Source organism: Phyllobates terribilis, unplaced genomic scaffold (assembly GCF_046119375.1).
Source record: "Phyllobates terribilis strain yellow unplaced genomic scaffold, ASM4611937v1 Scaffold_2__4_contigs__length_985480577, whole genome shotgun sequence".
Taxonomy (NCBI): domain Eukaryota; kingdom Metazoa; phylum Chordata; class Amphibia; order Anura; family Dendrobatidae; genus Phyllobates; species Phyllobates terribilis.
Genome location: NW_027362762.1, coordinates 800407409 through 801517372, shown reverse-complemented (window position 1 = coordinate 801517372; position 1109964 = coordinate 800407409). Strand labels below are relative to the sequence as shown.

The 1109964-nt window shown below is 43.7% G+C and overlaps 3 protein-coding genes across 13 annotated transcripts; 2 read left to right on the top strand and 1 right to left on the bottom strand.

Moving 5' to 3' along the window:
- Positions 1–173024: 173024 nt before the first annotated feature.
- SMPX (small muscle protein X-linked) lies at positions 173025–305529 on the top strand. 2 transcript variants are annotated; one of them, XM_073670744.1, is made up of 6 exons: positions 173025–173099; positions 173194–173477; positions 208458–208515; positions 242398–242484; positions 268897–269050; positions 305150–305529. In XM_073670744.1, exons 3-5 carry the CDS (start codon positions 208477–208479, stop codon positions 269035–269037), a joined length of 267 nt encoding a protein of 88 aa, XP_073526845.1. In that variant the 5' UTR covers positions 173025–173099; positions 173194–173477; positions 208458–208476; the 3' UTR covers positions 269038–269050; positions 305150–305529. The 2 variants fall into 2 exon arrangements, with proteins under 2 accessions (XP_073526845.1, XP_073526844.1); XM_073670743.1 differs by having other exon boundaries at positions 173040–173477.
- A 111685-nt stretch (positions 305530–417214) lies between these two features.
- KLHL34 (kelch like family member 34) lies at positions 417215–421370 on the top strand. 5 transcript variants are annotated; one of them, XR_012314179.1, is made up of 2 exons: positions 417215–417615; positions 420298–421370. XR_012314179.1 is itself a non-coding variant. In XM_073670739.1 (2 exons), exons 1-2 carry the CDS (start codon positions 417744–417746, stop codon positions 420332–420334), a joined length of 1809 nt encoding a protein of 602 aa, XP_073526840.1. In that variant the 5' UTR covers positions 417622–417743; the 3' UTR covers positions 420335–421370. The 5 variants fall into 5 exon arrangements, 3 of the variants coding, with proteins under 3 accessions (XP_073526840.1, XP_073526843.1, XP_073526842.1); XR_012314180.1 differs by having other exon boundaries at positions 420294–421370; XM_073670739.1 differs by lacking the exon at positions 417215–417615 and adding an exon at positions 417622–419511 and having other exon boundaries at positions 420294–421370.
- Positions 421371–570502: 149132 nt separating this feature from the next.
- CNKSR2 (connector enhancer of kinase suppressor of Ras 2) lies at positions 570503–1107684 on the bottom strand. Of its 6 annotated transcripts, none has more exons than XM_073667499.1 (24): positions 1107352–1107684; positions 990814–990977; positions 988841–989043; positions 983384–983452; positions 969553–969640; positions 957068–957109; positions 956595–956714; positions 936637–936696; positions 935672–935740; positions 860641–860787; positions 856631–856675; positions 833221–833354; positions 827916–828127; positions 818488–818577; positions 804946–805160; positions 711491–711539; positions 699578–699750; positions 677585–677658; positions 673255–673326; positions 655759–655826; positions 652478–652578; positions 651340–651868; positions 578227–578420; positions 570503–573109 (listed from the first exon to the last, which is right to left on the bottom strand). In XM_073667499.1, exons 1-24 carry the CDS (start codon positions 1107413–1107415, stop codon positions 572894–572896), a joined length of 3198 nt encoding a protein of 1065 aa, XP_073523600.1. In that variant the 5' UTR covers positions 1107416–1107684; the 3' UTR covers positions 570503–572893. The 6 variants fall into 6 exon arrangements, with proteins under 6 accessions (XP_073523600.1, XP_073523599.1, XP_073523601.1 ...); XM_073667498.1 differs by having other exon boundaries at positions 578227–578423; positions 1107352–1107683; XM_073667502.1 differs by lacking the exon at positions 578227–578420 and having other exon boundaries at positions 572952–573109; positions 1107352–1107683.
- Positions 1107685–1109964: the final 2280 nt, after the last annotated feature.

Sequence of the window (1109964 nt, the reverse complement as noted above, 5' to 3'; positions counted from 1 at the left end):
TTCTGCACTAGGAAGCTAAATTAGGTTACTTTTTTTCTTACTGTGTTTTTAGTGCCTTCTTTTACATTCCTTTTTATCATTTAGGCTGTGTGCCCGCGATGCGTTTTTAAGCGTTTCCACAACGGCAAAAACGCTGCCGAAACTGTTAAAAAACGCATGGTAGAAGGCCAGCCATGTTCCCCAATGATAATCCGCATGTGCTGTGCACATGCTGCGGAAACTTCCGCTGCGGATTATCTTTGCGGAAAAAAACGCAGCACTACCAATTATTTTGCGGAAGTGCTGCGTTTTCGCCGCCATTGACTTGCATTAGAACGCATGTATTCCGCTTCACTAGATAAGCACATGCGGAATACTTGCGTTCAATGTGCGGATGGTACCCAGGTCTAGAGAAGAGGAGACTCTCCTTCGGACCCGGGTACCATAGAAACTGTAAAAAAAAAGAATAAAATAAAAAATAAATATGATACTTACCTTCTGACGGCCCCCGGTGCGCTCCTCCTCTCATGCCGGCAGATCGCGATGGACTGGAGGACCTGCGCTAACGTCATAGTCATGTGACGGGTCACGCGACGCTGACGTCGGCAGGTCCTTTAGCGTACTGCGATCTGCCAGCAGTCGGCACCAAGCAAAGCAAAACTGCGGGGCCATCGGAAGGTAAGTATAGATTTCTTTTTTGACATTCTCTCGGGTCACGCTATATAAATCCATGCCGTTTGCATGGATTTACAGTATATAGTGTAACCAAGTTGACAAGCACTTTCCAAGTGATGCTAAATTCGCGGAAATGCATGTGAAGAACGCTTCACATCCGCATGTCCCTGGCAGGAAAAACGCATGTACAATCCGCATGTACAATCCACATGCGTTTTTTTCTGCCAGGGAGATGCAGAAACGCTCAGGAAAAATCCGGAGCATTTCTGCATCGTGGGCACATAGCCTTAGGGTTGTTTTTTTTTGCTCCAGTTTTTGTCTCTTTGATATGTCATGTTTTAAATAAAACTCCTCTGTTTTGAATACTTTTCTATTGGGCTTTGATCAAACTTTAATGATAAAGTCTTGTGCAGATTATACGTGTTTTAGTGCATTTCCGCAGTACAAACGCATTAAAAGTGCATCTGCTTTTTTTTATCTTAAGACTTTCCTGATCATTTTCAAATATATGTGAAAAATCTGCAAATATAACACATTTTTTACAAGAGAAAATCACAGTGGGCAGGAGATTTCTATAAATCCCATCCACTTTACTGGAACTGTAAGACGCTGCGGTTTTTTTTGTGCGTGAAAATATGGAGCAGGAAAAAAAACAACTACTCATTGTGGGTACTATGTGCCTCCTACTTAACCCCTTACCGACATTCGCCATACATGTACAGCACGTCTCTCCTTTCAGTGCGGGCTTCGGCGATGAGCCTGCACATTTATGGGCACATAACAGCTGATCTGATCAGCTGACATGTGCCCCTAACAGCCACAGGTGGAATCGTGACCCACCTGTGGCTGTTAACAAGTTAAATGCCACTGTCAGTTTCTGACAGCGGCATTTAACATGGCCGCAGCGGAAGGACATCACTAGTCTCGCCCATTGGCAACCCATGATCATGTACATGACAACCCGGGGTCTGCAGGACACCCCTGCGGTTGTGATTGCCGGAATGCTATGAGCGCTGCCGAGCGGTCAGCGCTCATAGCAAGTGAGCATTTCTGATACACACAGGCAATCAAATGATCGCAGGTTCTAGTCTTCCATGGAGACTATTGAAGCATATAAAAAGTAAAAAAAAAAAAATGTTTTTAAAAATATTGAAAAACTTAAAAAAATATAAAAGTTCAGAATCACCCATCTTTCGCCCGATTCAAATTAAAACAATAAACAAAATCAAATATACACATCCTTGGTATCGCTGCGTTCAGAATCGCCTGATCTATCAATATATAAAAAAGAATCAGATCGGTAAACAGCAAAACGAGAAAAAAATCAAAACTCCAGAATTACGTTTTTTTGGTCGCCGCAACATTGCAATAAAATGCAATAACAAGCGAGCAAAACATCGGATCTACCCCAAAATCTGATCAATAAAAACGTCAGCTTGGCACGCAAAAAATAAGGCCTCACTCGGCCCCAAATCCCGAAAAATGGAGACGCTACAGGTCTTGGAAAATGGCTTTTTTTTTTTTAACAAACTTTGGATTTTTTTTCACTACTTAGATAAAAAAGAACCTATACATGTTTGGTATCTACGAACTCGTAATGACCTGGAGAATCATAATGGCTGGTCAGTTTTAGCATTTAGTGAACATAGTAAAAAAAAAAAAAAAAGAAAAACAACCAAACAACTGTGGAATTGCACTTTTTTGCAATTTCACCGCACTTGGAATTTTTTCTCGTTTTCCGGTACAGATTATGGTAAAACCAATGGTGTCATTCAAAAGTACAATTTGACCCGCAAAAAATAAGCCCTCACACGGCCATATTGACCAAAAAATAAAAAAGTTATGGCTCTGGGAAGAAGGGGAGCACTTCTTCTGGGAAGAAGCTAAAGCACAAAAACGAATATGGCCACGGCGTGAAGGGGTTAAAGGGGCTGGCCCCTTTCAGATAATGTTTGCTCTAGAGTGCAGCTTGATATATAAAAAAAGTGCAGTATTCACCTTCCCCTGGGTCCACCAGTGAGAATCTGTTACAGCTACCTGTGTCTGGCATTGGCTGACGTCACATCGACAGCGCAGCAGCCAATCGGTGAGCTCAACAGCTCTGCTAATATAGACTGAATGCCCTGCTGAGCTCACTGATTGGCTACCGCACTGTTAACAACACATCAGAGCCACAGTCAATGCCAGAGCAGTGGCTGAGACTCACCTATGGACCCAGGGAAGGTGACTATGGTGCGATTTGTCTGTTTTTATACCAAACTGCACCTAGGGACCAATATTATCAGGTGCTAAACAGTTAGATTGCTAATATCTCCGCAACAGAGAGGCAAAACATTTTTTTTTCACTCTGCATCGACTATTGCATCATGTGTCCAGTTAAACATGAACAGTTTTATGAAAGGTCCAATTTATGAACATTGTGAAGACCCGGCGTCTTCTGTGGGTGTAACACTACTCAGACAACACAGGGTGAGGGTAAAACAGTGTGGCAATACTTTATTGAACCACCAAACAGACAATAAACACATAGAACAGTCCCAGCAAATACCCGAGATGGTACAACATTACATAGTCCTCACCCTTTCGCTGGCCCGCCTGGGATTGAACAGCTGCAACTTTGGGACTTCCAGGGCCAACTACCTCAACCAGTGGCCTCCCGCCTCTGGCGGGCCCCCACAGAGAGAAGGTAGTGGCAAGCTTAGGCATCCGACAGTCCATTGAGGTACAAGGCCAGGAGACCCGAGGGTCCCACCCTAGCCTCTCCGAGAGTTTCCATGGGTTCCAGGCACCCGGAGGGTCCCACCTGGCAACCACAAACAACATATCCATGGGGCCAGGTGACTTCATCATCCCAACTTGGTCTCCCCAAATGTATCCATGGGATCTCTGATGGTCAATGGAGCAGATCCGTATCTTTCCAGTCAGGGCCATATAAGAATCATATAGAATCCAAATCAGGTCTCATTGTTTGTGCATTTAATCAATTTACATAGTTGGTATAGCAGGGGGCTCTTGTAAATAAATTATCTAGCTTAGTATAATATGCAATTAGCATAGTAACAAACATCATTGTTCACAGACCAATAGAAGACAACATTCAGGGTTATACAAATACTGGTCTGTCCTTCTTGACCAGCCACTGAAATACACATACATTTACAAGTCGACACAACACAATAGTGTATTTCTCTTGGCTTAACAAATCTAATCGTCTGGCTGATTAAGATTATAAATTATGTCGTCACATTGCTCCCCCAATCTTAATCAGTCCGACATTATAGGATCCCAATTATCCTCCACTTATTGGGGACAGTTCATCAGCATGTCTTTATGCACAGCCACAAATGTAACAGGTCTCACCTTCATGAGAACAAAACTTTGCATCATCCAGTTTCCTCAGAGCATATTCCATGTCTTTCTTGCGAATAAACTCCACACGTAATTGCCAAAAACAGACAGGTATCTATTGCATCCACACATGCCGTCCTCAGCATCCTTTGGTTCCTGAATTAAATCCGATGAGTGTCAGTGGCCTGGTATTCAATCCGTTGAAGCTGGCACAGCTTCTGTAGTTGCCTTTTCTTGTTGCTGCTATATATCCTCTCCAGCCCTCCTCCCAAGGCCGGGCTGATGGGGTTGGACATGGTAGCATCCGAAACCCGCTGTGTATGCTTCACCTATGGTCTGCTGGGTCTGTCTACATGCCTCCCTGATTGTGGAGCCCTTTGGATGGTGTGTGCTAACACCAGTCCCCTTCCAGATTCGTCAAGATCTGCTGGGCTGAGTAGTATCCCACTATTGCCACCAAAATGGGAAGATCCGGGGTCTTCCGCCATGGGCGTAACACTACTCAGACAACACAGGGTGAGGGTAAAACAGTGTGGCAATACTTTATTGAACCACCAAACGGACAATAAACACAAAGAACAGTCCCAGCAATTAACCGAGATGGTACAACATTACACAGTCCTTACCCTTCCGCTGGCCTGCCTGGGATAGAACAGCTGTGACTTTTGGACTTCCAGGGCCAACTACCTCAACCAGTGCTCCCCCCCCCCGCTTCTGGTGGGCCCCCATAGAGAGAAGGTAGCGACAAGCTTAGGAAGCCTACAGTCCATCAAGGTACAAGGCCAGGAGACCCAAGGGTCCCACCCTGCCCTCTCCGAGAGTTTCCATGGGTTCCAGACAACTGGAAGGTCCTACCTAGCAACCCCAAACAACATATCCATGTGGCCAGGTGACTTCATCGTCCCAACCTGGTCTCCCCAAATGTATTCATGGGCTTTCAGATGGTTAATGGAGCATATCCGTATCTTTCCAGTCATGGCCATATACCCTTAGGCTGGAATCATGTAGAATCCAAATCTGTGTCTCTTTGGATAAAGCCATGCTTCCAAGCTGATGATCTGAGAGAATCTGATCTTTGATTCTCCTTGTAAAGTCTGCCTGCTACAGAGGCACGTGTCCTTTTTAAGTACACAGCCACAGATCAAGGGTTAGGGATGATATTATTCCACAGGGCTCAGGTCTCATTGTTTGTGCATTTAATCAATTTACATAATTGGTATAGCGAGGGGCTCTTGTAATTAAACTATCTAGCTTAGTATAATATGCAATTAGCATAGTAACAAACATCATTGTTCACAGACCAATAGAAGACAACATTCAGGGTTATACAAATACTGGTCTATCTTTCACCAGCCACAGAAATACACATACATTTACAAGTCAACACAAACACAATAGTGTATTTCTCTTGGCTTAACAAATCTAATCGTCTGGCCAATTAAGATTATAAGCTGTGTCGTCAAAAACATTATATAGTAAATTGAGTGATGTCGTTCAACACTGCAGCTCCTTCCACTAAAAACAAGCCCTCATTTATGGTGATGGAAAAATAAAAAAGGTATGGCTCTTAAAAAAAAATAAGAGGAAAAAATGAAAAGAGGGTTAAGCTACTAGACCTCACTCTTGCAGCTTGTGTGCCTGTCCTCAATATGTCACTGTATATAATGCATTTATTTAGAGCAAAAATTGGGATTAGATCCCTTTTTACGAGATCAAGAATAATTTCTTTCCTATTCTTGCAAGTCAGGATAAATTACTATACTTGTGTATTTGCAATTGGTGAGGGTCTCAGCACTCAAACCCCCATCCTATCTTCTTTAGGGCTCATTTAGACGAAACAAGTGTATAATCGGTCAGTATGCCATCCAGATGCAAAACGGGTAGCATACTGACAGCCCGCTGACCAATGCAAGGAGATGTGGTAGTTCACTTGAACTTTTTACACACGAACCAAAGGTCTGCATGTAAAAAAAAAATCGCAGCATGCGCTACTTTGACCTATATTTCAGATCAAACTCACCTATTATAAGTCAATGGATGTGCAAAATCCAGATCGCACACAGGTTACAATATGTTATACGTTTTTCATGGATCTTTTACAATTATTAACAGAAGAAACTATATTTTGCCTTTTATTATTTATTAAATTGTTCCTATATAAAACATATGCCACACAGATATAAAAAGAAGCCATACGCATGGCAATATGGATGAAAAATTGTTTGTTTTTTTTCTGGACAAAAACAGACAATTTTGCAGATGCCCCTACCCAGCCATAGGCTACATTCACAAATCTGTGTCTGTTTCTACATTTGTGTAAAATCAGCTGGTTTTATTCCGTGTATCATCCAATTTGTCTTCTTTTTTTCTAATCCATTTTTAAAAACTGAAACAGACTATCTGAACTTTTTTTTATCCATTGACTCTTAATAATAGATCAGTTGAAAATGGAGGAAACACCAACAGAACAGTAAAGAATAAAGTATGTCTTCCATATTTTATCCGTGTCTCACGGATCTCCATAGATGTTAATCCTCAAGTCAGATCTGCCAAACATATGAGAATAAGACATGATCTGAGTCTCAAACCAGACACATAGATCCATTTTAAAACTGATATTCATATGGATCAATGAAACTCTCTGGGTCCATGTTATATTCCAGATTTTTATCATGTAGAGAAAAATCATACCAAGAAGAATCATTTCAGAACTTTTTCCACTTTTAAAGTGACCCACGATATGTACAAACCCCTAGAGAAACAAACTGAAATCTTTTTCTAGGGTGAAAATAAAAATAACAAAACTAAAATAATGCGGTTGCATACGTAAGTGTGAACATCCTCTTATAATTGTGGATGGGTTCATGTTCAGAATTAAACTCATGTTAAATAATAATCAGTTCACAGCTGCCATCATTTAAAATGTTTGTGATTAACTTCATCTAGAGTTTTGGTGTTATAGGAAGATTTTCCTGACATTTTCTTAACTGCATTTTACAGCAAAAGCCATGGTCCGTAAACAGTTTGCAACACAGCCAAGGGATCTCATTGTTGAAAGTTATCAATCAAGAGAAGGTACAGAGAAATTTCCAAGTCATTAGATATACCATGGAAGATAGTAACATAGTTTGTAAAGCCGAATAAAGACTTGCGTCCATCAAGTTCGACCTGTTAGTTCTGTAATTGCTAAAGTTGATCCAGAGGAGGGCAAAAACCCCAAATGATTTAGCCGATCTTTACCTGAGGAAAAATTCCCTCCCGACTCTGAAACCAGCAGTCAGAATAAATCCCTGTATCAACCTACTATTTTATTTTATTTTTAAGTATACGCTGAAATCTGCCTGGTATCTAGAAATGCATCCAGTCCCCGCTTGAACTGGTGTAGTGAATCTGACATTACCGTCTCCTCACTCAGTGAATTCCATATTCTCACTGCTCTTACTGTAAAGAACCCCTTCCTATGCTGGTGCTGAAACCTTTTCTCTTCCAGTGTTAGTGAATGCCCTCTTGTTACTGTAATATCCCTCCTTTTGAACAAATCCCGGGCAAGATCTCTATACTGTCCCCTAACATATTTGTACACATTTATTATGTCCCCCCTCAACCTTCTTTTTTTCCAGGCTGAATAGTCCTAGTTTTGCCAACCTCTCTGGGTATTGCAGTCCCTCCATTCCCTTTATTAATTTTGTTGCCCTCCTTTGTACCTTTTCAAGCTCATTTATATCCTTTCTATATATTGGGGCCCATAACTGAGCACAGTATTCCAAGTGTGGTCTGACCAGTGCTTTGTACAGTGGAAGAACAATGTTCTCATCCTTTGCAGCTATACCTCTTCTGATACATCCCATTACCCTGTTTGCCCTTACAGCAGCGGCCTGACTTTGGGCCCTCCAATTTAGTTTGCTATCAATCAAGATGCCCAAGTCCTTCTCCATCTCTGAATTCCCCAATGATTTCCCATTCAGTGAGTACTGGTGACTTCCATTTTTCCTTCCCATATGTATGACCTTACATTTCTCCTCGTTAAACCTCATTTGCCATTTAATGCTCCACCTACCAAGCTTATCCAAGTCCCTCTGTAGGTCTGCACTGTCCTCTTTTGTATTAATTGTTTTACATAACTTTGTGTCATCTGCAAATATTTATCCCGTTGACTATGTCGTTAATAAAGATATTAAATAACATTGGGCCTAGTACAGACCCCTGTGGTACCCCACTAGTGACGCTTACCCAATCTGAGTATATTCCATTTATAACCACCCTCTGCCTTCTATCCTTTAGCCAGTTAGCTACCCACTTGCAGACATTTTCCCCCAGCCCCATCATTCTCATTTTGTATACCAACCTATTATGTGGCACGCTATCGAACGCTTTTGAGAAGTCGAGATACACGACATCCACTGGTTCCCCCTGATCTACTCGAGAGCTAACCTCCTCGTAGAAGTCAATCAGGTTTGTTTGGCAGGAGCGATTCCTCATGAATCCATGTTGGTTCGGGATTAAAAGATTATCAGCATCAAGATGCTCCGTAATCGCCTCTTTAATGAAGGTTTCAAAAATTTTGCCCACAACGGACGTCAGACTCACCGGCCGATAGTTTCCGGCGTCACTTTTTGCTCCCTTTTTGAATATTGGCACTACATTCGCCTGTCGCCAATCAAGTGGTACAGACCCAGTCTCAACAGAGTCCTTAAATATAAGATATAACGGTCTGTCTATCACATTACTTAGTTCCCTTAGTACCCGTGGGTGTATGCCATCAGGTCCTGGTGATTTGTTTATTTTAATGTTACTGAGGCGTTTCTGTACCCCAGCTTGGGTTAAATTTGTCATACTTAGTGGAGGATTAAGCTTGTCACTTCTCATTTCGCCTATTAGTTCTATTTCCTTTGTGAAAGTTGTCGAAAAAAAATTATTTAATAGATTAGCTTTATCCTCATCTTTCTCTATGATTTTGCCTTCCTCACTTTTTATCGGTCCAATATTATCCGATTTAATCCTTTTACTATTTATATACGTAAAGAACAGTTTGGGATTTGATCTACTTTCCCTAGCAATACGTCTCTCTGTTTCCTCCTTGGCTATTTTTATTTGTTTTTTGCAGGTTCTCGTTTTTTCCTTGTAACACTTTAGTGCCTCCTTACTGTTTTCCTGTTTTAACCTCTTGAATGCCTCTTTTTTGCTATTTAACGCCCCTTTTACATTCTTGTTCAACCATATTGGTTTCCTCTTATTTCTGGCCCTTTTATTCCCATACGGTATATACCTCTCGCACTGAGTATTCAGAATTCTTTTGAAGGTTTCCCATTTACTATTCGTATTCCATTGATTAAGTACTTTGTCCCAGTCAATGAGTTGAAGGTTTTCTATCAGCTGATCAAACTTCGCCCTCCTAAAGTTTAATGTTTTTGTTGTTCCTTTATTGATAACCCTACTGAAGGGCATTTTTAAGTCGATAATATTATGATCGCTATTACCTAGGTGCCCCCCTATCTGTACCTCAGTTATTCTATCAGGCCTATTAGTCAATATTAAGTCCAACACGGCCTTCCCTCTCGTTGGTTCCTGCACTAGTTGGGAGAGATAATTATCCTTAATATTTGTCAAGAACCTTTTTCCTTTCTGAGATCTACAGGTTTCTGTTTCCCAGTCAATATCCGGGTAGTTGAAATCCCCCATTACAATCACTTCATTATGTTTTGCTACTTTGTCTATTTGTCCTAATAGCAGATTCTCATTCTCCTCTGTTATATTTGGTGGCTTATAGCAGACCCCCAGTAATATTTTATTATTATTTTTTGCCCCCTCTATCTCTACCCACATGGACTCGAACCCCTCTTCTCCCTTTCCTATATCTTCCCTTAGTCTTGGTTTTAGACATGACTTTACATATAAGCAGACTCCTCCGCCTTTCCCCTGTTTCCATTCCCTTCTAAATAAACTATAATCTAATAAATTTACCGCCCAGTCGTAGCTATCGTCTAGCCAAGTCTCTGTTATACCTACGATGTCATACCTCTCCTCCGATATAAGCGCCCGCAGCTCATCCGCCTTATTGGTCAGGCTTCATGCGTTGGTCAGCATGCAAGATAAAACTTTGGGGTTATTTAGCATCCTATTCTTCTCTAATGATCTAACTGTACTATCCCCACCCCCCTCTCCACCCTCATTATATTCACTTCTCCCCTTCCCCCTTGCTTGCCTCACATCCCACCTATTTCCTTGGTTCCCCCCCCCCGTCTCTAGTTTAAAAACTCCTCCAACCTATTAGCCATCTTCTTCCCCAGCACCGCTGCACCCTCCCCATTGAGGTGCAGCCCGTCCCTACGGTAGAGCCTGTAGCCGACCGCGAAGTCGGCCCAGTTCTCCATGAACCCAAACCCTTCTGCCTTGCACCAACTCTTTAGCCACTTATTCACCTCCCTAACTTCCCGTTGGCGCTCCTGTGTGGCTCGCGGGATTGGTAGTATTTCTGAGAAAACTACCTTGGAGGTCCTTGCCCTAAGCTTCCTACCTAGGTCCCTGAAATCATTTTTAAGGACCCTCCATCTACCACTCACTTTGTCATTGGTGCCAATGTGGACCATGACCGCTGGGTCTTCGCCAGCCCCACCCAGTAACCTGTCAACCCGATCCGCGATGTGCCGGACTCGAGCGCCAGGGAGGCAGCACACCGTTCGGCGATCCCGGTCTTTGTGACAAATTGCCCTGTCTGTCCCCCTAATAATAGAGTCACCCACTACCAGAACCTGTCTTGCCTGCCCTACACTTCCCCCCTCCCCCTCATTACTGGAGCATACACTCCCCCGGCGGTCAGAGGATCTGTCGTGCTCCAATAATGCCGGTTCTGAACCAGCCTTCCTATACTTCTTCCCTCTATCCCTCCTAACTGTTATCCAGCTCCCTGCCTGTTCAGCCTGCACTTCCCCTCTATGCTCCACCCCCAGTATTGACCCATTGAGTGTCTGCTCGGTGAGCAGCAAACTCCGTTCCATGTTGTCGATGCTCCTCAGTATTGCTATCTGAGCACTTAGATCCAGAATTTGGGCTTCCAAGTGCACGATATGCTCACATCTCTCGCAGCAGTATGGATCCTCGAGCGGTTGCTCACGGAATGCATACATTGCGCAAGATGTACACTGCACGGCTCCGGCCAACATGGACGTCATTCTAAATATGGGGATACAGTCAGTATATATATACAAGTACAAAACACAATTATTTATATATAGGTGTATGGACGGGGATCAATTAGGGATGTGCAAGTGTATCAATTAGATATCGGCGGGGGATCAGTTAAGTATGGACGGGGGATCAATTAAGTATCAAGTATGGACGGGGGAATCAGCTAAGTAGGTCAGGTGGATTAATTAAGTATGGACGGTGTGTCAATTAACTATGGACTGGGGATCAATAAATATGGACTGGGGAAATAATTAATTGTGGACTGGGGAATCAATCAATTAATTATGGACAGGGGGTTAATTAAATATGAATGGGTGAATGGGGATAAGGCAAATAAATAGGGACTGGGGATCAGTAAAAGTGGACAGGGGGAATCTATTAAATATGGACAAGGGGGATCAATTGATTATGGGCTGGGGGGGATCGATCAGTTAAATGTGGTCGGGGGGATCAATTTAATATGGACGGGGGTGGTTGGGGGATCAATTAAATGAGGACGAGGGGTCAATTTAAATGTGGTCAGGGGGATCAGTTAAATATGGACGGGGGGTGATCAGGGGATCAATTTAAATATGGACGGGGGGTGATCAATTAAATATGGACTGGGGGATCACTAAAGATGGCCGGGGGAGTTGTATTAAATATGGTTAGGGGGGAGTGTGGCACCCAGGGGATGGGGACTACTCGGCGCCCGGGCCTTAATGCCCGGCCTAGGGGGATGTCGCGGTGGTCGGCTCCCGGGCCCTTACCCTGGGGTCTCTCTTAAAAAAAAGGGGTTAAATGGAAAATGAAAGTTCATGACGCCACCTGTGGTGTCTGGTGAGGACCACCAGCGCTGCGGCAGTCCACTGAGGCCGGTGTTACGGCAGCTATGATGGGGTAGCTCCCCACAGGTGGAGCTAGGCCTCAGGGCAGCGGTGTTCGGTAAGGTGCACTATATGGCGGTGACCCAGCCGGGTCCAAGGAAAAAATGGGAGACACACTCACGTTTGGCTTCAGTACCTTTTTACTGGTGGAGTTGCGGTACCGCCCGGAGCCCTGTAGGGTGAGGGGTGCACTGCAGGTCTCTCCCCAGTGAGCAGGTATAGGGCCTCCTGTATCCTTGCCGCTTGTGAAGTTTATGGCCTGTCTGAAACTAGGCCTAACTTAGTCCTTGTGTTGCGCCGGCTGACCTGGTGTTAGGGCCTTTTGCTGAAGAGCACGCTCCTGGTATGGTGGAGCCTCCGTGCCTCCTGGTCCTGTTACGTGTCAGCTCCTGGGCTATCCTGAGACCTGAAGTCTTCCAGGAAAGATCCGGTTGTTTTCCACAGAGGGTATACTGCTCTGCAGACTCGGAGCCGGTGTCCGGTATATTTCTGGGGTGAGCTTATGAAGCTCCTCGGTCCCCGATGCTACTGTTCCACTAGCCTTCGGCCTACTCTGGGCCCTCACTAGGCTATACACACTGGCAGTAAGCTGGCTGCCTCTTCTGCCGCTCTTTAGAGCGTCGGCAACGCTCCTAGCTGTCTCTCTCTGAGCTGCTTGCAGCAGACTCCAAACAACTCCTCTCAGCAGAAACCTGCTGAGTCACTAACCTTCTGTGTCTCAGCAGAGACTCCTGACTGGACTCACTCCTTAGATAACTGACTGAACTCCCTCTCTTCCTGCCTCCACCCTCCTTTATATATTCACTAAAGGGCTCCCTCTGGTGGTTCTGAGGTAGGGTGGAGGTGAGTGAATGCTCTGAGGGCCTCTTGTGGAAAAACCTGAAATGCACCCCCCTTTGGTCTGTGACTCCATGCACAGCAGGGCATCACATTCCCCCCCTAGTTAAAGTCAGCACTCCCGGGCTGAAGCACATTTTGTAAACAATAGAAATAACAAGCTTCCCTTTATGGGAGGTTAGAACACTTGAACGTTGCATAACAAAACATGAATAAAAAAATATATATACATTGCAAAAGCAGTAGGCAGTGAGCAACCAGAACGTCCAAGTCTCTTCCGGAGAGGTTTCTCAAAGGGGCACTCCAGGGAGCGCAAATATTTACAAAGAAAATCTTTGGGCTGCACAAAGTCCTCAGCCTCAGAGTTCATATATAAGGAATAAACAGGTTAGGGTTATAGTGTCCATATCACTTGAATTGTCCATTCAAAGGGAAGAAATATAAGTTACACACATTAATACAATACGTAGTATAATACATAATACCTCAGGGGTAACTATCTACATTCTCAGAAATTGTACTATTTTATTCAATGTACCTAGCAGGGGGTTTACCTCTCGTGCTGCGTACTGATCTGCGTAATGCAGTGGTCTGTGGGGTATCAATGTCTGTATCATCAGTTACCCGGTCTGCCCTTCGTGTGGGTAAGTTGTAAAATTGCCTTAACCTCTCTATGGGACTGGCAAGTGTACCATTGGCTGGGCCTTCTTGCTCTGCTCCAGCCGGAGATCCTTCTTGAGCTGGCTCTTCAGCAGCACTTACAGGTCCAACTTGCTGTAGAGAGTTTTCTGGTTGCTGGAAGAAGTGGAGTACTGGGACGATCACCGCTCCTCCTATTTGAGGCCAATCTGCCGGGAAGTCACCTAAGTCAGTATGGATTACTGCTTCTTCAGGTTCCTCCTGGATGATGAGGGGCACTTCTTCTTGGGGTTTTAGCAGATCCGGACACAACTTTAGATGGTCCCGAGATACTGTTGCAGTGGTTCTCCCTCCATCTTTGCTGATCAAACACGTCTTCCTGTTGTCAAACCTTGAATTCAACACAGTGTAGGGTTCTCTCTCCCACTGGTCATCAAGCTTGTGGTTCCTCCGCTTCCTTTTCAATACCACTTCTCCTGGTATGAAGGGTTCTGCTGGTGCACTTCTGTTGTATTGCGCCTGTTGTTTATCCCTCACCCGAGTGAGACTGTCTTCGACACAGGCTTGTACTCTTCTGTACTGCTCCTGTCTGGCTGTGTCCCAGTCCTCAGTGGTCGCATCAGCTTCAGGTTCTACCACACCAAGCTCCAGGTCCATGGGCAACTTCCCAGGTCTTGCCCGCATTAGATATGCCGGAGTGCAATTGGTGGAGCTTACTGGTATGTGATTATACAGATCCACTAAGTCAGGTAGTAGGTCTGGCCACTGGTTTCTCTCTCCTAGTGGTATGGTCTTCAGTAGATCGATGATGATGTTGTTCATCTTTTCACAGAGACCGTTAGTTTGGGGGTGGTACGGTGTAGTCCTGATCGTTTTACACCCGTAGAGATGGCAGAACTCTTTGAACAATTCAGCCTCAAAGGCCGGGCCTTGGTCAGTCAGTACTTGCTCAGGGTATCCATGGGGTCTGCAGAAGTACGCTTGGAACGTCTTTGCTGCTGTCTCTGCTGTCAGGTCTTTGACAGGGGCGACCACCAGGAAACGTGAGTAGTGATCCACCATGGTCAGGGCATAGGAGTACCCTGACCTGCTGGGGGAGAGCTTGACATGGTCGAGGGCCATGATCTCCAGAGGATGAGTCATCTTGATGGGTTGCTGGGGTGCCTTCTGGCTGCTGAAGTCTTTCCTTCTTAGGCCGCAGGGTCCACAGTCCCGGCACCACCTCTCAATAGAGCTGCGCATTCCTACCCAGTAGAATCGGCACTTCAACAGGGTCTCTAGCTTTTTCCAGCCAAAGTGCCCCGCTTGATCGTGGTAGGCCTCCAACACCATCTGGATGTCCGTCTTGGGGACCACTATCTGCCACACCATCTCGTGGGTTTTTGGATTAACGTACCTCCGGCACAGCTTCTCACGGTAGATAAACAGCCGGCTTCTCTCGTTCCACAGCTGCTTTGTTTGCAGAGACGCATCTTTCTCCAGGGAGGCACCTTCTTGGGTTATCAGCTGTTTGATGCGGCTGACAACCGGGTCACTGTCCTGGGTCTCTTTCCAGCTGTGGTGAGGAAGGGGGTTTAACGTCTTTTCACGCGGCTTCCTGGAGGCTCGTTGCTCATGGATCATCCCACTCCGGTGAAAGGCAGGTATCTCTATCTCTTCCAGGTCATCCACTTCTTCTTCTGTGTCTGACTGGTGAGGCATCCTAGACAGAGCATCGGCGTTGGCGTTCTTGCGACCCGCCCGGTACTTTATGGTGAATTGGTAGTTTGACAGCTGAGCCATCCATCGTTGTTCCATGGCTCCCAGCTTGGCTGTTTCAAGATGAGTTAAGGGGTTATTGTCAGTGTAGGCAGTGAACTTGCTGGAGGCTAGGTAGTGCTTGAACCTTTCTGTAATGGCCCAGACCAAGGCCAGAAACTCCAACTTGAAGCTGCTATAGTTCTCTGGGTTCCTCTCGGTCGGGCGGAGCTTCCTGCTTGCATACGCGATGACTTTCTCCTGGCCATTCTGCTTCTGACTTAGGACAGCTCCCAATCCTTCATTGCTGGCATCAGTATACAGCAGGAACGGTTGGCTGTAGTCAGGGTAGGCTAGGATCTCATCACCTGTCAGGATCTCCTTCATTTCTTGAAATGATTCAGCCTGTTCTTTACCCCAGTGGAACAGGGGATTTCTTCCCTTGGGGGACTGTCCTACCAGGAGGTCTTGCAGAGGTGCTGCTCTCTTGGTGTAATCTTTTACAAACCTCCGGTAGTATCCTATCAGTCCCAGGAACTGACGCACCTCCTTCAGGTTCTTCGGCTCCGGCCATTTCTGGATGCTACCCCTTCTGGACTGACAATGTGTCCCAGGTACTGTACCTTCTTCTTGAGCAGGTGGCACTTGGAGGGCTTCAACTTCATCCCATACTGGGACAGTGACTCAAATACCTCCACCAGGTGCTTCAAGTGGTCCTCATACGTCTTGGAGTACACAATCACGTCATCCAGGTATAATAACACAGTCTCGAAGTTGCGGTGTCCCAGGCAGCACTCTATCAATCTCTGGAAAGTTTAGGGGGCATTGCAGAGTCCAAACGGCATACTGTTGAACTCGCAGAGTCCCATCGGGGTGGTGAAGGCCGTCTTCTCCCGATCCTCCTCAGCCACAGCTACTTGCCAGTACCCACTAGTGAGGTCAAGGGTGGAAAAGTAATTTGCAGACTTCAAGGCAGCCAGGGATTCCTCAATACGTGGTAAAGGGTATGCATCTTTATGTGTAATGCGATTTACTTGACGGTAATCTACGCACATTCTCATGCTTCCATCCTTCTTCCTGACTAGAACTAGGGGAGCTGCCCAGGGACTACAACTATCCCTTACTACCCCTGCCTTCTTCATGTCATGCAACATCTCCTTGGCTTTCTGGTAGTGTGCTGGAGGTATAGGCCTGTACCGTTCCTTGATGGGGGGATGGTTGCCTGTGGGGATGTGATGTTGTACCCCCTTAATCCTCCCAAAGTCAAGCGGGTGTTTGCTGAATACCTGCTCGTATTCCTGAACCACCCGGTGTACTCCCTGTTTCTGGTGGGCAGGAGTGGTGTCTGTCCCAACGTGGAGCTGTTGACACCAATCCCCCTCCTGTGTTGTAGGGTCATTATCCTCCACTTGGTCTGGGGAGGTTAAGGACTCCGCCGTATGAATAGAGTTATTATTTACAGTGTAGAGTTTGGCAATAGTGGCATAACGTGGTAATTTAACCTTGTCTTCCCCATAGTTAAGAAGACGGACGGGCACCCTCCCATTGCGTACATCTACTACCCCCCTAGCGGTTAAGAGTGTAGGTCTGTGCTCTGAGCTAAGGGGTTCTACTACCGCCTGGTAGCTCTGTCCTTTAAGACCTATTGCTGCTCTACACCAGATAAGCATTTCACTCATTGGAGGAATTACAATGGGTATCGGGTCAGTTACCCGCACGTTACCAATCTCACCGCCGGTCAGCTTCGCTTGCTGCTGGTACGTCAGGGCTCGGATCTCCTTCTGGATCGCTCTCCTCTGCCCTGGTCTGGCAACGTCAGCGAGCTGTTGGAGTAAAAACACAACCTCCTCCAAACAGTTACCAACAATGTTAGTGCCTAGTACCATATTCAGTCCATTTTCCTCATTGACAGTCTTCACTACAATGAGTCCCTGGTCCTTTAACTCCACTCTCCCCACTTTTACTGCTACATTCTTAACCCCGAGTAGGTCAAGAGGGAGGCCGTTAGAGGCATATACTGAAAAGCCTGGGTTTGGGGGTTGGAGACTGTCCATGGACCAGTATTTGCTATAGAGGATATCAGGTATGATTGTTACCTGGGATCCGGTGTCCAGCAGGGCAGGTATCGCAATGCTGTCAAGTATGATGGATAGGAAAGGTCTTCCTCCCACGAACCTGCGGTGCCAGTCTGAGGGGCCTGCTGAGTCTATTCCTGGGTGCTGGCCCTCGGACCCAGGGTTTGCTCGTTTAAATGACACTGGTGCACTGTGTGACCTGCCTTCTGGCAGCGGTGGCAGACGAACTCTTGGTGAGGATGGCGCTGGTTGTTGGTCCTTCCTGGGGGTGGCGTTGTCCTCCTACAGGGTGGCGATGTCTTCCTCCGGGGTGGCGACGTCCTCCTTCTCCTCCGGTTCATCCAGGGGACATCCTCAGGGCAGTCGGCTAGCAGGATCTTTCCTTCCGTCTCTGGCTCAGTCCGTAGTTGCAGGGCACTCATCACAGTGGCCAGGTTTTTGGTCAGCTGGTGCACTTCTGAGCGCAGACAGTCCAGCTCAGTAGGGGGCGCTGCCTGCACTTTGGCTTCAGCAGCCAGCGGGGAAAAGGTGGGTGCTGCTGGCGTTGGAGTGGCCCCACCCTGGTAACGCTGGATAGACGTATCTGCTGTCTCCAGGGGTTGCAGTCCCTTGATAGCCATGTCCTTAAGGGTGTCGAAGGTAGCATCTGGATGGTCCAAGGACCACCAACGCACAGTCCTGCTCTCCGCTTGGGACCTCAGCCCCCGGACAAATTGTTCTTTTAGCATTTTACTCTCATTGGTTATGCTAATTGGACTAACCTGTTTTAGAGCTCGCAGGGCCACCTGTAAACGGCAGGCATAGTCCCGAACGCTGTCCTCCGGTTTCTGAGAGCATTGGTAGAACCTCATCCGGAGGTCTGCTTCAGTACGGTCCTCAAAGGCAGTCTGTAACTTTTTGAAAATTGTGGACACTGATTCCTGGTCTGCGGCCGACCAAGTCTCTACTTCTCTCTCCGCAGCACCAGTCAATTGTCCCACAACTACTGCAGCTCTTTGTTTGCCGGTCATAGAATACATGTCCAGGATGCTGCATATTTTGCGCTTGAATCCGGACAGGGTGTCCGGCTTGCCGTTGTACTGGGGGAGCCACTTTGCTCCAGGCATGTACGGTAAAGTCAATGGTACAATAGGGGCTACAGGCCCTGGTAATGGGGCGGCTGCTCCGTCTTGCGTGGCGGCGGCTGCAGGCGCATCTTCGGGGCTGTCAGCCTGGTCAGCCTAGTGAACCGTGGCCTACCTTCCTTCTGTAGGCCGCAGCTCCGCAGGCGGAGGTCTTCTGATAGGACCTTGCGTCACTTACGTTCCACGTCAGAGCATTCGCTTGGGCTTTCTGCCAGGACCTGACGCTGCGTCAGTGCGTGGGGCGTGTCCTCGACTTCGCGCGCTTTCAGCGGTTACGCCCTTCTTCTCGCATGGCGACCGGAAAGATGGCGGCCAATGGCAGGAAACTCCAGAAAATGGCGGGAAAAGCTTCACCACTGTGAGTTTTTTACAGTTTCTTAAGGCGCACAGTACCCTGTGGCAACAGGCACAACTCCTTCTGTTGCCGCGGGCACGCAATCCTGTTCGTGACGCTAGTTAGAGAGATGTGGCACCCAGGGGATGGGGACTACTCGGCGCCCGGGCCTTAATGCCTGGCCTTGGGGGATGTCGCGGTGGTCGGTTCCCGGGCCCGTACCCTGGGGTCTCTCTTAAAAAAAAGGGGTTAAATGGAAAATGAAAGTTCGTGACGCCACCTGTGGTGTCTGGTGAGGACCACCAGCGCTGCGGCAGTCCACTGAGGCCGGTGTTACGGCAGCTATGATGGGGTAGCTCCCCACAGGTGGAGCTAGGCCTCAGGGCAGCGGTGTTCGGTAAGGTGCACTATATGGCGGTGACCCAGCCGGGTCCAAGGAAAAAATGGGAGACACACTCACGTTTGGCTTCAGTACCTTTTTAATGGTGGAGTTGCGGTACCGCCCGGAGCCCTGTAGGGTGAGGGGTGCACTGCAGGTCTCTCCCCAGTGAGCAGGTATAGGGCCTCCTGTATCCTTGCCGCTTGTGAAGTTTATGGCCTGTCTGAAACTAGGCCTAACTTAGTCCTTGTGTTGCGCCGGCTGACCTGGTGTTAGGGCCTTTTGCTGAAGAGCACGCTCCTGGTATGGCGGAGCCTCCGTGCCTCCTGGTCCTGTTACGTGTCAGCTCCTGGGCTATCCTGAGACCTGAAGTCTTCCAGGAAAGATCCGGTTGTTTTCCACAGAGGGTATACTGCTCTGCAGACTCGGAGCCGGTGTCCGGTATATTTCTGGGGTGAGCTTATGAAGCTCCTCGGTCCCCGATGCTACTGTTCCACTAGCCTTCGGCCTACTCTGGGCCCTCACTAGGCTATACACACTGGCAGTAAGCTGGCTGCCTCTTCTGCCGCTCACTGACAGCGTGGGAAAATTCTCACGCTGAAGCGCTGAGTGCAGGAGAATTTTCCCACGCTGTCAGTGACGTGCATGAGGTGAGCCGAGTTCATTGGACATGACCTCGGCTCATCTTTATGCCGTCACAGAGAGACACTGAGGAGCGCAAGCAAGCCTGCGCTTCTCAGTGTCTGCGGGATGACAGGCTGGATGGCAGCGTTCTGCTGTGGTCCAGCCTGTCATCTCGATGTAGCAGAGCTGAAGCTGTCGTGGGAACCATGGAAAGGTAAGGATGAGGTTGCTTTATTATTTTTCTTTTATTGCAGGAGATCGTTGGCTTCAGCTGGAATGGGCGTGATAGTAAGTATAGTTTAATTTAGAACAATAAAGAATTGTGTGTTTATTTCAATTAAAGGACTTTTTTCTGGGTGTTGTGTTTTTTTTAAATACTTTACTAGAAATTCATGGTGGTCATGTCTAATATTGGCGTGACCCCATGAATTTCGGGCTTAGGGCCAGCTGATAATGCCAAGCTGGCCTTAACCCCTTTATTACCCAGTGAGCCACCGCACCAGGGCCCTGGATGAGTTGGGTACAGCGCCAGAAGATGGCGCTTCTATGAACGCGCCATTTTCCGGGGTGGCTGCGGACTGCAATTTGCAGCGGGTGGGGCCCAGAAAGCTTGGGCCTCCCTGCGCTGCGGATTCCAGCCCCAGCTGCCTAGTTGTACCTGAATGGACACAAAAATAGGGCGAAGCCCCACGTATTTTTTTTTTTTATTATTTCATGAAATTCATGAAATAATTTTTTAAAAAAAGGGCTTCCCTATATTGTTGTGTCCGGCCAGGTACAAATAGGCAGCTGGTGGTTGGGCGCAGCCCGTTCCTGCCTGCTGTACCTGGCTGGACACAAATATAGGGCGAAGCTCCACATCAATTTTTTTTTTATTATTTCATGAATTTCCAGAAATAATTTTAAAAAAATTGACGTGGGGCTTCGCACTATATTTGTGTCCAGCCAGGTACAGCAGGCAGGAACGGGCTGCGCCCAACCACCAGCTGCCTATTTGTACCTGGCCGGACACAACAATATAGGGAAGCCCTTTTTTTCTTTATTATTTCATGAATTTCATAAAATAATTAAAAAAAAAAAATACGTGGGGCTTCTCCCTATTTGTGTGTCCAGCCAGGTACAACTAGGCAGCTGGAGGATGGAATCTGCAGCGCAGGGAGGCCCAAGCTTTCTGCCCCCCCCCCGGTGCAAATTGCAGTCCGCAGCCACCCCGGAAAATGGCGCGTTCATAGAAGCTGGATGCTTTACCTGGCTGGCATACAAAAATATGGCAAAGCCCACGTCAAAATTTTTGGGAAAAATTAATTAAAAAATAAATAATAATTTAGGGACTGCATCTTTATTAACTCCTCAAATGTCATTTAGTGTTAAAATAAAGGATTTATTTAAAAAAAAATTGGCGTGGGATCCCCCATAATTTTAGGCTCTAGCGGAGGTTAAGCAGACGGCTGGGGCAGATGTTTGAAGCCTGGGAAGTGGGTAATACCCACGGAGCTTCCCAGACTACTAATATCAGCCCCCAGCTGAATACCTAGCCTTTACTAGCTATTAAAATGGGGGACCCCCCAAAAAAACAATGACGTGGGGTACCCCCTATTTAATAGCTAGCAAACGCTAGGCAGACAGCTGGGGGCTGATATTAATAGCCCAGGAAGGGTGCCATGAATATTGGCCCCCTCCCAGGCTAGAAACACCAGCCGTCAGCCGCCCCAGAAATGGCGCATCCATAGGATGCGCCAACTCTGGCACTTAGCCTCGCTCTTCCACGCTGCCCTGGTGCGGTGGCAGGGGGTAATAGGGTTGGGGTTCATGTCAGCGCCAGCTGCCATGAAGCCCAGGTTAGTAATGATGGGCGTCTATAAGACACCCCCATTACTAACCTACAAAGTGTTAAAAAGAAAAAACACACTACACCCAGGAAAAAATAATTTATTTGAAATAAAACACACAATTTTATTTAATTCTTAGTTTACTAAAAAAAAATAGTTACCTGTCCACGTTCCTGCGCTGTTCTCCCATGCACAGCTGTCACATCTGGAGATGGTGACAGCTGTGCATGGCTGCTGTAAGCTCACGCTGCCGGGAACACGTCCGCTCCTGGCAGCGGGAGCCACTGACTGAGGTCACCGGAGTGCATTCAGGCAGCGCAGCTCCGGAGACCTCCTTTACGGCACTGCTGTACCGTGGGAATTTCTCACGATACAGCAGGGCCGTAAAGGAGCTAACCGGAGCAGCGCTGCCTGAACTCCGGCGAACCCGCTTATGCAATGACGGGGCTGCTTTACGGCCCCATCATTCTAGCGGCGGCAGCGGTTCAGAGCGGTCACATTCTATGTGGCTGCTCTAAACTGGAGATCATCGTGGGACACTCGTGGACTACTATGGAGGGGTAAGGATAAGGTTGTGGTTTATTATTTTATATTTTATTACAGGAGATCGATGGCTTCGGGGAATTAGGTGAGTATAGGTGTAGTTTTTTATTTTTTACTTTATTTTAGGTGGCGATCGGCGGGGACAGGTAATGTATGAACTAATTTATTGTAGGCAACCACTGGCCACCAATGAAATGTATTTAAAATTTATTGGGGACACAGTAGGGCAATTTAAATAGCAGGATCAGGCTGATGGGAACTACTGCTCCCATCGAGCTGATCCTGCTGGCACGAGTGGACGGGGGACAGACATAGGCCGATGGGAGTAGTAGTGTCACATCGGCCTATGTCTGCCTGCACGCACACACCCGCAGACATCGCACAGACACCGCACACACTCGCAGACATCGCACAGACACCGCACACACCCGCAGACATCGCACAGACACCGCACACACTCGCAGACATCGCACAGACACCGCACACACTCGCAGACATCGCACAGACACCGCAGACATCGCACAGACACCGCAGACATCGCACAGACACCGCGCACACCCGCACACATCGCATACACCCGCAGACATCGCACAGACACCCCGCACACACTCGCAGACACACGCACAGACACCCCACACACACTCGCAGACATCGCACAGACACCGCGCACACACCAATCATGACGGGCTGATCGTCTGGGAGGTGAGGCTGACCTGTGCGGCCGTGGGAAAGTTCATGTCAGTTCATGCAGTCAAGCATGAACTCACATGAACCCTCTGAGGGCACCACGGCTACTTCAAATGAACAGCTGATCAGCATCACCTGATACCTCAGCTGTTCATTTGAAATAACCGGCGGGAAAGCGCAGCACAGAACGGGAAAGCCGGCTGTGAAGTCTTTTCACTGCCGGCTTCCCCGCCCGGGTCCTTCGCTCCCCACTCCTTGGTGCTGCGCTCCCCGCCCGGTCCTAACTTACGATCGGGATGGGAGGTGGCGAGGGGAGCGGAGGATCGGGGTGGGAGGCTGCGGGGAAGCAGTATGGGGCTGTGTGATTGTTTAAAAGCTTTTTACCGCCCGCCAGCTTTTAAACGATCAGGAGAATTCTCCCACGCTGGGATGGCATTCTGATGACAGGCTGGATCTCAGCTGAGCGCTGCCGTCCAGCTTGTCATACTTCAGAGACACTGCAGAGTGCAGGCATTATGGGAACTTCCGATTCCGGTATTCGATATTGTAAAAGTATCGGAATTAAGTATCGGAATTCCGATACGGCGAATATTGGCCGATACCCGATATTTCAGTATCGGAATGCTCAACACTAATTGTTACCTTTCAGTATGACATCTATAGGCAGGGCCAGCTCCAGGTTTTTGTGGGCCCTGGGCAAAAGAGTCTCAGTGGGCCCCTTAAGCATATACCATGATTCATGATGCACAGATACCGCAGAGAAATATATATATAGTACAATGCCGAAGATTTCACTTCTTACATTACATGAGCGATATCTATTGTAAATTCCACAATAGCTCAGAAACCTGTGAATCCTTTCAGCGCACAGTGCAGACTGGATTGTATAGTCCTCCATGCAGTATTATGGGCACCACATAGTCCTCCATACAGTCTTATGGACCCCATATAATGCTCCATACAGAATACTGGCCCTCATATAATGCTCCATACAGGATACTGGTTCCCATATAACTGTTATGATCTGCAACAAGTACTAAGGAAAGAAAGGGGAAAGCTATCCCTACAGTAAGACTAATCTGAATCCCTAAGATGTAGCGGGCTGCCTGTTCCTTGCGAACAGACCCGCCTTAGCCCTCGGCTAGTCTGAACGAAGACCTATAGCATAAAGGAAGGGGTCCCTAAAAGAACTAAGGACTGGAACAAAAATGGGACACCTCCTGAACAGAGAAGGTTGTTGCAGAACACAAAAAGATAAACTGACAAAAAAGTACTAGAGGTCCCAGAAGGACCAAGCAAACTGACAGAGATAGGCACAGAAGCACCTGGCTAGCAAAACAGTCAAACAACACTGAAGTCCAGCACAGCCAAAAGGGCGGAGCTGGAGTATAAAGGCAGATGGTCACGTGACCGCAAAACACAAGATGGAAAAAACAAACAGGAGGGTTCTAACAATAACGCTCCATACAGGATACTGGTCCCCATATAACGCTCCATACAGGATACTGGTCCCCTTATAATGCTCCATACAGGATACCGGCCCCCATATAATGCCCCATGCAGGCTGTGCCCCCCCCACATAATGCCCCATGCAGAATGTCACTTTCCCCCCATATAATGCCCCATGCAAGATGTCACTCCCACCCCCATATAATACCCCATGCAAGATGTCACTTCCCCCTCCCATACAATGCCTCATGCAGAACATCACTCCCCCCCTCATATAATGACTCATGCAGAACATCACTCCCCCCCTCATATAATGCCCCATGCAGGATGTCATCACCCCCCCATTATATAATGCCCCATGCATCCTATGCCCCATGCATCCCATCATCCTATAATGCCCCATGCAGGATGTCATCACCCCCCCATCATATAATGCCCCATGCAGGATGTCATCACCCCCCCCATCATATAATGCCCCATGCGTCCATACATAAAGAAAAAAAAAAATCAAATACTCACCTCACTTCTCACCTGCTGCCACTGCTCTTGTCTCCTCAGCATTGCCGGCGTCTTCCCGCTGTGCGTTGTGACGGCTCAGCAGAGGGCGAGGTGGAAAGACGTCATCGCGCCCTCTGACCTGAGACGTCACAGTCAGAGGACGCAGAAGACATCGGAGCTGCTGCAGAGGCACGGGGAGAGGTAAGTATTGTGCCGCCGGCTGCTGGGGCCCTGAGCAAGCGGGGGGGGGGGGGAGCGGGCGCTTACACCGGCATCGCACTCCTCCGCTCGCTGGTCCCATAGCGCAGAGGGGTGCCCGACGGCGAGTGGGCTCCCCCGCCTGCTCAGTGATATCAATAATCAGACAATAGAGTAGTCCTATGTCTAAAACAGAATTGTGATAACCGAGGACAGTGGTGGTGAACATATGGCGCGTGTGCCAGAGGGGGCACACAGAGCCCTCCCAATGAGCACGCATGCCATCTCCTCAGCACTGCCACCACTCTCCTCAGCCTGATGGGAGACTGAGCAGCCTATTGGGAGGGAGCGCGTGCCGAGGAGAGTGCCTGCAGTTCTAGTCATGCGCTAGCATGCGTGCTGAGGAGGGTGAGAGGATGGCGACGGTCTGAGGAGAGCAGAGGCAGTAGTGCTGAGGAGATAGCGCGAGGGCCCAAAGATAGAACTTCAATATATGAAGAGATCAGATCAGCAATGGAACGGCAGAGGTGAGTATTTATTTATTTTTTGAATCTGTGGCCATTATACAGTATGGAGCATCATGTATGGCTATTATACAGTATTTAACATCACATGGGGCCATTATACAATATGGAGCATCATGTGGGGCCCTTGTACAGTATGGGGGACTATGTGGGGTCCACTGTGCTGTATGGAGCACTATATGGGGCCCACTGTACTGTATGGAGCACTATGTGAGGCCATTATACTGTATGGAGGACTATGTGGGGCCATTATACTGTATGGAGCACTATGTGGGTGCCATTATACTGTATGGAGGACTCTTTGTGGCCATTATACTGTATGGAGGGCAATGTGGGGATTACAGTTGGAGAATAATACTGTGTTGAGGTCACTATTCTTTGCTGGGGGTATTGAGGGAGTGGGGTTAAATAGGGTCATCATACTGTGAGTGTGGAGGAATTCACTGTGGGGGTATCATACTGTGTTTGGGGGCACTTTTGTTTGCATCATGCTTTATCTGTTTTATTCAAGGTTTTTTATCCTTTTTTATTACATATTTAAATGATGCCATTTTTATATAGTTTTCACTGCTCTTACATAACATATTATTCCACTATAATTCCAAAAGTTAATTGATTTATTTGATAAAGAAAAACTTCCTCAATTGTAGACCTTTTTTTAATAAATATCAAGGTTGGCCCACGACTTTGTCCAGACTTTTAACTTTGGCCCTCTGTGTATTTCAGTTTGACATCGCTGGCTTGGCTTAAAAAATTATTTTCACCATGATAAAGGGTTCTAATTACAAAGAGGTTGTAAAAACAATTCTCCATTCTCAAGAACAGACCTCCACTGCAATCGGTGGCTAGTATCTTGGGCTTGGAGTGCAGTGCTTATAGGCTTTGCTATAGACTCTATAGAGCGCTAATGTATGAGTTGTTTTTCTAAACTAAAACCTCAGTATTCAGGTTAAATTGCCGTGTTGGCACTTTGCGATAAATAAGTGGGTTTTGGATTGCAGTTTGGACTCTCGGACTCTAAAAGGTTCACCATTAGTGATGAGCGAGTATGTTCTGTTAACCCTTTCGCTGAGTATGCACCAAGTATTTACAGCTGCTTGGTGTTATGTTTGAATCACTCCCCTGTGCATGGTTTGCGACTGTTTGACAGCTTTAATACATGTGAGGAATGTCTATTTCTTACACATTCCTTACATGTATTAAAGCTGTCAAACAGCTGCAAATTATGCACAGGGGAGTGATTCAAACATAACACCGAGCAGCTGTAACTACTTGGTGCTCGCCTGAGCATACTCGACGAAAGGGTTAACAAAATATACTCGCTCATCACTATTCACCATCACTGACCTAGGAGAATCAAAAAGTGGAGAAACGGCGGTAGAATCTTATATACAAAAACACCACCTCCTCATTGTGTGTCACCTCAAACTAAAAACAACACATACATTTACTTTACAAAATTCTGTCATATATCCCAAGTATGAATCAGGATCACGATTCTAAGAAAAATAGTTGAACTTGGGGGTCTGACACGGGCAACAGTGGTTGGACAATAATACTATAGAACCCTATGAACTTTTCTGAGTCTTTCTAGGCAGAGGAAATGCGTTGGGAGGCACATAGAGAATGGGTTATACTATGCCTGATGAAGAGGCCTGAGTAGTCTCGAAAGCTTGCAACTTGTTACCATCTTTTCAGTTAGCCATTAAAAGGTATTAACCACTGAGGACTCTCAAATCTAAATATTTTTCTATCTACTAGCTAACACGGTGCAAAAATATATATTTTCCCTGGAAAAGAAGGTTAATTTTACATGTTCCATGCTGATATTCTCCTACCCAAAAAGGCTGAATGCAGTTATAAATTCAAAGGGAACTTGAATAAAGTATTAGTTGTAGGCCACGTACACACGTTCAGTATTTGGTCAGTATTTTACATCAGTATTTGTAACCAAGAGTGGGTGAAAACTGCATAAGTGACGTGTTTCTATTATACTTTTCCTCTCTGTTCCACTCCTGATTTTGGCTTACCAATACTGAGGCCAAATACTGACCAAATACTGAATGTGTGAATGTGGCATAAGGGTTTATTTTATTTTACACTGCTCAAAAAAATAAAGGGAACACTCAAATAACACATCCTAGATCTGAATGAATGAAATAGTCTCATTGAATACTTTGTTCTGTACAAAGTTGAATGTGCTGACAACAAAATCACACAAAAATCATCAATGGAAATCAAATTTAATAACCAATGGAGGCCTGGATTTGGAGTCACCCCCAAAATTAAAGTGGAAAAACACACTACAGGCTGATCCAACTTTGATGTAATGTCCTTAAAACAAGTCAAAATGAGGCTCAGCATTGTGTGTGGCCTCCACGTGCCTGTATGACCTCCCTACAATGCCTGGGCATGCTCCTGATGAGGTTGCGGATGGTCTCCTGTGGGTTCTCCTCCCAGACCTGGACTAAAGCATCCACCAACTCCTGGACAGTCTGTTGGTGGATGGAGCGAGACATGATGTCCCAGATGTGCTCAATCGGATTCAGGTCTGGGGAACGGGCGGGCCAGTCCATAGCTTCAATGTCTTCATCTTGCCGGAGATGCTGACACACTCCAGCCACATGAGGTCTGGCATTGTCCTGCATTAGGAGGAACCCAGGGCCAACCGCACCAGCATATGGTCTCACAAGGGGTCTGAGGTTCTCATCTCGGTAACTAATGGCAGTCAGGCTACCTCTGGCGAGCACATGGAGGGCTGTGCGGCCCTCCAAAGAAATGCCACCCCACACCATTACTGACCCACTGCCTAACCGGTCATGTTGAAGGATGTTGCAGGAAGCAGATTGCACTCCACGACGTCTCCAGACTCTGTCACGTCTGTCACTTGTGCTCAGTGTGAACCTGCTTTCATCTGTGAAGAGCACAGGGCGCCAGTGGTGACTTTGCCAATCCTGGTGTTCTGTGGCTAATGCCAAGTGTCCTGCACGGTGTTGGGCTGTGAGCACAATCCCCATCTGTGGACGTTCGGCCCTCATACCACCCTCATGGAGTCAGTTTCTAACCGTTTGTGCAGACACATGCACATTTGTGGCCTCCTGGAGGTCATTTTGCAGGGCTCTGGCAGTGCTCCTCCTGTTCCTCCTTGCACAAAGGTGGAAGTAGCGGTCCTGCTGCTGGGTTGTTGCCCTCCTACGGCCCCCTCCACGTCTCCTGGTGTACTGGCCTGTCTCCTGGTAGCGCCTCCAGCCTATGGACACTACGCTGACAGACACAGCAAACCTTCTTGCCACAGCTCGCATTGATGTGCCATCCTGGATGAGCTGCACTACCTGAGCAACTTCTGTGAGTTGTAGAGTCCGTCTCATGGTATCACGAGTGTAAAAGCACAACCAACATTCAAAAGTGACCAAAACATCAGCCAGAATGCATTGGTACTGAGATGTGGTCTGTGGTCCCCACCTGCAGAACCACTCCTTTATTGAGGGTGTCTTGATAATTGCCATTAAATTCCATCTATTGTCTATTCCATTTGCACAACAGCATGTGAAATTGATTGTCAATCAGTGTTGCTTCCTAAATGGACAATTTGATTTCACAGAAGTTTGATTTACTTGGAGTTATATTCTGTTGTTTAAGTGTTCCCTTTATTTTTTTGAGCAGTGTATTTTTTATTTTACCACATTATTTTAGTTCTTTATTTTTCCACCCAAAAAGAAAATATTTCAGTTTATTTAAATTGAATTGTATAAAGTATGGGAGACATTAAAAGTGGAAAAAGTTCTGAAATTATTCTTCTCGTATATTTTTACAAAAACCTGGCGTTATAACAGGGATGTATTTACTTTTTCTAGCCAGTGTATTTCTGTTTTACAGGCAATATTGTGCACTCTTCAGTGGCAGATAGTCCCAGCCCCCAACAACGATGCCGATGAGTCCACACATTTGTGCACAAAGCCCGTAATTTGCAGACATATCTGGCTCAATAAGAAGGAGGTATCACATATATACATGTGTGTGTATGGCACAAAGGTCATTAACTTTATTAGCACTGATTCATGTAAAGTAAGAGATAAAAGAAACTTTTGTAACCTTTCATCCAGTGAGGCATTTATATTTCTATTATGTGTCAATAAAACTCTTAATAGCTACCAGATATAACAGATATGGTTCGCTATAATGAGCAGAGTATCCAAATAGAAAACTAATTAGCCCTCATTAATTCTCTGAGGCTTTGTCTTGTTATCAAAAGAGCTATTAAATCCCTTCTCGCCCATTATCAGACTTCACAGAGTTCTACTTAGCAGTTATGAAAAAATGTATGGAAAGGATTATAAATTTATTTCAGCAAATGAGATTGACTGATTACAGAGGGATTTAAGTGAATCATAAGTTGATGAACACTGACCACTAGCATCCATAAAATATATAACATAAGAAAGACATTAAAGGGGCTTGTCTGGGCAAGTATTAATCACCAATCTGGATTAAAACGTATTTTTGTCTTGGTCATACAAGTATGCCGAACAGGGGTGGATTAAGAGTAGCAAGGGCCCCGGGCAGTTTAGAAGGCGCGGGCCCCCCCCCACACACCTGATGTATCACGTGACATGTCACATGATCCCTTGTGATAGATCATGTGATAGTTCACGTGAAATTAATTTGGCGCAATATTAATATGACGCGCCCCCTGGGCCGTGGGGTACTCGATGCCGGGCCTGTCGTTGCTAGGGGAGATGTCACAGTGGCAGTGACCCGGTCCGTGACCCAGGGCGGTCAATAAAAGGGGATATTTACAGGGGAATTTAAAGTTCTTATATAAAGTTCGTGACCACACCTGTGGTATGCGGCTAAAGGGAGCCGCCGCTGCAGCGCAGGTCCTCTGGAGCTGATGTTAATGCAGCAGAGTTGGTTTAGCTCTCCACAGGCAGAGCTTAGCTCCAGTGTACAGTGTAGATGTTGTAGATATTGAGGTAGTGCTCGTGGTGCAGTGCAGTGCAGGGGGTGATGGCGCAGCAGTAATAATTCACAGAGACAGTGGGGATGCAGTCTTCCGGATTTACTCACATTTCTCCTTTTGCTCCTGGTTACAACTGCAGATCATAACTTTCCACGTTGTGCTGCGTTCACCGGGCAGGGGGTCAGCCAACCCTCAGGTACCTCCAGAGTACATAACGGGACCCCCTTCTGTGTGTTCCTTCTGGCCGTCTCCCTGCACCTCACACCCAGTGTCCCAATCCAGTAACCGCGGACCTTGTTTGTGCGACGTCTTCCCTGTCCCTTGGGTCCTCTATGGCCGCATTTTCGGTGAGTTAGGTGTGGTTTTTGGGCTGCAGAGCAATGAATATTGTAATTCTCACTAGTTAGGGGCCGGTCCCCTATGCGACCCGATGCCTCCACCGCCTGGTAGACTCGGGCGTACGGGTGGCCTCCAGCACTGCCCGTACCCCTGGGATCCTTTCTTCACTCCTGGAGCCTTCTCTCTGCTCCTATTCCTTCCTCCTCTCCTTCTCCTGGGCCTCCTCACTCAGGCCCGCGCTTCCCTGAGCAGAGCTCCTCCTGCTCCCAACTCTTCCTCTGACTGGAACCGACTGACTACGTAGAATGTTCCACCCTCTCTTTTATATCGCTTCTTACTGAGCTCCCCTTGACTACTGCCTCCACCCATACCCACTACATGGTTCCCCCTACTTTGGTTCCCCCCACTCCAGCCAGGGACAGAGCTCAGCAGAGGAGCAGCACATCTTGCCCCTCCTGCCGGTCTGGGGTAGTGTAGTGTTGGATGCAGGTGTTAGGGTCCCGGGCAGTACTCCTTCCTTACCTGAGAGTGAGATACCACACCTCTGGGTGAGATGCAGTACCTCTGTTGTGACTGAACCCTCAGGGGCGCCACAAATATATTAATTATAATAATTTTTTTTACATTAATTGTATGACTTAATATTGAGCACAATTAAGTATGCTGACGTCCCCTATATACAGTATGAGACCCTACACACAATATGAGCTGCAACAATCCTCCCATACACAGCGGGAGGCCACACGTAGCCATCTATACACAGCAGGAGGCCGCACTTAGCCATCTATACACAGTGGAAGGCCGCATGTAGCTATCTATACACAGCGGAAGGCCGCACGGTGCCATCTATACACAGCGGGAGACCGCACGTAGCTATCTATACACAGCGGGAGGCCCCACGTAGCCATCTATACACAGCGGAAGGCCGCAAGTAGCCATCTATACACAGCAGGATGCCGCACGTAGCCATCTATACACAGCGGGAGGCCGCACGTAGCCATCTATACACAGCGGGAGGCCGCACGTAGCCATCTATACACAGCGGGAGGTCGCACGTAGCCATCTATACACAGTGGGAGGCCGCACGTAGCCATCTATACACAGCAGGGGGCCGCACGGCGCCATCTATACACAGCAGGAGGCTGCACGGCACCATCTATACACAGCAGGGGGCAGCACGGCGCCATATATACACAGCAGGGGGCCGCATGGCGCCATCTATACACAGCGGGAGGCCGCACGGCGCCCCCCCCAGAGACAGCGGGAGGCTGAGCGGTGCCCCCCCAGAGACAGCGGGAGGCGGCACGCAGTCAGGCACACACACACAAACATATACAGACATATACATACATACACGCATAAACACATTTGAAACGCAAAAATACATATAAACAGACATCACACAATGATATCTGCAGACACACTCACACACACACACACACACTCACTCACCATCCCCCGGCTCCCGTCGTCCAGCTCCTCTCCGGTGGTAAGTAGCAGTGCAGGGCGCGCACTGCGTGACGTCACACTAGCAGACACGGCCGTGCACAGGGCCGTGTCTCCTAGCTGTGAGGCGGCCGGGCCAGCACTCAGGGAAGTTAACAGGTGCAGTGCTGGCCCGGCCGAAGAAGAAGCAGCTGCCGTGCGCCGCTGCTGGGGGAGTGGTCCGGGGGCCCCCCGCCTCTGACTGCCGGTATGTGCCGCGGCGCCGCACATATTATAATGAGGGCAATCTGGCCATGGACCCCCCGGGGCCCCGGGCAGTAGCCCAGATTGCCCTCATTATAATCCGCCTATGATGCCGAAACATGTACTGTATTATTACACCTCAACTATCCAGGACTCAACAGTTTTGAGTGGTAAAACAGAGAACTGACTCCATTTAAGACCGGTTTTACACAACCATGTTCACACTCAGTTGCCTCATACAGTGGTGTAAAAAGTGTTTGCCCCCTTCTTGATTTCTTATTCTTCTGCATGTTTGTCACACTTAAATGTTTCAGATCACAAAACAAATTTAAACATTAGACAAAGATAACACAAGCAAACACGTAATGCAATTTTTAACCCCTTAAGGACGGAGCCAATTATCTACTTTATGACCAAGCCAATTTTTACAATTCTAACCAGTGTCACTTTATGAGGTAATTACTCTGGGACGCTTCAACGGATCCCACTGATTCTGAGATTGTTTTTTCATGACATATTGTACTTCATGATAGTGGTAAAATTTCTTCAATAAGACTTGCGTTTACTTGTGAAAAAAATGAAAATTTGGAGAACATTTTGAAAATTTTTCAATTTTCAAAATTTGAACTTTCATGCCCTTACATCAGAGAGATATGTCACACAAAATAGTTAATAAGCAACATTTCCCACATGTCTACTTTACATCAGCACAATTTTGGAACCAACATTTTTTTTGTTCGGAAGTTATAAGGGTTAAAAGTTGACCAGCGATTTCTCATTTTTCCAACAAAATTTACAAAACCATTTTTTTAGGGACCACATCACATTTGAAGGGATCTATATGACAGAAAATACCCAAACGTGACACCATTCTAAAAACTGCACCCCTCAAGGTGCCCAAAACCACATTCAAGAAGTTTATTAACCCATCATGTGCTTCACAGGAACTGAAGCAACGTGGAAGGAAAAAATGAACATTTAACTTTTTTTCACAAAATGTTTACTTCAGACCCAATTTTTTTATTTTCACAAGGGTAATGAGAGAAAATAGACAATAACATTTGTTTTGCAATTCCTCCCGAGTAACCGATATTCCATATGTGGGGGAAAACCACTGTTTATAGCATTCAGCTGTAAAAATAAAATGTTCACATTTTTCTCACAAAAATGTTTATCAACGCCCTATTTTGCGTTTTCATAAGGATAACAGGAGAAATTGCCCCATACCATTTGTTGTGCAATTCCTCCTGAGTAAGCCGATAACCCATATGTGGGGGAAAACCACTGTTTGGGCGCAAGGCAGGGTTCAGAAAGGAAGGCGCACCATTTGACTTTTTGAATGTAAATTTGCTTGAATAATTAGCGGACGCCATGTCGTGTTTGGGGAGCCCCTGATGTGCCTAAACAGTGGAAACCCCCCACAAGTGACACCATTTTGGAAACTAGACCCCTTAGGGAACTTATCTAGATGTGTGGTGAACAACTTGAACTGCCAGGTGCTTCACAGAAGTTTATAACAGAGAGCCATAAAATTAAGAATTCAAATTTTTTTACACAAAAATGTACTTTTAGCCCCAATTTTTTTATTTTCACAAGGTTAACAGGAGAAAATGGGCCCCAAAATTTGTTGTGCAATTGATCCTGAGTATGGACATACCCTATATGTAGGGGAAAACTATTGTTTGGCCACACTGCAGGGCTTGGAAAGGAAGGAGTGACATTTGGAACGCAGACTTTGAGGTACATAATTTTCGATTGCTTCCAGAGTAAGGCTGGATCACATTCTTGTGTTCTACGCTGAGCACTTACGTCGGCGTTTCCGCGTAAATCCCACAAAAATGTGATTCAGTAAAAACCCCCAAGGGAACCGCCCACCACATAGAGGCAGATGGAGACACTTTGGAGTCCGTTTGGAGTCTGCTCTGGTGGTATTCATCTTTTTAGGTATGCACAGATGTGTGGTCGTCCACACTTGTGCGCTAAAAAAAAGCCTAAAATTATGGTACGCCGCCGGAACAGAGACCAGTCCAAAGTGACTCCATCGGCCTCATAAGTGAGTGGCTCCATCTGTTTTTTTTGTGTGAATTGTGGTTTTTGTGAATTTACACAGAAAACCCCAACGTAAGTGCTCAGCGGAGAGCGCAGGATAAACGTGAGCCGAGCCTTATTCCAATTTTTTTGGAGGCAGAATGAAGAAATAGACAGCAGTACCAGAATAATTCTTATTTTTATTTTTTCGCGGTTCACCGTGCGGTATAAGTGATAAGACGGATTTATTATTTGGATCGGTGCGATTACACAGATACCAGATTTATATGTTTTTTTTTAGGTTTTGTTGCGATCACACAGTAAAAATGCTTTTTTTTATAAAAAGTAGTTATTTTCGTCTCCATGTTCTGAGAGCTGTAACTTTTTTATTTTTTGGTGATCAGAGCTGTATGATGGCTTATTTTTTGCAGGACGAGTTGCAGATTTTTTTGGTACTATTTTGGGGAACATAGTAATTTTTGATTGCTGTTTATTCTGATTTTTCAGACACAGAATGAACAAAAAACAGCAATTCAGTTACTGTTTTTATTTTTTGCGCCATTCGCCGTGCGTTAAAAGTGATAAGACTGATTTGTCCGCCGGGTCGGTACGATTACAGCGATACCAGATTTATATATTTTTTTATGCTTTGCCATTTTTACAGACTAAAAACAGTATTTTACAAAAAAGAACTTGATTCTGCATCGTCACATTCTGAGAGCTGTAACTTTTTTTATTTTTTTGCCGAATGAGCCATATTATTTGTGGGACGGTTTGACGTTTTTATTGATACATTTTTTTTTTTAATGTGCAACTTTTTGATCGCTTTTTATTCACTTTTTTGTGAGTCAGTATGATGAAAAAGCGTCATTTTCGGCGTGTTTTTTCTTTTTCTTTTTTAAGGCATTCGCCAAACTGACTAAATAACGTGACAGTTTTATAGAGCTGGTCGATCTGGATGCGGCGATACCAATTATGTGTACGTTTTTTCATTTATATTTGTTTTATCACAAACGCTGCGTTTTGAGCGGAGAAACGGATTTTAGTGATTTGTGTGCACTTTTTATGTGTGTTTTTTTACTTTTTTACATATTTTATTTAACTTTTTTTTTACTTTTTCACTAATTCCCACTGTGGGACATGTGTGATTGTCACTTGTATTGCTGATCTCATACACTGCAGTACCACTGCACTGCAGTGTATGAGACCTGTCAGATTCTCATCGTGGAGTCCGGGGTGGTTACTAAGGGGTTCACAAGACCCCCTTGTAACAACTTAAATACCGCTGTCACGATTGGCAGCGGTATTTAAGGGGTTAATCGGCCTCGATCGGCATCGAGACCGGCCGGGTCTAAACCTCAGGGTGTCAGACTAGATAAAAGTTGAACTTTTTGGAAGGTGTATGTCCCATTACATTTGTTGTAGAAGTACCACAGCATTTCAGAAAAGTAACATCATACTAACAGTAAAATATGGCGGTGGTAGTGCGATGGTCTGGGGCTGTTTTGCTGCTTCAGGACCTGGAAGACTTGCTGTGGTAAATGGAACCATGAATTTTGCTGTCTACCAAAAAATCCTGAAGGAGAATGTCCGGCCATCTGTTCGTGACCTCAAGCTGAAGCGCACTTGGATTATGCAGCAGGACAATGATCCAAAACACACCAGAAAGTCCACCTCTGAATGGCTTAAGAAAAACAAAATTAAGACTTTGGAGTGGCCTAGTCAGAGTCCTGACCTTAATGCGATTGAGATGCTGTGGCATGACCTTAAAAAGGCGGTTCATGCTCGGAAACCCTCCAATGTGGCTGAATTACAACAATTTTGCAACGATGAGGGTGCCAGAATTTCTCCAGAGCGTTGTAAAAGACTCATTGCCAGTTATCGCAAACGCATGATTGCAGTTGCTGTTGCTAAGAGTGGCCCAAGAGCAAGTGGTCCTGAAAGTGACAATATTGGCCCCACAGAGCCCTGACATCAACATCATTGCCTTTGTCTAGGATTACATGTATAAACAGAACTTGCATAAGCCTACATCCACATAAGATGTGTGGTCAGTTCTCCAAGATGTTTGGAACAACCTACCTACTGAATTTCTTCAAAAATGGTGTACAAGTGTACCTGGAAGAATTGATGCTTTGATGCTATTTTGATGGCAAAGGGCGGTCACAGCAAATATTCATTTGATTTAGATTTCAGTTTATTTTAGTACTTCAAGTTTTGAATTATTCTTACTAAGCAGCATTTTTTCAACACTTGCCTAAAACTTTCAAACAGTTCTGTACATCATTGAGCCCTTAGTGCATTTATTCATTTAGTTAAAGTGTATGATGAGCATAATTCCAGACCAAATATAAAGTAATCCGTATTTTTAGCCAATTTGGTTAAAAAGTATACAGTAAGTTGTAAGGTACAGAAATATCTCTTCCCTCACAGCTGCTTTGGGCTATTAATATAATAGCTAGTCAACATAAAAGGCTGTATATGCAAAAACATGTTCATATACATTTGCATAATGTGTATTTTTAAACATCCAACTTGAAAGACCTTATAAAGGATAATAACTCCTTAATAGGGTTTTCTGGGATTTCACAAAACTTGCTAAAAGTAGATAATGTTATCATGTAAAAACAACCACTAATTACCAATTGAATCCCTCACTTCTCCATCACTCTAGTGTCCTTGAAGGTTCAGCAATGATGGCAACCCAGTAATCTGTAGGTTATTATAGTAATGAAGGTGCCCAATTGCATTACTGATAGTGCGGCACCTGGTAGAAAATGAATTTCATTCCTCCCAGGAGCCGCCGGCTTTCAGTCATGTAAGCCAGCTGTAATCACTGATAGCTGGTTGCACTGATGCAATGCTGATCTGGCTGTCAGTCAGTCACAGGGTGTGATTACAGCTGCTCCTCTCAGTCCTGTGAGCGGTGATTGTAATTGCTTTGGTCACACCTGCATGACTAAAATCCGACAGCTCCCAGGAGAAATAAAGTTAATTTTCTCCTGGGTGCCGCACTGTACAATGGCTGGGCATCATCATAAGGCCACGTTCACATGTTGAGTATTTGGAGAGTTTTTTACCTCAGTATTTGTAAGCCAAAACCAGGAGTGGGTGATAAATACAGATGTGGTGATGTGTTTCTATTATACATTTCCTCTGATTGTTCTACTCCTTATTTTGTCTTTGAAATACTGATGTAAAATACTGACCAAATACTGAACGTGTGAACGTGGCCTAACGCTGTTAAGCTGCAGAGTGACCCTATGTCTGCAGGGTCAGATCTGACAGGTTCCCTTTAACTCTACCCTGTGTGTCAGTATGATTTAAATTTATATAGAGTTTATATTTCATTCTGAAATCTACAGCATTTTTTGTATATGCCCTGGGAGGGTTTGTATTTGCAGACGAGTGGTACAACTTTTGATGACTTTTTTTCATTCCATTATTTGGGAGGTAGGATAAACAACAAAAACTGTAATTCTGCCATTTTTTACACGGTGTTCATCATATTGGATAAATACCACAATAATGGTTTGGTAGATTATAGATTCAGCTATACCAAAATATTTTTCTTCTTAATGTAAAAGATTTTTGTCTTAAAAATCATTTTTTTCTTATTTTTTTCTTCAAAAAGATTGTTTATATTTACAGCACTTCAGTCCCTTTGATATGAAAATGATTGATGAGAAACTTCTTCAAGGATACTTGTTCCTATTCGCACACATTCTTAAAAATCTTTTTGAGGACTCCAAAGAAGTGCTGCATTTTAGATCTGCCTCAAATTAAAAATATGTTCTGAAATGTTCACTGAAACATTTAATAGATGACCTAATACACTAATGTAATTTATTGTTCTTCCATAACAAAATAATCTGTACTCACATGTGAATGTGTACAGTACGCCCAGGACTTTGTATAACAGAACAGTTTTAATAAACAGTTGATCCCTTGTTTGGCGTTGCTCAGTTTAATAGGGAGTGACAGTCAGAAGTAACTGAAAAACAAAAATCACGTTATGTCACTTTTACCAAGCACAGGAACCAGGTGGGTAGTCAGATTATACACAATTTTACTTCTGCAATGATTAACAATATATCAAACAATCAATATCCACACATTTCGGTTTGTCTTCACCTATTTCCCCATCCGCCATCCGCCAGTGAGAATAGTCTCTATTTCTTATGCAGAGTAGTTTTCATATTTTTTACTCTAACTTTAGAGACAGATTCTGCTCTTATGCAGACAATCTACAGCGTGTACAACGTCACTCTTATGTCTCCAGCAGCTGCTACTACATATCTGAACTGATTTCAGCTCTGCTTTTATTTCTTCCTCCCCCAAAGAGCCTTTTTTACATCAGTTCATACTGGACTGTTAGACTGTTATTTAGCACCATGCCTTCTACAAATATAGACGGAATTTGTCACCAGGGTTTTGCTTTTCCAACTGCAGCATAATGTAGGGGTAGAGACCCTGATTCCAGTGATGTACCCTTTACTGGTCTGATTGCTCAAGTTTTGACTAAATCATCATTTTTCTACTGCAGATCTAGCATTTCCCTCAATGTGGAGCTCTGTATAACCCCGCCCACACCACTGATTGGCTGCTTTCTATGTACACTGTGCATAGACAGAAAGCTGCCAATCAGTGGTGAGGGCGGGGTTATACAGAGCTCATTCATATGGAATACTACATGGCAGGTTTACTAATCCTCTATTGATAATCTTCTGCTGATAAAACTGATTTTATCAAAATTTGAGCAAGAAGTCCAATATGTGACACATTGCTGGAATCAGGGGTCCTGTCTGTACATTATTCTGCTTTCAGATTAGGTGGAAAAAACCTGGTGGTGGATTCCTTTAAAATAGATAACATTGATAAAATGCCAAGCTTAAAGCTTAACCCCCGTCACACTAAGCGAGATCGCTAGCGAGATCGCTGCTGAGTCACAAGTTTTGTGACGCAACAGCGACCTCAGTAGCGATCTCGCTGCGTTTGACACTTAGCAGCGACCAGGCCCCTGCTGTGAGATCGCTGGTCGCGTCGGAATGGTCTGGACATTTCTTTGATCGTTGAGGTCCCGCTGGGTAGCATGTATCGCTGTGTTTGACACGTTACCAACGACCTTGTTGAAGACTCAGACGCAGAAACACATAGGCGTGCATCGTTATACAGATCGTTACGGGTCGCTGCATCGTTGCTGCGTCGTTGGGAAGATCTGACTGTTTGACATCTCACCAGCGACCACATAGAGACGCAGCAACGATCCCTGACAGGTCGTATCATTGTTGGGATCGCTGTAGCGTCGCTTAGTGTGACTTGGCCTTTAGGCTCTCTTCTTATTTACATTATAGGTCCTGATAACAACCAATGTCTGAGATTCTGCCAAAATATTGGACAGAAAAGAGAAGCATGCTAGAAACCATGACAAAAGCTTAATGGATTCAATTATGGTCAATAGGTCTATAGCCACCTTTGAGGGTCTAGTACGTCCATTGTTTTCTTTGTTATGCTTCTATTTCGGAGAATAACAATGGAATAATGAACACTGATGTGAAGAGAGCAATTATATAATAGTATTCTATACCAGGATATTAGACCCCCAACTAAAGGCATGTGTGTAAAAGCCCTTTAATGATTATAAAATCCATACCTTGCTTGTAGTATTTTGTTTGGAAATTGTAGATAAATCCAGCTTTAACTCCTTACTTACCGGGGACGTATTAGTACGCATATCTGCGTACCGCCGGTTCAGTGAGGGCTCCGGCGCTGAGCCCTCACTGAACCGAGCACATGTCAGCTGATTCTTACAGCTGACATGTGCCCGCAACAGCCGCGGGTGGAATCGCGATCCACCCGCGGCTGTTAACCAGTTAAATGCTGCTGTCAATCTCCGACAGCAGCATTTAACGCGTGCTTCCGGGTAGCGCGTCATAAGCCCCGCCCACCGGCGACCCCGTCACGTGATCGCGGGTCGCCGATGGGCGTGCATGACAACCCAGGGTCTGCAGCAGACGCCTGTGGTTGTCATGATCTTGTCGCTATGAGCGCCACCTAGTGGTCGGCGCTCATAGCACAGGACCATTTCTGCTGCATGCAGGGGATCTGCTGGTCCCCTGTATGTAGCAGAGGCGATCGGACAGTTGCTGCTTCTAGTCTCCTATGGAGACTATAGAAGCATGCAAAAAGTAAAAAAAAAAAGTTTTTAAAAATATAAAAAAAAATAAAAAAATATAAAAGTTTAAATCACCCCCCTTTCGCCCCATTCAAAATAAAATATATAAAAAAAAACCCCACATACACATATTTGGTATCGCCGGGTTCAGAATCGCCCGATCTATCAAAATAAAAAAAGAATTATTCCGATCGGTAAACGGCGTAGCGAGAAAAAAATTCTAAACGCCAGAATTACGTTTTTTGGTCGCCGCAAAATTGCAATAAAATGCAATAACGGGCGATCAAAACATCGGATCTACCCCAAATGTTATCAATAAAAACGTCAGCCTGGCACGCAAAAAATAAGCCATCAACCAGCCCCAGATCACGAAAAATGGAGACGCTACGGGTCTTAGAAAATGGCGCTATTTTTTTATTTTTTTTTTACCAAATTTTGGAATTTTTTTTCACCACTTAAATATAAAAGAACCTATACATGTTTGGTGTCTATGAACTCGTAATGACCTGTAGAATAAGAAGGGCTGGTCAGTTTTAGCATTCAGTGAACATGGTAAAAAAAATAAATAAAAAACAACTGGGGTATTGCACTTTTTTTGCAATTTTACCGCACTTGGAATTTTTTTCCTGTTTTCCCGTACAGGATATGATAAAACTAGTAATGGCGTTGAAAAGTACAACTCGTCCCGCAAAAAATAAGCCCTCACATGGCCATATTGACCAAAAAATAAAAACGCTATGGCTCTGGGAACAAGGGGAGCAAAAACGAAAATGCAAAAACGAAAAATGCTCCGGGGCTTAAGGGGTTAAAGTTTAATTGTAAGTGCATTGGGCGGAAGCTTCAATTCTAGTTGTTCTGCCTCTTTCCCTATTTGCATACTGAATTGGGGTATGTGACTAAAATGAATTGGGGGGTATGTGACTACAATGAATTGGGGTATGTGACTATAATGAATTGGGGGTGTGTCACAGGTGTGTCAGATGTGACAGACAGTCTCCCTGCAGTTGGTTGCAGAAGATCTCTTCGTTTGGCATTACAGATGCCTTCTTAGATCTGTATCACTCTAGGACCCAGTGGCTACCTCCCTCCTGCTAATTGACACCCAGGCCTGGGTGTTTAAATACTTTCTGTTTGCTACAGAGAGGTGCCAGTGATATTCACATGTTCCCTTGAAGGCTTGGAGCTATTGCAGTCTGCTTACTTCCTCTCTGGTGCCTTGGAGGATGTTTGTTGTAATCTCTCTGAAGTCGGCTCAAGCTAAGTTACTTTCCCCCGTGTTTGTCTCCCTTGCTGTCTTTAGTTGTTAGTAGGGACTTACTAGTGCTCACCCCCCCTTCCCTATCCAGGGCCAAGCTTTAGGGAAATACAGGGTTTAGGTTCATGTGTGGCGATTGGGAAGAACCAATATAGCGAAGTTAGGGAAGAACTGGGTGATATCAGATCAACCTAGGAGGTCTCCACTCCTCCTTTCCCTAGTGTCTGGGCTCTCTTCCCCTCTTCCTTTTGTGTTGCACTTAGCATTTCCTACACCTTGCGTGACATTATGTGACTATAATGAATTGTGGGCATGTGACTAATGAATTGTGGGGTATGTGACTATAATGAATTGGGGGTATGTGACTATAATTAATTGGGGGCATGTTATTATAATGAATTGGGGGGTATGTGACTATAATAAATTGGGGCTGTGTGACTATAATGAATTGGGGGTATGTGACTATAATGAATTGGGGGTATGCTATAATGAATTGGGGGTATGTTATTATAATGAATTGGAGGTATGTGACTATAATGAATTGAGGGGTATGTAATTATAATGAATTGGAGTGTATGTGACTATAATGAATTGGGGTATGTTATAATGAATTGGGGGTATGTGACTATAATGAATTGGAGGTATGTAATTATAATGAATTGAAGGTATGTGACTATAATGAATTGGGGATATGTAATTATAATGAATTGAGGGGAATGTGACTATAATGAATGAGGGGTATGTGACTATAATCAATTAGGGGTATGTAACTATAATGAATTGGGGGGTATGGGACTATAATGAATTGGGGGATATGTTACTATAATGAATTGGGGGTTATGTAACTATAATGAATTGGGGAGTATGTGACTATAATGAATTGAGATGTGTGTAACTATAATGAATTGGGAGGGTGTAATTATAATGAATTGGGGGTATGTAACTATAATAAATTGGGGGTATATAACTATAATGAATTGGGGTGTGTAATTCTAATGAATTAGGGGTATGTAATTTTAATTTTGGGGTATACAATTAAAATGAATTGGGGAGAGGACATGTAAATATAATGAATTGAGGGAAAGAGCACAGGGGCTAATTGATTTATAATTTTATTGGGCGGGGAAAAATGACTGTAGTTAGTGGGGGCACAGTGGTGGTTTATTAACTTATATTTTAAATAGTGGTTGCACAATGGCTAATTATTAGTGTTGAGCGAACATGCTCGACACTGCTCGGTACTCGCCCGAGCATCACGCTACTCGGGATGTTCGGCGAGCACCGAGCATTTCCGGGTTACTCGGGCGGGAGCTCGGGTCTAAGCCCTCCATGTTTGGCGCTCTTTACAGAGCCAATGAACATGCAGGGATTGCCAGCCAGTCACTGTAATGCTGCAGCCATGTTGGTTGTGGGCATTACAGTGATTGGCTGGCCGCACAACGTCACCTTGAGTATTTAAAACGGGGCGCCGCCATCTTGGACACAGTCGCTCCGGATTAGACAGTGTAGGGACAGCGCTGCTGATTTAGGGAAAGATATAAACTGCGAAATAGTTAGTGTAGGGTCTGTAAAGGCTGCCAGAACAAACAAACAGTCCTTTTCAGGACTAATATCCATCCCAGATACCAGGCAGGCAGGCTGTATAGGAGACACAGTGGTTATACCAGCAAACGCTGCATTACAGTCCTGTGTGCTCCTGTTGCTGAAATTGCTGGACTTAGCACCAGGTGTCGGGGGCCAGGAAAAATCCTTTTTTTTCATCTAAATCCTCCTTTTTTTTTCCTCCTTCACACTGTACAAATACCCGTCTTATTAACCTTTTGGTGTGTCCCCCCATCAAAAAAAAAAGTGTGCCTCTGATTTTTCAGACACAAATATAACTGTTGAAAATAGTCTGGTGTAGGCTAGAGAAACAGAAGTGTTGTTTTGCACTTCCACGGTTCAAACCTCTGTATTATCCATTTTGGGCCATTTGTATCTAAAAAAAAAACAGTTTGAGTGTGTCGCTCACTGTTCAGCCGCAAATATCTCTATTTAAAAAAGTGTGGTATACCCCAGTAAACAATAACTGTGGTTTTGCCATCCCACGGTAAAAAATCTCTATTATTCAGCTTTTGGTAGTTTTTCTGTAAAGAAAAACAGTAGTGTCTCCTGACTGTTGTTACACAAAAATATATCTGTTGAAAATAGTCTTGTGTAGGCCCGACATCCGAGTGTGGTTTCGCAGTTCCACGGGTCAAATCGCTGTACTATCCAGTTTTGGGCCTTTGGTATCTAAAAAAAAAGCAGTTTGAGTGTGTCGCTCACTGTTCAGCCGCAAATATCTCTATTTAAAAAAGTGTGGTATACCCCAGTAAACAATAACTGTGGTTTTGCCATCCCACGGTAAAAAATCTCTATTATTCAGCTTTTGGTAGTTTTTTCCGTAAAGAAAAACAGTAGTGTCTCCTGACTGTTGTGACACAAAAATATATCTGTTGAAAATAGTCTTGTGTAGGCCCGACATCCCAGTGTGGTTTCGCAGTTCCATGGGTCAAATCGCTGTACTATCCAGTTTTGGGCCTTTGGTATCTAAAAAAAAGCAGTTTGAGTGTGTCGCTCACTGTTCAGCCGCAAATATCTCTATTTAAAAAAGTGTGGTATACCCCAGTAAACAATAACTGTGGTTTTGCCATCCCACGGTAAAAAATCTCTATTATTCAGCTTTTGGTAGTTTTTTCCGTAAAGAAAAACAGTAGTGTCTCCTGACTGTTGTGACACAAAAATATATCTGTTGAAAATAGTCTTGTGTAGGCCCGACATCCCAGTGTGGTTTCGCAGTTCCACGGGTCAAATCGCTGTACTATCCAGTTTTGGGCCTTTGGTATCTAAAAAAAAAGCAGTTTGAGTGTGTCGCTCACTGTTCAGCCGCAAATATCTCTATTTAAAAAAGTGTGGTATACCCCAGTAAACAATAACTGTGGTTTTGCCATCCCACGGTAAAAAATCTCTATTATTCAGGTTTTGGTAGTTTTTTCCGTAAAGAAAAACAGTAGTGTCTCCTGACTGTTGTGACACAAAAATATATCTGTTGAAAATAGTCTTGTGTAGGCCCGACATCCCAGTGTGGTTTCGCAGTTCCACGGGTCAAATCGCTGTACTATCCAGTTTTGGGCCTTTGGTATCTAAAAAAAAGCAGTTTGAGTGTGTCGCTCACTGTTCAGCTGCAAATATCTCTATTTAAAAAAGTGTGGTATACCCCAGTAAACAATAACTGTGGTTTTGCCATCCCACGGTAAAAAATCTCTATTATTCAGCTTTTGGTAGTTTTTTCCGTAAAGAAAAACAGTAGTGTCTCCTGACTGTTGTGACACAAAAATATATCTGTTGAACTAGTCTTGTGTAGGCCCGACATCCCAGTGTGGTTTCGCAGTTCCACGGGTCAAATCGCTGTACTATCCAGTTTTGGGCCTTTGGTATCTAAAAAAAAAGCAGTTTGAGTGTGTCGCTCACTGTTCAGCCGCAAATATCTCTATTTAAAAAAGTGTGGTATACCCCAGTAAACAATAACTGTGGTTTTGCCATCCCACAGTAAAAAATCTCTATTATTCAGCTTTTGGTAGTTTTTTCCGTAAAGAAAAACAGTAGTGTCTCCTGACTGTTGTGACACAAAAATATATCTGTTGAAAATAGTCTTGTGTAGGCCCGACATCCCAGTGTGGTTTCGCAGTTCCACGGGTCAAATCGCTGTACTATCCAGTATTGGGCCATTTGTATCTAAGAAAAAAAACAGTTTGAGTGTGTCGCTCACTGTTCAGCCGCAAATATCTCTATTTAAAAAAGTGTGGTATACCCCAGTAAACAATAACTGTGGTTTTGCCATCCCACGGTAAAAAATCTCTATTATTCAGGTTTTGGTAGTTTTTTCCGTAAAGAAAAACAGTAGTGTCTCCTGACTGTTGTGACACAAAAATATATCTGTTGAAAATAGTCTTGTGTAGGCCCGACATCCCAGTGTGGTTTCGCAGTTCCACGGGTCAAATCGCTGTACTATCCAGTTTTGGGCCTTTGGTATCTAAAAAAAAGCAGTTTGAGTGTGTCGCTCACTGTTCAGCCGCAAATATCTCTATTTAAAAAAGTGTGGTATACCCCAGTAAACAATAACTGTGGTTTTGCCATCCCGCGGTAAAAAATCTCTATTATTCAGCTTTTGGTAGTTTTTTCCGTAAAGAAAAACAGTAGTGTCTCCTGACTGTTGTGACACAAAAATATATCTGTTGAAAATAGTCTTGTGTAGGCCCGACATCCCAGTGTGGTTTCGCAGTTCCATGGGTCAAATCGCTGTACTATCCAGTTTTGGGCCTTTGGTATCTAAAAAAAAAGCAGTTTGAGTGTGTCGCTCACTGTTCAGCCGCAAATATCTCTATTTAAAAAAGTGTGGTATACCCCAGTAAACAATAACTGTGGTTTTGCCAACCCATGGTAAAAAATCTCTATTATTCAGCTTTTGGTAGTTTTTTCCGTAAAGAAAAACAGTAGTGTCTCCTGACTATTGTGACACAAAAATATATCTGTTGAAAATAGTCTTGTGCAGGCCCGACATCCCAGTGTGTTTTCGCAGTTCCACGGGTCAAATCGCTGTACTATCCAGTATTGGGCCATTTGTATCTAAAAAAAAAAACAGTTTGAGTGTGTCGCTCACTGTTCAGCCGCAAATATCTCTATTTAAAAAAGTGTGGTATACCCCAGTAAACAATAACTGTGGTTTTGCCATCCCACGGTAAAAAATCTCTATTATTCAGGTTTTGGTAGTTTTTTCCGTAAAGAAAAGCAGTAGTGTCTCCTGTCTGTTGTGACACAAAAATATATCTGTTGAAAATAGTCTTGTGTAGGCCCGACATCCCAGTGTGGTTTCGCAGTTCCACGGGTCAAATCGCTGTACTATCCAGTTTTGGGCCTTTGGTATCTAAAAAAAAGCAGTTTGAGTGTGTCGCTCACTGTTCAGCCGCAAATATCTCTATTTAAAAAAGTGTGTTATACCCCAGTAAACAATAACTGTGGTTTTGCCATCCCACGGTAAAAAATCTCTATTATTCAGCTTTTGGTAGTTTTTTCCGTAAAGAAAAACAGTAGTGTCTCCTGACTGTTGTGACACAAAAATATATCTGTTGAAAATAGTCTTGTGTAGGCCCGACATCCCAGTGTGGTTTCGCAGTTCCACGGGTCAAATCGCTGTACTATCCAGTTTTGGGCCTTTGGTATCTAAAAAAAAAGCAGTTTGAGTGTGTCGCTCACTGTTCAGCCGCAAATATCTCTATTTAAAAAAGTGTGGTATACCCCAGTAAACAATAACTGTGGTTTTGCCATCCCACGGTAAAAAATCTCTATTATTCAGCTTTTGGTAGTTTTTTCCGTAAAGAAAAACAGTAGTGTCTCCTGACTGTTGTGACACAAAAATATATCTGTTGAAAATAGTCTTGTGTAGGCCCGACATCCCAGTGTGGTTTCGCAGTTCCACGGGTCAAATCGCTGTATTATCCAGTTTTGGGCCTTTGGTATCTAAAAAAAAAGCAGTTTGAGTGTGTCACTCACTGTTCAGCCGCAAATATCTCTATTTAAAAAAGTGTGGTATAACCCAGTAAACAATAACTGTGGTTTTGCCATCCCACGGTAAAAAATCTCTATTATTCAGCTTTTGGTAGTTTTTTCCGTAAAGAAAAACAGTAGTGTCTCCTGACTGTTGTGACACAAAAATATATCTGTTGAAAATAGTCTTGTGTAGGCCCGACATCCCAGTGTGGTTTCGCAGTTCCACGGGTCAAATCGCTGTACTATCCAGTATTGGGCCATTTGTATCTAAAAAAAAAAACAGTTTGAGTGTGTCGCTCACTGTTCAGCCGCAAATATCTCTATTTAAAAAAAGTGTGGTATACCCCAGTAAACAATAACTGTGGTTTTGCCATCCCACGGTAAAAAATCTCTATTATTCAGGTTTTGGTAGTTTTTTCCGTAAAGAAAAACAGTAGTGTCTCCTGATTGTTGTGACACAAAAATATATCTGTTGAAAATAGTCTTGTGTAGGCCCGATATCCCAGTGTGGTTTCGCAGTTCCACGGGTCAAATCGCTGTACTATCCAGTTTTGGGCCTTTGGTATCTAAAAAAAAGCAGTTTGAGTGTGTCGCTCACTGTTCAGCCGCAAATATCTCTATTTAAAAAAGTGTGGTATACCCCAGTAAACAATAACTGTGGTTTTGCCATCCCACGGTAAAAAAATCTCTATTATTCAGCTTTTGGTAGTTTTTTCCGTAAAGAAAAACAGTAGTGTCTCCTGACTGTTGTGACACAAAAATATATCTGTTGAAAATAGTCTTGTGTAGGCCCGACATCCCAGTGTGGTTTCGCAGTTCCACGGGTCAAATCGCTGTACTATCCAGTTTTGGGCCTTTGGTATCTAAAAAAAAAGCAGTTTGAGTGTGTCGCTCACTTTTCAGCCGCAAATATCTCTATTTAAAAAAGTGTGGTATACCCCAGTAAACAATAAATGTGGTTTTGCCATCCCACGGTAAAAAATCTCTATTATTCAGCTTTTGGTAGTTTTTTCCGTAAAGAAAAACAGTAGTGTCTCCTGACTGTTATGACACAAAAATATATCTGTTGAAAATAGTCTTGTGTAGGCCCGACATCCCAGTGTGGTTACGCAGTTCCACGGGTCAAATCGCTGTACTATCCAGTTTTGGGCCTTTGGTATCTAAAAAAAAAGCAGTTTGAGTGTGTCGCTCACTGTTCAGCTGCAAATATCTCTATTTAAAAAAGTGTGGTATACCCCAGTAAACAATAACTGTGGTTTTGCCATCCCACGGTAAAAAATCTCTATTATTCAGCTTTTGGTAGTTTTTTCCGTAAAGAAAAACAGTAGTGTCTCCTGACTGTTGTGACACAAAAATATATCTGTTGAAAATAGTCTTGTGTAGGCCCGACATCCCAGTGTGGTTTCGCAGTTCCACGGGTCAAATCGCTGTATTATCCAGTTTTGGGCCTTTGGTATCTAAAAAAAAAGCAGTTTGAGTGTGTCACTCACTGTTCAGCCGCAAATATCTCTATTTAAAAAAGTGTGGTATACCCCAGTAAACAATAACTGTGGTTTTGCCATCCCACGGTAAAAAATCTCTATTATTCAGCTTTTGGTAGTTTTTTCCGTAAAGAAAAACAGTAGTGTCTCCTGACTGTTGTGACACAAAAATATATCTGTTGAAAATAGTCTTGTGTAGGCCCGACATCCCAGTGTGGTTTCGCAGTTCCACGGGTCAAATCGCTGTACTATCTAGTTTTGGGCCTTTGGTATCTAAAAAAAAGCAGTTTGAGTGTGTCGCTCACTGTTCAGCCACAAATATCTCTATTTAAAAAAGTGTGGTATACCCCAGTAAACAATAACTGTGGTTTTGCCATCCCACGGTAAAAAATCTCTATTATTCAGCTTTTGGTAGTTTTTACCGTAAAGAAAAACAGTAGTGTCTCCTGACTGTTGTGACACAAAAATATATCTGTTGAAAATAGTCTTGTGTAGGCCCGACATCCCAGTGTGGTTTCGCAGTTCCACGGGTCAAATCGCTGTACTATCCAGTTTTGGGCCTTTGGTATCTAAAAAAAAAGCAGTTTGAGTGTGTAGCCCACTTTTCAGCCGCAAATATCTCTATTTAAAAAAGTGTGGTATACCCCAGTAAACAATAACTGTGGTTTTGCCATCCCACGGTAAAAAATCTCTATTATTCAGCTTTTGGTAGTTTTTTCCGTAAAGAAAAACAGTAGTGTCTCCTGACTGTTGTGACACAAAAATATATCTGTTGAAAATAGTCTTGTGTAGGCCCGACATCCCAGTGTGGTTTCGCAGTTCCACGGGTCAAATCGCTGTATTATCCAGTTTTGGGCCTTTGGTATCTAAAAAAAAAGCAGTTTGAGTGTGTCACTCACTGTTCAGCCGCAAATATCTCTATTTAAAAAAGTGTGGTATACCCCAGTAAACAATAACTGTGGTTTTGCCATCCCACGGTAAAAAATCTCTATTATTCAGCTTTTGGTAGTTTTTTCCGTAAAGAAAAACAGTAGTGTCTCCTGACTGTTGTGACACAAAAATATATCTGTTGAAAATAGTCTTGTGTAGGCCCGACATCCCAGTGTGGTTTCGCAGTTCCACGGGTCAAATCGCTGTACTATCCAGTATTGGGCCATTTGTATCTAAAAAAAAAAACAGTTTGAGTGTGTCGCTCACTGTTCAGCCGCAAATATCTCTATTTAAAAAAGTGTGGTATACCCCAGTAAACAATAACTGTGGTTTTGCCATCCCACGGTAAAAAATCTCTATTATTCAGGTTTTGGTAGTTTTTTCCGTAAAGAAAAACAGTAGTGTCTCCTGACTGTTGTGACACAAAAATATATCTGTTGAAAATAGTCTTGTGTAGGCCCGACATCCCAGTGTGGTTTCGCAGTTCCACGGGTCAAATCGCTGTACTATCCATTTTTGGGCCTTTGGTATCTAAAAAAAGCAGTTTGAGTGTGTCGCTCACTGTTCAGCCGCAAATATCTCTATTTAAAAAGGTGTGGTATACCCCAGTAAACAATAACTGTGGTTTTGCCATCCCACGGTAAAAAATCTCTATTATTCAGCTTTTGGTAGTTTTTTCCGTAAAGAAAAACAGTAGTGTCTCCTGACTGTTGTGACACAAAAATATATCTGTTGAAAATAGTCTTGTGTAGGCCCGACATCCCAGTGTGGTTTCGCAGTTCCATGGGTCAAATCGCTGTACTATCCAGTTTTGGGCCTTTGGTATCTAAAAAAAAAGCAGTTTGAGTGTGTCGCTCACTGTTCAGCCGCAAATATCTCTATTTAAAAAAGTGTGGTATACCCCAGTAAACAATAACTGTGGTTTTGCCATCCCACGGTAAAAAATCTCTATTATTCAACTTTTGGTAGTTTTTTCCGTAAAGAAAAACAGTAGTGTCTCCTGACTGTTGTGACACAAAAATATATCTGTTGAAAATAGTGTTGTGCAGGCCCGACATCCCAGTGTGGTTTCGCAGTTCCACGGGTCAAATCGCTGTACTATCCAGTATTGGGCCATTTGTATCTAAAAAAAAAAACAGTTTGAGTGTGTCGCTCACTGTTCAGCCGCAAATATCTCTATTTAAAAAAGTGTGTTATACCCCAGTAAACAATAACTGTGGTTTGGCCATCCCACGGTAAAAAATCTCTATTATTCAGGTTTTGGTAGTTTTTTCCGTAAAGAAAAACAGTAGTGTCTCCTGATTGTTGTGACACAAAAATATATCTGTTGAAAATAGTCTTGTGTAGGCCCGATATCCCAGTGTGGTTTCGCAGTTCCACGGGTCAAATCGCTGTACTATCCAGTTTTGGGCCTTTGGTATCTAAAAAAAAGCAGTTTGAGTGTGTCGCTCACTGTTCAGCCGCAAATATCTCTATTTAAAAAAGTGTGGTATACCCCAGAAAACAATAACTGTGGTTTTGCCATCCCACGGTAAAAAATCTCTATTATTCAGCTTTTGGTAGTTTTTTCCGTAAAGAAAAACAGTAGTGTCTCCTGACTGTTGTGACACAAAAATATATCTGTTGAAAATAGTCTTGTGTAGGCCCGACATCCCAGTGTGGTTTCGCAGTTCCACGGGTCAAATCGCTGTACTATCCAGTTTTGGGCCTTTGGTATCTAAAAAAAAAGCAGTTTGAGTGTGTCGCTCACTGTTCAGCCGCAAATATCTCTATTTAAAAAAGTGTGGTATACCCCAGTAAACAATAACTGTGGTTTTGCCATCCCACGGTAAAAAATCTCTATTATTCAGCTTTTGGTAGTTTTTTCCGTAAAGAAAAACAGTTATGTCTCCTGACTGTTGTGACACAAAAATATATCTATTGAAAATAGTCTTGTGTAGGCCCGACATCCCAGTGTGGTTTCGCAGTTCCACGGGTCAAATCGCTGTATTATCCAGTTTTGGGCCTTTGGTATCTAAAAAAAAAGCAGTTTGAGTGTGCCACTCACTGTTCAGCCGCAAATATCTCTATTTAAAAAAGTGTGGTATACCCCAGAAAACAATAACTGTGGTTTTGCCATCCCACGGTAAAAAATCTCTATTATTCAGCTTTTGGTAGTTTTTTCCGTAAAGAAAAACAGTAGTGTCTCCTGACTGTTGTGACACAAAAATATATCTGTTGAAAATAGTCTTGTGTAGGCCCGACATCCCAGTGTGGTTTCGCAGTTCCACGGGTCAAATTGCTGTATTATCCAGTTTTGGGCCTTTGGTATCTAAAAAAAAAGCAGTTTGAGTGTGTCACTCACTGTTCAGCCGCAAATATCTCTATTTAAAAAAGTGTGGTATACCCCAGTAAACAATAACTGTGGTTTTGCCATCCCACGGTAAAAAATCTCTATTATTCAGCTTTTGGTAGTTTTTTCCGTAAAGAAAAACAGTAGTGTCTCCTGACTGTTGTGACACAAAAATATATCTGTTGAAAATAGTCTTGTGTAGGCCCGACATCCCAGTGTGGTTTCGCAGTTCCACGGGTCAAATCGCTGTACTATCCAGTATTGGGCCATTTGTATCTAAAAAAAAAAACAGTTTGAGTGTGTAGCTCACTGTTCAGCCGCAAATATCTCTATTTAAAAAAGTGTGGTATACCCCAGTAAACAATAACTGTGGTTTTGCCATCCCACGGTAAAAAATCTCTATTATTCAGGTTTTGGTAGTTTTTTCCGTAAAGAAAAACAGTAGTGTCTCCTGACTGTTGTGACACAAAAATATATCTGTTGAAAATAGTCTTGTGTAGGCCCGACATCCCAGTGTGGTTTCGCAGTTCCACGGGTCAAATCGCTGTACTATCCATTTTTGGGCCTTTGGTATCTAAAAAAAGCAGTTTGAGTGTGTCGCTCACTGTTCAGCCGCAAATATCTCTATTTAAAAAGGTGTGGTATACCCCAGTAAACAATAACTGTGGTTTTGCCATCCCACGGTAAAAAATCTCTATTATTCAGCTTTTGGTAGTTTTTTCCGTAAAGAAAAACAGTAGTGTCTCCTGACTGTTGTGACACAAAAATATATCTGTTGAAAATAGTCTTGTGTAGGCCCGACATCCCAGTGTGGTTTCGCAGTTCCATGGGTCAAATCGCTGTACTATCCAGTTTTGGGCCTTTGGTATCTAAAAAAAAAGCAGTTTGAGTGTGTCGCTCACTGTTCAGCCGCAAATATCTCTATTTAAAAAAGTGTGGTATACCCCAGTAAACAATAACTGTGGTTTTGCCATCCCACGGTAAAAAATCTCTATTATTCAACTTTTGGTAGTTTTTTCCGTAAAGAAAAACAGTAGTGTCTCCTGACTGTTGTGACACAAAAATATATCTGTTGAAAATAGTGTTGTGCAGGCCCGACATCCCAGTGTGGTTTCGCAGTTCCACGGGTCAAATCGCTGTACTATCCAGTATTGGGCCATTTGTATCTAAAAAAAAAAACAGTTTGAGTGTGTCGCTCACTGTTCAGCCGCAAATATCTCTATTTAAAAAAGTGTGTTATACCCCAGTAAACAATAACTGTGGTTTGGCCATCCCACGGTAAAAAATCTCTATTATTCAGGTTTTGGTAGTTTTTTCCGTAAAGAAAAACAGTAGTGTCTCCTGATTGTTGTGACACAAAAATATATCTGTTGAAAATAGTCTTGTGTAGGCCCGATATCCCAGTGTGGTTTCGCAGTTCCACGGGTCAAATCGCTGTACTATCCAGTTTTGGGCCTTTGGTATCTAAAAAAAAGCAGTTTGAGTGTGTCGCTCACTGTTCAGCCGCAAATATCTCTATTTAAAAAAGTGTGGTATACCCCAGAAAACAATAACTGTGGTTTTGCCATCCCACGGTAAAAAATCTCTATTATTCAGCTTTTGGTAGTTTTTTCCGTAAAGAAAAACAGTAGTGTCTCCTGACTGTTGTGACACAAAAATATATCTGTTGAAAATAGTCTTGTGTAGGCCCGACATCCCAGTGTGGTTTCGCAGTTCCACGGGTCAAATCGCTGTACTATCCAGTTTTGGGCCTTTGGTATCTAAAAAAAAAGCAGTTTGAGTGTGTCGCTCACTGTTCAGCCGCAAATATCTCTATTTAAAAAAGTGTGGTATACCCCAGTAAACAATAACTGTGGTTTTGCCATCCCACGGTAAAAAATCTCTATTATTCAGCTTTTGGTAGTTTTTTCCGTAAAGAAAAACAGTTATGTCTCCTGACTGTTGTGACACAAAAATATATCTATTGAAAATAGTCTTGTGTAGGCCCGACATCCCAGTGTGGTTTCGCAGTTCCACGGGTCAAATCGCTGTATTATCCAGTTTTGGGCCTTTGGTATCTAAAAAAAAAGCAGTTTGAGTGTGCCACTCACTGTTCAGCCGCAAATATCTCTATTTAAAAAAGTGTGGTATACCCCAGAAAACAATAACTGTGGTTTTGCCATCCCACGGTAAAAAATCTCTATTATTCAGCTTTTGGTAGTTTTTTCCGTAAAGAAAAACAGTAGTGTCTCCTGACTGTTGTGACACAAAAATATATCTGTTGAAAATAGTCTTGTGTAGGCCCGACATCCCAGTGTGGTTTCGCAGTTCCACGGGTCAAATCGCTGTATTATCCAGTTTTGGGCCTTTGGTATCTAAAAAAAAGCAGTTTGAGTGTGTCGCTCACTGTTCAGCCGCAAATATCTCTATTTAAAAAAGTGTGGTATACCCCAGTAAACAATAACTGTGGTTTTGCCATCCCACGGTAAAAAATCTCTATTATTCAGCTTTTGGTAGTTTTTCCGTAAAGAAAAACAGTAGTGTCTCCTGACTGTTGTGACACAAAAATATATCTGTTGAAAATAGTCTTGTGTAGGCCCGACATCCCAGTGTGGTTTCGCAGTTCCACGGGTCAAATCGCTGTACTATCCAGTTTTGGGCCTTTGGTATCTAAAAAAAAAGCAGGTTGAGTGTGTCGCTCACTTTTCAGCCGCAAATATCTCTATTTAAAAAAGTGTGGTATACCCCAGTAAACAATAACTGTGGTTTTGCCATCCCACGGTAAAAAATCTCTATTATTCAGCTTTTGGTAGTTTTTTCCGTAAAGAAAAACAGTAGTGTCTCCTGACTGTTGTGACACAAAAATATATCTGTTGAAAATAGTCTTGTGTAGGCCCGACATCCCAGTGTGGTTTCGCAGTTCCACGGGTCAAATCGCTGTATTATCCAGTTTTGGGCCTTTGGTATCTAAAAAAAAAGCAGTTTGAGTGTGTCACTCACTGTTCAGCCGCAAATATCTCTATTTAAAAAAGTGTGGTATACCCCAGTAAACAATAACTGTGGTTTTGCCATCCCATGGTAAAAAATCTCTATTATTCAGCTTTTGGTAGTTTTTTCCGTAAAGAAAAACAGTAGTGTCTCCTGACTGTTGTGACACAAAAATATATCTGTTGAAAATAGTCTTGTGTAGGCCTGACATCCCAGTGTGGTTTCGCAGTTCCACGGGTCAAATCGCTGTACTATCCAGTTTTGGGCCTTTGGTATCTAAAAAAAAAGCAGTTTGAGTGTGTCGCTCACTGTTCAGCCGCAAATATCTCTATTTAAAAAAGTGTGGTATACCCCAGTAAACAATAACTGTGGTTTTGCCATCCCACGGTAAAAAATCTCTATTATTCAGCTTTTGGTAGTTTTTTCCGTAAAGAAAAACAGTTATGTCTCCTGACTGTTGTGACACAAAAATATATCTATTGAAAATAGTCTTGTGTAGGCCCGACATCCCAGTGTGGTTTCGCAGTTCCACGGGTCAAATCGCTGTATTATCCAGTTTTGGGCCTTTGGTATCTAAAAAAAAAGCAGTTTGAGTGTGCCACTCACTGTTCAGCCGCAAATATCTCTATTTAAAAAAGTGTGGTATACCCCAGAAAACAATAACTGTGGTTTTGCCATCCCACGGTAAAAAATCTCTATTATTCAGCTTTTGGTAGTTTTTTCCGTAAAGAAAAACAGTAGTGTCTCCTGACTGTTGTGACACAAAAATATATCTGTTGAAAATAGTCTTGTGTAGGCCCGACATCCCAGTGTGGTTTCGCAGTTCCACGGGTCAAATCGCTGTATTATCCAGTTTTGGGCCTTTGGTATCTAAAAAAAAGCAGTTTGAGTGTGTCGCTCACTGTTCAGCCGCAAATATCTCTATTTAAAAAAGTGTGGTATACCCCAGTAAACAATAACTGTGGTTTTGCCATCCCATGGTAAAAAATCTCTATTATTCAGCTTTTGGTAGTTTTTTCCGTAAAGAAAAACAGTAGTGTCTCCTGACTGTTGTGACACAAAAATATATCTGTTGAAAATAGTCTTGTGTAGGCCCGACATCCCAGTGTGGTTTCGCAGTTCCACGGGTCAAATCGCTGTACTATCCAGTATTGGGCCATTTGTATCTAAAAAAAAAAACAGTTTGAGTGTGTCGCTCACTGTTCAGCCGCAAATATCTCTATTTAAAAAAGTGTGGTATACCCCAGTAAACAATAACTGTGGTTTTGCCATCCCACAGTAAAAAATCTCTATTATTCAGCTTTTGGTAGTTTTTTCCGTAAAGAAAAACAGTAGTGTCTCCTGACTGTTGTGACACAAAAATATATCTGTTGAAAATAGTCTTGTGTAGGCCCGACATCCCAGTGTGGTTTCGCAGTTCCACGGGTCAAATCGCTGTACTATCCAGTTTTGGGCCTTTGGGATCTAAAAAAAAGCAGTTTGAGTGTGTCGCTCACTGTTCAGCCGCAAATATCTCTATTTAAAAAAGTGTGGTATACCCCAGTAAACAATAACTGTGGTTTTGCCATCCCACGGTAAAAAATCTCTATTATTCAGCTTTTGGTAGTTTTTTCCGTAAAGAAAAACAGTAGTGTCTCCTGACTGTTGTGACACAAAAATATATCTGTTGAAAATAGTCTTGTGTAGGCCCGACATCCCAGTGTGGTTTCGCAGTTCCATGGGTCAAATCGCTGTACTATCCAGTTTTGGGCCTTTGGTATCTAAAAAAAAAGCAGTTTGAGTGTGTCGCTCACTGTTCAGCCGCAAATATCTCTATTTAAAAAAGTGTGGTATACCCCAGTAAACAATAACTGTGGTTTTGCCATCCCACGGTAAAAAATCTCTATTATTCAGCTTTTGGTAGTTTTTTCCGTAAAGAAAAACAGTAGTGTCTCCTGACTGTTGTGACACAAAAATATATCTGTTGAAAATAGTCTTGTGCAGGCCCGACATCCCAGTGTGGTTTCGCAGTTCCACGGGTCAAATCGCTGTACTATCCAGTATTGGGCCATTTGTATCTAAAAAAAAAAACAGTTTGAGTGTGTCGCTCACTGTTCAGCCGCAAATATCTCTATTTAAAAAAGTGTGGTATACCCCAGTAAACAATAACTGTGGTTTTGCCATCCCACGGTAAAAAATCTCTATTATTCAGCTTTTGGTAGTTTTTTCCGTAAAGAAAAACAGTAGTGTCTCCTGACTGTTGTGACACAAAAATATATCTGTTGAAAATAGTCTTGTGTAGGCCCGACATCCCAGTGTGGTTTCGCAGTTCCACGGGTCAAATCGCTGTACTATCCAGTTTTGGGCCTTTGGTATCTAAAAAAAAGCAGTTTGAGTGTGTCGCTCACTGTTCAGCCGCAAATATCTCTATTTAAAAAAGTGTGTTATACCCCAGTAAACAATAACTGTGGTTTTGCCATCCCACGGTAAAAAATCTCTATTATTCAGCTTTTAGTAGTTTTTTCCGTAAAGAAAAACAGTAGTGTCTCCTGACTGTTGTGACACAAAAATATATCTGTTGAAAATAGTCTTGTGTAGGCCCGACATCCCAGTGTGGTTTCGCAGTTCCACGGGTCAAATCGCTGTACTATCCAGTTTTGGGCCTTTGGTATCTAAAAAAAAGCAGTTTGAGTGTGTCGCTCACTGTTCAGCCGCAAATATCTCTATTTAAAAAAGTGTGGTATACCCCAGTAAACAATAACTGTGGTTTTGCCATCCCACGGTAAAAAATCTCTATTATTCAGCTTTTGGTAGTTTTTTCCGTAAAGAAAAACAGTAGTGTCTCCTGACTGTTGTGACACAAAAATATATCTGTTGAAAATAGTCTTGTGTAGGCCCGACATCCCAGTGTGGTTTCGCAGATCCACGGGTCAAATCGCTGTATTATCCAGTTTTGGGCCTTTGGTATCTAAAAAAAAAGCAGTTTGAGTGTGTCACTCACTGTTCAGCCGCAAATATCTCTATTTAAAAAAGTGTGGTATACCCCAGTAAACAATAACTGTGGTTTTGCCATCCCACGGTAAAAAATCTCTATTATTCAGGTTTTGGTAGTTTTTTCCGTAAAGAAAAACAGTAGTGTCTCCTGACTGTTGTGACACAAAAATATATCTGTTGAAAATAGTCTTGTGTAGGCCCGACATCCCAGTGTGGTTTCGCAGTTCCACGGGTCAAATCGCTGTACTATCCAGTATTGGGCCATTTGTATCTAAAAAAAAAAACAGTTTGAGTGTGTCGCTCACTGTTCAGCCGCAAATATCTCTATTTAAAAAAGTGTGGTATACCCCAGTAAACAATAACTGTGGTTTTGCCATCCCACTGTAAAAAATCTCTATTATTCAGGTTTTGGTAGTTTTTTTCGTAAAGAAAAACAGTAGTGTCTCCTGATTGTTGTGACACAAAAATATATCTGTTGAAAATAGTCTTGTGTAGGCCCGATATCCCAGTGTGGTTTCGCAGTTCCACGGGTCAAATCGCTGTACTATCCAGTTTTGGGTCTTTGGTATCTAAAAAAAAAGCAGTTTGAGTGTGTCGCTCACTGTTCAGCCGCAAATATCTCTATTTAAAAAAGTGTGGTATGCCCCAGTAAACAATAACTGTGGTTTTGCCATCCCACGGTAAAAAATCTCTATTATTCAGCTTTTGGTAGTTTTTTCCGTAAAGAAAAACAGTAGTGTCTCCTGACTGTTGTGACACAAAAATATATCTGTTGAAAATAGTCTTGTGTAGGCCCGACATCCCAGTGTGGTTTCGCAGTTCCACGGGTCAAATCGCTGTACTATCCAGTTTTGGGCCTTTGGTATCTAAAAAAAAAGCAGTTTGAGTGTGTCGCTCACTTTTCAACCGCAAATATCTCTATTTAAAAAAGTGTGGTATACCCCAGTAAACAATAACTGTGGTTTTGCCATCCCACGGTAAAAAATCTCTATTATTCAGCTTTTGGTAGTTTTTTCCGTAAAGAAAAACAGTAGTGTCTCCTGACTGTTGTGACACAAAAATATATCTGTTGAAAATAGTCTTGTGTAGGCCCGACATCCCAGTGTGGTTTCGCAGTTCCACGGGTCAAATCGCTGTACAATCCAGTTTTGGGCCTTTGGTATCTAAAAAAAAAGCAGTTTGAGTGTGTCGCTCACTGTTCAGCCGCAAATATCTCTATTTAAAAAAGTGTGGTATACCCCAGTAAACAATAACTGTGGTTTTGCCATCCCACGGTAAAAAATCTCTATTATTCAGCTTTTGGTAGTTTTTTCCGTAAAGAAAAACAGTAGTGTCTCCTGACTGTTGTGACACAAAAATATATCTGTTGAAAATAGTCTTGTGTAGGCCCGACATCCCAGTGTGGTTTCGCAGTTCCACGGGTCAAATCGCTGTATTATCCAGTTTTGGGCCTTTGGTATCTAAAAAAAAAGCAGTTTGAGTGTGTCACTCACTGTTCAGCCGCAAATATCTCTATCTAAAAAAGTGTGGTATACCCCAGTAAACAAAAACTGTGGTTTTGCCATCCCACGGTAAAAAATCTCTATTATTCAGCTTTTGGTAGTTTTTCCGTAAAGAAAAACAGTAGTGTCTCCTGACTGTTGTGACACAAAAATATATCTGTTGAAAATAGTCTTGTGTAGGCCCGACATCCCAGTGTGGTTTCGCAGTTCCACGGGTCAAATCGCTGTACTATCCAGTATTGGGCCATTTGTATCTAAAAAAAAAAACAGTTTGAGTGTGTCGCTCACTGTTCAGCCGCAAATATCTCTATTTAAAAAAGTGTGGTATACCCCAGTAAACAATAACTGTGGTTTTGCCATCCCACGGTAAAAAATCTCTATTATTCAGCTTTTGGTAGTTTTTTCCGTAAAGAAAAACAGTAGTGTCTCCTGACTGTTGTGACACAAAAATATATCTGTTGAAAATAGTCTTGTGTAGGCCCGACATCCCAGTGTGGTTTCGCAGTTCCACGGGTCAAATCGCTGTACTATCCAGTATTGGGCCATTTGTATCTAAAAAAAAAAACAGTTTGAGTGTGTCGCTCACTGTTCAGCCGCAAATATCTCTATTTAAAAAAGTGTGGTATACCCCAGTAAACAATAACTGTGGTTTTGCCATCCCACGGTAAAAAATCTCTATTATTCAGCTTTTGGTAGTTTTTTCCGTAAAGAAAAACAGTAGTGTCTCCTGACTGTTGTGACACAAAAATATATCTGTTGAAAATAGTCTTGTGTAGGCCCGACATCGCAGTGTGGTTTCGCAGTTCCACGGGTCAAATCGCTGTATTATCCAGTTTTGGGCCTTTGGTATCTAAAAAAAAAGCAGTTTGAGTGTGTCACTCACTGTTCAGCTGCAAATATCTCTATTTAAAAAAGTGTGGTATACCCCAGTAAACAATAACTGTGGTTTTGCCATCCCACGGTAAAAAATCTCTATTATTCAGCTTTTGGTAGTTTTTTCCGTAAAGAAAAACAGTAGTGTCTCCTGACTGTTGTGACACAAAAATATATCTGTTGAAAATAGTCTTGTGTAGGCCCGACATCCCAGTGTGGTTTCGCAGTTCCACGGGTCAAATCGCTGTACTATCCAGTATTGGGCCATTTGTATCTAAAAAAAAGAACAGTTTGAGTGTGTCGCTCACTGTTCAGCCGCAAATATCTCTATTTAAAAAAGTGTGGTATACCCCAGTAAACAATAACTGTGGTTTTGCCATCCCACGGTAAAAAATCTCTATTATTCAGGTTTTGGTAGTTTTTTCCGTAAAGAAAAACAGTAGTGTCTCCTGACTGTTGTGACACAAAAATATATCTGTTGAAAATAGTCTTGTGTAGGCCCGACATCCCAGTGTGGTTTCGCAGTTCCACGGGTCAAATCGCTGTACTATCCAGTTTTGGGCCTTTGGTATCTAAAAAAAAGCAGTTTGAGTGTGTCGCTCACTGTTCAGCCGCAAATATCTCTATTTAAAAAAGTGTGTTATACCCCAGTAAACAATAACTGTGGTTTTGCCATCCCACGGTAAAAAATCTCAATTATTCAGCTTTTGGTAGTTTTTTCCGTAAAGAAAAACAGTAGTGTCTCCTGACTGTTGTGACACAAAAATATATCTGTTGAAAATAGTCTTGTGTAGGCCCGACATCCCAGTGTGGTTTCGCAGTTCCACGGGTCAAATCGCTGTACTATCCAGTTTTCGGCCTTTGGTATCTAAAAAAAAAGCAGTTTGAGTGTGTCGCTCACTGTTCAGCCGCAAATATCTCTATTTAAAAAAGTGTGGTATACCCCAGTAAACAATAACTGTGGTTTTGCCATCCCACGGTAAAAAATCTCTATTATTCAGCTTTTAGTAGTTTTTTCCGTAAAGAAAAACAGTAGTGTCTCCTGACTGTTGTGACACAAAAATATATCTGTTGAAAATAGTCTTGTGTAGGCCCGACATCCCTGTGTGGTTTCGCAGTTCCACGGGTCAAATCGCTGTATTATCCAGTTTTGGGCCTTTGGTATCTAAAAAAAAAGCAGTTTGAGTGTGTCACTCACTGTTCAGCCGCAAATATCTCTATTTAAAAAAGTGTGGTATACCCCAGTAAACAATAACTGTGGTTTTGCCATCCCACGGTAAAAAATCTCTATTATTCAGGTTTTGGTAGTTTTTTCCGTAAAGAAAAACAGTAGTGTCTCCTGACTGTTGTGACACAAAAATATATCTGTTGAAAATAGTCTTGTGTAGGCCCGACATCCCAGTGTGGTTTCGCAGTTCCACGGGTCAAATTGCTGTACTATCCAGTATTGGGCCATTTGTATCTAAAAAAAAAAACAGTTTGAGTGTGTCGCTCACTGTTCAGCCGCAAATATCTCTATTTAAAAAAGTGTGGTATAGCCCAGTAAACAATAACTGTGGTTTTGCCATCCCACGGTAAAAAATCTCTATTATTCAGGTTTTGGTAGTTTTTTCCGTAAAGAAAAACAGTAGTGTCTCCTGATTGTTGTGACACAAAAATATATCTGTTGAAAATAGTCTTGTGTAGGCCCGATATCCCAGTGTGGTTTCGCAGTTCCACGGGTCAAATCGCTGTACTATCCAGTTTTGGGTCTTTGGTGTCTAAAAAAAAGCAGTTTGAGTGTGTCGCTCACTGTTCAGCCGCAAATATCTCTATTTAAAAAAGTGTGGTATACCCCAGTAAACAATAACTGTGGTTTTGCCATCCCACGGTAAAAAATCTCTATTATTCAGCTTTTGGTAGTTTTTTCCGTAAAGAAAAACAGTAGTGTCTCCTGACTGTTGTGACACAAAAATATATCTGTTGAAAATAGTCTTGTGTAGGCCCGATATCCCAGTGTGGTTTCGCAGTTCCACGGGTCAAATCTCTGTACTATCCAGTTTTGGGCCTTTGGTATCTAAAAAAAAAGCAGTTTGAGTGTGTCGCTCACTGTTCAGCCGCAAATATCTCTATTTAAAAAAGTGTGGTATACCCCAGTAAACAATAACTGTGGTTTTGCCATCCCACGGTAAAAAATCTCTATTATTCAGCTTTTGGTAGTTTTTTCCATAAAGAAAAACAGTAGTGTCTCCTGACTGTTGTGACACAAAAATATATCTGTTGAAAATAGTCTTGTGTAGGCCCGACATCCCAGTGTGGTTTCGCAGTTCCACGGGTCAAATCGCTGTACTATCCAGTATTGGGCCATTTGTATCTAAAAAAAAAAACAGTTTGAGTGTGTCGCTCACTGTTCAGCCGCAAATATCTCTATTTAAAAAAGTGTGGTATACCCCAGTAAACAATAACTGTGGTTTTGCCATCCCACGGTAAAAAATCTCTATTATTCAGCTTTTGGTAGTTTTTTCCGTAAAGAAAAACAGTAGTGTCTCCTGACTGTTGTGACACAAAAATATATCTGTTGAAAATAGTCTTGTGTAGGCCCGACATCCCAGTGTGGTTTCGCAGTTCCACGGGTCAAATCGCTGTACTATCCAGTATTGGGCCATTTGTATCTAAAAAAAAAAACAGTTTGAGTGTGTCGCTCACTGTTCAGCCGCAAATATCTCTATTTAAAAAAGTGTGGTATACCCCAGTAAACAATAATTGTGGTTTTGCCATCCCACGGTAAAAAATCTCTATTATTCAGCTTTTGGTAGTTTTTTCCGTAAAGAAAAACAGTAGTGTCTCCTGACTGTTGTGACACAAAAATATATCTGTTGAAAATAGTCTTGTGTAGGCCCGACATCCCAGTGTGGTTTCGCAGTTCCACGGGTCAAATCGCTGTATTATCCAGTTTTGGGCCTTTGGTATCTAAAAAAAAAGCAGTTTGAGTGTGTCACTCACTGTTCAGCCGCAAATATCTCTATTTAAAAAAGTGTGGTATACCCCAGTAAACAATAACTGTGGTTTTGCCATCCCACGGTAAAAAATCTCTATTATTCAGGTTTTGGTAGTTTTTTCCGTAAAGAAAAACAGTAGTGTCTCCTGACTGTTGTGACACAAAAATATATCTGTTGAAAATAGTCTTGTGTAGGCCCGACATCCCAGTGTGGTTTCGCAGTTCCACGGGTCAAATCGCTGTACTATCCAGTATTGGGCCATTTGTATCTAAAAAAAAAAACAGTTTGAGTGTGTCGCTCACTGTTCAGCCGCAAATATCTCTATTTAAAAAAGTGTGGTATACCCCAGTAAACAATAACTGTGGTTTTGCCATCCCACGGTAAAAAATCTCTATTATTCAGCTTTTGGTAGTTTTTTCCGTAAAGAAAAACAGTAGTGTCTCCTGACTGTTGTGACACAAAAATATATCTGTTGAAAATAGTCTTGTGTAGGCCCGACATCCCAGTGTGGTTTCGCAGTTCCACGGGTCAAATCGCTGTACTATCCAGTTTTGGGCCTTTGGGATCTAAAAAAAAGCAGTTTGAGTGTGTCGCTCACTGTTCAGCCGCAAATATCTCTATTTAAAAAAGTGTGGTATACCCCAGTAAACAATAACTGTGGTTTTGCCATCCCACGGTAAAAAATCTCTATTATTCAGCTTTTGGTAGTTTTTTCCGTAAAGAAAAACAGTAGTGTCTCCTGACTGTTGTGACACAAAAATATATCTGTTGAAAATAGTCTTGTGCAGGCCCGACATCCCAGTGTGGTTTCGCAGTTCCACGGGTCAAATCGCTGTACTATCCAGTATTGGGCCATTTGTATCTAAAAAAAAAAACAGTTTGAGTGTGTCGCTCACTGTTCAGCCGCAAATATCTCTATTTAAAAAAGTGTGGTATACCCCAGTAAACAATAACTGTGGTTTTGCCATCCCACGGTAAAAAATCTCTATTATTCAGCTTTTGGTAGTTTTTTCCGTAAAGAAAAACAGTAGTGTCTCCTGACTGTTGTGACACAAAAATATATCTGTTGAAAATAGTCTTGTGTAGGCCCGACATCCCAGTGTGGTTTCGCAGTTCCACGGGTCAAATCGCTGTACTATCCAGTTTTGGGCCTTTGGTATCTAAAAAAAAGCAGTTTGAGTGTGTCGCTCACTGTTCAGCCGCAAATATCTCTATTTAAAAAAGTGTGGCATACCCCAGTAAACAATAACTGTGGTTTTGCCATCCCACGGTAAAAAATCTCTATTATTCAGCTTTTGGTAGTTTTTTCCGTAAAGAAAAACAGTAGTGTCTCCTGACTGTTGTGACACAAAAATATATCTGTTGAAAATAGTCTTGTGTAGGCCCGACATCCCAGTGTGGTTTCGCAGTTCCACGGGTCAAATCGCTGTATTATCCAGTTTTGGGCCTTTGGTATCTAAAAAAAAAGCAGTTTGAGTGTGTCACTCACTGTTCAGCCGCAAATATCTCTATTTAAAAAAGTGTGGTATACCCCAGTAAACAATAACTGTGGTTTTGCCATCCCACGGTAAAAAATCTCTATTATTCAGGTTTTGGTAGTTTTTTCCGTAAAGAAAAACAGTAGTGTCTCCTGACTGTTGTGACACAAAAATATATCTGTTGAAAATAGTCTTGTGTAGGCCCGACATCCCAGTGTGGTTTCGCAGTTCCACGGGTCAAATCGCTGTACTATCCAGTATTGGGCCATTTGTATCTAAAAAAAAAAACAGTTTGAGTGTGTCGCTCACTGTTCAGCCGCAAATATCTCTATTTAAAAAAGTGTGGTATACCCCAGTAAACAATAACTGTGGTTTTGCCATCCCACTGTAAAAAATCTCTATTATTCAGGTTTTGGTAGTTTTTTTCGTAAAGAAAAACAGTAGTGTCTCCTGATTGTTGTGACACAAAAATATATCTGTTGAAAATAGTCTTGTGTAGGCCCGATATCCCAGTGTGGTTTCGCAGTTCCACGGGTCAAATCGCTGTACTATCCAGTTTTGGGTCTTTGGTATCTAAAAAAAAAGCAGTTTGAGTGTGTCGCTCACTGTTCAGCCGCAAATATCTCTATTTAAAAAAGTGTGGTATGCCCCAGTAAACAATAACTGTGGTTTTGCCATCCCACGGTAAAAAATCTCTATTATTCAGCTTTTGGTAGTTTTTTCCGTAAAGAAAAACAGTAGTGTCTCCTGACTGTTGTGACACAAAAATATATCTGTTGAAAATAGTCTTGTGTAGGCCCGACATCCCAGTGTGGTTTCGCAGTTCCACGGGTCAAATCGCTGTACTATCCAGTTTTGGGCCTTTGGTATCTAAAAAAAAAGCAGTTTGAGTGTGTCGCTCACTTTTCAGCCGCAAATATCTCTATTTAAAAAAGTGTGGTATACCCCAGTAAACAATAACTGTGGTTTTGCCATCCCACGGTAAAAAATCTCTATTATTCAGCTTTTGGTAGTTTTTTCCGTAAAGAAAAACAGTAGTGTCTCCTGACTGTTGTGACACAAAAATATATCTGTTGAAAATAGTCTTGTGTAGGCCCGACATCCCAGTGTGGTTTCGCAGTTCCACGGGTCAAATCGCTGTACAATCCAGTTTTGGGCCTTTGGTATCTAAAAAAAAAGCAGTTTGAGTGTGTCGCTCACTGTTCAGCCGCAAATATCTCTATTTAAAAAAGTGTGGTATACCCCAGTAAACAATAACTGTGGTTTTGCCATCCCACGGTAAAAAATCTCTATTATTCAGCTTTTGGTAGTTTTTTCCGTAAAGAAAAACAGTAGTGTCTCCTGACTGTTGTGACACAAAAATATATCTGTTGAAAATAGTCTTGTGTAGGCCCGACATCCCAGTGTGGTTTCGCAGTTCCACGGGTCAAATCGCTGTATTATCCAGTTTTGGGCCTTTGGTATCTAAAAAAAAAGCAGTTTGAGTGTGTCACTCACTGTTCAGCCGCAAATATCTCTATCTAAAAAAGTGTGGTATACCCCAGTAAACAAAAACTGTGGTTTTGCCATCCCACGGTAAAAAATCTCTATTATTCAGCTTTTGGTAGTTTTTCCGTAAAGAAAAACAGTAGTGTCTCCTGACTGTTGTGACACAAAAATATATCTGTTGAAAATAGTCTTGTGTAGGCCCGACATCCCAGTGTGGTTTCGCAGTTCCACGGGTCAAATCGCTGTACTATCCAGTATTGGGCCATTTGTATCTAAAAAAAAAAACAGTTTGAGTGTGTCGCTCACTGTTCAGCCGCAAATATCTCTATTTAAAAAAGTGTGGTATACCCCGGTAAACAATAACTGTGGTTTTGCCATCCCACGGTAAAAAATCTCTATTATTCAGCTTTTGGTAGTTTTTTCCGTAAAGAAAAACAGTAGTGTCTCCTGACTGTTGTGACACAAAAATATATCTGTTGAAAATAGTCTTGTGTAGGCCCGACATCCCAGTGTGGTTTCGCAGTTCCACGGGTCAAATCGCTGTACTATCCAGTATTGGGCCATTTGTATCTAAAAAAAAAAACAGTTTGAGTGTGTCGCTCACTGTTCAGCCGCAAATATCTCTATTTAAAAAAGTGTGGTATACCCCAGTAAACAATAACTGTGGTTTTGCCATCCCACGGTAAAAAATCTCTATTATTCAGCTTTTGGTAGTTTTTTCCGTAAAGAAAAACAGTAGTGTCTCCTGACTGTTGTGACACAAAAATATATCTGTTGAAAATAGTCTTGTGTAGGCCCGACATCCCAGTGTGGTTTCGCAGTTCCACGGGTCAAATCGCTGTATTATCCAGTTTTGGGCCTTTGGTATCTAAAAAAAAAGCACTTTGAGTGTGTCACTCACTGTTCAGCTGCAAATATCTCTATTTAAAAAAGTGTGGTATACCCCAGTAAACAATAACTGTGGTTTTGCCATCCCACGGTAAAAAATCTCTATTATTCAGCTTTTGGTAGTTTTTTCCGTAAAGAAAAACAGTAGTGTCTCCTGACTGTTGTGACACAAAAATATATCTGTTGAAAATAGTCTTGTGTAGGCCCGACATCCCAGTGTGGTTTCGCAGTTCCACGGGTCAAATCGCTGTACTATCCAGTATTGGGCCATTTGTATCTAAAAAAAAGAACAGTTTGAGTGTGTCGCTCACTGTTCAGCCGCAAATATCTCTATTTAAAAAAGTGTGGTATACCCCAGTAAACAATAACTGTGGTTTTGCCATCCCACGGTAAAAAATCTCTATTATTCAGGTTTTGGTAGTTTTTTCCGTAAAGAAAAACAGTAGTGTCTCCTGACTGTTGTGACACAAAAATATATCTGTTGAAAATAGTCTTGTGTAGGCCCGACATCCCAGTGTGGTTTCGCAGTTCCACGGGTCAAATCGCTGTACTATCCAGTTTTGGGCCTTTGGTATCTAAAAAAAAGCAGTTTGAGTGTGTCGCTCACTGTTCAGCCGCAAATATCTCTATTTAAAAAAGTGTGTTATACCCCAGTAAACAATAACTGTGGTTTTGCCATCCCACGGTAAAAAATCTCTATTATTCAGCTTTTGGTAGTTTTTTCCGTAAAGAAAAACAGTAGTGTCTCCTGACTGTTGTGACACAAAAATATATCTGTTGAAAATAGTCTTGTGTAGGCCCGACATCCCAGTGTGGTTTCGCAGTTCCACGGGTCAAATCGCTGTACTATCCAGTTTTCGGCCTTTGGTATCTAAAAAAAAAGCAGTTTGAGTGTGTCGCTCACTGTTCAGCCGCAAATATCTCTATTTAAAAAAGTGTGGTATACCCCAGTAAACAATAACTGTGGTTTTGCCATCCCACGGTAAAAAATCTCTATTATTCAGCTTTTAGTAGTTTTTTCCGTAAAGAAAAACAGTAGTGTCTCCTGACTGTTGTGACACAAAAATATATCTGTTGAAAATAGTCTTGTGTAGGCCCGACATCCCAGTGTGGTTTCGCAGTTCCACGGGTCAAATCGCTGTACTATCCAGTATTGGGCCATTTGTATCTAAAAAAAAGAACAGTTTGAGTGTGTCGCTCACTGTTCAGCCGCAAATATCTCTATTTAAAAAAGTGTGGTATACCCCAGTAAACAATAACTGTGGTTTTGCCATCCCACGGTAAAAAATCTCTATTATTCAGGTTTTGGTAGTTTTTTCCGTAAAGAAAAACAGTAGTGTCTCCTGACTGTTGTGACACAAAAATATATCTGTTGAAAATAGTCTTGTGTAGGCCCGACATCCCAGTGTGGTTTCGCAGTTCCACGGGTCAAATCGCTGTACTATCCAGTTTTGGGCCTTTGGTATCTAAAAAAAAGCAGTTTGAGTGTGTCGCTCACTGTTCAGCCGCAAATATCTCTATTTAAAAAAGTGTGTTATACCCCAGTAAACAATAACTGTGGTTTTGCCATCCCACGGTAAAAAATCTCAATTATTCAGCTTTTGGTAGTTTTTTCCGTAAAGAAAAACAGTAGTGTCTCCTGACTGTTGTGACACAAAAATATATCTGTTGAAAATAGTCTTGTGTAGGCCCGACATCCCAGTGTGGTTTCGCAGTTCCACGGGTCAAATCGCTGTACTATCCAGTTTTCGGCCTTTGGTATCTAAAAAAAAAGCAGTTTGAGTGTGTCGCTCACTGTTCAGCCGCAAATATCTCTATTTAAAAAAGTGTGGTATACCCCAGTAAACAATAACTGTGGTTTTGCCATCCCACGGTAAAAAATCTCTATTATTCAGCTTTTAGTAGTTTTTTCCGTAAAGAAAAACAGTAGTGTCTCCTGACTGTTGTGACACAAAAATATATCTGTTGAAAATAGTCTTGTGTAGGCCCGACATCCCAGTGTGGTTTCGCAGTTCCACGGGTCAAATCGCTGTATTATCCAGTTTTGGGCCTTTGGTATCTAAAAAAAAAGCAGTTTGAGTGTGTCACTCACTGTTCAGCCGCAAATATCTCTATTTAAAAAAGTGTGGTATACCCCAGTAAACAATAACTGTGGTTTTGCCATCCCACGGTAAAAAATCTCTATTATTCAGGTTTTGGTAGTTTTTTCCGTAAAGAAAAACAGTAGTGTCTCCTGACTGTTGTGACACAAAAATATATCTGTTGAAAATAGTCTTGTGTAGGCCCGACATCCCAGTGTGGTTTCGCAGTTCCACGGGTCAAATTGCTGTACTATCCAGTATTGGGCCATTTGTATCTAAAAAAAAAAACAGTTTGAGTGTGTCGCTCACTGTTCAGCCGCAAATATCTCTATTTAAAAAAGTGTGGTATACCCCAGTAAACAATAACTGTGGTTTTGCCATCCCACGGTAAAAAATCTCTATTATTCAGCTTTTGGTAGTTTTTTCCGTAAAGAAAAACAGTAGTGTCTCCTGACTGTTGTGACACAAAAATATATCTGTTGAAAATAGTCTTGTGTAGGCCCGATATCCCAGTGTGGTTTCGCAGTTCCACGGGTCAAATCGCTGTACTATCCAGTTTTGGGCCTTTGGTATCTAAAAAAAAAGCAGTTTGAGTGTGTCGCTCACTGTTCAGCCGCAAATATCTCTATTTAAAAAAGTGTGGTATACCCCAGTAAACAATAACTGTGGTTTTGCCATCCCACGGTAAAAAATCTCTATTATTCAGCTTTTGGTAGTTTTTTCCATAAAGAAAAACAGTAGTGTCTCCTGACTGTTGTGACACAAAAATATATCTGTTGAAAATAGTCTTGTGTAGGCCCGACATCCCAGTGTGGTTTCGCAGTTCCACGGGTCAAATCGCTGTACTATCCAGTATTGGGCCATTTGTATCTAAAAAAAAAAACAGTTTGAGTGTGTCGCTCACTGTTCAGCCGCAAATATCTCTATTTAAAAAAGTGTGGTATACCCCAGTAAACAATAACTGTGGTTTTGCCATCCCACGGTAAAAAATCTCTATTATTCAGCTTTTGGTAGTTTTTTCCGTAAAGAAAAACAGTAGTGTCTCCTGACTGTTGTGACACAAAAATATATCTGTTGAAAATAGTCTTGTGTAGGCCCGACATCCCAGTGTGGTTTCGCAGTTCCACGGGTCAAATCGCTGTACTATCCAGTATTGGGCCATTTGTATCTAAAAAAAAAAACAGTTTGAGTGTGTCGCTCACTGTTCAGCCGCAAATATCTCTATTTAAAAAAGTGTGGTATACCCCAGTAAACAATAATTGTGGTTTTGCCATCCCACGGTAAAAAATCTCTATTATTCAGCTTTTGGTAGTTTTTTCCGTAAAGAAAAACAGTAGTGTCTCCTGACTGTTGTGACACAAAAATATATCTGTTGAAAATAGTCTTGTGTAGGCCCGACATCCCAGTGTGGTTTCGCAGTTCCACGGGTCAAATCGCTGTATTATCCAGTTTTGGGCCTTTGGTATCTAAAAAAAAAGCAGTTTGAGTGTGTCACTCACTGTTCAGCCGCAAATATCTCTATTTAAAAAAGTGTGGTATACCCCAGTAAACAATAACTGTGGTTTTGCCATCCCACGGTAAAAAATCTCTATTATTAAGCTTTTGGTAGTTTTTTCCGTAAAGAAAAACAGTAGTGTCTCCTGACTGTTGTGACACAAAAATATATCTGTTGAAAATAGTCTTGTGTAGGCCCGACATCCCAGTGTGGTTTCGCAGTTCCACGGGTCAAATCGCTGTACTATCCAGTATTGGGCCATTTGTATCTAAAAAAAAAAACAGTTTGAGTGTGTCGCTCACTGTTCAGCCGCAAATATCTCTATTTAAAAAAGTGTGGTATACCCCAGTAAACAATAACTGTGGTTTTGCCATCCCACGGTAAAAAATCTCTATTATTCAGCTTTTGGTAGTTTTTTCCGTAAAGAAAAACAGTAGTGTCTCCTGACTGTTGTGACACAAAAATATATCTGTTGAAAATAGTCTTGTGTAGGCCCGACATCCCAGTGTGGTTTCGCAGTTCCACGGGTCAAATCGCTGTACTATCCAGTTTTGGGCCTTTGGGATCTAAAAAAAAGCAGTTTGAGTGTGTCGCTCACTGTTCAGCCGCAAATATCTCTATTTAAAAAAGTGTGGTATACCCCAGTAAACAATAACTGTGGTTTTGCCATCCCACGGTAAAAAATCTCTATTATTCAGCTTTTGGTAGTTTTTTCCGTAAAGAAAAACAGTAGTGTCTCCTGACTGTTGTGACACAAAAATATATCTGTTGAAAATAGTCTTGTGCAGGCCCGACATCCCAGTGTGGTTTCGCAGTTCCACGGGTCAAATCGCTGTACTATCCAGTATTGGGCCATTTGTATCTAAAAAAAAAAACAGTTTGAGTGTGTCGCTCACTGTTCAGCCGCAAATATCTCTATTTAAAAAAGTGTGGTATACCCCAGTAAACAATAACTGTGGTTTTGCCATCCCACGGTAAAAAATCTCTATTATTCAGCTTTTGGTAGTTTTTTCCGTAAAGAAAAACAGTAGTGTCTCCTGACTGTTGTGACACAAAAATATATCTGTTGAAAATAGTCTTGTGTAGGCCCGACATCCCAGTGTGGTTTCGCAGTTCCACGGGTCAAATCGCTGTACTATCCAGTTTTGGGCCTTTGGTATCTAAAAAAAAAGCAGTTTGAGTGTGTCGCTCACTGTTCAGCCGCAAATATCTCTATTTAAAAAAGTGTGGTATACCCCAGTAAACAATAACTGTGGTTTTGCCATCCCACGGTAAAAAATCTCTATTATTCAGCTTTTGGTAGTTTTTTCCGTAAAGAAAAACAGTAGTGTCTCCTGACTGTTGTGACACAAAAATATATCTGTTGAAAATAGTCTTGTGCAGGCCCGACATCCCAGTGTGGTTTCGCAGTTCCACGGGTCAAATCGCTGTACTATCCAGTATTGGGCCATTTGTATCTAAAAAAAAAAACAGTTTGAGTGTGTCGCTCACTGTTCAGCCGCAAATATCTCTATTTAAAAAAGTGTGGTATACCCCAGTAAACAATAACTGTGGTTTTGCCATCCCACGGTAAAAAATCTCTATTATTCAGCTTTTGGTAGTTTTTTCCGTAAAGAAAAACAGTAGTGTCTCCTGACTGTTGTGACACAAAAATATATCTGTTGAAAATAGTCTTGTGTAGGCCCGACATCCCAGTGTGGTTTCGCAGTTCCACGGGTCAAATCCCTGTACTATCCAGTTTTGGGCCTTTGGTATCTAAAAAAAAAGCAGTTTGAGTGTGTCGCTCACTGTTCAGCCGCAAATATCTCTATTTAAAAAAGTGTGGTATACCCCAGTAAACAATAACTGTGGTTTTGCCATCCCACGGTAAAAAATCTCTATTATTCAGCTTTTGGTAGTTTTTTCCGTAAAGAAAAACAGTAGTGTCTCCTGACTGTTGTGACACAAAAATATATCTGTTGAAAATAGTCTTGTGCAGGCCCGACATCCCAGTGTGGTTTCGCAGTTCCACGGGTCAAATCGCTGTACTATCCAGTATTGGGCCATTTGTATCTAAAAAAAAAAACAGTTTGAGTGTGTCGCTCACTGTTCAGCCGCAAATATCTCTATTTAAAAAAGTGTGGTATACCCCAGTAAACAATAACTGTGGTTTTGCCATCCCACGGTAAAAAATCTCTATTATTCAGCTTTTGGTAGTTTTTTCCGTAAAGAAAAACAGTAGTGTCTCCTGACTGTTGTGACACAAAAATATATCTGTTGAAAATAGTCTTGTGTAGGCCCGACATCCCAGTGTGGTTTCGCAGTTCCACGGGTCAAATCGCTGTACTATCCAGTTTTGGGCCTTTGGTATCTAAAAAAAAAGCAGTTTGAGTGTGTCGCTCACTGTTCAGCCGCAAATATCTCTATTTAAAAAAGTGTGGTATACCCCAGTAAACAATAACTGTGGTTTTGCCATCCCACGGTAAAAAATCTCTATTATTCAGCTTTTGGTAGTTTTTTCCGTAAAGAAAAACAGTAGTGTCTCCTGACTGTTGTGACACAAAAATATATCTGTTGAAAATAGTCTTGTGTAGGCCCGACATCCCAGTGTGGTTTCGCAGTTCCACGGGTCAAATCGCTGTATTATCCAGTTTTGGGCCTTTGGTATCTAAAAAAAAAGCAGTTTGAGTGTGTCACTCACTGTTCAGCCGCAAATATCTCTATTTAAAAAAGTGTGGTATACCCCAGTAAACAATAACTGTGGTTTTGCCATCCCACGGTAAAAAATCTCTATTATTCAGGTTTTGGTAGTTTTTTCCGTAAAGAAAAACAGTAGTGTCTCCTGACTGTTGTGACACAAAAATATATCTGTTGAAAATAGTCTTGTGTAGGCCCGACATCCCAGTGTGGTTTCGCAGTTCCACGGGTCAAATCGCTGTACTATCCAGTATTGGGCCATTTGTATCTAAAAAAAAAAACAGTTTGAGTGTGTCGCTCACTGTTCAGCCGCAAATATCTCTATTTAAAAAAGTGTGGTATACCCCAGTAAACAATAACTGTGGTTTTGCCATCCCACGGTAAAAAATCTCTATTATTCAGGTTTTGGTAGTTTTTTCCGTAAAGAAAAACAGTAGTGTCTCCTGATTGTTGTGACACAAAAATATATCTGTTGAAAATAGTCTTGTGTAGGCCCGATATCCCAGTGTGGTTTCGCAGTTCCACGGGTCAAATCACTGTACTATCCAGTTTTGGGCCTTTGGTATCTAAAAAAAAAGCAGTTTGAGTGTGTCGCTCACTTTTCAGCCGCAAATATCTCTATTTAAAAAAGTGTGGTATACCCCAGTAAACAATAACTGTGGTTTTGCCATCCCACGGTAAAAAATCTCTATTATTCAGCTTTTGGTAGTTTTTTCCGTAAAGAAAAACAGTAGTGTCTCCTGACTGTTGTGACACAAAAATATATCTGTTGAAAATAGTCTTGTGTAGGCCCGACATCCCAGTGTGGTTTCGCAGTTCCACGGGTCAAATCGCTGTACTATCCAGTTTTGGGCCTTTGGGATCTAAAAAAAAGCAGTTTGAGTGTGTCGCTCACTGTTCAGCCGCAAATATCTCTATTTAAAAAAGTGTGGTATACCCCAGTAAACAATAACTGTGGTTTTGCCATCCCACGGTAAAAAATCTCTATTATTCAGCTTTTGGTAGTTTTTTCCGTAAAGAAAAACAGTAGTGTCTCCTGACTGTTGGGACACAAAAATATATCTGTTGAAAATAGTCTTGTGCAGGCCCGACATCCCAGTGTGGTTTCGCAGTTCCACGGGTCAAATCGCTGTACTATCCAGTATTGGGCCATTTGTATCTAAAAAAAAAAACAGTTTGAGTGTGTCGCTCACTGTTCAGCCGCAAATATCTCTATTTAAAAAAGTGTGGTATACCCCAGTAAACAATAACTGTGGTTTTGCCATCCCACGGTAAAAAATCTCTATTATTCAGCTTTTGGTAGTTTTTTCCGTAAAGAAAAACAGTAGTGTCTCCTGACTGTTGTGACACAAAAATATATCTGTTGAAAATAGTCTTGTGTAGGCCCGACATCCCAGTGTGGTTTCGCAGTTCCACGGGTCAAATCGCTGTACTATCCAGTTTTGGGCCTTTGGTATCTAAAAAAAAAGCAGTTTGAGTGTGTCGCTCACTGTTCAGCCGCAAATATCTCTATTTAAAAAAGTGTGGTATACCCCAGTAAACAATAACTGTGGTTTTGCCATCCCACGGTAAAAAATCTCTATTATTCAGCTTTTGGTAGTTTTTTCCGTAAAGAAAAACAGTAGTGTCTCCTGACTGTTGTGACACAAAAATATATCTGTTGAAAATAGTCTTGTGCAGGCCCGACATCCCAGTGTGGTTTCGCAGTTCCACGGGTCAAATCGCTGTACTATCCAGTATTGGGCCATTTGTATCTAAAAAAAAAAACAGTTTGAGTGTGTCGCTCACTGTTCAGCCGCAAATATCTCTATTTAAAAAAGTGTGGTATACCCCAGTAAACAATAACTGTGGTTTTGCCATCCCACGGTAAAAAATCTCTATTATTCAGCTTTTGGTAGTTTTTTCCGTAAAGAAAAACAGTAGTGTCTCCTGACTGTTGTGACACAAAAATATATCTGTTGAAAATAGTCTTGTGTAGGCCCGACATCCCAGTGTGGTTTCGCAGTTCCACGGGTCAAATCCCTGTACTATCCAGTTTTGGGCCTTTGGTATCTAAAAAAAAAGCAGTTTGAGTGTGTCGCTCACTGTTCAGCCGCAAATATCTCTATTTAAAAAAGTGTGGTATACCCCAGTAAACAATAACTGTGGTTTTGCCATCCCACGGTAAAAAATCTCTATTATTCAGCTTTTGGTAGTTTTTTCCGTAAAGAAAAACAGTAGTGTCTCCTGACTGTTGTGACACAAAAATATATCTGTTGAAAATAGTCTTGTGCAGGCCCGACATCCCAGTGTGGTTTCGCAGTTCCACGGGTCAAATCGCTGTACTATCCAGTATTGGGCCATTTGTATCTAAAAAAAAAAACAGTTTGAGTGTGTCGCTCACTGTTCAGCCGCAAATATCTCTATTTAAAAAAGTGTGGTATACCCCAGTAAACAATAACTGTGGTTTTGCCATCCCACGGTAAAAAATCTCTATTATTCAGCTTTTGGTAGTTTTTTCCGTAAAGAAAAACAGTAGTGTCTCCTGACTGTTGTGACACAAAAATATATCTGTTGAAAATAGTCTTGTGTAGGCCCGACATCCCAGTGTGGTTTCGCAGTTCCACGGGTCAAATCGCTGTACTATCCAGTTTTGGGCCTTTGGTATCTAAAAAAAAAGCAGTTTGAGTGTGTCGCTCACTGTTCAGCCGCAAATATCTCTATTTAAAAAAGTGTGGTATACCCCAGTAAACAATAACTGTGGTTTTGCCATCCCACGGTAAAAAATCTCTATTATTCAGCTTTTGGTAGTTTTTTCCGTAAAGAAAAACAGTAGTGTCTCCTGACTGTTGTGACACAAAAATATATCTGTTGAAAATAGTCTTGTGTAGGCCCGACATCCCAGTGTGGTTTCGCAGTTCCACGGGTCAAATCGCTGTATTATCCAGTTTTGGGCCTTTGGTATCTAAAAAAAAAGCAGTTTGAGTGTGTCACTCACTGTTCAGCCGCAAATATCTCTATTTAAAAAAGTGTGGTATACCCCAGTAAACAATAACTGTGGTTTTGCCATCCCACGGTAAAAAATCTCTATTATTCAGGTTTTGGTAGTTTTTTCCGTAAAGAAAAACAGTAGTGTCTCCTGACTGTTGTGACACAAAAATATATCTGTTGAAAATAGTCTTGTGTAGGCCCGACATCCCAGTGTGGTTTCGCAGTTCCACGGGTCAAATCGCTGTACTATCCAGTATTGGGCCATTTGTATCTAAAAAAAAAAACAGTTTGAGTGTGTCGCTCACTGTTCAGCCGCAAATATCTCTATTTAAAAAAGTGTGGTATACCCCAGTAAACAATAACTGTGGTTTTGCCATCCCACGGTAAAAAATCTCTATTATTCAGGTTTTGGTAGTTTTTTCCGTAAAGAAAAACAGTAGTGTCTCCTGATTGTTGTGACACAAAAATATATCTGTTGAAAATAGTCTTGTGTAGGCCCGATATCCCAGTGTGGTTTCGCAGTTCCACGGGTCAAATCACTGTACTATCCAGTTTTGGGCCTTTGGTATCTAAAAAAAAAGCAGTTTGAGTGTGTCGCTCACTTTTCAGCCGCAAATATCTCTATTTAAAAAAGTGTGGTATACCCCAGTAAACAATAACTGTGGTTTTGCCATCCCACGGTAAAAAATCTCTATTATTCAGCTTTTGGTAGTTTTTTTCCGTAAAGAAAAACAGTAGTGTCTCCTGACTGTTGTGACACAAAAATATATCTGTTGAAAATAGTCTTGTGTAGGCCCGACATCCCAGTGTGGTTTCGCAGTTCCACGGGTCAAATCGCTGTACTATCCAGTATTGGGCCATTTGTATCTAAAAAAAAAAACAGTTTGAGTGTGTCGCTCACTGTTCAGCCGCAAATATCTCTATTTAAAAAAGTGTGGTATACCCCAGTAAACAATAACTGTGGTTTTGCCATCCCACGGTAAAAAATCTCTATTATTCAGCTTTTGGTAGTTTTTTCCGTAAAGAAAAACAGTAGTGTCTCCTGACTGTTGTGACACAAAAATATATCTGTTGAAAATAGTCTTGTGTAGGCCCGACATCCCAGTGTGGTTTCGCAGTTCCATGGGTCAAATCGCTGTACTATCCAGTTTTGGGCCTTTGGTATCTAAAAAAAAAGCAGTTTGAGTGTGTCGCTCACTGTTCAGCCGCAAATATCTCTATTTAAAAAAGTGTGGTATACCCCAGTAAACAATAACTGTGGTTTTGCCATCCCACGGTAAAAAATCTCTATTATTCAGCTTTTGGTAGTTTTTTCCGTAAAGAAAAACAGTAGTGTCTCCTGACTGTTGTGACACAAAAATATATCTGTTGAAAATAGTCTTGTGCAGGCCCGACATCCCAGTGTGGTTTCGCAGTTCCACGGGTCAAATCGCTGTACTATCCAGTATTGGGCCATTTGTATCTAAAAAAAAAAACAGTTTGAGTGTGTCGCTCACTGTTCAGCCGCAAATATCTCTATTTAAAAAAGTGTGGTATACCCCAGTAAACAATAACTGTGGTTTTGTCATCCCACGGTAAAAAATCTCTATTATTCAGCTTTTGGTAGTTTTTTCCGTAAAGAAAAACAGTAGTGTCTCCTGACTGTTGTGACACAAAAATATATCTGTTGAAAATAGTCTTGTGTAGGCCCGACATCCCAGTGTGGTTTCGCAGTTCCACGGGTCAAATCGCTGTACTATCCAGTTTTGGGCCTTTGGTATCTTAAAAAAAATAAGTTTGAGTGTGTCGCTCACTGTTCAGCCGCAAATATCTCTATTTAAAAAATTGTGGTATACCCCAGTAAACAATAACTGTGGTTTTGCCATCCCACGGTAAAAAATCTCTATTATTCAGCTTTTGGTAGTTTTTTCCGTAAAGAAAAACAGTAGTGTCTCCTGACTGTTGTGACACAAAAATATATCTGTTGAAAATAGTCTTGTGTAGGCCCGACATCTCAGTGTGGTTTCGCAGTTCCACGGGTCAAATCGCTGTATTATCCAGTTTTGGGCCTTTGGTATCTAAAAAAAAAGCAGTTTGAGTGTGTCACTCACTGTTCAGCCGCAAATATCTCTATTTAAAAAAGTGTGGTATACCCCAGTAAACAATAACTGTGGTTTTGCCATCACACGGTAAAAAATCTCTATTATTCAGCTTTTGGTAGTTTTTTCCGTAAAGAAAAACAGTAGTGTCTCCTGACTGTTGTGACACAAAAATATATCTGTTGAAAATAGTCTTGTGTAGGCCCGACATCCCAGTGTGGTTTCGCAGTTCCACGGGTGAAATCGCTGTACTATCCAGTATTGGGCCATTTGTATCTAAAAAAAAAAACAGTTTGAGTGTGTCGCTCACTGTTCAGCCGCAAATATCTCTATTTAAAAAAGTGTGGTATACCCCAGTAAACAATAACTGTGGTTTTGCCATTCCACGGTAAAAAATCTCTATTATTCAGCTATTGGTACTTTTTTCCGTCAAGAAAAACAGTAGTGTCTCCTGACTGTTGTGACACAAAAACATATCTGTTGAAAATAGTCTTGTGTAGGCCCGACATACCAGTGTGGTTTCGCAGTTCCATGGGTCAAATCGCTGTACTATCCAGTTTTTGGCCTTTGGTATCTAAAAAAAAAAGCAGTTTGAGTGTGTCGCTCACTGTTCAGCCGCAAATATCTCTATTTAAAAAAGTGTGGTATACCCCAGTAAACAATAACTGTGGTTTTGCCATCCCACGGTAAAAAATCTCTATTATTCAGGTTTTGGTAGTTTTTTCCGTAAAGAAAAACAGTAGTGTCTCCTGACTGTTGTGACACAAAAATATATCTGTTGAAAATAGTCTTGTGTAGGCCCGACATCCCAGTGTGGTTTCGCAGTTCCACGGGTCAAATCGCTGTACTATCCAGTTTTGGGCCTTTGGTATGTAAAAAAAAGCAGTTTGAGTGTGTCGCTCACTGTTCAGCTGCAAATATCCCTATTTAAAAAAGTGTGGTATACCCCAGTAAACAATAACTGTGGTTTTGCCATCCCACGGTAAAAAATCTCTATTATTCAGCTTTTGGTAGTTTTTTCCGTAAAGAAAAACAGTAGTGTCTCCTGACTGTTGTGACACAAAAATATATCTGTTGAAATAGTCTTGTGTAGGCCCGACATCCCAGTGTGGTTTCGCAGTTCCACGGGTCAAATCGCTGTACTATCCAGTTTTGGGCCTTTTGTATCTAAAAAAAAGCAGTTTGAGTGTGTCGCTCACTGTTCAGCCGCAAATATCTCTATTTAAAAAAGTGTGGTATACCCCAGTAAACAATAACTGTGGTTTTGCCATCACACGGTAAAAAATCTCTATTATTCAACTTTTGGTAGTTTTTTCCGTAAAGAAAAACAGTAGTGTCTCCTGACTGTTGTGACACAAAAATATATCTGTTGAAAATAGTCTTGTGTAGGCCCGACATCCCAGTGTGGTTTCGCAGTTCCACGGGTCAAATCGCTGTATTATCCAGTTTTGGGCCTTTGGTATCTAAAAAAAAAGCAGTTTGAGTGTGTCGCTCACTGTTCAGCCGCAAATATCTCTATTTAAAAAAGTGTGGTATACCCCAGTAAACAATAACTGTGGTTTTGCCATCCCACGGTAAAAAATCTCTATTATTCAGCTTTTGGTAGTTTTTTCTGTAAAGAAAAACAGTAGTGTCTCCTGACTGTTGTGATACAAAAATATGTCTGATGAAAATAGTCTTGTGTAGGCCCGACATCCCAGTGTGGTTTCGCAGTCCCACGGGTCAAATCGCTGTACTATCCAGTTTTGGGCCTTTGTTATCTAAAAAAAAAGCAGTTTGAGTGTGTCGCTCACTGTTCAGCCGCAAATATCTCTATTTAAAAAAGTGTGGTATACCCCAGTAAACAATAACTGTGGTTTTGCCATCCCACGGTAAAAAATCTCTATTATTCAGCTTTTGGTAGTTTTTTCCATAAAGAAAAACAGTAGTGTCTCCTGACTGTTGTGACACAAAATTATATCTGTTGAAAATAGTCTTGTGTAGGCCCGACATCCCAGTGTGGTTTCGCAGTTCCACGGGTCAAATCGCTGTACTATCCAGTTTTGGGCCTTTGGTATCTAAAAAAAAAGCAGTTTGAGTGTGTCGCTCACTTTTCAGCCGCAAATATCTCTATTTAAAAAAGTGTGGTATACCCCAGTAAACAATAACTATGGTTTTGCCATCCCACGGTAAAAAATCTCTATTATTCAGCTTTTGGTAGTTTTTTCCGTAAAGAAAAACAGTAGTGTCTCCTGACTGTTGTGACACAAAAATATATCTGTTGAAAATAGTCTTGTGTAGGCCCGACATCCCAGTGTGGTTTCGCAGTTCCACGGGTCAAATCGCTGTATTATCCAGTTTTGGGCCTTTGGTATCTAAAAAAAAAGCAGTTTGAGTGTGTCACTCACTGTTCAGCCGCAAATATCTCTATTTAAAAAAGTGTGGTATACCCCAGTAAACAATAACTGTGGTTTTGCCATCCCACGGTAAAAAATCTCTATTATTCAGCTTTTGGTAGTTTTTTCCGTAAAGAAAAACAGTAGTGTCTCCTGACTGTTGTGACACAAAAATATATCTGTTGAAAATAGTCTTGTGTAGGCCCGACATCCCAGTGTGGTTTCGCAGTTCCACGGGTCAAATCGCTGTACTATCCAGTATTGGGCCATTTGTATCTAAAAAAAAAAACAGTTTGAGTGTGTCGCTCACTGTTCAGCCGCAAATATCTCTATTTAAAAAAGTGTGGTATACCACAGTAAACAATAACTGTGGTTTTGCCATCCCACGGTAAAAAATCTCTATTATTCAGGTTTTGGTAGTTTTTTCCGTAAAGAAAAACAGTAGTGTCTCCTGATTGTTGTGACACAAAAATATATCTGTTGAAAATAGTATTGTGTAGGCCCGATATCCCAGTGTGGTTTCGCAGTTCCACGGGTCAAATCGCTGTACTATCCAGTTTTGGGCCTTTGGTATCTAAAAAAAAGCAGTTTGAGTGTGTCGCTCACTGTTCAGCCGCAAATATCTCTATTTAAAAAAGTGTGGCATACCCCAGTAAACAATAACTGTGGTTTTGCCATCCCACGGTAAAAAATCTCTATTATTCAGCTTTTGGTAGTTTTTTCCGTAAAGAAAAACAGTAGTGTCTCCTGACTGTTGTGACACAAAAATATATCTGTTGAAAATAGTCTTGTGTAGGCCCGACATCCCAGTGTGGTTTCGCAGTTCCACGGGTCAAATCGCTGTATTATCCAGTTTTGGGCCTTTGGTATCTAAAAAAAAAGCAGTTTGAGTGTGTCACTCACTGATCAGCCGCAAATATCTCTATTTAAAAAAGTGTGGTATACCCCAGTAAACAATAACTGTGGTTTTGCCATCCCACGGTAAAAAATCTCTATTATTCAGCTTTTGGTAGTTTTTTCCTTAAAGAAAAACAGTAGTGTCTCCTGACTGTTGTGACACAAAAATATATCTGTTGAAAATAGTCTTGTGTAGGCCCGACATCCCAGTGTGGTTTCGCAGTTCCACGGGTCAAATCGCTGTACTATCCAGTATTGGGCCATTTGTATCTAAAAAAAAAAACAGTTTGAGTGTGTCGCTCACTGTTCAGCCGCAAATATCTCTATTTAAAAAAGTGTGGTATACCCCAGTAAACAATAACTGTGGTTTTGCCATCCCACGGTAAAAAATCTCTATTATTCAGGTTTTGGTAGTTTTTTCCGTAAAGAAAAACAGTAGTGTCTCCTGATTGTTGTGACACAAAAATATATCTGTTGAAAATAGTCTTGTGTAGGCCCGATATCCCAGTGTGGTTTCGCAGTTCCACGGGTCAAATCGCTGTACTATCCAGTTTTGGGCCTTTGGTATCTAAAAAAAAGCAGTTTGAGTGTGTCGCTCACTGTTCAGCCGCAAATATCTCTATTTAAAAAAGTGTGGTATACCCCAGTAAACAATAACTGTGGTTTTGCCATCCCACGGTAAAAAATCTCTATTATTCAGGTTTTGGTAGTTTTTTCCGTAAAGAAAAACAGTAGTGTCTCCTGACTGTTGTGACACAAAAAATATATCTGTTGAAAATAGTCTTGTGTAGGCCCGACATCCCAGTGTGGTTTCGCAGTTCCACGGGTCAAATCGCTGTACTATCCAGTTTTGGGCCTTTGGTATCTAAAAAAAAAGCAGTTTGAGTGTGTCGCTCACTGTTCAGCTGCAAATATCTCTATTTAAAAAAGTGTGGTATACCCCAGTAAACAATAACTGTGGTTTTGCCATCCCACGGTAAAAAATCTCTATTATTCAACTCTTGGTAGTTTTTTCCGTAAAGAAAAACAGTAGTGTGTCCTGACTGTTGTGACACAAAAATATATCTGTTGAAAATAGTCTTGTGTAGGCCCGACATCCCAGTGTGGTTTCGCAGTTCCACGGGTCAAATCGCTGTACTATCCAGTTTTGGGCCTTTGGTATCTAAAAAAAAAGCAGTTTGAGTGTGTCGCTCACTGTTCAGCCGCAAATATCTCTATTTAAAAAAGTGTGGTATACCCCAGTAAACAATAACTGTGGTTTTGCCATCCCACGGTAAAAAATCTCTATTATTCAGCTTTTGGTAGTTTTTTCCGTAAAGAAAAACAGTAGTGTCTCCTGACTGTTGTGACACAAAAATATATCTGTTGAAAATAGTCTTGTGTAGGCCCGACATCCCAGTGTGGTTTCGCAGTTCCACAGGTCAAATCGCTGTACTATCCAGTATTGGGCTATTTGTATCTAAAAAAAAAAGCAGTTTGAGTGTGTCGCTCACTGTTCAGCCGCAAATATCTCTATTTAAAAAAGTGTGGTATACCCCAGTAAACAATAACTGTGGTTTTGCCATCCCACGGTAAAAAATCTCTATTATTCAGCTTTTGGTAGTTTTTTCCGTAAAGAAAAACAGTAGTGTCTCCTGACTGTTGTGACACAAAAATATATCTGTTGAAAATAGTCTTGTGTAGGCCCGACATCCCAGTGTGGTTTCGCAGTTCCACAGGTCAAATCGCTGTACTATCCAGTTTTGGGCCTTTGGTATCTAAAAAAAAAGCAGTTTGAGTGTGTCGCTCACTGTTCAGCCGCAAATATCTCTATTTAAAAAAGTGTGGTATACCCCAGTAAACAATAACTGTGGTTTTGCCATCCCACGGTAAAAAATCTCTATTATTCAGCTTTTGGTAGTTTTTTCAGTAAAGAAAAACAGTAGTGTCTCCTGATTGTTGTGACACAAAAATATATCTGTTGAAAATAGTCTTGTGTAGGCCTGACATCCCAGTGTGGTTTCGCAGTTCCACGGGTCAAATCGCTGTACTATCCAGTATTGGGCCATTTGTATCTAAAAAAAAAAACAGTTTGAGTGTGTCGCTCACTGTTCAGCCGCAAATATCTCTATTTAAAAAAGTGTGGTATACCCCAGTAAACAATAACTGTGGTTTTGCCATCCCACGGTAAAAAATCTCTATTATTCAGCTTTTGGTAGTTTTTTCCGTAAAGAAAAACAGTAGTGTCTCCTGACTGTTGTGACACAAAAATTTATCTGTTGAAATAGTCTTGTGTAGGCCCGACATCCCAGTGTGGTTTCGCAGTTCCACGGGTCAAATCGCTGTACTATCCAGTTTTGGGCCTTTGGTATCTAAAAAAAAAGCAGTTTGAGTGTGTCGCTCACTGTTCAGCCGCAAATATCTCTATTTAAAAAAGTGTGGTATACCCCAGTAAACAATAACTGTGGTTTTGCCATCCCACGGTAAAAAATCTCTATTATTCAACTTTTGGTAGTTTTTTCCGTAAAGAAAAACAGTAGTGTCTCCTGACTGTTGTGACACAAAAATATATCTGTTGAAAATAGTCTTGTGTAGGCCCGACATCCCAGTGTGGCTTCGCAGTTCCACGGGTCAAATCGCTGTACTATCCAGTTTTGGGCCTTTGGTATCTAAAAAAAAGCAGTTTGAGTGTGTCGCTCACTGTTCAGCCGCAAATATCTCTATTTAAAAAAGTGTGGTATACCCCAGTAAACAATAACTGTGGTTTTGCCATCCCACGGTAAAAAATCTCTATTATTCAGCTTTTGGTAGTTTTTTCCGTAAAGAAAAACAGTAGTGTCTCCTGACTGTTGTGACACAAAAATATATCTGTTGAAAATAGTCTTGTGTAGGCCCGACATCCCAGTGTGGTTTCGCAGTTCCACGGGTCAAATCGCTGTACTATCCAGTTTTGGGCCTTTGGTATCTAAAAAAAAAGCAGTTTGAGTGTGTCGCTCACTGTTCAGCCGCAAATATCTCTATTTAAAAAAGTGTGGTATACCCCAGTAAACAATAACTGTGGTTTTGCCATCCCACGGTAAAAAATCTCTATTATTCAGCTTTTGGTAGTTTTTTCCGTAAAGAAAAACAGTAGTGTCTCCTGACTGTTGTGACACAAAAATATATCTGTTGAAAATAGTCTTGTGTAGGCCCGACATCCCAGTGTGGTTTCGCAGTTCCACGGGTCAAATCGCTGTACTATCCAGTTTTGGGCCTTTGGTATCTTAAAAAAAATAAGTTTGAGTGTGTCGCTCACTGTTCAGCCGCAAATATCTCTATTTAAAAAAGTGTGGTATACCCCAGTAAACAATAACTGTGGTTTTGCCATCCCACGGTAAAAAATCTCTATTATTCAGCTTTTGGTAGTTTTTTCCGTAAAGAAAAACAGTATTGTCTCCTGACTGTTGTGACACAAAAATATATCTGTTGAAAATAGTCTTCTGTAGGCCCGACATCCCAGTGTGGTTTCGCAGTTCCATGGGTCAAATCGCTCTGCTATCCAGTTTTGGGCCTTTGGTATCTAAAAAAAAGCAGTTTGAGTGTGTCGCTCACTGTTCAGCCACAAATATCTCTATTTAAAAAAGTGTGGTATACCCCAGTAAACAATAACTGTGGTTTTGCCATCCCACGGTAAAAAATCTCTATTATTTAGCTTTTGGTATTTTTTTCCGTAAAGAAAAACAGTAGTGTCTCCTGACTGTTGTGACACAAAAATATATCTGTTGAAAATAGTCTTGTGTAGGCCCGACATCCCAGTGTGGTTTCGCAGTTCCACGGGTCAAATCGCTGTACTATCCAGTTTTGGGCCTTTGGTATCTAAAAAAAAAGCAGTTTGAGTGTGTCGCTCACTGTTCAGCCGCAAATATCTCTATTTAAAAAAGTGTGGTATACCCCAGTAAACAATAACTGTGGTTTTGCCATCCCACGGTAAAAAATCTCTATTATTCAGCTTTTGGTAGTTTTTTCCGTAAAGAAAAACAGTAGTGTCTCCTGACTGTTGTGACACAAAAATATATCTGTTGAAAATAGTCTTGTGTAGGCCCGACATCCCAGTGTGGTTTCGCAGTTCCACGGGTCAAATCGCTGTACTATCCAGTTTTGGGCCTTTGGTATCTTAAAAAAAATAAGTTTGAGTGTGTCGCTCACTGTTCAGCCGCAAATATCTCTATTTAAAAAAGTGTGGTATACCCCAGTAAACAATAACTGGTTTTGCCATCCCACGGTAAAAAATCTCTATAATTCAGCTTTTGGTAGTTTTTTCCGTAAAGAAAAACAGTAGTGTCTCCTGACTGTTGTGACACAAAAATATATCTGTTGAAAATAGTCTTCTGTAGGCCCGACATCCCAGTGTGGTTTCGCAGTTCCACGGGTCAAATCGCTGTACTATCCAGTATTGGGCTATTTGTATCTAAAAAAAAAAACAGTTTGAGTGTGTCGCTCACTGTTCAGCCGCAAATATCTCTATTTAAAAAAGTGTGGTATACCCCAGTAAACAATGACTGTGGTTTTGCCATTCCACGGTAAAAAATCTCTATTATTCAGGTTTTGGTAGTTTTTTCCATAAAGAAAAACAGTAGTGTCTCCTGACTGTTGTGACACAAAAATATATCTGTTGAAAATAGTCTTGTGTAGGCCCGACATCCCAGTGTGGTTTCGCAGTTCCACGGGTCAAATCGCTGTACTATCCAGTTTTGGGCCTTTGGTATCTAAAAAAAAAGCAGTTTGAGTGTGTCGCTCACTGTTCAGCCGCAAATATCTCTATTTAAAAAAGTGTGGTATATCCCAGTAAACAATAACTGTGATTTTGCCATCCCACGGTAAAAAATCTCTATTATTCAGCTTTTGGTATTTTTTTCCGTAAAGAAAAAGAGTAGTGTCTCCTGACTGTTGTGACACAAAAATATATGTGTTGAAAATAGTCTTGTGTAGGCCCGACATCCCAGTGTGGTTTCGCAGTTCCACGGGTCAAATCGCTGTACTATCCAGTATTGGGCCATTTGTATCTAAAAAAAAAAACAGTTTGAGTGTGTCGCTCACTGTTCAGCCGCAAATATCTCTATTTAAAAAAGTGTGGTATACCCCAGTAAACAATAACTGTGGTTTTGCCATCCCACGGTAAAAAATCTTATTCAGGTTTTGGTAGTTTTTTCCGTAAAGAAAAACAGTAGTGTCTCCTGTCTGTTGTGACACAAAAATATATCTGTTGAAAATGGTCTTGTGTAGGCCCGACATCCCAGTGTGGTTTCGCAGTTCCACGGGTCAAATCGCTGTACTATCCACTTTTGGGCCTTTGGTATCTAAAAAAAAGCAGTTTGAGTGTGTCGCTCACTGTTCAGCCGCAAATATCTCTATTTAAAAAAGTGTGGTATACCCCAGTAAACAATAACTGTGGTTTTGCCATCCCACGGTAAAAAATCTCTATTATTCAGCTTTTGGTAGTTTTTTCCGTAAAGAAAAACAGTAGTGTCTCCTGACTGTTGTGACACAAAAATATATCTGTTGAAAATAGTCTTGTGTAGGCCCTACATCCCAGTGTGGTTTCGCAGTTCCACGGGTCAAATCGCTGTACTATCCAGTTTTGGGCCTTTGGTATCTAAAAAAAAAGCAGTTTGAGTGTGTCGCTCACTGTTCAGCCGCAAATATCTCTATTTAAAAAAGTGTGGTATACCCCAGTAAACAATAACTGTGGTTTTGCCATCCCACGGTAAAAAATCTCTATTATTCAGCTTTTGGTAGTTTTTTCCGTAAAGAAAAACAGTAGTGTCTCCTGACTGTTGTGACACAAAAATATATCTGTTGAAAATAGTCTTGTGTAGGCCCGACATCCCAGTGTGGTTTCGCAGTTCCACGGGTCAAATCGCTGTACTATCCAGTTTTGGGCCTTTGGTATCTTAAAAAAAATAAGTTTGAGTGTGTCGCTCACTGTTCAGCCGCAAATATCTCTATTTAAAAAAGTGTGGTATACCCCAGTAAACAATAACTGTGGTTTTGCCATCCCACGGTAAAAAATCTCTATAATTCAGCTTTTGGTAGTTTTTTCCGTAAAGAAAAACAGTAGTGTCTCCTGACTGTTGTGACACAAAAATATATCTGTTGAAAATAGTCTTCTGTAGGCCCGACATCCCAGTGTGGTTTCGCAGTTCCACGGGTCAAATCGCTGTACTATCCAGTATTGGGCTATTTGTATCTAAAAAAAAAAACAGTTTGAGTGTGTCGCTCACTGTTCAGCCGCAAATATCTCTATTTAAAAAAGTGTGGTATACCCCAGTAAACAATAACTGTGGTTTTGCCATCCCACGGTAAAAAATCTTATTCAGGTTTTGGTAGTTTTTTCTGTAAAGAAAAACAGTAGTGTCTCCTGTCTGTTGTGACACAAAAATATATCTGTTGAAAATAGTCTTGTGTAGGCCCGACATCCCAGTGTGGTTTCGCAGTTCCACGGGTCAAATCGCTGTACTATCCAGTTTTGGGCCTTTGGTATCTAAAAAAAAGCAGTTTGAGTGTGTCGCTCACTGTTCAGCCGCAAATATCTCTATTTAAAAAAGTGTGGTATACCCCAGTAAACAATAACTGTGGTTTTGCCATCCCACTGTAAAAAATCTCTATTATTCAGCTTTTGGTAGTTTTTTCCGTAAAGAAAAACAGTAGTGTCTCCTGACTGTTGTGACACAAAAATATATCTGTTGAAAATAGTCTTGTGTAGGCCCTACATCCCAGTGTGGTTTCGCAGTTCCACGGGTCAAATCGCTGTACTATCCAGTTTTGGGCCTTTGGTATCTAAAAAAAAAGCAGTTTGAGTGTGTCGCTCACTGTTCAGCCGCAAATATCTCTATTTAAAAAAGTGTGGTATACCCCAGTAAACAATAACTGTGGTTTTGCCATCCCACGGTAAAAAATCTCTATTATTCAGCTTTTGGTAGTTTTTTCCGTAAAGAAAAACAGTAGTGTCTCCTGACTGTTGTGACACAAAAATATATCTGTTGAAAATAGTCTTGTGTAGGCCCGACATCCCAGTGTGGTTTCGCAGTTCCACGGGTCAAATCGCTGTACTATCCAGTATTGGGCCATTTGTATCTAAAAAAAAAAACAGTTTGAGTGTGTCGCTCACTGTTCAGCCGCAAATATCTCTATTTAAAAAAGTGTGGTATACCCCAGTAAACAATAACTGTGGTTTTGCCATCCCACGGTAAAAAATCTCTATTATTCAGGTTTTGGTAGTTTTTTCCGTAAAGAAAAACAGTAGTGTCTCCTGACTGTTGTGACACAAAAATATATCTGTTGAAAATAGTCTTGTGTAGGCCCGACATCCCAGTGTGGTTTCGCAGTTCCACGGGTCAAATCGCTGTACTATCCAGTTTTGGGCCTTTGGTATCTAAAAAAAAAGCAGTTTGAGTGTGTCGCTCACTGTTCAGCTGCAAATATCTCTATTTAAAAAAGTGTGGTATACCCCAGTAAACAATAACTGTGGTTTTGCCATCCCACGGTAAAAAATCTCTATTATTCAGCTTTTGGTAGTTTTTTCCGTAAAGAAAAACAGTAGTGTGTCCTGACTGTTGTGACACAAAAATATATCTGTTGAAATAGTCTTGTGTAGGCCCGACATCCCAGTGTGGTTTCGCAGTTCCACGGGTCAAATCGCTGTACTATCCAGTTTTGGGCCTTTGGTATCTAAAAAAAAAGCAGTTTGAGTGTGTCGCTCACTGTTCAGCCGCAAATATCTCTATTTAAAAAAGTGTGGTATACCCCAGTAAACAATAACTGTGGTTTTGCCATCCCACGGTAAAAAATCTCTATTATTCAACTTTTGGTAGTTTTTTCCGTAAAGAAAAACAGTAGTGTCTCCTGACTGTTGTGACACAAAAATATATCTGTTGAAAATAGTCTTGTGTAGGCCCGACATCCCACTGTGGCTTCGCAGTTCCACGGGTCAAATCGCTGTATTATCCAGTTTTGGGCCTTTGGTATCTAAAAAAAAAGCAGTTTGAGTGTGTCACTCACTGTTCAGCCGCAAATATCTCTATTTAAAAAAGTGTGGTATACCCCAGTAAACAATAACTGTGGTTTTGCCATCCCACGGTAAAAAATCTTTATTATTCAGCTTTTGGTAGTTTTTTCCGTAAAGAAAAACAGTAGTGTCTCCTGACTGTTGTGACACAAAAATATATCTGTTGAAAATAGTCTTGTGTAGGCCCGACATCCCAGTGTGGTTTCGCAGTTCCACGGGTCAAATCGCTGTACTATCCAGTTTTGGGCCTTTGGTATCTAAAAAAAAGCAGTTTGAGTGTGTCGCTCACTGTTCAGCCGCAAATATCTCTATTTAAAAAAGTGTGGTATACCCCAGTAAACAATAACTGTGATTTTGCCATCCCACGGTAAAAAATCTCTATTATTCAGCTTTTGGTAGTTTTTTCCGTAAAGAAAAAGAGTAGTGTCTCCTGACTGTTGTGACACAAAAATATATCTGTTGAAAATAGTCTTGTGTAGGCCCGACATCCCAGTGTGGTTTCGCAGTTCCACGGGTCAAATCGCTGTACTATCCAGTATTGGGCCATTTGTATCTAAAAAAAAAAAACAGTTTGAGTGTGTCGCTCACTGTTCAGCCGCAAATATCTCTATTTAAAAAAGTGTGGTATACCCCAGTAAACAATAACTGTGGTTTCGCCATCCCACGGTAAAAAATCTCTATTATTCAGCTTTTGGTAGTTTTTTCCGTAAAGAAAAACAGTAGTGTCTCCTGACTGTTGTGACACAAAAATATATCTGTTGAAAATAGTCTTGTGTAGGCCCTACATCCCAGTGTGGTTTCGCAGTTCCACGGGTCAAATCGCTGTACTATCCAGTTTTGGGCCTTTGGTATCTAAAAAAAAAGCAGTTTGAGTGTGTCGCTCACTGTTCAGCCGCAAATATCTCTATTTAAAAAAGTGTGGTATACCCCAGTAAACAATAACTGTGGTTTTGCCATCCCACGGTAAAAAATCTCTATTATTCAGCTTTTGGTAGTTTTTTCCGTAAAGAAAAACAGTAGTGTCTCCTGACTGTTGTGACACAAAAATATATCTGTTGAAAATAGTCTTGTGTAGGCCCGACATCCCAGTGTGGTTTCGCAGTTCCACGGGTCAAATCGCTGTACTATCCAGTTTTGGGCCTTTGGTATCTTAAAAAAAATAAGTTTGAGTGTGTCGCTCACTGTTCAGCCGCAAATATCTCTATTTAAAAAAGTGTGGTATACCCCAGTAAACAATAACTGTGGTTTTGCCATCCCACGGTAAAAAATCTCTATAATTCAGCTTTTGGTAGTTTTTTCCGTAAAGAAAAACAGTAGTGTCTCCTGACTGTTGTGACACAAAAATATATCTGTTGAAAATAGTCTTCTGTAGGCCCGACATCCCAGTGTGGTTTCGCAGTTCCACGGGTCAAATCGCTGTACTATCCAGTATTGGGCTATTTGTATCTAAAAAAAAAAACAGTTTGAGTGTGTCGCTCACTGTTCAGCCGCAAATATCTCTATTTAAAAAAGTGTGGTATACCCCAGTAAACAATAACTGTGGTTTTGCCATCCCACGGTAAAAAATCTTATTCAGGTTTTGGTAGTTTTTTCCGTAAAGAAAAACAGTAGTGTCTCCTGTCTGTTGTGACACAAAAATATATCTGTTGAAAATAGTCTTGTGTAGGCCCGACATCCCAGTGTGGTTTCGCAGTTCCACGGGTCAAATCGCTGTACTATCCAGTTTTGGGCCTTTGGTATCTAAAAAAAAGCAGTTTGAGTGTGTCGCTCACTGTTCAGCCGCAAATATCTCTATTTAAAAAAGTGTGGTATACCCCAGTAAACAATAACTGTGGTTTTGCCATCCCACGGTAAAAAATCTCTATTATTCAGCTTTTGGTAGTTTTTTCCGTAAAGAAAAACAGTAGTGTCTCCTGACTGTTGTGACACAAAAATATATCTGTTGAAAATAGTCTTGTGTAGGCCCTACATCCCAGTGTGGTTTCGCAGTTCCACGGGTCAAATCGCTGTACTATCCAGTTTTGGGCCTTTGGTATCTAAAAAAAAGCAGTTTGAGTGTGTCGCTCACTGTTCAGCCGCAAATATCTCTATTTAAAAAAGTGTGGTATACCCCAGTAAACAATAACTGTGGTTTTGCCATCCCACGGTAAAAAATCTCTATTATTCAGCTTTTGGTAGTTTTTTCCGTAAAGAAAAACAGTAGTGTCTCCTGACTGTTGTGACACAAAAAGATATCTGTTGAAAATAGTCTTGTGTAGGCCCGACATCCCAGTGTGGTTTCGCAGTTCCACGGGTCAAATCGCTGTACTATCCAGTATTGGGCCATTTGTATCTAAAAAAAAAAACAGTTTGAGTGTGTCGCTCACTGTTCAGCCGCAAATATCTCTATTTAAAAAAGTGTGGTATACCCCAGTAAACAATAACTGTGGTTTTGCCATCCCACGGTAAAAAATCTCTATTATTCAGGTTTTGGTAGTTTTTTCCGTAAAGAAAAACAGTAGTGTCTCCTGACTGTTGTGACACAAAAATATATCTGTTGAAAATAGTCTTGTGTAGGCCCGACATCCCAGTGTGGTTTCGCAGTTCCACGGGTCAAATCGCTGTACTATCCAGTTTTGGGCCTTTGGTATCTAAAAAAAAAGCAGTTTGAGTGTGTCGCTCACTGTTCAGCTGCAAATATCTCTATTTAAAAAAGTGTGGTATACCCCAGTAAACAATAACTGTGGTTTTGCCATCCCACGGTAAAAAATCTCTATTATTCAGCTTTTGGTAGTTTTTTCCGTAAAGAAAAACAGTAGTGTGTCCTGACTGTTATGACACAAAAATATATCTGTTGAAATAGTCTTGTGTAGGCCCGACATCCCAGTGTGGTTTCGCAGTTCCACGGGTCAAATCGCTGTACTATCCAATTTTGGGCCTTTGGTATCTTAAAAAAAATAAGTTTGAGTGTGTCGCTCACTGTTCAGCCGCAAATATCTCTATTTAAAAAAGTGTGGTATACCCCAGTAAACAATAACTGTGGTTTTGTCATCCCACGGTAAAAAATCTCTATAATTCAGCTTTTGGTAGTTTTTTCCGTAAAGAAAAACAGTAGTGTCTCCTGACTGTTGTGACACAAAAATATATCTGTTGAAAATAGTCTTCTGTAGGCCCGACATCCCAGTGTGGTTTCGCAGTTCCACGGGTCAAATCGCTGTACTATCCAGTATTGGGCTATTTGTATCTAAAAAAAAAAACAGTTTGAGTGTGTCGCTCACTGTTCAGCCGCAAATATCTCTATTTAAAAAAGTGTGGTATACCCCAGTAAACAATAACTGTGGTTTTGCCATTCCACGGTAAAAAATCTCTATTATTCAGGTTTTGGTAGTTTTTTCCGTAAAGAAAAACAGTAGTGTCTCCTGACTGTTGTGACACAAAAATATATCTGTTGAAAATAGTCTTGTGTAGGCCCGACATCCCAGTGTGGTTTCGCAGTTCCACGGGTCAAATCGCTGTACTATCCAGTTTTGGGCCTTTGGTATCTAAAAAAAAGCAGTTTGAGTGTGTCGCTCACTGTTCAGCCGCAAATATCTCTATTTAAAAAAGTGTGGTATACCCCAGTAAACAATAACTGTGATTTTGCCATCCCACGGTAAAAAATGTCTATTATTCAGCTTTTGGTAGTTTTTTCCGTAAAGAAAAACAGTAGTGTCTCCTGACTGTTGTGACACAAAAATATATCTGTTGAAAATAGTCTTGTGTAGGCCCGACATCCCAGTGTGGTTTCGCAGTTCCACGGGTCAAATCGCTGTACTATCCAGTATTGGGCCATTTGTATCTAAAAAAAAAAACAGTTTGAGTGTGTCGCTCACTGTTCAGCCGCAAATATCTCTATTTAAAAAAGTGTGGTATACCCCAGTAAACAATAACTGTGGTTTTGCCATCCCACGGTAAAAAATCTTATTCAGGTTTTGGTAGTTTTTTCCGTAAAGAAAAACAGTAGTGTCTCCTGTCTGTTGTGACACAAAAATATATCTGTTGAAAATAGTCTTGTGTAGGCCCGACATCCCAGTGTGGTTTCGCAGTTCCACGGGTCAAATCGCTGTACTATCCAGTTTTGGGCCTTTGGTATCTAAAAAAAAGCAGTTTGAGTGTGTCGCTCACTGTTCAGCCGCAAATATCTCTATTTAAAAAAGTGTGGTATACCCCAGTAAACAATAACTGTGGTTTTGCCATCCTACGGTAAAAAATCTCTATTATTCAGCTTTTGGTAGTTTTTTCCGTAAAGAAAAACAGTAGTGTCTCCTGACTGTTGTGACACAAAAATATATCTGTTGAAAATAGTCTTGTGTAGGCCCGACATCCCAGTGTGGTTTCGCAGTTCCACGGGTCAAATCGCTGTACTATCCAGTTTTGGGCCTTTGGTATCTAAAAAAAAAGCAGTTTGAGTGTGTCGCTCACTGTTCAGCCGCAAATATCTCTATTTAAAAAAGTGTGGTATACCCCAGTAAACAATAACTGTGGTTTTGCCATCCCACGGTAAAAAATCTCTATTATTCAGGTTTTGGTAGTTTTTTCCGTAAAGAAAAACAGTAGTGTCTCCTGACTGTTGTGACACAAAGATATATCTGTTGAAAATAGTCTTGTGTAGGCCCGACATCCCAGTGTGGTTTCGCAGTTCCACGGGTCAAATCGCTGTACTATCCAGTTTTGGGCCTTTGGTATCTAAAAAAAAGCAGTTTGAGTGTGTCGCTCACTGTTCAGCTGCAAATATCTCTATTTAAAAAGGTGTGGTATACCCCAGTAAACAATAACTGTGGTTTTGCCATCCCACGGTAAAAAATCTCTATTATTCAGCTTTTGGTAGTTTTTTCCGTAAAGAAAAACAGTAGTGTCTCCTGACTGTTGTGACACAAAAATATATCTGTTGAAATAGTCTTGTGTAGGCCCGACATCCCAGTGTGGTTTCGCAGTTCCACGGGTCAAATCGCTGTACTATCCAGTTTTGGGCCTTTGGTATCTAAAAAAAAAGCAGTTTGAGTGTGTCGCTCACTGTTCAGCCGCAAATATCTCTATTTAAAAAAGTGTGGTATACCCCAGTAAACAATAACTGTGGTTTTGCCATCCCACGGTAAAAAATCTCTATTATTCAACTTTCGGTAGTTTTTTCCGTAAAGAAAAACAGTAGTGTCTCCTGACTGTTGTGACACAAAAATATATCTGTTGAAAATAGTCTTGTGTAGGCCCGACATCCCAGTGTGGCTTCGCAGTTCCACGGGTCAAATCGCTGTATTATCCAGTTTTGGGCCTTTGGTATCTAAAAAAAAAGCAGTTTGAGTGTGTCGCTCACTGTTCAGCCGCAAATATCTCTATTTAAAAAAGTGTGGTATACCCCAGTAAACAATAACTGTGGTTTTGCCATCCCACGGTAAAAAATCTCTATTATTCAGCTTTTGGTAGTTTTTTCCGTAAAGAAAAACAGTAGTGTCTCCTGACTGTTGTGACACAAAAATATATCTGTTGAAAATAGTCTTCTGTAGGCCCGACATCCCAGTGTGGTTTCGCAGTTCCACGGGTCAAATCGCTGTACTATCCAGTATTGGGCTATTTGTATCTAAAAAAAAAAACAGTTTGAGTGTGTCGCTCACTGTTCAGCCGCAAATATCTCTATTTAAAAAAGTGTGGTATACCCCAGTAAACAATAACTGTGGTTTTGCCATCCCACGGTAAAAAATCTTATTCAGGTTTTGGTAGTTTTTTCCGTAAAGAAAAACAGTAGTGTCTCCTGTCTGTTGTGACACAAAAATATATCTGTTGAAAATAGTCTTGTGTAGGCCCGACATCCCAGTGTGGTTTCGCAGTTCCACGGGTCAAATCGCTGTACTATCCAGTTTTGGGCCTTTGGTATCTAAAAAAAAGCAGTTTGAGTGTGTCGCTCACTGTTCAGCCGCAAATATCTCTATTTAAAAAAGTGTGGTATACCCCAGTAAACAATAACTGTGGTTTTGCCATCCCACGGTAAAAAATCTCTATTATTCAGCTTTTGGTAGTTTTTTCCGTAAAGAAAAACAGTAGTGTCTCCTGACTGTTGTGACACAAAAATATATCTGTTGAAAATAGTCTTGTGTAGGCCCGACATCCCAGTGTGGTTTCGCAGTTCCACGGGTCAAATCGCTGTACTATCCAGTATTGGGCCATTTGTATCTAAAAAAAAAAACAGTTTGAGTGTGTCGCTCACTGTTCAGCCGCAAATATCTCTATTTAAAAAAGTGTGGTATACCCCAGTAAACAATAACTGTGGTTTTGCCATCCCACGGTAAAAAATCTCTATTATTCAGGTTTTGGTAGTTTTTTCCGTAAAGAAAAACAGTAGTGTCTCCTGACTGTTGTGACACAAAAATATATCTGTTGAAAATAGTCTTGTGTAGGCCCGACATCCCAGTGTGGTTTCGCAGTTCCACGGGTCAAATCGCTGTACTATCCAGTTTTGGGCCTTTGGTATCTAAAAAAAAAGCAGTTTGAGTGTGTCGCTCACTGTTCAGCCGCAAATATCTCTATTTAAAAAAGTGTGGTATACCCCAGTAAACAATAACTGTGGTTTTGCCATCCCACGGTAAAAAATCTCTATTATTCAACTTTTGGTAGTTTTTTCCGTAAAGAAAAACAGTAGTGTCTCCTGACTGTTGTGACACAAAAATATATCTGTTGAAAATAGTCTTGTGTAGGCCCGACATCCCACTGTGGCTTCGCAGTTCCACGGGTCAAATCGCTGTATTATCCAGTTTTGGGCCTTTGGTATCTAAAAAAAAAGCAGTTTGAGTGTGTCGCTCACTGTTCAGCCGCAAATATCTCTATTTAAAAAAGTGTGGTATACCCCAGTAAACAATAACTGTGGTTTTGCCATCCCACGGTAAAAAATCTTTATTATTCAGCTTTTGGTAGTTTTTTCCGTAAAGAAAAACAGTAGTGTCTCCTGACTGTTGTGACACAAAAATATATCTGTTGAAAATAGTCTTGTGTAGGCCCGACATCCCAGTGTGGTTTCGCAGTTCCACGGGTCAAATCGCTGTACTATCCAATTTTGGGCCTTTGGTATCTTAAAAAAAATAAGTTTGAGTGTGTCGCTCACTGTTCAGCCGCAAATATCTCTATTTAAAAAAGTGTGGTATACCCCAGTAAACAATAACTGTGGTTTTGTCATCCCACGGTAAAAAATCTCTATAATTCAGCTTTTGGTAGTTTTTTCCGTAAAGAAAAACAGTAGTGTCTCCTGACTGTTGTGACACAAAAATATATCTGTTGAAAATAGTCTTCTGTAGGCCCGACATCCCAGTGTGGTTTCGCAGTTCCACGGGTCAAATCGCTGTACTATCCAGTATTGGGCTATTTGTATCTAAAAAAAAAAACAGTTTGAGTGTGTCGCTCACTGTTCAGCCGCAAATATCTCTATTTAAAAAAGTGTGGTATACCCCAGTAAACAATAACTGTGGTTTTGCCATTCCACGGTAAAAAATCTCTATTATTCAGGTTTTGGTAGTTTTTTCCGTAAAGAAAAACAGTAGTGTCTCCTGACTGTTGTGACACAAAAATATATCTGTTGAAAATAGTCTTGTGTAGGCCCGACATCCCAGTGTGGTTTCGCAGTTCCACGGGTCAAATCGCTGTACTATCCAGTTTTGGGCCTTTGGTATCTAAAAAAAAGCAGTTTGAGTGTGTCGCTCACTGTTCAGCCGCAAATATCTCTATTTAAAAAAGTGTGGTATACCCCAGTAAACAATAACTGTGATTTTGCCATCCCACGGTAAAAAATGTCTATTATTCAGCTTTTGGTAGTTTTTTCCGTAAAGAAAAACAGTAGTGTCTCCTGACTGTTGTGACACAAAAATATATCTGTTGAAAATAGTCTTGTGTAGGCCCGACATCCCAGTGTGGTTTCGCAGTTCCACGGGTCAAATCGCTGTACTATCCAGTATTGGGCCATTTGTATCTAAAAAAAAAAACAGTTTGAGTGTGTCGCTCACTGTTCAGCCGCAAATATCTCTATTTAAAAAAGTGTGGTATACCCCAGTAAACAATAACTGTGGTTTTGCCATCCCACGGTAAAAAATCTTATTCAGCTTTTGGTAGTTTTTTCCGTAAAGAAAAACAGTAGTGTCTCCTGTCTGTTGTGACACAAAAATATATCTGTTGAAAATAGTCTTGTGTAGGCCCGACATCCCAGTGTGGTTTCGCAGTTCCACGGGTCAAATCGCTGTACTATCCAGTTTTGGGCCTTTGGTATCTAAAAAAAAGCAGTTTGAGTGTGTCGCTCACTGTTCAGCCGCAAATATCTCTATTTAAAAAAGTGTGGTATACCCCAGTAAACAATAACTGTGGTTTTGCCATCCTACGGTAAAAAATCTCTATTATTCAGCTTTTGGTAGTTTTTTCCGTAAAGAAAAACAGTAGTGTCTCCTGACTGTTGTGACACAAAAATATATCTGTTGAAAATAGTCTTGTGTAGGCCCGACATCCCAGTGTGGTTTCGCAGTTCCACGGGTCAAATCGCTGTACTATCCAGTTTTGGGCCTTTGGTATCTAAAAAAAAAGCAGTTTGAGTGTGTCGCTCACTGTTCAGCCGCAAATATCTCTATTTAAAAAAGTGTGGTATACCCCAGTAAACAATAACTGTGGTTTTGCCATCCCACGGTAAAAAATCTCTATTATTCAGCTTTTGGTAGTTTTTTCCATAAAGAAAAACAGTAGTGTCTCCTGACTGTTGTGACACAAAAATATATCTGTTGAAAATAGTCTTGTGTAGGCCCGACATCCCAGTGTGGTTTCGCAGTTCCACGGGTCAAATCGCTGTACTATCCAGTATTGGGCCATTTGTATCTAAAAAAAAAAACAGTTTGAGTGTGTCGCTCACTGTTCAGCCGCAAATATCTCTATTTAAAAAAGTGTGGTATACCCCAGTAAACAATAACTGTGGTTTTGCCATCCCACGGTAAAAAATCTCTATTATTCAGCTTTTGGTAGTTTTTTCCGTAAAGAAAAACAGTAGTGTCTCCTGACTGTTGTGACACAAAAATATATCTGTTGAAAATAGTCTTGTGTAGGCCCGACATCCCAGTGTGGTTTTGCAGTTCCACGGGTCAAATCGCTGTACTATCCAGTTTTGGGCCTTTGGTATCTAAAAAAAAAGCAGTTTGAGTGTGTCGCTCACTGTTCAGCCGCAAATATCTCTATTTAAAAAAGTGTGGTATACCCCAGTAAACAATAACTGTGGTTTTGCCATCCCACGGTAAAAAATCTCTATTATTCAGCTTTTGGTAGTTTTTTCCGTAAAGAAAAACAGTAGTGTCTCCTGACTGTTGTGACACAAAAATATATCTGTTGAAAATAGTCTTGTGTAGGCCCGACATCCCAGTGTGGTTTCGTAGTTCCACGGGTCAAATCGCTGTACTATCCAGTTTTGGGCCTTTGGTATCTAAAAAAAAGCAGTTTGAGTGTGTCGCTCACTGTTCAGCTGCAAATATCTATATTTAAAAAAGTGTGGTATACCCCAGTAAACAATAACTGTGGTTTTGCCATCCCACGGTAAAAAATCTCTATTATTCAGCTTTTGGTAGTTTTTTCCGTAAAGAAAAACAGTAGTGTCTCCTGACTGTTGTGACACAAAAATATATCTGTTGAAAATAGTCTTGTGTAGGCCCGACATCCCAGTGTGGTTTCGCAGTTCCACGGGTCAAATCGCTGTACTATCCAGTATTGGGCCATTTGTATCTAAAAAAAAAAACAGTTTGAGTGTGTCGCTCACTGTTCAGCCGCAAATATCTCTATTTAAAAAAGTGTGGTATACCCCAGTAAACAATAACTGTGGTTTTGCCATCCCACGGTAAAAAATCTTATTCAGGTTTTGGTAGTTTTTTCCGTAAAGAAAAACAGTAGTGTCTCCTGTCTGTTGTGACACAAAAATATATCTGTTGAAAATAGTCTTGTGTAGGCCCGACATCCCAGTGTGGTTTCGCAGTTCCACGGGTCAAATCGCTGTACTATCCAGTTTTGGGCCTTTGGTATCTAAAAAAAAGCAGTTTGAGTGTGTCGCTCACTGTTCAGCCGCAAATATCTCTATTTAAAAAAGTGTGGTATACCCCAGTAAACAATAACTGTGGTTTTGCCATCCCACGGTAAAAAATCTCTATTATTCAGCTTTTGGTAGTTTTTTCCGTAAAGAAAAACAGTAGTGTCTCCTGACTGTTGTGACAAAAAAATATATCTGTTGAAAATAGTCTTGTGTAGGCCCTACATCCCAGTGTGGTTTCGCAGTTCCACGGGTCAAATCGCTGTACTATCCAGTTTTGGGCCTTTGGTATCTAAATAAAAAGCAGTTTGAGTGTGTCGCTCACTGTTCAGCCGCAAATATCTCTATTTAAAAAAGTGTGGTATACCCCAGTAAACAATAACTGTGGTTTTGCCATCCCACGGTAAAAAAATCTCTATTATTCAGCTTTTGGTAGTTTTTTCCGTAAAGAAAAACAGTAGTGTCTCCTGACTGTTGTGACACAAAAATATATCTGTTGAAAATAGTCTTGTGTAGGCCCGACATCCCAGTGTGGTTTCGCAGTTCCACGGGTCAAATCGCTGTACTATCCAGTTTTGGGCCTTTGGTATCTTAAAAAAAATAAGTTTGAGTGTGTCGCTCACTGTTCAGCCGCAAATATCTCTATTTAAAAAAGTGTGGTATACCCCAGTAAACAATAACTGTGGTTTTGCCATCCCACGGTAAAAAATCTCTATAATTCAGCTTTTGGTAGTTTTTTCCGTAAAGAAAAACAGTAGTGTCTCCTGACTGTTGTGACACAAAAATATATCTGTTGAAAATAGTCTTCTGTAGGCCCGACATCCCAGTGTGGTTTCGCAGTTCCACGGGTCAAATCGCTGTACTATCCAGTTTTGGGCCTTTGGTATCTTAAAAAAAATAAGTTTGAGTGTGTCGCTCACTGTTCAGCCGCAAATATCTCTATTTAAAAAAGTGTGGTATACCCCAGTAAACAATAACTGTGGTTTTGCCATCCCACGGTAAAAAATCTCTATAATTCAACTTTTGGTAGTTTTTTCCGTAAAGAAAAACAGTAGTGTCTCCTGACTGTTGTGACACAAAAATATATCTGTTGAAAATAGTCTTCTGTAGGCCCGACATCCCAGTGTGGTTTCGCAGTTCCACGGGTCAAATCGCTGTACTATCCAGTTTTGGGCCTTTGGTATCTAAAAAAAAGCAGTTTGAGTGTGTCGCTCACTGTTCAGCTGCAAATATCTCTATTTAAAAAAGTGTGGTATACCCCAGTAAACAATAACTGTGGTTTTGCCATCCCACGGTAAAAAATCTCTATTATTCAGCTTTTGGTAGTTTTTTCCGTAAAGAAAAACAGTAGTGTCTCCTGACTGTTGTGACACAAAAATATATCTGTTGAAATAGTCTTGTGTAGGCCCGACATCCCAGTGTGGTTTCGCAGTTCCACGGGTCAAATCGCTGTACTATCCAGTTTTGGGCCTTTGGTATCTAAAAAAAAAGCAGTTTGAGTGTGTCGCTCACTGTTCAGCCGCAGATATCTCTATTTAAAAAAGTGTGGTATACCCCAGTAAACAATAACTGTGGTTTTGCCATCCCACGGTAAAAAGTCTCTATTATTCAGCTTTTGGTAGTTTTTTCCGTAAAGAAAAACAGTAGTGTCTCCTGACTGTTGTGACACAAAAATATATCTGTTGAAAATAGTCTTGTGTAGGCCCGACATCCCAGTGTGGTTTCGCAGTTCCACGGGTCAAATCGCTGTACTATCCAGTTTTGGGCCTTTGGTATCTAAAAAAAAGCAGTTTGAGTGTGTCGCTCACTGTTCAGCCGCAAATATCTCTATTTAAAAAAGTGTGGTATACCCCAGTAAACAATAACTGTGGTTTTGCCATCCCACGGTAAAAAATCTCTATTATTCAGCTTTTGGTAGTTTTTTCCGTAAAGAAAAACAGTAGTGTCTCCTGACTGTTGTGACACAAAAATATATCTGTTGAAAATAGTCTTGTGTAGGCCCGACATCCCAGTGTGGTTTCGCAGTTCCACGGGTCAAATCGCTGTACTATCCAGTATTGGGCCATTTGTATCTAAAAAAAAAAACAGTTTGAGTGTGTCGCTCACTGTTCAGCCGCAAATATCTCTATTTAAAAAAGTGTGGTATACCCCAGTAAACAATAACTGTGGTTTTGCCATCCCACGGTAAAAAATCTTATTCAGGTTTTGGTAGTTTTTTCCGTAAAGAAAAACAGTAGTGTCTCCTGTCTGTTGTGACACAAAAATATATCTGTTGAAAATAGTCTTGTGTAGGCCCGACATCCCAGTGTGGTTTCGCAGTTCCACGGGTCAAATCGCTGTACTATCCAGTTTTGGGCCTTTGGTATCTAAAAAAAAGCAGTTTGAGTGTGTCGCTCACTGTTCAGCCGCAAATATCTCTATTTAAAAAAGTGTGGTATACCCCAGTAAACAATAACTGTGGTTTTGCCATCCTACGGTAAAAAATCTCTATTATTCAGCTTTTGGTAGTTTTTTCCGTAAAGAAAAACAGTAGTGTCTCCTGACTGTTGTGACACAAAAATATATCTGTTGAAAATAGTCTTGTGTAGGCCCTACATCCCAGTGTGGTTTCGCAGTTCCACGGGTCAAATCGCTGTACTATCCAGTTTTGGGCCTTTGGTATCTAAAAAAAAAGCAGTTTGAGTGTGTCGCTCACTGTTCAGCCGCAAATATCTCTATTTAAAAAAGTGTGGTATACCCCAGTAAACAATAACTGTGGTTTTGCCATCCCACGGTAAAAAATCTCTATTATTCAGCTTTTGGTAGTTTTTTCCGTAAAGAAAAACAGTAGTGTCTCCTGACTGTTGTGACACAAAAATATATCTGTTGAAAATAGTCTTGTGTAGGCCCGACATCCCAGTGTGGTTTCGCAGTTCCACGGGTCAAATCGCTGTACTATCCAGTATTGGGCCATTTGTATCTAAAAAAAAAAACAGTTTGAGTGTGTCGCTCACTGTTCAGCTGCAAATATCTCTATTTAAAAAAGTGTGGTATACCCCAGTAAACAATAACTGTGGTTTTGCCATCCCACGGTAAAAAATCTCTATTATTCAGGTTTTGGTAGTTTTTTCCGTAAAGAAAAACAGTAGTGTCTCCTGACTGTTGTGACACAAAAATATATCTGTTGAAAATAGTCTTGTGTAGGCCCGACATCCCAGTGTGGTTTCGCAGTTCCACGGGTCAAATCGCTGTACTATCCAGTTTTGGGCCTTTGGTATCTAAAAAAAAGCAGTTTGAGTGTGTCGCTCACTGTTCAGCTGCAAATATCTCTATTTAAAAAAGTGTGGTATACCCCAGTAAACAATAACTGTGGTTTTGCCATCCCACGGTAAAAAATCTCTATTATTCAGCTTTTGGTAGTTTTTTCCGTAAAGAAAAACAGTAGTGTCTCCTGACTGTTGTGACACAAAAATATATCTGTTGAAATAGTCTTGTGTAGGCCCGACATCCCAGTGTGATTTCGCAGTTCCACGGGTCAAATCGCTGTACTATCCAGTTTTGGGCCTTTGGTATCTAAAAAAAAAGCAGTTTGAGTGTGTCGCTCACTGTTCAGCCGCAAATATCTCTATTTAAAAAAGTGTGGTATACCCCAGTAAACAATAACTGTGGTTTTGCCATCCCACGGTAAAAAGTCTCTATTATTCAGCTTTTGGTAGTTTTTTCCGTAAAGAAAAACAGTAGTGTCTCCTGACTGTTGTGACACAAAAATATATCTGTTGAAAATAGTCTTGTGTAGGCCCGACATCCCAGTGTGGTTTCGCAGTTCCACGGGTCAAATCGCTGTACTATCCAGTTTTGGGCCTTTGGTATCTAAAAAAAAAGCAGTTTGAGTGTGTCGCTCACTGTTCAGCCGCAAATATCTCTATTTAAAAAAGTGTGGTATACCCCAGTAAACAATAACTGTGGTTTTGCCATCCCACGGTAAAAAATCTTATTCAGGTTTTGGTAGTTTTTTCCGTAAAGAAAAACAGTAGTGTCTCCTGTCTGTTGTGACACAAAAATATATCTGTTGAAAATAGTCTTGTGTAGGCCCGACATCCCAGTGTGGTTTCGCAGTTCCACGGGTCAAATCGCTGTACTATCCAGTTTTGGACCTTTGGTATCTAAAAAAAAGCAGTTTGAGTGTGTCGCTCACTGTTCAGCCGCAAATATCTCTATTTAAAAAAGTGTGGTATACCCCAGTAAACAATAACTGTGGTTTTGCCATCCTACGGTAAAAAATCTCTATTATTCAGCTTTTGGTAGTTTTTTCCGTAAAGAAAAACAGTAGTGTCTCCTGACTGTTGTGACACAAAAATATATCTGTTGAAAATAGTCTTGTGTAGGCCCTACATCCCAGTGTGGTTTCGCAGTTCCACGGGTCAAATCGCTGTACTATCCAGTTTTGGGCCTTTGGTATCTAAAAAAAAAGCAGTTTGAGTGTGTCGCTCACTGTTCAGCCGCAAATATCTCTATTTAAAAAAGTGTGGTATACCCCAGTAAACAATAACTGTGGTTTTGCCATCCCACGGTAAAAAATCTCTATTATTCAGCTTTTGGTAGTTTTTTCCGTAAAGAAAAACAGTAGTGTCTCCTGACTGTTGTGACACAAAAATATATCTGTTGAAAATAGTCTTGTGTAGGCCCGACATCCCAGTGTGGTTTCGCAGTTCCACGGGTCAAATCGCTGTACTATCCAGTATTGGGCCATTTGTATCTAAAAAAAAAAACAGTTTGAGTGTGTCGCTCACTGTTCAGCCGCAAATATCTCTATTTAAAAAAGTGTGGTATACCCCAGTAAACAATAACTGTGGTTTTGCCATCCCACGGTAAAAAATCTCTATTATTCAGGTTTTGGTAGTTTTTTCCGTAAAGAAAAACAGTAGTGTCTCCTGACTGTTGTGACACAAAAATATATCTGTTGAAAATAGTCTTGTGTAGGCCCGACATCCCAGTGTGGTTTCGCAGTTCCACGGGTCAAATCGCTGTACTATCCAGTTTTGGGCCTTTGGTATCTAAAAAAAAGCAGTTTGAGTGTGTCGCTCACTGTTCAGCTGCAAATATCTCTATTTAAAAAAGTGTGGTATACCCCAGTAAACAATAACTGTGGTTTTGCCATCCCACGGTAAAAAATCTCTATTATTCAGCTTTTGGTAGTTTTTTCCGTAAAGAAAAACAGTAGTGTCTCCTGACTGTTGTGACACAAAAATATATCTGTTGAAATAGTCTTGTGTAGGCCCGACATCCCAGTGTGATTTCGCAGTTCCACGGGTCAAATCGCTGTACTATCCAGTTTTGGGCCTTTGGTATCTAAAAAAAAAGCAGTTTGAGTGTGTCGCTCACTGTTCAGCCGCAAATATCTCTATTTAAAAAAGTGTGGTATACCCCAGTAAACAATAACTGTGGTTTTGCCATCCCACGGTAAAAAGTCTCTATTATTCAGCTTTTGGTAGTTTTTTCCGTAAAGAAAAACAGTAGTGTCTCCTGACTGTTGTGACACAAAAATATATCTGTTGAAAATAGTCTTGTGTAGGCCCGACATCCCAGTGTGGTTTCGCAGTTCCACGGGTCAAATCGCTGTACTATCCAGTTTTGGGCCTTTGGTATCTAAAAAAAAAGCAGTTTGAGTGTGTCGCTCACTGTTCAGCCGCAAATATCTCTATTTAAAAAAGTGTGGTATACCCCAGTAAACAATAACTGTGGTTTTGCCATCCCACGGTAAAAAATCTCTATTATTCAGCTTTTGGTAGTTTTTTCCGTAAAGAAAAACAGTAGTGTCTCCTGACTGTTGTGACACAAAAATATATCTGTTGAAAATAGTCTTGTGTAGGCCCGACATCCCAGTGTGGTTTCGCAGTTCCACGGGTCAAATCGCTGTACTATCCAGTTTTGGGCCTTTGGTATCTAAAAAAAAGCAGTTTGAGTGTGTCGCTCACTGTTCAGCCGCAAATATCTCTATTTAAAAAAGTGTGGTATACCCCAGTAAACAATAACTGTGGTTTTGCCATCCCACGGTAAAAAATCTCTATTATTCAGCTTTTGTTAGTTTTTTCCGTAAAGAAAAACAGTAGTGTCTCCTGACTGTTGTGACACAAAAATATATCTGTTGAAAATAGTCTTGTGTAGGCCCTACATCCCAGTGTGGTTTCGCAGTTCCACGGGTCAAATCGCTGTACTATCCAGTTTTGGGCCTTTGGTATCTAAAAAAAAAGCAGTTTGAGTGTGTCGCTCACTGTTCAGCCGCAAATATCTCTATTTAAAAAAGTGTGGTATACCCCAGTAAACAATAACTGTGGTTTTGCCATCCCACGGTAAAAAATCTCTATTATTCAGCTTTTGGTAGTTTTTTCCGTAAAGAAAAACAGTAGTGTCTCCTGACTGTTGTGACACAAAAATATATCTGTTGAAAATAGTCTTGTGTAGGCCCGACATCCCAGTGTGGTTTCGCAGTTCCACGGGTCAAATCGCTGTACTATCCAGTATTGGGCCATTTGTATCTAAAAAAAAAAACAGTTTGAGTGTGTCGCTCACTGTTCAGCTGCAAATATCTCTATTTAAAAAAGTGTGGTATACTCCAGTAAACAATAACTGTGGTTTTGCCATCCCACGGTAAAAAATCTCTATTATTCAGGTTTTGGTAGTTTTTTCCGTAAAGAAAAACAGTAGTGTCTCCTGACTGTTGTGACACAAAAATATATCTGTTGAAAATAGTCTTGTGTAGGCCCGACATCCCAGTGTGGTTTCGCAGTTCCACGGGTCAAATCGCTGTACTATCCAGTTTTGGGCCTTTGGTATCTAAAAAAAAGCAGTTTGAGTGTGTCGCTCACTGTTCAGCTGCAAATATCTCTATTTAAAAAAGTGTGGTATACCCCAGTAAACAATAACTGTGGTTTTGCCATCCCACGGTAAAAAATCTCTATTATTCAGCTTTTGGTAGTTTTTTCCGTAAAGAAAAACAGTAGTGTCTCCTGACTGTTGTGACACAAAAATATATCTGTTGAAATAGTCTTGTGTAGGCCCGACATCCCAGTGTGATTTCGCAGTTCCACGGGTCAAATCGCTGTACTATCCAGTTTTGGGCCTTTGGTATCTAAAAAAAAAGCAGTTTGAGTGTGTCGCTCACTGTTCAGCCGCAAATATCTCTATTTAAAAAAGTGTGGTATACCCCAGTAAACAATAACTGTGGTTTTGCCATCCCACGGTAAAAAGTCTCTATTATTCAGCTTTTGGTAGTTTTTTCCGTAAAGAAAAACAGTAGTGTCTCCTGACTGTTGTGACACAAAAATATATCTGTTGAAAATAGTCTTGTGTAGGCCCGACATCCCAGTGTGGTTTCGCAGTTCCACGGGTCAAATCGCTGTACTATCCAGTTTTGGGCCTTTGGTATCTAAAAAAAAAGCAGTTTGAGTGTGTCGCTCACTGTTCAGCCGCAAATATCTCTATTTAAAAAAGTGTGGTATACCCCAGTAAACAATAACTGTGGTTTTGCCATCCCACGGTAAAAAATCTTATTCAGGTTTTGGTAGTTTTTTCCGTAAAGAAAAACAGTAGTGTCTCCTGTCTGTTGTGACACAAAAATATATCTGTTGAAAATAGTCTTGTGTAGGCCCGACATCCCAGTGTGGTTTCGCAGTTCCACGGGTCAAATCGCTGTACTATCCAGTTTTGGACCTTTGGTATCTAAAAAAAAGCAGTTTGAGTGTGTCGCTCACTGTTCAGCCGCAAATATCTCTATTTAAAAAAGTGTGGTATACCCCAGTAAACAATAACTGTGGTTTTGCCATCCTACGGTAAAAAATCTCTATTATTCAGCTTTTGGTAGTTTTTTCCGTAAAGAAAAACAGTAGTGTCTCCTGACTGTTGTGACACAAAAATATATCTGTTGAAAATAGTCTTGTGTAGGCCCTACATCCCAGTGTGGTTTCGCAGTTCCACGGGTCAAATCGCTGTACTATCCAGTTTTGGGCCTTTGGTATCTAAAAAAAAAGCAGTTTGAGTGTGTCGCTCACTGTTCAGCCGCAAATATCTCTATTTAAAAAAGTGTGGTATACCCCAGTAAACAATAACTGTGGTTTTGCCATCCCACGGTAAAAAATCTCTATTATTCAGCTTTTGGTAGTTTTTTCCGTAAAGAAAAACAGTAGTGTCTCCTGACTGTTGTGACACAAAAATATATCTGTTGAAAATAGTCTTGTGTAGGCCCGACATCCCAGTGTGGTTTCGCAGTTCCACGGGTCAAATCGCTGTACTATCCAGTATTGGGCCATTTGTATCTAAAAAAAAAAACAGTTTGAGTGTGTCGCTCACTGTTCAGCCGCAAATATCTCTATTTAAAAAAGTGTGGTATACCCCAGTAAACAATAACTGTGGTTTTGCCATCCCACGGTAAAAAATCTCTATTATTCAGGTTTTGGTAGTTTTTTCCGTAAAGAAAAACAGTAGTGTCTCCTGACTGTTGTGACACAAAAATATATCTGTTGAAAATAGTCTTGTGTAGGCCCGACATCCCAGTGTGGTTTCGCAGTTCCACGGGTCAAATCGCTGTACTATCCAGTTTTGGGCCTTTGGTATCTAAAAAAAAGCAGTTTGAGTGTGTCGCTCACTGTTCAGCTGCAAATATCTCTATTTAAAAAAGTGTGGTATACCCCAGTAAACAATAACTGTGGTTTTGCCATCCCACGGTAAAAAATCTCTATTATTCAGCTTTTGGTAGTTTTTTCCGTAAAGAAAAACAGTAGTGTCTCCTGACTGTTGTGACACAAAAATATATCTGTTGAAATAGTCTTGTGTAGGCCCGACATCCCAGTGTGATTTCGCAGTTCCACGGGTCAAATCGCTGTACTATCCAGTTTTGGGCCTTTGGTATCTAAAAAAAAAGCAGTTTGAGTGTGTCGCTCACTGTTCAGCCGCAAATATCTCTATTTAAAAAAGTGTGGTATACCCCAGTAAACAATAACTGTGGTTTTGCCATCCCACGGTAAAAAGTCTCTATTATTCAGCTTTTGGTAGTTTTTTCCATAAAGAAAAACAGTAGTGTCTCCTGACTGTTGTGACACAAAAATATATCTGTTGAAAATAGTCTTGTGTAGGCCCGACATCCCAGTGTGGTTTCGCAGTTCCACGGGTCAAATCGCTGTACTATCCAGTTTTGGGCCTTTGGTATCTAAAAAAAAAGCAGTTTGAGTGTGTCGCTCACTGTTCAGCCGCAAATATCTCTATTTAAAAAAGTGTGGTATACCCCAGTAAACAATAACTGTGGTTTTGCCATCCCACGGTAAAAAATCTCTATTATTCAGCTTTTGGTAGTTTTTTCCGTAAAGAAAAACAGTAGTGTCTCCTGACTGTTGTGACACAAAAATATATCTGTTGAAAATAGTCTTGTGTAGGCCCGACATCCCAGTGTGGTTTCGCAGTTCCACGGGTCAAATCGCTGTACTATCCAGTTTTGGGCCTTTGGTATCTAAAAAAAAGCAGTTTGAGTGTGTCGCTCACTGTTCAGCCGCAAATATCTCTATTTAAAAAAGTGTGGTATACCCCAGTAAACAATAACTGTGGTTTTGCCATCCCACGGTAAAAAATCTCTATTATTCAGCTTTTGTTAGTTTTTTCCGTAAAGAAAAACAGTAGTGTCTCCTGACTGTTGTGACACAAAAATATATCTGTTGAAAATAGTCTTGTGTAGGCCCTACATCCCAGTGTGGTTTCGCAGTTCCACGGGTCAAATCGCTGTACTATCCAGTTTTGGGCCTTTGGTATCTAAAAAAAAAGCAGTTTGAGTGTGTCGCTCACTGTTCAGCCGCAAATATCTCTATTTAAAAAAGTGTGGTATACCCCAGTAAACAATAACTGTGGTTTTGCCATCCCACGGTAAAAAATCTCTATTATTCAGCTTTTGGTAGTTTTTTCCGTAAAGAAAAACAGTAGTGTCTCCTGACTGTTGTGACACAAAAATATATCTGTTGAAAATAGTCTTGTGTAGGCCCGACATCCCAGTGTGGTTTCGCAGTTCCACGGGTCAAATCGCTGTACTATCCAGTATTGGGCCATTTGTATCTAAAAAAAAAAACAGTTTGAGTGTGTCGCTCACTGTTCAGCCGCAAATATCTCTATTTAAAAAAGTGTGGTATACCCCAGTAAACAATAACTGTGGTTTTGCCATCCCACGGTAAAAAATCTCTATTATTCAGCTTTTGGTAGTTTTTTCCGTAAAGAAAAACAGTAGTGTCTCCTGACTGTTGTGACACAAAAATATATCTGTTGAAAATAGTCTTGTGTAGGCCCGACATCCCAGTGTGGTTTCGCAGTTCCACGGGTCAAATCGCTGTACTATCCAGTTTTGGGCCTTTGGTATCTAAAAAAAAGCAGTTTGAGTGTGTCGCTCACTGTTCAGCCGCAAATATCTCTATTTAAAAAAGTGTGGTATACCCCAGTAAACAATAACTGTGGTTTTGCCATCCCACGGTAAAAAATCTCTATTATTCAGCTTTTGTTAGTTTTTTCCGTAAAGAAAAACAGTAGTGTCTCCTGACTGTTGTGACACAAAAATATATCTGTTGAAAATAGTCTTGTGTAGGCCCTACATCCCAGTGTGGTTTCGCAGTTCCACGGGTCAAATCGCTGTACTATCCAGTTTTGGGCCTTTGGTATCTAAAAAAAAAGCAGTTTGAGTGTGTCGCTCACTGTTCAGCCGCAAATATCTCTATTTAAAAAAGTGTGGTATACCCCAGTAAACAATAACTGTGGTTTTGCCATCCCACGGTAAAAAATCTCTATTATTCAGCTTTTGGTAGTTTTTTCCGTAAAGAAAAACAGTAGTGTCTCCTGACTGTTGTGACACAAAAATATATCTGTTGAAAATAGTCTTGTGTAGGCCCGACATCCCAGTGTGGTTTCGCAGTTCCACGGGTCAAATCGCTGTACTATCCAGTATTGGGCCATTTGTATCTAAAAAAAAAAACAGTTTGAGTGTGTCGCTCACTGTTCAGCCGCAAATATCTCTATTTAAAAAAGTGTGGTATACCCCAGTAAACAATAACTGTGGTTTTGCCATCCCACGGTAAAAAATCTCTATTATTCAGCTTTTGGTAGTTTTTTCCGTAAAGAAAAACAGTAGTGTCTCCTGACTGTTGTGACACAAAAATATATCTGTTGAAAATAGTCTTGTGTAGGCCCGACATCCCAGTGTGGTTTCGCAGTTCCACGGGTCAAATCGCTGTACTATCCAGTTTTGGGCCTTTGGTATCTAAAAAAAAGCAGTTTGAGTGTGTCGCTCACTGTTCAGCCGCAAATATCTCTATTTAAAAAAGTGTGGTATACCCCAGTAAACAATAACTGTGGTTTTGACATCCCACGGTAAAAAATCTCTATTATTCAGCTTTTGTTAGTTTTTTCCGTAAAGAAAAACAGTAGTGTCTCCTGACTGTTGTGACACAAAAATATATCTGTTGAAAATAGTCTTGTGTAGGCCCTACATCCCAGTGTGGTTTCGCAGTTCCACGGGTCAAATCGCTGTACTATCCAGTTTTGGGCCTTTGGTATCTAAAAAAAAAGCAGTTTGAGTGTGTCGCTCACTGTTCAGCCGCAAATATCTCTATTTAAAAAAGTGTGGTATACCCCAGTAAACAATAACTGTGGTTTTGCCATCCCACGGTAAAAAATCTCTATTATTCAGCTTTTGGTAGTTTTTTCCGTAAAGAAAAACAGTAGTGTCTCCTGACTGTTGTGACACAAAAATATATCTGTTGAAAATAGTCTTGTGTAGGCCCGACATCCCAGTGTGGTTTCGCAGTTCCACGGGTCAAATCGCTGTACTATCCAGTATTGGGCCATTTGTATCTAAAAAAAAAAACAGTTTGAGTGTGTCGCTCACTGTTCAGCTGCAAATATCTCTATTTAAAAAAGTGTGGTATACCCCAGTAAACAATAACTGTGGTTTTGCCATCCCACGGTAAAAAATCTCTATTATTCAGGTTTTGGTAGTTTTTTCCGTAAAGAAAAACAGTAGTGTCTCCTGACTGTTGTGACACAAAAATATATCTGTTGAAAATAGTCTTGTGTAGGCCCGACATCCCAGTGTGGTTTCGCAGTTCCACGGGTCAAATCGCTGTACTATCCAGTTTTGGGCCTTTGGTATCTAAAAAAAAGCAGTTTGAGTGTGTCGCTCACTGTTCAGCCGCAAATATCTCTATTTAAAAAAGTGTGGTATACCCCAGTAAACAATAACTGTGGTTTTGCCATCCCACGGTAAAAAATCTCTATTATTCAGCTTTTGGTAGTTTTTTCCGTAAAGAAAAACAGTAGTGTCTCCTGACTGTTGTGACACAAAAATATATCTGTTGAAAATAGTCTTGTGTAGGCCCGACATCCCAGTGTGGTTTCGCAGTTCCACGGGTCAAATCGCTGTACTATCCAGTATTGGGCCATTTGTATCTAAAAAAAAAAACAGTTTGAGTGTGTCGCTCACTGTTCAGCCGCAAATATCTCTATTTAAAAAAGTGTGGTATACCCCAGTAAACAATAACTGTGGTTTTGCCATCCCACGGTAAAAAATCTCTATTATTCAGCTTTTGGTAGTTTTTTCCGTAAAGAAAAACAGTAGTGTCTCCTGACTGTTGTGACACAAAAATATATCTGTTGAAAATAGTCTTGTGTAGGCCCGACATCCCAGTGTGGTTTCGCAGTTCCACGGGTCAAATCGCTGTACTATCCAGTTTTGGGCCTTTGGTATCTAAAAAAAAGCAGTTTGAGTGTGTCGCTCACTGTTCAGCCGCAAATATCTCTATTTAAAAAAGTGTGGTATACCCCAGTAAACAATAACTGTGGTTTTGCCATCCCACGGTAAAAAATCTCTATTATTCAGCTTTTGTTAGTTTTTTCCGTAAAGAAAAACAGTAGTGTCTCCTGACTGTTGTGACACAAAAATATATCTGTTGAAAATAGTCTTGTGTAGGCCCTACATCCCAGTGTGGTTTCGCAGTTCCACGGGTCAAATCGCTGTACTATCCAGTTTTGGGCCTTTGGTATCTAAAAAAAAAGCAGTTTGAGTGTGTCGCTCACTGTTCAGCCGCAAATATCTCTATTTAAAAAAGTGTGGTATACCCCAGTAAACAATAACTGTGGTTTTGCCATCCCACGGTAAAAAATCTCTATTATTCAGCTTTTGGTAGTTTTTTCCGTAAAGAAAAACAGTAGTGTCTCCTGACTGTTGTGACACAAAAATATATCTGTTGAAAATAGTCTTGTGTAGGCCCGACATCCCAGTGTGGTTTCGCAGTTCCACGGGTCAAATCGCTGTACTATCCAGTATTGGGCCATTTGTATCTAAAAAAAAAAACAGTTTGAGTGTGTCGCTCACTGTTCAGCTGCAAATATCTCTATTTAAAAAAGTGTGGTATACCCCAGTAAACAATAACTGTGGTTTTGCCATCCCACGGTAAAAAATCTCTATTATTCAGGTTTTGGTAGTTTTTTCCGTAAAGAAAAACAGTAGTGTCTCCTGACTGTTGTGACACAAAAATATATCTGTTGAAAATAGTCTTGTGTAGGCCCGACATCCCAGTGTGGTTTCGCAGTTCCACGGGTCAAATCGCTGTACTATCCAGTTTTGGGCCTTTGGTATCTAAAAAAAAGCAGTTTGAGTGTGTCGCTCACTGTTCAGCTGCAAATATCTCTATTTAAAAAAGTGTGGTATACCCCAGTAAACAATAACTGTGGTTTTGCCATCCCACGGTAAAAAATCTCTATTATTCAGCTTTTGGTAGTTTTTTCCGTAAAGAAAAACAGTAGTGTCTCCTGACTGTTGTGACACAAAAATATATCTGTTGAAATAGTCTTGTGTAGGCCCGACATCCCAGTGTGATTTCGCAGTTCCACGGGTCAAATCGCTGTACTATCCAGTTTTGGGCCTTTGGTATCTAAAAAAAAAGCAGTTTGAGTGTGTCGCTCACTGTTCAGCCGCAAATATCTCTATTTAAAAAAGTGTGGTATACCCCAGTAAACAATAACTGTGGTTTTGCCATCCCACGGTAAACAGTCTCTATTATTCAGCTTTTGGTAGTTTTTTCCGTAAAGAAAAACAGTAGTGTCTCCTGACTGTTGTGACACAAAAATATATCTGTTGAAAATAGTCTTGTGTAGGCCCGACATCCCAGTGTGGTTTCGCAGTTCCACGGGTCAAATCGCTGTACTATCCAGTTTTGGGCCTTTGGTATCTAAAAAAAAAGCAGTTTGAGTGTGTCGCTCACTGTTCAGCCGCAAATATCTCTATTTAAAAAAGTGTGGTATACCCCAGTAAACAATAACTGTGGTTTTGCCATCCCACGGTAAAAAATCTTATTCAGGTTTTGGTAGTTTTTTCCGTAAAGAAAAACAGTAGTGTCTCCTGTCTGTTGTGACACAAAAATATATCTGTTGAAAATAGTCTTGTGTAGGCCCGACATCCCAGTGTGGTTTCGCAGTTCCACGGGTCAAATCGCTGTACTATCCAGTTTTGGACCTTTGGTATCTAAAAAAAAGCAGTTTGAGTGTGTCGCTCACTGTTCAGCCGCAAATATCTCTATTTAAAAAAGTGTGGTATACCCCAGTAAACAATAACTGTGGTTTTGCCATCCTACGGTAAAAAATCTCTATTATTCAGCTTTTGGTAGTTTTTTCCGTAAAGAAAAACAGTAGTGTCTCCTGACTGTTGTGACACAAAAATATATCTGTTGAAAATAGTCTTGTGTAGGCCCTACATCCCAGTGTGGTTTCGCAGTTCCACGGGTCAAATCGCTGTACTATCCAGTTTTGGGCCTTTGGTATCTAAAAAAAAAGCAGTTTGAGTGTGTCGCTCACTGTTCAGCCGCAAATATCTCTATTTAAAAAAGTGTGGTATACCCCAGTAAACAATAACTGTGGTTTTGCCATCCCATGGTAAAAAATCTCTATTATTCAGCTTTTGGTAGTTTTTTCCGTAAAGAAAAACAGTAGTGTCTCCTGACTGTTGTGACACAAAAATATATCTGTTGAAAATAGTCTTGTGTAGGCCCGACATCCCAGTGTGGTTTCGCAGTTCCACGGGTCAAATCGCTGTACTATCCAGTATTGGGCCATTTGTATCTAAAAAAAAAAACAGTTTGAGTGTGTCGCTCACTGTTCAGCCGCAAATATCTCTATTTAAAAAAGTGTGGTATACTCCAGTAAACAATAACTGTGGTTTTGCCATCCCACGGTAAAAAATCTCTATTATTCAGGTTTTGGTAGTTTTTTCCGTAAAGAAAAACAGTAGTGTCTCCTGACTGTTGTGACACAAAAATATATCTGTTGAAAATAGTCTTGTGTAGGCCCGACATCCCAGTGTGGTTTCGCAGTTCCACGGGTCAAATCGCTGTACTATCCAGTTTTGGGCCTTTGGTATCTAAAAAAAAGCAGTTTGAGTGTGTCGCTCACTGTTCAGCTGCAAATATCTCTATTTAAAAAAGTGTGGTATACCCCAGTAAACAATAACTGTGGTTTTGCCATCCCACGGTAAAAAATCTCTATTATTCAGCTTTTGGTAGTTTTTTCCGTAAAGAAAAACAGTAGTGTCTCCTGACTGTTGTGACACAAAAATATATCTGTTGAAATAGTCTTGTGTAGGCCCGACATCCCAGTGTGATTTCGCAGTTCCACGGGTCAAATCGCTGTACTATCCAGTTTTGGGCCTTTGGTATCTAAAAAAAAAGCAGTTTGAGTGTGTCGCTCACTGTTCAGCCGCAAATATCTCTATTTAAAAAAGTGTGGTATACCCCAGTAAACAATAACTGTGGTTTTGCCATCCCACGGTAAAAAGTCTCTATTATTCAGCTTTTGGTAGTTTTTTCCATAAAGAAAAACAGTAGTGTCTCCTGACTGTTGTGACACAAAAATATATCTGTTGAAAATAGTCTTGTGTAGGCCCGACATCCCAGTGTGGTTTCGCAGTTCCACGGGTCAAATCGCTGTACTATCCAGTTTTGGGCCTTTGGTATCTAAAAAAAAAGCAGTTTGAGTGTGTCGCTCACTGTTCAGCCGCAAATATCTCTATTTAAAAAAGTGTGGTATACCCCAGTAAACAATAACTGTGGTTTTGCCATCCCACGGTAAAAAATCTCTATTATTCAGCTTTTGGTAGTTTTTTCCGTAAAGAAAAACAGTAGTGTCTCCTGACTGTTGTGACACAAAAATATATCTGTTGAAAATAGTCTTGTGTAGGCCCGACATCCCAGTGTGGTTTCGCAGTTCCACGGGTCAAATCGCTGTACTATCCAGTTTTGGGCCTTTGGTATCTAAAAAAAAGCAGTTTGAGTGTGTCGCTCACTGTTCAGCCGCAAATATCTCTATTTAAAAAAGTGTGGTATACCCCAGTAAACAATAACTGTGGTTTTGCCATCCCACGGTAAAAAATCTCTATTATTCAGCTTTTGTTAGTTTTTTCCGTAAAGAAAAACAGTAGTGTCTCCTGACTGTTGTGACACAAAAATATATCTGTTGAAAATAGTCTTGTGTAGGCCCTACATCCCAGTGTGGTTTCGCAGTTCCACGGGTCAAATCGCTGTACTATCCAGTTTTGGGCCTTTGGTATCTAAAAAAAAAGCAGTTTGAGTGTGTCGCTCACTGTTCAGCCGCAAATATCTCTATTTAAAAAAGTGTGGTATACCCCAGTAAACAATAACTGTGGTTTTGCCATCCCACGGTAAAAAATCTCTATTATTCAGCTTTTGGTAGTTTTTTCCGTAAAGAAAAACAGTAGTGTCTCCTGACTGTTGTGACACAAAAATATATCTGTTGAAAATAGTCTTGTGTAGGCCCGACATCCCAGTGTGGTTTCGCAGTTCCACGGGTCAAATCGCTGTACTATCCAGTATTGGGCCATTTGTATCTAAAAAAAAAAACAGTTTGAGTGTGTCGCTCACTGTTCAGCCGCAAATATCTCTATTTAAAAAAGTGTGGTATACCCCAGTAAACAATAACTGTGGTTTTGCCATCCCACGGTAAAAAATCTCTATTATTCAGGTTTTGGTAGTTTTTTCCGTAAAGAAAAACAGTAGTGTCTCCTGACTGTTGTGACACAAAAATATATCTGTTGAAAATAGTCTTGTGTAGGCCCGACATCCCAGTGTGGTTTCGCAGTTCCACGGGTCAAATCGCTGTACTATCCAGTTTTGGGCCTTTGGTATCTAAAAAAAAGCAGTTTGAGTGTGTCGCTCACTGTTCAGCTGCAAATATCTCTATTTAAAAAAGTGTGGTATACCCCAGTAAACAATAACTGTGGTTTTGCCATCCCACGGTAAAAAATCTCTATTATTCAGCTTTTGGTAGTTTTTTCCGTAAAGAAAAACAGTAGTGTCTCCTGACTGTTGTGACACAAAAATATATCTGTTGAAATAGTCTTGTGTAGGCCCGACATCCCAGTGTGGTTTCGCAGTTCCACGGGTCAAATCGCTGTACTATCCAGTTTTGGGCCTTTGGTATCTAAAAAAAAAGCAGTTTGAGTGTGTCGCTCACTGTTCAGCCGCAAATATCTCTATTTAAAAAAGTGTGGTATACCCCAGTAAACAATAACTGTGGTTTTGCCATCCCACGGTAAAAAATCTCTATTATTCAACTTTTGGTAGTTTTTTCCGTAAAGAAAAACAGTAGTGTCTCCTGACTGTTGTGACACAAAAATATATCTGTTGAAAATAGTCTTGTGTAGGCCCGACATCCCAGTGTGGCTTCGCAGTTCCACGGGTCAAATCGCTGTATTATCCAGTTTTGGGCCTTTGGTATCTAAAAAAAAAGCAGTTTGAGTGTGTCGCTCACTGTTCAGCCGCAAATATCTCTATTTAAAAAAGTGTGGTATACCCCAGTAAACAATAACTGTGGTTTTGCCATCCCACGGTAAAAAATCTCTATTATTCAGCTTTTGGTATTTTTTTCCGTAAAGAAAAACAGTAGTGTCTCCTGACTGTTGTGACACAAAAATATATCTGTTGAAAATAGTCTTGTGTAGGCCCGACATCCCAGTGTGGTTTCGCAGTTCCACGGGTCAAATCGCTGTACTTTCCAATTTTGGGCCTTTGGTATCTTAAAAAAAATAAGTTTGAGTGTGTCGCTCACTGTTCAGCCGCAAATATCTCTATTTAAAAAAGTGTGGTATACCCCAGTAAACAATAACTGTGTTTTTGCCATCCCACGGTAAAAAATCTCTATAATTCAGCTTTTGGTAGTTTTTTCCGTAAAGAAAAACAGTAGTGTCTCCTGACTGTTGTGACACAAAAATATATCTGTTGAAAATAGTCTTCTGTAGGCCCGACATCCCAGTGTGGTTTCGCAGTTCCACGGGTCAAATCGCTGTACTATCCAGTATTGGGCTATTTGTATCTAAAAAAAAAAACAGTTTGAGTGTGTCGCTCACTGTTCAGCCGCAAATATCTCTATTTAAAAAAGTGTGGTATACCCCAGTAAACAATAACTGTGGTTTTGCCATTCCACGGTAAAAAATCTCTATTATTCAGGTTTTGGTAGTTTTTTCCGTAAAGAAAAACAGTAGTGTCTCCTGACTGTTGTGACACAAAAATATATCTGTTGAAAATAGTCTTGTGTAGGCCCGACATCCCAGTGTGGTTTCGCAGTTCCACGGGTCAAATCGCTGTACTATCCAGTTTTGGGCCTTTGGTATCTAAAAAAAAGCAGTTTGAGTGTGTCGCTCACTGTTCAGCCGCAAATATCTCTATTTAAAAAAGTGTGGTATACCCCAGTAAACAATAACTGTGATTTTGCCATCCCACGGTAAAAAATCTCTATTATTCAGCTTTTGGTAGTTTTTTCCGTAAAGAAAAACAGTAGTGTCTCCTGACTGTTGTGACACAAAAATATATCTGTTGAAAATAGTCTTGTGTAGGCCCGACATCCCAGTGTGGTTTCGCAGTTCCACGGGTCAAATCGCTGTACTATCCAGTATTGGGCCATTTGTATCTAAAAAAAAAAACAGTTTGAGTGTGTCGCTCACTGTTCAGCCGCAAATATCTCTATTTAAAAAAGTGTGGTATACCCCAGTAAACAATAACTGTGGTTTTGCCATCCCACGGTAAAAAATCTTATTCAGGTTTTGGTAGTTTTTTCCGTAAAGAAAAACAGTAGTGTCTCCTGTCTGTTGTGACACAAAAATATATCTGTTGAAAATAGTCTTGTGTAGGCCCGACATCCCAGTGTGGTTTCGCAGTTCCACGGGTCAAATCGCTGTACTATCCAGTTTTGGGCCTTTGGTATCTAAAAAAAAGCAGTTTGAGTGTGTCGCTCACTGTTCAGCCACAAATATCTCTATTTAAAAAAGTGTGGTATACCCCAGTAAACAATAACTGTGGTTTTGCCATCCTACGGTAAAAAATCTCTATTATTCAGCTTTTGGTAGTTTTTTCCGTAAAGAAAAACAGTAGTGTCTCCTGACTGTTGTGACACATAAATATATCTGTTGAAAATAGTCTTGTGTAGGCCCTACATCCCAGTGTGGTTTCGCAGTTCCACGGGTCAAATCGCTGTACTATCCAGTTTTGGGCCTTTGGTATCTAAAAAAAAAGCAGTTTGAGTGTGTCGCTCACTGTTCAGCCGCAAATATCTCTATTTAAAAAAGTGTGGTATACCCCAGTAAACAATAACTGTGGTTTTGCCATCCCACGGTAAAAAATCTCTATTATTCAGCTTTTGGTAGTTTTTTCCATAAAGAAAAACAGTAGTGTCTCCTGACTGTTGTGACACAAAAATATATCTGTTGAAAATAGTCTTCTGTAGGCCCGACATCCCAGTGTGGTTTCGCAGTTCCACGGGTCAAATCGCTGTACTATCCAGTATTGGGCTATTTGTATCTAAAAAAAAAAACAGTTTGAGTGTGTCGCTCACTGTTCAGCCGCAAATATCTCTATTTAAAAAAGTGTGGTATACCCCAGTAAACAATAACTGTGGTTTTGCCATCCCACGGTAAAAAATCTCTATTATTCAGGTTTTGGTAGTTTTTTCCGTAAAGAAAAACAGTAGTGTCTCCTGACTGTTGTGACACAAAAATATATCTGTTGAAAATAGTCTTGTGTAGGCCCGACATCCCAGTGTGGTTTCGCAGTTCCACGGGTCAAATCGCTGTACTATCCAGTTTTGGGCCTTTGGTATCTAAAAAAAACCAGTTTGAGTGTGTCGCTCACTGTTCAGCCGCAAATATCTCTATTTAAAAAAGTGTGGTATACCCCAGTAAACAATAACTGTGGTTTTGCCATCCCACGGTAAAAAATCTCTATTATTCAGCTTTTGGTAGTTTTTTCCGTAAAGAAAAACAGTAGTGTCTCCTGACTGTTGTGACACAAAAATATATCTGTTGAAAATAGTCTTGTGTAGGCCCGACATCCCAGTGTGGTTTCGCAGTTCCACGGGTCAAATCGCTGTACTATCCAGTTTTGGGCCTTTGGTATCTAAAAAAAAGCAGTTTGAGTGTGTCGCTCACTGTTCAGCCGCAAATATCTCTATTTAAAAAAGTGTGGTATACCCCAGTAAACAATAACTGTGGTTTTGCCATCCCACGGTAAAAAATCTCTATTATTTAGCTTTTGGTAGTTTTTTCCGTAAAGAAAAACAGTAGTGTCTCCTGACTGTTGTGACACAAAAATATATCTGTTGAAAATAGTCTTGTGTAGGCCCGACATCCCAGTGTGGTTTCGTAGTTCCACGGGTCAAATCGCTGTACTATCCAGTTTTGGGCCTTTGGTATCTAAAAAAAAGCAGTTTGAGTGTGTCGCTCACTGTTCAGCTGCAAATATCTCTATTTAAAAAAGTGTGGTATACCCCAGTAAACAATAACTGTGGTTTTGCCATCCCACGGTAAAAAATCTCTATTATTCAGCTTTTGGTAGTTTTTTCCGAAAAGAAAAACAGTAGTGTCTCCTGACTGTTGTGACACAAAAATATATCTGTTGAAATAGTCTTGTGTAGGCCCGACATCCCAGTGTGGTTTCGCAGTTCCACGGGTCAAATCGCTGTACTATCCAGTTTTGGGCCTTTGGTATCTAAAAAAAAAGCAGTTTGAGTGTGTCGCTCACTGTTCAGCCGCAAATATCTCTATTTAAAAAAGTGTGGTATACCCCAGTAAACAATAACTGTGGTTTTGCCATCCCACGGTAAAAAATCTCTATTATTCAGGTTTTGGTAGTTTTTTCCGCAAAGAAAAACAGTAGTGTCTCCTGACTGTTGTGACACAAAAATATATCTGTTGAAAATAGTCTTGTGTAGGCCCGACATCCCAGTGTGGTTTTGCAGTTCCACGGGTCAAATCGCTGTACTATCCAGTTTTGGGCCTTTGGTATCTAAAAAAAAGCAGTTTGAGTGTGTCGCTCACTGTTCAGCTGCAAATATCTCTATTTAAAAAAGTGTGGTATACCCCAGTAAACAATAACTGTGGTTTTGCCATCCCACGGTAAAAAATCTCTATTATTCAACTTTTGGTAGTTTTTTCCGTAAAGAAAAACAGTAGTGTCTCCTGACTGTTGTGACACAAAAATATATCTGTTGAAAATAGTCTTGTGTAGGCCCGACATCCCAGTGTGGTTTCGCAGTTCCACGGGTCAAATCGCTGTATTATCCAGTTTTGGGCCTTTGGTATCTAAAAAAAAAGCAGTTTGAGTGTGTCGCTCACTGTTCAGCCGCAAATATCTCTATTTAAAAAAGTGTGGTATACCCCAGTAAACAATAACTGTGGTTTTGCCATCCCACGGTAAAAAATCTCTATTATTCAGCTTTTGGTAGTTTTTTCCGTAAAGAAAAACAGTAGTGTCTCCTGACTGTTGTGACACAAAAATATATCTGTTGAAAATAGTCTTGTGTAGGCCCGACATCCCAGTGTGGTTTCGCAGTTCCACGGGTCAAATCGCTGTATTATCCAGTTTTGGGCCTTTGGTATCTAAAAAAAAAGCAGTTTGAGTGTGTCGCTCACTGTTCAGCCACAAATATCTCTATTTAAAAAAGTGTGGTATACCCCAGTAAACAATAACTGTGGTTTTGCCATCCCACGGTAAAAAATCTCTATTATTCAGCTTTTGGTAGTTTTTTCCGTAAAGAAAAACAGTAGTGTCTCCTGACTGTTGTGACACAAAAATATATCTGTTGAAAATAGTCTTGTGTAGGCCCGACATCCCAGTGTGGTTTCGCAGTTCCACGGGTCAAATCGCTGTACTATCCAGTTTTGGGCCTTTGGTATCTAAAAAAAAAGCAGTTTGAGTGTGTCGCTCACTTTTCAGCCGCAAATATCTCTATTTAAAAAAAGTGTGGTATACCCCAGTAAACAATAACTGTGGTTTTGCCATCCCACGGTAAAAATCTCTTTTATTCAGCTTTTGGTAGTTTTTTCCGTAAAGAAAAACAGTAGTGTCTCCTGACTGTTGTGACACAAAAATATATCTGTTGAAAATAGTCTTGTGTAGGCCCGACATCCCAGTGTGGTTTCGCAGTTCCACGGGTCAAATCGCTGTACTATCCAGTATTGGGCCATTTGTATCTAAAAAAAAAAACAGTTTGAGTGTGTCGCTCACTGTTCAGCCGCAAATATCTCTATTTAAAAAAGTGTGGTATACCCCAGTAAACAATAACTGTGGTTTTGCCATCCCACGGTAAAAAATCTTATTCAGGTTTTGGTAGTTTTTTCCGTAAAGAAAAACAGTAGTGTCTCCTGTCTGTTGTGACACAAAAATATATCTGTTGAAAATAGTCTTGTGTAGGCCCGACATCCCAGTGTGGTTTCGCAGTTCCACGGGTCAAATCGCTGTACTATCCAGTTTTGGGCCTTTGGTATCTAAAAAAAAGCAGTTTGAGTGTGTCGCTCACTGTTCAGCCACAAATATCTCTATTTAAAAAAGTGTGGTATACCCCAGTAAACAATAACTGTGGTTTTGCCATCCTACGGTAAAAAATCTCTATTATTCAGCTTTTGGTAGTTTTTTCCGTAAAGAAAAACAGTAGTGTCTCCTGACTGTTGTGACACATAAATATATCTGTTGAAAATAGTCTTGTGTAGGCCCTACATCCCAGTGTGGTTTCGCAGTTCCACGGGTCAAATCGCTGTACTATCCAGTTTTGGGCCTTTGGTATCTAAAAAAAAAGCAGTTTGAGTGTGTCGCTCACTGTTCAGCCGCAAATATCTCTATTTAAAAAAGTGTGGTATACCCCAGTAAACAATAACTGTGGTTTTGCCATCCCACGGTAAAAAATCTCTATTATTCAGCTTTTGGTAGTTTTTTCCATAAAGAAAAACAGTAGTGTCTCCTGACTGTTGTGACACAAAAATATATCTGTTGAAAATAGTCTTCTGTAGGCCCGACATCCCAGTGTGGTTTCGCAGTTCCACGGGTCAAATCGCTGTACTATCCAGTATTGGGCTATTTGTATCTAAAAAAAAAAACAGTTTGAGTGTGTCGCTCACTGTTCAGCCGCAAATATCTCTATTTAAAAAAGTGTGGTATACCCCAGTAAACAATAACTGTGGTTTTGCCATCCCACGGTAAAAAATCTCTATTATTCAGGTTTTGGTAGTTTTTTCCGTAAAGAAAAACAGTAGTGTCTCCTGACTGTTGTGACACAAAAATATATCTGTTGAAAATAGTCTTGTGTAGGCCCGACATCCCAGTGTGGTTTCGCAGTTCCACGGGTCAAATCGCTGTACTATCCAGTTTTGGGCCTTTGGTATCTAAAAAAAACCAGTTTGAGTGTGTCGCTCACTGTTCAGCCGCAAATATCTCTATTTAAAAAAGTGTGGTATACCCCAGTAAACAATAACTGTGGTTTTGCCATCCCACGGTAAAAAATCTCTATTATTCAGCTTTTGGTAGTTTTTTCCGTAAAGAAAAACAGTAGTGTCTCCTGACTGTTGTGACACAAAAATATATCTGTTGAAAATAGTCTTGTGTAGGCCCGACATCCCAGTGTGGTTTCGCAGTTCCACGGGTCAAATCGCTGTACTATCCAGTTTTGGGCCTTTGGTATCTAAAAAAAAGCAGTTTGAGTGTGTCGCTCACTGTTCAGCCGCAAATATCTCTATTTAAAAAAGTGTGGTATACCCCAGTAAACAATAACTGTGGTTTTGCCATCCCACGGTAAAAAATCTCTATTATTTAGCTTTTGGTAGTTTTTTCCGTAAAGAAAAACAGTAGTGTCTCCTGACTGTTGTGACACAAAAATATATCTGTTGAAAATAGTCTTGTGTAGGCCCGACATCCCAGTGTGGTTTCGTAGTTCCACGGGTCAAATCGCTGTACTATCCAGTTTTGGGCCTTTGGTATCTAAAAAAAAGCAGTTTGAGTGTGTCGCTCACTGTTCAGCTGCAAATATCTCTATTTAAAAAAGTGTGGTATACCCCAGTAAACAATAACTGTGGTTTTGCCATCCCACGGTAAAAAATCTCTATTATTCAGCTTTTGGTAGTTTTTTCCGAAAAGAAAAACAGTAGTGTCTCCTGACTGTTGTGACACAAAAATATATCTGTTGAAATAGTCTTGTGTAGGCCCGACATCCCAGTGTGGTTTCGCAGTTCCACGGGTCAAATCGCTGTACTATCCAGTTTTGGGCCTTTGGTATCTAAAAAAAAAGCAGTTTGAGTGTGTCGCTCACTGTTCAGCCGCAAATATCTCTATTTAAAAAAGTGTGGTATACCCCAGTAAACAATAACTGTGGTTTTGCCATCCCACGGTAAAAAATCTCTATTATTCAGGTTTTGGTAGTTTTTTCCGCAAAGAAAAACAGTAGTGTCTCCTGACTGTTGTGACACAAAAATATATCTGTTGAAAATAGTCTTGTGTAGGCCCGACATCCCAGTGTGGTTTTGCAGTTCCACGGGTCAAATCGCTGTACTATCCAGTTTTGGGCCTTTGGTATCTAAAAAAAAGCAGTTTGAGTGTGTCGCTCACTGTTCAGCTGCAAATATCTCTATTTAAAAAAGTGTGGTATACCCCAGTAAACAATAACTGTGGTTTTGCCATCCCACGGTAAAAAATCTCTATTATTCAACTTTTGGTAGTTTTTTCCGTAAAGAAAAACAGTAGTGTCTCCTGACTGTTGTGACACAAAAATATATCTGTTGAAAATAGTCTTGTGTAGGCCCGACATCCCAGTGTGGTTTCGCAGTTCCACGGGTCAAATCGCTGTATTATCCAGTTTTGGGCCTTTGGTATCTAAAAAAAAAGCAGTTTGAGTGTGTCGCTCACTGTTCAGCCGCAAATATCTCTATTTAAAAAAGTGTGGTATACCCCAGTAAACAATAACTGTGGTTTTGCCATCCCACGGTAAAAAATCTCTATTATTCAGCTTTTGGTAGTTTTTTCCGTAAAGAAAAACAGTAGTGTCTCCTGACTGTTGTGACACAAAAATATATCTGTTGAAAATAGTCTTGTGTAGGCCCGACATCCCAGTGTGGTTTCGCAGTTCCACGGGTCAAATCGCTGTATTATCCAGTTTTGGGCCTTTGGTATCTAAAAAAAAAGCAGTTTGAGTGTGTCGCTCACTGTTCAGCCACAAATATCTCTATTTAAAAAAGTGTGGTATACCCCAGTAAACAATAACTGTGGTTTTGCCATCCCACGGTAAAAAATCTCTATTATTCAGCTTTTGGTAGTTTTTTCCGTAAAGAAAAACAGTAGTGTCTCCTGACTGTTGTGACACAAAAATATATCTGTTGAAAATAGTCTTGTGTAGGCCCGACATCCCAGTGTGGTTTCGCAGTTCCACGGGTCAAATCGCTGTACTATCCAGTTTTGGGCCTTTGGTATCTAAAAAAAAAGCAGTTTGAGTGTGTCGCTCACTTTTCAGCCGCAAATATCTCTATTTAAAAAAAGTGTGGTATACCCCAGTAAACAATAACTGTGGTTTTGCCATCCCACGGTAAAAATCTCTTTTATTCAGCTTTTGGTAGTTTTTTCCGTAAAGAAAAACAGTAGTGTCTCCTGACTGTTGTGACACAAAAATATATCTGTTGAAAATAGTCTTGTGTAGGCCCGACATCCCAGTGTGGTTTCGCAGTTCCACGGGTCAAATCGCTGTACTATCCAGTATTGGGCCATTTGTATCTAAAAAAAAAAACAGTTTGAGTGTGTCGCTCACTGTTCAGCCGCAAATATCTCTATTTAAAAAAGTGTGGTATACCCCAGTAAACAATAACTGTGGTTTTGCCATCCCACAGTAAAAAATCTCTATTATTCAGGTTTTGGTAGTTTTTTCCGTAAAGAAAAACAGTAGTGTCTCCTGACTGTTGTGACACAAAAATATATCTGTTGAAAATAGTCTTGTGTAGGCCCGACATCCCAGTGTGGTTTCGCAGTTCCACGGGTCAAATCGCTGTACTATCCAGTTTTGGGCCTTTGGTATCTAAAAAAAAGCAGTTTGAGTGTGTCGCTCACTGTTCAGCTGCAAATATCTCTATTTAAAAAAGTGTGGTATACCCCAGTAAACAATAACTGTGGTTTTGCCATCCCACGGTAAAAAATCTCTATTATTCAGCTTTTGGTAGTTTTTTCCGTAAAGAAAAACAGTAGTGTCTCCTGACTGTTGTGACACAAAAATATATCTGTTGAAATAGTCTTGTGTAGGCCCGACATCCCAGTGTGGTTTCGCAGTTCCACTGGTCAAATCGCTGTACTATCCAGTTTTGGTCCTTTGGTATGTAAAAAAAAAAGCAGTTTGAGTGTGTCGCTCACTGTTCAACCGCAAATATCTCTATTTAAAAAAGTGTGGTATACCCCAGTAAACAATAACTGTGGTTTTGCCATCCCACGGTAAAAAATCTATATTATTCAGCTTTTGGTAGTTTTTTTCCATAAAGAAAAACAGTAATGTCTCCTGACTGTTGTGACACAAAAATATATCTGTTGAAAATAGTCTTGTGTAGGCCCGACATCCCAAGGTGGTTTCGCAGTTCCACGGGTCAAATCGCTGTACTATCCAGTTTTGGGCCTTTGGTATCTAAAAAAAAAGCAGTTTGAGTGTGTCGCTCACTGTTCAGCCGCAAATATCTCTATTTAAAAAAGTGTGGTATACCCCAGTAAACAATAACTGTGGTTTTGCCATCCCACGGTTAAAAATCTCTATTATTAAGCTTTTGGTAGTTTTTTCCGTAAAGAAAAACAGTAGTGTCTCCTGACTGTTATGACACAAAAATATATCTGTTGAAAATAGTCTTGTGTAGGCCCGACATCCCAGTGTGGTTTCGCAGTTCCACGGGTCAAATCGCTGTACTATCCAGTTTTGGGCCTTTGGTATCTAAAAAAAAAGCAGTTTGAGTGTGTCGCTCACTGTTCAGCCGCAAATATCTCTATTTAAAAAATTGTGGTATACCCCAGTAAACAATAACTGTGGTTTTGCCATCCCACGGTAAAAAATCTCTATTATTCAGCTTTTGGTAGTTTTTTCCGTAAAGAAAAACAGTAGTGTCTCCTGACTGTTGTGACACAAAAATATATCTGTTGAAAATAGTCTTGTGTAGGCCCGACATCATAGTGTGGTTTCGCAGTTCCACGGGTAAAATCGCTGTACTATCCAGTTTTGGGCCTTTGGTATCTAAAAAAAAAGCAGTTTGAGTGTGTCGCTCACTGTTCAGCCGCAAATATCTCTATTTAAAAAAGTGTGGTATACCCCAGTAAAGAATAACTGTGGTTTTGCCATCCCACGGTAAAAAATCTCTATTATTCAGCTTTTGGTAGTTTTTTCCGCAAAGAAAAACAGTAGTGTCTCCTGACTGTTGTGACACAAAAATATATCTGTTGAAAATAGTCTTGTGTAGGCCCGACATCCCAGTGTGGTTTCGCAGTTCCACGGGTCAAATCGCTGTACTATCCAGTTTTGGGCCTTTGGTATCTAAAAAAAAAGCAGTTTGAGTGTGTCGCTCACTGTTCAGCCGCAAATATCTCTATTTAAAAAAGTGTGATATACCCCAGTAAACAATAACTGTGGTTTTGCCATCCCATGGTAAAAAATCTCTATTATTCAACTTTTGGTAGTTTTTTCCGTAAAGAAAAACAGTAGTGTCTCCTGACTGTTGTGACACAAAAATATATCTGTTGAAAATAGTCTTGTGTAGGCCCGACATCCCAGTGTGGTTTCACAGTTCCACGGGTCAAATCGCTGTACTATCCAGTTTTGGGCCTTTGGTATGTAAAAAAAAAGCAGTTTGAGTGTGTCGCTCACTGTTCAGCCGCAAATATCTCTATTTAAAAAAGTGTGGTATACCCCAGTAAACAATAACTGTGGTTTTGCCATCCCACGGTAAAAAATCTCTATTATTCAGCTTTTGGTAGTTTTTTCCATAAAGAAAAACAGTAGTGTCTCCTGACTGTTGTGACACAAAAATATATCTGTTGAAAATAGTCTTGTGTAGGCCCGACATCCCAGTGTGGTTTCGCAGTTCCACGGGTCAAATCACTGTACTATCCAGTTTTGGGCCTTTGGTATCTAAAAAAAAAGCAGTTTGAGTGTGTCGCTCACTGTTCAGCCGCAAATATCTCTATTTAAAAAAGTGTGGTATACCCCAGTAAACAATAACTGTAGTTTTGCCATCCCACGGTAAAAAATCTCTATTATTAAGCTTTTGGTAATTTTTTCCGCAAAGAAAAACAGTAGTGTCTCCTGACTGTTGTGACACAAAAATATATCTGTTGAAAATAGTCTTGTGTAGGCCCGACATCCCAGTGTGGTTTCGCAGTTCCACGGGTCAAATCGCTGTACTATCCAGTTTTGAGCCTTTGGTATCTAAAAAAAAGCAGTTTGAGTGTGTCGCTCACTGTTCAGCCGCAAATATCTCTATTTAAAAAAGTGTGGTATACCCCAGTAAACAATAACTGTGGTTTTGCCATCCCACGGTAAAAAATCTCTATTATTCAGCTTTTGGTAGTTTTTTCCGTAAAGAAAAAGAGTAGTGTCTCCTGACTGTTGTGACACAAAAATATATCTGTTGAAAATAGTCTTGTGTAGGCCCGACATCCCAGTGTGGTTTCGCAGTTCCACGGGTCAAATCGCTGTACTATCCAGTTTTGGGCCTTTGGTATCTTAAAAAAAAGCAGTTTGAGTGTGTCGCTCACTGTTCAGCCGCAAATATCTCTATTTAAAAAAGTGTGGTATACCCCAGTAAACAATAACTGTGGTTTTGCCATCCCACAGTAAAAATCTCTATTATTCAGCTTTTGGTAGTTTTTTCCGTAAAGAAAAACAGTAGTGTCTCCTGACTGTTGTGACACAAAAATATATCTGTTGAAAATAGTTTTGTGTAGGCCTGACATCCCAGTGTGGTTTCGCAGTTCCACGGGTCAAATCGCTGTACTATCCAGTTTTGGGCCTTTGGTATCTAAAAAAAAAGCAGTTTGAGTGTGTCGCTCACTGTTCAGCCGCAAATATCTCTATTTAAAAAAGTGTGGTATACCCCAGTAAACAATAACTGTGGTTTTGCCATCCCACGGTAAAAAAATCTCTATTATTCAGCTTTTGGTAGTTTTTTTTCGTAAAGAAAAACAGTAGTGTCTCCTGACTGTTGTGACACAAAAATATATCTGTTGAAAATAGTCTTGTGTAGGCCCGACATCCCAGTGTGGTTTCGCAGTTCCACGGGTCAAATCGCTGTACTATCCAGTTTTGGGCCTTTGGTATGTAAAAAAAAAGCAGTTTGAGTGTGTCGCTCACTGTTCAACCGCAAATATCTCTATTTAAAAAAGTGTGGTATACCCCAGTAAACAATAACTGTGGTTTTGCCATCCCACGGTAAAAAATCTCTATTATTCAGCTTTTGGTAGTTTTTTCCATAAAGAAAAACAGTAGTGTCTCCTGACTGTTGTGACACAAAAATATATCTGTTGAAAATAGTCTTGTGTAGGCCCGACATCCCAGTGTGGTTTCGAAATTCCACGGGTCAAATCGCTGTACTATCCAGTTTTGGGCCTTTGGTATCTAAAAAAAAAGCAGTTTGAGTGTGTCGCTCACTGTTCAGCCGCAAATATCTCTATTTAAAAAAGTGTGGTATACCCCAGTAAACAATAACTGTGGTTTTGCCATCCCACGGTAAAAAATCTCTATTATTAAGCTTTTGGTAGTTTTTTCCGTAAAGAAAAACAGTAGTGTCTCCTGACTGTTGTGACACAAAAATATACCTGTTGAAAATAGTCTTGTGTAGGCCCGACATCCCAGTGTGGTTTCGCAGTTCCACGGGTCAAATCGCTGTACTATCCAGTTTTGAGCCTTTGGTATCTAAAAAAAAGCAGTTTGAGTGTGTCGCTCACTGTTCAGCCGCAAATATCTCTATTTAAAAAAGTGTGGTATACCCCAGTAAACAATAACTGTGGTTTTGCCATCCCACGGTAAAAAATCTCTATTATTCAGCTTTTGGTACTTTTTTCCGTAAAGAAAAACAGTAGTGTCTCCTGACTGTTGTGACACAAAAATATATCTGTTGAAAATAGTCTTGTGTAGGCCCGACATCCCAGTGTGGTTTCGCAGTTCCACGGGTCAAATCGCTGTACTATCCAGTTTTGGGCCTTTGGTATCTAAAAAAAAAGCAGTTTGAGTGTGTCGCTCACTGTTCAGCCGCAAATATCTCTATTTAAAAAAGTGTGATATACCCCAGTAAACAATAACTGTGGTTTTGCCATCCCATGGTAAAAAATCTCTTTTATTCAACTTTTGGTAGTTTTTTCCGTAAAGAAAAACAGTAGTGTCTCCTGACTGTTGTGACACAAAAATATATCTGTTGAAAATAGTCTTGTGTAGGCCCGACATCCCAGTGTGGTTTCACAGTTCCACGGGTCAAATCGCTGTACTATCCAGTTTTGGGCCTTTGGTATGTAAAAAAAAAGCAGTTTGAGTGTGTCGCTCACTGTTCAGCCGCAAATATCTCTATTTAAAAAAGTGTGGTATACCCCAGTAAACAATAACTGTGGTTTTGCCATCCCACGGTAAAAAATCTCTATTATTCAGCTTTTGGTAGTTTTTTCCATAAAGAAAAACAGTAGTGTCTCCTGACTGTTGTGACACAAAAATATATCTGTTGAAAATAGTCTTGTGTAGGCCCGACATCCCAGTGTGGTTTCGCAGTTCCACGGGTCAAATCACTGTACTATCCAGTTTTGGGCCTTTGGTATCTAAAAAAAAAGCAGTTTGAGTGTGTCGCTCACTGTTCAGCCGCAAATATCTCTATTTAAAAAAGTGTGGTATACCCCAGTAAACAATAACTGTAGTTTTGCCATCCCACGGTAAAAAATCTCTATTATTAAGCTTTTGGTAATTTTTTCCGCAAAGAAAAACAGTAGTGTCTCCTGACTGTTGTGACACAAAAATATATCTGTTGAAAATAGTCTTGTGTAGGCCCGACATCCCAGTGTGGTTTCGCAGTTCCACGGGTCAAATCGCTGTACTATCCTGTTTTGAGCCTTTGGTATCTAAAAAAAAGCAGTTTGAGTGTGTCGCTCACTGTTCAGCCGCAAATATCTCTATTTAAAAAAGTGTGGTATACCCCAGTAAACAATAACTGTGGTTTTGCCATCCCACGGTAAAAAATCTCTATTATTCAGCTTTTGGTAGTTTTTTCCGTAAAGAAAAAGAGTAGTGTCTCCTGACTGTTGTGACACAAAAATATATCTGTTGAAAATAGTCTTGTGTAGGCCCGACATCCCAGTGTGGTTTCGCAGTTCCACGGGTCAAATCGCTGTACTATCCAGTTTTGGGCCTTTGGTATCTTAAAAAAAAGCAGTTTGAGTGTGTCGCTCACTGTTCAGCCGCAAATATCTCTATTTAAAAAAGTGTGGTATACCCCAGTAAACAATAACAGTGGTTTTGCCATCCCACGGTAAAAAATCTCTATTATTCATGTTTTGGTAGTTTTTTCCGTAAAGAAAAACAGTAGTGTCTCCTGACTGTTGTGACACAAAAATATATCTGTTGAAAATAGTCTTGTGTAGGCCCGACATCCCAGTGTGGTTTCGCAGTTCCACTGGTCAAATCGCTGTACTATCCAGTTTTGGGCCTTTGGTATCTAAAAAAAAAGCAGTTTGAGTGTGTCGCTCACTGTTCAGCTGCAAATATCTCTATTTAAAAAAGTGTGGTATACCCCAGTAAACAATAACTGTGGTTTTGCCATCCCACAGTAAAAATCTCTATTATTCAGCTTTTGGTAGTTTTTTCCGTAAAGAAAAACAGTAGTGTCTCCTGACTGTTGTGACACAAAAATATATCTGTTGAAAATAGTTTTGTGTAGGCCTGACATCCCAGTGTGGTTTCGCAGTTCCACGGGTCAAATCGCTGTACTATCCAGTTTTGGGCCTTTGGTATCTAAAAAAAAAGCAGTTTGAGTGTGTCGCTCACTGTTCAGCCGCAAATATCTCTATTTAAAAAAGTGTGGTATACCCCAGTAAACAATAACTGTGGTTTTGCCATCCCACGGTAAAAAAATCTCTATTATTCAGCTTTTGGTAGTTTTTTTTCGTAAAGAAAAACAGTAGTGTCTCCTGACTGTTGTGACACAAAAATATATCTGTTGAAAATAGTCTTGTGTAGGCCCGACATCCCAGTGTGGTTTCGCAGTTCCACGGGTCAAATCGCTGTACTATCCAGTTTTGGGCCTTTGGTATGTAAAAAAAAAGCAGTTTGAGTGTGTCGCTCACTGTTCAACCGCAAATATCTCTATTTAAAAAAGTGTGGTATACCCCAGTAAACAATAACTGTGGTTTTGCCATCCCACGGTAAAAAATCTCTATTATTCAGCTTTTGGTAGTTTTTTCCATAAAGAAAAACAGTAGTGTCTCCTGACTGTTGTGACACAAAAATATATCTGTTGAAAATAGTCTTGTGTAGGCCCGACATCCCAGTGTGGTTTCGAAATTCCACGGGTCAAATCGCTGTACTATCCAGTTTTGGGCCTTTGGTATCTAAAAAAAAAGCAGTTTGAGTGTGTCGCTCACTGTTCAGCCGCAAATATCTCTATTTAAAAAAGTGTGGTATACCCCAGTAAACAATAACTGTGGTTTTGCCATCCCACGGTAAAAAATCTCTATTATTAAGCTTTTGGTAGTTTTTTCCGTAAAGAAAAACAGTAGTGTCTCCTGACTGTTGTGACACAAAAATATACCTGTTGAAAATAGTCTTGTGTAGGCCCGACATCCCAGTGTGGTTTCGCAGTTCCACGGGTCAAATCGCTGTACTATCCAGTTTTGAGCCTTTGGTATCTAAAAAAAAGCAGTTTGAGTGTGTCGCTCACTGTTCAGCCGCAAATATCTCTATTTAAAAAAGTGTGGTATACCCCAGTAAACAATAACTGTGGTTTTGCCATCCCACGGTAAAAAATCTCTATTATTCAGCTTTTGGTACTTTTTTCCGTAAAGAAAAACAGTAGTGTCTCCTGACTGTTGTGACACAAAAATATATCTGTTGAAAATAGTCTTGTGTAGGCCCGACATCCCAGTGTGGTTTCGCAGTTCCACTGGTCAAATCGCTGTACTATCCAGTTTTGGGCCTTTGGTATCTAAAAAAAAAGCAGTTTGAGTGTGTCGCTCACTGTTCAACTGCAAATATCTCTATTTAAAAAAGTGTGGTATACCCCAGTAAACAATAACTGTGGTTTTGCCATCCCACGGTAAAAAATCTCTATTATTCAGCTTTTGGTAGTTTTTTCCATAAAGAAAAACAGTAGTGTCTCCTGACTGTTGTGACACAAAAATATATCTGTTGAAAATAGTCTTGTGTAGGCCCGACATCCCAGTGTGGTTTCGAAATTCCACGGGTCAAATCGCTGTACTATCCAGTTTTGGGCCTTTGGTATCTAAAAAAAAAGCAGTTTGAGTGTGTCGCTCACTGTTCAGCCGCAAATATCTCTATTTAAAAAAGTGTGGTATACCCCAGTAAACAATAACTGTGGTTTTGCCATCCCACGGTTAAAAATCTCTATTATTAAGCTTTTGGTAGTTTTTTCCGTAAAGAAAAACAGTAGTGTCTCCTGACTGTTGTGACACAAAAATATACCTGTTGAAAATAGTCTTGTGTAGGCCCGACATCCCAGTGTGGTTTCGCAGTTCCACGGGTCAAATCGCTGTACTATCCAGTTTTGGGCCTTTGGTATCTAAAAAAAAGCAGTTTGAGTGTGTCGCTCACTGTTCAGCCGCAAATATCTCTATTTAAAAAAGTGTGGTATACCCCAGTAAACAATAACTGTGGTTTTGCCATCCCATGGTAAAAAATCTCTATTATTCAGCTTTTGGTAGTTTTTTCCGTAAAGAAAAACAGTAGTGTCTCCTGACTGTTGTGACACAAAAATATATCTGTTGAAAATAGTCTTGTGTAGGCCCGACATCATAGTGTGGTTTCGCAGTTCCACGGGTAAAATCGCTGTACTATCCAGTTTTGGGCCTTTGGTATCTAAAAAAAAGCAGTTTGAGTGTGTCGCTCACTGTTCAGCCGCAAATATCTCTATTTAAAAAAGTGTGGTATACCCCAGTAAAGAATAACTGTGGTTTTGCCATCCCACGGTAAAAAATCTCTATTATTCAGCTTTTGGTATTTTTTCCGCAAAGAAAAACAGTAGTGTCTCCTGACTGTTGTGACACAAAAATATATCTGTTGAAAATAGTCTTGTGTAGGCCCGACATCCCAGTGTGGTTTCGCAGTTCCACGGGTCAAATCGCTGTACTATCCAGTTTTGGGCCTTTGGTATCTAAAAAAAAAGCAGTTTGAGTGTGTCGCTCACTGTTCAGCCGCAAATATCTCTATTTAAAAAAGTGTGGTATACCCCAGTAAACAATAACTGTGGTTTTGTCATCCCACGGTAAAAAATCTCTATTATTCAACTTTTGGTAGTTTTTTCCGTAAAGAAAAACAGTAGTGTCTCCTGACTGTTGTGACACAAAAATATATCTGTTGAAAATAGTCTTGTGTAGGCCCGACATCCCAGTTTGGTTTCGCAGTTCCACGGGTCAAATCGCTGTACTATCCAGTTCTGGGCCTTTGGTATGTAAAAAAAAAGCAGTTTGAGTGTGTCGCTCACTGTTCAGCCGCAAATATCTCTATTTAAAAAAGTGTGGTATACCCCAGTAAACAATAACTGTGGTTTTGCCATCCCACGGTAAAAAATCTCTATTATTCAGCTTTTGGTAGTTTTTTCCATAAAGAAAAACAGTAGTGTCTCCTGACTGTTGTGACACAAAAATATATCTGTTGAAAATAGTCTTGTGTAGGCCCGACATCCCAGTGTGGTTTCGCAGTTCCACGGGTCAAATCGCTGTACTATCCAGTTTTGGGCCTTTGGTATCTAAAAAAAAAGCAGTTTGAGTGTGTCGCTCACTGTTCAGCCGCAAATATCTCTATTTAAAAAAGTGTGGTAGACCCCAGTAAACAATAACTGTAGTTTTGCCATCCCACGGTAAAAAATCTCTATTATTAAGCTTTTGGTAGTTTTTTCCGCAAAGAAAAACAGTAGTGTCTCCTGACTGTTGTGACACAAAAATATATCTGTTGAAAATAGTCTTGTGTAGGCCCGACATCCCAGTGTGGTTTCGCAGTTCCACTGGTCAAATCGCTGTACTATCCAGTTTTGGGCCTTTGGTATCTAAAAAAAAAGCAGTTTGAGTGTGTCGCTCACTGTTCAGCCGCAAATATCTCTATTTAAAAAAGTGTGGTATACCCCAGTAAACAATAACTGTGGTTTTGCCATCCCACAGTAAAAAATCTCTATTATTCAGCTTTTGGTAGTTTTTTCCGTAAAGAAAAACAGTAGTGTCTCCTGACTGTTGTGACACAAAAATATATCTGTTGAAAATAGTCTTGTGTAGGCCTGACATCCCAGTGTGGTTTCGCAGTTCCACGGGTCAAATCGCTGTACTATCCAGTTTTGGGCCTTTGGTATTTAAAAAAAAAGCAGTTTGAGTGTGTCGCTCACTGTTCAGCCGCAAATATCTCTATTTAAAAAAGTGTGGTATACCCCAGTAAACAATAACTGTGGTTTTGCCATCCCACGGTAAAAAATCTCTATTATTCAGCTTTTGGTAGTTTTTTCCGTAAAGAAAAACAGTAGTGTCTCCTGACTTTTGTGACACAAAAATATATCTGTTGAAAATAGTCTTGTGTAGGCCCGACATCCCAGTGTGGTTTCGCAGTTCCACGGGTCAAATCGCTGTACTATCCAGTTTTGGGCCTTTGGTATCTAAAAAAAAAGCAGTTTGAGTGTGTCGCTCACTGTTCAGCCGCAAATATCTCTATTTAAACAAGTGTGGTATACCCCAGTAAACAATAACTGTGGTTTTGCCATCCCACGGTAAAAAATCTCTATTATTCAGCTTTTGGTAGCTTTTTTCCGTAAAGAAAAACAGTAGTGTCTCCTGACTGTTGTGACACAAAAATATATCTGTTGAAAATAGTCTTGTGTAGGCCCGACATCCCAGTGTGGTTTCGCAGTTCCACGGGTCAAATCGCTGTACTATCCAGTTTTGGGCCTTTGGTATCTAAAAAAAAAGCAGTTTGAGTGTGTCGCTCACTGTTCAGCCGCAAATATCTCTATTTAAAAAAGTGTGGTATACCCCAGTAAACAATAACTGTGGTTTTGCCTTCCCACGGTAAAAAATCTCTATTATTCAGCTTTTGGTAGTTTTTTCCGTAAAGAAAAACAGTAGTGTCTCCTGACTGTTGTGACACAAAAATATATCTGTTGAAAATAGTCTTGTGTAGGCCCGACATCCCAGTGTGGTTTCGCAGTTCCACGGGTCAAATCGCTGTACTATCCAGTTTTGGGCCTTTGGTATCTAAAAAAAAAGCAGTTTGAGTGTGTCGCTCACTGTTCAGCCGCAAATATCTCTATTTAAAAAAGTGTGGTATACGCCAGTAAACAATAACTGTGGTTTTCCTCTTCCACGGTTCTAATCTACTCTTTATTATTCTTTTTCCATTGATAGTGCAAGTGTAAGCTATTTTACTTCATTTACAATGGGCAAGGCGCGTGGCGAGGGACGTGGAAGTGGACGTTCTGGTGATGGTTCGTGCAGAGGACGGGGCCGTGGCCAAGGTGAAAATGTGCCACAACCAACAGCCAAATCTTCTCGCTCCCACTTCTTGACCAAATTACTAGGCAAGCACAGAACAACACCAGTATTGAGAACTGATCAGTGTGAACAGGTTATTAATTGGATAACAGATAATACTTCCAGTTACCTGGGCACCACCACCTCCGGTCTGTCTTCCACACGGTCAACTCTTAGTAGCCGTGAGTCTCGACCGCATACTCCTCCTCACCCTGATGCTCCTTCCTCCCACCATGCCAAGTGTTGTCAGACAGCAAGTGATCCCACACTTGGACACTCTGAGGAGCTGTTCACTGGTCCATTTCCATATTTGGGCCCCTCGCCTGATACGCTTGAAGTGGTGGAAGAAGAGATCCCATGTTGCGATGCCCAAATATTTGAACAGCCACGGCCACAGGAAGTCGACGTTGGCAATCTGTCACAAGAGGTGGACGATGACGAGACACAATTGCCAGGAAGTGAGGAGGAGGATCGTGGTGCGCAAGTGGAAGAGGAGGAGGTGGTGGATGATCTAGTAACTGACCCAATGTGGAAGGAGGACATGCAGAGTGAGGCCAGCAGCACACAGGGGGAGGGAGGCAGAGTACCCCAACAGGCAGGAAGAAGCAGTGTGGTGGCCGCAGACAGAAGGCAGGCAACCGTTCCCCGTAACACCAACACAAGGGACGTTGCCAGTACAAGCGGTAGGTCTTCCAGAGTCTGGAATTTTTTTAAAGACTCTGCTGATAACCCCAAAAAGGCCATATGTTCCACCTGCCATGCCAGCATCAGCAGGGGTGACAAAACTACCAGCCTTTCCACCACCAGCATGATCAGGCACATGGCAGCAAAGCACCCGACTTTGTGGGGCGAAACCCAGGGTCCACGACCAGTGTCAGCGGGTGTCACCACTGCTTCTTCCACTGTTGTGCGTGCAATAGAACCCCCTGTTGTGTGTGCAAGGCAATCCCCTGTCCATACTGCATGTAAAGATGCCCCCTCCTCTCAGTCTTCACTTGTTATGGCAGTTTCTCAAGAAACAGCATCAACGTCCACGGACCACCACAGCGTTCAATTGTCCATATCCCAGACCTTTGAACAAAAGCGGAAATTCGCAGCTAACGCCCGAGAGGCCACAGTCCTAAATTCGCACATTTCACGACTGCTTGCATTGGAAATGCTGCCTTTTAGGCTGGTGGAGACGGAATCCTTCCGCAATCTTATGGCGGTGGCTGTCCCTCGGTACTCGGTCCCCAGCCGACACTATTTTGCCCGGTGTGCCATCCCCGCACTACACAAGCACGTGTCCCAAAGCATCTGCCGTGCCCTCAACAACGCAGTTACTGGGAGAGTCCACCTGACAACGGAGACGTGGACAAGTGCTTGTGGCCAGGGACGGTACATCTCTCTGACGGCACACTGGGTAAACATAGTGGAAGCCGGGACCCAGTCGGACCTTGGGAGGGAACACATCCTCCCCACACCGAGGATTGCGGGCCCTATGTCAGTCAGAGTTGCCCCCACAGTGTACAGCTCCTGCGCATCCTCCTCCTCCTCCTCCTCATGTTCAGCCTCCATCTCAGATATCACCACATCAGTTACAAGCTGGAAGCATTGCAGTACTGCCTCCGCCAAGCGGCAACAGGCTGTGCTGAAACTCATAAGCTTAGGTGATAAACCTCACACTGCTTGTGAGTTGTGGACAGCTGTGAAAGAGCAGGCAGATCTGTGGCTGAGACCGCTGAACCTACATCCCGGCATGGTCGTGTGTGACAATGGCCGTAACCTGGTGGCGGCTCTGAGGCGAGGTGAGATCACACACGTACCATGCCTGGCTCATGTGCTTAACCTCGTGGTTCAGCGGTTTCTTAAATCGTAGCCCGAGTTGCCAGATCTGCTCGTGAAAGTACGCCGCCTGTCAGCTCATTTTCGCAAGTCGGCTACAGCTTCCGCCGCCCTTGCTGTGTTGCAGCAGCGTTTGCAGCTTTCGGCACACCGACTTGCAAAGGATTTGTGAGCAGAAGAGAGCAGTTGTGGAGTACCAGCTGCAACAAGGCCGTCGATATTCAGGTCAGACTCCACACATAAGACCTCAGGAGTGTTCCTGGATGTCTGACATATGTACCATCCTGACAAACTTTGAGGAGGCCACCAAGATGGTGAGTGGCGATGACGCCATCATTAGTGTCAGCATCCCACTTGTCTGTCTTTTGCAATGCTCTCTGCAGAGAATTAAGGAGGAGGCATTGCAGCCAGAGTATGATGAAATGGATCAAGAAGCCGTAGCGGGCGATTACACACAGCCCAGCCTCATCTCATCCCAACGTGCATTGGGCGACAATGAGGGAGAGGAGGAGGAGGAGGAAGAGGAGGAGGAGGAGGAGGAAGAACAGGAGCTGCTATCATGCGTTGTAGACGGTAGTACCTGTACAAGTGTCATTCCGTCGGTTCAGCGTGGGTGGCCTGAAGACAGGGGGGAGGAGGAAGAGGAGGAGGAGGAGGAGAGCATGGTCAGTCGTCATCTTGGTGAGGACACGGAAATCTTGCCCGTTACCAGTCTGGCACGCATGGCTGACTTTATGTTACGCTGCCTTAACCGTGACCCTCGCGTTGTCAAAATGTTGGGTGACAGTCATTACTGGTTGGTGACACTTGTAGACCCCCGCTACAAGGAGAACTTTCACTCTCTTATTCCTGAGGTGGAGAGGTCTACAAAAATGGGGCAATACCAGAAGGCCCTTGCTGCAGAACTCTTAAAAAAATTCCCATCTGAACATGCTAGCGGCAGAGGTCACAGTTCGTTGCCCAACCAAGGCGTACAGGCGAGAGAGATGCAACTCCAATCCAGCAGAGGCAGGGGAACACTGTCAACGTTCTGGGACAGTTTTCTGACACCCGCCCAGCTTACAGGCCCTGAGGCGCGGGGTACTCTCACAAGGAGTGGAAAGTTTCAAAAGATGGTGAGGGAGTACCAGCGTCCTCCGTGATTCCTCTGTGCCTTTTAATTATTGGGTATCCAAGCTGGACACTTGGAATGAACTTGCTCTGTACGCCTTGGAGGTCCTGGCCTGCCCTGCCGCTAGCGTGTTATCGGAGCGTGTTTTAGTGCCGCTGGGGGAATTATAACTGATAAGCGCACTCGCCTGTCAACTGACAATGCTGATAAGCTGACCCTTATCAAAATGAACAAGGGCTGAATTGGGCCAGACTTCTCATCACCACCAAATGACAGCAGAGTAACATAAAGTCAAATCCACTGTGTTATTTCGGGAGGTGTATTCACATGCACCGCTTCACACCCACACATGGGTATACGCTTCCTCGTTTCGGCTGTTTAATCTTCTTCTCCTTATCCTCAGCCTCCACCACCACTATACCACCAGGGTGCCAGCATTGCAAGTTCCTCCGTCCTTATTTTTGGCAGCTTTTGCTTGCAAGGCATAAGCAAATACTATGGGACACCCACTCCCCAATAATGGGACTTATGTTTGTAATATGCTGTACTGCATGGCTCTTGTAAGGGGCATTGCAAGTTGCTCCGTCCTAATTTTTGGCAGCTTTTGCTGGGAAAGCATAAGCAAATACTATGGGACACCCACTCCCCAATAATGGGACTTATGTTTGTAATATGCTGTACTGCATGGCTCTTGTAAGGGGCATTGCAAGTTGCTCCGTCCTAATTTTTGGCAGCTTTTGCTGGGAAAGCATAAGCAAATACTATGGGACACCCACTCCCCAATAATGGGACTTATGTTTGTAATATGCTGTACTGCATGGCTCTTGTAAGGGGCATTGCAAGTTGCTCCGTCCTAATTTTTGGCATCTTTTGCTGGGAAAGCATAAGCAAATACTATGGGACACCCACTCCCCAATAATGGGACTTATGTTTGCAATATGCTGTACTGCATGGCTCTTGTAAGGGGCATTGCAAGTTGCTCCGTCCTAATTTTTGGCAGCTGTTGCTGGGAAAGCATAAGCAAATACTATGGGACACCCACTCCCCAATAATCGGACTTATGTTTGTAATATGCTGTACTGCATGGCTCTTGTAAGGGGCATTGCAAGTTGCTCCGTCCTAATTTTTGGCAGCTTTTGCTGGGAAAGCATAAGCAAATACTATGGGACACCCACTCCCCAATAATGGGACTTATGTTTGTAATATGCTGTACTGCATGGCTCTTGTAAGGGGCATTGCAAGTTGCTCCATCCTAATTTTTGGCAGCTTTTGCTGGGAAAGCATAAGCAAATACTATGGGACACCCACTCCCCAATAATGGGACTTATGTTTGTAATATGCTGTACTGCATGGCTCTTGTAAGGGGCATTGCAAGTTGCTCCGTCCTAATTTTTGGCAGCTTTTGCTGGGAAAGCATAAGCAAATACTATGGGACACCCACTCCCCAATAATGGGACTTATGTTTGTAATATGCTGTACTTCATGGCTCTTGTAAGGGGCATTGCAAGTTGCTCCGTCCTAATTTTTGGCAGCTTTTGCTGGGAAAGCATAAGCAAATACTATGGGACACCCACTCCCCAATAATGGGACTTATGTTTGTAATATGCTGTACTGCATGGCTCTTGTAAGGGGCATTGCAAGTTGCTCCGTCCTAATTTTTGGCAGCTTTTGCTTGGAAAGCATAAGCAAATACCATGGGACACCCACTCCCCAATAATGGGACTTATGTTTGTAATATGCAGTATTGCATGTGACGGGCCCCCTGGGCCGTGTGTACATGTGTGTGGGATACCCGGTGCCGGGTCTCTGGGGTCTGTAGTCTCCATGGCAGTGACCCGGTCCCGTGGCTCAGGCTGGTCAAACCAGTGGCAGTCTTTCTTAGGTTTTGAGGTTAATTGTCCGACTGCGCCACCCGTGGATTGCGGTCAGGGAGTACCACCGCTGCGAGGCAGACCGCTGAGGCTGGTGTTGTGTGCGCAGCATAGAATGGGATAACTCCCCTCGGGAGGAGTATAGCCTCAGGGCAGTGAGTGTGGATGATGGGGGTGATGATGCACGAGCGCAGCAGGAATGACTCAGAGTCTTTGCAGTGCAGTTCAGGGTCTTTACTGATGATTATAAGGTAGACCCTCCCGGGAGTACTGACTAGCTTTAGAGGCCTGGTCAGTCTGTGAGCAAGCAGGAGTTCCCCTGGCCAGGTGTAGTTGTAGGCCTCCCCATCTGTCTGCACTCTTCCTGGCTACCTTGCTGTAAGCGGGTAGAAGTAGCCCACGTCCCTGAGTGTACCGTGTAGTGCTCACCCGTATGGCTGGTGACTTGGGGCCTTCTGTTAGCCTCCGCTCCAAGACGGTGGTGCTGGTCCCTTGCTTGTGACTGAGCCTCCGGGCTTCTCTGGCCAGAGGACCTGAAATCCCCTGCCGGCTGGTTTCTGCTGCTGGATATATAAGTCCTCACAGCTTCGGACTCCTGTGTCTGGTTCCTATTGTCTTCTGCCAGGGCGAGCTCTGCTTAGCTTCCAGCCCCTGGTCTTTAGCTCCTAGCTCCTACAGAGCTCCTTGCTTTTACTTTTCCTTGCTCTCACTCTGACTCTGACTGTTCTCTGACTCACTCAACCCCGCCCCAGATCCAGTTTATAAGGGCAGAATTCTCCCCTCCCAGGATTGGGGCGGGAGGATGTTGCATGTTTAAGGGATCCTGACCAGGAAACCTCCCACTTGCTCTCCGACGTAATATCTCTATTACTGTGGTGACCAGACCCCTGGGGTGCCAAACATGGCTCTTGTAAGGGGCATTGCAGTTCCTCATAATTTTTGGAAAGCCTTCCATTCACTGCTTAGACCAACAGTGCACGGGAGACCCAGTTGCTATAAATGGAAAAAAAGGTTTAGTTAACGCCCTCTGACCTCCATGTCATTTCCAAGGGGCATTGGAGTGGCTCGAAATTTTTGGTAGGCATTGCACTCACTGTATGCTGTATAACTGTGTAGCCGAACCGCTCCTTTTGTTACAGAAACATATCCTACAAGACATATCTGGTTGACTGGCCTGATATTGATGTGAATGGTCCCTGTTCCTCCTGCTCTTTCTCCTTTGCCACTACCTCATCCATCATTTATCACCTGAAGCTTTGTTTTAACGGGAGTCATAGAACTTGGATAGTAGCAGGAAAACATCCAGCAATCCTCGGAGGAGGTAGGATATGCGCCAAAACGCTGACCACCTCAGGCCTAGCCGCTACTACATACATGCGCTTGCGTTACAACAAAACAAAGCAGATGCTAGCTTCTATCATCCTCATCATGCTCCTCACCTTGGCACTCTCAACTCCCCTGATGGAGAAGCCAGGGCCCACCGGAGGAGTCTGATAGTCCGGTGGGCTCGGCCAATGCTGCCCTAAAGCAGGCCAGGCTAAGAAAAGTGTGGGAAAGGTTACCGGGACAAATAGGGGTGGCTGGGGACCGAGTATGGACACCCGGCCACCCCCTGGAGGCTGGGGAGCAAGCGGGGACACCCGGCCACCAGGTGGCTGGGGACTGAGTATGGATACCAGGTCGCCGACACAGCCATGGCGTGGTGGCCAGATTCTGCCTCCACATGCCTAAAAGGCATAATTTAAAGTGCAAGCAAGCAAGCAGTATGGTATTGCAGCCTGGGGGTGGGTGGGTGGCAGGCTGCATACTTGCGCTTGCATTGCAAGGAATGGGAGAGGTACAATTGAACACTGCCCTGGGACAAGGATTTGAATGGGTATAGTTGCAAGTCTGCAACGACAGGTGCAAGGTGGGAGGCATCTTCGCATGTACCATGAACAGGGGTTTGGCATGCACACACTACAGCGGAATAGGCTCTCCTTCCCACTAAATGCACTGGGGAGGGCACAGGTAATGTTTTGGTATACGCGCTTAATCTTATGTATAAGGCACACCAGGACAAATATGGGCGGCTGGGGACTGAGTATGGATACCTCGCTGCCGAAGCAGCCATGAGGTAGTGGCCAGCTTCGGCCTCCTCCAAACTAAAAGGCCCCATTTCAAGTGCAAGCTAGCAGTATGGAATTGCAGTCTGGGGGTGGGTGGGTGGCAGGCTGCACACTTACACTTGCATTAAAAGAAAACATAGCAGATGCTAACTTCTGTCATCATCATCATGCTCCTCACCTTGGCACTCTCAACTCCACCGATGGAGAAGTCAGGGCCCACCGTAGGAGGCTGGTTCTCTGGTGGGCTCGTCCAATGCTGCCTAAAGCAGGCCGGGCTAAGAAAAGTGTGTGGGGGGATGTTCCAAGGAGAAATAGGGGCGGCTGGGGACCGTTTATGGACACCCGGCTGCCCCCAGGCGGCTGGGAACCGTGTGTGGACACCCGGCCGCGGGGCGGCTGGGGACCGAGTATGGACACCCGGCCGCTGGGTGGCTGGGGACTGAGTATGGATTCCAGGCCGCCAACACAGCCATGACGTGGTGGCCAGATTCCGCCTCCACATGCCTAAAAGGCCCAATTTCAAGTTCAAGCAAGCAATCAGTATGGTATTGCAGCCTGGGGGTGGGTGGGTGGCAGGCTGCATACTTGAGCTTGTATTGCAAGGAATGGGGGAGGTACAATTGAACTCTGCCCTGAGACTAGAACTTGCATGGGGATAGTTGCAAGTCTGCATCTTCTGATGCGGTAAGGATCACTTATGATGGGCACACTTTTAGACAGTGACCTGGGAGTCAGAGATGCTTCCAGGGGTCTTCCCCATACTGTTCCCTTGTCTTTTCAGCACTTTTTGCATGTGTCACACAGCACATGGCCAGATAAGGTTGTAAAATGTTAAAATTACATTTCACGGTGAATGCATTTGTCATAGTTGAAAGCAATACAAAAGTGCAAAAACGCATAAAAAATGCTACTTGTGAACATAGCCGAAGGTGTGGAGGAGTATTTTTGTTTTTGGTAATTTATTTTAACTTATACACAAGTCTTTACCCTGGAAAGGATGTTCCTTAACATATTTCACAGGAAAAAAGTTTCACTTTCGTTTTTGAACGTTTTATTGTGAGCCTGTAAAAGTGGCTTAATACCTCTGACCACGTTGTTGACTGCAGTGACCTGGGGGTCAGAAATGCTTCCTGGGGCGATCCCCATGCTGTCCCCATGTCATTTGAGCACTGTCACTATCGTTTTGGGCACTTGTTAGGCTTTTAAAAGACTGTCGGGGGTGCCACCGCAAAAATGCTCGAGTCTCCCATAGACTAACATTGGGCTCGTTGCTCGGGTCGAGCACCCGAGTATCACGGCGAGCTTGGCCCGAGCTTCGAGCACCCGAGCATTTTAGTGCTCGCTCAACACTACTAATTATATATTAATGGTGGGTGCATGTCTGCATTCAGCGGCGCAGTGTGGGGGATTGTTTTTTCAGGAAACAAATGTGTTTGTATATATATTCACTTGAAACCAGAAGTTTACATACACTATATAAAAAGACACATGTGTATGTTTTTCTCAATATCTGACATGAAATCAGAATAAATCTTTCCCATTTTAGCTCAATTATGATTACCATCATTTTTAATATTTGCCAAATACCAGAATAATGAGAGAGAGAGAATGTTTTAAGGCATTTTTATTACTTACTGCAAAGTCAAAAGTTTCCATACACTAAGATTACTATGCCTTTAAACAACTCTGGACTGCCCATATGATGATGTCATGTGTTTGGAAGCTTCTGATAGTTTTTTTGGAAACATCTGAGTTAATTAGAGACACACCGGTGGATGTATTTTAATGCACACCTGATACACACTGCTTCTTTGTGTAGCATCATGGGAAAGTCTAAAGAAATCAGCCAAAATATCAGGAAGAGAATTGAGGACTTGCACAAGTCATACTCAGCCTTGGGTACAATTTCAAAATACCTGACGGTGCCTCGTTCATATGTACAAACAAATATACGCAAGTACAAACAAGATGAGAATGTCCAGCTATCATACTGCTCAGGCATGAGACGGGTTCTGTGTCCCAGAGATGAACGTGCTTTGGTCCAACATGTGCATATCAACCCAAGGACGAAAGCAAAAGACCTTGTGAAGATGATGGCGGAAGCTGATAAGATTGTGTCAATACCCACAGTGAAACGAGTACTGTATCAACATGGGCTGAAAGGCCACTCTGCCAAGAAGAAGCCATTATTCCAAAAGAAACATAAAAAAGCCATATTAATGTTTGCAAATGCACACAGGAACAAAGACCTTATTTTTTGGAGACATGTCCTGTGGTCTGATGAAACTAAAATGTAACTTTTTGGGCTTAATGACCATCTTTACATTTGAAGGAAAAAGGGAGAAGTTGGGAAGCCTAAAAACACCATCCAAACTGTGAAACACAAGGATGGTAGCATCATGTTGTGGGGTTGTTTTGCTGCAGGATGGACTGGTACATTTCACAAAATAGATGGCATCATGAGAAAAGAAGATTATGTGGCAATACTGAAGCAACATCTCAAGACATCAGCCAGGAAGTTAAAGCTTGGGTGGAAATAGGTATTCCAAATGGACAATGACCCCAAGCATACTAGCAAAATGGTAACAAAGTGGCTTAAGGATAACAAAGTCAATGTTTTGGAGTGGTCATCACAAAGCCTTGATCTCAATCCTATTGAAAATTTATGGGAAAAGCTGAAAAGGCAGGTACGAGCAAGGCAACCTACAAACCTGGATCAGTTACACCAGTTTTGTCAGGAGGAATGGGCCCAAATTCCGACCAAGTATTGTGAGAAGCTTGTGGAAGGATATCCCAAATGTTTGACCCAAGTCATTCAGTTTAAGGGCAATGATGCCAAATACTAATGAAATGTGTGTAAACTTTTGACTTTGCAGTAAGTAATAAAAATGCCTTAAAACATTCTCTCTCTCATTATTCTGGCATTTGGCAAATATTAAAAATTATGGTAATCCTAATTGACCTAAAACGGGAAAGGTTTATTCTGATTTCATGTCAGATATTGAGAAAAACATGCATATGTGTCTTTTTATATAGTGCATGTAAACTTCTGGTTTCAATTGTATATAATGAGGGATATATATATGTGACGTTTTTATTCTCGGGGGCGCCGTGAACAGTGCGTCAAACTCTGCAATGGCCACATCACGGCTTTAGGACATCGACAAGAAGGTTTGAAAAGATGGAGAGGAAAATGGCTGTAATCAGAGGAGACGTTAGCGGTAAGTTACTGGCTGCAAATACTTACTCTGTATCTGCACCTTTCAAAGGTTTACACGGGTGGTCAGTGGCACTAAACGACCACTGACAGGCAAACCATGATCATTGTTCTCTGCAGTGCGAGTCCTGTTTTCAGGGAACGGTAATGTTTTGTGCTGCACAAAAAGTAATTTCACCTGATGAACGAGTGTTTTGCTCATTCATCGGGTGATCGGCAGCCTGTTCACACTGAAAGGATATATCATAAAAACGCTTCTTCAATGATTATCTTTCAGTGTAAATGCAGCTTTATTTGCAGAGAGATGATTGGAGTAATACATTTGTTTGCAAAAGAAACTCCTTTATGATGTAAATCACCATCCCTTAGTATATAGGGTCTTCCCTTGTTATGTTCAGCACTGTACGTAGGGGAAAAAGAATGTTCCCTTCTTCCATAGCATCCCTTCTTGTTATGTATAGCCCTGTCCCTTATCACATGCTATCCTTTATTGTTATGTATAGCCCTGTCCCTTATCACATGCTATCCTTTATTGTTATGTATAGCCCTGTCCCTTATTACATGCTATTCTCTATTGTTATGTATAGCCCTGTCCCTTATTACATGCTATCCTCTATTGTTATGCATAGCCCCATCCCTTATTACATGGTATCCTCTATTGTTATGTATAGCCCTGTCGCTTATTACATGGTATCCTCTATTGTTATGTATAGCCCTGTCCCTTATTACATGGTATCCTCTATTGTTATGTATAATCCTGTCGCTTATTACATGGTATCCTCTATTGTTATGTATAGCCCTGTCCCTTATTACATGGTATCCTCTATTGTTATGTATAGCCCTGTCCCTTATTACATGGTATCCTCTATTATTATGCATAGCCCCATCCCTTATTACATGATATCCTCTATTGTTATACATAGCCCCATCCCTTATTACATGGTATCCTCTATTGTTATGTATAGCCATGTCCCTTATTACATGGTATCCTCTATTGTTATGTACAGCCCTCTCCCTTATTACATGGTATCCTCTATTGTTATGTATAGCCCCATCCCTTATTACATGGTATCCTTATGTTTAGCGCTGTGCGTAAGGGAAAAAATTTGGTGTCTATAGATGTGCACCAGAGCACCTGTGTGTTCATCACGTGACCTCCCAAAAATATCATATGACATTTCATGTGATACATCGGGTGCGGGGGGAGCCCATGCACCCTAATCCGCCCCTGACTGTGAGCGTACATCAGACTGCACTCGGATGACATTTCACATGCACCCATAGACTTGTATGGGTGTGCATGATCTGATCATCGGATGCACCCACAGCATGCTGTGATTGTTTTCTTATGCCAAAACAGCATGAGTAAAAAATAGCATGTCTGCACTGCCCCATAATATAACATTGGACCGAGTGTTATCCGGTCGTGAGAGAGAGCCCTTAGATGACACTCCGCTCAAACTCTGACAGAGTTTGATCCAAGTGTCATTAGCATAATCGAGCTGATTTTCTCACATGAGAGAGTACACGCCAATGTGAATGTAATCAACAGGTAGTAACATCCATTTCAGCAAATCATTCTATCTGATGTCATTCGAAGAGACCTGAGCAGTCTCTAAACTTTGTTATTTGTTTCCATTAAATGGTATCATCTACTGAGGACTCTCAGATTTTAATATTTTTCTATTTCATGTGGACATATTTTGTTCATTTAGAGATCTGTTCTTTTTTTTGCACTCGGATTGACTTTGTGCAGCTAACAATGTTGGCACTTGCAGGAATCTGCCTCGCTGCCAAATGTAACCAGACTTGAAGGTGCTGTAGTTTGTTGAATAAAGCGTTGCGGCACACTCAGTATACAGCACATTAAACATGTCAGTTATATTAATCATACAAAACATTGCACTTGACTACCAGAATCAAGTCACAAAGCAAACAGCAGTGTGTGGAGAGGTTCCCATCAGGTGCTCTCGATATTGGGCTTTTAGAAGTACACATACATAAAGCCGGTGAATCAAAGTGAGTAAGCTACAAGTAGGTCTACGTGTATAATGCAATGTATAGCTGATTGTGGCAACATTTTCTTGATAAGATCCTAAAAGTGTTTGAGACAACTGTGATTTCTTCCTGCCGGCTGAAGCAAAGAATTAATGAAGAGGTGGCAGCTTCATCAGAGAGATCAATCCCCCCTCCCATGTTCTTATTGTACCCCAGGACACACTCTGGTATGGGGACCTGTGTAGATGTGCCTCGTACAGCGGTGGTGTGCTGCCATTACTATGTATGGTGGTCAAGAAAAGGACATTCCTCTTGTCCTTGTACTTGACCACCAGCATACTGTCGCTATATTGGGCTGTGCCCTCACTCTTTCTGAGCTGCTGCTAATTTAGTAACCTAGGGAGTCCTCTCTGGTTTATGCGCATAGTACCGCAAGCTGCTGTAGCTCAGACAGAGAAGATTTAAAGAGTGACATGCTGGTGTTGAAGTTATTTACCTGGAGGTGATAGCCTTGATCCACCAGTGGGTGCAACAATACCCACACAATTTTCCCCCTTGCTCCCAGAACAGTAGGGCATTCAGGGGGTTGAATCCGGGTGTCCTTCCCTTCATAAAACCTAAATCTGTGGGTATACCCTGAGGTACTCTTGCACAGTTTGTACAGTTTTATTCCATACCTTGCCCTCTTACTGGTCAGGTATTGCCGGAATTTAAGCCTCCACTTGAAGTGTATTAGGGACTTATCTACTCAAATGTCCCTTTGGGGAATGTATATGTAGCACCCTGAGGATTCGGCTGCTACAGGGGTATTGCACCTCAAGCCAGAGGTGTGGTATTCCACTCCCGGGTAAGGATGGAGTGTGGAACTGAGCTCAGTAGGCTGCATACACTACATACATCCCATTTCCGGGGGACAGATCGACGGTACTCCCACCAGTTTATGTGCAGGTACGATAGTGTCTGTCCCTGGCTGGAGTGGGAGGGGGGTGGAACATCCCAGTAGTGTAGGGGCAGATAGGGGGAGCAGTCTGGGTAATGCTAGGAGCTCATTGGGTGCTGGTCACCTGAGCTCACACATAGAGGGAGTATATAAGGTGGGAACCATCTTAGATCAGGGTCAGACAGGCAGACAGCTACTAGTCAGTCTGTTGTAGAGGGTCAAGCAGTCCTGAAGGAAGAGAGAGAGAGGAGACAGAAGGACCCAGAGGGGAAGAAGAGGGAACCCCAAGAGCCCAAATACAAGCAACAGGGTGAAGGGTTGGCACAAGGGTACCGGATCCCAAGCTGGTGGAGGGCACTAATCCTCAGCCAGAGACCGGAGGTTGTGGGCAGGATCTGCCACGACCCCCCACTAAATCCACCAGGAAGGCAGACCAAGTATAGGGTCAGGGAACCCAGAAGAGGTGTACCCACCAAGAGACCCGAGGGAGCCGGACATAGGTGGATCCCTGGTGGGGAAGGCCAGAGAAAAGGAACGTCAGAAAGGGAGCTCAGGATCACGCTCCAGAATTACCTGGGGGTTGGCCGAGTCCAGGACCTGGTGGACGCAGCACGGCTCGGGCGGTCACTCAAGGCCGGAGTGACCAGAACAACAGCAGTAAGTAAACACCCTGAACTGCACAGCCCGACTCTGAGTCTTAATACCATCCTCACTGCACCACCACAACCACCACCCTCTACAACTGACCCCCTGAGGCTATACCCCTCCCGTTGGGGGTTATACTACCAGAAGCTGCACACACACCACCAGCCTCAGCGGACCCTGCTGCAGCGGCGGCCGTATTGACCGCAAATCAACGGGTGGCGTAGTCGACACTAAAGAACATCCAGCAACATCTGTAGGACTGCCACACACTGAGCTTGACACCCTGGGCACGGACCGGGTCACCGCCACTCGGAGACTACAACCCCCATCTGATCCGGCTCCGGGTATCCCCCAAACAACACTGGCCCAGGGGGCGCGTCATATACCTCAGCACATTTGTTGCTGAAGTGATCAATGACTGGCTGAATTTTGAAAAGTGAGTGAAAGTTGGGGTCATCTCGGGGTGGACATTGTGCATTATCGCTGTAATGCAAATATTAGCGAATAACCTCAAAACATTTCCGTTTCATAGCCATGAGGAACAGTGGAGTGTTTAAATAAAATACTGATGAAGTTCTGGCTTCTTCACTACCTCTATATGAAGTACAAGGCCCCAAAACTTCATCATTTCTACTGCATCTCTGGGGGTTAAGTTAGCTAATGATGAAGTGAGGTTTTGGGCTAAAAAATATTGGGTGTATAAATTTGTCTGGGCCACCATGAGTTTTACGAAATGTTCAGAGAAAAAGACTTTGAAAAAGGTAATTTCTGTGAGGCTGGTGGTGTCAAATTGGATTCCAGATTGCGCCACAAAATCAGGACTCTGAGGCTCATAATCTTCGGGGGCTGAAGTCCATAGGGGGATACTAATGGAAGTGGCATATGCGTGCGGGTTCATTATCACTGGAGGCAGAAGAGGAGGAGGAAAAGTAGAAGAAGGTGGCATCCTCTTTCACTATCAGTGTCGGAGCCAAGGAAGGTGAAACTCCACGTGGCCACGAGGTGTCAGATACAGCAGGCTCCTTGCCCCGATCACCGTGTCTGAAGACACAGTGACTGAGGTTCCCATGACGTAAGTTTATGTCAGAGGTCGTGAACCCCTTCTGTGAAGGGGTCGTGAAGGGGTTAAAAAGTCACAAAGTTTGGCACAATTTCCCTCCAGTTCCCCTTGGTATATTTTCGAATATGCCCAAATTTTGCGCAGTTTTAACAACCTATGGTGTCAAAAGTTGCAATAGCAGCTCAAGATAGGAAGAAAGCCCCTTTTTTTAACTTTGCACTATTTACATGAATTGCATGCGCCATTTTATGAATTTGGCACTAAAACCTACAGCTAATACCACAAGACTAAAAAGAAAAGTAACTTAAAAAATTGCAAATGATGAATCAGGGCCTACGTGTATTTCCCCATCTTGTGCATGCTCAGGAATCGGAAGTGATGCTTAGACTTTACCTCATCTTTACCTCATCTAACAGCATGCGACTGTTTTGGGCGGGAAGCCTCTCATCCACCGCCACCTCTGAGCCCCTACTAAGCATAGGAAGCTAGTACTTAATACGCAAGTGAACACTGAGCAGCGTGACATCGTCATTCCCCGGTGGGTGTAATTTGAGGCTCGGAAGCTTGACTGTTTCAGGCACTAGTGTCACCCACTTGACTGAAACCAGGTAACATAGGACACACGGCCACATTCAAAGTTTTTTAGTTTGCAAATGTGCAGAGTCATGGCAAGTTCCTTGTAAGTAGTTATGACTATGTTCAGTACACAATTAAAGCCTACAAGAAAAACAACTTTTATTTCATTTCTAATGATCACAAATACAATACATCTGGATTAATGTATCTCGTGTTTTGTAATAAGTACAAAGATACAATGTTTTCCTGTATTGTTTTCAAAGGTTAATTTCCAACGTTCAATTAATTTCATCTGGAAGGTTGTGTTCCTGGCTTTCTGCCTCTTTGCCATCAGCAGTTTTAGAATGTACTTAAAAATATCAGCAACTTTGTTTTCAATTTCCCCTATTAATTATGAATTGTTTCTTCTAAATTTTTTTTTTTAATCTTTATTTTTGACTGTTTTCCTACCCGTGTGGCACTTTACCCCTTTCCTCACTTTCTCCAAATCCAAGAAAACTGATGCTACTCTGATCAGTATAATCGGACTGATTTTCTCAGATGTGGAGAAATCGGTTGTGTGAACCTACCCTCAATGTCATACTCTTGTTTCCTATATATTTCTTTATTTATTTACTTGTAATCCCCTTAACCACTTCACGACATATGACGTATATTTACGTCATATGTTGTGTCCCTGACTTTGATGTGGTCTCTGACGCTGGGCCTGCATCTTTCCCTGCACATGACAGCTGATTTAATCATCTGTCATGTGCATTTACCAGACGCGGCTGATGACCCTGTCATTACGATCCTCCTATGAACGCTGGTTCGTGGCCGACATTTATAAGAGATCGTGATTTCTGCTAGACAAAACAGTGCTGAATAGCACAGGCGATCGGACGATTGCAGCTTAAAGTTTCCTAAGGGGACTATTAAATAAAGTAGAAAGTGGAAAAAAAAGTTTTTAAAAATATGGAAAAAATAAAAAAAACACAAAAGTTCAAATCACCTCTCTTTTGCCCCATTAAAAATAAAACAATAAAAAAAATACACATAATTGGTATCGCCGAGTTTAAAAATGTCTGATCTATCAAAATATAAAGTAAATTACTCCGATTGGTAAACAGTGAAACGAGAAAAAAATCAAAACACTAGAATTATTTTTTTGGCTGACACAACATTGCAATAAAATGCGATATGAGGCGATCAAAACATCATATCTACCCCAAAATGGTATCAATAAAAATGTCAGCTCAGGGCGCAAAAAAATAAGCCCTCACCCAGCCCCAGATCCAGATCCCCAAAACTGAAAATGCTACGAGTCTCGGAAAATGGCGACAAATATAAAAACTTTTTTTCATACAAATTTTTTTTCATCACTTAAAAAATAAACTATACATGTTTGGCATCTGAGTACTCATACTGACCTGGAGAATCATATTTCCAGGTCATTTTTACCATATATTGAACATGGTAAAATGATAAATACCCCCCCCCCCCTCCAAAAGAAAAAAAAAATTGTGGAATTGCACTTTTTTTGCAATTTCACCGCACTTGGATTTTGAAGCGCCCCCTGGGGCCGAGGAGTACTCGGCGCCGAGTCGGTCGGTTCTTTTAGGATAGTCACGGTGGCGTGACCCGGTCCGTGGCCCCGGGCGGTCAATAACAGAGGGGAATAAAGTTTTGGGGATAAAGTTTTGTGACGCCACCCGTGGTATGCGGCTATAGGTGGCAGCTGTTGCTGTTCAGATCCACTGGGGCCGTTGGTGACGCAGCAGAGATGGTTCAGCTCTCCACTGGTAGAGCTAGGCCCCAAGGCAGTTAAAGAGGTAGCTTTGTTGTTCGTGTAGTGCAAGGCAGGTGAGGCAGCAATTGAGTCAAGGACACAGCAGGGTGCAGTCTTCACGTTTTTACTCACAGTTCTTATAATGTTCCAGGTTACAACTGCCAGCAGGTTATAACAGCCCACCGAGTCGTGTGTCCTCCGAGGAAGTGATCCATCCACCTCTCAGATAACTTGGGTGCACTTGATCGGGACCCCTTCTTGTGTACCTTTCCTGGGTCGTCTCTCTCTGTGCTGGCTCTCGCCCTCTTGCCCTGCGCTTCACACACAGTGTCCCGAGCCAGTGGCCGCGGGCCTTATCGGGCGACGTCCTCTCTGCCCCCTTGGTCCTATATGGCCACCTTTTCAGCGAATGTGTGTGGTTTTGGCTACGGCACTTAGCGATACCGCAGCCTCCGGTTTTCTAGCTGAGTCTTGCAGTCCTCCACTAGTCTGGGGCCGGTCCCCTACTGCGACCTGATCCCTTCTCCTGACTACGGTCGTCATGAATTCGGGCGCACGGGTGGACTCTGCACTTCCCGTGCCCCTAAGATCCCTTCTCTGTCTCTGGAGCCCTTCTCTAACTCCCTCGCTCCTCTCGTTCTCTCTCCTACTAGGCTCCTCTGACTGGGCCATAACTCTGCCATACTCACCAGTCCTCACTCACTGGGCCCTACTCCTCAATGGTCCTCACTCACTGGGCCCTACTCCTCAACGGTCTTCACTCACTGGGCGCTTCTAGATGCTTCTACCTGTCTTTTTCTACCGTCTGTCATGTGACCCACGTCACTAACTGTCACTCTACGTGGTCCCTTCTACCTTCAGTCCTTCCTTGTGTGCTCCCCTAAACTACTTCCTCCACCCACCTCCTCTACCTAGTTCCTTCCTCCAGACAGGGACAGGGACTGTGCTCTCCCTCAGGAGCAATCTTGCCCTTCCCTACTGGAGTGATGTGGTGTTGGATATGGGTGTGTGGGTCCCGGGTAGTGCTCCCTCCTTACCCGAGAGTGGGGTACCAAACCTCTGGCTAAGATGCAGTACCTCTGTGGCGACTGGGTCCGCAGGGGCGCCACAATTTTTTTTCCTGTTTTCCAGTACACTATATGGTAATATTAATGATGTAATTCAAAAGTACAACGCATCCCACAAAAAACAAGCCCCCATACAGCTATGGAGATGGAATAATAAAAAAAGTTATGGCTCTTGGAAGAAAAGGAGGAAAAAATGAAAACTTAAAAAAAGGCCATGACGTGAAGGGGTTAATTAGGTTTTTAGACTGCTGTATTCTGTGAACTGCATGAAGGTGCAACTGATGTTGCTCTTAGGCCTAGATCAAAGTCGGTGGAAGCCTTTGGTAAACATTTGGTGGGGGGATCCACTCCCTAGTAACAAGCTATTGGCCTATTTAGACTGGCCGATCTTGGCCCGTTGAAGAACACCAATTGATTATATACAAATCGATCGGCAACTAGTTTAAAGACATGACTATGAAGTACACCTCATGTAGTATTTACACCGGGTTATGTGCTACAATAGTGATGAATTTTCTGCTGACATGAACAATCTGATCCCCCAGTGAATGAGCATTTTGCTCCATCATCAGGTGATCACCGACATGTTTACACTGGCTGATAAATGGGAATGAGCGTCAGCCGAATATTGGCTAGTCTAAATGGATAATATCTAAACTGAACATACACAGTAAAACATTTTTAGAAAATATCTCTATTTTAAACCCAACAACAATCTAATGTGTAGTCCCTTTGTCCCCAATATATTCTGTAGGATTTTAACATGCACGCTCCTCATGTGTCTGACTGTGCCCAAGCACCAGAATTAGGAGGCACACAAAATTGAGCGCCATCCCTTATACAAGCTTTTTCAGCATTTCATTATATGAAGGAATTTTATCTACTAGCAACTACCAATGGAATCTGAAAAGAGGTCGAAAAAAACTGCATTAAGGAGGGGAAATCCTGGGAAATCACCCCTTTTGTCTTTCCCATAATTCATTCCTTCTATTGCCACTGCAACTTATTTTGGCACAAATTTGACCTTATTTATTACAATGGGTTAACTAAAGCCTAATCTACTTGTATTATACTTATTATTCTGTAACATTTCATAAATGGAATGAAAGTATGTGACATATCTTACAATTAGTGTTGAGCGAGTATGTTCTATTAACCCTTTCGCCGAGTATGCTCAGGCCGAGCTCCGAGTATTTATGTTTGAGTGATATGTTTGAATCGCTCCCATGTGCATGATTTGCAACTGTTTGACAGTTTTATTACATGGAAGGAATGTCTATTTCTTACACATTCCTCACATGTAATAAAGCTGTCAAACAGTTACAAATCATGCACACGGGCACGATTCAACAATATCACCGAGCAGCTGTAAATACTCAGAGCTCGGCCCGAGCATACTCAGACAGAACATACTCTCTCAACACTACTTACAATGTCTGTATTTGTCTTTGTCAGAGAATCATTTGTCCCTCATTAAACCATAACCTGGAGGTAATGAATTCTGCGAGGAAAGATATATACAAGATAGGGCCTAGGTGAATAACTGCAATGCAAGCAAATAAACCATAATATATAATAATAATAATAATAATAATAATCTTTATATAGCGCCAACATATTCCGCAGCGCTTTACAATTCAGAGGTTCATATACAACAGACATAAGTAACAGTTAAAGATAATACAATAATTAAAGCAAAAATAATGACGACCCTGCTCGTAAGAGCTTACAATCTACAATATATCTGCACAACTGTAGCACCCTGAGGATTCGGCTGCTACAGGGGTATTGCACCTCAAGCCAGAGGTGTGGTATTCCACTCCCGGGTAAGGATGGAGTGTGGAACTGAGCTCAGTAGGCTGCATGCACTACATACATCCCATTTCCGGGGGACAGACCAATGGTACTCCCACTAGAGAAATGTGCAGGTACGACAGTGTCTGTCCCTGGCTGGAGTGGGAGGGGGGTGGAACATCCCAGTAGTGTAGGGGCAGATAGGGGGAGCAGTCTGGGTAATGCTAGGAGCTCATTGGGTGCTGGTCACCTGAGCTCACACATAGAGGGAGTATATAAGGTGGGCACCATCTTAGATCAGGGTCAGTCTGTCAGAGTTGAGTCAGAGAAGCAGAGCAGCTCAGCCAGCTCCAAGGCCAAGAGAGAGAGAGAGGAGAAGGAAGGACCCAGAGGGGGAGAAGAGGGAACTCCAAGAACCCAAAATTAGACCAGAGGGTGAAGAGTTGGCACAAGGGTACCGGATCCCAAGCTGGTGGAGGGCCCTAATCCTTAGCCAGAGACCGGAGGTCGTGGGCAGGATCTGCCACGATCACCCACTAAATCCACCCGGAAGGCAAACCGTGAATAGGGTCAGGGAACCCAGAGACAAGGGTTTTACCAACAAGAGGCCCGAGGGAGCCGGACTTAGGTGGATCCCTGGTGGGGAAGGCCAGAGAGAAGGACAAGTCAGAAAGGGAGCTCAGGACCACGCTCCAGAATCACCTGGGGGTTGGCCGAGTCCAGGACCTGGTGGACGCAGCACGGCTCGGGCGGTCACTCAAGGCCGGAGTGACCAACACAAAAGCAGTAAGTAAAACCCTGAACTGCACAGCCCGACTCGGAGTCTTATTACCACTCTCACTGCACCACCACAACCACCACCCTCTACAACTGACCCCCTGAGGTTATACCCCTCCCGTTGGGGGTTATACTACCTGAGCTGCACACACACCACCAGCCTCAGCGGACCCTGCTGCAGCGGCGGCCGTAGTGACCGCAAATCAACGGGTGGCGTAGTCGACACTAAAGAACATCCAGTAACATCTGTAGGACTGCCACACACTGAGCTTGACACCCTGGGCACGGACCGGGTCACCGCCACTCGGAGACTACAACCCCCATCTGATCCGGCTCCGGGTATCCCCCAAACAACACTGGCCCAGGGGGCGCGTCACAACCACTAAGTGAACAAAAACACCATTGTTCTAAACAACTCAGAGGACGGGCATAGCATGATAAGAAGCCTCATCCAAGCCTTATCCCCTCCATTGTTAATATACCAGCCATGATGTACGCTATATGGACAAGTATTGGGACATACTTCTTAATAGTTGAATTCAGGTTTTACATTCAGTCCCATTGTCACAGTTATATATAAAATAAAATAAAACCATGCATTTTATTTATTTATTTTACTTATATAGCGACATTAATTCCACAGCGCTTTACAGACATCATTATCACTGTCCCTATTGGGGCTCCCAATCTAAATTCTCTATCAGTATGTCTTTGGAGTGTGGGAGGAAACCGGAGAACCCGGAGGAAACCCACGCAAACACGGGTAGAACATACAAACTCCTTGCAGATGTCCTCGGAGCATTAGAGCCTGTGCACATGTAGCACCCTGAGGATTCGGCTGCTACAGGGGTATTGCACCTCAACCCAGAGGTGTGATATTCCACTCCCGGGTAAGGATGGAGTGTGGAACTGAGCTCGGTAGGCTGCATGCACTACACACATCCCATTTCCGAGGAACAGACCAACGGTACTCCCACTTAGAAATGTGCAGGTACGACCGAGTCTGTTCCTGGCTGGAGTGGGAGGGGGGTGGTACATCCCAAGTAGTGTAGGGGCAGATAGGGGGAGCAGCCTGGGTAAAGATAGGAGCTCATTGGGTGCTGGTCACCTGAGCTCACACATAGAGGGAGTATATAAGGTGGGCACCATCAAAGATCAGGGTCAGTCTGTCAGAGTCAGTAAGAAGCAGAGGTCCAGATGAGCCTGCAGAGAGAGAGTGGAGCAGAGAAGGAAAGACCCAGAGAGGGAAAAAGAAAGGACTCTGAGAACCCAAATTCAATCCCCGGGTGAAGAGTCGGCAATAGGGTACCGGATCCCAAACTGGTGGGGGCAAAAGCACACCCTAGCCAGAGACCGGAGGCCGTGGGCAGCATCTGCCACGGCCACCCACCACATCCACCCCGAAGGCAAACCACGTGGAGGGTCAGGGAACCCAAGGCCAAGGGTCTCCCAACAGAAGGCCCGAGGGAGCTGGACCTAGGTGGATCACTAGTGGGGACGGCCAGAGGAAAGGACAGAAGGAGAGCTCAGGGTCACGCTCCGGACTTGTTTGGGGGTTTGCTGAATCCAGGACCTGGTGGACGCAGCACGGCTCGGGTGGTCACTTGAAGCTGGAGTGACCGGAACATCAGCAGTGAGTAAATACCTTAAACTGCACAACCCGACTCTGTCTTCACTTAACATCTATGCTGCACCACCACAACCCCCATCCTCTGCACCTGACCCCCTGAGGCTATACCCCACCCGTTGGGGGTTATACTACCAAAAGCTACACCAACACCATCAGCCTCAGCGGACCCTGCTGCAGCGGCGGCCATAGTGACCGCAATACAACGGGTGGCGTAGTCGACATTAAGAACTTTATAACATCTGTAGGACTGCCACATACTCTGAGCTTGACACCCTGGGCACGGACCGGGTCACAGCCACTCGGAAGACTACAACTCCCATCTGATCCGGCTCCGGATATTCCCCTAAAGAATATGGCCCAGGGGGCGCGTCAACTTTGGCGTAGTCGGCAGGATTACATGCCCACAACAACCGGGTACTGCGTGCCTGAAGAAAAGAACGAGTTTACCTCAAAAAGAAGTCTCCTGCCGGTTCCGGAGGGTCCCCGCCATCGGACTCCATCACAGATCGATTCCCGCCGGTTGTCCGCCATTAACAGCTTTTTCCCGCCATCTGCAGAGTTTCCCGCCACTGGGAGACGATTCCCGCCATTTCCAAAGGTTTCCCGCCTTGGAAGAGCGGACGCCATTATGGGCGTGCCAGAGGGTGGCAAGAGGCCACCTCCCATCGTGGGCCAGGACCGAAAATGGCGCCAAAAGTGGAAACCGCCCCCACCAACAGAGACTGTGATGCTAGAGGTGTCTGTCAGCGTGAAAGAACTGCCCCTGGAGCTGACAATCACCAAGTGGCCCCGGGACCGCCCTCGAAGTGGGAGGACTGAGAAAGAGAGAACAAAGATGGGTGTCGCTTGGAGCAGTCCGGAGCGAGCGCACCCGGAGGCAAGAAGCCTGGAGAAGAGTATCGGAGGAGCTTACCCGGAGATGGCGAGAAAGCAGAGCAGCACCGGCCCGTTGGCCAGGAGCCTGCTAGAAACAGAGGAGGGAGAGCAGAGCAGCACCGGCCCGCTGGCCAGGAGCCTGCTGGAGACAACAGAAGGAGAGCAGAGCAGCACCGACCCGTTGGTCAGGAGCCTGCTGGAAGCAACGACCCCACTAGGCCTAGTGGAGGTCCTAGCACAGCTCCCCCGAGACCGGGAGTGTGCGCAGACCGCTCTGGAGGGCCTCGCAAGGAGGATGGCCCGGGTGCAACGAGAGACATTGGCGCAGTGGAGCCGAGAGATGGCCCAGCGGACCGAGACTCGTCAGCGGAGCACGCCACCCGAGACGAGGAGACAGACCGCCTCTGAGGATGGCGCAGGAGGACTGAAGGCCGGAGACGGCGCCGAGAAGGGAGCCGAACGAAGGGAGGCAGGTAAAGGGGACGTCTCTACCCCAAGCCGGGAAACCGCGTGCCTGCCCCAGCTCCCCGTCGCAGAGCCCGAAGTACCCCCTGCTGTGCCCGTAACCGCAACGTCACCGCCACAGACTAGGCCTCAACCGGAAGCCGCAGCCGCGACCCCTGTGACGTCACACGCCTCGACCCCGAGCGTGACCAAGCAGGAAGTACCACCAGCCTGGTCGCAAGGCCTAGTACCCCCGGGCGCCGCAATACCAACAGCGCCCCCTACCTCCGCGGAGCCCCCGGCCTGGTCGCAGGGCCAAGTAGCCCAGGGTGCCGCCGTCCTTACGGTGCCCTTCACCTTCCAGATACCCCAGGCCTGGCCGCAAGGCCCGGGCAACCCGGGCGCCACCACCACCGCGCCCATAAGACCAAGAGTGCCGCATCTGGGAGAAGATCTGTTCGCCCAACACACATGGCCGGACGGGCAGCCCTTTGTCTGGCCCAGGGAGTACTACGAACAAGAGCTCCAAAAGAGGGCAAGGCCCATGTGTGAACCCCTGATCCCGGCTCCAAAGCCCGTAAAAAGGATCTCGCCCCCGCTAGAAGAGGCCCAATTTGAGTGGGACCCCACCGGAGAAGATCTCATGGGGTTCACTCAGGAGACTCGGGCAGCTGCAGCGGAGCGTGCTGAGTGCTGCCGCCAACAACTCGAGGTCTTTGAGAGGGAGCGGAGAGAGAGGCGGGTCCGGGAACAACAAGCCCAGATAAGGAGCGCGGAGCAGAAGAGCCGGGCCAGGAGAGACCCCCGTGCAGCGCATAGTCCCCGCACCACCGGGACTGTGATCAAGTTTAACATGCAGCATGGGTGGGGCTTCATCCGAGAGCACCGCACCCCAGGCGACGTCTTCGTGACCAGGAGAGACGTTGAGTCCCACCTACCGGAGGGACACAGAGGTCGTGACCTTTACATCGGGGACGAGGTCACCTTCACCCGGCACAAGTGTGCCAAAGGACCCTACGCCCTCCATGTGCATCGCCTGACGGAGGAAGAGCTGCGGTGTGAAGAGGAAGAACAAGAGGACCCGGACGGGTCTGAAGCTAAAGGTAACCACAAAGAAAGAGCAGGAGGACGCCGTCGTTAAGTACAGCAGAGTACAAGCTGTATATAGTTGCCCGTCGGGGCACAGTGAACTGTTGCTAATATAGTCCCCGTTGGGACCAGCAAGTGTGAACTGTTTACCCGTTTATCCCTTAAATCCCACTGACCGAGGACTGAGAGCGGTCATTCCTCCCTAATACCTGGCCGAGGACTGAGAGCGGCCATATCCCCTGTATATAGTTGCGCGTCCTAAAGCGCTCCCTACTGGTTTTAAAGGAAAGCCACGAGTTTTTTCAAGAAAAGACTGTCGCACTTTACCCGGTCACACGTTGCACAGTGACCGGAGGAGGAGCAGAGGCGACGAGAATGTTATTTGTATGAAAAGTTTTCTGATATATATATGATATTTTATATGTTTTTACTATGTTGTTTATATGAAAAAAAAAAAAATTTGTATGTTTTGTGGTGTTTTGTTCTTACAGCCCGAGGACGTGCTGTGATTTACCAGGGGGGAATGTAGCACCCTGAGGATTCGGCTGCTACAGGGGTATTGCACCTCAACCCAGAGGTGTGATATTCCACTCCCGGGTAAGGATGGAGTGTGGAACTGAGCTCGGTAGGCTGCATGCACTACACACATCCCATTTCCGAGGAACAGACCAACGGTACTCCCACTTAGAAATGTGCAGGTACGACCGAGTCTGTTCCTGGCTGGAGTGGGAGGGGGGTGGTACATCCCAAGTAGTGTAGGGGCAGATAGGGGGAGCAGCCTGGGTAAAGATAGGAGCTCATTGGGTGCTGGTCACCTGAGCTCACACATAGAGGGAGTATATAAGGTGGGCACCATCAAAGATCAGGGTCAGTCTGTCAGAGTCAGTAAGAAGCAGAGGTCCAGATGAGCCTGCAGAGAGAGAGTGGAGCAGAGAAGGAAAGACCCAGAGAGGGAAAAAGAAAGGACTCTGAGAACCCAAATTCAATCCCCGGGTGAAGAGTCGGCAATAGGGTACCGGATCCCAAACTGGTGGGGGCAAAAGCACACCCTAGCCAGAGACCGGAGGCCGTGGGCAGCATCTGCCACGGCCACCCACCACATCCACCCCGAAGGCAAACCACGTGGAGGGTCAGGGAACCCAAGGCCAAGGGTCTCCCAACAGAAGGCCCGAGGGAGCTGGACCTAGGTGGATCACTAGTGGGGACGGCCAGAGGAAAGGACAGAAGGAGAGCTCAGGGTCACGCTCCGGACTTGTTTGGGGGTTTGCTGAATCCAGGACCTGGTGGACGCAGCACGGCTCGGGTGGTCACTTGAAGCTGGAGTGACCGGAACATCAGCAGTGAGTAAATACCTTAAACTGCACAACCCGACTCTGTCTTCACTTAACATCTATGCTGCACCACCACAACCCCCATCCTCTGCACCTGACCCCCTGAGGCTATACCCCACCCGTTGGGGGTTATACTACCAAAAGCTGCACCAACACCATCAGCCTCAGCGGACCCTGCTGCAGCGGCGGCCATAGTGACCGCAATACAACGGGTGGCGTAGTCGACATTAAGAACTTTATAACATCTGTAGGACTGCCACATACTCTGAGCTTGACACCCTGGGCACGGACCGGGTCACAGCCACTCGGAAGACTACAACTCCCATCTGATCCGGCTCCGGATATTCCCCTAAAGAATATGGCCCAGGGGGCGCGTCACACACGTTACAGATTTGTCATTTTTTTCTCTGCGCAGATTGGTCACAAAACCTAAAGGGATTCCTGATGCAAAGTGAATTAGAATCCTGAAGTCTCATGCACATGTTGCTTATTTGTGACTTGCAGATTTGGTGCAGATTTATATCTACAGTATGTCAATTCTTTCAGCATTTTTGCTGAAAATTTCACCCATACTAATGAGTGGGGAAAAATCTGCAACAAAAACACAAGTCAAAAATGCATCAAAAATGCGCATTTTTCTTGCCAAGGGATGCAGAAATTTCAGCACCGAATATCTGTATTTTTTTTCCGCGTCAGAAAACTCAGAGATATGTCCCTATTGGATCCAAGTCACAGATCAAAGTCATCTTATGCAAGTTTATAGGTCCTTGAAAATCACAGACAGCTCACAGATTGTCCTGTCTAACATTGTAATGGATAGAAGAAGCATTGCAAAAAAAATATATATTTTTTTGAGAAAATCCCTGATGGTAAAAATTGACACACGGACCAAACACCAGCACATTAATGAAAATTTGTATTTTCTCACATATGAGAGGAAAAAAGGACATCTACAGTAAATGAGACTTTAAAGAGGTTTTCTCACGAATAAAGTACATTTTAATTAATAGATCTTGGAATAATAATAAGTTCCACAATTGTATGTATTAAAAAAATATTTCTGTGCGGAGATAATCTTACAAATGTGCCCCTGCTGTGTACTGTGTAATGGCTGTGTCTGACTATGCAGGAACAAGGTCTGATCATACCACAGCTCCTGGGCAGGGACTATACAGACATTATAGCAGGGAATTGCAGGTGATTCTTTTTATGCCCCAGGCCATCACCCCCGGTTCAGTGAGGGTTCCGGCACTGATCTCGCACTGAACCGAGCACATGTCAGCTGATTATTACAGCTGACATGTGGGCGCAACAGCCGCGGGTGGAATCACGATCCACCCATGGCTGTTAACCAGTTAAATGCTGCTGCGTCACTTACCCCACCCATTGGTGACCCCGTCACGTGATCGCGGGTCACTGATGAGTGGGCATGACAACCCTGGGTCTGCAGCAGACCCCAGTGGTTGTCATCTAAAGATTGCTATGAGCGCCATCATCATCATCTCTATGTAGCAGAGGCGATCAGACAGTTGCTGCTTCTAGTCTTCTATGGAGACTATTGAAGCATGCAAAAAGTGTAAAAAAAATGTTTTTAAAAATATTTAAAAAATTTAAAAATATATAAAAGTTTAAATCACCCCCCTTTTGCCCCATTCAAAATAAAATAATAAAAAATAAACCCCACATACACATATTTGGTATCGCCGCGTTCAGAATCGCCTGATCTATCAATCTAAAAAAGAATTAATCCGATCGGTAAACGGCGTAATGAGAAAAAAATTCCAAACGGCAGAATTTTGTTTTTTTGGTCAACGCAACATTGCAATAAAAGGCAATAACGGGCGATCAAAACATTGTATCTACCCCAAAATAGTATCAATAAAAATGTCAGCTCGGCACGCAAAAAATAAACCCTCACCCAGCACCAGATCCCAAAAAATGGAGATGCTACGGGTCTCGGAAAATGGTGCCATTTTTTTTTTTTTAGCAAATTTTGGATTTTTTTTTCACCACTTAAATAAAAAAGGACCTATACATGTTTGGTGTCTACCTCGTAATGACCTGGAGGAATAATAATGGCAGGTCAGTTTTAGCATCCAGTGAACGTGGAAAGAAAAAAAAACAAAAAACAACCGTGGAATTGCATTTTTTTTTGCAATTTCACCGCACTTGGAATTTTTTTCCCGTTTTCCAGTACACGATATGGTAAAGCTAGTAATGGCGTTTAAAAGTACAACTCGTACCACAAAAAATAAGCCCTCACATGGCCATATTGCCCAAAAAATAAAAACGCTATGGCTCTAGGAACAAGAGGAGCAAAAAACGAAAATGCAAAAACGGAAAATGCTCCAGTCATGAAGGGGTTAAGCAGTGTTTTATTTCAAAGAAAGAATCAGATCTGAGTTCCTGCTGTCCTGTCTGTATCCTCTCTTTTGCTTCCTCCCCTGCCCAGGAGCTGTGGTATGATCAGACCATGTTCCTGCACGGTCAGACACAGCCATTACACAGTACACAGCAGGGGCACATTTATAAGATTATCTCAGCACAGGAATATATATATTTTTAAACACATCCAATTGTGGAACTTATTATTATTCAAAGATCTATTGATTAAAATGTTGATTTGAATTATTTTTGTTTGTGGGAAAACCCCTTTAATAGAGATTTGAAAACCCTATATTGACATGCGCTGTAGTCGGTTGTTGATTTTTTTCATGAGAAATCCGCAGTGAGGATCTGTAAGAAATGTGTCACTTTAGAGCTTACTCCTGTTTCTGAATTTTTATGCCTTTGTCTCTCGGAGTAGGATTGTCTAACAAGCTATCAGCGTCGGGTATGTCTTTGGCTGACAGTTAACTAGCGTCAAGGGACATCTCTCAATATGCGCTCATTTGTTTTGTGTTTTCTGCACCATATGCTGAACCTCCCTAAACACATGGTACCCAGGTACATCCACAAGCAGATATTTACTACTGCTGGCACATTGCCTCAACATGCCATAATAAGGCCATTTACCTTAGAATACCAAATTATAATGGCAAGTGCAAAACTCATCACCACAGTAACATTTTATGATAGCTGACAATTAAAGTATGCCTGCAAATGTATGTAATTGTAGAAATACATTGAAACAAGTATGATACAAATATTACAGCGGTAAGGTCTCGTTCACACGTCAGTGATTTTTCTCATATGCAAAAAAATGTCATCAGAGATCAGCTGTGATCCCCTGCTCTAATATCTGTATACTCTTTTGTTCCTCCTCTGCCTATGAGATGTATGATCAGGCCATGTTCCTGCATGGTCAGAAACAGGCATTGCACCATACATATTAGGGGCACATTTATAAAATTATCTCAGCATAGGAAAACAGTTTTTTAAGACATCCAATTGTGGAACTTATTTTTATTCCAAGATTTATTGACTAAAATGTACTTTGCTCGTGGCAAAACCCCTTTAAACTTGCATTGGCGAGTTTGATCTGACACTCGGATCAATATCGGACAAGTCTCCATTGTGACGCTAGTCACTACTCACGGACAAGCCGTGAGGCAGGGTAGTCAAACGTTATGGGGTCAGATACCAAGAGAGCACGTCGTAAAATAGAGGGGAAAGACAAAGGCGTAGGCAGGTCACAGTCTGAGGTCAGAATGCTAGGAAGATAGCAGATCAGAGCAAAGGGGCTAGGCAAACGGATGGTCAGAACAAGGTCAACGGTCAGGCAGCAATAGATCAACAAACAGAGCACAGAAATACAAGGCAAATATGTACCACCAAGGAAATGCTATGACTGGCAGAGATCTGGGACTGACAGCTTAACTAAGCAGCAGGGTAAACAATTAAAACAGGGAACACCTGAAGGAAGCTCAGCACCTCCCAGTCTCAGATTGGATTGGTAAGCTGTCTGTCAAAATATCGACAGGTCAGCATGCCTTTGCACTAAATTGGACGTGAGATCTGTCACTTGGTCCAAACATGTGAACTAGCCCATAGGTACAAATGATATCTGTGAAAATCACACAGATCACACTCGTATAAGAAAAACTGACTTTTGAATGAGACCTAAAGCAAAGAAATACAAATTTTGTTTGAAGCTACTGGATATTTCTCAAAAACACTTTTGGATAGAATTGTTGTTTATATGCTTTCAAGGCAACCTGTTACCAAACTATTTATTGCCCTTCAGTAGGGTTATCAATAAGGGAACAACAAAAACATTAAACTTTAGGAGGGCGAAGTTTGATCAGCTGAAAGAAAGCCTTCAACTTTTTGACTGGGACAAAGTTCTTAATCAAAGGAATACGAATAGTAAATGGGAAACCTTCAAAAGAATTCTGAATACTCAGTGCGAGAGGTATATACCGTATGGGAATAAAAGGGCCAGAAATAAGAGGAAACCAATATGGTTGAACAAGAACGTAAAAGGGGCGTTAAATAGCAAAAAAGAGGCATTCAAGAGATTAAAACAGGAAAACAGTAAGGAGGCACTAATGTGTTACAAGGAAAAAACGAGAACCTGTAAAAAACAAATAAAAATAGCGAAGGAGGAAACAGAGAGACGTATTGCTAGGGAAAGTAGATCAAATCCCAAACTGTTCTTTATGTATATAAATAGTAAAAGGATTAAATCGGATAATATTGGACCGATAAAAAGTGAGGAAGGCAAAATCATAGAGAAAGATGAGGATAAAGCTAATCTATTAAATAATTTTTTTTCGACAACTTTCACAAAGGAAATCGAACTAACAGGAGAAATGAGAAGTGACAAGCTTAATCCTCCACTAAGTATGACAAATCTAACCCAAGCTGGGGTACAGAAATGCCTCAGTAACATTAAAATAAACAAATCACCAGGACCTGATGGCATACACCCACGGGTACTAAGGGAACTAAGTAATGTGATAGACAGACCGTTATATCTTATATTTAAGGACTCTGTTGAGACTGGGTCTGTGCCACTTGATTGGCGACAGGCGAATGTAGTGCCAATATTCAAAAAGGGAGCGAAAAGTGACGCCGGAAACTATCGGCCGGTGAGTCTGACGTCCGTTGTGGGCAAAATTTTTGAAAGCTTCATTAAAGAGGCAATTACGGAGCATCTTGATGCTAATAATCTTTTAATCCCGAACCAACATGGATTCATGAGAAATCGCTCCTGCCAAACTAACCTGATTGACTTCTACGAGGAGGTGAGCTCTCGAGTAGATCAGGGGGAACCAGTGGATGTCGTGTATCTCGACTTCTCAAAAGCGTTCGATAGCATGCCACATAATAGGTTGGTATACAAAATGAGAATGATGGGGCTGGGGGAAAATGTCTGCAAGTGGGTAGCTAACTGGCTAAAGGATAGAAGGCAGAGGGTGGTTATAAATGGAATATACTCAGATTGGGTAAGCGTCACTAGTGGGGTACCACAGGGGTCTGTACTAGGCCCAATGTTATTTAATATCTTTATTAACGACATAGTCAACGGGATAAATATTAAAATATCAATATTTGCAGATGACACAAAGTTATGTAAAACAATTAATACAAAAGAGGACAGTGCAGACCTACAGAGGGATTTGGATAAGCTGGGTAGGTGGAGCATTAAATGGCGAATGAGGTTTAACGAGGAGAAATGTAAGGTCATACATATGGGAAGGAAAAATGGAAGTCACCAGTACTCACTGAATGGGAAATCATTGGGGAATTCAGAGATGGAGAAGGACTTGGGCATCTTGATTGATAGCAAACTAAATTGGAGTGCCCAAAGTCAGGCCGCTGCTGTAAGGGCAAACAGGGTAATGGGATGTATCAGAAGAGGTATAGCTGCAAAGGATGAGAACATTGTTCTTCCACTGTACAAAGCACTGGTCAGACCACACTTGGAATACTGTGCTCAGTTATGGGCCCCAATATATAGAAAGGATATAAATGAGCTTGAAAAGGTACAAAGGAGGGCAACAAAATTAATAAAGGGAATGGAGGGATGGCAATACCCGGAGAGGTTGGCAAAACTAGAACTATTCAGCCTGGAAAAGAGAAGGTTGAGGGGGGACATAATAAATGTGTACAAATATGTTAGGGGACAGTATAGAGATCTTGCCCGGGATTTGTTCAAAAGGAGGGATATTACGGTAACAAGAGGGCACTCACTAAGACTGGAAGAGAAAAGGTTTCAGCACCAGCATAGGAAGGGGTTCTTTACGGTAAGAGCAGTGAGAATATGGAATTCACTGAGTGAGGAGACGGTAATGTCAGATTCACTACACCAGTTCAAGTGGGGACTGGATGCATTTCTAGATACCAGACAGATTTCAGCATATACTTAAAAATAAAATAAAATAGTAGGTTGATACAGGGATTTATTCTGACTGCTGATTTCAGAGTCGGGAGGGAATTTTTCCTCAGGTGAAGATTGGCCAAATCATTTGGGGTTTTTGCCCTCCTCTGGATCAACTTTAGCAATTACAGAACTAATAGGTCGAACTTGATGGACGCAAGTCTTTATTCGGCTTTACAAACTATGTTACTATGATTCCAAAAATTGACAAACTCCATATCCAGGACACTAGGAAATTGATCACATGATGCATGTCAGTGTGAGAACAAACACCATGTATGGTTGTTAGATTAGGGAATATTTGGGGGTTACAATTGCACTAGCTAGCTGAATGTGTTTAGGTTATATGTAAAATTTACATAGGTGTATCTTGGGGAGCTATTTAACCTCTGTTAGTCCGGAGGGTCTGCCGGGGTACCTGAAGTACTTCTGAGATGTGTTCTCGGAAAAAGAGGCGGAGATACTACCACCCCATCGTTTGAGAGTGGAAGGTGCTGGGCTGTCTTCAGGTGTTCCCTGTCCGAGGTAATTTTACAGCTAATTAGCTGGGTTGTCAGTCCCAGACCTCTGCCAGACGTAGCTTCAGCTAAGTGGGGTTGATTTTCTCCGTGCCTAGTGTTTTTCTTGATGATCTTTTTCTGCCTGACCTTGGACCTTGTTCTGACCCTCCGTCTGTTTAACCCCTTTGCTCTAATCTGCTATCCTCCTGGTATTTTGACCTCGAACTGTTACCTGACTATGCCATTGTCTCTTACCTCTGTTTATGGCATACCCTCCTGGCTATTGACGTCAGACTCCTTGACTATCCTGATTCACGGCTTTTCTGTGAGAAGTGACTTAGCGTTACAATGCTGCAAAGCGCCTATTCCTTAATTTTGCAAATTGACTCTATTGGATTGTTATCCGAAGTGAAGGTCATTAGAGTGCACTGCTGATTACATGAGCTCCATGACATGTTATCCTGCTGAAAGAAGTTGTTATTAAAAGAACGTATTATAAGGACATTGATTAAAGGACAGCCGTAAGCTATGTCCTTTAATCAATGTTTGTTATTAGAGGTCTAATGTGTGTCAACAAAACATGATAACTGACAATATGAGATTCATTAGACAAAGTGACATTTTTCCAGTCTTTCTCTGCCATAGTTTCAGTATCTTGTTCTTTACCTTCGGAGACGCCCTTCTGCATACCAGTATTGTTATCAAGGCTTCATGCACACAACCATATTTGGGATCCATATGACACTGGCTTGCAATGGGGCTCTGCGTACCACTATAGTGGGCATGAGACTCCTATAAGCTTGAATCAGTCTGGCAATTCACCTACCATATACGGGATGTTTTTGATTTGTTGAGAATTTTTATGTAGATTCCACATTAAACATTAGTAAAATGTATTTTTGGGCAAGATATAGATTTTCCAAAGTATGGCATGTGTTATATGTTGTTGATTTCTTCGGTATTTTCCCCGTATTGTGTTGTAATTGATGTGGATTTTAGGTCTTTTTTGAAAATGTAAATATCTGATGTGTGTGCACAGATATTTCTATAGTCACATCTGTCAGCAATAATCACTCTACCGTTAAAACTGCTCAGATCACCTTTCTTTCCAATTACCATATTTTTAAGAATAACAGCAATTAAACCCCTTCACATGCTTTTATGTATGGAGTTGCTACCACCTGTCCCATTGTGTATTTGCACTAAGAAGCCGGTGTATAGGTATACATAATGATTTGTCACAATCTGAATAATAATAATAGCAACAATGTTGTCTCTGTTTTGTCTGGAATTGCAATAAGCATCTGTATTTCCATTTGTCTTCCAACAGAAAAAAGTATTGTGACATTGTCTGACATTCCCTGTATGGTGGTATAGGCACAGTTAGTCAATTAGAGCACCACTCCGGCGTTTTTTTGCTATTGCAGCTCTGGAGTGACGCTACTAAACTAAGTTCAGCGACCTTAGTCCTATACTGACTACCCGTTGTCTTCAGCTCTTCCTGGCGTCACTCCGGTCTGCACTGCCATTTTGGACCACAATTTCTGACGAAAAGTCAGAGGTAATGGTCACAAGCTCTTAGTGTAAGTCTATGAGAGACTTGTTCTGGCTTCATTCTGACTCTCAGACTTACACTGAGTTGTGACTTCCGGACCGTTCAGCAAACACTGGAGCGATCCAGGGGACCAACAGAAGTGGCACTGGGAACAGATGAAGATGGCGACTCGTAAGGAAAATTAGATTAGTGACACCATTCCTGCAATAAAAAAAAAAACCTCTGAAGTGCTGCTTTAAAACGGATCAGTCACACGGTCATGGTTTATGTTATAAACAGGAGCAACAATGTTGGTGCGAACAGAGTCTTTACAATGATTTTGCAATAATAATATTTATGTCTTTTATGTACATAATACCTATTTCTTCTGCTGTGCTTGACAACTGAGGAAGAAACAAATAAGTAAAATGACAAATAATGAGAACAAATGAGCATCAACAAAAATGGAGGGCCCTACTGACAACAGGTGTGGTCCTTTAAAGAGAACCTGTCATCAGTATTTTATACCACAAACTGATGGCATGTATATAAAAGCGCTCTAATGCTGATTACATCCTTAACTTCCTTGTAGAAATCCTTTTTTGCAGTTTTAGAGAAATCCATAGTTTAAATTGTATGCTAATGAGTCGGAAGTGCACTGCACTACTAGCTTTCCTACTTCTCTACCGCGGGCAAGGAATAGGGAGATGATAGAAGGAGGCTCAGGCCCATTGTGCTAATAATCTAAGTTCCCTGCCCCTAGTATTATGCTTACCAGCCGCCGACTTCATTTTTTGTAGGCACCGTTCCTGTAGTCTTCTGTCGGATTACTCCAGTGTTTGCTGGAGCCATCCAGAAGTCATTGCGCAGTGTAATTCTATGAGAGCCAGAACGGGGCCAGAATCAGGGTCACAGATTTGCATTGCGCGCTTTTAACCATTACCTCTGACTTCCGGTCAGTCAGAAGGTGGTGGCGTGGGACTGGAGCGGTGCTGGGAAGAGCTGAAGATGGCGGCTGGTATGTATAAGACAAGGAACTTAGATTAGTGACACCACTCAAGCACTGAAATTAAAAAAACGCTGGAGTGAAGCTTTAAAAACTGATGTGTTTGGATCAATGAACTCTATGGGCCAGTGTGCTGTCTGAGAAAAAAACGGACAGTATTAGGATGTGTCACACGGTTGTGTGAATGCAGCCCTGTAATGATGTAATGTTTAAACCTTATCTGTATTATGTAAATATTAATCATAATAGTATAAAATAGCTTCATCATCCATTCATGTTATAAATCCATTATATATTATAATAAAAACTATTTGAAGTGATCAGTTCGTGGACCCTGTGACACCCCCCCATTCTACAGCATAACAATAGTTTCTATTCTCTGTTACCATGAGACTATACAATCCAGTGTCAGGTTACACGCTGCACACTTCTGGCTCAGAGGTTAGAACTGCTCGTCCAGTGAGGTGTGCAGGGGGAGCGCTGCAGTTGTAGGACATTGCTGCTTATTATTATTATTATTACTATTATTATTTTTTATTGATGCTTTTTTTCGTTAGAGCTGATATCGATCTCAATATTCAGGTGCAGCGAGACCCGGCGGCCGCTGGTAACCCAGAGCTCCAAGTGCAACAAACTATATTTAGGAAGAACAACTCACTGCTATGAAAGGAATTCCTTTTACACTTTAGCTACCAAATTGGGTTTATCTGCCAGCCCAGAAGCAGCTCTGAGTACAAGGCAGACACAAAGCTCTTCAGAAACATATGTATCAGCTGCCCTGGAAGCACCCTTGGTAAGATAAGAACTAAAGTCAAAAGTAAAGACCCCCGTCACACTCTCCTCCTGGGGAAATAAAGTTCTGCAAGGTAAGAAAGATATTAATTTTCTCTAATGTAATGAGAATCTTTCTGCATTCCTATATGTCCTGAGACATCACTTTGGAATATGTTACCACTATATAAATATTTACTAATACTATGATTAAAGTAGAAGTATGGGGGCAAGCTCCGATCTATCACAATATAGTCTGCTTATTCGGGGTGTCCTACTTTAGTATTGGATCATTAACACTTTAGCTTACAGAAGGGGTACACTGCTCTTCTGTATCGGGGTCCTATGGATTAGATATATACAGAAGGTCATTAAGTAGTAATCATAGTCATAGAGCATCTCATCCGCAGCCCCCAAAGACATTGCCCCCACTAACATATCTCAGGCACTGAATTTTAGCAAAACATATTAGCAAATGTGATTCCAGAGACTTGAATCATTATCTATTGCATCCCTTTAATTATACAGACCATATATAATAAGGTATAATATTGCTGTGCATTAAATGCTTTGGTTTACGTGAGTAATCTGTGTTGATAAGCTATCAGATCCACAATACTGCTAACATGGAGTCAGGTGGACGCAGATCACCGAGCACAGGTGAAGTATAACACGTCTACGACCACTTTATAGAACTAATTGGGATATTCTGCTTGGGGAATATCGACAGAGATTTCCAATGTTTCTTAATTCCTAACTTGTGGCAGGTTAATAGTTCATTAGTACAATAGATAAAGGGGTTCCTGTTTATAATGCCTATCATGAATGTTAAATCTAAAGGATTTTGGACTCGGAGCAGAAAAATAAACTAGGTCAATTCTTACTTAGTTCACATGCTTCAAAGTAGTTCAGCTCCTGGAAAATGAAATTATATTAACTCTTTGTTGCTGGCTTAAAATAAAAGATCAGAGACTTGTTCTTCACTCCGCCTTGGGTTACAGGGGGACATTAATTCTAGTTGTAATACAATGTGTATTTGTCCTTACTGGCGAACAGTGGAAGTCTATCCAGGTCACCTACTTATTATTATGGGCTGTTTATTACATATAAATTGCATTAAGCATGAGAAAAGTTTATCCTGGACTTTAATCCAGTCACATGGTATGAAAAACTACAGAGACCTATCTTTGTGTTCAGGCCATCAACCATGACTGTAAACCGATGACTTTAGTGTAGATACACAACTTGGTAAATGAAAACTTTTTTCCATGCATATTAGTATTATCGATGCTCACAGGCATAGGGAGCTCTAAGATAAAATATTAAAAAGGGTTTTATGCCCCCCACTGCTGGTCTGGGCTTTGTTTACAGGCCATTATTGTCTCTTACCAACTCCATCGGCAGAGCCACTGAATTTAATGGTTGGTTGGAGCAGAGTTGTGCGCTGTAGTCATTATGTTACCGATACAGCCTGCAAACAAAGATGGCAGAACTGGATCCTGGGAGGACAACCTATTTTTATTATTTTAACCTGGTTGTATAGGCTAAAGAACCCTATTCACAGAAAACCCCTTTAAAGGGAAGCAGGTTTTTTCTACCTCATCCGAGAGCAGCCTGATGTTGGCAAAGAGACCCTGAATCCAACAATGTATCACTTAGATTACTGGGTGCAGCTGTTTGTAGATTTAGCAATGCAGCAGAGCTGAGGAGGCTAACCCCGCCCACAGCAGGCTCTCTCTGTGCAATGTCTATAGACAGCTGCTTATCAAAGGAGGGGGCAGAGTCAGACCAGGAGGCAGGAGCTGCTGTAGCTCAGACAATGATAATCACCAGGTGATAAAACCTTCAGTTTAAGTAAACAACAGCACATAGCCAGACAGACATGTGACACATCATTGAAATCTGTTTTAACCCCTACATCACACTGTCCGCAGATTACATAGCAAACACCTGCTGACAGATTCCCTTTAATACAGCTGAAAAAGCTAACAAAAAAAGAGCACCAGCGGACGAGCACGGTAGTTCCACATGGGAAGTAGGGGAGATGAATGACTGAAGCTCCACTTACTTTGTAGGGGGGAGAAAGATTCCTAACCCCCGCAACTATCCCCCAAAATCAGGATTATATCAAGTACAGTGGGCATGAGATTTTTAAAAATCCCATAAAAGGAAGGACAGCCACTCTAATCAACGATTTACTAGTATGTTGGGTGGCAATGTTAAAACCGGAGAGTTGATTTTTCTGACACATCTGTCCACTGTTTCGTTTGGGCGGATGAGGGTTTTTACAGTACTGAAAGCACTAGTTTAGCATGTTTAGGCTACCTCAGGGCATCTCATGGTGTACCTGAGGTTATTAAGATGGAACTTAAAAATCAATCCTTCCCAAAATGCAGACACCGGTTCCAAGTACTTTCTGTTGTGGTTCCCTGCCAACTTCTCTGATTAATTTCCATTTTCCTTTTATAAATATACACTGCTTCAATTGAAATGGAAACATAAGTTTCGCCATTGTATTAGGTCTACTTTACTATTCAGCATTATCATGAACGTCAGTTTTTCCTGGAGACAGGTCCAAGGGATCCAACCATGAGAGATGATGGTCAGAGGCCAGTACACATTACTGGATGCAAGCAGATCATGCGGCACATCCATCGTTTTCAGATAGATATGCTGGTTCATCAGGCTCTCTTGGCAGGTCTTAATTAAGCAGCCAGAATTGATTCATCTCAGTCAAGCTTTAATGTATTTTATAGCCAGGTTTTACTATTATGGCTCCCATACCGCTCACTTATAAAAAAGATGGATCCACGCAACGCCTACAACTGTACTATAAGGACCTTGTTGTTGTACAGACTCATATTACATTATATTGTGCCTCAAACAATAAGATTTATTAAAAAGGTGATGTTTGTTAAAAGGACCTTTTACTTTAAGTCATCTGATATTTTATTTAGCCCAGGACTGCTCAAACTTTTTCTACTGGGTCCCCACCAGACAGACAAGGATAACGCGTGATCCTAACTAAAAGAAAAGACCCAAGATGATAGCTGTACTTTACTTTATGTAGCCAGTATCCATGCTAAAAGAAAAATGATCTCTAAAATATAAATTTTTGCCTCCTGAGGCTAGTATAACATTAAAAGGAGTCAATTATGCTGCTAAACTCTAGAAATTGCTACAACCATACAAAAGACCTGTACCACACAACTCAGCATAAATCTACCTCTGAGTTTAAGAAGAAAACCACCAATATTAAAATCTTGAAATTTTTATTAACAATCAATTAAAAAGATAACATAAAAAAACAAAATGTCGTAACAGGGGACGTGAGACTTTGTAGACCAATAAATATAAAGGGGGGGGCTTCACTCCTCGAAAAAATTAATCCTTTTCTGATGTTTATAAATAACAATAAATTAAACCTCCTAAAGTGGTACAATCTTTAAGTTATATTAATCATGATATCCAAAAACACTGTAATATAAGGAGGTTTTGACCACCAGTCTTTATATATACAACCCACAAATTGCCGGTATACACTAGTGGCAGGTAAATATAACCTATGTAGTTCACATGTGTTTCCCAGGAATATATAAATGTAAGAAACCACTGTGGTTATAGTCCATGGAGGAGCCAAAATGAAAATACACAATTCAAAATAATCAAGACATACCAAGGAGTAGAAGATCCCAATTGATGCAATAGACCAGCTACCGTACAAGTCCCCTCATTTCTATCAAAACTGCCTCCTAAAAGCACATTTTTACATACCCTTATGGAAAATTGTATTTACTAGATGTGCATTGTTCCACTAAACATGTGACCTACCGTCATTCGAATTAGAGAACACAAAAGTAGTGATTTCCAAGCCAGAGTAGAGATCAGCTACAAAGTGCATCTCTGTCTCTCCCTGGAGGATCCAGAAAGTCTGACTTTTGCATAAAATTCCCGTTGATTTTAGATGTAATGCATTATTTCGCCTGCAGGAAAATTAATCATTTGCAGATTGTGATGACAGTGTGTGTGGAGACCCACTGCGCCACTGGCCCGACTTACCCTGGAGGAGGCATAACTAAGTGGTTACCTGGTCTTCACTAGAGCCTCTGACGGTGAGGATAGGCTTGGGCCGTTAGGCTAGTCACCAGGAACCACTCCAGGGCAGTCCCCGAACCTGCAGCAGCTAACCAGCGGGTCAGAGGCACAGATACGAAGCACAGAGGTGAAGACAGAGACGTGGTCAGACAGTCCTAGTTTGGGGCGGGCAGCACAGGTACAAAATACGAAGCGGAGAGATCAGACTAAATTTGAAAACAAGCTGGGCTGGCAACAGGAAAGACAGAACAATAAAGCACCTTGACAGGGAACTAGCGATGAACTGCAGCTAGGAGCTAAGCTCCGGTAAGGTGTGGAGGGAGGAGCTACCTAATATATCCATTGCTGGCAGGGTATAGGACAGGGTAGCAAAACTCTGCAGGACACAGTGGTTTTAAATTCCTGTAGAGTCTGGCCACGCCTCCCTATAGCCAGGTGGAGACTCTCCAGCAACAGGTGGATGTAGCAGTGCTGGAAATGTGCACGAGGCAGCTCCGCGAGATCGTCTGACATTGGGAGGAGCAGAGCGGTGAACGCAGTGAATAGGACGGTGCTTACAAACCGTGCAAGTCACCAGCATGACACTGATTACAACTCATCACTACTGGTCTCAGGATTGAAACTTTCTGTTATCAACTTATTGTTGTAGGACCCTGGGAACATTAAAGAAGCAGGCAAACCATTGATTTCATGTAGAGAGATCGCCTAAAACCTATAGAATGAAACCTAAACATTATTACTGTATATAAAGAATTACTAGAAAGAGTATTCACCTATTGAATGATAACAATGCATTAGTGTAGATAAGACTTTTATTACTCTTACAAGAGAAAAAGACTAATACATGCTTAAATAAACACATCTCTTTGATGAGATCTACAGTCATTCCAATTACAGAAAACACAAGAAGTCATTTTCAAGGAATTCTATCCCCATACATTTGCATAAGGCACCTTTGGCAGCAGTCACAGCCTTGAGTCTTGTAGATAGCTTTCTATCATCCAGGTACTTGCATGAAACTGAAGCTTTCACCATTCTTGTTAAAGGGAACTATAGGCAATTTTAGGTGCAGCATCAAATTCTCCAATTGGATTGAAGTCTGGATTTTGAGGTTGCCATTCCTGTGCACTGCAGCTGTGAGTCTATGGTCAAGATTGTTGATAAACATCCTCACATTGTAATGTTTTACATCGGGGATTGCATGTTGTTAAAATCTAAAAACATCAATAGGGTTTTAATAGGAAAAAATAAGTCCGTAGTTATCTCAGTTTCAGATAGGGAAAGCAGCCCTAAGCTTTACTTGTGTAGGGCACAAACCTAAATAAAGCATCATTTTCACTGCACGATAATCATGAATGCGCAATCTTAAAAATGCTCATTTCACGATTATCTTGCCATGTAAACAGCCTGCCAATCACCCCATGAAGGAGAAAAACGGGTGAAATGTGTTACGGGTCAGGGAGGTGGAACCTCTGTGCTACGGTGCAAGGAGGGACCCAGAGGGGCGTAACTAAGTATCAATCTGGACTGACCCTGGTCGTACGGCGGCTAACGACTCCGTGACTGAGCCGAGGGACCAGGTGCTACTCTGGTGACGACCTTGTAAGGGAGCAGGTGACTCCCACGGTACAGATGGCAGGGACTGACCGGAATAGCATGTAGGCACAGCAGGCAGGCTGGCAAGCAGGAGCCTCCAGGTAGGCTATCAGGTAGACTCAGCAAGTGACGGCAGGAGTCTCTAGGTGGTCACGGCAAGTGACGGCAGGAGTCTCTAGGTGGGCTGGCAGGTGGTCACGGCAAGTGACGGCAGGAGCCTCCGGGTAGGCACGGCAGGTAACAAGCAGGTAACAGGCAGGTCACAGGCAAGTGCTCCCAGGTGAGCGGGCTGGCAGGCACGGCAGGTAACAGGCAGGCAACAGGCAAGTGCTCCCAGGTGAGCAGACTGGCAGGCACGGCAGGTAACAGGTAGGCAACAGGCAAGTGCTCCCAGGTGAGCATGCTGGCAAACACGGCAGGTAACAGGCAGGCAACAGGCAAGTGCTCCCAGGTGAGCGGATTGGCAGGTAACAGGCTGGCGGGCAAGACTGGTAGTCAGGCTAGCAGCGGGACCTGAGGGCTGAAGCAGAGGTCAGAAACACTGCGCAACAACTTTTGCTCGGGCACCTCCATTTTGGAGGAGGTGCCTTATATATGGGAGGACCCTCGGCTATTGGCCGGGGACACCTTAGGATGGCGCGCGCGGCCCCTTTAAGAGGGAGGGAGCGCTCGCGCGCCCTAAGCACCGTGCCCGGGGAGCTGCGCGCGCCGGTAGCAGGAAGAGGAGCGCTGGTGAACGCAGAGCGGGGAGCAAGGGGAGCGAGGAGGTGAGTGGGACGGCGTCTCTGCCTCTCAGGGGGCAGAGACGCCGATGCTACAAAATGATCTTTTGAGCAGCACAAGAGATCATCGTTCTCAGCGGTGCATCATCCTGTGCAAACAGGAATCGCACTGCCGAGAGCTATGGCAGTCTATGTGCTCTGAACGATCTAGTATAGATCTTCATCCTTTACTTTGGTCTGCCTGTGTAAATAGGCATTCAAACAACCACTAAGCGGTAAAAGTTTACCAATCTGCAGTTGTGTCGTTCCGACGGGCAGTCCATGTAAATGGAGCTTAAGAAACAGTTGGGAATAATACTAGGAATTCTAGAGTATTCACATGGAACCTGTTATAACAGATCTCAGTCTGCCTTTGAATCAGAAACACAAGCCTGATAGACTTGCAACAGGTTGTAAAGAGATTCTCTCTTTGCTATATAGGCTTACTGCTAGTTGTAGTTGCTATCTCGGGGACTGTCAAGAGCACTTGACCACCACCTTCCAACATAATGTAGCTATGAACTGTATGGACTGCAAGTGACGTTACTGGTGGCCTTTGCTTTGTTATGTCATGTTATGCTGCTGTAACTTGCCCCATGTGGAGCCATGTCATGATCTGCATATGTATAGGTGTTGTTTAGTGGTTTATTTAATGTACGGTGTCTTCAGGCTCCAAGACAATGCTCCATCGCATACATCAAAGTCTCCACTGCTTGGCTTTCTTGGCCCAGTCTTGACTTTTCAACTCCTGTGTCTTGTTCAGTGGTGGTCGGGATTCAGCCTTCCTTATCATGCCTCTGAGCACTCTGAGCACTGAACACCTTGTACTTCTGGGCCTTCAGGGAGGTTGCAGTTCTGGAATATAACAGCACTGGAGGATAATGGGCTCCTGGTCGCTTCATGTTTGATTCTTCTCAAATCTATGACAGTTAATGTCCTTTTTTCTCATCATATTTTTTGTGAACCTGTTGACTAGTTGCACCAAAACTTTTGATGGTTCTGTGATCAAGCCCCAATATCTTAGCAGTTTCAAGAGTGTTGCATCCCTCTGTAAGCCTTGTAACATGTTTTGACTTTTCATAGTCAATTAAATCTCTTTTTGGGCCCATTTTCCCTGAAGAGAACAAGCTGCCTAATAATTCTGCACACCTTGATAAACGGTGATGATGTCTTAGGCCGCACCCTCCCTCATTATGCAAATGCACATCACCTGATCTGCTTCATCCAATATGCATTCACGTTTATACAGCTTGGAGTTGGAAAATCTGCATAAAAATGATGATATGGTCAAAATACTCACTTACCTAATAATTGTGAACACAGTGTATGCTCCGCTTTGCAGCTACTTCAACTTCTTCTGTTCTGGTAAAGCTTTTTGAAAGATTTTGAAGTTGTCTATTGGTTTTTGTCCATTTATTCAGAAGATCATTTTTGAAGTCAGAAACTGATGTTGGGGGAGAGGGCTGGGTTTACAATCTTATTCTAGTTCATCCGACATGTGTTCGATGGGGTTGACGTCATGGTTCTGTGCAGCCAGTCTGGTTCTTCCACAACAATCTCACCCAATCATGCCTTTACAGACTTGGCTTTGTGCCCTGGGACACAGTCATGCTGAAACAGAAAATGGCCTTCCTCAAATCTTCCCCAAAAAGTTGTAAGCATACAAGTGTCCAGATTGTCTTGGTATGCTGAAGCATTAAGATTTTCCTTCACTGCAACTAGGAGGCCTAGGCCAACCCCTGAAAAATAACCCCTTAGCATTATCCCTCATCTACCAAATTTTACAGTTGACACATTGAAGTAAGGCAGGCATAGTTCTCCTGTCCGAATCCAGACTTGTGCATCAGACTGCCAGGTAGATCATAAAGTGATAGGATAACACATTATCACATGTCTCATGGCTGCATATTTTACACCACTGCATCAAATGCTTGGCATTGTGCTTTATGATATAAGGCTTGCATGCAGCTGCTCGGCCATTGAAGCCCATGTGGCACCCCAGGGGTCTGGTTTCCACAGTAATGCAATGTTATGTCTGAGAGCAGGTGGGAGGTCTCTTGGTCAGGAATCCTATGCATGCCACACCTCCTGCCCAGTCCTGGGAGGGGAAGGACTTCCCCTATATAAACCTGGGGCTGAGGCAGGGTTAGTCAGTTCAAAGGGAGAGTTCAGCCGGGAGGGCTGACAGGGAGCTGTGGCTCCGGCTGGGCCCAGCTCCTGGGCCATGCCAGAAGTAGAGACAGAGAAGAGAAGCAGCTATGGGAAAAGAACAACAGGAGCTCTGTGGGAGCAGTGTTACAAGGAGTCAGGGGCTGGCAGCTGCAGAGCTCGCCCTGACTGAGAAGTTATCACCGGACCCGGCGTCCGAGGCTGTGGGGACTAATCTTACCCAGCAGCAGAAACCGACCGGCAGGGGATTTCAGGTCCTCTGGCCAAGAAACCCGAAGGCACGGTCACACGCGTGGGACCAGCACCGCCGTCGTGGAGCGGAAGCTACCAGAAGGCCCCGAGTCACCGGCCATACGGGTGAGCACCACACGGTACACTCAGGGACGTGGGCTACTTTTACCCGCCTCTAGCAAGGTAGCCAGAAGAGTACAATTAGTTGGGGAGGCCTACAACTCCACCTGGCCAGGGGAAATCCCATCTGCTCAAAGACTGACCAGGCCCCGATCGCTAGCCAGTACTCCGGGAGGGTCTATCTTTATCACCAGTAAAGACCCTGAACTACACCGCATCGTCTCTGAGTGGTTCCTGCTACCCCCATCATCCACGTCGGCTGCCCTGAGGCCATACCCCTCCCGTTGGGGGTTATACCATCTACGCTGCACAATCGTACCACCGGCCTCAGCGGTCTGCCCTGCAGCAGCAGCTCCATAGCTGCATTCAACGGGTGGCGTAGTCGTCCAACATCTACTGCTAATACTCAGCCACACAGTTTGACTCCCTGGGCACGGACCGGGTCACCGCCACGAGACTACTACCCCCAACAGGCCCGGCTCCGGGTAGTCCCCGCGTGCGCAACGCTACACCAAGTAGGCCCAGGGGCGCGTCAACTTTGGCGTAGTCGGCAGGATCTCGTGCCCGCAACCACCGGGTACTGCGTGCCTGAAAAAGACTGTTCAAACTTACCAGTGGTGAAGATTCCCGCCATCCGTGGAGGTTTCCTGCCATCCGGCGCCATCTTCTACCTTCTTCCCGCCATCCGCGAAGTTTTCCCGCCATCCGGCGCCATCTTCTACCTTCTTCCCGCCATCCGCGAAGTTTTCCCGCCATCCGGCGCCATCTTCTGCCTTCTTCCCGCCATCCGTGGAGTTTTCCCGCCGTTGGACGCCATCTTGAAGACGCCGCGCGGGAAGAAGAGGGGCGTGGACTCCGAAAGCGCGCGAGAACTGAAGCCCCGCCTCACGTCCGGACGTTGCGTAAGGTCCTGGAAGGAGCCCAGCAGACGCCGACGTCACAGGAGCGCGACGGAAGGTCCTCAACCCTGACGATCCACTGCGGAGCCGCGGCCTACGGAAGAGGATCATCGCAAGGTAGGCCACGGTCCACTAGGGGGGGAGAAGGATGTCGGATACGGAGGAGAGCTTCACCGCTTCAACCCCCGCCAGCGCCACCGCTGTGGCGGTCATGCCTTTCACCATGCCCTATATCCCGGGGGCAGCCTGGCTACCCCAGTACTCAGGGGAGTCACATACCCTGCATGACTTTAGAGAAAAGCTGGATAGCCTCTTCCAGGTGTACCCCCTCACAGAAGAGCAAAAAGTGAGCATCCTGGTGGCCCAACTAACTGGGGCAGCCCAAAGGGAGGTAAAGTCCTGGCCACCTGGGAGGAGGACTGTCGCAGACATACTAACCCGGCTAACCGAGGAGGAGCTGCAGTACTACCAATACGAGGAAAGCCAAGAGGACCCGGACGGGTCTGAGGACTACCCTCAGGAGGGAGCACAAAGAGGACATAGCTACTGAAGGGAAGTAGCGTGAATAAAGAGCTGTACATAGTTACCCGTTAGGGTACAAGGACTGCTGCTAATTAAAATATGGTCCCCGTTGGGATTAGTGAATTGTTCCCCGTGTGTCCCTATCCCTTACCAGGCTGAGGACTGTGAGCAGCCATCCCCTATCCCTTACCAGGCTGAGGACTGTGAGCAGCCAATCCTTATCCCCACTGGCCGAGGACTGAGAGCGGCCATATCCTGTAAATAATTATGTGTTTCTAGTAATTTATAGGAGTCCTTGGTGGATTTACCGGGAATCCTTTGTACAGTTAGTGGAGCGTAACCCAGGATGGACTAAAAGACTGTTAAGGACTTGGGGCAGGACAGACCCCTACCTGGTTACGTCTCCCTGTTTTGGTGAAATGGACACCTTGCTTTTCTTCAAAGACTGCACCCGGTTACGGACATGCCGTGACCACCTTTATGTGTTTTTCTTATTGTATTATTATTGTTATACCCTGTTATGTCTTTCTAAAAAAATATGTTTAGTCCCGGAGTACTAAATTTCACTAGGGGGGAATGTGGCACCCCAGGGGTCTGGTTTCCACAGTAATGCAATGTTATGTCTGAGAGCAGGTGGGAGGTCTCTTGGTCAGGAATCCTATGCATGCCACACCTCCTGCCCAGTCCTGGGAGGGGAAGGACTTCCCCTATATAAACCTGGGGCTGAGGCAGGGTTAGTCAGTTCAAAGGGAGAGTTCAGCCAGGAGGGCTGACAGGGAGCTGTGGCTCCGGTTGGGCCCAGCTCCTGGGCCATGCCAGAAGTAGAGACAGAGAAGAGAAGCAGCTATGGGAAAAGAACAACAGGAGCTCTGTGGGAGCAGTGTTACAAGGAGTCAGGGGCTGGCAGCTGCAGAGCTCGCCCTGACTGAGAAGTTATCACCGGACCCGGCGTCCGAGGCTGTGGGGACTAATCTTACCCAGCAGCAGAAACCGACCGGCAGGGGATTTCAGGTCCTCTGGCCAAGAAACCCGAAGGCACGGTCACATGCGTGGGACCAGCACCGCCGTCGTGGAGCGGAAGCTACCAGAAGGCCCCGAGTCACCGGCCATACGGGTGAGCACCACACGGTACACTCAGGGACGTGGGCTACTTTTACCCGCCTCTAGCAAGGTAGCCAGAAGAGTACAATTAGTTGGGGAGGCCTACAACTCCGCCTGGCCAGGGGAAATCCCATCTGCTCAAAGACTGACCAGGCCCCGAACGCTAGCCAGTACTCCGGGAGGGTCTATCTTTATCACCAGTAAAGACCCTGAACTACACCGCATCGTCTCTGAGTGGTTCCTGCTACCCCCATCATCCACGTCGGCTGCCCTGAGGCCATACCCCTCCCGTTGGGGGTTATACCATCTACGCTGCACAATCGTACCACCGGCCTCAGCGGTCTGCCCTGCAGCGGCAGCTCCATAGCTGCATTCAACGGGTGGCGTAGTCATCCAACATCTACTGCTAATACTCAGCCACACAGTTTGACTCCCTGGGCACGGACCGGGTCACCGCCACGAGACTACTACCCCCAACAGGCCCGGCTCCGGGTAGTCCCCGCGTGCGCAACGCTACACCAAGTAGGCCCAGGGGCGCGTCACCCATAACATGGAGCTCCCAGTGCACAATTTTTTTTTATAATGTTAACGCCAGAGACGGTTTGGACTCTGCAGTCATTGGTGACTGTTATGCGCTACTGTCCCAATTCATCAAAAGTGGTGTTGTGTACACCAATCTTCATGAACAGTGCATTGGATTTAGATTAGTGTGTATTTTAGTAAATTTGACACATCTTTCACCTGCTCTGCGCTACCTCAGGAAATGCACTCCGTTCAGAGTTTGGAGTACATTTCTGTCGTCATTTATGCCTCTTTAGAATTGGTGGGACGCACTTTAGCAACTTTGTAAAACATTGGTGGAGTTGGCCAGTAAAATGAAAAACATATAAAGTTGCAAAATTTTTGCACAGCTGCGAGTTGCACAAAAATTTTACAACATTTGAAAGAGTTTTTTCTCTAGAATTGTGGCCAAAAGAGTTTGATGGATCGGCCTCTGTGTGCCTCAAAACTCATCTCCCCAGCTCTGTAACTTTACTTAGGCTCCACTTTGTGGCTGAGTGCCTGTAGTTCTGCTTTCCAATAATACCAATTACCATTAATACGGAATATTTAGGAGGGAAGAAAAGTGACATCCTAATAAGTGTGTGAAGGCCGACTGTATGGCAAGGTGCTGGATTTTATACACCTGTGGTAATGCGACCGAATGAAAATCTGCATTTAGTGATTAACAGGTCAGTCCCAATACTTTTGTCCATATAGTGTAAGACTTTACTTTACAATGTCGGATGCCCCATTGATTAATGAGCACAGAAATTTGGACTTTTTCAAAATAATAAAAAAAATATTGCTCCCAAATCAGATGCTTTGGGTTTTAATATTTCCAGTAGCAAATCCTTCTAGCTATGAATGTTCATGGAATGATGGAGCAGGTGGCAGCTGTACAATAGGTTTGCATGGAGGAGTCATTACTGTGGTTATTGCAATTCATTCCAACCTAAACCTATTTATGTTACACAACCTCCTTCAGTTCATCATTGACATAAGTCAACATAGGTGCGGATGATTTCCATACAGTTTGATAATGTAAAGTCTTCCAGCTGACAGCATCATGATGTCTATGAAAATGGCACTGTTCATCTTCTTGATCAAACATCACAAAGAGGGAAAAAAGCACACAATAAACAGGTCAATGAACCGTGTCTTCTATGCAAAGCAATTAGGTCTATAGATCTAACATATTACACTCAAAAGCATTGTTATCCAAGATGTTAATCTGCAGGAAATAATACAAGACTTTCTCATGAAATAATTAAAAATGTTCTGAGATCTAACACTACAAAAGCACAGACAGAAAGTTTCTTAAGGCCGAAACTTGCTGATAAACTTAGAATATGGTGCTGCCAGCAAAGGTCAAACTCAGCCAAGTGATGAATACATTTAACATTATATTCTGGATCATGTTACTCACACCAGGCGAAGAGCGGACATTTTGCTAAGTCACAGCTATAAAAAGCCTGAGGATTAAGAGTTTCTTCAACAGAGAAACAAGCAGAGATTCTCAATGAATTTAAGACCAACTTATATTTCACTTCATTTTAACATGATTTTCGCGGCTATGATAAGAAATATACCCGCTAGGCTGAGGAGAAAGTCAAATGTAATTAAGGAATTCCCCTATAAAAATCTGAAATTCTGTTTGCGCCATATGATGCCTAGAACAATATTTTGGGTGTCACATGAATCAATAACAACCAAAAAAATGCTGATTATGAACAAATGGGAAAGAGAATATCCAACTTTATTGCTACTGTATGTTGTTTTATGTCTAAATTTTGCAGTAATAAATTTGTTAATGAGTTAATATTTCTGCTTTATCTTTTTAGCATTCTTAACTTTGTTTTTCTGATACAGAGCTGTAAATCTGAATAGACATAGATTTACACGAGAACATTTAGCTTCGAGCAGATACCACTGGACGAACTTATTGCATGTTATCTAATAATTGATTAAGACTAGCAGGAAGGGAACTTTTACATGGCCCGATTTTCTGAAACGAGCATTTCTGGAATGCTGGTTTCCCAATAATTGGCTGGGAATAATTGACAAGTTCTCAATCACCGAACAAACGAGCAAAATGAAGTGTAAATGTACCCAAAAGCCCCTCATGCACCGTAGATAGTTGTTAGCGTAAAGATTGTTTGGCCGTCATCTATCTCCCTTGACTCTCCCATATACAGGAGAACTCGCTTTGCCAGGTACTCTTGTGTTCTCTATGACACAGCCGCTGACAGAATTTTCTAGTGGTGGCTTATCTCCGAAAGGATCAGCAGTCTAAAAATTGGGCATGCCAGCGCCTTCTGTCCCCAACATCATGTGTCAGGAGAAAGTCTGAAGGCACAGACATGCACATTAGACTGTTGGCTGAACTGTTCATTAGTAGGGATGAGCGGACCCGTGTAAGTTGGGGGTTCTGGTACCCAACCCAAACTTTATTCCAAAAGTTCGGTTCAGGTACCAGAACTGTACCCAAACTTGAACTAGAACCCGTACCCCATTGAAAACAATGGGGACCCGAAGTTTTGAGCTGAAAAAAAATCTCTCTCTCTCTCTCTGCAACTGAACTTGTCCGTGTTCGGAGTTTCGCACTGGACACTAACTGTCCAGTATGAACCCCGAACTTTTAAGTTTGGGTTCGCTCATCTCTATTTGTTAGTTCAATGTCTCAGGTACATTGAAACAATTATAAAGATAAATGAATTAGTAATTTTTAACCCATTTAGATTAAAAAAACATGGTGTAAAGCCATAAAACTGTAGGTCCTGATTCATCATTTGTGGGGGGGTTTTAAGTCACTTTTCTATTCTTTATCTTATGGTATTCACTGATGTTTAATGAGCCAAAATTCATCAAAATGGTGCATGTGTTAATGAGTTTGGTGCAAAGTCTTAAAAAAATTGACCTTTTTCCCTTTCACATCTTTTTTTGCGACTTTTTGAGCAAAAAGTCTAAACTTTTTCAAAATGTTACTAGAAAATGCAACTTTTCAATTAGGTACAGAAAATCACTCCAGGGGGAGTATTAAAACAGAGTTGCGAAAAAAAATTGCGACTTTTTAAAATGTTGCAATTGATGAATCAGATGAAAACATCTGGAATTGCTGAACTCCACCCACAAAGAAGAAAAACAATTTAAAAAAAGGTGAGCACACATGAAATAGTCTTACAAAATACTCAATTAGAATAATGAAATGGTGCAAATAAAAGAGGCGCAAAACAATCAAAGCTAGGCAAAAAAAAGGAGCTAAGGCAATGATGAATCGGGGCCGCCTTAGAGTTGTAAAACTATTGATCTTTCATTTTGCTCAGTTAATATTTGACCTATTTCCATTGTTATATTTTCAAAAATGTTGCACAGGCTAGTAATATACCATGTATAAACTCCTATACACCATAGAGATTTTTCCAGGGTAAACTTTTTAGATATTCGGACTACTTTCCACTGTTATAGACATCTATGGTTCGCTGCATGTACCAAATTTTTATGAAAGTGGCAGAAATAATAATAATTAAGTTGCTTTCCCTGACATACTTATATATCAGAAAATGTAATCTGGTGCAGGGGTATAGCTATATTCTGGGAATGTACATTAGATATTGTTGGCCAAACTATCGTTTGACTTACAGCTATCTCGCCTAACTCCATCATACACAGGACGAGAGCCACTGCCAAAATCATCTGGCTGTATCTTACCTTCCCGTTGGACAAATAAGCATAGGCAACAGCATGGCATAAAGTTATGTGCATTGGGGCCATGTATACAGCATATATAGAAAAAGCATTTCCCTACCAATTCACCAAACACTGGTGAAAAGTGTGAAAAAAGCTGTACTATATCTAATTTACATTTTATTTAATCTTAGCACATTGCAATAGTAACATCCAAAAACGATAGCCTAGAACATCTTTATTCCAAGCTAAACAGGAAACCAAATCACGCTGATCCACATCCTCCTGATCTAATCCAAGCTTTATTTTTGTGTTCAGTGTATTACTATGTACAGAGAAATAAGGCAGTCATGAGTCTTTCATTCGAAATGTGTCAGGTTCCTAATTGTAGGTGATATTTAGAATACACATATCTTAAATACAATGTACGTTAAAGAGTATCTGTCACCCCATTTGAGCGATTTGAGCTATTAATATGGGCATATAGGTTGTAGACAACTGAAACTACTCATACCTATATGCCTCCTGGATGATGCCATATTCAGTAAGAGTCATCTTTTATCACTGTATGTTAATTAGATCTTCCAGGCTATGGGGTGTACGCTTCCCGGAAGATAAGACTGCCTCCTCTCTTCATCATACCAGATTTCTGCTCCCCTCTCTGCACATTGTGCCTTTGAAGTCAGATGTGTGGCCAGAAATCCCGCGCCTGCGCATTCTGCCTTCCATCGCTCCTTTGCACTGTTCTGCCCTCTCTGGGCATTGACTTCAATTTTGTTGTGCGCAGGTGCTGGTGGAGAATCACTGTAACTTCTGGTCCCAGTGTTCTCCGACGCACAAAAAAGGTGCACACCCGACTTCCTTTCTCCCGCCCTACATAGTAGGCATGTCATTTCCGATGTCGCAGTACAATAAAGTCGTGCCAGGCATCTTTCTTAATTAGGATTAAAATCCTTTTATTATCATAGCTTCAAAACGCGTAGGTTTATAGGCTATTTTTTTTTTTAACTTGGATTGTTTGAAGTTTTTTTTTTATCATATTGGATTTTAATATCCTCCAATAAAGGATCAAAGTTTTTAACTTAGAAGACAAGCGCTGGAATGTCATTTGTTGCTTTCTGGAATTAGTATGAAGACCACCAATGCAATAATACAGCATAGCTGTCTTCAAAATATCAACTTTCAAGAAGGTGAGAAGAGAAAAAGTATATATGTTTTTTTTTTGCAGAGACTCTAAGCCAGTGAGCAAACGTACTGCTGCCACAGTATCAGTGCTCAATTTGGTGTTTGTAAACAGAAGAACCAATGGCTTGGATTTTTGAGAATACTTTAATTTACAAGAACAAAAGTGATGATGGAGAATGGATGAAATGTTCTGCCCTATTGCTGTTGGTTGTGTTCATTGAGGAGGATGTGGCGGAAGTGCTGGAGGAGGTGGATAAGCATCATGCGGTGATGAATACTGATTGAGCGCAACTGTAGAGGTTTCCCCACCTGTCCTGGTTGGGATGGTGCACTACTGTCGCTCAAAAACATTGATGCAGCAGGACGTGAAAGACATGTTCTGTCCCTTCTTGTAATTGCTGCTCCATGTGTCAATAGTGCAGTGCAATTTTGAGCTCATTGACAGGTTCAGGGAGATTCCCATGTTCTCCTGCATGTGAAAGCAGAGAGGAGGCACTCTTTTCTGGGAGAAATAATTTCAATTAGGATTATCCAGCAAGGCGGAGCACACTATATCATTTTCTGAAAGGCGGTAGAATCCATTAAGTGGTACAGCAGTGACTGCCACACTAGACACTTTACCAAGTGGGAGTTGATTTGACATTTCAGCAAATGACTGAGCGCGTTCTGTTGCTTCCTGGCTCACAATCAGGTATTAATTTCTGACGGTGCAATGGAATAGGAGCAAGAGGAGTAGTCAGTGTATAGCAAGCAGTAGATGATGATGTTGATGATCACATTGCTGTCTAGTTTCATTTTCCCACAAGAGCATGTGAACACTGTATGTGCTGATGAAGAGCCATATTTCCTAGTAGATTTATGCCAGGATATGCACAGCTTACTTTTATCCTGCAGAACCTGCACAATGGAAAAACATTCATCAGCCAGCAACAGGGAAAAGATTTCCTACACTTGAAATGACCATATTATGACTCACCACCATCATGACCATGACCAGATCTCTCAGGTGCTGTTACAGCAAGATTTGCTCCCATGGAGATGACTCGCCCAGGGGGATATATGGGGGAGACTCGGTACCCGGGCCTTGACCTTCTGTGGGATGTCACCGCAGTCGGCTCCCGGGCCCGTACTCTGGGGTAACTCTTTAAAAGGGGTTTTGTTAATAGTTTGTCTCGTGACGCCACCTGTGGTTTCTAGTAATAGACCTCCGGGGGTGATGGGATGGCAGCTGGGATGTTTCTGCTCCCGACAGGCGGAGCGGGCCCCCGGGGCAGGGTTGATAGAAGGGATGCAGGTGAGAGATGGCCCGGTCGGGTCAGGGGGAATGACAGACACGCACACGAGGGGTTCGCTTCAGTACCTTTACTGGTGTAACGGCAGGTATGGTCCAGGGTACTTGCTAGGAAGGGTGCACTTCAGGACTCTCCCCAGTGAGCAGGTATAAGGCCTCCTGATCCGTGTCTTCCTCTCTCTAAGCTTCTGGCCAGCCTGGAACTTAGCCTAGCTTCTGTGTTGTGTTGCTCTCTCACCTGACCGCTTGGTAGTAGGACTTTTCCTTGGCAACCACTATCCCTGGACGCCGGGGCCTTCGTGGTTCCTAGTCCTGTATTTGATGGTAGCTTCAGGATGACCAGGGGTCTGGAAGCCTTCTGGTATGCCGGTATTCCCTACTGGGTATAGAGGACCCTGTAGGCGCGGACCCGGTGTCCGGATTGTGTCTTGGGGTGAGCGTGTAATGCTCCTCTGCCCCCTTAACTCCTTTCTCATCTCTCCTCGCTCGGCCACACTCGGGGCCCTCAACTCAGCAGCAGACGTGCTGCTCCTTCACTGGTCTCAGTGCCAGCTTGCTCTCAGACTTCCTCTCTGTCTGAACTGAACTGCCTAACTCCACCCTCCATATATATATCCCTAACAGGGCTCCCTTTGGTGGTATGAGGTGGAAGGGTGGAGGTGTTTGTTTGTAGTGAGGGCCTCTTGTGGAGAAGTCCGTCCATGCACCCTTTTGGGTCCTGTGGTACCTGTAGTATAGCAGGGTGCCACATTCCCCCCTAGTACAACTCAGCACTCCTGGACTGAAGCATTTTAAACAGGTAACAAAAAGTAACAATAATAATTAATTAAAATAACAATAACAAAGTTACAATAAGTCCCGTCACCAGGTGTCCATTTCACTGATGAAGGTGTAACAAGAGTACCATCAGGGACCCACCTGAAAACCCTCAACGTAGGCCCTGGGCGTGGCTACAGGGCATAAGTGATCCAGGTGTTGGACCACGTCTTCGGCCACGCCAAACGAGTTTTTATTCTGTGGTCTTTTTTATGAAACAAATAAGGGAGCACTTTAATAAGTGCAACTATTTACAAAGGAAAGTTTTTGGCTGCTCACAATCCTCAGCCTAAAAGTTTCTATACCCTTACGGGTAACTGGGCAACACACATATATAACTTTTTTAGTCCACACAATAAATACAGTAGGCATTACCCAACTGGGTAACTATTTACAATGTAGGTACTTTGTATTTATTCCCTATACCTGGCAGGGATTTGGCCTTGTGTGCTGCGTGTGGACCTTCGTAGCGCTGGGGTGATACTGGTGTCTGTGCATGCACTCTCTGTTAACCTATCAGGTGTACGTGCTGGTAGATTATAAAACTGCCTCAATCTCTCTATGGGACTGGCAAGTACACTGTTTACTGGGCCTTCAGGCTCCGCCTCAACGGGTGATCCTCCTATTACTAGGGACTCTTGTCGTTCCTGAGCAGGTTCTTCTAGGGGGCTCACAGGTTCTACTGGTGGTGGAGGTTCTTCTGGTTGCTGATAGAAGTGTATCGCTGGTATGATAACTGCTCCATCAAGTTGAGGCCAGTCCGCAGGGAAGTCTCCTAGAACTGTATGAATTACATCTTCCTTGGGTTTCTCCGGTATTACAAGAGGTACTTCTTCCTCCGTTGTCTCCAGTAGACCTGGGCATAATTTCAAGTGATCTCTTGAGACTTTTGCGGTTGTCTTACCTCCATCCTTACTGATCAGGCAGGTTTTACTGTTGTCAAATCTGGAGTTTAACACGGTATAGGGCTCTCTTTCCCACTGTTCATCGAGCTTGTGACCACTTCTTTTCCGCTTTAGCACTATTTCTCCAGTTGCCAAGGGTTCTGCTGGTGCATGCTTATTGTACTGTTCTTCTTGCCTTTCCCTTACTCTGTTTAGACTGTCTTCGACACAGGCCTGTACCTTCCTGTACTGCTCTTGCCAACTTGTGTCCCAGTCTTCAGTGGACATATCTGCAGTAGGTTCTACCACTCCGAGTTCCAGGTCCATGGGCAATTTTCCAGGTCTTGCTCTAATGAGGTACACTGGGGTACAATTAGTAGAACTCACGGGTATGTGGATATACAGGTCCACTAGGTCAGGTAGCTTTTCTGGCCACTGGCTCCTCTCTTCCAAAGGTAAGGTTTTCAGCAGGTCTTTGACGATGTTGTTCATTTTCTCGCTCATACCGTTGGTTTGAGGATGATACGGCGTAGTCTGGATCTTTTTGCATCCATACAGGTGACAGAATTCTTTAAATAGCTCGGCTTCAAAGGCAGGACCTTGATCTGTTAGCACCTTGTCCGTATATCCATGGGGTCTGCAGAAGTAGGCTTGGAACGTTCTTGCTGCAGTTTCTGCTGTCAGATCCTTGACAGGTGCTACCATCAGGAACCGGGAATAGTGATCCACCATGGTCAGGGTATAGGAGTAGCCTGATCTGCTAGGTGATAGTTTGACGTGATCCAGAGTAACAATCTCCAGGGGTTGGGTTGTTTTGATGGACTGCAAGGGTGTTTTCTGGCTGCTGTAGTCTTTCCTTCTGAGGCTACAGGGCCCACAATTCCGGCACCACCTTTCTATGGAGCTCCGCATTCCAACCCAATAGAACCGGCCCTTCAGCAGGGTTTCCAGCCAAAGTGACCTGCTTGATCGTGGTAGGCTTCTAACACCATCTGGATATCTGTACTGGGTACAACAATCTGCCACACCATTTCATGGGTCTTGGGGTTGACATACCTTCTGCACAGCTTCTCTCTGTAGATGAACAGCCGGCTTCTCTCATTCCACAGGTGTTTGGCTTGTGGGGGAGCATCCTTCTCCAGGTGAGAACCTTCTTGGGTTATCAGTCTTTTGATGAGGCTGACAACCGGGTCACTGTCCTGGGTCTCCTTCCAGCTGTGATGAGGTAGAGGGTTTGGCGTCCTACCATGACATCTTCTGGAGGCGTGCTGCTCGTGGACCATTCCATTTCTGTGGAAAGCAGGTAGTTCAATTTCTTCGAGATCATCCAGTTCATCCTCGGTGTCCGACTGGTGGGGCATTCTTGACAAGGCATCAGCATTGGTATTCTTGTGACCTGCCCGGTACTTGATTGTGAACTGATAATTCGACAGTCTGGCCACCAAACCCTGCTCCATGGCTCCCAACCTGGCTGTCTCCAGGTGTGTCAAGGGATTATTGTCGATAAAGGTTGTGAATTTAGTCGAGGTTAGGTAATGCTTGAATCTTTCAGTGATAGCCCAGACCAAGGCCAGGAACTCCAGCTTGAAGGAACTGTAATTCTCCGGGTTCCTCTCAGCAGGGCGAAGCTTCCTTCTGTCATAGGCAATTACCTTTTCTCTGCCGTTTTGTTTCTGGGACAACACCGCTCCCAGTCCCTCATTGCTGGCGTCAGTGTACAACAGGAAAGGCTGGCTGTAGTCAGGGTAAGCCAGGATTTCTTCACCAGTTAGGACTTCCTTCATTACTGCAAAGGATTTAGCCTGTTCCTTACCCCACTGGAATGGGAGACTTTTACCTCTCTTGGACTGTCCTACCAGGAGATCTTGTAAAGGTGCTGCCTTTTTGGTGTAATCCTTTATGAACCTCCTGTAGTACCCGACCAGTCCCAGGAACTGACGTACTTCCCTGATGTTTCTCGGTTCAGGCCACTTCTGGAAGGCAGTGACCTTCTCCGGGTCTAGTGCTACTCCCTCTGAGCTGACTACGTGTCCCAGGTACTGAACCTGCTGTTTGAGCAGGTGGCACGTGGAAGGTTTTAGCTTCATCTCATACCGGGACAATGCTTCAAATACCTCCGCCAGGTGCTTCAGATGGTCTTCATAAGTCCTCGAGTACACGATAATGTCATCCTGGTACAGCAGCACTGTCTCAAAGTTCTGGTGTCCTAAGCAACACTCCATCTGCCTCTGGAACGTTCCGGGGGCGTTGCAGAGCCCAAACGGCATACTGTTGAACTCACATAATCCCATCGGGGTGGTGAAGGCTGTCTTCTCCCAGTCTTCTTCAGCAACAGAGACTTGCCAGTACCCACTAGTGAGATCCAATGTGGAGAAGTAATTGGAAGATTTTAGGGCAGCCAGGGATTCCTCTATATGGGGCAAAGGGTATGCATCTTTATGTGTTATTCGATTAATTTGTCTATAATCTACACACATCCTCATGCTACCGTCCTTCTTCCTGAACAGGGCCAGGGGAGCTGCCCAGGGGCTACAGCTATCCCTTACTACCCCTGCCTTTTTCATGTCATGCAACATTTCTTTAGCTTTTTGATAATGTACTGGTGGTATGGGTCTGTAACGCTCCTTAATGGGTGGATGGTTACCGGTGGGTATGTGGTGTTGTACCCCTTTAACCCTTCCAAAATCAAGCGGGTGTTTACTAAACACTTGTTCATATTCCTGAACCACTCTGTAGACACCGTGTTTTTGATGGACAGGAGTGTCGTCAGTCCCAACAAGGAGCCGTTGACACCATTCCCCCAGCTGATCCTCGGAGTCATTGTCCTCCACTGTATCCGGTGGGGTCAAGGATTCCACTGTGTGTATGGCATCATTATTCACTGTATACAGTCTGGCAACAGTGGCGTATCTTGGCAATTTGACTTCCTCCTCCCCACAATTTAGGAGACGTACGGGTACCCTCCCATTGCGCACATCAACTACCCCTCTAGCAGTTAGGAGTGTAGGTCTGTGCTCTGAGCTAATGGGCTCCACTACCGCCTGGTAGTTCTGTCCCTTGGGACCTATTGCTGCCCTACACCAAATCAGCATTTCACTCATTGGGGGAATCACAATGGGTATCGGGTCTGTCACCTGTACATTACCAATCTCACCACCTGTTAGTTTTACCTGCTGCTGGTACAGGAGGGCTCGAATTTCTTTCTGGAGCACCTTCCTCTGCCCCGGTTTGGCAGTGTCAGCCATCTGTTGGAGTGAGAACAACACTTCTCCCACACAGTTACCAACTACATTTGTACCAAGTATCATATACAAGTCTGTATCACCAGGGTTAGACTCCACTACAATCAGTCCTTGGTCCTTTAGTTCCACTCTCCGCACCTTCAATGTCACATCCTTAACCCCTACTAGGTTAAGAGGAAGGCCATTGGATGCTTACACAGAGAGATTTGGGGCTGACGGATGGAGTTCATCTAGGGACCAGTACCTTTTGTAGAGGATGTCAGGTATGATGGTTACCTGTGACCCGGTGTCCAGTAGTGCAGTTGTTGCTATGCCGTCCAGCACGATGGACAGGAAAGGCCTTCCTCCTACAAACCGGTGGTACCTGCTTGATGGGCCTGGTTGGTCTACTCCTGAGTGTCGGCCCTCGGCCCCAGGGTTTGCCCGTTTAAAGGACAGGTCCTGGTGGTATAGCCTGCCTTGTGGCAACGGTAGCAGACGAATTCTCTTGGAGGGCGACGTTGGTCGTTGGTCCTCCCACGGGGTGGTGTTGTCCTCCTTCTTCTCCTCATCCAGGGGACATCCTCAGGACTGTCGGCGAGTAGGATCCTTCCTTCCGGCTCGGGCTCCGTCTGTAGCTGCAGGGTGCTCAGGACAGTGGCCAGGGTTTTACTTAGCTGACGCACTTCAGAGCGCAGGCTGTCCAGCTCGCTAGGGGGCACTGTTTGCATTTTTGTTTCAGCCGTTAATGAAGGAGCAGTGGGTGCTGCGGGCACTGGGGTGGCCCCACCCTGGTAACGCTGGATAGCAGTATCTGATGGTCCAGGGGCTGCAGACCCTTAATAGCATTGTCCTTCAGGGCGTTAAAGGTGGCATTTGGATGATCTAAGGCCCACCACCGTATGGTTCTGCTCTCCTCCTGGGACCTCAACCCCCGAATGAACTGTCCTGTCAGCATTTTGTCCTCATCAAGTATGCTGGCCAGACTAACCTGTTTCAGGGCCCGCAGGGCTTCCTGTAAGCGCCAGGCATAGTCCCGAATACTGTCCTCAGGTTTCTGGGTACAGTGGTAGAACCTCATCCGGAGATCTGTCTCAGTGCGGTTTTCAAAGACAGTTTGCAGTCTCTTAAATATAATGGATACTGATTCCTGGTCTGCGGCTGGCCAGGTTTCAACTTCCCGCTCTGCGGCACCAGCCAATTGTCCCAGCACAACAGTGGCTCTCTGTTTACCAGTCATTGAATACATGTCCAATACACCGCATATCTTTCTCTTGAGCCCAGACAGGGTGTCTGGTTTACCATCATACTGGGTAAGCCATTTTGCTCCAGGGATGTATGGCAGGGCCATGGGTATGACTGGAATCGCGACCCCTGCTGGTGGGGCAGCTGCTCCGGCCTGAGCAGCGCCGGGAGCGAGTTGAGCATCGGGAGCGTTAACCGGTGCTCCGGCGTTTTGCTGGTCGTCGGCCATGGTTGCGCCCCCCTTGTGAACCGTAGCCTACCTCCTTTACTTTTGATCGGGTAGGCCGCAGCTCCGCAGGCGACGGTCTCTTTCCAGGACCTTGCGTTTCCCTCGCGGCTGACGTCAGAGCGTGCGCTTGACGATAGTCTCCTTCCAGGACCTGACGCTTCCTGGTTTGGCATCGAGGCACGAGGCGGAGCGTGGGCTTTATGCACTACCAATAGTGACGCCTCTCTGGTTCCCGCGGTTACGCCCCTCTTCTTCTCGCGCGGCGGCGCGGTAATGGCGGCGATGTTCACCACAGTTAAAACATAGTTCAATTACGGCACACAGTACCTAGTGGCAATGGGCATGAAATCCTGTTCGTGACGCCAGGAGGAGATGACTCGCCCAGGGCGATATATGGGGGAGACTCGGTACCCGGGCCTTGACCTTCTGTGGGATGTCACGGCAGTTGGCTCCCGGGCCCATACTCTGGGGTCACTCTTTAAAAGGGGTTTTGTTAATAGTTTGTCTCGTGACGCCACCTGTGGTTTCTGGTAATAGTTGCCAGCGCTGCTGCAGACCTCTGGGGGTGATGGGATGGCAGCTGGGATGTTTCTGCTCCCGACAGGCGGAGCGAGCCCCCGGGGCAGGGTTGATAGAAGGGATGCAGGTGAGAGATGGCCTGGTCGGGTCAGGGGGAATGACGGACACGCACACAGGGGATTCTCTTCAGTACCTTTACTGGTGTAACGGCAGGTATGGTCCAGGGTACTTGCTAGGAAGGGTGCACTTCAGGACTCTCCCCAGTGAGCGAGTATAAGGCCTCCTGATCCGTGTATTCCTCTCTCTAAGCTTCTGGCCAGCCTGGAACTTAGCCTAGCTTCTGTGTTGTGTTGCTCTCTCACCTGACCGCTTGGTAGTAGGACTTTTCCTTGGCAACCACTATCCCTGGATGCCGGGGCCTTCGTGGTTCCTAGTCCTTTATTTGATGGTAGCTTCAGGATGACCAGGGATCTGGAAGCCTCCTGGTATGCCGGTATTCCCTACTGGGTATAGAGGACCCTGTAGGCGTGGACCCGGTGTCCGGATTGTGTCTTGGGGTGAGCGTGTAATGCTCCTCTGCCCCCTTAACTCCTTTCTCCTCGCCTCGGCCACACTCGGGGCCCTCAACTCAGCAGCAGATGTGCTGCTCCTTCACTGATCTCAGCTCCAGCACGCTCTCAGACTTCCTCTCTGTCTGAACTGAACTGCCTAACTCCACCCTCCATATATATATCCCTAAAAGGGCTCCCTCTGGTGGTATGAGGTGGAAGGGTGGAGGTGTTTGTTTGTAGTGAGGGCCTCTTGTGGATAAGTCCGTCCATGCACCCTTTTAGGTCCTGTAGTACCTGTAGTATAGCAGGGTGCCACACTTACCACAGAAGAAGAATATCTGCCCTTGAAAGATCTTTTGGCTGAACTTCAGTTCTGCTTTTTATCTCGTACGCCACCATCCTCGTCCTCTGATGACATCATTTCCTTGTCACCCTGGTCTGGTTGCCAAGTCCTGTTCACCACAAAATCATCATTACCAGTCTTAACTCGACTGACAGTTGTCTCCTGATTCCCACCTTTAGATGTCCCATGACTCGTCAACTGTCATTGCCAGTGGCCCTACCTATTAAACTGCCAGTGCCACAATTACCACCACCACCATCACTGATATGTCCTCCATATCCTAACTGTCAGGGCTCATTCAGCCATCGGCATTTTCCACGAACAAGAAAAATGGACCTATTATTCTGATCAGACTTTCAAATTAAGTGCAACTCCACAATTAATGCAAATAAGGAACGCAATTCTCTGATATATTTGGTGTACGAATAAATCTTTTCCTTGTATGCCTTGGTTTTGGAGTATGCAGTGAACATATTCATACTCACTGTGAGAGTTAACATCTTCTTGCTGTGACTGTGTTGAGTGATGTGCCAGATAGTCCAAAGCCCCCCCCCCTTCCTCTCCAATAATGTGCTTGTCGCAGGTAACAAAAAGGATAATTTTGATAATTTTCTTTGCCAGTGGTGGTGCTGCTACTTGTAGCTCCCGAGTCCCACATTCTTATTGCTAGATGTGGTATGCAGTATGTTTTTTTCCGCTTTTACATTACCCCGTCCACTGCCATTACTACTCTGACAATTAGGCTTAATCATACCTCCTGTTCTGTGCAAATCAGTTTTCACAATCATCTCTTTTATCATCATAGGCAGGATAATGATAGATGACACCGCTACAGTATATACAGAACATAACACAGGATCCACTTGCAATAAGCAATGGTCAAAGATCATGTCCTCTCCCTCTCTGCATATTGACGTCTGTACAAATCACAGAGCTTGCCTAGAAATCTGTCCCATAGAAGTCAATGAGTCAGTCCTTGACTGTGGTCCATGCAAGTTATAGTCTTTATAGTTGTTGTAAAGCATAGTTCTAAGATGGCAATCCTCATATTCTGGAAAATAAAATAGAAAATCTGAAAACCAAAAAATGAAATACAGATTAGAAAAAAATGTTTTCCTAAATGGTTTTAATTAATAGGCTATCAGTATTAGATTGTTGGGGTCCAACACATACCTCCCCCATGTTAAGCTTTGGTGTTCATGCATTGTATCATCTTTTTCTTTGCAGGTTAATTCATGCTTTTACATGTTATACTTTTTATTGCAACATTGTCCTATTCAATTGAATGGGAGTCTAGGGGTCTCACAGGTCAAAGTGTTCTGTTGTGACCCTAGGCACCAGTGAGACTGATTCCTCTGGGTGTGTGTGAAGGTATTCCCTTCAGATTTTTCCCATTCAGGTCGCATACCCTCAGATGACACAGGAACCTCAGATATAAAGCGATAGCATTGAAGAATCCAGTCCTTTTTCTAAAAATAAAATGAACTTTACTAGTGAAATTGGTAAAATATATAAACTAAGTAGCAGTTACAAAGCTTGTTCACATCTGTTTTACACAGAGGCACAGGCATAACGAACACATGTGGTGGCACGTCACTTGTTAGCAACATGATTTCAGCAATATAATAATAATAATATTTTTTTATTTATATAGCGCCAACATATTCCATAGCACTTTACAATTAAGCGGGGACCTATACAGACAATTAATTCAATACAAGGTAAGACAGTTTAAAGAGTTACATTAGGAGTGAGGTCCCTGCTCGCAAGCTTACAATCTACAAGGGAATAGGGGGGCACAATAGGTGAAAAGTGCTTGTTATTTTAGGTCTAGCAATTATAATAGGGATTTTCTTATAGAGCTGCATGATCCGGTCATCAGCCCGTATGTTTCAGTGCAAATATCAAGTGCAGTTATCGTGTACATGGAGGCTGTGGAGACAAACGAATAGGAGCGAGCAGATTCTGAATAATATTTAGAAGGAGGGAACAGGGGAAAGTTAGTTTACTGAGTAGTGGTGCATACTGCATTCCTGACTTAAATTCTCCATTTCAACTATCTGTCCTTCACTGACTACAGCGAACTTTCAGCGGTACCCCTGTCCTAGCATGGCAAGTCCAGTATTTCTTCACTGAGACTCCCAAAGTCTGGCCTACACATTGCCTCTTCAGCCCCACTTTCCCTGTGCTATCTCAGGGTTACCCACAGCTACATATCCTTGGGCTCCTGGCTCTATGCACTGTTGCTGAGCTCTTCTCCACCGTCTGTTCCACTTCCCAGGACCTAGGATGTTCCTGCCATATTAAGATCCAGACTGCCACTTTATCCAATACAGTTAATGAGGCTTGCTACCTAAGAAAATATATATTTTTGAACACACACCCAGTATGCGGCCTTGTCTGTCACACTCTCTGTGACTGATTTCACTCTCTCCATTTTAATACTCACTCTAACCAGGAATTAACTGTCTTCAACTTACAAAAATTCTCCCATCTGCAAGACTGGCTAACTGTCAACTCTTCTGTGCCCTGCATCTACACTACTTCTATGTTCCCCACACAAGTACATAGGAGGTCATTAATAATACATTAAACAGTTGTATCAAACATTAGCATATAGAAAATGCAGCAATATGACACTTCTCAGCACTAAAAGGTCCTCAGGAGGTTGTTTCTTCTCTTTCCGCATCCTCACAGGAAAATGCTGTAATGCCATGGCTTATTCAAACAGCTAATTAGTTTCGATCCCACTGATCTAGTATTAGTTGTCCAGGCTGGCTAACCAATCTGCTTATGGTAGATGATTTTTTTCACGCCAAGAGCATATCTTACAGTTGGAAAAATGTGCTACAGTTTTTACTATTGTGTCGCTTATTCCAGTTTCCAGTAGAATAGATTAGGACCCCTTAGAATCAAATTTTTATTTTCCGTATTTCATGCGCACACACACACACGCTTTGGCTAGTTGCATCGAAGAAACTGTTAGTTTTTTAGGAAACCAGATTATTGGAATGACACCTACCTAAACATTGGGAAAACATACAAATTGATGGTTGGATTACAAAAAAGGCCTCAGTACTCCACCAGCTCTATCCACTGAACATTATTCTCAAGGTCCTAAATCCACCTCTGACCATTGTGCATAAATCATAGCCTAAAGAAAGGCGAGTTCATTGCATTTATATCTATGCTTAATGGAGCCTAAAACCAGCAAATATATTAGATCACAATCTTCTATAGAGTTTAATACCCTCAGATTTCATATTTGATAAATTAAATGTGCTACAATTTTAAAAGCATCGGAGCTCCAAACTAAACTTCAAATTAAAGCCATAAATCTCAGCACCTTGTCGGAGACACTTTCTCCTTCACTAGACGAACATCTCTTTTTCTTGGCTGCCGATGTTCACAGCACGGCTGCTTGCTTCAGGATTGTCAGCACCCTGCTCTTTTCCCTGCTTTATCATTTTACACATTACCATCCTGTGGTGATGGGGTCAAAAAGTTAGTCCAAAAGTTATCATTACACAGCCATTAATGTATAAATTGTAGAAGCAAAAAGATTTATAACTAACTACTTATTAAGTACATAGTCTAAAATGTGTAAAGAATATTATACGCAATTGAATTAAAAGACAAAAGAAGTTTAGTTACTAAATTGGTCACAGAAAGGGTATTCCATAAGCCCTACATCACTCTCTTACTTTTTAAAGAGGTTTCCCAGGGCTTACAAATTTACTGATCAGCTGTTACTAGCTCATTTTATGGATGATGTACATAACGTACAAGTTGAAACAACGCAGCTCCGTATGCTGTGTAGTGACAGCTCCTGGGTACTGCAGCTCAGCTCTCATTCACTTTAGTAGAAGCTGAGCAGCAGTGCCCAAAAATGACCACTTCTCAGTGTACGGAGCCATGCTGTTCTCTCTCTGTGGAAAAAAACACTGCATGTCCGAGTTTGATCCAATATTCAGATCGCACTCAGCCATGCAAGTCAGTGAGTCCATGCAAAATCTCGGATGACATCTGAGTGCAGTCCAATTTCCACTAACTGACAGAATAGAGAAGATGGAGATATTTTTTTTCCCATCTTCTCCTAATCTGAGAAAATCGGAGCACACTGTGATCACAGTCTGATCAGAGTGTGATTTGCATAATCGACCCGATTCTTTGAGATGAGAGACTATACGCTATTGTGACCCTAGCCTGAGGATAAGTCATCAGTAGATAAGTGTTGGACAATCCCTTTACTTAAATGACCTCTAAATAATGACAACTAATGTCCTCAAAATAGTTAAAGTTCTATTCAAATATTGTCATTCATAATCCTCTCCAAAAGTGCCATCCACATTGTCTAAATGCTAATATCTGTTTTTCAGATTAGATATTTCCACAGCCTGCCAATCTGTGGGGCAGTGCTCCATGCGACTTTTCAAAGTGTTTTACACCAATTTTCTGGGCTAAACACTTAGATGAATTGGGGCCTAAATGTATCAGATTCTTTTGCTTGATATTCAGTTCTAGTCAGTAATCAGTTTATTTTTGGCTTCCTAATAGTCTTTTCTGTTACCACCATGTTTTAAAGGGAATCTGTCAGCAGGTTTTTGCTACCCCATCTGAGAACATCATGATGCAAGAAAATGGACACTCAATTCAATGATGTATCATTTAGCTTACTGTGTGCAGCCATTTTGACACAATTTGAGTTTTTAGACTAGTGTCACGACTCTGTTGTTGGATATCCCGGGGCCAAGGGCTCCTTCCCTGTCCCTCGCGCTAGGGGGCGCCCTAGCTATCCCTGCTCCCCAGATTATTTCTAATGGTGAAGACGCCAGGGTCACGTACCTTGCTGAGCTCCTAAATCGGCCCTTAGTCTGTTCCCTTCCCCCACCCAGGGAAGAAGGGAGTAGTAGTGTATGGAAATACACCAGACTAACAAGGGAATACGTACAGGGATAAACCAATCGCCTCCTCAAACAACTAAACTTCTCCAGCTTTTGAACCAAACAGTATGAAGCTAACTGTGGCAATGCCTGTTTGTCAGAGACATGTAGAAAATTTCACTGCACACTCAAAGATTTGGGTGATGCAAAATAGTTTTATTATAGTCCGTAGAAATAGGCAAAGTGACAAAAGAAGCGACTATGTTACATTACAGATGTTTCAACCCGTCCAGGGTCTTAATCACTATGCCGTTGGTTATGGTGAGAAGAGAGCTTAGGTCCCATTTTCAAGGTGTCATGATGCTGTGTAGTCGTCACTATCAGGTATTGGACAGAAGGTGCTTTAAGCGTTCGGCTTTTTGCGGCACTCACGCGCCTGGCTGTGCAGCTCCTGGCATGAACATCAAATCAGGAAAGCTTCCAGGAGCTCTCAACTGAACAGATTAATCCTTACATTTCTAGCAGAAATCTACACTGTTTAATATGATGGTGAGATGCTTCTAAACAGTGCAGGAGAACGAGAAATCAGACAACGCTGTCACAATTAGGCAATACAGCAGAGCTGAGGAAGCTGCCCCCGCCTACACCAGGATTTCTTTATAGACAGTGAGGTGCTTATCACAGAAAGGGAGTGAGCTCGGATCAGGGTGCACACAACCAGTTAGTCACAGCAATGTTAATCACAAGGTGATTAATCCTTCAGTCTAAGTAAACAAAAACACACAGACATTTGACATATCATTGAGTTCAGTGTTTTAATCCCTACTTCATGCTGTCCCCAGATTACATATCAAAAATCTGCTGACAGATTTCCCTTTAAGACGCTTGTGAAAAAATACAAGCACTTTTATAGCATTTTTATGGCGTTTTTGGTTTTAGAAAAAAAACACTGCACAAGACATTTATAGAAAAACATGCAAACTTTGGCAAACATCTGAATTTTTCCGCTTCTACTTTGCTCTTGCCACTTTTTTAAAAAAAAGTTGGCAACACTTACAGTGGGGAAAGTATTTGATACACTACAGAGTTTGCAAGTTTTCCCACCTACAAAGAATGGAGAGGTCTGTAATTTGTTTTGTAGGTACACTTCAACTGTGAGAGATAGAGTTTAAAGATAAAAACCAAAAAATCACATTGTATGATTTTTAAATAATTAAATAGCATTTTATTGCATTAAATAAGTATTTGATCACCTACCAACCAGCAGGTCTGTGGCTCTCACAGACCTGTTAGTTTTTCTTTAAGAAGCCTGCCTACTCTGCACTCATTACCTGTATTAATTGCACCTGTTTGAAGTCATTACCTGTATAAAAGATACCTTTCCACACAATCAATCACACTCCAACCTCTGCACCATGGCCAAGACCAAAGAGCTGTCTAAGGACACAAGGTACAAAATTGTAGACCTGCACAAGGCTGGAATGGGCTACAGAAGGTCAGGAATTATTCCAGAACTACACGGGAGGACCTGGTCAATAACCTGAAGAGAGCTGGAACCACGGTCTCAAACATTACCATTCGTAACACACTACGCCGTCATGGATTAAAATCTTGCAGGGCACACAAGGTCCCCCTGCTCTCGATAGCATATGTCCAGACTTTTTGGTATCAACTCGACTTGCCGTATTTGCAGGAAGAAGAAGGATGAGTACAATCCCAAGAAAACCATCCCAACCGTGAAGCATGGTGGGGGAAACATCATACTTTGGGGGTGCTTTTCTGCAAAGGGGACAGGACGACTGCACCGTATTGAAGGGGGGATGGATGGGGTCATGTGTCGTGAGATTTTGGCCAACAACCTCCTTCCCTCAGTAAGAGCATTTAAGATGGGTCGTGGCTGGATCTTCCAGCATGACAATGACCCGAAACACGCAGTCAGGGCAATTAAGGAGTAGCTCTGTAAGAAGCATTTCAAGGTCCTGGAGTGGCCTTTCCAGTCTCCTGACTTGAACCAAAAAGAAAATCTTTGGAGGGAGCTGAAACTCAATGTAGCATAGCGACAGCCCCAAACCCTGAAAGATCTGGAGAAGATCTGTATGGAGGAGTGGGCCAAAATCCCTGCTGCAGTGTGTGCAAACTTGGTGAAGAACTACAGGAAACGTCTGACCTCTATAATTGCAAACAAAGGTTTCTGTACCAAATATTAAGTTCTGTTTTTCTATTGTATCAAATACTTATTTCATGCAATAAAATGCTAATTAATTATGTAAATATCATACAATGTGATTTTCTGGATTTTTTTAAGATTCTGTCCCTCACAGTTGAAGTGTACCTATGATAAAAAAATACAGACTTCTCCATTCTTTGTAGGTGGGAAAACTTGCAAAATTGGCAGTGTATCAAATACTTATTTTCCCCACTGTAGGTCCGATTCATCGAGACCAGCATTGTTCATGCCGGTCTTGATGAGATGTGCTGGAGTCAGACGCTCCTGATTCATGGAGAGGCGTATGCCTCTTAATGAATCAGGAGCATCAGACATGTGGCATACACCTCTGTGTGCGCCTCGCCAGATCTTACTCCAGTCACCACGCCACCTTCCCGCCACAGCTCCATCCACTTTTGTTGGAACTGGGCGAAAATGGCTGACAGCCTCGAGTTGTGCAAAAATTATGCAACTTTTCAAATCTTTTTATTCCAAAATGCTGACATAAAAGCTTTGATGAATTGGGTCCTTAGCGTGAATTGTTAGTCTTTCACTGCCCAACAAATTCACTATAATTTACATCAGAATCGTAGCGGAAATAATAGTGCAAATAGCACATGGAGAGGATAACTTATTTATTGTATCTTTGTCTCTTATTATTTATGCCTCTTAATAAATTTGTAGCATTTTACTCCAGTGCTTTGTTCATGACATAAAAACCTCTATCTTATATAAATACAGTATATGTGTAGACATTCTTATAGTTACTACAGTATAGACATTCAAGTAATTTAGAAATGAATGGCCAAAAAGACAATAGAAGTCCTGAATGTCTGAGGAATATAATTACTCCTGACTAGATGTTTGAATAAAAGGAGATCCTGTTCATTTAAAATGGATTTTAATGTATTTGTCAGTCCTCTGTCCAATATTTCATCCTATTTTTACATTTAAGGAGGTTTTCCCACAAGCAAAAGTTCCTTTTAATCAATAGATCTTGGAATAATAATAACTTCCACAATTGGATGTGTTTAAATAAAATGTTCCTGTGCTGAGATAATCTTATAAATGTGCCCCTGCTGTGTACTGTGTAATGGCTGTGTCTGACCGTACAGGAACATGGTCTGATCATACCACATCTCCTGGGCAGGGGAGGAAGCAAAAGAGAGTATACAGACATTACAGCAGGGGATCACAGTTGATTCTTTTTGTGAGGTAAAACATTTCCCTGCCTGTTTTTAAACAATGTTTTACTTCAAAGAAAGAATCAGCTGTGATCCCCTGCTGTAATGTCTGTATACTCTTTTGCTTCCTTCCCTGCCCAGGAGATGTGGTATGATCAGACCATGTCCCTGTACGGTCAGACACAGCCATTACACAGTACACAGCAGGGGCACATTTATAAGATTATCTCAGCACAGGAACATTTTATTTAAACACATCCAATTGTGGAAGTTATTATTATTCCAAGATCTATTGATTAAAAATAACTTTTGTTCTTGGGAAAACCCCTTTAAGTCATTGGGGTGATGGATGGAAATATGATAATGACACAACACAGATGTCTTCCCAGGGAGGATGGGACAACTGGAGTTTATTTTTTACTGTCATTTTCCACATTGAGTCTCATTCAGACAGCGGACAGAAAACTGATACGACAGATGACAACTTTACTCACTAGCTGACTCCATATTGAATTATTTGCCATCTGAGGTAAAGAAGAAACAATGGAGCTGATGACAAATCAGGTCTAACCTTTACAGGAAGAGATCCCTTAATCTGATGAGTGTGTAGTAGTTGTACGTAGTATAATTTCTCATCATTAATTATTAATTAGCGGAGCTCAGGTGTTCTTACTCCAACATATAATTGGTGGAAGTATCCAGGCAACCGGGAAAGCGAGATGTAGTGTGTCATTGCCATGAAGTGCATGAGCATCAAGCGGATACCAAGAATCTGATTCTTTTAACTTTGTTTGCAGGAAGATCTCAGATTTTAAGATGTCTAAACAGTCGGCGTCACATGTCAAATCCCTCCAGGTATGTATGAACAGTCTGCAATGTATATTTACTACCTGCGTTTTCTATAAGTGTACATTATGCTATGTATTTATACGCTGCAGATTCTCTGAAAATGTATTATTTTTACTGTTACAGATTTTTTTTCCAATGTCTATACAATACTTTGTATTCACAAGTAATTTACTGGTTTCCAGATTTTAATATTATTTAAAGACTCCTTAGTATTTGATACAGATAACAGATTACTTGTAGCTCTCTAACTTTTCACCCTCTTTAACAACCAGGCCTATTGTGATTTCAGCTTTTTGTACATTCAGAACTAATCATGTGTGCCAATAAAACTTCTTTTTAATCTGCACTGGTTTGAACCACTAACACTCCCCTAGTGATGCCCTCTGGGGTCTCGTTAGCCTCCATTGCTACTGAATTTATCCTCCAGTAGCTCCAATACTTTCGGATGAAGATGTGCAAATACGCCTAATTACCCTGTATAAGGGCAGGTTCAGACACTGTATTTTTGGTCCCAGTGCAATCTGATAAAACATCACATCAATGTTATTCTATGGGGCCGTGCAAATGTCCAATCTTTTCCTCGGACCGAGTCTGTCCGAGAAAAATATCGCAGCATGCATGATTTGCATCCGATTCGGATCACACTCGGACTTGCAAGTCAGTAAGTCTGAGGAAAACATCGGACTGCACTCGGATGACCATCCGAGTGTGGTGTGATTTTCACAGACTGACAGAATGGAGAAGATGGAAACATTTTTTTTTCTATCTTCTCCACATCCGAGAAAATCAGAATCGGCCTGATTCTCTCGGATGTGAGAAAATACAGTGATGTGACCCTAGACTAATAAACACTATCACTGCGCCCTCATTGCCTTGACAGGAAGGCTATAGCACAGCTCAGCTATGCCATGCTGAGCTTTGGTATGCATGCAGGAAACAGTATGATTATGTTTACTACAGGAGACTGGAACATCCAATGGGACGTTGTGAGTGCAAAAATACTTATACAATGTTTGCACACCAAGCAATCACTTTGATTAACACATTGAGTAGTTGATGTGGCTATATGTGACATGCAGAAGTAGTGCTGTTGCTTCCAAAGCATCCAGCAACTGTTACAAATAACACAAGCACAGGAGACCGGAAGTGTTGTGCTTCAGAAGCATCCAGAAACTAGAGGGGTTAACACAGTCACAGGAGACAGAGAGTGTTTTAGCAGAGCCCCAGGGGGATTGTGGGGAACTTGTTATTGTAGTCTGGCTGAAGCCGAAGAGAAAGGTAATGTGTTATCTGGATCTGACAGAAGGCAACTGAACAGGATTCAGATCGGGAGAGAAACTAAACACAGGTCAGATGAACTCCCTGAACTAACTGTGCAGAGTATTATCAGGCAGGAAGATAAGGACTGGAAGGAATTGTGTCACAGGGATCATCTCCCTCATCAAACCCTCCCCCCTCCATCTCCATGCAGGATAAAAAATGCTGTGTACTATTGTGTCCTTGTGAAGGAAATGCCTGTGGTTGTGTATGCATAGAAGTGTGCTGCTAAGAGATCTAATCTATGCTGAATTATGCTACTGAAGATACTGTAATACTGTGCCTTGTGAAGAAACTACTGTATTGTTACTGGAGCCGGTTGCTCAAGAAACTCAGACTGTACTGTAATGAAAATTGTTACTGTAATATCCCTGAATTTCACTGGCCGTGCTGCAGATTAAATTCCACTGTTAAACTGTTGTCAGATGTGTCTGGTCAGCAATTGAATGCATCATGTGCCTGAGAGAAGCTGCAGCCTATGGTCGCCCTGAGTAACTGTTCCCCCAGGATTCCAAAGAATTCATGAAACCCGTCTCGCCCTATCTGAACCTAGCGGCGTGCGTGTAACATACAGTACAGACCAAAAGTTTGGACACACCTTCTCATTTAAAGATTTTTCTGTATTTTCATGACTTTGAAAATTGTACATTCTCACTGAAAGCATCAAAACTATGAATTAACAAATGTGGAATTATATAGTTAACAAAAAAGTGTGAAACAACTGAAAATATGTCTTATATTCTAGGTTCTTCAAAGTAGCCACCTTTTGCTTTTATGACTGCTTTGCACACTCTTGGCATTCTCTTGATGAGCTTCAAGAGGTAGTCACCGGAAATGGTTTTCACTTCACAGGTGTGACTAGCCCAGGGGATGGGGATAACTCGGTACCCGGGCCTTTGCCTTGGGGATGTCGCGGTGGTCGGCTCCCGGGCCCGTACCCTGGGGTCAGCTTTAAAAAGGGGATTGTTTGTTAATTTTATGAAAGTTCGTGACGCCACCTGTGGTTTCTGGTGAGAATCACCAGCGCTGCGGCAGTCCACTGAGGCCGGTGATAAGGCAGCTCAATGGTATAGCTCCCCACAGGTGGAGCTAGGCCTCAGGGCAGCGTACGGAGAAGGGGATGCAGGACAGGCGAGACCCAGCCGGGTCAGAGCAAGAACGGGGACGGACACGGTAGTCACTTCAGTACCTTTTACTGGTGGAAATTCAGGCACATCCCGGAGCACTGTAGGGTGAAGGGTGCATATCAGGATCCTCCCCAATGAGTGGGTGTAGGGCCTCCTGTTTCTGGCCTCTGCGTAGTAAGTTTCTGACCTGCCTGAAGCTAGGCCTAACTTTATCTCTGTCCTGCACCGGCTGACGTTGTGGTAGGGCCTTCTCTTGGAGTGCACGCTCCCAGCTTACGGGGCCTATGTGTCTCCTGGCTCTGTTACGTATCAGCTCTCTGGTGAACCTGGGACCTGTAGTTCTCCAGGGACTCCGGTTATGCCTTACTGGGTCATAGAGATCCCGGTAAGCTCGGACCCGGTGTCCGGTATATGTTTCGGGGTGAGCTGGGTAAGCTCCTCTGCTCCCACTGCTACTCACTTTCCACTCGCCTTCGGCCACGCTCGGGCCCTCACTAGGCTACTCACACTAACGGCAGCTTGCCGCTCTTCACCGCTCTTATGGCGTCGGCACACCTTAAGCTCTAACTGAGCTCCTGAGTCTAGACTGGGCTTACCTCTGCAGACAGACTTCTGCAGGAACCGAACAGAGAACTCTGTCCCTCTCTGGCTGTGAGCAGGAACTCTGTTCTGGCTAGACTGCAAACTGAAACTAGACTGAGCTGCCTAGCTCCACCTTCCCTATTTATATCCCTAATGGGCTCCCTCTGCTGGTCTGAGGTGGAAGGTGGAGATGTGTGAATGTTTATGGGGGTCTCTTGTGGAGGATTCCATCAATACACCGTTCTAGGATCTGTGGTACCAAGCGCAGCTGGGCGCCACACCCTGTCAGGTTTAATAAGTGGGATTTCTTGCCTTATAAATGGGGTTGGGACCATCAGTTGTGTTGTGCAGAAGTCTTGTGGATACACACCTGATAGTCCTACTGAATAGACTGTTAGAATTTGTATTATGGCAAGAAAAAAGCAGCTAAGTAAAGAAAAACAAGTGGCCATCATTACTTTAAGAAATGAAGGTCAGTCAGAGCGAAAAGTTGGGAAAACTTTGAAAGCGTTAACAGCAGCTCAGATTAGAGACCAGGTCAATGCCACACAGAGTTCTAGCAGCAGACACATCTCTACAACAACTGTTAAGAGGAGACTTTGTGCAGCAGGCCTTCATGGTAAAATAGCTGCTAGGAAACCACTGCTAAGGACAGGCAACAAGCAGAAGAGACTTGTTTGGGCTAAAGAACACAAGGAATGGACATTAGACCAGTGGAAATCTGTGCTTTGGTCTGATGAGTCCAAATTTGAGATCTTTTGTTCCAACCACCGTGTCTTTGTGCGATGCAGAAAAGGTGAACGGATGGACTCGACATGCCTGGTTCCCACCGTGAAGCATGGAGGAGGAGGTGTGATGGTGTGGGGGTGCTTTGCTGGTGACACTGTTGGGGATTTATTCAAAATTGAAGGCATACTGAACCAGCATGGCTACCACAGCATCTTGCAGCGGCATGCTATTCCATCCGGTTTGCGTTTGGTTGGACCATCATTTATTTTTCAACAGGACAATGACCCCAAACACACCTCCAGGCTGTGTAAGGGCTATTTGACCAAGGAGGAGAGTGATGGGGTGCTACGCCAGATGACCTGGCCTCCACAGTCACCAGACCTGAACCCAATCGAGATGCTTTGGGGTGAGCTGGACCGCAGAGTGAAGGCAAAAGGGCCAACAAGTGCTAAGCATGTCTGGGAACTCCTTCAAGATTGTTGGAAGACCATTTCCGGTGACTACCTCTTGAAGCTCATCAAGAGAATGCCAAGAGTGTGCAAAGCAGTCATCAAAGCAAAAGGTGGCTACTTTGAAGAACCTAGAATATAAGACATATTTTCAGTTGTTTCACACTTTTTTGTTAAGTATATAATTCCACATGTGTTAATTCATAGTTTTGATGCCTTCAGTGTGAATGTACAATTTTCATAGTCATGAAAATACAGAAAAATCTTTAAATGAGAAGGTGTGTCCAAACTTATAGTCTGTACTGTATATATTTTCTAACAAAAGTAATGTTATGAAATTTTTAGAAACTCACTACTACACTACTTCTCTGCTTCCCCTCTTTCACTCTCTCTCTTTTCTATCTCATTCTTTCTTTTTAGTGTATTTTCTTTTTTTATTCTTTTGCTCTTTCTCATTCTCTTCTGCTTCATCTGTCCCATCACTCATTATTTCTCATCCACTGTTTTTCTTTCTTTGTCTCTCATTTATTCTATATATATAGATCTATCTCTATCAGGAAGCATATAGAAAGCAGAGGAAGGAGCCTGCAGCACTGACGATAAGCAGTGTGCAGCTGAGAAATGTAGTTTTAGCAGATAACATTAAAGAAGGACTCCTATTTATATTTTTTTAATTTAAATGTGTATATATGTATGTAATGTAGTGTGAGTGTGTTAATATACTCACCTAACCCCCACTCTTTCCAGGATCCTTTTCTTAGTGACGTCACCCCTCTGCAGGCTCTCTAGGTCACGCTGCACTCTGCATGACCTGGAAGTGGCTTTTAAACTGTAAGCCTATGGAGTGTCAGAACGAGGCTCCATAGGCTTACATTGTAAAAGAGACTTCCAGCTAACGTATAGCGCACAGAGTGAGCCGGTTAGTTGCAATTGCGGTGACATCATTGAGAAGTGAAGCAGAACAATTATATAATTGAAAGAAATTAACACTATTTTTGAGTGTCCTAGAACAAATACTGACTTATGCAATTTTTAGAATTGCTCCTTTTAGTAGTTAATTAAAAGTTATATTTTAATAGTCTTTAGTTAGGGTTTTCTATTTGCCTTTGGTAATCTGTTAATAATAGTATTACCCTACGCTGACTTTATGAACAGCGTCTAATCGAAGAACAATGCTGGACACCAGAGAGAGCAGTGGTAGATGAGTATATTAACACACTCACTGTTATTCACACGCCCGGGCTGACTGGCGTGTGCGAGATTTAGTGATTCCACTGGACCATGAACCGGAGAGTGCCTGGAGGGGCGTAACTAAGTATCTACCCGATCCGACCAAGGTTGCGCAACGGCATACGACGCCTGTGCACCAGGGAGGAACCGAGCAGAGGGACCAGGTGCGACTCCAGGTCAGAACCCGGACACGGCTGTTGACCCACACCGGGGAATACAGGAACAGGCAGGTTAGAGCACCGGCTGGGTAGGGTCCAGTACAGACTCGGAGACGGGTTCAGAGCCGCAGATGCAGTAATCAAGCAGAGTAAAGCGAAACCGCAGGTGTGGTGGACAAGGCTGAGCAGAGCGAAACCGCAGGTGCGGTGGACAAGGCTGAGCAGAGCGAAACCGCAAGTGCGGTGGACAGGGCTGAGCAGAGCAAAACCGCTAGTGCAGTGGACAAGGCTGAGCAGAGCGAAACCGCAAGTGCAGTGGACAGGGCTGAGCAGAGCGAAACCGCAAGTGCGGTGGACAGGGCTGAGCAGAGCGAAACCGCAAGTGCGGTGGACAGGGCTGAGCTGAGCGAAACCGCAAGTGCGGTGGACAGCGCTGAGCAGAGCGAAACCGCAAATGCGGTAGACAAGGCTGAGCAGAGCGAAACCGCAGATGCGGTAGACAAGGCTGAGCAGAGCGAAACCGCAGGTGCGGTGGACAAGGCTGAGCAGAGCGAAACCGCAGGTGCGGTGGACAAGGCTGAGCAGAGCGAAACCGCAGGTGCGGTGGACAAGGCTGAGCAGAGAGCGTGTTCAGATTGGCCTGGAAATACAGCCTCCAGGAAGGCGGGCAGACAGGCAAGAAACACAGACAACAGATCTAGGTATGCGGCCCCTAGAAGGCGGGATGAACAGGCTAGGATACAGTTCAGACAGGAACTGCTACTGAAAGAGATACAGGAGCCAGTCTGGGAATACAGTCCCCAGAGTGGCGGAAGCAGACAAGAACAGAACAGGACCTGGCACATTCAGAGTCAAGGAGCACACTGAATGATAGCGTTGCTCAAGCATCAGCTTCCAGGTGAAGCTGGTTTAAATATCCAGTGACAGACAGTAATAGGCTGAGGACGCATTAGGGGTGTGCCCACAGCAGCTACAAGAAACAGGAAGTAACCGGGCCGCCGCCCTAAGCAGTCAGAACAGAGACAAACAGACAGCATGGAAAGAAGCCAGGCTAGCAGACTGGACAGATGATCAAGTTTGCGATCTTGCATAGTGAGAGATGGTGCACCATGCAAGCCCGCCACCAGGTATGTTACACTCACACTACATTACATGCCTATATACACTCATTGACTAAAAAAAAATATAGATGGTAGTGCTTCTTTACTACTCTCCATTCAGCTCTGTAAAGCAGGATGCCCATAATGAGATTAAAAAGACACAAAGGTACAAAAAAGACATTTTATGGTGTGCTTGTACTGCATATGAAAAAGTGGATATAAAAAGTCTACACACCCCTGTTAAAATACCAGGTTTTTATCATGTAAAAAAATCATAACAAGAAAAATAATTTCAGAACTTTCTACACAGCTGCCATCATTTAAAGTGATTCTGATTAACCCCTTATAAAGTGTAGCAATTCCAGTAGGATTTTCATGATATTTTCTTACTTGCATTTTACAGCAAAAACCATGGTTTGTAAACAGCTTACAACACAGCTAAGGAATCTCAATGTTGAAAGTGATCAATCAGGAGAAGTGTAAAATATTTTTTCCAAGACATTAGATGTACCATAAAACATTATGTAGACGCATTATCAAGAGGTGGCTTAAATTTGGCACAACAGGGACTTTACCTACAGTAGATATAAAAAAAAAATCTACACACCCCTGTTAAGATGCCAAGTTTTTGTCATGTAAAAAATCATACCAAGAAGAATCATTTAAAAACTTTATCCACCTTTAATGTGTCATATAATCTGTACAATTCAGTTTAAAAACAAATTGAAATCTTTTCGGGTGGAAAAAAAAATAGAACTAAAAAAATGTGGTTACATAACTATGGATATCCTTAAGCTAATGCTTTGTTGAAATACCCTCTGAATTTATGACAATGTTCAGTCTTTTTGCAGTAGTTCTCCAAATCTGTTAGACTGCAAGGGCTTCTCCTGTGTACAGCTTTCTTCAGGTCACCAAACCTGGAAGTATGGCCAGTTTTGGAAGTATGGCCAAAACGTTCAACCTTGGTCTCTGGAAACCATAACACATTTTCCTAACAATGTTGAATGGAGCCTGGAACCTGAAAGCTACAAAAATGCTATTTACCTGCAGATATGATGGCAATCTGCAGGTAAATAGACTTACATTTATGTGAGGCTGGTTTACAGCAATAGGGAGATGTAACAATCCCCACTCACTACACAGTGAGCGCTCTATTACCACTCCCTCTGCATCTTTATTGACATCCTCCTCTGTAATATGTGTGCAGTGAGTGGATATAGAGCTGGATGTCAATCAATGTGCAGGGAATCTCAGCATATTTATTATATACTGAACAATGAGTGATACAGCTCCCTGTGGTGCCCCAATGACTGAAAGTGAGCGGACAACTGGGGCTGACCATTTAGGGTCTGTCAGCTCGAGGGGCTGGTGCTGAGTGACACCGCCCCCCCCACAACTCGTCACAATTTCAACAGTATTTGCTTCCATACAATGCGGATACCATTGAATGGAATGATGCTACATTAAGCCTGTGCGTCTGAGAGCAACTTAGCACAAGAAGCCCAATGAAGTTATTGGATTTCACTTCACTTGCTTGATGGACAGACCCTTAGTCTGCACTGTGCACTGAAAGGAGCAGACATCAAAGGAACAGTTGAAGGTGAGTAGTTTGTTTCTTTTTTATTGTGCAATGCGATGCCGTGTGGGCGCATCATACTATGTATGTGTGGGAGCTGCCGGGCTATCAAACTGTATGTGGGGGTCCACATTCTGAGAGGGGAACTGCGGAGGCCCTCCTACTGTGTGGAGGGCTGCAGGGGCCATCGTATTGTGTGCGAGAGCCCTCAAACTGTGTCAGGGGCTATGGTGCCCCTAATACTGTTGGTGGGAGACATCATACTGTGAGCGGGGCTGTGGGGGCCCTCATACTGCCAGTCATAGCTGTGGGGCCATCATGCTTTGTATAATGGAGTTGTGAGGGCATCATGCTCTGGGAGGTATTGGTAGTGGCGGCATCATACTTTGCTGGAGGCATTGTGGTGTCATTATAATGTGCGTGTGAGGGGTTATTGTGGGGGAAATTCACTCTGGGGGTATCATGCAGTATGGGGAGCATTTTTGAAGGCGTCATATTCTATAAGGGTCATGAAAGAGGTATAGTAGTGGGTAAGAACACTAAGGGGCTTCAGTATTGGCATAATTATTGTGTACCTGCCGCAATACGAGTGCCTCTCTCTGATGTTAAAAGTTTAGAGGTATGACCCCACTTATTCCGCCGAATATTTTTTTTTCGGGGTGCGTGGGGGAAGGGCCCAATTAGGACTTTTCATTACACAAATATGGCAAAATACCAATTCACCAGATTTGCTTAAATTTAAACAGGAAGTTTGATTTGCAAGTTATTTGATGCAAATTGAATTAATGATAAAATACATTTATTATGACCTGAGGTCTCTGCAGACCCTGGAGCATAATGAACAGAGGAGTTAAAAAATATAACAACTTTATACTTACCTCGCCCCCCCACCGGTCCTGACACTGTATTTCTTCTGGCCTTCTGCTGAGTTGTTCATTTGCTCCTTCCGGCTCTAATTTTTTCTTTCATCTGCATTTCTCTCTTAAGAGCCTCTAGTGATGACTAGGCCTCAAGAGACATCTTAATGTCATGATGTCTTACTGAAATGCATGTCATGACGTTGATCGAGACTTACTTGGTTGCTAGGCCTCACGCAATGTCATGACTTGTGTTGCCCCGTGACATCTTCATGTTGCCTGAAGCCTAGTCAGCACCGGAGCCACCGAAGAGTGAAGATGAGGAGGTTGGAGAAGACCTGAGCCAGAGAGAGGGAGCTAGCAAGCCATCAGAGGACTAAGTTGTGAGCTGTGGCACGAGGACAGATGAGGCGTGAGGTTATTATAACTATCCTTTTTTTTACCTTTTAAACCCTTTTTGGCCTGCAAAACTGCAGACATTTTTCTTGAGTCACTCAAGTTGAACTGCAAAGAATTCGGGTTCCTGGCAAATTTGAATTTTTTTAAAATTTGAATCTAATTTTATTTGCCTTGATTTAATTTGCTCATTTATAGTTAATGTACCAAGAAGTGGTCTATTACTGGTACCATTTTTGGGCACATGGAAGGATGTGCTCTTTTATTGGTACTATTTTGGGGTACATTATTAATACTACACTTATTGATTAAATGTAAATATTTGCTGGGGCAGGGGATGAAAAACATCACTGGTGATTTTTCTTGTGGGTATAAATTTATCAGATTTCGAAAATTATTTATTTTTTATTTTCAAACTTTTTTTTTTCACAACACTTTATTTAAAGTGGATCTGTCATGAGATTTCATAATACAAACTGACAAACTGAATATATTATTACATAAATCTATTAGACCTGGTTAGGTTAGTGTACTTAAAGGGGTTTTCCCATGAACAAAAGTTCATTTTTATCCATGGCTGTGTCTGACTGTGTGCGGAACATGGTCTGATCATACCACATCTCCTGGGCAGGGGAGGAAGCAAAAGAGAGGATACAGACATTACAGCAGGGAATCGCAGAGGATTCATTTTGTGAGGTAAAATATTGTTTAAGAAAGTGAAATATTTTACCTCACAAAAGGCATCCTCTGCGATCCCCTGCTGTAATGTCTGTATTGTCTTTTGCTTCCTCCCCTGCCCAGGAGACGTGGTATGCTCCGTACATGGTCAGACACAGACAATTATTACAATGAACTTTTGTTCGTGGCAAAACCCCTTTAACTGTGAAAATCTATATCAGAATAGCCAGCTAAAAATGGACTCATAAAATGCTAATGTTAATGTTTGGCTTTCAAAACTTTCAAAAAGGATTATGCAGCCATTCTGGCTTGGATTTTCAATGTAAGCACACAAGCATCATCCGGTCTAAGAGAGCTATGTAGTAATGTATGTAGTTTGTATTGTGAAATCTGGTGACAGATCCTGTTTAATTTTGTATAATCATTTATTTAGTCCCACTAAGGGACTTCACAATGTGAATGTATGATTTCTGATATTCTACTTAGATACTCAGTAAAGCAAACATTATTACTTGTCAGCCTAAGGCCGGGTTCACATGAGCAAATCTCATGGTCTGAATACAAAACGAAATGCCTGGACTGACCGTGGGCCTTCAAACCCCAATTTACAGTCTCATATGCATCTATGAGATTGTACATTTGGTTTGGAAGACCCATGGTCAGTCTGAGCATTGCGGTCCATTTGCTGACCATTTTAACCCTGTCTGTAACTGATAGACAGTCTATTAGGCCAAGCATCTGTCTGTTGATTGTAGACAGCTATCAATTCCACCCAGGAGCTATCAATTCCACCCAGACATCAAGGGTTTGTGTGTACAAAACTCCTATGACCACATAATCAAAATTACACAACATTTGACCACATAATAAAAAATGTTTCCCCTGAGGAAGCCAAAACTTGGCGAAACACGTGGGGATCTTGCTGCTCCTCTCAGGGATTTTTCATATTCACCTTATCCTTTATTTTATCCTCCAGGATTGCTATTTATTTATTATTGGCACTTTTTCATGTGAACTTTGATACTGTGTTATTAAATGTACATATTTCTTTGTTACTTATTTGCTTATATTCCCTTTGATGGAGTCTATTGACTCATTATATTGAGCCTAGACAGTTTTTTCTCCTGGGCACATACATTGTTTTGTTCAAGTTTTAATTGGTTTTAACTAAAGATCAGCGAGCATGCTCGTCACTGCTCGGTACTCGCCCGAGCATCTAACTGCTCGAGATGCTTGGCGCTTGGCGACTATTTCCAGGATGCTCGGGCGGGAGCTCGGGTCCCCGCCCTGCATGTTTGGCGCTCTTTAGAGAGCCAATGAACATGCAGGGATTGTCTGCCACTCACTGTAATGCGGTAGCCATCTTGGTTGTGGCATTACAGTGATTGGCTGGCCCCATAGCGTCATAGGGTTTATATAAGACCTGGTACGCTATGCTTGTCACAGTCTAACCTTCAGATAGGCAGAGTAGGGAGAGATGCTGCTGGGTGAGGGACAGAATTGGCGGTGTAATAGTTAGGTATAGGTATTCCACACCAGGATACATATCCATCTGAACTAACAGTCCTTCTGAGGACTAATTCAGCTGCATATATTCAGTGGTGATAGCAGGAGTTAGGCAGGCAGAGAAATTTGTGAACACTATCCAGCACAATAGTGTCCATTGCACATTCTGTCTGCTGCTGCAGATAGCCATTGGACTAGATATCAGGGCTTTTTTTTTTGCTCTTAATCCTGATTATTTTTTTTAAAGTAATAGAGTCCAACATTTTACTGCTCCATTTGTTTGTTAGCACTGCAGAATGCAGCCAGATCTTTTCCATCACCAGACTTGATTACTGCGGTACAAATCCAGCAATTTGTAGGGACTGTGCAAAATATTATCCTCCTTTTACAGATAGGCAGCAGTGTATCATTAAAGCTATTGACACCCAATTACTGCTAATAATAGGAAACTACAAGACTGGTATTTAAAATCGTGGGCGTCAATCAGACGTATCACATATTACCACGGTACAAATACAGCAATTTGTAGGGACCATGTAAAATATTATCCTCCTTTTACAGTTAGGCAGCAGTGTGTCGGTGAAGCTATTGACTTGTGGTAGCTGCCAATAATAGGAAACTGCAAGGCTGGTATTTAAAACCGTGGGCGACCGTCAGACATATCCTGTATAACTGCGGTACAAATCCAGCCATTTGTAGGGACCGTGCAAAATATTATCCTCCATTTAAAATGGGCAAGGCATGTCGCAAGGAATGGAAAGTGGACGTGATGGTGCATTCAGAGGCCGAGGCCATGGACAGGCATTCACGTCTTGTCGCCCAACCTTCCTGTCCCAATTACTAGGCACACCACTATTGAACCCAGAGCAGTGTCAAACGGTTGTTGGTTGGATAGCAGATAATGCTTCCAGGTACTTTGCCACCACCACCATCACCACCCTGTCTTCCACAAGGTCAAGTCTCAGTAGCCGTGAGTCTGGACTGCATATTCCTCACCCTGATCCTCCTTCCTTCCACCATGCCGAGTGCCCGGAGATAACTGATCCCACACTTGGACACTCCAAAGAGTTGTTCACTTTTCATTTATAGCTTCTGACTTCTAGCCCGGCCAGCTTCAAGCGGGGCAAGAGGAGATCTCATGTAGCGATGTCCAAATATTTGAGCAGCCACGGTCACAAGAAGGCGACGGTGAGAAAGTGCAATTACTGTCACAAGAGGTGGATGATGATGAGACACAATTGCCAGAAACTCAGAAGGAGGACCAGGGTGCGGAAGTGGAAGACGAGGTGGTGGACAATGAAGTCACTGACCCAACCTGGCAAGGTGACATGCAGAGCGAGGACAGCAGCACACAGGGGGGGGGGCATAGCACCACAACAGGCAGGAGCAAGCAGTGTGGAAGCCACAGACACAAGGCGGGCAACTATTCCCCAGAACACCAACATGACGGAAGTTGCCAGTATAACTGTTAGGTCTTCCCGAGTCTGGTTATTTTTTAAAGACTCTGCAGATAACCCCAAAAAGGCCATTTTCAACATCTGCGAGGCCAGCATCAGCAGGGGTAGCAAAACTTGCAGCATGACCACCACCAGCATGCTCAGGCACATAACTAGTTGGGCTGAACGCCAGGGTCCATAAACAGTGTCTGCGGGTGACACCACTGCTTCTTCCGCTGTTGTGCGTGCACGCCAATCTCCTGTCCATGCGAAGGTGCCTCCTGCCCTGCACCTGTCATTGTACACTCGCGACTACCACCATCAGCACCCACGTCCACGTCTTTGTCCCAGCGCAGCGTTCAGTTGTCCCTACCCCAGTCCTTGGAATGCAAGCAGAAATACTCAGCTAACGCCCCACATGCCACACTACTAAACTCACACATTTCGCAAATGCTTGCGCTCTAAATGTTGCCTTTCAGGCTCGTGGAGACGGAAGCTTTCCGCAACCTGTTGGCGGCAGCTGTCCCTCGGTACTCGGTCCCCAGCCGCCACTATTTCTCCCGGTGTGACGTCTCCGCAGTACACAAGCACGTGTCCCAGAACATTAGCCGTGCCCCCAACAGTGCAGTTACTGGGAAGGTCCACCTAACCATGGACACGTGGACAAGTGCTTGTGGGCAGGGACAGTACATCTTGCTGATAGCACACTGGGTTAATATAGTGGAAGTCGGGACCCAGTCGGACCTTAGGACGGAACACATCCTCCCGACGCTGAGGACTGCAGGCCCTAGGTCAATCAGGGTTGCCCCCACATTCTACAGCTCCTGCACCTCCTCTTCTTCAGCCTCTATCTCCAAAATTATCACATCAGTCGGAAGCTGGAAGCACTGCAGCACTGCCTCAGCCAAGCGGCAACAGGCTGTGCTGAAGCTAATATGCTTAGGTGACAAACCACACACCGCTGAAGAGTTGTTGACAGCTGTAAAAGAGCAGGCAGATCTGTGGCGGTCACTGCTGAACCTATAGCCATGCATGGTCATGTGTGACCATGCCTGGAACCTGGTGGTGGCTCTGAAGCGAGGTGAGCTCACACACGTACCATGCCTGGCCCATGTGCTCAACCTAGTGGTTCACCGGTTTCTCAAAACCTACCCGAAATCTGCCTGATCTGCTTGTCAAAATACGCCGGTGTGTGCCCATTTTAGAAAGTCAGCTTCAGCTTCCGCTGCCCTTGCCGTGCTTCAGCAGCATTTGCAGCTTCCAGCTCACTGACAGGTGTGTGATGTCCCCACGCATTGGAACTCAACGTTGCATATGTTGGGAAGGATTTGTGAGCAGCACAGGGCTGTTGTTGAGTATTAGCTTCAAAATGTCCGTCGGTATTCAGGTCAGCCTCCGCACATAAGAGCTCAGGAGTGGGCATGGATGTGAGACATCTGTGCTGTCCTCAAAAACTTTGAGGACTCCACCAAGATGGTGAGTGGCGATGGCGCCATAACGTCACCATCCTGCTTCTCTGTCTTCTGAAACGATCGCTGTTCACAATTAAAGAGGAGGCATTGCAGGCGGAGCACGATGAGATGGAGCAAGGAACCATACAGGGTGATTCCACAAAGCCCAGCCTCATCTCATCCCAATGCGGATTGGGTGACAATGACGAAGAGGAGGAGGAGGAAGAGCAGGAGCTAGTTTCCTGTGCTATAGATGGTACTACCCACACAACTGTCATACCGTTTGTTCAGCATGGATGGCCTGAGGAAAGAAGAAAGAGGAGGATGAGAAGGAGAGCATGATCAGTCGTCCTCTTGGTGAGGACATGGAAGTCTTGCCTATTAGCAGTCTGGCACACATGCCTGACTCTATGTTATGCTGCCTTTCCCGTGACCCTCGCGTTCTCCAAATTTTGGGTGACAGTCACTACTGGTTGGTGACACTTCTAGACCCACGCTACAAGGAGACCTTTCTATCTCTCATTCCCGTGGCGGACAGGTCTACTAAAATAGTGCAGTACTAGAAGGCCCTTGTTGCTGAATTATTAAAAAAATTCCCATCTGAAAACGCTGGCGGCAGAGGTCACAGTTTGTTGGACAACCAAGGAGTACAGGCAAGAGAGACACAAGTATGATCCAGCAGAGGCAGGGGAACACTGTCAAAGATCTAGTTTTCTCAGACCCTCCCATCGCACAAGCCCTGATGCGTGGAGTACTCTCACAAGGAGGGATAATTTTACAAAGATGCTGAAGGAGTACCTTGCCGACCGTATCAATGTCCTCCGTGATTCCTCTGTGCCTTATAATTATTGGGTATCCAAGCTGGACATGTGACATGAACTGGCTCTCTACGCCTTGGAAGCTCTGGCCTGCCCTGCCGCTAGCGTTTTGTCAGAGCGGGTTTTTACTGCCCCCTTGGGAATTATAACTGATAGGCGCATCCGCCTGTCAACTGAAAATGCTGACAGACGGACTCTTATAAAAATGAGCAAAGGCTGAATTCGGCCAGACTTCTAAACACCACCGAATGATAGCAGCGTAACATAAACTCAAATCCAGTGTCTTTTTTTGGGAGGTGTATTCCCATGCACCTCCTCACACCCACACATGGGTATGCGCTTCCTGATTTTGTCTATTTGCTCTTGTCCTCCTCCTTCTCCTCATCCTCCACCACCATATCATCAGGGTGACCGTGATGCAACACCCACATCATTTTTTTAAGAGTGTTTATGATGCCTGTAAGAAATGTTTGTTATACAGTAAGTTCATGTGTACCCCCCAGGGGTAAATGTTTTTCAGCCCATGCACTTAGTGCATGGGCATTACAAGTATAGGAGACCCGCTCCTTTATAATGGGAACATTTTTTTAATGAGGCCCTCCTCTATGTCTCTTCCAAGGGGCATTGGAGTGCGTCCAAATTTTTGGCAGCCCTTGCAGTCACTACATATGCAAGAACAGTATAGGAGACCCGCTCCTTTATAATGGGAACATTTTGTTACTGAGGCCCTCCTCTACATCTCTTCAAAGGGGTATTGGGGTGTGTCGAAAATTTAGGCAGCTTCAGTCCTAATGTTAAAAAATTGTAAAATCTCAATAAAAATAATTTGTTGAAAATTTAGGCAGCCGTTGCAGTCACTGCATACGCAATAACTGTATAGCAGAACTGCTCCTTTATAATGGGAACATTTTGTTACTGAGGACCTCCTCTATGTGTCTTTAAATTGGTATTGGGGTTTTTCCTAGATTCAGGCAGCCATTGCAGTCACTGCATTCGCAAGAACAGTATAGGAGACCCGCTCCTTTATAATGGGAATATTTTGCTACTGAGGCACGCCTCTATGTCTCTTCAAAGGGGTATTGGGATGCGTTGAAAATTTAGGCCGCCTTTGCAGTCACTGCATACACATTAACTATATTGAGGAGACCCTCTCCTTAATAATGGGAATAATTTTTTAAAATCAGGCCCTCTATGTCTCTTCAAAGAGGTATTGGGGTTTTTCCAAATTTTGGGCAGCCCTTGCTGTCACTGCATACGCTATAACACTATAGGAGACCCGCTCCTTAATAATGGGAACAACAAAGCATAGCCAGCTGATGGCCTTCTAACAATAGTGAGGGACAACTGTTGGCCCTTTAAAAATAGTAAGGGCCACCTGATGGCCCTATAAAAATAGGCTTTGTGACTTTCATTGTCCCTCCTTCATAAATGAAACAGGATGTGTCTGATTATGTTTCACACGCCACATGGCGAGAGGCGGGGGAGGGGGGTGGGCCGCCGGAAAAGTGCTCGAGTTTCCCATAGACTTACATTGGGCTCGTTGCTCGGACCGAGCACCTGAGCATTCCAATTTTCTCGACCTGAGCAACGAGCACCCGAGCATTTTAGAGCTAGCTCATCACTAGTTTTACCTTGTATGCAGTTGGATTTTTTTTGTATATAAAAGTATCTTTTTTGCATGATTTTCAATAAAAATGTTGATTATATTTTTTGGGATGTGCCCCTTTGTAGAATAACTTCTATTTTCTTTTGGTAACGTTTAATTCATTTAACCATGTGGACCGCTGAAGACAGCACCAGATTCGGCGTGTCAGCAGTCACTGATAGCGTGCTGTCTGCAGACTCTGCAGCACATGTAATAAATGTAACTGGTGGAATGCCGATCTCTTTCCATAAATAACACAATTTGATATAGGAGTGAGATGTTTTATACACCACTCATGGTATATTTGTTTCCCTGTTTATTTCATATTAACTATTTCCCATGTTAAAACGTAAGCACGTGGATACATTGAACAGTGGCAGCCAAATAATTAAGACACTCAACAAAGGGAACTTTTATAATCATCCTTTATGCAGTTTGATTATTGAATTTGCCTTGTCTATCAGGGCACAAGCTCTGATTCATTAAGACCAACAATTTTCTAAGGAGGCATGTAGGAGTCAGATGCTATTGATTCATGAAAAGTTGCACGCCTCTTACAGGGAATCTGTAACCTGTTTTTTGCTATGTAAAATGAGAACACCATATTTTAGGAGCAAAGGCCCTGATTACAGTGATGTGTCACTTATTGAGCTGTGTTTTGTTTCAATACAACCAGTATTTTATCAGCAGGAGATTATCACTATAGGACAACTGCCCTCGTGCATCCTAGTCCAACCACACCCACAGCACTGATTAGCAGCTGTCACTATACAATCTATACAGGGGCGGACACAGACTGTAGTGGGCCCCTGTGCAAGAAATTTTTGGGGGCCCCCCCTGCCCTTCATAAGGCAACAAAGTTATGTAAACATAACCCCCCCATGTGCAGCTCTCATCCCATGTGCAGCTCACCCCCCCCGTGCATCTCTCATCCCCCCGTGCATCTCTCACCCCCCCCCGTGCATCTCTCACCCCCCCGTGCATCTCTCACCCCCCCGTGCATCTCTCACCCCCCCCGTGCATCTCTCACCCCCCCGTGCATCTCTCACCCCCCCCGTGCATCTCTCACCCCCCCCATGTGCATCTCTCACCCCCCCATGTGCATCTCTCATCCCCCCATGTGCATCTCTCATCCCCCTCCCATGTGCATCTCTCATCCCCCTCCCATGTGCATCTCTCATCCCCCTCCCATGTGCATCTCTCATCCCCCTCCCATGTGCATCTCTCATCCCCCCCCATGTGCATCTCTCATCCCCCCCCATGTGCATCTCTCATCCCCCCCATGTGCATCTCTCATCCCCCCCCATGTGCATCTCTCATCCCCCCCCATGTGCATCTCTCATCCCCCCCATGTGCATCTCTCATCCCCCCCATGTGCATCTCTCATCCCCCCCCATGTGCATCTCTCATCCCCCCCATGTGCATCTCTCATCCATCCCATGTGCATCTCTCATCCCCCCCATGTGCATCTCTCACCCCCCCATGTGCATCTCTCACCCCCCCCATGTGCATCTCTCATCCCCCCCAAGTGAATCTCTCATCCCCCCCCATGTGCATCTCTCATCCCCCCCCCATGTGCATCTCTCATCCCCCCCCATGTGCATCTCTCATCCCCCCCATGTGCATCTCTCATCCCCCCCATGTGCATCTCTCATCCCCCCCCCCATGTGCATCTCTCATCCCCCCCCCATGTGCATCTCTCACCCCCCCCCCATGTGCATCTCTCACCCCCCCCCCATGTGCATCTCTCACCCCCCCCCCCCCCCATGTGCATCTCTGATTCCCCCCACTCCTGGTTAATTAATTGTATTTAAAAAAATAAAACTTGTTATACTTACCCCCATGCGATCCCTGCAGAATCCTGGCGCTCGTCCACGTCGCTGCCACCACGTTCTCCTGACGTTCGGCCATGTGACGGCGCCACATACATAGCCATCAGCTTTTGTTTTGGCCAAAAGATTTTTAAAGCCGCATCCACAATAAGGTAGACTCTTCTGGCCGGGCCCTACTCTAACCTATTAAAATTTTCTTAAAATATGCAATACTCTTTTTAGATATATGTTTATTTAGTTTTCTTTAAGGGAATGTGTCATATACATTTTTTTTTAAAATGACCAATAATACCACATACAGGGAATACCGCCACACCATGACCAGACCACATATTACCACAACATAGTGACCGAATAATACCACACAGAAGGGAGAAAAACTGCCACACCATGACCAGACCACATATTACCACCACATTACTAATATTACCACCACATTACTAATATTACCATAAGTGTCATTATACACGGGAGCTCTATACATGGTATGTATAATGTAAGTGTCCAGGTAATCTAGTGATCACCAGTGACATTATACACAGGAGCTCTGTATATAGTGTCAGTGTACAGGTAATACAGTGATCACCAGTGACATTATACACAGGAGCTCTGTATATAGTGTACAGGTAATACAGTGATCACCAGTGACATTATACACAGGAGCCCGGTACATAGTATATAGTGTAAGTGTACATGTAATACACTGACTCACTGGTGACGTCTCTAGGTGAAGTCCTTCAGCTACGCTTTTCTCCTTCATCCAGCACAGACCGCCATCACGTCTTCCAGCCAGGACTCATCTCTGCATAAAATAACACAGTTATCTAGAGCACATTCCCCAACTTCTACATTACGCAGCTGAATACAGACGTGCATCCACCATCAATATATGGTTAGTTATTATGCCACCTACCATTCCAAATATAAATTGTAATCCACCACGGTGCCCCCATTAACTGTAAATAGGCACTCAATATATAATTTAATTAGAACCTCTACTCTTTCCGCCAATTTGTTACCAGTTACACTCCTGCATCCGCAACGCCCCCTACTCTATGCTTCCTGCTCCCCGCATTCATTATTTACATGCACCCCCTGCCCCAATTCATTATATCATGTCCGTGCTCTCCCCACCCCATCATCATTTATCATTTACTCTCCCCCACCCCACATTCATTATGTGCAGCTCATTATCCCCCTACTCCCAATTCCCCCATGTGCAGCTCATTTTCTCCCAATTCCCCCATGTGCAGCTCTCATCCCCCCCATGTGCAGCTCTCACCCCTCCATGTGCAGCTCTCAAACCCCCCCATGTGCACATCTCTCACCACCCCCCATGTGCACATTTCTCACCACCCCCCATGTGCACATCTCTCACCACCCCCCATGTGCACATCTCTCATCCCCCTCCCCCACATGTGCCCCTCTCTCATCCCCCTCCCCCACATGTGCCCCTCTCTCATCCCCCCATGTGCATCTCTCATCCCCCCACGAGCACCTCTCTCACCCCCACATGTGCACCTCTCTCATCCCCCTCCCCCACATGTGCACCTCTCTCATCCCCCTCCCCCACATGTGCATCTCCCATTCCCCCCCCACACACGTGCATCTCCCATCCCCCCCCCACACACACATGTGCATCTCCCATTCCCCCCCCCACACACGTGCATCTCCCATTCCCCCCCACACACACATGTGCATCTCCCATTCCCCCCCCCCACACACACATGTGCATCTCCCATTCCCCCCCCCCACACACACATGTGCATCTCCCATTTCCCCCCCACACACACATGTGCATCTCCCATTTCCCCCCCACACATGTGCATCTCCCATTCCCCCCCCACACACATGTGCATCTCCCATTCCCCCCCCCATTCCCCCCCCACACACATGTGCATCTCCCATTCCCCCCCCACACACATGTGCATCTCCCATTCCCCCCCCACACACATGTGCATCTCCCATTCCCCCCCCACACACATGTGCATCTCCCATTCCCCCCCACACACATGTGCATCTCCCATTCCCCCCCACACACATGTGCATCTCCCAATTCCCCCCCACACACATGTGCATCTCCCAATCCCCCCCCCACACATGTGCATCTCCTAATCCCCCCCCCACACATGTGCATCTCCCAATTCCCCCCCCCACACATGTGCATCTCCTAATCCCCCCCCACACATGTGCATCTCCTAATCCCCCCCCCACACATGTGCATCTCCCAATTCCCCCCCCCCACACATGTGCATCTCCCAATCCCCCCCCCACACATGTGCATCTCCCAATTCCCCCCCCCACACATGTGCATCTCCCAATCCCCCCCCCACACATGTGCATCTCCCAATTCCCCCCCCCCACACATGTGCATCTCCCAATTCCCCCCCCCCACACATGTGCATCTCCCAATTCCCCCCCCACACATGTGCATCTCCCAATTCCCCCCGCCCCACACATGTGCATCTCCCAATTCCCCCCCCCCCCACACATGTGCATCTCCCAATTCCCCCCCCCCACACATGTGCATCTCCCAATTCCCCCCCCCACACATGTGCATCTCCCAATTCCCCCCCCCCCACACACATGTGCATCTCCCAATTCCCCCCCCCCACACACATGTGCATCTCCCAATCCCCCCCCACACATATGCATCTCCCAATTCCCCCCCCCACACATGTGCATCTCCCAATTCCCCCCCCCACACATGTGCATCTCCCAATTCCCCCCCCCACACACATGTGCATCTCCCAATTCCCCCCCCCCCCCACATGTGCATCTCCCAATTCCCCCCCCCCCACACACACATGTGCATCTCCCAATTCCCCCCACTCCTAGTTAATTGTATTTTTAAAAAAATAAAACTTGTTATACTTACCCCCATGCGATCCCTGCAGAATCCTGGCGCTCGTCCAAATCGCTGACACCAGGTTCTCCTGACTTCCGGCCATGTGACGGCACCGTCACATGACCGGAAGTCAGGGGAATCTTGAAGGCGCTGCCACGGCAGCGCAGCACAGCGCTGAGATGTCCCGGACCCGGCGCTTAGCATGGGGCCGGGGGCCCCATGAGGAGAGAGACGCATAAGAGGGGGGCCCCCAACGGGGCTCCGAGGGGGCCCCTACCGGCCGGGCCCCATACTGGAGTCAGGGCAGTCATGCCCTGATGGCGGCCCTGCTGAGGCTGGAGGGGCCCCCTCTCCCTCGGGGCCCCCGTTCAATGAACCGGCTGCACGGGCGGTAGTTCCGCCCCTGAATCTATACAGAAAGCTGTTGTGTGGGCGAGGTTATACACAGCTCAACATCTTTGATAGATCTGCAGCAGAGAAAACTGACTCTATCATAATTAATGTACCCAGTAAACACAGGAATCATGGTATCTGTCCCTACCTCATGCTTGTATTAGATTACATAGAAAAAAAAACTGCTGACAGATTCCCTTTAATTACTCCAGCACATCAGATGAGTGATGTGCACCTCCGGGTACACACCAGACATCAATCCTTTGAGACTGGAGTGAGATTTGTGGTGTAAGGATTCGGAACACCACAGCTTACCATGAATTAGAAAAGCTGTGGCATCATGTCACCACTATGCCCCAGCTCTGCCCATTTTGGTGAAAATGCCAAAAGTCGCAAGATTTTTATGCATCTCTAAACTTGTGCTACAGTTTTGTGACTTTTCAAAGCAACTTACGACCAAATTCTGTTAAAATTGCTTGAAAGAAGCACTCCAATCAAAATTTTTATCCTATTAATATATTGCAGTCTTCATATATAATATGTGGCACTGTGTATTTACAATTGCTCATTTTGCCTTTTTACCCAGCTATTTCTTCTCTTTTCCATTAAGTCTATGACATCATGTGATTAAAAACTCACTAGCTGAATGTAGAAACAGGAGGTCAATTTCCCTATATGAGTCATAAATCACTGCAAAAGTCCCTGGCAAGGGGAGGAGGAGTAGCTGGTTAAGGGGTTGAAGAAAGGAATAATAAACGCAGGGAAAAGAGAGTTCCTGTTTCTACACAGAGCAGAGAAAAGAGACAAATTATCTGGGTAGAAAGGCAAAATGAGCAATTGTAAGTACACAGTGTTATAAAATATGATAGCTGCAATATAATAGGAGGATAAAAACTTTGATGGGAGGAGTGCTTCTTGAATCGACCCCACAGTGTGGAGCGACATCAGTGCAGGTGACAACATATATGCTTGGGCACACTGCCGTGGCACACTGAGTTAACAATGGTGTGAAAAAGTGTATGCCCCCTTCCTGATTTCTTATTCTTTTGCATGTTTGTCACACTTAAATGTTTCAGATCACAAAACAAATTTAAATATTAGACAAAGATAACACAAGTAAACACAAAATGCAGTTTTTATATGAAGGGAAAAAGAAATCCAAACCTACAGGGCCCTGTGTGAAAAAGTGATTGCCCTCTAAACCTAATAACTGGTTGGGCTACCCTTAGCAGCAACAACTGCAGTCAAGCGTTTGCGATAACTGCCAATGAGTCTTTTACAACGGTCTGAAGGAATTTTGACCCCCTCATCTTTGCAAAATTGTTGTCATTCAGCACATTGGAGGGTTTCCGAGCATGAACTTCCTTCTTAAGGAAGGGGGCAAACACTTTTTCACACCACTGTAAATGACCTGGATTTAAATGTCAGGACACAATGTGATTTTTAAATAAACAGAGCCCACATATTTATTTAAAAATTTTAATCAATTAACAATAAAGGTTACAGTGTATTTGCATACCTTAAGTCCATTTTGTTTTTCCCCTCCTCCCCTTTCTTCTATATTTATTCCAAGTTGTGTACAATAAAGTGAATGGTGCAATAAGAAAAATGGGATTTCAACTCTCTGAGTGTAACTTAAGTATAATAATGACTGCCTTATTTTATCAAGAAATCGTGACCTATTTTTTATCTATTTATCTACTTTAAGTCAGCAAAATTCTTTTTTATAATCTTAACATATTCTGTTGGAATACCTGTTACATTCTGCTTGCTATTTTACTAGGTAGGTAGTACTGCCAAGTAAACTTGTGCCATGTCTGCTGTAAGACCTGCCACAATTTTTTCTTCAAATATTTTTATTGTATATTAATAGTATAAAAGAACAATAAAAAAAATCATCCCCAACAGCCAATGCCAAACCCCCTATCGTGACCTGCCACAATCTGATGCAAGCTAAAGTCCTAGATTATAACTAATGAGTAACCTGAAGAAGCTTCACAATGTAACACACAACTTCCAGAATTAATAACTGGAATTTAGACCTCTCATATCTGACATTGGTTTCTGTTTATGGTTAACAAACCATTGAAAATGCGATTCAAAAATCAAGCACATTTTAGCCAAAGCTTTAGAGATACAGAACAGCAATATGAAATTTTGGTCTGAAGTAATTGTAGCAACTTGTTTCCATTGCGTAAACATTATGAATATTAAACATTTTTGTGTTATCTTATCACAATAATTTCTTCAATAATTTCCAGTTCACAGAGGGGACATGCCCTACCACAGCACATAAAAATTAGATTGTAACTATAACAATCAGGCAGCTCCAAGCAGGATTCCAGAGTAAGGATTTACATTGGCCTCTCTGTCTTTAACCTTATACTGGTATCTGAACTTCGCTGCAGGGGCCTCAGGTTGTATCTGCAGAGAAGCTGCTGAGCGGTGGAGGAAAATGAGGGGAAAAAACAAACAACTAGAGAACTGGTAATGAGGACAGAATTAATCAAAAAATGTAGTCGGGAATAGCCGGGTCTGAGCCCAGAAGTTTAGGCAAAATAATGGACAGAGCGTAGTCTGAAAGTAGTCAGAAAGGCTACAGTTGATTAATCTGAAACAATAGTCCAGAAGAAAGCAGAGTCAGTAATATTACAATCTAAGAAATGCACCAAGGTTGTTAATAAGCAACGTTTATCAGGCTATTAAGGTATCCATTGGTCCCGAGAACAGGGAGCCCGGTGTCCCCTGTGGTAGTAAAATGTTATTGAGCTTGTGTGACCACTAGTGTTGAGCATTCCGATGCTGAAATATCGGGTATCGACCGATATTCGCGGTATCGGAGTTCCGATACTGAGTTCTGATACTTTTAGAATATCGAATACCGGAATCGGAAGTTCCCATAATGCCTGCGCTCTGCAGTGTCTCTGAAGGATGACAAGCTGGATGGCAGCGCTCAGCTTACTGTACTTGTCATTTAGTGTTAAAGGATTTATTAAAAAAATAATAGTGTTTTCATGCACCGTCTCTTTAAAAAAGCCGGCCAGCAATTCAGCAGCGGCATACACCGGTACCCGACAATTTACAACAGAAAAAATAGAGCATCACACATAGATTAGATAGATAGAAACATGTCAGTCACATATATAAGAAGCACAGTGACAGTGTTGCTTACTGTACTTGTCATTTAGTGTTAAAGGATTTATTAAAAAAAATAATAGTGTTTTCATGCACCGTCTCTTTAAAAAAGCCGGCCGGCAATTCAGCAGCGGTACCCGACAATTTAGAATAGAAAGAATAGAGCATCACACATATATTAGATAGATAGAAATATGTCAGTCACATATATAATAAGTACACTGATAGTGTTGATTGCTGTACTTGTCATTTACTGTTAAAATAAAGGATTTATTAAAAAAAAAAATTGGCGTGGGGTTCCCCGTAATTTTAGTCTCTAGCGGAGGTTAAGCAGACGGCTGGGGCAGATGTTTGAAGCCTGGGAAGGGGGTAATACCCACGGAGCTTCCCAGGCTACTAATATCAGCCCCCAGCTGAATACCTAGCCTTTACTAGCTATTAAAATAGGGGACCCCAAAAAAAAAATGAAGTGGGGTCCCCCCTATTTTAATAGCTAGCAAAGACTAGGCAGACAGCTGAGGGCTGATATTAATAGCCCAGGAAGGGTGCCATGAATATTGGCCCCCTCCCAGGCTAGAAACACCAGCCGTCAGCCGCCCCAGAAATGGCGCATCCATAGGATGCGCCAATTCTGGCACTTAACCTCGCTCTTCCCACTGCCCTGTAGCGGTGGCAGTGGGGTAATAGGGCTGGGGTTGATGTCAGCTTATAATGCCAACTGACATCAAGCCCAGGTTAGTAATGGAGAGGCGTCTATAAGACACCCCCATTACTAACCCCATAGTCAAAGTTTAAAGAAACCCACAAACACCCAGAATAAAATCCTTTAATTGAAATAAACACACAATTTTTTAATGTTCTAAATTAAACCATACTTACCGTATCGCCCATTCCAGCTGAAGCCAATGTCTTCTGCAATAAAAGTAAAGTAATAAAGCAACATCATCCTTACCTTTCCATGGTTCCCACGACAGCTTCAGCTCTGCTACATTGACATTACAGGCTGGACCGCAGCAGAACGCTGCCATCCAGCTTGCCATGCCGTACACACTGAGAAGCGCAGGCATGCTTGCGCTCCTCAGTGTCTCGCTGTGACGGCATAAAGATGAGCCGAGGTAATGTCCAATGAACTCAGCTCACCTCATGCACGTCACTGACAGCGTGGGAAAATTCTCCTGCACTCAGCGCTTCAGCAGGAGAATTCTCCCACACTGGGATGGCATTGAGATAACAGGCTGGATCACAGCTGACCGCTGCCATCCAGCATGCCATCCTTCAGACGCACTGCAGAGCGCACGCATGCCTGCAAGTGCAGGAGAATTTTCACACGCTGTCAGTGACGTGCATGAGGTGAGCTGAGTTCATTGGACTATTTTAAGATGTGCTTATTAGATTTTAGCTAAGCAGTGCTTAGGGGCGGCTGACGGCTGGTGTTTCTAGCCTGGAAGGGGGCCAATATTCATGGCACCCTTCCTGGGCTATTAATATCATCCCCCAGCTGTCTGCCTAGCCTTTGCTAGCTATTAAAATAGGGGGGACCCCACGTCATTTTTTTGGGGGTCCCCCATTTTAATAGCTAGTAAAGGCTAGGTATTCAGCTGGGGGCTGATATTAGTAGCCTGGGAAGCTCCGTGGGTATTACCCCCTTCCCAGGCTTCAAACATCTGCCCCAGCCGTCCGCTTAACCTCCGCTAGAGACTAAAATTACGGGGAACCCCAGGCCAATTTTTTTTTTTTAATTAATCCTTTATTTTAACACTAAAAGTACAGTAATCAACACTATCACTGTACTTCTTATATATGTGACTGACATGTTTCTATGTATCTAATCTATGTGTGATGCTCTATTCTTTCTTTTATAAATTGTCGGGTACCGCTGCTGAATTGCCGGCCGACTTTTTTAAAGAGACGGTGCATGAAAACACTGTTATTTTTTTAATAAATCCTTTACATTAAATGACAAGTACAGTAAGCAACACTGTCACTGTACTTCATATATATGTGACTGACATGTTTCTATCTATCTAATCTATGCATGATGTTCTATTCTTTCTGTTCTAAATTGTCGGGTACCGGTGTATGCCGCTGCTGAATTGCCGGCTTTTCATGTAATACATTCTACATTATTCTTAGTTGTTTTCCTTCATGTAGAATTAACCTACAAGGAAAGAAAGGGTTTATTTTTATTCCGATATTTGTGTCCCATTGACTTGCATTGGTTTCCGGTATCGGAATCGGCGATATCCGATATTTTTTGGGTATCGGTCCGATCTAATCCGATCCGATATTTCCAAATATCGGAAGGTATCGCTCAACACTAGTGACCACTGATCTTTTACAAACCGTTAACAGAGCAGCACATGCTCTCTAACGCTTCATTCACACAATGTGTTTTGGAACCCCATTGTGATCATTGGGGGTCCCAGTGATCACACCTCTAGTGATCATACATTTATCATCTGTTCTGATAGGGAATATATTGTATGTTGCACTTGGAACCACTCCTTTGAGTATACAATACCTGGCACAGTGCCACATACTGGGTTAAGGGGGTTGTCCACTCCAAACCGATAAGTCTGCAGTCATTCTGTGTGACTGCAGACTTATGAATACCCCCAGCTCACGCACTGTGCTCTTCAGGGGTTCGCCGGTTTCTGAGTCAGGACCGGAGGGTATGTATGCGTTATACATACTCCCGGCCAGTGGGCGTGGCCTCGCTTCCATACTCTTGTATTGAGAGAGGCCATGCCCCGTCTAGTGAACCAGCCGACCAGTGGGAGTGGCAGATTAGAGGGCGCGGCCTCGCTCAATACAAGCGTATGGAGAGCCCAGAGAAACCCTTTAAGTGGAATAGTGTGTGAGGGACACTGCTGGGGCGTCTACCGCACTCTCCACCTCACTCTCCTGTTGGTCGGCTAGCCAGCTTTCCTGATTAGACAGGCAGACAGACATGATTGTCCAGAGGCATCACCGGTGCTCCTACAGTAGGTGAGTGGCAAGGCACATCACTTTTTTAAAAAAAAATATCTATTCATAAAACTGCAAGATGAAGTGTAAACTGGGTATAAAAAAAATCTGAAAAGGAAACCTTTTTTAAATCTAATTTTTCCCAGCTATCAGTTGGCCAAGAATTACTTCTATATTGTACCCTTTTCTTTTTAATTGCGCAACAACCATTTTATCTGTGTACTTTAGCACTGCTTAGCTAAAATCTAATAAGCACATCTTAAAATAGTATCACTTTTAATTTTCCATATTTGCTGCTTCGCATCCTATCTGAACTGGGACCCACAGTGCTCGTAACAGAAAAATTATCCCTACTAATTGTAGAACAACGCATGGTTGCCAGTTACATTATTTCCCACAGGAACCAATCACAAGGAATGGAAATGTCCCTGTATTTATAGGGTACATTCTGATAATACAATGAATATATCATCTGGGGATGGAAATTCTTATTTATAGAACGTAAATAATAAGAAAACCTTAGTAAATTCTATTTCCTTGTACATTCATCCTGAAAGGATTGATTATAGTGGCGGCATTTCAAAGGGTTTGTACACTTGACAGCTCGAGTCAATAAGTTGACCTTCCTTAAGGTGTCGCACACATTAGAATGAGGGAAGAGTCAAACGGCCATATAACTTGGACGAGGATTACAACGCAATGCTTGGAATGGCCGGCGGCTCTCCCAACTTGAGCATGACAGCTGCACAGAAATACAAGCTGTCACACTTGGGTCAGGAGAGCCGCCGGCCAGCCGTGCATTGCGTTGTAATCCTCGTCCGAGTTATATGGCCGTCTGACTCTTCCCTAAAGTCAACAAGGTGATGTCAATGGGGGAGGACTACTATCATATGTGTATTAGCGGATCAGATGACAGTGATTTGGCAGAAGCCAACATGCCCAATCTTTTACTCTCAAGGTAGATAAGTCGTCACCATAGTGTCTGATAGTGACTTATTCCCCTTTCCTTACTGAGTTTTCAGATTGGGCTTCTAAGTGAAGGGCGCCCACAGACCCTCTCACTAATCTGAAATGCTGCAGCGTTTCTAAGAATTCATAGCTGAAAGCGCGGCCGGGGGACGAGGTGACAAGTCCACTTTTTATATTAGTTGTCTTGAGCGAATTGAATTGTTATTGATTAGTTTTTTGCAAACAGCGGAAAGTTTATAAAGGTGGATAATAAACCTAATTTGCAATTGGGCGGGGGGTTGAATCATTTTGATTTCAACTTTATGTCTCTGGTTAGGAACTTTATAAAAATGGCTTCCATAATCAAACATCTGAACAATCCTAACATCGCTATGCAACTTATCCTCACACTTCAAAATCTTATAGAAAGAATTTCCCCAAAAATGGGACAAAGGGAACCCAACTATATACAGTATAAACATTCATAGTTTTGGAATAACATGTCCAACAATCTCATAAAGGTGTTATGATCGGGTGTCCTATGGCTATATACACTGCTCAAAAAAATAAAGGGAACACTCAAATAACACATGGGTGTAGGCCTTTATTGTCATCATTTTTCTCATTCATTATGAACACTTGTGCCTGTAAGGACCATATCCATGTTTTTTCAAGTATATATACTGCTCGGAAAAATAAAGGGAACACTCAAATAACACATCCTAGATCTGAATGAATGAAATATTCTCATTGAATACTTTGTTCTGTACAAAGTTGAATGTGCTGACAACAAAATCACACACAAATCATCAATGGAAATCAAATTTATTAACCAATGGAGGCCTGAATTTGGAGTCACCCCCAAAATTAAAGTGGAAATACACACTACAGGCTGATCCAACTTTGATGTAATGTCCTTAAAACATGTCAAAATGAGGCTCAGTCTTGTGTGTGACCTCCATGTGCCTGTATGACCTCCCTACAACGCCTGGGCATGCTCCTGATGAGGTTGCGGATGGTCTCCTGTGGGAACTCCTCCCAGACCTGAACTAAAGCATCTACCAACTCCTGGACAGTCTGTGGTGCAACGTGACGTTGGTAGATGGAGTGAGACATGATGTCCCAGATGTGCTCAATCGGATTCAGGTCTGGGGAACGGGCAGGCCAGTCCATAGCTTCAATGATTTCATCTTGCAGGAACTGCTGACACACTCCAGCCACATGAGGTCTGGCATTGTCCTGCATTAGGAGGAACCCAGGGCCAACCGCACCAGCATATGGTCTCACAAGGGGTCTGAGGATCTCATCTCGTTACCTAATGGCAGTCAGGCTACCCTCTGACGAGCACATGGAGGGCTGTGCGGCCCTCCAAAGAAATGCCACAGAACACCAGGATTGGCAAAGTCGCCACTGGCGCCCTGTGCTCTTCACAGATGAAAGCAGGTTCACGCTGAGCACATGTGACAGACGTGACAGAATCTGGAGATGCTGTGGAGAGCGATCTGCTGCCTGCAACATCCTTCAGCATGACCGGTTTGGCATTGTGTCAGTAATGGTGTGAGGTGGCATTTCTTTGGAGGGCCTCACAGCCCTCCATGTGTTCGCCAGAGGTAGCCTGACTGCCATTAGGTACCGAGATGAGATCCTCTGACCCCTTGTGAGACCATATGCTGGTGCGGTTGGCCCTGTGTTCTTCCTAATGCAGGACAATGCCAGACCTCATGTGGCTGGAGTGTGTTAGCAGTTCCTGCAAGATGAAGGCATTGAAGCTATGGACTGGCCCGCCTGTTCCCCAGACCTGAATCTGATTGAGCACATCTGGGACATCATGTCTCGCTCCATCCACCAACGTCACGTTACACCACAGACTATCCAGGAGTTGGCGGATGCTTTAGTCCAGGTCTGGGAGGAGATCCCACAGGAGACCATTCGCAACCTCATCAGGAGCTTGCCCAGGTGTTGTAGAGAGGTCATACAGGCACGTGGAGGCCACACACAATACTGAGCCTCATTTTCGCTTGTTTTAAGGACATTACATCAAAGTTGGATCAGCCTGTAGTGTGTTTTTCCACTTTAATTTTTGGGGTGACTCCAAATCCAGGCCTTTATTGGTTAATAAACTTGATTTCCATTGATGATTTTTGTGTGATTTTGTTGTCAGCACATTCAACTTTGTACAGAACAAAGTATTCAATGAGAATATTTCATTCATTCAGATCTAGGATGTGTTATTTGAGTGTTCCCTTTATTTTTTTGAGCAGTGTAGTTTAGGTCCAGTTTGAACATTATAGATGTGAGGTGTATAGGTATAGACCTTATAGATGTGAGATGTATAGGTCCAGACCTTATAGACATCAGGTGTATAGGTCCAGACTTTATAGACGTGAGGTGTATAGGTCCAGACCATATGGACGTCAGGTGTATAGGTCCATACCTTTTAGATGTGAGGTATATTGGTCCAGACCTTATAGAAGTCAGGTGTATAGGTCCAGACCTTATAGACGTCAGTAGATGTCAGGTGTATTGGTTCAGACTTTATAGACATAAGGTGTATAGATCCAAACGTTATAGACGTGAGGTGTATAGGTCCTGACCTTGTAAACATGAGGTGTATAGGTCCAGACCATACGGACGTCAGGTGTATAGGTCCAGACCTTATAGACATCAGCTGTATAGGTCCAGGCCATATGGACGTTAGGTGTGTAGATTCATACCTTATAGACGTAAGGTGTATAGGTCCAAACCTTATAGACTTGAGGTGCATAGGTCCAGACCTTATAAACATCAGGTATATAGGTCCAGACCTTATAAATGTCAGTAGACGTCAGGTGTATAGGTCCAGGTCTTATAGATGTCAGTAGACGTCAGGTGTATAGGTCCAAACCTTATAGACATAAGAAAACCTATAAAGACACCACACAAGGTGGGGTCTATCCCTATTTCTCTGTTTTGGTTGAGACTTATAGACATAAGGTGTATAAGTTCATACCTTATAGACGTCAGTAGCTTTCAGGTGTATAGGTCCAGACCTTATAAAAGTCAGGTGTATAGGTCCAGACCGTATAGAAGTCAGGTGTATAGGTCCAGACCTTATAGATGTCATTAAAAGTCAGGTGTATAGGTCCAGACCTTATTGATGTCATTAAAAGTCAGGTGTATAGGTCCAGACCTTACAGATGTCATTAAAAGTCAGGTGTATAGGTCCAGACCTTATAGATGTCAGTAGACGTTAAGTGTGTAGGTCCAGACCTTATAGATGTCAGTAGACGTTAAGTGTATAGGTTCAGATCTTATAGACGTGAGGTGTAAAGGTGCTGATGTGAAACAGTAATGAGCATGAAGATATTTAGATTTCAGCATGTGTATATATGCTTTATTAGGGAATAATAATACAACAGGATAAAGTTTATGGATAAAGCAATAAACATAAGTATACAAACATAGTGACACATCCTGCACATTCTAAACAACAGACTGAATAAAAAGCACACATCAAATGCATACATACAATATAGCACATTAGGGGCTACCTGCATCCACCACTAGGGGGACTGCCCTGAAGAGTTCTACATACATTTGTTTATTTCACATTTGCTGCAGAGATCCTATTATTAAATGGCCCCATTTTGATATAACTTGTTAATTAGCTTTCATTAAATCTTTTTTGGGATAATATGGCAATACCAAATTTAGAGTTTTTCATGATTCACTATTTTTGCAAAATGAAAAACTTTTCTTTTTATTATTTGTGTGTAACCCTATCCTGAGAACCATGACTTCTTTTTTTTTTGTTCTTTTGATGGAGTTATTCGATTGCTTACCTTTTCTTTGGGACTGGACATTTTAAGGTTTATTTCACCACTTTTTATCTGTTTTTTTTTCCAGAAGATACAAGATAAAAAATACCAACAATTATTGCATTATGAAATTTATGTTGCTTCTAGTTGACTGCTTTTGGGCAATAGAAACGTTTATTTAAAATCACAATGTTATTATACTCAAAGATCCATAACATTTTTAATTTTGATTGACAGTACTGTTTGAGTGCTTATTTTTATATCTTTTTTTTATTTTTATATTTTTTTTTATTTATCACTTCCACTTAGGCTGTCAGTCAGGATGCAGGTGGAGTGATTACAGCACGCTCACTGTGCACTAGGTGGTGACTATTGTAGCCCCTTACACCTTGACTGACAGGCTACCTATAAAGTGAGTGGTGACTGTAACCGCTCCTTGCACCATCATGATGACTGGAAGTGAGCGGCTGCAGAGAAAATATAACTTCATGTTCTTCCTGTAGCCGTGCTTTCAATAAACCAGCCTAACCTGGTCTAATAAATTTTTACCTTCAGTTTACCACTATATCTGCAGGTAAATAGCATTTTTGTAAGTGACAGGTTAGCTTTTTTTATTTTGATTTGTTTTTTTTTGTATGTTTAGGGAGACAGGAAAAAAAATTGAAGTTGATTATTATCGTTTTTTTAATGACTTTTTTTTTTGTAGTCCCACTAGGGGACTGGAAAATACCAGATAACTTGTATGAAACAATACAATATTTGAGTATTGAAGTGTATTGTTGCCAGTAGCCTGGGAACCAATAGTTGTACCAAGATGGCAGAACTGGAGGTTATTGTTACAACTCTGGCTCCAATAGCAATGTATCAGCACACAGAATTAACTTGATACTAATGAACCTCCTTTATCTTTTAGGCTAATCTCAATATTCCTATGGGAGCATTCCGACCCGGTGCCGGGCAGCCACCTAAGAGAAGAGAATTTACACCGGAAGCAGAACAGGTAACAATCAATTAATGATTTGCATGGTAATAATATATCATCCTCATTATTATCAATTCCAAAAACAGTCCAAACAATAGTCGGCACTCACATCTTCATAAAAAATCCTTTATTGTGCCAAAAGTTAAAAACAGCAGCAATGATTCACACAACGGCACTAAAAACTAAAGGGCAATGAAAGAACACATATCGCATCTTCAAGCAATGTGTTTCTGACCTACATGGTCCTTTGTCAAAGCCTGACTGACAGGTTTTTTAGGCTTTGACAAAGGACCATGTAGGTCAGAAAACGTGTTGCCTAAAGACATGTGAACTGATAGCTCCCATTTGTTCACTATCAATCCCAAACCCTCAATCAGTGGGGTAGAGTGGACAGGCCATGGGGGAGGTTGCTAAGGGCACAAAATTCTGTGAAGGCACAAAATTTCAGCTACCCCACCACCACTGACTTTTTGGTCATTGCAGCCAGTTACTATGCAGATCACAGGATCGAGATGGGTTTGTTATCAGTGGCTGCATTTTGCTTAGACGGCGACCAAGGTGACAAAGATTTCAATATGTTGAAGTGAGTATCTCTATCTTTGCCTATGCAGAGTGCAGCAGTGAACAACAAACATATCTTGACTGCTGCACTCTTCATGCAGGACTGAGATGACTGAGGCTGATCAGCTAATGAATGAAGATAATATTGAATCATATGCACTGCATATGCGGCTCTGAGCTCCCCAGCATCACTCTGCCTCTTCTCTCATTTTAAACTTTTGTGAAAGGATATATATTTATATATATATACAGTGGTGGCCAAAAGTATTGGCACCCCTGCAATTCTGTCAGATAATACTCAGTTTCTTCCTGAAAATGATTGCAATCACAAATTCTTTGGTATTATTATCTTCATTTAATTTGTCTTCAATGAAAAAACACAAAAAGAATTGTCCTAAAGCCAAATTGGATACAATTCCACACCAAACCTAAAAAGGGGGTGGACAAAAGTATTGGCATTGTTTGAAATCATGTGATGCTTCTCTAATTCGTGTAATTAGCAGCACCTGTAACTTACCTGTGGCACCTAACAGGTGTTGGCAATAACTAAATCACACTTGCAGCCAGTTAACATGGATTAAAGTTGACTCAACCTCTGTCCTGTGTCCTTGTGTGTACCACATTGAGCATGGAGAAAAGAAAGAAGACCAAAGAACTGTCTGAGGACTTGAGAAACCAAATTGTGAGGAAGCATGAGCAATCTCAAGGCTACAAGTCCATCTCCAAAGACCTGAATGTTCCTGTGTCTTCCGTGCGCACTGTCATCAAGAAGTTTAAAGCCCATGGCACTGTGGCTAACCTCCCTAGATGTGGATGGAAAAGAAAAATTGACGAGAGATTTCAACGCAAGATTGTGCGGATGGTGGATAAAGAACCTTGACTAACATTCAAACAAGTTCAAGCTGCCCTGCAGTCTGAGGGTACAACAGTGTCAACCTGTACTATCCGTCGGCGTCTGAATGAAAAGGGACTGTATGGTAGGATACCCAGGAAGACCCCACTTCTTAGCCCGAGACATAAAAAAGCCAGGCTGGAGTTTGCCAAAACTTACCTGAGAAAGCCTAAAACGTTTTGGAAGAATGTTCTCTGGTCAGATGAGACAAAAGTAGAGCTTTTTGGGAAAAAGCATCAACATAGAGTGTACAGGAAAAAAAAGAGGCATTCAAAGAAAAGAACACAGTCCCTACAGTCAAACATGGCGGAGGTTCCCTGATGTTTTGGGATTGCTTTGCTGCCTCTGGCACTGGACTGCTTGACCGTGTGCATGGCATTATGAAGTCTGAAGACTACCAACAAATTTTGCAGCATAATGTAGGGCCCAGTGTGAGAAAGCTGGGTCTCCCTCAGAGGTAATGGGTCTTCCAGCAGGACAATGACCCAAAACACTCTTCCAAAAGCACTATAAAATGGTTTGAGAGAAAGCACTGGAGACTTCTAAGGTGGCCAGCAATGAGTCCAGACCTGAATCCCATAGAACACCTGTGGAGAGATCTCAAAATGGCAGTTTGGAGAAGGCACCCTTTAAATATCAGGGACCAGGAGCAGTTTGCCAAAGAAGAATGGTCTACAATTCCAGCAGAGCATTGTAAGAAACTCATTGATGGTTACCGGAAGCGGTTGTTCGCAGTTATTTTGGCTAAAGGTTGTGCAACCAAGTATTAGGCTGAGGGTGCCAATACTTTTGTCTGGCCCATTTTTGGAGTTTTGTGTGAAATGATCAATGATTTGATTTTTGCTTCATTCTCTTTTGTGTTTTTTTCTTGCAAGCAAATTAAATGAAGATAATAATACCAAAGAATTTGTGATTGCAATCATTTTCAGGAAGAAACTGAGTATTATCTGACAGAATTGCAGGGGTGCCAATACTTTTGGCCACCACTGTATATATATATATATATATATATATATATATATATATATATATATATATATTTATATATATATATATGTATATATATATATATATATATATACCGTATATTCCGGCGTATAAGACGACCTGGTGTATAAGACGACCCCCCTACTTTCCTGTTAAAATATAGAGTTTAGGATATATTCACCGTATAAGACTACCCCTTTTCCAACGCATACCAAACACCGGTAAAAATTAAAAAAAAACAGATTTGAATTTAACATGGTCCTTTTTTTAATTTAAATTCTTATGACATGCAGGTATATAGCAGGAAAACTGTCACTCATAAACATATTAAAATAGGGGGGACCCCACGTCATTTTTTGGGGGGGTCCCCCATTCTAATAGCTAGTAAAGGCTAGGTATTCAGCTGGGGGCTGATATTAGTAGCCTGGGAAGCTCCGTGGGTATTACCCCCTTCCCAGACTTCAAACATCTGCCCCAGCCGTCTGCTTAACCTCCGCTAGAGACTATAATGATGGTGGATCCCACGCCAATTTTCTTTTTAAAAAATCCTTTATTTTAACACTAAATGACAATTGAGGGGTTAATAAAGATGCAGTCCCTAAATTATTATTAATTTTGTAATTAATTTTTCCCAAAAATGTTGACGTGGGCTTCGCCATATTTTTGTGTCCAGCCAGTTACAGCAGGCAGGAACGGGCTGCCCCCAACCACCAGCTGCCTATTTGTACCTGGCCGGACACAACAATATAGGGAAGCCCTTTTTTTTTTAATTATTTCATGAAATAATTAAAAAAAAAAAGACGTGGGGCTTCGCCCTATTTTTGTGTCCAGCCAGGTACAACTAGGCAGCTGGGGGCTGGAATCTGCAGCTCAGGGAGGCCCAAGCTTTCTGCCCCCCCCCCCCCCCCCCGCTGCAAATTGCAGTCCGCAGCCACCCCGGAAAATGGCGCGTTCATAGAAGCGCCATCTTCTGGCGCTGTACCCAACTCATCCAGGGCCCTGGTGCGGTGGCTCACTGGGTAATAAAGGGGTTAAGGCCAACTTGGCATTATCAGCTGGCCCTAAGCCCGAAATTCATGGGGTCACGCCAATATTAGACATGACCGCCATGAATTTCTAGTAAAGTAATTAAAAAAAACACAAACACCCAGAATAAAGTCCTTTAATTGAAATAAAGACACAATTTTTTAATGTTCTAAATTAAACCATACTTACCATCACGCCCATTCCAGCTGAAGCCAACGATCTCCTGCAATAAAAGTAAAATAATAAAGCAACCTCATCCTAAACCTCTCCATGGTTCCCAGGACCGGTCCAGCTCTGCTACATTCACATGACAGGCTGGACCGCAGCAGAACGCTGCCGTTCAGCTTGCCATGCGGCAGACAATGAGAAGCGCAGGCATGCTTGTGCTCCTCAGTGTCTGACTGTGACGGCATCCAGATGAGCCGAGATCATGTCCAATGAACTCGACTCACCTCATGCACGTCACTGACAGCGTGGGAAAATTCTCCTGCTCCCCGCATGCGCAGTAGAAGTTTCCCACGCTGTCAGTGACGGACGTCCAGGAGGTGAGCTGAGTTCATTGTCGGCTCATCTGGATGCCGTCACAGCCAGACACTGCAGAGCGCAAGCATGCCTGCGCTTCTCAGTGTCTGCGGGATGACAGGCTGGATGGCAGCGTTCTGCTGCGGTCCAGCCTGTCATCTCGATGTAGCAGAGCTGGAGCTGTCCTGGGAACCATGGAAAGGTAAGGATGATGTTGCTTTATTATTTTTCTTTTATTGCAGGAGATCGTTGGCTTCAGCTGGAATGGGCGTGATGGTAAGTATGGTTTAATTTAGAACAATAAAGAATTGTGTGTTTATTTCAATTAAAGGACTTTATTCTGGGTGTTTGTGTTTTTTTTAACTTTTACTATGGGGTTAGTAATGGGGGTGTCTTATAGACGCCTCTCCATTACTAACCTGGGCTTGATGTCAGCTGGCATTATAAGCTGACATCAACCCCAGCCCTATTACCCCCTGCCACCGCACCAGGGCAGCGTGGAAGAGCGAGGCTAAGTGCCAGAATTGGCGCATCCTATGGATGCGCCATTTCTGGGGCGGCTGACGGCTGGTGTTTCTAGCCTGGGAGGGGGCCAATATTCATGGCTCCCTTCCTGGGCTATTAATATCAGCCCCCAGCTGTCTGCCTAGCCTTTGCTAGCTATTAAATTAGGGGGGACCCCACGTCATTTTTTTGGGGGGGTCCCCCATTTTAATAGCTAGTAAAGGCTAAGTATTCAGCTGGGGGCTGATATTAGTAGCCTGGGAAGCTCCGTGGGTATTACCCCCTTCCCAGGCTTCAAACATCTGCCCCAGCTGTCTGCTTAACCTCCGCTAGAGACTAAAATTAAGGGGAACCCCACGCCAATTTTTTTTTAAATAAATCCGTTATTTTAACACTAGATGACAAGTACAGTAACCAGCACTGTCACTGTACTTCTTATATATGTGACTGACATGTTTCTATCTATCTAATCTATGTGTGATGCTCTATCTTTCTGTTATAAATTGTCGGGTACAGATGCTGAATTGCCGGACGGCTTTTTTAAAGAGATGGTGCATGAAAACACTAATATTTGTTTTAATAAATCCTTTACACTAAATGACAAGTACAGTAAGCAACACTGTCACTGTACTTCATATATATGTGACTGACATGTTTCTATCTATCTAATCTATGTGTGATGCTCTATTCTTTCTATTCTAAATTGTCGGGTGCCGGCTTATGCCGCTGCTGAATTGCCGGCTTTTCATATATTGTCACAGAAGCGATGCGAACTTCCCTGCTCCGGACACAGCGCACCGCTTCTGTGACAAGTGAAAGCTGTCGGCACAGAAGCCCTGCGCTGTGTCCGGAGCTGGGAATACGCAGCGATGTGTCAGTTTCAGCACAGAAGCGCTGACTGTCTGGACCTACCGCCGCCGTATTTTAACTCCCTCCACCTTATATTAACTCCGACATGGCAGGGATACGGCCACGGCAGCTTATTAACACCCCCAGAGTATCCCCGCATGTCAATTTCTGAAAGTTCAAAAGCATTACCGGCGTATAAGACGACCCCAGACTAGACAGAAGATTTTTCAGTCTTCAAAAGTCGTCTTATACGCCGGAATATACGGTATATACAATGCTCAAAAAAATAAAGGGAACACTTAAACAACAGAATATAACTCCAAGTAAATCAAACTTCTATGAAATCAAACTGTCCACTTAGGAAGCAACACTGATTGACAATCAATTTCACATGCTGTTGTGCAAATGGAATAGACAATAGATGGAAATTATTGGCAATTATCAAGACACCCTCAATAAAGGAGTGGTTCTGCAGGGGGGGGACCACAGACCACATCTCAGTACCAATGCTTTCTGGCTGATGTTTTGGTCACTTTTGAATGTTGGTTGTGCTTTCACACTTGTGGTAGCATGAGACGGACTCTAAAACCCACGGATGTTGCTCAAGTAGTGCAGCTCATCCAGGATGGAACATCAATGCGAGCTGTGGCAAGAAGGTTTGCTGTGTCTGTCAGCATAGTGTCCAGAGGCTGGAGGCGCTACCAGGAGACAGGCCAGTACACCAGGAGACGTGGAGGGGGCCGTAGGAGGGCAACAACCCAGCAGCAGGACCGCTACCTCAGCCTTTGTGCAAGGAGGAACAGGAGGAGCACTGCCAGAGCCCTGCAAAATGACCTCCAGCAGGCCACAAATGTGCATGTGTCTGCACAAATGGTTAGAAACCGACTCCATGAGGGTGGTATGAGGGCCCGACGTCCACAGATGGGGGTTGTGCTCACAGCCCAACACCGTGCTGGACGCTTGGCATTTGCCACAGAACACCAGGATTGGCAAAGTTGCCACTGGAGCCCTGTGCTCTTCACAGATGAAAGCAGGTTCACACTCAGCACATGTGACAGACGTGACAGAGTCTGGAGACGCCGTGGAGAGCGATCTGCTGCCTGCAACATCCTTCAGCATGACCGGTTTGGCAGTGGGTCAGTAATGGTGTGGGGTGGCATTTCTTTGGAGGGCCACACAGCCCTCTATGTGCTCGCCAGAGGTAGCCTGACTGCCATTAGGTAAAAAGATGAGATCCTCAGACCCCTTGTGAGACCATATGCTGATGCGGTTGGCCCTGTGTTCCTCCTAATGCAGGATAATGCCAGACCTCATGTGGCTGGAGTGTGTCAGCAGTTCCTGCAAGATGAAGGCATTGAAGCTATGGACTGGCCCGCCCATTCCCCAGACCTGAATCCGATTGAGCACATCTGGGACATCATGTCTCGCTTCATCCACCAACGTCACATTGCACCACAGACTGTCCAGGAGTTGGCGGATGCTTTAGTCCAGGTCTGGGAGGAGATCCCACAGGAGACCATCCGCAACCTCATCAGGAGCATGCCCAGGCATTGTAGGGAGGTCATACTGGCATGTGGAGGCCACACACAATACTGAGCCTCATTTTCACTTGTTTTAAGGACATTACATCAAAGTTGGATCAGCTTGTAGTGTGTTTTTCCACTTTAATTTTGGGGGTGACTCCAAATCCAGGCCTCCATTGGTTAATAAATTTAATTTCCATTGATGATTTTTGTGTGATTTTGTTGTCAGCACATTCAACTTTGTACAGAACAAAGTATTCAATGAGAATATTTCATTCATTCAGATCTAGGATGTGTTATTTGAGTGTTCCTTTTATTTTTTTGAGCAGTGTATATATATATATCTATCTATATCTATCTATATCTATCTATATATATATATATATATATATATATATATATATATATATATATATATATATATATATATATTATATACATACAGTGCAGACCAAAAGTTTGGACACACCTTCTCATTTAAAGATTTTTCTGTATTTTCAAAACTTTGAATTAACACATGTGGAATTATATCCTTAACAAAAAAGTGTGAAACAACTGAAAATATGTCTTATATTCTAGGTTCTTCAAAGTAGCCACCTTTTGCTTTGATGGCTGCTTTGCACACTCTTGGCATTCTCTTGATGAGCTTCAAGAGGTAGTCACCGGAAATGGTCTTCCAACAATCTTGAAGGAGTTCCCATAGATGCTTAGCACTTGTTGGCCCTTTTGCCTTCACTATGCAGTCCAGCTCACCCCAAACCATCTCGATTGGGTTCAGGTCTGGTGACTGTGGAGGCCAGATCATCTGGCGTAGCACCCCATCACTCTGCCTCTTGGTCAAATAGCCCTTACACAGCCTGGAGGTGTGTTTGGGGTCATTGTCCTGTTGAAAAATAAATGATGGTCCAACTAAACACAAACCGGATGGAATAGCATGCCGCTGCAAGATGCTGTGGTAGGCATGCTGTTTCAGTATGCCTTCAATTTTGAATAAATCCCCAACAGTGTCACCAGCAAAGCACCCCCACACCATCACACCTCCTCCTCCATGCTTCACGGTGGGAACCAGGCATGTAGAGTCCATGCGTTCACCTTTTCTGCGTCGCACAAAGACACGGTGGTTGGAACCAAAGATCTCAAATTTGGACTCATCAGACCAAAGCACAGATTTCCACTGGTCTAATGTCCATTCCTTGTGTTCTCTAGCCCAAACAAGTCTCTTCTGCTTGTTGCCTGTCCTAAGCAGTGGTTTCCTAACAGCTATTTTACCATAAAGGCCTGCTGCACAAAGTCTCCTCTTAACAGTTGTTGAAGAGATGTGTCTGCTGCTAGAACTCTGTGTGGCATTGACCTGGTGGAGGAGGTGTGATGGTGTGGGGGTGCTTTGCTGGTGACACTGTTGGGGATTTATTCAAAATTGAAGGCATACTGAACCAGCATGGCTACCACAGCATCTTGCAGCGGCATGCTATTCCATCCGGTTTGCGTTTAGTTGGACCATCATTTATTTTTCAACAGGACAATGACCCCAAACACACCTCCAGGCTGTGTAAGGGCTATTTGACCAAGAAGGAGAGTGTTGGGGTGCTACGCCAGATGACCTGGCCTCCACAGTCACCAGACCTGAACCCAATCGAGATGGTTTGGGTGAGCTGGACCGCAGAGTAAAGGCAAAAGGGCCAACAAGTGCTAAGCATCTCTGGGAACTCCTTCAAGATTGTTGGAAGACCATTTCTGGTGACTACCTCTTGAAGCTCATCAAGAGAATGCCAAGAGTGTGCAAAGCAATCATCAAAGCAAAAGGTGGCTACTTTGAAGAACCTGGAATATAAGACATATTTTCAGTTGTTTCACACTTTTTTGTTAAGTATATAATTCCACATGTGTTAATTCATAGTTTTGATGCCTTCAGTGTGAATGTACAATTTTCATAGTTATGAAAATACAGAAAAATCTTTAAATGAGAAGGTGTGTCCAAACTTTTGGTCTGTATTGTATATATATATAAATGTTAAGTTTTCACACACTTTCTAAGCTCAACTAGGGTTATGGCTAGGTCTAGAGTTGGGGGATAAGGCTAGGGTTAGATGTAATGATAAGGTGTTAAAAAAAAGAATAAAAAATATTAACGAAAGTCTAGTAAAAAATAAGCATTTTTATTTTAAAAACTTACATTGGATTTAATAAAAAAGCAGAACAAACAGGACACTGCTTTTAGGGAGTAAAAAATGCCACATGGAAATTACACAAAGAAAAACAAACCCACTTTCATTCATATTCGAAAGAAAAATGTCACATAGAAAAATGCCCACATGGAAAATTGTCTCCACAGAAAACTGTCCATATATTCTATAACAGCGATTTTTTTTGGGGGGAAGGAGGTGAGAGAGAGGGTTGGAGGGATTTTTATGCAATGCCTTTTTTCATTTGTATTATTTTTTGGTCACCCAAAGTTAGATCCTCATCAATGTCAGGACTTAACTGCTAGTAAGTAGACGTTAAGGGGAGACTAGCTTTTTTTAAAATCTGTGACAGGTCATTTGATGACTTACAGATCAGCGGACTGCGCACTACTCAGGAAGCATCAGTGCGATGAGCCCATACATTACTCTTTAGGGGTATCAGACTACAGGGGGTGGAATACAAATGCACATCATAATTTTCAGATTTGTATTTTAAAATACCGGTAATTCAAAATCCATGTATCATTTCCTTTACACTTCACAAACACTTGGTACTTTGTGTTGGTAGATCACATAAAATCTCAATAAAATACATTTAAGTTTGTGTTTGTAACGTGAAAAAATGTGGAACAGTTCACGGGGCATGAATACTTTTTCAAGGCACTGTGAGTATACTGTAGATTAGATGGTAATGATTACACCGAAAAAGCAGAACAGGACAATGAAGATTAATTCCTGTAATCTTACATAGAACTATGTAATCATATTGATTGCTTATTACTATGTAACCACTTATGCTGATTTTTGTCCTACAAATTATATGTTTAGAAATTTTCTGTATAGTAAAAATTTTGTATGAGATCAATGAGCTGCACTGTAGAATATTTCTGGCCACAGAGTGTCAGTATAAGCTCACCGCAAAGCTCAGGCCTTCTACATTGTAACTATCCCTATGTCTCCACATCTGAGTCAGGACAGGTTTCCGTGGCAACAATGCTAAATCCTGTTTGGTCCTATCTTTAGGCAGTGCTAATATTATGTAATAGCTCGTCAGTTCACAAACTACAGGGGAATGTATACTTCTCTTTATTGTCTACATTCCCATGAAGAGGCATTCATAGCTAACACTAAGTGGTGAAATGAGAAGACAACGTTATGACCGTGCTGTGCCCCGTTCTGCTCCAGTCATCGGGGTGGGGCGAGGCACTGAGCAGTCACAGCTGTTCTCCAATCATTCCCACTGTTCAGCTGATTGACGCTCAAATTATGCTGAGCGAGACGTCAATCAACCAAACAATAGTCATGATCAGATCTGTACCCCGCAACGAAGACTGTAATAGAGAAGGACATAGTCTGATTATAAAGTTGTTTTCTTCTTTCTTGTAGAGAGCTACCTATGACACAGGCATACTCTGGATGCTAATTATTAGCCTTACCCTGCTTTGCCTTTACTTATAGGCAGGGGCGTAACAATCGCCGTTGAAGTGAGATCGCGACCGTAATCGTGTGATAAGGTGACCCACCAGTGCCTATTTCAACTGGATGTGCGTCCAAGGATGCATATTAAGCTGAAGTGTATTGCAGCACAGAGACCTGCCTGCTCCTGCATTATAATACATGCCGGCAGCTGGCATTGGTGTGCCCCTCATGGTTGGCACGCCGAAGTCAGCTGCAGGCTATAAAAGAGGACGCTGCAAGTCGTGGGAGCGGAGGAAGGTAAGAAGAATAGTTTTTGTTTTATTTAATGTGTTTGAAAAGAGCGGCCCAGGATGGGGGACATTATAGAATGAAAGGGCCCAGGATGGGGTCATTATACCAGGATGGGTCCTAGAATGGTGGCCATTATACTAGGAAAGTGTCCAGGATGGAGATCTTTACACCAGGAAGGGACCCAGGATAGGGGACATTACTACAGGGAGGGACTCAGGATGGGGGACCTTATACCAGGAATGATGGTGGACATTATACTAATAAGGGGGACATTATACCAGTAAGAAGCCTAGGACAGGGGACATTATAACAGGAAGGGGCACAGGATGGGGGAGATTATACCCAGAACAGTCCTATAATGAGGGACATTATTACAGTATAGGTGCCAGGATGGGGGACATTATTACAGAAAGAGGCCAAGAAGGGGGACTTCATTACAAGAGGTCAGGACAGGGGAAATTATTACCGGAAGGTGCCTGGATGGGGACACTACTAAATGGAGGGTGAACTCATATGTCTTTGTAGAATCTAGAAAGCTACAAGGGTCCATACAGTTGTGCTCAAAAGTTTACATACCCTGGCTAGATCTTTCCTTTCTTGGCCTTGTTTCAGAGAATATAAATGATAACAAAAAACTTTTTCTCCACTCATGGTTATTGGTTGGGTGAAGCCATTTATTGTCAAACTACTGTGTTTTCTCTTTTTAAATCTTAATGACAACCAAAAACATCCAAATGACGCGGATCAAAAGTTCACATACCCCAGTTCTTAATACCATGTATTGCCCCCTCTAACATCAATGACAGCTTGAAGTCTTTTGTAGTAGTTGTGGAGGAGGTTCTTTATTTTCTGAGATGGTAAAGCTGCCCATTCTTCTTGGCAAAAAGCCTCCAGTTCCTGTAAATTCCTGGGCTGTCTAGCGTGACCTGAGCGCTTGAAATCTCCTCAGAGTGGCTCACTCATATTGAGGTCAGGAAACTGAAATGGCCACTCCAAATTACCTTGTTCCAGAAGTTTTGAGGCTTGTCTCTGTGCTGTTTGGTGTATTGTAAGCGAGATACTTTGTGGCATTTGCGCAGTAATGGCTTTCTTCTGGAGAGTCGACCATGCAGCCCATTTTTCTTCAAGTGCCTCCTTATTGTGCATCTTGAAACAGCCCACACTGCTAGTTTTCAGAGAGTCCTGAATTTCAGCTGATGTTATTTGTGGGTTTTTCTTTGCATCCCAAACAATTTTCCTGGCAGTTGTGGCAGAAATTTTTGTTGGTCTACCTGACTATAGTTTGGTTTTTACAGTGCCCCTGATTTTCCATTTGTTAATCACAGTTTGAACGCTGCTGACTGGCATTATCAATTCCTTGGATATTTTTTTGTATCCTTTCCTGTGTTATACAGTTCAACTACCTTTTCCCGTAGATACATTGACAATTCTTTTTCTTTCCCCATGACTCACAATCCAGAAACGTCAGTGGCTGGATGAAAGATGCAAGAGTCTGTCTGGATCCCAGAAACTCACTCAGTTTTTCTGCACACACACTGATTACAAGCAAACAGGTCACAGGTCAGGATGTTATCTTTAGTAGCCATTCAAACTCATTTGTGTCCAATTCTGTGCATGGTATCAGGCCAAAATCACCAGGGTTTGTGAACTTTTGATCAGGGTCATTTGGATGTTTGTGGTTGTCATTAAGATTTAAAAAGAGAAAACACAGTAGTTTGACAATAAATGGCTTCACTCAACCAATAACCATGAGTGGAGAAAAAGTTTTTTTGTCATCATTCATATTCTCTGAAACAAGGCCAAGAAAGGAAAAATTCTGCTGGGGTATGTAAACTTTTGAGCACAACTGTACATCTGACTAACATGGAGGTGAGGGTCCAGGTCCAAATTTTGCATTAGGGCCCAGTGGACTCTAGCTACACAACTGCTTATAGGGATAGGTATAGGGAATCCAGACTTGACAGATTTTTTTTTACTTTGTTGTATTGGGATAGATCATAGATGAAGAACAATGCCAGCCTCCCAAAGAATATATATACGAGTATACAAATATTCCAGAAAATGGGCATAAAGCAAAGAGTAGCTGCAACTTGGTGACCCTAGTAAAGACTTTATCATGGGAGTTATGCTTCACTTTGTGTATCTAAATACTGCTCATATTGTCTGTATTTAGCTACTTTATTGTTGTGTTTGTAGAAAGTTTTTTTTATCCCAGGGAAGGACCACAAACTATCACACATTGATGAAACAACAAGAGGTTATGCATTTTAAGAGGCTCATCCCTTATGCAGAGGGGAAAGCGGCTGCATAGATTACTGCTCACTTTGTAGGACCTGTCCAGGCACAATGTAATGTTTAATTTCTCCTCTGTTGGTGCTGCAGGGAATCCGAACACTTTTTGCCACTTTTCCCCATAGATTACAGGTGATCACTGAGGGTCCCAGCAGGAATACACTTTGTGGCCAGAATACTGTCAAAAGACCCTTCGAAAAAATAGGGCTATCTAAAGCTTAGGACCACTTTAATGATAAGTTCTGCTCTTCTGCACCTGCATCTGGTATATTCATTAATATTGTTTAGTTAAATGTTTTAACCAAGTTAGAAAGTTGTCTCCAATTACTAGATAGATAATAACTTCCTTATTGCTGAAGGTCCGACACCTGGGACCCCAACAAATCCAAAGAAAATGGTGGTCAAGTCCACACATTGAGCCTGATTCACCAAGATCGGCATTGTTCACACCAGTCTTGATGAGGGGGGTGTGCTAGAGTCAGACGCTCCTGATTCATGAAGAAGTGCACTGCCGTGATTTCTGGTGTACGGAATGAAACTGCTTGTCATGAATTAGACGAGCTGTGGTATCACGTCCCTGACTTGCCCCCATGCCGCCTCAGCTCTGACTATTTTGGTGGAGCTGGGAGAATCTTGTGTGAAAACCCAAAAGTCACAAAATTTAGGCACAACTCCAACTTGTGCCTACATTTTGCGACTTTTCAAATCTTTTACGCCAGAATTCTGGCTTGAGAGTTTTGATGAGTTGGGCCCATTTTCTACAAGACTGCTGGAGATGGCTTAATACGGCTCTTGACTATCTCTGCTAGTCCCACAGAAAAGGTATGGAGCAGTAGTAGTTATGCTCAACTGCTGTTCCATGCAGAGGCTTGTTCTTAGGATTGATGGGGGTCCCAGCGATGTGACCCGCAGCAATCTACAAATTATCACCTATTCTGTGGATAGATGATAACTTTGTACCTTGGTACTATTCTCTTACTGATAATAAATTAGCTTTTTTAAAAAGAACCCTTGAATGATGACATCAGAATTGAATATCAATATGAGATCAGTGGGCAAACAACATCAGCAACCCATCGATCAGCTGACATAGGCGGCAAGAAGTAAGCAATGTACTGCACACCACAACTCTATACATTGCTTGGTGGCTGCTGCAGAGTACTGCAATTATAGTTATACACTATCATTTAAGATATGGAAAGATCTTGGTGAGGTAAGTCTGTGTTCACATGTCCAGTAGTTATTCCCGTTTTTGGATCCGTTTTGGGGTGACAAAAGCAAAAATAATATGATCCAGTGCAGGATTCATTCATTTGAATGATTATAGAAATGTCTTCCTTTTGGCAGCAATCCATTTTTTAAGTTGATTATAAAATGTAGCCTGCGCAAAGTTCTTGCCCAAAAAAATACGGACAGCAAATGGCCTCTTTTTTACAATTGACGTCTATGGGAAAAGTATCATAATGGATGGTCATCTGTTAATGTATCCATTTTTTTGTTTTTTTGGGGTGTTCAGAGACCTGTAGTAAATCTAAATACAGAACAAAACTAAAAAAAAAAGAAAAGTGAATGCAAAACGGAAACTTAATTGTTTACTTTTAAACTGATCCATTTTTTTTTTAATTCGGATCCAACCAAAAACATGAACTTTGCTTTTCATTTTGTATCTGTTTGTGCTCCAGATGATTTTTCTTAATACTGGATCCGCTAGAAACAGATGACAACTGGACATACTGTATGTATGGAGCCTAACACTAGTGATCCTCGCTTGGCCTTATACAATTGCACATACCAAATAGGGTTAAGCATTACATATCTGCTATATACTGTAGGCACATAGCTGTACATCAGGATGGCAACGATCACCCGGAGACGCCATAGTTATTACATCGTATATGATGATTATATAAGAAGCCAAATGGGATTATCCTGCGCTGCGAGATCAGCGAGGCCGATATCCAGCTCAGGACACGAGCGGGCTCCATAACTGTAATGTACAAATCCAATATAAAGATGTGAAACGTCTCCTACAAGATTGTGTCATATTCTGAGACCCATAACATTTTATGGTGCTTACTGTGCTGGATAAATCATGTAATATTTTAATAGCTTGAAGATTCATAGATGGAGAAATGTCAAATAATTTTTTTTTTGATTTATTTTTTTAACTAAAAATAGGGAAAGAAGGTGATTCAAGTTGTTTTTTTTAATTAATATATTTTTACAATTTTTTTAAACGCCATTTTTTTTTTACTACCACAACATATACATAATGCAGTGCAGTACCTCTAATGTTATGAAAAATCCCGCTTCACTTTAAATGCAGTACCCTGGCCTCATACTGCTACTGCGCGTGCACAAGGCTGTGCCCTGGTCAGGATAATACATTCATTACATGGGATCACCCCAGATTTTCTCTAAACTAAAGGAGTTAATGTATGCTGTCAATCAATCAATATGAGCTGTGGTTTACTCTGCAGCCATTGGATACACTGGACTCTTCCTCCCTTATTTGCATACAGCAATTTTTCATACAATTAGGTGATTCACTTTTCTTAGTGATCGAATGTTGGGGACAGGTGCCCTTTAAACCTATAGATTAAAGGGACTCGGTGTCAGCACAGAATGACTGTTCAAACCAAGTATTGACGCTCTGTACTTCTTGGCGGGGCCAGTCATTAAAATACACCTTCCCACCTGTTTGGTTTCCAGCTATCTACTCCCTCCCCTGGCTCTATGAAGCCAGAGCCATCAATCAAAGAAGAGGAGGTGGAGATAGAGGGAAAAAAAGCAGGTGGAAAGGTGTATTTAAATGGTTGGCCCCACCTTAGTGCGCCGAGCGGTTTCAACAATCATCCTGTGCTGACAGAGCCCCTTTAAGAGCAAAACTTGCTGCAAAATAGGGTTTTACTTGATTCTCTTCTGCCCTTCAATGCTACTTAATGCAGGCAATGCTCTAGGGTACAGTATAAAGGTTAAGTGGATCTTATAAATGTTCCAAGATTTCCATTCTTCAGGGCTTATACTGACTATGAGAACGTCCGTGCAGGATTTTCACTTACTGTTTTAGAGACAAAGGTCACCATTACTGCTCACCTACAATTAAATACAGAGTGGTTACATATTTTCTCAGCACTGTGCGGTAATGATAAATGCTAATGAGGTTGGCTGATAATATACGCTCCAATTTGAAACTGTAGTGAAAGTCATTAACACACGCATTGTCCAATATGTGTACATAACAAAACAGGTAAGGATATACGCCTTAAAGGGAATCTGTCAAAACAAACCCACCCTCCCAAATTGTTATATGGACTTGTTGACCTCTTGAAGAATAATGCCATTCATGCCTTTACTTATGCAATCTGTTGCTCACTGACTAAAAAATTGCTGTCCTAATTTATATGTAAATGAGATTAATGTGCTCTGGGAGTGTCAAAGCACTTCTCAGCCCCACCTTGCTGTATTTGACTGACAGCTCAATGGCTTAATTGCAAGGAATAAAACCAGGGAGGCAGCGGCTTGGGAAGTGCTTTCACATTCACAGAGCACTTAAGGAGAATCTGTCAGCCCAAACTGACAGCTTAAACTAAGCACATAGCCTTGTAGGGGATATAGTCCATATAAAATCACACCATTGGGGCTCATTCAGACGTCTGAATTTCACGTACGAGTGCTATCTCTGTTTTTCACATTTTCACAGATAGCACTTGTACCTGTGCTGGTCTATGGGGCCATACACATGCCCATGATTTTTCACAGACCGATAAGTCCGCAGAAAATCACGGAGGCTTGTCCGATTTTAATCCAAGGGTCGGATCGAAATCGGCAATGCAAGACAATGGGTCCATGTAAAAATCGGACCGCACACGGATGACATCCACGTACAGTCTGATATTCACGAATTGTCAGAATGGAGAAGGTGAAACTTTCTTTTTTTATTTCTCGATGTACAAGAAAGACAGATGACTCTCAGACTCTGTTCAAAGCCTGATCAAAATTATCGGTCCGTTTTTCTCGTACATGGAAAAATCGAGTCCCAAGTGTTCTGATTACTACTTCCTTTCTGCAGAAATAGAAGTTCAATGAAATTTGCTAATTAGGATGCTTCGAGTACCCTTGATGTTGCCAATCTGACCAATGGTTTTGCATGTGCCCACCTCCCTTACTGGTGATTGACAGCCGGCTCTAATGCTGAGGGAGCTTTCAGTCAGTGCCGAGCGCGCGGCTGCAGCCGGCATCCTCTATTCACTCAGCAGTGACTGAAACCGCGCCAGCGCCACCCCTGTGACTGAAAGAGCAAGGCTGTCGGGGGTGGTGGGGGGAGAATAAAGTTAATTTCCTTCCAGCAAGCTTTTCAGTGCGGACGCCACTTGCTGTTAAAACACTATTAACCTGCAGATTAACCCCATATCTGCCATTCAATAGCATGATTTTACATGACAGGTACCCTTTAAACCTCAAGGTCACATATTGTAGATGCTCTGTATAGATCTGATGGTATCCGTCACACATATTAATGCAAATGTTTCTGTGTTATTAAAAATAAAGTAGGAATTATGAAGACATTTTCAGACTTTTATTCAGTTAAAGAATATTACAACCAGTCCTTGTTTATTGTCTATCGGTTGCAGTATTATTTTTCCCAGTAATTGTAGCTAAGATGGACTTTATGGTGGAATTCATCAAAGTGTCCAAAGCAGAGTTTATACATGTAATGCCGATATATTCTGAATATTGGCCCTTTATATGCGCAGTTATTATCTATCTGTTATTAATTATACTGAGCCTCACGCAGGTTTTAGAATTTCCCTGAATCGCTGTTAGGAGGACTGGCGAATAGCTATATCTTCCTTGCTGTCAGACGTACCCTCTAGGAGCACAAACTCTCAGATGCAATATAGCTCTGTCAGATATATCTTTATGGTTGTCAGATCTGTCTTCAGCTGAGATGTACAAGGAGCTTGACAAACACTTGATGCATGTCCTCGGAAGGAGGAGATCGTTTGTTTACTTAGCGAGACTATACAGACATTTTACAGTGTAGTATGCTTTGCCCACTCTGAAGGTTTCACGCTTCATGAACAGCTTGTAAAAAGCCATGGAAAACAGGATTCTGTAGTACAGTAGGGTCTTCAGTATTGGCAATGGTCTTTAACCCCTTTACCCCCGAGGGTGGTTTGCACATTAATGACCGGGCCAATTATTACAATTCTGACCACTGTCACTTTATGAGGTAATTACTCTGGAACGCTTCAATGGATCCCGCTGATTCTGAGATTGTTTTTTCGTGACATATTGTACTTCATGATTGTAGTAAAAATTCTTCGATCTCACTTGCGTTTATTTGTGAAAAGAAAACGGAAATTTGGTGAAAATTTTGAAAATTTTGCAATTTTCAAAATTTGAATTTTTATGCCCTTAAATCAGAGATATATATCATACAAAATAGTTAATAAATAACATTTCCCACATGTCTACCTTACATCAGCACAATTTTGGAACCAATTTTTTTTTTTTATTAGGGAGCTATAAGGGTTAAAAGGTGACCAGCGATTTCTCATTTTTGCAACAAAATTTACAAAACCATTTTTTTAGGGACCACATCACATTTGAAGTGACTTTGAGGGGTTTTTATGACAGAAAATACACAAAAGTGACACCATTCTAAAACCTGCACCCCTCAAGGTGCTCAAAACCACATTCAAGAAGTTTGTTAACCCTTCAGGTGATTCACAGGAATTTTTGGAATGGGGAAGAAAATAATGAACATTTAACTTTTTCACAAAAATGTTACTTTAGACCCAAATTTTTTTATTTTTGCAGGGGTAACTGGAATAAATGTACCCCAAAATTTGTTGTGCAATTTCCCCTGAGCACGCAGATACCCCATACGTGGGGAAAAACCACTGTTTGGGCACACGGCAGGGCTCAGAAGGGATGGAGTGCCATTTAACTTTTTGAATGTAAAATTTGCTTGAATAATTAGCTGACGCCATGTTGCGTTTAGAGAGCCCCTGATGTGCCTAAACAGTGAAAACCCTCCCACAAGTGAAACCATTTTGGAAACTAAAACCCTCAGGGAACTTATCTAGATTTGTGGTGAGCACTTTGATCCCCAGGTGCTTCACAGAAGTTTATAACATGGAGCCTTGAAAATAAAATTTTCATATTTTTCCCACAAAAATGTTTTTCAGCCCCCACTTTTGCATTTTCATAAGGGTAACAGGAGAAATTGCACCATGCAACTTGTTGTGCAATCTCTCCTGAGTAAGCTGATACCCCATATGTGGGGGAAAACCACTGCTTGGGCGCGCGGCAGGGCTCGGAAGGGAAGGAGCGCCATTTGACTTTTTGAATTTAAAATTTGCTTGAATAATAAGCGGATGTGCCCTGATGTGCCTAAACAGTGGAAAACCCCCACAAGTGACACCATTTTGGAAACTAGGCCCCTCAGGAAACTTATATAGATGTGTGGTGAGCACCCTTAACCCCCAGGTGCTTCACAGAAGTTTATAACATGGAGCCGTGAAAATAAAAAAATCTAACTTTTTCCACAAAAATGATCTTTTAGCCCCAAAGTTTTTATTTTCACAAGGGTAAGAGGAGAAAATGGAACCTAAAAACTGTTGTGCAATTTCTCCTGAGTACGCCAATACCCCATATGTGGGGAAAATATACTGTTTGGGCGCACGTCAGGGTTCAGAAGGGAAGGAGCACTGTGAGACTTTTTGAATGCAAAATTGATTGGCATCATTTCGGGAGCCCCTGATGTGCCTATATAGTGGAAACCCCCCACAATTGACTCCATTTTGGAAACTAGACCTCTCAAGGATTTTATCAAGAGGTATAGTGTACATTTTGAACCCAGAGGTACGACAGAATTTGATAACATTAGGTAATCATATTGAATAAGTTGTCATTACTTTTGAGCGCAAGTGCTCGCTACTTGAGTTTGCATTGGGTACTCGGGTATGCACCATGTATCATGGGTGCTCGAGTGACATGTTTGAATCCCCGCCCCGCATGTTTCACGGTTGTTAGACACCCAAAAAATACATGCGGGGATTGCTTGTGCATGGCAGGCGATCCCAGCAACGTTTTTTTTGGCCGCAAAGCATATGGGGCAGATACTCGAGAATGTCACTCAAACACCCGCGATACTCAGTGCATAACCGAGCACCCGATGCAAACTCAAGTAGCGAGCACTTGCGCTCAACACTGGTCACCATATCGTCATCATTTTTTTTTATCTTTACTTTTGAAAAAATCCCAACCCTAACCCCAACCCTAATACAACCCTAACCCCAACCCCAACCCTAACCCTAGCCCAACCCTAACCCTAACCCCAACCCTAATACAACTCTAACCCTAGCCGAACCCTAATCCCAACCCTTATACAACTCTAACTCTAGCCCAACCCTAACCCTAGCCCAACCCTAACCCTAGCACAACCCTAACCCTAGCACAACCCTAACCCCAACCCTAATAAAACCCCAACCCTAACCCTAGTACAACCCAAACCCTAGAGTTTATTTTTTTACGCCGTTCCTCGTGTGGTATAAGTGATAAGATGACTTTATTCTTCGGGTCGGTGCGATTACAGCGATACCAGATTCATATTAGGTTTTTATGATTGACAGCTGTCACACATTAAAAGACGCTTTTATGTCTTTTTTTATGTTTTGGCGCTTTTACACAATAAAAACTATTTTCTAGAAAAAAGAATTTTCTTGTATCGCTTTATCCTGAGAGCTATAACTTTTTTATATTTTGGATGATGGAGCTGTATGGCGACTTGTTTTCTTGCGGGACAAGATGACGTTTTCAGCGGTACCATTTTTATTTACATTCGTCTTTTTGATCGCGTGTTATTCCATTTTTTGTTTGGCGGTATGATGATAAAGCATTGATTTTTGCTTCGTTTTTTTATTTTTTTTTACCGTGTTCACTAAAGGGGTTAACTAGTAGGACAGTTTTATAGGTCAGGTCGTTCCGGATGCGGCGACACCGAATATGTGTACTTTTATTATTTTTTTTTTTATAATAAATAAATAGTATGGGTACAATATATTTTTATTTTTTGGGGATTATTTTTTTCATTTTGTTTCATATTTTTACAATTTTGTTTCATTTTTTTTTCTCTTTCCTACCCTTTTTTTACTTTTAAACATTGTTCCACTATGGGACTTTCACTTTTTGCAGCCTGATCGGCTGTATAGCATAGAGAGCAGCAGCTCCCTATGCCATGCAGCCTGTCAGCGCTGTACACAGGGGAGACATTACTTTGGTCATGCACTGCGCATGACCAAAGTAACTTCCTGCCTCCTGGTGACCTGGATGTTGTCATGACGACATCGGGTCATCGTGACAACATCCGGGAGCCGCCGCAGACATCGCTGGAGGCCGGAGATGAGGTAAGTATCGGCGCTTACCTCCTCCTTTGCCCCCGCAATGCTGCGATCAACTTCGATCGCAGCATTGCGGGGGTTAATGTGCCAGGGGTGGTGTGGGACCGCTCCCTGCACATAGCACTGGGTGTCAGCTGTGACAATCAGCTGACACCCGGGGGCGATCGCCCTCCACTGCTTATGTGTGGGCGCAATCGCATTATGCGTAATAGTTCGTAGCTGGTCCATAAGTCCCAGGGCGCTGCTACGTACTATTACTGACGTTGTCGGAAAGGGGTTAAAGCGGTACGCAGGTACTGTCAGGTGACTTTTCAGAATAATTTGCTGTCTGTGTACATGAGGAATTGTAAAAAAAATGTATCTTGCATTTTTACCTGCTTTCCTTTTTATTTCTATCTGCTTTAATTTTCAACTTTCTCTCAGCTAGTGAGTGGAGAGAAACTGCTATGATACTAACAAATTGCCCAAAGGGTGACTCGATCCAACTTAAGGGATAATGTGATTAAAACTTGACTTTTATTGTAATTAATCAATATGGTCTAACAAATAAAGATTAAAATAACTCTGGTGGTATTGCTGTGTAGCATTTCTTTGGGACTTTTCTATGGGCTATCACTCTCCTAAAGATAACATATCTCCTACTTAGATTAATGGATGCAGTCCTTATCTAGGATAGATTCTCTAATCTAAGGACAATTATAAATGTCAGTTGCAAGACCACTAGAGCTGATTAAAATTCACTCATAGCCTCCCTGACATGTTTCGCCATAACATGACTGGCTTCATCAGGGAACTTAAGTTGGATCTATTTACCCTTTTGGAAATTTGGTAGTATGATTTCTCATCCCTAAAGGGTTTTGTTAGATACCCAGTTCTCTAAGCTGTTATGATGTCTTCCATATCAGAGATAAAATAGACATGAGGGATTCCTGCTCTCCTTTTCTTTGTAATACATGTTCATCATCAGCACCAACATCATAGAAGACATTATATAGCAGTACTGAGCAGTGTAGCTGTAAATACAGCTCTGGAGTGAGATAAAACACTTACAGGAAAGCACCAGCATGATCTCTATCTCTGCTTTGCGCTTTCATTTTACTCCTTAGCTCTCTCCTCTAAAAGGACATCAAAAGGCAGCTGTAATCTGATCCTTCAATAAGCTGGCAGTCAGTTTTGTTTTTACCAAGCATTTTTTTAAGTGAATATTAAGTTCAGGGTGTAGTTAGAGGCGAAAGACTGACTGAAAAAAAAAGTATATTTCTCTGATAAGAGAGCCGACAAAGTTTCTTATATTTGCTTGTACTATTGATTTATGCAAAGTTTGTCAAAATGACAGAGACCATTTAAATGTATAGGGCCATATGAGGTGCTCTAATTATGTCAAATTACTACCTGTCAATACCTCACATTCATTTGAAGCCATAAAGTACTAATCCAGGACCTACTAATCTCTAGTCTTGGCCACCATAACAAATTGCCAATTGATATTCCAATAACCTGCTCCATTATTCCTTTTAGAATAACCTGTAAAGCTATGGGACTCATCTACAAAGCTGTTCCTACATTCCTTTTCATAATTTCTGTCTACCGTGATACAAATAGTCTCTAATTAGACAATGATATATTGATACATTTTCTGCTCATCATTCCTATTTCACAAACTTCTCTTGTGCTGCACCTACAGCCTGTGATGCTTTACCTTGTATGGACACTTTTTATATCTCATAATTGTGTTACAGTTAGCACTTAGTGTTTTATCAGATAGCACTTGGACCAATGTTACACTATGAGGCAGTGCAGATCTGATTTTTTTTCCTCATACCAATTTGACATGAAAAACAAATTGAAGCCCAAATCGGATCATATTCTCCATTTAAATAGTTAATAGAGTGTGGGGGCTCCCTCTTTAACCTCATCGGCACCCTGGGATCTTGATTGTGTGGTCCTGATGTTTGTGATGGCAGGTAACGGCCAAATAACGGCCTTAGAGTCTGCCGGTTATAGCGGCCTGTTCAGAAGTTATCAAAATTTAGGTGGTAAAAATAAACTTTTTCATTCTTGTCATGCCACTTTCCATTACTTCCTGAAAAGAACCAAAAGGGTTAAACTACCTGAAAGCAATTTTAAATATGTTAAGGGGTGCGGTTTTTAAAATGGTATCACTTTTGAGTCGTTTCCAACATATAGGAACCCCAAAGTCACTTCAAAACTGAACAGGTCCCTATAAAAATAAGTTTTGTAAATTTCATTGAAAAAATGAAAAATAACTGCTACATTTTTAAACCTTCTAAAATGCTAACAAAATAAAACAACACTTTACAAATGGTGCTGATGTAAAGCAGACATGAGGGAAATGTCATTTATTAATGTTTTTGTGCGATATGACTATTGGGATTAAAGGGATAGTCATTCAAAGTTTGAAAATTGCAATTTTTAAAACATTTTTGTCAAATTTCTGATATTTTTTATAAATAAACACAAAACATATCAACCTAAATTTACCATTATTATAAAGTATCATGTGTCACAAAAGAACAGTCTCAAAATCAATGGGATATGTTGAAGCATTCCAGAGTTATTACTACATAAAGTGACACTAGTCAGATTTTAAAAAATTGGTCCGGTTACTAAGTGTTTAAGACTATGGGTGCGTAGAAAACAGCGGACTGCACTTGGATGACATCTGAGTGCAGCCTGATTTCCCACAGACTCACAGAATGGAGAAGATGGAGAGACTTTGCTCTTCATCTTCTCCTCACCTGTGCGCCGATTCTCTCACCCGAGAGAATCAGATTACACTAAGCTGACACTCTGATTAAACTCTGATCAGGGTTAGACTGGAGTGTCATTTGGATAATTGATCCGATTCTCACCTTTCATTATAAAGAGAGTCCGTGATCTTAAGTTAATTTGATGAGCCGAGCCTTTGTAACACATAAGACAGCAAAGACTGGTCCACAATGCACAATCAGCATCATAGTTTTTTATTTCCATTCTCCCTGTTAATAAATCACTGTTCACTAGCACAGAATGAACATAATATAATAGTGAACATTAGAGGTAACATGAATAGAAGCAGAGGACAAGCACCCTGTGACTATCATCATTACAAAATCTCAGTTTCCATTAAAGTTGTTGGGATTTCCTAAATAATGCAGATTTTCTAAAACTGAAAAAAAGCTAAAGCTTTCCAGCTCTGACGATGGTCTGGCACACAAGGAAATGTACATAGGAGACAGAAAATGGCTGGATAAATAATGCATAGAGTATTTGTGTAATGAAGTGCTGCTCGGTAAACGCTCAGCCAGCTGACATGGCCAGCAAGACGTAATTCATTTTTAATGGCTTTAGAACTTGCATTTTAAACAAGTACATCCCGAGATTTTATTCTGCTTATTATAAAGGATTTCACTGTTCCTACAGACAGGTCCAGCTAACTTCACTGTGTCATTAAAGGGGTATTCCCATCTACAAGATCCTATCCCAATATGTAATAGGTGTAATAATATTAGCAAATACCTCCAATTAGAAATGTAGTATAGTTTTTTTGAGTTATTATGTCTCTTTCCTCATGTGCAGGCTTTGCAGGACCTTAGGTATTCATGGTTACAACCATTAGCAACTATTTAACCGTATCAGTGGTCGTAACCATGGATACCTAAGGTCCTGCAATACCTGCACATGAGGAAAGAGACATAACAAATCAGAAAAACTATACTACATTTCTAATTGGAGGTATTTCCTAATATTATAATTACACCTATTACATATTAGGATAGGATCTTGGAGATGGGAATATCCCTTTAATAATTGTATTTCCATTATGGGGCCTTATTCACATCACGTTAAGAGTTATTGTGCTTGATAAATTATGTGCCATTTGTAATCCTGAAATAAAAAGTGAATTAGCAAAAACAGAAGCAGCCAGTATAACAAAGTGCAAGATAGTAGCTAAATAATACAATTCCTAAGTATACAGCCCCAATGCGCAGCTTTTGTCATCTCCTGATAAAGGCTTGCGCCGAAACACCCTTTGGTGCCAGTGGGAAGAGACTAATATGGGTAGCTTTTCTTTTTTTGACTACATCATTATATAATTTCTTTGTTTCTATACCCATTTGGGAGCTGTACTTTCAGTGCAGGCAATAATTTATCATACTGCTTTATTTTGTACTTATTTACTGTCTACTTATGGTTTTGCTGTGTCACAGCTTGTCCTAGATGCTGTTTGATATACAGTTATCACTTTACCGCTTGTCTTTATTTAATCCTTCATATTTCATCATGTATGTATTGTCGCCTCCTGTTGCATTTGTCGCCCTCTTTGTGTGGCATTTCTACATTTAAACTTTTTTTTATTGACATACAGTATGTACTAATAAATGATTACTTATTCTTTAATCCTTTAATTTTAGTTAGATACTATTTTTAGAGGGTTTTTTGCATGTCAGGTAGTTTAGCCAGCTTATGTCTATGTGCTTGATTTAGGTGTATGTATATTATTATCATTTAATTGATTGTTCAGTACTTTTGTCATTGCACCCTTTAGAAGCCGCACCATTTGCATATTTATTTGAAAACCTGGTACAGCATCTTTTTACCTGGTTTTGTTCTATGTACCCTCCATGTTCTATGTACCCGCTGGATATGTATATTGTGTTAGATCAGGGGTCCCCAACCTGTGACTCCGGAGCCAGATATGGCTCGTGGGCTTATGATGTGTGGCTTACGGCTATCTGCCAGCTTTGTACTGTTACATTAGAACCATGATTAGCAACCGTATATTGGCCTTTTGATTTTTTAGAGATAAATTAGGTATAGTAATCTGGAGATAGGATGATACTGAAAGTTTGGGGGCCACTGTCTTGGATCAACAACCCTCTAAATTAGGAGATGTTTAAATGATTGGGCACGTTATGTTTATAAAGCCATAACAATAATATATTTTGTATTATATTTCTTACTTTTAGAGTAAGCCAGACGTTGTGCCAAGTGAAGAGAAGAAGCAACTCCCTGGAGCTGTGAAACTTCCTGGGCCTGCGGTCAACCTTTCAGAAATTCAGAATATAAAGAGTGAACTTAAATTTGTACCAAGAGCTGAGGAGCAGTAATATGTACTGAGAGGTGAGAACATCCAGCCGGCATGGGGTTTTTCTGGACAGGGAGCATGCAGTGGACTATGGTGGACTACGGCCAACGTGAACCAGAAACAGATTCCACTAATACAGCCGTTTATGTTTTACTCTTAAACGCCTGGGCATTCCAGAGAAAACATATTGTCAAATGGTTGTTGAGGACTATGCTACTAGAATCAATAGTCCAAGAGGCAGGTCCCCGGTAGGTCCCCTCCACCCTGGTTCCTAGACTGACAGGTCTCTCCCTACACACGTGTAGAAAAAGGACTGTCAGTCTGGGGAAGCAAGGCTGGGAGAAGCCACGAGGGATTTACCTCAGACTAGTCATCCAAGTCACATTGTCCCGATCAATATTTTAAAGTATGTTTTCTCTGAAAGCTGCAGAATGTATCAGCAGACGGGTTCCCATTAATAGAAGAACTATGAAAACAGTTAAATCCATCTAGTCCATATCCGCCACTTCTCTGTTCATATTACCAAGTCATCATACACAGCCACATTACAGCTAATAATAATAATAATAATAATAATAATAATAATAATAATAATTTTACAGCTCCATCAGTGTTGTATAGAGGTGCAAACCCCACCTATATATATACGGTATGTTTACAAGGCCCATACTGTATTTCATTTCCTTATTGAATCCGTAGTAATACCAGATTGACTTTACATAACAAATATGTATATATATATACAGTATATATATATATATATATATATATATATATATATATATATAGTACAGACCAAAAGTTTGGACACAACTTCTCATTTAAAGATTTTTCTGTATTTTCATGACTATGAAAATAGTACATTCACACAGAAGGCATCAAACTATGAATTAACACATGTGGAATTATATACTTAACAAAAAAGTGTGGAACAACTAAAAATATGTCTTATATTCTAGGTTCTTCAAAATAGCCATCTTTTGTTTTGATGACTGCTTTGCACATTCTTGGCATTCTCTTGATGAGCTTCAAGAGGTAGTCACCGGAAATGGTCTTCCAACAATCTTGAAGGAGTTCCCAGAGATGCTTAGCACTTGTTGGCCCTTTTGCCTTCACTCTGCGGTCCAGCTCACCCCAAACCATCTCGATTGGGTTCAGGTCTGGTGACTGTGGAGGCCAGGTTATCTGGCGTAGCACCTCATCACTCTCCTTCTTGGTCAAATAGCCCTTACACAGCCTGGAGGTGTGTTTGGGATCATTGTCCTGTTGAAAACTAAATGATGGTCCAACTAAACGCAAACCGGATGGAATAGCATGCCACTGCAAGATGCTGTGGTAGCCATGCTGGTTCAGTATGCCTTCAATTTTGAATAAATCCCCAACAGTGTCACCAGCAAAGCACCCCCACACCATCACACCTCCTCCTCCATGCTTCACGGTGGGAACTAGGCATGTAGAGTCCATCCGTTCACCTTTTCTGCGTCACACAAAGACACGGTGGTTGGAAGCAAAGATCTCAAATTTGGACTCATCAGACCAAAGCACAGATTTACACTGGTCTAATGTCCATTGCTTGTGTTCTTTAGCCCAAACAAGTCTCTTCTGCTTGTTGCCTGTCCTTAGCAGTGGTTTCCTATCAGCTATTTTACCATGAAGGCCTGCTGCACAAAGTCTCCTCTTAACAGTTGTTGAAGAGATGTGTCTGCTGCTAGAACTCTGTGTGGCATTGACCTGTTTTCTAATATAAGCTGCTGTTAACCTGCGATTTCTGAGGCTGGTGACTCGGATAAACTTATCCTCAGAAGCAGAGGTGACTCTTGGTCTTCCTTTCCTGGGGCGGTACTCATGTGAGCCAGTTTCTTTGTAGCACTTGATGGTTTTTGCAACTGCACTTGGGGACACTTTCAAAGTTTTCCCAATTTTTCGGACTGACTAACCTTCATTTCTTAAAGTAATGATGACCACTCGTTTTTCTTTACTTAGCTGCTTTTTTCTTGCCATAATACAAATTCTAACAGTCTATTCAGTAGGACTATCAGCTGTGTATCCACCAGACTTCTGCACAACACAACTGATGGTCCCAACCCCATTTATAAGGCAAGAAATCCCACTTATTAAACCTGACAGGGCACACCTGTGAAGTGAAAACCATTTCCGGTGACTACCTCTTGAAGCTCATCAAGAGAATGCCAAGAGTGTGCAAAGCAGTCATCAAAGCAAAAGGTGGCTACTTTGAAGAACTTAGAATATAAGACATATTTTCAGTTGTTTCACACTTTTTTGTTAAGTATATAATTACACATGTGTTAATTCATAGTTTTGATGCCTTCAGTGTGAATGTACAATTTTCAAAGTCATGAAAATACAGAAAAATCTTTAAATGAGAAGGTGTGTCCAAACTTTTCGTCTGTACTGTATATATATATATATATATATATATATATATATATATTTATATATATACAGTACAGACCAAAAGTTTGGACACACCTTCTCATTTAAAGATTTTTCTGTATTATCATGACTTTGAAAATTGTACATTCACACTGAAGGCATCAAAACTATGAATTAACACATGTGGAATTATATACTTAACAAAAAAGTGTGAAACAACTGAAAATATGTCTTATATTCTAGGTTCTTCAAAGTAGCCACCTTTTGCTTTCATGACTGCTTTGCACACTCTTGGCATTCTCTTGATGAGCTTCAAGAGGTAGTCACCGGAAATGGTTTTCACTTCACAGGTGTGCCCTGTCAGGTTTAATAAGTGGGATTTCTTGCCTTATAAATGGGGTTGGGACCATCAGTTGTGTTGTGCAGAAGTCTGGTGGATACACAGCTGATAGACCTACTGCATAGACTGTTAGAATTTGTATTATGGCAAGAAAAAAGCAGCTAAGTAAAGAAAAACGAGTGGCCATCATTACTTTAAGAAATGAAGGTCAGTCAGTGCGAAAAATTGTGAAAACTTTGAAAGTGTCCCCAAGTGCAGTTGCAAAAACCATCAAGCGCTACAAAGAAACTGGCTCACATGAGGACCGCACCAGGAAAGGAAGACCAAGAGTCACCTCTGCTTCTGAGGATAAGTTTATCCGAGTCACCAGCCTCAGAAATCGCAGGTTAACAGCAGCTCAGATTAGAGACCAGATCAATGCCACACAGAGTTCTAGCAGCAGACACATCTATTCAACAACTGTTAAGAGGAGACTTTGTGCAGCAGGCCTTCATGGTAAAATAGCTGCTAGGAAACCACTGCTAAGGACAGGCAACAAGCAGAAGAGACTTGTTTGGGCTAAAGAACACAAGGAATGGACATTAGACCAGTGGAAATCTGTGCTTTGGTCTGATGACACCAAATTTGAGATCTTTGGTTCCAACCACCGTGTCTTTGTGCGACGCAGAAAAGGTGAATGGATGGACTCTATATGCCTGGTTCCCACCGTGAAGCATGGAGGAGGAGATGTGATGGTGTGGGGGTGCTTTGCTGGTGACACTGTTGGGGATTTATTCAAAATTGAAGGCATACTGAACCAGCATGGCTGCTACAGCATCTTGCAGCGGCATGCTATTCCATCCGGTTTGCGTTTAGTTGGACCATCATTTATTTTTCAACAAGACAATGACCCCAAACACACCTCCAGGCTGTGTAAGGGCTTTTCGGCCAAGAAGGAGAGTAATGGGGTGCTACGCCAGATGACCTGGCTTCCACAGTCACCAGACCTGAACCCAATCGAGATGGTTTGGGGTGTGTTGGACCGCAGAGTGAAGGCAAAAGGGCCAAAAAGTGCTAAGCCTCTCTGGGAACTCCTTCAAGATTGTTGGAAGACCATTTCCGGTGACTACCTCTTGAAGCTCATCAAGAGAATGCCAAGAGTGTGCAAAGCAGTCATCAAAGCAAAAGGTGGCTACTTTGAAGAACCTAGAATATAAGACATATTTTCAGTTGTTTCACACTTTTTTGTTAAGTATATAATTCCACATGTGTTAATTCATAGTTTTGATGCCTTCAGTGTGAATGTACAATTTCCATAGTCAAGAAAATACTGAAAAATCTTCAAATGAGAAGGTGTGTCCAAACTTTTGGTCTGTACTGTATATATACATATATTTATTTATTTATATCTATATTTTATTGCAATCAATTTCATATAGTAGAGGATCTTTTGGAATCTATTCCCTGCCTGTAAATCCTGAAGGCTGTGAATGCTTCCTGGTGTTACACATTCCGGTATACAGGTAGCTGTTAATCTATTTAGAAAAATAATGCATAATTAAGATTTTCAAGGGCATAGAAACAGGTGTGCACTTAGCGTGACAGTGACAAGGAGATAGTCCTGTTATCTAAGAAATAGTACATGACTGGCATACACTACCATCTTCAGTGCCAGGCACGGAGCTTGATAGCTGGTGCCAGGTGGCTGACAGAGATGCTCCACATGTCGACACTATATCTCCGGATGATCCCTGGCAGTGAGTATTATCTTTACCTATATTCAGAGATGTACAAGAAGCTCATAATAAAAATCAACATATTAATAGTAATACCAGATCTAACCTGTGCATTACAGTACCTACTACCTTGTACACATTACTATTTAACATCTATTCATTGAGAAAAATCTAGATTTTCATAATTAAAGGTATTGTCTGTCTCATTACGTACATTGATGCATTTTCATATCCATACATAACTAGGATGTTATTACTTGGGCTGTAGATGACTTCACTAGTTCTTCTGCGGTCATCTTCTATTTCTTTAGGGACATTATAAAATTATTGCCCTGACTTTCTCCATGATCCCAGGGTTTGACCATAATGTTTCTGGATCACTGAATTGTTGTTCATGCATGCCAGACATTCAAGATTTCTAGAGATGGACATATTATATTAACACAAGTTTATATATTGGCTTGGATCTTGGATCACAGGATATCATTGGAAAAGAGCAAAACAAGTGAGTAGGATTGCATTGTAAGCTGTATTATGATCATGGCACCCATAGTCCATCATCACTAAAGTTTCATACATATGTATCCTTCCGTACATTTTCCCTTGGTTCAATATAGCACAGGCTGTAAGATCTATGTTGTGAGATTACCAGCTGTAAAAAAAATATACAGTACAGACCAAAAGTTTGGACACACCTTCTCATTTAAAGATTTTTCTGTATTTTCATGACTATGAAAATTGTACATTCACACTGAAGGCACCAAAACATGTGGAATTATATCCTTAACAAAAAAGTGTGAAGCAACTGAAAATATGTCTTATATTCTAGGTTCTTCAAAGTAGCCACCTTTTGCTTTGATGACTGCTTTGCACACTCTTGGAATTCTCTTGATGAGCTTCAAGAGGTAGTCACCGGAAATGTTTTTTACTTCACAGGTGTGCCCTGTCAGGTTTAAAAAGTGGGATTTCTTGCCTTATAAATGGGGTTGGGACCATCAGTTGTGTTGTGCAGATACACAGCTGATAGTCCTACTGAATAGACTGTTAGAATTTGTATTATGGTAAGAAAAAAGCAACTAAGTAAAGAAAAACGAGTGGTCATCATTACTTTAAGAAATGAAGGTCAGTCAGTGCGAAAAATTGGGAAAACTTTGAAAGTGTCCCCAAGTGTAGTTGCAAAAACCATCAAGCGCTACAAAGAAACTGGCTCACATGAGGACCGCCCCAGGAAAGGAAGACCAAGAGTCACCTCTACTTCTGAGGATAAGTTTATCGGATTCACCAGCCTCAGAAATCGCAGGTTAACAGCAGCTCAGATTAGAGACCAGGTCAATGCCACACAGAGTTCTAGCAGCAGACACATCTCTACTACAATTGTTAAGAGGAGACTTTGTGCAGCAGGCCTTCCTGGTAAAATAGCTGCTAGGAAACCACTACTAAGGACAGGCAACAAGCAGAAGAGACTTCTTTGGGCTAAAGAACACAAGGAATGGACATTAGACCAGTGGAAATCTGTGCTTTGGTCTGATGAGTCCAAATTTGATATCTTTGGTTCCAACCACCGTGTCTTTGTGCGACGCAGAATAGGTGAACGGATGGACTCTACATGCCTGGTTCCCACCGTGAAGCATGGAGGAGGAGGTGTGATGGTGTGGGGGTGCTTTGCTGGTGACACTGTTGGGGATTTATTCAAAATTGAAGGCATACTGAACCAGCATGGCTACCACAGCATCTTGCAGCGGCATGCTATTCCATCCGGTTTGCGTTTAGTTGGACCATCATTTATTTTTCAACAGGACAATGACCCCAAACACACCTCCAGGCTGTGTAAGGGGTATTTGACCAAGAAGGTGAGTGATGGGGTGCTACGCCAAATGACCTTCCCTCCACAGTCACCAGACCTGAACCCAATCGAGATGGTTTGGGGTGAGCTGGACCGCAGAGTGAAGGCAAAAGGGCCAACAAGTGCTAAGCATCTCTGGGAACTCCTTCAAGATTGTTGGAAGACCATTTCCGGTGACTACCTCTTGAAGCTCATCAAGAGAATGCCAAGAGTGTGCAAAGCAGTCATCAAAGCAAAAGGTGGCTACTTTGAAGAACCTAGAATATAAGACATATTTTCAGTTGTTTCACGCTTTTTTGATAAGTATATAATTCCACATGTGTTAATTCATAATTTTGATGCCTTCAGTGTGAATGTACAATTTTCAAAGTCATGAAAATACGGAAAAATCTTTAAATGAGAAGGTGTGTCCAAACTTTTGGTCTGTACTGTATATACATACATTTGATAATGTATCAGATTTGTATTGTGAGAAAATGGAGTCCTTAAAGAATTTTTCTCATAATTGTTCTTCAGGAGCGCACCACTCCCTTGACTCTCAACTTCCTGCTTGCTGGGGGGTGGTATTCTCCTGAATGATTGATGGTTTGCTCCAGTGTCATTGTTATGCCACTGGCTTGAATGTGTGTTCCCTGATGCTGCTTTGCCTCTGCAGCATACAAGGAGCACTGGAACTGGCTGGATACAGCTATCTGGCCAGCTTCAAAGCAGAGCTTGCAAGCTGTATAACAAAGAGCTTGCAAGCACTGCGTTCCTTGCCTAGGAGACCAGCCAGCACTGATAGACTGCCAAGGGAACCTAGGAAATGAGCAGTACACCAAAAAAAATAGAAATCCCTTAGATCCTCAGAACAGAGAGGATTTTTAATAAGAAGTATACTGCAAAGTTATTTGTTATTACAAGCACTTTGCAATTTTAGCCATTAATGATGATGAGAAAATCCATTTACCTAAATTCAAGAAATGGTAATGGTGGACACATCTGCACATTGTCAATCATCCCAGAAGCCTCAGGTGTTGTTCCCATCTAAGGCCATTACTACTGCTAAAAGAAAAGATAAAGAGCTGCATGTTGGTAAGCTGTTATTATAGAATTGCACTACAATATGAGCAATTCCCGTTCATTTCTAGATTTGTTTTGTTGTTCAGGTAGGAGAGATCATACAATAAACTATATGACTGAAGGAATTTCATTATGCAATGCACACACAGGCTGTCAGCGTCAGTGCATCCTAACAGCCTGTGCTTCCAGATACAGGGAATATGCAGTAGGCTGCTGTAAACTACTCCTGCACATCGTATTTATTTATTTATTTTACTCGCTTATATATCGCCATTAAGGCTGTGTGCCCACGTAGCATTTTTCAAGCGTATATGCTGCGGAATTTCCGCAGCGTAAACGCTTGAAAAACGCATGTATATCCGCACCCCATGGTCCCCAATGGGATTCCGCAAGTTCTATGCACATGCTGCGGATTTTTCCGCAGCGTTTATGCCGCGTTCAAAAATCCGCAGCATGTCATTTAATTTTGCGTTTCCGCAAGCGGAATTGCCTTAGTCCAATGCATAAAAAATGCAAGGCAATTCCGCATGTGGAAAACGCGTGATAAACGCGCGAAAAATGCGCGATAAACGCGTGCGGAATTCCGCATGCGTTTTTCCGGGAGAGGACTTGCATTTATGCAGCAGAAATTTTCTGCTTCATAAATGCAACGTGGGCACATAGCCTAATTCCACAGCGCTTCACAGACAATATCAGCACTGTCCCCATTTGGACTCCCAATCCAAATAGCCATATCTCTGCAGCGTCAAAAGGGACAAATTCAAATTTGCCATTTTGTTATGGAATTGTTATACACACGACTTCATAAAGCAATAATAACAATATACAATGTCAATTCTCAAAACATTGGGACAAACAAAAATGCAATAATTTGGAAATTTATTACAGACATATTTTACTCACAACCGAACATAGAAAATGTAATGAACAGCACTCCGCTTGCAAACAATTGTCAGGACAATCACAAATTTGATTAACTAGTGCAACTAGGTAGTTATTGGGCGCTTCCCAATGAATGTATAGCATATACACATCTGATTCCAACACATGGGTTTTTATATACACTGCTCAAAAAAATAAAGGGAACACTTATACAACAGAATATAACTCCAAGTAAATCAAACTTCTGTGAAATCAAGCTGTCCACTTAGGAAGCAACACTGATTGACAATCAATTTCACATGCTGTTGTGCAAATGGAATAGACAATAGATGGAAATTATTGGCAATTATCAAGACACCCTCAATAAAGGAGTGGTTCTGCAGGTGGGGACCACAGACCACATCTCAGTACCAATGCTTTCTGGCTGATGTTTTGGTCACTTTTGAATGTTGGTTGTGCTTTCACACTCGTGGTAGCATGAGACGGACTCTACAACCCATAGAAGTTGCTCAGGTAGTGCAGCTCATCCAGGATGGCACATCAATGCGAGCTGTGGCAAGAAGGTTTGCTATTGTAACGGGTCTGGGAGGTGGAACCTCTGTGCAACTATACAAGGGGGCAGTCCTTGTAAGGAAGCGGGTGGCTCCCAGGGAAGACGGGCAGGTAGTCACGGCAAGTGACAGGGACAGTCTCTGGGTAGAGGGGCAGGTAGTCACGGCAAGTGACAGGGACAGTCTCTGGGTAGAGGGGCAGGTAGTCACGGCAAGTGACAGGGACAGTCTCTGGGTAAAAGGATGGGTACTCACGGCAAGTGACAGGGACAGTCTCTGGGTAGAAGGACAGCAGGCAGGTGGCTGGTGAGCGCTCCCAGGTGAGCGGGCGAGAGTCTCTGGACGGGCAGGTGGTCACGGCAAGTGACGGCAGAGCCTCCAGGTAGACTAGCAGACAGGTAGCAGGTGAGCGCTCCCAGGTGAGCAGGCAAGAGTCTCTGGACAGGCAGGTGGTCACGGCAAGTGACGGCGGAGCCTCCAGGTAGGCTAGCAGGCAGGTAGCAGATGAGCGCTCCCAGGTGAGCGGGCAGGCTGGTCCATAGACAGACTGACAGGTGTCGGAAAACAGACCGTCGGACCGCAGGCTTGCAAGCAGGTAAACGGATATCAGGCAGGTATCAAGCAGGAATCTGGCAGGTAACTGGCAGGTAACAGGCAGGAATCCGGCAGGTGACTGGCAGGTAACAAGCAGGAATCTGGCAGGTGACTGGCTGGTAACTGGTAACGGGACCTGAGGGCTGAAGCAGAGTGAAGGCTTTGCAACAACATTGCTCGGGCACCTCCATTTTGGAGGAGGTGCCTTAAATATGGGAGGTCCTCCGGCAATTGGCCGGGGACTCCTTAGGACGGCGCGCGCGGTCCCTTTAAGAGAGGGGGAGCGCGCGCGCCCTAAGCACACTGCCGGGGAAGGAGCGCGTGCCGGAAGCAGCGGGGAGAGAAGCGCTGGAGGACGCCGCGCCAGGAGCGGGGAGGTGAGAGGGACGGCGTCTCTGCCTAGTACGGGGCAGAGACGCCGATGCTACAGTACCCCCACCTTTAGGCCCCCTCTTTTTTTGGCCAGAAAGAAATTTTTCAAGGAGAAGCGGGGCGTTGATGTTCTCCCTGGGTTCCCAAGTTCTCTCCTCAGGACCAAACCCCTTCCAATCTACCAGAAAAAAGGTCTTTCCTCTTACCCTTTTGGAGGCCAGAATACTCTCTACCTCAAAGACGTCATCAGCGGAAACCGGAGCAGGAGGGGCACCTGGATTATTGGAAAAAGAGTTAAAGACAACGGGTTTGAGGAGAGATACGTGGAAGGAGTTGGGAATCCGTAGGGTGGCCGGGAGTTTTAATTTGTAGGCCACAGGGTTAATTTGTCTGAGGACTTCGAAGGGACCGATGAATCGAGGGCCCAACTTGAAGGAGGGTACTTTGAGCCGCACATGTTTGGACGAGAGCCAAACCTTGTCTCCCGGACGGAATTGAGGCGGATCCAGACGTCTCTTATCAGCATATCTCTTCATCCGCTCAAAGGATAGAAGAAGAGCGGACCTGGTACTCTCCCAAATAGTAGAAAATTCGCTGACAAGAGACTCCGCAGCAGGGTTGTCCACAGAAATGGAGACAGGGAGCGGAATCCGGAGGTGCTGGCCATAGACAATAAAGAACGGGGACTTGGAAGAGGATTAGCTCTCGTGGTTATTATAAGAGAACTCGGCCCAAGGAAGGAGGTCCACCCAATCAGAATGGTGGGCATTAACAAAGTGCCGGAGATAGCTGGTAAGGATCTGATTGATCCGCTCCACTTGACCATTGGACTGAGGGTGGTAAGCGGAGGAGAAGTCCAGGGTGACGTCCAGCAGTTTACATGTGGCTCTCCAGAAGCGTGAGGTAAACTGAACCCCTCGATCCGACACGATGTGGAGGGGTAGGCCATGGAGACGGAAGATATGGCGAATAAAGTCCTTAGCCAGCTCAGGTGCAGACGGAAGACCAGGCAGGGGAATGAAGTGGGCCATTTTAGAGAAGCGGTCCGCGACCACCCAAATGACAGTACACCCGGCAGAGACAGGAAAATCGGTAATGAAGTCCATAGCGATGTGTTGCCACGGGGCAACAGGTATGGGAAGCGGCAGAAGATGACCAGCTGGTAAGTGTCTGGGAATTTTGTTGCGGCCACAAGATGAACAGGCAGAGACGAAGTCTACCACATCCTTACGCAGGGTAGACCACCAGTAATGCCGGGAAATGAGTAGGAAGGTCTTCTTTTGGCCGGCATGGCCAGCTAGTTTAGAAGAATGACCCCAGCGAACAGCCCTCTCACGGTCTGGAGGCGCCACGAACGTCTTGCCGGGTGGAAGACGAGTCAAATCCAAGGGGGCCACATTCATGACCTTGGAGGGGTCGATAATGTGCATAGGCTCCTCCTCTTGGTCGGAGGACAGGAAGGATCGGGACAAGGCATCAGCTTTGACATTTTTGTCCGCCGGGCGGAAATGAAGGATGAAATCGAAGCGGGCAAAGAACAAAGACCACCGGGCTTGACGTGGATTAAGTCTCTGGGCATTTTGGAGATATGCCAGGTTCTTGTGATCCGTATAGATGATCACTGGGTATAGGGCCCCTTCAAGCAGGTAACGCCACTCCTCCAGCGCCAATTTAACGGCAAGCAGTTCTCGGTCTCCTATGGAGTAATTGCGCTCAGAGGAGGAGAAGATTTTAGAGAAAAAGCCGCAGGTTACCATTCTCCCGGAGGAAGACTTCTGGGTGAGCACCGCTCCGGCTCCAGAGGAGGAGGCATCAACCTCCAGGTAGAACTGTTTGTTGCAGTCCGGACGGTGCAGCACAGGGGCAGAGGAGAAGGCTTGTTTCAGGGAAAGGAAGGCCTCCTCAGCTTCGGATGACCATACCTTGGGATTTGCTCCCTTACGGGTGAGTGCAGATATGGGCGCAGTCCGTGACGAGAAGAGAGGAATGAAGAGACGATAGTAATTAGCGAAGCCCAGGAATCGCTGTATCGCCCTCAAGCCCTCCGGACGGGGCCACTTTAGGACAGCAGAGAGCTTCTCGGGATCCATTCGCAAGCCTGTCTGGGAGATAACATAGCCCAGGAAAGGAAGAGAGGTCTGCTCAAAAAGGCACTTCTCGTATTTAGCATATAGGTGGTTCTGCCTGAGCCTAAGCAGGACCTGACGAACATCCCTCCGGTGTGTGGGAAGATCCAGAGAGAAGACCAAGATGTCGTCCAGGTATACCACCACGCAGGAGTAAAGAAGGTCACGGAAGATGTCGTTGACCAGTTCTTGGAAGACGGCGGGAGCATTGCAGAGACCGAAGGGCATCACACGGTACTCATAGTGTCCGTCCCGGGTATTAAATGATGTTTTCCACTCGTCTCCCTGACGGATACGGACCAGGTTATACGCTCCACGTAGATCCAGCTTGGAGAAGATCCTGGTGCCTTTAAGACGATCAAATAACTCAGAGATGAGCGGAAGGGGGTATTTATTTTTAACCGTGATCTGATTGAGTCCTCTATAGTCAATACAGGGGCGTAGCGAGCCGTCTTTCTTTTTGCCAAAGAAGAATCCGGCTCCAGCCGGGGAGGTAGATTTCCGGATAAATCCCCTAGCCAGATTCTCTTCAATGTACTCAGACATGGCCCGGGTCTCGGCTGCAGACAACGGGTAGATACGCCCACGGGGAGGAGTGGTGCCAGGTACCAGGTCGATCGGGCAGTCATATGGCCTATGGGGTGGCAACGTCTCTGCTTCCTTCTTACCGAAGACGTCCGCATAGGGCCAGTAAGGAGCCGGGAGACCTGGTAAATTAGCTGGAGTAGGTGGAGGGCGAACTGGGCGGACCGGAACCAGGCAGGTCCTATGGCAGTCTGGACCCCATCGGAGTACTTCACCGGATCGCCAGTTCAATACGGGTTCGTGTGTCTGGAGCCAAGGTAGACCTAGCAACAGGGAGTGAGAAAGTCCGGACAACACATGGAATGAGATTTCCTCAGAGTGCAGCATTCCCACCTGCAGGGTTATGGGTTCAGTGACGAGTAGGATGGTCTCCGAGAGAAGTCTTCCATCCACGGAGGCGACTGATAATGGTTCAGCCAGGGACTTGGTGGGAATACGGTATCTCTCTACCAGAGACTGGGAGATGAGGCTTCCAGCAGCTCCAGAATCCAGGTGGGCAAGTTCAAAGTGACGGTTTTCTCCCCAAGCAATAGAGACCGGTAAAGTCAGAGACGGAGAGGGCTTACTTTTGTCTAGGACGACCTCTCCGAGCGGTCCTAGACACTGGCATTTCCCGGCTTCTCCGGGCAGGAACGGATGAAGTGCTCCATACTGCCACAATAGAAACAGCTTCCCTCGGCTTGGCGAGATTCTTGGCGAGATTTGACCATCTTGGTCTGGTCGATCTGCATAGGTTCAGGCGAGGGCGCCCGCGGAGTGACTGATTGAGAGGCAGGTCTCAGGGAAGTAGGAGCAGAGCAAGAAAAGTCTTTCTCCCAGGTAGTCTCTTTGGCACGTTCTTGGAACCGGATGCCAATCCGGGTAGCTAGTGACACCAGGTCATCCAGAGTGGTAGGAATGTCCCGACCAGCTAACTCGTCCTTAATCCGACCGGAAAGACCCTCCCAGAAGACGGACACCAGAGCCTCATTTTCCCAGGCAAGCTCAGAAGCGAGGGTGCGGAACCGTATGGCATATTGGCCCACGGTGAGACTCCCTTGGCGGAGACGTAGCAGTGAGGAGGCAGAAGAGGTTTTCCGTCCAGGTTCATCGAAGACTTTCCGGAAAGCAGCGAGGAAAGACGGCAGGTCGGACACCAGGAGATCCCCTCTCTCCCACAGGGGATTTAGCCATGCCAGTGCCTCCCCAGTAAGATGGGACATGATGAAGGCCACCTTGGCCCGGTCGGAGATGAACTGGTATGTGAATAGCTCAAAGTGCAGGGTGCACTGGTTTATGAAACCCCGAGCTAAAGTAGGTTCGCCGGCAAAGCGTGGAGGTGCCAGAAGCCGAGGTCCATAGTCGGGTACCATGAAGGGACTGGATTGCGGTACCGCAGGAATGGGCACGGCTGGACCAGAGGTAGACATAGACAAGTCACACAATGCGCCTAGACGAGAGTTAACGGACCGTAGATAGGACAGTACCACCTCCTGCTGAGTTTTCTGACGTAAGACTTCCTGGTGCAGATCGGAGATCTGGGGGCCACCGGGTTCCATGGCCCGAGCAAACTGTAATGGGTCTGGGAGGTGGAACCTCTGTGCAACTATACAAGGGGGCAGTCCTTGTAAGGAAGCGGGTGGCTCCCAGGGAAGACGGGCAGGTAGTCATGGCAAGTGACAGGGACAGTCTCTGGGTAGAGGGGCAGGTAGTCACAGCAAGTGACAGGGACAGTCTCTGGGTAGAGGGGCAGGTAGTCACGGCAAGTGACAGGGACAGTCTCTGGGTAAAAGGATGGGTACTCACGGCAAGTGACAGGGACAGTCTCTGGGTAGAAGGACAGCAGGCAGGTGGCTGGTGAGCGCTCCCAGGTGAGCGGGCGAGAGTCTCTGGACAGGCAGGTGGTCACGGCAAGTGACGGCAGAGCCTCCAGGTAGGCTAGCAGACAGGTAGCAGGTGAGCGCTCCCAGGTGAGCAGGCAAGAGTCTCTGGACAGGCAGGTGGTCACGGCAAGTGACGGCGGAGCCTCCAGGTAGGCTAGCAGGCAGGTAGCAGATGAGCGCTCCCAGGTGAGCGGGCAGGCTGGTCCATAGACAGACTGACAGGTGTCGGAAAGCAGACCGTCGGACCGCAGGCTTGCAAGCAGGTAAACGGATATCAGGCAGGTATCAAGCAGGAATCTGGCAGGTAACTGGCAGGTAACAGGCAGGAATCCGGCAGGTGACTGGCAGGTAACAAGCAGGAATCTGGCAGGTGACTGGCTGGTAACTGGTAACGGGACCTGAGGACTGAAGCAGAGTGAAGGCTTTGCAACAACATTGCTCGGGCACCTCCATTTTGGAGGAGGTGCCTTAAATATGGGAGGTCCTCCGGCAATTGGCCGGGGACTCCTTAGGACGGCGCGCGCGGTCCCTTTAAGAGAGGGGGAGCGCGCGCGCGCGCGCCCTAAGCACACTGCCGGGAAAGGAGCGCGTGCCGGAAGCAGCGGGGAGAGAAGCGCTGGAGGACGCCTCGCCAGGAGCGGGGAGGTGAGAGGGACGGCGTCTCTGCCTAGTACGGGGCAGAGACGCCGATGCTACAGCTATGTCTGTCAGCGTAGTGTCCAGAGGCTGGAGGCGCTACCAGGAGACAGGCCAGTACACCAGGAGACGTGGAGGGGGCCGTAGGAGGGCAACTACCCAGCAGCAGGACCGCTACCTCCGCCTTTGTGTAAGGAAGAACAGGAGGAGCACTGCCATAGCCCTGCAAAATGACCTCCAGCAGGCCACAAATGTGCATATGTCTGCACAAACGGTTAGAAACCGACTCCATGAGGGTGGTATGAGGGCCCGACGTCCACAGATGGGGGTTGTGCTCACAGCCCAACACCATGCAGGACGCTTGGCATTTGCCACAGAAAACCAGGATTGGCGAAGTCGCCACTGGCACCCTGTGCTCTTCACAGATGAAAGCAGGTTCAGACTGAGCACATGTGACAGACGTGACAGAGTCTGGAGACGCCGTGGAGAGCGATCTGCTGCCTGCAACATCCTTCAGCATGACCAGTTTGACAGTGGATCAGTAATGGTGTGGGGTGGCATTTCTTTGGAGGGCTGCACAGCCCTCTGTGTGCTCGCCAGAGGTAGCCTGACTGTCATTAGGTACCGAGATGAGATCCTCAGACCCCTTGTGAGACCATATGCTGGTGCGGTTGGCCCTGGGTTCCTCCTAATGCAGGACAATGCCAGACCTCATGTGGCTGGAGTGTGTCAGCAGTTCCTGCAAGATGAAGGCATTGAAGCTATGGACTGGCCCGCCCGTTCCCCAGACCTGAATCCAATTGAGCACATCTGGGACATCATGTCTCGCTCCATCCACCAACGTCACGTTGCACCACAGGCTGTTCAGGAGTTGGCGTATGCTTTAGTCCAGGTCTGAATGGAGATCCCACAGGAGACCATCCACAACCTCATCAGGAGCATGCCCAGGCGTTGTAGGGAGGTCATACAGGCATGTGGAGGCCACACACAATACTGAGCCTTATTTTGATATGTTTTAAGGACATTAAATCAAAGTTGGATCAGCCTATAGTGTGTATTTCCACTTTACTTTTGGGGGTGACTCCAAATCCAGGCCTCCATTGGTTAATAAATTTGATTTCCATTGATGATTTTTGTGTGATTTTGTTGTCGGTACATTCAACTTTGTACAGAACAAAGTATTCAATGAGAATATTTCATTCATTCAGATCTAGGATGTGTTATTTGAGTGTTCCCTTTATTTTTTTGAGCAGTGTATATACTTCGATACGATCACTGCCAAGCTCCGCTATTACCAAAGAAAGACTAGCTGCCACCACCAGTTGTTTATTCCAGGCTGATTGGAAACCCGTTACTGGCCTCACAAAGCTTCAGGGGCGCAGTTTACAGAGCAAGACGAACAAAGTTATTAAATGTTAAATATTTAATCCAGCAATTAGGCAGTGCTTATAAAACATTACATAAGATGTTACAAAGGGTACAATACAGTATATGCAGCCACATAAAAATAAAAGGGATAAACAAAGGAAAGTTACTAGACCTGTTGTCATAGGAATGGCGCAGATCTTGAAAGGGGAGAACTCAGTTTAGGAAAATAGTACAGTCCTTACAGCAAGCTATATCTCACAGCACTAAACAATGCTTTTACCAGGTTTACCAGGTTTAAGCCACTCCGACCTACAGTACTGCTCACCATTATTTGCACCCCTTAATTTTTTTCATAGACTGTACAATATCTTCAGAAATTAATGGAAATGTGCCAAAGTTATATCCTCAATATTTTTTTAATTAGTGGTCCAAAGTAATACAACAATAAAACATTGTTTTTCAACTTCCTTGTTGCAATTTCAAAGGAAAAAGCAGAATAAACAGCATGTGCAGCAATAAAGGCACCCCTAATTAATACTTGGTTGCATACCCTTTGGTATTGATGATGGCCTCCAAACATTTCTTGTTGTCATCTATAAGCTTCTTGCACTTCTCATCTAGAATTTTCTCTTCCTTTGCTGTTTGTTCAACCTCTTGAATGTTTGCAGGGTTCTTTTTCCCAAAGCAGATTTCAGCTCCCCTCAAAGATTTTCAATGGAATTGAGGTCAGGACTCATTGCTGGCCATTTTAAAACAGTCCATTTTTTCTTTTTCAACCATTCCTGTGTACTTTTGGATGTGTGCTTTGGGTCATTGTCTTGCTGGATGACCCATGATCTTTGACTCAAAACAAGTTTTCTTACACTGAGTAGGACATTTTGCTCTAAAATCTTATCATGATTATCTGATTTCATGATTCCTGTGATACGGTGAAGGCCTCCAGTACCAGACGCAACAAAGCAACCCCACAGCATTATGGATCCTACACCATGCTTAACTGTTGGTAAAGTGTTCTTTTCCTTAGAAGCTTCATTGCTTCATCTGTAAATAATCTGGTTCTTTGCATTGCCAAAAAACTCTGTTTATTTATTTATTGTTTCATCTGTCCACAAAGCATTTTCCCAGAAGGATTGTGGTTTGTCAAGGTACTCTATGGCAAAAAAACAATCATTCCTTTTTATGTCTTTTCTTCAGCAATGGTTTCTTCCTTGGCCTTTGCCCATAAAGCTCTACTTGGTTTAGTGTGTGACGTATGGTACTTGTTGAAACCATGAACCCAGACTATTTCAGGTTGGCCTTCAGGTCTTTGGATATTTGACATGGTGTTTTTTCCACCACTCGCATCAACCTTTAATGACATCTCTTGTCAATTTTCCTCTTTCTCCCACCTCCAGGCAGGATCTTGACGGTTCCATGCTTGGCAAACTTCTTAATAACATTTTGCACTGTTGAAAATGGGATACTAACGTATTGGAGATGAGCTTATACCCTTTGGAAGTCTTATGTTTGCTAATAATAGCAGTTCTGATGTCCTCAGACAGCTCCTTTGTCTCCTTTGCGCTATACAAAAAAACTGTTTCACTTGAATAATTTTTTCAGGAGATATTCCACATTATGTACTTAAACTTCATGGGTGCCAATAACGATGAGCAGGACTGTACCTCATTTTGGGGACCTCAGATGGGGGCCGGTAAATGAGATGCGGCTCAGGTACCAAAAATTAGGAGTTTCCCGATCTTAAGGATATCTGTCCAACTGGAGGTGGGAGCTATTAATGCCATATTTCCAATCATGATTTTAATTTTCTATACAGATGAGACTTAGTATATGCAACTTTATCCATCTGGCCAACATTAATTCTGGACTAATTGGCAGGCCCTACACTATGATGCCAAAATATGACTCCCATAACTATAGGACCTACATTGGTCACAAAAAAAAAGCAATATTCATGTTTGGTATCCGGTTCCGTCCCGGCTGCCATCACTAGCCATGTGTTGCTTTGAAGCCAGGAACAATTTATTTACACAGAAGAGAAAAGTATCACCATGCAGCCTGTTGTTTTCTCTGTGTACATGCTCCATGTCTGCTCTCCATCAGATATCCTACTTCAATTACCTGTGCACAGCGGGGATTAAGGGGTGTCTTAGAGCAAAGGGGTCAAATGAATTATTAGCTCTTTTTTCCATTTATAATTTCTAATGATACCATGCTTATATGCTCAATATGAGGGTGACAGAACACATATCAAAAGTTGAGAGGTAGTCTGTGTATAAAAAGAGAGGCAGAGTCTTCTAGAAGCAAAGATAGTCAGAGGTTCACTAGTTTGTAAATAACAACAATTTCGGACAAAATGTACCTCAACGTATACTTGTGCAGACTTTAAATATTCCACCATCTACATTAAATAATATCATCAAAAGATTCTGAGGTTTTTGGAGAAATCTATGTGCGGAGGACAAGGACAGCGGTTAATATTGGATGCTTGATATCTATGGGCCCTCAGGCGGCACTATATTAAAAACAGGCATGATTTGATCAGTCAAACCACTGCTTGGGCTCAGGGATTCTTGCAGAAAGCATTGTCTGTGAATATAGTTTTCCATGCAATCCACAAATGCATGTTAAACTCTATCATGCAAAGAAGAAGCCATATATCAACACAATCCAGAAGCGATGCCGTCTTCTTTGGGCAAAGCACATTTACCATGTACTGAGACAAAATAGAAAACTGTCCTATGGTCAAATGAATTAAAATGTGAAATTCTTTATGGAAACCACAGACACCGTGTCCTGCAGACTCTGGAGGAGAGGGACCATCCAGCTTGTGATTAGTTCAGAGTTCCTGCATCTCTGATGGCATGAGTCTACATTAGTTCCTATGGCATGGGCAGTTTACAAATTTTGAAAGGCACAATCAATGCAGAGCATTATCCAGAGATTTTAGAACGACACAGACTCCCATACTGACAACGTATATTTCAGGGAAGGACTTATATTTCAACAAGACATTGCTAAATCACATACTGCATCCATCACAACGGCATGGATTCATAGAAGAGTTCAGCGGTCCAGACCTTTCACCAATAGAAAACATTTAGAACATTATGAAATGTAAAATCCATCAAAGAAGATACCGGACTGTTGAGCAGCTAGAATCCTACATCAGACAAGAATGGGACAATATTCATCTCTCAAAACTCAGCAGTTGGTCTCCTTATTTCCCAGACGTTTACAGACTGTTCTAAAAAGAAGAGATGATGCTTCACAATGGTAGACATGGCCCTGTCCCAACTTTTTTGAGATGTGTTGCTGCCATCGATTTCTAAACTAGTTAATTTTTTCAAATTAAATTAAAAAATCTCAACTTTCACCTTCTGATCTATGTTTTATGCTCTGAATTAAATATGCCTATAAAAGATTTCCAAATTATTGCATTCTTGTTTTCTTTACATTCTTCACGATGTCCCAACTTCTTTGGAATTGGTGTTGTAGTTAGTGGAACTTTGGGCCATCCCAGTCTGCTGGATCATAAATTAAATATTAGAACATCTACAGAGACATCCTTAGTGGTATATATTCAGCGTTAACTCAACGTACAAAACTCAGGATTTTTGTTTCAGCCTCTCGGTGTGTGTAATCTGTTTGCTTCACTTTTATGCTTTCAGTGAAGTGTCTCTTCTTACTTCAATGATTCATGAAACATATTTTTCTACCGCACAGATGTTGTTTTCTCTAGATTGAAGATAGATCTCTAGGTAGATGGACAGGAATTTCAATGTTTGGCAATGTTTCAATAATTTGGTGGCAGTTTGGTGGGTTTTACTTAATACCACTGGAAAGACTTATTCCTATTCTGTGGAATGATTGTCTATTAGATTTGCATCACATTTGCAGAATGGAATTTTCTCAAGATTACTGTGTCTGACAACTATCAATTTCTGCAAAAATATAGCTCATCATTATCTGCCAATCACTCGCATACACTAGATACACACTGACTTGACTTGCTGCTTTGCTTGCTAAGGTGAGTCCACATGGAGCAGCTGTCAGGTTATTAATAGCAATTACTTGCAAAATCCTATGCTGATTAATGATGAGAACGCTAAGGCTGGAATCACACCAGCATATAAAAAATCGATCCGATGTTGATCCAGAAAAATAGGATGAGTGTCATGTGAGTACAATGCGATTTTTCTCAACTAGCATCCATTTGAAATCCATATGCAATGCGTTTTTTAACATAATCTTTAACATACAGTAATCTCTATGTAATTTAAAGCTAGTTTTCTAAGTAATAAAATAATCTTCTATACAGTTATAGATAGATAGATAGATAGATAGAGATAGCTGTCAGATATTTAATGAGCTTTGTTGAGCTTATTCGGCAGCTTTTTAGGAATATTTTTTTTTTAAAATGGCGTGGGGTGTGGGGTCCCCCTTATTTTAAATAACCAACTAAGGGAAAGCAGACAGCTGTTAACTGGTCTTATTAGTCTGGGAAGGGTCCAATATCCATGGAGCTTCCCAGTCTATTAATATCACAGCTGTCTTTAACTAGTTATCAAAAAGGGGAACCCTAAAAAATGACGTGAGGTCCCTGCCTTTACTGATTATCAAAAAGGGGGACCCTAAAAAATTACGTGGGGTCCCCCTATTATTAATAACCAGCAAAGGCTAAGCAGACAGCTGCAGGCTGATATTAATAGGCTGGGAAGGTCCATGGATATTGGTCCCTTCCCAGCCTAATAGGACCAGCCCTCAGCCACCCCAGATATGGCACATCCATTATATGCACCAATTCTGGCACTTAGCCTCGGCTCTTACCGATTGCCCTGGTGCATTGGCAATCGGGGTAATTGTTTTGGGGTTTATGTCAGCTGTATAATGTCCGCTGACATCAAGCCCAGAGGTTAATAATGGAGAGGTGTCCATGAGACACCCCCATTACTAACCCCATAGTCAAAAGAAAAAAACACACACACACAAAAGTCCTTTATTTGAAAAAAGCACTCCCTGACAATTAACCTCTTTTACCCATTTATTACGATAAAAAATAATTCACAGGGTCCGCCGAAGTCCATAAGGAGGTCCTACGATGATCCCTGTCTTCTTCATCCAGTCTATGGAGCCATGTTCAGAGAACACAGCTCCATAGACTGGAGCTGCAGCCACTGTCAGTTATCATGATGCGTAGTGCGAGAACCCGACTGCTGTGACAAGTGGTGGCATCAGTAAAATTATTGCAGTTCACAGCCGCTGAACTGAAGTAACCTTACTGACGTCACCGCTCACAGCGTGAGTACTTACTGTGCAGCGTGGGAACCGGCAGTGAGTTCTCTCGCTGGGAGCGGTGACATCATCATGCTGCAATTTTTTTCTCAGGCCGATCCGAGCTGAGAAAAACTCACAAATGAGCACTAACTCATTTACTTACATTGGTCAGAGTGCAATGCAATGTTTTCCCGTGTGAGCAAGCCCTAAGAGTAGCATCATTTTGCTGGTAAAGAGCAGTTTTACTTGGAAAACTATGCTGCCATAACGCTCAATGTTGTCCTCTGCTTAATAGCCAAGGTGCATAGTGTATGTAGATTTCAATGAAATCATAGTTTCAATCAAGTTTGCTGTCTGAGTACCCGGTCTGTTACATTACGACAACCCTGTGCCTATGTTTCTCTAAGTCATAGAGAATTGTCCTCTGCTTGTAACCCCTTATATTAACAATCGTGAAAACTCTCATAAAAGAATGACTTACACTTAGAAGATCCATGAATTACCACATTTCTTCCCCCTACAGGGGAAATGTGCAAGCCTTCCCCAGGACAACCTCAAAGACGTTCCATTAGCAATAACGCACAGATGATGGTAAACGGGTAGTCATAAAAGCTGGGATTGGGGCATGTGGAGTTCACCCAATACGACCGTCAAACAAAAAGTCAAAGTTGGTAGAGCTTCTTGTTAAATATGGTTAACTGAAGGGAGGTAGGCAGGCAGCAGACAATTCGGATTAGAACCTTCTCAGAAGATCTTCTTTGCTCAGAGAGGAACCTAAAGACCCTAAAGCAATTAAGTAGGGTCTTATAAGTACCCTTGGTCAGAAAAGCATTGGTTGGGGAAAATGTCAGGGCAATACCAAAGGTATTGTGACCATACTAGAAGGGCTGAAGAAGTGTGGTGAGGACTTACATCAGTGGCCGCAGGGGGCTAAGTAAAAATAAAAATCATCAACATGTCCTTTAAAAATAGAGTGGTTTTGATTTTCTGCCATTTGTAGAAAGGGTTCTCACCTAGTCTCTTGATGGTGCAGCACTAATGTAGCACCCTGAGGATTCGGCTGCTACAGGGGTATTGCACCTCAACCCAGAGGTGTGATATTCCACTCCCGGGTGAGGATGGAGTGTGGAACTGAGCTCAGTTAGCTGCATGCACTACACACATCCCATTTCCGGGGAACAGACCGATGGTACTCCCACTAGAGAAATGTGCAGGTACGACAGTGTCTGTTCCTGGCTGGAGTGGGAGGGTGGTGGAACATCCCAGTAGTGTAGGGGCAGATAGGGGGAGCAGCCTGGGTAAAGTTAGGAGCTCATTGGGTGCTGGTCACCTGAGCTCACACATAGAGGGAGTATATAAGGTGGGCACCATCTTAGGACAGGGTCTTTTGCAGAGTGAGGTCAGTCTGTCAGAGTTTAGTCAGAGGAGCAGAGCAGAGAAGCTCAGCCAGAAGGGCTGACAGGGAGTTGTGGTTCCGGCTGGGCCCAGCTCCAAGGCCAAGAGAGAGAGAGGAGAAGGAAAGACCCAGAGGGGGAGAAAGAAGGAACTCCAAGAGCCCAAATTAGACCAGAGGGTGAAGAGTTGGCAACAGGGTACCGGATCCCAAGCTGGCAGAGGCTACAGCACACCTTAGCCAGGAACCGGAGGTCGTGGGCAGGATCGATCTGCCACGATCACCCACTAAATCCACCCGGAAGGCAGACCAGGAATAGGGTCAGGGAACCCAGAGACAAGGGTTTACCACCAAGAGGCCCGAGGGAGCCGGACATAGGTGGATCCCTGGTGGGGAAGGCCAGAGAAGAGGACAGGACAGAAAGGGAGCTCAGGACCACGCTCCAGAATCACCTGGGGGTTGGCCGAGTCCAGGACCTGGTGGACGCAGCACGGCTCGGGTGGTCACTTAAGGCCGGAGTGACCAGAACAACTGCAGTAAGTAAAAAACCCTGAACTGCACAGCCCGACTCTGAGTCTCATTTCCATCCTCGCTGCACCACCACAACCCCCATCCTCTGCAACTGACCCCCTGAGGCTATACCCCTCCCGTTGGGGGTTATACTACCTAAGCTGCACACACATCACCAGCCTCAGTGGACCCTGCTGCAGCGGCGGCCTTTTGACCGCAAATCAACGGGTGGCGTAGTCGACACAAAAGAACATCTAGAAACATCATAAGGACTGCCACACACTGAGCTTGACACCCTGGGCACGGACCGGGTCACAGCCACTCGGAGACTACAACCCCCATCTGATCCGGCTCCGGGTACCCCCAACAACACTGGCCCAGGGGGCGCGTCAACTTTGGCGTAGTCGGCAGGATAACGTGCCCGCAACAACCGGGTACTGCGTGCCTGAAGAAAAGTTCACCGTTACCTCAAAAAGAAGTCTCCCGCCGGTTCCGGAGGGTCCCCGCCAACGGACCCCATCACAGGTCATTTCCCGCCGGTTGTCCGCCATTTGCAGCTTTTTCCCGCCATCCATGGAGTTTCCCGCCACTGGGAGACGATTCCCGCCATTTCCGAAGATTTCCCGCCTTGGAGGAGCGGGCGCCATTGTGGGCGTGCCAGAGGGTGGCAAAAGGCCACCTCCCATCGTGGGCCAGGTCGAAGAATGGCGCCAAAAGCGGAAACCGCGCCCACCAACAGAGACTGTGATGCTGGAAGTGTCCATCAGCGTAAGAGAACTGCCCCTGGAACTAAAGTTGCCCCGGGACCACCCTCGATGTGGGCGGAGACAGAAGAAGAGAACAAAGATGGGTGTCGCCTGGAGCAGTCTGGAGAGAGCGCACCCGGAGACAAGACGTCTGGAAGAGAGTCCAGAGAGAGCCTACCCGGAGATGGAGGGAGAGTCAGGCAGCACCGACCCAGTGGTCAGGAGCCTGTTGCAGGTCGCCACTCCAGAAGGCCTGCTGGAGATCCTAGCACAGCTCCCCCGAGACCGGGAGTGTGCACAGACCGCGTTGGAGGGCCTCGCACGGAGGATGGCCCGGGTGCAGCGAGAGACGTTGGCGGAGTGGAGCCGAGAGATGGCCCAGCAGACCGGAACCCGTCAGCGGAGCACGCCACCCGAGACGAGGAGACAGACCGCCTCTGAGGATGGCGCAGGAGGAATGAAGGCAGGAGACGGCGCCGAGAAGGGAGCTGAACGGACGGAGGCAGGTAAAGGGGACGTCTCTACCCCGAGCCGGGAAACCGCGTGCCTGCCCCAGCTCCCCGTCGCAGAGCCCGAAATTCCCCCTGCCGTGCCCGTCGCTGCATCGTCACCGCTGCCGACTAGGCCTCAACCGGAAACCGCGGCCGCGACCCCTGTGACGTCACACGCCTCGACCTCGAGCGTGGCCAAGCAGGAAATACCACCGGCCTGGTCGCAAGGCCTAGTACCTCCGGGCGCCGCAATACCAACAGCGCCCCCTACCTCCGCGGAGCCACCGGCCTGGCCGCAGGGCCGAGTAACCACGGGCGCCGCCGTTCTTACGGTGCCCTTTGCCTTTAGGGTGCCCCAAGTCTGGTCGCAAGGCCTGGTTAACCCGGGCGCCGCTACCATCAACGCGCCCTCAACATCTCGAGTGCCGCACCTGGGTGAAGATCTATTCGCCCAGCATACGTGCCCGGATGGGCAGCCCTTCATATGGCCCCAGGAGTACATTCAGCTGGAACTCCAGAGAGCAAGGCCCATGTGCGAGCCCCTGATTCCGGCTCCGAAGCCTGTAAAGAGGACCTCACCCCTGCTGGAAGAGGCACAGTTTGAGTGGGACCCCACCGGAGAAGACCTCATGGGGTTCACTCAGGAGACTCGGGCGGCCGCAGCAGAGCGTGCAGAGTGCTGCCGGCAGCAGCTCGAGGTCTTCGAGAGGGAGCGGAGAGAGAGGCGGGTCCGGGAACAGCAAGCGCAGATAAGGAGCGCGGAGCAGAAGAGCCGGACCAGGAGGAATCCCCGTGCAGCTCATGGTCCCCCTTCCACCGGGACTGTGATAAAATTCAACATGCAGCACGGATGGGGCTTTATCAGAGACCATTATACCCCCGGCGATGTCTTTGTAACCCGCAGAGACGTAGAAAGCCATCTGCCGGAGGGACACAGAGGTCGTGACCTGTATGTAGGGGACGAGGTCACCTTCACCCGGCACAAATGTGCCAAAGGACCCTACGCCCTCCATGTGCATCGCCTGACGGAGGAGGAGCTGCGGTGTGAGGAGGAGCAAGAGGACCCGGACGGGTCTGAAACTGAAACCAACCAACAAGAAAGAGCAGGAGGACGCCGTCGTTGAAGTACGGTAGAGAGAGACTGTACATAGTTACCCGTCAGGGTATAAGAACTGTTCTAGTTAAAATATAGTCCCCGTTGGGACCAGCCAATTGAACTGATGCCCGTGTGTCCCTATTCCCACTGACCGAGGACTGAGAGCGGTCATTCCTTTCCTAATACCTGGCCGAGGACTGAGAGCGGCCATAATTCCCTTGTATATAGTTGCGCTTCCTAAAGCGCCCCCTACCGGTTTTATAGGAAACTGTTTTCTTCAAGAGACTGTCGCACTTTACCCGGTCACAAGTTGCACAGTGACCGGAGGAACCAGAAACAAGAATGTTATATATGAAAAGTTTATTGCTGCTGATATATATATATGATGTTTTCTATGTTTATGTTTATAAAAAAAATTGTATGTTTGTGGATGTTTTTGTTCTCTTACAGCCCGAGGACGTGCTGTGATTTACCAGGGGGGAATGTAGCACCCTGAGGATTCGGCTGCTACAAGGGTATTGCACCTCAACCCAGAGGTGTGATATTCTACTCCCGGGTGAGGATGGAGTGTGGAACTGAGCTCAGTTAGCTGCATGCACTACACACATCCCATTTCCGGGGAACAGACCGATGGTACTCCCACTAGAGAAATGTGCAGGTACGACAGTGTCTGTTCCTGGCTGGAGTGGGAGGGGGGTGGAACATCCCAGTAGTGTAGGGGCAGATAGGGGGAGCAGCCTGGGTAAAGTTAGGAGCTCATTGGGTGCTGGTCACCTGAGCTCACACATAGAGGGAGTATATAAGGTGGGCACCATCTTAGGACAGGGTCTTTTGCAGAGTGAGGTCAGTCTATCAGAGTTTAGTCAGAGGAGCAGAGCAGAGAAGCTCAGCCAGAAGGGCTGACAGGGAGTTGTGGTTCCGGCTGGGCCCAGCTCCAAGGCCAAGAGAGAGAGAGGAGAAGGAAAGACCCAGAGGGGGAGAAAGAAGGAACTCCAAGAGCCCAAATTAGACCAGAGGGTGAAGAGTTGGCAACAGGGTACCGGATCCCAAGCTGGCAGAGGCTACAGCACACCTTAGCCAGGAACCGGAGGTCGTGGGCAGGATCGATCTGCCACGATCACCCACTAAATCCACCCGGAAGGCAGACCAGGAATAGGGTCAGGGAACCCAGAGACAAGGGTTTACCACCAAGAGGCCCGAGGGAGCCGGACATAGGTGGATCCCTGGTGGGGAAGGCCAGAGAAGAGGACAGGACAGAAAGGGAGCTCAGGACCACGCTCCAGAATCACCTGGGGGTTGGCCGAGTCCAGGACCTGGTGGACGCAGCACGGCTCGGGTGGTCACTTAAGGCCGGAGTGACCAGAACAACTGCAGTAAGTAAAAAACCCTGAACTGCACAGCCCGACTCTGAGTCTCATTTCCATCCTCGCTGCACCACCACAACCCCCATCCTCTGCAACTGACCCCCTGAGGCTATACCCCTCCCGTTGGGGGTTATACTACCTAAGCTGCACACACATCACCAGCCTCAGTGGACCCTGCTGCAGCGGCGGCCTTTTGACCGCAAATCAACGGGTGGCGTAGTCGACACAAAAGAACATCTAGAAACATCATAAGGACTGCCACACACTGAGCTTGACACCCTGGGCACGGACCGGGTCACAGCCACTCGGAGACTACAACCCCCATCTGATCCGGCTCCGGGTACCCCCAACAACACTGGCCCAGGGGGCGCGTCACTTACTTAATGATATTCTGCACGTCCTACACCATAGTAGCCCATCATTATTGCAAGTTTCCATATGTTGCATTGATGATGGCTAACAAGTGCAAAACAGCAGGGTAAAAAAGTTATATCTGGTACATTTATAAAGAATGATTCCCTGTTTCCAGGGTTTGGTCTTTATGCCTCAGCTGTCGTACATCATTTCCGTTCAAAGTTTTGTCTTTGTCACTCTTGATAATCTCTGTCACAGATGTCATTCTCTTGTCGTCTCAAGCAACACCTCTGAAATTACTAGTTAGGGGTCACCTCTCTTTAGCAACCACAGTGCACATTCACCAGCGGTGAGGATGCTGAATGCTGAACGCTGAACATTTCAAAGCTTCACCGAGCGTTCAAATCTTTAAAGGACGTATTTGCTTCTGACATATGTGCAGAATTGCCAACTGATGGTGTTAAACCTTGTCAAAAGACAGGTTTCTAGATGAAAGCATGGCGCTTGTCCTGGATATATATCAAACATTAGCTGAGCTAGTCCTCTAATTGAATCAACGGAAAACATTACAATCACCGATTCTAAGTTTCTGGTATGATAATAGAGTCCCATTTACTTGAATGAGGATGAGTACCAATATCAGGTGCAGCGGATGTGGTGGAGTTTTTGAAAAATCAAAACCCAAAAAGCAGACCTATTTTTCTAAATCCTCAAACAGAAACAGGACATTTGCCGCATCCCCACTATTCTTACAGTAGGTGTTCATGGTTATGTCTTGATGTTTTGAGAACAGGTGAAGGAGGATACAAAGGGAATCATTGACCACTTTTTTCATTCCCAATCACACAATGGAGACAGAGATCCTAATTCTAGCGGTGTGTCACTTACTGGCTACTTGCTTTGATTTTTCTAAATTATCACTTTTCATATCTGCTGCAGCTCTGCTGGTCCTTTCATTGATGAGCTCTGCCTCACTATGTAGAGGTGAGGGCAGATATAGCCGAGCTAATGACAAACAAGGACTATAAAGCAGGAGCTTGTCGCTGATAGGAAAGCTGCAGCAGGTAAAACAGTACTTTATCCAAACTGCAGCATGAAGCCCAGTAAGTGACCCAGCGTTAGAATCAGGGAATCTGTCCCAACTTTATGCTGCTCCAAGATGGGGAAGTAGAAATGTAGCACCCTGAGGACTCGGCTGCTACAGGGGTATTACACCTCAAGCCAGAGGTGTGGTATTCCACTCCCGGGTAAGGATGGAGTGTGGAACTGAGCTAGTAGGCTGCATGCACTACATACATCCCATTTCCGGGGGACAGAACGACGGTACTCCCACCAGTTTATGTGCAGGTACGACAGCGTCTGTCCCTGGCTGGAGTGGGAGGGGGGTGGAACATCCCAGTAGTGTAGGGGCAGATAGGGGGAGCAGTCTGGGTAAGGCTAGGAGCTCATTGGGTGCTGGTCACCTGAGCTCACACATAGAGGGAGTATATAAGGTGGGCACCATCTTAGATCAGGGTCAGTCTTTTGTAGAGTGAGTCAGAGGAGCAGAGCAGAGAAGCTCAGCCAGAAGGGCTGACAGGGAGTTGTGGTTCCGGCTGGGCCCAGCTCCAAGGCCAAGTCTGAGAGAGAGAGAGGAGTCAGAAGGACCCAGAGAGAAGGAGAAGGAACCCCAAGACCCCAGAATACAAACAGCAGGGTGAAGGGTTGGCACCCAGGGTACCGGATCCCAAGCTGGTGGAGGCCACTAATCCTCAGCCAGAGACCGGAGGTTGTGGGCAGGATCTGCCACGACCCTCACTAAATCCACTCGGAAGGCATACCAAGTATAGGGTCAGGGAACCCAGAAGAGGTGTACCCACCAAGAGACCCGAGGGAGCCGGACATAGGTGGATCCCTGGTGAGAACGGCCAGAAGAGAGGGAAAGTCAGACAGGAGCTCAGGACCACGCTCCAGAATTACTTGGGGGTTTGCCGAGTCCAGGACCTGGTGGACGCAGCACGGCTCGGGTGGTCGCTTCAGGCCAGAGTGACCATAAGAACACCCGTAAGTAAAAACCCCTGAACTGCACAGCCCGGCTCTGAGTCTTCTTGCTGAATCATCCTGCACCTTCACAACCACCATCCTCTACATCTGACCCCCTGAGGCTATACCCCTCCCGTTGGGGGTTATACTATCACAGCTGCACACACACCACCAGCCTCAGCGGACCCTTCTGCAGCGGCGGCCTTTTGACCGCAAATCAACGGGTGGCGTAGTCGACACTAAGGACCTTTACCAACATCTGTAAAGACTGCCACACACTGAGTTTGACACCCTGGGCACGGACCGGGTCGCCGCCACTCGGAGACTACAACCCCCATCTGATCCGGCTCCGGGTAATCCCCAAACAGCACTGGCCCAGGGGGTGCGTCAGAAACCTGGTGACAGTTTCTCTTTAAATGAATAATTCTTTCTTTCATATAGTAAAAGTTGATGTTAACACAAGGTTGTAGGTCGAAAGCCCAATAAGTAAACATTAGTAAACTCCCATACTTTTCTTAGTATGGGCCTCTAGTGCACTCCTTGTCATGTTAGGTGGTGCATTCCTGAGGCACAGAAGACAATGATAAAGTAATGGCTCTAATAAAGGATACTTTGCATCTGAGCATCTGTGTGAAACTGGAGCTGAACAGAGGTTCAGAATAGGTCCATAGACTTCTAATAAAGGTAGAAGCAGACGAGCATGTATTCTGTTATTCGAGAGAATTGGGACGATTAGAGTCTTATCAGAAAGTCAGCATAGTGCGATCCAATTTTCTCGGATAAGGAGAAGATGGAGAAAAAAATGTCTCCGTCATCTCCATTCTATCAGTGCGTAGAAATCGGACTGCACTCTGATGTCATCTGAGTGCGGTCTGATTTTTTTCTACAGACTCATTGACTGACATGGCCAAGTGCGATCCGAATATTGTTTCAAACTTAGGCATGCAGCGATTTTTTTCCTCAGATAGTCTGTGTCTGAGGAAAAAGTCGGACATGTGCAGAGTTCCATAGACTAACAGTGGGCCAAGTGTGATCCGATGTTTTCTGGATCGCACTCACACAGCAAATATGTTCTTCTGCACCCAGCCTAACTCTGTATTCAGTATCCATGCTGGATCTTTAATCTATTCCTCCATCTAATATCTGGGCCTCCTGAGGAACCACATATGGGGAAACGCGTTGAGGCAATAATAATGAGATAAGTTACCCCTTTCATCTCAAATGTTCAGCACTGACACTTTGTAGCGTCGGCGTCTCTGCCTCCTGCCCGACAGAGACGCCGATCTACTCACCACCGCGATTCCGGTCCGGCGTTCCCCGCTCCTCCCCCTGTCCTCATTGCAGCGTCTGTCCGGGGTGCGCGCACCGCATGTAGATCCCCGGTCTCTGTTCTTAGGGCGCGCGCGCTCCCTTCCTCTTAAAGGGGACGCTCGTGCCGTCCTAAAAAGTCCCCGGCCAATGGCCGGAGGACTGCCTCTACTTAAGGCACCTCCTCCATATTGGAGGTGCCTGTGCAAAGTGGTTGTTTGTGTGCTAACACTCTCTCCAGCCCTCAGGTTCCAGTGCCCGCCAGGCTGTCTATCAGCCGTGCCCGCGTGTCTGTCTATCAGCCGTGCCCGCCAGCCTGTCCATCAGCCGTTCTCACCAGCCTGTCTATCAGCCGTGCCCGCCAGCACATTTCCTTTGTATTTTAGGCAAAAAAAAAATTGTAATTTTTTACATTTTAAAAATTACAAAAAGCAACATGGGCCGATGCAAAAGTTTGGGCACCCTTGGATATTTGTGTGCTCAGATAACTGACCAAGGTTTCAGACCTTAGGCCCACAAAGCAGGAGAAGACTATTAAAATTTAGCAAAGTGTTTTCAAGTTGCCCTTTGCTCAATTCAGACAATGTAGCACAAAGAGGGGTTATCAAATTTGGGATTATTCAGTCTGGAAAAACGAAGGCTTAGGAGCGAATGTACAAATAGATAAAGGGAAATTACAGAGATCTACTTCTAGAGGAAAAAAGTTTAATCGTCATCACAGATGGTGATTCTTTACTGTAAGAGCAGTGAGATTATGGAGCTCTTTGCCGCATGATGTGAAAGGTCTGGACGCATTTCTTGATAAATATAATATTACAGGTGATGGGTATTAGATTCTGTGATGGGGGGCTGATCCAGGGAACAAGTCTGATTGCCTTATGTGGAGTCAGGAAATAATTTTTCCTCTAATATGGGGCAATTAGCATTTGCCTTTTGAGATTTTTGCCTTCCTCTGGATCAACATGTTTGATAGGTTGCCCTTGACAGATTTGTGTGTTCTTGCAACCATAAAACTATGAAACTATGAATGTGATGTGTATGCAGAATGTTCTACTGGTGGATCATGGCCATGGGCACACTTAAATAGTACACACTGCGACAAACATACAGTACATAGAAATATTTTCATTATTACTAGGACAGGGTTGGTCACAGGAGAACAGGAGCTGCTCCGGCCAGCAACATTATATGATGGGACTATGAATCTTTCCTCCCTGACCAGACGGCTGTAAGTATTGATGTCTTCCATCTGCTAGTGAGAGGTGAGATTCTCTCATGTAACGTCCATCTTTCATCTTCATATGGCAGCCAGCATTACTTACAGACTGTTCATCTTACAGGAAGATTGAAGGCAGAAAAGGGAGATTTTAGCCTCATAATTCCCTTGTCTATGCCACTGCAGTCAACTGACAGAGAATAGTTATTCTTCTTGATTAAGACTGGAGTGCATGGAGTAAGGGTCTATTTACACTAGCCAACCACAGCCATTAAAGGGAACCTGTCAGCAGGATCATCCATGTTAAACTAAAGGTATGGACAGAATGGCGCTGTCATATTGATTTTATACATACCTTTAGTGTAAAAATCTGCAGTCTGGTTTTCGTTAAATCATCATGATAAATTTTGGTTTTCTCGGTGCTTCGTGCTTCGGGGTGGGACTTGTGTGCGGGACTGTCAGTAGGGTCTTCAGCTCAGAGGCCTCAGCCATAATTCCTCTGCTGCCTCTGTTGCATTCATCATCATGCATTCATTTAAATTTTGGGCTGGCGCCGTCTTAGCTGTGGGCAGCACTCTCGTTGGTGGCGGTCTTCATGAAAATGGTGCCAGCACATGCACAGATCGACCTCCTGCTGTCTTCCGGAAAATGGTGCCTGAGGTAGCGCATGCTCAGAATGACATCTTGGCTCGTCATGTATGCATAACTTAATTTTACTTGAAATTTAACCAACATTTGCAATTGCCAATATGCTATATTTTTGTTATTTGCTTTAGTGTAAATTAAACATCTAAAATAGAAACAAAATGAACGCATACCCTGCTATAAGTAAAAAGCAATAATGCATATAAATAACATAGGGTACTTAGTAAATACTGTTTTCCATAAAAAAAAGCATAAAATCCATCTCACCAGCGTCAAGGTGTACCCAAATCGGGATGGTCCTAACCTCTAGTATTAAAACCTTACCATGTGTCAAAAATGACCTTAATGTGAATAAGGGCCGAGCAGAACCGGAGTCCGACTATGGACACCCAAGCCATAGGAAGCTATATAAACGTAATGTCCAGCTCAAAGAAAGGGAGGCCATGACCCTGCGTGCACTGAGTGCAAGAATCTGTAACAAAACCGAAAGAAATTAGCTGGAGTATAGCTTGGTATACATGCAATGTGTAGGAGCATGTTCACATTGCTTGTTAAACAGGGAAAACCTAACATACGTCTCGACTTAGTACACTTTGAGCTGGTGGGACGGCTTTTACGCTTTTCTTTTAAATCAAAAACATGGTTTATCAAGTACTCTAAGTTATTTATATACATTATTACATTTTACTTACAGCAGGTATATATTCATTTTGTTTCTATATTGGTTTTTTTTCTGTTTAATGGCCAATGTGAACATGCTCCTACACGTTGCATGTATACCAACTTATACTCCAGTTCAATTCTTTCGGTATTTTCTTAATATGGATTCAGTAAAATGGCTTTTGTGAAAAAAAAAGTCTTATACTCACCTCACTGCTCATCTCCTGCCCCTTCGCTCCTCACCGTTACCCATCTGGTCGTCGTTGTGTCTGACCCCTGCCGCGAACACTGAAATCCCTGGGCCTCTAACCCTGAGCTTCTGGCTCTGATGAGGTCCTGGTCAATTTTATGCATACGCATGCAACGTCACGGTGCACATCGTGATGTCTTGACCCTCCTGGGCCTCATCAAAGTGCGAGTGGTAGGGATCAGAAGGTGGGGGGAGCGGAGGGGCTTTATAGATGAGCGGTGAGTTGAGCATAAAGATGTTTTTTTATTTTTTACATATAACGTTTATTAGGCACTGGGGTCTGCAGAGACCCTAAAGCATATCAAGGGGCATTAAATATGTGCAGAATAACTTCTACACAAATTGAAATTCCTGGGATAATCCACGCAAAGAGGCGAATTCCAATTTTGCCTGATTCGCTCATCTCTAGTTTCACATGTCATAGCCCTGAAGTGAAGTAAAAAACTAAAAGGGAAATGCATCCTGGGATTGAAGAAATAACCAGGGAAAATGTCACCTTGGAAAGGGTTTTATGGGGAAAGAAGACTAAATGTGGCCCTCAAATAGTTTGACATTGAAGGTATAAACTGCTGATTAGTCATTCATGGGGTATGTTAATCATCAGCATACTAGTATTATCAAGTGTTGCTTTGTTTTTGGTGATTGTTACTGTTGACCATTTGCTTCCATTACTATACTCGGTTTGGTATGTAGTTATCAGACAAGTTGTTTCATGAGTTCATTACACATTGTTTCATGGATTTTATTTTTGGACTATATGTACCGACATTGGCATAAGGACATAACTTACATGAACTTCCTGCTACTGTTAAGTGCATTCTTATATGGAGTAGTATGCCTCATAATCCACATGACATACTGTAGGTCACCTACCACATGGATTATATGCACCATTGGTATGTAGGCTCTCATTATCCCCAAATCCCCCAAACACTCTATTTTGATATTTAATGGGTGATTAGATAATTAGGAAGACTGAGTAGAGACAAGAAGAATTAAAACATGCTCAGTTACCTGGATTTGATTTCTTTTGATGGCAAATATCTCTAAATTAAAAGTAGGTAAAAAAAACAGGAATTCAACAGGTTGTACATGTCATTTTTGTGGGATGACCACACTGGGGGTATCTGTCTGTTTTTACAGAATCCATGGTACGACAGGTGCTCTGTGAATCCTTTTTGTGGCCAAACATTTCATTTCACCTTCCCACCTACTTCTCACCTACTTGTTTTGCATCTGCCCCATTCTTCCTTGATAGAAAGCTCTAACTTTACAGAAGCCAAAGGAGAGCAGAGATAGGTAGAAAATAAGTAGGTGGGATGGTGCGCTGAACTGTTCGGCAACGCCAAGGGTGCACCGGTCACCTGAGCTTGGGTTCAACATTCATTTTAAATAAAGATGATCAAAGCCATGGGATCCTTCCAAAATTAGGATCCTAGAGTAGAATTACGCCAAGGAGACAAAAATATACAGATGATGGATGACAATGATTCTCTATATCTGTCAAGTACCATGTAAAAATCAGACATGACAAAAGGGTGAAAAGTGTCTAAGAAAGCCAGATTCTTGCCATTGTCCCCTTTAAATAGATTGCCCATTTCAACCTTATTTTAACAGAGGTAGTTGAATGATTTTGTATTACTTACTAATATATGATTATTGCATTGTTCTCCTCAATTGTGAAGTTCTGCCCGCATGTTACTGCAGCCTACCTCACAGACTGCACAATTCTCCTCTTCTCAGAATGGGTGCTGATGGGATCTGTCCTTCATCCTCCTCTAACTGAATCCACTCCACTTGGGATTCTGTTTTTGTTAATTGTAAGAGGCTAATGGACAGGTCAGGCCATATTGAGAACAGCAGAGCTGTGCAGTCTGTGAGGAAGGCTACAAGTGGACGATGCCTTACAAAGTAGGAGAACTTGTAATACTGAAAGATTAGTAAGAACTACAAAATCATTCACCTCCCCCCAAAATTAAGCTAAATCGGCCAATCTTTTTAACTTCAATGGGGTCCAGTATTTTTTGCTACAAAAATATTGTTGTAGACTGCGCTATTCATGTCATAAATAGTTTACGTTAATTTTGATGGAACCCCTAGACAGAGACACTCAACCCTAATGTGAACAGAGTCTTAGGCCATCGTTACATAACATTTTGCATTTTGTTTTATGAAAGGTAAAAAATAGATGTATCAAAAATGGATACAAAAATCAATGAGTCAATATAAGACGAATTAAATCAAAAAGAATTCATTGACATCCGTTTTTTTCATCTTGTAAGCAAGAAACTGATAACAAAATAGGACATTGTATAAAATAGAGTATGTGGTGACAGGTAATCTATCTTGTATGAATGTAATGTAAAGCTTTGTAAAGAAATACACCCCTCAGAACATTTACTGTGTATTATAAGAAATATTAGCTGATACGGTACATACATAAAGCATTTTAACATGTTATTATTTCATTTACAGGTGAGCCAAAGCTCCCCGGGTATTGAGCACTGATGCGGAAGACTGAAGAATATTTTTTATATTTGTATAAAGATTGTATACTACCTATGTGCTGTGTAACTCCAAGCTGCAGCAAATAACTTATTTTTACATTTATATTGCTTCGCCATAGGCCAGATCTCTTACAAAGTATTCATGATAGTCCTAAAATCTGGATCATATTCTAGAAAATGCACTACAGAATGTCAAGAACCATAGCTTAAATTACAGTTAATAATAAAGCAAAAAATATTCATTATTGTCTGTTGTTTTACAAGGTATTCTTTAATAAAAACAACCACAAATAAATGGGAATGTTCACAACGTTTTAAACACACGTGAAATATGGATATGACTGTTTTCAAGGGCCAAGAATTAAAAAAAAAAAGGTTAAAGGTCAACCCGTAAAATGTGGTAAACTAGTAAAAGATATACAAAAAATAATATACTTGTGTTGAAAAATGTTTTCTATCCTTCTCCAATTCCTGGCCATGGCTAATTTTCATCTTGAGACTTTGCATAGTCGTAGTCTCATAGCTAGTACACAAGTCTGGAGAACATTGGTGGTGATGGACAAATAATTTTATATAAAACTTTAACATAAAGTTTTGTATAGCAGATTTTTTTCTGTTTTTTATTTCCATGGGTTTTGGAGTAATCAACATCTACTCATCGACAATATTAGGGATGGTACACTTCTGGCAATTGGTTCATTCTATTGATGTATTTTTTGGTGACTTTTTAGCTTCTTTATTTCCACTTGATATCAAAATACAGTACAGACCAAAAGTTTGGACACACCTTCTCATTTAAAGATTTTTCTGTATTTTCATGACTATGAAAATTGTACATTCACACTGAAGGCATCAAAACTATGAATTAACACATGTGGAATTATATACTTAACAAAAAAGTGTGAAATAACTGAAAATATGTCTTATATTCTAGGTTCTTCAAAGTAGCCACCTCTTGCTTTGATGACTGTTTTGCACACTCTTGGCATTCTCTTGATGAGCTTCAAGAAGTAGTCACTGGAAATGGTCTTCCAACAATCTTGAAGGAGTTTCCAGCGATGCTTAACACTTGTTGGCCCTTTTGCCTTCACTCTGCGGTCCAGCTCACCTCAAACCATCTCGATTGGGTTCAGGTCTGGTGACTGTGGAGGCCAGGTCATCTGGCATAGCACCCTTTCACTCTCCTTCTTGGTCAAATAGCCCTTACACAGCCTGGAGGTGTGTTTGGGGTCACTGTCCTGTTGAAAAATAAATGATGGTCCAACTAAGCTCAAACCGGATGGAATAACATGCCGCTGCAAGATGCTGTGGTAGCCATGCTGGTTCATTATGCCTTCAATTTTGAATAAACCCCCAACAGTGTCACCAGCAAAGCACCCCCACACCATCACACCTCCTCCTCCGTGCTTCACGGTGGGAGCGAGGCATGTAGAGTTCATCCGTTCACCTTTTCTGCGTCGCACAAAGACACGGTGGTTGGAACCAAAGATCTCAAATTTGGACTCATCAGACTAAAGCACAGATTTCCACTGGTCTAATGTCCATTCCTTGTGTTCTTTAGCCCAAACAAGTCTCTTCTGCTTGTTGCCTGTCCTTAGCAGTGGTTTCCTAGCAGCTATTTTACCTTGAAGGCCTGCTGCACAAAGTCTCCTCTTAACAGTTGTTGAAGAGATGTGTCTGCTGCTAGAACTCTGTGTGGCATTGACCTGGTCTCTAATCTAATGCGTTAAATGAAGGTCAGTCAGTGTGAAAAATTGGGAAAACTTTGAAAGTGTCCCCAAGTGCAGTTGCAAAAACCATCAAGCGCTACAAAGAAACTGGCTCACATGAGGACTGCCCCAGGAAAGGAAGACAAAGAGTCACCTCTGCTTCTGAGGATAAGTTTATCCGAGTCACCAGCCTCAGAAATTGCAGGTTAACAGCAGCTCAGATTAGAGACCAGGTCAATGCCACATAGAGTTCTAGCAGCAGACACATCTCTTCAACAACTGTTAAGAGGAGACTTTGTGCAGCAGGCCTTCATGGTAAAATAGCTACTAGGAAACCACTGCTAAGGACAGGCAATAAGCAGAAGAGACTTGTTTGGGCTAAAGAACACAAGGAATGGACATTAGACCAGTGAAAATCTGTGCTTTGGTCTGATGAGTCCAAATTTGAGATCTTTGGCTCCAACCACCGTGTCTTTGTGCGACGCAGAAAAGGTGAACGGATGGACTCTACATGCCTGGTTCCCACCATGAAGCATGGAGGAGGAGGTGTGATGGTGTGGGGGTGCTTTGCTGGTGACACTGTTGGGGATTTATTGAAGATTGAAGGCATACTGAACCAGCATGGCTACCACAGCATCTTGCAGTGGCATGCTATTCCATCTGGTTTGTGTTTAGTTGGACCATCATTTATTTTTCAACAGGACATTGACCCCAAACACACCTCCAGGCTGTGTAAGGCCTATTTGACCAAGGAGGAGAGTGATGGGGTGCTACGCCAGATGACCTGGCCTCCGCAGTCACCAGACCTGAACCCAATCGAGATGGTTTGGGGTGAGCTGGACCTCAGAGTGATGGCAAAAGGGCCAACAAGTGCTAAGCATCTCTGGGAACTCCTTCAAGATTGTTGGAAGACCATTTCCAGTGACTACCTCTTGAAGCTCATCAAGAGAATGCCAAGAGTGTGCAAAGCAGTCACTAAAGCAAAAGGTGGCTACTTTGAAGAACCTAGAATATAAGACATATTTTCAGTTGTTTCACACTTTTTTGTTAAGTATATAATTCCACATGTGTTAATTCATAGTTTTGATGCCTTCAGTGTGAATGTACAATTTTCATAGTCAGGAAAATACAGAAAAATATTTAAATGAGAAGGTGTGTCCAAACTTTTGGTCTGTACTGTACATCTGTTCTTGTTGTCTCTGCTGTCTAGACTGCTCGGATCACCTTCCAGATAAGGCTGTCCACAATCTCCCAGTAGGTGACACACACACCCTTCTGTTGTACTGTTCTACTTGTTCCTGTGTCTGCCTGACACGTCCTTAACCATTCACTGTCACTGACTAACTAACTACCCAAGATGGCCGACTCTACCTGCCAGAGATCCCTCAGTTCCTCTCCTGTCACTGAGGGCGGCCCAAACTAGGTTAACCCTCTATGTGCCCAAACTAACATGAGGATAATGTAGTATCAACCAGTACCTCTGCTGCCATCTAATGGCCGTACCTGAAAATAACACATTTTCAGATGACTAAAACATACACAGAATTACTTAAACAGTACAGTTTAATAGGTGAGTGGAGTAGACATTCTCCACACACCCCTCACACCTTTTTCTTGTACCACTTTTAGGTTTCTGGGAGTTTATTCTAGTTTACTTTATTTTTTGGTTCTCCTTACTATTCCCTCTCTTCTTTTCTATGAATGTGCTTTAAGTTTCTCACCTGAGTCTTCCTGTGCACATCTTCCTCTCCCCTTATAGGCAGTGTGTTGCAACCTACCCTCTGGTTCCTCAGGACGCACAAGAAACCCCTCAATGGCCTTTTAGGGAGCCAGATCCAATGTGGTGTTTTTAGTTGTGTGGCTAGGGATTGACTAATCTGTACATGGACCAGTTGGGTATAGGTGTGGCTTCTCTCTCTAGTAAGTCTTCCTTACTCTCTTTACCATGTGTGACTGTGGTACATGCATAACAGTGGTAAGGGTATCCCAGAGATATCCCCACCCTCCTCCTTATCTCTTTTGTGTTTGGAGACCTCTGAAAGTGAAGAATGGCTCTGAGGGATTGTCAATGTCTCGGTTCTCACTTCTTCCACTATGGCGGGGCACAGCTGGGACTTGAGCTCTAACAACTAGACAACTCCCTGGTTCCATGGGAACGATTTTTGGTTCGTGAGGAAGTGTCAACTGGAGGGACTCAACTCTGATTTGTAGAAACCCAAGACCATCTTCAAACTCATCAGATCTAAGGAAATATTGAAGTCTGTTCCAGGGCTCACTGCTGATATGATAAAGACTAGTGTTGAGCAAGTAGGTTTCATTAGCCCTTTCGGTGAGCACGCTCGGGTGCTTGCCGAGTAGTTTGGCGTGCTCGTCATTGCTTTTACTGTCGCCGCGGCAAGTGTCACAGCTGTTAGAGTGTTGTGACACATGCAGAGATTGACTGTCGATCAGTTAAGCGTGCTCGCCGAAAGGGTTAATGAAACCTACTTGCTCAACACTAATAAAGACTAATGTAGTAATCAAGGTAAGTGGCACGGCCAGTTAAATAGAGTTAGCTTGAGAAGGGTGCTAGTTCCTTTGGAGCCAACCACTGAGCTCCTGTAGACCATTAGTAGACAGAGTGAAAGAGCTAAAGGCACTTGAAAATGCTTCAAATAAGATTTATTGTCAGTATTTCATATCCATTGGTTACACCGTGGTAAGTACAGTATTACATTTACGTTAACGTTTTGAGTGAAAAAACCTTCATCAGGCGTATAGACTATGTTCAATGCATATACCGTACATAGAGAGGTCAATTTAGGAACTTCACCTTACGTGCCGTGACAGGGCAAGCTTAAAGGGAAGCTGGACCCAAGCAGGTCAGGCAGTGGGACAGAAATGGAGTTGACCCCTAGGGCTGGCACATTCCGCGTTAATCTTCATATCCAAATCTGTGTCTATGTCTTTCATCACTGGTTAAGTGCCGCTGTATGTGAAGAAAACACAAAAAGACTGTATTACTTGTTACTCCCTGTATGTGATCGTTGCTGTTAGTAAAGAAGTTTTTACATTTTTAAGTTGGTCTGGTTTCCGCCTTCTGAAGACTAAAACAGTCAGCACCCTGGACGGCGGATCAGAAGTGAGTATGGAGGTTTCCTCCACAGAAGCACCACAGCACACACACACACAGTGATTCTCAAAGTCCCCTATTGCTGTAGCGGGCCGGGGTGAAGAGATAGTCACTGAAGTAGATGTGCCACTCGCCCACAGCAACCGCCCTGCCCCCCGTTACAGGTGCTAGGAAGGTAGACAAACAGACTCACAGCAAGAATGTGAGCTGTGTAAGTCTAGCAGGGTAAATCCCTTCGGTAAAAGGCTGGAACTCCTTAGCACAAATCCACCTTGAAGTGTAGTCAGCAAGGAAGGGCAATGAAGGAATCCTACTAATATTATAAATGCGAAAGTTTGTGAGTATGTATGTTTGTTACTCTTTCACGAAAAAACTACTGGACGGATTTGCATGAAACTTTACAGTAATATAGATTATACATCGGAATAACATATAGGCTACAATTTGTAATGATTTTATGTAATTTTGATCGTAATATAACGATACATGTCAATTAAGTCGGAAAAAAATCTGGCCTCTGAGAGCTATCTTGGCGTACGCTGCCTAAACCGTTGGAGTTACACAAAGATGATGTACCGTAGAATTGTTTGTCTTGAATAGTTCTAAATAAAAGTCTGCGATAGCATATATCTACCTTTTATGTGGAAGCCACTATGACCAAAATTGTGAACCATAAATTTAATTAAATTAGATACTATTTTACAATTTTACAATGCACATTTTAGTATATTTATCAAACTTTTTAGTATATTTATCAAACTCTTATATACACACATACACAGGTGATATTTAAATGGCTGATTTACAGCAGTCAGAAGAGATTGATAATACAATAATTTGCCCATAGTGGATCATTGTATAGTGAGGACACAGTTGCCGCCTGTCCACAGTCAGAACACAGGGCTGATCATATACCGTGGCCAGGTACAAGTGTGGCACAGGGGGTTCACACACGACCCCCAGGGACTGACATTTCCTAGAAACTTTGGCAGCTGTCAGTCATGAGCTCACCCTCATACATTACACTCTGGAAACAGCTGAAGGGAGAAGGATAATTTATGACATTTTCTCAGACTTAAAAAAAATAAATAAATAAAAAAATAGCCCAGAAAACAGCCCATATGTCAGGAACAGGTTACTAGGGAACTACACGTCCCAGCACGGCCTGCCCGCGCCCACAGCCCGGGGGGAGTGTGAGGCTTCCTCCTGCAGGTTGCCCGGGGGCACCGGGCCGTCATTGTCCTCACACAGGGGGTCCCCGCCGCCATTGTCCCTCCACATAACACCGTATAATAAAACATGCGCTCACCTGCGCCAGCTGCTGCAGCCGGGAAAGTTCCGAGCGCCTCACCTGGGCGGAGGGGAAGTGACTCACACACGGGGAGGGGCAGTAACCTGAGCACGGCTCCATGGAGGATGCACACACTGCAGCCTGACAGCACCGGCAGCAGCGCTACACAAATGGCGTCCTCCCCTCCTGTGTGCAGCACAGCCCTGTGTGTGTGCAGCGCAGCATGTCACCCACAGCACCAGCAGACTGCTCTCAGCTCCCACAGAGCACTGGGAATGGTTGCTATGGGCAACCGCGCCACAGCTGCTCCTCATAGACCAGTCATATACAACTGATATCGTCTGTACAGCGATCGTAATATAACTAATTAGATTGTTTTACTATTTTGTTTGAACTTTACTAAGTACCTATTTTGTAATTAGTACTTATAAAAATGCCGCAAAAGCGTAAGTCTAACATTTCGCAAAGCTCTAATAAAGCCCGAGCTATGAAAATAATTAGACCTGATGAGACGTCTCAACAAGCCGAGCAACGAAGGCTTGAGCAGGCGGTGCGTTGTGCGGCACATAGAGCTGCAGAGACTCCAGAACAGTCCCAAGCCCGACGTGAACAGCATGCGGAGTATCTGGCGTCTCAACGGGCTGCTGAAACTCCAGAACAGTCCCAAGCCCGATGTGAACAGCATGCGGAGTATCTGGTGTCTCAACGGGCTGCTGAAACTCCAGAACAGTCCCAAGCCCGATGTGAACAGCTTGCGGAGTATCTGGCGTCTCAACGGGCTGCTGAAACTCCAGAACAGTCCCAAGCTCGACGTCAACAGCAAGCGACTTACATGGCGTCCCAAAAAGCCACTGAAACTTATGAAATGGTCAAATCTCGCAGACGCACTGTTGCTGAAAGGGCAGCACAGCGACGTCAAACATTTACAAGAAATACATGGATATCGTTTAATAAAGCTGCATTTGAGTATGACGAGACTCTTGATTATGAAACTCACAAGCTTATAAAAATAGAAGCAATGACCATAGATTGCAAATATTGCGGAGCTCTTAAGTGGAAAGAGGAAGCAGCAGGTATGTGTTGTTTGGGCGGGAAAGTAGCTCTTCCTTATATAGACGAGCCAGTTCAACCTTTAAAAGAGCTTTTCTCTAATGAAACTGATGAATCTCGCCTTTTTCTAAATAATATAAGAAAATACAACATGTGCTTTCATATGACGTCTTTTGGAGCAGATCAAATTGTCTCAATGCCAGGGTTTTGCCCGACCTTTACAATACAAGGACAAGTATACCACCGTATCGGTTCTTTAATTCCTACGTCCATTTCGCAACCACAATTTTTACAAGTTTATTTCATAGGTGACGAAGAAGGACAAATCAACAGGCGTACTGAGTGCGTGCAAAGCGTAGATAGAAACATAGTTAAAAAATTACGAGTACTTCACGACCACAACATTTTGGTGCATGAATTTAAAACGGCTAGAGACAGAATGATCAATGACGATCATTTCAAAGTAGTGATTCACCCAGACCGTGTACCACGTGGTCAACATGAGAGACGATTCAATGCCCCTACTACAAATGAAATAGCTGCTGTAATAGTTAGTAGCGAACAAACTATGTCTCGGGACATCGTTGTGCAGCCGCGCGATGGCATGCTCACTAGGGTTCCCGATACACATAGATTCTATGATGCTCTCGAGTACCCAATAATTTTTTGGAAAGGACAAGAGGGGTACAGCATTGATATTCCTCAGATAAATCCAATTACCAAACAAGCAATGCCAAGCAAAAAGGTGTCCTGCAAAGATTTTTATGCCTTTGACTTGATGGTCCGTCGCAGCGATTTTAATTTGATGCTTAGGTGTAGGCTCCTACTTCATCAGTTTCTGGTCGACATGTATGTAAAGATGTAAAGTGAGCGCTTAAGGTTCATTTCTTTAAATAAAAAAAAACTGCGCGCAGAAAATTATATTCACTTGCAAGATGCAATAAGAAATGATGCGGATTTGGATCCAAATAACTTAGGTCAGATGGTGATTCTCCCGTCATCATTTGTAAATAGCCCGAGATACCTACACGAATACACACAAGACGCGTTCACATACATATGTAATTATGGGAGGCCTGATTTATTTATTACAATGACTTGCAACCCCGCTTGGCCAGAAATCACCAAAGAGCTTATGGCTGGTCAAAATTCAACGGACAGACATGACTCAACAGCCCGAGTATTTAGAATAAAAGTACAGAAGTTGGTAGCTCTACTTAAAAAAGGTAACATATTTGGTGATATGCAATGCTTCATGTACTCAATCGAGTGGCAAAAGCGAGGTTTGCCTCATGTGCACTTACTGCTGTGGTTAAAGGAAAAATTGCATCCGAACCAAATTGACGAAATCATATGTGCTGAGATACCAAACCCAGAAACCGATCAAAAGCTCTATGATACAGTGACAAAGAATATGATTCACAGGCCATGTGGTACATTCAATTCTTCATCGCCATGCATGAAGGAAGGAAAATGTACCAAAAAATATCCGAGGAAGCTTTTAAAAGATACTCAAACCAATGACAAAGGTTATCCTTTGTACAGGCGCAGAGCACCAGAGAATGGTGGACGCACGACGATTATAAAAACCCGTAGAGGAACACAGGAAATATTGGTGGACAATAGCTGGGTGGTCCCATATTCTCCACTCTTATCAAAAATTTTTAATTCTCATTTAAATGTTGAGTTCTGTAATACGGTACAGGTGATAAAATATATTTGTAAATATATTAATAAGGGTAGCGACCAGGCTATTTTTAACATCCGCCAGCAAGGGAATGTTAACATTGACCCAAGAGATGAGGTGCAGACCTTTAGAACCGGCCGATATGTTAGTAGTAACGAAGCAGCGTGGCGGATCTTAGGTCTGCCTCTGCACGAGAGACACCCAACCGTCACTCATCTCGCGATTCATTTACCCAATGGCGAGAGGGTTTACTTTACGGAAAATAATTTTAGAGAGAGATTAGAAGCACCACCTAAAACTACACTAACTGCATTTTTCCTGTTGTGCCAAAGTGATACGTTTGCAAAAACATTACTTTACATTGACGTGCCTCGCTACTATACTTGGAATGTGGCACGGAAGCAATGGAAACGTCGTTTACAAGGAACACCTGTCGATGGCTGGCCAGGTGTGAAGGCAGGAGACGCTCTAGGTCGCATTTACACGGTGCACGTTAGCAATTTTGAATGTTATTGCTTGCGTATGCTGCTGAATGTAATAAGGGGTCCAACCAACTTCTCGGATTTAAAAACATTTGAAGGTCAAGAACTTGCAACTTTTCAGCAGGTGTGTGAGAAGATGGGGTTGTTGGAAGATGATAACCACTGGGATACCACCTTAGAAGAGGCCGTGCTGTGTCGCTCCCCGGCGCAAATAAGAGAGCTGTTTGCCATATTGATATGCACTTGCGGTTTATCCAATCCTCTACAACTCTGGCACAAGTATAAAACTGCGTTATCAGAGGATATCATGCACAGATTTGAAAGAATGGATCACGTTAACGATGATCTCTGTTTCAATGAGGCGTTGGGGCTTATCGAGGACAAAATATTAATAATTTCTGGAAAGAAATTGTCTGATTTTGGTCTACCCTCACCGCGGCGTAGAGGAGAGCTGTCGAACGAGTTGATAAAAGAGCTAAGCTATGATACCAACCAGTTAGACGCTCACGTTTGCGAAACTGAGCCACGTTTGCTACCTGATCAAAGAGAGATTTATCACAAAATAGTAGGACGAGTTGAGAATGGTGAAGGCGGACTTTTTTTCCTTGATGCCCCGGGTGGTACAGGAAAAACTTTCTTGCTTAATTTACTTTTAGCAAAAATTCGTAGCGGTCATAACGTTGCATTAGCTGTGGCTTCCTCTGGAATTGCTGCAACATTGCTAAGTGGTGGACGGACGGCACATTCAGTCTTTAAATTACCTCTTAATCTGGTGAACGAAGAAACCCCATCGTGTAATATCAGCAAGAGCAGCGCTCGTGGCCTCCTGTTGCAGCAGTGCAAACTAACTGTGTGGGACGAGTGCACAATGTCACACAAACGCGCAATCGAAGCTCTTGATCGTTGTCTACAAGACTTACACAGTAAACAAACAATAATGGGTGGTGTGGTTGTTTTATTGGCTGGGGACTTTAGGCAAACTTTGCCTGTCATCGAGCGAGGCACTGCAGCAGAAGAAATTAACGCATGTCTGAAATCCTCATATTTATGGACCAAAGTTGAAAAGCTGCACCTCACCACCAACATGCGTGTCCAGTTATTCAGTGATCTAGAGTCGGGCACGTACGCTGAGAAACTGCTCGAGATCGGTGAAGGTCGAATCGAAACTGACGAAGAAGGTATGGTTCTATTCACTAACCAATTTTGTCATGTTGTGGATTCGGAAGACGCACTTATTGCTCAAGTTTTTCCAAATTTGCAACAAAACATCCACGATGAAAATTGGCTATGTGAAAGAACTATACTAGCACCAAGAAATGAAACAGTTGCGAAAATCAATAAAATTATCTTGGACCAAGTAACCAGCGCCCTGTTTTTCCCACGGTCAGCTATACGTAGCTTGCTCACGTGTTTCTAAATCGCAAAATCTACATATTTTCGCTGAACGAAAGAAATCAAATAACATAGTTTACAGGAGTATATTGCAGTAAAAACACATAGATAAATTACCTGCAGATGTCCATTATTCCAATTACATACTAATTCTTTACTAACACGAACAATATTAAACGCAAGTAACTTCAGTCCGTCCTGTTTATTAATCAGTGTTTAGTAATCCGTTTGTGATGAAATTTGATATGGATAATTTCAAGCCTGGGGAAGGACATAGGGCTACTTTTTATAAACACACCATACAGGCGAAGATTATATAAAACTGTAAACCTGATTGACTGACACACCTAGCGGTCAACGCACAGCCGAAACCACTGAACTTAGCATCTTGAAATTTGCAGATAGGTTCTATTATAGCTTAAATGAGCACTAAGAAAGGAATTTTGATAATTCCACCCTCAAGAGTTTCCCTCTTAATATTATAGGGGTTCAAAGATTGTATGGAATCCGTCAGTTTTGAAGTTAGACATCTGAAATTTTGGATGTACGAGTAACTAAATAAGATTATTTTTTTACTATTAAGATTATTTTTTTTTACTATTAAGATTATTTTTTTTTACTATTAAAATGATCTGTCACGAAACTTAATGTGGCAGACCAAATTCCACGCGAGCGAAGCCGAGGGTAAAAGCTAGTAATATATAAAGCTCCACTTAGAACATGATAGGGCAAACCATCTGGGAAAATAAAAAACACCTGGAAATGAGCAAACCAAGAAGGGAGAATAAAGACAATAGTAACAGTCAGCATATGGACAGGAAAGGAAAAGAGCAATAGCTCAACAGACAGAAGAACCGACCATGAAGCAATAGGTCACTGTGTAAGAGGGTGACCTGAGTGGTCATGCGCCTCTTCTCCCTGTGTGAATATAATGTTCTACCATATGTTTATATAAGAGTGTTTTATATTACATAATGTCTGATGTGTTAGTTACTGGGTCAGTATAGAACAGGTATAGATAGAGTATTAGATTAGGAATCGGAAAGTGCAGCGGTGATCACTATATGATACAAAGTATTTAATTATAAGTTAGGAAATAGTTAATGGGTTTAGGAGCGGCTCCAGTGTGGGAGGAGCAGGTTGATTGAAAAACTGGGGCACTTCCTGATTACACTTAGAGTCAGAGGGAGAGATGTGACAGAGCAGTAGTTGGAAGCCCAGGGGGCACCAGGAACATGGGCTGTCCAGCTGCAGGGGGACGTCAGCCAGAAACTATTATGCAGACATTCCTTAACTTTCAGGGTCCACAGGAGACACAGAAAAGCGAGTCTCAAAATCTTCCTAAAAGGGGAAGTCGGACATGGAATAGCACAGAGAAGATGGTACAGGAGTCTTAAGCTTCCGAACGTCTCAGAGACCAAAAAGGTCAGCAATTGAAGGGACAGTTCAGGATAAATGGACAGTGACCATCAATACGTGCTGTGCAATTGACGTTGAACCTGGAAAGTTTGTGCCCAATACTGCGTGTTCCATTATGTTGAATTTGGACACTTAAGTGAAGTTCTTTTTTTATAAAATGGAGTGGAAGTTCCCTAATGTGTGTGCGGCGGTTGCAGAAGTGGAAGACCGAAGATAGCAGAGACCTGCATCCAAAACGTGAGTGTTACGCACCACACACACAACACAGGAGAATTGGGACATTGTTCTTTTGTAGGGAGCCAGGTTGTAGAAACACAGCTGGGTCTCGCCACCACTACCACCCTGAGCCCCTCACAAAATTATCAAATCTCCAATCCAAGTCATGACACCCACCCTTATTTGACTGCTTGTGCATGATAGTCTGCTTGTTGCTGTCCATTTTGGAACACCAAACAAAGCAAAACAGAGTCCTGGTTTTGGCTCTGCATAATGTGGCAAGAGAGCGTAGGCAAAGTTTCATTGCGCAAGACTAGTGATTTGCCCTAAATAATTGTCTGAGGTTCCACAATCCAATCTGTTGATTGATCTTAGCCAAATCTTCTTCTGGAGACTTTAGGGTCGTACCTTCCTTCCTGAATTAGATTCAAAGGTCATTGATAAAGTATAGCTGGATGTTGAAGGGGAAGTGGGCGGAGGAAGACTGTTCACTGACTTCCCGCAGTTGACTTTAGCCTGTGAAGGTTGTCTGAAAGTCCTGCAGGTCTGGCTGAGTAAAGTCACTGAACACTGGTAGGCACAGAACACAGTTATGTCTATATATATAGTGAGCACTTGACCTCATAACAATCTGGTCCTGGTGCGATGATCCCTTCAATTTCTCCATTCTGCTAGATTGTCTATGTGACTAGTTCTAAAACACAAACAAAAACGAGATGTGAATACCGACAATCTTGTCTAAACCCAGAAAGGACAGGGAAAGGGTCAGTCCACTAGCCATTCACCGGCACCGCAATGTGAATATCATAAGGTTAACATAGGAAAAAAACTTTTCACTCAGCCTCAACCTGTGCAATTTTCTGCCCATGAAATCATGGGACACTAGATAGAGGCCTTTCCCTTATCAGTACTGACCTGGGCCAAGTGTGCATGGTGTGCCTTAATGTACTGGAATGTGTCTGGTATAGGAGCAAGACTGTCTGCAATCCTGCAGCTAGGAATGCCAGAGGTCTGCTCAGTATGGATGATTTGTCTCATAACTGCTTTCAACCACACCTTAGCCAGGATCTTGTAGTTCATGTCCAAGAGAGAGATAGGATACCAATTTTTCAATTCCTATCTCTACCTATTAAATATTTTATACAAGAACATGATCATCCCTTGCCTCAGAGACTGATGCTGCCCTCCACTACCATCATCTCATACAGGCCAACAGATGCGAGCAAATGAGGTTCCCCAGGGGTACATAGAGCTCTGCTAAAAGACCATCACTGCCCTGTGTCCAGCATGGCCCAAAGGATTTAATGACAGAGAGCAGCTCCCCCATCATCACAGGGACAGAGAAGGCAGGATGGCAGGATATCAAGCAAATTGGATAAATTCCATTAAAGAACTCAGCCCTTCTTTAAAATAGTCATTTTTTTGTTTCATAATGTTAAATATCCACTTAGATTGAGTTTGAAACTCTTAGGTTTTCAACTCTGGCTTTTATCTAAGTTCTCACTCATGCTTTGATTCTGGCAATAAAAAAAATGTTTAACTCCTTAACAACCAATGGCACGTCATAGGTTGTGTCCCCCTCTTTGGTGCAGGCTCCAGCGATGAGTCCGCACCTTTTCCGGCACATGACAGCTGATCTGATAACGGGCAGTCAAACCATCACATCTACCCCAAAATGGTATCAATAAAAACGTCAGCTCGGCACACAAAAAATAAGCCATCACCCAGCCCCAGATCATGAAAAATGGAGACGCTACAGATCTTGGAAAATGGCGCCATTTTTTTTTTTAGCAAACTTTGGATTTTTTTTTTCACCCCTTAAATAAAAAAGAACGTATACATGTTTGGTGTCTACATACTCATAATATAAGCAGGCACTATTGACGGCAAAACAGGCGAGTTTCTCAACAAAACACACCCCATTACTCCGGTATTCTATGTACTACCGAAAATCCATAAAGACCTAACCAATCCTCCCGGACGACCTATAGTGGCCTCAACCGACTCCATCTTTACCCCATTATCCAGGTTTCTCGAAAAAATCATTACACCCTTAACTCAAAAAAGCCCATCTTTCCTGTTAGACACAGGCGCATTTCTCAAAACTCTGTCTGACTTGCAACAGGTCCCCGCCACTTCTTTACTAGTATCATTTGATGTAAAAAATCTTTACACTTCAATACCACACGACCGGGGTATCCACACAGTCAAGGCCCTCCTCATCGAATCCAACATCGACCCAAGACTCACCGAACTAACAATTGACCTACTGACCATAGTGCTTACCAAAAATTACTTCTTATTCCAGGACAAATACTATCTGCAGATCAAAGGCACCGAATGGGCTCAAACGTAGCGCCACCTTACGCTAATTGCTACATGGCGGCCTTCGAGAACCTGATAGTCTACACTAGCCCTCTCTTCCAGACACATTCCATACTCTGGAAGAGATACATTGATGACATTTTCTGTATCTGGAATGGCACTCCAGAGACACTGGACACTTTCTTTAACCATCTCAATTCAGCGTGGCCCGACTTGGGTTTAACTGTCACTCACGACCATCAGAGAGTAAGTTTTTTGGACACTGTAGTCATCAAGGATGAGAAGGGCTTCCTCACGACGGATTTATATTCAAAACCCACCGACCATTTAATGATGCTGTTTTCCATTATCTCTGTTGCAGATGCTCCCTCTTCTTGGTCCCTTCCTCAACTATCTCTCCTCACCACTCCGTTGTCTGTTTTTAGCGTTACCTTTTGCCAGTTAAGCACCCCATCGCCCTCTATAGCACTCATAACTCCTTCCTGGTTGCTGGAACGCAAACACACCAACCGTGGAACGCAGACGTCGCGGAGACACGCCTCTTCCGGTGACGTCATCCAGTGACTTCCTGTTTCGCGCTCCCAGCCACCACACAGCGTTTGCGCGCGTAGCAATCGCCCCATACACATATATAAGGATCTCTCCACACACATATGGCCACTTCAACAAGCGGTGGATACCGCGTTATGGATCCTGCCAGGTCTCAGACATCTTAACGTAACATCCTTAGCTATTACCAGTTTATATATGATGCTCCAGAGACGCCATTGAGTATGCTCATATGTCCCCTTACCCATAGGTGGTCCTTACCATTGCCTGCTTAACTGATGGTACATCAGTACTCCTAGTCACATTTCAACATTGGTAGGTGTACTCGGCCTTAACCCATTTGTGCACAGATAGCCATCCGCTTATCTGCTCAAACACCCCCTCTTTTCCTCTCCCCTTTCCCGGTCACAATCCTCATGTTTTACCCCGGTCTAGTTTCCCCTTTGTATCTATGCAATTGTAATTGTATTTGTTATCTACTACTATGTTTATGTACTCACATTGTTATACATCTTGCAGTTAACTGATGAAGGTCATTACAACCGAAACGTTAACAAGCGGTGGATACCGCGTTATGGATCCTGCCAGGTCTCAGACATCTTAAGGTGGTCCTTACCATTGCCTGCTTAACTGATGGTACATCAGTACTCCTAGTCACATTTCAACATTGTTAACTGATGAAGGCCATTACGACCGAAATGTTTTACATCCACTTTTGGACTGCAATAAAAATTTTCACTGCTTTGAAATATATTTTGAGTGCCAAGGTTATTTTTAAATACACAACTTACGTACTCATAATGACCCGGAGAATCATAATGGTAGGTCAGTTTTAGCATTAAGTGAACATAGTAAAAAAAAAAAAAAAAAAAACAATTGAGGAATTTCACTTTTTTTTGCAACTTCACCACACTTTAATTTTTTTCCCATTTTCCAGTACACGATATCGTAAAAACAATGGTGTTGTTCAAAAGTACATCTCGTCCCGCAAAAAACAAACCCTCACATGGCCATATTGTCTTAAAAATAATAAAGTTATGGCTCTGGGAAGAAGGGGAGCATAAAACCGGACAGCATGTATCAGACTATGGCTGTATAATTTCAGACATATGTATTTAACTCTCAGCCTCCCTGGAGAATCAAACAGGTGGGTCCCCGAGGGATTTTCCCTGCCTGCTGCCCTTGAGTAATCAGTCTCTCCCTATATATACACAAGGTGAGAGACCTGTCTCTCTAGAGCATTCGGCGGAGAGAGGCCGCCGGGGACCCACCTGTCCGACTTGTCTCCAGTGCGGCTCGATTCCCAGTGGCTAGTGAGCCATGTTTTTCTCTGAAATTCCGCATTTCAGAGTTAAACATAGAGCTGAACTCATATAGCCATGGTCTAATACTGTACATACTGCCCATGGATCGGGCAACAAGTAGCAGCTGTCAGGTTCTCTTTAAAGAGTCAAGATAGAGTTTTAGGTTTCCTACATCCAATATCTGGTACTAGAGGTAAAGTCCTCTTGCTCTCTGAAAAGGCTATTTGCAATCTTTCCACAGAATACACTGACTATGTGCCACAGATGTCGTGAGAATTGAGCTATATAATAGCCCTATAACTCAGCTATGGATGATGTTATCTTTGCATTATCTGCACCCACAAATTTGTGCAGGGTATTACGAGAGAAAAGGACTACTGGACAAAAAAAGGTTTGTTTTCTGTGGGAAAACTCTTAGTTCATGATTACATTATGTTATTATGTGGAATGGGGTTGGGAGTGAGGAGTGATACAGGACCCGGAATTCATAATGAATATTTGCAACATCATGGGTTTTTGCTTTTGGAGGCATTCACATTATGCAATGCAAATTCAGTTTCGCACATTATTTTTCTTTAAAATATGCAGTTAAATTGCAGAAAAATCTCCATAATTGCTGCTTCTTGCACAGGATACATGAGGCGCCATCTCAAACACTTTTGGGTTGTACATGCACCATGACCTATGACCACAAAAAAAGCAAATATTTCCAGATCAGACCCAGAAAAAATAAACTATAGGAAAATAACTGCAATTTCTGAATAGCAAGATATTTTCTAAAATGTAAACATGCCATTATAATCATGAACAGCTATAACAGCCCAAATTATTGCTATCTGCACAGAATAGCAATAAAGCAGAAAAAGGCTGATAAACAACAGCACCGCTAATAAATAACATTATGTTACTGAATGTATACGTGACTATTTCTGCCTGAACTGACAGATTTAAGATTCTTCATCGGCAAGGCCTCTCCTGGGTGAAGATTTGAAAGTAGACTGGCGTATCAAGATATGTTGTTAAAACTCTTTTGAAGAAGCAGTAAGAAAAGGGCTTTGTTGGAAAACTGTGCAGCAGGTGAGAGACACATCATGCTTACTTCCCCTCGAAATCGGAAGATGTCCAGCAGTGCCATCAGCACAGAACTGGCATCAACTAATAGGACTCAGCTACACTCATCTATGGTCCGGGGAAGTCTGGCCAGAAGTGGTCTTCATGCAAAAATTACAGCCAAAAGCCATACCTTCAACATGGAAATAAGGTCAAGCGATGCAACTATACATGAAAACATAGGAACTGGATACACAAAAAAAGCAGAAGGTGCTCTGGACCGATGAGACAAAATTTGAACTGTTTAGGTCTAATAGAATGCAGTTTGTTTGCCAAAGATCTGGAGAGCGGTACAATAATGAGTGTCCGCAGACATCAGTGAAGTACAGGGTGGTGGTTGTTCCTTGATGGTTTAGTTTTTCATTTCAACAAATGGAGTTGAAGATTTGTTCAGGATTAATGGTGTTTTCATTGCTCGGAAATACTGGCAGACACCTATCCATCATGTAATACCATCAGAGAGGCATCTGACTCCAAATTTATTCTGCAGCAGGACAATGACCCCAAACATAAAGTCAATGTAATTAAGAACTGTCTTCAGTGAGTCTTTTGAGGTGATGATATGGTCCCCAGTGCCCACATATCTCTAATCTCAACAGTCTGTCTGGGATTACATGAAGAGACAGAAACATTTTGTGCAAGCCTACATCCACAGAAGATGTTCCTTCAAAACCTGTGTGTAAGTATATCTACCTAAAAGAAGTGATGGTTTTTGAAGGCACATTGATATATGAAATATCGATTTGATTTAGATTTCATTCACTTTGCATTTTGTTATTTGATAAAAATAAACTATTAAGACTTTTGTTTTTGAAGGCATTGTTACTTTGCAGCATTTTTTTTCGCGCCAACCTGTACCTCTTGAGGTGATGCTTCATTTACAAACATTGCAGCAAAAACACAACAGAAAAATGACGACAGAGTCAAATAAATATAACGTAATCATTACGCTTAAAGAAGTTGTCCTAGCAAAAGCCTTTACTCCTAAACCTCTCCTGGATTGCTAAAAAAGTTCACAAGAAGGATAAACTGTGGATACCTTTTTTTCTACATGTCACATTAGACCCTCCCCTTGATTTGCCACAGTAAACTGTAGAACTTGTGAGATGCAAATTGCCTCTTCAGAGAAAAAGAGGACTTGAACTCTATAGCGCCACCTATTGGAAGCAGCAATCCTACAAGTCACTATCAACCCTTTAACGAGTCGTGCAATATGACTTAGGATAAATAGCCAAATCAGAATCTCAATTTGCAGACACGGTGTTTCGGGCTGTTGGCCCTCGTCAGTGCAAAGTATGAGAACTGATTTGGTTAGGTGAGAGGCTCTGGACTGAGGTCTAAGGGGTAACGTTTCTCCTTGTGGAGAGTGACATACCGACTCTGGCATGTCAAGGTAAGGAGGCTTACTCGCCGTGTAATGCTCCTCTGGGAAATTTAATATGCAAATTGCCTCTTCAGAGAAAAAGAGGACTTGAACTCTATAACGCCACCTATTGGAAGCAGCAATCCTACAAGTCACAATCAACACTTTAATGAGCCGTGCAATATGACTCAAGATAAATAGCCTAATCAAAATCTCAATTTGCAGACACAGCGTTTCAGGCAAAGTATGAGCACTCATTTAGCTAGGTGAGAGGTCTAAGGGGTAACGTTTCTCCTTGTGGAGAGTGACACACTGGCTCTGGCATGCCAAGGTAAGGAGGCTTATTCGCCGTGCAATCCTCTGGAAAATTTAATATGCAAATTGCTTCTTCAGAGGAAAAGAGGACCTGAACTTGTGCTCGAACCTGTGAGAGTGATCCTGAGGACACCCATGGTGGCATTCATCAATCAGTCATTCAATCAATCAATCAATCCTTGAAGCAAAGTCTTATGGCCGAATATACACCAGACCTTTATCGACATACTGTACACCAGGGGGCAACAACTGCTTCATGTAAGTGGAATATCTATAAATGGGAATTGATTTTAAGGATTCCAATGAAGAATTGTATTCATTTCACATTAGGCTTTGTATAGAGGCAACATTAACTTGTGGGATAACCCCTTTTCATGTTAATTATTGGTATTTAGGAAAATCTTTATAATGTACAGTATTTTGTTGGTGCAGATGAAGCCTCGTCTATGCGACAACATAGAAAAAATTGGTTCCATTTAGCCCTCTGTACTAAACTGAACCAATAATGTTAAGTCAGCTACTATGTGTTTCTATATGGTATTTAGTAGGGTATTTTAGGGTACTGTGTTTATTCTGTATGAGTACCAAAAAGTTGTGTGAGTGTATGATGTAAAAGTTGACAAAAACACAACTAAGTCTAAGCTTTTAGGAGCAAATAATGAAATAAATCCAGTTTTTCAGTCTTGAAAAGTTGAATTCTGAGGGGGGAAAGTCAGTATAGCTGATGAGGAATGCCGCAGGCCAGGGGCGGAACTACCGCCCGTGCAGCCGGTTCATTGAACGGGGGCCCCGAGGGAGAAGGGGCCCCTCCAGCCTCCAGCAGGGCCGCCATCAGGGCATGACTGCCCTGACTCCAGTATGGGGCCCGGCCGGTAGGGGCCCCCTCGGGGGCCCCCCTCTTGTGCGTCTCTCTCCTCATGGGGCCCCCGGCCCCATGCTATGCGCCGGGTCCGGGACTTTTCAGCGCTGAGCTGCGCTGTTGCAGCAGCGCCTTCATGATTCCCCTGACTTCCGGTCATGTGACGGCGCCGTCACATGGCCGGAAGTCAGGAGAACCTGCTGTCAGCGATTTGGACGAGCGCCAGGATTCTGCAGGGATCGCATGGGGGTAAGTATAACAAGTTTTATTTTTTTTAAAATACAATTAACTAGGAGTGGAGAGATGGGAGATGCACATGTGTGTGTGTGTGTGTGGGGGGGGGATGGGAGATGCACATGTGTGTGGGGGGGGGAGATGGGAGATGCACATGTGTGTGTGGGGGGGGATGGGAGATGCACATGTGTGTGGGGGGGGAGATGGGAGATGCACATGTGTGTGTGGGGGGAGATGGGAGATGCACATGTGTGTGTGGGGGGAGATGGGAGATGCACATGTGTGTGTGGGGGGAGATGGGAGATGCACATGTGTGTGTGGGGGGAGATGGGAGATGCACATGTGTGGGGGGGGAGATGGGAGATGCACATGTGGTGGGGGGGAGATGGGAGATGCACATGTGTGGGGGGGGATGAGAGAGGGGCACATGTGGTGGAGGGGGATGAGAGAGGGGCACATGTGGGGGAGGGGGACGAGAGGGGCACATGTGGGGGAGGGGGTGAGAGATGTGCACATGGGGGGGATGAGAGCTGCACATGGGGGGGTTTGAGAGCTGCACATGGGGGAATTGGTAGTAGGGGGATAATGAGCTGCACATAACGAATGTGGGGTGGGGGAGAGTAAATGATAAATGATGATGGGGTGGGGAGAGCACGGACATGATATAATGAATTGGGGCAGGGGGTGCATGTAAATATTGAATGCGGGGAGCAGGAAGTATAGAGTAGGGGGCGTTGCGGATGCAGGAGTGTGACTGGTAACAAATTGGCAGAAAGAGTAGAGGTTCTAATTAAACTATATATTAAGTGCCTATTTACAGTTAATGGGGGCACAGTGGTGGATTACAATTTATATTTGGAATGGTAGGTTGCATAATAACTAACCATATATTGATGGTGGATGCACGTCTGTATTCAGCTGCGTAATGTAGAAGTTGGGGAATGTGCTCTAGATAACTGTGTTATTTTATGCAGAGACGAGTCCTGGCTGGAAGATGTGATGGCGGTCTGTGCTGGATGAAGGAGAAAAGCGAAGATGAAGGACTTCACCTAGAGACGTCACCGGTGAGTCAGTCTATTACATGTACACTGTGTATAATGTCACTGGTGATCACTGTATTACCTGTACACTGACACTATATACAGAGCTCCTGTGTATAATGTCACTGGTGATCACTGTATTACCTGTACACTGACACTATATACAGAGCTCCTGTGTATAATTTCACTGGTGATCACTGTATTACCTGTACACTGACACTATATACAGAGCTCCTGTGTATAATGTCACTGGTGATCCCTGTATTACCTGTACACTGACACTATATACAGAGCTCCTGTGTATAATGTCACTGATGATCACTGTATTACCTGTACACTATATACAGAGCTCCTGTGTATAATGTCACTGGTGATCACTGTATTACCTGTACACTGACACTATATACAGAGCTCCTGTGTATAATTTCACTGGTGATCACTAGATTACCTGGACACTTACGTTATACATACCATGTATAGAGCTCCCGTGTATAATGACACTTATGGTAATATTAGTAATGTGGTGGTAATATTAGTAATGTAGTGGTAATATGTGGTCTGGTCATGGTGTGGCAGTTTTTCTCCCTTCTGTGTGGTATTATTCGGTCACTATGTTGTGGTAATATGTGGTCTGGTCATGGTGTGGCGGTATTCCCTGTATGTGGTATTATTGGTCATTTAAAAAAAAAATGTATATGACACATTCCCTTAAAGAAAACTAAATAAAAATATATCTAAAAAGAGTATTGGATATTTTAAGAAAATTTTAATAGGTTAGAGTAGGGCCCGCCCAGAAGAGTCTACCTTATCGTGGTGGCGGCTTTAAAAATCTTTTGGCCAAAACAAAAGCTGATGGCTATGTATGTGGCGCCGTCACATGGCCGAACGTCAGGAGAACCTGGTGGCAGCGACGTGGACGAGCGCCAGGATTCTGCAGGGATTGCATGGGGGTAAGTATAACAAGTTTTATTTTTTTTAAATACAATTAATTAACTAGGAGTGGGGGGAATCAGAGATGCACGGGGGGATGAGAGATGCACATGGGGGGGTGAGAGATGCACATGGGGGGGTGAGAGATGCACATGGGGGGGTGAGAGATGCACATGGGGGGTGAGAGATGCACATGGGGGGGTGAGAGATGCACATGGGGGGTGAGAGATGCACATGGGGGGATGAGAGATGCACATGGGGGGGATGAGAGATGCACATGGGGGGATGAGAGATGCACATGGGGGGATGAGAGATGCACATGGGGGGGATGAGAGATGCACATGGGGGGATGAGAGATGCACACGGGGGGATGAGAGATGCACATGGGGGGGTGAGAGATGCACATGGGGGGGTGAGAGATGCACATGGGGGGGATGAGAGATGCACATGGGGGGGATGAGAGATGCACATGGGGGGATGAGAGATGCACACGGGGGGATGAGAGATGCACATGGGGGGGTGAGAGATGCACATGGGGGGGTGAGAGATGCACATGGGGGGGTGAGAGATGCACATGGGGGGTGAGAGATGCACATGGGGGGGTGAGAGATGCACATGGGGGGTGAGAGATGCACATGGGGGGGATGAGAGATGCACATGGGGGGGATGAGAGATGCACATGGGGGGATGAGAGATGCACATGGGGGGATGAGAGATGCACATGGGGGGATGAGAGATGCACGGGGGGTGAGAGCTGCACATGGGTGGGATGAGAGCTGCACATGGGGGGGTGAGAGATGCACATGGGGGGTTATGTTTACATAACTTTGTTGCCTTATGAAGGGCAGGGGGGGCCCCCCAAAATTTCTTGCACAGGGGCCCACTACAGTCTGTGTCCGCCCCTGCCGCAGGCTGAGTTTCAAAGTACAGCCCTTCAAAGAAAACCCTTCACATCATCCATGTTATCACATTAGTGCCGTATTACAGAGGCAACTTGCATAGAGCCCTAATACATTCAGTATCATGGGTGGGTGCGTCTAAGTTTGAGATATTGGTAAGAAAGAGAAAATGTATGATAAATAAAAGGATGCCTTCTGAGAAGCATGGCAGAGTAAGTGTATGGGGTTTTCTGGAGAGATAAAACATTTTTGTACTGTCACTGCCCTCATTAACTATAAAGATAAGATGCCCGGTACACTTTAATTATCTTTAGAACACTTGCTCCCCCCTCCCATCCCCCCTCCCATCTGGGTCATTACATCACACACCAGTGTTCAGATTCCCCTGTAACAGCCAGAAAAGTAGACTGGCTGATAGTAACAGCGAGGAGCTGCACACTGGTGTAATGTCCCGGACGGAGGAGTGAGCAGTGCAGTGAAAAGCAGCTCCTGGCACATGTCTCCCTGTCTGCATGTGGAGGTTAGGGGGCGTGGTGGGTTGTGGTCTGCTACCCCACCCACTCATGCTTCTAGTATGCCTTTTTATCTGATCTAACTCCTCCCAATATTTGGGTTACTCCCAAGATTTTAACTATATCTTACTCTGAATGCTGCAAACCGTATCTTTATGCCTTCCACTGCTTCCCCTATGGACACCCCTCCCCAATCCGCTGGGACGGCCTTGAGGTAAGCCTCCAGGAAACCAAGACACAAACCGGCCATAAGGATAAAATACAGATTTATATATGTATACAGACATAAATAAAATACTCTTATAACATTTAACTCTTTCTTGACCCGGTGTCTTCCTGGGCACTGCTCACCCTCTTACACTGGTGTAACAGCAGCTGCTCCTCACTGCCCGGGTACTGCGTTCACCAGACATCAACACAATTTCTATCCGCTCCTCACGTGTTAACCTCTGCAACATGTCAATGGCTGTAAACAAAGAGAAACTTGTAAATAACTCATGAAAGAATAAAGTTACGCTACAACCAAGCACACCATTGTTTTTCTTATGAAATTCTCAATAAGTCTGATGTGTCACATGACCCGCTTCCCATTGAAAAAAAAGTTGGATCCAAAATGGCCGACTTCAAAATGGCTGCCATGGTCACCACCCATCTGGAAAAGTTTTCCCCCTCCCATAAACTAATGTGCCACAAACAGGAAGTTAATATCACCAACCATTGCCATTTTATTTAGGTGTATCCATATAAATGGCCCACCCTGTAGTAACTGACCCAACCTGGCTGGAGGACATGCAGAGCGAGGACAGCAGCACACAGGGGGAGGGAGGCAGAGCACCCCAACAGGCAGAAAGAAGCAGTGTGGTGGCCGCAGACAGAAGGCAGGCAACCGTGTCCCGTAACACCAACACGAAGGAAGTTGCCAGTCCAACTGTTAGGTCTTCCAGAGTTTGGTTGTTTTTTAAAGACTCTGCCGATAACTCCAAAAAGGCCATTTGCACCATCTGCCAGGCCAGCATCAGCGGGGTGGCAAAACTACCAGCCTGACCACCACCAGCATGATCAGGTACATGGCAGCAAAGCACCCGACTTTGTGGACCGAACCCCAGGGTCCAGGAACAGTGTCTGCGGGTTGTATCACAGTTACCAGGAAAGTCCACCTAACCACGGACACGTTGGCAAGTACTTGTGGGCAGGGACGGTACATCTTGCTGACGGCACACTGGGTTAAAACAGTGGAAGCCGGGACCCAGTCGGACCTTGGGTTGGAACTCGTCCTCCCGACGCCCAAGGATTGCGGGCCCTAGGTCAATCAGGGTTGCCCCCACAGTCTACAGCTCCTGCACCTCATCCTCCTCAGCCTCCTCCTCCTCTTCAGCCTTCATCTCCGAAATGACCACATCAGTCACAAGCTGGAAGCACTGCAGCACTGCCTCGGCCAAGCGGCAACAGGCTGTGCTATAGCTAATATGGTAGCGCACCCCTCCTTGGTGCCCCTGTGTTTCCCTTCTAGTATTGTTCTTCTACCAGCTGGAGTTACATTATCGCCATCTGGATATTTTTAAAAAAAATCTAAATAAAAGACATTTGTTTTTACTATTGGAGTCTGTGGAGCTGGATCATCGTCTTTCCTATTACCTGAAGGTAATATGCTTAGGTGACAAACCGCACAATGCTGAAGAGTTGTGGACAGCTCTGAAAGAGCAGTCAGATCTATGGCTCACACCACTGAACCTACAGCCAGGCATGGTCGTGTGTGACAATGGCCAGAACCACTTGGCTGCTCTGAGGGGAGGCGAGCTCACACACATACCATGTCTGGCCTATGTGCTTAATCTCGTAGTTCAGCGATTTCTCAAATCCTACCCGGAGCTGCCGGATCTGCTTGTTAAAGTACGCCGCCTGTGTGCCCATTTTAAAAAGTCACCTATAGCTTCCGCCGCCCTTGCCGTGTTTCAGCAGCATTTGCAGCTTCCGACTCACAGACTGGTGTGTGATGTCCTCACGCATTGGAACTCTACACTGCAGATGTTGCAAAGGATTTGTGAGCAGAAGAGGGCAATTATTGAGTACGAGCATCAACAAGGCCGTAGGTATTCAGTTCAGACTCCATACATAAGACCTCAGGAGTGGACATGGATGTCAGACATATGTACCATCCTCCAAAACTTTGAGGATTCCACCAAGATGGTGAGCGCCAATAATGCCGTAATTAGGGTCACCATCCCGCTTCTCTGTCTTCTGAAATGCTCTCAGCTCACAATCAAAGAGGATGCATTGCAGACGGAGCACAACGAGATGGAGCAAGGAACCATACAGGGTGATTACACACAGCCCAGCCTCATCTCATCCCAACATGGATTGGGTGACAATGAGGAAGAGGAGAAGGAGGAAGAACAGGAGCTAGTTTCATATAGATGGTACTACCTGCACAACTGCTCAGCGTGGATGGCCTGAGGACAGAGAGGAGGAGGAGGAGAGCATGGTCAGTCATCCTCTTGATGAGGACACGGTAGTCTTGCCTGTTAGCTGTCTGGCACTTATCACTAAGTTTATGTTATGCTGCCTTTCCCGTGACCCTCGCGTTCTCAAAATTTTGGGTGACAGTCATTACTGGTTGGTGACACTTCTAGACCCATGCTACAAGGAGCACTTTCTATCTCTTATTCCTGAGGTAGACAGGTCTACAAAAATGGGGCAGTACCAGATGGCCCTTGTTGCAGAACTATTAAAAAAATTCCCATCTGAAAACGGTGGCGGCAGAGGTCACAGTTCGATGGACAACCAAGGACTACAGGCGAGAGAGACACAACTCCAATCCAGCAGAGGCAGGGGAACACTGTCAAAGTTCTGGGAGAATTTTCTCAGCCCCTCACATCGCACAGACCCTGAGCGCAGGGTACTCTCACAAGGAGTGCAAAGTTTGGGAAGATGCTGAGGGAGTACCTTGCCGACCGTACCAACGTCCTCCGTGATTCCTCTGTGCCTTATAATTATTGGGTATCCAAGCTGGATACGTGGAATGAACTGGCTCTCTACGCCTTGAAGTTCCTGGCCTGCCCTGCCGCTAGCATTTTACCAGAGCGGGTTTTTAGTGCCGCTGGTGGAATTATAACTGAAAAGTGCATCCGCCTGTCAACTGAAAATTCTGACAGGCTGACTCTTATAAAAATGAACAAGGGCTGGATTGGGCCAGACTTCTCAACACCACCGAATGATAGCAGCGTAACATAAACTCAAATCCAGTGTCTTTTTTTGGGAGATGTATTCCCATGCACCTTTTCACACCCAGACATAGGTATACGCTTCCTGATTTTGGATATTTGCTCTTGTCCTCCTCCTTATCCTCATCCTCATCCTCCACCACCATATCACCAGAGTGACACTTAGTGCATGGGCATTACAAGTATAGGAGACCTGCTCCTTTCTAATGGGAACATTTTTTTATGAGGCTCTCCTCCACGTCTCTTCCAAGGGGCATTGGAATGCCTCCCAATTTTTGGCAGCCCCTGCATTCACTGCATAGGCCAACACTATGGGAGACCCACTTCCTAATAATGGGAACTTTGTTTTCAGGAGGCCCTCTGACCTCCATGTCTCTTCCAAGAGGTATTGGAGTGCCTCCAAGTTTTTGGCAACCCTTGCATTCACTGCATAGGCAAACACAATGGGAGACCCACTTCCTAATAATGGGAACATTTTTCATGAGGCCCTCTACGTCTCTTCCAAGGGGCATTGGAGTGCCTCCCAATTTTTGGCAACCCTTTCATTCACTGCATAGGCAAACACAATGGGAGTCCCACTTCCTAATAATGGGAACATTTTCTTTCAGGAGGCCCTCCTCTACATCTCTTCCAAGGGGCATTGCAGTAGGTCCAAATTTTTGGCAGCCCTGCTACTCACTGCATACGCAATAACAGTATAGGAGACCCACTCTTTAGTAATGGAAACAACAAAGCATGGCCGGCTGATGGCTCTCTAAGAATATTGAGGGCCGACTGCTGGCCCTTTAAGAATAGTAAAGGCCGCCTGATGGCCCTATAAAAATAGGCTTTGTGACTTTCAGAGTCCCTCCTTCATAAATGAAACAGGATGTGTCACACACCACATGGCCAGATAAGGTTGTAAAATGTTAAAATGACATTTCCCGGTGAATGCACTTGTCATGGTTGAAAGCAATGCAAAAGTGAAAAAAAGCATCAAAAACGCTACGTGTGAACATAGCCTATGGTGTGGAGGAGTATTTTTGTTTTTGGTTATTTATTTTGCTTTATATACAAGTCCTTACCCTGGAAAGGATGTTCTTTAACATATTTCCCAGGAAAATCCACTTTGTTTTTGTTTTTGTATGTTTTATTGTGAGTCCGTAAAAGTGGTGTAATACTCTGACAACATTGTCAACATTGACAGAAGTGACCTGGGAGTCAGAAATGCTTCCAGGGGTCTTCCCCATGCTGTTCCCATGTCATGTGAGCACTGTTCCCATGGATTGGGGCAATTTTTATGCCCTCTGCAGACTGCCGGGGGGAGCCGTCTGAAAAATGCTCGAGTTTCCCATACACTTACATTGGGCTCGTTGCTCGGGTCGAGCACCCGAGTATTCCAATGTGCTCGACCCGAGCAACGAGCACCCGAGCATTTTAGTGCTCTCCCATCACTAGTGATAACTAACAAAGGGGAAATGAAAAATAAAAACTCAGTTTTTGCTGCAGATTTCACCCATACTAATGAGTGGGGAAAAATCTGCACCAAAAACGCATGTAAAAAACATATCAAAAGCGTTGCAAAAATGCTCTTATTTTACGCAGCGTTTTTCCTGCCAAGAGATGCAGAAATGGTGCAGAAATTTCTCCACCAAAACTTAATGTGTGCATATACCCTTAACCTAGAAAAAAAGGGTAAAACTGACATCTAGTTGCTATGGGCAACTGCTTTAGTTTTTGTAAATTTTAGACATTTTTTCAAATTTTTCTATAATAATATATAAACATGACCTACCAGAACACAAGGAAAGAAATACACTTACCCTATAGCCGTACTTCAGCAAAATGGAGCTGGATGCTTTTATTGAGAATAATATTACAATGTAGAAAAGCAAATGGGTTTAATGCAGGAATTAATTGCAATATTTGAGAAGGAAGGCTTATATTAATAGGAAGCAATCATCTAGTATCTCATAAGAGTTTTTTTTGCCTTTCCTAGATCAGCACTGTTAGATTCTATAGGTTGCATCGCATGAACTTGTGTTTTCAACCCCACTATTTCTATGACCATGACATTCAGTTCAACCTTTAATCTTGGGCAAAGTACAGATGATATTTCTATATCCAGTAATGACTGTTGTAGCTGCTGCTCCCTTCTTGATCTGAGGAAACAATATCTTTATCACTTGCAGTGATCATCTTACGGGGGACTTACGTGAAAAGGATTCAATAAGTGATCTGCAGCTATTTATTCTTATAAAGATTCTGCGTGCTTCGTACATTTATCATTTGAAGCTGTGAATTGATATTCTGAAGGCATCTGATCCACTTTGAATAAGTCTTCAGTGTTCCCATTAATGGTGTATTAGGTGTCTGTGCAAGGGCATAAGATCGTACCCTAGTATAAAATAGACAACAAAGTTGTTCTTTTTTTACTATTTATCCTTGTTTTATAATTATTCAAAGATTAGGAAAATTAAAAGGGATTCTTAATTGCATTTGTGACACTTTATGCCTCAGAATGTTCTAAATTATGGGTCATTGAGGTTTACGGAAAAGGGAGTTGACTTAACTATTGAAATAAGCAATCAGTCCCTTTCATACACAGCTCATGTCATGTCGAGATGTCGTCACAAGAAATGCTGTCCTGTGTTGGACATAAACTGGAAGAGGTCCTGCAGGGTCCAAGGAGCCTGTAGCTGAAGATTGGGGCACCTTCCAAAACTCAAGTATATTCGTAAGTTGCATCAGATACCAAATTAGGTGCATGTACCATGGATTGTTTTTATCTGGAGAACCCCTTTAAGAGAAACAATCATACAGCACGGTGTCTCAATTGTTAGCACTGTTGCTTTGTAGAGCTGAGGTAGCTTATGTGTTCAATTCCCACCAAAGACATCTGTCAGGAGTTGGTTTGCATGAGTTTCCTCCAGAGGCATAAGTACAATAGGTGCAGGGGTTACAACTGGACCCATACCCTGGAGCCTAAGGGGCCCAAAAAGTCCTTTTGACCTATATGAGAAGACCAATGCTATAAAAAACGTGCAATAATTGGGGGTTTTGTATTGAGGCGCATGAGCTTCAAGTTATGCCACCACAGGATCCTTCCCAGACATACTGATAGGGAATTTAGATTGTGAGCCCCAGTGGGGACAGTGATGAAGATGATGTCTGTAAAGGGCTATGGAATATGATGGTGTTATATAATTAAACTAATAAATACAGCTAAAGTGGCATATACATTAACAGATGAGGCTCAAGAATTATTAGTATTGTATACTCCACCTGTCCCTTTATATTAACACACTGCATATTCTTTAAAATCTGCACTGTTTTTGTACCATTTTCTATTAGCATGTGACATGCCAGTAGGTTTGATAATTTATATGCCTGATGCTTGTGGAAAAATGAGACGGTAACCAAGTAGGATGTTCCACCAACGCAAACTTTTAGACAGTGACTCACTGCTGTATAATTTTGGAGCTCTTCTGTCTGATCTACCTCCAGGTCAAATAAATAGAAATACAAGTGGCATTTAGAAGATGTTCCTAAGCTGACATAAAACAATCTGACAGGTCTGTTCTATTCCATTATTTGAAGGACAAACAGACTAAGTTTATTTTAATTAGGTTATTGGCATGCGATGTTTCTGCATCTTATAGGAAGTTGATATTTTTATGTGTCCATGTATGAATTTTCCAAAAGACAAATATTGCACTTACTTGATTTTGGTTACTTTCATAAATCTGACATGTGATTGGTATTAAAGAGGTTGTCCACTACTTTATATCCCCCCCCCATGTATCCCTCCGGGGTCCCTAAGACTTCTTGTAAATACCTTCTGTTGCAGATAATGCCTGTGAGAGGCGCTATCACTGGCCGCTCACAGGCATCACGTGACCCCCGGCTGCAGCCGGCTCTGACATCCGCTGACGTCACGACAAATGCTGGCAGCAGCCGGGGGTCTTTGTCTTCCTGGTTCCACGGTGGATACCAGGCTGTGGGTGGGGTTACCCCACACATCACACCCGGCACCCACCGTGCGCTCTGCCTCTCCCCATTCATTGGGAAAGCGCAAGGTGGATGCTGGGTGTGACACGGGGAGTAACCCCGCCCACAACCCAGCAGCCACCGCGGGGACCCCAGCGCTGAGTCACGCCTCACTTGTCGTGACGTCAGCACTGGGTCACGTGATGCCTGTCACAGGCATTATCAGCAACAGAAGGTATTTACAATAAGTCTTAGGGGCCCCGGGGGATACATTGGGGGGGGGGGGAATAAAGTAGTGGACAACTTCTTTAAGGATCGATAATTGACAACAGGAACATTACAGGTTCAGTGAAAACCACAAGACACTCCAAATACACCTGTTGGATGATATTCTTTTTAATATTACAATGAAATGGATTTTGCAACGGTAGGAAGCCAGGTTGTCCGGACAACAACCAGGTCACTCCTGAAGAAACCTCATAACAGCCCGCTGCCAGCTCCCACAAGTCCTAAAACAAGGCAAAGTCCCGCCTTATTATAACAGGGTGCAACAGGTCCTTGACTACGCCGACCTCATGGGACTCAGCGCCACAGTTTGTGTCTATGACCACTCAGGCCACAGGGTAGTCCTTAGCGTCCCCATGGATACAACGGATGCCGACCTTTTTCCCCGGAACCAGATGATGAGGAACTGTGGCCCGCACTAGGGTTACCAGACTCCCCGAGACTAGCAGAGCAGTCACTTGCACTTCATTCACTGACACGAGGCATGCCTGCGGTCCCTCGCCTGGTTGAGGGACAGCATTGCAGGCAGGATATGCAAAGTACGAGCAGCGCCTTCCTGCGCTGCAGTCCATTGGCTCGTTGGTCATGGGGCAACGGACGGCTATGTAACCTGGGGTATGACATCTCCAACACACTATGTTATGGGGCGGGACCTTGAGCAGCTACTCAGACCCCTCCTGAGCTCTAGGACACCCCCCAGGTGTGGCTCCAGCTCCCTTCTTTTGGGTGTCCGCCCCCTTTTGGGAACCCCAGTATGGAGAGGCTACGACCCTTTGTTTACCCAAGGAACGCTCAACTGTCTGGTACCTTTCCACCAACCCCTCCAAGTCATCGGCTTTATGGGGATCTCCCTGGGCAACCCAGCATTGCACCGACCTTGGAAGAGAGTGTATGAACCTGTCTATAACGACCCCTTTCACCATCTGTGTTGGGGAGGAATATTCAGGTTGCAACCACTTTTGGACCTGGTGTAGGAGGTCAAACATTTGGGACCGGGGAGGTTTGTCACTGCAATAGTCCCAGTGGCGCACCCGATGCGCCCTGACATTCAGAGTCACTCCCAAGCGTGCCAAGATCTCCATTTTTAATTTAGTGTACTCTTTTGCGTCCTGCAAGGCCTGGTCATAATAGGCCTTCTGTAGCTCCCCTGTTAAATATGGCGCCAAAACCTCCGCCCACTGCTCCGGGGGCAATTTCTCCCGCTCAGCCACCCTCTCAAAGAATGTCAGGAACGCCTCGACGTCATCACCCGGGGTCATCTTTTGCAATGCTCTCCTTACCGTCTACCTCACGTGAGAGTCATCACCTGAAGTAGGGGGTGGGGCGGTTGCCCTGCCACGGATCACCTTGGCCAGGAGCTCCATCTGCTGCTTGTGCTGTAGTTGTTGCATCTGCTGCTGCTGTTGCCACTGCTGCTGCTGTGCCTGCTGCTGCTGTTGCCACTGCTGCTGCTGCTGTTGGTGCTAATGGAGGTTAGCCTGCACCAGTTGTTTAATCAGCTCCACTATGCTGCCAGACGTTGCTGGCTGGCTGGCGGCCTTCCAACATGACATAAATGGTTTCTTGTAGCAATCACACTTCCCCTTGGGATTCGTGCCCACATTCTCCACCAATTGTAGGGTTTTCTGCTCACTTCAGCCGCGTTAGAGGTAGGCACAAGACACTGTCTCTTTTAAATATCGAAGGCAGGTTTATTATGCTGCATAAACCGCACTTTCAGAAGTAAACAAAAGAAAGCCTTGTCCGGCACAGTGTAACAAAAACAGAAAATAAACAGTCCATACAATATGGCGGGTTCACCCGCTCACGGTCACGGTCAGTTTCCCTTTTAGCAAAAACACTCTGGAGGTCTCCACACCTCCAGCCACAGACACTGAATGAGACACTTGGTCTCCATTTTATACACACGCCCTGGGGGTGGGGATTTGTGAGCAGCCAATCCCCCCATCTCTTATGACTGCTCGAAAAAAACAGCCCTGATGCACCTAATTAACCCTCTCAGCACTACTTGTGCTGGAGCATGCTTTTCTGTTTTTACATCACTGAAGTTGCCGACCTCAGCTATACATATCTCCCCTCAAGGACATGTCCGGTGGCCATCTTGCAATATATATATATATATATATAAATATATATACACACACATATACATTCTCTACAATTTAAATTTATTATGCTCTGGGGGCAATATACCTGGAGAATAAATCAGCTGCAAATCAAATTTCCCGATAAAATCTGCACAATTTGGCAAATTCAAATTTCATCAGGTCGGCTCATCTTTATTGTTGACAGTGTCCAGGTAGTAAAAGAGAATGTGCAAAAATAAAGATAAAATAGAAAACTAATTAAGTCATATATTAGATGAAGTGTTAGATTTCACGTTATCTGATTATCCTTACAATATCCTGCACATGACCATTATTATAGAGGGCTACCAAAGTAGCAATCACATATCGGTCCTAGTTTCTGAGGGAGCTCTAAGACCCTTCTGCCACATAGGAAGTGACAAGTATTATAAAGGAGACATGGTAGGGTGGCTGCAGAATTGAAAAAATATATATATATATTTTCAAACTTCTCATCTCCGTTGTGGAGATATTAGCTTGAAAATTTTAGATTTTAATTTCCCCTTCAACCAAGAAGGAGTTAGCAGAAATTCTCATCCAGGGGCAGTTACTTTTCCCTCCGCATAACATTGACCAATCAGAAGCAAGAGACGCCACGTAGGAGAAAAGAAAAGAACACGTCCCCCAGAGAAATTTATAACTGGCATTCTGCTGTGGGACATGTAACAACTCACAACTCTGCTCTCTTCATTGATCTCACTGCTGGCACCTACTGTGATTACAAGCAGGGAAGCGAATAGAGCAAAGCTGTGTGTCATTACAAACACCTCTGCCGCTCTTGTCCTAGAGAAGTCAGCTTGAGTGGGAAGAGAGAACAGCAGGGCTATGTCTTATTACAAATCCCTATTGCAGCTATACTCTCATAGCACTGTTAACTTTGCTGCAATTCCCCTCCCCCTACACTGACTGCCGTGAGATGAAAGCTGGACTTGTTTGTAGTGATACATAGCTCTGCAACGGAATGGAGAAATTAAAATATGTCAAATATGTTTTATTCACTTCTACAACCAATCTTCCATGCTGTGGTCAGTTTCATGTGCTAAAATTGGTTAAAAGTCTTTTTTATAGGAATGCCTCTGGTGATGCCGATGTATCCACTGAAAGGTTTTACAGCTATTTTTGCAATCATTGATTGAGTATGTTTGAGCCACTGTTGGATATGTAATCTATGATTCCTGATTTGTTTGTTGCGATTCAGGTGATGAGGGTTGTGTATAGTTATTATCATTAAAGGATGTGTGCCTAGACAGTAGGTTCAACATTGTGGATACCTCCATTTAGTGTGAAGTTATTAATTTTCTTAGGATTGGCCATATTTTAATGGTAGTTATTAAAGGTTACGTTTCATTACCTCTCACTCTTTGCTGTATTTTGTATTCACTCTTGTGAGTTGTAACTCTTCGTAGGTTATTTGAATTTTTGCTGTTTTTGATAAGTAATACTTATACTTAATAGCACACATGCAGTCACGTGACACAGGGGAATCGTGACAGTGTGTGCATCATACACTGTCACAATTTGACAGTCTGCAGTCACATAGAGTGACTGAAGATTTTTCTTCATAGATTCAAAAAGCCCTGTAAACTCATGCAGGGGCAGCACTCTCAAGACAGTAATCTTATTTATTTGTCTTCCCCAATTCACAGCTGTAGGAGGCATGTTTCAGTTCTCTGAATTTCTGCTGCGATTTCACATATTTGTGATAATTAAATTTGGAGAAGACACAGCTTGAATATAACAGACAGAGCAAAAATAAATATAATTGCAAATTTCAATAATTCTAGGACAAACAGCCGAAATAATGTAAAAGTAATGATTGTGAGAAACATTGAACAGTGATAGGGAATTTCTGTAAATCACTCTTACTGTGTGCATTTTGTTTTTGTGGTCAGTAATTTACACTTATACTGTATGTATATACAGCGTACAGCTATCAATTACAGTATTGGGAACATTACACTTTACAAGGGTCAGAAAAAGGGACATTTTAATGTCTCCCTCTCTGGCCCCCATACTGTATAACTTCCCCCGCTCTGGCCCCTATATATTGTTAGTAGTGATGAGCGAACGTGCTCGCCACTGCTCAGTACTCGCCCGAGCATTACGGTGCTCGACAAGCTCGGTGCTCGGCGAGTATTTCCGAGTTGCTCGGGCGGGAACTCAGGTCCTCTCCCTGCATGTTTGGCACTCTTTAGAGAGCCAATGAACATGCAGGGCTTGCCTGCCATGCAATGTAATGCCGTAGCCATGTTGGTTATGGGCATTACAGTGATTGTCTGGCCGCACAGCATCATCAGGTCTATATAAGACCTGGCGCCTCTATGCTCGTCACAGTGTACCCCAGAAGCAGGCAGAGTAGGGCGAGGTGCTGCTGCGTCAGGGAGAGATTTGCTTCTTTATAGTTAGTATACAGTACAGACCAAAAGTTTGGACACACCTCATTTAAAGATTTTTCTGTATTTTCATGACTTTGAAAATTGTACATTCACACTGAAGGCATCAAAACTATGAATTAACACATGTGGAATTATATACTTAACAAAAAAGTGTGAAACAACTGAAAATATGTCTTATATTCTAGTTTTTTCAAAGTAGCCACCTTTTGCTTTGATGACTGCTTTGCACACTCTTGGCATTCTCTTGATGAGCTTCAAGAGGTAGTCACCGGAAATGGTTTTCACTTCACAGGTGTGCCCTGTCAGGTTTAATAAGTGGGAGTTCTTGCCTTATAAATGGGGTTGGGACCATCAGTTGTGTTGTGCAGAAGTCTGCTGGATTCACAGCTGATAGTCCTACTGAATAGACTGTTAGAATTTGTATTATGGCAAGAAAAAAGCAGCTAAGTAAAGAAAAACGACTGGCCATCATTACTTTAAGAAATGAAGGTCAGTCAATGCGAAAAATTGGGAAAACTTTGAAAGTGTCCCCAATTTCAGTTGCAAAAACCATCAAGCGCTACAAAGAAACTGGCTCACATGAGGACCGCACCAGGAAAGGAAGACCAAGAGTCACCTCTGCTTCTGAGGATGTTTATCCGAGTCACCAGCCTCAGAAATCACAGGTTAACAGCAGCTCAGATTAGAGACCAGGTCAATCCCACACAGAATTCTAGCAGCAGACACATCTATTCAACAACTGTTAAGAGGAGACTTTGTGCAGCAGGCCTTCATGGTAAAATAGCTAATAGGAAAACACTGCTAAGGACAGGCAACAGGCAGAAGAGACTTGTTTGGGCTAAAGAACACAAGGAATGGACATTAGACCAGTGGAAATCTGTGCTTTGGTCTGATGAGTCCAAATTTGAGATCTTTGGTTCCAACCACCGTGTCTTTGTGCGATGCAGAAAAGGTGAACGGATGGACTCTACATGCCTGGTTCCCACCGTGAAGCATGGAGGAGGAGGTGTGATGGTGTGGGGGTGCTTTGCTGGTGACACTGTTGGGGATTTATTGAAAATTGAAGGCATACTGAACCAGCATGGCTACCACAGCATCTTGCTGTGGCATGCTATTCCATCCAGTTTGCGTTTAGTTTGACCATCATTTATTTTTCAACAGGACAATGACCACACCTCCAGGCTGTGTAAGGGCTATTTGACCAAGAAGGAGAGTGATGGGGTACTACGCCAGATGACCTGGCCTCCACAGTCACCAGACCTGAACCCAATCGGCAAAAGTGCCAACAAGTGCTAAGCATCTCTGGGAACTCCTTCAAGATTGTTGGAAGACCATTTCCTGTGACTACCTCTTGAAGCTCATCAAGAGAATGGCAAGAGTGTGCAAAGCAGTCATCAAAGCAAAAGGTGGCTACTTTTGAAGAACCTAGAATATAAGACATATTTTCAGTTGTTTCACACTTTTTTGTTAAGTATATAATTCCACATGTGTTAATTCATAGTTTTGATGCCTTCAGTGTGAATGTACAATTTTCATAGTCATGAAAATACAGAGAAATCTTTAAATGAGAAGGTGTGTCCAAACTTTTGGTCTGTACTGTAGGTATTCCACAACATATATATATATCCAACTGAACCAGTAGCGTAGCTACCGGGGGGCAAAGGGGGCGGTGGCCCCAGGCCCTGCGCTCTGAGGGGGCCCACCCAGAGCTACGCAGTCTACGTAGCACGCCGGATACAGTTGTACTCTTGGCAGAGCAGGGAGACTATGTCCCTTCCCTGCCCGGTGGCCGATATGGGGCCCTTGAGCAGGAGGAGGAGGCCCTGGTGCCAGCATTGGGCCCCCCGCCCATCACCGCTGCAAGTCACTGCCGCAAGTTTGCTGATGAGAGGGAGATATGGTCAGTGCCTGAAATGTAAGGAGTCAAATGTGTCTTGATCTCTGCAGACCTGAGACTCTGAGCGCTGGCTGGAGAAGTTATCGTGTCGGTCTGGGCCAGATGGAAAAGACGGGAAAATTGAACAATTTAATCAGAAAGAACGTCAGCTGTAAGTAACTATATATAACTGTGCTGTGATCTCTTATATGTTCTGCAGGACTGGCATCTATCAATATAGGTCACCATAGGGCGGTAATGTCAGTGCTGGTCTTTGTATAGAGATTATTGTTAGTAACAGCGCGGTCATCTGCTGAGGTTCTCCTACATCCACTATCTGGGTGCACCACTATAGTTGTAATCAGGGTTACCTGGTTAAGTCCCACTCAGAAATTTCGCCCCCCCTGAACCAAAACCCTAGCTACACCTCTGAACTGAACTAACAGTCCTTCTGAGGACTAATCCAGCTGCAAATATTCAGTGGTGATATCAGGAGTTAGGCAAACAGGCGGTGTATGTGGCAGACTGCAGGGCATGATACAGCACAAGAGGGTCCATTGAACGTCCTGTTAGTATAGGTATTCCACAACATTTATATTTATATATCCATTTGAACTAACAGTCTTTCTGAGGACTATTCCAGCTGCATGTAATCAGTGCTAGGCAGGCAGTGTACAGTATGTGGCAGACTGCAGTATATGATACAGCACAAGAGGGTCCATTGAACGTCCTGTCTGCTGCTGCTGTGATAATTACAGATATTTGTAGACAGCCCCAGATATCAGGGGCCAGGGCAAAATTTTTTTATCTTTATCCTGGTTATTTGCTTAAAAAGCAATCCAGAGTACACCATTTTTCTGCTCCATTTGCTTGTTCTCACTGCAGAATAAAGCCAGATCTGTTCCATATTTCAGCTATAAAAATCCAGATATTTAAACTGAACATGGAAAATATTGGCCTCCTTTTCCATTCTGTTGCAGTATGTCGATCAAGCTATTCACACTAGGTGTCTGTGAAGAATAGTATTAGTAAATTACAGGCCTGCTATTTAAAACCGTGGTTCTCTGTCAGACATATCACCTACAAGACTTCCAAAATCAGACATTTCTTCCATTTTCATTCCGTTCCAGTGTGTCGGTCAAGCTATTCACACTAGGTGTCTGTGAAGAATAGTATTAGCAAATTACAGGCCTGCTATTTAAAACCGTGGTTCTCTGTCAAACATATCACCTATAAGAGTGTTCCAAAATCAGACATTTCTTCTATTTTCATTCTGTTGCAGTGTGTCGGTCAAGCTATTCACACTAGGTCTCTGTGAAGAATAGTATTAGTAAAGTACAGGCCTGCTATTTAAAACCATGGTTCTCTGTCAGACATATCACCTATAAGACTGTTCCAAAATCAGACATTTCTTCCATTTCATTCTGTTGCAGTGTGTTGGTCAAGCTATTCACACTAGGTCTCTGAGTATAAAAATATTAGTAAATTGCTATTTAAAATTGTGTTTCTCTGTCAGACGTAACACATAACTGTGTTCCAAAATCAGCCATTTCTCGTGAATGTGGAAAATATTGTCCTCCATTAAAAATGGGCATGGTGCATGGCAAGGGACGGGGATGTGGACGTGATGGTGATGGTGCATGCAGAAGCCGACAACGTGGCCGTGGGCAAGCTGAAATTGTGCCACAACAAACACCCACATCTTGTCGCTCGACTTTCCTGTTCCAATTAATAGGGGACCGCAGAACACCACTATTGAACACAGAGCAGTGTCAAAAGGTTGTTGGTTGGATAGCAGATAATGCTCCAGTCACTTTGCCACCACCACCCTGTCTTCCACACGGTCAAGTCTCAATAGCCGTGAGTCTGGACCGCGTATTCCTCACCCTGATCCTCCTTCCTCCCACCATGCGAGTGCCTGGAGACAACTGATCCCACACTTGGACACTCAGAAGAGCTGTTCACTTTTCCATTTGTAGATTCAGGCCTCTCGCTCGGTCAGCTTCAAGCAAGTCAAGAGGAGAACGCGTGTAGCGATACCCAAATATTGAAGCAGCCACGATCACACGAAGGCGATGATGGGAAAGTGCAATTACTGTCGCAAGAGGTGAATGATGATGAGACACAATTGCCAGAAAGTCAGGAGGAGGACCAGGGTGCGGAAGTTGAAGATGAGATGGTGGATGATATAGTAACTGACCCAACTTGGCAAGGGGACATACAGAGCAAGGACAGCAACACACAGGGGGAGGGAGGGATAGCACCACAACAGGCAGGAAGAAGCAGTGTGGTGGCCACAGACACAAGGCGGGAAAGTGTTCCTCGTAATGCCAAAACGACAGAAGTTGCCAGTACAACTGTTAGGTCTTCCCGAGTCTGGTTATTTTTTAAAGACTCTGCAGATAACCCCAAAAAGGCCGTTTGCACCACCTGCCAGGCCAGCATCAGCAGGGGTAGCAAAACTAGCAGCCTAAACACCACCAGCATGATCAGGCACATGGCAGAAAAGCACACGACTAAGTGGGCCGAACCCCAGGGTCCAGTAACAGTGTCTACGGGTGACACCACTGCTTCTTCTGCTGTTGTGCGTGCAAGCCAATTCCTTGTCCATGGCGCATAACAAGATGCCTCCCGCCCTGCACCTGTCGTTGAACACTCTCAACTAACACCATCAGCAAGCACATCCACGTCCTTTAACCAGCGCAGCGTTCAGTTGTCCCTACCCCAGTCCTTGGAACGCAAGCGCAAATATGCAGCCAACGCCCCACAGGTCACACTACTAAATTCACACATTTCGTGAATGCTTGCGCTCGAAATGTTGCCTTTTAGGCTCGTGGAGACGGAAGTTTTTCGCAACCTGATGGCGGTAACAGTCCCTCGGCACTCGGTTCCTCAGCCGCCACTATTTCTCCAGGTGTGCCGTCCCCGCATTACACGAGCACGCGTCCCACAACATTAGACGTGCCCTCAACAACGCAGTTACTGGGAAAGTCCACCTAACCACGGACACGTGGACAAGTACTTGTGGGCAGGGATGATACATCTTGCTGACGGCACACTGGGTTAATATAGTGGAAGCCGGGACCCAGTCGGACCTTGGGACGGAACACGTCCTCCTGACGCTGAGGATTGCAGGCACTGGGTCAATCAGGGTTGCCCCCACATTCTACAGCTCCTGCACCTACTCCTCCTCTTCAGTCTCCATCTCCAAAATGACCACATCAGTAGCAAGCTGGAAGCACTGCAGCACTGCCTCGGCCAAGCGGCAACAGGCTGTGCTGAAGCTAATATGCTTAGGTGACAAACCACACAGCGCTGAAGAGTTGTGGACAGCTCTGAAAGAGCAGGCAGATCTGTGGCTGACACTGCTGACACTACAGCCAGGCATGGTCGTGTGTGACAATGGCCGGAACTTGGTGGCGGCTCTGAGGCGAGAGAAGCTTACACACATACCATGCCTGGCCAATGTGCTTAACCTCGTGGTTCAGCGGTTTCTCAAAACCTACCTGGATCTGCCGGATCTGCTTGTCAAAGTACGCCGCCTGTGTGTCCATTTTAGAAAGTAAGCTACAGCTTCCGCCCCCCTTGCCGTGCTTTAGCAACGTTTGCAGCTTCCAGATCACCGACTGATCTGCGATATCCCCACATGATGGAACTGTACATTGTAGGTGTTGGGAAGGATTTGTGAGCAGAAGAGGGCAGTTGTTGACTACCAGCGTCAACAAGGCCATCGGTATTCAGTTCAGACTCCACACATAAGACCTCAGTAGTGGACATGGATGTTAGACATATGTACCATCCTCCAAAACATTGGGGACTCCACCAAGATGGTGAGCAGCGATGATGCCATAATTAGCATCACCATTCCACTTCTCTGTCTTCTGAAACGCTCTCCGCTCACAATTAAAGAGGATGCATTGCAGGTGGAGCACGATGAGATGGAGCAAGGAACCATACAGGGTGATTCCACACAGCCCAGCCTCATCTCATCCCAACGTGGATTGGGTAACAATGAGGAAGAGGAGGAGGAAGAACAGTAGCTAGGTTCCTGCGCTATAGATGGTATTACCTGCACAACTGTCATACCACCTGTTCAGCGTGGATGGCCTGAGGACAGGGAGGAGGAAAAGGAGGAGGATGAGGAGGAGAGCATGGTCAGTCATCCTTTTGGTGAGGACACGGAAGTCTTGCCTCTTTGCAGTCTGGCACACATGGCTGAGTTTATGTTACACTGCCTTTCCCGTGACCCTCGCATTGTCCAAATTTTGGGTGACAGTCATTATTGGTTGGTGGCACTTCTAGACCCACGCTACAGGGAGAACTTTCTGTCTCTTATTCCTGTGCAGGACAGGCTTAATAAAATGGGGCAGTACCAGAAGGCCCTTGTTGCGGAATTATTAAAAAAATTCCCATCTGAAAACGCTGGCGGCAGAGGTCACAGTTTGTTGGACAACCAAGGAGTACAGGTGAGAGAGACACAAATGCAATCCAGCAGATGCAGAGGAACACTGTCAAAGTTCTGGGACAGTTTTCTCAGACCCTCCCATCACACAAGCCCTGATGCGCGGGGTACTCTCCCAAGGAGGGAAAAGTTTGGGAAGATGGTGAGGGAGTACCCTGTCGACCGTACCAACGTTCTCTGTGATTTCTGGTGCCTTATAATTATTGGGTATCCAAGCTGGACACGTGGCATGAACTGGCTCTCTACGCCTTGGAGGTCCTGGCCTGCTATGCTGCTAGCGTTTTGTCAGAGCGGGTTTTTAGTGCCGCTGGTGGAATTATAACCGATAGGCGCATCCGCCAGTCAACTGAAAATGCTGATAGGCTGACTGTTATAAAAATGAACAAAGGCTGGATTGGGCCAGACTTCTCAACACCACCGAATGATAGCAGCGTAACATAAACTGAAATACAGTGTCTTTTTTTTGGGAAGTCTAACTCTATTCTCTTGCGCCTCTGTCTTCACAACCAGACATGGGTATACGCTTCCTGATTTTGTCTATTTGCTCTTGTCCTCCCCCTTTTCCACATCCTTATCCTCCACCACCATACCACCATACATACCATATCAACATATCTACGTCTCTTGCAAGGGACATTGGAGTTCCTCCAAATTTTTGACAGCTGTTGCAGTCACTGCATAGGCAAACAGTATGGGAGACCCTCTCCTTTCTAATGGGAATATGTCGTTACTGAGGCCCACCTCTATGTGTCTTTAAATTGTTAGTGGGGTTTTTCACAAATTTTGGCAGCTGTTGGACTCACTGCATACCCTGTAACTGGATAGAACACCCTCTCCTTTCTAATGGGAACATGTCATTACTGTGGCCCAGCTCTATGTGTCTTTAAATTGCTAGTGGGGTTTTTCCTAAATTTTGATAGCCGTTGGACGCACTGCATACCCTATAACTGAATAGCAGACCCTCTCCTTTCTAATGGGAAAATGTCGTTACTGTGGCCCAGCTCTATGTGTCTTTAAATTGTTAGTGGGGTTTTTCCTAAATTTTGGCAGCCATTGGACTCACTGCATACCCTATAACTGAATAGCAGACCCTCTCCTTTCTAATGGGAACATGTCGTTACTGTGGCCCAGCTCTATGTGTCTTTAAATTGTTAGTGGGGCTTTTCCTAAATTTTGATAGCCGTTGAACTCACTGCATACTCTATAACTGAATAGCAGACCCTCTCCTTTCTAATGGGAACATGTCATTACTGTGGCCCAGCACTATGTGTCTTTAAATTGTTAGTGGGGTTTTTCCTAAATTTTGACAGCCGTTGGACGCACTGCATACCCTATAACTGAATAGCAGACCTTCTCCTTTCTAATGGGAACATGTCGTTATTGTGGCCCACTTCTATGTGTCTTTAAATTGTTAGTGGGGTTTTTCCTAAATATTGATAGCCGTTGGATGCACTGCATACCCTATAACTGAATAGCAGGCCCTCTCCTTCTAATGGGAATATGTCGCACTCATTAATGTGGCCCAGCTCTATGTGACTTTAAATTGTTAATGGGGTTTATCCTAAATTTTGACAGCCGTTGGACTCACTGCATACTGTATAACTGTATAGCAGACCCTCTACTTTCTAATGGGAACATGTCGTTACTGTGGCCCAGCTCTATGTGTCTTTAAATTGTTAGTGGGGTTTTCCCAAATTTGGCAGCCCTTGCAGTCACAGCATGGGCATTGCCTCTATAGGGAACATTTTTTTTACTGAGACCATCCTCTATGTCTCTTCAAAGGGGTATTGGGCTGCGTCCAAATTTTTGGCAGTCCTTGCAGTCACTGCATTCGCAATAACAGTACAAGAGACCCACTAGTTAATAATGGGAACAACAAAGCATACCCGGCTGATGACACTCTAACAATAGCGAGGGCCGACTGCTGGACCTTTAAGAATAGTAAGGGCCGCCTGATGGCCCTATAAAATTGGCTTTGTGACTTTCAGAGTCCCTCCATCATAAATGAAACAGGATGTGTCTGATGATGTGTCACACATCACATGGCCAGAAAAGGTTGTAAAATTTTAAAATGCAATTTCTTGGTTGAAAGCAATCCAAAAGTGCAAAACACATCAAAAACACTACGTGTGAACATAGCCCAAAGTGTGGAGGAGCATTTTTGTTTTTGCTCGGGTGCTTGATGCTTGGGTCGAGCACATTGGAATACTTGGGTGCTCGACACGAGCAACGAGCCCAATGTAAGTCTATGGGAAACTAGAGCATTTTTCAGGTGGCTCCCCCCGGCGGTCTGCAGAGGGCCTAAAAATTGACCAAATCTATAGGAACAGTGCTCAAATGACATGGGAGCAGCATGGGGAAGACCCCTGGAAGCATCTCTGACTCCCAGGTCACTGCCTAAAAGTGTGCCCATCATAATTGATACTTGGCGCATGCGAAGATTCCTCCCGCCATGCACCTGTCGTTGCAGACTTGCAACAATCACCGTCCATGTCCTTGTCCCAGTGCAGCGTTCAGTTGTCCCTACCCCATTCCTTGGAATGCAAAGGCAAGTATGCAGCCAGCCAGCCACCCACAGGCTGCAATACTATACTGCCAAATTTTTGACAACTGCTTGCACTTGAAATGTGGCCTTTTAGGCTTGTGGAGGCGGAAGCTGTCCACAACCTTATGGCGGCAGCGACCGGGTATCCATACTCGGTCCCCAGCCGCCACTATTTGTCCCGGTGTCGTCTCCGCCTTCCACAAGCACGGGTCCTACAACATTACCCGTGCCCTCCCCAGTTTACTTACTGGGAAGGACCACCTAACCAGAAACACGTGGGCAAGTGAATGTGGCCAGGGACGGTACAGAGCCAGTCCACAGCTTGTCGGTGAGTTGTATTTCACCACAGCCATATTCTTTAGCTTGGTGAAAGGACTTGGGAAAATGTATCTACTCCAGCTGTCATTTCTCCCAGGAAGTCCTCTAAAGCTGCTTGCACTTGAAATGTGGCCTTTTAGGCTCGTGGAGGCGGAAGCTTTTCACAACTTCATGGCGGCGGCAGCCGGGTGTCCATACTCGGTCCCCAGCCGCCACTATTTCTCTAGGTGTCGTCTCCGCCTTCCACAAGAACGGGTCCCACAACATTACCCGTGCCCTCACCAGTGCACTTACTGGGAAGGACTGCTTAACCACAAACACATGGACAGGTGAATGTGGCCAGGGATGGTACGGAGCCAGTCCACATTAAAAATGCAGCCATAGAGTGTCCGGGAACCTTCCCACACACTTTTCTTAGGCAGGGCTGCTTCTCAGCAGGGTTGAACGGGCCCACCAGAGAATCCTCGGGTGGGCCCTGGCTTCTCCATCAGGAAAGTTTATGATTGGCGCAGCTGCTAGAGGGCTCTTGAGTGGGAGAGAAAGGTGGGCCATCAGAATCAAATCCTTTGGTGGGCCCAATGTTTTTCAGTCTGACACTGCATCTCAGTGAGAGTTGTATTTCACCACAGCCATATTCTTTAGCTCGGTGAAAGGACTGGCAAAAAGGGAAACCATATCTACTCTGGGTGTCATTTCTCCCAGGAAGTTCTCTAATGCAGCTTGTTGCAGAAGCAATGGCAGCCCATCCAACATCAGCTCGCACTTGTCGGTGGTGCTTGTCGGTGGTGCTTGCTCCTTTAATTTCATGACTGCAGAGTTGGGCAATGGTCTGATGTGCAATGCGGTTTGAGAAATAACATGCATAAGCATGTCCAATCCACATTAAAAAACAGGCATAGAGCGTTCGGGAACCTTCCCACACACTTTTCTTAACCAGGGCTGCTTCTCGGCAGGGTTGGACGGGCCCACCAGAGAACCGGAGACTCCTCCGGTGGCCCCTGCCTTCTCCTTCAGGAGAGTTCATAGTGTCGAGGTGAGGCCATGATGATGATAGAGGCCACCATCTGCTTAGTTTTCTGTTACTTGGAATGCAAGCGCAAGTATGCAGCCAGCCACCCACCCACCCACAGGCTGCAATACTAAACTGCCAGATTTCTGGGCAGCTGCTTGCATTTGAAATGTGGCCTTTTAGGCTCGTGGAGGTGGAAGCTGTCCACAACCTCATGGCAGCAGCGACCGGGTGTCCATACATGGTCCCCAGCTGCCACTATTTCTCCCGGTATTGTCTCCGCCTTCTACAAGCGCGGGTCCCTGAACATTACTGCTGGTACTTTTCTGTGGGAATCTGCTTACCTCCTACCAGCCTGGAATATTTCCAGTAAACTATGGTACGACGCCATGATATTAGCACTGCCCCCAGTAGCAGTAGCGAAGCCATCCCCAATTTCCTTCTCATTTTTATTTGGTAGACTGAGTGGCTGCCCAAATGCATTAGTTATAGATAGAGTGGCAGGCAGTAGGTGCAAGTTTCTCCAGCCTGTTAGATATCAGAAGGTGAACAGCAGCACATTGGATCAGTGGTTAGCACTGAAGCCTTGCAGCTCTGGGATCCTGGGTTCAAATCCCAGCAAGGACAACATCTGCAAGGCTTTTGTATGTTCTCCCCATGTTTGTGTGTGTTTCCTCCTCAGTAAAAAAGCAGCCATAGAGTGTCCGGGAACCTTCTCACACACTTTTGTTAGCCAGGACTGCTTCTCGGCAGGGTTGGACGGTCCCACCAGAGAATCCTCTGGTGTGCCCTGGTTTCTACATCAGGAGAGTTCATGATAGTGCAAACTTTGCAGCTGCTATGGGGCTCTTGAGCAGGGGAGAAAGGTGAGCCCTCAGAATCAAATCCTCTGGTGGGCCCAATGTTTTTCAATCTGAAACAACTTCTCAGTGGGAGTTGTATTTCACCTCAGCCATATTCTTTAGCTCGGTGAAAGGACTGGCATAGAGGAAAACCGTATCTACTCCAGCTGTCATTTCTCCGTCACCAGGTTCCGCCCATTGTCACACACGACCATGCTTGGCTGCATGTTCAGCGGTGAGAGCCACAGATCAGGCTGCTGTGTTACAGCTTTCAACAACTCTGCAGCGCTGGGCGGTTTGTCACCTAAGCATTAAGCATGTTATCTTCAGCACAGCCTGTTGCCGCTTGGCCAAGGCAGTGCTGCAGTGCTTTCAGCTTGTGACTGATGTGGTCATTTCGAAGATGGAGGAGGAGGTGCATAAGCTGAACAATGTGATTACATTGAGGTTACATTAGCGACTCTGTTTTCTATACTAAAGAAAGATCCTACTGTTTTTTATTTTTTTACGTTATTTTTTAAGACAAATGCATTCACCGGGAAATGTAATTTTAACATTTTACAACCTTATCTGGCCATGTGGCATGTGACACATCATCAGACACATCCTGGTTCATTTATGATGGAGGGACTCTGAAAGTCACAAAGCCTATTTTTATAGGGCCATCAGGCGGCCCTTACTATTCTTAAAGGGCCAGCAATCGGCCCTCGCTATTGTTAGAGAGCCATCAGCCGGCTATGCTTTGTTGTTCCCATTATTAACGAGTGGGTCTCCTATACTGTTATTGCGTATGCAGTGACTGCAAGGGCTGCCAAAAATTCAGATGCAACCCAATACCCCTTTGAAGAGACATAGAGGAGGGTCTCAGTAAAAAAAATGTTCCCATTATAAAGTAGCGGGTCTCCAATAGTGGTAATGCCCATGCTGTGACTGTAAGGCCTGCCAAAATTTGGGAAAAACCCCACTAACAATTTAAAAACACATAGAGCAGGGCTACAGTAATGACATGTTTCCATTACAAAGGAGCGGGTGTGCTATACAGTTAAAGGGTGTGCAGTGAGTCCAACGGCTTACAAAATTTAGGAAAAACTCCACTAACAATTTAAAGACACATAGAGCAGGGCCACAGTAACGGCAAATTCCCATTAGAAAGGAGAGGGTCTCTCATACTGTTTGCCTATGCAGTGAAGCAACGGCTGCCAAAAATTTGGAGGAACTCCAATGCCCCTTGCAAGAGACATAGAGGTCGGAGAACCTCCTAAAAACAATGTTCCCATTATTAGTAAGTGGGTCTCCCATAGTGTTTGCCTATGTAGTGAATGCATAAGCTGCCAAAAATTTGGAGGCACTCCAATTCCCCTTGGAAGAGACGTAGAGGTCGGAGAGCCTCCTAAATACATAGTTCCCTTTATTAGGAAGTGGGTCTCCCATAGTGTTTGCCTATGTAGTGAATGCATAAGCTGCCAAAAATTTGGAGGCATTCCAATTCCTCTTGGAAGAGACGTAGAGGTCGGAAAGCCTCCTAAAACCAATGTTCTCATTATTAAGAAGTGGGTCTCCCATAGTGTTTGCCTATGCAGTGAATGCAAAAGCTGCCAAAAATTGGAAGGCACTCCAATGCCCCTTGGAAGAGACGTAGAGGGCCTCATGGAAAAATGTTCCCATTATTAGGAAGTGGGTTTCCCATAGGGTTGGCCTATGCAGTGAATGCAAGGTTTGCCAAAAATTGGGAGGCACTTCAATGCCCCTTGAAAGAGACGTGGAGGAGGGCCTCATAAAAAAATGTTCCCATTAGAAAGGAGCGGGTCTCCTATACTTGTAATGTCCATACACTAAGTGTATGGGCTGACAAACATTTAACCTTGATGGGTATACATGAACATACTGTATAAAAAATTTTTTTTTACGGGCATCATAAAGACCCTTTAAAAAAATTATGTGGGTGTTGCATCACGGACCAGGGTCACCCTGGTGATATGGTGCTGGATGATGAGGATGAGGAGAAGGAGGAGTACAAGGGCAAATAGCCCAAATCAGGAAGCGTATACCCATGTGTGGGTGTGAAAAGGTGTATGGGAATACACCTTCCAAAAAAAGACACTGGATTTGAGTTTAAGTTATGCTGCTATCATTTGGAGGTGTTGAGAAGTCTGGCCCAATCCAGCCCTTGTTCATTTTTAGAAGAGTCAGCATGTCAGCATTTTCAGTTGATAGGCGGATGCGCTTATCAGTTACAATTCCACCACCGGCACTAAAACCCGCTCTGATAAAACGCTAGCGGTAGGGCAGGCCAGGACCTCCAAGGCATAGAGAGCCAGTTCATTCCACGTATCCAGCTTGGATACTGAATAATTATAAGGCACAGAGGAATCATTAAGGATGTTGGTAAGGTCGACAAGGTTCTCCCTCAGCATCTTCCCAAACTTTTCCCTCCTTTGCACTTAGGGCCTATGCGATGGGAGGGGCTGAGAAAATTCTCCCAGAACTTTGACAGTGTTCCCCTGCCTCTGCTGGATTTGAGTTGTGTCTCTCTCGCCTGTAGTCCTTGGTTGTCCAACGAACTATGACCTCTGTCGCCAGCGTTTTCAGATGGGATTTTTTTCTGCCACAAGGGCCTTCTGGTACTGCCCCATTTTTGTAGACCTGTCCGCCTCAGGAATAAGAGATAGAAAGTTCTCCTTGTAGCGTGGGTCTAGAAGTGTCACCAACCAGTAATGGCTGTCACCCAAAATTTTGAGAACACAAGGGTCATGGGAAAGGCAGCATAGCATAAACTCAGCCAAGGCTTTCGTGTCCTCACCAAGAGGACGACTGACCATGCTTTCTTCCTCCTCTCTGTCCTCAGGCCATCCACGCTGAACAGATGGTATAACAGTTGTGCAGGTAGTACTGTCTATAGCGCATGAAACTAGCTCCGGTGCTTCTTTCTCCTCCTCCTCTTCCTCATTGTCACCCAATCCACGTTGGAGTGAGATGAGGCTGGGCTGTGTGTAATCACCCTGTATGGTTCCTTGCTCCATCTCATCGTGCTCCGCCTGCAATGCATCCTCTTTGATAGTGAGCAGAGAGCGTTTCAGAAGACAGAGAAGCGGGATAGTGACACTAATTATGGCGTCATCGCCGCTCACCATCTTGGTGGAGTTCTCAAAGTTTTGGAGGATGGTACATATGTCTGACATCCATGTCCACTCCTGAGGTCTTATGTGTGAAGTCTGGACTGAATACCGATGGCTTTCTTGATGCTGGTACTGAACAACTGCCCTCTACTTCTCACAAATCCTTCCCAACATCTGCAGTGTAGAGTACCAATGCGTGGGGACATCACATACCAGTCTGTGAGCCGGAAGCTGCAAACGCTGCTGAAACACAGCAAGGGCGGCAGAAGTTGTTGATGACTTTCTAAAGTGGCCACACAGGCGGCGTACTTTAACAAGCAGATCCGGCAGCTCCGGGTAGGATTTGAGAAATTGCTGAACCATGAGGTTAAGCACATTGGCCAGGCATGGTACGTGTGTGAGCTCGCCTCGCCTCAGAGCCGCCACCAGGTTCCGGCCATTGTCACATACGACCATGCCTGGCTGTAGGTTCAGCGGTGTGAGCCACTGATCTGCCTGCTCTTTCAGAGCTGTCCACAACTCTTCAGAATTGTGCAACTTGTCACCTAAGCATATTAGCTCCAACACAGCCTGTTGCCGCTTGGCCGAGGCAGTGCTGCAGTGTTTCCAGCTTGTGACTGATGTGGTCATTTCGGAGATGGAGGCTGAAAAGGAGGAGGAGGCTGAGGTGCATGAGCTGTAGACTGTGGGGGCAACCCTGATTGACCTAGGGCCCGCAATCCTTGGCATCGGGAGGACATGTTCCGTCCCAAGGTCTGACTGGGTCCCTGCTTCCATTATGTTAACGCAGTGTGCCGTCAGCGAGATGTACCATCACTGCCAACAAGCACTTGTCCACGTGTCTGTGGTTAGGTGGACTTACCCGGTAGCTGCGTTGTTGAGGGCACGTCTAATGTTTTGGGACACGTGCTTGTGTAATGTGAGGACGGCACACCGGGAGAAATAGTGCTGGCTTGGGAGTACTGAGAGACGGCCGCCGCCATCAGGTTGCGGATTGTTTCCGTCTCCATGAGCCTAAAAGGTAACATTTCAAGCGCTAGCAGTCGCGAAATGTGGGAATTTAGTAGTGTGGCCTGTGGGGCGTTGACTGCGTATTTGCACTTGCGTTCCAAGGACTGGGGTATGAACAACTGAACGCTCCGCTGGGACAAGGACGTGTACGTGCTTCCTGATGCTGCTACTTGAGAGTGTGCAATGACAGGTGCAGGGCAGGAGGCATCTTCTAATGCACCATGGACAGGGGATTGGCTTGCATGCACAACAGCGGAAGAAGCAGTGGTGCCACATGCAGACACTGTTCCTGGACCCTGGGGTTCGGCCCACAAAGTCGGGTGCTTTGCTGCCATGTGCCTGATCATGCTGGTGTTAGTCAGACTGGTAGTTTTGCCACACCTGCTCATGCTGGCCTGGCAGGTGGTGCAAATGGCCTTTTTGGGGTTATCAGCAGAGTCTTTAAAAAACAACCAGACTCGGGAAGACCTAACAGTTGTACTGGCAACTTCCTTCGTGTTAGTGTTACGGGGAATGGTTGACTGCCTTCTCTTTGCGGCCACCACACTGCTTCTTCCTGCCTGTTGGGGTGCTCTGCCTCCCTCCCCCTGTGTGCTGCTCTCCTCGCTCTGCATGTCCTCCTGCCAGGTTGGGTCAGTTACTATATCATCCACCACCTCGTCTTCCGCCTCCACACCCTGATCCTCCTCAAGCCTTTCTGGCAATTGTGTCTCATCATCGTCCACCTCTTGTGACACTTTCCCACCGTCGCCTTTGTGTGACCGTGGCTGCTCAAATATTTGGGCATTGCTACATTCGATCTCCTCTTGCCCCACTTCAAGTGGACCAGGCGAGAGGCCTGAATCTATTAATGGAAAAGTGAACAGCTCTTCGGAGTGTCCAAGTGTGGGATCAGTTGTCTCTGGGCACTCGGCATGGTGGTAGGAAGGAGGTTCAGGGTGAGGAATATGCGGCCAGACTCATGGCTACTGAGACTTGACCGTGTGGAAGACAGGGTGGTGGTGGTGGTGGCTAAGTAATTAGAAGCATTATCTGCTATCCAACCCATAACCTTTTCACACTGTTCTGTGTTCAATAGTCGTGTTCTGCGGTCCCCTATTAATTGGGACAGGAAGGTCGAGCGAGAAGATGTGGGTGTTTGTTGTGGCACAATTTCAGCTTGCCCACGGCCTTGGCGTCTGCATGCACCATCATCACCATCACGTCCAGTTCCCCATCCCTTGCCACGTGCCTTGCCCATTTTAAATGGAGGACAATATCTTCCACGCTCACTACAAATGGCTGAATTTGGAGCGAACTTATATGTGATCCGAGTGACAGACAAACCATAGTTTTAAATAGCTGGCCTGTAGGTAACTATTTTGAACAGCAAACTGGTGTCAATAGCTTCACTAACACACTGAAACAAATGTTTAATGGAGGCCTGAAATGGCAGTATTTTCTGAAAACGTATATGTGATCCGTGTGATGGAGAAAACACAGTTTTAAATACCTGGCCTGTAGTTAACTATTTTGAACAGCAAACTGGTGTCAATAGTTTCACTGACACACTGAAACAAATATTTAATGGAGGCCAGAAATGGCAGTGTTTTTTTGAAACCTATATGTGATCAGTGTGATGGAGAAAACACAGTATTAAATACCTGGCCTGTAGGTAACTATTTTGAACAGCAAACTGGTGTCAAAAGTTTCACTGACACACTGAAACAAATTTTTAATGGAGGCCAGAAATGGCAGCATTTTCTGAAAACGTATATGTGATCCGTGTGACGGAGAAAACACAGTATTAAATACCTGGCCTGTAGCTAACTATTTTGAACAGCAAACTGGTGTCAATAGCTTCACTGACACACTGAAACAAATTTTTAATGGAGGCCAGAAATGGCAGTATTTTCTGAAAATGTATTTGTGATCCGTGTGATGGTGAAAACACAGTTTTAAATACCTGGCCTGTAGGTAACTATTTTGAACAGCAAACTGGTGTCAATAGTTTCACTGACACACTGAGACAAATTTTTAATGGAGGTCAGAAATGGCAGTATTTTCTGAAAACGTATATGTGATCCGTGTGACGGAGAAAGCAAAGTATTAAATACCTGGCCTGTAGGTAACTATTTTGAACAGCAAACTGGTGTCAATAGCTTCACTGACACACTGAAACAAATTTTTAATGGAGGCCAGAAATGGCAGTATTTTCTGAAAACATATATGCGATCCGTGTCACAGACAAACCACAGTTTTAACTACCTGGCCTGTAGGTAACTATTTTGAACAGCAAACCGGTGTCAAAAACTTTGCTGACATATTGAAACTAATTTTTAATGGAGGCCAGAAATGGCAGAATTTTCTGAAAACGTATATGTGATCCGTGTGACGGACAAACCACAGTTTTAAATAGCTGGATTTTTAGCGCTGTAATATGGAAAGGACCTGGCTGTATTCTGCAGTCTGCTATATAGACTGCCTTCCTGCCTATATAAGCTGCCTGCCTGATATCTGTGCAGATGGATTAGTCCTCAGAAGGACTGTTTGTTGAGATGGATATGTGTAATATTCTTCTGTTCTACCTACACTACCTAATAAACAAGCAGTAGACTGACGAGCACAGAGGCACCAGGTCTGATATAGATCCGATGACACTGTGCGTCCAGCCAATCACTGTAATGCCACAACCAGCATGGTTGCGGCATTACAGTGAGTGGCAGGCAATCCCTGCATGTTCATTGGCTCTGCAAAGAGCGCCAAACATGCGGGGAGGGGACCCGAGCATCCGCTCGAGCATCTCGCAAGTACTCGGAGAGCTCCGATCATCTCGAGTACTGAGATGCTCGGGCAAGTACCGGGTTCTAGCGAGTATGTTCGCTCATCACTACTCATCACTAATGGTTAGTTCCAGAAAAATTTGGACTGTGACTCAAGTTTTGGCATTTTAGCTGTTTATCAAAACATATTCAAGATACAGTTGTGTAATCAATATGGGCTTAAAGTGCTGACTCTCAGCTTTCATTTGAAGGTATTCTCATCCTAATTGGAGTAAGAATTTAGGAATTACAGCTTTATAATTTGTAGCTGCCTTTTTTTAAACGGGCCAAAAGTAATTGGACGATTATCTGAAAAGCCCTTTAATGGTCGGCATGGGGTATTCCCACATCAATCCATCATCATTCAAGCGGGTAAAAGGTCTGGAGTTGATTCTAGGTGAGGCATCTGCATTTGAAAGCTGTAGCTGTGAACTCACAACATGCAATTAAAGGAGCTTTCAACAAAAGAGAAACTGACCATCGTTAGTTTGAAAAAAAGAAGTACGGTAATCCACCAGAGATATAGTAGGAGTGGCCAAATGAACAGTTTTATACAATCTGCAAAAAAAGTGCGCACTGGTAAGCTTGGGAACTCAAAAAGGCCTGAACGCCCACAGAAGACAGCAGTGGTGAATGATCGCAGAATCATTACCATGGTGAAGAAAAAACACTTCACAATATCCACCCAAGTGAAGAACACTCTCTAGGAATACAGAGGATTCACCATAAGGTGCAAACCATTAATTAGCCTTAAAAATAGAAAGGCTAGATTAGACTTTGCCAAAATACATCTAAAGAAGCCAGCCCAGTTCTGGAAAAGCATTCTTTGGACAGATGAAACTAACATCAACCTGTACCAGAATGATGGGAAGAAGAAAGTATGGAGAAAGCTTGGAACAGTACATCATCCAAAGCACACCACATCCTCTGTAAAACATGGTGGACGCAGTGTGATGGCATGCGCATGCATGGCTTCCAATGGAACTGTGCCGCTAGTATTTATGGTAAAGATAATTTGTCCAATTACTTTTGAGAAAAATGGTTGCAATTCCTAAAGGTTTCACAGGATATTTTTGTTCAACCCCTTTAATTAAGCCTGGAAGTCTACACTTCAATTGCATCTCAGTTGTTTAATTTTAAATCAAAAATCGTGGCATGCAGAGCACAAATAATGAAGGTTTGGTTATTGTCCAAATATTTCTGGACCTAACTGTAGTATACAGTATGGGGGACGTTGTACAATTTAGAGTCAGAATGGGGACATTAATTATAGAGTTTCGGGCCAGAAATGGGGTATTATAGAGTATGGGAGCCAGAATGGAGACAATATAGTATATGGGGGCAAGAATGGGGACAATATGCTATATGAGGGCCAGAATGGGGGACAGTATACTATATGAGGGCCAGAACGGGGGATATTATACAGTGTGGGTGCCAGAATGTCGGGCATTATACTATATGACTGCAAGAATAGGGGCCTTATACAGTATGGGGGCCAGAATGGAGACATTGAACAGTAGGGGGGCAAGAATGGGTGATATTATATTACAGTGGAGAAAAAAAGTATTTAGTCAGCCACCAATTGACATCATAGGTAGACCTCAACTATGAGAGACAAAATGAGAAAACAAATCCTGAAAATCGTATTGTCTGAATTGGAAATAATTTTTTTTTAAATTCTGGTGGAAAATAAGTATTTGGTCACCTACAAACAAGCAAGATTTCTGGCTCTCACAGACCTGTAACTTCTTCTTTAAAAGGCTCCTCTTTCCTCCACTCATTACTTGTAGTACTGGCACCTGTTTGAACTTGTTATCAGCATAAAAGACACCTGTCCGCAACCTCAAACAGTCAAACTCCAAACTCCACTATGGTGAAGACCAAAGAGCCGTCAAAGGACACCAGAAACAAAATTGTAGCCCTGCACCAGGCTGGGAAGACTGAATCTGCAATAGGCAATCAGCTTGGTGTGAAGAAATCAACTGTGGGAGCAATAATTAGAAAATGGAAGACATACAAGAACAGTCAATAAAGTAAGAAGGAATAGAGGTACAGAGAGATACACAAAATGCATGTACACTAATGCCAGAAGCCTCACCAACAAAATGTAGGAATTAGAATTAATTTTGTTGGAAAATAATTATGACATGGTAGGGATATCTGAAACGTGGCTGGACGAGAGCCATGACTGGGCAGTTAATTTACAGGGCTATAGTCTGTTCAGAAATGACCGTACAAACAAGCGAGGGGGGAGGTGTGTTTATATGTAAAATCTTCCTTAAAACTTGTCTTGCGGGAGGATATATGTGAATCTAATGAAAATGTAGAGTCCCTGTGGGTGGAGATAAGCGGAGGGGGAAAAAATAAGAAATTACTGATAGGGGTTTGTTATAAGTCTCCAAAAATAATGGAAGTAGCGGAGAATATCCTCGTAAAGCAAATAGATGAAGCAGCGACTCAAGGAGAAGTCATTATTATGGGAGACTTCAACTACCCTTAAATACATTGGGGGACAGAAACATGTAGTTCAAGCAAAGGTAATAGGTTTTTGACAACTATGAGAGACAATTACCTTTCACAACTGGTTCAGGACCCAACAAGAAGGGGGGCACTGCTAGACCTAATATTAACCAATAGGCCAGACCGCATATCAAATATACGAGTTGGGGGTCACTTGGGTAATAGTGATCACAAAATAATACGTTTTCATGTAACCTTTAATACGATGTGTATTAGAGGGGTTACAAGGACACTAAATTTCAGGAAGGCAAATTTCCAACGGTTAAGAGATGATCTTAGTGCAATAAACTGGGACGATACCCTGAGACATAAAGCTACACAAAGCAAATGGGAGACATTTATTAACATCCTGAATAGGACCTGTGCACAATATATACCCTTTGGGAATAAACATGCTAGAAATAGGAGGAAACCACTATGGCTAAATAGAGCTGTAAGGGGCGCAATAAGTGACAAAAAGAAAGCATTTTTGAGAACTAAAGCAAGTAGGTAGTGATGAGGCATTATATAAATATAGAAAATTAAATAAATTATGTAAAAAACAAATCAAGGCAGCAAAGATTGAGGCAGAGAGAATCATTGCCAGAGAAAGTAAAAATAATCCCAAAATATTCTTTAACTACATAAATAGTAAAAAACTAAAAAATGATAGTGTTGGCCCCCTTAAAAATAGTCTGGGTGAAATGGTGGATGAGGATGAGGAAAAAGCCAATATGCTAAATGATTTTTTTTCAACCGTATTTACACAAGAAAATCGCATGACAGAAAACATGATTAGTGATAACAAAAATTCTCCATTAAATGTCACTTGCTTAACCCAGCAGGAAGTACGGCGGCGTCTAAAAATCACTAAAGTTGACAAATCCCCGGGCCCGGATGGGATACACCCGCGAGTACTGCAGGAATTAAGTAAAGTCATAGATAGACCATTATTTTTAATCTTTAAAGATTCCATAATAACAGGGTCTGTACCACAGGACTGGCGTATAGCAAATGTTGTGCCAATATTAAAAAAGGGGACAAAAACTGAACTTGGAAATTATAGGCCGGTAAGCTTAACCTCTACTGTGGTAAAATCCTGGAGGGTTTCCTAAGAGATGCTATACTAGAGTATCTGAAGAAGAAGAACCTCATGACCCAATATCAACATGGGTTTACGAGGGACCGTTCCTGTCAAACTAATCTGATCAGTTTTTATGAGGAGGCAAGTTCTGGACTGGACCAAGGAAATGCAGTGGATGTTGTGCATATGGACTTTTCAAAAGCTTTTGATACGGTTCCACACAAAAGGTTGATACATAAAATGAGAACAATGGGGATAGGGGAAAATATATGTATGTGGGTTAAGAATTGGCTCAGTGATAGGAAACAAAGGGTGGTTATTAATGGAAAACACTCAGACTGGGTCTCAGTTAACAGTGGGGTACCACAGTGGTCAGTATTGGGCCCCCTTCTTTTTAACATATTTATTAATGACCTTGTAGGGGGCATACAGAGTAATATTTCAATATTTGCAGATGACACTAAACTCTGCAGGGTAATCAATACAGAGGAGGACAATTTTATATTACAGGAGGATCTATGTAAACTTGAAGCTTGGGCTGATAAATGGCAAATGAGCTTTAATGGGGATAAATGTAAGGTAATGCACTTGGGCAGAGGAAATAAAATGTATAATTATATGCTTAATTGTAAAACACTGGGAAAAACTGTCACTGAAAAAGACCTGGGTGTATTGGTGGACGACAAGCTCACGTTTAGTGGCCAGTGTCAGGCAGCTGCTGCAAAGGCAAATAAAATAATGGGATGCATTAAAAGAGACATAGATGCTCATGAGGAGAACATAATTTTACCTCTATACAAGTCATTAGTGCGACCACACTTAGAATACTGTGTACAGTTCTGGTCTCCGGTGTATAAGAAAGACATAGCTAAGCTAGAGAAGAGCGACCAAGGTTATTAGAGGACTGGGGGGTCTGCAATACCAAGACAGGTTATTACACTTGGGGTTATTTACTGTGGAAAAAAGAAGGCTTAGGGGTGATCTTATTACTATGTACAAGTATATGATGGGACAGTACAAAGACCTTTCTACTGATCTTTTTACTCTGAGGCCTGAGACTGGGACAAGGGGGCATCTTCTACGTCTGGAGGAAAGAAGGTTTAATCATAATCACAGATGCCGATTCTTTACTGTAAGAGCAGTGAGACTATGGAACTCTCTGCCGCATGATGTTGTAATGAGTGATTCACTGTTAAAATTTAAGAAGGGCATGGATGCCTTTCTTGAAAAGTATAATATTACAGGTTATAAATACTAGATTCCTTGATAGGGCGTTGATCCAGGGAACTAGTCTGATTGTCTTATGGAGTCGGTGTGGAGCTTGGTGTTTGCCACATGGTTTTTTTTTGCCTTCCTCTGGATCAACATGTTAGGCTATGGGTTGAACTAGATGGACTTAGTCTTCCTTCAACCTTAAAAACTATGTTACTATGTTACTATGTTACTAATAATCTCCCTCGATTTGGGGGCTCCACACAAGATCTCACCCTGTGGGGTCAAAATTATCTCAAAAATGGTGAGCAAAAATCCCAGAACCACACGGGGGGACCTAGTGAATGACCTGCAGAGAGCTGGGACCAACGTTACACAGACTACCATCAGTAACACACTACGCTGCTAGGGACTCAGATCCTGCAGTGTCAGACGTGTCCCTTTGCTTAAGCCATTACATGTCACGGTTTTGGTGACGCAACAGGGACCTCACCAGCGATGTCGCTATGTGTGACACTTTGCAGCGATCAGGCCCCTGCTGTGAGGTCGCTGATCGCTGCAAAATGTCCTGGACCATTTTTTGGTCTTTGCCCTCCCGCTGGTCAGCACACATCGCTGTATGTGACCAGCGGGACCAGCGATCAGGCTGGTAACCATGATAAACAGCGGGTTACTAGGGGTACACGCACACTTAGTAACCCGCTGTTTATCATGGTTACCACTCTGCTACGGTGAGCGGTAATCTCTCGCCAGCCTCATCCCGCTCTGCGCTGTGACTGCTCAGGAGAGAGCGCGGTGTAAAGACGTCATCGCGCCCTCTGACCTGAGAGAACACAGTGCAGCAGCCGCAGAGGATGCAGGAGCTGTTGCTGAGGCACGGGGAGGGGTAAGTATTGTGCCGGGGCCCTGAGCAAGCGGGGGGGGGAAGCGGGTGCTGACACCGCTCTCCTCCGCTCACGGGTCCCATAGCGCGTGGGGTGCCCGACGGTGAGGGCCCCTCGCCTGCTCATGGCCCCGGCATTTGCCCGGGTGCGCCGGGTGGTGACGCCGGCCCTGCGGGGGCCCCATGAGGAGACGCACAAGAGGGGGGCCCCAACGGGGCTCCAAGGGGGCCCCGACTGGCCGGGCCCCATACTGGAGTCAGGACAGTCATGCCCTGATGCCGGCCCTGCTGGAGGCTGGAAGGGCCCCCTCTCCCTCGGGCTGCACGGGCGGTAGGTCCGCCCCTGGTACAATATCTCTGCTTTATGGAGCTTTGCTATATGTCACCTTTTAAATACCATTCAATACTCACTGATACATGTCTGCTCCCCCCCCCTATTGCAAACACTATCTGATGGTGGAGGGTGGAGGGTGAATGTATTGTGTAGCCGGGCATGATGTTAGTTCTGTCTTTGATCAACTGGCCATCTCCTGGTGATTTGACCAGCTGCTAATGACTCGCCCAGGGGGATATGGGGGACTCGGTACCTGGGCCTTTACCTTCTTGGGATGTCACGGCGGTCGGCTCCCGGGCCCGTACCCTTGGGTCACTCTTTAAAAAGGGGTTTGTTACTTGAAGGGATGAATAATAGTTTTGTCTCGTGACGCCACCTGTGGTTCCTGGTAATGAGTACCAGCGCTGCGGCAGACCTCTGGGGCAGATGTTAGGGTTGCTGGGCTGGTGCGGCTCTCCACAGGCAGAGCTCAGCTCCAAGGCAGTGTAGGTGCAGATGGTGATGCTGGGCGTTGTAGTGCAGGAGCGATAACGTTGTAGAAATAACTGACAGAAACAGTGGGGTGCAGTCATCCGAGTTAACTCACAGTTATTAGGTTCCTCAGGTTGCACTGTACAGGTGACAGCCTCCCACGTTGCGCTGCGTTTACAAAGCAGGGGTTCAGCTCTCCCTCAAGTATCTCAAAAGCACTTAACGGGACCCCTCTCTCTGTATGTTCCTTTCTTAGCCGACTTCCCGCGCTGGGTCTCTCCCTCCTGCCCTGCGCCCTGCCACACAAAGTCCCGATCAGGTACCTTGAGATCCCTCTGGGCAACTTGGAGTTCCCGGACCTTGCTTGGTGCCCTTTTTGGCGGCTTAGGTGAGGATGTGGCAACTGCACCTTGAAAGTGCAGAAGGCTCCGGTTTTCTAGCTGAGACTTAAAGTAACTCGGCTAGTCCAGGGACCGGTTCCCTTCTTGCGGCCTGATCCCTCTACCGCCTGGCAGATTCGGGCGTACGGGTGCCAAGCCTGCCTCCCAAGCAGAGCTCCTGAAAAGCCTCTGCTCCCTTCGTCCTCACACTCTCTCTCCCTTCGTACTCCTCCCTAAAAAGATGGCTCCCCCTTTTTATACACCTCCTCTTCAAGTGCTCCCCTGATCTGCATCGTCCACCCACACCCACTACATGGTTCCCCCTCACTTTGGTTCCCCCCACTCCAGCCAGGGACGGGGCCAGCAGAAAGCAGTGCATCATGTCCTTCTAGCCGGTCTGGAGTAGTGTGGTTTGGGTGCAGGTGTTAGGATCCCGGGCAGTACTCCATCCTTACCTGAGAGAAGGAGATGCCACACCTCTGGGTGAGGTGCAATACCTCTGTGGCGACTGAACCCTCATAGGCGCCACACTAATTTATCCACAAGCAGCTCACACAATGCCCCTCACCTGATGATTTAATCTCTCCTATAAATTTAGAAGCTGCTTAAGGGGTGCACGTGTGTGGGGTTCATGCATGTGTCTTCTTGCGCTAAGTGTGATCTGCACCAAGTGTGGGCAGTTATTTCATTTGACAATTAGTCATTGCAGTAGTCAGGTAACCACACTTTATACCCTTTTTAACTACGCACTGAAAAATAGTACACATTCACACTAAGTAATGTTTCTATATGTTTTCACTCTCTCCCCTATAGTCCTCGACTTTCTACTAACCCCCCTAATACTTACACCTTGTAATGAACTGTTCATCTCTCCGTCCATCCTACCCCTTCATCTCACCTCCTCCAAAGAATTGTTCTTTAATATTCAATCCTCTGTCTCCAAACACAGACAGCCACCTCATGCTCTCTCCTGCTCCCACCTACTAACACTTTCTCTTCTCCTCACTGCTGGCGATATCTCTCCAAATTCTGGCCCTCCTCACCAAATCCCCACAGTCACTTCTACCTCCTACCCACGGCCTACCACAAATTTCCGTATCCTCTCTAACCTTATACCCATCCGCCCAGCCCCCGCTTCCACAGTCCCACCAACAGGAGCTCTCTGGAACGCTCGCTCTGTCTGAAACAAACTTTCCTACATCCATGATCTTTTCATTACTAACAAACTCTCCTTCCTCGGCATGACAGAAACCTGGCTCACCCCGTCTGACACAGCTTCTCCAGCTGCACTTTCCTATGGTGGATTACATCTTTCACACACACCCTGCTCCAGCGGCAAGCATGGCGGAGGAGTTGGTATCCTCCTGTCAGATAACTGCTCCTTCTTCCCAATTCCAATGCTGCCCTCTGTTACTTTCCCCTCTTTCGAGGCACACTGTTTACGCATCTACTCACCTTTCAACCTCCAACTGGCTGTCATTTACCGCCCCCAGGGCCAGCCTCCACTTTCTTTGACCACTTCCCCACCTGGCTGCTTCACTTCCTTTCCATTGACATCACCACTATCATCATGGGTGACTTCAACATAGTTACATAGTTACATAGTTACATAGCTTATAAGGCCGAAAAAAGACAAGCGTCCATCCAGTTCAGCCTATTTCTTGTGCACTGCAGCTATTCCGCAGCGTTGATCCAGGGGAAGGCAAAAAAAAAACATGCGGTATAGGCCAATTTACATCATTGAGGAAAAATTCACTTCCCGACACCAATCTGGCAGTCAGATTAAATCCCTGGATTAATTAACTATCACTAAGCATAAGATGTAATTTTATTGTTCTCAAGAAAGGCGTCCAGGCCTCTCTTGAACTCATTAAGTGAGTTGGACATCACCACTTCCTCTCCCAGAGAGTTCCAGAGTCTCACGGCTCTGACCGTAAAGAATCCCCTTCTATGCTGGTGCAGGAACCTCCTTTCCTCCAGATGCATAGTGTGCCCCCTCGTCTTTGTCTCCATCCTTGGTATAAACAGGTCATGAGAGAGATCTCTGTACTGCCCCCTGATGTATTTATACATGTTTATGAGGTCTCCCCTAAGCCTTCTCTTTTCCAACGTAAATAGGCCTAATTTTGACAACCTCTCTGGGTATTCTAGTCCCTCCATTCCCTTTATTACCTTAGTCGCCCTCCTTTGTACCCTCTCTAGCTCCAATATGTCTTTCCTGAGCACCGGAGCCCAGAACTGTGCACAATATTCTAAGTGCGGTCTTACCAGCGCTTTATACAGAGGAAGAACAATGTTCTCATCATATGCCCCTATTCCTCTTCTGATGCATGCCATGACTCTATTTGCCTTCGCAGCTGCTGCCTGACACTGGGCACTCCAATTTAATTTGCTATTAACCAAGACGCCCAGGTCCTTCTCCATGTCAGATTTCCCCAACGGTTTCCCATTTAATATGTATGGGTGACTGCTGTTTTTCTTTCCCATGTGCATAACCTTACATTTATCGGCATTGAACCCCATTTGCCATTTTTTGGCCCAACTCCCCAATTTATCTAAATCCTCCTGTAGCTGTGCCCTATCCTCATCTGTATTAACTACTTTACAAAGTTTAGTATCATCTGCAAATATTGCTATTTTACTATGCAACCCTTCCACTAGATTATTAATAAATATATTAAATAATATAGGGCCCAAGACAGACCCTTGAGGCACCCCGCTAGTAACCCTGACACACCCTGAGCTTACTCCATTGATAACCACCCTCTGCTTTCTATCACTCAGCCAGCTATTTACCCACTTGCACACATTATCCCCCAGACCAAGCATTCTCATTTTTTATACCAACCTTTTGTGTGGCACGGTATCAAACGCTTTGGAGAAGTCAAGGTATACAACATCCACTGACTCTCCCCGGTCCAGCTGTGAGCTCACCTCCTCATAGAAGGCCATCAGGTTTGTTTGGCAGGAGCGATCCCTCATGAATCCATGTTGATATGGAGTTAGACAGTTATTATCATTAAGATATTCTACAATAGCATCTCTAAGAAATCCTTCAAACAATTTACCCACAACAGACGTTAAGCTCACTGGTCTATAGTTCCCAGGGTCACTTTTACACCCCTTTTTGAATATTGGTACCACATTTGCTTGGCGCCAGTCTAGTGGGACAGTCCCTGTCCATAAAGAGTGCATGAATATAAGATACAGCGGCCTGTCTATCACATTACTTAATTCTTTTAGTACCCGGGGGTGTATGCCATCTGGGCCTGGTGACTTGTCTATTTTGACATTATTTAGGCGTTTCTGAACTTCCTCCTGGGTTAGGTGGGTGATATTTAGCGGAGGGTTTACTTTATCACTCTGCATTTCCTCCGATAAATTGTTTTCTTTTGTGAAAACAGTGGAGAAGAAGCTATTGAGTAGGTTTGCTTTACCCCCATCGCCCTCTATGATTTTACCCAGGTTATTTTTCAATGGGCCAACTCCATCTGTTTTAATCCTTTTACTGTTTATATAGTTAAAGAACAGTTTGGGATTTGTTTTACTTTCCTTGGCAATTAGTCTCTCTGTCTCCTCTTTTGCTATTCTTATTTGTTTCTTACAGATTTTGTTTTTTTCCCTATAAGATATTAGCGCTTCCTCGCTGCCTTCTTGTTTAAGTTTACCAAAAGCCCTTTTTTTGTTTTTCATTGCCCTATTGACTTCCTTATTTAGCCACATTGGCTTCCTCCTATTCCTAGCCCTTTTATTCCCATAAGGTATGTACCTTCTACAGTGACTATGTAGGACTGTTTTGAAAATTTCCCATTTTCTATCCGTGCTCCTATTACTAAAGATACTATCCCAGTCTATAAGGTGAAGGGCATCTCTTAGCTGATCAAACTTTGCCCTCCTGAAGTTCAGTGTTTTTGTGACTCCCTTGCTGGGCTCCCTACTGAAGCACATGTGGAATTGTATAATGTTGTGGTCACTATTTCCCAGGTGCCCCCCGACCTGCACCTCAGTTATTCTGTCTGGCCTGTTAGTTAATATTAAGTCTAAAAGGGCCGTCCCTCTAGTTGGTTCCTGCACAAGTTGTGACAAATAATTGTCTTTGATAATTGACAGAAACCTGTTTCCTTTCTGAGTTCTACAGCTTTCGGTTTCCCAGTCTATATCGGGGTAGTTGAAGTCCCCCATAATAATCACCTCGTTATTTTTTGCTACTTCATCTATTTGTCTCATTAATAGACTTTCCGTGGCTTCTGCTATATTTGGTGGTTTATAACAGACTCCTATGATAATTTTATTATTGTTTTTTGCCCCATGTATCTCCACCCATAAGGACTCGACCTCCTCATTTCCCTCCCATACATCCTCCCGTATTGTAGGCTTTAGACACGTCTTTACATATAGACAGACTCCACCCCCTTTCTGACTTCTTCGATCCCTTCTAAACAGACTGTAACCCTGTAAGTTAACTGCCCAGTCATAGCTTTCATCTAACCATGTCTCGGTTATTCCCACTATGTCATAGTTACCTGTAGATATTTCTGCTTCCAGTTCATCCATCTTGTTTGTCAGGCTCCTGGCATTTGCTAGCATGCAGTTTACACGATTTTGTTTTGTTCCAATCTTCTCCCTGTGGATTGTATTAGAAATTTTCTTACCTCCCTTCCAAGTATCTTGTCTTGGACCTTCTTTGTCGCACTTCATATCTTTCATTAGTATGTTCTCTGGTTGCATGTTCGTGTCCGGCGTTTTTCTTCCCATCCCCTCTTCTTCTAGTTTAACGCCCTCCTGATGAGTGTTGCGAGTCTCCTGGTGAATGTGTGTTTCCCGGGTTTGTTGAGTGGCACTTCCCACTCATCTGTCTCTAAGCTTCTATCCCTCACTTCCTCCTTCAGCCTTGATCAATGGTATTCCACAGCCACCCACAAAGATTGTCAAACACTGGACCTCATCTTCACCCGTCTCTGTTCCCTATCTAACCTCTCCAACTCACCTCTCCCTCTATCTGACCCCAACCTACTCACATTCTCTTCCCTCTCCTCCCCAGGTGCACAATCCCCACTCCACAAACTTGCATACCCTCGCAGAAATCTCAAACACCTCGACCTACAATCACTCTCTGAATCCCTTCTCCCTCTTACAGACATAAATTCCTTACACGATGCAGATGCTGCTGCTGCTTTATATAACACCACAACAGCTGCAGCCCTCAATTCGGTTGCCCCCCTCACACATACCAAAGCTCGCACAATCAACAGGCAACTCTGGCACACCAACCTGACTAAAGAACTGAGACGGACCTCCAGAGTTGCTGAGCAGAGATGGAAAAAGTCCCACTCCAACGAGCACTTCATCGCATTCAAACAGTCCCTCATTACTTTCAAGTCCACACACACTGCAGCTAAACAAACCTACTTCTTATCTCTCATATCCTCCCTGTCACACAACCCTAAACAGCTATTCAACAGTTTAAATTCTCTCCTTCTTCTCTGATAGATTTCTAAAACTTAACATGGATGAAACAAAATTCATCATCTTTCCCCCATCTCACTCAGCCCCCCCATCCGACCTATCCATCAAAATCAATGGCTGTCCACTTTCCCCAGTCCCACAAGCTCGCTGCCTCGGGGTAACCCTGGACTCTAACCTCTCCTTCAAACTACATATCCAAGCCCTTTCCACTTCCTGCCGACTCCAACTCAAAAACATCTCCTGGATCCGCACATTCCTCAACAAAGAATCTGCAAAAACAATCGTGCACTCCCTCATCATCTCTCCCCTTGAATACTGCAAACTCCTGCTCTGTGGCCTCCCGTCTAACACTCTCGCACCCCTCCAATCTATCCTAAACTCTGCTGCCCGACTAATCCACCTATCCCCCCGCTATGCCTCAGCCTCTCCTCTCTGTCAAACGCTTCACTGACTCCCCATTGCCCAGAGACTCCAGATCAAAGCCCTAACCATGGCATCCAAAGCCATACACAACCTGTCTCCTCCATACTACTGTGACCTAGTCTCCCGGTACACACCTACAGTACCGACCAAAAGTTTGGACACACCTTCTCATTTAAAGATTTTTCTGTAATTTCATGACTATGAAAATTGTACATTCACACTGAAGGCATCAAAACTATGAATTAACACATGTGGAATTATATACTTAAAAAAAAAGGTGTGAAACAACTGAAAATATGTTTTTTATTCTAGGTTCTTCAAAATAGCCACCTTTTGCTTTGATGACTGCTTTGCGCACTCTTGGCATTCTCTTGATGAGCTTCAAGTGGTAGTCACCAGAAATGGTCTTCCAACAATCTTGAAGGTGTTCCCAGAGATGCTTAGCACTTGTTGGCCCTTTTGCCTTCACTCTGCGGTCCAGCTCACCCCAAACCATCTCGATTGGGTTCAGGTCTGGTGACTGGGGAGGCCAGGTCAACTGGCGTAGCACCCCATCACTCTCCTTCTTGGTCAAATAGCCCTTACACAGCCTGGAGGTGTGTTTGGGGTCATTGTGCTGTTGAAAAATAAATGATGATCCAACTAAACGCAAACCGGATGGAATAGCATGCTGCTGCAAGATGCTGTGGTAGCCATGCTGGTTCAGTATGCCTTCAATTTTGAATTAATCCCCAACAATGTCACCAGCAAAGCACACCCAAACCATCACACCTCCTCCTCCATGCTTCACGGTGGGAACCAGGCATGTAGAGTCCATCCATTCTCCTTTTCTGCATCGCACAAAGACACGGTGGTTGGAACCAAAGATCTCAAATTTGGACTCATCAGACCAAAGCACAGATTTCCACTGGTCTAATGTCCATTCCTTGTGTTCTTTAGCCCAAACAAGTCTCTTTTGCTTGTTGCCTGTCTTTAACAGTGGTTTCCTAGCAGCTATTTTACCATGAAGGCCTGCTGCACAAAGTCTCCTCTTAACAGTTGTTGAAGAGATGTGTCTGCTGCTAGAACTCTGTGTGGCATTGACCTGGTCTCTAATCTGAGCTGCTGTTAACCTGCGATTTCTGACGCTGGTGACTCGGATAAACTTATCCTCAGAAGCAGAGGTGACTCTTGGTCTTCCTTTCTTGGGGCGGTCCTCATGTCAGCCAGTTTCTTTGTAGCGCTTGATGGGTTTTGCAACTGCACTTGGGGACACTTTCAAAGTTTTCCCAATTTTTCGGACTGACTGACCTTCATTTCTTAAAGTAATGATGGCCACTCGTTTTTCTTTACTTAGCTACTTTTTTCTTGCCATAATACAAATTTTAACAGTCTATTCAGTAGGACTATCAGCTGTGCATCCACCTGACTTCTGCACAACACAACTGATGGTCACAACCCCATTTATAAGGCAAGAAATCCCACTTATTAAACCTGACAGGGCACACCTGTGAAGTGAAAACCATTTCCGGTGACTACCTCTTGAAGCTCATCAAGAGAATGCCAAGAGTGTGCAAAGCAGTCATCAAAGCAAAAGGTGGCTACTTTGAAGGACCTAGAATATAAGACATATTTTCAGTTGTTTCACACTTTTTTGTTAAGTATATAATTCCACATGTGTTATTTCATAGTTTTGATGCCTTCAGTGTGAATATACAATTTTCATAGTCATGAAAATACAGAAAAATCTTTAAATGAGAAGGTGTGTCCAAACTTTTGGTCTGTACTGTACATGCAACCTACGATCCTCACAAGATCTCCTCCTCTACTCCCCTCTTATCTCATCTTCCCACAATCGCATACAAGATTTCTCCCGTGCATCCCCCCTACTCTGGAACTTTCTACCCCAAAGCATCAGACTCTCACCTACCGTGGAAACCTTCAAAAGGAACCTGAAGACCCACCTCTTCTGACAAGCCTACAACCTGCAGTAATCATCGCTCCACCATACCGCTACACGACCGGCTCTACCCTCACCTACTGTATCCTCACCCATCCCTTGTAGACTGTGAGCCCTCGCGGGCAGGGTCCTCTCTCCTCCTGTACCAGCTTGCCATTGTGTTTTTGTTCAAGATTTTTGTCATTGTTTTTGCTATGTATACCCCCTTTTTCACATGTAAAGCGCCATGGAATAAATGGTGCTATAATAATAAATAATAATATGTCGGTAAGAGGTTAAAAAACTACAGTGTTGTCACTCAATCCAAAATGTTAATAATCCTGAATATTTAAGAAAGTAAAAGTGAGGTTTTGTCTTTCTTATGAGAATATTTATGTGTGCATAACTATTAGTGTGCAGAATTATTTTGCAACTAAATAAAAAACTTAAGTTTTCCCATCTCAATTATTTATGTTCATCTTAAAGTGAGAATAATAATCAAACAACTCAAAGTGCACCAGAATCATCAAAGCTTTTATGCAGTATTCTGGCGTAAAAAGCTTTGAAAAGTCACAAAAATTTGGGGAAAACTGGAAGCTGTGCTAAAATTATGCAACTTTTGGTGTTCTCACGCCATTTTCACCCAGCTCAGGTTAGTGACCAGCAGTGGCGTTCGCTACGCCATAAATATTACTCCAGCAGGGACTGGAGTACGATTCATGGAGAGGCGCACACAAAGGAGTATGCCGCTCGTCCAATGGTCTTGATTCGTGAAGAGACATGTGCCTCTTCATTCATGAATCAGGAGTGCCTGACTCCAGCCCATCGCCTCATGAAGACCAGCTGTTGATGATCAACTTTTTGTGCAGCACCAGCCACAGCCTTCCAGACACTGCTCAGATAGGTGTACTGTTTTCCTTCAACATAAATCTGCCATTTAAGGCTATGTGCCCACGATGCAGAAATGCTCCGGACTTTTTCCTGAGCGTTTCTGCATCTCCCTGGCAGAAAAAACGCATGCGGATTGTACATGCGTTTTTCCTGCCAGGGACAAGCGGATGTGAAGCGTTCTTCACATGCATTTCTGCATGCGGGTTGACAAGCGCTTTCCAAGCGATTTTAGCATCACTTGGAAAGTGCTTGACAACTTGGTCACACTATATAAATCCATGCAAACAGCATGGATTTATATAGTGTGACCGTAAAGAATGGTAAAAAATAAAAAAATAACTATATACTTACCTTCTGTTGGCCCCCGGAGTCTTTATTCTATCCGTCCTGGCTTGCCGGCAGCTCGCGGTACACTGAAGGACCTGCCGACGTCAGCGGTCGCGTGACCCATCACATGACTAAATGACGTCATCACAGGTCCTTCAGTCCACCGCAATCTGCCGGCAAGCAAAGACAAGCACACTGTGGGCCATCAGAAGGTAAGTATCATATTTATTTTTTATTTTATTCTTTTTTTTACAGGTTCTATGGTACCCGGGTCCGGAGGAGAGTCTCCTCTTCTCCAGACCCGGGTACCATCCGCACATTGAAAAGAATGTAATCCACAAGTACAGATCCAGTGATGCGGATTACATGCGTTCCAATGCAAGTCAATGGCGGCGAAAACGCAGCGCTTCCGCAAAATAATTGGTAATGCTGCGTTTTTTTCCGCAATGATAATCCGCAGCAGAAATTTCCGCAGCATGTGCACAGCACATGCGGATTATCATTGGGGAACATTGCAGACCTTCTACCAAGCGTTTTTTAAGCATTTCTGCTGCGGAATTGCCACTGCAAAAACGCTTAAAAAACGCATCATGGGCACACAGCCTAAGAAAGGAATACTAGTTCTCAATATTGTTTAGTTCAGGTGAGGAAGGGACCATGTCATTATTCTTTCATCTTGAAGGCCTTTACTGACAGCAAAGCAGTGGAGTACTTCAATGTTTGCAATGGAGCATTTGTAGGGATGTGGATTGTTTTACCCTGTTCCTGCCCCTGAAGACAACAACCGCCCTGTATGTATAGTATCATGCGATTTTATTCATAATAGTGATGTGTATCTTATGTAATTTATTGAGGCAATGTACAGCTTATAAGTCATGTAAACTATTAATGTATAATGTGAGTAGTGTATAGTGCAGGATAAGCATAAGATTAGCTTAGGATAGGAAATTATAGGAAATAGTTAATGATAAAAGTAGCCCAGTGAGTGAGAACTAGTGTTAATCAAAAGGGGGGCACTTCCTGGCATTGCAAGAGTTAGAAGGAGTTAGAAAAGTGCTTAGTAAAGGTAAAATTCAGGTGCAGTGGTTAGCTAGGGGCAGCATGTGTCGCTTGTTCCAGGCAACGAGAGGCATTACTGTGATCTCGAGCTGTTGCTTCTGTCACGTCCAGAGCCTGAAGTCTGGCATTGGGGCTGTCGGACACATTGTGTCCTCTGGCGTACAGTGGAAGATGAACTGGGACCCACATAGATGAAAGGTGATGGCTGGTCCTGGGTGCACTGCTGAGGTGGAGAGAAAATCCCTGAGGCTGACAGAGTCAGTGGGCTTAGGAGTAGTCCATGACGAACTAGTGACAGGACTGAAGAGGAGTTGTACTAAGGAACAAAGAAACGTGGATTGCTGTGCCCTGTCCCACATGTCACCACTAGTGATGAGTGTGTATGTTCTGTTAACCGTTTTGGCGAGCATGCTCAGGTGCTCGCCGAGTATCTTCAGCGTGCTTGGGTGTTATGTTTTAGTCACTCCGTGCTCATGATTTGTTAATCATCTGGCACTGCTCATCGCCACCTAACTCCCAGGGGCCCTCATCAGTGCCCGGCCATACCAGGCCGAACATCCCAACTGGCATTACGAATAGTGTTGAGCGAGCATGCTCGACACTGCTTGGTACTCGCCCGAGCATCACTCTACTCGGGATGTTCGGCGAGCACCGAGCATTTCCGGGTTACTCGGGTGGGAGCTCGGGTCTCCGCCCTGCATGTTTGGCGCTCTTTACAGAGCCAATGAACATGCAGGGATTGCCAGCCGGTCACTGTAATGCCGCAGCCATGTTGTTTGTGGGCATTACAGTGATTGGCTGGCCACACATCGTCACCTCGAGTATTTAAAACAGGGCGCCGCCATCTTGGACACAGTCGCTCCGGATCAGACAGTGTAGGGACAGCGCTGCTGATTTAGGGAGAGATATATCCTGCGAAATAGTTAGTGTAGGGTCTGTAAAGGCTGCCAGATCAAACAGACAGTCCTTATCAGGACTAATATCCATCCCAGATATCAGGCAGGCAGGCAGGCTGTATAGGAGACGCAGTGCTTATACCAGCAAACTGGTGTCAATAGTTTCACTGACACACTGAGACAAATTTTTAATGGAGGTCAGAAATGGCAGTATTTTCTGAAAACGTATATGTGATCCGTGTGACGGAGAAAGCAAAGTATTAAATACCTGGCCTGTAGGTAACTATTTTGAACAGCAAACTGGTGTCAATAGCTTCACTGACACACTGAAACAAATTTTTAATGGAGGCCAGAAATGGCAGTATTTTCTGAAAACATATATGCGATCCGTGTCACAGACAAACCACAGTTTTAACTACCTGGCCTGTAGGTAACTATTTTGAACAGCAAACCGGTGTCAAAAACTTTGCTGACATATTGAAACTAATTTTTAATGGAGGCCAGAAATGGCAGAATTTTCTGAAAACGTATATGTGATCCGTGTGACGGACAAACCACAGTTTTAAATAGCTGGATTTTTAGCGCTGTAATATGGAAAGGACCTGGCTGTATTCTGCAGTCTGCTATATAGACTGCCTTCCTGCCTATATAAGCTGCCTGCCTGATATCTGTGCAGATGGATTAGTCCTCAGAAGGACTGTTTGTTGAGATGGATATGTGTAATATTCTTCTGTTCTACCTACACTACCTAATAAACAAGCAGTAGACTGACGAGCACAGAGGCACCAGGTCTGATATAGATCCGATGACACTGTGCGTCCAGCCAATCACTGTAATGCCACAACCAGCATGGTTGCGGCATTACAGTGAGTGGCAGGCAATCCCTGCATGTTCATTGGCTCTGCAAAGAGCGCCAAACATGCGGGGAGGGGACCCGAGCATCCGCTCGAGCATCTCGCAAGTACTCGGAGAGCTCCGATCATCTCGAGTACTGAGATGCTCGGGCAAGTACCGGGTTCTAGCGAGTATGTTCGCTCATCACTACTCATCACTAATGGTTAGTTCCAGAAAAATTTGGACTGTGACTCAAGTTTTGGCATTTTAGCTGTTTATCAAAACATATTCAAGATACAGTTGTGTAATCAATATGGGCTTAAAGTGCTGACTCTCAGCTTTCATTTGAAGGTATTCTCATCCTAATTGGAGTAAGAATTTAGGAATTACAGCTTTATAATTTGTAGCTGCCTTTTTTTAAACGGGCCAAAAGTAATTGGACGATTATCTGAAAAGCCCTTTATGGTCGGCATGGGGTATTCCCACATCAATCCATCATCATTCAAGCGGGTAAAAGGTCTGGAGTTGATTCTAGGTGAGGCATCTGCATTTGAAAGCTGTAGCTGTGAACTCACAACATGCAATTAAAGGAGCTTTCAACAAAAGAGAAACTGACCATCGTTAGTTTGAAAAAAAGAAGTACGGTAATCCACCAGAGATATAGTAGGAGTGGCCAAATGAACAGTTTTATACAATCTGCAAAAAAAGTGCGCACTGGTAAGCTTGGGAACTCAAAAAGGCCTGAACGCCCACAGAAGACAGCAGTGGTGAATGATCGCAGAATCATTACCATGGTGAAGAAAAAACACTTCACAATATCCACCCAAGTGAAGAACACTCTCTAGGAATACAGAGGATTCACCATAAGGTGCAAACCATTAATTAGCCTTAAAAATAGAAAGGCTAGATTAGACTTTGCCAAAATACATCTAAAGAAGCCAGCCCAGTTCTGGAAAAGCATTCTTTGGACAGATGAAACTAACATCAACCTGTACCAGAATGATGGGAAGAAGAAAGTATGGAGAAAGCTTGGAACAGTACATCATCCAAAGCACACCACATCCTCTGTAAAACATGGTGGACGCAGTGTGATGGCATGCGCATGCATGGCTTCCAATGGAACTGTGCCGCTAGTATTTATGGTAAAGATAATTTGTCCAATTACTTTTGAGAAAAATGGTTGCAATTCCTAAAGGTTTCACAGGATATTTTTGTTCAACCCCTTTAATTAAGCCTGGAAGTCTACACTTCAATTGCATCTCAGTTGTTTAATTTTAAATCAAAAATCGTGGCATGCAGAGCACAAATAATGAAGGTTTGGTTATTGTCCAAATATTTCTGGACCTAACTGTAGTATACAGTATGGGGGACGTTGTACAATTTAGAGTCAGAATGGGGACATTAATTATAGAGTTTCGGGCCAGAAATGGGGTATTATAGAGTATGGGAGCCAGAATGGAGACAATATAGTATATGGGGGCAAGAATGGGGACAATATGCTATATGAGGGCCAGAATGGGGGACAGTATACTATATGAGGGCCAGAACGGGGGATATTATACAGTGTGGGTGCCAGAATGTCGGGCATTATACTATATGACTGCAAGAATAGGGGCCTTATACAGTATGGGGGCCAGAATGGAGACATTGAACAGTAGGGGGGCAAGAATGGGTGATATTATATTACAGTGGAGAAAAAAAGTATTTAGTCAGCCACCAATTGACATCATAGGTAGACCTCAACTATGAGAGACAAAATGAGAAAACAAATCCTGAAAATCGTATTGTCTGAATTGGAAATAATTTTTTTTTAAATTCTGGTGGAAAATAAGTATTTGGTCACCTACAAACAAGCAAGATTTCTGGCTCTCACAGACCTGTAACTTCTTCTTTAAAAGGCTCCTCTTTCCTCCACTCATTACTTGTAGTACTGGCACCTGTTTGAACTTGTTATCAGCATAAAAGACACCTGTCCGCAACCTCAAACAGTCAAACTCCAAACTCCACTATGGTGAAGACCAAAGAGCCGTCAAAGGACACCAGAAACAAAATTGTAGCCCTGCACCAGGCTGGGAAGACTGAATCTGCAATAGGCAATCAGCTTGGTGTGAAGAAATCAACTGTGGGAGCAATAATTAGAAAATGGAAGACATACAAGAACAGTCAATAAAGTAAGAAGGAATAGAGGTACAGAGAGATACACAAAATGCATGTACACTAATGCCAGAAGCCTCACCAACAAAAATGTAGGAATTAGAATTAATTTTGTTGGAAAATAATTATGACATGGTAGGGATATCTGAAACGTGGCTGGACGAGAGCCATGACTGGGCAGTTAATTTACAGGGCTATAGTCTGTTCAGAAATGACCGTACAAACAAGCGAGGGGGGAGGTGTGTTTATATGTAAAATCTTCCTTAAAACTTGTCTTGCGGGAGGATATATGTGAATCTAATGAAAATGTAGAGTCCCTGTGGGTGGAGATAAGCGGAGGGGGAAAAAATAAGAAATTACTGATAGGGGTTTGTTATAAGTCTCCAAAAATAATGGAAGTAGCGGAGAATATCCTCGTAAAGCAAATAGATGAAGCAGCGACTCAAGGAGAAGTCATTATTATGGGAGACTTCAACTACCCTTAAATACATTGGGGGACAGAAACATGTAGTTCAAGCAAAGGTAATAGGTTTTTGACAACTATGAGAGACAATTACCTTTCACAACTGGTTCAGGACCCAACAAGAAGGGGGGCACTGCTAGACCTAATATTAACCAATAGGCCAGACCGCATATCAAATATACGAGTTGGGGGTCACTTGGGTAATAGTGATCACAAAATAATACGTTTTCATGTAACCTTTAATACGATGTGTATTAGAGGGGTTACAAGGACACTAAATTTCAGGAAGGCAAATTTCCAACGGTTAAGAGATGATCTTAGTGCAATAAACTGGGACGATACCCTGAGACATAAAGCTACACAAAGCAAATGGGAGACATTTATTAACATCCTGAATAGGACCTGTGCACAATATATACCCTTTGGGAATAAACATGCTAGAAATAGGAGGAAACCACTATGGCTAAATAGAGCTGTAAGGGGCGCAATAAGTGACAAAAAGAAAGCATTTTTGAGAACTAAAGCAAGTAGGTAGTGATGAGGCATTATATAAATATAGAAAATTAAATAAATTATGTAAAAAACAAATCAAGGCAGCAAAGATTGAGGCAGAGAGAATCATTGCCAGAGAAAGTAAAAATAATCCCAAAATATTCTTTAACTACATAAATAGTAAAAAACTAAAAAATGATAGTGTTGGCCCCCTTAAAAATAGTCTGGGTGAAATGGTGGATGAGGATGAGGAAAAAGCCAATATGCTAAATGATTTTTTTTCAACCGTATTTACACAAGAAAATCGCATGACAGAAAACATGATTAGTGATAACAAAAATTCTCCATTAAATGTCACTTGCTTAACCCAGCAGGAAGTACGGCGGCGTCTAAAAATCACTAAAGTTGACAAATCCCCGGGCCCGGATGGGATACACCCGCGAGTACTGCAGGAATTAAGTAAAGTCATAGATAGACCATTATTTTTAATCTTTAAAGATTCCATAATAACAGGGTCTGTACCACAGGACTGGCGTATAGCAAATGTTGTGCCAATATTAAAAAAGGGGACAAAAACTGAACTTGGAAATTATAGGCCGGTAAGCTTAACCTCTACTGTGGTAAAATCCTGGAGGGTTTCCTAAGAGATGCTATACTAGAGTATCTGAAGAAGAAGAACCTCATGACCCAATATCAACATGGGTTTACGAGGGACCGTTCCTGTCAAACTAATCTGATCAGTTTTTATGAGGAGGCAAGTTCTGGACTGGACCAAGGAAATGCAGTGGATGTTGTGCATATGGACTTTTCAAAAGCTTTTGATACGGTTCCACACAAAAGGTTGATACATAAAATGAGAACAATGGGGATAGGGGAAAATATATGTATGTGGGTTAAGAATTGGCTCAGTGATAGGAAACAAAGGGTGGTTATTAATGGAAAACACTCAGACTGGGTCTCAGTTAACAGTGGGGTACCACAGTGGTCAGTATTGGGCCCCCTTCTTTTTAACATATTTATTAATGACCTTGTAGGGGGCATACAGAGTAATATTTCAATATTTGCAGATGACACTAAACTCTGCAGGGTAATCAATACAGAGGAGGACAATTTTATATTACAGGAGGATCTATGTAAACTTGAAGCTTGGGCTGATAAATGGCAAATGAGCTTTAATGGGGATAAATGTAAGGTAATGCACTTGGGCAGAGGAAATAAAATGTATAATTATATGCTTAATTGTAAAACACTGGGAAAAACTGTCACTGAAAAAGACCTGGGTGTATTGGTGGACGACAAGCTCACGTTTAGTGGCCAGTGTCAGGCAGCTGCTGCAAAGGCAAATAAAATAATGGGATGCATTAAAAGAGACATAGATGCTCATGAGGAGAACATAATTTTACCTCTATACAAGTCATTAGTGCGACCACACTTAGAATACTGTGTACAGTTCTGGTCTCCGGTGTATAAGAAAGACATAGCTAAGCTAGAGAAGAGCGACCAAGGTTATTAGAGGACTGGGGGGTCTGCAATACCAAGACAGGTTATTACACTTGGGGTTATTTACTGTGGAAAAAAGAAGGCTTAGGGGTGATCTTATTACTATGTACAAGTATATGATGGGACAGTACAAAGACCTTTCTACTGATCTTTTTACTCTGAGGCCTGAGACTGGGACAAGGGGGCATCTTCTACGTCTGGAGGAAAGAAGGTTTAATCATAATCACAGATGCCGATTCTTTACTGTAAGAGCAGTGAGACTATGGAACTCTCTGCCGCATGATGTTGTAATGAGTGATTCACTGTTAAAATTTAAGAAGGGCATGGATGCCTTTCTTGAAAAGTATAATATTACAGGTTATAAATACTAGATTCCTTGATAGGGCGTTGATCCAGGGAACTAGTCTGATTGTCTTATGGAGTCGGTGTGGAGCTTGGTGTTTGCCACATGGTTTTTTTTTGCCTTCCTCTGGATCAACATGTTAGGCTATGGGTTGAACTAGATGGACTTAGTCTTCCTTCAACCTTAAAAACTATGTTACTATGTTACTATGTTACTAATAATCTCCCTCGATTTGGGGGCTCCACACAAGATCTCACCCTGTGGGGTCAAAATTATCTCAAAAATGGTGAGCAAAAATCCCAGAACCACACGGGGGGACCTAGTGAATGACCTGCAGAGAGCTGGGACCAACGTTACACAGACTACCATCAGTAACACACTACGCTGCTAGGGACTCAGATCCTGCAGTGTCAGACGTGTCCCTTTGCTTAAGCCATTACATGTCACGGTTTTGGTGACGCAACAGGGACCTCACCAGCGATGTCGCTATGTGTGACACTTTGCAGCGATCAGGCCCCTGCTGTGAGGTCGCTGATCGCTGCAAAATGTCCTGGACCATTTTTTGGTCTTTGCCCTCCCGCTGGTCAGCACACATCGCTGTATGTGACCAGCGGGACCAGCGATCAGGCTGGTAACCATGATAAACAGCGGGTTACTAGGGGTACACGCACACTTAGTAACCCGCTGTTTATCATGGTTACCACTCTGCTACGGTGAGCGGTAATCTCTCGCCAGCCTCATCCCGCTCTGCGCTGTGACTGCTCAGGAGAGAGCGCGGTGTAAAGACGTCATCGCGCCCTCTGACCTGAGAGAACACAGTGCAGCAGCCGCAGAGGATGCAGGAGCTGTTGCTGAGGCACGGGGAGGGGTAAGTATTGTGCCGGGGCCCTGAGCAAGCGGGGGGGGGAAGCGGGTGCTGACACCGCTCTCCTCCGCTCACGGGTCCCATAGCGCGTGGGGTGCCCGACGGTGAGGGCCCCTCGCCTGCTCATGGCCCCGGCATTTGCCCGGGTGCGCCGGGTGGTGACGCCGGCCCTGCGGGGGCCCCATGAGGAGACGCACAAGAGGGGGGCCCCAACGGGGCTCCAAGGGGGCCCCGACTGGCCGGGCCCCATACTGGAGTCAGGACAGTCATGCCCTGATGCCGGCCCTGCTGGAGGCTGGAAGGGCCCCCTCTCCCTCGGGCTGCACGGGCGGTAGGTCCGCCCCTGGTACAATATCTCTGCTTTATGGAGCTTTGCTATATGTCACCTTTTAAATACCATTCAATACTCACTGATACATGTCTGCTCCCCCCCCCTATTGCAAACACTATCTGATGGTGGAGGGTGGAGGGTGAATGTATTGTGTAGCCGGGCATGATGTTAGTTCTGTCTTTGATCAACTGGCCATCTCCTGGTGATTTGACCAGCTGCTAATGACTCGCCCAGGGGGATATGGGGGACTCGGTACCTGGGCCTTTACCTTCTTGGGATGTCACGGCGGTCGGCTCCCGGGCCCGTACCCTTGGGTCACTCTTTAAAAAGGGGTTTGTTACTTGAAGGGATGAATAATAGTTTTGTCTCGTGACGCCACCTGTGGTTCCTGGTAATGAGTACCAGCGCTGCGGCAGACCTCTGGGGCAGATGTTAGGGTTGCTGGGCTGGTGCGGCTCTCCACAGGCAGAGCTCAGCTCCAAGGCAGTGTAGGTGCAGATGGTGATGCTGGGCGTTGTAGTGCAGGAGCGATAACGTTGTAGAAATAACTGACAGAAACAGTGGGGTGCAGTCATCCGAGTTAACTCACAGTTATTAGGTTCCTCAGGTTGCACTGTACAGGTGACAGCCTCCCACGTTGCGCTGCGTTTACAAAGCAGGGGTTCAGCTCTCCCTCAAGTATCTCAAAAGCACTTAACGGGACCCCTCTCTCTGTATGTTCCTTTCTTAGCCGACTTCCCGCGCTGGGTCTCTCCCTCCTGCCCTGCGCCCTGCCACACAAAGTCCCGATCAGGTACCTTGAGATCCCTCTGGGCAACTTGGAGTTCCCGGACCTTGCTTGGTGCCCTTTTTGGCGGCTTAGGTGAGGATGTGGCAACTGCACCTTGAAAGTGCAGAAGGCTCCGGTTTTCTAGCTGAGACTTAAAGTAACTCGGCTAGTCCAGGGACCGGTTCCCTTCTTGCGGCCTGATCCCTCTACCGCCTGGCAGATTCGGGCGTACGGGTGCCAAGCCTGCCTCCCAAGCAGAGCTCCTGAAAAGCCTCTGCTCCCTTCGTCCTCACACTCTCTCTCCCTTCGTACTCCTCCCTAAAAAGATGGCTCCCCCTTTTTATACACCTCCTCTTCAAGTGCTCCCCTGATCTGCATCGTCCACCCACACCCACTACATGGTTCCCCCTCACTTTGGTTCCCCCCACTCCAGCCAGGGACGGGGCCAGCAGAAAGCAGTGCATCATGTCCTTCTAGCCGGTCTGGAGTAGTGTGGTTTGGGTGCAGGTGTTAGGATCCCGGGCAGTACTCCATCCTTACCTGAGAGAAGGAGATGCCACACCTCTGGGTGAGGTGCAATACCTCTGTGGCGACTGAACCCTCATAGGCGCCACACTAATTTATCCACAAGCAGCTCACACAATGCCCCTCACCTGATGATTTAATCTCTCCTATAAATTTAGAAGCTGCTTAAGGGGTGCACGTGTGTGGGGTTCATGCATGTGTCTTCTTGCGCTAAGTGTGATCTGCACCAAGTGTGGGCAGTTATTTCATTTGACAATTAGTCATTGCAGTAGTCAGGTAACCACACTTTATACCCTTTTTAACTACGCACTGAAAAATAGTACACATTCACACTAAGTAATGTTTCTATATGTTTTCACTCTCTCCCCTATAGTCCTCGACTTTCTACTAACCCCCCTAATACTTACACCTTGTAATGAACTGTTCATCTCTCCGTCCATCCTACCCCTTCATCTCACCTCCTCCAAAGAATTGTTCTTTAATATTCAATCCTCTGTCTCCAAACACAGACAGCCACCTCATGCTCTCTCCTGCTCCCACCTACTAACACTTTCTCTTCTCCTCACTGCTGGCGATATCTCTCCAAATTCTGGCCCTCCTCACCAAATCCCCACAGTCACTTCTACCTCCTACCCACGGCCTACCACAAATTTCCGTATCCTCTCTAACCTTATACCCATCCGCCCAGCCCCCGCTTCCACAGTCCCACCAACAGGAGCTCTCTGGAACGCTCGCTCTGTCTGAAACAAACTTTCCTACATCCATGATCTTTTCATTACTAACAAACTCTCCTTCCTCGGCATGACAGAAACCTGGCTCACCCCGTCTGACACAGCTTCTCCAGCTGCACTTTCCTATGGTGGATTACATCTTTCACACACACCCTGCTCCAGCGGCAAGCATGGCGGAGGAGTTGGTATCCTCCTGTCAGATAACTGCTCCTTCTTCCCAATTCCAATGCTGCCCTCTGTTACTTTCCCCTCTTTCGAGGCACACTGTTTACGCATCTACTCACCTTTCAACCTCCAACTGGCTGTCATTTACCGCCCCCAGGGCCAGCCTCCACTTTCTTTGACCACTTCCCCACCTGGCTGCTTCACTTCCTTTCCATTGACATCACCACTATCATCATGGGTGACTTCAACATAGTTACATAGTTACATAGTTACATAGCTTATAAGGCCGAAAAAAGACAAGCGTCCATCCAGTTCAGCCTATTTCTTGTGCACTGCAGCTATTCCGCAGCGTTGATCCAGGGGAAGGCAAAAAAAAAACATGCGGTATAGGCCAATTTACATCATTGAGGAAAAATTCACTTCCCGACACCAATCTGGCAGTCAGATTAAATCCCTGGATTAATTAACTATCACTAAGCATAAGATGTAATTTTATTGTTCTCAAGAAAGGCGTCCAGGCCTCTCTTGAACTCATTAAGTGAGTTGGACATCACCACTTCCTCTCCCAGAGAGTTCCAGAGTCTCACGGCTCTGACCGTAAAGAATCCCCTTCTATGCTGGTGCAGGAACCTCCTTTCCTCCAGATGCATAGTGTGCCCCCTCGTCTTTGTCTCCATCCTTGGTATAAACAGGTCATGAGAGAGATCTCTGTACTGCCCCCTGATGTATTTATACATGTTTATGAGGTCTCCCCTAAGCCTTCTCTTTTCCAACGTAAATAGGCCTAATTTTGACAACCTCTCTGGGTATTCTAGTCCCTCCATTCCCTTTATTACCTTAGTCGCCCTCCTTTGTACCCTCTCTAGCTCCAATATGTCTTTCCTGAGCACCGGAGCCCAGAACTGTGCACAATATTCTAAGTGCGGTCTTACCAGCGCTTTATACAGAGGAAGAACAATGTTCTCATCATATGCCCCTATTCCTCTTCTGATGCATGCCATGACTCTATTTGCCTTCGCAGCTGCTGCCTGACACTGGGCACTCCAATTTAATTTGCTATTAACCAAGACGCCCAGGTCCTTCTCCATGTCAGATTTCCCCAACGGTTTCCCATTTAATATGTATGGGTGACTGCTGTTTTTCTTTCCCATGTGCATAACCTTACATTTATCGGCATTGAACCCCATTTGCCATTTTTTGGCCCAACTCCCCAATTTATCTAAATCCTCCTGTAGCTGTGCCCTATCCTCATCTGTATTAACTACTTTACAAAGTTTAGTATCATCTGCAAATATTGCTATTTTACTATGCAACCCTTCCACTAGATTATTAATAAATATATTAAATAATATAGGGCCCAAGACAGACCCTTGAGGCACCCCGCTAGTAACCCTGACACACCCTGAGCTTACTCCATTGATAACCACCCTCTGCTTTCTATCACTCAGCCAGCTATTTACCCACTTGCACACATTATCCCCCAGACCAAGCATTCTCATTTTTTATACCAACCTTTTGTGTGGCACGGTATCAAACGCTTTGGAGAAGTCAAGGTATACAACATCCACTGACTCTCCCCGGTCCAGCTGTGAGCTCACCTCCTCATAGAAGGCCATCAGGTTTGTTTGGCAGGAGCGATCCCTCATGAATCCATGTTGATATGGAGTTAGACAGTTATTATCATTAAGATATTCTACAATAGCATCTCTAAGAAATCCTTCAAACAATTTACCCACAACAGACGTTAAGCTCACTGGTCTATAGTTCCCAGGGTCACTTTTACACCCCTTTTTGAATATTGGTACCACATTTGCTTGGCGCCAGTCTAGTGGGACAGTCCCTGTCCATAAAGAGTGCATGAATATAAGATACAGCGGCCTGTCTATCACATTACTTAATTCTTTTAGTACCCGGGGGTGTATGCCATCTGGGCCTGGTGACTTGTCTATTTTGACATTATTTAGGCGTTTCTGAACTTCCTCCTGGGTTAGGTGGGTGATATTTAGCGGAGGGTTTACTTTATCACTCTGCATTTCCTCCGATAAATTGTTTTCTTTTGTGAAAACAGTGGAGAAGAAGCTATTGAGTAGGTTTGCTTTACCCCCATCGCCCTCTATGATTTTACCCAGGTTATTTTTCAATGGGCCAACTCCATCTGTTTTAATCCTTTTACTGTTTATATAGTTAAAGAACAGTTTGGGATTTGTTTTACTTTCCTTGGCAATTAGTCTCTCTGTCTCCTCTTTTGCTATTCTTATTTGTTTCTTACAGATTTTGTTTTTTTCCCTATAAGATATTAGCGCTTCCTCGCTGCCTTCTTGTTTAAGTTTACCAAAAGCCCTTTTTTTGTTTTTCATTGCCCTATTGACTTCCTTATTTAGCCACATTGGCTTCCTCCTATTCCTAGCCCTTTTATTCCCATAAGGTATGTACCTTCTACAGTGACTATGTAGGACTGTTTTGAAAATTTCCCATTTTCTATCCGTGCTCCTATTACTAAAGATACTATCCCAGTCTATAAGGTGAAGGGCATCTCTTAGCTGATCAAACTTTGCCCTCCTGAAGTTCAGTGTTTTTGTGACTCCCTTGCTGGGCTCCCTACTGAAGCACATGTGGAATTGTATAATGTTGTGGTCACTATTTCCCAGGTGCCCCCCGACCTGCACCTCAGTTATTCTGTCTGGCCTGTTAGTTAATATTAAGTCTAAAAGGGCCGTCCCTCTAGTTGGTTCCTGCACAAGTTGTGACAAATAATTGTCTTTGATAATTGACAGAAACCTGTTTCCTTTCTGAGTTCTACAGCTTTCGGTTTCCCAGTCTATATCGGGGTAGTTGAAGTCCCCCATAATAATCACCTCGTTATTTTTTGCTACTTCATCTATTTGTCTCATTAATAGACTTTCCGTGGCTTCTGCTATATTTGGTGGTTTATAACAGACTCCTATGATAATTTTATTATTGTTTTTTGCCCCATGTATCTCCACCCATAAGGACTCGACCTCCTCATTTCCCTCCCATACATCCTCCCGTATTGTAGGCTTTAGACACGTCTTTACATATAGACAGACTCCACCCCCTTTCTGACTTCTTCGATCCCTTCTAAACAGACTGTAACCCTGTAAGTTAACTGCCCAGTCATAGCTTTCATCTAACCATGTCTCGGTTATTCCCACTATGTCATAGTTACCTGTAGATATTTCTGCTTCCAGTTCATCCATCTTGTTTGTCAGGCTCCTGGCATTTGCTAGCATGCAGTTTACACGATTTTGTTTTGTTCCAATCTTCTCCCTGTGGATTGTATTAGAAATTTTCTTACCTCCCTTCCAAGTATCTTGTCTTGGACCTTCTTTGTCGCACTTCATATCTTTCATTAGTATGTTCTCTGGTTGCATGTTCGTGTCCGGCGTTTTTCTTCCCATCCCCTCTTCTTCTAGTTTAACGCCCTCCTGATGAGTGTTGCGAGTCTCCTGGTGAATGTGTGTTTCCCGGGTTTGTTGAGTGGCACTTCCCACTCATCTGTCTCTAAGCTTCTATCCCTCACTTCCTCCTTCAGCCTTGATCAATGGTATTCCACAGCCACCCACAAAGATTGTCAAACACTGGACCTCATCTTCACCCGTCTCTGTTCCCTATCTAACCTCTCCAACTCACCTCTCCCTCTATCTGACCCCAACCTACTCACATTCTCTTCCCTCTCCTCCCCAGGTGCACAATCCCCACTCCACAAACTTGCATACCCTCGCAGAAATCTCAAACACCTCGACCTACAATCACTCTCTGAATCCCTTCTCCCTCTTACAGACATAAATTCCTTACACGATGCAGATGCTGCTGCTGCTTTATATAACACCACAACAGCTGCAGCCCTCAATTCGGTTGCCCCCCTCACACATACCAAAGCTCGCACAATCAACAGGCAACTCTGGCACACCAACCTGACTAAAGAACTGAGACGGACCTCCAGAGTTGCTGAGCAGAGATGGAAAAAGTCCCACTCCAACGAGCACTTCATCGCATTCAAACAGTCCCTCATTACTTTCAAGTCCACACACACTGCAGCTAAACAAACCTACTTCTTATCTCTCATATCCTCCCTGTCACACAACCCTAAACAGCTATTCAACAGTTTAAATTCTCTCCTTCTTCTCTGATAGATTTCTAAAACTTAACATGGATGAAACAAAATTCATCATCTTTCCCCCATCTCACTCAGCCCCCCCATCCGACCTATCCATCAAAATCAATGGCTGTCCACTTTCCCCAGTCCCACAAGCTCGCTGCCTCGGGGTAACCCTGGACTCTAACCTCTCCTTCAAACTACATATCCAAGCCCTTTCCACTTCCTGCCGACTCCAACTCAAAAACATCTCCTGGATCCGCACATTCCTCAACAAAGAATCTGCAAAAACAATCGTGCACTCCCTCATCATCTCTCCCCTTGAATACTGCAAACTCCTGCTCTGTGGCCTCCCGTCTAACACTCTCGCACCCCTCCAATCTATCCTAAACTCTGCTGCCCGACTAATCCACCTATCCCCCCGCTATGCCTCAGCCTCTCCTCTCTGTCAAACGCTTCACTGACTCCCCATTGCCCAGAGACTCCAGATCAAAGCCCTAACCATGGCATCCAAAGCCATACACAACCTGTCTCCTCCATACTACTGTGACCTAGTCTCCCGGTACACACCTACAGTACCGACCAAAAGTTTGGACACACCTTCTCATTTAAAGATTTTTCTGTAATTTCATGACTATGAAAATTGTACATTCACACTGAAGGCATCAAAACTATGAATTAACACATGTGGAATTATATACTTAAAAAAAAAGGTGTGAAACAACTGAAAATATGTTTTTTATTCTAGGTTCTTCAAAATAGCCACCTTTTGCTTTGATGACTGCTTTGCGCACTCTTGGCATTCTCTTGATGAGCTTCAAGTGGTAGTCACCAGAAATGGTCTTCCAACAATCTTGAAGGTGTTCCCAGAGATGCTTAGCACTTGTTGGCCCTTTTGCCTTCACTCTGCGGTCCAGCTCACCCCAAACCATCTCGATTGGGTTCAGGTCTGGTGACTGGGGAGGCCAGGTCAACTGGCGTAGCACCCCATCACTCTCCTTCTTGGTCAAATAGCCCTTACACAGCCTGGAGGTGTGTTTGGGGTCATTGTGCTGTTGAAAAATAAATGATGATCCAACTAAACGCAAACCGGATGGAATAGCATGCTGCTGCAAGATGCTGTGGTAGCCATGCTGGTTCAGTATGCCTTCAATTTTGAATTAATCCCCAACAATGTCACCAGCAAAGCACACCCAAACCATCACACCTCCTCCTCCATGCTTCACGGTGGGAACCAGGCATGTAGAGTCCATCCATTCTCCTTTTCTGCATCGCACAAAGACACGGTGGTTGGAACCAAAGATCTCAAATTTGGACTCATCAGACCAAAGCACAGATTTCCACTGGTCTAATGTCCATTCCTTGTGTTCTTTAGCCCAAACAAGTCTCTTTTGCTTGTTGCCTGTCTTTAACAGTGGTTTCCTAGCAGCTATTTTACCATGAAGGCCTGCTGCACAAAGTCTCCTCTTAACAGTTGTTGAAGAGATGTGTCTGCTGCTAGAACTCTGTGTGGCATTGACCTGGTCTCTAATCTGAGCTGCTGTTAACCTGCGATTTCTGACGCTGGTGACTCGGATAAACTTATCCTCAGAAGCAGAGGTGACTCTTGGTCTTCCTTTCTTGGGGCGGTCCTCATGTCAGCCAGTTTCTTTGTAGCGCTTGATGGGTTTTGCAACTGCACTTGGGGACACTTTCAAAGTTTTCCCAATTTTTCGGACTGACTGACCTTCATTTCTTAAAGTAATGATGGCCACTCGTTTTTCTTTACTTAGCTACTTTTTTCTTGCCATAATACAAATTTTAACAGTCTATTCAGTAGGACTATCAGCTGTGCATCCACCTGACTTCTGCACAACACAACTGATGGTCACAACCCCATTTATAAGGCAAGAAATCCCACTTATTAAACCTGACAGGGCACACCTGTGAAGTGAAAACCATTTCCGGTGACTACCTCTTGAAGCTCATCAAGAGAATGCCAAGAGTGTGCAAAGCAGTCATCAAAGCAAAAGGTGGCTACTTTGAAGGACCTAGAATATAAGACATATTTTCAGTTGTTTCACACTTTTTTGTTAAGTATATAATTCCACATGTGTTATTTCATAGTTTTGATGCCTTCAGTGTGAATATACAATTTTCATAGTCATGAAAATACAGAAAAATCTTTAAATGAGAAGGTGTGTCCAAACTTTTGGTCTGTACTGTACATGCAACCTACGATCCTCACAAGATCTCCTCCTCTACTCCCCTCTTATCTCATCTTCCCACAATCGCATACAAGATTTCTCCCGTGCATCCCCCCTACTCTGGAACTTTCTACCCCAAAGCATCAGACTCTCACCTACCGTGGAAACCTTCAAAAGGAACCTGAAGACCCACCTCTTCTGACAAGCCTACAACCTGCAGTAATCATCGCTCCACCATACCGCTACACGACCGGCTCTACCCTCACCTACTGTATCCTCACCCATCCCTTGTAGACTGTGAGCCCTCGCGGGCAGGGTCCTCTCTCCTCCTGTACCAGCTTGCCATTGTGTTTTTGTTCAAGATTTTTGTCATTGTTTTTGCTATGTATACCCCCTTTTTCACATGTAAAGCGCCATGGAATAAATGGTGCTATAATAATAAATAATAATATGTCGGTAAGAGGTTAAAAAACTACAGTGTTGTCACTCAATCCAAAATGTTAATAATCCTGAATATTTAAGAAAGTAAAAGTGAGGTTTTGTCTTTCTTATGAGAATATTTATGTGTGCATAACTATTAGTGTGCAGAATTATTTTGCAACTAAATAAAAAACTTAAGTTTTCCCATCTCAATTATTTATGTTCATCTTAAAGTGAGAATAATAATCAAACAACTCAAAGTGCACCAGAATCATCAAAGCTTTTATGCAGTATTCTGGCGTAAAAAGCTTTGAAAAGTCACAAAAATTTGGGGAAAACTGGAAGCTGTGCTAAAATTATGCAACTTTTGGTGTTCTCACGCCATTTTCACCCAGCTCAGGTTAGTGACCAGCAGTGGCGTTCGCTACGCCATAAATATTACTCCAGCAGGGACTGGAGTACGATTCATGGAGAGGCGCACACAAAGGAGTATGCCGCTCGTCCAATGGTCTTGATTCGTGAAGAGACATGTGCCTCTTCATTCATGAATCAGGAGTGCCTGACTCCAGCCCATCGCCTCATGAAGACCAGCTGTTGATGATCAACTTTTTGTGCAGCACCAGCCACAGCCTTCCAGACACTGCTCAGATAGGTGTACTGTTTTCCTTCAACATAAATCTGCCATTTAAGGCTATGTGCCCACGATGCAGAAATGCTCCGGACTTTTTCCTGAGCGTTTCTGCATCTCCCTGGCAGAAAAAACGCATGCGGATTGTACATGCGTTTTTCCTGCCAGGGACAAGCGGATGTGAAGCGTTCTTCACATGCATTTCTGCATGCGGGTTGACAAGCGCTTTCCAAGCGATTTTAGCATCACTTGGAAAGTGCTTGACAACTTGGTCACACTATATAAATCCATGCAAACAGCATGGATTTATATAGTGTGACCGTAAAGAATGGTAAAAAATAAAAAAATAACTATATACTTACCTTCTGTTGGCCCCCGGAGTCTTTATTCTATCCGTCCTGGCTTGCCGGCAGCTCGCGGTACACTGAAGGACCTGCCGACGTCAGCGGTCGCGTGACCCATCACATGACTAAATGACGTCATCACAGGTCCTTCAGTCCACCGCAATCTGCCGGCAAGCAAAGACAAGCACACTGTGGGCCATCAGAAGGTAAGTATCATATTTATTTTTTATTTTATTCTTTTTTTTACAGGTTCTATGGTACCCGGGTCCGGAGGAGAGTCTCCTCTTCTCCAGACCCGGGTACCATCCGCACATTGAAAAGAATGTAATCCACAAGTACAGATCCAGTGATGCGGATTACATGCGTTCCAATGCAAGTCAATGGCGGCGAAAACGCAGCGCTTCCGCAAAATAATTGGTAATGCTGCGTTTTTTTCCGCAATGATAATCCGCAGCAGAAATTTCCGCAGCATGTGCACAGCACATGCGGATTATCATTGGGGAACATTGCAGACCTTCTACCAAGCGTTTTTTAAGCATTTCTGCTGCGGAATTGCCACTGCAAAAACGCTTAAAAAACGCATCATGGGCACACAGCCTAAGAAAGGAATACTAGTTCTCAATATTGTTTAGTTCAGGTGAGGAAGGGACCATGTCATTATTCTTTCATCTTGAAGGCCTTTACTGACAGCAAAGCAGTGGAGTACTTCAATGTTTGCAATGGAGCATTTGTAGGGATGTGGATTGTTTTACCCTGTTCCTGCCCCTGAAGACAACAACCGCCCTGTATGTATAGTATCATGCGATTTTATTCATAATAGTGATGTGTATCTTATGTAATTTATTGAGGCAATGTACAGCTTATAAGTCATGTAAACTATTAATGTATAATGTGAGTAGTGTATAGTGCAGGATAAGCATAAGATTAGCTTAGGATAGGAAATTATAGGAAATAGTTAATGATAAAAGTAGCCCAGTGAGTGAGAACTAGTGTTAATCAAAAGGGGGGCACTTCCTGGCATTGCAAGAGTTAGAAGGAGTTAGAAAAGTGCTTAGTAAAGGTAAAATTCAGGTGCAGTGGTTAGCTAGGGGCAGCATGTGTCGCTTGTTCCAGGCAACGAGAGGCATTACTGTGATCTCGAGCTGTTGCTTCTGTCACGTCCAGAGCCTGAAGTCTGGCATTGGGGCTGTCGGACACATTGTGTCCTCTGGCGTACAGTGGAAGATGAACTGGGACCCACATAGATGAAAGGTGATGGCTGGTCCTGGGTGCACTGCTGAGGTGGAGAGAAAATCCCTGAGGCTGACAGAGTCAGTGGGCTTAGGAGTAGTCCATGACGAACTAGTGACAGGACTGAAGAGGAGTTGTACTAAGGAACAAAGAAACGTGGATTGCTGTGCCCTGTCCCACATGTCACCACTAGTGATGAGTGTGTATGTTCTGTTAACCGTTTTGGCGAGCATGCTCAGGTGCTCGCCGAGTATCTTCAGCGTGCTTGGGTGTTATGTTTTAGTCACTCCGTGCTCATGATTTGTTAATCATCTGGCACTGCTCATCGCCACCTAACTCCCAGGGGCCCTCATCAGTGCCCGGCCATACCAGGCCGAACATCCCAACTGGCATTACGAATAGTGTTGAGCGAGCATGCTCGACACTGCTTGGTACTCGCCCGAGCATCACTCTACTCGGGATGTTCGGCGAGCACCGAGCATTTCCGGGTTACTCGGGTGGGAGCTCGGGTCTCCGCCCTGCATGTTTGGCGCTCTTTACAGAGCCAATGAACATGCAGGGATTGCCAGCCGGTCACTGTAATTCCGCAGCCATGTTGTTTGTGGGCATTACAGTGATTGGCTGGCCACACATCGTCACCTCGAGTATTTAAAACAGGGCGCCGCCATCTTGGACACAGTCGCTCCGGATCAGACAGTGTAGGGACAGCGCTGCTGATTTAGGGAGAGATATATCCTGCGAAATAGTTAGTGTAGGGTCTGTAAAGGCTGCCAGATCAAACAGACAGTCCTTATCAGGACTAATATCCATCCCAGATATCAGGCAGGCAGGCAGGCTGTATAGGAGACGCAGTGCTTATACCAGCAAACGCCGCATTACAGTCCTGTGTGCTCCTGTTGCTGAAATTGCTGGACTTAGCTCCAGGTCTCGGGGGCCAGGAAAAATCTTTTTTTTTTTCATCTAAATCCTATTTTTTTTTTCCTCCTTCACACTGTACAAATACCCGTCTTATTAACCTTTTGCTGTCCCCCCCCCCCCAAAAAAAAAAAAAAAGTGTGTCTCTGATTTTTCAAACACAAATATATCTGTTGAAAATAGTCTGGTGTAGGCTAGAGAAACAGAAGTGTGGTTTTGCAGTTCCACGGTTCAAACCTCTGTATTATCCACTTTTGGGCCATTTGTATCTAAAAAAAAACAGTTTGAGTGTGTCGCTCACTGTTCAGCCGCAAATATATATATTTAAAAAAGGCTGGAATACACCAGTAAATTATAACTGTGGTTTTGCTGTTCTACGGTAAAAAATCTCTATTATCCTGCTTTTGGCATTTTTTGCTGAAAAAAAAACTAATAGTGTCTCCTGATTGTTCAGACACAAATATATCTGTGGAAAATAGTCTGGTGTAGGCCCGAGAAATACAAGTGTGGTTTCGTAGTTCCACGGGTCAAATCTCTGTATTATCCTGCTTTTTTGCATTTTTTGCCGTAAAGAAAAACAGTAGTGTCTCCTGATTGTTCAGACACAAATATATCTGTTGAAAATAGTCTGGTGTAGGCCCGAGAAATACAAGTGTGGTTTTGCAGTTCCACGGGTCAAATCTCTGTATTATCCTTCTTTTGGCATTTTTTGCCGTAAAGAAAAACAGTAGTGTCTCCTGATTGTTCAGACACAAATATATCTGTTGAAAATAGTCTGGTGTAGGCCAGATTACTAGAACTGTGGTTTTGCAGTTCCACGGGTCAAATCTCTGTATTATCCTTCATTTGGCATTTTTTGCCGTACAGAAAAACAGTAGTGTCTCCTGATTGTTCAGACACAAATATATCTCTTGAAAATAGTCTGGTGTAGGCCCGAGAAATACAAGTGTGGTTTTGTAGTTCCACGGGTCAAATCTCTGTATTATCCTGCTTTTTTGCATTTTTTGCTGTAAAGAAAAACAGTAGTGTCTCCTGATTGTTCAGACACAAATATATCTGTTGAAAATAGTCCGGTGTAGGCCCGAGAAATACAAGTGTGGTTCTGCATTTCCACGGTTCAAACCTCTGTATTATCCACTTTTGGGCTATTTTTACCTAAAAAAAAACAGTTTGAGTGTGTCGCTCACTGTTCAGCCGCAAATATATCTATTTAAAGTTTTCTGGTATACCCCAGTAAACAATAACTGTGGTTTTGCCATTCCACGGTAAAAAATCTCTATTATTCAGCTTTCGGTATTTTTTCCGTAAAGAAAAACAGTAATAGTTTCTCCCTGATTGTTCAGATTGTTTAAAAGAGTCGGGTGTAGGCCAGAGAAATAGAACTGTGATTTTCTTCTTCCACGGTTCTAATCTACTTTCTATTACCCTTTTTCCATTGATAGTGCGAGTGTAAGCTATTTTACTTCATTTACAATGGGCAAGGCGCGTGGCAAGGGACGTGGAAGTGGACGTTCTGGTGATGGTGCGTGCAGAGGACGGGGCCGTGGCCAAGGTGAAAATGTGCCACAACCAACAGCCACATCTTCTCGCTCCCACTTCTTGACCGAATTACTAGGGAAGCACAGAACAACACGAGTATTGCGAACTGATCAGTGTGAACAGGTTATTAATTGGATAGCAGATAATACTTCCAGTTACCTGGGCACCACCACCTCCGGTCTGTCTTCCACACGGTCAACTCTTAGTAGCCGTGAGTCTCGACCGCATACTCCTACTCACCTTGATGCTCCTTCCTCCCACCATGCTGAGTGTCATCAGACAGCAACTGATCCCACACTTGGACACTCTGAAGAGCTGTTCACTGGTCCATTTCCAGATTTGTGCCCCTCGCCTGCTCCGCTTGAAGTGGTGGAAGAGGAGATCCCATGTAGCGATGCCCAAATATTTGAACAGCCACGGCCACAGGAAGTTGACGCTGACAATTTGTCACAAGAGGTGGACGATGACGAGACACAATTGCCAGGAAGTGAGGAGGAGGATCGTGGTGCACTAGTGGAAGAGGAGGAGGTGGTGAATGATCTAGTAACTGACCCAACTTGGCAGGAGGACATGCAGAGTGAGGCCAGCAGCACACAGGGTGAGGACGGCAGAGTACCCCAACAGGCAGGAAGAAGCAGTGTGGTGGCCGCACACAGAAAGCGGGCAACAGTTCCCCGTAACACCAACATGAGGGACGTTGCCAGTACAACCTGTAGGTCTTCCAGAGTCTGGAATTTTTTTAAAGATTCTGCTGATAACCCCAAAAAGGCCATTTGTACCACCTGCCATGCCAGCATCAGCAGGGGTGACAAAACTACCAGCCTGACCACCACCAGCATGATCAGGCACATGGCAGCAAAGCACCCGACTTTGTGGGGCGAACCCCAGGGTCAACGACCAGTGTCAGCGGGTGTCACCACTTCTTCTTCCGCTGTTGTGCGTGCAATAGAACCCCCTGTTGGGTGTGCAAGGCAATCCCCTATCCATACTGCATGCAAAGATGCCCCCTCCTCTCAGTCTTCACTTGTTATGGCAGTTTCTCAAGAAACAGCATCAACGTCCACGTCCACGTCCCACGGCAGCGTTCAATTGTCCATATCCCACACCTTTGAATGAAAGCGGAAATTCGCAGCTAACGCCCCACAGGCCACAGTCCTAAATTCGCACATTTCACGACTGCTTGCGTTGGAAATGCTGCCTTTTAGGCTGGTGGAGACGGAATCCTTCCGCAACCTTATGGCGGTGGCCGTCCCTCGGTACTCGGTCCCCAGCCGACACTATTTTGCCCGGTGTGCCATCCCCGCACTACACAAGCACGTGTCCCAAAGCATCTGCCGTGCACTCAACAACACGTGGACAAGTGCTTGTGGTCAGGGACGGTACATCTCCCTGACGGCACACTGGGTAAACATAGTGGAAGCCGGGACCCAGTCGGACCTTGGGACGGAACAGATCCTCCCCACACCGAGGATTGTGGGCCCTATGTCAGTCAGAGTTGCCCCCACAGTGTACAGCTCCTGCGCATCATCCTCCTCCTCCTCCTCATGTTCAGCTTCCATCTCAGATATCAACACATCAGTTACAAGCTGGAAGCACTGCAGTACTGCCTCCGCCAAGTGGCAACAGGCTGTGCTGAAACTCATAAGCTTAGGTGAGAAACCTCACACTGCTTGTGAGTTGTGGACAGCTGTTAAAGAGCAGGCAGATCTGTGGCTGAGACCGCTGAACCTACATCCATGCATGGTCATGTGTGACAATGGCCATAACCTGGTGGCGGCTCTGAGGCTAGGCGAGATCACACACGTACCATGCCTGACTCATGTGCTTAACCTCGTGGTTCAGCGGTTTCTTAAATCGTACCCCGAGTTGCCAGATCTGCTCGTGAAAGTACGCCGCCTGTCAGCTCATTTTCGCAAGTCGGCTACAGCTTCCGCCGCCCTTGCTGTGTTGCAGCAGCGTTTGCAGCTTCCGTCACACCGACTGGTGTGTGATGTCCCCACACGTTGGAACTCTGCCCTCCACATGTTGCAAAGGATTTGTGAGCAGAAGAGAGCAGTTGTGGAGTACCCGCTGCAAAAAGGCCGTCGATATTCAGGTCAGACTCCACACATAAGACCTCAGGAGTGGACCTGGATGTCTGACATATGTACCATCTTGACAAACTTTGAGGAGTCCACCAAGATGGTGAGTGGCGATGACACCATCATTAGCATCAGCATTCCACTTGTCTGTCTTTTGCAACGCTCTCTGCAGAGAATTAAAGAGGAGGCATTGCAGCCAGAGTATGATGAGATGGATGAAGAAGCCGTAGCGGTCGATTACACACAGCCCAGCCTCATCTCATCCCAACGTGCATTGGGGGACAATGAGGGAGAGGAGGAGGGGAGGAGGAAGAACAGGAGCTAGTATCATGCGCTGTAGACGGTAGTACCTGTACAACTGTCATACCGTCGGTTCAGCGTGGGTGGCCTGAGGACAGGGGAGAGGAGGAGGAGGAGAGCATGGTCAGTCGTCATCTTGGTGAGGACACGGAAGTCTTGCCCGTTACCAGTCTGGCACGCATGGCTGACTTTATGTTACGCTGCCTTAATCGTGACCCTCGCGTTGTAAAAATGTTGGGTGACAGTCATTACTGGTTGGTGACACTTTTAGACCCCCGCTACAAGGAGAACTTTCACTCTCTTATTCCTGAGGTGGAGAGGTCTACAAAAATGGGGCAGTACCAGAAGGCCCTTGCTGCAGAACTCTTAAAAAAATTCCCATCTGAACACGCTAGCGGCAGAGGTCACAGTTCATTGACCAACCAAGGCGTACAAGTGAGAGAGAGGCAACTCCAATCCAGCAGAGGCAGGGGAACACAGTCAACGTTCTGGGACAGTTTTCTGAGACCCGCCCAGCTTACAGGCCCTGAGGCGCGGGGTACTCTCACTAGGAGTGGAAAGTTTCAAAAGATGGTGAGGGAGTACCTTGCCGACCGTACAAGCGTCCTCCGTGATTCCTCTGTGCCTTTTAATTATTGGGTATACAAGCTGGACACTTGGAATGAACTCGCTCTGTATGCCTTGGAGGTCCTGGCCTGCCCTGCCGCTAGCATGTTATCGGAGCGTGTTTTTAGTGCTGCTGGGGGAATTATAACTGATAAGCGCACTCGCCTGTCAACTGACAATGCTGACAAGCTGACCCTTATCAAAATGAACAAGGGCTGGATTGGGCCAGACTTCTCATCACCACCAAATGACAGCAGAGTAACATAAAGTCAAATCCACTGTGTTATTTCGGGAGGTGTATTCACATGCACCACTTCACACCCACACATGGGTATACGCTTCCTCATTTCGGCTGTTTTATGTTCTCCTCAGCCTCCACCACCACTATACCACCAGGGTGACGGTGGTCCGTGTTGCCATTATTGAAAGTTCCTCCGTCCTTATTTTTGTCAGCTTTTGCTTGGAAGGCATAAGCAAAGACTGTGGGAGACCCACTCCCCATATTTTTAAGATGCTGTACTGTATGGCTCTTGTAAGGGGCATTAAAAGCGTCTTGTTAAGCTACTGCGACCTCCACCACTTTTCCGAGGGGCATTAAAAGCGTCTTGTTAAGCTACTGTGACCTCCACCACTTTTCCGAGGGGCATTAAAACCGTCTTGTTAAGCTACTGGGACCTCCACGTCTCTTCTGAGGGGCATTAAAAGCGTCTTTTTAAGCTACTGCGACCTCCACCACTTTTCTGAGGGGCATAAAAATCGTCTTGTTAAGCTACTGGGACCTCCACGACCCTTCCAAGGGGCATTCAAACCGTCTTGTTAAGCTACTGGGACCTCCACGTCTCTTCCAAGGGGCATTAAAACCATCTTGTTAAACTACTGGGACCTCCACGTCTCTTCTGAGGGGCATTAAAAGCGTCTTGTTAAACCACTCTGAACTCCACAGCTCTTCCAAGGGGCATTGAAATGTTGTTTTTAATTACCTCTAACCTCCACGACTCTTCCAACGGGCATTGCATTTCCTCCTAATTTTAGTCAGCTTTTGCTTTTCAATGCAAAGGCGAAAACTAAGGGAGACCCACTCCCCAATAATGGGTGGAAGGTTTTTAGTACGCTGTAATCCACGTCTGTTTCAAGGGGCATTGCAGTTCCTCATAATTTTTGGAAAGCCTTCCATTCACTGCTTAGGCCAACAGTGTACAGGAGACCCAGTTGCTATAAATGGAAAAAATGGTTTAGTTAAGGCCCTCTGACCTCCATGTCATTTCCAAGCGGCATTGGAGTGCCTCAAAATTTTTGGTAGGCATTGCACTCACTGTATGCCCTATAACTGTGTAGCCGAACCGCTCCTTTTGTTAAAGAAACATATCCTACAAGACATATGTGGTTGACTGGCCTGATATTGATGTGAATGGTCCCTGTTCCTCCTGCTCTTTCTCCTTTGCCACTACCTCATCCATCATTTATCACCTGAAGCTTTGTTTTAACGCGAGTCATAGAACTGGGATAGTAGCAGGAAAACATCCAGCAATCCTCGGAGGAGGTAGGATATGCGCCAAAACGCTGACCACCTCAGGCCTAGCCGCTACTACATACATGCGCTTGCATTCCAAGAAAACAAAGCAGATGCTAACTTCTATCATCATCATCATGCTCCTCACCTTGGCACTCTCAACTCCCCTGATAAAGAAGCCAGGGCCTTACTGGAGGAGTCTGGTTCTCTGGTGGGCTCGTCCAATGCTGCCCTAAAGCAGGCCGGGCTAAGAAATGTGTGTTGGGGGAAGTTGACAGGAGAAATAGGGGTGGCTGGGGACCGTTTATGGACACCCGGCTGCCCCCAGGCGGCTGGGGACCGTGTGCGGACACCCGGCCGCGGGGCGGCTGGGGACCGAGTATGGACACCCGGCCGCCCCCTGGCGGCTGGGGACCGAGTGTGGACACCCGGCCGCCGGGCGGCTGGGGACTGAGTATGGATACCAGGCCGCCAACGCAGCGATGACGTGGTGGCCAGATTCTGCCTCCGCATGCCTAAAAGGCCCAATTTCAAGTGCAAGCAAGCAAGCAGTATGGTATTGCAGCCTGGGGGTGGGTGGGTGGCAGGCTGCATACTTGCGCTTGCATTGGAAGGAATGGGAGAGGTACAATTGAACACTGCCCTGGGACAAGGACTTGAACAGGGATAGTTGCAAGTCTGCAATGACAGGTGCAGGGTGGGAGGCATCTTCGCAAGTACCATGAACAGGGGTTTGGCATGCACACACTACAGCGGAATAGGCTGTCCTTCCCACTAAATGCACTGGGGAGGGCACAGGTAATGTTTTGGTATGCGCACTTAATCTTATGTATAAGGCACACCGGGACAAATAGGGGCGGCTGGGGACTGAGTATGGATACCTCGCTGCCTAAGCATCCATGAGGTAGTGGCCAGCTTCGGTCTCCTCCAAACTAAAAGGCCCCATTTCAAGTGCAAGCTAGCAGTATGGCATTGCAGCCTGGGGGTGGGTGGGTGGCAGGCTGCACACTTACGCTTGCATTAAAAGAAAACAAAGCAGATGCTAACTTCTATCATCATCATCATGCTCCTCACCTTGGCACTCTCAACTCCCCTGATGGAGAAGCCAGGGCCCACTGGAGGAGTCTGGTTCTCTGGTGGGCTCGTCCAATGTTGCCCTAAAGCAGGCCAGGCTAAGAAAAGTGTGTGGGGGGAAGTTGACAGGAGAAATAGGGGCGGCTGGGGACCGTTTATGGACACCTGGCTGCCCCCAGGCGGCTTGGGACCGAGTGTGGACACCCGGCCGCCGGGCGACTGGGGACTGAGTATAGATACCAGGCTGCCAACGCAGCCATGACGTGGTGGCCAGATTCCGCCTCCAAATGCCTAAAAGGCCCAATTTCAAGTGCAAGCAAGCAGTATGGTATTGCAGCCTGGGGGTGGGTGGGTGGTTGGCTGCATATTTGCGCTTGCATTGCAAGGAATGGGGGAGGTACAATTGAACACTGCCCTGGGACTAGAACTTGCATGGGGATAGTTGCAAGTCTGCATCTTCTGATGCGGAAAGGATCACTTCTGATGGGCACACTCTTAGGCAGTGACCTGTGTGTCAGAGATGCTTCCAGGGATCTTCCCCATGCTGTTCCCATGTCTTTTCAGCACTGTATGCATGTGTCACACAGCACATGGCCAGATAAGGTTGTAAAATGTTAAAATGACCAAACCATCACTCGGACCACCGTGCACCAGTACCGTGACCGCAGTGGCCCTGCCGGGGCGGTACACATTCCTCACATGTATTAAAGCTGTCAAGCAGTCGCAAATCATGAGCACGGCGTGACTAAAACATAACACCCGAGCACGCTGAAGATACTTGGAAAACACCCAAGCATGCTCGTAAATCTCGAGTAACGAGCATGTTTGCTCATCACTACTCAGCACAGGGAGGTTGCAGTTCTGAATTATGACAGCACTGGAGGATAACGGGCTCCTAGTTGCTCCACATTCAATTCTTCTCAAATCTTTGGCAGTTAATATGCGTCTTTTTTTCGCAACGCATTTTTTGCGACTCTGTTGACTTTTTGCAAAAAACTTTTCATGGTTCAGTGATCACACCCCTATATCTTAGTGCTGCATCAGTCGGTAAGATTTTTTACAATGTTTGACTTCTCAAACTCAGCCGAATCTCTTTTGTGGCCATTTTACTTCAGGAAAACAAGCTGAGTAGTAATTCTGCACACCTTCATAAAGTGTGTTGATCTCCATAGGTCACACCCTCACTCATTACACAATACATTTATTTTTTACTGAATCATTCCATATAGAATAGCGTTGTGAACAACTATCGTATATGCCAAAAAAAAAATATTCTGACAAACTCTGACGACCATGTAACATGGTAACATAGTAACATAGTTTTTAAGGTTGAAGGAAGACTAAGTCCATCTAGTTCAACCCATAGCCTAACATGTTGATCCAGAGGAAGGCAAAAAACAACCATGTGGCAAACACTAAGCTCCACATTGGGGGAAAAAATTCCTTCCCGACTCCATACGACAATCAGACTAGTTCCCTAGTTCCCTGGATCAATGCCCTATCAAGGAGAGGAGACTTAATAGCTGTCTACAAATATCTCAAGGGCTGTCACATTGAAGAAGGATCATCTTTATTCTCATTTGCACAAGGAAAGACTAGAAGCAATGGGATGAAACTGAATGGGAGGAGACACAGATTAGATATTAGAAAAAACTTTTTGACAGTTAGGGTGATCAATGAGTGGAACAGGCTGCCACGAGAGGTGGTGAGTTCCCCTTCAATGGACGTCTTCAAACAGAGGCTGGACAGACATATGTCTGAGATAATTTAGTGAATCCTGCTTTGAGCAGGGGGTTGGACCAGATGACCCAGGAGGTCCCCTCCAACTCTACCATTCTATGATTCTATGATTCTTAAGGAATCTAGTAAAGCATCCATGCCCTTCTTAAATTTTAATAGTGAATCACTCATTACAACATCTTGCGGCAGAGAGTTCCATAGTCTCACTGCTCTTACAGTAAAGAATCCGCGTCTGTGATTATGATTAAACCTTCTTTCCTCCAGACGTAGAAGATGCCCCCTTGTCCCCGTCTCAGACCTCAGAGTAAAAAGATCAGTACTTTGTACTGTCCCCTAATATACTTGTACATAGTAATAAGATCACCCCTAAGCCTTCGTTTTTCCAAACTAAATTACCCCAAGTGTAATAACCTCTCTTGGTGTTGCAGACTCCCCAGTCCACTAATAACCTTGGTCGCTCTTCTCTAGTTCAGCTATGTCTTTCTTATACACCGGAGACCAGAACTGTACACAGTATTCTTAGTGTGGTCGCACTAATGACTTGTATAGAGGTAAAATTATGTTCTCCTCATGAGCATCTATGCCTCTTTTAATGCATCCCATTATTTTATTTGCCTTTGCAGCAGCTGCCTGACACTGGCCACTAAACGTGAGCTTGTCGTCCACCAATACACCCAGGTCTTTTTCAGTTACAGTTTTGCCCATTGTTTCACAATTAAGCATATAATTATATGACGCGCCCCTGGGCCTGCTGTGTCGTGCGGCATCGCGCGCACGGGGGCTTACCCGGAGCCGGATCAGATGGGGGTAGTAGTCTCGTGGCGGTGACCCGGTCCGTGCCCAGGGAGTCAAACTGAGCGGCAGAGTTTAGCAGAAGATGGTACGGTGTTCGACTACACCACCCGTTGAATGCGGCTATGAAGCCGCCGCTGCAGGACAGTCCGCTGAGGCCGGTGGTACGGATGTGCAGCGTGGATGGTATAACCCCCAACGGGAGGGGTATGGCCTCAGGGCAGCAGATGTGGATGATAGTGGTAGTGATGGTGCAGCAAGGAAGCTCAGAGACGTGTGGTGCAGTTTCAAGGCTTTTACTCACAGGTGTTGCTCCGGTCACTTCGGCCAAGAGTGACCACCCGAGCCGTGCTGCGTCCACCAGGTGCGGGACTCGGCCAACTCCCAGGCAGTTCCAGAGCGTGGTCCTGAGCTCCCCTCTCTTCCTTCCTGCTGGCCGTCCTCACCAGGGACCCACCTATGTCCGGCTTCCTCGGGCCTTATGGGGCAAAACCTCTCTCCGGTTTTCCTGACCCTATGTGGCGTGCCTTCCTGGTGGATGTGGCGAGGGGTCGTGCCAAAGCTTGACCACGACCTCCGGTTCCTGGCTAAGGATGATTTGCCTCCACCAGCTTGGGATCCGGTACCCTTCTCTGCCAACCCCTCACCCGTTTTAGTTCACTCGTGGGATCTCAGGGTTCCCTCTGCTTGCGTCTCTGGGCCTTTCCTTGTGTTCCTTTTTCTTCCTCTCTCTGCTTCAGGCCTGGCTCTGGAGCTGGGCCCAGACGGAGCCACAGCTCCCCCTCAGCCCTCTCTGGCTGAGCTCCTCTCTGAACAGACCCTGTCTTAAGATGGTGCCCACCTTATATACTCCCTCTGACACCCGAGCCCAGGTCACAATGCAACCATGGGCTCCTCCTATGCCCAGAGTTCCTCCCCTGACTGCTCCTACACTACTGGGATGTTCCTCCCCCCCTCCCACTCCAGCCAGGGACAGACGCTGTCGTACCTGCACATCTATCTGGTGGGAGTACCGTTGTTCTGTCCCCCGGAAATGGGATGAGTGTAGTGCATGCAACTAGCTGAGCTCAGTCCCACCCTCCATCCTTACCCGGGAGTGGAATACCACACCTCTGGTTTGAGGTGCAATACTCCTGTAGCAGCCGAGTCCTCGGGGTGCTACATTCCCCCCTGGTAAACCACAGCACGTCCTCGGGCTGGAAAAGAGCATAACTTAATGAAACATACAAAAATTTTTTTTTTTTTTTAAAGTGCACTTACATATAAAATATATCAACTTTTTTTTTTTTTTCATAATATAAAACCTTTTCATATAAAACATTCTTGACTAATACGTCCGTGATCCCTGGCCACCGTGCAACTTGTGACCAGGTAAGTGCAACAGTCACTAGAGAAAAACAGTTCTTTATAAAACCAGAAGGGGGCGCTTTAGGAAGCGCAACTATTTACAGGGTATGGCCGCTCTCAGTCCTCGGCCAGTGGGGATAGGGGAATGGCTGCTCACAGTCCTCAGCCTGGTAATGGATAGGGGCACACAGGAAACAGTTCTTTAACAGTCCCACACTAGTCCCAACGGGGACCACACTCCATTTAGCAACATGTCAAATACCCATACGGGTAACTTATCTACAGTACTTTGCTTACGCTGCTCCCCTTTAGTAGCGATGTCCTCTCCTTGTCTCCTCCTGAGGGTAGTCTTCAGACCCGTCCGGGTCCTCTTGATCTTCCTCATACTGCAACTCCTCCTCCGTCAACCGGTGCACGTGAAGGGCGTATGGTCCTTTGGCACACTGGTGCAGGGTGAAGGTGACCTCATCACCCGGGTAGAGGTCACGTCCTCGGTGTCCCTCCGGCAGGTGGCTCTCAACATCCCTGCGGGTAACAAAGACATCGCCGGGGGTTCTGTGATCCCGGATAAAGCCCCAGCCGTGCTCCATTTGAAACTTTATTACAGTCCTGGTGGCGCGGGGACCGTGGGCCGCACGGCGGCTTCGTCGGGTCCGGCTTTTCTGCTCCGCGCTTTGGACCTGCAGCCGCTCCTCGCGGACCCGCCTCTCTCGCCGTTCCCTCTGAAAGACTTCCAGTTGTTGTCGGCAACACTCCTCACGTTGGGCTGCGGCTGCCCGGGTCTCTTGGGTGAACCCCATGAGGTCTTCGCCAGTGGGGTCCCATACAAATTGGGCCTCCTCCAGCGGGAGCGGAACAATTTTGGCGGGTGCCGGAGCCGGGATCAGAGGCTCACACAGAGGCCATTCCTTCCGGGGTCGGGGGTTGACGTACTCCGGTGGCCAAACGAAAGGCAGCCCGTCCGGGCTAGTATGCTGCGCAAACAGATCTTCGCCCAGGGGCAGCACTGTGGAGGTTGAGGGCGCGGTGGGGGCAGCGGCGCCCGGATTCACCAGGCCTTGCGACCAGGCCGGTGGCACTCTGAAGGTGAAGGGTACTGTGGAGACGGCGGCGCCCTGGGGTACTCGGCCCTGCGACCAGGCCGGGGGCACTTCCTCTTTTGCCGCGCTCACGGTCAAGGGGCGTGGCATAACAGAGGGCGCGACCGCGGCTCCTGCCGCTTGAGGCCTAGTTGGAAGCAGCGGCGGTGCGGCAACGGGCGCGATGAGTGGAACTTCGGGCTCTGCGACGGGGAGCTGGGGCAGGCTTACGGCTACGGGGCTCGGGGTGATGACGTCCCCATTACCTGCTTCCATCTCTGCGGCTCCCTCCGCGGCGTCGTCTCCGGCCTCCGTTCCTCCTGCACCATCCTCAGGGGCAGACACACTCCACGTTGCGGGTGGCATCCTCTGCTGGCGGGTTCCAGCCTGCTGGACCATCTCTCTCCTCCACTCGGCCAGTGCTTCTTGCTGCACTCGGGCCATCTTCCGGGCCAAGGCCTCCAGTGCGGTCTGTGCACACTCCCGATTTCTGGGGAGCTGTGCCAGGATCTCCACCAGGCCTTCTGGGGTGGCAGCCAGCAACAGGTTCCGGACCACAGGGTCGGTGCTGATTGACTCTTCCTCCATCTCCGGGTGCGATCTGTCCAGACTCCTCCAGGCCGCACCCATCTTCTCTGTTTTATTCTCTATCCGCCCCCATTGAGGGTGGTTCCGTGGCAACTTAGTGATTGTCAGTTCCAGGGGCAGCCCTCTCACGCTGATGGACATTTCTATCATTGCAGTCTCTGCTGGTGGGGGCGGTTTCCGCTTTTGGCGCCATTCCTGGACCTGGCCCACGATGGGAGGTGGCCTCTTGCCACCCTCTGGCACGCCCATAATGGAGTCCGCTCTGCCAGGGCGGGAAATCGTCTCAGATGGCGGGAATCGTCTCCTTATGGCGGGAAACTCCGTGGATGACGGGAAAAGGCTGCAGATGGCGGGCAAATGGCGGGAAACGATCCGAGATGGCGTCCGATGGCGGGGACCCTCCGGAATTGGCGGGAGACTCCTTTTTACGGTAAATGTGAACTTTTCTTCAGGCACGCAGTACCCGTCGGTTGCGGGCACATAATCCTGCCGACTACGCCAAAGTTGACGCGCCCCTGGGCCTGCTGTGTCGTGCGGCATCGCGCGCACGGGGGCTTACCCGGAGCCGGATCAGATGGGGGTAGTAGTCTCGTGGCGGTGACCCGGTCCGTGCCCAGGGAGTCAAACTGAGCGGCAGAGTTTAGCAGAAGATGGTACGGTGTTCGACTACGCCACCCGTTGAATGCGGCTATGAAGCCGCCGCTGCAGGACAGTCCGCTGAGGCCGGTGGTACGGATGTGCAGCGTGGATGGTATAACCCCCAACGGGAGGGGTATGGCCTCAGGGCAGCAGATGTGGATGATAGTGGTAGTGATGGTGCAGCAAGGAAGCTCAGAGACGTGTGGTGCAGTTTCAAGGCTTTTACTCACAGGTGTTGCTCCGGTCACTTCGGCCAAGAGTGACCACCCGAGCCGTGCTGCGTCCACCAGGTGCGGGACTCGGCCAACTCCCAGGCAGTTCCAGAGCGTGGTCCTGAGCTCCCCTCTCTTCCTTCCTGCTTGCCGTCCTCACCAGGGACCCACCTATGTCCGGCTTCCTCGGGCCTTATGGGGCAAAACCTCTCTCCGGTTTTCCTGACCCTATGTGGCGTGCCTTCCTGGTGGATGTGGCGAGGGGTCGTGCCAAAGCTTGACCACGACCTCCGGTTCCTGGCTAAGGATGATTTGCCTCCACCAGCTTGGGATCCGGTACCCTTCTCTGCCAACCCCTCACCCGTTTTAGTTCACTCGTGGGATCTCAGGGTTCCCTCTGCTTGCGTCTCTGGGCCTTTCCTTGTGTTCCTTTTTCTTCCTCTCTCTGCTTCAGGCCTGGCTCTGGAGCTGGGCCCAGACGGAGCCACAGCTCCCCCTCAGCCCTCTCTGGCTGAGCTCCTCTCTGAACAGACCCTGTCTTAAGATGGTGCCCACCTTATATACTCCCTCTGACACCCGAGCCCAGGTCACAATGCAACCATGGGCTCCTCCTATGCCCAGAGTCCCTCCCCTGACTGCTCCTACACTACTGGGATGTTCCTCCCCCCCTCCCACTCCAGCCAGGGACAGACGCTGTCGTACCTGCACATCTATCTGGTGGGAGTACCGTTGTTCTGTCCCCCGGAAATGGGATGAGTGTAGTGCATGCAACTAGCTGAGCTCAGTCCCACCCTCCATCCTTACCCGGGAGTGGAATACCACACCTCTGGTTTGAGGTGCAATACTCCTGTAGCCGCCGAGTCCTCGGGGTGCTACATATACATTTTATTTCATCTGCCTAAGTGCATTACCTTACATTTATCCCCATTAAAGCTCATTTGCCATTTATGTGTATGTTAAATGTTGGGCAAATGCTGGGTAAATATGTAATATACGTTCATAAACAGCATGTGGACAGAGCCTTAGGCCGGTTTCACATATCCTATGTTAACGATACGAGTACATTCTGCCAAATCTGATCTGCGCTTATCTGAACTGAAGAGCTTCATAGACAATTGTGAGGCTGTTGTTGTTGCCGGTCTGGATATTGCGGGCCCGACTCAGGCCAGGAATGTCAGATATGTGAAACCAGCATTAAATATTAATTGCATTTTAATATTTAGCTTGTTTAACCCTATATTCTCCAACTGCTGTAGTTTAGCTGATTTAGAATCACACAAATTTATAGGGGAAAATGATGGCTTTCAAAGGTGTTGTTCACATTGGTAAATCTGACACATGAAAATTGTGAAAACCTAAAAAGTATGCAGAGAATCCTAACTAATTGACTACAGTATGTTATAGCTTAAGGGAATCAGGGAATTATGTAGATGCCTTGTACTGTATACTCTGTGTCACCTTGGCGGTAAGTGTAGGATGAATTACCAGTCTGCCATCTGCTTACTTAGCAGTCTTATTAGTGCATACATGGATATTTAGTTCTTTTGGCAGTTAATTATGATCCCATTAAGACTTTGTGCTACTCTGGTGTACATTGTTTGAAGCCATAAATCTTTTATGCTTATTGGTGATGAGAATAGCCAATTTGCACATTTTATAGTCCTGTCCCTGACATCTCAAGGTCACATAATTCCTAAAGTCATACCTAATATCACTTAATCCTCATGGTCAGATGATAAGAGTGTGGAATGATGGCAGTAAGTGCTGCTTGGATTGTTAGTTCCTGTGAGGCATTATACATGAAGACTAACTTGTATCTGATATTAGTGTTAATTTAAAGAAGCATGCAAACATTTATAGTACTTAGCAATGTAATGCACGCATACATCTATCAATATTCTCTTTAAGATGGCCAGAAACAATACCATTTTTTGGAAGACAGAACAATGAATGTACAGTGCTCAGCATAAATGAGTACACCTCCTTTGAAAAGTAAGATTTTAATCAATATCTCACTGAACGCAAGAAAAAATTTCTAAATTTTGACAAGACTGAGTTTTATAGAACTTTTTGTTTACCAACAACATGATTGTAAGGTTAACAATTAGGCACTGATCAGTACTCGGTCGAGCATACTGGTGCTCGAGACTCTTGGTACTCGATTGAGTATCTAGGTACTCCGGTGCCATGCTCGTTTTCGCACCCCGCATGTTTGGCGCCTGATTTTCAGCCACTAAGCATGCGGGGATTACCTGCCAATCACAGTAATGCTGTAGCCATGTCGGCTACCGGCATTACTGGGATTGGCCGGCCGCATAGCATCATCGGGTTTATATAAGACCCAGTGACACCATCTTGGGTGCATTCTACCAGGAAATAGTAAAGGGAGAGTCGCTGCTGAAGAAGGAACAGGGTGTTATATAGCGTTCCGGTTCTTGCTGGTGCAACATTTAACCAACAGCCCTTTTTAGGGCTAATTCAAATAGATTCTTTTCTATAATACCTCTCTTAGCTTCAATTAGGATAGGATTAGGTACTGGTGTAGGAATAGTGTATTAGAGGCACTTAGAGCAAGGTTGATTGCGTTACAGTCCTTGGTGCTGCCACATACAAGCAAAAGTCCTTTCAGGGACAATTTAAGTTGATTATATTCTCTTATAATACCATTCTTAACTGCAATTCATTTAGGGTTAGCTGGCGGAGTAAGGATAGCGTATTACAGGCATCTAGTCAGGGTTGATTGCGTTTGAGTTCTTGGTGTTGCCACATAAAAGCAAAAGTCCTTTCCTGGACAATTTAAATAGATTCTATTCTCTAATAATACTGCTCTTAGCTTCAATTCATTTAGGTTTAGCTGATGGAGTAGGAATAGCGAATTACAGGCATCTAGTCAGGGTTAATTGCATTACAGTCCTTGGTGATGTCACATAAAAGCAAAAATTCTTTCCGGGACAATTCAAATATATTCTATTCTCTAATAATACCGCTCTTAACTGCAATTCATTTAGGGTTAGCTGGCAGAGTAGGGATAGTGTATTACAGGCATCTAGTCAGGGTTGATTGCATTACAGTCCTTGGTGCTGTACATACTGTACAATCAAAAATGCTTTCAGGGAAAATTGAAATAGATTTTCTTTTCTAATAATGCTGCTATTAGCTGCAATTCATTTAGGGTTAGCTGGCGGAGTAGGGATAGCCTATTACAGGCATCCAGTCAGGGTTGATTGCGTTACAGACAGTCCTTGGTGCTGTCTTGTACAGGCAAAAGTCCTTTCAGGGACAATTTAAATAGATTCTATTCTTTAATAATACTGGTCTTTGCTGCAATTAGTTTAGGGTTAGCTGGCGGAGTAGGGATATTGCAGGCACTTTAGCTAATCTCCCTGGACTTGGATGGCAGAGAAAAATTGATGAAAGATTGCAAAGCAGGATAGTCTGGATGGTGGATATGCAGAACCAATCAAGTTACAAAGAAATTCAAGCTGTCCTGCAGGCTCAGGGTGCATCAGTATCAGCATGAACTATCTGTTGACATTTGAATGAAATGAAACACTATGGCAGAGACCCAGGAGGACCCACTGCTGATACAGAGTCATGAAAAAGCTAGACTACAGTTTGCCAAAATGTACATGAATAAGCCAAAATCCACCTGGGAAACCTTCTTGTGGACAGATGAGACCAAGATAGAGCTTTTTGTTAAAGCACATCATTCCACTGTTTACCGAAAATGGAATGAGAAAAGCACACACTGCCTACAGTTAAATATGGTGGAGGTTCAAAAATGTGTTGGGGTTGTTTTTCTGCCTCTGACACTGGGTGCCTTTACTGTATGCAAGGCATCATAAAATCTGAAGATTACCAAAGGATTTTGGTCACAATGTAGTGCTCAGTATCAGAAAGCTGGGTTTGCATCCTAGGCAGTGGCTTAACTAGAGTTTGATGGGCCCCGGTGCAAGAATTGGACTGGGCTTCTCCCCATCCTTATTTTATATTTTATATATATATACAGTCATGGCCGAAAATGTTGGCACCCTTGAAATTGTTGCAAAATATGAAGTATTTCTCCCAGAAAATTATTGCAACTACACCTGTTTTGTTTTACACATGTTTATTTCCTTTGTGTGTATTGGAAAAACACAAAAAAAAAACTGAAAAAAGGCAAATTGGACATAATTTCACACAAAACCACTAAAATGGGCCGGACAAACTTGTTGGCACCCTCAACTTAATATTTGGTTGCACACCCTTTGGAAAAAATAACTGCAATCAATCGCTTCCTATAACCATCAACAAGCTTCTTACACCTTTCAACTGGAATTTTGTACCACTTTTCTTTTGCAAACTGCTCCAGGTCTCCAGGTCTCTCATATTTGAAGGGTGCTCCCAACAGCAATTTTAAGATCTCTCCATAGGTGTTTAATGGGAATTAAATCAGGACTCACTGCTGGCCACTTCAGAACTCTCCAGCAGTTTCTTTCCATCCATTTCTGGGTGCTTCTTGAAGTATGTTTGGGGTCATTCTTCTGCTGGAAGACCCATGACCTACGACCAGTATCGTCGCTACCGGTGGGGGGCAGAGGGTGCAGTCACCCCAGGATCCGGGCTCTGAGGAGCCCACCCAAAGCTAAGCTACTCTTACCTGCATTGGCGTGCTCAGCACACCGATAGAGTTAAATTCTGTGGCAGAGCAGGGAGACACGATCTCCTGTCACATGGCCGCTATGGGGCCCTTGAGACGTGGAGCACTCGCATCGGGCCCTCTGACCCATCATTGCAAGGTCAACTGTATCAGCATCCTGGATGCTGATACAGTTGAAAGCAATGATGAAAAAGGGAGCGTCAGCTGAAGCACCCTCCCCCATCATTCTTCCTTGGTGTCTGATGTCTAACCGCAGCAGGAACGATGACGTAAAGCTATGGTGCCCGCTTTACTGAGATATGTGGTGCTTCAGAACACTCGCTGCAGAGACCAGAGCGGCGGGTGAACGAGGAGGAGAGGTGAGTATTGTATTTTGAGTGAGTCCCGGTGCGATGACGTCACCACATTCATCTGCCCGGGACCTGTCGCTGTCTGCTGCTGGACTTGATGGGGTAAGGTGAGCATATGATGTTTATTTTTTTTTATTTTAAAATTGTGTTATGGCCATAATGTGTAGGGGCCTGTAAAAATAGTGGGGGCTACTTAGGAGCCTCTATACATAGTGGAGGCTACTAAGGAGGCCCCTATAAATAGTAGGGGCTACTAAGGGAGCCACCATAAATAGTGGGGGCTACTGAGGGGAGGCCATCATACATAGTGGAGGATTCTAAGGGGGTTATCATAAACTATGGGGTCTATTAAGGGGGCCATGACAATGTGGAGGCTACTAAGGGGGCCATGACAGTGTGGGGGTTACTAAGATGGCCATGACACAGGGTGGGTGCTACTAAGGGGGCCATGACACAGTGTGGGGGCTACTAATGAGGCCATGACAGTATGGGGGCTACTAAAGGGCCATGATACAGAGTTGGGGCTACTAAAGAGACCACGATACAGAATGGGGGCTATTTAGGGGGCCATGATACAGAGTAGGGGCTACTTAGGAGGCCATCATACAGTATGGGGGCTATTGAGAGGACCATCATACAGTGTGTGGACTACTGTGGAAACCACAGTAATGTGCAAATGTGGGGCATTTGTATAGTGTGGGGGCCATCATACAGTTTGGGGACATCATACAGTTTGGGGGCTACTAAAGGGTCAGTATACTGTGTGCGGGGTACTATATAGTGTGGGGACATTATACCATGTATAAGAGAGCATTATACTGTGTAGAGGGTAGCAGCACAGAGGGGAGACTAGGGACATTCATTATTAAAGGGAATCTGTCACCCCCTGGGTGACTTATCTGACCTCTAATATGGGCATACAGGTGATAGAAATGTAAATCTATACCTACCTCTATGCCTCATATTAGAGGTCTGGTTTGAAATTGCTTTTCATTCAATCCGTTTTCTGATGCTTGTGGGCTGGGGAACGGCGCAATTTTTTCTCCCGGCTATGTCGTTTTCAGCAGTGATCTTGTGCGCAGGCGCCAGGGAGTCACAGTGACTCCCCGGCCCGCTAGCATCAGAAAACAGAATGAATAAAAAGCAATTTCAAAGCAACCAGACCTCTAATATGAGGCATACAGGTAGATATAGATTTATATTTATATCACCTGTATGCCCATATTAGAGGTCAGATAAGTGCCGGGGGGTGACAGGTTACCTTTAAATGTTAAATAGTAACTTATTATTATAGGGGCACTCAAGTTATTGTGACTGTCAAAGGGGCACACAGAAGGCATTATTGCTTTCTAGGGGGCAAAATGTGGGCACTGTTTTCTGGGGCACTTGCACAGGGCATTTCTATAGTCTAGAGGTTTGTTTTACCATCTAGAGGGCACACAGTACCACACAGCAGGTGCAGTAATAGGGACACATACAGCAGCAGAGGCTCAGTATTGGGGTATCAGCAGTATAAGGAGTTTGTGCAGGTTAGGGATAGATGGGCATGTGCTGGTAATGTGAGAAGTCACATGTGTCTTTGTTGTAATCTCTGCAGCCGAGTCCTGGCTGTAAGAAGTTGTCATGTCGGTCTGGACCAGATGGAAAAGATGGGAGAAGTGAACGACTTCTCCAGAAAGAACGTCAGATGTAAGTCACCACCTATAACTGTACTGGATATACATTATCTCTATACCAAGTTTAAGAATGTGTCTGACGTTCGAAATGCGTCTGGTTATTATCCATATTCCCGTGCTTTTCCCGCTTTCTTCTACAGCATGGACTATAGTCCTCAGCTTTTGTAAATATGTTCCAGAGATACTGGCTTTTTAACATGGATTTGAAATAAAGAAACAAACTTTTTTACTATTACGTGGCGTCCCAGGAGCTGGATCATTTACTCTTCCTCCAGTCACTGTAATCTCTTACAAGTTCTGCGGGAGTGGTACATACCACTATATGGTCACCATATGGCGGTAATATCAGTGTTGGTTTTTTGTATAGAGATTTTATTAAGTAACAGCGCGGTCATCTACTGAGGTTCTCCTACATCTACTATTAGGGTGAGCTGCGCCACCATAGTTGCAATTAGGGGCCCAATCTGAAGTTTCGCCCCCCCCAGAACCAAGTTTCTGGGTCCAATAGTGGCTTTAGGATTAGATAGGGCCACCATAGTACCATCTTTGATATCATACCCTATTTTTCCATTATTGCTCCATATTCCAGAGATCTTGTCTTTTGTTTGTAAGGATATTTTTGTGGCCATGTTGACTTTACACTAGGTGTCGTTTAGTATCTTTATCTCCTATTCTGAAATCTATTACTGTTTTTTTAGTGAATATCTAATAAAATGGTGTTTTTAATAAGTATATATCGGTGAATTAGTTTTCTATATAGTATATACTGTTTAATAGCTATAATTATTCAGTGAAATATTTTGTTAGGATATTTACAATTAAGAATATTTTCAAAATTGCTTCAACGTTCTATTATAGTTCAAGATAACTATGCTTGATATAACTAAGGACCTGTAAGGATAAGATGGATTTTTTATCTATATACTGTTCTGTCATTGCTATAAACTATTTATACATGTTACATGGTCACTGAGATGAATTCTGAAATGTGTAAGATATAGCAGGGTATGAATCCTAGAGATAAAGTAAAAGTATGTAGTGCAATATATGTAAATGATGAATATGCATGAATATCATAAGTGAAAATGTAACAATAATCTTTTTACAAATATCTGACCTAACAGTACTGTATACTATATCCATTTCTCACAATAGGTGGGCACTCATGGAATATGAGATAAGGGTATTCTAAAGTGCCATGTTGCACAAACAAGTCTGTCCCCTTAAACTGCAGCTCCGCTCTGGGAAAGTGAAGTAATCTTGTCTTGTGTTTGCATGCTATTCCTGTAACTGTGAGTTATGATGATATCATTCACCCAAGCCTGGAGATACACATGTCAAACTATGGCGGTCACTATAGTCTTCTAAATTTGGTCTACCTCTTCTCCGCGGCTGTTGATTTGATCTTTAAACAAATGCTTTCAGTGGAAGTGACAAAGGGTCATCTACATAGAAAGTACTACTGGGCTATACAACTCAGGAGTGGATGACAGACCTTCATACAGGGAGATCCAGGTCTAAACTTCCAGAAGGGAATGGAAGAGATCTTTTGTTTTGTGGACGATACAAGTCACATCCATGGATTTTGAGAATAAAGAATTTTGTTGCATATCAAGGCCTGCACTGGAGAAGGTGAGAGAAAAAAAACATAGCTTCGTTGTAGAGATGCTGCTCTGCAAATGCAAATCTGAGAATTACAAGTGCTGCATTAGATGTGACCATTGCAAATATTTTTAGATTTCCTGCTATCATTATGCATCATGAGCTATTTCTTGGCTTTCTGCAAGTCCCATCGTGGCATGGTATTTACCCAGTACCAGTTGCTTCGATCTTATGGCCACTTGTGTGATGTTTCTCTAGTAGTGGATGGACATGAGTTCCCAGCGCACAAATCATTGCTTGCATGCTCAAGTGACTACTTCAGGGCGATGTTTAAAGACTATACAAAGGAGTCAAATGCCTCTGTCATCCATCTTAAAATTATCTCAGCAACAGGTCTGCAAAATATACTGGATTTTATATATACATCATGGTTGTCACTTTCAATGAATACTTTGGAGGATACGTTGGAAGCAGCGACTTACTTGCAAGTGATGGATGCAATACCACTATGCAGCAAGTATATAATCAATAACTGTGACTTGGAAAATTGTTGCTTTTGTGCAAATATTGCATCACAGTATTATCTTATAGATGCTTTAATGGAAACGGAGACGTACATTGTCCATAACCTTTGGAAACTGTTACAAGAGGATTTAGAATGGACTGAGCTTCTGGAATTAAATACAAAGTCAATGATCAAGCTGATGCAGTGTGAAAATATTCCAAAAGTGACTGAACATTGTCTACTGGATTTAGTTCTGAAGTGGTTGCAGTTTGACAGAACCCGGCTGTTACATGCCAAGGTGCTTTTTGAAAATGTACGTTTTGGATTATTGTCATTAGAATCCCTTCGAAAACTCTACACCCAATCTGAGGTTCCTTTAACACCATCAATCAAAAGTCTTGTTATCAAAGCAATCAATTATCATTCATTCCCTGCAAAACAACCCATCTTACAAGAAAAGTATAGCACAATGAGAAACCAGAAAGGTTGGATTCTGCTAGTAGGAGGCTCTGCCAATGGAGAACTAGTAGAGAATGTTCTAGGGTTTGATGTCTACAATCATAAATGGAGAATGGTGACAAACCTAAAAATGAAAGTTCAGCATCACTGCACATGTGTAATCGGCAACTTTCTATATGTCCTCGGGGGAGAAACTCCTGAAAAATTGGAAGGCAACTCAAGCGGTGCTTGCTTGTCACCTACAAATATTGTTTATCGATTTGACCCAAGGTTCGATCAGTGGATGCAAGTCTCTGGAATGATGGAGAAAAGAGCTCAGTTTTCTTGCTGTGTTGTAGACAATCATATATTTGCAATAGGTGGAAGAGGAGATAAACTGGCTATACATTCATCAGTGGAAGTCTATGATATAAGTAGAGATGCATGGACAAAGTCTAAAGAGCTTCCTTTCAAAATCTATGGTCAGGCCAGTGCAGTACACAAAAACATTGTCTATATATCTGGTGGAAAGTTTAATGGACAGGCGAGCAGCTGTAAAGATGTATACTCGTTTAATAAATTAGAAGCACAATGGAAAAAACAAGCTTCAATGACAATTGCAAGGTTTGGACACCAGATGGCCACTGTTAATGATGCCATATTTACATTTCTAGGAATTTATGAACCTTTTTCAGATATAGAGAAATATGATCCATTGAACAATCAATGGACTCGATTGAGACCAATGACCTTTGACCGTTTTTGCTATGGTTTGGTGGTGGTAGAGCAAACTGTACTTCTACTTGGAGGGAAGAAATGGCAGGACTCACAGGAGGTGGCGACACACAATGTTGTTGGGTATGATTCAGAAAATGATTGCTGGGAAGAAATCTGCAGCCTAGCATTTCCATTCTGTGGCCTACAGTGTGATGTTCTACAACTGTCTGACTCAAAGGAGAGCGAGGAACAACAGATCAAACCATGTACACAAATTAAGTGACATAACTGGTAATGTATGACAATAAGTAGTTCATATTTGAATTTAAAGGGATTGTTTAGAATTAGAGAAAAGGTCTGCTTTTCCCCCAAAAAAATAGCACCAGTCTTTGCTATTGCATCTCCGTCCCATTCAAGTGCATAGGACTGAACTGCAATACTAGGCGCTACCCAAGAAAAAGAGTGGCACCATTTCTGAAAAAAGTGCAGACTCTATTTTTTCCAATCTCAGGCAATTCTTTAATAGTGTTTTTTGCAGTTCCCATAGGTTCTTAACACAGAGCGAAGTGAAGATAATTTAATATTTAAAGAGAATCTATCATAAAATTCATGTTTCCCGAAAGAAAGGCAGCATGAATCAGGCACGGAGTGCATTATTGCAGCCATGTATGTTTTACTTTGAAATACTTCATATTTCAGAGAAAACATGATTTTAAAAGCTGGCAGGACAATATGTGTCTCGGATGAGGCTCAGAATATAGGACAACCAAAAAATTGCAGGAAAATCATGGTTGTCATGCAATGGTAATCCCTATAGTGGAAATTTTACAATTTTTGTAACTTTTTTTCTATAGGAAATATTTCAGTTTGTTTCCAATAGTTTTTGGTGATTGTTTAGCACCAGCCTGAATGTTGTGAGCCCCTTATATTGAATACGTTGTTAAATAAAATGCTGCCATACAATCCATTGAATTTATTTTGAGCACTTTGTAAAGCTATAGGTTCAGTAAGACATTTATATCCCAACTAATGTATTTTATCTTTCAAGGCAGAGATGTAGCCCAAAGGAAGACATGGAGCTGTTTGTAATCTGGACTCCATATGTCATTCATTGCTAAAATTACAAGAAAAGATCATGTGGCCCCATCCAGAACTGATGGCCTAACTATGGAAGAGACCTTCAATATTTGACCACTGGGTTTCTGACTTTGACAACACTACGTATCAACTGTGGACTAAGTTGGACAGTTGGATTACCAGGAACAGATAAAGAATGAAGGAACAAACCAACTTCATCCATCTGATCGACAGTGGTCCCAAGAGTCGGACCGACCCACATATTCTAATACTGGTAGACAATTCTAAGTAAAAGTTATCCATATTATAGTTCAGAAATATCCTTCTAATTCAACCATTAACTATTTATGTATGGTTACAACTGTAGTGCTGCTTGACATTCGGTATATCAATATTTTTGTCTGTAAATAGTAACAAGCAAATATAAGAAACTTTTCTGTATGTCATGTTAGAGACATATGCTTCTTTATCCACTGAACAGTAACTTCTTAACTCCCCGCACTGATCATTTACACTCAAAAATGCCTACATCTGTCTACAAATCTGTCTGTAAAGTAATGCTGTTGACTATAAGTCTATAAATAGGTGGGGAAGTATTAAACACAAAGCACACAAAAATAAACTGCTGATGATTTTAGTGCAGAGGGAAAAACTGCTAAAATGCAACATAAAAGTCAAATAATAGTCCGAAATAGTGTTATTTCTTATATACACATGCCAGCTTATTCTATAAAGTTACCTAAAATTATAGTTACACTTTAAAGGTAAATTCCACCATAAAACAAAGATAATAAGGTGTATAGCTATAGCATGTCAAATTGTAAACCTTTTTCTAAAATGAAAAATGCAAAAGTACATGGGTACAGAACTGTGCAGGATTCCATATTCATTAAGTATACTGTAAAGTTCCCGACATTCTAAGAGCAATTATTAATGTATTACCTGCGTTTATATGTACTTTTTTGCTAATAATTTGAAGAATTGTTCTTTGTGCTGTAAACATAGACGTTAATGTTGTATATACTGCTAGGCTGAAATTCTATAATAAAGCGATTTGAAGTAACAAAAACACTGGCATTATTGCACAGACATTCTAGAAAACTCTTGATTAAATAACACAGCCTAATTTTGGATTAAAACTTATTTTAAAACAACATTTTAGGTCCTTGATACTAAGTAAAACAATATTTTTTGTCTCCGATCAGCTGGGAAGGGAGAAGAATTGGTGAGGTGTTATGACAGCAGTAGTATGAAGGCAGCAGTTGGCCTCTTCTTGATTCTGCATTTCTGATCCATGAAACCTAACTATTTGGCAAATCTCTTTTTTTATACAGGGGCTGGATGAGATCAGGTTTAGGGTTGTCTATGAAACAAAAAAACTAACCGGTGAACAGGTGCTTACTAGGAGCAGCTACCTCCATATACCAATAAAAAACAAAGTAGCCCTCTGCAACGCTAAGTATACAAACATGAAATATATGAAATTTGAATAGCATTACTGCTGTAGAAAATAGAAATAAATCTCAGCGCATAAATTGGCCAATTCATGTGTACCTGGTAGCCAGGTACTATTTTCTAGAGTAGTAATGCTATTCAAATTTCATATATTTCGCACCTAAGCACCTGGTCACACCTATTTCTTGTTTTGGATGTGCCAGCCAGTTTTTTCTGTTTCTATGTATAAGCTTTGACTGAGCTCTCCGCCTCTATGCCACAGGTGGTTTTAATTGCAGCAGGTTCTTGCCTTCCCATACACAAGCAGACTTTTGTCTCTTAGAGAGGAGTTCACACAGGCAGGTTACTGGTATTTTGAGAAACGCCTTAATGTGGCTACCAGGTACACCTGAATTTATGCGCTAAGATTTCTCATTTATTTCTATCTTCTAGAGCAGTAATGCTAATCATATTTAATATACTGTATTTCATGTTTGTATACGTAGCGCTGCAGTGTGCTACTTTGTTTTTTATTTCGATTTGTCTGTGGACCATGTGTCATTGAGCTGAATTACAGGAAACAGCCTTTGAACAAGTAACACTTTCTAGAAGACAGCAGCCATGTTTTTTCTAATCTCACGCAATCCTTTTAAAAAAGATTTAAATAAGTTTTAAAAAAAACCTGCTCCATCAAGTTCAACCTTTCTCTTCCAGTTATACATTATATATATATATATTTATCGCTAATGCAGGGCAGCAATCCTTTTCCTGTGGAAGTCTATGAAAACCAAAACGCGGCTCTACAGACTTACATTAAGGGTGTGTGCACACAACATCTTTTAAACTTAAAGTTTTTCAAGTAGAAGACGCTCCGAAAACTCTGCCATTCTTTTTTCCCTGAAACATCTTATGCATTCTTTTTGTTGATTTGTTTCCTGAGCGTTTTTCAGAATCGACCCTTGGTTTTTGAGACGTCTTTTTTGCAGTTGTTTACTGAATGTTTTTTTTTCCACCACATTGAATAATGAAAACATTATTATAATGATGGCAAATTGTTCCAAAAGACGTCCCATCATATTTCGGGCATCTTTTGAGCTTTCCTATTGACTTATATTGTAAAGTACAGAGCATCTTCCAAGTAGAAAACACCAGAGAATGGACAAGTCACTTGTTAACAGCTTGATGTTTTTAGAAACCTGAAGTGGTTAAAAGATGATCAGAAGGTTAAACATATGCACAGCGAGTCATTTTAACATAGAAATGCATATGTTCATTCTTTTGAGTGTTCTCTGTTATGTTGTTCAGGTGGTTTCCATGTGAAAAAGATGTAGTGTGCACGTACCCTAAGAAAGGAACTTTTGATCCTCACACAAACCACTGCATGAGCCGGTCAGTCTGTTTTCAGGTCATGTGCATCAGAAGGGGACCGAGACTGCACTGGAATCTGGAAAAGACGGTGATCGGTAAGTATTTTAATATACTTACACTACACCACATATTATTAGGATGGTATAGGGAAAAAATAGTGAAACTTCTTTCTTTAATTACATCTTTAAATGTATAATGTATTGTACAGTTATTGAGTTTATTTAATCTTTTTTACCAATAATGTCATAAAAAAGTTACATCTGTGAAATCAGGTGGTATAGGGTAAAAATGTAAGGTTGTTGTAGGTAACCGGTGGGAGAGAGTGTTTGTCATGTAGTCTTGGCCATGTGCCTTAGACTCGGCTCAGTGGGGTTCTTTCTTCAGTGTAAGAGGTCTGTTTAGAGCGAAAAGGAAGGAAGGCTCATGAGGAACTCTAAGGGTACAGTGAAGGAAATAAGTATTTGATCCCTTGCTGTTTTTGTAAGTTTGCCCACTGACAAAGACATGAACAGTCTATAATTTTAAGGGTAGGTTAATTTTAACATTGAGAGATAGAATTTCCAAAAAAATCTAGAAAATCACATTGTATAAATTAGATAAATGTATTTGCATTTTACTGTGAGAAATAAGCATTTGATCCCTCTGGCAAACAACACTTAATACTTGGTGGCAAAACTCTTGTTGGCAAGCACAGCAGTCAGACGTTTTTTGTAGTTGATGATGAGGTTTGTACACATGTCAGGAGGAATTCTGGTCCACTCCTCTTTGCAGATCATCTCTAAATCATTCAGATTTTGAGGCTTTCGCTTGACAACTCAGAGCTTTAACTCCCTCCATAAGTTTTCTATGGGATTAAGGTCTGGAGACTGGCTAGGCCACTCCATTACCTTACTGTGCTTCTTTTTGAGCCACTCCTTTGTTGCCTTGGTTGTATGTTTTGGGTCATTGTCTTGCTGGAAGACCCAGCCACGACCCATTTTTAATTTCCTGGCGGAGGGAAGGAGGTTGTCACTCAGGATTTTACGGTACATGGCTCCATCCATTCTCCCATTGATGCAGTGAAGTGGTCCTGTGCCCTTAGCAGAGAAACACCCCCAAAACATAATGTTTCCACCTCCATGCTTGACAGTGCAGACGGTGTCCTTTTGTCATAGGCAGCATTTCTCTTCCTCCAAACACGGCGAGTTGAGTTAATGCCAAAGAGCTAAATTTTTGTCTCATCTGACCACAGCACCTTCTCCCAATAACTCACAGAATCATCCAGGTGTTCATTGGCAAACTTCAGACGGGCCTAAACATTTTCCTTCTTGAGCATGGGGACCTTGCGGGCACTGCAGGATTTTAAAGCTTTAAGGCGTAATGTGTTACCAATGGTTTTCTTGCTGACTGTGGTCCCAGCTGCCTTGAGATCATTAACAAGTTCCCCCTGTGTAGTTTTAGGGTGATCTCTCACCTTCCTCATGATCAAGGATACCCCACGAGGTGAGATTTTGTATGGTGCCCCAGATCGATGTCGATTGACAGTCATTTTGTATTTCTTCCATTTTCTTACTATTGCACCAAGAGTTGTCTCCTTCTCACTCATCGTCTTACTTATGTTTTTTTTAGCCCATTCCAGCTTTGTGCAGGTCTATGATCTTGTCCCTGACATCCTTAGAAAGCTCTTGGTCTTGCCCATGTTGTAGAGGTTAGAGTCTGACTGAGTCTTTTATACAGGTGACTATGTAAGACCGCTGTCTTTAATGCAGGTAACAAGTTGATTAGGAGCGTCTGACTGGTCTGTAGGAGCCAGAACTCATTATGGTTTGTAGGGGATCAAATACTTATTTCTCTCTGCAAAATGCAAATAAATTTATCTAATTTATACAATGTGATTTTCTTGATTTTTTTTTGAATATTCTATCTCTCAATGTTAAAATTAACCTACCCTTAAAATTATAGACTGGGCAGTGGGCAAACTTACAAAAACATCAAGGGATCAAATAATTATTTCCTTCACTGTATGTGCACACAATGCCATTTTCAAACGGATTCCAAATGGAACCCATGTGAAAAAGTGCTAAAAGATGCTCTTTCACATGGGTTTTCACATCATATTCACAAAGAATGAACATAATGCACAGCAATGTCAAAACGACTTGCTGTGCATATGTTCCATCTTTTGTCACTTCTTTTAACCGCTTCAGACTTTGAAAGCCCTGAAGCGGTTAAATGAAATGACCTGTCTATTCTTCTGGAAGCCTGCTACTTTATATAAAGAATGTAAAAAAAAGGCACCACAAAAGACGTTCAAAGAGGCATTAGAGAAAAAACTCCAGAGAAAATACCTGGTATGCCAGCGTCTAAAAGATATTGCGTGCATATATCCTAAGGTTATGTTCACACGTGGTAGATTTGCTGCAGAAATTTCAGTAACTCAAAATCAGGTCATTTTTTCTGAACAGAGTTGTTCCTGAAGCTAACATTTTTTTTGGTACGCCCCATTCAGATAACCTGAATGGACACAGACGTTACTGCAAGAATGCTTCACAGAAGTTTATAACATGGAGCCATAAAAATACAATTTTCACATTTTTCCAACAAAAATGTTTTTTCGCCTCCAATTTTGCATTTTCATAAGGGTAACAGGAGAAATTGCACCATGAAACTTGTTGTGCAATTTCTCCTGAGTAAGCCGATACCCAATATGTGGGGGAAAACCACTGTTTAGGCGCATGGCAGGGTTCGGAAGGGAAGGAGCGCCATTTGACTTTTTGAATGTAAAATTTGCTTGAATAATTAGCGGACGCCATGTTGCGTTTCGGGAGCCCCTGATGTGCCTAAACAGTGGAAACCCCCCACAAGTGACACCATTTTGGAAACTAGACCCCTCAAGGATTTTATCAAGGTGTATAGTGGACATTTTGAACACAGAGGTTAGACACAGAATTTGATAACATTAGGCCATCTTATTGAATAAGTTGTCATTAGTCTTGAGCGCAAGTGCTCGCTACTTGAGTTTGCATCGGGTTCTCGGGTATGCACCATGTATTGCTTGTGCTCAAGTGACATGCTCGAGTCCCCACCCCTCATGTTTCATGGTTATTAGACACCCAAAAAAAAACATGCAGGGATCGCTCGTGCATGGCAGGCAATCCCCATGAGGTTTTTTGGCTGTATAACAGCTGAAAAACACATAGTAACATAGTTTTTAAGGTTGAAGGAAGACTAAGTCCATCTAGTTCAACCCATAGCCTAACATGTTGATCCAGAGGAAGGCAAAAAAAAACATGTGGCAAACACTAAGCTCCACATTGGGGAAAAAAATTCCTTCCTGACTCCATACGACAATCAGACTAGTTCCCTGAATCAACGCCCTATCAAGGAATCTAGTATATATAACCTGTAATATTATGCTTTTCAAGAAAGGCATCCATGCCCTTCTTAAATTTTAGTAGTGAATCACTCATTACAACATCATGCAGCAGAGAGTTCCATAGTCTCACTGCTCTTACAGTAAAGAATCCCCGTCTGTGATTATGATTAAACCTTCTTTCCTCCATACGTAGAAGATACCCTCTTGTCCCCGTCTCAGGCCTCAGAGTAAAAAGATCAGTAGAAAGATCTTTGTACTGTCCCCTCATATACTTGTACATATTAATAAGATCACCCCTAAGCGTTCGTTTTTCCAAAATAAATAACCCCAAGTGTAATAACCTGTCTTGGTATTGCAGACCCCCCAGTCGTCTAATAACCTTGGTCGCTCTTCTCTAGTTCAGCTATGTCTTTCTTATACACCGGAGACCAGAACTGTACACAGTATTCTAAGTGTGGTCGCACTAGTGACTTGTATAGAGGTAAAATTATGTTCTCCTTATGAGCATCTATGCCTCTTTTAATGCATCCCATTATTTTATTTGCCTTTGCAGCAGCTGCCTGACACAGACCACCAAACGTGAGCTTGTCGTCCACCAATACACCCAGGTCTTTTTCAGTAACAGTTTTGCCCAGTGTTTTACAATTAAGCATATAATTATACATTTTATTTCCTCTACTCAAGTGCATTACCTTACATTTATCCCCATTAAAGCTCATTTGCCATTTATTAGCCCAAGCTTCTAGTTTACATAGATCCTCCTGTAATATAAAATTGTCCTCCTCTGTATTGATTACCCTGCAAAGTTTAGTGTCATCTGCAAATATTGAAATATTACTCTGCATGCCCCCTACAAGGTCATTACTAAATATGTTAAAAAGAAGTGGGCCCAATACTGACCCCTGTGGTACCCCACTGTTAACTGAGACCCAGTCTGAGTGTGTTCCATTAATAACCACCCTTTGCTTCCTATCACTGAGCCAGTTCTTAGCCCACATACATATATTTTCCCCTATACCCATTGTTCTCATTTTATGTATCAACCTTTTGTGTGGAACCGTATCAAAAGCCTTTGAAAAGTCCATATACACAACATCCACTGCATTTCCTTGATCCAGTCCGGAACTTGCCTCCTCATAAAAGCTAATCAGATTAGTTTGACAGGAACGGTCCCTCATAAACCCATGTTGATATTGGGTCATGAGGTTATTCTTCTTCAGATACTCTAGTATAGCATCTCTTAGGAAACCCTCCAGCATTTTACCCACAGTAGAGGTTAAGCTTACTGGCCTATAATTTCCAAGTTCGGTTTTTGTCCCTTTTTGAATATTGGCGCCACATTTGATATACGCCAGTCCTGTGGTACAGATCCTGTTATTATGGAATCTTTAAAGATTAAAAATAATGGTCTATCTATGATGTTACTTAATTCCTGCAATACTCGCGGGTGTATCCCATCCGGGCCCGGGGATTTGTCAACTTTAGCGATTTTAAGACGACGCCGTCCTTCTTGCTGGGTTAAGCAAGTGACATTTAATGGAAAATTTTTGTCATCACTAATCATGTTTTCTGTCATGCCATTTTCTTGTGTAAATACTGTTGAAAAAAAATCATTTAGCATATTGGCTTTTTCCTCATCCTCATCCATTTTTTAGTTTTTTACTAATTATGTAGTTAAAGAATATTTTGGGATTATTTTTACTTTCTCAGGCAATGAGTCTCTCTGTCTCAATCTTTGCTGCCTTGATTTGGTTTTTACAGAATTTATTTAATTTTCTGTATTTATTTAATGCCTCATCACTACATACTTGCTTTAGTTCTGTAAATGCTTTCTTTTTGTCACTTATTGTGCCCCTTACAGCTCTATTTAGCCATAGTGGTTTCCTCCTATTTCTAGCATGTTTATTCCCATAGGGTATATATTGTGCACAGGTCCTATTCAGGATGCTAATAAATGTCTCCCATTTGCTTTGTGTAGTTTTATGTTTCAGGATATCATCCCAGTTTATTGCAGTAAGATCTTCTCTCAGCCGTTGGAAATTTGCCTTCCTGAAGTTTAGTGCCCTTGTAACCCCTCTACTACACATCTTATTAAAGGATAAATGAAAACTTATTATTTTGTGATCACTATTACCCAAGTGACCCCCAACTCTTATATTTGATATGCGGTCTGGCCTGTTGGTTAATATTAGGTCTAGCAGTGCCCCCCTTCTTGTTGGGTCCTGAACCAGTTGTGAAAGGTAATTGTGTCTCAAAGTTGTCAAAAACCTATTACCTTTGCTTGAACTACAGGTTTCTGTTCCCCAATGTATTTCAGGGTAGTTGAAGTCCCCCATAATGATGACTTCTCCTTGAATCGCTGCTTCATCTATTTGCTTTATGAGGATATTCTCCGCTGCTTCCATTATTTTTGGAGACTTATAACAAACCCCTATCAGTAATTTATTATTTTTTCCCCCTCCCCTTATCTCCACCCACAGGGACTCTACATTTTCATTAGATTCACATATATTCTCGCGCAATATGGGTTTTAAGGATGATTTTACATATAAACACCCCCCCCCCCTCGCTTGTTTGTACGGTCATTTCTGAACAGACTATAGCCCTGTAAATTAACTGCCCAGTCATGGCTCTCGTCCAGCCATGTCTCAGATATCCCCACCATGTCATAATTATTTTCCAACAAAATTAATTCTAATTCCTCCATTTTGTTCGTGTTTCTTCTGGAATTAGTGTACATGCATTTTATGTATCTCTCTGTACCTCTATTCCTTCTTACTATATTGACTCTTCTAACTCCACCCCCAATTTCTTTATTTGTGCCCAGGTCACTATCTGCACTATCTTCCCCACCTATAAAATGAATACCTTCCCCCCCAATCTGTAGTTTAAACACTCCTCCAACCTTCTAGCCATTTTCTCCCCCAGCACAGCTGCACCCTCCCCATTGAGGTGCAGCCCATCCCTAGCGTAGAACCTGTAGCCAACTGAGAAGTTGGCCCAGTTCTCCAGGAAACCAAACCCCTCCTTCCTACACCAGTTCCTGAGCCACTTATTTATCTCCCTAATCCCTCGTTGCCTCTCTGGCGTGGCACGTGGTACAGGCAGTATTTCAGAGAATACCACCTTGGAGATGCTTGCTTTAAGCTTGCAGCCTAATTCCCTGAAATCATCTTTAAGGACCTTCCACCTACCTCTAACTTTGTCATTTGTGCCAATGTGCACCATAACCGCTGGGTCCTCACCAGCCCCTCCCAGTAATCTGTCAACCCGATCAGCGATGTGCGAACTCGAGCGCCAGGTAGGCAGCACACTGTTCGACGATCCCTGTCTTTGTGACAGATTGCCCTATCTGTTCCCCTAATAATTGAGTCCCCCACTACCAGCACCTGCCTGGCCTGCCCTGCTCTCCTATTTCCCCCTTACTGGAGCTGACACTCCTCCGGCTTTCAGAGGACATGCCTTTCTGCAGCAGTGCTACCCCTGTACCGACACCCCCCTCATCTGCCAACTTTGCAAACTTATTGGGGTGTGCCAGATCAAGACTAGCCTCCCTAGCACTCCCCCACATCTACCTCAGTGAGCAGCTGCTCAGTGAGCAGCAGACTCCTTTTCATATTGTCAATGGATCTGTGTTGCCAGCTGCTCATTTAGATCCAGTACCTGGGCTTCCAAACGCACAACGTGCACACATCTCAAACAGCAGTATGCAACCACGACCAGCTGTTCAAGGCTTGCATACATGTGGCAAGATATACACTGGATAGCATTGTCAATAATGGAGCTCATTTCCTACTGGGGATTGCATTAGACAGAAATGTTAAGTAAAAAGAAATGTAAAGAATTAATAAAATACAGACAGCAATTCAGTCCAAATTCCTCCCTTCCAAACTCCCTGAATCCAAGTCACTGAAAAACAAGTCACACACTTACTTCCGTTTGCACTCCGTTCACACTTGCTAAGGAAGAAGATTTAAAGAGGTATTTTTTTTTCCCTTTTAGCAGCAATCCACCCTACAGCTCAATGCACTGCCAAAGGACTGGATGCCCCAACCAGCTGCCCCTTATAAACCCTTAATTATGACCTCTCACCCTTAATTAACCCCTTGTGAGTATAGCTACACCTCAGGATTTAAATGCAATGTAGTTAACTCTTATACACAGGTAGTAAAATAAGAGACTGTAAAACTGTAGAGAGAAAATAGGTTTTAAAAAGCCCAGTAAAACTAAACAGGTAGCAAAGCACTCAGCAGTTCACAATTCAACAACTCACAGCAATTCACACAGGTATTTTCTGCAGGATTCCCAAATACATCTTCACTGAAAAACAAGTCACACACTTACTTCCGTTTGCACTTACGCTCCGGTCACACTCAGTTCGTTCACACTCGCTAAGGAAGAAGATTTAAAGAGTTGTTTTTTTTTCCCCTTTAAGCAGCAATCCACCCTACAGCGCAATGCACTACCAAAGGGGCGGAGACTCGAGCATAGCATGTCACTCGAGCACCTGTGATACTCAGTGCATACCCAAGCACCCAATGCAAACTCTAGTAGCGAGCACTTGCGTTCAACACTAGTCGCCATATCGTTGACATTTTTTTTCTTTACTTTTGAAAAAATCCCAACACAACCCTAACCCCAACCCTAATACAACCCCAACCCTATCCCAACCCCAACCCTAACCCTAGCCCAACCATAACCCTAGGCTAACCCTAGCCCAACCCTAAACCTAGCACAACCCTAACCCTAGACCAACCCCAACCCTAGGCCAACCCCAACCCTAGGCCAACCCTAGCCCAACCCTAACCCTAGCCCAACCCTAATCCTAAAGTTTATTTTTTACACTGTTCCTCGTGCGGTATAATTGATTAGACGGCTTTATTCTTCAGGTCGGTGCGATTACAGCGATACCAGATTTATATTGTTTTTTTTTCATTGACAGCTGTCACACACTAAAAGACCCTTTTTTTTGCAAAGACTAGTTTTTGTATCGCCATATTTTGAGAGCTATAATTTTTCAATATTTCGGCCGATAGAGTCATGTGATGGCCTGTTTTTTGTGGGACAAATTGACGCTTTTATTGGTACCATTTTCGAGCACATGACATTTTTTGATCGCTTTCTTTTCCAATTTTTGGGAGGCAGAATAAGCAAAAACCAACTATTCAGGAATTGTTTTTTTTTTTTATGCCGATCAGCATGTGGTAAAATTGATAAGGCAGCGTTACTCTTCGGGTCAGAACGTTTACAGCGATACTACATTTATATCATTTTTTTATGTTTTGGTGCTTTTACACAATAAAAACTATTTTATAGAAAAAATGTTTTTTTTGTATCGCTTTATTCTGAGAGCTATAACTTTTTTATTTTTCGGCTGATGGAGCTGTATGGTGGCATGTTTTTTTGCGGGACAAGATGACGTTTTCAGCGGTACCATTTTTATTTGCTTTCGTCTTTTTGATAACTTTTTATTGCATTTTGTGTTTGGCGGTATGATGATAAAGCATTGTTTTTTGCTTTTTTTTTTTTTTACCATGTTCACTAAAGGGGTTAACTAGTGGGACAGTTTTATAAGCCAGGTCGTTCCGGACGCGGCGATACCACATATGTGTACTTTTATTGTTTATTTTTTTTCATTATAATATTTATTTATGGGTACAGTATATTTTTATTTTTTTGGATTATTTTTTTCATTTTTCTTTAAATATTTTTTCAATTTTTTACAATACAGGCTGCCAGAGCCGCAGAGCAGAGGGAGAAGTTACTTTGTTTGCGCACTGCGCATGATCAAAATAACTTCTTGCTGTCTGGTGACCCGGATGTTGTCCTGACGACATCCGGGTCACCATGACAACCACCGGGAACCGGCTCAGACATGTGGGACTGCTCCCTGCACATAACACCGGGTGTCAGCTATGATAATGCGATTTCCCCCCACCGCTTGTGTGTGGGCGCGATCACCGTATGAAGTAATAGTACGTCCCTGGCCCAATAGGACAAGGTCACCATGACGTACTATTACCACATACGTCAGAAAGGGGTTAAGTGAGGAAAGCGCAGCTAGCCAATCAGAGCGCAGGAAGCATCTACACTGTCCAGACACAAGGTCTTCTGCCTTGGCTGCTGAAATCCCATGTCCTCTCTATATAAAGAGCGGCCATGTTCCCTCAGGGCCATTTCATGCATGTCACTGCCGGTGATAGATGCTGCTGCTCAGTGTGCTCCTGTTTAATGAGAGATACACTGTGTTCCAAATTATTATGCAAATAATATTTTCTCAGATTTTCCCAATTTATCTATATGAATTGCAGTCATTGTAATTTTCCAGTCAAATAACTATTAGAGTACAATTGAAAGGTTTTTGTACAAACTGCCTATGATAACAGTATATTTTTAAAAAAATAAAAAACTCAAACTGCACTCAAAATGCATGTTCCAAATTATTATGCACAGCAGAGTTTTCAACCTTTTCATTTTAATAAAGAACAAAAAAATGGTCATTTTTGAAATTATAAGCATTAGCAGGTTATTACAAACTGAAATCAAACAGTTTTCAACTCAAAACTTTATTCTAGGTGATGTTACATTTGCACATAGGACCCCTTGTTCGAAAGGAGCTTCTGAACTCTCTCGTCCATTGAATTTGTCAGGTTTTGGATGGTTTCTGCTTCAATTGTTTTGCATGAGGACAGAATACCCTCCCAGAGCTGTTGCTTAGATGTGAACTGCCTCCCGCCATCATAGACACTCCTTTTGATGATGCTCCAGAGGTTCTCAATGGGGTTGAGGTCAGGGGAGCATGGGTGCCACACCATAAGTTTGTCCCCTTTTATGCCCATAGCAGCCAGAGATGCAGATGTGTTATGTGCAGCATGAGATGGGGCATTATCATGCATGAAATGATCTCGATGGTCCAGATGGATGGAGTGGAGGATGGCTGGTTGATGGACACCCCATGCAAACACGGCTACGGCGCTAACAAGGAGGAGGTGGAGTAATGTTTTGGGCTGGAATCATGGGGAGAGAGATTGTCGGCCCTTTTAGGATCCCTGAAGGGGTAAAGATGAACTCCATAATGTATGTTGAGTTTCTCAAACAGCACTTCCTTCCATGGTTCAAGAAGAAGAACCGTGCATTCCGCAGCAAGATCATTTTCATGCATGATAATTCCCCGTCTCATGCTGCACATAACACATCTGCATCTCTGGCTGCTATGGGCATAAAAGGGGACAAACTTATGGTGTGGCACCCATGCTCCCCTGACCTCAACCCTATTGAGAACCTCTGGAGCATCATCAAAAGGAGTGTCTATGATGGCGGGAGGCAGTTCACTTCTAAGCAACAGCTCTAGGAGGGTATTCTGTCCTCATGCAAAACAATTGAAGCAGAAACCATCCAAAACCTGACAAATTCAATGGGCGAGAGAGTTCAGAAGCTCCTTTCGAACAAGCGGTCCTATGTGCAAATGTAACATCACCTAGAATAAAGTTTTGAGTTGAAAACTGATTTCAGTTTGTATTAACCTGCTAATGCTTATAATTTCAAAAATGACAATTTTTTTGTTCTTTATTAAGATGAAAAGGTTGAAAACTCTGCTGTGCATAATAATTTGGAACATGCATTTTGAGTGCAGTTTGAGTTTTTTATTTTTTTTTAAATATACTGTTATCATAGGCAGTTTGTACAAAAACCTTTCAATTGTACTCTAATAGTTATTTGACTGGAAAATTACAATGACTGCAATTCATATAGGTAATTTGGGAAAATATGAGAAAATATTATTTGCATAATAATTTGGAACACAGTGTATTAGCTAGATATATGGGCGCTTGTTTGGAAGTCAGATAGTGTAGATAAGTCCTCTGTTGTGTACCTGTGAAATCTATCTAGCAGCACTTTTTTTTTCCTGTGCAATTACTGAGATTCAGACAGAAACATCAGGGCCCATGGCATGGAACTGTGTTGTGCACTGCTTGTATTGTGCTGTGTGCACCAGTATCCCTTCAATCTATTTTTTCACTTGCTAATGTGATGAAGCGAGTAAGCCCTTGTAGCCCACCTTTTGATTTTGTGGGGCTGAAATTCAGCTGTATTCATACTCTGCAGAGCACCAAAAACTTTTTTTTTTAATTTGCTAATGTGATAATGCAAGCTATAGTAGTCCATTTTGTCATTTTTTGCGGGTGAAATTCAGCTGTATGTACAGTAAAAAAAATATATTTTTTATGTTGCTAGGCAGAGTTCACAAAAGATTTTTTGCGTCGTAAACGTGATACACTCTGCTAAAAGCCACCTACTACATTAGTGGAATTGATCTTTTGCTGTTTTCAGAGTAAAAAAATAGATTTTTTCTGTTGCTAGCCAGAGTCCAAAAAATATTTTTTTCTCTCGCAAATGTGTTACACTCTACTATAAGCCTCCTAGTCCCTTAGTGGAGGTGAAATTCAGCTGTATGCAGAGCTGATGCAGAGTAAAAAATCTATTTTTTGCTGTTCCTAACGTAATACAGCAGGCTAGATCTGAGTACAAAATATCTTGGAGCATATATTCTATATTATACAGGCCTCATCCACAATTAAAAAAAAATTACTTTCTTCTGTTCCTAACATTATACAGCAGGGGACATCTCAGTTTGAAATTGTTCGTAGCATATCTCCTATGCTATACAGGCCTCATCCACACTAAAAAATTCTTTCTTCTGTTACTAATGTGATACAGTAGGGGATATCTCAGTTTGAAACTGTTCATAGCATATCTCCTATGTTCTACAGGCCTCATCCACAGTAAAAAAAAATACTTTCTTTGATTCCTAGCGTTAATCAGCAGGGGACATCTCAGTTTAAAATAGTTTGGAGAATATCTTGTATGTTATACAGGCCTCATTCACAGTAAAAAAAATAGTTTGGAGAATATCTTGTATGTTATACAGGCCTTATCCACACTAAAAAAAATACTTTCTTCTGTTCCTAACGTAATACAGCAGGGGACATCTCAGTTTGAAATAGTTTGGAGAATATCTTGTATGTTATACAGGCCTTATCCTCAGTAAAAAAAATACTTTCTTCGGTTCCTAACGTTATACAGTAGGGGACATTTCAGTTTGAAATAGTTTGGAGAATATCTTGTATGTTATACAGACCTCATCCATACAAAAAAAATACTTTCTTCTATTAGTAACGTTATACAGCGAGCCATATCTTACCTTGTCATTTAGTGCCACTGAAATTCAGATGTATGCAGCGCTGTTGCAGAGGAAAAAATCTAATTTTGTTTTGCTAATAGTGTGCTCCTACCACAATATCTGAGTAACATGAGTGGGAAAAAGAGAGGTCGTGGTGGAAGGGGGAATAGGCTTGGTGTTCAAGGTATATGTGGGGTAGGTGATAATGTTACTGAAAGCACTAGTGAACCAACACTGTCATGTCCTATCTGAAGACAATTGACAACTTCTGTTACTGGACAGGCTACTCCACTCCCTTTCTTTGTCAGCCGCACAGTGTTGATAAGGGCCAGAAAGAGCAGGTGCCCCAGTGCATGGCAAGCGCTGCTTCAATTGGCCTCTCCTCTTCTTCCTCCTCCTCAACATCACACACAGTACAGTGCACAGAGGTGGCACCCCAATTACCCTTGATTCCTCCTGCGTCACAACTGTCCAACTGACTGTAGCGAACCACAGATGGGCAAGTCTGTAGAACTGTTCACCCATTCTATACCATGGGCATTAGAAGTGTACTCCAAACATTCACAGAGTCAAGAGGAGGAAAGAATCTGCACCGATGCCCAAAATTTTTTTAGGTTGGATTCGAGCAGGACGAAGTAGGGTCCGAGCAGGTTCTTGACCCTCGTCACCAGACGATACCTGAGGCTCATGAGGACTGTACTGTGATGTCAGGGCAAAAAGAGGAGAAGGGTCACTTTGAGGGCGAGGAATGGGATAACACATTGCATGATGATGAGGTTGAAGATCCTACATGATGTGAACCCAGAGTCACGTAGCCGAGTAGCTCATCTGAGGAGTTGGAGGAGGAAGACGAGGAGGTTACGTTTCACCCTATTTCGCTGACACGAAGTGATGCAAGCATGAGGAGCACTGCATCCTTAGCCACAACTGTGGCCAGCAGCGGTCGCAGGTCTGCAGCTCGCAGGGGCGACAAGGGTTGCCTAGCCTGGGTCTTTTTTGTCACAGCAAAAGATGAGCCAACTCACGGCATCTGCACACTTTCCAAGAAAAAACTCAATAAAGGGAAAAAGTGCAATAATTTGACTACTACATGCATGAACCTTCAGATGCGCACACAACATGCGTTACGCTGGGAATCTCACTGTGCTGAAATGCGGACCAGTGGACCTTAACAACCATCAGCTGCCCCATCAAACCTCATCCACTGCTTCTTCCTCCTCCTCTGTCACTGTGCCAAGTATTGTCACGCAGGTCTCCCACCGCAGAACCTCCGGTTCTCTACCCGCTCCAGTCAGGCTGAGTGAGAGCCCATCAGCTGTAATGGAAGCGGACATGCCTGCTGTGTTTGTTTCACCTAGCACACCACATGTTTCTCAATCCACCGTAGCTTCTGCGCCTACACCTCCACTCACGGTCCACTATTTTGTCCATTTGACCATCCTCTGCCCTTTCTCAGCACTGCAGCCAGCCCTCGGTCCTGCAGTTGTGGTCACATAAAAGACTGTTTCATCCTACACATGAAAAAGCTAAGAAGTTGAACACTATCTCCAATCTGTTGGCCATGGAAATGCTGCCTTTCCGCCTGGGAGATACAGACAGTTTTCGAAAGCTGATGGCCGTCGCAGTCCCCCAGTACCAGTTGCCCAGTCGCCATTACTTCTCTAAGAAAGCTATGCCTGCGCTACACCAAAATGTCGCAGACAACATCACCCATTCCTTGACTAAATCTGTGTCTGCCAGGGTGCATTTCACCACAGACACCTGGATGAGTAAGCATGGCCAAGGGTGTTACATCGCGCTGACTGGCCACTGGGTGACACTGGTGGCTGTGGGGGCAGGTGGGGAAGGGGCTGCTCCACAAATCTTGGAATCCCCAAGGCTTGCAGAACAAACCTCTGTATTTCACACTTCCTCCACTGCTTCTGCCTCCACCTACTTTAGGGCCTCCACCTGCGCACTCAACCTCTGCCTTAACGAGACACGCGTTCCAACAGTGCAGAGCAAATCCACACCACCTCCGTATTGCACAGTCAGGGCTCACTGCAATCAGGCAGTCTTCAAATTAAAATGCCTTGTAGGTCGCAGTCATACAGTTGAAGAGTTGTGTACAGCTCTCTAGGCTCAATCTGAGCAATGGCTGTCTCTGCTGAACCTGGAGCCAGGGAAGGCCATATCCGATAATGGTGCGATCCGTGCGATCCTGTTGACGGCCCTACGCCGAGGCGAGCTCACACACATGCCTTGCATGGCTCACATCCTCAACCTGGTGGTACAGCGATTTCTCAGCCACTATCCCAGCCTGCATGAGCTACTTCAGAAAGCACTGAAGCTGTGTGCTCACTTCTGTCGTTTGCACCCCTCATGTCATCAACTTGCATCGATACAGAGGTCTTTGTCCATGCCAGTTAACAGGTTGATATGTGATGTGTGGAGGAATTCCACTCTGCACATGTTGCATCGACTGTGGCAGCAGCAACAAGTCCTGATACAGTATGACATGTCGTATAGCTTGGGCCAACGCAGTACGGACGTGGGGCATATCATGTTTACGGAGAGGGCACAGATTAAGGACCTCTGCAACCTTCTGCAAAGTTTTGAAATGGCTACTAAAATGGTTAGCGCTGACGATGCCATCATCAGCATCACTATTCCGGTCATCTACATGCTGGAGCAGACTTTGAATAACTCTGCTGCACTAACATCAGCTCCAGATGACCTGCTCCACAGCAGCGGCTCCCTTTTGCCACATACCACAGGTGGCGTCACGAACTTTATATAAAAACTATAATCCCCTTTCCCAAATTCCCCTTTTATTGACCACCCTGGGTCACGGACCGAGTCACCGCCACTGTGACATCTCCCCTAGCAACGACTGGCCCGGCTACCGAGTACCCCACGGCCCAGGCGGCGTGTCACTATCATATATCGGGTAGGGGCTAATACATTTGGTATGAAAAATTAGGGAACTTTGCAAACAGTCAAACAGAGGAATGGCACATAATGAGACGTATGGACCAAAACAGACTTGTCCTCTTTAGGTATAAAACTGTAGCCTTCAGATGCTTCAAATCTATATTTTCAGTTCCTTGACCCTTGTGAGTGTAATACCCCAGAGTTGGGGATAACATTAATGTTTTATAATGTAAAGCACGTTTAAATACTTGAAGATTGATACTGTTTTTATGTGGGATGCTGCACACACACCCAAAGGCCGGCATCACACTACCGTATAACACGGCCGAGTGCTATGCAATAAAACATTGCATAGCACTCGGCCCTGTGTTATATTATGGGGCAGTGCAGATCAGCGATTACTTTCTCATGCTGATTTCGCTTGAGAGAACAATCGAAGCATGCTGCAATTTGCAGCGAGACTCAATTCACTCACACCCATACAAGTCTATGAGTGTGAGTGAAACATCGGACTGCACTCGGATGTCAGCTCAGTGCAGTCTGATATACGCCTAGTCAGGACACGAAGGAGATGGAAAAATTACTTTCTCCATCTCCTACGTAGCTGTGCAGCGATCTTCTCGTGTAGAGAATCGCAGCACAGTAGTATGACACTCGGCTCCCGCTTGCAGCAGAGCAGGCGCCGAGGGTCATTAGCATATCACATCGGATGCTCTCGCATCAGATGCCAGGCCAAAGAGTTAGACTCCTCACTGAGCTGGTAGATCAGCTAGGGCAACAGCCATAAACATGTAGGGAAATGATTTCCCCCATTCCATTGGGCCTTATGGTGATGAACTAACCTGAGGAGACATGTAGGACAGTGCAAAGACAAACACCCGAGGGATTGAAGGAATTCCCTTGTCCTCCAGAGCACATCTAGCAGAAGGACACCATGTGCCATGGATGCAGGAGGAGTACTTGTCCGGAAGGTAGTCACCAATAACGAGGATGAGAATAAATGTATCTTATGAAATAAAGAAGGTTAGAGGCAGGGGCATTACGACCATGGTTGTGACGCGCCCCCTGGACTGTGGGGTACTCGGCAGCTGGGCCGGTGGATGCTGAGGAATGTCACAGTGGCAGTGACCCGGTCTGTGACCCAGGGCAGTCAATAAAAGGGGGGTTGTGGATAGGGGATTTATGGTGTTTTTATAGAGTTCGTGACGCCACCTGTGGAATGCGGCTAAAGGGAGCCGCCGATGCGGAGCAGTCCTCTGAAGCTGATGTTATTGCAGCAGGGATGGTGTGACTCTCCACAGGAAGAGCTAGCTCCAGGGCAGTGTAGATGTTGTTGGTTGTGCTGGGCGTTGTAGTACAGGGGGAAAGATGGCGCAGCTGAAATAATGGACGGAGGTGACGCGCCCCCTGAGCCATGGGGATAGCCGGAGCCGAGCCTTGTAGATGCTGGGGGTTGTAGTCACCGTGGCGGTGACCCGGTCCGTGACCCAGGGCGGTCAATCCAAGGCGTATTTAAGTGTATATAGGTTATAATGTCCGACTACGCCACCTGTGGTAACCGCCGCTGCGGAGCAGTCCGCTGAAGCTGGTGGTATGTGCAGCAAGGTGATGTGACTCCCCACAGAAGGAGTGTAGCTTCAGGACAGCGTGACTGGATGATGGTGGTGATCGTGCAGGGCATTCTAGTGCTGTGAGTGCTGGTGACTCACCCCCTGGGCCATGTTGTGTAGCGTTGCGCACGTGGGGAATACCCGGAGCCGGATCCGATAGGGGTAGTAGTCCTCGTGGCGGTGACCCGGTCCGTGCCCAGGGTGTCAAACTTAGTGGCGGTTATTGGTATGATGGTATTAGTGTCCGACTACGCCACCTGTTGAATGCGGCTATGAAGCCGCCGCTGCAGGGCAGTCCGCTGAGGCCGGTGGTACGGATGTGCAGCGTGGATGGTATAACCCCCAACGGGAGGGGTATGGCCTCAGGGCAGAGGATGGGAATGATGTTGGGAGAGATGGTGTGTATGTCCCAGCACTGATGGTACCGGTGCGACAAGGAATCACTGAGACTTGCAATTGCAGTTTTCACAGCTTTACTCACAGTTCTTTATCAGGTCCCTTGTGCACAGTTAGGACCACCCGAGCCGTGCTGCGTCCACCAGGTGCGGGACTCGGCCAACTCCCAGGCAGTTCCAGAGCGTGGTCCTGAGCTCCCCTCTCTTCCTTCCTACTGGCCGTCCCCACCAGGGATCCACCTTTGTCCAGCTCCCTCAGGCCTTCTAGTGGTGAAACCTTTCCCGGTTTCCCTGACCCTATATGGTATGCCTTCCTGGTAGATATGGCGAGGGGTCGCGCCAAAACTTGTCCACGACCTCCGGTTCCTGGCTAAGGATAATTGGCCTCCACCAGTTTGGGATCCGGCACCCTGTTCTGCCAACCCTTCACCCGTTATTCCGTGGGATCTTAGGGTTCCCTCTTTTCCTGCGTCTCTGGGCCTTTCCTGGTGTTTCTGTTCCTTCTTCCTCTTACTTCTCTCTCTCTCTGCTTCAGGCCTCCACTCCAGGCCTGGCTCTGGAGCTTGGCCCAGACTGAGCCACAGCTCCCTGTCAGCCCTCTCTGGCTGAGCTCCTCTCTGAACAGACAGACCCTGATCTAAGATGGTGCCCACCTTTTATACCTCCTTCTGACACCCGAGCCCAGGTGACCAGCACCCAATGGGCTCCTACCTATGCCCAGAGTCCCTCCCCTGTCTGCTCCTACACCACTGGGATGTCCCCCCCCCCCCCACTCCAGCCAGGGACAGAAGCTGTCGTACCTGCACATCTATCTGGTGGGAGTACCGTTGATCTGTCCCCCGGAAATGGGGTGAGTGTAGTGCATGCAGCTAACTGAGCCCAGTTCCACACTCCATCCTTACCCGGGAGTGGAATACCACACCTCTGGTCTGAGGTGCAATACCCCTGTAGCAGCCGAGTCCTCGGGGTGCTACATTCGCCCCTGGTAAACCACAGCACGTCCTCGGGCTGGAAAAGAGCAAAAGCAAATTAAAACATACAAAAATTTTAAAGTGTACACTCACATGTAAGACATATCAACTTTCAATCATCCCTTTATGGGAGGTACTTTTCTCTTTTAACGTTACAGGTATAAAACATTACGGAAACATTATCAGACTTTCTTCACATACTTATAAAATACCATTAACTCTTTTAGCATCATATAAAACTTTTTCATATAAAACATTCTTGACCAACACGTTCTTGATCTCTGGCCACCGTGCAACTTGTGACCAGGTAAAGTGCAACAGTCACTAGTTCCAAAGTAGAAAAGCAGTTCTTCTATAAAACCAGTAGGGGGCGCTTTAAGAAGCGCAACTATTTACAGGGTGGCCGCTCTCAGTCCTCGGCCAGTGGGAATAGGGGAATATCTGCTCACAGTCCTCAGCCTGGTACGGGATTAGGGGCACACAGGTAACAGTTCACATAATCACCAATTTTACGACAGTTCTTGTACCCCGACGGGTAACTATATACAGCTCTTTGTTCATGCTACTTCCCTTCAGTAGCTATGTCCTCTCCGTGCTCCCTCCTGAGGGTAGTCTTCAGACCCGTCCGGGTCCTCTTGGCTTTCCTCATACTGCATCTCCTCCTCAGTCAGCCGGTGTACGTGAAGGGCGTACGGTCCTTTAGCACACTGATGCCGGGTGAAGGTGACCTCGTCACCTGAGTAGAGGTCGCGTCCTCGGTGTCCTTCTGGAAGGTGGCTCTCGACATCCCTGCGGGTGACAAAGACGTCGCCGGGGGTTCGGTGGTCCCGGATAAAGCCCCAGCCATTCTCTAGCTGGAATTTTATTACGGTCCCGGTGGCGCGGGGACCGTGGGCCGCACGGGAGTTTTGCCGGGCCCTGCGTTTCTGCTCCGCGCTTTGGACCTGCAGCTGTTCCTCGCAGATCCGCCTCTCTCGCCGTTCTCTCCCAAAGACCTCTAGCTGTTGACGGCAGCACTCCTCACGCCGGGCTGCGGCCGCCCGGGTCTCCTTGGTGAACCCCATGAGGTCCTCACCGGTCGGATCCCATGCAAATTGGGCGTCCTCCAGCGGGAGCGGGACAATTTTGACAGGCGCCGGAGCCGGGATCAGAGGCTCGCACAGGGGCCATTCCTTCCGGAGTCGGGGGTTGACGTACTCCGGTGGCCACACGAAGGGCAGCCCGTCCGGGCTGGTATGTTGTGCAAACAGATCTGCGCCCAGGGGTGGCACTGTGGAGGTTGAGGGCGCCGTAGGGGCGGCAGCGCCCGGGGGTACTCGGCCCTGCGACCAGGCCGGGGGAATCCTATTTGGGTCAAAGGACGGCACCGTTGAGGAAGAGGGCGCTGGAGGGGCAGCGGCGCCCGGGTTCACCAGGCCCTGCGACCAGGCCGGTGGCACTTCCTGTTTTGCCGCGCTCAGGGTCAAGGGGCGTGGCGCGGAAGAGGGCGTGACCGCGGCTCCTGCCGCTTGAGGCCTAGTTGGGAGCAGTGGCGGTGCGGCAACGGGTGTGGTGAGTAGGACTTCGGGCTCTGCGACGGGGAGCTGGGGCAGGCTTGCGGCTACTGGGCTCGGGGTAGTGACGTCCCCATTACCTGCTTCCATCCTTACAGCTCCTTCCGCGGCGTCGTCTCCGGCCTTCGTCCCTCCTGCACCATCCTCAGAGGCGGACATGCTCCTCGTTGCGGGTGGCGCCTCCTGCTGGCGGATCCCAGCCTGCCGGGCCATCTCCCTTCTCCACTCGGCCAGCGCATCCCGCTGTGCCCGGGCCATCTTCCGGGCCAAGGCCTCCAGCGCAGTCTGTGCACGCTCCCGATCTCTGGGGAGCTGTGCCAGGATTTCCACCAGGCCTTCTGGGGTGGCGGCCTGCAGCAGGCCCCGGACCACGGGGTCGGTACCACTTGTCTCTTCCTCCATTCCCGGGTGCGATCTGTCCAGACTCCTCCAGGCTGCACCCATCTTCTCCGTTTTGTTCTCTATCCGCCCCCCTTGGGAGTGGTCCCGGGGCAACTTAGTGACAGTCAGTTTCAGGGGCAGACCCCCCACTTTGATGGACATTTCCATGGTGGAAGTCTCGGCTGGTGGGGGCGGTCCCCTCCTTTGGCGCCACTCTGGGGCCATGCCCACGATGGGAGGTGGTCTCTTGCCACTCTCTGGCACGCCCACAATGGCGTCCGCTCTGCCAGGGCGGGAAACTGTCCAAGATGGCGGGAATCGTCTCCTGATGGCGGGAAACTTCGCTGATGGCGGGCAAAGGCTGCAGATGGCGGGCAAACGGCGGGAAACGACTCCGGACGGCGTCTGATGGCGGGAACCATCTGGAATTGGCGGGAGACTCCTTTTTGAGGTAAATGTGAACTTTTCTTCAGGCACGCAGTACCCGGTGGTTGCGGGCACGTAATCCTGCCGACTACGCCAAAGTTGACTCACCCCCTGGGCCATGTTGTGTAGCGTTGCGCACGCGGGGAATACCCGGAGCCGGATCCGATAGGGGTAGTAGTCCTCGTGGCGGTGACCCGGTCCGTGCCCAGGGTGTCAAACTTAGTGTTGGTTATTGGTATGATGGTATTAGTGTCCGACTACGCCACCTGTTGAATGCGGCTATGAAGCTGCCGCTGCAGGGCAGTCCGCTGAGGCCGGTGGTACGGATGTGCAGCGTGGATGGTATAACCCCCAACGGGAGGGGTATGGCCTCAGGGCAGAGGATGGGAATGATGTTGGGAGAGATGGTGTGTATGTCCCAGCACTGATGGTACCGGTGCGACAAGGAATCACTGAGACTTGCAATTGCAGTTTTCACAGCTTTACTCACAGTTCTTTATCAGGTCCCTTGTGCACAGTTAGGACCACCCGAGCCGTGCTGCGTCCACCAGGTGCGGGACTCGGCCAACTCCCAGGCAGTTCCAGAGCGTGGTCCTGAGCTCCCCTCTCTTCCTTCCTACTGGCCGTCCCCACCAGGGATCCACCTTTGTCCAGCTCCCTCGGGCCTTCTAGTGGTGAAACCTTTCCCGGTTTCCCTGACCCTATATGGTATGCCTTCCTGGTAGATATGGCGAGGGGTCGCGCCAAAACTTGTCCACGACCTCCGGTTCCTGGCTAAGGATAATTGGCCTCCACCAGTTTGGGATCCGGCACCCTGTTCTGCCAACCCTTCACCCGTTATTCCGTGGGATCTTAGGGTTCCCTCTTTTCCTGCGTCTCTGGGCCTTTCCTGGTGTTTCTGTTCCTTCTTCCTCTTACTTCTCTCTCTCTCTGCTTCAGGCCTCCACTCCAGGCCTGGCTCTGGAGCTGTGCCCAGACTGAGCCACAGCTCCCTGTCAGCCCTCTCTGGCTGAGCTCCTCTCTGAACAGACAGACCCTGATCTAAGATGGTGCCCACCTTTTATACCTCCTTCTGACACCCGAGCCCAGGTGACCAGCACCCAATGGGCTCCTACCTATGCCCAGAGTCCCTCCCCTGTCTGCTCCTACACCACTGGGATGTTCCTCCCCCCCCCCCACTCCAGCCAGGGACAGAAGCTGTCGTACCTGCACATCTATCTGGTGGGAGTACCGTTGATCTGTCCCCCGGAAATGGGGTGAGTGTAGTGCATGCAGCTAACTGAGCCCAGTTCCACACTCCATCCTTACCCGGGAGTGGAATACCACACCTCTGGTCTGAGGTGCAATACCCCTGTAGCAGCCGAGTCCTCGGGGTGCTACACTGGCGCCGCAAGGAACACAGAGACAAGATAGAGCAGTCCCAGGGTCTTTACTCACTGTTGTTGTAGTTCAGATTACAGGTAAAAAGCAATCTTTCCCCGTCATGCTGCGCGTACTCAGTGAGGGGCTCAGTCCACCTTCAGGTATTTCCAGAGCGCTTATCAGGACCCCGTTCTGTGTACCTTCCTTTGGCCTCTTCCTGCACCTCACACCCAGCGCCACTTCTATCCGGTACCCTCGGGCCTTGGCGGGCGACGTATGTTCCGTCCCCTGGGTCCTATGTGGCTACCTTCTTAGTGCGACTGGTGTGGACTTTTGGCTTACGGTACGTAAAGTGCTGCAGCCTCCGGTTTCTAGTTGAGCCTTGCTGTTTCTCTGCTAGTTGAGGGACCGGTTCCCCTTATCTGGCCTGACCCCTCTACCTCCTGGTAGCAGCGGGCGTACGGTTCCTGGAGCCTTCCTGCTCCCACTCCTCTCTTCTCTCCTTCAGTCCTGGGCCTCACAGGCTAGGCCCGCCTCTGGAGCAGAGCTCATGCAGAGCCTCTGCTCCTGTCACTTTCCTCCTCTGACTGGCTTGTCTTTCTAATATGGTTCCCTCTTTTATACTGCTCCTACTCAAGTGCTCCCAGGATCTACATCCTCCACCCCATCCACTACATAGTTCCCCCTCTTTAGGTGGTTCCCCCCACTCCAGCCAGGGACCAGGGACTGTGCTCTCCCGTAGGAGCAATCTAGCCCTGTCCCCCGGAAATGTGGTGTAGTGAATGCAAGTGTTAGGGTCCTGAGCCGTACTCCTTCCTTACCTGAGAGTGAGATACCACACCTCTGGGTGAGATGCAATACCTCTGTGGCGACTGAACCCTCAGGGGCGCCACAGAGGCAGTGCGGTGCAGTCATCCGAAACTTTACTCACAGTTCTCATGTACGTTCCACTGATACACTGCGTGGGTGCCAGCATCCCACGTCGCGCTGCGTTCACCAGACCGGGGGTTCAGCTCTTCCTCAGGTAGGTTAGGATTGTCTCGCCCCCGGGGGGCCTTACTGTCTGGGGCAGTATATATCACGGTGGCTGGCCCAGGGCGGACAGTGCACAAAAGGGGTAGCAAATTACTAATGAAAGTTCAGATAGTTCGTGACGCCACCTGTGGTGTCTGATGAAGGTCACCAGCGCTGCAGCAGTCCTCTGAGGCAGGTGACAAAGCAGATAAAGATGGTACAGCTCCCCACAGGTGGAGCGGGCCTCAGGGCAGTGTAGATAGATAGGTGAATGGTGGGTGCGCTGGGCGTTGTGGTGCAGGTAGGGAACGATGGCGCAGCAGGAATAACGGACAGAGACAGGGGATTTTGCTTCGTTACCTTTACTGGTACAGCTGTTAGATACGGTCCAGGGTACTCCAGGTGAAGGGCGCACTTTTAGACTTCTCCCCAGTGAGCGGGTATAAGGCCTCCTGATCCGTGTCTGTCTCTGTGTAAGCCCTGGCCAGCCTGCAACTGGGCCTAGCTTATATGTTCTGCTTTTACTTAACCTGTTGCTCTGAGGTAGGACCTCCGGTTGGTAACCACTCTCCCTGGACGTCGGGGCCTTCGTGGTTCCTGGTCCTGTGAGTCTAGCTTCAGGTTTGCCAGGGGCTTGTAGTCCTCCTGGGATTCCGGTTGTTCCTACTGGTATAATGGATCCCTGTAGGCGAGGACCCGGTGTCCGGTAAATATAAAGGGGTGAGCCTATTATGCTCCTCTGCCCCCTTGGTTTCACTCTCCTTTTCTCCTCGCCGTCGACCACACTCGGGGCCCTCACTAGGCTTCAGTGCTGCTGGAGGCCTAGCTTGCCTCACACAGCAGCCTGCGTGCTACTCTCTCTCTGAGCACTCCACTTGCTGAACTAAGCTGCCTGGCTCCACCTTCCCTTTATATATCCCTATCAGGGCTCCCTCTGCTGGTATGAGGTGGAAGGTGGAGGTGTGTGAATGTAGTGAGGGCCTCTTGTGGATAAATCCATCCATGCACCCGTCCGGGCCCCTGGTTGCTGGGGGATATCATGGTGGCTGGCCCGGTCCGTGACCCAGGGCGGTCAGTGCAAAAGGGTAGATAATTCTATATGGGGTTTTGGGATTTTTCGTGACGCCACCTGTGGTGTCTGGTGAGGATCACCAACGCTGCAACAGTCCTCTGAGGCAGATGTTAGGGCAGCTTGTGATGGGACGGCTCCCCACAGGTGGAGCAGGCCTCCAGGCAGTGAAGTGAGGGAGAGTGGGTTGCGCTGGGCGTTGTAGTGCAGGGGGAACGATGGTGCCGCTGAAAGAATGGATGAAGGCAATGCAGTGCAGTCATCCAAGATTTTACTCAGAGTTCTTTAGACACTTCACAGGTGCACTATACAGGTAAAGGCCTCCCTCGTCGCGCTGCATTCACCGGGCAGAGGTTCAATCCTTCCTCAGGCAACTTGGGAGTACCTGGCAGAACCCAACTTTCTCGTGTTCCTATTTTGACCATCTTTACTCTGGTCCTTCTCCCTCCTGCTCTGCGCTGCCCACTCTCAATCCCGCTCGGGTGCTCTTAAGTTCTTCCTGTACGTCGGATCCGGGACCTACTTGACCCTCCTGGGGATTAGAATGCTGCAGCGATCCCTCTGTCTTCTGACAGAAGCGGGGTGTACGGGTGCCGTCCTGCACGCGCCGTACTCCCTGGGATCCTTTCTGTAAACCGGAGCCTACTCCCTGCTCCCCTCCGGGGCCTTCTGACCTGCCCTAACTGTGGAGCAGATCTCCTAATGAGACTCTGCTCCCGGACTGTTCTTCTGAACAGTCCCGAGCTGTTCTTCTGAACAGCTCCCTAGAACTCTGATCTCCACTGAACTGCCACCCTAAGATGGCTTCCCTATTTATATCTCCTATGATGGTGCTCCCTCTAACTACGTCCTCCACCCACACCCACTACTGGTTCCCCCCACTCCAGCCAGGGTCAGGGCTCAGCAGAAACATACATTGCATCTTGCCCCTCCAGCTGGCCTGGAGCAGTGTAGTGTTGGATGCAGGTGTTTGTGGTTCCGTGCAATACTCCTGCCTTACCTGAGAGAAGGGAGACACCACACCTCGGGGTGAGGTGCAGTATCTCTGTGGCAACTGAACCCTCAGGGGCGCCACATTCTCCCCCGGCAAAACACAGCACGTCCTCGGGCTGGAACAAAGCAAAAACAGGAATTTATGATATGAAAATTTTTAAGAATACATTAGCATATAATATCGGAAAACATTTCTTCCCTTTATGGGAGGCACATCACTTTAACATTACAGGTTACATTTTCCACACACTATAAAACTTCCTTAAATAACACTTTTCTTTTCAATAAGTGCAACTGGTAGCAGCATGAGGGACCCGTCCGCAAACTCTCAACGTAGGCCCTGGGCGTGGCTGCAGGTGCATAGGTGATCCTGGTGATGGACCACGGCTTCCGCCACGCCAAACGGTTTTTGTTCTGTAGTCATGGTTACTACTATAAAACCAATAGGGTGCACTTTAAGAAGTGCTGAACTATTTACAATGTCAACGTCCGGCTGTTCACAGTCCCCAGCCTGTATACCCTGACGGCTAATGATAGAAACGCACACTATAAGGCAAAACATTATTTTCAACCTTCACACTTTAAACATTACTTTCAACTATATAAACAATGTTCAGTCCCACTTGCTGGCTCAATAGTGGAGACCCCGCCTGGGGTACTTTTCATTCTTCCCTGACCCAGCCGGGTCACGAGGGACTTCCTGCAGGGGCGTGTCCTCACTGACACGGTACACATGCAGGGCGTACCAGCCATGCTCACCATGGTGCCGGGTGAACGTGACGCGGTCTCCCGGATACAGGTTCCGGTCGGGATGGCCCTCCTCCAGCTCGGGCTCCACATCCCGCCGGTTGACAAATATGTCCCTGTTGAAGTCGGGACTGCGGATAAAGCTCCACCCAGCGTTCAGATTGAACTTGACTATGAGGCCTTCCTCACGGGAGCTGGGGTGGGCTGACTCCGCCTGGCGGACCTGCTCCTTGGCGGCCTTATCTCGGGCCTCCAGGCGCTCACTGCGCGCCTCCCGCGCGTCGCTCTTTCTCAAGTTGCCGGAGAACCCCATCAGGTCCCCCCCCCCGGTTGTCCCAGCATAACTCCTCTCCGCCGGGGCAGGCAACCGGGGGCGCTGGTACTGGGAGGAGTGGGCACGGCTGCTGGTCCTCAAAGAGGGCCGACCAATCAAAGACCGGCGTGCCGTATATCCACTCCGGTGCCGGAGGCGGAGGTGGCGGGAGGGCTTCCAGCAGTAGGCCCGCAGCTTCAGAGCCCGGGATTAGAGGTTCCGTCGGGGGGGGGGGGCTATATGGGGGATCCTCTGGTTCAGCGCCCGGGGGTGGAGGTTCCGGGTTGTACGGCTGTTCCAGCCAGGGTACGGCAGCATACGGCAAGGGCTGGGGGAAGAGGCCCAGGAGCAGGTCGGCGCTGGCAGCGCCCGGGACTGGGGATTCTCTCCTACCTGCTCCTGTATTCCATACGGCCTCCTGGTTCTCCGCGGGCTCCGCCGAGGCTGGGGTGCGGCTGCTGGCATCCGGTGTCACTTTCCGTCGTGCCGCCAACTTTTCCAGCAGCTCGCTTCTCCATCTTGCGACCGCTGCTTGCTGGGCTCGCTCCACCTGTTGGCCCAGCTCGAGGACCTCGCTCTGGAGGAACTCCACGTCCTCCGGGGACAATTTCTCCACTTCTCCCTCCTGGGTGAGGGGGGTCACTTGGTGCTGCGGCAGGCCAGAGGCGGAGGCTGGGCTTTTGCTTCCTTCCATTCTGGCTGCCGGGTGCGGTCTCACTAGACAGGTTGAGACCACACCCTGTTTCTATTCCTTCTCTCCGCCTCCTCTCTTCTTTTAGGGGCGGTCCCATGGCGATTTGCTGTCGGTCACTCTCTGTGATGGCCTTCCTGCCTTGACGGACACATCTATGCGGACAGTCACTGTTGCAAGGAGCAGGGTATGCTTTTGGCGCCATTCTGGGACCCGGCCCACGATGGGAGGTTCCATACTGTTGTCTTTGATCACGCACATAATGGCGCCGTTCTTCTGTAACATCATACAATTCTCTAGGCACACTTCACCCGCTGGTACGGGCTGGTCACGTATCCTGTTCGTGACGCCAGATCTGACGCGCCCCCAGGGCTGTTGGGTACTCGGTAACCGGGCCTCTGGTTGCTGGGGGATATCACTGTGGCTGGCCCGGTATGTGACCCAGGGCGGTCAGTAGAAAAGGGGAGATAATTCTATATGGGGTTTTGGGATTTTTCGTGATGCCACCTGTGGTGTCTGGTGAGGATCACCACGGCTGCAACAGTCCTCTGAGGCAGATGTTAGGGCAGCTTGTGATGGGACGGCTCCCCACAGGTGGAGCAGGCCTCAGGGAAGTGATGTTATGTTCTGCTACCAGAGCTAAGGAAAGAGAGGAGATCTGTCCCTACGATAGAACTCAGCTTAATCCCTACGATGTAACAGGGGACCTGATCCTGCGATCAGACCTGCTAAAGTCCTAAGCTAGTCTGTACGGAGACCTATAGATGTGGGGAAGGAATCCCTACAAGTACTAAGGACTGGGAGGAAAATGGGACACCTCCTAACAGAAATAGTAGCAGACAGACGAACAAACAAAATATATAGAACATAGAGGTCCGTAGACCAAGCAAACTAACAGAGTTAGATACAGAGCACAGGCTAGCTAGAAAGTAGTTATACAATGAAGTCCAGCAAAGCCAGAAGGGCGGAGCAGGATTAAATAGGCCAACAAGGTCATGTGACCAGCAATAGAAAAAACCTAAGAGCAAGGTTCTAACAGTACCCCCCCTTCTAAGAGGATCCTCCGGATCCCCTAGGACCAGGCTTATCAGGAAATCTCCTGTGAAACGCTCTGATAAGTCTGGACGCGGAAACATCATCCGACCTCACCCAAGAGTTATCCTCGGGTCCGAAACCTTTCCAGGCCACAAGATACTGCAAACTACCTCTATACTGTCTAGAGTTAAGGATGCGAGAAATTTCATATTCCCCGTCCTCGACCACAAGAGGAACAGAGGCAGAGGCGTCACAATCCGATACAACAGCTTTTTTCAACAGAGAGACATGAAATACCGGATTAATTCTCCAGGAGGTAGGAACCTCCAACCTAACAGCAGATTGGTTGACAACCTGAAGCACCTTAAAGGGCCCTACAAACTTGGGACCCAATTTCTTAGAAGGAATCCTCAACCGCAGATTCCTAGAGGACAACCAAACCATGTCACCAACAGCGAACAAAACCTCCTGTCGTTTCCTATCAAAGTAGTCTTTAGATTTTCTGTTGGCCTCCTGAAGATTACCACGCACATCCGTCCAAACTCTCTCCAAATCACCGGAAAAATTCTCCTCCTCAGGCACGGCAGATCCCATCTTGGAGAACGACCCAAACGACGGATGTCTCCCAGAACAACAAAAAAAAAGGCGAACAACCAGCAGAAGAAGATGTATGGTTGTTAAGAGCAAATTCAGCAAGTGGCAGAAACTCAGACCACCCCTCTTGATTGTCTGCCACAAAACAACGCAAGAACTGCTCAACATCCTGGTTTTTCCTTTCTGTCTGGCCATTAGATTCAGGATGATATCCGGACGAGAACGACAAATGAACTCCCAACCTGTCACAAAAGGCACACCAAAAACGAGCCACGAACTGAGGACCCCTATCAGAAACAATGTCAGTAGGAACGCCATGAAGTCTGACAATTTCCTTGACAAAGGCCTTAGCGAGAGTTTTAGCGCAGGGCAGTTTGACGAAGGGAACCAAGTGACACATCTTGCTAAAACGGTCCACGACCACCCAGATGACAGTAAAACCCTCAGAGGGGGGAAGGTCAGTTATAAAGTCCATAGCCAAATGTGTCCAAGGAGCACTGGGAACCTCCAAAGGACAAAGCAACCCCGCAGCAGGAGTATGTGAGGACTTAGATCTAGCACATATAGTACATTGACGCACCCACTTAATGACTTCCTTCTGCCATCCAGGCCACCAAAAACTGCGACCCACCAGTCTCTTGGTCTCAGAGATTCCGGGATGACCTGCCAACCGAGATTCGTGACACTCAACAAACAAATCTCTCCTAAAGGTCCCAGGCACAAACAACCTCCCATGAGGAGTGTTAGATGGGGCATTCTCCTGCGCTTTAAGAATCTCATCTTCCAAAACGGAGTCCAGAGCAGCTATCACAACACCTTCTTGTAAAATGTTCTCCTCTTTCTCAGCACCGACTATGGGAGAAAAACTGCGAGACAAGGCATCCGCCTTAACATTCTTAGTACCAGGGATGTAAGTAACGGAGAAATTAAACCGCGAGAAAAACAGTGCCCACCTAGCCTGACGGGCATTCAGGCGCTTGGCAGCATCAAGATATATCAGATTTTTATGATCCGTAAGAACCTGAACGGGAAATTCCGCACCTTCCAAGAAGTGGCGCCAGTGTTCAAATGCGAGTTTAATAGCCAATAATTCCCGATTACCAATATCGTAATTCAGTTCAGTCTCCGAAAATTTTTTTGAAAAAAAGGCACAGGGATGTAATCCATCCCCGTTATCCTGAGACAATACTGCGCCAACCCCCACAGAGGAAGCATCAACCTCAACCAAAAACGGCTTAGTCACATCAGGCTGCATAAGGATGGGAGCAGAGGTGAACCTCTCCTTGAGATACACAAAAGCTTCAATGGCCTCAGAAGACCGCTGAACCGCATCAGCACCTTTCCTGGTGAGATCGGTCAGAGGTTTGACAATACTAGAAATTTTTTTTATGAATTTTCTGTAATAATTGGCGAAACCTAAAAACCTCTGTATCGATTTCAAACCAATAGGCCTAGGCCATTCCTGTACAGCTTGAACTTTAACCGGGTCCATCTCAAAACCTTCGCTGGAGATAATGTAACCCAAAAAACTAATTCTCTGTACAGCGAACTCACATTTCTCCAGCTTAGCAAAAAGCGAATTGTCCATTAATAACTGTAATACCTCATGTACGCTCCGCCAATGAGACTCCAGATCCGGCGAATAAATCAAAATGTCATCCAAATACACAACCACATTTTTGCCGATCAAAGGTCTAAGGATGTCATTAATAAGATTCTGAAAAAATGCAGGAGCATTAGTAAGACCAAAAGGCATAACCAGATTCTCAAAATGACCCACAGGAGTGTTAAAAGCAGTCTTCCATTCGTCACCCTCCTTCATGCGCAACAGATTGTATGCCCCCTTAAGGTCAATTTTAGAGAACCACTTGGCCCCCATTAACTGGTTAAACAGATCAGGAATCAATGGCAGTGGGTAAGGATTGCGTACAGTAATTTTGTTAATCTCACGAAAATCCAGACAAGGACGTAAACCGCCGTCCTTTTTTTTTTACAAAAAAAAATCCAACCGCCACAGGAGACTTAGAGGGCCTAATGTGACCGGCGGCCAAACTTGTCTGTATGTATTCCTCCAAAGCCTTCCTCTCAGGAATAGTAAGGTTAAATAAACGACTTTTAGGAAGAGTCGCTCCAGGGACAAATTCAATAGAACAATCATAGTCTCTATGGGGAGGCAAAACCTGCGATTCCTTCTCAGAAAAAACTCTCCAAAAATCCTGAATAGGAACAGGCAATTCTCCCCTATCCAAAGCTGAAATACGCCCGTTACAACACTTGTCATAACATTTATGGCTCCAGGATTTAATTTCACTGGTAGACCAATCCAGTACAGGATTGTGAAATTTTAACCAGGGCAATCCCAATATTACTGGAGAAGGCAAGTTATTCAAAACTACCAAATCCAATTTCTCATGGTGAACACCATTAATAGTGAGAGGAAATTCACAGACCTTGAGAGTAATATTCTTCAAAGGGGAACCATCCACAGAAACCACAGCAATGGGGGATGATAAAGGTTCGGGTTTTAAATTGAGTCTTTCCAAGAATCCCCCATCAATTACATTCAGAGTAGACCCACAATCAACAAACACCCGAAATTCCATTAATTTTTCCTGAGCAATCGTGGAAGCAGCTAAAAATACACCCTTGGAATTTAAACAGGCAATACGGGCATGACTGAACATTTTTTTTTCTTTCTTCATACGAAGTTCACAGCCTTTAATCAAATGACCAAATTTTCCGCAATAGAAACACAAGCCTTCAGAAAATCTACGGTCTTTTTCTTGAGAGCGAGGTGCCACCGATCCAATCTCCATCGGTTCACCACTGTTAGTACACACATTCTCATAACCAGAAACTGACATAGCAGAGGATTTGCTCTCATTAACCCTTGCACGCAGTCTCCTATCCACCCGTACAGCTAATTGCATAGCCTGTTGCAAATCTTCAGGTGTAGGATAAGCAATTAGCAGGTCTTTAACCCTTTCATTGAGCCCAGCAAGAAATAGACTTTTCAGAGCAGAATCGTTCCACCCTGTTTGAGTAGACCAACGACGGAAATGAGTACAATATTTTTCCACATTACCTGATCCCTGTCTCAAACGTCTTAACTCAGTCTCAGCTGATGAGACACGGTCAGGATCATCATATAATAGTCCCAAAGCAGAAAAAAAACTATCCACTGATCTGAAGCATGTATCACTAGGTTGCAAAGAAAAGGCCCACTCCTGAGGCTCTTCGCGCAAAAGTGACATTATGAACCCTATGCGCTGGGATTCATCCCCAGAGGACTTGGGTCTCAAACGAAAATACAATAAGCAAGCATTTTTAAATGAAAAAAATTCTCGGTGTTCACCAAAAAATAAATCCGGCAAACATACCTTAGGCTCCAAGAAATGTGCTCCAGGACAGTTACTCACGTGCTGACGGAGCTCGGTCACCTCCAGAGAGAGTCCCTGCAGGTGTTTAGCCAAATCCTGAACCGACACCATGATGGAACAGAAAAATCTTTCCTTAGAGAATTTGCAGGCTGGACTTACTGTTATGTTCTGCTACCAGAGCTAAGGAAAGAGAGGAGATCTGTCCCTACGATAGAACTCAGCATAATCCCTACGATGTAACAGGGGACCTGATCCTGCGATCAGACCTGCTAAAGTCCTAAGCTAGTCTGTACGGAGACCTATAGATGTGGGGAAGGAATCCCTACAAGTACTAAGGACTGGGAGGAAAATGGGACACCTCCTAACAGAAATAGTAGCAGACAGACGAACAAACAAAATATATAGAACATAGAGGTCCGTAGACCAAGCAAACTAACAGAGTTAGATACAGAGCACAGGCTAGCTAGAAAGTAGTTATACAATGAAGTCCAGCAAAGCCAGAAGGGCGGAGCAGGATTAAATAGGCCAACAAGGTCATGTGACCAGCAATAGAAAAAACCTAAGAGCAAGGTTCTAACAAGTGAAGTGAGGGAGAGTGGGTTGCGCTGGGCGTTGTAGTGCAGGGGGAACGATGGTGCCGCTGAAAGAACGGACGGAGGCAATGCAGTGCAGTCATCAAAGATTTTACTCACAGTTCTTTAGACACTTCACAGGTGCACTATACAGGTAAAGGCCTCCCGCGTCACGCTGCATTCACCGGGCAGAGGTTCAATCCTTCCTCAGGCAACTTGGGAGTACCTGGCAGAACCTCACTTTCTCGTGTTCCTATTTTGACCATCTTTACTCTGGTCCTTCTCCTTCCTGCTCTGCGCTGCCCACTCTCAATCCCGCTCAGGTGCTCTGAAGTCCTTCCTGTATGTCAGATCCGAGACCTACTTGACCCTCCTGGGGATTAGAATGCCGCAGCGATCCCTCTGTCTTCTGACAGAAGCGGGGCGTACGGGTGCTGTCCTGCACGCGCCGTACTCCCTGGGATCTTTTCTGTGAACCGGAGCCTACTCCCTGCTCCCCTCCGGGGGCTTCTGACCTGGCCCTAACTGTGGAGCAGATCTCCTAATTAGACTCTGCTCCCGGACTGTTCTTCTGAAAAGTCCTGAGCTGTTCTTCTGAAAAGCTCCCTAGAACTCTGATCTCCACTGAACTGCCACCCTAAGATGGCTTCCCTATTTATATCTCCTATGATGGTGCTCCCTCTAACTACTTCCTCCACCCACACCCACTACTGGTTCCCCCTACCTTTGGTTCCCCCCACTCCAGCCAGGGTCAGGGCTCAGCAGAAACATACATTGGGTCTTGCCCCTCCAGCTGGCCTGGAGCAGTGTAGTGTTGGATGCCGGTGTTTGGGGTTCCGTGCAATACTCCCGCCTTACCTGAGAGAAGGGAGACACCACACCTCGGCGTGAGGTGCAGTACCTCTGTGGCGACTGAACTCTCAGGGGCGCCACAGCTGCTCACAGTCCTCAGCCTGAAGTCTGTATACCCTGACGGGTAATTATACACACAAAAAGAAACACATTTTTAAAATCCTATACCCTTACAGTTTAGTCCCACCTACTGTCCTAGCAGTGGGGTCCCCGCCTGGGGTACTTTTGATTTTTGCTGGACCCAGCCGGGTCTTCAGCGATGTCCTGCGGGGGCATGTACTCAATCACGCAGTACACCTGGAGGGCATAGCACCCGCGTTCCCCGTGGTGTCGAGTGTAGGTGACACGGTCACCGGGGTACAAGTTCCTGTCGGGATGGCCCTGTTCCAGATCGGACTCAACATCCCGCCGGTTCACAAAAATATCCCTGTTGAAATTGGGATCGCGGATAAAGCCCCACCCAGCCTTCAAGTCGAACTTTACTACAAGTCCTTCTTCACGGGGGCTGGGGTGGGCAGATTCCGCCTGCCGGGCTTGAGCTTTTGTTGCCTTATTCCGGGCCTCTAATTGCTCACAACGCGCCCTCCGAGTGCGCCGCTCCTTCTCCAGCTGTTGGAGCTCCTGTGGCGCCACTGAGGGTTCGGTCGCCACAGGGGTACTGCATCTCTTTAATGAGGTGTGGTATCTCTCCTTCGAGGTAAGGATGGTGCAGCTGTCAGGACCCCACCTCTGCATTCAACACTACATCTCTCCCACCTGTAGGGGGGCTAATATGCACTAGGGTGCTGCCCCAGACGGGATAAGTGGAGAGGGGGGGGAACCAAAGATAGGGGGAACCTAGTAGTGGGTGAGGGTGGAGGACACACTTAGAGGTTACACGTACTAAATTCATATTTATTACTCAGCCATCTTAAGTTCTAGGTCTTTGATTGTGATCTTCATCACTGAACGTGGCTTTCTGTGTGAACCTGCAGTTGATGGGGACACGGTCCTCGTACTCTGGCCTTGAGTCGAGGAGCGGGCAAGAGTTAACGGCTGTCTCTACCCGGTCAAGGTCCCTACTTAAGAAGGCCTGGAGGGGAGCGGAGGAGTAAAGCTCCACAGGCAAAAGGATCCCAGGAGAATACGGACGGAGCGGCATACGCCACCTGTACTCTTTATTCTGGCCTAGTCAGAGGGACTCCTGCTGCAAAAGGGGTACCGGCCCCCGATACCTGACTTTGCCACTTCACGTCCTAGTAAGGAAAGCCCAGAAGGCTCAGTGGATCCCATCGAGTAACGGACGGAGCGGAGTCGCCACCCGTGCCCTTGTTCTGTGCATAATCCAGAAGGAGACCCGGCCTTACCACACGTAGTACACTAGGACAGGAGAGGACTTAGTAAGAAGTCTAGGAACACTCTGGTGCGGGGTCCTGACCAAAGCACCTGAACTACCCGGAGGTTGTCGGACCCCCGGTCCTGGTGGCCGCAGAGCGCCGCGAGGAGCAGGGAGAAGCCTTGCAGCTGCATGCTCTACCGTGAGTAAAACCTGGAAGACTACCCCTATGGCCTCCGGTCCTTTATTCCCGTGCCGCACCGCACTGCACCAGAATTCACTACTACTCCCTCCATCCACGTCTCTGCCCTGAGGCCCTGCTCAGCCTGTGGGGAGTAGCACCATCCACAGCTGCCACTACATCCTGCCTCAGAGGATTGCCGCAGCGCTGGTGGCCATCACCAGACACCACAGGTGGCGTAGTCTTTCACACCACTCGAACCACTGTCACCGTCCCTCCTAGCCCTTAACTTTTTATGTGACAACCCTGGGCACGGACTGGGCTTAGGCCGCGACTACATCCACCTTGCACAGTGGTCCGGCTCCGACTACCCCAACTCTCAGGGTGGGCTAGCGAGCAGGGAAGGAGAGGCGTCCCCTAGTCCAATCGACTCGGACGTATTATGATCCATCTCTCTCTCCTCCACCCGGGCGTCACACTCCCGCCTGCAGAACTCCTTCCTCTGCAGGGCTTCGGCTTGGGTCTCCTGCTGGAACCCCATCAGGTCCCCACCCCCCGGTTGTCCAAACTAAATTCTTCTCCGCTGGGGCAGGCAACCGGGGGCGCTGGTGTCGGGAGTAGCGGGCACGGCTGCTGGTCCTCGAACCGGGCGGACCAATCAAAAGCCGGCGCCCCGTACACCCACTCGGGTGCCGGAAGTGGCGGTTCCGGGAGGGAGCCGAGAAACGGGCCCGTGAAGATAGCGCCCGGGGATGGAGGCTCCGGGAGGGAGCCGAGCAGGAGGTCTTCAGAGTCAGCGCCCAGGGGTGGAGGTTCCGGGCTTAGCAGCTGCTCCGGGGGATACATGGCGGGGTACTGGGAGTGCTGGTGTCTGAGGCCCAGGAGCAGGTCAGCGCTTGCAGCGCCCGGGACAGGGGATCTCTTCCTACCTGCTCCTGTGCTGCACATGGCCCCCTGGTGTTCATCGGGCTCCGCCGGGGCTGTTGTGTCGCTGATGGCATCCGGTGCTGTCCGACGCCGTGCTGCTAATTTCTCCAGCAGCTCGCTCCTCCACCTGGTGACCGCTGCTTGCTGGGCCCGTTCAACCTGCTGGCTCAGCTCCAGTATCTCACTTTGGAGGAATTCCGCATCCTCCGGGGAAAGTTTACTTGTTTCCTCCTCCAGGGTGAGGGGGGTCGCTTGCTGCTGCAGGCCAGTGGCGGAGGCTGGATCCTTGCTTTAGTCCATGCTGGCTGCCGGGTGCGGTCTGTCTAGACTTGTTAAGACCACACCCTGTCTCCATTCCTTCTCTCTTCCTCCCCTCCCCTTTCGGGGGCGGTCCCATGGCAACCTGCTGTCGGTCACTCCCTGTGACGTCCTCCCTGCCTTGACAGACACATCTATGCGGACAGTCACTGTTGCAAGGGGCAGGGTGTGCTTTTGGCGCCATTCTGGGACCCGGCCCACGATGGGAGGCTCCATATTGTTGTCTTCGATCACGCACGTTCCTCTGGGGCGGGCGCCACATTCAGTAACATAGCACAGTTCTTTAAGGCGTACAGTACCCAGTGGCAACGGGCACGGAATCCTGTTCGTTGCAACGGGCAAATCCTGTTCATGACGCCAAGTTTGACGCGCCCCCTGGGCCGTGGGGTACTCGGCAGCCAGGCCGGTGGATGCTGGGGAATGTCACAGTGGCGGTGACCCGGTCCGTGACCCAGGGCGATCAATAAAAGGGGGGTTGTGGATAGGGGATTTATGGTGTTTTTATAGAGTTCGTGACGCCACCTGTGGAATGCGGCTAAAGGGAGCCGCCACTGCGGAGCAGTCCTCTGAAGCTGATGTTATTGCAGCAAGGATGGTGTGGCTCTCCACAGGAAGAGTTAGCTCCAGGACAGTGTAGATGTTGTTGGTTGTGCTGGGCGTTGTAGTGCAGGGGGAAAGATGGCGCAGCTGAAATAATGGACGAAGGCAGTACGGTGTAGTCATCCGAGTCTTTACTCACAGTTCTCATGTACGTTCCACTGATACACTGTGCGGGTGCCAGCCTCCCACATCGCGCTGCGTTCACCAGACCGGCGGTTCAGCTCTTCCTCAGGTAGGTTAGGAGCACCTGACGGAACCCCGCTTTGTTATGTTCCTCTCTAGACCGACTTCACGCTGGGTCTTCTCCCTCCTGCCCTGCGCTTCCCCACTCACAGTCCCGCTCAGGTGCTCTGAAGTCCCTCTGGGAAACTTGGAGTTCCCGGACCTGCTTGACACTCACGGTGACTAGAATGAGGCTTTGGCAACTGAACTATAAAAGCCAGAAGCCTCCGGTTTTTCCAGCTGAGACCTGGAGTAACACGGCTGGTCCAGGGGCCAGTCCCCTTCTTGCGGCCTGATCCCTCTGTCTTCTGACAGATTCGGGGCGTACGGGTGCCGTCCTGCACTCGCCGTACTCCCTGGGATCTCTTCAATAGAACGGAGCCTTCCTCCTCTGCTCCCCTCCTGGGCCTCTATCACTAGGCCCCACTTGTGGAGCAGAGCTCCTAAAGAGACTCTGCTCCTGTCCTCTCCTTACTGACTGAACTACTGACTGACTTGCCACCCTAAGATGGCTTCCCTTTATATACCTCCTACAATTGTGCTCCCTTAAACTGCTTCCTCCACCCACACCCACTACTGGTTCCCCCTACCTCTGGGTTCCCCCCACTCCAGCCAGGGACAGGGCTCAGCACGGTGCACATGCATCTTGCCCTTCCAGCTGGGAGGATCACACCAGGATGGAGGACATATATATATACCAGGATGGGAGGGGCCCAGTCAAAATCTTGCATCAAGGCCCATTGGACTCTAGTTACGCCACTGATTAGAGGGAACAGGGCTGTTGGGATCCTCTGGGGAACACCATTCCAGTGGGACGGAGAAAGCTTCTGCGTTGTGTCAGCTTGGTCATCAGGATAAGCTCTGACTGCACTCGCTGTCTATCATGCCTCATAAAGTAGCATGTAAAAGTTTGGGCCACTGTATATGCTGTTTTCTGCATCTGTCGCCGTGTGCCTGTATTTTGGAACTTTGTCATCAGAAATCTGTAGCACCATCTATGGCTGTGTATCTCCTGCTGATGTTTCAGTAATAAAGTTTCATCTGGTTTACTTTAACATTTGCCTGCTGACTCTCCTGTCTCCCTCCATCACACCAACATCATGGGGAACGCCACACAACCACCTAGTGAGGGAACAGTACAATGCCAACTTTAATCTCCACATATCCACAGACATGTGTCCAATTCCATGTCCCTGGAGCGCCAGGCGCCAGACATGGCCAGCACCCCCATGGGACAACAAGAAAGATCCAACCCAAGTTTGGTGTACTGGGTTATCTGCGCTCTGCTTGTTATGAAAATTGGCGTCACAAACAGGATCCTATCTGCCTTACAAAGTTACTTAAAATGGCGGATTATGTGCTTTAAAATGGAGGACTGTTGCATCAGCAAAATAAAGGTCGTCCCATCGTGGGTATGTACAGCAAAAAACACCAAAAACTAGTTCAGCGCACTGCAAAAGAACTGATTGATGAAGTACAGCCCACAGAAGAATAAATCTGCCTATCCACTGAAGAATCAGTTACCACTATGAAGATTCCCATGAAAGAAGGAGCTTAAGAACAGATCATGCTCTTATCTCAGAAGAAATGCCATTACTGCAAGAGGAGTTTGGAGAAAGCAGTAGCCTGCCATCTTATGCATTATGAGCGAGTACACCATCTTCACCATGGAGACTACGAATACAGCTGTCGCACTCACTGAGGAAGTCGTCGGAGCGCGACTACTTGGCAGTTCTTAATTGCCATTTCCACTGCCTAGACCTCTGGAGGTCTGCGCTGACCAGAGCGCGCCAGAGGCTGTTCTGTACTCAGAGCCTACACCTGAAGATAAAGCCGCAGAAGCAGTGCCCTCGGCAGCACCACCCACTTGGAAGCCGCCAGTCTCCAAGTCCACTCACCAGCGCTGAGGCCACGACGTCACCGTAAGGCCCAGCATTTGTTCTCACAAGAGGGGCAGAGCTACCAGAGTACCAGGCCACATGGCCTGGCGGCAAACAACCACTGACCCTCACACTGCAGGTTAGTGTGCCAGTGTTTCAGGACCCTGCAGCCCCCTCCACGGTGCCTGCGACACTAGAATTTCGGTCCAGAACACCAGGGGTGTGTTTAGGTCCCGGCCTCACCAGGCCCAAGTGGAGCACGAGGAAAGTTCAGGGAGTTCTGTGACATGCTCTCGATTGCTGAGTAAAAGGATGGGGTTCTGGCAAGAAGCTGAACCCTATGTATTTCCAGAATGGTCGCCTCCACCAGTCACTGAAATACCTGCCCAGCCCAGAGCACCCATCCTGACTGCAACCATTGTTACCCAGACAATCCTGCCAGTACCGATAGTTCCTTGCCCTACTCAACAAGCACTAGTGATGAGCAAACCCTTGGATGTTTGGGTTTGCTGGGTTTGTCCAGTTTGGGACCTGAACTTTACACGAACTTGACCCCGGACACCGAACCCTATACAAGTCAACGGGGATCCGAACTTCAGTGCTGTAAAATGGCTGTAAAATGGTCTGAGTAAGGTCTAGGAGGCTGCAAAAGGAAGAAAAATGGGGGTAAGAGCAGGACAATTGCCCTGCAAACAAATGTGTAGGGAAATTACTTAAAGGGATTCTGTAACCATAGCAATCATGGTAAAATAGGAAGTAAATGAAAAAAAAAATTAACAGTGCCCTCACAGAGACTGAGGCTTGCTACCGCCAGTCCAGTTGAAAATTTCACCCTCATAGCATGGGGCACAGTGCCCCTACAGAAGCAGCTTACAAATTTCATCCACAGAGCATGGGGCACAGTACCCCCACCGCTTCAAAATGTCAGCTCCAGTAGTGTACGTTACAAATACTGCTGATGAAAAGCTGGCAGTATGATCTTGGATCGAGCTGGCGGTCCGCCGTGAGGCTTGCTACCTGCTGTCCATTAAAGATTTCACTCACAGAGCATTTTTTCACATTTCCACCGCAGAAGCTGATAACAAATTTCACCCACAGACCATGTTCACACATTTCCAGCACAGAGCCAAACTTTTACCTTTAGTAGCATACAGTAGAGCATCTGCAGATAAAAAGCTCGTAGTTTGATTCTGAATAAAGCTGCCGGTCCGCCGTGAGGCTTGCAACCGGCAGTCACAGCCCCTTTGCCTTGCGTCACCTCCCCAATGCTTTTGCCTTAGGGTCCCATGGTCCAATGTGTTTCCCTTGAAGAAAAAATTATTGTTCAAAGCAGGCAACCACCCCTGAATACTTCAGCTAGAGATAATGGATTTGTACTCCGTTTCTATTTTCTTGTTTGTTTGGAACTGGGGCAATGATTAAGAGGGGACCCGGTGTAACAAAATGAAAAGGAACTGGAGGCACTCTCGATCATCCAATCTCAAACCGCCTCTACTTGTTCTGCCCCTCTCCATTAGTACAGTGGTACTTGGGCCTACGAAATTACGCAAACACTGCACAGTGCACACATGATTTTGTCCACAACATTACCATTGGGCAGAGAAGCTGATAACAAATTACACCCACAATGTTTTCACATTTCCCCCACAGAAGCTGATAACAAATTTGACTCACAGAGCATGTTGTCACATTTTCCCCAGAGAAGCTGATTAAAAATTTCACACCCAGACAATAAGGCACAGTACTCCCAGAGGCGGGGTTGTAGAGTACACACAGCGGCTTAAAGGCACGTATTCCCACAGATATGGGTCAAAGAATACACAAAGTGGCTTTTGTCACAGTACTATCACAGACATGGCTGCATAAGGGTAGAAAAATATGTTTAGCTGCACATCACTCCCATCGACACAATTGAAGATTATAAAAGCTTCTGGTTACACAAGGTACTATCAGAGACACGGGTGCAGAGAACACATAGAGAGTGTTTTTGGAAAACTGCGCACACACAAAACCTAATACTGTCCCTCACTACAACTGCATCCTGTCCCTACGCTAAGCAGTGCGAAAATAAAAAATAAGAATGTTGAACCAGGAGGAACAGGTCCAAGTGGAGGAAGAGGTGGACGTGGCAGTATAGATGGAAGAGGCAGGGCATCACAGTGGCTCAGTGGTTAGCACTGTAGCTTTGCAACACTGTGGTCCTGGGTTCAAATCTAACAAAGAACATGTTTGTGTAGGTTTCCTCCAGGCTCTCCAGTTTCCTCCCACACTCCAAAGACATACTGATACAGAAATTAGATTGTGACAGTGTTGATAGTGCCTGTAAAGTGCTGTGGAATTAATGGCACTATATAAGCAAGTAAAATAAATAAAGAATCAAGAGAGGAGTAATATAATACTGTTTTATTCATGGAATTTACTTAGGACCAAGTGGAGGAAGAGGTGGACATGGCAGTGTAGGTGGACAAGGCAAGGGGGGATTAATCCAACACTGTTTTTTTTATGGAACTGACTTAACCTAGAATTTACAAAACTAAAATCTAGAACCAGGAGGCATATGTCTAAGTAGAGGAAGAGGTGGACTTAGCGGTATGAGTGGAAGAGGCAAATGAGGAGTAATCCAACATTTATTTTCTTTTCTTGTATTTCTTTCAGTTTTTTTTTTTTTATGAACTCACTTAAAACAACCTAGATTTAACAATACTAAAACTAGCAATCTAAAACCACGAGGCGTAGTTCCAAGCGGAGGAAGATGTGGACATGGTAATATGGGTGGAAGAGGCAAGGGAGGAGTAATACAACATTGTTTTTTTTGTTGTTGTTTTTTTAGGCAACTGACTCCAAAGAACATAGAATGCACCCAAAATAAACTAACAACCTACAACCAAAGGGCAGAGTAGGAGGTAGCCAACACAGTTTTGTTTTTTTTTTATTTGGGGAGGAGGTATCCAAATGAAACGAATGGAAAAAGGGTTGAAGACTAGCTGGGTGCGGCTGTTATAGTTGTCTAGTCATCCAAAGGATGGACAAGTCGTGTGGGATCCACGCCTGGTTCATTTTCAGGAATGTCAGCTTCCCCACATTGGATGTGGACAGGGGGATGCACCTGTCTGTGATGACACACCCTGCCATTCTAAACACACATTCTGACAGTACACTTGCCTAAGGGCAGGCCAGCACCTCCAAAGCATAAAGGGCAAGCCCAGGCCATGTGTCCAATTTGGTGACCCAGAAGTTAAATGGGGCAGACCCATCAGTTAGTATGTGGAGACATGTGGACAGGTACTCTTCCTCCATGTTGTAACGCTGGCTCCTGCTAATATGACTCTATTACATGTTGTTACTGGATGTTGAAGCATGCTCATAAAGTTTTGCCACATTTCGGCCACTTTACCCCTGCCTTCCGAGGTGCTGGCGATGTCCCAGCTGCATTGGCAGTGCCATAGCTGCATTAGCAACTTCCTCCTCTGCCTCTGCCTTGTTGTTCCACTGAGCCACACGCTGTCAGGTGGGAAAGCCATTAGTAGTTTCTCTATCAGCGTGTGCTTCTATTCATACATTTTTCTCCAGTGACGGTAGTAATGACAGTATGTTGTCCTTGAAGCGGGGATCCAGCAGGGTGGCCACCCAGTAATATGCACTGGTAACAATACGGGCAACTGGGCAGTCATTGCGCAAACACTGCAGCATGTGTTGGCTCATGTGTGCCAGGTTGCCCAGAGGAAACGACAAGCTGTTCTCGGTGGGAGGTGTATCGTCTGGGTACGCTGTATCCTCCTAACTACTCTCCAGTGATGCCAATGAGCTAATATGAGTGCCACCCTTCTCTGAACACGGTTGTTCCTCCTGCTCCTCCTCATAATCATCCTCTCAAACTGTTCCCTGGCTGTACAGTTGCTTAAGTGGCCAATGTTGGGACAATGATCCAGTCTCCGAGCCATGTGTGGACGACAGGCCTGATAACGGTGTGAATTGGCCCTGCTCCTCTTCCTCTGGTGCCACCATTTCATCCTTCATGACCAGAATTGTTTTTTCCAGCAGGCATATAAGTGGTATAGTAACGCTGATGATGTCATCAGCACTGGCCATATTGGTGGAATATTCGAAGCAGCGCGCAACATGGCACACATGTCCTGCATGGAGGCCCACTCATTGGTGATGAAGTGGTGTAGTTCTGCAGAGCGACTCAGCCGTGTGTGCTGCAGCTGAAACTCCACTATTGCCTGCTGCTGCTAGCGCAGTCTCTCCAGCATATGCAAGGTGGAGTTTCACCTTGTTGGCAAGTCCCATATGAGGCGTTCAGTGAGAAGGCAGAAGTGACACTGCAGCGCAGACAGTCGAGCAGCAGCAGGGTGAAAATGCAGAAAGTGCGCACATACTACCCGCACTTTCAGCAGCAGCTCCGACATGTGTGGGTAGTTTTTCAGGAAGCTCTGCACCGCCAAGTTCAGTAGAAATTTTGCTTGAGGTTCACCACCACTAACCACTAACCACTCATCTGTCTGCTGTTTGATCTCAGTCCACAGCTCCTGCGCGTTGTGTGATTTGTCCCCGAAACAGAGGAGTTTAAAATCAGCCTGCTGTTGTTTCCCCCTGGTTGTACTGAAGTTGGTGGTGCAGGTCTTCCTGTGACCGGATGAGGAGGTGGTGGAGGAAGCAGAGTAGGAGGAGGAGGCAACCTGGACTGATAAACGTCCAGCAATACTAGGTCGTGGTAGGACATGAGCTAGAACACCTTCCACCTCTGTCCCAGCCACCACTACATTTACCCAGTGGGCAGTTAGGGAGTTGTAACATCCATGGCCGTGCTTATTCCACATGTCGATGGTTATGTAGACCTTGCCACTGATGGCATAGCGCAGTGCACACCTAATTTGGTCCTCAACATGTTTGTGCAAGGCAGGGATGGCCCGCCTGGAAAAGTAGTGGCAGCTGGGAACAACGTACTGCGGAAATGCCACCGCCACCAGTTTTTTAAAACTGTCCGTCACCACCAGCCAGAATGGCAGCATTTCAGAGACCAGTAATTTGGAAATGCTGTCATTCAGTAACATGGCTCATGGGTGGCTAGGGGGTATCTCCTCTTTCTCTTGAGGGTTTGGAGGATAGAAAGCTGAACACTTCTATGGGACGGTGTGGAGATGCTCAGTGACACTGGTGGTGGTGATAGTGGTGATTCTATCACATCCTCTCTTTGCAGGGAGGTAGGTTACCCTGTTGATCCTGAGCGGAAGGAAGGGGCTGAGACCACAGGAGGAAAATAAAGAGGGAGCAGGAGGAAGCTGAGATCTTTCATGCTTTTTAAGGTGTGTACTCCACTGCACCTCATGCTTGGAATTCAGATGCCTCGTCATACAGGCGGTGCTCAGGTTCAGAACATTTATGCTCCGCTTCAGGTTCTGACGGCACAGCGTGCAATCCACCTGTTTCTTGTCGGCAGCACATTCCCTGAAGAAATACCACGTCAGGTGAGCTGTCTTTGGTTTGCTAATTTCCACGGAGCAGTGTGCAGTAGCAGCCGACGTACTGGCTAGGGGCTGCCAGCTGTGTCTTTGCACACTGCTCCCTCTTTTGCTCTGCTGCAGGGGCAACATGGCCACCTCCTTTTCCTCTGAACTGTGCATGCCACTAGGATGGCCTCTGCTCCATGTGAGGTCTAGGATCTCATCATCCCCCGCATTATCTTCCACCGACTCCTCAACCTGCCCTCCTTGCCGGTCTACACAGTGCAGAAAGATGCTACAGTTGGCAACTGAGTTTCGTCATCATCTGACATGTGCTGCGGTGGTTCACTGACCGTGTGCACTAGCCCTCCCACTTACTCATCCTCCAAGATAACAAGTGGTTGGGCATCAGTGCACTCAGTCAATTTAAGGGTGTGGCATGCCCTTTGTTGAGCTGATTGGTATATATGTAGCTTACCACGGGCCTAGGTGGTCTGGAGTTGGGACCCGGTCCTATTTGTCTACCCTTTTATATGCATTACTTCAACTTTGATATACAGTAAGGTTTTTAATATAGGCAGTATAGGTACCGTCCCAATTTAGGGTCACCTTGCCGCTGGTGGGACGGCTTGTATACTTTTTTTGATCAAAAATAGTTCACTAAGTACCCTATATTTATTATGCAATTTTGCTTTACATTTATATATAATTATGGTAGGGTATGAGATATATGTTTGTCTTGCTTCTTTTTTGCTAGTGTGAACATGCCTCTGTTTCTTGTATGTCTGCCATCTTAGACCTCAGTTCACATTGTCTGGTTTTTTGACTTGTTTGCATTCTGTGCAATTTAAGGGTGTGGCATGCCCTTTGTTGAGCTGATTGGTATATATGCAGCTTACCACGGGCCTAGGTGGTCTGGAGTTGGGACCCGGTCCTATTTGTCTACCCTTTTATATGCATTACTTCAACTTTGATATACAGTAAGGTTTTTAATATAGGCAGTATAGGTACCGTCCCAATTTAGGGTCACCTTGCCGCTGGTGGGACGGCTTGTATACTTTTTTTGATCAAAAATAGTTCACTAAGTACCCTATATTTATTATGCAATTTTGCTTTACATTTATATATAATTATGGTAGGGTATGAGATATATGTTTGTCTTGCTTCTTTTTTGCTAGTGTGAACATGCCTCTGTTTCTTGTATGTCTGCCATCTTAGACCTCAGTTCACATTGTCTGGTTTTTTGACTTGTTTGCATTCTGTGCAATTTAAGGGTGTGGCATGCCCTTTGTTGAGCTGATTGGTATATATGTAGCTTACCACGGGCCTAGGTGGTCTGGAGTTGGGACCCGGTCCTATTTGTCTACCCTTTTATATGCATTACTTCAACTTTGATATACAGTAAGGTTTTTAATATAGGCAGTATAGGTACCGTCCCAATTTAGGGTCACCTTGCCGCTGGTGGGACGGCTTGTATACTTTTTTTGATCAAAAATAGTTCACTAAGTACCCTATATTTATTATGCAATTTTGCTTTACATTTATATATAATTATGGTAGGGTATGAGATATATGTTTGTCTTGCTTCTTTTTTGCTAGTGTGAACATGCCTCTGTTTCTTGTATGTCTGCCATCTTAGACCTCAGTTCACATTGTCTGGTTTTTTGACTTGTTTGCATTCTGTGCAATTTAAGGGTGTGGCATGCCCTTTGTTGAGCTGATTGGTATATATGTAGCTTACCACGGGCCTAGGTGGTCTGGAGTTGGGACCCGGTCCTATTTGTCTACCCTTTTATATGCATTACTTCAACTTTGATATACAGTAAGGTTTTTAATATAGGCAGTATAGGTACCGTCCCAATTTAGGGTCACCCTGCCGCTGGTGGGACGGCTTGTATACTTTTTTTGATCAAAAATAGTTCACTAAGTACCCTATATTTATTATGCAATTTTGCTTTACATTTATATATAATTATGGTAGGGTATGAGATATATGTTTGTCTTGCTTCTTTTTTGCTAGTGTGAACATGCCTCTGTTTCTTGTATGTCTGCCATCTTAGACCTCAGTTCACATTGTCTGGTTTTTTGACTTGTTTGCATTCTGTGCAATTTAAGGGTGTGGCATGCCCTTTGTTGAGCTGATTGGTATATATGTAGCTTACCACGGGCCTAGGTGGTCTGGAGTTGGGACCCGGTCCTATTTGTCTACCCTTTTATATGCATTACTTCAACTTTGATATACAGTAAGGTTTTTAATATAGGCAGTATAGGTACCGTCCCAATTTAGGGTCACCTTGCCGCTGGTGGGACGGCTTGTATACTTTTTTTGATCAAAAATAGTTCACTAAGTACCCTATATTTATTATGCAATTTTGCTTTACATTTATATATAATTATGGTAGGGTATGAGATATATGTTTGTCTTGCTTCTTTTTTGCTAGTGTGAACATGCCTCTGTTTCTTGTATGTCTGCCATCTTAGACCTCAGTTCACATTGTCTGGTTTTTTGACTTGTTTGCATTCTGTGCAATTTAAGTGTGTGGCATGCCCTTTGTTGAGCTGATTGGTATATATGTAGCTTACCACGGGCCTAGGTGGTCTGGAGTTGGGACCCGGTTCTATTTGTCTACCCTTTTATATGCATTACTTCAACTTTGATATACAGTAAGGTTTTTAATATAGGCAGTATAGGTACCGTCCCAATTTAGGGTCACCTTGCCGCTGGTGGGACGGCTTGTATACTTTTTTTGATCAAAAATAGTTCACTAAGTACCCTATATTTATTATGCAATTTTGCTTTACATTTATATATAATTATGGTAGGGTATGAGATATATGTTTGTCTTGCTTCTTTTTTGCTAGTGTGAACATGCCTCTGTTTCTTGTATGTCTGCCATCTTAGACCTCAGTTCACATTGTCTGGTTTTTTGACTTGTTTGCATTCTGTGCAATTTAAGTGTGTGGCATGCCCTTTGTTGAGCTGATTGGTATATATGTAGCTTACCACGGGCCTAGGTGGTCTGGAGTTGGGACCCGGTCCTATTTGTCTACCCTTTTATATGCATTACTTCAACTTTGATATACAGTAAGGTTTTTAATATAGGCAGTATAGGTACCGTCCCAATTTAGGGTCACCTTGCCGCTGGTGGGACGGCTTGTATACTTTTTTTGATCAAAAATAGTTCACTAAGTACCCTATATTTATTATGCAATTTTGCTTTACATTTATATATAATTATGGTAGGGTATGAGATATATGTTTGTCTTGCTTCTTTTTTGCTAGTGTGAACATGCCTCTGTTTCTTGTATGTCTGCCATCTTAGACCTCAGTTCACATTGTCTGGTTTTTTGACTTGTTTGCATTCTGTGCAATTTAAGGGTGTGGCATGCCCTTTGTTGAGCTGATTGGTATATATGTAGCTTATCACGGGCCTAGGTGGTCTGGAGTTGAGACCCGGTCCTATTTGTCTACCCTTTTATATGCATTACTTCAACTTTGATATACAGTAAGGTTTTTAATATAGGCAGTATAGGTACCGTCCCAATTTAGGGTCACCTTGCCGCTGGTGGGACGGCTTGTATACTTTTTTTGATCAAAAATAGTTCACTAAGTACCCTATATTTATTATGCAATTTTGCTTTACATTTATATATAATTATGGTAGGGTATGAGATATATGTTTGTCTTGCTTCTTTTATGCTTTTTAAGGTGTGTACTCCACTGCACCTCATGCTTGGAATTCAGATGCCTCGTCATACAGGCGGTGCTCAGGTTCAGAACATTTATGCTCCGCTTCAGGTTCTGACGGCACAGCGTGCAATCCACCTGTTGCTTGTCGGCAGCACATTCCCTGAAGAAATACCACGTCAGGTGAGCTGTCTTTGGTTTGCTAATTTCCACGGAGCAGTGTGCAGTAGCAGCCGACGTACTGGCTAGGGGCTGCCAGCTGTGTCTTTGCACACTGCTCCCTCTTTTGCTCTGCTGCTGGGGCAACATGGCCACCTCCTTTTCCTCTGAACTGTGCATGTCACTAGGATGGCCTCTGCTCCATGTGAGGTCTAGGATCTCATCATCCCCCGCATTATTTTCCACCGACTCCTCAACCTGCCCTCCTTGCCGGTCTACACAGTGCAGAAAGATGCTACAGTTGGCAACTGAGTTTCGTCATCATCTGACATGTGCTGCGGTGGTTCACTGACCGTGTGCACTAGCCCTCCCACTTACTCATCCTCCAAGATAACAAGTGGTTGGGCATCAGTGCACTCAGTCTCTTCCATTTGTGGGCCACCGAACCCCAGCAGGTGGACTCATCACAAAGCAGAAGAGACTGCTGCGTGACTTGGGGCTCAGACTGCTTGGCTGATTTAAAAGGGGGTGAGGTGGAAGCTGGATGACCATGGTCCTCAGGTGCTAACTGTGCACTTTCAGCAGTAGACCGGGTGGAATATAATGCAAAGGAACTGGAGCCTCGCTCACCAATCCAATCTAACACCTTTTAACATCTTGTGGCCTTACCATTCGAGCAGCACCATTAAAGCCTATGAAAGGACACAAAACATTCTGTCACCTGTGTGCACTAGAGAAAGGTGTTGTATTTGGGCAAGTAGCAGATACAGAATAACCATGTCATCTTCCTGCAGCAGGTACACCACCACCACCAGCAGCTACACCAGCACCACCACAGCCATGTCCATGTCCCCTATTTAATGCTCTCATTTTTGGAAGTGTTTTTTCTGCACATTACTCGCAAAGAGATGGCGGAAGAGTAGATTTATTCATTTGCAACAGTACTATAAAACACACACCAGTCTATAAAAATTATTTCTCCGGCATAGAAATGGAAACGAGATTGCTGATGCCAATTATTTATTTCCCATACTACTAGAAAACACACACCGGTCCAGAAAATTTATTTTTTTGGCCTAGAAATGGCAACGAGACGGCTGATTCCAATTATTTATTTCCCAGACTACTAAAAAACACACATCGGCTTAAAGGCACAATACTCCCACAGGCGGAGGGTACAGAGTACACACAGCATCTTATAGGCACAATGCTCCCACAGGCGAGAGTTGCAGAGTAGAGTACACACAGCGGCCTACAGGCAGAGTACTCCTGCAGGCGGGGGGAGGGGAAAGCGTAAGCACAGCAGTTTAAAGGCACAGTTCTCCCACAGGCAGAGGGTGTAGAGTACATGACTCCCCCCCTGGGCCGTGGGGCACTCGAGACCGGATTTCAGGGCAATGCTGGGAGTAGTAGTGGCGACCCGGTCCCGTGGCTCAGGGTGGTCAGACCAGTGGTAGTCAATGATGTGTTTTAGGTAATGTCCGACTACGCCACCCGTGGATTGCGGTCAGGGAGGACCGCCGCTGCAAGGCAGACCGCTGAGGCTGGTGTTGGGGATGCAGCAGGGAATAGTACAACTCCCCACGGGAGGAGTGTAGCCTCAGGGCAATGTGATAGGATGCTGGGGGTGATGGTGCAGGCGCAGCAGTAACCACACAGAGTCCAATAATGCAGTCCAGGGTCTTTTACTGATCTTATCAAAGACCCAACAGGAGTACAGGGTAGGAATGGACCTGGGTGTCTGAGGGCATTCAGGCGAGCTCCGCTGGTCAGGGTGAGTGGGTAGGCCTACCGTTCTCTCTGCCCTTGCTGACTATCTCCCCCTTTAGTGGTATGATAGCCCACGTCCCTGAGCTTGCCGTGTACTACGCCTGTATGGCTTGCGACTCGGGCCTTAGGTACCTGTAGCTTCTCCGTGCGGTTCCTGTCCCTCTGTGTGGCGGAACCTCCAGGCTTCTTGGCCAAGGGACCTAAAATCCCTCGCAGGTAGATGATCTGCTGCAGGACTTGCAATCCTGACAGCCTCGGACCCCAGTGTCCGGTATGTAGTTTCTCTTTCAACCAGGACCGGCTCTCGTCGCCTCTGTCCCTGGCTTTCTGCTCCTACTTTGCCTCCTGGACTCCTCAGCTGCGGCTGACCTGTCCCTCTGCTTCTGGGAACCCTTCTGGATACTTCAGAAGTGGGTCCTGGTCTCTCTAACCCTGCCCTCAGTACCAGTTTTTATAGGGGCAGCCTGCTCCCCCTACTGGCCTGGGACAGGAGGTGCGGCATGCAAATGGTCCATGACCAGAGAACCTCCCTCCTGCTCTCAGACACAGCCTTACAAGTTTGTGGCATCCAGGCCTGGGGTGACACATTCCCCCCTAGGAAAGCTTAGTACTCCGGGACTAAACAAGAAACACAGATACAGGGTATAAATTATAACAGAAACACAACAGGGAAAGAAATAACACACAACACCACATATTGAGTTCTTTAGGTCACAGTATGGCCTGTGACCGGGTGTCCATATTACCAAAACAACGTGAGCCTTAACCAGGTGGGGTCTGTCCTTGCCCCGAGTCCTCGACAGTCTTTATTCTTTCCTTTGGTTAGGCTCTGAACATATTTACAAGGAAGTCCCGGTTACTCAGAGTTCATAACCTTTTAGTCCATTTGTCACTAAGAAAAACTGGAAAACAGTATTAATAACCAGGGTACAAACATAACACATTAAATATATACATTTTACATTTAGATCGTCCAGCGAGCTGGCATTTGACCCCTAGTGCTCCTGGTTGACCTCCTTAACCCACTGTCTGGTGGTGGACTAACCTGGCTTTCCTCACTATCATTGAGGGTACAGCTACTAGCTGGGTGTACAGGCAGGGCAGGCAGCTGTCTGCGGGTCCTTTGGCTTACCGCAGGCATGGCAGGCTCACTGTCAGCAGAGGGTTGATTCTCCTGGGCTGCTGGCGTGGGTTCTTCTACCTCTGGGGCCGCTTGCTCTTCTTGTTCTTCCTGTCCTCCTGTAGGCTCCTGCTGGGTAGGCTGAAGGAAGTGTAGGACGGGTACCACTATTGCGCCATTTATCTGAGTCCAGGTCCGGGGGAACTCTCCGAGAACTGTGCTGATCATCTCTTCCTTGTCCTCTGCGGGTTCAAGGTCATCTTGATCTTCAATTGGACTCTGTAGTTGCTCGGGGCACCATTTTAGGTGGTCTCTGGAGACGGTGCTAGTTGTTTCTCCTCCATCCTTGGTAATCACACATACCTTCAGGTTGTCGTGGTCGGATTGCAGTACTGTGTATGGGTCTCTTTCCCACTGGTCATCCAGCTTGTGAAGCCTTCTCTTCCGCTTCACGACCTGCTCACCAGGTTCCAGGGGACCAGCAGGGGCGTGTTGGTTGAAGAGCCTCTCTTGCTTTTCTCTCGCTTGAGCCAGACTCCTCTCCACACTCTCCTGTACTTTCTTGTACTGTAGCCGCCGTTCCGTATCCCAGTCCGCGTCTGGGGAGGTGTCCTCAGGTGTCAGGACTCCCATCTCCAGGTCGACTGGCAGCTTACCTGGTCTTGCTCGCATCAGGTAAGCCGGGGTGCAATTTGTAGCATTCACCGGGATGTGGTTGTACAAGTCAATCAGATCTGGCAGCTTCTCCGGCCACAGGCTGCGTTCTTCCAGGGGTAACGTCTTGAGGAGATCGATGACGATATTGTTCATTTTTTCACACAGCCCGTTGGTTTGCGGGTGGTAAGGCATTGTCCGAATCTTCCTACAGCCGTAGAGATTGCAGAACTCTTGGAATACTTCAGCCTCAAACGCTGGACCTTGATCTGTCAAGACCTGTTCCGGATACCCATGTGGACGGCAGAAGTGTTGCTGGAAGGCTCTGGCCGCTGTCTGGGCTGTCAGGTCTTTAACAGGAACCACCACCAGGAACCGGGAGTAATGGTCCAAAATTGTCAAAGCATAGACGTAGCCCGACCGGCTTGGAGCCAATTTCACATGGTCCAGAGCTACCAGCTCAAGAGGCTGTCTGGTGACGATGGGCCTCAAGGGTGTCTGCTGGCTGGTACGGTCCTTCCTTCTGAGGTGACATGGGCCGCAGTCCCTGCTCCACTTCTCGATGGCCCTTCTCATGCCGACCCAGTAGAACCGCTCTCTCAGTAGGAACTCCAGTTTCTTCCACCCGAAGTGTCCTGCTCTGTCATGGTAGGCCTCCAGGACCATTGCTGCATCTCGCCTTGGGACCACTATCTGCCAGGTCAGCTCGTGTGTCCGGTGGTTGACAAGCCTTCTGCACAGCTTACCCTCGTAGAGGAACAGCCTGCTTTTCTCCTTCCATATCTGCTTGGCTTCCTCTGGAGCGTCCGGGCCAGGGCTAGCGTCTTCCTGGGTTAACATGTCTTTCACCAGGCGTATTGCAGGGTCGCTATCTTGCGTTTCAGCCCAGCCATGGTGGGGTAAGGGATTGAACATGACGGTGGTTAAGTCCTTGTCTCTTACCAGGTGAGAATGCTGAGTGGCCCCATACTGGTGGAACGCAGGGAGCTCTATTTCCTCCAGCTCTTCCGAGTCGTCTTCTCCTTCAGGTAGGTGGGGCATTCTTGATAGGGCGTCTGCATTGGCGTTGGTTCTGCCAGCCCGGTATTTGATTGTGAAGTCATAATTGGATAGCCGGGCCATCCACCGCTGTTCTAGGGCACCTAATCTTGCATTGTCCAGATGTGTCAATGGGTTGTTGTCCGTGTACACGGTGAACTTTGCGGAGGCCAGGTAATGCTTAAACCGTTCTGTGACGGCCCACACCACTGCCAAGAATTCTAGCTTGAAGGAGCTGTAGTTCTCCAGGTTTCTTTCAGTGGGCCTCAACTTCCGGCTGGCATATGCGATCACCCTTTCTCTGCCCTGTTGGTTCTGTGACAGTACGGCTCCCAGCCCCACATTACTGGCATCTGTGTGGAGGATAAAAGGCTGACCATAATCGGGGTAGGCAAGGATCTCATCCCCCGTGAGGGCCATCTTCAGCTGGCGGAAGGACTCCCCTTCCGGCTTGTCCCACTTGAAGGGTGGCTTGTGACTTCTGGACTTAGACTGTCCTATCAGGAGGTCCTGCATAGGAGCTGTCATCTTAGTAAACCCGAGGATGAACCTTCGGTAGTAGCCTACCAACCCGAGGAACTGCCTCACTTCTTTGATGTTCGAGGGGCTTGGCCAGCTCTTGATTGCCGTGACCTTGTCAGGGTCGGGGGCTACTCCTTCCGCACTTACCACGTGTCCCAGGTATTGGACCTTTGGCTTCAACAGGTGGCACTTTGAAGGCTTCACTTTCAGGCCATAGCCTGCCAGGGCTTCGAACACCTCGGCCAGGTGCTTTAGATGGTCCTCGTAAGTCTTCGAATAGACGATCACGTCGTCCAGGTAAAGGAGGACCGTCTCAAAGTTTCTGTGCCCTAGACAGCATTCCATCAGCCTCTGGAAGGTCCCTGGCGCGTTGCAGAGCCCGAAGGGCATACAGTTGAACTCACTCAGTCCCATCGGGGTGGTGAAGGCGGTCTTCTCCTTGTCAGCCTCTGCCACAGGAACCTGCCAGTACCCGCCAGTAAGGTCCAAAGTAGAGAAGAAATTAGCTGATTTTAGAGCTGCTAAAGACTCCTCTATCCTAGGTAGTGGATACGCATCTTTATGGGTGATACGATTGATTTGCCTATAGTCCACGCACATTCTCATGGTACCGTCTTTCTTTTTTACCAAAACTAAGGGGGCTGCCCAGGGGCTACAGCTATCTCTTATGACCCCAGCTTCTTTCATTTCCCTCAGCATACCCTTGGCGTTCTGGTAATGTGCAGGGGGTACATGCCTGTGTCTCTCTTTTATTGGTGGGTGGCTCCCCGTGGGGATATGGTGTTCTATCCCTTTTACTCTGCCGAAGTCTAGCGGGTGCTTACTAAAAATTCTCTCGTACTCTTGAACCACCCGGTAGACTCCTTGTTTTTGGTGCAGGGGAGTGGAGTCAGCACCCACATGGAGTTTCTGGCACCAGTCCTCCTCTTGTTTCTGGAAGCCATTACCCTCCGCCTGAGGAGATGGAGGCAACGGTTCCACGGCTCTGATAGCATTGTGTTGGACGGCAAACAATTTGGCAAGTGTAGCGTACCTGGGTAGGTGTACCTCCCTCTCCCCAATGTTGAGAATGCGAACGGGCACCCTCCCATGACGGACATCAACCACCCCCCGGGCTGTCAAAATGGTGGGCCTGCTGTCTGAGTACACGGGTTCTACCATGGCTTGGTAGTGTCTGCCTCTCAACCCGATTGCAGTCCGACACCAGATCATCATTTCACTTTTGGGAGGCATGGAAATGGGGAATGGGTCACTTATTCTTACGCTACCGATCTCACCACCAGACAGTTCTACCTGCTGCCGTCTCATCAGGGCTTTTATCTCTTTCTGGAGGACCCTCTTTTGGCTGGAGCTCGCATTCGTCGCCACCTGCTGTAAAATCACAATTACTTTTGAAAGACAGCTTTCAATTACATTAGTACCCACAGTTATTTTAGGGTGACTTTCACGACGGTCAATGTCCACAATGATCACTCCCTGTGCCGGCAGTTCCACATTACCAATCTTGATGGTCATCTCTCTGAACCCCACCTGCGGCACGGGTTGGCCATTGCTGGCAATGATGCTTAAGTCATGGTCTGGGTAGCGGGTTATGTCAGCGTCACTCCAGTACCGCTTGAAAAGTACGTAGGGGATGGTAGTCACTTGAGACCCGGTGTCCAGCAGTGCACTCATGGGGATACCGTCCAGCACTACGGGTAAGACAGGGCGTCCTCCCACGTACTTATCACCCCAATTAGATGGGCCTGATGACTTTATGCCTGGGGGTTGGCTCTCTGCCCCAGGTCGGACCCATTTAAAGTACAGCACCTTGCTATGTGTCCTGGCTGACTGCAACGGCGGCAAATCGGCTGTCCATCCTCAGTGTAGCGGTCGGCGGGCCTCCCTCTGAACGGCGGGATCCTCCCCTGTCGACGCCACAGGACATCCTCCGGACTGGAAGCCAGCTCGATTGGTCTTTAGTCTGCAACGACTGTACGGTCCTGGTTTATGCAGCCACACTCTTTGTTAGCTCCTGGACCTGATGGTGCAGGTCTGCAGGCTGGGATGGATTTAGGGCCTGTGCATCAGCCCCCACAAGGTCTGTGGGGTAGGGCGCTGCCCCCTGGTGGTAAGTGATGGCAGGGCGCCGGGAAGCTACAGCGCCACCTGCTGCGGGTTCTCTGAGCACTCGGATGGCCCGATCCTTGAAGAGCGCAAAAGTCAAATCGGGGTTCTGTAGGGCCATGAGGCGCAGCTGGGTTCTGTGGGAGCTGGACAGCAGACCTTCTATGAACTGGTCAGTCAACAGTCTATCAGAGTCCGGCACGCTACCAGGGTCAGCTTGTTTGATAGCTCTCAGGGCTTCTTGCAGGTTCAAGGCATAGTCTCTGATACTATCCTGGGCCCGCTGCTTACAGCCATAGAACCGCATTTTTATTTCTGCTGAGGTACAGGTATCAAAGGTACTCCGCAGCCGGGTCAGAATGTCCTTTACTGTCCTTTTCTCCTCATCTGACCATGATTTCACTTCCCGCTGGGCTGCACCGGTGAGCTGCCCTGTTAGAATGCTCACTTTCTGCTCTTCTGTCAGGGGATAAACTTTGAATAAACTGTGCAGTCTTTCCCTAAAGTCAGTTAAGGTATGGGGGTCCCCTGAGTATTGGGGTAGCCAGGCTGCTCCGGGGATGTAGGGCATAGAGAACGTCATCACCGCTGCTGCAGCCCCGCTGGTGGTAGAAGGCCCCTCCGTGTCCGTCATCTTCCTCCCCCCTAGTTAAGCGTGGCCTACCTTCCGACGATCCTCTTCTGTAGGCCGCGGCTCCGCTGGTGCTGCTCCGGACGAGGACCTTGCGTCGCGTCCTGGTGACGTCAGCGTCGCTCTCTCTCCCTTCCAGGACCTTGCGCAGCATCGGTGCTTAGGGCGGGGCTTCAAGTCTCGCGCGCTTTGGACGTCCACGCCCCTCTTCTTCCCATGCGGCGTCCTGAAGATGGCGTCGGATGGCGGGAAAACAGCTGAAGATGGCGGGAAAACTGCTGAAGATGGCGGGAGAAGGCTGAAAACGGCGGGAAACGGCTCCGGATGGCGGGAACCTCTTCTTCAGGTATGTGCACAGTCTTTTTCAGGCACGCAATACCCGTTTGTGGCGGGTTGGTCACAATCCTGCCGACAACGCCAAAGCTGACTCGCCCCCTGGGCCGTGGGGCACTCGAGACCGGACTTCAGGGCAATGCTGGGAGTAGTAGTGGCGACCCGGTCCCGTGGCTCATGTTGGTCAGACCAGTGGTAGTCAATGATGTGTTTTAGGTATTGTCCGACTACGCCACCCGTGGATTGCGGTCAGGGAGGACCGCCGCTGCAAGGCAGACCGCTGAGGCTGGTGTTGGGGATGGAGCAGGGAATAGCACAACTCCCCACGGGAGGAGTGTAGCCTCAGGGCAGTGTGATAGGATGCTGGGGGTGATGGTGCAGGCGCAGCAGAGTCCAATAATGCAGTCCAGGGTCTTTTACTGATCTTATCAAAGACCCAACAGGAGTACAGGGTAGGAATGGACCTGGGTGTCTGAGGGCATTCAGGCGAGCTCGCTGGTCAGGGTGAGTGGGTAGGCCTACCGTTCTCTCTGCCCTTGCTGACTATCTCCCCCTTTAGTGGTATGATAGCCCACGTCCCTGAGCTTGCCGTGTACTACGCCTGTATGGCTTACGACTCGGGCCTTAGGTACCTGTAGCTTCTCTGTGCGGTACCGGTCCCTCTGTGTGGCGGAACCTCCAGGCTTCTTGGCCAAGGGACCTAAAATCCCTCGCAGGTAGATGATCTGCTGCAGGACTTGCAATCCTGACAGCCTCGGACCCCAGTGTCCGGTATGTAGTTTCTCTTTCAACCAGGACCGACTCTCGTCGCCTCTGTCCCTGGCTTTCTGCTCCTACTTTGCCTCCTGGACTCCTCAGCTGCGGCTGACCTGTCCCTCTGCTTCTGGGAACCCTTCTGGATACTTCAGAAGTGGGTCCTGGTCTCTCTAACCCTGCCCTCAGTACCAGTTTTTATAGGGGCAGCCTGCTCCCCCTACTGGCCTGGGACAGGAGGTGCGGCATGCAAATGGTCCATGACCAGAGAACCTCCCTCCTGCTCTCAGACACAGCCTTACAAGTTTGTGGCATCCAGGCCTGGGGTGACACATACACACAATTGCTTAAAGGCACAGTACTTCCACAGGCGGGGGGCAGAGTACACACAGCGGCTTAAAGGCACAGTACTCCCACAGGGGGGGGGCAGAGTACACACAGTGGCTTAATGGCACAATACTCCTACAATTGGGGGTGCAGAGTACGCCCAGCGACTTTTGGCACAGTACTCCCACAAATATGGACTGCAGTGTACACACGGCGGCTTAAAGGCACCGTACTCCCACAGGTGGTGGGTGCAGAGTACGCACTTAGACTTTTTGGCACAGTAGTAACAGAGATATGGGTTGCAGAGTACACACAGCGGCTTTTTGGGACAGTACTCCAACAGATATGGGTTGCAGTGTATACACAGCGGCTTTTTTGCAGAGTGTGCAGTCAGAATCTGTCCCTCACTCCAGCTGCGTCCTATTCCTATACTAATAAGAGCAAAATGGGGCGGCACTCCTGATCCGGCCTTTATTCAGGCCACATCACATTGTGGACCGGTCAATCACAGCCATTCCAATAGCTGGCGTGGCTATGATGGCTCCGGAAGCACCCACAGTCTAAAAGCTTCTTGATTGGCTGTGCTGCAGCCTTTCAACAAGCTTTATTAGACTGGCGAACTCAAACAGGAAACCAGATGTACATTAAAAAGTCCGTGTTCCGGGATCGGTACGGACGCCGAACTTTGTCGTTCGGGTTCGCTCATCCCTAGCCAGCACCTTCCGCCACTGATGTTGCCAGCGCCGGACTGGAGTACCTGGGGCCCACCAGGAAAAAATCAATCTTGGGGCCCACCAGCACCATGCAGTTACCATATATAGGAATAACATAAGTCCACAAACTCTTTCAAAATGAATCAACTTTATTAACCAATAAATAACCAATATAATGAATAAATAACAAACTAAAGAAACACTCCTGGCAAAAGAGAAACACTGTTATCTTATTCACATCAGTGTGTGATAAAGTGCCATAACAGAACAATAACAATAAATACTTTCAAGGTACATTCTCTTAAAGTATAAATGCCACAAATTGAACCTGCATCTATCTAGCATCCCAGCAGCCAGCATCATTGTAGCAGCACCAAACTTGGCCCACTGGGAAAACTTAAAGAATTCTGTAAGCATTTTGGGAGTTTGTATTGCACGTTTTCCTCTCCTCTATAATACAGTACCATTCAATTGTTAGTGAAAGGCCCAAAACAACAAATAAACACCCACTGTCATTCAGCAGCAAAATTACAAAAGTTTTTTTTCAGAACAGAAGATGACATTGCATACGTATTAATAATGTCATCATAGTCTAAGTTCCTTGAAATGTCATACTCAATGTTCAACAGAAGGAGTGACTCTAAAAGCTCCTGTCCAATCAAAGACCTCAGACGATTTTTTACAATTTTCAGCTTTGAGAACACTCTTTCACATGAAACCTGGGTTCAAGTGTCTCGCCCCCGGGGGCCTTACTGTCTGGGGCAGTATATATCACGGTGGCTGGCCCAGGGCGGACAGTGCACAAAAGGGGTAGCAAATTACTAATAAAAATTCAGAGAATTCGTGACGCCACCTGTGGTGTCTGGTGAAGGTCACCAGCGCTGCAGCAGTCCTCTGAGGCAGGTGACAAGGCAGCTAAAGATGGTACAGCTCCCCACAGGCAGAGCGGGCCTCAGGGCAGTATAGATAGATAGATGGTGGGTGCGCTGGGCGTTGTGGTACAGGTAGATGGCACAGCAGGAGTAACAGACAGAGACAGGGGGTTTTGCTGCGTTACCTTTACTGGTACAGCTGGTAGATATGGTCCAGGGTACTCTAGGTGAAGGGCGCACTTTTGGACTTCTCCCCAGGGAGCGGGTATAAGGCCTCCTGATCCGTGTCTGCCTCTGTGTAAGCTCCTGGCCAGCCTTCAACTGTGCCTAGCTTATGTGTCTTGCTTTTTCTACTCCACCTGTTGCTCTGAAGTAGGACCTCCGGTTGGTAACCACTTTCCCTGGACGTCGGGGCCTTTGTGGTTCCTGGTCCTGTACGTGTCTAGCTTCAGGGTTGCCAGGGACTTGTAGTCCTCCTGGGATTCCGGTTAACCCTACTGGGTGTAAAGGGTCCCTGTAGGCTCGGACCCGGTGTCCGGTAAATATACTGGGGTGAGCCTGGTATGCTCCTCTGCCCCCTTAGTTCCACTCTCCTTTTCTCCTCGCTGTCGGCCACGCTCGGGGCCCTCACTAGGCTTCAGTGCTGCTGGAGGCCTAGCTTTGCTCACACAGCAGCCTGCGTGCTGCTCTCACTCAGACTCGGCACTGACTAATCACTAATCTGGAACTCAACTGCCTGGCTCCACCTTCCCTATATATGTCCCTATCAGGGCTCCCTCTGCTGGTATGAGGTGGAAGGTGGAGGTGTCTGTATGTAGTGAGGGCCTCTTGTGGAGAAATCCATCCATGCACCCTTCTGGGTTCTGTGGCACCTTGCGCAGCAGGGCGCCACACAAGCAAGTGTAAGAAGTATCTTGTAAACTGCAAAAATGTTTGTGTAAGCAGCAGAATGTAAATTTTAGTCATATAAAAGTCTGCAGCAGCAGGAAAGACAGTTTTTTGCGGGACGAGTTGTACTTTCAGATGCAATAATTTATTTTACCATATAGTGTACAGGGAAATGGCAACAAAAATTCAAAGTGCAGTAAAATTGCAAAAAAAGTGCAATTACGCGTTTGTTTATTGGGGTTTTTAATCACCATGTTCACAATATGGTAAAACCGACGTGACAGTGTGATGCCTCGGGTCAGTACGAGTTCGTAGATACGAAACATGTATACTTTTACTGGTATCTTAGTGGTGAAAACAAATTCACAAGTTTGAAAAAAAAAATCACACTTTTCGCGCCATGTTCTGCGCACCGTAGTGTTCTAATTTTTTTTGATCTGGGGCTGTGTGACGGCTTATTTTTTGCGTCTTGAGCTGACGCGCATCTCTGCTGCTGTGTAGTAGTCACAACACAGGGAGAGGTTAAACATCCAAGTATTTAATATGCAGTGGAGTACCGCCAATGGCGGCAGACCACGCGACTGCTATGGGGCCCGTGAGCTGGAGGGGGCCCCATAGCAGTTGCCCCCCTCCTGCACTCCCTGCTCAGCTGCATGATTGCCGCCGCCCACAGGCACTGTCCTCCGGCATGGCCGCGTGCAGTGCGATGTGCGGCTGTGTGTTGTAGTAATGACATGGTAGGGGTGACACTGCGCCTTTAATTGTGCTTGTGTCGCCCCTGCCACGTCATTGCTGGCAGACACAGCCGCATAGGGCACTGCGCGCGGCCATGCCTGAAGACAGTGGCGGCGGCAATCAAGCTGCGGAGCGGGGGGGTGCAGGAGGGGGGCCCCGATGAAGGAGGGGTCCTGATGAAGGCAGGCCCCGAGGGGGGCCCTGATGAAGGGAGGCCCCGAGGGGGGCCCTGATGAAGGGAGGCCCCGAGGGGGATCCTGATGAAGGGAGGCCCTGATGAAGGGAGGCCCCGAAGGGGGCCCCGATGAAGTGCCGGCAATCAAACACTGCCGGAGGTCCTCGCTGCGGAGATGCTGGGGAAGAGGTGTGGGCCCCGACGGCGAGTGGGCCCACCTGATGGTCCAGGGCCTGTGATGGCCATCAGAGAAGCCGGCGACCCTGCACAGTTGGACCGGACACAGGCCAAGGGGCAGGTGAGTGAGGCTTGTCGCTAGATTCCCCAATCCCCATATTAAATATATTTTTAATGTGTCTTGTGTGTATGTCAGTGTGTATGACTGTGTATATATATATATTTATGTCTGTTTTATGTGTTTTCAAGAATGTGTTCAAATATGTACGTATGTCTGTATGTGTACTTATCTGTGTATCTGTTTGTGTGCGCGCGCGTCTGCGTACCGTGTGCGGGCGTGTTGTGCGTGCGTGTCTGCGTACCGTGTGTGTGCGCTCGTGTCTGCGTACCGTGTGTGCGCGCGTGTCTGCGTACCGTGTGTGTGCGTGCGTGTCTGCGTACCGTGTGTGTGCGTGCGTGTCTGCGTACCGTGTGTGTGCACGCGTGGCTGCGTACCGTGTGCGCGCGTGTCTGCATATGTGAAGGATGAGGGGACAGCCTGGGCCCTGTGTACTATACCTATATTTCTCCACCGTATCTGAGCATCATGAATGTTGGTATGTATTAAAGGGCCCACTGAGACTCTTTCGCCCGGGGCCCACGAAAACCTGGAGCCGGCTCTGGTTGATAGCAATGATGGAGGAGAGAACGTCATGTGACACTCTCTCTCCCATCATTCCTACTCTGCGTCTGATGCAGTGGGGTGATGACACTCCAAGCTGTGTCACACAGTGGAGCACAGAATATTGGCCCCCATATAAGGCTCCATACAGAATACTGGCCCCCATATAACGCTCCATACAGGATACTGGTCCCCTTATAAAGCTCCATACAGGATACTGGCCCCCATATAATGCTCCATGCAGGCTGTTACCCCCCACATAATGCCCCATACAGGCTGTCCCCCCCCTTATAATGCTCCATACAGGCTGTTACACCCCACATAATGCCCCATACAGGCTGTCCCCCCCCCCTTATAATGCTCCATACAGGCTGTTACACCCCACATAATGCCCCATACAGGCTGCCCCCCCCCTTATAATGCTCCATACAGGCTGTTACACCCCACATAATGCCCCATACAGGCTGTCCCCCCCCTTATAATGCTCCATACAGGCTGTTACACCCCACATAATGCCCCATACAGGCTGTCCCCCCCCCCTTATAATGCTCCATGCAGGCTGTTCCCCCCACATAAAGCACTATGCAGGCTGTCCCCGCCCCTTATAATGCCCCATGCAGGCTGTCCCCCCCCTTATAATGCCCCATGCAGGCTGTCACCCCTCCTCTTTATAATGCCCCATGCGTACCGTGTGTGTGCGCTCGTGTCTGCGTACCGTGTGTGCGCGCGTGTCTGCGTACCGTGTGTGTGCGCGCGTGTCTGCGTACCGTGTGTGTGCGCGCGTGTCTGCGTACCGTGTGTGTGCGTGCGTGTCTGCGTACCGTGTGTGTGCGCGCGTGGCTGCGTACCGTGTGCGTGCGTGTCTGCATATGTGAAGGATGAGGGGACAGCCTGGGCCCTGTGTACTATACCTATATTTCTCCGCCGTATCTGAGCATCATGAATGTTGGTATGTATTAAAGGGCCCACTGAGACTCTTTCGCCCGGGGCCCACGAAAACCTGGAGCCGGCTCTGGTTGATAGCAATGATGGAGGAGAGAACGTCATGTGACACTCTCTCTCCCATCATTCCTACTCTGCGTCTGACGCAGTGGGGTGATGACACTCCACGCTGTGTCACACAGTGGAGCTGGCAGCTGCTGAGGTGATGACAGAGACGCACTGCAGAGACTGAAGCAGCGGGGAACGAGGAGCGGTAAGTATGTATTTATTTATTTATAAATCAGTGAGTACTGATAATACTGGAAGACTGGGGGCTGCATTTTACCCTATGGTGGGGGGAGCTGCATTTTACCCTATAGGGGGCTGCATTATACTGCGTACAGACAATGGGGTGCATTATACTGTGTTGAGGACCATGGGGAGTACATTATACTGCGTGGAGGACCATAGGGAGTGCATTATACTGTGTGGAGGACCATGGCGAGTGTCTTATACTGTGTGGAGGACCATGGCGAGTGTCTTATACTGTGTGGAGGACCATGGTGAGTGCATTATACTGTGTGGAGGACCATAGCGAGTGCATTATACTGTGTGGAGGACCATGGCGAGTGCATTTTACTGTGTGGAGGACCATGGCGAGTGCCTTATACTGTATGGAGGACCATGGTGAGTGCATTATACTCTGTGGAGTGTGGAGAGGTGTGGGGCCACTATACTGCATATAGGTCCATTATACTGCATGGAGGGCTGTGTGGGGGTCACAGTTGGGGGATCATACTGTGTTGGGGTCAGCATACTTTGCCCTGGGAGTTGAGGTCGGGTACAGTAGGGTCATTAAACTGTGCATGTGGAGGAATTCACTGTCGGGGTATCATACTATGTTTGGGGGGCAATTTTGTTGGCATCAAACTTTATGGGGCAATGAAAAAGGAATCTTGGACTTCAGCAGGAGGAAAATTACTATGTAAAGGCTGGAAAGTTGTGAGATCTGATCTTCTGTGACCCCGACAATTATTTACATTTTTTTTTGGGGGGGGGGGGGCCCAATTAGAACTTCTGCTATGGGGCCCCATGATTCCTATGTACGCCCCTGTTAATATGTATTGCAAATAAAGAATGTTCCCATTCTTAATTTCCGAAAAAACAAATGACTGACAACAATCCACTATACCTAGACTAATAATACCATATAGAAGATAGAAATACCGCCACACCATGGCCAGAACACATACCACCACATAGTGATCAAATGCTACCAAGTACAAGGTATATATACTGCCACACCATGAGATGACCACATATTACCACCACATAGTGACTGTCCGAATAATACCACATACAAGGGACAAGTACTGCCACGTCATGACTATGGCACATAATGGCACCAGATAGTGACTGATAATGAAAACGTAAAAAAGCTCTGTATATAGAGTCAGTGTACAGATAATGTCAGGGCCGGCTCCTGGTTTTTCTGGGCTCTGGGCGAAAGAGTCTCAGTGGGCCCCTTTAATACATACCACGATTCATGATGCACAGATACGGGGGAGAAATATATATATATATAGTACAATGCAAAGATTTCACTTCTTACATTACATGAGCGATATCTATTGTAAATTCCACAATAGCTCAGAAACCTGTGAATCGCTCCACACAGTATACTGGCCCCCATATAAGGCTCCATACGGAATACTGGCCCCCATATAAGGCCCCATACGGAATACTGGCCCCCATATAAGGCCCCATACGGAATACTGGCCCCCATATAAGGCTCCATACGGAATACTGGCCCCCATATAAGGCTCCATACGGAATACTGGCCCCCATATAAGGCTCCATACGGAATACTGGCCCCCATATAAGGCTCCATACGGAATACTGGCCCCCATATAAGGCTCCATACGGAATACTGGCCCCATATAAGGCTCCATACGCAATACTGGCCCCCATATAAGGCTCTATACGGGATACTGGCCCCCATATAAGGCTCCATACGGATTACTGGCCCCCATATAAGGCTCCATACTGAATACTGGCCCCTATATAAGGCTCCATACGGAATACTGGCCCCCATATAAGGCTCCATACGGAATACTGGCCCACATATAAGGCTCCATACGGAATACTGGCCCCCATATAAGGCTCCATACGGAATACTGGCCCCCATATAAGGCTCCATAAGGAATACTGGCCCCCATATAAGGCTCCATACAGAATATTGGCCCCCATATAAGGCTCCATACAGAATACTGGCCCCCATATAACGCTCCATACAGGATACTGGTCCCCTTATAAAGCTCCATACAGGATACTGGCCCCCATATAATGCTCCATGCAGGCTGTTACCCCCCACATAATGCCCCATACAGGCTGTCCCCCCCTTATAATGCTCCATACAGGCTGCTACACCCCACATAATGCCCCATACAGGCTGCCCCCCCCCCTTATAATGCTCCATACAGGCTGTTACACCCCACATAATGCCCCATACAGGCTGCCCCCCCCCCTTATAATGCTCCATACAGGCTGTTACACCCCACATAATGCCCCATACAGGCTGTCCCCCCCCTTATAATGCTCCATACAGACTGTTACACCCCACATAATGCCCCATACAGGCTGCCCCCCCCTTATAATGCTCCATACAGGCTGTTACACCCCACATAATGCCCCATACAGGCTGTCCCCCCCCCCTTATGATGCTCCATGCAGGCTTTTCCCCCCACATAAAGCACTATGCAGGCTGTCCCCGCCCCTTATAATGCCCCATGCAGGCTGTCTCCCCCCTTATAATGCACCATGCAGGCTGTCACCCCTCCTCTTTATAATGCCCCATGCAGGATGTACCCCCCCTCTTTATAAGGCCCCATGCAGGATGTCACCCCCCCTCTTTATAATGCCCCATGCAGGATGTCACCCCCCTCTCTTTGTAATGCCCCATGCAGGATGTCATCCCCTCTCTTTATAATTCCCCATGCAGGATGTCACCCCCCTCTCTTTATAAGGCCCCATGCAGGATGTCACCCCCTCTCTTTATAATGCCCCATGCAGGATGTCACCCCCTCTCTTTATAATGCCCCATGCAGGATGTCACCCCCTCTCTTTATAATGCCCCATGCAGGATGTCACCCCCCCCTCTTTATAATGCCCCATGCAGGATGTCACCCCCCTCTCTTTATAATGCCCCATGCAGGATGTTATCCCCTCTTTATAAGGCCCCATGCAGGATGTCACCCGCTCTTTTTATAATGCCCCATGCAGGATGTCACCCCCTCTCTTTATAATGCCCCATGCAGGATGTCACCCCCTCTCTTTATAATGCCTCATGCAGGATGTCACCCCCCTCTCTTTATAATGCCCCATGCAGGATGTCACCACCCTCTCTTTATAATGCCCCATGCAGGATGTCACCCCCTCTCTTTATAATGCCCCATGCAGGATGTCACCCCCCCTCTCTTTATAATGCCTCATGCAGGATGTCACCCCCCTCTTTATAATGCCCCATGCAGGATGTCACCTCCCCTCTCTTTATAATGCCCCATGCAGGATGTCACCCCCCTCTCTTTATAATGCCCCATGCTGGATGTACCCCCCCTCTCTTTATAATGCCCCATGCTGGATGTACCCCCCTCTTTATAATGCCCCATGAAGGATGTCACCCCCTCTCTTTATAATTCCCCATGCAGGATGTACCCCCCCTCTTTATAATGCCCCATGCAGGATGTCACCACCCTCTCTTTATAATGCCCCGTGCAGGATGTCACCCCCCTCTCTTTATAATGCCCCATGCAGGATGTCACCCCCCTCTCTTTATAATGCCCCATGCAGGATGTCATCACCCTCTCTTTATAATGCCCCATGCAGGATGTCACCCCCCTCTCTTTATAATGCCCCATGCAGGATGTCACCCCCCCTCTCTTTATAATGCCCCATGCAGGATGTACCCCCCCCTCTTTATAAGGCCCCATGCAGGCTGTCACCCCCTCTCTCTATAATGCCCCATTCAGGATATCACCCCCCTCTCTTTATAATGCCCCATGCAGGATGTACCCCCCCCTCTTTTTAAGGCCCCGTGCAGGCTGTCACCCCCTCTCTCTATAATGCCCCATTCAGGATGTCACCCCCCCTCTCTTTATAATGCCCCATGCAGGATGTCACCCCCTCTCTTTATAAGGCCCCATGCAGGATGTACCCCCCCTCTTTATAATGCCCCATGCAGGATGTCACCACCCTCTCTTTATAATGCCCCATGCAGGATGTCACCCCCCTCTCTTTATAATGCCCCATGCAGGATGTCACCCCCCTCTCTTTATAATGCCCCATGCAGGATGTCACCCCCCTCTCTTTATAATGCCCCTTGCAGGATGTCATTACCCTCTCTTTATAATGCCCCATGCAGGATGTCACCCCCCCTCTCTTTATAATGCCCCATGCAGGATGTCACCCCCCTCTCTTTATAATGCCCCATGCAGGATGTACCCCCCCTCTTTATAAGGCCCCATGCAGGCTGTCACCCCCTCTCTCTATAATGCCCCATTCAGGATGTCACCCCCCCTCTCTTTATAATGCCCCATGCAGGATGTACCCCCCCTCTTTATAAGGCTCCATGCAGGCTGTCACCCCCTCTCTCTATAATGCCCCATTCAGGATGTCACCCCCCCCTCTCTTTATAATGCCCCATGCAGGATGTCACCCCCTCTCTTTATAAGGCCGAATGCAGGGTGTCACCCCCCCTTTATAATGCCCCATGCAGGATGTCACCACCCCCCATATTATGCCCCATGCCTCCATACATTAAAAAAAAATCAAATACTCACCTCACTCCTCCTCACCTGCTGCAGCTGCTCGGGTCCGGACTCCAGCGTCGCCGGTATCTACCGCGCCCTCTGACCTGAGACGTCACAGGGAGTGCAGAGCAGGAAGACAGCGGATCTGCGGAGGCACGGGGAAAGGTAAGTATCCGGCTGCCGGGGCCCTGAGCAAGCGGGAGAGAAGGGCGGGCGCTGACACCGCTCTCCTCCGCCCATAGCCCGGCGGTGTGCGCGACCGCCAGTGGACCCCTCTGCCTGCTCAGGGTCCCAGCACTTGTCCGGGTGCGCCGGGTGCTGACGCCGGCCCTGGATAATGTAGAGATTATCAGTGACATTATACACAGGAGCTCTGTGTATAGTGTCAGTGTAGAGGTAATACAGTGATCACCAGTGACATTATGCACAGGAGTTCTGTATATAGTGTCAGTGTGTGTGTATAGGTAATACAGTGATCACCAGTGACATTATGCACAGGAGCTCTGTGTATAGTGTCAGTGTAGAGGTAATATAGTGATCACTAGTGTTGAGCGAGCACTAAAATGCTCGGGTGCTCGAAGCTCGGGCCGAGCTCGCCGTGATACTCGGGTGCTCGACCCGAGCAACGAGCCCAATGTTAGTCTATGGGAGACTCGAGCATTTTTGCGGTGGCACACCCGGCAGTCTTTTAAAAGCCTAACAAGTGCCCAAAACGATAGTGACAGTGCTCAAATGACATGGGGACAGCATGGGGATCGCCCCCGGAAGCATTTATGACCCCCAGGTCACTGCTGTCAACAACGTGGTCAGAGGTATTAAGCCACTTTTACAGGCTCACAATAAAACGTTCAAAAACGAAAGTGAAACTTTTTTCCTGTGAAATATGTTAAGGAACATCCTTTCCAGGGTAAAGACTTGTGTATAAGTTAAAATAAATGACCAAAAACAAAAATACTCCGCCACACCTTCGGCTATGTTCACAAGTAGCATTTTTTATGCGTTTTTGCACTTTTGTATTGCTTTCAACTATGACAAATGCATTCACCGTGAAATGTCATTTTAACATTTTACAACCTTATCTGGCCATGTGCTGTGTAACACATGCAAAAAGTGCTGAAAAGACAAGGGAACAGCATGGGGAAGACCCCTGGAAGCATCTCTGACTCCCAGGTCAATGTCTAAAAGTGTGCCCATCATAAGTGATCCTTACCGCATCATAAGATGCAGACTTGCAACTATCCCCATGCAAGTTCTAGTCCCAGGGCAGTGTTCAATTGATGCATGATGATGATGACAGAAGTTAGCATCTGCTATGTTTTCTTTTAATGCAAGTGTAAGTGTGCAGCCTGCCACCCACACACCCCCAGACTGCAATTCCATACTGCTAGCTTGCACTTGAAATGGGGCCTTTTAGTTTGGAGGAGGCCGAAGCTGGCCACTACCTCATGGCTGCTTCGGCAGCGAGGTATCCATACTCAGTCCCCAGCCGCCCATATTTGTCCTGGTGTGCCTTATACATAAGATTAAGCGCGTATACCAAAACATTACCTGTGCCCTCCCCAGTGCATTTAGTGGGAAGGAGAGCCTATTCCGCTGTAGTGTGTGCATGCCAAACCCCTGTTCATGGTACATGCGAAGTTGCCTCCCACCTTGCACCTGTCGTTGCAAACTTGCAACTATCTCCATTCAAGTCCTTGTCCCAGGGCAGTGTTCAATTGTACCTCTCCCATTCCTTGCAATGCATGCGCAAGTATGCAGCCTGCCACCCACCCACCCCCAGGCTGCAATACCATACTGCTTGCTTGCTTGCACTTTAAATTGGGCCTTTTAGGCATGTGGAGGCAGAATCTGGCCACCACGCCATGGCTGTGTCGGCGGCCTGGTATCCATACTCAGTCTCCAGCCGCCTGGTGGCCGGGTGTCCCCGCTTGCTCCCCAGCCTCCAGGGGGTGGCCGGGTGTCCATACTCGGTCCCCAGCCACCCCTATTTGTCCCGGTAACCTTTCCCACACTTTTCTTAGCCTGGCCTGCTTTAGGGCAGCATTGGCCGAGCCCACCGGACTATCAGACTCCTCCGGTGGGCTCTGGCTTCTCCATCAGGGGAGTTGAGAGTGCCAAGGTGAGGAGCATGATGAGGATGATAGAAGTTAGCATCTGCTTTGTTTTGTTGTAATGCAAGCGCATGTATGTAGTAGCGGCTAGGCCTGAGGTGGTCAGCGTTTTGGCGCATATCCTACCTCCTCCGAGGATTGCTGGATGTTTTCCTGCTACTATCCAAGTTCTATGACTCCCGTTAAAACAAAGCTTCAGGTGATAAATGATGGATGAGGTAGTGGCAAAGGAGAAAGAGCAGGAGGAACAGGGACCATTCACATCAATATCAGGCCAGTCAACCAGATATGTCTTGTAGGATATGTTTCTGTAACAAAAGGAGCGGTTCGGCTACACAGTTATAGGGCATACAGTGAGTGCAATGCCTACCAAAAATTTCGAGCCACTCCAATGCCCCTTGGAAATGACATGGAGGTCAGAGGGCGTTAACTAAACCTTTTTTTCCATTTATAGCAACTGGGTCTCCCGTGCACTGTTGGCCTAAGCAGTGAATGGAAGGCTTTCCAAAAATTATGAGGAACTGCAATGCCCCTTACAAGAGCCATGTGTGGCACCCCAGGGGTCTGGTCACCACAGTAATAGAGATATTACGTCGGAGAGCAAGTGGGAGGTTTCCTGGTCAGGATCCCTTAAACATGCAACATCCTCCTGCCCCAATCCTGGGAGGGGAGAATTCTGCCCTTATAAACTGGATCTGGGGCAGGGTTGAGTGAGTCAGAGAACAGTCAGAGTCAGAGTGAGAGAAAGGGAAAGTAACAGCAAGGAGCTCTGTAGGACCTAGGAGCTAAAGACCAGGGGCTGGAAGCTGAGCAGAGCTCGCCCTGGCAGAAGACAATAGGAACCGGACACAGGAGTCCGAAGCTGTGAGGACTTATATATCCAGCAGCAGAAACCAGCCGGCAGGGGATTTCAGGTCCTCTGGCCATAAAAGCCCGGAGGCTCAGTCACAAGCAAGGGACCAGCACCGCCGTCGTGGAGCGGAGGCTAACAGAAGGCCCCAAGTCACCAGCCATACGGGTGAGCACTACACGGTACACTCAGGGACGTGGGCTACTTCTACCCGCTTACAGCTAGGTAGCCAGGAAGAGTGCAGACAGACGGGGAGGCCTACAACTCCACCTGGCCAGGGGAACTCCTGCTTGCTCACAGACTGACCAGGCCTCTTATGCTAGCCAGTACTCCCGGGAGGGTCTACCTTATAATCATCAGTAAAGACCCTTAACTGCACTGCAAAGACTCTGAGTCATTCCTGCTGCGCTCGTGCACCATCACCCCCATCATCCACACTCACTGCCCTGAGGCTATACTCCTCCCGAGGGGAGTTATCCCATTCTATGCTGCACACACAACACCAGCCTCAGCGGTCTGCCTCGCAGCGGTGGTATTCCCTGACCGCAATCCACAGGTGGCGCAGTCGGACAATTAACCTCAAAACCTAAGAAAGACTGCCACTGGTTTGACCAACCTGAGCCACGGGACCGGGTCACCGCCACGGAGACTACAGACCCCCAGAGACCCGGCACCGGGTATCCCACACACGTGTACACACGGCCCAGGGGGCGCGTCACATGCAGTACAGCATATTACAAACATAAGTCCCATTATTAGGGAGTGGGTGTCCCATGGTATTTGCTTATGCTTTCCCAGCAAAAGCTGCCAAAAATTAGGACGGAGCAACTTGCAATGCCCCTTACAAGAGCCATGCAGTACAGCATATTACAAACATAAGTCCCATTATTGGGGAGTGGGTGTCCCATAGTATTTGCTTATGCTTTCCCAGCAAAAGCTGCCAAAAATTAGGACGGAGCAACTTGCAATGCCCCTTACAAGAGCCATGCAGTACAGCATATTACAAACATAAGTCCCATTATTGGGGAGTGGGTGTCCCATAGTATTTGCTTATGCCTTGCAAGCAAAAGCTGCCAAAAATAAGGACGGAGGAACTTGCAATGCTGGCAACCTGGTGGTATAGTGGTGGTGGAGGCTGAGGATAAGGAGAAGAAGATTAAACAGCCGAAACGAGGAAGCGTATACCCATGTGTGGGTGTGAAGCGGTGCATGTGAATACACCTCCCGAAATAACACTGTGGATTTGACTTTATGTTACTCTGCTGTCATTTGGTGGTGATGAGAAGTCTGGCCCAATCCAGCCCTTGTTCATTTTGATAAGGGTCAGCTTGTCAGCATTGTCAGTTGACAGGCGAGTGCGCTTATCAGTTATAATTCCCCCAGTGGCACTAAAAACACGCTCCGATAACACGCTAGCGGCAGGGCAGGCCAGGACCTACAAGGCGTACAGAGCGAGTTCATTCCAAGTGTCCAGCTTGGATACCCAATAATTAAAAGGCACAGAGGAATCACGGAGGACGCTGGTACGATCGGCAAGGTACTCCCTCACCATCTTTTGAAACTTTCCACTCCTTGTGAGAGTACCCCGCGCCTCAGGGCCTGTAAGCTGGGCGGGTGTCAGAAAACTGTCCCAGAACGTTGACAGTGTTCCCCTGCCTCTGCTGGATTGGAGTTGCATCTCTCTCGCCTGTACGCCTTGGTTGGGCAACGAACTGTGACCTCTGCCGCTAGCGTGTTCAGATGGGAATTTTTTTAAGAGTTCTGCAGCAAGGGCCTTCTGGTATTGCCCCATTTTTGTAGACCTCTCCACCTCAGGAATAAGAGAGTGAAAGTTCTCCTTGTAGCGGGGGTCTACAAGTGTCACCAACCAGTAATGACTGTCACCCAACATTTTGACAACGCGAGGGTCACGGTTAAGGCAGCGTAGCATAAAGTCAGCCATGCGTGCCAGACTGGTAACGGGCAAGATTTCCGTGTCCTCACCAAGATGACGACTGACCATGCTCTCCTCCTCCTCTTCCTCCTCCCCCCTGTCCTCAGGCCACCCACGCTGAACCGACGGTATGACACTTGTACAGGTACTACCGTCTACAACGCATGATAGCAGCTCCTGTTCTTCCTCCTCCTCCTCCTCCTCTCCCTCATTGTCCCCCAATGCACATTGGGATGAGATGAGGCTGGGCTGTGTGTAATCGCCCGCTACGGCTTCTTGATCCATCTCATCATACTCTGGCTGCAATGCCTCCTCTTTAATTCTCTGCAGAGAGCGTTGCAAAAGACAGACAAGTGGGATGCTGACACTAATGATGGCGTCATCGCCACTCACCATCTTGGGGGCCTCCTCAAAGTTTGTCAGGATGGTACATATGTCAGACATCCAGGTCCACTCCTGAGGTCTTATGTGTGGAGTCTGACCTGAATATCGACGGCCTTGTTGCAGCTGGTACTCCACAACTGCTCTCTTCTGCTCACAAATCCTTTGCAACATGTGGAGGGTAGAATTCCAACGTGTGGGGACATCACACACCAGTCGGTGTGCCGGAAGCTGCAAACGCTGCTACAACACAGCAAGGGCGGCGGAAGCTGTAGCCGACTTGCGAAAATGAGCTGACAGGCGGCGTACTTTCACGAGCAGATCTTGCAACTCGGGGTATGATTTAAGAAACCGCTGATCCACGAGGTTAAGCACATGAGCCAGGCATGGTACGTGTGTGATCTCACCTCGCCTCAGAGCCGCCACCAGGTTACGGCCATTGTCACACACGACCATGCCGGGATGTAGGTTCAGCGGTCTCAGCCACAGATCTGCCTGCTCTTTCACAGCTGTCCACAACTCACAAGCAGTGTGAGGTTTATCACCTAAGCTTATGAGTTTCAGCACAGCCTGTTGCCGCTTGGCGGAGGCAGTACTGCAATGCTTCCAGCTTGTAACTGATGTGGTGATATCTGAGATGGAGGCTGAACATGAGGAGGAGGAGGAGGAGGAGGATGCGCAGGAGCTGTACACTGTGGGGGCAACTCTGACTGACATAGGGCCCGTAATCCTCGGTGTGGGGAGGATGTGTTCCGTCCCAAGGTCCGACTGGGTCCCGGCTTCCACTATGTTTACCCAGTGTGCCGTCAGAGAGATGTACCGTCCCTGGCCACAAGCACTTGTCCACGTGTCCGTTGTCAGGTGGACTCTCCCAGTAACTGCGTTGTTGAGGGCACGGCAGATGCTTTGGGACACGTGCTTGTGTAGTGCGGGGATGGCACACCGGGCAAAATAGTGTCGGCTGGGGACCGAGTACCGAGGGACGGCCACCGCCATAAGATTGCGGAAGGATTCCGTCTCCACCAGCCTAAAAGGCAGCATTACCAATGCAAGCAGCCGTGAAATGTGCGAATTTAGGACTGTGGCCTGTGGGGCGTTAGCTGCGAATTTCCGCTTTCGTTCAAAGGTCTGGGATATGGACAATTGAACGCTGCGGTGGGACGTGGACGTGGACGCTGATGCTGTTTCTTGAGAAACTGCCATAACAAGTGAAGACTGAGAGGAGGGGGCATCTTTACATGCAGTATGGACAGGGGATTGCCTTGCACACACAACAGGGGGTTCTATTGCACGCACAACAGTGGAAGAAGCAGTGGTGACACCCGCTGACACTGGTCGTGGACCCTGGGTTTCGCCCCACAAAGTCGGGTGCTTTGCTGCCATGTGCCTGATCATGCTGGTGGTGGTCAGGCTGGTAGTTTTGTCACCCCTGCTGATGCTGGCATGGCAGGTGGAACATATGGCCTTTTTGGGGTTATCAGCAGAGTCTTTAAAAAAATTCCAGACTCTGGAAGACCTACCGCTTGTACTGGCAACGTCCCTCGTGTTGGTGTTACGGGGAACGGCTGCCTGCCTTCTGTCTGCGGCCACCACACTGCTTCTTCCTGCCTGTTGTGGTACTCTGCCTCCCTCCCCCTGTGTGCTGCTGGCCTCACTCTGCATGTCCTCCTTCCACGATGGGTCAGTTACTAGATCATCCACCACCTTCTCCTCTTCCACTTGCGCACCACGATCCTCCTCCTCACTTCCTGGCAATTGTGTCTCGTCATCGTCCACCTCTTGTGACAGATTGCCAACGTCGACTTCCTGTGGCCGTGGCTGTTCAAATATTTGGGCATCGCAACATGGGATCTCCTCTTCCACCACTTCAAGCGTATCAGGCGAGGGGCCCAAATATGGAAAAGGACCAGTGAACAGCTCTTCAGAGTGTCCAAGTGTGGGATCACTTGCTGTCTGACGACACTCGGCATGGTGGGAGGAAGGAGCATCAGGGTGAGGAGGAGTATGCGGCCGAGACTCACGGCTACTAAGAGTTGACCGTGTGGAAGACAGACCGGAGGTGGTGGTGCCCAGGTAACTGGAAGTATTATCTGCTATCCAATTAATAACCTGTTCACACTGATCAGTTCTCAATACTGGTGTTGTTCTGTGCTTCCCAAGTAATGGTTGTGGCACATTTTCACCTTGGCCACGGCCCCGTCCTCTGCACAAACCAACACCAGAACGTCCACTTCCACGTCCCTTGCCACGCGCCTTGCCCATTGTAAATGAAGTAAAATAGCTTACACTTGCACTATCAATGGAAAAAGGGTAATAAAGAGTAGATTAGAACCGTGGAAGAGGAAAACCACAGTTATTGTTTACTGGGGTTTACCACACTTTTTTAAATAGAGATATTTGCGGCTGAACAGTGAGCGACACACTCAAACTGCTTTTTTTTTAGATACCAAAGGCCCAAAACTGGATAGTACAGCGATTTGACCCGTGGAACTGCGAAACCACACTGGGATGTCGGGCCTACACAAGACTATTTTCAACAGATATATTTTTATGTCACAACAGTCAGGAGACACTACTGTTTTTCTTTACAGAAAAAACTACCAAAAGCTGAATAATACAGATTTTTTTACCGTGGGATGGCAAAACCACAGTTATTGTTTACTGGGATATACCACACTTTATTAAATAGAGATATTTGCAGCTGAACAGTGAGCGACACACTCAAACTGCTTTTTTTTTAGATACCAAAGGCCCAAAACTGGATAGTACAGCGATTTGACCCGTGGAACTGCGAAACCACACTGGGATGTCGGGACTACACAAGACTATTTTCAACAGATATATTTTTGTGTCACAACAGTCAGGAGACACTACTGTTTTTCTTTACGGAAAAACTACGAAAAGCTAAATAATAGAGATTTTTTACCGTGGGATGGCAAAACCACAGTTATTGTTTACTGGGGTATACCACACTTTTTTAAATAGAGATATTTGCGGCTGAACAGTGAGCAACACACTCAAACTGCTTTTTTTTTAGATACCAAAGGCCCAAAACTGGATAGTACAGCGATTTGACCCGTGGAACTGCGAAACCACACTGGGATGTCGGGCCTACACAAGACTATTTTCAACAGATATATTTTTGCGTCACGACAGTCAGGAGACACTACTGTTTTTCTTTACGGAAAAAACTACCAAAAGCTGAATAATAGAGATTTTTTACCGTGGGATGTCAAAACCACAGTTATTGTTTACTGGAGTTTACCACACTTTTTTAAATAGAGATATTTGCGGCTGAACAGTGAGCGACACACTCAAACTGCTTTTTTTTTTAGATACCAAAGGCCCAAAACTGGATAGTACAGCGATTTGACCCGTGGAACTGCGAAACCACACTGGGATGTCGGGCCTACACAAGACTATTTTCAACAGATATATTTTTGTGTCACAACAGTCAGGAGACACTACTGTTTTTCTTTACGGAAAAAACTACCAAAAGCTGAATAATAGAGATTTTTTACCGTGGGATGGCAAAACCACAGTTATTGTTTACTGGGGTATACCACACTTTTTTAAATAGAGATATTTGCGGCTGAACAGTGAGCGACACACTCAAACTGCTTTTTTTTTAGATACCAAAGGCCCAAAACTGGATAGTACAGCGATTTGACCCGTGGAACTGCGAAACCACACTGGGATGTCGGGCCTACACAAGACTATTTTCAACAGATATATTTTTGTGTCACGACAGTCAGGAGACACTACTGTTTTTCTTTACGGAAAAAACTACCAAAAGCTGAATAATAGAGATTTTTTACCGTGGGATGGCAAAACCACAGTTATTGTTTACTGGGGTTTACCACACTTTTTTAAATAGAGATATTTGCGGCTGAACAGTGAGCGACACACTCAAACTGCTTTTTTTTTTAGATACCAAAGGCCCAAAACTGGATAGTACAGCGATTTGACCCGTGGAACTGCGAAACCACACTGGGATGTCGGGCCTACACAAGACTATTTTCAACAGATATATTTTTGTGTCACAACAGTCAGGAGACACTACTGTTTTTCTTTACAGAAAAAACTACCAAAAGCTGAATAATAGAGATTTTTACCGTGGGATGGCAAAACCACAGTTATTGTTTACTAGGGTATACTACACTTTTTTAAATAGAGATATTTGCAGCTGAACAGTGAGCGACACACTCAAACTGCTTTTTTTTTAGATACCAAAGGTCCAAAACTGGATAGTACAGCGATTTGACCGTGGAACTGCGAAACCACACTGGGATGTCGGGCCTACACAAGACTATTTTCAACAGATATATTTTTGTGTCACAACAGTCAGGAGACACTACTGTTTTTCTTTACAGAAAAAACTACCAAAAGCTGAATAATAGAGATTTTTTACCGTGGGATGGCAAAACCACAGTTATTGTTTACTAGGGTATACCACACTTTTTTAAATAGAGATATTTGCAGCTGAACAGTGAGCGACACACTCAAACTGCTTTTTTTTTAGATACCAAAGGTCCAAAACTGGATAGTACAGCGATTTGACCGTGGAACTGCGAAACCACACTGGGATGTCGGGCCTACACAAGACTATTTTCAACAGATATATTTTTGTGTCACGACAGTCAGGAGACACTACTGTTTTTCTTTACGGAAAAAACTACCAATAGCTGAATAATAGAGATTTTTTACCGTGGGATGGCAAAACCACAGTTATTGTTTACTGGGGTTTACCACACTTTTTTAAATAGAGATATTTGCGGCTGAACAGTGAGCGACACACTCAAACTGCTTTTTTTTTTAGATACCAAAGGCCCAAAACTGGATAGTACAGCGATTTGACCCGTGGAACTGCGAAACCACACTGGGATGTCGGGCCTACACAAGACTATTTTCAACAGATATATTTTTGTGTCACAACAGTCAGGAGACACTACTGTTTTTCTTTACAGAAAAAACTACCAAAAGCTGAATAATAGAGATTTTTACCGTGGGATGGCAAAACCACAGTTATTGTTTACTAGGGTATACTACACTTTTTTAAATAGAGATATTTGCAGCTGAACAGTGAGCGACACACTCAAACTGCTTTTTTTTTAGATACCAAAGGTCCAAAACTGGATAGTACAGCGATTTGACCGTGGAACTGCGAAACCACACTGGGATGTCGGGCCTACACAAGACTATTTTCAACAGATATATTTTTGTGTCACAACAGTCAGGAGACACTACTGTTTTTCTTTACAGAAAAAACTACCAAAAGCTGAATAATAGAGATTTTTTACCGTGGGATGGCAAAACCACAGTTATTGTTTACTAGGGTATACCACACTTTTTTAAATAGAGATATTTGCAGCTGAACAGTGAGCGACACACTCAAACTGCTTTTTTTTTAGATACCAAAGGTCCAAAACTGGATAGTACAGCGATTTGACCGTGGAACTGCGAAACCACACTGGGATGTCGGGCCTACACAAGACTATTTTCAACAGATATATTTTTGTGTCACAACAGTCAGGAGACACTACTGTTTTTCTTTACGGAAAAACTACCAAAAGCTGAATAATAGAGATTTTTTACCGTGGGATGGCAAAACCACAGTTATTGTTTACTGGGGTATACCACACTTTTTTGAATAGAGATATTTGCGGCTGAACAGTGAGCGACACACTCAAACTGCTATTTTTTTAGATACCAAAGGCCCAAAACTGGATAGTACAGCGATTTGACCCGTGGAACTGCGAAACCACACTGGGATGTCGGGCCTACACAAGACTATTTTCAACAGAAATATTTTTGTGTCACAACAGTCAGGAGACACTACTGTTTTTCTTTACGGAAAAAACTACCAAAAGCTGAATAATAGAGATTTTTTACTGTGGGATGGCAAAACCACAGTTATTGTTTACTGGGGTATACCACACTTTTTTAAATAGAGATATTTGCGGCTGAACAGTGAGCGACACACTCAAACTGCTTTTTTTTTTAGATACCAAAGGCCCAAAACTGGATAGTACAGCGATTTGACCCGTGGAACTGCGAAACCACACTGGGATGTCGGGCCTACACAAGACTATTTTCAACAGATATATTTTTGTGTCACGACAGTCAGGAGACACTACTGTTTTTCTTTACGGAAAAAACTACCAAAAGCTGAATAATAGAGATTTTTTACCGTGGGATGGCAAAACCACAGTTATGGTTTACTGGGGTTTACCACACTTTTTTAAATAGAGATATTTGCGGCTGAACAGTGAGCGACACACTCAAACTGCTTTTTTTTTTAGATACCAAAGGCCCAAAACTGGATAGTACAGCGATTTGACCCGTGGAACTGCGAAACCACACTGGGATGTCGGGCCTACACAAGACTACTTTCAACAGATATATTTTTGTGTCACAACAGTCAGGAGACACTACTGTTTTTCTTTACAGAAAAAACTACCAAAAGCTGAATAATAGAGATTTTTACCGTGGGATGGCAAAACCACAGTTATTGTTTACTAGGGTATACTACACTTTTTTAAATAGAGATATTTGCAGCTGAACAGTGAGCGACACACTCAAACTGCTTTTTTTTTAGATACCAAAGGTCCAAAACTGGATAGTACAGCGATTTGACCGTGGAACTGCGAAACCACACTGGGATGTCGGGCCTACACAAGACTATTTTCAACAGATATATTTTTGTGTCACAACAGTCAGGAGACACTACTGTTTTTCTTTACAGAAAAAACTACCAAAAGCTGAATAATAGAGATTTTTTACCGTGGGATGGCAAAACCACAGTTATTGTTTACTAGGGTATACCACACTTTTTTAAATAGAGATATTTGCAGCTGAACAGTGAGCGACACACTCAAACTGCTTTTTTTTTAGATACCAAAGGTCCAAAACTGGATAGTACAGCGATTTGACCGTGGAACTGCGAAACCACACTGGGATGTCGGGCCTACACAAGACTATTTTCAACAGATATATTTTTGTGTCACAACAGTCAGGAGACACTACTGTTTTTCTTTACGGAAAAACTACCAAAAGCTGAATAATAGAGATTTTTTACCGTGGGATGGCAAAACCACAGTTATTGTTTACTGGGGTATACCACACTTTTTTGAATAGAGATATTTGCGGCTGAACAGTGAGCGACACACTCAAACTGCTATTTTTTTAGATACCAAAGGCCCAAAACTGGATAGTACAGCGATTTGACCCGTGGAACTGCGAAACCACACTGGGATGTCGGGCCTACACAAGACTATTTTCAACAGAAATATTTTTGTGTCACAACAGTCAGGAGACACTACTGTTTTTCTTTACGGAAAAAACTACCAAAAGCTGAATAATAGAGATTTTTTACTGTGGGATGGCAAAACCACAGTTATTGTTTACTGGGGTATACCACACTTTTTTAAATAGAGATATTTGCGGCTGAACAGTGAGCGACACACTCAAACTGCTTTTTTTTTTAGATACCAAAGGCCCAAAACTGGATAGTACAGCGATTTGACCCGTGGAACTGCGAAACCACACTGGGATGTCGGGCCTACACAAGACTATTTTCAACAGATATATTTTTGTGTCACAACAGTCAGGAGACACTACTGTTTTTTTTTTACGGAAAAAACTACCAAAAGCTGAATAATAGAGATTTTTTACCGTGGGATGGCAAAACCACAGTTATTGTTTACTGGAGTTTACCACACTTTTTTAAATAGAGATATTTGCGGCTGAACAGTGAGCGACACACTCAACCTGCTTTTTTTTTTAGATACCAAAGGCTCAAAACTGGATAGTACAGCGATTTGACCCGTGGAACTGCGAAACCACACTGGGATGTCGGGCCTACACAAGACTATTTTCAACAGATATATTTTTGTGTCACAACAGTCAGGAGACACTACTGTTTTTCTTTACGGAAAAAACTACCAAAAGCTGAATAATAGAGATTTTTTACCGTGGGATGGCAAAACCACAGTTATTGTTTACTGGGGTTTACCACACTTTTTTAAATAGAGATATTTGCGGCTGAACAGTGAGCGACACACTCAAACTGCTTTTTTTTTTAGATACCAAAGGCCCAAAACTGGATAGTACAGCGATTTGACCCGTTGAACTGCGAAACCACACTGGGATGTCGGGCCTACACAAGACTATTTTCAACAGATATATTTTTGTGTCACAACAGTCAGGAGACACTACTGTTTTTCTTTACAGAAAAAACTACCAAAAGCTGAATAATAGAGATTTTTTACTGTGGGATGGCAAAACCACAGTTATTGTTTACTAGGGTATACTACACTTTTTTAAATAGAGATATTTGCAGCTGAACAGTGAGCGACACACTCAAACTGCTTTTTTTTTAGATACCAAAGGTCCAAAACTGGATAGTACAGCGATTTGACCGTGGAACTGCGAAACCACACTGGGATGTCGGGCCTACACAAGACTATTTTCAACAGATATATTTTTGTGTCACAACAGTCAGGAGACACTACTGTTTTTCTTTACAGAAAAAACTATCAAAAGCTGAATAATAGAGATTTTTTACCGTGGGATGGCAAAACCACAGTTATTGTTTACTAGGGTATACCACACTTTTTTAAATAGAGATATTTGCAGCTGAACAGTGAGCGACACACTCAAACTGCTTTTTTTTTAGATACCAAAGGCCCAAAACTGGATAGTACAGTGATTTGACCCGTGGAACTGCGAAACCACACTGGGATGTCGGGCCTACACAAGACTATTTTCAACAGATATATTTTTGTGTCACGACAGTCAGGAGACACTACTGTTTTTCTTTACGGAAAAAACTACCAAAAGCTGAATAATAGAGATTTTTTACCGTGGGATGGCAAAACCACAGTTATTGTTTACTGGGGTTTACCACACTTTTTTAAATAGAGATATTTGCGGCTGAACAGTGAGCGACACACTCAAACTGCTTTTTTTTTTAGATACCAAAGGCCCAAAACTGGATAGTACAGCGATTTGACCCGTGGAACTGCGAAACCACACTGGGATGTCGGGCCTACACAAGACTATTTTCAACAGATATATTTTTGTGTCACAACAGTCAGGAGACACTACTGTTTTTCTTTACAGAAAAAACTACCAAAAGCTGAATAATAGAGATTTTTACCGTGGGATGGCAAAACCACAGTTATTGTTTACTAGGGTATACTACACTTTTTTAAATAGAGATATTTGCAGCTGAACAGTGAGCGACACACTCAAACTGCTTTTTTTTTAGATACCAAAGGTCCAAAACTGGATAGTACAGCGATTTGACCGTGGAACTGCGAAACCACACTGGAATGTCGGGCCTACACAAGACTATTTTCAACAGATATATTTTTGTGTCACAACAGTCAGGAGACACTACTGTTTTTCTTTACAGAAAAAACTACCAAAAGCTGAATAATAGAGATTTTTTACCGTGGGATGGCAAAACCACAGTTATTGTTTACTAGGGTATACCACACTTTTTTAAATAGAGATATTTGCAGCTGAACAGTGAGCGACACACTCAAACTGCTTTTTTTTTAGATACCAAAGGTCCAAAACTGGATAGTACAGCGATTTGACCGTGGAACTGCGAAACCACACTGGGATGTCGGGCCTACACAAGACTATTTTCAACAGATATATTTTTGTGTCACAACAGTCAGGAGACACTACTGTTTTTCTTTACAGAAAAAACTATCAAAAGCTGAATAATAGAGATTTTTTACCGTGGGATGGCAAAACCACAGTTATTGTTTACTAGGGTATACCACACTTTTTTAAATAGAGATATTTGCAGCTGAACAGTGAGCGACACACTCAAACTGCTTTTTTTTTAGATACCAAAGGCCCAAAACAGGATAGTACAGCGATTTGACCCATGGAACTGCGAAACCACACTGGGATGTCGGGCCTACACAAGACTATTTTCAACAGATATATTTTTGTGTCACGACAGTCAGGAGACACTACTGTTTTTCTTTACGGAAAAAACTACCAAAAGCTGAATAATAGAGATTTTTTACCGTGGGATGGCAAAACCACAGTTATTGTTTACTGGGGTTTACCACACTTTTTTAAATAGAGATATTTGCGGCTGAACAGTGAGCGACACACTCAAACTGCTTTTTTTTTTAGATACCAAAGGCCCAAAACTGGATAGTACAGCGATTTGACCCGTGGAACTGCGAAACCACACTGGGATGTCGGGCCTACACAAGACTATTTTCAACAGATATATTTTTGTGTCACAACAGTCAGGAGACACTACTGTTTTTCTTTACAGAAAAAACTACCAAAAGCTGAATAATAGAGATTTTTACCGTGGGATGGCAAAACCACAGTTATTGTTTACTAGGGTATACTACACTTTTTTAAATAGAGATATTTGCAGCTGAACAGTGAGCGACACACTCAAACTGCTTTTTTTTTAGATACCAAAGGTCCAAAACTGGATAGTACAGCGATTTGACCGTGGAACTGCGAAACCACACTGGGATGTCGGGCCTACACAAGACTATTTTCAACAGATATATTTTTGTGTCACAACAGTCAGGAGACACTACTGTTTTTCTTTACAGAAAAAACTACCAAAAGCTGAATAATAGAGATTTTTTACCGTGGGATGGCAAAACCACAGTTATTGTTTACTAGGGTATACCACACTTTTTTAAATAGAGATATTTGCAGCTGAACAGTGAGCGACACACTCAAACTGCTTTTTTTTTAGATACCAAAGGTCCAAAACTGGATAGTACAGCGATTTGACCGTGGAACTGCGAAACCACACTGGGATGTCGGGCCTACACAAGACTATTTTCAACAGATATATTTTTGTGTCACAACAGTCAGGAGACACTACTGTTTTTCTTTACGGAAAAACTACCAAAAGCTGAATAATAGAGATTTTTTACCGTGGGATGGCAAAACCACAGTTATTGTTTACTGGGGTATACCACACTTTTTTGAATAGAGATATTTGCGGCTGAACAGTGAGCGACACACTCAAACTGCTATTTTTTTAGATACCAAAGGCCCAAAACTGGATAGTACAGCGATTTGACCCGTGGAACTGCGAAACCACACTGGGATGTCGGGCCTACACAAGACTATTTTCAACAGAAATATTTTTGTGTCACAACAGTCAGGAGACACTACTGTTTTTCTTTACGGAAAAAACTACCAAAAGCTGAATAATAGAGATTTTTTACTGTGGTATGGCAAAACCACAGTTATTGTTTACTGGGGTATACCACACTTTTTTAAATAGAGATATTTGCGGCTGAACAGTGAGCGACACACTCAAACTGCTTTTTTTTTTAGATACCAAAGGCCCAAAACTGGATAGTACAGCGATTTGACCCGTGGAACTGCGAAACCACACTGGGATGTCGGGCCTACACAAGACTATTTTCAACAGATATATTTTTGTGTCACAACAGTCAGGAGACACTACTGTTTTTCTTTACAGAAAAAACTACCAAAAGCTGAATAATAGAGATTTTTTACCGTGGGATGGCAAAACCACAGTTATTGTTTACTGGAGTTTACCACACTTTTTTAAATAGAGATATTTGCGGCTGAACAGTGAGCGACACACTCAAACTGTTTTTTTTTTAGATACCAAAGGCTCAAAACTGGATAGTACAGCGATTTGACCCGTGGAACTGCGAAACCACACTGGGATGTCGGGCCTACACAAGACTATTTTCAACAGATATATTTTTGTGTCACAACAGTCAGGAGACACTACTGTTTTTCTTTACGGAAAAAACTACCAAAAGCTGAATAATAGAGATTTTTTACCGTGGGATGGCAAAACCACAGTTATTGTTTACTGGGGTATACCACACTTTTTTAAATAGAGATATTTGCGGCTGAACAGTGAGCGACACACTCAAACTGCTTTTTTTTTAGATACCAAAGGCCCAAAACTGGATAGTACAGCGATTTGACCCGTGGAACTGCGAAACCACACTGGGATGTCGGGCCTACACAAGACTATTTTCAACAGATATATTTTTGTGTCACAACAGTCAGGAGACACTACTGTTTTTCTTTACGGAAAAAACTACCAAAAGCTGAATAATAGAGATTTTTTACCGTGGGATGGCAAAACCACAGTTATTGTTTACTGGGGTTTACCACACTTTTTTAAATAGAGATATTTGCGGCTGAACAGTGAGCGACACACTCAAACTGCTTTTTTTTTTAGATACCAAAGGCCCAAAACTGGATAGTACAGCGATTTGACCCGTTGAACTGCGAAACCACACTGGGATGTCGGGCCTACACAAGACTATTTTCAACAGATATATTTTTGTGTCACAACAGTCAGGAGACACTACTGTTTTTCTTTACAGAAAAAACTACCAAAAGCTGAATAATAGAGATTTTTTACTGTGGGATGGCAAAACCACAGTTATTGTTTACTAGGGTATACTACACTTTTTTAAATAGAGATATTTGCAGCTGAACAGTGAGCGACACACTCAAACTGCTTTTTTTTTAGATACCAAAGGTCCAAAACTGGATAGTACAGCGATTTGACCGTGGAACTGCGAAACCACACTGGGATGTCGGGCCTACACAAGACTATTTTCAACAGATATATTTTTGTGTCACAACAGTCAGGAGACACTACTGTTTTTCTTTACAGAAAAAACTATCAAAAGCTGAATAATAGAGATTTTTTACCGTGGGATGGCAAAACCACAGTTATTGTTTACTAGGGTATACCACACTTTTTTAAATAGAGATATTTGCAGCTGAACAGTGAGCGACACACTCAAACTGCTTTTTTTTTAGATACCAAAGGCCCAAAACTGGATAGTACAGCGATTTGACCCGTGGAACTGCGAAACCACACTGGGATGTCGGGCCTACACAAGACTATTTTCAACAGATATATTTTTGTGTCACGACAGTCAGGAGACACTACTGTTTTTCTTTACGGAAAAAACTACCAAAAGCTGAATAATAGAGATTTTTTACCGTGGGATGGCAAAACCACAGTTATTGTTTACTGGGGTTTACCACACTTTTTTAAATAGAGATATTTGCGGCTGAACAGTGAGCGACACACTCAAACTGCTTTTTTTTTTAGATACCAAAGGCCCAAAACTGGATAGTACAGCGATTTGACCCGTGGAACTGCGAAACCACACTGGGATGTCGGGCCTACACAAGACTATTTTCAACAGATATATTTTTGTGTCACAACAGTCAGGAGACACTACTGTTTTTCTTTACAGAAAAAACTACCAAAAGCTGAATAATAGAGATTTTTACCGTGGGATGGCAAAACCACAGTTATTGTTTACTAGGGTATACTACACTTTTTTAAATAGAGATATTTGCAGCTGAACAGTGAGCGACACACTCAAACTGCTTTTTTTTTAGATACCAAAGGTCCAAAACTGGATAGTACAGCGATTTGACCGTGGAACTGCGAAACCACACTGGAATGTCGGGCCTACACAAGACTATTTTCAACAGATATATTTTTGTGTCACAACAGTCAGGAGACACTACTGTTTTTCTTTACAGAAAAAACTACCAAAAGCTGAATAATAGAGATTTTTTACCGTGGGATGGCAAAACCACAGTTATTGTTTACTAGGGTATACCACACTTTTTTAAATAGAGATATTTGCAGCTGAACAGTGAGCGACACACTCAAACTGCTTTTTTTTTAGATACCAAAGGTCCAAAACTGGATAGTACAGCGATTTGACCGTGGAACTGCGAAACCACACTGGGATGTCGGGCCTACACAAGACTATTTTCAACAGATATATTTTTGTGTCACAACAGTCAGGAGACACTACTGTTTTTCTTTACAGAAAAAACTATCAAAAGCTGAATAATAGAGATTTTTTACCGTGGGATGGCAAAACCACAGTTATTGTTTACTAGGGTATACCACACTTTTTTAAATAGAGATATTTGCAGCTGAACAGTGAGCGACACACTCAAACTGCTTTTTTTTTAGATACCAAAGGCCCAAAACTGGATAGTACAGCGATTTGACCCATGGAACTGCGAAACCACACTGGGATGTCGGGCCTACACAAGACTATTTTCAACAGATATATTTTTGTGTCACGACAGTCAGGAGACACTACTGTTTTTCTTTACGGAAAAAACTACCAAAAGCTGAATAATAGAGATTTTTTACCGTGGGATGGCAAAACCACAGTTATTGTTTACTGGGGTTTACCACACTTTTTTAAATAGAGATATTTGCGGCTGAACAGTGAGCGACACACTCAAACTGCTTTTTTTTTTAGATACCAAAGGCCCAAAACTGGATAGTACAGCGATTTGACCCGTGGAACTGCGAAACCACACTGGGATGTCGGGCCTACACAAGACTATTTTCAACAGATATATTTTTGTGTCACAACAGTCAGGAGACACTACTGTTTTTCTTTACAGAAAAAACTACCAAAAGCTGAATAATAGAGATTTTTACCGTGGGATGGCAAAACCACAGTTATTGTTTACTAGGGTATACTACACTTTTTTAAATAGAGATATTTGCAGCTGAACAGTGAGCGACACACTCAAACTGCTTTTTTTTTAGATACCAAAGGTCCAAAACTGGATAGTACAGCGATTTGACCGTGGAACTGCGAAACCACACTGGGATGTCGGGCCTACACAAGACTATTTTCAACAGATATATTTTTGTGTCACAACAGTCAGGAGACACTACTGTTTTTCTTTACAGAAAAAACTACCAAAAGCTGAATAATAGAGATTTTTTACCGTGGGATGGCAAAACCACAGTTATTGTTTACTAGGGTATACCACACTTTTTTAAATAGAGATATTTGCAGCTGAACAGTGAGCGACACACTCAAACTGCTTTTTTTTTAGATACCAAAGGTCCAAAACTGGATAGTACAGCGATTTGACCGTGGAACTGCGAAACCACACTGGGATGTCGGGCCTACACAAGACTATTTTCAACAGATATATTTTTGTGTCACAACAGTCAGGAGACACTACTGTTTTTCTTTACGGAAAAACTACCAAAAGCTGAATAATAGAGATTTTTTACCGTGGGATGGCAAAACCACAGTTATTGTTTACTGGGGTATACCACACTTTTTTGAATAGAGATATTTGCGGCTGAACAGTGAGCGACACACTCAAACTGCTATTTTTTTAGATACCAAAGGCCCAAAACTGGATAGTACAGCGATTTGACCCGTGGAACTGCGAAACCACACTGGGATGTCGGGCCTACACAAGACTATTTTCAACAGAAATATTTTTGTGTCACAACAGTCAGGAGACACTACTGTTTTTCTTTACGGAAAAAACTACCAAAAGCTGAATAATAGAGATTTTTTACTGTGGTATGGCAAAACCACAGTTATTGTTTACTGGGGTATACCACACTTTTTTAAATAGAGATATTTGCGGCTGAACAGTGAGCGACACACTCAAACTGCTTTTTTTTTTAGATACCAAAGGCCCAAAACTGGATAGTACAGCGATTTGACCCGTGGAACTGCGAAACCACACTGGGATGTCGGGCCTACACAAGACTATTTTCAACAGATATATTTTTGTGTCACAACAGTCAGGAGACACTACTGTTTTTCTTTACAGAAAAAACTACCAAAAGCTGAATAATAGAGATTTTTTACCGTGGGATGGCAAAACCACAGTTATTGTTTACTGGAGTTTACCACACTTTTTTAAATAGAGATATTTGCGGCTGAACAGTGAGCGACACACTCAAACTGTTTTTTTTTTAGATACCAAAGGCTCAAAACTGGATAGTACAGCGATTTGACCCGTGGAACTGCGAAACCACACTGGGATGTCGGGCCTACACAAGACTATTTTCAACAGATATATTTTTGTGTCACAACAGTCAGGAGACACTACTGTTTTTCTTTACGGAAAAAACTACCAAAAGCTGAATAATAGAGATTTTTTACCGTGGGATGGCAAAACCACAGTTATTGTTTACTGGGGTATACCACACTTTTTTAAATAGAGATATTTGCGGCTGAACAGTGAGCGACACACTCAAACTGCTTTTTTTTTAGATACCAAAGGCCCAAAACTGGATAGTACAGCGATTTGACCCGTGGAACTGCGAAACCACACTGGGATGTCGGGCCTACACAAGACTATTTTCAACAGATATATTTTTGTGTCACGACAGTCAGGAGACACTACTGTTTTTCTTTACGGAAAAAACTACCAAAAGCTGAATAATAGAGATTTTTTACCGTGGGATGGCAAAACCACAGTTATTGTTTACTGGGGTTTACCACACTTTTTTAAATAGAGATATTTGCGGCTGAACAGTGAGCGACACACTCAAACTGCTTTTTTTTTTAGATACCAAAGGCCCAAAACTGGATAGTACAGCGATTTGACCCGTTGAACTGCGAAACCACACTGGGATGTCGGGCCTACACAAGACTATTTTCAACAGATATATTTTTGTGTCACAACAGTCAGGAGACACTACTGTTTTTCTTTACAGAAAAAACTACCAAAAGCTGAATAATAGAGATTTTTTACTGTGGGATGGCAAAACCACAGTTATTGTTTACTAGGGTATACTACACTTTTTTAAATAGAGATATTTGCAGCTGAACAGTGAGAAACACACTCAAACTGCTTTTTTTTTAGATACCAAAGGTCCAAAACTGGATAGTACAGCGATTTGACCGTGGAACTGCGAAACCACACTGGGATGTCGGGCCTACACAAGACTATTTTCAACAGATATATTTTTGTGTCACAACAGTCAGGAGACACTACTGTTTTTCTTTACAGAAAAAACTACCAAAAGCTGAATAATAGAGATTTTTTACCGTGGGATGGCAAAACCACAGTTATTGTTTACTAGGGTATACCACACTTTTTTAAATAGAGATATTTGCAGCTGAACAGTGAGCGACACACTCAAACTGCTTTTTTTTTAGATACCAAAGGTCCAAAACTGGATAGTACAGCGATTTGACCATGGAACTGCGAAACCACACTGGGATGTCGGGCCTACACAAGACTATTTTCAACAGATATATTTTTGTGTCACAACAGTCAGGAGACACTACTGTTTTTCTTTATGGAAAAAACTACCAAAAGCTGAATAATAGAGATTTTTTACCGTGGGATGGCAAAACCACAGTTATTGTTTACTGGGGTATACCACACTTTTTTAAATAGAGATATTTGCGGCTGAACAGTGAGCGACACACTCAAACTGTTTTTTTTTAGATACAAATGGCCCAAAATGGATAATACAGAGGTTTGAACCGTGGAAGTGCAAAACAACACTTCTGTTTCTCTAGCCTACACCAGACTATTTTCAACAGTTATATTTGTGTCTGAAAAATCAGAGACACGCTTTTTTTGGGGGGGGGGGGACACACCAAAAGGTTAATAAGATGGGTATTTGTACAGTGTGAAGGAGGAAAAAAAAAGGAGGATTTAGATGAAAAAAAAAGGATTTTTCCTGGCCCCCTACACCTGGTGCTAAGTACAGCAATTTCAGCAACAGGAGCACACAGGACTGTAATGCAGCGTTTGCAGGTATAACCACTGTGTCTCCTATACAGCCTGCCTGCCTGGTATCTGGGAAAGGACTGTTTGTTCTGGCAGCCTTTACAGACCCTACACTAACTATTTCGCAGTTTGTATCTCTCCCTAAATCTGCAGCGCTGTCCCTACACTGTCTAATCCAGAGCAACTGTGTCCAAGATGGCGGCGCCGCGTTTTAAATACTCGAGGTGACGCTGTGCGGCCAGCCAATCACTGTAATGCCCACAACCAACATGGCTGCAGCATTACAGTGACTGCTGGCAATCCCTGCATGTTCATTGGCTCTGTAAAGAGCGCCAAACATGCAGGGCGGAGACCCGAGCTCCTGCCCGAGTAACCCGGAAATGCTCGGTGCTCGCCGAACATCGCGAGTACCGAGCAGTGTCGAGCATGTTCGCTCAACACTAGTGATCACCAGTGACATTATGCACAGGAGGTCTGTATACAGTGTCAGTGTGTGTGTATAGGTAATACAGTGATCACCAGTGACATTATACACAGGAGCTCTGTATATAGTGTCAGTGTGTGTGTATGGGTAATACACATACTCACCAGTGATGTCTCTAGGTGAAGTTCTTCATCTGCAGACCGCTATATCCCATCTTCTATGCAGGACTTATCTCTGCAGAAAATAACATAGTTAGCTATAACTGATCACTTCCAGAGCACAATGCACACTTTTCCCAAGATTTCTACACTGCATGAAACGACAAAAAAAGAAACCTAGTGCCGCACTACACAGTAACAGTGCTCCAGTGTCATTCTGTGCCTGCTCATCTCTGTCAGCAGACATATTTGTCTGATGGCAAAGATGTAGCAGAGCTGAAGACAGAAGACCTATGGATTACGTTGGAGTGAGGATTTTTCTTTATTAAAGATGGAGTCCCTAAATGTGTTTTATTTTTAATAAATAATAATAATGTTTACTAGAAATTCATGGTGGCCATGTCTAATTTGGTGTGACACCATGAATTTCGGGCTTAGTACCATCTGATAATACAAAGCTGGCCTGGTACTAACCCTATTATTACCCAGGGTGCCACTCACCACCAGGGCCGCTGGAAGAGCCGGGTAAAGCACCTGGAAATGGTGCTTTGATGAATGCGCCATTTTCAGGGGTGGCTGCGGGCTGCGGTTTTCAGCGTGGTGGGCCAGGAACGCTTGGGTCTTAACATGCTGTGAATCCCAGCCGCCAGCTGCCTGGTTTTATCTGGCTGGCGATCAACATATGGCTAGTGCTGGGCAATGGGCATGATTATCAAATAATATATACCAGACAGGAGCCCATAGATTCTGCTGCCTCCAATAATATATACCTGACAGGAGCCCATACATTCTCCTACCTCCAATAATATATACCTGACAGGAGCCCATAGATTCCGCTGCCTCCAATAATATATACCTGACAGGAGCCCATACATTCTGCTGCCTCCAATAATATATACCTGACAGGAGCCCATACATTCTGCTGCCTCCAATAATATATACCTGACAGGAGCCCATACATTCTCCTGCCTCCAATAATATATACCTGACAGGAGCCCATACATTCTCCTGCCTCCTATAATATATACCTGACAGGAGCCCATAGATTCCGCTGTCTCCAATAATATATACCTGACAGGAGCCCATAGATTCTGCTGGCTCCAATAATATATACCTGACAGGAGCCCATAGATTCTGCTGCCTCCAATAATATATACCTGACAGGAGCCCATACATTCTCCTGCCTCCAATAATATATACCTGACAGGAGCCCATACATTCTCCTGCCTCCAATAATATATACCTGACAGGAGCCCATACATTCTCCTGCCTCCAATAATATATACCTGACAGGAGCCCATACATTCTCCTGCCTCCAATAATATATACCTGACAGGAGCCCATACATTCTCCTGCCTCCAATAATACATACCTGACAGGAGCCCATACATTCTGCTGCCTCCAATAATATATACCTGACAGGAGCCCATAGATTCTGCTGCCTCCAATAATATATACCTGGTAGGAGCCCATAGATTCTGCTGGCTCCAATAATATATACCTGACAGGAGCCCATACATTCTCCTGCCTCCAATAATATATACCTGACAGGAGCCCATACATTCTCCTGCCTCCAATAATATATACCTGACAGGAGCCCATACATTCTGCTGCCTCCAATAATATATACCTGACAGGAGCCCATAGATTCTGCTGCCTCCAATAATATATACCTGACAGGAGCCCATACATTCTGCTGCCTCCAATAATATATACCTGACAGGAGCCCATACATTCTGCTGCCTCCAATAATATATACATGACAGGAGCCCATACATTCTGCTGCCTCCAATAATGTATACCTGACAGGAGCCCATAGATTCTGCTGCCTCCAATAATATATACCTGACAGGAGCCCATACATTCTCCTGCCTCCAATAATATATACCTGATAGGAGCCCATACATTCTCCTACCTCCAATAATATATACCTGACAGGAGCCCATAGATTTTGCTGCCTCCAATAATATATACCTGGTAGGAGTCCATAGATTCTGCTGGCTCAAATAATATATACCTGACAGGAGCCCATACATTCTCCTGCCTCCAATAATATATATCTGACCGGAGCCCATAGATTCTGCTGCCTCCAATAATATATACCTGACCGGAGCCCATACATTCTGCTGCCTCCAATAATATATACCTGACAGGAGCCCATACATTCTGCTGCCTCCAATAATATATACCTGACAGGAGCCCATAGATTCTGCTGCCTCCAATAATATATACCTGACAGGAGCCCATACATTCTCCTGCCTCCAATAATATATACCTGACAGGAGCCCATAGATTCTGCTGCCTCCAATAATATATACCTGACAGGAGCCCATAGATTCTGCTGCCTCCAATAATATATACCTGACAGGAGCCCATAGATTCTGCTGCCTCCAATAATATATACCTGACAGGAGCCCATACATTCTCCTGCCTCCAATAATATATACCTGACAGGAGCCCATACATTCTCCTGCCTCCAATAATATATACCTGACAGGAGCCCATAGATTCTGCTGCCTCTAATAATATATACCTGGTAGGAGCCCATAGATTCTGCTGGCTCCAATAATATATACCTGACAGGAGCCCATACATTCTCCTGCCTCCAATAATATATACCTGACCGGAGCCCATAGATTCTGCTGCCTCCAATAATATATACCTGACCGGAGCCCATACATTCTGCTGCCTCCAATAATATATACCTGACCGGAGCCCATACATTCTGCTGCCTCCAATAATATATACCTGACAGGAGCCCATAGATTCTGCTGCCTCCAATAATATATACCTGACAGGAGCCCATAGATTCTGCTGCCTCCAATAATATATACCTGACAGGAGCCCATAGATTCTGCTGCCTCCAATAATATATACCCGACAGGAGCCCATAGATTCTGCTGCCTCCAATAATATATACCTGACAGGAGCCCATAGATTCTCCTGCCTCCAATAATGTATACCTGAGAGGAGCCCATACATTCTCCTGCCTCCAATAATATATACCTGACAGGAGCCCATAGATTCTGCTGCCTCCAATAATATATACCTGACAGGAGCCCATAGATTCTGCTGCCTCCAATAATATATACCTGGTAGGAGCCCATAGATTCTGCTGGCTCCAATAATATTTACCTGACAGGAGCCCATAGATTCTGCTGCCTCCAATAATATATACCTGACAGGAGCCCATACATTCTCCTGCCTCCAATAATATATACCTGACAGGAGCCCATACATTTTCCTGCCTCCAATATTATATACCTGACAGGAGCCCATAGATTCTGCTGCCTCCAATAATATATACCTGACAGGGACACATAGATTCTGCTGCCTCCAATAATATATACCTGACAGGAGCCCATAGATTCTGCTGCCTCCAATAATATATACCTGACAGGAGCCCATAGATTCTCCTGCCTCCAATAATATATACCTGACAGGAGTCCATACATTCTCCTGCCTCCAATAATATATACCTGACAGGAGCCCATAGATTCTGCTGCCCCCAATAATATATACCTGACAGGAGCCCATAGATTCTCCTGCCTCCAATAATATATACCTGACAGGAGTCCATACATTCTCCTGCCTCCAATAATATATATCTGACAGGAGCCCATAGATTCTGCTGCCCCCAATAATATATACCTGACAGGAGCCCATAGATTCTCCTGCCTCCAATAATATATACCTGACAGGAGTCCATAGATTCTCCTGCCTCCAATAATATATACCTGACAGGAGCCCATAGATTCTGCTGCCCCCAATAATATATACCTGACAGGAGTCCATACATTCTGCTGCCTCCAATAATATATACCTGACAGGAGCCCATACATTCTGCTGCCTCCTATAATATATACCTGACAGGAGCCCATACATTCTCCTACCTCCAATAATATATACCTGACAGGAGCCCATAGATTCTGCTGCCTCCAATAATATATACCTGGTAGGAGCCCATAGATTCTGCTGGCTCCAATAATATTTACCTGACAGGAGTCCATAGATTCTGCTGCCTCCAATAATATATACCTGACAAGAGCCCATACATTCTCCTGCCTCCAATAATATATACCTGACAGGAGCCCCTACATTTTCCTGCCTCCAATAATATATACCTGACAGGAGCCCATAGATTCTGCTGCCTCCAATAATATATACCTGACAGGAGCCCATAGATTCTCCTGCCTCCAATAATATATACCTGACAGGAGCCCATAGATTCTCCTGCCTCCAATAATAAATACCTGACAGGAGCCCATACATTCTCCTGCCTCCAATAATATATACCTGACAGGAGCCCATACATTCTCCTGCCTCCAATAATATATACCTGACAGGAGCCCATACATTCTGCTGCCTCCAATAATATATACCTGACAGGAGCCCATACATTCTCCTACCTCCAATAATATATACCTGACAGGAGCCCATAGATTCTGCTGGCTCCAATAATATTTACCTGTCAGGAGTCCATAGATTCTGCTGCCTCCAATAATATATACCTGACAGGAGCCCATACATTCTCCTGCCTACAATAATATATACCTGACAGGAGCCCATACATTTTCCTGCCTCCAATAATATATACCTGACAGGAGCCCATAGATTCTGCTGCCTCCAATAATATATACCTGACAGGAGTCCATACATTCTCCTGCCTCCAATAATATATACCTGACAGGAGCCCATAGATTCTGCTGCCCCCAATAATATATACCTGACAGGAGCCCATAGATTCTCCTGCCTCCAATAATATATACCTGACAGGAGCCCATAGATTCTGCTGCCTCCAATAATATATACCTGACAGGAGCCCATAGATTCTGCTGCCCCCAATAATATATACCTGACAGGAGTCCATACATTCTGCTGCCTCCAATAATATATACCTGACAGGAGCCCATACATTCTGCTGCCTCCTATAATATATACCTGACAGGAGCCCATAGATTCTGCTGCCTCCAATAATATATACCTGACAGGAGCCCATAGATTCTGCTGCCTCCAATAATATATACCTGACAGGAGCCCATAGATTCTGCTGCCTCCAATAATATATACCCGACAGGAGCCCATGGATTCTGCTGCCTCCAATAATATATACCCGACAGGAGCCCATACATTCTCCTGCCTCCAATAATATATACCCGACAGGAGCCCATAGATTCTGCTGCCTCCAATAATATATACCTGACAGGAGCCCATAGATTCTGCTGCCTCCAATAATATATACCTGACAGGAGCCCATACATTCTGCTGCCTCCAATAATATATACCTGACAGGAGCCCATACATTCTCCTGCCTCCAATAATATATACCTGACAGGAGCCCATAGATTCTGCTGCCTCCAATAATATATACCTGACAGGAGCCCATAGATTCTCCTGCCTCCAATAATATATACCTGACAGGAGCCCATACATTCTCCTGCCTCCAATAATATATACCTGACAGGAGCCCATACATTCTCCTACCTCCAATAATATATACCTGACAGGAGCACATAGATTCTGCTGCCTCCAATAATATATACCTGACAGGAGCCCATACATTTTCCTGCCTACAATAATATATACCTGACAGGAGCCCATAGATTCTGCTGCCTCCAATAATATATACCTGACAGGAGCCCATACATTCTGCTGCCTCCAATAATATACACCTGACAGGAGCCCATACATTCTCCTGCCTCCAATAATATATACCTGACAGGAGCCCATACATTCTGCTGCCTCCAATAATATATACCTGACAGGAGCCCATACTTTCTCCTACCTCCAATAATATATACCTGACAGGAGCCCATAGATTCTGCTGCCTCCAATAATATATACCTGGTAGGAGCCCATAGATTTTGCTGGCTCCAATAATATTTACCTGACAGGAGTCCATAGATTCTGCTGCCTCCAATAATATATACCTGACAGGAGCCCATACATTCTCCTGCCTCCAATAATATATACCTGACAGGAGCCCATACATTTTCCTGCCTCCAATAATATATACCTGACAGGAGCCCATAGATTCTGCTGCCTCCAATAATATATACCTGACAGGAGTCCATACATTCTCCTGCCTCCAATAATATATACCTGACAGGAGCCCATAGATTCTGCTGCCCCCAATAATATATACCTGACAGGAGCCCATAGATTCTCCTGCCTCCAATAATATATACCTGACAGGAGCCCATAGATTCTGCTGCCTCCAATAATATATACCTGACAGGAGCCCATAGATTCTGCTGCCCCCAATAATATATACCTGACAGGAGCCCATACATTCTCCTACCTCCAATAATATATACCTGACAGGAGCCCATAGATTCTGCTGGCTCCAATAATATTTACCTGACAGGAGTCCATAGATTCTGCTGCCTCCAATAATATATACCTGACAGGAGCCCAAACATTCTCCTGCCTACAATAATATATACCTGACAGGAGCCCATACATTTTCCTGCCTCCAATAATATATACCTGACAGGAGCCCATAGATTCTGCTGCCTCCAATAATATATACCTGACAGGAGCCCATAGATTCTGCTGCCCCCAATAATATATACCTGACAGGAGTCCATACATTCTGCTGCCTCCAATAATATATACCTGACAGGAGCCCATACATTCTGCTGCCTCCTATAATATATACCTGACAGGAGCCCATAGATTCTGCTGCCTCCAATAATATATACCTGACAGGAGCCCATAGATTCTGCTGCCTCCAATAAGATATACCTGACAGGAGCCCATAGATTCTGCTGCCTCCAATAATATATACCCGACAGGATCCCATGGATTCTGCTGCCTCCAAAAATATATACCCGACAGGAGCCCATACATTCTCCTGCCTCCAATAATATATACCTGACAGGAGCCCATAGATTCTGCTGCCTCCAATAATATATACCTGACAGGAGCCCATAGATTCTGCTGCCTCCAATAATATATACCTGACAGGAGCCCATACATTCTGCTGCCTCCAATAATATATACCTGACAGGAGCCCATACATTCTCCTGCCTCCAATAATATATACCTGACAGGAGCCCATAGATTCTGCTGCCTCCAATAATATATACCTGACAGGAGCCCATAGATTCTCCTGCCTCCAATAATATATACCTGACAGGAGCCCATACATTCTCCTGCCTCCAATAATATATACCTGACAGGAGCCCATACATTCTCCTACCTCCAATAATATATACCTGACAGGAGCACATAGATTCTGCTGCCTCCAATAATATATACCCGACAGGAGCCCATACATTCTCCTGCCTACAATAATATATACCTGACAGGAGCCCATAGATTCTGCTGCCTCCAATAATATATACCTGACAGGAGCCCATACATTCTGCTGCCTCCAATAATATACACCTGACAGGAGCCCATACATTCTCCTGCCTCCAATAATATATACCTGACAGGAGCCCATACATTCTGCTGCCTCCAATAATATATACCTGACAGGAGCCCATACATTCTCCTACCTCCAATAATATATACCTGACAGGAGCCCATAGATTCTGCTGCCTCCAATAATATATACCTGGTAGGAGCCCATAGATTTTGCTGGCTCCAATAATATTTACCTGACAGGAGTCCATAGATTCTGCTGCCTCCAATAATATATACCTGACAGGAGCCCATACATTCTCCTGCCTCCAATAATATATACCTGACAGGAGCCCATACATTTTCCTGCCTCCAATAATATATACCTGACAGGAGCCCATAGATTCTGCTGCCTCCAATAATATATACCTGACAGGAGTCCATACATTCTCCTGCCTCCAATAATATATACCTGACAGGAGCCCATAGATTCTGCTGCCCCCAATAATATATACCTGACAGGAGCCCATAGATTCTCCTGCCTCCAATAATATATACCTGACAGGAGCCCATAGATTCTGCTGCCTCCAATAATATATACCTGACAGGAGCCCATAGATTCTGCTGCCCCCAATAATATATACCTGACAGGAGTCCATACATTCTGCTGCCTCCAATAATATATACCTGACAGGAGCCCATACATTCTGCTGCCTCCTATAATATATACCTGACAGGAGCCCATACATTCTCCTACCTCCAATAATATATACCTGACAGGAGCCCATAGATTCTGTGCCTCCAATAATATATACCTGACAGGAGCCCATACATTCTCCTGCCTCCAATAATATATACCTGACCGGAGCCCATAGATTCTGCTGCCTCCAATAATATATACCTGACCGGAGCCCATACATTCTGCTGCCTCCAATAATATATACCTGACAGGAGCCCATAGATTCTGCTGCCTCCAATAATATATACCTGACAGGAGCCCATAGAATCTGCTGCCTCCAATAATATATACCTGACAGGAGCCCATAGATTCTGCTGCCTCCAATAATATATACCCGACAGGAGCCCATAGATTCTGCTGCCTCCAATAATATATACCCGACAGGAGCCCATACATTCTCCTGCCTCCAATAATATATACCTGACAGGAGCCCATAGATTCTGCTGCCTCCAATAATATATACCTGACAGGAGCCCATAGATTCTGCTGCCTCCAATAATATATACCTGACAGGAGCCCATACATTCTGCTGCCTCCAATAATATATACCTGACAGGAGCCCATACATTCTGCTGCCTCCAATAATATATACCTGACAGGAGCCCATAGATTCTGCTGCCTCCAATAATATATACCTGACAGGAGCCCATAGATTCTCCTGCCTCCAATAATATATACCTGACAGGAGCCCATACATTCTCCTGCCTCCAATAATATATACCTGACAGGAGCCCATACATTCTCCTACCTCCAATAATATATACCTGACAGGAGCACATAGATTCTGCTGCCTCCAATAATATATACCCGACAGGAGCCCATACATTCTCCTGCCTACAATAATATATACCTGACAGGAGCCCATAGATTCTGCTGCCTCCAATAATATATACCTGACAGGAGCCCATACATTCTGCTGCCTCCAATAATATATACCTGACAGGAGCCCATACATTCTGCTGCCTCCAATAATATATACCTGACAGGAGCCCATAGATTCTGCTGCCTCCTATAATATATACCTGACAGGAGCCCATACATTCTCCTGCCTCCAATAATATATACCTGACAGGAGCCCATAGATTCTGCTGCCTCCAATAATATATACCTGACAGGAGCCCATAGATTCTGCTGCCTCCAATAATATATACCTGACAGGAGCCCATAGATTCTCCTGCCTCCAATAATATATACCTGACAGGAGCCCATACATTCTCCTGCCTCCAATAATATATACCTGACAGGAGCCCATACATTCTCCTACCTCCAATAATATATACCTGACAGGAGCACATAGATTCTGCTGCCTCCAATAATATATACCCGACAGGAGCCCATACATTCTCCTGCCTCCAATAATATATACCTGACAGGAGCCCATAGATTCTGCTGCCTCCAATAATATATACCTGACAGGAGCCCATACATTCTGCTGCCTCCAATAATATATACCTGACAGGAGCCCATACATTCTCCTGCCTCCAATAATATATACCTGACAGGAGCCCATACATTCTCCTGCCTCCAATAATATATACCTGACAGGAGCCCATACATTCTCCTGCCTCCAATAATATATAAATGACAGGAGCCCATACATTCTCCTGCCTCCAATAATATATACCTGACAGGAGCCCATACATTCTGCTGCCTCCAATAATATATACCTGACAGGAGCCCATAGATTCTGCTGCCTTCAATAATATATACCTGGTAGGAGCCCATAGATTCTGCTGGCTCCAATAATATATACCTGACAGGAGCCCATACATTCTCCTGCCTCCAATAATATATACCTGACAGGAGCCCATACATTCTCCTGCCTCCAATAATATATACCTGACAGGAGCCCATAGATTCTGCTGCCTCCAATAATATATACCTGACAGGAGCCCATACATTCTGCTGCCTCCAATAATATATACCTGACAGGAGCCCATACATTCTGCTGCCTCCAATAATGTATACCTGACAGGAGCCCATAGATTCTGCTGCCTCCAATAATATATACCGGACAGGAGCCCATACATTCTCCTGCCTCCAATAATATATACCTGATAGGAGCCCATACATTCTCCTGCCTCCAATAATATATACCTGACAGGAGCCCATAGATTTTGCTGCCTCCAATAATATATACCTGGTAGGAGTCCATAGATTCTGCTGGCTCCAATAATATATACCTGACAGGAGCCCATACATTCTCCTGCCTCCAATAATATATATCTGACCGGAGCCCATAGATTCTGCTGCCTCCAATAATATATACCTGACCGGAGCCCATACATTCTGCTGCCTCCAATAATATATACCTGACAGGAGCCCATACATTCTGCTGCCTCCAATAATATATACCTGACAGGAGTCCATAGATTCTGCTGCCTCCAATAATATATACCTGACAGGAGCCCATACATTCTCCTGCCTCCAATAATATATACCTGACAGGAGCCCATACATTCTCCTGCCTCCAATAATATATACCTGACAGGAGCCCAAAGATTCTGCTGCCTCCAATAATATATACCTGGTAGGAGCCCATAGATTCTGCTGGCTCCAATAATATATACCTGACAGGAGCCCATAGATTCTGCTGCCTTCAATAATATATACCTGACAGGAGCCCATACATTCTGCTGCCTCCAATAATATATACCTGACAGGAGCCCATAGTTTCTGCTGCCTCCAATAATATATACCTGACAGGAGCCCATACATTCTCCTGCCTCCAATAATATATACCTGACAGGAGCCCATAGATTCTGCTGCCTCCAATAATATATACCTGACAGGAGCCCATAGATTCTGCTGCCTCCAATAATATATACCTGACAGGAGCCCATAGATTCTCCTGCCTCCAATAATATATACCTGACAGGAGCCCATACATTCTCCTGCCTCCAATAATATATACCTGACAGGAGCCCATACATTCTCCTACCTCCAATAATATATACCTGACAGGAGCACATAGATTCTGCTGCCTCCAATAATATATACCCGACAGGAGCCCATACATTCTCCTGCCTCCAATAATATATACCTGACAGGAGCCCATAGATTCTGCTGCCTCCAATAATATATACCTGACAGGAGCCCATACATTCTCCTGCCTCCAATAATATATACCTGACAGGAGCCCATACATTCTCCTGCCTCCAATAATATATACCTGACAGGAGCCCATACATTCTGCTGCCTCCAATAATATATACCTGACAGGAGCCCATACATTCTCCTACCTCCAATAATATATACCTGATAGGAGCCCATACATTCTCCTGCCTCCAATAATATATACCTGACAGGAGCCCATAGATTTTGCTGCCTCCAATAATATATACCTGGTAGGAGTCCATAGATTCTGCTGGCTCCAATAATATATACCTGACAGGAGCCCATACATTCTCCTGCCTCCAATAATATATATCTGACCGGAGCCCATAGATTCTCCTGCCTCCAATAATATATACCTGACAGGAGCCCATACATTCTGCTGCCTCCAATAATATATACCTGACAGGAGCCCATAGATTCTGCTGCCTCCAATAATATATACCTGACAGGAGCCCATACATTCTCCTGCCTCCAATAATATATACCTGACAGGAGCCCATAGATTCTGCTGCCTCCAATAATATATACCTGACAAGAGCCCATAGATTCTGCTGCCTCCAATAATATATACCTGACAGGAGCCCATAGATTCTGCTGCCTCCAATAATATATACCTGACAGGAGCCCATACATTCTCCTGCCTCCAATAATATATACCTGACAGGAGCCCATACATTCTCCTGCCTCCAATAATATATACCTGACAGGAGCCCATAGATTCTGCTGCCTCTAATAATATATACCTGGTAGGAGCCCATAGATTCTGCTGGCTCCAATAATATATACCTGACAGGAGCCCATACATTCTCCTGCCTCCAATAATATATACCTGACCGGAGCCCATAGATTCTGCTGCCTCCAATAATATATACCTGACCGGAGCCCATACATTCTGCTGCCTCCAATAATATATACCTGACCGGAGCCCATACATTCTGCTGCCTCCAATAATATATACCTGACAGGACCCCATAGATTCTGCTGCCTCCAATAATATATACCTGACAGGAGCCCATAGATTCTGCTGCCTCCAATAATATATACCTGACAGGAGCCCATAGATTCTGCTGCCTCCAATAATATATACCCGACAGGAGCCCATAGATTCTGCTGCCTCCAATAATATATACCTGACAGGAGCCCATAGATTCTCCTGCCTCCAATAATATATACCTGAGAGGAGCCCATACATTCTCCTGCCTCCAATAATATATACCTGACAGGAGCCCATAGATTCTGCTGCCTCCAATAATATATACCTGACAGGAGCCCATAGATTCTGCTGCCTCCAATAATATATACCTGGTAGGAGCCCATAGATTCTGCTGGCTCCAATAATATTTACCTGACAGGAGCCCATAGATTCTGCTGCCTCCAATAATATATACCTGACAGGAGCCCATACATTCTCCTGCCTCCAATAATATATACCTGACAGGAGCCCATACATTTTCCTGCCTCCAATATTATATACCTGACAGGGGCCCATAGATTCTGCTGCCTCCAATAATATATACCTGACAGGGACCCATAGATTCTGCTGCCTCCAATAATATATACCTGACAGGAGCCCATAGATTCTGCTGCCTCCAATAATATATACCTGACAGGAGCCCATAGATTCTCCTGCCTCCAATAATATATACCTGACAGGAGTCCATACATTCTCCTGCCTCCAATAATATATACCTGACAGGAGCCCATAGATTCTGCTGCCCCCAATAATATATACCTGACAGGAGCCCATAGATTCTCCTGCCTCCAATAATATATACCTGACAGGAGTCCATACATTCTCCTGCCTCCAATAATATATATCTGACAGGAGCCCATAGATTCTGCTGCCCCCAATAATATATACCTGACAGGAGCCCATAGATTCTCCTGCCTCCAATAATATATATATACCTGACAGGAGTCCATAGATTCTCCTGCCTCCAATAATATATACCTGACAGGAGCCCATAGATTCTGCTGCCCCCAATAATATATACCTGACAGGAGTCCATACATTCTGCTGCCTCCAATAATATATACCTGACAGGAGCCCATACATTCTGCTGCCTCCTATAATATATACCTGACAGGAGCCCATACATTCTCCTACCTCCAATAATATATACCTGACAGGAGCCCATAGATTCTGCTGCCTCCAATAATATATACCTGGTAGGAGCCCATAGATTCTGCTGGCTCCAATAATATTTACCTGACAGGAGTCCATAGATTCTGCTGCCTCCAATAATATATACCTGACAGGAGCCCATACATTCTCCTGCCTCCAATAATATATACCTGACAGGAGCCCCTACATTTTCCTGCCTCCAATAATATATACCTGACAGGAGCCCATAGATTCTGCTGCCTCCAATAATATATACCTGACAGGAGCCCATAGATTCTCCTGCCTCCAATAATATATACCTGACAGGAGCCCATAGATTCTGCTGGCTCCAATAATATTTACCTGACAGGAGTCCATAGATTCTGCTGCCTCCAATAATATATACCTGACAGGAGCCCAAACATTCTCCTGCCTACAATAATATATACCTGACAGGAGCCCATACATTTTCCTGCCTCCAATAATATATACCTGACAGGAGCCCATAGATTCTGCTGCCTCCAATAATATATACCTGACAGGAGTCCATACATTCTCCTGCCTCCAATAATATATACCTGACAGGAGCCCATAGATTCTGCTGCCCCCAACAATATATACCTGACAGGAGCCCATAGATTCTCCTGCCTCCAATAATATATACCTGACAGGAGCCCATAGATTCTGCTGCCTCCAATAATATATACCTGACAGGAGCCCATAGATTCTGCTGCCCCCAATAATATATACCTGACAGGAGTCCATACATTCTGCTGCCTCCAATAATATATACCTGACAGGAGCCCATACATTCTGCTGCCTCCTATAATATATACCTGACAGGAGCCCATAGATTCTGCTGCCTCCAATAATATATACCTGACAGGAGCCCATAGATTCTGCTGCCTCCAATAAGATATACCTGACAGGAGCCCATAGATTCTGCTGCCTCCAATAATATATACCCGACAGGAGCCCATGGATTCTGCTGCCTCCAAAAATATATACCCGACAGGAGCCCATACATTCTCCTGCCTCCAATAATATATACCTGACAGGAGCCCATAGATTCTGCTGCCTCCAATAATATATACCTGACAGGAGCCCATAGATTCTGCTGCCTCCAATAATATATACCTGACAGGAGCCCATACATTCTGCTGCCTCCAATAATATATACCTGACAGGAGCCCATACATTCTCCTGCCTCCAATAATATATACCTGACAGGAGCCCATAGATTCTGCTGCCTCCAATAATATATACCTGACAGGAGCCCATAGATTCTCCTGCCTCCAATAATATATACCTGACAGGAGCCCATACATTCTCCTGCCTCCAATAATATATACCTGACAGGAGCCCATACATTCTCCTACCTCCAATAATATATACCTGACAGGAGCACATAGATTCTGCTGCCTCCAATAATATATACCCGACAGGAGCCCATACATTCTCCTGCCTACAATAATATATACCTGACAGGAGCCCATAGATTCTGCTGCCTCCAATAATATATACCTGACAGGAGCCCATACATTCTGCTGCCTCCAATAATATACACCTGACAGGAGCCCATACATTCTCCTGCCTCCAATAATATATACCTGACAGGAGCCCATACATTCTGCTGCCTCCAATAATATATACCTGACAGGAGCCCATACATTCTCCTACCTCCAATAATATATACCTGACAGGAGCCCATAGATTCTGCTGCCTCCAATAATATATACCTGGTAGGAGCCCATAGATTTTGCTGGCTCCAATAATATTTACCTGACAGGAGTCCATAGATTCTGCTGCCTCCAATAATATATACCTGACAGGAGCCCATACATTCTCCTGCCTCCAATAATATATACCTGACAGGAGCCCATACATTTTCCTGCCTCCAATAATATATACCTGACAGGAGCCCATAGATTCTGCTGCCTCCAATAATATATACCTGACAGGAGTCCATACATTCTCCTGCCTCCAATAATATATACCTGACAGGAGCCCATAGATTCTGCTGCCCCCAATAATATATACCTGACAGGAGCCCAGAGATTCTCCTGCCTCCAAAAATATATACCTGACAGGAGCCCATAGATTCTGCTGCCTCCAATAATATATACCTGACAGGAGCCCATAGATTCTGCTGCCCCCAATAATATATACCTGACAGGAGTCCATACATTCTGCTGCCTCCAATAATATATACCTGACAGGAGCCCATACATTCTGCTGCCTCCTATAATATATACCTGACAGGAGCCCATACATTCTCCTACCTCCAATAATATATACCTGACAGGAGCCCATAGATTCTGTGCCTCCAATAATATATACCTGACAGGAGCCCATACATTCTCCTGCCTCCAATAATATATACCTGACCGGAGCCCATAGATTCTGCTGCCTCCAATAATATATACCTGACCGGAGCCCATACATTCTGCTGCCTCCAATAATATATACCTGACAGGAGCCCATAGATTCTGCTGCCTCCAATAATATATACCTGACAGGAGCCCATAGAATCTGCTGCCTCCAATAATATATACCTGACAGGAGCCCATAGATTCTGCTGCCTCCAATAATATATACCCGACAGGAGCCCATAGATTCTGCTGCCTCCAATAATATATACCCGACAGGAGCCCATACATTCTCCTGCCTCCAATAATATATACCTGACAGGAGCCCATAGATTCTGCTGCCTCCAATAATATATACCTGACAGGAGCCCATAGATTCTGCTGCCTCCAATAATATATACCTGACAGGAGCCCATACATTCTGCTGCCTCCAATAATATATACCTGACAGGAGCCCATACATTCTGCTGCCTCCAATAATATATACCTGACAGGAGCCCATAGATTCTGCTGCCTCCAATAATATATACCTGACAGGAGCCCATAGATTCTCCTGCCTCCAATAATATATACCTGACAGGAGCCCATACATTCTCCTGCCTCCAATAATATATACCTGACAGGAGCCCATACATTCTCCTACCTCCAATAATATATACCTGACAGGAGCACATAGATTCTGCTGCCTCCAATAATATATACCCGACAGGAGCCCATACATTCTCCTGCCTACAATAATATATACCTGACAGGAGCCCATAGATTCTGCTGCCTCCAATAATATATACCTGACAGGAGCCCATACATTCTGCAGCCTCCAATAATATATACCTGACAGGAGCCCATACATTCTGCTGCCTCCAATAATATATACCTGACAGGAGCCCATAGATTCTGCTGCCTCCTATAATATATACCTGACAGGAGCCCATACATTCTCCTGCCTCCAATAATATATACCTGACAGGAGCCCATAGATTCTGCTGCCTCCAATAATATATACCTGACAGGAGCCCATAGATTCTGCTGCCTCCAATAATATATACCTGACAGGAGCCCATAGATTCTCCTGCCTCCAATAATATATACCTGACAGGAGCCCATACATTCTCCTGCCTCCAATAATATATACCTGACAGGAGCCCATACATTCTCCTACCTCCAATAATATATACCTGACAGGAGCACATAGATTCTGCTGCCTCCAATAATATATACCCGACAGGAGCCCATACATTCTCCTGCCTCCAATAATATATACCTGACAGGAGCCCATAGATTCTGCTGCCTCCAATAATATATACCTGACAGGAGCCCATACATTCTGCTGCCTCCAATAATATATACCTGACAGGAGCCCATACATTCTCCTGCCTCCAATAATATATACCTGACAGGAGCCCATACATTCTCCTGCCTCCAATAATATATACCTGACAGGAGCCCATACATTCTCCTGCCTCCAATAATATATAAATGACAGGAGCCCATACATTCTCCTGCCTCCAATAATATATACCTGACAGGAGCCCATACATTCTGCTGCCTCCAATAATATATACCTGACAGGAGCCCATAGATTCTGCTGCCTTCAATAATATATACCTGGTAGGAGCCCATAGATTCTGCTGGCTCCAATAATATATACCTGACAGGAGCCCATACATTCTCCTGCCTCCAATAATATATACCTGACAGGAGCCCATACATTCTCCTGCCTCCAATAATATATACCTGACAGGAGCCCATAGATTCTGCTGCCTCCAATAATATATACCTGACAGGAGCCCATACATTCTGCTGCCTCCAATAATATATACCTGACAGGAGCCCATACATTCTGCTGCCTCCAATAATGTATACCTGACAGGAGCCCATAGATTCTGCTGCCTCCAATAATATATACCGGACAGGAGCCCATACATTCTCCTGCCTCCAATAATATATACCTGATAGGAGCCCATACATTCTCCTGCCTCCAATAATATATACCTGACAGGAGCCCATAGATTTTGCTGCCTCCAATAATATATACCTGGTAGGAGTCCATAGATTCTGCTGGCTCCAATAATATATACCTGACAGGAGCCCATACATTCTCCTGCCTCCAATAATATATATCTGACCGGAGCCCATAGATTCTGCTGCCTCCAATAATATATACCTGACCGGAGCCCATACATTCTGCTGCCTCCAATAATATATACCTGACAGGAGCCCATACATTCTGCTGGGTCCAATAATATATACCTGACAGGAGTCCATAGATTCTGCTGCCTCCAATAATATATACCTGACAGGAGCCCATACATTCTCCTGCCTCCAATAATATATACCTGACAGGAGCCCATACATTCTCCTGCCTCCAATAATATATACCTGACAGGAGCCCAAAGATTCTGCTGCCTCCAATAATATATACCTGGTAGGAGCCCATAGATTCTGCTGGCTCCAATAATATATACCTGACAGGAGCCCATAGATTCTGCTGCCTTCAATAATATATACCTGACAGGAGCCCATACATTCTGCTGCCTCCAATAATATATACCTGACAGGAGCCCATAGTTTCTGCTGCCTCCAATAATATATACCTGACAGGAGCCCATACATTCTCCTGCCTCCAATAATATATACCTGACAGGAGCCCATAGATTCTGCTGCCTCCAATAATATATACCTGACAGGAGCCCATAGATTCTGCTGCCTCCAATAATATATACCTGACAGGAGCCCATAGATTCTCCTGCCTCCAATAATATATACCTGACAGGAGCCCATACATTCTCCTGCCTCCAATAATATATACCTGACAGGAGCCCATACATTCTCCTACCTCCAATAATATATACCTGACAGGAGCACATAGATTCTGCTGCCTCCAATAATATATACCCGACAGGAGCCCATACATTCTCCTGCCTCCAATAATATATACCTGACAGGAGCCCATAGATTCTGCTGCCTCCAATAATATATACCTGACAGGAGCCCATACATTCTCCTGCCTCCAATAATATATACCTGACAGGAGCCCATACATTCTCCTGCCTCCAATAATATATACCTGACAGGAGCCCATACATTCTGCTGCCTCCAATAATATATACCTGACAGGAGCCCATACATTCTCCTACCTCCAATAATATATACCTGATAGGAGCCCATACATTCTCCTGCCTCCAATAATATATACCTGACAGGAGCCCATAGATTTTGCTGCCTCCAATAATATATACCTGGTAGGAGTCCATAGATTCTGCTGGCTCCAATAATATATACCTGACAGGAGCCCATACATTCTCCTGCCTCCAATAATATATATCTGACCGGAGCCCATAGATTCTCCTGCCTCCAATAATATATACCTGACAGGAGCCCATACATTCTGCTGCCTCCAATAATATATACCTGACAGGAGCCCATAGATTCTGCTGCCTCCAATAATATATACCTGACAGGAGCCCATACATTCTCCTGCCTCCAATAATATATACCTGACAGGAGCCCATAGATTCTGCTGCCTCCAATAATATATACCTGACAAGAGCCCATAGATTCTGCTGCCTCCAATAATGTATACCTGACAGGAGCCCATAGATTCTGCTGCCTCCAATAATATATACCTGACAGGAGCCCATACATTCTCCTGCCTCCAATAATATATACCTGACAGGAGCCCATACATTCTCCTGCCTCCAATAATATATACCTGACAGGAGCCCATAGATTCTGCTGCCTCTAATAATATATACCTGGTAGGAGCCCATAGATTCTGCTGGCTCCAATAATATATACCTGACAGGAGCCCATACATTCTCCTGCCTCCAATAATATATACCTGACCGGAGCCCATAGATTCTGCTGCCTCCAATAACATATACCTGACCGGAGCCCATACATTCTGCTGCCTCCAATAATATATACCTGACCGGAGCCCATACATTCTGCTGCCTCCAATAATATATACCTGACAGGACCCCATAGATTCTGCTGCCTCCAATAATATATACCTGACAGGACCCCATAGATTCTGCTGCCTCCAATAATATATACCTGACAGGAGCCCATAGATTCTGCTGCCTCCAATAATATATACCTGACAGGAGCCCATAGATTCTGCTGCCTCCAATAATATATACCTGACAGGAGCCCATAGATTCTGCTGCCTCCAATAATATATACCCGACAGGAGCCCATAGATTCTGCTGCCTCCAATAATATATACCTGACAGGAGCCCATAGATTCTCCTGCCTCCAATAATATATACCTGAGAGGAGCCCATACATTCTCCTGCCTCCAATAATATATACCTGACAGGAGCCCATAGATTCTGCTGCCTCCAATAATATATACCTGACAGGAGCCCATAGATTCTGCTGCCTCCAATAATATATACCTGGTAGGAGCCCATAGATTCTGCTGGCTCCAATAATATTTACCTGACAGGAGCCCATAGATTCTGCTGCCTCCAATAATATATACCTGACAGGAGCCCATACATTCTCCTGCCTCCAATAATATATACCTGACAGGAGCCCATACATTTTCCTGCCTCCAATATTATATACCTGACAGGGGCCCATAGATTCTGCTGCCTCCAATAATATATACCTGACAGGGACCCATAGATTCTGCTGCCTCCAATAATATATACCTGACAGGAGCCCATAGATTCTGCTGCCTCCAATAATATATACCTGACAGGAGCCCATAGATTCTCCTGCCTCCAATAATATATACCTGACAGGAGTCCATACATTCTCCTGCCTCCAATAATATATACCTGACAGGAGCCCATAGATTCTGCTGCCCCCAATAATATATACCTGACAGGAGCCCATAGATTCTCCTGCCTCCAATAATATATACCTGACAGGAGTCCATACATTCTCCTGCCTCCAATAATATATATCTGACAGGAGCCCATAGATTCTGCTGCCCCCAATAATATATACCTGACAGGAGCCCATAGATTCTCCTGCCTCCAATAATATATACCTGACAGGAGTCCATAGATTCTCCTGCCTCCAATAATATATACCTGACAGGAGCCCATAGATTCTGCTGCCCCCAATAATATATACCTGACAGGAGTCCATACATTCTGCTGCCTCCAATAATATATACCTGACAGGAGCCCATACATTCTGCTGCCTCCTATAATATATACCTGACAGGAGCCCATACATTCTCCTACCTCCAATAATATATACCTGACAGGAGCCCATAGATTCTGCTGCCTCCAATAATATATACCTGGTAGGAGCCCATAGATTCTGCTGGCTCCAATAATATTTACCTGACAGGAGTCCATAGATTCTGCTGCCTCCAATAATATATACCTGACAGGAGCCCATACATTCTCCTGCCTCCAATAATATATACCTGACAGGAGCCCCTACATTTTCCTGCCTCCAATAATATATACCTGACAGGAGCCCATAGATTCTGCTGCCTCCAATAATATATACCTGACAGGAGCCCATAGATTCTCCTGCCTCCAATAATATATACCTGACAGGAGCCCATAGATTCTCCTGCCTCCAATAATATATACCTGACAGGAGCCCATACATTCTCCTGCCTCCAATAATATATACCTGACAGGAGCCCATACATTCTCCTGCCTCCAATAATATATACCTGACAGGAGCCCATACATTCTGCTGCCTCCAATAATATATACCTGACAGGAGCCCATACATTCTCCTACCTCCAATAATATATACCTGACAGGAGCCCATAGATTCTGCTGGCTCCAATAATATTTACCTGTCAGGAGTCCATAGATTCTGCTGCCTCCAATAATATATACCTGACAGGAGCCCATACATTCTCCTGCCTACAATAATATATACCTGACAGGAGCCCATACATTTTCCTGCCTCCAATAATATATACCTGACAGGAGCCCATAGATTCTGCTGCCTCCAATAATATATACCTGACAGGAGTCCATACATTCTCCTGCCTCCAATAATATATACCTGACAGGAGCCCATAGATTCTGCTGCCCCCAATAATATATACCTGACAGGAGCCCATAGATTCTCCTGCCTCCAATAATATATACCTGACAGGAGCCCATAGATTCTGCTGCCTCCAATAATATATACCTGACAGGAGCCCATAGATTCTGCTGCCCCCAATAATATATACCTGACAGGAGTCCATACATTCTGCTGCCTCCAATAATATATACCTGACAGGAGCCCATACATTCTGCTGCCTCCAATAATATATACCTGACAGGAGCCCATAGTTTCTGCTGCCTCCAATAATATATACCTGACAGGAGCCCATACATTCTCCTGCCTCCAATAATATATACCTGACAGGAGCCCATAGATTCTGCTGCCTCCAATAATATATACCTGACAGGAGCCCATAGATTCTGCTGCCTCCAATAATATATACCTGACAGGAGCCCATAGATTCTCCTGCCTCCAATAATATATACCTGACAGGAGCCCATACATTCTCCTGCCTCCAATAATATATACCTGACAGGAGCCCATACATTCTCCTACCTCCAATAATATATACCTGACAGGAGCACATAGATTCTGCTGCCTCCAATAATATATACCCGACAGGAGCCCATACATTCTCCTGCCTCCAATAATATATACCTGACAGGAGCCCATAGATTCTGCTGCCTCCAATAATATATACCTGACAGGAGCCCATACATTCTCCTGCCTCCAATAATATATACCTGACAGGAGCCCATACATTCTCCTGCCTCCAATAATATATACCTGACAGGAGCCCATACATTCTGCTGCCTCCAATAATATATACCTGACAGGAGCCCATACATTCTCCTACCTCCAATAATATATACCTGATAGGAGCCCATACATTCTCCTGCCTCCAATAATATATACCTGACAGGAGCCCATAGATTTTGCTGCCTCCAATAATATATACCTGGTAGGAGTCCATAGATTCTGCTGGCTCCAATAATATATACCTGACAGGAGCCCATACATTCTGCTGCCTCCAATAATATATACCTGACAGGAGCCCATAGATTCTGCTGCCTCCAATAATATATACCTGACAGGAGCCCATACATTCTCCTGCCTCCAATAATATATACCTGACAGGAGCCCATACATTCTCCTACCTCCAATAATATATACCTGACAGGAGCACATAGATTCTGCTGCCTCCAATAATATATACCCGACAGGAGCCCATACATTCTCCTGCCTCCAATAATATATACCTGACAGGAGCCCATAGATTCTGCTGCCTCCAATAATATATACCTGACAGGAGCCCATACATTCTGCTGCCTCCAATAATATATACCTGACAGGAGCCCATACATTCTCCTGCCTCCAATAATATATACCTGACAGGAGCCCATACATTCTCCTGCCTCCAATAATATATACCTGACAGGAGCCCATACATTCTCCTGCCTCCAATAATATATAAATGACAGGAGCCCATACATTCTCCTGCCTCCAATAATATATACCTGACAGGAGCCCATACATTCTGCTGCCTCCAATAATATATACCTGACAGGAGCCCATAGATTCTGCTGCCTTCAATAATATATACCTGGTAGGAGCCCATAGATTCTGCTGGCTCCAATAATATATACCTGACAGGAGCCCATACATTCTCCTGCCTCCAATAATATATACCTGACAGGAGCCCATACATTCTCCTGCCTCCAATAATATATACCTGACAGGAGCCCATAGATTCTGCTGCCTCCAATAATATATACCTGACAGGAGCCCATACATTCTGCTGCCTCCAATAATATATACCTGACAGGAGCCCATACATTCTGCTGCCTCCAATAATGTATACCTGACAGGAGCCCATAGATTCTGCTGCCTCCAATAATATATACCGGACAGGAGCCCATACATTCTCCTGCCTCCAATAATATATACCTGATAGGAGCCCATACATTCTCCTGCCTCCAATAATATATACCTGACAGGAGCCCATAGATTTTGCTGCCTCCAATAATATATACCTGGTAGGAGTCCATAGATTCTGCTGGCTCCAATAATATATACCTGACAGGAGCCCATACATTCTCCTGCCTCCAATAATATATATCTGACCGGAGCCCATAGATTCTGCTGCCTCCAATAATATATACCTGACCGGAGCCCATACATTCTGCTGCCTCCAATAATATATACCTGACAGGAGCCCATACATTCTGCTGGGTCCAATAATATATACCTGACAGGAGTCCATAGATTCTGCTGCCTCCAATAATATATACCTGACAGGAGCCCATACATTCTCCTGCCTCCAATAATATATACCTGACAGGAGCCCATACATTCTCCTGCCTCCAATAATATATACCTGACAGGAGCCCAAAGATTCTGCTGCCTCCAATAATATATACCTGGTAGGAGCCCATAGATTCTGCTGGCTCCAATAATATATACCTGACAGGAGCCCATAGATTCTGCTGCCTTCAATAATATATACCTGACAGGAGCCCATACATTCTGCTGCCTCCAATAATATATACCTGACAGGAGCCCATAGTTTCTGCTGCCTCCAATAATATATACCTGACAGGAGCCCATACATTCTCCTGCCTCCAATAATATATACCTGACAGGAGCCCATAGATTCTGCTGCCTCCAATAATATATACCTGACAGGAGCCCATAGATTCTGCTGCCTCCAATAATATATACCTGACAGGAGCCCATAGATTCTCCTGCCTCCAATAATATATACCTGACAGGAGCCCATACATTCTCCTGCCTCCAATAATATATACCTGACAGGAGCCCATACATTCTCCTACCTCCAATAATATATACCTGACAGGAGCACATAGATTCTGCTGCCTCCAATAATATATACCCGACAGGAGCCCATACATTCTCCTGCCTCCAATAATATATACCTGACAGGAGCCCATAGATTCTGCTGCCTCCAATAATATATACCTGACAGGAGCCCATACATTCTCCTGCCTCCAATAATATATACCTGACAGGAGCCCATACATTCTCCTGCCTCCAATAATATATACCTGACAGGAGCCCATACATTCTGCTGCCTCCAATAATATATACCTGACAGGAGCCCATACATTCTCCTACCTCCAATAATATATACCTGATAGGAGCCCATACATTCTCCTGCCTCCAATAATATATACCTGACAGGAGCCCATAGATTTTGCTGCCTCCAATAATATATACCTGGTAGGAGTCCATAGATTCTGCTGGCTCCAATAATATATACCTGACAGGAGCCCATACATTCTCCTGCCTCCAATAATATATATCTGACCGGAGCCCATAGATTCTCCTGCCTCCAATAATATATACCTGACAGGAGCCCATACATTCTGCTGCCTCCAATAATATATACCTGACAGGAGCCCATAGATTCTGCTGCCTCCAATAATATATACCTGACAGGAGCCCATACATTCTCCTGCCTCCAATAATATATACCTGACAGGAGCCCATAGATTCTGCTGCCTCCAATAATATATACCTGACAAGAGCCCATAGATTCTGCTGCCTCCAATAATATATACCTGACAGGAGCCCATAGATTCTGCTGCCTCCAATAATATATACCTGACAGGAGCCCATACATTCTCCTGCCTCCAATAATATATACCTGACAGGAGCCCATACATTCTCCTGCCTCCAATAATATATACCTGACAGGAGCCCATAGATTCTGCTGCCTCTAATAATATATACCTGGTAGGAGCCCATAGATTCTGCTGGCTCCAATAATATATACCTGACAGGAGCCCATACATTCTCCTGCCTCCAATAATATATACCTGACCGGAGCCCATAGATTCTGCTGCCTCCAATAACATATACCTGACCGGAGCCCATACATTCTGCTGCCTCCAATAATATATACCTGACCGGAGCCCATACATTCTGCTGCCTCCAATAATATATACCTGACAGGACCCCATAGATTCTGCTGCCTCCAATAATATATACCTGACAGGACCCCATAGATTCTGCTGCCTCCAATAATATATACCTGACAGGAGCCCATAGATTCTGCTGCCTCCAATAATATATACCTGACAGGAGCCCATAGATTCTGCTGCCTCCAATAATATATACCTGACAGGAGCCCATAGATTCTGCTGCCTCCAATAATATATACCCGACAGGAGCCCATAGATTCTGCTGCCTCCAATAATATATACCTGACAGGAGCCCATAGATTCTCCTGCCTCCAATAATATATACCTGAGAGGAGCCCATACATTCTCCTGCCTCCAATAATATATACCTGACAGGAGCCCATAGATTCTGCTGCCTCCAATAATATATACCTGACAGGAGCCCATAGATTCTGCTGCCTCCAATAATATATACCTGGTAGGAGCCCATAGATTCTGCTGGCTCCAATAATATTTACCTGACAGGAGCCCATAGATTCTGCTGCCTCCAATAATATATACCTGACAGGAGCCCATACATTCTCCTGCCTCCAATAATATATACCTGACAGGAGCCCATACATTTTCCTGCCTCCAATATTATATACCTGACAGGGGCCCATAGATTCTGCTGCCTCCAATAATATATACCTGACAGGGACCCATAGATTCTGCTGCCTCCAATAATATATACCTGACAGGAGCCCATAGATTCTGCTGCCTCCAATAATATATACCTGACAGGAGCCCATAGATTCTCCTGCCTCCAATAATATATACCTGACAGGAGTCCATACATTCTCCTGCCTCCAATAATATATACCTGACAGGAGCCCATAGATTCTGCTGCCCCCAATAATATATACCTGACAGGAGCCCATAGATTCTCCTGCCTCCAATAATATATACCTGACAGGAGTCCATACATTCTCCTGCCTCCAATAATATATATCTGACAGGAGCCCATAGATTCTGCTGCCCCCAATAATATATACCTGACAGGAGCCCATAGATTCTCCTGCCTCCAATAATATATACCTGACAGGAGTCCATAGATTCTCCTGCCTCCAATAATATATACCTGACAGGAGCCCATAGATTCTGCTGCCCCCAATAATATATACCTGACAGGAGTCCATACATTCTGCTGCCTCCAATAATATATACCTGACAGGAGCCCATACATTCTGCTGCCTCCTATAATATATACCTGACAGGAGCCCATACATTCTCCTACCTCCAATAATATATACCTGACAGGAGCCCATAGATTCTGCTGCCTCCAATAATATATACCTGGTAGGAGCCCATAGATTCTGCTGGCTCCAATAATATTTACCTGACAGGAGTCCATAGATTCTGCTGCCTCCAATAATATATACCTGACAGGAGCCCATACATTCTCCTGCCTCCAATAATATATACCTGACAGGAGCCCCTACATTTTCCTGCCTCCAATAATATATACCTGACAGGAGCCCATAGATTCTGCTGCCTCCAATAATATATACCTGACAGGAGCCCATAGATTCTCCTGCCTCCAATAATATATACCTGACAGGAGCCCATAGATTCTCCTGCCTCCAATAATATATACCTGACAGGAGCCCATACATTCTCCTGCCTCCAATAATATATACCTGACAGGAGCCCATACATTCTCCTGCCTCCAATAATATATACCTGACAGGAGCCCATACATTCTGCTGCCTCCAATAATATATACCTGACAGGAGCCCATACATTCTCCTACCTCCAATAATATATACCTGACAGGAGCCCATAGATTCTGCTGGCTCCAATAATATTTACCTGTCAGGAGTCCATAGATTCTGCTGCCTCCAATAATATATACCTGACAGGAGCCCATACATTCTCCTGCCTACAATAATATATACCTGACAGGAGCCCATACATTTTCCTGCCTCCAATAATATATACCTGACAGGAGCCCATAGATTCTGCTGCCTCCAATAATATATACCTGACAGGAGTCCATACATTCTCCTGCCTCCAATAATATATACCTGACAGGAGCCCATAGATTCTGCTGCCCCCAATAATATATACCTGACAGGAGCCCATAGATTCTCCTGCCTCCAATAATATATACCTGACAGGAGCCCATAGATTCTGCTGCCTCCAATAATATATACCTGACAGGAGCCCATAGATTCTGCTGCCCCCAATAATATATACCTGACAGGAGTCCATACATTCTGCTGCCTCCAATAATATATACCTGACAGGAGCCCATACATTCTGCTGCCTCCAATAATATATACCTGACAGGAGCCCATAGTTTCTGCTGCCTCCAATAATATATACCTGACAGGAGCCCATACATTCTCCTGCCTCCAATAATATATACCTGACAGGAGCCCATAGATTCTGCTGCCTCCAATAATATATACCTGACAGGAGCCCATAGATTCTGCTGCCTCCAATAATATATACCTGACAGGAGCCCATAGATTCTCCTGCCTCCAATAATATATACCTGACAGGAGCCCATACATTCTCCTGCCTCCAATAATATATACCTGACAGGAGCCCATACATTCTCCTACCTCCAATAATATATACCTGACAGGAGCACATAGATTCTGCTGCCTCCAATAATATATACCCGACAGGAGCCCATACATTCTCCTGCCTCCAATAATATATACCTGACAGGAGCCCATAGATTCTGCTGCCTCCAATAATATATACCTGACAGGAGCCCATACATTCTCCTGCCTCCAATAATATATACCTGACAGGAGCCCATACATTCTCCTGCCTCCAATAATATATACCTGACAGGAGCCCATACATTCTGCTGCCTCCAATAATATATACCTGACAGGAGCCCATACATTCTCCTACCTCCAATAATATATACCTGATAGGAGCCCATACATTCTCCTGCCTCCAATAATATATACCTGACAGGAGCCCATAGATTTTGCTGCCTCCAATAATATATACCTGGTAGGAGTCCATAGATTCTGCTGGCTCCAATAATATATACCTGACAGGAGCCCATACATTCTCCTGCCTCCAATAATATATATCTGACCGGAGCCCATAGATTCTCCTGCCTCCAATAATATATACCTGACAGGAGCCCATACATTCTGCTGCCTCCAATAATATATACCTGACAGGAGCCCATAGATTCTGCTGCCTCCAATAATATATACCTGACAGGAGCCCATACATTCTCCTGCCTCCAATAATATATACCTGACAGGAGCCCATAGATTCTGCTGCCTCCAATAATATATACCTGACAAGAGCCCATAGATTCTGCTGCCTCCAATAATATATACCTGACAGGAGCCCATAGATTCTGCTGCCTCCAATAATATATACCTGACAGGAGCCCATACATTCTCCTGCCTCCAATAATATATACCTGACAGGAGCCCATACATTCTCCTGCCTCCAATAATATATACCTGACAGGAGCCCATAGATTCTGCTGCCTCTAATAATATATACCTGGTAGGAGCCCATAGATTCTGCTGGCTCCAATAATATATACCTGACAGGAGCCCATACATTCTCCTGCCTCCAATAATATATACCTGACCGGAGCCCATAGATTCTGCTGCCTCCAATAATATATACCTGACCGGAGCCCATACATTCTGCTGCCTCCAATAATATATACCTGACCGGAGCCCATACATTCTGCTGCCTCCAATAATATATACCTGACAGGACCCCATAGATTCTGCTGCCTCCAATAATATATACCTGACAGGAGCCCATAGATTCTGCTGCCTCCAATAATATATACCTGACAGGAGCCCATAGATTCTGCTGCCTCCAATAATATATACCCGACAGGAGCCCATAGATTCTGCTGCCTCCAATAATATATACCTGACAGGAGCCCATAGATTCTCCTGCCTCCAATAATATATACCTGAGAGGAGCCCATACATTCTCCTGCCTCCAATAATATATACCTGACAGGAGCCCATAGATTCTGCTGCCTCCAATAATATATACCTGACAGGAGCCCATAGATTCTGCTGCCTCCAATAATATATACCTGGTAGGAGCCCATAGATTCTGCTGGCTCCAATAATATTTACCTGACAGGAGCCCATAGATTCTGCTGCCTCCAATAATATATACCTGACAGGAGCCCATACATTCTCCTGCCTCCAATAATATATACCTGACAGGAGCCCATACATTTTCCTGCCTCCAATATTATATACCTGACAGGGGCCCATAGATTCTGCTGCCTCCAATAATATATACCTGACAGGGACCCATAGATTCTGCTGCCTCCAATAATATATACCTGACAGGAGCCCATAGATTCTGCTGCCTCCAATAATATATACCTGACAGGAGCCCATAGATTCTCCTGCCTCCAATAATATATACCTGACAGGAGTCCATACATTCTCCTGCCTCCAATAATATATACCTGACAGGAGCCCATAGATTCTGCTGCCCCCAATAATATATACCTGACAGGAGCCCATAGATTCTCCTGCCTCCAATAATATATACCTGACAGGAGTCCATACATTCTCCTGCCTCCAATAATATATATCTGACAGGAGCCCATAGATTCTGCTGCCCCCAATAATATATACCTGACAGGAGCCCATAGATTCTCCTGCCTCCAATAATATATACCTGACAGGAGTCCATAGATTCTCCTGCCTCCAATAATATATACCTGACAGGAGCCCATAGATTCTGCTGCCCCCAATAATATATACCTGACAGGAGTCCATACATTCTGCTGCCTCCAATAATATATACCTGACAGGAGCCCATACATTCTGCTGCCTCCTATAATATATACCTGACAGGAGCCCATACATTCTCCTACCTCCAATAATATATACCTGACAGGAGCCCATAGATTCTGCTGCCTCCAATAATATATACCTGGTAGGAGCCCATAGATTCTGCTGGCTCCAATAATATTTACCTGACAGGAGTCCATAGATTCTGCTGCCTCCAATAATATATACCTGACAGGAGCCCATACATTCTCCTGCCTCCAATAATATATACCTGACAGGAGCCCCTACATTTTCCTGCCTCCAATAATATATACCTGACAGGAGCCCATAGATTCTGCTGCCTCCAATAATATATACCTGACAGGAGCCCATAGATTCTCCTGCCTCCAATAATATATACCTGACAGGAGCCCATAGATTCTCCTGCCTCCAATAATATATACCTGACAGGAGCCCATACATTCTCCTGCCTCCAATAATATATACCTGACAGGAGCCCATACATTCTCCTGCCTCCAATAATATATACCTGACAGGAGCCCATACATTCTGCTGCCTCCAATAATATATACCTGACAGGAGCCCATACATTCTCCTACCTCCAATAATATATACCTGACAGGAGCCCATAGATTCTGCTGGCTCCAATAATATTTACCTGTCAGGAGTCCATAGATTCTGCTGCCTCCAATAATATATACCTGACAGGAGCCCATACATTCTCCTGCCTACAATAATATATACCTGACAGGAGCCCATACATTTTCCTGCCTCCAATAATATATACCTGACAGGAGCCCATAGATTCTGCTGCCTCCAATAATATATACCTGACAGGAGTCCATACATTCTCCTGCCTCCAATAATATATACCTGACAGGAGCCCATAGATTCTGCTGCCCCCAATAATATATACCTGACAGGAGCCCATAGATTCTCCTGCCTCCAATAATATATACCTGACAGGAGCCCATAGATTCTGCTGCCTCCAATAATATATACCTGACAGGAGCCCATAGATTCTGCTGCCCCCAATAATATATACCTGACAGGAGTCCATACATTCTGCTGCCTCCAATAATATATACCTGACAGGAGCCCATACATTCTGCTGCCTCCTATAATATATACCTGACAGGAGCCCATAGATTCTGCTGCCTCCAATAATATATACCTGACAGGAGCCCATAGATTCTGCTGCCTCCAATAATATATACCTGACAGGAGCCCATAGATTCTGCTGCCTCCAATAATATATACCCGACAGGAGCCCATGGATTCTGCTGCCTCCAATAATATATACCCGACAGGAGCCCATACATTCTCCTGCCTCCAATAATATATACCCGACAGGAGCCCATAGATTCTGCTGCCTCCAATAATATATACCTGACAGGAGCCCATAGATTCTGCTGCCTCCAATAATATATACCTGACAGGAGCCCATACATTCTGCTGCCTCCAATAATATATTCCTGACAGGAGCCCATACATTCTCCTGCCTCCAATAATATATACCTGACAGGAGCCCATAGATTCTGCTGCCTCCAATAATATATACCTGACAGGAGCCCATAGATTCTCCTGCCTCCAATAATATATACCTGACAGGAGCCCATACATTCTCCTGCCTCCAATAATATATACCTGACAGGAGCCCATACATTCTCCTACCTCCAATAATATATACCTGACAGGAGCACATAGATTCTGCTGCCTCCAATAATATATACCTGACAGGAGCCCATACATTTTCCTGCCTACAATAATATATACCTGACAGGAGCCCATAGATTCTGCTGCCTCCAATAATATATACCTGACAGGAGCCCATACATTCTGCTGCCTCCAATAATATACACCTGACAGGAGCCCATACATTCTCCTGCCTCCAATAATATATACCTGACAGGAGCCCATACATTCTGCTGCCTCCAATAATATATACCTGACAGGAGCCCATACATTCTCCTACCTCCAATAATATATACCTGACAGGAGCCCATAGATTCTGCTGCCTCCAATAATATATACCTGGTAGGAGCCCATAGATTTTGCTGGCTCCAATAATATTTACCTGACAGGAGTCCATAGATTCTGCTGCCTCCAATAATATATACCTGACAGGAGCCCATACATTCTCCTGCCTCCAATAATATATACCTGACAGGAGCCCATACATTTTCCTGCCTCCAATAATATATACCTGACAGGAGCCCATAGATTCTGCTGCCTCCAATAATATATACCTGACAGGAGTCCATACATTCTCCTGCCTCCAATAATATATACCTGACAGGAGCCCATAGATTCTGCTGCCCCCAATAATATATACCTGACAGGAGCCCATAGATTCTCCTGCCTCCAATAATATATACCTGACAGGAGCCCATAGATTCTGCTGCCTCCAATAATATATACCTGACAGGAGCCCATAGATTCTGCTGCCCCCAATAATATATACCTGAGAGGAGCCCATACATTCTCCTACCTCCAATAATATATACCTGACAGGAGCCCATAGATTCTGCTGGCTCCAATAATATTTACCTGACAGGAGTCCATAGATTCTGCTGCCTCCAATAATATATACCTGACAGGAGCCCAAACATTCTCCTGCCTACAATAATATATACCTGACAGGAGCCCATACATTTTCCTGCCTCCAATAATATATACCTGACAGGAGCCCATAGATTCTGCTGCCTCCAATAATATATACCTGACAGGAGTCCATACATTCTCCTGCCTCCAATAATATATACCTGACAGGAGCCCATAGATTCTGCTGCCCCCAATAATATATACCTGACAGGAGCCCATAGATTCTCCTGCCTCCAATAATATATACCTGACAGGAGCCCATAGATTCTGCTGCCTCCAATAATATATACCTGACAGGAGCCCATAGATTCTGCTGCCCCCAATAATATATACCTGACAGGAGTCCATACATTCTGCTGCCTCCAATAATATATACCTGACAGGAGCCCATACATTCTGCTGCCTCCTATAATATATACCTGACAGGAGCCCATAGATTCTGCTGCCTCCAATAATATATACCTGACAGGAGCCCATAGATTCTGCTGCCTCCAATAAGATATACCTGACAGGAGCCCATAGATTCTGCTGCCTCCAATAATATATACCCGACAGGAGCCCATGGATTCTGCTGCCTCCAATAATATATACCCGACAGGAGCCCATACATTCTCCTGCCTCCAATAATATATACCTGACAGGAGCCCATAGATTCTGCTGCCTCCAATAATATATACCTGACAGGAGCCCATAGATTCTGCTGCCTCCAATAATATATACCTGACAGGAGCCCATACATTCTGCTGCCTCCAATAATATATACCTGACAGGAGCCCATACATTCTCCTGCCTCCAATAATATATACCTGACAGGAGCCCATAGATTCTGCTGCCTCCAATAATATATACCTGACAGGAGCCCATAGATTCTCCTGCCTCCAATAATATATACCTGACAGGAGCCCATACATTCTCCTGCCTCCAATAATATATACCTGACAGGAGCCCATACATTCTCCTACCTCCAATAATATATACCTGACAGGAGCACATAGATTCTGCTGCCTCCAATAATATATACCCGACAGGAGCCCATACATTCTCCTGCCTACAATAATATATACCTGACAGGAGCCCATAGATTCTGCTGCCTCCAATAATATATACCTGACAGGAGCCCATACATTCTGCTGCCTCCAATAATATACAACTGACAGGAGCCCATACATTCTCCTGCCTCCAATAATATATACCTGACAGGAGCCCATACATTCTGCTGCCTCCAATAATATATACCTGACAGGAGCCCATACATTCTCCTACCTCCAATAATATATACCTGACAGGAGCCCATAGATTCTGCTGCCTCCAATAATATATACCTGGTAGGAGCCCATAGATTTTGCTGGCTCCAATAATATTTACCTGACAGGAGTCCATAGATTCTGCTGCCTCCAATAATATATACCTGACAGGAGCCCATACATTCTCCTGCCTCCAATAATATATACCTGACAGGAGCCCATACATTTTCCTGCCTCCAATAATATATACCTGACAGGAGCCCATAGATTCTGCTGCCTCCAATAATATATACCTGACAGGAGTCCATACATTCTCCTGCCTCCAATAATATATACCTGACAGGAGCCCATAGATTCTGCTGCCCCCAATAATATATACCTGACAGGAGCCCATAGATTCTCCTGCCTCCAATAATATATACCTGACAGGAGCCCATAGATTCTGCTGCCTCCAATAATATATACCTGACAGGAGCCCATAGATTCTGCTGCCCCCAATAATATATACCTGACAGGAGTCCATACATTCTGCTGCCTCCAATAATATATACCTGACAGGAGCCCATACATTCTGCTGCCTCCTATAATATATACCTGACAGGAGCCCATACATTCTCCTACCTCCAATAATATATACCTGACAGGAGCCCATAGATTCTGTGCCTCCAATAATATATACCTGACAGGAGCCCATACATTCTCCTGCCTCCAATAATATATACCTGACCGGAGCCCATAGATTCTGCTGCCTCCAATAATATATACCTGACCGGAGCCCATACATTCTGCTGCCTCCAATAATATATACCTGACAGGAGCCCATAGATTCTGCTGCCTCCAATAATATATACCTGACAGGAGCCCATAGAATCTGCTGCCTCCAATAATATATACCTGACAGGAGCCCATAGATTCTGCTGCCTCCAATAATATATACCCGACAGGAGCCCATAGATTCTGCTGCCTCCAATAATATATACCCGACAGGAGCCCATACATTCTCCTGCCTCCAATAATATATACCTGACAGGAGCCCATAGATTCTGCTGCCTCCAATAATATATACCTGACAGGAGCCCATAGATTCTGCTGCCTCCAATAATATATACCTGACAGGAGCCCATACATTCTGCTGCCTCCAATAATATATACCTGACAGGAGCCCATACATTCTGCTGCCTCCAATAATATATACCTGACAGGAGCCCATAGATTCTGCTGCCTCCAATAATATATACCTGACAGGAGCCCATAGATTCTCCTGCCTCCAATAATATATACCTGACAGGAGCCCATACATTCTCCTGCCTCCAATAATATATACCTGACAGGAGCCCATACATTCTCCTACCTCCAATAATATATACCTGACAGGAGCACATAGATTCTGCTGCCTCCAATAATATATACCCGACAGGAGCCCATACATTCTCCTGCCTACAATAATATATACCTGACAGGAGCCCATAGATTCTGCTGCCTCCAATAATATATACCTGACAGGAGCCCATACATTCTGCTGCCTCCAATAATATATACCTGACAGGAGCCCATACATTCTGCTGCCTCCAATAATATATACCTGACAGGAGCCCATAGATTCTGCTGCCTCCTATAATATATACCTGACAGGAGCCCATACATTCTCCTGCCTCCAATAATATATACCTGACAGGAGCCCATAGATTCTGCTGCCTCCAATAATATATACCTGACAGGAGCCCATAGATTCTGCTGCCTCCAATAATATATACCTGACAGGAGCCCATAGATTCTCCTGCCTCCAATAATATATACCTGACAGGAGCCCATACATTCTCCTGCCTCCAATAATATATACCTGACAGGAGCCCATACATTCTCCTACCTCCAATAATATATACCTGACAGGAGCACATAGATTCTGCTGCCTCCAATAATATATACCCGACAGGAGCCCATACATTCTCCTGCCTCCAATAATATATACCTGACAGGAGCCCATAGATTCTGCTGCCTCCAATAATATATACCTGACAGGAGCCCATACATTCTGCTGCCTCCAATAATATATACCTGACAGGAGCCCATACATTCTCCTGCCTCCAATAATATATACCTGACAGGAGCCCATACATTCTCCTGCCTCCAATAATATATACCTGACAGGAGCCCATACATTCTCCTGCCTCCAATAATATATAAATGACAGGAGCCCATACATTCTCCTGCCTCCAATAATATATACCTGACAGGAGCCCATACATTCTGCTGCCTCCAATAATATATACCTGACAGGAGCCCATAGATTCTGCTGCCTTCAATAATATATACCTGGTAGGAGCCCATAGATTCTGCTGGCTCCAATAATATATACCTGACAGGAGCCCATACATTCTCCTGCCTCCAATAATATATACCTGACAGGAGCCCATACATTCTCCTGCCTCCAATAATATATACCTGACAGGAGCCCATAGATTCTGCTGCCTCCAATAATATATACCTGACAGGAGCCCATACATTCTGCTGCCTCCAATAATATATACCTGACAGGAGCCCATACATTCTGCTGCCTCCAATAATGTATACCTGACAGGAGCCCATAGATTCTGCTGCCTCCAATAATATATACCGGACAGGAGCCCATACATTCTCCTGCCTCCAATAATATATACCTGATAGGAGCCCATACATTCTCCTGCCTCCAATAATATATACCTGACAGGAGCCCATAGATTTTGCTGCCTCCAATAATATATACCTGGTAGGAGTCCATAGATTCTGCTGGCTCCAATAATATATACCTGACAGGAGCCCATACATTCTCCTGCCTCCAATAATATATATCTGACCGGAGCCCATAGATTCTGCTGCCTCCAATAATATATACCTGACCGGAGCCCATACATTCTGCTGCCTCCAATAATATATACCTGACAGGAGCCCATACATTCTGCCGCCTCCAATAATATATACCTGACAGGAGTCCATAGATTCTGCTGCCTCCAATAATATATACCTGACAGGAGCCCATACATTCTCCTGCCTCCAATAATATATACCTGACAGGAGCCCATACATTCTCCTGCCTCCAATAATATATACCTGACAGGAGCCCAAAGATTCTGCTGCCTCCAATAATATATACCTGGTAGGAGCCCATAGATTCTGCTGGCTCCAATAATATATACCTGACAGGAGCCCATAGATTCTGCTGCCTTCAATAATATATACCTGACAGGAGCCCATACATTCTGCTGCCTCCAATAATATATACCTGACAGGAGCCCATAGTTTCTGCTGCCTCCAATAATATATACCTGACAGGAGCCCATACATTCTCCTGCCTCCAATAATATATACCTGACAGGAGCCCATAGATTCTGCTGCCTCCAATAATATATACCTGACAGGAGCCCATAGATTCTGCTGCCTCCAATAATATATACCTGACAGGAGCCCATAGATTCTCCTGCCTCCAATAATATATACCTGACAGGAGCCCATACATTCTCCTGCCTCCAATAATATATACCTGACAGGAGCCCATACATTCTCCTACCTCCAATAATATATACCTGACAGGAGCACATAGATTCTGCTGCCTCCAATAATATATACCCGACAGGAGCCCATACATTCTCCTGCCTCCAATAATATATACCTGACAGGAGCCCATACATTCTGCTGCCTCCAATAATATATACCTGACAGGAACCCATACATTCTCCTACCTCCAATAATATATACCTGATAGGAGCCCATACATTCTCCTGCCTCCAATAATATATACCTGACAGGAGCCCATAGATTTTGCTGCCTCCAATAATATATACCTGGTAGGAGTCCATAGATTCTGCTGGCTCCAATAATATATACCTGACAGGAGCCCATACATTCTCCTGCCTCCAATAATATATATCTGACCGGAGCCCATAGATTCTCCTGCCTCCAATAATATATACCTGACAGGAGCCCATAGATTCTCCTGCCTCCAATAATATATACCTGACAGGAGCCCATACATTCTCCTGCCTCCAATAATATATACCTGACAGGAGCCCATACATTCTGCTGCCTCCAATAATATATACCTGACAGGAGCCCATAGATTCTGCTGCCTTCAATAATATATACCTGGTAGGAGCCCATAGATTCTGCTGGCTCCAATAATATATACCTGACAGGAGCCCATACATTCTCCTGCCTCCAATAATATATACCTGACAGGAGCCCATACATTCTCCTGCCTCCAATAATATATACCTGACAGGAGCCCATAGATTCTGCTGCCTCCAATAATATATACCTGACAGGAGCCCATACATTCTGCTGCCTCCAATAATATATACCTGACAGGAGCCCATACATTCTGCTGCCTCCAATAATGTATACCTGACAGGAGCCCATAGATTCTGCTGCCTCCAATAATATATACCGGACAGGAGCCCATACATTCTCCTGCCTCCAATAATATATACCTGATAGGAGCCCATACATTCTCCTGCCTCCAATAATATATACCTGACAGGAGCCCATAGATTTTGCTGCCTCCAATAATATATACCTGGTAGGAGTCCATAGATTCTGCTGGCTCCAATAATATATACCTGACAGGAGCCCATACATTCTCCTGCCTCCAATAATATATATCTGACCGGAGCCCATAGATTCTGCTGCCTCCAATAATATATACCTGACCGGAGCCCATACATTCTGCTGCCTCCAATAATATATACCTGACAGGAGCCCATACATTCTGCCGCCTCCAATAATATATACCTGACAGGAGTCCATAGATTCTGCTGCCTCCAATAATATATACCTGACAGGAGCCCATACATTCTCCTGCCTCCAATAATATATACCTGACAGGAGCCCATACATTCTCCTGCCTCCAATAATATATACCTGACAGGAGCCCAAAGATTCTGCTGCCTCCAATAATATATACCTGGTAGGAGCCCATAGATTCTGCTGGCTCCAATAATATATACCTGACAGGAGCCCATAGATTCTGCTGCCTTCAATAATATATACCTGACAGGAGCCCATACATTCTGCTGCCTCCAATAATATATACCTGACAGGAGCCCATAGTTTCTGCTGCCTCCAATAATATATACCTGACAGGAGCCCATACATTCTCCTGCCTCCAATAATATATACCTGACAGGAGCCCATAGATTCTGCTGCCTCCAATAATATATACCTGACAGGAGCCCATAGATTCTGCTGCCTCCAATAATATATACCTGACAGGAGCCCATAGATTCTCCTGCCTCCAATAATATATACCTGACAGGAGCCCATACATTCTCCTGCCTCCAATAATATATACCTGACAGGAGCCCATACATTCTCCTACCTCCAATAATATATACCTGACAGGAGCACATAGATTCTGCTGCCTCCAATAATATATACCCGACAGGAGCCCATACATTCTCCTGCCTCCAATAATATATACCTGACAGGAGCCCATACATTCTGCTGCCTCCAATAATATATACCTGACAGGAGCCCATACATTCTCCTACCTCCAATAATATATACCTGATAGGAGCCCATACATTCTCCTGCCTCCAATAATATATACCTGACAGGAGCCCATAGATTTTGCTGCCTCCAATAATATATACCTGGTAGGAGTCCATAGATTCTGCTGGCTCCAATAATATATACCTGACAGGAGCCCATACATTCTCCTGCCTCCAATAATATATATCTGACCGGAGCCCATAGATTCTCCTGCCTCCAATAATATATACCTGACAGGAGCCCATAGATTCTCCTGCCTCCAATAATATATACCTGACAGGAGCCCATACATTCTCCTGCCTCCAATAATATATACCTGACAGGAGCCCATACATTCTCCTGCCTCCAATAATATATACCTGACAGGAGCCCATACATTCTGCTGCCTCCAATAATATATACCTGACAGGAGCCCATACATTCTCCTACCTCCAATAATATATACCTGACAGGAGCCCATAGATTCTGCTGGCTCCAATAATATTTACCTGACAGGAGTCCATAGATTCTGCTGCCTCCAATAATATATACCTGACAGGAGCCCATACATTCTCCTGCCTACAATAATATATACCTGACAGGAGCCCATACATTTTCCTGCCTCCAATAATATATACCTGACAGGAGCCCATAGATTCTGCTGCCTCCAATAATATATACCTGACAGGAGTCCATACATTCTCCTGCCTCCAATAATATATACCTGACAGGAGCCCATAGATTCTGCTGCCCCCAATAATATATACCTGACAGGAGCCCATAGATTCTCCTGCCTCCAATAATATATACCTGACAGGAGCCCATAGATTCTGCTGCCTCCAATAATATATACCTGACAGGAGCCCATAGATTCTGCTGCCCCCAATAATATATACCTGACAGGAGTCCATACATTCTGCTGCCTCCAATAATATATACCTGACAGGAGCCCATACATTCTGCTGCCTCCTATAATATATACCTGACAGGAGCCCATAGATTCTGCTGCCTCCAATAATATATACCTGACAGGAGCCCATAGATTCTGCTGCCTCCAATAATATATACCTGACAGGAGCCCATAGATTCTGCTGCCTCCAATAATATATACCCGACAGGAGCCCATAGATTCTGCTGCCTCCAATAATATATACCCGACAGGAGCCCATACATTCTCCTGCCTCCAATAATATATACCTGACAGGAGCCCATAGATTCTGCTGCCTCCAATAATATATACCTGACAGGAGCCCATAGATTCTGCTGCCTCCAATAATATATACCTGACAGGAGCCCATACATTCTGCTGCCTCCAATAATATATACCTGACAGGAGCCCATACATTCTCCTGCCTCCAATAATATATACCTGACAGGAGCCCATAGATTCTGCTGCCTCCAATAATATATACCTGACAGGAGCCCATAGATTCTCCTGCCTCCAATAATATATACCTGACAGGAGCCCATACATTCTCCTGCCTCCAATAATATATACCTGACAGGAGCCCATACATTCTCCTACCTCCAATAATATATACCTGACAGGAGCACATAGATTCTGCTGCCTCCAATAATATCTACCCGACAGGAGCCCATACATTCTCCTGCCTACAATAATATATACCTGACAGGAGCCCATAGATTCTGCTGCCTCCAATAATATATACCTGACAGGAGCCCATACATTCTGCTGCCTCCAATAATATATACCTGACAGGAGCCCATACATTCTCCTGCCTCCAATAATATATACCTGACAGGAGCCCATACATTCTGCTGCCTCCAATAATATATACCTGACAGGAGCCCATACATTCTCCTACCTCCAATAATATATACCTGACAGGAGCCCATAGATTCTGCTGCCTCCAATAATATATACCTGGTAGGAGCCCATAGATTTTGCTGGCTCCAATAATATTTACCTGACAGGAGTCCATAGATTCTGCTGCCTCCAATAATATATACCTGACAGGAGCCCATACATTCTCCTGCCTCCAATAATATATACCTGACAGGAGCCCATACATTTTCCTGCCTCCAATAATATATACCTGACAGGAGCCCATAGATTCTGCTGCCTCCAATAATATATACCTGACAGGAGTCCATACATTCTCCTGCCTCCAATAATATATACCTGACAGGAGCCCATAGATTCTGCTGCCCCCAATAATATATACCTGACAGGAGCCCATAGATTCTCCTGCCTCCAATAATATATACCTGACAGGAGCCCATAGATTCTGCTGCCTCCAATAATATATACCTGACAGGAGCCCATAGATTCTGCTGCCCCCAATAATATATACCTGACAGGAGTCCATACATTCTGCTGCCTCCAATAATATATACCTGACAGGAGCCCATACATTCTGCTGCCTCCTATAATATATACCTGACAGGAGCCCATACATTCTCCTACCTCCAATAATATATACCTGACAGGAGCCCATAGATTCTGTGCCTCCAATAATATATACCTGACAGGAGCCCATACATTCTCCTGCCTCCAATAATATATACCTGACCGGAGCCCATAGATTCTGCTGCCTCCAATAATATATACCTGACCGGAGCCCATACATTCTGCTGCCTCCAATAATATATACCTGACAGGAGCCCATAGATTCTGCTGCCTCCAATAATATATACCTGACAGGAGCCCATAGAATCTGCTGCCTCCAATAATATATACCTGACAGGAGCCCATAGATTCTGCTGCCTCCAATAATATATACCCGACAGGAGCCCATTGATTCTGCTGCCTCCAATAATATATACCCGACAGGAGCCCATACATTCTCCTGCCTCCAATAATATATACCTGACAGGAGCCCATAGATTCTGCTGCCTCCAATAATATATACCTGACAGGAGCCCATAGATTCTGCTGCCTCCAATAATATATACCTGACAGGAGCCCATACATTCTGCTGCCTCCAATAATATATACCTGACAGGAGCCCATACATTCTCCTGCCTCCAATAATATATACCTGACAGGAGCCCATAGATTCTGCTGCCTCCAATAATATATACCTGACAGGAGCCCATAGATTCTCCTGCCTCCAATAATATATACCTGACAGGAGCCCATACATTCTCCTGCCTCCAATAATATATACCTGACAGGAGCCCATACATTCTCCTACCTCCAATAATATATACCTGACAGGAGCACATAGATTCTGCTGCCTCCAATAATATATACCCGACAGGAGCCCATACATTCTCCTGCCTACAATAATATATACCTGACAGGAGCCCATAGATTCTGCTGCCTCCAATAATATATACCTGACAGGAGCCCATACATTCTGCTGCCTCCAATAATATATACCTGACAGGAGCCCATACATTCTGCTGCCTCCAATAATATATACCTGACAGGAGCCCATAGATTCTGCTGCCTCCTATAAAATATACCTGACAGGAGCCCATACATTCTCCTGCCTCCAATAATATATACCTGACAGGAGCCCATAGATTCTGCTGCCTCCAATAATATATACCTGACAGGAGCCCATAGATTCTGCTGCCTCCAATAATATATACCTGACAGGAGCCCATAGATTCTCCTGCCTCCAATAATATATACCTGACAGGAGCCCATACATTCTCCTGCCTCCAATAATATATACCTGACAGGAGCACATACATTCTCCTACCTCCAATAATATATACCTGACAGGAGCACATAGATTCTGCTGCCTCCAATAATATATACCCGACAGGAGCCCATACATTCTCCTGCCTCCAATAATATATACCTGACAGGAGCCCATAGATTCTGCTGCCTCCAATAATATATACCTGACAGGAGCCCATACATTCTGCTGCCTCCAATAATATATACCTGACAGGAGCCCATACATTCTCCTGCCTCCAATAATATATACCTGACAGGAGCCCATACATTCTCCTGCCTCCAATAATATATACCTGACAGGAGCCCATACATTCTCCTGCCTCCAATAATATATACCTGACAGGAGCCCATACATTCTCCTGCCTCCAATGATATATACCTGACAGGAGCCCATACATTCTGCTGCCTCCAATAATATATACCTGACAGGAGCCCATAGATTCTGCTGCCTTCAATAATATATACCTGGTAGGAGCCCATAGATTCTGCTGGCTCCAATAATATATACCTGACAGGAGCCCATACATTCTCCTGCCTCCAATAATATATACCTGACAGGAGCCCATACATTCTCCTGCCTCCAATAATATATACCTGACAGGAGCCCATAGATTCTGCTGCCTCCAATAATATATACCTGACAGGAGCCCATACATTCTGCTGCCTCCAATAATATATACCTGACAGGAGCCCATACATTCTGCTGCCTCCAATAATGTATACCTGACAGGAGCCCATAGATTCTGCTGCCTCCAATAATATATACCTGACAGGAGCCCATACATTCTCCTGCCTCCAATAATATATACCTGATAGGAGCCCATACATTCTCCTGCCTCCAATAATATATACCTGACAGGAGCCCATAGATTTTGCTGCCTCCAATAATATATACCTGGTAGGAGTCCATAGATTCTGCTGGCTCCAATAATATATACCTGACAGGAGCCCATACATTCTCCTGCCTCCAATAATATATATCTGACCGGAGCCCATAGATTCTGCTGCCTCCAATAATATATACCTGACCGGAGCCCATACATTCTGCTGCCTCCAATAATATATACCTGACCGGAGCCCATACATTCTGCTGCCTCCAATAATATATACCTGACAGGAGCCCATACATTCTGCTGCCTCCAATAATATATACCTGACAGGAGTCCATAGATTCTGCTGCCTCCAATAATATATACCTGACAGGAGCCCATACATTCTCCTGCCTCCAATAATATATACCTGACAGGAGCCCATACATTCTCCTGCCTCCAATAATATATACCTGACAGGAGCCCAAAGATTCTGCTGCCTCCAATAATATATACCTGGTAGGAGCCCATAGATTCTGCTGGCTCCAATAATATATACCTGACAGGAGCCCATAGATTCTGCTGCCTTCAATAATATATACCTGACAGGAGCCCATACATTCTGCTGCCTCCAATAATATATACCTGACAGGAGCCCATAGATTCTGCTGCCTCCAATAATATATACCTGACAGGAGCCCATACATTCTCCTGCCTCCAATAATATATACCTGACAGGAGCCCATAGATTCTGCTGCCTCCAATAATATATACCTGACAGGAGCCCATAGATTCTGCTGCCTCCAATAATATATACCTGACAGGAGCCCATAGATTCTCCTGCCTCCAATAATATATACCTGACAGGAGCCCATACATTCTCCTGCCTCCAATAATATATACCTGACAGGAGCCCATACATTCTCCCACCTCCAATAATATATACCTGACAGGAGCACATAGATTCTGCTGCCTCCAATAATATATACCCGACAGGAGCCCATACATTCTCCTGCCTCCAATAATATATACCTGACAGGAGCCCATAGATTCTGCTGCCTCCAATAATATATGCCTGACAGGAGCCCATACATTCTGCTGCCTCCAATAATATATACCTGACAGGAGCCCATACATTCTCCTGCCTCCAATAATATATACCTGACAGGAGCCCATACATTCTCCTGCCTCCAATAATATATACCTGACAGGAGCCCATACATTCTCCTGCCTCCAATAATATATACCTGACAGGATCCCATACATTCTGCTGCCTCCAATAATATATACCTGACAGGAGCCCATAGATTCTGCTGCCTCCAATAATATATACCTGGTAGGAGCCCATAGATTCTGCTGGCTCCAATAATATATACCTGACAGGAGCCCATACATTCTCCTGCCTCCAATAATATATACCTGACAGGAGCCCATACATTCTCCTGCCTCCAATAATATATACCTGACAGGAGCCCATACATTCTGCTGCCTCCAATAATATATACCTGACAGGAGCCCATACATTCTGCTGCCTCCAATAATATATACCTGACAGGAGCCCATACATTCTGCTGCCTCCAATAATGTATACCTGACAGGAGCCCATAGATTCTGCTGCCTCCAATAATATATACCTGACAGGAGCCCATACATTCTCCTGCCTCCAATAATATATACCTGATAGGAGCCCATACATTCTCCTGCCTCCAATAATATATACCTGACAGGAGCCCATAGATTTTGCTGCCTCCAATAATATATACCTGGTAGGAGTCCATAGATTCTGCTGGCTCCCTGACAGGAGCCCATACATTCTCCTGCCTCCAATAATATATATCTGACCGGAGCCCATAGATTCTGCTGCCTCCAATAATATATACCTGACCGGAGCCCATACATTCTGCTGCCTCCAATAATATATACCTGACAGGAGCCCATACATTCTGCTGCCTCCAATAATATATACCTGACAGGAGCCCATAGATTCTGCTGCCTCCAATAATATATACCTGACAGGAGCCCATACATTCTCCTGCCTCCAATAATATATACCTGACAGGAGCCCATAGATTCTGCTGCCTCCAATAATATATACCTGACAGGAGCCCATAGATTCTGCTGCCTCCAATAATATATACCTGACAGGAGCCCATACATTCTCCTGCCTCCAATAATATATACCTGACAGGAGTCCATACATTCTCCTGCCTTCAATAATATATACCTGACAGGAGCACAAAGATTCTGCTGCCTCCAATAATATATACCTGGTAGGAGCCCATAGATTCTGCTGGCTCCAATAATATATACCTGACAGGAGCCCATAGATTCTGCTGCCTCCAATAATATATACCTGACAGGAGCCCATAGATTCTGCTGCCTCCAATAATATATACCTGACAGGAGCCCATACATTCTCCTGCCTCCAATAATATATACCTGACAGGAGCCCATACATTCTGCTGCCTCCAATAATATATACCTGACAGGAGCCCATGCATTCTCCTGCCTCCAATAATATATACCTGGTAGGGGCCCATAGATTCTGCTGCCTCCAATAATATATACCTGACAGGAGCCCATACATTCTCCTGCCTCCAATAATATATACCTGGTAGGGGCCCATAGATTCTGCTGCCCATGCCTGGGGTGACGCCGGGACCGTCCTCCACAGTGCGAACAGGAAGCAGTCCCAGCAAGACCAGCCAACAGTTGACAATATTTTTAGAATGGGACTACAACAACAACTGGCATGATGTGTTACCACAATAAAAATGATTGATTTTGCATCAAGTCCTGAGTAATGCTATTGACTTCTGGACTTCTACTATGAGTATAAAATGTCCTCCACACTACAAAGAAATACTGATCGGGAATTTAGATTGTGAGCCCCAATGAGGACTATGATGATGATGATGTCGGTAAATCACTGTGGAACTTGTAGCATCATAATAAATAAACACAGATTTCAGGTCTACTTTTGTATTTTTTTTTCTCTACTTCCTGTCTGATAATGCTTCATTTGAGTATCCCCAGTGCATGCTGGGATACTCAAACCAAGCATCATCAGGGGGCAGAGGCTGTGGTCATTGCCTCAGCCTCTGCCCCTCCCCGAAGCAAAGTGTCATCAGTGACACTCGTTTCAGGGGCTGTGCTGTCCCTGCTGTGTCCCTGAGTGTGTCCCTTGTCCAGTTTCTCCTCTAGACAGTGCTGAGTGTGATGAGCGCAGCGTCCGGTCTGCGGTCTGCTTAGTTTAATAGTAATAAGCCGGCAGCAGAGCAGTATCACTATACCCAGCATTCAGGAGGACTAGCGCCGCCCCCGCAGGTGACGTCACTGGTCTCTGCCAGGTATGGGGACACCACCCTGCTGCCAGCTTATTATAATTCAGCTAAGCAGCCAGGGTGCAAGAGGCCTCTAATTAGACACTTTTAAAGGACAACTCAGGTCATCAAATACTTTTTTACTGGTTAAACCCCTGTAAGACACTAATAGGTCCCCATTAGAAATGAGCGACTCAATTAGCAGAATCCTGGTCAAGCTGCCACATTAATAGTTCATGACCTACCTGACTGAATTCTCAGCACCTCTTCTGATTAGTCGGCCCAGCAATGTTGTTCTACTTGCACATAAATCAGAAGAGGCGCGGGAATCTGACAGGTAGAAATGGATTCACAGGGCTACCATGGCTGCTGAAGCAAGGTCTTTCATATTGATTCACTCATCTCTATTCACCAGAGGTGATCAGTGTTGAAAAATTTAAAGTTAACATATTTATGAATTCCAAACAGTTAGCAAACTTGATGGAGCGTAGCTTTGAGTATGTATGGAAAGGTTAACTCCCTCATTACATATCATGTAAACTTACATCATATATTGTGTTCCTACTAGTGTTGAGCGAGTATGTTCGGTTAACCCTTTCGCCGAGTATACTCGGCCGAGCACCGAGTATTTATAGAATGCTCGGGCTTTAAGTTTTCGTCGCTCCGTGAACATGATTTGCAACTGTTTGACAGATTTAATACATGTGAGGAATGCCTGTTTTTCCAGCATTCCTCACATGTATTAAATCTGTCAAACAGTTGCAAATCATGTTCACGGAGCGACGAAAACTTAAAGCCCGAGCATTCTATAAATACTCGGTGCTCGGCCGAGTATACTCTGCAAAAGGGTTAACCGAACATACTCGCTCAACACTAGTCCCTACCTTTGATATTCATGTCAGTGTCCCATTCCCTGATGACGCCGCTTGTGCAGTGAAACATGTTGGGGGGACATGTGCTGTAACTAATTGTCCCATTTAGATCTAGTGGTGACACCCCACGGTGCCATCAGAACGTTAGAGTGTACAGTCTATTGATCATTCAGGCAGATTAGGGACAATATTTTAAATACCCTCTACACATTTTAATATAAACATTAAAAGCTAAGTTTTATAGCCTTATAGAGAAGGATATTTACATGGGTTTTTCCCATTTGGTTAATTGTTGGCGTTATACTTGCTCATAAATTAGTATGGAAAGGATAATTCCTTCATGACATATCATGTAAACTTACGTCATATGTCGTGTCCCTACCTTTGATGCGGGATCACATCTTTTCTGGCACAAGACGGCCGATTTAATCAGCCATCATGTGCCTCTAACAGCCACGGGTGGAGGGGAACACCACCTGCGACTATTAACCTGTGAAATGCTGCCATCAGCGGCATTTAAAATGCGCCAGCATATACAGGATACGGGATTGTATCTCCATACATAAATCGACTATAAGACGTAAATTATGTGAGCTACCCATTCCCCATCATTTCAGCTCCCACAATATTAAATCATTAAGATTTTAAGTTTTGGAGTAGATCTTGTCTTCACTACGTGGTGGTAACTAGATAGCCCAAAAACAGACCTGATCACCAAAAGGCTTGGGAACTTAACTTTTTTTTTTATTAGAACCATTAAGTTACCACTTGACATCATACACTAGATCTACCATAACCCAACCCATTTCCTTATCACTTGAACCTCTATGAGTGCCGTGGCATTTATCAAAAGCTTTTTGGGATCATTGTCTTGCTGAAATGTCCACCCTCATTTTATTGTCATCATCCTGCTAGATGGCAGCAGATTTTAATCAGAATATCTCGGTATATTTGTCCATTCATCCTTCCTTCAGTTACATTAAGTTTTCCAGTGCCGTATGCTGAAAAACAGCCCCACATCATAATGTTCCCACCTCCAAACGTCACTGTTGGTATGGTTCTAACATTGTGTGTATTCTGGCATCCAAAGAGTTCAATTTGGTCACATCTGACCAGACTATATTCTCCCAGTGTTCCACAGGCTTGTCTAAATGTTGTTGAGCAAACTTTAAACACTATTGAACATTGTTTTTGTTCATCAATGGAGTCTTGCTTGGTGAGCATGCATACAGGCCATGGAGGCTGAGTGCATTGCATATGGTTTTCTTGAAACAAATGTACCTGCTGATTCCAGGTCTTTCTGTAGCTCTCCACAGGTAGTCCTTGACTCTTTGACAACTCTTCTAATAATTCTTTTCACTCCTCTGTCTGAAATCTTGCAGGGAGCAGCTGGTTGGGGCCGGTTTATGGTGAAATTATGTTTTTTTCACTTCTGGATTATCGCCCCAACAGTGCTCACTGGCACCTTCAGTTTAGAAATTATTCTGTCAATGCCATCAGTATGTTTTGCAACAATAAGGTTGAGAAGGTCTAGAGACAGCTCACTGGTTTTACCCATCATGAGATGTTTCTTGTGTGGCACCTTGGTAATGAGACACCTTTTTATTGGCCATCAGTTGAACCAGCCGATAGTGAAAAATAATAAGGGGCAAGATTGCTTTCTGTTTGCACATCTTTCATCATGTGTTCAATAGTTTTTCCCTGTGTTATTTCACATTGTGACACATAACTTAATTTATAGACATCTATGGATTGATTTTTTTGTCTGTGTGGATTGGATGGGTTGTTACCGAAATCTGATGAGAATTTCATGTCAATAGCTCCTTTAGAAATATATTTACTTAGAAGATTGGTGACGTGTTCAATACTTACCCTGTGTGTGTGTATATATCTGTATATATATAATCGTCTTATCCCGTCTGTCTGTCTGTCTTTCTTTCTGTCGGTCTGTCCAGGAAATCCCGCGTCGCTCATTGGTCAAGCCGCAGCCAATCAGCGACGCGGGATTTGAGAAAAAGATGGCAGCCGTTAGCAGCTCATCTGCAGGACGGAGGTCAGCGGTGATGCAGCAGGGAGATGACCGGCGCGAGGCGTTCATCTCCCAGCCACTAGCTGAACGGAGGACCGGGGAGCGGCGCCGCCGGTCGGGATGCTTCTGCTGCGAGCAGCCGGCATCTCCCGGCTTCTCGCAGCGGAAGTAGCCGCACTAGCAGCGCCGCTCCCTGGTCCTCACTAATACGACGCTGATTGGTCGCGGTCGACGCCCGCGACCAATCAGCGATATGGGCGGCAAATTTAAACGCCGCTCTGCTGATTGGTCGCGGTCGCCGGCCGTGACCAATCAGCATTATTGGCGCCAAATTTAAACGCCGCTCTGCTGATTGGTCGCGGTCGCCGGCCGCGACCAATCCGCGATATGGGCGGCAAATTTAAACGCCGCTCTGCTGATTGGTCGCGGTCGCGACTAATCAGCAATTTGGCGCCAAATTTAAACACCGCTCTGCCAATTGCGCCCGGTCGGCCGCGTACATATTCTAGAATACCCGATGCGTTAGAATATTTATATTTATGGTTTACTATGTCGGAGATAAGAATACCCCTACAAAACATTGAATAAAACAGTAAAATGCATTTGTTTTTCCATGCAGTTTTTAAATGAATTTCCTGAAATAATGTCATTCATAATAGAAAATTGACAGATATCAAAATTCAGATTTCACATTATAATCTATGGGTAGATGTGCATTGTAACATCATTTTATTGCATGTAAAAATGTATGCCTACAAGTACAGTATGTATAACACATATACACATGTCAGGCCTGTCGTACTGATATGGGTCCCCCGTAATATGCACATTGTGATGACATTTACGCATCCAGAAATGTATTTCTACATGTAAGTATATTGTATATTCATACCAGCATTCAAACCGTATTCATACTAGGTCTATTTAACTAAAAGGATAAATAGTACAAAAATAGTACCGCTATAATATGTCTCCCTTGAAGCGCATAAGGTGACATCACTTGTGAAATTTGTGTGATCGGACTTGGTCTAGTAATATCAGGACAAAAAAAATGATCCAGGTCACCCAGATTGTAATGGTCAGCAATCCACGGCACAGATAAGCACCACTCCTGCTTTGATGTGGTGAGAAACAGAATAAAAGAAAAAATCCAGATGTTTTCCAGATTAAAATAGGGAAATATCTTTATTCCAAACTAGATGGTGGCCCGATTCTAACGTATCGGGTATTCTAGAATATGTATGCGGCCGACCGGGCGCAATTAGCAGAGCATTGTTTAAATTTGGCGCCAAAATCGCTGATTGGTCGCGACCGCCGGCCGCGACCAATCAGCAGAGCGGTCTTTAAATTTGGTGCTAAAATCGCTGATTGGTTGCGGCCAGCGACCGCGACCAATCAGCGAACCGTGTTAGTGAAGACAGGAGAGCGTATTTAAGTTTGGCGCCAAAATTGCTGATTGGTCGTGGTCGCCGGCAGCGACCAATCAGCCAAGTGGTGTTTAAATTTGGCGCCAATATTGCTGATTGGTCGCAGCTGGCAACCGCAACCAATCAGCCAAGTGGTGTTTAAATTTGGCGGTACTATCGCTGATTGGTCGCGACTGCCGACCGCGACCAATCAGCAAAGCGGTGTTTAAATTTGGCGCCAATATCGCTGATTGGTCGCAGCTGGTGACCGCGACCAATCAGCCAAGTGGTGTTTAAATTTGGCACTATCGCAGAATCGTATTAGTCAGCGAATCGTATTAGTGAGGACCGGGGAGCTCGCAGCAGAAGTATCCCGACCGGCGGCGCCGCTCCCCGGTCCTCCCTTCACACTTGCCGTCGGGAGATCAGCGGCCCTAGCCACTGATCTCCCGAAGGTAGCCGCATGGAGGTCAGCGGCGCCGCCGGTCGGGGTACTTCTACAACGAGCAGCCGGGAAATAACCGGCTAGCGCCGGTCATCTCCTGGCTGCATCACCGCTGACCTCTGTGCAGAGCGGAGTTTAAATTTGGCGCCAATAATGCTGATTGGTCGCGGTCGCTGGCCGTGACCAATCAGCAGAGTTGTGTTTAAATTTGGCGCCAAGATCGCTGATTGGTCGCGGCCGCCAGCCGCGGCCAATCAATGAATCGTATTAGTGAGGACCGGGGAGCGGCGCTGCCTGTGCGGGTACTTCCGCTGCGAGCAGCCGGGAGATGACCGTCTGCTCGCAGCAGAAGTATCCTGACTGGCGGCGCCGCTCCCCTGTCCTCCCTTCACACTTGCCATCGGGAGATCAGCGGTTCGCTGATCTCCCGACGGTAGCCGCATGGAGGTCAGCGGCGCCGCCGGTCGGGGTCCTTCTGCTGCGAGCAGCCGGTCATCTCCCGGCAGCATCGTCGCTGACCTCCGTGCGGCAGATGAGCCGCTAACGGCCACCATTTTTTTCTGAAATCCCGCGTCGCTGATTGGCCGCGGCCGGACCAATCAGCGACGCGGGATTTCCTGGACAGAAGGACAGACAGACAGGATAAGACGATTATATATATTAGATTAGATTAAATAGTGGCAATCCCGATACTACTAAATTTGTACGAAAAACCCTATGTGTCTCAGACTAAAGCTTAATCTGGATCCATGAATAAAGACAAGTCCGGGAGAGGCATCATGTTAGGTTTTGGGTACCAACAAAGGGGTACACCTGATCGCTGGCTGTTGGGCTCACATGAATTGGTCAATTTGTGCGCTTCAATATTTAACATGTTTTCTACAGCAGTTCCAATTTCATATATATTGAATATTTACATATTATAGCGTGTCAGAGTGCAGTTTTAATTTGTTAGTAATATAGAGTGGCTCTTTTAGCTTGCACCTGTTCACATGTGTCTTATTCTGTTTGGAAGTGCCAGTCAGTTTTTTGATATAAACTTTAATCTCGCAGGATTTTTTTTTAGTATCGGGATTGCCTATATTTAATCTATTTTGGAATAAAGCTATTTGCATATTTTTACCGGAAAATGGCTTGATTTCTTCTTTTATGCTTGTAATATCAGGAACTTGCCAAAAGGACTGGATTGCCTGCTGCATCAGGTGTCACAGCTTAGCACTAACAATGAACTAGGATGAAATAAGTGCACTTAGGCCACCAATGTGTTAAAATGACTCACTCATTCCCAGTGCAACCCATTACATTCTTATCATGTCGTACTGTTGACCGATAGTGACTCAATTTCCAAATGCAGATAAAATGTCCACTTGTTACAATAGGAATCATAAGGCAGCCGCAGTAACATTTCATATAATAAATATGCACATATTGAGTCTTTCTTATCAGTTTCCTTTTATATTGTTTCTTCTTGATCCAATAAAACAATAAATCGTAATGCATTTTACATGAACACAAACATTTCAAGAAACAATTTTTTTTCTGGGTAAATACAAAAAAAGATACTATCATAATGTGCAAATTCATATTCATGCAAAAAAGGAATAAGTCTCTCATTAAAGATCATTTTCTTTTAGACTATACAAAGAGTACCCTGGAGCAGGTTTCCAATGCAGTCAGTTCAAACTGTAATGAAAGGCCACGCGTATACTGTGCAAGTAGAAGGTCAAAAATCACATCAATTGTCATGTAGATCACAAAATAAACAGAAAAATAAATCACTTAATTCTCAAATTTTTAATTTATGGAAAATTTCTGAACTCTGAGTTGTAAAATACATTCAGTCCACTGAACAAGATGAGAAACATCTTTATTTTTTAAAAAAAACTGTACAGCTACACCATTGTTTGTGCATTAGTTTATGCTAAAACTATTTTCCATCTTACATATATCTCCTATTATATTTCATTAATTAATTTTCATAATAAACAGTTTGTCAAAATGTAATAATTCACATGGGAAGGTTCATAGGTTTTCTTAAAACTGATTGGCTACAACTTGGTCATGTGACACCCCCGTCTGATGTTGATCCAAGCAGTCTAGAGGGAGACACAGTGGAGAGCACGGAAGAGTGGCGCCAGTCTGCAGGTACTTTTCTTATTTATACTTTCCTAGGTACATTAATAAAGTGTTGTCCAGTAGCTGTTTTACAGTTCAGAATCCTCAATTTTTGTCCAAAGTGTAGAGCATCTGCTCTCTGCAGGACTTGTCCCAACCTGAATTACTCAGATAACCCATTTGTAATACCCAATTCCCTCTATGGTGGTACTTCAAGAAAACTGAACACTAAGGGGCTGAAACATCAAAAATTTTACGCTACAAAATTTTTTGAACAATGCGGCGTTGCGCAAAAATATTGCAACTTTTGGGGTTTCATGATACTATAGATTAGCTCCACCAAAATGGATGGAGCTAGGTCGGGATAGGACATTGTCACACCAACCCACCCGTCCAATTCATGAAAAATGTCGGTGCTTTTTCTGTCAGAAATGCTACTTTAGTTCAACACCACTAAGAAAAGGCGCTGAATTTATTAAGTGGCGGATGCATCTTAATGGATTTAACAATATGTAATCTGTCAAGACTTGCCTAATGATAGTCTTGATGAATTAGCTCCTAAGAGTATGTTCACCTGTGGCAAATTTGCAGCTTTCATTTTCCAGCACCAAAAATCAGAATGGTCGCAGGAAAACTGCTTTGCACAATGAACATGTTTTTGATGCGCATTTTGCAAGTCACCGCCACCCTCACAGGTGATTGACAACACTGGATTGCTTGAGCTTTCTCTCTAGACCGTGCTTTCTCTAGACGAGCCAGTGCTGTCAATCACAAGTGTGGAAAGTGTGGCATGCAAACCAGTGGGCCACATGGTCACACCTAATTAACAACCTAATAAATTTGAGATCAGGTGATCTGGGCACAACAGAATGTACTATGTATCATGAGCAGCACGGTGGCTCAGTGGTTAGCATTATTGCTTTGCAGTACTGAGTGCAAAGCCCTCTAAGGACAACATCTGCTTGTCTGCATGGGTTTCCTCTGGGTAACTCTGGTTTCCTCCCACACTCCAAAGACATCCTGATAGGTAGTGTTGAGTGAGTATGTTCTATTAACCCTTTCGCTGAGTATGCTCGGGCTGAGCTCCGAGTAGTTACAGCTTCTCGGTGATAAGGTTAAATCGCTCCCATGTGCATGATTTGCAACTGTTTGACAGCTTTATTACATGTGAGGAATGTCTATTTCTTACAAATTCCTCACATGTAATAAAGCTGTCAAACAGTCGCAAATCATGCACACGGGAGCGATTCAACCATATCACCGAGCAGCTGTAAATACTCGGAGCTCGGCCCGAGCATACTCGGACAGAACATACTCGCTCAACCCTACTGATAGGGAATTTCGATTCTGTGCCCATTGGGTACAGTGATGATGTCTGTAAACTATAGCATAATATAATAGTGCTATATAAGAAAATAAAAATAAACCAAACAAGGTCATTTTAGTAATGTTTTGTGTCATAGAACCCTTAGAGATATCCCTCTGACCATTCCAGTACAAGAGTCTTACCCAGTAAGAGACCATATCAGGCATGGATTTATAATTTTATTGCAGGTCGTCACGCTTTATGGAATTTCTTACGTTAACAATATACATTGCTGAAAGTTTCTGGGTTACCTCAACTATATAGAAGAACATATTGAGGAACAATAAAAGAATCCCAAGGTACATCCAGGAAACATTGTTGTTGGCATGTGACCACTAAGTGAATTTCTGGTCTGAGAAGTGTTACGGCTTATGCAGACGAACTAGAACACGGACCGCAATGCACGGACTGTCTACGGGGCCCAAAATTGACAAGCATACTGTATATGAGGTGAGCTAGTTCAGGTCAGGTGACCAATGGACAGTCCGTGCATTACAGTCAGTGTTGAAATTGAACTTCTCGGACGTCTGCATGAGCGCTTAATCAATCATGGATTGGCTACAGAGGTCATGCACTGTCAACGCCAGAACAGAAGGAGGAGAAGAGACAGTGTGGGGGACCTGGCCAGCAGGGAGAACAAGCAGCTGGGATCGGAAGTTGAGTAAATAGTGTTTATGAGCCATCCCTTATATATACGAATGAGGTGCAAAACCACTCTAATATGCCTGTGTGCATGGGGTCATACTGTACCTGAAAAACTTGCATATAGAACATAAACTTTAAAGAATATATATACTTCAAAACAGCATCTATTTCTTTGTCTAAAATGTAACATGCTGCATAAACATAGAGGGTTTTTTTTTTAATGCGGTCAAAAATGTAAAGTTACCCGCTGCATGATAATAATCAGGCCAATAAAACTGCATTGTGACTAATGTGTAATACATAATAGTCATCATTCAGGCAGAGAAAACCAGCTGATAAATGGTTACAAAATGTTTCACAGAAACAGGTTCTCCTATGAATTATTTCTGACAAATAATTTAGAAACCAAAATTGGAGAAGAAGCAGCGAGTGTCATTTTAACATGATAAACAATCCATCTTCATCTTAGACAGCGCTGTCACTATGGACAACACAGAAATAAGAAGAGACATATTCCAGGAGGTAGTCTTCTAGCAATATGAAATATTCTGGCACTGTTATAACTCTCTCTGAGTATTATGGCTAATATTGTAGCAACAAATAGATTTCCCAGAGTATATTTGCATTAAAGGGAATGTGTCATCAGAAAAATTACCAATTCTTTACATCAGGTTTTTGTATTTTTTTTTTTAATTATGTGTATTTTTGTCTATATCACAATCCGTATTAAAAATTAAAAAATAGAAATCTTGCAATGTTCAAACTGGCCACTGGGGCATTATTAGACTCATACTTTCTGTTGTTTTAGGAGATCCACATGTACATTAGCAGCAATAGGCCGAATGACTATATCTTTTGTATTGAAGCATCTAATCAGCATGTGCAGAGGTCATTGTGAAGGGAGAGGGAGCAGAGGAGCTGTGATATCACCTATTGTGATTGGTGGATCCTGCTGTGTATAGAGGTGATGCCTGTCACTGTAATCCTGCATATGATGATAATGAGACTTCTGAAAACTCTTCTTGTAAGGACGGGAAGTATGAGTCTTAAAAAGCCCCAGTGGCCAGTATGAAAACTGCTAAATCACTTTTTTTTTAAAAATATCATTTTTTTTTAAACACATGTAACATCAATACTTGATTTAAACAATAGGTAATTTTCTAATAATACATTCCCTTTAAGGCTTTGTTCACATCTATGAATTAGTAGATTTCTGTCAAAGGGTCCAGTACTTTTACCAGTGCAGCAAATTGAGCTATATTTGTCATCAAAATACTGGATCTTGAGAAACCCTTAAAGGAGTTGTCCAGGCTTGTGGTTCAAATCTGAGTGACTGCAGACTTGTGGCTTCTCACAGAGCACTCATTGCGCAATGTCAGGATCCTCCGATGCTGGCGCCAGGAGCAGGCAATTTGCATACATGCACTCACATGCCAACTAGACGTGCACAGTCTCACTCAATATAAGTGAATTGTGCAAGGCAGGACACGTCTAGTTGGAATGGGTCCGGAATTATGCAAATCGCATACTTGAAGTCACGTGCCGCCGCTCCGGAGAATCCCAACAGCACACACTGCGCAGGCTGTGAGGATTCACATAAAGTGACTGCATACTTGAACTCCAAACCTGGACAATCCCTTTAAAGACCCCAATATAAGTCAATAGGTTTCCATTATAGGCTGATAAAGCCCCCGGCATAGTTGTTATCAGTTTGTTATCAATGGAAGCCAAAATAATTCTGTGAACAGAGCCTAAGAGGAATTGTCCCCGCTATGCTTATTATTGCCTATCCACAGGATAAATGACAACCAACTGAACTCTGGGGAATGGGGCTCTGAAGCGCCCTATTTGAGTGGAGTGATGGCTGGGCATGTGTGGCACCACTCTATTCAATATCTGTGGCACTTACAGAGATAGTTGACTTGGCCATCTCTGGAATTCCCGTAGACAATGAATTGAACAGTGGCCTGTATATGTGGCCACCACTCCATTCAAACAAGGCACTTCAGAGCCCAGTTCTTAGGATCAGTTCTCATAACCTCCAGTTATCACCTACACTGGGAATAGAAGATATTTTTCTACGTTACGACAACTCCTTTAACAGTAACCAATTTGTACAATAAATTTAATTATTATTATATAATTTAATCTTCTATTCTAAAAAAAAATACAACTACAGCCTTTCATATTTTCTATCTGAGGCATTGTTACAATTCCTTATATATATATTTATCTATCTGGTTATAAAAAGGTTTTATTTTTTATTCTTTTGCCAAACAGCATATTTTTTTTTACCCAGAAATAATTTGTGTCATAGAAAAGTTAGTTTTGTTTCAAATATAAAGCCCTAAGCTTGACCAACATATTTATTACATACATATTTATTCATTTTTACCACAAAAATAACACAAAGCATAGCACTGATAGCATTAAAAAATTACAAATGCCAAAATAAGACAATGGCATCTCGGCAATATAATGCTTACGCCACATAAGTCAGCAACATTAAAATATATATTACCAGACTTTGCAGATATTCAGGATCATTTCAGTTAGAAAAACTTCCATGGTTTAGAGTAGATTGAGAGGATACAACAACTATACATGCGTTTCAATATAAGAATGTGTGAGAGATAGAGACTGAATAAGAGCATCCACTTCAGAAGAAACGCTTTCACAGTTCTTTACGTCACTTTTTTGACAGATGTCCAAAAAAAGGTCAAGATATAGCTGCTTCCATTCTTGAAAGTCTTTAGATGTCAAATCTGGATTTTCGAGAACCTTATCAATAATAGCTACTTCTCCTTCTTTGGCCTAAAAAAAGCAAAAAACATGAAAGAACAGTCAAAACGTTATTATTAATAAACTAAAACATCCCAAAATCAACACAACTTCAAGGTTCATGGGTACATAAAGCACCACTCCGGCTTTTTCTTTTTATTTCAGCACTGAAGTGGCATCACTAATTTAAGTACAAGTACCCTGCCCCTAGTCTTATACTTGCTAGCCTCCATCTTCAGCTGTTCCCGACGCCACTCTGGTCCCGTTCCGCCATTTTGTGACCTCAGCTTTTAACAGACTGGAAGTCAGAGGTCAAAATTTCTCAATGCTAGTCTATGACAACCTCGTTCAATATCAGACTTACATAGAGAAGTAACCTTCAGCTCGCCTAGCAAACACTGGAGCGATCCTGCAGGTCACAGCCAGCAGAAGACAACCGGAATGGCGCCGATAACAGAAATAGACGGCAGTTGGTAAGTATTTTACTAGAAGCAGGGAACATACATTAGTTATATCACTCTGCCAGCGAAATAAATAATAACACCGGAGTGGTGTTTTAAAAGAGAACTCTTAACACTATATACAATTTTGGTGAATTCTTTTGTCACCTCTTCATTCATTTGACTGTCCTGTGACAGCTTTATCAGGCTGTCTTCAAGGCATGCAGCAGAATGTGAATAGATAGTCATGTCAAAGATGGCCTATTCGGTCATATTAAGTTCATAGAGGGTGTCTACCCACCTGGAAACTTCTTATTCGTCAGAACAGAGAGCTGCTATGTGAGAGAAGTTCCAACTCTGGTAGACACAGCCATTCATGCATGGCATGGTCAGCTTATCGAAGACTGAAGGCTGCCCTGCAATAATAACTGTCTGCTGATGGGTAGGCTAGATTTCTATCTGATTGGAGACTCAATTGCATGTTTTATGATATTTTCTGGAGAAAAAATAGTACAGCACTATGACAGGTCCTCAATGGACCCCACAGAAGTCAATTGTCAGGCGCCTGTGTCATAATATAATAGATCCAACATGATGTTATTTTCCACTTTCTGCTTCTACGAATAAATGGAAAACAGGAAATGCTAAGTGGCACGTAGCCTAAGGGGATGCGACAGGGTGTAGAAACACCCACTTGTCAAATTTATGACGAGCTGTGGCGTCCCTGATTGGGATAAGATTTATGATGAGGCACATATAGGTGCACACCACTTTTCAGATGCGCCTGATTCATTAAGAGTCACACCCCTCTTAGTAAATCAGGAACGTCTGACTCCACCATGCCCCCTCATCAAGACTGACGTAAACAATGTTGGTCTTGACAAATCAAGGTCAATGTGTTTATTCACAAGTCCATGTTGTAGATGCCAAGAGCAGCCCCATGGAGTCATTGGGAGTAAAAAGAAAGTACAAGAGTAATACCCATTTGTGCAGGAGATCTCCTGAAGTGCACTTGTTAATGGTGACTTATTTTCTTACTTTGGCAGATAGAACTAAAGCTAAAGGCTACAAGACGTTGACAATGATATACACAGAATTTTTTTTCCTAAATCTGATAAAATAAAAGTACCTTTTAACAGGATGCAAAAATGTTTTATGAGCCACAACAAAATAAAATGAGATTCTATTCTTGCCATGTACATAAAAAAATGATAACAGTCTGCCAGAGAATTAAGAACTATTACCAAAGTTTGTTCTGGACATGTAGCACTCAGACTATAAAGTGAGTTACTAATCCTAAACTTTATCTGCTTTACACAAGCTGTACAGCTAGAGAGTTGATGACTTTAGCATTCGCTATTGGGATGACTGTCCGTAAATAAAACGTCAAAGTAATGAAAGAAAAAGTGAGTCTTATCAAGTGGGACCCCATCCCCATTGATTGAACGCACCCTGGGGTAAAACTTTGGCTTTTAACTTCTAGTTTTTAACTGGTAACTTCTGGTCATCTACTACATATACCAAGCACTTATTTAATTACCTACCAATGCACACACATATATATTTATATTACACACACACACACACAAGCACACATACAGGCACTTACCAATACACACAACACACACATATATATGTGCATATTACTGTGTAATATTGTATGTACATAGTTACATTATTTTTATATTAGGCTTTGTGGTCCAATGATTGCTGTTGAGCTTTATTACGACTAACCATTTATTTTTACAAATGGCGCCTTAAACATACCGCAGCTTTCCATGTCTGTCCTTTTTGAATAATATATGCATATGTCTGAGCATGGTGAATAAGAAATCTTTTTTTTTTTCAATTTAATTTACCAAAATAATAGCCTGTAGATGATTCTGTATGCGTAGAAGTCACTGAAAGAAATGATGATTTGTGAAAAAAAACACCTTTTTTTGTCAAATATAATGGTATTCTTGGAGGCATAAGCACCTTTATTCCAGGTTTAAAAGGCAGTAATTTAAAAAGTTTTTCTTTTTCAGGATTCACCAATGACTTTAATTACCATATGTGATTGTTAAATACACACCTGGGGATATACAAGAAAATAAATGCAAAAAAAGAACACAGCTTAAAGGGAACCTGACAGCTGATAGATGCTATAATGAATGGGCAGCATGTATCAGGCACTGGCTGTATGATCTCAGCCAGGAATGTTTGACTCTGAAATGCCGCAACGCTTCAGAGAAGAGCATACTTTACAATTTAGACAGGCGGGACCCCGGCAATTTTTTCATGCCAGTTTCCTTGCAGTGACAGGTCTGTAGAGAGATCTATCACTCCAGGGGAGCAGGCAGGGAAAAGCTGCTGAGGACCCACCTGTCTGACTAGTCTTCTGTGGGGCTCTGTTCCTCGCAACTCTTAAACTAGGTTTCTCTCTGAAACGCCGCCGCATTTCATAGTCAAACATTCCTGGTGGAAACCATACAGCCAGTGCCTGATACATGCTGCCCTTGGATGAGGCAGCATATATCAGCTGTCAGGTTCCCTTTAAGGCCACGGCCCACTATCAGTATTTGGTCAATATTTTTTCTCAGGAGTGGGAGCCAAAACCAGATGAGGAACAATCAATGAAAAGGTATAAAAGAAACAAGTCACCAATTCTGCATTTATCACCAACTCCTGGTTTTGTCTCCCGCTCCTGAGAAAAAATACTGACCAAATACCGATAGTGGGGCCGTGTCCTAACGCTAATAGTCTGCATGTATATTGCATGGATTAGAAGAGAAAGCTAGGTAAGAATTTTCATAGAGAAAGCAATCAGGACAGTTAAAGAAAACCATAAAAATGATCCTCTAAATAAAGTTGTTTACTTTAGAAAACCAGAGTTTTTAAAGATACAATTCTTACTCCGTGAAGAATCAAACACATCTGATTTCAACGGGCATCACATAATCTTTTGTTACCCCTGCGGTGGCTCTGCCGCAGAATTCAACAGTTTTCACAGGCTTCAACTGCATATGACATCTGATCGTTGGATATCCCAGTAGATACGCAGTGATCAGCCTAGTGTCAGAGGATCCTTGTACGTGAAAGATTATTTAGCCTGGACCCTTCTAAGACTAAAGCTTGATGTTGCATTTGCTGAATGTAGCACTCTGTCTTCTGCAACAGTATGTCATCTCTAGCAGGGCCGGTATGGAAGAGAAGTAGGCTGCCATGGGGAGATAAACGGGTGTCTTGTGTCTGAATGGCTAATAATGCCTTATGGGACAGCCCAGAGAACCCCTGATGTGCTACAGTGCACACTGACAGGATTAAGATTTATTTTGGTGTTCTTAGATTTTATAACCAGCAATTGAAAAGCTATTCCACTCTATTCTATTGTCGATCTTTGGGTTCTATCAAAATATACAGGATGGTCCAAAAGTAGGTGGACAGAAAGTGTAATAAGGTTATGAAGGGGGAGATCTATCAAACATGGTGTAAAGTGAAACTGGCTGGGAAATTCTAATGAATCAAGTTGTTCCCCAGTTACAGCAACAGACTAATTCAGATGACCTTTATTTCCAACAAGATGGGGCCCCTCCACATTATTCTAGAGTAGACCGCGAGTATCTGGATGAAACATTTCCTAATAAATGGATTGGCCGAAGAGGCCCACTTGATTGGCCGGCACGTTCACCAGACTTGACCCCAATGGATTTTTTCTTTTGGGGAGTACTCAAGGACAAAGTTTATAGTTGAAAACCAAAAAGTGTCAGTGATTTGAAAAATTACATAAGAGATGCATTTCAAGAAATTAATACCCAAAGAGACTTGTGCAAAAAAGTTTGTTGAAGCGTAAGAGGCAGACTTCAAAGCTGTGCAAATTGTAATGGAAAACAGTTTGAGCACCTGCGTTGATAAAATATAAAGGACTTTTGTATTATTGTTCAGAATAAAATTTCATTGTTAATGTTATGCTTGTGTTAGTAAATATAATTTTATATATAAATCAAAATAAATGTTATCATTTTCTGACCACCTACTTTTGGACCACCCTGTATATAAAAAAAATAAAGAAAATGTATTTTGGGTTAAAAATCAGTTTTGCAATTGGGCTTCTTACCAGTTTTGCACACATTTATCTCCAAAACAGGGGTCCCCCGATTTGCTGTTCTGGTAATTTCCTTTCGTCTTTATTCAGAACTTTTATACTGGTGAATGCGCCATCATCTCTCCAACTAGTGGTGGTAAGATGCCGGCCGGAATATGGGATTGGAGGACCCCTGTTCTGGAATTGGTGCCGGTTCAAAAAGTGGTACCTGCACTTATTGGACATTTATGGCATATCTACCAGATGAAATGTCTCTTGTGAGACGACGGCTTTAAATTGGGTTAAGGTAGCATTTTGGAAGTTCCCAACTGTTACGGACAATACGACTCTTCTATCAGAGCCAATGACCAGACACTCGCCACATTCATTTAAAGGGAAATTTTTTCTGCCGTATAACATACAAAAAGTTATACTGCAAACCAATATAATGTGAATGAATACTTGGCTAAATATAAATATGCAGAAATAAACATGTTTAATACTCAAACGTAACCAATACATCCTCCTTACAAACAAAACTGCCCTGTATATATCTTTATGTTATATTTACAATTAGGTATAAAAAAAAATTGCCACTTTAATATCCTTCCCAAGGATCCTTTACAAATTCTTTTCTAATTTCCTACCTTTAAAGTGCTTTGCAAAATTCGCAGTCTGTGAAGTTTTTCATTGACTACTGGATCACTACATCTTTTTATAAAAGACTTCTTGTACTCCAATTTGGTTGAAAGACGCTGTTCTCCAATTGGGGACAAACTGGCCTTTTCCAGGGCCCTGTAGAGATCTTGTAATGAGTCTGCTGGCTCCTCATCTACAGTGTCTGCTATCACGAAAACAGAAGGAATGGAGCAATATTAACTAGTGAGAAATTGTACGCCAGCAATTTTTTCTTTTTTCTTTTGCTTTGTGTGATTTATTTTTTAAAGTCTCTGTCATTCCTGGCCAAACAATAAAGGGAACCTGTCACCATGAAAATGCAGTCCAATCTGCAGGCACCATGTTATGGAGTAGGAGGAGCTGACCGGATTGATATATAGCTTTGTAAAAAAAAAAAAGATTCGGTATATCCTGTGTTTTTATCATTTTCGATGCAGTGGGCGGTCCTATCAGTGACTGACAGCTATTTCTATATACACACATATACAAAGACAGCTGTCAGTTAGTGATAGCCCCACCCACTGCAAAAACCTCAGAACGAGCAGAGGATTAAATGATCAAAACTCAGGTTATACTGAATCTTCTCACAAAACTATGTATCAACATGCTCAGCTGGTTTAAATCATGATGTCTGCAGATTGGACGGCATTTTCATGTTGACAGGTTCCCTTTAACAACTTCTGACATGTATAATATAAAATTAAATCATAGAAATTTATATATACTCAGTGTCGTCTCCTCTCTATGAGATGCTGCCATAAAATACAGGATCTGACAAATTTACTTTAATTGGTGAACCCTTTCTTCTCCAAATTTAGATCTTCAGTAGTTATTTAGCAGGGAAAAAATATTTTCAAAGTTATTCTCAATGGACCCATAGGGTGAGATAATAATAAAACAGAAAATCCTACACATTCCCTGGACTAGCACCGCTACTCTGCACGCACTACTGTGTCCTCCAATTAGTCTTGGAGCATCAACATCAGGAGAAGGTATCACATGCCTTGTGCTGCCAATCAGTGGTTAGTGATTGACTGCAGCCTTGACATTTCTTCCATGCCAGCTTTTACTTGGATCTAATGTGAAAGCTGCAACCATTCAGCAGCCAGTGGTTGGCTGCAGCGGTTACATGATGCACCCACTAATGTTAACGCTCTGAGACCATTGAGGGACACAGGAGCAAGCATGGAATAGTGGTACTTGCCTAGGAGTTGAGTACATGGATTGTCTTTATTATGAGAATAACTAAAGTAGGGGAAAACCACATTAATATGGAGAGACTCTGCATAAACACGGCCAGAATGATGGCTTTGTGGGTCTTTGGGCTCCCAGCAGTTTGGCTACTTTAGAAATAAGAATGTATTTGTTAAAAGTCTACATTTGTCATCATTTATATAGTCAGATCTACTGTACTTGTAATCGACATATTAGTATTTACTAAAAAGAAGGAACAGGGTCGGACTGGGGTGTCTGGGGCCCACAGGGAGAACTGACTCTAGGGGCCCACCTACAGCCATATGCAAATATCTGTTATCCGCTATCCCTGTTATAGTGGAGCATTGACTGGCGGTTCCTGCACATCTACTGTGCACCACTATAACTGGGATGTACAATTACGGTAGTTTGCATTAAAGGGCTTCTTTGGTTAAAACAAGTTATCACCGATCCATGGGATCCACAGGATCGGTGATCACTTATTGATCGTTTGGGTCCGAACATTGGAAAACGCGCCTATCAGAAGAATGGGGAAGTTTCATCCCTGACAGGACACTTATCCCCATTTTAAAATGCAGCTTCCAAAAAAGAGCAGCGCTCACAGTCACTGAGGGAATGACTGGATGAGTGGTCGCATCTCACATGCCGCTCCAGTCTAATGGGGAGAAAAGCTCCACATTCTGCCGATTGTGTCCCAGCAGTCAGACCCCCACCAATCAATATCATCACTGATCCTGTGGAGAGGTGATTACTTGTTTTCACCAGAGAACCCCTGTAAGTGCATCTCTGCCGCTCTGGTCCAAGTATTTAATCTCTAAGGCTGCGGCCCCACTATCAGTATTTGGTCAGTATTTTTTCTCAGGAGTGGGAGCCAAAACCAGGTGAGGAACAATCAGAGAAAAGGTATAATAGAAACAAGTCACCAATTCTGTATTTATCACCCACTCCTGGTTTTGGCAGCTACTCCTGAGAAAAAATACTGACCGAATACTGATGGTGGGGCTGTGGCCTAATGGAAAAAAATCTTTTCCTAGTTAATATCAGCAAGAACAAAATGACTGCCATACACAACACAGTCCACTATATCAACACCAATAATACCACATACAAAAGAGACAAATATCGCCACACCATGACTAGATCACATATTACCACCACATAGTGACCGAATAATACTACATACAAGGAACAAATACGGCCACACCATGACCAGACCACATATTACCACCCCAAAGTGACCAAATACTACAATACTGATCATGAATACAAACCACAATACTAACAACACTGTTATTACCACCAGTGACATTATACACAGGAGCTCTGTATATAGTGTCAGTGTACAGGTAATACAGGGATCACCAGTGACATTATACACAGGAGCTCTGTATATAGTGTCAGTGTACAGGTAATACAGGGATCACCAGTGACATTATACACAGGAGCTCTGTATATAGTGTACAGTGTACAGGTAATACAGTGACCACCAGTGACATTATACACTGGAGCTCAGTATATAGTGTCAGTGTACAGGTAATACAGGGTTCACCAGTGACATTATACACAGGAGCTCTGTATAGAGTGTCAGTGTACAGGTAATACAGTGATCACCAGTGACATTATACACTGGAGCTCTGTATTTAGTGTACAGGTATTACAGTGGTCACCAGTGACATTATACACAGGAGCTCTGTATATAGTGTACAGGTAATACAGTGGTCACCAGTGACATTATACACAGGAGCTCTGTACATAGTGTATAGTGCACAGGTAATACAGTGGTCACCAGTGACATTATACACAGGAGCTCTGTATATAGTGTACAGATAATACAGTGGTCACCAGTGACATTATACACAGGAGCTCTGTATATAGTGTACAGGTAATACAGTGGTCACCAGTGACATTATACACAGGAGCTCTGTATATATTGCACAGGTAATACAGTGGTCACCAGTGACATTATACACAGGAGCTCTGTATATAGTGTACAGATAATACAGTGGTCACCAGTGACATTATACACAGGAGCTCTGTATATAGTGTACAGGTAATACAGTGGTCACCAGTGACATTATACACAGGAGCTCTGTATATAGTGTATAGTGTACAGGTAATACAGGGATCACCAGTGACATTATACACAGGAGCTCTGTATATAGTGTCAGTGTACAGGTAATACAGTGATCACCAGTGACATTATACACTGGAGCTCTGTATATAGTGCACAGGTAATACAGTGGTCACAAGTGACATTATACACAGAAGCTCTGTATATAGTGTATACATAATATAGTGATCACCAGTGACATACACAGGAGTTCTGTATATACTATATACACACGTGGTCAGAATTGTTGGTACCCCTCGTTTAATGAAAGAAAAACCCACAATGGTCACAGAAATAACTTGAATCTGACAAAAGTAATAATAAATTAAAAATCTATGAAAATGAACAAATGAAAGTCAGACATTGCTTTTCTGCTTCCACTGAATTTAAAAAAAAAATTAAACTCATGAAATCGGCCTGGACAGAAATGATGGTACCTCTGAAAATAATGTGACAAAAGGGACATGTTAAATAAAGTTGTGTCCACTAATTAGCATCACAGGTGTCTACAATCTTGTAATCAGTCAGTGGGCCTGTATATAGGGCTACATATACTCACTGTGCTATATATAGGGCTGCAGATACTCACTGTGCCTGTATATAGGGCTACAGATACTCACTGTGCCTGTATATAGGGTTACAGATACTCACTGTGCCTGTATATAGAGTTACAGATACTCACTGTGCCTGTATATAGGGTTACAGATATTCACTGTGCCTGTATATAGGGTTACAGATACTCACTGTGCTTGTATATAGGGCTACAGATACTCACTGTGCTTGTATATAGGGCTACAGATACTCACTGTGCTGTATATAGGGCTACAGATACTCACTGTGCCTGTATATAGGGCTACAGATACTCACTGTGTTGTTTGGTGACATGGTGTGTACCACACTCAACATGGACCAGAAGAAGCAAAGGAAAGAGCTGTCTCAGGAGATTAGAAAGAAAATTATAGAAAAGCATGTTAAAAGGTAAAGGTTATAAGACCATCTCCAAGCAGCTTGATGTTTCTGTGACTACAGGTGCACATATTATTCAGAAATTTAAGATCCATGGGACTGTAGCCAACCTCCCTGGACGTGGGTGCAGGAGGAAAATTGATGACAAATCAAAGAGACGGATAATATGAATGGTAACAAAAGAGCCCAGAATAACTTCTAAAGAGATTAAAGGTGAACTTCAAGCTCAAGGAACATCAGTGTCAGATCGTACTATCCACCGTTGTTTGATCCAAAGTGAACTTCATGTAAGACGACCAAGGAGAACACCATTGTTGAAAAAAAAAATAGTAAAAAAGCCAGACTGGAATTTGCCAAACTACATGTTGACAAGCCACAAAGCTTCTGGGAGAATGTACTATGGACAGATGAGACAAAAATTGAAGTTTTTGGCAAGGCACATCAGCTCTATGTTCACAGATGGAAAAATGAAGCATATCAAGAAAATAACACTGTCCCTACTGTGAAACATGGTGGAGGCTCTGTCATGTTCTGGGGCTGCTTTGCTGCACCTGGCACAGGGTGTCTTGAATCTGTGCAGGGTACAATGAAATCTCAAGACTATCAAGGGATTCTAGAGAGAAATGTGCTGCCCAGTGTCAGAAAGCTTGGTCTCAGTCGCAGGTCTAGCAACAGGATAATGACCCAAAACACACAGCTAAAAACACCCAAGAATGGCTAAGAGGAAAACATTGGACTATTCTGAAGTGGCTTCTATGAGCCCTGACCTAAATACTATGGAGCATCTTTGGAAAGAGCTGAAACATTCTGGAAAAGGCAACCTTCAAACACGAGACAACTGGAGCAGTTTGCTCATGAGGAGTCGGCCAAAATACCTGTCGAGAGGCGCAGAAGTCTCATTGACAGTTACAGGAATCGTTTGATTGCAGTGATTGCCTCAAAAGGTTCAACAAAATATTAAGTTAAGAAGAAGAACCATCATTTCTGTCCAGGCCGATTTCATGAGGTTAATTTTTTTTTAAATTCTGTGGAAGCAGAAAATCAATGTCTGACCTTCATCTCTTCATTTTCAAAAATTTGTAATTTATCAGATTGAAGTTATTTCTGTGACCATTGTGGGTTTTTCTTTCATTAAACGAGGAGTACCAACAATTTTGACCACGTGTGTAGTGTAAGTGTACATGTAATACACTGACTCACCAGTGATGTCTCTAGGTGAAGTCCTTCATCTTCGCTTTTCTTCTTCATCTGGCACAGACAGCCATCACTTCTTCCAGCCAGGAATCATCTCTGCAGAAAATAACACACAGTTATTAATAACTGATCTCTTCTAGAGAATATTCCCACTTCCCCCCCCCCCGACCTCTACACTACACCAGTTGAAGAAAAAAAGCAACATAGTGCCGTCCTGCACAGTAACAGGACCTCTCTTTTGTCCCATCCCATGGAAAACAATTTCCTAAAAAGTAAATTATATTACAGAAGTAATAATGTAATAATAATTGGAATCTAAAGTAATAATGTTCCCCACTGGTCACCATAAACTAATAAAGTATGTTCCTCAATCTGGCTCCCAAACAGTAATTAAGTCCCTTGTCTAGCCAGGCACCCCCATATGTCCCTTCTGGCCACCATTTGTCTAGTGTGACCCCTCCATATATTTATCCTAGCACATGTGTATCGAGCCTGCCCCCTCCCATATACCCATCCTAGCCCCCCCATGTGCCAGTCTGCCCCCCCACATATCCATCCTTGCCTCCATGTTTCCAGCCTGCGCCCCCATATGTCCCCCCCATATATCCTCCATGTGTCCAGCCTGCCCTCTACATATTCATCCTGGCCTCCATGTGTCCAGCCTCTCCCCTCATATATCCATACTGCCCTTACCCCCTGCATATATCCATCCTGACACCCCCCATATATCCAGCGTGCCCCTCCATATATTTATGCTAGCCCATGTGTATCGAGCCCGCCCCCCCCACATATTCATCCTAGCCCCCCCCATATATCCATCCTGGCCTCCATGTTTTCAGCCTGCCCCCCCCCCCCATATATCCATCCTGGCCTCCATAAGTCCAGCTTGCCCCCCCCATATATCCATCCTGGCCTCCATATATCCATCTTGCCCCCCCATATATCCATCCTGCCCCCCCCCATATATCCATCCTGCCCCCCATATACCCATCCTGCCCACCCCCCTTTGCCTGGGTCCACCTTGGTTCCCCCTTGTGTGTCCTGCCAGGGCTCCCCCTTGTGTGTCCAGCCAGGGCTCCCCTCCCTTGCGTGTCCAGCCAGGGCTCCCCCCTTGCGTGTCCAGCCAAGGCTCCCCCCCTTGCGTGTCCAGCCAGGGCCCCCCCCTTGCGTGTCCAGCCAGGGTTCCCCCCTCGTGTGTCCAGCTGGGCCCCCCCTCGTGTGTCCGTCCAGCTGGGCCCCCCCTCGTGTGTCCGTCCAGCTGGGCCCCCCCTCGTGTGTCCGTCCAGCTGGGCCCCCCCTCGTGTGTCCGTCCAGCTGGGCCCCCCCTCGTGTGTCCGTCCAGCTGGGCCCCCCCTCGTGTGTCCGTCCAGCTGGGCCCCCCCTCGTGTGTCCGTCCAGCTGGGCCCCCCCTCGTGTGTCTGTCCAGCTGGGCCCCCCCTCGTGTGTCCGTCCAGCTGGGCCCCCCCTCGTGTGTCCGTCCAGCTGGGCCCCCCCTCGTGTGTCTGTCCAGCTGGGCCCCCCCTTGTGTGTCTGTCCAGCTTGGCCCCCCCTTGTGTGTCTGTCCAGCTGGGCCCCCCCTTGTGTGTCTGTCCAGCTGGGCCCCCCCTTGTGTCTGTCCAGCTGGGCCCCCCCTTGTGTGTCTGTCCAGCTGGGCCCCCCCCTTGTGTGTCTGTCCAGCTGGGCCCCCCCCTTGTGTGTCTGTCCAACTTGGCCCCCCCTTGTGTGTCTGTCCAACTTGGCCCCCCCTTGGGTGTCTGTCCAGCTGGGCCCCCCCTTGTGTGTCTGTCCAGCTGGGCCCCCCCCTTGTGGGTCTGTCCAGCTGGGCCCCCCCTTGTGTGTCCTGCTGGCCCCCGCCTTGTGTGTCCAGACCATTACACACACACACACACACACACCTCTTACCTTCCTGCGATCCCGTGCGGTGTCCTCCTTCTCCTGAGTTGCGCGCCTCCTTCACAGCAGGCGCATGACGATGACGTCATACGCCGGCCGGCGAAGGGAGACACGCAGCTTCAGCTGCTTCACTGGGACGTGCGCCGCGGTGGTTCAGGTAATGAACGCTGCGTGCGCGCGTCCCTGCATACACTGTGCCTGCGCTTTTAAAGGGCCCGTGCCCCTTAAAACCGCAGGATTTTTTTTTGTTCTCTTCTCCCCCCTCTACTCTGCAGCAGGGGCGGGGTCCACCGGGAAATTTCCCGGTATCCCGCCAGCCCAGACCGACCCTGAGAAGGAAGATAAAAAAGGGTAAAAGAATGCATTAAGCCAAAAGGCATGATAATCTGATAATCCTAATAAATTATTTTTCATTTCTTTCTTTTAAATAGTAAAATAATCTAACCAAAATCTATGGACAATCAGAAAAATGATTAAAAACTTTATATACTGGGGAATTAGAGATCAGATGGGAGGCCAATTAGACTTCAAAAGTAATGAGTGAATAAACCCTTATTATGGCAACAAGTGAAGGGGCAATAATAATAATAATAATAATAATTCAGTCATTCTATCACTTGTAGGAGCAATCTCCTTGTCAGTTTCATTGTAATCATATATTTTAATAATTTTTAATTTCTGTATTAGAAAAGGTAACTGCCTCATTTTCAATGCAACAAAAGTTAAGAGTCAATTCCAATATTCTTTTTTATAAGTGAGGTTACTCGCCACCTCTACATTCTGTAGTATAATGGTTACATGTACTTATAGGAAAAATTAAGTCAATGACACTGACAATAATCAGAGAGAGTAAAGTGCGCCACACTTGGCTATCTTTGTCCGTGTCATGGGCTTGTCCGTAGTGGCAGGGTCCATGTGTAACCTGCCTCGCCATTCAACTCCTTGTGGCCAGGGAAGAAAGGGAATTAACTGTTATTATCACCTATCCGGTTGAGGTGGATAAGTGCATTGTTTTAGTAGAGGAGAACCGGGCTGTTATAGCCTCATGTACTGTAAATATAACTGCAGGGATAAGAATAACATATTACTGTGTATAATGATAAAAATAAGAAAAACCGATTGCAAAACAAACAGCGCAAGACTCATAATACACCTACTCTGCAGAAATGAGGCTCAGATACAGAAAAACAAAGAGCCTGCTCCATTATATATGAAACTAGAAGGCAGCACTGTTGTGTACAAGATGCGCTGGGAGGGGGCCAGCGAGAAATTCTGCTGACATGTCCTAACTGCCTGGGTTGTTTGTATTTTATATTGCTAATTAGTACATGCTTTAAATCTCATCAGTGACAATGTACGGCAGCGATCAAACTGCTAATTTGATCTGGCACCTTGTGCTGCTCATCAGGAACATTTATAATTAGCTTCTGCCAAATGAAAGTGTTAGTGGCCTAAACACTATATTGAGAAAAGTCTATAGATCTGAGAGGTGCAGCAAAATGGAGAGACACCTGAGCAGACACATAAAAAAACGAACACAAACCAGACATGAACGTTTTTGTCATCCATCATTTTTTCCTTGGAGAAGCCAAAGACACTATATGGGTCTAAGCAATAAAAGTTTAATAAATGCGTTCAGCAGAAAGTTTACATTTTTGAATGCTATTGTTTAAGGGGTTTTGCTCTTCACATCTTCATACAGCGAAGCTTAAAAATGGAGAGAATATAGGACCTTGAGTAGAAAGCAGCATTACCCGTTAAGAACAGTCCTAAATAAGAATACGTGCATTGCAAGGGTAGCTGTAAGTAACCCGAGTGAAGGTGGGTCTGACACTTTGTCAGTGATGTAGATTATTAGGGCTTGTTCACGTGTCAAAATTATTCAGGGCTGTTCATCTGAAATTTTGGGCAGAATATCTGTGGCAGAATGCAATGGAAAACATTTCAACAAACCAAATCCACACACTGTGGATATATTCTGTGCGGAGACTGACCTGTGGAGCAGATTTTTAAAGGAGTTTTCCAAGACTTTTATTCTTCAATTCCAAGGGCTAGGCATCTAACAGTAGGTAATTGCCAACTGGGCGTCTATCACTTAATTGGCTGAATACCCTTCACTCCATGGTCTTCCTGATGAAGCAACATTTGGAGGCGAAATGCATTGAGGAATGGCACGTGGACTGGTAAAAATGGGGGCACATATTGGTGAATTCATATTCATGAATTCACGAAGGAGTAAGATGTTTTGTTGTATATAGAATAAACATATGCAGTATACACATCTAGATATCTTTAGCCACGTACAGTTGAAACCAGAAGTTTACATACACTATATAAAAAGACACATGTGCATGTTTTTCTCAATATCTGACATGAAATCAGAATAAACCTTTCCCGTTTAAGGTCAATTAGGATTACCATAATTTTTAATATCTGCCAAATGTCAAAATAACGAGAGAGAGAGAGAATGTTTTAAGGCATTTTTATTACTTACTGCAAAGTCAAAAGTTTACACACATTTCATTAGTATTTGGTTCCATTGCCCTTAAACTGAATGACTTCGGTCAAACGTTTGGGATATCTTTCCACAAGCTTCTCACAATAGTTGGTCGGAATTTGGGCCCATTCCTCCTGACAAAACTGGTGTAACTGATCCAGGTTTGTAGGTCGCCTTGCTCGCACCTGCCTTTTCAGCTTTGCCCATAAATTTTCAACAGGATTGAGATCAGGGCTTTGTGATGGCCACTTCAAAACATTGACTTTGTTACCCTTAAGCCACTTTGTTACCATTTTGGCAGTATGCTTCGGGTCATTGTCCATTTGGAAGACCCATTTCTGCCCAAGCTTTAACTTCCTGGCTGATGTCTTGAGATGTTGCTTGTAACATACCTGGCGGCGTCCTTGCATAGTGGTCCATCTCCCACTGTGCAAGAGCACGCACTTGATTTCCAGTCCAGACTATCACTTTGGCTTCTTTCCATATGGTCTGCTTTGCTCCGCTCTGTCTGCTTAGGGCGACGCCCGCTGAACTTCCTCTTTCTTGTAGCTGCTGCAGACACACCCCTAATGCGTCCTCAGCCTTTTGCTGTCTGTCACCTGGTATTTAACCCAGCTCCACCCTGGAATCCTTGCCTGAGCATCTTGTACGGTCAGTTGGCTTCTAGTCACTGATGTGCCAGGTCCTGTCTATGTTTCTTGCCTTGCGGTATCAGTTCCCGTGTCTGAACTGTGTCCTGTCTGTGTACTCTAGCCAGCTGTCTTTCCGCCTTTCCTGGAGGCTGTATTTCCAGGCCCGTGTGAACACACTCTTAGCCTGTTCCTTCTGCCCTCTAGGGGCCGCATACCTAGATTTGTTGTCTCTGTCTTTTTCCAGTGTCTTTTCCTGCCCTAACTATCTTCCAGCCTGTTTCCCGTCTCTCTCTACGCCCATATCTTCCCTTTTTCTGCAGTCTGAACTCGCACCTAACTCCTGCTCGTTGTCACTGTACTTCCGTTTGTGAGTTTGTGGTCCACTCGCTACTTCACTGCAAGTATCATGTGGGTATCTGGTTTTGCCTTTCTCTTCCTGTCTGTTCCGTGTGAACAGAGCCCTGTCCCTTCTGCCCTGCCTTGCTCGCCGCTCCGGAGGTTTCGGTCTGCTCTGCCTTTCTCACCGCTCCGGCGGTTCTTGCCTGCTCTGCCTTGCGCGCTGCTCCGGCAGTCTTGCTCTGCTCTGACCCTTTGCTCGCTGCTCCGGCAGTCTCGCTCTGCTCTGACCCTTTGCTCGCTGCTCCGGCAGTCTCGCTCTGCTCTGACCCTTTGCTCGCTGCTCCGGCAGTCTCGCTCTGCTCTGACCACTTTGCTCGCTGCTCTGGCAGTCTCGCTCTGCTCTGACCCTTTGCTCGCTGCTCCGGCAGTCTCGCTCTGCTCTGACCCTTTGCTCGCTGCTCCGGCAGTCTCGCTCTGCTCTGACCCTTTGCTCGCTGCTCCGGCAGTCTCGCTCTGCTCTGACCCTTTGCTCGCTGCTCCGGCAGTCTCGCTCTGCTCTGACCCTTTGCTCGCTGCTCCGGCAGTCTCGCTCTGCTCTGACCCTTTGCTCGCTGCTCCGGCAGTCTCGCTCTGCTCTGACCCTTTGCTCGCTGCTCCGGCAGTCTCGCTCTGCTCTGACCCTTTGCTCGCTGCTCCGGCAGTCTCGCTCTGCTCTGACTCTTGCTCACCGCTCCAGGCGGCCTCGTCCTGCTCTACTCTCGCTCACCGCTCCAGGCGGTCTCGTCTTGCTCAGCTCTTGCTCGCCGCTCCGGGCGGCCTCACTCTGCTGTGTTTGTCCACCGCATCTGCGGTTCTGTTCCTGAGTCCCAGTCTGTACTGGGACCTATCCACTCTGTGCTCCAACCTGTCGTACCTGCCAGTACCTCCCTGCCTGCATACCAGTCATGCTTACCAGCATCCACCTGCCTGCATACCGGCCGTACCTGTCAGTACCTCCCTGTTTGCATACCAGTCGTGCTTGCCAGCAGCCACCCGTCTGTGTGCCAGCCTAACCTGCCTGTTCCTGTATTCCCCGGTGTGGGTCAACAACCGTGTCCGGGGTCTGACCTGGAGTAGCCCCTGGTCCCTCTGCTCGGTTCCTCCTTGGTGCACTGGCGTCGTATGCCGTCGTGCGACCTTGGTCGGATCGGGTGGATACTTAGTTACGCCCCTCCAGGCATTCACTCTCCGGTACGGTCCAGTGGAATCACTACATATACACGCACACGCCAGTCAGTCCGGGCGTGTGCATTACATTGCTTCAGTATTGCCACATAATCTTCTTTTCTCATAATGACATCTATTTTGTGAAGTGCACCAGTCCCTCCTGCAGCAAAACAACCCCACAACATGATGCTGCCACCCCCGTATTTCACAGTTGGGATGGTGTTTTTAGGCCTTCAAGCTTCTCCTTTTTCCTCCAAATGTAATGATGGTCATTATGCCCAAAAAGGTCAATTTTAGTATCATCAGACCACAGGACATGTCTCCAAAAATTAAGGTCTTTGTTCCTGTGTTCATTTGAAAACATTAATCTGGCTTTTTTATGTTTCTTTTGGAGTAATGGCTTTTTCCTGCTAGAGTGGCCTTTCAGCCCATGTTGATACAGTACTCGTTTCAGTGTGGATATTGACACAATCTTACCAGCTTCCGCCATCATCTTCACAAGGGCTTTTGCTTTTATTCTTGGGTTGATAAGCACATGTCGGACCAAAGCACGTTCATCCCTGGGACACAACCAGTCTCCTTCCTGAGCGGTATGATGGCTGGACATTCCCATCTTGTCTGTACTTGCGTATAATTGTTTGTACAGAGGAACAAGGCACCTTCAGGTATCTTGAAATTGTACCCAAGGACGAGCCAGACTTGTACAAGTCCACAATTCTCTTCCTGATATCTTTGCTGATTTCTTTAGACTTTCCCATGATGCTACACAAAGAAGCAGAGTGTTTCAGGCGTGCATTAAAATACATCCACAGGTATGTCTCTAATTAACTCGGATGTTGCCAAAAACCTGAAGCCTCCAAACACATGACATCATCATATGGGCTGTCCAGAATTGTTTAAAGGCATAGTAATCTTAGTGTATGTAAACTTTTGAATTTGCAGTATGTAATAAAAATGCCTTAAAACATTCTCTTTCTCATTATTCTGGCATTTGGCAAATATAAAAAATGATGGTAATCCTAATTGATCTAAAATGGGAAAGGTTTATTCTGATTTCATGTCAGATATTGAGAAAAACATGCACATGTGTCTTTTTATATAGTGTATGTAAACTTCTGGTTTCAACTGTATATGAGGTTGTATAGTTACTTGGTAGGATGCTTTTTGTCTGTATAAATCACATGGTATATTATATCTGTAATTAGTTTGCTCCATGAATATGCTAGTAAGAAATTTGTTTGGTCCTTTTAGGCTCCCTCCATGGGATGCATCTAGCCATAACTGCTGCGATGGCAATCTAGGGCTAGTCTTTTTCATCTTCACATTGGCAAGTAAACCAGTCTTTTGGTGGACTCCTGTGTGCTTCAAACTTACATGATAGATATTACTTTACTGTGAAAAACTGACTCCAGTAATCCTTTATGTTTGCATGCCTCTTGTCTATTTGGATCATATTAGTGTATCATACACTAGGGTCCTCTAGGGTGCTATAGGAACAGATGACAGTGAGTGGAGGAGCCATTTTACGTTTAACTTTAGGGTGCCAATCTCTGCGGTCAGGCAGTGTGAAACTTAGGGACAACCTAATCATTTGCATTTACAATCTGGGATGTCCATGACTCTATACTTGTGTGCCATGTCTTCCCTATCCCGATAGAGCATCTTCAGCTGCTTTTTTTCATTGGATAAACAGTGTTTATTTTTTGTTCTGTCTGTTTGGGCATTTTATAAAATTTATCAATAGGTAAATGTCTTTAAAAGACAGGTTTTTTGGAAGTTGATAATTGCCAAACACCTGCTTGTTCAGCCGTGTATTGATCTCTGCCAGCTCAGAGTGGTCCCAGAAATGCTGCTGGTCAGTGACATTACTTTTGACAGAGCAGTTCCTTCTCTTCCGCCCTGCTCCGTCCATGGCGCATCACTGCTGATGTCATGTTGCTTGACAGCCACATCCCAGCTGCCTAACTCAGTGCGGGGCGCGTAGAGTTAGTGCGATTTACATTGAATGAGCAGTGTAGTCTGCTAGTAACACTGATACCCAGCATATGCTCTGGAAATTCGAGTCACTTGCAAAGTTCAGCTCATGCAATGTAAATCGCACTTGTGCTGAGTTAAGCAGCGAGGATTCGGCTGTCAATCACCATGATATCAGCAGTGACGCAACATCAACAGAGCAGAGCGGAAGAGGAGAAACTACTTTGTCGATGTGACGTCAAAGGAAGTGGTAGAATCGTTGCCAGGAGCGGTTCTGAGATGAGAGAGTTCGGTGTACAGCAAAACAAGCAGGTAGTTGGCAAATATCTACTGATAAGTGCTTAGCCCCATACTAGAAGGCACGGATAACCCCTTTAAAAATCTGCAGCATGTCAATTTTATGATGTGTATTCAGCACAGATTTGTTGTAGAAGTTAAAGACTTCAATTCATCCAAATGTTTTGCCAGATTAATGAACACTTTGAAAAATTGCACAACTTTTGTGCAACTTGAAGTCCAGCCAAAATTCGCCAATCCCCTAATCTCAGACAAAGCCTTTCTTTTCTGATTTGTAGAAATTGGAGATGTAGTTCTTTGTATTTATATGAATGGAGATGAATTGGGAAAATCATAACTGAATAAAAACAAATTTCATTTACATGCTAGAGGCAGGTATAAAAATTATACTTTATACCAGAGTCTAATACAAGCTACAGAAAGACTATGAAAAAACAATGTATTAGAACTTGAGACAAACAATTTAAAAAAAGCATGGATCAGGCCGCAATAAAAAGGAACAAATTGGTGTTATACAAAGCCAAAAAAACAAAGAATTAGCAGTCAGTTCATATAGAACACAAGAACCAAGACAAAGCTCAAAGAAGACAAACAGGAACTAGTTGTTCACCTCCAACAAAATTCATAGGTTTTGCCTCACAAAGATAAAATAAAAAAATAAGGAGTGAATAGGATTTCAAGCTTTATGTACTTTATGGGCAGACACCATAGAAAATGTAAGAAAGAGTTGAGACCTATTCTACAAATGCAGTTATTTTAGGTGACTAGATTTATTGATAAAATACTATATACCTTCCAGGGAACTGTTCAAATGTCATTATGGGCATAAGGACTCTTATGCAAATTAGGTCATGTTTTATACAGAAATTGCAAACACGTTAAAGGGAATATACTAGCAGGATTTAACCCCCAACTATGTATATGCACGTGTTGGTCCTGTAAAGACAAGTCCAGACAACTTTACATGGTCGGTCTGTTCCTCCATTACTGAAAAATCGGCATTTGATTTGATAAGCTAATGAGGCTGAAGAGCTATATGTAGATCTGAGGCCTTTGTCACTCCAGCTCTATTCTCCACCCAGCACCACCTCCTCCTGCTTGACTGACAGCCTCTATGCTGTGTAACTTGAGGCAAAGGAGCTGTCAATCAAGAAGGAGGAGGTGCTGGGCGGGGAATAGAGCTGGAGTGACAGAGGCTTAAGATTTACAGCCTCATGTACATATCTATTCAAAAGGCGAATTCTCAGTAAAGGAGTAACCTGCTGACACGTTCCTCATAAATGAAAACAGATAAATGTAAATATAATGCAAGTGTGACATCTGAATCGAACAACAACCAAGGACCGTGCCCAGTAACAAGCAGGTAGGTCACTGAACGCCATCCTTCTAGTAGATACAAAAGTTAATATCTACATGTAATCATTCACATCATAGCATTTGAAGAAGGAGAAATGTGCGGCAGTCACTAATGCTGAAAACACTCACTACTTTCTTTTACCATTGGCGTCTGTCGCACTTTTCCTTAAAATGCTATTATAAATTGTATACTATTACTCCTAAAAGCCCCAAAGTGCTGTGAATAATCCTACACTTGAGTAGTGCTGATACTTTGCTTTTCTATGTTATCGTTGGAAATCATTATAATAAATTATAAAAAAAATCAGTCCACTTTTTTAAGTCCTACTCAATCTCTTGAGAGAACACCTGTGGTTTCACCCAAAATAAAAGCATGGTCCTGATGCCTTCATTCCTCACAAGCAAGTTAAAACAGCTTTTGGTGCACATACCGGACTGCCATATCCAGGAACTTTCCAGGTTTTCATGCTCTTTAAATTAACACCTCTCTTTTTCAGTTAGCGGATCAGTATTCTGCCAGTATTATAAATGCTGGAATTCCTTCCCCACACTTCCCAGCATGCATTACACCTGCCGTTATGCTATCCATCTATTATGGCTAAGAGGCTGACACTTGGCAGTGGATAGGAAATTAGACAGAAGTGAGACACCTAGACCTTGATTCATCAAGACTCGTGATTTTCTCTTTAGTCTTGATGAGGTGGAGTGTAGAAGTCAGACGGGCCTGATACATTAAGAAGAGAAAGCCTCTTGCTGAATCTGCTGGATCTGGAGTGTCACACGAATGGCTTGAGCCTCTGTTTGCACTTTGTCACAAATCCTACTCTGGTCCCTGACTGGAGTGAGATTTCTAGCATAGAGAATGCGCTCATCATCATTTAGACATGCTGTGGCATCACGCCCTGCTGCAATCTCAGCTCTTCCCATTTTTGTGGAGCTGGGAGAAAGTGTTGTGAAAATTCCAAAAGTTGCTTAAAAATTTTTGAAACTCTGAGTTGCACACAAAGTTTTTGATTTTTCAAAGCAATTTACTCCAGATTTCTGGCTAAATTGCTGTGATGAATTGAGCCCTAGTACCTGGCCATTTGTAGCTTTATTTTAGGCTAAAAATATCAATTTCATTACAAAGAAAGTAAGTTTCTACAAAATGACAGCGACCAATTAAAGTATTATGTTGTTTGCAGTGACTTTCTGATCTGGCTAATGAAGGATAATTTTGTCGCTGGATGAATGAATTGGTGGTTGACCACCAGTATTGACCAGATACTGTAGCTTTGCAAATTGCTGTTCCATCACAAAAAAAAACATAAAATGCTTTATTATACACACAACAACAGACTATGGTGGCATTTTACTTTTTATGCGATGTCCTTGGCACCAATGAAAAAACTTGAGGAGAAAGGAGCAGATCTGACATGTGATAGGACTACACAGGATAAAGGATGACCTTTGCATGGCTCAAACCAGCTGGACTTCAAAATAGGGTGGTACTGCATTTCATCATGCACCTCATAGCAAAGACAGGCTTAGCGAGAGTTAAATGTCAGATGCCGTCTAAAGCCAGGCATAGCTGTATTACTCACCAATTATAAGTGCCGGTCACAAGTTGGCTTTCAGAGCCTCCATTGTTGCTCCCTTCATATTTGCCCGAGAAAAAATGTACAACAAACCGAGATATTCTCTATTGTAAAATAACAGACAACATAATGGAACCCGAAGAATATCACATGTCAATGAGGAGCCAAAGGACAAACTCAAAGACAAATCAAATTTTTACAACAAAGTGTGTGTAGGGTTTTAGATTCCCTCCTACCACATTGACTTATTCTAACTTATTGACTTGAAGCTCTCAGTCTTCAAGCAAGGGAATAGATGCCCCTCGGTCATATTATAAATACTTCTCTTCAAGAAAATTCTGCCCTCTAAATCAATACCCTGACAAAGCCGAACCGCTAGTTGATGTTGGCTCTGAGGAACCCAAAGCACATCATTTAACAGTCCTATCACCCAGCTTTGTATCTGATATGAACATGGACCAAGAAGCAAGTTGTGTGGAAGTATATGAAGGACACAAAGCTATACTATGTAGGGTCAAATAAAAAAAAAAGGTTAAGACAAGAGTCCATCAAAAGCAAATGATTTTTGGACACTACATAGTGCAAATAGTATACACTGTGTGCAGAATTATTAGGCAAATGAGTATTTTGCTCACATGATACTTTTTATACATATTGTCCTACTCCAAGCTGCATAGGCTTGAGAGCCAACTACCAATTAAGTAAATCTGGTGATGTGCATCTCTGTAATGAGGAGGGGTGTTGACTAATGACATCAACACCCTATATAAGGTGTGCTTAATTATTAGGCAACTTCCTTTCCTTTGGCAAAATGGGTCAGAAGAGAGATTTGACGGGCTCTGAAAAGTCCAAAATTGTGAGATGTCTTGCAGAGGGATGCAGCAGTCTTGAAATTTCCAAACTTTTGTAGCGTGATCACCGAACAATCAAGCGTTTCATGGCAAAAAGCCAACAGGGTCGCAAGAAGCGTGTTGGCCAAAAAAGGCGCAAAATAACTGCCCATGAATTGAGGAAAATCAAGCGTGAAGCTGCCAAGTTTTGCCATATTTCAGAGCTGCAACATTACTGGAGTATCAAAAAGCACAAGGTATGCAATACTCAGGGACATGGCCAAGGTAAGGAAGGCTAAAAAACGACCACCTTTGAACAAGAAACATAAGATAAAAAGTCAAGAATGGGCCAAGAAATATCTTAAGACTGATTTTTCAAAGGTTTCATGGACTGATGAAATGAGAGTGACTCTTGATGGGCCAGATGGATGGGCCAGAGGCTGAATCAGTAAAGGGCAGAGAGCTTCACTCCGACTCAGATGCCAGCGAGGTGGAGGTGGGGTACTGGTATGGGCTGGTATCAAAGAAGAACTTGTGGGACCTTTTCGGGTTGAGGATGGAGTGAAGCTCAACTCCCAGACCTACTGCCAGTTTCTGGAAGACAACTTCTTCAAGCAGCGGTACAGGAAGAAGTCGGTATCGTTCAAGAAAAACATGATTTTCATGCAGGACAATGCTCCATCACATGCATCCAACTACTCCACAGCGTGGCTGGCCACTAAAGGTCTAAAAGAAGAAAAAATAATGACATGGCCACCTTATTCACCTGATCTCAACCCCATAGAGAACCTGTGGTCCATCATAAAATGTGAGATCTACAGGGAGGGAAAACAGTACACCTCTCGGAACAGTTTCTGGGAGGCTGTGGTGGCTGCTGCACGCAATGTTGATCGAAAACAGATGAAGCAACTGACAGAATCTATGGATGGAAGACTGTTGAGTGTCATCATAAAGAAAGGTGGCTATACTGATCATTAATTTTTTTGTTTTTGCATATCAGAAATGTTTATTTCTAAATTTTGTGGACTGATATTGGTTTACCTGGTGAAAATAAACAAGTGAGATGGGATTATATTTGGTTTTTATTAAGTTGCCTAATAATTCTGCATAGTAATAGTTACCTGCACAAACAGATATCCTCCTAAGATAGCCAAATCTAAAAAAAAAACACTCCAACTTCCAAAAATATTAAGCTTGGATATGAATGAGTCTTTTGGGTTGATTGAGAACATAGTTGTTGATCAATAATAAAAATAATCCTCTAAAATACAACTTGCCTAATAATTCTGCACACAGTGTGTATATATATATATATATATATATATATATATATATATATATATATATATATATATATTTATATTTACAGTACAGACCAAAAGTTTGGACACACCTTCTCATTTAAAGATTTTTCTGTATTTTCATGACTATGGAAATTGTACATTCACACTGAAGGCATCAAAACTATGAATTAACACATGTGAAATTATAAACTTAACAAAAAAGTGTGAAACTACTGGAAATATGTCTTATATTCTAGGTTCTTCAAAGTAGCCACCTTTTGCTTTGATGACTGCTTTGCACACTCTTGGCATTCTCTTGATGAGTTTCAAGAGGTAGTCACCGAAAATGGTCTTCCAACAATCTTGAAGGAGTTCTCAGAGATGCTTAGCACTTGTTGGCCCTTTTGCCTTCACTCTGCGGTCCAGCTCACCCCAAACCATCTCGATTGGGTTCAGGTCTGGTGACAGTGGAGGCAAGGTCATCTGGCGTAGCACTCCATCACTCTCCTTCTTGGTCAAATAGCCCTTACACAGCCTGGAGGTGTGTTTGGGGTCATTGTCCTGTTGAAAAATAAATGATGGTCCAACTAAACGCAAACAGGATGGAATAGCATGCCGCTGCAAGAAGCTGTGGTAGCCATGCTGTTTCAGTATGCCTTCAATTTTGAATAAATCCCCAACATTGTCACCAGCAAAGCACCCCCACACCATCACACCTCCTCCTCCATGCTTCACGGTGGGAACCAGGCATGTAGAGTCCATCCATTCACCTTTTCTGCGTCGCACAAAGACACGGTGGTTGGAACCAAAGATCTCAAATTTGGACTCATCAGACTAAAGCACAGATTTCCACTGGTCTAATGTCCATTCCTTGTGTTCTTTAGCCCAAACAAGTCTCTTCTGCTTGTTGCCTGTCCTTAGCAGTGGTTTCCTAGCAGCTATTTTACCATGAAGGCCTGCTGCTCAAAGTCTCCTCTTAACAGTTGTTATAGAGATGTGTCTGCTGCTAGAACTCTGTGTGGCACTGACCTGGTCTCTAATCTGAGCTTCTGTTAACCTGTGATTTCTGAGGCTGGTGACTCGGATAAATTTATCCTCAGAAGCAGAGGTGACTCTTGGTCTTCCTTTCCTGGGGCGGTCCTCATGTGAGCCAGTTTCTTTGTAGCGCTTGATGGTTTTTGCAACTGCACTTGGGGACACTTTCAAAGTTTGCCCAATTTTTCGCACTGACTGACCTTCATTTCTTAAAGTAATGATGGCCACTCATTTTTCTTTACTTAGCTGCTTTTTTCTTGCCATAATACAAATTCTAACAGTCTATTCAGTAGGACTATCAGCTGTGTATCCACCTGACTTCTGCACAACACAACTGATGGTCACAACCCCATTTATAAGGCAAGAAATCCCACTTATTAAACCTGACAGGGCACACCTGTGAAGTGAAAACCATTTCCGGTGACTACCTCTTGAAGCTCATCAAGAGAATGCCAAGAGTGTGCAAAGCAGTCATCAAAGCAAAAGGTGGCTACTTTGAAGAACCTAGAATATAAGACATATTTTCAGTTGTTTCCCACTTTTTTTTGTTAAGTATATAATTCCACATGTGTTAATTCATAGTTTCGATGCCTTCAGTGTGAATGTACAATTTTCATAGTCATGAAAATACAGAAAAATCTTTAAATGAGAAGGTGTGTCCAAACTTTTGGTCTGTACTGTATATATATAAAATATACATATATACATACAGTGTGTATACATATATATATATATATATATATATACATATATATATATATATATATATATATATATATATATATATATATATACAAACACTGCTTAAAAAAATAAAGGGAACACAAACAACAGAATATAACTCCAAGTAAATCAAACTTCTGTGAAATCAAACTGTCCACTTAGGAAGCGACACTGATTGACAATCAATTTCACATGCTGCTGAGCAAATGGAATAGACAATAGATGGAAATTATTGGTAATTATCAAGACACCCTCAATAAAAGGAGTGGTTCTGCAGGTGGGGACCACAGACCACATCTCAGTACCAATGCTTTCTGGCTGATGTTTTGGTCGCTTTTGAATGTTGGTTGTGCTTTCACACTCATGGTAGCATGAGACGGACTCTACAACCCACAGAAGTTGCTCAGGTAGTGCAGCTCATCCAGCATGGCACATCAATGCGAGCTGTGTCTGTCAGCGTAGTGTCCAGAGGCTGGAGGCGCTACCAGGAGACGTAGAGGGGGCCGTAGGAGGGCAACAACCCAGCAGCAGGACCGCTACCTCCGCCTTTGTGCAAGGAGGAACAGGAGGAGCACTGCCAGGGCCCTGCAAAATGACCTTGAGCAAGCCACAAATGTGCATGTGTCTGCACAAACGGTTAGAAACTGACTCCATGAGGGTGGTATGAGGGCCCGAAGTCCACAGATGGAGGTTGTGCTCACAGCCCAACACCATGCAGGATGCTTGGCATTTGCCACTGGGATTGGCAAAGTCGCCACTGGCGCCCTGTGCTCTTCACAGATGAAAGCAGGTTCACACTGAGTACATGTGACAGACGTGACAGAGTCTGGAGACGCCGTGGAGAGCAATCTGCTGCCTGCAACAACCTTCAGCATGACGGGTTTGGCAGTGGGTCAGTAATGGTGTGGGGTGGCATTTCTTTGGAGGGCCACACAGCCCTCCATGTGCTCGCCAGAGGTAGCCTGACTGCCATTAGGTACCGAGATGACATCCTCAGACCCCTTGTGAGACCATATGCTGGTGCAGTTGGCCCTGCCAGACCTCATGCCAGACCTCATGTGGCTGGAGTGTGTCAGCATTTCCTGCAAAATGAAGGCATTGAAGCTATGGACTGGCCTGCCCGTTACCCAGACCTGAATCCGATTGAGCACATCTGGGACATCATGTCTCGCTCCATTCACCAACGTCACGTTGCACGACAGACTGTCCAGGAGTTGGCGGATGCTTTAGTCCAGGTCTGGGAGGAGATCCCACAGGAGACCATCCGCAACCTCATCAGGAGCATGCCCAGGCATTGTAGGGAGGTCATACAGGCACGTGGATGCCACACACAATACTGAGCCTCATTTTGACTTGTTTTAAGGACATTACATCAAAGTTGGATCAGCCTGTAGTGTGTTTTTCCACTTTAATTTTGGGGGTTACTCCAAATCCAGGCCTCCATTGGTTAATAAATTTAATTTCCATTGATGATTTTTGTGTGATTTTGTTGTCAGCACATTCAACTTTGTACAGAACAAAGTATTCAATGAGAATATTTCATTCATTCAGATCTAGGATCTGTTATTTGAGTGTTCCCTTTATTTTTTTGAGCAGTGTATATGTGGCGCCCCTGCAGGTCCAGTTGCCACAGAGGTACTGCATCTAACCCAGAGGCGTGGTATCCCACTCTCAGGTAAGGAGGAAGCACTACACGGGACCCACACACCCACATCCAACACAACACCACTTCATTAGGGAAGGGCGAGATTGCTCCTGAGGGACAGCACAGTCCATGGTTCCTGTCTGGAGGGTGGAACTAAGTGGAGGAGGTGGGTGGAGGAAGAAGTTTAAGAGAGCACAGACAGGAAGGGTATATAAGAAAGGTGGAACAGGAGCAGGAGCACAGTTAAGTGGAGAGTGAGGAGTAGGGCCCAGCCAGAGGGGGCCAGGAGGAAAGTGAGGAGAGAAACCGGAGCAGTGGGAAAGGCTCCAGAGAGAGACAGAAGGGATCTCACCCATGCGCCCGAATTCACACTGACGTGGAGGGATCAAGGCCGCAGTAGGGGATGGGTCCCAGCCTAGTGGAGTACTTTAGGGCTCAGCTTGCAAACCGGAGGTTGCAGTATTTCATGTGCTGTAACCACATTCCACACACAATCGCCGAAAAGGTGGCCATATAGGACCAAGGGGACAGACCGGACGTCGCCCGACAAGCCACTGGCTCGGGACACTGGGTGTGAGGCGCAGGACAGGAGGGCGAGAGCCAGCGCAGTGAGACGGCCTGGAGAGGTACACAGAAAGGGGTCCCGTTCAAGTGCTTCCAAGATATCTGAGAGTTGGCTGGATCACTTCCCTGGAGGACACAGGACGACGTGGGCGGTTACAGACCGGTAACTGTAACCTGGAGAACTTAACAACTGTGAGTAAATACCCGAAGACTGCACCCCTTGAATAATTGCTGCTCCATCACCTGCCTTGCACTACACCAGCAACATGTAACTATATACTGCCCCGGAGCTTAGCTCTACCCGTGGAGAGCTGAACCAACTCTGCTGCATCACCATCAGCCCCAGTGGATCTGCACCGCAGCGGCGGCCCCATATAGCCACATACCACGGGTGACGTCACGAACATTATCCCCAAATCTTTATTTCCCTCAAATTGACTCTTCACTTTATTTGACCGCCCTGGGTCAAGGACCAGGTTACTCCCACCGTGACTACCCCAGAACCAACCGCCCCGGCTACAGAGTACCCCACGGCCCCAGGGGGCGCGTCAACTTTGGCGTCACGAACAGGATGAACAGACCCGTTACACCGGGTCCCGTTCGCCTATAGACTGTGTTTAATACTGAATGCGGCGCCCGCCCCAGAAGAACGGGCACCATTATGTGTGTGCTAAAGGACGAAAAGAAACCTCCTATCGTGGGCCGGGTTCCGAAATGGTGCCAAAAGCGGAGTCCGCCCTATGCACCTGCAGCCATATACCTAGACTTGTCTATCAGTCTGGGGGCGCAGCCCCCTGGTGTGGCCGACAGCAAGCTGCAGTGGAATGGCCCCAGAAAGGGGAGAGGAGGAGAAAAACCTTACAGACAGGGCGAGGCCACTGGCAGTGGAGACAGAATACACCCGGCAGGCGCCATGGACGGAGGCAATAACCAGACTCCTGCCCGTGGCCTGCAGCCAGAAGATTCACCCCTTAACCTGGAGGGGGTCCCAGGCAAGCTACCCCTGGAGGATATGGGGTTCCTGCGTGCCGAGGTACAGGAGCTGGGCCAGCGAATGGAGGAAGCCCAGCAGGCCGCCGTCGTGCAGTGGAAGGACGAGCTGCTGGTAAAGATAGCCCGGCAGTAGTCCACGCTCAGTCCTATCACCAGCACCCCAGCCTCAGCGGAGCCTGTTCTGAACCCGGAGACGCCGCGCAGTACTGGAGCGGCCGTGAGAGCAGGTAACAACAACACCCCTGCCCCGGGCGCCGACAACACTGACACCCTCTTGGGCCCCCTGGAGGAACCATCTGCCCCTATACCCGGCTGGGTGTACAGGCGCACCAAGTGGGACTGGTCTGCAAAGATTGAGGACCAGCAGGGAACCCCTCTAATGCCCACACCCACGTCCCTGGTTGGCTGCAAAGGAGGAGAAGAGTACAGGTGGGACAACCCACAGGGCGACCTTATGGGATTCCCGCGGGAGATCCAAACAGAGGCCCTCAGGGGGGAGGAGTACTGTCAACGGGAACTCCGAAAACTGGCAGCGGAGCGGCGGGAAGGTCAAGTGCGGTGGGAGGCGATGGAGGCTCCCAACATGCAGGCTAAGACCCCGGCCTGCAAAGTCAAGCCTGCCAAACCCAGTCCCCGTGATGAGGGAACCGTGGTCAAGTTTGACCTGGAAGGAGGATGGGGTTTCATCCGGGCACCTCAAGTGGCCATGGACCTCTTTGTCAACCGGCGTGATGTGGAGTCCCACCTACAGCGGATGGCGTCACGAACATTATCCCCAAATCTTGACTTCCCCCAAATTGACTTTTCACTTTATTTGACCGGCCTGGGCCACGTACCGGGTCACTGCCATCGTGACTACCCCAGCACCGACCGGCCCCACTACCGAGTACCCCGCGGCCCCCCCAGGGGGCGCGTCATATACACACACATTGTATAGATATGTCAATAAAATAACTTACAAGATGACGTTATTACCGAATATGTTTGCAGGTAATTTGCAGGTATTGGATCCCAAGGCGAGATTCCCACGATAAGAATTCAGTACTAGTGATGAGCGAGCATGCTCGTTACTCGAGATTTACAAGCATGCTCGGGTGTTTTCCGAGCTTCTTCAGCGTGCTTGGGTGTTATGTTTTAGTCACTCCATGCTCATGATTTATGGCTATTTGACAGCTTTACAAGTGAGGAATGCCTGTTTCTTAGGTTAAGTGTACACGTAGCATTTTCGATGCGGCGGTTTTTCGCTGCGGAAAAGCAGCGAAAACTATTGGTAATCAGTCTTCCAGCTATTGCCATTGTGGAAAAAAATGCAGCATGTCCTTTATATGCAGCGTTTCCGCAGTGTTTCCCGCCCATTGACTTTAATTGAACAGCAGCAAATTCGTAAGTATAATATTTATACCTGCGGATTTGCTGCGGTTCAATTAAAGTCAATGGGCGGTGAAACGCTGTAGAAACGCTGCGAGTGGTACCCAGATCGGCAGAGGAGGACTACTACTACCGTCATCCGACCGCCGCTCCTGCTGATAACAGTGAGAGTGGCACAGCTAAGGGGAACAGTAGTGTCCTCAGTCAAGCCGGCTACCACGCGGTGTAAAAAAAAAAAAAAAAAAAAAAGTAGGCAAGTAAAAAAACGAAACAAAAAAACCCTTTATCCTCACCTGTCCGGCGCCTCCCGGTGTCCTCGCTTTGTCCCCCGGCGATGTCTTCAGCCCGCCAGCCGGCGCTACACTGCTACTCGCCACAGTGTACTGCGCTGCCAGTACCTGCAGTCACGTGAGCTCTCAGCTGAGAGCTCACGCGACCTCTCTTTATGGCACCGGTGCTGCGTGGTAACATTCTCAAGAATGTTCCCACCAGTACTGGTGTTGAGGTCACCAGGGCTGATCAACTGATGAACCCCAGTGACCTCACTCCTGCAGCAGGATGTACACTGACAGGAGTGATTTTACACTCCTGTCAGTATACATTGTTGTCTTCTACAGCAGTGACATCAGTGATTGCTGATGTCACTTTTGTAGAAGTGACCCAGATCACTGAGGGACAATCGTGTCAGCGGTAATCGTGGACTACATCGTTACGGCGGACAGGTGAGGGATATGGTTGTTTTTTATTTTACTTTTTTTCAGGAGACAAAGGCTTCAGGGACTGAGCGTACAATAAAATTTTTTTTTAAAACCGGGTGTTTTTAATTTCATTAAAATACTTTATTCTGGCCATGTTTATCTAACGAAAAAGCGGCGACAACTTTACTACGTGGTTAGTAAAGGAGGCGTCTTATAGACGCTCTCCATTACTAACCTGGGCTTCACGTCGGCAACTAATACAAGGCTGACGTGAACCCCAACCCCATTACCCCACTCGCCACCACTACAGGGCAGTGGGAAGAGTTGAGGCTAAGCGCCAGATCTGGTGTATCTTATGGATGCGCCATTTCTGGGACTGCTTAGGAGTGATGATATTATTAGCTGCAGAGGGGGCTAGTATTCATGGCCCCTTCCCTGGCTATTCAACACGCAGCTGTCTGTTTAGCCTTTTCTGGTTCTTTTTATAGGAGGGCCCTACGTCAATTTTTTTCTGACGTTCCCCCTGCAATCTAGCCAGTAAAGGCTAAACAAACAGCTGTGGGCTGATATTAATAATCAGGGAACATTGTTGGCTAACAGCCCCTTCTCTGGCTACTAATATCAGCTCCCAGCAGTCGGCTTTCCCTCTGCTGGTTATAAAAATTATGAGGAATCCCATGCCATTTTTATTTTTTCTATTTTTTTTTTTTATTTTAGGCTCTGTGCCCACAATCCGGACGTAGCAGCGCTTTGGACGCATATTTTTGCTGCGTCCAAAATGCTGCGTTCTATTGGACGCAGGTGAATCCACACGTGTTCACTGAACCAGGAGAATTTATTGCATTCAATACTTTCTAGTGGTCAAATTTCTGTTGCGGAGACTAGTGACTCCACAAGAGAATTTGACATGCTGTGGTCCTGAAAGACATGCCACATGTCAGTGTCCACGGGTGATTCACAGCCTCTGATGCATGCATAGTGGACATGGGATTTCTAGAAATCCCATCCACTATGCTGTAACATTGGGAAGCTGCAGGTTTGACACTGTATAAACATGCAGGGTCAAACCTGCAGCGGCTCCTGATCATGGCCATGTACCCAAACTCACTCGCAGCATGTCAATTTCTGTAGCGGATACGCCAGTCTCCGCTGCAGATTTTAACAGATTGAAGTGTCATTATATGCGGTGGATTCACATGTACCGACAACAAAAGTGCGGCATTAGAACAAGTTCAAACAGGTGCCAGTACTACAGGTAATGAGTGGAGGACAGAGGAGCCTCTTAAAGAAGTTATAGGTCTGTGAGAGCCAGAAATCTTGCTGGTTTGTAATTGACCAAATACTTATTTTCCACCAAAATTTGAAAAAAATTTGTTTCCAAATCAGACAATGTGATTTTCAGGATTTGTCTCATTTTGTCTCATAGTTAAGATCTACCTATGATGTCAGTTACAGGCCTCTTTCATCTTTTTAAGTGGGAGAACTTGCACAATTGGTGGCTGACAATACTTTTTTTCCCCACAGTACATGCATTTTTAATGCGTTTCCATTGCAGAAATGCAATAAAAACACATATGCTTTTTTATCTGCAGATTTTCGTAATCTCATTCAAGTCTATAGGGAAAATCTGCAAATAAAATGTATATTTACAGGAAAGAAACCTGACAATTTTTTTCAAACTTGCACCACAGGTCCGTTTATGCAGTGTTAAAAAAAAAAGCACGGTGGGTACAAGATTTCTATAAATCACATTCACTTTGCTGGAACTGTAAATTGCTGTGTGATTTGTGCAATGAAAATACACAGTGGAAGAAAAGTCATTGTGGGAACTTAGCCTAAGGGCTCATTTCATGGTGTCCATGAAAAAAACGGACAGCACTAGGCCAAAGGTTATTTTGCTTGTGACAAAAAGGTAGCATGCACTAGTTAAAATCAGAGGAGACTGAACCATTCAAGTCTATGGGTGCGTAAAAAAAAAATAATATGATGCCATACAGAGTCACAATCTAGCATATGATTTTTACGGATACATTGTAATTCTGTAACATAGGAAGCTGTAAATGGCCCTTTAAATGATTATAGCTGCCAAGTAAAAAAAACGGATTTTATACGGATGACAAGTGATAAAAAAAATTGTCCCACTTTTCTGGATAAAACTGTAAACTTTTTTTTATACACTCGTGTGAACCTACCCTGAGGCCTCATTCAGACTTCCGTTTTTCTCCCGTACGAGAAAAACAGACAGATGATTTTGAGTAGACTTTCATCAGAGTGTGGTCTGAATGTCATCCATACTTCTGATGCACAAAAAAAATGTTTCTCCACCTTCTCCTATGTGACAGTTTATGGCATCCATGCGCGGTCCGATTTTTTTCACAGACCTATAGACTTGCATTACCAATTTTAATCTGACCCACTGATTGGATATATCTCCACGATTTTCCGTGGATCACCCTTTCTGCGAATTATCACGGACATGTGAATGACCCCATAGACTACCACAGGTACGAGTCCCATCTATGAAAACCTCGGATAGCACTCATACTCAAAAATCAGACGTCTGAATTAGGCCTTAATCAAATTCTAACGCAAACTGACATAGCTTTGTCCACAGTTACGGCTACGATGGTGCAATTATGCTAAGAAGGTTATCATATTCCCATGTTCTTCTCACATAATGCGACTTATTACTTTTTGCAGCAATTAGGATGCCTCGCCAGTTCTGACTACAACTTCTACATGTCTCGTAGCTGTGCCACTGCCTGAGATTGTTAAAAAAGGTTACATTTTATAATACTTTATATTATAAATACATTCAATCAATACAAATGAATGAGAGTATCCGCAGAAGTTACATTTACTGAACTGCTAAAAAATATTCACTGTATAAAAATGTACTATTCTTCATTTAGGCTATTTGCCCACTATGCGTTTTTCAAGCGATTTTGCTGCAGAATTTCTGCAGCGTAAACGCTTGCAAAACGCTTGGTCATCCGTGCCCCATGATCCCCAATGAAAATCTGCATGTTCTGTGCCTATGCTGCGGAATTTTCCGCAGCGGATTTTCCTTGCAGAAAAATCCGCAGTATGTCCATTATTTGTGCGTTTCTGGATGCGGATTTGAGGTCCCAATGCATTTGAAAAATGCAAGTCAAATGCGCATGTAAAAACGCTGCAAAAATGCGTCAAAAACCCGTGTAAAATCCGCAAGCGTTTTTACTGCCAAGAACATGAAGAAAAGCTGCAGAAATTTTCTGCTTCATTTCTGCATCGTGGGCACATACCCTTAGTGCCACTTTTGAGCAGCAAGGCAGCGCAATACGCACACTAGTCATCACGATACTTGTCACTTCTATTTTATCACTGTTTATGTATAAAATGACAATGACTTTAGGTATAAAAATGACATAACAGAATAAATGTTTGTAGACTGAAAGATTAGATCGATTGAATACAGAAAAATAAAAATACGCCAAAAAAAAAGGTTAAAAGCAAAAAAATAAACTGTTATTTTCTGCTCATGTTGAACAATTTTGCTTTCTTGTCAAGCCCTGGGATTGCTTGCAAGTTACAAATATTTTTCTCTCTTCCAAGTAAATTCAGAGCATCCCAGCTTCCCGAGCATTTATCACTCAGCACAAGGATAACGGCCCTGCTTGATGTTCTGTGTAAGTCTACATAGCCTCCAGCTACAGATTAGAAAATGAGCCATCACGAGAGAATCAAAATGGCAGGCAAGGCCGTGGGACAATCTGCCATCTGCACAGAAATTTTCTAGTGAATCATTACATTTTTAAATGTAATATCATGAATGGCAATAGGAAAATAGTATTTGCATGAGCCTTTAGACTAAAACTGGCAACAGATTTCTACCTTGCAAATATACACTGCTCAAAAAAATAAAGGGAACACTTAAACAACAGAATATAACTCCAAGTAAATCAAACTTCTGTGAAATCAAACTGTCCACTTAGGAAGCAACACTGATTGACAATCAATTTCACATGCTGTTGTGCAAATGGAATAGACAATAGATGAAAATTATTGGCAATTATCAAGACACCCTCAATAAATGAGTGGTTCTGCAGGTGGGGACCACAGACCACATCTCAGTACCAATGCTTTCTGGCTGATGTTTTGGTCACTTTTGAATGTTGGTTGTGCTTTCACACTCGTGGTAGCATGAGATGGACTCTACAACCCACAGAAGTTGCTCAGGTAGTGCAGCTCATCCAGGATGGCACATCAATGCGAGCTGTGGCAAGAAAGTTTGCTGTGTCTGTCAGCGTAGTGTCCAGAGGCTGGAGGCACTACCAGGAGACATGGAAAGGGCCATAGGAGGGCAACAACCCAGCAGCAGGACAGCTACGTCCGCCTTTGTGCAAGGAGGAACAGGAGGAGCACTGCCAGAGCCCTGCAAAATGACCTCCAGCAGGCCACAAATGTGCATGTATCTGCACAAACGGTTAGAAACCGACTCCATGAGGGTGGTATGAGGGCCCGACGTCCACAGATGGAGGTTGTGCTCACAGCCCAACACCATGCAGGACTCTTGGCATTTGCCACAGAACACCAGGATTGACAAAGTTGCCACTGGCGCCCTGTGCTCTTCATAGATGAAAGCAGGTTCACACTGAGCACATGTGACAGATGTGACAGAGTCTGGAGATGCTGTGGAGAGCGATCTGCTGCCTGCAACATCCTTCAGCATGGCTGGTTTGGCAGTGGGTCAGTAATGGTGTGGGGTGGCATTTCTTTGGAGGGCCGCAATGCCCTCCATGTGCTCACCAGAGGTAGCCTGACTGCCATTAGGTACTGAGATGAGATCCTCAGACTCCTTGTGAGACCATATGCTGGTGCGGTTGGCCCTGGGTTCCTCCTTTTGCAGGACAATGCCAGACCTCATGTGGCTGGAGTGTGTCAGAAGTTCCTGCAAGAGGAAGGCATTGAAGCTATGGACTGGCCCGCCTGTTCCCCAGACCTGAATCTGATTGAGCACATCTGGGACATCATGTCTCGCTCCATCCACCAACGTCACGTTGCACCACAGATTGTCCAGGAGTTGGCAGATGCTTTAGTTCAGGTCTGGGAGGAGATCTGTGTCACCCTGGCCTGGATGCCACAAGTGTAATTAAAGCTGTGTCTGAGAGCAAGGGGGAGGTTCTCTAGTCAGGGGAACATTAGCATGCAATGCCTCCTGTCTCAGGCCAGTAGGGGGAGCAGGCTGCCCCTATAAAAGCTGGTGCTGGGGGCAGGGTTAGAGAGAACTTGAAGGCCTGTCTCAGGACTGAGACTTGTCCCAGAGCAGAGCAGGGACAGACAGTTGCACTGCACCTAAGAGGAAGTGTGGCAGGAGGAGAGCCACAAGCCAGAGACAAGAGGCGAAGAGAGCCTGTCTTGGCAGATAAAAGACTTACTTTACCAGACTTTGGTGTCTGAGGCTGGGAGGAATCCACATCCCCCAGCAGATAACCAGTCCGCAAGGGACTGTATATTCCTTGGCCTAAGAAGCCTGGAGGCCCTGCCACAACCGAAGGGACCAGTAAAGCCGTACAAGGCTGGGAGCAGAAAGGAACCCACGTCACAGGCCATACAGGCGAGAATACACGGAAAGCTTGGAAACGTGGGCTGTTACCCTATAACGAGGAGATAGCCAGAAGGAGCGCAGAAAGCACGGTAGGCCTACACCCTCACCCTGACCAGGGCCAATTTCCCCGTTGCTCTCAGACATCCAGGTCCCCTCCTAGCTGGGACTGTTTATGGGTCAGTTTACCTGTTTCAGTAAAGACCCTGGACTGCAACCTATTGTCTGTGTGCTCCTTCGCGCCTCCAGCACTACCGGTACTGGGACTCTCACCACCATCACTCCCACCATCCACTACACTGCCCTGGGGCTGCATTCTTCCCGTGGGGAGTCACACCATCTCAGCTGCACACCTCATCAGCCCCAGCGGTCTGCCTTGCAGCGGCGGTACCTAATGACCGCAAATCCACGGGTGGCGTAGTCGGACATAAACATCAGCACATAACGGACTACCACTGGCCTGACCACCCTGAGCCACGGAACCGGGTTGCCACTACTACTCCCATCGTTCCCCCTATTGCCCGGATCAGAGTGTCCCACGGCCCAGGGGGCGAGTCAGATCCCATAGGAGACCATCCGCAACCTCATCAGGAGCATGCCAAGGCGTTGATTTCCATTGATGATTTTTGTGTGATTTTGTTGTCAGCACATTCAACTTTGTACAGAACAAAGTATTCAATGAGAATATTTCATTCATTCAGATCTAGGATGTGTTATTTGAGTGTTCCCTTTATTTTTTTGAGCAGTGTATTTTTTCTGGTTAGCCAATAAAGGTATCACTCAAAGAATAATTTTGTCATTTTTGGGCTTAAAAGTATTTACCTGGAAATGTGATATTTATACTTTTATTAATTGCAGCGCTACTAGGAAGAAATTATACAAAAAGTATATCAAATAATATCAGGGGCAGATATATCTATAGTGATCTCTATAGGCGCCCAAAAGATAGAGCACCTGCTGAAAAAATGTACATAATCATACACTGGACAGTATATGTATTCGTAGTATGCAATTTATAATCAGGCACCCACAGTACTGTGAAAGTGAGAAGACGACACCCAGGACAGAGAAATGGGGGTGCAATGGAACTGTAATAACTCCTTCAGCTGGCTTGTCATAGTATAGAGTGCCTTGAAAAAATATTCATACGCCGTGAACTTTTCCACATTTTTTCATGTTACACCCACAAATGTAAATGTATTTAATTGGGATTTATGTGATATACCAACACAAAGTTGTAAGTATTTGTGAAGTGTAAAGGAAATGATACATGGTTTTCTAATTTTTTATAAAATACAAAACCTGAAAATTGTGATGTGTATTTGTATTCAGCCCCCTGCAGTCCGATACCCCTAAATCAAAACCCTGAATGGCCAATTGCCTTCCGAACTCACATAATAAGTAAATTGAGTCTACATGCGTGTAATTTATTCTCATTATAACTACAGCTGTTGTGTGAAGGCCTTAGAGGTTGTTTTTTTTAGGGATGAAATAGCATCTTGAAAACCAAGGAACACACCAGACACATCAGGGAAAAAGTTGTGGAAAGGATTAAGGTAGGGTTAAGTTATAAAAAAAAAAATAGCTCAAGCTCTGTTCATCTCATGGAGCACAGTTCAATCCATCATCCAAAAAATGGAAGGAGTATGGCACAACTGCAAACCTACCAATACATGGCTGTCCACCTAAACTGACATCCCAAGCAAGGAAAGCACTAATTAGCCAAGAGGCCCATGCTGCAGAGAGCCACAACTCAGGTAGTAGAATCTGTCCACAGGACAACTATTAGTCTTGTACCCTACAAATCTAGCCTTACTGGAAGAGTGGCAAGAAGAAAGACATTTTTGAAAGCAACCCATAAGAAGTCCCGTTTGCAGTTTGCAAAAAGCCATCTGAGGGACATAGCTAGCATGTGAAAGAAGGTGCTCTGGTCAGATGAGGCCAAAGTAGAACTTTTTGTGCTAAATGCAAAAATGCTATGTGTGGTGGAAAACTGACACTGCACATCACCTGAAAACACCATCTCAATCGTCAAACATGGTGGTGGCAGCATCATGCTGTAGTGATGCTTTTCTTCAGCAGAGACAGGGAAGCTAGTCACAGTTCATAGGAAGATGGATGGAGCTAAATATAGGGCAATCCTGGAGAAAAACCTGTTAGAGGCAGCAAAAGACATGAGAATGGGGCGTAGGTTCACCTTACAGCAGGACAACGACCCAAAACATACTGCCAGAGCTACAATGTAATGGTTTAGATTACAGCATATTCATGTGTTTGAATGGTCTAGTCAAATTAGTCCTGATCTAAATCCCACTGAGAATCTGTGGCAAGACTTGAAAATTGCTGTAAACAGTCGCTCTCCATCAAATCTCACGGAGCTAAAGCTAGTTTGCAAAGAAGAATGGGCAAAATTTTCATCCTCTAGATGTGCAAAACTGGTAGAGACATCCATCAAAACGCTTTCTGCAGTAACTGGAGCGAAAGGTGGTCCTAAAAAGGTATTAACTCAGGGGGGTGGAATACAAATGCACATCACAATTTTCAGATTTATATATTTTAAAATAATTAGAAAACCATATATTGTTTCTATTACACTTCACAAATACTTGCCACTCAGTGTTAGTATATCACATAAAAAAACATTTAAGTTTGTGGGTATAATGTGAAAAAATATGGTTAAGTTTAAGATACTATAACACCCCTGTTTATAAAAGAATAAAAGAGGACATTACAATAATAAGACCAGTATTATGGGATGCTATATATGCAGCTTCATAATTTATTACTGTAGATTTTTTTAAAAAAAGAACAATACAAAAATTATTTTTAAGCAACTAATTTTGTGTCTTTACCACTTTAGTTTCCTTGGAAACCTTAAAAGTCTTTTTAAAATATTAATACATAACAGTGCTCATTATACATGTTATATAGCACAGTTAATGCATATTGTTAGATGGAATAATGCTGAGAAAATGCATCATTATATCTATTGTTTGTTAGGCGACGTTGAAAAATTAAAAAGTACAGTACTAGTGTAGCTTCATGCAATTTCTTATACGTTATCCTCCTCAATCTAAACTTTTGGCCCCATTCATTATTGCATTTGTGCTGGTTTTTGTCAAGTTTTTGTATTTTGTTCCTTTTCTATTTGTGCCAAATTCATATTTATATTTGCACCTTATTTGAAGTCTAGTTTATATGTGTTTGCATGTTGTTTTTCTTTTTTTTTTTTTTCTTTTTAGGTCATTCACTGTGGACGTGGTTGAAAGTTTCAAGATGTTTTCGCCTCATTAATCATTTGCGATTTTTCAAACAGTTGTAGAATTTGTTGCAAAAGTCTCTTCCTGTAGTGATTTCATGTACACCCAAAATTTTTGCACATTTTTTCCAACATTTTGCAAAACATACAACATTTTGCTCTAAAAATTCACAAAAATGGTTAAAGACGGAAAAAAGACCATTTTCTACTCTATGCAAACTTCATGAACAGTTTGCGCCATTTTGATAAATTTGGCACTAAAAGAATATTGAAGGCAGAACTTGAGTCAAGTACACCTAATTCATTAAGAGGCTCATGCCTCCTAAAGGGAGCCTATCAGCAGGATTTCAAGGCTCAAATTGAAAAATTTATTGGGCCCAGGGTGTATTAAAGGGAGTCTGTCACTCCAAATTTACACTTCAAACTAACCACTCTCTTGCCTTGTAGGAGATGGAGAAAATTAAAATAGTTTTTTTGTTTTAAAATATGTTCCTCTGTTGCCCCCAAAAATAATTTTATTGTAATATGCAAGTCAAAGAGCTCAGTACACCCTTGACATGGCTTAATGCCTCAGTGCACCATTTCACCCACTTTCTTAGATTATTGCCACTCCTTCTATGTTGATTGACAGCAATAGCTTGCCCAGAGCCAGCACTGTCTGAAGATAAACCTCCATTATGTGATTACTGTCCTTGTGCAGGAGAGAGCACACATCGCTCTCTCATCACTTCTGACATTGCTGGTCTCCTCAGCTTTCACTTCAGTGCAGGAGAGAGCACACAAATCACTCTCTTCTCTCTTTTGACATTGCTGGTCTCCTCAGCTATCACTTCAGTGCAGGAGAGAGCACACAAATCACTCTCTTCTCTCTTCTGACATTGCTGGTCTCCTCAGCTATCACTTCAGTGCAGAAGAGAGCACACAAATCACTCTCTTCTGACATTGCTAGTCCCCTCAGCTATCACTTCAGTCCAGGAGAGAGCACACAAATCACTCTCTTCTCTCTTCTGACATTGCTGGTCTCCTCAGCTATCACTTCCGTACATAAGAAAGCAAATAATTCTCTCCTTTTATTTGTGTGCTCTCTTCTGCACAAAAACAGAAGTGCACACATAATGGAGGTTTATCTTCAGATGGTGCTGGTTCTCAGCATAGAAGGAGTAGCCATAATCTAAGTTAGTGGGTGAAAGGTGTACTGAAGCGGTTGGCCACATCAATGAATGCACGGAGCACCTTAATTTGCATATAAACAATAAAGTTGTTTTTTTGGTGCAAAGGATGAACATATTTAAAAATAACAAATAATTTTTATTGCTGCTCCATTTCCTACAATGTTATGTGGTTAGTTTGGGGTGACAGACTCCCTTTAAAGAAGACCTGTCACCTGCTCAAATAATTTGAGTTAAATACTTTGTAAAAATCCCTGAGCTCCCCTGATTCTGCAGCTTTTTTTCTGTTTTGTGCTGCATCACTCCATTGCAGAGACATTCACATGTATTGCTTTTGGGAAGCAATATGTGTAATCTGTGCTTTGCAGTCAGACTGGGCGTTTCTTCTGGGGAAGTACGCTTTCACTACTTCCTCACAGATGCTGCCAATCACAGCCCAGCAGAGTCAAACTGCTAGATTGTTAGATCATCTTCCAAACTATGACTGACAGAATCTGGGAGGAAAGTCTGAAAAACACCCAGTTGGACTGCAAAGCAGAGATTTCCCATAGTGAGCTCCAAAGGCAATAAATGTGAATAACGCAAGATTTTTTTTACAAAGTATATACAGTGGGGAAAATAAGTATTTGATACACTGCCGATTATGCAAGTTTTCCCCCCTACAAAGAGTGGAGAGGTCTGCAATTTTTATCGTAGGTATACTTCACCTGTGAGAGACAGAATCTAAAAATAAAAATCAGAAAATCAAATTGTATGATTTTTACATAATTAATCTGCATTTTGTTGCATGAAATAAATATTTGATACAATAGAAAAACAGAACTTAATATTTTGTACAGAAACCTTTGTTTGCAATTACAGAGGTCAGACGTTTCCTGTAGTTCTTGACCAAGTTTGCACACACTGCAGCAGGGATTTTGGCCCACTCCTCCATACAGATTTTCTATTGGGTTTAGGTCTGGAGACTGGCTAGGCCACTCCAGGACCTTGAAATGCTTCTTACAGAGCCACTCCTTAGTCACCCTGGCTGTGTGTTTCGGGTCATTGTCATGCTAGAAGACCAAGCCACGACCCATCTTCAATGCTATTACCGATGGAAGGAGGAAATCTCAAGATACATGACCCCATCCATCCTCCCTTCAATATGGTGCAGTCGTCCTGTCCCCTTTGCAGAAAAGCACCCCCAAAATATGATATTTGCCCCACTATGCTTCACGGTTGGGACGGTGTTCTTGGGGTTGTACTCATCCTTCTTCTTCCTCCAAACACGGCGAGTGGAGTTGATACCAAAAAGTTCTATTTTGGTTTCATTTGACCACATGACCTTCTCCCATGGCTCCTCTGGATCATGCAGATGGTCATTGGCGAACTTCAAAAGGGCCTGGACATGTGCTGGTGTGAGCAGGGGGACCTTGCGTGCCCTGCAGGATTTTAATCCATGACAGTGTATTGTGTTACTAACAGTAATGTTTGAGTCTGTGGTCCCAGCTCTCTTCAGGTCATTGATCAGGTTCTCCCATGTAATTCTGGGCTGATACCTAACCTTTCTCAGAATCATCCTTATCCCACAGGGTGAGATCTTGCATGGAGCCCCAGACCGAGGAAGATTGACAGTCATCTTGTGTTTCTTCCACAAGAGCCAGAATTCTTGCTGGTTGGTAGGTGATCAAATACTTATTTCATACAATAAAATGCAATTGAATTATTTAAAAATCATACAACGTGCTTTTCTGGTTTTTAGTTTTAGATTCTGTCTCTCACAGGTGATGTGTACCTACAATAAAAATTACAGACCTCTCCATTCTTTCAAGGTGGAAAAACTTGCAAAATCGGCAGTGTATCAAATACTTATTTTTCCTACTGTAACTCAATTTTTTGCAGCAAAAACAAATCCTCTTTAAGCAGTGATACAGAATTAAAGGTAATCTTTAATTGGAAAAATCTTATATTGGCTGTGGCCAGAATCCTCAGACACACATTACTTCTAGCCTATATGTTAAACACATGCAGTTTTGTCAAATCTCAATACAACTAGTTTCTGCTTAAAATATATTCTGCACAAATAAGTTTTGTAAAACTGTGAATTGACAGTAAACAAATGCAAATATTTAGCCAGATAATTGTATTTGTATGTGGCAGGTGTGATATTCCACTCCCGGGTAAGGATGGAGTGTGGACCAGGGCTCATTTAGCTGCATGCATCACACACACCCCATTTCCGGGGGACAGCTCAACGGTGCTCCCATTAGACAGTAATGCAGGCACAACAGAATCTGTCCCTGGCTGGAGTGGGGAGGGGGGAGGAAAACCCAGTGATGTAGGAGCAGGAGGGGACGGTTTCTGGGCATAGGCAGGAGCCCATTGGTTGCAAGTCACCTGGGCTCATACACAGAGAGGGAGGTATAAAAGGTGGGCACCATCTTAGTTCTGGGAGTAGAAGAAGTGAGTTCAGACAGTGAGGAGGAGGAGAGAAGGAGTTCAGCCAAGAGGGCTGACAGGGAGCTGTGGGTCAGTCTGGGCCCAGCTCCACGAGGCAGGCATAGAGTGAAGGCCAGAGCCAGAGGAGAGGAACGGAAACAGAAAGGAACAGAAAGGAAAGTGAGAAGGAACAGAACACCAAGAGAGGCCCAGAGACACGAAGGCAGAAAGAACCCTAAGGACCCAGGAGATTGCGGGTGACGGGTTGGCAGAACAGGGTACAGGATCCCAAGTTGGTAGAGGCGACTAATCCTTAACCAAGAACCGGAGGTCGTGATCATATCTTGGTGCGACCCCTCGCTACACCTACTAGAAAGGCACACCACATAGGGTCAGGGAGGTGAGCACGAAGCCCTCCCAAGAGAAGGCCCGCGGGAGCTGGACAGACGTAGTGTCACTGGTGGGGCACGGCCAGAGAAAGGAATGGAAGGGAGTCCTGTGCCACTCTCCGGAATTGCCTGGGGGTTGACCGAGCCCCCGCATCTGGTGGACGCAGCACGGCTTGGGCAGTCATTGTCGGCGGAGTGACTTGGAATATAAAGAACTGTGAGTAAAGAACTTAAACTGCAACCCCACGTCTCTGTGCTCCATCGCCGCACCAGCACTACTAGTGCTGGGACGCCCGTGCACCATCACCCCATCATCCACTCTTACTGCCCTGGGGCTCCACTCTTCCCGTGGGGAGTCACACTACCTCAGCTGCATACATCATCAGCCCCAGCGGTCTACCTTGCAGCGGCGGTCCACACTGACCGCAATCCACGGGTGGCGTAGTCGGACAATTAACTTAAAACCCTATAAAGACTGCCACTGGTTTGACCGCCCTGAGCCACGGGACCGGGTCGCCGCCACGGAGACTACAACCCCCCAGAGACCTGGTTCCGGGTAACCCACTACACGTGTACGCTAGGCCCAGGGGGCGCGTCACATACATCCCACGTCAATGTCTCCATATGCTCATCCTGATAGGGGTGGACACAGTCAGAAGAGAGCTTCTGTGCAAGAACAATATATGGGCCATTTGTAGTCCAATACATCATAATGCACCCCTTTATGTGTCTGTGACAAGTTGCTTGCTGCTTTGGAGGTGGAAGTGGGCCCCCTTACCCCTTGGGTTACAGTTTTCACCAATGGTATGTTCGCTCCTGAATTTTGATAAAAGGCATGTATAGAAAATCAACTTTTCAAAATGGCAATAAAATAAGGCACATAAAATTCACAAATTCTCTTAATTCTGAAATAAAAATGGGTATTACAGTTATTCCCCAAACAACATATGTGCACTCTGCGGCTGATCTTTCACCAATTTCTTAATGTCATTCGTAGATTGCAAGCTCTTACGAGAAGGGTCGCCATTATTTTTGCTTTAATTATTGTATTAACTATGTTACTTATGACTGTTGTATATGAACCTCTGAATTGTAAAGCGCAGCGGAATATGTTGGCGCAATATAAATAAAGATTATTATTACTAATGTCATAATTTTGCCTACTTAAATGAACAAGGCAGTACATACCTGTCAAATATCCTGTCATAAATTTTCAGAGCAAATACAGAGAAATTGTTGTCCCGGTAATTTCTGCATCAAGTACTGGCCCCCCCACATGTGACTCACAGCAGCCCAGTGAAGTGGTGCTGTATTCAGGGAAGGCATTGTAACCGTGTGCGCTACTCTCCATCCTCCCCTATAGTACAGATCCTTCTGCTGCCATGGCTGCAGTATCCACAAGGGTTGAGCATGCTTAAGTTTGCAGTGCTGATTTACATTTTTGCTGACAGTTTAGCATGAGAAATGAGTGTGTAAATTGGTGCTTCTGCAAAGAGTGGTTTTTTTTTTTTAAATCCCAAAATTTTGGAGTTCCCCTTTAAATCCGTTTTCTTGGTAACAAAGCCACATGGTCTCTAACCAAGCTATGCCCAAAGTAGCCACCGCAAAGTGTTTCTGTAAAAAAAAAATTTAACTGTAATGCAACGTAGCCTCAAGCATTACTCCAAGTCTTCCATGCATTGTGGTCAATGTATACCAGCCAAAGAATTTTAGGAAGTACCATTTGCAGCTCCCATATGTTTACCAACAATGCTGCTACAAGCTCAAAACAGTGCCTCAATAAATCACCTGATAAGTGTCAGTCACTTATAAATATCAGAGTCACTCCCTGACGATGCGATGTAGTGAAACACATGTTTGCGTGGTGGTGAGCGGGGGCAGGCCATACCATGCAAGTGGGTTAATGTAAGATGATTATCCTCGGTATTATTTAATTCTACTTCAGCTATTTTCTGAATTGTCTCACTTTGACCATTTACCATATCTGTGGCACTTTGAAAATTATATAATGAGATATAAAGTGACAATCTGCTGTTTATTATCAATATTTATTAACTTCCATTTCTATATTTATTTCCTGGGCGTAATGGATTTAATAATTTATGAATAATAAATTATTATTTATTACACATTTATATTTTTTTTACCAACATCCTTTGGTATAAGCGATCATGAATGAATTATCACATTAATCATTAGTAATTATTATCTATTTACTAAAATTAGCTTCTGGGCATCTTTTTTGGCCTGTTTACCCCTCCACTTGGTTTTAAACCAGTCTCATACCATTTCATGCTTTTTTTTTTTTTTTTAATTGTGCAGCCATATTGTCTTTAATAAAGGCGTTTTCTGTAATTGTTCTGTCTTTTTGAGCTTTTTTCTTACATCTTTTAAGTTCTTTTTTAAATACCAGAGTTCTCTAAAAAGGGCGAGAATATCAGTAACTCCTTAAACACTACAAAGCTGTGTGAATTACACACTCCTGAAGCTAAGAGATTATAGAAATTAAGCGATAAGGTAAGACTTTATTTTATCAGTATAGACTGGCCTAGATATATAGTTTATCTTGTAAATTATTACACTTTAAGGATCTGCTTTCTGACATCAGATAAAATAGACTTCCAATTTATGTTTGTAGCCAGTAACCTTAATACAGAGAAAAATGGTTGAAAAAATGCACGCTCTTTAATGTTTAATCGGGTAAAAAGTGGCCAGTTTTCACTCCTATTTTATTCCCACTGTTCCCCTGAGTAGTTTGTGTTTTTTTTATATATATTTGTATATATATGGAGGATGAAAAACAAAACAAAAACAACAACAACGCAATTCTTGGGAGCAGCAGGGTAAAAAAAAGATAAGAACAAAAACTGGTCATCTTTGACAAGTCGTCTTTATAAAGGGGTTGTCAGGCCTTAGGCTACAAGTCTTCAGTCACTATGTCACTGCAGACTTGTGAATACTCACATCGCGTGCATTGTGTGCTGTGAGGATTCTCCGGTGCCAGTGATTGAAGCGTCGGACACGTGACCACAAGTGTGAGATTTGCATACATGCAGACACGTGCCACCTATATGGGTGTGACAAATTGCATACTTGTAGTCACATAACCATCCGCTACCGGCACCGGAGAATCTTCACAGTGTGCAGTGCGCGTGATGTGATGATGCAAAAGTTCAGTCATATAGAGTGACTGCAGACTTGTAGCCTAAGGCTGAACAAACCATTTTTGTCCAGCTCCCACATTCTATGAGCCAGATTGGAATGATGCTTTGCAACATTGCTTCTGAATGGCCGTCATATAAAATTTTCTTTAGCAGCTGTGGGTTCCTTTACTCAGGATAATATTAATATTCCAGGAGAAGAAGGCAAGCTTCATCAATAATACCAAACAGATACTATCTGTGATTGGGGACAGTGGGATTTTAGTGCTTCAGAAATTATAATCTATATAATCAGATGATTTTTAAGCTACTAAATTCACATTATTATTATTTAAAAGTTTTCAAAAATAGAAAAGTGTTACAAATTCTTCCCTCGCCTAGCCCAGGTTTCCACCAGTAATGAGTGCGGTGTACGGCTCTCAGACATTACTCAGTGATAAGAAGTCAAGTGGCCGAACAGGTTTCCTTGGAGATAGGGAAATCATTACTGCAGAAGGAAAACACCACCTCATCGGCGCAGGATTCTACACAAGCAAAAGTTAAGTGCAGCTGCTGAATAGAAATGTGCGGCCTGCGGCTGATCAGCTGCTCTAAAGATACACGTTGCCATGGTGACTGTCTAGGAACGTGAAATAATTATACACAAATATACATATTTACCTGAGATCTGTGCACGTACAAGATGTCTGTTTTTAATCAGAAGCCAACAAAAGGCACGGGAGGTCAAAATCGCAATAGAAATCCAGCTATAATAATATATAGGAAATGATGTTCCATTAGAATGACAGACTGCAGTCATTCCACGTCACACGCCATGCTAGAGTGAGCAGCCATGGCTGCAAGGAAAATGACAGATACTGGATGTCGTCAATTCGCACAGAAAAATTGTAAAATTATATACAAGGAAAAAATGTTTTAAGCAAACCACGTCTTGCTATAGTTACCTTTTCTACCTTTAAATATTATAAACCCAGCAATATATTCTGACATGTTACCGAAATCTAGCTATATAGGTGATGGCAGACATATAATATGCCATTCATTAATAGCAATGTATTGCCAAGGAAATGATCGTTTGAATCATATCTGCAGTGGAGGAAATAAGTATTTGATCCCTTTCTTTTTTTCTAAGTTTGCCCACTGACAAAGACATGAACAGTCTGTAATTTTAAGGGTAGGTTAATTTTAACATTGAGAGATAGAATATTCCCCCCCAAAAAAATCAAAAAAATCTCATTGTATAAATTAGATAAATGTTTTTGCATTTTGCAGTGAGAAATAAGTATTTGATCACTCTGGCAAAAAAACAATAAACAATTATTACTTGGTGGCAAAACCCTTGTTGGCAAGCACAGAAGTCAGACGTTTTTTGTAGTTGATGATGAGGTTTGCGCACACGTCAGAAGGAATTTTGGTCCACTCCTCTTTGCAGATCATCTCTAAATCAAGATTTTGAGGCCGTCCCTTGGCAACTCAGAGCTTCAACTCCCTCCATAAGTTTTCTATGGGATTAAGGTCTGGAGACTGGCTAGGCCACTCCATGACCTTACTGTGCTTCTTTTTGAGCCACTCCTTTGTTGCCTTAGCTGTATGTTTTGAGTCATTGTCTTGCTGGAAGACCCAGCCACAACCCATCTTCAATGCTCTTACTGAGGGAAGGAGGTTGTTGGCCAAAATCTCGCGATACATGATCCCATCAATCTTCCCTTCAGTACAGTGCAGTCATCATGTCCCCTTTCCAGAAAAGCACCCCAAAGTATAATGTTTCCCCCACCATGCTTCATGGTTGGGACGATGTTCTTAGGATTGAACTCATCCTTCTTCCTCCAAACACGGCGAGTTGCGTTAATGCCAAAGAGCTCAATTTTTGTCTCATCTGACTACAGCACCTTCTCCCAATAACTCACAGAATCATCCAGGTGTTCATTGCAAATTTCAGACGGGCCTGCACATGTACGTTCCTGAGCAGGGGGACCTTGCAGGAACTGCAGGATTTTAAACCTTTAAGGCGTAATGTGTTACCAATGGTTTTCTTGGTGACTGTGGTCTCAGCTGCCTTGAGATCATTAACAAGTTCCCCCTGTGTAGTTTCAGGCTGAGCTCTCATCTTCCTCATGATCAAGGATACCCTACGAGGTGAGATTTTGCATGGTGCCCCAGTCATTTTGTATTTCTTCCATTTTCTTACTATTGCACCAACAGCTGTCTCCTTCTCACCCAGCGTCTTACATATGGTTTTGTAGCCCATTCAAGCTTTGTGCAGGTGTATAATCTTGTCCCTGACATCCTTAGAAAGCTCTTTGGTCTTGCCCATGTTGTAGAGGTTAGAGTCTGACTGATTAATTGAGTCTGTGGACAGGAGTCTTTTATACAGGTGACTATATGCAGGTAACGAGTTGATTAGGAGCATCTAACTGGTCTGTAGGAGCCAGAACTCAATGGTTTGTAGGGGATCAAATACTTATTTCTCACTGCAAAATGCAAATAAATATATCTAATTTATACAATGTGATTTTCTTGATTTTTTTGGGATATTCTCTCTCAATGTTAAAATTAACTTACCCTTAAAATTATAGACTGTTCATGTCTTTGTCAGTGGGCAAGCTTACAAAAACAGCAAGGGATCAAATACTTATTTCCCCCACAGTATATTCCATTTTCACCTATTTCTTTCCCTCTAATTTATCCCTCTTTATTATTACCTATATAAAAATAATCCTAATTTTCAGCTTTCACGCTATGTATTGAGCAATAAAATAGGTTAAAACTTCCAGTTCTGCAGAGATCACTTCTCTGCAGTCATTGCATTATCAACACAGCAAGAATTGCAATTTAATTGTTATGAGCGCAAGTGCTCGTTACTTGAGTTTGCCGAGGGTGCTCTGGTATACACCGAGTATCGCGGGTGCTCAGATGACATGTCTGAGTCCCGCGGCTGCATGTTTTGCGGCTGTTAGACAGCCACAAAACATGAGGGGACTGCCTGACACACACGATCAGTCCTGAATGTTTTGTGGCTGTCTAAAAGCTGTGAGTGAAACATGAGGCCGCAGGACTCTAACATGTCACTCAAGCACCCGCGATGCTCGGTGCATACGAGAGCACCCTAGGCAAACTCGAGTAACGAGCACTTGCGCTCATCACTATAAATTAACACAACACCTCTAATACAGGATCCCATCACTGAAAATAAATGATGGCCACCGCTAGCTGCCTCAGCTCCCTGCATAGTAATTTCTGCACAGGTCACAAAATATGCCCAAAACACTTTTCCATTGAAGACAGTGAGATTTTTCTGACTTCCCAAAGAAGTATTCTAGTCAAAATGACTGCCTCAATAATCAAGTGCAGAAAAAAAAAAAAAAAACTAGTCTACAATTAGAAAAGAAAATAACCCTGTAGAATAAGTAGGAAAAATAGGGTGGTACAGTTTTTGACACAGTGTGGAAAAAAAACACTCACAAGGATGAGCATGCAGCAGATTTGAAATCAGCACCATGCTCTCAATTCAGAAAGGTTTTTTTTTCTGCAACGTGTGAATGGGACTATGAAAACCACAATTATGTCTGTTGTACTGATTTTTGCGGTGCCTTGGTGGTGCAGAATCCGCAAAGCAAATCAGCAGCAAGTCATGAATTTAGCCTAATAAGGGGCCAATTCACATTAATCCCAAGGAAAATTAACTGAAGGCAAAGGGAACACTACAGCTAATATTTAACATGATAGTATATGGGGATATGTTAAGACTGTAGACATGGTTATAAATTCCCTTTAAGCGGATTGGCCGCACAGACTCCCTGATTTCTCCCCGATTGGGCAGAATGTTCATTAATACAAATGGCACTCTGTGGTTGTACAGTTACTGCTGCCCAGTGCTAATCTCAAGGATCAGTGCAGAGAGAACAGCAAGCTGAAAGATCAGAAGGTTTGTACCAAATTTTGAAGTTATTCCCTATTCTTAGCGGAAAACTTCCTGATTGCTGGTGGTCTGATCACATGACCCCCACTGAAGAGTCCCATCTGAATGAAGTGCAGGGTGAACACATGCACCTCTGCTCTATATATTTTCAATGGAAATGCTGGAGATAGTTAAGTGCTGCAATCTCCAATACCGTGGTGGTGTGCATTGCTCTACCTCCGCTCTTCAGAACCACATTCTCGTGACCTGTGGAGGTTTAATCACTCAAACTACCCAAAAATTAGAAAGGACAAGTAGACCACTGGAGCCCAGGTATAAAAGACTAACCCCACACTACCCTAGACCACAAGGAGTTTTGAAGTAAACTCTTTCTCTACCATAGACCACCTGGTATACTGGCATTAATTCTTTGTCGCATAGACCATGACGTATGTATACAATAACTGCTTCACTGCAATAGGTCACTCATGATGCAGTGCCAAGACCTCCAAAGATGGTGACCTAAACTCCTTCACTGCTCTAGCCTACAGGGAGCAGTGTCAATAATCCTATTCCATGCCAGGGGTAAAAACCACAGAACATCCAGAGGAAAATCTTCATGTAATGCAAATAACACAATCTGCATGCAATAATATCCGTAAAGTGAACCTGACAGCCGATACATGCTGCCCGATCCACGGACAGCATGTATCAGGCATTCCCTTCAGGATCTCAGCCAGGTATGTTTGACTATGAAGCGCTGCGGTATTTCAGAGAAGTACATAATTTAAAAGCCGCCGACTAGTCGGACAGATGTGTTCCCATCGGCTTCTCCTCATACTCTCCATTGGAGCGACAGGTCTCTCCCTATGCTTATGTATAGGGAGAGACCTGTCAGTCACTGGCAGAGGGCGGGGAGAAGCCACCAAGGACCCACCCATGGATCGGGGAGCATGTATCAGCTATCAGGTTCTCTTTAAATGTGATTTCCTTTTGTAAAAAAAACTAAATATTAAAAATAATTCATAGGGTGACTGGTCAGATAATCAAATAATGTGTCATTACACCAGAGTGTGAATAGAGTTGTGTCAGCAGCAAAATAGGAGTCACAAGAAAGGGAAAGTATATTGTATCAGCTTCATAGTCGTCCGTACAGTTCAGTTAATTTAGTATCGTGTAGAAATACCCTAAAAGGCATTAACTATAGAGTGAATTATGTAAATTCAGCATGGCGCACAAAACACACAGATGCAGAATCCATGCAGCGAGAGTCTAGCGATGACATAACACTGCTGCTGTGAAAAAGTACAGCAAACCACGCTGCATCTCATTGGCACGAACGAGATCATTATCTGCTACAATATTGTATTTTTATTTCCCTGGAGAAAGAAGCAGAATCCAAGAAAGATGAACATGTCAGACGTAATGTCAGAGATAAATAGATTTTATTTTATTTTTAGAGGCAGCCTGGTCTTTAATATTGAATAAGACAAAACAAACTATTGAAAGAAAAATTGCTCTATTTTCATACATTGTAATCATTACTGCTGCACAGTCTGGCCTTCAGTACTACATGATATTTGTCATTACCTCTAATGATAATACAGTGGCGACCAAAAGTTTTGCATTTTTTTTTAAAGTGTGGTTATGTAGCACCCTGAGGATTCGGCTGCTACAGGGGTATTACACCTCAAGCCAGAGGTGTGGTATTCCACTCCCGGGTAAGGATGGAGTGTGGAACTGAGCTAGTAGGCTGCATGCACTACATACATCCCATTTCCGGGGGACAGAACGACGGTACTCCCACCAGTATATGTGCAGGTACGACTGCGTCTGTCCCTGGCTGGAGTGGGAGGGGGGTGGAACATCCCAGTAGTGTAGGGGCAGATAGGGGGAGTAGTCTGGGTAAATGTAGGAGCTCATTGGGTGCTGGTCACCTGAGCTCACACATAGAGGGAGTATATAAGGTGGGCACCATCTTAGGACAGGGTCAGTCAGTCAGTCAGTCAGTCTGTGAGTCAGCAGTAACTCCAGGAGAGGAGAAGGAAGAGGGACCCAGAGGCGCAGGACGAGAGGGGACCCCAAGATCCCAGAATAAGGACAAAAGGGTGAAGGGTCGGCAAAAGGGTACCGGATCCCAAGCTGGCGGAGGCCAAAGCAAACCTTAGCCAGGAACCGGAGGTTGTGGGCAGGATCTGCCACGACCCTCACCAAATCCACTAGAAAGGCACACCGAGCATAGGGTCAGGGAGCCCAGAGGAGGCTTGACCAACAAGAGACCCGAGGGAGCCGGACATAAGTGGATCCCTGGTGGGAACGGCCAGAGGAGGGGAGAGTCAGAAAGGAGCTCAGGACCACGCTCCAGAATTGCCCGGGAGTTGACCGAGTCCCGCACCTGGTGGACGCAGCACGGCTTGGGTGGTCACTGCTGTACAGAGTGACCCGAGCAACACCAGTGAGTAAAAACCCTGAAACTGCATTTCATGCCTCTGAGTCTCCTTGCTGCACCTTCACAACCACCATCCTCCACGTCTGACCCCCTGAGGCTATACCCCTCCCGTTGGGGGTTATACTACCACAGCTGCACTCACACCACCAGCCTCAGCGGACCATCCTGCAGCGGCGGCCTTTTGACCGCAAATCAACGGGTGGCGTAGTCGACACTAAGAACATCTGCAAGGACTGCCGCACACTGAGTTTGACACCCTGGGCACGGACCGGGTCACAGCCACTCGGAGACTACAACCCCCATCTGATCCGGCTCCGGGTATCCCTAACAGCATGGCCCAGGGGGCGCGTCAGTTACTTCTGTCTGGTTGTTGTATTTTCCTGGTGATTTTAGTAAACCGGAAGCAAATAGTTGTCATCTATAAGGACGAAAATTTCATTTGACATTGTTTTATCCCTTTATGTGTTCGTTTTCAACATTTGCTGGGCTAAATGTTTTGCATATTTTGTCGTGGGTAGTCTAATTTTGCCTAAAAATTTTTTCTTTATGTGTGTGTGTTTTTAGGTTAAAATATGGAAAAGACCAAGACAAATATATCACCAGATGTCAGGAAACTTATTATTCTGAGAGTGAAGTCAGGCAAAAGCCAAAAAAAGGTAGATACGGAATTGAACTGTTCTCACAGTCAAGTGTCACGTATATCAAAGAAAGAAAAAGAAGGTTATTTGAACAACTGACAAACCTAGAACTGGATGACCATGGAAAACTTACTCCAGAGTTGATTAATTAAGAAAAATTCAGTATTTGATGTCCATAAAAGTGCTGTACAGATTTTGTACGAAATGAACGAAGAATATGGGGTCAAAGTGAGTCACCAAACTGTGGTGCGATGGCTAAGAGCAGTAGGGTTGAATGCATGAGTTCTAGTCAAGAAGCCTTTCATCTCTGCTAATAACCAGAAGGTCCGACTCGAGTTTGCCAAAGAACACAGCCAATGGAAAGAGACAGATTGGTCTAAGGTGTTGTGGTCGGATGAATCCAAGTTCAATCTGTTAGGTAGTAATGGCAAGCACTATAAATACTGCCCACCTGAAAAACGTAATGATGTAAGGTACCAAACACCTACAGTGAAACATGGTGGTGGCAATGGCATGGCTTAGGGCTGCTTTCCTGCATCCGACATTGGCCCTCTGCATAGAATTGATGGAAATATGCTACCATGTACAAGGATATAATGGAGAATATAATGCTGCCACATGGTAAAACCAGAGTAGGCAGGGGATGGAAATTCCAGCAAGACAATGATCCTAAGCACACATCCAGTTTAGTCAAAAATTGGTTAGTAAAGATAAATGTTCGCCTGTTACAATGGCCAAGCCAATCACCTGATTTAAACCCTATCGAGCACCTTTCGGAGGAGTTAGGGCGACGAGTTGGGGCCCGTACTCATAGCAACACAAATGAATTGTTTGCAGATTTGCAAATGGAATGGAGCAAGATCCCTCAAGATGTCTTGAATACCCCAGTGGCTTCAATGCCCCATCGGTGTAGTGCAGTAATTGAAGCAAGACGTTATGCTGCAAAATACTAAGTTATGGCATTGTAAACAATGAATTACTCTCTATGTTGTGATCAATAAATAGTATATGCAAAACTTTTGGCAGTCAGTTTTCTTTAATTAAATTACCATACCTATATTCAAGAGCATTTTTATTAAAATTAAGGTTTTGCATGATGACAACTTCATGTACTTTCAATTCATCACCAGGGAAATGGCATAACAACGACCAGACAGAAGTAATCACACTTTAAAAAAAAAAAAGCAAAACTTTTGGTTGCTACTGTATAATGACTATGAGATCACTTAGGTGCTGGTGCCCTAAGGAGGTCCAAATACCTTTGGTAGGTAGAGGACTTGATTATAGATTTTGCACTGGGGCCCAGCTTCAAGTTGTGCATCTATAAACAAATAACAAAGAGGTTTTTCAAAGACAGACATATATCGCCTAATCAAAGTATAGGTGATAAGTGTTTGATCACCAATAGACCCCCACAGAACACTAGACTAGAAGAATGGGGGTCCTGAGCCTCCTATTCCTTTTCACTGCACAATGGTAGTGATAGGGATTTGATTAAATTTGATGTTTAAGGATGTACTCTGCCATAAATGTGTTTATAGCTACCCAGTTTTCTCCATGTTATTTAAGGCCCCACATGTCAGTAGAACTGTGATCCCGAGCCCCCGTTCTTCCTCATTATATGACCATACTGAGCTGGCATTGTCCCATGAGTACGAACGGAGCGGCATTCAAACTCCAGCTCACCATGGTCATACAATGAAGAGGGGGCTCAGGATCCCTGTTGTACTGACATGTAGGGCCCTAAGTGACATATATTATGTGTTCTGTGGATGGGTGAGAAAGGCAATCTAAGAAAACCCCTTATATGTACATACAAGTAGTATTTTTGCACCAGTAAGTCTACAAGTGAAGGTTTCTAGAATACAGTAATTATAGGGAGCGGTTGTTTTCTGCTCCCACTGAGTAGAAGTTTCCATATCAGAGCAGTAATCACGTCACTCCTCACTGACTACTTCTCTACTCATCAATATAAATAACATGTGTGGGAGGCGATAACTAACGTGAGCAATAATCACAATGCATCTTCCAAGAAACGGATTACACTTGTAACTAAGGAATATGACGGGATGGACTGATTCAGCTTGCTATTTAGTTTCGAGTCGTCCAGGACTTTATTAGCGTGAGCTATTGCTATCTCTTAAGATGGACAACAACATCTCTTGCATGGACAGACCATTGATATCAATGGGCAATGCTCTATTTTTTTTTCTTATTGTGATGCGGAATTGGAATTGAACACTTATTGCCAGATTCCCGAACAGATTGCAGTCGACTGCATGCCGATCCCTAGAATTGGGCATTTACATGGAATCTTGTTAATAAAATAAAATGTATACTGGTAGTTACATTTATATGCAGTCTACATAGAGACTTTAATCATGTATCCTATACATTGGTTTTCTTGCAGTTTGCTGGAGTTGCATCATATAGCTCTAATTAACCAGGGCAGTATTTAGGATTCTGCCAGCTTCTGAGCTAACATTGGACAGCATTCTCTACTAGATCAATGCTTGCACTGACCATCTTCATTCTTGGAAGTGTAACAATTCCAACAGGCACTCTAGACTAATCTGATATAGAAGTGGACCAATTCTCCCAGAATGCAGAGCACAAGTGTTAAAGGGAACCTGTGAGTTGATTTTGACATATGGAAGTAGTGGTATGGCTGCACAGTCGCTTGTCCCCCAATGAAAATTATACTATTTTTGTAGAGATCTGATGTGCCAGTGGTGAGAAATCTAGCATAAAAACCATATGCAAATTAGGCTGGTAGTGCACTGGGGGCGTGTCATTGTACTTGGTAGAAGCAGCTCAAGTGCCTGACACCCCCCAATGCACTTTTAGGATGACTTGCATAATGTTTCTATTCTACATTTCTCACAACTGGTAAAATCAGATCCATACAAAAGAGGTAATCTCCTACATTACAAAACCAAACAAGAAAACAACCGGGTGCCTCTAGTAGTCACCTACAATCCAAATCTGGAGGCGCTAAGAAGAGCTGCACGGAAACTACAACCCTTACTACAAAAAGATGCCCGATTACAATCCATATTTCCAGACCCCCCACTTCTGTGTTTCAGGCAGCCCCCAAATCTAAGAAGCATCATTGTCAGAAGCTTTCTGTCATCTCCACCAGCTACAGGTACCTTTCCTTGCAACAAGAAAAAATGTAAAACCTGTCCGTTTATAACGACCACAGACAAGATGAAGATCCCCAACTCACATCAGGACTATAAGATCCCAGGTACGTTCAGCTGTATCACATCTAATGTAGTATACTTAATTATATGTACCAAATGTCCAGCTGGGGGTCTTTATGTAGGGGAGACAGGGCAAAAACTTAGAACAAGGATGAATCATCATCGCCACACAATAAAAGAAAAAAGAATAGATCTGTCTGTTGCCAAACATGTTTGTTCCCCTGATCACAGCATAAAAATATGAAATTACTAGTATTAAAAGGTAACTTCAAATCTCAAACAGAAAGAAGAATCTCAGAATATAAACGGATGATGACCTTTAACACTTTCAGAGCAGGAATGAATGTGTCGCATGGATTTATGTCATTCTGCATCAACTAAGGAATGTGCTCCTCAGAATTGTGAGGCCATCACAACAATGGATCTGGTCAAAGGACAATAAAACATTCACACTCCTTATCTATTAACTGCTAAAATATTTATAGCCAGAATTGTTTATCTCTTCCATAATAACTCTGCTTTTCATCACCTATCTTACCTATTGCATTTTTTTTTTCTTGTGTGTCTTATTGCATATAAATATGTGACTCTTCAGATTGTGTGGTATACTATGCCTGATGAAGAGGCCTGAGTAGTCACGAAAGCTTGCAATTTGTGAGGACTCTCAAATCTAAATATTTTTCTACAAAAGAGGTAAAATTTTTATTGGGAGACAATGGTCACACTGCTACCACTACTTCCACTGCCAGGTTCCCTGTTTACTAAATTGTACAGTGTATGTCTGATGATAAGATGTCAATTGTTTTTAATAGCAACAGGCAGATTCATGGATTATACTTGAGTTTTGATTCAGTACAAGATAAATAAGGCAATTATAAAGTTACTTCACTTTTACGTAGGTTTTATCAATAGGACAAAATTGTGTCCGTACTCCTTAATAATCTGTGTTATGGGCTCATCAAAATAGTGTATGTATGATGTATCCATGCAACTCAACTATCTACCATTAAAAAATACAAGAAGGTCCAAGACACCAAACGTTCTCCTCCAAGGGATCCCTTTACTGGTTACAGCATACAAAAGGTAAAAAATACAAGCGACGTTCATGCCACCATACGTCTTTTATCAAACCAAATATCACAAGAGGTTTACATCTCTTGTTTTATTTGGCTTGAGAATGGCCCTATGAAAATGGCCCTGTGTGGCCAAAATGTTGCTTGTATGTATTACACCTCTTTTTTATTTTGTACACCTCTTATTTTATTTGGCTTGAAAAAGGCCATAAGTGGCAGAAACAACGCTTGTATTTTTTTTTACATCTCTTTTTTTTTTATTTTGGACACCTGTTATTATATTTGGCTTGTAAAGGTCCTATTTGGCCAAAAAGTCACTTGTATTTGTTACCTGTTGTATGTGGTAACCAATAAAGAGATCTCTTGGAAGATAACGTCTTGTCCCTTGCAACCGCTTTTATTTTTTAATGAACTGGCAACACTGTTGGGAGTTGCACCAAGACCGCGTGGAGAACGGAATGGTGCATGGGAGTAGACATCTTTTCAACTATCTACCACGTAATAGAGGTAAGGTTCATTGTAATCTAGTAGTCAGTATATAAACCAAATTCCAATAAATGTACAAAAATTATAAATGTTTCGCAATTTTCTTTTTGCAGTTGCAGCTTTTAATAGCTCTCTTGCTTCAGCTCATTGCAAGCAATGATGCTTTATGCATAATTAACTACATATTAAAGGGGATGTCCGGTGAAAACAAGTTATCACCTATTTAACACATAGGTGGTGACCTGTTGCTTGGTGGGGAACAGACTGCTGGGCAATGACTGGCGGAATGGGGAAATTTTATCCCCGTTAGAATTGAGCAACAGTGAAAATGCTCAAACACTGCTCCTTTTATTCCTGGGGCTGGTGAGCCCCGTGCTTAGCTTTTTCCAGAAGCCTTAAAGAAAATGAATGGACCAACAGTCGAACATCCGACCTGCTGCTGGGATAAAATTCCCTGTTCTGTTGATCTGTGTGGTTTCCTGTGCAGGGACCCCCTCCGTTCAGTGGATAGGTGATCATTTATTTTTACCAAACAACTGCTTTATGGCCAAAAATACTACAGGTTTACAAGCTGTATATGGATCCAGCTAGCACCAATAAAGAGCTATAGTAGATATAAATTACAATTTCGAAAGAAGACAGACAAGATAAATGAGGTAAAGCGGGATGGGGGGGAAACACCAACACATCTTTCGAATGCGGAACAACTTCCCATGTCCCAATAGGTGTCCAAATATACAATGATCAGAGCAGTATTTTTCCTTAATTTGACAGCTGACCTGTCATGTCTAATTACCACAGTCTGTTGGTGCACAGCAAGACAAGCATACATCAATGAGCATCAATAGTGCCACACAGGAAGGCATGCTAGGCTAAAACTAATCTTCTGCTCACTGGGGCCGGAAAGGCTTCCAAAGAAAGAGTTTGGGAATAATTGTGTGACAAAATAAAATAAGCGCACCGTCCAACAATTTATGTGACAAAATAAGCAATTATAGAGCTTGTCTGCATGGTGTTCATAGTGATAATAGAAATTGTCTAATTACATATTCATGTAATTATAGAATATTCATGAAAGGGTTTACATAATTGAGGTTGGGAATCTGTATGGTTTCGTTGAGCATTATTTATATAGCATTATGTAGTAATAAGTAATGTAGACTCATAGAGGGGGATTTTCTAGAAATCTACAATATTGCTTTCAGTCACGACCCAACACCCAGAATCAGACTGAACTAGCTTAAAGGAAACCGGTCACCAGATTTATACCTCATAAACCCTGCCCATCCCCTTTTAAAGTGCACCTGTCAGCAGGATTGTGCTCCATAAACTACATACACTGTCAGGTGAGCAACGTTACACTGATTAATATGATACCTTGGTTGATGAAATTTGTCCTGCGGTTCTTGTGTAATCTTTACTTTCAGTTTGGAGATAATGATATGTTCGTGCTTCAGGGCGGCCTGTGGGGGGGCGCTCTATCTGGTGCTCTGCTTACATATTCATCTGTATGCTCTTATGAGAGCTCACTGATCAGTCACTGACCTGCCTCCTATTTTACCTAGCTCCGCACTACTAGGTGCATTATGTAAAATAGGAGGTAGATCAGTGAATGATAAGTGACCTGTCATACGATCATACAGATGAATATGTAAGCAGAGCACCAGATAGAGCATCCACCACAGGCTGCCCCAAAGCACAAGCATATCATTATCTACAAACTGAAAGTAAAGATTACACAGGAACCACAGGACGGATTTCATCAACCACCAAGACCCCCGTCTGCTGCCAGCACTTGTCGTGACATCAGCGGATGTCAGAGCCAACTGCAGCCGGGGGTCACGTGATGCCTGTGAGCGGCCAGTGATAGCGCCGCTCACAGGCATTATCTGCAATGGAAGGTATTTACAAAAAGTCTTATGGGCTCTGGGGGGATACATTGGGGGGTAATCTAAAGTAGTGGACAATACCTTTAACCTTTGTATGTTAACATACAAAACTGTACGCAATATCATGATATCATACTATTCCTTTAATTGTGTATTTTATCTTTTAAATTAATTATTATAAATAAAATTGCGTTATATTGCAAGGGGTTGCCTTCTTTCAAGCCGTATCTGAACCTGAGTGTTAAAAACTTGGCAAAACACTGTTATAGTATAACTCCTTTATACCCTCATAAGTGCCCCTGCATACGTCCAAAAAAGTCTCTTATTCATGTCATACACTGCATGCAAATTGCGTGGTCCGGTCTGATGGATGTCTTCGCATCACGCTCAGCACCCTCCTCAGTCCCTTTAAACGCCACTTCTTGTATCTTGATGGAAGTGGTTGACATCTCTTACGTACAGAATTCAACCCCATTCTGTACTCTCCCATCAATCACTCCTACCACACTGTTGCATCCAGCTTCAAGCACCTCCTCTGACAGGTAGTATCATCCTGTCTTTAGTGTACCATACTTAAATTAACTCCAAACCCCCAAGGTCAGAATATGCACATTCAGATCTGCTCTTCTGTGCAAGGCTACTCATAAAATTCACCATCTGGAGACCTGCTCTTCATATCTGTTTTCTAGACCTGGTGCTAATGCACCAAGCTGGCATCTGTGAGCCACTCATCATGGGCCCGCGAGCCACAGGTTGGGGACCCCTGGGGTAGAGCAAGGCACGCCTGCGCACTACAGGTGTCTGATTCAACTGCGCAGGCACGAGACTTTGAGCAATGTGGGGATGACATAGATGTCATACACTTCCATCAAGATAGAAGATTCGGCATTTTAAAGGACTGAGGAAGAGCTGAGCACCCCATTTACATGCTTTAAAAGGTATAAAACTGGTGACGGGTTCCCTTAAACACCACCAGAGGAGATGAATCTTAGGGTTTGCCATCTAACTATACAGAATAGGTACAAGCCCCTTTAATTTAAACTCTGCTAAACACCATAGATTCTGCAATGGCTAATGCTGGTTACCATGCCAAGATTTTAGCAAGCAAAAAAAGGCTTTGATCCTCTGGTGTGCAAGTTTGTATGCAATATGCCATCTGTATGCAATGGCATCCTTTTTTACACATTAGCAGTAAATAAAATCTACAAGACCAAACACAGTTTGTGAAAGAAGCACTCCCCTTATCAAAATGTATATACTCTTAATATATTGCAGTCATCTTATTATACAGCACTGTGTATTTATAATTACTCATTTTGTCCTTCTACCCAGCTAATTCTTCTCTTTTCCATTAGGTCTATGACATCACGAGATTAAAAACTGACTAGCTGAATCCTTCTAAGCTCTATACAGAAACAGGAGGTCAATTTTCTCTGTAATGACTCATAGGTCACTGCAAAAGTCAATGACAGGGGGAGGGACAGAGCAGCTGGGTCAGGAGTTGAGGAGAATAATAAATGCTGGAAAGAGAGACTTCCTGTTTCTACATAGAGCAAAGAAAAGAGAAGAATTAGCTGGGTAAAAAGGCAAAATTAGCAATTGTAAGTACACTGTGTTATATAATTTGATGACTTCAATATATTAAAAAGATATAAACTTAGATAGGAGTGCTTCTTTAATAACTGGCAGGGCCTGTGTCAGCACACGGGCAAGTGCGGGGGCCCTGAGCTGGCGGGGGCCCACTCGCGGTCGGGCAACCCGCCGGGAAATGGGGCCAGTGCCCGCCCTTCTCCCCTGCTTCCTCAGGGCCCCGGCAGCCGGATACTTACCTCTCCCCATGCCTCTGCAGATCCGCTGTCTTCCTGCTGTGCGCTCCCTGTGACATTTCAGGTCAGAGGGTGCGGTGACGTCTTTCCCTGAGCCATCACAGGCAGCGCAGAGCGGGACGGCACCGGCGACGCTGGAGTCCGGACCTGAGCAGCGGCTGCAGGTGAGGAGGAGTGAGGTGAGTGAATATTTGATTTTTTTTTTTTTTAATATATGGAGGCATGGGGCATTATATGGGGGAGGGGTGACATCCTGCATGGGGCATTATATGGGGGGTGACTTCCTGCATGGGGCATTATAAAGAGAGGGGGGTGATATCCTGCATGGGGCATTATAAAGAGAGGGGGGTGATATCCTGTATGGGGCATTAAAAAGAGAGGGGTGTGATATCCTGCATGGGGCATTATAAAGAGAGGGGGGTGATATCCTGCATGGGGAATTTTAAAGAGAGGGGGGTGATATTCTGCATGGGGTGTTTTAAAGGGGGGGTGACATCCTGCATGGGCCATTATATGGTGGGGGAAAGGGGCATTATATGGGGGGGAAAGGGACATCCTGCATGGGGCATTATATGGGGGGGGGGAGAGGTGACATCCTGCATGGGGCATTAAATGGGGGGGAAGGGACATTCTGCATGGGGCATTATATGGGAGGGGGCGAAGGGACATCCTGCATGGGGCATTATATGAGGGAAAGGGACATCCTGTATGAGGGGGAGAAGTGATATACTGCATAGGGATTTATAAGGGGGGAGAAAAATCCTGCATGGGGCATTATATGGGGGGTGACATCCTGCATGGAGCATTATATGGGACCAGTATCCTGTACAGAGCAATTTATGGGGGCCAGTATCCTATACGGAGCGTTTTATGGGGGCCAGTATCCTGTACAGAGTGTTTTATGGAGGCCAGTATTCTGTATGGAGCGTTATATGGGGGCAAGTATTCTATATGGAGCGTTATATGGGGGCCAGTATTCCGTATGGAGCATTTTATGGGGGCCAGTATACTGTGTGGCGCGATTCGCCGATTTCTGAGCTATTGTAGAATTTACAATAGATATCGGTCATTATACTATATATATATATTTCTCTGCAGTATCTGTGCATCATGAATCGTGGTATATGTTAAAAAGGCCCACTGAGACTCTTTTCGCCCGGGCCCAGAAAAACCTGGAGCCGGCCCTGATAACTGGAATGTATTAGTAAAAATCGTTATACAACAATAGACACTAATCCTACAAATATAACAACATCCCTTCAGATCTTGATCATATAACATGCCGATAAACCTACTATATAATATTAAAGAGAAACTTTCATCAAGTTGTTGCCAACTAATCTGAGAGCAGCATAATATAGACTGTAAGGCAGCACTAGTCATCATAATGGGGAATACTCGCTTCGCTGCGACAATCAATGCACACATGCAATGTCTTTCCGTTTTTAAACAATGCTCAGCAGTTTATTACTTCATAAACCACAGTTCACACAGTCCATCTTAGTCCGCCACCGGCATGTTTACACACTTAACATCCGGGAGTCTCTCATGTAGCAGACAGGCCCAAGTGGCCCAAGTAACAGCCTTCAGCAAGGTAATAAAATAGCAATGTCCATATTAATGTCCATATAACATAGGGTATTACCTTTGCCGGGTTTAGCTGTCTCAGTCCATTACTCCGCCACCACTGTGGCTTTGCGGCTTCCCAGGTAGGGGTCTCCAGCCGTCGTTCCCTCAAAGGCCACTGACATCCACACAGGATCCAGGCTCTGCCTTTCAGGACTCTTACTCAAACCTCTGCCTTCTAAGGCCACTAGCATCCACACAGGATCCAGGCTCTGCCTTTCAGGCACCAGGCTTCACTCGGCCTCACTAGGCCTCACACGGTCGGTGTCCCACACACACGGGAACAGGCCTTACGCCTCTCTCACAGAACACACCTGTCTCCCATCAAGCAGGGTTTATATATGCATCCCGTGCACATACACACACATACTGACAGGACCTTGCTGATGTCACAGTCATGTGATCAGACAGACATTCTGTGCGTGCAGGACCTGTGCTATGTCACAGTCATGTGACCAGTCACCTGAGGGGGAAGGTACATGGTCAGGTGAGGCTATGTGCCCACGATGCAGAAATGAAGCAGAAAATTTCTGCAGCATTTCTGCATCTCCCTGGCAGAAAAAACGCATGCAGATTGTGCATGCGTTTTTCCTGCAGAATACATGCGGATCCACATGCGGATTCACATGCGTTTCCGCATGCAGATTGACAAGCGCTTTCCAGGCGATAGCATCACTTGGAAAGTGCTTGACAACTAGGTCACACTATATAAATCCATGCAAACGGCATGGATTTATACAGTGTGAACCGTAAAAATTAAAACAAATAAAGCTATACTCACCCCCGAGGCCCCGGTGTGTGCAGCAGCGCTCGTTCCTGTCTGGTTCCCGGCTGCCGGCATATCGCGAAACAGAGCGGTGAAGAGCCTGCGGTCACATGACTGTGACGTCACCGCAGGTCCTCAAGCGATGCCGGCATTCAGAGAAAAGCCTTCGGAAAGGTGAGTATAAACTTTATTTGTTATTTTATTCTTCTTTTTACAGGTACAATGGTACCCAGGTCTGGATGAGAGTCTCCTCTCCTCCAGAACTGGGTACCATCCGCACATAGAGACGCATAGAAGCCGCTTGTAAAAATGTACAGTCGCGGTTTCTATGCGTTTCAATGCAAGTCAATGGCGGGAGTTCCGCTGCGCTTCCGCAAAATTAAATGACATGCTGCGGATTTTTGTACGCAGCATAAATGACGCGCCCCCTGGGACATATTCCTTTTCGAGGGGAATACCCGGCACCGGATCAGATGGGGGGTTGTAGTCTCCGAGCGGCTGTGACCCGGCCCGTGCCCAGGGCGTCAAACTCAGTGTTGTGGCAGTCCTACAGATGTTATTAAGAGTTCTTTTGTGTCGACTACGCCACCCGTTGTGATGCGGTCACTGTGGCCGCCGCTGCAGCAGGGTCCGCTGAGGCTGATGGTGGGTGCGCAGCTTGGTGGGATAACCCCCAACGGGAGGGGTATAGCCTCAGAGGGGACAGGCGCAGAGGATGGGGGTTGTGGTGGTGTAGTGCAGACGGCAGTGAAGACAGAGTCGGGTTGTGCAGTTAAGGGTGTTTACTTACTGCAGATGTTGTACTGGTCACTCCAGCTGCTAGTGACCACCCGAGCCGTGCTGCGTCCACCAGGTCCTGGATCCAGCCAACCCCCAAACAAGTCCGGAGCGCGGCCCTGAGCTCTCTTTCTGTCCCGTTCTCTGGCCGTCCCCACCAGTAATCCACCTAGGTCCAGCTCCCTCGGGCCTTCTGTTGGGACACCCTTGGCCCTGGGTTCCCTGACCCTTCATGTGGTGTGCCTTCGGGGTGGATGTGATGGGTGACCGTGGCAGACGCTGCCCACGGTCTCCGGTCTCTGGCTGGGGAATGTTTTTACCCCCACCAGCTTGGGTTCCGGTACCCTGATGCCGACTCTTCACCCGGTGCTTTTAGTTGGGATCTCAGAGTCCTTCTCTTCTGTGCTCTGGGTCTCTCTCTTTTCTCCTCTCTCACTCTGGGTCTTTGTCTTTCTTCTCTCCTCTGCTCCTGACTTGTTCTCTGCAGCTGACTGACTCTCTGCATCTGATCCTCTGCATCTGACCCTGATCTTAGTTGGTGCCCACCTTATATACACCCTCTATGTGTGAGCTCAGGTGACCAGCACCCAATGAGCTCCTAACTTTACCCAGGCTGCTCCCCCTATCTGCCCCTACACTACTTGGGATGTACCACCCCCCTCCCACTCCAGCCAGGAACAGACTCGGTCGTACCTGCACATTTCTAAGTGGGAGTACCGTCGGTCTGCTCCTCGGAAATGGGATGTGTGTAGTGCATGCAGCCTACCGAGCTCAGTTCCACACTCCTTCCTTACCCGGGAGTGGAATATCACACCTCTGGGTTGAGGTGCAATACCCCTGTAGCAGCCGAATCCTCAGGGTGCTACATTCCCCCCTGGTAAATCACAGCACGTCCTCGGGCTGTAAGACATAAAACAACAAAACATACAAAAATTTTCATATAAACATATAAAACATATAAAACATTATATATATATAAAACTTTTCATATAAACATTCTCGTCGTCTCTTGTTTCAGGTTCCTCCTTCGGACACTGTGCAACGTGTGTCCGGGAAAAGTGCGACAGTCTCTTAGAAAAACTGGTTTTCCTATAAAACCGGTAGGGGGCGCTTTAGGACGCGCAACTATATACAGGGAAGTTGGCCGCTCTCAGTCCTCGGCCAGGTAGAGGGAAGGGAATGGCTGCTCACAGTCCTCAGCCTGTGGGATTAAGGGGTTAACGGGTAAACAGTTCACTCAGCTGGTCCCAACGGGGACTATATATAAGTATCAACAGTTTCTTTGGTACCCGGTCGGGTAACTATTTACATCTACTGCTCTGCCGCACTCAACGGCGTCTTCCTCCTGCTCTTTGCTTACAGCTGGTTGTTACTTCAGACCCGTCCGGGTCCTCTTGCTCCTCCTCCTCGCACCGCAACTCCTCCTCCGTCAGGCGGTGTACGTGGAGGGCGTAAGGTCCTTTGGCACACTTGTGCCGGGTGAAGGTGACCTCGTCTCCGATGTAGAGGTCACGACCTCTGTGCCCCTCCGGCAGATGGGACTCCACGTCTCTGCGCGTGACAAAGACGTCGCCGGGGGTGTTGTTGTCTCTGATAAAGCCCCACCCATGCTGCAGGTTAAACTTTATTACAGTCCCGGTGGTACGGGGACTGTGCGCTGCACGGGGGTCCCTCCTGGCCCGGCTCTTCTGCTCCGCGCTCCTTACTTGAGCTTGCTGTTCCCGGACCCGCCTCTCTCTCCGCTCCCTCGCATACTTCTGGGGCCAGATGAAAGGCTGCCCGTCCGGCCACGTGTGCTGGGCAAACAAGTCCTCTCCCAGACGCGGCACCCTTGGTTTCACGGGTGCGGGCGCGGTGGTGGTGGCGCCCGGGTTGCCCAGGCCTTGCGGCCAGGCCTGGGGCACCTGGAAGGTGAAGGGCACCGTTAGGACGGCGGCGCCCTGGGCTACCTGGCCTTGCGGCCAGGCCGGAGGCTCCGCGGAGGCAGGGGGCGCTGTTGGTGATGCGGCGCCCGGGAATTCTAGGCCCTGCGACCAGGCTGGTGGTACTTCCTGCTTGGTCACGCTCGGGGTCGAGGCGTGTGACGTCACAGGGGTCGCGGCGGCGGCTTCCGGTTGGGGCCTAGTCTGCGTCGGTGACATGGCGTTTTCGGGCACAGCAGGGGGACTTTCGGGCTCTGCGACGGGGAGCTGGGGCAGGTAAGCGGTGTCACGGCTTGGGGTATAGACGTCCCCTTTACCTGCCTCCATGCATTCGGCTCCCTTCTCGGCGCCGTCTCCGACCTTTGGTCCTCCCGCGCCATCCTCAGAGGCGGTCTGCTTCCTCATCTCGGCTGGCGTGCTCCGGGTCTTGGTTTGCTGGGCCATCTCACGGCTCCACTCCGCCAATGTCTCTCGCTGTACCCGGGCCATCCTCCGTGCGAGGCCCTCCAGGGCAGTCTGTGCACACTCCCGGTCTCGGGGGAGCTGTGCAAGGACCTCCACTAGGCCTAGTGGGGTCGTGGTGTCCAGCAGGCTCCTGACCAACGGGTCGGTGCTGCTCTGCTCTTCTTCCAGCAGGCTCCTGGCCAGCGGGCCGGTGCTGCTCTGCTCTCTGGACATCTCCGGGTGAGCTTCTCTGCTACTCTTCTCCAGGCTTCCTGCCTCCGGGTGCGCTCGCTCCAGACTGCTCCAGGCGGCACCCATCTTCGTTCTTTTCTTTCGTCTCCTCCCACTTCGAGGGCGGTCCCGGGGCAACTCGGTGACTGTCAGCTCCAGGGGTAGTTCTTTCACGCTGACAGACACCTCCAGCATCACAGTCTCTGTTGGTGGGGGCGGTTTCCACTTTTGGCGCCATTTTCTGTCCTGGCCCACGATGGGAGGCGGCCTCCTGCCCTCCTTTGGCACGCCCATAATGGCGTCCGCTGCTCTTCCAAGGCGGGAAATCTGCGGTTTTGGCGGGAAGCGTCGCCCAGTGGCGGGAAACTCTGCAGATGGCGGGAACAAGTTGGAAATGGCGGACAATCGGCGGGAAACGACTGGTGATGGAGTCCGATGGCGTGGACCCTCCGGAACCGGCGGGAGACTTCTTTCTGAGGTAAACTTGCACCTTTCTTCAGGCACGCAGTACCCGGGTGTTGCGGGCATGTAATCCTGCCGACTACGCCAAAGTTGACGCGCCCCCTGGGACATATTCCTTTTCGAGGGGAATACCCGGCACCGGATCAGATGGGGGGTTGTAGTCTCCGAGCGGCTGTGACCCGGCCCGTGCCCAGGGCGTCAAACTCAGTGTTGTGGCAGTCCTACAGATGTTATTAAGAGTTCTTTTGTGTCGACTACGCCACCCGTTGTGATGCGGTCACTGTGGCCGCCGCTGCAGCAGGGTCCGCTGAGGCTGATGGTGGGTGCGCAGCTTGGTGGGATAACCCCCAACGGGAGGGGTATAGCCTCAGAGGGGACAGGCGCAGAGGATGGGGGTTGTGGTGGTGTAGTGCAGACGGCAGTGAAGACAGAGTCGGGTTGTGCAGTTAAGGGTGTTTACTTACTGCAGATGTTGTACTGGTCACTCCAGCTGCTAGTGACCACCCGAGCCGTGCTGCGTCCACCAGGTCCTGGATCCAGCCAACCCCCAAACAAGTCCGGAGCGCGGCCCTGAGCTCTCTTTCTGTCCCGTTCTCTGGCCGTCCCCACCAGTAATCCACCTAGGTCCAGCTCCCTCGGGCCTTCTGTTGGGACACCCTTGGCCCTGGGTTCCCTGACCCTTCATGTGGTGTGCCTTCGGGGTGGATGTGATGGGTGACCGTGGCAGACGCTGTCCACGGTCTCCGGTCTCTGGCTGGGGAATGTTTTTACCCCCACCAGCTTGGGTTCCGGTACCCTGATGCCGACTCTTCACCCGGTGCTTTTAGTTGGGATCTCAGAGTCCTTCTCTTCTGTGCTCTGGGTCTCTCTCTTTTCTCCTCTCTCACTCTGGGTCTTTGTCTTTCTTCTCTCCTCTGCTCCTGACTTGTTCTCTGCAGCTGACTGACTCTCTGCATCTGATCCTCTGCATCTGACCCTGATCTTAGTTGGTGCCCACCTTATATACACCCTCTATGTGTGAGCTCAGGTGACCAGCACCCAATGAGCTCCTAACTTTACCCAGGCTGCTCCCCCTATCTGCCCCTACACTACTTGGGATGTACCACCCCCCTCCCACTCCAGCCAGGAACAGACTCGGTCGTACCTGCACATTTCTAAGTGGGAGTACCGTCGGTCTGCTCCTCGGAAATGGGATGTGTGTAGTGCATGCAGCCTACCGAGCTCAGTTCCACACTCCTTCCTTACCCGGGAGTGGAATATCACACCTCTGGGTTGAGGTGCAATACCCCTGTAGCAGCCGAATCCTCAGGGTGCTACATAAACGCTGCGGAAAAATCCGCAGCATGTGCATAGAACATGCGGAATCCCCTTGGGGACCATGGGGTGCGGATTACCTAGCGTTTCACAAGCGTTTCCGCTGCGGAAATTCCGCAGCATAAACGCTTGAAAAACGCTACGTGGGCACCCAGCCTAAAACACATCCTGGACCATTACCGTAATGCCAGCAAGTCGCTGCATTACAAGACAGAGACCCCGATTCCAGCGAGATGTCACTTACTGGGCGGCTTAGTGTACTTTTGATAATCCCCTGCTGATAAACAGTGATTTTATCACTAAAGGGCTAGTAAACCTGCTGCCATGTAGTCCTCCATATTCATGAGCTCTATATAACCCCGGCTGCACCACGGATCGGCCGTTTTCTGCCTGTGCACAGTGTACACAGAAAGCTGTTAATCAGTGGTGAGGACAGGGTTATACACAGCTCAGCAGTCAGAGAACTGGTAGATCTGCAGCAGATAAAACTACAGCAAGCAGCCCAGTAAGTGACGCATCGCTGGAATCACAGATTCTGCCCCTTCAACATGCTATTCTTAGATGGGGTAGCAAAAACCTGTTGACAGATTCACTTTATTGGAATACAAGGAGTCTACATGTCACGGACTTGTGATGATGTATTTAATTTTATTATTCAGCTTTATAGAATTTTGCAATGTATCACTGAGTAAAAATCTCAAACTATTTACATCCATAAAAAAAATATTTTTAAATATAGTATTATATACATCTGGGTATATTCTTTTTTGTAACTAGCAAGAAACCAAGTTATTTACATTGGTGGTATTGATTCCCATATATTATCATGCATTAAAATTACTTCTAAATCATAAAATTATAAAGACAAAATATAACATAAGTTGTTATGACTTATTTTTTTATAGTACCGCGTTCAAAAGTCATAGCAGTCATTGGTTTTAAGGTTGAAGGGACTCCATCAAGTTCAGCCTATATCCTAACATGTTGATCTAGAGCAGGGATGTCAAACTCAAACACACAGAGGGCCAAAATTAAAAACTTGGACAAAGTCACGGGCCAACCAGTATACAGTATAATGAGCCCCACACAGTCCTCCATACAGAATAATGAGCCCCACATAGTCCTCCATACAGTATAATGGGGCCCACAAAGTCCTCCATACAGAATAATGGGTCCCAAATAGTCTTCCATGCAGAATAATGGACCCCACATAGTCCTCCATACAGAATAATGGACCCCACATAGTCCTCCATACAGAATAATGGACCCCACATAGTCCTCCATACAGAATAATGGATCCCACAGTCTTCCATACAGAATAATGGCCCCACATAGTCCTCCATACAGTATTATGGGCACCACAAAGTCCTCCATACATAATAATGGCCCCACACAATCCCCCATACAGAATAATGGGCCCCACATAGTCCTCCATAGGAATAATGACCCAACATACAGGTGGTGGTTCTGGTGTTGTGGGCCAAATAAAAACACCTTGCGGGCCACATTTGGCCCACTGGCCAGAGTTTGACATATATGATCTAGATGAGGGCAAAAACCCCATGAGGCAGATGCTAATTGCCCCATTTTAAGGGAAACATTCCTTCCCGACACCACATACGACGATCAGACCAGATCTCTGGATCAACATCCCATTACAGAATCTAGTACCAATCACCTGTAATGTTATATTTTTTAAGAAAGGGTATCCAGGCCTCCTTGTACTTTTGTAGTGAATCCAGCATTACAAGATCATGTGGCAGAGAGTTTCACAGTCTCACTGCTCTTACAGTAAAGAATCTGTAATCATATAACCCAACTTACATCTCTCTAAGCAAGAGAGCGCAACACTTCAGATTCAATTATAGCATAATAGTTCTATGATAATTTAATTGCAGGAAAACTATTGAAGTGCTTCCTGGCGCCGCCAGGAAGAAGCAAGGCAAAACGCGCGTTGGGGAGTGGGGAGCTCATTCAGAGTTCACACGTGGCCCTGTGCTTTATGTGACAGGTAATTCCTTTATATCATTGTTATCTCTAGCATTTTGCTAAGTTAGCTGTACGGCATATATCTTGGCACTATTTGAGTTATCATCTTAGCAAACCATGTGCTAGCAGCATTAGTGTTTATAGCATGGTCATTTTGGGCAAATTACATTATCATAGACTGTCAGCCTGACAAGCTAGTGGGCGATTTCTGCCTTTTCTAATTCAGGAGCATTTCACAAAAGTTAGTTTCATGAGGAAGAAATTTAAATTATTGGATTACCTTGAGTCAAATGTACATATGTTTTATATGAGGATATGCTTTCTTAATAGTTCATTATGCCAATATGGGAATATACCCCTGTGATGTTTTTATAACTACATATCACTTGAATTATCAGATTTAGTATGACTCATTATTTTTTGTGTCATAATTAATACTTAGAAAAGATCAACTTGCTATTTCGTCTTGTAGGTACCGTGTGTAATTTCACATCATTACTAATCCAGTTTTTGAATTGTTTCTCTGTGTGAGTCTCCCCGTTTGCTTGATTGGAGACACCTTTTTAATATTCTTCTGTAGTTTATTTTTAAAATGTTTTTCAATAAAGAGATTATTTTATATTAAGCACTTCAATAGTTTTTCTGTGATTAAATCATAGAACTAGTATGCAATAAGTAAAGAAATCTGTGTCTGTGATTATGATTGAACCACCTTTCCTCTAGACATAGAAGATGCCCCCTTGTCATTATTGCAAGCCAAATTGTAAAACGATGAATAGAGAGATCTCTGTACTGTCCCCTCATATATTTGTACATTGTAATAAGATCACCTCTAAGCCTTAGTTTTACAAAACTGGATAACCCCAAAGCTGATAACCCGTCTTGGTACTGCAGTTTACCCATTCCCTAAAAGGGGCTCAGATCAACAGATCAGCGGATCAACCATCCTAAGCAATCTGTATGGGCATGTAGGTCATAGGAAGATGAATAAATGATACCTTGATATCTGCGATCTGATGTCTTACGCCAGAGATATTCATGCTTTTCTTAAATGTACATGAGCTGTTCAGGACTATGGGCCAGACACTGATCTGCATGAGAATCTGCCTCCAGAGATTATTGTGAATGAAAGGGGAGTTACCAGTGTGATGTGTAATGGCCGCTCTCTGCTCTCCTGATCTCACTGCAGAGCTGTGTGTGATTATACCTGACACATCTGCAGGCTTCTCTGAGCTTCAGCATCCATCTCACAGGCAGACAGAGTTGCAATACAGCAGAGCTGTGAGAGCTGCAGCTGCTAACGTGTTTGTGATGATACGAAATTCAGTTCTCCTGTTCTGGGTTAGTTACATATCTCATACTGGTAACGCCACCTTTCATTTATAATAATCTCTGAAGGCAGAATCTCATGCAGATCAGTGTCTGGCCCATAGTCCTGAACAGCTCATTTACATATAAGAAAAACTTGGATTTCTCTGGAGTAAGACATCATATTGCAGAGATCAAAATATCTTTTTATTCAGCTTTCTATGACCTGTGTGCCGATATAAAGAGGGCTTAGTTGGGTTAATCCTACTGACAGATTCCCTTTGATAACTGTGATGATACAGTTTATAATCTTTATCAGCCAGACGTCTAGATTTGTTAAGCCAAGAGAAATACACTATTGTGTTTTTGTTGACTTGTAAATGTATGTGTATTTCTGTGGCTGGGGAAGGTCAGACCAGTATTTGTATAACCCTGAATGCTGTCTTCTCTTTGATTCTGAAACAATCATGTTTATTTACAAGAGTCCCTACATACCAACTATGTAAATTGATTAGCTCAAACAATGAGACCTGAGCCCTGTGAGTAATGCCCTCCTTAACCCCAACCTGTGACTGATGACCTTTACATGTAAAAATAAAAAGGGTTTTTCTATCCTGCTGAAAACTGACTTGAAACAGAAATTGGAAAAAGACTTTACAGGGAGAGTCAAGGGTCAGACTCTCTGAGACCATTAGAGACTCTTCAGGAGAGTAGTTTGTAGCATGGCTTTACCCAAAGAAACACAGATTTGGATTCTACATGATTCCAGCCTAAGGGTATGGCCCTGACTGGAAAGATACATCTCTGCTCCATTGACCATCAGAGAGCCCATGGATACATTTGCGGAGACCAGGTTGAGACGATGAAGTCACCTGGCCCCATGGATATGTTGTTTGGGGTTGCCAGATGGGATCCTCCGGTCGCCTGGAACCCATGGAGACGTTCAGAGAAGCCAAATTGGGACCAAGCCAGTCATTTGGCCCCATGGAAGCTCTCTGAGAGGCCAGGGTGGGACCCTTGGGTCTCCTGGCCTTGTACCTCGATGGACTGCTAGCTTCCTAAGCTGCTGTTACCTCCTTTCTGTGGGGGCCCACCAGAAGTGGGGGCCACTGGTTGAGGTAGTTGGCCCTGGAAGTCCCAAAGTTGCAGCTGTTCTATCCCAGGCGGGCCAGCGGAAGGATGAGGAATGTGTAATGTTGTACCATCTTGGGTATTTGCTGGGACTGTTCTGTGTGTATACTGCCTGTTTTGTGGTTCAATAAAGTATTGCCACACTGTTTTACCCTCACCCTGTGCTGTCTGAGTGCTATTACACCCACAATAACCTTGGTTGCTCTTCTCTGCAACCCCTCTAGGTCAACTATGTACTTCTTATACACTGAAGCCCAAAATGTACAGAGTATGCTAAGAACTAGTAGAAGCACTAGTGACTTGTATAGAGGAAAAACTATGTTCTTGTCATGAGCATCTATTCCTCTTTAATACATCCCATGATTTTATTTGCTTTAGCAGCAGCTGCTTGGCACTGTTCATGAATGGCACCACCACTACAAAAAAATAAAGTTTACACTCACCTTATATGAGCGACCGAGTCCACTCCTCCCTGCACACAGAGTAGGAAGGCACAGGCAACGCAAAGCAATGATGCTATTGCACCATCTGTGCCAGAATGCGGATATCATGTAGGCCCTAGGCCTACAGCAGCAAGGGGACTACAGGACGGAGATTATTATGTTAGGTAGTGTAATGTTCCTGCTGTGCTACAAGATCTAAGGTTATCAGATTATATCATCTTGATACCAATACAGTTTAAAGTGACAGACAGAGATCTGGGGGACATGTCCAGGACATGTGTATTGCCCTGCATCTTCAATGCTAAGACACCTCTTCTACTTTCATTGTTTTTCTTTTGTAATTTTGAGCCCCTAAGTATTTTGCACCCTCGGCAACTGTAGTCCCCCAATACTAGATCACTGCACTGAAAATATATCAAAGGACATTATTAAATATAACGAAATATATCTACTGGTAGCTGATTGAAAAATAGCAAGAATTATTGTCATTGCACATTTCCATCACCAATTCATTTTGGATAAAATTGTGCTTTGTCTTTTATCTTGGAAGCTTGTGTCCATATATTTGACAAGACTGAGTCATCGCGGCATAATAAGTGTTTTTTTCACAGTGGCATTCATCAGCTGCCTTCAATACTAAACCCCTATTCACTGCCTTGAATAAACTTCAAGCAATATGAACCTCGCAAAGAAGTAGCCTAGTGATGCCCATACTTCACAGTTTTATGCAACGCTCATTTTAGTGAATATGTTTACGAATTCTCAGTTACATTTCTATATCTTCACAGTTATCGGCACTCACATAACCTGCATATAGTGAGTGTAAAATGTAATAATTACAAACTCATTTTTAAGCAAACCTTACTACCTAGTAATTAAGGCCAATATAATCATACAACAGAATCTGATCTTAAATGAGTTCTCTGGACAACACGTGAAGCTAAACCAACAGGGGAGCAGAAGTGTTCCAGCTTCCTAATATACTCTCTGCTACAATTCGGCCCACTGTTTTCAAGGACAATACTTATTGGACAAGGGAACATTTACTAATGACCTATTCATGGAAGAAGAGACTTTGTGGATGTAGTCCCTTATATTTGTCCTAGACTAGACACTAAAGTAAACATAACTAAAGGTCCCCATAGACAGAGTAATGTTGGCTGAGCCCACCCACATCGACGGATATGGCCGACACTCTAATGCATATGGGGGCACTGGCCAACTGATCATCATGGAAGGTTTTTCGATTGGTCATGTTTAATCTTGGACTGACGATCTTATTGTTCTCCTGGAGATAGGCCACCAGCACAGATTGCTTTCTCAAAAAGAACACAGGAGTACTCGGCTTCTGTGTAAGGGAGAGATGGCCAATCTGCCGAAATATTGATTGGCTGACAGCAATCTAATGTGTATGGCCAGTTTAAAACCTCTACTCACTGCTGTAATCATAGTTCTAATGGTCGGCTCTACTAGGACTTTTCATTTGTGAATGCAGCTCCTCCACTCCAGAAAAGTCTTCCCCAGCACTAACTATTTAAGTTGTCCCCTTTGTGATTGAGCTTAGTGCTCAGTAATTTCACACCCACAGAGTGTGACCAGTACAGAGCTTGGACAAGAAGTTGAATAATAATCAGTGTCCAGCTTCCTATTACAGCAACAATGTGAAGCCCAGATACTTAGGGTGGTTATGAAGTTGAGTAAACCACTGTGCAATGAGTATCAAACAGTGCCGTCTTCTCTGCCCTAACCCATCCGGAATACAGACAATACTCTTTTCTGACCCCTACACCATAAACCTTTATCTGACCTAAACCACGAGTGATGCTACCAGAGATATTAAGCCCTCAACCACCAGGAATCTTACATGGATCTCTTAACTATCAGACCAGTAGAGATTTTGGCATTTATATGTATTTAATTTATTTCTAGACAATTAATATATCTATTCACCTGGCCGCCATCCCAGATTATGCATTTCACACTGCTGGCAGATTATTGGAGCTCTATCTAGTAAAACAAACTGGATGCTATAAGGCCCTTTATTGTATAGTCCAGTGCTCTGATGGTTCATTTTTATGCAATTTGTCCTGGAGAAACCATTTAATTTCCAACAATAAGTAGGCTCCTATGTGTCATATATGAATAACGCTTGTCAAAGCTCATACACCTGCCTACTTTTAAAGACTATCTGTACAGAATGAACACATTGATCCACAGAAAACATCGCAACATAGGTAGTGAGCTTGAAGCTTAAACATACAGTATTTAGCACATAAAAGCATCAAATGAGAGACATTGGGCTGTACGGACTGCTGAGTGCTTTGTGGAAACATGGTACATTCACATATGTATAGATGTGGACGATGCACTCTGGGTGTGGGTTATAAGTTTAGAAGAAAAGGCAACTTCTATGTATGGAAACACTAAATGACACCAATACACTGTTTATTGCGGGGTCCTCCCAAACTGTGAGCATTTCAGTTCTTTGCTATAAAAAGATCAGTTTAGTTTCTTACAAAGAGAATCCATTACTTGGAGTAAAGGAGAATGTAAATGTAAATGCTGGAGAGAATGGCTGCTATTACCTCTTGGAGGCAGCTATAATTATGTAATGAATCACTTCCCGAGCATTGTGCTCTTTGCGATTACCAAGTGCCTACTGTAAGAAGATGTAAGGACAGGCTGTGAACAGAGTTCCTATTGTAGCTATTTGTTTATATGATGTATGCGGAGCCATGACGTGTTTAGTTCATTCATATGTCTCTATTTGATGCATTAAGTACATCTACGTTGGCATCCTTTGTACTCGGGAACAATAAGTGCACTTACTGGCTTCGTCTGGTCTTTCTGGCTCCCGGGAAGTACATTCCTCTTCCGTTTCTTCTTTCTGGGGAAGTTCTGTTAGTTCCAGTATACTTACTGGGGAAAGAGGAGCACAATGGCTCAGGCCGGCATCTCTTGGTAGTGTAAAACTGCGTGGCTTTGCCCCACTGCTACTTAGTACTTGTAATCTGTTCCCTTCCACTAAAGGAAAAGGGCCATAATGGTCCTGTTGATGGCATTTTGGAGCTGGAAGAGTGGACTGCCGCCTATGATCTGGAGATGCCACTCCTGGTTCAGTGAACACAGAGTCCTCAAGAGGAAGAGTCTGAAGGTAATGAAGTCCTGAGCTGGTTAATGGCGTTTCAATTAAATCTTGCCAAGATCGTCTCTGGCTGGCAGTTTTGCGCACTGGAGAATCAGTGGTGCTTCCTGCTGGTTCCTGACGGTATTCCTCATGGGAAGAATGGGACTGTGAGGTTTCTGTGGAGGATAATCTGCCGTGTTTCTGTTCCACAAAAGGGCTTGCACATGACATCTAGAAAACGATAAAAAGAGAAAACAAAAAAAGGGAAAACAAACATCAATATCTAAATGTACTTGAACAACATTTCAAAAAAGGTTACATTTAGAAGAGTTTCTAATATAAGCATGTGGAAATACTTTTATTTCTAAAGGTGGCCCAATCTGAAGATACCAGCTGTCATCCAGGGTCCAGCACTCCACTTCCGGCTTGTGTTTCCTTTGTTGGGACGTCATTAGTGCGGTATGTAAAGAGGGATGCCCGATTGGACTATTTTCATAGCTAAATCTAGGACACAGATCACTAATGACATACTAACACTGGAAACTCTTTCCTGTGTCGGGCACAGACTCCGGAGCGTAGCTGTCAAACCTGGGACCACTGCCGTTACCTTTAGGTCAGGGCACCTTTGTTATAAAAGATGAAAAATAAGGAAGTGCAATGTAATCATATTGGTAAAATATATATATATTTTTTTTACTGTGGACTGTACTCCAAGCACACTGGGCAAAACAGATATATTATGTCATATATTAGGATATCATTGAGGAAGTCACAGCATTTTGATATTTACCCCCTCTTCTTGAATTGACCTGTGTAAATATCCATGAATACATTACTTACTGTTGCAGGTCTTGGGTAAGTGTCATATGGTGGTGGAGGGCTGTCTTGTTTTGGAGTTGATGGAGTTTCTGCTTCTTCTTGGTCACTTTCACTCCAGTAGTCTGCAAGACACAGTAATACACAACACCTGGTTTACCATAAAGATCTCTACTCTGAGAAGACCACCCATGTTCTGCAGCATAGGTGCTGTACATTGGCCATCTTCTTCGAGAGCACAACCCCTCCATTGCGCATTGCAATTTTGGTGATTTTTGCCTCAAAGAAAAACATCAGATGTTAATTATTAGGCTAATTGTATTAATTGCATTTAAGTGAACATATTAGGTAGGAAGGGGGCTGGAAGTAGACAATAAAATGAATCTCATCAATGAAAGTGGAAAACAATGATTCATTTACTTAGCAAATGTCCAACTTTATATAAAAAAGACCAATAATTATTATTATTTTTTTTAAATTAAAGGGAATCTGTAACCACTTTGGAGTTATCAGACTTCTACTATGGCCATACAGGGTATAGAAAAGTAAATCTATGGCCATAGTAGAGGTCTGATAACTCCAAAGTGGTTACAGATTCCCTTTAAAGAGTTGCACCTTTACTTGTTTTTCTAATTTAAAAGGTAGAATGATATAGCACATGGCAGCTTAGATGCCATAACTTGTGCCCACACTCACTAAGAGGGCTGTGGCTTTTCAGCTGCTTTGTGTTAGTTCCAATTGTTAAAGGTAGAGGAGAAGCTAGACTGTAGGAAATAGGAACAAGGAATTACACACCAGACTTATTGGAATCTGTCCAAAGGATCAACCCCCCAAAGTCGCATATATGGGCATGTAAGTCTTTCAAAGCCAAATCCATTGACACCTTCATATTCTCTACTGTTTGCTGCATTCCTGAGAAATTGGCATTTTAATTCATATGTAAATGAGGTGTTAAGTGCCCTGGGTGGGACAGAGAATTTCCATAGCCTCTGGCCTTTTAAGGTTGTTACCCTGCCACTATCTTCCATTTTAGCTTGACTGATACCTGTCACACTAGGTATGGGGAGAACCCAGCGTATACCACGGGAAAAGGGGAGGGAGCCCTACAACTAGGGAAAGGGAGAGTGGAGACCCCTAAAAAGATCTGACGACAAACCCAGACTCCCCTATAGACCCTAAACAGGTTCTGCACCTATAACCGAGCAGGAAATCTGGCCCTAGCTGACCCTAAAGGTTAGGCCCTAGGAACGGAGTGGAAGGGGTGAGCGCTAAGTCAGCCCCACTACAACTAAAGTACATACAGGGGAAACAAACAGGGGAATACACTTCTCGCCAAGATGACACCGGAGAAAGCACGGCAACAATCCACGAAGGTAATTCTAGTTGACTACTAAAATACCAGGCCTAAATAGGTATAACAGCAACTCTTTGAGGATCTGAATGTATTTAAGAACACAGGAAGGAAGTGCTGATTAATATCAGAAAGGTGAGGATACCTCAGGGTCCTAAAGAGAAAGGTATAATCCCCAACCAAGGTGAGGATCACCATTGGGTCCTAAAGAGAGAGGAATAAAGAAAAGCTCAGGGAGATATTTGTAAGGCCAAACGCGGCAACCTTTTACAGCCGGACACGTTTGACTGTCTGTCAACCCTGACACACCCGTGACAATAGCTCACTGTCTGTGTAATGTCAAGTGCCAGGCAAGTAAATCAGACAGAGAGCTATAAATCAAGATAAAGAGGCTGGTAGTGGCAGGGAAACAACCACAGGAAGCAGAAGCTTGGGAAATGCTCTGTCCCATCAAGGCACTCAACACCTCATTTATATATGAATTAAAATTCTGGTTTCTCGGGAAGGAGCAACACATAGGAGATATGAAGGTGTTGATGGATTTAGCTTTCAAAGACCTATATGCCCATAAATCCTGTTTGGGTGGTATTGATCTTATATGCATATTTCCTTTAAAAATATTGAACATTTTATTTACCTCATCAGGGTTTTATGACATGCACCTAGGATAGAATTTTTCTTCAGGCTTATGACAAAAATTTATTTTGGATGGAAGAAACTAAGTATACAAATTGTGAATGCACAGAGGTTGATGCGCATAACCATGCACTACTACCACTATGAGCCTGTTGAATTGCCCTGTCTGAAACGTAGCTACATGTCATGAAATCCTGGCAGCTTATATAACCCACAGGATGAATGAAAATCAGTTCAAATAGTTCCAATTGACTATATTTCCACATCTAGCTAATGCAGAAAATAGCATTATGTTCTTGGGCAGCACGGTGAAGTGTAGCGCAGTAAACAGAATACGCTTTGGTACACAAGGCACAGGTTATTTTTGTCCAACACACATTAGATGACCACCCACACATGTCCAAATGCCACATTATCTTACAGGAAACATCTATTTTTAGATACAGACCAAGACATTTACCGTATATACAATGTGTGGTTTTATATCTATATCAGTAGAAATATGGTAAATTTATTTTATTTTGGTTTGCATTTCCAAAAGCTATAATAGGCTTGGTTGCACAGGAAACTTTACATTGCTTAGGCAAAATATGCTTAAAGAAGTTGGCCACAACTTTTTATTATGCCCCCAATGTATCCCCGCGGGACCCATAAGTGTCTTTGTAATTACCTTCTGTTGCAGGTTCTGCCTGTGACCGGCGCTATCAGTGGCCGCTCACAGTCATCACGTAACCCGCGCTAACGTCACGACAAGTGAGGCGTGACTCAGTGCTGGGGTCCCCGCAGTGGCTGCTGGGTTGTGGGCGGGGTTATTCCCCGCGTCACACCCAGCATCCACCGCGCGCTTTCCGAATGAATGGGGAGATGTAGAGCGCGCGGTGGATGCTGGGTGCGACGTGTGGGGTAACCCCACCCACAACCCAGCATCCAGCGGTGGAACGCAGAAGAGGGACCCTCGGGGGTCACGTGATGCCTGTCAGCGGCCAGCGATAGCGCCGCTCACAGGTAGAACCTGCAACAGAAGGTAATTACAAAGACACTTATGGGCCCTAGGGGGATACATTGGGGAGGGGATAATAAGTAGTGGACAACCCCTTTAAAAACACTAATATGAGAAGCAACAAGCATTTAAGTGTTTCTCTTAAAGGGACAGGTATTAGAACACAGGCTCTGTTTTTTATTCCCAGAAACCGAGCCACCTTTTTCCTTGGCGGTATCTGGTATTGTGCATCAGCCCCATTAATGTTAATATCGCAGAACTTCAATACCAGACACAGGATATAGGGAAGGTCAGTTTTGGTCCAAAGACTATGTTCACCTTGATCTTGCTTGATCCGCTCTCTTTCTGCATAGCCAGAAGCAGCAAGGTTAACTCGACTGATCCACCTGAAAAAGAAAATTAATTCAATGTGTACTACCAGCTGTAATCACAAAAGTGAAAATATGTTTTACAGATTTATATTACATATTCTACTAATACTATTTTTAGAGTGATATATATTGCCAGTTACAGTGGTGTGAAAAAGTGTTTGCCCCCTTCTGATTTCTTATTCTTTTGCATGTTTATCACACTTAAATGTTTCAGATCATAAAACAAATGTAAATATTTGACAAAGATAACACAAGTAAACACAAAATGCACTTTTTAAATGAAGGTCTTTATTATTAAGGGAAAAAGAAATCCAAACCTACAGGACCCTGTGTAAAAAAGTGATTGCTCCTCCCTTAAAACATAAATTAACTGAAGTTTATCACATCTTTGGGAATATATACAACACTGAATGTAGCAGTATAAGACACTGACCATATTCAGACCCGCAAGTAAACAGGCCAATGAATAATCGTGTGCTTATTATATGGACCAATATGGAATGGCAGACCATTCGGTAAGACACATGAAAAAAGAGAACCACCGAATGATAGGTCCAATCAGACAAAAGTAATTAATTAAATACCTTTATTAGAGTTATGGTTAAAGTGACACTACATGCACAAGGAGAGCCGCATAACAGTGACCATACAATGTAGTTACAATATATGCTATAGAGCATGCAGGTAGATGCTAGAGTAAATAAATACAATGTACTAAAAAATGGAAAACGGTACAGAGTAGACTTAGATCACCAAATGGGCAATAAAAGGTAACATAAAGATGTCCACATCATGATAATATATAACACTATGGAGGGGAAAATTCCTCTATACTCCATATCAGTGACAATTCATGTATGCCATACCCATCTATGTAGTAATCAAAGTAATCGATCTACTGACTCAAAACATAACGAATATATGAAAGAGTATATGAAAGAGTATATACCTGCATGCTAGTCAGCGTAAGTAGACAGGCACCAAGCGGCGTAGCCCCGACGCGCGTTTCGGACACACGTCCTTCGTCAGGGGGTAGCGTCCATAAGAACCAGCGTGTATAAAAATGTCCTTTTATACATCGTTCCTCTATATAATTGTTTTTACAGCTTAATCAATATATCACACGGCCAGAGAAATACATGTGATCTATGTACATATATTATATGTTCATGGATGACATGTATAAATATGAGTTATGTTTCTTTTCCATTTTACTATATTTTGCACATGTGCTGTATAATATGTATACATGTATGTATGCATGGCGATATGGCATATCTGTACATATATATGCAAGTTCGGTATGGGCTCTCTTATCTACCTCTACACTTTATTAATTCTCTTCCCTGCCTATATTTGATCAAACTTATATTTGGGATATATTATCTCCCTTGAATATTATCTTTAAATACACGACTTTTTCTATCTGGTCTTCATTCTTCTTCTTCCCCCTTTTTTTCCCCTTTTTTATTCACTTCTCTGCACGTGAGCACTTTATGATATGGATACATATATATACACATGCATATTTATGTATGTGTATATATACTCTGTGGTACCTTTTATAATATACATCATAATGTTTATCTGGCCATCTCAGGTCTCTTACACTATTGCACATGTCCACTATATTCACTTTATTACGTAAGTTTAATCTCTCTCCTCTCTATACATACTCCTTAATGTCGTTTATATATGGATCTAATATAAGATTATATTTATATGAATTGCATGGCCACTTTATTTAGTGTTGCACTTATTCACTTTATACAATTTTTAATATTTCTATTCTATTTGTGGCGTTTCCACTCGTCTCCTGCCCATTTATTGGTCCTGTCCTTCCGATCTCCCGTTGTGTAATTGATATAGTGGACAGATTGGTACCCATGGCTACGGGTAGGTGTTTACACGCATGCGCCGTCTGTGCTCCATGAGGCTGCGGTCACGTGTCTCTATGCATCAGGTGACCCGGGTCACGTGTGTTCCCGACGTCAGCTGATGCATGACGCGATGCCCGCGGCTTCCGGTCCCTCCGGCCGGCGCATGCGTGTACATCAAACGCTGCCTGTATACATCGGCGGACACACAGCTGTACGCGCCCGCCTCGATTTAGGTCATGTTTGCGGGTGGCCTTAATTATGTAGGATATCCGGTGCCTGCCGATTGGTCGCATCAGTATTTTTATACACGCTGGTTCTTATGGACGCTACCCCCTGACGAAGGACGTGTGTCCGAAACGCGCGTCGGGGCTACGCCGCTTGGTGCCTGTCTACTTACGCTGACTAGCATGCAGGTATATACTCTTTCATATACTCTTTCATATATTCGTTATGTTTTGAGTCAGTAGATCGATTACTTTGATTACTACATAGATGGGTATGGCATACATGAATTGTCACTGATATGGAGTATAGAGGAATTTTCCCCTCCATAGTGTTATATATTATCATGATGTGGACATCTTTATGTTACCTTTTATTGCCCATTTGGTGATCTAAGTCTACTCTGTACCGTTTTCCATTTTTTAGTACATTGTATTTATTTACTCTAGCATCTACCTGCATGCTCTATAGCATATATTGTAACTACATTGTATGGTCACTGTTATGCGGCTCTCCTTGTGCATGTAGTGTCACTTTAACCATAACTCTAATAAAGGTATTTAATTAATTACTTTTGTCTGATTGGACCTATCATTCGGTGGTTCTCTTTTTTCACACATCTTTGCGAAGCAGAGTTCAATTTCCCTAGCCACACACAGGCCTGATTACAGCCACACCTGTCGCAATCAAGAAATCATTTAAATAGGACCTACCTAACAAAGTGAAGTAGACCGAAAGATCCTCAAAAGCTAGACATCATGATGGGATCCAAAGAAGTTAAGGAACAAATGAGAAACAAAGTAATTGAGATCTATCAATCTGGAAAAGGTTATAAAGCAATTTCTAAAACTTTGGGACTCCAGCGAACCACAGTGAGAGCCATTATCCAAAAATGGCGAAGACATGGAACAGTAGTGAACCTTCCCAGGAGTGGCCAGCTCCAGTGACCAAAATTATCCCAAGACTGCAGCGACGAGTCATCCAAGAGGTCACAAAAGACCCCACAACAACATCCAAACAACACTTGCCTCAGTTAAGGTCAGTGTTCATGACTCCACCATAAGAAAGAGACTGGGCAAAAATAGCATGCATGGCAGAGTTCCAATGTGAAAACCGCTGCTGAGCAAAAAGAACATGAAGGTTCGTCATTTGCCAGAAAACATCTTGATGATCGCCAATACTTTTTGGAGAATACTCTGTGGACTGACGGGACAAAAGTTTAACTTTTTGGAAGGTGTATGTCCCATTACATCTGGTGTAGAAGTAACACAGCATTTCAGAAAAGGAACATCATACCAACAGTAAAATATGGTGGTAGTGTGTTGATCTGGGGCTGTTTTGCTGCTTCAGGACCTGGAAGACTTGTTGTGGTAAATGAAACCATTAATTCTGCTGTCTACCAAAAAATCCTGAAGGATAATGTCCGGCCATCTGTTTGTGATCTCAAGTTGAAGCGCACTTGGGTTATGCAGCAGGACAATGATCCAAAACACATCAGCAAGTCCTCCTCTGAAAGCCTTAAGAAAAACAAAATTAAGACTTTGGAGTGACCTAGTCAAAGTCCTGACCATAATCTGACTGAGATGCTGTGGCATGACCTTTAAAAGGGCGGTTCATGCTCGGAATTACAACAATTTTGCAAGGATGAGTGGGTCAAAATTCCCCCAGAGCACTGTAAAAGACTCATTGCCAGTTATCGCAAACACTTGATTGCAGTTGTTGCTGGTAAGGGTAGCCCAACCAGTTATTAGGTTTAGGAGGCAATCATTTTTTCACACAGGGCCCTGTAGGTTTGGATTTCTTTATCACTTAATAATAAAGACCTTCATTTAGAAACTGCATTTTGTGTTTACTTGTGTTATCTTTGTCTAATATTTAAATTTGTTTTGTGATCTGAAACATTTAGGTGTGACAAACATGCAAAAGCTAAAGAAATCAGGAAGGGCGAAAACACTTTTTCACACCACTGTATTAAACTGTTTGACTTTATAAAAAATACAGAATAGTGAAGCCTTAACAAAAGTGAATTCTTATTGTTAGCTGGAATAAACCCAGTTAGAAGATTTTATGATGAGTCATATGAATAATGGCTTATAAGAAAATTGCACCAATAAGTGTTTTGAAAATAAGCAGATAAGTGCTTTATGCATCTGTACAACATAAGCCACAGAACTTAATGCTTTCCACCAAAGCCAGAAAATCAATGATGCTGTATATTCGTTTTTTTTGTTTTAAAAAGGAGAGTATGGAGATGCCATTATTGAACTAATAAGTGACAAGGAGGTGTCCTTGCCCCTTTAAGGGAACCTGTCAATAGGATCAACCCTCCTAAGCCATCTGTAAGGACATGATACCTTGATATCTGCAATCACATGTCTTATTCCCGAGAATTCCACATTTTTCTTAATATGTAAATGAACTGTTAAGATCTATGAGAATCTGCCTCCAGAGATTATTTTAAATTAAAGGAGGAGAGACCAGTGTGAGACAAGTAGATCAGGAGAGCATACTGTCAGTCATTACATGTCACACAGGTAACAGCCTCTTTCATTTACAATAAGCTCTGGAAGCAGATTCTCATTGAGATCTATGACCAGCCTATAGATCTTACCAGCTCATTTATATACTATGAAAAATGTGGATTTTTTTTTAATAAGACATCAGATCGCAGATATCATGTTATCATTTTATTCAGTTTCCTATGACCTGCATGCCCAGCTTAGGAGGGCTGATTCTACTGACAAATTTACTTTAATTAAAAATATACATATTTTGAAATACAAGTCCCTGATTTGTCTATTAGTGTATAGTTGTTGACATTTTTATTTGTATTTAATCTACAGTAATTTTGGCTTAATGTCCAAAGGCAAACTCCACTAAAGGTGCCTATACACGTTATATATCTATTCCCTGACCCCAATTCAGCCAAATGACATCTCTCTCAAAGCCACACACACATTCATTTTGGCTTGGCTGACAACTCATGTGTTTGTAATGGTGAGAAGGGAGTAGGCCACTGCAAAACACCTACCAGGAGAACTAAGTTGTGTAAATTCAAGCCTTTTCTCTCCCAATATTACCTGTGAAGAGTTCGGAGGCCCCCATACACATCAGATGATCAGATAGTTCAGACATCTTTATCCTGATTGGTATTGGCCTATAGACACTCAGAGGGTCAGAAGGCAGATGTCAGAGGCACTTACCCAGAATTATACTATTTTCACCTTATTTTTATTTCCATGTCTGTCATATTCAAGAACAAGGAGGATAATGACAACCAGTACTAGACGTCTTACTAGATAGGGTGTATAGAATTGAGCTGAATCACAATGAATTGTAAAAATGTGAAGTAAATTAAAGAAAACTTGTCAGCCTTAGGCGGCTGTGGTTGAAGGCAGCAAAAAGCAGTGCTGTGGAGTTGGTAAGCCAAATCTCCGACTCCTCAATTTCCTTGACTCCTGACTCCGACTCTACAGCCCTGCCTCACTGCTGAGCATGTACATACACTGTGTTCCGAATTATTAGGCAAATGAGTATTTTGATCACATGATACTTTTTATACATGTTGTCCTACTCCAAGCTGCATAGGCTTGAGAGCCAACTACCAATTAAGTAAATCTGGTGATGTGCATCTCTCTAATGAGGAGGGGTGTTGACTAATGACATCAACACCCTATATAAGGTGTGCTTAATTATTAGGCAACTTCCTTTCCTTTGGCAAAATGGGTCAGAAGAGAGTTTTGACGGGCTCTGAAAAGTCCAAAATTGTGAGATGTCTTGCAGAGGGATGCAGCAGTCTTGAAATTTCCAAACTTTTGAAACGTGATCACCAAACAATCAAGCGTTTCATGGAAAATAGCCAACAAGGTCGCAAGAAGCGTGTTGGCCAAAAAAGGCACAAAATAACTGCCCATGAATTGAGGAAAATCAAGAGTGAAGCTGCCAAGATGCCATTCGCCACCAGTTTTGCCATATTTCAGAGCTGCAACGTTACTGGAGTATCAAAAAGCACAAGGTGTGCAATACTCAGGGACATGGCCAAGGTAAGGAAGGCTGAAAAACGACCACCTTTGAACAAGAAACATAACATAAAACTTCAAGAATGGTTCAAGAAATATCTTAAGACTGATTTCTCAAAGGTTTTATGGACTGATGAAATGAGAGTGACTCGTGATGGGCCAGAGGCTGGATCAGTAAAGGGCAGAGAGCTCCACTCCGACTCAGAAGCCAGCAAGGTGGAGGTGGGGTACTGGTATGAGCTGGTATCATCAAAGATGAACTTGTGGGACCTTTTCGGGTTGAGGATGGAGTGAAGCTCAACTCCCAGACCTACTGCCAGTTTCTGGAAGACAACTCCTTCAAGCAGTGATACAGGAAGAAGTCAGTATCGTTCAAGAAAAACATGATTTTCATGCAGGACAATGCGCCATCACATGCATCCAACTACTCCACAGCATGGCTGGCCAGTAAAGGTCTAAAAGAATAAAAAATAATGACATGGGCCCCTTGTTCACCTGATCTGAACCCCATAGAGAACCTATGGTCCATCATAAAATGTGAGATCTACAGGGAGGGAAAACAGTACACCTCTCGGAACAGTGTCTGGGAGGCTGTGGTGGCTGCTGCACGCAATGTTGATCGAAAAAAGATTAAGCAACTGACAGAATCTATGGATGGAAGGCTGTTGAGTGTCATCATAAAGAAAGGTGGCTATACTGATCACTAATTATTTTGGTTTTTGTTTTTGCATGTCAGAAATGTTTATTTCTAAATGTTGTGCACTGATATTGGTTTACCTGGTGAAAATAAACACGTGAGATTGGATTATATTTGTTTTTTATTAAGTTGCCTAATAATTCGGGACAGTAATAGTTACCTGCACAAACAGATATCCTCCTAAGATAGCCAAATCTAAAAAAAAAAAACACTCCAACTTCCAAAAATATTAAGCTTGGATATTTATGAGTCTTTTGGGTTGATTGAGAACATAGTTGTTGATCAATAATAAAAATAATCATCTAAAATACAACTTGCCTAATAATTCAGAACACAGTGTAAAGTGCAGCACAGATTCATCTCAACTAAAAACCTAAATACTTAGATCAGAAATAGAACAGACATTTATAGGACATTTCATAACTTTCCCAAATTCTTATGAAAAATTTTACAGCCCACCCTGCATTGTACTACTGCACCCAATTTATTAAATATTTTAGGAGTCGGACGCCGACTCTGACACCACGACTCCTGGCAAAAAGTACAGACATTCAGCAGTCTGTGAGTTTTCTGAGAACTTACATCTTACATGAGTTGTTCCCTTTTGAAATAAATGTCTCAATAACCTAAAGGGGTTGTGCGATACTTTAGATTACCCCCCATGTATCCCCCCCTGGTCCCTAAGACTTTTTGTAAATACCTTCTGCTGTTGATAATGCCTGAGAGTGGCGCTGTCGGTGGCAGCTCACAGGCATCACATGACCCCAGCGCCAACGTCACGACAAGTGAGGCGTGACTCAGCGCTGGGGTCCCCGCGGTGGCTGCTGGGTTGTGGGTGGGGTTACCCCCCTGCGTCACACTTGGCATCCACCGCGCGCTTTCCCAATGCATGGTGGAATCAGGAAGATTGTGACCCCCGGCTGCTGCCAGCACTTGTCGTGACATCAGCGGATGTCAGAGCCGGCTGCAGCCGGGGGTCACGTGATGCCTGTGTGCGGCTACCGATAGCGTCGCTCACAGGCATTATCAACAGCAGAAGATATTTACAAAAAGTCTTAGGGACCAGGGGGGGATACATGGGGGGTAATCTAAAGTACCGTACAACCCCTTTAAGTTATTGAGACATTTATTTCGAAAGGGAACAACTCCTGTAAGATGTAAGTTTACGGCAATGCTGGTGTAACATGACGTCACCACTGCAGCAAAGCAACAGAGACCGGGGTAGCGGCAGAGACACAGCAATAGACCAGATGAGGGTAGGAAAAGCTCAGTTTGCTTTTGTAAAGATAACAGCCTTTTGGAAAAAGTTTTTTTTACAAAGTGATAATCCTTTAATATTTTCAACACATAGCCAGTACTGCAAGCAAGGAGTCCAATGTATTTATGATATGTATCAACTGATTGACAGGTTTCTTCCTATTAATGTGCATCTGGAGGGTAGATGGTAAAAGCTTGTATATGTATACAGGATCCTTCTCATCCTTTACAGCGAACTTTCACTGGCCAAGCAGTACACATTAACATATAACTGACAAAGCGCTGATACAGCAGAATAACAACTTGACAGGCAATTAAAGGGAATCGGTCAGCAGAATTTCAACCCCCAAACTATTTATATAGACATGCAGCTCTTTAAAGACAAATATAGCAACACCTTTACATGGCCAGTCTGTTCCTCTGTTACTGAAAAATCAGCGTTTGAACTGATATGCAAATGAGGCTGAACTATTTGTAGATCTGAAACCTCTGTCACTCCAGCTCTATTTCCCACACAGTGCTGCCTCCTCCTACTTGACCGACAGCTCTTTTGCCTGAAGTAACACAGAATAGAGGCTGGAATGGAGCTAGAGTGACAGAGGCTTCAATTGTACAAAAAGCTTTTCACACTAATTTGCATATCAATCCAAACATGGATTTCTAAGTAACAGAGAAACGAACTGGCCATGTAAAGTTATTGCTGGACTTTGAAAGAGTTACAGTGGGTAAGGAAAGTATTCAGACCCCTTTAAATTTTTCTCTCTTTGTTTCATTGCAGCCATTTGGTAAATTCTAAAAAGTTCATTTTTTTTCCTCATTAAAGTACACTCTACACCCCATCTTGACTGAAAAAAAACAGATATGTAGACATTTTTGCAAATTTATTAAAAAAAGAAAAACTGAAATATCACATGGTCATGTCTTCTTGGGAATGATGCAACAAGTTTTTCACACCTGGATTTCAGGATCCTCTGCCATTCTTCCTTGCAGATCCTCTCCAGTTCAGTCAGGATGGATGGTGAACGTTGGTGCACAGCCATTTTCAGGTCTCTCCAGAGATGCTCAATTGGGTTCAGGTCAGGGCTCTGGCTGGGCCAGTCAAGAATGGTCACAGAGTTGTTCTAAAGCCACTCCTTTGTTATTTTAGCTGTGTGCTTAGGGTCATTGTCTTGTTGGAAGGTGAACCTTCGGCTAAGTCTGAGGTCTAGAGCCCTCTGGAAGAGGTTTTCATCCAGGATCTCTCTGTACTTGGCCGCATTCATGTTTCCTTCAATTGCAACCAGTCGTCCTGTTCCTGCAGCTGAAAAACACCCCCATAGCATGATGCTGCCACCACCATGTTTCACTGTTGGGATTGTATTAGGCAGGTGATGAGCAGTGCCTGGTTTTCTCCACACATACCGCTTAGAATTATCACAAAAAAGTTCTATCTTCATCTCGTCAGACCAGAGAATCTTATTTCTCATAGTCTGGGAGTCTTGCATGTGTTTTTGAGCAAACGCTAAGCGGGCTTTCATATGTCTTGCACTGAGGAGAGGCTTCCATTGGGCCACTCTGCCATAAAGGCCCGACTGGTGGAGGGCTGCAGTGATAGTTGACTTTGTGGAACCTTCTCCCATCTCCATCTCTGGAGCTCAGCTACAGTGATCTTGGGTTTCTTCTTTACCTCTCTCACCAAGGCTATTCTCCCACGACTGCTCAGTTTGGTTGGACGGCTAGGTCTAGGAAGACTTCTGGTGGTCCCAAACGTCTTCCATTTAAGGATTATGGAGGCCACTGTGTTCTTAGGAACCTTGAGTACTGCAGAAATTCTTTTTTAACCCTGGCCAGATCTGTGCCTTGCCACAATTCTGTCTCTGAGCTCATTGGGCAGTTCCTTTGAGCTCACGATTCTCATTTGGTCTGACATGCACTGTGATCTGTGAGGTCTTATATGGACAGGTGTGTGCCTTTCCAAATCAAGTCCAATCAGTTTAATTAAACACAGCTGGACTCCAATGAAGGAGTAGAACCATCTCAAGGAGGATCACAAGGAAATGGACAGCATGTGACTTAAATATGAGTGTCTGAGCAAAGGGTCTGAATACTTTTGACCATGTGATATTTCAGTTTTTCCTTTTTTAATAAATTTGCAAAAATTTCTACATTTGTTTTTTTTTCAGTCAAGATGGGGTGCTGAGTACCCACTATACATGCACATATAAATAGTTTGGGGGTGATGGGGGAGAAATCCTGCTGACACATTCCCTTGTAGGAGAAAGAAGGATTTTACTATATTATCTAGGTTTGGGAGTCTGAAACTCACATGTAGTATACTTAGTATACACATACAATATATTGAAATTCTCTTTAGTTCAAGACATTACCGCACACATCATCTTTCTATTGATTACTTTTAGACATATAAAATTCAGGCTTCCAAATTACACTTTTGAATAATTTCAAAGTGACATGTTAAATAGCTTTCTCAAAGTCAAAAGTGTTGGCTCAGAGATTAAGCAGGTTTAATCTGGATAAAGTAATGTCCTCTGTGTTGAGCAGCTTGTTCCATAGGCTCTGCTGATATTAATGAGCAATCTTCCATGAATTTGCAAGTCATGCTCAGACTATTTGAAGGACTGGAGATATCAACTGTTCCGATGTTTTGGCTGGAGTGGTCTCTGTCATACGACAGCTTTTGGCAGTTGTCGCTGCCAGCCAATAGGATCTTGTTACAGGTCATATCCCGGTAATAAACTATGTACTGCTGGGTGCATAAAAAACAAAGCAAGTTCATCCAAAGTGCATTTCATTACCATTATTAGTTATAGTAGTTGTATTGTTAAAGGCAGATAGAGAAGGAAACGACAGAATTCATTCCCTTGAACGGTTTCACGTTTCCTACCATCTGGCATGTTATATCTTGGAAATAAATAGAAGGAACAAGTAATGCAGTAAATTAATGATGATAACAATAGCAGCAGTATTAATAATAATTAAGAGGCTCATGACGCGCCCCACTGGGCCGTGGGGTACCGGGTGCCGGGCCGGTAGATGCTGGGGGTGATATCACGGTGGCAGGCCTGGTCCGTGGCCCAGGGCGGTCAATAAAAAGGGGGATTATATATAGGGGATTTATAGTAAGTTTGTGACGCCACCTGTGGAATGCGGCTAAAGGGAGCCGCCGCTGCGGAGCAGTCCTCTGGAGCTGGTGTTACGGCAGCAGGTAGAGCTAGCTCCAGGGCAGTTTAGGGGTAGATGGTGGATGCCGGTGAGAGACGGCAGGACGGTCCCGGAGGAAGGATGGACACTCACACGGGGGTAAGCTTCTGTACCTTTACTGGTGATGATGCAGGCACAGTCCAGGGTACTCCGGGCGAAGGGTGCACTTTTGGACTCTCCCCAGTGAGCGGGTGTAGGGCCTCCTGATCCGTTGCTTCCTCTTGCTAAGCTTCTGACCTGCCTGGGGTTAGGCCTAGCTTGGTTACTGTCTCTCTCTTGCACCTGCTGACCTGGTGGTAGGGCCTTCTCTTGGAGATCACTCTCCCTGGACGCTGGGGCCTCCGTGACTCCTAGCCCTGGTACTGTAGTCAGCGTTTGGTAAACCTGGGACCTGTAGTCCTCCAGGTGTCCGGTGGTCCCTACTGGGTAAAAAGGGACCCCGTAGGCGCGGACCCGGTGTCCGGTATATATCTCGGGGTGAGACTGGTATGCTCCTCTGCCCCCTCGCTACTTCTTCCTTCTCCTCTTGCCTTCAGCTACACTCAGGGCCCTCACTAGGCTTCACCTCGTGCTGTAGGCCTTGGCTCGCCTAAACACCGCAGCAGCGTGCGGCTCTTCGCTGCTCTCTGAGCATCAGCACGCTCTCTCTCTCACAGACTGAACTCTGACTGAGCTCCAAACTAAACTGAAACTCAGCTGCCTGGCTCCACCCTCCCTATATATATCCCTATCAGGGCTCCCTCTGCTGGTCTGAGGTGGTAGGGTGGAGGTGTGTGAATGTGTGAGGGCCTCTTGTGGAGAAGTCCATCCATGCACCCTTCTGGGTTTTGTGGCACCAGTGCGCAGCAGGGCGCCACACTCAGACTGGCCAATAAGGGAACAGGAGAATTCCCCGGTGGGCACCTGTTCAGGAGTGGGCTCCACCACAACCCCACTCACCCACGTGAGCAGTAGCTGGCACAATATACTTGTCTCACTCTGTATAGGCAAGGGCAGTACCTCATGATTCATTTATCAAACTACCCAGTTTACAGAGAAGCATAGGCAAATTTGGAAATTAGGGTAATGTAATATTTGTATCTAGAAGAACAGTGGGCTGACAGAGTCAATGTCACTGGTGGGCCCTTTGCATCCTACACTCATACCACATGACTAGAAAGAAAGCCATGACATTAACACTGCCTACCTTTAATGTGTAGGTCCTCCTTGTGCCACCAGTGGCATGAAGGTATACAGCAATCTCTTACATAAAGAACATAAGAGATGAAACTCTACAGGAGAGAGGACCCTGCTGATCATAAAAGCTTACACTCTGCAGGAGAGAGAGGACCCTGCTGATCATATGAGCTTGCACTCTACAGGAGAGAGAGGACCCTGCTGATCATATGAGCTTGCACTCTACAGGAGAGAGAGAACCCCGCTGATCATAAGAGCTGACACTCTACAGGAGAGAGACGACCCTGCTGACCATAAGAGCTGACACTCTACAGGCAACAGAGAGATAGAGTGGACCATGATCTATAAGAGCTTTCACTCTACAAGAGACAGAGACTTACCCAGTGACTCTGGAAATAGAAAACAACTCTGTGGTACAAACTTTGATCCTCTGTGATGACCCAGGTACTGACACCACTGTACAAGGTATGATAATATACTAGATGTCATAGCTGCAGGGCTTTGTGGGAAGGCCTGCATGGCCATGCAAAAGGTTAGTCCTCTCTTTTATGTTTCAACAGTGTGGAAAATGGAGTCGGGCAAGTTTTTTTTTGTTTGCGAATCAAATCTCAAAGTATTTGAATTCGCGTGAAACTGCTAATTCCAGGATATTCGACTCCACGGATCAAATCACTCATCTCTAGTTGCTACCAAAGCCAGAAGCTAAGGTAGAAAACATGAACACACATTAAAAAATGACACAAAGTATCTGACCAGTACTGAATAATTACAATTTGAAAATTTTTAATGCTGATTAAAAGGAATGTGTCAGCAGATTTTTGCATGATGTAGGGACAAATACCCTGATTCCAGCAATGTATCACTTAGTTTACTGGATGCAGCAGTTGTGATAGAATCACAGTTTTTTAGCTGTAGATCTAACAAAGCTCATAATGTTGAGCCCTGTGTAACCCCACCAACACCACTGATAAAAAGCTGTTAATGTACAATGTATAGTGGGAGAGAGCTGCTAATTAGTGCTGGGGGCGTGGTTGGACTATGAGGCACGAGGCCAGCTGTCCTCTAGTGATAATTTCCAGCCGATGAAACACTGATTGTATTTAAACGGCAAAACACAGACAAATAAGTGGAATATTGCTGGAATCAAGGTCTCTACCCCTATATCATGGGGCTCTCAGATTACATAGCAAAAACCTGCTAATAGATTCCTTTTAACCTGTTTAAAATGTTGAAAACTCTAAATAGAGGAGTACAATCCAGAGTGTAAAGCACAGTAGATGTTCCTGCGAGGTTACAGGAGACATTTGCAGTTTAGCAATAGTTAATAGAATACTTAATGACTCACCATGATTATATACGCTGCTCAAAAAATAAAGGGATCACTCAAATAACACATCCTAGATCTGAATGAATGAAATATTCTCATTGAATACTTTGTTATGTACGAAGTTGAATGTGCTGACAACAAAATCACACAAAAATCATCAATGGAAATCAAATTTGTTAACCAATGGAGGCCCCCAATTTTCCCCCAAAATTAAAGTGGAAAAACACACTACAGGCTGATCCAACTTTGATGCAATGTTCTTAAAACAAATCAAAATGAGGCTCAGTATTGTGTGTGACCTCCACGTGCCGGTATGACCTCTCTACAATGCCTGGGCATGCTCCTGATGAGGTTGCGGATGGTCTCCTGTGGGATCTCCTGTCAGACCTGGACTAAAGCATCCGCCAACTCCTGGACAGTCTGTGGTGCAACGTGACGTTGGTGGATGAAGCGAGACATGATGTCCCAGATGTGCTCAATTGGATTCAGGTCTGGGGAATGGGCGGGCCAGTCCATAGCTTCAATGCCTTCATCTTGCAGGAACTTCTGAAACACTCCAGCCACATGAGGTCTGGCATTGTCCTGCATTAGGAAGAACCCAGGGCCAACCGCACCAGCATATGGTCTCACAAGGGGTCTGAGGATCTCATCTCGGTACCTAATGGCAGTCAGGCTACCTCTGACGAGCACATGGAGGGCTGTGCGGCCCTCCAAAGAAATGCCACACCACACAATTAGTGACCCACTGCCAAACCGGTCATGCTGAAGGATGTTGCAGGCAGCAGATCGCTCTCCACGGCATCTCCAGACTCTGTCACGTCTGTCACATGTGCTCAGTGTGAACCTGCTTTCATCTGTGAAGAGCACAGGGCACCAGTGGCGACTTTGCCAATCCTGGTGTTCTGTGCATTTCTTTGGAGGGCCGCACAGCCCTCCATGTGCTCGCCAGAGGTAGCCTGACTACCATTAGGTACCAAGATGAGATCCTCAGACCCCTTGTGAGACCATATGCTGGTGCGCTTGGCCCTGGGTTCTTCCTAATGCAGGACAATACCAGACCTCATGTGGCTGGAGTGTGTTAGCAGTTCCGGAGCCTCATTTTGACTTGTTTTAAGGACATTACATCAAAGTGGGATCAGCCTGTAGTGTGTTTTTCCACTTTAATTTTGGGGGTGACTCCAAATCCAGGCCTCCATTGGTTAATAAATGTGATTTCCATTGATGATTTTTGTGTGATTTTGTTGTCAGCACATTCAACTTTGTACAGAACAAAGTATTCAATGAGAATATTTCAATCATTCAGATCTAGGATGTGTTATTTGAGTGTCCCCTTTATTTTTTTGAGCAGTGTATATACTTGAATAAAACATGGGTATGGTCCTTACAGGCACAAGTGTTCATAATGAATGAGAAAAATGATGGCAATAAAGGCCTACACCCATACTATATACGTGCTGTCAGTAAGAGCGAGTACATTGATGAGGATGTGAAGAGGCAGAGTTCATTGTCTAATAAGGCTTGTGCTGGAGGTCTTTTAAAAAAGTAAAGCAATGTCCTTGATGCAAAATCTTTACATGGAGAGTTCTGATCTACTGCAACACACCCATGGGATAAGAATTCCCCATTGGGTTCTTAGCCTCCTTGTAGGACACGCATCCATTAATAAACCCATGATTGTTGATTTTAAACTTTTGGTGATTCTTTTTATATAATTTCACATTTATTTGCTATAGATGATTTTTAACTCTGGGGGTTTGTAATAAAATTACTACAAAGAACAGTTTGGTCTCCATGTCGTTCACTCATCTCTGTCTCATCACACTGAAAAGTACAAGCAGGTCCTCATTCACCATGCAATAGTATTAGGGAAACAACTGATTAAAATCAGCTTCATTTTGCTGCAAATATACTGACAAGATCATAGGGTGTTATCTTCAGTGAAAATAAGAAGTTATTCGGCATAACCAAGGCTAAAGAAAAAAAAAAATCAATAAAAAATATTTATAAGAGTATTACAAAAATAAAAAATAAGTTTAAAGGGGTTCTCCAAGAATGTAATAAAATTACCCCATCACAGAATTCAAATGGCAACCCATTCAGTAACCCATTGGATACAATCAGGCAAAAAACAATTTACATTAACAGTCACAAGGGAGTGTTTTCTGATAAAAAGTTTTTTAAACTGTCAAAGCTCATGTGTGATTTATGTCCTACAATGTCAGTACAAATTGCAGTAAGTGGGATGGACCACTATGCCAATACATCTTAGGATGAATAAACATAGGTCAAACATTAAAAATTGAGGTTTTTTCATGTACATGGAAAAAATCCCACTAACTTAGAGCTTACTATCTAATAGAACAAATATTGGTCGTCTTCATGTATAGATATCAAAGGCTGATATACAGAGAAAGTTATTGGATTTTCAAATTATCTACATTAGTTCCTGAAGGATTCAATAAATGTATAGAACATACAGGCTAAAATACACTGGTAGTACACAGGTTAATATGCATCACATTGACAATGAGGCATAGAGCATACAGGCTAATAAACACTGGCAATATAAAGGTTAAATATGCATTGTGCTGACAATGAGACATGATCGCGGTGTAGTCATATGGTAGTAGGGATGGGGTTAAATGATTAATGAATTTCAATAGCCACACCTGGTTTATGAGTTTTTAAGAATGCTGGTTAATTTGAATGTATGCTTTTATTTGTACCTGATGAAGAGAGCAGTTCGCTCTAGAAAGACATTGTTTTGATAAAAACATTGTTTTTTAATAATTAATTGGAGTGACAGCGCCATTGGATCGCCATTCTTTTTTTATTTTTTATTTGGATTTGTATCTTTATCCTCAGCTGAGGACTTGTGTCTGCTAACATCAGAGTTGTGCCTGAGATTGCACAACGACTCCATGTGAGCCTTTTCAGTATTGGGCTCGAGCAAGCCAGCCTGGGCTGATTCACACATAGGATCGCCTCTGTTTCTTTCTTTGCATATTTTTCCCGGTGTCACAGCCCTTCTCCTCGCTGAGTGAAGTATGTGTGCTTACAATGTAGCTCGTCTGTCAGTTGAAACACATGTATTGGGAGCTGTGTTTTTTCAGGCTGCTTTTTTCGTGACTTGGACAGGTTGCTGTTTTGTTTATGTGATGAGGGTTTTTATTAAATTCTTGGAGAGCCCCTTTAAATCATCCCCCTTTATATCGGTATTTGATGTTGCCTCATTCATAAAAGTCTTATTTATGAAAATGTAAAAGTAAATCACCCGTACGATAAACCACAAAAAGAAAGAAAAAATGTCAAAGCCAGTGATGCTGTTTCTTGTTGATATGCAAAAATAAAAAATATTAAGGCTATTAGAAGAATGGGTGGAGAAAACAAAAGCACAAAAACAAAAAATCCAAGTCTCTAAGGGGTTAACGTGTGCTAAACGCTATAGGATGTATTTGACTATAGACTATTTGACTACAATAGAATAAAAGAAAACGTGATGAAACGAGTGGCAGTCACTTAGTTATCCCAGACAGATATCTTAACAGCCCCGATATGAGATGAGCGTGAACTAGAATCTTCTCCTTTGTGCTGAAAAATAAACCGTTAAACCTAAGAGTAGGCAACCCAAGAAATAACACAAATACGTGACATTGTTTGTTACCTGTTCATATCATCTAAATTGTCAGCAGCAAAGTAGAAGCTTTTGATCTTGGGATGACAAGCTTTAAAGGCACTACAAAACAGAGAGAAAATATGTCATGCACACACAGAAACAAGGCAGCCATTCCACTTTATACCCAACCAAAAAGAAGTTAGAATGAAATAAGGTAAAGGCGTTCTCTGTAGATTATTAAACATTTGGTCAATTCTTAATTAAAGAAATATTCACAGTCAGCGATTACTTACATCTCAGATTCCAAGACCTACATACAGGTTTGGACTGGCCCACAGGAGAACTGGAGAATCCCCCGGTGGGCCCCTGTGCAGGAGTGGTCACGACCCTCTTATATGAGTAGTACTTGGCACAATATACTTGAATTACTCTATACAGACAAAGGCAGCATCTTATTCATATAACAATCTACCCAGTGCATTGTTATATAAATTTGTGATTGAGGATAATGTCATATTTGCATGTAGCTGAAAAGTGGGGTCCTGGAGTTGGTTACTGGTGGGCCCTTGGCACCCCAGTCTGACACTGCCTACATGGTCCCCACAGGTCTCTGCTTCCTGGTCCTGTCCTTGACAACCCGGAAATTGACAGTATGGGCAATGATCCATTTTTTGGGGTCAAACTAGTCAATGGCCCCGATTTATCAATTCCAGCAATTTTGTTGCTGGTCTTGATAAGGCGGCATGTAGGAGCCAGACAAATTCAGATTCATTAAGGGGTACACGTCTCTTAATAAATCTGGAGTGTCTGACGAGTGGTGTGCACCTCTGTGTGCTACGCTAGAAATATAACTCCACACTCTGACTGGAATAAGATTTGTGGCATAGAGGACACAAGAACTCATCATGAATTAGATAAACTATGGTGTAATACCTCCGCCGTGCCCCAGCTCGGCTCATTTTGTCAGATCTTGGAGAAATTGTGACGTAAGAGCCAAAAGTCGATAAATTTGTGCACAACTTGAAATTTTGCAACTTTTCAAAGCTATTTGTTTATGCCAGAATTCTCGCTAAATTGGTTTGATGTATCAGGGTCAATGGGTACATAAAAAAGGATGCAAATACCATCCCCACAGCATCTATTTTTAAACGATCCATTGCAATTGATAAGATAGGAAACTGTATTTAACCTCACATTTTTTCGTTAAGTATTTGATGCATAAAACAGATGCCATACCATGTCAAAAACTGACATACGAAACACCATACTGTTGTAAAATCAGCCGTTTTTTCTAGATTAAAACCAGATGATTCTCCACGCTTGTCTGAACCATGCCTTTGACTCACAAATACTGATCTACAATACTGGCCGAATCTGCAATTTGTAAATGATTTTCATCAAATAAATACTATTGTTTGGGGACAGCATTATCTAAGAAATACATAGCTCTATCATGTGGGCTGAAATTCTATTAGAAACCACTTCTAAAAATGGCAAGTAGAAGGATCCTATTTACGTAGAACCCTTCTTGGTATAAAGCCGGCCAAGCATGAAGTAAAATATGAAGGTTTTTGCTAAATCATAGCTAGCAGATGTCTTGAAACCAGAGGAATAATCATGGAATAGAAATATTGGAAATCTGTAAAATCCTTTTAGGACTGAAGGATAAGCCATATTGATGCAATCGAATATCCCTTTAAATGCATCAGACCAATAGCTTCTACCCCATCACTCATGTTAGCAAAAAAAGGTAAAGTTGCCATTGCGTACCAGCCCAAGGGCAATATTTGATAATGGGAACAATACTGGTCTTTCATCATCATGGGACTGACAGCTTTAGCTATGTGCTTTGTACTTCAGCCCAGTGTTATACAGACAGTAATTCAGCATCTGTTCTCACTCGCAGCTTTCTTCAGGAATGATGGCATTTAGTATCCATTCCTAATAGTGTGGAATGAAGTGCTAAATGTCAGAAGCATGAACAATTGGCGGCAGCTAGCTGTGCCAGGTGAATTGCCAGCGTTGTTCCAAACCTTGGGCAGCAGTGCTGCAAAATATCAATATAAGTGAAACATCGGGTCATTATTGTACTATAAATGTTGAATAATACATGGCAGTTCCAACTGAAGCATGCCACCTCTGGTTTTCAATATCAGCAGAAAAAAAGCAATTTCCAGAGCCTACGCCGTCAACCAGATACAGCGGAGAAGCACACCTTATCTACATGAAGGTTTTATTTCTGAAATAGCTAATTAAGCTGAAATAATAGCTTTTTACTCATTTACAGAGCATTATTTATGCATTGGAATTTGCAGGAAAGTGTCTCTTTGGAAGAGATTAGAAATTCTGTATTGCAAAGTGAAAAATAACAATTGAAGTAGGAAGCGCTGGACAGACTGCACAATTTACACCTTGGAAAATTAAATATATCCACATTGGGTCTCATGCACACAGTTGTAGAAGAGCACCATACATGCACCAAAATGTTCAGAGTCATCATACACACGTCAACAGAGTCTTTACCTCTGTATGGCTTGCATGGTTTCCATACACAATACAGCATCTGATCAAGTTCTTTCTGTAGGCTTCATGCTCCTGTGATGAAAGTGTGAGGTGGAAAGAAGCTATACCCTCCTGTGACTGGCATCAATGCTTTAATTTACTCTGAGCTGCACAGTTGTTATGGCTTTAGTAATTACCCTTTGAAATAGTATTGGCAATAGGGTAGGTTAGGTATGGCACCTTTAAAGGAAATCTTCTCAGCAGCTTTTGCCATATAATCTGACAGCAGCATGAGGTAGGGACAGAGAGCCTGATTCCAGTGATATATCATTTAGTTTACTGGGTGCAGTAGTAATGATGGATTCACAGATTTCTGTGCTGCAGATATAGAAGAGGTCAGATGTTGAACTATGCATAACCTGCCCACACCACAGCTTTCTGTGTACATTGTATAGTGACAGTAAGCTGATAATCAGTGGTGGGGGAGTGGTAGGACTAGGATGCACAAGGCCAGTTGTCCCTTTAAGAGTGGGTTGTAGGTAAAGGGAGACATAATAGTTAAATGAGGTTCTAGGTTGGGTGGCACAGGGTGCCAATGGGTTGCCATAAAAGCTGAAGGCATACTGAAGGCTTGAGTCTGCCATAATATTACACATATGAAGCCCACGGCAGTGTATTGTTTGAGTGATTGCAGGTTCAAGTTTCATAAGAGGACAGTATTATAAAATATTTAATAAAATAATTGGAAATAATATAAAAAAGTTTAAATTGCCTGCCTTTTGCAATATGTATAGAAAAAAAACAAAAAACACTTTTTTTTTAATATCTTTTTAGTTTGGACAATTATGCATGTAACAAAGCAATATATTTATCCCAAACGATGAACGCCAAAATGGAAAAAATAAATCACAGTTTTTTGCTTTTCTTTTGTCATGTCGCCTAGAAAATATATTCTGAAATAAAAAGAGATCAGAAAGTCATGTGGACACCAAAATGGTACCAATAAAAGCTAGAGCTCAAATGGCAGAAAACAAGACCCATACAAATCTATCCACCGAAAAAAAAATAAAATAAAAAATAAAAAATTGACACATAAGAAAAAAAAAAAAACAACTGCAGAATTGCTGTTTTGTTTTTCAATTTCACTTCACTTAGGTTTTTTTTCCCTGTTTCTCAGTTCTTCAAGAAGACGCCCTCATGCAGCTATATCACTGGTAAAATAAAAAGTTATGGTTCTTGGAAGACGAGGAAAAACAAAAGCGAAAAAGGGAAAAATATCTGTGTCTCCAAGGTATAAAAGGAACAACAAATTCCGCAGCACAGGTTCTATTTATGCAGCATTTAGGAAGGGTCTTAGAATATCACAGAGTACGACTCATTTATGAAGGATTTCTCACACTTTGTAACTAGAAATAGGTAGGAAAGCAATGCTGGTCCAATCTGGTGACGTCTTTAAGACAATGGCCGAATTATCAACAGGGCACTCGTCTGTACATGAAACTCCTCACGCTGCACCCGGGAATATTGTGCAATGTTTGTATTGAATGCCTGTGCTAATTTTTCTCCCCCAATATAGGCGTTTCGGCTAAACGAGGCTCTCTTATGTTTTTTTTTTATTTTTTCTCCTGCTATTTCTATTGTTATTTTGCACTCGTAATTGCACTTTCCTATGTTCATGCCTAATTTTTAGTGTACCTTCCCCAAAAAAATCCACAAAAAGCAGTAGGACTATGCAGGAATTTACATAGCAAGATAAATGTCACTTTTTTTTTTTTACACATGGAAAAAAGAACAACTGAAAGATAATACATTAAAATTCCAATATCCATATGCATGATCTACACACATCATTCTGTACCAGTCCAGGCGTACTTACAATTTCTTACGACACTCGCTAGCTCGATCAATTTTGAACTCCGGTAGGCTGATGAATCCCTCGGCTTTTTCTTCCTGTAATACAAAAAGAAAGCACAAGCCGATGTATAAAAAATGACAAACTGCAAATAATGAAAACATTTTTCACTGAAATTAACACATGTGACATGTCAAATACAGACAATACAATCATAACAAACATCTTTAAAGGGGTTGTACAGTCACTTGAGATCTTTCACAAAAAAATATTAGAATTTAATAAAATAAACTGAGTAATGCTCAAACTCCAAATAATACTCAATTCTCAGGCTGGGGTCACACTAGCATATGTTCTCTCGTGCAAGAGAATCAGGCCGATTATGCAAATGACACTCAGCTCAAACGCTGTTAGGGCAGGAGAGAGTCAGGAGACTAAGCAATTTCTCCATCTCCTCCCATTGACAACATCCGCGGTAATCACACTGCACTCTGATGACATCCGAGTGTAGTCTGATGTTTCAGAAGCGCCCATAGACCTGTAGGGGTGCATCCGATCGATTCTCGGATGCACTTGCAGAATGCTGCAATTGTTTTCTCATGCCAAATCGGTATGAGAAAATAATCTGCACTGCCCCATAGAATAACATTGGTCCAAGTGCAATCCGATTTTAAATCGGATTGCACTTGTCCGATTTATTATTATAGCGCCATTTATTCCATGGCAGTTTACATGTGAAAAAAGGGGATATACGTAGAAAATAACAAGTACAATAATCTTGAACAAAAATGAGCCACGACTGATACAGGAGGAGAGAGGACCCTGCCCATGAGGGATTACAGTCTACAAGTGATGGGTGAGGATACAGTAGGTGAGGGTAGAGCTGGTTGTGGAGCGGTATGGTGGAGAGAGGGTTACTGCAGGTTGTAGGCTTGTCGGAAGAGGTGGGTCTTCAGGTTCCTTTTGAAGGTTTCCACGGTAGGCGAGAGTCTGATATGTTGGGATTAGACAGTTCCAGAGTAGGGGGAATACATGGGAGAAATCTTGTATGCGATTGTGGGAAGGGGAGATAAGAGGGGAGTAGAGAAGGAAATCTTGTGAGGATCGGAGGTTGCGTGCAGATAGTACCGGGAGACTAGGTCACAGATGTATGCAGGAGACAGGTTGTGAATGGCTTTGCATTCCAAGGTTAGGGTTTTGAACTGGAGTCTTTGGGTAATGGGGAGCCAGTGCAGAGATTAACACAGGGGAGAGGCCAGGGAATAGCGAGGGGACAGGTGGATTAGTCGGGTAGCAGAGTTTAGGATAGATTGGACGATGCGAGAGAGTGTTACAGGGGAGGCCACAGAGCAGGAGGTTGGAGTAGTCGAGGCGGTACATGATGAGGGCGTGCACTAGTGTTTTTGCAGAGTCTTGCCTGTGGAATGTGCGGATCCGGGAGATATTTTTGAGTTGGAGTCGGCAGGAAGTGGAAAGGGCTTGGATATGTGGTTTGAAGGAGAAATCAGAGTCAAGGGTTACCCTGAGGCAGCGAGCTTGTGGGACTGGGGAGAGTGAGCAGCCATTGACTTTAATGGATAGGTCAGATGGGGGGAGGGTTGAGTGAGATGTGGGAAAGATGATGAATTCTGTTTTATCCATGTTAAGTTTTAGAAATCTAGCAGAGAAGAAAGATGAAATAGCCGACATTGTGGGACTTATATGCTTGAGTGAGTGAGCCCTAATCATACTCAAACTCTACATGTCAACAAGACACATGACCACTGCAGTGACGTGCTGCCAATTTATAAGGGCTCGCTAACACTGGCGAGTTGCATATATCGGATGGTGCACACCCATACAAGTCTATGGGTGCATGTAAAATATCAGCATGGGCAGCATGCATCAGGCACTTGCTGTATGATCTCAGACAGATATGTATGACTCTGAAATGCTGCGGCGTTTCAGAGAAAAACATACTTTTAACCACTTCGCACCAGAACCTGTTTTCGCCTTCGTGACCAGGCCAATTTTTTCAATTCTGACCACTGTCACTTTATGAAGTAATTACTCTGGAAAGCTTCAACGGATTCTCCTGATTCTGAGATTGTTCTTTCATGACATATTGTACTTCATGATAGTGGTAAAATTTCTTCGATATCACTTCCGTTTATTTGTGAAAAAATCAGAAATTTGGCGAAAATTTTTAAAATTTTGCAATTTTCAAACTTTGAATTTTCATGCCCTTAAATAAGAGAGATATGTCACACAAAATAGTTAATAAATATCATTTCCCACATGTCTACTTTACATCAGCACAATTTTGGAACCAACATTTTTTTTTGTTAGGAAGTTCTAAGGGTTAAAAGTTGACCAGCGATTTCTCATTTTTCCAACAAAATTTGCAAAAACATTTTTTTAGGGACCACATCTTATTTGAAGTGACTTTGAGGGACCTTTATGACAGAAAATATGCAAAAGTGACACCATTCTAAAAACTGCACCCCTCAAGGTGCTCAAAACCACATTCAAGAAGTTTATTAACCCTTCAGGTGCTTCACGGGAATTTTTGGAATGTGGAAGAAAACAATGAACATTTAACTTTTTTTCACAAAAATGTTACTTTAGACACAATTATTTTATTTTCACAAGGGTAACAGGAAAAAATGGACTACATACTTTGTAGTGCAATTTCTCCTGAGCATGCCGATACCCCATATGTGAGGGAAAACCACTGTTTGGGCGCACTGCAGGGTTTGGAAGGGAAGGAGCGCAATTAGACTTTTTGAATGTAAAATTTGTTTGAATAATTAGCGGATGCCATGTTGCGTTTGGAGAGCTCCTGATGTGCCTAAACAGTGGAAACCCCCCACAAGTGATGCCATTTTGGAAACTAGACCCCTTAGGGAGCTTATATAGATGTGTGGTGAGCACCTTGAACCCCCAGGTGCTTCACAGAAGTTTATAATATTGACCTGTAAAAATAAAATTTTCACATTTTTCCCACAAAAACGTTTTTCATCCCTTAATTTTGCATTATCATAAGGGTAAGAGGAGAAATTGCACCATGAAATTTGTTGTGCAATTTCTCCTGAGTAAGCCGATACCCCATATGTGGAGGAAAACCACTGTTTGGGCGCACGATTTGACTTTTTGAATGTAAAATTTGCTCGAATAATTAGCAGACGCCATGTTGCATTTGGGGAGCCCCTGATGTGCCTAAACAGTGGAAACCTCCCATAAGTGACACCATTTTTGAAACTAGACCCTTTAGGGAACTTATCTAGATGTGTGGTGAGCACCTTGCACCCTCAGGTGCTTGTAATATTGAGGCGTAAAAATAAAATTTTCACATTTATCCCACAAAAAATGTTTTTCATCCCCTAATTTTGCATTATCATAAGGGTAACAAGAGAAATTGCACCATGAAATTTGTTGTGCAATTTCTCATTACAGGGAATCTTCCGTCATTGGTTCCGTCTGAATCACGTATTTCAGAGATTTACACGGAAACTCTGGTGTAAGTGCTCAGTGCAGAGCGCAGGATAAATGTGAGCAGAGCCTTACTGCGATCTTTGGGAGACATAATAAATCAGTAGCAGGTGAAGAATTGGTTTTATTTATTTTTTACGCTGTTCCTCGTGTGGTATAACTGATAAGATTACTTTATTCTTCGGGTCGGTGCGATTACAGCGATACCAGATTTATATCGGGTTTTTATGATTGACAGCTGTCACACACTAAAAGACGCTTTTTTTTGCAAAATCTAGTTTTTGCATCGCCATATTTTGAGAGCTATAATTTTTCCATATTTCGGCCGACAGAGTCATGCGAGGGCTTGTTTTTTGCGGGATGAGTTGACATTTTTATTGGTACCATTTTTGGGTACGTGACATTTTTTGATCGCTTTCTATTCCGTTTCTTGGGAGGTAAAATGAACAAAAAACAACAATTCAGGAATTGTTTTTTGAGGGTTTTTTTATGCCGTTCTGCGTGTGGTAAAAGTGATAAGGCAGCGTTATTCTTCGGGTCAGTACGTTTACAGCGATACTACACTTACCGTATTTTTTTTATGTTTTGGCGCTTTTACACAAAACAATTTTATAGAAAAAATATTTGGTTTTACATCGCTTTATTCCGAGAGCTATAACTTTTTTATTTTTCAGCTGATGGAGTTGTATGGCGGCTTTTTTTTGCGGAACAAGATGACGTTTTCAGCGGTACCATTTTTATTTCCATTTTGCTTTTTGATCGCATTTTATTCCACTTTTTGTTTGGCGATATGATGAAAAAGCATAGTTTTTTGCTCCGTTTTTTTTTTTTTTTTTACGGTGTGCACAGAAGGAGTTAATTAGTGTGACAGTTTTATAGATCGGGTTGTTTTGCACGCGGTGATACCAAATGTGTACTTTTTTGTTTTTGCATAAATATACGGATTTATTGGTTTAATATTTTATTTATTTTTTTTATTTATTTTGCGATTTTTTTTAACAGTTTGAAAACATTTTTTAGACTTTTTTTTTACATTTTTACTTAGTCCCTGTATGGGACATTAATTTTTATTTTTCTAATCACTGTTCTCATGCAATGCAATAGACATGTATTGCGTTGCGTGAGAGCTCTGCTGACAGTTTTACACTGTCAGTGTCTCCTGCTAGACTTCAGCTGCAGGCTGAGCCTAGCAGGACACCGTACATGGCAGACCCGGAGGCGGTCATGTGACCTCCGGCTGCCATGACAACGGCAGGTCCTCTCAGATATCAGGGGGCCGTCAGAGAGGTAAGTGGACGACCTCCTCTCCTCTCACTATCTTCTAAATGCTGCGATCACTATAGATCGCGTCATCTAGAAGATAGCAAAGGGTTAACATCATTGGGACCTGATCCAATCAGGTCCGGATGATGTCCCCTGTCAGAGCTGTCGCTCTGAACCGCACCCGCAGCTCTTGCAGGACCCTGGGGGTCCTGAGCGCTGTGGGACCACTGACCGTTTATAAACGTCAGCGCTGCACAGAGCCCAGGCAGCGCCGACGTTTATGTACAGTGGGCGGTCGGGAAGCGGTTAATAGCCACCAGTGACCAAGCTGCACGATACACTAATCTAAAATGCAGGTCCCCATCGGCTTCTCCACCCCCAATGCCAGTGATTTATAGGTCTCGGGCTATACGCGCACATAGGCAGAGACCTGTTAATCCGGGGCAGTGCGACAAAGTGCCCCGGAAGGTTGAAGTGCGACAAAGAAGGTCCAAGACAAGATACTTGGAAGGGAGGTAAGAAAATTTCTAATACAATCCACAGGGAGAAGATTGGAACAAAACAAAATCGTGTAAACTGCATGTTAGCAAATGCCAGGTGCCTGACAAACAAGATGGATGAACTGGAAGCAGAAATATCTACAGGTAACTATGACATAGTGGGAATAACCGAGACATGGTTAGATGAAAGCTATGACTGGGCAGTTAACTTACAGGGTTACAGTCTGTTTAGAAGGGATCGAAGAAGTCGGAAAGGGGGTGGAGTCTGTCTATATGTAAAGACGTGTCTAAAGCCTACAATACGGGAGGATGTATGGGAGGGAAATGAGGAGGTCGATTCCTTATGGGTGGAGATACATGGGGCAAAAAACAATAATAAAATTATCATAGGAGTCTGTTATAAACCACCAAATATAGCAGAAGCCATGGAAAGTCTATTAATGAGACAAATAGACGAAGTAGCAAAAAATAACGAGGTGATTATTATGGGGGACTTCAATTACCCCGATATAGACTGGGAAACCGAAAGCTGTAGATCTCAGAAAGGAAACAGGTTTCTGTCAATTATCAAAGACAATTATTTGTCACAACTTGTGCAGGAACCAACTAGAGGGACGGCCCTTTTAGACTTAATATTAACTAACAGGCCAGACAGAATAACTGAGGTGCAGGTCGGGGGGCACCTGGGAAATAGTGACCACAACATTATACAATTCCACATGTGCTTCAGTAGGGAGCCCAGCAAGGGAGTCACAAAAACACTGAACTTCAGGAGGGCAAAGTTTGATCAGCTAAGAGATGCCCTTCACCTTATAGACTGGGATAGTATCTTTAGTAATAGGAGCACGGATAGAAAATGGGAAATTTTCAAAACAGTCCTACATAGTCACTGTAGAAGGTACATACCTTATGGGAATAAAAGGGCTTGGAATAGGAGGAAGCCAATGTGGCTAAATAAGGAAGTCAAGAGGGCAATGAAAAACAAAAAAAGGGCTTTCGGTAAACTTAAACAAGAAGGCAGCGAGGAAGCGCTAATATCTTATAGGGAAAAAAACAAAATCTGTAAGAAACAAATAAGAATAGCAAAAGAGGAGACAGAGAGACTAATTGCCAAGGAAAGTAAAACGAATCCCAAACTGTTCTTTAACTATATAAACAGTAAAAGGATTAAAACTGATGGAGTTGGCCCATTGAAAAATAACCTGGGTAAAATCATAGAGGGCGATGAGGGTAAAGCAAACCTACTCAATAGCTTCTTCTCCACTGTTTTCACAAAAGAAAACAATTTATCGGAGGAAATGCAGAGTGATAAAGTAAACCCTCCGCTAAATATCACCCACCTAACCCAGGAGGAAGTTCAGAAACGCCTAAATAATATCAAAATAGACAAGTCACCAGGCCCAGATGGCATACACCCCCGGGTACTAAAGGAATTAAGTAATGTGATAGACAGACCGCTGTATCTTATATTCAAGCACTCTTTATGGACAGGGACTGTCCCACTAGACTGGCGCCAAGCAAATGTGGTACCAATATTCAAAAAGGGGTCTAAAAGTGACCCTGGGAACTATAGACCAGTGAGCTTAACGTCTGTTGTGGGTAAATTGTTTGAAGGATTTCTTAGAGATGCTATTGTAGAATATCTTAATGATAATAACTGTAACTCCATATCAACATGGATTCATAAGGGATCGCTCCTGCCAAACAAACCTGATCGCCTTCTACGAGGAGGTGAGCTCACAGCTGGACCGGGGAGAGTCAGTGGATGTTGTATACCTTGACTTCTCCAAAGCGTTTGATACCGTGCCACACAAAAGGTTGGTATATAAAATGAGAATGCTTGGTCTGGGGGATAATGTGTGCAAGTGGGTAAATAGCTGGCTGAGTGATAGAAAGCAGAGGGTGGTTATCAATGGAGTAAGCTCAGGGTGTGTCAGGGTTACTAGCGGGGTGCCTCAAGGGTCTGTCTTGGGCCCTATATTAATTAATATAATTATTAATGATCTAGTGGAAGGGTTGCATAGTAAAATAGCAATATTTGCAGATGATACTAAACTTTATAAAGTAGTTAATACAGATGAGGATAGGGCACAGCTACAGGAGGATTTAGATAAATTGGGGAGTTGGGCCAAAAAATGGCAAATGGGGTTCAATGCCGATAAATGTAAGGTCATGCACATGGGAAAGAAAAACAGCAGTCACCCATACATATTAAATGGGAAACCGTTGGGGAAATCTGACATGGAGAAGGACCTGGGCGTCTTGGTTAATAGCAAATTAAATTGGAGTGCCCAGTGTCAGGCAGCAGCTGCGAAGGCAAATAGAGTCATGGCATGCATCAGAAGAGGAATAGGGGCATATGATGAGAACATTGTTCTTCCTCTGTATAAAGCGCTGGTAAGACCGCACTTAGAATATTGTGCACAGTTCTGGGCTCCGGTGCTCAGGAAAGACATATTGGAGCTAGAGAGGGTACAAAGGAGGGCGACTAAGGTAATAAAGGGAATGGAGGGACTAGAATACCCAGAGAGGTTGTCAAAATTAGGCCTATTTACGTTGGAAAAGAGAAGGCTTAGGGGAGACCTCATAAACATGTATAAATACATCAGGGGGCAGTACAGAGATCTCTCCCATGACCTGTTTATACCAAGGATGGTGACAAAGACGAGGGGGCACACTATGCGTCTGGAGGAAAGGAGGTTCCTGCACCAGCATAGAAGGGGATTCTTTACGGTCAGAGCCGTGAGACTCTGGAACTCTCTGGGAGAGGAAGTGGTGATGTCCAACTCCCTTAATGAGTTCAAGAGAGGCCTGGACGCCTTTCTTGAGAACAATAAAATTACATCTTATGCTTAGTGATAGTTAATTAATCCAGGGATTTAATCTGACTGCCAGATTGGAGTCGGGAAGTGAATTTTTCCTCAATGATGTAAATTGGCCTATACCGCATGTTTTTTTGTTGCCTTCCCCTGGATCAACGCTGCGGAATAGCTGCAGTGCACAAGAAATAGGCTGAACTGGATGGACGCTTGTCTTTTTTCGGCCTTATAAACTATGTAACTATGTAAGTGGGAGGAAAGAAGCCCACGGGGACCCGTCTGCCTGACTAGTATGCTGTGCGCCTTGGTGACCGGCGGCTATTAACAGTATGTTTTTCTCTGAAATGCCGCAGCATTTCAGAGTCCTACATATCTGTCTGAGATCACACAGCCAGGGCCTGATGCATGCTGCTCCCAGATTGGGCCGCATGTATCAGACGTCAGGTTCTCTCTAAACCAACCACATTATTCTTAAACAAGCTTATTTGTAGTCGGGCATTAGTTCATTTTAAGATACGAAATGTGAAAACATAGAACAAGAAATATTCAAGGCTTCCTATTTTCCCAATTTATTCCAAAGGACAGAGATTATCCATCCAAGTGTCACACTATCATTTGATTATGGTACTGTGCCTAAAGTGGCAATTCTGAAAAATATGTCACAACCACAGAGAACGTCAAAACTGCTCAATCACAAACGTGACACATACGACTATCAGAGGACAGTCCTTGCTGGATTAAAATGAGACTATACACCGGGCAGTACAAGAATCAAAGCAACGCTGTGCTGCATGCTGGCGGAAATATGCAGCTAATACTGTGTATGGAACAGTCTCAGTACATGAAAGCTCTAACACTTCTTGTTCTATAGTAAGTTAAGTGTTAATATACTGGATCTTTTTACATTATAATTGCATATGTTGTCCTATAAAATACAATATTTGCACCCTTTACTATAATCAATATCATAAATCAGAATCATATTTACTATTACTATACTACTATTATTGTCATCTGTGAACTATACTGCATTTCTGAACAGCATACAGCAATACTTCAGAGATATATACCTAAAATACACCTAGAACAGAGTTATTACCCATCTGAAATACTATATGGTAATAAAATGAATCACAGAGGAATTAAAGGGAATATGTTGCAGGTTTTGCTATGAAATCTGAGAGCAGCATGATGTAGGGGCAGAGAGCCTGATTCCAGTTATGTGTCATTTATTGGACTGCTTAATGTAGTATTGATAGAATCCCTGTTTTCTCTGCTGTAGATGTAGAAGTGCTCAGAATGCTGACCTGTGTATAACCCCACCCCCACACCTTACTGGCAGCTTCCTGTGTACTGTACATTGTCAGCAAGTTGCCAATCAGGGGTGGGGGCGGGGTTACACAGATTAGCTGGACTGGCTTGCACAGGACACCTAGTCCTCTAGTGATAATCTCCTGCTGATAAAACAATGATTGTAATGAAACTAAAGTGCACATCCTAATAAACACATTGCTGGATTCAGGCTCTTTGCCCCTAGATTAGGATGCGCTCAGATTAAATAGCAAAAACCTGGTAACAGATTCCCTTTAAAGGAATATTTCCATTTTGGACACTTATGGAATATCAACAATATATGCCAAAAATGTCCACATTCATCTTACAAATGGTGCCTGAACTCAAACTTGCTCAGCAAATATGGAACTCCCATACAAGTGAATGCTGAGAGTCGTCCCTACCAGGTGACCCAGTGAATACAGTTAGGTCCATATATATTTGGACAGAGACAACATTTTTCTAATTTTGGTTCTAGACATTACCAAAAGGAATTTTAAACAAAACAATTCAGATGCAGTTGAAGTTCAGACTTTCAGCTTTCATTTGAGGGTATCCACATTAAAATTGGATGAAGGGTTTAGGAGTTTCAGCTCCTTAACATGTGCCACCGTTTTTAAAGGGACCAAAAGTAATTGGACAATTGACTCCAAGGCTATTTCATGGACAGGTGGCTATGTCATTCTCAATTAAGCAGATAAAAGGCCTGGAGTTGATTTGAGGTGTGGTGCTTGCATTTGGAAGGTTTTGCTGTGAAGTAAACATGTGGTCAAAGGAGCTCTCCATGCAGGTGAAACAAGCCATCCTTAAGCTGCAAAAACAGAAAAAACCCACCCGAGAAATTGCTACAATATTAGGAGTGGCAAAATCTACCGTTTGGTACATCCTGAGAAAGAAAGAAAGCACTGGTGAACTCATCAATGCAAAAAGACCTGGGTGCCCACGGAAGACAACAGTGGTGGATGATCGCAGAATAATCTCCATGGTGAAGAGAAACCCCTTCACAACAGCCAACCAAGTGAACAACACTCTCCAGGAGGTAGGCGTATCAATATCCAAATCTACCATAAAGAGAAGACTGCATGAAAGTAAATACAGAGGGTTCACTGCACGGTGCAAGCCACTCATAAGCATCAAGAATAAAAAGGCTAGACTGGACTTTGCTAAAAAACATCTAAAAAAGCCAGCACAGTTCTGGAAGAACATTGTTTGGAAAGATGAAACCAAGATCAACCTCTACCAGAATGATGGAAAGAGAAAAGTATGGTGAAGGCGTGGTACAGCTCATGATCCAAAGCATACCACATCATCTGTAAAACACGGTGGAGGCAGTGTGATGGCTTGGGTATGCATGGCTGCCAGTGGCACTTGGTCACTAGTGTTTATTGATGATGTGACACAGGACAGAAGCCGAATGAATTCTGATGTATTCAGAGCCATACTGTGTGCTCAGATCCAGCCAAATGCAGCCAAACTGATTGGTTGTCGTTTCATGCTACAGATGGACAATGACCCAAAACATAAAGCCAATGCAACCCAGGAGTTTATTAAAGCAAAGAAGTCGAATATTCTTGAATGGCCAAGTCAGTCACCTGATCTCAACCCAATTGAGCATGCATTTCACTTGTTAAAGACTAAACTTCAGACAGAAAGGCCCACAAACAAACAGCAACTGAAGACCACCGCAGTCCAGGCCTGGCGGAGCATCAAAAAGGAGGAAACACAGCGTCTGGTGATGTCCATGAGTTCAAGACTTCAGGCAGTCATTGCCAACAAAGGGTTTTCAACCAAGTACTAGAAATGAACATTTTATTTACAATTATTTAATCTGTCCAATTACTTTTGGTCCCTTTAAAAACAGGGTGGCACATGTTAAGGAGCTGAAACTCCTAAACCCTTCATACAATTTTAATGTGGATCTTCTGAAATGAAAGCTGAAAGTCTGAACTTCAACTGCATCTGAATTGTTTTGTTTAAAATTCCTCGTGGTAATGTATAGAACCAAAATTAGAAAAATGTTGTCTCTGTCCAAATATATATGGACCTAACTGTATATTCACAGCGCCCCAAGAGTCCTTTTATGGCATATCAACATACAATGCATTTGAATAACTTTGCCCCTTACTTTATGTATTTCTACATTCGATCCACATGGGTATGGTATGCCTCTTTGTGTCTACACAGTGGCATCTGCCAAAGTATTACATTCCTCCAGCTTCAAGAAAGGGCCTTACCTGATGAGAGACTAATGAATGCATGATAGCTTAGCAGGACATATCCATAAAGGAAAACCTTGGTAAGTGCCGATTTGTAAGATATAGGCAAAATGAAAACAAATTTCTACAAATTGACCTAGATTAATTGTAACCATAAAACACAATGGGGTAGTAGTTTACAGCTGAACCGGGCAGGTAAAAAAAATCAAAGAACGCCATAAACAAATTTGAACAAATGCTTCTGAATAAAACATACAATCATCAGAAAACGGTTTGAAGCCATGAATTCTGCATCCCTACTAACTGTTTGCATAAATATTCAATCCCCAAGATTTGCAAGAAACAGTCGGATCCTGGATACTTGCTAAAGAATAGATCATATTCCAGAGGTGGCAGCCAGAAAATAATTTCTAAATATGCCTTGAATTTCTGCATAATTTCTCTGGGGGGGAACAGTACATTTTTGCTCCTGTCACACTGAGAAAAGACTGTGAGCTAACATGAAACTGATCACATCACCACTTTATCACTGGGGTTTTAGATATACTACTTAGCATAAAACTGATTTTATTCAGCATTTTGGTTATAGTATTATGTGCATATATCATGGAAATGTTTTATAGACAGATTATTCTTAGAAAGCACCAAATATAAAACAAAGACCATTTCTAAAAGACCACAAATTGCAGAAAATAACTGCCTTTACTTATTCTAACCTAAACTTCCTAAGAAAAACATGCAGCTCTTGAAATCCAAAAAAGGTTTTCAAACAATGACTTTAAATAGATGGGACAAGTGAAACGTGAAATGCAAAAGTCATTGAACTCCTATCTAGTCACAAAAACTATGTCGACTTCTAGTATTAGAATTTGTAATATTTGTTCCTTATCAGAATATTTAGGTTTCAGCAAATAATGTGTATTAATTGTTTGATAAATTACTATACAATGAAGTAAAATACCTAAAAAAAAAATTTGTGAATGAGCTGGCAAGTGCTTAGAGCATGATCCAAGTCCTGGAAAGTGCTTTGACTCTTCACAGTAAGCCCTGCCATTTCGCATCCCCCTTTGCCTTGACTGATGGCTCCACCATTCTCCTATGTACCAAACATTGGAATAGAAATGTTGCACCACGTGTTCCTGGCCTGGCGCATGCACAGCACTCACTCTGCTATGGAAAATGACTGCACTGACGCACTGTAAGTGTTACGCATGGCCGTTGACCACAGCAGGGTGTGCAGGGATTTGAGTAGGGTTTACTGCACAGAACCAGAGAAATTGACACAAATGGGAAGTTTGTTTTTTCAGGAATGTGGCCAAAAAGGGCAAGTATGAACACGTCTTATACCTGGAACGATTATTACTTTAGCACCCATAAAGTTCCAGACAGACTGCCATTCATTTGTTCAAAAGTCTAATTCAAAAAGTAGCAATAGCAAACTGAACAAGTTAAAAAAATGATCTAGTGGTTAAAAAAAAAACATAGATAAAAAGGTATCATAAACAAAATACATAAAAAAAGGATCCCTAGAGATCAGCAGAAAGAAGGGGTCTAGTAATCACCGGAGTGAATTTGGTGGCATCACAATACCAGACACAGCCACACTTACATGTGAGGTCCTGAGCCTTCCTTAAAGGGGTTTTCCGCTCTTTTATTATAATGAAGCCATCCTTAAGAAAGAAGCCATATGTAACGGGTCTGGGAGGCGGAACCTCTGAGCTACTATACAAGGGGGCGGTCTTTGTAAGGGAGCGGGTGGCAATCAGGGATGACGGGCAGGCAGTCACAGCAGGTGACCGGGACAGTCTCTGAGTGGACGGGCTGGAGGTCACGGCAAGTGACCGGGGCAGTCTCTGGAAGAACGGGCAGGAGATCACGGCAAGTGACCGGGGCAGTCTCTGGAAGAACGGGCAGGGAGTTACGGCAAGTGACCGGGGCAGTCTCTGGAAGAACGGGCAGGGAGTTACGGCAAGTGACCGGGGCAGTCTCTGGGTAAAGGGTAGGTACGACCTGTGATGGCAGAGCCTCCGGGTAGGCTAGCAGGCAGATGGTAGATGTGTGCTCCCAGGTGAGCAAGCGAGAGTCTCTGGAATGGTAGGTGGTCACAGCACGTGACGGCGAAGCCTCCAGGTAGGCTAGCAGGCAGGTAACAGGTGGGCGCTCCCAGGTGAGCGGGCAGGAGTCTCTGGAAAGGCAGATGGTCACAGCACGTGACGGCGGAGCCTCCAGGTAGGCTAGCAGGCAGGTAACAGGTGTGCGCTCCCAGGTGAGCGGGCAGGAGTCTCTGAAAAGGCAGATGGTCACAGCACGTGACGGCGGAGCCTCCAGGTAGGCTAGCAGGCAGGTAACAGGTGTGCGCTCCCAGGTGAGCGGGCAAGCTGGTCCATAGACAGACTGACAGGAGTTGGAAGGCAGACCGTCGGACCTCAGGCTAGCAGGCAGGTGACTGGATATCAGGCAGGACAAAGGCAGCAAGCTGGCAGGAATCTGGCAGGTAACTGGCAGGTAACTGGCAACGGGACCTGAGGGCTGAAGCACAGGTGAGACACAGGTGCAAACAACATTGCTCGGGCACCTCCATTTTGGAGGAGGTGCCCTTTATATGGGAGGTCCTCCGGCAATTGGCCGGGGACTCCTTAGGACGGCGTGCGCGGTCCCTTTAAGAGAGGGGGAGCGCGCGCGCGCGCGCCCTAAGCACACTGCCGGGGAAGGAGCGCGTGCCGGAAGCAGCGGGGAGAGCAGCGCTGGAGGACGCCGCGCCAGGAGCGGGGAGGTGAGAGGGACGGCGTCTCTGCCTAGAACGGGGCAGAGACGCCGATGCTACAGTACCCCCCCCTTTAGGCCCCCTCTTTTTTAGGCCAGAAAGAAATTTTTCAAGGAGAAGCGGGGCGTTGATGTTCTCCCTGGGTTCCCAAGTTCTCTCCTCAGGACCAAACCCCTTCCAATCTACCAGAAAAAAGGTTTTTCCTCTTACCCTCTTGGAGGCCAGAATACTCTCTACCTCAAAGATGTCATCAGCGGAAACCGGAGCAGGAGGGGCACCTGGATTTTTGGAAAAAGAGTTAAAGACAACGGGTTTGAGGAGAGATACGTGGAAGGAGTTGGGGATCCGTAGGGTGGCCGGGAGTTTTAATTTATAGGCCACAGGGTTAATTTGCCTGAGGACTTCGAAGGGGCCGATGAATCGAGGACCCAACTTGTAGGAGGGTATTTTGAGCCGCACATGTTTGGATGAGAGCCAAACCTTGTCTCCCGGACGGAATTGGGGCGGATCCAGACGTCTCTTATCAGCATATCTCTTCATCCGCTCAGAGGAGAGAAGAAGAGGGGACCTGGTGCTCTCCCAAATAGTAGAAAATTCGCTGACAAGAGACTCCGCAGCAGGGTTGTCCACAGAAACGGAGACAGGAAGTGGAATCCGGGGATGTTGGCCACCAACTATAAAGAACGGGGATTTGGAAGAGGACTCGCTCTCATGGTTGTTATAAGAGAACTCGGCCCACGGTAGAAGATCCACCCAGTCCGAGTGGTGAGCATCCACGAAGTGCCGGAGGTAGCTGGACAAGATCTGATTGATCCGCTCCACTTGACCATTGGACTGAGGGTGGTAAGCGGAGGAGAAATCCAGGGTAATGTCCAGCAGCTTACAAGTGGCTCTCCAGAAACGAGAGGTGAACTGAACCCCACGATCCGACACGATGTGGAGGGGCAGACCATGGAGACGGAAGATGTGGCGGATAAAGTCTTTAGCCAACTCGGGTGCAGACGGAAGACCAGGCAGGGGAATGAGTGGGCCATCTTAGAAAAACGGTCAGCGACAACCCAAATGACGGTACAACCGGCAGAAACTGGAAGGTCGGTGATAAAGTCCATAGCGATGTGTTGCCAAGGAGCAGCAGGTACGGGAAGGGGCAGGAGATGGCCGGCAGGTAGATGTCGGGGAACTTTGTTACGAGCACAGGATGAACAGGCCGCGACGAAGTCTACCACGTCCTTACGTAGGGTAGGCCACCAGTAATGCCGGGCAATAAGTTGAAAGGTCTTTTTTTGGCCAGCATGGCCAGCTAGTTTAGAAGAATGTCCCCAGCGAAGAACCCTCTCCCGATCTGGCACAGCTATGAACGTCTTACCGGGTGGAAGACGAGTTAGATCCAAGGGAGCCACATTCATCACCTTGGAGGAGTCGATGATGTGCGTAGGTTCCTCCTCTTGATCGGAGGACAGGAAAGACCGAGACAAGGCATCAGCTTTGACGTTCTTGTCCGCCGGACGGAAATGAAGAGTGAAGTCGAAGCGGGCAAAAAACAACGACCACCGGGCCTGGCGAGGATTGAGCCTCTGGGCATTTTGGAGATATGCCAGGTTTTTGTGATCCGTGTAGATAATTACCGGGTAGAGAGCCCCTTCAAGCAGATAGCGCCACTCTCCTAGTGCCAATTTGATGGCTAGCAATTCCCGGTCTCCAATGGAGTAGTTGCGCTCCGACGAGGAGAAGATTTTGGAGAAGAAGCCGCACGTTACCATTCTCCCGGTAGAAGACTTCTGGGTGAGCACCGCTCCGGCTCCGGAGGAGGAAGCATCAACCTCCAGGTAGAATTGTTTATTACAGTCCGGACGGTGCAGGACGGGAGCAGAGGCGAAGGCTTTCTTTAGGGAAAGGAAGGCCTCCTCGGCTTCAGGCGACCATATCCTGGGGTTAGCCCCCTTACGGGTAAGTGCAGATATGGGAGCAGTCCGAGACGAGAAGTGTGGGATGAAAAGACGATAATAATTAGCGAAGCCCAGGAATCGCTGTATCGCCTTCAAACCTTCAGGACGAGGCCATTTTAGAACGGAAGAGAGCTTCTCGGGATCCATTTGCAGACCTGTTAGGGAGATGACATAGCCCAAGAACGGAAGGGAGGTCTGATCGAAGAGGCACTTCTCGTATTTGGCGTAAAGGTGGTTCTGCCGAAGCCTAAGCAGGACCTGACGAACATCCCTCCGGTGTGTGGGGAGATCCGGAGAGAAGACCAAGATATCGTCCAGGTATACCACTACGCAGGAGTACAGGAGGTCACGGAAGATGTCATTGACTAGTTCCTGAAAGACCGCGGGAGCATTACAGAGACCGAAGGGCATCACAAGGTACTCGTAGTGACCGTCCCGGGTATTGAATGCCGTCTTCCACTCGTCTCCTTGACGGATACGGACCAGATTATACGCTCCTCGAAGATCCAGCTTGGAGAAGATCCTGGCGCCCTTGAGCCGGTCAAACAATTCGGAGATGAGTGGCAGGGGATATTTGTTTTTTACCGTAATGAGATTGAGTCCTCTGTAGTCAATACAGGGACGTAGCGAGCCGTCTTTCTTTTTGACAAAGAAGAATCCGGCTCCAGCCGGGGAGGTAGATTTTCGGATAAATCCCCTAGCCAGATTCTCTTCAATGTACTCAGACATGGCTCGGGTCTCGGCTGCAGATAACGGGTAGATACGCCCACGGGGAGGAGTGGTGCCAGGTACCAGGTCGATCGGGCAATCGTATGGCCTATGGGGCGGCAACGTCTCAGCTTCCTTCTTACCGAAGATGTCCGCATAGGGCCAGTAGGGAGCCGGGAGACCAGGTAAATTAGCTGGAGTAGGCTGAGGGCGAAGTGGACGGACCGGAACCAGGCAGGTCCTATGGCAGTCAGGACCCCATCGGAGTACTTCACCGGACCGCCAGTTCAATACGGGTTCATGTGTCTGGAGCCAAGGTAGACCTAGCAACAAGGAGTGAGAAAGTCCGGACAGCACATGGAATGAGATCTCCTCAGAGTGCAGCATTCCCACCTGTAGGGTTATAGGTTCGGTGACGAGCAGGATGGTCTCTGAGAGAAGTCTTCCATCCACGGAAGCAACTGACAATGGCTCCGCCAGGGACTTGGTGGGAATATGGTATCTCTCTACCAGAGACTGGGCGATGAGGTTTCCAGCAGCTCCAGAATCCAGATGGGCGAGTTCGAAGAGACGGTTTTCTCCCCAAGCAATAGAGACCGGTAAGGTCAGAGACGGAGAGGACTTACTTTTGTCTAGGACGACCTCTCCGAGTGGTCCTAGACACTGGCGTTTCCCGGCTTTTCCGGGCAGGAACGGATGAAGTGCTTCTTACTGCCACAATAGAAACAGCTTCCCTCGGCTCGGCGAGATTCTTGGCGAGAACCGACCATCTTGGTCTGGTCGACCTGCATAGGCTCAGGAGAGACGGAGGGAGTGACGGGTTGCTGAAAAGTAGGAGCTAGGCGTGGAAACCTCCTCTCACGGGTGACCTCTTTGGCACGCTCCTGGAACCGCAGGTCAATCCGGGTGGCAAGAGCTATCAGGTCATCGAGGGTGGTAGGAATGTCCCGACTGGCAAGTTCATCTTTAATACGGCCGGACAGACCCTCCCAGAAGACTGAAACCAGAGCGTCATTATCCCAGGCCAGCTCCGAGGCAAGGGTACGGAACCGTATGGCATATTGGCCCACGGTGAGGCTTCCCTGACGGAGGCGTAGCAGTGACGATGCGGATGATGTCTTCCGTCCGGGTTCGTCGAAGACTTTCCGGAAGGCCGTGAGAAAGGCAGGCAAGTTGGACACCAGGGGGTCTCCTCTCTCCCATAGAGGATTTAGCCAGGCCAGAGCCTCTCCGGTGAGATGGGACATGATGAAGGCAATTTTGGCCCGGTCGGAGTTAAACTGGTGGGACAGGAGTTCAAAGTGCAGGGTGCACTGATTTATGAAGCCCCGAGCCTGAGCGGAGTCGCCTCCGAAGCGAGGAGGTGCAGAAAGCCAGGGTCCGGGGTAGGATACCATAGTGTTGGTGGACAGCGGAGCTGTCGGATTGCGAATCATGGCGCTGGCGGAGCAGTCAGAGTGTCCAGGCGAGAATTGACATTCCGCAGGTGACCCAGGATGGACTCCTGTTGGGACCTCTGGCGGGACAGTTCATGACACAGGTCCGAGAGCGAGGGAGCTTGGGTGCCACCGGGTTCCATGGCCCGAGCAAACTGTAACGGGTCTGGGAGGCGGAACCTCTGAGCTACTATACAAGGGGGCGGTCCTTGTAAGGGAGCGGGTGGCAATCAGGGATGATGGGCAGGCAGTCACAGCAGGTGACCGGGACAGTCTCTGAGTGGACGGGCTGGAGGTCACGGCAAGTGACCAGGGCAGTCTCTGGAAGAACGGGCAGGAGATCACGGCAAGTGACCGGGGCAGTCTCTGGAAGAACGGGCAGGGAGTTACGGCAAGTGACCGGGGCAGTCTCTGGAAGAACGGGCAGGGAGTTACGGCAAGTGACCGGGGCAGTCTCTGGGTAAAGGGTAGGTACGACCTGTGATGGCAGAGCCTCCGGGTAGGCTAGCAGGCAGATGGTAGATGTGTGCTCCCAGGTGAGCAAGCGAGAGTCTCTGGAATGGTAGGTGGTCACAGCACGTGACGGCGAAGCCTCCAGGTAGGCTAGCAGGCAGGTAACAGGTGGGCGCTCCCAGGTGAGCGGGCAGGAGTCTCTGGAAAGGCAGATGGTCACAGCACGTGACGGCGGAGCCTCCAGGTAGGCTAGCAGGCAGGTAACAGGTGTGCGCTCCCAGGTGAGCGGGCAGGAGTCTCTGAAAAGGCAGATGGTCACAGCACGTGACGGCGGAGCCTCCAGGTAGGCTAGCAGGCAGGTAACAGGTGTGCGCTCCCAGGTGAGCGGGCAAGCTGGTCCATAGACAGACTGACAGGAGTTGGAAGGCAGACCGTCGGACCTCAGGCTAGCAGGCAGGTGACTGGATATCAGGCAGGACAAAGGCAGCAAGCTGGCAGGAATCTGGCAGGTAACTGGCAACGGGACCTGAGGGCTGAAGCACAGGTGAGACACAGGTGCAAACAACATTGCTCGGGCACCTCCATTTTGGAGGAGGTGCCCTTTATATGGGAGGTCCTCCGGCAATTGGCCGGGGACTCCTTAGGACGGCGCGCGCGGTCCCTTTAAGAGAGGGGGAGCGCGCGCGCGCGCGCCCTAAGCACACTGCCGGGGAAGGAGCGCGCGCCGGAAGCAGCGGGGAGAGCAGCGCTGGAGGACGCCGCGCCAGGAGCGGGGAGGTGAGAGGGACGGCGTCTCTGCCTAGAACGGGGCAGAGACGCCGATGCTACACCATACTTATCATATGAATCTGCCCCTGGTTTCAGGGATAAGACTTTAATGTTATCCGCTGTATCAGAAGTGATGAAAGCAAGACCATCAGTGACCTGACTGCTGAGGACACTGATTGGCTGCAGGGTCAGGGGCTGGTGATTGGTATGTCATTGCTTCCATGTCGGTAATGCGGGGCTACGGAGTCGGAGTCTGTGTCCATTTTAGTGGAGTCGGTATAAAATGGACAGACTCCTAAAATATATAATAAATTGGGTGCAGTAGTACAATGCAGGATGTGCTGTAAATGTTTTCATAAGAATTTGGAAAAGTTATGAAATGTCCTATAAATGTCTATTCTGTTCCTGATCTAAGGATCTCGGCTTTTAGTTGAGATGAATCTGTGCTGCACTTTATGTACACGCTCAGTAGTGAGGCTGGGCTGTGGAGTCAGTCAGGGAAATTGAGGAGTTGGGAGTCAGGGAAATTGAAAAGTCGAAGGTTTGGCTTACCGACTCCTTGGCCCTGCGGTAAAGACTGTCAGAGTGGCGGCTCTGGAGCAGGGGGTGGTTTGAGTTGGTAAGTAAGGCTTCTAGTGATGGCGAATTGATTCAAAGTAAATTGAATTTGGACTTAATTTTCTGGTGTTCACTGGATGTGGTGAACACAAACAATTTGCGATTCGCTTCATGCTGAATTAGCTGCTGCCATTTTACACATTGCAAAAGAGTGCATCAGCCAGAGAAGGATCACTTGACCTTGTGGGCTTTCCCATAATGCCTTGCAACTATCATATGACATGGTAAAGCCAACCATGAGAGAGTTTCTTAGCCAGTATAAAAGAAGAAGCAGAAAATGTAGCAGCTGTATTGTGGTAAATCTGAATAGTGAGAGGACGTCACAGCCTACCCACAGAGATACGGAGAAAAAGCCATAAAGCACTGAAGAAACTAAAATATAGTGTGTGTGACAGCACAGCAGTGAAAATGATTAATATGGGAGGAAAAGAGAATAACGTTTACCCCCAAATGGAGTTTCCTGGCAAAATTCAGCAAATCTGGCAAATTCAGATCTCAAAAGATTTGCTAATTTTTAATGACTTCTGTTCTCCTTTTATAAGGATGAATTCCCTATATTAGCTTTAATAACAGGTCAGAAATCCCCTTTAATAAACAATTAAGTGGTGCTTCTTGGAGTGAATATGGCAAGGCTGTAGTACCAATCACAAGCACACATATGGACGTGCCGCAAGGCCTGGATAAACAATGAAGTCAACTCTTCAGTCTACTAAAGGTGGAGGACCTTCATCAGTCAATATCCAAACTTGTTCTTTTTTGGGGGGAAGGAGAGCAGGGGTTCCTGTGAGGCAAAACTTGAGAGTTGATAATCCATGAACGGTTGATCTGCACAAAATTTGGGTGGTCATAAACAAAAATTGGTGGCTCCAAGCTGTAACACTATCCAGCTAAATTCATTAATCTGCGTGGTGTTTTAGGGTAGGAATTGAGTACAATTGTGACAATTTATGACATTTTGAAAAGTCACAATTGATCAGGTGAAAACATCTGCAAACACTAAACCCTGCCCACAGTGAAAAAAAACTGAAAAAAAATAATAAACCAGAGGAATACATATAAAATAGACTTCAAAAAAGGCGAAATGGAAAGATGAATTTGTTTAAACAAAAAAAAAGCGAAAAACACTAAAAACCCAACTCAACAAAAAACAGGTGCAAATGCAAGAATGACTTGCTCATTGTGAAAAGTAGGAGCATCCTCTACTTCTTGAGAAAAGAAGATTTAATCATCATCACAGACACAGATTCTTTACTGTAAAAGAAGCAAGCTTATTGAACTCTCTGCCACATGTTGTAATTGATGATTCACTACAAAAGTACAAGGAAGGCCTGTTTGCTTTTCTTGAAAAATATAATATTACAAGTTATGGGTACTAGATTCTATGATGGGATGTTGATCCAGGGAACTAGTCTGGTGTATATGGAGTCAGGAGGGAATTTTCCGCTATTATGGGGTAATTAGTATCTGCCTCATGGGATTTTTGCCTTCCTCTCGATCAAAATGTTAGGTTTTAGGATGGACTTATGTCTAACTTCAACCTTATAAAATATGAAACTATGAAAATACAATGATTCAAGCCCGTATTCTTTGGAAGATGCAAGGTCTAAATTAGTGACATGGCCATTGTGTCTTGTTATCAACCAGGTGAAATTTCTTTCATGCACACAATAATATGACAATCATTACCAGTAACGGACCATTGCGAACAGGAAGATGTCTTTACCTCCTCATTGCTGTACCAGTACAGGGAAGAGTCCTTCAAGACAAACCAATACTTTTTCCACTTCTGTGAAAAATAGCTCTTCGCATCTTTCTTCTTCCAAAGCCATCCTTCACAATCGCCCCTTCCCAAGTCTTTACATGATATACGTCTTTTACTTTTCCCAGGAACAGGACCTTGAGAACGGTACAATGAAGATAAATGAAAAATCATGTTCAAGCCTTATGCGATTATCCTCTATAAAGCTTTACTAATGTTGTCCCCACCGGTGCAACTTCGGGATATAAACATCACAGACATAAATAAAAAGCCATGACAGGGACAAGGACGTCTTGTGCACCGGGCTGTATATCGAGGGGACAGGGAGGACTGAGAACCACTCTTAGGCATTGGACATATGCTACAAAAAGAAGAGATCCATCTCACGCGCCACAAATACCCAGCTCGCTACAGAGAAAACAAACATGTGCATAGCGCGGAGAGAACCGTAAATAACCCCATTTAAGACGCGCAACACAAAATAAGTGTTTGTTTTGCAAGTGCAACATTATTGTGTATTTATGAGGGCTTTAAATCATCAAACGCAGGCGTGCTTTCATCTGGCTGAATTCAGAAGCTGGTGACTACGAACACAAAGAAATATCCTGAAGCTATTTTATCTGGAGATCGTGTACCATACTGCACGAAGCAGAAATTCTATGAATAGATACTCTTGTATTTCACAGGATTTCTCCTGAACATTAGGGAGGAACGGAGGTCAGCCACTGTGATTTGTCTGGCTGCGATAGGTAATGGCAAGATGAAGCCTAGGATGAGAGAGTCATCAAATTATACAATCATTTACAGATTCTGCAGGTCAAAGTCAGATGGTAGTTTCAGCTTAAAGGGATACTCCAATATTTTATTAAAATAGAAATAGTATAATCTATACTCACTTTTTTTATTCACCTCTGCCGCACTGGTGGTCCCCACCGGTCTCCGCTTGCCTCCTACAGTCATAATGTGTCTTCCATGTGCACGTGACCACTGCAGCCTATCACTGGCCTCAGCAGTGAAGCTGGCATGTAAGGCATGGGACCTCTGAGACTGGTAATAGTCAGTGGTCAGATGTGCATAGATGGCATGTCATCGCTGAAGGAAGTAAGCAGAAACTGTTGGGGAGTAAAGTGACAGAAATGACAACAAGCGGCGGTTAAAACAAACAAGTAAAAGTTACTTCTTTATTTTACACCATTTTCATGTCATGGCTGATTTTCTTAAATACCAAAAAGCCTTTAATGATATTGTTAAAGAATATAACAAAAACTATTCTTTATCCAGAAGTAGTGCCACTCTAGTCTATGGGCTTTGTCTGGTATTGCAGCTAAGCCCCATTTACTTGAATACCAGCTAAATAATGGAGCCGGGACACTATTATTCAGGCATTGTAAAAATTGAGATAATTTATGTAATCTTGAATGTCAATGATACAACCATAGGGGCTGACATGGAATTGGTCCTGATCCCCAAGATTTGTTTGAAAGGTGACATGTTTTTATTCACGGTACTATTCAGCTTGACCTAATGTACTTCTAATCCTTGCCCATAAAATAATTGCAGGTTTATTCGATTTTAACCACCTATTAGCCTTGGGTACAGTTGAAGGGGCCAAACCCACAAATTTCAAAGGGTGACCACTTTTGATCTTATAACATATTGTGACAATTTTCTAAACGACTAATTCTGCTGTTTTACACACCAATCGGCCCTAATATTAAAACCGCCTGCCTAATATTGTGTAAGTTACTCTTGTGACGCCAAAACAGCTCTGACCTATTGAGGTGCTGACTCTACAAGACCCCTGGCCGGAGCTATTTGGCACCAAGTTGTCAGCAGCAGATTCTTTAAGTCCTGTGAGATGCTATTCATTGTTCTTACAGATGGCACTCGTCCTCGCGTTATTCAATGAGGCCGTGGGACCGATTTTTTCCTGGGACAGATTTGGTCTGAAGAAAAAAACTGCAGCATGCATGAGTTGCCTCCAATAATCGGATACACTCGACCATTCATGTCTATGGATCTGTGGAAAAACTTTGGTCCACACTCAGATGACATCCAAGTGCGGTCTGATTTTCATGGACACAAGACATGTTTTTTTCTTCACATCCAAGAAAATCGGATCACACTCTGATCACTCTCTGATGCCACAGAGAGTGATCCGAGTGTGATCAGAGTGTGATCAGCAAAATCAGACTGATGTTCACGGAAGAGAGATCAGTCGTGTGACCCCAGCCTTAGAATCAGACTTTTTTTTCCAGCACATCGATTTGACTGGAGAATTTGGAGGCCAAACACCTTCAACACCATCATGTTCCTCAATCCATTCCTAAACTGTTTTTGCAGTGTGGCTGGGCAGATGATCCTGCTGAAAGAGACCACTGCCATTAGGGCATAATGTGCAATGCAGGGGCAGATTAGGTCTGCAGCAATATTGCAATTAGTTAGGTTTCAAACTGCAATGGTCGTCATGTCCCGACACCTTCTGTAGTCCTGGGAATATTGACTTTTCACCAGTTTATGTTACATTCACTCTTCTGCGGGATTGGATCACATGGTCTTCACCTTTGCTCCCAGCGGGAATAAACTCATGACCCTGCCACCGGGACATTGTCCTTCCTTGGATTATTTTTGGTAAACACTAAATAATATATACCAAGAAGACTACAAAAGCCCTGCCATGTTCAGGATGCTCTGACCCTAGCCTTTACAATTTAGCCCCTGTCAGATCTTTGCCCATTTTTCCTGTTCACTTTCTCCCTAATTGTGAAGACATAATAAAAGTCACTCATTTTGCCTGTCAGTGGTTTTATAGTTATGACTGATCAGTGTATATTTTCTACATAGCCTAAAAAGATCATTTTCAAATGACATTATCGGCCAAATCTTAATAACATCTCCTGGCAGCAGTCGTGCCTGTCGGGCAGCATATCTATTTTCTCAAGCTGTCTCCCAGCGCCAGTATCATTGTAATTTCACTTATCTCTTTGCGCTGCAGATCCAGTAGGACTTATTCACCTACAGAGATCAGATACAAGCACTGCTGTGGATCTACAAGCCCTGCCATACACCTAGATGATAAACTCCCCTCCAACACTTCTCCATGGTCTGCAGCACATCAGTCATTAGCTCCTTCCTGGTCGGAAAAGACTTCTCTAACCATCCTGGACTGGTTTTACACGTTGACCTGTAGCCCATTCCTACTAGCTGCCTAAGTGAATTACGCTTCCCTCAGCATTCTTTAATGCCGCGGCAAGTACTCACTGATGGTAAAAGGAACCTTCTTAGGACTACATCTTCTATCTCTGCACTCCGGTTGTTCATAGTAGTAGTAGTCTGTTTCTGTACAACTTGCTTCTTGAACTTCTTAACCTTTTAGACACTTTGTCAATAACACACTCTCAAACTTGTGGCCTTCTACTAGTCAATAATTCTTATCTCTTCAGTAGCGGAATGATAACTGCCTAATAACCAGGAACTTTTGAAACAAACAATTTGTGGTCAGGAACTAGGTAGCAAGGAGACTCTCAGAGAGGAGATGTTATACAGACCTGTTTATTACACAATCACTACGCGTTTTGACAGCGGCCTGCTGTCTTCCTCAGGTGGGGTTTAACCTAGCGCTCCGTTCCTGACCACAAATTGTTTGTTTCAAAATTTGCCTTTCCCAATCTTGGGATTGTGGCTGGAGCTGCTTTGAGCTGTTAGTGAACTCTCAAAAGCCTTCCAGGACCTTAAATGACGTTTATCCGGTGAAACGGACATCAGGTGACCGGGACTCCGTACCTCATGACCTCACCGGGAAGGAGGACGGGGCAGCAGTCCTGCAGCAGCCCGAAGCCCCTCGATATCGTTCCGTTGCTGGTGTTGTGCAAGGGTGCATAACCCCAAGTGAGCGGATAATCCCCCACCTCACAACACATTTCCCCACTAGACCACCGGGTACTTCTCAGGGTGCGCCTCTCTGATTTTGTATTTCTAATAACCAGGAACTAGCTTCCTGAGTGTCCATGTAACTCCTCACCACTACGGTTGGTTTTAACTGTTAACTCTATCCACAGGCTAACTAAAACACCTGCTGCGTACAGTATACAAAATCACATGTAAAAAGGTTATTACAATACATTAGAATAGTAACTCTTCAGAGAGGGTGTCAGGACAACTTCTCCACTCTTACAGTCTAAAGTCAGGGGGACACAGTAGCACAAGACCCTTCTTCTGACCACTTCCTTAGAGATTGGGCACTGCACGCTGAGCATTAATAGAACTGTGTGAGGCAGCACTAGCAATAAGGGCCACTGGGTTGGTCAAAGTGGCAGTCTGTGCACAGCACTGATGGCACCCCCTACCATCTTAAATGTGGCCCACAAACACATTGTAGTCATCTAGGCTGACTGACCTGATGCTGCAGAGGCTAACAAGTAGATAAAGCAGACAAAAAAAGGGGGGAGAGGTTGCAGTCCCTACCCTGCCCATGCTGCATCCTAAGCGAAGGGTGCCAAGCCCTGTGTTCCTGTTTTGAGACGCATGTGCCATTCCCCTGATGATTCAAATTCATTGAAGAAACGCGTCTGGAGGCACACAGGGTCAGTCCAGGGTTGGCTAGCTATGCCAGGGCCAGCTTGTAAGGGCAGGAGTCTTGGAGCCTCAGGGTCAGCTCCACTTAATAGGGACTGACAAGAACAGTCAACTACCAAGACTCTTTTGGAAGGGGCTCTTGGAGAATGGTGTTGAAGAGACTCATTAAACCACAAAATTGGTGCGATCATTCCTTTCTCCTTTGCCTTGCTTTAATGTGTGATGTGCATTAATTGATGGGCCTGAAGGCCGCACATTGTCGAGCATGCTGTATATATGAGCTAGGACATTGTTTGATGCAATTCCCCATCTTTTGACCATTGTCAGTCTTGATCCCATACAGGGACATGGGCAGATTTCATATTTATATGTGTTTTTATACATGTTATGTTTGTCATTGTATGTTGCATTGAGGATTGTGCCAATTTTAATTTTTGAATAGTAAAAGTTAAGTTTTAGGTCCACTCTGTATGCTGTTTTTCTTGCAGAGACTAACAACCAATAGGTGACTCTGATGCCTCAGTCTAGGTCTCTCTGAGATGCCACTGTATTGCATAAATGTTCCTGTCTGTAATCCAGCATAAAGTGTATCAAACAAAGAGAAAATTCACATAACTGTGCTCACAGTTGTATGATGTGCCAAATGAACCACTATGGCAGACTAGGCGATTAACGTAGCGTTCTTATTAGTGATGAGCGAGCATGCTCGCCACTGCTCGGTACTCGCCCGAGCATCTCAGTACTCGAGATGCTCGGAGCTCGCCGAGTACTTTCGAGATGCTCGGGTGGGAGCTCGGGTCCCCGTCCTGCATGTCTGGCGCTATTTAGAGCACCAATCATGCAGGGATTGTCTGCCACTCACTGTAATGCCACAGCCATGGTGGTTGTGGCATTACAGTGGTTGCCCAAATCGATGGGAACAGTGCCAACAGTGAAACATGAAAAGCCGGCAATTCAGCAGCAGCATACACCGGTACCCGACAATTTAGAACAGAAAGAATAGAGCATCACACATAGATTAGATAGATAGAAACATGTCAGTCACATATATAATAAGTACAGTGATAGTGTTGGTTACTGTACTTGTCATTTAGTGTTAAAATAAAGGATTTATTAAAAAAAAAATTGGCGTGGGGTTCCTCGTAATTTTAGTCTCTAGCGGAGGTTAAACAGACGGCTGGGGCAGATGTTTGAAGCCTGGGAAGGGGGTAATACCAATGGAGCTTCCCAGGCTACTAATATCAGCCCCCAGTTGAATACCTAGCCTTTACTAGCTATTAAAATGGGGGACCCCCAAAAAAATGATGTGGGGTCCCCCCTATTTTAATAGCTAGCAAAGGCTAGGCAGACAGCTGGGGGCTGATATTAATAGCCCAAGAAGGGTGCCATGAATATTGGCCCCCTCCCAGGCTAGAAACACCAGCCGTCAGCCGCCCCAGAAATGGCGCATCCATAGGATGCGTCAATTCTGGCACTTAGCCTCGCTCTTCCCACTGCCCTGTAGCGGTGTCAGTGGGGTAATAGGGTTGGGGTTGATGTCAGCTTATAATGCCAGCTGACATCAAGCCCAGGTTAGTAATGGAGAGGCGTCTATAAGACACCCCCATTGCTAACCCCATAGTCTAAGTTAAAAAAAACATAAATACCCAGAATAAAGTCCTTTAATTGAAATAAACACACAATTCTTTAATGTTCTAAATTAAACCATACTTACCATCACGCCCATTCCAGCTGAAGCCAACGATCTCCTGCAATAAAAGTAAAATAATAAACCAACATCATCCTTACCTTTCCATGGTTGCCCAGGAAGGCTTCAGCTCTGCTACATTCACATGACAGGCTGGATCGCAGCCGAAAGCTGCCATCTAGCTTGCCATGCCGCAGACACTGAGAAGCGCAGGCATGCTTGAGCTCCTCAGTGTCCGGCTGTGACGGCATCCAGATGAGCCGAGATCATGTCCAATGAACTCAGCTCACCTCATGCACGTCACTGACAGCGTGGGAGAATTCTCCCTAGCTGTCTGCCTAGCCTTTGCTAGCTATTAAAATAGGGGGGACCCCCTGACATGTTTCTATCTAATCTATGTGTGATGCTCTATTCATTCTGTTCTAAATTGTCGGGTACCGATGCTGAATTGCCGGCCGGCTTTTTTAAAGAGACGGTGCATGAAAACACTAATATTTTTTTTTAATAAATCTTTTAACACTAAATGACAAGTACAGTAAGCAACACTGTCCCTGTACTTCTTATATATGTGACTGACATGTTTCTATCTATCTAATCTATGTGCGATGCTCTATTCTTTCTGTTCTAAATTGTCGGGTACCGGTGTATGTCGCTGCTGAATTTCCGGCCGGCTTTTTGAAAGAGAAGGGTGCATGAAAATTGGAGGGCACTAGTGTGTTCCGAGTGCCCTTCTATGTTTTTCATGCACCCTCCAATATACCCTGCCTGCCTGTCTGCCTATATATTCAGCCTGCCTGCCTGACATGTTTCATTGAGCACTGTTCCCATCGATTTGGGCAATTTTTGACCTTCTGCAGACCGCAGGTGGGGACCGCCAGAAAAATGCTTGAATTTCCCATAGACTTACATTGGGCTCGTTGCTTGGGTCGAGCACCTGAGTATTCCAATGTGCTCGATCCGAGCAACGAGTGCCCGAGCATTTTAGTGCTCGCTCATCACTAGTTCTTATGCTTTTATACAGTGTGCTGCTCACAAGGGCTGTATTAGAACAGTGCGCTACATTAGTAGGGCACAGTGGCCTTATCAAACTACATTGATACCATTGATCGCTGCCTGTTTGTCTACCCCCTGCTACATCTGTATACTGATATTTTATTCATCAATCTAAAAGGGCCTAAAATTGCAACTGGGCTAACTCCTTAATCTGCACTTGTTGCGGTATCACACAGCCAAGACTTCTACACTGCAGTGTGTGTCATTGTGACATCCCTAGCTGTAACCTCAGCTCCTAGAATAACATACACTCCCTACTGTCCAACAGTAAATTACACACTGGTAGTGACATTAACTCTAATGCTTCCTTAGACTTTAAGTTAGCATGGAGTATGTTTTTCCAGATTTTCTATTGCCTAACGTTGAGGTGCGTTCTATGGTCGGGTGCACCTTAGGTTATGTGCTCATGTTGACTATTTGCGATGGATTTTTCTGCACCAAAAAGATTATCAGAAAAAACACTGTGCACAATACATGCATTTTTTGTGTTTTTACATACGTTTTTTTTTTTTCATGTATTTGGGTGAAAAACGCTAAAATAATTGACATGCTGCAAATTTGAAAAATTGCATAGATCGTTAAAATCTGCAATGAAAAAATAAGCAGCATGTGTTTGAGATTTCAGAAATTGCATGAATTTTGCGGTTTCTGTAAAGTGCAGCATTTTTTACCCTTGAAAAACATGCAGAAAAAAGCAATGTCTGATCAAGCCCTTGTGGTCTGAGAAATACTGTATATACTATTTATGTAGATATGTGGCCACCCAGTGGTTGTGAACAGTCCTGCAACATGTTGTGCGGTCATATACATCTAATATGCTCATAGATAATTAACAATATGATCACAAAAATAAAGCATTTTTGGCATTTGGCTGGTATATGTTGGAATACATTTGCTTCAACTGTATTGAAAAGTATAAGGTTAAAGGAGTTATCTCGGACTACATTTTTTTTTTTTACTATGAGCCAAAAAACTAATAGGCAGGTAGTTGCTATCTAGTTAGCAACTACCTGCCTCTTCTGACGCCAGCATAGAATGGTCATTGACCGCTACTGCCTGCGATTTAGCTGCTCCACATCAATAGAGCAGCTCTTTTTCACTCAGTCTACTCTGTTGACAGTGTGTGACAGCTAACATCATGCTGATTGCGTCAACAGAAGCCGCAGAGTAGCTGACAGGAGCAATCAGTGATCGCTCTGTGCTGGCAGAAATCTGGCTCGGTAGAACAGCCAGGTAGTTAGCAAGTACCTGCCTGTTAATTTTTTTTGGCGGACCTAAGAACTAATATAGTACTGAATAATCTCTAACTTTTTTAATGGAAGTCAATGGCAGACATATGCAACTATATAGGCAAACACCTATATACCTCTGGGACCTACAAACGTGGTCAAAATTGTTGGTACCCCTCGTTTATTGAAAGAAAAACCCACAATGGTCACAGAAATAACTTGAATCTGACAAAAGTAATAATAAATTAAAAATCTATGAAAATTAACAAATGAAAGTCAGTCATTGCTTTTCAACCCTGCTTCCACAGAATTTAAAAAAAAATTAAACTCATGAAATAGGCCTGGACAGAAATGGTGGTACCCCTGAAAATAATGTGACAAAAGGGACATGTTAAATCAAGTTGTGTCCACTAATTAGCATCACAGGTGTCTACAATCTTGTAATCAGTCAGTGGGCCTCTATATAGGGCTACATAGTTACATAGTTTATAAGGCCGAAAAAAGACAAGCGTCCATCCAGTTCAGCCTATTTCTTGTGCACTGCAGCTATTTCGCAGCGTTGATCAAGGGGAAGGCAAAAAAAACCCATGCGGTATAGGCCAATTTACATCACTGAGGAAAAATTCACTTCCCGACTCCAATCTGGCAGTCAGATTAAATCCCTAGATTAATTCACTAAGCATAAGATGTAATTTTATTGTTCTCAAGAAAGGCGTCCAGGCCTCTCTTGAACTCATTAAGTGAGTTGGACATCACCACTTCCTCTCCCAGAGAGTTCCAGAGTCTCACAGCTCTGACCGTAAAGAATCCTCTTCTATGCTGGTGCAGGAACCTCCTTTCCTCCAGACGCATAGTGTGCCCCCTCGTCTTTTTCACCATCCTTGGTATAAACAGGTCATGGGAGAGATCTCTGTACTGCCCCCTGATGTATTTATACATGTTTATGAGGTCTCCCCTAAGCCTTCTCTTTTCCAACGTAAATAGGCCTAATTTTGACACCCTCTCTGGGTATTCTAGTCCCTCCATTCCCTTTATTACCTTAGTCGCCCTCCTTTGTACCCTCTCTAGCTCCAATATGTCTTTCCTGAACACCGGAGCCCAGAACTGTGCACAATATTCTAAGTGCGGCCTTACCAGCGCTTTATTCAGAGGAAGAACAATGTTCTCATCATATGCCCCTATTCCTCTTCTGATGCATGCCTTGACTCTATTTGCCTTCGCAGCTGCTGCCTGACACTGGGCACTCCAATTTAATTAGCTGTTAACCAAGACGCCCAGGTCCTTCTCCATGTCAGATTTCCCCAACGGTTTCCCATTTAATATGTATGGGTGACTGCTGTTTTTCTTTCCCATGTGCATGACCTTACATTTATCGGCATTGAACCCCATTTGCCATTTTTTGGCCCAACTCCCCAATTTATCTATATCCTCCTGTAGCTGTGCCCTATCCTCATCTGTATTAACTACTTTACAAAGTTTAGTATCATCTGCAAATATTGCTATTTTACTATGCAACCCTTCCACTAGATCATTAATAAATATATTAAATAATATAGGGCCCAAGACAGACCCTTGAGGCACCCCGCTAGTAACCCTGACACACCCTGAGCTTACTCCATTGATAACCACCCTCTGCTTTCTATCACTCAGCCAGATACTCACTGTGCTGTTTTGTGACATTGTGTGTACCACACTCAACATGGACCAGAGGAAGCAAAGGAAAGAGTTGTCTCAGGAGATTAGACAGAAAATTATAGACAAGCATGTTAAAAGTAAAGGTTATGAGACCATCTCCAAGCAGCTTGATGTTCCTGTGACTACAGTTGCACATGTTATTCAGAAATTTAAGATCCATGGGACTGTAGCCAACCTCCTTGGACGTGGCCGCAGGAGGAAAATTGATGATAAATCAAAGAGACGGATAATACAAATGGTAACAAAAGAGCCCAGGATAACTTCTAAAGAGATTAAAGGTGAACTTCAAGCTGAAGGAACATCAGTGTCAGATCGGACCATCCGTCGTTGTTTGATCCAAAGTGGACTTCATGGGAGACGACCAAGGAGAACACCATTGTTGAAAAAAAATCATAAAAAAAGCCAGACTGGGATTTGCCAAACTACATGTTGACAAGCCATAAAGCTTCTGGGAGAATGTCTTATGGACAGATGAGACAAAAATGGAAGTTTTTGGCAAGGCACATCAGCTCTATGTTCACAGATGGAAAAATGAAGCATATCAAGATAAGAACACTGTCCCTACTGTGAAACATGGAGGAGGCTCTGTTATGTACTGGGGCTGTTTTGCTGCATCTGGCACAGGGTGTCTTGAATCTGTGCAGGCTACAATGAAATCTCAAGACTATCAAGGGAGTGTAGAGAGAAATGTGCTGCCCAGTGTCAGAAAGCTTGGTCTCAGTCGCAGGTCATGGGTCTTCCAACAGGATAATGATCCAAAACACACAGCTAAAAACACCCAAGAATGGCTAAGAGGAAAACATTGGACTATTCTGAAGTGGCCTTCTATGAGCCCTGACCTAAATCCTATTGAGCATCATTGGAAAGAGACATGCCGTCTGGAAAAGGCAACCTTCAAACACGAGACAATTGGAGCAGTTTGCTCTTGAGGAGTGGGCCAAAATACCTGTCGAGAGGTGCAGAAGTCTCATTGACAGTTACAGGAATCGTTTAATTGCAGTGATTGCCTCAAAAGGTTGTTCAACAAAATATTAAGTTAAGGGTACCATAATTTCTGTCCAGGCCTATTTCATGAGTTTCATTTTTTTTAATTCTGTGGAAGCAGGACTGAAAAGCAATGTCTGACTTTCATTTGTTCATTTTCAAAATATTTAATTTATTATTACTTTTGTCAGATTCAAGTTATTTCTGTGACCATTGTGGGTTTTTCTTTGATTAAACGAGGGGTACCAACAATTTTGACCACGTGTGTACATTTGGTGAAACATGTAAAATGGTCCAGCCAAACATAATGCCTTAGTAGCCTTACAGCAATAATAATGAAGCCTTACTGGAGCACAGGCTACTAAATGCACAATTATGTATATGGCGCCACTCGGCAAAAAAAGAGGAATAATTAATAAAACCCAGTTTTTAATTGTGAAACATTGTAATTCTGCTACAGAATAGTTATTGAAATGTTTACAAGCTCGGATGGAATTATAGCGTTTATATAATTGATATCACCTCCCACATGAAATCTGATATTTCAGACGCAGAATATTTGCAGTTCCTGAATCATCTTATCCAGCTGCTTCTCCAAATGTCATTAGTTTCACAGGAACTTTATTTCCCACACTTCATAATTATTCACATTACCTTTATTTCTTTTCTTGGATTTATGCTGCAGAGACGACTGCTGGAAAGTCTGAAAAAGAAAAGAAACATTCACATAAGAATAAAGCCCACTTTCCTCCTGTAGATCGGTGTGTGCCCATATTTCATCTTTCAGAAGGCCAGTTAGCCGGCTCATGAATGCTCAATTGATTTGTCGTCTTTTATTTTATTACAAAAGTTTAGATTTAAGTAGGTGTTGATGACGTTCCTGTAACGGTTACCAATAAGACCTCTTAAGTGCCAAGACTTGAAGCAAAGGTGTCAATCATAGGAAAGAAATTCAATGTTAAATGCAAGATTAAAAACACACCTTTTTTAAAAAAAGAGAGAGTTGAGCCTTCCAAAATAATAAAAAAATGTCAAGAAGCTTAAAAACAATAATTGCAATATCCTACATTAATGAGTAGGTGCTACGCTAGGTTGAGCTCAGTACATAAAGTATTATAGAACCACAAGTAAATTTTTTGAACTTTTGAGATTCAATTCAAAGAAATTAAGCAAAATTTTAGCCAGTTGGCTGCCATTTTGCAGTTTTTTTGAAGGCCGGGAGGGGTAAAAATAATAAAATACATTACAAGCACCAATCATAGGCATTTCACCTGTCCTAACACTACCTCTGTTGCAGCTATCTACATTTCAGGTCTTCAGCGCTGAGGACGGGGATTGACCTCATGTGGTTACAAGGGGAGGCGCTGCATGATGCCTAAATCAATGATGTGCATCATGTGGGGGCAACACATACAGTGTCGGACTGGGGAGCCAGAGATCCACCAGTAACCAACTCCAGGACACCATTTTTCAGCTACATGCAAATATAACATTATCCTTAATCACAAATTTATATAACAATGAACTGGGTAGATTGTTACATGAATAAGATGCTGCCTTTGTACATAGTGATTCAGACATACTGTGCTAAGTACTGCTTATATAAGAGGGTGGTGGCCCACTCTTGCACAGGGGCCCACCGGAGGATTCTCCTGTGAGTCAGTCCAAGCCTCACATATCATTGAAGTCAATGGCGTGCATTGCCTACCCCCCTTCATGTCACCACGCTAGGCCAGTTAATGGCCCCAGTGCCGGAAAGAACCCCTGAAAAGATCACCACAGAGCACTGGAGAGCTGGGGCAACTTAAAGACAGTTGAGTAGAATGTATTTTATCATTTTTAATTCCTTCCATTTATTATGCTTTGATGTTTGGAGAGACTTAAGAATATAACAATCGTGTCATGAAGGTAATTTCTATTAAGACCAGTTTTATTAGGGACAAATCAAGCGAAGCTGGCCAAAACGAACTTTGACTCATCTCTATAACTCTGCTATGTAGTGTATGCATAGCTGAGAGATAAAAAGCAGAGTAACATTTCTGGCGAGGCACACAAAGGAGTGCGTCAGTGGTAAAATGCACCAAATTCATTAAGACGCACAAGCTTAATGGTCTTGGCACATTATCACATCTTTCAGAGTAGGATGAGCTAAGATGGATAAATAGCTTTGTGGGAAAACAACCCAATCTTACTAGTAATTCATTAAATCCCTAAGTGTCTATTAAGGTGGTCCTCCTAACTGTTATCTCTATAAGCACACACATACTGAGACAGATGTCAATCATTGAATCAGTCCACCCGCTTGACTCCTGGGCATAGAACGAACAGGGATTTAAATGAAAGTATTACAGGCTATACTTAGAGGGGTTTTCCATTTTAAGGACTTTTTTTTTTCTTTTACTTAAAATGTACATATAATTAGACAAAAAAAAATATTCTTGCGAATGTGTTTCATTTATAATTTTGCACCATAATTATAATTTTAATCTGTTTTTTTAGCTCCTCTCAGCTGACTTATGGCCACAAACCACTCTAAAAAAATAATGTGCATGGAAATAAAGTCTATAAAAGCTAAATAGGGCAAAACTTTTAATAAAATCCAATAGCAACAATTACTTTTAGTCCTATATACATGCATTTGAGAAAAAAGAAAAAAAAACATTACATCAATCTGCTCACCGTCTCCTGATCAGGTTTCCTACATTCAAATCAGCATATTTGACTACAACATTTACTTTAGATTGGAGGGATAAAAAAGGATGCCTTTAGCATTACATCTAGAAAGTTATTTCCTGAATATACAGTATAAAGCTTCGGATGTCTATTAATGAATAATATGCAAGATTAAGCAGGTCGAGCTACTAAAGGGTTTAATAATTACAGGTTAAAGGGAATCTGTCACCAGGATTATTCTATGTAATCCGAGAGCAGCATGATGTACAGGCGGAGACCCTGATTCCGTTGATGTGTCACTTGCTGGTCCTCATGCTATTATTGTGATATAAACACGGTTTTATCTGCTGCAGATCTAGCAGAGCTCTGAATGCTGAGCTGTGTATAACCATGCCCACAACTCTGATTGGCAGCTTTCTTTGTACACTGTACATAGACAGAAAGCTGCTAATCGGGGATGGGGGCGGGATTAAACAGAGCAGTTGACTAGGAGGCACAAGACACCTAGTCCTGTAGTGATAATCTCATACTGATAAATCACGGATTTTATTGAAACTGCAACACACAGCCTAGTAAGTGATACATAACTGGAACCAGGTTATCGGGCCCTACATCATGTTGCTTTCAGATTACATATAAAAAACCCGCTGCTTTAAGGGTTACAAGAGAATTACTTATTTTATGGAGACAAATATAAGTAGTAGATTAGTACATTCCACCAATTTTCCAACTGCACACCTGACTTCTATACTATTCACACGCTACCCAAATTTACAGATTTCTAGGTCTCAGAATTGTCTGCCTATTTCAGTAGAGGTCTACTATTACTTAATGAAACATACTTAGGAAAAAAATATGGCATTGCTAAAATTGGCAGCATAAATTTATTCTAGTACTCTATCACCATGGAAACTAACTTTTTACAGCCAACACATTCTATATAAATGAATATTCCCAGCAGCAAGATCTACCAAAGAAAAATAGAACAAAGCAGAACAAACCGTTCAATCTGTATTACTTGAAATATAGTGTGAATTTACATTTGGAACAAAGATATCAAAAGTTAAGCTCTTCTCGCCTCAGTCAATTTTCATCTTTGCGCTTTCATTTTTTCCTTCCCTGTTCCAAGAGCCATAACTTCTATTATTGCAGTGACATAGCCATAGAGGGGCTTGTTCTCAGTGGGATGAGCTGTAGTTTTGAATGACACCATTCATTTTATCATGCAATGTAATGAAAAGGGTGAAAAAAAATTCCAAGTGTGCGCGAAATGGAGAAAAAATGCAATTCCGCCATTGTTTTTTGAGTTTTGTTTTTACAGCTCTCATTGTGAAGCAAAAAAGACTTGTCATTGTGATGTTCCATGTCAGTACAATTATGTCGATACCAAACTCGTCTAGATTTTATTCATTATTTCAATGGTGAAAAAAGTTCAGTAATGTATAAACAAAAATTTGGTTTGTGTCTTTATTTTCTGAGACCCATGACTTTTATTTTTCCGTCGATTGAGCTGTGTGAGGTTTCTTTTTGTGGAGGACTAAGTTTTTATTGATATTTTGGGATCCAAATGATGTACTGATCGCTTTTTATAGCATTTTTTTGTGATGGGTGTGATGAAAAACAGCAATTCTGGCAATTCGATTATTTTTCTTTTTATGGTGTGTACAGAATATGTTTATTCTTTTTTTCATGTCTTTACTTTTAAAAAGGGAAAAGTGGGGTTAATTGAATTTGATAGTTTTTTTTTTCTAAAAAATGAAATTTTTGAAAAGTCTTTAAAACTTAACAATGTAGTCACCGGGGGGCTTCAGCAGAACTCAGCTGCCATAAAACATCATAGTACATCATGGGGTAGTGGGCAATGGGTGCCCGAAAAGGCATGCTCTGGGACTGGGTCAAACAGATCTTGATATTAATAAGTAGATTGTATTAATAGCAATTGTTTCAGAGCAAAAAAATGGTTTAGGATGGACCACTTTTACAATTTTTGCATATTCTAGTCAATATTTTGCATCAGTATTTCTAGGTTAAAATCAGGAGTGCAACAAATACAAATAAAAAGTATAATGAAAAGATGTATACTACATATTTTTTGGACCCACTTCTGGTTTTGGTTTACAAATACTGATGCAAAATAATGACAAAAAAAACTGAGGCTTGAAAGTGGCCGTAATGTCAAAGACTGGCTAGTCTGCAGCATTTATCACCACTCACTCCTCCAATAAAACGCATGTATAACTCTGCTGTGAAACCAATTCCAAAAACATATAAAAAAGGTTGTCAACTACTTAGATCACCGACATCAGATTGGGTTGAGGTCCGACACCCAAAACCCCCCTATGATTAGTTGTTTGCAGCGCAGTTGTACACAGTACATAGAGCTGTGCAGCCACTGTTCTTGGGTACTGACCTCAGCTCAGTTCCTATTCACTTTAGTAGGGGCTCAGATAGAGCACCTGAGAATGGCCACTGCACAGTGTATGGCACTGGCCGTTCTATTTTTTGGCTCCATACACTATGCACTGAGTCAAAAGCACAGCTCCATAGTAGCCGATCCCTGCACTGCTACTCAGCTCCTATTGAAGTGAATAGGAGCTGAGCTGCAATACCCTGGAGTGGTTGCTACTGAAGGGCTGAAGTATTTACATTACGTGTGAAGGGTGCAGCCAATCGGCAGGCGCCGATTGGCTGCCTCAGACATATGATGACGATCCACCCAGCTCCTGAGAGTGGTGGCGCATTACAAGTCTGGAGGGGAGTATGGAATTCCTTTATGGATCATTATTTATTTATTATCCCATCCTGGATCCATTGACAATAACTTTTAAAGTAAGAGAAAACCCCTGAACAATATATCTTCTGTAAAGCTATGTTTACATTTGCGTTGTGTGCTCCATACCAAGCCTAAATCGCAAATTCTGCCAAACATGCTGGAATGTGTAGTAAAATTAAGGCCACACCAAAGGTAATCTAACAGTTCTCATTATAATTAATTTATGGTGCTGATGACATCCATTATGTGTGGGATCCATCTCTACAATTATTTTACAAATGTGGAAATATAAGCACAGATGTTAAAGGGGTTGTCCAGTACTTTTAAAAATATGACAATGTGTTTTAATGATAAATAGAAGCTTTTTTCTAATTACCTCCTGATGCGGTTTCTGCCTGTGGGAGGCGCTATCACTGGCCGCTCACAGGCATCACGTGACCCCCGGCTGCAGCCAGCTCTGACATCCGCTGACGTCACGACAAGTCCAGGCTGCAGCCTGGGTCACTCTTCCGCGTTCCACCGGTGGCTGATGGGTTGTGGACGGGGTTACCCCGTGCGTCACACCCGGCATCCACCGCGCGCTCTGCCTCTCCCCATTCATTGGGAAAGCGCGCGGTGGATGCTGGCTGTGACGTGGGGAATAACCCCGCCCACAACCCAGCAGCCACCGCGGGGACCTCAGCGCTGCGTCATGCCTCACTTGACGTGACGTCAGCAGGGGGTCACTTGCTGCCTGTGAGCAGCCACCGATAGTCCCGCTCACAGGCAGAAACAGCACCAGGAGGTAATTATAAAGAAGCTTATATTTATCAATAAAACACATTTTTAAAAGTACTGGACAATCCTTTTAAAGAAGCCTAAAAAATATAGTTATCTTTTGATATTCTGCTTGATCCCATTTGTCTAGTTATGCATCGTAATTATTTTTTATTTTTAATTTCTTTTAAACATAATGCCTATGGCAGGGGATGCATGATCATGCTTGATCCCAGGAGACCTTCAAGACAACCTGCTGTTGACTCACCATTTGTCTACCAGTTAGATCAGTGATGATTAGAGATTAGCGAACCCAAACTTAAAAATTTCGGAGTTCTAGGGTTCAGGGTCAGGCTCAAGTAATGAAACAGTTCTGGTACCCGAACCCGAACTTCCACGGGTCCGTTCATCCCTAGTGCCGATGTTTAAGGGGTAAGTAATGTGGACTTTTTTACGTCCTCCCTGAATCTTGGAAAAATACCTGCTACACTCTGGAAGGGAACTCAACTTTAAAAAGATTTATTAACTAGCAAGTGATTGACCCAATTGTGAAAAAGTGATTTATATTCTACCAAAAATGTAAAAATGTCACATATGAAAAAAAGCAACAGAAATTAAAGGGGTTGTCCAGGGGCCCAGGGCTATTATATTTTTCTACAATGGACCTAAACACTAACAGGTAGGTAGTTGCTAACAAAGACAACTACCTGCCTGTTCTACCTGGTGATGGCTTAGAGAGATCACTGACCATTCCTGCTGGTTATTCTGCTGCTCCACGTCAACAGATCAGCTCTTCCTCTTACGCTCTGCTCTGTAGACGAGGCGTGACTGACGAAGTCATGCTGATTGACAGCCGGCTCCCTTCAGTTAGGCAGCAGGAAGTTGGCTGTCAATCAACATGACATCAACAGTCCCTATCTGTCAACAGAGCAGAGTAGAAGAGAAGACACTGGTCGGTAAACGTGATGTCAGCGGAAGCTGGTGAATCCCTGGCAGGAACAGTCTGTGAATGCTCTGAGGCAGCTGAGATCAGCGCTGGGCACAACAGGTAGTTAGTTAGCAACTGCCTGACTTAGCTTGTAGTTTAGTTTTAAATACGACGCAGAAAAAATTTAGAGTGTCTAAAATGCACCAAAAGCTCATTGTAGCCTTATACTAACAATTTTTCCCCAAATATATTTATCAACCTGCTCAGCTACTCCTGCTCTATAACATCCTGCCTGCAGATCATATGCCATTTTCAACATGACAAGTTCCCTTTAAGGCTGTAATACGTGGCCTCCTGTAATTACAAACCAAAATATACTAAATATTAGTTATTTTTACTATTTGGCCTTTTATAATTGTAATACATTTTGTAGAGATGCGTATATATACACACACATACACACACACAGAGTGAGCAGTATATAACACATACAGGTTGGAGCTCGTTATAATATTTGGGCTGCTGTCACAAGTCATTCTGGATTCAGGGGTACAATACTCTAAAGTGCCATCTATTGGTTGAAAAGATTAGTGCAACCAATGTGGCAGACTATGCTGCTCTGTAAAACGGCAGGACAATATGGGGACAGGACTACTCTCCTACTAGTCCAAATATCACAAAAAGATAACAAAGGGGAGGGGCTGGTGTGTGTATTATATATATATATATATATATATATATATACACACACACATGTATATACACACACACACACACACACACAGTGGGAAAAGAGGTATTTGATAAGCTGTCGATCTTGCAAGTTTTCCCACCTAAAAAGAATGGACAGGTCTGTATTTTTTATCGTAGGGACACTTCAACTGTGACTGACAGAATCTAAAAATAAAAAACAGAAAATCACACTGAGTTTTAAATAATCAAATTGCATTTTATTGCATGAAATAAGTATTTGATCACCTACCAACCAGCAAGAATTCCGGCTCTCACAGACCTGTTAGTTTTCCTTTAAGAAGCCCTAATACTCTGCACTCACTATCTGTATTAATTACACCTGTTTGAACTCGTTACTTGTATAAAAGACACCTGTCCATACACTCTATCAATCACACCCCAACCTCTCCACCATGGCCAAGACCAAAGATCTGTGTAAGGACACGAGGGACAAAATTGTAGGGATGGGCTACAGGACAATAGGCAAGCATCTTGGTGAGTAGGCAACAACTGTTGGAGCAATTATTAGAACATGGAAGAAACCCATGACGTCTGTCAATCTTCCTCGGTCTGGGGCTCCGTGCAAAATCTCACCTCGTGGTGTAAGGATGATTCTGAGAAAGGTCAGTAATCAGCCCAGAACTACACAGGACGACCTAATCAATGACCTGAAGACAGTTGGGACCACAGTCTCAAACATTACTATTAGTTACACACTACACCGTCATGGATTAAAATCCTGGAGGGAAGGCAAGGTCACCCTGCTCACGCCAGCACATGCCCAGGCCCGTTTGAAGTTCGCCAATGACCATCTGGATGATCCAGGGGAGGTATTGGAGAAGGTCATGTGGTCAGATGAGACTAAAATAGAAATTCTGGGTATCAACTCCACTCGCAGTGTTTGGAGGAAGAAGAAGAATGAAGAGACAATTTGGATACAACCCTGAGAACACTGCCCCAACCGTGAAGCATGGTGGGGGAAACATCATACTTTGGGAGTGCTTTTCTGCAAAGAGGACAGGACATCTGCACCCGTATTGAAGGGAGGATGGATGGGGCCATGTATTGCAAGATTTTGGCAAACAACCTCCTTTACTCAGTAAGAGCATTGAAGATGGGTCGGGGCTTGTTCTTCCAGCATGACAATGACCCAAAACACACAGCCGAGGCAACTAAGGAGTGGCTCCGTAAGAAGCATTTCAAGGTCCTAGAGTGGCCTAGCCAGTCTCCAGACTTGAACCCAAAAGAAACTCTTTGGAGGGAACTGAAACTCAATATTGCCCAGCGATAGTACCGAAACCTGAAAGATCTGGAGAAGATCTGTATGGAGGAGTGGGCCAAAATCCCTGCTGCAGTGTGTGCAGACTTGGTCAAGAACTACAGGAAACAGCTGACCTTTAAATGCAAATAAATGTTTCTGTACCAAATATTAAGTTCTGATTTTCTATTGTATCAAATACTTATATCATGCAATAAAATGCAAATTAATTATGTAAAAATCATACAATGTGATTTTCTGGATTTTTTTTAGATTCTGTGTCTCACAGGTGAAGTGTACCTATGATAAAAATTACAGACCTCTCCATTCTTTGTAGGGGGGAAAATTTGCCAAATCGGCAGTGTATCAAAAACTTATTTTCCCCACTGTATATATAGTCAAGCTCCACTTCTAAACAGTTTGGTTACTGGTACAATGCAATCAAATTTTACAGTTAGATGAATAAAAATGTGTTTTTATCTTTACTTATCACCTTCTATTTTACTACAAAATACATATGGTATACCCCTACCATTAATTTATAATTGATATGCATAATTACACAGAATTAACCCCTTCCCGGCATCCAGAAGAATAAAATAGTGGGCAACACAAAAATATGTAGTGGGTAGACTAGGGGTTGTACAACTGAATATGCAATCCTCCATGTATCATAGCTTTTTCCCTGCCTGTTGTCACTTTGTTTATGTCTTTTTAATTGTTTTTATTTTGTTTAGCACTTACACTACCGTTCAAAAGTTTGGGTTCACCCAGACAATTTTGTGTTTTCCATGAAAACTCATACTTTTATTTATCAAATGAGTTGCAAAATGAACAATAATGAATTTTATTTGAACGAATAATTTTCTCCTTCAAGCTAACAAATTGAATGGAAACTTTTGAAAAAAATCCCAACCCCATCACAACCCTAACCCCAACCCCAGCCCTAACCCTAGCCCAACCCTAACCCTAGCCCAACCCTAACCCTAGCCCAACCCTAACCCTAGAGTTTATTTTTTACGCCATTCATCGTGCGGTATAAGTGATTAGACGACTTTATTCTTCGGGTCGGTGCGATTAGAGCGATACCAGAATCATATGGGGTTTTTATGATTGACAGCTGTCACACACTAAAAGACGCATTTTTTGTAAAATCTAGTTTTTGCATCGCCATATTTTGAGAGCTATAATTTTTCCATATTTTGGCAGACAGTCATGTGACAGCTTGTTTTTTGCAGGATGAGTTGACGTTTTTATTGGTGCCATTTTCAGGCACGTGACATTTTTTGATCGCTTTCTATTCCGATTTTTGGGAGGCAGAATAAACAAAAACCACCAATTCAAGATTTTTTTTTTTTATTCTGTTCCGCGTGTGGTAAAAGTGATAAGGCAGCTTTATTCTTCGGGTCAGTACGTTTACAGCGGTACCACATTTATATCGTTTTTCTATGTTTTGGCGCTTTTACACAATAAAAGCTATTTTATAGAAAAAATTATTTTTTTGCATCGCTTTATTCTGAGAGCTATAACTTTTTGATTTTTCGGACGATGGAGCTGTATAGCGGCTTGTTTTTTGCAGGACAAGATGACGTTTTCAGCGGTACCATTTTTATTTATATTCATCTTTTTGATTGCGTGTTATTCCATTTTTTGTTTGGCAGTATGATGATAAAGCATTGTTTTTTGCTTCGTTTTTTATTTATTTTTTTTACTGTGTTCACTGAAGGGGTTAACTAGTGGGACAGTTTTATAGGTCAGGTTGCTCCGGACGCGGCGATACCAAATGTGTGTACTTTTATTGTTTGTTTGCTTTTTTTTCAGAATAATATTTATTGATGGGTACAATATATTTTTATTTTTGGTGGATTATTTTTTTATTTTTTTTTTAAATATTTTTACAATTTTTTTTTTATTTTTTTTTTCACTTTCTGGGAGTTTTTACACTTTTTTACTTTGTCCCACTCTGGGACTTTCACTTTTTTTTATTCTGATCGCCTGCATAGCATAGGGAGGGAGCACCATCCCTGTGCCATGCAGGCAGTCAGCGCTGCACAGTGAGAAGATTGTTTGGTCGTGCACTGCGCATGACCAAACAATGTTCCTGCTGCCTGGTGACCCGGATGTTGTCATAACTCCATCGGGTCGTCATGGCAACACCCGGGAAGCCACGGCAGACAGCGCTGGAGGCCGAAAGAGGAGGTGAGTATACCGATCACCTCCCCTTGCCACCGCAATGCTGCGATCGACTTCGATCGCAGCATTGCAGGGGTTAATGTGCCGGGAGCTGTGCGGGACCGCTCCCTGCACATAGTACCGGGTGTCAGCTGTGACAATCAGCTGACACCCGGCGGCGATCGCGCTTGCACAGCCTGTGTGCGCGCGCGATCGCGATGATGTACTAATACAGGTCAGGCTCTTAAGTCCCAGGGCACAGACGCGTATTAGTACGTCATGGGCTGTAAAGGGGTTAATGAAGCTGCCAGTTGAGGAGCTGTGAGGCATCGATTTCTCAAACTAGAGACTCTAATGTACTTGTGTTGTTGCTCAGTTGTGCAGTGGGGCCTCCCACTTCTCTTTCTACTCTGGTTAGAGCCTGTTTGTGCTCTCCTCTGAAGGGAGTCGTACACACCGTTGTAAGAAATCTTCAGTTTCTTGGCAATTTCTCCCATGGAATAGCCTTCATTTCTAAGAACAAGAATAGACTGTCGAGTTTCACATGAAAGTTCTCTTTTTCTGGCCATTTTGAGAGTTTCATAGAACAAACAAATGTAATGCTCCAGATTCTCAACTAGCTCAAAGGAAGGTCAATTTTATAGCTTCTCAAATCAGCCAAACCGTTTTCAGCTGGGCTAACATACTTGTGCAAGGGTTTTCTAAACATCCATTAGCCTTCTTACACAGTTAGAAAACACAATGTACCATTAAAACACTGGTTGTTGGAAATGGGCCTCTATACACCTATGTAGATATTGCAATAAAAACAAGACATTTGCAGCTAGAATAGTCATTTACCACATTAACAATGTATAGAGTGTATTTCTGATTCCCTTAATGCTAATTTCATTGAAAAAAAAATGTGCTTTTCTTTCAAAATTAATGATATTTTTAAATGACCCCAAACTTTTGAACGGTAGTGTACATTCTTCAATAAAGCAATTTTTTACCAGTTCTCATACTTGGATGTGCACCTATTTTTCTGTGCAGCTTCTTTTCTTACTTGATTACCCCTTCCCGGCATCCATAATACATGTACAGCGAAAGTCAGGAGCAACCGTCCCATACTTGGTAAATAATGGCTGTGTGTCACCGCCAGGATATCACTTTAACATCTGCGAGTGGATTGGAGCTTTCCCCGTGACTGTTAACCCGTTAAATGCATTAACAGCGCGCCGACATGGGTGTGCATCACTGTATGTGCCAATCGGCAGCCCCGTGACGTGATCAAGGGGCGCCGAAGGGTAACCATGACAGCTGAGGATCTGTTGAAGACCTCAATGCCTGTAACCACGGAGCTCCGTTAAAACTCTACTTGTGGCTGAGCTTCAAAGGAGACAGTGATTTTTACTATATCCAGCAATACTGTGGTATTGCTGTATATAGTAGAAGCAATTGGATGATTGCAGGTTTGAGGACTAACAAAGTAAAAAACAAACAAAAAAGTTTTAAAAAATCTGAAAAAAATTGAACACACAATCTGAATCACCCCAATTGTCCTCCATTAAAAATAAAGATATTAAGAAGATTAAACAAATTACAAATATGTGGTATCACTAAGTCCATAAAAGTTTGATCTATCAAAATAAAAAATTAATTAAACCAGGTTGGTAACCAGTGTAGAGAGAAATAAAATTCAAAACACCAACATTTCATTGTTGCAAAGCCGCAAAAAAAAAAAGCAGGAAGAAGCAAAAAAAAATATCATATCTATCCCAAAATGGTATCAATATAACATCACCTCAGCCAGCAAAAATAAGCCCTCACACAGATATATCAACCAACAATGAAAATGTTATGGGTCTTGAAAAACGTTTTTGCTTTATACTACTAAAGTTAAATAAAAATTCGACAAGTTTGGCATCACCGTAAATAGGATTGATGAGGTGAATCATGATGCCAGGTCATTTTTACCACTGAATGAGCATCGTAAAAAAATAAGAGTTGCTTTTTTGTCACAATTTCACCACACTTGGAATTTTTCCCCATTTTCCAGTATTTTACGTGGTAAAATAAATGGTGTCATTCAAAAATAAGACCTCAAACATCTATGAGTACAGAAAAATAAACCTTATGGCTTTTGGAAGAAAGAGAGGAAAAAACAAAAATGCAAAAACATAAAATGGGCGATGTCAGAAAGGGTTTAAAGAGAACCTGTCTCCACTTCTGATGTGTCTATTGTATTATTCCCCATACACAAATAATTCTGGAGCCTGTTTTCACATAACTTTGGGTTGTTCCATTCCTGTAATACTTCTTGAATATTTATGAAAAAAATTACAACTAGGTGTTACAATTTTGCTTGTTAAATTGGTGTTTCCCTACATAGTCTAAGGAGTAACATTTCTCCTTGTAGAGAGTGACATGCCAGATTGAGGAGGTTTATAAGCCTTTCATTACTCCTCTGGGAAATTAAATATGCAAATTGCCTCTTTAGAGAGGAAGAAAACTAGAGCTCTAGTGCCACCTATCAGAAAAGAAATGTTACCCCTTAGATCCCAGTCAGAAGCCTCTCATACAGTCAAATCAGATCCCATACTTTTCACTGACAAGGGGCAATATCCCAAAACACAGTGCCTGCAAATTGAGATTCTGGTTTGGCTTTTATCCCAAGTCATATGGCAAGGCTCATTAAAAGGGTCAATATCAGCTTTTAGGATTGCTGCTTCCTATAGGTGGCGCTAGAGTTCTAGTTCTCTTCTTCTCTGAAGAGGCAATTTGCATACTTGCATAGTCTGGAACTTTTAGTACTGATTGGACAGTGATAGACACTCCAACTGCTAACACCCAGTTGTCATCACTTTACTTCCCAATATCTAAAATGAAATAACTGAGGAATAGCAAGAAGAATAGATATACCAGAATTGTTATGTGTAACATACCTGGCGGCGTCCTTGCATGGTGGTCCATCTCCCACTGTGCAAGAGAGCGCACTTGATCTCCTGTCCAGAGTGTCTCTCTGGCTTCCCTCCATGCTGTCTGTTTGTGTCTGTCTCTGCTGCTTAAGGGCGGCGCCCGATCACTTCCTGCTTTTTGTACCTGCTGTGGGTCACACCCCTTGTGCGTCCTCAGCCTATTGCTGTCTGACACTTGGTATATAGCTCAGCAGCTCCCTTCTATCCCTGCCTGAGCAAAGTGTTTTCCTTCAGTGTGTGTTTGCACTCTGAAGGTGCCAGGTCCCGTCTTTGTTTCCTTGTCTGCCTTTCCTGGAGGCTGTATTTCCAGGCCTGTCTGAACTTAGTCCTGTATGTCTCCTGCTTTGCGGTATCAGCTCCCGTGTCTGAACTGTGTCCTGTATGTCTCCTGCTTTGCGGTATTAGTTCCCGTGTCTGAACTAAGTCCTGTATGTCTCCTGCTTTGCGGTATTAGTTCCCGTGTCTGAACTGAGTCCTTTCTGTGTATCTTGTCTGTCCTGTCTGAACACGCTCCTAGCCTGTTCCTCCCGCCTTCTAGGGGCCGATTACCTAGACCCGCTCCTGTATCTTGTCTGTCCTGTCTGAACACGCTCCTTGCCTGTTCGTCCCGCCTCTCTGGGGGCAGTATTCCCAGACCCGCTCCTGTATCCCGCTGCAGTGTCGGTCTCCTCCGTACACTCAGTTCCAGTCTGAACTCTCTCCTATCCTTTACCTGTTTTGCCTCTATGCCCGTTCCCTTCCTTTTTCTGCAGAGTCTGAACTCGTACCTAACTCCTGCCTGTTGTCTCTGTACTCCCGTTTGTGAGTTTGTGTTCCACTCGCTACTTCACTGCAAGTACCCTGTGGGTGTCTGGCTCTGTCTTTCCCTTCCTGTCTGTTCCGTGTGAACAGAGTCCTGTCCTGCCCTGCTTCTGCCCGCTGCTCCGGCAGTCCTGTCCTGCCCTGCTTCTGCCCGCTGCTCCGGCAGTCCTGTCCTGCCCTGCTTCTGCCCGCTGCTCCGGCAGTCCTGTCCTGCCCTGCTTCTGCCCGCTGCTCCGGCAGTCCTGTCCTGCCCTGCTTCTGCCCGCTGCTCCGGCAGTCCTGTCCTGCCCTGCTTCTGCCCGCTGCTCCGGCAGTCCTGTCCTGCCCTGCTTCTGCCCGCTGCTCCGGCAGTCCTGTCCTGCCCTGCTTCTGCCCGCTGCTCCGGCAGTCCTGTCCTGCCCTGCTTCTGCCCGCTGCTCCGGCAGTCCTGTCCTGCCCTGCCTGTACCCCTCTGCCTGTAATGTTCCTGAGTCCCAGTGTGTACTGGGCCCTATCCCGCCTGTGTTCCTACCTGCTAGTGCCTCCCTGTCTGCACTCTAGCTGTGCTTGCCTGTACCCCTCCTGCCTGCTTACCCGCCTGCCTGCATACCAGTCGTGCCTGCCTATACCCACCAGTCTGTGTGCCAGCCTACCAGTCTGTTCCTGTATTCCCCTGTGTGGGTCAACAGCCGTGTCCGGGGTCTGTCCTGGAGTAGCACCTGGTCCCTCTGCTCGGTTCCTCCTTGGTGCACTGGCGTCGTATGCCGTCGTGCGACCCTGGTCGGATCGGGTGAATACCTAGTTACGCCCCTCCAGGCATTCACTCTCCGGCACGGTCCAGTGGAATCACTACCAATCACACGCACACGCCGCTTAGCCCGGGCGTGTGCATAACATTATGTTCTGGGAAATACTAAAACAAACATGCTCAAAGGTCCTCTTTGAACTCAATTTACAGTATATTAACAAATCCATGACTGATTATCTTGATCTATTCCTAACCTGATCCCAAGATATTATAATGGCTATGTGTCTGCTAGTGTTCTGAGATGTTTTACATAAAAAATATTGCTGCAAACTATTTTATTTCTACCATGAAAATAGTATTGAGACTCAACTGATTTGTAAATATGATAGCTTGACAATCAGACACAAGAGCTTTAAGTCGAGAGCTGCTCCTGATTAGTGATGATCGAGTATGTTTCATTAACCCTTTCTGGTAAGCACGCCAGGGTGCTCGCCGAGTATTTTGGCGTGCTCTGAATTTTTTATTGTCGCTGCAGCGGCAAGTGACTGTCCGTCAGTCGATCTCTGCATGTGGCACAGCTGTCTAACAGCCGTGACACTTGCAGCTGACTGACTGACCTTCATTTCTTAAATTCTTTACTTAGAATTTGTATTATGGCAAGAAAAAAAGCAGCTAACAGTCTATTCAGTAGGACTATCAGCTGTGTATCCACCAGACTTCTGCACAACACAACTGATGGTCCCAACCCCATTTATAAGGCAAGAAACCACTTATTAAACCTGACAGGGCACACCTGTGAAGTGAAAACCCTTTCCGGTGACTACCTCTTGAAGCTCATCAAGAGAATGCCAAGAGTGTGCAAAGCAGTCATCAAAGCAAAAGGTGGCTACTTTGAAGAACCTAGAATATAAGACAAATTTTCATTTGTTTCACACTTTTTTGTTAAGTATATAATTCCACATGTGTTAATTCATAGTTATTGTCCAGAGTCTGGACAAGATGGAGATGAAAAGAAAAAATAACTCCAATCAGAGAAGAGGTCACCTATAAGGTACCTGGATGTAAATTTTTACTTGGGTATACTGACTTTGTCTCATCAGTACTGTGGTTCCTGTATGATCTGATAATGACTGATAACAACTCCCAGCATCTCCTTACCATTCATAAGGACACACTGGGAGTCGTAGGTTCATTACAATTGATTGCTGTACTAAGCTTGGTGATGTAGTCATGTACTTGATGGTGGTTCTGGTGATGTATTCATGTACTGATGGTGATTCAGGTGATGCATTAATGTACTGATGGTGGTTCTAGTGACCTATTTATTTATTTAATTTTAGTGATGAGCGAGCGTGTATTGTTAACCCTTTTGGCGCGCACGTTCGGGTGCTTGCCAAGTATTTGCGGTGCGCTCGGCATCTATGTTAGTGCCGCCGCGGCTGCATGTGTCATGACTGTTAAACAGCCGTGACATATGCAGCCGCAGTGACACTAACATAGCTGCCGAGCACGCTGCAAATACGCCGAAAGGGTTAACAATACACGTTCGCTCATCACTATTGATGATGGTTCTGGTGCCGTATTTATGTACGGTTGATGGTTCTGTGTTCTATTTATGTTCTGATTATGATTTTGGTTTCGTATTCATGTACTGATGATCGTCCTGGTGATGAATACAGCACCAGAACAAAAATCACTACATGAATACATCACCAGAACCACCACCAGTACAGGAATTTGACACCAGAACTACTATCCGTACATAAATATGCCCCCCGAATCACTATCCATACAAGAATATGGTACCAGAACCAGCATCAGTTTTGTTGCAAACTGCATTTGTCGCATGACTGATGCAAAAATCATCATATGTATCCCTTAATCTATAATGGGGTCGGTTTCGTTTCTACTATGGCATATGCCAAATGCTGGACAACTTAATTAATACCAAACAGTCCCCATTATAGTAAAGTTATATTAATTTCCATGACTGGCCTTGTGTCTGACATTTAAATTATAGGACGTCAGGAACGAATATCACTATTTATCCTTGGTATTGTGTAAATGGTCTGCAAACAATGAATGATTCTATATTTAACTTTGAAATTGCACTCCTTGCTGTGCCTCACCCCCAAAGTACACCACTTTTTTAATTTTGCTTGTATTTTTGGGTGAAAAAGGTAACAATTCTAGTGGAAGTAGTCATCAGAGCTTGTTACCTGACCCAGCTGAGGGGGCGTGCGTTAGGGGTTCTGTTACCTTAGTCTCTGACCCATTCCTTTGCTTGGAGGCTGAGGGTTCATCGGTGGGAAAAGTGGGCGCCACTAGCTTAATCTGCCTAGGGCAACAAATACCTTGTCCTGGCTTGCTTACTATATTTAGTAAGATACAACATATGTGGTATTGTCACGTAGATAAAAGTCTGTCCTATCAAAATAAAAAATTATTTAACCCAATTGGTAAGAATCATAAACAGAAAAAAATTAAAAACGCTAAAATTGCATTTTTTGGGCTAATAAGACAAACATCTGGCAGTTCAGAACACATATTGTAACAAGTTGTCACACTGGTGGGTGTGGACCCACTGTGCCATGGACCGGGCCTACTCTGGAGGGGCGTAAGTAAGCGGTTAACTGGTGTACACTAGAGCCTCTAATGGGGAGGTTAGGCTTGAGCTGCTGGTAGCCACCAGGTACCACTCCAGTGCGGTCTCAAAGGCAGGACTGGATACGGATACTGGTTCAGACAGTAAGTATTCTGGATCACCATCCAGGGTGGACACTGCTGCTGGTCCAGACAGTGCAGGTTCTTGAACACTAGATAGGATGGACAGAGATGCTGGTTCAGACTGCATGGGTTCTGGAACACTAGACAGGACGGACACTGATACTGGGTCAGACAGTATGGATTCTGGAACAGGTATTGACAACACAGGTAACAGGTACAGGTGCTGGTTCAGACTAGATGGGTTCAGGAAAGCACAACTGGTTCAGGTTCAGAGTAGCAAGATGGGAACAGGGACCTGACAACGGACTTAGCAGCTTGCAGACAAACTAAACACTGATTTTGCTCTGGCACCTCAATATGGGTTGGGGACACATCAAAAGTGGGCGCGCTACCCATTTAAGAAGAGGGGAACAAGCGGCATGCAGAGGATGCAGCTGGGCGATCGAGGCGGTGAGCATGCCGGGGTCCCTGCCGGCAGGAGGTAGAGCAATCATGCAGGGACGCCGGCGTTACACAAGTCCTATCGCCTGCCACTACCGTTGTACTTTCCAGTGCATTGTCGCCATTTTCTGCCAGTAAAAAAAAAATATATACATATATATATTCGGCTGACAGTCGATTAATATAGCGTAAAATTCCCACACAGCCTAAAAACAAGGCTAAGAAGTCCAGTAATGCAATAATACTAATTTATCACCGCTTCAAATGTAAGAGCCTTTTTTCCTCACCCGAGAGCAATAGAGATTTAATTGGATTTCCACTGTCCCTTTAGGTTAATGGAGAGAAGTTGAGAAATGAGCCTCCCTGTGAACTGGCAGCTGGAGTATCAACAGTTTATAAGTAATGAGTGTTAGTGATTTCTCTATGTCAGGACATGTCACTGAATCATAAGGGGCCAACAGAATGTACAGTACATTCTGAAAACCTGCCATAAAAGGTCTCACCTTCAAGTCTCCAGGTGTAGTAGTACAAGAGTGCACAGCTGTTCACAATATGGCTTTCAAATAGCCCTAAGGCAGTGACCGTACATATGATATGTGCACAGAAATTTAGATATTACAGAAGATAATAAATAAGATTTCATTCAATCTCTTAACGATGAACAATTATTAATTTTTGTTATATGTTCTCCAAGACGATTATATTGTAATATATTGATTTATAAAAAAAAAATAAAAAACACACTCTTCAGTATCATACACCACAAAATAACCTGGCTGTATTATTTGCTCTGGAAATTTATTTTTGTTATGAGCCCTTTCAGATTAAATTAATCACAAGGTACCTACCTGCTGGAATCTGTATCATCCAGCATTAGGCTATGTATGCACGGTCAGGATTTGAAGCAGAAATTTCCTGAGCGCTTCTGCATCTCCTTGGCAGGAAAAACAGAGCGGTTTTGACGCTTTTTTTTTACACTTTTTTATGCGGTTTTTGAAGCATTTTTGTACATCAATGAATGTTAAATAAAGTTATTTGGTGGAACATTGCTTAAACCTTTGGATTACCGTCAGAACTGGGATGAATATATTGGTTCATTTAAATGATTAAAGAATGTGTCTGTAGTATTTCAAATAAAGTGTTTGCTCTGTATCTGTGTGTTTATTTAACTCTTTAATTTACTTTAACCGGTTCAGGACCGCCCACTGTACATAAACGTCGGCGCTGCCCGGGCTCTGTGCAGCGCCGACGTTTAAAAACGGTGGGTGGTCCCGCAGCGCTCAGGACCCCCAGGGTCCTGCTAGCGCTGCGGTACCGGTTCAGAGCGATAGCTCTGACATGTGGCATCATGGGGACCTGAATGGATCAGGTCCCCATGATGTTAACCTGTTCCTATCTTCTAGATGCCGCGATCCATAGCGATCGCGGCATTTAAAAGATAGTGACAGCTGGTGGTCGGCGATCGGGACCCCCCACATACCTCAGGAGCGGCGGGGATCCCGGTGCTGTGACCTCTGACATCATCAAAACCTGATTGGCTCAGGTCTCGATGATGTCAGCATCACACCAGCCAATCAGAGAGATCACCAGGGAAGTTTGTTTTAGCAACAAACTTTCCCGGGCGATCTGCCTGATAAATACACTGTTTCTCCTCCGATCTCAGTGAGAGAGCAGAGGAGAAACAGTGTGACAAGAGCTGTGTCAGCCTTGCCACTGTGAAAGTAAAAAAAATAAATAAAAAAGAAAGTAAGAGTTAGGGTCAGTCAGTCCTGTCAGATCTATCAGTCAGTCAGTCCTGTCAGATCTATCAGTCAGTCAGTCCTGTCAGATCTATCAGTCAGTCAGTCCTGTCAGATCTATCAGTCAGTCAGTCCTGTCAGATCTATCAGTCAGTCAGTCAGTCCTGTCAAATCAGTCAGTCAGTCAGTCCTGTCAGATCTGTCAGTCAGTCAGTCCTGTCAGTCCTGTCAGATCTGTCAGTCAGTCCTGTCAGATCTGTCAGTCAGTCAGTCCTGTCAGATCAGTCAGTCCTGTCAGATCAGTCAGTCAGTCCTGTCAGATCAGTCAGTCCTGTCAGGTCAGTCAGTCCTGTCAGTCCAGTCCGGTCAGTCCCGTCTGGTCAGTCCCGTCCGGTCAGTCCCGTCCGGTCAGTCCCGTCCGGTCAGTCCCGTCAAAAAATATAAAAATAAAATGGCCCGTCAGACTTATACCGCAGAAGAGGTGTATGCCCTGCTATGTTCTGACACTGATGACAGCGCAATTTCAGATGGAGATATGGATTTTGAGGGCTTTAGTAGCGGCGACACAGAGCTCAGAAATGAGCAGTGATTCTGTTCCATCCTCAAGCCCAAGGACCAGTACAGCAATAGGGGCAAATAGCGCTACTGGAGAAACGTCTCCAAATCAGGGAACACTGCCCAGTACAAGAGCTGTCCCTGCTACTAGTGAATTGGCGCATGCCAGTGTACAAGGGGCTTTGCCACATGATCTAGCATTTCCCAGATGGGAGGCTTCGGATTCGGCTGCTCCATTCAGCCCTGATTTCAACGCCACTCCTGGTATAAATGTGGAGGTGGAAGATTTTGGACCAATTCATTTTTTTAATTTGTTTTTTACAGACAGCTTGCTAGAGCATATTGTCGTGCAAACAAATTTATATGCATCCCAATTCATAAGCCAGAATCCCCGATCTTACTATGCTAGGGCAAATTTATGGACACCAACTAATGTCCCGGAAATTAAAAAATTTTTAGGACTTACATTTGCCATGGGGCTTGTTAAAAAACCGAGCATTCGATCCTACTGGTCCAACCACCCTGTTCAAGCCACCCCTATGTTTTCAGTCATTCTGCCTAGGACCCGTTATGAAATGCTCATGCGGTTTTGGCATTTTAACGACAATAGTCAATGCCTGCCCAGAAATGCCCCAGAACATGACAGGTTATATAAAATTAGACCCATCATTGAAAATTTGTCAGAAAAATTCTTAAGCCTCTACACCCCAACACAAAATATTTCTATAGATGAGTCCCTCGTAAAATTCAAAGGAAGACTGCACATCAAGCAATTTATCCCATCTAAAAGGGCAAGGTTTGGAATAAAGCTCTATAAAATGTGCGAAAGTTCAACCGGATACACATCCGCTTTTCGCATATATGAGGGGAAAGACAGCCAACTAAACCCACCAGGATGCCCTACTTATCTGGGGACATCTGGAAAAATTGTTTGGGAGCTGATAAGTCCATTTTTTCAAAAAGGCTACAATCTATATGTGGACAATTATTACACCAGCATACCCCTATTTAAAAGTCTGGTTGAACACAACATCGGGGCTTGTGGGACCATCCGTAAAAACCGTCAGGGGTTTCCACAACCATTGGTCAACCAAAAGTTTCAAAAGGGGCAGTCAGGGGCTGTACGCAACGGAGAGCTGCTTGCCCTGAAATATAGGGATAAGAGGGATATTTTTGTCCTCAGCTCGATCCACACAGATGCCACAAGGGCCACTGTAGAACTAGGATCCACCACTCCGAAGCAAAAACCTGTGTCAGTCATTGACTACAACAAACACATGGGGGGTGTGGACCTTGCAGACCAGGTTCTACAGCCATACCAGGTATCAAGAAAGTCCTATACCTGGTATAAAAAGTTGGTTATTTATTTGTTTCAGGTGGCCACATACAATTCTTTTGTGTTGTACAAAAAAGCAGGAAATTCAGATCCTTTTCTTGATTATCAAGAAAAGGTAATTGAAAATCTTGTCTTTCAAAGTGTTAGCCCCGCTCATCCATTAGAATCTGAGGATGTGAAAAGACTCACTAAGCGACATTTTATTGCACTTATTCCAGCAACGGAAACAAGAAGGAACCCCCAGAAAAGATGTCGTGTATGTACTAAGAGAGGAATGAGGCATGATACCCGCTACTATTGCCCACAATGCCCATCATTGCCAGCCTTATGCGTCACTGACTGCTTTAAAATCTACCACACAGAACCACGTTTTTAAACTGTAAAAATGTATCCCAATTTGTCATTCAAACATTTGGTTCATTTAGTGAATGACATATTCGAGTAGAGCTCACTTAATTTCCAGGGGGGGTTCTCCAGAATCTAAACCTTCCATTGCGTGCTTGTTTCTGGAAATCATCCATCGAGTTAAAATGGTCACTAAACCCATAGATGAATTCCCAGAGGGGTGTAATTTCCAAATGAGGTCACTTCAGGGGGGATTCTTTAGCTCTGGTACTCTGAAAAGTGCCAGAACAGCATAATCCCCCCTGAAGTGACCCCATTATGGAAATGACACCTCTGTGGGAATTCATCTATGGGTTTAGTGACCATTTACCTATCTACTTATTTTCCCACCACTAGATTAATTTATACAGAGGAGTAGATTGTAAAATTCGGTCACTTGTTGGGGGTTTCCTCTGTTTAGGCACCTCAGGGGCTCTCCAAATGCAACATGGCGTCCGCTATCCATTCCAGTCAAATTTCCATTCCAAAAGTCAAATGGCGCTCCTTACCTTCCGAGCCATGCCGTGCGCCCAAACAGTGGCTTTGCACCACATATGGGGTATCAGCGTGCTCAGGAGAAATTGCACAACACATTTTGGGGTCCATTTTTTCTGGCTGCCCTTGTGAAAATTAAAAATTTGAGGCTAAAGTAGCAGTTTTGTGTTAAAAATGTGTTTTTTTATTTTCACCCTTCAACATTAAAAAAATTCTGTGAAGCCCCTGGGGGTTCAAGGTGCTCACCACACATCTAGATAAGTTCCTTGAGGGGTCTAGTTTCCAAAATGGGGTGACTTGTTGGGGGTTTCCTCTGTTTAGGCACCTCAGGGGCTCTCCAAATGCAACATGGCGTCCGCTATCGATTCCAGTCAAATTTCCATTCCAAAAGTCAAATGGCGCTCCTTACCTTCCGAGCCATGCCGTGCGCCCAAACAGTGGCTTTGCACCACATATGGGGTATCAGCGTGCTCAGGAGAAATTGCACAACACATTTTGGGGTCCATTTTTTCTGGCTGCCCTTGTGAAAATTAAAAATTTGAGGCTAAAGTAGCAGTTTTGTGTTAAAAATGTGTTTTTTTATTTTCACCCTTCAACATTATAAAATTCTGTGAAGCCCCTGGGGGTTCAAGGTGCTCACCACACATCTAGATAAGTTCCTTGAGGGGTCTAGTTTCCAAAATGGGGTGACTTGTTGGGGGTTTCCTCTGTTTAGGCACCTCAGGGGCTCTCCAAATGCAACATGGCGTCCGCTATCGATTCCAGTCAAATTTCCATTCCAAAAGTCAAATGGCGCTCCTTACCTTCCGAGCCATGCCGTGCGCCCAAACAGTGGCTTTGCACCACATATGGGGTATCAGCGTGCTCAGGAGAAATTGCACAACACATTTTGGGGTCCATTTTTTCTGGCTGCCCTTGTAAAAATTAAAAATTTGAGGCTAAAGTAGCAGTTTTGTGAAAAAAAGTTAAATGTTCATTGTTTTCTTCCACATTCCAAAAATTCCTGTGAAGCACCTGAAGGGTTAATAAACTTCTTGAATGTGGTTTTGAGTACCTTGAGGGGTGCAGTTTTTAGAATGGTATAACTTTTGGGTATTTTCTGTCATAAAGGCTCCTCAAAGTCACTTCAAATAAGACGTGGTCCCTAAAAAAATGTTTTTGTAAATTTTGTTGTAAAAATGAGAAATCGCTGATCAACTTTTAACCCTTATAGCTTCCTAACAGAAAAAAATTTTGGTTCCACAATTGTGCTGATGTGAAGTAGACATGTGGGAAATGTTATTCATTAACTATTTTGTGTGACATATCTCTCCGATTAAAGGGCATGAAAATTCAAAGTTTGAAAATTGCAAAATTTTCAAAATTTTCACCAAATTTCCGATTTTTTCACAAATAAACGCAAGTGATATCGAAGAAATTTTACCACTACCATGAAGTACAATATGTCATGAAAAAACATTCTCAGAATCAGGGGGATCCGTTGAAGCGTTCCAGAGTAATTATCTCATAAAGTGACAGTGGTCAGAATTGAAAAAATTGGCCCGGTCACGAAGGCAAAAACAGGCTCTGGCGCGAAGTGGTTAATTAGGTTTGGTGTTGAAAGGGTCTGATTGACAGCTTGTCATCACAAAACAAAAGAGCTAGGTGTCTGCTAATCCCATTCGCCCAATCTCATTAGCATTTCCATTCATGTAATTTATGCGGCATTTATTTATTACTGGCTAGATTACAGGGAGACCCCAGGAAAAAATAGATGTGGGTTCCCCCTATAAAATCTAACCAGAAAAGGCTAAACAGACAGCTGCGGGCTGATATTAATAGCCAGGGAAGGGGCCATGAATACTAGCCCCCTCCACGGCTATTAATATCACCCTTGAGCAGTCTCAGAAATGGCGCATCCATAAGATGCGCCAAATCTGGAACTTAGCCTCCGCTCTTCCCACTGCCCTGTAGCGGTGGCGAGTGGGGTTGGGGTTCAGGTCAGCCTTGTATTTGCGGCTGACGTGAAGCCCAGGTTAGTAATGGAGGGCATCTATAAGACACCCCCATTACTAACTGCACAATAAAGTTATCACCGCCTTTTCAATAAAAGACACGGCCAGAATAAAGTATTTTAATGAAATAAAAAACACACGGTTTTAAAATAAAATTGTAATTGTACTCTGTCCACGAAGACCTTGATTTTCTGAAAAAAAAAGTAAAAAATCAAAACCATATCCCTCACCTGTCTGCCGTCACATTGCAGTCCACTATTACACCGATTGTCCCTCAGCGTTCCCTGTCACTTCTACAGCAGTGACATCACTGATATTTCTGCTGTACAAGACAGCATTGTACACTGACAGGGGTGTAAAATCACTCGTGCCAGTGTACACTGCTGCTGCATTAGTGAGGTCACTGGGGTTCATCAGCTAAAGATCAGCTGTTCAGGCCCGGTGAGCTCACCACCATGGGAACATTCAACAGATCGCTCACGTGACCGCAGGTTTTGGCAGCGTAGTAGACTGCTGGGAGAGAGCACGCTCCCCGCAGTGTGCTACCGGCTGCCGGGAGGAGAACGTCGTTGGGGACCAGGAGGACACCGGGGGATACCGGACAGGTGAGTATAGTGGGTTTTTTTTGGTTTTTTTTTCACTACCGCAGGCATACCGGCTTTGCAGAGCAGACTACTGCTCCCCTCAGCCGAGCCGCTCTCGCTGTCATCAGTGGGAGCGGCGGTCAGATGAGAGGAGTAGTAGTCCTCCTCTCCCGACCCGGGTACCACCCGCACTGTGTTTCCATCACAAATTTGCGGCTTTTGGCTTTAATTGAAACGCAGCAAATCCACAGGTATAAATATTACACCTGCGGATTTGCTGCGGTACAATTCAAGTCAATGGGTGTTAATTTGCGGCGATAACGCCCGAACAATGGACATGCTGCATTTTTTTGCGCAATGAAATTTCCGCATCATGTGCACAGCACGTCAGGATTACCATTGCTATAGCTGGCAGACCGAATGGCCAGCGTTTTCGCAGCATTTCTGCGGCGGAAAAATCACAGCAGAAATGCAGTAAAAACGCTTCATGTGCACATAGTCCTGAACAAACTCTTTAAGGCTATTTAATTATTTTTTTTTACTACAGGCCTAAGAACTAACAGGCAGGTAGTTGTTAAATACCAGCCTGTAGTGACTGGCGCCGATCTTAGCCGGCACAGAGCGGTCAGAGACAGCCCAGCCAGGGATTCAATGCTCTGCACTGCTGAAGGGACGTGATGACAGACGTCATGCTGATTGACAGCTGGCTCCCTGCTGCCTAACTGTGGGAATCTAGCTGTCAATCGGCATTATGTCAGTGGTCACGCCTAGTTGACACAGTGTAGCATCGGCGTCTCTGCCTCTTGTCAGGCAGAGACGCCGTTCCCCTCACCGCTGCGGACCAGGTCCGGCGTCTTCCCGCTCCCCTGCTGCTGTGGCGTGCACCACGTGCAGCTTCCCGGGCAATGTGCTTAGGGCGCGCGTGCGCTCTCTCCCTCTTAAAGGGACCGTGCGCGCCGTCCTATAGAGTCCACGGCCAATGGCCGGAGGACTTCCCTTGTATAAGGCATCTCCTCCAAAATGGAGGTGCCTGTGCAAAGTTGTTGTTCCGTGTGCTAAACACTAGCTCCAGCCCTCAGGTCCCGCTGCCTGTCAGTCCTGCCTGCCAGTCTGTCTGTCTGTCAGTCCAATCCGCCAGCCTAACAGTTCTGTCCTCCAGTCTGTCTACAGTTGTGCCCGCCAGCCTGCTTACCTGGAGCACCTGTCCATTACCTGTAGTGCCTGCCAGCCAGCCTACCTGGAGCACCTCCCTGTTACCTGTTGTGCCCGCCAGCCAGCCTACCCGGAGCACCTGCCAGTTATCTGCCGAGCCCGTCTGCTTGCCTACCCGGAGCACCCGTCTGGCTATCTGCCAAACCAGCCTGCTTATCTACCCGGACCACCCGTCAGCCTTCTTGCCGTACTTATCCGCTGTACCGGTCAGTTCCTGCCATCTGACCCGTGGGAGTCACCTGCTCTCACACATGGTCGGTCCCAGAGTGGCACTTGGTCCACCTGCCCGGTCGCTCCCTGGTTCACGGAGTCGACTAAGCCGCCGTGTGACCTTTGTCGGGCCGAGTAGGCACTTAGTCACGCCCCTCTGGTCCCTCCTTGCACCGAAGCATAGTCACGCCCCTCTGGTCCCTCTTTACACCGAAGCACAGAGGTTCCACAATCCGGACTCGTAACACACAGCAGCCCAAAAGAGGTATAGCTGAATTCTTGGATCCTCCAGAGTAATACATGTTCTTGTTAACTGCACTCCACTGGTACTGTTGGTCCTAGATTGAGCATTTATTTGTATATAATTCATAATAGAGTATAGTTGAAACCAGAAGTTTACATACACTATATAAAAAGACACATATGCATATTTTCTCAATATCTGACATGAAATCAGAGTAAAACTTTCCCGTTTTAGGTCAATTAGGATTACCATAATTTTTAATATTTGCTAAATGCCAGAATAATGAGAGAGAGAGAATGTTTTAAGACCTTTTTATTACTCACTGCAGTGTCAAAAGTTTACATATATTTCATTAGTATTTTGTACCATTGCCCTTAAACTGAATGACTTGGGTCAAACGTTTGGGATATCCTTCCACAAGCTTCTCACAATAGTTGGTTGGAATTTGGACCCATTTCTCCTGACAAAACTGGTGTAACTGATTTACGTTTGTAGATCGCTTTGCTCGCACTGGCCTTTTCAGCTTGCCCATAAATTTTCAATAGGATTGAGATCAGGGCTTTATGATAGCCACTGCAAAACATTGACTTTGTTATCCTTAAGCCACTTTGACACCATTTTGGCAATATGCTTCGGGTCATTATCCATTTGGAAGACCCATTTACGCCCAAGCTTTAACTTCCTGTTTGATGCCTTGAGATGTTGCTTCAGTATTGCCAAATAATCTTCTTTTCTCATGATGACATCTATTTTGTGAAGTGCACCAGTCCCTCCTGCAGCAAAACAACTCCACAACATGATGCTGCCACACCCATAAGTAAAGATGGTCATTCTGCCCAAAAAGTTACATTTCAGTTTCATCAGACCACAGGACGTTTCCAAAAATTAAGGTCTTTGTTCCTGTGTGCACTTGCAAACATTAATCTGGGTTTTTTTATGTTTCTTTTGGAGTAATAGCTTCTTCCTGGCAGAGTGGTCTTTCAGCCCATGTTGATAAAGTACTCATTTCACTGTGGATATTGATACAATCTTACCAGCTTCCGCCATGATCTTCATAAGATCTTTTGCTTTTATCCTTGGGTTGATATGCACATGTCGGACCAAAGCACGTTCATCTCTGGGACACAGGACCTGTCTCCTTCCTGAGTGGTATGATGGCTGGACATTCCCATTATGTTCGTACTTGCGTATAATTGTTTGTACAGATGAACGAGGCACCTTCAGGTATCTTGAAATTGTACGTAAAGATTAACCAGACTTGTGCAAGTCCACAATTCTCTTCCTGATATCTTGGCTGATTTCTTTAGACTTTCCCATGATGCTACACAAAGAAGCAGTGTATTTCAGGTGTGCATTAAAATACATCCACAGGTGTGCCTCTAATTAACAAAAATGTTACCAAAAAACCTATCAGAAGCTTCCAAGCACATGGCATCATCATATGGGCAGTCCAGAATTGAAGTCATAGTAATCTTAGTGTATGTAAACTTTTGACTTTTCAGCAAGTAATAAAAATGTCTTAAAACATTCTCTCTCTCTCATTACTCTGGCATTTGGCAAATATTAAAAATGATGATAATCCTAATTGACCTAAAACGGGAAAGGTTTATTCTGATTTCATGTCAGATATTGAGAAAAACATGCATATGTGTCTTTTTATATACAGTCATGGCCAAAAGTTTTGAGAATGACACCAAAATTATATTTTCACATGATCTGCTTTTCTCTGGTTTTTATTAGTGTTTGTCTGATGTTTATATCACATACAGAAATATAATTGCAATCATATTATGAGTACCAATAGGTTATATTGATAGTTAGAATGAGTTAATGCAGCAAGTCAATATTTGCAGTGTTGCCCCTTCTTCTTCAAGACCTCTGTAATTCTCCCTGGCATGCTCTCAAATCAACTTTTGGACCAAATCCTGACTGATAGCAGTCCATTCTTGCATAATCAATGCTTGCATTTTGCCAGAATTTGTTGGTTTTTGTTTGTCCACCCGTCTCTTGATGATTGACCACAAGTTCTCAATGGGATTAAGATCTGGGGAGTTTCCAGGCCATGGACCCAAAATCTCTATGTTTTGTTCCATGAGCCATTTAGTTATCACCTTTGCTTTATGGCAAGGTGCTCCATCATGCTGGAAAAGGCATTATTGGGCGCCAAACTGCTCTTGGACGGTTGGGAGAAGTTGCTCTTGGAGGACATTCTGGTACCCTTCTTTATTCATGGCTGTGTTTTTAGGCAAGACTGTGAGTGAGCCCTTGGCTGAGAAACAACCCCACACATGAATGGTTTCAGGATGCTTTACAGTTGGCATGAGACAAGACTGGTGGTAGCGCTCACCTCTTCTTCTCCGAATAAGCTGTTTTCCAGATGTCCCAAACAATCGAAAAGGGGATTCATCAGAGAAAATGACTTTGCCCCAGTCCTCAGCAGTCCACTCCCTGTACCTTTTGCAGAAAATCAGTCGGTCCCTGATGTTTTTTCTGGAGAGAAGTGGCTTCTTTGCTGCCCTCCTTGAAACCAGCCCTTGCTCAAAGAGTCTCTGCCTCACAGTGCGTGCAGAAGCACTCACACCAGCCTGCTGCCATTCCTGAGCAAGCTCAGCACTGCTGGTAGTCCGATGCCGCAGCTGAAACAGTATTAAGATACGGTCCTGACGCTTGCTGGTATTTCTTGGGCGCCCTGGAGCGTTTTTGACAACAATGGAAGCTCTCTCCTTGAAGTTCTTGATGATGCGATAGATTGTTGACTGAGGTGCAATCTTTGTAGCTGCGATACTCTTCCCTGTTAGGCCATTTTTGTGCAGTGCAATGATGGCTGCACGTGTTTCTTTAGAGATAACCATGGTTAACTGAAGAGAAACAATGATACCAAGAACCAGCCTCCTTTTAAAGTGTCCAGTGATGTCATTCTTACTTAATCTTGACTGATTGATCGCCAGCCCTATCCTCATCAACACCCACACCTGTGTTAATGGATCAATCACTAAAACGATGTTAGCTGCTCCTTTTAAGGCAGGACTGCAATGATGTTGAAATGTGTTTTGGGGGTTAAAGTTCATTTTCTGGGCAAATATTGACTTTGCAAGTACAGTAATTGCTGTTAAGCTGATCACTCTTTGACATTCAGGAGTATATGCAAATTGCCATTACAAAAAATGAAGCAGTAAACTTTGGAAAAATTACTATTTGTCTCATTCTCAATACTTTTGGCCATGACTGTAGTGTATGTAAACTTCTGGTTTCAACTGTATTTGAAAATGTTTTATCTAAACCAAACATCTCATCTGATTTTTCAATACAAACTGCAAAGATTACACAGATATTTTAGACCTGATGAGGATAGGCACACGTCCTTTAAAAATTTACATCAAAATGCCTTTATAATTCCGATATTAAAATTATTATTTTAGGAGTCTAGCTAAACACTGAGCGTGCATGAGTCAAAGTGTATTCAATCTCCACCCACACAGTCTCAAAGACAGCTGCAACTTGTTCTGAGCAGTGTGAGGTTTCAGCAGCAGGAAGGAGGTCACTGTAGAGCTGTCTCAGGCTAAGTAGGTGGAGATTAATTAAAAAAAAAAAAAAAAAGATTATATAGCCATTCTGATGCAGATAATCAAAGTAAACACATGAGCCTCACCAGGTGTAGGAGAACTATATAATGTATATAACTTATATATTGAAATCTGGTGACAAATCTACTTTAAATTGTGGATGAGTAATCAAAAGTAGTGCTCCATAATGTAAAACTGCGAAACAAGAAATACAGTACATTAATAAGGCCACAGTGTATGCTCACCCTGTATGGCTGTGAAAGAAACAAGCACAAGACTGAGACGTGCAAGAAGGAGAATCCTCATGACTGCCGCTTCCACCAGTTGGACCAACTAAGAGTTGTTTATTAACAATGTAAAGTACTGTAAAAGCAAGGAGTAACAAAGTGTTGCCAAGTAGGATGAGAAAACAGATTTTTTTTTTTAATCCAGCAATACATTTTTGGTATTTTTTATATAAAAATAATGACTTTTGTGTTTTCATTGGCTGTAAGCCATAATCATCAACATTAACAGAAATAAACACTTGAAATAGATCACTGTTTGTAATGACTCTACATAATATGAGTTTCACGTTTTGTATTGAAGAACTGAAATAAATTAACTTTTTGATGATATTCTAATTTAGTGAGATGCACCTGTAGCTTCAGTCTTTTCACAAGTATCTCTGATGTCATGGAGGTAACAGATTTACTGCATTCATAGTAACCACGAGAAGGTTTGCCTCATTGAGGTGCAGTATTTGACGGTTAGCAGCAGTGTGCCATTAAAACCTAATGAAATCATACGTTCATTTTATACATTGTGCTCATAAATAAGGATTTGATTAATTGAAATAGAACAAAAGAGTGCATCTGTTTAAACAAAATACCATAAAGATTTTTGTGTCAAAGTACATTGATAGCAAAGTGACAACTTCTACTTCTAATAAGGAAAAGGTCAATATCGCTAAATGCCAAGAAGACGACACACGAGTCGTTTGATAGCAAAAGAAGATACGTTCATGACTGAGATTGACTGAAAAAACTCCACCAGAATAATTGGTGGGTAAAGGAAAACACTTAACAGAGTTTAAAGGTTGAGAGTTAGCTGTGACCACTCAATGTCAACAATCTTTCTTAACTTGGGTTAGAAAATCTTGGCTTCTCCTGCTCTGCTTCTTTCATAACTCAGCCATTGTCATGATTTCTCAGCCATCAAGAAAAATAAATATTCTTGTTTCGGAGTTATTTCTTATTTACAAGTGTGATGATTACCTCCAGGGATTTTATTGTAAAGCATGCTAGCCAAAAGAATCCTACTAGATCTCGAGTGAAACAATGAAGAATTGAGAAAAGCACTAATACATAATTATGTTACTGATTAATAAAATTAAAGGGCAGTACATATAGTATGCCCCTACCTGTCAACAGAAAATCCTATCTACAAAAAGCAGTTCATACAACTTACAGATTTGGTCAATGCACATGGTAAAAGGCATGATGTGATATTTCCAGACAATGGTTGTGGATACATTCATTTGGTTTTGATATTTTGCGTGGTACTAAATTCTTTATATCCATGAATGTATGTCGCTGACATGTCAGATAACCTATAGTAGTATTTACTGCATGACTACAAAGTTTTAAGTAAGTTCCATAAAGGTATTTTTAGGCCTTTTCTATTCCTCATATGGACCATGCCTTTTTTTCTTCAGTCTGGTTTTATGATGTTGGAGATAGGGGTGGTGTCGTTGTTTTGTGGGGTTCACTTAGAAGGTGCGTCTTGTAGTTCACCTGATGCACTAGTATGAATGTCTCTAATAGCCTGTAAGTGACTATGGTGCACTATATGACTGACACCTTATAAAAGCCTTATCCATGTGCAAGTATAAAACTAATGTGTAGTGCACCATGCTAGGCTACAGCCTATAAATAAAGCCCCATACATCAGATGGGCTAACCAGATAATGAAAAATTACAAGCATAGTGACTCACAAGCCAATGAGGGCATGAGGTTATGGTGCACTACATGCAATCACTTGACTGGCACCTTATAAATGCCTTAATACTAAGCAGTCACCTCCTACATGAGTGTTAGGTCTGAGTGGATGTCCAGCATTTTGCAACTATTCCTCTCCCCCATCTGAAAGCGGTGAACTAACACTTAAACCTTTCTAAAATGTGGCCCATACATATATCCGATAGCTGTTGGTTGAACGCTTATTTGCCTGATGGCTGTTTTTATCAACTCCTCTACACACATGACAAAGGGTATTTGCGAGTCATGTGAGCTAGTTTTAGGCTGTGTGCCCACTATGCGATTTTTAAGCGTTTCCGCAGCGGCAATTCCGCCGCAGAAAAGCTTAAAAAACGCTTGGTAGAAGGTCTGCCATGTTCCCCAATGATAATCCGCATGTGCTGTGCACATGCTGCGGAAATTTCCATTGCCGAAAAATCCGCAGCACTACCAATTATTTTGCATAATCGCGGCGTTTTTGCCGCCATTGACTTGCATTGAATCTTTTAATATCCGCATGACTGCATGTGCACATGCGGATAGTAAGCGATTCAATGTGCGGATGGTACCCGGGTCTGGAGAAGAGGAGACTCTCCTCCAGACCCAGGTACCATAGTACCTGTAAAAAAAAAAAAGAATTAAAATAAATAATATACATTATACTCACCTTCCGATGTTCCCCGGTCTCCATAGTGATGCGTCCTGGCTCCCCAGCAGCTCACGATGGTCTAAAAGGACCTGCTATGACGTCATTTAGTCATGTGACGGGTCACGCGACCGCTGACGTCGGCGGTCACGTGACCTGTCACATGACTAAATGACGTCATGGCAGGTCCTTTTAGACCACCGCGAGCTGCCCAACACACCGGACGCACCGGAGGAGACCGGGGGCCATCGGAAGGGGAGTATAATATTTATTTTTTACCATTCTTTTACAGTCACACTATATAAATCCATGCCGTTTGCATGGATTTATATAGTGTGACCAAGTTGTCAAGCACTTTCCAAGTGATGCTAAATCGCTTGGAAAGCGCTTGACAACCCGCATGCAAAATCACATGATCAAAACGCTTCACTTACGCTTGTCCCTGGCAGGAAAAACACATGTAAAATCCGCATGTGTGTTTTCTGCCAGGGAGATGCAGAAATGCTCAGGAAAAATCCGGAGCATTTCTGCATAGTGGGCACTTAGCCTAACAACACCTATTCCCGACTTCCCCTTTACCCGCTTTAATAAATAACCACACCATAGACTGATGTTGGATTAAATTGGCCACTGCAGCCTTTTATTAACAATTTATAACAAACATTGTAACCATAAAACAACCTTAGGCTATGTGCTCACGATGCAGAAATGCTCTGGATTTTTCCTTAGCGTTTCTCCATCTCCCTGGCAGAAAAAACGCATGCGGATTGTGCATGCGTTTTTGCTGCCAGGGACAAGCGGTAGTGAAGCGTTTTTGCATGCGTTTCCGCATGCGGGTTGTCAAGCACTTTCCAAGCGATTTTAGCATTACTTGGAAAGTGCTTGACAACTTGGTCACACTATATAAATCCATGCAACCAGCATGGATTTATATAGTCTGACCGTAAAAGAAAGGTAAAAAAAATTAAAAAGTAAATATTATACTTACCTTCTGATGGCCCCCGGTGTCCTTAGCGATCCGTCTTGGCTTGCCGGCAGCTCGCGGTGGACTAAAAGGACCTGCCATGACGTCATTTAGTCATGTGACGGGTCACGCGACCGCCGACGTCCCTTTAAGGCGAGGGGCTCCATACAGCCTCTCTTGCACTCTGTACAGACAGAGGGAAATGGAAGAAGCCGGTGAGAGGCATCACTGGTAGCAATGTATCTCAAGGCAAAACAGAAGGATTGGACTTTTCTACTCAACAGCATTTGTTGGGAGATCGTTGGAAACCCCCATAAATGTCAGATGGCTGGACGCTCTTGCAGACATCCACAGGTTCCACCAACTTTACTACTATGTGTATGGGGGCCTTTAATAGTTCAATGGTCGGCACAATCATCAAATCTCTATAAAGGATCTATCTGTAACTTGTGTAATGTGTGACCATTTGCTGTATAAACAATTCAATAAATCTGAAACAATTCTAAATCTGTATGGAGTGCTCCTTGTGTCTCACGGATATTATGCCAGGAAAAATACAGGCTATTAGGGTAAAAGTAGATTGTAGCTTTCACGGAGGCAGTTCTTGGGAACTGCTTTGTGGCCCAAACTGTTTTCCTTACTAGTGGCTATGCCATAGCAGCTGCCCACAGGCACTACTATCAATAACTCAACACACAAATATATATAGCTTCCGTTCACAATAGCTATAAAAGTCAATATTCTGTATTTTTCTCTCTAGTGATGGCTGAATGTAGGCAGAGTTATATTATCACAAAAAGAAAAAGTCAGCTCACCAATGCAGCAATACATCCTCCGGAACCAAGCCACTGCCATGAACATCAAATGGTTTAGAATATAGAGGAGATCCAGCTCAAGATGGCGTAAAAAATTCCAGACTTTATTAAAGTGCATTAAAATAGTGAAAACATCAGAAAAAATGCACCGATTAGCAAATAGCACCTATACGTTTTTCTGTTGCGCAAAGCATACTTAATCTTGGTGAACATTCACCATGATTAAAAGTGCTATACGCACCAGAAACGTATAAGTGCTAATTACTGTTCGGTTCATTTTTTATAATGATTTTCACTATTTTCACGCACTTCATTAAAATCTAGAATTTTTTACTCTGTCTTGAGCTGGATCTCCTCTGTATTCTTAAGAGTTCTATTATTCCTGAAATCAGAAAAGCAATGAGACCCATAGAGATGTTATCAAATAAGTACAGAATTTTGGAAATTATAAAAAAAAGTGATGGAATTGGCAACTTTATCTTTACAAATATGTAGAGGACATGATTTTGTAAAATGAGGATAATCCAGCTCAAGAAACCGTGAATATGCTTTTATGCACAAAGTGTGCAAAACAGAGGAGAAGATCAGCAGAACAGCTAAAAGAAGTGCGAACCAACGCGTTTCGGGTGACAGTCCACCCTTAGTCGAGACTGAGTCATGATTTTGTGGTTCTCCTTATTTGGGAAGTGCCGCCCGCCTGTTCGTTTGACCGTCTTCACTGACCGCCCAGCTCTACTTTTCTCGAAATGGACACTGATGGAGGAGCATAAGACCAGACCTGTCCAACAGCATCTACCAATTAAAAAAATCTACAGGAGATTGATGTGCAGGTCTGGTCACATGCTCCTCCATCAGCGGCCATTTTTAGAGCATAGTGATGCGCATTCTGTGAGGAAGGTTTAAGTAACTAATGGGCGCCATTTCAGAAAAATGGAGAACCGGTAATACTTATATGTTAATAAGGACCATAAAATTATGTCCCTAACACATTTGTTAGGGTAAAGGAAATGAGCCCTTTCATTTTATTGGAAGGAGCCGCACATTTGGAAGAGCTCAATAGGGAGTGGGTCTCATTCTGAGATTTGTTTATGGAGCTCTTATATTCCTATTTGCTTAGATGCGCAGACTTAATAAAATTGCCACAGTGAAAGAAGGACATGTAGTAAATTTTTATAGATGCTTTACAAAGTCATATAAACAATTTAAGAGTCACCCTAAAAGACAGAACTCACTGTGCTATTTTAGTATTATTTAAAGGTTTTTCCACCAAACTCACAGATGTGGGCACAAAAGAGTGAATAAAACCAGCAATTGTAAGTGCATGATTACAACCGTGGAGCAGCATGTAACACCATTAAAACATGATTTTGGGCCAGTTGTTAATTAAGACAGGAACCCTGCCCTGACAAGTACTGGAATATAACTTAAGGAGATTTGTTCTAGCCAAAAATAGTTGGAGTGAGGATTAAATGTACAAACATCACCCAGTACTTTTTAGATTTGTTGTAAACCTCTTAGTGGCCTGAAGGGAAATAAATGATTTTACTAAAGCCTCATTTAGATGTGATTCTTCTTGTACGTAAAAACACAGACCCTCATCAGTGTTTTAGATCAGAGTTTCATCAGCGTTTGGTCAGTTTTTACCACCAGTGGTTTTAACTCATGAAAAAAAAATACATTGCAAAGTTTCTTTTATTCATTGCAATGTTAATCACGGACAACACGCGGCCCGTACACGGATGCTATCCGTGTGCTGTTTGTGCTTTTCACTGCCCCATAGATTTGTATGGGTAATTTTGATCCATGACTACGATCAAAACCAGTTGTGTGTCTGTGATTTTTTGCTGACGATTTGGTCCGCAAAAAAACATGAACGTGTAAAAAGCCCCATAGAACACATACCCATTAAAGTCTATCTGTGAAAAACACATTCAATAATTCATGCGTCTCATGGGAGCCTAAATGAGACCTAAGTGACAATAATTTTTCCACTTCAATAGATCAGTTTAGGTGATATTTCTATAGCATAACATTTGGAGAGTCCTAATCCACTTCAGGATCAGGACATTTTAGCCTTTAGGACCTCATAAAATTTTTGGATTTTTCACTTCTTCGTCAACATAGCAGTATGTACAGTGACTTGCAAAAGTATTTACCCCCTTGGCATATTTTGTGTTTTGTTACTTCACAACCTGGAATTTCACTGTTTTTTTTGAGGGTTTGCATCAGTTCATGTAAAGAACATGCCTACAACTGTGAACATTTGCTTTTCTTTTTATTGTGAAGCAAACAACAAATAGGACAAAATAACTTGAAACTTCAGTGTGCATAACTATTCAAACCCCTAAAGTCAGTACTTTGTAGAGCCTCCTTTTGCGGCAATTACAGCTGAAAGTTGCTTTGGATAGGTCTCTGTGAGCTTTCCCCATCTTGCCACTGGGATTTTTGCCCATTCCTCAAGGCAAAACTGCTCCAGCTCCTTCAAGTTAGATGTTTTCCTCCGGTGAACAGCAATCTTCAAGTCTGACCACAGATTCTCAATTGGATTAAGGTCTGGGCTTTGACTAGGCTACTCCAAAACATTTACACGTTTCCCCATAAACCACTCGAGTGTTGCTTTAGCCGTATGCCTTGGGTCATTGTCTTGTTGGAAGATGAACCTCCATCCCAGCAAAAAAGAAATCAAGCTAGCAAAGTTATCTACAGAGCAATAAATTGCCAACGACATTAAAATAAATCGCAAAAATTTTTATATATATATCAATGCCAAAAAGAAAAAAAACAGATGGTATTGGCCTCTTAAAAAATTATAATAACAAGATAATTATAGAGGACAAAGAAAAGGCTGAGATATTAAACAGGCACTTTTCATTCATGTTCACCAACAAACCGTCCGTTCCAGGGATCTTTCAACAGGGTAAAATTCAAAGTTCACCACCTAATATAACTATAAAAAACTAAAAAACACACTGGCGCTTCACACAGGATAGAAAAGCTGCTGGTAGTAAGCAGGCTCTGTGTGTATCTGCCTGCACAATGTAATAATAATAACAAAAAAAAACCAACCACAAATACTACCGCGCTAAGTACACTCAGAGCTGGTGGCTCTGACTAGATGGATGTAGATAAATACAAAAAAAGGAAAATAAAAGTGCAACCCAAATGGATATCTTACTTCTAACTCTATCCTCAGTGATGATACACACATTGATCCTAGCTACAATCAACAATAGCTCTATGAGAAAGAAACAGAGAGGGAAAAGTGGCAGCACTTACTCTGAGAAGTGTGAGCTGCTTCCATAGAAAGGTGTGTTGATTAGGCAGGCTTTGCAGGATCACAGCCATCAGCTGTTGCTTGTGGTGTGGAAGTCATCAGCCAGCCAGACCGAGCACAATGGTTCAGCAGTTGATGCGCGCTGTTACCATACGTCCAGCTGGGTCTGTACTGATGAGCCGGCGGGGTAAAGCGGGAGCGTCCTCCCGAAAAGGTGCCTCTTACCCACTCTGTAACGCTGGTACAAACGCGGCGTGCTCCGGCCGGAAGCTTGGCCGCGTGAGCGCAGAGCTGGTGAGGGCGTGGTATTGTGACGTCACAGCCCAGGGTACAAGTTGTACAGGGGGCCACAAAAAAACCGACGAGTTTCGAAGGACACAGTCCTTCTTCCTCAGGGACGGTAGTATTTGTGGTTGTTTTTTTACCTAATATAACTAGTTTAACATAAAAAGAAGTACGCCTGCGTCTGAACAAATTAGACATTGACAAATCCCCCGGCCCAGATGGTATTCATCCACGGATAATGAGGGAATTAAGCTCAATAATTGACAAACCGCAGTATTTTATATTCTTAGACTCTCTGGTAAAAGGGGTAGTGACACAGGATTGGAGGATAGCCGATGTGGTACCGATATTTAAGAAAGGTAAAATGGTGGATCCAGGTAAATACCATTCGGTAAGTCTGACATCAGCAGTGTGCAAAGTTTTTGAGGGCATCATAAGAGATGACCTGCACAGTTATATCGCAGAGAATAATATAATAAATGATAATCAGCATGGATTCATGAAAAATAAGTTGTGTCTAACCAACATGTTGGGGTTCTATGAGGAGCTAAGTGCAAATCTGAATGTTGGTAATGCAGCTGATGTGATTTATTTGGACTTTGCAAAGGCATTTGATAGTGTACCACATAACAGACTTATTCTGAAGCTACAGAAGCAAGGACTTGGTGGAACTATATGCAGATGGGTAAGGAATTGGCTAAATGATAGGAAATAAAGAGTCGTCATAAATGGTACTTCCTCTAAATGGGATATAGTCAGCAGTGGGGTGCCGCAGGGACCTGTGCTAAGACCAATTCTTTTTAACCTTTTTATTAATGACCTTGGGGATGGGATTGAGAGTAAAGTGTTAGTTTTTGCTCATGACACCAAACTATGTAGGATATTAAAATCTGATCTTAACGTTACAATATTGCAGAACGATCTGGATAAGATGACTGAAAGGGCAAACACTTGGCAGATGAGGTTTAATGTAGATAAATAAAGAGTAATGCACCTAGGACGGAGTAATCCTATTGCTGCATACACATTAATTTGGAGTATACTCGGGACTACAGAACTGGAGAAGGACTTGGGTATGCTGGTTGCAAGTAAGCTGAGCAGCAGTACTCAATGTCAAGCAGCAGCCGCAAAAGCAAGCAAGATTTTAGGATGTATAAAAAGAGAAATAAAATCCCGCAATCCCAATGTACGGTTACCCCTTTATAAATCACTGGTGAGGCCACATCTGGAATATGGGATCCAGTTTTGGGCTCCACATTTAAAAAGGATATTCAGAAGTTAGAGTCAGTTCAAAGGTGGGCAACTAGATAATTACAAGGGATGGAAGACCTCTTATATGATGAGAGGTTGAAAAAGTTGGGCTTGTTTAGCTTAGAAAAACGACACATCAGAGGGCATCACATTTACATGTATAAATATATGTGTGGTCAGTACAAAGGACTAGCACATGACTTATTCCTTCCAAAGACCATACTAAGGACTAGGGGGAACTCATTAAGGGTGGAAGAAAGGCGATTCCAGCACCTAAACAAGAAAGGGTTCTTTACAGTAAGAGCAGTTGAACTGTGGAATTCCCTACCACAAGAGGTAGTAATGGCAGACACTAATATAGCTTTCAAAAAAGGGCTGGACGATTTCCTCGATACACAACATTGTGGGCTACAGTTAAATTAGACAAAATATTACACCTATAGTAGTACATTTAATACGATAATAGTAATTACATAACTAATATCATAATTAGGTTTAATCCAGGGTTCTAGACCTGATCGCCTTTTCTCGTATTCAAGAAGGATTTTTCTCCGTGATGCAAATTGGCTGAATGTGTCCTTCTTCTGGATCAACAGATTTAGGCATAGGGATTTTAGTAATACCATTATTAGAATCTCAAGAGTAATACAAAATATTAAACTAATTAAAAATTATAAACTGGTTCATTTTTAATTGTAATAGTGCAGCAATAATAAAAATGGTAATAATACATTTGTGAGGACTAGTCCCAGTAAGTTAGCAAATTAGTTTAGCCCTTCGTCACATACAATAGGCCTGACAGGCACATCTCTTTTACTTTCATTTCTCCTTCCTCACCAGATTGTGAGGAAATCCCCTCCCTCCAGGTAGTCTCCCGTCTCTAGCAGCTCTGTGAAACCTCATACCACAGTTGGATTGCAGAGCTTCAGGAGGACAGATATAACTGCGCTAATCTCTCAGGCTCATTGTATGTGAACACGTCACACTCAATAAGGTTGGTATTTTATGTTTTTATTCATCACAATTGTTTATTTAGCTTGTTTTATGAATGTATAGCACAAAGTGCGAGGATATTTCATAGAAATAAGGCAGATTAAAAAAGAAAGTGTGCAGCTCAGGCATATACAGTAGTTCCCTAACACATATTCCTTCTCTTGCTTCAGATTATCTGCTGAAATGGAGAGGAAAATGTACAATTTATCAAAAAACCTTGATGTTGAGGAAGTAACAAACATGCTGTTAGATGATGCAGACCCCACACTGAATGAGGATTTAGGAGAGGAAAGTGAGATTGATTCTCATGATGAGGTGGAAGTATGTGAAGTGGATTCTGAAACAGAGCAAGATGGTGACAGTGATGAGGATGAAGATGTAGAATCTTATTATATGGGAAAATATAAAAAAAAAACAATGGAACAAGAAGCCACTCCAGAAAAAACGTAGGGAACCTCAAAACATTATTACTCACCTTCCTGCAGTTATAGGAACTGCAAGTAATGCAAAAACTGCAGTTGAATGCTGGAATAGTTTATTCACAGATGACATTCTGGACTCTATTGTCACATATACCAACCAATATATAGACATTATAAAGGACAAGTTCATCTGCAACAGAGCCATCAAGGCCACAGATGAAATAGAACTGCGTGCTTTTTTTGGATTATTATACCTTGCAGGAGCTTATAGGGCAAATAGACAAAGTTTGGAGGAACTTTGGAGTAAAGATGGGGATGGAGTTGAAAAATTTGGCCTTGTTATGTCCATAAACAGATTCAAGCTTCTAATTCGTTGCCTTCGGTTTGACGACAGAACTACCCGAACCGAACGTAAAACACATGACCGACTTGCTCCAATTCGTGATATATTCCAAAAATTTGTTGAAAACTGTAAAAAAAGCTATTGCCCTGGGGAGAATCTCACTATTGACGAAATGCTCCCTGGTTTTCGTGGTAAATGTGCCTTTCGTCAATATATTCCATCAAAGCCTAACAAATATGGAATAAAAATGTATGCCCTTGTTGATGCCAGTAAGACCTACACTTACAACCTGGAAGTTTATGCAGGAAAATAACCAGAAGGTCCTTACTGTGTCAGCAACAAACCCAGTGATGTTGTAAAAAGACTGGCTGAGCCCTTATTTGGATCGGGTCGCAATATAACAGCTGACAATTGGTTTTCAAATTATGATCTGATTGATTATCTGAAAATGCAGAAGCTTTCATATCTCGGAACTGTAAGAAAAAATAAAAAAGAATTGCCTACACAGTTTGTAAGTGTGAAAAGGAGACAACAGTACAGCAGTATGTTTGCATTCCATAATGGAAAGGTTTTGGTTTCCTATGTACCACAAGCAAAAAAAATTGTACTTCCTCTATCAACACTTCATGATGATGATGCCATCGATCCTGGGACTGAGGCACAAAAAAACCCGGAGATAATTACATTTTATAATGCAACCAAAGGGGGTGTTGATACAGCTGATCAGATGTGCTCAACTTTCAACGTCAGCAGAAACACCAAACGCTGGCCAATGGTCATATTTTTTGCTATGTTGAATTTGGGTGGTATAAATTCACAAGTTATTTACCTTGAAAACAAGCTTGAACCACTCCGTAGACGATTCTATCTGAAAAAATTGGCCCATCAACTAGTGCTTGGAGAGCTACGCAGGAGAAGTATGAAAACAATCGGTATCCCCTCTCGCCTTCAAGTTCAGCTCAAAAGATTCCGCCCAGAAGATGATAGTGAAAATTCACCACCTGCACCACCTCCCAAAAGAAGGAGATGCACCACCGGCACCACGGAAAGCGGAATCAGAAGGCTTTCTAATTATGAATGTCACAAATGTCATAATGCAATCTGCCTGACACATGCAAAAATGATGTGTAATTCTTGCTCTTTGCTCTGCAAGTGTATTTTTCTGGGGAAACTTCAGGATCTAACTCTGATTGAATATGTGTTTAATATTACTTAAGGTACCTTAAAATTAAGTTTGTTTCCATAAATTTTCTTTGTAGAGTTTTTTGACAGAGTCGAACTGGGGACTATTTGGCGGGAGTTTTGAAATGTTTGTATTTCAGAGTTATTAGTTTTATGTTAAGTAAATGGGTTTTTTTTGCACCTGATTATGTGTAGTCTCTTTTATTACATCCATATGAAGGTCACTGATCACTTTTAGAGCACTGAAATTGCAAACATTAGATATTATAGGTATTTTTCTAGCCTGCGCCTGACAGTCACATTGTATGTGAACTCGTTAGAACCGATATTGTATGTGACGGAGGGTTAGGGAGTACAATTGGGGGTGAAAGGTTGAACTGGATGGACTTAGGTCTTTATTCAACCTACGTTATATGTTACCTTGGTGGCCAAAAAGTTACATTTTGGTCTCATCTGACCACAGCACTTTCCTCCATACATTTGGGAAGTCTCCCACAGTCTCCCACATGTCTTTTGGCAAACTCAAAACGAGCCTTACAATTTTTATGTGTAAGTAAAGGCTTTTTTCTGCCCACTCTTCCATAAAGACCACCTCTATGGAGTGTGTGGCTTATTGTGGTCATATGGACAGATACTCCAGTCTCTGCTTGGAAACTCTGCAGCTCCTTCATGGCTTCCTTTGGTCTCTGTGCTGCCTCTCTGATGAATGCCCTCCTTGCCCGGCTGAGAGTTTTGATGAGCGGCCCTCTCTTGGCAGTTTTGTTGTGGTACCATGTTCTTTTCATTTGATTATAATGGATTTGATGATACTTTGTGGATTTGATTGGAATATTTTTTTTTTAACCCAACCTTGACTTGTACTTCTCAACAACTTTGTTCCTGACTTGTTTGGAGATCTCCTTGGTCTTTATGGTGTGGTTTGGTTAGTGGTGCCTCTTGCTTAATGGTGTTACAGTCTCTGAAAAGCTGTGTTTATACTCACAGACTATGTGACATTTAGATTGCACACAGGTGGACTTCCTTTCACTAAGCATGTGACTTATGAAGGTAATTACTTGCACCAGAAAATTTAAGGGGCTTCATTGCAAAAGGAGTGAATACATATGCACAGGCCAATTTTTAGTTATTTGATCCCATAAATGTAATTGATACCTATATTTTTCTCACTTCACCATCTTTGATTATTTAGTGCTGATGCATCACACACAAATCGGATTACAAAAATATTTAAACACAGCTGTAATGTAACAAAATAGATAAAAAGCCAAGGGGGGTGAATACTTTCGCAAGCCACTGTAGCCTTGATTTTGCGGGACTAATCGTATTTTCTATTATATAGAATCCGGATAATGCATGGTGCACATGCTGTAAAGGTTTTTAAGTCTGCATTTACATAGAGTGATTGCAGACTTTCACCCCAAGACCGAACAACCCCTTTAACCTTTCATTTTTAGAATTGATATTTGGAGGGTAATGGGGTCAAACAAAGAAAACAAAACTCTATTCTGCCATTATTGACCTACAAGATGTATGTTCACTACCTCCGCCCAACTGCTATCTAGTCTAGCAGGAGCTAAATACAAACAATGGGCTGAACTGGAGTAGTGCTGTCCTGTACATTGTTTAGTGGCAATTCACTTCTAAAGCAGGGATCTCATCTCCTATACAGGTGAATGGAAGATGGGGTAATAAATGGGAGCGGCTACAAAACAATGTAAGGCTACGTGCCCACGATCAGGAAATAGCAGTGTTTTGGACGCAGCGTATTTATGCTGTGTCCAAAACGCTGCGTTCTAATCACGCAGTTAAATCAGCATGTGTTCATTGAACCACGCAGATTTACCACATTTAATGAATGGCTATGGGTGAAACTACACAGTGGAGACTAACGTCTCTGCTGCAGATAAATAACATACTGCGGCTCTTAAACCTGCGCCGCGGGTGAGTTTGCGCAGTGTTAAATAGAAGCACAGTGGGCATGGGATTTCTATAAATCCCATCCACTGTGCTTCTAATGTAGAACGCAGTGTTTTGGATGCAGTGCCGGTGAGCTGCGTCCAAAACGCTGCTCTTCCTGATAGTGGGTACGTAGCCTAAGGAGCCACACTGTTCTGGCTCTGTACATTGTCTAAATCTGCTCAGTGCTGGAGTAGATAATAGCTGATCGGTGGGGCTGCTGGGTTTTGGAACTCCAAGTATCTGATAGTGATGACCTATGCTATGGACATTGATTGATATTGGTGATATACAGATAGATCATCAATACAATAAGCAGGACAATCCTCCAGGAGTGGTTAAGGGAGGACAAATCTGTGACATGGTCTCTGGTCCACAAAACCTAAAATACTCCAGACCTAAATTGGCTAAAGGGGTCTACAGCAAACCTAATCATTATATGTAGTACAATAAGGATTTTCACGAGAAAAGATAAGCTCTAGGAGGTGGGTTTTATGTATATTCTAGTAAAAAAAGATAAACTCTTGCTGTTCTACTCCAATTACTTGTGTATGAGACATTCAGTACATGAAGATAAGTGATAATGAAAAGATATCATTCAGTACTTCCTCAGTAGGTGATCAGGCATGAAAAAGAACGTGGAGTATGAACCTGTGGCGCATAGTAGGCTCTCTGCCATGCTATAAAACAGATAATCCAGCAGAATATTAGTCAGTGTTGTACAGAGAAACTGTCTGTTGCACTGCAAACATAAGGAAACTGAGAATCTTGATGTAGCTATGTAAAATATTCTGCCAAGATATCAGCTGGAGTTTTTATACTTAACTGTGCCATGACACAGGATATGTCACGGAACAATAACTTCCCTCTATAGAAATAAGTTCTGCTGAGAAGTTGACATTACTGGCCTTGGTACTGAAAGGAAAAAAAAACTAGGAGTGGCAACTATAAAACAGATTCTTTCAGTCGTCGAGAGGAGTGTTTCTCAAGCTTTTAAAACCTAATACATCGTAGTCAAAGAAATTTCAACCAAGTACCTCCAACCCTACATTCCATCATGACATAAACCAAATGTACTCAGCTGAGAGCATATTAAACTGTAAATTTGCAAGTTTTTCCCCCTTATGAAATAAAATAATAAAAAAAACATATCCACACCTCCCGCACTGGCGCTGTTTCAGGGAAGTTGACGCTGGGTTTGCCAGGGTTCTTGTTGCATGGCTATGGCACGTGAGCACTGCAGCCAATCAGCAGCTGCTATAGGGCTGCTGCGCTCTCACTTCCCTCAGACGAATATCAGACAAGCAGAAGAGGAGATAGTGCAGCTGCCCAATAGTGGCCACTCATCGGATGTGCGGTTCACCCGTTATAACAATGCAACGTGAACCAGGGCAGACCCAGTGCAGACATCACTAGAATGCCATTATTCCTGGAAATGAGTATACCCTTAGTTAGTTATTAATCCATATCTTCGGTGGCAAACAACCTCAAATTTATGCACTCACTGATGGTAGCTTGTGGTGGGCACATGGTGGGAGGCCAGTCTAAGTGAGCTATTTAGTGTCCAATTAATTCCATAATAAAGGGGTATGCTCAAGTTGTCACTCCTGCAGTTAGAGCAATAAAGTCTCCTTAGTTTCCTTTCTTCCTGGTGTATAGCATGGCAGGCTCTCCTTCTTGAGTGACAGTTCTGGTGAATAGCATAGCTGTAGTATTAATAGAACTATAAAGCTCAGCATAAGTTCTTCTGTAAAACTTTCAGCTATCAGTGGTTTGTTCTGGAGAGTACATTTATTGTTACGAGTCCGGGTGGTGGAACCTCTATGCTTCGGTGCAAGGAGGGACCAGAGGGGCGTGACTAAGTGCCTACACGGCCCGACCAAGGTCACACGGCGGCTTAGTCGACTCCGTGAACCAGGGAGGAATCGGGCAGGTGGACCAGGTGCCACTCTGGGACCGACCTTGTGTGAGAGCAGGTGACTCCCACGGGTCAGATGGCAGGAACTGACCGGTACAGCGGATGAGCACGGCAGGAAGGTTGACGGGTGGACCGGGTAGATAAGCAGGCTGGTTCGGCAGATAGCCAGACGGGTGCTCCAGGTAGGCGAGCAGGCGGGCACAGCAGGTAACTGGCCGGTGCTCCGGGTAGACTGGCTGGCGGGCACGACAGGTAACAGGCAGGTGCTCTACGTAAGCAAGCTGGCGGGCACGGCAGGTTACAGACAGGTGCTACAGGTAAGCAGGCTTGCGAGCACAACTGTAGACAGACTGGAGGACAGAACTGTTAGACAGGCTGGCAGGCTGGACTGACAGGCAGCGGGACCTGAGGGCTGGAGCAAGTGTTTAGCACACAGAACAACAACCTTGCAGAGGCACCTCCATTTTGGAGGAGGTGCCTTATATAGGGGTAGTCCTCCGGCCATTGGCCTCGGACTCTATAGGATGGCGCGCTGCCCCTCACATTGCCCGGGAAGCAGCGAGCGGGAAGGTGCTGGACCTGGACCGCGGCGGTGAGGGGAACGGCGTCTCTGCCCGGCAGGAGGCAGAGATGCCGATGCTACACTTATCACTGTATTTACGCATAGAGATGACAGGACATTTAAACAAGCACATAACTCCAGACAGCAAGACCAGAAAGCCGTGATTAGGCGACCTGCTCTGAAAGATGCTGGGCTGGTGATTTATAACTACATCTCTTCAGCACATGGGAGGGAGGGGACAGGAGATGAGCGGCTAACTGCTGTATAGAAATCAATGGGCTGACTGAGATGTTAGGAGTTCTTTTCGCTCCTGGAATGTAACTATTGTGCACTCTTGGCAAAAGTTTGGAGGCCAAGCTCCATAGAAACCAACTGTACACTATAAAAGATAAAAGCCCTCATTGCAAAAGAATGACAGCAGGGAGAAAACGCAAGTTAATGGCAAACTAGCTTATTTTCATGTTGTCTAATTAAAGCAATTTAAAAACTTGAGAATACCCATTTAAGCCAGTGCCTATTTAATCCCACTATCCACAATATATGTAATACTAGCTATTGAACCCGTTCTACGCCTGGGTGGCGAGCATTTTTATTGGTATATGGTCTCCCATGCTGGTACGTGCTGCTCCCTCCTGGTATTTGTGCTGCCCCCATCCTGTCCCCACCATCCTATCCTGGTATGCATGGCACCCCTCACCCCCAATCCTGGTATGCATGGCACCCCTCATCCCCAATCCCGGTATGCATGGCACCCCTTATCCCCAATCCCGGTATGCATGGCACCCCTCATCCCCAATCCTGGTATGCATGGCACCCCTCATCCCCAGTCCCGGTATGCATGGCACCCCTCATCCCCAGTCCTGGTATGCATGGACTCCTCATCCCCAATCCCGGTAAGCATGGCACCCCTCATCCCCAATCCCGGTATGCATGGCACCCCTCATCCCCAATCCCGGTAGGCATGGCACCCCTCATCCCCAATCCCGGTAGGCATGGCACCCCTCATCCCCAATCCCAGTAGGCATGGCACCCCTCATCCCCAATCCTGGTATGCATGGCACCCCTCATGCCCAATCCTGGTATGCATGTCACCCCTCATGCCCAATCCTGATATGCATGGCACCCCTCATCCCCAATCCTGGTATGCATGGCTCCCTCACTCCCATCCTGGTATGCATGGCACTCCTCATCCCTATCCTGGTATGCATGGGCCCCTCATCCCCAATCCTGGTATACATGTTACCCCTCATCCCTATCCTGGCATACATGGTACCCCTCATCCCCATCCTGGTATGCATGGCACCCCTCATCCCAATTCTGGTATGTATGGCCTCCTCATCCCAGAAACCAGGTATGCATGGCACCCAGTCCCTCATCCTAGTTTACATGGCACCCCTCATCCTTATTCTGGTATGCATGGTCCCTTCACCCCCCAATAATGGTATGTGTGGTACCCCTCATCCTGATATGCATGGTCCCCTCACCCCCCAATCCTGGTATGTGTGGTAACCCTCACCCCCCAATCCTGGTATGCATGGTCCCCTCACCCCGCAATCTTGGCATGTGTGGTACCCCTCACCCCTCAATCCTGGTATGCATGATCCCCTCACCCGCCAATCCTGGTATGTGTGGCCCCCTCACCCCGCCGACGCGGTCGCGTGACCTGTCACATGACTAAATGACGTCATGGAAGGTCCTTTTAGACCATCATGAGCTGCCGGGGAGCCAGGACGCATTGCTAAGGAGATCGGGGGCCATCAGAAGGCGAGTATAATGTTTATTTTTTACCATTCTTTTTAGCTATTAACTTGGTCACACAATATAAATCCATGCCAGTTACATGGATTTATATAGTGTGACCAAGTTGTCAAGCACTTTTCCAAGTGATGCTAAAATCGCTTGGAAAGCGCTTGACAACCCGCATGTATAATCGCATGTGAAAAACGCAGGACATACGCTTGTCCCTGGCAGAAAAACGCATGTAAAATCCACGTGCGTTTTTTTCTGCCAGGGAGATGCAGAAACGCTCAGGAAAAATCCGGAGCATTTCTGCATCGTGGGCACATAGCCTAAGTCCATGAAAATCCAGGACAGCACACGGATGACATAAGTGTACAATTTGTGTGCTGTCCTTGTTTAAAATTGTAAAGTTTAGGAAAAGCTTTGCAATTTATTTTTACTCATGTGAAAATCACTGATGAAACACTGATGGCAGAAACTGTTGAAACTCAAATGAAAAATACTGATGACATTTGTACCAATTTTTTGAGTAGGTGAAAAATTATGGACGTCTGAATGAAGACTAAGGTGCAATCAATGTCGTACTTGACCACAGCCCCAAATTTGCTGTGGCTGTCAGATACAACCATAACTAATACAGAGTAGTCACAGGCCAAAAAAAAGCCAGACCTAGCCAGGTTCGATGTTCATAGGGAAACTGGAGAACAATAATGTTGGCAAATATGGAGTCTACAGTAAATTACATAAAAGTTGGATTTGTAGAAGTTTTATGTTGTGACCCCCCATAATGGTCATAATTGAAGTTCTTTGCATTGTCGGCATATATGTTCTACCATGAAGTTGATGAGGAGTGAACAATGTTTCCATATTGTATACGAAAAGGCCCAAAGACAAATGGCAACCAATGGTAATACTAGGAGCAGGAGGCAGTGCCTCTAATTTTTAGGAGAAGGACATAGTGGACTGATGTCCCCATGGGTCAGCCTTTTTCTGGGGCTGCTCGACTGCATCCCAATCCTAACCACCCACATTCCTGAATCCTGATACCCCCATATCCTGGCTCATGTACTTTCCTATGCAAACACCATTACAATACACCATTTAAAAACATTTATAAAAACGTGTTGTAATGGATACAGGTAATTGACGTCCTAATACAAAAAGAAAAAAAATAAACATAAGTTTAAGAAATCAAATTTGTTTTACGACCATTTTCTAAATCTGTTACCAGGATATAAAAAATCTCCTTGTAAACAGGAGCAGACTCTCAGTGGGTGACTAATCCAATGATGACATAGACACAGGAAAGAGCATTGCTGCAGATGGTACTGCTATTATGCAACGTGAAAGACATGAAATCATTAGCGGGCAAATGTTCTCATTTCAACAGGTGTGGTGGCATACAAATCTCTGGGCTTTTAAAATCCCTTTCTGTATGCATTTGCCAGGATCGATCGCCATATAGGCAAATTATATACATGGCACATATAACGGGAGCATGGAGTTATTTATTCAAGCCTGCGAATATCTTCTCCAGTTCTGTCATTGAAAAGGGGAAAAGGCTTTTTTTTATTCAAAAGGAAGAATAAATGTGAGAACCCAGAGGGAGGCGTGGGAGTGAAGCATTCTTCAGACCAAAGGAAATAACAGTGTGGGAGGACTCTGCTTTTAATTCTAAATTTAGGAAAAAAAGAAACCTCGCTGTATATGCGCTTCTGTTTCTGGAACATGCAATTTAAATCTGTTTACCAATTTTAGATTGATGCTTTTCCGCAGATGGATTCCTAGGAGTTGCATCTTGCTTCTGATGTATAGAAATTGCTTTTCTACTCTGCCTTAATTTAGGATGCATATAGGTAGCACACAATACAATACAGATGTGCTCTGTGGAAACCTGCTGAATATATAAGTGCAACTGCCTGGGACATGAGAGAGAAGCAGTAGCTTCCATATTTAGGTAAGCCAAAACTTGTGTCATTCACAGGCTAAACAGCTAACATATATTGTAATAAAATGCCCAAAATTCACAAAGTATTCTCATGATAGAGTATAATGTCCTAGGTATGTTATAAATTTGTGATTGACAAGGGTGTGACCTCTGGGATCTGCAAAATTAAGCAACCAAGGTTCCCGTTGCTCTTTACCTGCAGAACTATGCGCCTGGCCATGACCTGTGCCGGTTATTGCAAGTCTGCTCCATTTCAGGAGACCAACCTGGAACTATTTTCAGGCACGTGGTCGTGACATAAGGACCTTGTACGTTCACCATGAGTTTTCCATTGATGCACTGGCTTCCTAACACATATTATATCACTTTAGACTTAATTTCTTTCACTTACTACGGTAAGTTAGGTTGCCATTGCTAAACTGGCTGTACCAACAACACATGGTCTGAGCATTTAATTGTTTTTGCACTGATAAAATACTATACTAATTGATATCAGAGTTCTACTTGCTTTAAATTATACTACTTTCTTGGTGGGTACCTTAGGGGAATTTATCTTCTTCCTTCTGCATAATCATATAGGGTTTCAATTTGTTCTGTAAGGGCTTACTCACACTGGCGTACGTTTTCGTAAGAGAGATTCGGTCGATTATGCCAAGGACATTCAGCTCAGACTGTCAGAACTTGATCAGAGTGTGATCCAATTTGAATCGCAGCACAGGTGCAGAGAAGATGGAGAACTTAATTTCTCCATCTTCTTCATAGTCTCTGTGAGCATACATCGGACTGCACTCGGATGACATCTGAGTGCAGTGCAACGTTTCATACTCACCCATAGACTTGTATGGGTGAGCGTGATCCGATCATGGGATGCACTCGCAGCATGCCCCGTCTCATGCTGCACATAACACATCTGCATCTCTGGCTGCTGTGGGCATAAAAAGGGACAAACTTATGGTGTGGCCCCCATGCTCCCCTGACCTCAACCCCATTGAGAACCTCTGGAGCATCATCAAAAGGAGTGTCTATGATGGCGAGAGGCAGTTCACATCTAAGCAACAGCTCTGGGAGGGTATTCTGTCCTCATGCAAAACAATTAAAGCAGAAACCATCCAAAACCTGACAAATTCAATGAACGAGAGAGTTCAGAAGCTCCTTTCAAACAAGGGGTCCTATGTGCAAATGTAACATCACCTAGAATAAAGTTTTGAGTTGAAAACTGTTTGATTTCAGTTTGTAATAACCTGCTAATGCTTATAATTTCAAAAATGACCATTTTTTTGATCTTTATTAAAATGAAAAGGTTACAAACTCTGCTGTGCATAATAATTTGGAACATGCATTTTGAGTGCAGCTTGAGTTTTTTATTTTTTTAAAAATATACTGTGATCATAGGCAGTTTGTACAAAAACCTTTCAATTGTACTCTAATAGTTATTTGACTGGAAAATTACAATGACTGCAATTCATATAGGTAATTTGGGAAAATCTGAGAAAATATTATTTGCATAATAATTTGGAACACAGTGTGTTTGAATTAGTAATTACGTCACAACAGATGAAATGGAAATTTTTCATAGGGGTATACAGGCGACTTCTTGCAAGGCAAAAACAATATAGTAAAAATCATATCATATGACAAGATAAAACCAAAAAGTAGAAGAGCCAAGTAAACATATGAGAAATAAATCTAACTATTAAGGTAGCATTATTTCTTTTTTAAGATTCAAACCTGACAGTATTGTGGTATTAAGAGTATATATCCAGTATGCTTCCCTATTATGATGGGCTTGTTCTCTATTACCCCCATGAATATGTGTTTGTTCAATTGCAAAAATGTGGAGAGGTCCCTGTTGTGCTGATGAACGAAGTTTTTAGCACCATTAGGTGTATTGCAACTAGATGGCTGAATACTATCATATAAAGGTTCCCTAATCCTGGATTTAAATGTACTTATTGTACAGTCTATATACTTAAGGTTACATTGGGTAGTCAATGATATCAACAATATGATCAGAATTGCAATTCATGTACTCCCTGATAGGAAGTTCTTGGCTGTTTGCAGAATTAAAAAAACAAGCAAACATTCTTTTGGTTGTAGAATGTGAACAGATTTCACATGGAAGTTGGCCACACTTCTAGAAGCCTTTTGTGGACAACCAAGATTTTCAATCACTATTCTTTCCATAAAGGCTATACATACTAGGTGAAAGGAAATTACCTAGTGTACATTTGCTACAGGGTCCAATATAAACTCCTCACTCTCACCCACAAAGCTCTCCACAGTTCTGCACCGCCTTATATCTCCTCTATCATCTCTGTCTATCGCCCTATATGTGCCCTCCGCTCTACAAATGACCTAAGACTAACATCCCCCATAATCCGAACCTCGCAACTACTTCTCCAAGGCTTCTCTTGTGCTGCACCAGTTCTCTGGAATGCACTACCCCAGACGATCTGACTGATGTCTAGCCCCCACATCTTCAAGCACGCTTTAAAAACCCAACTCTTTAAACAAGCCTACCATATTAACTACTCCGTAAACTAACTTTCCTCTGTTCCCCACTTCTAAATGTTATTCAGAATCTGCTCCCTACTATTCATCTGTCTCCACACCCTCCATGCACACGATAACTGCACTCAATACTTGATTATTGCACTTAAACATACTGGCTGATGACCGGATCATGCAACTTTAAATGAAAATCCCTATTAATTATAATTGCCAGACCTGAAATAACAAGCACTTTTCACCTATTGTGCCCCCCCATTTCCTTGTAGAATGTAAGCTTGTGAGCAGGACCCTCACTCCATATGTAACTGTTTAAACTGTCTTACCTTGTACGTATTGAATTTATTGTCTCTATATGTCACTGCTTAATTGTAAAGCGCTGCGGAATATGTTGGCGCTATATAAATAAAAAAATATTATTATTATTATTATTATTATTAGTGTAGGTGCTCTCTTTGGCACAATTCTGATGCCTTCTTTGAGGAAAGAGTCCAAAATAGGGTCATCGTTCAATAGGGGCAAAAGTTTAGCAGCAATTTTTGAGATATCAATAAAAAATGGACTGCATTGTAGAATTAGAGTTAGTTTTTGTGGTTTGCTGTTTTTACGGTGTTGGTTAGTGCCTAGAAGATTATTTTATTTAATATTAAAGGTAACCTGTCAGGTCCCCCATGTCCCCCAACCCAGCAGCATTCACCTATGTGTGAGTATATTCCCTGCCTAACCAGCCCTGTATAATGCTATTCAGTAAGAAGGAGGTATAAAAAAAGCATTTATAATGTCTTGTTTGCTATGCTAATTAGGGCTTTAATTAATCGATGGGGCGTTAATTTCCCTTAACTAGTCAACCCTCTTTCCATGTTATCACACTCCTGTGGGCGTGATAACAATTTACAAGAACTGTCGTCATTGCCACTCATGCAAATCTCGCATTTGCTCGCCGCTCATTCCTGCAGCGTTACTGTGTCTCTGCAGCCGGGTGTACGCTTCCTGGCTTCAGAGGCGCAGTGTGCATGACCACTAGCCATATTCTGAACATCATCTGGTCATGCACAGTGTGCCTCTAAAGCCGGAAAGCATACACTCGGCTGGGGAAAATGAGCGGCGTGCATGTGCGAGATTTTCAGATGACACAGGCTAGTGCAGGTGATAATGCCCACAGGGGCATGATCACCTGAAAAGAGGGCAGACTAGTCTGGGGAAGCTAACGCCCCATCAACTAGTCAAAGCCCTAATTAGCATAGCAAACGAGGACATTACAAATGCTTTTTTTTATACCTCGTTTTCACTGAATAGTATTATACAGGGCTGGTTAGGCAGGGAATTTACTCATACATAGGTGAATGCTGCTTGGTTGGGGGGCATGGGGGACCTGAGAGGTTACCTTTAACACTATTGGAGGCTCTCTGTATTTAGGGTAACCTTTATATTTCAACCTATTCTGAATCATAGTAGATCCTTTTTCAAAAACTGTGTAATTGCAGCAATTCCGTTTAGCCCTGGTGAGTTCTTCAACCATTTTTTTGTATGTGGTGGATGGTAACTAAGTGCATGAAGAATAGTTTTGCCAGATGTAGGTTCTCTGTATATTTTACTAATAAATAATTAGTCACTCATAACATGTAAGTAAATTGGATATATAATCTTAATATTGCACAATTAAAAATATAAATATTTCTTATATGTTTACCTGGCTTTCCTACGCTTTTGTTTTACCTTGTTACATCATATGATTTTTATAATGTTGTTTTTACCTTGCAATCCTCATACCCTTAAGGCAATTTTCCATTATATCTGTTCTGATGTAATTGCAAATTAGAATAATCAATCTCAAAATAATTCACATATTCACGAGGCGTACCTCATTATTAAAAGTCATCTTGGCAGTTGTGGAATTGGGTATTATACGCATGACTTTTTTTTTTGCATAGTCAAATACACCAGGAATAAAAAAAGAACGTTTAATACGTTTGAAACGCATTGGTGAATAATGTTACACTATGATATTTTTTCATTGGATCCTAATAACGAATTTTATCTTTAATAGTGACCTGGAAGCTGGACCACTTTTTTATGTTGCATATGAGGAAACGCAGGTTTTGTTATTCCAAATGATTGCCCTCATCACGGAGCAAATGAGTTGGTCTTTCTAATATATCTAATAAAAAATGTATACCAAATTGTTATCCACAGAACGAAGAATGCTTATTAAAGCGAAAACTTTGTTGATTTGGGCAATGAAATATTGTTTTTATCATCAAGTAAAATGCTGGAAACTAATAGGTAGGATGTGTTGGCCAAAAATATACAAAATTTTTTATTTATTTTTCTTATCTAGAATTGTGGATTTCTATCTCCTTCTGCACATCTGCGAGTAAGGGGGTGAATTTAATATGTGACATCAGCATTTCGGCTTTGCCCGTTATCTCAAAATGCAAATAAATTCCAGGAAGACTAAAACTGTGACCAGCAATTACCTGTATAATAAAGGGGGCAATACAAATAAATGTTATACAGCTTTATTTCTTCTAAGACTTTTCTTCGCCAAATGGGATTTAAAAATTGTTCTGTGAAACATTTTTGCAGACATCTATCACAAAGGTTGTGTGTGCTTCTAAAACTATGGAAGATTGGAAATTAGGCATTATTCAAGCAGTAAAACTCCGGGTCTGAGCTTTTTTCTATGACGTTATTGATAAGAAATCCCATAAGGTCAATGTGAAACATGATGTAAGTACCTTATTGCACATTTACATCTGCCTCTTTCAATCCCTCTGCTCGCTGATAAATTCAAACCATAGGTGGGACAGGGTACATAAAGGGAAGTGGAGGCAGTAAAGGGACTATTTTACACATGATAAGGCAGTCATCACTAAAAGTATCATGTGGGAAATGGTTTTGATGACCTTCAAACAAGAAAACATAAGTTAAATAGGATCTTCTGTTAGAGGGGCAATTATAATAACCGCTACTGTACCCCTGGTTAGGCTTTTCAAAACAATAAAAATATTACAATTATTATAAAATGTAAAAACATAAATTAAAAAACAAAAACATTTTTCTAACAAAGACCAGCATTACAGTGCAATAAATGAACACAGAACATAAAAATGCACACAAAAAAGAAATATAACTGGAAAAAAATATAAAGAAACCCTCTCCATGTGTTACAGGAGGACACAACCATGTTCCTCGCCTCTTACTCTATGTCTGTCTGTGAGACAACTGGCTGCGGCATTGGTTTCTCGTGTGCTCCGACTGCAGTTGGATACAATGAATGTTATGGGGCCTCCCTTGGTTAGACATCAGGGGACAGCCTCTGCCCTCACCCTGAAATGAAGCGTCATCAGTGACATCCATTTCAGGGGCTGGACTAGTCCCCGCTCTCTTGAGCATGCATTGGTTTCTCAATTCTGACGTATGCCCAGTAGGATATTGTCACTGTGCAATATTCTTTTTAATACACAGTGACAGTGTGCTCCCTCGCCGTCTCTGATTAAATGTGTTATGAACTGGCAAGAGAAGCACTGTCAGTAAACATATTAAGGAGATAACCCGGTGAGTAGGAAAAGCAGAGACCAGCCCCGTCCTTGAAAGTGACGTTTTTGGGGGTGGGGCTAGTCTCTGTTTTTCCTTCTTATCGGGTTATCATCTTACAATGCGTACTACAGTGCGCACTCTTGCCAGCTCATCATTTCTCATCAGAGCTGGCAAGAGAGCGCACTGTCGCTGTGCAATAAAAAGAATATTGCAAAGTGAGAAGATACTACTAAGCATATGTAGGAATTGACAACCGACGCAGGCTTAGTTTCAGGGTGGGGACAGAGGCTGTGACATCTCTTGAGTATTCCTGCATGCACTGTGGATTCTCAAACGAAGCGTCATCACACAGGTAGTAGGTAAAAATAAATAAAGCGGTTAGAGTAGAGAGGGAACAGTAGGGAATTTTTAATGAAAGTATATTAGAAAAACAATTAGATTATTACATTAAGTAGATAGACTAAACCAAAATCCACTTGGTACAACCAATGCATATTAGTATGATCATGTAAGGGCAAAACTATGTTCTAACAGACCATCGAAACAACTCCATGTAGCAACATATTATATACAGGAGAAAGGGATAGGAGTCTATAGGGCTTCAAATATAACAATCCTTTTATTAATACATATACCGTATTTTTCGGACAATAAGACGCACTTTTTTCCTCCAAAATTTTGGAGGAAAGTGGGGGGTGCATCTTATAGTCCGAATACTATATACCTGGCTGTGCATGGTGGTGGGTGTGGGGGATCAGCGTGGCACAGGAGGCAGCAGCCGCCTGATGCAGCCTATGCTGTGCCCGCTACTAAAGAAAATGAATATTCCCTGCTCCCCACGCCCATGGGCATGGAGAGCAATGAATATTCATTTGTCTTAATAGCCGGCACACTGGAGCCGCAGCGCGGCTCCTGCTGCCGCTTTGCGGTCTGTTTGCCCACTATTAAAGCTCATGAATATTCCCTACAACCCACTCCCAGCGGGACAGCGCTGGAGGAGAGAGGAGGTGAGTATGATTGTTTTTTTTTTGTGGGCATCGTAATGGGGGCTCAGAGGGTGCCATGCATACCAGGATGGGGGCTCAGAGGGTGGCATGCATACCAGGATGGGGGCTCAGAGGGTGCCATGCATACCAGGATGGGGGCTCAGAGGGTGCCATGCATACCAGGATGGGGGCTCAGAGGGTGCCATGCATACCAGAATGGGGGCTCAAGGGGTGCCATGCATACCAGGATGGGGGCTCAAGGGGTGCCATGCATACCAGGATTGGGGCTCAAGGGGTGCCATGCATACCAGGATGGGGGCTCAAGGGGTGCCATGCATACCAGGATTGGGGCTCAAGGGGTGCCATGCATAACAGGAAAAGGGCTCAGAGGATGCCATGCATACCAGGATGGGGGCTCAAGGGGTGCCATGCATACCAGGATCGGGATGAGGGTACCATGCATACCAGTATGGGGGATCACAGGGTGCCATGAATACCAGGATGGGGATCAAGGGGTGCCATGAATACCAGGATGGGGATCAATGGGTGCCATGAATACCAGGATGGGGGATCAAGGGGTGCCATGCATACCAGGATGGGGGATCAAGGGGTGCCATGCATACCAGGATGGGGGATCAAGGGGTGCCATGCATACCAGGATGGGGGATAAAGGCGTGCCATGCATACCAGGATGGGGGATCAAGGGGTGCCATGAATACTAGAATGGGGATGAGGAGGTGCTATGCATACCAGGAAGGGGGATCAAGGGGTGCCATGCATACCAGAAAGGGGGATCAAGGAGTGCCATGCATAAAAGGATGGGGGACCAAGGGGTGTCATGCATACCAGGATGGGGGATCAAGGGGTACCATGCATACCAGGATGGGGGACCAAGGGGTGTCATTGTATAACAGGATGGGGGATCAAGGGGTACCATACATAAAAGGATGGGGATGGGGGCCACGTATACCAGGAAGGTGGGACCATATATACCAGGATGGAGAATATTAACAGAATTGGGGGACATTACCCCAATACCAGTGTCAGCAGCAGACCCCCTCCCCCATAACAGGTCATCATGACCACATTTTTTGCTTACATTTTTTCCCCTATTTTCTTCCTCTAAAATCTAGGTGCGTCTTATGGTCTGGTGCGTCTTATAGTCCGAAAAATACGGTAGTTAGAAAATCACAGACAAACAATGTTAAAATATGGTCACAACAGAAAGCAGGGCTGACAGCTACATCAGGTGCAAACAAAATAAAATTAAAAGACTCACAGTATTTCAGTATATAATATTGGAAGTAGCAAAATGCATTAGTCTTTATAGCAAAGTATCTGGCATGAGCATATTCATAGTCCAGCATGCATAAATGAATCATAGAATACAATATAAAGTGAATGAATATACACTTATAATTAGCCTCAGACAGAACATACCAAGTTGAAAAGCACCATAGAGGAAGTCAGCCTAGCATTTGGAACCCCCTAAGTCCCAACTATATGTTGTACTCTGATTCATTTATACATGTTGTATTCTATGAATATGCTCATTCCAGATACTTTGCTATAAAGACTCATGCATTTTTTGCGACTTCCAACATTATATACTGTTATGCTGTGAGTCTTCCAATTTTATTTGGTTTTAACCTGATGCAGGGTTCAGCCCTGCTTTCCGTTGTGACCATCTTTTAACATTGTTTGTCTGTGATTTTCTAACTATATGTATTTATAATAAAAGGATTGTTATATTTGAAGCACTATAGACTCCTAACCCTTTCTTCTGTATATAATATTAAGTAGTTAGAAATGTTTAAGTTTAAATCAGTATTAGTTTTGGACTACCCCTTTAATAACTTTGTGCCCATTTTTGGGATAATAAAGCTGCACATTTTCTCACATGCCATATTTGCACTAATACGCGAGACTATCCATTATTCTTACCACTTGTGAAAGATGATGAGAAAAGTGCTTAGAGTTAACTTGAATATGACAGAAATTTGGCAAAAATTTAAATTTCTAATAGAAGGAGCGCCAAAGATGTGCCAAAATTATTAAGAGTATGCCTCCTAATCTGATTTGCATTGAAGTAAAATGTGCCAAATGTGTTAAGAGATTCATAGAAAATGTAATTCTAATTAAATACCCTCCATTACCCTGAACCTTCAGTTCACGTTCCTCTCTGCCAGTAAAGCGACAGACAGAGATGAATAGCAGATAGAACAGATGACGCAGTCATGATTGTAACAGTGTTTGGACAGATTGTTATAAGACCAGACAGGGGTCAAGGTGAAAAGTACCGGAGCAAGGATTAGATTAGGCACTGGCAGGTATTAAAGGGATGCGAAAACACGCAAAGCAAGAAGTGCAATGAAGCCTGACAAAAAAAGGCAAATAGACATGTCAACCTATACTATCCCCCACTGGGGTATTTGTGTCCTAATTGAAATTATTTGTTTATATGTCAACATTTCTAATTATTCAAAACATAAGTGTACATGTACCACACTATTTGCTTGGACCCCAAACAATGAGAGGATATGGGGCCTGAAAGGTATCATTGTGTCATTGTGTATTTAGATCACAAGAATAGCCATGTATATCCTTTAAAAAGACACTTTAGGTGAGTTCCAGTCTGCTTCTAACACAGCTCACTTATCTTTACAGGGTAATGTAGGAAGATGAGGATTGAATTGATCTGAATAGTCATTCCCTGGTGACAGCCCGTGTTAATGGGATTTACTGACAACTGCTATTTCACTAGAAGATTTCCAGTGAGAAGTACAATTGTATCTTGCATATTGCAGGCAGAAACCTTGAAAATCTGTCATTCCCCAAAGGATCTGGGGGTATACAGATGCAACCTTAGGCCAGTGGACCGAATGATACTGAAAACCTATGATTCATTATCCTATTATCCAAAAAGACACAAAAATATTACGGTTTTGGTAAATATCAGAACAAAGAATATAAGAGATTCCATCCCTCTTCAGCGGTGATTGACGGGCTGCTGTATTACAATGTATAAAAGACTTAATCACCATCTTTTGGCTAATAGGAGAACAGACCTTATCCCTGTAATATGCAGCACTTATACCGGGCACCAGATTCATGTGTCAGATCCACTTTAAATCTTCAAATGGCCGAAGAAATAGGATCATGCTGAATGCTAGAAAACACAGTAATACCCATGTCTTTACCATCACCCATGGATATGCTTCCTGAAAGTATAAAATCTTTTCACGTTCTTCACAAAATATTGGGTGTAGTACATTGCACATATATGAAATGTTTTGTAATGCTCAGAGTTCAGAGCCGAAATCCCGATCTGTCCATGCGCCGCCTCCGGCGCCATTTGTTTTTTCTAAGTCCTGCACACAGGATGCCGGCTCCCACTGCGCATGCGCTGCCCACTCAATGATGGCGGTGGAAGCGGCACTGAACTTTATAAAGGAGGCAGGTCACTGAGTAAGCTACAGGGGGGGCGGAGAACGAGAAGACCCTGCCCCCACGTCCCGCCCCAAAGCACACAAGACATCATTTTCTGAAAACTTTATAAGGCGAGTATTAAACAACCACTGAGCGGATCCCTTCACATCAGGTATCAGATTAATCAGCATCAGCAGGTTTCCTTTAAGAAGGTAAACCCTTTCCTGTTTTGACAGGTCTGGCATCTGAAAACCCTGGTAATTGCTACAGACAACTTTAACTCACTTGATAACTAAAATGTACCAAAATGCCAATCAGCAAATCACTTTAATTAAAAAATGATGGCGTCTTACTTGGAAAATCACTCCAAACTGCGGGCAACTAGGAGTCCACATTCTGTCTTACTTGGTGTCCTCTGCCTGTAGTCAACTGTAATCTATCTCTGACAGTGGAGAGCCCCAGACAGTGGTGGAGTCTTTGTCGGAAGACTGGCACAGCAGAGAGGTAAGCACAATATCTTAGGAAGGGAGGGAAAGGAAGCTCTAGCATGTCTAGTGCTGGCAGAATTCTGATGAAGAACATCAAATACTAAGGCCACGTTCACATGTTCAGTATTTGGTCAATATTTTAAATCAGTATTTGTAAGCCAAAACCAGGAGTGGAACAATCAAAAGAAAAGTATAATAGAAACATGTCACCACTGCATTTTTCACCCACTCTTGGTTTTCGCTTACAAATAGCACTGTGAAAATAATGACCAAATACTGAACATGTGAACATGACCTAAATAAGAGTAGATGGCCCATTGTAGAGCATGAGAATCGGGACATTTCCTGGACAGATAAGATTGGTATGAGCACGATAAGCAGTTGTAACTTGGCATGAGGAAAACACCTTGCTTTTCTACAGGTTTTGGGTGACTGGAAAAATAAGCTGGCAGTCGATGTTACAACTTTTACATGGCTTGTTATTCAGCTAGATACAAAAGTACAAATCTGACAAATTATTCAATTATACATACAGCTCCCTTATATTGTACTATTTAACAAACTTAGCGGATTTTCTGTTTAAGGGGTAAGACCCTGGTGGGGTTTTTTGTTTTATTTTAGGAGGAATTATGGATATTTACAATGTATTGATTAGTGATGAGCGAGAGTGCTCGCAACTGCTCGATACTCGCCGAGCATCTCACTGATCGAGATGCTTGGTGAGTACTTCCTGGATGTTCGAGCGGGAGCTCAAGTCCCCGCCCCGCATGTTTGGCGCTGTTTTAACAGCGGATAAACATGCGGGGATTGCCTGCCACTCACTGTAATGCCACAGCCATGTGATTGGCTGGCCACATAGCGTCATCGGGTCTATATCAGAGCTTATGCGCGTCACAGTCTACCCTTCAGACAGGCAGATTAAGGAGAGCGGCTGCTGAGCTCAGGAGAGAATTGGTGGTTTATTAGTGAGGTATTAGGTTTTCCACAGCTATATATACACATCTGAACTAACAGTCCTTCTAAGGACTAATCCAGCTGGATATATTACTGGTGATAGCAGGAGTTAGGCAGGCAGAGTTTGTGGACACTGTATACAGCAGAATGGGGTCCATTGTACGTTCTGTCTGCTGCTGTTACAGATATCAGAGCTATTTTTTTTTGCTCTTAATCCTGATTATTTGCTTAAAAAGCAATACTGTACACCATTGTACTGCTCCATTTGCTTGTAAGCAGAATACAGACAGATTTTTTTAATTTAATTTGCATTGCAGAGAAACTTGTCCATCATCAGATGTGATCCTATATTACTGTGGTAATATTCGTCACATTTTTTGGAGCATGCCAAATATTACACTCCATTTAAAATGGGCAAGGCACGTGGCAAGGGACGGGGAAGTGGACGTGATGCTGATGGTGCATGCAGAGGCCGAGGCCATGGGCAAGATGAAACTGTGCCTGCTGAGGGAGCACAACAAACACCCACATCATGTCAAACTACCTTCCTGTCCCAATTTCTAGGGGGCCGTGGAACACTACTATTGAAGGCAGAGCAGTGTGAAAAGGTTGTTGGTTGGATAGCAGATAATGCTTCTAATCACTTAGCCACCACCACCCTGTCTTCCACACGGTCAAGTCTCAGTAGCCATGAGTCTGGACCGCATATTCCTCACCCTGAACCTCCTTCCTCCCACCATGCCGAGTGCCCGGAGGCAAGTGAACCCACACTTGGACACTCTGAGGGAGGCATAGCACCACAAAAGGCAGGAACAAGAAGTGGGGTGGCCACAGACACAAGGCGGGAAACTGTTCCCCAGAACACCAACACGAGGGAAGTTGCCAGTCCAACGGTTAGGATTTTCAGATTCTGGCTCTATTTTAAAGACCGTCCAGATAACCCCAAAAAGGCCATTTGCAATATCTGCGATGCCAGCATCAGCAGTGCCAGCAAAACTACCAGCCTGATCACCACCAGCATGCTCAGTCACATGACAGCACTGCCTGTTCCGCTGTTGTATGTGCACGCCAATCCACTATCCATGGCGCAGGCGAAGATGCCTCCCTCTCTGCACCTGTCATTGCCCACTTGCAACCACCACCATCAGCAACCACGTCCACGTCCTTCTCAGAGCACAGCGTTCAGTTGTCCCTACCCCAGTCCTTGGTACACAAGCACAAATAAGCAGTCAATGCCCCACAGTCCACAGCGCTAAACTGTCACATTTCTAGACTGCTTGCACTTGAAATGTTGCCTTTTAGGCTCGTGAAGACGGAATCCTTCCGCAACCTCATGGCGGCGGCCCTCCCTTGGTACTCGGTCCCCAGCCGCCATTATTTCTCCTGGTGTGCCATCCCCACCTTACACAAGCACGTGTCCCAGAACATTACCCGTGCCCTCAACAACGCAGTTACTGGGAAGGTCCACATGGACAAGTGCTTGTGGCCAGGGATGGTACATCTTGCTGACGGCACACTGGGTTAATATAGTGGAAGCCAGGACCCAGTCAGACCCTGGGACGGAACACGTCCTCCCAACGCCAAGGATTGCAGGCCCTGGATCAATCAGGGTCGTCCCCACATTCTACAGCTTCTGCACCTCCTCCTCTTCAGCCTCCATCTCTAAAATGACCACATCAGTCAGAAGCTGAAAGCACTGCAGCACTGCCTCGGCCAAGCGGCAACAGGCTGGGCTGAAGCTAATATGCTTCGGGGACAAACTGCACACCTCTGCAGAGTTGTTGACAGCTGTAACAGAGCAGGCAGATCTGTGGCTGTCACCGCTGAACCTACAGCCAGGCATGGTCGTTCGTGACACTGGCCGGAACCTGGTGGCGCCTCTGAAGCTAGCAGAGCTCCCACACGTACCATGCCTGGCCCATGTGCTCAACCTAGTGATTCAGCGGTTTCTCAAAATCTACCCGGATCTGCCTGAGCTGCTTGCGAAAGTACGCCACGTGTGCCCATTTCAGAAAGTCACCTCCAGCTTTCGCTGTCCTTGCTGTGCTTCAGCAGCGCTTGCAGCTTCCAGCTCACCGACTGGTGTGCGATGTCACCACACATTGGAACTCAACGTTGCATATATTGGGAAGGATTTGTGAGCAGAAGAGGGCAGCAGCATCTTGCAGTGCATTGGTAATCTGACCTGGTGTTAGTAAGGCATTATCTTTTACTGTGATGTTTTTTGAAAATATGTTCATGTCCAATGTTCACCATTTTTACAGTTGTTTGAGTACCAGTTTCAACGCTCCTGTCGGCATTCAGATCAGCCTCCGCACATAAGAGCTGATGAGTGGGCATGGATGTTTGACATCTGTGCCGTCCAACAAAACTTTGAGGACTCCACCAAGATGGTGAGCGGTGATGACGCCATAATTAGCGTCACCATCCCGCTTCTCTGTCTACTGAAACTCTCACTGCTCACAATTAAAGAGGAGGCATTGCAAGCGGAGCACGATGAGATGGAGCAAGGAACAATACAGGGTAATGCCACACAGGCCAGCTTCATCTCATCTCAACGCGGATTGGGTGATAATAAGAAGGAGGAGCAGGAGCTGTTTTCCTGCACTACAAACAATACAGTCATATCGTCTGTTCAGCGTGGATGGCCTGAGGAGAGGGAGAATGAGGAGGAGGACCAGGAGGAGGAGAGCATGGACAGTCGTCCTCTTCATCAGAGCAGTGAAGACTTGGCTGTTGGCTGTCTGGCACACATGGCTGACTTTATGTTCCTTTGCCTTTCCCTTGACCCTCGCGTTGTACACATTTTGTCCGACAGTAATTACGGGTTGGTCACACTTCTAGACCCATGCAACAAGGAGAACTTTCTATTTTTCCTTCCCGTGGTGGAGAGGTCTAATAAAATGTTGCAGTACCAACAGGCCCTTGTTGAGGAATTATTTAAAAAATTCCCATCTGAAAACACTGGCAGCAGAGGTCACAGTTTGTTGGACAACCAAGGAGTACTGGCGAGGGAGACACAAATACGATGCAGCAGAACACTGTCAAAGGTGTGGGACAGTTTTCTCAGACCCTCTCAGCGCCCAGGCACTGATGCGCGGGGTACTCTCACAAGGAAGGAAAAGTTTTGGAAGATGCTGAAGGAGTACCTTGCCGACTGTACCAACGTCCTCCGTGATTCCTCTGTGCCTTATAATTATTGGGCACCCAAGCTGGACACGTGGCATGAACTGTCTCTCTACGCCTTGGAGGTCCTGGCCTGCCCTGCCGCAAGTGTTTTGTTGCAGCGGGTTTTTAGTGCCACCGGGGCATTATAACTGATAAGCGCATCCGCCTGTCAACTGAAAATGCTGACAGGCTGACTCTTCTCAAAATGAACAAGGGCTGGAGCAGACTTCTCAACACCACTGGATGATAGCAACAGAACAAAGTCAAATCCAGTGGCTTTTTTGGGGGGTGTCTATTCCCATGCACCTCTTCACACCCAGACATGGGTATACGCTTCCTGATGTTGTCTATTTCCTGTCGTCTTCCTCCCTCATCCTCATCCTCCACCACATCACCAGGGTGACCGTGATGCAACACCCACATCATTTTTTTGTAAGTTGGTTTATGATGCCCATAGGAAATTTTTTTTAGAGGCCTACCTCTAACATTCTGTATGTTATACAGTTATGTTTATGTATACCCCCCCAAGGGTAAATGTTTTTCAGCCCATGCACTTAGTGCATGGGCATTACCAGTATAGGAGACCCACTCCTTAATAACGGGAACAATTTTTTTTTTAATGAGGACCTCCTCTACGTTCTTTCAAAGGGGTATTGGAGTGCCTCCAATTTTTTGGCAGCCACTGCATGGGCATTACCACTGTAGGAGACCCACTCCTTAATAATGGGAACAATTTTTTTAATGAGGACCTCCTCGACGTCTCTTCAAAGGGGTATTGGAATGCGTGCTAACTTTTGGCAGCCCTTACAGTCACTTCATACGCAATAACAGTATAGGAGACCCACTCCTTAATAATCATAATAATATGAACAACCAAGCATAGCCGGCTGATGGCTCTCTAACAATAGTGAGGAATGACTGCTGGCCCTCTAACAATAGTAAGGGCTGCATGATGGCCTTGTAAAAATAGGCTTTGTGACTTTCATAGTCCCTCCTTTATAAATGAAACAGGGTGTGTCTGATCATGTCACACACCACATGGCCAGATAAGGTAGTAAAATTTTAAAATTACATTTACCCGTGAATGCACTTTTCACCATTGAAAGCAATGCAAAAGTGTAACAACGCATCAAAAACGCTACATGAACGTGTACATAGCCCAAGGTGTGGAGGAGCATTTTTGTTTTAGGTTATTTATTTCGCCTTATATACAAGTCATTACCCTGGAAAGAATGTTCCTTAACATTTTTCCCAGGAAAATCCATTTTGGCTTTGTTTTTGCATGTTTTATTGTGAGTCCGTAAAAGTGGCGTAATACTCTGACAACATTGTTCACAGCAGTGACCTGGGAGTCAGAGATGCTTCCAGGGGTCTTCCGCATGCTGTTCCCATATCATTTTAGCACTGTACCCATTGATTTGGCCAATTTTTAGGCCCCCTCCAGACCTCCGGGGGGGCCGCCGGAAAAATGCTCGAGTTTCCCATCGACTTACATTGGGTTCGTTGCTCGGGTTGAGCACCTGAGCATTTACGATTTGCTCGTCCCGAGCAACGAGCATCCGAGTATTTTAGTGCTCGCTCATCACTAGTATTGATTCTTCGATGTTGGTTCTTATACATACAAGTATTGTTTAAAATATTTAGTATGCATACAATGTTTCAGCCTGTGTGTGTTAATCCAGGGGACAGGAGAAGAAGGAAGTAGGCTGTGGATCTAGAATCGCAAAACAAAATAAAAAAAATAAAGAAACTGTTACAGGGAATAATCTAGAGCTGGCAAGTCATAAACAATTAGTATATATTGCTCCCTACAGAATACTAGTACTACAATAGTCATCTGACGGAACAGTGCACAGGTGATTATTTGTTGCACCGACATTTCCCCTGACAATATAACACTGCCACTAATAACTTTTTAGAAATATGGAATGCCCAGAGGTTACCAAAGTCTTTCACCTTCCCTCCCAAATAAAGTCTAAACAATACAGTATATTGAATGTCCTTGCGCTTACAAATACTAAAAAGTAAAATGGGCTTATTGGTCTATAAAAATATAACAAATGTACCTGAAAACTTATAATTCATAGGAAAATTCTATAGCAAAACAGAATCTATAATTAGTGGCTATTTTTTATGGTTAGAGAAAATGAGAGTCAAAGAATATTTTTCTATTTAATTTTTACAACTAATATTTTATTATTCCAGTATTTTACTTGTGCAACTTTACATCTAAAAGAAATCTGAGTAACTCTGCCATTAGTCCAAAAAGTTAAAGTGGTCCACTACCCTGACCCAGTTACTTGTTTTCCAGAGACATTGTTTCCAAGGCACCAGAGAAATACTTTCATTCCTTTATTTACCCAAAATGTGTTATAAAAGCAACGCTTTGGCCAGCAAGCAGCCTTTCCCAAGCATAAGCAAAATGGCTAAAATTAATGGTTTTACCACAAATACTTTTGTATAATGCCCCTAAATAACACCATATTCCTTTTTCTGCCAAATTTGATGTTTTACGCCTTTCCACTTCACTGGCACCAGCTCTGTTGTCACAAAGATCATTTCCTCAGAATCCTCTGCTCCTTTCTTACTATATCTCCCATCATTCCTTGTGCTGGGCTGCAAGCCAGCAGTGAGCACAGACCAGTAACTCTGCCTTCACCCTCCTACTTCTTTTGTCACACTTAGCCCCAGCACATCTCTTGTATTGGACACTGCAAGAAATAGAAGTAATGTACAAATCACCATTACACCAGCCCTGGCAATAAAGATTAGCCCCTACTCCCCCTCACTGACATGGATGATGGGATGGATGGATGGATGGATGGGATGAATCAATTGACAGATGGGAAGGATCAATGGATGGGTGGGGAGAGATCTGTATGTATTCATATTATAAAGGGAATACGGCAAGGTGTATATACTGTACACAGGGTATACAGCAGGTTGTGTACATGTATATACATCCTGCTGTATACATACCAATGCAGGGAGAGCTGGCAGCTTTCACAGACATCGAGTGAGCTTTGCTGAATGCAGCCATGTCCACCTACACAGCAAGCCACACCCATCAGTTTCCAGAGCCTGGAAGTGAGGGAGAATCTGATGTGACATCACAGGAAGCAGGAGATTCCCTGCCAGAGGTCATGTGACCAGAATAGCAGCTTAGGTTACAGAAGGATTTGGCACAGCAAGATATTTAGTAATGTGCTTAACTATGGGAGTTAGTTCACCTGAAAGGAACATGCAAAGTAGTGGCCAAATCCTTTAAATAAAAATGTAGAAATGTCTCTGACTACAAGCAATTAACAGAAGTAAGAAGTTACATGTAACTGCAGGATTTGACTACACAACTGGTTTGTTTGTAGTCTGTAACCATGGAGACACATCCTAGCTTTAGAAATTATAGGACATGATATTTTTTTAATCAATACAATTTGCAGACTAGTGTCAGCGTCACCCTACCATATAACACGGCCGAATGCTAAGCGATAAAACATCACACAGCACTCAGCCCAATGTTATTCTATGGGTCAGCTCAGATCAGCGATTATTTTCGCATGCAGATTCGGCATGAGAGAAAAATTGCAGCATGCTGCGATTTGCAGCGAGGCTCGATTCACTCTCACCCATAAAAGTCTATGGGTGCGAGTGAAACATCGGACTGCACGGTGATGTCATCCCAGTGCAGTCCGATATACGCCCAGACAGGCCATGGTGGAGATGGAGAAATGCGAGAGGATTGGAGCACAGAGCACTGACACTCGGCTCGTACTCGCAGCAGAGCAGGAGCCGAAGGTCATTAGCATCTCGCATCCGATGATCTTGTATCGGCTGCCATACGCTGGTGTGATTCTAGCCTAAGACTAAGTTGCTATTTGATATGTGAGGATGGAATGACATTCCATCTGGACTCCTCCGCTTTCTGAAATGCAGACCTAGAAATCATCTTTTCACATGGTGTGCAGCAGTTAAAATCGCAAGTGATCGGCTGATTTTCCCTTTCTAATGTACTATAATACTATTTTATCCCCGGCATATGGCGTAAGTAGTGACTTTGTCGATATGATTTAACTATATGCACATCGTTTTAGATACACAAACAGAGTAGTCTTTGTTATTTCATGTATTTACTTCATTATGTTATTTTTATGCATTATACATATTAAATTGAAGCTTCTGTTTGGAAGAAATAGAACCCATATTTTGCCATAAAAAATGCTGAAAAAAATTTTGCTGCGTTTTTTATGTGTTTTTTTTTCACCATCCATTACTTCCTATGGGTGAAAAAACGCTGAAAGAAGCGACATGCTCTATTTTCCAAAAACGCAAGCAAGGAAGAAAATACGCAGCAAACAAAAAGCAACATGTGTGAATAGAGAATTCTGGTTTCTCATAGACTTTGCAGGCGCTGAAAATTTGCATAAAAATCTGCTGTAAAATACGCAGCAAAACACAACATGTGTGAACACAGCTTTAAAGGGTTGTCCGGTCTGAAACTACAAATAGACTGTTTCCTTTGTATTGAGCAAGGCCGTGCCCATCTAGTCAGATTGTGGCTGGGAGTGTGCGCATCGTTCCCGCTGCTGGCATCAGAGAATCCTCACATCGCACAGAATGCGCGATGTGAAGATTCACAAGTTTGCAGTGTCATAGAGTGACTGCAGGCTTGTAGTTTAAAATCAAAGAACCCCTTTAAAAGGCCTTAATAATTCCTGCCGGACTTCCATCAGGTATCACACACAAGTCCTATTCTAATTAATAGGGCAAGTCTACCATATGTAGGAAGGATGCCCAGGCATGCAGAAGCATCTCTTATGCCTGATGCAGAAATTAGATGAACTATACAACCCACAACCTGCAAGTTTTTTTTGTTTGATTTTTTATTTTAGCCACAGACACCAGCAAAGAAAACAATCCAAAATAAAACATTTTATATGGTTATTTCTCCAAATGCAATTCCCTGATTTTTCTTAATGGAACTCCTAACATTACCTTCAGTCATAAATAATTTAATAAATATACGAATATGGATAATAATGGTGTCTTTTGATAAATGAAATGTACAGGGCATGCAAGTTATTATAAGATTTATACCAGTCCAATGTTCATTTCTTTAGCTATACTCTGACAATATTAAATATTTTGTGTGTTAAAGCCGATATTTTCAGTTTTCTATATGTTAAGATTAAAGCGGTAATAAAATAAAAAGGTATTGTCAGGCTCCGCTTCTACTAATAAGAACTTGTGAGCAGTTTTACAGAACATGGTGACAGAAGGTGTCGCATGATATTACGTGGCACAGTATGAAACACCGGAGGCAGCGGGCTGCGGACGGCTCGCCAACCTACTATATTCACTGATATAAATTGGGTCGGTCAGATGTCAGAGTTTTGTTTTTATTGTTAAGTTCCATGTCCTGAAGCTGTATACTGAGGGAGACGTGAGAAATCTAGTAGATCAGCAATTCTTCATTCTGTGGTTTAGAAGGCAGCCAGATTTTTTTGTACAAAAAGAAAGTCGTACTGAATTCCAGAGGAAAGAACAGAGGAACGTACTGTACATACAGCAGGCATAGAGATAACAGTCTGCGCTACATCAAGATGGCAGCTCCTTCAGTATACTGATCCAATTTGAGGAACGTCATTTCTTTTTTTTTTTTCAAAAACTTTAATATTTTGCACCATTTGGGTGCTTTTTCACATTTTTATTTCATGCAGTTTTTTAGGGTGTTTCTAAAATCAAAACAAGAAGTAGATAAAAATAGAATAAAGTAGAAGCTTTCCTATAGAATTTCCCTGCCATTATGATCCATTATGGACACTGGCTTCACAAATAACATCCTTGCACATAATTTTCATCCTTCTAACAAGTGTTGCACATGTGGCGCCCCTGAGGGTTCAGTCGCCACAGGGGTACTGCACCTCAGTAGAGGTGTGGTATCTTCTCTTCCAGGTATGGATGGAGCATCTCTCAGGACACCACTTCACCATTCAACACTACACCACTCCTGTCCTGAAGGGGGCCTAAATGCACCAGGGTGCTTCCCCGGCCCGGGATAGAGGAGATGGGGGAACCATGTAGTGGGTGAGGGTGGAGAGCACACTTTTAGGTAACACTTACTAATTCATATTTACACTTACACCAGCCTCAGTGGACTGGAGCAGCGCAGGTGCTCATCACCGGACACCGTAGATGGCGTAGTCGAAAAATACCACTCTTACTTGAAAGCCCATTAAATCCCCCTTTTTATGTGACCACCCTGGGCACGGACCAGGTCCAGGCCACGACTGCATCCCCCGCTACCCCTTACACCGACACACCGACCTGGCTCTGAGTAAACCCCGTTTCCCAGGGAGAGCTTCACAACTTGGCGTAGTTGGCAGGATTGCGTGCCTGCAGCAAAGGAATAAGAAAATCCCATTGCCGTTGGGTACTGTGCGCATTTCCACTTAAAGACTGTCGTTATACACTCTATGTGGCGCCCGCCCAAGAAGAACGGACGCCATTATGTGCCAAAAGCTAAGACTGCCCCTTGTATTAGAGACAGTCCGCATAGTAGTGTCCGTCAAGACGGATGGGACGTCCCAAGGAGTGCCCGTCAGCCAGCCGCCCAGGAGCCTCCCAAAAAGAAGGAGGAGAAAGAGACCACACCTGGCAGCCAAGATGGACGCAGCAAAGGAGAAGTCTTCCGAGGCCTCCGACGCTGGCCCACAAGCTGCCACCTTCCTCGGTATGGAGGGAATTCACCTTACCCCGGAGGAGGCCGAGTTCCTCCGAGGAGAATCGCAGGACCTGACCCAGAGGGTCGCAGAGGCCCAGCGACTGGCTGCCACAGAGTGGAGAGAGGATGTGTTACGGAGGATCAGGGACCGCCGCCAGAGCTCGTTGCGCCTCACAAGTGAGGCTCCAGCCCAGGCGGAGGAAGCCCAGGAGGCCCCGTGCAGCCCAAGTGCGGGTAAGGCAAAAACCCTTATCCCGGGCGCGGGACGCACTGAACCGCTCCTAAGTATCCTGCCGGCACCCCTGTCCCCGGGCGCCATCGTGTGGGAGCAGCTCCTGGCTCCAGAGGCCGAGGCCCAAGCCACCGCCACAACAGGAGGCCTGCTATGCCTCCCGACCCCCGATCCGGAGACGCCTGCGTTAACCTGCGTGCCCACCTGCTCCAACCCGGGCTGGTCCGCAACAGTAGAGGGTCCGCAGCAGCCTCCGCTATTGCCACTCCCAGCACCTCCAGTCACCTGCCCGGAGGCAGAAGAGTATGCCTGGGACAACCAGGGGGGCGACCTGATGGGATTCCCCCTGGAGACCCGGGCTGAACCATGGAGGAGGGAGGAGTTCTGTCGGAATGAACTCCGCCAGCTTGACAAGGAGCGTCGCCAGAGAGAGGTCCGCTGCGAGCGCCTGGAGGTGTGCACCAAGGCCGCAAAGATGCGGGCCCGCCAGACAGAGGCCACCCGTCCAAGCCCCCGGGAGGAAGGCCTGATTGTGCGCTTCCACCAGGAGTCCGGATGGGGCTTCATTCGCAGCCCACAGTTCCACCGAGACGTCTTTGTCAATCGGTGGGACGTCTAGCCGCGGCTGGAGCAGGGCTACCCTGGCCGGAACCTCTACCCGGGTGACCTGGTGTCCTACACCCGCCACCACAGGGAGCGTGGGTGGTACGCCCTAGACGTCCACAGGGTGTTTAAAGAGGATGCCCCCACACATCTGCCAACAGAGGATCGGTCAGGCTCTGTCAGCAAAAATGAGCCTTTTCCCCGGTCGGGATACTTTGACTAAGCGGCCCAGGAGGCTGAACCTCCATGTAAGAAGTTAACTTTTGTTTATACCCGGATTTAGTTTGAGGAGACATTTGTCCCTGCGGACACTGGCAGTAGACAGACTCATTCTTGTATATAATTTTGCATCTATTTAGGTGCTCCCTATTGGTTTTATGCAAAACCACTTCTACCTCAGACCTCAGAAGCAAAACCTGTCTGGAGTGGCTCTAATGGAGGTCCAACTCGGGATCTCCATGCCCTGCAGCCACCCCAGGGCCTATGTTGAGGGTTTGGGACAGGTCCCTCATGCTGCTGAACTGACATTTTTCTACAATGTTTTCTACTGATCTGTCTACATGCAAAATGTCTCTTTAATGTTTTCTACATTTATACTATATTATATTTATATATATATCATGCAACGTTAGAAGTGTCCTAACCTCCCATAAAGGGAAGAATGTTTTCATGTTTACAAAAACTTTTAAAAATTTAAGTCTGTACCTGTATTTTACTCTATTGCAGCCCGCGGACGTGCTGTGTTTCACCAGGGGGGAATGTGGCGCCCGTGAGGGTTCAGTCGCCACAGGGGTACTGCACCTCAGTAGAGGTGTGGTATCTCCTCTTCCAGGTATGGATGCAGCATCTCTCTGGACACCACTTCACCATTCAACACTACACCACTCCTGTCCTGAAGGGAGCCTAAATGCACCAGGGTGCTGCCCCGGCCCGGGATAGAGGAGATGATGGAACCATGTAGTGGGTGAGGGTGGAGAGCACACTTTTAGGTAACACTTACTAATTCATATTTAATCTACGGCCATCTTAAGTTCAAGGTCTTTGATTGTGATCTTCATCTGAGATTGTGGTCTTTGTCTCAGATTGTGGTTACCCGCCAGAGTTCAGCCCAAGGCCGCAGCTGACTGAAGATACACGGTCCTCGTTCTCTGGCCTTGAGACGAGGAGCGGGTCTGAGTTATCCACAGTCTCTACCCGGTCAAGGTCCTGACCTAAGAAGGCCTGGAGGGGAGCGGAGGAGATAGGCTCCACAGGCAAAAGGATCCCAGGGGTATACGGACGGAGCGGCATACGCCACCTGTATTTCTTACTCTGACCTAGTCAGAGGGATTCCTGCTGCAAGAGGGGTGACCGGCCCCCGATATCTGACTTTGTCACTTCACGTCTCAGTCGGAAAAGCCCGGAGGCTTAGTTGATCCCAGGAGGGATATGGACGGGGCGGCTTATGCCACCTGTATTTTTTACTGTAGCCTAGTCAGAGGGATTCCTGCTGCAAGAGGGGTGACCGGCCCCCGATATCTGACTTTGTCACTTCACATCTCAGTCGGAAAAGCCCGGAGGCTTAGTTGATCCCAGGAGGGATATGGACGGGGCGGCTTATGCCACCTATATCTCTCTACCTGCGTTTATCCAGTGGGACCCGGCCTTACACCTAGTTCTAACCACACAAACAGTCAGGTGAAGACTTATTGGAAGAACTTTCCAAGCAGAGGAACACACACCAGAGAGGTCTCGACAGGTGCTCCTGATCTACCTGGAAAGTGCTGAGCCCCCTTCCTGGTGGCCGCAGTACGGCGTGAGGAGCAGAGGGAAGCTTTGCAGCTAAAGTTCATCTGAATGTGAGTAAAAAAAACCCTGGATGACTTCACACCCCGCTTCAGCCTGTTATTTCCCGCGCAGCACTGCACCCACCATTCCTCCTCACACTGCCCTGAGGCCTGCTCCGCCTGCGGGGAGCCGTCCCATCTTAGCTGCCTGTAACACCCGCCTGAGTGGATTGAAGCAGCGCTGGTGCTCATCACCGGACACCGTAGGTGGCGTAGTCGAAAAATACCACTCTTACTTGAAAGCCCATTAAATCCCCCTTTTTATGTGACTGCCCTGGGCACGGACCGGGTCCAGGCCATGACTGCATCCCCCGCTACCCCTTACACCGAGCCGGCTCCGAGTAAACCCCATTTCCCAGGGAGGGCCTCACACACATGTATTAGTTATTGTCTTGGAGTTCCAACAAGTTCCAGCATCTCAGAATAATGATGAAGAACCACCAACATTAAGTAAGAGTAAATGGCAAATTACAGATCAAGAAATCGAGGCATTTCTTGGACAGAGGAGATTGGTACGAGCACTAAAAGCAGTTGTAACTTGGCATGAGAAAAGCAATACCAAGTTTTTCTACTGGTATTGGGTGACAGGACAGGTATGCAGACAGTCGGCGTTACACCTTTTCTACGGTTAGTTACAGAGCCTCACCAGACTCAAGTACAAATCTGCCTAATTATTAAATTATACATATAGAGCCTTATTTTGTATTACCAACTATGCAGATTTGCAATTTAAAGAGAATCTGTCAGCAGCTTTTTGCTACCTCATCTTAGAGCAGCCTGCTGTAGGCAAAGAGAAGCTGAATCCAAATATGTATCACTTAGTTTACTGGGTGCAGCCGTTCTGACACTCTCAGAGTTCTTATATATAGCAATGCAGCAGAGCTAAGAAAGCTAACCCCGCCCATACCAGGCTCTTTATATATAGAATGGCTATAGACAGTGAGCTGCTTATCACAGGAGGGGACGAAGTCAGACTAGCATACACATGCTACTGTAGTTGCTGTAATCCCAGCAATGATAATCACCAGGTGATAAAACCTTCATTGCAAACAACAGTACATAGCCTTACTCGTCAGAGCAAAAACCTGCTGACAGATTTCCTTTAAGGGTAAAGTCTTTGGCAATTTTTTTATTTTATTTTTTATTTTAGGGTGAAATAAGGGACATCTATAATGTATTGATTCTTGGGTGCTGATTCTCATACATATAAGCAGTAGTGTTGAGCCACCCCCGTAGTGTTCGAGTTCGGTTCGGTTCGTCGAACACCCGTGTGTTCGCCGAACTGTTCGTCGAACACCTTCGAACACCGTTAAAACCAATGGCAGGCAAACAAAAACACATAGAAACACATAGAAAACACCTTCAAAGGTGTCCAAAAGCTGACAAACTGCTCAGAAGACACAACTAACACATGGAAAAGTGACAAGTACATATAGTCATGCGAAAATAAAAGAGGTGGAGGAGTAAAAGGAGGGGGAGACACAGATATAGGCATGTCATGCCCTTCTAAAATCCAAAAAGTGAGAAGCCGACACGGCCAGTCCGCTCCTGCCCGTGCCACCTCCGTGTCGCCGGGTTTGTGCCAGAGCCGCGGTGAACCCTGATGGCCAGCCCCCCTCTCCCAATACTGGTGCCTGTCCGCTGGTGGGTCGAGCGAGCCCCCCTGTGGTGGAGGCAGCTCTAAGCTTTTTAATTTAAATTGTCTCTCTAATTTGAATGAATACACTTTAAATCCATTTACAAGGATCTATTGGAGGGCAAGTCTCATGCCAGCAGCCGCGTAATTCCAGCTCCAGTAGCGTCCACTAAAGCTGCTGCAGTTAAAAAGCTTTTATAAGGATCGAGCTCGGCTGTCCACCGCAAGGCATCCTACTGCCAGTCCCAGCCCCTATGCCTTGGGGTGCCTCCTGATGCTCTTCACTGAGTATCCCATGGTCCCGAAGCATTTCCTTTGAAAAAATTAAGTGTCTAAACTACAGGTGGTGTAGCTTGCTTAACAGCCGGGATAATCCGCTGACTAGCAGACACTGCTACTAGGCACAAAGTATTTCCTGGGCTAGATGCAGTTAAAAATTTGTAATTAGATACTCTCGTTGGATGCTGAGAAAGCATTCCATAGAGTCTCCTGGCACGCCATATATGATTCTCTTAAAAAGCTTGGGGTAGGGGTCTAGGGGACCCTTTTATAGCCAAAATCACGGCGCTGTATCGCAATACGTCACCTAGGCTGAAGATAAATGGAACTGTAGCACCCTGAGGGCTCGGTTGCTACAGACGTATTGCACCTCACCCAGAGGTGTGATATCTCACTCTCAGGTAAGGATGGAGTGTGGATCAGGACCCGACACCTGCATGCATTACAACACATTGCCGTGGGGCAGGGCGACCAATATGCCCCTGAGATGGGCACGACAGTCCCTGTCCCTGGCTGGAGTGGGGGGAGGGAACACTGAGGAAGGGGAATCCTGTAGTGCAGGAGCAGGGAGGAAGCAGTTCCTGGGTGCATTGAGAAGGGAGTATAAAAGGTGGGCACCATCTTAGTTCAGTGCAGAGAAGTCTGAGCAGAAGTGGCAGGGAGCAGGGGCTCTGCATGAGCTCTGCTCCGGAGGCGGGCCTAGTAACAGAGGCCCAGGCCTGGAAGAGGGAGAAGGAAGGAAGAGGAGCGGAGAAGGCTCCAGGAACGAGGAATGAAGGGATCCCAGGGGTGCGGACGGGCGAGTCGCCACCGCACGCCCGAATCCACCTGCGTGGAGGGGTCAGGCCAAAGGGGGAGACCGGTCCCCGAACTAGTGGAGGCAGGAAACGACCCTCAGCTAGAAACCGGAGGCTCTGACATTTTATGTGGCGCAGCCCCTCGCTACACCCGCTAGGAAGGCACCACATAGGGTCAGGGAAACTGGCGCCAAGTTTACCAAGAGGAGGCCCGAGGCAGCCGGACAGAAGTGTTGGTAAGAAAGGCCAGACAAAGGACACACAAAGGGGGTCCTGTGAAGTGCTCCAAAGTTATCTGGGAGTTGTCTGAGCCCCTCACCTGGTGAGCACAATACGACGTGGGCAGCCGTTACCTGCAGACGTGGTCTGGATAATAAGAACTGTGAGTAAAGGCCCTGGACTGCATCAATGACTCCGTGTCGTTACTGCTGCTGCCCTGCACCATCACCCCCATCCTCCGCATACACTGCCCTGAGGCTATACTCCTCCCGTGGGGAGTTATGCTACGCTCTGCTGCACCCACAACACCAGCCTCAGCGGTCTGCCCTGTAGCGGCGGTTCACTCTGACCGCAATCCACGGGTGGCGTAGTCGGACATTTAAACATCAAAACCACATAAATAGTTTCGCCACTGGTTTGACCGCCCTGAGCCACGGAACCGGGTCGCCGCCACGAAGACTACAACCACCAGCATCCACCAAAAAGGGTCCGGCTCCGGGTGTCCCAAGGCCCAGGGGGTGTGTCAGAACATTTTCATCACCTTTCACAATCACAAATGGGACAAGGCAGGGATGTCCTCTGTCCCCTCTCTTATACATCCTAGTGACGGAGCACCTGCTCTCATCAATTCGCCATAACCCCAATATTAGGTGGATTGAGGTGGGAGGCACCGAGTACAAGTGCTCTCTATTTGCTGATGATGTCCTAGTATATATCACTCAATCACATATATCCATCCATGCTGTTATGGCTGAAATAGATCACTTTGTTACATGGTAAAATTTTAAAATCAATGCAGTGAAGTCTGAGGCCCTCGATGTCTCCCTCCCCAAATCCATATAGGATTCCATCCAGTCCAACTTTCCCTTTGCCTGGCCCTCACAGGGTATCAAATACTTAGGAATTCCTATTCATAGAGACCTCTCCCATCTATGTTATCTTAATTTTGGGCCCTTTATTGAACAATTCCATACAGACCACGGTTGGCAAGTTAGAACTGTAAGATTCACTACGTGAACCGCTGGTGTTTTGTGGAAAAGCACATGTATACCGCGTTCCAAATTATTATGCAAAAAGTGTTTAGGAGTGATAAGGGAAGAATTTGTTTGTTTGTCAGTTAAACTCATTGATGGTGATGTGTGTCAGGGCTCTTTATATCACTGTAAGCAATTGCAGACACCTGTGCTAATTAGTTTGGCAGGTGTGTCCAATGAAAGGCAAGACTACTTAAGAAGGCTCTCTCACATTATTAAGCAGCCTACATTTTCTGCCAAAATGGGAAAGAAAAAGGATGTGTCGGCTGCTGAGAAGCAACAAATTGTGGAGTGTTTAGGTCAAGGCATGACTACAATCAACATTGTGCGATGATCAGGATGAAGTGTCTTGGCAATCAAGAAGTATGTAGCCGATTCACAGTACACACGTGTGCGTGCTGATAAGGGCAAATTGAGGACTCTTTCCTACAGGCAATTACGTCAGGTTGAAAGAGCAGCGGCAAAAAAGCCTTGTCATAGCAGCAGACAAGTTTTTGAAGCTGCTTGTGCGTCCAACGTCCCCCGAACAACAAGATGCAGGGTCCTTCAGAGGTTTGCAGCTGTGCATACGCCATCCTGTCGACCTCCTCTATCCACTTCACACAAGCAGAAACGGCTCCAGTGGGCCAAACATTACATGAAGACTGATTTCAAAACTGTTTTGTTCACGGATGAGTGCCGTGCAGCGCTCGATGGTCCAGATGGATGGAGTGGAGGATGGCTGGTTGATGGACACCCCACGCAAACACGGCTACAGCGCCAACAAGGAGGAGGTGGAGTAATGTTTTGGGCTGGAATCATGGGGAGAGAGATTGTCGGCCCCTTTAGGATCCCTGAAGGCGCTAAAGATGAACTCCATAATGTATGTGGATTTTCTCAAACAGCACTTCCTGCCATGGTTCAAGAAGAAGAACCGTGTATTTCACAGCAAGATCATTTTTCTGCATGATAATGCACCATCTCATGCTGCACATAAAACATCTGCATCTCTGGCTGATATGGGCATAAAAGGGGACAAACTTATGGTGTGACCCCCATGCTCCCCTGACCTCTACCCCATTCCGAACCTTTGGAGCATCATTAAAAGGAGTGTCTATGATGGCGGGAGGCAGTTCACATCTAAGCAACAGCTCTGGGAGGGTATTCTGTCCTCATGCAAAACAATTGAAGCAGAAACCATCCAAAACCTGACAAATTCAATGGACGAGAGAGTTCAGAAGCTCCTTTCGAACAAGGGGTCCTATGTGAAAATGTAACATCACCTAGAATGAAGTTTTGAGTTGAAAACTGTTTGATTTCAGTTTCTAACAACCTGCTAATGCTTATAATTTCAAAAATGACCATTTTTTTGGTCTTTATTAAAATGAAAAGGTTGATCGAAAAGTTTGGGGGATCTAAGAGTGTGGCAACCCAGTAGTCATGATTACTTCGAATTCTGACAATATGAGGGTCATGCTGCAGGTAGTGCAGCAAGAAGGCACTTATGTGTCTTGCGCATCTCGGAGCCCCAAAATTATTTTCCGGGCTAGATGCAGCTAAAAATTATTTTTAATTTTAAATCTGGTGGAGCTTATTATAGATGGCCTAATAGGATCAGTGCTGCACACTGCTACAAAGCCCAAATTATTTTCCAGTCAAGATACAGATAAACATGATTAGTAATTTGAAAGCTTAAAACGTTTGGTAGGGTGATTTTAACCAATCATCAAGCTTTTACTCTCCCCAGGATGACACAGGGGTAGAAAAGTCGTTTCGGATCCATGATTTGTTCATCTTTATGAACGTGAGTCTGTCTACATTATCAGTGGAGAGCCGCGTGCGCTTATCTGTCAGCACACCACCAGCAGCGCTGAACACACGTTCAGACAGAACGCTGGCTGCGGGGCATGACAAGATCTCCAAGGCGTAAGTGGCTAGCTCCGGCCATTTATCCAGATTGGAAGCCCAAAAAGAGCAAGGGTCCAGTGACACAGTCGTGGCTTCAATGTTTACTTGGAGATACTCCTGTACCATCGTCTCTAGGCGTTGACTATGTGTCAGACTTCTTGTCTCCTGTGGCCTTGCAAAGGATGGTCTAAAAAAGTGGTGAAATGATTCCGCAAAATTGATGTTACCAGCAGATACTGTGGTTCTGTTATGGTTTGAGTGCTGAACAATTGACGGTCCCACGGTTGGCAAGTTGGAACTGTGAGATTCACTACGTGCACCACTGGTATTTTGTGGAAAAGCACATGTAAGATTCTGCAACAGTCTCTGCTGATACTCCTGCATGCGTGCATCCCTTTCTATGGCAGGAATAATTTCTGCAAATTTACTTTTGTACCGGGGATCTAACAGTGTGGCAACCCAGTAGTCAGGATTATTTCTAATTCTCACAATTCGAGGGTCATGTTGCAGGTAGTGCAGCAAGAAGGCACTCATGTGTGTTGCGCATCCAGGAGCACCAAGTCCCTGTTGTGTTGGTGGCGAGGTAACAATCATGCTTCCTTCCTCTGTCCTCTCCCCCCAACCTCGCACAACAGAAATGTGATCAAGGTCTCCCTCATCTGATGAGTCTTCCATCAGTTCGTCCTCCACTTCTTCCTGGGCTCCTGCACCTTCCTCACTAGTTTGGCTGCTACCATGCGCCCTGGTAAAACCATCTCCCCCACCCTCACATGCCTGCCGCCTTGGTGCTGCCGACCTTCTGGACCTTGCAGATGTTAGCCCTTCCGCATACAACTCCTCCTCCTCTACTTCCTCCACCTCCTCTTGTGCCACCACCTGACTCTGAATTCTGTTTAACATGAGCTCCAGCATGTAAATCACCGGAATAGTCATGCTGATAATGGCTTCGTCAGCACTAAACATCTTCGTCGCCATTTCAAAACTGTGCAGAAGGGTGCATAGGTCCCTGATCTGAGACCACTCCTCCAGCGTGATTTGCCCCACCTCTGAATCTCGTTGGCCCAGGCTATACGTCAGAACGTATTGCACCAGGGCTTGTCGGTGCAGCCACAGTCGCTGCAACATGTGCAGAGTTGAATTCCACCGGGTAGGCACATCGCATTTTAGCCGGTGAAGTGGCAGGCCCAACGACTTCTGTAGAGATGTAAGTCGCTGAGCTGCGGGATGCGAACGGCGGAAGTGAGCACACAGCGACCGTGCCCTCTGCAGAAGGCCATCTAGTCTGGGATAGTGGGCTAAAAATTGCTGGACAACCAGGTTCAACACGTGAGCCATACAAGGCACGTGTGTGACATTGCCCCGGCGAAGGGCCGCACCCAGGTTTGCAGCATTGTCGCACACGGCCTTCCCTGGTTTCAGGTCCAGTGGAGACAACCATTCATGAAATTGGTTCTCCAGAGCTGACCACAACTCCTCAGCTGTGTGACTCACATTTCCCAGACATTTCAATGTAAAAACCGCCTGATGACGTTGAGCCCTACTGCCAGCATAGTAAGGAGGTGTGCAGGATCCCTTCTGCGCAGTTAGAAAGCTTGTGGCATGACCAGACAGGCTTTGGGTGCAGGTGGAAGACCGAGAGGAGGTTGAGGAGGCAGAAGCAGTGGAGGAACTTTGACATAAAGAGGATTGACGCACAACTCGTGGGGACGGCAAGACTTGGACAGCAGCCCCTTGTCCTGCTGTCACCATAGTTACCCAGTGCCCAGTCAGCGACATGTAACGCCCCTGTCCATGCCTACTCGTCCAAGTGTAACGCCCCTGTCACACACAGAGTTTCTCAAAGAAGCGGTGATGTTGTGTGCGACATGCTGGTGGAGCGCAGGCACACCTTTCTTTGAGAAGTAGTGCCGACTGGGCATCTGGTACTGGGGCACTGCGACGGACATAAGGTCTCGAAAATCCTCTGTGTCCACCAGGCGGAAAGGCAGCATTTCTGTAGCCAAGAGCTTGCAGATGGTGAAATTCAACCTCTTAGCTTTCTCATGGCTAGGAGGAAATGGTCTTTTACTTGTCCACATCTGAGGGACCGAGGGCTGGCTATTGTGCTTAGACGGGGTTGATAAGGGTGTCCCCGGCAAACTGCCGGTCTGTGAGGAAGATGCAGGCGGACATGTTAGGTTGCCTTCATCCAAAGGTGGTGCTATCGATGTCGGACAGCGCTCAACACCAGCTGGTGTTACCACCTCCAAAGAAAATGATGACCTGCCAATCACGCTGGCTGTTGCGGGTAAAGAGGTGGCAGGTCTGCGCCCCAAAACAGGTGTGACTGCTGTCCCCCCAGTCACAGAGGATGAAGAGGCCGCGGATGCACAAGATATGGCAGACGGTGGTTGGCCCGGCCGGCTAGGCCGCATTGTAGCACACTGAGCTTCCCACTGCAACTTATGCTTCATGTCCATGTGCCGGTTCATGCATGAAGTACTCAAACTATGTATTTTTTGGCCTCTACTTAGCTTTTGCTGACAAATGTTACAGATAACACGAGTTGGGTCATCTTTATCGATCTGAAAAAATGCCCAGGCTATGCAAGGCTTAGCACCCATGCGACCTGAAGAGCCACCACGACTTGTGGTGAGAGGCAGAGTTGTGCTTGAGGATGCAGTTGTTGACGTGCTTCCAGTACTACGTCTCTGTCCAGGAAGGCGCAACCTGACCTCGTCGTCACTAGCATCTTCCTCCACCTCCTCTGCTGACCTCATCTCTTGGCTGACTGTGGGTTGACAGTAAGTGGGATCTCCGACCTCATCATCATCACCCTGTGCGTTATCACACCCGTCGTCCTCAGAGCCAACCTGTTCCTGCCCTGACAAAAAACTAAAGTTGTCGCTCCAATCAGGTATTTGAGTCTCATCATCGTCTTCCTCATTGTCTCCACCAACAGGAGTTACAGTTTGGGAATGAGGGTCTACATTATGGTCAGAACCTTCTGCGTCTGGTCCTGGATCCGACTCATAAAGATTCTGGGCATCAGTGCAGATCATTTCCTCGTCTGGATTCACAGAAGCGCTGGAGTCGACCTCTGATTCCCAGGCTATAGTATGAGTAAACAGCTCTGCAGACTCAACCATCTGTTCTACCTCATACTCAGATGGGCAGCTGGAGATTTGGGAGCTGTGAGGAAGCAAGTGCGATTTGGGTGACACCTTTGAGGACTGGAGTATTTGTGATGTTGAAGTTGATGTGGAGGAGAGCCCACTTAAAGGAGCACTTGATATCCGTTGAAGCACCTGCTGTTTTTGTGCCTCATCTGGAATTTGTAGCGATTGGCGTGGCCGTAAGAAAGGGATCTTATCACATTGTCCGCTAAAAGAAGTAGACATTTTAGTTTGGCTGGAAGATGGTCTTTCTTCTGCAGATGTTACTATTGCTTTAACACCTACCCCACGGACACAACCTTTTTTCCCCTTCCCAACACGCCTATTCCCCTTTCCACCAGCAGCAGGCCTTTTTCCACTCATTTTGGTGGTTAACTAATTCACAACTCTGGAGTTGTTTGCACAAAAAAACAATGGATGGTAACCGAGCAGAGCTGAGTGGCCAAACTGTGGTATTAGGCCAAAACTATTGGCTGGGTTAGATGCAGAAAAAAATTATTTTGAATTTGCAACCTGATGGAGGTCAGTATAGATGGACTAATAGAGAAAGTCCGACACACTACTAGAAGGCCAAATATCTTTTCAGAGGTAGATGCAGAAAAAAATATATTCAGTTTGCAACCTGATGGAGGTCAGTATAGATGGACTAATACAACAAGTCCCGCACACAGCTAGAAGCCCAAATATTTTTTCAGAGGTACTGTAGATGCAGATAAAAATTATTTTTAATTTGCAACCTGATGGAGGTCAGTATAGATGGACTAATAGAGAAAGTCCGACACACTACTAGAAGGCCAAATATTTTTTCAGAGGTAGATGCAGAAAAAAATATATTCAGTTTGCAACCTGATGGAGGTCAGTATAGATGGACTAATACAACAAGTCCCACACACAGCTAGAAGCCCAAATATTTTTTCAGAGGTACTGTAGATGCAGATAAAAATTAGTTTTAATTTGCAACCTGATGGAGGTCAGTATAGATGGACTAATAGAGAAAGTCCGACACACTACTAGAAGGCCAAATATTTTTTCAGAGCTAGATGCAGAAAAAAATTATATTCAGTTTGCAACCTGATGGAGGTCAGTATAGATGGATTAATAGAACAAGACCCACACACAGCTAGAAGCCCAATATTTTTTCAGAGGTAGATGCAGAAAAAAATATATTCAGTTTGCAACCTGATGGAGGTCAGTATAGATGGACTAATAGAACAAGTCCCACACACTGCTAGAAGCCCAAATATTTTTTCAGAGGTACTGTAGATGCAGATAAAAATTAGTTTTAATTTGCAACCTGATGGAGGTCAGTATAGATGGACTAATAGAGAAAGTCCGACACACTACTAGAAGGCCAAATATTTTTTCAGAGGTAGATGCAGAAAAAAATATATTCAGTTTGCAACCTGATGGAGGTCAGTATAGATGGATTAATAGAACAAGACCCACACACAGCTAGAAGCCCAATATTTTTTCAGAGGTAGATGCAGAAAAAAATATATTCAGTTTGCAACCTGATGGAGGTCAGTATAGATGGACTAATAGAACAAGTCCCACACACTGCTAGAAGCCCAAATATTTTTTCAGAGGTACTGTAGATGCAGATAAAAATTAGTTTTAATTTGCAACCTGATGGAGGTCAGTATAGATGGACTAATAGAGAAAGTCCGACACACTACTAGAAGGCCAAATATTTTTTCAGAGGTAGATGCAGAAAAAAATATATTCAGTTTGCAACCTGATGGAGGTCAGTATAGATGGATTAATAGAACAAGACCCACACACAGCTAGAAGCCCAATATTTTTTCAGAGGTAGATGCAGAAAAAAATATATTCAGTTTGCAACCTGATGGAGGTCAGTATAGATGGACTAATAGAACAAGTCCCACACACTGCTAGAAGCCCAAATATTTTTTCAGAGGTACTGTAGATGCAGATAAAAATTAGTTTTAATTTGCAACCTGATGGAGGTCAGTATAGATGGACTAATAGAGAAAGTCCGACACACTACTAGAAGGCCAAATATTTTTTCAGAGCTAGATGCAGAAAAAAATTATATTCAGTTTGCAACCTGATGGAGGTCAGTATAGATGGATTAATAGAACAAGACCCACACACAGCTAGAAGCCCAATATTTTTTCAGAGGTAGATGCAGAAAAAAATATATTCAGTTTGCAACCTGATGGAGGTCTGTATAGATGGACTAATAGAACAAGTCCCACACACTGCTAGAAGCCCAAATATTTTTTCAGAGGTACTGTAGATGCAGATAAAAATTAGTTTTAATTTGCAACCTGATGGAGGTCAGTATAGATGGACTAATAGAGAAAGTCCGATACACTACTAGAAGGCCAAATATTTTTTCAGAGCTAGATGCAGAAAAAAATTATATTCAGTTTGCAACCTGATGGAGGTCAGTATAGATGGACTAATAGAGAAAGTCCGACACACTACTAGAAGGCCAAATATTTTTTCAGAGGTAGATGCAGAAAAAAATATATTCAGTTTGCAACCTGATGGAGGTCAGTATAGATGGATTAATAGAACAAGACCCACACACAGCTAGAAGCCCAATATTTTTTCAGAGGTAGATGCAGAAAAAACTATATTCAGTTTGCAACCTGATGGAGGTCAGTATAGATGGACTAATAGAACAAGTCCCACACACTGCTAGAAGCCCAAATATTTTTTCAGAGGTACTGTAGATGCAGATAAAAATTAGTTTTAATTTGCAACCTGATGGAGGTCAGTATAGATGGACTAATAGAATGATGCTATGCCCAAAAGATTTTACTTCACTAGGTGCAGTAAAAAAATTGGTATTCTATACACAGGTGGTATATCTTGCAACACAGATAGGCTACTCCACTGACTAACACACTCTGCAATAGGCCAAAAAGGATTAGCTTTGCTAGATTCAGCCAAATGCTGTGAAAAAAACTTGCACAGCACTGGCACAGACCTGCCTGGCAAAAACTGATAGGAACTCATGTAACCTAGTCCTGAAAAGGACTGCAATTACAATTAGTCTTTACTCCCACAACCTATCTATTTAAGAGCACAGACCTCCCTGATAAAAGTCGTAGGAAATGCTGTAACCTAGTCCTTAAAAGGACTGCAATCACAACTATTCCCTACTCCCAAGCTATCTGTATATTTGTGTGAAAATTGGCTTGAAATTAACAAGGTATAGCGCACACAGCAACAGCGGTGCCGTCTAACACGCAGCTGCAGCAGTGAGAAAATGGTGGCGTCGGGGAAAATGGCTTGGTCTTATAGGGCAAGGACATGTGACATACACTGCCAATCACACATGCCCTTGCTTGTGTGAAAAAAAGCACTTCGCTCCGTGTGTGCGCTGCTGATAGGCTGACAGATTGCACCTCCCCACTGTAAATGCGGGAAAGAGAAAAAAAAATGGAGATCTTCATTGTTCCTGCAGAGATCCATCCCCTGCCCCTCCCCCCACCCCGCTGTACACTCAAACTGCGTATTAACATTAATTTTCATCATTACTGAGAAAAAATCCAGTTATGATTTTGGTGCACGAACAGTTATCGAACATAACCTCGAACAGCCGAATTTTTCTCAAATTGTTCGTGTTCGCCGAACGGCTCGAACACCGCCCAAAACAGCTCGAATTTGAGATTGGCGAACAGTTCGAGTAGAACAACGCTCATCTCTAATAAGCAGTTTTGAAAATAGTTTGCATACAGTTCTGCTCATTGTTATTGGCACCCATGAAGTTTAAGTACATAATGTGGAATATCTCCTGAAAAAAAATGAATCAAGTGAAAGTGTTTTTTGTATAGAGACTTGTGTTAAATACAAAACAGCAAATGATAAACAATAAATTTAAAACAAAAAACAATGGGAGGGAAAATAGAAAAACCTAAAGCTTGCTGTGTCACTGGTATTGGCACTAGTGATGAGCGAGCATGCTCATTTAACTCTTTAAACGAGCACACTCGAGTACTCGCCGAGTAGTTTTGGCGTGCTTGGCATTTCAGATAAGACAAACAGGCAATCCCTACATGTGTCATGGCTATGTAACAGCCACGACACATGCAGCCGTGGCGGCTGTAACTGAAATGCCGAGCATGCTGAAACTACTCGGCGAGTATCCGAGTGTGCTTGTTTAAAGGGTTAAACGAGCACGCTCGCTCATCACTAATTGGCACCCTTTACATTAATTTAGTATGGAGACACATTTTGACTCGCCTGTGGTAAATTACAAAAGAGATTCACCTGTGATTGTCAGTGCCCATGTGACATTAATTAGCCAATGAATGAGGACTTAACTGTTTTAAAAAGCCAAGTTTGTCAAAATGGTGAAGACAAAGGAGATGTCTGAGGACATCAGACCTGCTATTAGCAAACACAAGACTTCCAAAGGGTATAAGGTAATCTCCAAAGACCTTGGTATCTCAGTTTCAAGAGTGCGCAATCTTATTAAGAAGTTTGCCAAGCATGGACCCGTCAAGAACCTGCCTGCACGTGGGGGAAAGAAGAAAATTGACAACAGATGTCTTCGAAGGTTGGTGGGAGTGGTGGAAAAAACACCATGTCAAGCATCCAAAGACCTGAAGACCAACCTGGAACAGTCTGGGGTCATGGTATCAACAAGCACCATATGCCGCACACTAAACCAAGCAGAGCTTTATGGGTGAAGGTCAAGGAAGAAACCATTGCTGAAGAAAAGACATGAAAAGGAATGACTGATCCTTGCCAAAGAGTACCTTGACAAACCACAATCCTTCTGGGAAAATATTCTGTGGACAGATGAAACAAAAATAGAGCTTTTTGGCAATGCAAAGCAACAGTTTGTTTACAGACGGCGCAATGACTGTTATAAAGAAAAGAACACCTTACCAACAGTTAAGCATGGTTGAGGATCCATAATTCTGTGGGGTTGCTTTGCTGTGTCTGGTACTGGAGGCCTTCACCGTATCACAGGAATCATGAAATCAGAGAATTATCGAGAGGTTTTAGATCAAAATGTCCTACCCAGTGTAAGAAAACTTGGTTTGAGTCGAAGATCATGAGTCCTCCAGCAAGACAATGACCCAAAGCACACATCCAAAAGTACACAGAATGGTCACACAGAAAAAGAAAAAATGGACTGTTTTAAAATGGCCAGCAATGAGTCCTGACCTCAATCCCATTGAAAATCTGTGGGGTGAGCTGAAATCTTCCATTGGGAAAAAGAAACCCTGCAAATATTCAAGAGCTTGAACAAACTGCAAAGGAAGAGTGGGAGAAAATTCCAGCTGAGAAGTGCAAGAAGCTTATAGATGGCTACAAGAAACGTTTGGAGGCCGTCATCAATACCAAAGGGTGTGCAACCAAGTATTAATTATGGGTGCCTTTATTGCTGCACATGCTGTTTATTATGTTTCTTCTTAAAAAAATCCTGAGGATATAACTTTGGTACATTTCCATTTATTTCTGAAGATATTGTACAGTCGATGAAAAAATGAAGGGGTGCCAATAATGGTGAGAAACACTGTACAATGTACCAGCCTGAGAGTGTTGGTCCAAGTAGGCAGAAGTTGTTATTTGTTGGTACAGTTGTAAAAAAAAAAAAAAAGAAAAAACTGGCACAGTGAAGAATCTAGAGCTGGCAAGCCATAAACAATTAGTGTATTTAGCTCCTGCAGAACGTTAGTACAATAGTCATCTGACTGAACAGTGACAGGTGATTATTTGTTGCACAGACATTTCCCCTGACAATATAACACTGCCACCAATAACTTTCAGAAGCATGGAAGGCCCAGAGGTCACCTAAGTGTATGGCCTTCCCTCCAAAATAAAGTCTAAACAATAGAGTATATCAAATGTCCCATGCTTATAAATACTCAAAGGAAAAATTGACGACAGCCCGAAATGTGTGCTATGAAGCAGATATGTGGGGAAGCTTTGCCTCCGCAGCATCGGAGCACAGTAGCACTGACGTTGGCTAAATCCAGCAATCTGACCAGCTTCAGAGCAGTGCAAACAAGCTGTACTGGAAAGAGCTTGTAAGCTTTTCCCTCCTTGCCTAGTAACCTATGCAACAAGCAGGAAACAATAACATTCTTGAGAATTATCTACAAATACCATACTGTGACACCAATAATTATTTTCACGCCATCGTAATTGAAAGGTTATGATAAATGCAAGGCTTTTTTTTTTTTTCAATCTTTTTTTTATTAAAGCTGACCAATTATCAAAACGCTTGTTTCGTAACAAGCAAAACGTAGTGCCTGTCTGGTGATATTGGACAGGAGAAGATAGAGATCAGTATCGTCTTAAAAAATGGCTTTTATTATCAAACATTAATAAAAGTTTATTCTATAGCTTCAGCATAATTTTAGACTCCAAGTCACTATTAAATATCCATAACAATAGTAACAATGTTGAACATCAATATAAAGTTGATGAAGTTTCTAAATTAATAAAAAGAATGGAAAACTAAACGGCAGCAGTTTAATTATTTCTGCACTCCATAAATCATTTCCTTACTGGCATGAAAACAAATATTGATCTGAATTTCCCCATTAAGTAAAGGTTTCCTGCTCATGTAGTCGAAGGCATATTTTGGTTTAACACTATAATGTTCTTATCCTGAGAGGAAAGGGATTATTAGTAGTATAGTACTAAACCTTTACCTTCCAGCAAAATCTTATCCCACCCAGTGAAACGCTGAAGGGCCTGTAGATGATCATTACATGCGGTGCAGCCTTTTTCAATATCTTTTGCAATCTTCTATTTAAAAAGAGTCTGCAAGAACAGAATGACTTTTCAAACTGCTCTATAAAACCAGAGCTGTCAATTATAGAAGAGAAGGGGTGACGACAGACAGAATACAAGTAGGTGGTAAGGCGCACTTAAATGTTTGGCTACACCTAGGGTGCATGGAGCACCTGTACTTGGTTTTAACAGTCATTCTGTACTGGCAGACTCCCTTTAATGCATTACTCCAGGCCGATTTGTTAGATAGAGGATTATTTATAAACATTACTGTAAGGAAAGTGCTACCATACCAAGCTAAAATTAGATGAAAAGTGATCCTCATTTTATGGTTAGGTTCACAAAGGGAAGTTTTTCATTTTGATGCCCTTTTTAGCTAAAAGCAGCATGAGAGTGAGCATTTTTTTTTAATTATTGCTGCATTTGATGTGGTCTTTGAAGCCAAAGCCAGAAGTAAATGGAGAAAGGAGGAGAAAATCTCTTATATTTCCGATTTTATTCCATTTCTCTTTTTTTGGCTCAAAAATTCAGTTGAGATATTCTTAAGACCATTGGCCATATTTATCAAACAAAATGTGACCATGAATAGCACCATAATCATTATGGCACATTCTGGGCCTTTTTTGACAAGGGGACATGACCTTGTAAAAAAGGAGCATGACCTAACAATGCGAAACTGTGTGCCGAAAATGCACCAAGAGTTTGACGCACATTTCTAGATCAAAATAAGTGAACTGGTAGTTGGTATAAACTTAAAGGTGTTCTCCACTACTGGGCAACCCATGCTTAATCACTTCAAGGCCCAATTAAATTTAAAACAGTGGATGCTCCCCTCTTGCAGCAGGGCCGTTCCAGTGATGTTGGAGTCGCTATTCCCGGCGGGTCACTGACTAATCCTCTGTAACTCTTCAATATTCTGCCAGAGCTGACATCTGCTCTGATGAAATAGTAAAGGCTGCAGTCAACCAGTGGCTCATGGATTGGCTGTGACCAGCCAGGGGGCCAACATTGCTGGGACTGTGCCACTGCAGGAAGCGGGCATCCATTCTTTTTATTTTAAATGGAGTCCTAAAGTGGTCAAGCCGGGGTTTGTCTACTATTGGACAACTCCTTTTAAATACAGCAGATTTATATAACAGCATGAACCAGTATGATAAATTTGGCAGATTTTATGCCTAGTACAAGTTTGCATTGTCTGAGAATTAGAAAGTAATGATAAATACATGTGAAAAACTATCCCAAGTTGTCATTCATACTTTTAGTTCATTTATATCCCCTTTTATTGCTGGATGAAAAAAGGACAAATAAATCAAACAGATCAGAAAACATCAAAAACTCAAACATTACGTGAACACATTGCACTGTGTGAACAAAACTTCAGACCTAGCATCAGACCAAATATGTGATCAAATCTAGTTTATTGCTATACATTAATTTGAGAATCACCAGAAATGTGGATAATATGATATTCAAGTTTAACTATGCAATAAACATGCAAATCGCCTCTTCAGAGAGAAAGTGGACTAGAACTCTAGTGCCACCTACTGGAAGTAGCAATCCTAAAAAGTCAATATCAACCCTTTAATGAGCCTTGCCATATGACTTAGGATAAAAGCCAGAATCAAAATTTGCAGATACAGTATTTCAGGGTATTGCCCCTCATCAGTACAAAGTATGAGATCTGATTAGGCTAGGTGAAATTCTTAAGACTGGGATCTAAGGGCAAACGTTTCTCCTTGTGGAGAGTGACCTGGCATGTCAGAGTGAGGAGACTTATATACACCATGCATGCTCCTCTGGGTCTTAAGCCTCTCACCTAGCCAAATCAGATCTCGTACTTTGCACTGATGAGGGGCAATACCCCGAAACAGTGACTGCAAACTAAGATTCTGATTTGGCTTTTATCCTAAGTCATATGGCAAGGTTCGTTAAAGGGTCGATATTGAGTTTTAGGATTGCTACTTGCCATATGACTTAGGATAAGAGCCAAACCAGAATCTCAATTTGCAGGCACAGTGTTTTAGGATGTTGCACCTTGTCAGTGAAAAGTAGGAGATCTGATTTGGCTGTATGAGAGGCTTCTGACTGGCATCCAAGGGGTATTTCTCTTCCAGTAGGTGGCACTAGAGTTCTAGTCCTCGTCCTCTTTGAAGAGGCAATTTTCATATTTAATTTCCCAGAGGAGCATGCATGGCGTATACAAGTCTCCTCACTCTGACATGCCAGGCCTGGCTCGTCATTCTCCACAAGGAGAAATGTTACCCCTTGGATCCTAGTAGTAAACATGAATTTGTAAAATCTTGACATTTCATACTTGAAAATAAAATGAAAATTGAGAAGGAATAAAGCGTGCTACTCACATGATATGAAGCTGTATCTGCTACTGATGGACTGACCACTTCCTGCCTTAAGGAATCCATTTGTGCTCCAGATAGTAGACCATAATGACTTGGACTTGTATTTTTCTCTCCTTTCTTTTTAGATTTCTTTCCTGTGTCCTTTTTGGTGTTTCTCTGCATCATAAACTCTTCTTGAATTATTTTGTCATTGCTCATGTACCGGAGCAGAGAACTTTCTGAGCAAAATGGAAAGAAAGACTTTAAGAACCTCAAGTTACTTAGATGAAACCAATGATATATTAAAACTTTGGCGCTGTTACTATAACATTGTCCTGCTGTAGACTAGAGAAAATTGTATTTATATTCACTTACAGATAAATTACAATGACTACTTCTTCCCACAGGGCATTATGTCAAAGGGTGCTTTTGGGATTTGCACTCATTCTACACGGTTACTGGATTTCTCAGATAGTTTAAACGTATTTCAAGCACTAGAAGATTACATCAGAACCAAAAATTATAGGCCCTGGAGGCAATCTGTGATGCTGTGAAAAATTTTAACATTTTCCAATGACAACATGAAGTATATGCTCTTCTGAACACGATTCTGCTGTTTATCAGATTGCGGCTATAACAGTTTTCAGAAAATGCTGCTATATTCAGGTATTTTATATGAAAAAAACAGTAAATGGTGCATTTCTTCTTGAAATTAAAATTAGAATTATATTATATGAAAATATATACTAAGATTTTATGTTCTTCAGTTTTCATAAAAAGAGAAAAAAAAGATGTAATAAAAAATATACTGTACATATCTTTCTTGTAATGGAAAAAACAATAACATAAAACATAAAATATCCTAATTATATACTGTATACACACAGTAAATGTATTTAACACAAAAGTACGGGAAAAACAACATTAACAAAGCCAGGGTAAAGATCATAGATGAGACCTTTTGTGCATCCAATTAAAGTCAATTTGTTCAAGGATTTTGCTACCCCATCTGAGACTAATGTAATAAATAGGAGGAAACAAAGTTAATAGTGGTTTAAAAATTAACGTTTATTAGACACTAGTGATGAGCCAAAAGGGTTAATGAGGCATACTCGCTCATCACTATTGGACACCATTAAAAGAGTATAACAAGACAAGTGAACAATAAGTCAACCACAAGTGATCAAAAAGCACATGCAATTCATAGTAGCCAATATGTATAGCGAGCGCTAATATGGCAGGCGAACTCCCCTAAAGTCACCCTAATACATATATTACAATTTTCCCAAGGGAGTAATATAATAATATGGTCACTTAATAAAATATGACAAAGGGGGGTAAGCCTTACCGGAGTGGTACTGAGGACTCAGGTTGACAGGAAGGGAGGATGGACAAGAGGCCCGACGCGCAATTTGCATTTTTCTGTTGTCGTTTTCTCAAGGGCTATTTGAGACCCATCTGAGACTAGCATGATGTAGAGACAGAGACCCTGACTACACCGATGTTTCACTTACAGAGATGGGTGGATCAATTTGTGGGACTTAGTAGATAGGCCAGGCTCGCAAACCTCTTCCCTTCTGGGAACCCTAGTGCGGCTTTTGATTTGCTGGGCTGTCACTATGTCATCGGTGCGTCACAACATAATGATGATGTCGCACCAGCCCAGGTAATCAAATCCGTCACTGTGGATCAGGGAAGGTAAGAGATTTGCAAGCCTCCCATCCAGCTGCCTGAGACTACTGACTTGGCCAATGGACTGGAGTCCTGCGAATCAATCCGCCCAACTCTAACCACTTACTTTACTGGTTGCTACAGTTTTGATAAAATCCCTATTTTATTTGCAGAAGATCTACCAGTTCTCTGAATGATGAGCTTTATAACCCCGCCCACACCACTGATTGGCAGCTTTTTGTGTACAATGTGTGACGCGCCCCCTGGGCCATATTCGTTAGTGGGAATATCCGGAGCCGGATCAGATGGGGGTTGTAGTCTTCCGAGTGGCTGTGACCCGGTCCGTGCCCAGGGTGTCAAACTCAGTTGTATGTGGCAGTCCTACAGATGTTATAAGTTCTTTATTGTCGACTACGCCACCCGTTGTGTTGCGGTCACTATGGCCGCCGCTGCAGCAGGGTCCGCTGAGGCTGATGGTGTAGGTGCAGCTTGTGATGGTATAACCCCCAACGGGTGGGGTATAGCCTCAGGGGGTCAGGTGCAGAGGATGGGGGTTGTGGTGGTGCAGCATAGGTGTTAAAGGAAGACAGAGTCGGGTTGTGCAGTTTAGGGTATTTACTCACTGCTGATGTTCCGGTCACTCCAGCTTCAAGTGACCTCCCGAGCCGTGCTGCGTCCACCAGGTCCTGGATCCAGCCAACCCCCAAGCGAGTCCGGAGCGTGACCCTGAGCTCTCCTTCTGTCCTTTCTCTGGCCGTCCCCACTAGTGATCCACCCAGGTCCAGCTCCCTCGGGCCTTCTGTTGGGTGACCCTTGGCCTTGGGTTCCCTGACCCTCCACGTGGTATGCCTTCGTGGTGGATGTGGTGGGTGGCCGTGGCAGACGCTGCCCACGGCCTCCGGTCTCTGGCTGGGGTGTGTTTTTGCCCCCCACCAGCTTGGGTTCCGGTACCCTGATGCCGACTCTTCACCCGTTGCTTGAATTTGGGGTCTTAGAGTCCTCTCTTCTGCTTCCCCCTCTGGGTCTTTCCTTCTTTCTCCTCTCTCACTCTCTGGATCTGCTCTGCTCCTCTTCCTGTGACTCCTCTGCAAAGGCTGACAGACTGACTGACCCTGATCTCTGATGGTGCCCACCTTATATACACCCTCTATGTGTGAGCTCAGGTGACCAGCACCCAGTGAGCTCCTATCTTTACCCAGGCTGCTCCCCCTATCTGCCCCTACACTACTTGGGATGTACCACCCCCCTCCCACTCCAGCCAGGAACAGACTCGGTCATACCTGCACATTTCCAAGTGGGAGTACCGTCGGCCTGTTCCTCGGAAATGGGATGTGTGTAGTGCATGCAGCCTACCGAGCTCAGTTCCACACTCCATCCTTACCCGGGAGTGGAATATCACACCTCTGGGTTGAGGTGCAATACCCCTGTAGCAGCCGAATCCTCAGGGTGCTACATTCCCCCCTGGTAAATCACAGCACGTCCTCGGGCTGTAAGATAAAAACAACACCAAACATACAATTTTTTTTCATAAACATAAACATATAAAACATCATATAAAACTTTTCATATAAACATTCTCGTCGCCTCTGGCTCCTCCTCCGGTCACTGTGCAACGTGTGACCGGGTAAAGTGCGACAGTCTCTAGAAAAATGGTTTTCCCTATAAAACCGGTAGGGGGCGCTTTAGGACGCGCAACTATTTACAGGGATATGGCCGCTCTCAGTCCTCGGCCAGGTATTGGGGAGGAATGACCGCTCTCAGTCCTCGGTCAGTGGGATTTAGGGGTTAAACGGGTAACAGTTCACACTTGCTGGTCCCAACGGGGACTATATTAGCAGCAGTAACAGTTTCAGTTTCAGTTTATGGTGCCCCGACGGGCAACTATATACAGCTTCTGCTTCGCTGTACTTAACGACGGCGTCCTCCTGCTCTTTCTTTATTGTTACCTTTGGCTCTAGTTTCAGACCCGTCCGGGTCCTCTTGTTCTTCCTCCTCACACCGCAGCTCTTCCTCCGTCAGACGATGCACATGGAGGGCGTAAGGTCCTTTGGCACACTTGTGCCGGGTGAAGGTGACCTCGTCCCCGATGTAAAGGTCACGACCTCTGTGTCCCTCCGGTAGGTGGGACTCAACGTCTCTCCTCGTCACGAAGACGTCGCCTAGGGTGCGGTGGTCTCGGATGAAGCCCCACCCATGCTGCATGTTAAACTTTATCACAGTCCCGGTGGTGCGGGGACTATGCACTGCACGGGGGTTTCTCCTGGCCCGGCTCTTCTGCTCCGCGCTCCTTATTTGAGCTTGCTGTTCCCGGACCCGCCTCTCTCTCCGCTCCCTCTCAAAGTCCTCGAGCTGTTGGCGGCAGCACTCAGCACGCTCCGCTGCAGCTGCCCGAGTCTCTTGAGTGAACCCCATGAGATCTTCTCCGGTGGGGTCCCACTCGAACTGCGCTTCTGCTAGCGGGGGCGAGATCCTCTTTACGGGCTTTGGAGCCGGGATCAGGGGTTCATCCAGGGGTCTCTCTCTCCGGAGTCGGGGATGGTGGAACTCCGGTGGCCATATAAATGGCTGCCCATCCGGGCACGTATGCTGGGCGTACAGGTCCTCTCCCAGATGCGGCACTCTTGGTCTTATGGGCGCGGTGGTGTTAGCGCCCGGGTTGCCCGGGCCTTGCGGCCAGGCCTGGGGTATCTGGAAGGTGAAGGGCACCGTAAGGACGGCGGCGCCCTGGGCTACTTGGCCCTGCGACCAGGCCGGGGGCTCCGCGGAGGTAGGGGGCGCTGTTGGTATTGCGGCGCCCGGGGGTACTAGGCCTTGCGACCAGGCTGGTGGTACTTCCTGCTTGGTCACGCTCGGGGTCGAGGCGTGTGACGTCACAGGGGTCGCGGCTCCCGTTTGAGGCCTAGTCTGCGGTGGTGACGTTGCAGCGACGGGCACGGCAGGATAGACTTCGGGCTCTGCGACGGGGAGCTGGGGCAGGTTCGCGGTTTCCCGGTTTGGGGTATAGACGTCCCCTTTACCTGCCTCCACTCGTTCGGCTCCCTTCTCGGCGCCGTCTCCGGCCTTCAGTCCTCCCGCGCCATCCTCAGAGGCGGTCGGTCTCCTCGTCTTGGGTGGCGTGCTCCGCTGACGGGTCTCGGTCTGCTGGGCCATCTCTCGGCTCCACTCCGCCAACGTCTCTCGCTGCACCCGGGCCATCCTCCTTGCGAGGCCCTCCAGAGCGGTCTGCGCACACTCCCGGTCTCGGGGGAGCTGTGCTAGGACCTCCACTAGGCCTAGTGGGGTCGTTGTTTCTAGCAGGCTCCTGACCAATGGGTCGGTGCTGCTCTGCTCTCCTACTGTTGTCTCCAGCAGGCTCCTGGCCAGCGGGCCGGTGCTGCTCTGCTCTCCCTCTTCTGTTGTCTCCAGCAGGCTCCTGGCCAGCGGGCCGGTGCTGCTCTGCTTTCTCGCCATCTCCGGGTAAGCTCCTCCGATATTCTTCTCCAGGCTTCTTGCCTCCGGGTGCGCTCGCTCTAGACTGCTCCAGGCGACACCCATCTTTGTTCTCTCCTTTCGTCTCCTCCCCCTTCGAGGGCGGTCCCGGGGCCACTTGGTGACTGTCAGCTCCAGGGGCTGTTCTTTCACGCTGACAGACACCTCTAGCATCACAGTCTCTGTTGGTGGGGGCGGTTTCCACTTTTGGCGCCATTTTCGGTCCTGGCCCACGATGGGAGGTGGCCTCTCGCCACCCTCTGGCACGCCCATAATGGCGTCCGCTCTTCCAAGGCGGGAAACCTTTGGAAATGGCGGGAATCGCTTCCCAGTGGCGGGAAACTCTGCAGATGGCGGGAAAAAGCTGTTAATGGCGGACAACCGGCGGGAATCGACCTGTGATGGAGTCCGATGGCGGGGACCCTCCGGAACCGGCAGGAGACTTCTTTCTGAGGTAAACTTGCACTTTTCTTCAGGCACGCAGTACCCGGGTGTTGCGGGCACGTAATCCTGCCGGCTACGCCAAAGTTGACGCGCCCCCTGGGCCATATTCGTTAGTGGGAATATCCGGAGCCGGATCAGATGGGGGTTGTAGTCTTCCGAGTGGCTGTGACCCGGTCCGTGCCCAGGGTGTCAAACTCAGTTGTATGTGGCAGTCCTACAGATGTTATAAGTTCTTTATTGTCGACTACGCCACCCGTTGTGTTGCGGTCACTATGGCCGCCGCTGCAGCAGGGTCCGCTGAGGCTGATGGTGTAGGTGCAGCTTGTGATGGTATAACCCCCAACGGGTGGGGTATAGCCTCAGGGGGTCAGGTGCAGAGGATGGGGGTTGTGGTGGTGCAGCATAGGTGTTAAAGGAAGACAGAGTCGGGTTGTGCAGTTTAGGGTATTTACTCACTGCTGATGTTCCGGTCACTCCAGCTTCAAGTGACCTCCCGAGCCGTGCTGCGTCCACCAGGTCCTGGATCCAGCCAACCCCCAAGCGAGTCCGGAGCGTGACCCTGAGCTCTCCTTCTGTCCTTTCTCTGGCCGTCCCCACTAGTGATCCACCCAGGTCCAGCTCCCTCGGGCCTTCTGTTGGGTGACCCTTGGCCTTGGGTTCCCTGACCCTCCACGTGGTATGCCTTCGTGGTGGATGTGGTGGGTGGCCGTGGCAGACGCTGCCCACGGCCTCCGGTCTCTGGCTGGGGTGTGTTTTTGCCCCCCACCAGCTTGGGTTCCGGTACCCTGATGCCGACTCTTCACCCGTTGCTTGAATTTGGGGTCTTAGAGTCCTCTCTTCTGCTTCCCCCTCTGGGTCTTTCCTTCTTTCTCCTCTCTCACTCTCTGGATCTGCTCTGCTCCTCTTCCTGTGACTCCTCTGCAAAGGCTGACAGACTGACTGACCCTGATCTCTGATGGTGCCCACCTTATATACACCCTCTATGTGTGAGCTCAGGTGACCAGCACCCAATGAGCTCCTATCTTTACCCAGGCTGCTCCCCCTATCTGCCCCTACACTACTTGGGATGTACCACCCCCCTCCCACTCCAGCCAGGAACAGACTCGGTCATACCTGCACATTTCCAAGTGGGAGTACCGTCGGCCTGTTCCTCGGAAATGGGATGTGTGTAGTGCATGCAGCCTACCGAGCTCAGTTCCACACTCCATCCTTACCCGGGAGTGGAATATCACACCTCTGGGTTGAGGTGCAATACCCCTGTAGCAGCCGAATCCTCAGGGTGCTACACTGTGCATAGGCAGAAAACTATCAATCGTATGGGTGGGGTTATACAGAGCTCAGGAATATCGAAAACCATGGTATTGTCGCACAAATTAAATATGTAAATGACTAAAACACTTAATGCAAATTACACGACAGCAGGCTTAGTAGTTCTCTAGTCTACTGATAAAATAGTGATTTTATCAAAACTACAACAAGCAACCCAGTGTAACAACACTGAAATCAGGGTCTTTGTCTCTACATCAGATTCCCTTTTACACCATTAGTGTATGTGCTGAGAGTGATCTTCACACATTTGCCAAATTTAACAGTCAAAAATTCCCATGAACCATACGGAGGACATAGGAGTGCCTTTTTGGCATATATTAGGGTGTAATGCCTTGAAATACCTTTTTAAAAAAGCCTAGCAGAATATGTTTTGCAAATTAGATGCCTAGTCTAAAAAAAAAAAAAAAATACCCTGTAGTATATACATTTTTTTTTTACTTTGGTACCATTTGGACCTCTGACTTAAAGAGGACATAGCCTAAGAAAAAACATAAAAAATGTCACTAGATAAAATTGTAAAAATTGTAAGAATTTTGTCAAATATATGCCACCAGCAAATCAGATAATTTCTCTCACTATTACAGCAATGCAGCTCTTACATTCATTTTATCAGAGTGCAAAATCTGGTGACACTCTTCTCTGGGAGGTACTAACTGTGAGGGGGAGCTGATTCTCTGGGCAGTACTAACTGTGAGGGGGAGCTGATTCTCTGGGCAGTACTAACTGTGAGGGGGAGCTGATTCTCTGGGCAGTACTAACTGTGAGGGGGAGCTGATTCTCTGGGCAGTACTAACTGTGAGGGGGAGCTGATTCTCTAGGAGGTACTAACTGTGAGAAGGAGCTGATTCTCCGGGAGGTACTAACTGTGAGGGGGAGCTGATTCTCTGGGCAGTACTAACTGTGAGGGGGAGCTGATTCTCTAGGAGGTACTAACTGTGAGGGGGAGCTGATTCTCTGGGCAGTACTAACTGTGAGGGGGAGCCGATTCTCTGGGCAGTACTAACTGTGAGAAGGAGCTGATTCTCCGGGAGGTACTAACTGTGAGGGGGAGCTGATTCTCTGGGCAGTACTAACTGTGAGGGGGAGCCGATTCTCCGGGAGATACTAACTGTGAGGGGGAGCTGATTCTCTGGGCAGTACTACCTGTGAGAAGGAGCTGATTCTCCGGGAGGTACTAACTGTGAGGGGGAGCTGATTCTCTGGGCAGTACTAACTGTGAGGGGGAGCTGATTCTCTGGGCAGTACTAACTGTGAGGGGGAGCTGATTCTCTAGGAGGTACTAACTGTGAGAAGGAGCTGATTCTCTGGGAGGTACTAACTGTGAGGGGGAGCTGATTCTCTGGGCAGTACTAACTGTGAGGGGGAGCTGATTCTCTGGGCAGTACTAACTGTGAGGGGGAGCCGATTCTCTGGGCAGTACTAACTGTCAGAAGGAGCTGATTCTCTGGGAGGTACTAACTGTGAGGGGGAGCTGATTCTCTGGGCAGTACTAACTGTGAGGGGGAGCCGATTCTCCGGGAGATACTAACTATGAGGGGGAGCTGATTCTCTGGGCAGTACTACCTGTGAGAAGGAGCTGATTCTCCGGGAGGTACTAACTGTGAGGGGGAGCTGATTCTTTGGGCAGTACTAACTGTGAGGGGGAGCCGATTCTCTGGGAGATACTCACTGTGAGGGGGAGCTGATTCTCTGGGAGGTACTAACTGTGAGGGGGAGCTGATTCTCTGGGCAGTACTAACTGTGAGGGGGAGCCGATTCTCTGGGCAGTACTAACTGTGAGGGAGAGCTGATTCTCTGGGCAGTACTAACTGTGAGGGAGAGCTGATTCTCTGGGCAGTACTAACTGTGAGGAGGAGCTGATTCTCTGGGAGGTACTAACTGTGAGGGGGAGCTGATTCTCTGGGAGGTACTAACTGTGAGGGGGAGCTGATTCTCTGGGCAGTACTAACTGTGAGGGGGAGCTGATTCTCTGGGCAGTACTAACTGTGAGGGGGAGCTGATTCTCTGGGAGGTACTAACTGTGAGGAGGAGCTGATTCTCTGGGAGGTACTAACTGTGAGGCGGAGCTGATTCTCTGGGCAGTACTAACTGTGAGGCGGAGCTGATTCTCTGGGCAGTACTAACTGTGAGGGGGAGCTGATTCCCTGGGAGGTACTAACTGTGAGGGGGAGCCTATTCCCTGGAAGGTACTAACTGTGAGGGGGAACCTATTCCCTGGGAGGTACTAACTGTGAGGGGGAGCCGATTCTCTGGGAGGTACTAACTGTGAGGGGGGGCTGATTCTCTGGGAGGTACTAACTGAGGCGGAGCCTATTCCCTGGAAGATACTAACTGTGAGGGGGAGCCTATTCCCTGGGAGGTACTAACTGTGAGGGGGAGCCGATTCTCTGGGAGGTACTAACTGTGAGGGGGAGCTGATTCTCTGGGCAGTACTAACTGTGAGAAGGAGCTGATTCTCCGGGAGGTACTAACTGTGAGGGGGAGCTGATTCTCTGGGCAGTACTAACTGTGAGGGGGAGCAAAATTCTCTGGGAGATACTAACTGTGAGGGGGAGCTGATTCTCTGGGAGGTACTAACTGTGAGGGGGAGCTGATTCTCTGGGCAGTACTAACTGTGAGGGGGAGCCGATTCTCTGGGAGATACTAACTGTGAGGGGGAGCCGATTCTCTGGGAGATACTAACTGTGAGGGGGAGCTGATTCTCTGGGCAGTACTAACTGTGAGGAGGAGCTGATTCTCTGGGAGGTACTAATTGTGAGGGGGAGCTGATTCTCTGGGCAGTACTAACTGTGAGGGGGAGCTGATTCTCTGGGAGGTACTAACTGTGAGGAGGAGCTGATTCTCTGGGAGGTACTAACTGTGAGGGGGAGCGGATTCTCTGGGCAGTACTAACTGTGAGGGGGAGCTGATTCTCTGGGAGGTACTAACTGTGAGGCGGAGCTGATTCTCTGGGCAGTACTAACTGTGAGGGGGAGCTGATTCCCTGGGAGGTACTAACTGTGAGGGGGAGCCTATTCCCTGGAAGGTACTAACTGTGAGGGGGAGCCTATTCCCTAGGAGGTACTAACTGTGAGGGGGAGCCGATTCTCTGGGAGGTACTAACTGTGAGGGGGAGCTGATTCTCTGGGAGGTACTAACTGTGAGGGGGAGCCTATTCCCTGGAAGATACTAACTGTGAGGGGGAGCCTATTCCCTGGGAGGTACTAACTGTGAGGGGGAGCCGATTCTCTGGGAGGTACTAACTGTGAGGGGGAGCTGATTCTCTGGGAGGTACTAACTGTGAGGGGGAGCTGATTCTCTGGGAGGTACTAACTGTGAGGGGGAGCCTATTCCCTGGGAGGTACTAACTGTGAGGGGGAGCCGATTCTCTGGGAGGTACTAACTGTGAGGGGGAGCTGATTCTCTAGGAGGTACTAACTGAGGGGAAGTCAATACTCTGGGAGGTACTAACTGTGAGGGGAAGCTGATTCTCTGGGAGGTACTAATTGTGAGGGGGAGAAGATTCTCTGGGAGGTACTAACTGTGAGGGGGAGTGGATGAAGACCATGAAGGTCGAAATGTCACTTTATGTTCGGAGAAATAAAAATCAAATTGATCATTTTGCAACCACTGATAGTGATGTCAAGTTTTTTTTTCATTGACTTTTTTGCCATTTTGTTACCTTGCTGGCATACAGAATATAATGGGAGAAATAATTCACCTATTTTTCTCATAAATCCACCAAAGGTAAATCAGTGACATGCAAATCTAGCAAAAACGTACCTCACCTCTAACTACATTACCTCAAACTGAATATAGTTATTAAAACTGCAATGTAATATTGTGTCCCTGTGAATAAAGAAGGAATCCGTTGCCTGGAAAGGGTTAATCTGAGTTTGTCCCTCACATGGTATAGAGGCGGTCAGCCACTATATACTAAGGAGAAGCTATGACAGGATTGCATTTACCATTTCTTGCCCTTTTCACCTCCTGCTGCTCCACAACCCTGTGTTTACAAGTTGCCCACTACCATTCTCCCCCACACCATGGTATCTTCCAGCTGAGAAGCAGGAACTCTCACACAGCTGATGGATGGTAAGACAGTGGAGAGCCCCAATGTTAGCCTCTCTCTTTCACACACAGGTTGTTTATGGTCTGCTTCTTGGTTCTAGCAATCATCACCTGATTGGAAGTATGTGGCCACATTCTGACTGGATGTGTCCGGCCTCGCTCAATGCACTTACATTGAGCGAGGCCATGCACATCTATTTGGACCAGGACGCATACCTCGCAACTTTTAAAGAACAGAAAAAGGGACACATCATGCAGCGTGCCATGCAGCAAATTTTGGCCATGTCCCTGTCCACAGCCTAATCTACGCCCATTTACCATTTCTTTCTCCCCTAGCAGGAGGAGTTGTCAGAGGGGCGCTGGTAACGATGAGCATTCAGTAGACTCCATAGACTGCAGGGCGTAGACCCAAATCCAGGACTGTCTGCTGTATTTGGGACAGTTGGGACTAGAAATGAGCAGATGGATTCCCGGGTCTCTGGTCCAGCATCCAGGTCAGTGCTACCTGGCGGCTGGAAGAGAGACCGCAAGTCTCTAACCATCCAGCATCCCCGGCGGCTTTTGATCACCCAGGGCAGCGCGACGTCATCTGTGCATCCCGCTCATCGCTAGTTGGGACCTGTGGATTATTTTTTGTTCCCTCATTTACAATTGGAGCCGCCAGAACTTTCTCATCTTTATGTAGCTTCATTATACGACATCTGGCTTTTTTTTTGTCTGTAAGGCTGTGTTCACACGTTGCAGAAATACTGTGTTTTTTTTTCTCTGCAGATGTCCACACCAAACTACACAATAAGAATCAAAGCTTTTTTGTACTGTTAAAAGCATTAAAAATTCTGTTTTATATCTTCCCCAAAATCGCATCAAAGAGGAAAACGCATAAAAGAAAAGCAGCAAACACGCCATAATCAGAGAAGATTGTTACTGCGTCGTATGATGCGGACACCTGCAGAAAAAAAGCAGCAGAAAGAACGCAGCATTTACTCCACTTGTGAACACGGCCTCAGCATTACCGTTTTATTACATTTTTATGGATTTAATAGAGAAAAATATAAATGATGCCCTTTTTCTTTACGTCCTTTACCGATCCCCGTAAATAATCTGATCGCTCTATTGTGCGGGTCGTTACGATTACAGGGACACCAAATATGTCCATGTTATTTTCTGATTTATGATGTTTATTATTTAAAAATAAACGCATTAAAAATAACTTTTTTTTCATTATTATTATTATTATTATTATTATTTTTTAGTAATTTTATAAGATGAAAAAATATGCACACAATTCGGAGACGCTGCTGGTTTGACGCTGCATGTTTATGTAGCGTTAAACCCGCAGCGACCACATTCAGGGTATGTGCAGACCATCCGGAGCCGGCTGCGGAGAAGTCGCCTCCAGCTTCCGCTCATTATGCAAATGAGTGCCGGCCTCAGACGCATAGTGGGCATGGGATTTGTATAAATCCCATCCACTATGGTGCAACATCTGGCCGCTGCGGATTGCACGTAGCGCACTTGCACTGTGTCCAATCCACAGCGAACACGGATTGGGCGCACGTACCCTAAATTTCTCATTAATCTGTAATATGAAGGTTGTGAGTTCAAGACCTGAGTAGACACTAAAAAAAAAAAAAAAAAAAAATTAATTGCTTATTATTTTTAATACTTTTAGGCTACATTACCACGATCAGGAACAGCAGCGCTTTGGACATAGCGTATTCTCGCTGCGTCCAAAACGCTGCGTTATAATCACGCAGGTAAATCCGCATGTGTTCACTAAACCATGCAGAGTTACCGCATCTAATGACATTTTATTGTGGAAATTTCATAGTGGAGACCAGTGTCTCCGTAACAGAAACTGTAAATTCGCACTGCTGGCAAGTTTACGCAGCATCAAATAGAAGCACAGTGGGTGTGGGATTTCTATAAATCCATCTGCTGTGCTTATAATGTAGAATGCTGTGTTTTGGACGCAGCGCAGGTGAGCTGCATCCAAAATGCTGCTATTTCTGATCGTGGGCTCATAGCCTTATAGGAACAAGAAAAATATTTTTCTTCACATCAATATACAGCAGTCAGTGGTTAGAGCACACAGCCTGTGAGAATTGGGAAGCATGTTGTGACACTGTGATTGTGAGTTTGAGTCCCGGGTGAGTCTGATAACAAGAGTGAGAGGAGGTGAATATATAATTTAATTTATGCACTAATAAGAGATGATTGGCCCCGCCCCCAGAGGAGGAGGAGCTACAGATCAATGAGAACGTCGGAGAGAGGCAAGTATAGAAGCCGGGAAACACCTGAGCTGTGACGGGACAGTCTCACGGAAACCGGGACGGTTGGGAGCTATGCAGGACAACGTGCATGCAAATCCCATATTTGTGGTCACGCGCTCACCGCAGGCACCGGAGAATCCTCACAGCGTGCATTGATACTTTACTTGACCCCTTATGATTGCATTGTTTGCTATTAAGGAATCGATGCAATTAAATAGATGACAATCCCTTTAGGAAAACAAATCATTACCATAACGCTCTGACCAGATCTTTGCAATCTCTTGTAAATTCATATAATGTTTATTATTTCTATTCACGATACTTGACTTACCTCTCCTACTATCACGTTTCATCTTGCTAGGATCATCATAGTCTTCAACCCAGTTGTATTCTACAGGCATAGATATTGGCCTCAACTTACCTACATGGTAAAAAAAAATAATATTTCAAGTTAAATAATCATAAGCTAATGAATAAAATTAAACAGCGGAAATTAATCTGTAACAAACTACAGTGAGTATAGGCTATGATGAAAAATCAAAAGAGACTGTTACTGTGTGAATTGTGGCAAAAATTCACAATTGTTGCAGGTTTACTGACCAATGTAGGCCCATATAAACAAGAAGTGGTGAACCCGCTTACTTGTTTGTTTTCTTCATCTTCCCACTATATAATCTGCTAACAGTAGTAGAGGGAGCAGATAATGTGAAGTAACACATTCTGTAAATGCAGGGTCAGACTACACAGGGTTTGTCTGTAGTCTGTTACCATGGCAGCACCTAGGTCTGCATGCGAATTGTATATACACACACAGGTGGACATTTTCATTCAGGAGTACACTATATTTAAAGTGAGCGACTTTTTTAAGAAATAGTGCAACAGTTCTTAAAAGGCGCACAGATTTTTACACAATGTTATTGTGTTCGTTGAGAATATGAGGACGATGATCATTTCAAAGACAAAGGTGTTGATTTCTAACTAAGTTTAAGTTTCAGAGCAAGACCCGAGCAGACAAAATAGTCACTTAAATGATAAGAGACTGTGTGTTCTTTTGGAAAACTCGACTGTTATAGAAGGGATAAATACCATCTGTGAAAACCAACAGCGAGGACTGGAAGGAGACATTGTGTTAAATGTTACCAGGAAGGAGGTAAGAACATCTTTGCATGTTTTTCTATATTACATTGGACTGATCAAAGGAACTCGTGCCAATTTTTGCAAGCGATGTCAACAAAAGAAACCGTTTCATAGTAAATGGTTTATAGATTTGTTCTATGCTGCAGAATTATATGGACTTAAAGGGGTTTTCCCACAAAGTTAATTTTAATCAATAGTTGTTTTAATAATAATAAGTTTCACAATTGGAGGAGTTTTAAAATGTTTTTTCCTGTGCTGAGATAATCTTATAAATGTGCCCCTGCTGTGTACTGTGTAATGGCCGTGTCTGACCGTGCAGGAACATGGTCTGATCATACCACAGCTCCTGGGCAGGGGGGGACGACGCAAAAGAGAGGATACAGACAGGACAGCAGGGGATCTCAGCTGATTCTTTCTTTGAGGTAAAACATTGCTTAAAAACAGGCAGGGAAATGTTTTGCTTTACAAAAAGAATCAGCTGTGATCCCGTGCTGAAATGTCTGTATACTCTCTTTTTCTTTCTCCCCTGCCGAGGAGATGTAGTATGATCAGATCATGTTCCTGCACAGTCAGACACAGCCATTACACAGTACACAAAAGGGGCACATTTATAAGATTATCACAGGAAAGGAGCTTTTTTTTTTAATACATCCAGTTGTGGAACTTATTTTTATTCCAAGATCTATAAATTAAAATGTACTTTATTCATGGGAAAACCCCTTTTACATGCAAAAACATTTTAGCACAAAGAGAGTGGTACTGAGATATCAGAAGCTATATTTATATATTGAAGAATTTGGAGCCATAAATATGTAATACTATAACAGTCAGGCAAAGATAGCATGACAATGCAACATGTCTACAGACCAGTATTCTATCTTTAAAGCGCACCTGTCAGCAGGATTGTGCTCAGTAAAACTACATATACTGTCAAGTGGGCGCTGTTACACTGATTAAAATGGTACCTTGGTTGACGAAATCCGTCCTGTGATTCTTGTGTAATCTTTACTTTCAGTTTGGAGATAATGACATGCTTGTGCTTCGGGAGGCCTGTGGGGCGACTCTATCTGGTGCTCTGCTTACATATTCATCTGTATGCCTTCACTGACCTGCCTCCTATTTTACATAATGCATCTAGTACTGCGGGCTAGGTAAAATAGGAAGCAGTTCAGTGAACGATCAGTGAGCTGTCATAATAGCATACAGATGAATATGTAAGCTGAACACCAGATAGAGCCCACCCCACAGTTCCTCCTCGAAGCATAGGCATATTATCGCCAAACTGAAAGTAAAGATTACACAAGAACCACAGGACAGATTTCATCAACTAAGGTATCATTTTAATCAGTGTAATGTCGCCCACATGACAGTGTATGTGGTTTACTGAGCACAATCCTGCTGACAGGTGCGCTTTAATGATATGTGGGGTAATGTACTTTAAATTATAAAAATATATATAGATGCAGTGTTGGACTGGTGTGTCAAGGGCCCACCAGTAAAACAAATTCTAGGCGCCCACTCTACAGTTACATGCAAATATTTACTGACCATTAACCAGACGAGCATGACTGATATATTTGGATATAAAGTTGACAATTTTTGTGAATTCAAAAACGGAAGCATTTGGAGAATGAAGTGGGCAGGAATTTATGGACCACTATTTAAACCATATGTGGAGATGTCAGAGAAGTAGAGGAGACACACAAACTTTTTCAGTACTAACTTGCTGCCTAATTCTTGACTCTGACTTTGTGTTTTGGATGCCCTCTCAATAGCCTGATGCCTTGTCCTTGCCTTGTAATAAAGGGAAAGGCTCTGGCATTTTAGTGATAATATACTTTGCAGTTCTGGCTGCTGCAATTGATTGACAGATTTATTCCTCGCAGACCTATTTAATCATCTGCAGTAGCACTAGAAAGCGCCAACCAGGGCAGAACTTGGCTAGTCTGGTCTGGTTCCAGCCTGATCTTCAAAGCATATTTTCTATGAAATGTCAGAGTTTCAAATAATTGTATACATGTCTGCACGATTTATGCTGTCTTTGGTTTGGGTTCCCTTTTAGGCCCACTCCTGCAAATAGGCCCACCAGGAGTTTCACATACTTCCCTATGGGTCAGCCAAAGCCTGAATAGAAGTCATCAAAAAGTTTGAAACCATATAAAAAAGCAGAGCGCATTTATGCAGATCAATGAACACATACCATAGGTGACATTTTGATATTCTTTATTATATTCTATATTTTCTTTATAATCGGGAATACATTACTCTTTATAATAAAAACATCAAATGTCCACAACTGGATCATGTAATCTAATCCTTTGCAGTAGAATATCATATAATACACAGAGAGTTTGGACACTGCAACCCCTATATAGTTTCCATTTAAATAGGCTCAAAGCACTGACAGTCAATGAAATGGTCATCTATGTAGCGAGACAAATATTTACACACAAGTCAATAAATAATTTCAATTGATGTGTCATGTAGTGACTAGGGACTGTGACCTGATCCCTCAAACTAGGGGGCGCCTTTGCCGATCACTGTGCTCTGGATTACCCCGGAAGATGGAGACGCCGGCATCACATACCTTCCTATGCTCCTATCTTAAACCTTATCTGTTCTTTCCACCACCCAGGGAGGTGTGAGGCTGAAGTGTATATGATTACACTAACCAGACAGATAAGAGAAGAGTTGGGGATGAAGGAAACTACAATCATACAAATATGCTCACAAAACAACAGAGTGGAACACAAGGGAGGGATGGGTAGGAGAAAGCAAACAGGAGAGGATGCAAACCAACTCCACACAGAAATCTCCTGAACAACTCTCCAACTGCCAACTCCAAAAACTGAATTTCTCCTCCAACACCTAACCAGGAAGTAAGAACTATCACTGGCAACTCCCAAGTGCCAGTGGTGAGTATATATGCCATAAGGGAGTGGCCAACACTTAACAGCTGAGACAATTCAGGATAGAGAGCTTCCGGAGATCAACTGAATTGATTAACCCTTGCAATGACAGAGCAAGGAAAACCTGCACTCTTTAATAGGATGGTGAAGCAGTTTTAATCAGTGCAGAATTACGTGTGACCAGATGCTGCGTTCTTCTGGCCCCTCTGTCGCGGTATCCCCGTGACATGATGTGCATTATAATTTCTCATTTGTAAGTAGAACCACCATTTTTCTGAGTTTTACAATCACTGGAGGAAAGAAATTATGGCATTTAACGGTGATATATCGCTTACCAGGGTACAATAAAGCCTTGGACTGATTTTATGTTAAGTTATTATTCCTCATATGCAGCATTCACATCTGTTTATTTTTGCGGCGTGTGAATGAAATAAAAACCATATCTCAACTGAAGCATGGTTCCACTGAGAAACAGTCCAAAGGCTAAAATGACAACAGCTCTGGGCCGCCATTGTAGCACCCCTAAGGGTTGTCATAAAAACATTGCAGATCTAATGATTGGCACTCTTCAAAACATCTCCCTGTAGGGAGTGCGGAGAGTAGCAGATGATACATTTATTGAGGACATGATACAGTGTTTATCACATTTAAAAGATTTTCCTCAATAACATTTCTTTTAATTAAAGGCATTGAACTACATGAATATATTCATCTTCTACCAGTCTGTAGAGTGAAAAAAAGAAAAAAAAACACATTGAAAGAACACATCGATTTATTTTGTTCTTTGAATGAAAAGGTTTCGGCTTTCTTCCTGAATACACAGTGTGGTTTTAGTCGCTACTTATTAAAATCTTCCCATACAGTGCAGCCAATGATAACACAATGAAAGGTATTTTTAAACACTTCTGAAATAAAAAAAAAACTCCATAAAAATATAGCTGAGCTGTATAAATAGATCTCATCATCATATATCTAAGCACGGTGTCCCTCCATATCATTTTACTGTTTGCTGATCAAACTTCATCATGGACATAGAGTATAGAGGCATTAAAGGGGCCATGTCAGGACTTCTTGTCTAGTTGACTGCCTATTAGGTTCAATCCCATGTAACCATTTCCCTGTTTGTAACCTTTCTGCTTGCGAAGGAAAGTATTAAACTTAAAGTGGTATTCCCATCTCCAAGATCCTACGTCAATATGTAGTAGTTGACTTCCCTTGAGAAAGCAAAGCACAGGCAACGCGAAACGTGCGTTGGGAAGACGCCAATCCACCCCAGCTATCGGTCTGAGGGTTTTTGGGACACTACAATTAGGGTAAGCGGTCTTAGGCTTTGTGGTACAATACTCTGGTACTTATATATGTGTTGATGGTGGCCCTGGGAGTTTGTATTTTAGCAGGCACACTGTGTGCTTATACTCCTATTACTTGCTTTATATACACTACCTGGATTAACCTGTTATGATTAACTTTAAATATTCCGCTTTTCCCGGCCCATACCTAGTATTCAATCATAGATAACCTCTGACCAGTTTTTTTGCTCTGGGGGGAGGGGGGGGGTTCCTGACACTGCTCTTTATGCACACTGCTTTTACTCATATTGTCTTCTTGCTAATATGTATACATGTGTACATGTGTATTCAATAAAGATTTTGTTATATTTTTGTACAAGAAACTCCTAGTTTCTCCGTTTTTTTTTCATGTTTTTGGAGTTACATGGGCACACTCTTACTTATGCATGCTGATGTGCCCTAGTCTAATATGATCTTGGGAAACCTTTATATAACAGTAGGTATAATAATAATATTACTAAATACCTCCAATTAGAAATTTAGCATAGTTATTACGATTCGCTATATCATAGCGAATCAGAAGAACTATACTACATTTCTCATTGGAGGTATTTACGATTATTATTATTATTACACTTACTAAAGATTAGGATAGGATCTTGGAGATGAGAATACCCCTTTAATGACTCAAAAAAATACTATCGATGAGCAAATTTTTTTGATGGGAATCGACTTCATGTTGAATTTTTATGAATTTATTGAACCTTGCAAATTTGAACAATTTGGGATTTGCTTTGCGCGAATCAGCTAAAATGGGCCCTGGTATTACATTGTGGAAAACTGCATCAGGCAGAGAAAGTTCACATGACCTCTGGCATGGCCAGTTAGATATCTCTATAATGCCTTGCAGTTATCACATCACATGTTATAGCACAACCAATCAGGAGGGACTACCATTGCCTGTATAAAAGCAGAAGCAGGGAAAGCAGCAGCCATTTTGTAAATGAATCTGGATAGTGAGAGGAAATCACAGTTCATGGTTTAGCCATTGACATAAGTAGAGAAAGTCATAAAACACTTAAAACAATGTACAGATAATGTGTTAGACAGCACAGAAGTGAAGAAGATTAAGCCCTTCATGCCGCGGCCAATTTCCATTTTTCCTCCCCTTCTTCCAAGAGCCATAACTTTTTTATTTTTCAGTTCACATAACCATATGAAAGTTTATTTTTTGCAGGACACGTTGTAATTTTTATTGACACTATTCATTTTATCATGTGATTGTCACGCAAGGTGTGTGAAAGACTAAGTGCAACACAAAGGGAAGGGGGAAAGGGAGCCTAGACTCTAGAGAAAAGGGGAAGTGGAGCCCTCTTAGGCTGATCTGATATCACCATGTCTCCATTAACGTCCCTAAATTGGTTCCTCGCCAATCGCCGCACACGAACCTAAACCTTGTATTTAAGTGGCGCTTGGCCCTGGATAGGGAAGGAAGGGGGGGGTGAGAACTAGTCGATCCCCACTAACAACTAAAGACAACAAGGGAGACAAACACGGGGAAAGCAGCTTAGCTTTAGCCGACTTCAGAGAGATAACTCCAAGCATCCTCCTAGCACCACAGAGGAAGATAGCAGTCTAAGCATTCCAAACATTCACAAGGAAACATGTGGAGTATCACCGGCACCTTCCTTCTGCAAAGTGAAACTATTCAAACACCCAGGCTAGGGTGTCAATTAGAAGGAAGGAGGTAGCTGCTGGATCCTAGAGTGAAACAGCTAAGAAGGTGTCTGTAATGCCAAACGAAGAGACCTTCTGCAACCAACTGCAGGGTGACTGTCTGTCACATCTGACACACCCGTGACATTGATGCACTGGAAAGTGGGGAAAAAAATTAAAAGTGCATTGAAATTGCAAAAAAAGTGCAATTCTACAGTTTTTTTTATTTACCATGTTCCCTATATGGTAAAACTATAAGATTTGCAAGGTCACTACAGTTACACAGATACCAAACATTTAAAGTTTTTTTTTTAATTTAAGTGGTGAAAAAATTTCAGAAATTAGTTAAAGAAATAAAATAAAATAATTTCTTATATCACCACTTTCCAAGACCCACATAGAGCTGTGTGAGGGCTTTTTTGGTGCTGTGAGATGATGTTTTTACTGATACCATTTAGATACGATGCTTTTGATCGCCTCTTAAACGTAATTCTGGGGTTTTGATTTTTTTCTCGTTGCGCCATTTTCCAATCTGATTAATTTATTTTATATTTTAGGTCAGACTTTTACAAACGCAGTGATACTAAATATATGTATTTTTTTAATTGTTTTATTTTTAATAGGGCAAAAGAGGGGTGATGTGAACTTTTGATTTTATAATTTTTTTTATACTTCTATTTTATTTTACGTTTTACTCTATTTACAGTGGCATGTAAATGTTTGGGCACCCCTGGTCAAAATTACTGTTATTGTGAACAGTTAAGCAAGTTGAAGATTAAATGATTAAAGGCCTAAAGTTAAAGAAGACTCATTCCCTTTGTATTGTAGGCAAAAAATATATATATATATTTTCATCTTTAACGTTTTAAAATTACAAAAAAGAAAATGGGCTGATGCAAAATTTTGGGCACCCTGCATGGTTAGTACCTAGTAGCACACCCTTTTGTAAATATCACAACTTGTAAACGCTTTTTGCAGCCAGACAAGAGTCTTTCAATTCTTGTATGAGGGATTTTCATCCATTCATCCTTGGAAAATTCTTCCAGTACTGTGAGATTCCTGGGTCGTCTTGCATGCACTGCTATGTTGAGGTCTAGCCACAGATTTTCAATAATGTTCAGATCATGGGACTGTGAGGGCCAGAGGGCCATTGTAAACCCTTCAGCTTACGTCTTTTAAGGTAGTCTATTGCGGATTTTGACGTGCGTTTAGGATCATTATCCATTTGTAGAAGCCATCCTCTTTTCAACTTCAGCTTATTTTACAGATGGTGTTATGTTTGCATCAAGAATTTGTTGAAATTTCATTGAATCCATTCTTCCCGCTGCCCATGAAATGTTCCCCGTGCCATTGGCTGCAACACAACCCCAAAACATGACTGATCCACCACCATGCTTAATGGTTGGCAAGATGTTCTTTTCCTGAAATTCTGTGCCCTTTTTTCGCCACACATACCTTTGATTATTGTGGCCAAAGAATTCTATTTTAACCTCATCCGTCTACAGGACTTGTTTCCAAAATACATCAGGCTTGTTTAGATGTTCTTTTGCATTCTTCTGAAGTTGAATTTTATGGTGAGGACGTAGGAGAGGTTTTCTTCTGATGACTCTTCCATGAAGGCCATATTTGTGCAGATTTAGATGCTGGGAATGGAAGCCATGACAAACCCAGTAGTGGAATAAAATGTAGGTTTATTGTCTATGCGTTGCAGAGTCCACCGACTCCTTCCTCAGGACAACCATATATAACCTTTCTTATTGGGAACTCTTGTGAGTAATGGACTTGCAACAAAGGCATCTTGCTGTGTTACATTTGAATACACCATAGGTTCCCTCAAAAATAATGGTTTCCCATTTTTACTCGGTTTTGTGCGTATTCGACTAGTGAAAAAGTGTTTGCCCCCTTGCAGATTTCTTATTCTTTTGCAAGTTTGTCTAATATTTATATTTGTTTTGCGATCTGAAACATTTAAGTGGGCCAAAAATGCAAAAGAATAAGAAATCAGGAATTGGGGCAAATACTTTTTCACACTATTGTATATCCTTATTTACTATGTGACAACTGAATAATTTATACAAATATATCCTTATTTCCTATATGAGAAAGGCTTAGAAGATACATTGATCATTATCTAGTATTATCTGTTAACACATAGGTGAAAATGTTCAGCCCTATCCAAAATAATTCACGATACGCTATACGAACTATTCTTAAACATGTGCGTGCAAAATCCAGGTTTGATTTCTTACATTTTAAGGGTTATGTACTATCAAAAAAAATATTTCCTTACTACATTATCTATATTTAATACCATAATTGTTTGATATCTGTTGTCGATTTTTTGTAAATTAAAATGGGATACTTATACAAATGTATTGCCTCCCATTTGCATGTGTAAAAGTTTGTTTTATAATACATTTATTTCCAAAAAGCAGTCACCTATTCTGCTACCCACTAAAAGGAAAAAAAAAGGGGATCAATTTTAAAAAACAAGCAACACGAAAACAGATGTAACATGTATGTTGAAAAAAAAACCAGCGAAAAAAACAGCATATGGCAGCTTTAAAATGCATTGGTTTCACAACAGATCTGATTTTCGCTTGATTACACTATGTAAATGTATACCTGCCGCCGATTACAAGAACGTGATGTAAAATAAGCCTTGTGTACACTATGGTTAGTCAGACACATAGATCAGTAGTACTTACCATATGTTGGAGTGCTTTCTCTGCGACTTTGCAAGTTGGATCTTCCTTTGTCATATTCGTAGCAATAAAGGACGGCATCTTCCTCTACAGTGCTGTAGCGTTTTCTATACTCCTGGTCCAGAAATGAGTTTGGAGACTCTGACCCCTTTGATACTGGTTTTCCAACTATATGACGGCTCAAATCTTCACATGGCAAATTGCCTTTCTCGTCTCTTAAAAAAAACATATATATTTGTTGAGAACAAACCTTTGGAGCTGCTCTACAGAAATGCTTTAGGAATAGAATTTTTATGGCAAGCAAGTCTTCGTTTCCTGCTATCCCACTATCCAAATTTCCTAGATGGTTCTAACGGCAATATATGCATTTCTGCAATATGGTTCCATTAACATTTTGGATTGTTTGCCTTTTATAGCCTCTGTATTAGGTTACGTTCACATGTTCAGTATTTAGTCAGTATTTTACATCAGTATTTGTAAGCCAAAATCAGAGATAACGTAAAATAGAAACACGTGCACCACATCTACATTTTTCACTCACTTCTGGTTTTAGCTTACAAATACAGATGTAAAATACTGATCAAATATTAAACGTATGAACATTGACCTAATACTGTAAATAGCATATTGCAGAATGAGTTAGGGCTCATTCAGATGTCAGTTTTTGTCGTACGAGTGCCATCAGTGTTTTTTCATGGATAGCACTCGTACTTATGACAGTCTCTGGGGTAGTTCATATGTCTGCTTTTTACCATGGATTGAGAGGTCTACAAAAAAGCACGGAGACTTATCCGATATTGATCTGAGAGCCGGACTAAACTCGCTAATGCAAGGGCCATGAAAAAAATCGCACAGCATTCAGATGCCATTCACGTTCTGCCAGTTTTTCAAAGAATGTTTGATAGGAGAGGCTGGGTTTTTGCTTTTCTTAATTGGATACATTAATGTTCATCAGCATGGTCTTAGATGTAATGCCTTTATTGTGCTTTCTCACACTTAATGTGCCTGCTTCCTACATCATAATATATATATATATACACACACACACACATATATGTATGTATGATGTGGGGAGAAAGCACTATATATATATATATATATATATATATATATATATATATATATATATATATATATATATATATATATATATATATATATATATACACATATACATACAGTACAGACCAGAAGTTTGGACACACCTCATTTAAAGATTTTTCTGTATTTTCATGACTTTGAAAATGGTACATTCACACTGAAGGCATCAAAACTATGAATTAACACATGTGGAATTGTATACTTAACAAAAAAGTGTGAAACAACTGAAAATATGTCTTATATTCTAGGTTCTTCAAAGTAGCCACCTTTTGCTTTGATGACTGCTTTGCACACTCTTGGCATTCTCTTGATGAGCTTCAAGAGGTAGTCACCAGAAATGGTTTTCACTTCACAGGTGTGCCCTGTCAGGTTTAATAAGTGGGATTTCTTGCCTTATAAATGGGGCTGGGACCATCAGTTGTGTTGTGCAGAAGTCTGGTGGATACACAGCTGATAATCCTACTGAATAGACTGTTAGAATTTGTATTATGGCAAGAAAAAAGCAGCTAAGTAAAGAAAAACGAGTGGCCATCATTACTTTAAGAAATGAAGGTCAGTTAGTCTGAAAAATTGGGCAAACTTTGAATGTGTCCCCAAGTGCAGTTGCAAAAACCATAAAGCGCTACAAAGAAACTGGCTCACATGAGGACCGCCCCAGGAAAGGAAGACCAAGAGTCACCTTTGCTTCTGAGGATAAGTTTATCCGAGTCACCAGCCTCAGAAATCGCAGGTTAACAGCAGCTCAGATTAGAGACCAGGTCAATGCCACACAGAGATCTAGCAGCAGACACATCTCTTCAACAACTGTTAAGAGGAGACTTTATGCAGCAGACCTTCATGGTAAAATAGCTGCTAGAAAAACACTACTAAGGACATGCAACAAGCAGAAGAGACTTGTTTGGGCTAAAGAACACAAGGAATGGACATTAGACCAGTGGAAATCTGTGCTTTGGTCTGATGAGTCCAAATTTGAGATCTTTGGTTCCAACCACCGTGTCTTTGTGCGACGCAGAAAAGGTGAACGGATGGACTCTACATGCCTGGTTCCCACCGTGAAGCATGGAGGAGGAGGTGTGATGGTGTGGGGGTGCTTTGCTGGTGACACTGTTGGGGATTTATTCAAAATTGAAGACATACTGAACCAGCATGGCTACTACAGCATCTTGCAGCGGCATGCTATTCCATCCGCTTTGCGTTTAGTTGGACCATCATTTATTTTTCCACAGGACAATGACCCCAAACACACCTCCAGGCTGTGTAAGGGCTATTTGACCAAGCAGGAGAGTGATGGGGTGCTACGCCAGATGACCTGGCCTCCACAGTCACCAGACCTGAACCCAATCGAGATGGTTTGGGGTGAGCTGGACCGCAGAGTGAAGGCAAAAGGGCCAACAAGTGCTAAGCATCTCTGGGAACTCCTTCAAGATTGTTGGAAGACCATTTCCGGTGACTACCTCTTGAAGCTCATCAAGAGAATCCCAAGAGTGTGCAAAGCAGTCATCAAAGCAAAAGGTGGCTACTTTGAAGAACCTAGAATATAAGACATATTTTCAGTTGTTTCACACTTTTTTGTTAAGTATATAATTCCACATGTCTTAATTCGAGGTTTTGATGCCTTCAGCGTGAATGTACAATTTTCATAGTCATGAAAATACAGAAAAATCTTTAAATGAGGTGTGTCCAAACTTTTGGTCTGTACTGTATGTATGTATGTATGTATGTATGTATGTATGTATGTATGTATATATATATATATATATATATACATACACGCACACACACACAGGGTGGTCCAAAAGTAGGTGGACAGAAAGTGTAATAAGGTTATGAAGGGGGAGATTTATCAAACACTAAATTGCAGCCGCCTGTCTGGATCATCCTCCAATAAACCATGAATTGGACGTGGACGATAAGCTTTCCACCCAACAGATTTCAGGATTCGCATGATAGAAGCTCGTGAAATTCACAATTCCAAAGAGGCTCTTCTGGTGGACTTTTTTGGACTCTGAACAAATGTTTCAGCAACAAGTTGTTTATTATCTTCTGTACAGACTGTTTTGGGTCGACCAGTTTTTGGAGCATTAAGGATTGAGCCAGTGGCATTGAATTTGTCACGAATGGGGTAAATGGTTTGTCTCTTTGTGACTTGAGTACCTAATGTTTCCACCCAATTTGCCATTATGTGTTATCTGAATTATCTGAAAAGAAAACAGATTTGGAGGAGATCTATCTGTGAAAACTAGATCTGTGAAACTGGCTCAGTTGCCCTTAGCAACCAGAGTCCACCTTTCATTTTCCAAAGAGTCTGTGAGGAATGAAAAGTGGAATCTGATTGGTTGCTAAGGGCAACTGAGCCAGTTTCACTTTACACCATGCTTGATAAATCTCCCCCTTCATAACCTTATTATACTTTCTGTCCACCTACTTTTGGACCACCCTGTATATATATATATATATATATATATATATATATATCTACCTTTGTGTTTTCACTGGCTGTAAGCCATAATCATCAACATTAACAGAAATAAACACTTGCAATAGATCACTCTGTTTGTAATGACTCTATATAATATATGAGTTTCACTTTTTGTATTGAAGAACTTAAATAAATTCACTTTTTGATGATATTCTAATTCAGTGAGATGCACCTGCATATATATCTCAGCATACTCTGAAGCCATCTGCTGAAATTATGATCATTCATAAAAGTCACATTTCCCATCACCATCTAATTTCCATATCACACTCTACAGTACCGTAAATGCCAATGGAAACCAATAAACCCAGCGGCATGTCTTTGGAATGTGTTAATTCTGTATATAATTAATCTATGCAAAATAACTTGCTTATTTTTAATATAGTTTATATGTAACTTCCCTATGCTCCTATGTACAATTTTGTAAAACCAGTGTGGCTCAAGAGAACCATTCACAGTCTCTTAACAGAAATAGTTCTCTATTAGTTGCGGACAAATCATTTTTACTCAAGAGACATACTGACCAGCAAAGTATAAGAAGTGTTTAGCATTCAGCGGGCATTACAGCCTCATACCGGATGTCTTGTGTATTAGATTACTGACAGAATATGGATGAATGAGTATTTATCAATGAATAAGTACTTCAATATGTTTATGCTGGATGTCTTTGCTGCAGGGGATTCTCCATTATTTCTTTTGACAAAGTGGTAATAATAATTTATATTCTACCAACTAATGTTATTATGAAATACTGTATTGATGAAAATGGTCAACCTCCAGCTTCTTCATCTTCTGGTGCCATCATTACCCCCAGCAATTCCAGCTACATTTGTTATGGCTACCAATGCACTACTATTTTCCCCAACATTTTGGTCATCGCCTGCTATCTGGTACCATGTAAACCAAAATATATCTTTCTCATAGAATTAGGAGTCAAGCAGGAAGTTCCTAAGAGTCTGGATCAGGATCAATATAAGGTAATCTTCGAAAACTTTTTTTTTGCACTGGAGGACAAGAAGACTTTTGAAAATATTTCTCTTTTCCTAACTTTATTAAGCCATATTATTTGAGGAAGGCATTTTGCTAGGTGGCATACAATTGCCATATTAGAGGATTTAACCCATGTTTTGCATGAAGGACAGCCGAGTGGATACCAAATACGTTTTTATTTTGTTGTGTCCTAGAACATATTTTTAATACATTTTCTTTAAAGTAAAAATGTGCACTTTCCACAATATTTTTAATAATAGCTTTTCTTTATTTTTTATTTTCTTATTAATCATAATGGGTGCATTTTAATCTTTATATTTTTTTCATACTGTGTTCTGGTATAGGTCTATTTGTTAGAATATTAGCCTGAGCACTAACAGTATGTCCGTCAAACATACAAATTTGATCTCTTTACCCTTTAAAAAAGTATTTATATACCGACTTCCAACAGAACAAGGTTTTGAGGACGTTTTAAAATAAGAATATTTTGGGACATTTAATTTTTATTTTCAATCTCACACTGCAGCTATCTTGTAATTTTTAGGAACTGAACTGGCAAGGGCTAAGGACAGAATCATTGATTCCATAAAGTATGTCATCTAATTTAATTTGTTTAACCTAAACCTGTACATTAAACCTATATCTGATATTTGTCTATGGAACATGTTTCACCACCTGCTGATAAACATAATAATATGCACAAGAAACAGTGAAATCTTATTATTCTTTGAGCCTTACCTTGGTGTGTATGGCTCTGCTGGAGGTGGAGGGATGAAAAGATCTTGGAGTGCTGAACTATCCCTTTTTGTAGGTGTGCTGATTGTGCTTGATGGGGTAGCTGCTCCACTTGTGGGGCTCCTTGGTATTAGGGGCTTTAAGAGAAGTCATAGAATTATTGCTACAAAATACTTGCATTAGTCAACCCAAATCAGCACACCTTCTAATACCTTCATTCTGGCACATTCTAAAATGTATACTTAAATGTTTCATAGTCTTGTCATATTCGAGAAAATGGCGTCAGTAATGTGATGCTGCTATTGACACCAGACTATACTTTTTAACACATGGTCAATAAAGTTTAAAAAAACAGAGCAAACAATGCAGAAGACAGAAGAGTAAAAGTGTTAACCATCAATCAAGCTAAAGAGGCTGGTGATATGTGGGGAAACAACCTAAAGAAGCTTGTCACAACAAGTGTGAAGGAATATGGTAAGGTGGCACTCAGGTGGAAAGATAGGGATGGTTGTTCGTTATGTTTGGGAGATGGCACCAGAGGACAACTGTCTCTGGAGTGGAGTGGGTTAAAAACAGATAAGAGTTCAGCAAGGGTACGGTGCGCTGCACAGTGAGGTTTCTGATAACAATATTTGGTAAAAAATTGCTACCTGTATTTGAATACACAGGTTTATAACCTGTGGATTTGAATAATGGTAAAAAAAATTTTACTAAATATTTTTATCAGTAACCTTACTGAGCAGCGCACCGTACCCTTGCTGAACGCTTGATTGTCACAACGAGAGCACTTGCAGATAAATGAAAACACTATTTTCTCGGCAATGCAGAAACAGATAAAAGATATAAAGTTTTTGATCAATTTAGCGTTCAAAATGCCTATATGTCCATACATGCAGTTTTGGGGAGAAATCTTACTGATAGATTCCCATAAAATCAATCCTCAGATACATTGCCGGTAAAGATGATTGAATTTTTTGAAATTCAAACTCGCCAGATTTGCAAAATCTCTCTCAAAAAGCAATGGACGTGCATTGATTTTCCACAAATCATAATACTGCAAAACCTATAATTGCCATGAAAAGATGTGTGTAATGCTCTGACGTAATGCAAAGAGGTGTAAAAAAATCTCTAGGTACCAATGTGTGAGTTTTATACATTTCCAAACCTGCAGCTGTGAAGGATAATTCAGGTGGTGCAATGCTTAACACCACGTCTGTGGATTTTACAAAGTTCCAAACCTGCAGCTGTGTAGGATAATTCAGCTGGTGCAATGCTTAATGCAACGTCTGGGCAAAATATAGAATATGAATAAAATAGCAGCACTCACCATATTGATAGGCTAAAAGTCATTTATTTAATTTAGAATTGGCCATCAGGTACAAAGGTATTTCATAAAAGCAGGGGAGACATGCGGGGAGAGACAGGTGGACGACGGCCGTTTCGCATCTCTATGAATCTTCTAGGGGTCCAATCATGAAGTAGAAGAGTCAGAGACGCAAAACGACCATCGTCCATCTGTCTCTCCCCGCATGACTCTCCTGCTTTTATGAAACACCGTTATACCTGATGTCCAATTCTACTTGAAATAAAGGACTTTTAGCCTATGCATATGGTGAATGCTCTGAAGTATCCTGGAACTATATCCAATCCCTTTTAAGCTCTAACACAAACACAGCCTACAGATCACTACCCATTCCTGCTAATACATGTGGGGACAAATGACACCGCAAGAAAGGACCTGGAAACCATCTGCAGTGACTTTGAAGACTTGGGCAAGAAAGTGAAAGAATTGGGAGCGTAGGTGGTCTTCTCATCCATCCTCCCAGTGGATGGCCATGGAACAATGAGGTGGAATAAGATTCTACAGGTGAACAACTGGCTACGTCGATGGTGCCGTCAACAAGGATTTGGATTTCTGGATCACGGAATGAATTACCTATACGATGGACTACTTGCTAGAGATGGGGTGCACCTTACGAAGACTGGAAAACATGTATTTGGAAATTGCCTTGCTGCACTCATCAGGAGAGCTTTAAACTAGAACAATGTGGGAAGGGAAGCAAAAGGCCAGAAAAAGCCATACAGCTGACAAATACTATTGAGATCTCTGCTACTGGAAGTGGAAAGGAAGAACAAAGACAAAACAATTTAAATAATAAAAATATGGGAAGAAGAGAAACCAATCACAAACTAAAATGTTTTTATACAAATGCACAAAGCATGGGCAACAAACAAGGAGAATTAGAACTACTAACGCAGGAAAAGAAATATGATGTCATTGGAATCACTGAAACTTGGTGGGACGATACACATGATTGGAATAAAAGGCTAAAAGGATACAACTTATTTGCAAGAAACAGACTTGATAAACAAGGAGGAGGTGTCGCATTGTATGTTAGAAAAGCGTATATCTGCACAGAGATTGAAGCTTCAGAGACTGGGAGTTCTGTGGAAACTGTTTGGGTAAGAATACAAGGAGAGAACAACGGAAAGGACACCATTGTAGGCATTTACTACAGGCCACCTGGGCAAGCTGAAGATATGGATGAACTCTTTATGTATCAAATGACCAAGTTCTCAAAAAAATATGACGTAGTGGTCATGGGAGATTTCAACTATCCAGACATTTGTTGGGAATCTCTCTCAAGTAAAACTAACAGGTCAAGCAAATTCTTATCCTCTCTTGCTGACAACTTTATCTTCCAAAAGGTAGGGGAGAAAACAAGGGGATCTGCTACTTTGGATCTAATCCTTATAAACAAGGAGGAAATGGTTGAGGAGGTAAAAGTGGCTGGGACCCTAGGAGGCAGCGATCATGCTATTATAGAATTTTGGATAACTAGAGGAGGAAGACATGTGAAGACTCAAACTTCAAGGTTAGATTTTAGAAAGGCAGATTTTAAGAGACTCAGAAAGAGAATAGGAGGGATCCAATGGCTGGATGTCCTTAAGGACAAAAATGTCCAGGAAGGATGGGAAATTTTTAAAAATGAGATTCTCAAAGCACAATCGTTAACAATCCCGAAAAGTAGGAAGAATGGGAAGCATTTAAGGAAACCAGGATGGATGAACACAGAACTTAAACACATGCTAAAAAGAAAGAAAGAAATGTTTATTAAATGGAAAGAGGGAGGCATATCTAAAGAAGATTATAATGCAGTCTGCAGATCCTGCAGGGCATGTATCAGGTTAGCTAAAGCTGACAATGAATTAAGGCTTGCAAGAGATGTCAAAAGCAATAAAAAAGGATTTTGGGGGTATGTCAAAAGTAAAAGAAAAGTCAAAGATGCTATAGGATTTTTACAGGATGAAAATGGAGAAATGGTAAGAGAGGATGTTGAGAAGGCCAAACTTTTTAATTCCTATTTTGCATCTGTTTTCTCTCAGAAAGAAAATGTAACATCAACTGATCTTCACTGTCCTTTTAAAGGAATAGAAGAATCCAAGTTATCTGTAAACAGAAAGATTGTGAGGGAATATTTAGCTAACATAAATGAGTTCAAGTCTCCAGGTCCAGATGAATTACACCCCAGAGTACTGAAGGAGATCGTAGAAGAAATTTTAGAACCACTCTCCATAATCTTTGAAAATTCTTGGAGAACAGGAGAAGTCCCAGAAGACTGGAGAAGAGCAAATGTTGTTCCTATCTTCAAAAAGGGGAAGAAGGTGGACCCAGGGAACTATAGGCCGGTGAGTCTGACTTCTATACCAGGAAAGATCTTTGAACAAATTATTAAACAACATGTATGTAAGTACCTGGATAAGAATGAAGTGATTAACCAGAGTCAGCATGGGTTTATAACTAACAAGTCATGTCAGACTAACTTAATTTCCTTCTATGACAGAATCACTGACTGGGTGGATCAGGGAAATGCTGTAGATATAGTATATCTTGACTTCAGCAAAGCATTTGACAAAGTATCTCACACCATCCTTATTGAAAAAATGACCAAGTATGCAATGGACCAGGCAACTGTTAGGTGGATTCATAACTGGCTTAGTGATCGGACTCAAAGGGTGATTGTAAATGGCTTCACATCCAGCTGGATGAATGTCTCAAGTGGGGTACCACAGGGCTCCGTCCTGGGACCTGTATTGTTCAACATCTTTATCAATGATTTAGATGAAGGAATTGAGGGTAAACTGATTAAATTTGCTGATGACACAAAGCTAGGAGGGATAGCTAATACTAGACAAGAGAGAGAGAGGATTCAAAAAGACCTAAATAAACTGGAGCAGTGGGCAGCAACCAACAGAATGGTTTTTAACAGGGAAAAATGCAAAGTACTACATCTGGGCAATAAAAATGAAAAAAGCATATACAGAATGGGAGGAATAGAGCTAAGCAACAGTACATGTGAAAAAGATTTAGGTATACTAATAGATCATAGACTGAACATGAGTCAACAGTGTGATGCAGCAGCAAAAAAGGCAAATACAATTCTGGGATGTATTAACAGAAGCATACAGTCTAGATCACGTGAAGTCATTATTGGTCTTTACTCCTCTTTGGTCAGACCTCATCTGGAATACTGTGTACAGTTTTGGGCCCCACATTTTAAAAAAGACATAGACAAACTGGAGCAAGTTCAGAGAAGAGCGACCAGAATGGTGACTGGTCTGCAAACCATGTCCTATGAGGAACGGTTGCAGGATTTGGGAATGTTTAGCTTGCAAAAAAGAAGACTGAGAGGAGACTTAATAGCTGTCTACAAATATGTCAAGGGCTGTCACATTGTAGAAGGATCATCTTTATTCTCATTTGCACAAGGAAAGACTAGAAGCAATGGGATGAAACTAAATGGGAGGAGACACAGATTAGATATTAGAAAAAACTTTTTGACAGTTAGGGTGATTAATGAGTGGAACAGGCTGCCACGAGAGGTGGTGAGTTCCCCTTCAATGGACGTCTTCAAACAGAGGCTGGACAGACATCTGTCTGAGATGATTTAGTGAATCCTGCTTTGAGCAGGGGGTTGGACCAGATGACCCAGGAGGTCCCTTCCAACTCTACCATTCTATGATTCTATGAATGTCAAAGTAACTTCCTTCATCATAATTACTACTGGTTACCATCTGGTCCTAACAGTCCACTTAATAGCACAGCACATGGAGTGTCTTTTAATGTTTTTTACAATTAAAAAAGATCCAAAAATTTTCCCTCTTAGTCATCATTTCTTATCAGACAGACCATTGTGGGCAGAACACTGACTCACACTGATGGTGTAGCTGTCAGTGATAGCATCCAGCTGTGAATGAGATGAGTGATGTGCCATATATTCCAAAATACCCTCCAATTCTGTCCACCAATAGTCTGGCCTTGAGGCTAAGGAAGCCAATTGTGTCTTTCACTTTGTACTACTACTGCTCGGACAGCGGGTACAAGTGGTGTGGGTGGTACTTCTGGTAGCGGCTCCCACATTCTTCACAATAGCATAGGGATTTGTTTTCTTTTACACTACCCTGTCCATTGACACTTTTTCTATAAGGCCACGGCCCCACTATCAGTGTTTGGTCAGTATTCGGTCAGTATTTTTCTCAGGAGTGGGAGCCAAAACCAGGTGAGGAACAATCAGAGAAAAGGTATAATAGAAACATGTGCACCAATTCTGCATTTATCACCCACTCCTGGTTTTGTCTCACACTTCTGAGACAAAAAATAATGACCAAATACTGATAGTGGGGCCATGGCCTGACTATGCATGTGGGATAACATTATAATTAACTTTTGACAATCTTTTCAACTCTAATTACTCATCCATTGCGAAAAAGGACATAACAAGAAATGCATGATAGGCAGGTACACCAGCAGAAAGCCAAATGTGGAAGCAGGCCGCAGTACAGGTCTAGCTTGTACTGTTGTCAAATTGGACTAGTACAATGTTCTAAAATAACTGTGCAAAAACATACATGCAGAGTTAAATGTACATGTTTTTAACATTTTTTTTTTACTATCTTCTTAACAAAATTCAGCCCTCTTCCCAAAAATAATGCTAGGTAGGAAAATGTCCAAAGAGCTAGGACCTGCAACAGGGTGCTGTATAGATGTGCGGTGTACAGAATTTGAATAGCAAAGCAGATTTGCAAAAAAAATTGCTCGTGACCTGCACATTTTGTGAGTTAGACACTCACAGTTAAATGTCTAGATTTTGGAGAATCCACAACAAAAACAATTATTCCACCTTCCCAAAAAGGGTTGCAGAAGAAATGCAAAAAAATCAGTACAGTTGCTTGTGACTAGCAAGAACACCATCTCTGACTGACCATTTTTCAGCTTTAAAAAATACTGTACTGCCTTGCGATTGCTTTCTAGTGCATTATGAGAATGAAGGAAAAAATGTGTAATTGCAATTCAAATGCAGCAGGACAGATGTCAGCTACAATATATCACTGATCAATCATACTGAACCTGGCACAGCTTCTTCATCTTTTCATTCAATTATTTATTAGGTCTTAATCCTAATTATGGTTTGAAAAAGTAAGGTATACAAAGACTTAAAGTTTATTAACATGTTAGTGGTTTTTTTCCAGGTAATATTTTTTTAAACTTGGACAGCTACCAAAGCAGGTTTTTAACTCTCCTCGCACATAAGTGAGAGGAGAGGCAAGACTCTGTGGGAGATAACAGTGAAGCCTTTGTCATCTCATTAACTGCCTCTGCAGAGCACAGCAGTCAAAATATGAGTGTCAGAGGCCATGCGCTGAATCGGTAGCAACTGAGATGAAAAAACTCCCCTTAAGATATTGAGAGAGCTTCATCTCGGTCCCTACCTATGGACAGCTCAGCAGCCGATAACCATTTCATTTTGAATGCTGCACTTTACATATGAACCTGCGGCACTGACCAAGATATCAAATCAGCCATTTATTGCTTTCCAGCTGTAGGGCAAGTACAACTGCACAACTTTAATAAAAACCCACATTGGGGATGGAATTTTGCGCTTCCATAAAATTTGGTGTCCAGGGCAACTGCCCCTGTTGTTCCTCCCCACACTACACCACTTCAGGCACAATACTATTAATTGCCACTATTTATGATGACGTGAACAGGAAATGTTATAAGCAAAGAAGATGACCATTTAGGATGAAGAATAGTTCGGATGGAGTTACTATTCTATATTGATGTAATGTATGTGGAGATGCTTAACATCTACTTCTAACGTAGACCTATTTAAAGATGTTTTCCACCACATGTACATTTTACATTTCTTCTTTTAAACTTGTTTCACCTTGTTTTAGACTGGATCAACCACTAAGATGCTATTGCATGCAGATTGTACCAGCCAATGGTTGATGCAGAAAGGTGGTCTGCCAAACAATTTCCCTTTTACATTAACAAATGTGCCAGATTCATGGTAAAAGTCCCAGATTCTGTAACCATCCATATCTTAAAATACAGAAGACAACACTTTGCTATACAATTAAGAAAAGTCAAAAGTGTTAACAAAAGAAAGGATGGACAGAGCTTTTGTGAGGCACTAACTCGCGATAGCAGGTGTTTCGGTACTTGCCCTTTCCCAAAATTCCATAAGTGCTCGTGATACCATGACCCACAATACAGGTTGTTGTGTTGTCTCAGACACAGGGATTATCAATACTGTAGATATCAACTCAATTTAATACTAATTAGTTAGTACTAACACTGGCACTACATAATCTTTTTTAAAGTAATCCAATTTTTTGATTATTAATAAAATTATTTCAGCAGCCATTTATGTTACCTTGCACAAACCATGTGAATAGTTTGCACATAATAAATACAAGTACACTATTGCTATCTCCTAATGTTTATTGATTAATAAATGGAGAAAATTACTTGTATTGTAATTTTCTGGAAAAAAAAATGATTTGTTGAAAGAAAATATGTTAGTATGGATTTTCTTTGAGCGCTTAGGGCAGTGCATGCTGTAAATGGAAAAGCAAACTTGCAGAAAAGATTGAAAGTGAATTCAGATACAAGGGATTTACTAGAACCATTTACATCTTCTGTTATTCATTGTACCCAATGCTTGACAATAAAGAAAGTACACATGCAAAAGGCAATGTCCAAAAAGGATGCACGGTTTCAACCTATGCATGGCAAAGGGGTGAAATCTGCACAAATAATGAAGTTTCTGCCAATTTAAAATCCACATTGTATGTCACTTTGTACTTATTTCTCATTTTCATTGGTAACTAATGATGGTAATATAAGTAATTATTACTAAAACGTTGATAGGCTGCAAGTCACAGCACAGCCACTGGATGGCCAGATATGGTCATATATATATTTATAGCATAAAGAACTCCAAATAGAATAATATAATCCCTTTTTTTTTGCTTACCTGCTTATTTTTCCCAGATCTCAATTGTTGGTTGCTTTTTAGCTCACCTCCTTTAGTGCAGGGCTATGATGTATTGCTAAGGCTTAGTTACAATGCCTACAGGGGGTCTTTGGGAGTCTGAGACACACCTCTTGTTTCAGACAAGCAACTTGGCTTGGCTCCATGTGTTGCTGTATGTTTCTCAGTGATATGCAATGACCATTCAAATATTCCATAGTATGGAATATGCTGGAGCAAGACATGTGGTTTCCCCAAAAATTTCAGGAAAAAAAAAAAAAAAAAAATCTGTGCATTGCCATAGGAAATTAGCAGTACTGAAAGAACATTGTATTGCAGATCCATACAATGATTTGGTGCATATAGTGGTAAGGAACTGTATTGTTTGTAGGGGAGGGAGATTGTTTAAAAAAATAAATGAAAATATTCTCTAATTAACCATCAGATTTGATACATGGAATAAAGGATATAACTAGTGTTGAGCGAGTATGTTCTGTCTGAGTATGCTCGGGCCGAGCACCGAGTATTTACAGCTGCTCGGTGATATGGTTGAATCACTCCCGTGTGCATGATTTGCAACTGTTTGACAGCTTTATTACATGGGAGGAATGTGTAAGAAATAGACATTCCTCACATGTAATAAAGCTGTCAAACAGTTGCAAATCATGCACACGGGAGTGATTCAACCATATCACCGAGCACCTGTAAATACTCTGAGCTTGGCACGAGCATACTCGGCGAAAGGGTTAACAGAACATACTCACTCAACACTAGAAATAACCTATTACTAAGCCAACCATTGGCTCCAAAGACTAACATTTAGAAACCCAGGAATTCACTTTGATTTATAAACTGCCTCCCACTGCTAGATGATAAATTATTTGCTGCTCTATCCTTTCCGCTTCATTTAATGTACACACGGGTCTATTTTATTCTGAAACGTGTTATTACATATGCAATGTAGTTTAAAGCAAATATCAAAGAGGATGATCACGAACATCAAAGTGAGAAGTGATAGAAAACACGCAGCAGAGGTTAAACCAAGATTCTTTTCATTTCCTACAGTATTGCTAGAAGTGTGATTAATTTTACAGGGAGATGGCAGCAAGGTATGAATCACAAATCATGCACATTGAAGATGCAATCTACGACTAGAAATCTATTAGCTGTGAATAGAGAATACATTATCAAGCTAAAATTTATAGAATAAAGCGTCTTTGAGGGCAGAGTCCTTCTACTTATATCCGATTTCAAAACAACATTTCCAGATAATTATTCTAATAAAAAAATTATGATTTTTCTTGCCATAGAGCTTACGTACACAAGGGTATCATAGTGTACATGCATTAGTTGTATAGATTTAGATCAAAAAATGTGTTTGGGTCCCATCCTGAGAGATGAGGAAAGTCTTATTTCTTAAATCTTTTTATTCAGGAGCTTTTTAAACAAAATATTTATATATAGCTTTGTACCTGACCCATAAAAAACATCTGTTCTTCCACTGGCCATGACAACAGTTATAATAGATCAACACAATCAGTTTCCTACAGTTCACTTGTCACCTTTGCTGTGCAGATAGGAACAGAGTCAGCAGAGCCATCTCATTATTATCAGAAGTTAGTAGATTTTTGTATAGCTGGAAGTCTAGATAATGCAGAATAATAACACTATACCCAAAGACATGACTCAGTATGCATCTTCCCTTCTGGGTGGGACGATGGGCTTGTGTCCATTACATAGTGGAAACTGTAATAATACAATGACAATGACTACCATTCTTTTCAGCTGTTAATAAACCCCAACACTTTCCTGTGCTGTCTATACAGGAAAGAAGTCCATGTCTCCAGTATTGACCCCCCAGTGAAGTTTTTAAAAATAATATTTTCGAGAAGAAATCCCATCAGCTTTAATTCCAAACACATAACACTAAATATTTAGTATCATGCACATTCATTTAAAAAATAGAAGCTAAAAAATATCATTCTTCCTTTGCAGTTTCATTAGATATTCAACGCACACAGTTTTATCCTATTGCTTAATAAGGCTGGAAATAAACACCGATTCTGGAGAGGCCACAATGGTTTATTCATGATGAATGTAGGACTCATTAAGCGGTCTTCACAATCTTGGTCAAGAGCAATGATCTAAACAATCAATAAGATAAACAAGTTGTGAAAAGGGTCAGGACCATAAATCGCATAAGAAATCCATTGTGCTATGAGCCAGTCCTATACTATACTAATCAAGAGTGACCTATAAAAACTAAATAAAAGACTTGGGATTAAAGGCTGCAGAAAAAGTAAGGTACATTAAATATTTTATACCCCAAGTCCTCATTATAGATTAGTTACGAAGGCAAGGACACACATATAACATTTTATAGAATACATTTAAACATCTGTTTCTTGTCAGACATAATCTAGAGTAACACTCAAACATTACAACAGCAGTATTTTAGAAACTATATTTTTTATCATATTATTATTTATTTATTTTTGTATTTTTATATAGCGCTAACATATTCCGCAGCGCTTTACATACATTATTGTCGCTGTCCCCATCGGGGATCACAATCTAGATTCCCTATCAGTATGTCTTTGGAGTGTGGGAGGAAACCGGAGAACCCAGAGGAAACCCACACAAACACGGGGAGAACATACAAACTCCTTGTAGATGTTGTCCTTGGTGGGATTTGAACCCAGGACCCCAGCGCTGCAAGGCTGCAGTGCTAACCACTGCGCCACACACCCAAAGCCAAGTCTATCATTTTGATTTAATTTATGATCACAAGTAAAATCATATGACACATTAAAGGGGTTATCCCATGAATTCTTTACATACTAAAGTTCTAAAGTCCAGTAAATTGCTGTTTTAAAGGGTCTTGTAGTATTTAATGCACACAAATATGTTATTATTTTTCTTGTTTTTCTGCAGCTAAGGGCAGGCTCATTGCAGAATTACTCTCCTTCTCCCTCTGGCAGCTGACAATATAGTGACTTCTTATTTCAATTAAAGGAGCTTTCTCTGCTATATATCGCTATGCTGTTGAGGCTCTGCTCTTTATCTGACAAGCTCAGACTGAAACTCACTGTCATCAGAAGTGCTGCCTAGACCAAATATGAAGTTCAATGTCTTTGTTCTCGAGACACATCCTAATAATCATAATAGTCTGATCTTTTCCTCAGGTCCATACAAACACAAGAAAACTCGAGAAAAAAGGTGAAAGTAATTCCGTGGTCAAGCATGTCTCTTGATCTGAACCCAATAGAAATACCGATGGGGAATTCTGTAGAGACAAGTTGAGTATCACTCTCCATCCAGCATCCAGTCTGTAAGAGAGGTCATTCTTGAAGAATGGAAAAAGATAGATGCTCCAATATGTCACCAACTTGTTCATTCCATGTCTAGAAGACTTTGTGCAGTCCTTAAAAATCATGGAGGTCATATAAAACACTACTGTAGTAATTTTTAATGCGGGGTGTATTCATTTTTGCATCAACTAATTTGAATAAAATTGAAGATTTTGTAATGAAAGTTAATTATATTACTAACTTACTTTCATGTTATGGGCTAAAAAAAATGTTGTATGAAGCACTTTTGCGCCGTTGTTGATTGCTGATTGACATGTCTACATTAGCGGATAATCAGAAATGAGCTTTCCTATGAGTGCTTCTCTGTGATGTTGGCATTTTTAAATGTATATGCTGTACGTTATTCCTAGGAACTAGGTGAAAACTATATATCACTATATATAAAAATAGGTTATTCTAGGTAAAACCAGGTGAGTAAAAAATGTCTGTAAAAAGGGGAAAGTCTCTACAGGCTCACATTGTACAAGAGAAGAAGAAAAATGTATCTAAATGTAGTGATGATCCTCGTCCACAGACCTCAAAACAGCCACAGCTACTGCATCTGTGATACACAATCTATGGTACATAACAGAGCGCCTATAATATAGATATATACACATATACTGTATATATTTATACACACACAGTGGGTGATGTGAGTATTGAACACATCTCCAACTATCTAGGTAACTACATTTCTAAAGGTGCTATTGACATGAAATTCTCAAATTCTCACCAGATTTCGGTAACAGCCCATCCAATCCACACAGGCAAGGAAATCAAATCATAGATGACTATAAATTAAGTTATGTGTAAAAATGAGAAATGACACAGGGAAAAGTATTGACAACATGAAGAAAGAGGTGCAAAAAGCCATGGAAAGTCATGACACCAGATGAAATCTATCAGTAATGAAAAAGCAATCTAGTCACTTAGTGAAAAATAATATCAACTGGTTCAACTGAAGGCCTATAAAAAGTTGTCACAAAAGAAACATCTCATGATGGGTAAAACCAGAGAGCTGTCTCAAGACCTTCGCTACCTTATTCTTGCAAAACATCCTGAGGACATGGGTTACAGAATAATTTCTTAACTACTGAATGTTTCAGTAAGCACTGTTGAGGCCATAATCCGGTAGTGGAAAGAACATAATTTCACCATAAACTGGCCACAATCAGATGCTCCCCAAAAGACTTCAGACAGAGGAGGTTAAAATAATCATCAGAAGAGTTGTCCAAAAGCCAGTAACCACCTGTGGAAAGTTACAGAAAGACCTGGAATCAGCAGGTACAATTTTTTCAAAGAAAACTATTAGTAATGCACTCAACACTTACATGGTCTGTATGCACGCTCACCATGCAAGACTCCATTGCTGAAAAAAAAGCATGTTCAAGTGCATTTAATGTTTGCTCAACACAGCATTTAGACAAGCCTGTGAAATACTGTGAGAATATAGTCTGGTCAGATGAGACCAAACTTGAACTCTTTGGATGCCATAATACACACCATGTTTGGAGACCAAAAGGCACTGCATATCACCTCACAGGTGATATGTGAGGTGAAGTTTGGAGGTGAGAACATCATTGTATGGGGCCGTTTTCAGAATACGGCACTGGCAAACTTCATGGACCGGTTTGTGAACTCCCTTACAAGCCCGATGCAGACTTGGTTTGCCCAGGGAGATCCCCGAAATGCTGATGACTTGGTCAGACTGTTCGAAAGGTATCAGAGGGTCGAGGATCCCTTAGGGAGGCAACCCACTCCATACTGAGGGGCGGAGGTTAAAAAGGGGGTATGGCATCCAAAGACCAAGGGGGCGGCAGAGGTCATGCCAAGGGCCTCATCGGGGGATGAAATTTTCTGGAGATGTCACAGCTCATATCATATAGCTGCCCATTGTCTCCTGACCACCAAGCAAATGGACTGCAGCATGGGAAGCCGGTGTTCATTCTACGCATATCCAGCTTGCAGCGTGGATTGCCCACCCAACAAGGGGCCCCAAATTTGTCCTGTAAAAGTGAATGGTATTCAAATGACTGGACTATTAGACTCCGGGAGTTTGGTGACCCTCGTGAGGCCACACTCCCTCTCCAATTGATCCCTGGGAACAAGGTGGGTGTCCGCTGCATTCACGGGGATGTTAAAGACTATCCGGTGGCCAGAGTGCTCATTGAGACGGCCCAAGGTACTGAGTCCCATGAGGTCAGCGTTGTCCAGGATTTATTGCACCCAATTATGATAGGCCAGGCCTTTGTGTTGTTTTGGAACTTGTGAGGGAGTGGCGGAGACCTCTATTGCTCGGGAAAAAAACAGATTGGCCTTAAAAAAGTCTCACTAACCCCAGAGTCTGACACGTTTCCATTCTATGTAATGGGGGAAGATGAGGAGGTAGTGTCCCCTGAGGCAGACATTCCTGATATAGGGGTGACCAAAGAACATTTTGGGTTAGCCCAACATAAGGACCTAACTCTAAAAAAAAGAGTTCAATAAGGTAACCGTAATAAACGGCATAACACAGGAGTCGGAGGCCGACACCAGGTTTCACTATTGCATGTTGAGCGGGGACTTATTGTACTGGGTTACTAAAGCGAGGGAGGAGATAGTGGAACAACTGTTGGTATCAGGACCCTATAGATGGAGCGTGTTGGACATGACCCATTCACAAGTCTTGGGTGGCCATCTGGGGGTGGACAAAACTTAAGAACGTGTCATGCAGAGGTTCTATTGGCCCGGATGTTACCGGGAAATCCTAAAGCTATTGAAAGTCCTGTCCCACATGCCATTTAACCGCTCCCACCTCTCACTTCCAAAACCCATCAAGGCATCGCAAGAGAGGGACCCCGCTGAAACTCCATGTTGGCTGGTTAAGCCAGAAGGGGACATTGAAGACGTCAAAATAGCCAAAACACTGCCCAAAAACAGCAAGATCGGGAATTGCTGCAGCAGAATAGGGACCTGTTCTCAGATTTGCTGGGGTGTACAGAAGTCACAGAACATGAGGTTCTGATGGAACCCCAAGTGCGGATGAATTCAAAGCCTTACTGAATTCCACAGGCCCGCTGAGAACAGATCTCCAAGGAAATAAAGCAAATGCTGAATCTCGAGGTCATTGAGGAATCGAAGAGTGGGTGGTCTAGCCCGATTGTCCTTGTTCCAAAACCCGCCTCAATTGTTCCTCTAAACTTCCCATAGGACTATAAGTTCACCAAAAGGTAATTTTGCTAACTTTGTAAACTGCACTGTTAGGCTATGTTCACACAGGTTGTGCTATTTTCTGCAGCTAAATCTGCTGCAAACCTGCTGACAACTTTTCTCTGGCAGGAAAACAGCTGCGTCAAAAATGCAGGTTTTTCTGCATTTTTTGATGCATTTTTGCAGCGTTTTTTTCCACTGTCCTTCTGTCTCTATTTAGGCATGTACATAAAGTTCTGTGAAAAAAAAAATCCCATTCTATTTTGCCATCAAAAACGCTGAAAAAACGCTGAAAAAAAGCAGGTGCGTTTTTTGCTACATTTTTTTCACCACCCATTACTTCCTATGGGTGAAAAAATGCTGAAAGAAGCGACATGCTCTATTTTCCAAAAAACACAACGACCAAGGCAGAAAATACGCAGCAAACAAAAAGCAACATGTGTGAACAGAGAATTCTGGTTTCTCATAGACTTTGCTGGTATGGCTAGACGCAGCAGAAAATTTGCATAAAAATCTGCTGCAAAATATGCAGCAAAACACAACGTTTGTGAACATAGCCATAGTGCATGACTGCCCTTATCAGGTCAGTTTCCTTTTTTTAAAGAGCACCTGTCCCCTGGCTAGAAATATCTAGTTTTGTTTCTTCTATTATTCTTGCTGCTCCCCTGTGTATTTTTTTTTTTTTTTTCTTTTTAATCAGCCACGCCTCCTTAGTAATGACCATAAAATTAGCACTAAATAAAAAAGACTGCATCTCTGGAACCATATGGTGGATTTAAATAACACACCAAACACCAGATTACTCAACGTAGCAAGTAAAAGTAAGGAAAAACACACCAATTTTGACCTATTGACAGGTCCTCTTTAATGCAGGTAGCCAAAACACTAACTGATTCAATAACCTGCAGCAGTGTAGGGTTTCACAATTAGCCCTTTACGGAATCTGGGCCCTGGTCAAATGCCCAGTTTGTCCATCCCATTCAATGCTGACCCTGACTATGCAGAGAACTGACTGTAGTTAGAATGGCTGAACATATGTATGCCCACCAGCACTCAGCTTATTAGAAAGACATGCAGTTTGCTATACTCTATTGCAGGATATCAGGTGGTGTTATACTATATAAGAAAATGTTAGAGCTCTTCACTTCATTGTTTATTACAACATGCAAATTGAAAATACTATAAATAATTCATAATCCATATAATGATTATTATATGTTAAGCTAGAAGAACCCCTTTAGGCTCCTTTTCAATCATGTACCTTCACTCATTCTGCATGAATAGTATTGTAGATTACTGATTGATCACTGAATATCAATCTGATTTCATATATTGTTACTTCTTACACTGGGCTCACACTTTGCAGCCATGGCAGGTTTTAGTTGCAACTTTATGAAATTGCATTAATACCGCAGCAGTTTGTTTTTTTACAATTAGTTTTTGAAACAATGACAAAGTCAGGTTGTCTGATCATGATTTTGGAAATGTAAACAACAACATTGCAGGCTCGACATGTGGGCCCAGCCTTGTAGAAGATAATTCCATATTTATTCCGTTTCAATAATTTTGCATTGATAATTGATGATGACTTCCCTTGAAGTGCTAATAATTGGGACCTGTTAGGCAATTTATCCTTGCTGAACCACAGGTAGAATGAATCAGAGACTCTATCATTACAGAAAGTTTTCTTTTAATAGTGAGTCGGGGACAAAGTGGTTAAGATTACAGGTGCATCTCACTAAATTAGAATATCATTAAAGTTAATTTATTTCAGTTCTTCAATACAAAAAGTGAAACTCATATTATATAGTGTCATTGAAAACAGTGATCTATTTCAAGTGTTTATTTCTGTTAATGTTGATGATTATGGCTTACAGCCAATGAAAACACAAAAGCCAATATCTCAGTAAATTAGAATAATTAACAAAAAACACCTGCAAAGGCTCCCTAAGCGTTTAGAAAGGTCCCTTAGTCTGTTTCAGTAGGCTCCACATTCATGGGGAAGACCGCTGACTTGACAGATGTCCAGAAGGCAGTCATTGACGCACTACACAAGGTCCCAGAGTTCCAATTTTCATTGGGAAATCAAGGTCCCAGAGGCTGGAGGAAGAGTGGAGAGGACACAATCCAAGCTGCTTGAGGTCTAGTGTGAAGTTTCCACAATCAGTGATGGTTTGGGGAGCCATGTCTTTAGCTGGTGTAGGTTCACAGTGTTTTATCAAGACCAAAGTCAGCGCAGCCGTCTACCAGGAAATTTTAGATCACTTCATGCTTCCCTCTGCCGACAAGCTTTTTGGAGATGGAAATTTCATTCTCCAGCAGGACTTGGCACCTGTCCACAATGCCAAAAGTACTAATACCTGGTTTAAAAACAACAGTACCACTGTGCTTGATTGGCCAGCAAACTTGCCTGACCTTAACCCCATAGAGAATCTATAGGGTATTGTCAAGGGGAAGATGAGAGACACCAGACTCAACAATGCAGATGAGCTGAAGGCAGCTATCAAAGCAACCTGGGCTTCCATAACACCTCAGCAGTGCCAGTCTGATCGCCTCCATGCCACGCTGCACTGATGCAGTAAATGATGCAAAAGGAGCCCCGACCAAGTATTGAGTGCATTTACTGAACATACATTTCGAATTTTAAAAACATTTTTCAAGCTGTTGTTATAAATTTACTGAGATAATGACGTTTGTGTTTTCATTGGCTGTAAGTTATAATCATCAACATTAACAGAAATAAACACTGGAAATAGATCACTCTGTATGTAATGACTATATAATATGAGTTTCACTTCTTGTATTGAAGAACTGAAATTAATTAATTTTTTGATGATATTCTAATTTAGTGAGATGCACCTGTACTTGTCATAGGGGTAGGTCGAGACGGCTTCTCCACCATCGCTCATCTAGATTGACAGTTTTTCCACGATGAGCTTTTGGTGCGTTTTTGACGCAGCATTTTTTTGCTGCGTCAAAAATGTAGCATCTTACAGTTCTAGCAAAGTGGATGGGATTTATAGAAATCTTATGCCCACTCTGCTTATTTAAAGGCTGTGTAAACTCACCGACCAGTTTCTGGCTGCCTTGGCGATCCGTAGTCTCCTATGGTGACATCACACACCAGCAGTACATGAACCCAGCATTGCTTCCGGCCAGAGCGCTCTGCATATTAGGACATCAGCATGAGCGGGAGACAGGATTACACACTCTGATCTCAACTCTACGCACTCACCCTCAGGCTGCCAGTCTTCTATGGACTTTTTTTCTTTGACTCTTGCAGCAAGGTAACTCATTGAGACTATATGAAGGACAGGCTAAGTACCACTCAGCATTCATTTACAGAGGATTCTCATAGTATGGAATGATATTGAATTTAATCGGTGTTACATTATTCTTTATTTTGTGTTCTTTTTTTCATTTTTGTTATTATTAATACAACTACTTTTGTGACATCAGTTGACATAGATTTTAGAAAAACCTCATTTATATATTATATATTTTTATTATTAATCTACCATTCATTAATATTTACAACAGATTCAATCACGTGGTACACAACTGTGTCCCACATCTAGGCTCATCTATTCATTTCTGGATGTCACCAGCCCCATATTTAGAATACAATCGTTTTTGTGGGTTTCCTATTTTCTCAGGCTCCACTTGTTAGCCCATTTCATCAGATGCTTTGTGGTTTCCAGTGCCGTAGTTTTTCATGCAATCAGTAAAAATGTAATAACTTATTTTTAAAATGTCATGTCTGCTTTCAATAAAAAGCAGAAAAAACTAGCAGATCAAAGTGCAAAATTATAATTACATTAGTATTTTCTTTAATTACAATACATGTTGTTGGGGGATAAGATGTTCAATACTATGAACCTGGAGGAAGGGTTAGAAGACACAAGATACTTGGCCTACTCCAGGCCCTGATATCCCACTCCACCCTAATGCTGATAGATATTAGATTATGGTGGAGGCAACCAGCTATGTAGAATGTATGAGGTTCTCCTGTCTCTCCTCATTCACCTCTGGAAAGGAGGTCAAAGGGAGTCCAAAGCTCCATATTAGTTTGTCTCATTAAAGTCAAATGCCTTATCTGTGGAGATCTAAATACCATATTTCATGCAACCAAAATGCCATAGTGGTGTGCTAATGCTGTGGTGTGAACCTAGAGTTTCATACCAATGGTAAAACATCAGTAATAGTCTGAAAAAATTGCTACTGAAATTCAAATATTTGACTTTTTCAGTAGAAAAACTGTAAAATGTGAGCAATTATTAAAGCAACACACAAGAGCTAAATTAGCACACGACATCTAAATGAGCTATTTTAGGGGATTAATAAGCATCATGGTTTGGATGAGAAAATCCTTTGACATACTGTACAGTGGTGTGAAAAAGTGCTTGCCCTGCTCCTGATTTCTTATTCTTTTGCATGTTTGTCACACTTAAATTTTTCATATCACAAAGCAAATTTAAATATATGACAAAGATAACACAAGTAAACATAAATGAACTGTGGTTTATCACATCTTTGAGAAGCTGAGTTCAATTTCACTAGCCACACACAGGCCTGATTACTGCCACACCTGTTCTCAATCAAGAAATCACTTAAATAAGACCTGCCTAACAAAGTGAAGTAGACCAAAAGATACTCAAAAGCTAATAAGGTTATAAAGCCATTTCTAAAGCTTTGGGACTCCAGCAAACCACAGTGAGAGCCATTATCCACAAATGGCTAAAACATGGCACAGAGGTGAACCTTCCCAGGAGTGGCCGGACGACCAAAATTACCCCAAAAATGCAGCAACAACTCATGCAAGAGGTCACAAAAGACCCCATAACAACATCCAAAGAACTGCATGCCTCACTCTAGGTCAGTGTTCATGACTCCGCCAAAGAAACAGACTGGGCAAAAATGGCATGCATGGCATTGTTCCAAGACGACAACCACTGCTGAGTGAAAAAAATATAAAGGATCATCTCAATTTTGCAAGAAAACATCTTGAAGATCGCTAAGACTTTTGGGAGTATACTCTGTGGACTGATGAGGCAAAAGTTTAACTTCTTGGAAGGTGTATGTCCCATTACATTTGGCGTAGAAGTAACACAGCATTTCGCAAGAGGAAAATCATGCCAACAGTAAAATATGGTGGTGGTAATGTGATGGTTTGGGGCTGTTTTGCTGCTTCAGGACATGGAAGACTTGCTGTGATAAATGGTGCCATTAATTCTGCGGTCTTCCAAAAAATTCTGAAGGAGAATGTCCGGCCATCTGTTCGTGACCTCAAGCTGAAACACACTTGGTTTCTGCAGCAGGACAATGATCCAAAACACACCAGCAAGTCCACCTCTGAATGGCTTAAGAAAAACAAAATTAAGACTTTGGAGTGGCCTAGTCCAAGTCGTGACCTTAATTAGATTGAGATGCTATGGCATGACCTTAAAAAGGCAGTTCATGCTCAGAAACCTTCCAATGTGGCTGAATTACAACAATTTTTCAAAGATGAGTGGCCAAAATTCCTCCAGAGCGTTGTAAAAGACTCATTGGCAGTTATTGCAAATGCTTGATTGCAGTTGTTGCTGCTAAGGGTGGCCCAACCAGTTATTAGGTTTAGGGGGCAAACACTTTTTCACACAGGGCCCTGTAGATTTGGATTTCTTTTTCCCTTAATAATAAAAGACCTTCATTTAAAAACTGCATTTTGTGTTTACTTGAGTTATCTTTGTCATAAATGTTTCAGATCACAAAACAAATTAAATTTAAGTGTGACAAACATGCAAAAGAATAAGAAATCAGGAAGAGGGCAAACACTTTTTTACCCTGCTGTATTTCTCCTTATTCTTTGTTCAGTTCAAAATTCCCCAACCTCAGTTTTATCACTCACAACTGACATTTGTACTTCATCTTGTTACAGTTATATGAAAAAGTTTGGGCACCCCTATTAATCTTAAGCTTAATGTTTTATAAAAATTGGTGTTTTTGCAACAGCTATTTCAGCTTGATATATGTAATAACTGTTGGACACAGTAATGTTTCTGCCTTGAAATGAGGTTTATTGTACTAACAGAAAATGTGCAATCAGCATTCAAACAAAATTTGACAGGTGCATAAGTATGGGCACCCTTATCATTTTCTTGTTTTAAATACTCCTACCTACTTTTTACTGACTTACTAAAGCACTTTTTTTGGTTTTGTAACCTCACTGAGCTTTGAACTTCAGAGCCAGGTGTATGCAATCATGAGAAAAGCTACTTAAAGTGGCCACTTGCAAGTTGTACTCCTGTTTGAATCTCCTGTGAAGAGTGGCATCATGGGCTCCTCAAAACAACTGTCAAATGATCTGAAAACAAAGATTATTCAACATAGTTGTTCAGGGGAAGGATACAAAAAGCTGTCTCAGAGATTTAACCTGTCAGTTTCCACTGTGAGGAACATAGTAAGGAAATGGAAGAACACAGGGACAGTTCTTGTTAAGGCCAGAAGTGGCAGGCCAAGAAAAACATCAGAAAGGCAGAGAAGAAGAATGGTGAGATCAGTCAAGGACAATCCTCAGACCACCTCCAGAGAGCTGCAGCATCAACTTGCTGCAGATGGTGTCACTGTGCATCGGTCAACTATACAACACACTTTTCACAAGGAGAAGCTGTATGGGAGAGTGATGCGAAAGAAGCCGTTTCTGCAAGCAGGCCACAAACAGAGTCAGCTGAGGTATGCAAAAGCACATTTGGAGAAGCCAATTTCTTTTTGGAAGAAGGTCCTGTGGACTGATGAAACCAAGATTGAGTTGTTTGGTCATACAAAAAGGCGTTATGCATGGCGGCAAAAAAACACAGCATTCCAAGAAAAACACTGGCTACCCACAGTAAAATTTGGTGGAGGTTCCATCATGCTTTGGGGCTGTGTGGCCAATGCCGGCACCAGGAATCTTGTTAAAGTTCAGGGACACATGGATTCCACTCAGTATCAGCAGATTCTTGACAATAATGTTCAAGAATCAGTGATAAAGTTGAAGTTACGCAGGGGATGGATCTTTCAGCAAGACAATGATCTAAAACACCGCTCCAAATCTACTCAGGCATTCATGCAGAGGAACAATTACAATGTTCTGGAATGGCCATCCCAGTCCCCAGACCTGAATATCATTGAACATCTGTGGGATCATTTGAAGAGGGCTGTCCATCCTCGGCGACCATCAAACTTAACTGAACTGGAATTGTTTTGTAAAGACGAATGGTCAAAAATACCTTCATCCAGGATCCAGGAAATCATTAAAAGCTACAGGAAGCGACTAGAGGCTGTTATTTTTGCAAAAGGAGGATCTACTAAATATTAATGTCACTTTTCTGGTGAGGTGCCCATACTTATGCACCTGTCAAATTTTGTTTGAATGCAGATTGCACATTTTCTGTTAGTACAATAAACCTTATTTCAAGGCAGAAACATTACTGTGTCCAACAGTTATTACATATATCAAACTGAAATAGCTGTTGCAAAAACACCAATTTTTATAAAACATTAAGCTTAAGATTAATAGGGGTGCCCAAACTTTTTCATATAACTGTAACTAGCCTCCATTAGATAAAACCAAACTCCAGTAAACCAAAACTGCAAGTCAATCAAATAACCACCCCACAATGTCTTTTGATCTAAACCAGTGTTTTCCAAACTCCAGTCCTCACAGCCTCCAAGAGATCACGTTTTCAGGATCTCCGTAGTACTGCACAGGTGATGGACATCAGAAATTAACAGATGTTCTCACCTGTGCAAAAACTAAGGAAATCCTGAAAACCTGATCTGCTGTGGGCCATGAGGACTACAGTTTGTGAAACACTGCTCTATACGAACCCTCAAAAATCTGTGTATGCACATACCCTAAAGGTGCTTCCACACATGAAGCTAGATTTAAAAAAGGAGAGCCCACAGCTGAAGATCTGGTGAGTTTCTATATTTAAAAAACATGTTCTTACAATTAACAATTGTATGGAGTTTTTTTTACATTTGTTTTAGTTTTTCAAATTGCTCTTCTTTCCTCCCGTCTCATTTACTAAGAATTGCTAATAAGAGGGAAGATGATGCTGACAAAGGCCACTATAAAAAAGCAAAGAAGCTAATTCTTGCGGATCCCACGATTGCTGCACACAATTACACTGGACAAAGACTGGAAATTTCTGTTCAGTATAACAGATTTTACAAGATAATCGGTCCATGTTGGAGGAGCTTTAGAATTCCTGTATAGGTTTTGGTCAGAGATTGTAAACGTAATCGTCATGTTTTTCTCTTGACAATCGGAGATGGAACATAACAGTAAAGAAGGGAAGAAAGAACAAGATTCACAAGACTGTCTGTTCTTAAAGTAAAAGTTGATATCAAACTAAAATCACCCGAATAAAAAGAATACAAACATTGGATTACAATAGTACTGAAAAAAAAAAATCACAACTCTTCTGAAATAAAAAACTAGCCATCGCTTTCATCCACAACTAAAGATAAAATACTGTACTAACAATACCGGAAGTGCTAAAAATCTAGTAACATAAAATTGCTTACTGATATACGTGTCCAGGAATAAGTTTTCATTTCATCATCATACCACTAAAAAAATAAGATGACACTTATTATCATTCAATTTTCATATTAATTGATTATGCAGCAGAAGCTTCAGCCGTTAAAATCAGACTAATAAGTAATGAGAGGGTGGAATTAAAATACAATGGCAGAAATATTAATGAGATCTTCTCAAGCAGCAGGACTATCCATTGTCCGAACATGCCACAATATTCCACAACAGACAAAATGCATATAATATTTCAGTGGTCTACAGCAGTGCATTCTCAGCAATGACCCCATAAAAAGTATTACGCAACAGCGTTCCAATAATGCATTCCACCCCCTTGCCCTCCATCAGAGAGAATGGTCAGTGAGAAGCACAAGCAACACATGCATGCTCATTTCCAGTAGAGACTTTGCTAGTAGAAATTCCATTATGGCAAAATGAACCCATAAATGGCCAAGCAATGAACAAGAGCACATCTACTGCACAACAAGCCTTGCTCAATGTAAGTCGCTTGAATGAATCACATTAAAAAGGATACCTATATACACTAAATTAAGGGGGGATTAACCAATTCAAATAGTTCCAACTTACATTTTACTCTAGGAAGGGTTCGTACATATGTAATTCTAAAAGAAAATATTTGGCCTTTTATAAATGTAAGTTTGGTACCTAACGGACTTTCATGGGTCTTATTTAAAATGCTTTTAGAAATTGTCCAGGATATAACAGATACATGCAGTCTTGTGTCTAGGGATGGACTGAAGGGGGCAGTGCATGGGACACTCAAACAGCAAAGAGAAACCATGCACCAATTAGGCTTTGTACCAGGCATAACATAGTATACTTTTTTCCTGGAGTGTTTCTTTAAACAAGCCCTCTGGTGAACTTTTTTTTATTTTTAATTGTCCCCCTGTTCACAATCATGCGTGTTTAGAGCGTTTATTTAAAGGAAACCTGTCACGTCATTTCTACCTACCTCCAATGTCTTACAGGTAAACTTTCCAGTATACAAGTTAAAAAAATCCCTTTTTAAACTTTATTCAATTTCCTACCAGACCCTGGCTTTCAGCCATATGGGTGGCACTGCATTTTGCTTCAGTTACAGTCCTCTGGACATGCCCAACACCATGTGATTGACATCCAGGACTGCCCCAACATCACGCTAATTGCAGAGGAAATCCGGAACCTGCGCGCTGACAACCAGCTCCCGGGCATGTGTATTGAAGCTGGGTGTACAGTCATGGCCAAAAGTTTTGAGAATGACACCAAAATTATATTTTCATATGATCTGCTGGCCTCTGGTTTTTATTAGTGTTTGTCTGATGTTTATGTCACATACAGAAATATAACTGCAATCATATTATGAGTACCAATAGGTTATATTGACAGTTAGAATGAGTTAATGCAGCAAGTCAATATTTGCAGTGTTGCCCCTTCTTCTTCAAGACCTCTGTAATTCTCCCTGGCATGCTCTCAAATCAACTTTTGGACCAAATCCTGACTGATAGCAGTCCATTCTTGCATAATCAATGCTTGCATTTTGCCAGAATTTGTTGGTTTTTGTTTGTCCACCCGTCTCTTGATGATTGACCACAAGTTCTCAATGGGATTAAGATCTGGGGAGTTTCCAGGCCATGGACCCAAAATCTCTATGTTTTGTTCCATGAGCCATTTAGTTATCACCTTTGCTTTATGGCAAGGTGCTCCATCATGCTGGAAAAGGCATTGTTGGGTGCCAAACTGCTCTTGGATGGTTGGGAGAAGTTGCTCTTGGATTCTGGTACCATTCTTTATTCATGGCTGTGTTTTTAGGCAAGACTGTGAGTGAGCCGATTCCCTTGGCTGAGAAGCAACCCCACACATGAATGGTTTCAGGATGCTTTACAGTTGGCATGAGACAAGACTGGTGGTAGCGCTCACCTCTTCTTCTCCGAATAAGCTGTTTTCGAGATGTCCCAAACAATCGAAAAGGGGATTCATCAGAGAAAATGACTTTGCCCCAGTCCTCAGCAGTCCACTCCCTGTACCTTTTGCAGAATATCAGTCGGTCCCTGATGTTTTTTCAGGAGAGAAGTGGCTTCTTTGCTGCCCTCCTTGAAACCAGCCCTTGCTCAAAGAGTCTCCGCCTCACAGTGCATGCAGAAGCACTCACACCAGCCTGCTGCCATTCCTGAGCAAGCTCGGCACTGCTGGTAGTCCGATCCTGCAGCTGAAACAGTTTTAAGATACGGTCCTGGCGCTTGCTGGTCTTTCTTGGGCGCCCTGGAGCCTTTTTGACAACAATGGAAGCTCTCTCCTTGAAGTTCTTGATGATGCGATAGATTGTTGACTGAGGTGCAATCTTTGTAGCTGCGATACTCTTCCCTGTTAGGCCATTTTTGTGCAGTGCAATGATGGCTGCACGTGTTTCTTTAGAGATAACCATGGTTAACTGAAGAGAAACAATGATACCAAGAACCAGCCTCCTTTTAAAGTGTCCAGTGATGTCATTCTTACTTAATCATGACTGATTGATCGCCAGCCCTGTCCTCATCAACACCCACACCTGTGTTAATGGATCTATCACTAAAACGATGTTAGCTGCTCCTTTTAAGGCAGGACTGCAATGATGTTGAAATGTGTTTTGGGGGTTAAAGTTCATTTTCTGGGCAAATATTGACTTTGCAAGTACAGTAATTGCTGTTAAGCTGATCACTCTTTGACATTCAGGAGTATATGCAAAATGCCATTACAAAAAATGAAGCAGTAAACTTTGGAAAAATTACTATTTGTCTCATTCTCAATACTTTTGGCCATGACTGTATGTCCCCAGCTTCATTTGCGATATGCACAAAGCTCTGGAAGCCACTGCAATTCAGAGGCTGTGTGTATGAGTATGCATGTCCGGAAAGCTGGCTGACAGCAGGTGTCGGATTTCCTCTGTGATTGGCATGATGTCCTGGCAGATTGTCGTAGCAGTCCAGGAAATAAATCACACTGAGTTGAGCGTGACGTCTAGAAGACCATGACTGAAACAATATGCAGCACCACCCATGTGACTGAAAGCCAGGTTCTGGTAGGCAATTGAGTAAAGATTGAAAGTGTTATTCTTTCATGTCTATACTGGTACATTTAGCTTGAGAAAATATTAGTGATGCACATAGCATGACCTGTAAGACATTGGGGGCAGTTTAGTAGGAAAAATGACGTGACCGGGTCCTTTTAAATACTTATTGGTCACTGTCTTCTATAGTTTCCAATGTGACGCAGTATCACATGACCACATTTGTGACCTGTCATCTTATCCAGCCTTTGCTGTGTGACCTGTGGTCACATTCTCAATATTAGTCTTTGAGACTCAGAACATTGAGAAAGTGACCTACTGTTGCACACTAAAAGCTGTGCAAGAAGGCTGGTCACAAACAAGATCAGAAAATGCTTTAGTGGATAGGAGCTGTAATGGAAACTCCAAAAGACTGTGACCGGTAAGTATTTGAATACACTCTACACATATACACACACACACGATTGTTAACACGGTAAAAAAATAAATCACTGGAGAGACCCTTTATGGGCTCTGTTCTTCATGTCCAGTCTTCAAGTACCCCTGACCGATCATGATTTGAGGACATCCCACAAAGAGAACATCTGTGGAAGTTTTAAGGAGATCCTAAAATCATGACCGTTTTTTGGAAAACGAGGACATATATGCTTTATAATGCAATAGCTAGTGATCTGTGGTTTTCTAGATATTCTCTAGTTAATAATCACAAACCTTCAAGGAATCCTGAAGAACCACATGTTTCATAACTTAATTTAAGCATAAATGGATATGTTTTTCTTTTTACAGTTTGGCATTTCTGCACGATGTGACTCTAAAATAACACTCGTCATGTCAGCATGCTGTTGTCAAGCAGTTTTGGTCCCCGCTTAGATTTAGGGTACAGTTTCCCTTTAAAGCATTCCAGAAATTTTTATGTATGACTAAAATGATGGCGAATGGCTTATGATTTAAATTAATTACCTGCAGAGCAAGGGGCTTCCATCTCATATTTTTCAGTAAAGCTGGTGCTGAGGTAAGCATGCTCTGAGGTCGCTTTTTCAAAGTTAAGATAACACCACTCGGGTCCTCTCGTAGTGCATTCACCAAATTTTTCAACTGCCACCCCACCTGGTAACCAGCAAAATTATTACAATATAATTGAGGCACAGCATACAGAGTGTATCGATCCCAGTTACATGAAAGGAGATACAGCAAGGCAACATGGAAGAATTTGGAAACCATACCCAAGATATTAACGTACAACCCTAAGTCAACATCCAAAAGGAAGGCCATATTGTCAATAACCATTAAAATAAATGACTTATTACATGACACATTGCACTAAGAATCTATTGCCACAATTTCTGCTCTACCATGGCAAGTCGAAAGAAAGAAATAAATCTTCAGATTTGACAATACTTGCTTATTATTACTCTTATTGTACATATCTATGTAAAATATAAACTTTTGTATTAACCATAACATATAAAGGTCAACAGGACAGTGTTAAAGGGACAAAATTATTCAAAAATTGGCTGTATTGTTTAAGCTTTTTTTTTTTGCTCAACGGCTTTAACTGCTATAAGATTTGGAAGGTTATGTTTCTGTACCACTGAACCATGGAATGATATCACCACTCAATCAGGTTTAATTTTTTTTGCCAGGGAATACAACACAAAAGTGTAATATTAAGCATAAAATCTTTGTAATGTCCCTGAGAAAAATATCAACAGCAGTTAAGCAAAACGATGATGTGTTAAAAGGACAAAATATGTAAAGTGGAAAATCAACTGCACTATTGACAAATCATTTTAAGAACAAACCTTAAAAACAATAAAAAATAAAGTTTTGAAAAAATCCTGATCACCTGTTTTTTTGGTTTAACGGTTTCTATCAGATGTGTTTTCAAAGGCTAAGTTCCCACGATGAGTTTTTGATGAGTTTTATATGTTGCGTATTTTCAAAAAAGTGCAAGTAACCTATTTTATGGGTGCAGAAATGGTGCAGAAAATCTGCAAGATCAAAAACTCAACAAAAGAGCATCGTGGGAACGTAGCCTTATAAGAGTTTGTTCCCACGATGAGTACTTGGTGAGTTTTTGATATTGCAGATTTTCTTCACCTAAGTAAAATTAAGTTTCTTGCATTTTTTGCATTTTGTTTTTGAGTGCTTTTTTTTTTTTAACACGCATGTTTATCGAGTTTTTGACGCTGCGGTTTTTCAATCTTATTGTTATGTCATGTTTTAAACTAAACTGCTTTATTTTTTGGGGTTTTTGGCTGTGACAAAATTTTACTGATACAGTCATGTGCGGATTACATGCATTTTTAGTGTGTTTCTAAGGCAGAAACGTACTAAAAACACATATGCTTTTTTTACCTGTGGGTATTCCACATCTAATACAATTCTATGGGAAAAATCTACACATACTCCCCACACAATTCCGCAGGTAAAAAACACACATGCATTTCTACTGCGTTTCCGCTGCGGAAATGCATCAAAGACGCATGTAATCCACACCTAAGTATATCAACAAAGTTTTGCCAAAGCAAATAAACAGAAAGTATCAAAAACAAAGCAGCTTTATTTACAGCATGACACGAAAAAGAGACAAAAAACGCAATGTCAAAAACATGGTAAAAATGCTTGGTAAAAAAACACACACACAAAAACGCAATGAAAAAATGCAAGTAACCTAATTTACATAATACTGTAGGTGCAGAAATTCTGCAACATCAAAAACGCACCAAAAGCTCATTATGGGAACGTAGCCTAAGACAGACAACAAGAAATGATAGACATTACAGCTTTATTTTTTTAAAAAAGGTTGTCTGTTAACTCAAGAACAGAAAGTCTGAGCGCCCACGATGCGTGGATGCAGCTCACCTGCACTCCGTCCAAAATGCTGCGTTCTACATTAGAAGCACAGTTGATGGGATTTATAGAAATCCCATGCCCACTGTGATTCTATTTGACGTTGCGTAAACTCACCCGCGGCACGACTTTACGAGTCGCAGCATGTCAATTTCTGTTGCGGAGACGATAGTTTCCGCAACAGAAGTTTCCCCAATAGAATGTATTGGCTGCGGTAACTCTGCATGTGTTCATTGAACACATGCGTATTTACCTACGTGATTGGACGCAGCGCTTTTGATGCAGCGAAAATACGCTGCGTCCAAAGTGCTGCTATAGCCTGATCGTGGGCACATAGTCAAAGACTTCCAAAAGGCACAACAATTTAGGCCCAGGCAAACAACTGTCTGCAATTTATCATTCTATAAGTTGCAAAGACTGCCTTTTTCTTTTAATAGCTTAGCAAGACTTAGAAGAAACAGTTACATTAAAGTCCATCCAAATAATCTTCACCGCAGAAGTGTTTAGAACGGAGGGCTCAGGACCACCATTTTAGTAATAAGTAGGGGTCCTTGAAGTGAAGTCTAAAGTGATCATACATATTGCCTTTCAGAAGCCCTTAAATTTGATCATTAAATGCACTTTGATCAGACACACTAATTATAGGCTTTGTTGATCACCCTATGGCTATGGGTCAGGTAAAAATTGGACAAAATCAATTTTTGTATGTCCGCTCATCTGCTCTCCTGGAACTTGAGAGGCAAGCAAATGTCCAAGATATTTATCCCTCAATCTCCCAATTGAAATGAACACGCATTTTTGCTTGAGCCTTAGGGACCAAATGAATGTTCAAGAGAAAACCACCAAATTTGTATGATTGACTTTAATGGTCTCTCCAAAATCTCTCAATATTTCAGTAACTTTCCATTCTAATAATACCAATAATAACTAATTAGATAATTTACTTTAAAGATCATAAAATAATAGACATTAGAAAAATTGTACGTGACCTAGTAAAGTACACATATCTATAGCTAAGAGAACTTGCAGAAGTCTTGGAAGTAATTATTTTGAATGAACTTTTGACCATAAGAAAACAAAAACCATCGATAAAGTCATCTCATCGTATAACAACTTATCTTTCGTTTCGCTCAGTCATCACAGGATTTTGGCCTGAGACAGTCAGCTTAATGAGCAAACCAATATGTCTCTGTTTAAATCCAGACACACTTATTTTATTAGGTCTAAAGTATTTGTCAACTGCATGAAACATTTAGTAGTATTATTGATCGTGATGCCAACATCATTAATTTAGATACAGTCTACCCAAGAAGAAGGAAAAAAAAAAACTATTGTTCTTAGTCGTCCTTCAAAATAATTCAATAAGCATATGTATCTTCATTAAAACTAAAGACTCATAAAAAGTAGCGTAAGGGAAAAGGAAATCCCTACATGTGTCGCAGCTATCTAACAGCCGCAAGACATGCAGCCGCAGCGACTCAAACACAGTTTTCGAGCATGCCGAAGATACTTAGTTAGGACCCAAGCGTGCTTGGTTAAAGGGCTAACCGAGCATGCTCGCTCATCGCGAATTACCAGTAATTATTTGGGCCAAACAAGATTCTAAATACAGTTTACATAATAAAAAAGTTATTGCTTTTTTATAACTATCAGGTTTATTACCCGTTCCTTAGAGTCATCCTGTAAATAAGATATTTATGGATTTTTTCACGCTATTCTTATTAACTATAAGATATCTTTGTTAAATACCTAAGAAATTTTCAGAATTATTTATAGGAAGTAGTGTTCTGTTAACCCTTTTGGCGAGCATGCTCGGGTGCTCGCCGAGTATTTGCAGCGGGCTCGAATGTTATATTATAGTCACTGTGTGCATGATTTGCGACTGTTTGACAGCTTTAATACATGTGAGGAATGCCTAACAAACAGACATTCCTCACATATATTAAAGCTGTCTAACGGTCGCAAATCATGCACACGGAGTGACTCTAACATAACATTCGAGCACACCTGAGCATGCTCGTAAATTTCGAGTAATGAGCATGCTCGCTCATCACTATTAGGAGACATGGTAAAAGTTCAATAACCCATTTACAGCCATTGCATATGGTTGCCAAGACTGGAATAGAAGGATTATTTGTTATAATATTAAAGCCATACTAACTTTCAAATAATACCAGGTTAATTATTCTGGGTGCAATGTTCTGCACGAAGGGCTTGTTTGAAGATATGGAGAAAAATGAAAGATTTTACTTCCTGGATCAGCGGAAGCTGCCAGTAGCATCGGGAATGAAGAACAGAACCTTTTACTGACACTCGAACACGTACATGAGCTTTTCTTCATGCTATAACCCCCGTTTCCAATTTACAGAAGATATGTGCGTTCCGGTTTGAGGAAGATATTTTTCGACTAAAGGAATGAGAACATGAGCAATTTTAAATCACCCTTTGCAACAAATGAGGATATTTGTTGAATTCCTGACACCGATGTTTACTGGATCGTGGAGCTTTTGGATTTATTTAGGCCTGATGAATATGTTAGAGAGTTGAATCCACAGTATGGTTCAGTGTCCACGTCATTTATTTATGACAGCCAGACCACGGCAGTACAAACTTCTTCGGTAGCTACTCAAATGCCGACATTGTGGGAGCATCTTGTCATTAGTAGGCCCACAGAACTGACAGCTGTTAGGACCCATAGCAGCTCCTTTACCCAAAACTAAGAGGGACAATTCAAATGAGAGCCACAGTGTAATAAGGGAGGACTATGAATGATAAAAGGGGTGTGGAAAATAAAATCCCAAGTTTTACTATGGAGCTTCATAGCTTCTCTGCCGCGTTAATTTTTGCATTATTCCTGTGCCATGATAGCATTGCATTATCACTGTACTGGGACAACTTAATGCCTGCATGTGACACAATATGTTTGTTTCTTTGTGTCATAATCTACATCTTGACCTTCATGTGTGTGCAATATTCCTATACTGTGATACCAAGGGACGCTCTGTAATGCCACCCAGTAGAGTATCCCCGTAATGTGACAAGTCTGTGTGCATTAACCCTACTACCCCTATGCTGTGACATCACTGTGCACATTAAACCTATGCTGTGATTTACTACTATTACTACGTCACTTTGTGTCTTATTCCTGTGCATAAGGCGAAGTCAGACAGCTGTGTAAATCAGACAGAGATCATTACGCAGGGCATGGACTGTCCGGCAGCTCTCCCGACCCAAACATGACAACTTGATGTATTTCTATGCAGCTGTCACGCTCAGGTGGGGTGAGCCACCGGCCAGTCTATGCACTGCATTCCGATCTTGGTCCGATTTATATGGCCATCTGACTATACCCTAAGGGAGAACAAAATAATCACAGACTAAACTCACTGCTGAAGGAAGCCTATTAGATTGTGGCGCATTACAAGCTTTGCCATTGAGGCCCCATTGTTACATCTCACTTACTGAAGAATAAATGAGGACTATAAAAAGCTGAAAAAAAGAAGGTTCACGAAATCTGAAGTGGGATGAATAAAAGTAAATGTTTTTTCATAAAGCTAAACAGTTATTGCATTATAGACTAGAGAAAGTCAGATATTATTAAACACATACTTAAAGCTAAAGAACTTTTGAACACTGATATTTGTTCTCCTACGTGTAAAACAGAACATAAGTCTATAAATTAACAGACCCGCCCTTAGCTGGGCAGTGATCCGTATCCAGCAAGGGAAAATGAAATCACAGGGCCTGCCATAAAAAGCTGTGAGAAATATAGATCCGTTAGTGTAATGTCACACGTTGTGTAGGAGTAAGCAGATGTTAGTGGAACAGGAATCCAAAAGACAAGGAATTGTCTCCTGGGCTTGGTTCTGTTATGTTCTCCCATCACACAGCTTTACTGGAACAGCAATTAAAAAATACAAACTTGGCTTTTGATTCCCAAAAGATGAATTATACAGAAATCAACAGTGAAAACGATATCCTGTGGTTAAAATGAATCGGTTGCCAGAATTTTTGCGTTTTGACTGAGATTGTAACAATGTAGTAGCAGTTAAAGAGCTTTAAACACTATAAAGTTAATAATTGTCTGTTTTACTATCTTGTAAGAATAAAGAAAAGTCTGAAATCAGCAAACTGAATGTCAAAAGAGGCACCAGAAAAGGTGAAGAGTCGTGGTGTGCTGGTTCTTAGCACCCAATCTGTCTTGATTTAAATCCCAAAAGTCACTATCATCTTTGAATAAAGGGTAATTTCTATTAAGACTAAAATCAGAATGTTAAAGAGGTTGTCCCATTCAGTAAAATAATGTTCCTGACAGCAGGTTATAAACAAAAACAAACCGCAACGTACTCACCTTCCCCAGGACCACCGGTGAGGCTCGACCACTGCTCCCAGTGTCTGGCACTGACAGCCAATCAGTGAGCTAAGGAGCTCCACCAGTGTAGACGGAATGCTCTCTTCACAGTCACAAGCTAAATGATTGGCTGTCGTGCTATCGATGTGATGCCAATGCCAGACACCAGGAGCACTGGTGAAGACTTTCCGGTGGACCTGGGCAAGGCGAGTACATTGCGGTTTGTTTCTTTATAATAACCTGTAGCCTTGGACATTCATTTACTGAAATGAAATCTCTTTAAGAATCAGCACAAAGTGACTTTTCACCATTTCAGAATTGTCCACACGACTCCTGGTAAGCTTTTTAGAAATCACACTCTGAACACATTTTTTTTTATCTAAGATATCACACTAAAAATTATTTTTTACTGTGCAATTAAAAAGTACTATATCAACAAGTCATCAGTCTAAACACCAACGCTAAAGACAGGTGCCCTGGGGGCAGGCTAATATATTGAAGTCAGCCCAAACCGAAACCATTCAAGCATCTGTAGATAATGATTATTGTGCACACAGTTTAAAAAAAGGCCCAGGGTAAAGACAAAGACTTGACACAACTACCTGACATAGTAGAAAGCACAATCTAACCAAACGGAGAACCTTTCTCCAATGGAGCCAGAAAAAAACCCAGTGAAGAGACTTGACAAACTACCCAACATAGTAAAAATCACCATCTAAATGGGAGACCTTTCTCCAGTTATTATTATTATTATTTATTATTATAGCGCCATTTATTCCATGGCGCTTTACATGTGAAAAAGGGGTATAATACAAGAACAATTACAATAATCTTGAACAAAATGTGACAGCGACTGGTACAGGAGAAGCGAGGACCCTGCCCGCGAGGGCTCACAATCTACAAGTTGAGCAAAAATGGAAAGTCATGCTGTAAGAGTCACTCACTTTACGGCATAAAATGTATCACATGGACTTTTCACATGTGCCTATGAAGGGAATGCCTGTTTTGGAACCACATTGTGAAGAAAATATAAATTAAAATGTATACAAGCTACAATTAATGGGGCAAATTTGTTAATATTCTTTCATTCTTAAACCGTGCAAAGAAAGACCTCATTAAAATGATTTATTATAGTGGTTCAAGAGCCTAAAACACAAATATGGTGCAGGTTATGAAAAAACATGGTTTTTTTTGTGTGCAAATTTTACAAGAATTCTGACATATTTAGCTTTAGAAATCTCCTCCATCTATCTTTTCTAATATAAATCCTAAAGTGCATCCAGTACAACCCAGCGCTGCATTCACAATTTTGCTGGTTGTCACTAAAATAAATAGCAAGCCCATGCTGTTTCCAAGAGTTCCCATATGTGCTACTAATTTAACTACATGAGATTACTCTATAGTGCCTTGGGTATTAAGTGCATATGGCAAATGCAAAATACAAAAGCAAACTAGGTACAAGCATGGAGCAATGCCCGTTAGTTCAAATGGCTTAATCTTGGTTCAAAAGCAGGCAGAATTGTAAATGCAGCTCTGAACTATAATAAAGGCTATAACTCAGGATCAGGACAAGATACTAAGTAATCCAAACAATATATAAAGTTTCTCAACATGCTATGCAGAATAATTTGGTATTCAGAAGTGGATATATACTTTATGGTGTCTAGTCTACATAAATGCAGTACTACAATCACAGATAAAGAAATGCCTGAAACAAGTCAGCATGTTTTACGTTAAATCTGTCAGTAGGATCAGCCCTCATAAGTGGTTTATATGGACACGCAAGTCAAAGAAAGTTGAATAAAATGATATCATAGCTGTGATCCAATGTCTTGTTCCAGGAAAATCTACAGTAAATGTGCTGTTAAAATGTATTGGCTGGACGCAAATCTCCCTTAGAAACTGCCTCCAGATCTTATTGTAAATTAAAGGGGACGTTACCAGTGTGAGACATGAAATGACTGACAGACTGCCCTCCTGATCTCAATGTAGAGCTGTGTGAGATAACTTACAAAAAGCAGCAGAACTGAACTTTGTCTCATTACAAACACATCTGCCACCCTCCTCTAACAGTGTGGTCAGCCAAGCTGCAGAGCTTTGCCTGACTACAACTAAAATTCCTTCAGCTTCCACATCACAGGCAGCCAGTGTGGAGGTAGATGTAGTACAGCAGAACTTTGTCTGACTACAAATACATCTACAGTTGCAGTTTTCCTCTCACAGTGCTGTCAGCACAGCTATGTTGCCTCTACCTCCACACTGGTTACCTGTCAGATGGCAGCTGAAAAAGTGTTAGATGTAATTGGGCACAGCACTGCAGTGAGATCAGGAGAGCAAACGGTCATTCTTTATATGTGTAACACTGGTAATGCCCCATTTCATTAAAAGAAAAGCTCTGGAGGCAGGTTCTCAGAGAGATCTATGACCAGCCTATAGATCTTAAAAGCTAATTTACATATTAAGAAAAGTGTGGATTTATCTGGAATAAAATATTGGATCACATATCAAGATATGATTTTATTCAGCTTCCTATGACCTGCATGCCCATATAGACGGCTTAGGAGGGTTGATCCCACTGAAGGATTCCCTTTAAACATAGTCCTATGTACAGTGTGTTTAGTACTGGTCATAGCCAAAGGCTTACATACAATTTTTTTTAGCCTAAAGCACATACATTAAATAAAATTCTCATATTTTCTTTCTTTTTAAGTCTGCTATAACTCCTTCAGTAAAAATTGTAAAAAAAACATAGCATTACACTGGACATAGAATGTAATCTATGTATTGCTCTCCTATCAATTCAAGGAACATCTCTTGTGAATACAAATTTCTAATTTCTATCTGTAAGTTATGCAGAATTAATGTTGCTAAGAAATGAACAAGTGTAGAATTCAGTGGAAGAATGAGCATCCAAATTCCTCATGAGGATCTCAAATTGATTTTTTTTGTCAAGTAATTAATGCTCCTGTCTCGTGGATTCAGGGCTGATATATAGATTTTAAACCAGAAAATGGTAAACTGTATAATGGTGTTAGGCCAGGCAGCTATCTTACAACCTAAACACTGAGAAAAATAATAAAACACTTGGGTTTGACGATTTTTGAAGCCACTGGTTGTTTGATGGGATTTGGTGAAAAATTAGGATGGAAGGAAAGTAAAAAATGGAATCTTGACAACGGATACATGTGGCCTGAACCACGGGCAGCATATCTGACACTGCCACTCTCATTTCAGCTAGGTATCCTTCACTCTGAATGAATACAATGTTATATAAAAAATATACATATAAGTCAGGGGCTATGCTGGTCAGAGGACTAGTCTGAGGCAGGTCCCTGGCAGCTTTTCCCCATCCTGCTCAGTTTCAGCGACTAGTCTCTTATTATGTGTGCATATAGGGAGAGATATGTCATTCTTGGGAGCAGGGGAAAGTTGCAGAGGATGGTCCTCTTGGACTAGTCACTTGTGCAGCATGGTCCTAGACTAAAGCCCGTGTTTGATATATGCTTCCCGAGATTTGGTGAGTAAATATCAGCTGTCAGGTTCCCTTTAATTCTAGCCATCTGAGCTTATCTCTGATAAGTCTCTCTACCAACACTTCTATATATTGCCTACATCCCATTGCTACAGTGTGCCAAAGTAATGCAAGTATACAAAACCCAAATGACACACACATGTAGATCTGCCCTAATAATACAGCCATATAGTGCCACAGAATACAGAAAATAGTGATGCCTTAAATCATACATATCAAACTCTGGCCCTTGGGCCAAATGTGGCCCGCTACACCAGATCCACCACCCCTATGTGGGGCCCATTATTCTGTACGGAGGACTATGTGGGGCCCATTATTCTATACGGAGGACTATGTGGGTCCCATTATTCTGTATGGAGGACTATGTGGGGCCCATTATTCTGTATGGAGGACAATGTGGGGCCGATTATTCTGTATGGAGGACTATGTGGGGCCGATTATTCTGTATGGAGGACTATGTGGGGCCCATTATTCTGTATGGAGGACTATGTGGGGCCCATTATTCTGTATGGAGGACTATGTGGGGCCCATTATTCTGTATGGAGGACTATGTGGGGCCCATTATTCTGTATGGCGGACTATGTGGGGCCTATTATTCTGTATGGAGGACTATGTGGGGCCCAATATTCTGTATGGAGGACTATGTATATTATATACTGTATACTGGTTGACCCGCGACTTTGTCTAAGTTTTTGATTTTGGCCCTATGTGTGTTGGAGTTTGACATCCCTGCCTTAAATAGTCCAAACAATATAGCCAAGTTAATGTGTGCCCTAGAAGTATCTATAGGCCCATATAAAAGAACTGATAATATTAGGGCCTCTGTAGTACCTATACAGTAGAGTCAGCCAATGTCCATTCAATGGCATTAGTGATACCGTAAGTATATTAGTACATGCCATATTAACCTTCTAACCAATTTCTGACATTGAGCGTAATAATACGTTCCTGTGTCCTGGGCCATATGGACCAGGAACGTATTATTACGACACGTCGATCGCGCCCACACACAGGCTGTGCGGGCGTGATCGCCACTGGGTGTCAACTGATTCTGACAGCTGACACTCAGTGCCAGGAGTGGTACCCGTACTGCTCCCTGCGCTTTAACCCCGGAGCTGACCATAGTGACCGGTGTACTGTCACTCACTGAGCTCAGCGCAGCTACTGGGCTTGCTCGCTGGAGTGAGTCATTCTCCCCAGCTCCTCTGTGTGAGTGGTCAGGTGGATTACAGCGAGGGACATCTTTGGACAGGTGAGTATAAAGGATTTTTTTATTTTATTGTTATTTTTTCACCAGGACACAGCAGGAGCAGAATACTGCTCTCATCATTGTTCCTTGCTCGCGCTGATCGGAGCGTAAGCAGGGGACAATGATGAGGGCAGCGTTCAGCACCCAGCACTTGGGAACAGCGTTAACTGTACCCTGATTCCCAGGTGCCAGTATGTGTCACACTGATGACACACAAATGTCATCCGTGTGTCATCAGTGTGGGATGTTTTGCGGCCCGTGCAGCACGAAAAAAATTGACATTTCAACGCGTTATGCCTAAGAAAACACGGTCCGTGGAAACACACTGACATGTGCACAGACCCATTCATTTGAATGAGTCTGCGTGTGTATGTGTCTCCGGTACATGTGGAAAATGTCACCACACGTACCAGACACACTGACGTGTGAAAGAGACCCAACTCTGCTGCCTCATTATAGTGAATGGATCCCTCCAGGGTTCATCTGAATTATATAGGAGCTGTGTATATGGAGTCTGCATACTATTCTAGGAAAATCTGCTCTCCAGGAGGCAAATAGTGCTCCGTCCCTCCTGAGTCTCACCGTGTGGCTAAGCAGTACTGTACCGCCACATATGGGGTATTTCTGCATTCAGCAAAAATTGTGTGACAAATTTTGGTGCCATTTTTACCCATTTCCCAGTGTGAATATGTAAAATCTGGGGCTAAAACAAAACTTTGGTGGTAAAAATGTAATTATTCTTTCTTCACCGCCTAATGGTGTAAAATTCTGAGGCACATGTGGTGTCAACATGCTCACTGCACCCCTAGACGAATTCATTGAGAGGTGTAGTTTGTAAAATGGGGTCTCTTATGGGGGGAGGGGTTCTGCTGTTAAGGCACCTGATGTGACATGGCACCGTCAAACCAGCCCAGCAAAATCTGAACTCCAATATAATGCTTCTTCCCTTCTGAACTTTGCACTGTGCCTCAAAAGTAGTTTTTGACCATATATGGGGTATCTGCGTGCTCAGGAGAAATTGAACAACAACTTTTGGGGTCCAATTTCTCCTGTTACCATTGTGAAAATTAAAAAATTGGAGTTAAAAGATCATTTTTTGTGGGAAAAAAAGTGATTTTTTTATTTTCACGCCTCTACGTTATAAACTTTTGTGAAACACTTGGGGGCTGAAAGTGCTCACCACACATCTAGATAAGTTCCCTGAGGGTTCTAGTTTCCAAAATGGTGTTGCTTGTGGGGGGTTTCTACTGTTTCAGCGCATCAGGAGCTCCCCAAACGCGACATGCCGTCCGCTAATGATTCAAGCAAATTTTACATTCAAAAAGTCCAATGGCGCCCAAACAGTGGTTTTCCCCAACATATGGGGTATCAGCGTGCTCAGGAGAAATTGCAAAACAAATTTTGGGGTCCATTTTTTTCTGTTACCCTTGTGAAAATAAAAAAATTTGGGTATAAAGTAACATTTTTGTGAAAAAAAATGTTAAATGTTCATTGTTTTCTTCCACATTCCAAAAATTCCTGTGATGCACCTGAAGGGTTAATAAACATCTTGAATGTCGTTTTGAGCACCTTGAGGGGTGCAATTTTTAGAATGGTGTCACTTTTGGGTATTTTCTGTCACTTAAAGTCACTTCAAATGTGATGTGGTCTATAAAAATGGTCTTGTAAATTTTGTTGGAAAAATTAGAAAATCGCTGGTCAACTTTTAACCCTTATAACTACCTAACAAAAAAAAAATTTGGTTACAAAATTGTGCTTATGTGAAGTAGACATGTGGGAAATGTCATGTATTATTTTGTGTGACATATCTCTCTGATTTAAGGGCATGAAAATTCAAAGTTTGAAAATTGCGAAATTTTCACCAAATTTCCAATTTTTCCACAAATTGCCAGCCACATCAAATAAATGTTACTACTGTTATGAAGTACAATACGTCATGATAAAACAGTCTCAGAATCAGGGGATCCGTTGAAGTGTTCCAGAGTTATTACCTCATAAAGTGACACTGGTCAGAATTGTAAAAATTGTCCTGGTCATTAACGTGCAAACTACCTTTGGGGGTAAAGGGGTTAATCGCACAAACTGTTTAAATCACATCAGAAAAACGAGGAATCAGAAAAATCACAATCAAATCAGAAAAATGTGTATTGAATCCACAATAACTTTATTTCCATTTATATAGTAAAACCCAGCACTCCAATTTTTTTTACATATATAATGCTACACTATCAACTTTATTCTAGCAGTGTAGCATAAAGCACAATTGCATCCATTCATTTTGAACCTTTCATTATCGGCATATGTGTAAAGTAAGCCCCAGTTTGATTACCAGTCCAGTATATATTCTCCTGTGTAGACAAGAGATTAATTTCAAAACTACCTGTGAAGTACAAAATGACATCAACACTTATTCACTAGGCAACTCTCAGATGCCTCTTCACCCAGCTCTAACTTCCTTGTTCATCTGAATATGCTGTAATGCAGCTGAAGTTATAATTTCAGCTTTATATAACAGCGTGGTGATAACATACAAGCCTATACAATGATTACTTGCCGAGTCATAAATCCTGACACTGTATGCTGTGAAGAAAGTCCAGTGTACCCAATAAGAGGCAGATTCAGCCCCCATCTCCCCTGCTTCTTGCCTTTAAGAGCTGACAGGGAGAAACTAATTACAAGTGGGAGGCAGGGAGACAGAATGAAGATGCCTCACGTAGAATATACAAATTCTCTGCAGTGTATATCAAGGCACAGTAGTTTTAGATCACTAATCTATCACTTCTGCACTTAGATTGGACTCAGAGTAGAGAAAATGCAGTGTTACGGTACTCCGCCCCCTCTGCAAAGCCAGAGGCATCATGGGAAATGTAGTCTGCATTAGAAGAACTATATCAGATATTAAGGTTTACCCAAGTACACAAGGCATGCACAAGAGCCTCTGTGTTATTTTTAAAGGGAGTCTTGTCAGCAAGTTTTAGCTATTTATTCTGAGAGCAGCATGATGTAGGGGCAGACACCCTGATTCCACCAATGTGTCACTCATTAGGCTGCTTGGGTAGTTTCAATAAAATCAGTGTTTTATCATCAGGAGATCATCATTAGAGGATTAGTTGTCTCATGCCATGTAGTCCTCCTCCTTGTAACCCCACCTCTACCACTGTTTCGCAGTTTTCAGCCTATGTACAGTGTACACAGAAAGCTGACAATCAATGATGTGGGCGGGGTTATACAGAGCTCAACATTCAGAGAACTGATAGATCTGAAGGAAAGAAAACAGTGATTTTACCAAAACTGCAACAAGTAGCCCAGTAGGTGACACATCGCTAGAATCAAGGTCTCTGTCACTACACCATGCTGCTCTCGGATTACATAGCAAAACCCTGGTGACAGAGACCTTTAATAAGTTCTTATGATACACTGCAACATAAAAAAAATAAAATTGCTGTAATACTTCTTTAAAAGGGATTCACAGATGGAAACCTGTACTTGGTTTGAACAGTCATTCTGTGCTGACTGATTCCATTTAACTGTTGTGGTAAATCACTTGCTCGGTTCTCCGGAGGCAGACACAGGACACACAGTTCGGGTAAACTTCCTGTGGGTTTATTGCGCAGCATAAATTCCAGCAGTGTCCCATAAAAATAATAAACAGGCCCTATTGGGGTTAACGGGAAAACAAAAGAGAAAGTACAACAGAGTCTATTGGCAAGCAAGGCTCGGCCTGCTTCAGGTAGCACAGTGTAGTCTCAGCAACACCAGACCTCTGGTGTTGCTCTCTGGCTGCAGCCCAACACAGCCTGGAGTCTTCCCTCTCCAGACCACACACTACACAGAGAAAAAAAAACTGACTGAACATTTAAACCTTGCTCAGCCACACCCTGAGGGGAGGTAGGGGAATGGCCTCCCACCCTCTTTGCCATTCCCATAAAATCACACCCTTTAAGAGAGTTAACCCCCAACATATAACATGCTGGCAGAAATTTAGTAGGTTTTAGATCACCAGGAGAGCATTCTGAGTGACACATATCTTCCCTCGTATATCAGATCAGTGACTCTGTCACACTGTATATTCAGCCTTTTTGTGGCTTTTGCAGTATATAGTTGTTCAAATATATACATTTACTTTCTTTTTGGCAACATCTTTGCACATATGACATTAGAAGTTACTAAATGATCCCAGTAATACAGACATCACACAACTAAATCCTTAACATATAAATTGGCCTGTACATAATCAGTCCTAGTAGCTCTTAAAGCCATTATATAATAATATTTCAAGAGATCGCTAGAGAATGATGTAGGACTCCATCAACTTCACAATTAGCTCTGTAACGCATACATAAAATGTTCACATGAGCTCTTTGGTGACAACATAATAGCAGATTACGTATTGAACTGCCGGAAGCTTTGAAGCGTTCCGCACAACATATAATGTGGTGGAATAATAGATTCGAATGGATTCTTAGAAATACTTGTTATTTCTAAGTGCTTAAAATTAAAGAGATATTTTGAAAATTACATTTCTTTTAGTTTATAAAAGTTTAACACACAAAACGGCTTGTGCAAAACACAGACCAGGCATAGTATTGCAAGCCTAAAAGAGCAAGAGTGGAACTTGCTGGCCTAATTTGAGTCCAATCATGTATTTCCGAGTCTTGTGTTCCTCCCGCCTTATCCAATAATTGATCATCACTTAAATTTGAGAGAATACAGATATGTCACACAAGAAGCGGGGCCCCACTTATTGAGCACAAAGGGCACCGCTGATTTAGGTAAAGTTTTTCTGCAAAAAATTTTGTATATCTTGGAATTTATTGAACTAAATCATTGCTCATACTGAGAAAATAAGTCCAAATAATAACCCCAAACACTAAAAGGGTAAGCTGTCATCAATCACAGACCGAGGCTGCTCTCCAGACTACTTAACCTAGACTCATCAGATTAAAATCAATACATTTCAAGTTATCCTAAAGCCTTTTACCCCAGGCATTGCACCTTAATCTGATACAGGAAAAGCAAGTGCATCTTCTGCATTATAGGAGCTCAGCTAAACATGTGTCTAACCACAACCTTCTTGTCTGCAACATTTACAGTAATGAGTAACTATAAGCAGTAACACAGGATCAGTAATACCTGAAGTCACCACTAGGAAGCGTTTCAAAAGATTATATTATTAAGCTCTATGCATAAACAGTGTGCAGTAAGCTACCCCAGTGGTGGCACAATGTTATAATTCAACTCTATAGCTATTATGGAGATTCGGAGATGCAAAAAAAAAAAAGCTTCAACACAAAAAGATTTAAAGATTTATTGCAGAGTTTTGTCAAGTTCTTAAGTTGGTAAAATTGCAAAGTGCTTGTAACAACATGCAGCTTTCTAATATGTTTCTTATTAAAAATTCTCCACAGTCTCAAGTAATGTGTACAGATGGTTTAGCTAGGCAGGGAGCACAGCACTTACAAGCTCTGAGCTTGTAAGTGCTGCTCTGAAATTGAACAGATCGCTAGACACCGGCAGCTTCAGGGCTCCCGCATGCTTTCAGTGCTGCAGAGGCAAAGCTGACTCTGCTTGCAGCATGGTAAAATGCCCAGTTCAGATTAGCAGCACAACCAGTCAGACAGCCAGGTACTAGTGTTGAGCGAGTATGTTCTGTTAACTCTTTCGCCGAGTATGCTCGGGCCGAGCTCCGATTATTTACAGCTGCTCGGTGATATGTTTGAATCGCTCCCGTGTGCATGATTTGTGACTGTTTGACAGTTTTAATGCATGTGAGGAATGTCTATTTCTCACACATTCCTCACATGTAATAAAGCTGTCAAACAGTTGCAAATCATCTACAAAGGAGCGATTCAAACCGAGCAGCTGTAAATACTCGGAGCTCGGCCAGAGCATACTCGGAACAGAACATACTCACTCAACACTACCAGGTACGCATGGTTCCCTGTCAAGTAAAAAGCAAAATGAATGGGAAGCTTTATTCCCCGGGATGTGCATAGAAACATACTAAACCTGCTGGAGAGCATTGTAATTACAGCCACAGCTGTGGTAACTGTAATGCACACGCCCGGGCTGAGCGGCGTGTGAGTGTGATTCCACTGGACCGTGCTGGAGAGTGAATGCCTGGAGGGGCGTAACTAGGTATTCACCCGATCCGACCAGGGTCGCACGACGGCATACGACGCCAGTGCACCAAGGAGGAACCGAGCAGAGGGACCAGGTGCTACTTCAGGACAGACCCCGGACACGGCTGTTGACCCACACAGGGGAATACAGGAACAGACAGGTTAGGCTGGCACACAGACTGGTGGGTATAGGCAGGCATGACTGGTATGCAGGCAGGCGGGTATGCAGGCAGGGGGGTACAGGCAAGCACGGCTAGAGTGCAGACAGAGAGGCACTAGCAGGTAGGAACACAGGCGGGATAGGACTCAGTACACACTGGGACTCAGGAACAGAACCACAGATGTGGCGGACAAACACAGCAGAGTACAGTCATGGCCAAAAGTTTTGAGAATGGCACCAAAATTATATTTTCACATGATCTGCTGGCCTCTGGTTTTTATTAGTGTTTGTCTGATGTTTATATCACATACAGAAATATAATTGCAATCATATTATGAGTACCAATAGGTTATATTGACAGTTAGAATGAGTTAATGCAGCAAGTCAATATTTGCAGTGTTGCCCCTTCTTCTTCAAGACCTCTGTAATTCTCCCTGGCATGCTCTCAATCAACTTTTGGACCAAATCCTGACTGATAGCAGTCCATTCTTGCATAATCAATGCTTGCATTTTGCCAGAATTTGTTGGTTTTTGTTTGTCCACCCGTCTCTTGATGATTGACCACAAGTTCTCAATGGGATTAAGATCTGGGGAGTTTCCAGGCCATGGACCCAAAATCTCTATGTTTTGTTCCATGAGCCATTTAGTTATCACCTTTGCTTTATGGCAAGGTGCTCCATCATGCTGGAAAAGGCATTGTTGGGCGCCAAACTGCTCTTGGACGGTTGGGAGAAGTTGCTCTTGGAGGACATTCTGGTACCATTCTTTATTCATAGCTGTGTTTTTAGGCAAGACTGTGAGTGAGCCGATTCCCTTGGCTGAGAAGCAACCCCACACATGAATGGTTTCAGGATGCTTTACAGTTGGCATGAGACAAGACTGGTGGTAGCGCTCACCTCTTCTTCTCCGAATAAGCTGTTTTCCAGATGTCCCAAACAATCGAAAAGGGGATTCATCAGAGAAAATGACTTTGCCCCAGTCCTCAGCAGTCCACTCCCTGTACCTTTTGCAGAATATCAGTCGGTCCCTGATGTTTTTTCTGGAGAGAAGTGGCTTCTTTGCTGCCCTCCTTGAAACCAGCCCTTGCTCAAAGAGTCTCCGCCTCACAGTGCATGCAGAAGCACTCACACAAGCTTGCTGCCATTCCTGAGCAAGCTCGGCACTGCTGGTAGTCCGATCCCACAGCTGAAACAGTTTTAAGATAAGGTCCTGGCGCTTGCTGGTCTTTCTTGGGCGCTCTGGAGCCTTTTTGACAACAATGGAAGCTCTCTCCTTGAAGTTCTTGATGATGCGATAGATTGTTGACTGAGGTGCAATCTTTGTAGCTGTGATACTCTTCCCTGTTAGGCCATTTTTGTGCAGTGCAATGATGGCTGCACGTGTTTCTTTAGAGATAACCATGGTTAACTGAAGAGAAACAATGATACCAAGAACCAGCCTCCTTTTAAAGTGTCCAGTGATGTCATTCTTACTTAATCATGACTGATTGATCCATTAACACAGGTGTGGGTGTTGATGAGGACAGGGCTGGCGATCAATCACTAAAACGATGTTAGCTGCTCCTTTTAAGGCAGGACTGCAATGATGTTGAAATGTGTTTTGGGGGTTAAAGTTCATTTTCTGGGCAAATATTGACTTTGCAAGTACAGTAATTGCTGTTAAGCTGATCACTCTTTGACATTCAGGAGTATATGCAAATTGCCATTACAAAAAATGAAGCAGTAAACTTTGGAAAAATTACTATTTGTCTCATTCTCAATACTTTTGGTCATGACTGTAAGGCCGCCCAGAGTGGTGAGCGAGAGCAGGGCAAGACGAGACCGCCTAGAGCGGTGAGCGAAAGTAGAGCAGGACGAGGCCGCCTGGAGCAGTGAGCGAGAGTAGAGCAGGACGAGGCCGCCTGGAGCGGTGAGCAAGAGTAGAGCAGGACGAGGCCGCCTGGAGCGGTGAGCAAGAGTAGAGCAGGACGAGGCCGCCTGGAGCGGTGAGCAAAGGGTCAGAGCTGAGCGAGACTGCCGGAGCAGTGAGCAAGTCGTCAGAGCAGAGCGAGACTGCCGGAGCAGTGAGCAAAGGGTCAGAGCGGAGCGAGACTGCCGGAGCAGTGAGCAAAGGGTCAGAGCGGAGCGAGACTGCCGGAGCAGTGAGCAAAGGGTCAGAGCGGAGCGAGACTGCCGGAGCAGTGAGCAAAGGGTCAGAGCGGAGCGAGACTGCCGGAGCAGTGAGCAAAGGGTCAGAGCGGAGCGAGACTGCCGGAGCAGTGAGCAAAGGGTCAGAGCGGAGCGAGACTGCCGGAGCAGTGAGCAAAGGGTCAGAGCGGAGCGAGACTGCCGGAGCAGTGAGCAAAGGGTCAGAGCGGAGCGAGACTGCCAGAGCAGTGAGCAAAGGGTCAGAGCGGAGCGAGACTGCCGGAGCAGTGAGCAAAGGGTCAGAGCGGAGCGAGACTGCCGGAGCAGTGAGCAAAGGGTCAGAGCGGAGCGAGACTGCCGGAGCAGTGAGCAAAGGGTCAGAGCGGAGCGAGACTGCCGGAGCAGTGAGCAAAGGGTCAGAGTGGAGCGAGACTGCCGGAGCAGTGAGCAAAGGGTCAGAGCGGAGCGAGACTGCCGGAGCAGTGAGCAAAGGGTCAGAGCGGAGCGAGACTGCCAGAGCAGTGAGCAAGGGGTCAGAGCGGAGCAAGACTGCCGGAGCAGTGAGCAAAGGGTCAGAGCGGAGCAAGACTGCCGGAGCAGTGAGCAAAGGGTCAGAGCGGAGCAAGGCTGCCGGAGCAGTGAGCAAAGGGTCAGAGCGGAGCAAGGCTGCCGGAGCAGTGAGCAAAGGGTCAGAGCGGAGCAAGACTGCCGGAGCAGTGAGCAAAGGGTCAGAGCGGAGCAAGACTGCCGGAGCAGTGAGCAAAGGGTCAGAGCGGAGCAAGACTGCCGGAGCAGTGAGCAAAGGGTCAGAGCGGAGCAAGACTGCCGGAGCAGTGAGCAAGGCAGAGCAGGCTAGAACCGCCGGAGCGGTGAGCAAGGCAGAGCAGGCTAGAACCGCCGGAGCGGTGAGCAAGGCAGAGCAGGGGGGACAGGGCTCTGTACACACGGAACAGGCAGGAAGGGAAAGGCAGAACCAGATACCCACAGGGTACTTGCAGTGAAGTAGCGAGTGGACCACAAACTCACAAACGGAAGTACAGTGACAACGAGCAGGAGTTAGGTACGAGTTCAGACTCTGCAGAAAAAGGAAAGGTACGGACATAGAGAAACACAGGAAACAGGCTAAAAGAGTATACAGACAAGAAAAGACACAGTAGCAAGATACAGGAGCGGGTCTAGGTATGCAGCCCCTAGAAGGCGGGAGGAACAGGCTAGGAGCGTGTTCAGACAGGACAGACAAGATACCGGAGCGGGTCTAGGTATACGGCCCCTAGAAGGCGGAACGAACAGGCAAGGAGCGTGTTCAGACAGGACTGGAAATACAGCCTACAAGAAAGGCAAGCAAGCAAACACAGAAAGGGACCTGGCACATTCAGAGTGAAAGAGCACACTGAATGAAACACAATGCTCAGGCAGGGATTCATTGGAGCAGCTGGGTTAAATACCAGATGACAGACAGCAATAGGCTGAGGATGCACAAGGGGTGTGCCCGCAGCAGGTACAAGAAACAGGAAGTGATCGGGCGCCGCCCTTAAGCAGCAGAAACAGAGGTAAGCAGACAGCATGGAGGGAAGCCAGGCTAGCAGACTGGACTGGAGATCAAGTGCGCGCTCTTGCACAGTGGGAGATGGACCACTATGCAAGGACGCCGCCAGGTATGTTACAGTAACAATGGAAAATAAAACAGTGTGGACTTGGTCAAGCTATTTGACCAAGTCAGATTTAGGAAAACCTGACATGGGCTTTTATTTTTGGAGAGATCTGTAGGATGGTAGTGGGACGGATCTCCCCTCCACTCTGGGTCTTGGGAGTGGCCCATGTCCATGATTCCCACTTAAATTTTCAGTTATGGTTTGGGTACGTCGGTATTGGGTTTTTGCAAGCAGCAGAGCAGGAACTCTGTGCAGGCCTGTCTGTGTGAAACTCAACACAGACCAGAGACTTGAGCAAAGACATAACCGCACCCATGGATTATATGGTGGTGCAGTCGTCTTTACCGATGGACTGACATGGACTCATTGCCACATGGACACGAAAGTCACCTTACAGCAGCAGGTCAGTGATTAAGCCTGCAAAATTACAAATCAGGCCCATAGACAAAATGGAGAAGCTACAAAAGCAGTTGATCCTCACCCAGCAGCAGCAGCTGCAGTTCCAGCAGCAAACCAACCTGATTCTGCAACAGATTGAGGTCCTGCGAGAGATGCCCCCATAGTCACGGTTCGTCCCAAGGCCCACAACAAAGTTAGGACTGAGGAAGATGGGTCCGGAGGATGAGATGGAAGCTTTCCTCACTGTGTTTCAAAGCACAATGGAGTGGGAGAGCTCGCAGATTTACCAGTGGGCTGAAGTGGTGGCCCTGTTCCTGATGGGAGATGCCCTGAAGACTGGGAGGATTGCCATGACTTAATACGCATGTACGGGCACAACGAGTGTACCTGTATTCCTTTGTGGAGACCTGACCCGCTAGGTCTCAGGCGTATGACTTGTTGCGGTTAGTAAAAAAAATGGCTACAGCCTGAGACCTTGAGCCCAGTTCAGATGGTAGAGAGGCTATTAGTTGACCGGTTGGTGCAAACTCTGACAGTCTCCATTCAGCGCTGGGTGAGGCTAGGAGACCCAGGCAACCTAGATCAAGTGGTTAGCCTGATTGAGCATTATCTGGTCACTGAGGACTTCGTACAGGTCTCTGCCCCACTGTATCATGCCGGCCCCTGCAAGCCCAGGAGCCTGGAAAAGGGACATGACCCTCTGATGGGGTCAGTCAGAACTGAGCCCATACTGAGAGTCTACCACAGAGTGAGGGTGGCAGGAGACCAGTTACCCCTAAACCGGTCTCGTGGACTAGTGGTGCAACCGCTATCAGGTGCTGGCGGTGCCAAGGGCCAGGAAATGTGGCTGCCAACTGCCCCCTGACTGCTGAACCCATGGACTGCAAGTTTAATCGGCAGGTGGCGATGTATGCCCAGACCGTCTACACTGTGGTAGCCACCAGCCCAGCTGGTGAACCCCATCTGTGCTTGGTGCGCATCAATGGACACAAGGCAGAGGCTCTCTTGGACTCAGGGAGCCTAGTGACACTCGTCCATGGGTTACTGATCTCTGGGTTAGAACCCACAAGGGAGAAAGTTGGGGTCATTTGTATACACGGCGAACTCCGGGAGTATATCTTTTCCACTCTGTGCGGGGAGGTTAAATATGTGGTGGGAGTAGTGAAGACCCTTTCTTACAGGACTGTATTAGTAAGATACTTGCCCCTGTTCTGGTCTCTGTGCGAGAGTAAAATTAACCCTCCTAGGGTAAAGGGCTTTCTGGGCACGGAACCTGAAGATCTCAAGTAGGGAAAGGGTAAAGGTCTGTCTGGGCACGGAACCTGAAGATCTCAAGTAGTGAATACCTGCCGTTAGGGGTCACCCTCATAGGGAAAGAGTGTAAACCCGATAGGTTTCCGCTGGAGGTGTAAGCAGAAGAGGTCGAGGAGACCCCATCAATCCCGGAGCTTGAAGTACCCCATGGAATGTTTGGGACAGCTCAGCTACAGTATGCCACACTGACACGAGCACGGGAAAGGGTGAGAGAGGTAAATGGGGGCTCAGCAACCGGGGCAGAGGCGTTTTTTCCACATATGGTGGTCAACCAGGACTTGCTATATCGGGTTGACAAAATCCAGCATTAAGTCGTGAAACAGCTGGTAGTGCACCAGTCGTACCATCAGGCGGTACTCGAGATGGCCCACAAACACATGCAAGAGCGGATTCTGCAGCGGTTCTTTTGGCCCGGGATTTATGTGGCGATGCAGTTGTTTTGCGAGTCTTGCTCAGAGTGTCAGCTAACCACACCCACCGCAAGTTTCCATAGTCAATTGGTTCCTCTGCTTATTATAGAGGTACCTTTTGAACGGATTGCTATGGATCTGGTAGGGCCCCTTGTAAAGTCAGCTCGTGTCCACCAACACATATTAGTGGTAACAGACTATGTTACTCATTACCAGTAGGCTAAACCTTGGCTAAACTTATTGCCCAGGAGCTGTTTGCTATGTTCTGCCACCTTGGGCTATATAAGGAGATGCTTACAGATCAGGGGACTCCTTTTATGTCCAAGGAGACAAAGGAACTGTGCAAGCAGCTCCAGATTAAACAATTGAGCACATCGGTGTACCATCCACAGACCGATGATCTAGTTGAAAGATTTAACAAAACTGTTAAATGTATGCTCAAAAAAGTGGTCTCCAAAGATGGGAGGGAGTGGGATATGTTACTGTTAGAACCTTGCTCTTAGTTTTTTTTTCCTTTGCTGGTCACATGACCTTGTTGGCCTATTTAATCCTGCTCCGCCCTTCTGGCTTTGCTGGACTTCATTGTATATCTACTTTCTAGCTAGCCTGTGCTCTGTGTCTTGCTCTGTTAGTTTGCTTGGTCTACTGACCTCTATGTTCTATTTTGTTTGTTCGTCTGTCTGCTACTATTTCTGTTAGGAGGTGTCCCATATTCCTCCCAGTCCTTAGTACTTGTAGGGATTCCTTCCCCACATCTATAGGTCTCCGTACAGACTAGCTTAGGACTTTAGCAGGTCTGATCGCAGGATCAGGTTACCTGTTACATCGTAGGGATTAAGCTGAGTTCTATCGTAGGGACAGATCTCCTCTCTTTCTTTAGCTCTGGTAGCAGAACATAACAGTAAGTCCAGCCAGCAAATTCTCTAAGGAAAGATTTTTCTGTTCCATCATGGTTTCGGTTCAGGATTTGGCTCATCGTCTGCAGGGACTTTCTCTGGAGGTGGCCGAGCTCCGTCAGCACGTGAGTAACTGTCCTGGAGCACATTTCTTGGAGCCTAAGGTATGTTTGCCGGATTTATTTTTTGGTGAACACCGAGAATTTTTTTCATTCAAAAATGCTTGCTTATTGTATTTTCGTTTGAGACCTAAGTCCTCTGGGGATGAATCCCAGCGCGTAGGGTTCATAATGTCACTTTTGCGCAAAGAGCCTCAGGAGTGGGCCTTTTCTTTGCAACCTAGTGATACATGCTTCAGATCAGTGGATAGTTTTTTTCTGCTTTGGGACTATTATATGATGATCCTGACCGTGTCGCATCAGCTGAGACTGAGTTGAGACGTTTAAAACAAGGATCAGGTAATGTGGAAAAATATTGTACTCATTTCCGTCGTTGGTCTACTCAAACAGGGTGGAACGATTCTGCTCTGAAAAGTCTATTTCTTGCTGGGCTCAGTGAAAGGGTTAAAGACCTGCTAATTGCTTATCCTACACCTGAAGATTTGCAACAGGCTATGCAATTAGCTATACGGGTGGATAGAAGACTGCGTGCAAGGGTTAATGAGAGCAAATCCTCTGCTATGTCAGTTTCTGGTTATAAGAATGTGTGTACTAACAGTGGTGAACCGATGGAGATTGGATCGGTGGCACCTCGCTCTCAAGAAAAAGACCGTCGATTTTTTGAAGGCTTGTGTTTCTATTGCGGAAAATCTGGTCATTTGATTAAAGGCTGTGAGCTTCGTATGAAGAAAGAAAAAAAAATGGTCAGTCATGCCCGTATTGCCTGTTTAAATTCCAAGGGTGTATTTTTAGCTGCTTCCACGATTGCTCAGGAAAAATTAATGGAATTTCGGGTGTTTGTCGATTGTGGGTCTACTCTGAATGTTATTGATGGGGGATTCGTGGAAAAACTCAATTTAAAACCTGAACCTTTATCATCCCCCATTGCTGTGGTTTCTGTGGATGGTTCCCCTTTGAAGAATATTACTCTCAAGGTCTGTGAATTTCCTCTCACTATTAATGGTGTTCACCATGAGAAATTGGATTTGGTAGTGTTGAATAACTTGCCTTCTCCAGTAATATTGGGATTGCCCTGGTTAAAATTTCACAATCCTGTACTGGATTGGTCTACCAGTGAAATTAAATCCTGGAGCCATAAATGTTATGACAAGTGTTGTAATGGGCGTATTGCAGCTTTGGATAGGGGAGAATTGCCTGTTCCTATTCAGGATTTTTGGAGAGTTTTTTCTGAGAAGGAATCGCAGGTTTTGCCTCCCCATAGAGACTATGATTGTTCTATTGAATTTGTCCCTGGAGCGACTCTTCCTAAAAGTCGTTTATTTAACCTTACTATTCCTGAGAGGAAGGCTTTGGAGGAATACATACAGACAAGTTTGGCCGCCGGTCACATTAGGCCCTCTAAGTCTCCTGTGGCGGTTGGATTTTTTTTTGTAAAAAAAAAAGGACGGCGGTTTACGTCCTTGTCTGGATTTTCGTGAGATTAACAAAATTACTGTACGCAATCCTTACCCACTGCCATTGATTCCTGATCTGTTTAACCAGTTAATGGGGGCCAAGTGGTTCTCTAAAATTGACCTTAAGGGGGCATACAATCTGTTGCGCATGAAGGAGGGTGACGAATGGAAGACTGCTTTTAACACTCCTGTGGGTCATTTTGAGAATCTGGTTATGCCTTTTGGTCTTACTAATGCTCCTGCATTTTTTCAGAATCTGATTAATGACATCCTTAGACCTTTGATCGGTAAAAATGTGGTTGTGTATTTGGATGACATTTTGATTTATTCGCCGGATCTGGAGTCTCATTGGCGGAGCGTGCGTGAGGACAATTATTAATGGACAATTCGCTTTTTGCTAAGCTGGAGAAATGTGAGTTCGCTGTACAGAGAATTAGTTTTTTGGGCTACATTATCTCCAGCAAAGGTTTTGAGATGGATCCGGTTAAGGTTCAGGCTGTGCAGGAATGGCCTAGGCCTATTGGTTTGAAATCGATACAGAGGTTTTTGGGTTTCGCCAATTACTATAGAAAATTCATAAAAAATTTTTCTAGTATTGTCAAACCTCTGACTGATCTCACCAGGAAAGGTGCTGATGCGGTTCAGTGGTCTTCTGAGGCCATTGAAGCTTTTGTGTATCTCAAGGAGAGGTTCACCTCTGCTCCCATCCTTATGCAGCCTGATGTTACTAGGCCGTTTTTGGTTGAGGTTGATGCTTCCTCTGTGGGGGTTGGCGCAGTATTGTCTCAGGATAACGGGGATGGATTACATCCCTGTGCCTTTTTTTCAAAAAAAATTTCGGAGACTGAACTGAATTACGATATTGGTAATCGGGAATTATTGGCTATTAAACTCGCATTTGAACACTGGCGCCACTTCTTGGAAGGTGCGGAATTTCCCGTTCAGGTTCTTACGGATCATAAAAATCTGATATATCTTGATGCTGCCAAGCGCCTGAATGCCCGTCAGGCTAGGTGGGCACTGTTTTTCTCGCGGTTTAATTTCTCCGTTACTTACATCCCTGGTACTAAGAATGTTAAGGCGGATGCCTTGTCTCGCAGTTTTTCTCCCATAGTCGGTGCTGAGAAAGAGGAGAACATTTTACAAGAAGGTGTTGTGATAGCTGCTTTGGACTCCGTTTTGGAAAATGAGATTCTTAAAGCACAGGAGAATGCCCCTTCTAACACTCCTCATGGGAGGTTGTTTGTGCCTGGGACCTTTAGGAGAGATTTGTTTGTTGAGTGTCACGAATCTCGGTTGGCAGGTCATCCCGGAATCTCTGAGACCAAGAGACTGGTGGGTCGCAGTTTTTGGTGGCCTGGATGGCAGAAGGAAGTCATTAAGTGGGTGCGTCAATGTACTATATGTGCTAGATCTAAGTCCTCACATACTCCTGCTGCGGGGTTGCTTTGTCCTTTGGAGGTTCCCAGTGCTCCTTGGACACATTTGGCTATGGACTTTATAACTGACCTTCCCCCCTCTGAGGGTTTTACTGTCATCTGGGTGGTCGTGGACCGTTTTAGCAAGATGTGTCACTTGGTTCCTTTCGTCAAACTGCCCTGCGCAAAAACCCTCGCTAAGGCCTTTGTCAAGGAAATTGTCAGACTTCATGGCGTTCCTACTGACATTGTTTCTGATAGGGGTCCTCAGTTCGTGGCTCGTTTTTGGCGTGCCTTTTGTGATAGGTTGGGAGTTCATTTGTCGTTCTCGTCCGGATATCATCCTGAATCTAATGGCCAGACAGAAAGGAAAAACCAGGATGTTGAGCAGTTCTTGCGTTGTTTTGTGGCAGACAATCAAAAGGGGTGGTCTGAGTTTCTGCCACTTGCTGAATTTGCTCTGAACAATCATACATCTTCTTCTGCTGGTTGTTCGCCTTTTTTTTGTTGTTCTGGGAGACATCCGTCGTTTGGGTCGTTCTCCAAGTTGGGATCTGCCGTGCCTGAGGAGGAGAATTTTTCCGGTGATTTGGAGAGAGTTTGGACGGATGTGCGTGGTAATCTTCAGGAGGCCAACAGAAAATCTAAAGACTACTTTGATAGGAAACGACAGGAGGTTTTGTTCGCTGTTGGTGACATGGTTTGGTTGTCCTCTAGGAATCTGCGGTTGAGGATTCCTTCAAAGAAATTGGGTCCCAAGTTTGTAGGGCCCTTTAAGGTGCTTCAGGTTGTCAACCAATCTGCTGTTAGGTTGGAGGTTCCTACCTCCTGGAGAATTAATCCGGTATTTCATGTCTCTCTGTTGAAAAAAGCTGTTGTATCGGATTGTGACGCCTCTGCCTCTGTTCCTCCGGTGGTGGAGGACGGGGAATATGAAATTTCTCGCATCCTTAACTTTAGACGGTATAGAGGTAGTTTGCAGTATCTTGTGGCCTGGAAAGGTTTCGGTCCCGAGGATAACTCTTGGGTGAGGTCGGATGATGTTTCCGCGTCCAGACTTATCAGAGCGTTTCACAGGAGATTTCCTGATAAGCCTGGTCCTAGGGGATCCGGAGGATCCTCTTAGAAGGGGGGGGTACTGTTAGAACCTTGCTCTTAGTTTTTTTTTCCTTTGCTGGTCACATGACCTTGTTGGCCTATTTAATCCTGCTCCGCCCTTCTGGCTTTGCTGGACTTCATTGTATATCTACTTTCTAGCTAGCCTGTGCTCTGTGTCTTGCTCTGTTAGTTTGCTTGGTCTACTGACCTCTATGTTCTATATATTTTGTTTGTTCGTCTGTCTGCTACTATTTCTGTTAGGAGGTGTCCCATATTCCTCCCAGTCCTTAGTACTTGTAGGGATTCCTTCCCCACATCTATAGGTCTCCGTACAGACTAGCTTAGGACTTTAGCAGGTCTGATCGCAGGATCAGGTTCCCTGTTACATCGTAGGGATTAAGCTGAGTTCTATCGTAGGGACAGATCTCCTCTCTTTCCTTAGCTCTGGTAGCAGAACATAACAGTTACTGCCCTATTTAATGTTTGCCATCCGAGTGGTACCACAGTCTTCAACGGGGTTCTCACCATTCAAGTTATTATATTGCAGGCATCTCAGGGGTTTGCTGGTTATAGTCAAAGAGACATGGGAATGTGAGCATGTTGCGAGTATGCAGGACCGGATCGCAGCCGTGATGCCTATAGTAAAGAAACACCTTCTGGATGCCCAGGCAGTGCAGAGCCAAGCATTGAATAGAAAGGCCACATTAGGTCCTTTAAACAAGGGGGTCGGCTATCATTTTTGGTACCCATTGCAGAAAGTAAGCTCATGGCCAAGTGTCAAGGGCCATATGAAGTTCGATAACAGGTTTTGGAGGTGAATTACAGGGTATATCAGACCGGGAAGAGGAAACCCGAGCAATCATATCATGGAAATCTGATAAAAGCAAGGTAAGACCAGGAATCTATGGTTGCAGATGCGACTGCGGTCGTATCGTCTGGGACGGAATCTGGGAATGAGCTTAAACATAGAAAAAAACTGCCGTCAGTTTTTTCTGTTTCTATGTTTAAGCTTTGACTGAGCACTCCACCTCTATGCCGCAGGTGGCTTTAATTGCAGTAGAATCTTACTTTCCCACACATAAGCAGACGGATGTCCCTTAGAGAGGTGTTCACATTGGTAGGGTCCTGGTATTTTGAGAAACGCCTTACCGCGGTTTCTATTTTCTAGAGCGGTTTCTATTTTCTAGAGCAGTAATGCTATTCAAATTTCATACATTTCATGTTTGCATACTTAGCGTTGCAGTGTGCTGCTTTGTTTGTTAGTATTCTCAGAATTGCCTGGCAGTACATCTGTGATCCACCATGACATTGTCACCGAGCCTTAGATAATGGTACAAATGAAGCCGTAGTGTGTGCCGAAGGCAAGCCATTGCGGCTGAGGTGAAACAAATGTTCCAGCTAGGAGTTATTGAGAAGTCCAGGAGTAAGTGGGCTAATCCCATTGTACTGATTCCAAAGCCGGACGGATCGTTATGCTTCTGTAACGATTTCTGAAAATTGAATGAAGTGTCAAAATTTGACATTTATCCAATGCCCCGGGTGGACAAGCTGATTGAGAGACTGGAGCCAGCCCAGTACTTCACGATGCTCGATCTGACCAAGGGTTACTGGCAGGTGCCTCTGATAGATTCGGCAAAAGAAAAGACCACCTTCATAACACTGGCGGGTCTCTATCACTATGTCGTCTTGCCTTTCGGGTTACATGGGGCCCCAGCCACGTTCCAGAGGCTGATGGCCATAATTTTAGAACCCCATCAGAAGTATGCATCAGTGTACTTGGATGAGGATATCAGCTATAGTACCAACTGGCATACCCACTTGTCCAAGGTGAAAGCAGCAGTGGATTATGTGCCCCCCAGGATGTGCATAGAAACATACTAAACCTGCTGGAGAGCATTGTAATTACAGCCACAGCTGTGGTTACAATGCAAAATAAAACAGTGTGGACTTGGTCAAGCTATTTGACCTAGTCAGATTTAGGAAAACCTGACATGGGTTTTTATTTTTGGAGAGATCTGTAGAATGGTAGTGGGACGGATCTCTCCCTCCACTCCAGGTCTTGGGAGTGGCCCATGTCTACGATTCCCATTTAAACTTTCAGTTAAGGTTTGGGTGTGCCAGTATTGGGCTTTTGCAAGCAACAGAGCAGGAGCTCTGTGCAGGACTGTCTGTGTGAAATTCAACACAGACCAGAGACTTGAGCAAAGCCATTACCGCAACCATAAATTATACAGTGGTGCAGTTCTCCTTAACACGGACGTTCCAACTGCGAACCGGAGGATAAAGTTTTGGATTTGTTTGTAAGTTGGAAAATAAAGACGTTTAAGTTGAACTTTCTTCAGTCACGGCCTCATTGCCGCACGGACACAAAAGTCGCTTCCTTACAATCCCTTTGGATGATCCCATCTCCCCATCTGCTTCTCAACTTTTATCTCTAACCTCTTCTCTCAGCTTTTCACAGCTTACTAAGTCTCCTACGCATGAACACAGGAATACTGTGGACCTGATCTTCTCCCGGCTCTGCGCAGTGCATTATTTTACTAACTTCCCTCTCCCGCTCTCTGACCACAACCTTCTTTCATTCTCTGTCAACAACTGTCACCCTGCTCAGGACACCCCTATTCACCACACTTATAGGAATATATGTGCCATTACTACCCAGAAACTTATGAAGAATCTGCAGTCATCATTGGCCCCAATCTCCTCCCTCTTATGTCCTGACTCTGAAACATTATAATGAATCACTGGAAAGTGCCCTGGATGAAGCTACACCTCCAACACATAGAACAACTTGACAAAGACGGCGGCAACCCTGGCACATGGTGCAAACATGTTTTCTCTAGTGGTGCTCTAAGTGTGTTGAACGTCTGTGGAGAAAATCCAATCTGGCTGAAGATTTCATCCATTATAAGTTTAAGCTTAAAACATACAACTCTGCCCTTCACCTCTCCAAACAATCTTACTTCAACACACTCATCACATCACTATCCAACAATCCTAAACAACTCTTTGACACTTTTCATTCCCTCCTCAGTCCAAGAGTTTACGCCCCAACAACCAACCTCAGCACTGATGATTTGGCCAAGAAATTTTCTCCCAATTCCCAATATCATGCATTTTCTTCCCTCCTGCACTTCATCTAGCTCACTTTCTGTCTTTGAACCAGTCATGAAAGAAGAGGTTACCTGGCTCCTCATATCTTCTTGCCCTACTCCCTGTGCCAGTAACCCTATTCCCTCACATCTCCTTCAGTCCCTTTCCCTGGCTGTCACCACTCACCTAACTAAAATATTTAACCTCTCACTCTCATCTGGTTTCTTTCTCTCCTCCTTCAAATATGCCAGCATACACCTATTACTTAAAAAAATCCCTTGACCAGAGCTGCACTGCTAACTACAGACCTGTCTCTAAAATCCCCTTCATTTCTAAACTTTTGGAACAATTGGTTCACTCACATCTAATCTGCTATCTCTCAGATAACACTCTTCTTGACCCTTTACACTAATGAAACTGCCCTTACTAAAGCCTCTAATGACCAACAAACAGTTAAATCTACTGGTCATTACTGGATCTCCTGGATCACTTTGCAGCATTCAACACTGTGGATCACCAGCTCCTCCTCACTATGCTATACTCTATTGGGCTCAAGGATACAGCTCTTTCTTGGTTCTCCTCCTCCCTCACTGACCGCTCCTTCACTGTATCTTTTGCTGGTTCCTCTTACTGTTGTGGTTCCTCAGGGTTCAGTTCTAGGTTCCCTTCTCTTCTCCCTATATACGGCCTCTATTGGACAAGCCATCAGTAGATTCGACACCCAATTATACACAATCTCCTGACATTACCCCTACATTACTACAAAATACCAGTGATAGTCTATCTGCTGTCTTTAACATCATGTCCTCACTATCTAAAACGGAATTTGTCAAAAGCTGAACTCCTTATGTTTTCTCCCCCTACTGACTTTGCCAAACCCAAGATTGCCATTTCTGTGTATCGTTCTACTATTATATTTGACGGAAATCTTTCCTTCACTCCCCATATCCGATATCTCGCTCGCTCATGTCATCTATACCTCAAAAACATTGCTAGAATTCAACCTTTTCTTACATTTGACTCTGCAAAAACTCTCTTATTCATTCTCAACTGAACTATTGCAACTCTAGTCCAACATAAAGTTATCACTCTCACCCACAAAGCTCTCCACAGTTCTGCACAACCTTACATCTCCTCCCTCATCTCTGTCTATCACCCTACCCTTACCCGCCATTTCACTAATGACCTAAGACTGACATCCTCTATAATCTGAACATCTCACTCCCGTCTTCAAGACTTCACGTGTGCTGCACCATTTCTCTGGAATGCACTACCTAGGACAATTCAATTAATTTTCAATACCCACAATTTTAAGAGTGTTCTAAAAGCGTTTTTTTTTTTTTTTTTTTTAGACTAGCCTATCACCTCACTTATCTAACTATTCCCATTTTGCCCTTCCAAATCAGGTCCCTCATAGCATCTGTTCACACACCCTTCATGCACTTAATAGCACTTTGTATCTATACTTACACAGATACTGGTGACCGGTTCATGCAGCGTTATTTAAATAACCTATTATATTGATGTCTGGACCATACAATACAAGCACTTTTACCATTTACCTTTTGTGTCTCCCTTATTTCCTCATAGATTGTAAGCTTGTAAGTAGGGCCCTCACTCCTCTTGGTATCTGGTGAATGTGTTTACTCTGTAATGTCTTTACAAGTCCCTTCTGTAACGTAAAGTCCTGCAGAATATGTCGGCGCTATAGAAATAAATTATTATGAAAATTCACAGCAAAATTGTAGAAATTCTTTTATGCTAGGTTTACATCCCATGTGGACTTACCTATAGGTCACTTGATGCGTTCACAATTTATTTTACTGCTACGATTTTCCAAAAAATGCAATAAAAAAGCAGTGATGTTACTGCACTTTTAGAAAATCATTGCCGAAAAACGTATTATGTGATCACGGCCTTAAAGTTTTAGTTTGCTATACAAATTCATGTAGCAATATATACCGTACTAAATTCATCTGCAAGTGATGCCAGATGTTAAATTTTAGGGAAGTGTAAAATAATAATCTGCATAAAGTCATGAACTTTACATGAAAGACCATGAATATATTAAACTATATAAAAGAACTTATAGTGAATTGCAGAGAATTTCTTCTGACTCTACTGCAATAGGACTGAAAAGCATACAATGTCTCTTTAACAAACTCTTCCGGCTTCCCATGTCTAGCGACTGCTGTTATAATAAGTTCTCTTTCCATGAGCAGACTGATTATGTCAATAATGAGCTCACCAGTTAAATGTAAAAAGAACTATTGTCAAATTAGATTCAAATAGAAGCAGCTCCAAATCTGTAATGAGCGAGCACAACAGAGAACAAGAGATTAAGGATAACAATAACCGGACGTTACAAATAACAGGACTGTGTTTTTGTCCTTCAGCAAAATTTCAATGTGTGGACAACCTTGGCAGTAGCTGTGAGAAATCTCTAATCATGCACAAAATTTAGCATCCCATGGTTTACAGCTCTAATAACTAAATACTGCTAGACGAAAATGCAGAAGAAAATTTCTGATAAATGCCATCCGAATAACGTTTTACATTGAAATAGAATAATATATGCATTTTTTACTCTGAAATGTGCTACCTGCTGAAAATTTCTACATTATTGTTTTTCATTTAACATTTGCAGTTTTTAAATCTTGCTATCCTCCTTACATATTCTCCCAACTCAACTTGGCTGGATTGCTGAGCTTCTTCCTATATGCATAAAGGGAGAGGTCCATTAATTAAAGGAGTTGTCCAGCCTTAGAGTGACTGCATACTTGTAGCCTACATGATTGCAGACTTGTGAATCCTCACATTGCGTGCACTGCGCGCTCTGAGGGTTCTCTGGTGGAGACACTGGGAGTGGGCAGTCATGTGACCGCAAGTATGCGATTTGCATACTTCTGGCCACATATTGACTAGACTGTGTCTGGCCAAGACGAAACCGCACCTATCTTGTTGGCATGTGACCGCATTTATGCAAATTACATACTTGCAGTCATGCGCCCACTGCTCCAAATGTGCATGAGATGAAGATTCACAAGATTGCAGTCACATACAGTGACTGCAGACTTGTAGCCTAAGGCCAGACAACCCCTTTAAGCCGAACTGGAGGAAGATGCCCAGAACGCTGGGTAACTTTGCAGCTGTGGAGTCGATAATATCGAAGATCAGGGACTTGGGTCCCCAACGTCTTGCCTGGTGGCCCATGCTTCCGATGAGCAACACTTTGAATTGTGTCTGTGTCAACATAATGTTCATACAGTTCACTGGTAGAGCAAGGAGCCACCAGCTTCCTACCGTACCTCTCACTATCAAATAGCATTCCAGCACAGGCAGTGCAAGGACATTACTGCATTGCACCACTTGTGCCAGCCTGCTGGTTATCCAAGTCAGAAGAGGATACAGAGGCCGTGGTGGACAGGGAATCAGGATTTTTTGTTTTTTTATTATTTAAAGACATTCAGGGGAACCTTATTCGTTTTAAATGGGGGCATTGTTAGTTTTAATTGGGGCATTAAGGGAGCATTATTTTTAAGAAACTAGGGACATTATTACTTTTTTGAGGTGCCACTTATTTTGGAGGGCACAATCTCTGGTACATAGTCTGCAGAACACTTTTCTGTGGCTTGGGGGTAGTTATAGTAATGACTATTTTTGAATTAATGGGGTCACTGTCATGTAGAAGATACAGGAACAGAATTGGGGGTAGCAGCAGGATGTAGAGTTCATGACTATGTAGGTGGGGAATAGGTGGGGACGGTGCTGGAAATAGGAGAAGTCAAATGCATCATTCTTATAAACTCTGCAGATAGAAGTCGTGGCTGGAAGCAGTCATCATATCGATCTGGGCCAGACAGAGAATATGGGAAAAAAGAATGACTCCAATCAGAAAGAATGTCATCTGCAAGTCACTGTACTGTATATAACTGTACTGTAATCACTTATATGATTGGCAGGATGAGTAATGTCACTGTATGGTGGGAATATCAATCTTTTTAATTTTTATTATTTAGTAACAGTGAGGTGGTGCAATTCAGTCATTATGTAGTGGTAGGTGTATGTTGGTATATAGTATTTAAATGTGTATATTGGTAATATCATTCTTTGTACAATGTGTCTTGTTCTGTAGAGGTATGGTTATATGTATTCACTAGTGGTAATGATAGTGGTCATCATGTAGCAGTATTTTTTTGGCCTTGTATAGTGATAATGTTGCGGATATTGGTGTTTCTATAGTGTTTAGTATGTAAATAGTCCTAGCACTGGTAGAGCAACAACTGTGGTATATGAAAATTATGTAAGTATGGATTTTAGCAACGCCCCCTGCTTTGCTAAACTACTTACATTAACATTAAGTTTTGTGTGTTACGTCTCATTGACACAAATGTATTTTCGGTGTTACAAAAAATAGTGGACACAAACAGCACACAGTCAGAGACAGTGAGTGGGCACATGAGCAATGTCCAGGTGAAAAGAAGCAAAAAAAATTGAACATGAACTAGTCCTATCCATTTTGTGGAAGAAAAGGAGAGAGGAGTGCGGAATGTGTCACAATAAATTTTTAAGTTTTTTTATACTTAACCTTTTCAGTGGCAGCGCCTGGGTTCCACCGTACTCCTCTCTCCTTTTGGTGTGAGTACAGCGGCCGGAGCAGCAGCCACGAATGGATTTTACATCACTCTTAACATAGTTTTGCCACACACAACTTGATCAGGTGACCAACCAACCCTCCGACTCTCCTTCACCTGTTGCCCACAGTATTACACAGGGAGTGCTTATTGTTTGCTATTTCTCCATTTTGTGGAAGAGACATTGCTATTTTTAATAAAATATAACTCCTGCACCCATTTGCAATGCAGACAAAACAACAGAGCTGTGTGACATGACAGCCCAAATAAATCACATGTCTGTGTGAACTTGGCCTTAAAGGGAATCTGTCAGCAGATTTTTGCTATGTAAGTGAAGACAGCATGCTGTAGGGGTTAAAACACAGAATTCAGGGATGCCTCTCTTAACAAGCTCTGAGGTTTTGTTTACCTGTAATGTTTGTTTTAGCACCAGGAGCTTATCATTGCTGGGACACAGAAGCTTGTGCCTGCTAGTCAGACACACCCCTCCTTTGATAAGAAGCTCACTGTCTATAGACTGTGTACACTAAGTCTGGTGTGGGTGGGGTTAGCTTCCTCAGCTCTGCTTCATGCTAAATCTAAAAGCTCTGGTTGTGCCAGAACCACTGCACCCAGTAAACTAAGTGATACATTGTTGTATTCAGGGTCTCTTAGCCTACATCATGCTGCTCTCAGATGAGGTAGCGATTAGAGATGAGCGGTGTTCGACTAGAACTGTTCGCCAATCTCAAACTCGAGCTGTTTTGGGCGGTGTTCGAGTTGTTCGACGAACCCGAACGATTTGCAAAAAATTCGGCTGTTCGAGGTTATGTTCGATAACTGTTCGTGCACCAAAAGCGTGTCCTGCATGTCTGGTGCTATTTAGAGCACCAATCATGCAGGGATTGTCTGCCACTCACTGTAATGCCACAGCCATGGTGGTTGTGGCATTACAGTGATTGCCCAAATCGATGGGAACAGTGCCAACAGTGAAACATGAAAAGCCGGCAATTCAGCAGCGGCATACACCGGTACCCGACAATTTAGAACCGAAAGAATAGAGCTTCACACATAGATTAGATAGATATAAACATGTCAGCCACATATATACGAAGTACAGTGAAAGTGCTGCTTACTGTACTTGTCATTTAGCGTAAAGGATTTATCAAAAAAAATAATAGTGTTTTCATGCACCGTCTCTTTAAAAAAGCCGGCCGGCAATTCAGCAGCGGTACCCGACAATTTAGAATAGAAGGAATAGAGAATCACACATAGATTAGATAGATAGAAACATGTCAGTCACATATATATGAAGTACAGTGACAGTGTTGCTTACTGTACTTGTCATTTAGTGTAAAGGATTTATTAAAAAAAATAATAGTGTTTTCATGCACCGTCTCTTTAAGAAAGCCGGCCGGCAATTCAGCATCTGTACCCGACAATTTATAACAGACAGAATAGAGCTTCACACATAGATTAGATAGATAGAAACATGTCAGTCACATATATATGAAGTACAGTGATAGTGTTGGTTACTGTACTTGTCATTTAGTATTAAAATAAAGGATTTATTATTAAAAAAATTGGCGTGGGGTTCCCCTTAATTTTAGGCTCTAGCGGAGGTTAAGCAGATAGCTGGGGCAGATGTTTGAAGCCTGGGAAGGGGGTAATACCCACGGAGCTTCCCAGGCTACTAATATCAGCCTCCAGCTGAATACATAGCCTTTACTAGCTATTAAAATGGGGGACCCCCCCAAAAAAATGACGTGGGGTCCCCCCTAATTTAATAGCTAGCAAAGGCTAGGCAGACAGCTGGGGGCTGATATTAATAGCCCAGGAAGGGAGCCATGAATATTGGCCCCCTCCCAGGCTAGAAACACCAGCCGTCAGCCGCCCCAGAAATGGCGCATTCATAGGATGCGCCAATTCTGGCACTTAGCCTCGCTCTTCCACGCTGCCCTGGTGCGGTGGCAGGGGGTAATAGGGCTGGGGTTGATGTCAGCTTATAATGCCAGCTGACATCAAGCCCAGGTTAGTAATGGAGAGGCGTCTATAAGACACCCCCATTACTAACCCCATAGTCAAAGTTAAAAAAAACACAAACACCCAGAATAAAGTCCTTTAATTGAAATAAAGACACAATTCTTTATTGTTCTAAATTAAACCATACTTACCATCACGCCCATTCCAGCTGAAGCCAACGATCTCCTGTAATAAAAATAAAATAATTAAGCAACCTCATCCTTACCTTTCCATGGTTCCCACGACAGCTTCAGCTCTGCTACATCGAGATGACAGGCTGGACCGCAGCAGAACGCCGCCATCCAGCCTGTCATCCCGCAGACACTGAGAAAAGCAGGCTTGCTTGCGCTCCACATTGTCTCTCTGTGACGGCATAAAGATGAGCCGAGGTCATGTCCAATGAACTCGGCTCACCTCATGCACGTCACTTATAGCGTGGGAGAATTCTCACGCTGAAGCGCTGAGTGCAGGAGAATTTTCCCACGCTGTCAGTGAGGTGCATGAGGTGAGCTGAGTTCATTGGACATGAGCTCACCTCATGCACGTCACTGACAGCGTGGGACAATTCTCCTGCACTCAGCACTTCAGCGTGAGAATTTTCCCACGCTGTCAGTGACGTGCATGAGGTGAGCTGAGTTCATTGGACATGAACTCGGCTCATCTGGATGCCGTCACAGCGAGACACTGAGGAGCGCAAGCATGCCTGCTCTTCTCAGTGTCTGCGGCATGACAGGCTGGATGGCAGTGTTCTGCTGCGGTCCAGCCTGTCATCTCGATGTAGCAGAGCTGAAGCTGTCGTGGGAACCATGGAAAGGTAAGGATGAGGTTGGTTTATTATTTTTCTTTTATTGCAGGAGATCGTTGGCTTCAGCTGGAATGGGCGTGATGGTAAGTATAGTTTAATTTAGAACAATAAAGAATTGTGTGTTTATTTCAATTAAAGGACTTTATTCTGGGTGTTGTGTTTTTTTTAAATACTTTACTAGAAATTCATGGCGGTCATGTCTAATACTGGCGTGACCCCATGAATTTTGGGCTTGGGGCCAGCTGATAATACCAAGCTGGCCCTAACCCCTTTATTACCCAGTGAGCCACCGCACCAGGGCCCTGGATGAGTTGGGTACAGCGCCAGAAGATGGCGCTTCTATGAACGCGCCATTTTCCGGGGTGGCTGCGGACTGCAATTTGCAGCAGGGGGGGCCCAGAAAGCTTGGGCCTCCCTGCGCTGCAGATTCCAGCCCCCAGCTGCCTAGTTGTACCTGGCTGGACACAAATATAGTGCGAAGCCCCACTTCAATTTTTTTTAATTATTTCAGGAAATTCATGAAATAATTAAAAAAAAATTGACGTGGGGCTTCGCACTATATTTGTGTCCAGTCAGGTGCAGCAGGCAGGAACGGGCTGCCCCCAACCACCAGCTGCCTATTTGTACCTGGCCGGACACAACAATATAGGGAAGCCCTTTTTTTCTTAATTATTTCATGAAATAATTTAAAGAAAATTGACGTGGGGCTTCGCCCTGTTTTTGTGTCCAGCCAGGTACAACTATGCAGCTGGGGGCTGGAATCCGCAGCGCAGGGAGGCCCAAGCTTTCTGGGCCAACCCCGCTGCAAATTGCAGTCCGCAGCCACCCCGGAAAATGGCGCGTTCATAGAAGCGCCATCTTCTGGCGCTGTACCCAACTCATCCAGGGCCCTGATGCGGTGGCTCACTGGGTAATAAAGGGGTTAGGGCCAGCTTGGCATTATCAGCTGGCCCTAAGCCCAAAATTCATGGGGTCACGCCAATATTAGACATGACCACCATGAATTTCTAGTAAAGTATTTAAAAAAAACACAACACCCAGAAAAAAGTCCTTTAATTGAAATAAACACACAATTCTTTATTGTTCTAAATTAAACCATACTTACCATCACACCCATTCCAGCTGAAGCCAACGATCTCCTGAAATAAAAGAAAAATAATAAAGCAACATCATCCTTACCTTTCCGTGGTTCCCATGACAGCTTCAGCTCTGCTACATCGAGATGACAGGCTGGACCGCAGCAGAACGCTGCCATCCAGCCTGTCATCCCGCAGACACTGAGAAGCGCAGGCTTGCTTGCGCTCCACAGTGTCTCTCTGTGAGGGCATCCAGATGAGCCGAGTTAATGTCCAATGAACTCGGCTCACCTCATGCACGTCACTGACAGCGTGGGAAAATTCTCCTGCACTCAGCGCTTCAGCGTGGGAGAATTCTCACACTGAAGCGCTGAGTGCAGGAGAATTCTCCCACGCTGTCAGTGACGTGTAGGTGAGCTGAGTTCATTGGACATGAGCTCACCTTATGCACGTCACTGACAGCGTGGGAAAATTCTCCTGCACTCAGCGCTTCAGCGTGGGAGAATTCTCACGCTGAAGCGCTGAGTGCAGGAGAATTCTCCCACGCTGTCAGTGACGTGCAGGAGGTGAGCTGAGTTCATTGGACATGAGCTCACCTTATGCACGTCACTGACAGCGTGGGAGAATTCTCCTGCACTCAGCGCTTCAGCGTGAGAATTTTCCCACGCTGTCAGTGACGTGCATGAGGTGCGCCGAGTTCATTGGACATGAACTCATCTCATCTTTATGCCGTCACAGCCAGACACTGCAGAGCGCAAGCAAGCCTGCGCTTCTCCGTGTCTGCGGGATGACAGGCTGGATGGCGGCGTTCTGCTGCGGTCCAGCCTGTCATCTCGATGTAGCAGAGCTGAAGCTGTCGTGGGAACCATGGAAAGGTAAGGATGAGGTTGCTTTATTATTTTTCTTTTATTGCAGGAGATCGTTGGCTTCAGCTGGAATGGGCGTGATGGTAAGTATGGTTTAATTTAGAACAATAAAGGAATGTGTCTTTATTTCAATTAAAGGACTTTATTCTGGGTGTTTGTGTTTTCTTTTAACTTTGACTATGGGGTTAGTAATGGGGGTGTCTTATAGACGCCTCTCCATTACTAACCTGGGCTTGATGTCAGCTGGCATTATAAGCTGACATCAACCCCAGCCCTATTACCCCCTGCCACCACTACAGGGCAGCGTGGAAGAGCGAGGCTAAGTGCCAGAATTGGCGCATCCTATGAATGCGCCATTTCTGGGGCGGCTGACGGCTGGTGTTTCTAGCCTGGGAGGGGGCCAATATTCATGGCACCCTTCCTGGGCTATTAATATCAGCCCCCAGCTGTCTGCCTAGCCTTTGCTAGCTATTAAATTAGGGGGGACCCCACGTCATTTTTTTGGGGGGGTCCCCCATTTTAATAGCTAGTAAAGGCTATGTATTCAGCTGGGGGCTCATATTAGTAGCCTGGGAAGCTCCGTGGGTATTACCCCCTTCCCAGGCTTCAAACATCTGCCCCAGCTGTCTGCTTAACCTCCGCTAGAGACTAAAATTAAGGGGAACCCCATGCCAATTTTTTTTAATAAGAAATCCTTTATTTTAATACTAAATGACAAGTACAGTAACCAACACTATCACTGTACTTCATATATATGTGACTGACATGTTTCTATCTATCTAATCTATGTGTGAAGCTCTATTCTGTCTGTTATAAATTGTCGGGTACAGATGCTGAATTGCCGGCCGGCTTTTTTAAAGAGACGGTGCATGAAAACACTATTATTTTTTTTAATAAATCCTTTACACTAAATGACAAGTACAGTAAGCAACATTGTCACTGTACTTCATATATATGTGACTGACATGTTTCTATCTATCTAATCTATGTGTGAAGCTCTATTCTGTCTGTTATAAATTGTCGGATACCGCTGCTGAATTGCCGGCCGGCTTTTTAAAAGAGACAGTGCATGAAAACACTATTATATTTTTTAATAAATCCTTTACACTAAATGACAAGTACAGTAAGCAACACTGTCACTGTACTTCATATATATGTGACTGACATGTTTCTATCTATCTAATCTATGTGTGAGGCTCTATTCCTTTTTGTCTAAATTGTCGGGTACCGGTGTATGCCGCTGCTGAATTGCCGGCCGGCTTTTTTAAAGAAAGCGTCTTCTGAGCAGTTTGTCAGTTTTTGGACACCTTTGAAGGTGTTTTCTATGTGTTTCTATGTGTTTTTGTTTGCCTGCCATTGGTTTTAACGGTGTTCGACGGTGTTCTAAGGTGTTCGACGAACAGTTCGACGAACAGTTCCTCGAACATCCCGGTGTTCGACGAACCGAACCCGAACACTACGGGGGTGGCTCAACACTAGTAGCGATAACCTATTGACGGATTCCTTTTAATGGAAAAACTAGATCCCTAAATTAAATTATTTCAGAAAAGACAAAAAAAAACACACAAAGTAATACTAGAGATGGTACAAATTGATTTGCAGGACCCGGTGTAGTGGCCGCGTCAGTAATCTGTGGTCGCTTAACGGGAGCCCAGTGAACTGCCTCCTATCGGCCAGAACACATGGCTCTTCTTTCAATTAACCAGCCTGGCCCAATGTCATATTAGTGACACGCTGCAACAAAGATGTTGCGCAAAGCCAGCTAATCATAACTTTTTTAATGTATGTATTTTGGGCTAAAAATCATTTTTGCAATGTGATTTCCTTAATAATTGATTGTAGAGGTTTGTACCATCATATACTTCTCTGAATACTTCTTCATTATGTTGTATGTGTCTATATTAGCTCTGACCAGTTAAGTTTCTCCAGTGCATGCACACACAATTCTCTGAATTCATCCCTACATTTATTATTGGATCTTTCATCTTGAAGCACATGGCACTTTATGCCACGTGGTTCTGATTACCTTCATTTTATTATGGCTACTTATACCACATGGTCTGGACTTATTATATACCACTTGGTTTTAATGAATGTGATTCTAACAGTTTATATGTATATTTATTGCAGCACTTGTTACTTTATTTGCTAGTCCCACATATATGATTTTCTTCTATATGTATATCTTTATCTCTGCCCCCACATCATGTATTTTTATCCTTTGTGAAAACCTTTTCCTTTCGATTCTATTTATCTTTCTGTATATTACGTAATAAATAAAATCTAATATTTTAATGTGATATACTGGTTGTGTGTCATATGTGTAGGTCTAACATTTCCAGTGGATACACAACCGCTATTTATTTGTCTCCTATTACGTCTAACCAGGATTTCCTTAAAAATGTAGAACCCTTTAGCATCTATAGCCTCAATGTCTCAGTATGTATTACAGACTGCAGAATGAGTTAATAGGAGGTCAGTGACGGCTCTTTTAATGGCAAAATTTGTAACTCTCATCTCTCTTCTCCTGAACTTAATTTATGACCACATCAAAGTTGAACTTGATGATGTTGACTAAAAAGTTCAGTCGAGGACAGCTAAAATTGCCTGGCCACAAAATAGCTGCTAAAATTAATTCAGAGCCTAGACCAGTGGTCTGGTTTGGAAAATGGAGGAATCACTGACCTTCACTTGCTGATATTTATAGGCAGATAATCTGTTTTTGTTTTTTTGTATTTGTTGTATCAGAGTTTTCCATGTTTTGGTGTTGCTGATTTCCCGGCTCAGACTTGAGTGTTTGATTTTCCTCTGGATCAATAGTTAAAAACAAGGTTCAAACTTCTTTCCTATCTCTCATCCACATTTGAATTACTGTTTTTAGGGAATCCTTAATACAACATTCTTTTTCTAAAATGAAAGAGCATACAGAGTTATAGTAATGCCCCATGCATTTTTATGGGAGGCCTAATAAAGGCTCAAATAGTCAGAGCTACTCAAAAATGTCCAACTGGAAGTCAAAAAATGCCAAACACTGTCAGAATAAATATTTTTCTATACTGGTGTTTAGTAAAAAGAATTATTAGCACTATACTATTCTAAAATATATAACCTACAAGCACCAATCGGAGTCGTACGCTTAATAAAATAACAATAGCTTTATTAGATATACATAAATACAATTATCACAAAGATGATTAAAAGAATAAATAGAGGTGTAATTGGAGAGACTCCGTATATAGTCTCTGCAAGGTGGAAAGTACCACACATGATGTAGCAAGTCATCCAATTAAATTCATGTTCTCATGTATACAAACATGTTATTGATATAACCCCACATAGAATCAGTCCCTGCCATCAGCATAGGATACAAGTGAAAAGCTATGTAACTGTGTGGTTATACAACTTTTTTCATGCTATGGATTGTATTGATGTGACTTACCCATTCTGCTTGTGGCAATCCCACCCAGGAGACACCCTTGGACGCGCGTTTCGCGTTGGCTTTATCAGCAAGGAGGTACTCACATCACTATGCTGTGCTGCTTCTTATAGTGGAGTTCTCACTGATGGGTCTTAATTGCGCATGCGCGTCACCCTGCACTCCCGGAAGGAATGAATCCACTTCCGGCATTCACGTAGCGCGCACGTCATAGGGAAATCCCATATTGACGTCACGGACATGCGCGCTAAGTATACTGAAGCCGTCAATGGATTCCTCCGTGAGAGTGTGACGAGCATGCGCGAGCCAGTCATCAGTGCCCAATATGAGTTGAACTGCGGGGGGAGCAGAGGAAAAAGAGGAGACATCCATATATAATATGCACACACTACGTTCAGGGCTCGACTGCTCGGGTCCGTTACAGTGCAGGGGGTATGTCAGTGTATGGTATGTAACTGCATATAAAAATGTATGACATGATTACATAGGCAGATACTAAGATCATTGCCTATAGATGTCCAATCTATATAACATTGTGAAAAAAACCCAAAAGTGATGCAAAGTATCTCCCCAGTGTTAGTATGTCATTGCTCTCAGTGTCAGTAATACCCCCCTATAATGGACTAGTGCAGCAGGTAGACTATATCCCATATCTCATGTTCTTCTATTACTGGATTGGGATATAGATACATATCCACTGTATAACATTTTCCAACATGTATCAATACAATAAAACATGTGTTTACAAGTGATGGGGTTATTTTTCCCCACTATAGTGATTAAATGTAATATTACATAAAAAACACTAGAAAAAACATAAAAAAATATAGAACAGATGAAATAAATATAATGTAGTGAACCAACCCTGAACCCAATGGTTATGGCTTTCGGATATTTTCCAAAAACAAAAGATGTGTAAAAAATGTATATACACATACATATACATACATATATTCTAAAATATATACCACCATCAGCCTGCACACTAAAAGAAAGACTAAATGAATATAGAAATGTATAATATGTATAAAAAATTTATATCCCAAGATCCATTTTTTATCCTCCTAAAATACAGTATTTTGTGACATAAGAATAACCTAATGTAAAACTTAAAAACTTTTCTGTTATATTTTTTGCCAACAAAGGAAGAAAGCAAAAGACTTAAGTTAGGGAAAATTAATAAGAACAAAATGTTTTTTAAACATTCTAATAATCATCAAAATATTAGACAGTCCTCAGAGAGAACATGTGTTTTAGTGGAATTTAATAATGCAGGTGCTGAGACAAGTTAAAGGGAGTGCGAAGATTTAAGTTATTCTAAAAAGAGACCAGAACATTTTGAAAAAACAAAAAACTTTAGGAGTTGATCTAGGAAAACTAAAAATGCATACAATTTCTCACCTTCATCAAGATCAAGGTTTGCTCTCCACAAATAAGAACGTTCGTGTTTACATCAGTTGTCTTCAGCCTCTTACAGGAGAAAGTTTACGGTATCAAATTCAGACTATCATTTGTAAGTTAAATAGCCTGCTCGTGTAGAGTGCATCATCAGTGGCTGATTATTGAGTAAAGAGGCTGTCAATCACCTGGCAATAGAGCAAAATTCTCGTGTGTCGGGTGTATTGATTTTTAAGCTTGCCTAAAAATCATTGTTTTTAGCAGCGCATCGTCCTGTGTAAACAGGCAATATGATGCCGACAACAAAAACAAACGTTGCACATAGAATGATCGTATTAATCATTGGGTGCTTATGTTAGTGGGGTCGGCCTGATTAAACAGGCTATTAAAACACAGTCGATCAACTTCTATATAGCAATTGACCTGCGTCGATAAACGACCACCGATTTGATTACATTTAACCTATGCTAATACATTGTAGAAAGTTATCTGGGAGAAAAAGAAATCAGTCCAGGAGTCCGAGATCAGCGCTACTGCCAGCGCTCAGGTAAGACAATATAGAAAGAGGTGATCCAGCTCTCCAGATGCCGAACGGATCTCAGATTTATACCGCGTTTAAGAACATGTGTTGTTCGAAACAAGTCTGGTTCCCCCTTTCTTCCCTTTTCTATGAACTTGTGATTTTGTGCATGTATATGCACCCATATGAAATGTTTTTTGATTTTAAATATTGGACCAATTAAACTTTAAGGTTTTATCCATTCGGTGTCTAGAGAGCTGGATCACCTCTTTCTATAAAGTTATCTGGACAGAAGATGGCTTTATACTGCTGATCTATTGGTTTTCAGAATATGGATTTACAGTAAACAAGAATGCTCCCATTTCCTAGTAGTAAGCAAAGATCCTGAAAATAGCAAAATAAAGAAGTGCAATACAAAATAAAACATTTGAATAATGTGTTGTTATACAATGAAACAATGCGGAGATTAGTAGACAGAAATCCCTGTTATATATTATCTGTGAATCAAATTTATGACTTGCTACATAAAGACAAGACCTAAAATTTGTAACATAAGTGTGAGTGGACAGGAAAAAAAAACTATGAAACTTTATGAGCTCCCCACAAACATGAAAGTTAGAATAAAAGGTGTTGTCTCATCTTATCAAATTGGTAAAAATGCAAAGGGCTTGTAAAAACAAACAACTTTACAAATGTAATAATCAAAAATCCTCAATAACGGAGTGATTTTTAATTCTATAGTTTACTGTCGGTGCCAAGGTTAACAACAGAGTCAGAGATTGCCAGTTTCCTCGTAAAGGAACATGTACTTGCAAATTGTTGCTCTGAAGCTGACCACATCGCTGTATTCAGCCAGCTTCAGAGGCTCCTCAGAAGTTGCAGAGAAAAAAAAAAAAAAGTTTCCTCTGCTTGCAACATTGGAGACCAGGCAGTTCAAGCCAGTGGCTCAGCCATGGCCATGCCATCAACCCAAACTGTCAATTTTCAGGAGCGCATTATTCCACAGCAAACCACAAGCTGGGAGATAAGGCAGTGGAGTGGTGCACTCCTGAAGAACTGGAGACAATCCCTTTGGAGGATTTGAAGAAAAGTCAAAAATGACCAACCATCCTGTGTCAGATTGCTGGAACCTCCACTTAATTTAAATATCCTGCATTCAGATAAATCAGTGGTGTGACCTACAAGATAAGACACAACCTTTCAAACAATTGTCACATGACAGATTCATCGCACATCAACAAGACGCCACCTTTGGGACCTTTAATCATCTTCAGAATGGGGGTGTAATCACATGTTGTAGGTAGACGCCTCATGGCTCTTAATGGGGCTTCCGCAACAGGCTTTAAACTGGTCATTCCATTTAGTAGGTCCCAGGGGAACCCTGGACTTTACTCTTTAACCCCTATATAGGTGTAGACTTACGCAGGGCCCCCTGGTTTACATCCAAGGATTGGCTGCTGGCCAGTGGAGTGTTCTGCCAGAGAATTATTGTGGTGTTTGGTCTAAACAAAGAGGTAGTCAAAAAAACAAGCCAAAGTCAGGAACAAAGCACCAGGAGCTTCAGGATGCAAGGCTAACCAAAATAACAGACCTTGGTAAGTACAGCAAATAATTGGCAACATTGCTGTAGGAGGTTTAAATAATTGTGGCCCCGTCCAAAGCTCACAGCAAGGAGCTAATTAGATCAACAATATTAAGACGTTAACCCACAAGCTTTATGACTGGAAGACAACACAAGTCCCAGAAATTTCTTAACTAAACTGTGCTTTGTTTTGTCACGTGTAATCTGCAATGAAAGTGCAGCATCGGTTAGTGACAAATGCAATGTTAGTAGTGTCAAGTTCAGATACGAATGTAACAGGTGGTCCCCTGATCCTCCACCCACTTTGAATGGAGACATGGGCACACACAAAGCTTTTCCCATTAATTTCTATGGGAGTTCAAACAACTTCAATGCACACGATCAAGCACACAAACACAAGGTCAAGGCACAGTGCAGCACCAGTTGGAAAGAGGAAGCTGATAAGTCTTCGGCTTTCCCGATTTCCACTACTTTTAGACTAAAACTACTTTGTAATATGTTAATTATGTTTATTGTATTTTAGGTAGGTGGCTGACATTTTATAATTGTATTTTTTCTGATTTGAAGATAAAAAGGCACAAAGCAATAGAAATTTAAATCGTAAAAAAGTGCCAAGCAATAATAAAACAGCTTTCCAAAAGGGGAACGCTGCCAAAAAAATTACAATGACGTGCTCACTACATTAGGTAATAAGTGGCCATCCTACTACACAGTAATGAAATGGGTTGCTTAGTTTAGAACTGGCCACTTGAGCACGGAGGAAGGAGATTAAGAGAGACATACTTGATTGACAATTCCACAAAATGACAATGCTATTTTTTCCAAGACTCTAGGCAACTGTAGACCATCCAATAATAATATAACAGGCTCTGGTCAATTACAGAGAACAAGTAGGTTATAACATTCAAAAAGCTTAGTAATGAAAAATCGTTTTGTCAAATAGACTGCCAAATATTTCAATACTGAACAGATGTTTGATCAAGTGGTTGTTTCCACAAGTTCAGTGGAAAACTGCAAGATTTATTTATAACTCATAACAATATATGAACATTGGATCCACAAATATGAACCAAAGACCAACTAAAATCCAAAGAAAGTAGACAACAATTCTCATTGGCTAAATTACTTCAAGACACAAAAGTCAGCAAAGAAAGATATTGGTGCCTGTCTTCTGGGAAAAAGATAAAATGTTGAAATCTGCCATAGTGGTTACTTCCTTTTTCAAGCAAAGTGCAACATTGCATTCCTCAATAAACTGAAGGAAGAACTGGACTCCAGACATTAAGGCAAGTCTTCGAAAGGAGTTTGAATTCTCCAAACCAATGTAACTACCCACAAGCCAGGCTGTACGTGTCAGAAATTGGCAGGTCTTCACTAGTGTTGAGCCACCCCCGTAGTGTTCGAGTTCGGTTCGGTTCGGTTCGTCGAACACCCGTGTGTTCGCCGAACTGTTCGTCGAACTGTTCGTCGAACACCTTCGAACACCGTTAAAACCAATGGCAGGCAAACAAAAACACATAGAAACACATAGAAAACACCTTCAAAAGGTGTCCAAAAGCTGACAAACTGCTCAGAAGACATAACTAACACATGGAAAAGTGACAAGTACATATAGTCATGCGAAAATAAAAGAGGTGGAGGAGTAAAAGGAGGGGGAGACACAGATATAGGCATGTCATGCCCTTCTAAAATCCAAAAAGTGAGAAGCCGACACGGCCAGTCCGCTCCTGCCCGTGCCACCTCCGTGTCGCCGGGTTTGTGCCAGAGCCGCGGTGAACCCTGACTGCCAGCCCCCCTCTCCCAATATTGGTGCCTGTCCGCTGGTGGGTCGAGCGAGCCCCCCTGTGGTGGAGGCAGCTCTAAGCTTTTTAATTTAAATTGTCTCTCTAATTTGAATGAATACACTTTAAATCCATTTACAAGGATCTATTGGAGGGCAAGTCTCATGCCAGCAGCCGCGTAATTCCAGCTCCAGTAGCGTCCACTAAAGCTGCTGCAGTTAAAAAGCTTTTATAAGGATCGAGCTCGGCTGTCCACCGCAAGGCATCCTACTGCCAGTCCCAGCCCCTATGCCTTGGGGTGCCTCCTGATGCTCTTCACTAAGAATCCCATGGTCCCGAATCATTTCCTTTGAAAAAATTAAGTGTCTAAACTACAGGTGGTGTAGCTTGCTTAACAGCCGGGATAATCCGCTGACTAGCAGACACTGCTACTAGGCACAAAGTATTTCCTGGGCTAGATGCAGTTAAAAATTTGTAATTAGATACTCTCGTTGGATGCTGAGAAAGCATTGCATAGAGTCTCCTGGCACGCCATATATGATTCTCTTAAAAAGCTTGGGGTAGGGGTCTAGGGGACCCTTTTATAGCCAAAATCACGGCCCTGTATCGCAATACGTCACCTAGGCTGAAGATAAATGGAACTGTAGCACCCTGAGGGCTCGGTATTGCACCTCACCCAGAGGTGTGATATCTCACTCTCAGGTAAGGATGGAGTGTGGATCAGGACCCGACACCTGCATGCATTACACCACATTGCCGTGGGGCAGGGCGACCAATATGCCCCTGAGATGGGCACGACAGTCCCTGTCCCTGGCTGGAGTGGGGGGAGGGAACACTGAGGAAGGGGAACCCTGTAGTGCAGGAGCAGGGAGGAAGCAGTTCCTGGGTGCATTGAGAAGGGAGTATAAAAGGTGGGCACCATCTTAGTTCAGTGCAGAGAAGTCTGAGCAGAAGTGGCAGGGAGCAGGGGCTCTGCATGAGCTCTGCTCCGGAGGCGGGCCTAGTAACAGAGGCCCAGGCCTGGAAGAGGGAGAAGGAAGGAAGAGGAGCGGAGAAGGCTCCAGGAACAAGGAATGAAGGGATCCCAGGGGTGCGGACGGGCGAGTCGCCACCGCACGCCCGAATCCACCTGCGTGGAGGGGTCAGGCCAAAGGGGGAGACCGGTCCCCGAACTAGTGGAGGTAGGAAACGACCCTCAGCTAGAAACCGGAGGCTCTGACATTTTATGTGGCGCAGCCCCTCGCTACACCCGCTAGGAAGGCACCACATAGGGTCAGGGAAACTGGCGCCAAGTTTACCAAGAGGAGGCCTGAGGCAGCCGGACAGAAGTGTTGGTAAGAAAGGCCAGACAAAGGACACACAAAGGGGGTCCTGTGAAGTGCTCCAAAGTTATCTGGGAGTTGTCTGAGCCCCTCACCTGGTGAGCACAGTACGACGTGGGCAGCCGTTACCTGCAGACGTGGTCTGGATAATAAGAACTGTGAGTAAAGGCCCTGGACTGCATCACTGACTCCGTGTCGTTACTGCTGCTGCCCTGCACCATCACCCCCATCCTCCGCATACACTGCCCTGAGGCTATACTCCTCCCGTGGGGAGTTATGCTACGCTCTGCTGCACCCACAACACCAGCCTCAGCGGTCTGCCCTGTAGCAGCGGTTCACTCTGACCGCAATCCACGGGTGGCGTAGTCGGACATTTAAACATCAAAACCACATAAATAGTTCCGCCACTGGTTTGACCGCCCTGAGCCACGGAACCGGGTCGCCGCCACGAAGACTACAACCACCAGCATCCACCAAAAAGGGTCCGGCTCCGGGTGTCCCAAGGCCCAGGGGGTGCGTCAGAACATTTTCATCACCTTTCACAATCACCAATGGGACAAGGCAGGGATGTCCTCTGTCCCCTCTCTTATACATCCTAGTGACGGAGCACCTGCTCTCATCAATTCGCCATAACCCCAATATTAGGTGGATTGAGGTGGGAGGCACCGAGTACAAGTGCTCTCTATTTGCTGATGATGTCCTAGTATATATCACTCAATCACAAATATCCATCCCTGCTGTTATGGCTGAAATAGATCACTTTGTTACATGGTCAAATTTTAAAATCAATGCAGCGAAGTCTGAGGCCCTCGATGTCTCCCTCCCCAAATCCATATAGGATTCCATCCAGTCCAACTTTCCCTTTGCCTGGCCCTCACAGGGTATCAAATACTTAGGAATTCCTATTCATAGAGACCTCTCCCATCTATGTTATCTTAATTTTGGGCCCTTTATTGAACAACTCCATACAGACCACGGATGGCAAGTTAGAACTGTAAGATTCACTACGTGAACCGCTGGTGTTTTGTGGAAAAGCACATGTACACTGCGTTCCAAATTATTATGCAAAAAGTGTTTAGGAGTGATAAGGGAAGAATTTGTTTGTTTGTCAGTTAAACTCATTGATGGTGATGTGTGTCAGGGCTCTTTATATCACTGTAAGCAATTGCAGACACCTGTGCTAATTAGTTTGGCAGGTGTGTCCAATGAAAGGCAAGACTACTTAAGAAGGCTCTCTCACATTATTAAGCAGCCTACATTTTCTGCCAAAATGGGAAAGAAAAAGGATGTGTCGGCTGCTGAGAAGCAACAAATTGTGGAGTGTTTAGGTCAAGGCATGACTACAATCAACATTGTGCGATGATCAGGATGAAGTGTCTTGGCAATCAAGAAGTATGTAGCTGATTCACAGTACACACGTGTGAGTGCTGATAAGGGCAAATTGAGGACTCTTTCCTACAGGCAATTACGTCAGGTTGAAAGAGCAGCGGCAAAAAAGCCTTGTCATAGCAGCAGACAAGTTTTTGAAGCTGCTTGTGCCTCCAACGTCCCCCGAACAACAAGATGCAGGGTCCTTCAGAGGTTTGCAGCTGTGCATACGCCATCCTGTCGACCTCCTCTATCCACTTCACACAAGCAGAAACGGCTCCAGTGGGCCAAACATTACATGAAGACTGATTTCAAAACTGTTTTGTTCACGGATGAGTGCCGTGCAGCGCTCGATGGTCCAGATGGATGGAGTGGAGGATGGCTGGTTGATGGACACCCCACGCAAACACGGCTACAGCGCCAACAAGGAGGAGGTGGAGTAATGTTTTGGGCTGGAATCATGGGGAGAGAGATTGTCGGCCCCTTTAGGATCCATGAAGGCGCTAAAGATGAACTCCATAATGTATGTGGATTTTCTCAAACAGCACTTCCTGCCATGGTTCAAGAAGAAGAACCGTGTATTTCACAGCAAGATCATTTTTCTGCATGATAATGCACCATCTCATGCTGCACATAAAACATCTGCATCTCTGGCTGATATGGGCATAAAAGGGGACAAACTTATGGTGTGACCCCCATGCTCCCCTGACCTCTACCCCATTCAGAACCTTTGGAGCATCATTAAAAGGAGTGTCTATGATGGCGGGAGGCAGTTCACATCTAAGCAACAGCTCTGGGAGGGTATTCTGTCCTCATGCAAAACAATTGAAGCAGAAACCATCCAAAACCTGACAAATTCAATGGACGAGAGAGTTCAGAAGCTCCTTTCGAACAAGGGGTCCTATGTGAAAATGTAACATCACCTACAATAAAGTTTTGAGTTGAAAACTGTTTGATTTCAGTTTCTAACAACCTGCTAATGCTTATAATTTCAAAAATGACCATTTTTTTGGTCTTTATTAAAATGAAAAGGTTGATCGAAAAGTTTGGGGGATCTAAGAGTGTGGCAATCCAGTAGTCATGATTACTTCGAATTCTGACAATATGAGGGTCATGCTGCAGGTAGTGCAGCAAGAAGGCACTTATGTGTCTTGCGCATCTCGGAGCCCCAAAATTATTTTCCGGGCTAGATGCAGCTAAAAATTATTTTTAATTTTAAATCTGGTGAAGCTTTAGTATAGATGGCCTAATAGGATCAGTGCTGCACACTGCTACAAAGCCCAAATTATTTTCCAGTCAAGATACAGATAAACATGATTAGTAATTTGAAAGCTTAAAACGGTTGGTAGGGTGATTTTAACCAATCATCAAGCTTTTACTCTCCCCAGGATGACACAGGGGTAGAAAAGTCGTTTCGGATCCATGATTTGTTCATCTTTATGAACGTGAGTCTGTCTACATTATCAGTGGAGAGCCGCGTGCGCTTATCTGTCAGCACACCACCAGCAGCGCTGAACACACGTTCAGACAGAACGCTGGCTGCGGGGCATGACAAGATCTCCAAGGCGTAAGTGGCTAGCTCCGGCCATTTATCCAGATTGGAAGCCCAAAAAGAGCAAGGGTCCAGTGACACAGTCGTGGCTTCAATGTTTACTTGGAGATACTCCTGTACCATCGTCTCTAGGCGTTGACTATGTGTCAGACTTCTTGTCTCCTGTGGCCTTGCAAAGGATGGGCTAAAAAAGTGGTGAAATGATTCCGCAAAATTGATGTTACCAGCAGATACTGTGGTTCTGTTACGGTTTGAGTGCTGAACACTTGACGGTCCCACGGTTGGCAAGTTGGAACTGTGAGATTCAATACGTGCACCACTGGTATTTTGTGGAAAAGCACATGTAAGATTCTGCAACAGTCTCTGCTGATACTCCTGCATGCGTGCATCCCTTTCTATGGCAGGAATAATTTCTGCAAATTTACTTTTGTACCGGGGATCTAACAGTGTGGCAACCCAGTAGTCAGGATTATTTCTAATTCTCACAATTCGAGGGTCATGTTGCAGGTAGTGCAGCAAGAAGGCACTCATGTGTGTTGCGCATCCAGGAGCACCAAGTCCCTGTTGTGTTGGTGGCGAGGTAACAATCATGCTTCCTTCCTGTGCCGGTCTGTGAGGAAGATGCAGGCGGACATGTTAGGTTGCCTTGATCCAAAGGTGGTGCTATCGATGTCGGACAGCGCTCAACACCAGCTGGTGTTCCCACCTCCAAAGAAAATGATGACCTGCCAATCACGCTGGCTGTTGCGGGTAAAGAGGTGGCAGGTCTGCGCCCCAAAACAGGTGTGACTGCTGTCCCCCCAGTCACAGAGGATGAAGAGGCCGCGGATGCACAAGATATGGTAGACGGTGGTTGGCCCGGCCGGCTAGGCCGCATTGTAGCACACTGAGCTTCCCACTGCAACTTATGCTTCATGTCCATGTGCCGGTTCATGCATGAAGTACTCAAACTATGTATTTTTTGGCCTCTACTTAGCTTTTGCTGACAAATGTTACAGATAACACGAGTTGGGTCATCTTTATCGATCTGAAAAAATGCCCAGACTATGCAAGGTTTAGCACCCATGCGACCTGAAGAGCCACCACGACTTGTGGTGAGAGGCAGAGTTGTGTTTGAGGATGCAGTTGTTGACGTGCTTCCAGTACTACGTCTCTGTCCAGGAAGGCGCAACCTGACCTCGTCGTCACTAGCATCTTCCTCCACCTCCTCTGCTGACCTCATCTCTTGGCTGACTGTGGGTTGACAGTAAGTGGGATCTCCAACCTCATCATCATCACCCTGTGTGTTATCACACCCGTCGTCCTCAGAGCCAACCTGTTCCTGCCCTGACAAAAAACTAAAGTTGTCGCTCCAATCAGGTATTTGAGTCTTATCATCGTCTTCCTCATTGTCTCCACCAACAGGAGTTACAGTTTGGGAATGAGGGTCTACATTATGGTCAGAACCTTCTGCGTCTGGTCCTGGATCCGACACAAAGATTCTGGGCATCAGTGCAGATCATTTCCTCGTCTGGATTCACAGAAGCGCTGGAGTCGACCTCTGATTCCCAGGCTATAGTATGAGTAAACAGCTCTGCAGACTCAACCATCTGTTCTACCTCATACTCAGACGGGCAGCTGGAGATTTGGGAGCTGTGAGGAAGCAAGTGCGATTTGGGTGACACCTTTGAGGACTGGAGTATTTGTGATGTTGAAGTTGATGTGGAGGAGAGCCCACTTAAAGGAGCACTTGATATCCGTTGAAGCACCTGCTGTTTTTGTGCCTCATCTGGAATTTGTAGCGATTGGTGTGGCCGTAAGAAAGGGATCTTATCACATTGTCCGCTAAAAGAAGTAGACATTTTAGTTTGGCTGGAAGATGGTCTTTCTTCTGCAGATGTTACTGTTGCTTTAACACCTACCCCACGGACACAACCTTTTTTCCCCTTCCCAACACGCCTATTCCCCTTTCCACCAGCAGCAGGCCTTTTTCCACTCATTTTGGTGGTTAACTAATTCACAACTCTGGAGTTGTTTGCACAAAAAAACAATGGATGGTAACCGAGCAGAGCTGAGTGGCCAAACTGTGGTATTAGGCCAAAACTATTGGCTGGGTTAGATGCAGAAAAAAATTATATTCAATTTGCAACCTGATGGAGGTCAGTATAGATGGACTAATAGAGAAAGTCCGACACACTACTAGAAGGCCAAATATTTTTTCAGAGCTAGATGCAGAAAAAAATTATATTCAGTTTGCAACCTGATGGAGGTCAGTATAGATGGATTAATAGAACAAGACCCACACACAGCTAGAAGCCCAATATTTTTTCAGAGGTAGATGCAGAAAAAATTATATTCAGTTTGCAACCTGATGGAGGTCAGTATAGATGGATTAATAGAACAAGACCCACACACAGCTAGAAGCCCAATATTTTTTCAGAGCTAGATGCAGAAAAAAATTATATTCAGTTTGCAACCTGATGGAGGTCAGTATAGATGGATTAATAGAACAAGACCCACACACAGCTAGAAGCCCAATATTTTTTCAGAGCTAGATGCAGAAAAAAATTAGATTCAGTTTGCAACCTGATGGAGGTCAGTATAGATGGACTAATAGAATGATGCTATGCCCAAAAGATTTTACTTCACTAGGTGCAGTAAAAAAATTGGTATTCTATACACAGGTGGTATATCTTGCAACACAGATAGGCTACTCCACTGACTAACACACTCTGCAATAGGCCAAAAAGGATTAGCTTTGCTAGATTCAGCCAAATGCTGTGAAAAAAACTTGCACAGCACTGGCACAGACCTGCCTGGCAAAAACTGATAGGAACTGATGTAACCTAGTCCTGAAAAGGACTCCAATTACAATTAGTCTTTACTCCCACAATCTATCCATTTAAGAGCACAGACCTGCCTGATAAAAGTCGTAGGAAATGCTGTAACCTAGTCCTTAAAAGGACTGCAATCACAACTATTCCCTACTCCCAAGCTATCTGTATATTTGTGCGAAAATTGGCTTGAAATTAACAAGGTATAGCGCACACAGCAACAGCGGTGCCGTCTAACACGCAGCTGCAGCAGTGAGAAAATGGTGGCGACGGGGAAAATGGCTTGGTCTTATAGGGCAAGGACATGTGACATACACTGCCAATGACACATGCCCTTGCTTGTGTGAAAAAAAGCACTTGGCTCCGTGTGTGCGCTGCTGATAGGCTGACAGATTGCACCTCCCCACTGTAAATGCGGGAAAGAGAAAAAAAAATGGAGATCTTCATTGTTCCTGCAGAGATCCATCCCCTGCCCCTCCCCCCACCCCGCTGTACACTCAAACTGCGTATTAACATTAATTTTCATCATTACTGAGAAAAAATCCAGTTATGATTTTGGTGCACGAACAGTTATCGAACATAACCTCGAACAGCCGAATTTTTCTCAAATTGTTCGTGTTCGCCGAACGGCTCGAACACCGCCCAAAACAGCTCTTCACGTTGATGCTCTAAAAAACACTATGCCTAAGCAACTATTTGGCCACTCCAGACTATTAACTTATTCTTTTTTTTTGCGGGCCCGGGAGCCGGTGGCCTTGCGGTCTGGCGTTGATCAGGCCCCTGTGCGCCGGGCCGTCGGTCCCGTGCCTGGGAGTTCCCTTTGGAGGGGAGGTGAACCCCTTAGGAGGGACAACAGACTATTAACTTATACTTGAAATAAAAAAAAAAACTTCAAGGGAAGAATCTATAAAAGTGTAAGGAGCTCAAGAAAAAAAATGTATAGTAAATACAGTAATTTTTGAATCTCAAATCTTGTTGTTTTCTTTACAATGCGAAAGACTTTGGCCTTGTATTTCTATGAGGAAATTTACAGTAGGTTTTCTTACATACAGTACTTCTCTACATGACAAAAGGGTGGGAGTTTTTGAATTATTCAGAATAAACATAATGACCCGATAAAAACGCATATAAAAAAAAACGCACACAAAAACTTAATGAAAAAACGCAAGTAAACCAATTTACATAAATAGGTGCAAAGTTCTGAAACATCAACAACTCACCTAAATCTCATCGTGGGAGCGTAGCCCAATGGTTGCGTGTTCTATCCGTAAATAACACAGATAAAACACACGTGATCCACAGACTTCTGAATGAGGCCTAAGTTACAAAATGAAAAAAAGGATGCCACAGAGTCAGACTACATCAGGTTAGTTAGTAGTCTGTAACCATGGAGACACAGAGGTCTGCATATGTGCTGTTTACAGAAAATGACAGGATTGTTTAAGAACATGAGCAAAATTATTTAATTTTAGAAATAGATATAAAATATTATTTTTTTAATTTTCGATATAATTTGATGGCAAAGTATACATTATAATCTTTATCCAACCATGTGAAGAAATATCTGGGCTAAGAATATGCATGGTACTATACAGCATAGTAGTAACTGAGGGAATGCAAACAAAAATGAGATGTCAAAAAAGTGAATATTATTCTAAAAGAAGAAACAGAGACCCAGGTATATAATTTACCATAAAAAGATGGAGAGGAAAGTAAAGCTGAGGGGGATTTCACCTATGAACAACAGGAAGCCTAGTCAGCAAAAATCATAAAAGAAAGCAAAAACCATTGTAATAGAATGATATCTTTGTGGAGAGCTACAGCAAACAACATAAGAAATATAGAATTACAGAGGAAAAGATGCTGATTCTGCAGTTGCGCCGCATACAATGAGATATTTGAACATCATTTGCTCCTAAAATGACTAAAATAGTAAGTAACTTACATACTAATATGCTCCAAACTTACACATTTTATAGAGACTGTGTGATAGCAAAGTACAGAGTAAAAGTCTTCTCAAAGCCTTGGTCCAACTCAACGGATACATTTTTTTTACAATTATTGTTAAAAGGTGCTGAAAATATTTTGTGGGACATGATTACATTTTAAGAATTTTTTTTTGCACCCTTGCAACCCGCTTACTTACCTCCAACTGAGTTGGGTCAAGACAATGACCCTAATTCATCAAAGATTTTTTTGCCAGTATTCTGGCATAAAGAGCTTTCAAAAGTCACAACATTTTTGCTTAATGCAATATTAATCCTGTATATGTACTGTATTAAAGGGATTTTCTACTATTAGGACAACCCCTTTTTAATCTAAATGTTTGGCCCCAATAAAATAAAAAAAGCCTATACTCCCCTCCCATGCCAGCGCCGTTCCAGCGGTTTCGACACTTGTGGTCCCGGGGCTCTGATGTGGTTGAATGACACGTGGTGCCCAGCGCCCAATCAGCGCTGGCGTCACTGTCCACGCCTTCGTATGAATTGAACATTTAGAGGAAGTCTGGGCGGCCGCTAATCTTGGACTTTCTCTTCATGTTCAATTCATATGAAGGCGGGGACAGTGACGCCAGCGCTGATTTGTCGCCAGGCTCACGTGTCATAACAATCGCATAAGAGCCCCGGAAATGCAAGTGCCGTCTGCAGGTGTCGTTCCAGCGACGGCACAGGAGGTGAGTATAAGCTTTTTTATTTTATCAGGGCCAAACATTTAGATCAAGAAGGGGTTGTCCTAGTAGTGAGCAGCCCCTTTAAATATGATCAACTTTATTGCCACAATGACCATGCTGAACAAAGAGTCATCGTCAGATCAAAAAACAATATTGTGCATAACTGGATGTCATTGAATGTATATTGCCAAGAGGGTTGTCGGACAACAAAAAAAGCCAAGTTCGGCATAAAAACTTGCCCTGTACCTTTTCCGTGGGCAACAGACAAAAAACATGAACATCCCAACTCATAGTAAAAATGCATTAGCACCAGTACTTTGCACTTACCCATCACAGGTATGATTACCAGTAACACCAGTGAACAGACGCTGCATTATTCAGAAGAGCAGTGATACCTTAGGTAGCCAGTTGCCCACAAGTGTTTGGGACATTTTCATCCCGATAGGAGTACAAATTGCAAGTCCTTCTGGCTGATGTATTTGCTGCAGCATATTGTTATAAAATAAGGCTTGTCTTATTACTGGCAGACAAATAACTAGGTTTATGTGCAAATCTGCTGAACTAAGCTATGACATGACGGGGCTGCACACAATTCTCCGAGCGCTAATCTTGCTGCGCCTGTAATCATAAAACATACTTGGCAAAAAAGAAAAAAAATGTGCCTTATCTTTTTGTTTATGCGTGTTATTTCCCGACAGACTATAGGTAGGTGAATAATGAATAATGCATGTGGATAATTCCAAATTACCTCATTTAGCACAAGCACTATCTGCTAACTATCCAGCAAGTCTGGTATAATGTTTTTAATTGGTATGAATTATGTCTCACGAAGACAGCCACACAAACTGGAGTACATTTAGGTTAATTTAGATGAGCAATAAAGTCAACAAAGTAGCAAAAGCATTTACATTTCATTTATAATCTGACATTTGCTCAAAATTTCCACCTTCACATCCCTTCCTATAGTGACAAAATATATAAATGGTTCAAAAAACAGAAAAACACAAACCTGTCAGATAGTCCAGAACTGCAATATCTATACTGCCTAGGTAATATATAGTTATAATAAATATGACTAAATGCTGTGAAATTAATCAATGTAAATTAGATGTGCTCCTATGCCTATTAATATTGTAACATCGTAATAAAAGTTCATAGAATCATAGAATGGTAGAGTTGGAAGGGACCCCCTGAGTCATCGTGTCCAACCCCCTGCTCAAAGCAGGATTCACTAAATCATCTCAGACAGATGTCTGTCCAGCCTCTGTTTGAAAACGTCCATTGAATGGGAACTCACCACCTCTTGTGGAAGCCTGTTTCACTCATTAATCACCCTCACTGTCAAAAAGTTTTTTCTAATATCTAATCTGTGTCGCCTCCCATTCAGTTTCATCCCATTGCTTATAGTCTTTCCTTGTGTAAATGAGAATAAAGATGATCCTTCTACAATGTGACAGCCCTTGAGATATTTGTAGACAGCTATTAAGTCTCCTCTCTGTCTTCTTTTTTGCAAGCTAAACATTCCCAAATCCTGTAACCGTTCTTCATAGGACATGGTTTGCAGACCATTCTGGTCGCTCTTCTCTGAACTTGCTCCAGTTTGTCAATGTCTTTTTTAAAATGTGGTGCCCAGAACTGGACACAGTATTCCAGATGAGGTCTGATCAAAGAGGAGTAAAGTCCGATAATGACTTCACGTGATCTAGACTGTATGCTTCTGTTAATACATCCCAGAATTGTATTTGCCTTTTTTGCTGCTGCATCACACTGTTGACTCATGTTCAGTCTATGATCTATTCGTATACCTAAGTCTTTTTCACATGTACTGTTGCTTAGCTCTATTCCTCCCATTCGGTATATGATTTTTTCATTTTTATTGCCCAGATGTAGTACTTTGCATTTTCCCCTGTTAAAATCCATTCTGTTAGTGGCTGCCCACGGCTCCAGTTTATTTAGGTCTTTTTGAATCCTCTCTCTCTCTTCTCTAGTATTAGCTATTCCTCCTTGCTTTGTGTCATCAGCAAATTTAATCAGTTTACCCGCAATTCCTTCATCTAAATCATTTCTAAAGATGTTGAACAATACAGGCCCCAGGACAGAGCCCTGTGGTACCCCACTTGAGACATTCATCCAACTGGATGTGAAGCCGTTTACGACCACTCTTTGAGTCCGATCACTAAGCCAGTTATGAATCCACCTAACAGTTGCCTTGGCCATTCCATACTTGGTCATTTTTTCAATAAGGATGGTGTGAGATACTTCGTCAAATGCTTTGCTGAAGTCAAGATATACTATATCTACAGCATTTCCCTGATCTACCCAGTAAGTGATTCTGCCATAGAAGGAAATTAAGTTAGTCTGACAGGTACTTGCATACATGTTGTTTAATAATTTGTTCAAAGATCTTTCCTGGTATAGAAGTCAGACTCACCGGCCTATAGTTCCCTGGGTCCCCCTTCTTCCCCTTTTTGAAGATAGGAACAACATTTGCTCTTCTTCAGTCTTCTGGGACTTTTACTGTTCTCTAAGAATTTTCAAAGATTATGGAGAGTGATTCTAAAATTTCTTCTATGATCTCCTTCAGTACTCTGAGGTGTAATTCATCTGGACCTGGAGACTTGAACTCATTTATATTAGCTAAATATTCCCCCACAGTCTTTCTGTTTACAGATAACCTGGATTCTTCTATTCCTTTAATAGGACAGTGAAGATCAGTTGATGCTACATTTTCTTGCTGAGAGAAAACAGAAGCAAAATAGGAATTAAAAAGTTCGGCCTTCTCAACATCCTTTCTTACCATTTCACCATTTTCATCCTATAAAAATCCTATAGCATCTTTGACTTTTCTTTTACTTTTGACATACCTCCAAAATCCTTTTTTATTGCTTTTGACATCTCTTGCAAGCCTTAATTCATTGTCAGCTTTAGCTAACCTGATACGTGCCCTACAGGTTCTGCAGACTGCATTATAATCTTTAGATTTGCCTCCCTCTTTCCATTTGATAAACATTTCTTTCTTTCTTTTTAGCATGTGTTTAAGTTCTGTGTTCATCCATCCTGGTTTCCTTCCCATTCTTCCTACTTTTTGGGATTGTTAACGATTGTGCTTTGAGAATCTAATTTTTAAAAATTTAACATACCTTCTGGACATTTTTGTCCTTAAGGACATCCAGCCATTGGATCCCTCCTATTCTCTTTCTGAGTTGCTTAAAATCTGCCTTTCTGAAATCTAACCTTGAAGTTTGAGTCTTCACATGTCTTCCTCCTCTAGTTATCCAAAATTTTATAATAGCATGATCGCTTCCTCCTAGGGTCCCAGACACTTTTACCTCCTCAACCATTTCCTCCCTGTTTATAAGGATTAGATCCAAAGTAGCAGATTCCCTTGTTTTCTCCCCTACCTTTTGGAAGATAAAGTTGTCAGCAAGAGAGGATAAGAATTTGCTTAACCTGTTAGTTTTACTTAAGAGAGATTCCCAACAAATGTCTGGATAGTTGAAATCTCCAATGACCACTATGTCATATTTTTTGGAGAACTTGCTCATTTGATACATAAAGAGTTCATCCATATCTTCAGCTTGCCCAGGTAGCCTGTAGTAAATGCCTACAATGGTGTCCTTTCCGTTGTTCTCTCCTTGTATTCTTACCCAAACAGTTTCCACAGAACTCCCAGTCTCTGAAGCTTCAATCTCTGTGCAGATATACGCTTTTCTAACAAACGATGCGACACCTCCTCCTCGTTTATCAAGTCTGTTTCTTGCAAATAAGTTGTATCCTTCTAGCCTTTTATTCCAATCATGTGTATCGTCCCACCAAGTTTCAGTGATTCCAATGACATTATATTTCTTTTCCTGCGTTAGTAGTTCCAATTCTCCTTGTTTGTTTGCCCATGCTTTGTGTATTTGTATAAAAACATTTTAGTTTGTGATTGGTTTCTCTTCCTCCCATATTTTTATTATTTAGTTTTTTTTGTCTTTGTTCTTCCTTTCCACTTCCAATAGAAGAGATCTCAATAGTATTTGTCAGCTGCATATCTTTTTCTGGCCTTTTGCTTCCCTTCCCACATTGTTCTAGTTTAAAGCTCTCCTGATGAGTGTAGCAAGGCGACTTCCAAATACATGTTTTCCAGTCTTCGTAAGGTGCACCCCATCTCTAGCAAGTAGTCCATCGTATAGGTAATTCATCCCGTGATCCAGAAATCCAAATCCTTGTTGACGGCACCATCGACGTAGCCAGTTGTTCACCTGTAGAATCTTATTCCACCTCATTGTTCCATGGCCATCCACTGGGAGGATGGATGAGAAGACCACCTGCGCTCCCAATTCTTTCACTTTCTTGCCTAAGTCTTCAAAGTCTCTGCAGATGGTTTCCAGGTCCTTTCTTGCGGTGTCATTTGTCCCCACATGTATTAGCAGGAATGGGTAGTGATCTGTAGGTCTGAAGAGTCTTGATATCCTGTCAGACACATCTTTAATTTTTGCTCCTGGAAGACAGCACATTTCTCTTGAGGTTATGTCTGGTCTGCAGATAGCGGCCTCTGTTCCTTTCAACAGGGAATCCCCCATGACCACCACTCTCCGTTTTTTCTTCACAACATTTTTCTTTCTCCATGCAGGAGGATTCTGAGGGCTTACAAGGTTATTCATTGTGGGCAAAGTCTTATCTTGCTGTATTTCTTCATGGTTCTCCTGCGTGAGAGCCTGGTACTGGTTTCTGAGCAGTATAGATGCTGACTGCCTCTCGATCCTCCTGCTTCTCTGGGTCATATGCTTCCATTCTTCTGTTTCGTCAGGTGCAGTTCGAATTTCTTCTCATTCTGTAAGTTAAAAGGGAATCTATCCCTGGATTTCTGCTATCCTATCTAAGAGCAGCATATTGTAGGGGTAGAGACTCCGATTCCAGTGATGTCACTTGCTGGGCTGCTTGATGCGGTTTATACAAATCCCTGTTTTATTTGCTGCAGATCTAACTGTTCTGTGAATGCTGAGCTATGTATAACACCGCCCACATCAGTGATTGGAAGATTTCTATCTGTGCACTGAAAATTCTGCCAATCAGAGATGGGGGCACAGTTATATAAAGCTCCTGAATAAGGAGGACTAGATGGTAGCAGATTAACTAGTCATTTATTGATACTCTACTGCTGATAAAACTTTTATCAAAACTATAGCAAGCGTCTTCACTGGAATTAGGGTCTCTGTCTCTATATTACACAGTTCTCAGATTATGGGGCAAAAACTTGTGACAGATTCCCTTTAAGACTGAGACAAGCCACAAGCAAAATAATGGTAGATAATAAAGGAACTTGCCAATTTGCTCAATGGCCATCAGTCAGCCGGATTTTCTGAGTGCTCCTGAAAGCATCTTGCAGTAACAAAATTTTTAGTTGATCTCAATATTTTTGGCCAGCAGGTAGCGGAGGCTCACCCAGGGGTAGGGCTTAACAATGTTTGTCTGCTACTGCAGTCAGACTAGTGGGGGAGGCTCCATGTGCAGTCGGCTGTCATATGGTTACACCGGATTTACCGAACAAATTTAGTAACATATTTCTTAGTTTTAATTGTAATAAGAAATTAAATTGGAATGATGGGTAGGTATGGAGAAATTACATTTATTTCTACTAACGTTACTTTATTAGAAATGTAGTTCTGATTTTGATATTACCCACTGTGCCCGTGCTGAAAAAGGTCACTGACAAAGAAAATAAAGTAAAGCTCCAGACATGTCATAGACACATGTTGAGGGTTGTGATAAATGTGTGGTTAGGTGCTGTGACCTCCACTAGAACATAAGAGCAGATACGCTCTACTAAGCTCTCAATGCCTTTTCCTGATAAATGTGGGTATAACCGTATACGGGGCTATTGGCATTCTAAAAGTCTGTAGACTCATCTCCTTTATAATCCACTCACCAATATCCAAACTATTCCTAGGTGAGAGGAAGAGAGTTGATAAAATCAGAGGAAGCACATTTTAGTTATTTATTTTACTCACTTATATGAGTAACATAAGATATATAGCGCCATTTATTCCACAGTGCTTCATAGACAATATTGGCACTGTGCCCATTGGTGCTCACAATCTAAATTCCCTATAAGTATGTCTTTGGAGTGTGGGAGGAAACCGGAGAGCCTGGAGGAAACCCACGCAAACACGGGGAGAACATATAAACTCCTTGCAGATGTTGTCCTTTGTGGGATTTGAACCCAGGACCCCAGTGTTGCAAAGCAACAGTGCTAACCACTGAGCCACTGTGCTGCATTGGCCATCACCTGCCCCCCTCTCATCCCCCACGCTTGCTGTCACATCCCCCTCGCATCTTATAACAATCAACTCCTTTATCCCAGGAGCCACTGCAGCTACTGTATGCATGCGCCCTTCAATTGTCACTGCAAGGGAGATCTAGTATTTCATGGTGACCATTCAGATGTCCACCAAAGCGATAGCCCTAATAAGAAGTATGGATGGAGAATATTCCGATAGGATAACCCCTTCTAAAAATAATGGCAGAATAAAAGCACTATAAAACACCAAATGAAAACATACAGAAATATATAAAGATAAAATAACCAATTTAAATGATTATTCTTCATTTATAGGTAAAAATTTTCAGTCCCACATTGAGTATAATGAGATGTTTTCCTACGAGCAGTCACATCGGAGTGAGAGACAATGCTGTGCTTTTCATAGTAGCGGGGTTTCTGCATGAAAGCCCAAGTGAGCACAAAATAAAATGGCAGGTTATCTACAGAACTGTACATGCTCCCACCCTGGGGGGAAATAAACTAAATGAGACCAATGTGCTGATGCACATTTCAACAAATGCTCACAGCTCAGGGTATATGCAAAAAACTGATTAAAAGATTCTCATGATACAGAAGCCAGATCATCAGAGTCAGGGAAAAAAGAAACAAACTGGACTAATTATTCACACTTTTTACTACATGACGACATAAACCTGCAGTAAAAAAAGGCCCAAGACACACAACAACCCTGCACATGCAATGATCGGTGTCAGCGTTAAGTGCTTCCGACCGTAAGAATGAACTAAACCACACAATGGGGAGATGTGCTAGGCCCAAAGCACCAAAATTGTGTAGCAAATTTTGTAAGTAGCATATACTGTATGGGGTCAGCCAAATCAATTTTGGGTTTTCTTAACATTCGTTTTTCAACCAAATACACTACTGCACAAGAGGATTTGTAAAATGCTTGTTACTTGGCAAATACATGTATTATAGTGATTAAAATGTATCAGAGACATGAGGCCTAAGGAGCAGGAATAAGTCTAATAAGCCCAGCAAGTTGAAGCAACTACATTTCGCCTTGCTGATAAAATTAAGACAATTTTAGTGCTTTTTTAATAGCTAAATGCACGGACTCCACAACACTGTTGACGTTTATTAAAATGACCTTTAAAAGGGTTTTCTTTAACTTTTTCAAAAGCTGCCAGAAGCAAGACAAATTATACGATAAAGAAATAAGTGTTATCGCAGCAAATATTTGTCACTTTAGTGGTGCCTTCCAAGTCGCCACAGGGACCCGAAGTGATGGCTTCCTGTCCATTCACTGATCTGACTCCTGAGACCACTGATTGGGTTGCAAGCTCAGGTGACTGATGTCACTGCTGGATGGGATGTCTTTTCACCAGAAACAATGATGTCCAGAGCATCAGTAACCTGACCATGCAGCCAATCAGTGGCCTCAGCAGTCAGGTGACAATATAAGGGGTGAAGAAGGAAAAATAGAGGCTGCAGCACACGCGGTACTGAAAAACGGTAAGCCTTGTTATTAACTCTACACCAAAGTACTTACTGTCTTGTCAGAAACCACCAAAGCAGCAGCAATGGAATGGCAGAGTTTGGAGTGAGAAGTAACATTTCAGTCACAATACCTCAAGGAGTTTTGCCAGTTTTCTGGCATAAAACTCCTTATAGTATCAAAAAATGTGTGCGCATATCAAAATTGATCAACCAAGTTTAAAAGTTGTGACTTTTGGCATTTTACGCCTGCTTGGGCCAGCTCTGCCAAGGTGGGCAAAGCAGGACAGCACAGGGCACAGAGAAGCCCGCCCATCAAATTTATTATAATTTATGCCACAAAAGTGGTATAAATTATGGTAGAATTCAGAGGGGTGTGCCTCTTAAGGAATTTGGCACATCTTACTCAAGCGCACTTTCACTAAAGGGGTTGTCCAATACTCAAACAACCCCTTCTCAATCGTCATGTTTCCCACTTGTAAAATAAGTGGGTGATACTCACCTCTGATGGCGATGCTGTTCCAGTGTCAGCACTGGTTCTCCCGGGCATCACGTCACAATGTTATGTCAAGTGATCACTGAGGCCAATCAGCTGGCTTCACTCTCCATGCCTTAAAACTTAAAATACATCTGGAGGGAATGAGAAAGCAGTAGCAGCTCTGATTTCCTTTGGATGTATGTGATTTGTCCGAAGGTGGGAGAGTGAAGCCAGCGCTGATTGGCCGCAAGGATGACGTGAAAAAACAATGTCACGGGATCCCAGGGAGAGCCAGCGTTGATATCGCTCGAACAGCGCAAGCACCAGAGGCGAGTAAAGGTGTTGTTATTTTTCAAGAGAGAAACATGAGGATTAAGAAGCGGTTGTCCGAGTAGTGGACAACCCCTTTAAGACTGGAGGGTAAAACACTTGTCTAATGAATCAGTGCATTTAGTCTTTATTTTCTAGTGATCCCTTCGTTCAGACAGCTTCAGAGAGAGAACTCCCTTTAAATGTATAAATGATATAAAACTATGCTATACGAGACAAAATAGAGATGTCAAATATAAAAACTGCGCTGAAATGTATTGGGTGGATTTCATTCATCACTAGTTACAAGAAACCACACTTGCAAAGAAGCTTGGATATTAAACAAAAAAAAAAAAGTCCATTTTGTTTGAATCAGTAAGAGAAAAAAATAAGTGTCCGGAACATATGAGGGTTTAAGGGAATTAACGAAATCTCTTCTCCTCATAAAATGTATTACTGATGATATTGCTTTTAAGCATTCCTCTGATCTCGTAAACATATATTTGAGTAATAGCCAACACATCAACTTTTGCCAAAGTGTCACTTTGTGTTTAAAGCAAACATGTGAAACGGTTTTAGTATCATGTATATAATATAATATAAATTACAACATGAAAGCTTTTAGAAATTCTCTAAAATTATAGTACAGAGCTTTCAATCTGTCACATGTAAGTTTTAGAAAACCCGGAATACTGTAATTTGATTTGTACAATTTGTGTTGGCCACATAAAAGTCTACACTTAGCTGGAAAGAACATGTAATCCACATTATAGAACATATTACAAAGGCTAAGTGTAAAATTTTAGTTCCTGTAGAGAGAGGTAAATGCAGCCACTTTACGGTGTAATGTAACAAGTTAAGTTCTGTAATAACTAACTTTCCAATGCACTTGGTCAAGAACTCATAGTTTTCCTCAAGAAATCAATTACTGTAAACTCTAGACGTGTATTGTCGTCAAAAGGGAACTTTTCCAACATCTGCACTAAATTATCTCTTAAGATCAATTGAGTACTTATTCACAATTCAAAGCAAAATGATGCTTTTGGTAGTTTAGCATAATATTGTACATCTGGATGTATGCTTCCAATAATTTTTAGAGAAATTTTGTGAAATTCCTCACAAATTGGCAAATAGTACAGAATGTTATTAAAAATAATTAGGCTATAGCACTGAATCAGACACCATCCCAGCATTCTGGTGATCCACGCTCATTTACTGTAGCAGTGACAGTGTCAGATCTATCATTTATGGGATTGCTGTAGCCAAATCACTTTATGGCTTGACTTTAGGGCCACTCACCACTGTCACAGTTTGAATGGTGTCATAAAAAACTCACAGACCATAAGTTTTCATATTAATACTTTGTGCAGAATGTAAGAAAGTATTCATTAGGATAGATCTTGGAGTACAGCTTTACACATGGTGGGTCTTCTTAACGTCTAAGCAGTTTCTCACCAAATAAACTATGTGATTCTCTACAGTTCAGAGTAGCCAGAACATGGTGTAATGCACATTTTTTATTCTAAAATGCTACTAGCATATTCATAAAAGAATTTAGGATAGTCAGCACATTAATACAGTGTCATTTTGAAAAATAAAACCACATGCTCAGCATCCCATCCGCATCAGGTTTTGCCCTTTTGGCTTCTTCAAGGGGCAAGGGACTTATTTGTATTTTTTTTTCTTTTTAACAGTTTTGCATCTCTTTTTTATTGTGCATTCATTATTTTATAATGTATAATGAAAGTATTGACAGCAATTAATATCCTCATATTGCTTTTGCTGTTTGCATGATACCACATTAATAAAATTGACCAACCAAAACTAACGACAAGCAGAAAGGTTGTCCGAGGGAGCTTGTCCAGAGAAATGACACAGCTTCTGATACTATGTCTTGATTGTGATGTGACATTTAACAACCCTTACATACCTCTCACTCTTCTTTTCAAATACAAAACCCAGGAATGTCTTGGATGTCACAGTTTAATATGCTGCAGTTCACATAGGAGCAGTTCACATATAATATGAGAGAGGTTTCCTTTCAACGTACATATTGAGCATGTTCCTACAACAATTATCTTACATCTTTTTGGGGTTTTTGTCCATTCGGAGACAAATTTATTCATGTATGACATTTTACTGTTTAATCTCAATGAGAAAGTAAAATGACAACATAAAATACAAAGGCTGGTCAATCTTTTCTATACCCATATCCGTGTCCGTGTCATTAAGTCATTATTGTGCACAAAAGAGACAGTCTATCAGAAGATGAAGCCGGCAATACATCTCTTTCCCATCTTACATCTCCTGGACGAAAGCGTTACGGTGTTCTGCATGGGAAAGCCGCCGACAGACATATCTCTGCCAGCGGCTCACTGTATCTATGGGAGACCAAAGATCATCAGTACGAAATTAGACGTGTCCAATCCCCATACAGAGTGTTATCTGAACCTATCGATATTGGTGGGTTCGGCTGACAGTCTAATGTGTATGAGGGTTTCAGACATCGAAATATGTCACCCACATCATCATCTCACTTGTCTACTAAACAGACGTTTCAATTCACTGTAAAGAACTAAAGGCAACTGCACATCTTATCTAATTTGAAGCTATTTTACCTGTAACTTTTGGCCTTCCTCTAGGAAATTGTTTGCACAAAGTCTGTGGCCCAACTAGGTATCCTTTGTTAATGGTCGAGAGCTGATTTGCATAATTTTTTTTTTTACCAGTGAGCATTGTCTATAAAAGCTTTAGACTGCAAGATAATTGTGCAAGAGTGTGTATCTTGATCACGATCATCTTGCAGTGTAAACAGGCTGCTGATCACCTGATGAACAAGCAAAATGCTCTTTCGTTGGGTGAATTCATCTTTTGTGCTGCACAAAAGATCATCGTTCTCAGAATTGCATTACCCTGTGAAAAAAAGATTGCAGATCATTCATTGAGAATGGTTTACCGCCATCTGCCTGTGTAACCAGGCTATTTAAATGTTAACCAGTTACTTAATGCGCCGGTCGGTTCATACAAACAAAACTTTTAAAGAGAGAAGTTCTTTCCAATGGAAACTAGAACAATTTATTTTCCAGAATGGTTTACTTTTGATACTTTTAATATCTCTTCTCTCAACCTTAATGACTGTATCTTCTATTCGCCATCAAACAAGATACATTTCTTTATATACCAATGAACAAGCTCATATGCATTTGGGGCACTACATGTTTAAATTACCTATCTTTTACTGTCGTAAACCTACTGAGTTACTAGTGACTGAAGTTTATTACTCTGAGTTGTTTCAGTCAAAACAGTCCTTGAACAAGTCATTTTGCTTCCTCTCGTAAATTACAGGTATTATTTTATTGAGCTGACCTCTGACCATTATTCCATAAATGATGCCGCTGACCGTGAATACAGCATATTATATTTGACCGGAATATAGAAGATAATTAAAGTTGACTGAGATTTCCTGTGTTCCTATATTATTGCTATGGTAAATACAATGAGCCAGCTAGAAAGTACACAGCCAAGTGAATAAAGCTTCGGCAGCCTTTTGTCTAATCTGTTCATGCAACAGAGGAGACCGAGATTTTAGCTGACATTCCTCCTACGTTCCTGGGAATTACTTTTTTGGAAGACTGATGTGAAATATCCTGTGCCAAGGCAATATCAATACACAGTGTTGGACTGGGGTGTCAAGGGCCCATCAGTAACATTGACTCTAAGGGCCCATTGTTCAGCTACAAGCAATATTTCCTGACCCTTGTTCACGGACTTACCTCTGCTTATATTCAATATTAAACTTAGAATGCTTGTTAAAAGAATTTTGCAATGCTGCTTTTGTCTGTACATGGTGAATTAAGTGTATTGTGCCAACAACTGCTCTTGTAGGGGGTGGGGAGGCCCACTCCTGCTCAGGGGTCCACCAGTGGATTTACCCATCGTCCAGTGGATCAGTCAGAGCCTGTCCATATAAATCATCTGGACCAATGAATAGATCAACTTGCCAGACAAATTACACAGAAATGTATATTACATATATATTAATATATGTATTTCTCACATGACCCAATGCACAAATCAGTTACTCATTTTTACTTAAAACAGAGCTTGCAGGCAGGTTCATACTACCCTACCCATGGGCAGCACATAGTAGTCACATGTGCCCTATATAAACTGAACCAAAACTTTATTCTAAAGTTCTGTGGTAGCTAACTGAATATATAGTTCTAATACATGCCAAGCAGATCCCCGCTGACTTTTCCCTGCCCAGTTCAGCTTGATTTGTGGACCTGTCAGTCAAGGCAAGGCTGGCGGGGAGTAACTGGAGGAGAATTTGTGTCCCCCGGCAAGGTAATTATATGAACCTAGGTTTTGTCTGTTTTTTAGATACAACAAAACTAGAGGAGTTAAGGTCAGGGCAACCATTGCTAATTTATATTGACCTTTGTGAGTAAAGCATAAACCTACTGGCAATGTCCCAACATCTAAAATATATATAAAAAAATTTACTTAATATTAAACTATATTAATCTTTCTTAATTTAAAAATAGAAAAAGGACAAGAATAAAATAGGTCATTATGATCGGGGTAATAAAGAGTTTCTCTGGCACCTGTCAGTTCTGCATTGGGAGGTGAGAGGCTCTGATGACATTGCACGGAGAGGTGCCTGCCAGGTGCTCAGCGGCAGAAAATAATGTATAGAAAGATTATAATGGGTTTGGTGCTTGTCAAAACCATTACAAAGTATCAATGGCAATATGTAAAAATAGGCATAACACAGTATATTACAAGAAAACGGTTCGCTGAAAAACTAATATATACACAAACTGTTACATTTTGAGTAAAAAAAATGCAATTATGTTATATACTGGTATATGAATTTCATGAGCTCATAGTCAATACGTCTCATTTCAAGCAGGCAAATACCACTAACATAATGGGCTCATCAGCGCACATATAGCCATGAATTGTTCTGCCTATAATAAAAGAACTAATATTAATAAATTCATTAAAATAAAACATCCTTAAATCTGGTAACATTTAACTCTTACTATCTTTATGGCTATGTTTGCATACATGGGTTATGGGTACCACCTGATGTTACAATACTAGGAAACAATATCATTGCTCCACCTTTGCTTTCCTTCAGACATAAGTGCTAATGATTGTGATAGAGAAACAATATTTAAAGAGCTGCAAAATAAGGATAAAATACAACAACCAAAAAAAACGCAGCTTGGAGTTCCTTTACTTCCCTTTCAGAACATCTACCTAATGTGTCAAGTGCCGGCGGTCACACGTGCTCAGTAGCTTAAGATTCTCCTTTATTTGTCAGCGGAGCGATTCCTGCAATTGTACGGTCCAGTCTGTAAGAATCAGTGTGCCAACACAATACTAGGCACACTAAATGGATGCTCTGAAAATGAATCAAAAGAACCGTTGGGGAGGTGGGGGTGGAGAAGATACATTGCAAGTATTTAACGGCAATATGTGGACACGTGAGCAAAATAATTCATAGTTTGTGCCATACTGGTGAATTGAACCAGCTTAAATTGGGAAACTTAGTAAAGATAATCTCAAACTTTGGATATAGCAATACGATAGATAGATAGATAGATAGATAGATAGATAGATAGATAGATAGATAGATAGATAGGATACTATGGGCGCTAAGAGCCCTGTTTATCCATGAGACTAGAGGAGTTGTCTGGGACTTTTACATTGAAGGCGTTTCCTAAGAATAGGTCATCAATATCTGATCAGTGGCAGTGCGGCATCCCCACATCAGCTGTTCTCGGTGCTGGCAGCAGCAAGAAGTGCTCAGTGTGGAGTAGCACAGCACAGCTCAGTCAACTGTATAGTGGCTGCAGCCAGGTACTACAAATCTGACTCCCTTTTAATTTAAGTAGGGGGTGGAAGTGTAGTACCCGGCCACTATACAGCTGTGCACTTCTGGCTGCTACCAACACTGGAAACAACTGATTGGCAAAAGTGCCGGGTGTGGCACCACTACCAATCAGATATCCTGGACAACCCCTTTACGTTTTCACTGTACACATCAGTTAGAGACATGAAAAAAAAGTAAATTGAGATATAAGGCCTGAACTTTCTACATATCTTCAAAATAATCTGTTGACTTCTTCTACTCATTGGAAAAATGTCCTATAATCACACTTATCCCATTAGTCTTACCATTGTGTGAAGTTCTCAAGACCTTGTGTCTGAAACCAGTTTTTACTCATCCTTGAGCAACATTGCACCATAAAAAAACAAGTTAGTCTATAAATGATAACAGTAGTAGGAAGAAATTACTCTCTAATGAGTAAAATGAATAAAAAAAATAAACTGCTATGCTCACAAAAGATTGTAAATAAATACTGGTATAGAAAACCGTAGCACAACTGGGATATGGTGTGCAAGTAGGGTCCACAACCATTTGACAGCTAACAAATTCAGTGCTATATCAACAAATTGGACCCAGTCCCTCCTATTGGAGATTGTGTCCTTCCTTCCTCTGCTTAAACTTCAATCCTGAGCAGTCGGTATACTGATGAAGGTCCTGTGGACCGAAACATCTGTACCATTTTCGGACTGCGATTAAATATATATAAAAGTTACGGTCTTCTTAATGCCAAGTCTTTGTTTGCTGACAAAAGATTGTAAGACATCTCCAAAACAGAGTGAGCAATACCATAGAATATATCCAAATGATTTAGAATCTCAGAACCAGAGATATGTTGGAGTCAACCTGCCCTCGGGTGTTTACTGCCTGCAAAGTTGTATAAAAGTCACTATATGTAAAGCCATGTATGTAATCTCAAATATTCTAGAAATTAAGGGTGCGTTTATAATTATCTTCCAGTCTAAACAGGTTGCCAATCACCCAACAAGAGGGCAAAAAGTTCGTCGGAGGGTGAAATGATTTTTAAGTAACAGGGTATGGGCTGCCAAGAACAAAGAGAATATGCACCCAGGACAATCAAAATAACAATCGTGCATATGGAAGCACAGTCGGCCTGTCTAAACAGGATACAAACAACCTGCAACTGATCTACATGTAGCCAATCCACAGTAGTGTCAACAGTCGCTGTCAGGGAGTGTAAATCTACCTTTACGCTTGATATTACACTTACCATACAACATAGTGATTCATTCGTACACCTCTTATGTTACCCTTTGCCGATGATGACCATGTCTAGCTCCACATATAAAGACACTGTATTGCAATTAAATTAATCCTTTTAACATCAGTGATTCAGATCAAACTGAACTTCTCCTGATAATGACATTGCTATCAGATGAATGTGGAGAACAGTTTTTGCTTGCAGGACATGCTCCGCTATCCATAAGTTGATATTTGAGATGCAGAATACATACCACTGTCTGATGGTTGACTTGAATCACTTCATCACCAGCATGGATCTTCTTGCATCTATCAGCCGGGGACTGTTAAATAAGCAGAATGCTTTAAGTAAGGACTTAATTGAGGTTACTCTAGTTTATATACTTTCAGTGGCAAATAGACAGATTTCTTAAAGCAAACCAGACACCTACATAATGCTAATTTTCATTGCGTCACTGTATAGTGATTCCATACCGACATGGATTGTATGTGATGTTTCCTTTGTAATTAATGCCTGTACACAGATGTCTTACGTTATATACATCATAAACAAATACTCCTTCTGAATCAGATGCAGCATACCTCATTATTATATTAAAGGGATTGGCCAAGATATTTTTAAAAACAGCCAAAAAGCAGATGTAGGCGATGAAATAACAAAATAATCTATAATCAACTGGTAGATCCACTTTTGGCCTTTGTGAACTATCCTGCAGTGCTAACCATTCTCCGGTGACCACTGCAGCTATCCACTGGCGTCAGCGGACACATAATGCACATACTGACTGTGCTACCACACTCCAATAATTGACCAGTGGGGCCAATGACAGCAGAGGTCACATAAGCGCGGTCAATATGTCAGCTCTCAAAGACCAATGGGACCATTTATTTATTATATTCGCTTATATAGCACCATCATATTCTGCAGCGCTTTATAGACATCATTATCACAGTCTACATTTTGGCTCACAATCTAAAGGTTTCTACCAGTATGGTCTTTGGAGACCACTTGAGAGGTGATATTGGTGCTACTAGGTGGCTATTACTTATTTTATAAGAATACCTGCTTGGTGGCATTTAAAAACAAAATCTCCGACAACATCCTGAATAATCCCTAAATCCTAATGTCTAAAATATTACAGGTCTATTGCTTATAATTCCCCAGAGGTTACAGGTTTTCCCTAAATACCCTTATTAGTACATTATGAAATATACTTACATTTTCTGTTGTTCCAGTGATCACATGGAGACCATCGTATGTGGATTTAATGTACATTCCCTGGAATTAAACATATATCGATATAAAGAAACAGTCTACTGTACGAGCATGCCCAACTCAGCAAGGTCAAATCAATATTGGCCCTTTAGATAGATTAAAGAAAAGATGAGTGAATATGTGAAAATTCCCATTACAGGCATGTCGCCTAACATCCTTTAACAAAGCCGTAACTGCCACCTATAAGACAATGGAGAATGACATACAGTCTCATATTCCAACACTGATTACGTCATTGTCTTTTATGCAGCATCTATGGATCTATAATAAGAACCTGCTAATGATGAAACGCTAGCAAAGGGAAAATTTGCTCATCTCTGGTTTCAAGTAACAAAAAAACTAAAAAAATAACGGTACATAGGCCCCCTGTTTGAGTGATTAGTGGGAGATAGATATTTAGTTCATTCTCTCCCGGAATGTTCAGGAGACTGCTGAAATTTGGTGAGACTTCTTGGAGCAGTTGGAAAATCTCCAGGATATACAGCACTAAATTGGAGCAGGGAGCAGATGAGCGCCCTGATCTGACACTTACTTCGGCATGCCACAGGCTGTTCTATGATTGTGGACTGCCAGAGGAACAAAGAACTCAAGTCGCCAGGACTCCGGAAGCACAATGATATCACTCCCTCTGTGCCAGAAGACATACTCCATCCTGCAGTCTGTACCTGGCACAATGAAGTGATGTTCATACACCACCCGCAATGATTGCAGATGGAAGGGAACAGAACATTAGAAGGTCTCACCCTGCCCTCATGGGGTAAGCGTTAAGGGAGTTAATTTTTTTTTATTGCCTCCAAGGTGGTGTAGGAGGTCTGATGTGCGGGGGCACAAAGGAGGAACATTATTGTGTGGTGGCACAAATGGGGATATTTCTATGTGAGGGGGATATTATTGTGGGGCACAAAGAGGGATATTATTGTGTGGATAACAAATGGGGGATATTACTGTGTTGGAGCAAAACAATTGGGTAAATTATATCTAGGGGCAAATACGGGGTACTTTGTGTGGGTGAACAAATGGGGTACATTACGGTGTGGCGCAATATTATTGTATGGACATAAATGGATGACAACACTATATGGAAATACTTTAGGAGCATAAACTGGTGACATTTAATTGTTTGGCACCATAAGGCTATGTGCCCACGATGCAGAAATGCTCAGGATTTTTACTGAGCGTTTCTGCATCTCCCTGGCAGAAAAAACACATGCGGATTGTACATGCGGATTGTACATGCGGATTGTACATGGGGATTGTACATGCGTTTTTCCTGCCAGGGACATGCGGATGTGAAGCGTTCTTCACATGTATTTCCGCATGCGGGTTGACAAGCGCTTTCCAAGCGATTTTAGCATCACTTGGAAAGTGCTTGACAACTTGGTCACACTATATAAATCCATGCAAACGGCATGGATTTATATAGTGTGACCTTAAAGAATGGTAAAAAATAAGAAAAATAAATCTATACTTACCTTCCGATGGCCCCCGGAGTCTTGCTTCGCTCCGTCCTGGCTGCCGGCAGATCGCGGTACACTGAAGGACCTGCCATTACATGACTAAATGACGTCAGCGCAGGTCCTTCAGTCCACCGCAAGCTGCCGGCAAGGGAAGACAACGAGAAGGGGGCCATCAGAAGGTAAATATCATATTTATTTTTTATTTTATTCTTTTTTTTACAGGTTCTATGGTACCCGGGTCCGTAGGAGAGTCTCCGCACATTGAAACGCTTGGATTCCGCATCTACAGATGCAGTGATGCGGAATCCAAGCGATTCAATGCAAGTCAATGGCGGCGAAAACGCAGCACTTCTGCAAAATAATTGGTAGTGCTGCGTTTTTTTCCGCAATGATAACCCGCAGCGGATTATCATTGGGGACCATGGCAGGCCTTCTACCATGCATTTTTTAAGCGCTTCTGCAGCATTTTTGCCGCTGCGGAAACGCTTAAAAAACGCATCGTGGGCACACAGCCTTAATGTGTGGTGGCACAATTAAGGTCAATTATTTTGTGGGGGCACTATTATTATTGTGAGGGGGTAAAAAGAGCATTATTAATATTATGGTGACACAAATAGCATTATAATTGTGTGGATGCACGAAAGGAGCACTATTACTATGTGGAGGTAGTAAAGGGGCATTATTAACATGTGGGGGCACAAAGGGAGCACTTAATATGTGGGGACACAGGAGGGGCCCTTTTACTATGTTAGGGAACAGTAGTCCACTATTACTGTGTGGAGGCACAAAAAGATGTACTGCTGGCAATGTGGAGAACTATTATGGGGTGGTGAAAAAAGGATTATAACTGTTTAGGACAATAAGGGGGTACTATTACTTTAGATTGTTACAGCACTGTGGAGTTTATGTAAAGGTGGGCAGTCGTCATTGCAGTCTGGAAGGGATGGAAAAGAAAAGGGAAAATGAAGGAATATAATTGGAAAGAATATCATCTGCAAGTTGCTGGATTTATTTGTACTGTATACACATTTAAAGGGAATCGGTCAGCAGGTTTTTGCTACCTCATGTGAGAGAAGCCTGATGTAGGCAAAGAAGGTGAATCCAAAGATGTACCACTTCAATTACTGGGTGTAGCCCTTCTCATACAATCAGAGTTTTAGATTTAGCAACGAAGCAGAGCTGAGGAAGCTAACCCCGCCTGCACAATGGTCTGTATATACATGTGATAGAAGGAGAAAAGTCTTTCAGAGAATCAATGCGAGATGTATGTAATAAGGAGAAAGAGCGCCATCTGGTGAGCATTTCAAGTTTGCACGCTGGACCTGGTCAGGTGACCTCCAGCAGAGGATTTCAAAATTTAACAAATCGAGCGCACAGTGCTTGAGGTGATTTTGGCACCAGACACAGAGAGAGACGTGACGCAGGCTGGACGTGCTGAAGGAACCAGCGAGAGAGACCCAGGTGAGAGACCCGTAAGGCAAGACGGGTGGCTGCCGGTGAACGAGCGTGGGATTCATCGCAGCGGTCCCTCGGGTGTAACGGCTATGGAAAAGGACCGGGACTTTGATACGACATTAAGGAACTGTACAAGACCCTCCTACCCACAACATGGTAAACCGCCCCGATTGACAGGACAAAGAGGGGTTAGAAACGAGTCGTGCTGGAGAGATCTCATCAGCAGAAGCTGATGAGTGTCATCACTGAACAGGACCGTCACTTCAACCGCTCCCTCACGGTACCGGGAACAATCGGGTTTAGGGAATCAGGTTGGGAGGGGGACGGGTGAGGTGGAACAAGCCAAGCGGGATCTAATTGACTTTGTCAGAAAAAGACTTAAAGGCCTAGCGGGAATAACTGGAGACCCCCGCTAGGACCATTTGCAGAACCAATGGACTTCAGCGCTAATCCCATATTTGGGCTAGATACAGTATTTTAGAGAAGGATTTTATTGCTATTGTTATTGTGATGTATTGTGTGTTATTGCTATTGTGATATTGTTCTCATTACTAACCCCTGTTGCAATCCCTGTCAGCTTGTTGAATATATATTCATATACAAATTCTTATTTATAGCTATTTGACTGCCATCATTTTGTGACTCTGCGCGTTGCATTCTGACACCTGCATTACACTTGGCGTAGTCGTCAGGATGCAACATTCAGAAACAGAGATGGGGGATCAGTCTGTGACAGGATCGGTCAGTGGACATATACCCTTGGGGGCTATGCTCAGTCACCTTCCCAAATTTATGGGGGATGGTACGTCACTGTGGGACTGGGTAGAGAGACTGAAAAGTATGCTACGCATGTATCCCCTTAATCCCCTGGCCCAGGCTGAGTTGGCCCTTTTAACCCTTGATGGGGAAGCCCGACAGACTGTAATGTACCGCCCACCTGGAGACCGTGACACTGTAGACAAAGTGATCAAAATTCTGGAAGACATGCACGGTCATACTACGGATCTGGGGCATTTACGGTTGCGGTTATTTCAGAGAGTTCAAAAGGAAAATGAGACTATTAATCAATATAATAATGCACTGCAGGAAGTGACAGCCCATATCATTAAGAAAGCTCGAGATGGGAATTGAGGACTGGGATCATTAGATGAAATATTGCATGACCAATTGATTGCTGGCTTAAAAGACCGCTTCCTGAGAGAGATCTTAAAGGAGCGGCTACTCCGGAGGCCCGGTCTAGGTTTCTTAGAGATTGGGGCGGAAGCTAGAGTCTTGGAGGAAGAATTTCCTGTTCTCAAGGCCAATGTCAGAAGTCATGAGGCAATAACCCCTCTTCCACCCAATTCTCAGCACGCTGCTTTCAGTCAGTTGCCCGATTGGGCACAAGAAATACGTCAAGAGATTCAAGACCTCCGAAATGAACTGAGCACTACTAGAGAGACCCCTGCAGCCCCCTTGTTAATGGACCGCTCTGTCTCACGTGGATGGAGACAAGAGCCAGGAAGACGTTCCTATCAGGTTCCAGCGAGTCATGCACTCAGTCCACCGGTAGAGCGAGGACCGGAGTGTTGGACCTGTGGCGGTAGAGGTCATATCTCCAGAGACTGTCCAAATAAAGAAAGAAGGAGACGAGGGCAGCCGTTAAACTAAGACGCCCCACGGCCGTGGAGCATACCGTGGGGTTTCAAACTTCAGGGCGTGTAAGGAGAACCTCTGAAGACATGGTCTCCAAGAGGCCTATTATTTGGGCTCAATTCAATGGACAGTGGATTCGTTGTTTAATGGACACTGGGTCTCAGGTGACCACTATGCCTGAAGCGTATTTTCAAAGTCATTTTCCAGAGGTTGCTCGTTCCTGGTAGGAACTGTCAAATTGGTAGCGGCTAACCAATTACCTATCCCGGTGGCAGGGGTAGTATGGATGTCGGTCCGGGCATGTGGAAAGAACCTCGGGTGAAAGGGGATAATACTGACCACAGGATCTGGAGGTGATGGGCCCATTGTAACCCTGGGCATGAATGTGCTTAAGGAGGTCGGACAGTTCTTGGCTGAGGATTCTGACAGAAATAACTGGACCCGCACCACTCGTGACCCAGCCTGCAACAGGCTCTTTCAACACCTGGTACGAGTCAGTCAAATTCAAAAATTGCCTGTTGCTTCTCAGTATCTCGGTAGAGTGTCTATGCCGTCTGAAGCTACAGTGACATTGCCAGTAGGACAGACTGTGTTCACTCTGCCGGTACTGGCATATGTATTATAAGAGGGTATGGACATCCAGATAGAACCAATAGAAGGGGAAGAAGCACCTGCTGGAATTCTGGTTGCTCGCACACTGGCTACTGTGCGTCAGGGTCGAGTACCCATACGCTGTATTAACCTAAGTGGCAAAAGCCTACAGTTGTTGCCCCGCCAAGGCATAGCACGGGTTTGCATAATGCCAGAGGACCTAACCAGAGCAGATGCTATAGAGTTGGAGCCCGTGGACGGAGAACCATGGACCCTAGAGGTGTCCCTTTACAGGCAAGAAGTCAAAAGGGAACCTTTGGTTGGGCGTCGCCTCTTAGAGCAAATGGAGGCTAATCTCACTGAGTTCTCGGCTGGACAAGTTAAGCAGATCGAGCAACTTTTACAGCGTTACCAGGGGGTGTTTGCATGAAGATGATTTCGGGTGCACTCGAGATATTGAACACGAAATATGAAATACCCATAGGAAATACGGCTCCCATTTGGGAAAATTATTGGCAGATCCCACCTCAAATGTACCAAGAGGTGAAAGAACTTTTAGCCCATATGATGTGGAATGGTGTAATTCGCAAAGTCCTTGGGCAGCTCCTATTGTGCTAGTTCGAAAAAAAGACGGTACTCTGAGATTTTGCGTAGATTATCGGAAATTGAATGCATGTACTGTGCAAGACTCTTACCCTTTACCCCGAATAGAAGCATCTCTATCCGTATTAGGAAGTGCTAAATTCTTCTCTTCTCTTAACCTGGCCAGTGGCTATTGGCAGGTCCCAGTAGCTGAGAAAGATCGTTCGAAAACTGCCTTTGTTCTTCCTATGGGTTTGTTTGAGTTTAACCGGATTCTGTTCAGGCTGACAAATGCACCAGTAGCATTCCAAAGATTGATGGAGAGATGCTTGGGGGACCTCAACTTCAAAGCTACTTTAATTTATCTGGATGATATAATTATTTATTCAGCCACGTTTGAAGATCATCTCCGCCGACTGGAAAAAGTGCTAGAACGACTTCAGAGGCATGGATTGAAAATCAAGCCTCGTAAGTGTCATCTCTTCAAACGAGAAATTGAATATTTGGGGCTCACTGTGTCCAGTGCAGGAGTGTATCCCACTGCTGAGAATGTAGCAGCAGTGCAGAAGTGGCCCACACCAGTCAACTTAAGAGAGTTGAGAGCATTTCTAGGACTCGCTGGATATTACTGCAGATTCATAAACGACTTCGCTAAGATTGCGGTCCCGCTCAATGAATTACTGAGGGCAACGGCTGGAGGAGGAAAGCGGCAACCTATTCAGTGGAGACCACAACAAGAAGAGGCGTTTCGAGCATTGAAAATGGCGCTAACGAACGCCCCAATACTGGCCTATGCTGATTTCTCACAGCCTTTTGTATTGTACACTGATGGAAGTCTACATGGACTGGGAGCAGTGTTGGCTCAAGTGCAAGAAGGAAAAGAGCAGGTGATCGCGTATGCCAATCGGTCACTTCGGGACACTGGGAAGAATCTAGATAACTACAGTTCGTTCAAACTGGAGCTACTGGCACTGGTATAGGCCATGACTGAAAAATTGGCGGAGTACTTGTCAGGTTCAGAAGTACAAGTGCGGACGGACAATAATCCTTTGGCTCATTTGGAAAACGCAAAGTTGGGTGCATTGGAACAACGGTGGGTTGCAAGGATGTCTAAATATCAGTACAAAATCGCTTAACGATCTAAGGCTCTAAACACCCATGCAGATGCTCTATCCCGGGTCACTCAGATGGGGCCGAAGAGAGATATAGATGAAGAGCTGGAAGGTGACGAGACTCCGGATTTTCGTCAATTTGCTCCAGCTGTAATCGTTGCTCAGAACTCCAAAGAAAAGGCAAGGCCCACTCAAATTCTGGGTCGTTCAAGAGACGAGTGGATACAGTTGCAATAGTTCGACCCAGAGTTGGAAAAGCTTAGGGAATGGCTCGCTCTAGGTCAGAGACCCGACCAGGAGGCTAGAGCTGCTTCACTCCCAACTACACTACAAATCTTAGGTCAGTGGGAAAGACTCTTCTTGAAGGATGGCTTGCTATGCCGGAAAATCCAGCTACCTCAAGAGTTTGACGTGACCTGGCAGGTATTAGTCCCAGGAACACTAGTAACACAATTAGCCCAGGAGGCACATGGAAGAGGTGCCCATTTCGGCGTGGAGAAGACCTTCCGGTGGGTACAATGACTGGTATATTGGCCCCAACTGCGGCAAGAAATCAAAGAAGTTTGCTGAAAGTGTCGGCAATGTGAGATGAGCCAGCCTACTGAACAAAGAGCTCCCATTCAGACCATCCGAACTTCTGCACCATTAGAGGTTCTGATGATCGATTATCTGACGATCGGAGCTTCATACAAAGGCTACGCGCATTGTTTGGTAATGACCGATCACTTCACCTACTCGGGATCAGACGGCAGAAACCGCAGCCAAGGCCATTTGTCAAGATTTAATTTGGATCTATGGGTGTCCGAAGTGGATACATTCTGACCAAGGGGCCTGATTCCAACGGCGAGTCATGGATGAGTTATATCATATCTATGGGATCAACAGATCTCGAACAACGCCCTATCACCCTCAGGGAAATGGGGCATGTGAGCGCTGCAACCAAACTTCATTGCAGATGTTACGGACGTTGGAAGAGGACAAGAAAATGAAATGGCCCGAGTTCGTGTCCGAGTTGGTGTGGGTGTATAATAATCGCGTTCATGCGACTACTGGTTACACACCCTATATGCTGCTGTTTGGAAGGAATGGATGAGAGATTACTGAGCTGGAGCTAGACTGTGAAGATTCCAGTCCGTACAACAGTCCGAGTACCTGGATTGGAGAACGCAGACGGCGGCTTCATACAGTGAGAAAGCTGGTTGCGCAGAAATTTCAGGAAGTAGAGCATACAGGGTGGAGCCCAGATATCAGTGAGCCCACTCCGACCAGGAGATCGTGTGTTAGTAAGGGCCAAACCGGTTGGGAGTAAGCTACACCATCGTTGGGAGGCGGTACCATATCGAGTGGTGAAGCAGATCCATCCAAAGAATTCAGTCTATGAGGTTAGGCTTGAAGGGGGTGATGCCACGACATCTAGGATGTTGCACCGTAATATGCTACGACTCTGTTCGTCTGAAGCAGAGGACTGTAACAGAATTGAGCCTGTGGAAAAACTAACTGAACTGCCACACATGGTGACTCTGGAAGACGAAGAAGGATGGGCTACAATGCAATTGAGGCCTTCAGTCCCGAGTGAGATACAAAATTGATCAGGAGGCGATTTACAATCTTCACTGCTTGATTTATCAGATACCCCGGAATCACCTTCGCGGGAGGAACCCCCGCAGAACCGAATGGGCTAATGCCGGGATCCCTCCTAACTGATATGCTCAAGAGGAGTTTATCTGGTCTCAGATTCAACCGAAAACAGAAGAGTGTGCTCAACTTTTGTCTGAACTTGCGCTGCCTCGAAGGAGGCATCGATCTTACAAAGAATCTACTCGCTCGGGGATTGGCGATCAAAAAGGAGGGAGGCATGTAATAGAAGGAGAAATGCCAAGAGTGTGCAAAGCAGTCATCAAAGCAAAAGGTGGCTACTTTGAAGAACCTAGAATAAAAGGTATATTTTCAGTTGTTTCACACTTTTTTGTTAAGTATATAATTCCACATGTGTTAATTCATAGTTTTGATGTCTTCAGTGTGAATGTCCAATTTTCAAAGTCATGAAAATACAGAAAAATCTTTAAATGAGAAGGTGTGTCCAAACTTTTGGTCTGTACTGTATATACATATATAAATTGTTGTTTATAGCTATTTGACTGCCCTCTTTTTGTGACTGCGCGTTGTATTCTGACACCTGCATTACATACAATGTCCATAGACAGTGAGATTCCTATCACAGGAGGGGGCGTGTTGGACCAGGGCTCATGCTAATGTGGCGCCCCTGCGGGTTCAGTCACCACAGAGGTACTGTATCTCACCCAGAGGTGTGGTATCCCACTCTCAGGTAAGGAAGGAGTACTGCCCAGGACCCACCCACCTGCATCCAACACTACACCATTCCAGACCAGCAGGCGGGGCAAGATGCACTGGCTTAATGCTGAGCCCTGTCCCTGGTTTGAAGTGGGGGGAACCGAGTGAGGGGGAACCATGTAGTGGGTGTGGGTGGAGGAAGTAGAAAGTAGAAAAGGGGAGCACCTTCAGAAGGAGTATAAAAAGGAAGTGAACCATCTTGAATGAGTTGAGTCAGTGGGAATCAGTCTGAGGAGAGAGAGTTGGGAGCAGGAGCTCTGTAGGAGCTCTGCTCAGGAGGAGAGGAGGAAGGAGCGGGCCTAGTCTGGGAGGCCCAGGATAACAGACAGAGAGAGGACAGGAGCAGATGGAAGGCTCCAAGAGGAACAGAGGGGATCCTAGGGGCACGGGAAGTCCAGGAAGCCACCCGTGCGCCCGAATCTACCAGGGCATGGAGGGATCAGGCCGCAGAGGGGACCGGCCCCTAACTAGTGGAGAACTACAAGGCTCAGCTAGAAAACCGGAGGCTGCTGTACTTTCAAGGTGCAGCTGCCCAAAACCACAATTATATCACCAAAAAGGTGGCCGCATAGGATTCAGGGGACTGCACGTCGCCCGCCAAGATCCGAGGCTACTGGCTTGGGACACTGATTGTGAGGCGCAGGGCAGGAGGGTGAGAGCTAGCGCAGGAAGACGACTGAGGAAAGCACACAGCATGGGGTCCCGTTAAGTACTCCTGAATTACCTGAGGGATTGCTGAACCCCTTCCCTGGTGAACGCAGGACGACGTGGGAGGTTACACACTGGCGCTGGTAACCTTGAGTCTCGAACAACTGTGAGTAAACCTTGAAGACTGCACCCCACTGTGTCCTGGAATTATTGCTGCGCCATCACCAGCCCTGCACTACACAGTACCAACAACATCTACCCTATAGAATCACTATATCCTGCCCTGGGGTTAAGCTCTGTCTGTGGAGAGCTGAACCAACTCTGCTGCGTCACCATCAGCTCCAGAGGATCTGCACTGCAGCGGCGGCTCCATATAGCCGCATACCACAGGTGGCGTCACGAACATAAACTATAAAAACTATAATCACCTTTTATTGACCGCCCTGGCTCACTGACCGGGTCACTGCCACTGTGACATCCCCTGCACCGACTGGCCCGGCACCGAGTACCCCACGGCCCAGGGGGAAGGTCACTAACAGCTAGTCACAGCAATGATAAGGATACTGGTACTAAAACGCTCATTGTAAGCAAACAAAACCATGTAGCTTAGTAAGAGAGGCATTGCTGAAATCTGTGTTTTAACCCCTACAGCATGCGATCCTCAGATTACATAGCAAAAACCTGGTAACATATTCCCTTTAAGGTATATTGAACTCTTGTGTATAATTAGTATCCAGCACTATATGGTCACTGAATGGCGGGAAATTATCATTCTTAATACAGTGGTTTTTGTTTAATATTAGTTTAGTCTAACAGGATTATTTCATCTACTAACTTTTATTTAGTGATAGCATGGTAGTATTCACATAATATCTGTACCCAAAGTGTTATTATTTTGTGTTAAACAGGAGTAAAGTTTACAATTAATTCATTATTTGTATTCTGAAAGTGATCACTGTGCTATAGGTGCAGTTACATAGGTCTGTAAGTGACATTTATTACATTTGCAGAAAGAGTATTGTCCTTAAAAAAAAAAAATAATGGTAACCAAGTTTTTTACGTGTGAAATCATAATTGGCCAGATCCCTATGTTAATGTGGGCTGCTTATGAATCAGAAATTTTAGGGAGGTATATTGGAAAGGATTAATTCAAAAGGCTATTCCCCTATCCGTTGGATAGAGGATAACTTGCTGATCGCTGGAGGTGCGACCAATGGGACCTTCTGCAATCCCGAGACGGAAGCTTTTTAATCCTTAGAAAAGAACTCTGCAGCAACATCCTGAAAGGAGCAGAGGTACTGTTGTGCAGCCTCCGTTCCATTCAATGTCTATGGGACTAGCCAAATGCTGCTCTCAGCAGTCCCATAGAAAATAAATGGCACCAAATCAGCGCTGGCATCACTGTGCCCGCCTCCTGTCGAATTGAACATTAAGAGGAAGTCAGATCAATGCAGCCCAGACTTCCTCTTCATGTTAGATTTGTCCGAAGGTGAGGACAGTGATGCCAGTGCTGATTGGGCGCCGGGGTCACATGTCTCAACAACCGCACGAGAGCCCCCCAGGACCGTGAGTGCTGGAACGGCACCAGCATGGGAGGGGAGTATAAGCTTTTTTATGTTATCGGGGCCAACCATTTAGATCAAGAAGGGTTTGTCCAAGTAGTGGACAACCACTTTAAGACCTCGATAGACATTAGACTAATGTCGGCCAAACCCACCAATATTGATGGGTTCGGCCAAAGGTCTAATATGTATTGGGGTGCCAGGGAACTGATGGTGGGTAGAAAAGCTGATTGCTGGCCAACGTGTCAGCTGGCAACTTTCTCATAGAGACTATAGGAGCACTTGGCCAAACGAGTGCTCCTGTGTATTGGAGAGTCAGGTGAGATGGCTGTCGGCAGAAAGATCAGCTGAAGCATTGTTCGGCTGAGAGAAATCTAATGTGTGTGGCCAGCTTTAGCCCAAATTCACATTCCTAACCAGTTACATTAGGACAAGCTCATTACACAGACACTTGATTCTAGAAAGTTCTATACTTCTCTGAATTCTACCCAGAGACATCAGGGGGCCACAGTAAGGGGATAGAAAAATTAGGATTAGACAAAGAATAGTAAAGTACAGATGACACTGCAGGATGCAAAGTCTGCTCTTGTCTTGTATAAAAGTTTGGTTTTGCCATAATCGTACTAACCTGAATAATCATGTTGCTAGGTCATTTTACCACACAGTGAATGCCATATAAATTTTAAAAAAATTGCTGTTTCTTCCTCACTATTTTACACCACCTAGGATTTTTTCTTGTTTTTTAGTACATTATATAGTAAAATGAATGGCGTGACTCTAAACTACTACTTGCCCCACAGGTTATGGCTCTTGAAAGAATGGCAAAAAAAAAAATGAAAGAGTAAGTATTAAAAAACAAAAATAAAACAAACAAATTTATAAGGCTGTAAGGTACATTTTAGCCGAGAAAATTAGTTTTACCCACACAAACATTTTTATCTACACTATACTGTTCTATCATCTTTGCTTGATATTTTTTCTGAAATCTGGTGAACAGAGGACATAAAGTTTAAATAGTTTTGTAAGTATAATGGAAAATTATTCAAAATTGCAGTGAGGCATTTCATCCAGGTTACACTCCAGCCAAGAAATGGAAGCTGTGCATTTCTATAAGGGCTCATACTCATCTGCGTTTAAAATGGACATGTGCAATCATCTGTGATTTTTTTCTCAAGTTGGATCGGACTGAGAAAAAATTGCAGCATGCTGCGAGTGGCCGCGTATATCGGACGAGACTCACCAATGCAAGTCAATGGGTGCGAGAAAAAAATTGCACAGCACACGGTCAAAGCATGTGCTGTGCGAATTTTACGCATCCATCTCATAGGAAACCCGACATTTCATTAGCTGAGTACAGTAAAATCACAGCGTGAACCGTCAGAATAAAATAGATACAGATAGAAATAAAAGAAAAAAAAATGGTGTCCCCCATATTATTCTTAACCAGCTGAGGTTAAGTGGACAACTGGGGGGCAATAAACATGTAGCTTCCCAAGCTAGTAATATCAGTTATTAAAATGGGCCCCCCCCATAAAAATGACTTGGGGTCTCCCCTATAATTAATAACCAGCAAAGGCCAGGCAGACAGCTGTGGGCTGATATTAAGAGACTAGGAAGGGGCCATGGATATTGGCCCCCTCCCAGACTAAGAACATCAGCTCTCAGCCTCCCCAGAAATGGCACATCTAGAATATGCTCCAAATCTGCTGCTTAGCCTCACTATTCCCATTTGTCCTGCGACGAGTCCAACTCTGCTACATCTAGATGCCTTGCTGAATGGTGGCATGATGCGACCGTTCAGCTTGGCATCCAGAAGAGACACTGAGCGTGATGGCGCAGCATCAGTGCCTCGCAGTGACATGAATAAGGTGAGCGGAGTTCATAGCCGATGAACTCTGTTCATCTCACTGACGTCACCGCTAGCAGTGTGAGAACTCGTCACGGGACAAATGGAATATCGCCGGACAGGTGAGGAATATGGTGTTTTATTATTTTGCATTTTTCAATAATAAATGGGTAAAAGAGGGTAGGGAGTGTTTATTTAAAATAAAAGAGTATAGGTCTTTCTTTCAATTAAAGGACTTTATTCTAGCTGTGTATTTTTTACAATATGACTATGGGGTTAGTAATGGGGGTGTCTTATAGACGCCTCTACATTACTAACCCCTGGGCTTGATGTCAGCAGCCATACAACAGCTGACATCAACCCCAATCCTATTACTCCACTTGTCACCACACCATGGCAAGTGGAAAGAGTGAGGCCAAGAGCCAGATTTGGCAAATCTTATGGATGCACCATTTCTGGGGCGGCTGAGGGCTGATGTTCCATGGCCCTTTTCTAGCCTACTAATATCAGCCTGCAGGTGTCTGCCTAGCCTTTGCTCATTATGAATTAAAGGGGGGACCCCACGTCATTTTTTTGGGGGCCTCCCATTTTAATAACTTGTAAAGGCTAAGTAGACAGCTGGGAGTTGATATTAACAGCCTGGGAAGATCCATGTTTATTACCCCCTTTCCATCAGCCCCAGCTGTCAACTTTCCCTCAGCTGGTTAAGAAAAAGTAGGTGGACCCCACGTCATTTTTTTGGGGGCCTCCCATTTTAATAACTTGTAAAGGCTAAGTAGACAGCTGGGAGTTGATATTAACAGCCTGGGAAGATCCATGTTTATTACCCCCTTTCCATCAGCCCCAGCTGTCAACTTTCCCTCAGCTGGTTAAGAAAAAGTAGATGGACCCCACGTCATTTTTTTCTTTAATTTATTGAATTATTAGATAAATAAATCTACACTAAATTAGAGACACCCTGCACTGATAATATATCACAATGACATCTATCAATCTATCTCTCTCATAACTATCTATCTATATCTGTATCTAAGATTGTGTTCTTAGTTAGTATACTAGCTTGAAATGAAAAAATAAATGTATGTGAAAGCTGATGTTAAAACCGCATTGCATACGCACGTCATACGGCTGTCATACGGTTGCATGACACTCGTCCGACTTTTCAGGAACTACATCGGACTGATTTTTTCAACGCAGATGAGTCTGAGCCATTATAAGCAAAGTTTATATCTAACTTTTCAAATGGTAAATGTCATAAGAAGTCATCAGTTAGCAGGATTTTTTTTTTTTGATAGTTTGGATTGGTCAACGATTTGATGCTAGAACAAGCAGCTTTATTTTGTTTTAAAATAGACTGCAAAGTTCGAAGTTATAGTGTTTACATGTGGTTTTAGCATCAAATGGTTAAAAGAGTTGTCTCATCATAGAAAACCCCCCCCCTTAAAGAGAACCGGTCAACAGAAATAACGCTGTTAACCTGCATATATGTGATTGATCTGCAGGTCAACAGCGTTATTATGCTGCCCGATGCCTGCACGCAGCCGAATGGAGCGCGGAAAAAATGAACTTTATTCTCCCTGCCAGCATTCGGTTTCAGTCACGGAGGCGGCAATGGTTCAGTCATCACTCTGAGTATACAGAGGTCGCTGTAACGGTGCATCCTGTCCTGACTGACAGCCAGCCCCAATGCAGAGCCACTGTCAGTCAAGGCCAGGGGCATTGTTACAGCGGCCGCTCTGTATTTACATATGCACATATACTGTGTGCATAATTATTAGGCAAGTGACTATTTTGACCATATTATATTTATGCAGATATTCCAGCTCAAAGCCGTATACATGCTTATTGGAAAGAACAGATCAGGTGATGTGTATTTGTGTAATGAGGAGGTTGCGGCCTATGGAGATCAACACCCTTAATCAAGGTGTGCAGAATTATTGGGCAGATTGTTTTCTTCAAGGAAAATGGGACAAAAAGAGATTTATCTCACTCTGAAAAGTCAAAAATTCTTAAACATTATAAAGGGATACTGCACTCTTGAAATTAAGATATTGGGGCGTGATTACAGAACCATCAAAAGTTTGCTGCAAATAGTCAATAGGGTCTCGAAAAACACGTTGAGAAAAAATGATGCACATTAACTGGCAAAGATTTGAGAAGAATCAAATGTGAAGCGCCCAAAACCCTTTATCCTCCAGTGCTGTCATATTCCACAACTGCAACCTTCCTGGAGGCCCAGAAGTACAAGGTGTTCAGTGCTCAGAGACATGGCCGAGGTAAGGAGAGCTGGAACCTGACCACCACTGAAGAAGACACAGAAGTTGTAAAGTCAAGACTGGGCCGAGAAATATCTGAAGATCGATTTTTTTTAAGGTCCAATGGAATGATGAGATGAAAGTGACTCTTGATGGACTAGATAGATGGGCCCGTGACTGTATCAGTAAAGAGCATAGACCTTCAACTCAGATGCCAGTAAGGTGGAGGTGGGGTACTACTTTCTGCTGCTTTTATTAAAGATGAGCTAGATGAATGTTTTCAAGTTGGAGGAGGACTCAAAATCATCTCACAAACGTACTGCAAGTCTTTAGAAGACACTTTCTTCAAGAAATGGTGCAAGAAAAAGTCTGCATCTTTCTATAAAACCTTAATTTTTATGCAGGACAATGCCCTATCACATGCATCAAAGTCTCCACTGCTTGACTGCCAGTATAGGCCTTAAAGAAGAAAGAATCATGACATGGCCCCTTCCTCAGCTGAACTAAACCCTATTGAGGACCTGTGGGCCCTTCTTAAAAGGGAGACTTAAGGTGAAGGAAAACAGTATACCTCTGAACAGTGTCTGGGAGGCCCTGATTGGTGATGACCAAAAAGATTAAATTAATCTTTGAACATTTTGTAGTTTGGCAATTATTCTCACTTTAAGAGATGAAAATAAACAAATATTGACATGGGAAAATTTACATTTTCTATGCAGTTGCATTATAATTCTGCACACATAGATATCATCCTAAGAAAGTCACAATTTCCCTTTTACTTTTTTAAATATTCATGTTTCAGGTTTATTAACCTTTTAGATTGACCATCAGCTCTATACTTATTCAATAATAAAATTAATCATACACACGCGTAATTTACAGGCACATGTATCAGAGCTAATATAAGCGCAGACATTTACTTGAAAGTACCATTTGTTATTATCTATCATTTTCGGGGGCAGCAGCATTTGATGAACTCTATTGAAGCCTACCAGTTTGGAGTCGAGCACATCAGACTCTTATTCAAATCAGGATTATGTCGTGGAGAAAAAATAGGATAGAAATTGTAGTGAAAATAATTACAAAAAATGATACTGTTTGCTTTTCAAAAGGGAAATTATTATCATGCTCTAAGTAATCTCCAAACTCTCTCAAGATGAGGTTTGTCCTGTACTGGGAACTTCATCAATGACTAAGATATCACATTAAAAAGGGAGTGAAAATAGCACCTCATACGGTTATCACAGCTCGTATGCTTTTATACTAACTGCAGGTAAAATAGGTTATAACAGCTAATAAAGTATGATCCCCCGGCAGTTATCAAAGGCTGCAGAGAACCTCGCAAAGCATTTGAAACCAAATCAAACGGCAAGTAATCCGGTTATTATGCATGAAATAATACTGCAAGCTCACACACCGCGCGACTCAAAAACTACAGGATTTATACAAAAACTTGCTACCAGCAAATTAGGAAACAAGAACATATGCAGTAGTAGTTACCATATATTAGAGAAAAAAAATTCTACATCTTGCTAATTGTACATACTGTGGATTGATAGTGGAGAATTTGTTTTAAATTGGATTCTACTATACTATGTCAATTATAAACTAACTACTATACAGAGTTCTTAGCTTAAAGGGGTATTCCCATCTGCAAGATCCTATCCCAATATGTAGTAGTTGTAATAATAATAGTATTAGCATATCCAATTAGAAATGTAGAATAGTTTTTTTGTTTCGCTATGTCTATTTCCTCATGTGCAGGCCATTGCAGGACCTTAGGTATCCATGTTCTAGTGACAGTTGGCTGGTTGCTAGTGGTTGTAACCATGGATACCTAAGGTCCTCCAATGCCTGCACATGAGGAAAGAGACATAACGAATCAGAAAAACTCTACTACATTTCTAATTGGAGGTATTTGCTAATATTATTATATTATTACTACACCTACTAGATATTGGGATAGGGTCTTGGAGATGGGAATACCCCTTTAAAAACAAGAAAAAGACAATAATAATAATAAAAAATTATTATTAATAAAAAAATGCAACTTGAAATGTTAAATTGAGCAAAATACCATAGTAAAATTAAATGCAAATTCTATTGATGACCCAGAGGAAAGGGATAAAGGGAAAGCAATTAATGAATTCACTGAACAGTGTGTGTGGACACTGGACTCCCCTTCTCTGAGTCTACCAGCGAGCCTCCACCGCTAGCACAGATATTTGCGATTGGCTGCAGTATTGACAATACATTGACAGTGCAGCAGCCAATCAGTGAGCTCAGTGGCTCTGAGCAGAACATTCCAGTGTAGCTGTAATGTATAGTTTTCAAGCTCACTGATTGGCAGCTGCGCTGCCAACATGATGTTAGCACCGCAGCCAATGTCAGACACTGAGAGTAAGGACGGAGACTTGCCAGTGGACCCGGAGAAGGGGAGTATAACGTGCATTGTTTTTCCAAAACAGAATACAGCGAGGGAAATATTTGAAAGGGAACAACTCCATTAAGGTCTTCCTACACGGACTAAAAAAACTCTAGCAGTGAGCACAGATCGACAACGTATAAAGTTGATCATTGCTTATTATGTTTATTTATATGTAACAATTATTAGGATGGGGTAGTATGATCTAGCTTTTGTCTTGATCATTCGTTCACTCTTCTTTCAGTATTATCGGCAATGATGATTTTTAGGCCTGTGTGAAAGATCTAATAAGCGTTTTCTGGTTTCATCCCTTGCATATTACTAGGTACAAACATTTGTTCACACAAACATTGCCCTGTGTAAAATGGCCTTAAGATACACACATACAATGTTTTCTTTTATTTTGTATTAGCAGACCCACTTGGGTGGGGAACTAATTGTTAGGCAGAATCTACAGCTCTTGAAATGTAGTAATGGTGAACATCATAAAGATTATGGTAACACTGGACTGTAAGGTGTTGTCACTCTATGCGACTGAATCCTCACAGCTCACTCAGTGAGCGCTGTCAGGATTCTCCGGAGCCGGGAGAGGGCAGGCTTACGATTCACTGTTAGTGCTATTACAGTCTTATTTTACCATAATCTTTAAGGGGTTGTCACTGTATGTGACTGCAGACGTGTGCATCCTTCCACCACCCACAGCGCGCGTGGTATAGATTCTATGGTGATGGGAGCAGGGCAGGAGCGTGACTGTAAGTACGCAATTTGCATACATGCAGACATATGCTGACTAGAAGTGCGTGGTATCGCTCAATACAAGTGAACTGAGCAAGGTCAGACATGTCAAGTCAGAATGTGGTCGGAAGTATGCAAATCGCATACTTCCGACCACATGAATGCCTGCTCCCGGTGGCGGAGCCCCAAATTTGGTCAACCCCTTTAAGAAAAAATAGTGTTAATGAATATTGGCAACAGCAGAAATAAAGAAGCAAAGGAAAATATTGCTTGTTGTTATTAGTAGTGAAGTACAGAAGCCAAGTGATCCTTCCAGGTGAATAAACTGAAAAAGGCTCTGATTAGAATACAACATACAGTATCCTCCCTTATAGACCATCACATACCATGCAAATCACAGTTAAGACTTATATAGTCACATCAGACACCAAAACCAGACCCCTAAACAAATTTAAGACCAGAACTTTTAAGTATATAAAGATACCACATATCAATTCCAGTCCACAGACTAGATGCACTAAATACATTCAGTCCCTTATATTAATTTCAGGACCCAGATCAGAAACCTAACCCAAGATCAAATAGAAAAAAAAAAATTCCAACCTCATCCAGACAGTTATGGCTTCTGGCTCTTGCTGCACTGTGTCTTAGCACTGGACGACATGAGGTGCTTGAGGTTGGACAAGAGCCAGGAGCGAGGAGGTTTTAGTATACAGGAACAATCCAATAGGTAGATGTCCAATTTTTTAATTTGCTGTGTCTCTTCCATTGGGCAGCAAGGTGAAAAATCTTTAACACCATATGAACAGGTCATAGAGGCTAAATACAGAGTGGCTCCCAAGATGACCAGGTGAGTTATCTCACAACTACCAACATTCTTGGATCAGTACTAAAGATTTTCTACTCTGTAATAGCATATTACCATACTGGAAGAAATTCATAGTGAACATATTTTTCATTTGTAACTCCGCTATAGGAAACGCATTACATAATGACAGCATGTAACGATGCCTACTTTCCGGCATACTCTGGTAATTAAATTTGTCACTTAAGCCATGTCTGAAATATTCTGCACTCCTGGAGAAACAGACATACTGTACTACATCAAGAAACATAGTGCTAAGTTATTATGGCACTCCACTGCAGGCAGTAATGTAGGGAGAATGTGCTTGCTGGAAAGGAGCTACTGAAGACGCTGTAACATTATGGAGGAATATTTAGCAGCAAGTAACAGTGTGTTTCTTACCAGCCCTTCGCTTGGCTTGATGTTGGAAAGTTGTATGACTTCGAGATGGGCCGACTGAGAAACCAGAGGATCAGAGGAGAGAGAGATGATGTGGTCACAGACACCTGATAGAGTTTTACACTAAAAGAAAATACAGCAATGCATCATTAAGGGTTAACACGGTACAATCTGATGACGAAATGAAGTTTTATTGAAAATGAGAAAGGAAAGAAAACTGTGGAATTTGCTCGATAATCAAGATAAAAAGGCTGATTAAAGCTTTGGAAAGTAGATCTTACACGAAGATAATTGGATATAATGAAGTATTATTACTAAAGATCTGCGTTGCTTCCCTTACCTTGTAATTCTGAAATCTAGCTAATGAGAGGGTCTGCTGCCTAATCAGAAAAGGCTTCACAATGTACATGTACTATTACTAGCACCATAGCACATGCAGACATACAGGCACATGTATGACCGTCACAATTACTCACCACATGAAGGATCTTGTTCTCGGTTTCATACACGGTACATTCCTGCAATAATACAAAGACAATATTCCATATAATTAGGGGAGAACACTGTGATACTGCACTTACTTTAGTATTGTCTGCATGTTGGATCAAACATTTCCTTTTGTATTATAAAATACTTTTGTATGAAACTAAAATATTAACTAATTAAAGGGAAACTGTCACTGGGTATTTTCTACCTAACCTGAGAACAGCATAATGTAGAGGCAGAGACCCCGATTCCAGCGATATATCACTTACAGGCCTGCTCACTGTAGCTTTGATAATCTCAGGCTGATAAAACAGTGATAGACGACTAGTGAACCTACTGCTATGTAGTCCTCCATATTCATGAGCTCCATATAAGCCCACCCCCACTGATTGGTAGCTTTCTGTGTGAACGGTGCATAGGCAGAAAGCTGCCAATCAGTGGTGTGGGCAGGGTTATACACGGCTCAGCATTCAGAGAACTGCTTAATCTACAGCAGAGAAGATAGGGATTTTATCAAAATGTCAGCAAGCAGCCCAGTAAGTGGCTCATCTCAGCGATCTGGGCACCTGCCCCCACATCGTACTGCTCTCACCTGAGGCACCATAAACCTGGTGTTAGATTCCCTTTAACAACTGTCTTTTTTTCCCTAGTTTGCAGTAACAAATTTTTGGCATTGCTCTTTCTAATACAAACAATTTTCGTTTCAATTCCTTTGCTGTTTCGCCTCCTTCTTCCAAGAGTCACAACTTCTTTATTTTTTAGTCTACATAGCTGCATGATGGCTTGTTTTTTGCAGGACAAGTTGAAATCTTAAACGACACCATTTATTCTACCATAAAAAGTACTAGAAAACTAGGGGGATAATAATAATATTTTTTTTCCTATTTCATGTTTTTTGGTCTTAAAACGGACTAACGAAAAAAAATGTAACCCATTGATCTGTAGAATGTCAGAACGATGAATCAGAGAATCCAAAAGGAAAGAAGAAGATCGCAACATTCGAGCAAATTAAGTTCTTAGGTGTTTATGAATTGTATTTGATGAACAACAAAGTTTCGATATCACATGAGTCTTCTTTGGATTTATTGTGGGGTCAGTGCACTACAGTCTGACACCACTACCACTCCTATGGATGTACAGTACAGACCAAAAGTTTGGACACACCTTCTCATTCAAAGATTTTTCTGTATTTTCATGACTTTGAAAATTGAACATTCACACTGAAGGCATCAAAACTATGAATTAACACATGTGGAATTATATACTTAACAAAAAAGTGTGAAACAACTGAAAATATGTCTTATATTCTAGGTTCTTCAAAGTAGCCACCTTTTGCTTTGATGACTGCTTTGCACACTCTTGGCATTCTCTTGATGAGCTTCAAGAGGTAGTCACCGGAAATGTTTTTCACTTCACAGGTGTGCCCTGTCAGGTTTAATAAGCGGGATTTCTTGCCTTATAAATGGGGTTGGGACCATCATTTGTGTTGTGCAGAAGTCAGGTGGATACACAGCTGATAGTCCTACTGAATAGACTGTTAGAATTTGTATTATGGCAAGAAAAAAGCAGCTAAGTAAAGAAAAACGAGTGGCCATCATTACTTTAAGAAATGAAGGTCAGTCAGTCCAAAAAATTGGGCAAACTTTGAAAGTGTCCCCAAGTGCAGTTGCAAAAACCATCAAGCGCTACAAATAAACTGGCTCACATGAGGACCGCCCCAGGAAAGGAAGACCAAGAGTCACCTCTGCTTCTGAGGATAAGTTTATCCGAGTCACCAGCCTCAGAAATCGCAGGTTAACAGCAGCTCAGATTAGAGACCAGGTCAATGTCACACTGAGTTCTAGCAGCAGACACATCTCTTCAACAACTGTTAAGAGGAGACTTTGTGCAGCAGGCCTTCATGGTAAAATAGCCTGCTGCACAAAAAGTCCATATTTGAGATCTTTGGTTCCAACCACCGTGTCTTTGTTCGACGCAGAACAGGTGAACGGATGGACTCTACATGCCTGGTTCCCACCGTGAAGAATGAAGGAGGAGGTGTGATGGTGTGGGGGTGCTTTGCTGGTGACACTGTTGGGGATTTATTCAAAATTGAAGGCAAACTGAACCAGCATGGCTACCACAGCATCTTACAGCGGCATGTTATTCCATCGGTTTGCGTTTAGTTGGACCATCATTTATTTTTCAACAGGACAATGACCCCAAACACACCTCCAGGCTGTGTAAGGGCTATTTGACCAAGAGAGAGAGTGATGGGGTGCTACACCAGATGACCTGGCCTTCACAGTCACCAGACCTGAACCCAATCGAGATGGTTTGGGGTGAGCTGGACCCCAGAGTGAAGGCAAAAAGGCCAACAAGTGCTAAGCATCTCTGGGAACTCCTTAAAGATTGTTGGAAGACCATTTCCGGCGACTACCTCTTGAAGCTCATCAAGAGAATGCCAAGAGTGTGCAAAGCAGTCATCAAAGCAAAAGGTGGCTACTTTGAAGAACCTAGAATATAAGACATATTTTCAGTTGTTTCATACTTTTTTGTTAAGTATATAATTCCACATGTGTTAATTCATAGTTTTGATGCCTTCAGTGTGAATGTACAATTTTTAAAGTCATGAAAATACAGAAAAATCTTTAAATGAGAAGGTGTGTCCAAACGTTTGGTCTGTACTGTACATCTATAACTACTTGTGTATAACTTATGTTGCAGTGCTTTCTGTTTTTCTAAAGAGGATTCAGAGAATGTCAAACCCTTAAAATATTATTTCCTTGAATACAGCAACCTCATAGTAATAACGTACAAGGCATTATGTCAATTACAGTATGCAGATATACAATGAATAAAAAATGAACTCTATTACCCTATCCAGCCCTGGGGATTTTAAGGCTCACAAAAAAACAAAACCATTATATTATTAAATCATAGGAAATGCAACTAGAGCTAATTTTTTGCCTAAGTCTTATTTTCTTCTTTCTTTAGTTGAGGTACTTTATAGCCTTTTTATCTTACCCTGGCACCTCTGGAAATGCAGCTACAGAATCTGATATTACAAAGCTAAGCAACATGAAAGATATTGGCTAAAAGTACCCAAAAGCCTAGTCTTTGATTACTAATGCTAATGCATTACAAGATGAATGTCTTTAATATGTTTAGAAAAATGGGCTCAGATTCTTTCTTAAACAAGAGAACACCAAGCTTTAATCAGACCCTTCTGAATAGCAGAGTTATTAAAAATGTTTGTATTTAACGATCGTCTTCATAGACTAAAATATTCTTTTAGAGGTATTGAAACATCTCTTATGTAACCTGAGTCTCCGAGCCTTGATGAAGTCAATTTCCTGAGCCAAATCGTTCATTTTTTAACAGCGTGGGATTCATTTTCCGCACACCCACACGGCTTTTAATCAATACTGGTTATGCGCTGATCAAGAAAAACTTTGTAAGAAATAAATAAGGTAGACATTTTTCTTTTTTTCTAATCAGAGAACAAACAAATGGATTAAATATTTGTTCGGGGCAATAAGGAATGTAAAACTGAATACATACAACTAGAGATGAACTAAAAAAGTTATTCCCTGGGATTAGAGAGAAGAGTCTTCTTTATTAATAAAAAGCACAGCTCTTCTTGTCCCTGGATGGTGTCTGGTAGTGTTGTTCAGATCTAATTAATTATGTTGCTAATAGGATGAGCTACAATAGCAGGCACAGCCCATGGACAAAAGTGTAGCACTTCCTGGATAAAAAAAACAATAATATAAGGAGACCCTTTTCTCTTTTCGCTTTGCGCATGCGCGGGAGGGAAGGAAGAGCAGGGCACGTCACAGGGCCGGTCACAGGGAGCTGTGACGTGCAGGGGAGGAATATGGTAATTTAGCACAGAGGGGGCGATTTAGGGGAACAGTAAGCAGAGAGGAGGGGTTTGCTTGCCATCCCCTGGACGCCAAGCCACTGGAAAACAGACTTTATAAAACCAGATTTCTCTGCAATCAGACCTCAGCTATGGGCCATACAGGTAAGCACAGATTTACTTTTCTATCACCTCTATGGCCTATGCTATTCAGTCAGAGGCGGTGCCGCATACAGTCACTGCACCGCCTCCGCCCACATATTTGAATATTGCTCCCGGCAAGCGCTATTATTGTGGGGCGCATGTGCATTTCTACATATCCGGCCACTGGTCCCCGCGCGTGCACAGTGAGGCTATGTGGTTACCAGCTTCACTGCGCAGTCGCTATGTTCCCCCAAGTGCGCAGTGAAGCTAGTAACCACACAGCCTCACTGCCCACGCACGGGGAACAGAGGGTCCTAGCGCATGCGCAGCGAAGCTGCGAACTACACAGCATCATTGCGCACGTGCGGTAACATAGCGCGTGCGCAGTGAAGCTGGTAACCAAATAGCCTCACTGCGCAAGCGTGGAGACCAGCGGACAGACATGTAGAAATGCGCATGCGCCTCACAATAATAGCGCTTGCCGGGAGCAATATTCAGTGCCCCAGCAGTGACTGAATGCGGAGCCGCCCATGACTGAATAGCAGAATCACACCCCTATGACTAAAAACGAGCATGAAGGATCTAACTACATAAAAGGTTATAAAATCTTTATACTACCACCAATTTTAATGAAAAAAGCTTGTTAGTGATGCACATTGCATTACTAACAAAGCAATGAGGGCAGTGTACATAGAGCAAAGAGAAGAGAAGAATTTACAAAATATAAAAGGCAAAATGAGCAATAGTAAGTACAGTCTGCTATATTATATTATGATTGCAATATATTAAGAGGATAAAAACTTTGATGGGAGTGCTTTTTTAAGGAGACCCTGTCAGGTCCCCAAAACTCAAAAACTACCACTACTACACTTTGAAGCCATCTTCCTGTACAAACATTTCAGATTCTGGAAACACTGTGAGCATTAAACAGACCGGGTCAGATAAGAAGTCATAATCATAAGAAAAATGCTCCTCCAATCATTGCCCTACAATAATCACAATTTTTAAAAAAATTGTAGGGATTACTTAGCAATGGGGGAAAGAGGGATTCGCTATCAAGAGTCTTACTGGCAAAGATCCTTAAGAAAAAGAATGGAATGCCACAGAGTGCCACCCTACAGAGGAAGCTTTGTCACCTTTTAACAAGTTAAGCAACAGTAAGTACCTACCTTGGGTGACACTTGTGAAAAGATGCTTCACTCTAGGAGAGAGCTAAATTGGATAGCGTTTACATAACACATGCAGTGCCCAAACTGCATGTGTTTGGACACTGTGCCCTTTGTACCATTACACTAATATACACAAATTCTGCCTATAAGTAGCCAATACCACTGCCCCCAATGACTACTGTACAGTTGAAACCAGAAGTTAAGATACACTATATAAAAAGACACATATGCATGCTTTTCTAAATATCTGACATGAAATCAGGATAAACCTTTCTCGTTTTAGGTCAATTAGGATTACTATAATTTTTAATATTTGATAAATGCCACCCTTGTGTTTCCCAGTTGGGATGGTGTTTTTAGGCTTCCAAGCTTCTCCCTTTATCCTCCAAACATAACAATGGTCTTTATGCCCAAAAAGTTCAATTTTAGTTTCATCAGACCACAGGACATGTCTCCAAAAATTAAGGTTTTTGTTCCTGTGTGCATTTGCAAACATTAATCTGGCTTTTTTAGGTTTCTATTGGAGTAATGGCTTCTTCCTGGCAGAGTGGCCTTTCAGCCTATGTTGATACAGTACTCATTGCATTGTGGACATTGACAAAATCCTACCAGCTTCCGCCATCATCTTCACAAGGTCTTTTGCTTTTGTCCTTGGGTTGATATGCACATGTCGAACCAAAGCATGCTCATCTCTGGGACACAGAACCCATCTCCTTCCTGAGCGGTATGTTGGCTGGACATTCCCATCTTGTTTGTACTTGCGTATAATGGTTTGTACAGATGAACGAGGCACCTTCAGATATCTTGAAATTGTACCCAAGGATGATCCAGCTTGTGCAAGTCCACAATTCTCTTCCTGATATCTTAGCTGATCTCTTTAGACTTTCCCATGATGCTACACAAAGAAGCAGTGTGTTTCATGTGTGCATTAAAATACATCCATAGGTGTGTCTCTAACTCAGATGTTGCAAAAAAAACTATCAGAAGCTTCCAAACACATGACATCATCATATGGGCAGTCCAAAATTGTTTAAAGGCATAGTAATCTCAGTGTATGTAAACTTTTGACCGTAAGCAAGTAATGAAATCAGAATAAACCTTTCCCATTTTAGATAAATTAGGATTACCATCATTTTTTACACTTGCCAAATGCCAGAATGAGAGAGAATGTTTTAAGGCATTTTTATGTTGAATATTGAGAAATACACTATATAAAAAGACACATATTCATGTATGTAAACTTCTGGTTTTAACTGTATATAATGACACCAGTTAATGTGTCATTAACTATCTGAAGCCTTGGGCAGTCTATAGTTGTGCTCAAAAGTTGAGACGGACACAAATTTTGCTGCTTCAGTATTGGTTACTGAAGTACAATTATTATGAGAATTTCATACATTTTTAAACTTTTAACAAATATGTCAGGTTTATGCAACATCTCAATATTTATACTATTTACCCTTATTTTTCAAGACTTTTCCAATTTATACTGGCATGTTGGATACCAACTTCTGGGCCAAAGTCTGATTCATGGCAACCCATTCTTATCTAATCAGTGCTTGGAGTCTATCACAATTTCTGCACTTTTGGGTCTTCTCTTGTTTTGATCACAAGGTCTTAATGGGATTTACATATAGGAAGTCTGCAGGAAGCACAGGGATTGCACTATAGGGACTGGAGTAAAGTTATCTTCTTTGATGAAGCCCTCTTCAGACTGTTTGGGACATCTGGCAGAATTATTGCCTGGAGAAGAAAAGGTGAGCACTGCCTTGAGTCCTGTGTCATGCCAACAGTAAAGCATCCCAAGGCATTGATGAGTGAGGTAGTTTCTCATCCAAGGGAGTGGGCTCAGTTATAATTTTGCCATGAATAAATCCTCCAATAGCAACTTCTTTCAATGATCCAGAGGAAATTTGGTAATTAATGCTTTTTCCAGTATGATGGAGCACCAGGTCACAAGGCAAAAGTGATAATTAAGTGGCTTGGTGAACAGAGCATTCAAAGTTTGGATCTATGGCCCAGATCTCAATGCCAATGAGAACCTGTGATCAATCCTCAAAAATTGGGGTATGCAGTAAACCAGTATGTCTCAAGTAATCGCTCTTCTCAACTCAAATCTGGATTGACACTAGAAAAACACCACAAAAAGGAAATGATGATTGAATCATGGCATTCCCCTTTTCAGTCTGTTAGCCTTTAAAAAAATGTAGGTAATATTTCTTTAACTTGAAACGTGCAAACATGAATGCATGAATATGCAGAAAATCAATGTAAAGTAACATTGCCAGAAAGGGGGAAAGATTGGGCATATTAATAAATCTTCCGTAAAAGTAGAAAGACATTAAAAAAAAACAATTTTGTCTTTTATTCTATTCAATACTGAGTAAATCCAAAAGTATAATGTTCTCACCAAAAAAATAAAATCTCACCACCTCTGATTGTAAGAAGCCATGCAGCTGTAAATGGCTCCTGTCATGCTCATCAGCATACCGTGCAGGTTATAGTAACCTGGGTACACTTTGTCAGCCTGGTGAATATCATGCTGTGAGTAATTACTATACAAGAAGAAAATGTTGACATTTTAAGTATGAAATGGTCTTACTGAAAAGATATTTAAAAAAAAAAGGAAAAACAATAGCTGGAGTTTAGATTACAAAATCCATTTTGGATAGAAGGAAGAGGTGATGCTGTACTAGACCTTATTGCTACATCACCTGTCATATATAACACTGAGATGGAGGAAACTCTGTACCGTGGATCTGTAAATGATGAAGAATCTCAGCCTCAGGAATCAGTCTGGCTGAAGTGCTGAGACCTGTGATGAATTACCCACCTCACTTGTAAATTATGTAGGTTCCCCTAAGATGCACTCAAAGTACATCACTACGTTACAGTATACAGCCGAGCAGTGCGGGAGTTTTATGTACTGTATATCATACACATTCATTAAGAAGCGCATGGCTGAATTTGTGTGTGAAATATTTACTCTAGATACTTTTCTTAGAAGACAGATCTATAATATAGCGAATAAAAATCTAGGTTTTATAATTGTCTGGATAATTATTAGGAAAAAAAAAGAATAAATAGATGTTAGCAAATAAAAAAAAAAACAATAAAAACCTGACTGGTTAGTTTTGTAAAAGAAAATGCCCAACTAAAGGATGATTATATGGAAATAATAAGCTAGCATCATCCTCACATGGTTTTGGTTTTGTCACGTGGATCTAACAGTAGTAGTTAGGCTTTTCTTTCCTTTCTTCCCTTTGGTGCCCAAGCTTTACATTTTTAAATACAATGACCAAAGCAAAGTGGTTTGAACGGTTTCCCTCTCCAAGACATTCAGCAACTGGACAACAGACCACATGCCCGCCAAGCAACTACTAGCCACAACCCTGGGATCAATCCCCGGCAGCAAGTTATGGAGTAGATTGATATTTAACCGTTATGTAGAGAGGAGAACCAGAAAGTTTTGGATGAGGGAGTCCTAGCGGTAAGAAAGCTTTCAGATCTTTATAACTTGTCCTACAGGTAGGTGATAACTGTCCATTATAGGGAAAGCCACGTTAACTTTGCATGTTGAGTCTACAAACAAGGTTATCAGCCATCCAGAAATTCCTGGACTGTTTGTAAAAAAGGGCAATTTTATTAACCCCCATCCATAAAGAAAAAATTTGATGGGTCCATGAAGCTGGGGAAACTTGTGCAAATTATTATGACATTTTACCATTCACAGTGAATGTACCTAATGCTTTCATATTACCATCAATCATTCATATTCTATTGGGCAGTTAAATACAGTACTGTGCAAAGGTTTTAGATTGGTATGCAAAAATGCTGCAATGTAAGAATACTCAAAAATAGAAGTGTTAATTTATTTTTATCAATTAAAATGAAAAGTGAATGAACAAAAGAGAAATCTAAATAAAATCAATATTTGGTGGGCCTGCTCTTTGCCTTCAGAACAGCATCAATGTTTCTAGGTACACTTGCACAAAGTTTTGGAAGGAACTTGATAGGAACTAACCACAGATAATCTGTTGATGTAAGCTTGCAGAAATTTTTCTGCTCTTCATGTAATCCCCAACCGACTCGATGTTGAGATCAAGGCTTTATGGGGGAAATTTTATCAGTTCCAGGACTCCTCATTCTTCTTTTATTTCAAAAAGTTATACACCATGGCAAGACTAAACACAGCAACAAGAAACAGCTACTTGCACTGCATCAGCAAGGCTTCCCTCAAGCAAAAATTTAAAAGTAGACTGGGGTTTCAAGATGTGCTGTTCAAACTCTTTTGAAGAAGCAATAATAAATAGGCTATGTTGAGGACCTTAGATGCAGTGGTCAGTCAATGAAACTTAGTGCAGCAGATCAAAGACACATCATGCTTACTTCCCCTTAAAATTGGACGATGTCCAGCAGTGCCATCAGCTCACAACTGGCAGCAATTAGGTGGACATCGCTACATCTATCTACTGTTATGAGAAGCCTGGTTAGAAGTAGTCTTAATGGAAGAATTTTGGTGAAAAAGCCATACATTTGACATGAAAACAGACCCAAGAGACTCAGCCATACACAAGAACATGGGAACTGGAGTGCAGAAAAATGGCAGCAAGTGCTCAGGAATGACGAGTCAAAATTTGAAAATGAGAAATACAGGCAGACATTTGTCAATCATGCAGTTCCATCAGTGAAGCATCTGATAGTCCTACCACAGAGTATATTTGTAGCCAATGTCCTCAAACATACAGCCAATGTTAAGTATCTTCAGTGTAAAGAAGAACAAAGAGTCCTGGAAGTGATGATATGGCCTCTACAGAGCCCTGATCTCATTATGGAGTCTGTCTGGTATAACATGAAGAGACAGAAGGATTTGTGCTGCCCTACATCAACAGAAGATCTCTGGTTAGTTTAGAACAACCTCCATGCTGAGTTCCTTTGAAAACTTTGTGCAAGTGTACCTAAAAGAACTGATGTAGCTTTGAAGGCAAAAGGATGGTTGCACAAAATATTGATTTGATTTAGATTTCTCTTTCGTTCATTCACTTAGCATTTTGGCAATTGATATAAACCAAACGACTATCAACATGTTTATTCTTTAACTCATTCTCACTTTGGAGCATTTTTCCCACACCTAGATAAAACTTTTGCACAGTACTGTAGATCACATTAAACCTAATAATTTATTACAATTTCCAAATGTGTTAGTAAATAAATGTTGGTTGTCTGTGATTTTGTAAAAAGCTATCCAAAAAGATTTAAAAGACAAAAGTTTGCAACCCTGTCTACAAAGTAAAAAGTTACTACAGTTTGTACATATGAAGTAATCGTTCCTATTCTTATAAAAGATTTTCACAATTTTTTACTAGTAAAATATTAATAAATCAGAAAATACTAAAGCACACCAATGTATATATTGTATATTATAGGTACTCCAGGTTGCCAAGTTCTTTGTAATACCCTGGAGTGTCACGTTCTTTGTAAATATTGCATCTGCAGATGGAACATGAAGATGTGTGAACCAGGAGTGCCACGCATCTTCACGCTCACATGGTGGTATAGAATACAGCATATACATTTACATATGCTGTATACACACAATATAAAATAATACAATATATGCAAGGTTTTTTTCAACCTACTCCCATGCACAAAGAGAAAGACAGAGACCAAGAAAATAGCTGAAGCATTTCAGTCATATTCAACAGCAAATGTCCACTTGGATCAAACACATATTTCCACAAGCTAAATTAATATGTACGAGCCCTCTTCAGTAATGCTAAGAATGGGGGACACTACACAAGATGCGCTCATTTAGAATAGAGAACATGATCTCTGCTTTCGTCCCATATACAGAGCTGAACAGGGTTACATCAGTGATCACAGCAGTAAAGCCATGAAGAAGGGAGCCAAATCCTGGCTCTCATTAACATTCCTGGAGTGGTTCTCTACCAAATGCCAATTTCTAAGATCAAAATGAGATTTGCTTTAGCCTCTGAGATTGTATCACAGGACAGACGGTAGAGATGGCTATGGGCTGCCTATCATGGTTAGGTGGCTAGGGTAAATCCAATAGTCTTGAAATGTTACATCAATTTTCATTTTTTTTGGTGGCAGAAGGTTCATTCATTAGTGATGTATGTATTCAGCTTTCAAATCATATCCTTTTGAATAAAATGCTCAAGGCTATGTTCACATGTTGTGTTTTTGCTGCGTTTTTACAGCAGCCAAAACCTGATAAATTGGCAGTAAAAAGGCTGCAGCCAAAAACTAGGTTTTGCTGCATTTTGTTTGCTGTGTTTTAAGCATTCCAAAGTTCAGATTTCACCTTCCAAGCATAAACAATACAAGGTGTTAGGCCACCAACGCAAGACGCATGTAAAAACATAAAACATTTTTTGGAAAAAAAGGGCAATTTGACCAAATCATTTCGGAGAAAGGTTTTTTTATGTTTATTATCTAATACACTGTTTCCTTTTAACACATCATTAATTTAATTATCACTAATTCAACTAAACTATGCTTGGTGTAGGGAAAAACAAATAGAATGCTTTAAAAAAAAATTGCAAATGTTATTATAATGAAAAAATACTGATATCCATACTCATGGGATGATACCAAGACATTATGGTTTATATCTGAGAAAAATCTAAAATTAATGGGTTTCACCTCCTGCTGTATCTGTTTTTTTTTCACCAAAAACACTGTAAAAACTGATAGAAAGCAATAAGCAAGTGCAAAACTGCTGCTATGAGTGAAAAAATGCTGAAAGAATTTAGTTGGGAAAAAACAAACAAGCGTGTGCATGAGAGTTCTGAAATCTCAGCTTTTGCTGATACTGTAAAGAGCAACTTTTAATTTACATAAAAAAAACCCGCAGCAAAAAACACAACATATGAAAATGGTCTTACAATATTTGAGTTGTTTAGCTTCTACAGCCTCAGCATATCACTGAATATAGAAGAATGAGTTAGGCTGGCCATATACATTAAATTGCATTTGGCCGAAGCATCATTCGGCAAATAGCTGTCTCTCCCATACACTGGAGTGTTCCTGCCGTCAGGACAAGCTCACAGAGAGATTTAACTGGTGTCCCATTCTGTTTGCTATGTACTATGACCCATACGCACTGTACTGGGGAAATCTATCCTGCATCATAGAAATGTAGCTGAAGTAAAATAAAAAACAAACTACACAAATGAAATCAGGTCAATTTCTCCATTTTACTGTATTATTGCAGCAAGAAGTAACAAAACAAATAAGAAACGTGTATACTAGCAAACATCCATTAGAGATTCATGTATTCACAAAGAGTACAAACCTGCTGAACAATTGTTGTTAATTCCAGGCACAGCTGAATTACATTGTTTCTTGTCACTGAGTAATCTGTTACAGCCGCAAATGGGGATCTAAAAGATGAAAGATATTTTAGCAAGAGTGATATAACATCAGCAAATAATCACATAACATAGAACATGCAACTAAACCTCAAACATTTCTCAGCATTTCCTCATAACGCAGATGATGAATTTTATAAAATGAGTTACCAGCTATTAGTGGTGTTCAGCAACAGAAGTACTAGTGAAGTAGAGAAGCAGCCATGTGACTACTAGAGCCAGAGAAGCAGTCACGTGACTACTAGAGCCAGAAAAGCAGCAACATGACTGCTAGTGCCAGAGAAGCAGCAACGTGACTGCTAGTGCCAGAGAAGCAGCCACATGACTGCTAGTGCCAGAGAAGCAGCAACGTGACTACTAGTGCCAGAGAAGCAGCCACGTGACTACTAGTGCCAGAGAAGCAGCAACGTGACTACTAGTGCCAGAGAAGCAGCAACGTGACTGCTAGTGCCAGAGAAGCAGCAACGTGACTGCTAGTGCCAGAGAAGCAGCCACATAACTACTAGTGTCAGAGAAGGAGCAACATGACTACTAGTGTCACAGAAGCAGCAACGTGACTGCTAGTGTCACAGAAGCAGCAACGTGACTACTAGTGTCACAGAAGCAGCAACGTGACTACTAGTGTCACAGAAGCAGCAACGTGACTACTAGTGTCACAGAAGCAGCAACGTGACTACTAGTGTCACAGAAGCAGCAACGTGACTACTAGTGTCACAGAAGCAGCAACGTGACTACTAGTGTCACAGAAGCAGCAACGTGACTACTAGTGTCACAGAAGCAGCAACGTGACTACTAGTGTCACAGAAGCAGCAACGTGACTACTAGTGTCACAGAAGCAGCAACGTGACTACTAGTGTCACAGAAGCAGCAACGTGACTACTAGTGTCACAGAAGCAGCAACGTGACTACTAGTGCCAGAGAAGCAGCAACGTGACTACTAGTGCCAGAGAAGCAGCAACGTGACTGCTAGTGCCAGAGAAGCAGCAACGTGACTGCTAGTGCCAGAGAAGCAGCAACGTGACTGCTAGTGCCAGAGAAGCAGCAACGTGACTGCTAGTGCCAGAGAAGCAGCAACGTGACTGCTAGTGCCAGAGAAGCAGCAACGTGACTGCTAGTGCCAGAGAAGCAGCAACGTGACTGCTAGTGCCAGAGAAGCAGCAACGTGACTGCTAGTGCCAGAGAAGCAGCAACGTGACTGCTAGTGCCAGAGAAGCAGCAACGTGACTGCTAGTGCCAGAGAAGCAGCAACGTGACTGCTAGTGCCAGAGAAGCAGCCACATAACTACTAGTGCCAGAGAAGCAGCAACGTGACTACTAGTGCCAGAGAAGCAGCAACGTGACTACTAGTGCCAGAGAAGCAGCAACGTGACTACTAGTGTCACAGAAGCAGCAACGTGACTACTAGTGCCAGAGAAGCAGCAACGTGACTACTAGTGTCACAGAAGCAGCAACGTGACTACTAGTGCCAGAGAAGCAGCAACGTGACTACTAGTGTCACAGAAGCAGCAACGTGACTACTAGTGTCACAGAAGCAGCAACGTGACTACTAGTGTCACAGAAGCAGCAACGTGACTACTAGTGTCACAGAAGCAGCAACGTGACTACTAGTGCCAGAGAAGCAGCAACGTGACTACTAGTGCCAGAGAAGCAGCCACGTGACTACTAGTGCCAGAGAAGCAGCCACATAACTACTAGTGCCAGAGAAGCAGTAACGTGACTGCTAGTGCCAGAGAAGCAGCAACGTGACTGCTAGTGCCAGAGAAGCAGCAACGTGACTGCTAGTGCCAGAGAAGCAGCAACGTGACTGCTAGTGCTAGAGAAGCAGCAACGTGACTGCTAGTGCCAGAGAAGCAGCAACGTGACTACTAGTGCCAGAGAAGCAGCAACATGACTACTAGTGCCAGAGAAGCAGCAACATGACTACTAGTGCCAGAGAAGCAGCCACGTGACTACTAGTGCCAGAGAAGCAGCAACGTGACTGCTAGTGCCAGAGAAGCAGCAACGTGACTGCTAGTGCCAGAGAAGCAGCAACGTGACTGCTAGTGCCAGAGAAGCAGCAACGTGACTGCTAGTGCCAGAGAAGCAGCAACGTGACTGCTAGTGCCAGAGAAGCAGCAACGTGACTGCTAGTGCCAGAGAAGCAGCAACGTGACTGCTAGTGCCAGAGAAGCAGCAACGTGACTGCTAGTGCCAGAGAAGCAGCAACGTGACTGCTAGTGCCAGAGAAGCAGCAACGTGACTGCTAGTGCCAGAGAAGCAGCAACGTGACTGCTAGTGCCAGAGAAGCAGCAACGTGACTGCTAGTGCCAGAGAAGCAGCAACGTGACTGCTAGTGCCAGAGAAGCAGCAACGTGACTGCTAGTGCTAGAGAAGCAGCAACGTGACTGCTAGTGCTAGAGAAGCAGCAACGTGACTACTAGTGCCAGAGAAGCAGCAACATAACTACTAGTGCCAGAGAAGCAGCAACATGACTACTAGTGCCAGAGAAGCAGCCACGTGACTACTAGTGCCAGAGAAGCAGCCACGTGACTACTAGTGCCAGAGAAGCAGCCACGTGACTACTAGTGCCAGAGAAGCAGCAACTTGACTGCTAGTGCCAGAGAAGCAGCAACGTGACTGCTAGTGCCAGAGAAGCAGCAACGTGACTACTAGTGCCAGAGAAGCAGCCACATGACTACTAGTGCCAGAGAAGCAGCCACGTGACTACTAGTGTCACAGAAGCAGCAACGTGACTACTAGTGCCAGAGAAGCAGCCACGTGACTACTAGTGTCACAGAAGCAGCAACGTGACTACTAGTGCCAGAGAAGCAGCAACGTGACTACTAGTGCCAGAGAAGCAGCAACGTGACTACTAGTGCCAGAGAAGCAGCCACGTGACTGCTAGTGCCAGAGAAGCAGCAACGTGACTACTAGTGCCAGAGAAGCAGCAACATGACTACTAGTGCCAGAGAAGCAGCAACATGACTACTAGTGCCAGAGAAGCAGCCACGTGACTACTAGTGCCAGAGAAGCAGCAACGTGACTGCTAGTGCCAGAGAAGCAGCAACGTGACTGCTAGTGCCAGAGAAGCAGCAACGTGACTGCTAGTGCCAGAGAAGCAGCAACGTGACTGCTAGTGCCAGAGAAGCAGCCACATAACTACTAGTGTCAGAGAAGGAGCAACATGACTACTAGTGTCACAGAAGCAGCAACGTGACTGCTAGTGTCACAGAAGCAGCAACGTGACTACTAGTGTCACAGAAGCAGCAACGTGACTACTAGTGTCACAGAAGCAGCAACGTGACTACTAGTGTCACAGAAGCAGCAACGTGACTACTAGTGTCACAGAAGCAGCAACGTGACTACTAGTGTCACAGAAGCAGCAACGTGACTACTAGTGTCACAGAAGCAGCAACGTGACTACTAGTGTCACAGAAGCAGCAACGTGACTACTAGTGTCACAGAAGCAGCAACGTGACTACTAGTGTCACAGAAGCAGCAACGTGACTACTAGTGCCAGAGAAGCAGCCACATAACTACTAGTGCCAGAGAAGCAGCAACGTGACTGCAAGTGCCAGAGAAGCAGCCACATAACTACTAGTGCCAGAGAAGCAGCAACGTGACTACTAGTGCCAGAGAAGCAGCAACGTGACTACTAGTGCCAGAGAAGCAGCAACTTGACTACTAGTGTCACAGAAGCAGCAACGTGACTACTAGTGCCAGAGAAGCAGCAACGTGACTACTAGTGTCACAGAAGCAGCAACGTGACTACTAGTGCCAGAGAAGCAGCAACGTTACTACTAGTGTCAGAGAAGCAGCAACGTGACTACTAGTGTCACAGAAGCAGCAACGTGACTACTAGTGCCAGAGAAGCAGCAACGTGACTAGTGCCAGAGAAGCAGCCACGTGACTACTAGTGCCAGAGAAGCAGCCACATAACTACTAGTGCCAGAGAAGCAGTAACGTGACTGCTAGTGCCAGAGAAGCAGCCACATAACTACTAGTGCCAGAGAAGCAGCCACGTGACTACTAGTGCCTGAGAAGCAGCCACGTGACTACTAGTGCCTGAGAAGCAGCCACGTGACTACTAGTGCCAGAGAAGCAGCAATATGACTACTAGTGCCAGAGAAGCAGCAATATGACTACTAGTGCCAGAGAAGCAGCAATATGACTACTAGTGCCAGAGAAGCAGCCACGTGACTACTAGTGCTAGAGAAGCAGCCACATAACTACTAGTGCCAGAGAAGCAGCCATGTGACTACTCGTGCCAGAGAAGCAGCAACGTGACTACTAGTGCCAGAGAAGCAGCCACGTGACTACTAGTGCCAGAGAAGCAGCCACGTGACTACTAGTGCCTGAGAAGTAGCCACGTGACTACTAGTGCCAGAGAAGCAGCCACGTGACTACTAGTGCCAGAGAAGCAGCAATATGACTACTAGTGCCAGAGAAGCAGCAATATGACTACTAGTGCCAGAGAAGCAGCCACGTGACTACTAGTGCTAGAGAAGCAGCCACATAACTACTAGTGCCAGAGAAGCAGCAATATGACTACTAGTGCCAGAGAAGCAGCCACATAACTACTAGTGCCAGAGAAGCAGCCACATAACTACTAGTGCCAGAGAAGCAGCAACGTGACTACTAGTGCCAGAGAAGCAGCCACGTGACTACTAGTGCCAGAGAAGCAGCCACGTGACTACTAGTGCCAGAGAAGCAGCCACGTGACTACTAGTGCCAGAGATGCAGAAATATGACTACTAGTGCCAGAGAAGCAGCAATATGACTACTAGTGCCAGAGAAGCAGCAATATGACTACTAGTGCCAGAGAAGCAGCAATATGACTACTAGTGCCAGAGAAGGGACTATGTGAAGTCAGTTACAGGTAATTACTTTTTACCTTTAACCCCATAACGACATATGATGCACAATTTCATCATAGGTCGCAAAGGAAAGTATGAATCCTGCTTCATACAAGGAAGATAAAGGCTTTGTTACATAACCAATATCTGCCTATAATGATAGGAACCATCTCTGATCGCTATAGTATAACCATTAAAATCTCTGACAGCGGCATTTAAATGATGGAGTGCACAGACTCCCATCGGCCTTCCATGACACACTCGCTGGGAACCAATGGGCTACCATGGCAGCCGGGGGCTGGTTGAAAGTCCCCGTAACTGCCATGTTAGTCATCATCTGAGGTTCAGTCCAGACTGAGCTTCATAGGAGAAGCTATTTTTCTGGAAGAGATTTCCCAATATATTGCAATACAGAATTGCCATTTTGCAGGACAGAATTGCCATTTTTCGGTCACTGCACATTTGAAAAAAACAAAACATACAATAATAAGTGATTAAAATGTCATAATGTACCCAAAATTGATATCAATAAAATTCAGCTCAGGGTGCAAAAAACAAGCCCCCATACAGTGCCAGGGAAGTTAAAGTAAAAAAAAAATCAGATAATAGTGAAAGAAATCTATTTATTTATTTATTTAAAATATCTCTCGGCAGTAAAATAAAAGAGAGAAGGTTTGAGAGCTCCTTAATTGTACTAATCTGGAGAATCATGTAGCCAAGTCATTTTTAGCTATTTAGCTGCTGTACTTGAAAAAAAAGTGCAAGAACTAAAAATTCTTGAGTCCTTTATTAGGTTAAAGAATGAAATGATGTACTGTGTATTTATGTAATCAGCATAAAGTATGTCATGGTGATTGAAATCAAGGTTACTACTTAGAATCCACTAGCAGATGCATCATTCTTGTTAGGTGGGTGGTTTATCTGTGGAGAATAACAGCTAGCGATAAGAGGGTGGACAGAAAGACAAGTAGTTACACCTCCGCTGCTCAAAGATGTGGGAGACTGAACTGAAAAGTAAATGGAAAAAAAAATTGTATTTGTGGCAAGAGTTAATCTTTATTAGATATAGCCTGGCAATAGGAGGAATAAACAAAACGGGTCAATTTAACAAGTAGAAGTTGTCAAATCATTTCACTCAAGTTTAGGGAAGATGAAGGTAAATCCAATTCTACGTTCTTTTCCAAGTCATATTGAGAATATGTAATAGACAGAAAATTAGGGTGCACTTTTACCCAGTCATCACTCTTGTGGGGCTGCTTTAGCTGCCTTCAACATGAAGGTAAAACTGGGAAATCAGATGTCATTTGTGGTTACACAGAATGCTGTCAAAGTAGGGGGATGAGAGAGAAATCAGATACATGCCAGATCAATGTCAACTGATATTATGGCAGAAGCAGCCAAAGGCTGTATGTAACTACCCTATTGCCCTATGAAAAAGGTCATTTAACCCAAAATGCCCATAGCTCGCCCAAAAACATTAGATCTGTGGCCAGCCAGCCTAAAAGAAAATCTGTCAAGAGCTTTAGGATAACATAAGTAATTACACTGATGGTTACGGCAGAAAAGACAAGCTCAAACAGACCTTCTGGCATCAAATGAAGCTTCTGTTAGAGCTTGTCTTTTATCCTGCCCAGTATTTTGCTGACCCTATTTTTTAGGCAGTAAAACTTAGTTTGATTATTAGAAAATTAGAAGCTTACATTTACTATTTTTATCTCATTTTTACTCAACATTTCATGCCAGCTGTAAAAACTCACATTAAGACCTCATTCACACGTTCAGCATTTGGTCAGTATTTTACATCAATATTTGTAAGCCAAAACCAGGAGTGGAACAATCAGAGGAAAAGTATAATAGAAACACATCACCACTTCTGTATTTATCACCCACTACATATTTTGGCTTACAAATACTGATGTAAAATACTGATGAAATACTGCATGTGTGAACGTAGCCTAGTGATGGAATAAGGTCCATGTTATCAGTATGGCTCATTAGCCTGCAGACTGTAGCATATTTTTGTGGTACTGGTTAACAAAAAAAAAAGGATATTGGGTACCATCATTGCACTCTTCTCTAATTCCACTAGCCAGGCATAATGTAGAAATTTAGAGGGGTGGGTGAGGGCTTGGGAGGGGCTACAACTAATTTTTTGGTCCACTATAAATAAAAAAGTGTTATTTTATAAGTGTTCCTCATTGAATGTACAATATTTCAGACGAGGGATTTCCTTCATAGGTGCAGGTTTAGGAGATGTAAATTAACCATTCAATTTACAGTTTGGTTACAAAGTGGGATTATTAAAAAAAAAAGTGTCAAAATTATACTACTGTTCTGTATAATACAAAATATGAGGCTGATGTAAATGAGAACACCTTGTACTTTAACAAATGTTCCACCAAGAATACTACTGGGAAATAAAAAGACATGTTAAACATGCATAGTTTGCATCTCAAGGCGCTGTGCCGATACTGGGAATTACCGTATTTTTCGGACCATAAGACGCACTTTTTTTCCCCTAAATTTGGGAGGAAAATGGGGGGTGCGTCTTATGGTCCGTACGTAATTTACCAGTGGTGTGGGGAGCGGGATCGTAGGGCCTTCCGTTTCCTCCCTCTATCAGGAAGGCGGCGGCAGCAGAAGAAGAGGTGAGGCGGGCCAGTTTCTGGCTGGGGGCCGGGGCTGGTGTCTGGCTGTGAGGCAGAGCTGAGTGAACGGCTTTCCGGTGGCCGCGGCCATCTTCCTGAAGCTGTGATCTACAGGAAAATGGCCACCGGAGCCGGGGCATGCGCTCTAACACGCCGTTGGCCATTTTCCTGTAGATCACATCTTCAGGAAGATGGCCGCGAGCACCGGAAGCCGCTCTGCCACGCCGCTCACAGCAAGACACCGGCCCCGGTACCAGGCCCCGCCCCCCAGCACCAAGCCTCCAGCACCAGGCATCAGACCCCCAGTCAACAGCTAGACACTGGCCCAAGGCCAGGCACCGGCCCCGCAGCATCTCACCTTTTCTGCTGCAGCCGCTGGGTTCCTGAGGGAGGGAGCGGAGGGCCCTGCGATCCTGCTTCACCACCACTGAAACTCGCTGCTGCTGGAGAACTGGCTTCTCCCACCCAGGGTCCGCAGCATTCCTTCACTTCCGCCGACTTCCTGAAGGACCCTGCCTCCTGTGACCCCACTCCACTGCCCCCCAAGGTAAGATATCTATTCAGACTATAAGAAGGACCACCATCTTATAAAAAATATTTTTTTCCTATTCTCCACCCCAAAATTTGGGGTGCATCTTATAGCTCGAAAAATACGTCAAAATTCAAAATCAGCTTCCAGAAATCATCAGACCAATTATCAGAGCAAGTAAAGTTTTTCTACAATCGCCACCTTAACAATGGTCTTCATTTGTCTGACGACCATATGCAGGAAATATTTTTGATATAAACTTAGGTGCACATGATAGCAGTTTGAAGAATAACTATCTCAATTACATCACCTATAGGGCCAGAATGGATTCCCAACTTTTATACATTTTGTTGTTTTAGCAGAAACATTTTGTATTTATTTCCTAGAATATCTTTATAGCAGTTAAAACCCAGTTTTTGTAATACAGAGCTCCAAATTCCCAATATTCCTGCACCAATTAATAGAGAAAGTTTAGGAGCTTCCTTCAATAAATTGGTTGAATTTATTGGGTTCAATGCATAAAAGTTGAAAACTTTAAAGGGGTTGACCACTGCTATGATACAGATATCATATCTTTGGATAGGTCAACACCAGATGGGCAAAGGTCAGACACTCAGAACCCCAATCAGTTGTCACTAGTTCCAGCAGCGGCCAGATGTAAAACAGTGTACAGAGTGGAAAAACTATTGCTCCGTACACTGTTTAATAGCCATGCCTGGGTACAGATCTGCTCCTAATTATTTCATAGAATGTTAGAGTTGGAATGGACCTCTGGGGTCATCGTATCCAACCCCCTGCTCAATGCAAGATTCACTAAACCATCTCAGACAGATGTCTGTCCAGTCGCTGTTTGAAGACTTCCATTGAAGGAGATCTTACCACCTCTTGTGGAAGCCTGTTCCACTCATTGATCACCCTCACTGTCAAAAAGTTTTTTCTAATATCTAATCTGTATCTTCTCCCATTCAGTTTCATCCCATTGCTTCTAGTCTTTTTTTGTGCAAATGAGAATAAGGATGATCCCTCTACAGTGTGATAGCCCTTGAGATATTTGTAGACAGCTATTAAGTCTCCTCTCAGTCTTCACTTTTGCAAACTAAACATTCCCAAATCCTCGAACCGTTCCTCATAGGACATTGTTTGCAGACCGGTCACCATTCTGGTCGCTCTTCTCTAAACTTGCTTCAGTTTTTCGATGTATTTTTTAAATTGTGGCGCCCAGAACTGGAAGCAGTATTCCAGATGAGGTCTGACCAAAGAGGAGTAGAGGGGGATAATTACTTCACGTGATCTAGACTGTATGCTTCTGTTAACGCAACCCAAAATTATGTTTGTCTTTCTTTTTTGCGGCTGCATCACACTGTTGACTCATGTGCAGTCTGTGATCTATTAGTATACCCAAGCCTTTTTTCACATACAGTGGGTACGGAAAGTATTCAGACCCCTTTAAATTTTTCACTCTTTGTTTCATTGCAGCCATTTGGTAAATTCTAAAAAGTTCATTATTTTTTTTTCATTAATGTACACTCTACACCCCATTTTGACTGAAAAAAAACAAATGTAGAAATTTTTGCAGATTTATTAAAAAAGAAAAACTGAAATATAACATGGTCATAAGTATTCAGACCCTTTGCTCAGTATTGAGTAGAAGCACCCTTTTGAGCTAGTACAGCCACGGGTCTTCTTGAGAATGATGCAACAAGTTTTTCACACCTGGATTTGAGGATCCTCTGCCATTCTTCCTTGCAGATCCTCTCCTGTTCCGTCAGGTTGGATGGTGAACGTTGGTGGACAGCCATTTTCAGGTCTCTCCAGAGATGCTCAATTCGGTTTAGGTCAGGGCTCTGGCTGGGCCAGTCAAGAATGGTCACAGAGTTGTTCTGAAGCCACTCCTTTGTTATTTTAGCTGTGTGCTTAGGGTCATTGTCTTATTGGAAGGTGAACCTTCGGCCAAGTCTGAGGTCCAGAGCACTCTGGAAGAGGTTTTCATCCAGGATATCTCTGTACTTGGCAGCATTCATGTTTCCTTCAATTGCAACCAGTCGTCCTTTCCCTGCAGCTGAAAAACATCCCCTTAGCATGATGCTGGCACCACCATGTTTCACTGTTGGGATTGTATTGGGCAGGTGATGAGCAGGGCCTGGTTTTCTCCACACATACCGCTTAGAGTTATCACCAAAAAGTTCTATCTTCATCTCGTCAGACCAGAGAATCTTATTTCTCATAGTTTGGGAGTTCTTCATATGTTTTGGAGCAAACTCTATGCGGGCTTTCATATGTCTTGCACTGAGGAGAGTCTTCCATCGGGCCACTCTGCCATAAAGGCCCAACTGGTGGAGGGCTGCAGTGATAATTGACTTTGTGGAACTTTCTCCCATCTCCCTACTCCATCTCTGGAGCTCAGCCACAGTGATCTTGTGGTTCTTCTTTACCTCCCTCACCAAGGCTCTTCTCTCATGATTGCTCAGTTTGGCTGGACAGCCAGGTCTAGGAAGACTTCTGGTGGTCCCAAACTTCTTCCATTTAAGGATTATGGAGGCCACTGTGCTCTTAGGAACCTTGAGTAATGCAGAAATTCTTTTGTAACCTTGGCCAGATCTGTGCCTTGCCACAATTCTGTCTCTGAGCTCCTTGGGCAGTTCCTTTGAGCTCATGATTCTCATTTGGTCTGACATGCACTGTGAGCTGTGAGGTCTTATATAGACAGGTGTGTGCCTTTCCAAATCATATCCTATCAGTTTAATTAAACACAGCTAGACTCCAATGAAGGAGTAGAACCATCTCAAGGAGGATCACAAGGAAATGGACAGCATGTGACTTAAATAGGAGTGTCTGAGCAAAGGGTCTGAATACTTATGACCATGTGATATTTCAGTTTTTCTTTTTTAATAAATTTGCAAAAATTTCTACATTTCTGTTTTTTTCAGTCAAGATGGGGGGCAGAGTGTACTTTAATGAGAAAAAAATGAACTTTTTAGAATTTACCAAATGGCTGCAATGAAACAAAGTGAAAAATGTAAAGGGGTCTGAATACTTTCCGTACCCACTGTATGCTGTTGCTTAGCCCTATTCTTCCCATTCTCTATATGCTCTTTACATTTTACTTGCCCAGATGTAGGACTTCGCATTTCTCCCTGTTAAAAACCATTCTGTTAGTTGCTGCCCACAGTTCCAGTTTGTTTAGATCTTTTTGACTCTCTCTTTTCTAGTATTAGCTATCCCTCCTAGCTTTCATCATTTCATCTTAATTACCTCGGAACAGTCTCTAAATAGTCTACAGAATGCTGGTGTTCTGCTCCATACACTCTTTAAATCTGGACACTAACAGACCTAGTAACAACTGATCTTTGGGGGTCCCCGATGTCAGATCACCACCAATCTGAAACTGGTGTTCTATCAACAACTAAGATATTGCTTTAACCCAATAGTCTGCACTGTAATAATATGAAGCAACTACTGCATAGTGGTATTATTACAGAGCAGTGATGAAGTGAGTAGAGGAGCTGTGCCTACAACATCACTTGCGGGTGCTAGCTGTATAATCATCTCACACTACACTCTAATTACAGATAGTTTAACCTTTAGATGCTATAGTCAATGCTGACCACAGTGTCTATGTGGTGAAATGAAAGATCATACATTATTTGCAGTCGTGGCCAAAAGTTTTGAGATGGGCACAAATTTTGGTTTTCAAAAAGTTTGCTAAAAGAAAGACGCTGACATTGGTAACATATCCTGTGTAGCAAATTGATCAGGAAGCACAAGATTGGTAAAACATTGGCAGTGGTATTGGAGGAAGAATAAAAGTCGGTTGCCATCTATTAAATTGTCCAGTATTCCTTTGGCGCTCCCTGAGACCGCTGCACCATTGTTTACTTGTGAAATATCTCCATAAGGAGCCAAAGCGGCAGGAGCAGCCTGGTCTATTTGGATGTGTGAGGACCTGCGGTTATCCAGCCACCGGGTTAAACTACTGAGGACCTGCGGTGACGTGGTATCTGGTCCGGCAGGATCGTGTGACCACTTGAGGAGCACGGAGTTGTGAGGCAAACACCGACAGGACGGTACTACAAATAGAGGTGACCCGGAGCCTCATTAATCACACGCTTAATCTTGGTTGTGTAGACGTACACAACCATCACAGGTGAGTGTACTGGCACTTTTTAAATTATTTAAATAGCCCTGTGAGTCTACACATGCGCCCTTTCTTTTCTTTTCGCTGTGTAGCAAATTGATCAGGAAGCACAAGATTGGTAAAACATTGTTCTAGGTAACCAGATCTAGTGGTGCTCAGCTCACAGTCAAGCCACATGAATCCATAAGCGGCACTTTATTGCGATCGTCGCAAAAGGGGAGGAAACATGAGGAGGTAACCAAGCGACAGCTGTTTCACGTAAATTACGCTTCTTCCGGCTCTGGAAGAAGTGTAGCTTAAGCCAAACAGCTGTCGCCTGTTTACCTCCTCATGTCTCCTCTACTCTTCTTACGACTGCAATAAAGTGTCGCTTTTTTCACGTACCAGTGGCCACTCTTGTTCATGTTATCTTGCCTTCACGCTTATAGGTTCAAAAAGTTTGCTACTTTAGTGTTTTTAGATCTTTTACGCAGATATTTCTATGGTTACTGAAGTACAATTATATGCATTTCTTAAAGGAAATCTGTCAGTAGGATAAGCGTCCAAAAGCCTTCACCTCATTGTGCATGCAGATGAAGTGACACCTGCCTGCCGCGTGGAACAGATCATAGCCAAAGCCTCTTTAGGAGATGACCCTGACACTTGCTGGACTTTCTTGGACACCCTGAAACTTTCTTCATAGCAACAGAACCTCTCTTTGAAGTTTTCAAAGATCCAATAAATGGTTGATAAATAGCTAATCTTACAAGCAGCAATGTCCTTGCCTGGAAAGCCCTTTTGATGCAAAGCAACAATAATTGCAAGTGTTTCTTGGAGGTAACCATGGTTAACTGAAGAAAACTAACAATGATTTGAAGCACCAGCTACCTTCTAAAGCAACTAGTCTGTGCTTATAATTCAATCAGCATGACAAAGTGATTTCAGCTGCCTTGTCTCATTACCACTTTCTCCTGAGCCAGCAAGAACATTGCTATTGACGTAAGCAGGTCGTTTTGTGGCAGTGGAAATGTGTTTTTTTGTGATTAAATTAGTTTTCACAGTAAGGAATGACTTTGCAATTTTTTGCTCATTGTAACAATCTACAGGTAATGTAAATTACCACTATAAAAACTGAAGCATCAACAGAAATGTTCGTAAAAACCAAAATGTGTGCCAGCCTCAAAACGTTTGACCACGACTGTACATGACATACAGAATCCAAAAGAAGCCCGATTTCCTAGTTCATCACTTTGCACGTGATCACATTGGTGTGATTTTTTCATTCAATTACCAATGAGTCATAAAATTAATACTTGATGAAGATGGTCAAAATATCTTAGGCATTCCATAGTGAAGGAGTCCATAAATCTCACTGGAACACCTTTAACATTACATAGGCACTTTGAAACAATGTAAGAAAAAGTTTTGTTGAAATCAATAGGTTCATTGTATAACTGAGACATGAAACATTCAAATATGTATAAGGAACATTACAAAGTACATGCATACAAGGTTATACAATGTATAGATTGTTCAATGAAACCAACACAGCCATTTCCCTTGCATATAACACATTGTATTACTAAAGGATTATTTATTAAATATTAAATAATTGTGTGGTGCACTTACTTATCCAGTTTATGCCCTATCCATCTTTTTTTAAGGTTATCAATGTCATCCTGATCAGCGTGGCAATACCTAAAGCAAGAGAAGGACTTAAGCATACAAGAAGGATAGCGGGTAACAAAGATACAAATCATTTCTTTGCACATATTGCTCTCATCTGCAATGCAGTATGTTTACATGGATTCACAAATCACTGGGTAAAAATAGAAAACTGAGTCATTCGAAATGCACAGAATAGTTCTTCACATCTTGTAATGATACCACAGTGTGACACATTACATATAGAAATACAAATTTGATCAGGAGATAGAAAAGATTCAAATGGAGTTTTAACCCACTTTAATCATCTCGTTACCATCATGGGACTTGGTGGATAAAACTAATATTATAAATAACTTTTTATGCATCTTGAGTCATAGATCTCCACATAAGCATTCTCAGTACATGTCAGATGCTTGGCTGGACTGTCAACTGTCAATCCGATTGATCTATGCACATATCCTAAATAACTATGCCCAGCTAGGTACCGATTCATGAAATCCAGAAACCTCATAAATAATCAATTCCTAGTTGGCCTTAGCAGAATTTAGATTCATTTTGCAAAATGCATTCATTTAGAACTACACCGTCCTATCATTCAGTTAGTAAAAATATAAATTGAATATGGGTTTTGTATAATGGAATAACTTTAAAGTTTAAAAAAGCAAGCTCATTGAAGTTTTTATCCTCTTAATATATTGCAGTCAGCATATTATATAGCACTGTGTACTTACAATTGCTCATTTTGCCTTTCTACCTGGTTAATTATTCTCTTTTCCATTATGTTTATGATATCACATGATTAAAAACAGACTAGATCATTCTAAGTTCTAAGTAGAAACAGGAAGACCTCTTTTTTCCGGTAGGAGTCCCCATTAGCACCACAATTCTACAAACATCACTGCAAAGTCCTTTGCAGGGGGAGGAGCAAAGCAGCTGGGTTAGGAGTTGAAGAGGGAGTGGGGCTGGGCTGGCCAGCTGGCACTGAACTACAAGATGACTCATGCAGTAAAATGACAACTCCTGTTTCTACATACAGCTTAGAAGTATTCAGCTAGTCTGCTTTTAATCTGGTGATGTCATAGACCTAATAGAAAAGAGAAGAATTAACTGGGTAGAAGAGCAAAATGAGCAATTGTATGTACACAGTGCTATATAATATGATGATTGCAATATATTAAGAGGATACAAAATTTGATAGCAGTGCTTCTTTAACAGTAATTTAAGTTTATGGAATATATCTTATTAAATATGCCTGTTTCTCTACTTGGACTGCTCTCCTCATCTCCATGCCTCTGGAATTAACTGATCAATAAACTGGTAAAATTCATATACATGTGACGGAGTTAGGACAGATTTCCAGATTTGAGGGATCAGGTTACAGCTGCTGCCAACAGAAATCTATTGAGAGATGAGGAGGCGAAAGAGAATGTGGAGGGAGCAGCTGCAGAGAGAGATTGAGGCCACTTCTAGAAATTGTTCTAAGTATCTCACCCCAGTTCTGGACTTAAAGCTGCATTGCTCATTACAACTGTTTGATTTTCTTTTATGCTGCTTGTCTGAGTGAGAGAAATTTTAGGGCTGTATGATCTCCTCTTTGTGTGCAGTGTATGAGAGGCATTATAGCAGCTAGTTTTAGCTCACTTTGGAGTAAAACACAGTTAAGATGGACATTAAACACAAAGCTTCCAGATAATTGTCAGATGCATGTCATCACCAGATATAGTGTTACTACCTATTTGTACTAACAGCTTATTCTGAAAAGCCACCTATAACGACAATTACTCATTAAAGGTGTTGTCCAAACGTAAAATACATATATTTTTATCATTCTTTTTTTGCATGCATTTATGAATAAATAATAATAATACAGAGTTATACCTACCTTTCAGTACAACTGTGGATCCAGCGCAGGTCGAAGACCTCAGCCGATGTAGTATCTGCTCTGCTTAGAAGTCCCAGAAGCCTGTGATTGGTTGAAATAGTCAGGTGACTAGAAAAAAGCAAAGTCAGGTGACTAGAAGAAAGCAAAGTCACCTGACCTTTGCAGCCAATTACAAGCTTCAGTGGTGCTGGAACGTCTGATCAGGACAGATATCACTTGCGGCGCAGCCTACACTGGATCTACAGGGGCGTAGGAAAGGGAGTGTGTGCTTGTTCATTAATTTTAATCAATCGGTGCATAAAATATATATATGTTTTACTATCAGACAACCCCTTTAAACATCCACCCAACCCAGCTATAAAGGCTATGCATGGCGCTGTGTACTCAGTGCTGTATTTTATAAATATATGTAGTTGTTCCTTTACTGCGCTGTTTGGCAGGCCAGCGGAGATTATCCTCACACCGATTATACCTTGATAGCCTATCAATAATTCAGAAGAAGCCCTTTTTTGTAAGATGGTTCTGTTCAAAAATAGAATTTTTTTTGCTCTATTTTTCACAGGTCTAATATATATACTGGATAGAGAGACACAGATAGAGAGACATATACTGGATTTGTTACAAATGGATGACAAGTGGACATGTGAACACAGCCTTAGCAATTATCAAACAAACATTAACTATCTAGGATGAACTTTTAGAATCCCAGTTTACATCTGTATTAATGCAAGAAATAAACTGGTACCCTTCTCCCCAAGCAGCATAAAAGAAGGACTACGATACTGAATTAGAATAAGTATTAGTACAAAAATATTATCTCGGTTTAATCTACACACATCCTGATTATCCATGTAAGAACATGAAATGTAATTAATTCCCGGTATCATGGGCATTCATCAGTCAATCTTATCTGTCATTAAGAATTCACAGCATCCAAGTGTTCATACTAAATACAATATACAGAAACACACACTGGAATTAAAGAAATAATTTCAAAATGTGTTTCCAAAAACTATTAAACTAAGAAGAACAAAAGGTTTTCAGTGCAGAAGGACTAATTAATTAAAAACTGTATGTTAATTTAATTAAAAGACTCCTTGTACAAAACATTGGACACCACACTTTGTGTCAGGTACTTTCCTACAAACTTAAAGGGAATCTGTCAGCAGGTTTTTGCTATGTAATTTGACAGCACCAGATTCCAGTGATGTGTCACTTAGTTTACTAGGTGCAGCAATTATGATAGTCGGTTTTCTGTGCTGCAGATTCAACAGAGCTCAGTTATTGAGCTGTGTATAACCTGCCCACACCACAGCTTTCTGAGTACATTGTATAGTGACAGAGCTGCTGATCACTGCTGGGGGGTGGATGGACTACCCTGCACATGCCCAGTCCTGAAATTATAATCTGCTGATATAACACTGCTTGTATTGAAACAGCACGGCCAAGTAGGTGACACGTTGCTCTGAATCATGTACTCTGCTCCTAAATTATCTGATTACATAGCAAAAACATGCTGACAGATTCCCTTAAATGATATTTAGTGTTTGGTGCACACTTTCGGAGTGGAGTTCCAGTTTGTTTCAGGCATCACGCACCAAATACACAAAGAAAAATAATCTGACCTGGAGTTCTTGTAACATTTTTCTGTTGAGATTCTAAATCCACACCCATCTCTCCCTGACACATTAGTAGTATAAAGAACTTCATAGAAAGGGCACTTCACCTGAGCCCTTTATTTTTCAACTTTCTCCAGTAAATTTGTATAAATGTACTGATAAATCTGCACCATTCTGCCAATCTTCAATGTAACAGCATTGCTCAAGGTTAACAAGGACTGACCAGTAATTAATCTAAAGGGCTTTCCCTTTAAATAAAAAATCTTAAAATGGTTCAGATTGGTATAACATATATAAAAGCATCAATTTTCACCCTTACTATTACCCTGCAGTCCCACTTTGTCTGGTCTATGATTATTATTATTATAATATTATTATGTGTATATCTTTTCCTTGTCCCTTGATACCAAAATAACAGGAAATGCTATTCAATCAATAGAGTCAATCAATAATAGATAAGGAGGGTCACCAATGTAACTAATCACTGGCAAAGTGGGCATTTTCAGCCTTATCTGGTGTATGTGGAGTTGTGCCCATGAAAATCAGCGGGACGGAGTAAGTATCGGAATGGGTGTTGAGGAGAGGGTATCAATAACAAAATAACAGTCCTTTTACAAATATTTTTGTCCACTTTTAATCTAGCACTAACATGCAGCAGCCTATTTTAGGTTAGCATATTTTTTTGGACTGAGTTTTGGGTTCGTGTCTTATAAGTAATTATATATTTTTGTATTCCAATCTCACAATCCAGAAATTTGATCTTCTGATACACATGGGGTCATTAGTGCCAAAGTAAAGGAATTCCATTACAAAATGAATTTACTGTAGATAAAAAAGAATCAGTAAGTGGTAAATCCAGCCTTAGGGTAGCGTCATCACTGGAACGAATACTTTTTAACCGGTCTACCTCAGAAACTGTAGTAGTAACAATTTAGGACAGGTAAAATGAAGTACATTTTAACATAAGCTTGTGGTGACAAACAATATAAAGCCTAAGTCCTCATCTGCTGTGTGTTCCATTGGTACATGCCATGTCTCTATAGGGTCCTCAGTCTGTGCGGTTTATACCTCCAAGGGGGTTTATGTCATGTCTCTATAGCATCTTCATCCCGTGCTGGGTGTCCACCAAGGGATACATGGCTTGTCTCTATGCAGCCCTCAGCCTATGCTGTATGTCCCACCAAAGGGTAATTACCTTGTCTCTATGAGGTCCTCAGCCTGTGCTGTGTGTCCCTCCAAGGGTACATGCCATGTCTCTATAAGGTCCTACACTTGTGCTGTATATCCCACCAAGGGGTACATGCCATGTCTCTATGCAGTCCTCAGCCTATGCTGTATATCCCACCAAAGTGTAAATACCTTTAATCCGAAGGACATGCTGTGGCATGACCTTAAAAAGGTGGCATATGCTTGGAAACCCTCCAATGTGGCTGAATTACAACAATTTTGCAAAGATGAGTAGGCTAAAATTCCTCTACAGCGTTGCAAACGACTCATTGCTAGTTATCGCAAATGCTTGACTGCAGTTGTTGCAGCTAAAGGCAGCCCAACCAGTTATTAGGTTTAGGGGGCAATCACGTTTTCACACAGGGCCCTGTAGGTTTGGATTTCTTTTTCCCTTAAGAATAAAGACCTTCATTTAAAAACTGCATTTTGTGTTTACTTGTGTTATCTTTGTCTAATATTTAAATTTAAAATTTGTTTTGTGATCTGAAACATTTAAAGTTTGACAAACATGCAAAAGGATAAGAAATCAGGAAGGGGGCAAACACTTTTTCACACCACTGTATGATTATTGCCTTGTGGGTATTAGATGATATTTATCTAGTGAGGTGTGTGAAAGCATTGGGAGACATTACTGTATGACATAATAAATATATCACTTATACCAATATTATAAACCTTTAGAAATCCTACCTGTCCAACCAAGCAAGAAGACTCTTTGCTGAACCAATAAGATCTACAACAGATGTCAGGAAATCATTCGGCAATTTTCTGCTGCTCTTTCCATCATAATGGCCACTTCTCCTTCTACCAGTTATAAAATTTTGTAGATTTTTGGCAGATGCATTTAATTTATGTGAAAGAGTTTTTAGATTTTCTGTTTCCAATCCATAGTTCTGCAAATAAATATAAAGATATTAATACGAATATTAAATGCAACATTTAGATCATGGACAGACAGAATGAGCCAAAAGTCATTTCTGCTGTGCAAACTACTCATGGAATGATATGTAGTGCTCCAGTTATCATCTCCACAGCTACATTGTGTTTTATACTGTTTTATGTCTCAGCAGCTACAGAACATCATATTCATATAGCAATAGCTGTAGATATACTATTTATAAAGAACACACGCTTTTCTCATCAGCCCACCAATGGTGGTCAGCAAGAAGAATATTGCATGTAAAAACATAAAGAAGAAACCGTCACCATCAATATCTAAATGATGGATGTTGTGTGTCAATGAGGATGTTTTCAGAGGTATATGGAGTAGATGGGAAAAGGCACAACGCCTTTCATCATATGGCAATTTTCTAAGAGATCTCTGGTGTTTTATATACCAGCTGCATACATTGTAAGAATATTTATATATTTTTTTATAGTTCATTCAGTGGTGCTAGTTTTGTCTCTACTTATTGAGTTGTAGTGTGATTTTTAGTAACCAAAATTTAGAAATACAAACAAGTCCAAGGCAACCTGAGTATGATCAATTAGTGATTTTGGCGGAGCACAAAACACAGGCATTTCGGCACACAGGCCTTGCTTAAGCTGTATGGAGGCCTGTGTACCAAAATGTTTCAATTTTTGCTCCACAAAACAGCAGTAACAATGTATTTATAAGGTTTTGGACAAGGTTGAAAGTCTAATTCCTTAAAGACCTGGTGGAAAAACCCACTTTGATACACTAGTAGTCAAGTTACAAGATAATGACAGCATTTATTATGGCAGTTACCTAACAGCATGTTATATCAATGGCCCGGATTCATTAAGACTGATGTTTTGCCCACTAGTCTTAATGAAGGCACCGCTGGAGTAAGATGCACCTAATTCATTAAGAGGCACATGTCATTACAACTGGCGTGTGCGTCCACCAGAAATGTTACTCCAGTCAGGGAATGGAGTACATTTCAGGTGTAATTTTTGCCACTAGGGTGGTGTAAATTTTTGTTGGCTTTCTCCTATCTTTGGCAGAGCTGGCTGGTACTGGCGAAAAAACGCTAAAGCTGCATATTTTTTCACAACTTTGAGTAGTGCTAACATTTTGTGACATTTCAAGGTGTTTTCACCAGTAAAATGAATTGATAAATTGGGGTTTTAGTTTTAGGAGAAAGCCATGGCAAATCAGTTACAAACTAACCTCAAGCCATCCATTTAAATGACTTAATGGGGTTGTCCAGTCCAAATAGATAAGTCTGCAGTCACTTTATTTGACTGCAGACTTATGAATCCCCCCAACGCGTGGCAGGGTTTCGCCGGTTTGTGACCTGGGACTAGAGGGTATATATGAGTTTTACATACTCCCGGCCAGAGCCTGTCTAGGGGTGAGGTCTTGCTCCATACACTTGTATTGAGCGAGGCCATACCCCGACTAATGACGCGGCCTTCCAGTGGGCCTCGGCTCACTCAATACAAGTGTATGGAATGAGGCTGCGCCCACTGGAAGGACTCTGGCCAGGAGTATGTACAACGTATACACACCCTCCAGCCCTGGCCCAGAAACCGGCGAATCCCCGCAGCGCACAGTGCCTGTGCTGGGGGAATTTATGGGTCTGCAGTCACACAGAGTGACTGCAGATTTATCGATTTGGACCGGACAACCCATTTAAAACCACTTTATACCAGTAATTCTACAATATCTTTATATAAATCATTAACATTTTACTTACTAATGCACACAACAAGTCTACTGCTTCCAAGATTAGTTCCTGGTGTCCAATCCTTGAGACTCCCAGTTCTTCCAGTTCTTGATGAGTAATACGGAGTAACTGGTCCCCAGCAATTTTCTCCCTCTCAAAGTTTTTGATGTATTGTTGCAGACAGTCATCGAGACCTGATAAAGAATTAATTGAGGTGGTGAAGTGTTTGATTTAACAATATAATTCTAGTGATTTTATTTAAAAAAAAAAAAGAAAAAAAAGTACAACCAATAATATAAAAAAAATCTTAAAAAAGGAACCGGTCACCTGACTCCTGCTGCCCAAACCATGGACAGCATGAATCAGAGCCAGTCTGTATGATTGTAGCCAGGTATATACTGTATCTTCTTAAAAATATAGTTCACAGATCCAGCTGGAGAAAATAGCCTCAGACAAGATTAGTCCGATGCCAACTTGGCTTTGGCTACTAGAGGTGATTGACAAGTCTTTTACATAGCAAGAGACCTGCAGTGGTGCTGAGACGAGTTGGCCAATGGCGGACCTTTAGGGCTTGTTCACATTGCCGTAGAACACGGCCGAGTGCTATCTGATGTTTTATGGGAAAGTACTCAGCCCAATGTAACTCAATGGGGCAGTGCAGATCTGCGATTATTTTCTCATGCCGATTCGGCTACAATATTCGGATCATGCGCACCCATACATGTCTATGGGTGTGTATGAAACATCGGACCTCACTCGGATGTCATCCGAATGCAGTCCGATGTATGCTCACAGAGACAATGGACAAGTTGGAGAAGTTACGTTCTCCATCTTCACTGCACCTGTGCTGCGATTCTGTGACGGAAGAGAATCTGATAACACTCGGCTCAATCTCTGACAGAGTTTGAGCGGAGTGTCATTAGCATTATCGGCCCAATTCTCTCGCACGAGAGAATATATACAGTCATGGCCAAAAGTATTGAGAATGAGACAAATAGTAATTTTTCCAAAGTTTACTGCTTCATTTTTTGTAATGGCAATTTGCATATACTCCTGAATGTCAAAGAGTGATTAGCTTAACAGCAATTACTGTACTTGCAAAGTCAATATTTGCCCAGAAAATGAACTTTAACCCCCAAAACACATTTCAACATCATTGCAGTCCTGCCTTAAAAGGAGCAGCTAACATCGTTTTAGTGATTGATCCATTAACACATGTGTGGGTGTTGATGAGGACAGGGCTGGCGATCAATCAGTCATGATTAAGTAAGAATGACATCACTGGACACTTTAAAAGGAGGCTGGTTCTTGGTATCATTGTTTCTCTTCAGTTAACCATGGTTATCTCTAAAGAAACACGTGCAACCATCATTGCACTGCACAAAAATGGCCTAACAGGGAAGAGTATCGCGGCTACAAAGATTGCACCTCAGTCAACAATCTATCGCATCATCAAGAACTTCAAGGAGAGAGCTTCCATTGTTGTCAAAAAGGCTCCAGGGCACCCAAGAAAGACCAGCAAGCGCCAGGACCGTATCTTAAAACTGTTTCAGCTGCGGGATCGGACTACCAGCAGTGCCGAGCTTGCTCAGGAATGGCAGCAGGCTGGTGTGAGTGCTTATGCACGCACTGTGAGGCAGAGACTCTTTGAGCAAGGGCTGGTTTCAAGGAGGGCAGCAAAGAAGCCACTTCTCTCCAGAAAAAACATCAGGGACCGACTGATATTCTGCAAAAGGTACAGGGAGTGGACTGCTGAGGACTGGGGCAAAGTCATTTTCTCTGATGAATCCCCTTTTCGATTGTTTGGGACATCTGGAAAACAGCTTATTCGGAGAAGAAGAGGTGAGCGCTACCACCAGTTTTGTCTCATGCCAACTGTAAAGCATCCTGAAACCATTCATGTGTGGGGTTGCTTCTCAGCCAAGGGAATCGGCTCACTCACAGTCTTGCCTAAAAACACAGCTATGAATAAAGAATGGTACCAGAATGTCCTCCAAGAGCAACTTCTCCCAACCGTCCAAGAGCAGTTTGGCGCCCAACAATGCCTTTTCCAGCATGATGGAGCACCTTGCCATAAAGCAAAGGTGATAACTAAATGGCTCATGGAACAAAACATAGAGATTTTGGGTCCATGGCCTGGAAACTCCCCAGATCTTAATCCCATTGAGAACTTGTGGTCAATCATCAAGAGACGGGTGGACAAACAAAAACCAACAAATTCTGGCAAAATGCAAGCATTGATTATGCAAGAATGGACTGCCATCAGTCAGGATTTGGTCCAAAAGTTGATTGAGAGCATGCCAGGGAGAATTACAGAGGTCTTGAAGAAGAAGGGTCAACACTGCAAATATTGACTTGCTGCATTAACTCATTCTAACTGTCAATGTAACCTATTGGTACTCATAATATGATTGCAATTATATTTCTGTATGTGATATAAACATCAGATAAACACTAATAGAAACCAGAGGCCAGCAGATCATGTGAAAATATAATTTTGGTGTCATTCTCAAAACTTTTGGCCATGACTGTACTCCAGTGTGAGCAAACCCTTTAAGTGTACTTTTACTGAAATGCCAGGAGCGTTTTACAGAAAAATATACCTGCCCGCAATTGTGCATGTAGGCTCTGGTTCTTGCTGGCCACAGTTTGGGCAGCATGAATAAGGTGATACATTCCTTTTAAACACTTTATCATTAGATAAAACAGGACAAAGGAAATATTCCAATCTCTTGGAATTTAAAAGTTTATTTTGATATATAGTCACAATAAAGGTTGGTCAGTATGGAACCCACATTTAATATTTAAAAGGGATTGTCCACTTTATTTTTTTAACAAATATGTTAGGGCCCTTTCTACAACATTACTAAATGTATATATTACTGCTTCTACTCCTTTGTAAAGTGCTGTCCTGTATTAGCGCAACCTTCTCTACAGACTACATTGCTCCCATTCTCAACATGTTTGCTGATGGAGGAGCAGTGACCAGATCTGGTCATCAGCCTTCTCCAATCAGAAAAAGCATTTCCAAGCACAGTGTTTTTCAAATTTAAGAGGCCTGTGGACAGGTCTGGTCTTATACCGCTCTACCAGCAGTCATTTTGGGAACAGGAGGCAAAGATAAAGAAGCACAGAAGTAACAGTGGCTTGTGGATGGTTAGGGGTCAGTTATAGATTCTAGTATTGGGGCACAGGAGTATCATTTCATGCCTGTGCATATGACTACCTCCTCTATGCATTATTTAGCAATAAGCACTTGGTCACTATTGATAGATTAGAACGTTGGCAGTGGTCTTCAAAAAAATAAAAGTAGCTGAAAGGGAATAGCATTTTTCAAAGTCTGACCATGACAAAAAATGACAACTTTACTAACACCATTGCCTTTTTATTGTATGAATAAATGTAATAAAAGTTCAATAAGTGCAGACCAAGGACTTATCTGAAGTCTGGTAAAGTGTCCAAAGAACTCAGATCTTCACTGAATCGACAGCAAACATGTTCTAAAACGAATTGTAATTTATCTGCTGCAGATCGTTTCAACCGATGCAACATAGTAATTTTTAAATGGACAGTCGTATAAAGATAAAGGAATTCTCTGAGAATATTATTGGATTTGGATAAATCCTTCGACTGTGCTGACTTCATGTTAATTGTTTTTATAAAGAAGTTTGCCAAAATCAGCGGTATAGATATCATGAGTTCAACCTGCACATGAGCCCAACAGGTATGGGGCTCTTCTCAGCTAACAAGCAGCTTTTAATGGTCTATTTCTCAGCTGGTGTCAAAGACAATAAATATCATAGCTAACAATCAGTGAATTGTTATAAGGTCATAAAGTGTCGTCGTATGATTAAATATTGGATAAAAAGTGGCCCATGTACTATTCTTGGACAGGGGCCCATATTGGTCTCCACCCCTGGGCTAAATTAATTGATTGCGTACTGACAGTGATATTTATAAACAGAATCTTGTGTATTAATCCACGGATCTCCAGCTATCAGACATACCCAAGCGATTTGCCACTGATGTCTTATCTTTAAAAAAAAAAAATCTCTTTTAAGTTTCAACTTTTAATGCATTATAATTGTGGCCAAGAATATTTGATCATCCAGAACCAACCAGATTCCCTTGATGCTGGATTAAAGTGATCTTTCCATAAAAAAAAAAAAAGTAAAACTTCTTTAAGGCTTCGTAACTTTCATTAACTTATTGGGATTTCCTTGTAGTTATTATTACAAATTATTGATTGCTCAAGATGACACAGATTTCAAACATTTAACAATGCACTAGGGCATATTAGAAATGGTTTAAAAACCTTGGTACTGGTGAGTCATCCAAATCTCACAACAAAAGGTTTTACTCTTACAATTCATGCTGTGTAAAACAACCCAGGCCACAGCAGAAGTCTTAAATACAATATACAGGTGCTTCTCACAAAATTAGATTATCATCAAAAAGTAAATTTATTTAAGTTTAGTACAAAAAGTGGAACTCATATTATATAGAGTCATTACAGAGTGATCTATTTCAACTGTTTACTTCTGTTAGGCTGCATGCCCACTATGCGTTTTTTAAGCGTTTCCGCAACGCAATTTCCGTAAAAAACACTTGGTAATAGGTCTGCAATGGTCCTCAATGATAATCCGCATGTGCTCTGCACATGCTGTGGAAATTTCCGCTACGGATTATCATTGCGGAAAAAAACGCAGCACGTCCATTGTTTTTGCGGAATTGCAGCGTTTTAGCCACCATTGACTTGCATTGGACCGCATAACATCTGCATGACTACACGTACACATGCAGATAATATGCGATTCAATGCTCGGATGGTACCCGGGTCTGGAGAAGAGGAGACTCTCTTCCAGACCCGGGTACCATAGTATCTGTAGTTAAAAAGTAATTAAAATAAACATATACTTATCTTCTGATGGCCCCCTGTCTGCTCCCGGCGGCGCTGCTGGCTCTTCGGCTGCTCGCGGTGGTAAAAGGACCTTCCATGACGTCATTTAGTCATGTGACAGGTCACGCGACCGCCGTCGTCAGCGGTCGCGTGACCTGTCACATGACTAAATGACGTCCTGGAAGGTCATTTTACACCACCGCGAGCCGGCGAAGACACCAGACGCACCGGAGAAGGAGACTGGGGGCCATCAGAAGGTGAGTATAATGTTTTTTTTTTTTATTTTTCACCATTTTTATTCCTTTTTTTTCACTATTGCATTTGCAGCATAGTAACTTGGTTATACTATATAAATCCATGCTGGCTGCATGGATTTATATAGTGTGACCAAGTTGTCAAGCACTTTTCCAAGTAATGCAAAAATCGCTTGGAAAAGCGCTTGACAATCCGCATGCGAAATTGCATGTGCAAAATGCTTCACTTACATTTCTACCTGGCAGAAAAGAATGCACGTAAAATCCACATGCGTTTTTTCTGCCAGGGAGAATCCACAGCATTTCTGCATCGTGAGCACATAGCCTTAATGTTGATGATTATGGCTTACAGCCAGTGAAAACACAAAAGTCATTATCTCAGTGAATTAGAATAATTAACAAAAAACACCTGCAAAGGCTTTCGATGCGTTTAAAAAGGTCCCTTAGTCTGTTTCAGTAGGCTCCAATCATTAGGAAGACTGCTGACATGACAGATGTCCAGAAGGCAGTCATTGACACACTCCACAACGAGGGTAAGCCACAAAAGGTCATTGCTAAAGAAGTTGGCTGTTCACAGAGTGCAGTATCCAAGCATATTAATGGAAAGTTAAGTGGAAGGAAAAAGTGTGGTAGAAAAAGGTGCACAAGCAACCAACATAACCGCATCCTTGAAAGGATTGTTAAGAAAAGGCCATTCAAAAATTTGAGGGAGATTCACAAGGAGTGGACTGCTGCTGAAGTCATTGCTTCAAGAGCCACCACACACAAATGTATCCAGGACATGGGCTACAAGTGTCGCATTCCTTGTGTCATGACCAATAGACAACGCCAGAAGTGTCTTACCAGGGCAAAGGAGAAAAAGACCTGGACTGTTGCTCAGTGGTCCAAGGTGTTTTCAGATGAAAGTAAATTTTGCATTTCATTTGGAAATCAAGGTCCTAGAGTCTGGAGGGAGAGTGGAGAGGCACACAACCCAAGCTGCTTGAGGGCTAGTGTAAAGTTTCCACAATCAGTGATGGTTTGGGGAGCCATGTCATCTGCTGGTGTAGGTCCACTGTGTTTTATCAAGACCAAAGTCAGCGCAGCCGTCAACCAGGAAATTTTAGAGCACTTCATGCTTCCTTCTGCCGACAAGCTTTTTGGAGATGGAAATTTCATTCTCCAGCAGGACTTGGCACCTGTCCACACTGCTAAAAGTACCAATACCTGGTTTAAATACAACAGTATCACTGTGATTGACTGGCCAGCAAACTCGCCTATGGGGTATTGTCAAGAGGAAGATGAGAGACACCGGACCCAACAATGCTGACGAGCTGAAGGCTGCTATCAAAGCAACCTGGGCTTCCATAACACCTCAGCAGTACCACAGGCTGATCGCCTCCATGCCACACCGCACTGAGGCAGTAATTGATGCAAAAGGAGCCCTGACCAAGTATTGAGTGCATTTACTGAAAATACATTTCAGTAGGCCAACATTTCGGATTTTAAAATCATTTTTCAAGCTGTTGTTATAAAGTATTCTAATTTACTGAGATAATGACTTTTGTGTTTTCATTGGCTGTAAGCCATAAACATCAACATTAACAGAAATAAACGCTTGAAATAGATCACTCTGTTTGTAATGACTCTATGTAATATACAGTTATATGAAAAAGTTTGTCCACCACTATTAATCTTAAGCTTAATGTTTTATAAAAATTGGTGTTTTTGCAACAGCTATTTCAGTTTGATATATGTAATAACTGTTGGACACAGTAATGTTTCTGCCTTGAAATGAGGTTTATTGTACTAACAGAAAATGTGCAATCTGCATTCAAACAAAATTTGCCAGGTACATAAGTATGGGCACCCTTATCATTTTCTTGTTTTAAATACTCCTACCTACTTTTTACTGACGTACTAAAGCACTTTTTTGGATTTGTAACCTCATTGAGCTTTGAACTTCATAGCCAGGTGTATGCAATCATGAGAAAAGCTACTTAAAGTGGCCACTTGCAAGTTGTTCTCCTGTTTGAATCTCCTCTGAAGAGTGGCATCATGGGCTCATCAAAACAACTGTCAAATGATCTGAAAACAAAGATTATTCAACATAGTTGTTCAGGGGAAGGATACAAAAAGCTGTCTCAGAGATTTAACCTGTCAGTTTCCATTGTGAGGAACATAGTAAGGAAATGGAAGAACACAGGGACAGTTCTTGTTAAGGCCAGAAGTGGCAGGCCAAGAAAAACATCAGAAAGGCAGAGAAGAAGAATGGTGAGATCAGTCAAGGACAATCCTCAGACCACCTCCAGAGAGCTGCAGCATCAACTTGCTGCAGATGGTGTCACTGTGCATCGGTCAACTATACAATGCACTTTGCACAAGGAGAAGCTGTATGGGAGAGTGATGCGAAAGAAGCCGTTTCTGCAAGCATGCCACAAACAGAGTCGGCTGAGGTATGCAAAAGCACATTTGGAGAAGCCAATTTCTTTTTGGAAGAAGGTCCTGTGAACTGATGAAACCAAGATTGAGTTGTTTGGTCATACAAAAAGGCGTTATGCTTGGTGGCAAAAAAACACAGCATTCCAAGAAAAATACTTGCTACCCACAGTAAAATTTGGTGGAGGTTCCATCATGCTTTGGGGCTGTGTGGCCAATGCCGGCACCGGGAATCTTGTTAAAGTTGAGGGACGCATAGATTCCACTCAGTATCAGCAGATTCTTGACAATAATGTTCAAGAATCAGTAATAAAATTGAAGTTACGCAGGGGATGGATCTTTCAGCAAGACAATGATCCAAAACACCGCTCCAAATCTACTCAGGCATTCATGCAGAGGAACAATTACAATGTTCTGGAATGGCCATCCCAGTCCCCAGACCTGAATATCATTGAACATCTGTGGGATCATTTGCAGAGGGCTGTCCATGCTCGGCGACCATCAAACTTAACTGAACTGGAATTGTTTTGTAAAGAGGAATGGTCAAAAATACTTTCATCCAGGATCCAGGAACTCATTAAAAGCTACAGGAAGCGACTAGAGGCTGTTATTTTTGCAAAAGGAGGATCTACTAAATATTAATGTCACTTTTCTGGTGAGGTGCCCATACTTATGCACCTGTCAAATTTTGTTTGAATGCAGATTGCACATTTTCTGTTAGTACAATAAACCTCATTTCAAGGCAGAAACATTACTGTGTCCAACAGTTATTACATATATCAAACTGAAATAGCTGTTGCAAAAACACCAATTTTTATAAAACATTAAGCTTAAGATTAATAGGGGTGCCCAAACTTTTTCATATAACTGTATGAGTTTCACTTTTTGTAATGAAGAACTGAAATAAATTAACTTTTTGATGATATTCTAATTTAGTGAGAAGCACCTGTATATTCTGTACATTTAAAGATTTGTCAAGTGACAATTGCAAACTGAAGTGGTCTTAATTTAATAGAATGTAGCCTAGCGAAGTCTGGGGTGCACAGATGCCAGCACTAGTTAAAGGGAATCTGTCACCCCATTGCATGTACCTAACCTACTACTATGGGCATGCAGGTTCTAGAATACTTAAAATAGTCATACGTGTATGCCTCATATCCGCGGTCTTGTTATGCAGAAATCATCTTTTAATCCTTTATGTTAATGCGTTTTTTCCAGGCTCTGCGGGGTGCGGTGCCTGGAAGAAAACTCTGCCTCCGGTCCCATATATTGTTCCTGGACAGAGGCCCTCTTTCGTGTGTGTCCGTCCCTGGAATGTGTTATATAACAATTGCCTTCTGAACATTCCACCACTTAGGTGGTTTTGCCAGTATCGGTTTCCTTTGGTGTAGTGATCAAATATTGTACAATCACTTCGCGACTGCAGCCAATCAATGGCTTTTGGCCACAGTCAGACGGCTGTATTTGGTTCATAGTTGGCCGAGTTTGGGGTTTAAGAACCTGACTGGCCGCACAGAGCCCCGACAACACCAACTAACAACATGTTGCATAGTTTCATAGTTTAAGGTTGAAGCATGACATGAGTCTATAGAGTTCTACCAATAACCTAACATGTTTATACAGAGGAAGGAAAAAACCCCATGAGGCAGATGCTAATTTCCCCATATTAGGGGGGAAAATTCCTTCCCAACTCCACATACAGCAATCAGTCTGCTTCCCTGAATCAATGTCCCATCACCTGCAATGTTAGATTTTTCAAGAAAGGCCATCCTTACATTTTTGAAGTGAATCCAGCCTTACAAGATCATGTGGCAGAGAGTTCCACAGTCTCACTGCTCTAACAGTAAAGAATTTGCGCCTGTGATTATGACTGAACCACCTTTCCTCTAGACATAGAAGATGCCCCCTTGTCATTATTGCAGACCAAAGTGTAAGAAGATCATTATACAAGTCTCTGTACGGTCTCTTCACATATCAGTACATTGTAATAAGATCACCCCTAAGCCTTTGCTTTTCCCAAATGAATAACCTCAAGATTGATAACCTGTCTTAGTATCTAGTCCATCCATTTCCTTAAAGGGTGGTCAGAAATTCTACCCAGTGTTATACCATTTAGTACATAATTATTCATTTAATTTCCTTTGCCCAAGTGCATGAGTGAAACATTTCTCAAGGCCACAAAAGAAGGTGAACAGACGATTTCTTGTAAGCAACATAGCTGAAATCAGGACTACAGGTGATCTGGGTAACCATGCACTATGCTCGTCATGCCAAGGGTGCGTGATGAGAGACCCACCGAGACGGTGTCACTCAACGGTCTACAAACACATGGCGCTGGCCCGGGTGATTTTTTTTTTTATTCCACTGACTTCACATTCAGTTAAATTGAATGTAAAATGTGGTCAGTCTGTGAAAACTTACAGTAAGGACTTAACAGGTTTAACATCACACCATATCTCTAACAGAGCCTGCTCCATTATAAAATGTGATTGAAGTTCTCCACACCCTGCAGGCTAAATGAAGCTCATGAAACATTAACAACGCTCTCCATTCATATACTGTTACATAGATCATCTGGCCAATGGGAGGAATACGAAATCTTCAGTTACTTGGCTTATAAAAATAATTGTTTAATGATAATTGTTACAATGTCATACCGGAGAACATGGCTAGTACAATAATTAAACGATCTGCAATAAAATACTGACGTGACAAGCAATGCTGCTGCAGATGAAAAATATACTGACTACCAAGACAATTAAAGGGAATAGGTGATAATGTTGTCATTAAATAAAAAGGACTGGTGAAGTGTATAAAAACACATGCCACCCGTATTTTCTGCCTCCAGTTGTCAGGGATGTCAACATGGCAGCCCGGGTGAACATTCAGGCTGTGCGCGCACGTTCAGGATTTGAATGCAGAAAATCCCTTAAGGTTTCTGCATCTCTTGACAGGAAAAATGCTGCAGCAATTTTGATGCTTTTTTGTACAGCAATGAATGCTTTTAAGAGCTAAATAGAGACATTTGAAAAAAGAAACGTGGGGCATCGCTTTAACCCTTGGATTACTGTCAGACCTGGGGTGAGTATATTGGTTAATTTAAATGATTAAAGAATGTGTCTGTTGTATTTCAAATAAAGTGTTTTACTCTCAGTGTGTGTGTTTATTTAACCGTTTACTTTACTTAGGTTTAGTAATGAGAGCGTCTGATTGACACCTTTTCATCACTAAACCAAGGTCTAGGTGTCAGATAATCCCATAAACCTTAATCTCATTAGCATTCCCATTCATGTCATTTCTGGAGCAGCTGAGAGCTGCTATTTTTAGCCTAGGAAGGTGCCATTAGGCAAACATGTTCCCTGGCTATTAATAACAGCTCAAATCTGTTTGTTTAGCCATTAAGTCCCCACGATCAGCAACCAGCAGCGCTTTCGACTCAGCATATTTTAGCTGCGTCCAAAACACAGTGTTATAATGCCGCATTTTTGTTGTCAGTATATGCGGATCCACTGCATGTAATGACATTTCAATTAGTCAAAATCTGCAGTGGAGACTAGCGTGTTTGCCACAGAAATGCTGCAGGTGAGTTTGCGTATGTGCCCACATTCAGGAGACGAAGAGGGTTTGAAGCTGCTTGTATATGCAGAGTCAAACCCGCAGCATCCAGATGTTACAGCATAGTGGATGGGCTTTCTAAAAATCCCATGTCCACTATGCGTGCATCTGAGGATGCGGATCACCCGCGGACACTGACATGCAGTGCGTCTTTCAGGACTGCAGCATGTCAAATTCTCCTGCGGAGTCGCTAGTCTCCGCAACCGTAATTTGACCACTAGAATGTATTGAATGCGGTAAATCCGCATGGTTCAGTGAACACATGTCGATTTACCTGCGTTTAATAGAACGCAGCGTTTTGGATGCAGCAAAAATATGCTGCATCCAAAATGCTGCTAGGTCCGGATCGTGGGCACATAGCCAAATATTTAAAAAAATGGCGTGGGCTCCCACGTCATTTTCATAACCAGCAGAGGGAAAGCCGTCCACTGGGAGCTGATATTAGTAGCTGGGAAAAGGGCCATTAGCCAAAACTGTTACCTGGTTATTAATAACAGCCCACAGCTGTTTGTTTAGCCTTTACTGGCCAGATTACAGGTGATCCCCAGAAAAAAATTGACGTAGGGTCCCCCTATAAAATCTACCCAGCAAAGGTTAAACAGACAGCTGTGAGCTGATATTAATAGCCTGGGAAGGGGCTATGTATACTAACCCCCTCTGAGGCTAATATTAGCTCTCAGCAGCCCCAGAAATGGCGCGTCCATATGATGCGCCAAATCTGGAGCTCAGCCTCCGCTCTTCCCACTGCAGTGTAGCGGTGGCGAGTGGGGTAATAAGGTTGGGGTTCATGTCAGCCTTGTATTGGTGACTGACATGAAGCCCAGGTTAGAATGGAGGGCATCTATAACACGCCCCCATTACTAACCCCGTAGTAAGCTTTTTGACATTTTTCAAATAAAGACACGGCCAGAATAAAGTCTTTTATTTTAAATAAAATAAAAATTCCACGCAGTTTTAATCTTTTATTTAAAAATAAAAAACACAGTATACTCACCTAACGCCCAATCCCCGAAGCCCTTGTCTCCTGTAAGAAATAAAAAATAAAAAACAACCATATCCCTCACCTGTCCCCGTCATGACGTAATCCCAGTGTCCCACGATGATCCGGGTCACTTCTAAAGCAGTCACATCAGCAATAACTGATGTGACTGCTGTAGAAGACAGCACTGTATACATTGACAGGAGTGTAATCACTACTGTCAGTGTACATTGCTGCGCTGCTGGGGCTGAGTTCACCGGAGTTCATCAGCTGAAGATCAGCTGATAAGCTCCGGTGCCCTCACTTACTGCATCATTGTTGCCTGTGAAAATTCCCACGCAGCACGGATGCCGTAAGTGAGGGCACTGGAGCTCTCAGCTGATCTTCAACTGATGAACTTCGGTGAACTTACTCCCAGCAGCGCAGTGATGTGTGCTCCAGTCAGTGTATTGCTGGCTGCCAAGTGATTGGGTCACCGTGGGACATCGGGAGGACGGTGTACAGGTGAGAATAAGGTGTTTTTATTTTAATATAGATTTTTACTTTTTTTCTTTTTACACAGCGCACAGAAGCCGGCTGAGGAGACTACTTCTCCCCTCAGCCACACCTGCTCCCACTGTTATTAGCGTTTTTGCGGCGTTTTTTGACTCACTGACTTGACTTGAACTGAGTCAGTCAAATACACAGCAAACATCCACAAATATATTTATACCTGCGTTTTTGCTGCAGATTTGACTGACTCAATTCAAGTCTATGGGTGAAAAAAGCTGCAGAAAAGCACAAAGAATTGGCATGCTGCAGTTTTAAACGCAATGACAGGAAAATTCTTTATCATGTACACAGCACTTCAGTATTGTCATTGCATTAGCGGGCACACAGATTAGCTAGCGTTTTTGGTGCATTTCCATGAGGAAAATATGCTGCGAAAATGCATACAAAAATGCACAGTGTTCACATAGCCTTACAACTTTCTTTAATCGACAGTTAGGACCCAAGCAGTAATCCTCTTTTGAAAAATCTTACGGAAGAAACAGCGGCATATCATCAATATGAGGCTTAATTAATACGACCTTATAAAAAAATATAATTAGATTTTCATCCTTTATCCCTTTACCCTTAAAAAAAAAAAAAAAAAAACTCTTTAAATCTTCTTCCTTAGCGAGTGTGAACGAGCTGAGTGTGAACAGAGCGTAAGTGCAAATGGAAGTAATTGTGTGACTTGTTTTTCAGTGAAGAGGTATTTGGGAATCCTGCAGAAAGTACCTGTGTGAATTGCTGTGAGTTGTTGAATTGTGAACTGCTGAGTGCTTTTCTACCTGTTTAGTTTTACTGGGCTTTTTAAAACCTATTTTCTCTGTACAGTTTTACAGTCTCTTATTTTACTACCTGTATATTTAAGGGTTAACTACATTGCACTTAAATCCTGAGGTGTAGCTATACTCACAAGGGGTTAATTAAGGGTGAGGGGTCATAATTAAGGGTTTATAAGGAGCAGCTGGTTGGGGCATCCAGTCCTTTGGTAGTGCATTGAGCTGTAGAGTGGATTGCTGCTAAAAGGGAAAAAAAAATACCTCTTTAAATCTTCTTCCTTAGCGAGTGTGAACGGAGTGCAAACGGAAGTAAGTGTGTGACTTGTTTTTCAGTGACTTGGATTCAGGGAGTTTAGAAGGGAGGAATTTGGACTGAATTGCTGTCAGTATTTTATTAATTCTTTACATTTCTTTTTACTTAACATTTCTGTCTAATGCAATCCCCAGTAGGAAATGAGCTCCATTATTGACAATGCTATCCAGTGTACATCTTGCCACATGTATGCAATCCTTGAACAGCCGATCATGGAGACATACTGCTGTGCGAGATGAGTGCACGTTGTGCGTTTGGAAGCCCAGGTACTGGATCTAAATGAACATCTGGCAACACTGAGATCCATTGACAATATGGAAAGGAGTCTGCTGCTCAATGAGCAGCTGCTCACTTGGGTAGATGTGGGGGAGGGTGGTAGTAGGGAGCTGCAGAACAGTGAGGCATCTAGCTGGGTGACAGTTAGAAGGGGGGGGTAAAGGGAAGAGTGCTAGGGAGGCTAGTCCTGATTTGGCACACCCCAATAAGTTTGCAAAGTTGGCAGATGAGGGGGGTGTCAGTACAGGGGTAGCACTGCTGCAGAAAGGCATGTCCTCTGAAAGCCGGAGGAGTGTCAGCTCCAGTATGGGGGGAAATAGGAGAGTAGGGCAGGCCAGGCAGGTGCTGGTAGTGGGGGACTCAATTATTAGGGGAACAGATAGGGCAATCTGTCACAAAGACAGGGATCGTCGAACAGTGTGCTGCCTACCTGGCGCTCGAGTCCGGCACATCACTGATAGGGTTGACAGACTACTGGGAGGGGCTGGTGAGGACCCAGCGGTCATGGTGCACATTGGCACAAATGACAAAGATAGAGGTAGGTGGAAGGTCCTTAAAGATGATTTCAGGGAATTAGGCTGCAAGCTTAAAGCAAGGACTTCCAAGGTGGTATTCTCTGAAATACTGCATGTACCACGTGCCACGCCAGAGAGCCAATGGGAGATTAGGGAGATAAATAAGTGGCTCAGGAACTGGTGTAGGAAGGAGGGGTTTGGTTTCCTGGAGAACTGGGCCGACTTCTCAGTTGGCTACAGGTTCTACGCTAGGGATGGGCTGCACCTCAATGGGGAGGGTGCAGCTGTGTTGGGGGAGAAAATGGCTAGAAGGTTGGAGTTCATTTTATAGGTGGGGAAGATAGTGCAGATAGTGACCTGGGCACAAATAAAGAAATTGGGGGTGGGATTAGAAGAGTCAATACAGTAAGAAGGAATAGAGGTACAGAGATACATAAAATGCATGTACAGTAATGCCAGAAGCCTCACCAACAAAATGGAGTGATTAGAATTAATTTTGTTGGAAAATAATTATGACATGGTGGGGATTTCTGAGACATGGCTGGACGAGAGCCATGACTGGGCAGTTAATTTACAGGGCTATAGTCTGTTCAGAAATGACCGTACAAACAAGCGAGGGGGGGGTATGTTTATATGTAAAATCATCCTTAAAACCCATCTTGCTCGAGAATATATGTGAATCTAATGAAAATGTAGAGTCCCTGTGGGTGGAGATCAGGGGAGGGGGAAAAAATAATAAATTACTGATAGGGGTTTCTTATAAGTCTCCAAAAATAATGGAACCAGCGGGGAATATCCTCATAAAGCAAATAGATGAAGCAGCGACTCAAGGAGAAGTCATTATTATGGGGGACTTCAACTACCCTGAAATACATTGGGGAACAGAAACCTGTAGTTCAAGCAAAGGTAATAGGTTTTTGACAACTTTGAGACACAATTACCTTTCACAACTGGTTCAGGACCCAACAAGAAGGGGGGCACTGCTAGACCTAATATTAACCAACAGGCCAGACCGCATATCAAATATACGAGTTGGGGGTCACTTGGGTAATAGTGATCACAAAATAATAAGTTTTCATTTATCCTTTAATAAGATGTGTAGTAGAGGGGTTACAAGGACACTAAACTTCAGGAAGGCAAATTTCCAACGGCTGAGAGAAGATCTTACTGCAATAAACTGGGACGATATCCTGAGACATAAAACTACACAAAGCAAATGGGAGACATTTATCAGCATCCTGAATAGGACCTGTGCACAATATATACCCTATGGGAATAAACATGCTAGAAATAGGAGGAAACCATTATGGCTAAATAGAGCTGTAAGGGGCGCAATAAGTGACAAAAAAAAAGCATTTAGAGAACTAATGCAAGTAGGTAGTGATGAGGCATTAAATAAATACAGAAAATTAAATCAATTCTGTAAAAACCAAAGCAAGGCAGCAAAGATTGAGACAGAGACTCATCGCAAAAGAAAGTAAAAATAATCCCAAAATTTTCTTTAACTATATAAATAGTAAAAAACTAAAAAATGATATAGTGTTGGCTCCCTTAAAAATAGTCTGAGTGAAATGGTGGATGAGGATGAGGAAAAAGCCAATATGCTAAATGATTTTTTTTCAACAGTATTTACACAAGAAAATGGCATGACAGAAAACATGATTAGTGACGACAAAAATTCTCCATTAAATGTCACTTGCTTAATCCAGCAGAAAGTACGGCGGCGTCTAAAAATCACTAAAGTTGACCAATGCCCTGGCCCGGATGGGATACACCCGCGAGTACTGCAGGAATTAAGTAACGTCATAGATAGACCATTATTTTTAATCTTTAAAGATTCCATAAGAACAGGATCTGTACCACAGGACTGGCGTATATCAAATGTGGTGCCAATATTCAAAAAGGGGACAAAAACCGAACTTGGAAATTATAGGCCAGTAAGCTTAACCTCTACTGTGGGTAAAATACTGGAGGGTTTCCTAAGAGATGCTATACTAGAGTATCTGAAGAAGAATAACCTCATGACCCAATATCAACATGGGTTTACCAGGGATCGTTCCTGTCAAACTAATCTGATTAGCTTTTATGAGGAGGCAAGTTCTGGACTGGACCAAGGAAATGCAGTGGATGTTGTGTATATGGACTTTTCAAAAGCTTTTGATACGGTTCCACACAAAAGGTTGATACAAAAAATGAGAACAATGGGGATAGGGGAAAATATATGTATGTGGGTTAAGAACTGGCTCAGTGATAGGAAACAAAGGGTGGTTATTAATGGAACACACTCATACTTGGTCTCAGTTAACAGTGGGGTACCACAGGGGTCAGTATTGGGCCGGCTTCTTTTTAACATATTTATTAATGACCTTGTAGGGGGCATACAGAGTAGTATTTCAATATTTGCAGATGACACTAAACTCTGCAGGATAATCAATACAGAGGAGGACAATTTTATATTACAGGAGGATCTATGTAAACTAGAAGCTTGGGCTAATAAATGGCAAATGAGCTTTAATGGGGATAAATGTAAGGTAATGCACTTGGGTAGAGGAAATAAAATGTATAAATATATGCTTAATTGTAAAACACTGGGCAAACCTGTCACTGAAAAAGACCTGGGTGTATTGGTGGATGACAAGCTTACGTTTGGTGGCCAGTGTCAGGCAGCTGCTACAAAGGCAAATAAAATAATGGGATGCATTAAAAGAGGCATAGATGCTCATGAGGAGAACATAATTTTACCTCTATACAAGTCACTAGTGCGACCACACTTAGAATACTGTGTACAGTTCTGGTCTCTGGTGTATAAGAAAGACATAGCTGAACTAGAGCAGGTGCAGAGAAGAATGACCAAGGTTATTAGAGGACTGGGGAGTCTGCAATACCAAGACAGGTTATTACACTTGGGGTTATTTACTTTGGAAAAACGAAGGCTTAGGGGTGATCTTATTACTATGTAAAGTATATGAGGGGACAGTACAAAGACCTTTCTACTGATCTTTTTACTCTGAGGCCTGAGACGGGGACAAGGGGGCTTCTTCTACGTCTGGAGGAAAGAAGGTTTAATCATAATCACAGACGCGGATTCTTTACTGTAAGAGCAGTGAGACTATGGAACTCTCTGCTGCATGATGTTGTAATGAGTGATTCACTACTAAAATTTAAGAAGGGCATGGATGCCTTTCTTGAAAAGTATAATATTACAGGTTACATATACTAGATTCCTTGATAGGGCGTTGATCCAGGGAACTAGTCTGATTGTTGTATGGAGTCAGGAAGGAATTTTTTTCCCCAATGTGGAGCTTAGTGTTTGCCACATGTTTTTTTTTGCCTTCCTCTGGATCAACATGTTAGGCTATGGGTTGAACTAGATGGACTTAGTTTTCCTTCAACCTTAAAAACTATGTTACGATGTTGCCTCCGAGGGTGGTTTGCACGTTAATGACCGGGCCAATTTTTACAATTCTGACCACTGTCACTTTATGAGATAATTGCTCTGGAACGCTTCAACGGATCCCGCTGATTCGGAGACTGTTTTTTTCATGACATATTGTACTTCATGATAGTGGTAAAATTTCTTCAATATCACTTGAATTTATTTGTGAAAAAAACGGAAATTTGGCGAAAATGTTGAAAATTTTGCAATTTTCAAAATTTGAATTTTTATGCCCTTAAATCAGAGAGATATGTCACACAAAATAGTTAATAAATAACATTTCCCACACGTCTACTTTACATCAGCACAATTTTGGAACCAAATTTTTTTTTTTTTTTTATTAGGGAGCTATAAGGGTTAAAAGATGACCAGCGATTTCTCATTTTTCCCACAAAATTTACAAAATCATTTTTCTAGGGACCACATCACATTTGAAGTCACTTTGAGGGTTCTTTATGACAGAAAGTACCCAAAAGTGACACCATTCTAAAAACTGCACCCCTCAAGGTGCACAAAACTACATTCAAGAACTTTATTATTCCTTCAGGTGCTTCACAGGAATTTTTGGAATGTGGAAGAAAAAAATTAACATTTAACTTAACAAAAATGTTACTTTAGACCCAATTTTTTTAATTTTCACACTGGTAAGAGGAAAAAATGGACCCCAAAATTTGTTGTGCAATCTCCCCTGAGTACGCCGATACCCCATATATGGGGGAAAACCACTGTTTGGGCGCACGGCAGAGCTCGGAAGAGAAAGAGCGCCATTTGACTTTTTGAATGTAAAATTTACTTGAATACTTAGCGGATGTGCCCCTGATGTGCCCCTGATGTGCCTAAACAGTGGAAAAAAAACCACAAGTGACACCATTTTGGAAACTAGACCCCTCAGGGAACTTATCTAGATGTGTGGTGAGCACCCTGAACCCTCAAGTTTATAACATGAAGCCGTGAAAATAAAAAAATCTAGCTTTTTCCACAAAAATTATGTTTTAGCCTAAATTTTTTTATTTTCACAAGGGTAAGAGGAGAAAATGGACCCCAAAAACTGTTGTGCAATTTCTCCTGAGTACGCCAATACCCCATATGTGTGGAAAATACAGTGTTTGGGCGCACGGCAGAGTTCAGAAGGGAAGGAGCATTGTGTGACTTTTTGAAAGCAAAATTGGCTGGAATTGAGAGCGGACACCATGTTGCGTTTGGAGAGCCCCTGATGTGCCTAAATAGTGGAAACCCCCCACAAGTTACCCCATTTTGGAAACTACACCCCTCAAGGATTTTATCAAGGGGTATAGTGAACATTTTGAACCCAGAGGTACGACACAGAATTTGATTACAATAGGTCATCATATTGAATAAGTTGTCATTAGTCTTGAGCACAAGTGCTCGCTACTTGAGTTTGCATCGGGTACTAGGGTATGCACCATGCTCGAGTCCCCGCTCGCATGTTTCATGGTTATTAGATACTCCAAAAAAAAACATGCGGGGATCGCTCTTGCATGGCAGGCAATCCGCGCAAGGTTTTTTGGCCATGAAGCATATGGGGGGGAGACTCGAGCATGTCACTTGAGCACCCGATGCAAACTCAAGTAGCGAGCACTTGCGCTCAACACTAGTCGCCATCTTTTTTTTTTTACTTTTGAAAAAAAAATCCCTAGCCCAACCTTAACCCTAGCCCAACCCTAACCCTAACACAACCCTAACCCTAGAGTTTATTTTTTACGCCGTTCCTCGTGCGGTATAAGTGATTAGATGACTTTATTCTTTGGGTCAGTGCGATTACAGCGATACCAGAATCATATCGGGTTTTTATGATTGACAGCTGTCACACACTAAAAGACGCATTTTTTTTGCAAAATCTAGTTTTTGCATCGCCATATTTTGAGTGCTATAATTTTTCCATATTTTGGCCGACAGAGTCATGTGACGGCTTGTTTTTTGCAGGATGACTTGACGTTTTTATTGGTGCCATTTTCAGGCACTTGACATTTTTTAATCGCTTTCTATTCCGATTTTTGGGAGGCAAAATAAACAAAAAACAACAATTCCAGAATTGTTTTTATGTTGTTTTTTTTTATGCTGTTCTGCGTGTGGTAAAATTGATAAGGCAGCATTTATATTGTTTTCTATGTTTTGGAGCTTTTTACACAATAAAAGCTATTTTATAGAAAAAAATATTTTTTTGCATCGCTTTATTCTGAGAGCTATAACTTTTTTATTTTTCGGCTGATGGCGGCTTGTTTTTTGCGGGACAAGATGTTTTCAGCGGTACCATTTTTATTTATATTCGTCTTTTTGATCGCGTGTCATTTCATTTTTTGTTTGGCGGAATGATGATAAAGCTTTGTTTTTTGATTCGTTTTTTTATTTACTTTTTTTTACAGTGTTCACTAAAGTGGTTAACTAGTGGGACAGTTTCATAGGTCAGGTCGTTCTGAACGTGGTGATACCAAATATGTGTACTTTTATTGTTTTTTTTTCTTCATAATAATATTTATTGATGGGTACATTATATTTTTATTTTTGGTGGATTATTTTTTTTTAAATATTTTTACACATTTTTTTTTTAGTTTTTTTTTTCATTTTTTAACACGTTTTGGACTTTAATTCTGTGTCCCACTCTGGGACTTTCACTTTTTTTTATTCTGATCGCCTGTATAGTACAGGAATGCAGCACCATCCCTGTGCTATACAGGCTGTCAGTGCTGCAGATGCTGAAGATATTGCGCATGACCAAAATATCTTCCTGCTGTCTGGTGACCCGGATGTTGTCATGACTACATCGGGTCGTCATGGCAACATCCGGGAAGCCGCGACAGACAGCGCTGGAGGCCGGGAGAGGAGGTGAGTATTGCGATCACCTCCTCTTGCCCCCGCAATGCTGCGATCGACTTAGATCGCAGCATTGAGGGGGTTAATGTGCGGGACTGCTCCCTGCACATAACACCGGGTGTCAGCTGTGACTATCAGCTGACATCCGGCGGCGATCGCCTAGGTCACCATGACGTACTAATAGGTCATACGTCAGAAAGGGGTTAAAAAAAGGATTGTGAATGAATGGTCATACTTTTGGCATCTGCTTTTATACACCAGCAGTGAATAAAATTTACAAAACCAAACACAGCTTCTTATGTTAAAGAACTGCCGTGTATCGGTAAAAACTGGATGTTTTAAAGCACCACTCCAGCATTCTTTTTATATTTTACTGTTGGATTGGTGCCACTAATCTCAGTTCCCTGCCCCTAATATTATACTTACCAGTCATTGTCTTCTTTTGTTATCAGTATTGTCTTCTGAAGTGTTTGACCTGTCGGATCACTCCAGTGTTTGCTGGACGGTCCAGAAGTAAAAACTCAATGCAAGTCTATGAGAGTCGGAACAAGACTCACATAGACTTACACTGAGAGCTTGTGACCGTTACCCCTGACTTCTGATCAGTCAGAAATTGGGGTGATAAGATGGCGAGATCTCGTGCAAGTGCCGTCAATTTCTGGGGCGTGCACATGCATTAAGGTCCTGATGACATTTTGAATTTTGGGATAGCAGGTCAATGAAAGAGGAGTGACCCATCGGTCAAAGACAGGGGCCAGGTAGTGGGCGGGGAAAAGGGAGAGAGGCAAGTGCATTGTCCCACCCACTGCACTTGCGAATCATTAAAATAAGATTTCAACTATGAATTTCTCCCAAACAGCAAAATGAATTTCTACAATCAAGGTAAGATGTATGAAGCATTATAGCACCACCTCTATATAAATTTCATTAGCTTGAGGTATAAAATCCTGATGACAGTATGCTCTTAAGTCCTACCTCCATAGCATTCATTGAATACATTTACTGATATTACAATATTCTTTTTCTTAAGCACTTGAAAATGCTTCTTTGTTAGTCTTTGTACTCTACATTTCCCACTAGACGTGAGCCATTGTCAGCAATTGGATTTCCATTATTATCCAATATGCAGTGGGTGGAATATCTGGAAAAAGTAGAATGCAATTTTGTATATGAGAGCAGCTATGGACTGTACAAAACATTCCTTTCACAACCACATCTTAACACATCAGTTTTACTAGCAGCCACAGTCTGCGGCTCTCCAGCACGTTGCAGCAGAAGAAACTCAGATGGCAAGTTTTATTATATAAATCCGTTACTCAAAAGATCAGCAAAAATACAAAATAATTGTCATGCAGTACACAATTTAGTGGTAGCAGCAGGTCCAAAAAAAAGTACAAAAGTCAGAAAAACCCAGACAAACGAGTGTTAATTGAGAAAAATGAAGTATAGAGTGGCTCACACCTGACAGGCCCAAAATTCCCTACATAATAATATGGCAGGCCTCAGATCTTTTCCCCGAAGTTATGGTTATACCATGACTGATACTACATCCCAAATTTTGCCGAAGAACAACAAAAAAAAATCATGATTTTCTATACAGTGGTGAAAATAAGTATTTGATACACTACCAATTTTGCAAGTTTTCCCACCTACAAAGAATGGAGAGGTCTGTAATTTTTATCGTAGGTAACTTCAACTGTGAGAGACAGAATCTAAAAATAAATCCAGAAAATCACATTGTATGATTTCTACATAATTAATTTGCATTGTATTGCATAAAATAAGTATTTGATACAAGAGAAAAACAGAACTTAATATTTGGTACAGAAACCTTTGTTTTACAGAGGTCAGACGTTTCCTGGAACAGAAACTGAACTACGGAAAAAGTTTATTTCAACTAGAAGCCAGCTGAAAAACATGTAAACCATATACAATGTTTGGCAATATTAAAGAAGCACTCCCCCATCATAGGTTTTATCCTCTTAATATATTGCAATCATCACAATATACAGCACTGTGTACTTACAATTGCTCATTTTGCCTTTCTACCCAGATAATTCATTTTCTCTGCTCTATGTAGAAACAGGAAGTCTCTTGTCTCTACATAAATCCTTCCTCTCTTCAACTCCTGACCCAGCTGCTCCCTCCTTCCCCCGCCAAGTACTTTTGCAGTGACCTATGACTCATACAAGGAAAATGACTTCCCATTTCTACATAGAGTTTAGAAGAATTCAGTTAGTCAGTTTGTAATTACGTGATGTCATGGACCTAATCGAGAACTAAAGAATTAACTGTGTAGAAGGAGAAAATGAGCAATTCTAAGTACACAGTGCTATATGATATGATTAAAATATATTAAAAGGATAAAAAAAACTTTGATGGGAGGAGTGCATAAAGGGCTTTGAAGAACAGATCTGAAGTGGATTTAATTGGTCAAGATTGAGCTATAATGATGACCTGAGATGATCTGTCGCATGTCATGTAGAACCATAAAGATTCACCCGATATGAGCAGCCCTTTCTTAATTAGTACTTTATGGTGCACTGACCCAGAAATGAAAGTATCACTGTTATGCAATCCCAAGACATAACTTTATATATGTATGAAACAGACTCCTGCCATGTGTCCCTTCTTACGGCTCTTTATCTGGCAGATTCTCCTCAAAGGCTGTTGGTGGAGAGTAAAAGGTTTTACTTTCTCCGTTAAAAGCTGTTGTTCAGCAGTAACCAAACCCTGCAAATACTCGGCATCTTTGCTCAGAACTCCCTTTTGGAAGCATGGGCCAGACCAGGCACCTCTTCTCTAAGAAACAGTGAACGTAATTATCTCTCCTTTCACGCTCCATATAGTTGTGATTCCTACTTTTGGCCAGGTCGTCAATGTCTGAGCCTCCTGACAGAGTAGGAGAAATTGATGGACAGGGTTTGTAGGACTGCACCGAAGAATAGCTGAATTCACCAGGTTCTTCTGCAGTGGAAGACAGAGTCCTGTGGAGAGAGAATACTTGGCTCAGGGGACAAGTGTGCAGCACAGTTGTGTTACTGCTGGTGGATAGATATGACAGTTTTGGGTCTGCTCTCACTATCAGGGCTCATTCAGACATCAGTTTTTCAAGTAAGAGTTCTATCTATGCTTTTCACGGATAGCACTCGTACCTATGATAGTTCACTTTTTTTTTCCCCTCTAATTGAGTCGGTGGCACAAAATCAAAGACTTATCCAATATTAATCCGAATGTTGGAACAAAATTCGCCATTGCAAGTCTATGGGTCTGTGAAAAAAATTGGACAGCACTCTGATGCCATCCATGAGCTGTCCATTTTTTATGGCCTGCTTGATGAGAGCAGCTGGGTAAACTTTTATTTTTTGTCTCCCATCCTAGAGAAACAAATGAAACTCTGACCTTTTTTCCTTGTACGAGAAAATAAATAAACTGACTTCTTAATGAGCCTTTAAGCCACACTCACACATTTTGCATCCATATAGCATGTTTTTATTTTATAAGAACATAATAACTGGTTACTTAAGCAAAGCAATATTTGAAATTTAGATTACAATAGCTACATTGTTTACAGGAGTTGTGACCTGTTCCCTTTAAACTTGCAGATCTGAAATGAAAGCTGGAAAATGGCCTAACATTGGCCATGTTGGGTAAGAATCCGGTGCTGCCCACAACTAGTACTTGATATCTGCCTACGTGTCATTACCACAACAATGTCGTTTCTTTCGCTTTGGATTGCGGATATTGCAGATTAGCAATTGGCCAAATGCACCATAGTTAATAGCCATAGTTCAGAGTAGAAGCAGCAAAACGGTGTGCTGAATGAACCAAGTTAAAAATTGGAAACCAAATTTGTTTAAAAACAAAATTCTATTTTGGCCGTGTTCATCATTTTGTACAACATCCATCTCAGAACAGAGCATAACTAATTTCAACAGTTTAACTAAGTTTAAGACCTTATTTTAAAACATGGAGTATTGTAACATTTTCTTACACATTAACAGGCTATCCATTTTCAGTAAAGTCGTCCCCAAAGTGTATAAAGTACAAAAAATAAACTCTGCAGGCACTCACCCTCCTCCTTGGGTCCAGCGCCAGTTTCTTGTCACTGCAGTCATCATCTGTACTCCAAATGAGTATTTTTTTATATTAATTTAGCTGAAGGCCGGCAAGTAGACTGGTGAAAAACAGGGGGTTTGGACGCAACTTGCATGCATTTTTTTTTTTTAAACAGGAATGAAGACAAAAGCCCTAATAAAGTAAAGTGCAAAGTTTCATAACTTTCCCTCGCTGGACAAAATTATTAAAATTAAATAAAGTTTAGTGACTATTTAGAGGAGGCCAAGGATTTGGGCACCAGGTGATGGACAGTCATCTACCTTTTATTGATGATGGATACACAAACCAGAGAATACAGCATCACTCTCTAAGTGCTAAGATGTATGCAAACATTGAATATATGAGATTTAAAATGCATAACTGCAATATAGAATAAACTTACAAAAATGAATGTACTTAGAACATAAATTGGCCAATTCCTGTGTGCCCATCAACCATGGTAAGGTGACATTTCTTTGTTGGTAACCTAACCTAATACTTATCAAACATGCCTTTCCTCGACTATAAGCCTACAAAATTAATGGGGAGGTAGGATCCAGCTTTAATTAAAAACTCCCTTCGGCTGATGGGCACATATAAATTGGTCAATTTATGCGCTAAGTACTTTCATATTTGTAAGTGTATTCTATATTGCAGTTATTAATTTTTAATCTCAAATATTCAATGTCTGAATACATCTTAGCGCTTACAGAGTGCTGCTGTATTCTCTTGTTTATATATTATGCAGTCATGGCAGTTTGCACCTGTTCACACTAGCTTTGTTCTGTATGGAGGTGATGGTAATTTTTTTTGCAGTATCCTAAGAATACACCAGAAATATACAGACTCCCTTTAAGCTCACCACATCTGAGCACAAAGCTTCCCAAATTTTGCACTCACTTTCATAAATTGAAAGTAAAAGTTAAAGGGAACTGGTTATGTAAAATAACGCTATTACCCAGAAGATATGTGGTTAATCTGCAGGTTAATAATGTTCTAAGACAGTGCAGTGCAGGAACAGAGAGCCCCGATGCTAGGAGGAAATTAACTTTATTCCCCTCTGAAGTCGACACGGTTTCAATCATCGCCCTGTGTATAGAGAGCAGTGGCTGTAATCGCTCGCCTTGCACTGACTGTCAGCCGGTCCTAATGCTGAGCAGTTTTCAATCATTGTAGAAGCCACCGCTCTCTATACTTTGAGCAGTAGTAAACTGTGCCTGTGCCACCCCCATGACTGGAAGCCGAACGTTGCTGGGAGGAATAAAGTTCATTTCTCCCTGGCATCGGGGCTCTCAGTGGCGGTGCCACATGGTGTCAGAACACTAATAACTTGCAGATTAACCCCATATCGGCAGGTTAATAGCGTTATTTTCCATGGCAGGTTCCCTTTATCAGTGCCATGACAGATAGCATTCATTTATAATGGGGTCTACCTACAGTAGGTTTTGGTGTTTTTGATCGCAAATAATAAGTGTTTCAGACTAAACGGTAATTCTTGCTGTCAAAAAATGGAACGTCTATAAAACTTAAAACGCAAATCTGACAAACGGAGCGTTACACTTACATCATGTAATGCAACTGAATCGAAATAATGTACAGAAATAGTTCAAACAATCCAAAACCCATTATGTGGAGCACCGAATAAAGAGAAAGAGAAAAGGAAAAAAGTTTCAATCGGATTTCTCAGCCAAGTGATTTCCATCAATGCAGCTATTTTTAATTGTGAGTTGGCATGATAACGACCTTGTGTGGGAGCGCAGATGGCAGGTTTTTTCCCCCTCCTGTAGGAGTAATCGTGATACTAGAACTGAACACATGCGAAAAGTACTTCTAGTTCTGTTCTCTACGAAAATGTTATGACTAAATTTCTCATATGTCACAGATTGTAAAAAATCTACTTATGCGACTAGCTACCTGCTTTTCTCTATCAAGCCTTCAAATGATAAATCAGCTCTGTATATTCTGTGAATATCATTAAGGATAATTCTTCTAAATCCTGTTAGTTCTGTTACACACAGATACAGTAATTCAGTCAGAAAATCTACTGACCTAGTAAAGTGTAATGATTCCCAATGGTATTAAGGGAACGCCGAAAGAAAAAAAAAAGGACATTACTATTATTAAAGGGATTGTCCCATTAATGTTAATCTTTGTCCGCGAGCGCAATTTGGTATAATAATAATAAAAAAGCGCTGATGTCATGTCGACAGCCAATTAATGAACTCAGTGGCTCTGACCGTATAAATGAATATTTAGAGATGCTGAGCTCAACGATTGGCTGCAGTGCTGTCGACACGTCAGCACCACAGCTAATGCCAGACACCAGGAGCAGCGGTGGAGACTCACTTATGGACCCAGAGATAAGTACAGAGAGGTTTTTTGTTTCTTTTTCTTTAAATAATAAACTGTATCCAGGACAAAACTCAACTGAAAGAGGACAACCCTTTTAACTTCCAGTCTTATCTTAGTCTTATCAATAAAACATTACTATAATAATAATAATAATTTTATTTCTATAGCGCCAACATGTTCTGCAGCACTTTACAATTAAGCGCGGACATGTACAAACAATAAAGACATCACAAAGTAACACAGTTCACCAGTTACAGCAGAAGTGAGGACCCTGCTCAAAAGCTTACAATCTCTAAGAAAATAGGCGGGACGGGACACAATAGGTAAAAAGTACTTGTCCAATATGGTCCAACCATCATTATAATAAGTAAAGATTTTCATACAAAGCTGAATGAAATGAAAGCATCAGTCAGTATCTAAGTACAGTTATCAAATGCCATTGGGTACATGAAGAATGTGGAGACTGATGAACAGGAAGGAACAGAGTCTGAGGAAAATTTAGAAAAGGGGAACAGTTAGATTAGTGAGGTAAGGTGATATGCCAGTCTAAAAGATGTGTTTTTAGAACACATTTAAAATTGTAGGAGCTAGGTATTAATCGAATTGTCTGGGATAGTGCATTTCTAAAAACTGGTATAGCACGAGAGAAGTCTTGGAGACGGAAGTGGGAGGTTTGGATAATGGAGGATGATGGAGGATGTTTGTCTCAAATTAGCTGCCGAAAGGAGAGCACAGTTATTAGGCTGTGTGCCCACTATGCGTTTTTTAAGCGCTTCTGCAGCGGCAATTCCGCTGCAGAAATGCTTAAAAAACGCTTGGTAGAAGGTCTGCAATGTTCCCCAATGATTATCATTTGCGGAAAAATCCACAGCACTACCAATTATTTTGCTGCCATTGACTTGCATTGAATCGCTTAATATCCGCATGACTACATGTGCACATGCGGATATTAAGCGATTCAATGTGCGGATGGTACCCTGCTCTGGAGAAGAGGAGACTCTGCTCCAGACCTGGGTACCAAGGTACCTGTAAAAAAAAAAGAATTAAAATAAAAAAATACATTATACTCACCTTCTGATGGCCCCCGGTCTTTTCTCCGTAGCGTCCGGTCTCTTCCACGGCTCGCGATGGTCTAAGAGGACCTGCCATGACGTCATTTAGTCATGTGACGGGTCACGCGACCACTGACGTTGGCGGTCGCGTGACCTGTCACATGACTAAATGACGTCATGGCAGGTCTTTTCAGACCACCGCGAGACACCGGGAAGACCAGACGAAGCGGAGAAAAGACCGGGGGCCATCAGAACGTGAGTATAATGTTTTTGTTTTTTTTTACCATTTTTAAATCTTTTTTTTTCAACTATTAACTTGGTCTCACTATATAAAATACATGGCAGTTGCATGGATTTATATTGTGTGACCAAGTTGTCAAGCACTTTCCAAGTGATGCTAAAAATCGCTTGGAAAGCGCTTGACAACCCGCATGCGGAAATGCATGTGGGAAACGCTTCACTTACGCTTGTCCCTGGCAGGAAAAACGCAAGTAAAATCCGCATGCGTTTTTTCTGCCAGGTAGATGCAGAAACGCTCAGGAAAAATCCAGAGCATTTCTGCATTGTGGGCAGTTAGCCTTAAGGTGAGATCCGGGATGAAATGAATGGTGGTGCAGAATTGTTAAGAGTTTTGTAGGTGAGAGAGTTAAGTTTATATTGTAGCGGACGTACAACAGTGCAATGACTGGCAGAGGGTGGAGACATCAGAGTAGTGGCCATAATCTAAATTCCACCCATGATTTTTAACGCCTTTAAAGCCCAAGACGTACTAATACATATCTGCGCCCTGGGATTTAAGAGCCTGATACGTATTAGCACGTCTTTGCGATCGCGCCCGCACACATGCTGTGCGGGCGCGATCGCCGCCGGGTGTCAGCTGATTGTCACAGCTGACACCCGGTGCTATGTGCTGGAAGCGGTCCCGCACCACTCCCGACACATTAACCCCCGCAATGCTGCGATCGAAGTCGATCACAGCATTGCAGGTGCAAGGAGAGGTGATCACGATACTCACCTCTCCTGCCGGCCTCCAGCGCAGTCTACCGTGGCTTCCCGGATGTTGCCATGATGACCCTATGTCGTGATGACAACATCCGGGTCACCAGACAGCAGGAAGATATTTTGGTCATGCGCAGTGCATGACCAAAGTATCTTCTGCATCTGCAGCGCTGACAGCCTGTATAGCACAGGGATGGTGCGCCATCCCTGTGCTATACAGGTGATCAGAATAAAAAAAGTGAAAGTCCCATAGTTGGACAAAGTATAAAAGTAAAAAAAGTGTCAAAGTGAAAAAAAAAAAAAAAAAATCCACTAAAAATAAAAATATAATGTACCCATCAATAAATATTATGAAAAAAAAAAAAAACAATAAAAGTTCACATATTTGGTATCACCGAGTCCGGAACGACCGGATCTATAAAACTGTCACACTAGTTAGCCCCTTCAGTGAACACGGCAAAAAAAATTAATAAAAAACGAAGCAAAAAACAATGCTTTATCATCATATCGCCAAACAAAAAATGGAATAACACGCGATCAAAAAGACGAATATAAATAAAAATGGTACCGCTGAAAACGTTATCTTGTACTGCAAAAAAAAGCCGCCATACAGCTCCATCAGCCGAAAAATAGAAAAGTTATAGCTCTCAGAATAAAGCGATGCAAAAAAATAATTTTTTCTATAAAAAAGCTTTTATTGTGTAAAAGCGCCAAAACATAGAAAAACTATATAAATGTGGTACCGCTGTAAACGTACTGACCGAAAGAATAAAGCTACCTTATCAATTTTACCACACGCGGAATAGCATAAAAAAATAAAAAAAACAATTCCTGAATTGTTGGTTTTTGTTTATTCTGCCTCCCAAAAATTGGAATAGAAAGCGATCAAAAAATGTCACATGCCTTAAAATGGCACCAATAAAAATGTCAACTCATCCCGCAAAAAACAAGTCATCACATGACTCTGTCGGACAAAATATGGAAAAATTATAGCTCTCAAAATATGGCGATGCAAAAACTAGATTTTACAAAAAAATGCGTCTTTTAGTGTGTGACAGCTGTCAATCATAAAAAAACCCGATATGATTCTGTATCACTGTAATCGCACCGACCCGAAGAATAAAGTCGTCTAATCACATACTGCACGAGGAACGGCGTAAAAAATAAACTCTCGGGTTAGGGTTGTGCTAGGGTTGGAATTTTTTTCAAAAGTTAAAAAAAAAAAAAAAAAAAAAAAAAAAGGATGACGATATGGCGACTAGTGTTGAGCGCAAGTGCTCGCTACTTGAGTTTGCATCGGGTGCTTGGGTATGAACTGAGTATCGTGGGTGCTCGAGTGATATGCTCGAGTCTTATTCAATATGATGACCTAATGTTATCAAATTGTCAAATGGCGCTCCTTCCCTTCTGAACCCTGCCGTGCATCCAAACAATGGTTTTCCCCCACATATGGGGTATCTGCTTACTCACGAGAAATTGCACAACAAACTGCATGGTGCAATTTCTCCTGTTACCCTTATGAAAATGCAAAATTGGGGGCTGAAAAACATTTTTGTGGGAAAAATGTGAAAATTTTATTTTTACAGCTCAATGTTATAAACTTCTGTGAAGCACCTGGAGGTTCAAGGTGCACACCACACATCTAGATAAGTTCCCCGAGGGGTCTAGTTTCCAAGATGGTGTCACTTTTGGGTATTTTCTGTCATAAAGACCCCTCAAAGTGACTTCAAATGTCCCTAAAAAAATGTTTTTGTAAATTTTGTTGTAAAAACGAGAAATCGCTGGTCAACTTTTAACCCTTATAGCGCTCTATTAAAAAAAAAATTTGGTTCCAAAATTGTGCTGATGTAAAGTAGACATGTGGGAAATGTTATTTATTAACTATTTTGTGTGACATATCTCTCTGATTTCAGGGCATAACAATTCAAATTTTGAAAATTGCAAAATTTTCAAAATTTTCGCCAAATTTCTGTTTTTTTCACAAATAAACTCAAGTGATATCGAAGAAATTTTACCACAATCATGAAGTACAATATGTCACGAAAAAACATTCTCAGAATCAGGGGGATCCATTGAAGCGTTCCAGAGTAGTTACCTCAAAGTGACAGTGGTCAGAATTGTAAAGATTGGCCTGGTTATTAACATGCAAACCACCTTGGGTTGTAAAGGGGTTAATAGCCTAGGCTTTATTCTATACAGCTTCCTAAAACTGGTGAACATGAAAATGAGAGTAATACTTTTATTAGTTAATAATTACAAACTTTTTCACTGAAACCTAGGATTTACTTTTTTGCAAAGTCCCCGTTAGTATTCCAGTGATGCCTGTAAGGGCCACACGGGCCAAGGTGTAGAGCTGCGACCCTAGGCACTAGTGACACAGGTTCCTCCAAGTATGGGTATAACGTTAGTACATTCAGAAGTTCTCCATTCTGGCCGAATACCCTCAGAGGGTGCAGGAATCCTGAGATATTGCAATCACAAGGAAGGAAGCAGTTCATTTTACAAAAACAAAACAAACAGTCTTTACTAACAAAACTGATGTAATGTATGTACAAGAGACAACAGGTGCAAAACTTATTCACATCTTCTGTGTAATATCGAGGCACAATCATTGTGTTCACAGGTGGAGGCTCATCCCTTGCAAAGGACAATTGCTTAGTAATATGGGAAGGTGGACTTGAATATTCTATTTCTACAAACTGTTCTTCTGACTGCAGCCCTCTCCAATGGTGCCCATGACCCAGCTTGGCAAATAAACCATGTCTTCCCCAAAACTCCCAGAACTTGCTTACATGTTGCCTTCTCTACAGACCCACTTCACCTGTGCTGTCTTAGGGCTCCGGGTTACCTAGCTCCTTGGGCTCCTGGCCTGGTCGTATCCATTGTAACTGAACTCTCTTTGTCTATTTCAGAGTCCAGGGTGTTCCAGTCGTATTACTCTGCCACTTGATCCAGCTTAAAAAAATCTTGCTACCTCTTATTGTGCTTCTTCCTTTCCCATACTCCTACCTGAGGCTACAGGTGTCTCGTCTTCCCTTGTCTTAACATTAACTGCCCTTCACAAGAAAACTACCCAACTTGCTAGCTAGCTACTCCTTCCACCAACTGGGCTGACTAGCTGTTAACCCTTTCCTACACAATTCTCTAACCTACTACAGCTCCAATTGGGAGACACTGAAGTAAAATAAAAATAAACAAAGCACTCAACATTAATGTATATTATCACATCATATAAAAGTCTGCAGGGGATCAGACATCTTTTCACTCCTTTATATGCCCACATACCAGTATGTCTACCACAGATGCGTCAATAACATTGAAAAAACAAAATGCCACTAGGTCTTTAGAAGGCATATCAGCTAGAAACTCTAAAACACATTAGAAAATAAGGAGGAGTGAGAAACCATGTAAATCAGTCCACTGTGAGATAAGCACAATACAAATTGATGAATAGGGAGTCAGTACGTTTCACTATGTACTGTACAAGTTTTATAAGAGAGGGGGCAAAATGTAAAAGCACCTGGTGTATCGACACTCATTCTGTGTGTCTTGCTGAACAACAGAGACTGTAAATGGATTTACTTGCAGACCTGCACAACCTTAGCATCGCATAGAGCCCTAATCCCTAATGAGAAGAGTGGATTGACTGTTAAATTCTTAAGGTAGTTGGCATTGTTAATACACAGTTGGTAGTGGTCGAGAACATCTTTCATAAACCTGGTCTTTGGAACATAGTTGTGCAACTGTATCTAGAGGCTAGGCCGCTATTAGGGCATAACTTGTAGTACTGCTGTTCGTAACACAATAAAACTAGTTTAAAAAAGGAGCCAACATTCCGCGGTCAACAGCTATCCACTTGCCAATAATCACTGCTCCGTTGAAAAGGACTACTACATATTTTGTATCATACCTTTTCAGGTGGCAGACAGGGAGGATACTGGATGGACTATACATCTCTCACAGAAAATTAAGCTGGGTGAGATATTATAAGCCGGGTAGTACTGGTGGGTGCAGCAGTTTAGCTTCTGAGCAGTTTTATTCATGGTAATTCCGGGCCAGTTTTTATTGAAGTGATGAGTAGGATTTGGCAGTAGGACTCATCACTCCTGCTGCAGTACAGGTATTACTGGAGGCTTAGCCAGCTCAGCTGAGAGAGGTTGTCTCAATACAGACACAGAAAAGGCTGGAAGAACAGCCTCATTAGACACAGCCTCCAGACTGATATGGGGTATTTTTGGGAAGGATATGCAGGGCAGTTAAATGTGCTAAACGTTGAGTTGCTGGAGAGCCAAGCTCCGCACACATCCCTAGAAGCGTGAGTCAGAGGTATGGTATGTTAGTCAGTGCCTAGCTGGGTAAGTCTTTGTTGTTATTTGATTGCTGCATTTTGGCTGAAAATAAAAGCCCCACATTTTCTTTATATGGACTATTGCCGTCTATGTCACTGCCATGCTGCCCTGCAACGCCCCTAGAGCGTTACACTTTATACCATTCGTCTACATACAGTGGGTAAAATAAGTATTTGAAACACTGCCGATTTTGCAAGTTTTCCCACCCAGAAAGAATGGAGAGGTCTGTAATTTTATAATGGGCTCAACTGTGAGAGACAGAATCTAAAGAAAAAAAAATTACATAAATTGCATTTTATTGCATGAAATAAGTATTTGATCATCTACCAACTAGCAAGAATTCTGGCTCTCACAGACCTGGTAGTTTTTCAAGATGCCCTCCTACGCTGCACTCATTACCTGTATTAATTACATCTGTTTGAACTCATCACCTGTATAAAAGACACCTGTCCACACAATCAGTCACACTCCAACCTCTCCACCATGACCAAGACCAAAGAACTGTTTAAGGACACCAGGGACAAAATTATAGACCTGCACAAGGCTGGGATGGGCTACAGGACAATAGGCAAGCAGCTTGTTGAGAAGGCAACAACTGTAGGCACAATTATTAGAAAATGGAGGAAACACAAGATGACTGTCAATCTTCCTCGGACTGGGCCTCCATGCAAGAACTTGCCTTGTGGGGCAAGGATGATTCTGAGAAAGGTCAGGAATCAGCCCAAAACTACACGGGAGTACCAGGTCAATGATCTGAAGAGAGCTGGGACCACAGTCTCAAACATTACCGTTAGCAACACACTACGCCGTCATGGATTAAAATCCTGCAGGACTCGCAAGGTCCCCCCGCTCACACCAGCACATGTTGAGGCCTGTTTGAAGTTTGCCAATGACCATCTGGATCGTCCAGAGGAGGCAGGGGAGAAGGTCATGTGATCAGATGAGACCAAAATAGAACTTTTTAGTATCGACTTCGATAGCCATGTTTGGAGGAAGAAGGATGAGTACAATCTCAACAACACCATCCCAACCATGAAGCATGGTGGGGAAAAAAAAAATCATACTTTGGGGGTGCTTTTCTGAAAGGGGACAGGAAAACTGCACTGTATTGAAGACACGATGGATGGGGCCATGTATCAAGATTTTGGCCAATAACCTCCTTCCCTCAGTAAGAGCATTGAAAATGGGTTGTGGCAGGGTTTTCCAGCATAACATTGACCCAAAACACACAGCCAGGCCAACTAAGGAGTAGCTCTGTAAGAAGAATTTCAATGCCCTGGAGTGGCTTAGCCAGTGTCAAGACCTGTACCTATTAGAAAATCTTTGGAGGGAACTGAAACTCAATGTTGCCCAGTGACAGCTCCGAAACTTGAAACATCTGGAGAAGATCTGTATGGACGAGTGGGCCAAAATCCCTGCTGCAGTGTCTAAAAACATGGTCAAGAACTACAGGAAACATCTGACCTCTGTAATGGCAAGCAAAGGTTTCTGTACCAAATATTACGTTCTTTTTTCTATTGTATTGAACACTTTTTTCATGCAATAAAATGCAAATTAATTACGGTATGTAAAAATCATACAACATTTTTATCTGGATTTTTTATAAGATTCTGTCTCTCACAGTTAAAGTGTACCTATAATAAAAATGACAGACCTCTCTATTCTTTGTAGGTGGGAAAACTTGCAAAAGCAGCAGTGTATCAAATAAATACTTATTTTCACCACTGTATGATCCTAAATACTTCAAAAATGTTCTTTGCCTATGTTACGTTGTCTGCATCAAATCTTCAGTGTGGTATAAACAATAAGAGAAGAGTGAAGAATTAAATTTCAATGTAAAAGGTCCGACATATGGCAGACTTTTCAAGAGGAAAGAAAAGGTAATTTAACACCGGTCACATCACCTGTCATTGCAAAACTGTAATACTATGCAACTATGTAGCATCACACAATTCCAAATTTGTTTGAAAAAATATAGGGGGTTTGAAGATTTTTGAGACTAACCAGAATGTAATGTTCATGTTTCCAAAGCAGAATATAATTTAATACTACGTATCGCCTTATGGTCGGCACTAGCTTTCTTATATACCGTAAATCCTTTTTAGATAAAATATAGAAGTATGGTAAATTTTAACCACTGTATAGCTGAAAGATGCCCTGAATCCAAATATATACATTGTCATTACCATTAGGCAAAGAGAAGAATGAAAAGACCGCAAGTTTGGACTTTGACAAAGAGCTGTAATTAAATTTATCAATACGCCGTAAAGATTGTATAGTAGAAATTGATTACAGCTTAATTTGTTCGTCACACACAGAAGCAGCTGCCAGATTTATCTAGCTACAAGTCTTTTAAAAGTTGTAAAGATGTTTTGCAGATCTAAAAAAAAAAAGCTATAGTTCACAGAACTAATTTAAAGCAAAACTCCATTTAAAATTGACTCACTCCATTATGTTCAGGGCAGAGCCTGAGGTATCATTTCACTATCTAGAATATTTTAAAAGTCCCTTTCATTTTTGCAGGATACAAGCTAATTTGGCCCTGCATTTGAAATAACACATGATCAGTATTCTTTTAAAACAGATACTATTTTCTCATCCAATTTTTTCAAATGTATGTTTTTATTAAAGATTTTTCATTTCAACTCCTCATTCATCAAGGTACAATTGTTTAACATGAAGTCTTAAAGTCAACCCATTTCAAAATGACCACTGGTCTTGCTCCTGGTTAAACCAAAAACATTCGATTTTTGTAAGGAAAGTTGCAACTAGACAAAAATTATTCCTGCAGCAGCTGTGGGGTACCAAGCAGTGTGTAACACTGGTGGCTGTGGACCCACTGTGCCATGGGCTGGACTTACCCAGGAGGGGCAAGACTAAGTGTCCACTGGGTATTCACAAGAGCCTCTGATGGTGAGGATAGGCTGGGCTGCCAGTAGACACCAAGACAGTCCCCGGGCCTGCAGCAGCTGACAGCATGGTCAGGGACTCGGTTACAAGGTACAGGTGGGCGTGGTAGAAGCGTAGGCAGAGGGTCCGAGGTTGGGGCAGGCAGCACAGGTTCAGAATTTGTAGCAGAGGTCAGGAGTGGACAGATCAGGATAAAAGAGAAGACAAACAGTAGATAACGGGAGGGATAAAAAAACAACACCACGTTAATTGGGAACTTGATACTAGAAGAAGAAAGAACAAGATGATACATATATAGAAATGCACACACCTCAATACAATAATTAATAAAATTTACAAGCTTTATTAAACTCATTTAAAAACACTAAAAAACACGATTTCCAACATCCAAAATACACAATTAATGATTGGCAATATTCAAAATTCTTTTCTAGCAAATAGCATAGGTCCTTATGTTGTCTTCATATGAATGTCATATACAGTTATCCCAAGATAAGCACATAAAAATCACAGTGATAAATATATTGTCTGGAATGCAGCTGAACAATATCCTCAATACATGATTGTTATGTTTTGAATATTGCCAATCATTAATTGTGTATTTTGGATGTTGGAAATCATGTGTGTTTTTTAGAGTTTTTAAATGAGTTTAATAAAGCTTGTAAATTTTATTAATTATTGTATTGAGGTGTGCGCATTTCTATATATGTACCATCTTGTTCTTTCTTCTTCTGACATTGTAATTTGGATACATTATGATGCACCCTAATTTATGATTGAGGTTGTGCATCCTTTGTTTTGAGTTTTAGGAACTAGATACTAACAGCAAACTGGAACCTAAGCTCAGGCAAGGTGTGGAGGACGGCGCTGCCTGATGGAGCACCTGCTGGTTAGTGATTGGCTGGGGAATCCAAACCCTGAAGGACACAGCAGGGTTAAATTCCTGCAGGACCTGGCCGTGCCCCTCTATAGCCATGTGGAGACATCAGGAATATGCAACAGAGTTGGAAGTGCTGCATGGACTCAGTATGGCGACCAGACATGAGGAAAAGCAGAGAGGTGAACACAGTGAGTAATAAGGCGGCGGGAACGCATGCGAATTACCGTCGTGACACAGTAAATTAACCTCTATGACGTTCACATGCCCTAATTGGGGCAGATGTTCAAGAGTTGTCTTCATTAACCCCTTTACTCCCGAGGGTGGTTTGCATGTTAATGACCAGGCCAATTTTTACAATTCTGACCACTGTCACTTTATGAGGTAATTACTCTGGAACGCTTCAACGGATCCCGCTGATTCTGAGATTGCTTTTTTCGTGACATACTGTACTTCATGATGGTGGCAAAATTTCTTCGATATCACTTGCGTTTATTTGTGAAAAAAATCGGAAATTTCGCAATTTTCAAAAGTCTAATTTTTATGCCCTTAAATAAGAGATATGTTACACAAAATAGTTAATAAATTACATTTCCCAAATGTCTACTTTACATCAGCACAATTTTGGAACCAATTTATTTATTTTTTTTATTAGGAAGCTATAAAGGTTAAATGTTGACCAGTGATTTCTCATTTTTTCACATTTGAAGTCACGTTGAGGGGTCTTTATGACAGTAAATACCCAAAAGTAACACCATTCTAAAAAATGTACCCCTCAAGGTGCTCAAAACCACATTCAAGAACTTTATTAACCCTTCAGGTGCTTCACAGGAATTTTTGGAATGTGGAAGAAAAAGATGAGCATTTAACTTTTTTCACAAAAATGTTACTTTAGGCTATGTGCCCACGATGCAGAAATGCTCAGGATTTTTTCCTGAGCGTTTCTGCATCTCCCTGGCAGAAAAAAACACATGCGGGTTGACAAGCGCTTTCCAAGAGATTTTTGCATCACTTGGAAAGTGCTTGTCAACTTGGTCACACTATATAAATCCATGCAAACAGCATGGAGTTATATACTGTGACCGTAAAGAATGTTTAAAAATAAAAAAATAAATGTATACTGTACTTACCCTCCGATGGCCTGCGCTGGCTTGCTTCACCGTCCTGGCTGCCGACGTCAGCGTCGCGTGACCCGTCACATGACTGACGTCAGCGCAGGTCCTTCATTGCATCGCGAACTGCTGCCAAGCAAGGAGGAGCGCACCGCGGGCTGCTGGAAGGCAAGTATATATTTATTTTTTATTTTATTCTTTTTTTTTTTACAGTTTTCAATGGTACCCGGGTCCGGAGGAGAGTCTCCTCTCCTCTAGACCTGGGTACCATCCGCACATTAGAACGCATGGAATGCGCATCTACATATATAGTGATGCGTAATCCATGCGGTCTAATGCAAGTCAATGGAGGCAAAAAACGCAGCACTTCCGCAAAATAATTGGTAGTGCTGCGGATTTTTCCGCAATGATAATCCGCAGTGGAAATGTCCGCAGCATGTGCATAGCACATGCAGATTATCATTGGGGAACATGGCAGGCCTTCTACTATGCGTTTTTTTAAGCATTTCTGCAGCGTTTTTGCCGCTGTGGAAACGCTTTAAAAACGCATTGTGGGCACACAGCCTTAGACCCATTTTTTTTTATTTTCGCAGGGGTAACAGGAAAAAAATGGACTCCAAATTTATTGTGCAATTTCCCCTGAGCACGCAGATAACCCATATGTGAGAGAAAACCACTATTTGGGTGCACGGCAGGGTTCGGAAAGGAAGGAGCGCCATTTGACTTTTTGAATGTAAAATTTGCTTGAATAATTAGTGGACGCCATGTTGCGTTTGGGGAGCCCTTGATGTGCCTAAACAGTGGAAAGCCCCCATAAGTGACCCCATTTTGGAAACTAGACCCCTCAGGGAACTTATCTAGATGTGTGGTGAGCACTCTGAACCCCCAGGTGCTTCACAAAAGTTTATAACATTGAGCTGTAAAAATAAAATTTTCACATTTTTCCAACAAAAATGTTTTTTCAGCCCCCAATTTTGCATTTTTATAAGGGTAACAGGAGAAATTGCACCAAGCAATTTGTTGTGCAATTTCTCCTGAGTAAGCCGATATTTTACATGTGGGGGAAAGATGGATTTTGGTAAGAACTTACCTGTAAAATCCTTTTCAGCGAAGGAAGGAAGGGAGACACAGATCCATTACTAGTGGGTAGGCGGAGCCCCACAGGATAGTTCACCTCAGATTTAAAAAAAGTGACGACCGGCCCCTCTACTTAGGCTCCTCCTACTCCCATGTTCTCCAGTCCGTACACAAGCTAAGGAAGAGCAGACAACACCAGCAGAACAGTACAACCCCTTCTGAAAAATTCAGAAATGTGAGAAAACAGGTTATGCAATAACAGCAAGAAAAAACACACAGTCCTAGGTACAACTCACTGGACCTGACAACTGCGATGAGCTGGCGATGCTGGAAAAGAGCAGTAGTGCGCCAACCCCAGACCAGATGACCGCCATCAGGAAAGGGTCGCGCCGCATCTAGAAACAAAAATATACTTCTGCCATGGGAGGGTGCTGTGTCTCCCTTCCTTCCTTCGCTAAAAAGGATTTTACAGGTAAGTTCTTACCAAAATCCGTCTTTCAGCAGCAGAAGGGAAGGAAGGGAGACACAGATCCATTACTAGTGGGACGTCCCAAAGCAGTCCAAAACTCTAGGGTGGGAAATAGTGGCAGAATCTCCAACACCCCAACAACTTAGGTAAGAGCGCAACCAGCGCCGAACAAAAAATAAAATAAAATAAAGAGGTAACCTAAACCACCGCCGCCTGCAGGACCCTGCGCCCCAAGGCCGCATTGGCGGAAGCACTCACGTCCACCTTATAAAATTTAGTAAAGGTGTGAACGGAGCGCCAGGTAGCCGCCTGGCAGAGCTGCTCTGCCGAGGCCCCCTGACGAAAAGCCCACGACGAACCAACAGCCCTCGTGGAATGAGCTCGAACTCTCACCGGACAAGGCTCGCCCTTGAGCCGGTACGCTTCCAGGATAGCCGAACATATCCACCGAGCTATAGTGTCCTTGGAAGCACGCTGACCACGTCGACGACCAGCAGGAATCACAAAAAGAGAGTCCGACTTCGGAAACCCTTGTGTGATTGAAAGATAGAACTTCAATGCCCGTACCAAATCCAACGAGTGCAAGGCAAGCTCCTTTGGACTCCTCAGCTTCGGACAGAGAGAAGGTAACACGATGTCCTGATTGACGTGAAAATGCGACACCACTTTAGGTAAAAAATCTCCACGGGTACGAAGCACCACACGATCCGGAAGAAATTCCAGAAAAGGTGGCGAGCAAGACAGTGCCGCCAACTCCGAACCCCTTCTCAAAGAGGTGACCGCAACCAGGAAGGCCACCTTCCAAGAAAGCAAGTAAAGCGTAGCCGAATCCATAGGCTCAAAAGGCCCATGCTGAAGAGCTTCCAGGACTAGATTAAGCCGCCAAGGGGCCACGACCGCCCTCCGAGGCAGAAACTGACGAGCAACCCCACGAAAAAAAGAACGCACATCCGTACGTGAAGCAATAGCCCTTCGAAAAAGCGCGGATAGAGCAGATACCTGACCTCGCAAGGTACCAACTGCTAGACCCTTGGCCAAACCATATTGCAGAAACGCCAAGATGGAAAAAACCCTCGGGTTCCTTGACGATCCAGAACACCAAGAATAAAAAGACTCCCAAGTTCTGTGATAAATCCTAGTTGTAGCTGGACCTCTAGCCGCCCGCAAGATAGAAAATAACCTCGGACGAAAAACCACGACGGTTTAAGATCTCGGTCTCAAGTGCCACGCCGTCAAACGAAGTGCCTTCAGGTCCGGATGACGAATGGGCCCTTGGATTAACAGGTCCGGGCGAAGCGGCAGTGGAAACGGAGGCGCCGCCAGCAGAGACACCAGCGTCTAATACCACGCCCTCCGTGGCCAATCCGGGGCTACCAAAATTGCTGGTACTCGTTCGAGTTTGATCCGCCGAATCACCAAGGGAAGTAAGGATACTGGCGGAAACACATATATCAGCTCGAACTGGTTCCACGGGGCCACTAAAGCATCTACCGCCACAGCCTCCGGGTCCCTGTACCTGGACATGAATGTCGGAACCCTGGCTTTCAGCCTGGATGCCATCAAGTCCACCTGAGGAGTCCCCCACCGGGAACACAGCAGTGCAAAGACCTCCGGATGGAGACTCCATTCCCCCGGATCCACCTGCTCGCGACTGAGGAAGTCCGCCGAGATATTCAGCACACCTGGGATATGAATCGCAGAGATGGCCGAAACCCTGGACTCTGCCCAAACCAGGATCCGGGAGACCTCCATCATGAGTCTGGAACTCCTCGTCCCGCCCTGATGGTTGATATACGCGACAGCCGTCGCATTGTCCGACTGAATCCGGACCGGCAGACCGCTCAACAGGACCGTCCAATGTCGGAGGCAGAGAAAAATTGCTCTCAACTCCAGAACGTTGATCGGTAGAGACGACTCCTCTGACGACCAGACCCCCTGAACCCAGAGGTCGTTCCAAACCCCCCCAGCCAGTCAGACTGGCATCGGTGGAAATCACCGACCACCTTGGGAGAAGAAAGGATTTCACCAGGGATAGAGTTTCTGGACGTAACCACCATCCAAGAGACTCTCGCACCCTGAAGGAGATAACGACAGAGTGATCCAGTGAAGTCGGCGAACGATCCCAACTGGTCAGAATTAGATTTTGGAGATCCCGGGAATGAAACTGTGCAAATGGTACGGCATCCATTGCCGCCACCATCAGACCCAGAAGGCGCATGCATTCCCGAAGGGACATTGCCATCGCCAACCTCATAGCCTGGACATGGCGACGAAGGTTCGCTTGTTTGTCCGGAGGCAGGGACACCACTGCCCGAACTGTGTCGAAAAGCATCCCCAAGAACAGGATTGACTGTGTCGGTTCCAATGACGACTTCTTCCAATTGACCAGCCACCCGAAGTCCTCCAGGTGCTGGAGGGAGAGATCGCGCGCAGCCATCGCCTCCTCCGCTGTGGGCGACACAATCAACAGGTCGTCCAGGTAGGGCAGATCCGTAACTCCCTGCTTTCGAAGAAGCGCCATGAGTGGCGCCAGGATTTTTGTAAAAACCCTGGGTGCCGAGGCCAACCCGAATGGTAGGGCCACAAACTGGTAATGGGCCTGACCTATGGTGAAACGCAGGAAGCGCTGGTGGGCCCTGCCGATAGGGATATGCAAATAAGCGTCGCGGATGTCGATCGATACCAAGAAATCGTACTGCGACAGAACCGCTACGACTGAGCGGAGAACCTCCATGCGGAATTTTCGGGTCCAGACATGAAGATTCAAATCTTTGAGATCCAGAATGGGGCGAAGCTTGTCCTCCTTTTTCGGGACCACAAAAAGGTTGGAGTAAAACCCCCTTCCCCGGTCCTCTGGCGGAACCGGAACCACCACACCCTGCTGGAGAAGAGTGTCCATCTCCCGCAGCAGTGCTGCAGCCAGTTTGGGCTCGGACGGGGTGCGTGACTGACAAAACCTGTCCGGGGGACGAGAGTGAAACTCTATGAAATAGCCGGCCAACATAACCTGCGTCACCCAGGCGTCCGAAATATGGGACGCCCAAATCGACCCAAATTGTAGCAGATGACCTCCGACCAGAGAGCCCTAGAGCGGATTCCTGGCGTCAGTCCGCCTTAGCGGGCTTTTTGTCAACCTCCCGTTTGTCCTGACGGAAATGTTGCTTCCAAGGAATACGGGATTTCTGGGTGGACTTCTTACCGGAAGACGGGGGATGACTCCATCCCCAAGAAGGCTGACCGAACCGCCCCCTGGTCCGAAAGGACCGGCGACCACCACTGGCACTTGACCTGCCAGACGTGGAAGCTGCCGCCTTCCACTGAGGCAAGGCAGCATCCTTAGCCTTGGCCTTAGCAATCAGCTCCGTGAGGTCCGAAACAAAAAGATGACCGCCTTTGTACGCTAGACTAAGCAAACCTTGTTTGGAAACTGCGTCTCCAGTCCACTGTTTAAGCCACAGTGCTCTCCTGACTGTGACGGCCGAAGACTGAGCCCTGGACAGAACGGAAGTAGTGTCCAGTACTGCGTCCCTGCCATAACGTGTCGCCTCTTCCAACAGCAGGAAAAGCCTTTCCACTTCCGACAGCGGAGTTCCATCCTGCCATGCTGTCCGCAGCTGGTCCAACCACCGCAGAGAAGTCTCACCTGCCCACATGGCCCCCAAGGCTGCACGGAATCCATGACCCGCGGCCTCGTAGATGGACTTCGCCGCTAACTCCGTTCTTCTGTCCAGAAGTTCCTGAAGACTGGCCTTCCCTTTAACAGGATGCAAGGAAGATTTGCTAAGCTGAGACAGAGGAACATCCACTTCAGGGGAGGTAACCCAATTAGCGATCGTCTCCGTGGCGCAGGGATACAAGGCATCAAAAAACCGCATCCCCTGGAAGCGTTTATCCGGACACCGGCGTTCTTTCTTCACTGCCTCGTTAAGTTCATCATGCGCCGGCAATGTTGAACTAGCCCGACGCGGCTCCTGATACAGCCGGGCCGACTTGCCAGGCTTTGTCGGCTCTTCAGACAGCTGTAACGCTTCTCGCATGGCTCCAATAAGAGCATCCACGCGGCCCGAAAACGTAGCAGATCGACTCTGCCGAACTTCATCCTCAGAATCGGAGACTTCACCAACCGAGCTTGTGGGTGAATCCGAAGCCTCCGATGCACTGCGCGGAGGAGACAGTACCACCACAGTCCTGCGGCGCTTCTTGCCTCGTGGTGTCGTTTGCGATTTAGCTGACACCCAATGACCCAAGAGGTTAGAAAGACTGTCAATGGAGCGGGTGAGCGCCTCCACTTTAACATCACTAAGGGTCGAACTTGACGCTGCCGAAGACCCGGGTGTAACAGAAACGTGAGACCGATCCTGAAACGGATCGGGAGAGAGGTCCGCGCCCCCTGGACCCTGATCCGACATGCCTCCCACCTCAGATGCCAGCATGTTAGAATGAGTATAATAAACTAGGGTGTGTGAAAATTCCCCTTTTATTTTTTTTTTTTATATATATATTTTTTTTGGGGGGGGGCACTAAAGGGTTAAAACTCTCCCCTAGAGAGTTACCCCAGCCCTGCAGAGCAAAAGTTAACCTAACGAACTGGGGGAAGCGCCCTTTGAACCAGAAGCGTGCACCCCCAGAAAGAGTTAACAGCTCTGTTGAGCAGACCCCCTCAGAAGGGGTTAATGCTGCTGACACACTAAACACCTCACTGCCTTAAGAGGTCAGGGAAGTGAGAGTGTCCAAACAAAAAATGGTAGCGGCAAATAGCACCTTGCCTGCCTTAGCAGGTCAGCCAAGGTGCTTTACAATGGAGAGAACAAAAAAGGAAACTTCTGCCTTCAGGCAGAAGCGACTCACCAGTGCCACGGTGACTGCTCCTTCTGAGCCTGTGTGGGCGGTGAACGGGAAGCAGAGAGCAGGAGGTGCACGTGGAGGGAAGCCGGAAGGAGGGAGAGGGGCGGAGAGCTCAGCGTGTGCTAAGCCAGGAGCTTCCTGTCATAATATCAGGAAGCCGAATGATGCGAGGCCCCGCCCCCCGAGCTCACTCACAGAGCCTGCGCTCAGAAAGAAAGCGCGCGTTTTCTTGGAGGCTTCCTGTCCAAAAGTGATGGCAGGAAGCCAAGATAATAAAGCCACGCCCCCCATTCCAACAGAGCCGCGCTCCTCCGTCCCTGCTCCCCAGCCCCCAGGGTCAGAGAATGCAGCGGTGATCCTCATACACCGTCTGCAAATACAGAAAAACAGAACATCACCACATGAAGTAACGGCGGCAGCCGCAGCCGCCGCTGAAGCACTCATACATAGAGCACTTACCCCACTGTGCGCCACAGGGACCCCCAGGGATGTGTGGCGCTTGTGGCCCTTGCTCCCCCCACGGCGGAGCGCGCAGGGACCCCACAGGCGGTGTGCATCTCTGCCAGGAAGCGACCTATGTCCCCCGGGGTCGGCAGGTTACTGCGGGGACCTCCGTAAGGGGTACACAGGTCTGCCACGGGAGGGCAGGGGTCCCGGCAGCGCCGAGACCCCCTGAGACCTCTAGACCACGGGGGATCCAGGTCTCCATTGGTAAATTTAAAATAAAAAACCTTCTGAGGAGCTGCCAAGGCAGCGACTATCCTCTGCGACCTCAAATTTCAGACTGGAGAACATGGGAGTAGGAGGAGCCTAAGTAGAGGGGCCGGTCGTCACTTTTTTTAAATCTGAGGTGAACTATCCTGTGGGGCTCCGCCTACCCACTAGTAATGGATCTGTGTCTCCCTTCCTTCCCTTCTGCTGCTGAAAACCACTGTTTGGGCGCATGGCTGGGTTCGGAAGGGAAGGAGCGCCATTTGACTTTTTGAATGTAAAATTTGCTTGAATAATTAGCGAACGCCATGTTGCGCTTGGGGAGTCCCTAATGTGCCTAAATAGTGGAAACCATTCCCCCCAAGTGACTCCGTTTTGGAAACTACACCCCTCAAGGATTTTATCAAGGGGTATAGTGAACATTTTGAACCCAGAGATACGACACAGTATTTGATTACATTAGGTCATCATATAGAATAAGATGTCATTAGTCTTGAGTGCAAGTGCTAGCTACTAGAGTTTGCATCGGCTGCTTGGGTATGCACCAAGTATTGTGGGTGCTCAAGTGACATACTCGAGTCCCTGCTCCGAATGTTTCACGGTTATTAGACACCCAAAAAAAACATGCGGGGATCGCTCGTGCAGGGCAGGCAATCCCTGTGAGGTTTTTTTGGCTGTATAACAGCTGCAAAACATTTGGGGCGGAGACTCGAGCATGTCACTCGAGCACCCGCTATACTCGGTGCATACCCGAACACCTGATGCAAACTCAAGAAGCGAGCACTTGCGCTCAACATTTGTCGCCATATCGTCGTCATTTTTTTCTCTTTACTTCTGAAAATACCCCAACCCTAACCCTACCCTTAGCCCAACCCTAGCCCGACCCCAACTCCAATCCTAGCCCAACCCCAACTCTAGCCCAACCCTAGCACAACGCTAACCCTAGCACAACCCTAACCCTAGCCCAACCCTAACCCTAACGTTTATTTTTTACGCCGTTCCACGTGTGGTATAAGTGATTAGACTACTTTATTCTTCAGGTCGGTGCAATTACAGCGATACTTGATTCATATCGGATTTTTATGATTGACAGCTGTCACACACTAAAAAAAAACTTTTTTTTTTTGCAAAGACTAGTTTTTGCATCGCCATATTTTGAGAGCTATAATTTTTCCATATTTTGGCCGACAGTCATGTGATGGCTTGTCATTTGTGGAACAAGTTGACGTTTATATTAGTACCATTTTCGGGAAAATTACATTTTTTGATCGCTTTCTGTTCCGATTTTTGGAAGGCAGAATAAACAAAAAACAACAATTAAGCAATTGTGTTTTTTTTTTTTGTTTTTTTTGTTTTTTTAATGCCGTTCTGCGTGTGGTAAAATTGATAAGGCAGCTTTATTCTTCGGGTCAGTACGTTTACAGCGGTACCACATTTATATATTTTTTAAATGGTGCTTTTACACAATAAAAACTATTTTATAGAAAAAAGAATTGTTTTTTGCATCGCTTTATTCTGAGAGCTATAAAACTTAGTTTTTCGGCCGTTGGAACTGTATAGCGGCTTGTTTTTTGCGGAACATGACGTTTTCAGCGGTACCATTTTTATTTACATTCATCTTTTTGATCGCGTTTTATTCAATATTTGTTTGGCGGTATGATGATAAAGCATCGTTCTATGTTTTGCTTTTTATTTATTTTTTTACCGTGTTCACTAAAGGGGTTAACTAGCAGGACAGTTTTATAGGTCAGGTCGTTCCGGGCGCGGCGATATCAAATGTGTACTTTTATTGTTTTTTATTGTTTTTTTTTTTTTTTTTCATAAGATTATTTATTTATGGGTACAATTTATTTATTTATTTTTAAATATTTTATTCTTTTTTTTTTACATTTTTTAAATATTTTTACAATTTTTTTTTTCACTTTCTGACAATTTTATTACTTTTACACTTTGTCCCACTATGGGACTTTTACTTTTTGCAGCCTGATCGGCTGTATAGCACAGGAATGCAGCACCATCCCTGTGCTATGCAGCTTGTCAGTGCTGCACAGGGAGAAGTTACTTTGGTCGCGCACTGCGTATGACCAAAGCAACTTCCTGCCTCCTGGTGACCCGGATGTTGTCATGATGACATCAGGTCACCATGACAACATCCGGGACCGGACTCAGACGCCGCGGGACGCCGGCAGAGAAGTTAAGTATCGCGCTTACCTCCTTGCCATCGGAATGCTGCGATCGATTTCGGGGCCATTAAAATCAACTTTTTTCAATGAATTTGGAGTGCTGTTTCCATAATTTCTGGATATATATATACAGTACAGACCAAAAGTTTGGACACACCTTCTCATTTAAAGAAATTTCTGTATTTTCATGACTATGAAAATTGTACATTCACACTGAAGGCATCAAAACTATGAATTAACACATGTGGAATTATATACTTAACAAAAGTGTGAAACAACTGAAAATATACCTTATATTCTAGGTTCTTCAAAGTAGCCACCTTTTGCTTTGATGACTGCTTTGGACACTCTTGGCATTCTCTTGATGAGCTTCAAGAAGTAGTCACCGGAAATGGTCTTCCAACAATCTTGAAGGCGTTCCCAGAGATGCTTAGCACTTGTTGGCCCTTTTGCCTTCACTCTGCGGTCCAGCTCAACCCAAACCATCTTGATTGGGTTCAGGTCTGGTGACTGTGGAGGCCAGGTCATCTGGCGTAGCACCCCATCACTCTCCTTCTTGGTCAAATAGCCCTTATGCAGCCTGGAGGTGTGTTTGGGGTCATTGTCCTGTTGAAAAATAAATGATGGTCCAACTAAACGCAAACCGGATGGAATAGCATGCCGCTGCAAGATGCTGTGGTAGCCATGCTGGTTCAGTATGCCTTCAATTTTGAATAAATCTCCAACAGTGTCACCAGCAAAGCACTCCCACACCATCACACTTCCTCCTCTATGCTTCACGGTGGGAACCAGGCATGTAGAGTCCATCTGTTCACCTTTTCTGCATCGCACAAAGACACGGTGGTTGGAACCAAAGATCTCAAATTTGGACTCATCAGACCAAAGCACAGATTTCCACTGGTCTAATGTCCATTCCTTGTGTTCTTTAGCCTAAACAAGTCTCTTATGCTTGTTGCCTGTCCATAGCAGTGGTTTTCTAGCAGCTATTTTACCATGAAGGCCTGCTGCACAAAGTCTCCTCTTAACAGTAGTTGTAGAGATGTGTCTGCTGCTAGAACTGTGTGGCATTGACCTGGTCTCTAATCTGAGCTGCTGTTAACCTGCGATTTCTGAGGCGGGTGACTCGGATAAACTTATTCTCAGAAGCAGAGGTGACTCTTGGTCTTCCTTTCCTGGGGCAGTCCTCATGTGAGCCAGTTTCTTTGTAGCGCTTGATGGCTTTTGCAACTGCACTTGGGGACACTTTCAAAGTTTGCCCAATTTTTCAGACTGACTGACCTTCATTTCTTATAGTAATGATGGCCACTCGTTTTTCTTTACTTAGCTGCTTTTTTCTTGCCATAATACAAATTCTAACAGTCTATTCAGTAGGACTATCAGTAGGACTTATTAAACCTGACAGGGCACACCTGTGAAGTGAAAACCATTTCCGGTGACTACCTCTTGAAGCTGATCAAAAGAATGCCAAGAGTGTGCAAAGCAGTCATCAAAGCAAAAGGTGGCTACTTTGAAGAACCAAGAATATAAGACATATTTTCAGTTGTTTCACACTTTTTTGTTAAGTATATAATTCCACATGTGTTAATTCATAGTTTTGATGCCTTTAGTGTGAATGTACAATTTTCATAGTCATGAAAATACAGAAAAATCTTTAAATGAGATGGCGTGTCCAAACTTTTGGTCTGCACTGTATATATTGGAGACTGGTTAGTAATGAGTCACAGTAATCAAGACAAGAATCTATCAGACCAACATTAAGAAAACCCACACATTAGATAAAACTCAAATGAAATGGCAGATTTCAAGCATAAATATCAGTCTTCAGCTGGTTTGTTTCGACGGCCGACCAACATATATAATCAAAATAGTGGTCATGGGGGCTTGGGGGTTGGATATTTGTCTTCATGAATCATCTGCAGAAAAAAAATCTAATATTGTCTGATGTGTTTCAGGCCTTTGACGACCGATTATTCATTCAACTGATGAACGATCATTCGCCAGCCTGTCTTCATCTAATGCATATGGAGTCTTAAGAGATTTGTTACTTTCATGGTAAGAAAAGGATGTATTGTAGAGAAGACATAACCAGTTTCATAATGAGAAACATTCTATATCTGCCTTTGCTCTTTAACAAGCAGTAAGACCTTTACCAAATCTAGAAATAATAGCAGGATGGATCACTGACACATAATTCCACTGTGCAAGACCATTTAGTTCATAGTTTAAGGCAACTTCAGGGGGTTAGAGACTTTTGCATTTACATAGCACTGACAGATTGCCCTGAGGCAAACGCAAATGTGTGAGCAATAGAGAAAGTAGGAAACACAGACAAAACAAAATCAGACAGATGATGCTACGGTGAAGAAAAATATAAGTGCGAGACTCATGCTTGTCTTGTTATATATTGCATCCACTCTTTGGTTTCACACACAATTAATATCCTTTTAGTAGAAACAACAAATAAAATATTGTAATAAATGGATGGTTGGAACTGAATATTCTCTAATAATACAAAAATGTTAAAGTTATTGGCATAACAATACGTTGTTGATCATCCCCCCTACTCTGGAACGCTCTACCCTAACACATCAGACTCTCGCCTACCATGGAAACCTTCAAAAGGAACCTGAAGACCCACCTCTTCCAACAAGCCTACAACATGCAGTAACCCTCGCTCCACCATACCGCTCCACGACCAGCTGTATCCCCACCTACTGTATCCTCATCCATCCCTTGTAGATTGTGAGCGCTCGCGGGAGGGTCTTCGCTCCTCCTGTACCAGTCACAGACTCTTTCTTGTTCAAGATTATTGTAATTGTTTTTGCTATGTATACCCCTTTTTCACATGTAAAGCGCCATGGAATAAATGGTATTTTAATAATAATTATCATAAGGGTTTGACAAGAACCGGCAATGCAGGAGGATATGGTCTTGCTAAAGCTGGAGAGGGGGAAGCTTTGATATAAATGATGTTTTATAGCATTTTAACTAAGTATGATAAGTTTAGCAGAAGCTTACAGCAGATGTAGCTGGGAAAAAAGTCAACAATAATTTAATTTTAACATTTCTAAAAACAACAAAAACGTCTGCGGTTGTACCATATCATACTACTAAAGAAAACCTATCAACCTACAAAAGATTAATGCAGTAAAGAACTTTGACATGATACTTTTCTGTCCCATCAGCCCTAAAATGGGGGGTACAGCACAATCCGGATATAAACAGTCCCCACGCTCATCCGTCTTACTCACATTGGACCAGACAATGGTCAGAAATCCTTTCTGTCCACAACACATTCCCTCGGTTTCTGATGACTCTCAACCACCTTTTTGTCTCCACTGCAAACCCTTCATGTTACTTCTTCCTCCACTTGCTATTTTTCCTAAATTTGCTCTATACAATATTATTTCAACCCTGGTAATGTGAAACTTTAAAAGCCTCTATGGTAAGAACAAAACTGAAAGTTACAATATTTCAATATACTGATTGTTTTAAGCAACTGTGTAAAAAAAAAAATTCTTAAAACACCGCAATTTTCAAATTCTCATTGGAGCGCACACACAGAAAAAGGTCAACATTTCCATTTTTCAGAATTTGCCAACTTTGCTAATTAGAATAATTTAATTAGTTAGGTAGTGTCTGAATTACGACTCATTCAGACATAATATTTTTTTTTACGAGTTATATCTATGGTTTTCACAAACATAACTTGGATAATTATAGTCTATGATGCTCTTCACATGTCTGTGTATTTTTACAGACCAGCTGATCCGCACAAACTCATGGAGAAAATGACCGATCTTGATCTGATTCTCGGATCAACATTGCCAATGCAAGTCTATTGAGGTCAGTGAAAAAAAAAATTAAATCATTTTAATAATAATAATAAGTAATAGAGAGCACTCCGATACCATCCATGTTCTATCCATTTTTCACAGACTGTTTGATATGAGAAGATTGAGAAACCTTAATTTTTTTTTAAAGCAGAGAAAAATTCACGACTGTCCAACTGTCTAATCTCTCATGGTAAAAACTGAGACTGACCAAACTCTGATGAAACTCTGATAGAAACCAAGTAGGGCAGCAACATTATCTCCTTCAGTGCAGGAGAGGGTGCAGGAGCAGATTCCGCTCCACGTAAGAGACAGATGCCGCCATCTACCATAACAGCTAACATTAACCAATTAGATGACCCTGTCAATCTCTGTCAGCAGCATTTAAATTAAGCGGGCACACACCAGCCCTCCGTGATTTAATCGCAGGTCATTGATGGGCTACCATGGTAGCTGGGGTGCCGGCTAAGGCCTTTGCTGCTGCCATCTTGGCACTCCTGTGAAGCTCAGCCATAGGAGTCTACGATTTTCACTATATATATTGCATTACTGTGGAATTGCAGAACACAGTATAAGCAATTGGACGCTTTTATATTAAAAATATAAAAAAAATTAAAATACAAAATTTTGAGTCACTTGCTTGCCAGGAAAAATAAAGCAGTTAAAAAAAAAATAAACATATTTGGTAACGCCTCATCTGTAAAAGTCTATAGTATCAAAATATAAAATTAATTAACCCATATGCACTGCAGCATATACTATTGTAGGTGAAAGAAGATAAAATTGGTAAGATGGGGTAGAAGACAGTGCGCAGAAGCATAATGTGAACTCTACACTTAGATTAGCTTGATGATAACTCAGGTGACAGGCTTGTCAGGCACGCACAAGAAAGTGAGAGAGGGGCAAGTAGCACTGAAGAGAAGCAAAGTGCTGCCAGCTTTATGAAGCTGGATTCACAGAGGCAGATAGAGATAAAAAGAAAAAAAAAAAAGGTACGAGAAAAACATTATGCTATGTATAGTCTGTATATTAACAATAAGTATGCATTTACTGGGCTTTGTGAAAAATAAAAAGATAGTGGGAATAACTATTTTTTTCCTTTAGAAAAACCTCAGCAGGACATGACATAGAAGCTCACAGAAAAGATGAGAATTTGATCGATGTTCTGCACACCCATTAGGAAACTGCAGAATGAAGGAATTAAGTAATATGATTCATAATATAAGATGGCACTTTGGGAACATATATTGATTTTATAACTGCTCAGTGACCCAGAAGCTAGGAACACCGAATATCCAGCCAGTATAGAAGAAATCCTCACTTCCAGCAGAAAGCTCATTTATTACAGATATCAAAGTGAGATCATTATTACTTGCATGAGAAACTACTTTCTTCATTGTAGTCTCCAAACTATATGGGCACTGCAAATTGTGTTTGACCTAATTATAAAAATCTTACGTTAGAAATGTTATAAATCAGTGTTAATTCATTCACCAGATAGGATCTTTTTTGCATCATTGTCTTTTGAAGCCTACCATGGTATGAATCAATGGTAAACAGAAGCCAGTCCAAAATCAAGGCTGTGTTTGCAATTTTTGCATATTTTTTTTACTCACAGTAGAGCTGCATAATATTTGACAGTCAAAAATAAGCACTGCAGCCGCAATGTATAAACACAGTCTAAAAGGTCCAACAATCACGGGAGAGGAGGATCTTTTTTAAAAAGTTACAAATTTAGAAACTGAGCAATGGTAGTGCAAATACATGTTAGTCTTACCAGTACCACAATTGGTGGATATGGTGATGGGGATCACCACTAGGATGGCTCTTCTTGAATTTGTGCTGCGCTATGGATGAATGTGCCAATTATAAATCATGGCTAGTCTTGAAACTAGAAAAAATGACTTATGGGAGAAGCATAGTTATAAAAGTGAATGCATGCAATATTTCACATGCATATTTTATATGAATTACATGTTTAGAGTGTCACTGTGAATTAGTCATTTTTTGCCATCTTTAGTGTATACTGCATTTTTCATGCATTATCATATTTTTTCTTTAAATCATTTCATAGTCTAGGTTTAATATTTTTTCCATGGAGGGAAAAAAAACATTGGTAAAAAAACAAAAAGTAAAAAAAAAGTCTGCAAGTAAGGCAAGAAGAAGGTTCTCTACTGAAACGTGTGTCGGGGTGACGCTAACCGCGGTTCATTTGGTGGCCGAATGACAATCCAGGTATATATTTTTCCCTAAATAATTGGATATACATTATCTTTATTATTTATATATATGTTCTGGGATTGACAGTATCCAGTACATTGGGCATCCTGGATGCGATATGGGGATGTTACATTTTCCATCCATGAGCTATTCAATCATGTGGCTACACTAATGGCATAAATAAGGATATTAACAATGTTGATTGAACACTGATATTTCCAAATTTTTTTTCCCCATTGACATTCGCGTTATGTAAGTCCACTATCTGGGGCTGTTACGTCACAACATTTTATCATTTTTTGTGATCATGGTCTTTTAATTCACATGGTTTGGTCTTAGCACTCTGTCTTGTTGGACATGTTTCGTATGTGTATTTACATGATGTAATAATTTTCAATAAAGAATTGTTTTTTACATATGAACAAGTGTAACCATCTTTTTCTCTGCTTAGCAGAGACCCCTTCTTTCTTAAGTAAGGCAAGAAGAAAATTAAGATTTAGATGTTTTCTCTCCAGACTAGGACTACATACTGGTTTAAGCCTCATTCAGACTTTCGTAATTTTTCATGAAAGCCGTTTTTATCATCAGTGATTTTCACATATGAAAAAACTAAAAAAATAAGGTTAGTAAAGACCAGCACACAGACTGTATGCTGATGCCATCATGTGCAGTCCATGATTTTCAAGGACCCATAGACTTGTTTTGGTAGTTTTTATCCATGACTCACATCAAAAAGGAACATGTCACCGTGAATACAGACAGATCAATAGATCCACAGATTAGAATGGGTAAGTGTTCTATCCAGGAAATCCACGGATAGAACACGTACAGTACAGACCAAAAGTTTGGACACACCTTCTCATTTAAAGATTTTTCTGTATTTTCATGACTTTGAAAATTGTACATTCACACTGAAGGCATCAAAACTATGAATTAACACATGTGGAATTATATACTTAACAAAAAAGTGTGAAACAACTGAAAATATGTCTTATATTCTAGGTTCTTCAAAGTAGCCACCTTTTGCTTTGATGACTGCTTTGCACACTCTTGGCATTCTCTTGATGAGATTCAAGAGGTAGTTACCGGAAATGGTTTTCTCTTCACAGGTGTACCCTGTCAGGTTTAATAAGTGGGATTTCTTGCCTTATAAATGGGGTTGGGACCATCAGTTGTGTTGTGCAGAAGTCAGGTGGATACACAGCTGATAGTCCTACTGAATAGACTGTTAGAATTTGTATTATGGCAAGAAAAAAAGCAGCTAAGTAAAGAAAAACGAGTGGCCATCATTACTTTAAGAAATGAAGGTCAGTCAGTCCGAAAAATTGGGCAAACTTTGAAAGTGTCCCCAAGTGCAGTTGCAAAAACCACCAAGCGCTACAAAGAAACTGGCTCACATGAGGACCGCCCCAGGAAAGGAAGACCAAGAGTCACCTCTGCTTCTGAGGATAAGTTTATCTGAGTCATCAGCCTCAGAATCGCAGGTTAACAGCAGCTCAGATTAGAGACAAGGTCAATGCCACACAGAGTTCTAGCAGCAGACACATCTCTTCAACAACTGTTAAGAGGAGTCTTCATGGTAAAATAGCTGCTAGGAAACCACTGCTGAGGACAGGCAACAAGCAGAAGACTTGTTTGGGCTAAAGAACACAAGGAATGGACATTAGACCAGTGGAAATCTGTGCTTTGGTCTGATGAGTCCAAATTTGAGATCTTTGGTTCCAACCACCGTGTCTTTGTGCGACGCAGAAAAGGTGAACGGATGGACTCTATATGCCTGGTTCCCACCGTGAAGCATGGAGGAGGAGGTGTGATGGTGTGGGGGTGCTTTGCTGGTGACACTGTTGGGGATTTATTCAAAATTGAAGGCATACTGAACCAGCATGGCTCCCACAGCATCTAGCAACGGCATGCTATTCCATCCGGTTTGCGTTTAGTTGGACCATCATTTATTTTTCAACAGGACAATGAGCCCAAACACACCTCCAGGCTGTGTAAGGGCTATTTGACCAAGAAGGAGAGTGATGGGGTGCTACGCCAGATGACCTGGCCTCCAAAGTCACCAGACCTGAACCCAATCGAGATGGTTTGGGGTGAGCTGGACCGCAGAGTGAAGGCAAAAGGGCCAACAAGTGCTAAGCATCTCTGGGAACTCCTTCAAGATTGTTGGAAGACCATTTCCGGTGACTACCTCTTGAAGCTCATCAAGAGAATGCCAAGAGTGTGCAAAGGAGTCATCAAAGCAAAAGGTGGCTACTGTGAAGAACCAAGAATATAAGACATATTTTCAGTTGTTTCACACTTTTTTGTTAAGTATATAATTCCACATGTGTTAATGCATAGTTTTGATGCCTTCAGTGTGAATGTACACTTTTCAAAGTCATGAAAATACAGAAAAATCATTAAAATGAGAAGGTGTGTCCAAACTTTGGTCTGTACTGTACATGAAAAACGAACATCTACATGAGGCCTTAACATATAAAGATATTCATAATGAACATGTCCACATGTGGCAGACTGCAGCAATAAAAAAAAAAAAAAAAAAAAAACAACATCTGCCACATATGAATATAATATGCAAGAATAAAAAGAGTTTAGGTAAAATTACTGTATTTGTAAAACATTACCAAAAAGGAAATCTCTGTGCCATATACAACTTTTCTCTCAGGCACTATATGAGGCTCACTAGTTTTCTCCACAACAACAAGAAGTTTTCCTGTATACACAGAAGAGCTAAGAACCATTAAATCAGTGGGGTTTTCACTGCTGAGACTCCCAACAGAACGGGGCACTTGTGTTCCCCATTGAAATTTAGCAGAGGCTGTGCATACAGTATGGTTGTCCATTCATTCTCTATGCGACTGCTAGAAATAACTGAGGCTCCATGGCAGTTCCATAGAAAATGGGTTGACATTTTACCATATAAAAAAATAAATCCTGCCGGCAATTCCTGTTGAACAGAGGGGAAATGCGTTGAGGCATGAACAACATCTCCATCTATGGATATCTATATGATTACGAACAAACTCTGTGACCTGATCTAAGGCAGAGGCATGAAAATCATCTCCGATTATGGACATTTAAACGATAAGTAACAAACCCTGTGACCTGATCCCCCTCCCTCCCCTTACTAGATAGTTGGTCTATGCTTAACATAGGTTTCCGCAGTGTATACTAGGGACATACGGGGAGAGTGAGGGTCAGCCGCCGTGGAGTGGGGGGCCAAAACCTCGTTATCAAGGGTGCCAACCTCCACTAGTAGGCAGGGCAGGTAGACCTTGGCTCCAGGGTGAATTAGGTCCTATGCGGGTGTACCTGGGATATAACTAATACTCTACATGTATGATGATCCGCTACTTCTGTATCCTTTCAATATAAGGTCAAATAAAAGCACAGTGGGCAGGAGATAACTACAAATCCCATACGCTGTGATGGAACTGTACGACATTGTTTTTGACACAGCAAAAATATGCAGCGTCAACACGCACCAAAAGCTCATCGTGAGAATGTAGCTTAATGCTGTACATAGCAAAATTTAAATTTCGTCAAGGATATCCATGTCGGTCTGCCTCCTAGTACTCCAACCCACAGCAGAGAAGAGATGAACATTTAGCCTTTGTACTTGGATGACATGTGGGTCAGAGGACCTAGTGGTGTTGCTGGCCATGCAAGCTGTGGCGATAGGGGTGCTGGCAGTAGTAAATAGCAACATTCTGAGTCAGGTCAAAACTTGAGGTGGGAATCAATCAGGGAAGCAAAGAGCTCAGGATGTTTTCCACACAGAGGCAATTGTCAGCCAAGTCAGGGATGATTATGACGATGATTCTGTAGTGGACAAGACTTTGGAACCTGATAGGGTTCTCGATAAGGTGATGTCCTCTTAGGAGGAAGATGATACACAGTGTGCAACTAAAAGACCCCCCGGATTAAAATCAGCTTCTTTTGCAGTCATCCTGGCAGCAGGAGATACCGCACATGCTGATGATGGATGAGGCTTAACAGCACCGGAAAGCTCTGGTCATAGTTATGGCGAGTCATGTGTGTGGGCATCTCAGTTGTGGGAGTTCATTTGCATGTTGCCAACAGATGAATCTTTGGTTAACTGCAGGAGGAAAATAAGTCATGGATGTCAAGGCTCACATGGGCTAGGAACTAGAACTCTATCAGCACATAATGCGACTCCATCTTCTTATTTGGGAAAAGCAAGCCGGTCAGCAATCCTCAAGGAGTCCCCCTTCACCTTCTCCTCACACTTGTTTCTCTGTCAGCCATGCAGCATAGTCAAGTAGAACCTGGTTGGTATTATTATCACTATCATCGTCATCTACCACTACTGCTTGTTGTAGTCAAACTACTCATCCTTCACATCATCTGATATCCATCCCTGATTATGTGTTGAATAAAGAGGCGTATGCTCCCAGTCATCTACTTGTGTGGGAATTAATGTCACCACCTGGTCAATATGCTATTGTTGCAGTCACTGCCATACCACGTACTGGAGTTGTCTTCTTTTCACCCTCATTCTTTTCGCTCATGCAAGGTTAAGTGTTGCTATATAATTTTACAGCTTTAAAGCATGGGGGGGGACAAAAGGCGTAAAGGGGACAAATTGCTGCTGCGCATTAAGCAGAAATCTCCAACTGGATGGCTCTCCATCAACTGCAAATGGGCATTGTCATGAGCATTCTAGCTTCCTTTATTTTTGGAAAAAGTACCTTAGAATGTCAATTTAATAGTGCAAAATTTCCTTAAAAAAATACCCACTTGAGGATGGTGGTAGCTATGGCCAGGAAAGAGTTTGCTCATTTTAACTGTTCTATGTATAGAAGCATGACCTCCTGGCTTTGCAAAAACAGGATGTTATGCAAGAACGCCATGTCGCAACCCGCTTGAATTCGAAGCTGCATATTTTAGAGAATCTCTATGAGCAGAATAAAGTTGTGACGGACTATATAATGCAACTGTAGTAGTGGGGAAGGAGGTATCCTTCCATTGGCACTGATGTAGTTAAGAGAGAATGTTCCTGGATTTAGATCTCTCTGAACTGTTGTTAGGCCAAGCTAATCAGTTAGCAGCAGTGATCCAGTCAGTAGAGTAGGGGGGTAACTTAGTGCCATGATCAGATATTGAGTGTGTCTGGAGCTTAGTTTAACATAATTGCTTGTGGGCTGTAGTACTTGTAATCAGCCACAAGATGCCATTGTCGGGTACAGCTGTTAGTGAGAGTCTACTAGCAGGATGACAGTGAAGAGTTAATTGGGGAAAAGGACAGAGGGTGGGCACTCTAGGCAACGAATAGAGAGTTTCCAGAAAGATTCAGTGAGAGTTTGGACAGTGAACCTTACAGACAGCCTAATATAGTGGCTACTAGGGTAGACGGGAGCTCCGTACTCGAAGACAGTAGGATCACCAGTGTGAAGATCTCCCAACGCAAAAGTCCTGTTAGCCGGCCGGAGAAACTCAACGGATGTGGACCCGGGGAACTTTCAGTTTGCAGGCAGCAGAGGAAGATAGGACTCCAGGCTAAGACGTGGGGGAGATATAGGATCCGGATATTCTGCTGCTGGTGAGGAAGATGCTCTTGGGCTAGAGAATAGAGTCATAGAGATGCTTCACTTAAAGGGCTGAAGAGGTTTCCAGCGCCTGTGAGGGAGATGACAACCTGTCGGGCCTTATCCATTATATCTGCCTTTAAATACTGTATATATTCCTCTTCCCCAAGTAAAATCCAAGTTATGGTTAAGAACCTCATGTCCTCTAATAATAATAATTTTTATTTTTATAGCGCCAACATATTCCGCAGCACTTTACAAATTTTAGGGGGGACTTATACAGACAATACAGAATAAACATATCTCATATCGAAAGGAGTGAGGGCCCTGCTCGCAAGCTTACAATCTATGAGGAAATGGGGGAGACACAAAAGGTAGAATGTACATATATTGTATAATGCAGCCTTGATATACTAAATAGGATAAATAATACATGGACTGGTCGCCTGCCAGTATGTGTGCAGTCCTGACCAAACCTGAAATTGAAGAAGATTTTTATATGGGGGAAAACTGGGACGGACAAATGGAATGGACAGATAGTGTGTGGAGGCGATACGGCAGTCTAAAGAAATGGGTTTTTAGGGTCCTCTTGAAACTGTGGGTATTGGGAATTAATCGAACTGTCCTGGGTAGTGCATTCCAAAGAATTGGCGCAGCACACGAGAAATCTTGGAGACGGGAGTGGGAAGTTAAGATTATGGAGGATTTTAGTTTTAAGTCACTGGCAGAACGGAGGGCACGTGTAGGGTGGTAGACTGAGACAAGGGAGGAGATGTAGGGGGGTAATGAAGCATGGAGCGCTTTGTGGGTAAGCGTGATAAGTTTAAATTGAACTCTATATTGGATGGGTAACCAATGCAATGACTGGCACAGGGAAGAGGCATCGGTGTAGCGATTGGCGAGGAATATGATCCTGGCTGCTGCGTTAAGGACGGATTGGAGAGAGGAGAGTTTAGTAAGAGGTAGCCCGATAAGTAGAGAGTTGCAGTAGTCCAGATGAGAATGAATAAGAGCTACAGTAAGAGTTTTTGCCGAGTCAAAAGGTGAGAAAAGTCCTGATTCTTGAGATGTTTTTGAGGTGTAGATGACATGAACGAGTGAGTGATTTGATGTGAGGAGTGAAGGAACGATCTGAGTCAAAAATGACCCCAAGACAGCGGGTATGTTGCTGGGGAGTAATGGTTGAGCCACAAACGGAAATGGCAATATCGGGCACAGGTAGGTTAGTGGAGGGAGGAAATACGAGTAGTTCAGTTTTTGACAGATTCAGTTTTAGACAGAGGGAGGACATAATGTTTGACACAGCAGAAAGACAATCACTGGTCTTTTGTAGTAATGCAGGGGTGATGTCCAGAGCAGAGGTGTATAATTGGGTGTCATCAGCATAGAGATGGTACTGAAAACCGAATCTGTTGATTGTTTGTCCAATGGGAGCGGTGTATAAGGAGAAAAGAAGGGGGCCTAGGACTGATCCTTGAGGAACCCCGACAGTAAGGGGAAGGAGAGAGGAGGAGCTGGCGAAAGACACAGAGATGGAGCGGTCAGAGAGATAGGAGGAGAACCAGGAGAGAACAGTGTCCTTGAGGCCAATAGTGCCGAGCATAGTGAGGAGGAGCTGGTGATCCAATGTCCAGTGTCGAATGCTACAGAGAGATGCAGGAGACTCAGCAGGGAGTAGTGACCATTACATTTAGCGGTTAGTAGATCATTAGAGACTTTAGTGAGGGAAGTTTCAGTAGAATGTAAAGAGCGGAAACCAGATTGTAAAGGGTCAAGAAGAGAGTTGTCTGAGAGATAGCGGATTAGACGGGAATGGACCAGGCATTCCATAAGTTTAGAGATAAAGGGAAGATTGGAAACAGGTCTGTAGTTGGCCGTGCAGTTCTGGTCAAGGGATGGTTTTTTAAGTAATGGATGTATGCTGGCATGTTTAAAAGTAGAGGGAAAGATACCAGATGAGAGGGAGAGGTTGAAAATTTTAGTTAGGTGAGTGGTGACAGCTGGAGCAAGGGACTGAAGGAGATGTGAGGGAATAGGGTCACTGGTGCAGGTGGTAGGGCGAGAAGATGCAAGGAGCCTGATCACTTCATCTTCCGTGACTGGTTAGAAGTCAGAAAGTGAGCAAGATACAATGTGGCAGGGGAGAGCATGCATAACGTTTGGTGATTGGGAGAAAATTTCCTGTCGGATATGGTCAATTTTTTCTTTGAAATAATTGGCCAGATCGTCAGCGCTGAGGTCGGTGATCGGGGCCTGTGCTGTTTGATTGAGGAGGGAATGAAACGTGTCAAAGAGTCGTTTAGGATTATTGGAAAGTGAGATTATGAGGTTGTTAAAGTAGGTTTGTTTGGAGAGGTGAAGCGCAGAGTTATATGTTTTCAGCATAAATTTATAATGGAGGAAATCTTCGGGCAGATTAGATTTTTTCACAGCCTTTCAGCGCACCTGGAGCACCGCTGGAGAAGACGTGTTTGAGGTGTGTGCCAGGGTTGTCGCCGTCTATGCCGAATTGTTCTTTGTGTAGGAGGTGCGGCTTCATCCAGGGAGCATAGCATTATTTTGTTATAATGCTTCAATGCAGAGTCGGGACATGAGAGGGAGGAGATTGGGGCCAATGATGATTGCAACTTTTTCATAAATTTCTGGGTGATAATGGCGCGTATATTTCTATAAGTGTGGAAAGTGGGGGGGGTCTTGAGTAGAGTCACAGTTCTTGACAGAGAATGAAAGAAGATTATGGTCAGACAGTGAAAGGGGAGAGTTAGTAAAGTCATGTACTGAGCAAAGCCAGGAGAAGATCAGGTCCAATGTGTTCCCGTCCTCATGTGTAGGAGAATTAGCAAGCTGTGAAAGGCCGAAGGAGGAGGTTAGTGATAAAAGGTGAGCGGCAGATGGGGAAAGAGGATCGCCATTTGGGATGTTAAAATCTCCCATGAAATGTCTATTTCTTACACATTCCTCACATGTAATAAAACTGTCAAACAGTTGCAAATCATGCACACGGGAGCGATTCAACCATATCACCAAGCAGCTGTAAATACTCGGAGCTCAGCCCGAGCATACTCGGACAGAACATACTCGCTCAACCCTAATAGGGACGTATCTGCTTAGATCTACACAGATTTAACTCGTTAGCAATCAATCAACTAGCTTAAGACAACAGGAGACCATAAAACTGCAGATGAAAAAAACAGACTGGCAACTCAGCATGGATCATAAACTGTTAAAGTAAGTGTGATGACCTTAAAGTATCATGGATTAAACGTAGATGAATATATATATATATAACATTGATTAGCTGCAGAGCATTGCAAGTAACATGGAGATACAATGTAGATTTCAGAAGAGATTACACGGAGCAGAGGAGTGAGATATATATACCATTGATTAGCTGCAGAGCTGAATTTATTGCTGCCTTGGTTCCAGAAGAGAAATGCCTGGAGACAGCTGCGATCAGATGGTCTGTAGTAAATGGAGAGCACCACATACACACCCACACATCAGAGGGAGGACACGTATTGTCTGTAGGGTGCCAGAGAGAGCAGGGGCTACAGCCCGCCCACGACTACCTCGCTGAGACACCTTACCCAGCAGCATGGGTTACTTTGAGATCCGCCATTGCCAGCTGATGATATCCCTGTGTTGCCAACTAAAGCCCTTCAAAGAGGCTACAAAATTTGTCAGTAGGGAGAACTGCAGCATCTACAATGTCACCCCCCTCAACTTGATCTTTGGAAAAACATTTACCAAGATGCAACACAGGATCGAGGAAGAACAGCAACTTGTACACATTCATTGGAGTACTGGGAATGTTGGGTACCCTGAAAGTACATGCAGCAGGATCTGGAGGAGGAGAAGCAGCAATAGCAAGTGGATATGGGGTGGAGGTGGGAGGAAAAGCAGCAGGTGGATGTGGAGGGGGATATTCATTTATCCCAGGCACAGGACAAGGCTGACAGAGTGAAAATGATGAGGACACAGGCTATGATGACAGTGTCATAGTGCAGTGCAAGTTGTATGCTGGAATACTTGCAGCATGACAAGTGTAATGTTACCATCACGCAAAGAGATGACTATTGTATAGCCATGCCTTTACACCATCTCTATAAAAGAAAAAAGAGGGAATTTCTTCAGGCTTCCAAAACAGAGTCCAAATTCTTATGTTCCTTGTTTGGCAAAGCTTCTGCCAAGAGGACACCTGCTGAGCACACTGCTAGAGATGCCTCTCCACTCCCTGCAAAGTCAATGCTCCCCTGCCTGTGCCAGCGCTAGGAGTACAAGTGCCTGAGGCAGCAGCAGAGTCTATAGTATATTTGATATGATAAATCAAATGTTTTGTCTGCAGCTGCACCAACCAGACGCAAAGGCGGAACAGCAGATTGGACCATGTTATCTTCAGCAAGCACAGAAAACCTTGTATTTGTCAAAATGAAATAGGCATCGATCAGTGATGATCTTTAATCACTTCTGGCTGATGCCAATCATTAGATTGGCTATATTATCTGTCTCTCTGCCCAGGCACCTATCCCCTGTTCATCAGGACGCTAATACTATTAGGGCTGCCAGTGCTGTCCCTACACTTCCACACCTCGCCTGGACTTATCTGTCATACGAGATTCTGTGGGGCTTCATCTACTAGATGGCAGTCACGCCAGTTAAACATCTCCTGCCTACCCACTTATGTTTTATAGGGCTATACTGTACTGTTGCTACAGGGACTGCCAGAGCTGGCCCTACCGTGCTGCAAATTTCCTTAAATGCCATATCATACTCTACACTGTGTGGTTGCTGCTGCTGCTACTTCCCCTGACACTGCTAGTAGACGTACACACACACACACACACACACACTTCCTGTGCTTGTCCAGTGTGCTCTATACACAGCCACCATCCTGTGCTTGTCCAGTGTGCTCTATAGCAGTGTTCCCCAACTCCAGTCCTCAAGGCCCACCAACAGAACATGTTTTCAGTATTTCCTTACAATTGCACAAGGTGATGTAATTATTGCCTGTGTAGGTGATGTAATTATCACCTAAGGAAGTCCTGAAAACATGGCCTGTTGGTGAGCATTGAGGACTGAAGTTGGGGGAACAGTGCTCTATAGCTATAATGTTCTGCAGCTGGAAAGTGTGCCCTCTTCGGGGTACAAACATGAGAAAAGTGCTCCCAAATAGTGTTGAGCCACCCCCGTAGTGTTCGGGTTCGGTTCGGTTCGTCGAACACCGGGATGTTCGAGGAACTGTTCGTAGAACTGTTCGTCGAACACCTTAGAACACCGTCGAACACCGTTAAAACCAATGGCAGGCAAACAAAAACACATAGAAACACATAGAAAACACCTGCAAAGGTGTCCAAAAGCTGACAAACTGCTCAGAAGACACTCTCTTTAAAAAAGCCGGCCGGCAAATTCAGCAGCGGCATACACCGGTACCCGACAATTTAGACAAGAAGGAATAGAGCATCACACATAGATTAGATAGATAGAAACATGTCAGTCACACATATAAGAAGCACAGTGACAGTGTTGGTTACTGCACTTGTCATTTAGTGTAAAGGATTTATTAAAAAAAATATTAGTGTTTTCATGCACAGTCTCTTTAAAAAAGCCGGCCGGCAATTCAGCATCTGTACCCGACAATTTAGAACAGAAAGAATAGAGCTTCACACATAGATTAGATAGATAGAAACATGTCAGTCACATATATAATAAGTACAGTGATAGTGTTGCTTACTGTACTTGTCATTTAGTGTAAAGGATTTATTTAAAAAAATAATAGTGTTTTCATGCACTGTCTCTTTAAAAAAGCCGGCCGGCAATTCAGCAGCGGTACCCGACAATTTAGAACAGAAAGATAGAGCATCACACATAGATTAGATAGATAGAAACATGTCAGTCACATATATATGAAGTACAGTGATAGTGTTGGTTACTGTACTTGTCATTTAGTATTAAAATAAAGGATTTATTATTAAAAAAATTGGCGTGGGGTTCCCCTTAATTTTAGGCTCTAGCGGAGGTTAAGCAGACGGCTGGGGCAGATGTTTGAAGCCTGGGAAGGGGGTAATACCCACGGAGCTTCCCAGGCTACTAATATCAGCCCCCAGCTGAATACATAGCCTTTACGAGCTATTAAAATGGGGGACCCCCCAAAAAAAATGACGTGGGGTCCCCCCTAATTTAATAGCTAGCAAAGGCTAGGCAGACAGCTGGGGGCTGATATTAATAGCCCAGGAAGGGAGCCATGAATATTGGCCCCCTCCCAGGCTAGAAACACCAGCCGTCAGCCGCCCCAGAAATGGCGCATTCATAGGATGCGCCAATTCTGGCACTTAGCCTCGCTCTTCCACGCTGCCCTGGTGCGGTGGCAGGGGGTAATAGGGTTGGGGTTGATGTCAGCTTATAATGCCAGCTGACATCAAGCCCAGGTTAGTAATGGAGAGGCGTCTATAAGACACCCCCATTACTAACCCCATAGTCAAAGTTAAAAAAAACACAAACACCCAGAATAAAGTCCTTTAATTGAAATAAAGACACAGTCCTTTATTGTTCTAAATTAAACCATACTTACCGTCACGCCCATTCCAGCTGAAGCCAACGATCTCCTGCAATAAAAGAAAAATAATAAAGCAACCTCATCCTTACCTTTCCATGGTTCCCACGACAGCTTCAGCTCTGCTACATCGAGATGACAGGCTGGACCGCAGCAGAACGCTGCCATCCAGCCTGTCATCCCGCAGACACTGAGAAGCGCAGGCTTGCTTGCGCTGCTCAGCGTCTCTCTGTGACGACATCCAGATGAGCCGAGTTCATGTCCAATGAACTCGGCTCACCTCATTCACGTCACTGACAGCGTGGGAAAATTCTCACGCTGAAGCGCTGATTGCAGGAGAATTTTCCCACGCTGTCAGTGACGTGCAGGAGGTGAGCTGAGTTCATTGGACATGAGCTCACCTCATGCACATCACTGACAGCGTGGGAGAATTCTCCTGCACTCAGCACTTCAGCGTGAGAATTTTCCCACGCTGTCAGTGACGTGCATGAGGTGAGCCGAGTTCATTGGACATGACCTCGGCTCATCTGGATGCCGTCACAGCGAGACACTGAGGAGCGCAAGCATGCCTGCGCTTCTCAGTGTCTGCGGGATGACAGACTGGATGGCAGCGTTCTGCTGCGGTCCAGCCAGTCATCTCGATGTAGCAGAGCTGAAGCTGTCGTGGGAACCATGGAAAGGTAAGGATGAGGTTGGTTTATTATTTTTCTTTTATTGCAGGAGATCGTTGGCTTCAGCTGGAATGGGTGTGATGGTAAGTATGGTTTAATTTAGAACAATAAAGAATTGTGTCTTTATTTCAATTAAAGGACTTTATTCTGGGTGTTGTGTTTTTTTTAAATACTTTACTAGAAATTCATGGCGGTCATGTCTAATACTGGCGTGACCCCATGAATTTTGGGCTTGGGGCCAGCTGATAATACCAAGCTGGCCCTAACCCCTTTATTACCCAGTGAGCCACCGCACCAGGGCCCTGGATGAGTTGGGTACAGCGCCAGAAGATGGCGCTTCTATGAACGCGCCATTTTCCGGGGTGGCTGCGGACTGCAATTTGTAGCGGGGGGGGGGCCAGAAAGCTTGGGCCTCCCTGCGCTGCAGATTCCAGCCCCCAGCTGCCTAGTTGTACCTGGCTGGACACAAAAATAGGGCGAAGCCCCACGTACTTTTTTTTTAATTATTTCATGAAATTCATGAAATAATTAAGAAAAAAAGGCCTTCCCTATATTGTTGTGTCCGGCCAGGTACAAATAGGCAGCTGGTGGTTGGGGGCAGCCCGTTCCTGCCTGCTGTACCTGGCTGGACACAAATATTGTGCGAAGCCCCACTTCAATTTTTTTTAATTATTTCATGAAATTCATGAAATAATTAAGAAAAAAAGGGCTTCCCTATATTGTTGTGTCCGGCCAGGTACAAATAGGCAGCTGGTGGATGGGGGCAGCCCGTTCCTGCCTGCTGTACCTGGCTGGACACAAATATAGTGCGAAGCCCCACTTAAATTTTTTTAAATTATTTCAGGAAATTCATGAAATAATTTTAAAAAAATTGACGTGGGGCTTCGCACTATATTTGTGTCCAGCCAGGTACAGCAGGCAGGAACGGGCTGCCCCCAACCACCAGCTGCCTATTTGTACCTGGCCGGACACAACAATATAGGGAAGCCCTTTTTTCTTAATTATTTCATGAAATAATTTAAAGAAAATTGACGTGGGGCTTCGCCCTGTTTTTGTGTCCAGCCAGGTACAACTAGGCAGCTGGGGGCTGGAATCCGCAGCGCAGGGAGGCCCAAGCTTTCTGGGCCACCCCCGCTGCAAATTGCAGTCCGCAGCCACCCCGGAAAATGGCGCGTTCATAGAAGCGCCATCTTCTGGCGCTGTACCCAACTCATCCAGGGCCCTGATGCGGTGGCTCACTGGGTAATAAAGGGGTTAGGGCCAGCTTGGCATTATCAGCTGGCCCTAAGCCCGAAATTCATGGGGTCACGCCAATATTAGACATGACCACCATGAATTTCTAGTAAAGAATTTAAAAAAAACACAACACCCAGAAAAAAGTCCTTTAATTGAAATAAACACACAATTCTTTATTGTTCTAAATTAAACCATACTTACCATCACGCCCATTCCAGCTGAAGCCAACGATCTCCTGCAATAAAAGAAAAATAATAAAGCAACATCATCCTTACCTTTCCATGGTTCCCATGACAGCTTCAGCTCTGCTACATCGAGATGACAGGCTGGACCGCAGCAGAACGCTGCCATCCAGTCTGTCATCCCGCAGACACTGAGAAGCGCAGGCTTGCTTGCGCTCCACAGTGTCTCTCTGTGAGGGCATCCAGATGAGCCGAGTTAATGTCCAATGAACTCGGCTCACCTCATGCACGTCACTGACAGCGTGGGAAAATTCTCCTGCACTCAGCGCTTCAGCGTGGGAGAATTCTCACACTGAAGCGCTGAGTGCAGGAGAATTCTCCCACGCTGTCAGTGACGTGCATGAGGTGAGCCGAGTTCATTGGACATGAACTCGGCTCATCTGGATGTCGTCACAGAGAGACGCTGAGCAGCGCAAGCAAGCCTGCGCTTCTCAGTGTCTGCGGGATGAGAGGCTGGATGGCAGCGTTCTGCTGCGGTCCAGCCTGTCATCTCGATGTAGCAGAGCTGAAGCTGTCGTGGGAACCATGGAAAGGTAAGGATGAGGTTGCTTTATTATTTTTCTTTTATTGCAGGAGATCGTTGGCTTCAGCTGGAATGGGTGTGACGGTAAGTATGGTTTAATTTAGAACAATAAAGGACTGTGTCTTTATTTCAATTAAAGGACTTTATTCTGGGTGTTTGTGTTTTTTTTAACTTTGACTATGGGGTTAGTAATGGGGGTGTCTTATAGACGCCTCTCCATTACTAACCTGGGCTTGATGTCAGCTGGCATTATAAGCTGACATCAACCCCAACCCTATTACCCCCTGCCACCGCACCAGGGCAGCGTGGAAGAGCGAGGCTAAGTGCCAGAATTGGCGCATCCTATGAATGCGCCATTTCTGGGGCGGCTGACGGCTGGTGTTTCTAGCCTGGGAGGGGGCCAATATTCATGGCTCCCTTCCTGGGCTATTAATATCAGCCCCCAGCTGTCTGCCTAGCCTTTGCTAGCTATTAAATTAGGGGGGACCCCACGTCATTTTTTTGGGGGGGTCCCCCATTTTAATAGCTAGTAAAGGCTATGTATTCAGCTGGGGGCTGATATTAGTAGCCTGGGAAGCTCTGTGGGTATTACCCCCTTCCCAGGCTTCAAACATCTGCCCCAGCCGTCTGCTTAACCTCCGCTAGAGCCTAAAATTAAGGGGAACCCCACGCCAATTTTTTTAATAATAAATCCTTTATTTTAATACTAAATGACAAGTACAGTAACCAACACTATCACTGTACTTCATATATATGTGACTGACATGTTTCTATCTATCTAATCTATGTGTGAAGCTCTATTCTGTCTGTTATAAATTGTCGGGTACCGCTGCTGAATTGCCGGCCGGCTTTTTTAAAGAGACGGTGCATGAAAACACTATTATTTTTTTTGATAAATCCTTTACGCTAAATGACAAGTACAGTAAGCAGCACTTTCACTGTACTTCGTATATATGTGGCTGACATGTTTATATCTATCTAATCTATGTGTGAAGCTCTATTCTTTCGGTTCTAAATTGTCGGGTACAGGTGTATGCCGCTGCTGAATTGCCGGCTTTTCATGTTTCACTGTTGGCACTGTTCCCATCGATTTGGGCAATCACTGTAATGCCACAACCACCATGGCTGTGGCATTACAGTGAGTGGCAGACAATCCATGCAGGACACGCTTTTGGTGCACGAACAGTTATCGAACATAACCTCGAACAGCCGAATTTTTTGCAAATCGTTCGGGTTCGTCGAACAACTCGAACACCGCCCAAAACAGCTCGAATTTGAGATTGGCGAACAGTTCTAGTCGAACACCGCTCATCTCTACTCCCAAATAAGGGATCATTTTTTCAAAACTTGTTGATAAATCATTGGTTTTTCCTTTAAAGGCTATGTGCCCACGATGCAGAAATGCTCCGGATTTTTTCCTGAGCGTTTCTGCATCTCCCTGGCAGAAAAAAACGCATGCGGATTGTACATGCGTTTTTCCTGCCAGGGACAAGTGGAAGTGAAGCGTTCTTCACATGCATTTCGCATGCGGGTTGACAAGCGCTTTCCAAGCGATTTTAGCATCACTTAGAAAGTGCTTGACAACTTGGTCACACTATGTAAATCCATGCAAAGGGCATGGATTTATTTAGTGTGACCGTAAAAGAATGGTAAACTAAATGACGTCATGGCAGGTCCTTTTAGACTATCGCGAGCTGCCAGCAAGCCAGGACGGATAACTGTGGCACCCCAGGGGTCTGGTTTTCCACAGTAATGTAATGTTATGTCTGAGAGCAGGTGGGAGGTCCTTTGGTCAGGGATCCTGTGCATGCCACACCTCCTGCCCAGTCTTGGGAGGGGAAGAACTTCCCCTGTATAAACCCGGGGCTGAGGCAGGGTGAGTGAGACAAGTGGAGTAGAGACAAGAAGCAGCATAGGAAACAGCTGAGTCACAAGGAGTCAGGGGCTGGCAGCTGCAGAGCTCGCCCTGACTAAGAAGATTCTTTACCGGACCCGGAGTCCGAGGCTGTGGGGACTAACTCCTACCCAGCAGCAGAATCCGTCAGGCAGGGGATTTCAGGTCCTCTGGCCCAGAAGCCCGAAGGCACGGTCACACGCGTGGGACCAGCACCGCCATCGTGGAGCGGAAGCCGTTAGAAGGCCCCGAGTCACCGGCCATACGGGTGAGCACTACACGGTACACTCAGGGACGTGGGCTACTTACATCAGCTTCTAGCAAGGTAGCCAGAAGAGTACAGTCAGTTTGGGAGGCCTACAACTACGCCTGGCCAGGGGAGATCCCATCTGCTCAAAGACTGACCAGGCCCCGTTTGCTAGCAAGTACTCCGGGAGGGTCTGTCGTTGTTCCCAGTAAAGACCCTGAACTACACCGTACCGTCTCTGAGTGGTTCCTGCTACCCCCATCATCCACGTCGGCTGCCCTGAGGCCATACCCCTCCCGTTGGGGGTTATACTATCACGCTGCACAATCCTACCACCGGCCTCAGCGGTCTGCCCTGCAGCAGCAGCTTCCTGGCTGCACTCAACGGGTGGCGTAGTCATCAACTATTTACTACTAATAGACTGCCGTCTAGTTTGACTCCCTGGGCACGGACCGGGTCACCGCCACGAGACTACAACCCTCCACTGATCCGGCTCCGGGTAGGCTCCCGCGTGCGCAACGCAGCGCGACACAGGCCCAGGGGCGCGTCAACTTTGGCGTAGTCGGCAGGATTTCGTGCCCGCAACCACCGGGTACTGCGTGCCTGAAAAGCAAAGACTGTTCAAACTTACCAGTGGTGAAGGTTTCCCGCCATCCGGCGCCATCTTCTACCTTCTTCCCGCCATCCGCGAAGTTTTCCCGCCATCCGGCGCCATCTTCGACCTTCTTCCCGCCATCCGTGGAGTTTTCCCGCCATTGGACGCCATCTTGAGGACGCCGCGCGGGAAGAAGAGGGGCGTGGACTCCGAAAGCGCGCGAGAACTGAAGCCCCGCCTCACGTCCGGACGTTGCGTAAGGTCCTGGAAGGAGCCCAGCAGACGCCGACGTCACAGGAGCGCGACGGAAGGTCCTCAACCCTGACGATCCACTGCGGAGCCGCGGCCTACGGAAGAGGATCATCGCAAGGTAGGCCACGGTCCACTAGGGGGGAGGAAGATGTCGGATACGGAGGAGAGCTTCACTGCCTCAACCCCCGCCAGCGCTACCGCTGCTGCAGTTATGCCCTTCACCATGCCCTATATCCCGGGAGCAGCTTGGCTACCCCAGTACTCAGGGGAGTCACATACCCTGCATGACTTTAGAGAAAAGCTGGATAGCCTCTTCCAGGTGTACCCCCTCACAGAAGAGCAAAAAGTGAGCATCCTGGTGGCCCAACTAACCGGGGCAGCCAAAAGGGAAGTAAAATCCTGGCCACCTGGGAGGAAGACTGTCGCAGGGATACTAACCCGGCTGAAGGACACCTTTGATACCCGCACCTCAGCCGAGATTAAGCTTAGATTCTACGGGTGTAAGCAGCGAGCGCATGAGAGTATAAGGGACTATGCACTAAACCTACAAGAGGCCCTGAGGGCCATAAAGCAGACCGACCCTGATGGGGTGGGAAACGAGGACAGGCTGTTGACTGAACAATTTATAGAGGGTTTATATTGCAATGCCCACCGAACCCAGTTGCGGGCAATGGCCTTACAGGATCCCCATCTGGACTTTGCACAGTTCAAGGACAGAGCCATCCGGGTGCTCCGAGAACCGGCACCGGGTGGCGTTGTGACCCACAGGCGCCCAGCTATCACTTACCACCAGGAGGCGGCGCCCTTGTCGGCAGGGCCTGTGGGAGCTGATGCGCAGGCTTTGGACAATGACCCGGCTCCAGACCTACGCCATCAGGTCCAAGAGCTAGCTAAGAGCGTTGCTGCGCTAACCCGAACTGTGCAGTCTTTACAGGTTTCCACCCCAGGGAAGATCCAGCTGGCATCCGGACCGGAGGACATCCCGTGGCGTCGACCAAGGAGGACCCCACCGGCCAGAGGAAGACCCAGTGACCGATACAGCGAGGACGGACGACCCATCTGCCGCCGCTGCAATCAACCCGGACATATGGAAAGGTACTGTTCTTTAAACGGGCACAACCTGGGGTAGAGGGCCAACCCCCAGGAAAAAGATCACCAGGCCCATCGAACTGGCGCGACAGATATGTGGGAGGACGTCCAGTCTTGCCTGTGGTACTGGATGGCATTCCCATGAGTGCCCTACTGGATACCGGGTCACAGGTCACCACCATCCCGTACGTGCTCTTCAAGCAGTACTGGAATGACTCGGATATTACCCGCTACCCTGACGACGACTTGAGTATCATCGCCAGCAATGGCCAGCCCGTGCCACAGATCGGATTTAAAGAGGTGACCCTCAAAATCGGTAGAGTCGAACTGGCCGCACAGGGACTGATCATTGTAGATATTGATAAACATGAGAGTCACCCAAAAATAACTCTAGGAACTAACGTAATTGAAAATTGTCTTGCAGAGGTGATTTTCCTTTTACAGCAGGTTGCCAAGAACGCCAGCTCCGGCGAGCAGCGGGTGCTCCAGAAAGAGATCCGGGCACTGATGCAACGGCAACAAGTGGAACTCTCCGGCGGTGAGATTGGTAGCGTAAGAATGTGTGACCCTTTTCCTATTGCCATGCCCCCAAAAAGTGAAATGATGATTTGGTGCCGGGCAGCTATTGGTCTGAGAGGTAGAGATTACCAGGCAATGGTAGAACCAGTTTACTCAGACAGTAGGCCCACCATTTTGACAGCACGGGGGGTGGTCAATGTACGCCATGGGAGGGTGCCCATTCGCATAATAAATATCGGGGAGAGGGAAGTGTACCTGCCCCGGTATGCCACGCTAGCCAAATTATATACCACTAATCAAAATTCTATACAATCTGTGGAACCCTTGCCTCCATCTCACCCGGAGGAAGGTAACGGCTCTAAGAAAGACATGGAGGACTGGTGTCAGCAACTACATTTGGGTACTGATTCCACTCCCTCACATCAGAAACAAGGAGTCTATCGGGTGGTTCAAGAGTATGAGAGAGTGTTTAGTAAACACCCGTTAGACTTCGGGCGAGTCAAGGGGGTAGAACACCGCATCCCCACGGGAGATCATCCTCCCATAAAAGAGAGGTATCGACCCGTACCCCCTGCACATTACCAACACGCCAAGGGGATGCTTAGAGACATGAAGGAGGCTGGGGTAATCCGGGATAGCTGTAGCCCCTGGGCAGCCCCACTAGTTTTAGTCAAAAAGAAAGACAACACCATGAGGATGTGTGTAGATTACCGGAAAATCAACCGTATCACACACAAGGATGCGTACCCCTTACCAAGGATAGAGGAGTCATTGGCTGCTTTAAGATCTGCTAACTTCTTCTCTACCTTGGATCTCACTAGCGGGTACTGGCAGGTTCCTGTAGCAGAGGCGGACCGGGAGAAGACCGCATTCACCACCCCGATGGGACTTAGCGAGTTCACCTGCATGCCGTTCGGACTCTGCAACGCCCCGGGAACCTTCCAACGATTAATGGAGTGCTGTCTGGGCCACAGAAACTTCGAGACGGTCCTGTTGTACCTGGACGATGTCATCGTATACTCCAAAACTTATGAGGACCACCTGAAACACCTGGCGGAGGTGTTCGAAGCTCTGGCGAGTTACGGCCTAAAGGTGAAACCCTCCAAGTGTCACCTCCTGAAACCAAAGGTGCAATACCTGGGACACGTGGTGAGCGCTGACGGAGTGGCTCCCGACCCCGATAAGATCACCGCAATTAAGGGATGGCCAAGCCCCTCCAGCGTAAAAGAAGTACGGCAGTTCCTAGGGTTGGTAGGCTACTACCGAAGGTTTATTCCCGGTTTCACCAAAAAGGCAGCGCCTATGCAGGACCTCCTGATAGGCCAGTCCCGAAAGGCCAAGAACCAGAAGCCGCCCTTCAAATGGGAAGAGCTAGAAGAAGAGTCCTTCCACCAGCTGAAGATGGCCCTCACGGGGGATGAAATCTTGGCGTACCCGGACTATAGCCAGCCCTTCATCCTCTACACCGACGCCAGTAACATCGGGCTAGGAGCCGTACTGTCCCAGATTCAGCAGGGGAGAGAACGAGTAATCTCCTATGCCAGCCGAAAACTGCGACCCACCGAAAGGAACCCCGAGAATTACAGCTCATTTAAGCTAGAGTTCCTGGCCGTGGTATGGGCAGTCACCGAGCGCTTTAGGCATTACCTCGCTTCTTCCCGGTTCACCGTATACACGGATAACAACCCGTTGACACACCTGGACACGGCAAGACTCGGTGCCCTGGAGCAGAGGTGGATGGCCCGTCTGTCCAACTACGAGTTCACAATCAAATACCGGGCAGGACGCTCCAATACTAACGCGGATGCCCTGTCCAGGATGCCCAACCTGCCGGACGAAGGAGAAGATCCGGAGGGACTGGAAGAAGTTGAACTCCCTGCGTTCCACCGTCATGGGACTATCCAGTATTCCCACCGGGTAAGGGGTAAGCAGGCTGCTACGTTGAACCCCTTACCCCACTACAACTGGGCGGAAACGCAAGACAGCGACCCTGCCGTCCGACTGGTGAAGGAGATGCTGACTCGGCCGGAGGCTCGCCTTGAACCAGACGCTCCGGAGGAAGCCAAACAGCTATGGGCGGAGAAGAGTCGACTATTCCTTTACAAGGGGAAGTTGTGCCGCAGAATGGTCAACTCCCGGACGCATGAACTACTCTGGCAAGTAGTGGTGCCACGAAGAGACGCAGCCATGGTGATGGAGGCATACCACGACGGAGCTGGACACTTCGGGTGGAAAAAGTTGGAGTTCCTGCTGCGCGAGCGGTTCCACTGGGTGGGCATGAGGGGAACCATCGAGAAGTGGTGCAGAGACTGTGGCCCGTGCAATCTGAGAAGGAAGGACCGGGCCAGCCAGAAGACTCCCCTGCAGTCCATCGTCACCCGGCAACCGTTGGAACTGGTAGCCTTGGATCATGTAAAACTGACCCCAAGCAGAAGTGGCTACGTCTACGCGTTAACCATCGTGGATCATTACTCCCGGTTCTTGGTTGTCGTCCCCGTCAAGGACTTAACGGCTCAAACAGCAGCTAGAGCCTTCCAGCAGCACTTCTGCCGTCCACACGGGTACCCGGACCAAGTGCTGACGGACCAGGGACCTGCCTTTGAAGCGGAGGTCTTCCAGGAATTCTGCAATCTGTATGGCTGCCGGAAGATAAGGACGACACCCTACCATCCGCAAACTAATGGACTTTGTGAAAAAATGAACCAGGTGGTAATGGATCTTCTAAAAACATTGCCCCTGGAAGAACGCAGTCTGTGGCCTGAGAAGTTGCCCGATCTGGTGGACCTATACAACCACATCCCGGTAGGTTCCACCAACTGTACCCCGGCTTACCTAATGAGGGCGAGACCTGGTAAGTTACCTGTTGACCTGGAAATGGGAGTCCTGACACCTGAGGACACTTCACCAGAAACAGACTGGGACACAGAGAGGCAGCAGCAGTACCGGAGAGTACAAGAGAGCGTGGAGCGAAGTCTCTGTCAGGCTAGGGAAAGACAAGAGAAGACTTACAACCAGTATGCTCCCGCTGTTCCCCTGGTACCCGGAGAGCAGGTCTTGAAGAGGAAAAGACGGCTCCACAAGTTGGATGACCAGTGGGAGAAGGACCCGTACACCGTACTGCCCTCAAGCCACGAGAACCCGAAGGTCTGTACCATCAGTAAAGACGGAGGGGAAACCACAGCCATTGTATCCCGGGACCACCTGAAGAAGTGTCCCGAACAACTGAGGAACCCTGAAGAGGAACAAGAAGACCATCGACCCGTGGGAGAAAGGGAAGATATGGTTAGTACCGTGCTTGGGGACTTCCCTCGGTCTTGGACTCAAGTCAATGGTGCAGTTGTGGTACCCGTACTCACCTTCCTCCAACCATCATCCCAAGAACCTACGGAGCAACGGGTAGAGCTGGAAGAACAGCCGGTCCAGGAGGCAGAAGACTCCACACGAGTAGAACAGGAGAATCAACACTCTGCTTATAGTGAGCCTGCCGTACCCCTAGTGAGACAAAGAGCCGGTAGACAGCTGCCCAGTTTACCCTTGACAGCTCCTACACCCTGTAGTTCAGGGCCAGACAGTCAGCTCCGTAGGTCCACTAGGGCCACTAGAGGCCAGTTACCCGCACGCTGGAGAATTTGAAGTGTAAAAATAGTTTTATTTATGTTTATCTGTGTATTGTTGCTTGTGTATAATTTTGTGTTTCCAGTTGTTTTTAGGAAACCTTGGTGGATTTACCGGGAATCCTTGTACATAGTTGGAGCGTAACCCAGGATGGACTAGAGACTGTTAAGGACTCGGGGTAGGACAGACCCCTACCTGGTTACGTCTCCCTGTGTTGGTGAAATGGACACCTTTGCTTTTCTTCAAAGACTGCATCCGGTTGCGGACACGCCGTAACCATCTTTATATGTTTTCTTATTGTATTATTAATGTTTTTGCCTTGTTATGTTTTTCTAAATGTGTTTAGTCCCGGAGTACTAAATTTCACTAGGGGGGAATGTGGCACCCCAGGGGTCTGGTTTTCCACAGTAATGTAATGTTATGTCTGAGAGCAGGTGGGAGGTCCTTTGGTCAGGGATCCTGTGCATGCCACACCTCCTGCCCAGTCTTGGGAGGGGAAGAACTTCCCCTGTATAAACCCGGGGCTGAGGCAGGGTGAGTGAGACAAGTGGAGTAGAGACAAGAAGCAGCATAGGAAACAGCTGAGTCACAAGGAGTCAGGGGCTGGCAGCTGCAGAGCTCGCCCTGACTAAGAAGATTCTTTACCGGACCCGGAGTCCGAGGCTGTGGGGACTAACTCCTACCCAGCAGCAGAATCCGTCAGGCAGGGGATTTCAGGTCCTCTGGCCCAGAAGCCCGAAGGCACGGTCACACGCGTGGGACCAGCACCGCCATCGTGGAGCGGAAGCCGTTAGAAGGCCCCGAGTCACCGGCCATACGGGTGAGCACTACACGGTACACTCAGGGACGTGGGCTACTTACATCAGCTTCTAGCAAGGTAGCCAGAAGAGTACAGTCAGTTTGGGAGGCCTACAACTACGCCTGGCCAGGGGAGATCCCATCTGCTCAAAGACTGACCAGGCCCCGTTTGCTAGCAAGTACTCCGGGAGGGTCTGTCGTTGTTCCCAGTAAAGACCCTGAACTACACCGTACCGTCTCTGAGTGGTTCCTGCTACCCCCATCATCCACGTCGGCTGCCCTGAGGCCATACCCCTCCCGTTGGGGGTTATACTATCACGCTGCACAATCCTACCACCGGCCTCAGCGGTCTGCCCTGCAGCAGCAGCTTCCTGGCTGCACTCAACGGGTGGCGTAGTCATCAACTATTTACTACTAATAGACTGCCGTCTAGTTTGACTCCCTGGGCACGGACCGGGTCACCGCCACGAGACTACAACCCTCCACTGATCCGGCTCCGGGTAGGCTCCCGCGTGCGCAACGCAGCGCGACACAGGCCCAGGGGCGCGTCATAACTATGGAGACCGGGGGGCCCATCAGAAGGCAAGTATAATATATATTTTTTTCTTTCTTTTTTTTTTTTTTTTACAGGTACTATGGTACCCGAGTCTGGAGGAGAGTCTCCTCTTCTCCAAACCCGGGTACCATCCGCACATTGAACCACATGATATCCGCAAGATATCCGCATGTGCATATCTGGTGATGCGGATGTCATGCGGTCCAATGCAAGTCAATGGTGGCTAAAACGCTGCGATTCCGCAAAATAATTGGTAGTGCTGCGTATTTTTCCGCAATGATAATCTGCAGCGGAAATTTCCGCAGCATGTGCACAGCACATGCGAATTATCATTGGGGAACATTGCAGACCTTCTACCAAGCGTCTTTTATGCGTTTTCGCAGCGGAATTGCCGCTGCGGAAACGCTTAAAAAACGCATCGTGGGCACACACCCTAATAACTAACCTGTTCCTGCTCCCTATAAAAAAAGGGATAATCTTTGGATGGCTTGATAAAAAAACAAAAACATTGCAATTCTTTATCCATTTTGTGAAAATCAAACCTGATGCAAGTAGCAAACTATTGTATCTTCATTTTCAAAAAAGTAAACATTTGACAAAGCAAAAAAAAAAACAACAAAAAACAGATGGCTTTTACTCAAGCGCTTCTTCATTTAGCAAAGAGCAAACCTCTTGGTACTCCCCAAACATGGATCTTTTGCACCCCTACTTGTATGGTATATTGACCATGTATAAAATCAGCAAGATAGGCATTTCCCCTACAAAAGATATATTTGGACCATTTCTAAAACTAAAAAAGCCTTTGCTGCACACCTTTTTGGGGCAATATAGGGAATCTGGCAACCTTTTTTTTGCTTATAAACCTTGCCCATCACCTTTAAGATCATAAGAATGTGGTTCCTGCTACCCCTTTATTTCATCAGACGTGCCTCTGCATACCTCAGAAAAAGTGTTTTATGCTTGTCCTGTGCTGCATATACATTGCGCGGCCCGGTCCGATGGGAGTTTCCAGATTGTGATCAGAGCAGTCCCGATTCCTTCAAAGCCACCTGTTCTAACTGCATGTTAGTGGATGACATCTCTCAGTCATCCACGTAGTGCCCGAAGACTTCAGGCATTATGTCGTGGATGACGGGTAGACATAATGCACTTTCATGCAGTTAGAAGAGGTGGCAGTGAAGGGACCAAGACGGCACTGATCATAATCCAGAAACGCCCATGGGACCGGACCGCGCAGTTTACATACAGAACAGGACAAATATAAAACACGTCTGATGATATAAAGGGGTAGCAGGAACCACATTCTTATGATCTTAAAGGTGATGGGCATAGTTTATAAGTGAAAAAAACTGGGGACAGGTTCCTTTTAAAAAGGCTTAGTAGCACTGGCGATTCACGCCAAACTGATTTCCTGAGAATCATTTTTTTTGGGAAAAATTACTTGAATACAGCGAATTAAAATTTTAAAAGATTTCATCATCTCTATTACAGTAGATACAGAATAATTATGTGATTTGAAACATTCAGTCAATCACATGGCAAGAAAGTATTTTCACATGGCAAGAAAATATAAGGCCATCTTACCAAAATGCCTAAGATGGCCACAAAGACTAACTTTTAACATGTTTTGAAATAAAACGTAATGTTTTAACGAGTATTCTGTCCCGGATTCTGGATTGTTCTATAATTTTCTCTGGTGGAAGGAGTCTTAAGTCATCCATGTACTGTGTCGGAGTATCCGTCTTAGTGGGAAGTGGTGAGCACATGCCAACTGTTGTACAGTATTTTGATTATTTATCACTTATAAAAGAGAGGAAACCCTAAAGCTTGCTGTGACACGGGTATTGGCATCTTTACATTAATTTAGTATGGAAACACATTTCAACTCGCCTGTGGTAAATCACAAAAGAGCTTTACCTTTGAGTATGGGTACCCATGTGACATGAATTAGCCAATGAATGATGACTTCGCTGTTTTAAAAAGCCACAAGGTAGACCCTGCTCCTTTGTCACAATGGTGAAGACAAAGGAGCTTTCTGATGATATCAGAACTGCTATTCACAAACACAAGACATCCAAAGGGTATAAGCCATCTCCAAAGGCCTTGGTAACCCAGTTTCAAAAGTGTGCAATGTTATTAAGAAGTTTGCCAAGCATGGAACAATCAAGAACCTCCCTGGAAGGGGAGAAAAGAGGAAAATTGACGAAAGATGTCTTCAAAGGTTGGTGCGAATGGTGGAAAAAACACTACATCAAACATCTAAAGACCTGAAGGCCAACCTGGAACAGTCTGGGGTCACAGTTTCAACAAGTACCAAAGGCCACACACTAAACGAAGCAGAGCTTTATGGGCAAAGGCCAAGGAAGAAACCATTGCTGAAGAAAATATATAAAAAGGAACGACTGATCTTTGCCAAAGAGTACCTTGACAAACCACAATCCTTCTGGGAGAATGTTCTGTAGACAGATGAAACAAAAATAGAGCTTTTTGTCAATGCAAAGCGACAGTTTGTTTACAGACGGCGCAATAAAGCTTATAAGGAAAAGAACACGATGCCAACAGTTAAGTAAGGCGGAGGATCCATAATGTGGGGTTGCTTTGCTGTGTCTGGTACTGGAGGCCTTGACCATATCACAGGAATCATGAAATCAGAGAATTATCAAGAGATTTTAGAGCGAAATGTTCTTCCCAGTGTAAGAAAACTTGGTTTGAGTCAAAGATCATGGGTCCTCCAATAATGACAATGACCCAAAAGCACACAGGAATGGTTGAAAAAGAAAAGATGGACTGTTTTAAAATGGCCAGCAATGAGTCCTGACCTCAATCCCATTGAAAATCTTTGGAGTGAGCTGAAAACTACCATTGGGAAAAAGAACCCTGCAAACATTCAAGAGCTTGAGCAAACTGCAAAGGAAGAGTAGGAGAAAATTCCAGCTGAGAAGTGCAAGAACCTTATAGATGGCTAAAAGAAACGTTTGGAGGCTGTCAGCAATGCCAAAGAGTGTGCAACCAAGTATTAATTAGGGTGCCTTTATTGCTGCACATGCTGCTTATTCTGTTTCTTCTTTGAAATTGCAACATGGAAGTTGAAAAACAATGTTTTATTGTTGTATTACTTTGGACCACTAATTAAAAAATCCTGAGGATATAACTTTGGTACATTTCCATCTATTTCTGTACAGTCTGAAAAAAATGAAGGGGTACCAATAATGGTAAGCAGCACTGTAATTTCCTGATAGACCTCTTTTAGGAACATTAGATTTGTAGAACGTTTCAACCATTTTGGTTGTATTGGGGGGTGGGGTGAGTCTTTACCCCACCTGTGCTACTTGGGGTCTACATATTACATAGGCTGGGAAAGGATGCTGGTGGTTACATACCTCCATATGGTTAAATAGTTTAATTTACAATACAAGCTGCCACAAGGTTAGAAGGTTATTACAGTAGTTTGAGTGTCAAGGAAGGTGACGAGGAAAGGAACATTCATTATACATGAAATTGGCTCAACTAGACACTGTAAGTGCTGTGTGAAGCGCCCACAGAATAATCAATACTACTGACAGCAGAAATGGGAAAAGATAGGGGTGCATCTAAATGAAATGGTAATTTTTTTCATTTTCTCTACTGTTATAGCTTACTCTTTATGTCTTTTAATATGGACTTTTTTTTTGTCTTCTCACATTTCGAAAAGGTTCATATTTCTATGTGATATTACTGCAATAATCTGTTCATATAAAAACTAAGTTTTGGGGGACATCTAGAGCAAAATATGACTTGAAAAGGAGTGGTATACAATTCTATCATAACAGTATTTTTAACTGTTTGTACCAAAGATTACAGTATGTGTGGCACGTGAGATTAAATGGAACGCTTCATCAGATTCGTGCTGTGAAACCAAAGGCAGCAGGGATTACCATACTGACACAGGTTCTTATTACAGAAAACTATGTTATATGATTAAATGCTGCGGCGGTTCAAATAAAAAGTTTCAAAGTTGAATTTGGAACAGGGAGAAGAGTAAGGCATGGAGATGTATCCTCAGAATAGCGATCCTATGGCTACTCCCTGCCCGACACAGCTCTTTCTCTCCCTATATGAAAATACAGAGAGACCTGTCAAACAAGCTGGGCTAGGTGGCAAGAAGGTGGAGAGGACCTGTCAATCACACTTCTCCTCATGCCCATATTCTTATCCCCATGCCCTGTCCCTTTTCACCAAAACGCAGCAACATCTAAACATAGCTTTCTGTAATAGGTTAAACTGTTGGGATTTCAGACTGCAGAATAAAACTGATGACAGGTTATTTTTAAAGGGAACCTGTCATCTCCAAAAACTCTATTTAGCTGCTAATATAGTGGTAATCTGTACTTAAATAATGTTCAGCTCATTAAACAGAAGTGTGACTACAGAAATAAGATAGGGCTATATTCTCCCAGCAGATGTTCACTTCCAGTCATTGGGGCAGTGCAGGGGGCTGTATCAGTCACCAATCTGCGCATACTTTTATCACTTACCATGGACCTTGATTAATAGCCTGCTCCATAGTGTGTGTGTGTGTGCGCAGGGCAGGCTGTCAGCCATGGTGCGGGTGGAGTGATGACAGTGCGCTGATTGTGCAGCTCAGCTTCAGAAATCCTATTTCTCCAATATCCTAAAGTACCTGAGCGTTACATCAGCAGTGCATAGCGAGGAGAAAAATCACTTTAGAAACATATTGTACAAACAGCTTTAAATGAACAGATGTTTCGTACACATAAGAACTGACATAAAACCTTTAAGCATTGTTGCTAAAAGTACAATTTAATTAGTTTATATATAAAGCTGCGGAAAGGGCTTCCACACTTACAATAATATAACTAAACAACAATCATCAACCTTCAAGTCTCTGCATCTCAGCCGCTACATGACAAAATTCTATTACTTCAGATCACATTATGAGGCCTCCTTCACGTACGGCATCCATTTTTACACGTACTGGACACACGTGACGCGCCCCCTGGGCCTGTGCTGTGGTGCAGCGTTGCGCACGCGGGGAATACCCGGAGCCGGATCTGTTGGGGGTAGTAGTCCTCGTGGCGGTGACCCGGTCCGTGCCCAGGGTGTCAAACTAAATGGCAGTCTTTAGCAGTAGATGTTAGAATGTTCGACTACGCCACCCGTTGAATGCGGCTATGAAGCCGCTGCTGCAGGGCAGACCGCTGAGGCCGGTGGTACGGATGTGCAGCGTGGATGGTATAACCCCCAACGGGAGGGGTATGGCCTCAGGGCAGCCGACGTGAATGATGGGGTTAGCAGAGTTGCACGCAGGCACCAGGAACCACTCAGAGACGGTGCGGTGTAGTTCAGGGTCTTTACTGGTGGCAAAGGTAGACCCTCCCGGAGTACTGGCTAGCGATCGGGGCCTGGTCAGTCTGTGAGCAGATAGGATCTCCCCTGGCCAGGCGGAGTTGTAGGCCTCCCCAACTAATTGTACTCTTCTGGCTACCTTGCTAGAGGCGGGTAAAAGTAGCCCACGTCCCTGAGTGTACCGTGTGGTGCTCACCCGTATGGCCGGTGACTCGGGGCCTTCTGGTAGCTTCCGCTCCACGACGGCGGTGCTGCTCCCTTGCGTGTGACCGTGCCTTCGGGTTTCTGGGCCAGAGGACCTGAAATCCCCTGCCGGTCGGTTTCTGCTGCTGGGTAAGGATTAGTCCCCACAGCCTCGGACTCCGGGTCCGGTGAGAACTCTTCAATCAGGGCGAGCTCTACAGCTTCCAGCCCCTGACTCCTTTTAGCACTGCTCCCACTGAGCTCCTGATCTTTCTTTCCTATAGCTGCTCCTCTCCAGACCAGACTGTGTCTCTGTCTGGGACTCCTCTTCTTCTCTCCGCACTAACCCTGCCTCAGCCCCAGCTTTATATAGGGGAAGTTCTTCCCCTCCCAGGACTGGGCAGGAGGTGTGGCATGCATAGGATTCCTGACCAGGAGACCTCCCACCTGCTCTCAGACGTAATATTGCTATTACTGTGGAAACCAGACCCCTGGGGTGCCACACACGTACCTATTCAATATGTGATGTTCACATGTCCGTTTTTTTTTTATCGGCAGCATGAATGACCACAGCCTGTACAGGTCAATGGATCTGTGGATGACGTCCTCGTGACATCCATGTGACACACACAGAAATAAAATGCAGACAAGAAATTACTGTTTTTTATGTGTTAAAGAAGCACAAAGATGATCAATAGATATCCGTTACATATATAATGTGTGCCTTGCATGTGCAGGTTATTGTACATGTATTAACTAAATAAATAAATAAATGAAAAAAACGATGTGGGGTCCCACCCATTTTTGGTAACATGCAAAGGTAAAGCAGACAACTGAGAGCTGATATTATCAATCTAGGAAGGTCCACGGTTATTGGGCCCTTCTCAGCCTAAAAATACCGCCCCAGAAGTGAAGCATCACATGAAATGCTCAAATTCTGGCGCTTCGCCTTGGCTCTTCACGATGCCCGGGTGCATTGGCAATCGAGCTAATGGTGCTTGGGGTTGATGTCAGTTGTGAAATGTCCTAAAACACAGCCGACATCAAGCCCTGGTACTATTAATGGAGAGGTGTCTATTAGGTTAATACACGTACAATAAACTACACATGTAAGGCACAAATTAAATATGTGATGTATATCTATTTATCCATCTATTATCCATCATGTTTGCACATCTAACAGTAATTTCTTGAATGCATTTTATTCCGGTACGTGTCAAACGGATTGTACACACACACTGATGGCCAACAGAAAACCACACGGATAGTAAAAAAACTGACCTTCTCATACGTACGTTTTTTTAAGCGGACGTGTGAAGGGGACCTTACTACGATAACTGACCTTTCCTTTTTACCAGAAAATAATGACACCTCAAGTGCAAGATCATTTTTCTTTTTAGCGTGCATGTACTAGATGAGGAATTTAGAGTCACAAAGTAAGAAAAACTTTCTGCAGCGGAAAACTAATTGTAGGTAAACTTCCCTTTACTTGGGTCAAAGCTTCAGTTTGCTAACCTAGCTCTGGATCTAAATGATGACTTGCTGCTCAGTAGCGCTTGTTTTACCAGCCCCCCTCTACCCATGTCCCTGATCAGCTGTATACAAGTAGCTTATATTAGGAGAAGAAATGTATAAATTGTATCTAGTTTTGCATCCATTTATTATGTGTTTCAGACACTTCGAGGCTAATTCAACAAGAGGGTGTGGTTTAGAGGAAAAGGGAGATGACTTAGAGAAATGGAGCATGGCTCATAAAGCAGCAGTTGACAAATTGCACCAATTTTAAACACATAAAGAGGTGCAAAGTAAGCCCTATGAAAGGTAACAGAAAAATACACAAGAGTTTTAAAATGCACAAAATATATTCAACTAAATATGATCCACTGAACTAATTTTGGCTTGTTTTCAGACTGTCTACATATTGGTCAGGATCAGTACACATACAGTACAGACCAAAAGTTTGGACACCTTCTCATTTAAAGATTTTTCTGTATTTTCATGACTATGAAAATTGTACATTCACACTGAAGGCATCAAAACTATGAATTAACACATGTGGAATTATATACTTAACAAAAAAGTGTGAAACAACTGAAAATAGGTCTTATATTCTTGGTTCTTCAAAGTAGCCACCTTTTGCTTTGATGACTGCTTTGCACACTCTTGGCATTCTCTTGAAGAGCTTCAAGAGGTAGTCACCGGAAATGGTTTTCACTTCACAGGTGTGCCCTGTCAGGTTTAATAAGTGGGATTTCTTGCCTTATAAATGGGGTTGGGACCATCAGTTGTGTTGTGCAGAAGGCAGGTGGATACACAGCTGATAGTCCTACTGAATAGACTGTTAGAATTTGTATTATGGCAAGAAAAAAGCAGCTAAGTAAAGAAAAACGAGTGGCCATCATTACTGTAAGAAATGAAGGTCAGTCAGTCCGAAAAATTGGGCAAACTTTGAAAGTGTCCCCAAGTGCAGTTGCAAAAACCATCAAGTGCTACAAAGAAACTGGCTCACATGAGGACCGCCCCAGGAAAGGAAGACCAAGAGTCACCTCTGCTTCGGAGGATAAGTTTATCCGAGTCACCAGCCTCAGAAATCGCCGGTTAACAGCAGCTCAGATTAGAGACCGGTAAATGCCACACAGAGTTCTAGCAGCAGACACATCTCTACAACTGTTAAGAGGAGACTTTGTGCAGCAGGCCTTCATGGTAAAATAGCTGCTAGGAAACCACTGCTAAGGACAGGCAACAAGTAGAAGAGACTTGTTTGGGCTAAAGAACACAAGGAATGGACATTAGACCAGTGGAAATCTGTGCTTTGGTCTGATGAGTCCAAATTTCAGATCTTTGGTTCCAACCACCGTGTCTTTGTGCGATGCAGAAAAGGTGAACGGATGGACTCTACATGCCTGGTTCCCACCATGAAGCATGGAGGAGGAGGTGTGATGGTGTGGGGGTGCTTTGCTGGTGACACTGTTGGGATTTATTCAAAACTGAAGGCATACTGAACCAGCATGGCTACCACAGCATCTTGCAGCAGCATGCTATTCCATCCGGTTTGCGTTTAGTTGGACCATCATTTATTTTTCAACAGGACAATGACCCCAAACACACCTCCAGGCTGTGTAAGGGCTATTTGACCAAGAGGGAGAGTGATGGGGTGCTAAGCCAGATGACCTGGCCTCCACAGTCACCTGACCTGAACCCAATCGAGATGGTTTGGTGTGAGCTGGACCGCAGAGTGAAGGCAAAAGGGCCAACAAGTGCTAAGCATCTCTTGGAACTCCTTCAAGATTGTTGGAAGACCATTTCCAGTGACTACCTCTTGAAGCTCATCAAGAGAATGCCAAGAGTGTGCAAAGCAGTCATCAAAGTAAAAGGTGGCTACTTTGAAGAACCTAGAATATAAGACATATTTTCAGTTGTTTCACACTTTTTTGTTAAGTATATAATTCCACATGTGTTAATTCATAGTTTTGATGCCTTCAGTGGGAATGTACAATTTTCATAGTCATGAAAATGCAGAAAAATCTTTAAATGAGAAGGTGTGTCCAAACTTTTGGTCTGTACTGTACACTATACTGGAGCAGGTAAGCAGGAATACAACACACTTTTTTTTAACCTAACTGAATAGGAGTTTAAATTCTTAGTAACGGTGTGGACCCCCACACTTGCTCAGAGCCCTGGTGCTTGCAATACTTATCTCTCCCCATTCCTCCACAGGTCCTGTTTCTTCCGCATCTCCTGACTGACATCTCGGGGCAGAGGGCGCGATGATGTCACTTCAGCGCACCCTTTGCTGACCAGTCACAGTGCAGAGAGCGGGAAGACGGTGATACCGAGGAGACCGGAGTAGAGCAGCGGCCAGCGAGGAGAGGTATTTGATTTTTTTTTTTCTGTAAGGCGCACTATGCGGTGCCCACAACTCTGTGTGGAGGACTATGCGGTGTCCACAACTCTGTGTGGAGGACTATGCGGTGCCCACAACTCTGTGTGGAGGACTATGCGGTGCCCACAACTCTGTGTGGAGGACTATGCGGTGCCCACAACTCTGTGTGGAGGACTATGCGGTGCCCATAATTCTGTATGGAGGACTATATTGTCCGGTCTAAAATTAAATCTTTAGAATCCCCGCAGGACACGCACTGTGCACTGCGAGGATTCGCCAGCTTCTGAGCTATTGTAGAATTACATGAGTGATATCTATGGTAAATGTAGGAAGTAAGTGAAATCTTTGGCACATTGTTGTATACCTAGATTTCTCTGCCGTATCTGTGCACCATCAATCATAGTATATGTTAAAAGGCGCCCACTGAGACTGTTTCGCCCGGGGCCCATGAAAACCACAGGCAGCATGAATCACAGCCTGGCTGAATGATTGCAGGCAGATATGTTATTCGCTACAATGCTCCAGCGTTTCAAAGAGCGAATATAATTTGAAGATCCAGTATGAGACCATAATCAAAGACCAGAATAGTCCAGCTCCTCACTGTAACAACAGCTGCAATGGAAAAAAAAAGTGGTATTCTTCCTGCAGCCACTAGCTTCCAGTCATTCGGCGGTGCAGGGTGTGGTGTTACAGACAGCACTCACTACACATTGAGCACGGCTGAAATCATTCTCCAGCACTTTGACAGCCTGCTCTGCAGCATGTGCGGAGCAGCCTGTTAATCAAGGTGCTGGACAGTTATTACAGCCACGCTGACTGGAGGTGAGCTGCAGCAATGAGATTATAACATCACTGAAACACTATTTACATGCAGATTACTGCTCTATCTGCATGATACATTATGTTTCTGGACATGACCAGTTCCTTTTAAAATTAAAAAACTACTGTATGTGGTCAACAGGCCGATCAGCATTTCCTTATCTTAAAGGACAGAAAGAAAAAAAGAGGGATGTCAACTCTTGTCCACTTATTCACCAATAGAAGTGTATTAACATATTCACCTGTAATTGTTAGAGCAGCCTTCCTGAAAGACTGCACATCTCTCCTGCTCACAATACGGCTGTAGGTAGAGGAGCAGGTCGATCAGGAGGCCGATAAGCATATCAGGTCACATGCTCCTCCATCAGCAGCCATATTGTGGACAGGAGAGATGTGCAGTCTGTCAGGGAGGCTGATCTGACAATTGCAAGAGGAGAACTTATAATACGGTAACAAAAGCCAGTGAACTTGTATAGTTATCGAGTAAAACTTTCTGCATTGGGATATCTTGCTGCATTATGGCAAGTTTGTCAATTGAAGTAATGGTACTTTTGTACATTTGTGGACAGCCCTGTCCCTGCCCCTGCAGCTGCTCTCTGACTTAGGGCTGTTTCACACGTCTGTGTTTCCAATACATGCGGTCACAGTTTCCACATGTACAGGAGGCACTGACACACGTAGACCCATTCATATCTACGGGTCTGCGCACATGTCAGTGTGTTTCCACGGACCGTGTGTCTGTGTGCTCCACGCGCTGACATGTCTGTTTTTTTGCGGATGCACGGTCCACAAAAGTGTCTCACGCCGAACACACATGGATGACATCCGTGTGTCATCAGTGTGACACGTACCGGCGCCTGGGATTTAGCGCTACAGTTAGCGCTGTTCCCAGGCACTGGGTGCTGAACACTGCCCTCATCATGATTCCCTGCCGGCGCTGCGGTCAGCAACAGCAGGGACAATGATGAGGGTAGTAGTGTCTGCTCCTGCAGTGTCCCTGTGTAAAATGAAGATTAAAATTATAAAATCCATATACTCACCTGTCCGGAGATGTCCCCCACTGTAATCCGCTGACGCCGAGGAGCCAGGGAGAATGAGCCACTCCAGCAAGCGGGCCCCAGAGCTCTGCTCAGTGAGTGACAGGACACCGCTCGCTCGAGCAGCTCATTCTCCCCGGCATCAGCGGTCGCATGGACTACAGCAGAGGACATCTCCGGACAAGTGAGTATATGGATTTTATTATTTTAATCTTACTTTTACACAGGGACACAGCTGGAGAAGACTACTACTACCCTCATCATTGTCCCTGCTGGTGCTGATCGCAGCACTGGCAGGAACCATGATGAGGGCAGCGTTCAGCACCCAGCGCTTGGGAACAGCGCTAACTGTAGCGTTGATTCCCAGGCGTCGGTCAGTGTGATCCTGAAGCCAGTACTGAAAATATACAGAGGTGTGAAGCCAGCCTTACTCTTCATGTGCAATTCGACAGGAGGCGGGGACAGGGACGTCAGCGCTGATTGGGCACCGGTGTCACAACAACACGGGAGCCCCGGGGAGAGCGAGTGCCGACAATGAGGGAACGGTACTGGCACGGGAGGTGAGTATAAGAATTTTTATTTTATCAGGGCCAAGCGTGGGGGATGACAAGGATGAACTAATTCTTTAAGTTCAAAAGCTTCACTTTTTACCTCCTAAATCCCTCCTTAGGGTGGATATATGGTTAACAGCTGTCCTGCCCAACTCTTCAGCTGTTCATAATGGCCCTGGGCCTGCCATGGCTGATTGACCCCTCTTAGCACATAACATGCTGGAGAAAAACTTCTAGGTTTACATCACTGAAGCTAATAACGTCAGTGAAACATATCTCCTCTCCAGCACATTACCAGTGACCCTCTTACAATACTGTAAAAGGTAATGCCTATTGTGAGTAACATGCACTCAGCTCAGGTGTAGAGAAAGTATAGGGTAAGCACCGGATAACCTATAGGTTAGTAGATTGTAGTGTAGCTACATTAAGGCAAGATCCAATTATATGTTTGGGAATAGCCTAGACTGGGTGGTGGCTAGGGCAAGTAGAAAAGGGAACCACATCCTGGTTTAGGGAGTAGTGAGAGCGTTAGCAAAAAAGTGTTTGTTGGAGGCAAGGTCAAGTCCAAGGTGCTGTGGGCTGGAAGCATGCTATGGACGAATCATTCTGGCGGTATGAGGTCATACAAGACTCCCTGCAGACATTCCTGCAACGTCCAGAGCTCAAGGCTCAAGTCGGGGGCTATGGAGAGCACCGATAACCCTTCCGTCCAGAGGAAGATGGACGTGGAACTGCGTGAGGGAAACGTAGCGGATCTCGGGAATACTGTGGTACCAGACGGGAAATCCCTAGGGCTCACAGGAACTGTTAAAGTAGGGATAGACTAAGCTGAAAGTAAAAAAATTATGGAAATGTACTGCTTGAACGATGCAAGTGGAGAAGGTGCTGTGCCCAATACTGCGTGTTAAAGACTGATATACTTGAACTGTCCAGTAAAGTTGAACTTGTTAAAACGAACCAGGTGTCCCCTGATGTGTGTGTGGCTGGTCCTGGAACTGAGGATGTGGAGGCAGTGAAAGCCTCCACCTTTCAAGTAAGTGTAACGCACCTTACACAGCACAACACATATGGACTAGGACACGATTTGTTTGTAAAGTGCCAGGGCGTTATGGAGCCACAGCTCGCCTAAGGCTACTGTTTTGGCCATCTTACACATTTATGTTAGAAAACATTTTTTTTACCATAAGTAGATATTACTACTCAAACTAGACTTTATGACATATTCATCATAAGAGTCTGAATAGTAGAAGTTGGCCTGCCATTGCTCTTATTGATCCCATTGTATTTTGGCCATGGCTTTCCCTAGAGAAGGGGTATTCCTGTTCTTTGCTTAAAGTGGCAAAATAGAAAAACAAATGAATGAGTTGTATGGAGTAACAGACATTCAATTTATTCTACAAACTAAACTGTAGCAACAGAAAGAAATTTAATTATAATTAAAAAAAAAAAAAATCTCGTACCAAGATATCATTTTAACACATTTGCGCTTTGGCGCCCTCTGGTGTTCTTTTTATCATTTCCTAGAACATCTACCTATTGGGTACAGTGCTGCTGGAAAGAAAAAAAAAAGTTGGTCACATGGCAATTTTTTTACATGGATTTCGAAACATCTGTTTTAAAATCCACATCAAAGTGTATTTTGATGCGGATGCACTTCAAAATATACTTAAAAAAAAAACACATTGAAAAGGGATTAAGAAAACACCAGGAAGCACCATAACAGCAATGCATTTTTAAAATAATTCAAAAAAATATTTTAATTGTTTGATCAAACAGTGAAATGTAATATCTATTCAAAAGGCTACCGCTCTAAAGATACCTCAACATGCGCTAAGACAACCAGTACATACAGCATACATTTACCAAGTGCACTTCTTCCTTCACCCTGGGGTTCCTAGCTACATCCTTTTACCTAGGTTCTGCCTTTTAAACAAGTACAGAAAAATAAATTCACTGATGAATATTTCACAAACCTTCAATTTTATAACCATTGTTACTTTTTTGTTTCTGAACTACTGCTCGGCTCCAATTAATTATGGTTTTCAATTTGAGAGAAATGCATCTAATTTCCAAATTTACTGGAGATTCACAAGTCAGAATGAAGGACAAACAGGACAATGCCTGTTATTTCCAGAGCAGATTACAAAATAAATTATCTGAATAGCTGTTGTGATCAACTAGTTCCTATAAACGAGGCCAATAATTATTGCCCCTAGCAATAGTTTTAGTACTGCAGAGTGTGAGGTGCAATAAGAGAAAGATTTCAGTGGGTCTACAAAAACAAAGTTGTGAAAAATGTCAAATAGTTAAAAAAAAAATCATAACTTATTATTGATCCAACCAACTATATGTGACAGAGGACACAGTAGGCTGTGGGAGGGGGAATGAACACTAAAGGGTACAGTAATTGCTACTCATAATATTTCAGAATGAAAAAAACAACATTATATATTATACAAATAGGACAAAATAACTGAAAACATCAGTGTGCATACCTATTCACCCCCCTAAAGTCAGTACTTTGTAGAGCCTCCTTTGGAGGCAATTACAGCTGCAAGTTGCTTTGGATAAGTCTCTGAGCTTTCCACATCTTGCCACTGGGATTTTTGCCCATTCTTCAAGGCAAAACTGCTCCAGCTACTTCAAGTTTGCTGTTCACCAGGGGAAACCATCTATCTTCAAGTCTGACTACAGATTCTTAATTGGATTATGGTCTGGGCTTTGACTAGGCCACTCAAACATTTAAACGTTTCCCCTTAAACCACTCAAGTGTTGCTTTAGCAGTATGCTTTGGGTCATTGTCTTGTTGGAATGTAAACCTCCAATCACTGACAAACAGGTTTTGCTCAAGAATATCCTTGTATTTTGCACCATTCATCTTTCCCTCGACTCAGACCATTTTCCCTGTCCCTGCCACTGAAAAACATCCCCACAGCATGATGCTGCCACCACGTTTCACTGTGGGGATGGTGTTCTTGGGGCAATGAGCGGTGTTGGCCAAAAAGTACAATTTTGGTTTCATCTGACCAGAGCACCTTCCTCCATACATTTGTGATGTCTCTGACATGTCTCTTGGCAAACTCAAAATGAGCCTTACACAACAAATTATAAGTAAAGGCTTTTTTCAGTCCACTTTTTCATAAAAGGCCACCTCTATGGAGTATACGTTTCACAGTGCCACTGTGTGTATGTGTAATATATAAAGTGTGTGTGTTGAGTATATCACTCTCACTCTCTCTCTATTTTTATATTATATATATATACACACACATATATATATATATATATATATATATATATATATATATATATATATATATATATATATATATATATATATATATATATATATATATATATATATATATATATATATATATATATATATATATATGTGTCCCCAAGTGCAGTTGCAAAAACCATCAAGCGCTACATTGAAACTGGCTCACATGAGTACCGCCCCAGGAAAGGAAGACCAAGAGTCACCTCTGCTTCTGAGGATAAGTTTATCCGAGTCACCAGCCTCAGAAATCGCAGGTCAACAGCAGCTCAGAATAGAGACCAGGTCAATGCCAAACGGAGTTCTAGCAGCAGACACATCTCTTCAACAACTGTTAAGAACAGACTTTGTGCAGCAGGCCTTCATGGTAAAATAGCTGCTAGGAAACCACTGATAAGGACACGCAACAAGCAGAAGAGACTTGTTTGGGCTAAAGAACACAAAGAATGGACATTAGACCAGTGGAAATCTGTGCTTTGGTCTGATAAGTCCAAATTTGAGATCTTTGGTTCCAACCACCGTGTCTTTGTGCGATGCAGAAAAGGTGAACGGATGGACACTACATGCCTGGTTCCCACCGTGAAGCATGGAGGAGGAGGTGTGATGGTGTGGGGGTGCTTTGCTGATGACACTGTTGGGGATTTATTCAAAATTGAAGGCATACTGAACCACAATGGCTATCACAGCATCTTGCAGCGGCTTGCTATTCCATCCGGTTTGCATTTAGTTGGACAATCATTTAATTTTCAACAGGACAATGACCCCAAACACACCTCCAGGCTGTGTGAGGGCTATTTGACCAAGAAGGAGAGTGATGGGGTGCTACGCCAGATGACCTGGCCTCCACAGTCACCAGACCTGAACCCAATCGAGATGGTTTGGGGTGAGCTGGACCGCAGAGTGAAGGCAAAAGGGCCAACAAGTGCTAAGCATCTCTGGGAACTCCTTCAAGATTGTTGGAAGACCATTTCCGGTGACTACCTCTTGAAGCTCATCAAGAGAATGCCAAGTGTGTGCAAAGCAGTCATCAAAGCAAAAGGTGGCTACTCTGAAGAACCTAGAATATAAGACATATTTTCACAATTTTTTGTTAAGTATATAATTCCACATGTGTTAATTCATAGTTTTGATGCCTTCAGTGTGAATGTACAATTTTCATAGTCATGAAAATACAGAAAAATCTTTAAATGAGAAGGTGTGTCCAAACTTTTGGTCTGTACTGTATATATATTTATTAGTAAGGTGCTAATGGTCAAGTAGTCGTTGGGAGGTGTGCATCACAGAGATGGCTGGTCTCTGTGATGTAACCCGGAGTATTTTCTCTAGTGAACGCACACACTAAGAGGACTAATTGGTGCACCTGGGACCGGGTTACGGATAGTTTGAGAGATGGGCGGGTCTTGCTACCCATATATCGTGTACTGGATGTCTACCAGCCTGTGTGACCACAGCGCTGGCTAACCAGACAATTTGCTAAAAGGACTGTTTTCTTTGTTTTCGCCTGCACTAAAGGCTGTTTGCTGGCATTTTGCTTTTGACGGTTTATGAAGCCAATAAACCGCTATGGACATTTAAAGGAATATGCCTCCTGTTTGCCTCTCATCGCACCTGAGAGTACAATCCCTACAATATGTATAACACATACATAATTATTTTATTCACATAACTGTCCTAGAAACAACAGGGCAGTCCACTGAAAGCTCCCACTGTGACCTGGTTCCCTGATTTAATGATGCCTCTTGCAACTCATCCTTTCATCCACTGCAGAACTGCAAAAGGAGAGCACATTAGACTGTGCAGTGCCATTCTGACTCCAGTCCTGCTTGCAGCATCTTCAGGTCTGCTATACAAGCAGTGCTCTTTTAAATGCTCCATTCTACTCCTCCTAAGTCCCTATGTACGAATACTTATTCAATTAACCCTGGGATTTGATGTCTACTGCAGACATACACATGCACCCTGAGGAGAAGGCAGAAGCTGTTTGTTACCGCTTCGGTCTTCTCTTTTGCCTTCAGATAGCACTCGGTCAGCACTATGCAGAGAATAGATGAATTTGCATTAGCAGTGCTTCTATTAGTGCATTCTCCGCATGTTTAATGGCAGTGTATCAGCCATGATGCATTCGGCCGTGGCTACCTGAGCATTTGACTTGAGTACGCAGGCTCCTCTATCTGAACCAGAGCACACTCTGATAACTCCATATCCGAGCATGCTCGCTCATCCCTAGCCAGGACCAATCTCCTCCTCTGAGTATCCCCAGAGTTAGAGAGACACAGGTGATGACCTGACCCTTTCACTGCCAGCATCTGTACTCCAAATTAGCACATTCTGATATTGGCTGGTGAATAAGAGTTTTTTTTCCCCTTTAAGCACACCATCAGCATGCCCATGTTAGAAATGATAAAGATAACTACACTCACCCTTCCCTGGTCCAGCCCTGCTCCCGTTTATTGTTTACAGGATGTAGCGGTTATGTCAGGACTACTTCAGTCCATCATTGGGATTGTGCAGTCTATAATGACATCACTGCTGAGCCCTGACTGCAGTGGTCACACACGCTATAGTCAAGATGTCACCATTGCGGCCTGTGAATAATTACTAGAAGCGTGGAGAGGTATTGCTGGAGCAGGGAAAGGCGAGTGTGGCACCCCAGGGGTCTGGTTACCACAGTAATAGCAATATTACGTCTGAGAGCAGGTGGGAGGTCTCCTGGTCAGGAACCCTAAGCATGCAACACTTCCTGCCCAGTCCTGGGAGGGGAAGAACTTCCCCTATATAAACTGGGGCTGAGGCGGGGTTAGGAGAGAAGAAGAGGAGTCCCAGACAGAGACACAGTCTGGTCTGGAGTGGAGCAGATACAGGGAGAGCAAGATCAGGAGCTATGTGGGAGCAGTGATAAAAGGGGTCAGAGACTGGAAGCTATAGAGCTCGTCCTGACTGAAGAGATCTCACCGGACACGGAGTCCGAGGCAGTGGGGACTGATCCATACCCAGCAGCAGAAACCGACCGGCAGGGGATTTCAGGTCCTCTGGCCAAGAAACCCGAAGGCACGGTCACACGCAAGGGACCAGCACCGCCGTTGTGGAGCGGAGGCTACCAGAAGGCCCCGAGTCACCGGCCATACGGGTGAGCACCACACGGTACACTCAGGGACGTGGGCTACTTTTACCCGCTTCTAGCAAGGTAGCCAGGGAGAGTACAATAAGTTGGGGAGGCCTACAACTCCGCCTGGCCGGGGGAGATCCTATCTGCTCACGGACTGACCAGGCCCCGATCGCTAGCCAGTACTCCCGGGAGGGTCTACCTTTGCCACCAGTAAAGACCCTGAACTACACCGTACCGTCTGAGTGGTTCCTGGTGCCTGCGTGCAATTCTGCTATCCCCATCATCCACGTTCGCTGCCCTGAGGCCATACCCCTCCCGTTGGGGGTTATACTATCCACGCTGCACAACTGTACCACCGGCCTCAGCGGTCTGCCCTGCAGCGGCGGCTTCATAACCGCATTCAACGGGTGGCGTAGTCGAACAATATAACATCTTATTCTAAGTTCTGCCACTTGGTTTGACACCCTGGGCACGGACCTGGTCACCGCCACGAGGACTACTACCCCTATCAGATCCGGCTCCGGGTATTCCCCCTGCACAGCAGCAGCAGCACAGGCCCAGGGGGCGCCTCACGAGTAATTCCAAATATTAACATTTTTAACACGAGCATGCTGATGTGCAGAAAGTTAATAGGCAAATACAACTTGAAGGGGTTGACTGGTCAACTTCTTAAGATGCTTCTCTGAGACCTCGGACCACTGCACACTGTGATATTCAAAGTTGCAACGTACCTTGGCCTGAGGGCAAAGAGGAGCGCTGAAATGTCTGCTTCAGCTGGGACATATGAGAACAAGAACTTGGTTTTGAAATGTGATGGACACCTGACAGACTTCATCATATTTAGTTGGGACATTTGGTCTCCGCTGCTGTGCAGCAAATATTGATTCCGGTTTCTGCTATTTTTCATTACTCTGTTCCTTTAATGGAACAAAACAATGGAACAATTTAATGAGCAGGACAATGGAAAGAATTGGTAATAGTGTGAACAGAGCCTTAAAAGGGGTTGTCCATTTTTTTCCAACATTTTCTTTATGTGGCCAGGGGAAGAAAAAACTAGTATGGTTAGGGGAACATAATCAGGAGAGTGGACCCAAACTTTGCAGAGGTACACTGTGCCTATTACATAATGCTTTACTTTTTTGCTTCTTCAGAAGTTGTAAGGTATGCTTCAGAGAAGCTGCCAGTCTAAGCGGGCAGCCATATCTCTGATGCTGGCATTCACTGGAAATAAAATTAATAGTAAAATATATCCAGATGCTTAATAACTTCTTGCTGCTGGCAAAGACTTTAAAAAGGCACTGTAATGAGCATAGAAACATATCTGAATGACAGCGCCCCAGGGTGACCACTAAATATTTAAATTTCATATCAGGATCTGTAACATTGAGCCATGTAAAATACGTGATGTACAATGGACTGACACATTGCCAGGAGGACATTTTTGCCATCGTACGCCTTCTACCCAGCAAACTTAGAAAACTCAAATCTAAAAACTACCACATACAGCGCCTCACAGAAAAAAATTTATCAAGACCTGACAGGTGCAAAGTTATAAAATGCTGGATTATTGGACAACCATGGAAAAAGTATAACGAAAAAGAGAAAGTGCCTGATTTATCAAAACAGTCTTCATTGTCCACAGCAACCAATTCGAGCTCATCTTTAACTAACAATGTGCTCCCATCGGCCACCCTGCGACGTTCTCGCTGGGCGCTAATAGACAGATGACAGATGGGGGTCTGTTGAAGACTTCCATTCCTGCCATCACAGAGCTCTGTTGAAACTCATCTGTGTCAGGGCTTCAAAGAAGACTTCTGTTCTATACAGCAGTACTGAGGTATTCCAGTATATAGCACAAGCGATCAGACAGACAATCACAAGTTCAAGTCTCATGAGGCTACTATAAAAAAATACATTAAAAAAAACATTAAAATCAACTCCTATGTCCCCCATTACAACTCTATAAACTGTAAAATAAAAATGTTAGGGGTCTCGGGAAATGGTAGCACATTCAAAAAAAAAAAAAAAAAAAAGTTATGGCTCTTGGAAGAAGGGGAGGAAAAAATTAAAACGCAAAAACAGGAATTGTCCATATCGGAAAGGGGCTAAAAGGAACCTGTCATGAGATGTTTATACCTCAAACTAAATGACAAGTATGTACAGTCACTTTCATGCTGATTAATTGTAAACCTTGGTTGTAGAAGTCCATTTTGCGGATTGAGAAATCCAGCATTGAAATTATATGAAAATGAGACGCAAGTACTTTGGGGTGAACATGGCACCTGCAGTTCTCCTGCCCTCCATACCTGTTCTCTGCCTGCCTCTTGTGTCTGACTGACAGGTCACTCTCATTTCAGTGCCTGCTTTACCAATGAAATCTCTTCCAGGTGCAATCAGTGCCGGGAGCAGTGCTGCTGCGCTAAGGTCCTCATGATGTCGATATGACCCAGTGTATTGGTCTGCACATCCTATGGTGGAGGGGCTGAATGTTTTCATACTAAAGGCCCCTGTACACATTAAACTTAGGTCAGCCGAATAAGAAGATATTCGCGGGATTGTCCAATAGTCTAATATGGGTTGATCCCTTCATGGTGCGGTGAAAATGACCTGGCAACAGGATACTTCAGGTCAGTAAGATTATGGTGATACCAAACACAAATTTTTTTTGTTATATTATTCTAGTGGTTAAAAAAACCCTGAACTTTGTAAAAAAATAAACTGTTTCGGTCGCCATTTTCTTAGATCTGTAAAAGTTTCCTTATTCATTAGATGGGTTAACAATCAAATAGGAATTGGAGCCTCCCAGAAAGGGATTGGGCAAGTCGAATTTCCAATGGCTGATCCTTTTATTTTCTGGGCGATAAGGCTCTGACAGAAGAGTCTGGAAAGGACAGTGGAGTCTGGCAGCAGTTGTCTCATAAAGAACATAGTAATGCTTGGCCAAACAATTTATCCATCATCTGTCTAATGTCCATGGGGGGAATGTTTTACCAAGCTTGAAAGATCGCTTTTTTGTAGAAAAGGGAACCACTTCCCCACTGTTGGGTGCCCGACCACTGGGGTTCCCACCGATCCTGAGAATGGGGCTCTGAGGAGACCTGTGTAAATGGAGCAAAGGTTGAGCATGAGCACCTGCACTTCGTTCATTTCCAATATGAGTGCTGCGCTCGCCTCTGTTTAGCACTTCCTTAAGTATAAATGGAGTGTAGGTGCACAGTCTTTGACCTTTGTTTTCTTCGGACAAAACCCTCTTCTCGGCATTAGTGGGGTTCCCAGTGGTTGGCCCCCTAGCAATCGGAAAATTATCCCCTAAACTTGATACAACACTTTTAACGCTTCCTGTTCATGAATATAATGACAGAGTTAAAATAAACAATATCACTCATGCTGCACCTAATAGGTCCCCATACACATTAGATGTTGGTCGGCCGAACGATGCTCCAGCCGACAGAAGTTCTCACTCAGCAAAGCACTCCTATGTTTTCAATGATAAACGTCAGCTGATCTTCATGAAAACAATAAATCAGTAACTCGTCTATGGAGCGCTTCCTGAAACAGTTTCGGCTAAAAAAACTTGGCATTTTTGCCTGCCTCAAAAAAAAAAAACTCTGTGTGGACAAAGCATTATATGCAAAGTCTCTGGAAACAGTATTACACTTGAAACTTGGGTTGACATCAAGCTGCTATTCATATGAAAAGGCCTGTATTTCACATGCACTCATCCATAGATGTACGTTGCCCATACTAATCAAGGGTGGGTTGCCCAGCACTTATATATTGATGGTATAGCCTTATCCATTGGATAAGTCATCCATATCAGATGGTTTGGGGTCACCCCCATGATCAGCTGTACGCATGTCTCACTGCAACCAGAAGTGAAGGAGATCAAAATCTTGAACCCTGAGAATACAGAAATAGCATTTCAGGAGTATAAAGATCTCAAAATGTAAAATGGAAAAAGTTAGCTACTAAAAACACAAGTAGTCAGCAACATTAAAATAAATCCCCAAAAAATGTTATTAATACATCAATGCCCCCCAAAAAAAGGATGGTATAGACCCCTTAAAAGTTGTTAGGATGATTATAGAGGACAAAGAAAAGGCTAAGATATTAAATAGGCACTTTTCATCCATGTTCACCAATGAACTGACTGTTCCAGAGATCATTCAACAAGACAAAAATTAAAGTTCACAGCCTGATATAACTAGTCTAACACAAGAAGAAGTACGCCTGCATCTGGGCAAATTAAACGTTGACAAATCCCCCGGCCCAGATGGCATTCATCCATAGATACTGGAGGAAATTGACCTCAGTAATTGACAGACCACTGTATCTCATCTTCTCAGATTCTCTTCTAACAGGGTTGGTGCCACAGGACTGGAACATAGCTGACATGGTACCGATATTTTAGAAAGGTAAGAAGGTGGATCCATGTAACTACCGTCTGGGAAGTCTGACATCAGTAGTGTGCGAAGTTTTTGAGGGCATCATAAGGGATGACCTGCAGAGTTATATCGCAGTGAATAATATAATAAATGATAACCAGCATGGATTCATGAAAGATAAATCATGTCTAACCAACATGTTGGGTTTCTATGAGGAGGGAAGTGCAAATCTGGATGTTGGTAATGCAGCTGATGGGATTTATCTGGACTTTGCAAAGGCACTTGAGACAGTACCACATAACAGCCTTATACTGAAGCTCCAGAAGCAGGGGCTATGGGAAACTATATGCAGATGAGGAAGGAATTGTCTAAAAGACAGGAAACAAAGTCGTTGTAAATGGTACATTCTCTAAATGGGATATAGTCAGCAGTGGGGGCCGCAGGGATCTGTACTAGGACCGATTCTTTATAACCTCTTTATTAATGACCTAATGGATGGAATTAAGGGCACGTTCACATGTTGAGTATTTGGTGAGTTTTTTACCCCACTATTTGTAAGCCAAAACCAGCTGTGGATGATAAATACAGAAGTGGTGACATATTTCTATTATACTTTTCCTTCGATTGTTCCACCCCTGGTTTTAGCTTGCAAATACTGACCGAATACTCAAGGTGTGCACGTGGCCTAAGAGTAAAGTGTCAGTCTTTGCTGATGACACCAAACTATGTAGGATATTAAAATCTGACCTTGACATTACAATATTGCAAAACGACCTGGATAAGATGTTTGAATGGGCAAACACTTGGCAAATGAGATTTAATTTCGATAAATGTAGAGTAATGCACCTTGGACAGAGTAATCCTACTGCTGCATATATATTAAATGGGAGTATACTCGGGTCTACAGAACAGGAGAAGGTCTTGAGTATGCTGGATACAAGTAAGCTAAACAACAATACTCACTGTCAGGAAGCAGCCGCAAAAGCAAACAAGATTTTAGGATGTATAAAAAAAAAAAGAGATAAAATCAAGCGATCCCAACGTACTGTTGCCCCTTTATAAATCACTGGTGAGGCCACATCTAGAATATGGGATCCAGTTTTGGGCTCCACATTTTAAAGAGGATATTTAGAAGTTAGACAGTTCAAAGGCGGGCAACTAGATGATTACAAGGAATGGAAGGCCTCTCATATGATAAGAGGTTGTAAAAGTTGTATAGCTTAGAAAAAACAATGTCTCAGAGGAGATCTCTTTTACATGTATAAATATATGTGTGGTCAGTACAAAGGACTGGCACATGACTGTGATGACACAGCTTATAATCTTAATCAGCCAGACAATTAGATTTGTTAAGCCAAGAGAAATACACTATTGTGTTTGTGTTGACTTGTAAATGAATGTGTATTTCTGAGGCTGGTCAAGAAGGACAGACCAGCATTTGTATAACCCTAATTGTTGTCTTCTCTTGGTTCTGTGAACAATGATGTCTGTTACTATGCTAATTGCATGTTATATTACGCTAGCTAGTTTATTTACAAGAGCCCCCTGCTATACCAACTATATAAATTGATTAAATGCACAAACAATGAGACCTCTGCCCTGTGGAATAAGAACATCCCTAACCCTTAACCTGTGGATGTGTACTTAAAAGAACATTTGCCTCTTTAGCAGTGAGAATTGAAACAGACTTGAAAGAGACTTTACAAGGAGAATCAAAGATCAGGGACTCTCTCAGACCATCAGCTTGGAAACATGGCTTTAACCAAAAGAGACACGGATTTGGATTTTACATAATTCCAGCCTATGGATATATGGCCCTTACAGGAAAGATATGGATCTGCTTCATTGACCATCAGAGAGCCCATGGATACATTTGGGGAGACCAGGTGGGGACGATGAAGTCACCTGGCCCCATAGATATGTTGTTTGGGTTTGCCAGGTGGGACCCTCCGGTCACCTGGAACCCATGGAGACATTCAGAAAAGCCAGACTGGGACCAACAGGTCATCTGGCCCCATGGAAATGTAGCGCCCCGGGGGCTAGGTCGCTACAGAGGTATTGCACCTCAACCAGAGGTGTGATATCCCACTCCCGGGTAAGGATGGTGTGTGGACCGGGACTCAGTTAGCTGCATGCATCACACACACCCCATTTCCGGGGGACAGCTCAACGGTGCTCCCATTAGTATAGTAATGCAGGCACGACAGAACATGTCCCTGGCTGGAGTGGGGAGGGGGGGAGGAAAACTTAGTGATGTAGGAGCAGGAGGGGACGGTTTCTGGGCATAGGTAGGAGCCCATTGGTTGCAAGTCACCTGGGCTCATACACAGAGAGGGGGGTATATAAGGTGGGCACCATCTTAGTTCTGGGAGAAGAAGGTCAGTTCAGTCAGGAGGAGAAGAGAAGAGGAGTTCAGCCAGAGAGGGCTGACAGGGAGCTGTGGCTCAGTCTGGGCCCAGCTCCACGAGGCAGGCCTAGGGTGAAGGCCGGAGCCAGAAGAAAGGAACAGAAACAGAAAGGAACAGCAAAGAAAGAAAAGTACCCAAAGTGTAGAAGGGCCCAGAGACACGAAGGCAGAAGGAACCCTAAGGACCCAGGAGATTGCGGGTGACGGGTTGGCAGAACAGGGTACCGGGTACCGGATCCCAAGTTGGTGGAGGCGACTAATCCTTAACCAAGGACCGGCAGTCGTGACCATTTACTGGTGCGACCCCTCACAACACCTACTAGAAAGGCACACCACATAGGGTCAGGGAAGTGGACACCCAGTCCTCCCAGGAGAAGACCCGAGGTAGCTGGACAGAAGTAGTGTCACTGGTGGGGCACGGCTGACGAAAGGATAGAAGGGAGTCCTGTGCCACGCTCCGGAGTTGCCTGGGGGTTGATCGAGCCCCCGGCCTGGTGGACGCAGCACGGCTCGGGCGGTCCTACCTGTGCACAAGTGACCTGGATGAGAACTGTGAGTAAAGAACCTGAACTGCAACACATTGTCTCTGTGCTTTCTCACTGCGTCAGCACTACTAGTACTGGGACGCCCCGCACCACAACCACCATCATCACTCTACACTGCCCTGAGGCTATACTCCTCCCGTGGGGAGTTGTACTACACTCTGCTGCACCCACAACACCAGCCTCAGCGGTCTGCCCTGCAGTGGCGGTTCATCCTGACCGCAATCCACGGGTGGCGTAGTCGGACATTAAACCATAAAAACCCCTATAAAAGACTGCCATTGGTTTGACCACCCTGAGCCACGGGACCGGGTCGCCGCTACGGTGACTACAACCCACAGCATCCCACAAAAGGCCTGGTTCCGGGTTCCCCACGCGGCCCAGGGGGCGAGTCAGAAACACTTGGAGAGGCCAGGGTGGGACCCTTGGGTCTCCTGGCCTTGTACCACTATGGACTGCTAGCTTCCTAAACTTGCCGCTACCTTCTTTTTGTGGGGGCCCGCAAGAAGCAGGGGGCCACTGGTTGAGGTAGTTGGGCCTTGAAGTCCTAAAGTCCGCAGCTGTTCTATCCCCGGCGGGCCAGCAGAAGGGTGAGACTGTGTAATGTTGTACCATCTTGGGTATTTGCTGGGACTGTTCTATCTGTTTATTGTCCATTTTGTGGTTTAATAAAGTATTGCCACACTGTTTTACCCTCACCTTGTGTTGTCTGACTGGTATTATGCCCACGGAAGACCCCGTGTCTTCACAATGACTTATTCCTTTTAAAGACCATACTAAGGACCAGGGGGCACTCATTATGGGTGGAAGAAAGGCGATTTTGGCAGCTAAACAGGAAAAGGTTCTTTACAATTAGAGCAGTTAGACCACCACAAGAGGTAGTAATGGCAGACACTATAACAGCTTTTAAAAAAAGGACTGGTTAATTTCCTCAGTACACATAACATTGTGAATTATAGATAATTTAGTGACAAAACGTAAAATTGGTGGATAATGGTTGAACTTGATGGACCTAGGTTTTTTTTCAACCTATGTAACAGATCGATTTACTGTGTAGGGGGTTCCTCTCATATAGAAATATGTACGCTCATGTGTTCTTAGTAAATAATGAGGTGGGGGCACTGAAGAGCATTTCTGCACAGGGCACCATTCAGCCTAAGGCCAGCCCTGTACATGTGAACCGCTTCTGCATTTTTCACCCACTCCTGGTTTTGGCTTACAAATTCTGATGTAAAGTACTGAACATGTGAACGTGGCCTTAGAGGCATAAAAACAAACAATCTTAAATTTTTAAAAGAAAGAAAAATTGTTTGTGTCGACATTTTCTGGGACTTGTATCGTTTAATTTTTCCGTCAATAGAGGTATGTATGGGCTTGTTTCTTGAGCGCTGAGCTGTAGTTTTTACTGGTAGTGTTTTTGATTACATATGACATTTTGATCGTTTTGTTTTGTCAATTCTCTTATTTTGATTTTATGACGTTTACCATATGGGTTAAATAATTTTGATAGATCGACTTAAGATCGCAGTGCTAGAGAAGATATTATTTTATTCCTTAATTTGTTTTTGAATGAAGAAAGGGGGGTGATGTAGCTGTATTTATATTTTATTTATTTCCCCTTGGAAGAAATGAACTTTAAATGATTTAATCAGGATGGCTGTATATCGTACAAATCAAGGTCTCCTATGGAGGACAACCACATGGGTACAAGATCTCATCGCAGAAAGAACGACTGATACCCAAAACAGACATGATCGAGCATCACTACCATTGTATGGAGCTTTGAACGGAGCGTGCGAAGCTTCAGCGTCTGCTCAATATACATCATCATTAATTAGTGGTAGGCTTTTAGCCCATTAATGTAATCAGGAATGTTTCCATTCACTGATTGCAAGCAAATCTGTTGAACATAGTGCAGAACTGGAAAACACAGAATATGATAAATTAAGTAAACTTTTTATTATACAAAGTAACTAAAAACCTCAAATTAAATGGATTGTCCACTACTAGGGCAAACCTTTTTTAAAGGCTATCCTCTCCTGTATAAAATAATAAACCTTATATAGCTTAAAATACCAGCACCATTCCAGCAATGTCGGCATCCATGTGACATTGTTATGCCACATGAGCAGCACAGCCAATCAGCAGTCGCTGATGGGCTGCAGCGCTTTCACTTCCCTCAGATGAAACTTGGACATCTAAAAGATTTGTGAATTCGGCAGCACATTAGATTGCTACTAGGCTGCCGCACTCATAATGTCAAGAGAGCGCTAGGAGACATGGTGCTGACATCACTGGAACCGCGGTGATACGGCAGGTAATAATGAGATTACTTAGTTTTACACTGGGGACTACAGCATTTAAGAATGGGCTGTACAAGAAGTGAACACCCCCTTTAAGATCATGTAAGTACTGTTTACAAGTCTTTGATAGAACCATAGCAATCATTTACTTCAGAAAGCCTGCATCCCTGGATTTGCTTTAATCCCAGGTAAAATTCAATAATATAATTGGATCAGTGCCGTACGTGTACCTGTCATCAAATTAAAGAACATCTAATAAGAACAGCGCAGCTACAGTACAAGTCCGGCTGAAACGAGGAAACATGAAGATACACAATAAAGTAGACATTCTAGGTATTCTCCATGCTCACATTAGGATTTCCCCACCTTACTGACCCAAGAATTGTATCAAGCCCATAAACCATTATCATTAGTGATGAGCGAGCACTAAAATGCTCGGGTGCTAGAAGCTCGGGTCGAGCACATTGGAATACTCGGGTGCTCGACCCAAGCAATGAGCCCAATGTAAGTCTATGGGAAACTCAAGCATTTTTCTGGCGGTCCCCCCCGGTGGTCTGCAGAAGGTAAAAAATTGCCCAAATCTATGGGAACAGTGCTCAATTAAATGTCAGGCAGGCAGAATATATAGGCAGACAGGCAGGCAGGGTATATAGGAGGGTGCATGAAAAACATAGCAGGGCACTTGGAACACACTAGTGCCCTCCGATTTTCATGTACCCTTCTCTTTAAAAAAGCCGGCCGGCAATTCAGCAGCGGCATACACCAGTACCCAACAATTTAGAATAGAAAGAATAGAGCATCACACATAGATAAGATAGATAGAAACATGTCAGTCACATATATATGAAGTACAGTGACAGTGTTGATTACTGTACTTGTCATTTAGTGTTAAAATAAAGGATTTATTAAAAAAAAAAAATTGGCGTGGGGGTCCCCGTAATTTTAGTCTCTAGCGAAGGTTAAGTAGACGGCTGAGGCAGATGTTTGAAGCCTGGGAAGGGGGTAATACCCACTGAGCTTCCCAGGCTACTAATATCAGCCCCCAGCAGAATACCTAGCCTTTACTAGCTATTAAAATGGGGGTCCCCAAAAAAAAAATGACGTGGGGTCCCCCCCTATTTTAATAGCTAGCAAAGGCTAGGCAGACAACTGGGGGCTGATATTAATAGCCCAGGAAGGGTGCCATGAATATTGGCCCCCTCCCAGGCTAGAAACACCAGCCGTCAGCCGCCCCAGAAATGGCGCATCCATAGGATGTGCCAATTCTGGCACTTAGCCTCGCTCTTCCCACTGCCCTGTAGCGGTGGCAGTGGGGTAATAGGGCTGGGGTTGATGTCAGCTTATAATGCCAGCTGACATCAAGCCCAGGTTAGTAATGGAGAGGCGTCTTTAAGACACCCCCATTACTAACCCCATAGTCTAAGTTAAAGACACATTCCTTTAATGTTCTAAATTAAACCATACTTACCATCACGCCCATTCCAGCTGAAGCCAATGTCTTCTGCAATATTTCCCCCTTCCCAGGCTTCAAACATCTGCCCCAGCCATCTACTTTAGCTAGAGACTAAAATTACGGGGAACCCCACGCAATTTTTTTTTTTTGTTAATAAATCCTTTATTTTAACACTAAATGACAAGTACAGTAATCAATACTATCACTGTACTTATTATATATGTGACTGACATGTTTCTATCTATCTAATCTATGTGTGATGCTCTATTCTTTCTGTTCTAAATTGTCGGGTACCGGTGTATGCCGCTGATGAATTGCCGGCTTTTCATGTTTCACTGTGAGCACTGTTCCCATCGATTTGGGCAATCACTGTAATGCCACAACCACCATGGCTGTGGCATTACAGTGAGTGGCAGACAATCCCTCCATGATTGGTGCTCTAAATAGCGCCAAACATGCAGGACAGGGATCCGAGCTCCCACCCAAGCATCTCGAAAGTACTCGGCAAGCTCCGAGCATCTCGAGTACTGAGATGCTCGGGCGAGTACCGAGCAGTGGCGAGCATGCTCGCTCATCACTAATTATCATCAGTCATAGTCAATATTTTGTCTCCCAAAGATCACGCATTTACCCAGGACTTTTCTAACAAGCACAGTGAACATTTTCAAGCTTTTACAAGTGATATTTGCACCGAAACAGCAGCATGGATTCTGCTGTAATCAGTGTAGCAGTTACCATGGCGACAGGCCGTATCCAGCGCTTGGTTATACAGTCATATCGGGCATCTCTGTTTCGCTATAGATAGACTGGATTTTTTTTTTTCCATAAAAGTGACTGAATTGAAACAGCAGTAAAGAAACACCCTGACATTCTCCTACAAACACTAGAAAATCCAAAACTGGCATTATACGTACCACTTCAGTAGAATTACTAATTACACTAATATAAAAATAGAGGCTGAGAGGCACTCGCTATGTGGATGCCCAAATAGGAATCCACAATAATAATAATAATAATGAAGAATTTGGCACTCCAGAATATCATGCAAAAAGATTATGTACAATGTCCACTTGTTGCATAAAAAATAATTGACGTTTCGGCCAATAATGGCCTTTTTCAGAATGGAGTGCTGATATAAATGTAAGAGGCTGGAGTAGAGCAGGAAATATTTTAATCAGAAAAAGCCCATACTAGCAATGTGGCGCTGGAGAAAAGCACTTCTGTAGGGCAAGAATGGCGCCAATGGCGTTTTTTGTCTCTTGTCATGTTTTACACAAAGCAGCTTTATTTTTGTTAGTTCCTAGTATCTGGCTTTGACCACACTTTATTGATATAGTCATATATGGATTACATGCAATTTTTTTTATGCGTTTACTCCATGGAAATATACTAAAAGCGCATGTACTTATTTTACCTATAGATTTTCCACACCTAATGCAAGTCTATGGGAAATATCTGCACATAAAACTCAACGTACCTGCAAGAAAAATTTACATGTTGCGAATTTGAAACACGCACCGCAGGTCAGTTTACGCGGAGTTAAGAAAAAAAAAAAAAAAAAAGGAAATTAGATTTCTATAAATCCAATTCACTTTGCTTGAACACGTCCACACTGAGTATTTTGTGAGTTTTTTTACATCAGTATTTGTAAGCCAAAATCAGGAGTGGAACAATCAGAGGAAAAGTATAATAGAAACACGTCACCACTTCTGTATTCATCACCCACTCCTGATTGCGGCTTACAAATACTGAGGTAAAATACTGACCAAATATTGAAGGTGCCCACTTGGCTTAAGACGCTGCGTTTTTGACAAGAACTCACCAAAAACTCATCGTGCAGACACAGCTTAAAGGTATCGAGCGCCAATGAGTTTAGGTCCATATCTCATTGAAGATAAGAACCTGTTGTCTAAGGCTCTGTGCACACAACGTCTTAATTCCAGCAGCACAGGCGCTGAAGGTTTTCCTAGTTGGTGGTCTTTTTCCTGAAGCTGCTTTACTGGCGGATTTCTATAGTTTCTCCCCCCCCCCCCCCCATCAGCCTTGCCGCCAGAGTCTTTTTCCTATACTTTTAATTATGAGAAAGGCACCACTTCCAAAAGCAGCCCCTCAAAGAATGAACATAACTTATTTTAACCATTTCCGAACCCTGAGGCAGTTAAAAGACCGAACGTTTAGACAGCAATATAGTTTTTACATTGCTGTGCATTGTGCTCAATGTCAGGCGGATTCCAGAATTTAAGTGCATGTGCTCTGGGCATCTTACGGACACTGGCGTACTTTCTAGGTTTTGCCAGAAGAAGACGCTTCAGTAAAACGATAGCGCATTTTTATGGACTTTTTCTCAGTGGTTTTGCAACTGACATTTTTTTTTTTTTTTAAGTAGTACAGTACAGTACGGTTTCCACCCAGAAGCAATGTAAAGAATAGAAGGCTCACTTCTTTTATTCGCTTCACGACTTTCGAAGCCCAAAACTGAATAAGTCTGAACATATGAACAGTAAGTCATTTTTACATTGCAAAACATATGTTAATCCTTTTTAGCAAGTGTTTTTTTTTTTTTGGGTGGAATCCACCTGAAACAGACGACCTGTGCACATACCCTTAGGGCTCTTTCACAGGTCAGTATCTCTGGTACGAGTGGTGACAGTTTCCACATGTACCGAAGACACTGGCACACGCAGACCAATTCAAATTCGATCAGCACCAGCAGGTACCATAATAAGTGTAGTGATAGTCGGCTCCCGATGTCCCCACCTGTTAAAATAAGAATAAAATAATAAAATCCTTATATTCACCGCTCCTAGGTGTCCCCCCGTGGTCATCCATGCGACCGCTGCTGCCGAGGAGCCGGGGAGAATGAGCGGCTTCGGAGCTGAGCTCAGTGACTGACAGGACACCGCTCCTGAGCTGCAGCTCTGGAGCCGCTCAGGAGCGGTGTCCTGTCACTCAGTGAGCTCAGCTCCGGAGCCGCTCATTCTCCCCGACTCCTCGGCAGCAGCAGTCACATGGATGACAGCGGAGGGCACCTAAGAGAGGTGATGGATTTAACTATTTTATTCTTATTTTAAACAGGTGGGGACACCGGAAGCAGAATACCACTACTCTCATCATGGTCCCTTATGGTGCTGATCGCAGCGCAGGCAGGGAACCATGATGAGGGCAGTGTTCAGCAACGGCGCTTGGGAACAGCACTACCTGTAGCACTGATTCCCACCCAGGCGCCCTTCCGTGTGATCCTGATGCGGCACACGTGCCACACACGGATGCAAAAAGTAAAACACCCACTGGTATCTCCGGTACAGTTTTTTCCGGTATCGGAGATATGTGGACGTGTGAAACCGGCCTTAAAGTGTATCTGACCTTTCTCACAAAACCTGCATAAAAGCAAGTTCTTCCCCCACAATTAAACTACTTTTGGTGCACGTACCACTCTAGGGGCTCACTCAGACATCAGTTTTTCATATATGAGTTCTATTCATGTTTTTCATGGATAATACTCATATGTATTATAATCTATGCGGCTGTTCACATATCCGTATATTTTTGTGGACCAAGTGGTCTGCACAAAATTATGGAGACATCTCCAATTTTGAGTCACAGAATGCAAGACTATAAGTTAGCAGAAAAGGTTTTTCACTGAACATTTGATAAAAGCTTGAAAAACCTCTGGAATTTCTTTTCTTTGGCATTACAAGAAAAACTCATGAAACTGATGGTAAAAACTGACACACTGACCAAACTCGGATCAAAAACACTGATGACAAGTGGTCAGTTTTTTTTGTTGCATACAAGTCATTGACATTTGAATGAGAACAAAGTGTGTTCACACAGATTTTTTTCCAGGACTTTTTGGATCAGAAAGTCTTAAATAAATCAAAGTATAATAGATAATTATTTATTTTTACGAATCAAATCTCAAAATGTTTGAATTTGCGTGAAACCACGAATTTCAGGAAATTCAACTCAAACTCAATCTTGCGCAGATCGATCTACTCATCTAGTACACATTAAAATTATTTTTTCCCCCTTGATTATGTGAATATCCAAATCCTTGGTGTATTTTAATATGAGAGATCTTTCTCACCTTTCATTAAAGGACTATTCCTATACAGTATGTTTAATCACCTATTTACAGGTCAAGTAATAAATGTCTGATTGCTGTTCCTCCACCGATCACTAGTAGGGTCCCAAGCACTAATTCTTTCTCATTGCTGTGGGAAATTGAATGGAGTGGCATGATTGCAAATGTGCGCTCCTGCTCTATTCGATGTCTATGGGATTGTGCAGTCAGTTGAGTACAGCGCTCAGCTCTTTTTGTCGCCCTTTGGACTCTGAACTTCTATTGTAGTGATTACTGGGGTTCATAGCGTTGGCGCCCCCAGCTAATCAGTCATAATTAACTATAATGTTACCAAATCAATCTATCCAGAATAGAACAAATATCGAGGAGGGGGATGCAACTGCAATTTGCCATTCAGTGAAAAAGCAAAAGAAGAAAAGCAGAAAGAAAAGTCCATCTAATTAGAAAATACATGTTGAGAAGCCAGCATAAGCAAGCAATGCAACCCCCACCTACCCCTAAATATAAACATAAGATGCCATTATATACATCATGCAATCATTTGTAGTTGATGCAGACATTTCTGCTGTCACTGAAGATACTCTTTTTATTTTGTTGTCCTAGACAGTGCTAAAAATGTAAACTTTCCTTGTAGGGTTAGGCACAGTGAGCGAACATGACGCATCAATGTTAATTATTGGGTGTCATCACCTTACTCATTGCCTTGTACAGAATTAGTGTGCCAAGTACCCCATATTTTAGTTTATATAAAATAGAGTGAAAGCAGGTGAAAAGTTCCTTTGCTTGCCAAGCTTTGATTCTGAGCTACAGCTTGCATTAGAATCAGTTCTCCCATATGATGGTCATTATCCATAATGACCAAAAGGGGCACGTGAAAGTCATAGTTGGGGGGTGTTTTACTATAGTGGATCAAGGCCTTCCATGCATTGCGTGGACCAGAGCATCTGATACTTCTAACCAGAAAACATTTCCCCCAGTGGTTGAAACAAAGTGTCATGGATTAACCTTCCCTCAGTAAATAGCAGATAATTAAGCTTTGGAGCTGAATGCCAAGTGATTCTTTACACACTAGCGCCATCGAGAGACAACCCAAAGAAATTAATGGAGGTGCATCATACGGGTGGTTCAACAAGTGGCATTTCTGCAGTTGAGGTTCTCCATAACTTTTATGCAATCTGACACTTTCATGTGACGCCAGGCTGACCACTAAATGGGAAAGGCGTATTACAAGTATTGAGCCGCATTCTGAACAAGGCAATGGCTGACACTACCGAGGAAACAGAACAGAACACAGAGCCTATTAAAATCAGTGGGATGCCAGTCTCAAATGGACACGCTGGTCCACCAGATCAAAACTTCATTCCATCTAATGGATTGAAACCATTTGAGTGTCAAATTAACTTTTTGTAAGTCGGGCAACCCTTTACTATATGTACTATGCTAATACAAATCTGTTTGTTGTGTACGTTCATATATTCTCACACATTACAAAACAAATGCATTTACTTTGGCTGTGTGCAGACAATTAATTTTTGACACTGTATTTTTGCTGCGTCAAAAATGTAGCATCTTACAGTTCCAGGAAAATGGATGGAATTCATAGAAATCTGATGCCTAGCCCTCTTTTTTTCCTTTACGAAGTGTAAATGGATCTGCGGTGTCTGTTTCAAATCCGCAACATGTCAATTTCTCTTGCAGGCTGAGTTTTATATGCAGATTTTCCCCGTAGACTTGCATTTGATGCAAAAAATCCGCAGGTAAAAAACGCACTTTCGTTTCTAGTGGGGAAAGACATCAAAAATGTATGTGATCCACACATGATCGTATGCAAAAAGTTTTGCCAAAGCCAAATACCAGGAAATATATGAAACATGATATACCAAAAGAAAAATATTGCAGTGTCTAAAACGCAATGAAATTTAAGAGTAAAAAACGCAAAAGATAAAATGCAAGTGACCTAATTTAGTTAATAGGTGCAGAAATGCTGCAACATCAAAAACTCATCGTGGGAACGTAGCCTTAATGGAATTTAAACAAATTTGGCCACTATCTGAAAAATGAAAAAAACTTTCCTAAATTTTTTCAAAAGGGGTTTTTAAACGATGAGACCTGTTTCCAGGTCTGGGCACTTAATATAAATCTCTGACACAGAACCATATTACCAAGGGTAGGTTCACAAGTCTGATTTCTCCACATCCGAGAAAAAACGTTCAATTATTCTGACCATCAGTTTGACCATCATTCTGACCAACTGAGTGCCATCAGTTTTTCTCAGATTTGGAAAGAAAAAAAAAAAAATTCTCTACCTTCTCCATTCTGTCAGTCTGTGAAAATCAGAACGCACTCGGTCCAAGGAAGAAAAAAAAAAAAAAAAAAAGAATTGAACATGTGCACAGCCCCATAGAATATCATAGGTACGAGTGCTAACAGTGAAAACCACAGATTGCACTCGTCCTAGAAAAATTGGTTATCTGCACGACCCCAAAGATGTCAATACAGACAGGAACCAGGTGAATATAGACACTGATATAATACGCTGCAAATCAGTGAGATGAAGTATTTCTATTAATATAGATGTAAAATGAAGATCTTATTCACAGCTGCATTAGCTCCAACCTGAGCACAGAACTAATAAGTTCTTAAAGTATGTTCATAACTCAGAGTTTTTAGATGTGGATTTTGAAGCAGATTTGCTTCAAAATCCACATAGAAAAAAAATTAGAGTATGTTCACACGTAATCGATATGTTGAATATTTTCCACCTGGATTTGCAGAAGTTAAATGCTTTGCATATACCAGTACAGGGAAATAGGATGAGATTTGATCAAGTCTAATTCACACATTGCTGGAATAAAATCTGCAGCGGAAATTAACCTGTACAGCAGAATTGAAATGACGATTTATGTTGCGGATTTTCACAAGTTTCACTATAATTTTTAGGATTCAGACATCCATGAAACACAGTCCACACACTGACTTAGCTGTCCAAACAATCAGCTGATCTTGTGACCCAAATTCAACAGCCTTAGGCCACGTTCACAAGTTCAGTATTTTACATCAGTATTTGTAATATAAAACCAAGAGTGGGCACAGTGACTCAGTGGTTAGCATGGCAGGTCCTGGGTTCAAATCCCACCAAGGACAACATCTGCAAGGAGTTTGCATGGGTTTCCTCCCACACTCAAAAGACATACTGATAGGGAATGTAGATGGTGAGCCCCAATGGGGACAGTGCTGATAATATCTGGAAAGCGCTGGGGAATTAATGGCGATATATAAACGAGTAAAATAAATAATGCAGAAGTGGTGATGTGTTTCTATTATACTTTTCCTCTGATTGTTCCCCTCCAGGTTTTGGCTTACAAATACTAAAGTAAAATTCTGACCAAATACTGAACGTGTGAACGTGGCCTTAAAGGCATATATGTGGTTACTGAGTTCTGTTTGTGAGATTCCTTGCATCATAATCTGTCAAACACGGATGTGTGAATCCAACCCTTTCATAGATTGCTTGGTTGCCTTTCAGTGCTGGGGTCATAAGCTTCAATCCACCCAGTAAAATCCACTTGATGATTGTACGTTCTGTGTTTGAGAGAATTTCTATTGATTTTCTCTATATCATAGGTTTATATTTTTTTATGAAATTTGTGCCCAGGGTATATTTAACACTATGTGATAGTGACTGAATGAGTAATTACAATCTCTGTATAGCGCTGTTAGCAATGGAAACAAATATATAAATTATCCAGCATTAGAAAGCTTTATGTGGGCACTGATATCATGTAGGTGGATGTGAAAAATTAAAAACTGTAAAAATACATAAAGAAGAGGTAAAGCATAATGAAGCAAAATTCAGTTTAATAAGAAAATGTGGTAAATTACTAAGAAGTGAAGAAGGGTACAGACTGAATAGCCAGCAATGTCCAACTAGCAGATGATGAGCGCAAACAGCACCCATACCACTAGCATGCCATTTAACATTAGCACAATCTAGGTGTCACTACAGTGGCAGCTTATACTATTGCTTAGCTAGAGATATGAAGCCAGATCTACAGGATCAAGCCATAACAATCACATAAGAATACACCATAAACAATCCCTACACAGAAGTGCACCAGCAGAAGAAGGGTTAATACATTGGCCCCCTACACAATAATTGTGAAGGGTCATTAATCAATGTCTATTGACAGCACAACCCTGCACTAGATCCCCTTCTTCTCCAAGACAAGGGGTTTTCTATAATAGATCTGGCACCATTTCCATGCCCCAATTTTGCATTTTTTTTTCTGAAAGCCTCTGAAAAATCCCACCAGGATTCACAGCTCATCCAAACGCTAAAAGAGGACAAGTGGATCTGGAAAGCAATCTTTACTTCACATCAGCCTTAATTAGGCAATTAGTTGGTGTTAACCCAAGTCTTGTCTTCTAGAAAGAGAAAAATATGACCGGGAATGTAATTGCTTCTGACCTATTTTGTAGGCTAAGGTATAAATTAATTAAGATGTGTATACATCTATTTTAGAGGTGAATATTGAGTTTCCATTAATCTTAATGGTGAAGAGAACATGAATTAAGGTGATGATGTGTTATGTACCAGGTAGCATCATACAATGTCTTGTCTTCATCCAGCAGTGGTGGAACCATACATCTATTACCTACACCTTCATCTGCTGGACAACATGCCAAACTGACTTGTGGTTGTGAAGAAGTCAGATGCTGGGGACTCCTAACTAGCACTTGTGTGATAAGAAGCAAGGTGGCATCTCAATACTTCGAGACCTCTGCTCCTCAGCAGAAGAGCCTGGTTAAACAAGTCCCACATGAGTTGCAGTAAGGCATGCAAGTCATACACAGCCTCAGGAAAAAAACATGACATGCATCCAAAGGTTATCAAGAGTTAATTCAATGACATTACCTTTCATCCAATCCACTACCTGACTGGGAGACCATTTGCTCACTGGTTCCATTATTAATGCCATGCTGAACTTTGCTAGTTGCCCACAATGATGAACAGATACAACCCCAGGCTTGTCAGTCCTCCTGGCTTCCAGCAGCACAAGAGCAGGCTTTGGAGGAGGGGAAGCTGCTGTGGATGTCAGCAATGCTGCTCAGTCCAGGCTTCCATAAGCAGCAGCATCAGTTGTCAGGCTGCTCCTCTGTGCACACACCATTCACTCAGTACAAGCCAGGCTCACTCTTCAGTCAGCTTCTCCCACTGATCTTCCCCACCTCCCATCATGACATCATCCCTCCACCCACAGTCACACACACAGCACACATTCCCACACCAGATACGTCTACTTTCCTGAGATGCAGCAGTGCCTTCTGTAATGCTCCTTACAGCAGTTTATACTAAACACAACAGCAAAACAAAAGTAGCAGAAACTTTATACATAGAGATGCATAAAGCCAGGCTTTACAGCAGAGATCAGGGAGGCTGTATATACCCAGTGCAATGTATTCTGATTCATTCCAGACTGAGGTGATGCTGCCATGTTTTTCTTAAAAGTGTACAAATGAGATAATATAACACGCTGCCGGTATGAGAGGGACACATTGATTGCTAAATTTATACCCTGGCCAAATAAACTACGTCCATCACACAGGCTCTGAAATTTCCATTAATGTAGACAACCACAATAATTAAGAAATGGTGAGGTTCTTGGAAGCAGTACACCTGACATTTAATCTCTCATCGCAAAAAAAAAGGGTGCCTGGGGCTCACAGGTGGAATTGACTGTAGCGGACCACAATACAGCTACATGTAAACCTGTTAGCCGTTATCCACGTTATAGTGGAGCATCGACTGTAAAATGCAGGTGGCTCCTGCACATCTACTGTATGTACGCATACCTCCCAACTATTGAGGGACCGATAATATGTCGTGTGTAGCGCACCGCGGCAAATTTTGACCACACCCCTGACCACACCCCAATCCACGCCCATTTACCATTTCTTTCTCCCCTGGCAGGAGGCGCTGGTAGTGAGGGACATTCAGCAGACGCTCGAGACTGCAGGGCATAGACCTAAATCCAGGACTGTCCGCTGTATCCGGGACAGTTTGGACTACAGATGAGCGGATGGATTCCCAGGACTCTGGTCCAGCGTGCAGGTCAGTGCTACCTGGCGGCTTACCTTCCGGCGTCCCCAGCTCTGCTTTTGATCACCCAGGGCAGAGCGATGTCATCTGTGCGTCCTGCTCATCTCTAGTTGGGACCTGTGAATTATTTCACAGTCAGAGCCGCCAGAACTTTCTCATCTTTATGTAGCTTCACTATATGACATCTGCCTTTTTTGTGTTTGTAAGGCCGTGTTCACATGTTGCAGAAATACTGTGTTTTTTTGTTTTCTGCAGACTACACAATAACAATCTTCTCCCCCTTATTTGATGCATTTTTGGTACAGATGTGAAGCCACTTTTTTAATGTGCTTTTTATAGTACAGAAAAGCTTTGATTCTGCACTTAAAGTATCTGCAGTTTTTTTTCAGGCTTTTTTTTGTAGGTTACACTTAGAAGCACCAAAACCGTACAGTTCAGCAGCGGGCGCCTTTTTTGTTAAAGTAGTTTTTATTAAGGATTTGTTACCTAAATGGGGTAAAGAAAAAGAGGGGGGGAAATAGATGGGACATATTATAAATACACAGTACTATAGAAGCAAACAAGACCAAAATAAAAGCAAAAAAAGCGAAATTTAAAGGGATGAAAGATTTAGGTAAAATAAAGGTGTGGAAAGGGTTAAGGATGAGAAGGGGGAAGAAAAATATGGTTTATTAAGGAAAATCTGGGGAAAAAAGGAAAAAGAAAAAATTAAACAGATTGGTATATACAGGATAGGCAAGGGGAACGGGTTACAATACACATATAAGATATCTTAAATATAAAACATTTCAGAGGTATGAGGGGAGGAAAAGGAATGGGAAAGGCAAGGAAAGAAAAGGGAAAGGAAGAACACCTGTAAAAATAGATGGAGAGACAAGCATATAGATGAATACTAACTTTTAAATATTGTAAAATTCTGTTTGTTGAATTCTAATAGCGGACGCAGTTCTCATGAAATTACATCCACTTTGCTTGGACAGTTAAACAGAGAAGAATTTTTGTGCAAAAAAAAAGCAGCAGAAAACCTTGTGGTGTAATACGCTATCCATACTGCGATAGCTCACCCGTAAACGAATTTCATATAAGAGAGGTAATATTGTAGAATATTGAATCAATTTGAATTGGCCTTCCCATTATTAAGGAGTGGGTCTCCTATACTGTTATTGCGTATATTTTATAATACCCCAGGTGGCACTAAAAACCATCTCTTACAAAATGCTAGGACCTGCAAGGCGTAGAGAGACATTTCATGCCATGTGTCCAGCTTGGATACCCAAATAGTTGTAAGGCACCGAGGAATCACGGAGGATGCTGCTACGGTCGCCAAGGAAATCCTTCAGCATCTTCCAAAACTTTTCCCTCCTTGTCACAGTAACCCGCACATCAGGGCCTGGGCGCTGGGAGGGTCTGAGAAAACTTTCCCAGACC

What these genes read in the sequence shown, in the direction of transcription:
- SMPX (XM_073670744.1), top strand. Translation starts at nt 208,477, where the DNA reads ATGTCTAAACAGTCGGCGTCACATGTCAAATCCCTCCAG. An exon ending in CACATGTCAAATCCCTCCAG is followed by an intron (nt 208,516 to 242,397) that starts GTATGTATGAAC and finishes TTTATCTTTTAG; the next exon opens with GCTAATCTCAATATTCCTAT. An exon ending in TTACACCGGAAGCAGAACAG is followed by an intron (nt 242,485 to 268,896) that starts GTAACAATCAAT and finishes TCTTACTTTTAG; the next exon opens with AGTAAGCCAGACGTTGTGCC.
- KLHL34 (XM_073670739.1), top strand. Translation starts at nt 417,744, where the DNA reads ATGAGCTATTTCTTGGCTTTCTGCAAGTCCCATCGTGGCATGGTATTT. An exon ending in GGAACAACAGATCAAACCAT is followed by an intron (nt 419,512 to 420,293) that starts GTACACAAATTA and finishes TTATCTTTCAAG; the next exon opens with GCAGAGATGTAGCCCAAAGG.
- CNKSR2 (XM_073667498.1), bottom strand. Translation starts at nt 1,107,415, where the DNA reads ATGGCATTAATAATGGAACCAGTGAGCAAATGGTCTCCCAGTCAGGTA. An exon ending in AATTTAGATGATATGAACAG is followed by an intron (nt 655,827 to 673,254) that starts GTAACAAACAAT and finishes TTTCTTTTTCAG; the next exon opens with GTGGATCAGTCGAGTTAACC. An exon ending in AGAAAGACCAGACGAAGCCA is followed by an intron (nt 578,424 to 651,339) that starts GTAAGTGCACTT and finishes TTTTCGTGATAG; the next exon opens with CAGACACTGTAGATGAGGAG.